The 980,561-nt window shown below is 44.6% G+C and overlaps 1 protein-coding gene across 1 annotated transcript; it reads right to left on the bottom strand.

Moving 5' to 3' along the window:
• Positions 1-425,995: 425,995 nt before the first annotated feature.
• GPAT3 (glycerol-3-phosphate acyltransferase 3) lies at positions 425,996-954,597 on the bottom strand. The gene is made up of 12 exons (XM_069236318.1): positions 954,296-954,597; positions 913,478-913,535; positions 716,802-717,099; positions 690,460-690,534; positions 687,487-687,576; positions 627,204-627,297; positions 622,233-622,348; positions 570,009-570,064; positions 568,719-568,804; positions 561,659-561,787; positions 519,991-520,070; positions 425,996-427,793 (listed from the first exon to the last, which is right to left on the bottom strand). Exons 1-12 carry the CDS (start codon positions 954,437-954,439, stop codon positions 427,664-427,666), a joined length of 1,356 nt encoding a protein of 451 aa, XP_069092419.1. The 5' UTR covers positions 954,440-954,597; the 3' UTR covers positions 425,996-427,663.
• Between the last annotated feature and the right edge of the window lie 25,964 nt (positions 954,598-980,561).

A 980,561-nucleotide genomic window follows, 5' to 3' on the forward strand; every position in this document is an offset into this window, starting at 1 on the left:
TGTGAGGTGTTGTGGCAACTCCCTTATTGATGATTTCCTTTACACTTTGTTGAAGTTCTTGCATGATAGATGTGCACACATGCATGGCTGCTGGCTGTTCTGCAGATGACATCATGCATGAACGCACCCCCTCAAGGCTGGCTGCCATATTTTTCATCCCCACCCTCACCTCCTTGGTCAGCTCCCGCTGTACTACAACTACAGTCCTCTCAAAGCTGGTGCCAGTGTCGTCAGAGTCGTCAGCTGGGTTGGAGCTGGCAGGTTGTACAATTGTGGTGGTGGGTGGGTCCTCTGTGATGGCTGCTACTTCTGCGCTCCTCCTTGTGACTAAAGGTGGGGTCTGGAGGGTTCCAAGGACATCTTGGAGGTCTGCTGGCTGAGGTTTGTCAGCTCTTCATCCATGTCATCAGGGAATTCCAGGACAGGCATATCCCCAGGAGAGCCTTCGTCCTCTGCAATGAGATATTGTACAATTATTGTGTCTGTGTTGTGGCATCTGTAATGTGACGTGCCTGACTTCCTATTATGTGCACATTGTATTCTTGGTTCATGTTCATTGTTCCTATCATTAATATTAGCATTCTCCCAGGCCTATGGCCCACCTGCATGTCACATGTAGTGTGGGGAGTTTGGGGGCTTGTCTGCGTCACATCCTCTAGGTGTAGGTTCTGGCCAAATTGTATGTTGCCACCTTCTTGTCCTACTCAACCCTCCATCTACTTCCATTATCATGGTGTGGCCTTGCACTGACCGTGGGTGTTCTGATGACACTTGCACATTACTTAAAATTCAGGAACTGACCCAGTCTCAGATATTTCATATCCACCTATATGTTGCTGAGACCTAGCATATACTATGTATAGCATTGGCATGGCACGATACGGGTGTCAGCATTGGTACTCTGTGCTGATGCTGGGGAATGTGTGCTATATTGGATTGCAGTGATGGTCCTGGCAGTGTTCCATTTCCTCTTATGACTGTGCGGGTGTGTTTCACTAGCTAGACACATACGTCCTCCCCCTCAATGCTGTTGTCTTAGCACTATGATACTTGAGATGTTGCATGGTGGCATTGCAGCTATTGTGACCCAGGCACAGGGTAGACCCTGACATGTGCAGCAGGGGTATGACATTACTGCTGTGTACCTCATAATGTTTATGACAATGCCTGATGTTCGTACTGACTATGGACATTAGCATTTGACAGGATTAGCACAGTTTTATTATTTACAGGGGATTGATAACATTGTCATCCTGAACCCTCTAATTTGGGTGTGTTTGATCCATGGGCACGTAACTGCCATCAGCTACTTGACCTGCACACACAGCAGAGGTGGTAGTGGCAACTGTTGTCAATGTTAAATTCCACTTGCGGATATGGCCTGAGGCTGTTAATTGAGCCCTAGTTTATGTAGCGACAATACCAGATGTTGTGTGACAGCAGGCCTGTTTTACGTTGTACCCTACCCTCCTGAACTGGCTTTGCTTTTCCAACATCCTTGGCATGGCAGCATACCTCAATGCAAAGGTTGTTGGTGTGGTGTTGTGCTGTGCCCCAGGTTTGCCCTGCACAGCCCATGCCCCCAGGACGTGCTCCTTTGCCCTTTCCACTACCTGATTATCATGGCTGACATGCATTGTGTAGTAGGTAGGTCCTCCCCCTGCATGCAGTTAACAATTCAGCATTTTAGTTCCCCATGCCACATCTGTGTTGTCTCCTGGTAGTCTGAGCTGTCCTGTCCTTGAATCCCTGTGACGATCTCCTCAGGGATGACGGCTGCCACCATCTCCTCCATGTGGTCCAGGGCCTCCTGCAGTGCTGGACTCCCACCTCCAGTCAGCAGTGCTGCCTTCCTGTTCCTTGCCATAGTTTTGTTGGTCCTGCACTTGCAGTCATGCCAGCGCTTCTTGCAATCAGTGATTGTTCTCCGTACTTCTGCCACACTGTTGATCTTATCGAAAATTTGTTACCAAATTGCCTCTCTCCTCCCAATTGGCAATTTAGAGGTGACAAAAAGTTGGTGCTGGTGTTTTGTCACCTCTTTCACCAGTATTTAATGCTCCTCTGCACTGAACCGACACTTCATTTTCTTCTTCTCCCTCTCCTGGGTCTTGTGTGGGTCCTCCTGGCTGGTTCCTGGTCGGTTGTCATCTTCCTGGGGTCTCTCATAGCTTCTGGGATCCATTTTGGCTCTCCTTTGCACATTTTGCTGTGTTTATGCCATTTCTTGACGCTATTGCTGCAAAAAATGGCACGTATCTGGTTTGCGATGTCATAAACCAGATTAAAGTCATTTTTGCCGCGTTAACGTCGTTTTTCTTTACAACGTGGTGCATTGGTTGGAGTAAAAAAAATTACTCTAACCAGTGGTTTGAGCCGCCAAGCGTCAAAGTATAAATTTGATGCCCGAGCTGCGCTAAGAAATGGTGTTAGCTGGCATTAAACTTTTTGACGCAAAACTGCGTTGGCGCAGTTTTGCATCAAAAAGTATAAATATGGCCCCAAATTTATGCTTGTATTGTGGCATGGCCAGGAACTGCACCTGCAATTGTGCTGCCAAACAAAAAGAGGCACAAAAAAGATAGCTGTTGTCACAGAAAATAATCAGGAAAAACTAACACGCTCGATCGGCACTGAGGTCAACTGGTCGAGTAAGTCGAATACTCTGTCTTCATAATACATGGCTCATACCATAAGTAAAATTCCACATCACCTAATTATTTCAGTCACCATGATGTTTCCCCCACAACAACGTAAGTTTTAGACTATACTCCTGGATTCTGGGGCTACCGAGAATTTCTTGAATTTAACCTTGGCCAGTTCTTTAAATATTCATCAAGTTAAAAAACGAGAACCAGAGGTAATAAGGACAGCTGATGGCACTGAATTGTCATCAGGGTTGATTATCTATCAAACCCTTAATATAAACCTGGTTTGTCAAAATGGGCACACTGAAAGTTTGTCTTTCGATCTGATAGATACACCGACATTTGGAGCCATTTTGGGGGTACCCTGGCTACATCTCCATAATCCTCTCATCGACTGGGCATTATGCTGGGTGGCCCTGGGGTCATCATACCGTTGTTTCTTTTGTTTGTTTTATTTTTTTTTAAAGTAAATCAGCTTTATTTAAAATCAAAATTCATATGGTTCTCATAATAATAATAGAAGACATCTGCCACAATAATAATGATATAAGTTTGAAAGGAAATGTAAAAGCTGTTTAACGTTTTAAAGTATAAAATGGGGGAAAAACAATAGAAACGGAACAAGACCAATTAAAATAAGAAAGATACAGTGGGTATTAAAAAACTAAAAATAGTGATATTCAATAAAGCATAGAGTTGAGCTCAATTTTAATTCAATCAAGAACAGAGAAAATAAACAATTCATGGTCGCTTAAAATTCTCAGATAATGTACAATTAGTAGAATTGCAAGCAACAGCATTAAGATAATCAGTCAAAGGTAAGCAATACAGATCTCTATTTATGGAGGGGCAACATAAAGAGGTAAAAGCAATATCTAGTCTACGGTAAGGGCAAATATTATACCACCAAGCCTTATAGGAAATGCTGGATGATTTTTCCAAGTAAGAGTAATTTTCTGAAAGGCTAAAGCTAACATGAGATCCAACAGCATTAAATTATCATCATCTGAAACAATGTCAGCAGAGAGGCTACCTAGAAAAAGCACTGAGGGAGATAATTGGGATCACAAATGAAAAATGGAGGTAAGCTGACGGCAAACTTTTCTCCAAAAAGAGACAGTGGGAGGACATTCAAAATGGATATGCATAAGGTCTCCCTTTGGGCTATTGCAGGACCAACAGTTTGAAGTTGAGGATACAGAAAATGTTACTATAGTAGAAGGGGTAAAATAAAGTCTGTGGTAAAGAAAGAAAAGTTACTGTGCGGTAGAAGCTGATCTAGATATTTTATAAGATCTATGCCATATCTCATTCCAGAAGGAAACAGTCCAGGTGCATCCCAAATCCAATTCCCATTGAGATTCAATTTCAAATTTAGGTTGTGTCAAAACAGGAGAATGAAAAAGTTTATAAATATTTGATGCCTCAGGAAATGATGTAAGGAAGGAAGACAATGAAAAGGGCAATTCCGAAGCAGAAGGAGGGGAAGGCAAGGAAAAAAGTACATCAATAATAATATTAATAATAATGAGATATTTAGGCATAAATGAATTAGGACAATGAAACAGAAGTTGGAATTGTGAAAAAGAAAGTGGAGTATCATTGGAAAATAAATCTTTGATCCACGCTATATTTCTCTGTCTCCAGGATTTGCAAAATAAAGTTTTTTTTATTGATAGTGATGAGACGAGTATGCCAAATAGGGGAATCCAGAAAGGAGGAATAAGTGACAGTTGGAGGTAAATAGTGAGAACGCAGAAGAGCACAAGTATGTTTAAGAAGTGGGGAGGAGATAAGCCAAATATTATAAGAAAAGGATACCACCTCACGAGGAGAAAACGGTAGAAGAAAAGAACATTCAATATCCAACCATAAGGGAGTAAACACAGAGCTTGACAAGGAGATCCATCAAGAAGCTTGACGCAAACGCAAGGATTTGTGATATAGTCTGAAATCCAGAAAATTGGCTCCATCCTCCTGTTTAGAATGACGAAGGTGACTAAGGGAAATTCTAGATTTCTTAATTGTTCCTGAGGAATTTAGGCAATCTGGAGTCCAGTTGTTTAAAAATAATAATAGGTAGAGGAATCGGAATCATGGATAGTATATATAAAATGTTAGGAGAAATCATCATTTTGATAGAGTCAAGGCAACCCCACCAAGATAAAAATAAGGGATTTCCATGACAAAAGGAATCTATCAACCTTCTCGAAAGCATCCAAGATATTTACTTCAATGGACTTTTTAATGGATGAGGTGAACCAGATACCTAAATATTTAATCTTGGAGGAATTCCAGTGAAAGCCAGTAATATCGAACAATGGTCTAAAACAAAGTTTTGTTAGAGGAAGGATTTCAGTTTTATCCAAATTTATCTTATAACCTGAAATCAAAGAAAAGTCTTCAATCTCCCGAATTAAAGATGGAATCGAGAGTTCAGGGTTTGAGATATATAAAAGTATATCATCTGCATATGCCGTTAATTTTAAGTGTTTCTCACCATATTGGAAACCCTCAATTTTAATGGTATTTCTAATACAGAATAGAAAGGGCTCTAGAGCTAGAATAAATAGGAATGGAGAGAGCGGACACCCTTCACGTACACCTCAACGTAATACAAAGTATCTGGGCAATCTCCCATTCACCAATATCGATGCCATTGGGGATTGATACAGCAAAGAGATAAAATGAAATGAAATGAGACCCTAAACCATGCCAGGCTGACGTTTTTAATAGAAAAGATGGGTCTAACCGATCAAATGCTTTCTCAGCATCTATGGAAATTGCTGCTAAGGAGTACGAAATTGCAATTTTGCTTGAATCAGTTCTTGTAGATTAAAATTAGAAAAGGAAGAATAATATTGCTATTTAATTTTGAGAAGCAGAGATTGATGATGTGCATTAAAAGTTTTCTTTTTATTAGCGACAACATTTATTATATGACGACGAGCCGCAGCCTTAAATTAATCCCATAACAATTGTGGGTAAACATGAGAGTCATCATTAAATCAGAAAAATTCCTCCGCAAAGGCAATAAAGGAAGTGGAAAATTTAGAATCAAGCAACAAAGAATTATTAAATCACCACCTATTGGATTTGGGATGCACCGGGGGCAAATCAAAATCTGTGATGACTGGAACATGATCAGATATTACCGTAGGTTCAATGGAGGAATTAATAAGATTTTGGGATAGTGATTTTGAAACAAAAATATGGTCAAGTCATGTGGTGGAGAATAAAACTAAAATTCCCTACTATCAGGATTACAGGTTCTCCATGAATCAATTAAATTACATTGTGAGATAAATGCCTTAAATTGTTTATGCATTTTATGAGGAGAAAGTTTTATTACAGATTGCCTATCTATAAAAGGATCAATAATTTGATTGCAATCCCCTCCAAAAGAAAGAATTCATCATTATAATTCAAACATTGTTTAGTAACATTAGAACAGAAAAGATAATCTGAGTGATTAGGACCATAAATATTACCAATAGTCATTATAATCACATTAATACTTAGCTTCACAAAGAGCCATCTACCATCGGAATCCTAGTCTTGCGAAATAACATTAACTGATAACTGATTATGGCAGAGCACAATGACACCATTTTTCTTTGTAGATGAGGGAGAAGTAAAAACATTGCCTACCCAACCTCTTTTAAGATTCAGAGCATCAGAATCCGCCAAATGGGTCTCTGGTAAAAGAACCAAGTCTGGATTATATTTAGCTAAATGGGATAAAATTCTCTGCCTTTTTATTGGGTTAATAAATCCTTTGACATTCCAAGAAATAACTGAATTTTTACGTCAGATAACCATATATATATATATATATACACAAAAGGTCTTGTTCCATAAATAACTGAAAATACATATAGGTGAAAGGAAAACAAGAAAAACAAAGAGAGAGAAGAGTAAAGGGGAATCAGCAAGAAAAAAGATTGAAAATATTAAAGAAAAAAAGAAGAGACAGTACATGTCAAATAAAGACGACTGCAAAAACATACCTGAGATGAATGAACAATAGGAGAGGGGTGGTGACAGCACAGACTGAAGACGGCACAGCAAGGAAATGGAACGCATCAACAGACAAATGTTACGAGCAAAAATAATGATTATAGAACACCAGGAACCTGTGGAAAGAAAACAATACATTAACAAAGAGGACCTGTAGTCACATCAATATAATATAATAATGTATAGACTGCATATGAAGGAGCATCAACTGTATCGTAACAGTAATGAATAAGGGCATAATAAATTAAGAAACGTATATAGTCAACGTGTAAAAGGACCAGCTTTTTCCATAGGGTTTGTAGAGTGTAGTCTTAGAAAATCGCAAAGAGCTGCAGGTGAGGTATATGAAGTCGTCTTCTTTTGATATGTCACGTTGAACAAACACGGACGGAATAATCCAAAACGAACTCCCAAGTCACGAAGCTGTGGATGTAGATCCAAAAATTCTGTAGCTTTGGACACATCCTGTGAGATGAAGATTTTACTTCTCTGCCAAGAGATTTGTTTTTTGGCTTTCGCAGCATTAAGAGCTCTCAATAGATCAGTAAATTCAAGAAAGAAAATAATCAATCCTCTTGCTTTAGATGTGGAGGAACGCTGAGGACGATGACCAATGCGGTGTGACCTTTGGATGTTCAATACTGTAGAAGATGGTAGGCCCACTAACTGTGGAAAGAATGAAGCAAAAAGGGTCACTCCTTTCAAGACCCTCTGGTAATCCATGAAGGGGAAGATTATTGCATCTGTTTCTGTTTTCCAAATCCTCTGCAAGTGTCTTCAAAGTTGCCACTTCCTTCTCCAAACTAGTAATTTTATATGTTTCATCCTGCACGTCACTGACTCGTTGCTCAAAAACAGAAACTCCCACTTCCATTTGAGACTACTTAGTATCAAGATTTTGTATCCGAGAATTAGTAGAAATGCGCATATTTCATCAAGCACAAGTTCAAGAGAGATCGGTGAGGGAGATTTTACTGGGGAATGTGGGTCCTGTTGGACCCTCCTATCGAGTAGTTGTAGAAATATTCTGAGAAACTTTAGGCGAAGAAGAAGATGAGGAGACATCTTTGGCGTGGAAGAAGAAGATGCTGCTGCAGAAGTATCCAATTGTAAAAACTGCTAAAGTTTGTCAGTTGAGGAGAACTGATGCAACAGAGATTTTATTTTCTTTAGTTTGCCCATATAAAAATAAAAGCCTTCAATAAGGAAACGAGTGACACAGGAACTCCAAATACATGTTTATGAAACAGCAAAAATAAATTACATGGTTTGCTCAAAAACTGCATGCAAAGCCATCAAAGATTCAAAGAAAAAACAAATAAGTACCTTGTATTGGTGAGCAAAAATTATTCAAAATGGCCGCTATCATGAGGAGAAATGTAAAAATATAATTTAAAAGTCAGGAAAAGAAGCTAGGTGACATTTAAAACATTAAAAATACTCACCAAAACATCCAACAGCTATTGTGAGCAAAGCACCAGTAGAATTAGGGCAAAAAATGGCTCCGGTGGTTAAAATGTGTCCTACGATACGCAGAGCTCCGAGATCAGGCGGCTATCTTGGCTGGCGGCTCACGCGCGCTCCCATCATACCGTTGTTCGTTCTAATTGTTATAACATGCACAAGTTCTAACCTCATCTCAAACATGCACAGTAGTATCTGCGGATCCCCAAATTTTCTTCTCTGATTTTCAGGATGTGTTTGATGAAAAGAAGGCCATGTAACTTCCCCCTCATAGGAAGTTTGACTGTCGAATTGATCTAATCCCAGGGGTCAATTTACCATGTAGTCACATCTAAGCCCTATCAGAAAATGAGACTAAGGGCCTGATGATGACCTTGGCGGATAGAATACTCTGCCACAAACGTGACGGATATCCCATCCGCCATATTACAAGTTCCATTATATCCTATAAAACTTATAAAACAGCGGGTGGGATATCCGTCACATTTGTGACAGAGTACCCCATCCGCCAAGGTCGTAATCAGGCCCTAGGAATTTAAACAATATGTGGACGAATTATTAGTCTTAGGCTTCACCTCTGCTGTTTCCTCTCCCCTCTTCCTTGTCTCAAAGAAAAATGGTGATCGATGTGCCTGCAGTGACTATAGGGCGCTCAATAAGGTAATACTGAAGAACACATGTCCCTTGCCGTTGATCCGTGTTCTCTTGGAATAGGTGCAAAAGTCCACTGTATATACAAAACTAGATCTGCGTCGGGCCTATCACCTTATTAGAGTAAAAGAAGGCGACAAGTGGAAGACGGCTTTCTAAACTAAGTTTGGACCCTTCAAATATACTGGCATGCCCTTCAGCTTTTGTAAAGCCCTTGTAGCATTCCAGTTTTTTATAAACAAAGTTTTTCATGACTTTCTTGATGTCTTTGTAATAGTATGTATAAATTACATCCTGATTTACTCTCAAAACATGACAGAACATGTTACCTATGTGCGATTAGTGTTACAATAATTAAGAGGCTATAATGTATTTTCAAAATTAGAAAAATGCACATTTCACACTCAGACAGTGGAATTCCTGGGATATATGTTATCCCAAGATGAAATCACTATGGACCAAAGGAAAGTTCAGGTGATTTTAGAAAGGCCAGAACCCACCTCAATTAAAGAAGTACTAAGCTTCTTTTGGTTTGCTAACTTTTATAGGAGATTTATCACACATTTTTCAGACATTTTTAGTCCCATCACGAACTGCTAAGAAAAAAGGTGCTTTTTGTGTGGTCTAAAGAAGCCAGTGATGCATTTTGTTTTGTTAAAGGACAGGTTCACCTCTGCCACAGTTCTATGACACCTGGACCCAACACAACCGTACTTTGTAGAGGCCAATGCCTCGCAGTTGGCAGTGGGAGGCATTCTCTCCCAGCGAATTACATTGGCAGTTACGTAAAGATCAGCATCATAATCCATATTTAATAAACAATCAACTGCATCACTTATATAGCTTAATTAATGGACCATCACAAGTCATAAAGAGTCTCAAATTCTGGCTGAGGGACAACACCTAAATTACAAACAGCTAATTGCGCACCAGATCCAGCCATTAAACAAAAATTAATATTGATGTTGAAGTGCAAGCAGTATCAATGTTAAAGTGCAAACAGTACCCAAAGAAACAAAAAAAGATCTGCCCGATCAGCTGTAACTCCAACCGAAAAGGCTCTATCAGTAGCTATTAAAGTGCAACCAGTGCCCATGATAGAAACAATCACTAACAACAGCCTAGCCTATATGGCCTTCCCTAGGCTGCATGAACTAAAATGTGAAAAAAACCACCCAGATTGCCTCATATTTTCTTACAGCCCCTACCCTTTGGCAAAGGCCCCTTCAAAAGCTTGGGTCCTTTTCATTTTGGTGAACCATTGCTGAACTGATGGGGCTGCTAATGTTTTCCAGCCTTGCAAAATCAGAGAGTGGGCTACTACAATGGCAATTGATATAAAATACAGTTGGTATTTTTGCAAACTACTCAGCTCATTCGAAAACCCATAAAGCACCATTCCCCGGGGTCAGAAAAATCTCAATCTGGGTACTGTACCTAATTGCATTAAAGACTTCACACCAGAAATGCTGAAGGCTAGGGCAAATAAAGAAAACATGGGTTCATCCACCACACCCAATAGCAGAGCACTTAAAGCACTGATTTGGCATTGAAGAATACATCTTATGAAGCCTATGGGGAGTATAGTATGCCAACCATCTTAATAGAAAATCCATACGCTTGAAATTGTCTGCTCCTAATGATCTGTACCTGACCTCGCTGAGAAACTCCCATTCCTGATGGTTAAATTTACAATTTGTTTCCTGTGAGATTTTCTGCAGTAGTTCAGGAAGTAATTTCTGATTCGCATGGTGATGTAACAAATAGTACCAATTCACCACGCACGTCAATTTGGTTATATTCATACAATATGCTATCAGTCTTGCAGCTTCGTTCATTACTATCTAATTTTTCTTTACCATGCTGCTAATCTGATTGAAACAAAAACAAACTAAAAAGCCTAAATTGCCAAATTGTTGTGCCACACTATCCCATGTTATCAAATTTTCCCCGTTACAGAAGTCAGGGAGTGTCCTAAATCCAAGTGCCTTCCAAACTTACAAGACATGCTTAGATAGTGGCAGGCCCCAAACCCTTGAGCTCTTGTAATGGAATACAAGCATGACAGAACGGGATACACAATGATCTAAAAAAGGTTGCTAAACGGCACAACAGTACTGATACTGTCTTATATCGGGTCTTCTTTGGGAGTTTGTCAGTACGTATATTGACTGGTAACCTAATTTGGTTTTCCTTGATCATTAAATTCAGCAGAAAGTTGTCATAAACTAGGGATTCTGATGCCAATTGAACCATGTAATCAACTAATGTCGCCTGATAATATGTTTGAAGGTGCGGTAAGGCTAGGCCTCCCTGGGCTACATCTAATTGCAGTACGGGGAGTGTAACTCGAGGCTGCTTGCTTGCCCATCTAAAAGTTCTAAAAACACTTTCCACGTTTTTAAAATATGCACTAAAAATTGTAAGGGGGACATTGGAGAATAAAAATAAATAAAGGGAGGATAGACACCTTAATTAATACAACCCTGCCAATCAATGACAGAGGTATAAGAGTCCATCTCTGCAACACATTTTTGACTTTCAACAGCATAGCCCCATAATTTAGCTGAAATAATTGAGAATAGTTAAACAACACATATATTCCTACGTACCAAATTGGACAATTCCGAATAGACTGCAGGCTGGCGGGAAGTATGGAACCGGTGCATAAAATAGAAAGAGTTCTGTTTTTGCTTAGTTAACTTTATACTTGCCTATCTGCGTAGAGCATAACATTTCATTGGTGGCATTCTGAACATTTTGCAGCTCAGTCTTTAAATATTGAATTGCATCATCAGCAAACAGCTTAATCTTTGCCACCCCAGCCTTAGGAGGCATAAACAGGGGATTGGCACAAATCCTAGCTGCTAGGGGTTCAATAAAAAGAACGAAAACCAGCAGAGACAAGGGACACCCCTGGTGCGTGCAACGTTTAATCCTTACAATCCCCGCATTTTTGGCATTAATAATAATCTTGGCCACTAGGCCATTATAAAGTTCTTCAAGCATAGTGATCAATGAGGGCAGGAACCGAAACTTTCCTAAAATGAAAAAGAGTGCCTGCCAATTTACGAGATCAAACGCTTTTTCAGCATCCATCATTAGGATTGCTGCCTTTTCCTTATTAACTGTAAAATAATCGATTACTTGAATCAGAAAATTGGTATTGGAGCCATCACCCTGTTGGGCAGAAAACCATTTTGGTCCTCATGGGTTAATCTCTGAGCACAAGGTGCAAGACTCTCAGCCCATATTTACATAAATAAATTATAGTTGAAGTTCAGCAGGCTTAGGGAATTTTTCCTCTTTCTGGAAGCTTACTACGACAGACTCTTTGAAAGTCTTTAGAATAGATTCAGACTTCTTTATATCATTAAGAAGTGTTGTTAGAAATGTAAGAAGTTCTGTCAAAAAGGCCTTATATATTTTGGTGGGTATACCATCATTTCCACTGGCTTTAGCGTTTGCCATACCTTTCAGAGCAAAAGTTACCTCCTCAGCCACTATTTGCTTTGACAGAGCATCCTTTTGATTACTAGAGACTTGAGGTAAGCATACTGAGGAAATATAGTCAGACAATATTTCTTGCGATATTGCCTGATCTTCTTTATAAATGGGCCTATAATGATTGAGGAATATCTCTGTTATTCCTACGGCACTGTCTACAATCACCCCTGTAGCTGGATCCTCTATTTTATTATTTAACTGCCTACTTTGTTGAATTTTTGTTGACCATGCCAAACACTTTCCAACATGCTGTCTCTCTCCATAGCGCTTCTGTTGAAAAGCACTGCTTCTGGCAATTACCTCCAAAATAAAAAAATCCCTGAGCTCTTGCTTTGCTCTAATGAGTTGATCTTGCACTGCCTGCCTGAACGATGCACCCATTGACTTTGAAGCTTTTCTCATTGCTTTCTCTATAGCTGCCCGAAGATTCTGGATCTTCTGCATCCAGGCCCTAGCTGAATTTGCTTTAGAAGATATTACCTGTCTTCTAAATGCTGCCTTAAGTGCCTCCCAGACCATGAAGATGGGGCAGTGTCATGATTTAGCTAAAAAAAAGTGACTTATCAAATTGCCATCACGGCCACTTCACCTCCTCCCGCATTTCAAAAATACCTCAGCTGCTTCATTAGGTAGTCTGAGAAGAATTTTGCATAAGTCTCTACCTTCCCACTTTTCATCCATCTTGATAGTAAGAAAAAGTCTGTATGCGAAGCACATTGAACCCTGACAGAGGAACATGTATATTGGGTGAATTCTGGATGTTTAAGGTGCCACAGATCGGACAATGCCATATCCTGCTTGATTATATTCAGAATTCTAGCAGTCTTTGGCTTAAGCTGTCTCTTATCTATATTGGAGGTGTCTCAGGACAGGTCTTGTATAAAGTTAAAGTTGCCACCATAAACTTATAATTACTCTGCTACTCCATGGCTTCAGTCTTACTTATAATTGGACCATAATAATTGCAAAAATTCAGAACCCTTCCAGATAATCTGCCCTCTATCCATATCCACCTCCCTTTATTGTCCCTATGGACCTCTTTTATCTCCTTCACCCCTACGTATCTTTGTAAATCCTCCTTGGGCCAGCTAAAATCCCCCTCGATTGTCACCCAACATACAAAATGACTTGCTGTATTTGTCCAAGTCTGCAGAACTTTACACAACGCCTTCCTTGCGCCATATTTGCCATTCTGCCCTTGCTCATTTTTAATTAACAAACTAATTTCAAAAGCGACCTTGCACAAATGCATTCTCAGAAGCACAAATTTATACCCAATTCTGCTCTCAAATCTGCTCTTTTTATATTGCATGAGCTCCCCTTCTCAGAATTCCACAAATCCTCCAAAAAAGGGAGGCCAACCCCTAAACGTGAAGCACCAACAACAAAAAATTGAAAAAAACAAAACCCCTTCGCAGGTGAGGATTTGCCTGCATTACCCCTCGTGCCATATTGCACTTTAGATTGGGTGCCATAAATTGCACCCTGTGGCGGGTCCAATCCCTCCTCCCCCACCAACCACATCAACACTAGAAAATCGTCATTTTTTAGCATTTTCAAGCAATCGAATCAGGAAAATAGAGGGATGGAAACCCAGTTAAATGAGCAGGCAAATCTAGACTTTTGCCTTATTAGAGATTTTGGGAGAAACTGCTGAGCCTGTGCCACATTAGTGAACAAATGGAACTGTCCCTTGGCCAACACTTTAAATTTTATTTGCTGCACAATTGACGCTTGCAAACCTTGGGCTTTAAACAGATGCATCAATTTGACAGTCTTTCCTCCTACGAGAAGCTGAAGCAGTCATAACAGACAAAATGCAACATTGGGGGATCTCAGGTGTACAAAATTGTTTGCACTTGATAGCCTCCTCCAGTACCTTTTTTCTAATCCGATCTGAGATGGAGATGTCCCAGAGGTCGAGAAAGAGGAATGTGCAGCAGTGTCCTTGACAGGAATAGAAGGATCAATTGATTCAAGCACTGTCTCAGCAGTGATGGAGACCTGGAGAGGACCCACCGAGGAGCTCAGCCCCTGCAGCGCAGCTTCAACTCCTGCCTCAGCACATTGACGCTGTAGGGTATCCTCCGGAGCTGAAGAATTAGAGGACATCCCAGTCTCCTTACGTGAGTGTGGGCTACAACTTTCCCTAGTGACATGCTGCCCTGCTCTTTGCTTGGCCCTTTTTGTCAATGCAGAGAAGTGTGAGTTTCCCGCAGTGCCAGCCTTAAAGTGTTTCTTCATTTATTTTCTCTTCTCTTCCCCCCTTCTTTCCTTGTTTTACTTTCTTTTTTCTTTTTCCCTTCAGCCCCTTGCCTTACTCCTCTCCTCTTTGTTGTGCTGCAGAATTGCTACCTGGTATCTCATGTTGCTGGCCATAATAAGCAATAGTGAATAAGTTGCCCACTAGCCTCTCCTGGAGACAAGGCCAGACTAAATCAATTCCTGTAATGACAGAGGAAAGAAACAAACTCAATGTTCCAAATATTTTTGGACCACATAGAGCAACGGCCAGACAAAGCAAAAACAGGAGCAAAGTCCAGAACAACTTTAAATTTTCTCCTGGGGACAGCCAGTTTGTGCACAGGTTAAGTCCATATTTGCTGTCACAGTAAAGAATTAGAGGCAGGACACCTTGCAAAGTCACTTACTTCGCCCAGCTGCTCAGTAAGATGGTGCATTCAGTGCAATAACAGACCTTCACCCAACACGCCAAGTAGTGCACCACCGGCAGTTCCATGAACAATTAGAAAACAGTTTATAGAAAAAGGCGGTTTAACTGGCATTGACCTCGCAGCTCCTTTCAGGCTTCACACGGCTTCTCTTTTTCTTTCTGTGGTAGAAGAGGGAGCCTTATCTGCCATGCCACCTGCTATCAGCCTTGCAGCTCCTCTCAGTTCCATTTGGTTCTCAGCTCAGACATTGGAGAAAGATAGGCTAGGCTGCGCAGCCTGCCATCGACCTCGCAGCTCCTTTTGATTGACCTCAAAATGCTCATTCCGCTCATTCTGCTTATTCCTCTCATGCCACATTCCAGACACGATTTCTCCATGTCATGCTTAGCCTCGCACCGTGTATCAGGAGTGGATCCAGCATAACTGGAGGAGGGTCTGTCAATCACCTCAGCAGCAGAGCATGCAAGATCCACCTGCTACTTCCAGCTCTTCCTCCTTATCCTCTTTTCGAATGTATCTCAAATTCCCATCAACAAAAACTAAGGTGATGAAATAAACTTTATTTTCAATTATCTTTAACCCCTTAACTGGTGGGACTTCCTCCCCACTCCTCCAGTGCTGAGCCCTTTTTTGGGGGTAGTTCACGCTTAGGCCCTCATAACTTTTTATCAACATAAGCTATCCAAATTTGCTGCCAAATTTGCGTCTTTTTTTCCCAACATCCTGAGGATTCTAAAGGTACCCAGAGTTTGTGGGTTCCCCTTGAGGAGACTGAGAAAGTATCCAAAATACAACTAAAATTTGGGAAAAATGGGAAAACATGCTGCAGAAGAAAGCATCTGAGTTTTTCCCTGCAAATGGGATCAATAAAGAGTTTGTGGTGCTAAAATCATCATCTTCCCAGCTTTCAGAAACAGGCAGACTTGAATCAGAAAACCACATTTTTCAACACAGTTTTGACATTTTACTGGGACATACCCCATTTTTTACAATTGTTTGTGTTTTTAGCATACTTCCAGTTAGTGACAGAAATGATGGTGAAACCAGTGGTGGAACCCGGACAGCTAAACATTTCTGAAAGGTAGACACAATTCTGAATTTGAATGACACCAAGGGGTCATTTGTGTAGATCATTCAAGGTCTTAGACAAAGTATTTGTTGAAATAAAAAAATATTGTGTTTTAAAAAAGTAATTTCTGTCTATGTTTTCTTCTGTAACGTTTCCCAGCTATGGCAGATATTTGAAAGCAATATACTGTTATGTCTGCTGGACCCTTCTGGTTGCAGGGATATATAAGGCCTGTAGGTTCATCAAGAACCCAGGGTACCCAGATTGTGTACCAGGATGCAGCAATTCATTTGGTAAAATAGAAAGAGTGAAAAATAGATATCAAGGAAACCTAGGTATTTCCAAAATTTGCACAAGATATGGAGCTTAGAAGCAGTGGTTATTTTCACATCTCTGAATTCGGGGTACCCATACTAGCATGTGAACTACAGGATATTTATCAAAATGACTTCTTTCTTACACACTGTCTTACATTTGGAAGGCACAAATGTAGAGAAAGGCAATTGGCAATAACACTTGTTCATTTATTCTATGTTCCTCCAAGTCTCCCAATAAAAATGGTACCTCACTTTTGGGGGTAGGCCAAGTGCCCACAACAGGCAACGCCCCAAAATACTATGTGGACACCTCACATGTTTCCAATGAAAACGCACATGTTTTTTGCAAAGTGCCTCGCTGTGGATTTTAAGATCTAGCTCAACCAGCACAAAGGGAAACCTACCAAACCTATTCATGTTTTGAGACTAGATACCTTGGGGAATCCAGAATGGGGTGACTTGGGGGGCTCTCACCAGGGTCTGTTACCCAGAATCCTTTGCAAACCTCACAATTTGTCTAAAAAACACATTTTCCTCAAATTTCAGTGATGCAAGTTCTGGAATCTGAAGGGAGTCACAAAATTCCTTCTACCCTGCATTCCCCCAAGTCTCCCGAAAAAAAAGTTACCTCACTTGTGTGAGTAAGCCAAGTGCCCACGACAGGGAAGGTCCCAAAACGTATTGTGGCGATAATGATAACTGAGGTGAGTGTACTAATTAGTCCTGGGATAGGGAGCCATTTAGGGAAACCTATCAAACCCAGACATTTCTGAAAAGTAGACATCAAGGGACTTCAAGGGAGGTATCGCTTGTGAGGATTCTCTAAAGTTTTTTTTCCCCAGAATGCCCTGCAAATGTGATACATTGAATAAAAGCACTATTTTTTCTTGCATTTCTGTGACATAAACTACAGGAATATGCAGAGATCCACCAGCGTATTACTATCCAGCGTTCCCCAACTTGTCCCGATAAAAATGCTACCCTACTTGTGTGCTTCGGCTTAGTGCCCATGACAGGAATGGATTACACAACAGTCAATGGTAGTCCTTACATGAGGGCTACTGTTGACCCTGGGGTGATCCAGTTCTGGCACAGGCACTAGGCACAGGCACACAAGTGGGGTAGCGTTTTTATAAGGACAGGTGGAGAAATGTTAGTTGGTAGAAACTGCCACTAGACAAAAATCTTATCTCTTTCTCTAGGGGGAACATAATCACAAGAGTTATTTTGACATCTTTATTGCTACCTAAAAGCTGCATATAAATATATATATACCGATATATATATATATATATCCACTGAAAAAAACAACGGTTACAAGGACGTTATAGTTAGGGAATATAATAAGAAAAAACCTTAGAAATTCACTTAAAAAAACAAAGGTTACAGGGACGTTATAGTTAGGAAATAGAATTAAAAAACCTTAGAAATTCACTGAAAATGAACAAAGGTTACATGGACGTTATAGTTAGGTTCTAAATTTACTCGTACAAAACCGTAGAAATTCAGCAGTTATAGTTACTGAGCTATTATTAATTGCGCTCCCGTAATGCACTGCTTATGACCTCACATATTACATCACTCCTGACATGGTCAGTGACATCATTGATGACATGACATATATATCTATATATATAACCTACACATATAGGGGCATATTTATACTTTTTGGTGCAAAACTGCACTAACGCAGTTTTGCATCAAAATGTTTTGCACTGGCTTGCACCATTTTTGAGCGCCAGCCGGGCACCATATTTATAGAATGGTGCAAGCCGGTGTAAAGGGTAGGCTAGCGTAAAAAAAATGACGTTAGCCGGGTGGGGGTGGTGTTATGGGAGAAGGGGGTTTTTGCACTAAAAAGTGATGTTAGGCAGGTTAGAGTAAAATAAAATGGCTCTAACCAGCTTGCCGTCATTTTCTGACACAAAACCATCCATACAACATGACTCCTGTCTTAGAAAATGCAGGAGTCATGCCTACAACTTCAATGGCCAGCACAGGGGACCACAGCATGGCCATTTTACCCAGTGCCACATAGGGGGGCCCATTGCAGGGCCACCAATGGCACTTTAAAAAAAGAAATTAAATACTTACCTGTATTTACCTACACTTACCTGGGATGGGGTCCCCCATCCTCTGCTGTCCCTCTAGTGTGGGTGGGGGTGTCCCTGGGGCCTGAGGAGGGGGCCTGTGGGCTTATTCCATAGTGTTCCACCATGAAAATAGGCCCACAGGTCCCCTAATCCCTGCCCTGACCCAGGCGTTAAATAATCATGCAAAGCAAGCTTAGCACCATTATTTGACCCGTCCTCCCCCATGCATGATTTTACATGGGGGGATAAATATGGCGCTAAGGCCATAGAGTTATTTTCTGCACTGGAATGCCTACCTTGCATCTCATTGACGCAAGATAGGTTTCAATGTCCAAAAAATGACGTTAACTCCATAACTCTGGCACTAGACGGGTCTAGCGGCAAAGTATGACTGTGAAGTTCATTTTGCACTGAATTTACATAAAAAAAATTACGTGAATTCAGCACAAAACAAGTACAAATATGCCCCATAGCGTCTCTCTCTCCATATATATATGTAAAGAGATCACTTTTGTATGTGTGTGATTTCCTTTGGGACCGAACGCAGCCCTCAGGGAAACCATACATGCAATGACAAACGTTATCTCTCTCTCTCTCTCTCTATATATATATAGTCTCAGATGGGTGGGTAGAGGTAGAAAGTGAAGCTCATCCGTGTCTCCCGAGTGTTTTTTAATTACAATAAAATCTTCCTTGGTGTTGGCCAATGGTCGTGGCCCGCACTAGAGAGGGTGTGCATGTGTCTGCCGCTGGCCGACACACGCACCGATGGGGTTAAAACATGTTTGTTTTCATGGACCACTGCCTCCTCTTATACAAACTTTTTTTACATTCACAAAGTTGAAGGGGTCCCCAGTGCCACCCCTTCCCATTTGCAAATGCATTACCACTACACTTCTGTAGCTAGTAAATTACTAATGTTTTGCAGCAGGATTTTGGTCACAAAACATTAACACACTGCATTTAAAATTGGTTTTTGGGAGGGACACCCCTTCCAAATACTAAATCAGTATTTGACCACAAACCAAATTGTGATTCACAACATTCAACCAAATCGCAAGTTGGGTTTGATACATAAGATTCTGAAAACTGGCTCATTTGCAACCGCAAAAAAACTTGATACCTTTGGTCCAGTGTGTGTCAATCCCACAGGGCTACATCATGTGTTTCCAAGTTATCTTCAATCATAATCTTTGCACAGGAAATGAAGATGAAAAGTTGGCAGAACTGTGGCATGCATGCTCTCTAGACACAAATTCCATCAAAGATTCCTGCAGGAGTCATTACCGTGTTAAGCCAGTGTCATATCTGTAATAAACAGAGGCCTAGCCCCATTTGTATGCGGCAAGACCAATACCTACAATGATTTAAAGAGAAAGCAACGATTCCCTGAAAGGTTCTAGTGTGGCAGGCGCATTGCAGACATGGCAGCAACCATTGTAAATAACTTAGACATTGCTGGACACGTTCTGTATGATCCATACATGCTAACATTTTCAAAGTGGGAGATTTTGAAAACAAAATCAGGGAAATTTATTTTCTCCTTAAGCTTATATTGAAACAAAGGCAATTTTAGGCCTGAGCCAACTGAAATAATGCAATTTTTACTTAAAAAATTGGGAGTCTCCTGTCTGAATCGGGTCTATTGGCATGTATGATGATCCACTGTGTGAATCCACAAAGGTTTTTCTGAAACAAATGCAGTTTGACACAGTTTTACCCTAAATGTAAATTTTGTTTGTTTTGGCCTTCACAAAGTGTCATATGTAAGGGAGGAAGCAACAGCATTACCACGCCCTGATGTTTTAGGGTTCTCCTCAGAAACCTACAGAGATTGGGTGATTGTATTGATAGCAGAACCTTTAGTGCTGTCCCTCATGTCACACAGATCATCTATATGTGACAATCTATGCATTATGTTAATCAAAGTACTAATAGTTTGTAGAGTGATGAATGGAGAAGCCATTTTTTGTGTGCATAAGTTTGGCCTAGAGACTTCGACATAGGTTTTATTGAAGTTTAACTACATGTTTCAAGGATTAAACTGACATATTGTAGTTTAGGCTCTAAACTAGTAGTATGTATTGAAACAATATTGAATTTCTAATGAATAATGCTTTAAATGTGTGTGCAAAAATAAAGAAATGAAGTTCTACGTTATATTGACTGAAATACATTGTCATTTTTTTTAATGTTACTGTAACATGAAAGCCAATGGAGATTTATTAATGCAGACTTTGTAGTTTGCGTATTAAATTATGTTTATTAGAATGTATTAATGTGCTGTTTAACTCACTTGCATCAGCGTTAGTGAGGCCTTCTAGGCCCTGTATTTTGTGGCTGTGCATAAAATGTCAAGTCATCTTGTTAACATGAACTTACCTTTCAGACTTCGTTCCCATGAGAAGACTAGTTTGGTGATTGATATCTAATGTTTTACAGAGAGTGAGATGTAAGAATTTGACCTTGGATGTGGAACATCCTGGACTGTGCACTAGCAATTTAAAGTTTTGTTTCAATCTTGCATGGAGCTACATGGATGGACGCTGTTCTCATGACAGACTTGGGGAAACCTGAATATGCTATAAGTTGGAGTCGTATTATCGATTTCTATTGGATGATGCCCCTTCAACATCAAATGAACTGTTGCAGTGATTAATCAGATTGCTGTATAAACTTTAATGTCAATACCCAACAGTACTTTGAACAGATTACCTTCAGAGAGATCCCCATCAGAATCCAGGCAGATGCTTTGCTGAACCCTTCCAGATGAAGAACCCTGCATGTTGAGTCTCTTGGAGAGGTATCTTTCTCTCTGCCTTTGCCCCTTTGAAATACCTTGCTGATACTTAGAGGCTTTCTCCTAACCCTTGCAGAAGACGACCGAGCTTCTGACATGCTAACGCTTTACCTTTTTACTTACTTTTTGCCCACCTTAGTTAGTAACTTGTTTCCTGAGATTGCCTTTTTCCAAATTCTTTTTTTACTTTTTGTTCTTTTTGCCTTTGCCCACATGTGCTCCGCCCACACATGTTATCCCCCGATTGGCTAAACTGTAATGTGTCCCTGTGCCCAGCAAAATTGAAAGTTGATGATTTGAACTGGCTTAATGTTTATTAAACCTGAGCAACATTTGTTTTCTATCCACAAAGTAATCTTACTTATGTTTTGTGTTGTTATTGTTGAGTGTCTGGTTCTCTTAATGTTAGTTTGCCTGAAGTTATTTTGTCGCCTGGGGCAACCCTTGGTGATTCTGTATCTTTACAACTTTGTCTTGCAAATTGTGTACAAGACTTTGAGCTTACGTTTGTCATAAACCATTTAACTTTATTCCTGACTGGAGTTTTCCTTGTTTGACCACACTGGTCATTCTGTGTAATTTAATTGGTTTAGATTGAAATTTTGCTGTATGGTTCTACCACATCCTATGCAGGGGCCTAAGATCAGTTGACTCTAATGAGCTTGGATTCCTGCAAAGGATGGAAATGCTCCGTCAGCATCACAGTTCAGTCTTAAGCACCCTCTAGGGGCAAAAATAATGAACTACCTCAACATAACTGCTAAAAGCACTCATGTCACACAATCAATCCTAGCTTTCAACACTCCACCCACCTGGTTGTAACTTTTCTTGTGCCAAGTCGTGGACCTGGAGCTCTGAAAAATTGGAAATGATACCATCTTGCTGAAAAATACTATCAGAATCCCATTAACAGTTTTTGGAGTAATTTCTGTATCAAGGGGGATAGGAATGCATACATAAACAGTGATCGGTCTCCATAATTTGAAGATTTATACATCAAGGCTGGGATTGCATGGTCTGCAGTCTGCACATTCAAACCTTGCTCCACCTAACCCCCAACATACAGTCCAATAGAAACACAATAACACAGTTTCTGTTTTGAAGTTTGGAACAGACCACAACAGCTGGTGATAAACTGCACCAACAGCAATAATTTAAATTTGGGAGGGATGCAGGTAACACGTATTACTCTCCCCACAATGTCCTGCAACTGCTGCCTTGACATTGATAAGTGCTTGAGAATGGAAGGCTAGCAATGGAAGAGAGAATAGGAATAGAGGTGGAGCAAGAGAGAGGCAATGTGTATGTCTATATGATTTTGTGCGTCTTCAAAAGTGCAAGCTTCTGTGTGTGTGTGTGTGTGTGTGTGTGTGTGGGTGTGTGTGTGTGGGCGTGTGTGGGCAAGTGTGTATGTTTGTAACTTTGGTATGTATTTGCAACCTCATCTCTTTTAGTTTGATACTAGGGGTCAAATGTATGAGCCTCTTTATGGCACTCTTGTGTCATGCAATGCAATATTGTGTGGTACAAGACTGAAGCAAGCCCAAAGTCAGATTTATGAAGCCACACAAGTCCACTTTGCATGGCCCTGCGTGGCTTCATAAATATGGAGTAGTGCAACAAAGTGTGAACTGCTGCGTGGTGTCACTCTGTCCTGGTAAAGTGTTCCATGGGCGCAGCTTGAGTGTTCCTGTGTAAGTCCATGTTTTTGACGCATATCCAGAATTACCACAACTGGTAAACCTGGGACTGCACCAAAATGCTATGCCTTCACAGGGGATGGGTAACAAGAAAAAATATCCTTATTTCTCCTCGTTACTTCCTCTTTGTTTCTCATCGTTAATTCCTCTTTCTATGTGTGTTTCATTCTGCAGTGCACATAAAAAGAGGCAGATACCTCCCAGGATTAGTTTTGTGCTGGAAAGTGCCCCATCCTGCACAAAAACATTCCTGCATACAATGCAGGCACTCTTGCACCATGGTGTGAGGGTGCCTGCATTGGCGCTACGCAGCCCATTGTGTGCCAGTGCATGGGGAAAGGACAGCAATGCACTGTATTCCACCCACAGATAAGGTGCATTCCTTCCCTTTCCTAGTGATACAGTGCAGTAAGGTGACTTGCTGAGCTGCACTGGGTCACCTTTCCCATAAATTTGGCCCTTGTTATTCAATATATTGACAATGTAATTGAAAGAAGCAGTACAGTCCTTTAGAAACAGAACTTATGTATCAGACCGTTGAGAGGTGCTATATACAGAGCAATGTTGTCTGTGCTTTTGTGTGTGTGTGTGTGTGTGTGTGTGTGTGTGTACGAGTGAGCACACATTAGTGGATTTTGACTGTGGCCATATCTTTGGTGAACCATTTAGATGCTTTCATGATCTTCTACAGATGCACCTTTCTCTGAGCAGTGTAAGTGAACTGAAGTCTAGCAGTCATTCCAAGAAAGTCAGTATTGGGCTGAGATAAATAGAGAGTCAGGCACCATAAAGAAGGATCTAATGTATGTCCAGAAGTATATTTGAGTTTGAAGATACACTGGTGTAAATTGAGGGACTTGAGGTTTGAGATAAGGTATTTAGCTGTAACTAAGTCAAACCTTTTAAAAAGGATGCGGAAATCTCCAAAAATGCACAGATGGGGGTTCTCTGTGATGATCAAGCTGAAGGAACCTAAAAAAGGTAAGTGTTCGGTTCAGTGTGGTGAAAGCTTGCAGATGGCGAGGTGGGCATAAAGTATTACTGAAGGATAGTGGGTTTCATGCACCGAAGGATTCACATTCACCTGCCCAAAATGTTCTGAATTGAGCTGACAAGACTGAGGGCCTGATTTTGAGTTTACCGGATGGGATACACTGTCACAAACGTGACTGATATTCTGTCCACAATATTACAAGTGCCATAACATATTTTGCATTTGTAACCCAGCAGATGGGATATTCGTCAAGTTTGTGATGGAGCATACCGTCCACTAAACTTTAAAAAACGTTCATAAGCCCTGAATCTTTTTGTGCATTTGCAACCCCTCCCGCTTTTCCTTGCGTGTGGTACCTCAGTATAATTCAATAACCCAGGGGATTAGCTTCATGAAATATCTGTGCAGCCCTCTCAGCGAGTCTGGTCTCATTTATAAATAGTAGATTCTGACCATTGTTACATCCAGATTACTTGAAAAATCCCCATATTTTCTAATGCTTCCGGTCAAAAGTTTTCTTACCATCTAGCGTAGAAGAACTTTAGTCTTCTACACATCTAAAACATGTAATAAAGACATGAACCATTCACATGCATCTTTTACCTCTGGTGTCCATATGCCACCTTCCTAAATGGACCCAAACTGAGTGTCAAATACATCTCCTTAGCACATAGCTTTCAAGGCAGCGAGGCAAAAAATTCAAGTTCCTCAGGGTGGTCGTGTGGTGTAGAATCTCAGAACTCTGCAAAGCACATAACAGCACTTAATGAATTAATGCCATGTAAGACCTCTCTAGCTCATCCTGAACTAGAGATCTTTCTAAGAAGGTTTCTCTTTGTTAAATAATGAAAAGCCATAGCATAATAACTTTGTCATGAAGTTCACACTGTAAAACCCCTTCCTATTGTATTATGGCCAAGATTGATTTCGCAATGTAAAATTGCCTCTAATTGCATTTGTTGAGTTGACAAGGGAACTCCCTCATTGCTTTTGTCAGAGACATCACAATATAAAACCCCTTCCCTCTGTCTCTATCACATATGAGCAAAGGAACTAGTTTGTGGATGTGACAGTACAGCTGCTGCCCAATCAAAGAAAAGAAGATCAAAAAGGATCAGAGTCAAATCCTCTCTCCAGAAACTGCTTTTTACATTTTTTTAGGATTGCATGAGCTTAGGCAGATAGCTACAGCTCTCTCTAGCCAGTCCTCCCTGAAAAAAACTACTCATAAATACAGGTATTAATTAACTTGAAGTTGCAGATACTTCCATGATTGACTAACTGGGAGAAGGGGATCCTTTAAGTATCCTTGTTATGGGGGTAACTCCAAGGAGAAGGCCGAGTAGTGATTTTGTCCTTGTGACAATAATTGGCAATTAACTTTCTATTACCTGCCTCCCTAATGTTAACATCTTGTCTCAGAATGTAGCAAGTTTAAAATCCAAGCTTAGTGTTCCGGGGGCCTTCATCAATCAATTTGATATATGCCTTCTGCAGGAAACTTGGGGCCAGATTTAATTGAAAATGACAGTGGACATTGCTTAGCCGAATTTGGCAGCGTCGTGCACCGTCATTTTAAAAACTCAGGGATGTGCTGTATTTACTAGAATATGGCGCAGCCTTGTGTTTCCCCCTGCGCCAGTGCTAAATCTGCTGCCATGCACCAACGCAGCCACCCTTGCACCATAGTGCAAGGATGGTTGCGTTAAGGGGGAGATTGTTTTTGTGCAGGAAGGAACACCTTCCTGCACAAAAACAATCTTAAATGGTGATTTGCTCATTCTATGTGTGCTGCATAAAGAGCAAAAAACGAGGAGAAATGAGAGCATTTCTCCTTGTTTTGCCACTCTAACTGCACCTCTGGGGTGGTGTTAGATTTTGGCGCTGCCTCAGGTTTACGCAAACACGTAAATCTGGGGCAGCATCAAAATGCAATGGGTGTTGTGTGGCATGCCCACAGGAACACCTATTGCACGCCTCTTCCATGCAAAGTGCTGGGTGTGAAGAGCCATATTTACAATGTGGCATTTAGACACAAAAAGTGGCTTAATGCCACCTTGTAAATGAGGCATAGGGCAAGGTACCACCGGAGCATCACATAAAATGTGACCCTTGGAGTCTTGAACCTGCCCTCAAGTCAGGCTATGTCTCATTACATTCTGACCCATTGCTCTAGTGGTCTCCGTACCTGGGTAAGAGTGGCCCTAGATGCTAAAATATGTTTACTCCCAAATGTTTCACAAGGCATCCTGGGTTTATCCCTTACCAGAAAAGAGTATGGTGCATATTACTTGTATAATGTCTATAATAGGGTTCAAAAAGGAAGGGGGGGGGAGACCCAGGCGATTCATGACCTCTCTAGACACAGGGATCTCTATGACATGCATGATTCTGTAATCATAGCTGGAGTCTTTAACACCACATTTGAGCCCTTTGAGAATGATACAACTTGTCCCGTTGGGGATAAAAATTAGGCATGGGGTATACTCACATTAAATTTAGTTCCTGTGACATGATAGGCAGAAGCAGCATTTCAATTCCTTTTCTTCTCACTAAATTATGGTCTGAGAGCGTGTAATGGTCGGACTCCTTCTGACCCTCAAGCTACCCACAATTTTAGCTAGCCTGGTCACACGAGTAGAATAGACTATAATTTAATTAGCCTTTCTCTCTGGGATAGCCTGAATGATATGAGTGTTCTCCCCAGAAAAGATAGTGACCACAATGTCCTGTACTGCACACTAAGGGGTCTATTCAGCCAATTAGACAATGTCCAGTGGGGTAGTGTGGCTGGTCGCCAGACCCTCATGGACAAAATTAATAAAGCCATTAACAGTGCACTGCATGCACTAGACAATCTCCCCTCTGTCGATAGTAGCATTATCATTGGCCAAATAAAAAACACTTTGTTTAAGACCCTAGGGAAATGTGTCACCCTACATCCCAAGCTTACTTGTACATCTAGCAAGCCCTACCATACTTGGTTCAACAAAGAATGCACTCGCAGGAAGAATGAGCTCTGCCAAGCACTTGGGAGCAGTGACATTAGTCTTATTAAAGCTAGGAGGAGATAGTGTAAACTTGCCCAAACCAAAGCTCAACAAGAGCGGAATACTCACATTTGGGAAGACAGCTATGAGGCCTCTGTCCATAAAGACACAAGGACATTTTGGAGGTTGGCTGCTAATGGAGGCCATTATGTCCCCAAACTGTTAGCTGACTGTATTCCTCCTGAAATATGGATCAACCATATTCTGAACTTTATGGTCACCCTCTAGCGCATGAGTCATGCGAAGGGGCCCCCCCGGTTGTATTTCTTGAGAACCATTGTCCCCCTCCTTCTCTTAGGATAGAATTGAGGGAAGCAGTTTGTGAAATCCAGGCCACTGCAGCTGACAAAGTTGCAGAGCCCGATGGAGTACCGGGTCACATTTTTCTTGCAGATATTGATGGACGGGCCCCGTATTTGAACAAACTGACACACTACATCTTGGCAGGGGCAAGTATCCCAGATAGCTGGAAGGAAGCTGAAATAGTCCACATGTAATAAAATGGGTGCTTGTGATACGTCTCTTAACTACAGGATGATAAGCCTTCTTAATGTAGTACAAAAGATTTTTTCCAGGCAGATACTGGAAACATTGGAGACCTAGCTTGAGGACCATCAGGCCCTCTCCAATCTCCAAGCAGGGTTTAGGAGACATATTAGCACCGTAGATCAGATCTGTAGGTTTCAAAATATCTACCGCAAAACTGTAGTACACCAGAAGGCCCTCTTGTACTTAAGTCTTCGTGGACCTAAAATATGCATTTTACCTAGTCCATTGAAGCAAATTGTGGGTAGTACCAGGGGATATGGGTTTCCCTTATGACCTTTTTAACATCCTGATTCATCTACATCACTATACATTTGCCCAAGTCCGCTGGAGCCGGGTGGCAAATTGACAGAATGGAGGGGAGCTGACACTTAAGAGTTAAATAGGGAAGTGCCTGTTCCTACACAAAGTGCTGATGACCTCCCCTGCTAAAAATCTGGAGCCAGGGCTGGGATGTAAGAGGACCTGTGCACTTCAAGGACCTGACTTGAAGTCACCCCACTTCAAAGTTCAAATGCACTTTTTGGTATAAGTATTGAGGCTCTGGCACAGTGAAATGAAATCACTCCTGTACCTGGGAAGAACTCTGCTGGAGTAAAGACTGCTGTTTTGTAAGGACTCCCACTCTGCCTGGACTGAATGCTCCAAGGAACTGCTTCTCTGCATTGCTGAGCTGCTTTGCTGCCTGCTGATCTCTGCTCTGCTTAGGGCAAGGACTGGACCCATCTTGCTGACCCAGAGTGTCTCCAAGGGCTTGCTGGCTTCCCCCTGTCCTTCTGCAGTCTCAAGGACATCAAATACTGGTTGCAACTCTCCTGGTGCTGATGTGTTCCTCAGTCTGTGAGTCCTACCCTTGCCTGAGATGACTCTCTCCAGTCCGGGGCCTCAGAAGTGGGTCCTGCAGTTGAATCCTGCAAAAACCGATGCTTTGCCTCAAGTGTGGGAGAAATTATGATGCATCGTTTCCTTGACGCTCATGCAGAGGCTGTCTTCAGTGCATTCGCAGCATGCACAACTCAATGATGGCACTCTGTGTGGCTTGACGACGATGCATCCCATTCACTTTCACAGAGCTATACGTGGGACTGAACTGCGAAGAACGGAATTGACGCATCATGTCCTCAATGCCAGCACTTTAGTCCATGATGGGTACTGTTTCAGCGGACCCTGTATGGATTCTGTAGCCGTCCTACCCTCAATCACGGTCAGCCTGAACATTGCACCAGTCCCTTGTGACCACAAGTAACCTTTGGAATGTGAGTGACTTCTAAGCACTATTTCACATTTAATCTTTAAAAATGATCTCAATTTCTATGATTGGATTTTTGTTGTTTTGGTTTTGTTTTACTCAGATAAGTATTCTCCTTTTTTCTAAACTGGTGTGGAGTCATTTTGTGGTGTTTTCATTGTGTTGATGTGTGTGTGTGTGTGTGTGTATTGCACAAATGCTTTACACTTTGCCTCTTAAGTTAAAACTGAGTCCTCTGTGCCAAGCTACCAGAGGGTGAACACAGGTTAATTCAGGGTGTGCATCTTACTTACCCTGACTAGGACTGTGGTCCCTACTTGGACAGGGTGCATACCTCTGCCAACTTTTCAGTACTTCTTGCACTTTTTAATAGTTGCCTGTGCCCATTCATTTGGTTACCTTTCCTGAAAAATATATGTGTTGTATTTATATAGATGCCTTCAGTTCTGCTCTTTCTATATCAATAGGGATATTCATTTGTATACAATTACGCAAAGCATGTGAACCGCTTCTGTTAGAGTTAGAACATGACCGTCTGTTTTTGATTTGCTGCTCTTTCAATATTTGTGAAAATAAAAATGTTCAGGGGTTAAAGTTTTCATAGAAGCCCACTACCAGCTCTGCCAAATTCTAGGATTGCCTAGGAATACCTTAGTTTCGAAGTTTCAAATCAGCCTCAAGCTTTTTTCTTGCATCACCCCACACCTCCTGTGCCCTTGTCCAACTTTTGCAGGTTCTTTTTTACCTGGGCTTTCTTCTTGCTTCATTGGTTTCCTGTCTTTTTTTCTCTCCTTTTGCTCTCTTTCCCCCCTTTTTCCAAGTACTCTGATAACCGGAAAAAGCACTAGTCCCTAAAAATAAGTGTAGATGTTCACCACCTGCAATCATCGGCGCAAGTTAATCACTGATCCAGGCCTAGTAGACAACATTAGCTATCTCCCACATCTTCTGAAAACAACACATACTAATGCACAGAAAGAAGGTCAAGGGGTCAGCCCCTCCCCCAGCCACCGCCTATTGCATGTGCCATTCAGTTTGTGATTCACCCTGTTTAAAGTCAGTTGGCTTTTTAACAGTCAGTCATGATGCATTGATTTTATCCTGTTTATTGTTGGAGTCCACAAGACATCTCCAGATCGCAGTGAAAGGGATGCATGGCCCAAACCAGACTATGTTGCTCGGTGCTTAATCTGTAAAAGAAGAACAGCTAGGGCCCAACTTTGTGCTCGGTACTGTTGAATGTAGGCGTGCCAAATACCAAGGCCGTGTAGTCTTGATTACCTCATACCGCTTTAATCCACTCCCTGTTCCTTCTTCTCTCTTCGTTGCAGTTTCGTTTTCAACCCTGCTTTCTCCCTTTCTCCTCCTCCTTTTAACTATTTGGAGTTTTTCTGTCTTGCTGTGGGTCAAAGTGTGAAGAGGAAAAATATGTGCAAGTCTCCGGAAATGCGTGCCGGTGAGCTCCTCTTGCCAGCACCATCTCAGTAAATGCACTGGTGATGTTACCTCTTCCGAGGTCTCAAGTATGCTTCCTTATTTTGTCACCATCAGAAATGGAGCACCTCACATTGAACCACAGTATTCTGTGGTGTAGCACTTGCTGAGACATTTGTGGGTGTCACAGCAAATGCCAAAGATTAACATGGCGACTGGTCCTAAATGTGTCGGCACAAGTGTACCTTATCAACTTTTCTGTAATGCATTAAAGTGCCATTAAATACTATAGTTAGTAGAAGATATTTCACGATTATTATATCAATAGTAATGGCATGTGCTGGGGACATTACCATTCCACTATGCCCACCACATTCAGAATCTGCTCCTGTGTTAGATTTTTAGCGGTTGCCATGACAACCACTTACATCTCGGTTAGTACAGGACCTCAGATCTCTGTGCCTAGATGCCATGTCCTCTCTATTGCTGTGAAGAGACAGCTTCTCCGAAGCAACTGAAGTGCTGCAGACAGGTGGTGAGCCTGTCCAAGGTACCAGCTTTTGCAGTGTTTTGCCATGCAGAGCTTACTGGTATCTGAAGCGGCAGACATTAGGAAGCTTGGAGAAAATGTCTTGGCCCATGTTATCCATCTCCTAAAACTAAGCATGCACTAATAATTAATGTCTGATGATAAACTGGAGTTCTGGACCAGATTTCTGAGTAATTTTGTAAATTTGGATTAGTCAACCGGTCAGGAACCATAAGATTGTAAAACGTGAGAAAGTGTAACATGGTATGTGGTCATACTACCTGCATCATTGTGGGGCTCGATAATTTTCCCCAAATTCAAAAGTGGTGATAAAGCTTTACCAACAAATTACCGTTTAGTAGTGCTGATTGATAATGAAGCAAGGTACTTCACCTGGACCTTGCTCAAAGAGCTAACTCTGTGGTCTTCCATCAATTTTATCATCCCACTGAATCAGACTGACTTTTCGAAAAGACAGACACAGCATCACACATCTTGCCAATCTCTCTTGTAATGGATGCTTCAAAAAGTTGAAATGCCTTACTCCACAAGGAATATTGGGTGCAGGTCAAGCTGGGCGCTGGATCTCACCTCTCCAGGAAAATTCCAACAACTCAAGGCTTGAAGCAGGGGTGCGTACTGGAGCCAACCCTTTTCAATCTTCTGTTGGTTGACCTATTACAACAGCTGCAATCCTGCAATGCCCATGCTCCAAAAATAGGGGGTAGCACAATTTCCAGCTTTCTCCATGCTGACGACATGGTCTTAGTCAGCCATACCCAGGTGGGGCTGCAGCTGCATCTCAATGCCACTAGGTCTTATTCTATGACCAATGGCCTGACTATCACCCTCGGGAAAACCAAGACCATGACATATAACAACAACAAGGAACAAGCTCGGACACCGTTCTGGGGAGCAATCCGGATTCAAAATACAGAAGAATCATTATTGATACAAATGGCTCCTTCACTGCCCAGAAAGTAGCTATTAAAAGAAAAGGCTTGGCCCTGACTGTCACATTAAAAATCCTCAAAAAGAAAATGGCAGGACCTTCTCTGGCACCCTTTCTTCGCATAGAGCAAGAAAAACTCACACCCATGATTACAAAGGGGAGTGAGCTATTTAAGGGCAGTGATGCTAGTCTTGGACAACATAAAGGTGCGCTCAAACAGACTGATTCTGTCCCTCCCGCACTTCACCTCTCAAGCACAGATTCGGCTGGAGTTTGGCTTGCTAAAACAGACTCTGGCCAGTCATGGAACCTACCTAATATGCTGGAACAAAATTAGGGAAGCAGAGCCCAGCACACTGAACTACCTCTTATGGAAGGAGCTGCAGGATAGGGACTTGTTGCCAGCAAGGGCGTATCTTTAGCAACTACTGAGCTCACACAGCTTTGGGATGTCCCTTCCAGCCATCAGGTCTTCAAGAAGCTAGTCTGGAAATTAATACAAATCTGCTTGCTTGCCGATGACAAGTCCTTATTGTCACGCAGAGCCCACAGATGGATGACACTAAATAACTACAAGGAACTTGTGCACTAAAATATTTCAATCGGGGGTACTGAGCCTTTGTTAAGGAGCAGTTACTACAGTACCGGCTGGGATTGCTTCCCTTAAAATCTCTCTATCTCCCACCCTTTGGGTATGGGAGGGTCTACTTGACACGTGCCAATTATGTGGCTTTGGGGAAGGTGATTTGTTCTATTTGGTCTGCTCTTGCAAAGCGTTGCAGATTGAAAGGAGGCAGATGTTAAAACCCACGTTCAATCAAATGGGCATACACACGCGAAGGCAGGCGGTGCTGGCCTGCTTTGTCCCAGGAGACCCCCAGCTGAACTGCCGATTTGTTACATTTATGCTGAAGGTGGGCAAAAAGCTACCTCATTACATAGTGAATTGCCCGCTATGCAAGTACCGGCTAAAATTCAAGCAAGAGGGGAATTACATCTCCCATGGCGACAGCCTTTCTGAGGTTAGAGGCAATCTACCCATCTGTACAGTTTTGCTGTGACTGAAATGAGGGTTGCTTGGCATTGGTCACCATAGGAGGGTGATCTCTATAGGGCTGCCTCTCCTTTATGCCCTGTTGGGCCATGGGAAATTCGCCCCTACCTTGTAATTTACCTTAGGAGTTGGTTGGGTCCTCATTTTGTTTCTTAACATTTAAAACAGACTCTTCCACGATGAGGATGCTCAGTGTTGGTTTGCCCATTCTTAATTAGTTGTTGTGTAACATGCGTGTACAGCTGAGGCTTGTTAAGGTCTTTTTATCTGTGATATTTTCTTCTTTGATTATAATTGTCTTGGGGCTCGTTTGTTTATGCATGGGTTTTAACCAGTCCAATTAATTTGAGGGTGTTAACTGAACCCTTCACATAATTGGTATCTTGTGTTTTAAGTTGTTTTTTTTTTATTGCAAAGGTTTTAAGTAACAATGCAATTATTAAAATAATAAAGCAATCGACATGCACTCAATATTTCTGAATATGAACACAAATTGCAGAATTCCTGTATATGCAGTCAAGACCTCTCAGTGATTCTGCACATGTGGGTTTGCACCAATGATTCCTGAGTACAAATCTGAATATGCTTTTAAGCGTAACGACTGAATCTGAATAAGCATTAACGCCAACTAAGCCGTAGGGGAAATCTAAACATTCATTTAGGATTACTGAGTAATGGGGCATATATATTAATGCAGTTAGACACCATGAGTAATGGTAAGAATCTGAACATGCACTAGGGATTTATGAGTGACACAGCAATGGTCAACATCCATACCACTAGTACTGTTTGACAAATTGCAGCCATTCCTGGCACAATACTGGTCCCCTGTATGCTTGCACTGGCATAATGGTGATTCTTTGCATTTTGTAGGTCCACATGGCACAATGGTGCCAATCCCTAGTGAAATGCTTGCACTGGGTGAATGGTGGCAATTCTTAATTTATTGTTGCATTTTTATCACAAGGGTGCCCATCCATAATGTAATGCTTGCATAAGCAAACTGTTGGAATTTTGTTAACATTATCGCTCCTACAGTCTTAAACCTCAGTTTATTTACTTGGTGTAACCTGTCTGTTTCAAACACGCACTCAAGCACCTGTTAATCCATTAATCCAGGCATCTATTAACAAACTCACATATTCAACCAGTCATCAATGTATTTAACCTATCATCCTTCAACACATTTATCGAATGAATAACCATGCTCTCATTCACTCACCAATTCATTCATTCATGAACTCACTAATCCATTTGACTGTTGACTCATCTCCAAAAGCTGCTGGTATCTAAAACAAGCATTTGCAATGCAACGGGTCTCGCGTTTGCTCGTGTTAGAGCTGGTAGCGTTTTAAACTCCTAACCAGACTTTTCACTCGTCATGAAACCTATCGGCAAAAGTGTAATAACCGGAAAAAGTGCAATTAAGTGTTTTACAGGGTCGATATTATGTAAAGCGTTCGACTTCTGCCGAGCGAGATCGCTCTGGGAAAATAGAGAAAAAGTAGTCCACGAACCTGGCGGAAAACAGCGAGCCTCGTATGTTTTCTGTACTTGGTTGATGCTCTGGAGGAGGGCTATCCACTGGAAAAGGCATGACGTATGCGTGCCTTCCACTAGAGAAATCAAGCAGATTCTAACAGGCAAGCCCACGAGCCAATGAAAGACACTGACGTGACGTGGACGGGGCTCTGAGCCCTTTTTAATTCCTAAAGCGTCCACTCAGCGAAACGCATGCGCAAGCGCATGCGTCGCAGGCTCTACTCTAAAAAGAGGGGCAGGGCAGGGCAGCGCAGGAGCTAAAACAATAAAAAAATAAAAGCATTCACCTGCCGCTCGCCTCCTCGCTGCTCCTCTGCTGCCTGTGTACAGGCACCCAGACTGTCCTATGCCAATCTACACGTTTCTCTCATACAGGTAATATTATTTCCCAACATGAGAGAAGCGCAGTGATTGGTGTGAGCGGGGTGGTTTTGCACCTCCCAGGAGAATGGGAGCCTGTGTCTGCTGTTCTCTACCTGGCAACACAGCTCGGGTTGGAGAGAACTGAGGCCCTGATTTATACTTTTTTTGCGTCACATTAGCGTCATTTTCTGACGCAAAAGTGGCACAAACTTACAAAATACAGTATATTTTGTAAGTTTGCGCTGCTTTTGTGTCTAAAAATGACGCTAATTTGGCACAAACAAGCATAAATCAGGGCCTGAGTGCCCATGTTGGTTTGGCCATTATGAGACGGCCAGCCAAACCGACATGAGCACTGACAACAGTTGCCACTACTGCTCCTTCAGTGCTGTTTTCGTCGAGGCTCCGCCCCTAACACTTGACTCGTGAAGGAAAATAAAATGATAATAAAATGTTATTTTTCATGTTTGCATGCTGTCTGCACATTTCACATTCAACAACCTGCTCATCCACACAACCACAAACTGGCTAATCAGTGAAGAAGCACGCTCCCTTTCTTAAAATATCCAACGTACTGCTTTTGTCAGTGCGTGATTTAAAAGTATACTCATAGCGTACTACACGACTAGATCAAAAGTACATGTTCTGCATTACACCTATCTAGTGTTGGAAGATTATTTATTTATATGACGTTAAGACACCCTTTCTAAAACCACCTTATTCCATGAACCCCCTAACGTTAAGTGATATTGCACTTGGAGTTTTGCAGCAGCCTCTGACATTTAACTCTCATGGCCATATTTAGTTGTTCAATATTAGGTTTCTGCTGAGACAAAAATGTAATTGACTGACAAAATGAAGCACCATTTGCAGACAATAGACTATTTTAGAAAATAGGCTGATTTACTGTAACGTGAATGTGTAATCATTTATGAAACAGTCTTGTCTCGTTTGTTTACAATTGATTGCTCCGTGCCCTTCGATCACAATCCTACAGAAAATGGTTCAGAATTCATCCTCTAAATTGTTTATTGATCTCCGATTAAAATATAGAGAGAGATATACAGGTTTATCATCCCATAGTGTGTCTGTCTGGCTCAGCAGTGGTCCTTATTCGACAGAGTGCGTGAAAGAGAGAGACGGAGAGAATGAGAAAGTATGAGAACACAACATCATAATACCAGGGCTTTATAATACTCATTATTCCTGAAAGCTCCTGCTCCCCAGGGTCACGAGCCTGTGCTCTTTAATGATTACACACAGAATTTAGTTCAGTTCACATATAGATTTCTGGATCCTATCATGTACAATAAAATTGAAAACTACTTTATTTTCCCGTAAGCCAGGTTTCATGCACTACATAACCTTAGCTACCAAATCACTCAGCTATTTCAGAGTCCTTAACATCGAGCACTCTATGGCGATTATGAAAGATAATTTAAATGTTTCTTGCAACACTTATCTCAATGAGCCTCATTTATAAGTGGATGGTGACGGGACAATTATGATATACCGGCTGATGGTCTTTCCACCCACCCCCACATTCTCTCGCTTCATGTAAACTGTGGACAACACCTCTGGGCACTTTTCGCCCCGGTTGAATTGAGTCAAATGGGCCTCTCAAATAATAGCGTTTCCTCTGGTGTCATGTCCACCGTCCACGCTGTCTGGGCACACCATAGAAACTACGGTGGCCCCAGAGACAAAAAAATTGAATTCTCCTATGTACAAAGAGAACGTGCACTGCATGTGGGGGGCAATGGTTAGGCTATTTCTGGAACTACGACTATCCCTCTACTTTGGGAGTCTATCACCAGAAATAATCATACACATAAGTTCCCCTCTCCAATATTGATTCCCACTTTGTACATAATAGTCTTGTTTTTCTTTTGCAGTTTTATGTAGCTCGAGCAAGGACCAGGGGTGTAAGAGCACTATACAAAGGGACCATATTACAGTACACAAGGTTAAGTAGTGCCTTTTTTCTTTTATGCACGGGGAGATTACACAAGGTCAAGTTCTGGGTTTCTTTTGCCGTTATGCCCTGGGAGAGTAAGTGATTTGACCAGCATCCCAGAATGTTGAGCATACGCAAGGATTCAAAGCTGGTTCCTCAGTTCCAAAATCAGTATTTCTGGCCATCTCTCCTCTCCAACTCAAATGTGGGAGAGTGACTGACCTCACTGTAACCAAATCAGATGTGCAAATCAAGCTATGCCTAATGTCAGAAATGAGATAAGGGAGTTAGTGCCAAGAAACCCATAATAGGACAGCCCACCCAATTTAGAGTTCCCCCAGCCCCCAGCCAAGCAGGGGTCCTTCAGTGACTATGCAGATACAGCAGTTCCACTGAAGGCAATGAGCTTTGCTAACGGGGGTGGGGTGCTCTGTTGCACACGCTTTGGCAAAGGGTTCTTTTGTCAACAAATGAATTCCAAAAGCAGGAGTTTGTTTCAGATAAACAAAAGAACAATGGCCATAACATGCTTTCTTTTCTGCATGCCAGGATCTTTATTAGATTTCTTCCTCAGAGCCTTGCCGTCCTGGACAGGGAAACTAGTGATGATTCTCTTGACCTAAATAGGCCTGTGGGGGACAGATACCCATGTCAGAGTTTTAGGCAAGTGGAGCTAGCTGAGGCTTCGCTTGTGTAGCCTAGATCTTCTTTTCGCCTAAATGAGGCTGGGGAAATGTACGTTTTCTGGAGTACAACTGCATCGGTTTGCAGTGGACTCCTTCTCCACCAAACTCCAGATGATCCTCCCAGTGTGGTAGTGTGGTTTACAAATACTGTCATTCACTCAGTTATTAGCTCTGTCTGACATACTACTTCCCCACTCTTATCCAATAAAAACACACATACAATTAAACTTGCACGTAATGGTGCAAGAATGCTGAGAGGAATTATAGAGATTTGTCCGCAGTATGTGGGTAACAGCTTCAAGCATCAACATGATCAACTTAGTGGTTTATTCTTCCAAAGTCCAAAATAGCTAATATTGAATGGGCCAACAGGATCATTAGTAACACTTTGAGACTTCAGAGGATTAGTGGTATTAAAATGATCAGATGTATAAAAACGGACTTACTGACTTAGTGGCACTTTGTATTAAGAAATTATGTCAGTGGGAACATATTTGTACTGCCTATATTGGCAAAAATAAACCAATGTTTGCATAACGTGATAGAATACATATTCTGTGCAAAGAGGTTAAAAATCTTAAATTAGTGGGGATCGCCTGGATACACCAAGAGAAGGCTCAAAATTGTTGACTTGACCTTGTGCAGGACACTAGATGGCCTATTTACAAGAATATCACGCAGTGCACCACAGCAAGTCACCTTGCTGTGCTGCACTGCATGACAGGGAAAGGGCAGGAATGGGCCGAATTTAAGACAGTACAGTGTATTCTTGCCTTTTCCCCTGTGCTGGCCCCCTTTTGGCATCCCAGTGCCAACGCAGGCACCTTTGCACCACGGTGCAATGGTGCTTGTGTGGCAAGCAGGATTGTTTTTGAGAAGGAAGGGACACCTTCCTGCACAAAAACAATCCTGAGAGGCATATTCCTATTTCTATGTGTGCTGTGGAAATAAAGCTATTTCTTCTTGTTACGTCTCACCTGAGAAGCCTTTCCAGGGCAGATTAAGGCAACGTAGAGTCTTGTGCTGCGTTGCCTTAGCACAGATATATGGAACCTCTCAGGGCCACGCAAAGTGACCTTGAGTGTCTTCATAAATCACGTGTAAGGTTTGTGTCACTCTTTCACCACCTTGCATGGTGCAAGAGCTATATAATATGGTTCATAAATAGGCCTTTCGGTTTACTCAACATCCTGATACCACTCTCAGTTTATTTTTAAAGTATGCATTGTCATGAAAGAGTAGAAAATAGTTCTGTGGCATTCCAAAATGTTTGGAAAAGAGAAAGGTGCCGTGTACCTTCATTTGCCATAAGGACTTGGGGTGCAAAATATGTTTGTAAGTATTAATAGTAGTGAATAAGTATGAGGCAGAATTTGCCAAGGACATTCATGGCTTCTTCTTGCACAGTGCAAGCAGGATACATTAGCATCAGTAGATATGACTCTCAAAAAGTATTCAGGTACTACCAGGACTGGGGTGTCAGAAAGTAGCTGCAAACAAGTGATAGGCACAGATGGTCTAGCTCTTTAGTTTAGTTCCCTGGGAACAGAAGCTGCATGGATGGAGAGACGGTTCCACCTTTTCTGAAGTTTTATGTTCAAAACTATGGTAGTCATCCTCCTCCATTTAAGAAAAATGACAGCATGAACCATTGCTTCACTGCAGGTGAACAAAATACTTTTCTTGAAGCTTCATTTCTCCCTTGGCCGGAGAAACGTTTGGTCACTAGAGACATGTGAAGCATTCTGTCCTTCACCAGTAAGAGAGGTCATTCAGGAATCCTTTGTGTCAATACAGGGTATCAAGGAGAAATAAGGTGGTTGCTTGGGCTACAGTAGGCCAGAGACTGGCCCAAGTCTATCCACCACTACTCTGGCATCTGCCAGAGCAGAGGAAAGCAGAGCAAGTCTCTGCTTCCTGTTAGCAAAAGTATTGCCCAAATTGCAATTCGAGCAGCAAATTCAAAACTGCTTTTGTGTCACCGATAAATCTCCCTGTTTCACCATATCCAAAGTGGCATATTAGGCAACCTAGTAAAAAAGGGAGTTCTAAGTCCTCAATTTCAAGCACCTCTTAATTGGAATGCTCTTTATTTCGCCTGATAAATAAAAATACTCAGAGAGCAATATTTAGCAGATGCTATAAATAACATCAGTTATGACTTTTGCCCTGAAAATGGGGCATAGCCTAACAGGTTGTTGAGCTGGGGGTAAGGTGCTCTTTTAAGGCTACTAGACCCTAAATATAGTATGGCGCCTACACCCTGGCACTATTATAATACAATTTGTTTGACTTTTCATACATGGCGTGGTCTCCCTTAACTTTTTGCCTCTGTTCCCCATGTTGTTGATGTGTGCTGGACTCTGATCTTTCTGTTTTTGTTACTCTGGGCACTTTACCACTGCTAACCAGTGCTAAAGTGCAAGTGCTCCTTTACAAAATGTGGATGTAATTGGCTTATCCATGATTGGCATATTTGATTTATTATTAAGTCCCTAGTACAGTGCACTAGAGGTGCCCAGGGCCTGTAAATCAAATGCTACTAGTGGGCCTGCAGCACTGGTTGTGCCATCCACATAAGTAGCTCTGTAATCATGTCTCAGACCTGCCATTGCAGTGTCTGTGTGTGCAGTTTTAACTGTAAATTCGACTTGGCAAATGTACCCACTTGCCAGTCCTAAACCTTCCCTTTTCTTACATGTCAGATCGGTGTGTAAAAACAACGCAAGGCCTGCCCAGACCCGAAAGTGCTGACTGGATTGACGCATCGCTCTCCTGCGGAGAGAAAAAACGACGCATGGTCTCGCTTGTGAGTGAAATCGACGCATCGCAAGCCCTTTTTTACGCACACTCACCCGTGCGGGTTATTTTTGACGCACCCAAGGTACATTTTCACGCTAACATTGTTAGTGTGTGTTTTAAACTACATAAAGACTCCTTTTGCTTTTTAATTGATAACTTGACTTGTGTATTGTGGATTTTTGTCATTTCGGTCTTGCTTTGTTTAGATAAATATTTTCTACATTTCTAAACCTGTGTTGTGTCATTTTGTAGTGTTTTCATTAAGTTACTGTGTGTGTTGGTACAAATGCTTTACACCTAGCACTCTGAAGATAAGCCTAATACTCTACCAAACTACCAAGGGGGTAAACAGGGATTAGCTGAGGGTGATTCTCTTTTACCCTGACTAGACTGAGGGTCCTTGCTTGAACAGGGGATAACCTGACTGTCAACCAAAGACCTAATTTCTAACACAATTCAAAAGAGACAATTTGTTTAGGTGTATAGGTTGCTTAATGCTTGCATGTTTTTAAAATTAATTGCATTTTATTCAGTGGTAGTCCAGGAGAAAATGATTTCATTACTTTGCTAGTAGTTTGAGCATCAAGTATATTTAATAATTATTATTTAAGTCATTCCTTTGGTTAATTGGCTGGGAAGAGCCGGGCGGTGGACAAGGCCCAAGATGGAGGACCTGGCCTGCGGCTTGCCTCAACACCGCAGCCAGTCGGCAGACCACGAGGAGGTGGGGGTCAAGAGGAGAGGAGCCCGGCGAGTGAGAACAGGCAGTATTGCACCCCCAGCCGCCTGCTCCAAATAGTGGCTGCTGGCCTGGACTCCAGTCAACTGGAGCAGTGGGGTGGTGCCATGAGTGGTGAGCAGATACTGGGCAGGTGGGGACCTGCTGTGGAGTTCCAATGTCCCCTTTCCTCCCCCCCTTGCTTGTGGGGCCACCCTGAAGACATTGTGGGCCGGCGACTGTGATCCTGCACCAGGCTTCTTGGTGCTGTAGGCGTGGCCTGCACGCCCTGGAGCTTGACCCCTGTGGACTGGAGCGGGTCGCAAACCGGGTGAATGTCAATACCTGGCTGTGGGCTTGGGCCGCGTGGTTGGGGCGGGGGCCTCGGCCTATCGTCTGCTAGGGGTGGAGTGCCCTTCGTTGTTATGCTGGGATTGACTGGTGCTGATTGAAGGAGCACTGTGCTCTGGTGCTGAGTGCGCCCCATGGCCCAGGGCTTCCTGCCCAGTTGGCTCATTGCTGGAGGATTGGGGTACTGGAGGCCCCTGAAGAGGGCCTGTTACTTCTCACACAGGGGTCTTGAGGTGCCCGTGTGGAAGTGGAGTGCCCTTAGCCTCCTGGCAGGTATCTGTGGCAATACCTGGATGACAGTCCCCTCATCTGGTTTACCACTTACGTCGTAGGTGCTTGGCTGACCTCGTGTGGCCCCCTTGCTCACCCTCAGCCACAACTGAGACATTTTCTTGGTCCTAGACACCCTGCCACTAACTCCTCGGATTGACATTCATTCCATGCAAACCATAAGAGACAGTGAGTTCCCTAAACGTGTAACTGCTGCTCCACCAAGGATTTGAGCCTTCCGTTGTCTCCCAATTGCTCCTGTCTATCCCTGGAGCCGGTCTTAAGCATGGTTGCTCATGCTACTGGCAGAAGTGGTAAGCTGGCTGAGCTTTTGGGGGAAAAGGCCACATCAGAATCTACCAGATGGGTAAACTTAGAACTGCAAACCACCCTCATCCCAGACCTGCATAGATTATTTTACCTCCCTTGCGGATCCGATGGAAGGAAAGTCTCTTGACAAAAGCCTTGCACTTGAGAGGGATCTTGACACAATCTTACAGGCAATACAATCCTCCCAAGCCGTGGTGGAGACAAAAATACAGGAGGTATGTGAGGATGTGGCGTTCCTCCGCCAAGACTTGCAGAACGCTTTTGGTTGTATCACAGAGGCTAGGGGTCACCTCCCTACCTTTGAAAAATGAGGTTACTGAACTGAAAGCCAAGGTGGTGTGACTCCTAACTCACACAAATGAACTTCACCCTCAGGCAGAGGATGCAGAAAATTGCTTCCGACTTAATAATTTGCACTTTGTCAGCTTCCCTGAAGATGTTGAGTGATCCTACTCCTCAGAATTCCTTAAGGAGTGGTTTAAATCCTGAGTGCCAAAAGACAAGCTCTCACCTTGGTTTGGAGTGCAGCAGGCTGATTCAGCACTTACCCCCAACCCTCCACCCAGTGCCCAAAGAAGCCTCATGATTGCTAGATTTTTTAACTTTAAAATCAGAGACTGTATCTTGAGAGAAGCCAGATCACAGTTGAATCTCCGATATGAGAACTCTAAAATACTAATATTCCCGGACTACACCCATGAGGTCCAAGCTCAGTGTAGATCCTATGAGGCGGTCAAGCAGAAACGTAGGGCACTGAAACTCTCCTACATACTCCTGTTTCCAGCAAGACTTAAAGTGATCTTCCAAGAAAAGACTTACGTTTTCAACTCCCAGGAATGGGCCTAGGAGGTGCAGCTGAACTCTCCATCTTGCTGCGCTCTGCCACCGGCACAGACTGTCCCATCCCAGGGACTACAATCCACTAAACGCAAGAAGAGGACGCGTACTCACTCCATGCATTGGAAGCGTACTACTGAGGCCGTGTCCCCATTTCCCAGCTTGAGACCATCTGTGATGTCAGCACCCCATGGGCTGGTGTCTCCCCTGACTGAAGGGGGGGACGCTCCAATGATGAGTCTGATTGTTGATCAGTAGAGTAGGACTTCCTTGCCTCTTTGATTGAGATCCAAATGGACAGAGTGTGGGCCTAAATGGGTTGTCAAACTTTTGGACAGCATTTCCAATATGTTCATAAGGCAGCCGCACTACATTGCCTTCGTCCTAATTACTGGAGGGGTTCGCCACATCCCACTATTACAAGCTATGTTGGTTTTGAGTTGGGGTTCTCGTTTAAGGGTGACAGATGCTTCTTGGGGTGAAGTATGGGGTAGGGGGAGTTGAGAGCAAATGGATTGCATTCCAACTGTTTTTGTTGTATTGGTGTGCTATCTGTCTATGTTTTTTCCTTTATTTAGGTTTAAACATTGCTCTAACTCCATTCTACCAGCTTGGGGTTATGCATTTTCATTGGCCTCCACGAGGGGCCTGTATGAGAGAATGCACACTGGCCTCTGCGCCACATTGCTCTCACCTGTTTGGATTCTCCATACCCACAGTGACGCCCTGTAGTGTACTATCATAGAAAGTTAATGGTCTTCTAGACAAGATCAAACATTCTGCAGTAATGCGACACACTTACCGTTTTCTGCCCTCTGTTTTGTCCATTTCTACATCAGCATTGATATGATAGAGTACACAATGCAGGGTTCAACCAGGGGTCTCGGGGGTGGGGTGGCGACTCTTCTACGTGGTACTGATTCCCAGGGTTGACATATCACCTTAGCGGGTATGGTGGAGGGTCGTCTGCTTAACCTCCTGTGCATCTACGCCCCTCCTGCAGCAAAGGACTCCTTCCTAACAGCTCTCCTGGAAGTGGTAACACAACTACCGCCTGGCCCTACCCTTAAAGGGGTTGACTTTAAAGCAGTTAAGGAACCTGCTTTAGACTCCAGTGAGCCCCTGTCCACTACCTGTTGTCGCAGGGCTTTATCCCTTCTCAAGTGGGCAGAGACTCTGGGCCTGTATGATATATGGAGGATTTGGGACCCTCAACAGCTACAATACACCCCCACCCCCACAGCGCATCACACCTATGGACTCATTGGCATGTTTTTTATTCCGACTCCTGATGTCCCTTATGTATCGGAAGTGCAGATTCTCTCTTGAGGAATTTCAGATCATGCCCGCTATTACTCTGCTTGGGAGATTCCGGTGCAGTACACCACCCAAGGTGGCGGCTTAATGACTGGCACCTTCAAGATAAGCATTAGGTCCGTAGCCTAAAGAAAGAAATTATGCACTATTTTGAGCTCAATGTGGGATCAGTGCAATCAGCTGGCATTCTTTGGGTGGCTTGCAAAGCCACAATCAGAGGGTATGCCAAGTCACTCATTAGGCGCAAAGAGAGCGTAAGAAGCCAACGCATTGCTCAGCTTGAGGTTAGAGCGCTAAAACTTGAGCCACAACCTCCCACCACCGCACAGGCAACTTACACCAGACACTTGGCACTGGTCCAAGAGGAACTTGAGGCAGTGAAACAGATATGGCACCTGTCAACTGTATGGGTTTATGAATGGAGGGTCAAGAAAGGAAAGCTGCTGCATTGGTTAGCGACCCGCCCCTTTGTCAGTAGGGTTATCCCTGAAATAGTTCATGGGGGTGGTCGGGTTCACCCGACTTCCTCGGCCATTGCCCAGACTTTTGTCGACTACTACTACCTTTATCGACTGGCATGAAGGGCAGGGGTTTAAATACTGACACCTCTTCTCTATGAGGTGTCACTTGCTCGCCTATCTGACTCAGACTGCAGGGACTTGGGGATCTCCATCACTGTGGAGGAGTTTGATGATACTACTGCAGCATTGGTGTCTGTTAAAACGCCAGATCCTGATGGTTACCCCATGGAATTTTACACCACTTATAGCAATATTCTTGTTCCTCATTTACTGAATCTCGATAGAGAAGTGGTGATCACTGGTTCATTCACCAGTGACCTTTACCAAGCCATGATTATAGTAATACCGTAATCTTCACCCCTGTTGACATTGTGTTCGGACTATCGTCCGATTTCTCTCATCAGTGGGGAGGTCAAAATATTTGCAACCATTATTGCCAAACATCTGAAGCGAGCTCTTCGGTCCCTCATTCATCCAGATCAGTGTGGCTTTATGCAAACCAGGAGCACACTACACTGCCTGAGATGCCTTCACATAGCACTAGCACAATGCCATATTTTATCTCCCCCACTAGCACTTTTGCTAGTAGATTTTGAGAAAGCATTTGACACTGTATATTGGGGGTATCTGATAAAGGTGCTTCAGTGGGTGGGTTTCGGGCCACGCTTACGGGGCCTGATCTGAACTCTCTAGGCCACCCCAACAGCTAGAGTCCTAATTAACAAAATGGTCACAGACAAATTCCAGATCCAGCGGGGAACCCACCAGAACTGACCCCTCTCTCCCCTCCTATTTGCTCTTGTTATTGAGCCCATGGCAAGACTTATACGGGGTGACGCCCAGATACAGGGATGGGAATTGGATGTGGGCCATGAGGATCGCATCGCATTATATGTGGATGATGTCCTCCTCTATTTAGAAAATCCAGCTGCTACTGGTCCCCACTGCATGCAGATACTACAGCTCTTTGTTGAGGCTTCTGTCCGAACTGTCAATCCAGCCAAGTCAGTGCTGGTCCCACTGTACTCTTCCTGTGAATGTGTGGACTGGCAGACAAATATACCTATCTGCCGCCTCAGCTTTTGATATCTGGGTATTAGGGTGGCATTGATCCCAGAGCTGTCATGGTCCCTCAACATCACCCCTGTAGCTGGCAAAATTAAAGATGACGTGAGTACATGCCAAAAGCTGCTGCTGAATGTTATGGGGAGAATAGCAAAGTATAAAATGATAATCTTGCAGAGGCTCCTTTATATACTGCAAAGCTTCCCTCACCCATTCTCTAACCAATGGTTTCGAGACATGGGCCCGATGGCAACGGCTTTCCTATAACATAACTCTAGACCTCGGCTGGTGTTTTGCACCTGCCAGAGTACCCCATGCAATTGTGGACTTCGCATGTCCAACTTATTTCTGTACTATCTAATGGTCAAAATGCTAGTCATTTAAAACTGGTTTAATGGTGGGTGGTCGGCTTATAAGTTGGAGCTCCTTACCTTTGGCTGTTTTTGGGTCCTGACAGTGCTTTACGGTGGTACAGTCTCCAACCTGATTCCAGGCATGACCTGCATGGTGTTTCAAGGATGGAGGATGGCCCACAGACACACAGGGTGGTGAGCTAGACTTAAGCAACAAGTGTCCTTGTGGCATGGCGCTTGGTTGGGCAAGGTGGCCTCCCTGGAGGAGTTTGGTCACTGGGATCCATTGGTATCATGCTTTTGGGAGATGTATGGAGGGACACACACATGACTTCTTTTCAAAACTTACAACAGACTTACTCCTTTTCCAAGATGCAGTTCCATAAATATTTGCAACTGAGTCATGCACTGCCATTGCATGTCCCTCCTGCAACCTTGATCCCAGAGTTTAGCCCGATAGAAGCGAAGGTTATGATGGGGACACTGGGTAAGCGAGAGGTGTCACAAACGTACCACACGCTGGTTAGTAATGCCCCAGACACATTGGCAACCCTCAGAGAGCGCTGGGAGAGTTGGCTTGGGCCTCTTGATGACTAGACTGGAGGATGCCCTAATGGACCTCAGAATGATTAGATATCATCCAAACTCCATTTGATAAAACTTCTTACCTACATACTGCATATCTTTTACCTGATCGACTCCATAGAGCAGGTCTCTTGACTAGTCCAACCTGCTTTCGTTGTTCATATTGCCCCACTGATTTCTTTCACATGACACGGACCTGTCATGTCGAGGCTGGGAATCAGTACTAGCAGAGCTCCCACTGATGTACTAAATCTCAAGACTGAACCCTCCCAGTTATTAATCCTGTTCGGAGTAATGGAAGGTGTTGGGTGGTCTCGCACTGATTGGCCGTTTTTGGGGACAGCGCTGATTGTGGTAAAATGTGACATTGCGGCCCATTGGAAGGACTCCCAGCCACTGATGAAATCGCAATGGAGATGTGGGTTGGACTGGTGTGCACAGCAAGGGAAATCAGTGCACGAAGCTAGGGGGTCTTCAGAATAAACACAAAAAATATGAAGCAAGTGGTATGGAGTTGGGGGTCTGGATTGAATACGGTGAGGTTTCATAGATCATGTTGTCGCTGTGCTGATCTGTAAGGTTCCCAATTGCTACTCCTTTAGTAAGTTGTACTCAGAGCCTGTCAAGGCTTATTGATCAGTGTGTATTGTTGTTATAAACCAATGAAAATGATAAAATGTGTTTATAAAAATAAATAAAATATGTTTTCTTTCAGACATTTTTCCCAGCAAACACAGCAGACATGGCCTACCAAAGTTTACCGGGCAAAATGTACACAAGTACAGTGTTTGCCAAGGGACTCGAAATTCCAATATGTGGTGTACTGAAGTGCACATATTAGAATTTACCAGAGCACCCACAATCGAGGCCTTGGTGAGGCTACTCTAATTCAAAAATGTTGTTCTTTCCAATGCTTTTTTCATGAAAAAGTAGAGAAACAGGGTCACAAAAGTGTGGCTTTTTCCTGAAAAGTCAGAGAAGAAGAAAATATACGGGCATTTCTGAAATATTCTTACAGAGCTGTCCTTTTTAAATTAGCTTAGGCTATAGAAAAGTTGAAAATAAGTGAATTCATAACCATCACTATTTTGTATTGTGAAAGAGAACAGTTAGTGGATGGCCTGATCACCAAAGCCATTTTTCGTTGACGGGCAAAAAAAATACTTTAATGCCTGTCAGGTTTCCAAAAAATGATACCTAGGAGGTGTGACTGCAGCTACTCTTGAGCAATTGAATGTCACAGCTGTGGCCAATAATACTATTTTAAACCATATAAAGGTGGTTGGGGATGACAGATCAAAGTGCGGTTTGGCAGGACAGTTTGCACCAAACTTGTGAGTATGGGGCTGTTCACATTTATTTCCTAGGGTGGGGAGGGAGACCCTCAAATTTCATCGGAGTGTAGTGGAAGGTATGTGGCTGGCCATGTCTCACACAGGTCAGGCGCATTTCCATGCCAAAAAAACACGCCTAACATGCTTCCAGGGTGGCTGTATCAATGTTGCAGTTGCACCCGTTGGCCCCCCTTCACCACTCTAATCCATCACCCGACCTTCAGTGGGAGCTACGGTCTCCTGCACTATGATCTCCAGAAGTGTGGTAAACCCGTTTGAAACTTTATGAAGTACTGCATCAGTTTTATGTAGCTCTGATGCTTGTAGGTTGCTCAGGCTGGCAGTTACTTTGGGTAGTATCATCATTGGCTGCTTTTTATCAACTGTAAACTAACCAATTACCGTATTTAGTAAAATTGCAGCACATGTTCCCTCCAACAGAAAAGTGTACTGCATCCCATTTTATTTTGTCTGCTTATTATATATGCATTTATACACTTGTAGTAATGAGTTGGTGGAGTTCACCGATGTGCTTGACAGGGACTACATGTCCCAGGATTTTTCTGGCCACAAGGACGGAACACGAGGAGCAAGTGGGCCCCAGTGATAGCCTTGCTACTCTTTAGCGCGGTCAACTCAGCGCTTCATGGGGCACGTGTGACAGGGGTTCCATCATCTTAGATCATTTTTCGGCTACACAGCCATAAGGCACATAAAATATCACATTATTCACATACTTAAGAACAATAAAATACTATGCAAAAATAAAATCATGAAAAATTAATTAAATTATTAAACGATTAACAAATAATTTGAAAAATAAAATTAATTCGATGACAAAACAATAGACAAACTCCAGGCAAAGGTCTAAAAGTTGTATATTGCCCATCTACAACAGGGTCTTCCCACATATAAGACCTGGTATGAAACAACTATAACCTGCTATGGTAACACGTTTAAAAAAAAATAAGAGAGGGCAGCAGACACAAACGCATACCCATGAACATGCCATCCTTTTCTGCCTGAGTCTCCACATAAACATCCAGAGGCATGAAACATTGAATACACTGAATTTTCTGAGATCGCTTCTCAGAGTTCTATTTGCTGCTCTGAAATCCCTATTTCCCAGGTTACGGCATACCCGGAGGATCCACTTCCTTCTAAATCCATACTAAGCAAGACATAAAATTACACCGTGTTTCAAGGTTTCAACTACCAGGTGGCAAAAGGGGCAGAACTCATCTCCTTAAGAACACGCCATCATTTTACTGTAACAGAGTTTCCATTCTGAAATTTATATAAAATGCCTTGGCTAGAGGGGGCTCTATCTCATCCAAGAAGCCTTCTAGGCTATTTTCATTTTTGTACTCCAGGAAGTAAGCTGTAAGGATGCCAACCCGGCTTGAAGTCAACCCATCAATACAGGGCCAGCAAAGACCCTTTATCATTGTTTTCAGAACCCCAGTAGCTTCCCTGGGGGTGGATCATAAGTTCCTGAGCCCAATCTGGAACAGACATTGCTTGCCAGACCTGAGACAGAAGATCTTAGCGGCCCCAGACTGCCCCAATACATCCTCCAAACCCCATCAGTGCGTTTAAGGTTCAGGAGTCACCCGAAGTCTCAGCCAATAACAGGGATTGTACCTTGTTTTTAAATTGTTTACATTGTTACATTAAGAGTATTTCTTGCACACTCCATAGCGTTACTCTTCCAGGAGATAGTAGCTTTTCTATCTCAATCATATGAGGAAGAGAATGGCAGAAGAGGTCCTGCACAGGCTCCATGGGGGCAACAAACCTCTGAGACATGCCTGCAGACCCACTGAAGGGAAATGACTACCTTATTGAAGAGGTTGAATCTTTTATTAATAATGAATAAAAACGGAATGGTCCACCTGCTGCATCCAAGATTACCCACTTCTTTAGTAAGACAGATGAAAAGATCTCACCTGCTATTAGTATTCATTCTATTCCGGCTCCCATTTACAATCTATCTATTGATAATAAACCTGCCGTGCTCGCTACAGAAAATAAGGTAGTTGAAACTTCACTACCTTGTAGCAATATTGGCGAACTTCAAAGACACCCAGATTGATAATGCTAAAGGTCCCCGGCCTCCCCTTCTTAACCATGACCCCGTGAGCAAAGATCTGTCCCCAAAAAATAGTGATTTCTCTACCCCTGAGCAGCTCAAAGATGAGAGTGGGCATTTGAATTCTATGGTCTGCAAGTTGACTTAGATGGTCGAAGAATTGCTAGCTTTGGGTATTTCCTATAGGGGGTGCAATTGTGGCCCAGAACCCAAGTCGAAAATCATTCTATAATTGACACCTCATATCCACCAGCATCTGACAAATCTGGCCTGCCGAATGGTACAATATCTGAGAGTGTGTGCCCCATAAATACATCTGCTTTCAGACCAGTCGGACACACCCCAGTCAACACATGACCAGTACAGCTAATGGTGGTGGTGATGAGTTTGGAGGAACCTCCGTTGTAAAGCCTGCTGCCACCTGTAAGGCCCTCCCAGAACATGGGATGCTCACCCCATATAGGAAATCTTTCGGTATGGACAATCTTTCTAATACCAAGAAAGTGTACCATAGAGATTTTCCTTCCACCTATTTCATTTTGCACCATAGCAAGCTTTGTACAATGTTTCTGGTTAATGTTCCAAAATATAGGGGTAAGGGTTGGTAGGATTCTGAATCTTTGACTAACAAGGTACTCCATTGGATTCAGCACTAGATGTGCTGTCTCCCTCTTCTGTGTTCCAATATTCTATTGGCCCAGTATGTCTCCAGAATTTCCAGCTCTTCAGATTACATCAAACTAGTATTTCTATATCAGAAACTAGCTGAGGGATTGGTGAGTATGGATATAAGATCTTTCCCTACTAATGGTTCCATCATCAAGTTTAAATACCTTGTTACCCAGCCTGTTATCTCAGATTTATAAAAAAAAGGCCTTGCCCTCTCAAGCTCAATCTGGTAGTTCACTGAGTGAAGTAGACTGACTACATTCAACTGGACACTCATTTGGTATACTTATAGAACTAGTAGAAAAGGTGCAATTTCCTATTCACATGAATTGATTAGAGACTGGGATATGGACCCCCTAAAAAATGTGAATAAATCTATTACTTCCCATCCATCTGATTTCATTTCTCCTATTGAGTCTCTCAATGATAATGAACTTGCCTGCCATTCTAGATTTGCATCATCTTTTGGAATGTTGCTGGATTATACCATAAACCATCTGATTCCTCCTGGAATAATTGTATGACTCTCATCACATCTGCTTAAAACCGGAATCCTGGGCCACTAGTCAGTTGCACAGACCTAGTTAAGCTTCAAGAGGGCTGATCATTTGTTTAAAAATCTCATTAAATTGCACTGTTAAAAAATTAAATATTCTGTCTCCTGACAGCCTAGGTCTCACCTGACACCAATGGGTGCTGTGTCAACATTTGAAATGTGTATAATTGCACAGTCCTCAAAAGTAGTCTCCAGCTTCTAACATTCTTGATGATTACCTGTTTGTTAAAAAAAGCATCCCCTAATCGTTCGTGGTAGTGACTTTAGCATAACTTATCCAGCATCTCCAGCCCCTGCACTGCCACCCCCAAGTTGGCCAGCACACCCCACCGCAGCTGGAGCAAAATCTCAGAGATACCCTGAGCACCTCCATCCCAGCTACCGCTCCAGCCTGGAACAGGGAATCTATAAATTCCTTACCTGGATCCCAACTGTGCCAACAGCATCGCCCCTATCAAGAGCAACAAGCAGAGTAGATCACCCAAAAGGGCTGACTGGTGCACCCAAGAACTCAGATCAGCAAAGTGTGACAGCAAGCAGCTGGAGAGTAGATGGTGCACCAGAAAAGACATCTCTGAAAGAGCAGACTTCCAGACCTCCTTCAACCTCTACCACTACCTGCAGAGGGCAACAAAGAAGATAGTCCTAGCCGCATGCATTGAAACCAGCGCCAACAACATCCAAGAACTTTTCAGCATCATTAAGGAACCCTGCAACCTGGCTGTCCACAAAAACAACATCATACCCTCATAAGAGCTGTGCAACAACCTTACCGACGTCTTCCATGACAAGATCGCAACCATATACGGAAACTTCAAACCCCAACCTATACCTACAAACTTTCTCAACAAATCTGCCTTCAACACACCTGACATGAAACACAGACTGACCATATGGAACCACCTCTCCTCCCAGGGGTGGAGTGCCCGTCGTTGTTATGCTGGGATTGACTGGTGCTGATTGAAGGAGCACTGTGCTCTTGTGCTGAGTGCGCCCCATGGCCCAGGGCTTCCTGCCCAGTTGGCTCATTGCTGGAGGATTGGGGTACTGGAGGCCCCTGAAGAGGGCCTGTTACTTCTCACACAGGGGTCTTGAGGTGCCCGTGTGGAAGTGGAGTGCCCTTAGCCTCCTGGCAGGTATCTGTGGCAATACCTGGATGACTGTCCCCTCATCTGGTTTACCACTTACGTCGTAGGTGCTTGGCTGACCTCGTGTGGCCCCCTTGCTCACCCTCAGCCACAACTGAGACATTTTCTTGGTCCTAGACACCCTGCCACTAACTCCTCGGATTGACATTCATTCCATGCAAACCATAAGAGACAGTGAGTTCCCTAAACGTGTAACTGCTGCTCCACCAAGGATTTGAGCCTTCCGTTGTCTCCCAATTGCTCCTGTCTATCCCTGGAGCCGGTCTTAAGCATGGTTGCTCATGCTACTGGCAGAAGTGGTAAGCTGGCTGAGCTTTTGGGGGAAAAGGCCACATCAGAATCTACCAGATGGGTAAACTTAGAACTGCAAACCACCCTCATCCCAGACCTGCATAGATTATTTTACCTCCCTTGCGGATCCGATGGAAGGAAAGTCTCTTGACAAAAGCCTTGCACTTGAGAGGGATCTTGACACAATCTTACAGGCAATACAATCCTCCCAAGCCGTGGTGGAGACAAAAATACAGGAGGTATGTGAGGATGTGGCGTTCCTCCGCCAAGACTTGCAGAACGCTTTTGGTTGTATCACAGAGGCTAGGGGTCACCTCCCTACCTTTGAAAAATGAGGTTACTGAACTGAAAGCCAAGGTGGTGTGACTCCTAACTCACACAAATGAACTTCACCCTCAGGCAGAGGATGCAGAAAATTGCTTCCGACTTAATAATTTGCACTTTGTCAGCTTCCCTGAAGATGTTGAGTGATCCTACTCCTCAGAATTCCTTAAGGAGTGGTTTAAATCCTGAGTGCCAAAAGACAAGCTCTCACCTTGGTTTGGAGTGCAGCAGGCTGATTCAGCACTTACCCCCAACCCTCCACCCAGTGCCCAAAGAAGCCTCATGATTGCTAGATTTTTTAACTTTAAAATCAGAGACTGTATCTTGAGAGAAGCCAGATCACAGTTGAATCTCCGATATGAGAACTCTAAAATACTAATATTCCCGGACTACACCCATGAGGTCCAAGCTCAGTGTAGATCCTATGAGGCGGTCAAGCAGAAACGTAGGGCACTGAAACTCTCCTACATACTCCTGTTTCCAGCAAGACTTAAAGTGATCTTCCAAGAAAAGACTTACGTTTTCAACTCCCAGGAATGGGCCTAGGAGGTGCAGCTGAACTCTCCATCTTGCTGCGCTCTGCCACCGGCACAGACTGTCCCATCCCAGGGACTACAATCCACTAAACGCAAGAAGAGGACGCGTACTCACTCCATGCATTGGAAGCGTACTACTGAGGCCGTGTCCCCATCTCCCAGCTGGAGACCATCTGTGATGTCAGCACCCCATGGGCTTGTGTCTCCCCTGACTGAAGGGGGGGACGCTCCAATGATGAGTCTGATTGTTGATCAGTAGAGTAGGACTTCCTTGCCTCTTTGATTGAGATCCAAATGGACAGAGTGTGGGCCTAAATGGGTTGTCAAACTTTTGGACAGCATTTCCAATATGTTCATAAGGCAGCCGCACTACATTGCCTTCGTCCTAATTACTGGAGGGGTTCGCCACATCCCACTATTACAAGCTATGTTGGTTTTGAGTTGGGGTTCTCGTTTAAGGGTGACAGATGCTTCTTGGGGTGAAGTATGGGGTAGGGGGAGTTGAGAGCAAATGGATTGCATTCCAACTGTTTTTGTTGTATTGGTGTGCTATCTGTCTATGTTTTTTCCTTTATTTAGGTTTAAACATTGCTCTAACTCCATTCTACCAGCTTGGGGTTATGCATTTTCATTGGCCTCCACGAGGGGCCTGTATGAGAGAATGCACACTGGCCTCTGCGCCACATTGCTCTCACCTGTTTGGATTCTCCATACCCACAGTGACGCCCTGTAGTGTACTATCATAGAAAGTTAATGGTCTTCTAGACAAGATCAAACATTCTGCAGTAATGCAACACACTTACCGTTTTCTGCCCTCTGTTTTGTCCATTTCTACATCAGCATTGATATGATAGAGTACACAATGCAGGGTTCAACCAGGGGTCTCGGGGGTGGGGTGGCGACTCTTCTACGTGGTACTGATTCCCAGGGTTGACATATCACCTTAGCGGGTATGGTGGAGGGTCGTCTGCTTAACCTCCTGTGCATCTACGCCCCTCCTGCAGCAAAGGACTCCTTCCTAACAGCTCTCCTGGAAGTGGTAACACAACTACCGCCTGGCCCTACCCTTAAAGGGGTTGACTTTAAAGCAGTTAAGGAACCTGCTTTAGACTCCAGTGAGCCCCTGTCCACTACCTGTTGTCGCAGGGCTTTATCCCTTCTCAAGTGGGCAGAGACTCTGGGCCTGTATGATATATGGAGGATTTGGGACCCTCAACAGCTACAATACACCCCCACCCCCACAGCGCATCACACCTATGGACTCATTGGCATGTTTTTTATTCCGACTCCTGATGTCCCTTATGTATCGGAAGTGCAGATTCTCTCTTGAGGAATTTCAGATCATGCCCGCTATTACTCTGCTTGGGAGATTCCGGTGCAGTACACCACCCAAGGTGGCGGCTTAATGACTGGCACCTTCAAGATAAGCATTAGGTCCGTAGCCTAAAGAAAGAAATTATGCACTATTTTGAGCTCAATGTGGGATCAGTGCAATCAGCTGGCATTCTTTGGGTGGCTTGCAAAGCCACAATCAGAGGGTATGCCAAGTCACTCATTAGGCGCAAAGAGAGCGTAAGAAGCCAACGCATTGCTCAGCTTGAGGTTAGAGCGCTAAAACTTGAGCCACAACCTCCCACCACCGCACAGGCAACTTACACCAGACACTTGGCACTGGTCCAAGAGGAACTTGAGGCAGTGAAACAGATATGGCACCTGTCAACTGTATGGGTTTATGAATGGAGGGTCAAGAAAGGAAAGCTGCTGCATTGGTTAGCGACCCGCCCCTTTGTCAGTAGGGTTATCCCTGAAATAGTTCATGGGGGTGGTCGGGTTCACCCGACTTCCTCGGCCATTGCCCAGACTATTGTCGACTACTACTACCTTTATCGACTGGCATGAAGGGCAGGGGTTTAAATACTGACAACTCTTCTCTATGAGGTGTCACTTGCTCACCTATCTGACTCAGACTGCAGGGACTTGGGGATCTCCATCACTGTGGAGGAGTTTGATGATACTACTGCAGCATTGGTGTCTGTTAAAACGCCAGATCCTGATGGTTACCCCATGGAATTTTACACCACTTATAGCAATATTCTTGTTCCTCATTTACTGAATCTCGATAGAGAAGTGGTGATCACTGGTTCATTCACCAGTGACCTTTACCAAGCCATGATTATAGTAATACCGTAATCTTCACCCCTGTTGACATTGTGTTCGGACTATCGTCCGATTTCTCTCATCAGTGGGGAGGTCAAAATATTTGCAACCATTATTGCCAAACATCTGAAGCGAGCTCTTTGGTCCCTCATTCATCCAGATCAGTGTGGCATTATGCAAACCAGGAGCACACTACACTGCCTGAGATGCCTTCACATAGCACTAGCACAATGCCATATTTTATCTCCCCCACTAGCACTTTTGCTAGTAGATTTTGAGAAAGCATTTGACACTGTATATTGGGGGTATCTGATAAAGGTGCTTCAGTGGGTGGGTTTCGGGCCACGCTTACGGGGCCTGATCTGAACTCTCTAGGCCACCCCAACAGCTAGAGTCCTAATTAACAAAATGGTCACAGACAAATTCCAGATCCAGCGGGGAACCCACCAGAACTGACCCCTCTCTCCCCTCCTATTTGCTCTTGTTATTGAGCCCATGGCAAGACTTATACGGGGTGACGCCCAGATACAGGGATGGGAATTGGATGTGGGCCATGAGGATCGCATCGCATTATATGTGGATGATGTCCTCCTCTATTTAGAAAATCCAGCTGCTACTGGTCCCCACTGCATGCAGATACTACAGCTCTTTGTTAAGGCTTCTGTCCGAACTGTCAATCCAGCCAAGTCAGTGCTGGTCCCACTGTACTCTTCCTGTGAATGTGTGGACTGGCAGACAAATATACCTATCTGCCGCCTCAGCTTTTGATATCTGGGTATTAGGGTGGCATTGATCCCAGAGCTGTCATGGTCCCTCAACATCACCCCTGTAGCTGGCAAAATTAAAGATGACGTGAGTACATGCCAAAAGCTGCTGCTGAATGTTATGGGGAGAATAGCAAAGTATAAAATGATAATCTTGCAGAGGCTCCTTTATATACTGCAAAGCTTCCCTCACCCATTCTCTAACCAATGGTTTCGAGACATGGGCCCGATGGCGACGGCTTTCCTATAACATAACTCTAGACCTCGGCTGGTGTTTTGCACCTGCCAGAGTACCCCATGCAATTGTGGACTTCGCATGTCCAACTTATTTCTGTACTATCTAATGGTCAAAATGCTAGTCATTTAAAACTGGTTTAATGGTGGGTGGTCGGCTTATAAGTTGGAGCTCCTTACCTTTGGCTGTTTTTGGGTCCTGACAGTGCTTTACGGTGGTACAGTCTCCAACCTGATTCCAGGCATGACCTGCATGGTGTTTCAAGGATGGAGGATGGCCCACAGACACACAGGGTGGTGAGCTAGATTTAAGCAAGAAGTGTCCTTGTGGCATGGCGCTTGGTTGGGCAAGGTGGCCTCCCTGGAGGAGTTTGGTCACTGGGATCCATTGGTATCATGCTTTTGGGAGATGTATGGAGGGACACACACATGACTTCTTTTCAAAACTTACAACAGACTTACTCCTTTTCCAAGATGCAGTTCCATAAATATTTGCAACTGAGTCATGCACTGCCATTGCATGTCCCTCCTGCCACCTTGATCCCAGAGTTTAGCCCGATAGAAGCGAAGGTTATGATGGGGACACTGGGTAAGCGAGAGGTGTCACAAACGTACCACACGCTGGTTAGTAATGCCCCAGACACATTGGCAACCCTCAGAGAGCGCTGGGAGAGTTGGCTTGGGCCTCTTGATGACTAGACTGGAGGATGCCCTAATGGACCTCAGAATGATTAGATATCATCCAAACTCCATTTGATAAAACTTCTTACCTACATACTGCATATCTTTTACCTGATCGACTCCATAGAGCAGGTCTCTTGACTAGTCCAACCTGCTTTCGTTGTTCATATTGCCCCACTGATTTCTTTCACATGACACGGACCTGTCATGTCGAGGCTGGGAATCAGTACTAGCAGAGCTCCCACTGATGTACTAAATCTCAAGACTGAACCCTCCCAGTTATTAATCCTGTTCGGAGTAATGGAAGGTGTTGGGTGGTCTCGCACTGATTGGCCGTTTTTGGGGACAGCGCTGATTGTGGTAAAATGTGACATTGCGGCCCATTGGAAGGACTCCCAGCCACTGATGAAATCGCAATGGAGATGTGGGTTGGACTGGTGTGCACAGCAAGGGAAATCAGTGCACGAAGCTAGGGGGTCTTCAGAATAAACACAAAAAATATGAAGCAAGTGGTATGGAGTTGGGGGTCTGGATTGAATACGGTGAGGTTTCATAGATCATGTTGTCGCTGTGCTGATCTGTAAGGTTCCCAATTGCTACTCCTTTAGTAAGTTGTACTCAGAGCCTGTCAAGGCTTATTGATCAGTGTGTATTGTTGTTATAAACCAATGAAAATGATAAAATGTGTTTATAAAAATAAATAAAATATGTTTTCTTTCAGACATTTTTCCCAGCAAACACAGCAGACATGGCCTACCAAAGTTTACCGGGCAAAATGTACACAAGTACAGTGTTTGCCAAGGGACTCGAAATTCCAATATGTGGTGTACTGAAGTGCACATATTAGAATTTACCAGAGCCCCCACAATCGAGGCCTTGGTGAGGCTACTCTAATTCAAAAATGTTGTTCTTTCCAATGCTTTTTTCATGAAAAAGTAGAGAAACAGGGTCACAAAAGTGTGGCTTTTTCCTGAAAAGTCAGAGAAGAAGAAAATATACGGGCATTTCTGAAATATTCTTACAGAGCTGTCCTTTTTAAATTAGCTTAGGCTATAGAAAAGTTGAAAATAAGTGAATTCATAACCATCACTATTTTGTATTGTGAAAGAGAACAGTTAGTGGATGGCCTGATCACCAAAGCCATTTTTCGTTGACGGGCAAAAAAAATACTTTAATGCCTGTCAGGTTTCCAAAAAATGATACCTAGGAGGTGTGACTGCAGCTACTCTTGAGCAATTGAATGTCACAGCTGTGGCCAATAATACTATTTTAAACCATATAAAGGTGGTTGGGGATGACAGATCAAAGTGCGGTTTGGCAGGACAGTTTGCACCAAACTTGTGAGTATGGGGCTGTTCACATTTATTTCCTAGGGTGGGGAGGGAGACCCTCAAATTTCATCGGAGTGTAGTGGAAGGTATGTGGCTGGCCATGTCTCACACAGGTCAGGCGCATTTCCATGCCAAAAAAACACGCCTAACATGCTTCCAGGGTGGCTGTATCAATGTTGCAGTTGCACCCGTTGGCCCCCCTTCACCACTCTAATCCATCACCCGACCTTCAGTGGGAGCTACGGTCTCCTGCACTATGATCTCCAGAAGTGTGGTAAACCCGTTTGAAACTTTATGAAGTACTGCATCAGTTTTATGTAGCTCTGATGCTTGTAGGTTGCTCAGGCTCGCAGTTACTTTGGGTAGTATCATCATTGGCTGCTTTTTATCAACTGTAAACTAACCAATTACCGTATTTAGTAAAATTGCAGCACATGTTCCCTCCAACAGAAAAGTGTACTGCATCCCATTTTATTTTGTCTGCTTATTATATATGCATTTATACGCTTGTAGTAATGAGTTGGTGGAGTTCACCGATGTGCTTAACAGGGACTACATGTCCCAGGATTTTTCTGGCCACAAGGACGGAACACGAGGAGCAAGTGGGCCCCAGTGATAGCCTTGCTACTCTTTAGCGCGGTCAACTCAGCGCTTCATGGGGCACGTGTGACAGGGGTTCCATCATCTTAGATCATTTTTCGGCTACACAGCCATAAGGCACATAAAATATCACATTATTCACATACTTAAGAACAATAAAATACTATGCAAAAATAAAATCATGAAAAATTAATTAAATTATTAAACGATTAACAAATAATTTGAAAAATAAAATTAATTCGATGACAAAACAATAGACAAACTCCAGGCAAAGGTCTAAAAGTTGTATATTGCCCATCTACAACAGGGTCTTCCCACATATAAGACCTGGTATGAAACAACTATAACCTGCTATGGTAACACGTTTAAAAAAAAATAAGAGAGGGCAGCAGACACAAACGCATACCCATGAACATGCCATCCTTTTCTGCCTGAGTCTCCACATAAACATCCAGAGGCATGAAACATTGAATACACTGAATTTTCTGAGATCGCTTCTCAGAGTTCTATTTGCTGCTCTGAAATCCCTATTTCCCAGGTTACGGCATACCCGGAGGATCCACTTCCTTCTAAATCCATACTAAGCAAGACATAAAATTACACCGTGTTTCAAGGTTTCAACTACCAGGTGGCAAAAGGGGCAGAACTCATCTCCTTAAGAACACGCCATCATTTTACTGTAACAGAGTTTCCATTCTGAAATTTATATAAAATGCCTTGGCTAGAGGGGGCTCTATCTCATCCAAGAAGCCTTCTAGGCTATTTTCATTTTTGTACTCCAGGAAGTAAGCTGTAAGGATGCCAACCCGGCTTGAAGTCAACCCATCAATACAGGGCCAGCAAAGACCCTTTATCATTGTTTTCAGAACTCCAGTAGCTTCCCTGGGGGTGGATCATAAGTTCCTGAGCCCAATCTGGAACAGACATTGCTTGCCAGACCTGAGACAGGAGATCTTAGCGGCCCCAGACTGCCCCAATACATCCTCCAAACCCCATCAGTGCGTTTAAGGTTCAGGAGTCACCCGAAGTCTCAGCCAATAACAGGGATTGTACCTTGTTTTTAAATTGTTTACATTGTTACATTAAGAGTATTTCTTGCACACTCCATAGCGTTACTCTTCCAGGAGATAGTAGCTTTTCTATCTCAATCATATGAGGAAGAGAATGGCAGAAGAGGTCCTGCACAGGCTCCATGGGGGCAACAAACCTCTGAGACATGCCTGCAGACCCACTGAAGGGAAATGACTACCTTATTGAAGAGGTTGAATCTTTTATTAATAATGAATAAAAACGGAATGGTCCACCTGCTGCATCCAAGATTACCCACTTCTTTAGTAAGACAGATGAAAAGATCTCACCTGCTATTAGTATTCATTCTATTCCGGCTCCCATTTACAATCTATCTATTGATAATAAACCTGCCGTGCTCGCTACAGAAAATAAGGTAGTTGAAACTTCACTACCTTGTAGCAATATTGGCGAACTTCAAAGACACCCAGATTGATAATGCTAAAGGTCCCCGGCCTCCCCTTCTTAACCATGACCCCGTGAGCAAAGATCTGTCCCCAAAAAATAGTGATTTCTCTACCCCTGAGCAGCTCAAAGAGGAGAGTGGGCATTTGAATTCTATGGTCTGCAAGTTGACTTAGATGGTCGAAGAATTGCTAGCTTTGGGTATTTCCTATAGGGGGTGCAATTGTGGCCCAGAACCCAAGTCGAAAATCATTCTATAATTGACACCTCATATCCACCAGCATCTGACAAATCTGGCCTGCCGAATGGTACAATATCTGAGAGTGTGTGCCCCATAAATACATCTGCTTTCAGACCAGTCGGACACACCCCAGTCAACACATGACCAGTACAGCTAATGGTGGTGGTGATGAGTTTGGAGGAACCTCCGTTGTAAAGCCTGCTGCCACCTGTAAGGCCCTCCCAGAACATGGGATGCTCACCCCATATAGGAAATCTTTCGGTATGGACAATCTTTCTAATACCAAGAAAGTGTACCATAGAGATTTTCCTTCCACCTATTTCATTTTGCACCATAGCAAGCTTTGTACAATGTTTCTGGTTAATGTTCCAAAATATAGGGGTAAGGGTTGGTAGGATTCTGAATCTTTGACTAACAAGGTACTCCATTGGATTCAGCACTAGATGGGCTGTCTCCCTCTTCTGTGTTCCAATATTCTATTGGCCCAGTATGTCTCCAGAATTTCCAGCTCTTCAGATTACATCAAACTAGTATTTCTATATCAGAAACTAGCTGAGGGATTGGTGAGTATGGATATAAGATCTTTCCCTACTAATGGTTCCATCATCAAGTTTAAATACCTTGTTAGCCAGCCTGTTATCTCAGATTTATAAAAAAAAGGCCTTGCCCTCTCAAGCTCAATCTGGTAGTTCACTGAGTGAAGTAGACTGACTACATTCAACTGGACACTCATTTGGTATACTTATAGAACTAGTAGAAAAGGTGCAATTTCCTATCCACTTGAATTGATTAGAGACTGGGATATGGACCCCCTAAAAAATGTGAATAAATCTATTACTTCCCATCCATCTGATTTCATTTCTCCTATTGAGTCTCTCAATGATAATGAACTTGCCTGCCATTCTAGATTTACATCATCTTTTGGAATGTTGCTGGATTATACCATAAACCATCTGATTCCTCCTGGAATAATTGTATGACTCTTATCACATCTGCTTAAAACCGTAATCCTGGGCCACTAGTCAGTTGCACAGACCTAGTTAAGCTTCAAGAGGGCTGATCATTTGTTTAAAAATCTCATTAAATTGCACTGTTAAAAAATTAAATATTCTGTCTCCTGACAGCCTAGGTCTCACCTGACACCAATGGGTGCTGTGTCAACATTTGAAATGTGTATAATTGCACAGTCCTCAAAAGTAGTCTCCAGCTTCTAACATTCTTGATGATTACCTGTTTGTTAAAAAAAGCATCCCCTAATCGTTCGTGGTAGTGACTTTAGCATAACTTATCCAGCATCTCCAGCCCCTGCACTGCCACCCCCAAGTTGGCCAGCACACCCCACCGCAGCTGAAGCAAAATCTCAGAGATACCCTGAGCACCTCCATCCCAGCTACCGCTCCAGCCTGGAACAGGGAATCTATAAATTCCTTACCTGGATCCCAACTGTGCCAACAGCATCGCCCCTATCAAGAGCAACAAGCAGAGTAGATCACCCAAAAGGGCTGACTGGTGCACCCAAGAACTCAGATCAGCAAAGTGTGACAGCAAGCAGCTGGAGAGTAGATGGTGCACCAGAAAAGACATCTCTGAAAGAGCAGACTTCCAGACCTCCTTCAACCTCTACCACTACCTGCAGAGGGCAACAAAGAAGATAGTCCTAGCCGCATGCATTGAAACCAGCGCCAACAACATCCAAGAACTTTTCAGCATCATTAAGGAACCCTGCAACCTGGCTGTCCACAAAAACAACATCATACCCTCATAAGAGCTGTGCAACAACCTTACCGACGTCTTCCATGACAAGAATGCAACCATATACGGAAACTTCAAACCCCAACCTATACCTACAAACTTTCTCAACAAATCTGCCTTCAACACACCTGACACGAAACACAGACTGACCATATGGAACCACCTCTCCTCCCAGGAACCAACTCCATCATGAAAACCATGCAATCGAGAGCTCCTAAAGACCCATGCCCATACTACATCTTAAACCTTGGAACCCAAAGGATCGGCGAGGAACTCACTGCCCTGCTCAACACCTCAATCACCACCATACCATTTACTGATGCCTGGACATGTGTCAAAGTCAGACCACTACTGAAAAAACCCTTACTGACCCCAGCAAACTCAAAAACCACCTCCCAGTCTCTGTGTTCCCATTCCCAGCCAAGGTACTGGAAAAGATTATCAACAAGCAACTCACAACAAACCTGGATCAGTACCAGTTGCTCAACACCTCCCAATCAGGCTTCTGCAGCAATTGCAGCGACCGATTACATAAGAATCGTCCCAGACCGATCAGAAACAGCAGCTCTGCTCCTCCTGGGCCTCTCGGCAGTCTTCTTCACAGCATCCCACCACATGCTGATCAAAAGACTCTACCACATCGGCATCGAAGAGGTTGCACTTCCTTCCTCACCGGTAGAACACAGAGGGTTCGCCTATTACCTTTCACCTCCGAACCCAAGTATATGATACATAGTGTACCCAGAGCTCACCTCTCAGCCCTACTCTCTTCAACACATACATGACCCTGTTGGCCAACACATCAAAGCCCACAGTCTCAACATAATATCCTACACAGACAATATCCAACTCATCCTATCACTCACTGATGACCCCATTACCAATAGGACCAACTTCCACAAATGTGTGACAAGCATCACCGAATAAAGAACAACTGCCTGAAGCTGAACACTGAGTCGTTGATGTTCAATGAACTGTATTTTACATGTTTTTTATGGGGATTTTCTCCCCGAAATAAACAAATGTGAATTTGACTTAGTGGAGGTATAGATCATCAAGTCAGGAGTATGGAGTTCCAAGAATGTCATAGCCAAAATATCAAGGACCAAAATATCAACTAGGAAGTATATATAGCTAGCTCAACTCTACACATATGTGCCTTCACAATACATATCTTCAAGATACACAGATACGGACATAAGAATAGAAAAGTTGTACTTACCTATATATATAGTTGCCCCCTCTACATTTTCGTCCTCAGTACTTTTGCTAACTCAATATTCCAGAGCACAAACAATGAGTTTGAGTTAGTTGCTTGACTATGGGATATCAGTGCTGTATTTTTCCAAGGAGAAAAACAGAAAAAAGTGCTTTTCCCCAGTTTGTAATTGGCCCCGTGTACATTAATGTGATGGGGAAATAGCAACTCCAACGAATATCACATGGCATTGCCAGCAGCATGTCTAAAAAAGTTGGGACCGTACAAGTAGAACACTAGAAGAAGGATCTGGAGTCACAGTAACTAGATATGACAGGGCAGGAATGGAAGTTGTGGAAGACGAGTCACTGGATATTTGGAAAGTAGACTGCTAACTACCCAGGAGGTGGAACCACCAAGTTGCTTTTCACTTCCTGGTCAATAGAGCTAGAAGGGTGATTAACAGCTTCACTCTGGAGCCTATTCACTTAGCAATGGCTTGTAGCTCCATTGGTTCTCTGCTGCATTACTTTGTTTTTCTGATTTGGCATCCTGCACTCATGTTGTCTGTGTCATTAACTGGATCCCTCAAGTGAAAAGATCCTTTTTTTGTGTATTGAGCCCTATTTTCTGTTGACTGGTATTGTGGACTTTTAAACACTGTACACTAAGCCACTTCTGCCCAGGCTCCATGGCACGTATTACCCTAAAACATGGTAAAATTGGCTAATCCCAAATTGGAATATTTAACTTTATAGTAAGCCACACTATATAGTGCAGGAAAAGATGCCAATGACATGGAACGTTAAATGCCACATGTGCATTGCAGCACAAAGTACCATCCATGAGCATGACAAAGAAAACATGGCTTTAGACATACTTGTGTCACCTGACTGCTGCAACTTTTAAATCTACTAATGAACCTGCCAAATAACCCTTTTTGACAGGAAAGAACTCTACTTTTAAATATTAAATAAGTCACCCTAGGACACATTTAGATAGCGTGGCATCAGTGGGAGGTGGAGCTGGTCCCAGAACTAATATTGTGGGGTTCAGAGAGAAGGAGAGTGCTTATTTCCTAAACACTCCTCGGACAGGGGCGGAAGGGTGCTGTCATATTAGGTTTTACTGCTGTAGTCAGTCCTGGCTCCTGAGCTTTGTCTGTGGGAACCTGAGAGTGATAGAAGTGACCAAGTCCAGCTGCTACAGAAAGTATGAACAGTTGGAACTTTGAGAATGTTTGTGCCTAAAGGCCTCCAGCCCATCACCCGGACCTCACAGAAAGGGTCGGATGTCAAGAAAACTTTGCCATATACAGCTTTCATGCTTGCCTGCTGGAGGATTTTGAAATCCAAAAAAAGACTAAGGGCCTGGTTTATAGGTTAGTGATAATGATACTCTGTGCCAACTGTAATGAAGTGTCTTTACCACCAATATAATAGTCCGCCTGCCTGATTTAATTGCGGACAGATTAGTGGTGTAACAACAGCAGGGACTACTTCGTCTCTGCCCTGGTAAGACTCCTCTGACAACCCAATGGAATAAGGGCTGTCGAGGTTGACCTCTATGTCTGGTCACCTAATTTAAATAGGGGGGCATGCAGGTCAGTTTTCAAAGCCTGTCACTGAAAGGAAAACCCTGGCAGTAAGGGACATTATAAACTAACTAGTGCCCATGGTGAGGGAGGGGGGATTTTTTTTTATTTTCGAAAACAAAATCCGGCTTCGGAATATTCTTTATGAAGATAAAAAAAACTAAGGGCCTGATTTAGATCTTTGAGGAAGAAATACTCCATCACAAAGGTGATGGATATCCCGTCTTCCTATTACTATCCCCATAGGATATAATGGGATCATAATACAGAGGGCGGGATATCCGACATGTTTGTGACAGGGTAACGCCCTCCGCCAAGATCTAAATCAGACCCTAAGTTTGACAGACGGCTCTGTCATGTTGGCAGCGCTGCGTGTCAAACTTAAAATACCATTGACAGGATCCTTCATGACTGCGGTTCCTGGTAATGCTTCAGAAATGCCCACTGGCTTGTCAGTCATTTCTAAATTTGGCAGGTGAATATTCTGTTATGGCAAGGGAGTAATTTTCACCATAGTGCAGGTGGAGAAAATTCTGTCCGTGATATATTAAATTTGCCCTAAGTCTGAAGGTAGATATCTTGATCAGGAAAGGTCGTGAAAAGTATCCATTAAACAAAAACACTCAGGCAGCAGCAGAATTTTAATTTTTCCATCTGAGCAGAAAATCATCCAACTGCTATCTTGCTTTGAGAGGACTTAGTTGACAACCTTGCTCTGCTGAAGGATTTCAACTTCCATTTCAGAGCCTAACTGTCTGATTTAAAGATTGGCAGACTGGGTACTCCATTGCAAAAACAACAGTTTACCATGTATACCAAACCTTCTTTGCACCCACCTCATTTAGAGAAGGATGGAACTAACTTTTACAGCAATGGATCCCTCAATGTAACTGTTGATGGAAAATGTCTGCCGTTGGTGTGGGTTTTTTAGTTTTTTTTAAACTAACTCCCAATTTAGGAGCCTGTTCCAGCAAAATGAAAACTTTTGGAAAGTTGGGGAATGGTCATCAAAACCAGTGCCGGCCATCCACCACAAATTTTCTACATTGAAAGGAAACATCATGACAACAGTTCACTTCAATGCACAGAGATGACCAATCAGCTGGCATTCGTCTCTAAATTTGACAGACAGTTGTCCATCTGGATGGCGAAAGTAATAATGCTCCCCACCAAACTAAAGCAGGCTATAAGTCAGAAGGAAAAATCCTTGACCTGGACGATGCACCTCACCTCTGCTCTATAGCAATCAGCCTGAAATCACACCTAGGTCTTGGTCAACCACAAACAGTGAGTTCTGATTGGCACATTATTTTTTTTCTTGATGCTTTTTGTCCAAAATCTTTTTTTTAATAAGGACTTTATTAGGTTTTAAATTGTGTACACAAGAAATAACAAAATGGCAATGAACATGCCACTGTATCAACCTAACACCGAGGGGACAGCCTCATGTTCAGGCATACATGGATCCGGCGGGCCTTTAAAAGTCAAAGGTGCATTAAAGCTCTTCATCTTATTTGTGGGCTCCATGATAGAACAAAAGTACATAAACTGCGTTTTGGCGCTGTAACAATGATGGAGAAACAAAGGGCTGGGTGGGAGGTAAGTGGGGGGAGGGTGTGACAAAGTGAGGAAGAGAGTGGGGGTGCAGGAACAGGAAGGCAGGAGGAGGGGATTGGGGAGGAGAGATGGGTGATATGCAAGATTAGGTCCCTGTATGGCAGGCCACCCACTATGTGTCCATATATGTAAGATCGAAAAAGTCTTAATGGAACTGGTGTCTCTAATTGAATTTTAGTCATTTTGGTGTCATTTTTCTTTGTAACATTTTCGCTATTTTTGAAAATTGGTTGAGGGATTTTTATTGTGTTATGTTTTGATCTTTTAATTGTTTTGGGACTACCAAATATTCAACACATTTTCCTTCAGTTAAACCTGTCTGTTCTGTGCCATAGCTAACATGGATTGAGATCAGGTCTATTTATTGAACTTGTGTCTTGGACCTAACAGGATTTTGAACATGTTACTTGGAAAGGACACATATCCTCCTCAACTAATAACCCATTTTCCTACACCTCACATATACTTCCTTGCAACTGGTGTGACTGTGTTGTGTTGTACAATGTGTCAGGAGTTTGACTGTCTCCTCTTACACTGTGATATCCAAAGCCTGGGCACCCTGGGGAGCGTTGGTGATATTCAGGTCATCATCTGCTATCAAAGCTTCTCCACCCACCAAGCATTCAGCTCATTTCCTCTCACATCCAAGCGTGTGAGTTATGTCCCTCTGCCACACTTTGTCATTTCAATCCAGGCTTTACCATCACCAACCTGCACCTGCAAGTGCTCTTGTGTTCTCTCCTCTCTCTTCCTCATTTCCCTTCTTTCTCTTTTAAGGTATTACATTATAGATACACACAGAGAGAGTCAGGGACGGGGGGAATGTCCACGGATTCTCGTCTTTGACCGAAGCTTGACAACAACCTGATAGTGTAGCTTTCCACTGCCAATCTTTGTGAATTTCAAAAGTAATAAGTCTGTAGCCATTCAGTTGCACATTTTTGGGTGCAGATGTTCTGCTATATTACTATATTGATAAATGTCTGTAAGTGATGCAACACAGTGCAGGAAGTCAACTTGGTGCGCTGTGCCGCATCACAGGGAAAGGGTAGCAATGTGCCTTATTTAACAGAATACAATGCAAGTCTACCTTTGTCCTTGCGCTGGCGCCGTTTTGGCATCCTAGCCCCAACGCAGGCACCCTTGCACCACAGTCTCAAGGATTATTATTATTATTTTTTGCAGGAAGGAGTCCCTTTCTGCACAGAAATAGCCCCTGAGACATATTCCTCTTTCTATGTGTGCTGCCGAATGCAGCACACTGAGAAAGAGGAAGTAGCATGGAGAAATAAAGATATTTCTCCTCATTACTCCTCACCTTGGGAGGTATAGGTTTTTGGTGCACTCCCAGGTCTACCACTTCTGGTAAATCTGTGAATGTGACAAAATCCATGGATGTTGCTTGGGAACATGCGTGCAACACCCATGGAATGCCTCCCTGGGGCAGAGTAAATCAACACAGCAATTTACGCTACCCTGCTTCACTCCAGATTTATGAAGCCACTCAGCCATGTAACGTGGGATTGCGCGGTTCATAAATCTCATTTTTGGCTTGCATCGCTCTTGGACCATATTGCGACGTGCAAGAGCGACCCAAAGGGCCTCATAAATGTACCCCTAGGTCCTTTGTTTTCATAGGGGCATTGCCATTTTCAAAATTCATGAAGTCATCAAATTTCAAGAAATGATCTTGCTGGCAGAATGTGGGTGCAATGATAGGAGAGGGCAGGAATCCGATTGAAAATTTTCGATGCCTCAGAAATGTCTGAGAGTCTTTGATAATGAGATGTTTTAAGAAACAGGAGTTTTTGGGTAAGGTACTGAACTGTTGACACCAAGGATGTCACAGAAAGCCACACATTGTGAGAAGCACATCTACATAGGTTTCTCTCCTGCCCCCAAGACTCTTTGCGCTTGATCGCAAACCCATCCATATTCCCTTCCTGCTTCATATTTAAACTTTGACATTCATGGGTTTCCTGTCTCTCGTCATACTCACCCCTAAATCAGCATCAGAGACATGCAAATAATTCTTCTCTCCGCTCCTGGTTAGAATTAATTTAAATCAGATTCGCACCCCTCCTAGAGGCAGAACAAGACAGCGGCACCCTTGTCCAGGTGTATGGTGCCAATGACAAGCTGTACGATTATAGGTTTAACAGATGTTGACTTGCACCTACTAAATACTCCCAAGAGCAGGTGGAATACGTGGACGTAAACAGCCCAGCGTTTGAGAAAAACGTGCGTAAATGGGCTGGATGTTATTCCACAGCTCCGAAAGCAAACCTTAAACGTCCTTTCTGTGACAAACTGAAACTATGTATATGTAAATGTATTTGTTGATACTATCACTCCTCTACACCACAGCAAAATACTACTAAAATGATTATATATATATATATATATATATATATATGGCTACAAAAAATACTCGAAATATGATCTCAATCAGCCCAAAGGGGTGGTGCGAGAACCGGCACGAGCAAGCCGGTAATTAATTAAAACAAAAGGAAAAAGAATATAATACTCGCACACTCGGATTTCAGGAACAAAAAAGATCAGTTTAATCTACACACAACGCGTTTCGACTGACACAGCAGCCTTGGTCACGTGATAAACATCACCACTAAAATACCATTTAAATACCCTGTTAACATAGACATAGAAATAGGACATTTAAAATGTGCAACCAATAAAACCACACACTACTTAGCAGATGTTATCATAATAATACTCTTAGTACTTAGATCAGTTCATGCCCCTATATAATACCAAATATAATTCAGATATAATTATTAAATTACAAATCATTTCCCCCAATATTATTAATAAAATTAATAAATTAATATTATCAGTTTTTTTTTAAAATTCATTGTTGAATTTAAAAGGGAAAATAACCAAATTAAATAGCAGTGTTCTATCTATTAAAATTCATATTTCTTTGTTCTAAATCATAATGACTGTAAAATTACTTATCATTTAAAAAAAATTTTTTTTTAGAGAGATGGTAAAATATGTACACTGCAAATATATCATCATAAACTTATTAAAGGCTAAAAGTCATCACCAGTACTAATTTTAACCATCAAATCAGAAAATCTGCAAAGTTAACCACCCATTAATAACGTGAAAAACACTGGAGAATGAATATAAGCAAGCGGATAAAGTTTGATACTCCTTCGTCCGACCATATTATCTAAAAGAGATATCCAAAAATTAGAAATTAGAGTCAAAATTGGAGCAATAACTGAAAATTTAAACATCAAATTAATATTCAAATGTAAACTTGACACTCATACTCCATATCACATCATTGACCAAGGTACTTGATCTAGATCCTATAAATTAATTCTATGCATAATAACATTTCTGTACAATCACCTCATTATATATATTGGTAAAAAGAATTTTCTTAGTCAGTAAAAAAAGTCTCATCAAGATAAATTAATAGTTATCATATAGGTGAGTATTTAATTCCTCCCCCATATTCAAACCAATCGGAGTCTTAGTCTCTAATTCTAAGATATATACTGACTCTTTTTTCCTCAGCACTAGTTCTCTGTTCCCTCCCCTATGATGTGCAGGAAAATCCGTTTCTTAACACCATGTTTGGTGCTGCCAATATACCATTGTAAGCAAGGTCCTTGCTTACAATGGTATATTGGCAGCACCAAACATGGTGTTAAGAAACGGATTTTAGAACACATGCGTGCAATTACATCTAATGACGAACATTATCCGGTAGCAAGACATTTCAAAGAGAAACACAACTCTGACTGTACCAAATTATCCTATTTTGGTATTGAACATGTTCCTGCACATCATAGGGGAGGGAACAGAGAACTAGTGCTGAGAAAAAAAGAGTCAGTATATATCTTAGAATTAGAGACTAAGACTCCGATTGGTTTGAATATGGGGGAGGAATTAAATACTCACCTATATGATAACTATTAATTTATCTTGATGAGACTTTTTTTACTGACTAAGAAAATTATTTTTACCAATATATATAATGAGGTGATTGTACAGAAATGTTATTATGCATAGAATTAATTTATAGGATCTAGATCAAGTATCTTGGTCAATCATGTGATATGGAGTATGAGTGTCAAGTTTACATTTGAATATTAATTTGATGTTTACATTTTCAGTTATTGCTCCAATTTTGACTCTAATTTCTAATTTTTGGATATCTCTTTTAGATAATATGGTCGGACGAAGGAGTATCAAACTTTATCCGCTTGCTTATATTCATTCTCCAGTGTTTTTCACGTTATTAATGGGTGGTTAACTTTGCAGATTTTCTGATTTGATGGTTAAAATTAGTACTGGTGATGATTTTTAGCCTTTAATAAGTTTATGAGGATATATTTGCAGTGTACATATTTTACCATCTCTCTAAAAAAAAAAAATTCTTTTAAATGATAAGTAATTTTACAGTCATTATGATTTAGAACAAAGAAATATGAATTTTAATAGATAGAACACTGCTATTTAATTTGGTTATTTTCCCTTTTAAATTCAACAATGAATTTTTTAAAAAAAATTATAATATTAATTTATTAATTTTATTAATAATATTGGGGGAAATGATTTGTAATTTAATAATTATATCTGAATTATATTTGGTATTATATAGGGGCATGAACTGATCTAAGTACTAAGAGTATTATTATGATAACATCTGCTAAGTAGTGTGTGGTTTTATTGGTTGCACATTTTAAATGTCCTATTTCTATGTCTATGTTAACAGGGTATTTAAATGGTATTTTAGTGGTGATGTTTATCACGTGACCAAGGCTGCTGTCAGTCGAAACGCGTTGTGTGTAGATTAAACTGATCTTTTTTGTTCCTGAAATCCGAGTGTGCAAGTATTATATTCTTTTTCCTTTTATATATATATATATATATATATATATATATATATATATATATATATATATTATTTCTTATTTCGACATTCGTTACATGTGGTGTACAGGAGTGTATTATTGTGGATTGGATTTACAGGTATATGTTGCCAATTTATCACAGAGGGGAAACTTCACGTTTTGAGTTTAAGAAAACCATGTCCCATTTGGTAGTAAGGGGTTGCTCCCTGTGTTTTATCGTGATTCTCCAGTCCTGGCTTGTAAAGTCATAAGTAGCCAGTACAGATTTGGGAATTCCGCTCAAAAACAGTAATTTGGACCCATTATTCCTATTGCCCTGGACTAAGCACCTTCGAATCGAGTCGTTTGCACTGCTGAAAGAGAGCTTTTGAATTAAAGCAGTAGCACTGCTAGCAAAGACATGACCTTGTGTTAATCTGTAATATTTTTTTGTGAGTGGCTTTTATATAAAGAGCGGGAGGGAGGAGGGAGAAACAATAGAGGGTGAGAGAGGGGGCCCGTACTTCAAATGTATTGCATTAACCAGGCAGTCATATTATATTTGGAGCTAAAAGGTTGTTTGAAAAAAACATTTTAGTTAAAAGGTTGTAAATTAACTTAAAATGATTGTACGATTCATATGGCTGATTTTATTACCGGAAGCTCTGATCATTACACAAAAACCACTATCAAACCTTTAGCTATCTGCCTTTAATGAACATGACTCACTTAGAGTTCACTTTAAAGAATCCAAGCGATGCTCCTTTTCTTTTCTTGTCAGCTCTGGACTCATAACAACGGACATATTTTTTGCATTGACATTGTACTCTCTGGCATGTAGTGGTGGTCACCATATATTTGACCATGCAGCAATTACTTTTTTGTGTATGTATTTTCGTGCTTTAAAGGGTCATAGTTAGGCAAAGTTACCCTCCTGAAAGCTAAAATGCAGTAGGTGGCTATCCATCACAAAAGTATATTAATATTTAGCAACCGTGTCCTGCTACCGACCCCATGGACGTTTATAAGAATCTCCAGCAATGAATTATACAGTATTTGTTTTTGACATAAATATACACATATAGATATATACATACATATATATATATATATATATATATATATATATATATATATTTATAAAACCAAAGGTTACAAGGACATTATAGTTAGCATCTAAATTTACTCGCACAAAACCATCGACATTCAGCATTTATAGTTATGGTTAGCTCAAGTACCTATAACTTGTGCCCTAAGGTAACTATAATTAGCGCCTCCACCATGCACAGTTTTCTGCTAAATAATTTTACTGCAAATGTTACATTGATATTATCAATGATGGTATCAAAGATGTCATGAGTGCTGTAATATGTGGGGTAATTAGCAGTGCATGGCGAGGGTGCGAGTTATAGTTACCTTAAGGCATGAGACCAACTCAGACCCTCACTCATCCACTCAAAGACCTACTTAAACACTCAGACCCTCACTCACCCACTCATAGACCCACTGAGACACTCACACACACACTCACAGACCTCAGACCCTCACGCACTGACTCACAGACCCAGTCAGACATCCATGCCCCCACTCACAGACCCACTCAGACACTCACGCACCACCACTGAAGGACCCACTGAGATACTCACACATACACTCATAGACCCATTGAGACACTTATGCATGCGGGGTTGGGTGGTTACAGGTTACAGGGGGTAGGTTTCAGCCAAAGTCCATGCGCAGCAGGGTTCGGCCGCATGGCCTGGCCTGTGGACAGGCCTTGGGGCCAACCCGCTATAACTACCCATCCTCGAGCCACGTATGGCCTTTGGCTGTGCACAGCAGGAGTTGGCTGCAGGGCCTGTGGCCCAACCCCCTATAACCACCCAACCCCACAGGTATAAGTCCCTGAGTGGGTCTGTGAGTGTGTGCATGAGTACCTCATTTTTGTGTGTGTGTGTATATATGTGTGTGTATGTATATATATATATATATATATATATATATATATATATGTGTGTGTGTGTGTGTGTGTATATATATATATGTGTGTGTATATATAAATATATATATATATATATATATATATATATATAAATATATATATATATAGTTCATTTTGATTTTGCTCAACCACTGCCTTCTCTTATCCAACATTTCACTGATCGACCTGAGTCCATCATGAGTGCTTTCTTTTGGAAACATAACTCTTAGGATCAGCAAAGAACAGATTAATTTTAATTGGAATTGCATTTATATATTGCTTACTACCCCTGGTCAGGCTTCAAAGCGCTTTTCGGCAATATTCTCACTGCACCTCAAAAGACAACCACTTAAAAATATGCCAGTGAGATAGCAAACTCCAGTAAACGTCATTGTAACAAGTGAAATGCATGCAATGATGTACTGAAATATACAATGTCAATTAATGATATAGCAATAAACTCGTAACAGGCACCCTTCCACTCATGTTTTCTACTAAGGGTTTATGGAAACATTTCAGAGGTACAGAAATAATTTTATGCACCATATTTTTAAATTAAGAGAAAATCACAGACATAAAATGTAATATTTTGTAAATATACAGGTCTAAATTTGGGAACTGCTGCCAAATTTAGTAGTTTACTAATCGGAAAAGCACAAAATAAGCTAGAATGAAGCAGTCAGCCTTAAGTCAGTCAGTCAGCAAGCACATACGTCAGAGGGTTAATATGGGTTTTTGATAGTGATTGTCAGGAAAGTACTGATTCTACTAAAGACACAGAGGCATGTGTTGTTATTTGCTATGGTGATATGGATCTCATTGAGACGCTTAACATAAACACAGATTTCATCTGTTATTCACTGCGCATGGGTCTGTCAGCACAGCACCAACTCTTCACTCTCAATGTAAGAACAGAGAATGCGATTTTGGGTTTGGGAGTGAAAAGATGGCAGGATGCAGATAATAATGTTCTTCAAGGGGAAAGGCAGGACATTACCAATGGAGGAGGGTACTAGGTGGGTAGATGCTAGGGAGTGTTTTTCATATTTTATTGGTCATGTACTGTCTAGGGTGGTTGATGGCCATGACTTCTCTCCCCACTGTGTTGCATACCTGAGTATGAAAAGAATGTTGGTGACATACTTAACATAAGATTTTACGTGGGTAACTGTGAATGCCGTGGGGGCGGAGGATGTTGGCGAGAGGTGCCATTTAGATATTTAAGAGGGTGGGGCTGAGGAAGGATCCTTGGGGGACCCCACAGATGATCTTGGTGGCTGTAGACTGGAAAGGAGGGAGGTGAACTCTATGGGTTCTTTCGTAGAGGAAGGAGGTGAGCCAGTCCAGGGCTTTGTGGCAAATTCCGGCGTCGAAAAGGCGTGCACGGAGGGTTTGGTGGCATACAGTGTCAAAAGCTGCAGAGAGGTCTAGGAGGATGAGGGCGATGGTCTCGCCCTTGTCCAATCTGGTCCTGGTGTTGTCTGTGCAGGCGATGAGGGCGGTTTCGGTGCTGTGGTTTTTGCGGAATCCAGACTGGGAGATATCGAGTATGTTGTTGTCTTCTAGGAAGCGAGACAGTTGAACGTTTACTATCTACTCCATGACCTTTGCGGGGAGGGGGAGAAGAGAAATGGGTCGGTAGTTTGTGAGGTCTCCAGTGTGTGCTTTGGGTTTTTTCAGAAGAGGGTTGACTTTGGCGTGTTTCCAAATATCTGGGAAGGTTGTGGTGTCGAAGGAACTGTTGATAACGGCTCGGAGCTTGGGAGCGATGATTTGGCTGGCCTTGTTGAAGATGCGGTGGGGACAATGGTCTGTTGGGGAGCCTGGGTGGATGGAGCTCATGGTTTTGCCGATTTATTCGTCGTTGGTGGGGGTCCAGGTGTTCAGTAGGTTGGTGCGGCAGGGTGTTGTGGTGTTGGTTGTATCGGTGGTGGTGATGGTCGGTGCTGACGATGTGAAGCTGTTGTGAATGTCTGCGATTTTGCGGTGGAAGTAGCTGGAGAGGGAGTTGCAGAGATCTGGGGAATGTGGAGGGTCGATGATGCAGAATTTGGGGTTGGTGAGTTCTTTGATGATGGCAAAAAGTTCCTTGCAGTTGTGTGTGTTGTTGTCTATGCATTCTTTGTAGAAGGACCGTTTGGTGGTCCAGATGAGATGGTGGTGTTTGCGCATGGCTGTTTTGAGGGCAGAGAAGTTGCTCATTGAGGGTTCTTGGTGCCAGGCTTTCTAAATTTTTTGGCATTCTCGTTTGGAAGACTGAAGTTCTGTGGTGAAACAGGGGGCGGTCTTGTTGGTGCGGGTGTTGTTGTTTGTTTTCAAAGGGGCGAGGGAGTCTGCGCAAGTTTCTAGCCATTGTGTGAGGTTGAGGGCGGCGGTGTTGGGGTCGTTGGTGTTGGGAGGTGGAGCCTGTGCGAGGTTGGAGATCAGGAGTTCTTTGGAGATCTTGTTCCTCTTGCGGTAGGGTGTAGGGTGCTGTTGGTGGTGGGTTTCAGGAAGGAGAAGTGGACGCAGTGGTGGTCAGTCCAGTGGAGTTTGGTGGTGTGAGTTATGTTATGTTATAACAGCTTATATAGCGCCTAAATACTGCCCGAGGGCCTCGTAGCGCTTTACATACATAGCGGCACGGTGTCATCATCTTACAATCCGAAGGAGATTAGACTCTAAATAGCCACGTTTTTAAGGCCTTCCTAAACAAGATCTCTTGGGGTGTCGATCTAATACTAAATGGAAGGCTATTCCAGAGAGTGGCACCTTGATAGGCTAAGGATCGTCCTCCCCATCTTACTTTCTTTATTTTAGGTACTGTGGCCAGCATCGCTGAAGAAGATCTAAGTGGTCTGGTCGGAATATATATCGATGCCAGGGTTTTGAGCATTTCAGGGCCATGATTAAATATAGATCTATGAAAATGGCATAGCGTCTTAAACTGAATTCTTTTATCCACTGGCAGTCAATGTAGGGATGAAATTGCAGCCCGAATAGAGTGATGTTTGGGGGTATTCAAAAGTAAACGTACAGCTGCATTCTGCACCCTCTGCAGTCTCTGGATGACATATTTTGGTGCTCCTACAAACAGAGCATTCCCGTAATCTAGACGAGAGCCTATCAGTGCCTGGATCACCAGTGTCCTAGCAAGAGGGGGAAGTATTGTTATAATCTTCCTCAGGGTTCTGAGCAGAGCAAAGGAAGTTCCGGCTATTCTATTGACATGTTGTGACATAGAGAGTTGAGGATCTTGCCATACTCCAAGACTCTTAATCATAGATTTAGGGGGAGGAAGATTAAGATCTCCACTCAATGATCTTGGATTGATGGAGGAAGCTTTTTGTGATCCAAAGAACATGACTTCTGTCTTGTCATCATTAAGCTTTAATTGAGTTAATTTAATTGAGTGAAGGTGATGTGACTGCTGGAGGTGAAAATGGCATCTAGCGTGTGTCCCGCTGAGTGGGTGGGTGAGGTGACCAGTTGCTTGAGGCCGAGGTTCACAAGGTTGTCTATCAGGGCTGTGGAGTTGCAGTCGTGGGTGCTTTTTAGGTGAAAGTTAAGGTCACCAAGGAGTATGTAGTCTGTGGAGGTGAGGGCGTGGGAGCTGATAGTGTCAGCGATGGTGTCACAGAATGGGGGGCGAGGTCCTGGTGGTCTGTAGATGAGGGTTCCTCTTAGGGTGGTGTTGGTGTTGATGTGTACTTGAAAGTGTAGGTGTTCTGCATTGTCTATGGTGTCGTTGGTGTTGGTGGAAATTTTGATGGAGTTTTTGTGTATTATGGCGATTCCTCCTCCTAGTTTGTTGGTGCGGTCTCTACGGGTGATTTTGTAACCTTCTAGGATGGCTATAGCGATGTCGGCTTCTGATGAGGAGTTCATCCGTGTTTCAGTGAGGAAGGCGATGTCAGGAGAGTTTGTGGTGAGCATGTCCCAAAGCTCGATGGCGTGCTTGTGGATGGAGGGGGTTTTGAGGAGGATGCAGTTGAGGTGATGGGGGGTTTGGTGTTGTTGTGGTGCTTGTTGGTGTTGCTGGTGTTTGTGTGAGTGCAGGAGAAATGGCATGAGTGGCATGTGAAAGGTCCGTGTGTGTGTTTGGGGTTGGCATGGGCGCAGGCGGGGTGCTGGCCTGGGTTGAGAGCAAGGAGCTCTGTGGAGGAGTAGTGGCACTTGGGGGGCTCGGAGGAGCGTGGACCAGGGGAACGGGTGCTGGGAGTCGTCCAGGTGCGGACGGGCGCAGACAGGCATGCCTCTGGCGCGCCTCCGGCACAGCCATGCAGCAGCCGCCATTAAGAAGGGGAGGTGGGAGGCAGGAGGGAGTGTACAATGGGGGCGCGAGGGGGACGCAGCGGCTGGGTCAGAGCAACCAGCAAGAGCCGGAAAAGATAACTGGCACAATTTTAGAGCGCAAATACAAAGCGGAGCAGAAAATGGGCACAGTTTCAGGTAAAAACAGTGTGTAAAACAAAAAACCAAAGACAAGAAACGAAATACGAGATATGGAAACGAAATACACGGTGTACTAGACATGCCTACCACTAGGCACCAGGGATGAGGCGCAGGCGGGTGCCTGCGGGTGGTGGAGGACCTCAAACTTCTTTTGCAGCAACGGCGGGGTCAGGCGCATGGAGGTAGGCTGGTGGAGCCGAGTGTACTCCTGGCCCAAAGCAGATCAGGGGGTCACCAACTTCTATCCCGTCAACACTTGATCATCAGCCTGTGGGAAGATAGGTATGCCAGCTGGTACGCTATTAAATATTGACAACATGGACATTTTTCTCCTTCAGTACACAAGGATCTCCCACTTTCACATTACTGCCTCTCTTTGTGTACGTTTCCAAGTTTAATGTGAGGTGGTGATGTTGCCTATTACAATTACATCAAAGTCAGGTGGTAAATCCCAAAAGGAATATTCACTGCACCAATGGCTCCCACCCAGGATGGTGTTGCTGAGGCACGACGCTTTCAAAGAAGGCCAGGCCACCTGTGCTGTATTGTAATCTTGACTTCTGCTTCTTCATCTCAGTCTGCATCTATTCGAACTCCTAAAAACTCACTGGCGGAGCAATATTGCATGCACACATTTAGGCCCATATTTATACTTTTTGACGCAAAACTGGCCCAACGCAGTTTTGCGTCAAAAAAACTAGCGCCGGCTAACGCCATTCTGAAGCGCCATGCGGGCGCCGTATTTATTCAATGACGTTAGCCGGCGTTAGCCGCAGGCGCTGTATGGTGTGCGTTAAAAAAAACGACGTACACCAGGCAGCGCCGGCGTAGGGGGAAAATAGCGTATGGGCGTCCACAAATGGTGCAAGTCAGGCTGAGGCAAAAAAATCGCCACAACCCGATTTGCGCCATTTTTTTACGACGCCCATCCCCCATTGAAATGACTCCTGTCTTACCAAAGACAGGAGTCATGCCCCCTTGCCCAATGGCCATGCCCAGGGGACTTCTGTCCCCTGGGCATGGTCATTGGGCATAGTGGCATGTAGGGGGGCACAAATCAGGCCCCCCTATGCCACACAAAAAAATTAAAAAAAATACTTACCTGGACTTACCTTAATGTCCCTGGGGTGGGTCCCTCCATCCTTGGGTGTCCTCCTGGGGTGGGCAAGGGTGGCAGGGGGTGTCCCTGGGGGCAGGGGAGGGCACCTCTGGGCTCATTCTGAGCCCACAGGTCCCTTAACGCCTGCCCTGACCCAGGCGCTAAAATCCGGGAGTATAAATACGACGCATATGCATCGCAGTCATTTTTTAAGACGGGAACGCCTACCTTGCATATCATTAACGCAAGGAAGGTGTTCACGCAAAACAATTACGCTAACTCCATGAACTTTGGCGCTAGACGCGTCTAACGCCAAAGTATAAATATGGAGTTAGTTTTGCGTCAAATTTGCGTCGAAAAAAACGACACAAATTCGGCGCAAACGGAGTATAAATATGCCCCTGAATATGCTTTTTTGCAACCCGTGTCTTGTGATGTATGTGTTATTTATAGAAACATATGCAATTTTTAAACACAGGGATCCTCTCTGAATAAGATATTATTAGATCATTCCTCTATTCTAGAATGGTTATAATGTTAGAAATATTTAGCATGTTAGTCTGTGTCATATTTTCACTTTTCATGGGACTGCAAAAACCTATACAACTACTGAGGAAAGTGACGAACAATTAGCTTCGCTTTGGTACATCATGAAAGGCTCTTAGCAGAGAATTGCATTGGGGAACATATCTTATGAACAATGGGGAGGGGAGGTCTTGTATGTATCACAGGTGTGGTTCACACACCGAACATGATGCACCAATACTCCCAAGGTATTATGGTAGAAAGGAGCATATGTACTTTAGGTACAGTAGGTGCCGTGGCGCTGAGCACTGGCACGTTTCAGTCTAGCCACTCATTAGAGAACAGTTTCACTGTCAATTATTGTACTTACTTGCTGCTTAAATTAGCTGTGTGAAATACTAAACAACAAAGCATATGTGTGTCCCACTGGCTGGACAACCAACTGAACACTTTTGCTCAGATGAAACACTTTAAACACTTGACTACCTACCATAATGCCTTGGGAAGACTGGTATAACTTGCGCTAGTGTGTGAATCACTCCTGAGAAATATCTTGTATCTCTTCCGAAAGCAAGAAGTAAAGATCTATTTTTTTTGTAAGTTACCTTACATAACTACAACGGTCACTTTAACCCTTGGACTTTTTTTTAACGTAAAGTAAGATCTTATTACCATACCTAGCTATTGCCGTTGTATGTATATATATATATATATATATATATATATATATATATATGTATGTATATATATATTAGACTGCCGGACTTTACAACATGCAGGCTACAGCAAGACCCCTGTTGTAAAGTCTGATATTCAACAAGCATGAACAAATTAAAACAGAAGAAATCATGAATAGCTATTTACAAATGCTAAAAATATTCATGGATGAAATCAAAACCTAACACTACTGTGCAGAAGCAAATAATGTCAGCAAATTCCATCATTAGCATTACTGATTAGTTCTAGAGACCAGGCCAATATTTGTCCTTCAGAGATTTAGGTCCTGATTAAGAGTCGCTCCACCACACTACGGGTTTCCCACGGTTTCCACACCTGAGTTAGCATATGTAGGAATACTAAACCCAATTTGACCTGGTGCAGATCCCACCATGTAAAACTGAAGGGCATTTTTATGACAAAGTGGCAGAGTGCAGCAAGTCACTTTGCTGTGCTGCACTGCCTCATTGGTAAAGGACAGGAATGCACCATATTTAAGGCAATAGAGCACATTCCTGTTCTTTCCCTTGCCCTGGCGCAACATGGCCTGCCTAGTGCCAATGAAGTCACCCTTGAACCACAGTGCAAGGGTGCCTGCATTGCATGCAGGATCATTTTTGTGCAGGAAGGGCCATGTTCCTGTACAAACAAAATCCTGAGAGGTTTTTTCCTCTTTCTGATTCCATGCAACACCCATGGAAATGCCTTTCTGGTGCAGAGTAATGCAACGCAGGGATTTGTGCTGCATGACATTACTTGAGATTTATGAAGCCACGCAGAGCGATGCAAGGCGGCCTTACATGGTTTCATAAATTTCACTTTTCATTTGCATCACTCTTGCACCAAGTTGCCTGGTGCAAGAGCAATGTAAAGGGGCTCATAAATATACCCCAGAGTGACAACCCAGTCCTCACCTAATGCTCTGCAAGTCTACAGCAGAAGCGTAATATATCACCCCTAAAGGACATGCCCAGCACCTTGGACACCCCTCTAAACCTTACACTTGCCTTCCACCCCAGACCTTTCCACTCAGATTTACCAGTTTAGAAACTGGGTAACTGGTTCACTGGAGTGTGAGCCCTGGTTAAGCAGCAACCACAATCCTTGTCAGGGTAAGGCACAACCAAATCCCAAATTAACCTGTGCTCACCCCCCTGGTAGCTTGGCACAGAGAAGTCAGGCTTAACTTAGAGGCAATGTGTAAAGTGTTTGAGCAACACTTCAAACAGTAACACAGTGAAAACATCACACAAAAAGATCCCACACCAGGTAACAAAAATAGAGCTGAATTTAATGAATAAAACAAGAACAAAAAATAAAAAATCCAATCAGTAGAACCGTACTTATGATGTTAAAACAAAATAAAGTGAAAGATAGCATCTAAAAGTGGAAAACATCAACCATGGCTGTCTGGTTGCATTGGACTAGGCCAAAGTCAAAAGATCAGGCCAACTGCAATGGAGCTCAGGTCAGATAAAGTCACAGTTTAGTCCTGTTTAAGGTTTACCTTCTCAAGTTTTGTGCCAAAACTCCCATTCTCTTTGCAGAAGGTCATGACAGGAAGCAAAGAGAGGGTCACGGGTGGTGCTGGTGTGGTGCAAACAGCAGGCTGGGCATCATGAAAGGACAGGTTGGAGCTTCACGTTGGCAGTCCTCAGCAGGTGATAGATGCTTGCTGTGTGAAGAGGCAGCCTGGCTGCAGCTCATGCTGCATTTCTGTGTAAGCGGCACAGTCTTGGTGGGAACTGGGACATATGCAGTCACAAAGAGCTTAAAAGCTTGATTTTAAGAGCCCATGACCTGAAAGGCATCACTTGGGGATCAGAAACTTGCTGCAGATGGGTCCAGGAGCTGTTGGGGAGCCTTTTATGTCATCGAGGCTCAGATCAGGAGGACTGCAGACTAGCCCTTTGAGTCACTCTGGGTTCAAGGCAGCAGGGCAACTGTTCTTTCAGAGCAGCAGTTTAACACAGTTACAGTTCTTGTAGCAGCGCAGCACTCCTTATTCCTGGCAGATTATCCACAGGTCCCAAAGTATACTGAATAGGTGCTGTCTGCAGTTCAGTATGTATTCCTAGTTGTGCCTTTGAAATGAGGGAGAAGCTTCCTAGAGGTTTCCCTTTGAAGTCCCCAGGATCCCTGCCTTCCCTGCCCTGGCGCCAAACTAACTACAGGGGGTATGCATTCCTTTGTGCGGAGGCAGGACCCGGCCTATTGAGGTGTAAGTGGGGCTGTGCCCTGCTTCTCCCTCCCATCCTACCAGTGATGGCTCATCCAGGCACACGTAAGCACCCTATTGTGTGTAGCTGTCTCGTAGGAATATACAAAGCTCAACTGTCGGCCACACCCAATCATGTGACCAGAGACAGGCTACAGCACCTAAATGGCTAAGGCAAGAAAATACCAACCTTCTCAAAGGGCATTTTTAGAATTTCAATTGAAAATCGAACTTCACCATCAGTTAGGTTTTCAAATTGTGATTTCAGAGACACCAAGCATGAACTGGGCATAACTTCCCATTTGAAAAGTACACTTATAGAATGTAATAAGGCAACTCCAATGTTATCCTATCAAAGAGATAGGCCATGCAGTAGTGAAAAACAAATTTAAGAGTTTTCACTACTATGCCGTGCAAAACTTAAAAGTACATGTCCTAAGTTTTAAATACAGTACACCTTGCCCTCCAGGCAGTCTGGGGCCTACCCCAGGAGTGATTTATGTGTATTAAAAAGGAAGGTTTGGACCTTGCAAAAGGTTTATTTCGCCAGGTCAAAATGGAAGTTTATAGCCCCTCACATAGGCTCTGCAATGGCAGGCCTGAGACATGTTTAAAGGGCTACTTAAGTTGGTGGCACAGTCAGTGCTGCAGGCCCACTAGTAGCATTCATTTTACAGGACTCAGGCATATGTAGTGCCACTTTACTAGGGATGTACAAGTAAATTAAATATGACAACTGGGATTGTGTCAATGTTGCCATGCTTTAAGAAGAGAGCACAAGCACTTTGGCTCTAGTTAGCAGTGGTAGAGTGCACAGAGTCATAAGGCCAACAAAAACAAGATCAGTACAAAAATGGGGGAGTAGAGGCAAAATGTCTGGGGATGACCCTGCAGAAAGGGCCAAGTCCAACAATCACCTTTTCAGAATAGCGAATAGTCATGCAGAGGATTAGGCATTCACAGGACTGCATGATTATTCCCCATTCTGGATAAAAAGTCATTCGTGCATTAATGCAATCACATTATGTATATATACATGAAAATGCCCTTTCACGAATAATCTCCACACTTTGGAAATCATACTACCTATGCAAACACTAATGTCCCATTATGAGTGGTGAGAATTCTCAGGAAAACCTGAGTGAGGAATTAATCACTAAATATCAAATCCACGCTACCAAAAAAACTAGGACATGCAAGCATGCTCAATAGTCAGCTAAGAGTGAACCATGTCTGAATTGGACTACCACTTCCATTTTGCTCTCACGTGATGAGTATGCACCCCATGACTAAATGTAAAGCACACACACATCACATGACATGTGCAAAGAAACTGAAGAACGTGTAAATAAAGGAGTCATCCCCAGATTGGTGTCCAACGCGGAGAAAACTGTAGGTACAGGAATGGAGGTGCTTCATGGAGTGAGTACAAGATGGATGAGCGATTTCCCCACTGTCAATACCTAAGAACTACAAATTGATTATTTGTTATCATGTTATAGCAAATTAAATTCTCTCTGGGGACATATATGCAGTAGTAGTCTCTTTCTCAGTCTAAATAAGCATGACCCACAAATGTGACTTAAAAAGTCTCTGAGGACATAGCAAGATGCTTTTTATGTTGTTTGTTTGTGTCTGCCCTGTATGAAGTAATATATCAGTCCACTCAAATTAAGAACCGGCTAATATTAACTCTCATTGAACTATGAATAGAGTTTCTCCTTCAAAGACCTAGGGTCTTATGTAGATCTTGGCAGAGGGAATACTCCGCCAGAAACGTGACGGATAACCTGCCTGCCAAGGCCTAAATCAGGCCCCTAATTCCTAAAATCTTCTAAAAGCAGTTGAAGCAACTAAGGATACAACAATAAAGGAATGGCTTATGATAGGAACTGATATTTCTTTCACTCTACAGGTTTTTTGCTAAAACAGCGAGGCCAGGTAGGAAAGCCTTATAAATCCTTCTGTCATACACTCCTCTATTAAAAGGAAGGAGTAGGCAGGGAAATCTAAGAGCCCTGATGAAAGCCGACTGGCCCATTCAGGAAATACCTTATTAGGCTGAAACACGTTGCCAATACAAGATGTCAAAAACATTGGGGCAGATTTACGAAAAGTGCCGCTGGACCTAGTGCAGCGCCACTTTTCTTGCACCCCTTAACACCCCCCCCAGCACCACCATAGTAGCATCGGAAATTTAAAGTACGGTGCACCATGGCAGTAGTTATGGTGACTAGTGTAATAATTTTTTACGTTAGTCTGGCGCTTTGCAGGATTAGCATAAAAAATGATTACGCTAATCCTGCACACAGAGGCCCATTGTAATCAACGGGAGCCTCTGTTTAACGCCCGCACTTAGCAGACGTTAAAAAATGCTGATACAAATGGTGCAAAGGAATCTCATAGATTCCGTTGCACCATTTCTACAGCCCCCCCTAGCGCCTGAACGCCCCTCTTGCATACAGTATGCCTGGCACAGGCATAATGTGGTGCAAAGGGTTACAAAGTGATGCAACGCAATCCTTGCACAACTTTGTAAATATGGCACAGAGTTTTTCCCCTTCCAATGCCACATTAGCATAACAAAATGACCATAATGTGGCTTTGGAACGGTGCAATGCCAGCATAAATCTGGCCCATTGTCTTTTCATGGGACATCCTGTTTTTGAATTTCAACCATGATATGGGTAACCATTGAATAAAAACATTTCCAGGGTATATCCATAATCATATTTACCTAAGCTGGACCCTGCATTTGTCCAAAATATTATTATACAAGAGCTCCAATGTCTGATTGAGCCAAGTGGCATTGACCTACTTGGGCGAGGGGATACACAAATGATTAAGCATGTAACTATTTAGTGGGTGAGGTGTTGTCTCCTAGTATTTCATTAACACTGTAGGATACATGAAACTTGGAAATGCCAAGATGGGTCTTGACAGCACTGTGCCTCTCCCATTAAAAACAAGCCAAAGACAATAATGGGAATATCCAGCAATGAGGGACTCTACACGTACATTGTGGCACCCATGGTTAGGGGTTCGGCTGCTGGAAACCACAAAACAAGTGCTGCCAATGGGTTACTGTGCAGCTCTGGAACTGTGGCCACATTCCCTCTGCTCTGGGACACCCACATTGGAGACTGATGACTGCATTGCTGGGGCAGTGGCTTTGGCTATACTCAGGAAGATGTCCAAGGCCCCTTGAAATTACTGGGGGTTCTAGGCACAACACTTGGGTGTGCTTTTGGTGTGTTGAACGTAGCCACTCACCAGTTCATCTGTGGCCAATGTGATCTAACAACGTCATAAAATAAAATGATGGATGGAATGTTGAAACTTTTCAAACACCACCCCCAGTCACAGATTTGGGTTTAATCCATTGTTATCTTGCTTGCTACATCACCCCAGTTTGGACCTGGCCATATGCAAATCACTCTTGACCCTGCTCCCCAAGGGAACAATTCAGTCAGAACTGCCAAGCCAGGTCATCCCTAGACTGGAAACAAGCCTCCTGGACCGGTTTCAGGGTATCCCCCTCATCAGCCAGGTTAGCTTGAAACCAGTGGCACAGCGAGCAAGGGACCCACATCTGGGCATACCCTAGCCACTTAGGACACACATAGAAACATCACAAAAGTAATGATGGATGACGTGTTGAAACTTTTCAAACAATCACCCCCAGGCATGGATCTGGGTTTAATCCATTGTTAATGTGCTTGCTACTGTTAGCATGTCAGACATTAAGTACACTTACAAGGAGATGCGTATAGGCCGATGGATTATTTTAACTGTGCTTCGAGTAGTTCCCACTGTGTAACCCAGTACCAATACAAATCAATAGCAATAAGAATCAATGACATCAATAATCAATATGAGTCAGTAATTTCCACACACCATGACATTACCGGCCCATGAATAACCATACCTTTATGTAAAAGTTATAATATTTATTTCCCTATATTAACAATGCTAATGTCATGTAACTTAGTCTCAAAATCAAATGATAAGGATACAGAAACACCGGCTGACCAAAGCGCTGAAAGAATCACAATCTAATCAAAGCTTGAGCCACTACACATTCTAAGGTTACAGTACAAATTAATAGCACGAATAACTGAGCAAATGAAATAATATACATTTAGAATCAGCAAAGATAAGACATCAACTGTTATTACATAGAGCGAACATCATCAATGAATACCCTAACTAACATCAGTTTAGAATAGCATGTTTAGACTTCATGCAAAATGATTTAGTCAACACAAATTTGGAAAAGCATCCATCTATGGCTCTATCAAAAGTGGTGGTTGGTACCTAGAAACAAAAGCAAACAGACATAACAATCAGTAACATTGTCTTTATACCTGTCCTCAATATGGTTCAGCAAGCTGTTACAGTCTTTGTCAATAGGACATTTGTTGGGTCAGCAAGACATCAGGATTCAGCATTAAAGTTCAGAAAAAGCAAAGTCTCTTTAAGCAATAGCGTTGAGCACGTCTCTTCTCGAGACGATCAAGAAAATAATGACGAAGTGGAAAACAGAAAAATGGTCTATACTCTCAAGAAGAATAGGAAGAATGGCCCATCTCCCCTCGGTGCAGTTTGGCTAAGTTAGATTTCCTAAAACTACTATCCACATCCTTATTGGTTAAAGAATCGCATGTTTGCATTTAGTCCAATGAAAATAAAACTCCAAATCTACAAGTTTCACTAATACTTGGTTGACATGTCGATGATTGGCTCCTCTTCTCCTGTGCCCATCGTTTGGCTTATCAGGTATCAATATTGTTGCAGTTTATACTCCAGTCAGTGCATCCATTGTCTTCTCCTGGGAAGGTCACTCTTACACACACTACATCAAACATTGTATCCTAGCTAGTACCCCATCTTCTAGCAAGCAGTTCTCATGAGAAAGGCTTTCAGCCAGGAGCACTTGGTCAGCACAGTGGAAAATCACAATGTAATTCTTCTAGGCAGCCATTTTATACATTGTTTAAGAAATGCAGCTTGAAATGAGGCTGTGCAACTAGGCCCAAGACCACACTAACTGAAGACCTACGATTAATAAAGCTAATACATAATACATAACCTTTAATATGACATATTACTACATTAATCAAACATAAGCTCAACATTTCATGTTAATAAGCTATGGATAAGTACTCTTCGAGAACGCTGAGGGCCACTCAGGTGGGCACAATTTCAAATGCGTGCATTATTTTTCTCTAAGTTAATTCATTTTCTATGCAAATTCAACACTCAGGATACAAGAATATTCAGTAGTAAAATTCAGCATTAACACTATATCACCCCAGTTTGGACCCAGCTATTTGTAAATCAATCTTGACCCTGCTCCCCATTGGAACAGTCCAGCCTGAACTGCCAAGCCAGGTCCAAGTTGAAAACAAGCATCTTGGGACCAGTTTCAGGGTATTACCCCTCAACAGCCGGGCTAGCTTAAATTTAGTGGCACAGCGAGCAAGTGGCCCATGCCTGGGCATATGGGCATGCCCTATCCACCTAGGGCACACATATCAACATCCCAAAATAAAATGATAGATGACGTTTTGAAATGTTTCAAACACTCTCCCCTCCCCCGTCACAGATCTTGGTTTATTCCATTGTTATTTTGCTGTCTACGTCCCCCCAGTGTGGACCCAACCATATGCAAATCAGTCTTGACCCTGCTCCCCATGGGAACAGTCCAGCCCTAACTGCCAAGCCAGGTCCTCACTGCACTGGAAACAGGCATCCTGGGACCGGTTTCAGGGTATCACCCATCATCAGCCAGACTATCTTGAAATCAGTTGCACAGCTCTCAAGGGACCCACATCTGGGTATACCCTAGCCACTTAGGGCGCAGATGGCAACATCACAAAATAAAATGATGGATGGAGTGTTGAAACCTTTCAAACACTCACCCCCAGTCACAGATCTGGGTTTAATCCATTGTTACTTTGCTCGCTAAGTCATCCCAGTTTGGACCCAGCCATATGGAAACCACTTGTGACCCTACTCCCATGTGAACAGTCCAGCCCGAACTGCCAAGCCAGGTCCATCCTGGACCAAAAAACAAGCATTCTGGAATCCTGGAACACAGATCTGTTAATGGGGGTGAGTGTTTGAAAAGTTTCAGCACTCCGTCCATTACCCTTTTGTGTAGGCAGAGTGATCTAACACCTGAGATCATGGCCTTTTATACATCACCTGGAGTAAATCCGGTCTTGACTCCCCACAATACGACCTAGTTGATGTATCCAAAAGGACCAACACCTATACACTCAGTAGAGGGCAGTTCTACCAGATTTGGGGGTCAGAAGATTGCAGTTCACCATGTGATTCCAGTGCACTAGGCAGCCCATCAGCAGAACTCTCCTTCAACTGCTGTACACTAGAATGCACCACCAGATTTAAGTCACATGCAAACAAACTGTTGTATGACCAGGAAGACTCCTTGAATTATAATCTTCAGACTCCAAGATGGTGGATAAACCAGTGCCACTGCCAGAGAGAAAGCTGATGAGTATCCAGTTGGGCAATTGCCTTCCTGGCTGGCAACTCGGGATTTTAAACCAAATTATGGGAGGGCTCCGAAGAGGTTAGGTTAGGTCAGTTACTTCAGTGGGTAAATCAATGTAAAGAAAGAGGGATTTGAAGTTATGTCGCTTTCTAGTTACTTTGTTATAAGCTATGTACCGAAATATGACCTTACTAAGCACGATCGTTGGAAAAAGTACAAGTGCTGTACTTTGGTGCTGAAATATGACTCAATGGACTATGCATATTTAACTGGAGTCCTTTATCTCCATTCTTGACTGTCTTACTATGAGAGAACTTGTGACCGAAAAATACACGTCAGTACACCAAAAGAGAAAATCCAGCAGGAAGAGATATTGCTAGGAACAAACGCGTATTTCCAATATTGTCACGGGTGTGATTTACTTTTTTGTTACAGGAAAGAAAAGTAAATTACCCCTGCTCAATGCACTGTGTTGCTGCATGCAACAATAAGAGAGTATCGTGGCTACATTTTTGTGAAATAAATCCAAAGTAGTCTTCTACATATCCAGTTTACATTAGGATGATGTATACCAATACAAGTCCCACACTGCAGAAAGTCACAACTAGACTAGGTCACTGCGTTATGATAGGATTCCAGCAGACCAAACTGTTCTGAAAGCAGCTCCCTTGCCTGCAACCTGCTGAGGACATTTAGGCCCATATTTATACTTTTTGCTGCAAATCAGCACTAGCGCTGATTTGCCTCAAAAAGTTTAATACTGGCTAACGCCATTCCAACGAGCCAGCCAGGCGCCTTATTTATGGAATGACGGTAGCCGGTGCTGCGGCCTGGTTAGCGTCAAAATAAATTAAAGTAACCGGGCAGTGGAGGTGAAGGGTAGACTGGGGGTTGTGTGCCAAAGAATGGTGCAAGTCAGGATAGAGTCAAAAATATTGGCTCTAACCTGACTAGCACCATTTTTTGATGCACTACCCCCATGGAAATGACTCCTGTCTTAGCAAAGACAGGAGTCATGCCCCCCTGCCCAATGGCCATGCCCTGGGGACTTCTGTCCCCTGGGCATGGTCAATGGGCACAGTGGCATGTAGGGGGGCCCAAGTTCGGCCCCCCTATGCCACTTAAAAAATCAAAATAAATACTTACCTGCACTTACCTGCATTCACCATAGATGGGTCCCCCCATCCATGGGTGTCCTCCACGGGTGGGTGAGAGTGGCAGGGGGTGTCCTTGGGTGCAGGGAAGGGCACCCTTGGACTGCTTCCATGGTCTCCCACCATGGAAATGAGCCCACAGGTCCCCTAACAGGTTTTAAGGTCCACCTACTCCTGTGCGCAATTTTGACGCCGAAGGATAGATAAGGCGCACATGCCTTAGAGTCATTTTTACACGGGAACGCCTACTTTGCATGTCATTTGCGCAAGGTAGGTTTTCCACGTACAAAAAATGGTGCACACTCCATAACTTTGGTGCTAGACGGGTCAAACTATGAATATGGAGTTTATGCCAAATTTGCGCCACAATAAATGACACAAATCTGGTGCAAACAGTGTATAAATATGGGCCTTAAAGTGGTAGAATGGTTAGTCCCACCCTGATCAGCGTAATTGGTTATTACTTATTTTCTAGATTTGGTGCATTTGTTCTTGCAGAGGGGCAGGGGTTCTTTTATTACCTATGGCAAGAGCATGTTTTACTACGTTTTTTGGGGCCAGATGTATCAAGCGTTTTTGCATTCGCAAACGGTGCGAATGGCCGTTTGCAAATGCAAAAATGCCTTTCATTATGTATGAAAGGCATTCGCTATGCAATGTTAAGGAATCGCTAAAATAGCGATTCCTTAAAATTGCAACCCCGTTTAGAGAATCGCAAATTGCAATTCTCTACATAGGAAATCGCAAATAAAGAATCCTTATTTGCGATTTCTTAAGCACATGTATCAAGCTTTTTGTTAATGGGAATTGGGCATTATGGAATTGCAATTACCACCAAATAAAACTTGGTGGTAACCATGTGCAAATTTAAAATGCATTTTTAAAATTGACATGTAACGCACACATGCCCTTTTGGCATGTGTGCGCCATACATGTCCGTAAGTAATTTTTTGGGGTTCAGCAGAGGGGGCCTTAGGCCTCCAGCACCCTGGGGTTTTGCATTTCCCAAGTTGCGAATTCCAGTTAGGAATTCGCAATTTGGGAAATGCAAAAATTCGCAAATATGGGCCTACAGGCCCAAAGGTGCAAATGGGCTCAGAATCGCTATTTGCGATTTGGTAATTACATTTGAGATTTTTAAGAAATCACTATTACCGAATCGCAAATAAGATACATACCATTTTGAGACTCTGAAATAGCGATTTCTTAAAAATTGCTATTAGAGAATCGCAAAGTGGATTCTTGATACATCTGGCCCATAGATCGCACACCTCATGGAATGGATCACCTAAATTTTGTTTGTACTTCATTTTTAAATTATTTAAGTGTTTACATTGGTTTATAAATTAAATGCGGGTTTTGTAATAATAAGCTAATGTATCTATGATGGTATTATGAATTGTGTTTGGTGTGAGACCCTTTCGATGCAGTTTCTGTTGAAATAAAAGAAATACCACCTAGCTGCACAGAATAAAGCTACAACCAAACAAACGATTGTCGGGTATGGCAGACATTTTTAAATGGCGCAAAATTGCAGCTGAAACTGAATTACATGCACTGCAAAGTTGCCAGTGTAATTTTTCACTGTCACTGGACTGACCGACTAATGCATAATGTTAGTTTTGAACTTTTAGGTAGTGTGAACATTGACGCAAAAGTTCACGGGCAATCTATGTAATTTGGAAATTTTAATGGACAATTGCACCAGTGTAATCTATGTCATGTAGAAATATAGTACAAATGTGCACAGGCACCTACGCAATCTACATAAAATGGAAACTATCCTGCAAAACTACATCAGCACCTGTGCAGTCTATGCAATCTGATAATCAGGGTGCAATACTGTCTCAGCACCCCTGAACTTTACTTAATCCAGAAATAATGATGTCTAATTCCTTCCACCCTGATCTGACAAGACACATGATCATTTCCAACATTATCATATACTTAAAGCTCTACTTCATAAGTCATATTCAGGCTTTAAAAACATGCTAAGAAGAAAAGTGAGTTTACCGGTTACTTATCTACACATATAAATTGATATAATGTAAATGTTTAAAAATGAAAATGAATACAAATTAAAAGTGTTCACAGTATGCCCTATTCACAAAGTTCATGGGGAAGAAGCTGGAACTGCCCTCCCATAAGATTGCACCTACGTTAGAAGCAGCTTTTCAGCTATTTATGAACTATAGAAGCCAGTAGTATCCCGGGAAATTTCCAACATGTGTGAATTTTGTGATGCAGTTCAATGCATAGCATTTACGCATGAGAAATCCCCTTTCAGGTGGAAAATTGTGGATGCATAATTGTGACACAAATTAGCTTTTGTGCACCTATGTTTTTTTTCTTCACAGGGGATACATTTTCACTGTGGAGAAAGCCCTCTACATTCATGGTAATACAGGTCTGATCCTTGCCCATTCACTCTCTGGAAACATATTGCACCCTACCTTTGACAGAAGGAAACCTGGGTGGCTTTCCAGAACAGAAAACGACCTACAAATGGTTTGATAATATCTCCCAGATTGGGATTTTTACCTTTGATTTCCAAATAACACACTTAAAGGCAGATTTATGGAAAGTGGTGCTGCACCGAGTGCAGCACCACTTTCCCTGTGCCCCTTAGCAACCCCTTACGTCACCATGTGTGCGCCATGGCGCAGTGTAGGGGGCTATAGCAGCATTTTTCATGACGCTATTGATGTACTCTGCAGCCAAAATATTGGCACTATTTCTGCAGGGTAAATATGGGCCCATTATAAATAATGGAAACACCCCCTTAACGCCTGCTCTGAGCAGGCATTAAAAGTGCCGTACAAAATGACACAAGGAAATCTCTTAGATTTTCTCGCGACATTTGTTCGGAAACCCTAACAGGGGAACGCCCCCTTTGCATACATTATGACTGGCGAAGGCATAATGTAGCACAAAGGGTTACAAAGTGGCGCAATGCATGCATTGTACTACTTTGTAAATATGGCGCTAGGCTTTTGGTCTCATTGGGCCACATTAACCCCTTGGATGCGGGCGTCGGCCAAAGGCTGACGCCCGCACTACCTCCCTGGTGCGGGTCACGACCAGTGGCCGACACCAGGGAGGGGGTTAATAAATCCTCGGGTGCGTCGCACCCGAGGATTTTTTATTTATTTGTATTCCCCGGGAGACACGGCTGCGATCGGGGCCACGAAACACCAATAGACACCAGGGATTTCATTAGGGGGAATCGGCCCCCTCGGAAAACGGGTCGCCCCCGCCCCCGGGGGCACATTTAAAAAAAAAAAAAAGGTAGGTGCCCCCTGGGGGGGGCGTGATCGCGAGCGATCGGGCACCCCCAGGGGCTAAATTTTATTTTAAAAAAAAAATCTAAAGAAATGAAAAGAAATGCCCGTGGGCAGGGCGACCCCCTGTGGGGGCAATACTTTTTTTAATGGTTGTTGTAGGGTTTCCCTGGGGGCCATTTTTCGATAGATATAGATCTATATATAAATATATATATATATATAGATATAGATATAGATATATCTATGTAGATATATCTATCTACATGGATATATCTATAGATATATATAGATATATGTATATATATATAGATCTATCTATAGATATATCTATGTAGATAGATATATATATATAGAGATAGATCTAATTATATATATAAATCACTTTTGTCAATACGTGTGTGGTTTCCCTGGGGGCTGCGATCGGCCCCCAGGAAAACCAGACCCACATATAAAAGTGATATATATATATATATATATATATATATATATATATATATATTTGCCACCAGTTGTCTTGCAGTTGCAGCTTGCGTCTTCAAAGCAATGCACATACTTCAACTGACGCTTTTCAACTGTAGCTTTTAGGCAGCAATAAAAAAGTCAAGTAAGTATTGTGATTATGTTTCTGCTACAAAAGGGTCAGACTTGTCTAGTGGCAGTTTTAGTGCCATAAAGAAGCGCAGAAGGTTTATATGCCTACTGCAAAGAGCAAATCTGTATTTTATGTAAATAGCTGAGTACATTAGTAAAGTCAGCCATTACCTGCGCTATAATACAAATGAAATGTACGTGCGGGTGGAGGGCGGCTATGGAGAGATGAAGGGCACTTTTGCTGGGTGGTAATGAGGGAATCCGAGGAGGAGGGAGTGGGAGCACCAATAATGATTGTTGGACTGGGCGCAGGAGGTGCTAAAGACTGTTGCTGGTTGAGGAAAGAAGCGCAGGTAAAGTGGCCTTCACTGTTGCACGTATCTCACACACACCATCGATTTTGTGTCTGTCTACGTAGGCTAGTGTTTTAGAGCAACAGTTTAGCCAATAGCAGAGATGGCATCTTGATGGATGACTACTGCCGTCACTCGGGTTATAGAGGACAACTCTGACATAGGATCAGAGACTGAGACATCAGATACCTAGACCGCATCTGAGGGATAGGACAATGGCGCAGACTCTGGGAGTGATTTTTCAGTCGCAGGAGTCCCATTCGATAACTCCTCTTCCAGTAAATTATGAGGGAGGTGATGAGGACAGTCCTGCTGTCCCTTTGCAAGCACAATCTGTGCAACGGGGTAATAGTGGTTTAGCCCAACCCAGAGAGCAGGTGAATGTGGCGGCAAGCAGAGAGAGAGAGTGCTCTCTTGGGAGCTCCCCAATTTAGTTCAGCCCCAAATTCCACCGCCCAAATCGTATTGTGGAGACATCAAAATTATCGATCGCAAAACAAACTGGTTTTGTAAGGCAGTGTCAAAGCCCAGCTCACCTGAGTTCTTGTTCAGTTCTGATGGAGGTTGAAGACAATCCGACCCCACCCTGAAACTGCTTGTTCCAGCACACTAGTTTTTTAAAACAGTGCACTAAGAACAGAAGCTCAAGGGAAGGGGGGAAGTGGATAAAATAAAAAAAAGAGAGACAACACCGTTCTTGCGTTTCCACTGTTGTAGTGCTGCACAAATCTGCGGCCCTTTCTGACTTCTGTAGAAACTGGTGCCTAATGAAACATAAACAAAGAACAGATAAGTGCAACCTATTCCTAAATGGGTTCCTGACTATCCCTTTATTTATTGGAAATTCTCTTCTAAAAGTACCTCTTGGATCCTGGTCTCTAGTTTCCAGGTTTGGAATGTGTTACTGCTCTGGGATGTGTTTTCTATTACTGTTAAGCTTCTAAAAAATTAAACAAATACCGTTATCAGAATTACCAATATCAAACATTCATCATAATATAACTAAAGCCTAAATTCCCAATAGCAGACTCACTTTTCGCATATTTCCAGAATCTTTTATAAAACAAATACTGTACTTTTACATCAAAATACAGCATGTAATTTGTGCAAGTCCTTGATTTACTGTTTTCCTTGCTGTCAATGGTTTCCACTGTTCGATTCCCAAAAGTTCCATGAAAAAAAACAATGTCCGCTTCACAAAGTCCTGCAAAATAATCCTGCAACAAAGAGCCTTAATCACAATGCTCGTGGAAGGCACTTCGCCTCAAACTGTCTATACACGAATCCAGAAATTGCCGTCAAAGCTCCCTCAGGTAATAAAAAGTTTTGCACTTACTTGTTGCTGGCAAGAGATACTGATCAGTCTAACCTTGTCTTCTTTCTCTTTTGCAGGTTACTCGTAGGAGAGAGGCTGAGGCAAGGAGGAACCGGAAACCGGAAGAAGGAAGAGCCAGCAGCTGCGCCAATTGAAGTCAAAGAAAGTCTGTAAAGAGCAGGAGTGCCAGCGCCGAGGGATCTGTTCTCAGGTAAGCGGGAGGTAGACGAGCACAAGCACTGGGTGAGGCTCGGGGGATGCCTTTTATAGACAGGGCTGGGTGTGGTTAGAAGAGCTGGGTGTGGTTTGAAGGGCTGGGTGTGGTCCTCACATGCTGCACATGTTCTTGGAAGGTGTGCAGAGCTGGGTGTGGTTTGAAGAGCTGGGTGTGGTCCTCACATGCTGCACATGTTCTTGAAAGGTGTGCAGAGTTTCAGTTATTATGCAAATGAGTTGGATTAACACATGGCCTAGGGAGGAGTGTTTTAAAGAAGCCTTGGTAAAAGCAAGGCCCAATGTGTAAACAAAAGAGCACATTAAACAACATACACAGAAGCCTAGGGGGGGGGGAAGGTGAGATAACAAGAAAGGCTTTGAATAGTAAGTTTAAAAGGGAGCTATTACAGAACCCACTAGTGCAGTGAGAGGGGACATGCTCTTTGCTGTGTACAAACCCTAACAGTTGCCCCCCTCAAAGGCCCTCCTACAGGACGGGGTTTTCCTGGATTTTTTAAATAAAACCGTCTAATCAGCTGTGGGGCATGTACAGATGATGCTGGTTCCCATGAATTCTCAGATTCATCATATCCTTTCCATTCTACTAAATAAAACAAACGTCCACTAATTCTTTTTGAGTCTTTTATGCTTTTCACTTCATATTCCAGATTTCCTTTAATTGGTATGGGTGGAGGTGGTGGTTCAGGTCGGGTTTTTGAGTTGTACGGCTTAAGCAAGGACACATGGAATGTAGTATGTACTGGATATTCTTTTGGTAAATCTAATTTTACTGTTACCGGGTTTACTATGGCCGTTATACTAAAGGGTCCAATGAAACGTGGTTGCAGCTTTCGGGATCCCTCTATGTTTAGGTTTTTTGTGGAGAGCCATACCTTGTCACCAATTTTAAACATTGGGGCCTCAGACCTGTGTTTGTCTGCTTGTCTTTTCATGCTTTCCTTGTACTTTAATAAATGTTTCCTGGCTTTGTCTTGTATGTCACCTAACCTCGTTAGTCTATCCGTTACTGTAGGCAACAGGGAATCTTCTAACAAAATGGGTATAGCTCTTGGATGATACCCCTGCAAGAAATAGAATGGTGAGCAAAGTAGAGCTGAATGCTCAGTATTATTATAAACAAACTCTGCTACAGGAAGAGCTTCCAACCATTCACTAGAATAATCAGCCAATAAACAACGTAGCGTTTGAAGTAAGGTTTGGTTCAGTCGTTCAGTCTGTCCATCTGTCTCTGGGTGGAAAGCAGTGGATAAGGCCACATCTATTTTCAGTTTTTCACATAATTTTTTCCAAAATCTGGAGTTGAACTGGCTCCTTCGGTCTGACACCACTTTGCTTGGCAAACCATGTAAACGCACAATTTCCCTTATAAAAATATCGGCAAATTCTGCCGCCGTGGGTAATTTCCGTAATGGTACAAAATGTGCCATTTTAGATAAAAAATCCACTATAACCAACACTGTTGTGAAGGATTTTACAGGTGGTAAACCTACAATAAAGTCTACGCTCACAGTGTGCCAAGGTTGTTTGGGTGTTGGCATTGGTATTAACAAGCCGTCAGGAGCCTTATGAGAAGATTTATGTCTTGCACAAATTGGACAGGTAGTGACAAATTGCTTAATGTCCTTTCTTATAGTGTCCCACCAAAAGTGTTTTTGCACATTTTCCAGGGTTTTTACCCAACCAGGATGACCTGCCAACGGTGAGGCGTGATGCCAAATTATCACCTGTGTTTGTAATTCAGAGGTGGGCACTAACAGCATGTTGTCGTGATACAATAAACCTCGTTGTATTGTGTTATGGGAATCCTTTAACCAATCCTGAGGTGCTATTTGCTTGTGTGCATTATATAGATCTGTGATGAAATCCTTCTGTTGTACTGGTGCCAACAACTTTTGGGGAGGAATAATGGGTTCTCCTATTTTATCTTGTTTCATGTCTGTGGTATGTCCGTATCTAGATAACACATCAGATTGAATTTGTTGTGCACCTGGTCTATAGGTTATAACAAAGTCAAATGTGCTAAAAAAAATTAACCAGCGCATCTGACGTGGTGTTAGTGCTTTAAGTGATCCAAAAAACTGTAGGTTCTTATGGTCAGAAAAGATTGTAACTGGGTACTTGGCTCCCATTAAATGGTGCCTCCATTCTGAAAAGGCTACTTTGATAGCTAGTAGTTACCTTTCAGCCACAGTGTAATTTTGTTCAGCTGGTAATAACTTTTTGGAATAGAAGGCTATAGGATGTAACTGGCCATCTACTGCATCTCGTTGAGAGAGAACTCCTCCTAAAGCTACTTGTGGAGCATCCGCTTCAACAAAAAAGGGCAAGTCAGGATCAGGATGTTTCAGAATTGGGGCTGAAGTGAACTTTTGTTTTAGGAGTTGAAAGGCGTGTGCCGCCTCATCAGTCCAAAGAAATCGTTGCCCTTTCCGCAACAAGGTAGTTATTGGGGCTGCAATGTCTGCAAAATGTGCAATAAACCTCCTATAAAAATTGGCGAAACCCAGAAATTTCTGAATATCTTTTACAGAGGATGGTTCTGGCCAATCAGCAATAGCACTGATTTTCTTTACATCCATAGTTATTCCTTGAGGTGACAGGCAGTATCCTAAAAAGTCCACCTTGTTGACATTAAAAGTACACTTTTCTAACTTAGCAAAAAGATGATTTTCTTTTAACTTTGATAATACTGCACGAACATGTTGGGTATGTTCTTCTGAGTTCTTAGAGTAAATGAGGATGTCGTCTATGTATACTATGACACAAACGTCCAGGAATTCGTGTAGGACCTCATTTATAAAGAACTGAAAGGCCGCAGGGGCATTACATAACCCAAAGGGCATTACTGTGTACTCAAATAAACCAAACTTTGTCTTGAAAGCTGTCTTCCACTCATCCCCCTCTTTTACTCGGACCAGGTGGTAAGCTCCCCGCAGATCTAGTTTAGTGTATACAGTAGAATGTCTTAATTGATCCAACAACACAGGTATTAGAGGAAGAGGATATTTATTCTTTATTGTAGCCTTATTTAGTCCTCTATAACCGATACACGCGCGCAGGGATTTATCCGGCTTCGGGATAAAAAAGAGTGGAGATGACACTGGAGATGTGGAATGACGGATGAACCCAGACTGTAGTAGGTCATCTAGGTAGGTTCTTAAGTATTTGGTTTCTTCGTCAGTCAAAGCATATACTCTGTTATTAGGTAAAGGGGCCCCTGGGATAAGATCTATACGGCAGTCATAAGACCGATGTGGGGGCAGCACACTAGCCTTTACTGGATCAAAGACGTCTTTAAAGTCAGAATATTCAGGAGGGAGACTTGGTTCATCTTGTGTAACACTAGCACAGTGTAATACTGTGCTCTGTTCTGTACCTGCTTCTTGATAGCAATTGGTTCTACAGAAAGAGGAATCCAAAGTAACAGTTCTATTCACCCAATCAATTTTTGGGTTATGAGTTGTTAACCAGGGTACCCCGAGAATCAAACCAAAATTAGGAGTATCTATCAGATCAAAGCTAATCACCTCTGTGTGCCCGTTCTGACAGACCATAACAAGTGGACTTGTTTGTTTTGTGATTAATCCAGAGGTCAATTCTGACCCATCCACTGCACATACTGCTTCTGGACAAGGCCTTAGGCACATAGGAAGTCCTAAGATTTCAGCTAACTTATTATCCACAAAATATCCCGTTGCGCCTGAGTCCAGTAGGACAGGGAGAGAATGCCTCACTTGGGTAGTAACAATTAAAACGACCTGAATTATGAAATGTCTAGGTATGTGCGGTACCCTGAAGGCTGCAGCATTAGAGGTTTGATTAAGATGTTTTCTCGAACAAGTAACCTCTCCCCTTGTCGAGCTTAATCGTTTCCTGATTCAGTTGAGGAGGTGGAGGAAACAGCACCCTTTCGTGGAGTTTTAGGCTTTACTGGACATTCTCTGGCAAAGTGACCTGCCCTGCCACAATATAAACATAAATGAAATGTTCTCCTTCTTTCTTTTTCCTCTGATGTGAGTGGACCTCTGAGTGTCCCTATTTGCATAGGCTCTGGTTCAGGGAGTTTATTATCTGTGTCTTTCTTCTCATGTCTAATAAAAGTTAACCGTGATTCCAGTTTGTATTTATCTCTCTTTCTTTCTCCTAGTCTATGTTCTAATTTCACAACTAAATCTACAAAGTCTGAATAGTCTTTTGGCAAATCAACGATATGAGCCAGCGCGTCTTTTAACTCGTCTCTCAAACCTTTAAAAAAGGGAGACACGCTTTTCTTCTGGCCACTGTGTCTCGGTGAGTAAACGATTAAAACTAGTGAGATAGGTCAATAAATCCTTGTTACCTTGTTTAAGATTTAAAAGCTCATTATCACTTGCCTGCATGAAAGTGTGTTTTGCAAAAAGGCTGGTCATGGTACGTTTAAATTGATTCCAATTATGGAGGATGGGATCATCTCTATCCACGAAAGGAATTGACCAATTGGCTGCTGTGCCACCCAAATAAGACAAGACGAATGCCACTTTCGTATCATCAGTAGGGAACTGTTGTGGCTTACAAATGAAGTGTAATTGACATTGATTGATAAAAACATGGAATTTGTTACTATCTCCATGAAAACGTTCAGGTGCTGCTAAGGGCACAACATTAGGAACATTAACAGTAACCTCAACTGGGGAAGGCAAAGTTGTATGTTTTGATGGCGCCCCTGTCTATGAGGAGGTTTTAAACAAAGGCGTAGAAGCTGTGTTCCACTGAGATCCCCTAAATTTATACCTGCTTAAATCCTGTTTTAAAGAGGTATTCTCCATCTTTAATCTCTCTATTTCCTCTTGCATATGTTGCAAGATGCCAGACACTGATTCATTATGAGCCAAGTCCTCATTTAGGGCCTGCGCCATATCCGTGACGTCAATGCCCTCTATTTCTTCCCCGGTATTCATCGTCCACCAGAACTGAAATTATTTTTTAAGGCTTGTGCTTCTGTCAAAGCCCAGCTCACCTGAGTTCTTGTTCAGTTCTGATGGAGGTTGAAGACAATCCGACCCCACCCTGAAACTGCTTGTTCCAGCACACTAGTTTTTTAAAACAGTGCACTAAGAACAGAAGCTCAAGGGAAGGGGGGAAGTGGATAAAATAAAAAAAAGAGAGACAACACCGTTCTTGCGTTTCCACTGTTGTAGTGCTGCACAAATCTGCGGCCCTTTCTGACTTCTGTAGAAACTGGTGCCTAATGAAACATAAACAAAGAACAGATAAGTGCAACCTATTCCTAAATGGGTTCCTGACTATCCCTTTATTTATTGGAAATTCTCTTCTAAAAGTACCTCTTGGATCCTGGTCTCTAGTTTCCAGGTTTGGAATGTGTTACTGCTCTGGGATGTGTTTTCTATTACTGTTAAGCTTCAAAAAAATTAAACAAATACCGTTATCAGAATTACCAATATCAAACATTCATCATAATATAACTAAAGCCTAAATTCCCAATAGCAGACTCACTTTTCGCATATTTCCAGAATCTTTTATAAAACAAATACTGTACTTTTACATCAAAATACAGCATGTAATTTGTGCAAGTCCTTGATTTACTGTTTTCCTTGCTGTCAATGGTTTCCACTGTTCGATTCCCAAAAGTTCCATGAAAAAAAACAATGTCCGCTTCACAAAGTCCTGCAAAATAATCCTGCAACAAAGAGCCTTAATCACAATGCTCGTGGAAGGCACTTCGCCTCAAACTGTCTATACACGAATCCAGAAATTGCCGTCAAAGCTCCCTCAGGTAATAAAAAGTTTTGCACTTACTTGTTGCTGGCAAGAGATACTGATCAGTCTAACCTTGTCTTCTTTCTCTTTTGCAGGTTACTCGTAGGAGAGAGGCTGAGGCAAGGAGGAACCGGAAACCGGAAGAAGGAAGAGCCAGCAGCTGCGCCAATTGAAGTCAAAGAAAGTCTGTAAAGAGCAGGAGTGCCAGCGCCGAGGGATCTGTTCTCAGGTAAGCGGGAGGTAGACGAGCACAAGCACTGGGTGAGGCTCGGGGGATGCCTTTTATAGACAGGGCTGGGTGTGGTTCGAAGAGGTGGGTGTGGTTTGAAGGGCTGGGTGTGGTCCTCACATGCTGCACATGTTCTTGGAAGGTGTGCAGAGCTGGGTGTGGTTTGAAGAGCTGGGTGTGGTCCTCACATGCTGCACATGTTCTTGAAAGGTGTGCAGAGTTTCAGTTATTATGCAAATGAGTTGGATTAACACATGGCCTAGGGAGGAGTGCTTTAAAGAAGCCTTGGTAAAAGCAAGGCCCAATGTGAAAACAAAACAGCACATTAAACAACATACACAGAAGCCTGGGGGGGGGAAGGTGAGATAACAAGAAAGGCTTTGAATAGTAAGTTTAAAAGGGAGCTATTACAGAACCCACTAGTGCAGTGAGAGGGGACATGCTCTTTGCTGTGTACAAACCCTAACAGGCAGGCACCTGTGTTTTTGGTCCTGGGTTCGGCAGCCATATAGAGAAACACACTAAACCCAAACATTTCTGGAAACTAGACATTTGGAGGAGTCCACAGAGGTGTGACTTGTGTGGATTCCCCAAAGTTTTCTTACCCAGAATACCCTGCAAAGCTGAAATGTTGAATAAAAACTCTATTTTTCTCGCATTTCTGTCACACAAACTACAGGAATATGCTGGGATCCACAAAATTCCTACCACCCAGTGATTCCTCACCTGTCCTGATAAAAACACTACCCCACTTGAGTGCCTACACCTAGTGCCTGCGTCAGGAATGGAGCACCCCAGGGTCAACAGCTGCCTCATGTAAGTACCAACATTGACCGTTGTGTGATCTATTCCTGTCGCAGGTCACCAGGCCTACCCGCACAAGTGAGGTACCATTTGTATCGGGAGACTTGGGGGAAAGCTGGGTGGAAGGAAATTTGTGGCTCCTCTCAGATTCCAGAACTTTCTGTCACTGAAATGTGAGGAAAATTTGTTTTTTTAGCCACATTTGGAGGTTTGCAAAGGATTCTGGGTAACAGAACCTGGTCAGAGCCCCACAAGTCACCCCATCTTGGATTCCCCTAGGTCTCTAGTTTTCAAAAATGCGCCGGTTTGCTAGGTTTCCCCAGGTGCCGGCTGAGCTAGAGGCCAAAATCCACAGGTAGGCACTTTGTAAAAAACACCTCTGTTTTCTGTGAAAAAATGTGATGTGTCCACGTTGTGTTTTTGGCCATTTCCATTTGTGGGCGCTAGGCCTACCCACGCAAGTGAGGTACCATTTTTATCGGGAGACTTGGGGGAACGCTGGGTGGAAGGAAATTTGTGGCTCCTCTCAGATTCCAGAACTTTTTGTCACCAAAAGATGAGGAAAATGTGTTTTTTTAGCCAAATTTTGAGGTTTGCAAAGGATTCTGGGTAACAGAACCTGGTCAGAGCCACACAAGTTACCCCATCTTGGATTCCCCTAGGTCTCTAGTTTTCAAAAATGCGCTGGTTTGCTAGGTTTCCCTAGGTGCCGGCTGAGCTAGAGGTCAAAATCCACAGGTAGGCACTTAGTAAAAAACACCTCTGTTTTCTGTGAAAAAATTTGATGTGTCCACGTTGTGTTTTTGGCCATTTCCATTCGTGAGCGCTAGGCCTACCCACGCATGTGAGGTACCATTTTTATCGGGAGACTTGGGGGAACGCTGGGTGGAAGGAAATTTGTGACTCCTGTCAGATTCCAGAACTTTCTGTCACCGAAATGTGAGGAAAAGTGTTTTTTTGGCCAAATTTTGAGGTTTGCAAAGGATTCTGGGTAACAGAACCTGGTCACAGCCCCACAAGTCACCCCATCTTGGATTCCCCTAGGTCTCTAGTTTTCAAAAATACACAGGTTTGGTAGGTTTCCCTAGGTGCCGGCTGAGCTAGAGGCCAAAATCTACTGGTAGGCACTCTGCAAAAAACACCCCTGTTTTCTGTCAAAAAATGTGATGTGTCCACGTTGTGTTTTGGGGCATTTCCTGTCGCGGGCGCTAGGCCTACCCACACAAGTGAGGTATCAATTGTATCGGGAGACTTGGGGGAACGCTGGGTGGAAGGAAATTTGTGGCTCCTCTCAGATTCCAGAACTTTCTGTCACCGAAATGTGAGGAAAATGTGTTTTTTTTGCCAAATATTTAGGTTTGCAAATGATTCTGGGTAACAGAACCTGGTCAGAGCACCACAAGTCACCTCATCTTGGATTCCCCTAGGTGTCTAGTTTTTAAAAATGCCAAGGTTTGCTAGGTTTCCCTAGGTGCCGGCTGAGCTAGAGGCCAAAATCCCCCAGCTAGGCACTTTGCAAAAAACACGTCAGATTTCAATGTAAAAATGTGATGTGTCCATGTTGCGTTTCCTGTCACGAGCATTAGGCCTACCCATGCAAGTGAGGTACCATTTGTATCGGGAGACTTGGAGGAACACAGAATAGCAAAACAAGTGTTTTTGCCCCTTGTCTTTCTCTACATTTTTTCCTTCCAAATGTAAGACAGTGTGTAAAAAATGGCCTGTAATTCACATGCTAGTATGGGCACCCCGGAATTCAGAGATGTGCAAATAACCACTGCTTCTCAACACCTTATCTTATGCCCATTTTGGAAATACAAAGGTTTGCTTGATACCTGTGAGAAATTGGGTTTTTGGTTGGCAGTCAGGTTGCCCTCTGTCCAAGCAAGAACCCTCACTCTAGTCAGGGTAAGTCACACACAATCCAAAATCAGCCTGTGCCCACCCTCCGGTAGCTTGCCACGAGCAGTCAGGCTTAACTTAGAAGGCAATGTGTAAAGCATTTGTGCAATAAATCATACAATACCATAATATAACACCACAAAAATACATCACACAGTGTTTAGAAAAATATATAATATTTATCTGGGTATTTGCAGGTCAAAACAATTAAAGATGCAATATGAATTTGTAAAGATATCACTGAAAAGTGATATAAAGTGTCTTAAGTCTTTAAAAAGCAAACAAAGTCTCTTTCAAGCACAAAGTACCTGGTTTCTGGTGGGAAATCTCCGCAGAGGGCCGCAGAAGAGGAGATGCGTGGAAAAATGGTGTGTGCGTCGGTTACGCCCCTTCACACACGGACTTGCGTCGTTATTTTTCACACGGGGAGACGTGCGTCGTTCTACATGAGGAAAAATGGTGTGTGCGTCGGTTGCGCCCCTTCACACACGGACTTGCGTCGTTATTTTTCACTCGGGGGAAGACATGCGTCGTTTTCCGGCACGCGGACCATCTCCTTCTATGGATCGCGGGGATTACCAGATGTCCCGGGTCTGCGCGGGGATTCTCCTGCTTGTTTTCCCGCTGCGCGTCGTTCCGCGGGGCTGTGCGTCGAAATTTCACTCTCACGGCAGGCGTCGCGTCGATTTCTCCTTGGAAGTCGGGCGGCGTTGTCCTTGCGAGGCCGTGCGTCAAAGTTTCGGTCGTACCAAAGGCGTTGCGTCGATCAGCGTCGGTGTGCGGTGTTTTTCCGCCGCGGAACAAGCTGTGCGTCGAACATTTCGGCGCACGAAGCGTCCAAGTGAAAGAGAGAAGTCTTTTTCGTCCTGAGACTTCAGGGAACAGGAGGCAAGCTCTATCCAAGCCCTTGGAGAGAACTCTTGCAGCCAGACAAGAGTTCAGCAAGGCAGCAGGCCAACAGCAAGGCAGCAGTCCTTTGTAGAAAAGCAGACAGGTGAGTCCTTTGAGCACCCAGGCAGTTCTTCTTGGCAGGATGTAGTTTCTGGTTCAGGTTTCTTCTCTAGCAAGTGTCTGATGAGGTAGGGCGAGAGGCCCTGTTTTATACTAAGTTGTGCCTTTGAAGTGGGGGTGACTTCAAAGAGTGTCTAAGAAATGCACCAAGCCCCCTTTCAGTTCAATCCTGTCTGCGAGAGTCCCAGTAGGGGGTGGGGCAGTCCTTTGTGTGAGGGCAGGCCCTCCACCCTCCCAGCCCAGGAAGACCCATTCAAAATGCAGATGTATGCAAGTGAGGCTGAGTACCCTGTGTTTGGGGTGTGTCTGAGTGAATGCACAAGGAGCTGTCAACTAAACCTAGCCAGACGTGGATTGAAGGGCACAACAAGATTTAAGTGCAAAGAAATGCTCGCTTTCTAAAAGTGGCATTTCTAGAATAGTAAAATTAAATCCGACTTCACCAGTCAGCAGGACTTTATATTACCATTCTGGCCATACTAAATATGACCTTCCTGCTCCTTTCAGATCAGCAGCTGCCACTTCACCAGTGTATGAGGGCAGCCCCAATGTTCGCCTATGAAGGGAGCAGGCCTCACAGTAGTGTAAAAACGAATTTAGGAGTTTTACACTACCAGGACATATAACTACACAGGTACATGTCCTGCCTTTTACCCACACAGCACCCTGCTCTAGGGGTTACCTAGGGCACACATTAGGGGTGACTTATATGTAGAAAAAGGGGAGTTCTAGGCTTGGCAAGTATTTTTAAATGCCAAGTCGAAGTGGCAGTGAAACTGCACACACAGGCCTTGCAATGGAAGGCCTGAGACAAGGTTAAGGGGCTACTGAAGTGGGTGGCACAACCAGTGCTGCAGGCCCACTAGGAGCATTTAATCTACATGCCCTAGGCACATGTAGTGCACTCTACTAGGGACTTACAAGTAAATTAAATAGCCAATCATGGATAAACCAATCAATAGTACAATTTACACAGAGAGCATATGCACTTTAGCACTGGTTATCAGTGGTAAAGTGCCCAGAGGTCAAAAGCCAACAACAACAGGTCAGAAAAAATAGGAGGAAGGAGGCAAAAAGTTTGGGGATGACCCTGTCAAAAAGCCAGGTACAATAATACCTATTTTTCACTCTTTATATTTCAGCAAATGAATTGCTGTATACCCGGTATAGAATGAAAACCCATTGCAAGGTGCAGCTCATTTATTGGCTCTGGGTACCTAGGGATCTTGATGAACCTACAAGCCCTATATATCCTCGCAACCGGAAGAGTCCAGCACACGTAACAGTATATTGCTTTAAAAAATCTGACATTGCAGGAAAAAGTTAGAGTAAAAGGTGGAGAAAAATTGCTGTTTTTTTCAGCTCACTTTCAATATTTTTTTATTTCAGCTGTTATTTTCTGTAGGAAAACCTTGTAGGATCTACACAAATGGCCCCTTGCTGAATTCAGAATTGTGTCTACTTTTCAGAAATGTTTAGCTTTCCGTGATCCAGCATTGGTCTCACACCAATTCCTGTCACTAACTGGAAGGAGGCTGAAAGCACCAAAAATAGTAAAAATGGGGTATGTCCCAGTAAAATGCCAAAATTGTGTTGAAAAATGTGGTTTTCTGATTCAAGTCTGCCTGTTCCTGGAAGGTGGGAAGATGGTGATTTTAGCACCAGAAACCCTTTGTTGATGCCATTTTCAGGGAAAAAACCACATGCCTTCTTCGGCAGCCCTTTTTCCCATTTTTTAAAAAAAAATGAAATGTTCACTGTATTTTGGCTAATTTCTTGGTCTCCTCCAGGGGAAACCACGAACTCTGGGTACCATTAGAATCCCTAGGATGTTGGAAAAAAAGGATGCAAATTTGGCGTGGATAGCTTATGTGGACAAAAAGTTATGAAGGCTTCAGCGTGATAGAGCGTTCCGTCCTAATAAATTACCTGTATTTGGACGCTCTTGAGTCGATGAATCTTTTGACCAAGTGGGGCTCTCTTCACCCGAGATTAGTCAATTTAATCAAATCAATAATCAATAACGAACATAAGCAATGCCCTGATCAACATAACACTTCACAATTAATCCAGAAAACATTTCGGCGAACCATGACCTTCCGGCCATGAATAACCACACCAGTTTATTCAAAGTTAATGAATTTATTTAACTATATTAACAAAGCTAGCACGATATAAATGTGTCTCAACACCAAATGATATATGTAAATGAACATTAATAGCTGTCCATAACGGCGAAAAAGATGCAATCTATGCAGCATTTGAATAACAATGCATTCGATGATAGCAACGCAAACCACTAAAACTATAATCTGTAATGGGCTAATTGCATACATTAGTCAGCATAACAAGGTCTCAAATTGCATCGTGCGACAAATGAATCCTCATCTAACCTCAAATTAGCATCTGCATGTGGGATTTCATGCAAAAACAATTTAGCAACATTGATTTGGAAAACTCCTAACTAGGGCTCTTATCAAAAATCAGCAGTTGGTTACCTAAAAAGAAACACAATGCAATTGTACATTTTCCTTTCATATTTACCAAATTCAATCAGCATTCAAGGAAGTCTTCGTCTCACAGGTACCGGTTTCGATCAGCATGGGACGGGGGCAAAGGGGGCAGGGTGGACGGGGCAATTGCCTCACAGCGGCAAGATAAAAGGTCAAAACTACTACTTTATGCAAAGGGGCAAATCGAAGTTAAAGTCTCTAGGGCGAGAATTACTTAAAGTCTCTTTCTCTCGATTAGAGAAAGCATCAAAGTCTCATTCAAAATGGCGTCGAACATCAATTGGCATCGTAGAGGATGGCAAAATGACGAGGTCGGCAAGATGGGCCATAATGGCTGCAATGGGCAATAATGTCCTCAATGGGTGCAATGGGTAATGGCTGCTTTCTTCTTGTGCACCAGGTTTAAATAAACAACAGTTCAAATCCAGTAGGGTCTTCCATTGGAGGGTTCATAGGTTGGCTTCAAATTGTCCAATCAAAAACAACAATTCACAAGCTTCTACCTAGGCATACATTAGCCTTGGAGTCGGGAACGTAAGTTGCAACATATTTTACCAATTAACTCACTTTCAGAGCTTCCATTGTCTGCACCTGCAGATTGACCTTGGAGCAAAGAAGAAGATGCCAAGCTGGCACGAAACCTTAAAGATAAGCATGTGAACCGATCTCACTGGAAAAGTACAGCTTCAAGCAAGAATACACGTTTTATTAGCACATTAGAAAAACACGAGCATCTAAACCGTGAGACAAGGCAACTAGGCCGAAGCCTCCACTAAAGTTATGCTAAGTTAAAACATTTCAAACAAGCAAATCATGGCACACGTTTACGGTTATGTCAGATTAGTACAATTCTAATACATCACGTTATATAAAGCACGCTTATAAATGTTGGCGAACTACTCTGAGGGCACATTTGTCCCCGTACAATCTTTATTAGTTCGGTTAAAGTCACACTTGATTATTGCGGCACTACGTTTATGCGCTAATAAATGTAAAACCTTCGTTTCTGCGTCATCAATCGCGAACTGCCCCAAATAGCCAAAAAAGGGCTCAGCACTGGGGTGGGGGGAAAGGCCCAGCAGCTAAGAGGTTAATGTTAAAAAATGACGATAATGTGGCACAAGGTGGCACTAGGGGCTTATAAATATGCCCCTTAATACCATCCACAACCTGCCCTAACCTTCAAATACAGTAATTTCTTGATACAGGTTAAGCTTTTACATTCGGAAGTGAACCTCGCTGATATCAAGTTCCGTACATCCAGTCTGGGTATTTACATTAGCAAATGCATTTTTGTGCACCTAAGTCCATCTTTGTGCAGGATCTATTGGATTTTTTTCAAAGGGATATATTTTACAAATTAAAAAATATTTTTAAAAAGCTAAGGAGAACTTAAAGGGCTTCTCCTAAATACACAGTGCTTGTAAATGTTGATACAGCATCTGTTTTTAATGTCTAGTTATTCATCTAGTACCTCTTAGGAAATAATGTTATCCTTCTGAGACGCAGAATTTGAGATTCCAAACATCTAAATATTTGAAGATCACCAAGTTGGTTGAAATACAAAACTGCATGTTTTGCTCCATAGCAAAGCAGGGCATGTTTTTCAACCCAGCTACCTGACACAAAGCGTTAGACTAAAGAAGCTGAGACAGTGCCTCAGCCAGGACATGTATTGTTGAATGTGACGTGTACAATTTATCGTTAGTTATGAAGTGAAAACGGATGAATACACATTCAATTTAGTTCGGCTGCTTTCTTCATTTATCACCGCCTTGCATCATCCATCATCTCCCACTCCCCGCCGTTTGTTTCTCTTTTGAACAAATAACACACTTTCATAAATTTAATCTAATTATTCATAATTGTAAGGTAATGTATCCTTAATGGAGTGAACATCAGGTTTCATAAACTTTTCTTGCAATTTTAATAAAATCTGCGCCAGATAGGATCTGCGAATGTTCTGTGATGAGTTGAATCTCCTGTCTGTTGTTCCCGCCCGTCGGTACTCTTGATGCGCCAATACTCGAAATTGCTCAACCATTTTGTGCATCTTTATCTAACAACTGCTCCCATTAATTGGAAAGTGTTCATCACTCCTGGAGACAAGATACCATCTGTAGACTAAAGAAAAAGTAATTTGAAGAGGAGGGGTGCTCGAATTCTACTAAAGGTGTTACGGTAGTTTACCGTGTGAAGCTTTGAACAAAGAAAAGTTACGTAGGTACTAGAATCTCACGCTAAATCGTTCAAGTCACTGTTTAAGATTGCTTCGAGGCGGAAAATAAGTAGGTTTTGCGATTAGGGGTGTTAGACTGATTTTCCAAAAATGAGAAATGCCAGAAAATGGAAGGCTTACTTCTATGATTACTGTTATTACTCACTTTACTGAACTCTGATGCTCCTGTCAGCCCTAAATCTATGAATGTGGATTGTCCACAAACTAGAAAGTCAACAGTCAGTTATTAGCCAGGACCTTTTGATTTTACATATTGTACACACATATAAAAAAAAATATATATATATATATATATATATATATATATAACATGGGGCATATTTATGAAAAGTGGCGCTGCACCTAATGTAGCACCACTTTTCTTGCCCCCTAACACACCATGTATGCGCCGTATTTAATATATGGTGCACCATGGCAGTAGTTATGGAACTAGAGTCAGAAGTTTTTACGCTAGTTCGGCGTTTTGCAGGATGAGCATAAAAAATGTTGACGCTAATCCTGCAAAGCACCCAGAGGCCCATTGTACCCAATGGGAGCCTCCTTTTAATGACTGGTCAAAGCCGGCGTTAAAAGTGCCAAAAACAATTACACAAAGAAATTAGATTTCTTTGTGCCATTTTGTTCAGTCCACCCCTAACGGGGGAAAGCCCCCTTTGCATACATTATGCCTGGTGCAGGCCATAATGTAGCGCAAAGGGTTACAAAGTGGCGTAATGCCTGCATTGCGCCACTTTGGAAATATGGTGCAACGTTTTTGGCCATCAAACCCCACATTAGTGTAAAATAAATTATGCTGTGTCATTAGAATGATGCCAGGCCCTCTTAAATCTGGGCCATAATATTTTGTACTGATCGTTTTCAGCCAGGCCTCTTCATCCATTCGCCAGTTGTTCTGTCATTCACATTTTTCTCTTGCCCTCTACTGAAGGGAATGTTGGACCTGGCCCATTTTGCAGTCATCCCCAAACGTTTGCCTCCTTCCTCATACTTTTTTCTGACCAATTTCTGTTGGCCTTCGGACTCTGGGCACTTTACCAGTGCTAACCAGTGCTAAAGTGCATATGATCTCTGTTGGACCTGGCCCTTTCTACAGGGTCATTCCCCAAACCTTTTGCTCTCCTCCTCCTAATTTGTCTGACCCTTTTTGGCTGACGTTATGACTCTGATCACTTTGTCACTCCTAATCAGTGCTAAGGTGCATGTGCTCTCCCTTGTAAACTTGGTATGATTGGCTCATAACTGATTGGCACATTTAATTTACCTGTAAGTCCCTTGTACAGTGGTATCCTTATAATCAGGGCCTGTAAATTAAATGCTAATAGTAGGCCTGCAGCACTGCTTGCGTAACCCACAGAAGTAACCTTTCAAACCTGACTCAGGTCTGCTAGCGCAGGGCTTGCATGCGCAGTTTACTGCCACAGGGACCTGGCATCTAAATTCACTCACTAGGCCCGAAATTCCCCTTTTACTACATGTAAGTCACCCCTAAGGTAGGCCCTAGCTAGCCCTATGGGCAGGGTGTTATGTATGTAGAAGGCAGGACATGTGTTTGGTTGTGTGGCCTGTCCTGGTAGTGACAAACAGCCTATTTGGTTTCTCCCAGCTGTGAGTGCTGCCTTCTCATACAATTGCATTGAAAATGCCCTGCCTTATATCTAGCGGGTATTGTTTGATTTATGAGGGGTAGTGTAGGCATGTATGGTAAGGTTGTAATGGAAGTGAGAAATGCTGCTTACTGGTATAGGTGAATTTGTTATTACCATTGTAGAAATGCCACTTCTAGAAAGTGAGCATTTCTCTGTGCTTATGATTCTGGTGTTTTGCAGCTTGACTCCAATCCACGTCTGGGCAAAGGGACAGTTGGGCTTTGTGCATACTTTTCAAACATCCTGTACACAGGGAGGGTGAGGTGTAACAGAGGTGCATCTACATGTTGAATGGTCTTCCTGGGCTAAGAAAAGGGGAGATGGGCACACCTGCATTTGTAAAAGCTGTGCCCTGGCCTCACACAATCAGCTCGTTTACTCCAAACTGATGTCTGGAGCCGTGCTGTAGGAGTGAGGGGGCACTCCTGGAACCAGTTGCAACTAGTTGGAACCTCTTCTCTCCCTCTTTGAAAATGCTTTCCAAAACTGAGTATAAGTACAGGGGATTTCCCCCATGTAGGAGAACCACCGGCACACAAGAAACATACTTGGAACTGGACACAGAATGCTGCTGAAGGAACTCACCGGGAACCCCCTTGGACTGCTGCTGCTGTGCTGACCTGTGACCTGCTGGGTTACTAGAACTGCCACTGACTGTATCACTCTTGTGCTGGCCTGTTGGTGGGCCCTACTGCCTTGTGCCCCCCCTTGTGTCTCCAGGGGCTGGGTGCTGTGGCCCCTGCCAAACAATAGTCTCTCAGCGCCATGATAGGGCTGCTCCTAAAGGCTCCCGTAGTGGAGCAGAGTGCCCCCAGGTCACAGGAAAATGAAACCCGGAGTGATTGCACTCTGCTGAGTCCAGAGCACTGTGGAGCATGCCACCGGGGCACAAGCAGGCCTCTATTTTTGGCACCTGGGGCAGCCGTGACGCGACGAGGGAGAAAGCCGGCTGCCAGCGGTGGGAAAGAAGGAGGATCTCCCTTCCAGAGTCCTCCACCCCCAGGAACCGGCGGATTGAATTCTGGACTGGGTGGGGTCCTGAGCTAGGAGGCTCACCCCCTACCAGTGTGTTGAGACCCAGGACGTGCAGTCTCCGGCCACAATAAAAAGACGGGGCTGGCTGGACTCACCCTTCTCACCCCTCACTGCATTCCCTGGCTGACAAGCCGTGGGTGGAGGAGATCCGGCCCGAGGTAAGGGTCACGGTGTAGGTTGGCTTTCTTTTGTTTACCCCCCCGGCACATTTTGGGGATCGCGGGGGCCTTCATTATTGGGAGCCTCATATTGCGGGGAGGGCGGAGGCCTCAATGGAGGCTCCATCCTCCAAGGGCCAACCAGTACCTTCCCACTCTAGGAGCGTAGGAGCTCCTGTGAGCCACACGTGACCCTTGATGACCCATACCTTTATGACTAACTATATGTTTTGGGTATGGCTTGCAATGCGTTCTCTGATGCCCTGATGTTCCTGTTACGGGACATTATGATGGTATGATTATGTTGATGTGTTTTCCATGACTTGCCCTACATCTCCCAATGTTCCTTGTATTGGCATTTGTGATGATTTTATGATAAGTGCATTCCCTTAGTAATGTTCTCCTGACAACTACGTATCTTGCAGAATAATCAGTAACCTATGTATTTTGTGTGACCACTGCTGGTTTTTGTAGGGTACTAATGCTGTGTAATGTTCTGACAACTGCTTGGGTAGCAGGGTATTAATGACATGCTGTGTTTGGTCTAATGATGTGTACAATACAGTTTATTTTTATATAACTTGGTATTGTGTTTTCTTTGTGGTGGGGATAGTGTATCACGTGTTGTGTGCATTGTGCAAACGCTTTACACTCTGTCTCTGGGGTAGGCCTGACTGCTCTTGCCAAGCTACCAAGGGGGTGAGCATGGGTTATCTTGGGTGTGTAACTCCCTTGCCCCGACTAGAGTGGGTTCTGACAGTCTTTGGTGCATTTCCTAGCCAATCAGAAACCCCATTTTAGCATTCTTTGTGTAAAATGTATGTGTGATTGCTTTTCCATGATTGACACATTTGATTTATTAGTAAGTCCCTAGTAAAGTGCACTAGAGTTGCTCTGGCCTGTAAATAAAATGCTTCTAGTGGGCCTGCAGCACTGATTGTTCCTCTCACATGAGCAGCCCTGTAAAGATGGCTCAGATCTGCCACTCCAGTTTAGTCTGGCAAGTGTACCCACTTGCCTGGCCCAAACCTTCCCTTTTTGTACATGTAAGGCACCCCAAGGTAGGTCCTAGGTAGCCCCATGGGCAGGGTGCGGTGTATGTTAAAGGTGGGACAAGTACTGGTGTGTTTTACATGGCCTAACAGTAAAAACACTGCCAAATTCGTATTTTACTGCTGCAAGGCCTATCACTCTCGTAGGTTAACATGGGGACTGCCTTTACATAACTTTTAAGTGCAGTTTCCCTTTGGGAGCAGATAGAGATTTGGAGTTTGGGGTCTCTGAACTCACAATTTGAAAATACATCTTTTGGTAAAGTTGGTTTTTAAATTGTCAGTTTTAGAAAGTGGGCATTTTGTTGCTTAATTCTGTGACTCTGCCTGTTTGTGTATTCCCTGTCTGGGTCAGACCCACAGTTGGGCTGTTTGTGAATCTCCACTTGACAGTGACATAAAGGGAGCTGGATATCCTGATGAGCCATCTGGGCTAGAGTTGAATGAGGAGTGGTCACTTACACCTGAAAATGCTGTGCCTACCCTCGTACAATGCAGTCTCCAACCCCCTGGTGTGAGTCTGGAGCCAGGCCTGTGCAAATCTCATGAACAACAGAGACTTTCCTTTGTAGTTTGGCAACTTTAAAGGCAGAAAGGGGTATAAGTAGTGGACCAAAAACACCAGATTTTTTTAGGTTTAAAGGTGAAGCTGGTAGAACAAGGACTGAAATCCATGCACAGGAAGCTGTGCGGGGAAACTTTTGATGCATCACCTGCATCGCGCCTGGAGAAACAACGCAACACCCACTTGTGGCTGCTGAAAATGACGCAAACCACACACAGCACGGTTTTCCAACACCATGCAGCCGGATTTCACACACATCATCTCTGGGCATCAAAATCAACGTGAACCTGCGGGGACCTGAGGTGCCCCGTCTGGAAAATGACACACGGCCTCACTTGCGAGTGAGAAAACAACGCATCGCTGACTTTTTCAATGTACACTTGCCTGTTTTCATTTTTTTCTATGGAGTAAGATATATTTTTTTAAATTCATAACTATCCTTGGGTATGTTGGATTTTTGTCGTTTTGGTCTTATTTGATTTAGATAAATATTGCCTATTTTTCTAAACTGGTGTGAGGTCCATTGTGTACTGTTTTCACTGTATTACTGTGTGTGTTGGTACAAATACTTTACACATTGCCTTTGACATAAGCCTGACTGCTTGTGCCAAGCAACCAAGGGGGTGTGCAGGGTCTAGATAAGTGTGTATCTCCATTGCCCTGACTAGAGTGAGGGTCCCTGCTTGGACAGAGTGCAAACTGACTGCCAACCAGAGACTCCATTTCTAACATGGGGCAATAGGTCCGTCCACCTTAGCCTTTAGTAAATTCACTACAACAACACGCTTTTCTTTTACAATGTGTTCCCTTCAGTGCCAGGGACCACTATGCAATGTGTGCTTTTGGAGATCAAACTTTTGATTTTACTCAATGTTTTTTTATATTGGTAAAGGCCCAGCAGCCCCTCAACAATAACGTTTTCAAAAAAAGATGATAAAACAAAATATGCATTGACAAAATCTACATCAGGCATCAATATCAGACCTGGATTGATGGCATTATGACACACCAGGGGCAAGACAATTGCACTGAACTTAGAAGATCATTCATCATGCTCCTAAAGCAGCATCCTTTCATGTTTAATTTAAGCAATACTGCAGAGCTGCAGCTGTCTCCAGCTCTCTAGTCCTTTGGTCAAAACACTTAGACGGTCATTGCAACATTGGCGGTAAAAGCCGCTTACTGCCGTGCAGAAGACCGCCAACACACCGCCGTGGAAAACCGCCTCAGCAATTATAACCCACAGCACGGAATCCACCAAAATTCAGACACCCACACAAGTCTGCCACACCAAAGGTCAGTGATAAACTGGCGAAAACAAAACCTCCACCGTCACGCCAACAGAAATACGCCCACACTTTCACGACACACTAATCCACGCAGCGGTCTTTCAACCGTGGTTTTCCATTGGCGGTACACACCGCCGCGCTCAAAATACACACACACATACAAAACACAGCCACATTGGCCAAATCGAAATACACACACCTGATACACATACACACACCACTCCCACACACCCAATACAATATAAAACACACACCCACATCACCCACAAACCCCTACGACCAGAATTGCAACAGAAGCACACAGAGAGACACCACCATCAACAATAGTAGCATCCACAGGCACACAACACCATCACCGACATAACTTCCACGCACCTCACACAACACCTCACTACATATCATCACACACACCACCCCACACATCACCCACACCACCCCATGGCACGGCAAAGACACCCCAGGTTCTCGGAGGAGGAGCTCAGGGTCATGGTGGAGGAAATCGTCCGGGTAGAGCCACAGCTATTCGGATCACAGGTGCTGGAGGACATCAGGAAGAGGTGGAACGACCTACGGGGGAAGGTGCGTTCCGTAGTCTCGAGACACCACCTTGCGGTTCAGCGGACTGGCGGCAGACCCCCACCTCCTCCCCAACAACTAACAACATGGAAGGAGCAGGTCTTGGCGATTCTGCATCCTGAGGGCCTCACAGGAGTAGGTGGAGGAATGGACTATGGTAAGTCAAATCTTAACTATTACATCCCCCACCCTACCTGCATGCCAGCACATACACCCACCCTCACCCTCACCCCCATCACTCTAATTCCTCACAAATGTCCCAACATCACAAACCACACATCCTAACACCAAGCCCTGCATGCAACAACAAAGCATGGACACCCATCACTAAAGCATGCCCACTGCACATACCCATACAACCCCCTAAACCATCATCACACAAGGTCCCACACAGGAATGCAAGCACTGGGGTACACGGTCACCCACCCATTGCACATCATGGCAAACACATATGTAATAAACATCCTTTTATACCCCTGCAAGACCCCTACCCAACGTCACCGGACAGGAGGGTCCACACATGTCCACACCACCAACAGAAGAGGCCCACAGTGATGACAGCAGCTCTGTCCAACTGGATCTAGATGCCCAGCCCGGCCCATCGGGACCTCAGGACAGTCGGTTCCCCTCACCCAGTCACAGGCCACCACAGAGCTTCCCCCCTCTGGAAACACCAGCACAGCACCCACCCAGCGGGCCCATACCTCTGTCCCCAGGACATGTCAATCAGCAGTGTGTCCACCACTTCAGGGAACCCAGGCTAACCCACCACCCCAACAACAACAGGGACCTGGGGGCAGTGGTAGTGGGCACACGGTCCAGGGGACGGAGGCCCAGGAACACAGTGGAACTGGGAGGGCTGCTGTGCGACAGGGGGCGGACAGGCCCAGGGAACCCACTCTCCACGAGGCCCTCTCCAACATCATGGGAGCCTACCACCACTCCCAGGAGACGATGGCAACGGTACTGGCCAAGTTTCAGGAGACCCAGCGCCTGCAGGAGAAACAGTATTTGGGCTTCAGGGAGGAACTCAGAACCATCAATTCCACCCTGGGCACCATCGTAGGGGTGCTGAAGGAAGTACTCAGCACCAGGAGGGACACTGTGGCACTACAAGGGGCCCCTGACACTAGCCTGGACGATGAACTGCCCACCACCTCCGCCGGCGCTAGTGGACAGGAGGCACAGCCACAGGACCACCACACCAGCACCCCACCCCCTGCAGAGGGAGAACCACCTCGCAAACGGTCCTAGAGATCTAGGACAAAGACAGAGAACGATGCCAAGAACCCCGCCAAGAAATGAGACCACCCTGAATGTCATCCTACTGTCCCACTTTTTCACCCTGTCCATCCTTAAACTGCCCCAGCTCCACTTCCTATGCCCATTTGGGCAATGCACCTGTGAGACTAATAGACTAGACTCTGCCATGGACATTCCTCCGCCATCACCCCTCACCATTTTCTACCCCCTCACATATTGAGCACTAAAATAAACACCTTTAAAGCACAAAACAATCTGGAGTCAGTCTTTGATTTCGGAATACTGTATTAGCAATTACTGTGGCTAAAAGCTTTTTCATTTGTAATGTCAACATACCTATGTCACACAGCACTAGTCCATGAGGAATCAAAGCAGATGTCACACATTGGAACCCACATCCGTGAAATCATAAGGGAAAGTGACAACTCAGTGACCATACACTGGGTGAAAATGACAGACAGTAGAGAGGTAGTAGTGTTTAAGTCATGTAGTAGGCAGGTTTGTATTCTTACCTGTGTTTCACTGGAAATATTGCTGGATCACTGAGTCCATGTTGTCCATGTCTTCTTCTTCTGCTACCTCATCTTCACTGTCCACAGCTGCAACAACACCGCATCTGGACCATCCTCCTGCAGAAAAGGCACCTGTTGTCGTAAAGCCAAGTTGTGAAGCATACAGCAGGCCACGATGATCTGGCACACCTTCTTTGGTGAGTAGAATAGGGACCCACCTGTCATATGGAGGCACCGGAACCTGGCCTTCAGGAGGCCGAAGGTCTGTTCGATCATCCTCCTAGTTCACCCATGTGCCTCATTGTAGCGTTCCTCTGCCCTTGTCCTGGGATTCCTCACTGGGGTCAGTAGCCATGACAGGTTGGGGTAACCAGAGTCACCTGCAAATGGCGAGGGACAACTGTTAGACACACACTAACCTGTAGGGATATCCCCACCCAGACAACCATTCCCACTGTCTTGCTCCCAGGTGCTCACCTAATAGCCACACACAGTGCCTCTAGAGTTGACCCATCACATAAGGGATGCTGCTATTCCACAGGATGTAGGCGTCATGCACTGAGCCAGGGAACTTGGCATTCACATGGGTGATGTACTGGTCTACCAAACATACCATCTGTACATTCATGGAATGATAACTCTTCCGGTTTATGTACACCTCTTCACTCCTGTAAGGGGGGGGGGACCAAAGCCACATGTGTCCCATCAATGGCATCTATGATGTTGGGGATATGTCCCAAGGCATAGAAATCACATTTCACTGTAGGCAAATCCTCCACCTGAGGGAAAACGATGTAGCTCTGCATGTGTTTCAGCAGGGCAGATAACACTCTGGACAACACGTTGGAAAACACAGGCTGGGACAGCCCTGATGCTATGGTCACTGTTGTTTGAAATGACCCACTTACAAAGAAATGGAGCACTGACAGCACCTGCACTTGAGGGGGGATTCCTGTGGGATGGCGGATAACTGACATCAGGTCTGGCTCCAGCTGGGTACACAGTTCCTGGATTGTGGCACGGTCAAGCCTGTAGGTGATGATCACATGTCTTTCCTCGATTGTCGACAGGTCCACCTACAGTCGGTACACCGGAGGATGCCGCCATCTCCTCACATGTCCCAGCAGACGGTGCCCATGAAGGACAACAGCGAGCACAGAGTCAAACAACTCAGAGGTACGTACCCACAGCTTACACAGAATACCAATCATAATCCAAAAAGTTGCCTGTATGTGTGTGGAGTCTATGCCTAGGTATGTGTGACGCAGTTAAAAATGAAGCCATGTGGGCCCCTGAAATGGCGGCTGCCTGACCTCTAAAGTGGGACAATTGGATGTGAGGTAACTGCTTTGGCGTTGTACACCATCGCGGTAGGCGGTCAAGACCACGGCGCAATTCTGCATTGGTTAACATTGGACCCTATGGGTCCCAGGAGCCAATGACGATGTACGCCTCTGGAGTTGACCCATCACATAAGGGATGCTGCTATTCCGCAGGATGTAGGCGTCATGCACTGAGCCACGGAACTTGGCATTCACATGGGAGATGTACTGGTCTGCCAAACATACCATCTGTACATTCATGGAATGATAACTCTTCCGGTTTCTGTACACCTCTTCACTCCTGTAAGGGGAGGGGGACCAAAGCCACATGTGTCCCATCAATGGCATCTATGATGTTGGGGATATGTCCCAAGGCATAGAAATCACATTTCACTGTAGGCAAATCCTCCACCTGAGGGAAAACGATGTAGCTCTGCATGTGTTTCAGCAGGGCAGACAACACTCTGGACAACACGTTGGAAAACATAGGCTGGGACAGCCCTGATGCTATGGTCACTGTTGTTTGAAATGACCCACTTACAAGGAAATGGAGCACTGACAACACCTGCACTTGAGGGGGGATTCCTGTGGGATGGCGGATAGCTGACATCAGGTCTGGCTCCAGCTGGGTACACAGTTCCTGGATTGTGGCACGGTCAAGCCTGTAGGTGATGATCACATGTCTTTCCTCCATTGTCGACAGGTCCACCTACAGTCGGTACACCGAAGGATGCCGCCATCTCCTCACATGTCCCAGCGGACGGTGCCCATGAAGGACAACAGCGAGCACAGAGTCAAACAACTCAGAGGTACTTACCCACAGCTTACACAGAACACCAATCATAATCCAAAAAGTGACAATTCTGCATTGGTTAACATTGGACCCTATGGGTCCCAGGAGGCAATGACGATGTACGCCGGTGGTGACGGTACGCACCGCCGCGGACGTGACCGCCATTTTCTATCTGTTGAATCACTCGATACCTGATCTTTGACAGGAGAGGACCTACACTGCAAGTGCTGCTGTGACCTCGGTCTGGAAGAGACAATGGTTTAAGTGTCTGGGGAAAGGGCCCCTGCCTTCACATCGGAGGAGTTGAAGAAACTCGTGGATGGGGTCCTCCCCCAGTACACGCTACTCTACGGTCCTCCAGACAAACAGGTAAGTACACTGGGAGCATGCTGTATGGGCTATGCCTGTGTGGAGAGGGGTGGATGTAAGAAGGAAGGGGGGAGAGTGCGGCGTGCATGAAACGACGGTGAGTGCATGTGCCACATGGCAAGGGTAAGGATGGTGGCCAATGACGTCCGGACCCTAGGGGTCTACCACAGACGGAGAACCCACTGCCGGAAAAGATGGGAGGACATTTGCCGCTGGAGCAAGAAGAGGGCGGAGGGTCAGCTGGGGATGGCCTCCCAACGTGGGAGGAGTGGCCATCACACCATGACCCCCCTGATGTTCAGGATCCTGGCGGTGGCGTACCCGGAGTTGGATGGGCACTTGAGGGCATCACAGCAGCCACAAGGGGGTGAGTACACTCTCATCCTGCTGATTTTGTGCACAGTGGAGGGGTCTGGGTGGGGGAGGTGGGCTGTGGGTTTCCCTAGGCCAGGGCGATTTTAGTAGGCAAGGTCCCTCCGTAAGGCAGGCCATGTGGCACCCCACCCCACCTCTGTAGAATGCCAAGTACACTTCGTCATCCCCCTGTGTCCTCCATGTGTGCAGACATCGTCCATAGCCTAGTAGGCCATTTCCCAGGAATTGAACAGTGGAGCCCAAGAGCGCGGCGTAGTGCAGGGGGCTTCTGTGTCTGTCGTGTCCGCCAACAGTAACGGTACTGCATGCACTCAACATGTCTTTCTTCTGTTGCCGTCCCCCTTTTTGTGGTCTCCCTGTTCTTGTGTGCATTAGCATCATCAGGCAGAGGAGCAGAGGCACCGGAGCAGGAGGGAGCTGCATCCCACATGGCCCTGGAGGGCGAAACTACGGACTCGGAGTTCACCACTGGGACAGAGGGTGAGGGGAGCTCCAAGGCGGGGACAGGAGCTGACACCAGCGACACGGACTCATCCTCTGATGGGAGCTCCCTTGTGGTGGCGGCAACATCTGTGCCCCCGCATCTACAGGTACAGCCACCCCCCCCTCTACCAGCACCGCCCTCCCAGCAGCCCCTCAGCCTTTGACCCGTGCCCGCTCACGCAGGAGGGTGGGCATCACCTTTGCCCCAGGCACCTCAGGCCCTGCCCCAGTCACCCCTGCTGCCCTCAGTGAGGAGGCCATTGACCTCCTCAGGTCCCTCACTGTTGGGCAGTCTACCATTTTTAATGCCATCTAGGGTGTAGAAAGGCAGTTGCAACAAACTAATGCATTCATGGAGGGCATTCATTCTGGTCAGGCGGCCCTTCAGCGAGCTTTTCAGACTCTGGCCTCAGCACTGATGGCAGCCATTGTCTCCGTCTCTAGCCTCCCCCCTCCAACTTCCTCCACCCAGACCCAATCCCCTGTACCCCAGCCTATCCCAAGCACACCTTCAGACCAGCATGCACACACGTCAAAACACAAGGGAAGCTCTGGCAAACATAAGCACCACACACCCCACAGGCACTCACGCAAGCATCAGACACATGCAGACACACCAACATCCACTGCCTCCACTGTGTCCCCCTCCTCCTCGTCTCCCTCCTCCCTCCCAGTCTTGTCTACACTCACACCTGCATGCACTACATTTACAGCCACTACTGCTATCACCAGCACACCCACCACCACACCACGCTCACGTGCAGTCACCACCCCCACTACCATTCACATGTCCCCTGTGTCATCTCCCAGTGTGTCTGTGATGCCATCTCCCAAGATACACAAACGCAGGCACACACCCACCCAACAGCCATCCACCTCACGACAGCCTCCAGCGCATGCACCTTCACCCAAAGTCAGCAAATGAACACCTCCTACAACCACAACCTCTTCCTCCACTCCCAACCCCCCCCCAGCTACCCGTCCCAGTGTCTCCCAAAAACTTTTCCTGTCCAAACTTGACCTCTTTCCCACACCTCCCCCACCCCGTCCATCTCCTAGGTCCCGAACTAGCACCTCAGCCACAACATCTCCGGGACTAGTGGTGCCTGTAGTCACCGGAATCTGGGGTGCACCGGCCACCAGGGCAGCCAGTGTGGCACGGAGCCATAGCACAGACAGTTCCCCACCTGTGAAGCATCAGAAGTTGGCCAGTGCCCGGCAGGAGAGGGGGAATACTTCAGCCACCAAAGCCGCTCCCAGGGGTCCCAGTGGGAGTGTGGAGTCAGCTGTGACACCTTCCAAGGTGGGAAAGGGCCACAAGAAAGCAGGAAAGTTTGGGAAGAGCAGCACGGTGGAGGAGACCGCCATCATCCAGACTGCCCAGGAGGCCACAGCCATCATCCCCGCTGGGCTAGAGAGGACCGCCAGCACAAGCCCCCCTGGGCTAGAGAGGACCGCCAGCACAAGCCCCGCTGGGACAGAGGACCGGCAGCAGCTGAGTCACTGCAAAGGAGCCTGCCACCTCAAGCACCGCTGAACAGGGCATCGCCGCTCCAGGCACCGCTGAACAGGGCACCGGCGTCTCAAGCACCGCTGAACAGGGCACCGCCGTCTCAAGCACTGCTGAACAGAGCACCGCCCCTCCAAGCACCGCTGAACAGGGCACCGCCGTCTCAAGCACGCTGGCCCATGAGCGCCAAGGGCACTGAAGCTACTGAGTCCGTCACATGCAGAATGAAGCACTCTGGGCACAAAGCCCCCTCCAGAACCAGTGGAGGGATACATCCACTACCTCTGTCCTTAGCAGGATGAAGCATTCTGGGCACAAAACCCCCTCCAGAACCAGTGGAGAGATACATCCACTACCTCTGTCCTTAGCAGGATGAAGCACTCTGGGCACAAAGCTCCCTCCAGAACCAGTGGAGAGATACATCCACTACCTCTGTCCTTAGCAGGATGAAGCACTCTGGGCACAAAGCCCCCTCCAGAACCAGTAAAGAGATACATCCACTACCTCTGTCCTTAGCAGGATGAAGCACTCTGGGCACAAAGCCCCCTCCAGAACCAGTGGAGAGATACATCCACTACCTCTGTCCTTAGCAGGATGAAGCACTCTGGACACAAAGCCCCCTCCAGAACCAGTGGAGAGATACATCCACTACCTCTGTCCTTAGCAGGATGAAGCACGCTGGGCACGAAGCCCCCTCCAGAACCAGTAAAGAGATACATCCACTACCTCTGTCCTTAGCAGGATGAAGCACTCTGGGCACAAAGCCCCCTCCAGAACCAGTGGAGAGATACATCCACTACCTCTGTCCTTAGCAGGATGAAGCACTCTGAGCACCAAGCCCCCTCCAGAACCAGTGGAGAGATACATCCACTACCTCTGTCCTTAGCAGGATAAAGCACTCTGGGCACAAAGCCCCCTCCAGAACCAGTGGAGACTGTTATCCACTTGAGAGACTGTGGCTTTGCACTCCCCAGGATTGAACAGTGGGCAACCCACCCACTGTAGAGACTTGAGAGACTGTGGCTTTGCACTCCCCAGGATTGAACAGTGGGCATGTGGCCCTCTCGTGGATTTGGCGTCCTGCACTCAACCGGCTGAGATGCCCCCCCTTTCCCTCCCCCTGAGGTGCCCGTTTTCTTGCTTTCTGATGCCCCTGCAGTGTTCTCTCCATCATGGTCGGGGATCTTGTGTGGGCCTCGCCCATACCGTGTGTGTATATTTTGTTAATGGTGTATATATTTTTTTTTGCATACTTGCTTTTAATATATTTCTATGGTTACACTAATTTCCTTTTGTCTTTGCATTCTTCCGGGGGAGTTAGGGGGTGTAACTATCATGTATAAATATGTATTAATGTGTGTGTTGTAGTGGGTGATGGTGGGGGTATTGCGTGTGTGTGTCCCTGTTTTTTCCCTCCCCCTCCCCTGTGTCGTAGGTGCAGTACTCACCGTGGTCTTCGCCGCCGGCGTTCGTGCTCCTGGTAGAGGAGCAGGAAGACTATCGCAGGGAGAATTTGGAGTTCCGGCTCCATGGTGTCCTAGTTCCTCGTGGGTTGTGTAGAGGTGAGCGTTTTCCCTTCGGAATCCCGTTTCCACCGTGTTTTTATCCACGGTGAATCCACTTCGGAAAAGGTGGTGGATTGGCCTGTTGTGATACTGTGGGCGGTACGTTGTTCTCCGCCTGTCTGTTGGCGGTGAAAGCCACGCTGTTTGTTTGTACCGCCGTAGCGATCGGAGTGTTAAAGTGGCTGTCTTTGTTGGCGGTTTTCGCCACGGTCGTAATTGCAAATCTGTTAGCGCCGGCCTGTGGGCGGTCTTACCGCCGCTTTAACACCGACCGCCAGGGTTGTGATGATCACCTTAATGTATTTTAGTTCACAGTAGGTTTTGCATACATATCTTATTGAATATGTATAGTAGGTGGCATATGTGGCATCTCTGGCCTTTCCATCCATGCTTCTGTTGTGATAGGACAGCCATTGAAAGGATGGGTCAGATCAGCTGCAAATACAAAGTGACTTGGTCTAAGGGACGTTTGAGAAAGGTTTTTGTCTTCTTGATCTGAAGTTAGTGTGATAAGGGATGGTGTTCAAAGGGAGAGTAAGGTACTATGCCTAACTCATCAGATGAACATTAGACTAACAGGCAAGGGTGGACATAAATCCACCAATCTAACTATTGCTTCAGGTTAAATGCCTTGACAGAAGACCAGGGTCCTTTGGATTTCTAGCAGGTGCTTCTATTGTGGTCACATTTAGATAGTTCAACACTTCTTTATTCTCTGCACGCTTTCTCTTTCATCTCACTTTCATGTAAAACACTCCACTGTTTCATGGATCAAGGCACATGGAATGTAAATACTTCTAAATTAAATAAAAAATATTAATGAAAAACATTTACTTACGTTCTGTAACATTGTTTCTAGTGGAGAAATAATCTTCCTGCAGATTTCTCAGCTTAAGACATAGGCTCTCATTATGACCCTGGCGGTGAGTGATAAATTGGCGGTAATACCTCCAACAGGCTGGCGGTAATTACCACCCATTTATGACCGTGGCGGTGATAACTCCCATAGACAGCCAACGTACCACTCCAACCACCAGGGTGGAAACAACACTCACCACTGTGGTAGCCAACAACAGCCAGACGGAAGACAAAGTACTGCCCACCATATTTTGACACATCAAACTGCAACGTTTTCCGGGGCATTACCAATGCCATGAAAAGCCTGGCAGAAACATCACAGAAGAGAAAGTACTCACCATCGGAGACACAGGGAAGAACGCCGCCGCCATGGAATTCGAATTGCAAGTCTTTCCACTGTTCATCTACGTCATGCTCCACCTGGAACAACAATGCCAACGAAGATGATGACGGTGAGTACGGCCGCCTAGTACACAAGGGAGGGACGGAGGAAAATGAGAGTGACACACACAGACACGACACACACCCGACACACACACACCATACACACGAACATCTGCACACGGAAAACAATGGCACACGATACACAGAAGAATAATTCAAGGACAACAAGAATGCACTAAGGAGAATGTATTGCTATCAACAGCTAATAAATAATCAAATTGTATGTGAAACGGGTATGTACAAATGTGCACAAAGGGCCACTGCCCAGTCCAATGTACTAAGGGCCCACATGGCCACAGGGCACAGTCCAAGGCCCAACTCGAATCCTGACTTCATCTGGATAGAACTCTGCAGGGGCATCAGTTTGCAAGTGGGCACGTACCTCGGGGATGGAGTGGGGGGCACCTCAGCCGAATACGTGAAAAGGTCCACTGGTTCTGGAGGGGGCTCCATGCCCATTTCTCTCTGCTGTGGAGTGCAAGGCCACAGTCTCTTGAGTGGGTAACTTTTCCCACTGGTTCTGGAGGGGGCTCCATGCCCATTACTCTGTCCTGGGGAGTGCAATGCCATTCTCTGGAGTGGGTGTCTTTCCCACTGGTTCTGGAGGGGGCTCCATGCCCATTACTCTGTCCTGGGGAGTGCAAGGCCACAGTCTCTCAGGTGGGTGACTTTCTCACTGGTTCTAGAGGGGGCTCCATGCCCATTTCTCTGTCCTGGGGAGTGCAGGGCCTTAGTCTCTCAGGTGGGTGGCTTTCCCACTGGTTCTAGAGGGGGCCCCTCATTCAGCAGCCCCTGGAGGGTGGCCTACATGGCTTCGGCTGGTGGTGAGGGCTGCACTGTGGTGGCGGATGGAGGTGCCTCTTGGGCAGCCTCTGCTGGTGGTGAGGGCTGCACTTTGGTGGCAGATGGAGGTACCTCCTGGGACGCCTCTGCTGGTGGTGATGGCTGCACTGTGGTGGCAGATGGAGGTGCCGCCTGGGTAGCCTTTGCTGGTGGTGAGGGATACACTTCCTCATCTGACGGTGGGGGCCCCGTGACCACTGGGGATGGTGGAGGTATCACCCTGACAGCCTCCACTGAGGTCGAGGGCTTCTTCCCCTTCATGGCATGAGGCGTGGAATCCTTACCCTTCCAGGCAGGAGTCGAGGGCTTCTTCCCCTTCAAAGCAGAAGGTGCAGGCCCCTTCCCCTTCATGGCAGGAGGTGTTGGATCCTTTGCCTTCTTGGCTGGTGGAGTGGGATCCTTCCCTGACTTGCCACCACGTCTAGGTGGTGCCAGCACTGTCCGAGTGGACTGTTTGGCTGAGGTGCTGAGCTGGGTCATTAGGACCCTGCTCTTATTGGCAGGACTGGGGGGAAGGAAGAGGTCAAGTTGGGCAATGACAAGCTTCTTAGGGACAGTGGGGCGGGAGGAGGGATGGGAGAGGAGGTTGAATGAGTGGTTTTAGGAGGTGTATGTCTGCTGGTTTTGGGTGTGGGTACATGGGCAGTATGCTAATGTGAGGTGGATGGCTGTTGGGTGTGCGAGTGCTTGCGTTTGTGTCCTTTAGGAGGAGGGACAGACAGGGTGGGAGAGGACACAGGGAAAGCGTGCATGGATGTTGCAGAGGTGTCTGCTAGTGAGGTGTGTGTGCTGCTTGGTGTGGTGATGCTGTTGGTGGATGTTGATGCAGGGCATGCAGGTGTTAGTGTGGACATGACTGTAAGCGAGGTGGAAGAGGAGGAGGGAAGACAGTGGAGGCAGTAGATGTGGTTGTGTCTGCAAATGTCTGGTGTTTGTATGAGTGCTTGTGGGATGAAGTGCAGTGCCTGTGTTTGACTGTAACACTCTTGGGTGTTGTCTTGTGTGCATGTTCATCTGTATATGTGCATGGGATGAGTTGGGGTTGAGGAGACGTGGACTGGGAAGTGGTAGTTGGTGGAGGTACTGTAGAAACTAGGACAACAGCTGCCACCAGAGATGAGGCCAGAGCCTGTATCGATCTCTGTTGTGCCACCAATCCACCATGGATGCCCTCCAGGAATGCACTGCATTGCTGCATCTGGGATGCCAGCCCCTGGATGGCATTCACAATGGTTGACTGCCCTACAGAAATGGATGTCAGGAGGTCAATAGCCTCCTCACTCAGGGCAGCAGGGCTCACTGGGGCAGGGGCTGAGGTGCTTGCGGCGAAGGAGATGCCCACCCTCCTGGGTGAGCGGGCACAGGCAACTCGCTGAGAGCTACTGGGAGGGCAGTGCTGGTACAGGGGTGGTGGCTGTACCTTCAGCTTGGGTGGTCACAGAGGTGTCCGCCACCACCAGGGAGCTTCCATCGGAGGAGGTATCTGAGTCTGTGTTGTCACCTCCTGTCTCGGCCACAGTGCTCCCCTCGCCCTCCATCCCACTGGTTCCCTCGGCGCTGGTGCCCCTGCTCCTCTGCCAGATGATGCCAATAAACACATGGACAGGATGACAGAAGAAAAAAGGGGGGAAGAGAGAAAAAAGAAACACTGGGTCAATTACTGCACCAACACCACATTTGGCATACACAGCACCGTCACATACAGGGATCAGGCTTGAGCACTATGCATTGCACTGCCAGTGATTTGGCTAGATGCCACGGCAAGATGAGGGCCTCACACCACCAACTGCACCCCTCCTGGGACCCACAAAGCCCTGACTGAAATGGAATGTTAACAAGCTAGGTTACCTGCATTTTCCATACAATGATTACCCTAGAGTTCACTCACGCTGCAATGTATGGCCTGGCCTTAGGGGCACCCACTAACTCACATCCACCACCTGGATCTGACCCCACCTGCCAAATTATTTATGAATGCCCACTGTACTCACTCCCCTGTGGCTGCTGTGATTCCCTCAAGTGCCCATCCAGCTCTGGGTATGCCACCGCCAGTATGCTGGCCATCAGGGTGGTCAGTTTCCGACAGGCACCCCTTTCTCATGGGGAGGCCATCCCCAGCTGGGACTCTGCGGTCTTCCATGTCTTCCATGCCCAGTGTGTCAGGTCCTCCCACTGTTTCCAACAGTGGGTGCTCTGCCTGCCATAGACCCCCCAGGGTTCGCACGTCCTGGTGGATGGCACACCAGAACCCTTTCTTTTGATGGGCGCTGACCTGCAGAGGTAATGCAGACAGGAGAACACCATTAACCATACAATCCAGCCTGTCACACATATGGCCCACCAATCCCGCTTATATCACCATTAGCACACACATCATCCGGTGCACACCATGTACAGCACCACAAGACATTCCCTCCGATGACATGATGCTTGCACACATATCTCCATGCATCCTTCCCACATTCATCGTGCCCAAAGTGTACTCACCTGTTGGTCTGGAGGTCCATACAGCATTCCATACTGGGGTAGGACCCTATCCACCAGTCGCTTCAACTCCTCCGCAGTGAAGGCAGGGGCCCTTTCCCTGGTCACATGGGCCATGGTAGGTTCCAGACACCTGTCACAGCAGCAGACGCTTTGCAGGTGTTCTCCTTTTGAAGGTGAGGAAACAAGTGAGGAATCATAAATAAAATGGCGGTCACGTCCACAGCAGTGTACAACGTCACCGCCGACGCAGATCCCCATTGGCCACTGTACTCCATTGAGCCCCATATTATCCAATGAGGAATTGCACGGCAGTGCAAGACCCCCTTCCGCCACAATGCCCAACGTTGGCAGAATTACCTCTCTTCCACCTGTCCCTACATACAGGGCAGGCCATTTCATGGGACAGGGCAATGGTCATATCGACATTAACTGCGTCTCAGCCTAGATTAGCGCATACCTCACCATTTCCACTGTCCTATAATATAAATGCACTATGTACACTGAAGTTGTGGTTCCACTGTTCAAAATGTGAAAGCCTACTCACACTTGTGTCCCTTAGATACCTACCACTGCAGATGAATAGGAGGTGGAGACATACCCCTGTGTACAGACACCCTATGGACTTGGCTACACTGGAGGACAGGCACATTATCCTCACCTATAGACTGGACAGGGCCACAATACCTGAGCAGTGTGCCCAATTGGAGCCTGACCTGGTATCTGCTATCCATCATCCGACTGGATCCCCCATCTTGTGCAATTGCTATCAGTGCTCCATTTCCTGGCAACTGGTTCTTTCCAAGTGACAGTGGGCTTGGCAGCAGGAATGTCACAGCCAATGTTCTCAATCGTTCTGGCAAGAGTCTTGTCTGCCCTGGTAAAACACATTCGCAGCTACATTTCTTTCCCCCAGGTGGAAGATTTGGCCACTGTGAAGGCTGGATTCTGTGCAATGGGACATATCCCCAATATCATTGGTGCAATTGACGGGACACATATTACGTTTGTCCCATTCCCCCCCCCCCCCCCCACCAGAATGAACAAGTGTTCAGGAATCGTAAGAGTTTCCACTCACTGAATGTGCAAATGGTTTGCCTGGCAGACCAGTACAACTCCCACATCAATGGTGGGTCATAATGTGGTAGGCATTGTTTTTCATATTGGCCAATGTAGTGTTGTTTTGTATGTGGGTGTCCGCCGTGGTGATTCCTGGGTCATAATGTGGTGGGCATTGTTTTTCGTATTGGCCAATGTAGTGTTCTTTTGTATGTGGGTGTCCATTCTGAGCGCAGCGGTATGTACTGCCAATGGTTTACTGCCTTTGAATGTCCGCCGTGGTGATTCGTGGGTCATAATGTGGTGGGCATTGTTTTGATGGCGTAACGGTATGGGTGTTGGGACCGCCACTTTATCCCTGACCTTTGTGCTGGCGGATTTTTGTATATGGCTATATTCTGTCAGAGTGGTGTGTGTGTGTCATAATATGGCAAAAAGGATATTTGCCACTGCAGCGGTATGTTGGTGGCCATCATCGCAGCTGTAAGCAGGGTTTACCGCCAATGTAATGAGGGCCATATTCATCCTGCAGATTTCTCAGCTTAAGAATATCTATTCCAGGCTTCAGCAAAAATGTTCCCCAGCAAAGGTTCTTCAGCACCACCAGGTGGCATCATGCAGTCTCTACCATGTCTCGCCCACTGACCATTGCAACAACTGAGATGTGCAGCGAAGAACTGAGGGAGCATCAATAATAGTGCATAGCATGTTTGCATATCTTAAAATCTTATTATTCATGGTACTAACTTATTAAGGGAGGAGTGAAGGTGATAAAGAATATGCAGGGAGATTATGCACCCTCCAGAAATACCATTACCAAAGGTAAATATTATTTCTTCTGCTGGATATATCTTCTTGCAGAGTTTAAGAATGAATCCCAAAGCAACATCTCCCTTGGAGCTGGGATTGCGGAGTGCCAATTGTGAGGAAGCAATATTTGGTCACAGTGGGAATGAACAGTTGCAGGTAATCCCGGCAGATATCAGCCACCAGATCATCACTAGAGACAGACATTGGAAGGAGCAATGGCCCCAGCTAGATGGGTACAAATTCTCTCTAGAAGGTGTTCCTTAGCCTAGATGTAACAGATCTTGATACAGAAGATGATCCAATGACAAATAGTGCTCTTGGTAACTACCTTGCCTTTTTTGCTCAGAAAACCCAAAATGAGATGATAATTCACTCTGTTCTTCCAAATACGATCAATTTAATATGACATGTATATCTGGGATTCAATCTATGTAGAACCTCCTCCTCTTTGATGAGATGAATAGAAGGGAAAAAGGATGGAGGGATTTTGTTGTGACTAGGTGAAGTGAGAGGACCTGGCATTTTCTGACCCCATGGGCTGAAGTTTTTGCCTCCAGCAATATTGTCTTCTAAGTGAGAAGTCGAACCAGGCAATTGTGTCTTGGCTTGAATGGAGATGCCATTAAGAAAGTCTACACATGATTCAAACCCACAAGAAGCAATAAATAAAATGATAGGGAAGAGTAAAGTAACTCTATATATAATGTGCTACTTGTAGAATTCTAAAGTAGGATACTGAATCAGAAAGACATCCAAAGGCAGACATTTAGAAGGCATGATTTTATGGAATGTAAGTCTATCAACTCACACCATTGAACACATTTGCTAAAGTGACCTACATAAGTGGATTTTATTGCAGGTTTCTTGGCTGCCACAGAGACATATGCAACCTCATCAGGAAGGTGAAAGGACTCTGCCTGCCACTGCTTAATATCTATGTGTACAGCTATAGTGTTAGAAATTGGGTATTTGGTTGGCAGTCACGTTGCCCTCTGTCCAAGCAAGAACCCTCACTCTAGTTGGGGTAAGTCACACACAATCCAAATTATCCTGTGCCCACCTCTGGTAGCTTGGCACTAGCAGTCAGGCTTAACTTAGAAGGCAATGTGTAAAGTATTTGTGCAATAAATCATACAACAACACCATATAGCACCACAAAAATACACCACGCAGTGTTTAGAAAAATATAGAATATTTATCTGGATATTTGTATATCAACACAATAAAAGATGCAATAGGAATTTGTAAGGAAATGCCTCCTTGGCATGGTTGCCCCCTGACTTTTTGCCTTTGCTGATGCTATGTTTACAATTGAAAGTGTGCTGAGGCCTGCTAACCAGGCCCCAGCACCAGTGTTCTTTCCCTAACCTGTACTTTTGTATCCACAATTGGCAGACCCTGGCATCCAGATAAGTCCCTTGTAACTGGTACTTCTAGTACCAAGGGCCCTGATGCCAAGGAAGGTCTCTAAGGGTTGCAGCATGTCTTATGCCACCCTGGAGACCTCTCACTCAGCACAGACACACTGCTTGCCAGCTTGTGTGTGCTAGTGAGGACAAAACGAGTAAGTCGACATGGCACTCCCCTCAGGGTGCCATGCCAGCCTCTCACTGCCTATGCAGTATAGGTAAGACACCCCTCTAGCAGGCCTTACAGCCCTAAGGCAGGGTGCACTATACCATAGGTGAGGGTACCAGTGCATGAGCATGGTACCCCTACAGTGTCTAAACAAAACCTTAGACATCGTAAGTGCAGGGTAGCCCTAAGAGTATATGGTCTGGGAGTCTGTCAAACACGAACTCCACAGCACCATAATGGCTACACTGAAAACTGGGAAGTTTGGTATCAAACTTCTCAGCACAATAAATGCACACTGATGCCAGTGTACATTTTATTGTAAAATACACCACAGAGGGCACCTTAGAGGTGCCCCCTGAAACTTAACCGACTGTCTGTGTAGGCTGACTAGTTCCAGCAGCCTGCCACACCAGAGACATGTTGCTGGCCCCATGGGGAGAGTGCCTTTGTCACTCTGAGGCCAGTAACAAAGCCTGCACTGGGTGGAGATGCTAACACCTCCCCCAGGCAGGAGCTGTGACACCTGGCGGTGAGCCTCAAAGGCTCACCCCTTTGTCACAGCCCAGCAGGGCACTCCAGCTTAGTGGAGTTGCCCGCCCCCTCCGGCCACGGCCCCCACTTTTGGCGGCAAGGCTGGAGGGAACAAAGAAAGCAACAAGGAGGAGTCACTGGCCAGTCAGGACAGCCCCTAAGGTGTCCTGAGCTGAAGTGACTCTAACTTTTAGAAATCCTCCATCTTGCAGATGGAGGATTCCCCCAATAGGGTTAGGATTGTGACCCCCTCCCCTTGGGAGGAGGCACAAAGAGGGTGTACCCACCCTCAGGGCTAGTAGCCATTGGCTACTAACCCCCCAGACCTAAACACGCCCTTAAATTTAGTATTTAAGGGCTACCCTGAACCCTAGAAAATTAGATTCCTGCAACTACAAGAAGAAGGACTGCCTAGCTGAAAACCCCTGCAGAGGAAGACCAGAAGACGACAACTGCCTTGGCTCCAGAAACTCACCGGCCTGTCTCCTGCCTTCCAAAGATCCTGCTCCAGCGACGCCTTCCAAAGGGACCAGCGACCTCGACATCCTCTGAGGACTGCCCCTGCTTCGAAAAGACAAGAAACTCCCGAGGACAGCGGACCTGCTCCAAGAAAGGCTGCAACTTTGTTTCCAGCAGCCTGGAAAGAACCCTGCAAGCTCCCCGCAAGAAGCGTGAGACTTGCAACACTGCACCCGGCGACCCCGACTCGGCTGGTGGAGATCCAACACCTCAGGAGGGACCCCAGGACTACTCTGATACTGTGAGTACCAAAACCTGTCCCCCCTGAGCCCCCACAGCGCCGCCTGCAGAGGGAATCCCGAGGCTTCCCCTGACCGCGACTCTTTGAATCCTAAGTCCCGACGCCTGGGAGAGACCCTGCACCCGCAGCCCCCAGGACCTGAAGGACCGGACTTTCACTGGAGAAGTGACCCCCAGGAGTCCCTCTCCCTTGCCCAAGTGGAGGTTTTCCCGAGGAACCCCCCCCTTGCCTGCCTGCAGCGCTGAAGAGATCCCGAGATCTCTCATAGACTAACATTGCGAACCCGACGCCTGTTCCTACACTGCACCCGGCCGCCCCCGCGCTGCTGAGGGTGAAATTTCTGTGTGGACTTGTGTCCCCCCCGGTGCCCTACAAAACCCCCCTGGTCTGCCCTCCGAAGACGCGGGTACTTACCTGCAAGCAGACCGGAACCGGGGCACCCCCTTCTCTCCATTCTAGCCTATGTGTTTTGGGCACCACTTTGAACTCTGCACCTGACCGGCCCTGAGCTGCTGGTGTGGTGACTTTGGGGTTGCTCTGAACCCCCAACGGTGGGCTACCTTGGACCAAGAACTGAACCCTGTAAGTGTCTTACTTACCTGGTAAAACTAACAAAAACTTACCTCCCCTAGGAACTGTGAAAATTGCACTGTGTCCACTTTTAAAACAGCTATTTGTCAATAACTTGAAAAGTATACATGCAATTTTTATGATTTAAAGTTCCTAAAGTACTTACCTGCAATACCTTTCGAATGAGATATTACATGTAGAATTTCAACCTGTGGTTCTTAAAATAAACTAAGAAAAGATATTTTTCTATACAAAAACCTATTGGCTGGATTTGTCTCTGAGTGTGTGTACCTCATTTATTGTCTATGTGTATGTACAACAAATGCTTAACACTACTCCTTGGATAAGCCTACTGCTCGACCACACTACCACAAAATAGAGCATTAGTATTATCTATTTTTACCACTATTTTACCTCTAAGGGGAACCCTTGGACTCTGTGCATGCTATTCCTTACTTTGAAATAGCACATACAGAGCCAACTTCCTACATTGGTGGATCAGCGGTGGGGTACAAGACTTTGCATTTGCTGGACTACTCAGCCAATACCTGATCACACGACAAATTCCAAAATTGTCATTAGAAATAGATTTTTGCAATTTGAAAAGTTTTCTAAATTCTTAAAAGACCTGCTAGGGCCTTGTGTTAGATCCTGTTTAGCATTTCTTTTAGAGTTTAAAAGTTTGTAAAAGTTTGAATTAGATTCTAGAACCAGTTGTAGATTCTTAAAAAGTATTCCAACTTTTAGAAGCAAAATGTCTAGCACAGATGTGACTGTGGTGGAACTCGACACCACACCTTACCTCCATCTTAAGATGAGGGAGCTAAGGTCACTCTGTAAAATAAAGAAAATAACAATGGGCCCCAAACCTACCAAAATACAGCTCCAGGAGCTTTTGGCAGAGTTTGAAAAGGCCAACCCCTCTGAGGGTGGCAACTCAGAGGAAGAGGATAGTGACTTGGAGGACAATTCCCCCCTACCAATCCTATCTAGGGAGAACAGGGTCCCTCAAACCCTGACTCCAAAAATAATAGTCAGAGATGCTGGTTCCCTCACAGGAGAGACCAACACCTCTGAAATCACTGAGGATAGCCCCAGTGAAGAGGACATCCAGTTAGCCAGGATGGCCAAAAGATTGGCTTTGGAAAGACAGATCCTAGCCATAGAGAGGGAAAGACAAGAGATGGGCCTAGGACCCATCAATGGTGGCAGCAACATAAATAGGGTCAGAGATTCTCCTGACATGTTGAAAATCCCTAAAGGGATTGTAACTAAATATGAAGATGGTGATGACATCACCAAATGGTTCACAGCTTTTGAGAGGGCTTGTGTAACCAGAAAAGTGAACAGATCTCACTGGGGTGCTCTCCTTTGGGAAATGTTCACAGGAAAGTGTAGGGATAGACTCCTCACACTCTCTGGACAAGATGCAGAATCTTATGACCTCATGAAGGGTACCCTGATTGAGGGCTTTGGATTCTCCACTGAGGAGTATAGGATTAGATTCAGGGGGGCTCAAAAATCCTCGAGCCAGACCTGGGTTGACTTTGTAGACTACTCAGTGAAAACACTAGATGGTTGGATTCAAGGCAGTGGTGTAAGTAATTATGATGGGCTGTACAATTTATTTGTGAAAGAACACCTGTTAAGTAATTGTTTCAATGATGAACTGCATCAGCATCTGGTAGACCTAGGACCAATTTCTCCCCAAGAATTGGGAAAGAAGGCGGACCATTGGGTCAAGACAAGGGTGTCCAAGACTTCAACAGGGGGTGACCAAAAGAAAGGGGTCACAAAGACTCCCCAGGGGAAGGGTGATGAGACAACCAAAACTAAAAATAGTAAAGAGTCTTCTACAGGCCCCCAAAAACCTGCACAGGAGGGTGGGCCCAGAGCCTCTTCACAAAACAATGGGTACAAGGGTAAAAACTTTGATCCCAAAAAGGCCTGGTGTCATAGCTGTAAACAGCATGGACACCAAACTGGAGACAAGGCCTGTCCCAAGAAAGGTTCCACTCCAAACTCCCATCCAGGTAACACTGGTATGGCTAGTCTCCAAGTGGGATCAACAGTGTGCCCAGAGCAAATCAGGGTCCACACTGAAGCTACTCTAGTTTCTGAGGGTGGGGTGGATTTAGCCACACTAGCTGTCTGGCCGCCTAACATGCAAAAATACAGACAGCAACTCTTAATTAATGGGACTAGAATAGAGGGCCTGAGGGATACAGGTGCCAGTGTCACCATGGTGACAGAGAAACTGGTTTCCCCTGGCCAATACCTGACTGGAAAAACTTACACAGTCACCAACGCTGACAATCAGAGAAAAGTACATCCCATGGCAATGGTTACTTTAGAATGGGGAGGGGTCAATGGCCTGAAACAGGTGGTGGTCTCCTCAAATATCCCAGTGGACTGTCTGCTTGGAAATGACCTGGAGTCCTCAGCATGGGCTGAGGTAGAACTAAAAACCCATGCAGCAATGCTGGGTATCCCTGAACTGGTGTGTGTGAAAACAAGAGCACAATGCAAGGCACAGGGTGAACAAGTAGAGCTGGAGTCTGGAAGAATGGCCCAGCCTACCAAGAGAACAGGAAAGTCAGTTGGGAAACCAACTGCAACACAGCAAAAGAAAGGGAACCTCTCTTCTCAGGAAGAAGTTCTGCCCTCTGAGGGAACTGAGCCTTTGGAGCTTGAACCTTATCAGGTTGAGCTCTTAGGCCCAGGGGGACCCTCAAGGGAGGAGCTGTGTAAGGGACAAGAAACCTGTCCCTCTCTTGAAGGCCTTAGGCAGCAAGCTGCTGAAGAGTCCAAGGGCAAGAAAAATGGAACACATAGGGTCTATTGGGAAGATGGACTCCTGTACACTGAGGCCAGAGACCCCAAACCTGGTGCCACTAGGAGAGTGGTAGTGCCTCAGCTGTTCAGAGAGTTCATCCTAACATTGGCCCATGACATTCCCCTTGCTGGACATTTGGGACAAACCAAGACGTGGGAGAGGCTAGTCAACCACTTCTACTGGCCCAATATGTCCAACATGGTTAAGGAGTTTTGCCTCTCCTGCCCCACCTGTCAAGCCAGTGGTAAGACAGGTGGGCACCCAAAGGCCCCCCTCATTCCACTTCCAGTGGTGGGGGTCCCCTTTGAAAGAGTGGGTGTGGACATAGTTGGTCCACTGGAACCTCCCACAGCCTCAGGGAATATGTATATCCTGGTAGTAGTGGATCATGCTACCAGGTATCCTGAAGCTATTCCCCTTAGGTCGACTACTGCCCCTGCAGTAGCCAAGGCCCTCATTGGTATCTTTACCAGAGTGGGTTTCCCTAAGGAGGTGGTGTCTGACAGAGGTACCAACTTCATGTCAGCATACCTAAAACACATGTGGAATGAGTGTGGAGTGACTTACAAATTCACTACACCATACCATCCACAAACTAATGGCTTGGTTGAGAGATTCAACAAGACATTAAAAGGCATGATCATGGGGCTCCCAGAAAAACTCAAAAGGAGATGGGATGTCCTCTTGCCATGTCTGCTTTTCGCTTACAGAGAGGTGCCACAGAAGGGAGTAGGATTCTCACCCTTTGAACTTCTGTTTGGTCATCCTGTAAGGGGACCACTTGCTCTTGTTAAAGAAGGCTGGGAGAGACCTCTCCATGAGCCTAAACAAGACATAGTGGACTATGTACTTGGCCTTCGCTCTAGAATGGCAGAGTACATGGAAAAGGCAACCAAAAACCTTGAGGCCAGCCAACAGCTCCAGAAGTTTTGGTATGACCAAAAGGCTGCACTGGTTGAGTTCCAACCAGGGCAGAAAGTCTGGGTTCTGGAGCCTGTGGCTCCCAGGGCACTCCAGGACAAATGGAGTGGCCCTTACCCAGTGCTAGAAAGGAAGAGTCAGGTCACCTACTTGGTGGACCTGGGCACAAGCAGGAGCCCCATGAGGGTGATCCATGTGAACCGCCTTAAACTCTTCCATGACAGGGCTGATGTGAATCTGTTGATGGTAACAGATGAGGATCAGGAGGCAGAGAGTGAACCTCTCCCTGATCTTCTGTCATCAGACCCAAAAGATGGCACAGTAGATGGAGTGATCTACTCAGACACCCTCTCTGGCCACCAGCAAGCTGATTGTAGGAGAGTCCTACAACAGTTTCCTGAACTCTTCTCCTTAACCCCTGGTCAGACACACCTGTGTACCCATGATGTGGACACAGGAGACAGCATGCCTGTCAAAAACAAAATCTTTAGACAGTCTGACCATGTTAAGGAAAGCATCAAGGTGGAAGTCCACAAGATGCTGGAATTGGGAGTAATTGAGCGCTCTGACAGCCCCTGGGCTAGCCCAGTGGTCTTAGTCCCCAAACCTCACACCAAAGATGGAAAGAAAGAGATGAGGTTTTGTGTGGACTACAGAGGGCTCAATTCTGTCACCAAGACAGATGCTCATCCAATTCCAAGAGCTGATGAGCTCATAGATAAATTAGGTGCTGCCAAATTCTTAAGTACCTTTGACTTGACAGCAGGGTACTGGCAAATAAAAATGGCACCTGGAGCAAAAGAGAAAACAGCATTCTCCACACCTGATGGGCATTATCAGTTTACTGTTATGCCCTTTGGTTTAAAGAATGCCCCTGCCACCTTCCAAAGGTTGGTGAATCAAGTCCTTGCTGGCTTGGAGTCCTTTAGCACAGCTTATCTTGATGATATTGCTGTCTTTAGCTCCACCTGGCAGGATCACCTGGTCCACCTGAAGAAGGTTTTGAAGGCTCTGCAATCTGCAGGCCTCTCTATCAAGGCATCCAAATGCCAGATAGGGCAGGGAACTGTGGTTTACTTGGGCCACCTTGTAGGTGGAGGCCAAGTTCAGCCACTCCAACCCAAGATCCAGACTATTCTGGACTGGGTAGCTCCAAAAACCCAGACTCAAGTCAGGGCATTCCTTGGCTTGACTGGGTATTACAGGAGGTTTGTGAAGGGATATGGATCCATTGTGACAGCCCTCACTGAACTCACCTCCAAGAAAATGCCCAAGAAAGTGAACTGGACTGTGGAATGCCAACAGGCCTTTGACACCCTGAAACAAGCAATGTGCTCAGCACCAGTTCTAAAAGCTCCAGATTATTCTAAGCAGTTCATTGTGCAGACTGATGCCTCTGAACATGGGATAGGGGCAGTTTTGTCCCAAACAAATGATGATGGCCTTGACCAGCCTGTTGCTTTCATTAGCAGGAGGTTACTCCCCAGGGAGCAGCGTTGGAGTGCCATTGAGAGGGAGGCCTTTGCTGTGGTTTGGTCCCTGAAGAAGCTGAGACCATACCTCTTTGGGACTCACTTCCTAGTTCACACTGACCACAGACCTCTCAAATGGCTGATGCAAATGAAAGGTGAAAATCCTAAACTGTTGAGGTGGTCCATCTCCCTACAGGGAATGGACTTTATAGTGGAACACAGACCTGGGACTGCCCAGGCCAATGCAGATGGCCTTTCCAGGTTCTTCCACTTAGAAAATGAAGACTCTCTTGGGAAAGGTTAGTCTCATCCTCTTTCGTTTGGGGGGGGGTTGTGTAAGGAAATGCCTCCTTGGCATGGTTGCCCCCTGACTTTTTGCCTTTGCTGATGCTATGTTTACAATTGAAAGTGTGCTGAGGCCTGCTAACCAGGCCCCAGCACCAGTGTTCTTTCCCTAACCTGTACTTTTGTATCCACAATTGGCAGACCCTGGCATCCAGATAAGTCCCTTGTAACTGGTACTTCTAGTACCAAGGGCCCTGATGCCAAGGAAGGTCTCTAAGGGTTGCAGCATGTCTTATGCCACCCTGGAGACCTCTCACTCAGCACAGACACACTGCTTGCCAGCTTGTGTGTGCTAGTGAGGACAAAACGAGTAAGTCGACATGGCACTCCCCTCAGGGTGCCATGCCAGCCTCTCACTGCCTATGCAGTATAGGTAAGACACCCCTCTAGCAGGCCTTACAGCCCTAAGGCAGGGTGCACTATACCATAGGTGAGGGTACCAGTGCATGAGCATGGTACCCCTACAGTGTCTAAACAAAACCTTAGACATTGTAAGTGCAGGGTAGCCATAAGAGTATATGGTCTGGGAGTCTGTCAAACACGAACTCCACAGCACCATAATGGCTACACTGAAAACTGGGAAGTTTGGTATCAAACTTCTCAGCACAATAAATGCACACTGATGCCAGTGTACATTTTATTGTAAAATACACCACAGAGGGCACCTTAGAGGTGCCCCCTGAAACTTAACCGACTGTCTGTGTAGGCTGACTAGTTCCAGCAGCCTGCCACACCAGAGACATGTTGCTGGCCCCATGGGGAGAGTGCCTTTGTCACTCTGAGGCCAGTAACAAAGCCTGCACTGGGTGGAGATGCTAACACCTCCCCCAGGCAGGAGCTGTGACACCTGGCGGTGAGCCTCAAAGGCTCACCCCTTTGTCACAGCCCAGCAGGGCACTCCAGCTTAGTGGAGTTGCCCGCCCCCTCCGGCCACGGCCCCCACTTTTGGCGGCAAGGCTGGAGGGAACAAAGAAAGCAACAAGGAGGAGTCACTGGCCAGTCAGGACAGCCCCTAAGGTGTCCTGAGCTGAAGTGACTCTAACTTTTAGAAATCCTCCATCTTGCAGATGGAGGATTCCCCCAATAGGGTTAGGATTGTGACCCCCTCCCCTTGGGAGGAGGCACAAAGAGGGTGTACCCACCCTCAGGGCTAGTAGCCATTGGCTACTAACCCCCCAGACCTAAACACGCCCTTAAATTTAGTATTTAAGGGCTACCCTGAACCCTAGAAAATTAGATTCCTGCAACTACAAGAAGAAGGACTGCCTAGCTGAAAACCCCTGCAGAGGAAGACCAGAAGACGACAACTGCCTTGGCTCCAGAAACTCACCGGCCTGTCTCCTGCCTTCCAAAGATCCTGCTCCAGCGACGCCTTCCAAAGGGACCAGCGACCTCGACATCCTCTGAGGACTGCCCCTGCTTCGAAAAGACAAGAAACTCCCGAGGACAGCGGACCTGCTCCAAGAAAGGCTGCAACTTTGTTTCCAGCAGCCTGGAAAGAACCCTGCAAGCTCCCCGCAAGAAGCGTGAGACTTGCAACACTGCACCCGGCGACCCCGACTCGGCTGGTGGAGATCCAACACCTCAGGAGGGACCCCAGGACTACTCTGATACTGTGAGTACCAAAACCTGTCCCCCCTGAGCCCCCACAGCGCCGCCTGCAGAGGGAATCCCGAGGCTTCCCCTGACCGCGACTCTTTGAATCCTAAGTCCCGACGCCTGGGAGAGACCCTGCACCCGCAGCCCCCAGGACCTGAAGGACCGGACTTTCACTGGAGAAGTGACCCCCAGGAGTCCCTCTCCCTTGCCCAAGTGGAGGTTTTCCCGAGGAACCCCCCCCCTTGCCTGCCTGCAGCGCTGAAGAGATCCCGAGATCTCTCATAGACTAACATTGCGAACCCGACGCCTGTTCCTACACTGCACCCGGCCGCCCCCGCGCTGCTGAGGGTGAAATTTCTGTGTGGACTTGTGTCCCCCCCGGTGCCCTACAAAACCCCCCTGGTCTGCCCTCCGAAGACGCGGGTACTTACCTGCAAGCAGACCGGAACCGGGGCACCCCCTTCTCTCCATTCTAGCCTATGTGTTTTGGGCACCACTTTGAACTCTGCACCTGACCGGCCCTGAGCTGCTGGTGTGGTGACTTTGGGGTTGCTCTGAACCCCCAACGGTGGGCTACCTTGGACCAAGAACTGAACCCTGTAAGTGTCTTACTTACCTGGTAAAACTAACAAAAACTTACCTCCCCTAGGAACTGTGAAAATTGCACTGTGTCTACTTTTAAAACAGCTATTTGTCAATAACTTGAAAAGTATACATGCAATTTTTATGATTTAAAGTTCCTAAAGTACTTACCTGCAATACCTTTCGAATGAGATATTACATGTAGAATTTGAACCTGTGGTTCTTAAAATAAACTAAGAAAAGATATTTTTCTATACAAAAACCTATTGGCTGGATTTGTCTCTGAGTGTGTGTACCTCATTTATTGTCTATGTGTATGTACAACAAATGCTTAACACTACTCCTTGGATAAGCCTACTGCTCGACCACACTACCACAAAATAGAGCATTAGTATTATCTATTTTTACCACTATTTTACCTCTAAGGGGAACCCTTGGACTCTGTGCATGCTATTCCTTACTTTGAAATAGCACATACAGAGCCAACTTCCTACAGAATTTGCAGAGATATCACTGAAAAGTGATATATAGGGGGTCATTACAACCCTGGCGGAAGGCGGAGAACCGGCGGTAAGACCGCCAACAGGCTGGCGGTCTTACTTTGTGGAATTATGACCATGGCGGTTACCGCCATGGTCATCCGCCGGTTCTCCGTTCCGCTTGCCAGGGCGGAGATGACCGCCGGGCTGGAGACCTGGGTCTCCAGCCCGGCGGCCGTCACTATACCACCGTCAGTATTTGGACCCGGCTTACCGCCGTGGAATCCATGGCGGTAAGCAGTATCAGTGCCAGGGAATTCCTTCCCAGGCACTGATAGGGGTCTCCCCCATCCCCCACCCCGACTCCATCCCCTACCCCCCACCCCCCCTGCCACCCCCCAAAGGTGGCAGGGCCCCCCTGACCCCCAACATCACTTCACCCATACCCGTACAACCTACATACTTACACGCACACACGCCGACATACATGCCTCCATCCACACACACAGCCATACACGCACACCCACATTCAAACATACACGCACACATCCATACAGACATGCCCACAGACATACACGCACTCATGCCCATACACACAACACCCCCGCAGGCATACACGCACTCACACCCCCTTCTACATACACACACGCACACCCCCATGTACCCACACAACACCCCCCACCCCCCTCCCCTCACAGATGATCGACTTACCTGGTCCGACAATCCTCCGGGAGGGGACAGGAGCCATGTGGCCAGCTCCGCGGACACCACACCGCCAACAGAACACCGCCATGGCGAATCATAGGATGTGATTCGCTGGGCGGTGTTCTGTTGGCGTGGCAGTGGAGGTGGAGCAACCTCCACTTCCCCGCCTCCCGCCAGTATGGCTGTTGGCGGTTCTCCGTCTGTAAAAGGACGGAGAGCTGCCAACGGTCATAATAGGCCGAGCGCCAAACCGCCACCAATGGCGGTCTTTAAAAAAGACCGCTGAGGTCAAATTGACCCCCAAAGTGTCTTAAGTCTTTAAAAAGCAAACAAAGTCTCTTTCAAGCACAGAGTACCTAGTTTGGAGTGGAAAATCTCCGCAGAGGGCCGCAGAGGAGGAGATGCGTGAAGAAATGGTGCGTGCGTCAGTTTCGCCCCTTCACACACGGACTTGCGTCGTTATTTTTCACGCGGGGAGACGTGCGTCGTTCTGTGGGAAGAGAAATGGTGTGTGCGTCGGTTTCACTCCTTCACACACGGACTTGCGTCGTTATTTTTCACTCGGGGAAGATGTGCGTCGTTTTCCGGCACGCAGGCCGACTCCTTCTGTGGTTTGCGGGATTACCACATGTCCCAGGGTCTGTGCGTGGATTCCTCGGCTTGTTATCCGGCTGCGCGTCGTTCCGGGAGGCTGTGTGTGGAATTTTCTTTCTCACAGCAGGCGTTGCGTCGATTTCCTCTCTGGAAGTCAGGCGGCGTTGTCCATGCGAGGCTGTGCGTCGAAGTTCCGGTCGCCCCGTAGGCGTTGCGTCGAGCAGCATCGACGTGTGGCGATTTTCTCACCACAGAGCAAGCTATGCATCAAATTTTTCGGCGCACGAGGAGTCCAAATGAAAAAGATAAGTCTTTTTGGTCCTGAGACTTCAGGGAACAGGAGGCAAGCTCTATCCAAGCCCTTGGAGAGCACTTCAGCAGCAGGACAAGAGTTCAGCAAGGTAGCAGGGCAACAGCAAGGCAGAAGTCCTTTGTAGAAAGCAGACAGGTGAGTCCTTTAGGCAGCCAGGCAGTTCATCTTGGCCGGATGCAGGTTCTGGTTCAGGTTTCTTCTCTAGCAAGTGTCTGATGAGGTAGGGCAGAGGCCCAGTTTTATACTAAATTGTGCCTTTGAAGTGGGGGTGAAATGCACCAGGTCCCCTTTCAGTTCAATCCTGTCTGCCAGGGTCCCAGTAGGGGGTGTGGCAGTCCATTGTGTGAGGGCAGGCCTTCCACCCTCCCAGCCCAGGAAGACCCATTCAAAATGCAGATGTATGCAAGTGAGGCTGAGTACCCTGTGTTTGGGGGGTGTCTGAGTGAATGCACAAGGAACTGTCAACTAAACCTAGCCAGACGTGGATTGAAAGGCACAGAAAGATTTAAGTGCAGAGAAATGCTCACTTTCTAAAAGTGGCATTTCTGGAAGAGTAATATTAAATCTGGCTTCACCAGTCAGCGGGATTTTGTATTACTATTCTGGCCATACTAAATATGACCTTCCTGCTCCTTTCAGATCAGCAGCTGCCACTTCAACAATGTATGAGGGCAGCCCCAACGTTAGCCTATGAAGGGAGCAGGCCTCACAGTAGTGTAAAAACGAATTTAGGAGTTTTACACCACCAGGACATATAAACTACACGGGTACATGTCCTGCCTTTTACCCACACAGCACCCTGCTCTAGGGGTTACCTAGGGCACACATTAGAGGTGACTTATATGTAGAAAAAGGGGAGTTTTAGGCTTGGCAAGTACTTTTAAATGCCAAGTCGAACTGGCAGTGAAACTGCACACACAGGCCTTGCAATGGCAGGCCTGAGACAAGGTTAAGGGGCTACTGAAGTAGATGGCACAACCAGTGCTGCAGGCCCACTAGTAGCATTTAATCTACAGGCCCTAGGCACATATAGTGCGCTCTACTATGGTCTTACAAGTAAATTAAATAGCCAATCATGGACAAACCAATCAACAGTACAATTTACACAGAGAGCATATGCACTTTAGCACTGGTTAGCAGTGGTAAAGTGCCCAGAGTTCAAAGGCCAACAAGAACAGGTCAGAAAAAATAGGAGGAAGGAGGCAAAAAGTTTGGGGATGACCCTGTCAAAAAGCTAGGTCCAACACTGCTTATGGAACTTTTAACATGAGAATTTTAGAGATTTTGAGGAGAGTGTTGCATGAGTTAAAACCTCCTCCAAGACCAGCACAATTTGAAGCTGCAGCCATTTGGGAGTTAGTGGCCAGACAACAAGAAAACTTAAAATTTGGAAGGAGAATGCATTATTAGAGAAAAGATGGGACAATGAGCAGACATTTTGGAGAACGGAAACTTTACAGGGAATTGGGATGTTTCCAGCAATTACACGAGAGAAGGAGAGCAGTGTCAGACAAAAGTCCAAGAAGAAGAATAAGGACTGTTCTGAAGAAGACGAGTCAAAGTCAGACGAGGCTATGAAATCGTTGACTTATGATGATGACTTAGATGATGATGAATTTACAAAGCAGTTACTTAGAAGTCGACGTCCACCATATGCAGCACAAGAGACAAGTCAGGGTACTAGTACTAGTCCAAGTGCTCCAGTAACAGTTGTAGTAACACAGAGTCAAGTGCAGGTTGCAACTAGTGTTCTTCCTATACAGTTACTAAGGCACCTATGATTCAGGTTGAGCTGCCTGTAGTCTATCCTAAAATTCCTGTTGTAAGTTCTGTACCGAGTATGACAGTACCAGTGGTGCAATCATCACAGATAATGCAGATTTATCAGAAACCAATGATGGTTCAGGTGGTGTCCATACCTAATTCAATGGCTTCAGTGCAGGTTCAGACTATGCAGAGGTGTACACCTGTGACAATATCACAGTCACATTTTTCAATGTTGTCAGGTCAGAATTCAGGAGTATTATACTCAAGAAATCAGAATGCTCAATGAAGTCCAGAAGCATTGACAGTACCTGTTACTATTGGTCCTGTTGTGCCATTGTTTGTTCAGGGAAATAATGAGAGTAGTGTACAGAATACTTTTAATTCCAATGCAGAGATGGATAGACTCAGTGTTAATGCAGGAATTATGTCTCCAATGAATCAGACTTTTGACAAAAGGTCCACTGATAGATTTAAGTTATTCCAGAACTTCACAGAATTGGGAAAGTCTGATATGAAGTCAAATTTGTTTCTGATGACCCCTGTGACTCCATGTATTACTCCGCAGGGTGTGCTCAATGTAAATAATAATGTTTCATTATAAGGTTTGACAGATCAGCAGTTAACAGACTGGTTAGAAAAAATAAGTGGAGCAAAAACAAATGTTGTAGAGGGAAATTCATTGAATCTGGCAAGACTTAAATTAGAATTAAATTAAATGATTGAAGGAACATAAATAGGATTGATTCATATAATGAAGACGAGTTACACTTCATATGTTTGAATGTTATGAACAGAGCAGGATTAGTACACCTGAAATTAGCCGAACGTGCAGAGAAATATGAAATAGAAATTTAGTAATCAAAGCCACTGAAAAGAAATTACAGGTTAGGATTTGATTCAAAAGATATTGGAAACATGAGAATAACGAGAATGGAAATTCATATTAAAGGATTACTTCAGAATATTCAAACATGGGGAGCATTAGATAAATGGAAAGGCAGATAGGTAAAGAAAAGAGATCAGAAGAAATAGGAGTCTATGAATTCAAATGCGAATGTGCAGCAGACTGATAATCCTACAAATATATTACGAATGAGAGAAATTCCTGGAGGGAATTATGTACATGTCCCTTGGAGCAGGAGTGATATTTTGTAATTTATAAATGGCTACCCAAGATTGAGAGAGAAACCAGTGGAATGGTACCAGCAGACAGAAAGGTTTGTGAAGCTTGCAAAATGCCTGTGGGAGGATTTGAATACCCTCTTAGGAATAGTGGTTCCAGCTGACTTATGGGTTGAATGCAAAAGGAGTGATGACTGACCAACAAGAGAGACTCCACGAAGGGTGTTGTGTGTGTGGGGTGTATGCATGAATGTGTAAGTGTGTGCGTGCATACGCACGAGTGTGTAGTGTTGATTGCGTGTGTGTGTGTGTGCATGTGTGAGACTGCGTGTGTGAATGCAAATGTGAATGAGTGTCTGCGTGTAAGTTTGGATGTGTGTTCGGATGTGTGTGTGTGAATGAATGAATGCATGGGTGTTTGAATGCGTGTATGCCTGTGTGAGTGAGTGTGTGAGTGCGTGGTGTGTGCCTGCGAGTGTGCGTGTATAGGGTTGATTGGAAGGGGGGAGAGTGGATGGAGGAGGGTGGGTGGGGTAGTATGGGGAGTGTTGGGTGGTGGACATCCTACCAGTGACAGGGAAGGAATTTCCTGTCACTGGTAGGGCCTACCGCCATGGTTTTCGCAGTGTTATGAATGCCACGAAAATCATGGCGGTAGGCAGGGTCATAATGCCGTCCGCGGGACAGTAGCAGCCGCTGGGTTGGAGATTGTTATCTTCAGCCCGGTGATTGCTACCGCCATGGCGGTCGGTGTGGTATATTGGTGGGTTGGCTTCAGCCAACCCGCCAATGTCATAATGTGGTGGTATGTACCGCCAACCTGTTAGCAGTATTACGCCCACATTGACACCGATCGCCAGGGTCATAATGACCCCCAAAATGTCCCCAGCAAAATTACACTACGGTCAAAAAGAAGTGAAATATTTGGGACACCAAAAAGAGAAGGGTGCAAGGAAAGTTTCCAGAGAGAGAGTTACAGCTATTTTGCAAATGAATCCTCTACTTACACAAAGAGATGTCAGGATGTTTCTGGGAATGGTGAGCTACTGTGGCCAATGGATTCCCAAAGTTTTTGTTATTTCAAAGCCATTGCAGAGACTGACCCACAAAGATATTTCTGATCCTGTGACTTTTGATGCAGCTTGAATGAAAGCTTTTACTGAGCTGAGGAGAGTTTGTGCAGAGCACCAGCTTTGGGAATGCGTGACTACACGAAACCATTTATGTTGTTTTGTCATGAACGTGAATTTTTGTGCTCTCTCTGTCATGACCCAGGACATGGAGGTGTAAGTCGCCCAGTAGCATATTTTTCTGCTATTTTGGATCCAGTTGCAGCAGCTTTACCTGGTTGTTTGCGAGCTGTAGTAAGGGTTGGTTTGTCACTAGCTCATTGTGAGAGTATTGTGATGAGACATTCTTTAATTGTCTTGGTCCCTCACTCTGTAGAGGTTTTTGCTTAGCAGAACAAAGACCCAGTCCTTAAGAAATTCAAGGCTCACCCGCTACAAGCTTCTAATTTTAGGCTCTTCAAATGTTACCTAGAAAAGGTGTACATAGCTTAACCCAGCAACCTTGCTCCCAGAAGAAAACGTTGAAATTGAGAAATTGAAAGAAGTAGAACATGATTGTCTGGAGATTACTGAATTGTGCACGAAATCCAGACTTGACATTCAAGATACTCCGTTGGAAGAAAATGATCAAATTGTTTTTGTCGATGGTTTCTGTCTAAGAGATTATGGGGGAACATTGAAATCTGGATATGCTGTGTGCACAAAGCTTCATGGCCTCAAAGAGTATTTTCTGCACAAGTGGCTGAATTGGTGGCTCTTACTAGAGCATGCTGTATTTTTGCACAGCTTAAAGTTACAGTTTTTACAGATAGCCAATACGGATTTGGAGTGGTCCATGATTTTGGTCAGTTGCGGTCATTACCTCTTCTGGATCACCAATTAGAACTGGTGATATAATTCATGATTTGTTACAAGCCCTACAATTAACTGAGAGGATTGCTGTGATGAAATGCAGTGCACACCAGAAATCAAATTATTTTGTTTCAACAGGAAATGCTTCTGCCGATCAAGTCACAAGGTTTTGCCCATTGAGCTGCATTTCTATTGATAAGGAATGGAAAAAATTAAAAGATGATGAAGTAAATGCAAATGACATGTTAACAGTGGTTGATACATGGGAGGAAATCAAAAGTTTGAAAGAAAAAGTTTCTGAAAATGAAAAGAAAGGCTGGATAAAATTTGAAATGTTTTCAAAGGGATGCTAATGACCTATTGATTTCAAATGAAGGGCAGGTGATGTTGCCAAACTGTCTACTGACGCAAATGGCAAGATACTATCATGGTCGAACAGATATTGGGAGAGATGCAATGATTTGTACATTTAAGCAAAGTTTAGACAAGTTGCTGAAGCAATTTGTTACAGATGTGTTACAGATTGAAGCTTACCCCACACGTAGAAATGATAGTCTCACAGTAGCAAAGCTTTTACTTAGGGAGTTAATACCTCATTGTGGGTTTCCAGCTTCTTTAGAATCAGACAGAGGAAGTCCCTTCAATTACGAGGTGATAAAATTACCATGTTCAGCCTTAAACATTGAGCAGACGTTGCACTGTTGCTATCGCTCTGAAGCATCTGGACAAGTAGAGCAAGTGAATTGTACTCTGAAGGCATGACTTGCAAAAATGTGTGCATCTAAAAACCTAAAATGGCCAGATGCATTGCCTTTGGTTTTGATGAGCATGAGAAACACACCTGACAGAAAGACTAGACTTTCTCCCCCTGAAATCCTAATGGGAAGAGCAAAGAAGTTGCCAGAATGCTCTTGTGAATATAACAGATGATCTGGTGCTGGTTTATTGCAAGAGTCTAGCTGATGTGGTTCACTCTTTCTCTCCCGACGTGGAAGCTACGATCATGCAGCCATCCCAAGACCAGTGTCATAGTGTGCGCGCTGGTGATTAGGTGGTCGTCAAGAAGCATGTGAGGAAACCTTGTTTGGAACCTAGGTGGAAAGGACCAGATCAAGTAGTACTGGTTACAACAGCTGTGAAGTGTGCTGGGATTTAGAACTGGATTCATGCCAGCCATACTCAAAAAGTGCACTATCCTCTGGAAGATGAAGTATAGTTGTAGAGAGTACCAACAACTATTGTACAGTCTCAAGGAGCAAGAAAAGATACAGTGGAGACAGAAACAGAGATAGTGCATACTGGTGAAGATCCAGCTACTCCTCTAAAAGACGAAGCAAACACACCTCTAAGAGATGAAATAGAGGTACCCGAAGTTGCTCAAGCATCAGTAAATATAGCAGGAGAGTCAAGTCAGAGGAGAACTCTCCCAGAAGCAGACGATTGGGAAGATCAGTTTAAACAAATCACTTTTCCTGAAGCAACTGAGGATGGAGATGAGTTGAATCAAAGTCATGAAGACTTAACTCCTCCTGAATTAGCTAATGGTGCAGGTACATCAAGTCAAAGTCACAATCCTGCCGAATCAGGAAGAGTTGTAAGTCCAGTTTTACAAACGACACTGTCAAAGAAATATGTGAAAGAAGACAAGTGGCCTAAACTGCAGACATGTGAAAAGATGCCAGATATACTGTCAATCATAAATTAGAAGCCACAGATGAAGATCCGAGTAAAGGAAAAATAAGAATAAATCAGAGATCAAAAAGAAAAAGTGTTTTAAGTCAAAGATACTCACGTCCTGAATGGGCGTATCTTACAACAGATGAGCACCAATGTGAATTTGTGTGTTTTTGTTTTGATTGTGAATTTCCAGATCAATATTTGGGAACTTGAGATTGCTTTTGAACTGAAATTTAAAACTACATTGCAAGCTGAACAACAGAGAAATTACATGCTACAAGTGATAATCACTGTCCAATAGACTATGACGTACTGAAATAGAGTTTGAGAACTGATGTTTTACAAGCTGATAAACTGATTTTTTACAAAGTTCTGGAGAAAAGTCTGAAATCTATTGTAAAAAAACCACAAAGAAGACTGAAGATATTTTGTTTGTTTTTGATCTTTGGCTGCAAGATTAAATAATTTTTATTTATTTTTTCTACTTTCTGGTTCTTTATACGTCATGGATAACAATCACAGTCATGTTGAAAACATAAGGTGTGGCAAATGTATGTGTATGTGTATTGGCTTGGCAATTGTATGTGTGCTTGTATGTTTGTTGTTGAATGTGAGTATGCATATTCATCATATACCTGAAAATATTTACATTAGTTCTTTAGAGACTACTGCACTTTTGAAGTTAGAAAAGTTTCATAGGGATGAGAAATATTTACACTTAGACAACTCACAAGAAGGTCTTTCTTCTAATTTTTTCTATCCCTTGTTGTATGAATATGTTGAGACGATGAATGTGAGAGAATGTTATGCTTAGACGCAGATTCCTTCATCAGTGCAGGAAGAATTTACTTACCATAGCTTGCCATTAACATATTGAATTAGTTGTAGTCTTTTACTAACAAAGCTTTATTATCAGAGTACATACAGTATTTCAATTCTAATTTAGATGTAGTGTTATCTTTGGTTCTGATTAATAACATTTGAGTAACATAGCTAAAGAGAGAAATATTGATATTCTAGGAGGTTTCTTTGAGCCTACACTAACGTTTGGCACAGCTTTTGCTCACTGTTACAATTTGACATGCTTGCTTTCACCAATATAAAATTATTTTCTAGTTCAAACTGATGACAGGAGAAAAGCATTGAAGGAGAAAATAAAGAAATGGTTAGTGAAGAGGACATTTAGAAATGACTTTCCATTTAGTGAAACTTAAACACAAGAGAAGCTTGCTTTAGATTTTCAACATGTAGGAAAGCTTTGCATTTACAGACCCCAATTCAGAACTGGTGCTAATTTTGTGGGAACGAGTGAGCGCAGACATGTATTTCTTTTTAAGAATACATGGGACTTTATGTTAACCCCTTCGCTGCCAGGCCTTCTTTTTAAGAATACATGCGACTTTATGTTAACCCCTTCTCTGCCAGGCCTTTCCCCCCCTCCTGTGCCAGGCCTTTTTTTGCCTATTTGGAATAGTTCTCGCTTAGGCCCTCTTTACTTTTTGTCCACATAAGCTACCCACGCCAAATTTGTGTCCATTTTTTTCAACATCCTAGGGATTCTAGAGGTACCCGGACTTTGTGGGTTCCCCTGAAGGAGGCCAAGAAATTAGCCAAAATACAGTGACAATTTTGTTTTTAAAAAAAAAATGGGAAAAAGGGCTGCAGAAGAAGGCTGGTGTTTTTTTCCCTGAAAATGGCATCAACAAAGCCTTTGCAGTGCTTAAATCACCAGCTTCCCAGCTTTCAGGAACAGGCAGACTTGAATCAGAAAACCCAATTTTTCAACACAATTTCGGCATTTTACTGGGACATACCCCATTTTTATGATTTTTTGTGCTTTCAGCCTCCTTCCAGTCAGTGACAGAAATGGGTGTGAAACCAATGCTGGATCCCAGAAACCTAAACATTTCTGAAAAGTAGACAAAATTCTGAATTCAGCAATGGGTAATTTGTGTAGATCCTATAAGGGTTTCCTGCAGAAAATAACAACTGAAATAAAAAAATATTGAAATTGAGGTGAAAACAAACCACAAATAAAACACACAGAAACAAAAAAATCCCTGGTGTCTAGGGGGGTTCCTGCCCCCTCCGGGTCAGATCGGCCTAATTGTATTAGGCCGATCTGCCCCCGGGGGGGGGGCAGAAACAGTGAAAAAACTAATTGCTCCCTGTAGAGCACCCCTTGCCCAAGGGGCCACTCTCCTTGTCAAGTAAATTTAAAAATAAATCCCTGGTGTCTAGTGGCATTTCTGCTGCCTGATCACATCGCAATCTGAGCTTCCAGCACTGAGAGGAAGGCCTCTGATGAGGTCAGCGCGCGAAAGCGGCCTGACGTCATCAGACGCCTTGAGGGGGGTCACGGGTGGGCGGGGTGGAAGGGGAAGCGATTTCCCTTCCATCCTTGCCCGGGGAGAGGAGTGCCTGGCCATCGGGGGGAGTGCTAGCGCTTCCCCCGGGGACCCATTGCAGGACGAGGTGGTCTCGTCCTCGGCCCCGATGAACCAGCGCCGAGGACAAGATCACCTCTTCCTGGGCACCCAAGCGGTTAAATGGACAAGATCCTGTGATCCTGGGGTATATTACATCTGTGGAAGAAATGCTTATTATTGTCTCCCAAGGGGATGGTATGGGACTTGATGTTTAGGGGTTGTGTTCCCAAAGAGTTATCAATTTGATAGTATAGATGACACACATAACTCGAATGAATTGCAGAGACCAAGATCAAAAAGAGAAACTTATTCTGAAATAATTGGGGATATATGTGGAGCAATTATTCCTTCTGTATGAGTTGTTCTGAATGCTTTGAAAATTAAAAAGTTGTCTACTATTGTAGATAACATGTAAACTGATTTTTCTGGAGCCGTAATTTTAATGGATACTGAAATGGCTGCAGTCAGATCAATGGTTCTTCAGAACGACAGAAATCCTTTTAGGATGCTGAAAACGAAACATTGTTTTACATTTATACTGGATAATAGTAGAGAAATTCGAAATTTCATTAAGAACCTGACAGATTCAAATTCAGATTTAAAAGAACTGAAAGAGCTAGTATGGAAAAATGTTCACAGAGGTGTTACAAAAGTGAAAAATTGTCTGGGTAATCTTGGTAAGGGAATTGTGGTAAAAATATTGAAACCATTATTAATTGTAGTTGTATGTGTCATCTGTATAATCAGACTTTTCAAATTGTAAATACTGATTCAAAGACAAAGGATGAAAAATGATCAGAGGAGGGAAGAAATTAAACTGGTGAAAATGTGAAGCAGATACTTTATTGATTTGAGAAAAACTGAAAACTGGAGAAAAACAAGAAATAATAGATATTGTAGACAAACTAAACTTTGAAATGACTTTAAAGTATTAATGCAAGTATTGATAAGTATATTTTGTGATGACACATGTAGTCGTCAGAGAAGGGATTGTTAGAGTGCAAACATCATTAATAAAAATTGTGACACTAAAACAAAATGAAATAACGTGTATGAATGTTATACTGAAAACGTGTGTTTTGGAAAACATGACCACTTTGGTGGCATCCATGATCTAGTTTGACAATAATAATGAAATAACTGTCTAATTCAATTTATTTTGTTTGTTTATGATTAAATGTACTGAGAAATGAATATTAATATGTACTAAAAGGAATAATAGTTTAAATATTGCTAATGCTGTGAAAAAAGAATTCTAAGCATACTGTGTAACTTGCTCATGGTGGAAAAGTTATGTTCTTATCTTAACATTTGTTTGTCTTCCTGTGAGATAGTGTATACCCAAGAACAATAGTGTAATAGTTTTCATGTACAGTCTGCAACAATTGTATTCTACTGCGGAAATTGGTGACTGCAGTGGGAGAAGATGAGTAAATCATGAATGCAGAAAATGAATAAGGGATAGTTTTGAGAATGTGGAGAAAATTAAATTGGCTCTGACCTAAACTATCCCATAGACTGACCAATAGAAGCTTTGCTAGTGGCTTTCTAGGACTTTAATATAACAAAATGAGGTGATGCTAGTTCAGTTCTTGGCAGCTCCTCTCTGTTCCTGGCTGATCAAAGTTCTTCTCTGATTCTGTTAGTGTAATGATGTGCTGTGTCTTTGGCTTTCTGCCACTGACACTTCAGGTGCATTAAGGCCAACCATTACTGAATGGTTCCCTATACTGTCAGTGCCCAGTGAAGAAGACCAGAAGATGCTCCACTGATGAAGACATCGTTGTTTGCTAATCCATTTAGGGTAGGTATAACCAAAATGTGTATTTGTCTTTCTTGCAGATTTTTTATGTTTCCTTTCTTTTAGAAACACAACTGCTGTTTTTAGTTAGCGCCGTCAGATGTTTTCCAATTAAATTTTGCCTTCCTTTCTTTTTGCATGAAGCCCAAACATGCTTATTCGAATTAGAGTAACAGTTAAGGATGTCACAATCTAAATTTGACTGTTTCATATAAATTGATTGTAAACAATTTCATCTGTGATAACTAAATGTATTCTCTGTCTATCACTCATCTGTTATTGTTGTTATTTTGCATGGTGGTTCTTGAATGCTTAATGATAAATATTCTTATTAGACTAAGATTCTTTCGAGATTTGGTCAGCCTGTGTTATTGATAACCTTTTATCATTTGGTCATGCATTTGGTGTACGTGATCTTAACATTGCTAATCTAAAGGGCAATAAATGTTTGAACTTTACTAAACTGGTGTGATGATTAATGACCACATAGGTCATGGTGGGTATAAATTACTGACTCTAATATTGGAAGTGATGTTCATTGAATTGATCTCATTGTTGTTGACCATCTCACTCCTATCTGAGTCCAAAGACTTGTGTCGACCTCTAAGGGTAATTGAAGGTTACCCTATATGTGTCATCTTATAAATAAATTATCAAAAGAAACATAAGGCTGTGCACGCCCACACTAAATTACACTGCTTCACAACTCTAGAATGTTAGCTCAGTTGACCAAACATATTTGAGATTACTACCTCAAGTAAAATATTCTGATTGTAGTGGAATTAATTCCAGAGAAGGCAAATGCAGTGACTGATTGAAGTTGGAAGTAAGACCCTATGATTTCTGAAGTCACATGACTCTTCAGGGTCCTTGTGAAATAAATCTATCTGCATTGATTTTGAACACTCTATTCTTAGAGTTTTTCAGTTGGTGTCCATAATCGGAAGCCTTGGGCAAAAGATAAACTTCTTCAATACTGGTCTCATCATCTACAGTATGCATTTCCACTTTTTATGATGATTTTCTTTTCAACTGAAGCATCAACAAGCAGACTTTGGGCCCGATTTAGAATATGTCAGTCTTACTTCTGCTCATCAAAGTGCTGAAGGATATTATATTGACCACCCAGATGAACAGAGGACCACCACATTTAGAGATCACCACTTGCTCAACTGTGAAGGTACTTGATGTTCATTTAGTTGTATCTGAGTTTTGAGAACATAGCATAATGAAAGTATTATGACTGTTTTATGATGTGATATATTTCTTTTAGGAAATCGTGAAAAGCTAGGTGAACTCTTGGTCATGATTGCATCATCTTAGCTCATCACATCAAGGAAAGAGGACTAGATAGTGTTGGAAGATGATATTATGGAATGTGATGTATTTGATTGGTCATCATACACCACATGACATAATTCTTTCCAAAAGATTCATGGATATGGTAGTTTTTGTAACTTTCTTTTGGAGCTGCTGATTAAAACAATGGAAAGAGAAAAACATAACCCTCACCTTCAATTCTGCCATAGAATGAAGTGACAGGTTGCTGCTGACATGGGAAGTACGTGTTTTACTTTTTATGCCAGACTTTTTCTTCACACTGATGCAAAAGATATTTGTGACTTTATAGAAAATGTGTCCTCATTTGAGCATCTGGATCACTAACCATAATTTCTATGTAAAAATGATGAGAGAAAATTGTTTCTATCAAAGATGGTTTATAAAATCCTACAGAGGATCAGCATATTAATACTGCTTCTATGTTCAAAATAGCATTAAAACTTTCAAATGCGAAAGCAAGGAACATTTACATTGCTTTTATTGACAGCTGCCACATTTAAAACAAAGTACTACAATAAATATGACAACTCCAAGTGTAACTAGAACACTAATAAAAACATGATCAACATCCATCATCCCTCATATAACATGGTGCATACCATCTGCAGGTTCTACCATTTCCACCTCTTTCTCCTCTTTTCTGTGCTGCTCACATATAGATTCCTGCAACGTTTTTTAGATTTCTTGCTTTGCAATGCTATGCTTGTTTGTCTTGCTTAGTTACTTGCAACTATGATGGTCAGCGTAAACCAGAGACGCTGGTGGCTATGATTTTTGGTGCTCTTGGTGATGCGCATCACAGTCATTCTTTCTCTAGTCAAATGGTGGCAGCCACTTTATTATTCGGCCACTGCACACACACACAGGATTCAAAAGAAAATGTGGACCTGCTTTGAGTTCTCGGTGTGGGAGTGCCTTAATCTTGATCCTAAACCCGCACTGGTGCCAAAGATGACAAGTTGTAAAATCAGGCAGCTACTCAGCCACAAGGAAGTGCAGCCACCATCCTCTGTGACATGTCCAGGGGGGTTTCCCCTCTGAGGTATCCTGGTGAGAAGGCATATTAAAGTGCACACTGGGCTACCCCAAACACACTATTGGAGTGTATTCATTATTATGTCTGGCAACAGGGATGAGATTTGGAGGAGCCTGAGGCTACCTTCATCTGTGGGCAAACTTTGTCTCAAATGATGAAGGCCAACATCCAGCACCCAACACAACAAGCCTTAGAAGTTTTGCTTAAATTCCTTAATCACCTCATGGGGAATATACTGGACTCAAATGGTGCTTATGAGGATCCTAGCTATGCCCCTGTACAGTGGCTGGTCCCTGAAGGAAGCCCCCCCCTTACTAAGACCTGGGGAAGGTTGTAGACCTGCTAACCCTCTGGAAGATTTAAAGGTAGCCTTTCTTGCTAATCTATAGGAGATTTTTATCTCAACCGGAAAACCCTCTGAGACCTTGCTACCCAACAACTAAGGGTCAGAATATGGGATTGGGATTAGATTACTCCCAGGAGAGGATTTCGGGTATGGTGGCTCTGAGGAGGAGAATCAGAAATCATGGCTCCCCACTTCCAGGAAAAGAAAAAAACACTTCATACTGGTGATACTGCTGGCCTTCTTGCAGATCATTTATAGCTCAGAAAGAAGGCTCTGGAAGGTATGTTTGTTCAGTTGATATGGTCAATCTAAGGTTGTTGGCATCAACCACCTCACTCATGGCAGCAGCTTATTTGTAAACCATGCAAAGACAACCTATAGAGAGAGATGTGAGAAATAGACTTAAGACTGGATGTCCATATCCTTCACTTGTGGTAACCTAGCTTGTTCTCCTGAAATTAATGCCAATATGGCCACTTTTCTAAGTATGTTTGCTAAGGACCCCTGGAGGGTCTTAGACAGTAATGCCACTGCCTGCAGGACACATTACTTGATATCACAGGCCTTTAACAAAGTGTTTGGTCTTAGTCTTAGCTGCTAAAGAGAATACGTCCACATTTGATCATAATATCTTGTCGGGATGGGCCCAACGTGCAGACTGTCTGCTGAGTCTTGCTTCGCATCCTTCGTCCAGACTCTAGCACAGGGAGGTAGAGGAAGGGCCAGAGGTAAACTCAAAGACACAGGATCATATCAGCCCAGAGTTTCAGAGAAAAATGACTTTCCAGGTTATTCTATGGGACAGAATGCACACCTTTCTCTCAATATGGCACCCACTTACCTTGGACCAATGGGTTCAACAACCAGAGGGCTTCACTTAGAATTCTATGCTACCCCAATGCAGATGACTCCTCTCCGACCTACAAATTTCTCAGCTTCAGAGAAAAATCATATAATCTATGAGCTTGGAGAATTAATAAGAATAAAAGAAGCAATTGTTTCCTTTTCATTCCAGCACAGTGGGTTTATCAGCAATATATTTCTTGTGAGGAAAAACATTCAGGGCTTCCACTTAGAGATCGATCTGAGATAGCAAAATGTCTTTACTGTACAGACATTTCAAGATGGGTGGATTCTGCACCTCGTGGATATTCTCAGACAGAATGACTGGATAGTTAAATGAGATTTGAAAATTGCCTACCTAACACTGCAGTTTTGATGGATCGACCAAGATTTTGAGTTTACACCCCTTCAGGCTAATGTTGGCTCCTCTGTGTTTCCCCATGGTAATGAGAGCTGTGGCAGAGTACCTCAGAGCTCATGGAGTTTAAATGATTAGTTACCTGGTAGACATGATTCTTATGCTACAGTCCAGATAGACTCCTCTTCAACACCTGAACATGACTGCAGATTTATTGCAATGTTTGGGGTTTATCATCAACCGCAAATCAGCACTCAAACCTTCTCAGAACCTGGAATTTCTAGGATTCAAGACAGACTCAATCACAGTCATGTTGAATGCGCTGACAATAAAAGTTAAATACATAAAAAAAGGAACTACACAGAGCTTTAGCCCTGCACGGCGATTCTCCCAGGAGTCTGTCCGCCTCCGTGCAGACCACTTTCCTAGCCCTTTGCCCTGTAAAGCCTTACAAAGTTGGAGTAGATGCTTCTAAGAAGAGGATTGTCTTCTGAAGATATCTCACTCACCCCACCAGCAAGTCTGGAGGAGATGCCTGGTGTGGTGATGTGCTAGAGAAAGAAAGAGAAGACTCTTTACATCAACTGCCTTGAACTGATGGTGGCTCAGTTGTGCTGAAATGAACGACCAAGGGTAAGTCAAATTGTTGAATTCTTTTAAAAACAGACAACATTTCAACCCTCTATTATATAATAAATAAATATGGGTGAGGAGTTCCAAGATATTTTCCCCAACATGGCCAAGGTGTTTTGGGACTACTGCCTTGATCATCAAATTTCAACTTTAGCAGGGGTCTTGGATTTGGGCAGAGAGGGACACTGTGGGATTGTTTGCAGTAGGGCTCACATGAAATGCAGCAATATTGGGTAGGGCAACCCTGGGGTACTTTTACCCCATTCATTATGGAGGTTCCAGAAGTCACCCCCACCCCCAAGCTGGTGCCAGGCATAAATGTGGCATCCCCAATACCCTGCTCAAACCCATGCTGGACTTGAGGAATTTAAACATTTTAACAATCGCATTTCTGTTCCCCTAATTGGATATTTGTCATTTTTGGTGTAATTTAATATTTATTATTTTCTCTACTTTTCAAAATTTGTTTGGGACTGTTGTGTTTTGCTTCTACTTTATTACTGTTTTGGTATAAATAAATACACATTGCCTCTAAGTTAAGCCTGTCTGCTCTGTGCCATATCCACCCGGGGGTTAAGTTCAGGTTTCTTTAGTAACTTTAGTTCACCCTGATCTACCACAAACACCCCAACCCCACACTCATTCACCCAGCCTCAAAACATGACCCACATGCTCCACCAACTCCTCTCAGCCACTGTCTCCACCACCTACCCACACACACCCAACAAAATGCCTTCTAAGCCTGCTGGACGAGGATTACGACATAAACAAACAACACTATTGCTATCTTGATACATTTAGTACCAATACTAATAATACACCTGCTGCAAGTTCAAGGAATACTATTCACTATTCTAGAAAAGAAAGTCACACCACCACCAACACACAATCTCTAGACTGCCCACTAATAAGTAGTCAATCACTCTCTGAAAACAAAAACCACATCTATGACCTTACCTCTGACACACAACTTGACTTACACTTCATAAATGATTCACGGTTGGGAGATGACATTGCTCTAGTGTTGCATGAAGCCGTTCCTTCAGGCTAGCACACTGTTTCACAAGATTGTACAGGAAAAAGAGGAGATGGACTAGCTGGTATATTGAAGGAAACATTGAATCTCATTAAAACTGACACCATTTCCATACAATGTTGAAAAGCCCTCATATCCAGATGCAACCCTACACCAGTTTCCACCGTCTTTACAGACCATCACCCAGCAATGCAACATTCCTAGACATGTTTCTAGACACAGTTTTAAACCTTATGAAACTAAACACCGGCCTATGCATCCTTGGTGACCTAAATATATGGTGTGACAAACTTAATATACCTCATCCAATATCTATCACCAATGGCCTAAACACACTGAACCTACATCAGATCATCCTCAAACCAGCACCCCTTTCTGGATACACCCAAGATATGATTTTTTCCAATCCTGAACTAGTTACTTTCAAAGGATTACTTCAGTCACATGGTCAGACTACCATCTGGCAGCTTTCTAACACAAAATACCACAAATCACCACATCTAAGGCCACCTTACGTGCAAACACATATGGATAGAGGAACAAACCCAGGCCCATATTTATGGGAAAATGACGGAACATGATGCAGCGCTAAAATTGGCAGCGCCGTGCTCCGTCATTTTCACAACGCAGGGATGTGCCGTATTTAATTGAATACGACTCACCCCTGTCTTGTACCCTGTGCTGGTGCTAAATTTAGCTGCCAACGCAGGCATCGTGAGTGAAGGTGTCCCTTCCTGCACATAAACAATCACTAATGGTGGTTTGTCACAAAAGTGCCAATGGGTCATGTGAAATGATTGTTTATGTGCAGGAAGGGACATCTTCCTGCACATAAACAATCATTTCTGGCATTTTGCTCTATCTATGTGTGCTGCAGAATGCAGCACACATTTAAAAAGCAAAAAAAAAGGAGGAATAAGAATTCCTCCTCATTGCGTCTTGCTAAAGCCACCCCTTGGGTGGCGTTACATTTTGGCACTGCCTCAGGTTTACGAAATGTCAAAAATCTGAGGCAGCGTCAAAATGGCAAGGGTTTTGCTGTGGCATGCCCACAGCAACACCCATTGCATGCCCCTCTGACGCAGAAAACTGCAATCCGAGGGTCCCATATTTACAAGGATGTGTAACACCACAAAAAGTGGCATTACACCTCCTTGTAAATATGGTGCAGAGGTAAGCGCCACTGGAGCGTCACGGAAAGTGACACTCCAGTGGCACTAGGGACTCTTAAATATGCCCCCCAGTATTTAATGCTTACAGACACAACTAACATCCAACACATATCTTGACACAATAAATTCAGTTAAAAAATCTAAGTAGTGGCTTCATGAAGCTTTTGCTATCCTAATGCCACTAAGAACAACAAAACAGGACAAAATGAAACAAGCACCTTGGATGAATGCAGAGCAAAAACAAAATCAACAAATTGCAAAGATGCAATGCACCTGGCTCAAAACAAATAACAATCAAGATAAACTCCACCTACATGAATTTAACATGCACCTGGCTCAAAACAAATAACAATCAAGATAAACTCCACCTACACGAATTTAACAGAATGGACAAGTCAACTATCAAAAAAGCAAAAAAGGGCACAGTTCAAACATAATTCAAGATGCTAAATGTGCAAATGAAGAATTTTACAAAATTCTCACTGAATTTCATAAACTTAAATGCACAGAAGGAACTCATTCCATTTACTGACAAACTGGAAAATCATTACACAACCAAAGTAAACATGTGGGCTCCTAATTTTAAAAAAGGAAAATCAAAAGCACCAACCTATTTCCCACAATCCCCTCCATGGGTAGGCTAACACAGCCTCTACATTCCTACAAACAACTACCAGAAACTGAATTTATGGATCTTGTCAAAGTAAGCAGGCCAGCCACCACCTTTCCAACCCTTGTCCACCACAAATCTTCAAGAACATTATTTTAGTTACTTCTGATTCCACACCAATCAGAACAATCATCAATCATTCTTCAAGTAAATTAATCTTTCCAAATGACTTAAAAAAAGGCATACATATGCCCATTATGAAAGAAAACAAACCTGGACCCACGTGACCCAAATAACTACAGACTGATTACGAATGGACCTTTCATGGGCAAACTGGTAGAAAGAAAGAGTAGCATTCACCCAGATGTCACGGTTCATTGGAGATAACTTTATACTTTCCAAATTGCAAACAGAATTCATGGAGGAAGAGACAGAGAATATGCCTCATTACCATCTGGGATGACCTTGAAAACACAGTAGACCAGAACAGCATTGCTCCACTAATTCTCTTGGACCTTTCAGCTGCCTTTGACACAGTTTATCCTGACACTTTAAACCAATGACTCTACAAAGCTGGCATAGAGGGGAATGTTCTTGACTGGATGACATCCTAACTTCTAAACAGAACAAATGTCATCAATATGCCCCCTTTCTCATCCAAACTATGCTGCACAACAGCAAGGGCCCTTCAAGCCTCTATGCTTTTGAAAATCTACATCTATCCCACAACACCCAACTCCAATCTACCCCACTCCACTCTACAACAATAATCAACTCACTGAGTGGGGGTGTACGACAATCCACCCCCACTCAACTCCAGCCTAATCCATCCCAATCTACCCCACGGTACCCTACCACACTGTACCCCACTCTACCCCAGTCTACACCACACCACTCCAATCTACCCCACTCTAATCTACCACACCCCAATAGAATCCACTCCACTCGACTCCAAATACCCTACTTTACTCTAATCTACCCTTCTCCAATCTACCAACCTAAATCAATCTACCTCAATCTAACCCAATCCAATCCATCCTACTTGACTCCAATCTACCCATATTTACCCCACTCTACCCCCGCTCCACTATACTCCAATCTACCCCACCCCAAACTATCTCAATCTACCATAGTCTACCCCACTATACCTCACTCCACTCTATCCTACTCCACTTTACCCCACTCTACCCAAATCCACTCTATCCCAGTCTATTCCACTCTACCCTAATATACCCCACTCCAATCTACCCTGCTCTACCCCAGTCTACTACACCCTACCCCACTCAAATCTACCCCAATCTACTCCACTCTACCCCACTCCAATCTACCTCAATCTATCCCTTTCCTTTCTACCCCACTATAGTGTACCACAATATATACCTAACCTCACACTACCCCTCTCCACTCTACCTCAATCTATCCCACTCCACTCCACTGCAATGTACCGCAGTCCAATCTACCCCAGTCTACCCACTCCAGTCTACACCACTGAACTCAATTACAATCTACCCCTCTCTACACAAATCTACCCCAATTTAGCCCACTCTATTCTACCTCAGTCTACCTCACTCCACTCCAGGCCAGTCTACTCCACCCCACTCTACCCCAATCTAACCCACCCTAATCTCCTACTCTCTCCCCTCTCCTCTCTACCCAACTCAACTCTACCCCATTCTACCCTACATCACTCTACCGCAATCTATCCCACTACACTCTACCTCACTGTAGCCGAATCTACACCACTTCCCTCTACCCCACTCAACTCCATTCTACCCCAATTTACCAGACTCCACTTCTCCCCACTCCATTCTAGCCCACTCCATCCAACTCCAATCTACCCATATTTACCCCACTCCAATCTTCAACAATCTACCCCACTCTAATCTACCCAAATTTACCCCACTCCACCCCTACACTCAAACCCACTCCAACCCACTCCACTCTACCCAATCTACTCCACTCCACTCTACCCAAATCTACCCTCCACTCACTCCAGTCCAGTCTAGCCCAAATTATCCTACTCTTCCCTACTCCACTCCACCCTAAACTTCTCCACTCCAATCTACACCAATCTACGCCACCCTACCCTACTCCATTCTACCCAAATCTACCTGATTCCACTCTATCCTTTTCTGTCCCACTCTGATCTACCCCACTCCACTCTGATATATACCACTCTACCTCACTCTAATTTACTGCATTCTACCACACTCCACTCTACCCCAATCTACTCCACTACAATCTCCTGAGTCTACCACACTCCAATCTATCACACTCCACTCTACTTCACTGAACTACAATCTATCCCAATCTACCCCATTCCAATCTACCCTAACCTACCCCAATCTACCCCGCTTCACTCCACCCAGATCCACTCTATCCCAATCTACCTCACTCCGCTCTACCCCACTCCACTCCAATTAAATCTATCCCAATTTCTCCTACTCCAATCTACCCCAGCTCACCCAACTCCACTTTATTCTACTCCTCGCTGCCCCAATCTATCCATCCAACTCCCTCAATCTACCCCACTCCACTCTACACCAATCTATCCACTCCACTCCACCCCAAGCTACCCCACGCCAGTCTATCCAAAATTACCCAACTCCAACCCACCCCACTCCACAACAACCTACCCCAATTTACCCCACTCTAGTCTACTGCACTCTACCCTAATCTACCCCACTCCAACCTACCCCAATTTACTCCACACCGCTCTATGCCACTAGCATTTAGCCATGCTGAACAGTAGGTACACTGGTGTACAACATGGCTAAAAACATTGTCAAAGCTAATAGCTTTTACATAGGCTATACATATTGGCTTTGATAATGCATGCTGGCTTTGCTAGGAAGTAAGGGGTATGCGTGTGTCTGCCTTGACGTATGATAGTGCTATTCAGGGATATAAGGGCCTCCATTCTCTCCAAGTTGTGGAAAATCTTTTTACATGATGTTTGCTGTGCTTGCCAAACACTATCTCTGCTTATATCACATGCAAGGAGGTTTGACTAATATATTTAAGATTAATAGATTGCCTTTAAACGACATGTCATCTTAACTGGATGTAGCAGGCAGGTTAGATGTTGCATGATGCGAATGAAGTCTTACTGGTCCTCCTCATTATATTTAGTTGAACCTTTGCTTTACTGAATTTTAACTGCTATAATATTGCTTTTATGGATTTTTTTGAATCTGCAATAAAGACTATGGAAATGATGATGATAAACAAATAGGGGGTCATTCCGACCCCGCCTGGCGGGAACCGCCATATGGCCGTTTCGCGGTCGAAAGACCGCTTGGGCCATTCTGACTTTCCCGCTGGGCCGGCGGGCGCTAGCCAATATAGCGCCAGCCGGCCCAGCGGGAAAGAGGCCTGCAACACTGAAGCCGGCTTCAATGGAGCCGGCGGTGTTGCAGGTGTGCGACGGGTGCAGTTGCACCCGTCGCGTTTTTCACTGTCTGCTAGGCAGACAGTGAAAAGCATACTGGGGCCCTGTTAGGGGGCCCCTGCACTGCCCATGCCAGTGGCATGGGCAGTGCAGGGGCCCCCAGGGGCCCCAGGACACCCGTTCCCCCCAGCCTGTTCCTGGCGGTGAAGACCGCCAGAAACAGGCTGGCAGGAAGGGGGTCAGAATCCCCATGGCGGCGCTGCTTGCAGCGCCGCCATGGCGGATTTGGGCAACCGGGCGAAATCCGGCGGGAAACCGCCGGACCCGGTTTTCTGACTGCGGCTTTACCGCCGCGGTCAGAATGGCCCAGGAAGCACCGCCAGCCTGTTGGCGGTGCTTCCGTCATTTTAGCCCTGGCGGTCTCGGACCGCCAGGGTTAGAATGACCCCCATAATGTTTAGTCTTCCATATTAATAAACAGGAGTGGATATTTGTGAACAACAGAAAGCTATGTGAAAGTGCACTGGCTTGAAAACCTTTTTTATTATTAGTAAAATGTAACAAAATGTAACGCTTTATAAATTATTTCAATCAAAGTTTTTTTATTATAGCATATTTTAAAATCAGTAATAAAATGGTTATTAGTTAAAACCTAGCACATTCCCCAAAATGTAGCATGCTTAGACTAATAAACGGACAGACTTTTAATGCAATAAACGATTCATTTCTTAAAGCTACAACCTCTTGACATACGTGATTATCCCATTAATGACACAACTGGTTGACAACAAAGAGAATACTCACTATAGTTACTATTACACCTAGCATCCTTGGCGTGGTCTCCCCTAACTTTTTGCCTCTGTTTCCCAGGTTGTTGATGTTTGCTGGACTCTGTTTTCACTGTTTTTGATACTCTGGGCACTTTACCACTGCTGACCAGTGCTAAGGTGCAGGTGCTCCTGTGTAAAATGTATGTATAATTGGCTATCCATGATTGACATATTTGATTTACTAGTAAGTCCTGAGTAAAGTGCACCAGAGGTGCCCAGGGCTGGTAAATCAAATGCTACTAGTGGGCCTGCAGCACTGGTTGTGCCACCCACATTTGTAGCCCTGTAAACATGGTTCAGACCTGCCACTGCAGTGTCTTTGTGTGCAGTTTTAAACTGCCATTTCGACTTGGCAAGTGCACTCTCTTGTCGGGCCTAAACCTTCCATTTTTATACATGTAAGGCACCCCTAAGGTAGGCCCTGGTTTGCCCCATGGGCAGGATGCGGTGTATGTTAAAGGTGGGATGTGAACTGATGTGTCTTACATGTCCTGACAGTGAAATGCTGCCAAATTCGGTTTTCACTGTTGCAAGGCCTAACTCTCTCATAGGGTAACATGGGGCTGCCTTTAAATAATATTAAAGTGCAGGTTCCCTTCAAGAGCTGATAGAAATAAGAGTTCGGGTCTCTGAACTCACAAATGAAAAATACATCTTTTAGTGAAGTTGGTTTTTGGACTGTGAGTTTGAAAATGCCACTTTTAGAAAATAGGCATTTTCTTGCTTAAACCATTCTGTGACTCTGTCTGTTTCTGGATTCCCTGTCTGGGTCAGTTTGACAGTTGGACTGTTTGCACCTCTCCTATAGACAGTGACACAAAGGGAGCTGGGGTGTAACCGGCACATCCTAATGAGCCATCTGGGCTAGGAAGGGAGGGAGGGAGGGAGGAGTGTTCATACACACCTGAAAGGGCTGTGCCTGCCCTCACACAATGCAGTCTTCAACCCCCTGGTGTGTGTCTGCGGCCTGGTCTGGGCAAGGCAGGATCTTGCAAACAAGAAAGACTTTACTTTGAAGCTTGCCAACTTCAAATGCAGAAAGGGGTATAAGTATGGACCCAAAACCCCTGCAAATCAAGTCATCTTAACTGGATGTAGCAGGCAGGTTAGATGTTGCATGATGCGAATAAAGTCTTACTGGTCCTCCTCATTATATTTAGTTGAACCTTTGCTTTTACTGAATTTTAACTGCTATAATGTTGCTTTTATGGATTTTTTTGAATCCGCAACAAAGACTATGAAAGTGATGATGATGATGATAAAGAATGTTGGTTAGTCTTCCATTTTAATAAACATAAGTGGATATTTTGGAGCCACAGGAGGCAATGTGAAAGTTCACTCGCTTGAAAACCTTTTGTATTTTGAGTAAAATGTGAGAAACTGTAACACTTTAGAAATTATTTCAATCAAAGTTATTTAATTATAGTGTATTTTAAAATCAGTAATAAAATGGTTATCAGTTAAAAACTAGCACATTCCTCAAAATGTAGCATGCTTAGACTACTAAACGGACAGACCTTTTAATGCAACAAATGATTAATTTCTTGAAGATACAACCTCTTGACATACGTGCTTATCCCATGAATGACAAAACTGGTCGACAACAAAGAGAATACTTACTATAGTTACTGTTAGAGTTGGCATCTTTGGCGTGGTCTCCCCTAACTTTTTGCCTCTGTTTACCAGGTTGTTGATGTGTGCTGGACTCTGTTTTTATCGTTTTGATACTCTGGGCACTTTACCATTGATAACCAGTGCTAAAGTGCAGGTGCTTCTTTGTAAAATGTTTGTATAATTGGCTATCCATGATTGACATATTTGATTTACTAGTAAGTCCCTAGAAGAGTGCACTAGAGGTGCCTAGGGCCTAAAGGATTGGACCCAAAACCCCTGCAGGTCAAATTACTTCAAGGATTCAAGTGGGGACCTCTGCCTGGAGAAGAGCTGAAGAGCTAAGGAGACATGTTACCCTGGCCTGTGACTGTGGTGTGTTTGGCTATCCTGCAGTTGCTGCTTCTGCTGGGCAAGGGGACAGAGCCTGGACTTTGTTTTGCATTCCTGCTTGAGAGGTATCACCAAGGGCTTGGAGTAGAGCTTTGCTTCTGTTTTGAAGCCTCAGGGACAGCATAGGCTTCACCACCCAGTTCTGAATCTACCTACTGTGGACTCTAGCTTGCCAGAGGGGCCATTCCAGTTCCTTGGCCCATGGAAGTGAATTTGTGGAGAAAAACCTGTCTAATGATCCCGGACGAGACTGAGCGACTTCATAAAGGACGCCACTGTCCGGGACAGTGACGCCGCGTGCCCCGAGGCCGTGGACCTTGCAGAAGTGCGAAGACCCCAACAACCCTGTAGACTTTGCTGCAGCCACTGATCCCGCCCAACTTCGCTGACTTTGGGGTGTCGTAAATCCGACGTCCGTGACATCTGAGAACATTGCGGTGCCTGCGACCCTATGACCATCTGAGGTTGCCCCACAGCATTGTGACTTTGTCCGACTTTGAACCTGCCGGAACCTAGGGGCCGACTTCACAACTGACGGAGTGTCACCTCCACCGCTCTGCAGTAAGGACTCGATGCCGTTGCACGACGCCTCTGCCCTTCTGCCCCGCAGCACCGGAACCAACCCTGCATCGATCCAGTGTTGCCTCGCTCCCCGACTCCGTGGACCGGCCTGTTTTCTATTTGTTTGCTAAGGTACTGTACCTTAGGGTCGAACGACTCTGTAAACGCCGCCATTGACATCGCATTGTAGGAAACTCCGAACAAGTAGAGAGTGAGAACCCACTTGTAGTTCAGTTCAATGGTATCCAATTTTCATGAAATAAACTTGCAGACTGTGCTTAATATTCAATCATTTATTTAAATGTTCCATATCAGACATAGCCGACACATGTTTCGCCCTCTATGGTGAGTCCACCTAGGGCTTTCCCAAGGCTGTAAGTTATCAAACATAAGGCAATCAATTATGAATGACTTGTGTTAAAAAGGAAAACACCACCGGTAAGTGAAGGGCAAGTATTGGGGCATGCAGTGTAAAAAATCCATAATACTATGTGAAAAAAGTGCAAGCAGAAAATACCACCATAGAAAACTGATTTGGGGTAGTTAAATTCAGTGGAGCGAAAAACAAAAGAAACACCAAAGGGATCGGAAGATTCCCGTCATACAAATCTCGTTGGTAAATTAAAAAACTTGACAGCATAATACTGGAGAGGAGAATTCTTTTTAATTAAAGGCGTTTAGAAAATACATAAAGAGGTGCTGGCCCATCCACCAAAAATTGAGAGGGAAAATAACTGGTGATAAGTGGAAGATCCTCATGATATTTAATGCATTTCGTGATCCAAAAGAAGTCGTTAACAAAAAGTACAGCAAAACTAACATACCATTTCAATAATCATGTATAACAAATTATCTGATGAAGTCTAGTCGTTACAGGAATTTATATAGGGAAATGCATCATGTAGTATGTGGTCTAGAAAAAAGAAGAAGAAACAAGAAGAAAGAAAATAATCAATCATCTAAGAACACGGCGTTTGTAATGTGCATGGAAGTGATAAAGGTAAAATGAATATCCATATACAGAAGGTTAAAGAAAATTTAAATAGGTGTAAAACACTTTCAATGTCGTAATTCATCTAAACTCAAATAGCAACAAATAGTGCACAGAAGATATTGTTTAAAAGCATACGTGTAGTCAAATTATGTTAGTTCCCGTCCTGCGTAAATTTTTTTTACTTTTTTTTATTTATGAAATCGGGTATCGTATTTTGCTGAAAATAGGAGTTTTCAATCTAGATTTTACTTCAAAAAGCAATCCGGGGCCACAAATTCAGGTTTATGGACACTTACATTAAAACCATGAGTTGTGTCAGAAATTCAGATTTTCCTAGCTTTTGTGAAGGAAAGTCTAGATTTAATTAAAGACACAGAGGCGAGTATTATGATTCCTTTTCTTGCTTTATTTGAATAGCAGCCAAGATAACATAAATAACGAGAACTACATATCCCATGAAACATGGAGAAGAGATATCATTGATGAAGTCACAAACAATAACCAATAGAAAATGCTCAATCTCAATAATTATCTCAACTACGAACAACAAGCCCTCTTTTCTTGCAGGAGCAGATCAAAGCAGACGGAACAAAGGAATAATAACCAAAATAATGGAAAAGGCCATTAATAACGTGAAAAAGTATTTTGCAAAGTCCAGGGAAGACGGAGGAAACGGCTTCAGGTGGTCATCACAACATCCAGAAAGCGTTATCCTATGATCGTGGGAAATGCCAGAAGAAAGAACTTCCTGAGGAAGGGTCTTAGACACAGAACCAGCATCTTCAAGATGAAGTGAGTGGTGCAGGGGGAGCCGGCACTGAAAAACAAATGGGTGGGTTAATAAAAGCGGTGGGATAATACTCGCCTCCGTGTCTTTAATAAAATCTAGACTTTCCTTCACAAAAGCTAGGAAAATCTGAATTTTATTACAAGAACGAAGGCTCCTATTATGCTTGTTTAAAGCATATTAACAACAGAATCAGCCACAGAAGAAATAGGTTTGCAATAAAAAGTCCTAAAAGTGGTAACATTAGACCAATCTGCTGATCTAAGAATGTCCTCCAAGCGAGCTCCAGCCCAAAGAGCCTTAGAAGCCATAGCACCTCTGGTAGAATGTGCTCCAAAAGAAGTAGTGTCGATACCCGCAAGGGTCATAACCCATTTAATCCATCGAGCAAGGGTAGGGGAGGAGACGGGTTTATGAGGTTTAGAAAAATAAATCAACAACTGGGGAGAGGAGGACGTTCTTAAATCTGCAGTTCTAGCAATGTAAACTTTTAAACATTTACCAACACAGAGTTTAGGATGCAAAGGAAAGTACGGGTAATGAATCACAGAAATGTTAGTCTTAGTTCTTCTATGAACCCTAAAAGACACATTAGAAGGAGAAAACTGGACGGAGGATACATCCAAAGCTCTAACATCGGAAACACGTTTCAAGAAACTAAGCATAACAACATAGTTAACTTTGCAGAAAGACACTTCAAAGAGAGCAATTCATTATCGAGCCAAGAGTTGAATAAATCCAAAACCAAATTCACATCCCATAAATGCGTATATCTAGAAGCAGGGGGATTGGAAAATCTTACTCCCTTCAAAAGACGGCACACCAAAGGATGTTCCCCAACAGGTTTTCCATCAATTCGAACATGTTCAACAGAAATGGCAGATCTATAAGTATTCACTGTTCTGTATGCCTTCCCCTGGGAGACTAGAGACGCTAAAAAATTAACGAGTAAAGTCACATCGGCTTAAAAGGGATCTGAATTCCTGTCCAAACACCAGCCACACCAGACCAGCCAGGCAGACTTGTAAACTTTAGTCGTTCCTGGGGCCCAAGAGTGGCGGATATACTGGGCAGCTTCCTCCGAAATTCCGGGGGTTCTCCAGGCTGACCCGAAATCTTCCATGCTACCAGAGTTAAAGTGTGGTCGAGAACCTTATCATGAGGACGACACTCTGGATCGAGAAGGAGTTCTGGAAAAGAAGGAATCAGGACCGGAAAATCTATTGACAATTCCAGAACCAAAGGGAACCAAGGCTGGGTTTGCCAAAAGGGGGTCACTAATAATAGGGAGGCTCGTTGACGACGAACCTGGGCCAGGACTCTGGCTATCATCATAAAAGGAGGAAGGGCATAATTGAGATGGGGAGACCAGTCCTGGAGAAAAGCGTCCGTAGCTAGAGCTTGAGGATCCGGTCTCCAGCTGTAAAACTTTGGGAGGTGAGAATTTAAACGTGAAGCGAACAGATCTATCGACATTACACCGAATTTTGAAGAAAGTTGAACACTAAAGGGTGAAGCCGCCAATCGCTGGAATCTTTTAGGTAGCGTGAGCACCAATCTGCTATTGTATTCATTTTCCCTGGTAGATATTGTGCCGTGACCGACAATTTTCGAAGAAGGCAAAATTCCAAAAGCTTTTGGCTAGATCCGCAAGGGGCTTGGATCTCGTTCCTCCCAGATGATTGATATACTTTACTGCGGAAATGTTGTCCATCTTTAAAAGAATGGAACAACTTACCTTGTCCTTTGCGAAGGTCTTTAGTGCAAAGGAGCCTGCAAGCATCTCTAAACAATTGATGTGCAAGCTAGACTCCCTCTCTGACCATACGCCCCCAGTCGAGATGTTGCCACACCTTGCGCCCCAACCTGTCCGACTTGCATCGGATTCTAATACTAGATCTGGGGCCGAAGAGAAAATAGCTCTTCCGTTCCAGGCTTCCAAATGATCGACCCACCATTGTATCTCTGCACGAGAGTCCTGATCCAACTGAACTACATCCGAGTAATGAAGACCCCTGCGGATATGGTGAATCTTTAGCCTTTGAAGAGCCCTGTAATGTAACGGACCTGGAAATATGGCCTGAATGGATGAGGCCAAGAGGCCTACAATTCTTGCTGGAGATCGAAGAGAAAGATGGGTGAGACTGGGGATCTGCCGTAGCTCGTGTTTTATTCGACTTACCTTCCGATGGGGTAGAGACAGAGATGTAGTTTTGGAATCTATGAGGAACCCCAGAAATTCCACTTGAGTCGAGGGAACCAGAGAAGATTTTTCCATGTTTACCAGAAAACCAAGAGACTGCAACAGATGAAGGGAAATATGCAAATGCTGCAACAGGGTGTCCTTGTTCTGAGCCATTATGAGAAAATCGTCTAGATAGATGATCAATCTTATTCCCTGAGCTCTTAAAAAAGCTACCACTGGCTTCTTCACCTTTGTGAAGCACCAAGGAGCCGAAGCGAGTCTGAAAGGAAGAGCTTTGAACTGGAAAATCGAACCTTCCCATTGAAACTGTAGGAATTTTCTGTAAAAGGGATGGATAGGAATCGCAAAATAAGCGTCCTGGAGATCCAGCCGAACAAACCAATCGCCCTCCAACAAAATGTCTCTGAGATGGAGAATCGTTTCCATTTTGAAATGGTTGTAAACAACATAGTTGTTGAACAATTTTAGGTTTATCACTGGCCGAAATTTTTTGTTCTTCTTTTGGACCAGAAATATGGTACTGAGAAAACCCGAGGGATGAAAGCATGTTTCTTCTATCAAATTTTTTGAAATCAAAGATAAAATCTCAAATTTTATCAAACGAGATTGTTCCTGAGAAAACTTTAGAGGGGGAGGCGGGGAAGTTTGACTGGGAACCTGATAAAGATCTATGCAATACCCCTGAACGGTTTGAAGAACCCAAGGGTCCGCGGCAATTCGATACCAATTTGAAAGAAAATGGGCTAATCGACCTCCCACAGGAAGAGGGCCAAAATTTAAATCTCTTACCTGAGACTTGTCCTCTCTGATGGTAACCTCTGTTCCTGAAACCTCTCCCTCTTTGAGGATAAAACTGAGGTCTGAATTCAGGGGAGTAGAAGGAAGAGCCTCGGAAACTGCAACCACAGGAGGCGAAGCGGGCGGTAAAGAATCTCCTTCCTTTACCGGCCCTGCCAAAAACCCTGGAGTTGAGGATCTTCTTCATCGAGACCTGAGCCTTATCCAGTGTTGCAAAGGTAGAAACGTATCTACTGAGTTCTTTAATAAACGAGTCCCCAAAAAGAAGACCGTTATCCTGCTGTCCTTCTTCTCTGGCCGCCAAGCTGCCCAATTTAGGTTTTATTTTGAGCAAAAGACTCTTTTGTCTCTCCTGGGAAATAGCTGTGTTTGCATTTCCTAATATACAAATTGCCCGCTGGGCCCAGTTGGACAGGGAATCAGGATCAATCTGTGAGTCTTCCAACCTGGCATCCTCAGCTAAATCAAGAATCATGGTTAGGGGACCAACCAAATCTAATAGTGTGTCCTGGCAAACAGACCATGCACGGTTGACCCCTTTCTTCGGATCCTTACCAAACTTAGAGAAAAATAAAACCATATTAGGATCTATAACAGGCGTGGAAGTGATGCTGTGCGGAAGGGAGGGACGGGGACATTCAGAGCGCAATTGATTTCTCGTGGCTTTGTCCAAGGAGTCTCTTAAATGACACGAAACATATTCCACCACGTGATCAGACGGGAACCATTCCGTGGAGTTTGGATGGTGTATCAAAGTGGGATCAAACATTGGTTCCCCCAAAGCATCAAGAACAGTAAAATCATAAATATATGAAGATTGACTTGAATCAGAAAGAGAAATTGTCTGCCTTTTCTCCAAAGGCCCTTGCCAGAGATTGTCAGAACCCTCTATATCAACATCCTCCCCATCATCATATTCCATGTCATCATCAGTATCCCTCAACTGAGTTATATTAAGAGGAGAGGGACCCTTTTCCACCGTATTAAACTCCTTACGAGGGGAAGGACAAGCAATCTGGGGAGACTCATCAGCGCTCGACTTTGCTTGTACTTTAGAAAAAGTGCGCTTTTTATCTTTGACTGTCTCAGAAACATTGGTATTCTGAGAGGACAATTTTTTAAAATATAATTCAATTTTTTTTTACATTTGTAACATAGAGGATGATACAGCCTGCTGCACAGTATTTTGAATAAAAGAATTTAAATCAGCACAAAAATTGTCCATATCAACCTCACTGGAATGATCATCCACTTTTTTAGACATTATCAGATAAGAAATAAATTAGGAAAGCCAGGCAGAAAGTTCACAAATTGAAAAAAAGAAGGAAAATGTATACTTAAAAATAAATCAGTGAATAAAGGGTTAAAATATTATGTGGGCTTGTGGAAAAAAGGAGGTGTGAAGAGGAAGACACTCCCCAACCACCAGAAAAGGTCATAAAAAGGCGTGGCACGCCCCTCAATTTCCTAAAGCCGGAACAGATGTCCTCACACCGTCGCAGACGCGCTCAGCGATCAGCTGAGAAGCCACGGACTCTCCGATTGAAAAGGAGAAGTTTCCGTGGAGACGCGTCCCAGCAGGAAACCGAGCTCTTCTGAGGTAAGCGCTGAAATGAAACGCGTACCTCAGGAGAGCGAGGCGGGAGAGCCGAACGTTCTGAAGAACGTTCGGCTCAGCCTGCGAAGCGCGACGCAAGCGCTCGTTTAGAAAAGCCGGCAAAATTTGAAACGCAATATGGATCAAGATCAAGAAAACAATTTAAACAATAGAAATAAGTATAACATTAATAATGATATAATAAATACTAAAATACTAATATTATAACGACAGAAAAATATGATATTAGGTAATAGAACTTATCTTGACTGGGAGCAGCAAGAAAAGAGGGCTTGTTGTTCGCAGTTAAGATAATTATTGAGATTGAGCGTTTTCTATTGGTTATTGTTTGTGACTTCATCAATGACATCTCTTCTCCATCTTTTATGGGATATGTAGTTCTCGTTATTTATGTTATCTTGGCTGCTATTCAAATAAAGCAAGAAAAGGAAGCATAATAGGAGCCTCCGTTCTTGTAATAAAATTCGAAGCCGGCGGCGGCTGTACGCCGATATCGCGTCTTAGATTGACGCCATCTTGGAAAGGTGAAATTAAGTGTGCCCACGCTTTTATTCATAGTTTGACACTTAGTCCTCCTTTAGTTTTTTTGGCGAAGGGAAACCGAAGTAAATGGTTTTCGGGTGTGCCATATTAGATCGAAAGGAGACATCGATATGTTTGAAAGTGAGAATATGAATGAGGCAAATTTTGCCTAGATACAATAAACTATAAATACGGTATTAACTATATAGTTATGGAACATAAAATAGTTTGCTTAATCCTGCTACTATATTAAGTGTCTTAAGGAAACGAAGTAGCTAAATTTTGGGGCACCATTATAGATCGGAAAGAAAAGTAAATACTTCCAAATATCTCAAAAAGAATATGAATAGGCAAATATTTGCCTATGTAAAGTAAACCTATATAAACGATATTAACTAAATATCTGAATAGAAAAAGAAAAATCAAAGTAAAAATAATAAAATTAAGATGAGCGGCGCTCTTATGCTGTGGCCGCGTCCAATGAAAGAGTCTCTCCTAGAGAGATTTCCTAACATGTGCACATGCTATTCCCCCGCAGGACGTTCGTTTTTGTTCCTACTACTATTTTGAGTTCTTTAATATATTATAGCAGTTGCAAAAGCAGATGTTCTTGATGTTTAAATAATTAGAATATAACTATACATACTCTCCCTAATTACATCGAAAGGAAAGGAAAAATGGGACAATAAAACAGTGAGATTAATACTGACTGCCCTGGGTCTACTTACGTTGGATGAGAATGTCATGTATAACAGAATCACGTGTACTAGAAATGTAAAAAAGGGTACATTGATAATATAAGGTGTTAGATCCGAAATATGTCATTAAAGAATTATAGAGAAACGGAATTGGGTGAATCCAGAGAAGAGGGAATTAAGCAGGGCAAATTTGAAGACCACAGTGCATGCTCAGAAGTACATGGGCTTTGTAGCAACCCCTCTTATAGACTCCCAAGGACTGAAGTAGAATTAACCTGATCTTGAAAAGAGGTTAGAACCCCTAATCCCATAAATTGTAGAGCAGGAAAGGCTCATAGTTCAATCAAGGACAACAAAACACACAACTCTGAGAACTGACTGCCATACACCGTAATCAGTAAGGCTAAGGTTATTTAGGGCAAGAGAAGGTTCTCCCATCCTACAGTATGCTATTTTTTATTTACTTAATATGCCTCATCAATGGTTCTTGGCACTGTGAAGAAGTCAGGGGTAGAACAAGCGTACAGCTCATCTGGTACAAACCCTAAGAAGAAAACTGCCTCGCTTCTTGAGATGAATTTTAAATGTCACATGGAAAAATAAAATAATATGGAGAGCACAACACCTAAAGTAACACAGAAAATTCTGAAGCCAGGTAAAGCCAGATAAGGGGTCCCAATGTACCCTAATATACTGAGGTACTGTCATGCTAAGAATTCTGTGGAGTAGGTTCAGCAGTCATAAGAGAAGTAATGGGTCAACAAAGGCCCCCTATTGACCAACCAGCTGACAAAAATAATGTAAGGGTCCACTTAGTGGCCACACAGCAGGCTACAACTCATCCCCCTGCTCAGCAGTCTACCACTCATCATCCTGCCTAAATTGCACTATATTCCAAGCTTCACAATTGGAATGCGGAATAAGGTAATTCATGGATGGAGGGAAGGGTGAGGAGGGATACTATTGAATCTGTTTGGGTAAAGTACCATTAAATCATTTATACAACTTAAGAAAGAATACCATTAGGAGGAGAGTGGCAGGTTTGGATATTTGCAACTATGCCAATTGGCAGTATGGGTGTTATTACAACTTTGGAGGAGGTGTTAATCCGTCCCAAAAGTGACGGTAAAGTGACGGATATAACACCAGCCGTATTACGAGTTCCATAGGATATAATGGACTCGTAATACAGCTGGTGGTATATCCGTCACTTTACCGTCACTTTTGGGACGGATTAACACCTCCTCCAAAGTTGTAATAACCCCCTATATCCTTACAATGAAGAATAAGTGATGCAAATATTAACACAAATTGAAGACGTTTAGTAAGTCATGCACTGGCCCTAGGCATGTAATCTCAGTCATTTACAGGGTCATCTGTAATAAATCTGGGGGAAGCGTAGCTTTACCAAAGGCATTCAGAAAAGGGTGTGGGGAGACACATTGCACATGGGAAGTGGTGTGGACCTTAAGAGCTACAAGTGCTAACAAAATAGGGAAAGCCATTACAAAGATCTGATGCAATGGATTCTCAATCAAAGGGTTCAGAAAATGGCTACAAATTTTTCAGAGAAGTGTTGGCATTGTATGGATGCAAATAACTTGTTTATGCATATATGGTGTATATGTGCCATGAACAAAACATTTTGGAAACCGATATTCAGTGCAAGAATAGGGTTTTGCTATAAAGTTAGACACTGAGGTAAGTCTTCTGGGTCTCAGCAACGTGACAAACTCAGGTACAGTGAATATTCATAAGCGATTACTAGACACCTGTTTGATGTCTCTAAAACTCCGATTGGGAGGAACAAGAAAAAATCCAAAGAATCCCAATGCTCTACTTTGGTTTCATTAGATCTTGAATATCCCCCCCCCCCTAGAGTTGCTTATGTAAATTATCAATATGAAAAGACAGAACTGTATGCCATCTTGGGCTCATGTACTACCTTACTTTTAGAGAATAGATGAAGACCTGACGTGCCCAGGAAGGCTAAATGCCCTGAATCTACAATAGATAAAAGCAGACTTGGTATGCCTAAAGCAAAGAGGTTAGAGCCTAGTTTTATTAGGGAGATGCATTGTCCTTGAGTCGCAAGGCAGCGCAATTCATTAATTTAGATTTACAAAACCATGCAAAGGGCGATTTGCTCTGCCTTGGGTGGCTTTGTAAAGAACGGTGACATGATGCAATTGCTCGCACTATGTTATATTTCATTTTGAACTCATATTCATTGCATGGGTGGAATATGAACATTACTATGCATCCACCCAGGGATCTGACGCAATTCCAGGTTTACAAAAGCTTGTAAATCCGGGGTAGCGTTCAATTGGTACGCCTTCCGCAGGATGGTGCAACAAGGAGAAAAATATTTCTCCTCCTCCATGTTTCCTTGTTGGATTGTTTTTTGTGCAGGAAGGTATATCTCCCTGCACATAACCAATATTGCCCGTAATTAGGGCATCCTTACAGGATGGTGCAAGAGTGCCTGCATTGGCATTAGGCAGAACACCATGTACCAGCACAAGGACAGATCAGAAATGATCTATATCTTTGTTATTAAGGAGCATTTTCTACCCTTTCATGTAATGCAATGCATGAAGTTCCCTTTCTGCGCTGTGTTGTGTGAAATAATGTAAATGTGCCCTTTTGGATCTGAGCTACTTGTTTCCTGTGAAGGACTGATCCAGAAGTAGAGGAATGGAGGAGCAAAGGGAAGTGGTGAGGTGTTTGGAAGATAGATAATTTTCTTCTTGCAAATGTTAACATAACAGTTGATCCATTGAAAAGTCATGACTTATTTTATTTGTTAAATATATGTAAATATATGTCTACAGCCCACTAAATCACAAGGGCCAGAGCATTTACACTTATCCAGATAAACAGTAAAAATAAAAGAGATTCATATTATCAATACCGAAACATTGCAGAGTGAGAATTAGCTGTCACTTGTGAAATGGGATTTAAGTATATGGTGAAGATGAAGCAGTGGGAGTTATTTGAGCGGACCATGTAGTATTAGAAAAAAGATTTGAACATGAAAGCCTTCCGGCTTTCTCTGAGAGAAAGTAGGGAATCAATGGCTCGGATATCTTCTGGGAGAGTGATGTATAATATAGGACAGCAGTTCTTAACCTTTTGGCTTATATGAACCCCACTGAATCACTAGTGAAAGCAAGAGACCCGGCCAAAGCAATTTTTACAATTTGAACTAATATACCAAAATGTAGAAACAGGTGTACATCAACACACATACAACAAATTCTAAAATATATTTATTAAACAAACATAAATATACACAAATCGAAATTGCAATGGGGAGGTTGCAGCTTCTCTAAATGTATTTCTATTTCTAAAACACAAAGCAATATGCCAACATATGACTTTGTCTTTTTTCTACTTATGCGTGCTTCTTGTTGGCACATATCAGTGCAACAGTTGAGGACACCATCCTCCATAGTAGATGCTGTGTGCTGCTCTCACGAATTAAGCTAAGGGACCCAGCTTAAAATGTTAACCTCCGGTTTCAACTCCTTCACATTTTGAGAACGTTTTGAAATTTTCAATTATACTATTATTTTGATTTTTGATGTCTGCATACTCGATTGAATTTCTAATATAATTCAAGTTTCTTGACAGTTGAAGACCCCCAGGGGTAAGTGGACCCCAAGTTAAGAAACCCTGGTCTAAGTAAAACAAAAGAAGGCATGGTTTAAAATGTTAATATTGCTTACTTTTGGGATCTCCACAGCCAGGTGCTATTTGTTCCGGGTGTTTCTTTCTCCTCTAGGAGTGAGCAATAGTTTGTCTTTTAAGTAGGTGGGACTGCCTATCTGAAATTATAGTCTCATCCATTCTGGATGGGGCCAGTGGAGATTCAACAGGATAAGGCTGTTGTAGTCATCGCTGCCCTTCTGACAAGTAATGTGGGTGCGTTGAGCATTTCGGGGTAGACCTGTGAGTAACACAAATGCATTTAAAGCCAAAAAATACCCGTGAATCAAGCTAATTTGTGTTTAAAATATGGTTTCCACCTTTGTAGCCTGAAAGGCATTCTCCATCAGTCAAAGTCCATCTTATAGCTTAAGTGACTTCATAAATTGAGCCACCGAATCATCTGTTCTTAGTTTTGGACTCTAACATCTCCAATTTCCTGATCTGCCTTACCATCTTACTTTCAGAATTCAAAAACAGAAGGTAAGAAGAACGTGTCTGGCACGTCACCAAACTACTGACTCTAGGTTTTCAAGGCGAAAAAACAATTTATCTTCCAAAAAAAAGTTAAACGATTTCCAAAACTCTGCAATTCCGCTCCCAAAAAAATGAAAGGAAGATATGTCTGTGGTAGTTTTGTAAACCAGCACTCCATCAAATAACGATTTATTCATCGCTACAGCGTGTTTTTATCCCCTTCAAGAGTTGATAGCATTAACTTTGACTTTCTGGAAACGCCTCTGGCAACGCACTGGTAATTATTACCCAGGACCACTAATTGTAATTGTAATTGTATAACGCTTACTACCTCTGCTCGTCTCCTTTGGGTGTCCCGTGTTTTCTTGTTGTACCTCTGTATTCTGTTACTTTTTCTGAAGGAAAATTGCGGTTTATTGTTCAGTTAATTTAATTTAAAGTACAACTCAGTCATGCATACCAATGAAATAAAATCTGCTTGGATCCTGGTGATTGCTAAATAAGAACATAATTAATTATTTCTTCAACGAAATACTCTCGAATCCCACCACAGATCAATCTGCTCTTAGCCTAAGACGTTCCGACTCCATTTGGGCTCAATGAAAACAAAATCAATGAAGGCCAATTAAATCTCATCTCATTAGAGTATGCAAATATCCGACTGCTCCGTGAACACTAAGAGCCATTGCCTGCAGGATCTGGTGACACAAGGCAGAACTGTTCAGATGTTTAAGAGTGGGGCTGTGCTGCCCTCTAGCAGTGGGTTGTCAAAGACGGCCTCGAAGAGGAATGCATCATATTTTAACCAGTGAGTCAAGTTATATTAAATTTGAAATTTTAGCTCTGCATGTATGGGAGGCTTTACTAAGTAGTTCACTCTGATGGCTGTGTACTCACCTAGGCCATCATCACAAGAAAAATAATATCGCGTCCATGTTTTGCGTTAGAACATGTTGATTATTTTATAGAAATTTCATAACCTGGTGTATGTTTTGCGCTGCCCGTGCTATGCTCGATTTTCCCATCTTTAAACCACCATCGCTGCTTATGTTGAAATAAAGAAGTCGAGGGACCTTATAAATAGTGGGGGAAAACGACTAAAATGTGAGCCCAATAATTATCCGTGGCTGTTATTAATTTAATCATTCCATTCATTCGTTTTTTTGTTTTTCCAAAAACATAGTTGGCTGTTCTATACTGGATCACGTCGATTATTAAATGATTTGAAGAGGTTGATTTCCTCTGACGATTTACAATGAAAAATATAGGAAGAAATATGTGCTTTTTGAAAATATAAATGGACCAAAATGGATTTGGAAATTGTCACAATAGTACACGTTTGAGTGCTCTCCAAATTATTTAATGTGTTAATTTACTATTCTGTTTTAGTTTTTTAGCAAATTTGACAGCAGGTGCTTGATAAGCTGCCTAAAATGTTTGTGGGGGAGTAATTTTAATGGGTTGATATGTTGGTAGCCTATATTGTCTCTTTCGCTATTTTCTATTGCTACCATTTGCATATCTTGGCCCATATTTATACTTTTTGACGCTAAACTGCGCTAACGCAGTTTAGCGTCAAAAATTTTTGCGCCGTCTAACGCCATTCTGAAGCGCCATGCGGGCGCCGTATTTATGGAATGGCGTTAGCCGGCTCAAGCAGACCGGCGCTGCCTGGTTTGCGTGGAAAAAAACCACGTACACCAGACAGCGCCGGCGTAGGGGGAAAATGGCGTATGGGCGTCTTAAAATGGGGCAAGTCAGGTTACGTCGAAAAAATCGTCGTAACTCGACTTGCGCCATTTTTTTTCGACGCCCATCCCCCATCAACATGACTCCTATCATTGTAAAGATAGGAGTCATGCCCCCTTGCCCAATGGCCATGCCCAGGGGACTTATGTCCCCTGGGCATGGTCATTGGGCATAGTGGCATGTAGGGGGGCACAAATAAGGCCCCCCTATGCCACAAAAAAAAATTGAAAAATAACAAAAATTATACTTACCTGAACTTACCTGTACTTCACTGGGATGGGTCCCTCCATCCTTGGGTGTCCTCCTGGGGTGGGCAGGGGTGGCAGGGGGGGTCCCTGGGGGCAGGGGAGGGCACTGTGGGCTCATTTTGAGCCCACTTGTCCCTTAACGCCATCCCTGACCCAGGCGTTAAAAAGCGGCGCAAATGCGCCGTTTTTGGCCACGCCCACTCCCGGGCGTCATTTTTGCCCGGGAGTATAAATACCACGTAAAGGCCTGGGAGTCATTTTTTTAGACGGGAACGCCTCCCTTGCATCTCATTAACGCAAGGAAGGGGTTCACGCTAAAAAATGACGCTCACTCCGGGCACTTTGGCGCCCGAAGCGTCTAACGCCATAGTATAAATATGGCGTTAGTTGGCGTTAGTTTAGCGTCGAATTTGCGTCGAAAAAAACGACGCAAATTCGGCGCAACCAGAGTATAAATACGGCCCCTTGTGTTTAAGGGGGTCGATGATGATTTGTAGTGTAATATGTTAGGCCCACACCCTGTTGAGCACAATGACGGAGACCACACAGTTCAAGTTTCCAGTCGGAACTGCATCAGCGCAGCTCCGTCTTTATTTAACACCTCTGTTCTGCGCTCCGCCCGGACGCGCAGAACAGGATACATTGTTGGGGAGAGCCCAGATGGCTCTCTACATTCCTCCCATGTTTTACTTCACACAGAAGAGGAAATGAGTACACTTAAGCCATAACCAACAGCAAAGTCATACCGAAATAGGGAAACGAGAACACGCAAATAAAAGAGAAATAGAAACACAAGAATATGAAAAGAACAAAAAAAAGAAAAACAAACAGAAAAATGTCAATGGACCAAGAGGATACTCCAGCTGGCGATCCGACCTCAAACGTGGGTTCCCCTCAGCCAAAGGGTACAGACAAAGTCTCTGAGTTGGCTGCTGGGCACAGGGTTAGGGCGCAGGTGGTACCGTCCACCCCTAACACGTGATTCCTCCTGATCTGCGCTCTCTCCTAGTGGGTACCTTATGCTGGGCATGGCTACCGGAGTCTGCTCTGTTCCGACTTCCTCATCCGGTGATTCGTCTATCGATTCGTCAACCTCTCCTTCCTCTACAGGCGTGCGTGACACTCCTGCTTTCCTGAAATGTGATATGTTTCTGGTGATTCTCCGTCTACCTCTAGCGGCTGTTATCATGAGCCTCTTACACTGATGACCTGCCAGGGTTCAGGCTCAAACGGAGTTTGGAATTTCCCCCCGACCGGTGACTCTTCACTACCACTCGGTCCCCTTCCTGCAAGTCTCTGAACTGACCTCGCCTTCTTTCAGTGGCCTTCCAGTTCGTGCGCTCTCGGCGCTTCTGGGTGGCTTCGACATCTAGTTCTGGTGATACCCAACGAGGGCCGGATGGGATGCAGTCCCGAGGCAGGACTTTGAACATCAGTGCAGCAGGCGCACACCCTGTAGTGCTGTGAGGTGTTTGACGATAAGCACTCAAAAACTGTTGCAGACATTGCTCACTGTCTTCTCTTTGCTCAACACCTATTCTGAGCGCTCGGTTTAGAGTCCGCATAAACCTCTGAACGTCTCTGTTAGCCTGTGGCCAATAGGGCATGACCCTACGATGATGTATGGCGAGCTCCTCCAGGTAAGACTGAAATTCCTGCCCATGGAATGGTGGCCCATTGTCTGTCCTGATCTCATCGGGGAGCCCAAACATAGCAAATGCCTTCTGGAGCACTGGCCGAACAGTCTCAAATGCCGTTGACGACACTACATCAACAACAGGGAATTTTGTGCATGAATCAATGAGGACGGCTGTCAACCGCCCATCTGGGAAACTCCCAAAGTCCATGCTCAGCTTCGCCCACGGCTTCTGGCTTGCTGGTTCAGTGATGACTGGGCAACTAGGTGGGTCCCCTGATGTGATGACGCATGAGTGACATCTCCCCACCAAGTCATCTACCTGGCTGTCCATACCGGGGAACCACACCTTTGCTCGTAACTTTGCCTTGGTCTTCGCAGCGCCTTGATGACCCTGATGCGCTAACTCCACCACTCGGGCCCATAAACTTTGCGGCAGCACAATTCTCCTTCCTCGAAGAACCAGCCCTTGACCATCTGTCGATAGCTCATCTCGCACCCTCCACATCCCCTGCATGGCGACCTTGCACTCATGATTGGCCACTTGTGTCTTCTCCAGGAAGAGCTTCCATTTTCTGTGGTCCAATGCTTCCTTGACCTGGTTTAATACCATATCTTCCTTAGTAGCGTCCACAATATCTACTATACTAAGGGCCTTGGGACAGGCTGATTGCACGATCATGTTTACGAACACTTCGGTGCTCTCCTCATCGCTCTCTTGAGAGTAATCTGCCGTCATTGGAGAGGGGTTACGAGACAAAGAGTCCGCAGGGTTATTCACTCCCGGTCGATAGGTAACGGTAAACCGGTAGAGTTGCAGGAGAACGGTCCACCGCTCTATCCGTGGTGGTGCCAGACGAGGGCATCCTGCAAAGAGTGCGACTAAAGGCTTGTGGTCTGTTACCACCTGAAACTCTTGCCCATACAGATATAGGGGGAAATGCTTGCATGCCCAACGAATAGCCAATGCTTTGCGCTCTATCTGTGCATATCGTGTTTCAACGGACGACAATGCCCTACTGGCATACGCAACTGGAACCCACTCTTGAGGGTTTTGTTCCTGAAGGACGACGGCGCCCAGACCTACCGGACTGGCATCTACTACCACCTCTGTGTGTCTGTGGGGGTTAAAGTAAGCCATTGTTGCCTTGTCTAGAAATGCTGTTTTGATGTTCATGAACGCCTTGTCAGCCGCTGGGCTCCATTCCCACCGGTGCCCTCCTTTTATGAGCTGCCTGAGAGGCTCTGCCATTGTCGCAAGTTGTGGAATGAACCTCCCACAGTATGTCGCCATACCCAAGAAACTTCTTACTTCAGTGGGGTTCTTGGGAACCGGCGCTTGGCGAATGGCATCCGCTTTCCGCGGATCCACCTGTAGCCCCTCTTTTGAGAAGACATATCCAAAGAACTCCGCCGATGTTTGGTAGAACTCGCATTTCTTTTTGTGGAGTGTTAGTCCCGCCTCCAATAGCCTCTGCAGTGTGGCCCTGAGATGTCGATGATGTTCCTCTCTAGTCTTGGAGTATATGAGGATGTCATCACTCAAATTGATCACTCCCGGCAACCCTGACAGTGTCTCTCTTATCACGTTTTGGAAGACTTCGGCTGCCGAGGATACCCCAAAGCTTAGTCTTTTGTACCGCCGGAGTCCAAAGTGAGTGGAGAACGTTGTAATGTTCCTACTATCCGGATCCAGCTCCAGCTGGTGGTACCCGGCATTGAGGTCCAATTTCGAGAACCACTGTGCCCCATTCAGATCAGCTATGATGTCATCCATCGTAGGTGTTATGTGTCTCTCCCTCTTGATGGCCTTATTGGGAATGCGCATATCAACACACAGACGGATGGCCCCAGGTTGCTTGGGCTTCGGCGCTATCACCAACGGTGAGACCCATGGTGTTGGACCCTCCACCTTCTCTATCACTCCTTGGTCTTCGAGCAGTTGTAACTCTTTTTCCACTGCAGGCAGCAAGTGGAACGGTACACGTCGGTGTCTTAGGACGACGGGCATGATTCTCGGATCTATGTGGAGTTTGATCTTTTTATCTTTGAGCCGGCCCAACCCTTCAAAGAGCTGCGGAAATTCATTGATCAGGCGCTCAGCATGGGAGTCATATACCTGTTGCGTGAAGAATACCAACTCCAGCTCTTCCGCGGTGTGACATCCCAGCAAGGTACCTCGGTCTCCGGTCACCACATAAAATTTTGCCTGTGTTGCTATTTGCCCACTGGATACTGCCACTTCCACAGTGCCTTTTAGAGGAAGGGCTTCTCTGCCCCCGTAGTTATATATTTTGGTGGTGGTTGGGGTCAGCGATGGCGTTGGAGTCAATTGCTTGAACAGGGTGTCATCCATTACGTTTACAGATGCTCCTGTGTCTATGAGGACGGTCGCCGATTTGCCGTTAATCTGAATGTTGCTCATGGGTGGTGGTCGCTTTTTCTGCTTCCCCTCGCCAGTGAATGAGATCATGAAGATGTCCTCGTCCTCGTCTTCTTCAAAGACTGGGTCTCTTTGGTCTGTGGTTGTTCTGGACTCGTCGACGTCTTTGGTTATACTCCTAACTTTGACGTCTTTTCCTTTCTGGTTTCCTTGCCAGCCTCTCCCTGACCTGCACACCCTCGCAAAGTGGTTGTCTTTGCCACATTTGTTGCATGTTTTACCTTTCACCGGGCATCCCATTGTCGTTTTGTGTTCGTACCCGCAGCTTCCGCAGACATGTGTTCCTTGTCTAACGGAGTTCGGTCTGCGCCCTAGCGGTTGACGAGTTTGTATGGCCTCTACTTGCTCTTCTTTCACCTGAACTGGGCGTGTGTTAGAGGCAGCGGCCAGCGACTGTCCTCTCACCGCCGCCATGGCATCTGCCCGGCTCATCGATAGTTCATGGGAACCTGCCAGAACCAAGATGTCGTCGACGGACATGCCTTGCTGGCGTAGGATTAGCTTCCGTAGTGCGTTTGACCGGCATCCCTGAATGATCTGTGCCCTAATCTCTTCTTGTTGATTAAGGTCAACACACGAACTTGCCAATTTCCTTAAGCGTGCATAGAACATATCCATGGACTCAACGTCCATTTGTTGCGCCTGCCGGAGTTTGAAGCGTTCAAAGTCTGAGTTTAACTGTGGGTCAAAGTGTTTATTTAGGGCTTCCACTGCCGCGTTAAAGTCTGATTTGTCACCAGTACCTTGGAGTGAATCAAATAGTTCTTGCAGCTCGTCTCCTCCCATCAGCAGCATGAGCGATCTGCGCACCGCCACATCTGTCTCTCTTGTTGCGCAGAAGTAGTTCTCTAGACGATTTAACCACAGGCGCCATCTTGGCGCTGCTGTGGCCGGGTCAATCATTTGGCTGAACGGGGGCAACGCAGTGACTGAAGAGTGAGTACTGGTGCCCGCCTGCACGGGCACTTGGGTGTTTTCTTGTTGTGGGGCGCTCATTATGCTTTTGGTTGTGCAGGCACTTTGCTGCTCTTGCAGAATTCTTTCTTTAGAATGTCATTTATTGTTGAAAACTTTTTTTTTTGTTTGCACTTCTGTGTGTCTCTACTTATTTTTCTTGAGAGCCCTTTCTTTCTCTTTTTTTTTTTTCTCTCTCTCTCTCTCTCTCTCTCTCTCTCTGGGAGGGGGGGGGCGCTCCACCCACGTGCCCTTGTGCTTGGCTTCTGTATTGCTGTTTTTTTTTTTTCTCCTTATTTTTTTTTTTTGTTAGGGGTTTCTCTACCCCTTTCTTTCCTTATTTCTTTATTATTAATTCATTTCTTTATTTTTTTATTTAATTTTTATTTTTTTTGTTTGTTTCGTTTTGGGGCTCCTGCCCCTCCGGCTCTTTACGCTGTGTTCCCCTCTCCTGGGGAGCACAGCACGAGCGCACCCAGCTAATTCCTTTCAGAGGGGTGTGCGCAGGCGCTGCATGCCGCATGCCGCTCCCTCACGTGGCGTTTTCGGCCCCAGAGACGCGCGCGCTAGAGAGCGCTGGCCGCGCCTCTCCCTTTTCCTGGGCCGCCTCAGGGAATCACCCGAGGCCGGGTGCAGGGCGTCTTTGGGCAAGCGGCAACGCAGATCACCGCAGGCCACTCACTGCAGTGGACGCGGGGCTCACCTTTTCTTTTTTTTTTTTTTTTTTTTCTTCTTCTGCGCGCCGCCCGGTTCCTCGCGTCTGTGGCTGCCGACACGTCGCGGGCACAGTGCTGGTCGCTACCTCCGTTGACGTTTACTTTGTGTTGTCTTCTTGCCCCGAGGGTGTGTGCGACGCAGGATTGCTGAATACCTGCCTCGTCGCCAAGGTAATATGTTAGGTCCACACCCTGTTGAGCACAATGACGGAGACCACACAGTTCAAGTCTCCAGTCGGAACTGCGTCAGCGCAGCTCCGTCTTTATTTAACACCTCTGTTCTGCGCTCCGCCCGGACGCGCAGAACAGGATACATTGTTGGGGAGAGCCCGGATGGCTCTCTACATGTAGTGCATCATGAGAGCAAGACTCCTCGTGTCAACTGGTACTGGAACGCACGTTTCTAAAATGTTAGCGCTTCCATCTGCATTTTGTACAATCCAGGAACTGTATCTTCCCCACCCAAATAAGGACCGACTCCAGTTCACTGAGTGCGAAGCTTAGATTTGGGCACAGATTGCACCTCCTTTGGGAGAATATGATCACACATATTTAGGGGGATGAAGCAGTGCTTAATTTGTGCTCATCACTGGCACGTATTTCTTAACATTGATACTTATTTATGACAGTCTGTTTAATGTTTGCAATATCTATCTCCTTTTAAAAGTGCCCGGGAGAACAGTGTTTAGTAAGCCAATACTGTATACCATTAAAATAACATTACTAACACCAGCTTGACTGGGCTTTTCGCATACCTCTCACCTGGTATAGTAAAAATTGACAAATATGTAGGTGTGTGACGGTTAGCAGGTGACGTTAATGCTGGTATTTGGCAGCTTTCACATAGTATTTAGGACGTGAAAGTTGGAGTGGACTCCTATGCAGTATCTTGGGCCCTGTCACGTTTTTTTCAAATTACGCAAAACCGTGAAACCCACTTAGGTCATCTGTAACAAACTTGAGTAGCCTACATATGATCATTTGGATGGGGAGCAGTCACTTCAGACCCTAAGGGACTGTCACGAGGAAAACAATTCTCATGAGTAGGACCAAGGACTAGCCTGTCTAGCCCTTTTTAGTAGGACACTAGACCTTTTAGCTTACCCAGAACACAGTGTAAGCAACCTTCAAAGCGGGGGGTCTCTCCCGACCGCATGGTACAACAATCAGTGTAGTGGGGACTATTGCAGGAGCCTGTTGGCGGATCCTGAGGGTTATTCCACCTCTTACTAGGATGGCTGCCTAAGAAAGTGGGATGCCAGAATATAAAGGCTGAGACCTACTGAAACCCTCCTGGAGACTGCTACAGGAACCTAGTGGGAAAGTGTTCACCTTAGAAAACGCTGTAGGACGGCCCAGGTTCTTTGACCCCTTCACAAGATTAGCAGGCATGTGGCATGACCAATATATGTTGCCAACTTACAGCTTCCTTCTGGTCTCTGCCCCTGTCAGTCAGTCTGGATCTAGCAGACTCCTGTCCATCACCACAGTGAGAGACTAGGGGGCATATTTATACTTGTTTTGCGCCAAATTTGCGTCATTTTTTTATACACAAATTCGGTGCAAAACAAACTCCATATTTATACTTTGGCGCTAGACCCGCCTAGCGCCAAATTTATGGAGTTAATGTCATTTTTTGGTCGTTGACACCTACTTTCCGTCAATGAGGTGCAAAGTAGGCATTCCTGTGCAAAAAATGACTCTATGGCCTTAGAGCCATATCTATCCACCATGCTAAAATCGGGCATGGGAGGAAGGAGGGGTCAAAAAATGGTGCAAAGCTTGCTTAGCACTTTTTTTTAATAACTGGGTAAGGGCAGGCGTTAGGAGACCTGTGGGCCTGTTTCCATGGTGGAAATAAGCCCACAGGTGCCCTCCTCAGGCCCCAGAGACATCCCTCCCACACCAGAGGGACAGTGGAGGATGGGGGACCCCATCCCAGGTAAGTATAGGTAAGTAGAGGTAAGTATTTTTTTTAAAGTGCCGTTGGGGGCCCTGAAATTGCCCCCCCCCCCCTACATGGCTCTGGGTGCAATGGCCATGCCCAGGGGGCCCTGGTCCTCTGTGCTGGCCATTGGGGTGGTAGGCATGACTCCTGCCTTTCCTAAGACATGAGTCACATGGTATGGATGGGTTTGCGTCAGAAAATGACTGTAGGCAGGTTAGTGTAATTGTTTTTCACTCTAACCTGCTAACGTCATTTTTTCGTGCAAAACCCCCTTCTTCCATACCGCCAGCCCCACCCGACTAACGTCATTTGTTTTGACGTTAGCCTACCCTTTGCACCGGCTTGCACCATTCCATAAATATGGTGCCCGGCTGGTGCACAGAAATGGTGCAAGCCTGTGCTAAACATTTTGGTGCAAAACTGCATTAGTGCAGTTTTTCACCAAAAAGTATAAATCAGGGCCTAGATGAACATGGACATTCAATGGCGGTAAACCATTGGCGGTACATACCGCCACACTCAAAATATACACACTCAAACAAAACAACACCATATTGGACAATTCAAAGTACACACACCTGACACCCATACACACACCTTACCCACACACCCACACCACTATAAAACACACACCCACATTACCCACAACCCTTTTCGAATACCAATAATTGCGAGCAGAGAGAGAGAGCAAGAGCACTCACACAACCAGAGCCACATACCACCATCACCTGTACACCACCCATGCACCTTACATCACACACCCCAACACATCACCCTACACACCCTCACCCACACCACTCACACTACACTCATGGCACCACAATGACACCCCAGATTCTCTAAAGAGGAGCTCAGGGTCATGGTGGAGGAAATCATCCGAGTAGAGCCACAGATATTTGGATGACAAGTGCAGCAGATATCCATTGCTAGGAAGATCGATCTATGGCGGAGGATCGTGGGCAGGGTCAACGCCATGGGACAGCACCCCAGAACAAGGGATGACTTCAAGAAGAGGTGGAACGACCTATGGGGGAAGGGACATTCATTGCAGCAACACAGCAGTTCGCAGTACAGAGGACTGGAAGTGGAACCCCACCTCTTCCTCCACAACTGACAACATGGGAGGAGCAAGTCTTGGCAATCATGCATCATGAGGGCCTGGCAGGAGTAGCAGGAGGACTGGACTCTGGTAAGTCAACTCTCTATTAGTAACACCCCCTACCTGCATTCCATCACATACCCCCACCCTTACCCTCACTCCCATCACTCCTCCACCGCCCACACACCCCACCATCACAACCCACTCATCCCAATGCCAAGCCCTGCATGCCATACCAATGCATGGACACCACTCACAGACCTGCATGGACACCCATCACTAAAGCATGTACACTAGAGACAATCAGCTAGCCCACCAAATAACAACTCATACAAGTGAAAGCTGCCAGGGAAATAACAACCATAGAGGGCAACCCACCAATGCACAATATGTCAGACACAGAAACAAAAACACTGCATTTACATCCCCACAGGTACCCCAGCCAATGTCATCGGAGAAGAGGTGCCAGCAACTTCCAGTCCCCCCACAGAAGAGGCCCACAGTGATGACAGCAGTCGCCTGGATCTGGATGACCAACCTGGCCCATCAGGGACCTCCAGACAATTGATTACCTAGGCACAGTCTCACACCACCACAGAGCCTCCCCCCTCAGGAAACACCACCACAGCACCCACCCAGCGGGCCATACTTCTGTCCCCAGGACACGTCAATCAGCAGTGTGTCCACCACCACAGGGACCCCAGTGCACCCCACAAACCCAGGACATTGAGGGTCCTGGGGTCAGTGGCAGTGGGCACACGGTTCAGGGGAAAGAGGCACAGGACATTAGGGACGCTGGGAGGACTGCTGTGCCCCAGGAGGAGGACAGGCCCAGGGAACCGACTCTCCAGGAGGCACTCACTACGATCTTGGGAGCATACCAACATTCCCAGGATACTCTGGGCCACATCCTGGACAAGAAGCAGGAGAACATGCAGCTGTAGAAGGGACATTACCTGGGAATCAGGGAGGACTTGAAGAGCATTAACACCACCCTGGTCTCCATTGCAGGGGTGCTGGCAGACATGGCCAACAGTATGAGGGAGGCAGTGGCACACCAGCGGGCCCCTGACACTAGCCAGACTACTGAACAGCCCTCCACCTCCGCTGCCGCTAGTGGACCGGAGGCCCCGCCACAGGACCAACAGGCCACCAGCACCCCCGCAGAAGGAGAACCACCTGCAAATGTCCCCTGCGATCCGGGCAGAAACCAGAGACTATTGCCAAGACCCCCACCAGGAAATAAGACTCTCCTGATTGTCACCCTTGTGTCCCACTCTGTCACCCTTTCCACCTTGCTGTTGCTCCCCTACCTATACACACTTGGACAATGCACCTGTGCTACAAATAGACTGGAACCTAACCTAGACTTTCCTCCATCATCACCCCAGCCCATTGCACTTCCCCCTTTTCATCAGAGCACCACAATAAACACACTTAGAAAAAATACAAGTATGGAGTATGTCAAATGATTTCAAAATGTATTTGTTTAACAAGGTCCATAAATTGCAATTCTACTGTACAGTAATGTTTACATAGGAAGGTCCTGTAGTTGCCTGCAGTGAACACACCAGGAGCAATAGTGGGGCACCAACATCTGCAAAAAGAGATGCCAGTAGGTACAGTGAGTTGCCATAGAAGTAGGAATTCACAGCCTGCCATTGACAATGTTTCACATCAAACTGTCAATGAAATGTGAAATAACACTGTCTTACCTGTGTGCCATTGGAAGTATTGACAAATGACTGAACTTCTGTTGTCCTCATCCTCATCCTCTGACTCCTCACCTTCCTTCACATTCCACAGGGTCCACCGCTGCCACACGGCCATCTCCAGCCTCCTCCTCCTGCAGAAAAGGTACATGGCGTCGCAAGGTAAGGTTGTACAACATACAGCATGCCACAATGATCTGGCAGACCTTCTTGGGTGTGTAGCACAGGGATCCACCTGTTAGGTGGAGGCACCGAAACCTGGCCTTCAGGAGGCTGAATGTACGTTCAATAAACCTTCTTGTTCGCCCATTTGCCTCATTGTAACGTTCCTTCTGCCCTTGTCCTGGGATTCCTCATAGGGATCAGTAGCCACAAGAGGTTGGGGTAACCAGAGTCACCTGCAAATATCGAGGGACAACTGTTAGTCACACACTATGCCATATGGCCCACACCATACCCATACACCAACATCCACTGGGTGGGAACCAGGGCTCACCTAGTAGCCACACACAGTGCCTCTGGAGTTGGGCCATCACCTTTGGGATGCTGCTATTCCTCAGGATAAAAGCACCATTCACAGAGCCTGGATACTTTGCATTGACATGGGAGATGTACTTGTCCGCCAAACACACCATCGAGTGGTAACTTTTACGATTTCTGAAGACCTGTTCATTTTGCAGGGGGGGCAACAAATGCAATATGTGTCCCATCAATCGCACCAATAAAGTTGGGGATATGTCCCATTGCATAAACGTCAGCCTTCACTGTGGCCAAATCCTCCACTTGGGGGAAAACAATGTAGCTTCACATGTGTTTAATCAGGGCAGACAACACTCTGGTCAGCACTTTTGAGAACATTGGTTGTGACATTCCTGCTGCCAAGCCCGCTGTCACTTGGAAAGAACCTGTTGCCAGAAAATAGAGCACTGATAGAACTTGCACATGAGGGGGAATCCCAGTGGGGTGACGGATAGTAGATATCAGGTCAGGCTCCAATTGGGCACACAGCTCTGTGATTGTGGCCCTGTCAACTCTATAGGTGAGGATAATGTGCCTGTCCTCCATTGTTGTCAAGTCCACCAGGGATCTGTACATGGGGGGTGTCTCCATCTCCTATTCAACTATAGCGGTTGTAATCTATGGGGTAAAATAGTGAGCAGCTGGTCATTATCTGTACATTGTAAACACTTCAGTTCAATGCATATTGTGATTGGTACAGTATTTTGGTGACACATGTCCAGAATGTGAAATTGTGAACTCTGACGCAGTTAGGATCCATGCTCCCCCCCCCCCCCGAAATGGCGTCCGTCTGTCCAGTATGGAGGGACAGGTCGAAATGAGGTAATTCTGCTGACATTGTGCGCCTTTGCGGGAGGCGGTCGGGAACCGCAGTGCAAAACCTCATTGGTTATCATTGGGCTCTATGGGATACAATGGCCAATGGTGATCTACGCCAGTGGTGACGGTACGCACCGCCGTGGACGTGACCACCATTTTCTATCTGTTCACTCACTTGCTACCTGACCTTCAACAGGAGAGGACCTACACTGCATGTGCTGCTGTGACCTTTGTCTGGAACCTACCATGGCGTGTGTGACTGGGGAAAGAGCACCTGCCTTCACCTCAGCGGAGTTGGAGCAATTAGTGGATGGGGTCCTACCCCAGTACTGACTGCTGTATGGGCCTTCAGACCAACAGGTGAGTACACTGTGAGTACGATTCATGGGGCATGAAAGCATGGAGTGCTGTATGTGAAGGCCTCGTGTAGGGGAAGCATTGGTGGATGGGCTCTGGGCAGCGTGCGTTATGAATGCAGGGCCTTGTCTGTGCTAATGGGGATGGGAAGGGGCATGGTGGGCCATGAGTGTAACAGGCAGGACTGTCTGACTTATACCTTTCCCTGTGTGTATTATCTCTGCAGGTCAGCGCCCATCAAAAGAAGGGTATGTGGCGTGCCATCACCAAGGACGTGCGGACCCTGGGGGTCTACAGCAGGTGGAGCATCCACTGTCGGAAACGGTGGGAGGACCTGAGACGCTGGGCATGGAAGACCACAGAGGCCCAGCTGGGGATGGCCTCCCAACGAGGAAGGGGTGCCCGTCGAACCCTTACCCCCCTGATGGTCCGCATACTGGCGGTGGCCTATCCGCAGCTGGATGGGAGCTTGGGGGCATCACAGCAGCAACAAGGGGGTGAGTGTCGTGCCCTTCATTTCCTGCTTACACCTGGTGGGGTGGTATCCGGGTGGGGGATGTGGGCCTGTGGGTGTCCCTAGGCCAGGCCTGACATTGCAGAGTAGGTCCCATGTTGGCCAGGGTTCTGATGTGAAATTCCTCCAACCTAGCTAGTAGGCATCCACTACTGGCCAGGGGTGTGTGGGTCTCAGGTATGCTGCAGTTGGCGGTATGTGTCCCTACCCATGGCCTGGTGACTTGCATTGTAACTGGTAGTGCATTGCCTTGTTCGTGGGGCTGTTCCCTGTGTGTTAGTGTGTTGTGTACTCCAACAGTGGTGTTGGTGCCGCCATTGACCAAGTGTATCCTTTGTCTCTTCCCCCCCATTTTGTTTTGTCGCCCTCTCCTTATGTGCATTAGCATCATCTGTCGGAGGAGCAGAGGCACCGGTGACGGAGGGAGCTGCATCCCACAGGAGCCAGGACGCAGAGTCCACCGACGGTGAGGGCACCAGTGGGACGGAGAGTGAGGGAAGCACCACAGCGGAGACTGGAGGGGACATTTCGGACACAGATACTACCTCTGATGGAAGCTCACTGGTGGTGACGGACACCTCTGTGCCCACCCCAGCTACAGGTACAGCCACCACCCCCGTACTAGCACAGCCCTCCCAGCAGCCCCTCAGTGAGTTGCCCGTGCCCGCTCACCCAGGAGGATGGGCATCTCCTTCACCCCAGGCACCTCAGGCCCTGCCCCAGTTAGCCCTGCTGCCCTGAATGAGTAGGATATTGACCTCCTGCGATCCATCTCTGTTGGGCAGTCAACCATTGTGAATGCCATCCAGGGGCTGGCAGCCCAAACGCAACAGTCCAATGCATTTCAGGAGGGCATTCACACTGGCTTGGTAGCCCAACAAAGATCAATCCAGGCTCTGGCGTCCTCTCTGATGGCAGCCATTGTCCCTGTTTCTACCCTCCTCCTTCCTCTACCCAATCCCATTCCCCTCAACCACAACCTATCCCAAGCACACAGGCAGACGAGCATGCACACAGGACAACACACAAGAGTGGCACAGGCAAACACAAGCACCACACTTCATCCCACAGGTACTCGCACAAACACGATCCAGATGCAGACATATCAACATCCACTGCCTCCACTGTGGCCCCCTCCTCCTCGTTCTCCACCTCCCTTCCAGTTGCGTCTCCACTCACACCTGCATGCACTACATCCTCATACACTACCCCATCACCATCACACATATCAGAACACACACTTCACTGGCAGGCACCACCCCCACATCCATGAACATGTCCCCTGTGTCCTCTTCCACTGTGTCTGTGCCCCCTCCTCCCAAAGTACACATTCAAGCACTCAGACACCCAACAGCCATCCACCTCACAACAGCATCCAGCCCATGCACCTGCACCCAAACACAGCAGACAGACACCGCCTACACCCACTCCCTCTTCCTTCACTCCAAAACCTTCTCCCTCTTCCCGCCCCAATGTCCCTAAGAAGCTTTTTCTCTCCACCATTGACCTCTTCCCTTCCCCTCCCCCCCATCCTATACATCAGGCCAGGGTGGTCAAAACCCAGGCAAGCACCTCAGCCACCCAATCCACGGGCACAGTAGTGTCCCCAGCAACTCCAGGTGGGAAAGGATTCCGGCCACCAGCCAGACGGAAAGGGTGCCTGCCCTAAGTGCTGCAGGAAGGAAGGACAAGGAACCAGCCCCAGTTGCTGCAGGAATGAAGGGCAAGGAGCCAGCCCCAAGTGCTGCAGGAAGGAAGGACAAGGAGCCAGCCCCAAGTGCTGCAGGAAGGAAGTGCAAGGAGCCATCCCCAGGTGCTGCAGGAAGGAAGGGCAAGGAGCCAGCCGCAGCTGCAGGAAGGAAGGGCAAGGGGCCTGCACCAGCAGGCAGTAAGGACAAGAGGCCTGGTGCTGGGACTCAGTCGGAGACCCCACCACTAACCATGGTAATGCATCCATCCGAGGCTGCAGGGGATGGGCTGGAGCCTCCCCCCACCCACCAACAGCTCCGCCAGCAGCACCACCACCAGCACCAACACCAGAAGCACTAGTGGGAAGCCATCCAAGGCTGCAGGGGATGGGCTGGAGCCTCCCCCTACCACCACAACCAGCTCCGCCACCAGCACCGCCACCAGCACCGCCACCAGCACCACCACCAGCAGCACCAGTGGGCAGCTGTCCGAGGCTGCAGGGGATGGGCTGGAGCTTTCCCCCACCACCACCAGCAGCAGCAGCACCACCATCAGCACTGCCATCAGCACCACCACTAGCATCAGCAGCACAGTGGGCATCCGTCCGAGGCTGCAGGGGAATGGGCTGGAGCCTCCCAACACCACCACTAGCAGCACTGCCACCAGCACCACCACCAGCAGCAGCAGCACAAGTAGGCAGCCGTCCAAGGCTGTAGGGGATGGGCTGGAGCCTCCCCCCACCACCACCAGCAGCAGCAGCACCCCTGCCACCACTGAACAGCCGTCACCACCAGCGGACATTCTGTAGACCTGCGTCCATGGGCTGTAAAGCGGCCTGCCCCCTGCAAATCCAGGGGTATGATACCCACCTGAGAGACTGTGACCTTGCACTCCCCAAGATCTGCATCACAGGGCACAATGCTCTCTCCAGAACCAGTGGAGATGCCATGCACTCACCCCATTCTCCCCATGATGAAGATCACAGGGCACGATGCCCCCTCCTAACCAGTGGAGATGCCATCCACTCACCCCATCCTTCCCAGGATGAAGATCACAGGGCACAATGCCTCCTCCAGAAACAGTGGACAGGTCACCCACTTGAGAGACTGTGGCCTTGCACTCCCCACAACAGAGTAATGGGCATGTTGCCCCCTCCAGAGCATGTGGGCAAGTCACCCACTTGTGAGACTATGGCCTTGCACTCCCCAGGACCAAGCACAGGGCATGTTGCCCCCTCCAGGACCAGTGTCATTGTACCATCTTCCGGCTGAGGCTATTTGCAAACTGATGCCCCTGCAGTGTTCTCTCCCTGTTGCTGCAGGAGTGAAGTGGGGCCTTGGACTTTGTACTGTGGCCCTGTGGCCCACGAACATTGAGAACTGGGCAGTGTCCCTACATTTGTAAATATGTATATACTTTTTGATTTGGATGCACGCATTGCTACTATTTTATCTTATTATACTCTTTTTAATCTATTGTAGTTGTCCTTGCATTATTCCTGAGGGGTACGGGGTGTATATGTTATGTTACTGCATTTGCTTCTGTGTATGGGGTTGGGGGAGGGGGTGCTGCGTGCTGCATGTGTGTCACTCTCTTTTTCCTCCCCCCCATGTGTGCTAGGCAGCTGTACTCACAGTGGTTGTCTTCACCATCGTTGGTGTTTGTAGTGGAGCAGCACGTCGAAGAACATGGGGAAGACATGCTGCTCAGGCTCCATGGCGGCGTGGTTCTTCACTGAGTGAGTCGTTTTCCTTCTGTGCAGTGTTTCTGCCAGACTTTTGATGTCATTGGTACTGCCCCGGAAAAGGTGGCCGATTCGACTGTCTTAATACAGTGGGCGGAACATTGTCTTCCACCTGGCTGTAGGCGGTTACTGCCGTGGTGCCTGTTGATTCCGCCCTGGCGGTCGGTGTGTTAAAGTGGCTGTCTGCCTGAGCTGTTTCCGCCCTGGTCATAATTTGGCGGCATTTACCGCCAGCCTGTTGGCGGTATTACCGCCTCTTTATCACCAACCGCCAAGGTTGTAATGACCTCCTTATTGTCACCAGTGTGCTCCTAGCAAGAGAAGCCTAAATAAAATGTATGGGCCCGATTACGACCTTGGTGGATGGGGTACTCCGTCCCAAACATGACGGATATCCTGCCAGCCATATTATAAGTTCCATTATAGCCTATGGAACTTGTTAAGCGGCGGGCGGGATGTCCGTCACATTTGTGACAGAGTATCCCATCCGCCAAGGTCGTAATTAGGCTCTATGGGGGTTATTCCAACTTTAGAGGAAGTGGTAATCCGTCCCAAAAGTGACGGTAAAGTGACGGATATACCACCAGCCGTATTACGAGTCCATTATATCCTATGGAACTCGTAATACGGCTGGTGTTAAATCCGTCACATTTGGGACGGATTACCACCTCCTCCAAAGTTGGAATAACCCCCTATATCTCCATGTGATGTGGTGTATGGTTAGATAACTACCACAGACTGTCAATGATCTGGAAGTAACTGAAAGTACTGTTACCCTAGTTCTATATCCTTGCTGAATGTTGAGACAAAAATCCTGGCTAAGGCCCTGGCTAACAGAATATGCTCCATGACTACCCTCTGCATATAAATAGATCGATCCGGCTTTATACCCGACAAATCTACAAGACTAAGGCCCAGAATCATACTTGCTTTGCGCTGAATTAGCGTCAGTTCTTCTTACGCTAATTCAGTGCAAAATTAACTCCAAATTTATACTATGGCGCTAGACCTGTCTAGCGCCAAAGTTTTGGAGTTAAAGTAATTTTTTGCTAGCATGAACCTACCGTGCATCAATGAGATGCAAGGTAGGCGTTTCTGGGCAAAAAATGACTCTAAGGCAATCCTCGCATGCAAAAATGGTGCACAGGAGGGAGATGGGCCTAAATAATGGCGCGAAGCTTGCTTAGCGCCATTAGTTAAAGCCTGGTTCAGGGCAGGCGTTAGGGGACCTGTGGGACTATTTCTATGGGGGAAGACTAAGGTATAAGTCCAGAGGTGCCCTCCCCAGGCCCCAGGGACACCCCCAACCATGCCAGAGGGATACCAGGGGATGGGGGACCCCATCCCAGGCAAGTATTAATAAGTAGAGGTAAGTATTACTTTTTTTATAAAGTGCCATTGGGGGCCCCTAAACGGGCCCCCATTACATGGCACTGGGTGCAATGCCCATGCCCAGGGGACCCTTGTCCCCTGTGCTGGCCATTGGGGTGGTAGGCATGCCCCCTGTCTTTTATAAGACCCGAGTCATGTGGTACAGTAGGTTTAGCATCAAGAAATTACGCTAGGCTGGTTAGAGTAATCTTTTTTTTACTCTAACTAGCCTAGCGTCATTTTTTGGTGCAAAACCCCCTTCTCCCATACCACCATCCCCACCCGGCTAAAGTCATTTTCCATGACGTTAGACCAGCCTTTGCGCCAGATTGCCCCATTCCATAAATAAGATGCCCAGCCGGCATCTTGGAATGGTGCTAGCCAGCGGTAAACTTTTTCACGCAAAACTGCATTAGCGCAGCTTTGAGTGAAAAAGTATAAATATGGGCCTCAATGTACGCAGACTATAATTCCCTGGATTGTGCTTTCAACATCTGTGCACCATAGACTATTTTGTCACTAGAAACAAAAAATGTTTAGACTTCACAGAGAGGTTATTTATCGTCATCATCATTGAAAAGATGGGCTTTGAAATCTAATACAGAGCCTTAGTATTCTTATTTAACAGGGACTCTTTGGCTGCAATGAGGGTGTATGTGCTACTTTCCACAGAATTCAGGCTGAAGAGGGGCTTCGAAAAATGGCTGCCTTCTCTCTCCAATGCTATTCAAATTTTATTGCAAGCCTTTGGCATGTTGCATGAGAGGAACCCCACTCATTGGGGGTTTTAAGTGGGTTGAGAGGGGCAACCAAATTTCCTTATGCTCCAACATTGTGTTGTTGTACATGGCTGACACCAGGAATTGAATTACATATATGGCTCACTGTGCCTTTTAGCGCTACGGTACTCATTTAATGGCTCAACAACCCTGTTTTTGAAGGGACCAGTGAGTGGCAGCACATGCTTGCAAGTTAATATCTGGTGGTCCATGGGACCCACTGTCCCCTTTCAAGGGTTGAGTTCAGGGGTGCACTGAGTCTGCGCAACCTCTTTGTGGCACACAGTGGGCCCTTTCAGCACTGCACCTGGCCTGAGGGAGTCCAGAGGGGGGGTCCCCTCCATGTTCTTTCGGGGGGGGGGGGTCCAGTTTTGTTATGCCACTGGCAGGAGCACATGCATCCCAGGTTCAATCTGTATTACAGCAAGCATCTGCTGTCCTATGTATAATATCAAACTGCTCCATAGTAATAGAAAGCAGGAGCAAAGACCATTATACCTGCGCCAGATAAAATGCATGCAGCATAGGCATTCCCATGGAAAAAGCCAGGTAGAACTGACGCAGTGAAATTTACAATCTTTTACAGTGTCAATCTTTGACTTCACTGAGTCAAAATTTTACTGCCTGCTCAGACAAGGTGTAAAATTGACGCAGGGCTCTTTCTAACGGACTCTCATCGCATTGCTGGAGTTGCATCAGCTTAATGATTCAGCTCCAGCAATACATCACTTTAGTGCCAACAGATACATCAGAATTTCGGCCACGTCTGTGAAAACATGCTCCATGGAGCTCTGTGTTGTAAATACAGTGCATCCATGGCGTCGTTGTGGTGATGTGTGGCATGTGAAAGAAATCTGACGCGTCTATGACAATGCATCAGTTTCTTGTGAATGAGGCCCTTAGTGTATTCTGGTCTTTGGTACTCTAACTCTAGTCAACGTATTAATTTTAGGACTGCTGGCTGATTTTAGAGTCACAGATAAACTGGACAAAGCTTATCTTGTTTTGGGTAGATGACTTTGGGTCTCAGCCTCCTCCATAGATAACCTGTAGCATGGGGAGTTAACCTGTTTGGGGTGGAGGTCACTGAGTTCAAAGCACAGTGTTAGAGCATAACTTATATTCCTTACTTGACAACTTATCCTCGCATGCTAGCACTGGAAGAAGATTCCCCTCTCATTTGAAAGGGACCTTCCTGTGAAGGATTTCACTGTATGTCTCAAAACCCAAGCAGACATCATCAAACTAAGCAACAATGAAAATGCTTATTGGTGGAGAGTGTTAGTGTTGCGAGACTGGATAAAGAGAACTGTTTTCTTCTTATGTACAATATATGGCACCTTTAAAATGGGAGCCTTTGTTCATGATATCTTTCCCCAGTTTACATGTATCAGAATACCCCACCTAGCAGCCATTGTTTTTTCGTTGAAACGCTTGAGAGTACATGGAGGATGGAATTATAGGACAGATAATTATCATTCATTTTTTTAGCAGTCACTCTCTGGAGGGCAGTATACAATGGAGTATCTTTCTTAAGTGTGTTGTAAATGATAGTTTGTGACTGTTAGAAATGGGGTCTTTGGTTGGCAGTCAGATTACCCCCTGTCCAAGTAAGGGCTAGTCAGGGTAAAGGAGAATCATCCTCAGTTAAACCCCACTCACCCCCTTGATAGCTTGGCACGAGCAGGCAGGCTTAACTTCAGAAGCAAGGTGTAAAGTAATTGTACCAACACACACAGTAACTCAGTGAAAACACTTCAAAATGACACAACACAGGTTTAGAAAAATAAATAATATTTATCGAACCAAAACAATACCAAAATGAAAAAAATCCAACATACACAAGCCAATTTATGAATTTAAAAAGCAAAATTGTCTTAAATCCTTTAGAAAACAGTGATAAAGTTGTTAGTGTACAAAAGTACCCAGGTAGCATCAAAATAAAGCCATACGGGAGAGTGTGCATCAGAAATGGCAAGTGATGTGTCGATTTCTCACTTGCAAGCAAGAGTGTGCATCTTTCTTTGGATTGGCACCTCGGGTCCGGGCAGGCTTTGCGTTGATTTTCTGCGCCCAGCAATGTTGTGTCAAAATCCGAGTGCACGATGTCAAGAAACCACACTGCATGGGGGCTTGCGTCATTAGCAGCTGCTGCGGATGTTGTGAGTCATTTCTCCAGCCACGTTGTGTCGCTCTCACAGCCGCGATGCAGGTGGAGCATCAATTTTAGCCAATGGACAGGAGACGTGTAGTTTTTCAGCTGCGAAGTGGGTGGTGCGTCAAAAGTTTCCCCGCCCTGCAGGTTTTACATGGATTTCTGTCCTTTTCCACCAGCTGCACCTTTCAAGGGCCCAGAGACAGGTTAGGGTACCACTTGGCAGGCAGGACTCTCAGCAGAAAGCCCACATCTTTATTGTCCCTGAGACTTCAACAACAGGAGGCAAGCTCAGCTCAAGCCCTTGGAAATTCTTCACCAGTGGGAAGTCACACAAAAGTCAGTCTTTGTCCTCTCTCAGGCAGAGGCAGCTTCTGAAGGCCAAGCCAGCAAAGCACAGTCACAGGCCAAGGGGCAGTACTCCACCTCCAGCTTCTCCACCTCTTCTCCTTGGCAGAAATTCCTCTTGGTTCCAGAAGTAATCTTATTTTATGGGGTTTTGGGTGCTCTTCTTATACCCCTTTCTGCCTTTGAAGTAGGCCTACTTCAAAGAGAAGGCTCTGTTGCGTTCAAGATCCTGCCTTGCCCAGGCCAGGCCCCAGACACACACCAGGGGGTTGGAGACTGCATTGTGTGACGGCAGGCACAGCCCTTTCAGGTGTGAGTGACCACACCTCCCCTCAGCCCACATGGCCCATCAAGATGTGCAGGCTACACCCCAGCTCCCTTTGTGTCACTGCCTAGAGGAGAGGTGCAAACAGCGCAACTGTGCAAACAGCCAAGCTGCCCCAGACAGGGAATCCACAAACAAGCAGAGTCACAGAATGGTTTAAGCAAGAAAATGCCTACTTTCTAAAAGTGGCACTTTCAAACAGACAATCTAAAAACCAACTTCACTAAAATATGTATTTTTAAATTGTGAGTTCAGAGATCCCAAACTCCACATGTCTATCTGCTCTCAAAGGGGAATCTGTGCTTTAATAATATATAAAGGCAACCCCCATGTTAACTTATGAGAGAGATAGGCCTTGCAACAGATGTAAAACATGTAACTACATTTAACATACACTGCACCCTGCCCACGGGGCTACCTCAGGCCTACCTTCTGGATGCCTTACGTGTATAAAAAGGGAATCTTTAGGCCTGGCAAGTGGGTACACTTGCCAAGTCGAATTGGCAGTTTAAAACTGCACTCACAGACATTGCAGAGGCAGGTCTGAGCCATGTTTAAGGGGCTACTAAGGTGGGTGGCACAACCAGTGCTGCAGGCCCACTAGTAGAATTTGATTTACAGGCCCTGGGCACCTCTAGTGCACTTTACTAGGGGCTTACTAGTAAATCAAATATGCAAATCATGGATAAGCCAATCAACAATACAATTTATCCAGAGAGCATATGCACTTTAGAACTGTTCAGCCGTGGTAAAGTTTCCAGAGTCCTGAAGCCAGCAAAAACAGGTCAGAAAAAATAGGAGAAAGGAGGCAGAAAGATTGGAGATGACCCTGCAAAAGGAAAAAAGTCCAACATGGACGGTCAATGGTTGAGTTTATACTTTCCCAATAAAATAGGGTAGATATGGGCAAGAAGGAAAAAATGGCTGCAAGCATTTCAAAGCTACTCAAGACAACCCAAATCATACTAAAAGAGGCCAAAGTTATTAAGGAGCCACAAATGTGATTTCCAATGGAGTAAGGTGTCAATCATTATTAAAAAAGGTGCAACTCTACCATGTATATTAAAAACAGGTACTTAAGAAAATATTTTACAAGTAATGTGCTGTAAAATTGCCAGAAAATGGAAGGTTGACTGGGACTATGGCAGAGATTTTGATTCTATTAGACATATCTTATATCCATCCATCATAAAATATCCATCATTCGTTTTCTGTTTGTTTTCTTCCTTCTTTTGTACCTTTACATTTACCTGGTCTGCACCTGATTTGCTGTAAACAGAAATGACCTAACAGTAGGGGTACTATAAATTGCATATACTCACACTGAGTATTTTCAGGATTAGAAGATGGTATTAGGCTAAATGAGGGGACAAAAAGATTAATAAATATAGAGCAGTGCACAAAAAATTAGAAAAATATGAAGGAACTAGAATACTTGAAGGTCGGGAGTCAGGTACAAGCTGAGAAGGAACACATAAAATGTATCAATCAGTTACAACTGAACAGTGTAGAGTTATGGATCTTCTCTGTAACAAAATGGGTTCTGCCGATTTAGTCCACCAGGATTTTCTGCTCTTGATCACCCCGTTTTTGAACATTTAGGGGCATATTTATAATCCCCTAGTGCCACCTTACGCCACATTAGTATCATTACTTTTGACGTTAATGTGGCCCAACAAGACCGAAATGTGTTCACGTAACCCTTTGAGCTACATTATGCCTGCGCCAGGCATAATGTATGCAAAGGGGGTGTTTCCTTTAGAGGGGTCGAAAAAATGGCGCAAGAAAATCTACAAGATTTCCTTGCGCCATTTTTTACGGCTCTTTTAATGCCTGCTCAGAGCAGCCATTAAAAAGGGGCTTCTATTATTTACAATGGGCCCCTATGTACTCTGCAGGAGTAGCACAATATTTTGGCGCTACTCCTGCAGAGTACTTCAGTAGTGTCATGTAAAATTATGCTATTGCCCCCTACCCTGCACCATGGTGCACCGTATTTTTAAAAGGCGCACCATGGCGCAGGGTAGGGGACGCTAAGGGGCACAGGGGAAAGTGGCGCTGCACTTGGTGCAGCACCACTTTCCATAAATCTGCCCCTTACTATGGGTGAGTCTCACTACTTGACTCTCAACATGGATATTTCATGGTAATTAGACTGAGTGTGTTTACTACATGTGTCTGCCTTTTAAGAGAAGGCCAATACTGCACAGCTAAGGTAAGGGGCAATTGGCTGGTTACACATGGACAAGTGTACACAGGCTGCATCTCTGAGACTACCATCGTGCACAGCTCGGTAGTTTTGTACAGGTGCAAAAGGGACTCTGCAATTAAAAGTGCTGACCTCAGGAAGATATTATAATATTACTGGGCATGCCTAGATACGTACTTAGGGTTTGCCAGACAATTTGTAGTACCTCACTGTAATATACACATAAGTGATATCTCCCTTAAAGTGTAGTTTCAATTCACTTAGGTCTACACAGACCAGTGAGGTGTCAAAATAGTGGAAAACATGCATGCCACTGTCTAGCAAGGTGTCAAACTGAGGTAAAACACACACAACACATCTGAATGTCATGTGCCAATAACATACGTGTATATGTAATGATTTGTCAAGAATTATCATATTTCTCTGGTTCAGCTAATAATCAGATTGCAGGCCTTTTTTCCCTCTGCTGGGCCAAATAAATTACTCTGTTACCAATCAGAGGAAACAAAAGTGTCCCAATACAGAGGGAGAAATTATCAGTGATTAATTTATTTCCTGAAAAGAAAGGGATGGGAGGCAAATCAGCATCCAACAATTAGTTATTACACCACACCTGCATTGGGTCATTTCACACTCAGTAAAAAAAAGAGGTAGCCAATATATGAGGGGCTGCCCTTTGAAGTTTGGGTGGAAAGGTATCTGGCAGTGATGTCAGCTAGGGGTGCTGCAGAGGCCCTCAGAAGAGATCGCAGATAAAACTTGACAGCGTCATTTCCGATTGTCTAAGAATACTCTGCAGGAGGGTTGGGAGAAGGATGTAAGGATGATGTGGCATCATAAAATTGACCAGGGGTGTCTGGCATCTAGAACTTGTCACCTAACTTATAAATCCCTGCACCAGGGATAGACAGTGAACAAGGCCCCGGATGGCGACGTCAGCAGAATCTTGGACAACAGGAAGGAAAAGTCACCTGGTGCCCTGCTAAGTACTGTGTCTGGAGTTGACCTCCAGGACTAGATGGGTCTTTCCTGGGCTAAGGGTGCTGGTCCGCTAATACCCCATGAGGACCAGCTGGGTGAAAATCTGGACTCTACTCCCAGCCCAGTGTCCTGCAAAACAGCAGAAGGCTCTGATACTTTGGAGTGCAGGCAGGAGTGTGTTCTTCTGGCTGCTAGCGAAAGAGCCGCACAAGATCCCTCTAAGAGGAGAGGAGCACCAGGTGCCAGGATAGAAGCAGGCTGGTGCAGGAGTGAGTAAAACTAGCTCCTGGCAAAATGCTCCCTAACCACCCAGAGCAAAATGAGCAATGGATCATCAAAAGTGGTCTAGTGGGTGAGAGTTATGCTCTGTTAAACATTTGAACTTTGACCACTGCACAGGAGAATTTGAGCATGTAGCGCTGTGCTGTAATTTCGTATAAATACCATTGGTTTGGGCTAGCACCAGGGGATCAGTGCTAGAAGTACCTGATTAATCATCAGGGAGAGGGCGTGCATGCCACCCCCACTGAGGCTCATTTGACCCCAGGGAATCCATCCCTGAGGCATGGCACACTATGGATTGGGACCCAGGACCTCATCCATGGGCTCCAAAGTGAGGAGCAGGGGGAGAGTACCATAGCACACACACCTTACCAACCTGGAGTGGGCAGGGAGAATAGAGATGCCAGGTCCTGTGCCCCCAAATGACCCTGCAAGTCATGATTGTCCCGGGTGGGACTGGGCACCCCACAAATGAAGAATAGTGCAGTGCAAGGCCGGCAGGCAGCAAACTAAACAAAGTGACAGGAGCCACTAATAACATATTCACTATGCAGGCAGGCCTGGCATGCCCCATAATGCCCTGCAATTGAATATTTTCATACGTTATCTTCTTTGTGGTGTCTCAAGGAGGGGCAGGTGCACCACCAACGCATTTTTCAAGTACTATGGGGAGCTACACAGAATGCCACAGTTCCCCCAAAGTCTTTAACCACAATTGCCATGAGCCTCAGGGTACATTGATTTCAAGGCCTTTGGAAAGGTTTATGCTGTTTCAAAACCACTTCTGGAGTGGAAGCTTTGCTTGTTGGCTTAGAAGTGTAGCGCAGACCCCCTTGTGGTTGGTACTATGGTTTTGTTTTATGTGACCATAACAATGTAAAGCAACATGTTAATGATTGTTTTTCAAATGCTTTACTTAATATACTTTATTGACAATCACTATTAGTAAACTTTCACGGTTTATATTAATAGTGGAGACATGTTTAATGTGCTGCTTATTCCTTAATAAAGGCAGTTTTACATATTAATGTGGTGACCCCTTTGACAAAGGCAGTAGGTCTGGCTCATAAATTATGATACCACTATACATTGTGATATTGCATCTGGTATAGGTGGGGGTATTGTGATTATGGGGTTCATGACGAACAAGTGATCAAATGTAATACAAGGATATCAACAGAAGTATTTTCATTTATCTGAATACATATGTGTAATCTAATGCAAAGTATTCAGTAGCGGATGTATGATAAATGTGCTTTTCCTTTTTCAAAGAAAAAGCACTGACTGAACAATAAATTATTGAGGGTTTTTATTGTTTGCCAGCGAAAGGAGATTTTGACCCCAAACCACCTTCCTGAAAAGGGCTTTGACTGTTCTGCTTGACTACCGTAAGAGAGTCTAGTGCTACAATGGGGTACTTGGTTCCCAGTAGGAAGACAATTTTGGCTCTATTATTTGTGCAGGACTCACATCCTGCACAACTAACAACCCAGTTTCTTACATTAGTGTTTAGCGATGGGATCAATATTATTTAGTTCCATACACATTGATAACTTCAGTTTTGCTGCACATTACATGTGCATTAATATACAAATAACAGTGTGCAAGGCTTTGAGAGGTATTCATAAGTTTGGTTGTGGGAAGGCAAAATGTGAGAATGGAAAGCCCCAGCATATATATGCTATGTGAAGACATTTATGGCTATTGTATTAACTCTATGTAGGAAGCTGGCTCTGTACATACTGTTTCAAAGTAGGAAATAGTCTGCACAGAGTCCAAGGGTTCCCCTTAGAGGTAAGATAGTGGCAAAATTAGATAATTTGAATCCTCTCTTTTGTGGTAGTGTGGTCGAGCAGTAGGCTTATCAGAGGGTAGTGTTAAGCATTTGTTGTACACACACAGGCAATAAATGAGGGACACACACTCAAATAACTTACTCCAGGCCAATTGGTTTTTATAGAGAAAAATATATTTTCTTAGTTTATTTTAAGAACCACAGGTTCAAGATTTGCAGTAAACACTTAAAATGCAAGGTACTTCACTTAGGTAACTTAAGAACTTTGAATAAAAGCAATATTATATACAGTCTTTGTAAAAATGGCAATAAGCTATTTTCAAAGTGAACACAGTGCAAAAATCAACAGTTCCTGGGGGAGGTAAGTAAAGGTTAGTTTGTGAGGTAAGTAAAACACTTACAAGTCTCAGTTCTGGGGCATACGCAGCCCACCATTGGGGGTTCAAGGCAACCCCAAAGTTACCACATCAGCAGCTCAGGGCCGGTCAGGTGCAGAGGTTAAAGAGGTGCCCAAAACACATAGGCACCTACGGAGAACAGGGGTGCTCCGGTTCCAGTCTGCCAGCAGGTAAGTACCTGCGTCCTCGGGGGGCACACATGAGGTGTTTTGTAGAGCACTGGGGGGGACACAAGTAGGCACACAAAACACACCCTCAGTGGCACATGGGCGGCCGGGTGCAGTGTGCAAGCAGGCATCGGGTTTCAGATAGGAATCAATGGAGGGATCCGGGGGCCACTCTGGCGGTGCAGGCAGGCACAGGGGGAGCTTCTCTGGACAGCTATCACCTGGGCTAGGCAGATGGTCGCCTGGGGGTCACTCCTGCACCGTGGTTCGGTTCCTTCAGGTCCTGGGGGCTGCAGGTGCAGTGCTGGTTCCAGGCGTCGGGTCCCTTGTTACAGGCAGTCGTGGTCTGGGGAGCCTCTGGATCTCTCAGCAGGCTTCGCTGTAGGGATTCAGGGGGGTCATCTCTGGCTACTCACGGGCTCGCAGTCGCTGGGGAGTCCTCCGTGTGGTGTTTCTTCTCTGGATCTCGAGCCAGGGGCGTAGGGTGCAGAGTCTGAAGTCTCACGCTTCCGGCGGGAAACGTGCAGTCTTTGAAAGTTGCTTCTTTGTTGCAAAGAAGTAGCTGGTTTTGAGCAGAGCCGCTGCTCACAGGAGTTTCCTGGTCCTTTAGTCCAGGGCAGTCCTCTGAGGCTTCAGTGGTCACTGGTCCCTGTCGGATGCGTTGCTGGTTGCAGGTTTTCGAATCAGGAGACAGGCCAGTAGGGCTAGGGCCAAAGCACTTGTTGTCTTCCGTCTTCTCTGCAGGCTTGTAGGTCAGCAGTCCTTCTTGTTTCTTCAGGTTGCAGGAATCTGATTTCCTGGGATCTGGGGTGCCCCTAAATACTAAATTTAGGGGGGTGTTTAGGTCTGGGGGGGCAGTAGCCGATGGCTACTGTCCTGGAGGGTGGCTACACCCTCTTTGTGCCTCCTCCCTGTGGGAAAGGGGGCACATCCCTAATCCTATTGGGGGAATCCTCCAAAACTAAGATGGAGGATTTCTAAAGGCAGGGGTCATCTCAGCTCAGGACACTTTAGGGGCTGTCCTGACTGGTGGGTGACTCCTCCTTGTTTTACTCATTATCTCCTCCAGCCTTGCTGCCAAAAGTGGGGACAGTGGCCGGAGGGGCGGGCATCTCCACTACCTGGGATGCCCTGGGGCGCTGTGACAAAAGGGGTGAGCCTTTGAGGCTCACCGCCAGGTGTTACAGTTCCTGCAGGGGGAGGTGTGAATCACCTCCAGCCAGTACAGGCCTTGTTCATGGCCACAGAGTGACAAAGGCACTCTACCCATGTGGCCAGAAACATGTCTGATGTGTGGCAGGCTGGCAGAAACTGGTCAGCCTACACTAGAAGTCGGATTGGTATTCAGGGGCATCTCTAAGATGCCCTCTCGGTATATGTTACAATAAATTGCACACTGGCATCAGTGTGCATTTATTGTGCTGAGAAGTTTGATACCAAACTTCCCAGTTTTCAGTGTAGCCATTATGGAACTGTGGAGTTCGTGTTTGACAAACTCCCAGACCATATACTCTTATGGCTACCCTGCACTTACAATGTCTAAGGTTTTGCTTAGGCACTGTAAGGGGATAGTGCTCGTGCACATATGCCCTCACCTGTGGTACAGTGCACCCTGCCTTAGGGCTGTAAGGCCTGCTAGAGGGGTGACTTACCTATGCCACAGGCAGTGTGAGGTTGGCATGGCACTCTGAGGGGAGTGCCATGTCGACTTAGTCTTTTTCTCCCCACCAGCACACACAAGCTGTGAGGCATTGTGGATGTGCTGAGTGAGGGGTCCCCAGGGTGGCATAAGACATGCTACAGCCCTTAGAGACCTTCCCTGGCATCAGGGCCCTTGGTACCAGGGGTACCAGTTACAAGGGACTTATCTGAGTGCCAGGGCTGTGCCAATTGTGGAAGCAAAGGTACAGTTTAGGGAAAGAACACTGGTGCTGGGGACTGGTTAGCAGGGTCCCAGCACACTTTCAAATCATAACTTAGCATCAGCAAAGGCAAAAAAGTTAGGGGGTAACCATGCCAAGGAGGCATGTCCTTACACTGTAGTATGACCAGTTTGCATTTTTGAAATATTATGATGGCGACTTTCACACAGTCTTTCCATTAGAGTGTTCCCAGCCCATAGTGTCCTTTCAACTCCAGTACTACACACACAAGGCCTATATGAGGAGGGTGCTTCTCTATAGGACTGTAACAGGTACCCACAACCTAGATTGTGGTGAAGGGGTCGGTCCTGTTTCTTGGGTTGTAGGAGGTGTTTGAGGCTCACAGATTGTTTTGCACTTGTGATGGGCAAGGCAGATTTCCCACGAGTGAGCCCACTGTGACTCCTTTTTTCTGCCATTTATACAGGTCAAAATTAATTGAAGGGTTGGATTCAAGAGTTCCCAGACATTAGTGGCAACCGTTTGGTTCCTGCCATGAGGGTGGGGTGGTCCCTGACAAATTTTCCAAGGTGGTGGGGGTGTGAGAAAAAGTTGTGGCTTCCATGGTCCCCATAGGTTACCTGTTCAGAAAGGGGGAGCTTATACAAGACAGTCCTAAGAGGTAGGTGGCTAAGTAAGGGGATAGTTCCCAAGTTAGGAGGTGTAGCATTGGCCCCTGTGGAGACATAGAATGCCCAGGTGAGCAACTGGCTGACCCTACTGTGCTACCAAGGAGAATGAACAAAGACTTCCCCAAATAATGGAATCAATTATAAATGATTGATTCAGCTCCTGAGAGTGAAATGATAGAGAGGAAAATTTGAAACTGATAATTAGTTGTCACACTGCACCTCAGTTGGGTTAGCCCAGGACCAGTTAGGAAAGGAGGAAGTCCAAACATCTGGAGCCAACACAGGAGTGGCTCCCTTATGAAGGTTTGGTGGAAAGGGTTTCTGGTGTTAATGTTAATTAGGGATTGAGCAGAGGCCCTTAGAGGGGTATTTCACAGAGAAAAATTAACAGGGCCATTTTGAACTGTACTAGAATACTGTGCAGGATAGGATTGGCATCATAGGATTGGCGAGTGCTTGGCATTTTAAACTTTCCACCTCCACTTGTAAACCCCTGCACAAGGGAAATAAAGTGAACAAGACCCTGTGTGGTGACAACAGCAGAATCATAGACAACTGGAAGGGAAAGCCACCTGATTCCCTTCTATTGGCTTTGTCTTTAGCTGACCCTGGACTATATGGGTCATCCCAGGGGCAGTAGTGGTGGTCCCCTTACACCTCCTTAGCTCCAGATGATAGCAAATCCAGATTATGCTGCCACCCCAAGTGCCCTGGAAGACAGGCAGAATGCTTTGGGGCTTGAGAGTATGGGCAGGAGGGTGTTCTGCTGGCGGTAGAGGGGCTGGACAAGATGCCTCCACTGCAGGAGAGAAGCATCAACAGCCAGGAAAGGAGAAGGCTGTCAACTGGGGCCAGTGAAACCAGCTTCCCAAAAAAGAGATCCTGCTAAAGGCCAGTGGAAAATGCTCCTTGGGGCTACTGCTTGCTACCAATAGCAAAATTAGGCAAATCATCATAATTGCCCCAATGGGCCTTAGTTATGCTTCATTAAAGATCTGCCAATGTCTGGGTGGAGTGGGGTGCACCCTGCAGCACACACCCTGCCTTCATTGAGTGAGCAGGGAGCATGGAGGTGTCAGCACCCGTGTCGACATCTAGGAATGTCAGCTTGGCAGGGTGCAAGCCAGGATTGGCCTCTCTGTGCTGTCCAGACCCCCAAACAACCCTGATAGTCATGGTTGTCCCAGGTGGGACCCAGGCACCCCTCAAATGAAGAATGGTGCGGCAGCAATCTAAACGAAGCAGCAGAAGCCTCTGATAAAATATTAACCGCTTGTGGGCCTAGCATGCCCCATAATGGTCTACTGGGGCATAATTGCATATGTTATCCTCCTTGTGGTGCCCCAAGTAGGGGCAGAGGCACCGTATCACTTTGTTAAATTATTGTGGGGCACTGCAAAGAGTGCAGCAGCACCCACAATTTGAGCTAAACTCACCCTGAGTCTGGGGCACATTGATTTTAAGGCCTCTGGAGAGGTGTTTATTTTGCTGTTTCAAGGTGCAAACTGGAGGTTTTGTGTTTTTTGATTCTGGAGTGTAGGGATTTCTTGTGGTTGGTCCTATGGCTGCAGTATGTGGTCTCAACAATGTAAAATAGTTGCTAGCTGTTTTTCAAATGCTTTGCTTCACATACTTTATTGACCATCGTTATTGGAGAATGTTGGAGGGTTTATATTAACAATTAATTATTTTAAAGATGATGTTTGATTCTATTGGGGTAAACTGTGATTCTGAACATATTATTGATGTGTGACCCCTTGACAATGCCACTTTGCTGTCTTATTTATTAATGTGGTGGCCCCTTCGACAAAGCTAGTAGGCCTGACATACACATTATGACACCCTTATATTGTGATGTTACATGTGATAGAAGAGTTTCATCAAACGTATTTCCATCTGTTTGATGTAAGTATTTGAAATGTAGTGCATATTATTTAGTAGTGGTTGTGTAATAAATGTACCTTTCCTATTTCAAAGAAAAATCACTGACTGGACCATAATTTATAGAGTGTTGTTGCATTCCAGTGAATGGAAATTGCTAGCCCACAGCACCTCCCCTGAGTAGGCCTTGCATTGTTCTGCTTCACAACCCGGAGAAGGTCAACTGCTACAATGGGATACTTGGTTCCCAGTAAGTAGACAATTTTTAACCTTTCAATTGTGCAGGACTCATATCCCACACAACGAATAGCCATTTTTTTTACAACCCTCCCACAATGGCATGGGTTCAGAAAAGTAAAGGTCCTGGAATGTGGGGAGTGAATATGAAGACGAAATGAAATGTTGCAACATGCCAGTCTGTCAAAACAGGTGGATGTTGTGTAAAGTTCCAGCCAGAGGGTCTACTAGTTATGAGCCTTCTAAACATCAGTGCTTTGCATGCTGGGACTTTTGAGCTCCTCTTAACAATATTAAAAAGGTTTTCACACTCTACAATGTACAGAGCAGTTTGATAAAAAATCAGCATTGGATGAAAGTGTGACACAGGACACTGTCCCACTTGCCCACCATTCCTGGTGGAGAAAGAGACAATTCTAACACTGATGCATTTAGAAAGGAAAGAAGCCGGTCTGAATTATGATGTCCACACAGTACTAGAATATGTGCATAATGTAATCTCCTCTTCCCTTCAAAAATATATTCTTATGCTGCTTTTATTATTTTCTTAATATCAGGCAGAGGTGAAAATCCAAAGAGACCTTATGAAGGAAATGCCAGATTACTCTACATTGCTGCCACCTGATCCCATCTCATGTAACTGACTTTCAAAAAGACTCGGGCCCATGTTTATGTTAAAGTGGCACAGCGCAGTGTTGCACCAAAAATAGCAGCGCTGCACTGCACCACTTTAGAAACGACCAGGTGAGCCGTATTTAGAAGAATACGGTGCACACTTGTGTTTCCCCCTGCGCTGGTACTGAATTAAGCTGCCTAGCACCAATGCAGGCATACTTGCACCATAGTGCATGACTGTCTGCATTGAAGCGATCGATTGTTGATGTGCAGGATCGTGTCCCTTCCTTTTTGTGGTGTTATGCCTCCTAGTAAATATGGGTTTTCTGCGTCAGAGGGGCATGCAATTGGTGTTGCTGTGGACATTCCACAGCAATATCCATTGCATTTTCCAGCAACATCCATTGCATTTTGATGCTGTCCCAGATTTACGAGCTTTCATAAACCTGAAACAGTGCAAAAATCTAATTCCACCCGGGGCGGCGTTAGCATGGTGCAACAAGGAGAAATACTTTCATTTCTCCTCGATTTTTTGCATTCTGCAGCACAGAAAGAAAGAGCAAATCACCATTCAAGATTGTTTTTGTGCAGGAAAGGTGTTCCTTCCTGCACAAAAACAACCTTCCCTCAACGCAGCCATCTGTGCACTATGGTGCAAGGGTTGATGCATTGGCACACTGCAGCATATTTAGCAGTGGGGGAAACACAGGGGTGTGCCATATTCTAGTAAATATGTTGCATCCCTGCGTTTTGAAAATGCCGCTGCCAAATTTGGCGCAGCGACAGGCACTGTCATTTTCTCTTACATCTAGCCCAGAGTGCCATGTTTATGACCCCGTTTGAGTAGCGTTTGAACCTTGCAATGTGGTACATGTGCAACACATATCTTAAATGAGATTTATGAAACCACACAAGGCCACCTGCGTGGCCCAGAATAGCATCATAAATCTCAAGTAATGCAAGGCAACACAAATCACTACGTTGCATTACTCTGCTCCAGGAAGGTGTTTCCATAGATGTTGCACGCGTGTTCGGGGAATGCACCAAAAAGAGATGCCTCCTCTAGTGAGGCGTCAGACAATGGTGCAAGGGTGTCTGCATTGGCACTAGGCTGCTCATTGTGCACCAGCCCAGGGAAAAGCAAAGGAATGTGCTGTATTGCCTTAAATACGGCACATTCCTGCTCTTTCCCTGTGACGCAGCGCAGCAAGGTGACTTGCTGTACTACGCTGCACCACAATTTTATAAATATGCCCCAGAGCATTACACTGTCAATACACACCACACAAGTTCTGTGAGTCTGCCCAGATCTGCCACAGCCCTTAACCTAGAGCAGATCCATGATTCACAGATGTCAATACGCAACAGGTCAAGAGGATTATTTATTTCGTTCTATGTCGGTCTCTATACCAACAGCACTAAGCTTGAAATGAATTGTAAACCTTTACTTATATAAAGATTGCAAATACAGTTTTCATCACCACGACTGGAAAATCAGAACTACCTGAAGGTCATCCCAATACCATGGGCCAAGCAGCAGCTATATGGCACTTTGGAACTTATCAAGGATAGTGCACTAGATTACAGTATTTGCAAACACATAATATTCTCTCTTATTTATAGAGTGTTGTTTTCCATTCCGTGTCCTCTGTTCGCCCGGCTTCAGTCTGTCCTTGTTTCTGCTTGCTTTCCTTTGTTTCTACCTCACTCTGGTTTCCTGATCTCAGTGTTTACTTTGAAGTTGTACAGTGCTCGTGCCCTCCATGAACGTTGTGTACATTCCATGCTGTATAGGTTTACCATGGTTTTCTAGGATTCAGTGAGTTGCTGGATCCAAGCGGGGTCTTTGAGTGAATGGAGCATATTTTCTTGCCAACTCCGAATCTATTTCACTTCACATACGTGCTTATATTTTCAATGCATTTAGTGGGGCACTTACTTTTTAATCAACTAGACTATCATTGAGCCTAGAAATATGAAACAAAAAAACAAGGGAGCATATTTAAAATAATTTGGTGCAGAGCAGCGCAGCAAGGCTTCTTACTGTGCTGCACTCCTCAAGAAAAAGGGCAGGAATGTGCCATATATATAACATATGGTGCGTTTCTGTCCTCTTCCACTGCACTGGCACACAATTGGCTGCCATATGCCAACACAGGCACCCTTACACCACGGTGCAAGGGTGTCTACGTGTTAGGGAATGATTATTTTTGTGCAGGAATGAACACCTTCCTGCACAAAAACAATCAATGGAGGCATTTTCCTCCTCTGTGTGCTGCAGAATGCAACACACATAGAAAGGGGAAATAATAAGAAGAAATAAAAGTTATTTTTCCTGTGTCAATATCCATGGGTTTTGCATGGGATAGACCACTGAAACACCCATGGAATGCATCTTTTATGCAGAGTAAGGCAACGCAGTGACTTGCGTTGCGTTGACTTACTCCATATCTATAAGGCCATGAAAAGCCACGCAAAGTGGCTTTGCGTGACCTTGTAGATCTGGGCCTGCAGCCTGCCCCGCCAGTGCATCAAAAAAAGTGATGCACCATTGGTGCAAGCCACTTGTATATATGCCCCTACATGTTATAAATGAAAAAATGTACTAACTTTAACAGAAAACGCAGATTCACATACAAATAATAAAAGAATAAATAGCTGCTTTTTTAGGTTGAGCCTAGACAGCGCGCATTCGCTGTCTGCAAGACCTGTTGGATGGAGTATCGGACTTTGCTCCCACCTGCCGCTGCCTGCCATAGATTGAAGGGAGTGTTGCTCTTGTTTTGCTGCCTCCTAACTTCTTGGCTGAGGAACACCAGCCAAGTAGACTTTAATTACGCCTGGAATGCTTTGTTGTTGTCTGAGCGGACAATTTTTGCCTCTCGTGTTTGTCAGTAAGCACTCGTGTTCATGAGCGCGGTAGGTTTTCCGCGTTTGCCCTTGACTTGGTCCTTACTTTGCATAATCAGTAATTACAAGTAGTTGTGTCGCGCATGTGTTTTATACATTTCTTGTGGCTTTAAATAGCAGGAAATTGACCCAGGAATTAATCCTCAGCAGCGCCTCTCCCTGCACAGAGGGAGGGCCGATACTAAAATATTCACTGCACTCGGGGAAACTCACCCCATAATGCTTTGCAGGCATTCCTTTTCCAAATAAATTATTTTCGCCCATAACTCAGCCTGTGGTGGTCCTAGGGCAAGGGCTGAAGAATGATAATTGGCCCAAAGCACTAATAACTCAGTAGGTTCCACAGGAATGTCTGGTTGTGACCAGTGGTATAGCAGCTTCTACTAATGCACAAACACAGTTTATTTCTGATAAAGATTTAGGCCCGTATTTATACTTTTTGACGCTAAACTGCGCTAACGCAGTTTAGCGTCAAAAAATTTTGCGCCGGCTAACGCCATTCTGAAGGGCCATGCGGGCGCCGTATTTATTGAATGGCGTTAGCCGGCGCAAGCAGACCGGCGCTGCCTGGTGTGCGTGGAAAAAAAACACGTACACCAGGCAGCGCCGGCGTTGGGAAAAGTGGCGCTAGGGCGTCTTAAAAATGGTGCAAGTCAGGTTGACGCAAAAAATCGCCTCCACCCGATTTGCGCCATTTTTAACGACGCCCAGACGCCATTTACATGACTCCTGTCTTAGTAAAGACAGGAGTCATGCCCCCTTGCCCAATGGCCATGCCCAGGGGACTTATGTCCCCTGGGCATGGTCATTGGGCATAGTGGCATGTAGGGGGGCACAAATAAGGCCCCCCTATGCCACCCAAAAAAAAAAAAATAATAATTTATACTTACCTGAACTTACCTGAATGTCCCTGGGATGGGTCCCTCCATCCTTGGGTGTCCTCCTGGGGTGGGCAAGGGTGGCAGGGGGGGTCCCTGGGGGCAGGGGAGGGCACCTGTGGGCTCATTTTGAGCCCACAGGCCCCTTAACGCCTACCCTGACCCAGGCGTTAAAAAGTGGCGCAAATGCGGGGTTTTTTGACCCGACCACTCCCGGGCGTGATTTTTGCCCGGGAGTATAAATACGACGCATTTGCGTCGCCGTCATTTTTTTAGACGGGAACGCCTTTCTTGCATCTCATTAACGCAAGGAAGGCGTTCACGCAAAAAAATGACACTATTTGCCCATACTTTGGCGCTAGACGCGTCTAACGCCAAAGTATAAATATGGCGTTAGTTTTGCGCCGAATTTGCGTCGAAAAAAACTACGCTAATTCGGCGCAAACGGAGTATAAATATGCCCCTTAATGTATGCACAGAAGCTCACCCCATAATGCTTTGCACCCATACCTTTTACATCACATTTTTGGCCATAACTTAGCCTGAGGTGGTCCTAGGGCAATGTGAACACCACCAAAACATTCAGAACAATGTGCTTGTTCTGTCTAGACCATCTTGTGAGTCACACTAGGTTAAAGGGGGCCAAAAACCATAACCTCTTCCACCATTCAATGCATGTTTATAACTTTATTATAACTGGAACATTTGTTATTATAGCTGAGAGAAGTTTGTAATAATATTCTGTCAGCTGTGCTTAGCCTGCAAATGTGTAATGCACTATGTTCTCCAAGGGCTGAAGGATGATACTAACTCAGTAGGTTCCACAGGGAAATCTAGTTGCAAAGTGGTGCAGCGCAGTGCTACTTTTGAAACACAGGGATGTGTCATATTTACAGGAATGCAGCACACCCCTGCGTTTCCCCCATTGCTGAATTAAGCTGCCTGCACCAACTCAGGCATCCTTGCACTATAGTGCAAGTTTATCTGCGTTGAGGAGATAGATTGTCCCTTCCTGCATATAAACAATCTATGATGGCGATTTGGCACTTCTAGGTGTGCTGCAAAATGTAGCACACATAGAAGTACCAAAGCATCATTTTGGAGTGATTGTTTATGTGCAGGAAGGGACACCTTCCTGCACATAAGCAATTATCCATGGCATTTTGCTTCTTCTATGTGTGCTGTAGAATGCAGCACACATAGAAAGAGCAAAAAGCAAGGAGGAATAAAAGCATTCCCCCTCGTATTGCCATGCTAACGCCACCCCTTGGGGTTTTAGACGCTGCCACAGATTTACGATTTCTCATAAATCTGGAGCAGCATCAAAAGCAATGGATGTTGCGGTAGAACACCCACTGCAACACCCATTGCATGCCCCTCTGACACAGAAAACTGCCTTTGAGGGACCCATATTTACAAGACGTAATGCCACATAATGTTGTGCTACACCTCCTTGTAAATATGGAGCGTCATGAAAAGTGACACTCCGGTGGCGCCAGGGGCTCTTAAATCTGCCCCTTAATTTCTGATAGAGGTTTAGGGGCATATTTTTGTTTTTTGAAATCTGCGCAAATGCAGTTTTGCGTCAAACTCCTTAGTGCCTGCAAGAGCCATTTTGCAGCACACACAGAAGTGCCAAATCACCATTAGTGATTGTTTATGTGTAGGAAGGAATACACATAAACAATCAAACCCCTCAACACAGACATCGTTGCACGATGGTGCAAGGATGCCTGCGTTGGCGCCAGGCAGCTAAATTAGTGCCAGTGCAGGGGCCAACATAGGGGTGTGCCATATTCAATTAAATACAGTGCATCCCTGCATTGTGAAAATGAAGGAGCGTGGCACTGCCAATTTTGACGCAGCGTCGTTGGCCGTCATTTTCAGATAAATATGGGCCCAAATGCAAGGTTGTCATTATCATCTACAACACCAACAACTCTAATCCTTGCTAATGCAAGACCTATTGCATTGCAAATGCTTGTCTTTTATTGCAAGCTGAAGCAGACAGAAGACAATCAGGCAGTGCCAGAAGCAAGGGCACAGGAGACACTGTGAGACATATTTATGGTGTGGTTTGGGTCACTCTTGCACAATGCAGTGTTATGGGACAGCGACGCAAACCTTAAGTGAGATTTATGAAGCCAAGCAAGGCCACCTTGGGTGGCTTCATAAATCTCAAGTAATGTACAGCAGCACAAATCACTGCGTTACATTACTCTGCGCCAGGGAGGTGTTTCCAAGGGTGTTGAATGAGTGTTCCCATGCAACATCCATGGATTTTGATGCCTTCCCAGATTTACAAGAACATGTAAACCTGGGAATGCCCCAAAAAGATACACCTCCCCAGTACAGGCGTAACAAAGAGAAATATGTTTATTTCTCCTCGTTTTTTCCACTGCAGCACACATAGAAAGAATAAAAGCCTCTCAGGATTGTTTTTGTGCAGGAAGGTGTCCCTTCCTGCATGAAACCAATCCTTCATGCAACATAGGCACCCTTGCGCCATGGTACAAAGGTGCCTGCTTTAGCACTAGGCTGCCAAAAGGGCACCAGCGCAAGGAAAAAGGACATAAATGTGGCATATTGCATAAATACAGTGCATTCCTGTCTTTCCCTGTGATGCAGGGTGGCAAAGGAAGGTGTCTTGCTGTGCTGCCCCGTGCCACAGAGCCCATAGATATGGCCCTTCATTTCAGAGGGGGACACGCACAAACTAGGAAGAGATGAGTCAACAGTCTGGTGTGGCTCCAAGAGCTAAAGCACAAGCAGAACCATCAAAATATGTAAATTAGCCAATAAATGTAATGAACAAATATCATAAAGACTTTAAAACGAAGAAAATATTTTTCTACATTTCTCAGTGACACAATTAACTACACACAATTGCATCACAGACCTGAGTGACATTTATGAGTAATATTTTTTTAAACAACAAAACATTCAATGATACCCCATTCCCTGATCACACTACCACAAGTTACCTAAAATGTTGTCATGTTCTCTATTTATATAGCATATATTTTTATCAAATGTCGAGCAAGATTAAATTTAACACCCATCATACAAAGAGAGGTTTATGTAGAGCGCAGATCCTGTACTGAAAAACTTCAATGTGTTCTCAAACTGTAAGGTTAAGAAAAATGATACATGGCTAAGTAAAGAGATGCATTTTAGACCACACCGTTTGGTCAAGTAGAGGAGCCGGTAATTGGGTCCAGGTCTGCACATTGTACAGTTCAGAAACTGTAGTGTTCCATCCTTCTCTCCTCCCTTTAACAAAGGTCAGTGCTTTATGTTCATACATTCTGCATTCAATTAATGTTATTCTATTAGTGTCAACATTCGGAGTTCAATGAAAATATGTATCACACTTTAAATAAAACTATGCAGACATAAATACAAGTGAATAGTCAAAAGATTTAAAGGTGTGATTCACTGGTTTCAAGGTGTCTACAGACACTGAAGACCCAACAGAGTGACACAAGAAGCCAGTCTGAAATCGTGCTGCAGAAGCAAACTCTGAGGGGGTCCAAAATGTCTTGTTATTTTGTGTTTTGTTTATATCGAGCCTAGGCAGTGACTATGCAGTGTCTCTTGACATGCTGTACCTGCTTCTGTGGGTTTTCACCATGCCCATTACACACCCATTATTTTCATTTGTTCCTTGGTCTACATTTCAAACTTTCTTTGGTTTGTTGGGTAAATGCTTGCAAATGCTTTACATTTCTCCCACCTTTGTTCCAGTTCTGGAGCCTGCCCTACATGGATCCTTTCACTATCGACCATATGTTTCGTTTCAGGCCACTTCCTTTTTAGCACTCTGTCCCTGTTGTAATCTCTCTGTGGGCTTTTAACCAGGCCCATGCTACGCCCGTCACTTTCATTGGTTCGTTGGCTTGCCTTTTAAAATTCGCTTGATTTCGTTAGTGAAAGGCATGCACATGTCATGCCTTTTTTTGGTGTTTGGCCCTACTCGAGCACAGCGGTAAACTACTGAAAACATACGAGGCTCTATGTTTTCAGCATGGTTTCTGGATGAATTTCTCTTTTTTATTTCCTACAGAGCGCGACCAGGCTGCGTTTTACACAGCGAAATCGTGCTCGGGTTTTTTTTTTCAGGTTTGAAGCCCGCCAGCTAGTTGTCTGTATGTAAGAAGAGTTTGTATGATTTACCCTTACCCCTCACCCCCCCAAATAAAAAATAAACTACCCATTACCCGCCTTTACTGAAATAAAGTGCCATACTCTTTCCGAATGGTCTCGGTTAGTAAAATTAGTGGTGGAGTTACAGAAAAGCCCTGTGTATGAATGATTCCCACTTTGTGCAGAATAAGGGCGTGTGAACCCTCCAGAGCTCCGTCCCTTGCCCTGCTTGCACAGTGCAGCGTGTCTGCAGCACACAGAGGGTGGTGCAGGGTGTAGTAGTGACGAGGAACTGTAGTCCACATGGGCATCTGATCGAGCTAGTCTGCCAGGGGTGCCAGTGTGTGAGCACTGAGACACTGCTTTCTGTAGCCAGGCAGAAGAGACTGCTCAGTAGGGGGAAGTTTATAGACGGTCCGTGCTATAAACCTAGAGGATTCTCTGCTCTAGCCAGTGTTACATTGGATAAAGAGTAACAAATGTTTAGCAGACAGGACTGCAAGAGAAATGTGTATATTTTCAAAGCACGCCGTTCCTGGTTGGGGATGGACACCAGCTAGACTTGAACGTTTCCTCCTTGTGTTACTCAGCGCTGTAAGGGAAGGGATTTGTGTATGTTTCTTTGCACTGGGACATGTCTGCTCCCTGTGAAAGCAGCCTTCTGAGGTTGTCTAGGAAAATAATGTAGCTTCTGCAATTGAAGTCTCGCATGGTTTCACTTTCTATCTATTTGTAGATCTTAAAATGTTCTTCTCTTCCTAGTTAAATGGAGATTATTGGTCCAGTTGCTGTATTAATCAATGTCATATATTGAAACTTGCTATTGGATACGTCTGTGTACACACATTTACTCATCACAAGCGTAGAGCCTCTATTCTAAAGAGAAGTAAGCATCATTTATGAAGGCGTGCGATGAGGTTGAATAGCTAACAGTGACTGAACGTGACTTCTGGTGCAATAATTGTCTCGAAAGGTTGCTACGAGCTATTTAAACAAACCACACATGAATGAAGGCTTGTATTTTTAAAACGGCCCTTAAGTTTACACTTAACACTGAGGTTTTATTTCATCTCGTGGACAAACTTTCATGCCTCTAGATTTCATTTAAGGCTTAATTTAAGACCAGCCTTGAAGTAGATGGTGCACGTCAATAACCAGTCTTTAATGAAGTTGTTAAATCATGCTCTTGCCACAGGGCACACTGTATCAAAAAAAAAAAAGTCTGGAAAAATTCTTCTCAGACTATGCTTGCATCAAATCATGTTTTATGATTCTGGAAACTTAACCCTGAATATAGGATGTCCCACTTCAGAAGCTTCTCAGCCTCAGGCAGTACTACTTAAAAAAAGAGGTGTCCTCATTATCTGCTCTGTGTGAGACGGGAAATGTTCACCAACCGGCCGGAGTCTATTATCCTCTCTTTATGAAACAGGCCAACAACAAGAAAAGTGCTAGGCCCTGCCTATTGGAAGTCCACAAACCTATGATGCGTGGTCTTTCTTTTTGAAGATGTGCTCCATTCAGCAAGTGAAATACTTCAGTAACCCTTCTCCTTCAGAGTGGAAAGTTAACACACAGGTTTAAAGTAAGATTTATTATTTTTCGCAGTGCTTCCTAGCTGAGATTTTTTTTTTTTAAACGGGCCTTTTTAGTCACTGTTTAAGAACCACTAGGTATGTTACAAACTGCTTATAAAATCACTTTTTTCCAAGGCCTCCTTGACTGCGTTCGGAATTTCCATTACAAAAACTCAAAATATAGCGTGTGTTGGAAAATGGGTTATTGGTAAGGGCAGGTAGGTACCTACACTTAGCAATAGGCCACTAACCTCCACTAAGGTCCAGTTAGGTCTCAGTAAATTAAACCCAGCTTAACCCTTGGTAGCTTGGCAACAAGCGTCAAGGCTTAATTTAGGAGACAGAGTGTAAAGCATTCAAATATCACCAAACAGTAATTAAATAAAACACAGGAAACAGTTTAAAAATCCAAAACCAATTTATAAAAATAGATTATATTTTTATCTTTAAAATGACACCAAAACGAATAAAATCAGATAAGGGGAACCGGAGATATGAATTTTTAAAGAATTATTATTTTTTTAGCGCCTAGAAACAAAAAGCGCCAATCGGGTCATCTGGTTGCACCTCGACCGGGGCAAAGTCAAAGTTTCAGGCCGACCGCGATGGAGCCCTGCTCGGCTACAGGCCACGTGAGGCCTAGTTAAAAGTTTACCTTCACACTTAGGGGGTCATTCCGACCCTGGCGGTCCATGACCGCCAGGGCCGGGGACCGCGAAAGCACCGCCAACAGGCTGGCGGTGCTTCCTGGGCCATTCTGACCGCGGCTTTAGGGCAACCGGCGGTTTCCCGCCGGTTTACCCCTGGCCCAAGGAATCCGCCATGGCGGCGCTCCTTGCAGCACCGCCATGGGGATTCCGACCCCCTTCCCGCCATCCTGGTCCTGGCGGTAAATACCGCCAGGAACAGGATGGCGGGAACAGGTGTCGTGGGGCCCCTGGGGGCCCCTGCACTGCCCATGCCACTGGCATGGGCAGTGCAGGGGCCCCCTCACAGGGCCACATAATGATTTTCAGAGTCTGCAAAGCAGACACTGAAAATCGCGACGGGTGCCACTGCACCCGTCACACACCAGCAACTCCGCCGGCTCCATTCGGAGACGGCTTCATCGTTGCTGGGCCTTTCCCGCTGGGCCGTGGTCCGTGGTCCGCGGGAGCACCGCCAACAGGCTGGCGGTGCTCCTTTGGGCATTCTGACCGCGGCGGTACAGCCGCGGCCAGAAACGGAAAGTCGGCGGTGTACCGCCGGCTTTCCGCTGCCCAGGGGAATCCTCCATGGCGGCGCAGCTTGCTGCGCCGCCATGGGGATTCCGACCCCCATACCGCCATCCTGTTCCTGGCGGTTTCGGCCGCCAGGAACAGGATGGCGGTACGGGGTGTCGTGGGGCCCCTGGGGGCCCCTGCAGTGCCCATGCCAATGGCATGGGCACTGCAGGGGCCCCCGTAAGAGGGCCCCACTTAGAATTTCAGTGTCTGCTTAGCAGACACTGAAATTCGCGACGGGTGCTACTGCACCCGTCGCACCCCTTCCACTCCGCCGGCTCCATTCGGAGCCGGCTTCCTCGTGGAAGGGTGTTTCCTGCTGGGCTGGCGGGCGGCCTTTTGGCAGTCGCCCGCCAGCCCAGTGGGAAACCCAGAATGACCGCCGCAGTCTTTTGACCGCGGTACGGTCTTCTGGCGGTTACCGCTTGGCGGGCGGCTCCCGCCGCCCGCCAAGCTTGGAATCACCCCCTTAGTCTCTTTTTCGGAGATTTTCTTTACCAGGCCGAACCAGCAAATCAGGCCGGGTCGCGGTTGAGGCAAGCCGGCTTGAGTTGCCGCGGCGGGTCGGTCCCTCTATGGAGCTTTTTTACAAAAGTTGTCCAAACTTCTCCAAACTTCTGGGGCTTCTCCCAGATCTCCTTTTAAGGTTATTTTGGGGTCCACAGCTCACCCCAAGGGTCCAGAAGTTCTGAGATGGTCCTTGGGGGGTGCGGACTACAACTCCCAGAATGCACCTGGCGCAAACTCCTTTTTGGCCACTGGACAGTGGTCAGCTGGTCGCTTTCTTCAGGAGTTGGTGCAGGGGACTCTGGATAGCAATTTTTCACCTGTAGCAAACAGGGAGTCCCTCCTTGAACCAGTTGAAGCCAGGCAAAGTCCTTCTTGTGGTGAAGCCCAAGTGTGCAGCTGGTGCAGTCCTTCTGAGTGCAGGTTCCAGGTGCAGGCCAGGGGTCCAGCAGGGCAGTCCTTCTTCTTCTGTTGTTCTTCCTTGTTGGGTGTGGTAGGGAACTGAGGTGTGGGTGCAGGTCTGCCAGTTTTATCCTTGCTCCTGGGTGAAAAGCAGGGGGGTCCTGGTTCTCCAATCAGGGGCAGGGTCCTTCCTCCTGTGATGACCACTTCCTGGGAAGTGTGGCAAAAATCAATCCCAGGAGGCAACATTCTCTAAAAATCCATCATGGCTGAATCTGATTTTTGGAGGTTACATCTGGCTGAGCCCCCCCACTGGTGTGGCTAAAAATCATAAACATACCCCTCTCCTGCCCTCTCCTAATCTAATCAAGGGGGCACCTAGTTGTCTGGGGTTGCAGGATGTGGGGGTGTTGCTGGTTGCTCCAAATGTCCTTCTCTGCCTTTGAAGACCAGTTTGGCAACCCTCCCCCTTCCTGCCTCACCATCTGCTGAGGGGAGATTCCTTCCCACAGGCACATTCCTTTGTGTGAAGCCAGGCCACTTCACACCTCATCAAGGCAGCTTGGCCAAGCTGCTAGAGGCTGGCCAATCAGAGCACAGCAGCAAAAACAATTCAGGGCTGAAATTGGCAACTTTTCAGGTAAAGTTGAACACTCTTTACCTGAACAAGTTATATTAAATCCAACAACTGGAAGTTGTGGGATTTATTACAACAATTAATTTGATACCAAATTCTTGGTATGCATCATTTAAGGAGACTTTAAAAATTAAAATAAAGTCTTCCCATTGTAGCCTATGAAGGCCATTTACTACAATGAGGGAAAAACTAATTTGGCTGTTTTTACCTCACCAGGGCTTATAAAACTATTTTTATAAAGTCCCTGCTTATAGTTACATGGCACCCAGCCCTAGGGGCACATAGGGCACACCTTAGGGGTGACTTATATGTAAAAATAAGGTAGTTTAAGACTTTGGAACTACTTTTAATTCCAAAGTCGAATTTGCATATAACTTTAATTTAAAAGTGGCCAGCAAGGCAGGCCTGCCTTTAAAATGAAACTGGGCACCTCAGCAGTGCACCTCTGGGTGCACCACCTATGCTGTGGTCCCTAAACCTACATGCCCTACCATATACTAGGGACTTATAGGTAGGTTAACTTAGCCAATTATAATTAGCCTAATTTGCATATCCATTTTACACAGAGCACAGGCCCTGGGACTGGTTAGCGGTACCCAGGGCACCATCAGAGTCAGGAAAACACCACCAAAAAGTGGAAAATGGGGGCAAAAAGTTAGGGGGCCTCTGCAATCAGCCCTGTTTTCCCACACAAGCCCCCCCCAGCCCATACGCCCAGGAGACTCAGCCCATCCCTGGGAGAGTCGTCCTGGCTTGTTAGGCGAGGAAGACAGTGAAGAAAACTGGCTGTCCCTTTGCAGGGCCTACTCTGCCTTACATCCTCCTGTCATGGTCACTCCCTCTGGGTAGTGAACCCACCCCAACAGTGAAAGGACCCATCTCAAACTGAAACTTCCCTCTAGGGGGGTCTTCCTCCTCTCTCTCTGCCAACTTGGGTAGTGAGGTGCCCACCTCCCCTACTCCTAACTTTGCTAGGGCAACACCTAGCTTACCCAAAGAGGTCACCCAACACTTGAGCAACCCCACCATGACCAACAGGGTCAGGGGGCCTACTTTGCTATTGGCCCTGGGGTCTGCCTCCCAGGCCAAGGACAGTGCTGCCAGGAAGGCTAGCACCCAGCAGAGGCTACTGACAGCTGTCAGTACCCAGAACCACACCCTAAGCTCTCCACTGACAGGTGGCTGAGCTGCTTTAGGGGCAACTGAGGGGTCCTGGCACCCCTCTTGCTGTCTAGAGTGGGGGGCTACCACCTCCTGTGGCAGACACCCTCCTTCCACTCTCCCTTCTGTCAGTGCAGGGGCAACACCTTGCATCTGGACAGCTGCCTGACTACTCAGAACTTCCTTGGGGTCAGGTGAGGCCTCACCAGTGCCAACTCTGGGCTCCCCCCCTACTGGGGCAGAAGGCCTTTGGCTCCCTGGAACTCTCATTAAGAGTGGCCTACCCTTCCTTTTCTTCTTTCCTTTTCTTGGGGACCCCTGTCTCCTAACTGTAGGGACTGACTCCCCAGGACTTTGGGTTGGGGGGCGCCCTGGGGGACTGCCCCATCTGGGACCAGAGTCACATCTGGGAGGTCATTGCCCAGGATACAATCTAGGGGGAGGTCAGCACTGACTACCACCCTAAACCAGTCAAGGATACCCTCCCTCTCTAGGGGCACTATTGCTACAGGTTTGGAGGTGACCTCCCCTGTGGCTATCCTGACTTTCCTGGTCTCTCCTGGGACATACATGTCTGGGGTCACTAACCGGTCACTCACTAGAGTGTGACTGGCACAGGTGTCTCTCAGGCCAGTGGTAGGGATCCGATTCACCTAAATGGGGTGAAAGTGCCTACTCCCACCCTCATGGATCACCAGCTTACCATCTGGTCCTGTCTCCCAGCTCAATGCTAGGAGGACTTCATCATCTGAGGAGTCGTCCTCCATGGCTACACTGGACAGCCCAGTGCTAACCACCTTCTTTGGACAGGCTGCATCTCCTCTGAAATTACCTGTCTGCTGACAGTCAAAGCAAGCCTTACTGTCCAAGAGCTTTTTTAACCCTGGGTCTCCCTGTCTCTGCTTGTCAGAGTGGGAGTGGGATTTACTCTCCTCCTTCTTAGGGTTCTGGGGTACAGAGGGAGTCTCTGTGGTGGGCTTACCACCTCCCTCCTTAGGTTTTTGGGTACCTGACCCTCCCTTCTTGGAGTCTCCCCCCTGGGACTTGACAACCACCCTGGTTCTCAGCCACTCATCAGCTGCCTCCCCTAGCTCTCTAGGGTTGGCCAGCTTAGAGTCCACTAGATGCTGGCGTAACCTTTCTTGGGAACAATTGGTCAAGATGTGCTCTCTCATGATCAGATTGTATAACCCCTCATAAGTATTTACTTTGTTACCAATAATCCAGCCATCTAGTGCCTTAAGTGAGGTGTCTACAAAGTCAACCCAAGACTGGGTACTGACCTTCTGAGTGTCCCTGAACTTCATTCTATACTGCTCTGGGGTCAGACCAAACTTCTTGGTTAAGCACCTCTTCATACTAGGGTACGAATCTGCCTCCTCCCCCCTTAAGGTCAGAAGCCTATCCCTCCCTGAGTTGGGGACCAACACCCACAAAAGGGAACCCCAGTATTGAGGCCTAACCCTTCTCATTTGGAGTGCCCTCTCAAAGGCCTCCAACCACTTGTCTATATCATCCCCCTCTACATAAGCAGGAACCACCCCCTTGGGTAATCTGGGGCAAACCCCCCCACCCATGGACACCTCAACTTCTCTGTCGCTGCCACCATCTCTTTTCTCTCTCTTTGCCCACTTTTTCTTTTCTAGGTCCAGCTTCTCTGCCTCCAAAGCTATGAATGCTAGCTGGGCCTCCAGCTCTCTTTCTCTGAGGGACAGGTTCTCTCCTCCTGAAGGGTCCCCCTTCCCCCAACTAGCTTTGGGTCTCCCCCTAGTGACTGTATGTAATGAGGACCGGTCTTCCTCATCCTCACTTAGGCTCAGATGCCCTCCCTCCCCTGAGTGGTTAGAGCTAGCATCCTCCCCTACTTCTCCCTCCTCTGGAGCTTCTTCTGAGTCTACCTCTTGGGCCTCAGCCCATGCTGTCAGCGATTTGATCAGGACATGCTTCCTGAGGTCAGTGGTTGCAGGCAACCCTCTTTCAGTACACAACCCCCTAAGCTGGACTACTGTCAGTGTGGGTAGGCTAGCCAGATCAAGCTCCATGGTTCCCTCGTTTTGTGTCAACAAAAACTTTTTGCAAAAATTGGAAACAAGAATTTAGAGAAATCACAAAAATTCAATAATTGAAATTAATCCAAATTAAAAATTAAAAACAATTTTTGCACTAGGACAATTAAAGGATTTTTAATTTGTTTTACTTAAAACTGTAATGTGGTATTGAACACAAGTACAGGATCCCACCACTGCTCACCAAAAATGTTGGAAAATGGGTTATTGGTAAGGGCAGGTAGGTACCTACACTTAGCAAAAGGCCACTAACCTCCACTAAGGTCCAGTTAGGTCTCAGTAAATTAAACCCAGCTTAACCCTTGGTACTTGGCAACAAGCGTCAAGGCTTAACTTAGGAGACAGAGGGGGTCATTCTGACCCCGGCGGTCTTAGACCGCCGGGGCCAGGGTCGGCGGGAGCACCGCCGACAGGCAGGCGGTGCCCCGCAGGGCATTCTGACCGCGGCGGTAAAGCCGCGGTCAGACCGGCAACACTGGCGGTCTCCCGCCAGTGTACCACCGCCCTTTTGAATCCTCCAAGGCGGCGCAGCTAGCTGCCCCGCCGAGGGGATTCCGACCCCCCCTACCGCCATCCAGTTCCCGGCGGTCCGCCCGCCGGGAACCGGATGGCGGTAGGGGGAGTCGCAGGGCCCCTGGGGGCCCCTGCAGTGCCCATGCCACTGGCATGGGCACTGCAGGGGCCCCCGTAAGAGGGCCCCTACGAGTATTTCACTGTCTGCTTGGCAGACAGTGAAATACGCGACGGGTGCAACAGCACCCGTCGCACCTTCCCACTCCGCCGGCTCGATTACGAGCCGGCATCCTCGTGGGAAGGGAGTTTTTCCCTGGGCTGGCGGGCGGTCTTTTGGCGACCGCCCGCCAGCCCAGGGAAAAACTTAGAATACCCTCCGCGGTCTTTCGACCGCGGAGCGGTATTTCGGAGGGGGGAACTCTGGCGGGCGGCCTCCGCCGCCCGTCAGGGTCAGAATGACCCCCAGAGTGTAAAGCATTCAAATATCACCAAACAGTAATTAAATAAAACACAGGAAACAGTTTAAAAATCCAAAACCAATTTATAAAAATAGATTATATTGTTATCTTTAAAATGACACCAAGATGAATAAAATCAGATAAGGGGAACCGGAGATATTAATTTTTAAATAATTATTATTTTTTTAGCGCCTAGAAACAAAAAGCGCCAATCGGGTCATCTGGTTGCACCTCGACCGGGGCAAAGTCAAAGTTTCAGGCCAACCGCGATGGAGCCCTGCTCGGCTACAGGCCGCGGGAGGCCTCGGTTAAAAGTTTACCATCACACTTAGGGGGTCATTCCGACCCTGGCGGTCGGTGATAAAGCGGCGGCCATAAAGCAGGTGGTCAAAAAAAAGGTATTCTGACCCTGGCGGGAACCGCCAACACAGGGCGCCACTTTAACACTCCGACCGCCACGGCGGGACAGACAAACAGCGCGGCGGCAGACAATGTACCGCCCACCCTATCACAACTCACCAATCCGCCACCTTTTCCGGGGCGGGAGCCCCGCCGATAAAAACACGGCGGAAACAGACTACAAACGGGAAAACGCTCACCTCTACACACTCCATGAGGAAGGAGGACAGCATGGAACCCGAATTAAACATCCTACCAGCTATTGTCTACCTGCTCATCTACCAGGAGTACGAACGCCGGCGCAGACAACAACGGTGAGTACTGCACCTACGACACAGGGGAGGGGGGAGGAGGAAAGCTTACGGGCACACACATGCGCCATACACCCACCCCCCCAACCCAAATACCTACACCCCAATGCAGAGCAACAAGTCTGAGTGACACCCCCCAAACCCACCGGAATAATGCAAAGACACAATTAAAATGATCTATAAAATATATGTATAAATAGCTCCACTGAAGGTATGGGAAATATGCTATATGAATGATACAAAATAAGGAATGAACATAGTCAAAAATATATACATAGGCAATAAGTCCTGCACATTCTGTCAAAGTTCCATAGTCCGTGGGCCAATGTGCACTAACACATGGGCAAAGCCCACACAGGAGACCAGATACCATTGGAGAGAACACTGCAGAGGCATCAGATGATAAAACTACAGGCACCTCAGGGGGAAGGGAAGGGGGGGCACCTCAGCCACATGAGTCCACGACGCCAGATCCACGAGGGGCCTCCATGCCCACTGTACCATCCTGGGGAGTGCAAAGCCACAGTCTCACAAGTCTCTACAGTGGGTGGCTTGCCCACTGTGCCATCCTGGGGAGTGCAAAGCCACAGTCTCACAAGTCTCTACAGTGGGTGGCTTGCCCACTGTGCCATCCTGGGGAGTGCAAAGCCACAGTCTCTCAAGTCTCTACAGTGGGTGGCTTGCCCACTGTTCCATCCTGGGAAGTGCCAAGCCACAGTCCATCAGATGGATTACCGACTCCACTGTTAATGGAGGAGGCATGGTGCCCAGAGTGCTTCGTGAAGCCCTGCTCGACACAGAACCGGCACTGTCAATGGGCCAGCGGTGCTTGAGACGGCGTTGCCCAGCGGAGCGCTGCTTGAAAGGAAGGGCCCAGCGGAGCGGTGCTTGAGATGAAGGGCCCAGCGGAGCGGGGCAGAGACGGCGGGGCCCAGCGGAGCGGTGCATGAGATGAAGGGCCCAGTGGAGCGGTGCTTGAGATGAAGGGCCCAGCGGAGCGGTGCTTGAGATGAAGGGCCCAGCGGAGCGGTGCTTGAGATGAAGGGCCCAGCAGAGCGGTGCTTGAGATGAAGGGCCCAGCGGAGCGGGCCTTGAGATGAATGGCCCAGCGGAGCGGTGCAGAGACTGCGGGGCCCAGCGGAGCGGTGCTTGAGATGAATGGCCCAGCGGAGCGGTGCTTGAGATGAAGGGCCCAGCGGAGCGGTGCTTGAGATGAAGGGCCCAGCGGAGCGGTGCTTGAGATGAATGGCCCAGTGGAGCGGTGCAGAGACGGCGGGGCCCAGCGGAGCGGTGCTTGAGATGAATGGCCCAGCGAAGCGGTGCTTGAGATGAAGGGCCCAGCGGAGCGGTGCAGAGACGGCGGGGCCCAGCGGAGCGGTGCTTGAGATGAATGGCCCAGCGGAGCGGTGCTTGAGATGAGGGGCCCAGCAGAGCGGTGCTTGAGATGAAGGGCCCAGCAGAGCGGTCCTTGAGATGAATGGCCCAGCGGAGCGGTGCAGAGATGGCGGGGCCCAGCGGAGCGGTGCTTGAGATGAAGGGCCCAGCGGAGCGGTGCTTGAGATGAATGGCCTTGCGGAGCGGTGCTTGAGATGAAGGGCCCAGCGGAGCAGTGCTTGAGATGAAGGGCCCAGCGGAGTGGTGCAGAGACGGTGGGGCCCAGCGGAGCGGTGCTTGAGATGAATGGCCCAGCGGAGCGGTGCTTGAGATGAAGGGCCCAGCGGAGCGGTGCTTGAGATGAAGGGCCCAGCGGAGCGGTGCAGAGACGGCGGGGCCCAGCGGAGCGGTGCTTGAGATGAATGGCCCAGCGGAGCGGTGCTTGAGATGAAGGGCCCAGCGGAGCTGTGCTTGACAGGAAGGGCCCAGCGGAGCGGTGCTTGAGAGGAAGGGCCCAGCGGAGCGGTTCTTGTCACGGCGGGCCCCTGTTCAGCGGTTCTTGTCACGGCGGGGCCCTGTTCAGCGGTGCTTCTCCCGGCGGGGCCCTGTTCAGCGGTTCTTGTCACGGCGGGCCAATGTTCAGCGGTGCTTCTCCCGGCGGGGCCCTGTTCAGCGGTGCTTCTCCCGGCGGGGCCCTGTTCAGCGGTGCTTCTCCCGGCGGGGCCCTGTTCAGCAGTGCTTCTCCCGCCGGGGCCCTGTTCAGTGGTGCTTATCCTGTGTTTCTAGGGAGCCAGACCTGGCCAAGACTTCCCGCTCAGTCGCCATCCGACCTTGGTTCGCGGGGCCCTCCTGTGATGGAGTCCTGGGCCCGTGGGTGTCGTCCGTCACAACCGGAATGGGGCTGGTGGGGCCCTCCTGGGCAGCTCGCCTGCTGCCTGACTTCTCCGCCCTACTGCCCTTGCCCTCCTTCGCTGAAGCTCTGTGGCCCTTGCCTCCCTTTGATGATGTGGCAGGTGACGGGGCAAGGCTACTGTCCTTGGTGGCAGCCGTCTCAGGCTTGTCGCGCCGGCCCTTCTTTTTTTTTGTCCTCTTCCCAGGGGGTGGGCTGGCTGTCCCCTTGCTCCTGGCCGATGTTCCTGCCCTAGGAGCTGGTGGACTCCAATAGCCCTGCACTATGGTCACAGTAGATGCAGGGCTGGTGGTGGCTGAGGTGCTTTTTTTACTCTTACCAGATGGAGGGGGGGGGGTCAGTGATTGGAACGAGCTCAAGGTTGGAAAGGAAAAGGACTTGGGAAGGACAGGGACGGGTAGGTGGAGTGGGTATGGGAGTGGAGGAAGAGGATGTGTTTGTAGGAGAGTCAAGTGTGCTGTCTTTGGGTGCAGGTGCTTGTGACGGAGGCTGTCGTGAGGTGGATGGCTGTTGGGTGGGTGGCTGCCTGCGTTTGTGTGCTTTGGAAGAGGGGGTGACAGACACACTGGGAGAGGACACAGGGGACGTGTAAATGGCAGTGGGGGTGGTAACTGCACGTGTGCAGACTGTAATGGAGGGTGTGCTGGTGATGGAAGTACTGGCTGATGGTGGTGTGCATGCAGGTGTGAGTGGAGACGTCACAGGGAGGGAGGAGGGAGATGAGGAGGTGGGGGACACAGATGTGGTAGTGACTGTTGGCATGTCTGCATCTGGATGTTGATTGGGTGAATGCTTGTGGGATCTGTGGTGCTTATGTCTGGATGAGCTGCCCTTGGGTGTAGAGGTGTGTGCAGGCTGGTCTGATGGTGTGGATGGGATAGGCAGAGGAACAGGAGACTGTGACTGGGTGGAGGGAGTCAGAAGAGGGAGGCTGGAGACAGGGACAATGGCTGCTGTCAGTGCTGAGGCCAGAGCGTTGAACGATCGCTGATGGGCAGCATGACCCGAATGAATGCCCTCCAGGTATGCATTGCTCCGATGCACCTCCCTTTCCACACCCTGGATGGCATTCAAAAGGGTAGACTGCCCAACAATGAGTGTCCTGATACTCACCCCCTTGTGTCTGCTGTGATGTCCTCACGCGCCCATCCAAATCGGGGTAGGCCACCGCCAGGATCCGGGACATCAGGGGGGTCAATTGGCGGCTGGCACCCCTCCTACGTTGGGAGGCCATCCCCAGCAGAGACTCGGCGGTCTTTCTGGTCCCGCAGCGGATGTCCTCCCACCTCTTTCGGCAGTGGGTGCCCCGTCTGTTGTGGACCCCCATCATCCCTGGGGGTTGTGGACCCCCAGGGCCCGGACGTCCTTGGCGATGGCACGCCAAATGTCGATCTTCTGATGGGCGCTGACCTATATGACATGTACAGGGTGGTAAAGGAAATCGCATCAGTTTTCTACCTGGTCAATGTGAGTGGCCCCCCCTCCCCAACCTTGCCATGTGGCACATGCTCTCATCTTTCGTGCGTTGCACTCCTCATTCGCTCCCCTCCCCACCATCTTACATACACCCCACTCAACACAGGCATAGCCCATTCAACGTGCACCCTGTGTACTAACCTGTTGGTCTGGAGGACCGTAGAGTAGCGCATACTGGGGGAGGACCCCATCAACAAGTTTCTCCAATTCTTCGGCAGTGAAGGCAGGGGCCCTTTCCCCAGTCGCAGCAGCCATTGTATCTCCCAGACCGAGGTCACAGCAGCGCTTGCAGTATAGGTCCTCTCCTGTGGATGATCAGGTCTCGAGTGATTAAGCAGTTAGAAAATGGCGGTCACGCCCGCGGCGGTGCGTACCGCGGCGGTGCGTACCGCGACCGCCGGCGCACATCGTCATTGGCTCCTGAGACCCATAGGGTTCAATGTTAACCAATGCTGCTTTGCGCCGCGGTCTTCGACCACCTACCGCCACGGTGTGCCACGCCAGCGCAGTGACCTCACATCCCACTGTCACACTTCACAGGTCAGGCAGCCGCCATTTCAAGGGCCTACATGGCATAATTTCTATTGCGTCACACAGGCCTAGGCCTTGCATTGCCACTCATACAAGCCTTTCAATGCATAGCGATTCGTGTACTGTGCAAGCTGTGTGAACGAACCTGTGGGTTGCTTGACTCTGTGCTCCATGTTGTCCTTCCTAGGCACTGTCCGCTGGGACTTGCGAGGAGAAGGATGAATCCTCCCGTGTACCGACCGCTGGTGGACCTGTCGACAATGGAAGAACGACATATCATACTTACATACAGGCTTGACAGAGCAACTATACATGAACTATGTGCCCAGCTGGAGCCAGACCTGATGTCCCCCATCCGCCAACCCACAGGGATTCCCCCTCTGGTGCAGGTTCTGTCAGTACTGCATTTTTTGGCAAGTGGGTCTTTTCAGACAACAGTGGCCATATCATCTGGGATGTCTCAGACTATGTTTTCTAAGGTTTTGTCCAGAGTGTTTTCTGCCCTGATGAAATACATGCAGAGCTACATTATTTTCCCTGAGGTGGGCGAATTGGCTACAGTGAAGGGTGATTTCTATACCCTTGGACATATCCCCAACATCATTGGTGCCATTGATGGGACCCATGTGGCTTTGGTTCCCCCCAAAGAAAGTGAGCAGGTGTACAGAAACAGAAAAAGTTATCATTCGATGAATGTCCAGGTGGTCTGTTTGGCTGACCAGTACATCTCCCATGTAAATGCCAAGTTCCCTGGGTCAGTGCATGACGCGTAAGTCATGCGAAATAGCAGCATCCCTTATGTGATGGAACAGCTACAGAGACACCGTGTGTGGCTAATTGGTGACTCTGGTTACCCCAACCTGTCGTGGCTACTGACCCCAGTGAGGAATCCCCGGACCAGGGCAGAGGAACGGTACAATGAGGCCCATGGGCGAACTAGGAGGATCATAGAAAGGACCTTCAGGGTCCTGAAGGCCAGGTTCAGGTGCCTCCATATGACAGGTGGATCCCTAATGTACTCACCAAAGAAGGTGTGCCATATCATCGTGGCCTGCTGTATGCTTCACAATCTTGCTTTGCGAAGCCAGGTGCCTTTTCTGCAGGAGGATGGTCCAGATGGTGGTGTTGTAGCAGCTGTGGAGCCTGTGGAGAGTGAAGAGGAGGAAGACAACGGGGACGACACGGACAACAGGGATACAGTCATACAACAATATTTTCAGTAGCACACAGGTAAGAATGACCCACACCATTTTACATTTACTTAAGGCCTCATGCGTCTCCACTGTCTGTGTTTCCCCCCAGTTCCTGTTAACTGATTTGTGACTTTCCCTTCCCTTTTCAGAGCTGTATGACCCACTGCCTGACTTCAGCTTTGTTTGCCCATGGATTAAAGCTTATTGAAATTGGTATGTTGTCATCACAAAGTAACTGGACATTATTGCACCGTTATGTGTAATACATTTGTTAAGAATACAAGCAGACTCCTGTTATTTTAAGTGCAATGAGTGATTTATTTTAAGTGCTACATATAGGTACATGATTGTAAAAGGGTGATGGGTGGGGGTGGAGTAATGTCCATGGCAGAGTCCAGTTCTCAGTCGCACAGGTGCATTGTCCATATGCCTGTGGAAGGATGGAGCAGGGGCAGTTAAAGGTTGGACAGGGTGACAATGTGGGACAGTGGGATGACATCAGGGGGTATCTTAGGCTGGCGGGGGTCTTGCAATCCTACTCTGTCTTCTTGTGAGATCTCAGGTTCCGCTTGCGGGGTGGTTCTTCTTCTGCAGGAGGTGGGGTTCTGGTGGCCTGTTGTTGTGTGGGGGCCTCCTGTCCACTAGCGCCGGCGGAGGTGGTAGGCTGTTCCTGGCCTGGGCTAGTGACAGGGGCCCTTTGGGGTGCCACATGGTCCCGCAATGTGGTGACTATCTGGGTAAGTGCCACGACGATGGTCCCCATTGCGGAACCGATGCTCCGCAGTTCCTCTCGGAACCCCATGTACCGTTCCACCTGCAGTGCCTTGATCTCCTGGAACCGGGCCAGTACCGTCTCCATCGTCTCCTGGGAGTGGTGGTAAGCTCCCATGATGGAGGAGAGGGCCTCTTGGAGAGTCGGTTCCCTGGGCCTGTCCCCCCCCCTGTCGCACAGCAGCCCTCCCAGTTCCCCTGTGTTCCTGGGCCTCTGTCCCCTGGACGGTGTGCCCACTACCACTGCCCCCAGGTCCCTGTTGTTGTTGGGGTGGTGGGTCAACCTGGGTGCCCTGTAGTGGTGGACACACCGCTGATTTACGTGTCCTGGAGACAGAGGCATGGGCCCGCTGGGTGGGAGCTGTGCTGGTGTTCCCAGAGGGGGTTGGGTCTGGTGTAGCCTGTGGCTGTCTGTGGGGAACCGACTGTCCAGAGGTCCCCGATGGGCCGGGCTGGTCATCTGGGTCCAGGGAGACAGAGCTGCTGTCATTGCTGGGGGCCTCTTCTGGGGGTGGGATGGACATCTCTGGACCTTCCGTGGCGGTGTGGTGGGGTTCGGGTCCTGCAGGGGTATAAAGGTATGGTTATTGCTTCTGTGTGTGGCATTTCGTGTGATGGGTGGGTGTCCGTGTACCCAAGTGCAGGCATTCCCTTGTGGGGGCTTTTGTGAGGGTGGCTTGTGGGGGTGATGTGTGTGTGCACTGGGCATGCTTTGGTGATGGGTGTCCATGCTTTGTGGTCGCATGCAGGGCTTGGTGTTGGGATGGGTGGGTTGTGATGGTGAGCCTTTTGCTAGGAGTTGGTGTGATGGGGTGGGGGTGAGGGTGGGGGTATGATTTGGCATGCAGGTGGGGTGGGGGTGGGAAGCAGTAGTGAAGTTTTGACTTACCAGAGTCCATTCCTCCGCCTACTACTGCGAGGCCCTCAGGATGCAGGATGTGCAAAACTTCCTCCTCCCATGCTGTAAATTCGGGGGGAGTAAGTGGGGGTCCGCCGCCAGTCTTCTGCACCGCAATGTTGTGCCTTGATACCATGGAATGCACCTTCCCCCGTAGGTCGTTCCAGCGCTTCCTGATGTCCTCCCGATTGCGTGGATGCTGTCCCACCGCGTTGACCCTGTCCACTATCCTTTGCCATAGCTCCATCTTCCTGGCAATTGTGGTGTGCTGCACCTGTGCCCCGAAAAGCTGGGGCTCTACACGGACTATTTCCTCCACCATGACCCTCAGTTCGGCGTCAGTGAACCTGGGGTGTCTTTGGGGTGCCATGGGGTGGTGTGGATGAGGTGTGGGGTGGCGTTTGTTGTGATGAGTGTGGTGCGTGTGGTGGTGTGTGGTGTTTGGTGCGTGGAATCTGTGTGGGTGATGGTGTTGTGTGCCTCTGTGTCGTGGGATTGTGTATTCTGTGCTCTCTCTCTAGCCTTCGTCAATAATTTCGGGTCGTAGGGGTTTGTGGGTGATGTGGGTGTGTGTTTTATATTGTGTTGTGTGTGTGGGAGTGGTGTTAGTATGTGTATCAGGTGTGTGTGTTTCAAACTGACCAATGTGGCTGAGTTTTCTATGTGTGTGTGTATTTTGACCGCGGCGGTGTGTACCGCCAATGGAATACCGCGTTTGAAAGACCGCCGCGTGGATTTGTGGGTCGGAATGGTATGGGCGTTTTTCTGTTGCCGTGACGGTGGAGGTTTGGTCATCGCCATTTTTTCGCTGACCTTTGGTGTGGCGGACTTTTGTGGTTGTCGGGATTTTGGCGGTTTGCAGGTTGCGGGTCAGAATGACTGTGGCGGTTTACCGCGGCCGCGGCGGTGTTATGGCGGCCTTCTGACCGGCGGTAAGCGCCTTTTACCGCCGAGGTCAGAATGACCACCTTAGTCTCTTTTTCGAAGATTTTCTTCAGCGGGACGAACCTGCCAGTCCAATCGGACCTCCTGGAGCCCTTCTCCGGATACGCAATGCTGGAATCCTCGGTGGAGATTTTTACCTTCGGACTTAGTCGTTTTTTCGAGGTGAAAATCCTTCGACCGGGGTAAACCTGGATCTTGATCCGACGTCCATGGAGCCCTCCTCGGATACGCTGGCTGGGAGGTCCCGGTCAACTTTTTACCTTCGGACTTAGGGCCTGATTACGACCCTGGCGGTAAAAACCGCCAGGGCCGTGGTCCGCGGGAGCACCGCCAACAGGCTGGCGGTGCTCCTTTGGGCATTCTGACCGCAGCGGTACAGCCGCGGCCAGAAACGGAAAGTCGGCGGTGTACCGCCGGCTTTCCGCTGCCCAGGGGAATCCTCCATGGCGGCGCAGCTTGCTGCGCCGCCATGGGGATTCCGACCCCCATACCGCCATCCTGTTCCTGGCGGTTTCGGCCGCCAGGAACAGGATGGCGGTATGGGGTGTCGTGGGGCCCCTGGGGGCCCCTGCACTGCCCATGCCAATGGCATGGGCACTGCAGGGGCCCCCGTAAAAGGGCCCCACTTAGAATTTCAGTGTCTGCTTAGCAGACACTGAAATTCGCGACGGGTGCTACTGCACCCGTCGCACCCCTTCCACTCCGCCGGCTCCATTCGGAGCCGGCTTCCTCGTGGAAGGCTGTTTCCCGCTGGGCTGGCGGGCGGCCTTTTGGCGGTCGCCCGCCAGCCCAGTGAGAAACCCAGAATGACCGCGGTACGGTCTTCTGGCGGTTCCCGCCGCCCGCCAAGCTTGGAATCACCCCCTAAGTCTCTTTTTCGGAGATTTTCTTTACCGGGACGAACCAGCAAATCAGGCCGAGTCGCGGTTGAGGCAAGCCGGCTAGAGTTGCCGCGGCGGGTCGGTCCCTCTATGGAGCTTTTTTACAAAAGTTGTCCAAACTTCTCCAAACTTCTGGGGCTTCTCCCAGATGTCCGTTGAAGGTTCTTTTGGGGTCCACAGCTCACCCCAAGGGTCCCTTTTTGGCCACTGGACAGTGGTCAGCTGGTCGCTTTCTTCAGGAGTTGGTGCAGGGGACTCTGGATAGCAATTTTTCACCTGTAGCAAACAGGGAGTCCCTCCTTGAACCAGTTGAAGCCAGGAAAGTCCTTCTTGTGGTGAAGCCCAAGTGTGCAGCTGGTGCAGTCCTTCTGAGTGCAGGTTCCAGGTGCAGGCCAGGGGTCCAGCAGGGCAGTCCTTCTTCTTCTGTTGTTCTTCCTTGTTGGATGTGGTAGGGAACTGAGGTGTGGGTGCAGGTCTGTCAGTTTTATCCTTGCTCCTGGGTGAAAAGCAAGGGGGTCCTGGTTCTCCAATCAAGGGCAAGGTCCTTCCTCCTGTGATGACCACTTCCTGGGAAGTGTGGCAAAAATCAATCCCAGGAGGCAACATTCTCTAAAAATCCATCATGGCTGAATCTGATTTTTGGAGGTTACATCTGGCTGAGCCCACCCACTGGTGTGGCTAAAAATCATAAACACACCCTTCTCCTGCCCTCTCCTAATCTAATCAAGGGGGCACCTAGTTGTCTGGGGTTGCAGGATGTGGGGGTGTTGCTGGTTGCTCCAAATGTCCTTCTCTGCCTTTGAAGACCAGTTTGGCAGCCCTCCCCCTTCCTGCCTCACCATCTGCTGAGGGGAGATTCCTTCCCACAGGCACATTCCTTTGTGTGAAGCCAGGCCACTTCACACCTCATCAAGGCAGCTTGGCCAAGCTGCTAGAGGCTGGCCAATCAGAGCACAGCAGCAAAAACAATGCCGGGCTGAAATTGGCAACTTTTCAGGTAAAGTCCAAAACTCTTTACCTGAACAAGTTATATTAAATCCAACAACTGGAAGTTGTGGGATTTATTACAACAATTAATTTGATACCAAATTCTTGGTATGCATCATTTAAGGAGACTTTAAAAATTAAAATAAAGTCTACCCATTCTAGCCTATGAAGGCCATTTACTACAATGAGGGAAAAACGAATTTGGCTGTTTTTACCTCACCAGGGCTTATAAAACTATTTTTATAAAGTCCCTGCTTATAGTTACATGGCACCCAGCCCTAGGGGTACATAGGGCACACCTTAGGGTGACTTATATGTAAAAATAAGGTAGTTTAAGACTTTGGAACTACTTTTAATTCCAAAGTCGAATTTGCATATAACTTTAATATAAAAGTGGCCAGCAAGGCAGGCCTGCCTTTAAAATGAAACTGGGCACCTCAGCAGTGCACCTATGGGTGCACCACCTATGCTGTGGTCTCTAAACCTACATGCCCTACCATATACTAGGGACTTATAGGTAGGTTAACTTAGCCAATTATAATTAGCCTAATTTGCATATCCATTTTACACAGAGCACAGGCCCTGGGACTGGCTAGCAGTACCCAGGGCATCATCAGAGTCTGGAAAACACCACTAAAAAGTGGAAAATGGGGCCAAAAAGTTAGGGGGCCTTTGCAATCAGCCCTGTTTTCCCACAACGTGCCTTAAGTTTTTCGTCTGTGCCTTTATACCCTTCCCTTTCTGTTCCAGATCCCTTGTCCTACTGTATATTCTGTTAAGATGGCAGCCTTGTTGATGGCAGGAAAGGGTGCATTCTACAAACAAATTAAAGCCCTTAGTTGTTACTGGTACGGATTACTGGGGCCTGTTGTACACCATCAGTAAAGCTGCATGTGATGCAGGGACATATTGGAGAAGATTTAGCACAAGAACAAGTCCCTTGGGGGCATATTTATACTCCGTTTGCGCCGAATTTGCGTCGTTTTTTTCGACGCAAATTCGACGCAAAACTAACTCCATATTTATACTTTGGCGTTAGACGCGTCTAGCGCCAAAGTTCATGGAGTTAGCGTCATTTTTTTGCGTGAACACCTTCCTTGCGTTAATGATATGCAAGGTAGGCGTTCCCGTCTTAAAAAATGACTGCGATGCATATGCGTCGTATTTATACTCCCGGGCAAAAATGACGCCCGGGAGTGGGCGGGACTAAAAAACCTGCATTTGCGCCGGATTTTAGCGCCTGGGTCAGGGCAGGCGTTAAGGGACCTGTGGGCTCAGAATGAGCCCAGAGGTGCCCTCCCCTGCCCCCAGGGACACCCCCTGCCACCCTTGCCCACCCCAGGAGGACACCCAAGGATGGAGGGACCCATCCCAGGGAAGAAAAGGTAAGTTGTGGTAAGTATTTTTTTTAATTTTTTTTTGTGGCATAGGGGGGCCTGATTTGTGCCCCCCTACATGCCACTATGCCCAATGACCATGCCCAGGGGACAGAAGTCCCCTGGGCATGGCCATTGGGCAAGGGGGCATGACTCCTGTCTTTGCTAAGACAGGAGTCATGTTAATGGCGTCTGGGCGCCAAAAAAAAATGGCGCAAATCGGGTTAAGACGATTTTTTTGCCTCAGCCTGACTTGCCCCATTTTTGGACGCCCAAACGCCATTTTTCCCTACGCCGGCGCTGCCTGGTGTACGTGTTTTTTTTTCACGCACACCAGGCAGCACCGGTCGGCTAACGCCGGCTACCGCCATTCAATAAATACGGCGCCCGCATGGCGCTTCAGAATGGCGTTAGCCGGCGCTAATTTTTTTGGCGCAAAACTGCGTTAGCGCAGTTTTGCGTCAAAAAGTATAAATATGGCCCTTGGTCTTTTTAAAACATTTGGTCATTTACAACGACAGGAATGGTATGATGCTAATTTGTGACTACCATATAATTCTCTTGCAACCTAAGCTGTATGCAAGATTATTTAGGACCTCTATGAGTGGCTTCATATTACATCATAGGTGCAACACCTGAAGTGGCAGCAGACGTGCCCACCTTTACTAGCACTGCTCGTGGACCAGACTGCAATGGTTTGCGATAGGTAGACACAACCACATTTTACTGCCAGAGTTCGGACATGACCCTTATTAAGATGGGCTCATCAGAGCTCCACATTTTCCAGCCATGTGTATTGCTGAGGTGCATCGTAAAGTTTTTTCTCCTGTTTATGGACTTACTCATGACAAATCTGGCTATTCATGGCAATTATTCCAACTCTTTCGTTGGAGTGTTATAAATTTAAATTTACAAAAAATCTTTTTTTAAATTCTAAAATTAGACAGAAAGATGTTCAAAATGTATCTTCTGAGAAATCAGCTTTTGCATTTCTGAAATCTGGGAAATGATTTTGCTGGGAGAAAAGGTGCGATTGGAACAAAAAAGCGACTGGGTGACTCTTGGAGTCTGAGTCTCCAAGCCAAAACATGTATTGTGTGTAGCTCTCTGTTTAAGTCCATGGACTTTTTTGTTACTTCTCGCCTGGGCTTCAGAGCTGGTGGGAGAATGAGGAGTGCAGATATGAATAAGTATTGTTCTTTCCTCATCCAAGGAGGGGAGATGTGTCTGTCCTAGTCCTGAAGATCATCTCAATACCCTTTGACAAATGTAAATTGGCTTTTGTTTTGACATCTACCCTTGCTGAAGATTCAAAGCCGATATTTTGGTACAAACATAGTGGTTTGCTTCTAAAGATTACCACTTTTTGTACTGGAGAATTGAGCGAGTTTATCCAAAATGAAACCTCTGTACCTCATGACGAAATGTGTGCCTTTTCAGAAACTGTCAAGCTATTGTTTGAGAACAGTAGTTTTGCATTTCTGAACCACAGCTGATATTTAGATTTATATAGTAATTTGTGCTAAGCTTAGGATAGATTTTGCTGATCTTGGTTCCTTGATACTAGAGTGCAGTTTTTGATCTGTATTGTGCATAGAGTTTTCAGCTTTTAAGTTGAGAAAGCTTTTTACAATATTATCACTACTGCTGGTGTTAACGCTGAATTTTTACTAATGAATATTCAGGTATTCAGAGTGTTGAATTTGCATAGAAAATGCATTAACGTAGAAAAATAATACATGCATTTGAAATTGCACCTACATGAGTGGCTACCAATGCTCACAAAGTGTATTTATTAACAGCTTATTAATGTAAAATGTTGAGCTCATGTTGGATTAATGTAGTAGTATGTCATATTAAAGGTCATGTATTATGTATTTGCTTTACTACTCATAGGCCTTACTTTAGCGAGATCTTGGGCTTAGTTCCACAGCCTCATGTCAAGTTCCATTGCTTAGGCAATTTATAAAATGGCTGCTTAGAGAATTAAATTGTGATTTTCCACTGCATTAACCAAGTGCTAGTAGCTGAAATTCTTTCCCATGAGAACTGCTTGCTAGAATATGCTCTACTAGCTAGGGATACACTGTATAACTTAGTGTGTGTAAGGGCGACCTTCCCAGGAGCAGACAATGGATGCACTGACTGGAGTATAAGCTGATACAAATTTGTTACCTGACAAGCCCAACGACGGGAACAGGAGAAGAGGTGTCAATCATCGACATGTGAACCGTGGACCAGTAAAATCTTAGATTTGGGGTTCTACTTTCATTGGACTAAACGCAAACGTATGATGCTTTGACCAGTAGCAACGTGGAAAGTAGTTTTAGGAAATCTGACTTAGCCAAACTGCACCGAGAGGAGAGAGGCCATTCTCCCCATTCCTTTGAGTGTTTAATTATCTTTTCGAACTGAATGAAGAGACTTTGCTTTCCTGACCTTTAATGACTGTTACAGCTTGCTGAACCATACTGAGGCAAGGTATAAGACGATGTTACTGCATGTTATGTCTATTTGCTTTTGTCCCTTGGTACCAATAGCTAATTTTGATAGAGCCATAGTAGGATGTTTTTCTAAATTTGTGTTGACTAATATTGTTTTGCATGAAGCCCATACATGCTATTCAAATTTGAAGGTTAGTTGGGATACTCCCTGATGATGCTTGCTACATGTAATAACAGATGATGTCTTTTCTTTGCTGAATCTAAATGTATGCCATTTCTTGTGCGCAGTTATTCTTGCTATTGATTTGTACTGTGACCTTAGAATGTGTAGTGGTCCAAGCCTTGTTTAAATTGCGATTCTTTAGGAGATTTGGGCAGCCAGTATTGGTTCTGTACACTTATCATTTGATTTTGAGACTAAGTTAAACGACATTAGCATTGTTAATATAGGGAAATAAACATTCTAACTTTTACATAAAGGTGTGATTATTCATGACTGATAGGTCATGATGTGTGGAAATTAATGACTCTTACGATTTTTCATGCTATTGATTATTATTGCTATTAATTTGTATTGATACAGAGTCTCAGGGTGAGAACTAGTCTGAGCACAGTCAAAAGGTCCATCGACCTACAAGCACATCCCCTTATAAATTAATACCAATTAACCAAATAAGGTCTACTGCGCTAACACCGGCTAGGACCTCAGTATATATTAGTAGTCTACCAAGATTCCTTTCTGATCCTAAAAGGTCTCTGTAAACTTAGCAGTAGCACTGTTGTATGAGCCTCTAAGGTTTGTCTAGCTCTCATTTTTAGGGTCGATCGCGCAAGCGGTCTAGTCTGTTGTAATTTCTCATGCTAGTCATTTGTTGTTGTGCTCGTCTCAAATGCTTCATTTTTATTGGTGCATTTTGTGAACTGTCCCTCATTTGTGTGCTGAGTTCCCTCCCCAGGCGTTTTAACTAAGTGAACATTTTAATTTTGGCCATCATACTACCTCACGCTTCCTCCGGTTACAGCCGTGATGGCCCCTCCTCCGGTTTCTGTTTGTCTTTCATCCCAGCCAGGATCCTTTGTAAACGTTCACGCGGGAGCCAATAACACTCACGGCGGCAGCGGCGCTTTGAATATGCTTGCTTCTGTCAACTGTTTTACTTTTAATTTTCAGTTTTACTTTTAATTTTCAGTTTCTGTGACAAGAGAAGTCCAGTTATGAACTTACAACGCTAATAGCTCTAAGTCGCGCAAACGCAAGACCCATTGCCTTGCAAATGCTTGTTCTTTCCCCTCTCGCCTCGCTTACTGGCACTTGTCATCTTCTGCGCCGTTGCTGCTCCCAGCTGCTGGTTTCTGCCGTCGCATTCACCCGATCCTGTAGGCATTCACTCGAAGGGAGTTTCTCCTTCTCATAACAGCCTTGATTTTAAGGGCACTGGAAAAAAGGTAAAACGTAGATGAAAAGATCAGGAACAATGCCGACACTGTCCCAGGATCGCAGCCCGTGTTTGCTGTCGCCTCTAAATCTTGTTCTGCGCACATTCGACGCCCCGAGGTGGCAGCAGCAAGAGGAGGAGGCAGCAGTTTCAGCCATCTGTCTAACCTCTCCCTGATTTGCATAACTGCAAATGTGCATACTACTGTAAATCCGCACTCGAACATGTTTCTGTGTTTGATTTTTTGTAAATAACATATGTTCAGAATAGTACACACAGCTGCAGACGTATATACATATAAATGCATGCATAATATTTCAAACATACTGTTCCATTTGTTAATTGGATCCACCGGTTTTCACCAGTCAATCCCCCCTACAGTGTACTGTGATCATGTGTAAAACGTTTAGAGGCATCAATATAGCTACAGGGCTGTGTCAAAGACCAGGAATTTGCAGAAGAAATATGCTATCCCATGGAACAAAAGTTTATTTAGATTTCTCTTTTCAGACGTGCTCTTTATTGGGCAGATATTAACAGCGTCTAAAACACATCATTGCCCAAAACACAAGCGGATTTTTGTTGAGCTCCGCCACGCTTCCTAATTGCCCACACAAATCCAGAATCCTGGAACAAGGCCTATTTGTGACTTTTCCGCACTCGGAGATTTGTCAGCAAGTCAGTCATGCCATCAAAAGAAGTATTTTCTGAGGTAACCAAAGTTGGGAGCTACATCGCCCTACAGAATACAACAGAAATATGCAGTGCTTGTGTCATACTCCTCTGGCTAGAAACCTAAAACATTCCCCATCAGATCTGTAACTGCGCAACGGAGTCTGGGATACAGAACCTGTACTTGTCATGACTACATGGGAGAAATGTGTGTGTCTGATCTTTCAAACGCATTTTTATCATCACTTTGTAATTATTTTTTGCAGTTTCATGTACCGCAAACTCGTTCCATGGTCATCGGAGTGCTTTACAAGAGCACCAGACTACATCACAAAAGGTCAAATTAATTTGTAGGCATTGGCAGATTAGGAGGCCTTGAACCTGGTACCTAATTACAAGGTCAGCATTTCTGGCCTTTACAGCACATCTTCAACTGCATGTTCTTTTGCACGCAAATACAAAACTTAGGGGCATATTAATGAACCCTTTGTGCCACTGGAGCGTCACTTTTTGTTACGCTCTAGTGGCGTTATGTACTGCACCGTATTTACAAGGTGGCGTTAAGTCACTTTTTGTGGCTTAATGCCACCTTGTAAATACACCCCGTTCACATGCAGCCCTTTGCGTGGAAGAAACGTGCAATGGGGGTTGCTGTGGGCGTGACCCACCAACAACCATTACAGTTTGACGATGCCTCAGATTTACAAGTTTTCATAAAGCTGAGGCAACGTCAAAATCTAACGCCACCCCAGCAGTAGCGTTAGCAAGACGCAACGAAGAGGGATACTTTTACTCCTCCTTGTTTTTTGCGTTTTCTATGTGTGCTGCATTCTGCAGCATACATAGAAAGAGCAAAAGGCCAGACATAATTGTTTATTTGCTGGAAGGTGTCCCTTCCTGCACATAAGCAATCATTTCAAAATGACACTTTGGCACTTCTGTGTGTGCTGCATTCTCCAGCACACACAGAAGTGCCAAATCGCCATTAGTAATTGTTTATGTGCAGGAAGGAACACCTTCCTAAACATAAACAATCAAACCCCTCAATGCAGACATCCTTGCACAATGGTACAAGGATGCCTGAGTTGGAGCTAGGCAGCTAAATTTAGCACCAGCGCAGGGGTCAATACAGGAGTGCGCCGAATTCAATTAAATACGGCACATCCCTGTGTTGTGAAAATGACAGAGCAGAACGCTGGTAATTTTGGTGCAGCATTGCGTTCTGTCATTTTCATTTATGTATTGGCCTTACTGGTTGTTTAGCAAAGTTTTTGAGAAAGGGTTGCAAGTGTTAGGTATGCAAGGTTTGAGGAAGTGAAGGCTCTAAAAATGGGCCTCTGAGACTGTAATGTGATCCTTCCTGCCACTTCCAACCCTACCTCTGAAAGATCAGTACATTATTTGCAGAGGTTACCAAGCCGTTTACCAGACAAAAATAAGGGGCATATTTATACTCTGTTTGCGCCGAATGTGCGTCAAAAATTTTGACCCACAATCGGCGCAAACCCTGCCCGCTATTTATACTTTGACGCCCGACCCCGCGGGCGTCAAAATTCCACCATGTGCGTCATTTTTTGGAAGGGGGAACCAGCCTTGCGTTAATTATATGCAAGGTAGGCGTTCCCTTCCAAAAAATGACTTTAAGGCCTGTGCCCCTTATTTATACTCTGGCGTCATTTTGACGCACAGGAGGGGGTGGGCCTTAAAAAACGGCACACAGCCTGATGTGCGCCGTTTTGTAACGCCTGGGTCAGGGCAGGCGTTAAGGGACCTGTGAGCTCGGAAGGAGCCCAGAGGTCCCCTCCCCTGCCCCCAGGGACACCCCCTGCCACCTTTGCCCACCCCAGGAGGACACCCAAGGATGGAGGGACCCATCCCAGGGAAGTAAAGGTAAGTTCGAGTAAGTATTTCTTTCCGATTTTGTTTGTGGCATAGGGGGGCCTGATTTGGGCCCCCCTACATGCCACTATGCCCAATGACCATGCCCAGGGGACATAAGTCCCCTGGGCATGGCCATTGGGCAAGGGGGCATGACTCCTGTCTTTGCTAAGACAGGAGTCATGTCAATGGAGGTTGGGCGTAAAACAAAATGGCGCAAATCCGGTTTGAGGCCTGAATTTTGCCTCAGACCTGACTTGCACCATTTTTTGACGCACAACCCCCATTTTCCCATACGCCGGCGCTGCCTGGTGTGAGTCATTTATTTTGACGCACAGCAGTCCGCAGCGCCGGCTAACGTCATTCCATTAATAAGGCGCCCGCATGGCACGTTGGAATGGCGTTTGCCGGCGGTAAAATTTTTGACGCACAACTGCGGTGGCGCAGTTGTGCGTCAAAAAGTATAAATATGGGCCTAAATGTTTCAACAAGTGCAGATTTCAAACCCTAGCGTGATAATATTTGCCAGCATAAACAAAGGCTGTGCATTTAAAAAAACACACAAACAGAAGTATATACTTTCAGAGGTCCTTGAACCTGCTTCACACAGCAAGACTCGGACTTGTCAAGGATTACACTCCAGCTGCCTTTTGTCTTCGGCCAGCATGTGTGTCCCTCAGGGCAGGACTAGGACTCGTGTTATCTAACTGGCGTGGGCACATATTTATAGGAAAATGACAGAGCGCGACGCTGTGCCAAAATTGGCAGCGCCGTGCTCCGTCATTTTTGCAGGAATGCGCCGTATTTAATTGAATACGGTGCATCTCTGTGTTGTCCCCTGCGAAGGCACTACATTTAGCTGCCAGTGCTTACGTAGGCATCCTTGCACCATTGTGCAAGGATGTCTACATTGAGGGGTGTGATTGTTTATGTGTGGGAAGGTGGAATGCAGCACACACAGAAGTGCCAAAGCATCCTTTTCAAATGATTGTTTATGTGCAGGAAGGGACACCTTCCAGCACATAACCAAGAATTTATGGTATTTTGCTCTTTCTATGTGTGCTGCATTATGCAGCACACATAGAAAAAGTAAAAAACAAGGAGAAATAAAAGTATTCCTCCTTGTTGCACTTGCTAAACCCACCCTAGAGGTGGTGCTAGATTTTGGCGCTGCCCCAGGTTTACGAAAACTCTTAAATCTGAGGCAGCGTCGAAATGCAATGGGTGTTGCTGTGACACACCCACAGCAACACCCATTGCACGCCCCTTCTACGCAAAGGCCTGCATGTGAAGGGGTTGTATATCAAGGTGGCTTTAAGCCACAAAAAGTGGCTTAACACCACCTTGTAAATACAGCACAGAGCATAGAGCCACTAGAGAGTCGCGAAAAGTGACGCTATAGTGGCTCTATGGCCTCATAAATACGCCCCTTGGTCTTATAGAACATACACACACATCACCATGTAGAAACACAAAATGGGGGAGTAAAACAAGGGTTTTTTGCTTTTCTATGGATTGGCACTGGAGCCGAGTCGGGGGTAGTTCAGAAGGGGACGAATCAATACAGAGAAATATACATCATTTTTTTGACTAAAAGGAATGTCTCTCTCACAGATAGGGAGCCTCCCCAAGCCTGTTCACAAAACCGCTGCCAAGCAGTTTTGCTTCACCTTGCTTGTGTTTTGAGCAAATCAAATAGTTTCACCTCCACGCTGCGGCTTTTGTAGTGCCCTATATATGAGACCTATAACCCTCTGCGTGTAACTCTATTGTATTAATTAGCCCCACCAAAAACATCTGAGAATAATTGTGATTTGTTTGTTTTGACTCTTCTCCCAGACCCCATCTCTCTCTTTCAGAAGCTTTTTTACACCTTATTTGTTAAGTTTGCAAAGTATCCTTTCTTCATATTATTTGTTCCAAGCAGCATTCAGCAGCCACAAAGAAGGGTCACTCTTTGGTGTGTTTTTCACTAGGGTTGAGATGAACGTTGCATTGTCTACAGGGTATCTCTGCATTTCCACAACCTTGCTGCTGTTCACAAGTTCCTGGCATGTGAAGCATGCACAGGATTGGGCAAAGTAAGGGACATATATATAAGCCCCTAGTGCCACCTTGCGTCACATTACCGTCATTTTTTTTACGCTAATGTGACCCAACGAGGCCAAAATCCTTCGCCACATTTACAAAGTTGGGCAACTCTGTAACCCTTTGTGCTACATTATGCCTGCGCCAGGCATAATGTATGCAAAGGGGGCGTTCCCCCAGTAAGCGGGCCGAACAAATGGTCCAAGGAAATCTAACAGATTTTCTTCCGTCATTTTATATGGCACTTTTAACGCCTGCTCAGTTCAGGTGCTAAAAGGGGGCTTCCATTATTTCTAATGGGCCCCTATGTACTCTGCAGGAGTAGCACCAATATTTTGGCGCTACTCCTGCAGAGTACATCAATAGCGTCATGAAAAATGATGCTATTTTCCCCTTACCTGCGCCAGGGTGCGCCATATTTTAAATACAGCCCACATATGGTGGCAGTTGGGGGGCGGTAACATGCCCCTCTCCGTTTTTTCCACACACAGGATGGACCCGTTACAAGTGCTATTCACCTGCAGAGAGTGGACGTGTCTCAGGCAAACACAGCATCATATATAAATATGTATATATATATTTATATATATATAGTCACTAAAAAACAGGTTACACGGATGTTATAGTTAGGTTCTGAATTTACTTGTACAAAACCATAGAAATTCAGCAACAGTTATTTCAAGCAACTATAACTGGCGCCATAAAGTAACTATAACTCACGCCCTTTGCCATGCACAGTTTTCTTATCAATAATGTTATTCTAAACGTTGCAGTGATATCAAAGATGTCATACAAGATATCAGCAATGACATAATATGTGGAGTAATTAGCTGTGCATGTTGAAGGCACAAGTTATAGTTACCTTACGGAGTGTTTTCTTCAGTGAATTTCTATGGGTTTTTTTAACATCCGTGCACAGCGGGGGTTGGTTGCAAGGCCTGGCAAATGCCTTGCAGCCAAGCCCTTATAACCACCTAACCGCATGCCATGCATGGCCTTTGGCTGTGCGCAGCACAGGTTGGCCACTGGGCCTGTCTAGGCAGTGGATGTGTGAGTGGGTGCATGAGTGTCTGAGTGGGTCTGTAAGTGGGTGTGTGAGTCAATGAGTGGGTCTGAGTGGGTGCATGAGTTTTCTGAATGGCTGTGTGAATGGGCGCATGAGCCTCTGAGTACATGTATGAGTGAAGGAATTAGTGTATGAATGGGTCTATGGTTTTTCTTTAAAAAAATTCCATAATTGCAAATATTTTGCACATAATTGTAAAAATCGTGAAAATTCATGAATTTACGCAAATATCACACAGTGATGCAAAATTATGTTAAACTTATAATTTGCACCTAAACCACACTTATATTACACCCGTCAGGATACCTTCACACTGACCCCCTATGTCACTTTCAATTTTCACCCCAGGGGACCGTCACCAGTGAAATAAAATGGCATTCACAACTTTCAAGTCAGGTTGCGGTCAGCCAATTGCAATGCTTCTTTTCACACGTGTATTTGCAAACATTTGTGAATTTCATGATTAATTGCGGCCAGAGATATACAAATTTATTTTCCCTTGAATATTTCTAAAACTACTGAACGGATTTACACCAAAGTACAAAAAGCACAGTCTGAGTACCGGCAGCTAGCTTTCTGCCAAATTTGGTGTAATTCGATTCAGTGGTTCGGACTGTAGACATGTTGAAAGGTCCTATGAGAATTAACATGCGAAACACAAAGTTTTTCGAGCCCCTTTTTTCTCTGCCCCCCATTTGACAGATCACCCCAAAACTTATTTTATGCAACATGAATCACCGGGCACTTTTTTTGGAAACGTTTTTGAAGATTCGTCAAACGGTGCTTAAGGTATAGGCACATCACAAATGCTTTTTCTATGGAAACATGGTCCTAACTATGACCACCTATTGGTGACTGCCAGTAGTATATATGTATATACATAAATGTATATAAATATATACATATATATAGCTTTGCCATATCACTGGATATCTGTCTGCTAAACAATAATACAAAACACAATAATACAAAACAAGCATTTGTAATGCAATAGGTCTTGCATTTGCTTGAGTAAGAGCTATTGGCATTGTATATTCATAACTGGACTTTTCTTGCAACATAAATTGGTCAACCCTGCCTCATAATTTCATCTTTTCCTGCCATATAATTCCAGTGGCCCTGCACATAACTAAAGCACTTCCATTTACCGTCTTCCTCTATCTAAAAATTAAAATGTTGCCATTTAGCATCCTAATTTAAATCTACATTCTAATTTCAATATATTACCACTTTTACCACCCCACCATTAGAGTTGCTGGCTGGATAACACAATTCCCCAAAAAAAGACAGAAGACAGCTACAGAGGAGAAATAGACTAGAGGTGTCACCCAAACATATCAAGAGTGTTCAAACAGTCATAGTGTACTAAGGATGTTAAGGTGGTCTAAATTATGGTCATAATCGTAATAAGAAGAGATTATTAAAAAATACATGGTTATCATTTAAACCTTTATCACAAATAAACGTGGGCATTAAACTGTAATGCTCAAAGCAGCCCCTTAGGAACACCATAACAAAAATCATGCGTAAGAAACATGATCTTGTAACCACATAGCTAGCACACCCCATTAAAAAAACAGTAGAAAGTAATGTAGTGTATTCGTGTACTTAGCTCCTGTAGAGCTTTTTTATAGCTAGCAGATGTACTGCAAGGATATTACAAGCAAACCCTTTGAAACAAAACCACCCCTTAGTAAAAAAAAATAATATATAAAACAAAAACAAAATTCTATCCATAAAAAATTTAAAAAGACATTGAATGGTGGGTAGTGTTATTATTTTGGGGTCCCAACTAACTTAGTGTGGGGACCCAGAGCTAATGTAAACAGAAAGAGCACATTGAGGTCAGTGTTTCAAAGGTGGTCCTATTGTCCTAGGACCACCACAGGCTGAGTTATGAGCAAAAACGTTTTGTAAAAGTAATGCCCTGCAAAGCATTATGGGGCAGGTTTCTGTGCCAAGAATATTTTAATATGTTGATATGACTGTAATGCTTAGAACAGCCCGTAGAGGACATCACAATGAAAATAGCATTTGTAAGAAACATGTTCATGTAACTGTATAGTTAGCCCCCAGAGGGCATAACCACAAAAAAACAAAATATCAACAAAAAATACAGAGTAGCCATATACGTAGCCCCTAGAGAACATAGCATATTACATATTTTCAAGGACAGCAGAGCTATAGCAATAACATTATAAATAAAACCCTTAAAACAAAAATGATTTTCAAGTAGAAAAACAAAAGCTCCAACCATAAAAACAACAAAGAAAGCCACTGAATGGTGGTAGGGGTTATTATTTTGGGGTCCTAACTAACCTAGTGTGGGGACCCAGCAATGATCTAGATATAAAGAACACCGTGCTTAACATTTTAGTGGTGGTCCCATTGTCTTAGGAGCACCACAGGCTGAGTTACAAGCAAAAATGTTGTGAAAAAGTATGCTTTTCCCAAGTGCAAAGAATATTGTAGATTCTGCTCTTCTGCTGTTTCGGGGCATTTGCTATCGCTTTTGGGATTTCTGTTTTAGTGGAAGCATTTACCAATTTGAAGTGTTTTAAGGAGACAGCCACAAGAGATAACTCTGGTTAGGTAACTGTGAACAATGTGAACAATGTGACTAGCGTTTCATTACAGCCAATCTAGTTTACGCTGTTGTGCCTGTTCGCGCTGTGAGTGCCATGGCTCCCATGCAGCAGGAAGGGAGAGATCAAAAAAATGGTTCACCCATGCTGAAGTATATCGGCAATCATGCAACAATCCATGTAATGGGGCAGTCTGCAGGCATGACAAAAACAGCCTCAAGGCGGAGCACATGTAAAGCAATTACCAATGACATCAAGTGATATTTGAAAGGCAACCCCACAAACAAGTGAAATTGATGGGCATGGCATGGGCGTGGTTAAAAGGCCAAAATACTTACAACAGGTCAAATCACTTGCTCACTCAACCTGAAAAGGCAAAATAGTAAACCTGCATTCACATCCAAAAGGTGCGACCTCTTGGCTATGCCAATGCTTTTTTTTTTTGCTAATTATTTAATTGTGGCTATAGCTGTATTGAGCCTCCCCTAACTTTTTTTTTCCAAGTCAGTCAAGCCAGAAGTAACATTACAAGAAAACAGTCTCACCTGCTTGACCGCAATTAAATAATTAACTAAACAAAGAGGTCATACAGAACTCACAGATTTTGCTCCTCAGGTCACAGCACTAAAAGGAGACTTACGTGATGTGCAGCGTGGTTTCAATTAGACTGCCTGCCATTGTTTAACTTTGGTCGTCATTTAAAAATCTGGTGGGATATTGTCTTCGGTGTCCTCTCCCTCTAAAATCTGGATGGGAACTATCCCTCCTCTCCCCATCTCTCCTACATCATGGCCAGAAGGGCTAGTCTGACAGGTTCGTGTGTGGGCCATTTTTTGGGCTGTTTGTTGGCCTGTTTTGTGTCTGGAGGCCCGTTTTCTAGGTCGAGCACGCAAGCGCTCTGACATGTTGTAATATAGCTGTGGGCTTTTAACCAAGTGCACTGCACTTTCATCACTATCACTGATCCATGGGAATCCTTTGTTATCATTGGTACATGCTTTACTTTAGTCCTTTCTAGGGGCAGCTTTGTTACCGCCTTGGCCATCGACCCTGTTACATGGATAATTGCAAGGTTGCCAACACATTTGACTGCGAGCAAACTTATTTTTCCTTTTGTGTCTCTCCTTCACACTCATGTTCACGGCAGCCGTGGCGCTTGGAATTGGCTTGCTTATGTCAACTTGCTTTTTTTCATTTTCAATTTATGTGGCAAGAAAAGTCCAGTTAGGAATTTACAACGTTAATAGCTCTAACTCGAGCAAACGCGAGACTCATTGCATTGTAACGCTTGTTACTGCTTATTTCCCTGATTTTACCACCAACATTACCTGCAGCAAGCATAAATCCATGCGTTTCCCATACTTTGCAAGGCACCTATACAGTTTTTTTTCAGTTCAAAACTGCGCCAGTTTTCAACTGTGGAGCTCTGTTTTAACTATCTGATTTGATAACGAGTTCCACATTTATTTTGGTGCCCGGGTCAATCTTCGGTCCCAGTCCGGTCTTGACTGCAAGGGTCGTTAGGTATGATGTAGTGACAATTCATCTGACTATTACGCAGCTCGACTCAAGCTGGGCCGCTCTATTGATACCGGTGAAAGTGCCGTTTGCTTTATTTTAGTCTCATGAGGATGATTTGCTCTGCTCACGCACTCCGCTAGCTACGGATGTCATGTTTCCCACGCACGGATTCTGCATTAAGTGGATTGGCTCAAGTGGGGAACCATTCATTTCAAACAAAATAAGAACGCAAGACTTCCTTTCTACAAAAATTAAGCGGAACCGGTGAACGAGGTGGATTAGACGAAAATAAATTGCGTTTTATATATATTTTTTCTATTTCGCGCGCCCTGTTTTTTTAATTTTACGGACCTGATGTGATAGTGAGTTTTCGTGTCCGCCCAAGCCTGAGCGACATTTTTTAAGGATGCTAACATTACATATAATAAGGCACACACTTCATTGAGCTTTAGCCATGATGCATCATGGTTTTTACAATGATTGTCTCTTACTTACCACATGGACGAACTTGTTACGCGTAATACTCATTGTTTGGTCACAAAACCTCCTGTTCAAACATGGTAAAACAATAATAATCATGTACATGCCTCTCCCAAAGCCGGGCTCACGTTCACAAATGCCAGAGGTCCGGCATCATTCTATTCTCATTTAATTTTCGTGTGCCTTAGTGGTTCACTTGCACTAATTGGTGAAGCTATTACTCTCTTCACCTCACTCCTCCCTGTGGGGCTTCGATTCTTCTAGTACTCCCTCTGCTCTGATTAGTAAACTGCAAATAGTAAAAACATATGTCCTACAAGAAGGTTAGGAAATAAATTCCCCTTACATGAGTATTGGGTCCTCAATTATTGGAATGACTACACTTGTGATCTCTATGTGAGAACGAAAAGGTGTGAGCCATCCTCAGTAGGAGATGGAACCTCCCATCGGGAGGTAAGTGGCGCCCCCAAATGTCCAGTAACTTGAGTTAGTAGCGGTTAGTGGAGACTCGATGTGCTTTCTGCTAACCAAGGATCTGCAGGCATTGGTCCACAAATCCTCTCCTATTCCTGTGCCTCCATGCCTGATGAAGAAGGGATCCATGGCACAGAGAGCCTCAGGGGATCTTCCCACCAGTGGATCCACTAGTCCTAGTGCCTGGCCTACAGCTCCTGCGTCCCAAACTGACCAGTCCTTATGGTCAGCTGGGGACCATTCAATGAAAAGGCTGCTCCATTTTTCTGAAGAGATGCTAGGTCCCTGCCGCCATGTCAACTATGGAGGTCATGTAAGTGTTGGGTGTCTGGTTTGTAATGCACTTTATACTTGGGGCCTAATTCAGACTTAAAAGAGTGTGTGTTAATTGTGTTGTGGGCCACGTATTTAAATTACATATTTTAATTATATCAAGTAGAAGGCATTTTCTGTTCGATTCGGATCTATAAAGCACATGGATACCCACTACATGGTTTCCCTGCACTAGTGGAAAAGAAAACAGAGCAAAACCGAAAGCTAGACGAGGCAGGTCTTAAGCATCTCCTGAACATTCCATAAGAGTTGCATAGGTGATGCTTTAGAGGCAAGGAATTCCATAACTCCGGACCCGGAAAGGCAAAAGACCGCCCTCCCTGTCTTGCCAAATTTACTTTTGGAATAATGGCCAGAATGTAACTTCTAGGCCAGAGCTCTCCATTAGGGAAGTAGGGGTGGACCAGAGATTGTAAGTATGATGGAGAGACCAGATTCATGGCTTTATGCTTGTAGTGTAACACCTAATACTTAATGTGTTTTGCAATCAGAAGCTAGTGCAGTAAACAGACATAGTAGGTAACTGAAGCAGTGCAAGGAATATGACATAAAAGACGAACAACTGTATTCTGAACAGTCTGCCGCAGCCTTATCCGGAAATTAGTTGATCCCAGATAAAGAGCATTGCCATAATCCAGTCTGAATGTATTTCGAGTTTGTACGACAATCGTTTGAGTAGCAGGAGGTAGGAGCCACGCTATTTTCTTTGACAGCTGGCTAGCCAAAACAGTATGCCGTTACCTTGCTGATTTGCTGATCCATAGTCAGTCTGTCATCCAACCAAAGACCCAGATTCCTAATCACCTACCTAGAAGTAGGTCAATAACCTAATTTATCCAGTCATCAGTGGGTACACCAAAACTGGGGATGATTACCCTGTAGTCGCACTTATGTCATGCTTCCATGCAGTTTCAGGCAATTATACATACCAAAATGTGCATATCGTCCACATAACAGTAAAGCGACAAACCATGCTTTTCCACTATACCCACCAAAGGGAGGACATATATGTTAAAATATTGGGCTCAAAGAAAAAAGGCCTGTGGAACCCAATGATGTAACCTGTAAACAGAAGATCCATAATGTTCTCCAATGATTTGAAAAGATCTATCTTCCTGAAATGACTGAAACCAAGAGAGAGCAAGCCCTTGGATACCAGTCTGCTAGTCCTTTGAGCATTGCGGTTTCAATGTCGCGTTCCAGTCAAAATCCAAATTGAGAGGAGTGCAGCATTTTATGAATCTTCAGAAATGCAAGAAACGGATGTTGATGTGCTTCTCAAGGATCTTAGCCTAGAGAGAAAGCAATGAAAAACTGTCCAAATCCGATACCTCCAAGATTAGGTTGTTACTAAACAAAAGTAGTACAGTTGCATGTTTCCATGCCCTTGGGACTGAGCCACAAGATAGAGTGGTGTTCAGCAGGTAGAGCAAGACATGGGCAAGTGTGACACTCACCATACCTAGCTTATCCAGTGGTAGAAGACCTGAAGTGGGACCCATCTTAATGACACCTAAAAGAGGCAAAAAAGATGGTGGTCTGCAAAGGCTGAAAGAATATTAATCTTGCTTTCTGTGAGGAGAAGTTCATTTAAGCATTTCTGAATGACCAACTCTTCAATTGGGTAAAAATAAAAACAATTCATGCTCAACTGCTTTTGAAATTCTACAGCCCAGGCATGAACAGCATATGTTTATGAGTTCTCAACCTCTGGCTTCCAGTAGTCACAACATACGGTTCTGGTTGGAGTAATGAAGAAGCACATCTGTAACTGTCACGTTCATAAGTAAGCTTTCACTGAGTTAAATAACTCCTTTTTCACCCTAGTGCTCTACTAGAACTATACGAGGAAGGGGATAGTGCAAAGACAAATGAATAACAATCCTGTATACATTAAACTAAGAGATTCCTGCCAATCCTGACAGGAGAACCCTCCCACCATGCTGCACCAAAGGTTGGATCATCAACTCCTCCCCCAAACACACACCACCACCTTCCCCTACCCCACCCCTCACATAGTAATCAGAAAGAATTCAAGCCGGATGTGCCGAGGAATGACCTTGCAGAGTCCACTTGTGAGAATATAAACCATATCCCTTTGCTTAACTGTAGCTGTACCAGATTCCCCATCAATTCATTGACTTCGCGGTCAGTTGTTGTCTAATATTCATGAACTTCTTTTTTCTGGCCAGTGATTGTGGACTCAGATCAGGAAACAGCAACACTCTCTTTTTGTCCCATTTCTTTATCCACACAACTGCTCTCAGAATTTGATATCTTGACTCAGATGATTTAAAGTACCATCACCATAACGGGATACTATTATTTTCTCTGGTTGGGTCAACTTTGAAGAGAGCCTGAAAGCATTTACTACAATGTCTCATCATTGATTCTCTTCAGCATACCCAATAGGTCAGTAAAAATCTCATCAGTTCCACTCTAATGATCCCCTGCATCAACTTCCACTAAAATCACCAGCATTATGAAATGGGTACTTTAGAGGTTGTCCAGCACTTACATTTTTCCAATGAGCGTCATCATGGACTCAGTGATGCATAAGTCACATTATTTCGTCTCCTGAAGCTTTATGGTCATCTCTGGTGCCTGTTGGCCAAAACTTGTATACTTTTTTCAGAGCCATTCTACTGTTTGCTCCACTATTAGCATCCCTTCAGACAGTTCTTCAAGTTGCTTCTCCATATCTTTCACAATGTGGTTAATATTGCCCATTATTTCTCTCTGTTCTCTAAGCAAGGCATAAATGGTCTGCAATAGGGTTTCTCATCCTGCATCATGGTCATGTTCCCTAATGAATGCGATGATGAAACCTCTTTACTGCTTTTTGATACAGCTCCTCAAAGGGTAAATTAATCTTCCCTGATCTTTCTTCTCCTGTACATGGTCACCTTCACTCATCACCTCTCACTTATCTGGGTCAAAGAACAATAAAACTTGATTCTATCCTTTTCCAACAAGATCTTCCTCATGTCAGTCTAGTGGCCAGTGTAGATTGTGAAGGCCTCAGTTGTGTGTCTCACCAAAGGGCCGTTCATAGGGCAAAGCCTTCATCACAGCTGGAGGCTCAAATCCATGGCCCTGATTTTGCTTGGTCACCAACCTCCAGCAGGGAGATCACGTTCAGGTTGTGAGTCTTTTTCCCAGTGCCACCGCCCTTGCCATGGACCTGGTTATGTAGCGGTTTCTCTGTTTTAAGTGCTGTACCATGTTGTCCTCCAGTCACAGATCTACTTGTGCCCTTAGAGACAATCCCCACATCTCAATGAGAACTGAGTGTCACCACATATTCTTAAAGTCCATGCTCGGATGTATATTAGCAGGTCTCTAGGGGTGGAGCAAAGCATGGCCCAGGCTGGCCCAGTACGGCTGAATTTCACTTTTGAGCTCATTTGAAGTGCTCCACCAGGCCTCAGTTTTACCTAGGATGCAGCTGTTTCAGAGGGTCCACATAGTGGGTTTTGCAGGTCAGAAAAGCGAGGCTCAGGCAAATGTTAATTGTAATTAAAGATGGATCCTTTGTAAGTTGTAAGATGTAGATGTATTTAGCTTTGTTAGAGGTTACAGGTAACGTCACACCAGGAGCAGCATCTTGATGCTTACCCACTCCTATCAACTGACCATTCTCACCAACCAGGCACTCAACAACATTCTGTGACCTCACACACACTGGCTGAGTAGCAGGGAACTGGTAGCTAAGGCAAAGAATGCATAGCAACAATTCAAGTCACAACACATCCCCTCTCCGTAGAGAAAACAAATGATGAAAATAGCATAATCCTTTAACATAAGACCCAATAGATGCTAGTACAAATTCAAACTGAACACATCAGTAAATCAAAAGGACTAAATATGGAAATAAATGATAAACAGTTCTAAAATATCAGATACAGTAACAATCGCATAATGCAATTCAAGTACACCAACCTCCTTCTGCACACACTATAACAAGAAGGTGCAACATACTCATGACCACAACACCACACACACACCCTTCTGCAACACACTATAACAAGGGGTGCAACTACTCATTAACACAACACCAGACATCAATGTAACACTAGGGCACACAACTCTGCAACCCAACACTAGGATACTCAACCCTGCAATGCAACATTTGGGTACTCAACTCTGCAACACAACCCTAGGGTGCACAACCCTGGAACACAACATTAAGGGTACTCTATGCTGCAATGCAGCAGTAGGGTACACAACCCTGCAACACAACACTAGGGTTCACAGTCCTGCAACACTAGGGTACACAGCCCTCCAATGCAACATTAGAGTACTCAGCCCTGCAATGCAACATTAGGGTACATGGCCCTGCAATGCACCACTAGGGTACTCTATTCTGCAACTCAAAGTTAGCTCAAATTAAAGCATTCAGACACATATTGTGTATTCTAACAATTTACACATGCATCAAATCGACTTAGGCAGCAAATTCAGCATGACATATATGGCCATACTCTCAAACAGTAAAACCATCATGGCCACACTTACACTAACCTACTGAGGATTCTAAAAATATACACATGCAGCTGATCCAGACCTGCATTAAACAAAATGCACTTAGGGAGAAAATTAAAACACTTCAGCAAATTAAGAACAGCACACACAGATAAACTGGCTTGACATAGAACACATTATAGATGGCACTGAATTATTTCCTGCAGTAACACTTAGGGGCATATTTATAATCCGTTTGCGCCGATTGTGCGTCAAAATATTTGACGCACAATCAGCGCAAACGTTGCCCCATATTTAAACCCTGACGCCCGAGCCCGCGGATGACAAAACTCCGCCGTGTGCGCCATTTTCTGGATGCGGCAACCCGCCCTGCGTTAATGATATGCAGGGTAGGCGTTCCCGTCCAAAAAACGACGCGCAAGGCCGTGCGTCGTATTTATGCTTCCGGGCAAAAATGACTCTCGTCCGGGAGGCGGAGCAAAAAAATGACGCAAAGCCCGATGTGCGTCAAAATTTAACGCCTGGGTCAGGGCAGGTGTTAAAATGGGGCAAACACACCTGTATTGAATCAGAACACACAGAACAAACAACAGAGCAGCAGAGCAGCAGAGCAGCAACAGGGAGACATGGAGGTGATTTTTATCCAGCGTGCACGTAGACGCAGAGCCCTGCAGCAACAACAGCAGCTACAACAACAACAGCAGGGACCCCAAAGGCAGCGCAGAAGGCAGGAGAGGATATTCCGCCCAAGAACAACCCTGCATGGCCTCAGGGAACACAGCATCATACAGAGGTATCGGTTGAACTGGCAGGCCATTCAGCAGCTGCTGCGAAACATTGAATAGCAGTTGGCCCCCACTTTGGTGACACCCCGCACTATCCCAACAGAAACAAAGCTGCTTGCCGTACTACACCTGCTGGCAAGTGGCTCCTTTCAAACAACTGGTGCCCTGGTTGGCGGAATATCACAACCATCATTCTCCGCATTTCTGCCAAAAGTACTGGATGCCATCATTCGCCTGACACCCCTCCACATCTGCTTCCCTAACACACTGCAGAAGCAGCAGGAAACTAAACAGGGGTTCTACGCCATCAGTGGCTTCCCACACGTCCTTGGTGCAATCAAGTACGCCTTGTGCCACCTGCTGCAACAGAACACCTCTACCGCAACAGGAAGCACACACATTCAATCAACGTGCAGGCCATAGTCGATCATCAGGGATTGATCAGCAACATCGTGGCTAAATATCCTGGTAGTGTACATGACTCATTCATCTTCCGTCACAGCACCATCAACCAACACTTCCAGGATGGACGGTATGGCAATGGAATACTTGTTGGTAAGTACAGAAACCTACATATATACGCACTGCACAGCAACCCTCTAGGACACACAACACATACACCACAACAGCAACACCTAGACAGGAACACACTGAGGTCCTCACATCACTAGCCATGTTTCTTAACTCACCATTGAAACTGTCACACATTGGAATTTACTCTACAGCTTAATGTGAAGACATCAATGAGTGTGGTTGCCTAAATGTCACCTTGCAAATTGTAAGTGTCACAATAACCTTTACATTAATACATTGCATAAGTTTCAAAGGGATGGGATGTCCAGGGTACTTTGATATGAACGTGTTAACAACACTTTCAATTTTAACTCTGCATGGAACAATCATCTCACCCCCAGTGAAGACACACGGACACCTGTATCACAAGTCACAATGCTAGGGAGGACACACTCTATTGCAATTTCCAAAACATACTGCTGACAAACGGTTAGCAGACAAACACTTGCTCAGCCAAGGAAAAAACACAATGCAGAAGGTTTAGCCTACACGTATAGGATGTCACATTAGTACACAAAAGAGTCACAGACAACACAAGACAACTACTGCCATTAAAGGTCTTTTCAATAGTGCCAGCTACATCTACATGATCCCATTCTGTGTTTTTCTTTCAGCTAATCAGGGATATGGCATCCAGCCGTGGCTAATGACACCATTTGGGAACCCGACTACTGCTGCAGAGCGGGCATACAATGACGCTTATAAGAGGACACGCAGCATTGTCGAGCGGACCTTTGGGATCCTAAAGTCAAGGTTCCGCTGCCTTGACAACACTGGCGGTAGCCTACTATATTCCCCAGAGATGGTCTGTAGGATCATACTCACTTGTGCCATATTGCACAACATTTGTGTAAAAAGGAACATTCCCCTCCTCGAACCAGACCCATACATGCCTGAAGACGACGAAGAGGAGGATGCTGGCCTGCAACAGGAGGGGGAACAACCAAACACGGCTGATGGAGTGCGTAGGCGCCAACCGATTGTAAATAATTTATTTTCTTAATTTTCACTATCACCACTTAATGCACAATTGTAAATAAACACAGATAACAAACACCACATCATGGTTTGGCCTATTCATTTCTGCCCACCTTTAGTTTGAAACAGCTGAAGAAGAATGTCGTCTCATTGAGCAATAATGACATAACAATCATCACACAAAAAATATACACCACAAATGTAATGGCCACCATACAATGGTCACATACACACACCATGTAAATGACAGACATCCTGTACAGTTCACCTTTGAAGGGCAATACCTGAGGACCACACATATGACTCACATACATGTAGGAAACATGGATCATCGCAGCAGATGGCACACAACTAAAACACCATCACTCAACTAGGGGAAAACAGGCCTCATACATCAGCCAGTTCACATGCTAATGCTTCAGGAACAGGAATGTAGTACTAGACTCTTGCCAACAGTAATTCCAACTACTTACTATCATTGCAATGACTATCTGTCACTAGAGTTACACATAAGCAGAACATACACAGCACAAGTGCTACACCTATGACAAGCATCCAGCACATCACATCACATCTACATGTCAGGCCTTTTCTAAAAACAATACACACACTTGCAGCTGCTCACACCCCACCTGTCTGAAGAGGTCCCTGGAAGTCCGATTTGTGTACACTCAGATTCCCTCATCTACACACACACACTCACAAGAGTCATCCAGTGTGCCACACCCTTTACTATGCCGACCATTGTCATACTACCATCTCACTGCATGGAACACAGCTCATATAATACACTGCCTTGGAGCTCATAAGGCCTGGTATCACCTGTAGATTGATTCTTCTGTGAAAGGTACTGTAGGCTATTTATCAGCTAATCCCATCTGACAGGACTAGTGAGACACAGATGGAGGCCACACCTGTGATCCCCTCCATGCACACCACCCAAATGTACATGCCCTGTCCCTGCAGATGCCTCCTACTGCATACATGTTTGAATGTGAGCCATTATATCATTAAGCTTTGACACTAATGTTGCCGTGTAACACTTTATCAGGGTTCATGTGTCACCTTCAAAGCAACACAGGACATACACAGTGTGACATCTCAACTGTCTAATGCTCCCTCTGACCAGTCCTAGTCAGAACACGTGATCCTGTGATTGCTGAAAGAGCTTGCACCTGATTGACCCAGCATCCTGTCAGCCTGACTGGCACCTGTCCGTGGGTCACTCTACAGATACCTGGGGTCCACCTGTGGACCACACATGCTGTCCAATACCTTTTGTACCTCAGACAACAATTTGTCATTAGCCTCATCAATGTATACTCAAATACATAGTAGTGCATCATCTGACTGTCATTTGCATCAGATTTGTGACAGTGCCCATGAATAGGCAAATCTTGGCCCTTCTGTTGTCTGACCTTCATTAATGCCTAAACTTAAAAGTGTGACAGTGGACCAGGACCATAGTGTATCATGGTGTAAATGGCCTCCATCAAAACCAGCAACCTCAGATAATGTCCATGAAAAGTCAACACATATGAGGACCCTGACTGTTCAAAACTCTGAGTAACACTTTTTCAAATGATAAAGATGAGTCGTGTGTTGAATACCACCCATTTATGTCTGCACAGAGGCTATGATGTTTCATGATACATTACCATCCACAGAGGCCAACTGGAGTACAAATGTGGCAATGACACATGCCAGATCCAGACACCTGAGACATTCTCTCACTCAGCACAAAAAGGTTGCCCATTTGAAAGTCTCATTACACGTGTTCAGTGACAGGGTGGGACCATCCATGTGTAGGTGACCATGTCCTCAATGGCTTCTCTCCATTTTTTCTACAAACAATGCCAAATTGGAACAAGATTAGCTGCCACTAACTCATGAGGAGACCTGGAAGTTACAGTGACAACATACACCCTGACAGTTGATAGTAGATCTACATTGGACCACACATATAAACATGTGCCATCCAATCAACAACATATTTGCAAGCAGCCGATCACAGTAGTGTCCCAGTTGGAACCTAGCAGGAATAATGAAACATGCCACCAAACCAGGTAATGCATAAAGGGCCACATACATCAACAACCTATTTGTCATCAGCACATGAGGAACGTTGAGATTTAGCAAAAAATATGAATGCAAAATGGTATGTCAGATTGCTCCAAAGAATCAAGAGGGCAAACGTCAAATGGGCAAATGGGATTATTGAATGGCAAACAGTGAATCATACCCTATGGGCTTCCATGAGCCTGCTGCTGCAGGTTTAGCATTACTGAATAAATGAAATCCTTGGATAAATGTGCAAATCTGGAAGGGCAAACCCTAGGGTGCTGGGGGCCTAAGTCCACCTCTACCGCCCCCCAAATATACATGAAATATGCACATGTGAAGTACACACATGCATAAGGGGCATGTGTGGCCTACATGTCAAAAGTAAAACACATATAAGATACACAAATTCATAATTAGGATATGGTTACCCCCATAAAAAATGTAGGTGACAATTGCACTACCTATTTGGCCCATAGATAATTTGGATTACCGTGATAAATGTGGACACATTTTTGCTAAGGAATACATCCTGGTATCCCATTCATCATTTCAAATTAGCCATCAGCAATTACCCAAAATATGTGTACAATTATGGGTAATAACCATTTGGAGCAATCATTACTATTACACTGTTAATGCCTTCTATACATCCTGTAAGGGACATGTGCCATAGCTAACCCCAAATGTGTATCACTTAGCACCGTTTGGTCATGACTAAATTCTTTTTGCAATTTGACAAAATAAAGACATATTTGTCAAAATGCGTCATATTTCCACGCATACAGCTTGTGCGTCATAATTTTTGACGCATAGGAGTGCACATAATGCTGAATCAAAAAATCTCATTTTAAAATAAATATATTAATAACCAGCATTACATGGCCACCATATTTTATATAATGCTTCATATTTCCACGCATACAGCTTGGGCGTCATAAATATTTGACGTACAGGAGTGCACATAATGCTGAGTCAAAAAATCTAATTTTATAATAAATATATTAATAACCAGCATTACATGGCCACCATATTTTATATAATGCATCATATTTCCACACATACAGCTTGAGCGTCATACATTTTTGATGCACAGGAGTGCATATAATGCAGAGTCAAAATTATATTTCATAACCAGTAACATAACATTAACCAGTGTATTCCACATGACTCATCCCATTCCCCATAGCGGGCCCGACTGGAATGTCCTACAGACCCTAAATCTGTGAGATGGATAAGCATAGGTCTACTGAAACTGAGGTGATATTTGAAATCCCACTAATGGAACAATACTAATGAATGGGCAGCGCATCAAACCTTGAATTCTGTTGAACACACAGTAGTCCATCATGCATCACTAGCAAACAATAAAAATAGCACACATGCAACACTCACTGTAGGTGTCGGGGTCCTCAAAATGAGCCACCTCTTCCACGGTGTACGGTGCAGGTCCACCTGTAAAGCATGGAAGGAAGAATATACTCAGACTCCGTGCACTGACAAACAATTGCAATTACAAAGACAATGTGAGAATATGACATGCGTAATTAAACACTTTGACACATGCTCATACTGCATGGAATAATTCTTAATCAACATTTACATTGGATGAGTCTCCTGCTACAGTGACAGACCCTACTACACACATGCAGTGGCCAGGACAGTCATGTGGTGTCAAAGATGCACCTCCATTAGTATGCCCCAACAATATCGGGGTGCATTCATCTCATCATTTGCATCCCAGAGAGACATCCAAAAGCTGGTTACTTGAGGACTGCATGACCCCTCAAACTCAAACAGCCTATGTGGTCATTTTCAACACACACCAACCAGACACACATGTGACATATGTGTGGACAACATAGCTAACTTCAATTGACGTGAAGGCAGCACTCATTTATAGCATCATTTTGGTTTTACAAATTTCAGTCTAGCTATGGAGTCTACATATGTAGGTATGATGTTTCAATATCCATTTTTCACTGGCTATTGTGACCTGTAGACTTCAAATAGAGGCATTAACGTGTTGCTTGTCTGACACAAAGGCAACACTACATTACATACAGCTACAGGCAACCGGTATGTGTAGAAAACATGAGCTACCTGACTGCTAGCATTTGTCTTCCTACACATTGTGCAACAATTACCCAGTAGGTTTCCCTAGCATTACACACAGTCAGCTATTTATCTAGCAGATTGGGTAACATTCATCACATGTCCCCACACAGCTTTCAATTGTTCACATGTAATTGATTTGTACTCACCAACATGGCCACCAATCCTGATTCCCAGGTGGTCCAGCAGATCCTGCTCCCTGGATATCAGATCAGCCCAGCGGTGCTTGAGTTGATGGTCATTCCTCAGGCTCCCATAGACACGGAACAAGTGATGGCGCACCTTCCCCCACCGGACTTTACGTGCCTCCGTGTGATACCCCTGTATCACACGACCCCCAGCCTCCAGCATGAGTGGGAGGAAATGGCAAACAAGCCATATAAATCCCCCCAATTCCTCCTCACCCATCCTGGCAAGCCGTGGCCTACCTGACATCTCTGCACTAACAAAGTGGAAAAAGTAGGAAAAAAAGAAAAAGGGGGAAATGGGGAAAGGTAGAGTAGTGAAAAACAAAGAAAACTTTAGAATAAGAGCCCAACTAACCCCAAAAGTACACTACCCAGAACAGACTCCCACAGACAATAAAAGAAACACTGGACTTGACAAAAGTATACATTACAGACTCAGACAGTATTCAACAACAAGACAATGATGACAAAAGCACAATAGAGAAGGACACTGGACACAACCCGCTATGGGGAATGGGATGAGTCATGTGGAATACACTGGTTAATGTAAGAGTTGCTCTGGGACTTGCCTTGGACTGAGTCTGCATTTCAGACTGACATTCTCCCAGATAGCTTCTGCAAAAGGCTTGTCTTAAATATGCAGCTTCCCTAGTTGAGGATGGACTGAGTACACAGTGGGTTTGATCTTCCGGGGGCATGTACTACCACAAGTTGAACTAGAAGTGTGTGGGACTAGAGTGCAATGGCCTAGGTGTTAATTCTACTCATGATCATGGGTGTTCTTGCTCCTCTGTGTGTTTGGTAAAATATGCCTCACTGGTAGTATTTGATGTTGGCCTAAGTCAGTACATTTTGACATGTGTGGACCTTGGATAGGACAAGGTTTGGCTGACTCCAATTTGTTGCTAGCCCTTCATTGGTGTTGTGTGTGGAGGCAAATACTTGTTGAGCTTTCTATACACTCCTGGGTGTGCATTGAATATGGGACTGTTGGTTGTTCTTCCCACCCCACCCTCAAAGACTGCCATGTGTTTGGGAATAGGGTACCTAGGACTGTAGCAACCAGTATGTTACACATACTTGTGACCTTTTGCAACTTTGTTTTGAACCTAGTGTACACATTCGGTTATGGCACATGAGTTCTATATTAGCAAAAAACATTTACAAATGGCAGATATTGAGGGTTGTGATTGTTATCACATAGAGTGACATATGTAGTGAAGTCAGTAGGCGGAAGAGGTTCAGCCATAATGTCAGCTGCATTACCCATTATTTGGATGAGAAGTTTAGGCTGATATCACCCATCATGTAGAGACATGGATATGCTAGGTGTGAGATGCCCTTTGTATGCAGGCTTCCCATGTACTTCCTCTGAGACTTTCAATGATCAATGTTGTGAAAATCGCTGTTACAAATACAGTACAAGTAATGTGCAATTGACCCATTGTGCTATTCCACCCAATGCATTTCCTATGGTAAATAGTTGCCCTTTCTCTTCACAGCTGCAAACATGAGTGCCGCACAGAGACATCAGTTCGAAAGGCGTGCAATGAGATACCGGCACATCCTGCAGGTGCAGTCGGGGTTCAGAAGGATGGCCCGAAAATACCAATTTGGGGCCACCGATTGGGCCTCCGAAGCATGGTGGGCCTCACCACAGGGTGGCCCAACATTGCCCACAACAGCCACCACCACCACATCCACCAGTTATACCCGAGTGGCCCCAGCAACGGCGGGGACAGTTGACCCTGCCTCTGCAGCGCGGCCTGGACCCAGCAATTTCCGAGCTGCAGGACAGTCCAGTGGGCAAACAACAACTCCCACACCGTGCACCTCTGCCAGCACACAGACTGCAGCAGCCCCTCCTATTGACCCTGCGGCATTCCTGGCATTAAACAAGAAAATGGACAGGTTTATTACCAAGGTGGACAAGCTAAGCCAGGATGTGGCCTACATTAAGAAAAGGGTTCGGTCCATCAGGCGGACCCTACGGAGGGCCAACCTCTAGGACTTTATTGCTTGTTTTATTTATCCCTCCCCTCTCTCCTCTTTCCTTTTTGTACTGATAGTTGGGTTTTGGGGATTAGTGTTAGGTTAGTGTAGGTTGTTAGCTTAGTTAGTGTTAGGGAGGAGGGTGGGGGGTCCTTATTCTTTCTATTTTTCATTTTTGTGTGGGTGGCTGGGGGTCAATGTTGGGATTCCTGTCTGGTTGTAAAAAAAAACAAAATATATATAATTTAAAAAAAAAAAAACATTACAAAAAAATATATGTTTGTTTAGGATAGTATAGTATGTGTGTAGGTTACTATGTGTTGTCCTGCATGTGTCCTGTCTCATAATGGTGGGTGGGGGGTTGATGTTTAGATCGATTCGTTATATGTGTAGAGTAAGTTTAGCTTAGGTTAGTTAGGGACAGTTGTGGGTTAGGAGTAGTCAGGTTAGATTAGTGTAGGTATGACTTTTCCCTTAGTTGCCTCTGGTGTGAATACATATGAATAAACATATAGTTAACCCTTAGCTTTATGCGTTAACTGCTACTTGATCATGGGCTTGACATCAGTGTAGGTGAATGTTTTTCTATGACATGTGTGTCCTATGCTACACACCACAGAAAATGGAGGTTTAACATGGCAGCTAACCCTGTGCTAACTTGGTAAGTATCCACCATTTGGTAGACCCACCATTAGTAGTTTACATAGATCATCAAGGATTTGTGTTGATGAGTAGGTATTCTACATCACAAAGTGTGCTTCCAGACTTGGTATTGTGGTAAATTTATTAGGTCGGACTGCAGTGTGATGTTCAGGGACATCTTTGTAGATGAGGTGTTGTTAACACTCTTGTCTTGTTGTCTTCATTGCTGACATAGATCATGTGTGTATAAATTCAGCATGACTTCCCTTCATGGAAGTATACTCAGAAAGGGTGATTGATGCAGTGTTTAGTTGTGTTTGCTTAGATTATGCTGCATAAATTCATTTTTTACTATTGCATGGTGCCTACATTTCTCAGCCACCATTAGTTGACTTGGAGCATTATTCTGTCCAACACAGCATAATTGTGTGTGGTTTGTCCCTTCATCAGTTATTCTCCTCAGGATGGTCAGGCTATGATGCAATCCTGGCCACTGCACAGATGTATCAGACTACATGATGTCAGGACAGTTGTATTGACAAGCTACATGGTTGTCACACAGGCACTTTAGAGTTACCTACTGCACAGTTGATGTGTCAAATTACACAGAGACATATTAGGTGTGCAAGTGCTATTTATTGATAGGTGCTGTAGTGCCAAATGTACATTGTCCATGTTTGCTGAGTCCGTTCTGGTGCATTCTTACATGGTGATCCTACAGTAGGGGTGTGGATGATGCTCCTGACATGCTGGGGTGATGTAACAGACAGTGCAGAGGGACAGGATTTGCCGAATAGTAGGAGAGAGACATTCACTGGCAATGCTGACAAGTCATACAGTGGTTAGCAGAACAGTCATTGAGCATAGTTGTAGTGAGACTGGCATTTGACAAAACGTAGGACCTTGGTCAAAGTAGGCCATGGTGCAGGGACTAGTGCTTCCGGGTACTCTTCCGTGAGAATGTGATCTGTTCCATGTCTTCTTCTTCTGATGTGTGTGTTGCCTGCTTTGTCCTTGTTGTTGTTGGTTGTGAAGGGGCAACACACACCTCAGTGTTAGAAGACGTGGAGTCAGACATCCCGGGGGCTGCTCCCTGTGAAGTTCTTAAGGGCAGTACTGCTGCAAGGAGGGCCTGCTGGTTTTTGAGAATAGCAGCCACATCACGATGGTAGGCAGCCAGGTCAGCCCTGAGGGAGTCATGATTGCATTTGTGCATGCAGTGGAAAGTTTGGTGTGCGAGGTGTTGTGGCAACTCCCTTACTGCAGTGGTGAATTCCTTTATGGTTTCTTGTAGTCCTTGCAGTATGGATGTTAGGGCTTGCATAGCTGCTGCCTGATCTGCAGATGACAACATGCACGAGCGCACCCCCTCAAGGCTGGCTGCCATATTTTGCATCCCCACCCGCACCTCCTTGGCCAGCTCCCGCTGTACACCAACTACAGTTCTTTCAAAGCTGGTGCCAGTGTCGTCAGAGTCCTCAGCTGTATTGGAGCTGGCAGGTCTTAGAATTGGGGTGGTGGGTGGTTCTTCTGTGATGGCTGCTTGTTCTGTGCTCCTCCTGGTGACTGAAGGTGGGGTCTGGAGGGTTTCAAGGACCTTTTGGATGGTCTCCTGGGAAATGTTTATGGGCTCGTCATCCATGTCATCAGGGAAATCAGGGACAGGTATTTCGGCAGGAGATCCATGTTCCTCTGCAATGAAACAGGGTACAATTAGTGTGTCTGTGTTGTGACAGTTTTGACATAACATGCAAGCCTTTTGATGACTTTACTTTGTGATCTTGTTTGGTATTGGTATCTGCTGTCCTTCATATGGGCATTGTTATAGGCCTATGGCCCACCTGTGTGTCACATGTATGATATAGAGTTATCAGACTTGTCTGCCTAATCGCCTCTAGGTGTTGCTTTGTACCAATTAGGGAATAGCCATCTTTTTGTCCTACTCGACCCTCCGTGTATATCTATTCTTATGGTGAGACCTTTCACTGGCTGTGGGTGTTGTGATTGCCCTGGCAGCACACTTGCCTCTCAGGACCTGCCCCAAAATCTGTTTGTTCACATTGACCTAATTGTAATTGTTATGTGGCATATCCTATGCATGGCAATGTTACGATGTGATATGGATGTAGACATTGTTGATGTTTCCAGCTGATGTTGGGTAATGTGTGTTTAATTGGATTGCCCTGTTTATCGTATCAATGTCCTATTTGGTCCTCTGACTGTGCTGGTGTGTTTCAGTGACCAGTTGCATGTGTCCCCTCCTCAATGTTGTTGTCTGAGCAGTATGACATTAGTGATGTTGCCTTGTTAGCCAGGCACGTGAGGGACCCTGACGTATGCAGCATGTGTGTGTCCTTAGTGCTGTGTGGCTCCTAATGCTATTTCCTTTGGCTGATGTATGTGTCAACTATGGGCATTGACATTTGAGTGTACTGATGCCTTTGTCTTATTTCTGGAGATTGTTGCAGATGTCATCCTCACCCCCTAATTTAGGTATGCATGTTCCATGGGGAGGTTACTGCCATTGGCTACTATAGCTGCACAGAGATCAGAGGTGTTAGTGTCAACTGTTGTTGCAGTTACATTGCAGTTGTTGTTTTGGCTACTGGATTACTGATAGGGACCTAGTTGATGTAGGATCTATTTTGACTGACGAGTGCCAGGATGTAAGTTTGACGTAGTGGCCTTCCCACCTGTCGCAGCTTTCCCTTAGCTCCATTGTTGTCATGACAGGATGCCTCCATGGGACAGTTGTTGGTGCTGTGTTATGTCGTGCCCCAGCTTCTGTCTGTGCTGGCCATGCCCCCCTGCCGTGCCCCTTTACCCATGCCACTCCATATATATGCTGACTTACATGCATTGTGTAGTAGGTATTCCCCCCCCGGTTGCTGTTAACATTATTGCATTTTAATTCCCCATGCGACTTACCCTGCATGTGCGTTGTCTCGTGGTAGTCTGCGCTGTCCTGTCCTTGAATCCCTGTGACGATCTCCTCAGGGATGACGGCTGCGACCATCTCCTCCATGTGGTCCAGGGCCTCCTGGTGTGCTGGACTCCCACCTCCAGTCTGCAGTGCTGCCTTCCTGTTCCTGGCTATTTTTTCCTTTGTCCTACGTTTGCAGTCATGCCAGCGTTTCTTACACTCGGTGACTGTCCTGCGTACTTCAGCCACACTGTTGATCTTGTCAACAATTTGTTGCCATATGGCCTCTCTCCTGCTGATTGGCAACTTAGAGGTGATGAACAGTTGGTGCTGGTGTTCCGTCACCTCTTTAACCAGGATTTCCTGCTCCTCTGCACTGAAGCGACACTTTCTTTTTTTTCTATATATGTCTTGGTTCCTGTATGGATCATCCTGGCTGGTTCCTGATCTGCTGTCATCTTCCTGGGGTCTGTTGTGGCATCACGGATCCATTTTGGCTCTCCTCTGCTGAAAGGGCAGTGTTCGCGGGTAAATTTTACGCTATTGCGTAAAAAAAACGGCGCTTTCCGGGTTGTGCTGTCGTAAATTGCCCCACAGTGATTTACGTTGCGTTAACGTTGTTTTCCTTTACGACTTGACGCCGCTGTGTGCGTAAAAAAAAAATGACTCCCACCTGTTGGTTGCGCCGCCGTGTGTCAAAGTATAAATTTGACGCCCGCACGGCGCATCGAAATGGCGTTAGCCGGCGGTAATATTTTTGACGCAAAACTGCGCCGGCGCAGCTTTGCGTCAAAAAGTATAAATATGGCCCCCTTAATGTTCCCAGTGAGCGACCTCTCACCCGAAACCTCTCTCCACTCTTTAACACTTGGACGCTGTAGGAAGTTGGCTCTGTATGCACTATTTCAAAGTAAGGAATAGTATGCACAGAGTCCAAGGGTTCCCCTTAGAGGTAAGATAGTGGCAAAAAGAGATAATACTAATGCTCTATTTTGTGGTAGTGTGGTCGAGCAGTAGGCTTATCAAAGGAGCAGTGTTAAGCATTTGTTGTACACACACAGGCAATAAATGAGGAACACACACTCAGAGACAATTCCAGGCCAATAGGTTTTTGTACAGAAAAATATATTTTCTTAGTTTATTTTAAGAACCACAGGTTCAAGATTTACATGTAATACTTCAAATGAAAGGTATTGCAGGTAGGTACTTTAGGAACTTTGAATTAGCAAAATAGCATATACAGTTTTCACATAAATCACATAAAGCTATTTTAAAACTAGACAGTGCAATTTTCAACAGTTCCTGGGGGGAGTAAGAGTTTGTTAGTTTTTGCAGGTAAGTAAACCACATACGGGGTTCAAGTTTGGGTCCAAGGTAGCCCACCGTTGGGGGTTCAGAGCAACCCCAAAGTTACCACACCAGCAGGTCAGGGCCGGTCAGGTGCAAAGGTCAAAGTGGTGCCCAAAACGCATAGGCTTTAATGGAGAAGGGGGTGCCCCGGTTCCAGTCTGCCAGCAGGTAAGTACCCGCGTCTTCGGAGGGCAGACCAGGGGTTTTTTGTAGGGCACCGGGGGGGGGACACAAGTCCACACAGAAAGTACACCCTCAGCAGCACGGGGGCGGCCGGGTGCAGTGTGCAAACAGGCGTCGGGTTCGCAATAGGTTTCAATGGGAGACCAAGGGGTCTCTTCAGCGATGCAGGCAGGCAAGGGGGGGCTCCTCGGGGTAGCCACCACCTAGGCAAGGGAGAGGGCCACCTGGGGGTCGCTCCTGCACTGGAGGTCGGATCCTTCATGCCCTGGGGGCTGCGGGTGCAGAGTCCTTACCAGGCGTCGGATCTTAGAAGCAGGCAGTCGCGGTCAGGGGGAGCCTCGGGATTCCCTCTGCAGGCGTCGCTGTGTGGGCTCAGGGGGGACAACTCTGGCTACTCACGGTCTCGCAGTCGCCGGGATGTCCTCCCTGAAGTGATTGTTATCCACAAGTTGAGCCGGGGGCGTCAGGTGCAGAGTGTCAAGTCTCACGCTTCCGGCGGGAAACGCAAGTTGTTTCAAAGTTGCTTCTTTGTAGCAAAGTCGCAGTCTTGGGTGAACAGAGCCGCTGTCCTCGGGAGTTCTTGGTCCTTCTAGATGCAGGGCAGTCCTCTGAGGCTTCAGAAGTCGCTGGTCCCTGGGGAGAGCGTCGCTGCAGCAGTGTCTTTGGAAGTGGGGAGACAGGCCGGTAGGCCTAGGGCCAAAGCAGTTGGTGTCTCCGTCTTCTCTGCAGGGTTTTTCAGCTTAGCAGTCCTCTTCTTCTGAATTCCTAGGTTCTGGGGAGCCCCTAAACACTGAATTTACGGGTGTGTTTAGGTCTAGGGGGTTAGTAGCCAATGGCTACTAGCCCTGAGGGTGGCTACACCCTCGTTGTGCCTCCTCCCTGAGGGGAGGGGGGCATATCCCTAATCCTATTGGGGGAATCCTCCATCTGCAAGATGGAGGATTTCTAAAAGTTAGAGTCACCTCAGCTCAGGACACCTTAGGGGCTGCCCTGACTGGCCAGTGACTCCTCCTTGTTTTTCTTATTATCTCCTCCGGCCTTGCCACCAAAAGTGGGGCTGTGCCGGAGGGGGTGGGCAACTCCACTAGCTGGAGTGCCCTGTGGTGCTGTAACAAAGGGGGTGAGCCTTTGAGGTTCACCGCCAGGTGTTACAGTTCCTGCAGGGGGAGGTGTGAAGCACCTCCACCCAGTACAGGCTTTGTTACTAGCCACAGAGTGACAAAGGCACTCTCCCCTTGTGGCCAGCAACATGTCTGGTGTGTGGCAGGCTGCTAGAACTAGTCAGCCTACACGGATAGTCGGTTAAGGTTTCAGGGGGCACCTCTAAGGTGCCCTCTGGGGTGTATGTTACAATAAAATGTACACTGGCATCAGTGTGCATTTATTGTGCTGAGAAGTTTGATACCAAACTTCACAGTTTTCAGTGTAGCCATTATGGTGCTGTGGAGTTCGTGCATGACAGACTCCCAGACCATATACTCTTATGGCTACCCTGCACTTACAATGTCTAAGGTTTTTCTTAGACACTGTAGGGGCACAGTGCTCATGCACTTGTGTCCTCACCTATGGTATAGTGCACCCTGCCTTAGGGCTGTAAGGCCTGCTAGAGGGGTGACTTATCTATACTTCATAGGCAGTGTGAGGTTGGCATGGCACCCTGAGGGGAGTGCCATGTCGACTTAGTTGTTTTGTCCTCACTAGCACACACAAGCTGGCAAGCAGTGTGTCTGTGCTGAGTGAGGGGTCCCCAGGGTGGCATAAGACATGCTGCAGCCCTTAGAGACCTTCCCTGGCATCAGGGCCCTTGGTACCAGGGGTACCAGTTACAAGGGACTTACCTGGATGCCAGGGTGTGCCAATTGTGGAAACAAAAGTACAGGTTAGGGAAAGAACACCTGTGCTGGGGCCTGGTTAGCAGGCCTCAGCACACTTTCAAATCAAAACTTAGCATCAGCAAAGGCAAAAAGTCAGGGGGTAACCATGCCAAGGAGGCATTTCCTTACACAACCCCCCCCCCCCAAACGAAAGAGGATGAGACTAACCTTTCCCAAGAGAGTCTTCATTTTCTAAGTGGAAGAACCTGGAAAGGCCATCTGCATTGGCATGGGCAGTCCCAGGTCTGTGTTCCACTATAAAGTCCATTCCCTGTAGGGAGATGGACCACCTCAACAGTTTTGGATTTTCACCTTTCATTTGCATCAGCCATCTGAGAGGTCTGTGGTCAGTTTGAACTACAAAGTGAGTACCAAAGAGGTATGGTCTCAGCTTCTTCAGGGACCAAACCACAGCAAAGGCCTCCCTCTCAATGGCACTCCAACGCTGCTCCCTGGGGAGTAACCTCCTGCTAATGAAAGCAACAGGTTGGTCAAGGCCATCATCATTTGTTTGGGACAAAACTGCCCCTATCCCATGTTCAGAGGCATCTGTCTACACAATGAACTGCTTGGAGGAATCTGGAGCTTTTAGAACTGGTGCTGTGCACATTGCTTGTTTCAGGGTGTCAAAGGCCTGTTGGCATTCTACAGTCCAGTTTACTTTCTTGGGCATTTTCTTGGAGGTAAGTTCTGTGAGGGCTGTTACTATGGATCCATATCCCTTCACAAGCCTCCTGTAGTACCCAGTCAAGCCAAGGAATGCCCTGACTTGAGTTTGGGTTTTTGGAGCTGCCCAGTCCAGAATAGTCTGGATCTTAGGCTGGAGTGGCTGAACTTGGCCTCCACCTACAATGTGACCCAAGTAAACCACAGTTCCCTGCCCTATCTGGCATTTGGATGCCTTGATAGAGAGGCCTGCTGATTGCAGAGCCTTCAAAACCTTCTTCAGGTGGACCAGGTGATCCTGCCAGCTGGAGCTAAAGACAGCAATATCGTCAAGATAAGCTGCACTAAAGGACTCCAAGCCTGCAAGGACTTGATTCACCACACTTTGGAAGGTGGCAGGGGCATTCTTTAAACCAAAGGGCATAACATTAAACTGATAATGCCCATCAGGTGTGGAGAATGCTGTATTTTCTTTTGCTCCTGGTGCCATTTTGATTTGCCAGTACCCTGCTGTCAAGTCAAAGGTACTTAAGTATTTGGCAGCACCTAATTTGCCAATCAGTTCATCTGCCCTTGGAATGGGATGGGCATCTGTCTTGGTGACAGAATTAAGTCCTCTGTAGTCCACACAAAACCTCATCTCTCTCTTTCCATCTTTGGTGTGAGGTTTGGGGACTAGAACCACTGGGCTAGCCCAGGGGCTGTCAGAGTGCTCAATGACTCCCAATTCCAGCATCTTGTGGACTTCCACCTTGATGCTTTCCTTAACTTGGTCAGACTGTTTGAATATTTTGTTTTTGACAGGCATGCTGTCTCCTGTGTCCACATCATGGGTACACAGGTGTGTCTGACCAGGGGTTAGGGAAAAGAGCTCAGCAAACTGTTGCAGGACCTTTCTACAGTCAGATTGCTGTTGGCCAGAGAGGGTGTCTGAATAGATCACTCCATCAACTGAGCCATCTTTAGGGTCTGTGGAAAGGAGATCAGGGAGAGGTTCACTCTCAGCTTCCTGGTCCTCATCTGTTACCATTAACAGATTCACATCAGCCCTGTCATGGAAGAGCTTGAGGCGGTTCACATGGATCATCCTCTTGGGGGTCCTGCTAGTGCCTAGGTCCACCAGGTAGGTGACCTGACTCTTCTTTTCTAGCACTGGGTAAGGGCCACTCCATCTGTCCTGAAGTGCCCTGGGAGCCACAGGCTCCAAAATCCAGACTTTCTGCCCTGGCTGAAATTCAATCATTGCAGCCTTTTGGTCATACCAAAACTTCTGGAGCTGTTGGCTGGCCTCAAGGTTTTTACTTGCCTTTTCCATGTACTCTGCCATCCTTGAACGTAGGCCTAGTACATAGTCCACTATATCTTGCTTAGGCTCATGAAGAGGTCTCTCCCAGCCTTCCTTCACAAGAGCTAGTGGTCCCCTTACAGGGTGGCCAAACAGAAGTTCAAAGGGGGAAAACCCTACTCCCTTCTGAGGCACCTCTCTGTAAGCGAAAATCAGACATGGCAAGAGGACATCCCATCTCCTTTTGAGTTTTTCAGGGAGCCCCATGATCATGCCTTTCAATGTCTTGTTAAATCTTTCAACAAGACCATTGGTTTGTGGATGGTATGGTGTGGTGAATTTGAAAGTCACCCCACACTCATTCCACATGTGTTTCAGGTATGCTAACATAAAGTTGGTACCTCTGTCAGATACCACCTCCTTAGGAAAACCCACTCTGGTAAAAATACCAATGAGTGCTTTGGCTACTGCAGGGGCAGTAGTCGACCTAAGGGGAATTGCCTCAGGGTATCTAGTAGCATGATCCACTACTACTAGTATGTATAGGTTCCCTGAGGCTGTGGGAGGTTCAAGTGGACCCACTATGTCCACACCCACTCTTTCAAAGGGGACCCCCACCACTGGAAGTGGAATGAGGGGGGCCTTTGGGTGTCCACCTGTCTTACCACTGGCTTGACAGGTGGTACAGGAGACACAAAACTCCTTGACTTTCTGGGACATATTGGGCCAATAGAAGTGGTTGACTAGTCTCTCCCACGTCTTGGTCTCTCCCAAATGCCCACAAGAGGAATATCATGGGCTAAGGTCAGAATGAACTCCCTAAACTCCTGAGGCACTACCACTCTCCTAGTGGCACCAGGTTTGGGATCTCTTGCCTCAGTGTAAAGGAGTCCATCTTCCCAATAGACCCTATGTGTTCCTGTTTTCTTTCCATTGGACTCTTCAGCAGCTTGCAACCTAAGGCCTTCAAGAGAGGGACAGGTTTCTTGCCCCTTACACAACTGCTCCCTTGAGGGTCCCCCTGGGCCTAGGAGCTTAACCTGATAAGGTCCTAACTCCAGAGGCTCAGTTCCCTCAGAGGGCAGAAGTTCTTCCTGAGAAGAGAGGTTCTCTTTTTCTTGTTGTGTTGCAACTGGTTCCCCAGTTGTCTTTCCTTTCCTCTTGGAGGGTTGGGCCCTTTTTCCAGGCTCCAACGCCACTTTTTCACCCTGAGCCTTGCACTGTGCCCTTGTCTTGACACACACCAGTTCAGGGATACCCAGCATGGCTGCATGGGTTTTCAGTTCTACCTCAGCCCATGCTGAGGACTCCAGGTCATTTCCAAGCAAACAGTCTACAGGGATATTTGAGGAGACCACCACCTGTTTCAGGCCATTGACCCCTCCCCACTCTAAAGTTACCATAGCCCTGGGATGTACTTTAGTCTGATTGTCAGCGTTGGTGACTGGATAAGTTTGTCCAGCCAGGTATTGACCAGGGGAAACCAGTTTCTCTGTCACCATGGTGACACTGGCACCTGTATCCCTCAGGCCTTCTACACTTGTCCCATTAATTAAGAGCTGCTGCCTGTGTTTTTGCATGTTAGGGGGCCAGGCAGCCAGTGTGGCTAAATCCACCCCACCCTCAGAGACTAATGTAGCTTCAGTGTGACACCTGATTTGCTCTGGGCACACTGTTGATCCCACTTGGAGACTAGCCATTCCAGTGTTAGCTGGAGTGGAGTTAGAAGTGGAACTTTTCTTGGGACAGGCCTTGTCTCCAGTTTGGTGTCCAGGCTGATTACAGCTACGGCACCAGGCCTTTTTGGGATCAAAGTGTTTACCCTTGTACCCAAAATTGGATTGTGAAGAGGCTCTGGGCCCATCCTCCTGAGCAGGTTTGTGGGGGCCTGTAGAAGACTCTTTACTATTTTTCCCTTTGGATGTCTCAACACTTCCCCTGGGGAGGATTTGTGACCCCTTTCTTTTGGTCACCCCCTGTGGAAGTGTTGCTCACCCTAGTCTTGACCCAATGGTCCGCCTTCTTTCCCAATTCTTGGGGAGAAATTGGTCCTAGGTCTACCAGATGCTGATGCAGTTTATCATTTGAACAATTACTTAATAGGTGTTCTTTCATAAATAAATTGTACAGCCCATCATAATCATTTACACCACTGCCTTGAATCCAACCATCCAGTGTTTTCACTGAGTAGTCAACAAAATCAACCCAGGTCTGGCTCGAGGATTTTTTAGACCCCCTGAACCTAATTCTATACTCCTCAGTGGAGAATCCAAAGCCCTCAATCAGGGTAGCCTTCATGAGGTCATAGGATTCTGCATCTTTTCCAGAGAGTGTGAGGAGTCTATCCCTACACTTTCCAGTGAACATTTCCCAAAGGAGAGCACCCCAGTGAGATCTGTTTACTTTTCTGGTTGCACAAGCCCTCTCAAAAGCTGTGAACCATTTGGTGATGTCATCACCATCTTCATATTTAGTTACAATCCCTTTTGGGATTTTCAACATGTCAGGAGAATCTCTGACCCTATTTATGTTGCTGCCACCATGGATGGGACCAAAACCCATCTCTTGTCTTTCCCTTTCTATGGCTAGGAGCTGTCTCTCTAAAGCCAATCTTTTGGCCATCCTGGCTAGCAGGAGGTCATCTTCACTGAGGCTATCCTCAGTGACTCCAGAGGTGCTGGACCCTCCTGTGAGGGAAGCAGCATCTCTGACTATCACAGTTGGAGTCAGGGTTTGAGGAGCCCTGACTTCCCTAACTAGGAGTGGAGGGGGGAATTCTCTTCCACATCACTAGCTTCCTCCTCTGGGAGGTCATCCTCAGAGGGGTTGGCTTTGGCAAACTCTGCCAACAGCTCCTGGAGCTGTAGTTTGGTAGGGTTTAAACCAGCTTTAATATTTTTTAGTTTGCAGAGAGACCTTAACTCTCTCATCCTAAGATGGAGGTAAGGGGTGATGTCGAATTCCATCACTGTCTCTTCTGCAGTAGACATTATGTTTCTAAAAGTTGGAATACTTTTTAAGAATCTAAAACTATCTCTAGAACTTAATTCAAACTTTCACAAAACTTTTAAACTCTAAAAGAAATGCTAACAGGGACTAACACAAGGCCCTAGCAGGACTTTTAAAAATTTGGAAAAATAGCTCAAATTACAAAAATCAGTTTCTAATGACAATTTTTGGAATTTAGTCGTGTGATCAGGTATTGGCTGAGTAGTCCAGCAAATGGAAAGTCTTGTACCCCACCGCTGATCCACCAATGTAGGAAGTTGGCTCTGTATGCACTATTTCAAAGTAAGGAATAGTATGCACAGAGTCCAAGGGTTCCCCTTAGTGGTAAGATAGTGGCAAAAAGAGATAATACTAATGCTCTATTTTGTGGTAGTGTGGTCGAGCACTAGGCTTATCAAAGGAGTAATGTTAAGCATTTGTTGTACACACACAGGCAATAAATGAGGAACACACACTCAGAGACAATTCCAGGCCAATAGGTTTTTGTATAGAAAAATATCTTTTCTTAGTTTATTTTAAGAACCACAGGTTCAAGATTTACATGTAATACTTCAAATGAAAGTTATTGCAGGTAGGTACTTTAGTAACTTTGAATTAGCAAAATAGCATATACAGTTTTCACATAAATCACATATAGCTTTTTAAAAACTAGACAGTGCAATTTTAAACAGTTCCTGGGGGAGTAAGAGTTTGTTAGTTTTTGCAGGTAAGTAAACCACCTACGAGGTTCAAGTGTGGGTCCAAGGTAGCCCACCGTTGGGGGTTCAGAGCAACCCCAAAGTTACCACACCAGCAGCTCAGGGCAGGTCAGGTGCAGAGGTCAAAGTGGTGCCCAAAACGCATAGGCTTCAATGGAGAATGGGGTGCCCCGGTTCCAGTCTGTCAGCAGGTAAGTACCCGCGTCTTCGGAGGGCAGACCAGGGGTTTTTTGTAGGGAACCGGGGGGGACACAAGTCCACACAGAAAGTACACCCTCAGCAGCACGGGGGCGGCCGGGTGCAGTGTGCAAACAGGCGTCGGGTTCGCAATAGGTTTCAATGGGAGACCAAGGGGTCTCTTCAGCGATGCAGGCAGGCAAGGGGGGGGGGGCTCCTCGGGGTAGCCACCACCTAGGCAAGGGAGAGGGCCACCTGGGGGTCGCTCCTGCACTGGAGGTAGGATCCTTCAGGCCCTGGGGGCTGCGGGTGCAGAGTCCTTACCAGGCGTCGGATCTTAGAAGCAGGCAGTCGCGGTCAGGGGGAGCCTCGGGATTCCCTCTGCAGGCGTCGCTGTAGGGGCCCAGGGGGGGCAACTCTGGCTACTCACGGTCTCGCAGTCGCCGAGGAGTCCTCCCTGAAGTGATTTTTCTCCACAAGTCGAGCCGGGGGCATTGGGTGCAGAGTGTCAAGTCTCACGCTTCTGGCGGGAAACTCAAGTTGTTTCAAAGTTGCTTCTTTGTAGCAAAGTCGCAGTCTTGGGTGAACAGAGCCGCTGTCCTCGGGAGTTCTTGGTCCTTCTAGATGCAGGGCAGTCCTCTGAGGCTTCAGAGGTCGCTGGTCCCTGGAGAGAGCATAGCTGGAGCAGTGTCTTTAGAAGTGGGGAGACTGGCCGGTAGAGCTGGTGCCAAAGCAGTTGGTGTCTCTGTCTTCTCTGCAGGGTTTTTCAGCTTAGCAGTCCTCTTCTTCTTAGGTTGCAGGAATCTGAGTTCCCAGGTTCTGGGGAGCCCCTAAATACTGAATTTAGGGGTGTGTTTAGGTCTGGGGGGTTAGTAGCCAATGGCTACTAGCCCTGAGGGTGGCTACACCCTCTTTGTGCCTCCTCCCTGAGGGGAGGGGGGGCACATCCCTAATCCTATTGGGGGAATCCTCCATCTGCAAGATGGAGGATTTCTAAAAGTTAGAGTCACCTCAGCTCAGGACACCTTAGGGGCTGTCCTGACTGGCCAGTGACTCCTCCTTGTTTTTCTCATTTTCTCCTCTGGCCTTGCCGCCAAAAGTGGGGCCGTGGCCGGAGGGGGCGGGCAACTCCACTAGCTGGAGTGCCCTGTGGTGCTGTAACAAAGGGGGTGAGCCTTTGAGGCTCACCGCCAGGTGTTACAGTTCCTGCAGGGGGAGGTGTGAAGCACCTCCACCCAGTACAGGCTTTGTTACTAGCCACAGAGTGACAAAGGCACTCTCCCCATGTGGCCAGCAACATGTCTGGTGTGTGGCAGGCTGCTAGAACTAGTCAGCCTACACGGATAGTCGGTTAAGGTTTCAGGGGGCACCTCTAAGGTGCCCTCTGGGGTGTATGTTACAATAAAATGTACACTGGCATCAGTGTGCATTTATTGTGCTGAGAAGTTTGATACCAAACTTCACAGTTTTCAGTGTAGTCTTTATGGTGCTGTGGAGTTCGTGCATGACAGACTCCCAGACCATATACTCTTATGGCTACCCTGCACTTACAATGTCTAAGGTTTTGCTTAGACACTGTAGAGGCACAGTGCTCATGCACTTGTGCCCTCACCTATGGTATAGTGCACCCTGCCTTAGGGCTGTAAGGCCTGCTAGAGGGGTGACTTATCTATACTTCATAGGCAGTGTGAGGTTGGCATGGCACCCTGAGGGGAGTGCTATGTCGACTTAGTCGTTTTGTCCTCACTAGCACACACAAGCTGGCAAGCAGTGTGTCTGTGCTGAGTGAGGGGTCCCCAGGGTGGCATAAGACATGCTGCAGCCCTTAGAGACCTTCCCTGGCATCAGGGCCCTTGGTACCAGGGGTATCAGTTACAAGGGACTTACCTGGATGCCAGGGTGTGCCAATTGTGGAAACAAAAGTACAGGTTAGGGAAAGAACACCTGTGCTGGGGCCTGGTTAGCAGGCCTCAGCACACTTTCAAATCAAAACTTAGCATCAGCAAAGGCAAAAAGTCAGGGGGTAACCATGCCAAGGAGGCATTTCCTTACACAACCCCCCCCCCAAACGAAAGAGGATGAGACTAACCTTTCCCAAGAGAGTCTTCATTTTCTAAGTGGAAGAACCTGGAAAGGCCATCTGCATTGGCATGGGCAGTCCCAGGTCTGTGTTCCACTATAAAGTCCATTCCCTGTAGGGAGATGGACCACCTCAACAGTTTTGGATTTTCACCTTTCATTTGCATCAGCCATCTGAGAGGTCTGTGGTCAGTTTGAACTACAAAGTGAGTACCAAAGAGGTATGGTCTCAACTTCTTCAGGGACCAAACCACAGCAAAGGCCTCCCTCTCAATGGCACTCCAACGCTGCTCCCTGGGGAGTAACCTCCTGCTAATGAAAGCAACAGGTTGGTCAAGGCCATCATAATTTGTTTGGGACAAAACTGCCCCTATCCCATGTTCAGAGGCATCTGTCTACACAATGAACTGCTTGGAGTAATCTGGAGCTTTTAGAACTGGTGTTGTGCACATTGCTTGTTTCAGGGTGTCAAAGGCCTGTTGGCATTCTACAGTCCAGTTTACTTTCTTGGGCATTTTCTTGGAGGTAAGTTCTGTGAGGGCTGTTACTATGGATCCATATCCCTTCACAAACCTCCTGTAGTACCCAGTCAAGCCAAGGAATGCCCTGACTTGAGTCTGGGTTTTTGGAGCTGCCCAGTCCAGAATAGTTTGGATCTTAGGCTGGAGTGGCTGAACTTGGCCTCCACCTACAATGTGACCCAAGTAAACCACAGTTCCCTGCCCTATCTGGCATTTGGATGCCTTGATAGAGAGGCCTGCTGATTGCAGAGCCTTCAAAACCTTCTTCAGGTGGACCAGGTGATCCTGCCAGCTGGAGCTAAAGACAGCAATATCGTCAAGATAAGCTGCACTAAAGGACTCCAAGCCAGCAAGGACTTAATTCACCAAACTTTGGAAGGTGGCAGGGGCATTCTTTAAACCAAAGGGCATAACATTAAACTGATAATGCCCATCAGGTGTGGAGAATGCTGTCTTTTCTTTTGCTCCTGGTGCCATTTTGATTTGCCAGTACCCTGCTGTCAAGTCAAAGGTACTTAAGTATTTGGCAGCACCTAATTTGTCAATCAGTTCATCTGCCCTTGGAATGGGATGACATCTGTCTTGGTGACAGAATTAAGTCCTCTGTAGTCCACACAAAACCTCATCTCTCTCTTTCCATCTTTGGTGTGAGGTTTGGGGACTAGAACCACTGGGCTAGCCAAGGGGCTGTCAGAGTGCTCAATGACTCCCAATTCCAGCATCTTGTGGACTTCCACCTTGATGCTTTCCTTAACTTGGTCAGACTGTCTGAATATTTTGTTTTTGACAGGCATGCTGTCTCCTGTGTCCACATCATGGGTACACAGGTGTGTCTGACCAGGGGTTAGGGAAAAGAGCTCAGCAAACTGTTGCAGGACCTTCCTACAGTCAGATTGCTGTTGGCCAGAGAGGGTGTCTGAATAGATCACTCCATCAACTGAGCCATCTTTAGGGTCTGTGGAAAGGAGATCAGGGAGAGGTTCACTCTCAGCTTCCTGGTCCTCATCTGTTACCATTAACAGATTCACATCAGCCCTGTCATGGAAGAGCTTGAGGCGGTTCACATGGATCACCCTCTTGGGGGTCCTGCTAGTGCCTAGGTCCACCAGGTAGGTGACCTGACTCTTCTTTTCTAGCACTGGGTAAGGGCCACTCCATCTGTCCTGAAGTGCCCTGGGAGCCACAGGCTCCAAAATCCAGACTTTCTGCCCTGGCTGAAATTCAATCATTGCAGCCTTTTGGTCATACCAAAACTTCTGGAGCTGTTGGCTGGCCTCAAGGTTTTTACTTGCCTTTTCCATGTACTCTGCCATCCTTGAACGTAGGCCTAGTACATAGTCCACTATATCTTGCTTAGGCTCATGAAGAGGTCTCTCCCAGCCTTCCTTCACAAGAGCTAGTGGTCCCCTTACAGGGTGGCCAAACAGAAGTTCAAAGGGGGAAAACCCTACTCCCTTCTGAGGCACCTCTCTGTAAGCGAAAATCAGACATGGCAAGAGGACATCCCATCTCCTTTTGAGTTTTTCAGGGAGCCCCATGATCATGCCTTTCAATGTCTTGTTAAATCTTTCAACAAGACCATTGGTTTGTGGATGGTATGGTGTGGTGAATTTGAAAGTCACCCCACACTCATTCCACATGTGTTTCAGGTATGCTAACATAAAGTTGGTACCTCTGTCAGATACCACCTCTTTAGGAAAACCCACTCTGGTAAAAATACCAATGAGTGCTTTGGCTACTGCAGGGGCAGTAGTCGACCTAAGGGGAATTGCCTCAGGGTATCTAGTAGCATGATCCACTACTACTAGTATGTATAGGTTCCCTGAGGCTGTGGGAGGTTCAAGTGGACCCACTATGTCCACACCCAATCTTTCAAAGGGGACCCCCACCACTGGAAGTGGAATGAGGGGGGCCTTTGGGTGTCCACCTGTCTTACCACTGGCTTGACAGGTGGTACAGGAGACACAAAACTCCTTGACTTTCTGGGACATATTGGGCCAATAGAAGTGGTTGACTAGTCTCTCCCACGTCTTGGTCTGTCCCAAATGCCCAGCAAGAGGAATATCATGGGCTAAGGTCAGAATGAACTCCCTAAACTCCTGAGGCACTACCACTCTCCTAGTGGCACCAGGTTTGGGATCTCTTGCCTCAGTGTAAAGGAGTCCATCTTCCCAATAGACCCTATGTGTTCCTGTTTTCTTTCCATTGGACTCTTCAGCAGCTTGCAGCCTAAGGCCTTCAAGAGAGGGACAGGTTTCTTGCCCCTTACACAACTGCTCCCTTGAGGGTCCCCCTGGGCCTAGGAGCTTAACCTGATAAGGTCCTAACTCCAGAGGCTCAGTTCCCTCAGAGGGCAGAAGTTCTTCCTGAGAAGAGAGGTTCTCTTTTTCTTGTTGTGTTGCAACTGGTTCCCCAGTTGTCTTTCCTTTCCTCTTGGAGGGTTGGGACCTTTTTCCAGGCTCCAACGCCACTTTTTCACCCTGAGCCTTGCACTGTGCCCTTGTCTTGACACACACCAGTTCAGGGATACCCAGCATGGCTGCATGGGTTTTCAGTTCTACCTCAGCCCATGCTGAGGACTCCAGGTCATTTCCAAGCAAACAGTCTACATGGATATTTGAGGAGACCACCTCCTGTTTCAGGCCATTGACCCCTCCCCACTCTAAAGTTACCATAGCCCTGGGATGTACTTTAGTCTGATTGTCAGCGTTGGTGACTGGATAAGTTTGTCCAGCCAGGTATTGACCAGGGGAAACCAGTTTCTCTGTCACCATGGTGACACTGGCACCTGTATCCCTCAGGCCTTCTACACTTGTCCCATTAATTAAGAGCTGCTGCCTGTATTTTTGCATGTTAGGGGGCCAGGCAGCCAGTGTGGCTAAATCCACCCCACCCTCAGAGACTAATGTAGCTTCAGTGTGACACCTGATTTGCTCTGGGCACACTGTTGATCCCACTTGGAGACTAGCCATTCCAGTGTTAGCTGAAGTGGAGTTAGAAGTGGAACTTTTCTTGGGACAGGCCTTGTCTCCAGTTTGGTGTCCAGGCTGATTACAGCTACGGCACCAGGCCTTTTTGGGATCAAAGTGTTTACCCTTGTACCCAAAATTGGATTGTGAAGAGGCTCTGGGCCCACCCTCCTGAGCAGGTTTGTGGGGGCCTGTAGAAGACTCTTTACTATTTTTCCCTTTGGATGTCTCAACACTTCCCCTGGGGAGGATTTGTGACCCCTTTCTTTTGGTCACCCCCTGTGGAAGTGTTGCTCACCCTAGTCTTGACCCAATAGTCCGCCTTCTTTCCCAATTCTTGGGGAGAAATTGGTCCTAGGTCTCCCAGATGCTGATGCAGTTTATCATTTGAACAATTACTTAATAGGTGTTCTTTCATAAATAAATTGTACAGCCCATCATAATCATTTACACCACTGCCTTGAATCCAACCATCCAGTGTTTTCACTGAGTAGTCAACAAAATCAACCCAGGTCTGGCTCGAGGATTTTTGAGCCCCCCTGAACCTAATTCTATACTCCTCAGTGGAGAATCCAAAGCCCTCAATCAGGGTAGCCTTCATGAGGTCATAGGATTCTGCATCTTTTCCAGAGAGTGTGAGGAGTCTATCCCTACACTTTCCAGTGAACATTTCCCAAAGGAGAGCACCCCAGTGAGATCTGTTTGCTTTTCTGGTTGCACAAGCCCTCTCAAAAGCTGTGAACCATTTGGTGATGTCATCACCATCTTCATATTTAGTTACAATCCCTTTTGGGATTTTCAACATGTCAGGAGAATCTCTGACCCTATTTATGTTGCTGCCACCATGGATGGAACCAAAACCCATCTCTTGTCTTTCCCTTTCTATGGCTAGGAGCTGTCTCTCTAAAGCCAATCTTTTGGCCATCCTGGCTAGCAGGAGGTCATCTTCACTGAGGCTATCCTCAGTGACTCCAGAGGTGCTGGACCCTCCTGTGAGGGAAGCAGCATCTCTGACTATCACAGTTGGAGTCAGGGTTTGAGGAGCCCTGACTTCCCTAACTAGGAGTGGAGGGGGGGAATTCTCTTCCACATCACTAGCTTCCTCCTCTGGGAGGTCATCCACAGAGGGGTTGGCTTTGGCAAACTCTGCCAACAGCTCCTGGAGCTGTAGTTTGGTAGGTGTTGGACTTTTGGCCATACGCATGGTCATCCCTAGTCTTTTTGCCTCCTTCCTCCTGGTTTTTCTGACCTTTCGCTGTTGGCTCTAGGACTCTGAGCACTTTATCACTGCTGACCAGTGTTAAAGTGCAGGTGCTCTCCCATCTAAAGTTGGTATGATTGGCTTATACCTGATTGGCATATTTAATTTACCTATAAGTCCCTTGTACAGTGGTATCTCTATACCCAGGGCCTGTAAATTAAATACTACTAGTGGGCCTGCAGCGCTGCTTGCGCCACCCACTGAAGTAGACTTTCAAACCTGTCTCAGGCCTGCTAGCGCAGGGCCTGTGTGCGCAGTTTTTCTGCCACAGGGACCTGGCATCTAAATTTACTTGCCAGGCCCAGGACTCCCCTTTTACTACATGTAAGTCACCCCTAAAGTACGCCCTGTGGGCAGGGTGCCATGTATGTAGAAAGGCAGGACATGTGCCATATTGCATGGCCTGTCCTGGTAGTGACAAACAGCCTAACTTGGTGTCTCACTGCTGTGAGTGCTGCCTTCTCATAGGATTGCATTAGAAATGCCCTGCCTTATGTGTAGGGGTATTGTCTGATTTATGAGGGCTAGCGTAGGCGTGTTTGGTATGGTTGTGATGGTGATAATAAATACTGCTTACTGGTGTGGGTGTATTTTTTATTACTATCACAGAAATGCCACTTCTAGAAAGTGCGCATTTATCTGTGCTTATGATTCTGGTGTTTTGCAGCTTGACTCCAATCCACGTCTGGGCAGAGTGACAGTTGGGGCTTTGTGCATACTTTTCAGACAGCCTGTACACAGGGAGGGTGGAGGTGTCACTGAGGTGCATCTACATACTGAATAGTCTTCCTGGGCTGAGAGAAGGGAGAGGCGGGGCACACCTACATTTGTAAAGGCTGTGCCCTGGCCTCACACAATAGGGTCGTTAACCCCCCACTGATGTTTGGAGCCTGTGCTGAAAGGAGAGAGGGGGCACTCCCAGAACCAGTTGTAACTGGCTGGAACCTCCTCTCCCTACCACTGTAAAACACTGTAAGAACTGACTATAAGTACAGGGGAATTTTCCCCACAATTTGAACATTCTTGGAACTTGAAACTGGACACAGGACGCTGATGACTGGACTCACCAGGAAACCGCCTTGGACTGCTGCTGCTGTGCTGACCTGTGACCTGCCTGGTCACTAGGAGGAACTGCCATCATCTGCACCCCTTGTGCTGGTCTGTAGCTGGATCCACCAGCCCTGTACCTTCTCCTTGATTATTTGTTCCCAGGGGCAGGGTGCTGTGGCCCCTGACCCCTGAAACGATCTTTTACATCTTTGTCCAGGATGCTTTAAGAGAAGAAAGGCATCCTTTCAATTGCTGGGCTTTGGAGGGGTCCTAGCGCTTTGAAAGCGCTTTTCGTCTGCCCAAGGAAATCACCGCCGCAACCCGGGCATGAAGGAAGACCGTCGCGCCTTCCTAGAGCGCTTTATTTTGAGCCCTGAAATCACCGCCGCAGCCCGGGCTTTTAAATGAGCCCTCGCGCTTTCCTGAGCGCGCTGCCGTCAAGGTGCCCAAAAGAATCACCGCCGCAGCCCGGGGAACTTAATTTGGTGGAGCGCGAGGATCGCGCTCAGCTCCGTGTCCCTGGGGCACGAGAAATCCATTCCGAAATCATCAGGAGCAAGCCTGCTCCTAGCGGTGCCCCCGGGGTTGGGATCGCTCCGAGGAGCGCCCCCGGGGCACCGGCCGGCCCGACCTGGTGCCGGCGTTGTTTTCAAGCAGGAGGGAGAGGAGGACGCCTCTCCCTCACCTGCTCCAGCCCCGGAGGGCTCTCCCGGTGCGCGCGGGCGGGGCAGCAGCCTCATCGGAGGCTCGCCCGTGCCGCAGGCACTCTGGTGGGCCCCCTCGTGGGCCCGAAGCAATTGGGAAGGGGTCTCCCTTCAAGGACGGGCCACGGAGGCCCAGGGAGACCCCAGGAATTGGCGGGCCCCCAGAGGGGCCCATTTTGCAACCCGGAGGGGGTGCGTGGCGCCCCCCTCCCCCACAAGAGATTTCTCTGGCCTGGGCCCCCCTCGAGAGGGCCGGTGGAGCCCTAGGGGCGCCCCCAATAGTTACGGTCCCCGGAGGGGCCCATTTTGGGTATCAAGGAGGTGCGTGCCGCCCTCCCCTGACCACAAGGAATCAAGGAGGCCCCCGTTTTGCGCAGAGGAGCGCCGGGGGCCCCATTTATTCGTTTTAGGCACTGGAAGTGCCTCTGCATCAGAACAGGTACTTTCTAAAGGGACCAATATACCGGTAATTTAAAGTTCTTTCTACAGACTTTATTGATTGTGTTATATTGCCTACCTGTTCTATGATGCTTTTACATATGTGTGCACATGTTCCTTTTATGGGCATGACTTGCTAATATGTTTCCCTAACTTGCCATAGGTTTTCTAATGTTCCTACTATGGGCGTTTTATGATATTCTTATGACAAGTGTTCTAATGTGATAACGTGTTTCCTGACTACTGCTTATGTTGCAGAATACTGAGTAACCTGTGTGTTATGTGTGACTACTGCTAGTTTGCAGAGTAATTAATGTGTAACGTGTTCTGACAACTGCTAAGGTAGCAGGATAGTACTGTTATGTGATGTTGGTCTAATAATTACGTTGTGTACAATACAGTGTATTTTTATATAATCTGGTGTTGTGTTTCCTTTGTGGTGGGGATATTGCGTCACATATATGTGTGTGTTGTGCAAACGCTTTACGCATTGCCTCCGGGTTAAGCCTGACTGCTCGTGCCAAGCTACCAAGGGGGTGAGCAGGGGTTATCTTGGACGTGTAACTCCCTTGCCCTGACTAGAGTGGGTAAGTTCTGCCTGGCTGAGGTGCATACCCTAGCCAACCAGAAACCCCATTTCTAACATTGGAAGTCAGCGGTGAGGATAGGACTTGCGCTTGCACAATACCATTGTGACTCATTATTTCACTACAAGGATTGCGTTTAGACCATCACATGTTTGGCTTCTCTTAACTTTCTCTCTTTGGTCATTTTTCCTGTTTTCAGTTCTCACGCTTGGGTATTGTGGTTGTCACAGTTGAGTTATTTGTACCTTTTCAAGATGGGGCTTACCTTTGATTTAGAGGACCTGCCGTTTTACACGCAGGGGGAATTAGAGGGGTTCTGTAGAGAGAGAGGGCTGCCTGTAGAAGGGGACCTCAGGAGATCTCTGAATTTCTTTGAAAGGTTTGTGACATTTACCCAGGGAGGGAGTGTGCTTAGGGGGTACCCAGAGGATCCTGAGTGTAGCGAGGGTTCCCAATGGGAGGGCTCCCAGACCTCATCCCTAGAGAGTGGTAGAGAGACTGATCAGGAGGGTGAGAATGACCGGGTGGGGACGCCAGTTGACAGGGAAGGCCCCAGTGATAGGGAGTCCCTTGCTGGGTCCAGTGTAAGAAGCAGGGCTACCTCTCATTCCATGACGCCTGATGAGCTAAGAGATAGGCGGGAAGAGAGGGACCTGAAGTTGCAGTTAGCGCGCCTAGCTGTTGAGGAGAGAAGGGCTGAGGTAGAGAAGGCCTTAGTACAGGAGAGAATGGCAGAGGCAGAGAGGGCCTTTGCCAGAGAAAGACTCGCTCTAGAGCGCAGTCTGAAGGTTCTGGACTCACCAGCGTTGCAGGTGGAGTCCAGTGGTGGCAGCAATGTACAGTGCTGTAGCAAAGAGGTTCCTCACATACCCATAGATCTGGTACCTAGGTTCCAAGAGGGGGGTGACATACGTCAGTGGTTAAAGGAATATGAGAAGGCTCTGGTAGAGCGCAGGATCCCTGAGAAGGATTGGGGAACTGGCCTAGGGAGTTTTATTCCTGAGGAGGGGAGGGATGCCCTACTGACTCTAGAAGAGAGTGACAGGGAGGGGTACTCCGCTGTGAAGAACGCACTGATTGTGAAGTATGGTTTTTCCCCTGAGGAATACAGAAAAAGGTTTAGGGGTGGTAAGAAACTGTCCCACCAGTCTTGGGAGGAGTTTGTGGAGGCTTGCTGCATTGCACTAGATGGATGGGTGAAGGGTAGCACAGTAAACAATTTTGAAGGGCTGTTTAATCTGATTCTCAGAGAGCACCTGTTTCGTTGTTGTTTTTCAGAGTTACGCCAACACTTGTCAGTGTGTGAGCTCTCTGACCCCAGGGAGCTTGCAAAGGAGGCAGACTTCTGGTTGCGTACCAGAGGGTCTGGTGTGACATTAGGGGGTGTTCCTAATGAGAGTGGTCTAGGTGTTTCCCAACAAGGTGTGGTGGGAAAGGAATGGAGTGTCCCAGGTAGGTCCCAGTGGACTGGGATGGGTGAGGGACCCCATGTCCCGTCTCTGAGGAGAGGGAATGGGGCTGGGCTGAGGCCCAAGGTGCCCAAGATACCGTCCCAGGCCCCTGAAGGTTCCATGAGTGAACGCCAGGAGGTGAGCCTAACCTGTGCCGTAGGGCCAGCTGTTCAGAAGGATCCCATTTTGTCATTAGGACTTAGGCGGGTGGCTGGTGATAGCGTTCCGCCGGTCCTGGTGTCTGGTAGTCTCGCTCTACAGCGGAGGAGGCGGAAATCCAGACATAGGGTTGAGAGGGGGCTGCGGGCCCCAGTGGAGAACCTGGAGGGTCAGGGGTCAGCTCTGAGTGCAGAGCCCCCCAGGAATGACCTTGGTGAGACCATTTCTGGGCTGGGGGGAATCCAGACTCTGTCAGATGGGCAGAGGTCAGGAGACCTGCGCCAGCCAGACTCTTGTATGGCCCTTGGGGAAAGTGTTTCCCTTGTGGGGGGTAGGTGTGCCCCCCAGGAAGTCCTGGTGCGCCAGGCAAGGATTCAACCGCAGGGTGGTGACTCTGGGTTGGATGATCAGGTTCAGGGGGTAAACTCTGACCTGATGGGGAGTACGTGTGCTCCCAAGGAAGTCCTGGTGCGCCAGGCAGTGGTTCAACCGCAGGGTAGTGACTCTGGGTTGGATTGCCAGATTCAGGGGGTAAGCTCTGATCTGGTAGGGGGTAGGTGTGCTCCCAAGGAAGTCCTGGTTCGCTGGGCAATGGTCCAGTCTAAGGGTGTCGTCCCTGGACTAGATAGACAGGTTCAGGGGGTAAACTCTGACCTGGTTGGGGGGGCGGTTAGTGCGCTCACCTCCCTGTGTGAAACTTCTGGTGGCTTCTCCCGAGGTGGGGAGACGCAGGACTCTGGAAGTGGGGTTCAGGGAGGGGGAAGCCCGCCCCGGACCCCGGTGCAACCCAAGGGTGTCGTCCCTAGGTTGGGTGGTCAGTCGCCAGGTAGTGATCCTGGGCTGGCGAGAAAGTTGTGCAGGGCTGCTGTACCCAGCACCCTGGCAAGTGTGGATTCTGATGATACCCCTCCTAGGAGAGGAGGGCGGGATCCTAGAAGGAGGGGTAGAGGGAGGAGAGCCTCGCCTCTAGCCCCTGTAGAACCTATGGGTGCGGACCCTAGGTTGGTGGATCAGTGGCAGGGTAGAGCCCCTGAACTGATCGGAAAGGGAGTGGAGACAGGTTGCTTTGCACCTGGGGCTACCGCCCCCCACTCATTATGGTTTCAGAGACCAGAGGCTCCTAGATGGCCTGGGGCCTGGTTCTGGCCATTGGCAGCTAGAGAATCCCCGTGGGTTGGTCTAGGCTGCCTGGGACGCATTGACAGAGAGATCCCAGTGGAGTCAGGAAGGCGTAGAACTGGAACATGCCCCTGCTGTTGTGGGCCTGGGTCCTTGTTCTATCGCCCCAATCAGGAAAGTACATCAAGGTATTGATTGTTCTCCCCTGGATTTTGGCTGGTAGGGGGTTGTGTTGGACTTTTGGCCATACGCATGGTCATCCCTAGTCTTTTTGCCTCCTTCCTCCTGGTTTTTCTGACCTTTCGCTGTTGGCTCTAGGACTCTGAGCACTTTATCACTGCTGACCAGTGTTAAAGTGCAGGTGCTCTCCCATCTAAAGTTGGTATGATTGGCTTATACCTGATTGGCATATTTAATTTACCTATAAGTCCCTTGTACAGTGGTATCTCTATACCCAGGGCCTGTAAATTAAATACTACTAGTGGGCCTGCAGCGCTGCTTGCGCCACCCACTGAAGTAGACTTTCAAACCTGTCTCAGGCCTGCTAGCGCAGGGCCTGTGTGCGCAGTTTTTCTGCCACAGGGACCTGGCATCTAAATTTACTTGCCAGGCCCAGGACTCCCCTTTTACTACATGTAAGTCACCCCTAAAGTACGCCCTGTGGGCAGGGTGCCATGTATGTAGAAAGGCAGGACATGTGCCATATTGCATGGCCTGTCCTGGTAGTGACAAACAGCCTAACTTGGTGTCTCACTGCTGTGAGTGCTGCCTTCTCATAGGATTGCATTAGAAATGCCCTGCCTTATGTGTAGGGGTATTGTCTGATTTATGAGGGTTAGCGTAGGCGTGTTTGGTATGGTTGTGATGGTGATAATAAATACTGCTTACTGGTGTGGGTGTATTTTTTATTACTATCACAGAAATGCCACTTCTAGAAAGTGCGCATTTATCTGTGCTTATGATTCTGGTGTTTTGCAGCTTGACTCCAATCCACGTCTGGGCAGAGTGACAGTTGGGGCTTTGTGCATACTTTTCAGACAGCCTGTACACAGGGAGGGTGGAGGTGTCACTGAGGTGCATCTACATACTGAATAGTCTTCCTGGGCTGAGAGAAGGGAGAGGCGGGGCACACCTACATTTGTAAAGGCTGTGCCCTGGCCTCACACAATAGGGTCGTTAACCCCCCACTGATGTTTGGAGCCTGTGCTGAAAGGAGAGAGGGGGCACTCCCAGAACCAGTTGTAACTGGCTGGAACCTCCTCTCCCTACCACTGTAAAACACTGTAAGAACTGACTATAAGTACAGGGGAATTTTCCCCACAATTTGAACATTCTTGGAACTTGAAACTGGACACAGGACGCTGATGACTGGACTCACCAGGAAACCGCCTTGGACTGCTGCTGCTGTGCTGACCTGTGACCTGCCTGGTCACTAGGAGGAACTGCCATCATCTGCACCCCTTGTGCTGGTCTGTAGCTGGATCCACCAGCCCTGTACCTTCTCCTTGATTATTTGTTCCCAGGGGCAGGGTGCTGTGGCCCCTGACCCCTGAAACGATCTTTTACATCTTTGTCCAGGATGCTTTAAGAGAAGAAAGGCATCCTTTCAATTGCTGGGCTTTGGAGGGGTCCTAGCGCTTTGAAAGCGCTTTTCGTCTGCCCAAGGAAATCACCGCCGCAACCCGGGCATGAAGGAAGACCGTCGCGCCTTCCTAGAGCGCTTTATTTTGAGCCCTGAAATCACCGCCGCAGCCCGGGCTTTTAAATGAGCCCTCGCGCTTTCCTGAGCGCGCTGCCGTCAAGGTGCCCAAAAGAATCACCGCCGCAGCCCGGGGAAGTTAATTTGGTGGAGCGCGAGGATCGCGCTCAGCTCCGTGTCCCTGGGGCACGAGAAATCCATTCCGAAATCATCAGGAGCAAGCCTGCTCCTAGCGGTGCCCCCGGGGTTGGGATCGCTCCGAGGAGCGCCCCCGGGGCACCGGCCGGCCCGACCTGGTGCCGGCGTTGTTTTCAAGCAGGAGGGAGAGGAGGACGCCTCTCCCTCACCTGCTCCAGCCCCGGAGGGCTCTCCCGGTGCGCGCGGGCGGGGCAGCAGCCTCATCGGAGGCTCGCCCGTGCCGCAGGCACTCTGGTGGGCCCCCTCGTGGGCCCGAAGCAATTGGGAAGGGGTCTCCCTTCAAGGACGGGCCACGGAGGCCCAGGGAGACCCCAGGAATTGGCGGGCCCCCAGAGGGGCCCATTTTGCAACCCGGAGGGGGTGCGTGGCGCCCCCCTCCCCCACAAGAGATTTCTCTGGCCTGGGCCCCCCTCGAGAGGGCCGGTGGAGCCCTAGGGGCGCCCCCAATAGTTACGGTCCCCGGAGGGGCCCATTTTGGGTATCAAGGAGGTGCGTGCCGCCCTCCCCTGACCACAAGGAATCAAGGAGGCCCCCGTTTTGCGCAGAGGAGCGCCGGGGGCCCCATTTATTCGTTTTAGGCACTGGAAGTGCCTCTGCATCAGAACAGGTACTTTCTAAAGGGACCAATATACCGGTAATTTAAAGTTCTTTCTACAGACTTTATTGATTGTGTTATATTGCCTACCTGTTCTATGATGCTTTTACATATGTGTGCACATGTTCCTTTTATGGGCATGACTTGCTAATATGTTTCCCTAACTTGCCATAGGTTTTCTAATGTTCCTACTATGGGCGTTTTATGATATTCTTATGACAAGTGTTCTAATGTGATAACGTGTTTCCTGACTACTGCTTATGTTGCAGAATACTGAGTAACCTGTGTGTTATGTGTGACTACTGCTAGTTTGCAGAGTAATTAATGTGTAACGTGTTCTGACAACTGCTAAGGTAGCAGGATAGTACTGTTATGTGATGTTGGTCTAATAATTACGTTGTGTACAATACAGTGTATTTTTATATAATCTGGTGTTGTGTTTCCTTTGTGGTGGGGATATTGCGTCACATATATGTGTGTGTTGTGCAAACGCTTTACGCATTGCCTCCGGGTTAAGCCTGACTGCTCGTGCCAAGCTACCAAGGGGGTGAGCAGGGGTTATCTTGGACGTGTAACTCCCTTGCCCTGACTAGAGTGGGTAAGTTCTGCCTGGCTGAGGTGCATACCCTAGCCAACCAGAAACCCCATTTCTAACAGTAGGGTTTAAACCAGCTTTAATATTTTTTAGTTTGCAGAGAGACCTTAACTCTCTCATCCTAAGATGGAGGTAAGGGGTGATGTCGAATTCCATCACTGTCTCTTCTGCAGTAGACATTATGGGCCTGATTCTAACTTTGGAGGACGGTGTTAAACCGTCCCAAAAGTGGCGGATATACCACCTACCGTATTACGAGTCCATTATATCCTATGGAACTCGTAATACAGTAGGTGGTATATCGCCACTTTTGGGACGGTTTAACACCGTCCTCCAAAGTTAGAATCAGGCCCTATGTTTCTAAAAGTTGGAATACTTTTTAAGAATCTAAAACTATCTCTAGAACTTAATTCAAACTTTCACAAAACTTTTAAACTCTAAAAGAAATGCTAACAGGGACTAACACAAGGCCCTAGCAGGACTTTTAAAAATTTGGAAAAATAGCTCAAATTACAAAAATCAGTTTCTAATGACAATTTTTGGAATTTAGTCGTGTGATCAGGTATTGGCTGAGTAGTCCAGCAAATGGAAAGTCTTGTACCCCACCGCTGATCCACCAATGTAGGAAGTTGGCTCTGTATGCACTATTTCAAAGTAAGGAATAGTATGCACAGAGTCCAAGGGTTCCCCTTAGTGGTAAGATAGTGGCAAAAAGAGATAATACTAATGCTCTATTTTGTGGTAGTGTGGTCGAGCACTAGGCTTATCAAAGGAGTAATGTTAAGCATTTGTTGTACACACACAGGCAATAAATGAGGAACACACACTCAGAGACAATTCCAGGCCAATAGGTTTTTGTATAGAAAAATATCTTTTCTTAGTTTATTTTAAGAACCACAGGTTCAAGATTTACATGTAATACTTCAAATGAAAGTTATTGCAGGTAGGTACTTTAGTAACTTTGAATTAGCAAAATAGCATATACAGTTTTCACATAAATCACATATAGCTTTTTAAAAACTAGACAGTGCAATTTTAAACAGTTCCTGGGGGAGTAAGAGTTTGTTAGTTTTTGCAGGTAAGTAAACCACCTACGAGGTTCAAGTGTGGGTCCAAGGTAGCCCACCGTTGGGGGTTCAGAGCAACCCCAAAGTTACCACACCAGCAGCTCAGGGCAGGTCAGGTGCAGAGGTCAAAGTGGTGCCCAAAACGCATAGGCTTCAAGGGAGAATGGGGTGCCCCGGTTCCAGTCTGCCAGCAGGTAAGTACCCGCGTCTTCGGAGGGCAGACCAGGGGGGTTTTGTAGGGAACCGGGGGGGACACAAGTCCACACAGAAAGTACACCCTCAGCAGCACGGGGCGGCCGGGTGGAGTGTGCAAACAGGCGTCGGGTTCGCAATAGGTTTCAATGGGAGACCAAGTGGTCTCTTCAGTGATGCAGGCAGGCAAGGGGGGGGGGCTCCTCGGGGTAGCCACCACCTAGGCAAGGGAGATGGCCACCTGGGGGTCGCTCCTGCACTGGAGGTAGGATCCTTCAGGCCCTGGGGGCTGCAGGTGCAGAGTCCTTACCAGGCGTCAGATCTTAGAAGCAGGCAGTCGCGGTCAGGGGGAGCCTCGGGATTCCCTCTGCAGGCGTCGCTGTGGGGGCTCAGGGGGGGCAACTCTGGCTACTCACGGTCTCGCAGTCGCCGGGGAGTCCTCCCTGAAGTGATTTTTCTCCACAAGTCGAGCCGGGGACATCGGGTGCAGAGTGTCAAGTCTCACGCTTCTGGCGGGAAACGCAAGTTGTTTCAAAGTTGCTTCTTTGAAGCAAAGTCGCAGTCTTGGGTGAACAGAGCCGCTGTCCTCTGGAGTTCTTGGTCCTTCTAGATGCAGGGCAGTCCTCTGAGGCTTCAGAGGTCGCTGGTCCCTGGGGAGAGCGTCGCTGGAGCAGTGTCTTTAGAAGTGGGGAGACTGGCCGGTAGAGCTGGGGCCAAAGCAGTTGGTGTCTCTGTCTTCTCTGCAGGGTTTTTCAGCTTAGCAGTCCTCTTCTTCTTAGGTTGCAGGTTCCTAGGTTCTGGGGAGCCCCTAAATACTGAATTTAGGGGTGTGTTTAGGTCTGGGGGGTTAGTAGCCAATGGCTACTAGCCCTGAGGGTGGCTACGCCCTCTTTGTGCCTCCTCCCTGAGGGGAGGGGGGCACATCCCTAATCCTATTGGGGGAATCCTCCATCTGCAAGATGCAAGGATTTCTAAAAGTTAGAGTCACCTCAGCTCAGGACACCTTAGGGGCTGTCCTGACTGGCCAGTGACTCCTCCTTGTTTTTCTCATTATCTCCTCTGGCCTTGCCGCCAAAAGTGGGGCCGTGGCCGGAGGGGGCGGGCAACTCCACTAGCTGGAGTGCCCTGTGGTGCTGTAACAAAGGGGGTGAGCCTTTGAGGCTCACCGCCAGGTGTTACAGTTCCTGCAGGGGGAGGTGTGAAGCACCTCCACCCAGTACAGGCTTTGTTACTAGCCACAGAGTGACAAAGGCACTCTCCCCATGTGGCCAGCAACATGTCTGGTGTGTGTCAGGCTGCTAGAACTAGTCAGCCTACACGGATAGTCAGTTAAGGTTTCAGGGGGCACCTCTAAGGTGCCCTCTGGGGTGTATGTTACAATAAAATGTACACTGGCATCAGTGTGCATTTATTGTGCTGAGAAGTTTGATACCAAACTTCACAGTTTTCAGTGTAGTCTTTATGGTGCTGTGGAGTTCGTGCATGACAGACTCCCAGACCATATACTCTTATGGCTACCCTGCACTTACAATGTCTAAGGTTTTGCTTAGACACTGTAGGGGCACAGTGCTCATGCACTTGTGCCCTCACCTATGGCATAGTGCACCCTGCCTTAGGGCTGTAAGGCCTGCAAGAGGGGTGACTTATCTATACTTCATAGGCAGTGTGAGGTTGGCTTGCCACCCTGAGGGGAGTGCCTTGTCGACTTAGTCGTTTTGTCCTCACTAACACACACAAGCTGGCAAGCAGTGTGTCTGTGCTGAGTGAGGGGTCCCCAGGGTGGCATAAGACATGCTGCAGCCCTTAGAGACCTTCCCTGGCATCAGGGCCCTTGGTACCAGGGGTACCAGTTACAAGGGACTTACCTGGATGCCAGGGTGTGCCAATTGTGGAAACAAAAGTACAGGTTAGGGAAAGAACACTGGTGCTGGGGCCTGGTTAGCAGGCCTCAGCACACTTTCAAATCAAAACTTAGCATCAGCAAAGGCAAAAAGTCAGGGGGTAACCATGCCAAGGAGGCATTTCCTTACAGACGCTTATAGTTTCTCAGGAATACTTAGAACATTTCCAGGGTATGCATCACCTTTCCTCTGGAAAATTTGCATACAAGTTTGTACTCTACGATCGGGTAGCTTACACTGTACAGTCAGCTGTATACTTGTGAGTACGTTGAAAACAAACGTCAATTGTTTAAGTAATAAATTCCTCATTGTTAAGTTTGCTGCTAGCCGAGGATAATAGACACAAGGTTCCCAGGTGTGTCCATCACTGCGTACTCCTTCCTCATGGATAAGTGACTAGACAGTAGCTGCTGCCACAAACCTTGATGAACTGATGACATTTGCTTCGCTATAGTATCAAAAGTACACCTTATAGGCCATAGAAGCATATTGAAAACATCCCAATTGAGGAAGATGGCCGCAGATGTGTTGCATCGTTTTCCAAGGTAAATTGAGCTTGTCTTGCCAGAGCGGGTGTGCGTCGCTTAATGCCGCTTTCAATAGGCGATTGCTTCCAGATGCTGCATGTCCTCTACTGCATGGTCTGCACTGCGAGTATGTCTCAAGGAGAAGCTGGCCCTCACGTGCAGAGGTCATTACATGCAGTTCGAGCCTCAATGACTGTTATACAAGTACTCCTTAATTGCGCTGTCAGCTCACACCCCACCGCCATGTCTTGCCAACACGATAAAATGCGGTATATGCCAACTCCAACCACGTTGACACCAAAGTCACAATAGACTTTTAAAATTAGGCCAGTCAGATATCCAAGACTTCTTTTAACTGCAGGCTGTCTGATGGTACCTCCCACTCATAGATTACTTTTCTAATTGTCGCCAGTGTTGTAATTAAGGATGGACACATCCACTCGCGCTTGGAATGCCTGGGACAGCACACTTAAGCCACACAGGTCTTTTTAAAAACCAACCCTTGCACTCCTAACGGCATATCCAAAAAGGGGTAAGGCGAGAAAAACTATTAACTCATCTCCTGTCTAACTGAAGTGAGGTTAGAATTCACCAATATAACAGTTATTCCTCACAGCAGACTTCAAGAGTATTATGGCAGTTCATTCAGCACCGAATGTTTCCACTAGTTGCCATCCAATGTTATAAGTAGCTCCCAACAAACACTATAAAACTGCTTTTAAGACCTCAAGCAGCTGATTGCAGTCAAAGCCAGCTTGCCTACTTAGCTTGCTGTGTTTCCAGCACTCCTCTAATTGTGTGAAAGATTACCCAGGTGTACTAAATTACATGACTGGATTAGGGATTTGAACAAGGGCAGATTTGAGGATTTATCCAATGTTAAATCAACAGTATTGATAATCAAAGTCAATCAAAAGAACCTTTTGACAAGAAACACAAAGGTAACTTGGTTGATGTCGAGATTGGAGGTTGGGTCTTGGTTAAAGTGCCTACAACAGTGAAGAAAGGAAACTCTAAGGGACAGATTTAATAGAAAATTAAGGTGCGCGGCATTGCACCAAATTTGGCAGCGTCACGCACCGTCATTTTAAAAATGCAGGGATGCGCTGTATTTACTAGAATTTGCTGCCGTCCGCCAATGCAGCAACCCTTCACCATAGTGTAAGGATGGCTGTGTTTTAGGGGGGAGATTATTTTTGTGCAGGAAGGAACACCTTCCTGCACAAAAACAATCTTAAATGGCGATTTCCCATTTCCATATGTGCTGCAGAATGCAATAAAAGCATTTCTCCTCGTTGTGCCATGCTAACGCCACCCCTGGAGTGGTATTAGATTTTGGCGCTGCCTCAGGTTTACGAAAACCCATAAATCAGAGACAGCATCAAAATGCAATTGGTATTGCTGTGGCACACCCACAGCAACACCCTTTGCATGCCCCTTCCACACAAGGTGCTGTGTGTGAAGGGGACATATTTACAATGTGGCATTAGACCACAAAAAGTGGCTTATCGCCACCTTGTAAATACGGCACAGGGCATTGCGTCACTGAAGCGTCATGAAAAGTGGCACTCCGGTGGCGCTAGAGGTTCTTAAATATGCCCCTAAATTTTCATTGCCTGATCAGGTGGAAGACATTTCTAAGGGTTCAGTGATATTACAGTACAAAGGTTGGTGGAGCAAAAGAGATATAGTTAAATTTACTAAAAAGGAAGCAAAGAACATTTTGTTTGTAAAAACAAATCTAGTCAGGATTTGGTGGATCAGCAACTCATGACATCAACTCAAGCTGATTCCAGTATTCCAAGGCCTGAATCAGAGGTAGTAGAAATACTCGTAATGTGGGAATGCCCACCATATTTCAGGACTATTATGTTACATAGCTTATATTCATTATGAACCCTTGTAATTAGTTTTGTGAAAATTTATTGTTAAATAAGTTATTTTTGTTTCTTTTATTGAAAGGGTGAGGGTTGTTGTATGTGCTTTGTATGTCAATTGTGCACGCCTTAAAGTCTTCCTTCGGTAAGTATTTAGCGTGTGCCATCTCTTATTCTTCATGCTTGTTAAACATTCACATTTAGAACATGTTGCTTTTTAAAGTGTGGTCAAGTGTCATGCAAAATGTGTGTTTACGTTTGAATAAGCACAACTTACCTGTAATGATGTGTAGCATCAGTTGAGGCAGTTTCCTCTGACTCTCCGATGCTCAGGTCATGCTGGTTGTGGGCTCTGTATCTTACTGACTAAAATAAAAATCTACGCCTCTTTTCTGTGACCTTGGAGTGTCAATTATTTGTAAGCAATATACTTGCAACATCAGCCCAACCCACCTACTAATCCTCAAAATACAATTTAAAGGGCTGTGTGACTGGAAGAATGATTCCTTTAACCCCTTCGCTGCCAGGCCTTTTCCCCCTCAGGTGGCAGGCCTTTTTTTTGCTATTTGGAGCAGTTCGTGCTTAGGCCCTCATAACTTTTTGCACACATAAGCTACCCATGACAAATTTCCAGCCTTTTTTCCAACATCCTAGGGATTCTAGAGGTACCCAGACTTTGTGGGTTCCCCTGAAGGAGACCAAGAAAGTAGGCAAAATACAGCGAAAAATTCGTTTTTTTCAAACAAATGGGAAAAAGAGCTGCTGAAGAAGGCTTGTGTTTTTTTCCCTGAAAATGGCATCAACAAAGGGTTTGTGGTGATAAAATCACCAGCTTCCCAGCTTTCAGTAACAGGCAGACTTGAATCAGATAACCCAATTTTTCAACACAATTTTGGCATTTTACATGGACATACCACATTTTTACTATTTTTTGTGCTTTCAGTCTTCTTCCAGTTGGTGACAGAAATAGGTTTGAAACCAATGCTGGATCCCAGAAAGCTAAACATTTCTGAAAAGTAGACAAAATTCTGAATTCGGCAAGGGGAAATCTGTGTAGATCCTACAAGGTTTTCCTTCAGAAAATAACAGCTAAAATAAAAAAATATTGAAATTGCGGTGAAAGAAACAGCCATTTTTCTCAACGTTTTACTCTGTAACTTTTTCCGTCAATGTCAGATTTTTGAAAGCAATATACTGTTACATTTGCTGGACTCTTCTGGTTGTGGGGATATATTGAGCTTGTAGGTTAATCAAGAACCCTCTATACCCAGAGCCAATAAATGAGCTGCACCTTGAAATGGATATTAATTCTACACCGGGTATACAGCAATTCATTTGCTGAAATATAAAGAGTGAAAAATAGGTATCAAGAAAACCTTTGTATTTCCAAAATGGGCACAAGATAAGGTGTTGAGAAGCAGTGGTTATTTGCACATCTCTGAATTACGAGGTGCCCATACAAGCATGTGAATTATAGGGCATTTCTCAAAAGACGTCTTTTTTACACACTGTCCTACATTTGGAAGGAAAAAATATAGAGAAAGACAAGGGTCAATAACACTTGTTTTGCTACTGTTTGTTCCCCCAAGTCTCCCGATAACAATGGTACCTCACTTGCATGTGTAGACCTAATGCTCGCAACAGGAAATGCAACATGGACATATCACATTTTTACATTGAAATCTGACGTGCCTAGCTGTAGATTTTGGCCTCTAGCTCAGCCGGCACCTAGGGAAACCTACCAAACCTGCGCATTTTGTGAAAACTAGACACTTAGGGGAATCCAAGATGGGGTGACTTGTGGGGCTCTCACCAGGTTCCTTTACCCAGAATCCTTCGCAAACCTCAACATTTTGCCCCAAAATACTTTTTCCTCACATTTCGGTGACAGAAAGTTCTGGAATGTGAAAGGAGCCACAATTTTCCTTCCACCTAGCGTTCCCCCAAGTCTCCCGATAAAAATGGTACCTCTCTTGTGTGGGTAGGCCTAGTGCCCGCGAAAGGAAATGCCCCAAAACACTAGGTGGACACATCAAAATGATCAAATACTAAACTACCTGTTTTGGCGGGGGAGGGGACCTGCATTTTTTGTCCTGGGCTCAGCAGCCATATAGGGAAACCTACCAAACCCAAACATTTCTGAAAACTATACATCCGAGGGAATCTAGGGAGGTGTGACTTACGTGGATCCCACAATGTTTTCATACCCAGAATCCTCAGCAAACCTCAAATAGCTATACAAAATCAAACTTTTCCCACATTTCTGTGTGGGATCACTGCACCGGGACAAATTTCCTACCACCCAAAATTCCACTCGGTCTCCCGGTAAAAATGATACTTCACTTGTGTGGTATGGCCAAGTGTCTGTAACAGGGAAGAGCCAAAAACATGTTGAAACTGAGGGGGAACCAAAGCGGGTCCAAAGGGCAGTTTGAAAAAAAAAACATTTTTAGGCTGACAAGTGGGGCAGAATTTTTATCGATATAGATGAGACAATGCTGGGTGGTAGGAATTTTGTGGATTCCTGCAGATCCTGGAAGGTTCCATCACACAAATGTGGAACAAAATGTGTGATTTCCAGTAAAGTTGGAGGTTTGCAAGGCATTGTGGGTAAGAAAATGGTGGCGGGTGCATGTGAATCACACCACCCTGGACTCACCCAGATGTTTAGTTTTTAGATGTGTCTAAGTCTTGTGGATTTTTCTACATGGCAGCATCCCAAAGTCCAAAAAGTGCAGCCCTCACCATTCCAAGTGGGATGATTTTGAGAGTTAGCCAAGCTCTCATGGCCCAAATGTACAACCAAAACCCAAAATAATCAAATGTCCTCTTGCTTGCCATGGGATAAGATGTTTTAGTGTGAGGGGGAGAGCTGAAAGACTGTTACCCCCTTCAGTTGGGATGAGGGCATAACCATGCCTATTCTTGTTGGTAGCCACCACCACACTATTTTTTTTTATTTTTTTTAATTCCCCGACATCTAGTAGACTTACTGCCCCCCCTCCGGGGTGTAGATTGGGAGTAATTGCCCCATCTGATGGGCAGAGCAACTTTGGCCCCATTTATTTGGGGTGGGGGTATGGCCATACCACCACCCTCTTATATTGAAATAAAAACTTCCCTGGTCTCTAGTGGGCTTTCTGCCCCGCTTGGGGGCAGATGGGCCTTCCAAAAATAGGCCGATCTGCCCCCAAGGGGGGCAGATATGGCCATCAGTAATGTGCCCCCATGGGGAGCGACCCTTGCCCAAGGGGCTGCTCCCCCAAACAAAACACACACACACACACCAATCCCTAGGGGGGCAGAAAAGGCCTTGAAAATATTTGCCCCCCTGGAGAGCGACCTGTGCCCAAGGGGCTACTCTCCTTATGCCAATTTCTTTACACTAAAATTATCCATGGTATCTAGTGGGCATTTCAGCAGCCGGATCGCTTTGCGAACCGGCTGTTGAAATGCTTTGAGAGACTTCAAAGGGAAGGAAATTTATTTCCTTCCCTTTGAAGCCTCCCAGGCCCCCACCACATTATCGGAAGGGAAATGCTTTGGCATTTCTCTTCCGATCGCTGTGGGGCGGCCTCTGATGAGGTCAGCGCGCGATTGCGTGCTGTCATCATCAGACGTCACTGGGGGTGTCGGGGTGGAAGAGTAAGCAATTCTCCTTCCAGCCCTGCCATGGGAGGGTGGGGGCACGGCCCTGGGGGGCGCAAGCGGTTCCCCGAGGGCCAGTAGTAGGACGTAATGGTTATGTCCATGACGCCTCAGCGCCGCAGCCACAGACGTAACCACTATGTCCTTGGCACCCAAGGGGTTAAAGCCCACCCTGACAAATGTGGCTTTCATTCCCCAGAAAAAGGGACCTTTAGCCTCCCACATGTCAGCAGTCCTCCTTTCCATGATCTTTGAAAACATAATGAGCTTAGGGCCGGATTTACAAGAAACTGGCACATCAGTACTGATTCGCCAGTTTGCCTGCATTGCCCCCCTAACGACACCATGTGTGTGCTGTATTTATAATATGGTGCACCATGGCAGACGTTAGGACAATAGCATCAACATTTTGAAGCTATTGTGGAGCTAAACATTTGATGCTGGTGCAGCAAAGTGCAAGGAGGCTCATATGTTAATATGGGTGTGTCATTTTAACATTTGCTCTGAGCAGGCATTAAAAAAGACACCACAAATGGCACAGTGATATCTTGTAGATTTCACTGCACCATTTTTGCAGGCCTCCTAACACTGGAACAACCCCCTTTGCATACATTATGCCTGATGCAGGCATAATGTGGGGCAAGGGGTCGCAAAGTGGGGCAATGCATGCATTGCCCCACTTTGTAAATATGGCACAGGGGAAATTGCACGCTTGAGCCACATTAGCGTAAAAAAAGACGCTAGTGTGGCACAAGGAGGCGCTAGGGCCTTGAAAATCTGGCTCTTAGGGTTTAGAGGCCAAATATTGTGGAAAACAATTTGCATTTTCCTTATCTGCTAAGGTGAACATTATTGGGATGTGGAAGACCACTAAGCTAAGTTGCTGTTTTTTTTCTTCATTTTTGCTTTTACCAGAGGTAGCTTAATGCTACTCTATACAAAATGTAGAAACTGGCAGCCAGCCCAAAATGTCATATCCTTGCCTGGATAATGCGAATTGTCCTTACTTAGAAGCACCAAAAAGTCTCCTCATCAAATCATAACAGGGCCAAAATTCAGTGGTGTAGAATTATCCTACACCTCAAATTAGGGGTTTGCTTTATTTAGCCATTTGGACTGTACTGGCTTCCTGTTTCAGGTCGGACTACTTTTAAGGATCAAATATTGTGAAAACCAATTTTCATATCAGGAGGCTTGGTGTCTGCAGTTGCATTCTCCTTGTCTGCTAAGGTGAACATTATTGGGATGTGGAAGACCACTAAGCTAAGTTGCTGGTTTGCTTTTACCAGAGGTATCTTAATGCTACTCTGTACAAAATGTAGGAACAGGTAGCCAGCCCAAAATGTTCTAACCTTGCCTAGATGATGCGAATTGGCCTTACTTAGGAGCACCAAAAAGTCTCCTCAACAAATTATAGCAGGACCAAAGTTCAGAGGGGTAGAATTATCCTACACCTCCAATTAGGAGTTCACTTTATTTAGCTAATTGGACTGTTCTGGCTTCCTGTTTCAGGTCAGACTACTTTTAAGGTACTTTGTTTAAACCACTGAGGACTCCAAGGAATCCTACCAAGATTATTACAGCAAACATTTCGTATTAACACTCAAACTTCACTCCAGTGCTCTATTACAAGCTAAAGTGTCACTTTTCCAAGAGTCCCAACTGGCATTCCTTCTTAATCCAAAAACAGCAACTATTGGGTTTCCTCCCAATTCTAATTAGAAAGTTCAGAAGAAGGTGGCTGTTCAGGCCCCAGACCCCTGTGTAATACTTAATAGCTCTGTTACAACACCAATGATTTCTCAAACACAGAAACTTTCTCCACAAAAAGTCACTCCAGAACAACCAAAAAGCCTATGCAAACCCACATACTCTCCAAAGGCAACCAAGGTAACCCTGTGCTCCTTAGCAAGGCCTCTGCTCAAAATGAATTGGGTAGCACACCTACAATAATGTTCTGGTGATTTTTTGTGCAGAATGCTAAAGAGAAATCACACGTGATCTGCATGTTTTTTATTTTCTCATCCGCGAACCATGCATCAAAGTTCCTCACTGCGATGCAGGGTTATTTTGACACCCAGGGACGATGCATTGAAAATCCTTGATGTGCTGGTTGAAGGAGCAGGCGCTGCATCAAGCTGGTAGGCGATGCAGCAAAATTTCAGCCACGAGGCAGGCACTGCTCGATTTCTGCAAGCGTTGCATCGATTTCCAACGCACAGGGATTTTCTTCTTTCTGGTGAAGTCTTTGTGGCCCTGACACTTCAGAACAGAAGGCAAGCTCAATCCAAGCCCTTTGAGAGCACTTGTGAGGAAGGCAGAGTCCTTCCAACAGAGTCAGAGTCCACAGGCAGCAGGGCATCAAGCAGAGCAGCAGTCCTTCTCAGCAAAGCAGTCCAGAAGGGTCTTTTGGGCAGCCATGCAGTCTCTCTGACAGAGTCCAGCTGTAGATCCTGAAGTGTCTGATTTGGTGGGATCAGAGACCAGAGACCCAGTGCCTGATTTGTCTGATCCCTGTGGGGGGTTATCAGCCCTTTGTGTGAGGGAAGGCCACTGGCCTTTGAAGTGTAAGAGAGAGGCCCTCCACCCTTCCTGCCCATGGAGACCCATTCAGTATGCAGAAGAATGCAGATGTGACTGAGTGTTGTGTGTTTATGGTTGTCTGGGTGGAATGCACAAGGGGTGCTGTCAACCAGCACAGACCAGATGTGGATTGGAGACAGGGCTGTAAGGCACAGATGGCAGTAATTGCAGAGAAATGCCCGCTTTCTAAAAGTGGAATTACTAAAATAGTAATATTAAATCGAGCTTCCCCAGTAAGCCGGATTTTCTATTACCATTCTGGCCATACTAAACATGGCAGAGGTACTCTTTCTAGATCAGAATCTACCACTTAAAAGTATATAAGGGCAGTTCTAATGCTAGTCTATGAGAGGAGCAGGCCTCACAGTAGTGGTAAATGAATTTGTGACTTTTTCGCTATCAGGACACGTAAAACACATAAGTACATGTCCTGCCTTTTACTTACATAGCAGGAGTATACTTTAACTGAACCCAGAGTTCCACGACCTCAGGAATAACACTTGGGTGTCACTCTATCATAAGCCAACAGCACAGTCTAGGACAGGTCTAGTTGGAACTGGTCTTCTGGGCAGTAGCCAGAATGCCTCTTGTAGCTTGTTGTGTCCCTGCAGCTTGAATCGGAGGTCAGCCTTATGAGACATGGAGTTCACGTCTTTGTCCTGGGTAAAAGAGGGAAAGCAGGTCTAGTCTTTGAGGGCTCTTCTCAGGTCTCAGACAGCAGGTTCAATATTCTTCTCTTCTTTCACCACAATCCCAGTAGTGTTCTAACGACTGTACTGGGGATGTTACATTAATGCCTGGTAGTAGCCTGTGGGTGGGAGTGGCTCCTAGTTTCTCCCTAACCAATCGAGCAAACGTTCCCTGGACTAACCCTACCCACTTTCCTGTCTGCCATATTTAAAGCAATCCTACTTTATGCTTCAATCCAAACTAGTGAAACCCTTCTCTCCTTGTGCAAAGCCTCTGTGACCACCCCAGAGCTGTGGCCTGAGAAATGAGCACTCTGTCATCTGTGGTCACTTTAAAACCAATTCTGGTGCTAGCTCCCTCCCCATTGTGATTGGAGCCTGGCTAACAGGAGTAACAAAGGAGGTGATCTTTTTCACCTATCATCTGTCTATGACAAGGAAGGACCCTTCGATGGAAATTAATTTCATAGGTACTGCCCCAGTAGACACCCAGCCAGAGTAACATAAACACCTCCCTACAACCAAGCCCTTGTCTTCTGCTCTGGGACCTGTTTTCATACTTCATCCAGGGTTAAGCACTTAGAGGGCTGCAGCTAAAGGCTAATGCAAAATAGCCAATGGAGTCTTTTGGCAGGGAAAACTTTCTGAAAGTATATTTTTCTTAATATTTGCTAAAAATCCCACTTTACAAGTGGATTGTGATTTTAATAGATGTTACAAACAGTCCATGAATTAAATGTCTAGCTGGTTCCTAGCCAGAGATAGAATTATTAAATTTATTCTTGCATCCCGTGTTTTCTTATAGAACAGCCAGTCTTGCTACAGTGAAAATAGCTCTTGGTGCCTGGGCACCGTAAAAGCGTGTGTAGCATTTAAATTCTACATGTCCTACTTCTAAATACCATGCACCCTGCCTTATGGGCAGTTAGGTCTAATGAGGGATGATCTATTATTATTATTTCTAAACTGTTTATATCTGTCAAAAGTGGTTATTTTTACAGGCCAAATTAAAATGTAAAAGCTGCTTTAGTAAGGCTAGGTAGGCTAGGTAGGCATAAAGTCGTGTTTTACCCTGTCACTATAGTGGATGGCATAATAGGTGCTGCAGTCCACAAGTAACATTTAAATTACAGGCCTTGCGTACATTTGGTACCATATACTAGGCACTTCTAAGAAGGCTAAAGATGACAGTAATGGGTATACCAATTTCATCATGTTGAAAGGTGGAGCACAGGCACATTACTGCTGAGTATAGTTCTAAAGCCAACATAAAAACAATTAAGGCAAAAATCTAGGGGTACACCACTCAAAAGAAGATCATTTCCTACACCGGGTTTTCCCTTTCTCTTCAGAAAATTAGACCAGGTAATCTTAGTACCCTTACATCAGGAAATTTCTTAACATATTCCTCAGAAATTCTACTGATTATTCTCTAAGGTTTTTTGTTAAGGCAAGTAAGTGTCATACTTAGAGCTTTCCTGAAATATATAAAGGATCTCAGTCTTAAATGTAGACTTGTCATCCTTTCTGGTCAAAATTAATTAAGATGGTTTTGGAGACCAAGATTAATCAGTTAACAGATCGGGTTGGTAAGGTGGAGGAGGCCATCGAACAGCAAAAAGGCCAGGTGTTGGTTAACTCTCAAGATATCTTGTAACTTAAACGCGGGGAGAGGAACCTACAGGATAAATTAGAATTTTTGGAGAACAATATGAGAAGAAACAATATTAGGGTTCTAGGAGTCCCGGAGGGGACGGAAGGGGCGGATCTTAAGGGATATATGGTCTCACTGATAAAAGACACAATGCCAGGTGTAGCACATTTGAAGTTGGAGGACGATATTCAAAGAATACATCGAGATCCGTTCAATAAGAACTCGGGTAGGAAATCCTCCAGAAGAATCCTAGTGAATTTTGCTACTTATTCAATAAAAGAGAAGATCCTGTCCGAGGCTTTGAAGGTGGGAAATTTTGGCTAACTCCCCTAGAAGTAGGTCAATGGTTAAACAGGCGATGATTGATTTGGGGCTTGCGGATGTGTGGCAGGTTAAGGGGGGAGTAGGGCCCAGATTCACCTTTTATAATAAGAAATAAGGGCATAAGTCCAGAATAGATTTTTTTTTATTGCAAAATAGCCTGCTAGGGAATGTTTCTTATATAGCTCATGCCCCGGCACATCTTTCAGATCATGCTGCTGTTAAGTTGTATCTTTCCTTCACGATGCAAGTTCTTAGGGTTTTGTGTACAATAAGTCGTTCATTATTATTGGATGACTTGATAATTGAGATATTAAGAAAAGATACAAGAGTATTTTTTGAGTTGAATCAGGGTTCAGCTAACTTGCAAATAATATGGGATGCATACAAAGCCTATATAAGGGGGAGATTGATTAGTTTGGCCACATATAGGCGTAGTGAGGAAAGAGGGAAGTTACGTAATATTGAGACCAGAATGGCAACTTTGCAGGAGTCCATACAGGCTGCACAGAAAACAGAGAACAAGGTTCAATTAAGGATACTTGAGCAGCAATATGAAAAAGCACATTTGAACTTAGAGTGTTTTTTATAAAGCCAAGAAAGGAAGAAATGGGAAGCTAGTCTGTATGCGCATTATGAATACGGGGAAGGATGCAGTAAATTATTAGCTTGGAAAACAAAGTCAGATTGTTCAAAGAAATATATTTCTTCAATAAGGTCTGAGGTCACCAGGCAGATCTGTGTAGAAAGAACAAAAATAGAAGCTGCTTTTGTTTCCTTTTTTCAAACCTTGTACTCAGATGAGTCGCGGAACTCTGAGGAGCAGATTAGGGACTTCTTGACTAAGGTTAGATTGCCTTGCCTGGAGAACTCAGCACAACATTTATTAGAAGGAGAGTTAACTGAGATGGAACTAAATGAAGTTCTTAAGGGTTTGAAGAGAGGGAAGGCATCTGGCCCAGATAACCTCCCGAATGAGTTGTATTTGGTACTGAGGGAAGAACTAATCCCGGTTTTATTGAAATTGTTCAACTATATGCTTCTGGAAGGGGCGCATGCACCGAGTTCTTGGGCTGAGGCTGTAAATTGTTTGATTTTGAAACCCTGTAAAGATCCAACACAATGTTCTTCTTATTGGCCTATTTCATTACTTAATTCAGATTATAAAATGTATACAAGCTTGCTATCTAAAAGGCTGGGGAAAGTCATTTCTGGACTAGTCCATCCAGATCAGAAGGGGTTTATTAAAGGCAGACAGCTGCAGGAATTAGTGCATGACTTGCTGACGGCAATGGACTTGGCCTTAGCAGAGAGGCTCCTTCTGGCAATAATAACTTTTGACGCGGCTAAGGCATTTGATCAGGTAAATTGGCTATTTTTGCAGGTTGTAATGGAGATGTTTGGATTAGGGACCACTTTCATTAGAGCAGTCAAAGAGCTATATAGGTCACCAACAGCGAGAATTTTGATAAACAAAGTGCTATCACAGGAAGTAGGCATTTTTAGAGGGACACGTCAGGGTTGTCACTTATCCCCTCTATTATTTGATTTATATATTGAGCCTCTTTCAATATCACTTAGAAATAACGGGGAAATTCTTTCCTTTCAGAGTAAGGGTTGGGAGAAGAAAGTTGCATTGTATGCAGATGATCTGATGATTTATACTAGGGATCTTTCTTTTTCACTTCCCTCTATAAATTCGGTGATAGAAGGTTTTGGTAGAATGTCGGGCTACAATGTTAATGTTCAGAAGACAGAGATTATGTGCTGGAATATGTTATATGAATCCCCTTTAGTTAAACAAGAGATTAGATATTTAGGAGTTCAGATTATAAAAGATCTGGGGGACCTAGCAAGGATAAATTTTGAGAAAGTCCATTTTGAGACTAAGAAACTCCTTAGAGCATGGGCAGCTCTCCCTCTCTCTTTAATAGGTAGATCCAACATATTGAAAATGATAATTTTGCCAAAATCTACTTTCTTATTTAACGCTATCCCCTTGGAATTCAAGGGTAAGTGGTTTACAAAACTGCAAGGAGATTTGTGTTCGTTTGTCTGGGCACATAAAGGAATAAGGATATCTTGGAAGAAGCTGTGTAAGTAGAAGGAATGGGGGGGGGTAGCAACACCTGATTTCTATAAGTATTATTTGGCTTTTCAATTTAAGAATAGCAGAATTCTTTTAAGTAAAAAGTCCGAGTATACCCCAATGTGGGAAGCTTTGACAGCACACGCGGAGGAAGGGGCGAGTTTTTTTTTGTATAAATTTGGTCATCCAAGGTTTTTAAAAAAAGTCAGACTTAAGATTCCACGGCAGGCCTGTAAAGTCTGGCTACAGATTCGTAATCTACTAGGGATATCTTATTATTCTGGATAAGCCCCAATTTGGGATTCACCAGGTACCCCGGTATGTCTCCTTGATAAGCTATCAATCCCGCTGAAAGTGAGTGGGGTACTACGGTGGGGACAGATTATAGAGGATGTGAAGTTGATTCCATGGGCTACATTTTTGGAGAGAGCGGGGGTCCATTTCTAAATTTAAATGTTATCAGTTGGCTAGTTGGATTAAATCGTTACAAGAAGGAGAAATTGGTTGATCTAGTTGGGAGGAGAAATTAACTCAGAGACCTTTACTTAAAGAAATCGCATTTTGGTATCAAGCCTTGTTGGAGGCAACTGAGGAGGACCCCCCTCTCCCGCTCCAGAAGTGGGGAGAGGTTTTTGGTCCGCTGTTAAATCAGCGGCAATAAGGAGGAACCATTTGTTTACTTTGCATAGAGTGTACTGGACTCCAGCAAGGCTATCTCGCATTGGTAAAATTCAGAAAAATTTTCGACGATGTGATGACCCAAATGCGGATGATATTCATATGTTTTGGAATTGTCCCAGCCTAGCTAATTTTTGGGAAGCCGTGCAGAAAGTCCTAAACAAGATATTTGGTGAAGGAATAACATTGAATCCTGTTTTAGTTTTATTTGGGGTTTGTGACTTGAAAGCCGAAACACAGCAATGTCTTTTGTTTGTTTTGATGCTTATTGCCCGGTGGCAAATCTGTTATAAATGGGTATGCTCACTACCTCCCACAGTGCAGGAGTGGCAGAACTCGGTAGATCGACTATATAAGCTGGACAGAGCCGGGCCTATTAGCAAAAGAGATAATTTTTGGCTGGGATGGGAAAATGTTTGTCAAATCCTTACTTGATTGGAGGTGCTCAGTTTGGTTATGAAGTCCGATGATTATACCTGACCCCCCTTCCGCGTGTCTAGGCCTATTGTCCATTTATGGTACTAGGCGGATAATTGGGAAGGATTTGCCAAGGTTATAGGGGGATCCATGGAAGAGAGTGGCAGGTGGAGTGGCCCGTTGATATTGTGGGGCTATACACTTGGGGGTCAATGAGTAGTGGATCCTTCCTTTATTGGCACGGATTAGTGAGATGAGGACAAAAAAAAAAATTAATTAAGATCCTAAGAAATATCAGCCATGTAAATGATAAAGATTGAGAACAATGTTTAGACTTGATGGTCCCTGATACAGAGATTCAGTCTGGAAGCAGGAGCTGGGCATCTACTTAAAGGACTTTTCCTCCCAGCAAGTATGTGGGTGCCTTTTTAATGACACCTAACTCTGGCCCAAATCTGCAGATCTAGTACTACTACTAGGTCTTAGGCATACCAAGCTAAGAAAGATTAGAAAGGGGAAAGTCAGAAAATAAACTGCTGAGTTGGAAAGTGAGGAACTAGCCAAGCCTCAGTGAACATAAAGCTAACACTACAAAATATTTGCCCCCCAAAAATAGAAATCCTGGCCCACCAATAACTTGTTATTAAAAACGTATTTACATTAAGTAAATAGTTTGTTCAGGACACCATTGGCATTCAGACACCTTAAATGTAAAAAAAACACAATGGAGCCTAACTACCCAAAGGCCCACAAGAACTGCAGAAGGCTTCTCTAGTTTTTTATGTACACACACACACAGACATACACACAACACCCCCCACTACCTATAATTCTGAGGACTGGCCATTGACCATAATTAAGTGTGTATTTACTATTCTAACTCCACATGTGCCTTGAAAGTAGGGAAGGTTCTAAAGTTGACTGATGCAAATATAACTGCACTTTTAGTTTTTTGATGCACTCGCTCAAAACTACCTTAACACACTAGGAGGACCGTTCCTCCTAACGCACCAGTCCTCACAAGGATAGTGCTTGGTCCTCACAATGTGGGCTATACATGCCAAGACACACACACACCGTATTAATTGTTCTGAGTGCATATTATCACTGTTGGAAATGTGCCCTTTTCAGGGTCACCATAAATATTTTGGCTTTTGCTGAACCCTATTTTTAGTTTTAGAACTCTGTGTACTTTGTCTCCGCTAACTGTAGTGAAGTGCTTGTGTTCTTCCTTTTAACATGGTAAATTTGGTAACTTCTGATTGGCGTTTTTAACTTTCCTATAAGACCATAGTATATAGTTCCCAAAGTGTACCTAGTGTCGATAAGTTAAACATCTCCAGTGTGTTGCAGCACTCATTGTGCCACCAAGTGCAGTGACAATGCAAACATGACTTCAGTCCTGCCATCAGTGGCCTGGCTGTGCAGGTTTACACTGTCAATTCAACCTGTCAAAATAACCCTTTTGAAAGGGCTAAATACCACCTTTTAAATATTTATAAGTCCTTCCTAAGTAGGCCTTATTGCTCATTAAGGCAGGCAGCATGATATTTTAAAGTAGGACATGTAAGGTTTAATGTTAAACATGTCCTTGTAGAAAATAGGCCCTAACAGACTTTTTCAATGTAGAAGGGTTAATTATTCCATAGCAAAGCATTGGGATACACCAATAAATGTTATATTATTATTTGTGTTATTTATTACAAACACTATTTTTGTAGCCATTGTTGTTTGTTCATTCCTGACAATAGTAAAGAAATTAGGAGCTTAGGGCCAGATGTAGGTAGCTAAAAAATAGCGAGTCGGAAATTGCGAGTCGTTGCGACTCACAATTTCCGACTCGCAAACTGGTATCCAACAAGAAAAAGCGACTTCATTTTGCGACTCGCAAATGAAGTCACACCGCAGATTGCAAGTCCGCTGTTTGCGAGGTCGCTTTTTGCGACCTCATTAAAAACGGACACGCAAATTGCGAGTGGGTGTCGCAAATTGCGACTGTGCCGCAAATTGCATGCAGGTGCAGCAGAACAGTCTGGAAAACACTTCCTGGCTCTTGCTGATGACATCACAGCCAGGAAGTTAACAAATACACCTGGGAGGAGGGAGGACCACACCCTTTTCTAACTGCTGAGCAACCACCTGGAGGAACAGCAGCAAGAATGGAGGACTCTGGCAGGAAGAGAAAACTGAAGTTTTCAGAAAAGGAACTTGAGGTGCTGACAGACGAATGCTGCCAGCACCATGACCAGCTATTCGGAAGGGCTGCCCTGAGTGTGCCAGAGCCGGAAAAAAGGAGGATCTGGAATGACATCCAGGAGAAGGTCAACGCCATAGAGGTGAGCCACAGGAGTATAGAGGAGTTAAAAAAGAGATGGTATGACCTGCGCTCCAGGACCAAGGAGAGGGTGGCAGAGCGCCTCCGGGAGATGAGGGGCACAGGAGGAGGTCCATCCACTGTCCCACCACCCACACCCATGGAGGAACTTGTGGAACAGACCCTTGAGCCTGAGGCAGTGGCTGGAATGGGAGTGCTGGACACGTCAGCGCCAGGGACATCAAGAAGTGAGTACCATGAAACATGCATGTACACCCATGTCTGCCATAGCCCACCCACCCAGTACACAGCAGCATGCACAACCAAATTAGCTCCATTCCACACTTGCAACCACCAGAATGGTGCATTATGGGCAATGTAGTTCAGGAGTCAGCTGATAGGCAACAGTTTATTAGGAGGCATACAACAGATGTTAGATACTGACAGTGTGTTCCCTACGTCCCACAGGTCTCCCACAAGACACCCACACCAGCCAGTCCGTCCAGGGTGCAGAGAGCAGCCCACAGGCAGCACAGGAGTCAGAAGCAGCCACTACAGGGCCCAGCACCACCCAACCACAGTCCCCTCCAGCTGCACCAATGGACATTGTGGATATCGACACAGCACCCGGTCCCAGCCACAGTGTCATCCAGCAGGACCCTGAAGCTCCACCGCGTTGCAGACGCAGAGTCCATGTCCCTGCAGTGTCCCAGGAGGATGTAGGTGACTCTTCTATGTCCGCCGCAGAGGCAGCCCTCATAAGTGGTCAGCGCCTGCAAACAAGGCAGAGGAGAGTAATATCAGGGGCAATGCAGCGCATGGAGCGTAATTTCACCACAGGGCTGGCACAGGTGAACACACAGTTCCAACGCCTGAACGATAATGTTGGTGACCTTGCACTCTCCATCCGTCAACTCGTAACTGAACTAGTGTCAGAGAGAGAGAGTGCAAGGCGCCGTGAGTGGCAACTTGTTCACCGGTTGGACCGCATGGCTGCATCAATCATCCGCCTGGCAGTCAACACCATAGGGCTGTCACACCGTACAGTTAGTTTGCAGGTGGACTTGGGCCACTTTGCAGGGGATGTGGCTCGGGTCGCATCAGCCACGCTGTGGACATGCTGGAGGCAAGACAGGTGGCTAGGGGCACGGCAGAGACACCTCAGGATAGTGAGGAGGGGTCCACCGTCAGCAGTGCATCTGCTACGGACACAAGAGTCTTGAGGAGTGGCAGTGCACGTCAGGGGTCTGCTGACACACCGAGCACTAGCCATGCTGGGCGTCCCAGGCGGAGGAGTTGAGCCTATGCACTGCAGGACACTTGAGGCACATGAGGTGAATGTGTCCTCATTGCAGGTGGACATTTACAGCCCCTTCACAAAAGTTCAGTTCATCATTACTTAGGTTCACTTAATAAAAGTTCTTGTTTGTTCCACTTCACAACTGGGCTCTTTGTGTGTGACATTAGTGTGTGTGGTGACAGTTAGCACATACCTTCCAAAGTATTGGTTTGCAATGTGGTCCCGTCTCTGTCTGCCTTGATTTGCAATGCTTCTATACCCATGATGGCGATGTGGTAGCTCTTGCTCGTCATCCTCCGAATCTGAGTCTTCAGGGGTGAGATGTAGCCCACGTCTGGTGGCAATGTTGTGCAGTATAGCGCATGCGCCAACTATCTTGAATGCTGTTATTGGGGCATACTGGAGCGCACCTCCACTTCTCTGGAGGCATCGGAATCTTGCCTTTAACAGTCCAAAGGTCCTCTCTATGACATTTCGGGTCCTCCTATGTGCACTGTTATATCGCCTCTCATTCTCATTGCTGGGTGTTAAGTACGGGGTAAGTATCCATGGTCGTAGCGCATATGCACTGTCACCTGTTTGGCATAAAGGCGTTGGTGTATTCCACTGTGCCTGAAAATGTAAGAGTCATGTGTACTCCCTGGAAATTTGGCTACCACGTCAGTGATAACATAATGGGCGTCACATACCACCTGGATGTTCAGTGAGTGGGTACACTTCCAGTTGCGGAACAGATATTCCAGATTTGCAGGAGGGCATATTTGTATATGTGTCCCGTCTACACACCCTATTACATGAGGGAAGTTGGCAATCCTGTAGAATTCCAACTTGGTGCTGTTGATTTCTGCCTCATTCCTGGGTAGGTATATGTATCTGGACATGTGTGTGAGTATGGCATCTAAGAAACATCTGAAGAACCGTGAGAGTGCACTTTGGGATACCCCACCTGCCACAGCAATGACCCCCTGATAGCTACCCGAGGCCAAGAGGTGCAGTGAGCATAGCACTTGCACATGTGTGGGGATGGCGCTGCTGCGCACAGTCTGGCATTGCAGCTGCGTATTGAGTAGATCTATTAATTCTAATATTTCTGCACTGCTGAGTCTGTATTTATCATATATCTCCTCCTCTGTTTGTTGGAATAGTGTCTGCCTGGTTCTGTATATCCTCTCCTGTCTCTGGCTCCTCCTCCTCCTCTGCTGTGCGGCGTGGACTCTCCTCCTCCTTGCTATCACATATATCTCCGCCATCTTGAGTAACCCAGATGCCTTCTGGGTCTCCTTTTATACTTTGGTTCTTGTTACCACCTGCTCTGACTTAGTTGTAAATTGGGTGTGCAAAATGGGCTTTTTGCGACTTGTCGCAATTTGCGAGTGGCTTTTTCATATGGTTTACGACTCGCAAATTGCGACTTCCTATTTGCGGGTCGCACAATGGGGTTGCAAATTTTGCGAGTCGTAATGGCTTGCGTCGCAATTTGCGATTCGGAAATGGGGTTTTTGCATCCCATTTCTGATTTTGCAGGGTCGCAAATTGCGGTCCGGGCCATTTGCGACTCACAAAATGTTGCTACATCTGGCCCTTATTTACTAATCTGACTAATGAAAGTGCTGATTTGAAAGAATTGAAAGAACCAGGTGTTTGGGAAAAAGTTGGTAAAGGTTTTGCTTCAGTGGGAAATTGGCTCCGCAACATTGGGAAAGGGATCTTACTTAACATTATACAGGGGACATTAATTATCATGGTTTGCCTAGTAGGAATATGGGGAATATGTAAATTGTGTAAAAGAATACAATTGAAAAAGTCAAAGAATAATCAGAGGAGGAAAGAAAAGAAAAGGGAATAATTGTTTCGGGAAAATTCGAAAAGGGAACAAATATTTGAAGGGATTGAAATGACAGAATTTTAGCTGATGCAAACAATTTGTGAATGATAGTTTAGTGTGATGCGATCCCTTGACCAATAGGGACTTTGGAAGTAATTTTAGGAAATCTAACTTAGCCAGACTGCACTGATGGAAGACAGCGCACTTGCCCATTTTTCTTCTTGCCGAAAGGCCACTGCTTTACTAAGCATCTTGACAAGAGTGTGCTTTACTTTAATGCTTAATGGCTTTGCGTTTTCCTGAACTCTGATGCTGAATCCCGATGCCTTTCTGACCAAACTGATGTCCTGATGACGATGACTATCTTAGCTTGCCAATCCAATTGAGGAGAGGTATGCTGTTACACATGTGTTTTGTTATGCCTTTTTGCTTTCTCTTTCTAGGTACCAACCGCACTATTTTGATAGAGCCATAGTTAGATGTTTTCTAAATTTGTGTTGACTAAAATGTATGGCATGAAGCTATTTGCGTCCCCTTGTAAGTTTACTTATTAAGGTCTGACACGCTAGCAGGTTCAATGGTTAGGCAAGAGAATTTGGGCCTATATTTATACTTTTTTAGCGCCGCATTTGCGTCATTTTTTGACGCACAATCGGCACAAACTTACAAAATACAATTGTATTTTGTAAGTTTGCGCCGTTTTCGCGTCAAAAAGCAGCATAAATGCGGTGCTAAAAAAGTATTAATACAGGCCTTAATTTTAGAATTCAGACACCACATACTTTTCCTGATTTTCTGCATTGTTGCATTGAATCTTTGTCTTTTATATGTTGCTTCAATTTAAAATTGTGTGACGCCTTAATTCTCCATTGGTAATTTTATACTATGAATTTGAGACTCACTTATGTAACTTTGGCTTCAAGTATGTAATAAAGCCCTTCAAAACTTTAATTTAGACTCAGGGGGTCATTCTGACCCTGGCGGCCGGTGACCGCCAGGGTCATCGACCACGGGAGCACCGCCAACAGGCTGGCGGTGCTCCCGAGGGCATTCTGACCGCGCCGGTTCAGCCGCGGTCAGAAAGGGTAAACCGGCGGTCTCCCGCCGGTTTACCACTGCCCTACAGAATCCTCCATGGCTGCGGAGCGCGCTCCGCAGCCATGGGGATTCTGACACCCCCTACCGCCATCCTGTTCCTGGCGGGTCTCCCGCCAGGAACAGGATGGCGGTAGGGGGTGCCGCAGGGGCCCCCGTAAGAGGGCCCGCAAAGTATTTCAGTGTCTGCAAAGCAGACACTGAAATACGCGACGGGTGCAACTGCACCCGTCGCACCCCTGCAACTACGCCGGCTCAATTCTGAGCCGGCGTCCTCGTTGCAGGGGCATTTCCTCTGGGCCGGCGGGCGCTCTTTTGGAGAGCGCCCGCCGGCCCAGAGGAAATGTCTGAATGGCCGCCGCGGTCTTCTGACCGCGGTGCGGTCATTTGGCGGCGGTACCTTGGCGGACGGCCTCCGCCGTCCGCCAAGGTCATAATCAGGGCCTCAGTGGTTTAATGTGTGACTACTGAGTTGCACTGTAATTGATTTGAATAATCTGGTAAAATTATTTCTCCACCCCCCAGAACAGGGAAGAAAGATTCATCGGACCCCAGACAGAGAGATAGGGCCCACTGCTGGATCACACTCCCGCCTCACCAGAGGCACAGAGCATGCTGGCATAGGATCCATGACCACACACTGCCCTGTTTGTAGCAATACCACATGGGGTTGCTGTTGTCTGTTGTCCATAAATACTTAAACTAGTCTTCCCTTGATGGATGGGGAGACAACTGTGATATCTGTCATGTTATAGTCTTGAAGATGTTTATGTGCTATCTCTTTAGCTCTGTGAGCAGGCTACATTCTCCTGAGAATGCGGAATATTATGACTTGGATTGCAGAGTTAGACTCTGGGCAGAGCTGAGCTTGGTGGATGGAGTTTCTCTTGCTCTACATTAAAGTAACTTGTTCCTACTCCTCCTGGATTTCATTGGTAATCCCCTTCATCACACTGGTGATGAGGATGGAATGTCCAGTGTGTGTCTACTACTTGTGAGAGACAGGAGAAAAGCTTCTTCACAAGAACCAGTCTTCATTGAATACCTGAACTTCATGGAGTTATCTATTTTTTACTTCAAGTTCCACTTACTGTTAACCCCATGTCGGTGCTGGATCCCTGTGCTTGACCTTTGCTGGTTTAATGATTATTTGGCCAAGTTTGTCTTAATTGATTGTCCCGCGGAGGTCCCCTCAAACCTATCATTAATCCTGCAGTTTACTGAGTGCCCCAAACCGGCTCCTTATTTATGTGCTTGTGACACCCGCCATCACTTGCAGCATGCTTGCCTTCTGCTCTGTGCTCGTAGCTCCTGGAGCGTGTCGCTTTATCCCCGTGAACGTGGACTGTGCTCAATGGTCAGTCATCACCTGGAGACTGCCTGTGCCCTCATCTTGAGCATCTACATGCATGTCTGCACACCTGCAGCGCTTGTGTTTCCTTTGTTCTCTGGAGCGTGCTTGAGGACTGTCATCATATGGAGACGACCAGTTCACATGGTTTGAGCTATGCTTCCTGGGAACGCTTGCTACAGCTGATCTTGTTGACCTCACTGACAGTATGGGGATCAGTGCTATGCTCTGCTGCACTGTCTCGCTGAGCACAGAGCCCTGGGGAACCGATCTTGCGCACAGGCATGTTTTGAAAGATTTCTCCAGAAGTACTTCTGATTTGGGGGATTGGACTCATTGCTAACTCCCGCACTTGTCTCACTCCAGTCCTTTTACATAGACCATGTTTACCCCGCAAGACGAAGTTCAAACCAACCCAAAGACAATGGACAACCATCTCTCTGTGGATATAACTTAGCCGCTTTTATTAACATAGAAACATATACGATTACCCATTAGTATCAAAATCATTGTTCTGGCGAGGCATTCATTTCTAACACACAGCCCTCATAATCACTGCTAACATAATCACATTTATGTTATTACATCATCACCAGTTGTTGGTGGTCTCATAAATCAAACCAATCAAATTCAAAATAAACTGTTCGGTTCTTATATCCAGAACTATCAGTGACTGATAGGCCTTTGAGTCCAGGCCTCTGCTTGTCATATCTCTTTGACACTTTTCTCTGTGGGCCATCCCACATTTCATCTTGGAGGGGGCTCACTCCATAGTGTTCGTTTTACCATGTTTCTCTGTGGGGGTAGCCTCTAGTTTTTTGGATTAGGCCCAACTCGCTACCTTGCGTGTGTCTGTGTCCTGCCGTACGTTCTGGTGGGTCTGGGTTGCGAGTGCCATGTTCCGCTTACTCCCCTTTGCTGTCCCCTTTCAACCTGCCGTAAGGCATCCCCAGGTGAGTCGCCTTCCATTAGTGCACCACCTTACTAGGTGTGCTTACCGTCAACTTTGGTAAAACCTCCTTTATTATCCGCTTGCCCCTTATGTCTGTCTGACATTGTGACTTGATGCCGTATTGTAAGGGTGTGAGGGTGGATTTTCTTTCCTCCTTCTTGCGCGCTGTCCTGGGTCATCTGTCTGCCCCTCAAAAGGACAGCGCGCCCTAAATGGTGCCTCCCTGGCCCCCTGCAGGTATCCCCCTATCTCCTCATTGGGGGGTTTGAATGACTCAAACCCCACCATTGGCTTCTTTGGTGTCAGTCGCCCCTACCCCCCAGCTTGTTGCCTTGGGGGGTGGCGTCCCAGGTGAAAGCGCAAAATTCTCCCAAAAAACGGTTTGACTGGTCCCCTCCAGGTCCAAGGCGGCCGTTACAGAGGCGGCCTTCATGCCCCCTTCGGGGGCAACCTTTGCTCTAACTCCCGCACTTGTCTCACTCCAGTCCTTTTACATAGACCATGTTTACCCTGCAAGACGGAGTTCAAAGCAACCCAAAGACAATGCACAACCATCTCTCTGTGGATATAACGTGGCCACTTTTATTAATATAGAAACATATACGATTGCCCATTAGTATCAAAATCATTGTTCTGGCGAGGCATTCATTTCTAACACACAGCCCTCATAATCACTGCTAACATAATCACATTTATGTTGTTACATTATCACCAGTTGTTGGTGGTCTCATAAATCAAACCAATCAAATTCAAAATAAACCGTTTGGTTCATACATCCTGAAATAGCTGTGACTGATTGGCCTATGAGTCCTGGACTCTGCTTGTCATGTCTCTTTGACACTTTTCTCTGTGGGCAACCCCACAGATCGTCTTGGAGGGGGTTCACTCATAGTGTTTGTTTTACCATGTTTCTCTGAGGGGGTAGCCTCTAGATTTTTAGATTAGGCCCAACTCGCTTCCTTGCGTGTGTCTGTGCCCTGCCATACATCCTGTCAGTCTGAGCTGGTAGTGCCGTGTTCCGCTTACTCCCCTTTGCTGGCCCCTTTTACCCTTCCATAAGGCATCCCCAGGTGAGTGGCCTTCCATTAGTGCACCGCCTTACTAGGTGTGCTTACGGTCAACTTTGGTAAAACCTCCTTTATTATCCACCACGCTGCCTGAGATGCTCACGTCTCCGGACAGCTCCCCCCTTTCTTTTTTTTTATTTTTTTATTTTTATGAGCAGCCTAACTGTGCCAATCCTGCAGCTAGGTTTGCCAAGAAGATTTTCATTCCTTCTGATGATAGGTACACATTGTCCAGCACATACAACTTCGGGCGTCTGGGGTGGATCAAGCCGTGGCGTATGCTCTCCAGCCCATTCGCTTTGCAGTACTTGCATACTGAAATGTTCAACTTTCTCCTAGAGTTGTCTACCACCCTGCTCGATATGGCCCGTTGCCATTTGATCCTGGGGATTATTTCTGACCACATGATGGTGGTGTTGCCAAAAAGCCTTGTTATTTCCATCAAGCTGTGCCTGATCTCTTTCAGGAGAACTTTTCTCCCCACTGGCGCCAAGTCCTTACCCCGAAGGTGAATGATTATTATGTCTGGCTGTCTCTGCACTGTCTCTAGTAACCCTCGTACAGTCTCTGAGAGCTGGGCCCACCTCATCCCAGGGTAACCCCACCAACTGATGTGCGTCGCCGTTAGGTCTCTTCTCACCTTCTTGATGTTGTGATTCCACCATGGCTGCATCTTATGAATAAAGGAGTGCCCAACCACCCACACTGTCCTGGGTGACGCACCTGTCAATATAATCAGAGACAACTTCTGTCAAGAGAAACCGGGGGTGGGGGGCTGTGGTCCATTTATATTAAATGTTGGCATACATAACTTTTGTATGCCTTTGAGTGCCATCTTCCCACTGCTTTGATGGCACTCTCTTCCAACCCAAAATCTGCTGCCTTTGTTGCCGCACCTATGCGAAAAGAATGTGACCCAAACACTGCTGGTTCCATGCCTCCCTGCATTAATGCTTTGCGCATGACCGCCGAGACCTGGTATTTGCTCAACCAGTCCCCATTGCTGTGCATAAGTAAGGGGCCCGACGAGGCAGGGTGAGTCGCCAGGTAGTCTTTTAGGCTGCAGACTGGACAGTACTTTGCCTGCTTTATGCAGCTGAGCTGAATCCAAACGCCCCTGCCTTGCTGATCTGTTTTTGATCTCCTTAGTAGTAGCCGTACCCTGTCTGTTTCCAGTCTGCAATCTTCAGCCTGAAGGCAACTGTCCCCACCCATTCTCTTTGCTGCTGCTACTATCTCGCATACGCGAAAAGCCCCAAAGAAAGCTGTAGTGAAAGCCGCTCTGAATAGCCCTAACTCGTACGGGTTTCTGCCACTGTTTCCAAAGCATCTAACAGCAATGTCAGCTTTGTGAAATCTATGGTGTGCCTGTTGTCTTGTCTTGGCCCCTCAAGGCGCTTCCACCCCCTCATGGCTGTTCTAATGTAGTGTGAGGCTGTGGGGTCTATGCCCGTCTGTATTTTGAAAAATGGGCCACCGTTGCCAGGTGGGCCTGCACCCCGGACTTCGTCTTCCCCTGCTGGTTCCACTGCAGGTCTAGTGGCCACCGGATCCCTAAGTGACGCTACCCCCCTATTTTCATCAGTGAGCTGCCGTATTTGGAGTACCTCTTATACGTCTCTGTGTAGAGCGCATTGTGAACTAATATTGACAAGTCCGCTCCGCCAGCTCCCACAGATCTGTCAGAAAAGGGGTCATTGCTCTTCTCGCTTGCGGTGCTAGCTTCCTGAATCTGTCCATCTGCGAACGAGAGAGAGCATCTGCCCATTAATTTTGTATGCCCTGGACATGTCTTGCCCTGACGTCCAGGTTCCCCTCAAGTTGAAGGCTAACCAACCGCCTCGGAAGCCTCAGTGTATTCGGGCATGATGCTGATCCTTTGTTTATGGCTAAGACCACTCCCATGTTGTCTGACCACATTGTCAGTTTCATGTTCTGTAGCTTCTCTCTCCAGACTGTCAGAGCTATCACTATGGGAAACAACTCCAAAAATGTAATGTTCCTAGTGATTCCCAGTTTGTGCCACCTGTCTGGCCATCTGCCTGCGCACCACTCTCTGCCCAACAACGCCCGAACCCACAGCCGCCTGCGGAGTCAGTGAACAGAGCTATCTCATTGGCTGATACCCAGCCCTCTTTTCAAATAAGTAGGCCGTTTAAATTTGCCAGAAAGGAGTCCCACATGGCCATGTCACTCTTTACCTCGGCTCCTAGCCTGAAGTGGTGATGTTTTTCGCACAAAATCAGATGTCACTCTGCTCAGACGCCTTGCAAAAACTCTTCCCACTGGGATAACCCTGTTTGCAAAATGTTGTTTGCCCACCATTCGTTGTATTTCCCCAAGGGTTGCTTGCTTTCTGCTTCCCCTGCAAGGCCCTGATTTACTCCCTTAGTTCTGACACCTTGTCCCCTGGAATTCTGGAAGTTCCCACAATTGAATCAAGCTCAATGCCCAGAAAAACCAGTGCTGTCACTGGACAGACTGTCTTTTCTTCTGCCAGTGGGACACCTAGCTCTTTTGCCAGGTTTCGGAAAGACCTCAGTAGGCTAGCGCATTCGCCTGTGCCTGCTTTACCCACAAATAAGAAATCATCCAGGTAGTGCATCTTTCCCACGGACGTATGTGTCTTATGTAGAGCCCCTTCCAAAAATGTACTGAATTGTTCGAAATATGCGCACAAGATGGAACAGCCCATTGGCATGGCTTTGTCCACATACACCTTCCCATTGTGCTGAAAACCTAATAGGTGAAAACTATCTGGATGTACTGGTAATAAATGGAAAGCTGACTCAATATTTGCCTTTGCCCTAACGCCCCTCTGCCAGCTGACTTCAGCATATCAATGGCGTTGTCTACGGTGGCGTACCCCACAGAACATGATTAAGGGGGGATACCATAATTTACAGACGCACCATCATCGGAATGATAATCAATCAATCAATCAAAAAATTTCTTAAGCGCACTACTCACCTGTTAGGATCTCAAGGCGCTGTGGGGGGGGGGGAGTTGCCGGTTACTGCTCAAAAAGCCATGTCTTGAGGTGCTTTCTGAAGGTTAGGAGGTCCTGGGTCTTGCGTAGGTTGGTGGGGAGGGAATTCTAGATCTTGGCAGCGAGGTGGGAGAAGGATCTGCCGCCGGAGGTGGTGCGTTGGATGCGGGGGACTGTAGCGAGGGCGAGGTCAGCAGAGCGGAGCTGTCGCGTTGGTATGTGGAAGTTTACTCGTTCGTTGGGGTAGGCCGGTCCAGTGTCGTAGAGGGCTTTGTGAGTGTGGATGAGGACTTTGAAGATGATCATTTGCTGATGGGCAGCCAGTGTAGGGATCTGAGGTGGGTGGATATGTGTTTGTGGCGAGGGAGGTTGAGGATGAGACGTGCGGCTGCGTTTTGAATTCGCTGGAGTTTTCTTTGAAGCTTGGCTGTGGTCCCTGCGTAGAGGGCATTGCCATAGTCTTGTCTGCTGCTGATGAGGGCGTGGGTGACCGTTCTTCTTGTTTCTAAATGAATCTATTTGAAAGTCTTGCGTAGCATGCAAAGAGTGTTGAAGCAGGGGGACGATATGGTGTTGATTTGCTGGGCCATCGAGAGAGATGAGTCTAGAACGATGCCAAGGTTGTGTGCGTGGGTGTTGGGGGTGGTCCGAGGTTGGTGGGCCATCAGGAGTCGTTCTATGCTGTCTTGTTGGGGCCGAAGATGATGATTTCTTTTTTGTTTGAGTTAAGTTGGAGGTGGCTCGCTGTCATCCATTTGGCGATGTCGAGGAGTCTGGCATGCAGGTTTATCTTGGCGGTGGCTGAGTTCTTGGTGAGGGAGATGATGAGCTGGGTGTCGTCTGCGTAAGAGATGATGGTGATTCCGTGGGGGTGGAGGATGTTGGCGAGAGGGGCCATGTAGATGTTGAAGAGGGTGGGGCTGAGGGAGGATCCATGGGGAACCCCGCAGATGATCTTGGTGGCTGGAGACCAGAAGGGAGGGAGGTGAACTCTTTGTGTCCTTTCGGCGAGGAAGGAGGTGAGCCAGTCCAGGGCCTTGTGTCGAATTCCGGTGTCAAAAATGATAAGTGGTGTATGAGTCTATATTGTCCTGCTTCCTTCTTTGGCACCACGCCTAGCAGGGAAATGATTAGGTCTTTGGGCGGGGAAGAGGCAGAGGGCCTTCAATGCGTCCTAGCCTCAACTCCTTTTCTATTTTCTGCTGAACCACCTCTGGGTGCTCCAGCGCCGACTTTAAATTTCTGCTGATATTCCCCGCTACCTGGCCTCTAAATGGAATCTTGAAACCTTCTTCAAAACCTTTTACTATATTTAATAGTTGAGCATCTATTTTGTTATAATAATCATTTGCTAACTTTCTCAGCATGTGTGTATTGATTGGGGATTTTGCCAGCTGGAAAGTCCCCCAACCTCCGGCTGCCCGCCTCAGTGACAAACTTCTGTTAAAGTTTTTTCTTCCTTTCTTTTTTTGGCTGCTCGGTGTTTGCTCTTTCTGCATGCTGCTGCCGGGTGGTCTCCACCACATGACGAACAACTGTGCCTGAACGTACAACTCTGTCCACATGTGCACTCATCTGTCTCATATTTCCATAGATTGCCTGTGCCCCCTGTCACCCTGACCTTTCCCACTCTGCCAGGGTTTGAATCTGTGGAATGTCTTGAGTTTCTCATGTTTCCCTATGTAGTACGTGCTCCGAAAAGGCCGCTCTCCCCTCCCAGACCAAGATATGACTTCTTTGGCTACCAGCATCACCAGCATCCTATGTATGTACCTCAACACGTGCTCCTCATTCCACTCCATCTCTGGATGGGCCTGCATTTTTAACCTAAAACGCTTATCGTATTCTAACCATGCGTCGCCAGGGAATTGCCGGTGTGCCTCATGGATTTTGGACTCATATAACCATAGGTCTGCTGTGCAGTGCGGGAACTTTTCTACTATTACACAAGCCATAATCCTGAAAGCATCCAACCAGCTTTAAAAATGTCTTTCCTTTCTGACTCTCTTTCTCTCCCGCCTGTCTTCGTCTTTCTTATCGCATACGGTGCGGTCTAAACCTTCTGAATATCGAGGAGGGAGAATATATCAATGAACTCCTTTCTCCATATTCTTTCTTTCAGTGCTAGCGGGATAGCGTTTGTCAAACCTGTTGATTTTGTGGTCATTGTGGGGGGCCCTAAAGAGAGTCTTGTATAGGCCTCAGGTGCCTGCCCTGCTGTTGTAGGTGGATCCTTTTCTCTGCCTCCTTGCCCCTAGGCTGGCGTTGGGTCCCTTGCGGATGCCTGCTCGCTCCTAACTTTCTCTGCTTCCTGGCCTTCCCCCCTGTGAAGACTCATCTGTTTTCCCCCCTCCTCCTGTCTATTCTTGAATCTGCCCTGCAAGGCTGCCCTGAAATAGCAATGGTGCAACAGACATAAAGCACTCTTTGATTACTGTTCTTATATGCTCACCATTGGCAGGCTTCACCATGCTGCTGCTCTCAGGTGCTTCCGCCGTCACTGGTGTAGTGGGTGGCCGTTGGGAGCCCCTTGCCTTCTTTGTAGCTTTCCTTGTTGGCTTGCCCTCTATTTTCTGTTGCTTTCTTGGTTTTTTCATAAGTTCAATCCCGTCGCTTGGGCCCCCTGCTGCATCCAATAATGAACTCTGTCCAGCTGTTGGAGCAACTTTCCCTGCTGAGACGTTATCCTACATTTTTGTGTGCAGCCAGTCCTTGCCACGCTTCAGAGCCTCTGCCCTCATGTGTGCCAAGATCCTTTCCAGCTCGTCATGTTGCTCTCCACTCTCATTTACTTCCATGTTGTGCTTTGTAATCATCTCCTTTCAGTAATATGGAATCAAGGTGATTGTTCTATGTGTCGGTATTAGTACAATGTGTACTTCTTCTTTTTTTTTTGAATGGTCCTCAAATATCCATGCTTCACAAACGTGCTGAAAAAGGAGTACGATAGAGAAATGTGCTTGTCCTCTTATGAGGACCAAAAAGCGGGACTGCCCCACTAAGTTCGTGCTGCACACCAACGATTCCTCCCCTCAAACGTGTGCCAGTTTAATGTAATCAGAAACTCTGTTCCCGCCCCCAAATACCTCTGTGCTGGCAACTGTTGCCCGAGCCAGGTGGTCATCCACGTGGGGGCTGAATGATCTGCATCTCCGGTGGAGTCGCGTTACCACTCAGGCTGTCCTCCACGTGGCTCTCTTGACAACGAGCATCACCTACGGTTGCTGCGCATCTATGACGGATCCCCAGCAAGGTAGGTGATCCATGGAGTAGCGTCGATGCTCGGGCGGTCCTCCACGTGGCTATCTTTTCGTGCAAGCTATGCGAGCCCCAGTGGGATCCACGGGCTGCAAGAAATTCGGTAGCTTGTTGCTCCAACGTCTTCCCGCAAGTTGGGGAGGGGTGGCGGTGATCAGGGGTCCTCCACACAGCGCCTTGCAATTTTAGTAAGCCAAGAGAAGGGAGGGACCACGACAGGAATCAACCACCAAGGATTGTGGGGACAAAGTTCTGCTGCAGAATTTGGACAAAGGGCAGGCAATAAAACGACCCAAAAATGGCGTTCGTCACCCGTTGGGGCAGTCCACCACGCCAACAAAAATGATGCAGAACAGAAAAAAGGGTCTCCTGACAGATTTTCTTTCCTCCTTCTTGCGCGCTGTCTGTATGTTTGTCTCTTGTGCACGTGTATGTTGAGAGATTTCCACTGATTTACTTTTAGCTTGAAAGCAGAGGAGTCAGAGAAGAATATCTGCTCATCCCGACTATGCTGCGAGGAGGTTAAAGAACACCGAAGACTGGATTATACTGGTTTAACCCTTTGAATGAATGTTTTGGGGTTTTTAAGTTTCTATTTTATTGGATTACTTTTCATATTTGCAGTACAATGCTAATGCTTTCATTTATTAGGAAGGCTTGTTAGTACTTCTGGTGAGTGTGTTTGAATTTGTACATTACACCAAAAATACAAAATGACTCACCTCTTACGTTTTCCATTCCCTCGCCTGGAAACCCACTTCTTCACTCATTATTTAAAGGTTTGTGGCCCAACCATGTCACCTAAAAAAAGAAATTAATGTTACTTCACTGTTTGGGGGCAGAGGGACAAGGAGTGTTCAAAGATCTCCCTGATACAGAAGTTCACGATGACGGTAATGACTCTCCCTCTGTCACTGAGTTTGAAAAAGCAATCTATCATTTAGATGATCATTATCTGCCCAAACTTTCAGTCATTCTACGGAGATAATATTTTGGGAAAAGGAAACAGGGTCAGTGGAATATTTCGTCACTGCCTTGTGTAATTTGGCTTCTTCTTGCAATTTTGGTATTAACATAGAAGAAAGAAGTAGAGACCAATTTATGTTAGAGTGCAACTGTGACAAAATCATGTTCTAAAATGACCCTTCTTTGTGTTAAGTACTCATAGTGGCCAAGAGAGTTGAATATTTGATGTAGCTGGTAGCCAGTCTCCCACATAGCAGAAATGACCAACTCTAGAGGGGATAAAATGCAAACTGGTGTGGAGATAGCAGAGAATCTGGTAGGATACCTGCAGGAATTCTATTGGGGAACACATTGATACACAAAGGAGGAGCTCCAGGCATTTGTGCATGATTGCCCTTGTAGAACACTGAACACATCAGTGGCTGTGGGACTGGAGGCAACACTAGAAGTGTAAGAAATAGGTACAGAAAAGGCACAACTACAGACAGGGAAGGTGCCAGGACTGAACAGACGTCCAGTGGAGGCCTTTCATCATATGACCAGACTGGTGGTGCCATGCCTATACAAGATGTATAAAAAAGGCTTATGAACAAGGGACACTGCCTGAGGACCTTAGAATAGCCACAGTGACCCCTATATTGAAGCCTGGGAAACCAGTGGACAAATGGGACTCATATAGACCCTTGTCCATGCTGAATGTGAGGCCAAAATACTGGCCAAGGTCTCACAAACCAACTACGAGAAGTGATACTAGAGTTGGTACACCCGGAACAAAATGGGTTCATGTCACATCGCTCTACCCGTTTCAATCTTAGAAGACTATATAGTAATCTGCCTTAGATGTTTGTCATGCTAAAGAAGATGGGATTTTGTTCGAAGATACTGCAATGGCTAAAATTACTTTACACCAAGCCACAAACGAAGGTAAAGGTGAACGGAGTGCTCTCACAGACGTTCTCAATAGGGAGAGGAATATGCCAGGGACGCCCCCTATCATTGCTGTTGTTCGCACTTGTCATAGAGCCACTATCGGAATGGGTGCGATGAAATGCACAGATAGAGGGGTGTAAATGGAGCTCATCATGGGAAGAACCTATATCATTACATGCTGATAATGTCCTACTCTGTCTGGCAGACACTGATAAATATCTAGCCTGCATCAGGAAATTGTTTGAGATTTTTTAGGTAGTATACTGACCTACACATTAACTGGGATAAGTCACTGATATTCCCAGTAGGCACGTGGAAGGCAGAGTAACTACTCCCTTTGCCAGTTAAATTGAAAAAACACACTTTAAATATCTGGGTCTTTGGATCTCTACAACCCCTACTATGTATCATTAGGACAACATAGCCCCACTGTTAAAGGGACTAGAAAGGGACATCAAACAATGGGAAGGGCTGCCACTCTCACTACTGGGTAAAGCTGCACTATTTAAAATTGTGACACTTCATAAGTTTCTCTATGTCCTGCAAAATTACCAAGGCGCTTCTTCATGGAGGTAGACACATTGCTGCAGGCTCTCCTCTAATAGGGTGAGCGCCACAAATAGCACTTGCTCACCTTTAGCGATCCATATATGACAGGGGGATCACACTCCTTTGTTTGCAGAAATATTACGAGGAAGCACACCTGTCTATAATCAACCACTGGATGTTTGCCCCCCAGTCTCACCCGGTGTTCTGGATGGACAAAGAGGTGATTGGAAGTAAGGGATGCCTTCATGCACTCTATTGGGGAAAATTGGCCACAAGACTGACAGTAGACCTGTGGCATCAGATACACAAAGAAATGGGCTGGGGGGCAGATTGACCCTAAGGACACTACTGTGGGTGGGCACCAGACTGCCAGATGTAGCAGCACTGGAAGGTTTTAGACGATGGGATATAATAGGAATAAGTACTAGCAAATGTATGGGATGCTAATGGAATGGTACAATTCTCATATCTTCAAGCCAAGTAGGACATGCATGCCTCACGCAGTTCGGACATCTCTAAGTGAGTTTTGCTTTGATATCACGGATATTAGCAGAGGAGGAGACCACGGAACCTTCTCCATTGGAGTGCAGGCTGCTGGACTGCCCCTTGGTGACAAAAAATATATCATGTACGTACCAAACCCTCATGAGAAAGACACAGAATGATTTAGACACACTGCAACACAAATGGCAAATGGATGTTGGAGTGCTGGAAGAGGAGGATTGGACAGAAGGGCTGTAATTCCCTAATCCGGTAGCCATTAAAGCTTTTTATATGGTAATACAATACAAAATCATTTATAGTCTCTATTACACTAAAATACATCTACACAAGATTGGAAAATGTTTAGACTCCTCTTGTCTCCGCCAATGTGGGCAAATATGGACCCTCTATCATACACTCTGGGAAAGCCCAGCATTGACAGACTTCTAGGAAAGGATACACCAAAGGTTGAAGGAAACTAATGAAGGTAAGCTAGAGAAATTGGCCCAACGGGCACTACTTGGAAGAAGGATGGAAGCGAATGCCACTACAGATCAAAGAAAATGTATTAACCTAGGTTTCCTCTTGGCAAAGAAGGAAATAGCATGAAAATGGGGTGCGGCTGAGCCACCCAAAATCTTAGACTGGGAACGGGAAATGGACATATGCTGTATACAGGAAAAGACCATAAATAAAGGTAGAGGATGCCCCAAAAAGTTTGCTAAAGTATGGAAAGGATGGACAAGAAACCTATGATTATTGACAACCTGGCAACAAGGGGGGCAGTGAAGGATGTAGGGGGAAGTAAGTTTAGTATTGTACACTTGATTCATGATGAAAAACAATAAAGTGCTATTAAAAAAAAAAGAGTTGAAGATTCCTTGTTGTGCATCCAAGACACAAGGACACTTCTTCAGCAATACACATTGTAAACTCTGTATCAGACAAAAAAACTTTACCACCAGAACCAAGCCTAAAAATGTATGCTTCAGATGTGGCAATCCAAATCATTTTGCAAATTCAAAGGATTGTATAGCTGTTAAAGCAATTTGCAAATATTGTGCAAAAAGAGGGCATTTTGTCAAATGCTGTAGGTCTGTTGTACTCAAGGGCAAGGTTTGTGACACAGACTTTGATTCCACTCAGGTAGTCCTGCAGGTAGGGAATGATGATAGCTGTGTGACAAGTGCAATATGTAAATATCCTCAGTGAAGTGTCCCTTAACAATAACCATGTCACCATGATGATCGACCCTGGGAGAAAGCTTTCACTTCTCTCTGATTCTTATTTTGCTAATAGCACCCAGGGGAAAGTTGACTTAAACATCCGGATGTCACTCCTCATAGGTATGGGGGAAGACCTATTAAACTTATTGGGTTCTTTTTTGCTAAAATTCAATTTCATGGAAATGATACTGAAGGAAAGACATGTGTCCTGGTCAAGGGAGACATCATTTTAAGCTAGCCACACTGAAGCATTTGGCAATTTATTTAGACCCCAATGCCTCATCTCAAATTTAAGTAAGAAAAATCAACACATGGGCTGTAAACTCCACCAATCCCAAAGTTGATTTTCCTATTGCATTTCCTGAAGTCTTTTCTAATAAGGAGGAATGTGTGAAGGAATATGTACACCCGATTCAACTAAAAACAAATGCTGTTCCGATATCATGCAAAGTAAGGAATGTTCAAATTCAGGAAGCAGTCAAGCAGGAATTAGTACATCTGTGCACTGAAGGGCTAATTGAAACGTTTGAAGCTTCGGAGTGGCTCTTTCCTGTTGTCACAGCTACCAATAGCTCAGTAGGGATGAGATTATGGATTGACCTAAGGCAACTCAATCAGGAAGTGGTAGAGGTTATATTTTCTCTCCTTAACATCATGGAGATAGTGGGAATTCTATGAGGAGGCAGATTATTCACCACTCTAGATCTCACCTCTACGTACCCCAGGTGTGTTTGAGTAGAGGTTTGAAGAATTGCACTGCATTTGTAACTCTGTTTGTGTATTTAGTTTTAATAGGATGCCATTTGGATTATGCCCTGTGGAATCAGTTTTTCAAAGGCTAATGAGCGTCCCAGGGGTTAGATTCTTCCAAGAAGATGTCTTAATATTTAGTGAAACATTATCATCTCACATGGACAAAATCAGAGCGGTACTACAGATTTTCAGTGCAAAAGGCATTACCCTCAAGATAGACAAATGCAAATTTTGTCTGCCTGAGATAACTTGTCTTAGTCGCATAATTTCAGCCAGTGGTGTCGGGCCAAAAGATGACTTGGATAAAAGTATTGTTGATCTGCCCCACCTCCTGAAAAGAAAGAAGATGTACAGGCATTTCTAAGGATGGCAGAATTGTATAGTTTATTTATTCACGATTTTGCCAGCCGTACCAGTGCTATTTGGGAGCTGTTGAGGAACGGAGTCGAAATTTAATTGGAGTGATGGTTGTCAAAAGAAATTTGTGGATGTGAAGGACGGTTTAAGAAAAGTGCATAATTTGAAGAGCTATGTACCAGGTATGCCCTGTTATGTTGTCACAGATGTGAGTGGGAAAGGCCTAGAATCTGTGCTCAAATAGAAACAAGAGGAAGACATGATCACCATTGCATTTAGCTGCCAGTCTGTGAAGGGAGCCGAATTTAACTATTCCACAATTTACTGTATTCTGATGAGTGAAAAAATTCAAACAATTTCTGTGGGCATCTAAATTTGTGTTAAGGACCTATCAAAAGCCCTTAAAGCATTGTTTAAGAAAAAAGGTTTAAATTGTGTTTCACCTTGTACTACGAAATATCCTGTACCTTTGCAAGACTTTGACTTAGGTGTAGAATACATTTCTGGAGAACAAGACTGCTGATTGTCAGTCTCGATTGGTTAGGAATATCCAAGACATGGACCAGAAGAATTATAGTTTGTGGAGGGATAGTGACTGTAAAGTGTGCGGTATTGCCAATGGTTGCATTTCTGAGAGTGAGTGGTTGATGGAAATTTAGACAGATGAAATGTTGAAAGAAGTGATGAAGATCATAAAGGAAAAGACAAGTTGGTCAAAAAGGGATTTAGGTGGGTTTGAGAAAGTTAGAGATGAACTTTCAGTATGCAATGATCTATTGTTGCAAGGTGGCAGATTTGTGGTCTCAGTAGAGATAAGGACACATTTGTTGAACTTGGCTCATGAGGGCCACTAAGGCACTTGTAAAACCAAGGAACTTTTGAGCAGTAAATATTGGTGGCACAGAATGGACCTACAAATTAAAAAGTTAATTAGGGATTGTGATGAATGTAGACTGAGTGATGTGAGCCAGAAGGTAAGGATGGCTCTCATGGGGGCATATTTATACTCTGTTTGCGCCGGATTTGCGTCGTTTTTTTTTCGCAAATCCGACGCAAAACGAACTCCATATTTATACTTTGGGGTTAGACCCGTCTAGCGCCAAATATCTTGGAGTTTGCATCATTTTTTAGCGTGGACACCTTCCTTGCGTTAATGATATGCAAGGTAGGCGTTCCCTTCTAAAAAATGACTCTGAGGCATGTGCGCCGTATTTACACTCCCGGGCAAAAATGACGCCCTGGTGTGGGCGGGTCAAAAAAAATGACGTCCAGCCGCTTTAGTGTAATTTTTTAACGCCTGGTCAGGGCAGGCGTTAAGGGACCTGTGGGCTCGTAAGGAGCCCAGAGGTGCCCTACCATGCCCCCAGGGACACCCCCTGCCACCCTTGCCCACCCCAGGAGGACGCCCAAGGATGGAGGGACCCATCCCAGGGAACTTAAGGTAAGTTCAGGTAAGTATATATATTTTTTTTTGGGTGGAATGGGGCGGCCTGATTTGTGCCCCCCTACATGCCACTATGCCCAATGACCATGCCCAGGGGCCATAAGTCCCCTGGGCATGGCCATTGGGCAAGGGGGCATGACTCCTGTCTTTGCTAAGACAGGAGTCATTTAAATGGGGGTTGGGAGTCAAAAAAAATGGCGCTAATCGGGTTGAGGCGAACATTTTGCCTCAGCCTGACTTGCCCCATTTTTTGACGCCCAAGCTCCATTTTCCCCTACACCGGCGCTGCCTGGTGTAAGTCATTTTTTTTTACGCACACCAGGCAGCTCCGCCGGCTAACGTCATTCCATAAATAAGGCGCCAGCATGGCGCTTTGGAATGGCGTTAGCCGGCGTTAAATTTTTTGACGCACAACTGCGTTGGCGCAGTTGTGCGCCAAAAAGTATAAATACGGCCCATGGTTTGCTGAAAGATCCCGAGTGAGGTATAGGAAGAAATTTATTTGGATACAATGGACCTAGTAGACAACAAGGGCAGTGGGAGCAGGTATGTGTTAGTTTTGATGGACATGCGGTCGAGATTACCTGTGGTGAAAATTGTTCATCTCTTATCCACTCGCTCTGTTTATGGGATACAGGCTGAGGTGTTTGCTGAGGAAGGCTATTAATGTTGCATACTCACCGACAACGGTGTTCAATTTACTTCAGCAGAATTTAAAAACTTCCTATCTGAGAGGGGCATAACACACAAGAATGTGTCTTGTAACACCCCAAAACAAATGGCATGAATGAGAGATTCAACTGCTCGCTGAAACAGTCCATTCGGACTTCAAGACTTCAAGATCAAGACTGGGTCATGGAGTTGGAAGAGAGAGTGGAAGAGTGTTGTTTTACACCTCATTCAACCACAGGCCTTTGTCACTTTGAAGTCTTCCACATGTGCAAACCTATCACCAGGATGTTTTCCCTGTGGATCAGGCCACATGGTAGTGTGTTTTCCACAGATGAGGAGAGGGTGGCAGAGAGCAGGTCAAAGGACGTGCGCATGTGTGAGAGTACTAAATGGCTATTGACACCCGCAAAGCGGTCAAAAATGTGAGACTGGAAGTTGGTGGTGTCGTAAGAATTAAATTACCAAGGAAAATACAGGGTGGTGCTCATTTTGGAATCCCTCAACATGTGGGCAAAGTGTTTAAATCAGCAGCTAAACTGAAGGGTAGGTGAATTTGGGATTTCAGTAGGTTATCTGTAAATAAGCAATTTTTGGATTGGGTTCATTTTTGTTCCAGATTGGGAGGGTTTGTGTTTTGTTTTTAGGGAGGTGGGGTGGTGGTGATATCTTTCATGTTATAATTGTAAAGATGTTTATGTGTTATCTCATGAGTTCTGTGAGCAGACTGAATTCTCCTGATAATGTAGAATGTTATGACTTTAATTGTACAGTTAGAATCTGGCCAGAGGCTGAGCTTGGTGGATGGAGTTTTCTCTTGCTCTACATTAAAATAACCTGATTCTACTCTAGTCCGCTTTGATTTCATTGGTAATCCACTTCATCTCAAAAACCTTCAGTACAAATCAGATAGCCCTCAGATCCAGAAGGTTGATATGGAGCTGAAATTTAGCCACAGACCGGAGTTCTTGGCGCTCCCCCTCTCCCAAGTGGCCATCCCAACCCAAACATGATGCATCAGTCACTACTGTCAGCTCTAGGTAGGGAAGGGAGAGGTGTCTGCTGCTGGTCCCATTGCGGTTCATCAACCACCACTGTAGATTTTTTGCTATCTACCCTGAAATGTGAGACTAGTTAGAAAGATTCCCCTGGTATTTTGCCCCCTGGGACTTCAGATGTCACTGGGGAGCCTGCATGTGCCATCAATCGTGCTTCACCAGCAGGATGCTGGAGGCCATCAGACCCAACAGACTCAAAGTTAGTCCCAGCAAAATCTAGGACTGAGGCTGAAACATTGGGATCATGGCCCACATGCTCTGGAGACTCCACTCTGCAGGGAAGGTGTTTAACTGTGCTGTCTCTGGGATGGCTCCAATGAAGGTGAGCTTCTGAGAGGCAGTCAGGTGTGACTTTGGCATGCAACAGTGAAACCTATTGAGTGTAAAAGGTGTACTTTAATCTGGAGGTGGTGCATGGCTGGCTGGGGTGAGCCCACCTCCAACATCCAGTCATCAAGGTAGGGGAAGAACAGGACACGTGATCTCTGCAAATGTTCTGCAACCACCACCATCACCTTTGTGAACACCCAAGGGGCACTGGTGAAGCCAAAGTGGAGCACAGCAAACTAGAAATGCTTGTGGTCTACTGTGAACCCCAGGTAATGCCTGGGGGCCTGCAGGACAGTAATGTGGAGGTACTCTAACTCTACCATCCACTCTCTGGGATCCAGGATAGCCAAAATCTGAGCATCTGGAATTTATCTTTCTGTAGAAAGGCTTTAAGAGGATGAAGATCCTGTATAGGATGGAGTCTCTGTTCTTTGTGGCACCAGATAGTAGCAGGAAGAGCAACCACAAACTACTTCTGATGCCGGCACTCTCTTGATGACTTCTTTGGTCAACAGAACCTGCGCTTCCTCAAGGAGAGATGGTCCTCTATCAACCATTCTAGGGATGGTGGCAAAAGTGGTGGGGTTTCAAGGAAGAGCAGGGCATTAGCCTTCTGCACAATTTGGAGCACTCACATGTAGGAAGGTATTGCCTGCCATTGAGACAGGTGGTGCTTGACCCTGCCGCCAAAGGGATGGCTGTGCTGTATCAAGATCCCATTAAAACGGTCTGAGGCTGTAGCAACTGAGGGACCGGAGAGTGACAGTACGCTGGGTGTGGGTCCCACATCCTGCAATGGGATGTGTGTCCCCAGCCACAAAAGGACTGTCAGGCTTTTTGTCCTGGGGGTAAAGATGGTATGGTGGATGCCCATGGGAGCCTCGACCATTGCCAGAAAGGGGTGAAAGGACTGTTGCTATTGGCAGTAACCCTCTCAGTTTTCCTCTTGCTAGGAGTTGCTCTCCTGGAGGCCATAACATTCCCGCCTTCAGGAAAAGACTCTCTTTGGGATGGCAAATCTAGTGTGGGTTGACGTGATCCAAGTGGTGGCAGCGTCATTGCTGTGTGGGTGCTGTCTTCGAGTTGGAGATGAGAAGAGATTCCTCTTTGATCAGGGCCAGAGATGGTGTTGGGTGTACTGGAACCGAGGCAGGTGTAGGCACCATTGTTGATGTCAGTCCAGATCCAGGGGTGGATCCAGAGGGCCCAGTTGACATTCAGGGTGAACCTGCCGATGGCAATCCAGCAGGGACACCTGTTGGCTCTGTGAGGCCCAAAGGCATGGCAGAAGGAGCCATGGGCTCAAATATGGACTGCATGGCATTGTAAAATTCCTTATGTTGGGAAGGGGTCGCTCTGGCAAACTTGGGGAAGTATGGAGGGGACCCTGCAGCTGGCTCTTCAGGGGGAGTACGGGAGCGGGGCCTAGAAGTACAGTGCTTGCTAGGGGAAGTCAAAGAATGCTTTGATTTCTTCTTGTGCTTCTTGGACTTACCCACCTTTGATGAACGATGACTTGGAGTGGGATGATGATTCTCAGCTGGATTGCCTCCGAGAACAGGCCCGAGATCTCTCTCAGGGTTAGGCCTGGGATTGGTACAGAACCTTCTTCTGCCAACCACTAGGAGCTTCATTGGCTGCTTCCGAATTGCATTTTGATGCATGGACTTGCAGTTGGTGCAGACCTTGTGGTTGTGGCCCGACTCCATGCACTGGAGGCAAACCAAGTGAGGGTCTGAAACAGACATCTATTTGTGACATTAGTCACATGTGTTTTTTGGGAGACACGGTCCTAGCACACCTGGAGCAAAGCTCAAAAACAAAGTCAACAAAAAGTCCAAAAAAAGTGGTAAAAAATGATCAAGATAGCGCTCTGGATACACAATGTTGGCACAGAAAGAAAGGAACTGATGTCAGCACGCTGGGGTGGCAGCAATATAGGCATAGCACCCATCACTTCCAAGGCAGATGATGCGGAGCCACTTAACGCGACCTACTGGCGCGCAGAGGTATTGTTCAAAATTTAGGGACTCCTGGGGAACATTCAAAGGTGAGGGATTTGGGGTTAGAAGTAGATCTCTACTGTATATATATATATATATATATATATATATATATATAAATTTTACATATTATACACTGGTGGTCACCACTGGGTAGTTATACATAGAACAAAGTTTTATTAGCACTTTTTTTGGTTTGCTTATCATTTTAATCATTTTAGTGCCATTTGACGAATCTTCACATAAATTTTTAACAAAAAAGTCTCATTCATCTTGGCCTGAAAATAGAGTAAAAAACATATAGGGGGCAGGAATACCATATCCCCCTAGGCTTGGTAAGGCGGTGCCCTGGGGCCAAAAGCTTATTATTTATTTTTTTAATAGGACCACAGATCCAGGGAGGATCCATTGTCCTGTCAATAAAAGCAGGCTCCCACCCTTTTCATATATAGGCCCCCCTGGGTGGGCCAGAGCCTTGGGGTCAGCATAAAGATATTTATTGGTGAGGGGACTTGCGACATCCCTCTCTGATCCCTCTAGAGCTCCCAGGGGCTCCAGCAATAGGGCTGATCTGTTAATTAATGGGTAGGGGTTGTTTGGCTCTCTCCCATAGCCTTTTAAAATGTAAAGGCCCTGGCAACACCATCTCCTCGGGGTTGAAATGTTAATTAATAGGGAGGGGCATGCAGGCCCCGCCTCTCATCATTTTGTGGACCCATGGATTCCCCCTCTCCTGAGACCAAAGCAATTTAAGTTGCTGTGCGTGCCCCACTGCCGACCCAGGACACCTACAGTAATGGTGTCTCTCAGGGCAGTGAGAAAAGCCTTAGGGCCCCTCCTGGCTCCCCTGCCTGTGGCCATCATCGCAGGGCAGCAGAAGCCAGCTACATCTGTTTGCTCCCACCCAGGGGGTGCATCTTTTCTTTGCTCCTGTCAGATGGGAGAAAACCTATGTTCCCTGCCTGCAGCTGCAACGGCAGGAAGATGACGTACTCCCTCCTAGTGCTCTTGCAGGCAGAGAACACAGTGTCCCAGCGGATGAAGTCCCTGCAACACTGCTGCCATTACACCCTGGGGAAATTGGGTCCTTGGGGCTACTGGATGGCTGGGAAAGGAGTCCACTCCCCACAAAACCTAAATTGGCCAAGGGGATTGGGCCCGGGCCCCTTTCAAGGCTCAAGAAGGGGGACCACCTCACAAATAAAGAACACCAGCCCCAGGGTCACTCAGAAGTTAGGGGAGGGGGCTGCATGACCCCCACCCCAAAAAATAGATGTCAGCTCCAGGGATGGGTCCCTTGGGCCTTTAGAAGGCTTGGGAAGGGGGGCTGCAAGCCCTAATCTCTGCTAGTCTATCTATCTCACAAACTATTTACCTGAAATCACATAGGTCCCATTAAGGTAGCTCCAGAATAATTTTGCAATCATGCAGACTCACAAGCCATGTTCCGTCCATACATACCGATGGCACATTGAGATGGCAATCCTTACAAATAAATATTTTGTTTTCAGATTTATTGTCACTGGAAGAGCTGGGGGGAAATTATACTGAAATAAAAATAACAAAGACATTAAAAGATCAAAAAACAAGTCCCTTATACAGCAGAGGCATCACTGTGTGAGGAGCCCATTTGCCTATCGTAATCCCTACAGGGATGCCTTACGGCATGGACAAATGGATCTTTGACACAGGGTCTCAGCCCATAAAGGCCCACCACTAAATAAAGTAGTCATAGACTGCAGCTACCTGCAGTCCTGTGTTGTTCAGAATGTGAATTTAAACTATGGAGTTGCTCAGCTGTGGGGGGAGTGGGTAAAACATGCTTTTAATGCTGAGGTGTCTCAATGTCAGATGTTTGCACCCGGAAAGTTTACCAGTGTGACATTTTGGGCAAGGCTACATTTCCCACCTACTGTTATTTCTTGGTGAATTTTGGGAGTAATCAGCCCCATCATATAGAGTCTTTAAAACTCCCTATCATGAATGATGACTCAGAGCACACTACTGAGACAGTCACGTAGAAGATGTTTCTTTCATGTGGCTAGGTATTTTCAGAGATCAGTAACCTAAATTATAGCGTACATAATCTGTGTAATCTGAGGGGTAGCAAAGAGGTTGGAACCAAAGTTAATATGATCTCTGCAACCTCAAAGATAGTTCTCCTATCAGATGCCTAGGATTGTAGCATATATGTAACATGGGGTAACTTTAGCTGGCAGATGCCTAAACCTGTACCTGTACCGTATGTGTACCTATGAGATAGCTTTGCTGTCCAATCTAATAGATAGTTTTAAAGTTTGATACCACAGCCTGTAAGGACTCTGCACCAGTAAGGTGTGTAAACTAAGGAATGGCCTTGTGGCTGTAGGCCTGCACAAGGAAGATCACAGTAACTCCATTCCAGGGGTAAGGCTGCAATCATGCTTGTGTTGTGAGACACTCCAGTTAAATATTAATAAGGGTTCTGTCAGAAAAGGAGGGATGCCAGCCTGTAATCTAAACTGGTGCTAAGCATCACTCATTATAGCTTTTCATCCCACTGCCGAGACCTTTACCAGCTGTTTAAGGCCCTGAACTCGAGTGATAGGCCCAAGCCATAGGGGAGGGCATATTACAAGGAAGAGGATCTTTAACAACCAGGTTAGTCCGAGACAGAAGGGCTATAAAGCTATTAGAACATTCCCCATCAACTCCAAGAATTCCTGGACCATTAAGTGAACATTATGGTTGATAGAACCACGAAACGCATGAAAACACGCCATCGAGCTCTGGGATTTGCTCGACACCACTGCTCCTGACGTGGCTTTCCTGACCGAAACCTGGTGGAACGACTCCTCGTCTCCGGACATCGCCATCGCCATACCGGACGGCTACAAAATCACCAGAAGAGATCGAACCAACGGAATCGGCGGCGGAATAGCCATCGCTCACATAGCTACCCTCAAAATCCACACCCACTCGGACGACACCCTCAGGACAGCCGAACACCTCCACTTCCAGATCCACACGGACCCCAACACGACCCTCAGAGGAACCCTCATATACCGCCCTCCAGGACCAAGAGCCCCCTTCAGCGACACCATCGCCAACCTTGCAAGCACCCACGCCCTCGCTTCCCCGGATTACATCCTCCTGGGAGATCTGAACTACCATCTGGAAAATGCCAACGACGTCAACACCGCATCACTGACCTCCAACCTCCTCAACCTCGGACTCCGCCAGCTAGTCAACACGCCCACCCACATCGCCGGACACACCCTTGACCCCCTCTTCACCTCAAGCAACCACGTTTCCTTCAGCCACACCTCCGAACTCCACTGGACCGACCATCACTGCGTCAATTTCACCTATAAGAAAACCACAGAGCAACACCGCATCCAGCTACCTCCCCACCGCCGCTGGGGCAAAGTCACCCAAGACCAACTGACCAGCACCCTCATCAACAACCTTCCACCCGACGCAACCGACCCGAGCACAGCCGCCATCAACCTCCATCAATGGATCCTCGACTGCGCCAACACCCCTGCCCCTCTCAAGAAACCCACCACCATCCAAGGAAAGAAAAAAACAGCCTGGTTCACAGACGATCTAACCACCTCCAAAAGCATCTGCCAGAAGCTCAAAAAGAAATGGATCCAAGAACGCACACCCGACAACCTCGTCGCCCTCAAAAACGCCAACCGCGAACACCACCAACGGATCCGCATCGCCAAGCGCGCCCACTTCACCGAACGCATCAACAACAACGCCCACGACTGCAAAGAACTCTTCGGCATCGTGAAGGAACTCTCCAATCCAAAAGCCAACTCCAACGACATCCCGCCCTCCCAGAAACTCTGCGACGACCTCTCCACCTTCTTCCACCAGAAAATCGCTACCATCCACGACAGCTTCAACACCGGTCCACCGCCAGACCCCACCCCGACGTCTCCTCCCGCGACTGCCGCCTCACCGCCTGGACCCACGTGGACGAGGCAGAAACCATATCAACCATGAACACCATCCACTCAGGCTCCCCCACGGACCCCTGCCCCCATCATGTTTTCAACTCAGCCAACGCCACCATCGCCCCCGAACTCCGCAAGATCATCAACCTCTCCTTCACTTCTGCCACCTTCCCGGACAGCTGGAAACACGCAAAAATCCAACCCCTCCTCAAAAAACCCAAGGCCGACCCCAACGATCTCAAAAACTTCCGTCCGATCTCTCTCCTCCCTTTTCCAGCGAAAGTCATCGAGAAGATCGTCAACACTCAGCTCACCCACTTCCTCTAAGACAATTCCATCCTGGACCCCTCACAATCCGGATTCAGACGAAACCACAGCACTGAGACTGCTCTCCTCGCCGCCACAGATGACATCAGACATCAAATGGACAACGGCGAAACCTCAGCCCTCATCCTCCTCGACCTATCAGCCGCCTTTGACACCGTCTGCCACCGCACCCTACTGACCCGCCTCCAGGAAGCCGGCATCCAAGACAAAGCCCTCCACTGGATCTCATCCTTCCTCTCCGACAGAACGCAGAGAGTCCGTCTCTCCCCTTTCCGCTCCAAAGCCACCAACCTCATCTGCGGCGCCCCCCAAGGATCCTCCCTCAGCCCTACGTTGTTCAACGTCTACATGGCCCCCCTCGCTCAACTGGCCCGCCAACATCATCTCAGCATCATCTCCTACGCCGACGACGCCCAGCTCGTCCTCTCCCTGACCAAAGACCCGCTCACCGCCAAAACAAACCTCCACGAGGGACTAAAATCCATTGCCGATTGGATGAACATCAGTCGCCTGAAACTCAACTCCGACAAGACGGAAGTCCTCATCCTCGGGCGCACTCCCTCGGCCTGGAACGACTCATGGTGGCCCTCCGTCCTCGGACCCCCGCCCACCCCTGCCAGCCACGCAAGAAACCTCGGCTTCATCCTGGACTCCGCCCTCACCATGTCCAAACAGGTCAGCGCCGTCTCCTCCTCCTGTTTCAACACCCTTCGAATGCTCCGCAGAATCTTCAAGTGGATCCCAACAGAAACCAGAAAGACGGTGACCCAGGCCCTCGTCAGCAGCAGACTTGACTACGGCAACGCACTCTACACAGGCATCCCAACCAAAGACATCAAACGACTCCAACGTATCCAAAATGCCTCCGCCCGACTGATCCTCGACATACCCCGCCGAAGTCACATCTCCCCTCACCTAAAGGAACTCCACTGGCTCCCGGTAGACAAGAGGATCACCTTTAAACTCCTGACCCACGCTCACAAGGCACTTCACAACACCGGACCCTCCTACCTCAACACCAGACTTAACTTCTACACTCCAACACGTCAACTCCGATCCGCCAACCTCGCCCTCGCCATCGTACCCCGAATCCAGCGCAAGACATCCGGCGGCAGATCCTTCTCCTTCCTCTCCGCCAAGACCTGGAACTCTCTCCCCACATCTCTTCGCCAGACCCAGGACCTCCTCGCATTCAGAAGGCTCCTCAAGACCTGGCTCTTCGACCGCTAAATCAGCAGCGCTCCCCCCCCCCCCCCCCTCAGCACCTCGAAACCCTGACAGGTACATAGCGCGCTTTATAAATACTATGATTGATTGATTGATTGATTGATAGTGTCAGAGGCCTAATCTCAATTGCTCCTTTACAGAAAAAAAATATTTTCTTTTTAGTGACCTCAACCACTCTAGTAGTGGTATGCTTCATCATCAGGTCCACCCCAGTCCCTAAAAGCCAGGGTGGGCTCTACTGACAATGCAGGAGCTCTTAAAAAGATCCTACCAGGGGCTAAAGATTAAAAATACCTTACAATTCACTAAGGTTTCCCTTTATTATTGGTGAGAGTAGGTATAGTGAAAACAAAATGTAATGGGGGGTATTGTAAGATATTAATGTGCTATAACCCTCACTTCCATTTGTTGACGTGTTTCAGCCTCTATGAAGGCCTATATGGCCCCGGACTTTCATCAGGACGTATGTTTAGATATTGACCCTGGTCTGTATTATATTGCGCCTTGGGTGAATATTTTATCATGCACAATTTGCAGTGACCAAATTCTTTACTCTCCTGGAAATGAAGTAGAGCACAAGAGTGGTCCCTGACACTAAAAGACAAGAAGGAACAACATGTATTCACTATGCCATGTATTTTGCCCCTTTTAAAACAGTTAGGGGAAGACATTTGCATCATGCTTCTATGAATCTGGAAAGGATAAAGGGGGTCATTACAAGCTTGGCGGGCGGCGGTAGCTGTAACCGCCGTGCGGCCGCCAATGTGGCCTCATTCCTGCGGTCCCCATTACAACATTCCCGCTGGGCCGGCGGGCGCAAACCTAGTTTAGTTCCTAATGGAGCCGGCGGTGTTGCGGCTGTGCGACGGGTGCAGTAGCACCCGATGCGCTTTTCACTGTCTGCTATGCAGACAGTGAAAAGCTGCATGGGGCCCTGTTAGGGGGCCCCTGCACTGCCCATGCCAGTGACATGGGCAGTGCAGGGCCCCCAGGGGCCCCAGGACTCCCCTTACCGCCAGCCTCTTCCTGGCAGTGCAAACCGCCAGAAACAGGCTGACGGTAGGGGAGTCATAATCCCCAGGGCAGCGCTGCTTGCAGCGCTGCCCTGGCGGATTATCACCGCCGGGGCTAAAACGGCGGGAAACCGCCGCCCCCGGCGGTGCGACCGCGGCGCTACCGCCGCGGTCATAATATGGGTCTCCGTACCGCCAGCCTGTTGGCGGTACGGACGCCACTTTAGCCCTGGCGGTCGTAATGACCCCCAAAGTCATGTTTGTTGAAAACAAACGTGGAAATATGTGGCATGCACCACACGTATGAAAACATGGCTGCATTCATAGAATGGTCCGGCCTTGTGACAAGAGTGCACATGATGGCACACTCCACCTAGGCGACTCAAACGAAAAACACATATTAGTGATAAACCACACATATAAATATACATACTGGCTAGTATATAGTAACACAATCCTGTGTATGCACTTACACTTCTTGAGTAACCACTGGGTTTCTCTGGAGGAGCCGGGGGCATGCCCCTTTAGTCAAACACTAAGAACATAAGAGTTTTATCAGTGTTTTTAAGGGTGCTGTTACAGAATTACGATTGGTGTAACAAAGATGGTTTAATACAAAGTGCCTTAATTTACAAGACCCCTACTCCCCATATCGGCAGCGAGTCACCAGCCTCTCTACTTATGTTGTCAAGGGAAAGCGTGGCTCTTTGCACCTATTATCGATCTCTTGCCCCAGGCTTGTGCTGACATATGTGGTAACCAGCACCTACTGGGGTGCCATTTTGAGAAGCGTTGGTGGGGGCGTGTCTCAACGCAGAACGCACACTGCTGAGTATCATTTCATGACGCCAAGTGTCTAGGCCAATGGAACAGAAAGTATAACAATTCCAATATGTCTGAATCGAGAAGACTAGGCGGTGACAGTCCATCCGGCCGCTATGTCACGATTGTTAAATCAATGTTCGTGGTCAATAAGGATGAATCTATTTGCCAGGAGAAAAATACCTAAATACAGAAATACCTGTTCAGCGAGAATTTCAGTAAAATATGCGATGCTATAATTTAGTCCTATATAGCTATCAAAAAGAGAATATTTCTATACATTAGAGGGTAGGAAGAGGACGTATCCATTATGAGGAATTATGCAGCTACGCATACTCTGAGGGGTGGAGCTCAGTGAAAGGCAGCGGAGAAGAGAGGGGGACGCCACTGTGATCGGTGAAGCTGTGGTTACTGATGACAGGCTTGTCATTTCACACTGTACCCGCCACACCCAGAGTTTTCTTCTGCAGGTACCAGGTAGCAGTGTGCAAGTGCAACCGTGGAGGGAAGAGCAGGAGGTCCTTTGGCCGTGGACCGCAACATAAGGTGGTGAGATGGCAAGAAGGTGGGAAAAGCCTGAGGTGGTGAATGAGGCCAGAGGCGGGAGGAGGCAGCAGGCTTACAGCTGCAGATCCTGTTGCACGGGCAGACTGGCTCCCATGGTTGGTCTGCTCCATCCCCCTCTGTTCTCTAAAATTTGCCAGCACTTTGTTCTCCCGTATTCAACACCCACTCCACCTATTCCATTCGCCTCAAAGGATCCCTGCCAGGACTGTAAGGTAGAGCTTGCTTGTGCCCCCCTGAAAAAGCATGAGGAGTGAGGGGGCACTCTACAGACACTCTAGAGACCTGGTCTCTTTAAGTTTACTACATCCTGCAGCAAGCAACAGCTGCAGCCAGCAAGTGCGGTGTCCCAACTGGCCTGCAAGTAACAGGCAGCCAACATAGGTCAAAGTAGTTTAAGGCATATTAAGGCACATCCACTTATCTATCAACCCTTTCTTGACTCCCTGGATTCTCTGGATCCCACTTCGCTTCACTCAGTTGAGCAAGAAGATCTTAAAGACTATCCAAGACTTAAAGACTTAAAGGACTTGGATGAATTACAAGCGTAAGACTGCCAAAAGTTGTCAAATGCACCTGTTTGCTAGCTAACCAGCTGGCCTGAGGGTGCAGAGTCCTAGAAGTTCAGTAACAAGGGAACAAGGGAAGCAGCCTGCGGCTGGGTGGGCTTCCCCAACCACCTGCATTTGACACAACAGGAGCATACATAAGTAGCAAGCCAGCGTTCCAGCAACCCTGACATCTAGTAATTCACTGATCCACATATACTTACCTAGATCTAAGTTTGCAGAACCCGAGGCTGTTCACAAGGAGTTCTAAAGTATGGAAGCTTGAGAGAGGCCCAATTAGTCAGAATGCACCAATATGAGATCAGTGAGAGAGAGTCAAACTGGATTAATGACAACTAATAAAAGGAAAAGGATTTGCAAAGACACAGATTAAGCAACTAAAAAAAGAACATTAGGCGTGGGTGATGGCTCACCCCTTCATCTGATTCTGGTAGCTGTAGAGCCGGCCACAGCCATCATAATGAAGGAGCACCAGCCAAATATTTGCACAAAATTCTCCTTCATGAAGGATGCAGGGGCTGTGCTATGTTCAAGCAACAAGGGCCTCAATGGTCTTCAATCCACTTTGCACCCAGTGGTTATAAAACAGTCCAACATCTTAGATTCCAACACAGTAATGATGATTGAAGGAAGTGTAAGTGATGTAAAAATCTCCGGGTACCAGAGGCTACCAAGGAGTAGTGGCGTCTAAAGGATTACGAATAAACATGGCCCTTGAAGACACAAGCACACTCTCTCCTGATCACTCTACAGCTGGGGTCACCACAGAAATATCAACTATACAGAGAAATGATTGCAATGATGCAATACTCCCAGAGATGGCAGTGGCTAAAAAGGCTCCACTTGATCCAACAATTAACTTAACAAACTTAAATACTACTGGGCAATTACTAAAAAACCTCTGTGCACCTTTAATATTTCTTGTGGAAACAGAGAGACCTACACACAATAACAAATCAACTTCTGTAGAGACCTGTGGAGGCCTGTTTTAAGAAACGTTTGGCAATATGCCCTGATCTAAACTTCCTAGAAGTCAATTAATTCCCAGGTGGTTGTAAATCAGATGACATGGTTACTACAACTTATTTAAATCCAAGTGAACCTCCCCCGAGTACCACCAATGTTGAATCACTGCAGGTCAAGTCATACTATGGAGGTAAACTTAGTGAATTTTTTCGTGGCTACGCTCTAATGCACAAAAAAGCCCTCCAATAGTGCCCTTGACAAAGACTCCTCCTCTGGGAGGCCCAACAGGTCAGATATTGAGACTGCAATTGGTCCAACCCCAACCATAAAATGTTGAAATGTCATTCTTGACTTTTCTCGCCATCCAGCCATCACTTGTGTCCTTGACTGCTGGAGATGTACTGCTAGCCCCCTCTGAGTACAGATTGTGTCCTTGTCAAAATTAACCTGGGGTGGGGGACTAGCTGTTCTTTGTGTTTTGGAAGCAGGGGAGCTGGATAGGCTGTTTCTTGGCATCACTTTGATCCCCCAGGCATTTAAATGTGCTTGCTCTTCCATAATCCTCTGCTATTTCAAGCGATGCCCAGGTTGCTTTTGTTACCTCATTCTCTGAGAGGTGTTTGTACTCTTTAAATTCAATAGCTTCCAGATCTTGGTATTTTAAATCTGTGAGTCTGCTAATTGAGGATGGCCCCCCGGCCTCTGTATTTATTCTATGGGATAAACAAAGTAATTCTAGTTTCTGGCTTGTAAATCATTAAAGCAGTTAGCTTGATGTACCTGTTCTTCGGCTTTCAGTGGACTTGGTACCCCTGTGTGTATGGATTCCAAGGTACTTTCAGTAGCTAAGATTGTCACTGAGGGTTCCTTCTGTGCAGCTACTGTCCCCTCCTCTGTTTTACTTGATGTTTGGTCATCCTGACTGTTGCCTCCCCCACTCCCTCAGGCCTCCTCTATTGTTTCGAAGTTCGTACCAAAGTGGTTAAAGGTATTCCATGTGTTAACTGCTTTTATTTCGCTGGTTCCACCATGACTTGGCTTAATGCCCCTGGTATTACTGGGCCAGTATGGAAGATTGCTGTTACAGCAATCAATTTTTTCCTACCCTTTCTCTTCTATTCCCGGCATTGCTTTGAAAGCATGTTGCTGTTAACCCTGCTTCATCCTTCTCTAAAGGCTCTAGCAGAGGGGTATCCTTTCTGAAAGCTAGTTACTCCATAGAACTAGATGAAAGCCATCAGTCTCTTGGTCTTCATATCTATATGCTTCTGTAAGAGCTCTTTCTGTTTTTGGACATTTTCCTTGCTGATTCTTTCCTTCTCAACTTCCTCAGCCTTCTCAGCTGTTTGGTCAGTTGTTGCATTATCCTGCATGGGACTTGCCTCAGTGGTTGCACTTTTGGAAATGGTAACCTCTTTTATATCAAACAGGAGATCACCAATCACGGCTGATAGTGTTGAGAGTTTATCAACTATTGTGACACAGTTGCAACATGATTGGGTTAGTTGTGTTTCGGCCTGGGCCATGTCAGACAGTTTGGTATCGCTGTTTGATGCAAGTATATCCAGAAAATGAAGGAGTGGTAATTGCATGTCCATTTTGTTGGATTGATATTGCATTAATTGACAGTTGGATAGTGTTTAATAGGGAAGACCATATGTTGTCCGTCCCTTCCTGTTTCTCCTTGGTATTCTTTGTTTCTGGCAGTTTGCTGTCATTCTCCTGGGATAGTTCCAGAGTATATGAAGCTACCAGTTCATCCTACTCCTGCATTGTCAAGTAGAGTAACCAACAGCATTGAACTGCATACTAACTGTGAGGGCCTTCCTTGAGACAAAAGCCAGCAGAGGGTTCACCCAGCTGACTTTCTTGGATGGGGGTGTAACAGATGTGGAGGCAAACCCTTACTTGTCTCTAAACTGAGAAGTGTGCTGCCCTTGAGGCATTCTGTGGGGCTATGTTGCAAACAGGTTGAGCAACCGCACCAAGACCTGGGCTTGAGGAGCAGCAGGACCCCAAGATCAGCACCAAGCGGTCCAGGGTGCAGCACAACTAACACCACTGGGGGAGGAGGCTACTCCCAGTGTGACTAGAGTGAGCCCTGTGAGGAATATAGAGAGGGACTGTTCCTGACCACTAACTGTTTGCGTGGAGAGCGCCTGTGGCAGACTCAGGGCTCAGTGTTTTGGGGGACCCCTCCTACAGCCACAAAGCCACCACTGCAGTGGGAGATACCTCAAGAGGGCCTCACCCAGGCTTGTCCCCTATAACTGTTCCCCACTGCTATGTGGACCCCTGCAGCAACCACTGCCTGAAACCTGCAGCATCTTCCTGGAGGGATCGTGCCACTTCTCCTGGAGATCATGGGGAACACTTTAAGAGAAAAGACCAGGGGCAAAGGGAGAACAGTTGGGGGAAGCCGTTGAACTTTCCCAAGATGCAGAGACCCAGGTCACTGGCCCCGAGACCCCTGGAAATCCCACTCTCCAAAATGTATTGCAGTCTATCACTACCTCACAGGAAGTCTTGAAGGCAAAAATTGATTCACTGGCAACAGATATGGGAATACTGTGTGACAATCATCGCCTCCTAGCGGAACAAGTCATCATGACTAAGAAAAATTTGAAAGACATATCTCCTGCCTTGGCCAATGTCACTGATAGGTTAACTGCTATGGAAACAAATGTCCGAACCTTGGAAAGAAGAGCTGAGTACACAGAAAACAGGTTGAGGCACAACAAAATAGGGGTGATCAGGCTGGCGGATCAAGTGGAGGGGAGGGACATGGTGAATTATTGGGAATGATGGCTCCGTGAGGAGGTTGCAGGGGGAAGCTTTCTCTGTTTTTCATGCTAGAAAGAGTGCAGAGGGTTCCGGCACGGTCTCCATCCCCAAAAGCTCCCCCGTGCCCTGTGGTGGTGAGATTGCTCCACTATAAAGATGCAACTACATCCTGCACCAGGCAACAAAGAAAGGGGAGCTCACCGTCGAGAACAGCATGATTAGATTCTTCCCAGACTTCTCCAGGGAAGTTCATAGACAGCGCTCCACATTCCAGGAGGTCAAGAAAAAACATAGGCAGCTGGGTATCCCCTATGCAGTGCTGCTTCTGGTCTGCCTTTGAGTAGTAATGGTGGAGGTGACCCAGTTCTTCCAGAACGTGGATGAGGTATGGAGTTAGATAGACCACAACCAGCCAACTGGTCCAAGTCAGGGATCCTGCATGGTCAGACAACACAGGACCAGATCAAGACGACGGTCCTCTGCTACCTCCACCGCTGCCCAATCTAGGGAAGAGGCACAACAGGAATGCCAAAAAGTGATAGAGGTGGTGGAGTAGCAATGGCACACGCCCCTTATCCCTGCTGGCGGAGGGTGATACACAGAACTCTGACTCTGACCAAGGATCTAGCACCTCTGGGGAATCGGACATTGCCTTGCAAGTGTTGACCCTGGGGACCTCTGATGACATCATCTGACCACACTGCCTAGTTGGTATGGTTTGGCTCCTAGGAACAAATATATAAGGGAGAGCATATCAAGGACCACATGCTACACAGAGCTTACCGAATGCCACATATGTAAGGCTGATTACAGCAGCTGGGTGGGGATGGCAGGGTGGGAGCGGTGAAGTCTCTATGAACACTACTTATATGTTGCAAACAGGTACTCCTGCAAGAGTTAAGAATTGTTTGACTGTTTGGATGGGGGTACTTGCCAACAAGTCCTGGGGAGTGGGAGTTGGGATGAAAGTTATTGGCTGTTTATAGGGGTTTCTATGAGTTGCATACCAACTGGGTTTGTACAACTGCTAGACACTGAGTTACTGTTGTTGGAGATGAAGGGGCTGGACTACGGGGAGGGTGGGAGAATTGCACACCACCATGATGGTTACTAACAGGTTCCTATCATGGAACATAAGGGGGATGCACGCCATGACAAAGTGCTATAAGGTGTTTTCCTATCTGAACAGGAGGGGGACACATGTGGCGCTACTGCAAGAAATGCATTTCATGGCCAAGGAAAGGACTGCGCTGCATAGACACTGGAGGGGTTAGGTCTATTACACCACCAACTCTGCCTACACAAGAGGCGCAGGGGTACCCTTCCAGCATACGGGAGAACTCGTTGACCCGGAGGATAGATATATAGTACCAACAGGCCACCTAGAGGGTTGGGATATAGCACTGATCAACATATATGCACCAAATGTGGACCAAAGCCCCTTCCTGGCATGCCTCTTGGGCCCCCTGGCTCCCTACCTGGTTCAACCCTCTGTCATAATGGGGACTTCAACTGTATGGCAACCCCCTGCTTGATGCGTCACAACCCCCACTACAAGACTCACCGATTCTCAGGACAGCACAACACTTTGAGGACTGGCAGGAACAATGGGGCCTCAGACTTGCGACACACCATGCACCCACAGTTGCAAGATTACTCTTCTTTTTGAATTTGCATGACTTTCATACACAACTAGACATGTTTTATTGTACACTCGATGCCCACAGCTTGGTGCACGAGGTGGAATATTTGACCCATACCATATCAGATCACAACCTGGTAATCCCCCACCTGAGCTAGGATACCCATGTGGTGACTGAAACCTGAATCCCTCGATGACCTGACCTACCAAGAAGCGATCGGGGAACACATTAGGCATTATTTTGCAGAGAATGATGGCACAGCTTCTACCCATTGGAGTGAGATGCCTTCAAGGCGGTAATCAGAGGAAATGCATAGCTGAATCAGTGGGGCTCAGGCATACTTTACTGGAAGAAGTCAAGAGGGAAGAGGAGAAATGTAGACCGAGTGACCAGATCTTTAGCAAACACTACGAGAAGCTAAGGAAACCATTGTGAGCCAGGTAGAGCGGCTCCGCTGAACAGGATAAAATAGGCTCCTTGCTGGCTTGGTTGGCTAATCTCAGTGATAGCAGAAGTACATATAGAGGAGGGCTTCAACTGTATAGGCATGAAGAAATAAATAGTCATTTCATGTTCTACTATACTGGGCTTTGACAAAGCTTTACAAAAGCATTACTAGGCTTGACAAAGGGACACCGCATGCTTTCTTGCACTGCTCACTCTCACGACCCTCACATGGGAGGAGGCAGTGGGACTACAAGGAGAAATAACTATTTAGGAAATAAGGACACCAATCAGAGGGGTGGTGTGTGGCAAGATACCAGAGACAGATGGGCTCCCAGCTGAATTTTATGTGACACTTGCTGCTGAGCTGGCCCCCAAATTAGTAGACCAATACAACATGGCAAAAGCCATGGGCACTTTACTGACCACTACTGGAGAGGCGTTAGCAGTACCTTTGTTGAAGCCAGGCAATCCAGCACATGACTGTACAGTCTATAGACCCTTATTGATGCCTAAACTAGACTACAAGATCCTCAGTAGGATCTTGGCCAGAAGGCTCTTCCTCTGTGCCCAAACTGGTACACCCTGACCAATCAGGCTTCATCCCTGGACAAAACACAGCGGTTAATGTCCACCAGCTACTAGCAGTAATGGAGGACACTACCCATGACAGAGATGAGGCAGCGGCATTCGTTGTTGACATTTAAAAGGCTTTCAATAGCCTAGAGTGGGCATTCCTGTATGAGGTCATGACCAAGATGGGACTGGGGGGAGGTTTCCTAGCATGGGTACAACTGTTATAACCAAGCCATCTCGGGAGTAACAATAGACCCCAACAGCCCCCGCGGTACAGAGGGGCCCTCAGCACAGTACACTGTGCACTGGTGGCAGGCTGCTACAGCAGAGAAGCCCAATTTTGGTTCTCTTTCCAAAGAGCCTCCTCTTGAGGTCTAGATACCAGGTATTAAGCCACAGGGGGGGGCATTCCTTTTATGGAAGTGGAAGCCTCACACACCTATAGTGTCATGCTTCATCATAGGCTTCCTCTCCCCACCCTTGTAGAACAATGCCACCAGGGCGGACTCAACCACCTGATAGATTCAGTGCAGGAGGGAGTTCTTGATAAGTAAACTACTGGGTAAAAACGGGGATCCAAATTACTAAAAATACCTTGCATTACCCGTAGCTTTTCACCTTTATTAATGGGGAACACAGGTATTATTTAAAAAAGTGAAAGTTGATACCTCGAAAATTATGGTTCGACTCACTTAATGTACGGCCAACATGTTTCTGCCCATTTTTATAAGTGCTAAAGGGTCTCGGGCAGTCATCAGGGCCATGGATCCCTACTAAATCTTGCTCACTAATCTGCTTTATTCTCTTTTATATTTAGTGTAAGAAAACTACATGCAGTTCGGCAACAAGAGGGAGTGGAGTAGGTTGAAAGGCACTACGCACCTTTTGGCGTAAGCGTGACTACAAAGGGCGTTGTCCCTCTCCTTGACCAGAAGAATGCAAAATTGTAATTCTCTTCAGCACACCATCCCTATGGCGGATTAAATTCTACCTATGGATTTACTTTTCCTTAAGATATCTGAAAATCTTCTGTTGCAACCCAACTATACATAATGGCTATTGAGGACTATCTGCATGTGTCACTGAAAGTAATGTTAAAATGCATTGTTGGATGATCATGTCTGCTCTCACACATTTTCTAAAATAGTTGCATGTGCTGTTAACGCTTGAGGCACCATGACTGTTATACATACGCAACATAAACCACTTCCTGCATAGGCCAGAGAGCAGTCACCTGCTATGTATTCACCCTCTCCCTCTCTGCATATTGCCTCTGCCTCACTTGAGAGTAGCAAATAAACACATTAACAGCACGACTCTGGTACTCATGCATGACACCAAAACACTTCTCTTAAAAGCCACATGATAGGCACACACTGTTCCAAACAAACCACTCCAGGATAGTGCTACTTTTTCATAAATGTGCTTTGGCACCTCGTGAACTAACTTATACATTGGCCATTTGTATAGGCTTGGAATACAAATAGCCGATTTATAAGCAGGGCCACTGGAATTATGTGATTTTGAGACTACTGCATTTTGCGCAGGTATGGATTCCCCACATTAGCCATCATCGACAGATTTTATTTTAAAAAAATAGTTTCAAGCTCAAACAGATCAAAAGTTACTAAAAAATGCTGTGATGTCCGTTGCACAGTGTGGCGCCTTTCACAAAGGGTGACTAGTCACCTTTCTATTGCTTAATGCTATATTCAGAAATCAAACTAGTACAAATGAAGCCTATGTCCAGACAGCGTTAACAAGTGAAAAAAATCCCCAAATAATGAAATATTACTATCACAAAATGTGCCGCATTACGCTGCATAATTAGCCTTTTTTGATGCATAATTTAGTTAACCCTGCCACATTATTCAAGCCTCTCCACCGCACAATTTCGAAACCATATATACTAGTTTGTCAAAGGAATCCTCCATCAATATTTGAGCCGCATAACGATGTTGAGAACAGAGATTTTTTTCAGTATCAGGCTTTTCGAGACTTAGTAAAAGAAATGTGAAGCACATTGGTAGAAATTACATTTCGCTGTCTATTTAAGAGATAAAGGGTTAAGTAGAGGCAGCGTGCATACCGTAGTACTTTCTAGAATCAAAGTAAAAGTCGCTTCATGCCATTTCTGAGAGACCAGAATCGGCTGTTGCGTGGTTCAGGCGAATCACAGTCATTTAAGATGATGCCGGAGATGCGCAGGCAGCTCCGTAAAAATGAATTTACCTTTGCATTATTATTTACTGAGTGTGCCTGGATTTCATTTGTATGGATTTTATCCGGCAAACAAGCAGGGAAAAAGGCAGAAAATCTAATAAAAAGATGGAGACAGCGAACAATTATTGGAGTCTGTATTCTGCCGTTTGAGGTCAACTTCTGTCTTTTTTATGATGTTCTTTTTGAAAACAAAAAAATCTAGATGCCATCAAATCTAATCTAACCATGTACAGACACATTTATCACAGAAGACAGCCTGGCCAGTGAAAAGGAATTCCAGTCCAACAATCGGGTTATCAAAACCAGTTTACCATGCGATTAATAATTTATAATCCCATTAGGCCGGTACAAACATTTTATTCAAACAATTTAAGATTCTCTGCAGACGTGTCATCGAGGCTGCTTGGGCGCTGTTTAGATGACTTCTTCGCTAACACGAGTTAAGAGGTTAACTCTTTTCAACCAAAGTAAATGCACTCTGAAGGCAGGAATACCAAACACTGCAGGTGGCAAACATAGGCTATGCTTCAAAATGATTTATTACAACTATTTTTATTCCAATGCCGGAAAAGGGTATATGTTGGGTAAACTGAAGCTTCGATTGTTATTTGTGTAGTGCAGGCCTAGCCACAGTGGCAGACAATACTTCACATAAACTGTTAAGTACAACGTGAAAATGCGAAATGGAGGGAGGGCAAGAAAAACATAATACATTCTCAACAGGTGTGACAGAAGTGTTTTTAAAAGGGAGCAAGGTGGTGGTGAGTCAGTCAGTCAAATTGCATTTATTCCGCAAAAGCCATAAAAAGGAAAAACAGGACTATGAAAATACATTCATACTGCTAAAAGAAAAACATGATTCACATACAATTTGTAGTCAAAACGTAAAAGGCTTACGACATCGGTTACACTTTCTATATGGAGCGGCTAGCGCAGGTGTTTTAATAAAAATTAACAAGAGTTCATGTATTATGAGTAATGGATTTGTGTAGAAAATATAATAACGTAAAAAAATAAATCACGCATTTGAAAATGTGATCACGATGAGTGGCCACCAATGTTCACGAAGTGTGTTTTCTAATAATTATTAATATGAAATGTTGAATATATGTTTGATTAATGTAGTAACATGTCATATTAAGGGTTAGGCATTATGTATTAGCTTTATTAATTGTAGCCCTTAACTTAGCAAAGGTATTGGCCTAGTTGCCAGGCCTCATGTCAAGCTGTATTTCTTTAATAAATGGCTATACTAGAGAGTTAAACTGTGAAATTTCCATTGTATTGTGAAATGTGCTCATTGCAGGATGTTTGTTCATGAGAACCGATTGCTAATGTAACATTTTGTGTGTAATGTGTGTGAGACTGACTTTCTCAGGGGGAGAACAATGAAGACACTGACTGGAGTAGAAGCTGCAACAATATTGTTACCTGAAGAGACGGATAATAAGGACATTGCAAGAGAGACCAATTAGCGACATGTGAACGGAGTAATGTTAGAATTCATAGATTTGAAGTTTTAATATTATTGGACAAAGTGTGAACATGCAATCCCTTGACCAATAGGGATTTGGGAAGTAGTTTTAGTGATTTGAACTTAACGAGACTGCACCGAGAGAAGACAGGTCGTTGCCCATATTCTTGCTGACTGAAAGGTCGTTATTTTCTTATGTGTCTTGACAAGAGACCCATTTAACTTTGCGTTTTCCGAACTTTGATGCTGAATCCTGATGCCTTGCGAATCGACTGATGTCTTGAGGATGAAGACTGACTCTGCTTGCTGTTCCATACTGGGGATAGGTATTATGAATTAGAATGTTGATTATTGTGTCTGTTTGTTTTTCTTGCTCAGTACCAACCGCATTGCTTTGATAGAGCCATAGTTAGATGATTTCCAAATTTGTGTTTACTAAATTGGTTTGCATGAAGCCCAACATGCTGATGCTAATCTGATGTTAGGTGAGGTTTCTCACTAATGAAATGTTTGCCAATAGAGAATAATGCTTGATAAATTTCTTTGCTGAAACCAAATGTATGTGATCACATTGACGCATTTCACCTTATTATTAATTTACGCTGTAACCAAAGAATGTGTCATAGTGTAAGCCTTGATTAGATTACGTTTCTTCCGCCGCTTTGGACAGCCAGTGTTGTTTCTGTATGCATTTCATTTGATTTTGAGATTAATTTACATGACATTACCATTGTAAATATAGGGAAATAAATATTCTAACTTTTACTAAATGTGTGGTTATTCATGACTGAAAGGTCATGGTATGTTATAATTACTGACTCCATTGATTATTAATGTCATTGATTATTATTAGTTATTGATTGATTATGGATTATTGATCTGCCTGTACTGGATCTATGGTGGGAACATCTTAATTGCAAGTCAAATGGTTCATCGGCCTAATCGCGTTTCCTTGTAAGTTTATTTATTTAAGTCAGAGGCGCTAACAGAGATGGTAGCAGAGGATGGTTAGTCTCCTTAAGAGCTCCTCATAGGTGTCCGGTACAGAGTAACAGGTGTTACCAGAGATAGTAACAGAGGTAATGGTTTGTCTCCTTAAGAGCGTACAATAGACGTTCAATATAGAGTAACGGGTACCGACAGAGACAATAGCAGAGATATTATTGAGATTTGGATTTTATTTTTCAATGATGTTAATTGGAGAGAAAATGTTTCCCTAAATCTAGAAATGACTCTCCCAGAATCCCGGATCTTGCTAATGGTTGGTTAAGGATGTTCTCAGCGTTCTAGTGACAGTGTGAATGAAGTAGGTTGCGCTTGCACAGCTTATGCAAATCACAGGTGAATTGTGAGGTTTAGGGAGTTTGCATACTCCAAATGAGGTTGTAGAAGGAGTGGGCGTACTCCGCAGTGTGAGAATAGGGAAGTCTTCGAAATTCACATGTGTGTGGAAATTTGTGCTAAAAAATTGTTCAAGTGGGTGTTGATGTACGGACCCTGCATGGTCTAAGACTCCGGAGTATATTGAAAAGTCTATGAGAAACTTGGTTTTATGTTGTAATCTGTCTGGTTTAGTGGGTCGATTGGGCATGGTCGACAAGTCAGAGTGTGAGTCAAAGTGGGTGAAAGAAACTTTCGACTGAGATCTGGCAAGTCCTATGTGCACCAGGACAGACCCACTGATTAGTTGAGAGTAAAAGTTGCAGGTCGAATTTTGCTTGCGAATCAGGGAGACTGAGAAAGAAGGAGTAGCTGTAAGTGCGGGAAGAGCCGTCAGTGAAAAATCCGTAAAGTTTCTGAAGCGATGGGGTTACCTTTCCTGTAGTAAACCAGCAGATTTGGTTTTTGTTTTTTGGTATTTGATTAGTGCTCGCAATTTGTGCATTAGTTTTGAGTGAATCGAAGTTTGGGAGGACAAGCCGCAAGACTTTGTCAGCCGCAGTACGTGTGGGGGTGACGTCATTTGAGCCGCGCTGGGATAGGTCGGTTAGTGTGAAGGGTCGCATATGGATTGGCAGCCGTCCGTGAGAGGCAATTGGTTGAGAAAGTAGGTGAAGGGAAATCTGGGATTAAAAGTCACTTCCTGATTTGATTTTGAATAACAAAAAAAGGTGAAAAAAAATGACATTTAATTTTTTTTTAAAGAGTGCTTTAAGGGGAGATATGTATATTACAATGAGTATAGGCAAGGCCACACCGTCAGAAGGTACACCAGATTTCATTGTAATGGAAGAGAGGGGCGTCGCGCCATGTCTTTAGCTAAAACAATGGTGCAAAGTGACAGAGAAAGATGGGAACTTAGCGTTTCCTACAAATAGGACGTTCAATGTGCGGGTTTTGGAGCATTTAAGGATAGTGCTATATGAATCGAACCCCTTCCGAGACCAGCACAGTTTGAGGCATTAGCGATTTGGGAGCTAGTAGCCAGACAGCAAAAGCAACCGAAATTTGAGAGGAGGATCAGAAAGGCAGAAAAGACTTTAACAGAGGCTTGGTGGGACAGTGATCAGAGAGTTTGGAGAACGGTGACTTTGCACGGCATTAAGTTGTTTCCGGCAATCACGCAGAACAATGAGGAGGAAGGAAGGAAAGCTACGAGAAAGACTGACAGAAGTCCACCTGAAAGTAGGAAGGCGAGAAAGTCTTTGACAATGGAGGAAGAATCAGATGATGATGAGTTTCTTATACAGTTATTGAGAATTCACCCACCACTATAAACAGCACATGCAAGTGGTCCAAGTACCAGTGCTGATCCTACACCCCCGACACAGGGTAATGGGATGGTGAGTCCGTTGCAGGTTAATGCTAGTCAGACACAGAATACAATGCAGAGTGGTTTTAATGTGCCTACTACTCCTGTAGTGCAGAGTCAGGTGCAACCACCACAGGTTCAGAGAATCTACCCTGATGTGCCGTTATGGAAACAACTTCGAACTTAATGGTGCCTATGGAACAGGTTTACCGAAGACCACTTTTACTGCCCCAAGTACAGCCACAAGTCATGGTGAGATTCACTCCATTAACAGGGACACAGTCAGATGTGTCTTCTTTGATGAATCAGAACATGGGAGTTACTCTCCCGCAGAGTGTAAGTGCCAGACCAACCCCAGATACTATATTGTTACCTATTACTGTTGGTCCGGCTGTATCCCTATTTGCACAGAAGAAGCCCACTGTAGGTGATCAGGGTGCCATGTCCCAGAATATAATGAAGGGAGGACATAATGAAAATGCTCAAGTAGTCTCTCCTGTGGGACAGACTTTTGACTGATCAAGCTCACTGTTGGACCTCAGTCCATTCAGAGTGCTTCCAGATACTATGGTAGGTTCAAGCTTTAGCCAGAGTTTGAAATTGTTGACACCGCAGACCCCAAATGCAGTCGCACAGCAGGTGCTACCAGTCCAGGCCAGTAACATTTTCTTGCAAGGTTTGACAGCTCAACAGTTGACTGAATGGTCAGACAAGCTGAATACTCCAAAGAATGCTCTCAAGGGAGAGGAGTGTTTGAATTATGCTGGCTGAAGCAGGTGAGCTCATTGAGGGAATTATAGGCGTGAACAGGTTAAAATCCTACAAAGAAGAAGAATGGAGATATTTGTGCCCGAAGATTACAAGGGAAGTGAGCAATGTGCATCAGAAACTAGCAGACCTGGCAGAAAAGTACGGCATAGAAATAGATAAAACAAAGCATTGAAAAGGAGTTACAGATTATATTTTGAGACCAAAGATTTTGAACACGTCAGGAAAACGTGTGAGCAAACTCATTCTACTAAGAAAGTAACCCTGGTTGACTCACAACACCAACCAGCCCCTGAATCCTAATTAGTGGCAAACACCTTACAATCTGCTTCCCCTCATCTAACCATCTCCTTTGACCTCATCTTCAGAGAAAAGAAGCTGCAGGAGGTTTCAGTGATGATTGACTCAGGAGCTATGGGAAATTTCTGTGACATCCAGCTTGCCACAAAAACGGGAATACATTTTGTCAAAAAAAGAATCGCAGAGCCTGTGTGTGCAGTTGATGGAACAAACCTGTCTTCAGGCCCTACCACAGATGAAACTGAACCTATAGTTCTGAAAGATCATGTAGGACACCAAGAAAAGATCTCTTTCAATCTCATAGATGCTCCTCAATTTCAGCTGATCTTGGCCTTACTGTGGCTTACGGAGCACAGCCCTGATATTAAGTGGGAAAAGAGGACTGTCCAATTAAATTCAAGCTACTGTCAGAAACATTGTTGTGGTCCTCAAAAGATAAGTAGTGCACCATCTCCCACTCAAGTTTTAGCTACTAAATCCAATAAGGTTTGAGCTCTGGAAAAGGTTGTCATTCCCCAGAACATAAAGAATTGTCTGCAGTGTTTGACCAAGCAGAGGCAGAGAAGCTACCTCCCCACAGATCTTATGATTGCAGAATCGAACTTGAGCCAGGTGCGAATCTACCTTGCAGTAGAATCTATGCCCTTACTGAAAAGGAGAACAAGTTCCTAAAAGAATATTTGGAAAAATATTTGGCAAAAGGTTTTATTCGTCCCTTGCAATCCCCAGTCTCTTCCCCACTTTTTTTGTCGCAAAGAAGAACAATGATGAGTTAAGAACTTGTATCGATTATTGAGCGTTAAATCAAGTTACGGTGAAGAGTCAATATCCCTTGTCCTTCATTTCAGTACTTCTAGATCAGGTAAAAGACACAAAAATCTACACCAAACTAGATCTTCGCGGAGCGTAACATTTAATTTGAGTTGCTAAGGAAGACGAATGGAAAATGGTCTTCCGCACCCGATTTGGTCTATACGAGTACCAAGTGATGCCTTATGGGCTATGTAACGCACCAGCCACTTTCCAGCACTTTGTGAACGATGTTCTGAGAGAGTTTTTAGATCAATTTGTAATAGTCTAAATTGATGATATTTTAATCTTCTCCCAGAATTTGCAAGCGCATGTAGATCACGTGAGAGCAGTTCTAAAGAAATTGTTGGAAAATAACCTATATGTGAAGTTGGAAAACTGTGCCTTTCATGCGAAGGAAGAAGAATTCTTGGGATTTGGGAGTTTCTATGGATCCCGCTAAAATTCAAACAATCCTGGATTGGCCTTCTCCTAAACGGTGAAAGAGGTGCAAAGTTGTATTGGCTTTGCCAATTTTTACCAACAGTTTATAAAAGAGTTTTCTAAAAAGGTGGTCCCCGTTACAAAACTTTTGAGAAGAGGAGTACCCTTTCATTGGTCAACTGTTGCTGAAGAATCTTTTGAGTTCCTCAAAAGAGCCTTTACGACTGCCCGATCCTTCTCCATCCTAACCCTGAGGAGCCATTTTTTGTGGAAGCTGACGCCTCTGACCAAGCAATTGGTGGTGTATTGTCTCAGAGGCACAAAGAAACTGGTCAACTTCACCCAGTGGCATTTCGATCCAGAAAATTAACTCCTCCTGAAAGAAATTATCCAATTGCTGACAAAGAGCTATTGGCAGTGAAGGATGCCTTTCTGGAACGGCGGCATTATTTATTAGGGGTTCATCATGTAGTCACTGTGTTCACCGATCATAAAAATCTTCAGTTTTTAAAGGTTGCTAAGACATTAACTCCAAGGCAATTGAGATGGTCCTTGTACTTTGCAGATTTTAATTTTACCATTACCTATCGACTTGGTTCTGACAATGGCAAGGCAGATGCGTTATTGAGAATAAATAATATACCTTTAGCTTGAGAAGCTGAAAACATTCCAATTATTCCAGCAGGCAAGTTTGTTTGTACCTTAAAATTGTCTGAAATAAAAAGGAAGGATTGAGAATCCATATCTGACCAAGAAATTTCAGATTGGGCCAAAGAAATGGAAGAAAGAAAGGTTCTAGAAAATCTCCCTTTTGTTGAAAATGCTTTATATTTGCCAACTCTTGAGTTTCAAGAACTAGCACCACAAGCATGTCATGATGATCCTTTAGCTGGCCATAAAGGAATTTTGAAGATTACCAAATTAATTAAGAGGTATTTCTGGTGGCCTGCCATGATCCCCCAAATAAGACAATACGTTCAAACCTGTGATAAATGCATTCGAGGAAAGACAACACGATTAGCTCCTGAAGGTGAGCGTCAGCCTCTTCCCACTGCACCATATCCCTGGCACACCATTACTATGGATTTGATTGTAGATTTACCTTCAAGTCAACGTTTTGACACAATCCTAGTTTTTGTGGACACCTTTTCTAAAACGAGTCATTTCAGCCCTCTGAAGAAGGTTCCTAGAGCCTCTCAGATAGCACAGTTATTTCCACAGCACATAGTAAGAGCTCATGGCGTTCTGGTGGTTGTAATCTCAGATCGAGGTCCCCATTTTGTTTCCCAATTCTGGAGGGCCTTAATGAAACAACTTGGAATTGACTCACATTATTCTACTAGTTGTCATCCGGAAATGGATGGACAGACAGAAAGAGTTAACCTGGAGATGGAGCAGTACCTACGCTTATATCTTCTGGACCAAGATAATGACTGGCCAGATTTCATTTGGGCAGCAGAATTTGCGTACAACAATGCTATTCATGCCTCCACGGGTTATTCTCCTTTCTATTTGAACTCTAGTAGGCACCCACACATTATCTTAGAAAGGTCGGGAGGGTCGGTCTCAGTTGCGAATGAGTGCACTAAGAAAATTCAAAAGACCTACCAATCCGCTAGAGAACATTTGACCAAGGCCTCTTACAAGAAGCATGCTGACAAAAAGAGGAGAGGCAATCCTGGTTATTGCGAGGGTGAGAAGGTCTGGCTATCCACTCGACATTTACATTTAAGAGGGAACAAAAAATTCCAGCCTAGATATGTAGGACCTTTAAAATAAAGAAAATTGTGAACCCAGTAACAGTCAAACTCGCCTTGCCTCCTAAGATTAAGGTTCATCCAGTATTCCATGTTCTGCTACTTAAAAGAAGCCCTCCCAATGTTAGAAAAAACACTCGCCCAGATCCTATCCAAGTAGATTCACATTGAGAATATGAAGTGAATAGAATTTTAGACTCCAAATAAAAAAAAAGAACATTATATTGCCTCATTGATTGGAAATGTTTTGACCCAGAAGAAAGGTCCTGGGAAGGCTTCCAAAATGAGCATGCTCAAAGGTTGATAAAGCTATTTCACATCACTTTCCCCAACAAACCTTCTGTGGGAGGGAGTTCTTTGGAGGGGGGTCCCTCAGCAAAAATGATTCCCCTTTTCCTTGTACTTACGTTGGTTGCAGCGGCGTCCTCACTCCCGGTGGCTCTTGCGGAGACTGTTCTTAGAACTAGCTTCTTCAGGTTTAACTGCCACTCAAGATGGTGGCCGCAAATCTTTGTGAGGTCAGCGCGATGGTGTGTCTACCTTAGTCTCGTGCTGAAGCTTCTCTCCAGTTGTTTCTCTCTGGGAGCTGTGCACTTCAACTCCATCCTGAGGAGAATGAGCAGTGTTCCTGAGGCGCATTGTTTCATAGAGAATACTTCCAGTTTTGAGTAATTAATCATTTTTCTTGTTACGGTGTGCACACCAGCTACTTTTTCCCTTCTGGAGAAGCTGAATTTCTTCCTTCTTCCAACAACTGGCTATCGGCTCTCTGAGGAGAATTCGTCTTGGCTTAACAGAACTTCAAGCAACTGCAGTAAGGAATCCTTTTGTATGATTTCCAGACTTGCCAATATATATCTATATATATATATATATATATATTCAAAAACTCTTCACCTTGCAGACTTGCCAGTCTTAGAGGCAAACCTCAGTGTGCTTGTGTGCTCAGACTAATTTCTAGAGACTGTGATTGAGAAAACTGAACCTTGAGAAGGAGTTTTTGTTTCCTGTAAAAGACCTTAGTAGACTGTATAATTGTGAACCTTTGAACTGTTCTCCAGAGAACCTTGGATACCTCTGACTCCTGGAGAAAAGAAGATAATAAGTTAACACTGTTCTCTTAGAGAGGCTAGTCTCTCAAAAGATCCAGGTTAGGTGAACAATAGAATTGGCTTAATGTAAATGGTTGAACAGTTGAATGCACAGTAGGAATGTACTGTTCTATGCTCTTATCACCCGACTGCAGGTCTTTCCTTTAAAGAAATCCCAATAAGAAGAAAGGTGCAGGTTGAATATCCTTTCTTGTGGTGGGAAACACAGGCTGGAACTGGATCTGGAGGCCTTCTCTCTTTTTCTATTCGCATTCCCCTTTCCCCATAGCGGATGCAGGGTTCAGATAATCAGTAAAGTCTGAGCATGCATCTGTTGGAGGGAGTTGGGTAAAAGGCATCTGCTCCTGTGGAAGCTTGATTTAATGGGTAATCTCCTAACAACACATGAGATCTGCCAGAATGAAGGCACACCTTAGGGAATTGCTCCAAAGTGCCCAGACTTGGGGAGCATTAGACAAATGGGAAGGCAGATGGGTAAAGAAAAGAGACAAAAGGAAAATGAATTCTGGGGAGCTGACTGCAAACGTGCAGCAAAGCCAAGATCCGGTGAAGATTTTTCCAATGAGAGAGATTCCAGGAGGGAATTTTGTTTATGTTCCCTGGAGCAGAAGTGATATTTTGTCATTTACGAATGATAATCCAAAATTGAGAGAGAGGCCAGTAGAGTGGTGAGCAGACAGACAAGTTTGTGAAACTTGCAAAGTGCCTGTGGGAGGACTTGAACACATTACTAGAGATAGTGGTTCCAGCTGATCTGTGGATCGAGTGTAGATGGCCAACAAGCGAACCAGAAAGAGACAAAAATATAGGTGCACCATCTCCTGAGGTGATGAACTATTACTATAAGGCGATTGAATTTTTGAAAATGAGAATTTCTCCCAAGGATAGTGATTGGCGGAGGATTGACAGGACAGCTCAGGAAGCAAAGGAGTCGATACATGTGTATTATGAGAGATTGTTGCAAGCGTTCAAGCATTACAGTGGTACAAAGACAATTGAGGCAAAAAACATGATTTATTTTGTGTTCAGATTTGTGGAAGGGATGAGTCTTGAAATTAGCCAGATGATTGAGATTCATTTGATTTGCTGGCAAGCAAAGCCAATTGTTGAGGTGTTGCAGTATGCAAAGTACTGCAGTGATTAGATTGAATTGAAGCAGAGAAAGCTGAAAGAGAAGGTGATGGTGATGCAGATTAAAGCTGCTCAAACGGGAATGCAAGGGAATTTTCCACAACAGTTACCGCAGCAGGAAAACATGATCTTTTAGCCCCAGATGGGAGGTAGAGGCCGCAGAGGTAATGTGAATCGTGGTCCAGACTTGAGTACTGTAGGGGTTCAGAATGAAGTGCAGGGAATGAAGAAATTATTGCCATGTCACGTTTGTGGAGCCCTTGGACATGGGAAACGGGAGTGTCTGATGATGGTGCAGGAAGGTGTTTTTCAGCAAAGTAATGACATCAATTCATTCCAGAACATGAGAGGGCCAAGAGTGATAGGTCCTAATCCAAAATTTTCAAAATAATGTGAATCAAGTACAGAATTTTCAACCCATGCAGCAGGTGCAAATGCCACGTGTACAAATGACACAGTTGCAGCCAATGCAAAAGCAGGTTCCCATGGTACCTAGACAGCAAATTCAAATACCTCAAGCCTCAATGGAACAGCAACAGATGATGCTTTCTCAACAGGTCACAGGTCAGAGGCTTAACCAAAGTAATAACACAGTGCAACAATTTCCGTTACACAGTGAGACTGGAATAAATGATGATAGGATGAGTAACAGTGCAGATGAGGAGCCATGTGTGCTTCCAGTTTCCTTAGAAGTAGATCAGAGCGGTCCCTACGTGAAGCAAAAGGTTATGGGTCACAGAGTTTCATTCTTGGTTGACCCGGGAGCTACACGCTCTACAGTGAGAAGTGCAGAAGTTCCAAACCTGACCCTTTCAGGTAGAACAGTTCAAATTGTAGGAGAAGCGAATCAGTATTTGACCAATCCGATTACAGAACCAGTTCAGGTTAAAATTGGCAACTTTCAGGGATTGAACAAATTTGTAGTCTGTGATTCAAGTCCGGTATCCCTACTAGGAAGAGACTTGCTGTGTAAAACGAAATGTTCAATTACTTGTTTAAATGATGGAATTGAGATGATGAAGATGACCAAGCCCCAGAGATAAAAGGTGAAACTACAAATGAGCAGTACTCTCTGATTTAAATTTTCCCAATGTTCACAGTAAAGGAGCAGGGAACGGTTAAGGAAAAAGTGTGGGATTTGAGATTAAAAGAAGTAGGTCTGATAAAGGGAGTTGAGCCAGTTAAGGTTACTGTAAAGCCGAATGCAGTTTTTCCTCAACTTCCTCAGTACCACATGCCGCAAGATGACCTTATGAAGGTTGCCCAGATAAGTGCATACTTTGTATTTCAAGGGGTTTTAAAGGAAGTATTGAGCAGCCTATGTAATTCACTGATAATGGGTTTGCAAAAGCTCTGTGGGAAAGTTCGAATTCTCCAGAACTGAGAAAAATAAATGAGACTGTGGTAAAACGTTGTCCCGTGGTGCCAAATCAAGATGTGATAATGTTTCAGATTCCATGTGATCCTAAGTGGTTCACTGTCATTGATTTGTCGCAAGCCTTCTTTTCTGTGCCTCTTCATGAGGACAGCCAATTTCTCTTTTGTTTCAAATTTCTGCATCAAGTTTATTGTTGGTGCAGAATTCCTCAAGGGTTTTCAGAGTCACCTTCCATTTTCAATCAGATCTTGAAAAATAATTTGGAGTCGCTAGAATTGCCTTTCCAATCGATTTTGGTACAGTACATTGATGACTTGCTGATCGCGTCCAAAACAAGGGACAAGTGCAAATATGATATGATTGCCTTGCTGAACCATTTGGGAAAGAATGGTCATAAAGTGTCTCTGCTTAAATTGAAATACTGTCAAGAAAGTAGTGAAATACTTGGGTCACCAGATTGAGAAAGGATAAAGAAAGATATCCAGAGAAAGGATTACAATCATATTGCAGATCAATTCCCCGACCACACAGAGAAATGTCAGAATGTTTCTTGGGATGGTAGGCTACTGTTGCCAATAGATTCCAAATTTTTCAGTCATTTCGAGACCATTACAGAAGCTGACTCATAAGTAAGTCACTGATCCCATAGTGTTACAGCAGGCTGGAATGAAAGCATTCACTGAATTGAGAGAGAATCTGTGCAAGGCTCCAGCTTTGGGTATGCCTGACCACACGAAACCTTTCACATTGTTTTGTCATGATCGTGATGCATGTTCTTTGTCTGTCTTGACACAGGTCCATGGAGGTGTAAACTGATCAGTAGCATATTTTTCAGCTACTTTGGACCCAGTTGCAGCAGCTTTACCGGGTTGTTTGCGCTCAGTTGCAGCGGTTGGTCAAAGCCTTTATACAGTGTGAAGGCATTGTGATGGGACATCCCCTGACTATAATGGTCCCTCACTCTATTAAGATTCTACTTACAAGGACGAAAACCCAATATTTGACTGGTGCGAGGGTGATCAGATATGAAACGGGTATGCTAGGGTCACCAAATGTGTCATTGAAAAGGTATACATTGCTGAACCCGGCAACCTTACTCCCAAATGAAAATGTAGAAATTGAAAAAATTGAAGACATTGAGCATGATTGTTTTGAAGTAACTAACTTGTGCACAAAACCAAAACCTGACATTAGAGATACCAGATTGGAAGAAAATGACTAAATTATCTTTGTTGATGGTTCTTGTCTGAGAGACAACACAAGGACACTGAGAGCAGGATATGCTGTGTGCATAATTGCTAGTATTTTGGAAGCTTCTTGGCTTCGAGGAGTGTATTCTGCCCAAGTAACTGAACTGGTAGCCCTTACTCGAGAGTGCCATGTTTCTGCTCAGCTGAAAGTTACGATCTGTACGGATAGCAAGTGCCAGTATGGATGTGGAATAGTCCATGATTGTGGCCAGTTGTGGTCACAGAGAGGTTTCATGACCTCTTCTGGTTCACCAGTTAGAAATGATGAAAGGATTAAAGAACTGTTACATGCAGGGAAAGGGTCATTGGTTAATTTGAGCCACATTTGAAGAGCAGGAGGTCCATTCAGCAGAATGCAGATGGATTTTATTGAGATGCCTGTGTGTGGAGGTTTGAGATATGTGTTGGTGATTGTTTGCATTTTTAGTCACTGGATTGAAGCTTACCTTACACGAAGAAATGACAGTCTCACATTAGCAAAACTACTGCTTAGGGAACTGATACCTCGTTCCGGGTTTCCGCTCTCTTCAGAATCAGATAGGGGAAGTCACTTCAACAATGAGGTGATTAAATTACTGTGTGTAGCATTGAACATTGAGCAGAAGCTGCATTGTAGTTACCACCCTTAAGCATCAGGACTAGTGGAACAGATGAATGGTACCTTGAAGTCAAGAGTTGCAAAGATGTGGGCAACCACGAATTTGAAATGGTCTGACGCATTGTCTTTACTTTTGATGTCAATGAGAAACACACCCGACAGGAAGAGAGGATTGTCGTCGCATGAGATCCTTATGGGCCGAGCCATGAGGTTGCCAGCGCCCCCTGCAAATGCAGTGGTCAACATTACAGATGATATGGTGTTGGACTACTGCAAAGGTCTGGCTGATGTGGTTTGCTCTTTCTCTCAGCAGGTGAAGGCTACCAAGCTGCCACCGATCCATGGCACAACCTGAGAGCTGGAGACTGGGTTGCGGTTCGGAAACACTCAAGGAAAACATATTTGGAACCTCGTTGGAAAGGTTCTGACAACTACCACAGCTGTGAAGTGCGCTGAAATTCTGAATTGGATCCATGCCAGTCATGCGAAGAAAGTGGCATGTCCACTGGATCATGAACAAGGGTTGTTGAGAGTACCAACAACAGCAGAACAAGTCTCAGGGCTGGAAAAAGAACAAAGAGGAACTGAGACCAGATTTGAGCCCGTTAAGCACGGTTCAGTCACTCCTGTGAGAGACGGAGGTGAAGACCTACAGGAGGGTGACGGAGAGCCTATCTCAATTTAGTCAGCAGGAGAGCCTAAGCAGAGGTGGGTTTTCCCAGAAGCAGACGATCTTGAGAGACAAACAGAGCAATTGCCAGACCCCGAGGGGGAAGGAGTTGAGGTGGATCAAAGTCACTGTGAGCTGACTCCTCCTGAACCAGCTGCAGGTCCCTCAAGCGAAAACACCGTAGAGCAAGGAGAAGCCTCAAGTTTGACTCTGAAAAGAACATTGACAAAAGGTCCACTGAAATGAGATAAGTGGCCGAAAGGGGAAAGAAGTGGTTGTTGGATGAACAATCGAGGAGGAAGTAGACACAACAAGGAGAGAAGATCTAAGTGAAGGAGAACTGAATGGTGATCAAAAGTTGAAAAGAAAGAGAATAACAAGTCGAACATATGCAGGTCCTGAATGGTCATATGCAACTACAAATGAATGGTAGCAAGAATATTTTTCTTTTTGTTTTGATAGAGACTTTCTGGATGAGTATTTTGGCACTTGAAGGAAGCTGATGAACAGAACTGTTGAAACAATTTGAGAGAATATTTTTGAGGAAGAGATTGCTGAAAGTAACCGGAAAAGACTTTGATAATCTGATTTAACCTTTGAAACCTGATTTTGACAAGCTGCTTACCGATTTTGACAAAGGGTCCTGGAAGTGAAACTGAGAGCTGTAAATAACTGCTGAAAGAAGAGTTGTTTGTTTTTGATTTTTGCTGCAGTTTTCTAAATGTTTCTTCTGCTTTCTGATTCTTTACAGATCATGAATAACAATAACCAGCAGGGTATAAATACTAGCTGCTGTAAATATATGAGTATTGGTTTGGCGATTATGTGTGGGATATTGTATGTGGTATTGATTGAGGCTATGTCTGTTCTTGATAAAAGTGAAGCCAACCATACTTCTGCTTTTGAGACAACTACTGCACTAACAGCAATAGAGAGATTCAGGTTAGTTGAGAAATATTTGCATGAGGGTACTAATGCGCAAGGAGAACTTTCTTCTAATGTCTTCTATCTCTTGTTGAGTATGTTGAGACCATCAATGCAAGGAGTTGTTATGTGTGTACGCAGATTCCTTCTTCAGTGGAAGAAGGAGTTACATATCATTGTTGGCCTTTCACATATGGAATAAGTTGTGGTCTGCTGCTAACAGGATTCTATAACCAGGAGTACATCCAGTACTTTTATTTGAATCATGATGTTGTGCTTTTATTTGTCCCTATAATTAGATATTTGAGTAGAATAGCTAAGGATAATGACATAGTAATAGTTAGAGGTTTCTTTGAACCTACGTTGACGTTTGGCACAGCTTATGCTCACAGGAATAATCTGACGTGCTTGCTTGCACCTTTAGCGAAAAGCTTCTTAGATCACACAGATGACAGGAGCAAGGCGCTGAAGGAGAAGTTAGAAAAAGGTTTAGAAAAAAGGACTAACAGGAATGATTATGCTTATAGTACAATTAAAACGCATGGGAAATTAACAACACGTAGGGAAACGTTCTAAATATAGGCCTAGATCACACACTGACATTTAATTTGTGGGAACGAGTGAATGTAAGCATATGTTTTTGTTTCAGAGTAAATGGACATTTATGCTGAATGGACAGGACCCGGCAATGCCTGGGATTTATTATATCTGTGGTCCTAATGCTTATTACCGTCTTCCAAGAGGATGGTATAGGACAAGTTATTTAGAGATAGTTTTCCCAAAGACTTATCAATTGAATGACTCAAAGAAATTTCCAAAACTGACTGAATTACATCACATGAGACAGAGGAGGGAGTCCTCTTCTGGTATAGTGGGAGATATATTTGGAGCAATAATTCCTTCAGTGAGAATTGTTCTTAACTCAATTAAGATTTGAAAGTTGTCTACTATTGTGGATAAAATGCTGACAAATTTTTCAGTGGCCATACTACTGTTAGATACTGAATTAGCTGTTGATAGAGCTATGACTCTTCAAAATCACCTTGCTTTAGACATTCTTTTAGCGAAGGATGGTGGAGTTTCTAGAATAATTAATTCTGGGCATTGTTGTTCCTATATTCCTGATAATAGTAAAGAAATTAGAGGATTACTTACTAATCTGATTAATGAAAGTGCTGATCTAAAATAATTGAAGGAATCAAGTGTTTGGGAAAAGGTTGGCAAAGGTTTTGTTTCAGTGGGATATTGGCTCAGCAACATTTGGAATGGGATCTATTGAAAATCTTACATGGGATATTAATTATTGTGGTTTGACTAATTGGAAGATGGGGATTGTGTAAATTGTGCAAAAGGATTAAATTGAAAAGGTCAAAGAACGATCAGAGGAGGGTAGAACAGAAAAGGTAAAAATTGTTCAGGGAAAATTTATAAAGGGAACAAAAGTAGGAAGGGATTGAATTGACAGAATTTTAGCTGATGCAAAAATGTGTGTGTGTAGTTAGTGTAATGACACATTTAGTCATCAGATGAGGGATTGCTAGCGCAGGTGTTTTCATAAAAAATTATTAACGAGAGTTCATGTATTATGAGTAATGGATTTGTGTAGAAAATATAATAACATAGACAAATAATACACGCATTTGAAAATGTGATCATGATGAATGGCCACCAATGTTCACAAAGTGTTTTTGTCTAATAATTATTAATATGAAATGTTGAATATATGTTTGATTAATGTAGTATTATGCCATATTAAGGGTTATGCATTATGTATTAGCTTTATTAATTGCCAGGCCTCATGTCAAGTTGTATTTCTTAACGTTTAATAAATGGCTGTCCTAGAGGGTTAAACTGTGAACTTTCCATTATATTGTTAAATGGGCTCATCGCAGGGTGTTTTCTCATGAGAACCGATTGCTAGAAGATGCTGTTCTTGCTAATGTAACATTTTGTGTGTAATGTGTGTGAGACTGACTTTCTCGGGAGGAGAACAATGAAGACACTTACTGCAGTAGAAGCTGCAACAATTTTGTTACCTGACGAGTCAGATGATGAGGACATTGTAAGAGAAACCAATCAGCAACATGTGAGTAGTGTTAGAGTTCATAGATTTGAAGTCTTAATATTATTGGACAAAGTGTGAACATGCGATACCTTGACCAATAGGGATTTGGGAAGTAGTTTTAGTGATTTGAACTTAACGAGACTGCACCGAGAGAAGATAGGCCATTGCCCATATTCTTGCTGATGAAAAGGTCGTAATTTTCTTATGCGTCTTGACAAGAGACGTGCTTAACTTTAATGCTTAAAGACTTTGCATTTTCTGAACTTTGAAGCTGAATCCAGATGCCTTGCTGAGCGACTGATGTCCTAAGGATGAAGATTGACTCTGCTTGCTGATCCATACTGAGGATAGGTATTATGAATTAGAATGTTGATTATTATGTCCATTTGTTTTTCTTTCTAGGTACCAACCTCATTGGTTTGATAGAGCCATAGTTAGATGTTTTCCAAATTTGTGTTTATTAAATTGTTTTTCATGAAGCCCAACTTGCTGATGCTAATCTGATGTTAGTTGAGGATTCTCACTAATGAAAAGTCTGCTAATAGGGAATAATGCTTGATGACTTTTGTTGCTGAAACTAAATGTATGTGATCATGTTGACGCAATTTACCTTTTTATTAATTTGCACTGTAACCTCAGAATGTGTTGTAGTCCAAGCCTTGATTAGATTATGTTTCTTCCACAGCTTTGGACAGCCAGTGTTGTTTCTGTATGTGTTTCATTTGATTTTTAGATTAATTTACATGACATTAGCATTGTTAATATAGGGAAATAAATATTCTAACTTTTACTAAAGGTGTGGTTATTTATGACTGAAAGGTCATGGTGTGTGATAATTTCTGACTCCATTGATTATTAATGTCATTGATTATTATTAGTTATTGATGTTATTGATTGATTATGGATCTGCCTGTACTGGATCTACGGTAGGAACATCTTAATTGCGAGTCAAAAGGTTCATCGTCCTAATCGCATCCCCTTGTAAGTTTACTTATTAAGTTCAGATGCGCTAACACGAGCCACAGGGAAGAACTGTATATAAAACAAATACTCACAAGATAAAAGTTAAGTATCAAACACGGATATAATTCAGAGATTTTCTGATATTAAGAGCTTGACAGAAAAAACCTAACACAGAAAAGCAAGAGTTCGTACTCTAGTAATTGAAGATGTGGCAAATAGTAAAAGAACTTGATCCAAAGGTGTGCAAAAGTAAACGTAAAAAATGCGCCTTCGGTTTTGAGTTAAAAAACACAAAAGAACATGATGTGGACCAGTGATTGTGTGGAAATTACGGGGACAAGGTGGTAGAGTGGAAAACCAGGTACCCTGATGGAGATGGGCTACTAGAAAGTGCAGGGTGCCTAATCCAAAACGTGTCAAAAGAATCTGCGTTGAGGATATGTGTCCATAATAGGGAGAGTTCCACACCCTCCATCTGTTTTCAAGACAAACAGCAGGAGACTGTACTGCTAGCATGGCATTTAGCAAGTCTAACTTGGTTTCTGTGAGATGTATAAATGGAATTCACCATTTTTTTCATACTGCAGCAATATGGTTTCGTGAAAAGTAAACGTTTGACACTCCTAATTCCTCAAGAAACGTACTGACATAAGTTAACCAAGGGATAGGGACCATGTGGTCTTGCCTTAAACAGACTTTAATGACCATTTGTGTGAAGGATGTATAAAGTGAAAGCCAGATCTTAAGCCACAGTAGTAGTGGGGTGACTTGAAATATATCCTCCAAAAAGGGGAGACCAACTTCCAAGTGAGTAATGAGGCTAGCCATGCTTCTATATATTGTTAATAACCTGGAAACATTTTTTTCAATCCTTCAGAAATTACCAGGGGTAATGTGACCCCAAACACTAGCTCTGTATATGTCTTGGGGCACACACTTGCTCTTATATATGGTAATGAGTTCTTTAAGGGGCTTATGTCCGAGTCTCTTCAAAAACCTAAAAATAGCATCTATTGCACCTTCGAATTTACAAGCTCTGTCTCAAACGTTTGTCCCAACTCAGGTCACTAGACAAGAGGGCCCCCAAATAATTAAAATTATTCACATTTGAGATGTAAATCCCTACTGTATTATGAGTGGGAGAGCAGGTATTTCTTGGGCCACAGATCATTATGTTGGACTTCTGATGAATGATTTTCAAGCTCAGCTCCCCCATAAAATCGTTAAAAATATCAAGTGGTAACTGGAGACAATTTGCAATACGGGCACTTAGGACCGAGTCGCCTGCGTGAAGCAATACGGGGACAGCATGGTTCCCAAATATAGGCAGATCTTTTCCTCTTATCACCGGCTCATTCTCTAGGGCATTAATATAAAAAAAGAAATAAAAGGGAAGCTAGAAGACAGCCTTTTCTTATGCCCTTACTAGAATAAAAGTAGGTGGTACATTCATCATTTGTGCCATAGGGAACCTGGGATTTAGTTACCAAACACAGACGTTTTAACAAGTCTATTAAAGCAAGGTCGATCCCCATCCCTGCTTTCCCCATCCTTAGCCATAGCTTACGCCTATCCACCAGATCAAAAGCACTCAAAAGATCTGTGAAGGCCTTATGAAATGCTCCGCCTCTAGTCTGAACATATTTCCCTGCGATCAGAAGGAGGTTCAGAGTTCGCTCTACTCTACCGATTCCCGGACAGAAACAATATTGGGCCTCCGAAATAAACATATTTTCTGCGGCCCAATACTTCAAAAATTGGAGGATAACCCACCCAGGATCCTAACAGAAGAATCAAAGAGGGTAATCAGTCTATAACAAGAGGGCTGGTTTCTATTGCCTTTTTTTAAAATGGGAAGCAGGATCGAATTATTCCAGGAGTTGGGAAAAGTGATCAACCCCATCATCTGCAGGGATTTGACATTTTAGTTTAGGCTGATTATTTTCAGACAAGTGAGACCTGTTAAAAACCTCCCAGAGCCCTAGTATCACTCAAGGAAGAGGCTGCTTGTAGGCCATACCAGGCCTGTTTCCAAATCTCCTGTTTTCTAGCCTCTACCGTGACTTTGCATGATGCCCTAAGTAATCTGACTTGTGCCATATAATGAGGGGGCGTTTTTAGGGCCTCTTTTAGCTGTTTTAAAGCAACTACAATTGAACCATTTAAAAGGACGTAGATCCGTAGAATTCTGTTGGAAGACTAACTGGCTTAGAAGGATTTTGCATATACTCTGAAAGCTCTCAGCAACCTCTACATTGCTGGCCTCGTTGGATAGACAAATCAAAATATCCTAATATTTCGACTTGGTTGACTTTGTCCCATCTAAGACAGATACCCTTATTCTTAGAAAACTGAAGACCAATGCTTTTGCGCCTTAAGAGAGGAGCATGATAAAACCTGGACATTGAGATTGTGATCACTGAAAGTGTAGGTTGTAATAAAGGAGTCCTGAATAAATGTGACAATATGGGGTGAAAACAAAATGAAATCAATTGTTGAGCCTTTTCCTTTGCCAGTAAAAGTTGGCAAGATAGAGTCACTGTCCTTAAAGAATTCAGAATAAAAAAATAGATTGAACTTTATTACACTCTGGTTCAGGACATCCCCATACGGTGTGTGTAAAAAAATGCATCCAATTTTCCTCTAGTGGATCAGAGACCCCAAATACCCGGGCACCTGCAAGGGGACAGTTAACAAAGTTATCATCCCTCCAAAGGATGGGCCCCTGGTCGGGTGCCTCAAAACCAGCCACATACAGATTGTTCCAACTCCTTTATCAATTCGATAGGGTGGTTAACAAAATAATTCAAATAAAAGTTAATAAGTAAAACATCCAAAATCCCTGGAACTACCAAACACAAAATTTGAGAACATGAACTACTTGTCATCATTTCAGCTTTTAAAAGACCATTCCCTAAGGAGACCAGAACCCCAAGACCCCTCTTAGGTCTACCCACAGAGGATGGCAAAGCTGGTGAACAAAAGGAATAAAACCTATCAATATAAAAGTCCTCCAGGGCCCAAGTTTCCTGGAAACAAACAATATCATGGCCCTTAATCAATTAATCAATTAATATTATCTAATGTATTCCTTAGATCAGCAATATTCCAAGCTAAAAAGCAAAGACTGTCTATAGCAGTTAAACCTTCAGAAGTGGTGGTGTGCCAGGGACTTCTTCCTCCAGGTGGTCAGGGTTAGTGATCAGAGACGAAAATAATGGAGCCCTAGGCTCTCCCAGTCAATCCGCGTCTGACAGTCCCTCAAGGGCTGCAAAACGGTTCACTTGGGGAAAAAGAGGGAACAGAGGCCCTCAACCTGATGGACTCCAGGCCACAAATTCAGACAAGGTTGGTTGGCAGAAAAAGCTCATTGGCAGTGCGTGGATCAAACCTGGGCCTTTCACATGATGATCAAGTCTGTGCAACAATAGGCTGACCAGGTACACATTTTGAAAGATTATCGCCAAACAGTCCATACAGGAGGTCTTCATAGAATTCCCCACCCGACCTACCCTCCTGACCAATATAATTTCAACTGCCAAGTTTGTTGGCCAACCTGAGTTTGAATGGCGCTAATGAACAGCTTTGTTTTCTGAACCTTGCCAATCCTCTTGCCCTGTCACAGGCACAGGGGCATGCCGTCGAGTATGATTTATGGTGTGGAATCCAGAGGGAGTTGCAGGCGATCCTCACACTCTTTATTTTGGGCTGAGCTACCCCTAGAATTTACTTTCACCCGAATGGTCCTCTTTAGCAGAATCGGTGGGCCTGTAAGTGTGTATTCAAAGCAGAGGAGGACTGACGACTTAGGTGGGCCAACTTTCGTGGCTACAGGCTGGCGGGCCTGGGTAGAGGCAGATCGCTTGGATGTAGGGGAGGTGGCATGTTAAAAGGCAATGAGGCTGGATTATAGTGTGGGAGGATTTTTGGAGAGACTGTCATTGGGTCAAAAGAGATTGCGTTTTATCGGACAACAATTTAATATGGCAAAGAACATTTTGCTGAAAGTCCATCATGCAGGTCTCCAGGTTGGTAAAAAAATGGTTTACAGACCTCCAGTAATGCCGTCTTAATATCAATGCTAGTGATGGGAATATTATTAGAGGGCTGAACTGCTGGCTTTATACGTGGCTTTTTTTATAGCGTGGTTCTAACTGGGATGCATCATTATCTCTTTCCCTCGTTGCTGGTGCAGGCTTTAAAGCCTGTAAGGGAGTGCTATTGAGGCGAATAATGGATATATTTGTGGCAGATTCATTTACGGCACTAGAATCATGGACAACCACAACAGGATCTAGTGGAATGATAGAGCAAGATAGAAAGGCAGCCTCTGAATTGCAGCCAAAATGTTGAGAGGGAATATCCCACCACTACTGTGTCAGGAGAAGGCTCTGAATTGTCGTTGGTCCCCATTAACTTTTGAACTGGGTCTATGCAGCTTTCTACCATTTCCAGTTCCCCAATTGCTGATGAAAGATATGTAATAATGGGGGCAGTATGACTGAGCTCCTTGTCTCCAGTGAACTGGAAAAGGCTTTTTCACTTTAATGAGATGTTTGGATAAAGCAAATAGATGAACAAAATCACATAAAACAAAGGAAAAAGGTCAACCTTAACCTGGCATGTACCGGGACAGATAACATCAAGTCACAAGAGCCAGGGGCACAGAGAGTGGGGCCCAGCCTCGTCCAGCCATGGCCTACCACTTACCGCAAGTAACATCTGTGGGCAGGCAAAATGGGAATATGAAGTAAGCATCCTGCAAGTCCAACGCTACCATCCAATCTCCAAGGTCCAGGCCAGAGCGACCAGTTTGAACTTCTCATTCCTGAGGAAGAGATTGAGGGACCAGAGGTTGAGGATAAGGTGAAGGCCCTTGTCCTTTTTGGGCACCAGAGTGTAGCAGCAATAACAACCATGACTTACTTCTGGCACAGGGACCCTCTCTATGGCTCCCTTGGCCAAGAAAGCCATAACCTTCTCATGGACAACTGCCATGTGATTGTAGGATGGTGGCATTGTAGGAGGGGCAATCTCAAAGGGAAGTGAGTAGCTCCTTTGGACTATTTGCAAAACCCACTTGTCTGACGTGATGGTTGTCCAGTGGGGCAGGGAATGGCGACCAATTGGTCCCCGGTGGGGAAGCGCCAGATCAGGAAGGCTTGGAGGTTGCAGCAGATGGGGGGCAGTGGACTGGCTAGACCACTGCATCCCAGATCCATGCGAACCCTGGATCCCACGTCCGAAGCCATGCAGAGGCTGTGCAGCATGTGCTGCACAGTGCCTGGAAGGGAACAGTCGTGGCTGGGTGCCCCTTTCATAGCCACAAAAGGGGCAAAAACAGACTGAAGGGGGAGAGGGGCAGCCACGAGGCCAAGGGACTTAGCCGTAGCCCAAGACTCCTTAAAGTACTCGAGCGCTGAGTCTGCTTTTTCCCCAAAGAGATGTGTGCCATCAAAGGGCATGTCCATCAGAGTAGAGTAAACATCTCCTGAAAAGCCAGATGTACGTAACCAGGCGTGACATCTCAAACCTACCGTCGCCAAAACCGATTTGTCCTGAGAGTCGGTCGTATCCAGATCACATCTAATAGTAAACTTCACCACATCCCTCCCATCAGCAACAGCTTGGGAGAGAATGACCCAAGCCTCCTCTGGGACCTGTGGCAGCAGTTTGAGACAGTGTCCCATATAGTATGAGTGTAACAGCCTATGGCGGCAAGCAATTGTCCTGTTAATAGAGGCCTCTGTGCTGGACTTGGACCATGTTTCCAGCAGGACATCAGTGAGAGCTTCATTAAAGGACAAAAGAGGTTCTGATGTGGAAGCCCCAGGTTGAAGCACCTCAAGAGGAGGTTAATTCTGAGAGCCACCGAAGGCAGCTTGAGGCCCAAGATCTCATCTGCTCTTCTCACCACCATGGAGTAAGAAACTCCCTCCTCCGTAGCCACGGTAGGGGAGAAAGTGTACCAGTGTCCGGTGAAGTATCCAACCCACTGGCTGCGCCCAGTTCCTGAGCCCAGTCCATAGGATCTTCCAGCTGGTATTCTAAAGTGTCCAGCAACCCTCCACACCCTCGCCAAATTCAGACCCATAAGAATAAGAGTCTTAATCCAATTTAGGGACCAAAGGCCCTGCCGTAGATGGAATCGGTGTTGAGTGATGCCGTTTTAGCTCCGTGTCAGAGTCAGCCGTGAGTATAGGGTCGACACCGCCCGTGGGCCCCGATGGCATTAAAAGCATCGATGCCTGAACCGCCATTGGGGAAGGTCGAGGTACGATCAATGCCAGTTCAAATCCAAAAGCAGATCCTTGTGTGCCCCTCAGAGCAGAGGCCGAAGCCTATGGCATGGAACCCGAAGGGGCCCCTGCCAACTTAATGGGGCTGGAGGGATCTCCAACAGGGTTGGCCTGCCCAAAAATAAAGCGTATGGACTCCTAAAACTCTGAGGTGGGCAGGGATGGCTCTGGCTCCTGGAAAGTAGGGGAGGCACAAAGCCGACCAAGAAGTAGGCTTGGAAAACGAAGGCCTGGAGCGAGGGCACTTGTGCTTCGTCAACTTCTTCTTACCCAAATAACCCAAAGTTTTAAAATGGGATGAAGAGGAGGGGTGGCTCTGCAAGCGGTCTCTGGACCTTCCTCTCGACGGAGACCAGAAGCGAGGCAGAGCCAGGCGCTGGGCCGCGAGCAGCTTCTTCAAAGCCTTTGGGTTCATGGCCCGGCAGTCGGAGCACTACTTCGGGTCGTGGTCGTACTCAAAGCATCACAAACACACCAGGGGCTGCGGCAGGAGTTCCAGGGCTGGAAAAGTAAAGAAATTTGATAAAAAGTTAAAAAAATAAAAAAAGCGTCTGAGGGTATCTCTTCTCCAGATATGCGCATAGACTGCCGTGAAAAGAAAAGAACTGACGTCAGCGCACAGAGGTGGTGCTTATGTACAACCCGCGATATCATATCCAGTGATCACGACACCAACAATGGACGCAGAGTCGACAGACGCCACCTGATGGCCCGCAAGTGTACTGCTTGAAGAAAAATCTCTGGATTCAGACTGACGTCTGGGGAAATTCTAAGGTACAGAATCTGCAACTAGAAGTCTCTATCAAATAAGGTTATTTACATTACCTTTTATTTAAAAAACTGCATTTTGATTGTTTTTTTTTTTTTTGACAGCCAACATTTCTGCTGTATTATTGTTTCTTTTTCTAATCTCTCCACATTTTGACGAGAGAGACTGGTCTTTCTGACCATGACAACTGCCTCAGCTGCACTGAAGACACACTCCGAAGATACACTGACTAAAGGACATGCTAGAAACCTTACAGCAAGCCTGTTCCTTCTTCCCTTATCAGTAGGTCAATAGCGCTTGATTCACTTACATTTCTATTTGGTGAGCCAAGTAGTCTTGTACCATCTTCTGTACTCTACTTGTTTTTTGCAGTGTCTGAGTTTTCCGTGCACTTTGGACTTAATTTAAGTCCTGGAATATTCTAGCTAAACCAGCCACTGCGGAGGTTGGAAGTGAAATTGGTGCTGTTAATGCTGATGTTGATTTAGTGAGTCAGCAGATGAGTCTTCTTGGAACGACGATTTATATGTTACCACTGGTGGGTGCTGCTACAGCAGCTGTTTCTTCTGGACTCAGAAACACCACAGTGCTCCCCAGAGTATGAAGACAGTACTTCAGTACTTCTATGACCTCAAACTTGCAATCTTTCATCTTCCAGGTGTGACGCCATGTGGATTTAACCATCGACTCCATCTTGACCATCAGTTCCATTTTGTTCAAGTAACTCTGTTCTGTGCCCTGCTGCAGTTGCAGGGCAGAGCAGGTATTTTTTCCTCTGAGAAGCTGTTTTTCTCTCCACAAGAACAGGGTCGGACAGTGCTGGAACGTATTATGTGGGATAAAGAATTGATAAGAGTTCACAAGGCTGAGACTGTTTTTATAACAGGAATGTACGATCTGTCTCAGAACAAACATTGTGAGCCTGGCCAGCTCCTATGGGGTTTTCGGCACAAATTAAGTACAGCCAGTGTTTAGTTTCATAACAGAGGGGGGGAGTTTCTGGAACCTTCTGCTTGAGGTTTTTTAAGATATAAAAGACAGGGAGATTTGGCACTCAGACAGGAGCTCGTCTGTGGAGTGGATACACTGCCCAGGATTTGATTTGTGATCCCGATCGGGCCTCCTGTCTGACTGAGCTGAGGGCTCCCTCAGTCTCGCTGGCGAGGACGATGATTTCAACTCAATTGGTTAAGTATTTTAAAACTTGATTATTTAGCTCATGTATACATGTTCTTTTGATGTGTTACACATTCTTTTTTAAGTATTGACTAACTGATATATGAATTTATCTTTGTATATACAAATGCTCTTCTTGACTTGTATTGTATGCTTTTTCTGTTATATTTTTAGGACCTTTATTTGATATTTGGGAAGTGCCTTAATAAAGTCATTATTCAGTGTAAGAGTACTGCATTCTTTTGGCATAGTGTCCTGTTAGTTTAAGTGAAAGCAATACATTTTGGCGTAACTTGCAGGATACAAAGTAAAACATTAAAGTGTAAAAAAAAATGTTTGGCAAAAAGACAAAGGCAGTTTCCCAGATACCAAATAAAATACCAGGGTGGGAAACAGCCCCTTAAGGTATGCTTGAGCATGAGTGGTCTCGCTGTGCTGGCTTGAGTGAAAGCTGGAATGCATGTATGGCAGATGCAGAGCTAGCAGATGTAATAACTTGTTTACAGAAAGTGCCAATTGAAAAAGGAAAACAACTTACCACGTTAGGACAGAGAGGTTGGATCCTCATGTGCTTATCGTAAAATGCATGCAAAATGTGCTCAGTTGGATCAGGAACATGAGCAGATGGAAAAGCAATTAGTGGAAGCCAAAAATGCTTCCACAATGTTATCATGTCAGAATAAACTGTTATAAGATAAACTCAACACTTACCAGACTAAGGCTGGGAGAGCCACAGTGTGGGTGGTGCAGTACAAATAAAGAAGAGACGGGGAAGGTTCATTTAGCTATTGCTAAGGCAGGGATAGATTGGAATCCTGAGGAGTGGGATGGAAATATCTGTGATTCTTCATAGTTTTCAGACTCTGGGGAAAAGTGTTGCCAAAATAGTGGGCAGGGTGAATTAGAGGATCAGAAGGTCGTCCATGCACAGCCCATACATAGATGGAAGATAGAGACTGGCCCACATTATCCTCCTCGGGGGCCGTGATGAACTCTCTGGAGGATTACACTCAGCAAGAGAGTAATTATATTAAAGACAGATTTCACTGAAACATGGGGAATTGTTGCTCACATGTTGGGTGTGATTATTTGATACAAGAGCCTTGGGAATTATGCTAGATTAACAAGACAGCAAAAGTCTGTATACTCAGTACAGATTCCACTGTAGAGAAGCATTTTATGGGTTATCAGGGCAACAAACAAATCATTTTATTACCGTTAGTGGTTACAGGGTGCAATCATAAGTAGTCTACCAAGTCAGACTGGACACAAAATTATAAGCCCTGGTTCACGTTGAGAGATGCGAAGCAGAGAATCAAGGAAGAGGGTATGAAAACCGCAATTTTTCTGGGTGATGCTCATTGTTTGTTGGACGAACCGCTGACAGTATCAGTGTGAAATAAAATAATTTGTTTAGCCCCCCCAGCCTACAAACATGTGGTAATGACCTTATTAATCAATTAGGCAGGTAATCCTTTAAAAGATGAACTGGAAGCAGTCTATGAGTTTGAGAGTTGGGTGAGTGGATAAAACTTGAAAAGCCTCCCAGTCTGAGGGCCGCACAGACAACAATAGGGTATCCCGGAAAGATATGTTTATGGCATTGCTGATGGATGGTGTAAAGAAGGAACAGGTAGATGGACTAGATACCAAAAGTATGTGGGGAATGTATTGAAAGTGGGGGCTGGACAGGAAAAGGGGAGCAGGAAAATGAATAATCGGGTGAGTGAGGGCAAGTCAGAAACGCAGGAGGAAGCGAGAGAGAGTGAGAAAAATGTTTCTCCAAAGGTGAAAAAACAGGAAGGTTTAGACACTGATTGGTTGATTGAAGAGAATGAGGGGGGGTGGGGAGTCGTCTCCTCGCAGGTATGAAAGCATATACACAGATTTGACCTAGGCGAAAGTCAACAGGTTAAAATCAGATTAGTAAATAGGCCAAGCTCTGGTACAGGGATAGGCTCACAAAGATAATAGACCCCATGTGACTTAGAAAATTATTGGTAAAACAGGAATGTCCAGAAGGTCTGGGCCCTGATGGATACCGGAGCAAAGGCCTCTTTGTTATATGGAATCTGAAAAAGGTCAAAGGACAGCATTACACCATCACAGGGTTCGGAGGAAAACAAACCCCTGCCGTGCAACCAAGGTCCAAATGAAAATAGGGAGAATGCCAGAACAAGAATACGCTGTCTTGCTATTGCCCCTCTTTGAATATATTCTTGAATTGATATTCTGAGGAGGATGACTATATCTGGAAGATGGGTGCTATCAATTCGGATTGAAGAGATACATTTGAGCGCAGAAGTGAGGGTGAGTCATTTGAAAATACCTCCGGTAAAGGTTCCCTAGCTACCAAATGGTTCATTTGAAGCAATATCGGATCCTGGAAGGGCATGAGGAGATAAGTAAGGCCATATGGGATTTAGTGAATCAGGGGTGGTGGCCCTGGTGATCACTGCAGAGAAACATCCTGTGTGGCCTGTGCGCAAACTGGATGGTAACTGGAGAATGACAGTTGATTACCGCAAATTGAATAAGCATACACACCCGTGTGACTGCTGTCACCCCAGACACCATTAATTTGATGGAAAAGTTATAGAAACATAAAGGGGCCTGGTACGCAACGATTGATATTGCCAATGCCTTGCTTACCATACCATTAGCCCCTGAAAATCAAGAGCAATTCTCTTTTTCGTGGTCAGGAAGATAATTTAAATTTTGTAAACTTGTACATAGCCCCACTATCTGTCACCGGCTGGTGGCAGAACACCTGGGTGAAGAACCTTTCATTCCAGGGGCGCAGCATTCTCATTACATTGATAACGTGATAGTGCAGGCAGAAACAAGGGAACAGGGGAAGACTCCGTTGGACAGAATTGTGGAACATTTGCAAAGTAAAGGAGTGGGAGCCAAATCCCAAAATGCTACAAGGACCCTCCGAAAGTGTGAAATTTCTAGGAATTCAATGGAATCAGGGTTATAGGGAGGTGTTGCTGCAGGTGAGACAAAAGATACTGAAATTTTCTACACCCTGTAGTAAGCAGGAAACCCAGCGGTTCATTGGATTGTTTGGCTTTTAGAGGCAGCATATCCCTCACTTGAGTCAGATTTCGGCCCCTTTGTACAAAGTGCCTGGGAAGAAAGATACGTTTGAAAGGGGAGAGCAGCAGCAGTGTGCATTTGAACTGGCAAAGGAGGCCATACAACTTGCTTTAGATTTTTTGATTCTCTTGACTCTCTCCACCTGGGGCCGAGCACCGGAGACAAAGGGCAGGAGCCCTTTAAATTCCTTCACTGCGCTCCCGCTCGCGGGGAGGCGGGACGCGCTGCTTGATTCTCTTGACTCTCTCCACCTGGGCCCGAGCACCGGAGACAAAGGGCAGGAGCCCTTTAAATTCATTCACTGCGCTCCCGCTCGCGGGGACGCGGGACGCGCTGCTTGATTCTCTTGACTCTCTCCACCTGGGGCCAAGCACCGGAGACAAAGGGCAGGAGCCCTTTAAATTCCTTCACTGCGCTCCCGCTCGCGGGGACGCGCTGCTTGATTCTCTTGACTCTCTCCACCTGGGGCCGAGCACCGGAGACAAAGGGTAGGAGCCCTTTAAATTCCTTCACTGCGCTCCCGCTCGCGGGACGCACGCGGGCGCGCCCGGGCAAAAGCCCGGGCCAAGGGCGGGCCCGTCCGTGCCCGTCAGAGGCCGAAGGAGGCCGGGCTGGGCCATCCCTCTGGGCCCTAAGGCACGGCAACTGCCCCCTTCGTATAGGGAAGTACCCTAAACTCTCCTTTATATTGTGTTATAGTATCATTCTCTAATGGGGAAGCGCAAGGCAAAAGACAGCCCGGCTTCAGGCTCTGGCAAATCCAAAATACCCAAATCCAACAAGGCTACGTTACCCCACACTAACTGCGTTGCCAAGGAAATAGACGATCTAATAGAAGAGGTAGAACAGATCTTAAACAACAAGGAGAGGTCTAAACGAAAGGGGCTAAAATCTGGCACTCTCATTCCATTTTTAACATCCAGCTCACATATTGTCGCCAATTCACAATCTGTTGCCTTATCTCATCAGCCACCTCACCAGTCGTTGGCTTGCCAAGACCCCACTGCCCTTCCTACACCCTACTCTGATTTGGAAGCACCCAGAGCCTACACAACACACCCTACAATTCCATGCTCCAACCGTTTTTCTCCTCTGGCACCCATTGATCTGGTCAATCAGCAATCATTCTCCCCAACTTCGCCACGCACAGAGAGTGCTCCTCCACAAAATGATCTGTTTGCACTGGTGTGTAGCCTTAAGACTGAAGTTGGTGAGCTGAGATCATTATTGCTTGAAATCCCCACCCTTCTCAAAAATAAACATCCTTTCCCTATTAGCAAGCGTAAGTCAAATCTTTTGCCAACCAAGCATCCACCTGTAAAAGGCGTCCTATTAAATGGGCCCCTCCCGCTGCTAGCTTGCGCAGCAGGTCCTATAGAAGATCAGTGTCCCGAAAAACAGCTCATGCCCTCTCTCGGAAGAACTACTCCCCTTCTTTCCAATGTTACCTTTAAATGGGACATCACCAAAGCTTCCCACCACAATCACAAACCAACTAATAATAACTAAATATATATGTGCAACGTTCCACCCTTGCCTCCAAATGTGAGAGAAGATAAAGCTTCATTAGCAAACAAGGTCTCGCACTGGGTGAGACATGTCAGGGGCTGTGGTTCAATCATCCATGATGACATCTTATCTGTCGAACGATCTAATGGTTCCCCTGGTCACCCTGGCCCCAGTGACTCCATAATACTTAATCTCAAAAATCCCCATTTGGTAGCAGGCCTTTTGGAAATGGAAGCACGGACCACAAGTAGGAAGCCTTCAGCAATTTTTCTTTCAGCTAGCTGTCCCACTGCCAGGCACATGTGTCCGAATTCTTCCATTAGAACAACCAATCTGGTCCCGAACCACTCTATAAATATTCAAGATTTAAGACCAATAGGCCACCAGGCTCAGAGAGATCCACTACCTGATCTAGCCTCTATGACCAGCTCCGGTCCTGTCTCAAGGGCCCAAATAGTACACGATCCCGGGGCTACTTCGGACATTGACTGACTATGTCTTACCAACTCTTGCTCTCCCACTTCCAGTCCAGTCTCAGCGGCTATGAACTTTCCATCCAATCCACCTAGCCCGGGCGTTTTTCTTCCACTGGATCTACAACTTGGAACTACTAATAAAGCCACAAATTCATCTGAGGCGAATCCTGTGGCCAGCTATGTTCAAGCTGATACTATTACGAACTCAAACATCTCTATCGCCCAGGACACAGCAAAACTCTTGTCCTGGAATGTGGCTGGTATTAACAGCAAACTCGTTGACATTGAGTGGGGGGCATTTGTCGAAAATTTTAATGTCTGCATGTTCCAGGAAACATGGGCAACACATTGCACGTACAAACAAGGGTATAGCTCTTTTTTTAAACCTGCTAAGCCATCTTCAGCCGGTAGGGCGGCAGGGGGTCTAACCACATGGGTAAAAACTACAGAGGTGAGAGGTATAAAGGAGATATATGTGGATTCTTATGACATTCTGGCTGTTGCCATCCACCCAGTCTCAGGCTCTCCTGTCCTTTGTGTAAACATCTACAGTAGGTCGGGACCCTCCAATCACCGCTCTCCCACTATTGAGCTACTGAATACCTTAATCCCAGATCTCCGTCTTAAATATCATATTATAATAGCTGGTGACTTTAACGTTCTACTTGAACTTAATGCAGACCACATAGAGGTCATGCAGCTTGAAGATAGTGTATGGAATATCCCTTCTCCCTTGATTTCTCACTCCATCCAGCAAAATTCATATAAACCATGTGTCAGGGCCACACAGATAGTGGATCTTATGATATCCCACGGCCTCCGTTTTGGCAATGGCCGCTTCCCAGCGGATACTCCTGCCAGACCAACCTTTTTTAGGGGCTCATACAGCAACAAACTGGATTATATTTTTTTCGACTTAAGAGTTTGGCACCATATTCTAGATGTGGAGGTGGGCAACCCACATACTAGCGATCATGCTCCCCTCCAGATCACGTATAAGAGACCTCTCCTAGCAGGGGTCGTGCTTCCCCCTGTCTCCTCTACTGCTATGGAGTTGTCTAGTAATAGGTGTACAGTCAGATGGGACTCCTTTGTGCAATCAAACAAGCTTCAAGGAAATTTGTGTGCCTTAACCTCTTCCCATCAGTTATTTGACGTCAATCTTATTCTGGCTCCAACAGAAGTACTGCCTCTCCACCTGGACCTTTTTGCAACCTTGAAAGAGCTGTTTACTAAATGCCCTAGGCCATTGACTATCTCTTGCATCCAACCTCACACTAAATGGTTCAACAAGAGGTGTAGGGAGGCTAAAAATACTTTGGCCAACGCGTTAAGGACTAAGGATAGATCAGGTATTATCAATGCTAGACGCCATTATGCCTCTACTTGTAATAAAAGCAAACGGGTACGAAGAGGGGCTATGGAGCAATCTACTTGAGGCAGCTACTGTCCACGACTCCAAACGGTTCTGGCTTCTAGTCTCCTGCGGCGATCAGAACCAAGCACCTTACCTGGAGTCCTATATCCCTCCTGACATTTGGCTCTCCTATTTTAAGGAACTGTATGGCCCTCCTCTGGCCAGTCACATCCCTGACATAACCTTGGGGGAGCTAACAACTCTCGATGAGCCCACGTTCTTCTTGCCTCCCTTCTCATTGAACGAAACTGTGCTGGCCATCGCTGCTCAGAAAGCAGCGAAAGCCCCTGGGTCGGATGGGATCCCCTCCGACATGTTTAAAGTGGACCAGAGCACCTGTGGCCCTTATATCAATAGGCTTTCTAATGCCATCTTGACTACCAGAATCTATCCTGACTCATGGAAAGAGGCAATCATTGTGCCCATACACAAGAAAGGAGAGAGGAACATCCCGGGTAATTATAGACCTATCAGCCTCCTCGACAACCTCCCAAAATTTTTTTGCCACCAGTTGTTGAGCAGGCTGAATAAGTGGTCAGTTGAAAACCAAATCTTAAATCACCTTCAAGCGGGCTTCAGAGAAAAAATCAGCACAATAGATCAGATATTTCGTTTTATTTCTATCAAATGGAAAGTCGTCGATGTTGACTTAGGCCATCTATATGTAGCATTTGTTGACCTAAAATCGGCATTTGATCTAGTACCCCGCCACAAACTGTGGGAAGTCTTGTCTAAAACAGGAGTCCCGCGCCCTATCTTAAACATTATTAGAGATCTCTATACTGGCAATTATGGAAGAATTAGATGGGGCCCTCAAGGTGAATTAACTGAAAAATTTATTACTGCTCGAGGTATAAGACAAGGCTGCGTGCTTGCCCCTACCTTATTCCTCCTTTTCATAAACGCATGCATCCCTTATCTCATGGAGTGTTCCAACGACTCCCCCAAACTAGGAGGGCAGAAGATTCCCTGCCTTCTATTTGCTGATGACACCCTGCTGATATCTCAAACAGCCACAGGCCTCTCAACCTTGCTTTCAAGATTCATGGATTTTTGTAATGATCATGGCCTCGAAATTAATCGATCAAAAACTAAGTGCATGGTGTTTGGAGATAGAAAAGGCAGAATGCGACGACCTATTTATTTAGAGGGCGCTGCGTTGGAAAGAGTCAGCGACTTTGATTATCTAGGCCTGAAATTCGAAGACTCGCATAAGTGGCAGTGCCATATTCAGAAGGCCACCCTACGATTGAAACAGCGAGCGAGTGGCATTGTAAGATTCGCAGCTAGATCCCCTAGCTTTGCCATGACGCCCGCTGTGGAAATCTACAAATTACAAGCAAGAGGGGGGAGCAATTTATGGAGCCGAATTGTGGGGCCATTGTTGCTTAGATGATTTGACAAAAGTGGAAAACTCTTTCTTAAGGTCACTGCTAAGAGTTCCTTCCAGCACCCCATTGCTCCCAATACGAATGGACCTAAATCTGCCCTCCATCAGCCAGATCGTCGCACTTAGGCCCCTGTTGTACTGGATTCGCTTATGGTCATTAGATTCTCTCGCCCACTATAGATGTGGGCTAGCTAACTTGATGGCCAATAACACCAGCTCAAAAATCAAGTGGTGTGTATACGTAGAACGGACCTTCTCACTACTTGGCTTGGGGTCTTATTGGAAGGACCCATCATCTATCCCAAAAAATGCAACACAGACATTAAAGGATACATTTTGGCTCCATGTCCAACTTTCACAACTGTCTACTGTTTCGCCATCATCCATGACGGGAAATTTTCTACATTTTAAATGCCATTATGAATTTGCACAATATATGGATATAGTTTCTTCTCCGTTCGCTCGTGCATTATATATTAGATTTAGGGTGGGCTCTCTTCCTTTGCGCACCCTCACATATAAATGGTCTAATTTTAGTTGCTCTTCTAAGACGTGTCCGATGGGCTGTGCCAGAGAAGAATCAGTAACCCACATCCTCTTCCAATGCCCCGCATACCGCAAACAAAGAGTCCGCTGGATCATTCCTTTATGCAGGATAATGGGTTTTAAAAATTGCTTGCTAGCTCTGAGAATTTTTAAATCTGACTTATCTGTTTTAGTGGTTTGTTGTCTGGCAAAATACTTAGATTCAATCTGGCGTAACAGACTGAACACGCTCAAAAAGCAGAGAGAAAACAATAATGAATGTGGGGAGCAGTCATTGATGAATCTATTTGTGTATGCACCTACTACTTCAATTGGTCTAGACGTATCTCCCCTCTGCTGTTTTTATTTTGTTCTGTCTTAAATACTTTTATACTTTTAAGTAGAAATGCCTTTTTTTTATCTGATATGTTTTGCCAGGTCTGTATGTGATTGTACAGTAGGGAAATGCTTATGTCCAAACACCTTTTCTTTCTCTCCTTTTCTTTTTTAACCTTTTATGACTAAAACTGTCTATGTAGCTTGTTGCTCTTTTTTAAATGTGATGTGCTTTTATGGTATTTATATTTACCGAAATAAAGCTAATAATGATGATGAACTTGCTTTAGACTTTTCGCCAGTACAGGAGGGAGACATTGAGTTAAATGTGACAGTTCAGGGGCAATACGCAAACTGGAGTATGTGGCAAAAACAGGGAAGGGAGAGGGTGCCCCTAGGTTTGTGGTTTAATTCTCTTGCAGATGAAAAGGCCAAAACCTCAGAAGTAGCGACACAGGATTCCGACTTGGTGGAGATGACTTAGTAGGCTCACCAAAAATTTGGACACCTGGAAGAGGGATGCACATTACCCTAGACTTGATAAAAACTGTAATAATCCAATGTCCTATCTGTCAGCACACAGAACAGAGATCTGTTCCAGACAGTCAGGGTCAACTAAGGAGAAGAAAGTTGCCGGGACAGATGTGGCAGATTGATTACGTCAGACCGATGCCAATTAGTTGAGGGTGTCAGTATGCATGCACAGTGGTAGATACTTATTCTGGCTATTTAATAGCATATCCATGCAAGGGTGCTACCCAGTCCAATACCATTAAGACACTAGATTTGTTGATGTTTTATTATGTAAATCCACTCTAGATCCAAAGTGATAACAGATCCCATTTTAAAGGTAGGTTGGTACAAGGTTGTTGTTCACAGCACAATATAGAGTGGATTTATTGTGTTCCATATTACCCACAAGCTGCAGAATTGATTAAGAGAATGGATGGATTTTTGAAGTCTCAGGTGAGGAAATTGTCAGATGGATCATTGAAAAATTGGAGAGAGCACTTGAAAGAAGCACCACAAATACTGAACGATAGACCTTTGACAAATTCAGGGACCCCTTTGAAGTGAATGTTAACCCCAGTGTTGCAAATACAACCCCATGTGGCAACCAATATTATTAAGCATTGGGAGACAAAGACAGAAGCTTTAGCTCCGAACTGAGCAACACCAGAGGCTGCAGGTCTTGATTTGCATGCTTTGAACATATACAGACTGAAACAAAGAGATATATTACTCATTGAAACAGAACTCGGGAAACAAATTCCCCCAGAACATTTCAGATTGATTTTTCCTCTGTCTGGGCTAGCATTCAAGAGTATTCAGGTCTTGGGGGTAGTGATCAATGAGAAATCAAAGTAATATCATTGAACAGTGGAGACACTGATTTGATAATGCAGGCCTGAGACAGAATTGCTCAGATTGTGCTTATTCCAATGTATGGATGAATAGTCAAAAAAGGGACTATCCCAGCCCTGCTTACAGTGTGAGGGGAGGAAGGTTTTGGCTCCACTGACAAGAACCCTGGTGTCACGGTGTGGGTGCATTGTCCCCCTGAACTAACAGAAATCATAGCGAAAGGAAAAGACAATATTCTGTTAGTCATGAAACCAGGATAAAAAAAAGTGGGAACATGTACCAGCTGATAAATGTTACTTGTGTGAATAATCATACTTGTCTCTTTTACAGATCATTCTACAAGGTGTCTGTGTCCTGAGTGTGCTATGTGGAATGTGTTTGGTTAGGTCCGAGTGGGGTGGGGAGTGACCAAGGACCCACAACCCTGAAGTGATTGACCAACCACGCTGATCGACACCTGTGCTACATCAGTCCGAAAATGTGTTGATACACCTGGAACAAACTATTCTTAAGAAGTTGGACTTTTGCATGACGAATATGAAAAGCACAACCAATGTCATTTCCACCTTCCTAGTTGGCATTCCAACTCCTGCTAGTGTTTTGCTCCAAGTATTTAATTCTACCAATGCATATGGGGCGGTGGAGAAAAGTGACATACAAACTCATCTATCTTTATATAAATATTGCCAGTTTTGCTAAAAAAACAACCCATAAGTGGAAAAATCTAACTTGTGTGATAACTTACTATGTCACTGCAGGTGACGTTTGTTGTAATTTAAATTGTGATGCCAAAAACATCGGAAAATGCGCTCAAATGCGCTTTGGAGCAACAACAGTTTCCTCTCAAGAGATCACATGGGAACAACAAGTACTGTCAGAGAAGAATTGACAAAATATGTAAAAATGTAAATAATAGTATGTTCTGCAAGAATGTAGTGTCTGCTACTAGTCACATAAAGCACATTAGATTACCTGTTAGATGGTTATTTTCTTGTGGTAATGTCCCTTACACCTAAATCCCAGCAAATATAACAGGAGGACCGTGTGCTTTCACACAGCTAGGGATTATGATGTTTCCATTGCATTCCACATTACATGCTCGAAACACAAGGGGAACTGGTCAACTAAGTGAAGACTTTGACTCTGGAGTTCAGTTATTATCTAGAACAGAATATGTAAGCTAGTTCTTTCTATGGGAGGGGTCCCAGGATTAACTGTCTATAACACTTGAGTTATGAATGAACTAGCACGTTTAATGGTCAAAAATATTAATTACACATCTGATGCTTTGGCAGAACTATTACTAGATATGTGGGGAACCAGAAAAGCTGCCTTACAAAATAGAACTGCATTTGATTATTTGCTTTTAAAACACAATCATGGATGTTCAGAATTTGAAGCAATGTGTTGTTTTAACCTGTCGGACCATTCTAAATCCATCCAGCCTCACACTGGAATGTTGCATGATCTGGTAAAGGGACTGAAACAAGATGTAAAACAAGGGTGGTGGGACTGGATTGTTGGATGGTTGACTTTGATCAACTTCATTCTATTGCAGGTGGGATAATTATGGTGATCTGTGTCATAATAATGCTAGGTGGCTGTGTACAATGAGTGCCCAATGTAATATTCATGTTTCGACCTGGGAGTCAATGGTCAAAGGGTGGAGTGTGATGCTATGTGGATTTAACCATCGACTCCATCTTGACCATCAACTCCATTTTGTGCGAGTGACTCCATTTTGTGCCCTGCGCTGCAGTTGCAGAGCAGCGCAGGTGTTTTTACTCACAGAAGTTATTTTTCTCTCCACAAAAACAGAGTCGGACCGTGCTGGAACATATTATGTGGGATGCAGACTTGATAGAAGTTCACAAGGCTGAGATTGTTTTTATCAGAGAAATGTACGAATCTGTCTCAGAACAAACATTGGGAACCTGTCCAGCTCCTATGGGTGTTTTTGATGCAGCTGAAGTACAGCCAGGGTTTAGTTTCATAACAGAGGCAAGGGGGGTTCTAGAGACTTCTTCTTGAGTTGTTTTAAGGTATAAAAGACGGGGAGAATTGGCGCTCAGACAAGAGCGTGCCTGTGGAGCGGACATCCTGCCCAGGATCTGATTTGTGATCCTGATTGGGTCTCCTGCCAGACTGATCTGAGGACTCCCACAATCACTCTGGTGAGGATGATGATGATTTCACTCAATCGCCGCAGCATTTTGAATCTTGATTATTTAGCTCATGTATACATGCTCTGTTGATGCATTGCACATTTCTCTTCAAGTCTTGCCCGCCTGATATATGCATTTATCTTTGCACATCTACATGTTCTGCCGCACATGAGTTATATGCTTATTCTCATATATTTGTATAACCTTTATTTGATATTTGGGAAGTGCCTTAAAAATTCATTATTCGGACTAAGAGTACTGCATTCTTTGGGCATTGTATCCTTTTAGTTTAAGTGAAAGCAATATACTAGTTCAGCCAACTTCCCGATCATTGTTAATGGAGACATTCACTGATGAAAAGGGAATGAAAAGTGGGTAGCTCTTTTTTGTACTGTGTATCCAGTATTGTGGCACAGAAGTATTCTGTGGAGGATGCAATCTCTATTTGCAGCTTTTGATTTATATTCACATGAATTGTTGACCTAAACAGTGGTATCTTCATTGACGTTTGAGTATACTTGTTCCATCATCTGTACCGCGGCATGTGTATCAATGGAATGGCTTGGCTCATGGTACAATCCTTCTTGCTGATTTCCCTATCAAAAGCTCAAAAGGCACAACAATTTGGATTAAGCACTCTACTAGCCCTCCATTGTCAACTTCTATGGCCATGGCTTGGTCAGTGGCATTTCCCATCCTTTCTAAAACACAATCTTTGATAAACCTGCACTGCTCAAACAGGTGTTGCAGCATGTAGAAGCTGAAATTCCAATGGTTTGGGATCTATTGTAAGAGGGCCTTTACAAGGACTTTATTAGTCGGCAGAATGATCCTCAATGCTTTCAGGTTCGAAGAATGGCTTGGTAAGTGCACATTCTGTGGCCAGTAGATCACTGACTACTACTACTTTTTGAGGAAGACCTGAACTATTAAGTTGATGCAATGAGCTAAATATAGGACCCTTAAGTATCTTCCATTAGCCAGGTTTGTGACACAATTACTGCCATTGTCAGTAGCAATACAGGGGTGAAGAGCCCTAATTAGGGCCAAACAGTACTAGGTTGCTTGTGTTCTGGTTCAGGGAAGACCTGGATTGGCAGTTTGGGCTGGACTGTCCCTATGAGGAGCAGGGTCCTGAATGATTTGCATACGGCTGTGTCTAAACTGAACTGGCATGGTGGGCATAAAACGATGGACTGGGATGCAGCCCTGGGCAATTGCCAGCGGCTGCAATTAATTGAAGCATTCCATCTATCACCTTGTTGTTTTTGCATTTGGTGGAGCTTGGCAGTTTTGTTAGCTTTTTTCCAAAGGAGACCTGAGGCTGCAGTAGGGATGGGGATTATTGCAGGTTTGGGCACGCTTTTAGGCTAGTCCCTCTGTGTGCTTCTCACCTGCAACAATGACAAAACCAATCGGCCTGTCTTCTAACTGAGAAAGGAAGCCAAGCTTTTTGGCTTTGTTAATGCTTAATTTTTTTCTATTTTAAATTGTTTACATTTCTCACAATTTTCGCTAGCAGGAATATTTGTTTAAACAGGGAGTGTGTGTTTTTATTTGTTTACACCTCCCAATGGCAAGGCTTAATTTTTTTAAAGAATTTCTCCTGAACATAGTGAGCATTGGGTGAGATTTAAAGAAATGTGGGCATAGTTTTTTTTACCCAGTATCATACCCGTTTATTAAATTGCCTTTTTACAACAGCTGATAACTAGCCCAGTTTTGGAACACAAAAAATGCGACTCCCATTTTTTTCAGTCTACCCGCTCTAAAACTGGGACATGAGCCAAATTCACTGAAATCTGCCAGCACAGCTGGTGGAAATCCAGGACACCTAGTCAACATATCCCTTTCTCTTGCTGAACATCCCCATCGATTTATGTACCCACCTGTCCCACACTGTCCGTCTCAAATATTTACCACCTGTGCAGAACAAGTGGTAAATGGCCTGGGCTAAAACTCATGGTATTGGGAATTCTATTCAGAATTCTGCCTGGCAAATCAGGGTTCACACAATTGTTTCCAATTCAATAGGGCTTAGCATGTAATAGGCAAATACATGTGTTGAAACAACAGGTGGTAATGGACGTTCTGGCTACTGGGATTTTCCACATGTATACAAGCCTCAATTGTAATAGGTACCAAAATGTGTTTTATTTTTCTCAGAATTCGCTAGTCCGTTAAACAATATGCTACATGCACTCCTCATCCTAGCGATATAGTGAATTTTTCTAGAAATAATTAAGGAAAAGCTGGAAAAAATTAAAGACTGCTGTGTTTCCTGCAAAACATAAAAATCTCTAGTTTCGATACATAGTGCATCATAACTGTGCGCTTCTAGCAAGACTTCATATAAGCCGCTGTGATGAAGTGTCATTCTTTGTCAAGCAGACATAGGCGGATTCCTCAACAATGGGGGTTTCCCGGTGATTACTTTGCCATAGTCTATTTGCAGCTTTTTTTAAAAATTATTTTTATTTTACAGCAAGGCAGCCATACATCTAAGTACAATTAATCATTATTTTCAGCAAAAAACATAAAAAAGAAACAAAAGACAAGAACCAAAAGAAGAAGAAAAGAAACACCCTCCTGGGACTCCTACAACTTTCCATAATATACAGAACTTCCCACATCCTTTCGCCTACCAGTACCAATCTTGAGTGAGGCATAACACCTAAGACAGAGAGATCAAAACTGAAAAACGTGCAAACAATATCATCATAAATTCCAGAGACCCAGAAGAGGAGTTGCAGAGCTACACCACTCCTCCTCCAATCCCCGGATACAAAAAAATGGCCAGGAGGCAAAGACCGCACTGGGGGCCAGCAGACAAATTCAGCGTAGGCAAATGGTGGTACGATCTAATGCCCCTGGATCAGACAGTAATATTCTCCGAACACTTAGTCAATGCTGATCAAATTTGCTTCCACTAATGTCGCTTCCTATAGCCTCTAAGCCTATATACACTCAGTTCCATATTATAGATGGCCAACAATCTCGCTCTCCAATTTTAATGTCGGGGGCTCAATTTTTAACCAGTCCAAAGCAATACAGAGACGAACTGTTGCCATGGCAATTAATAGAAAATACCTTTCCTTTTTTATGCGTCTATTTTCTTCAGCAGAATCCAACACCCCCAGTAACACTAGTGCGTGTGTAAGACAAACCCGTCCCTTGATAATATCACTGAGAAACTGCTCCAATGCCTGAAATAGAGGCTTCAACTTGGGGCAGGCGAAAAACATGTGTGTAATATCAGCCTCCGCCTCCCATAGCAATTACATTTCCCATCAGAGTCACCCCAAATCCAATAACATCTTATAATGCTGGGTTTTTAAACTAGCTGTCAGGAAAGTCTTTTCTGCCATCTCAAGTGACCTCTTTTTCTTTTTCTTTTTTTTACAAATTTACCCAATTTTTCATTCTGGTGAGCGAGATCACTATTCTGAATATCTGATAATAAGTTGTAGAGTGCCCGATCCTAGACCTACACCTGACTGCTTCTATTGTAGGTATCTTACCCATAGGGGGCAATTCCTTTTTGCGAAGATAGAGAAAATCCCAGACTTGCAAAAACTTAAAGAAATTATTACAAAGCACATCATTACTGAGCCTGTAATTCCATAAAAGATTTAATTAGAGTGTGGGCATATAAATCGCCAATCATGGTTATCCCTCGCTGTCTCCAGTTATCCAAGACGGGGTCTTTAAAAACGAAAGGGAGGAGTGGCGAGGCAGACAAAGGAGTGTAAAGGTTAATCGTCCCGATGGACAACTGTCGTTTTAGCTGCACCCATATCACATATGCAGCCCGTAAAAATCTTTTTTTTTTTTTTTAAGTAGCTAGGTACTACATGTTTCAAAAAACAACCTTTAACCTCAGAACCTAGCATCATTTCACAGATAGAGGGAGACTCTGCATAATGACTCGCCTCCGTCTCTCCAGTAATTAATAAACTCATGTGTTGAAGAAAGCACGCATAATAGTAAAGCATAAAATCAGGCGAAAAGGGGGAACAAACCACAGACGCTCGTTGTAAGGGATAAAAGGCCGCTTTAATAGAACAGGTCTGGTATAAAACAATAACCTTGGCTTTTTGCCTCACAAAACTACAAACCTCACTATACAATATTTCTCACCTAACCCCTCCCCCACCCTCTAAACTTTCCACTCCCCAAATCGCCCCCTTGAACAATCCCTTCCCCATCTGTCCAGTTGCCCACCTTCTGCAGTTACCCCTGCCTTTCCTCCCTCGTGCCCCTTGCTAAAACCTCCCTGCCCTCAAATCTTTGTGATCATCCCCTTCCCCCCCAAAGCCTTTCCGTGTAAATCCCCCGCCACCCAGGAAAACCCACCTGGGGTTTTCCTGCCCCCCCCCCTCTAAGTTAACGATCCCAGAGCTTCTCCCCCAACAAATCCTCGATCATAATCCTAAGATCCAATAGATACAGCTCATTGCCCATGAAGGTTAAGTGAACCCCATCCTGTCGAAACAACTCACCCGACGATGTAACCAAATTTTCATGAAACAAAAAGGAAAACCCCTTTTCTTGACAGAATGTCCTCATCTCTCTATTCACTTTTCTCCTCTGTTTTTCAATGCCTGTAAAGGAATATGCTCCTCTCCACACCTGTCTACGAACCATAGAAGTCCAAACTATGTGCGTACCTGCCCAACGTTCTTTGATCCTGACCAAATCCATCTTCATAGTTTTCAACAAACCAATACCTGACAAAGAAACTAAATCATTTCTCCCAAGATGAATAACTAACAGGTCTGGGCAAATCCCTCTCTCAATCCTCCTAGAAAGAACTGACAATAGCTCACCCCATCTCATGCCGCTCTTTCCCACCCATATGACCCTAATTCTTGCACCATCTAAACCCAGTTGCGTTCCAAAATGCCTGGAAGCAGCTTGTTTCTCTGCCCACCGTACGAAAGAGTGCCCAACTATCCAGACGGAACGGCTCCCATCAGGACCCCTGACACAACTTATAAGAAAAAACAGCGAAAAAACATACGTAAAAATTCTTTACAATACCAGATTATTTATAAAGAGAAGAGAAAGAAAGAAAGGAGAATACAGACATAAAGAGAAAGGAAATTAAAAATTACCCAAACATAACTGTACATCATGATAAAAAATCCTAACACCAACAACCTACCTGCAGTCTATTAACGGACGTAACGCTTAAAACATTGTGATTTCCATTTCCCCAAACCCATAATAAAACCATCCGATTTTCCCAAAGCCCTAGCTTCCGTAGCTGCTCCGATCCGAAATGAATGTGTACCATAACAACGCGGATCCAGACCCAACAAAACCAAACACCTTCTCAAAATAACCATAAGTTGATTAGCCTTTAAACTTGAACCATCCTCATGAATGAACACCAACCTTGATGACAACAGCAAGAACCTTACAAACAACTTCCACCAACTGGCGGGACAAATGGGAGATCCATCACCACCTAAAAACACCTCCTGTTCCCTCCCCAACTGATCAGTCTTAGATGTCCGTAACCAAACAATGCCAGCCCCTTTTCTTACCTGTACATCAGACTGTAGAATACCCTCCTGTCCCTTCAAACCCAAAAGCTCTGAAACCCGCAACGCTCCATGAAAAAGCCAAGACATACATAACGAAAACAATCTAACCTCCCAATGGGAAAAACAAACCACTCCTAAAACCCCCAACAAACCTTGCAAAATTTGTGAAGTTATGGGCCTCCTGCGATCCTTCCTCGCCCCTCCCTCCCTTGCCCAGCCTGAAATCAGTCATCTACACAGCTCTCCCTCAACCGGATCATAACCCCAAAAATACTTCCCATAAAAGGAAATACCAGCCAACTTACCTGAAATAGTAACTGCCGCCAAACCTAACTCAATTTGCTGCATTATAAAATGGATCGCATCCTCTTTCCGCATCTCACAAACCTCAAAAGCCCCCTCCCGTTTTACTGCACCTGAGTGTAAAAACTCCAACCAGGCCTGTTCATAACTCCTCCGAGTGGACGGAGCTATGGACTGCTGAACCAGCTCCAACATTCTCAATCTCCTAATTCCCATAACTCCCTGGGAACCGCCGTCTTCCGCGCATCTGCTCCCGGTGCCGGCCCACGGAATCTCTGCCACTGGAAACGAGATAACGCATCAGCCAAATCATTATTAACACCTGGAACATATCTTGCCTTGAACAAAACATTAAACTGCAAACATTTTAGCAGAAAAACTCGCAGAAGCTTCAGAACCTTCTCATCTTTCGCCCTCTGTGAATTGACAAGATTAACAACTGACTGATTATCTACATTGAACAACACGTTTCTATTTGCAAAAGTGGAACCCCACACAAACAGCGCCGCCACTAAAGGAAAAAATTCCAAAAAGGCAATGCTATGTTTAGCCTTCTTCCAGCTTACAGGCCAACTCTCCGCCGCACAATGACCGTCCCAAAATAGCCCAAAACCATGGGCTCCAGATGCATCCGAAAATACCTGAATCTGCCAAAGCCAATCAATATCATCAACCAACATGGTAACACCATTGAATTTCTGTAGAAATCCTATCCACATCCTCAAATCCTCTCTCACACTTTCCCGAAGCCGAATGTGATGATGGGGCAACACAGCTCCCTTCATTGCAAAACCCAAACGCCTACAAAATGCCCTGCCAACCCGAATAACTCTACATGCAAAATTCAAATGACCCAATATACTCTGAGCCTGCAGTAACTCCAATTTTGGCTTCTTAACGCTTCCTCCAACAATGAAATCAACAACTGAACCTTCTCTCGTGGCAACCTCACTTCCATCTGCACTAAGTCCAACTCGATTCCCAAAAAACTCAAACAAGTGGAAGGCCCTTCTGTCTTCTCTTTAGCCAAAGGAACACCGAACTGGGCCATAGCTTTCTGAAATAGCGGCAGTGCCTCACCACATTCACCAGACCGAGGTCTGCCCACAATTAAAAAATCATCTAAATAGTGGGTAACAAACTTGACCCCACACTGAGCTTGTACAAACCATTGTAGAAAAGTGCTAAACATTTCAAAAAGAGAACAAGACACAGAACAACCCATTGGCAACATCCTATCAACGTAAACAGCATCTTCAAACTGTATACCCAACAATGAAAAATCCTCCGGATGCACCAGCAACAGACGAAAGGCCGACTGAATATCTGACTTTGCCATTTCCGCCCCTTGTCCACATCTTTTTACCAATGCGATTGCATAATCCAGTGATGCGTAGTGAACGACTGCATCTTCCGGAGCTATAAAATCGTTAACTGATGCCCCTGCAGGCCAAGACAGATGATGAATGAGGCGAAATTCCCCTTCCTGCTTCTTAGGTACAACTCCCAGAGGAGAAATAGTCAAATTAGGTAAAGGCCAGCTATGGAAAGGACAAACAATCCTGCCCAAACCCACTTCCTTCTGGAGTTTTTCCCTTACCACCTCCGGAAACTGCTTTGCTGACTTCAGATTATTAGCCCATCTCCTCACTCTCGGGCCCTGATAACAAAGCTTGAAACCTTCCTGAAAGCCTCTTAACAAAGTCTTCGCCTCTTCTTCATGTGGGTAAAATTGCAACCAATAACCAACAACCTCCAAATTAATAGGAGTAATGGCCTTTACCTGCCAGTTGCTGTCCGTGAGCCCTACCTCTCTCCGCTCCTCTACCTTGCACCCCTTGTCCTGACCAATTAAATCCCCCAAAACATTGATAGGCCGGGTGCCTGCCTCCACAATTGGCACAATCATGTCTAAATTTGCACTGTTGCCTGGTGCACAATGCACTATTAAATGCCCAACATGTCCCATTATGGGGGAACTGACCCCTGTGGCTGAAACCCACCCCAAATTGGGTGGGGCGAGCCTGAAAGGGCTTATATTGAACAGGTAATCCACTAGCCGTATGTGTAGTAGGCACATTCCTTGCAGTTCTTAACCACTGCATCCACAATTCATTGTCAATCTCCCCCCAGACTTTCTCCGGGTAAATAGCCTTACGTGCCCGAAACTCCTCATCGTAACGGAACCAACCAAATCCCCCATAATCCATCTGAGCCCTTCTCACAACATCCATATATTTGAACAATGCCACACATAGGTCTGGAAAACGTTCACATAATACACTTGCATAGATTAAAAAGGCAGACGTCCAATTCTCAATATTCGTTGACACTTTCGGTCTCCTCGCCAACTCCCATTCCTCCTCTTTTGATCCTTCTTTTGCCTGCACTTCCCTATGCAATAGTTTAAAAACATCAATAAATTCACCTTTCCAAATTTTTTCCCTTAAATTCTGAGTGAGATGCGCCCCAAAGGCATCGACACTCCCATATACGGCAATTTCTTACCTTTAGAACCCGCTTGTCCCACTGTAACCGAGTCCCCTGTACTCACCTGACCCTCCGCTGACTTACCTGTAACCACTTGAGTAGCATTAAGCGAACCTTCCGGTTTACTCTCATTTAAACCTACCCTTGTTTCCACCTGAATCGCCACATCCACATTATTGGCATTACGCTCTAAATTTGATTCCCCACTGACCAATAAACCAGTCTGCCCAGACACCTCACCTCTGCGCAAACCGCCAACCACTTCACGCCGTGATGACAGACGATCGCCCTGGACCGCCTGTCCCCTCGTCTTCGGAGCCGATACAGCCCGCACCGTAGTTTCGTCTTCATAATCCAGCTCCTCTTCATTGTGAACTAATCCTGTACTAGCGCTGCAGCTAGCAGGAATCACCCGAGTGTCTTGCAAAACATGGTCAGAAGACTCCAATTCATGAACTAATGTCTCCCTCGCAGTCGGGCGAACCACTCCGGATTGCACCCTCTCTTCAAACTGATGTGCCGGAGGTGCCCTGACCCCCACCGGTACCGAAAAATCAGCTGGTCGCCCCAACCACTGACCTTCTAAGGCCAACCCATGCTGCTCAGGAACACGGGCCTGCTTATACCCAGAAAGGTACGCCCTCGCACCCTGTTGCCACAAATCTAATCTCACCTGCGCAGAACCTAACCTTCCACCATCTGAGCTCACCCCTGAAATGGTACCCCTAATCACCGTACCCTGCTCGTCCACAAACTCCACTTGCTCCCCTGCCCTGAACCCTGACTTATTGTCCCTCTCCCATTCCTGCACTCTCCGCACCACAGGACTAACTACCCTTGGCACCCATTGCAAATCCTGCTCCTACAAGCTCTCTCCACTACCACAGACTGCTCAAAATTACCTTTCCCAGTCCATCCCTCAACCTCCTCAATCTCACCTTCCTCTTCTGAATCTATAATAATAATATTGTCTCCCAAAATTTCTGCCCCCCCCCCCTTCTGCCCGATGCTTAAATTCGGATTAATGGACTCGAAAGAGCCGAAATATGCTTCTCCCGAGGGCGCGGCCATCTTGGCCGTCCCTCCCAATGGCCTTTCCTCGAATTCATCCTCTCCGTGTTCCCCACCACTCTCTACAGCAAGTGGGGCTTGTTTCTTCGCTTTTTGGACCGTGCGCGCGCGTTTAAACGCGTGCGCCGACTCCCCACACGCCACCATCCGGCCCCTTGACAGCACCACACTCCTCACGCTCGGTGAGCGCGCATTCCCCACACTCGGCGACTTGTCCCGACCAGCACCCGGCACCATTTTAACAGAGGAGCCTCGCCCCATAGCCGCTACGCGCTGCCTCAAAAATAAACCAGACCTCCTGGTTAAACATGCGCCGCCTCGGATATCAGGTAATTTTAATAATAAACCTTCCTCACTACTTTCGGACCGCTCCGGTGACAACACGGAAACTTTTCTGCCTGCTACACTTTTTTCCCTAAATTTTTTAAATTTTTGGGGGCTCTTAGGTGACTTACATGCTAACACAGCAGCAGTAACACGCTCTGCATAACCTCTTTGGTCGTTTTAGCCCAACCCACGCCTGCTCTAAAACCCCTTCCTTTATTAAATCCTCCCTACCTGCGTCCTGCAATACCTTGAGAGCCTGAACTACGCTATTCGCTGCCATGACAACCCCTTAATCCAAGTCAACACCTCTACAATTACACACTCTCGGCCTAAAAAACGCCCCCCTAAAAAACAGTACCGCCTCCTGGGTGTGTGTAATGGCTGAAGAGGCCGCCTACTTCCAGCCCACTCTATATATACCCACCCAAAAACCTGCCCCATCCTGTCTAACTGCCCAATTATTAACCCCGATCCCCCTGCGGCTCGTTCCACCCGCCCGATAAGCCCGGGGGGAGACCGGGTTAAACCTCGGCTCCCCCCAAGCCCCCATTGGGGACTGACCATCCACCCCGGGTTCTTGGGAGGGTCATGTATCTCAAGACCTTTCTGGGTTTGGTGTAAACCCACAAGAAGTTGCTACCGATTGCCTCCAACTTGGTCAACCAACCTCTAGTAAGCTCTAAAGTAATGGATCAGAAAAGAAGCTAAACTTTAGGCAAAATATTCATTTTTAATACATTGCAACGACTTAGAAGGGAAAGATTAAAGCGATTAATTCTATCTAAGTCTCTTTTCATTAACCAACAACAGGGCCATGTTTTGCTCCACTTGTTGATATAATGCAGTAGTGACTCTGATCCCCAAATATACAGCATCAGATATGGCCAGCCTGTCCCTGAATGTAGTCTGGCCCGAACAAATAACCTGAGCCTTATCCTTGTTTAATTTGTAGACAGAATATCCCAAACAGCTTGGCCAGCCTTTCAATTTAATAAACAGCTCCTCCTGGGTCAGCTGCGGTCACCGCCATGTCATTGGCGTAAGTACCTGACTGCTCTCCCCAAAATGAAAAATTGGCTTAATATCTGCGCACTCCTCCAGTTTGCATATGAAGGGGGCGATATACAGTGCAAACAATAATGGTAAGCAGGGGCAAACATGCCTAGTTCCTCTAGAGATAGATATTACATCAGATTCTAAGCCTGCTAAACGTACCTAGGCAGTAGGGACCTTGTACATAGCTCTGATGGCTGTTACAAATCCTTCCCCGATTCCCTTCCATTTCAAAACATCCTATAGAAAAACCCCAGAAACATGATCAGCATCTAGTAGAATCAAGCCAAGTGATATTTGGTATGCTTCCGCAAGTTCAAACAGAGAAATATCTCTTCTAACATGGTCAATTGTCCCTTGGCCTGGAATAAACCCATGCTGCCTTTTGAATACTAAGGGAGAAATAACCCTTGCCAACCTGTTTGCTAGAACCTTGGCATATATTTTCCCGACATGGTTCAGCAATGATATTGGTCTGTATGACCAAGGAGAAAGTGGAGGACTATCCTTTTTCTTAAAAACTACTATACTGGCTGCTTCCAAGGATGGTGGGATCTGACCTTGTTTGCTGCTAAGAAGGTTAATAACATGTTGTTTCACAATTCTTTTAAGAATGCTTTAAGAAACTCCAGTGGAAGGGCATCCAGACCAGACGCCTTTCCTGAAGCCAAGGAGACCATGGCTTCATATATTTCTTACAATGATATTGGGGCTTCCAATAGATCTCGCTCCTCCCGGTTAGGACTACGTGATCTTAGCCCTTCTAAAAAAAACTCCACAGCTTCTCTGTGAACATCAGCTGCTTGTTCTAGGTCATCGGAGAATAGCTCCTCATAGAAATCTCTGAAGACTTTCAAGATCTCCTTTGGATTTTCCACCCTACAACTATGATAATCCTTAATGGCTTTTATGTCCCTGTCAAGCACTCTTTGCCTTATTCGCCTTGATAAAAGTATACCAGTAGTCTCCCCATATTTGTAACATTTATCCCTAAACATCTGATATTTAACTGCTGCTGCCTTGCTAAACTGTTGATTGGCCTTAGCTTTCAATACAGATAACTCAGCTTGAATTGTACTGGCCTCTTCCCTCTTCATTATATTTTGCATCAGTTTCCCCTCAGACTGCATAAGATCTTGATATAGACTCCTGACCTTTGCCTCCCTCAACCTCTGCAGATGTAAACTAAAGCTCGGAGTCTCCCCTCTAAACCAAGCGTTTAGTGCATCCCATACCATCCCCCGGAGCATCTGTGTCTGTTATCATCTAAAAGTTGTTTTAACCAAACACCCATGTGGTCTAGATAACCCGGCTCTGTTAATAACTTTTTTTCAAATGTCCAGGCTCTACGGGACCTGAAACAGCCGGCTATCGGTATGACTAAAGATAATGGATTATGGTCAGATCAGATTCTGGGGGAGAGTTCTATCTCCACTTCAGAGGTTAGAACGGCTGAGGTAAAAAAAATAGTCTAGGCGTAGCAGTTTATTATGCGGGGAGGAATAATACATATAGCCAGGGTCCGGGGCTTTGAGTGTTTCCCAGACATCAATAGGAGCATGGTCCTTTATCAACATTCTTAAAGCCCTGAATACCTTGGGGTTACGTCCCTGATAGCTGTCAGCCTCTTTTAAGCCCTTGTTTACTTCAAGGTGGATGTTAAGATCCCCACAGACTGCTAAACAAAAATGCCATGAGGCTAATTCCATATTTAGAGCATCGTCGAAATTTCATCCATATATAGTGCAAAGAATGAACTGGCCACACTCACATGGCATTCTAGGATAACCCAACAACCACCTTTATCCACCAAGGAACGGCCTGGCCTACAAATAGAACTCTTAGGTAGAACTGCTACACCCTGGGTTGTCACGGTCTGCTGTGTACAGGCTAAAGGTGTTAGCCCTAGATCCATCAGCACTTCCCGCCTTCCCCAAGGGATATAAGTCTCTTGTATACAGACAAAATCAATTTGCATTTATTTTAAATCAACTGCCACCTTCCTTCTCTTTTGGGAATTATTCAGAGCACAGACGTTAAGGGAACATATTCGTACCTTATGCCTCTTACGTTTGCTTCTGAATATCCATTGATCCCCCTTCCTTATCCGTGATTGAATGTGCAATAGGTTTTATAGTCAAATGCCTTTTCCGAAATACTTTACCTAAGTTCACAATTAAACTAACTTGCCTGTGCTAAAAAATGTGACTGTCATCCTTGCTCTGCCTTAACCAATACCTCCCGCCATACCCCCAGTCACCCCTTTCACACCCCTGCTCCCCCCTGCCCCACACCATCTCCCTACCACAACCCCCCCTCCACCCCAGCTCCAACCCACACCACCCCATAGAGGACACAAGATCCATCAGATCCCTTTCACATTGGATTCATGCTCCCTCCTTCCCCAGTCCCAATGCCCCATGCCTCTTATTCTAAACACCAAACAATACCCTCAAAGTGCCATGTACTAACAAAATAGGTCAACGTAGACAGATAAAGAAGTTTACATGTCCCAGAGATTCAGTGAGTATATGTAGTATCAGAGTGAATCCTGAAACTCCTTAGCCTTTACTTCAGAAACAAAAATGCATCCTGCCATTAAAAACCACTTTCAGCTTAACTGGGTTCATCAAAGAGACCTGAGCCCCCTTATTCTGTAGTGGTGAAATTAATTGACAAAGTCTCTATCTTTTTTCCACAGTGGCGTGAAAAAATCAGGTCTAACAAAAAAAATCAAACCCCTTGGCAATACATTTACGGTCAGGGTGAGCAAGGATATACAGGGGCTATCTTAACAGAAGTTGTGCAAGCAAATAAACATTGCCCTGGGCTTTGCTTCCTTCGCCTCCAGTTTGTTATTTGTGTTAAAGGGAAATCTATGGGCCCTCTGAATTTATCTTTTCCAGTCACATTGAACAAGGTCTGGAGAGGCTTCCCTAAAATGTTTTCCATTAAATCTACGAGGGTCTGCACCTTCCTCCTCCTCTGGAACACCTAGCGCTCCAAGATTGCTTCGCCTGAGTCTGTCCTCAAGATCAGCCAGCTTCCTGTGAGTATCGTCCACCTGGACTTTCAGTAAATCACCAGTCTCCCTTTGTGCGGCAGCATCATCCTCCAGTATTGAGATCCAGGTCTCAACTTCCCCCCCAAATGAACAGCAAATTCAGAGCACGCTTTTGCCACCCAGTGAATAGCTCCCTGCATTTTGCCGCAGGCTATCTGCGTTCTACAGTTTTCTGCCTTAGTCTCCTACCGATGCTCCATAATACTCTGGTGTATTGTTTCCAAAGATATTGTACCCGTAGGTGCCATGAAATAAACAGAGGCTTTAGAGTCCCCTAGGCTAGGGGTGGAGGAGTAGTCCAGTGCAAAACTTTAGGTGCCATAGATGTTTGTTGAGTGCTGGGTGAACACGAATGCAGGTTTCTCTTTTTTTTCCATCTTCTTGACACTGGTAGCTTTAGCACATTCTGGTTTGTCTGACCCTCTCCCCAAATCAGAACATTCCCCTTCCCCAGCGGTAGATATTTCAGAGCCAGCCTCCAACCTTGAAGTTTTCCAAGCCCGGCTCTTTCCCTCATCAGGATCAGGGTCTTCGTCACTAGTCCAGCTGGACTGGTCCGACAGAGAGAAAAACGTATCCCCTAAATCTTTGTCTGGTACTATCTTGGGAATCAGCTTCCCCTTAGCCATAACTTGTTCGCCTCTTTGGGCTTTTCTGCGTGCACTCACGTGCGCCATGTTTTTGGCCGATCTGGCCCCCGGGGGGGGGGGGGGGGTTCGAAACCCATTAGGTGCCAGGGATTGTGTGGTGTGGGTGTTTTCTGTGTTTGGGGGCATCCCTTGGGCAAGGGTCGCCCCCCCCCAAAGGGGGGAAATTTTGTATTGCCCATCTAAGGCCTATTTTTGTAGGCCCATCTGCCCTCAAGGAGGGCAGAAACCACCAATACGGCAGGGATTTTTTTTTTGTTCCCCTTTTTTTGTTTAGTGCTGGGGGTGCCCCCTTTTGCCCCCTTTGGCAAGGGTCGCCCCCTAAAGGGGGCACAGAGCTGTTGGCCATTTCTGCCCCCCTTGGGGGCAGATCGTCCAATTTGTTTTATGCCCATCTGCCCCCATGGGGGGCAGAATCCACTTAGGCACCAGGGATCATATGTGTGTGTGTTTTGTGTGGGGGGGGTGGCACCTTTGCCAAAGGTCGCCCCCCCAAAGGGGGCACGTTAGTGATGGCCATTTCTGCCCACCTTGGAGGCAGATCAGCCTATTTTTTTTTAGTCCAATCTGCCCCCAAGGGGGGCAGAAGGCACCAAGATGTCAGAGATTTTTTTTTTGGCTCCCTTTGTTTTTTTTGTGCTGGGGCACCCTCATTCGCCCCCTTTGGCAAGGGCCGCCCCTCCCCCCCCCCCCCCACCCAAACAGGGTACAGAGCGGTTGGCCATTTCTGCCCCACTTGGGGGCAGATCAGCCTATTTGGTTTACGCCCGTCTGCCTCCTAGTGGGGCAGAAGCCACTTAGGCACCAGGGACAATTACTAAGTTCTTGGTGGCGGGGTGTTTGTCAACTGGCAAAGTATTTGTATTTGTGATTATAACAGTTTATTTCTTCTTTTTGTTCTAGTTCAAATCTTTTACTTCCTTTGCTGTGGATCCTTGCAGTTTTGGCAGTAGTTGTCCTGCGGTTTGCATAGTTGCATGTTTTAGGTAAGTGAAAGCAATTTACTCCAAAGGAGTATTGGTGACATGCATGAATGACATGTTTGTAGGTGGTGTACTAAATGCAGTAATGTGTGTGAAATTGTCCTTAGATTTGAGCACAATGATATTTGTGTTGTCATATGTCTAATTTTCTTTTTTCTTTTTAGTGGGATATCATTGTTGATTGCTGTGTCTGTGCAGAGTAGTTGCTGGTGAGTAGCTTTTTCAGGCAAGTGAGTGGTATAGTTTTTTAGTACATAACTCTTTGTGATAAAGCTACACTTTGTTTATTACTTATTTTAGTGCTAGTTGTTGTTGGCAATCCATTTGTTGTTAGTGAGGATCATGGCTAGTTGCAGAGTGACTGCTCAGCAGGTTGTTGGTATGCTCTTTGAGTCGTCTTCAGACCATGATTACGAGACTGACTCTGCATCTGAGGCAGAGGAGGAAGTGAGAGATTCTGGCAGTGAGTTTTCTGTGCGAGAGTATTCTTCTGATGAGGAAGCTACTCTCAGTGCAGATGAAGGGCCTGTTTTAGAGGACATTGATGTGCCAAGAGTGCAGCAGCCTGGGGCTGAAGGGTTTCCCATTAGAAGACCTGACACCTGGATTGCCCCAAACATGGAGCAGCCACAGTTACCTGCATTTACTGGTCTCCCAGGGTGTAGAGTCAATACGGAAAACTTTTTGCCTGTCCATTTCTTTCACTTGTTTATGGATGATGTATTTTTGGAAGAGATTGTGGAGCAGACTAATTTGTATGCAGAGCAATATTTGAGGGACAATGCTGCCAGACTTAGGCCTCAGTCTAGAGCTACTCAGTGGGTTCCCATATATCTGGAAGAGATGAAAAAGTTTTTAGGTTTGACTTTTTTGAGGGGGTTGATCAGGAAGCCGTCACTGGCTTCTTATTGGTCTACTACTCCCTTGACGGCAATGGCTATATTTCCTGCAACTATGACACGTAATCGCTATTTGCTTCATCTTCGTATGCTGCATTTTGTAGACAATGCTTTAGCCTTGCCACGAGATCACCCTGATTGTGACCGTCTTTTTAAGATTAGGCCTGTCCTTGATCATTTTGTAGATCAGTTTTCAGAGGTCTATGTTCCACGCAAAGAGATAAGTGTGGACGAGTCTTTGGTCCTTTTCAAGGGGCGTTTAGTTTTTAAGCAGTACATTCCTAGTAAGAGGGCACGGTATGGGATTAAATTGTATATGCTGTCAGAAAGCAGTACAGGATATGTGTATAATTTCCGGGTCTACACTGGTAGGGATTCCAGGATTGACCCTCCTGGTTGTCCGGCCACTTTTGGAGTTAGCAAAAAAATTGTGTGGGAACTTGGTAGACGACTGTTTAACAAAGGTCACCATTTGTACATAGATAATTTCTACACTGGATTGCAGTTGTTCAAGGAGTTGTTTAGAGTGGACACTGTTGCGTGTGGCACAATCCATTCTAACCGGAAAGGCTATCCAAGGGAGCTTGTCTGTAAAAAACTTGAGAGGGGACAGTGCAGCGCCTTGCGGAATAATGAGCTGCTAGCTCTGAAATTTTCAGAAAGGAGGGATGTGTACATGCTATCTACCATTCATGACGAGAGTACTTCCCCTGTGACTGTTTGGGGTCAGGTTACGGAAGTGCGCAAACCTGCGTGCATTTTAGACTGCAATAGGCACATGGGTGGTGTTAATAGAGTAGATCAGAGGTTGGAACCTTACACTGCTCTTCGTAAGTCTTACGTGTGGTATAAAAAGTTGGCCCTACATTTATTTCATTAGGCAACTTTTAATGCTTTTATTGTGTTCAAGGATTGTTCACCTGAGTAAAGGATGACATTTGTTAAATTTCAAGAGTCAGTGATAGAGAGCCTTATTGTGGTGGAACGGGCAAGAGATCCTAGAGTAAAAGTGGTGGAGGAAGTGGCTAGATTGAAAGATCGCCACTTTCCAGATCACATTCTTCCCACTCTCAAAAAAGACTTGCCCACAAAGTAATGTAGAGTATGTGCCCGGAGAACAATCCGGAGGGAGAGCCGGATGTACTGCCCCGATTGCCCTTCAAAGCCTGGGCTGTGTGTGCCCGGCTGTTTTAGAAGTTACCACCCCAGGAAAATGTTTTGGGAAATACCGTGAGCGTAAACTGCCTATTTTATATTTTAATATGTTCAGTTTCACGGTTGGCATTACTGTCATGTATTTAGTTAGAGCTTTTGTGTTTGTCGTTTTGTACTTATTTTATAATTAGTTAGTGGTTTCTTTGTTGTTTATAAACAACAAAAAAAGTGATGGCGGTGTGCGTGGGGTGGCGCTTGGCTGGCGGTGTGCGTCAGGTGGCGGTATGGGTGGTGTGGCGCTTGGCTGGAGGTGTGCTTGGGGTGGCGTTTGGCTGGCGGTTTGTGTGGGGTGGCACTTGGCTGGCGGTATGGGTGGGTGGCGCTTGGCTAGCGGTGCCAGACAAACGCAAGTCCACACACTCATCAGCTGGTGTGATTGCTGTATCAGGCATGTGGGCGTATGAAAGTGATGGGCCCTTGACTGGCGCTGTCTGTCGATGCGAGTGTTGTAATGTGCTGGGCCCGTGGCTGGCAGCGTGAATGGTCTTGTGCATGTCATGTATGAAAGGTGTGTGAATGGACTGTAAAGCGGTTGGTGCCTTGCCGTGGCTTTACATCTCACGAGCTGTGAGTCATTGGTTCCGTTTTTTGGCCTTTCAGTTATTACCAGTGCATTTCACTTTTGTGAAATCTCTTGTTAATAAAATTTGATCTACTGAACCATTACTCACCCTCGTGCCAAATCCAACCAGTATGTATGGTAAAAATTAAAAAACCTGCTCCGCTGTAATCAGGCGTCGCAGCACACTTGTGACACGCTAGGTGTCTCAGGTGGGACCCCAACGATGAAGCATGCCACCAACTTGGTTGGTGGGTGAGGGGTCTTTTTCACATAACCTAAGTGCGTTTCTTTTCACAATTTTAGTGTTTGGCACATCACAGACGTATGTGGACACATCAAAATGATATATTACAAAACTACCTGTGTTTGGGGGGAGGGGGCACCTATGTTTTTGGTCCTGGGTGCGACCTTCATCTAGGGAAACCTACCAAACCCAGACATTTTTTAAACTAGACACCCCAAGGAGTCCAGGGAGGTGTGGCTTGCGTTGATCACCCAACATTTTCTTACCCAGACTCCTCTGCAAACCTCAAAATTTGCTTAAAAAAGCATATTTTCCTGACTTTCGTTTGTATGATCACCGCTCCAGCACAAAATTCCTACTCCCCAGCGTTCCCCTCAGTCTCCCAAGTAAAATGACACCTCACTTGTGTGGGTCCCCAAAGCAGAGTCAGCCTAAAGATGTATAAAAGAAGAATATGTGCTTATCAACTCGCTGTGCTATCACCATAATCTCTACAGGTTTGTGGCCTTTTTCTGTTGCAGGCACCTGGCCCACCCAAACAAGTGAGGTATCATTTTTATCGGGAGACTTGGGGGAACGCTGGGTGGAAGGAAATGTGTGGCCCCTCTAAGATTCCAGAACTTTCTGTCACCGAAATGTGAGTAAAACTTGTTTTTTTAGCCAAATTTTGAGGTTTGCAAAGGATTCTGGGTAACAAAACCTGGTCAGAGCCCCACAAATCACCCCATCTTGGATTCCCCTAGGTCTCTAGTTTTAAAAAATGCACAGGTTTGGTAGGTTTCCCTAGGTGCCGGCTGAGTTAGAGGCCAAAATCTACAGGTAGGCACTGTGCAAAAAACACCTCTGTTTTCTGTAGAAAAATGGGATGTGTCCACGTTGTGTTTTGGGGCATTTCTTGTTGCGGGCGCTAGGCCTACCCACACAAATGAGGTACCATTTTTATCAGGAGACTTGGGGGGGAACGCTGGGTGGAAGGAAATTTGTGGTTCCTCTCAGATTCCAGAATTTCTGTCACCGAAGTGTGAGGAAAATGTGTTCTTTTAGCCAAATTTTGAGGTTTGCAAAGGATTCTGGGTAACAGAACCTGGTCAGAGCCCCACAAGTCACCCCATCTTGGATTCCCCCAGGTCTCTAGTTTTAAAAAATGCACAGGTTTGGTAGGTTTCCCTAGGTGCCGGCTGAGCTAGAGGACAAAATCTACAGGTAGGCACGTTTGCAAAAAACACCTCTGTTTTCTGTAGAAAAATGGGATGTGTCCACGTTGTGCTTTGGGGCATTTCCTGTCGCGGGCGCTAGGCCTACCCACACAAGTGAGGTACCATTTTTATCGGGAGACTTGGGGGAACATAGAATAGCAAAACAAGTGTTATTGCCCCTTGTCTTTCTCTACATTTTTTCCTTCCAAGTATAAGAGAGTGTGTAAAAAAGACGTCTATTTGAGAAATGCCCTGTAATTCACATGCTAGTATGGGCACCCCGGAATTCAGAGATGTGCAAATAACCACTGCTCCTCAACACCTTATCTTGTGCCCATTTTGGAAATACAAAGGTTTTCTTGATAGCCAGTTTTCACTCTTTATATTTCAGCAAATGAATTGCTGTATACCCGGTACAGAATGAAAATCCACTGCATGGTGCAGCTCATTTATTGGCTCTGGGTACCTAGGGTTCTTGATGAACCTACAAGCCCTATATATCCCTGCAAACAGAAGAGTCCAGCAGACGGTATATTGCTTTAAAAAATCTGACATTGCAGGAAAAAGTTACAGAGTAAAACGTAGAGAAAAATTGCTGTTTTATTACCTCAATTTCAATATTTATTTTTTTCAGTTCTTATTTTCCGTAGGAAACCCTTGTAGGATCTACACAAGTTACCCCTTGCTGAATTCAGAATTCTGTCTACTTTCCAGAAATGTTTAGGTTTCTGGGATCCAGCACTGGTTTCATGCCCATTTCGGTCACTGACTGGAAGGAGGCTGAAAGCACAAAAAAATCATAAAAATGGGGTATCTCCCAGTAAAATGCCAAAATTGTGTTGAAAAATTGGGTTTTCGGATTCAAGTCTGCCTGTTCCTGAAAGCTGAGAAGCTGGTGATTTTAGCACTGCAAACCCTTTGTTGATGCCATTTTCAGGGGAAAAAACACAAGCCTTCTTCTGCAGCCCCTTTTTCCAATTTTTCTGAAAAAAAACTAAAGTTTCACTGTATTTTGGCTAATTTGTTGGCCTCCTTCAGGGGAACCCACAAAGTATAGGTACCTCTAGAATCCCTAGGATGTTGGAAAAAAGGACGCAAATTTGGAGTGGGTAGCTTATGTGGACAAAAAGTTATGAGGGCCTAAGCGAGAACTATTCCAAAAAGGCAAAAAAAGGCCTGGCACAGGAGGGGGGAAAGGCCTGGCAGCGAAGGGGTTAAAATGACGACACCCATCCATCTGTGGTGATGTTCTCCCTTCTTGGTTATAGTCCACAATTCTTAATAGCTAATAAGTAGTCAGAGGTAGGAGTGACAATCACCAGTGTGGACCTACTGGCAGGCATGTGTATAAAACCACCTTGCTGGGGCCTCTGAACCAATAAGCCATGGCCCAAAAAGTCAGCAGTAGGCATAGGGTTTTGTGGCTGTGCGTGGATATTATGCCTGCTGCCCCTAAACAATTGTTCACTTGTTCACCTCACTCCACAAAAACTCAAAGGGCAGAAAGTCTTTAGCACTCCCAAACAGCAGCCATTGTAGGGTTTCTTTTTGATACCCTGGAGCTAAATTTAATGTTTCCAAAACAAAAGGCTTGTCATCTTCTTTGTGTTAGTGTCCCCTGCTACTTCTGCATGGCTATATACTTCCTTAGACACCTAGGAGATCCAGCAGAATATGGAGATGGTGGTGGAGGTGGCTGTAGAGTCACTGGTTACTGTGGGGTAGGAAACCTACCCTAACAGTGGGCCCCAAAGTTATATGACGAAGTCTACAGGAACTTGTGAAATTGCACGCTTCCGGAATTGCCATCCATGCTCATAGTACTGGTAGTAGTCACCATGGTAGTAACCTCAACAGCATGCCAAGCTCCACTGCAGGTAATTTGGTAATTTTCCCTCTTTGTTCACTTTGATCGTAAACATCCATTAGATGCACCCACAGCTATCGTGGGTCCAAGGCACTACACTAGGCAACAGAGTCATTGTCCACTGACTTATGACTATCAATATCTTCCCCTTCTTTCTCTATCTCTAGGACAGCAATTTCAGTTTGATCAGGTAAGAGCTCAATGTTACTATAGACATCCTCAAATCAACTGATAATGTTTGGGTCATGACCGCTTGAACATCAAAATACTATGCCTTTCATCTCCGATCTGCACCATTATTGCACTCTGTCTGGGTTATCATTCTGAGTATCATTGAGGAACAAGCTATTGATGAAATCGACAGGTGACTAGATGATGGCAGCAGTTATCAATAAGGGGTGGGTGAACACTTTCTCACTGAAAACCTAGTATCAGTGAATCTGACAGGGGGCGAGACGGAGGAACATTCCGTCCCCTCTGCCAAGGTTGACCAGGGCCAGGGGAGGGGGTGATGTAAATAAACAGTAAGGCATAGACTAATAAAGGGCCCTCTTATTTTTCGTAGTTGATAAGTGTGTTGTCGCATTGGTTTAAGTGGGACCTTCTGGGTGAGCCAAGTGGATTTAGACAGATATTACTGAATTTTGTGTGTTGCAGGCTGGTTTTGGTAAAATACGTTAATTCATCTGTGTTTTGAGCTCTTTCATATTTAAAATGTCCAATTGTGGAAAATAGACAATTTCATTTATTAGCCTTTTAGAAGGGTGTAGAGCCCTCAATAAATCATTCCCATGAAGAAGGGAGGGGGGGGCTCACCCCTTACATCTTTAGAGGAGAAGATTTGGTAGACTGTGCAGTCGTTGGGGACATGGTTATTGTGCCGGCAGTGCTGACATAGTCTGCTTGGTCGAGTTGGGGTTGGAATGAAGGAGTAGGAGTCAAGTACATATATTTTCTTTCACATACAAGTTGAACAAGGACTGAAAATAGATTTCTTGTCTTTGACAGTTGGTTCAGCCATGAGGAAAGTTCAATGTATCCGAACCCAAAAGCAACCACCCAAAGGAGTGCATGCTGTAACTGGGCTGGGTGTGACTTTTCTGGAAAACACAATGGCAAAGAGCAAGATTATCTTAACTAAATTGATGAAGCGTGAGCAGCTTCTAGGGAGAACCGCGTTCAGAGCACATGTACATAATTAGCTGAAGTTTATACAGTTTACAATGAGTGAGTGTGTGTTTTTGAGTGTTTCAGTTAGGTGGCTTTGAACTTTAAGGAAAATCAAACAGTTACAAAGACAATTCATTCTATGGGAAAGATTCTACAAATGCCCCTTTTATTTTTCAAAACTATGGCGCACTTGGTTCAATCATTATTAGCTGTAAAAGTGAACAGCTAACTTGACCAAGAGACAGGGAGAAGGGTCGGATATTTGTTTTTGTCTTCACCCTGATATCAATAAGCCATGTTTAAGCTGAAATTGAACTGGATGTATTTATGCGCACAAAGGTTGTGCTAAAAACTATTATTTATGACCCACTGAAAATTGTGTTTAATTAGACCGCCTATGTCTGGATTGAAGGTGACTACTAGGACGTATTTTTAAACTGAACATTTCGTATAACATTTTGTATTTCATGGAAAATAAACAGTTACAATTTAAACAGTGAAAAATGCAGTCTTAGCTTTAGATAAAAGTGCATAATGACAGGAGCTTTATATCGTGCTTAAAGGAACAATAGTTTAACTTTTTGTTGTTATTGGCATTTAAGTTGGATAGCAGAGAGCATTTTGAGAAACTCATTATTTTAGCAATGTTAATGAACCTGAAAATGCATATGTATGTTTATTAAATGAATTGTTTTATGTTCAACTACCGATGTTTGCTTCTGCATACATTCCTTTTTTGGTGTTCGCTCTATATATAGAAAAGCTTTGTAGATGTTTGCAGATTATTGCATATGCCAGTAATTCCACCCCAGTAGGATGACTGCTTCCAGTATGTGCTTATAGTATAGGAGTTTTGGACTAAGTAAAGAAGTACAACATAATTCTCACTGGGCTGCTGTTTTACAGGCACTCATTTTATGCATAGGTACTAATCTCATTATAGTTTTTCCTGTGTGGCTCAAGTCATTGTGTCTTTCGATTTACTGTCAAAGCGAGACCCCTGTCCCTCATTTTACCCTAATCACCAAAACATGTTCGAAGGATAGGCCATAGCTGGAATGTGAAGTGGGATGGTGCAGAAAACAGATACCTGCAGAGACCTAACAGCTCAAATTCTACGCTAGGCTGCCACTTCTAATCTATTTTTGTCCCTGCCTTTAGTTTATGTTGCTCCTCTCTACCTATACGCCCTAATACCTCCGTTTTCTATGTTCTGAATCAATGCCATTATTTTAATTAATCTGACGCTACATACAAATTATTTGTTCAAATCTTACTGATTGTAATAGCAGTGTTCCATGTTACCATTTCAACACATGCTTGGAGCTCTTAGCCACTGAGGCTCATTTATCATTCTTTTTTTGCACACTAGCTGGTTTGCTAAGTATAACATGTAAGCACATTTGAATGTAAAAAAAATTCTTCATATGGGCGCGCTTTTCTTTATCTTAAGAAAATGTCCCTGAATCCCGTGTTTGTTCCACTATGGACTGTGATTTGCTTTACCGTCACGATCATGGCCTTCAAGATTTTCTTTTTGCGAAAGGTGCCTCCATGTGGTATGCTTGCATCAACCAGCTGCTGTGATAGCTCAACAATATATTATGGCTGTGCTGGAAGACAATGGACCTTCAAAAGCATATACAAATTTCACATTCACAACTTTCATAGTGGCGACTGAAGGAACTGGTGGTTATTCTGCAAACAGAAAGTTTCATACATTCCCTCTTTATTTTCTACATGCGTTACTTGAGAAAAAACAAAAACTTTGAATACCAATAGCTCACACGTCTGTGTGTATGTGTTACTTTAAAGTGCATTTTTATTATTTTCTTCATTTGGTACATCCACTCTAATGCACAGCCCAAACAGTATACATAGATGTGAGTATGGTCCACACAAACGAACCTCCTGTGTAAAGATGGTGATGCAAAAAAGGTGCAGGGCGACACCAAACGAGGATTGTGACACAAGGCATCCTCACAGCTAACTATGAAAAGGGTATTCTGCAGCAGTGCATTAGGTAAGTCAAACAGCTCCCTGAAAATAAGTTGGTATTAGAAGGCAGAGGCAAACAAAAGGGTATTCCAGTACACCGAATCTAGAACAGTACAATCACATGGCAAAGCTGCCTTTGAAGTACCTCTTGCAAAGAAATGTCCCAAGTTCTCGATAACACACCATGAATACTAGGTTGGCAGTACCTGGACCACTGCTTCAACATACACGCAATATCAAAACCTTTTCAAAAAAAATATTATCATTTGTGAATGCAATCAAACTTTGTTCACATAAGAATGGGAGGAAGTGAAGCAGTGAACAGCTATACCATAACCGAAAAAGCGCCAAACAAATTTAATGTACATTAAAAAAAATTGTTTTAATGCTCAATTTCCGAAATTTACATAAACGTGCATGAATTAATTACACAGTTATACATCTCATATGGGCAAAATATGCTCATCACGTACTTTGAGATAGGTGCCACAAAACAGTGTTGCAATTAGAATCAGAGGTAGTCTTACAACAGAGAACCTTTAACGTGCACATTTAGCTAAAAAGATCGGTTGTGGCTTCAGCCTTCTGAGAAACCAGTTTACTGATGTGTGAGATTAATTATTCAACAGGATGTAGGTTAAAACAGATATATGTCACTAATGGTACACAGGGTGTATATTGGGTGGACACCTTAGTATGCAACAATACTGCCCTTTTGGCAACATTGTTTCCCAGTCGGCCAATCTTGGAATCGTGAACTTTGTCTTAGGTTCTTAGCAGACACAAAACCCTTGTTTACCACTACAATTTCTAAAACCAAGATTTCACTAAACCGCATCTTGAAGGTACTGTATTCAATGTTTAACAAATGCTTTCAAATATTAAGGTTTCCATACTATTTTTAAAATATGGAGTAGATTCCAGAAGGTTTCCTGCACCACATATGTCTGGCGCAGAAGATGTTCAAAAATTGTGTCAAGGGTAAAAAGCCAAGCAGCAGAAGACGGTGGACACACGCAGCGGTCACCTGAGTTAGAACACTTTGCTAGGTTTTTGCACAGGCTATCTTCTTTTACTCATGCTCTTGAACCAGTACTGCTCTGCAGTCAGGTCCCAGGGACATACGTTCTGTATTTTTGGAGACGTAAGCAATAATATCAATCATATAGTATCCAAACAGTTGCATCAACAATTTATAGGGCCAACAGTAATGAATCAGAACTGAAAGGAAAAGCCTGAAAAAGACAGAAGGGGAATGCAGGAAGATGATGAGGAAACATGGAGGGTTGAAAATATTTTAGAATGACTGGAAGCATGCAGGCAGCATTGACCACTAAACCAATCAACAGAAAAGTAGGTTTTGCCAAGTCAATAACTCGTTGGTATCATAACCATGCTCTAGCAAATTGAACAAATTGAAAAAACACAGCAGATAGAACTTGTTGCCAAAGAGATCATGCTTCTTCCTTTACAATGGTGATTCTGACTCGTCGGCCATTTTATCCGTTGATTCATTCCCTCCAATCATCCTACTGTAGTTCTTTTGCTGTTCCTCCCTGAAGGAATCCTTCACCTTGTCTCTTTTTAAACCTCCATCCCTGTAAAAAAAAAAAGAAAAAAAAAAAGTCAAAGCTAGTCCCCACGCTTAGGACCAGCACAGTCACTTTTGGAGTACATTACATGGGAGTTTCACATTTTATCACTGATTCACATGACACTAAGACAAATCTGTTTGAAAATAAACTTCAGATTATTTTTAGGGAATTTAACACAGTTTATTTTTACATTGAAAACTATTTGTTCGCAGCTCTGCAAAAAACGTCTGGCTAACTAAATGCACGAAATGCAACTTAATCGTGTGTTGCAATGGTATTTAAATTCATTTTATAGCGTGAAAATGCACCACATTCTTTTCAAAAATATCTTCACATTTATGAGTAACGCCAATTAAACAGCCATGACACTTTTAGAATTGTAAAAGAAAACTGCGCTCTATGTGGATATATAACTAATAGCAAAAGCAGAGTGTCCCCCACAATCGCTGAACATGAGTAGCTCACTGGTAAACGCAGGTTCCAGCAGTATTTAGATGCTGGCGTACAATACAAACAACATTTTTGAAAATAGCACCTTGTACATTTGCCAAAAGGGTTCCTCTGAGGAGAAAGCATTTTCATTATTTATTGTTCTACCTGTTCCAGTACCCCTCAAACAGTATCTTCCTCGAGAGCTGGCACTGTTATTGGAGAATTAGGGTTTCGTGAAGATTGGACAGCAAAATCCTTTCATGGAAGGAAATTATTTAATACCAGCTTGACTGCTTCATTGCCAGAGTGTCCGTTTCCCAAATAGCTCGTAGAAAGGCTGCTACAGAGACACGTGTATGCATCTTCATAGCAGCATACAGCATGCTGGCGCCAAATATGTAAAACCTCTACTTGCATTTGATAAAACACAAAACTAGAGTGCCTTCTGTGAAAGAATAAAAAAGCTTAAAACACCTAATTTGAGCTACTGTGTGAGAGTGGAGAGTAGCCGTTTTAAATGAATCGTTTTAAAATGTTTAGCATTTTCGTTCTAAGCTCCAACATTACTTCAAGTATGAAAGAGTTTCATGAGATTTACACTAGTGAAAACCGCATTAGACCTGCTCGAGTGTGTTCTGTGTGTACGCATAAATTTGCGCATATGTTGTGGATGGGTGATGAGGCAGTCTTAGCATTAACGCGCAGCCTTTACTGTTAGGATGCATGCCCTAAGGAAATAGAGTGCTGTAAGCTCAGCCTGGATTTATAAAATTGGTTCCCATATAATTACGTTTATAGCAGTTTGCCCACTATAATAATGTGTGGCTTTTTATAATACTCCCCAATGCTCCTTCATTCTAAGTAAATACCTGCAGAAGAATCGAATCAAGACGGAATACTTAATTTTAAAACAAAGAAAGTAAACAAAAAATATGTGCACCTTGAAAAAAATAGATGATATTTGCAGACAGTTTTGCTAAACTCTGCTGCAATGTATTTGCTTTCAAAATGAAATGCACCCCAAAAATATTTGCAGCTTGTAAAAAACGGAGCAACTAGTGGCAGTTATATTTAAGCATAGTGCACAGTAAAAGACAACTTTAAATCCCATTTTCTAAAGTATCATTTAATTAAACATATTTGATGCATGCCAATATGTAAAAAAAAAAAAATGGAGAATGAGTGTAAAATCAATATGGACCTCATTCTTTAAGAAAGTCAAGAAAGTAACACCACAGGTCTACGACCTTGCACTGGTGGAGGTTTACGACTTTCACGTTTACGGAAGCAAGTTTCTAGGGTTACACCTATTACACTTCTGTGAATTCATCTTAGCATCAGCAAATATATGTGTATGTCTGTTCATGCAAAAATCTACAGAGCAAGTGCAAATAACTTGCTAAACAGGGGGGCGTGGCCTGCGAAGATGGCAGACTGTTAGCATTTCCCTGGAGCGCCTCTCAAACCTCATCTTAATCGGCCTCTAATCCTTGCCTCATCCCCCTCAATAGCAGCCATCCTGCAGATTCCATCCAATGCCTCCTTCCCCCCTATGTTCTGGAGGGAAAAGCTGCTGGCCGTGGAGTTTGCTGGTCGGTGGGCGGCAACTGGAACCACGCCCGAAGCGACTGCGGTGGGCCTTGGAGGCCAGAGGCAAGCTCTGTCTGGGCTGCAGAAGTGGAGGATTGAGGCCTCTGGAGGCTGAGGAGGGCAGCCACAGCTGAGGGTCTGGGCTGCAGCTGCGCCTGTTGCCAGATGAAGAGCACACCAACATTGGCAGCTCTCACCAAGGGTCTCGCAGGGGCGTGACAGCAGCCATGTGATCTGCAGGGGCCTGGTCCGACCAGTGAGCCTGCTAGCTGGAGGTGGTACCTTGGGGCCCTACTGTGGTTTACCCGGACTGTGTAAGCGGGGCCCCATGCCGCCACACGATATTGTCCGGCCTTATAAAGTCAGGAGCAACGGCAAGCCCAGCAGCAGGAACACACATTGAGTGCTCACGCTGAGGGTTGCTTGGGGGCCACTTTCACTTCTGAACTTTGGAGCCCACGTGTGTGCTTGGGTCACCCTCAGCTGCACATCTCCATGAACAGACTGTTTGCTGATGGGCCTGTATGTGAAGGTGCTGAATTTTGGACCCAAATCTCACTGGAAATGGACTTGCGCCCTCGGTTACGCATCCTTTGTGGCTCATTTATTAAAATATTTTCTATTGAGGAGGTACCCGAGCCAATTTTAACTGTTATTTTTCATCGCTCCAGATGTCTCTTGGTAACCTAAGACTTTCTGGTACTAAGATACAATCTTGACGCAGGATCCCATCAGACATTGCAGTACCAGTCGGACGTGGAGCATGGCCCGATGATGATGCATGAGGGCTTTTGCTTCTGTAAGAGTGTATGCCGGTGTTGAGAGGTTATAATACCCTCCACCTTTTTGGAACTGTGCACTCATTATCTTTTTATGACTTCTATGCTAACCATGACCCATGGTCTCCAAATGGAAGCTTGTGACCTGGAACGTGTGAGTCTGGGTAGGCCAGACAAAAGATGATGAGAGTACTCCTACTTACGGCACTGTGGGGTGTCAGTCGCATTCCACAGGAGACCGATACTTGTGGGGACTGCATTTCGAGCCTGCGGCGCAAATGGATTTAAATTTTGCTGACCTCTTATTCTACTTACACAAGGGGTGTGCATATCTGGGTGGCCCCAGGGTGACCTTTGTGGCTAAGGGAGTCACCTTACATCCTCATGGGAGGTATGCGATTATTTCAGGTGCATTGGAGGACAGTAATATCCGCTTGATTAATGTCTAAAAGCCGAAACCCGATGAGGGGGCCTTTTTCGGGGCAGTAACGGATGCAGCTACAGAGTGCCTGGGCACTGAAGTTCTTATCGCTGGAGATTTTAACTATATATTACATGACGAAATGGATCTTCTTCACTTTTAAAGCAGACACCAAACAAGCAATGTTAAGTTCCCTACGGGAGGCTATTGTAGCTTTGGGGTTACTGGCTGTCTGAAGAGTGAGAAACCCTAACATTAAGACATACTCCTGCTTTGTGCCTGCCACAGGTACTTAGTCGCTTAGATTATTGTTTGTTCTCCGGGGCATTGCTATATTGTGTGGAGTCTGCTTCTTACCTATTACTTTACATGTCTGATCACTTACCCTTATTAGAATGTCTAGGGAGCCCACGACGATACCCTTTATGGAGGATGCGGGCGGAGGCCTATCTGACCCAGTCTTTAATGAGATGGTGGAGAAGATATTCCGCCACTACTTTGCAGACAACTGGGGTAGTGCGTCGATGAGAGCAAATCAATGGGATGCCATGAAGATGGTTCGATGTAGAGAATGTCTGAAAACAATGTTCGAAGTGAGACAGCAACTTTCCAGGTCGTTAGATATCCTGGAACTGAGATTAGGTAACCTTGAGGCCAAGCTGGTATAGCGGCCCCAGAGGCCTAAAGAGTGGAGAGAGTGTAAGCATGAGCTGCTGGTAACATGGGTTTGTCTGGATAAATTTGCACATACTAGCTGTCGGCAACATCTTCATATGGAAGGGGACAAGGCGAGCAGATTACTTGCCACTCTTCTTCGTAACGACGGGCGCATCCTGCTCTTAGCAAAGGACCGCGATAAAAGGGAGAAGATGGTGTGTACGTAGGGCAGTCACACTATCCGAGAAACTCTTTGAAGTTTATACTGAAGCCTATGTGAAGGGGATATTCCCAGCCTCCATGACGGAAGCCCTCATAGTCCTGTTACCTAAGCCAGACAAAGGTGTTGAAGAAGTTGCTTCCTATCGTCCACTTTCCATGATAAACGTGGATGCAAAGATCCTGAGCAAGGTTCTTGTGACATGGCTTTTGTTATATATGTCGCACCTAATCCATGAAGACCAATGTGTTTTTTTTCAAAGGAGAAATACCCTCTGCAATTTACAGCGACTCTCGCTTGTCTGGCATGCTTTGGCTTCCGAAAAGGGTCCGTATGCGCCGGCCCTCCATGACATTGAGCAAGCATTTGATTCCTTCCTTATGGATTATTTATGGGAGAAACTGTGCAAGATGGGCTTTGAGGGTACCTTCCTGAAATGGGTCATGATGTTGTATGTGAAATCTGTGGCAAGAGTGAGGGTTGGAGGAATGTTGTCTCATCAGTTCTCTTTACATCGCGGGACCAGACAGGGCTATCCCCTCTATAGTTTGTAACTGTAATGGAGCCAGCAGCATGGAGGCTGAGGGACGCCATGCAGGGCTGGGATGTGCAGATAGAGGGAACCATGTATGTGATCTTGTATGCTGATGATGCCCTGCTTTACTTACGTCAGCCTGAATACTCAGGCCCTATATTGTAGGCACTCCTTGCTGAGTTTGGAGAGAGATCTGGTTTTCAGTTAACCATATTAAATCTAAAGTGTTCCCAGTGGGAGAACTGGCTGGTATAACTGCGGGGGCCCTTCCTCAGACTGCCCTGACACGGGAGACGAAGAACGTCAGATACCTTAATAACTTGTGAGTGTCTTGAACTGCCATTATTTTAAAACCAATGTACTTACTATTTACTTTTATTGCATTGAAAGTTTAACTTTTTATTGTGAGCCCTTTTTACCTGTTTTTATCTTTGGCTCCACATTAGCCTCCCACTTTCCTCATTGGCTATTCTGTGAGATCTTTGCTCGCTTACTTTTTTGGGACAAGACTTGCTATTTGTATCGGGCGCCCCTCATGCGCCGATCTCTACTGCCGCTCAGTTTATTTTCGATAGGGTGATTGGGCCTGTCAGAGCTCTCCCCTCTCGTTTTTGGGCAGCGGCCATCTTGGGGGGAATACAGATCAGCAGGTTAGCTGCTGACCCACGTGATGAGTGAGCCCACACCATTAATTCCGGGTGCGACGCCGCCGCACAGAGGACGCATGCAGCGGGTGCGCCTAAGGCAAGCCTGTATGTGTCCGTCCGCACCCGACAGGGACCGGAGGTCAGAGGCTCTGCCCCTTTTCAGCTATTGTTAGCCTGTCTTTCTTACTCTTCTCATACCCTTCACACTTTAGCAGGAGGACAAGGGTGCAAGCATGGGACTCAGGCTGCCCCAGGTAATTTAGATAGGTGGAGTTGCGATCACTACAAATGGACACCTGAGACGCTGTCTTGCACCGCTCTCCCTCACACTACTTTACAGGATGTGCTCAAAAGCTGCAATAAGGGAGAGGTTGTCAGTACTAACTTCATGACCTGTGCCCTGATTTGCACTCCGTGGTCAAACATAAGACTGAAATAGAAGATGTGATTGTCTATTAAAATTTAGACTGCCTCTTCATCACCGAAACCTGGGCCAAAGAAGACTCGGGCCCCGATTTTATAGCAGCCTCACCACCTTGCTATTCATTCCTCAGACTTGATAGAGTTACGGGTAGAGGTGGTGGTTTGACCATCATTTTTAAGTCCATTTACTGATGCCATTTGGAAGCCATTAATGCCACATCTGAGATCTGTAAGGTTGTCTTTTTTAAGATTAATCAGAAAAACAATGTGGTTTTCGAGGGTCTGTTGGTCTACCGGCCTTCTGGCCCTAACTCCGCCTTCCTACACCATTGGTCAGCTATAATTGAGCATATAACTATGACTTCTAAGTGTATCATTCTGGAGGACTTCACCATTCACTTTGATGATACCCAGGACTCTCACATTAATGAGTTCCTGCACTTCATGACGAGTTTTGACTGGAAGTTAAAAGTCACAACAGCCACTCACCGGGCGGGCCATTTGCTGGACGGGATATTTGCCCGTCATGATAATTGCGTCCTTTTGGAGACTAGGGTCCTTGACTGGAGAGACCACCATATCTCATCACTTTTAGGTTGACAAACTTTCTGTCCTCTCTGTATCCTGCCCCCCCAAAGCCTATTAGACTTTGGAACAGCAATTAAGACTGGCACCGGCTCTAGGCTGGGAAGCCCCAAAGAAACTCCCTCTGTTGGCTTCCGATAGGTTTAATCTTGGGGCAAAAATAGCGATTGACCAGCTGGCACCTCTTAGGACCCCTCGCTTTCTGGCCAAAAGAAAGCTAGCTGCCCCTGGTTCACAAATCAATAGCCTGTAGAGAAAATACCGCCAAGAAGAACGGAGGTGGAAGTTAGACCCTAATCAAAAAGGGAAAAGGAAAGCTCAGAGCAGTGCTTAGTGCCTATAAAGATGTGATAAAAAAAGCTAAAACCGAGTTCTACTCACGTAAAATTAAGGAAGCAAAAAATGTCCCTAGAGAACTTTTTAGAGTGGTACACTCCCTCAAGTCTCCCTCTATACCCCCAGAACTGGAGAATTCTCAAGAATTCTGCAACAAGTTCACCAACTTTTTTAAAAATAAAGTTATGCAAATTCAAGCCTGCTTTGCTCGGCCACAGGGGTACGAGACCCCTATGAGCACTTAAATAGTGCAATAAGATCTGATTTTCCTTTGCTGACTAATTTCCAGCCTCTGCAGCTGGAGAAAATTAAAGAGCTCATGATGGGTATTAAGTCAGGCTCCCCAGGGGATCCCTGCTCACACCACATATTGCAGCTTGCCCCTGAACTCGTATCCTCGGCCCTTGGTTCCTGTATTCCAGGAGATTCTGAACACTCCAGCTTTTCCTCCCTCATGGAAGGAAGCAATAGTGGTTCCTCTAAAAAAGAAACCAGATGGAGCAGAGAATGATCTAAAATAATCTTTGGCCCATTGCCCAGCTGCCTTTTCAGACAAAAATCTTTGAAAAACATATTAATGCAGAATTAGGCAAATTTCTCCAAGACTCCCGGATCCCTCTCAGCACGGCTTCAGGAAAGCCCATAGCACTGAAACTAGTTGATGAGGGGCAGGGAGCCATCTTAGTGCTACTGAACCTATCTGCCACTTTTGATACCATCTCGCCACGCAACATGGCATAGTGTCTCCATCAAGCGGGTTTCATAGGGACACCTCTAAATATTCTGAATTCCTTCCTAGGGGAAAAATCGACCGCGGTAAGCTGTAGTGATTTCAGAGCTCCCTCATTAATTACCATGTGGGGTCCCTCAGGGCTCCTCTCTTAGCCCCACATTGTTTAATCTGTACATAGCCCATTGGCCAGACTCATCCGGTCATTTGGCTTTTGGCCACCTCTTATACGGACAACACTCAACTAGTGATTCCCGTTCACAAAAACTGGAAGGAAGATGCGGATCGCTTCCATTGCTGCATGAGTGAGATTAACAGATGGATGGGTCTCAATTGGCTCAAAATGAACGGCGACAAGACAGAGATCTTGCTCCTGTAGGGATTTGTGGAGCTCACATTGGTGGCCTCCATCATGCGGCAACCAGCCTGCCCCCATAACCTACACCAGAAATCTGGGGGTCATGTTTGACAACTGTCTGTCTTTTAAGTCTCAAGCTAACTCGACCACAAAAAGCTGTTTTTTGGACTCTCAAAATGTTGAAAAAAATCTTTCCAAATTTACAAAAGGAGCTTAGAATCACGATGTCCGTTGCTCTGGTGATCTCCACATTGGACTACTACAATGCCTTGATGCTAAAAATTGATAAAAACTCGATTCGTAAGCTTCAATTAATCCAGAACATGGCTGCTCGTCTTATATTAGATCTTCCCCGCTCAGCCTCTGCTAGCGGCAGCCTTCAACAGCTACACTGGTCATCTGTCTGCTGTCTGCAAGCGTATCATTTTCAAGACTCTAGGTTTGGCTCATTAGTCTCTTCATTCGTTAGGATCTGAATACCTTTCCTCTACGTTTCACTGGTACAAGCCTGGTCATCAGCTCAGATCAGCAGGATCTCACCTGATCCATGTCCCTCGCACTCGCAAGGTCAGATGGGGCAACAAAGCACTTGTAGTGGCCGCCACCAAACATTGGAACAGGCTCCCTCTGACAATTAGGAAAGAACATAACTTTTTGGCCTTCAGGAAGCAGTTGAAAACCTGGTTCTTTCCTCAGTAGCTCTTCTTTTTCTTCCCCTTGTTATGTTCTCTGTCACTCTACATACTGTTGCTAAGTGCGTCGATGCTAAGGCCGGATTTTGCTTTACAAATACACATACATACATACAGATACCTGGGAATTAGACTGGCTCATGGTGTGACAGAATTTGGGGCTGCCAACATGGGGAGAGTGTTGGAGAGATTGAACCCATCCATAAAGTTTTGAAGCAGACTACGTCTGTCCTTGATGGGAAACTTGGCAACACCTCAAATGATTATACTACCCCGCTGCCTTTATGTTTTTCAGGGTATCTGATATGAGATCCTTAAGCTAGTATTTCAGGAACCTGACAAACTAATCACTGAATTATTATGGGCCTCGGGGAGGGAACGCGTGAGCTTGTCCACACATAGGCGTACCTGGGGCAGGGGAGGACTTGAACTGGCTCACATGGAACTATATTATCGTGCGACCCAGCTGCAATATGCAGTGCACTGGATGGCCGATGGCGAGAACTGGGAAACCACACTGTTGCGTAACACCTATGGAGCTAATTCCCATCCAGAGTTATTGATGATGGGTGCTAGGGTCTCGCTCACAGTCCCATTTATAGTGAAGCAGGTATGCATGTCCTGGGATCGTGCGATAAAAATGGTTTTACGGAGGGCCCCTTTTGCCTTTGACACTCCAGTGTGGGCTCTTCGTCCCTTTTCGATGATTGCTAGGTCAATATCTTTAAGCAAATGGTGCAAAGGGGAGGTGTGAAACCCTGAGGGATCTGTATCCATATCACCGCTTCATTACACTTGCCGACTCCATGTCTGCCTTTGGCATGGGTGCAGGGCAGTTCCTTCAATACTCCAAAATATTGGAGACAGCCCGCAGCATTTGGTCATCTCTCCCTGAGGCTCCACTGGAGTTTTGTACTCAGGTAGCCTTACTAACTTTAGGGGGTGGCTGTTGATTGATTTCACACCTATATAGGGCCCTATTGAAGGGCCTGCCTAACACCAATCTCCCAGTGCACCCCAGATGAATTGACATATTGGGAACACCCCTACAAGCTATGGACTGGGTGGTCATTCATGAGGGGTTTTGGACAGCGTTCTCTTGACTCAAGTTGACACAATTTAATGTTATTCACCAAGTGTACCTGACCAGGCTAAACACTGTTTATCCAGATAGATCCGCTGTATGATCCAAATGCAACCATGCCAATGTGGATTTCATTCACATGATTTGGAAAGGAAAATGTCACTTACCCAGTGTACATCTGTTCGTGGCATTAGTCGCTGCAGATTCACATGCTGTGCATAGTCCGCCGTCTGGTGTTGGGCTCGGAGTGTTACAAGTTGTTTTTCTTCGAAGAAGTCTTTTCGAGTCACAAGACCGAGGGACTCCTCCCACTTCGGTTCCATTGCGCATGGGCGTCGACTCCATCTTAGATTGTTTTCCCCGCAGAGGGTGAGGTAGGAGTTGTGTATGCTAGTAATAGTGCCCATGCAATGGAATGAATACGTATGTACCAAATGAAGGTTAAAGTAATATATTTACAAATGTACAAATGTTGAAGATAAACTTCCAAACGGCTACCGGCTCCCGGGGAGGCGGGTGGGCGCATGTGAATCTGCAGCGACTAATGCCACGAACAGATGTACACTGGGTAAGTGACAATTTCCGTTCGGTGGCATGTGTAGCTGCAGATACACATGCTGTGCATAGACTAGTAAGCAGTTATCTCCCCAAAAGCGGTGGTTCAGCCTGTAGGAGTGGAAGTAGTTTGAAATAAAGTTCTTAGTACGGCTTGCCCTACTGTGGCTTGTTGTGCAGATAACACATCTACACAGTAGTGTTTAGTAAATGTATGAGGCGTAGACCATGTTGCTGCCTTACATATTTCGTTCATTGGAATATTTCCTAGAAAGGCCATAGTAGCACCTTTCTTTCTGGTTGAGTGTGCCTTTGGTGTAATAGGCAGCTCTCTCTTTGCTTTAAGATAGCAGGTTTGGATGCACCTAACTACCCATCTGGCAATACCTTGTTTTGAAATTGGATTTCCTGTATGAGGTTTATGAAAGGCAATAAATAGTTGTTTTGTCTTTCTAATTACTTTTGTTCTGTCAATGTAGTACATTAGTGCTCTTTTGATGTCTAATGTATGTAGTGCTCTTTCAGCTATTGAATCTGGCTGTGGGAAGAACACTGGTAATTCTACTGTTTGATTTAAGTGGAACGGTGAGATAACCTTTGGTAAGAATTTTGGATTTGTTCTTAGAACTACTTTATTCTTGTGTATTTGAATAAATGGTTCTTGTATGGTAAACGCCTGTATTTCACTTACTCTTCTTAGAGATGTGATGGCAATGAGAAATGCAACTTTCCACGTTAAGTATTGCATTTCACAAGAATGCATGGGTTCGAAAGGTGGACCCATGAGCCTTGTTAAGACAATGTTAAGGTTCCATGAAGGAACAGGTGGTGTCCTTGGTGGTATAATTCTCTTTAGGCCTTCCATAAACGCTTTAATTACAGGTATTCTAAACAGGGAAGTTGAATGAGTAATCTGCAGGTAAGCAGATATTGCGGCGAGATGTATCTTTATGGAAGAGAAAGCTAGATTGGATTTTTGCAAATGTAGTAAATATCCTACTACATCTTTTGGAGACGCATGCAATGGATGAATTTGATCATTATGGCAGTAATAAACAAATCTTTTCCATTTACTTGCATAGCAGTGTCTAGTGGAAGGTTTTCTAGCTTGTTTTATGACCTCCATACATTCTTGTGTGAGGTCTAAGTGTCCAAATTCTAGGATTTCAGGAGCCAAATTGCTAGATTCAGCGATGCTGGGTTTGGATGCCTGATCTGTTGTTTGTGTTGTGTTAACAGATCTGGTCTGTTGGGTAGTTTGACATGAGGTACTACTGACAGGTCTAGTAGTGTCGTATACCAAGGTTGTCTTGCCCATGTTGGTGCTATTAGTATGAGTTTGAGTTTGTTTTGACTCAATCTGTTTACTAGATATGGAAGGAGAGGGAGAGGGGGAAAAGCGTACGCAAATATCCCTGACCAATTCATCCATAGAGCATTGCCTTGGGAGTACCTGTGTGGGTACCTGGATGCGAAGTTTTGGCATTTTGCGTTTACTTTTGTTGCAAATAGATCTATTTGAGGTGTTCCCCAAATTTGAAAGTAAGTGTTCAGTATTTGGGGGTGAATTTCCCATTCGTGGACTTGTTGGTGATCCCGAGAGAGATTGTCTGCTAGTTGGTTCTGGATCCCTGGAATAAATTGTGATATTAGGCGAATATGGTTGTGAATTGCCCAATGCCATATTTATTGTGTTAGGAGACACAACTGTGTCGAGTGTGTCCCCCCCTGTTTGTTTAAATAATACATTGTCGTCATGTTGTCTGTTTTGACAAGAATGTATTTGTGGGTTATCATGGGTTGGAATGCTTTCAACGCTAGAAATACTGCTAACAGTTCTAAGTGATTTATGTGAAACTTTATTTGATGTATGTCCCATTGTCCTTGGATGCTGTGTTGATTGAGGTGTGCTCCCCACCCTGTCATGGAAGCATCCGTTGTTATAACGTATGTTGGCACTGGGTCTTGGAAAGGCCGCCCTTTGTTTAAATTTGTACTGTTCCACCATAGAAGCGAGATGTATGTTTGGCGGTCTATCAACACCAGATCTAGAAGTTGACCCTGTGCCTGTGACCATTGTGATGCTAGGCACTGTTGTAAGGGCCGCATGTGCAACTTTGCGTATGGGACAATGGCTATGCATGAAGACATTATGCCTAGGAGTTTTAATACTATTTTTGCTTGTATCTTTTGTGTTGGATACATGGCCTGTATTAACTTGTGAAATGTTTGAACCCTTTGTGGACTTGGAGTGGCTATCCCTTTTGTTGTGTTGATTGTCGCTCCTAAGTATTGCTGTGTTTGACACGGCAAAAGGTGCGACTTTGCATATTTGATGGAGAAACCCAGCTTGTGAAGGATTTGTATAACATAATTTGTGTGATGTGAACACTTTGTTACCGTGTTGGTCTTGATTAACCAATCGTCTAAGTAAGGGAACACGTGTATTTGCTGCCTTCTGATATGTGCAGCTACTACTGCTAGGCATTTTGTAAAGACTCTTGGCGCAGTTGTTATTCCGAATGGCAACACTTTGAATTGGTAATGTATTCCCTTGAATACGAACCATAGGTATTTCCTGTGCGAAGGATGTATCGGTATATGGAAATACGCGTCTTTTAGATCTAATGTTGTCATGTAGTCTTGCTGTTTGAGCAGTGGGATTACGTCTTGTAATGTGACCATGTGAAAGTGGTCTGATTTGATGTAGGTGTTTAGTGTTCTGAGATCTAGTATTGGTCTTAGAGTTTTGTCTTTTTTTGGTATTAGAAAGTACAGTGAGTAAACTCCTGTGTTCTTTTGTCGACGTGGTACTAGTTCTATTGCGTCCTTTTGCAGTAATGCTTGAACTTCTAGTCCTAGAAGGTCTATATGCTGTTTTGACATATTGTGTGTTTTCGGTGGGACGTTTGGAGGGAGTTGGAGAAATTCTATGCAATAACCATGTTGGATAATTGCTAAGACCCAAGTGTCTGTTGTTATTTCCTCCCAAGATTTGTAGAACTGGCTTAGTCTTCCCCCCACTGGTGTTGTGTGAAGGGGTTGTGTGACTTGTGAGTCACTGTTTATTTTGAGGGGTTTTGGGACCTTGAAATTTTCCCCGGTTTCTTGGGAATTGGCCCCCTCTGTATTGTCCCCGAAAACCTCCCCTTTGATATTGTCCCTGGTAGGTAGGTGGTCTTGTTTGTGAGGTGCTGGTTTCTGTGGGTTGACCTCGAAACCCTCCCCTAAAAGTTGTTTTACGAAATGTGCCAAATGTGCCTCTGCCCTGCGGGGAGTAGAGTGCGCCCATGGCTTTGGCTGTATCGGTGTCCTTTTTTAATTTTTCAATTGCAGTGTCCACCTCCGGCCCAAACAATTGCTGTTCATTAAACGGCATATTGAGCACAGCCTGTTGTATTTCGGGTTTGAACCCAGATGTGCGCAGCCATGCGTGCCTCCTTATCGTGACTGCAGTATTTATTGTCCTTGCAGCTGTATCCGCTGCATCCATGGAAGACCGTATCTGATTGTTCGAGATACTTTGTCCCTCTTCCACCACCTGCTGCGCTCGTTTTTGGAACTCTTTGAGGAGGTGTTCGATGAGATGTTGCATCTCATCCCAATGAGCCCTGTCGTATCTCGCCAGGAGTGCTTGCGAGTTGGCGATGCGCCACTGATTTGCCGCTTGTGCTGCAACTCTTTTTCCCGCTGCATCAAATTTGCGGCTCTCCTTGTCCGGAGGTGGTGCGTCGCCTGATGTATGCGAGTTGGCTCTCTTACGAGCTGCCCCCACAACTACTGAGTCTGGTGTCAGTTGTGATGTAATAAAAACAGGGTCTGTGGGAGGAGCCTTGTATTTTTTCTCCACCCTTGGAGTTATGGCTCTGCTTTTAACTGGCTCCTGAAATATCTGTTTCGAGTGCCTTAGCATTCCTGGAAGCATGGGAAGGCTTTGATAATGGCTATGGGTGGAGGACAGGGTGTTAAAGAGGAAGTCATCCTCAATAGGCTCCGAATGTAGCGAGACATTATGGAATTCGGCTGCCCTAGCTACCACCTGTGCATATGATGTACTGTCCTCAGGTGGTGACGGTTTAGTTGGGTACGACTCCGGGCTATTGTCCGATACTGGAGCGTCGTAGAGGTCCCATGCATCCGGATCATCCTGGCTCATTGTGGTATGAGCTGGTGAGTGTGTTAATGGTGGAGTTTGTGCCGGTGATGCATGAGTTGATGGTGGTGGAGAGGTTGGTGGAGTTACCTTCTTTACCATCTTTGCTTGTGGTTGCTTGTCTCCTTGCTGGAAGTCAAGTTTCCTTTTCCTTTTGATTGGGGGAAGAGTGCTAATCTTCCCTGTATCCTTTTGAATAAAGATCCGCTTTTGCGTGTGATCTGGCTCTATTGTTTGTAATTCCTCCTCAAATCTGTGTTTTTTTAGCTGAGAGGACAGTCCCTGTTCCTCTGAGTAGGAACCAGTTTTCGGTTCGGTTGCCGGGTGTTTCGGCACCGAAACCGTGTCTCTGGATTTTTTCGGCTCCGACAAGATCTTTTTTCTTTTCAGCGTCGTGCCCTCTCGGTGCCGACCAACTTCGGTGCCGACCAACTTCGGTGCTGCTGTGTCGGTGCCAAATTTTTTCTGCGTCACTCTCTCGGTCCCGAGATTGCTGCGTGCCTGTATCTCGACCGGAGTCGGATGACTTCGACAGCAGCTCGCCCTTTTTCGGTGCCGATGGACGGTCACCTACTTTCCGGGTTAAGCCATGGCCTGTTGGCGGTGGCGTCCCCTGGGCTTTGTCAGTCTTTTCGTGTGATTTTTGTTTCGACGTCTTACTCACGGTTGGTTGTTCTTCGACGTCGAATTCTTCGGAATCCGACTCGTGGATGGAGAAAGTTTCTTCTTCCTCCTCCTCTAACCGTTGTTGTCCTGTCGGCGTGGACGCCATCTGCAACCTCCTGGCTCTTCGGTCTCTGAGCATTTTTCTCGACCGAAACGTGCGACAGGCTTCACACGTATCCTCCTTGTGCTCGGGGGACAGGCACAAGTTACAGACCAAATGTTGATCCGTATAAGGATAATTATTATGGCATTTAGGACAGAATCGGAACGGGGTCCGTTCCATCAGTCTCCATGTTGCACGCGGTCGGGCCGACCAGGCCCCGACGGATGATCGAAATTACCCCGAAGGGCTACCGGAGCTCTTCAAGATTCGGTGTCGATTTGTTCTAACTAACCCGATACCGAACGAAACAATACCGACAAATTTTTCCGAGATTCTGACTAACTTTCTGACCCGAAACACGGAGCGAAAAGGAACACGTCCGAACCCGACGGCGGAAAGAAAACAATCTAAGATGGAGTCGACGCCCATGCGCAATGGAACCGAAGTGGGAGGAGTCCCTCGGTCTCGTGACTCGAAAAGACTTCTTCGAAGAAAAACAACTTGTAACACTCCGAGCCCAACACCAGACGGCGGACTATGCACAGCATGTGTATCTGCAGCTACACATGCCACCGAACATGTCCTTATTTAAGCGGATACTGGGACGGGGTGCTTGTTCCTTGATAGTGCCACAGGGTGGGATACTCCCTGGGACGTAGGGCAGTGCCTGTTGGGACGGGTCTCTTTCAAAAAGAAAAAGAAGTTAAGCAGGTGGTTCCTATCTTCAGGGGCTCACGCTGTCTAAACATAGAATAGCCATTCACTGGCTGTCCCCAACCGCCCCCAAACATACTGACTGGAGAAAAGATGTGGATCAATGGGCAGCAGAGGAAGAATGCCAAATGTGTAAATCCCACAGAGACAATAAACTGTTGGATGATTTGCAGGGCTGTGATGTTTTCAGACTTATTGACCATCTTGATGCCCTTCCACCATGATCTGGTTAGTGCAGTGGGGTTGGACCCAACTAGGGTGGGGAGAGGCTAAGGTGGGATTTCATCTCACATAAACTGAGATTGGGGGGTGCTGGGGGGGGGGGGGTATGGAGTGCACTGTTATCACATGTTAATATAAGTAATGATATCCGGTTCTATCTATGTGAGGGGATGGAACTTACAGCGGGGATTAAGGGACTTAAGAACAGTTATCAATTTTGATTGCAATACCACATGATATATTTACTATTTTATCATATCGATTTGCCATTATTGCATCTTGTTGTTGTTTAAAGGCAAATAAAAACATATACATTAAAAACAAGTGCAAAAAATTGTATTTATTTATTTTCCTTCAGGACGTACTACCTTTCCACCATGGAAAGATTTTACTCCTGCCTTTGACAAGGAGTATATTTCCAACCTGTTCCAGGGTGGGAAAGGGTCAGAGAGGAGTTAATGAGAACCCCATAACAGTAATGTGTGTGGTGTATACAAACATATAGGGCATTCCGGCCATGGAACTCCCACATCTCTCCTACGTCCAGTACTCACTTCTCCCAATACAAGAAAGAGGTGTGTGGAACAGACCGTGCTTGTTTTCAGATACGGCGAGTATTGGTTATTTCGGTTTTGGTTCGAATAGATTTATTCCTTGGGCAGACTCGGCGCTGGTTCCGTAATATAATTGATAGGGATCTCCATGACAACGGGAAACGGGAAGGTTGTCCTAATGCTTTTGATATTTCAGTTTTACATGCGTTTAAACTAGATAATGATTCTAAGAGATATTTGGAGGTCTCTTATTTATTAATTATTAATGGTCTACGAGGTGTGTAGACCACTATAAGGAGAATATTTTGGACTTATATTTATGCTGTTTGTTTTCTTACTAGATCTGAGGCCAAAAATTGGTTATTGCACTAGACTAATATTGCTACCAATACCGAGAAGTGAAACTGTTCACTGGAGCATACAAACCATGTGACAATAGGTAATTTTATATATAGAGTCTCATAAACTTACTGACATTTTGAACATTTCCTGAACAAGGAGATATAAATGAAATTATCTTCTATATTTTTTATTTATTTTTTGTTTTCCAAAGTTCACTATTTACTTACCGATTGACATCGATTGGACATTGATTATTGACGGTTGGAATTGGTTAAATTAGGAGGTATGACTTCTACATTTTTTTGTTGCATGTCAATGAACACTGTGGTGTTTTTACAGTTGAATATTGGAGCTTTCGGCTAGTGCATGTTTGGGCATGTAGTCTGTTCTTGAGCTTTATATTCTCACTTAATGTACTTAATGGTAGTCTTTAATTATTCGCGTTTCTTTGGTTCTCATTCCACCCTTCGTTATTTGGGACATTTGTGCAAGTTATGAGACACTATTGGGGTTATTACTTTAGCTATTTGTTTAAACCACAATTTGAATTTCTACCCTTACCTTGTCCTTTTGTAGGCAAATTTGAAGACTTAGTTGTGGTATTTTGGTTATTAACTCAATAATTTATTTACAATTTTAGCCCTGAAGAAGTCATTTGGGATTGGATTGAAGTTTTTCCCAAGACGAAACACGTGTTGGCTTGAATTGTAGTACTATGGATGTGTCATTAATCACAGCTTGATTTGCATCGCTACTGAGAAATGCATATACCTATGAGAATAAGTATTCAAATTGCTGAATAAGAATGGACTCTTCCAAATAGAATGGACTCTTTCAAATATGTATTAAACATTGATGTTGAACTTTGCTCTTTGTTGATGATTTGCATATAAGCTCATAATAAGTTTCTGTTGGGTGTGCCGCACCTTGTATCATTACGTCCAGTATATGGGAATGGAGTTGGTCACAGGAAAATCGTCATATAATGAAATACACTTATGAGTGAAAAAACTGTTTAGGCATGTATAGGCCAAACTTAAATGTACAAGTAGCCCATAACATTTTGACTCTCACAAAAATCTGCAGAGTTTATCTAGTAACAACATAACAAACCATGGACTGCACAAAGACCATATAGACTTCAAAAGGTCTTTGCTTTGATTTGTTCTTGTCACAAGCGCTAGGCCCAGTAAAAAAAACAGGATACCTTTTTCGTCAGGAGATGTGGAGGAAACACTGAGAGGTTGGAATTCTGTGGATCCCTGCAGTTTCAGGAATATTCTACCCAGAAATGCGAGGAGAATGTGTGGTTTTATCCTAAATATTAAGATTTGCAGGGCAATAATAGCAAAGGAATGTAGTGGGATCTACATGAGTCAAACAGCCCTGAACTCCTGTGAAAGTCTGTCTTTTAGAAATGTCTAGGTTTATAAGGTTTTCCTTGTTGTGGGCTTACCATGAGCCCAAATAGTGCAACCTTTCAGCAAAGCAAGTGAGACTAAAGACCACGTTACTTATCTTCAGTAACACATTATCTGTTAGAGACATATTCTAGTTGCAGATTCCTTACCTTAGAATTTCCTCCAGGTGTCAGTCTGGACCCAGAGATCTTTCTCGAGCAGTACCCCTGTGCGCTGTTAGGTGTCGTCCGTCGGCTCCACGTCCGTCGGTGTGCACACCAGATATGACACTGCTGGACCTATATAGGCGCCACTCCAGCAAGCTGATGTCATTTTCTTTTCGCAACTTTCCAAGCCAGAATCGCCGAGCCATGAAGACCACTGACCACTTGTGTGTCAGAACTAGGGCCCTGTCCCTAGAAATCAGTTTGCAGAACGTGGAGGATGGGTGGGTCAGTAAAGAATCTGTGTTAGAAATGGGGTCTTTGGTTGGCAGTCAGGTTACCCCCTGTCTAAGCAAGGACCCTCACTCTAGTCAGGGTAAAAAAGAATCACCCTCAGCTAACCCCTGCTCACCCTCTTGGTAGCTTGGCACGAGAAGTAGGCTTAAATTCAGAGTGCTAGGTGTAAAGTATTTGTATCAATACACACAGTAACTTAATGAGAACACTACAAAATGACAACACAGGTTTAGAAGAATAGAGAATATTTATCTAAACAAAACAAGACCAAAACGACAAAAATCACAATACACAAGTCAAGTTATCAATTTAAAAAACAAAGAGTCTTCATGCAATTTTAAACACAACACTAACGCTGTTAGCGTGGAAATGCACCTGGACGCGTCAAAAATAACCCTGCAAGGGCGAGTGAGCATCAAAAGGGGTTTGCGATGCGTCGATATCACTCACGAGCGAGACTGTGCATCATTTCTCCTTTGGTTGGGTCAGCGTGCATCGATCCGAACAGTACTCTCATGTCCAGGGAGGCCTTGCGTCGTTTTTACACACCCAGTAATGTTTGCATTGGAAATCCTGCTGCACTATGATTAAAAAATCACGCAGCATGGGTTGCGATCTCACCAGCCCCCGTGAGCGATGCTGTGCATCGTTTCTCCAGCTGCGTGCATCTGTCTTCCAGCCGTGCTGCAGGTGAGCGTCTATTTCAGCCGCGAAGCCAGTGGCGCGTCAATTTTTCAGCCGCATCTCGGAGTTGCATCGATCTTTTTACTGCACGGTGGTCTGTGGGTGGATTTCTTACTCATTCTGCCAGCTTCTCCTTTCAGGGTCCCAGGAATCGGATGGGCATCACTTGGCAGGGTAGGAGTCTCAGCAGAGGCTCCAGGTGCTGGCAGAGAGACGTCTTTGCTCTCCCTGAGACTTCAACAACAGGAGGCAAGCTCTATTTCAAGCCCTTGGAGAGTTATTCACAAGCAGGAAGGCACACAAAGTCCAGTCTTTGTCCTCTTGCACAGGCAGAAGCAGCAAATGCAGGTTAGCTCCACAAAGCACAGTCACAGGCAGGGCAGCTCTTCTCCTTGCAGAGGTTCCTCTTGGTTTCCAGAAGTGATCTGAAGTCTGTGGTTTTGGGTGCCCTTCTTATACCCATTTTGCCCTTTGAAGTAGGCTTACTTCAAAGAAAAGTCGTTCTTGTTTGTGAAATCCCACCTTGCCCAGACCAGGCCCCAGACACACACCAGGGGGTTGGAGATTGCATTGTGTGAGGGCAGGCACAGCCCTTTCAGGTGTGAGTGACCCCTCTTCCCCTCCCTCCTAGCACAGATGGCTCATTAGGATATGCCTTCTACATCCCAGCTCCCTTTGTGCCACTGTCTAGAGAGAGGTGCAAACAGCCCAATTGTCAAACTGACCCAGACAGGGAATCCACAAACAGGCAGAGTCACAGAATGGTTTAAGCAAGAAAATGCTCACTTCCTAAAAGTGCCATTTTCAAACACACAATCTTAAAATCAACTTTACTAAAAGATGTATTTTTAAATTGTGAGCTCAGAGACCCCAAACTCCCTATGTCTATCCGCTCCCAAAGGTAATCTACACTTTGATCATATTTAAAGGCAGCCCCCATGTTAACCTATGAGGGGATAGGCCTTGCAACAGTGAAAACCGAATTTAGCAGTATTTCACTGTTAGGACATATAAAACACATTAGTATATGTACTACCTTAAACATACACTGCACCCTGCCTATGGGGCTACCTAGGGCCTACATTAGAGGTGTCTTACATGTAAGAAAAGGGAAGGTTTAGGTCTGGCAAGTGGGTACCCTTGCCAAGTCGAATTGGCAGTTTCAAACTACACACACACAGACACTGCAGTGGCAGGTCTGAGACATGATTACAGGTCTACTAATGTGGGTGGCACAACCAGTGCTTCAGGCCCACTAGTAGCATTTGATTTACAGGCCCTGTGCACCTCTAGTGCACTGTATAGGGACTTACGAGTAAACCAAATATGCCAATCATGGATGAACCAATTACATACACATTTTGTATAGGAGCACTTGCACTTTAGCACTGGATAGCAGTGGTAAAGTGCCCAGAGTAACAAAAACAGCAAAAACAGAGTCCAGCACACGTCAACAACCTGGGAAACAGAAGCAAAAAGTTAAGAGAGACCACGCCAAGGATGAAAAGGCTAACAAACTGCAAGTAGAATAAGTCTCTACAAGATAATGCATTACGGAAGGTAAGTAACTTGTTCATTCTGATAGAGACTTCTAGTTGCAGATTCCTTAACTTAGAATAGATAACCACGCTATACCATCCCCGGAGGTGGGTCTGCGAATCAAGATCAAACTAGGAAGTTCTGTAGGACCATACAGGCAAAATATCCATCTCTTCAGACCTGTCTGTCCAGGCAGTAGTGTTTGGTGAATGTGTACAGTGATGCCCATATTGCTGCCTGACAGATGTTCAGGACTGGAACGCCGCGTGCTAACGCAGTGGTTGCAGCCGTTGCTCTGGCAGAGTGAGCACGCAAACCCTCCAGGGAATGCTTCTTAGCCAAAGTGTAGCACATTTTATTGCAAAGAACAACCCATCTGGAGATGGTTCTCTTCTGCACTGCCCGACCTTTCTTCGCACCCCCAGACCCAACAAAGACTTGATTGTTCACCGGGAACTGGACATTGGCGCTGGTCTATGGAGGCAGGCAACTGTCATAGTAACAGGAGCCCCTGTGCTGTGTTTGGACCAAGTCCCCAGCAGGACATCAGTAAAGGCTTCAAAGAGAAAAAGGGGTTCAGAAGAGGAAGCCTCAGACTGAACCACCTCAGTCAGGAGGCCCAGGACCTCGGCTGCTCTCCTCACCACCATGGAATAGGACACTCCCTCCTCCGTAGCCATGGAAGGGGGAGAAAGCATGCCAGTGTCAGGGAAAGTGTCCTGAACAGTGGCTTCACCCAGGTCAACAGCCCAGTCCAAAGGCTTATCAAGCTGGTACTCTAAAGGGTCTAGCGACCCCACCAAACTCTCGCCATACCCCAACCCATAAGATTAAGGATCATGACCGACCTAGGAAGCAAGGTCCCCATCGAAGTCAGAATCAAAGTTGCACGACGCCAGTCTGGCTTCGTGTCGGAGTCGGCAATGAGAATGGGATCAAGGCCGACCATGGGCACAGGCGCTGTCAGGATCGTCGACATTGGAACAGTCATCGGGGAAGGTTGAGATGGCACAACCGATGCCAGTTCTGATCCAGGAAGGGATCTCTGGGTGCCCTCTGGAGCTGAGACTGAAGCCACATGAGTGGCATACGAGGGGGCCTCTGCCGAACCCGCAGAGGCACTCCAGAGGGGCCAGACTGCCCAAAGATGAGGTGCATGAGCTTGTAGAACTCTTGTAGTTGGGCGGGGGAGGCTCCGGCTCCTGAAAACTCGGGACGACAAGCACCGACCCAGAAGCAGGCTCTGACAACAGAGGCCTGGAGGTATGACGCTCCTTTTCCTGCATCACATCAGCCGACCGACAGGGCAAAGATGAAGAGCACTTACTCTTCCTTGACTTCTTCTTATGCTTTACCGAACATCCTGAGGACTTGGAGTGAGACGATGAAGAGTGGGGGCTCTGCGACCAATCTTGGGACCTTCCTCTTGACCGAGGCCATGAGAGAGACAGAGCTGAGCAGCAGACCGCAAGTAGCTTTAGGGACTGCTCTCTCAAAGCTTTCAGATTCATATCCCAGCACAATTTTGGGACATGATTAAGCTCCAGAAACCAAAGACTCATTCGTTGCGGATCCATCACGAACATCATCCAATGACAGGAGTCACAAGGCTTGAATCTGGTCTTCCGTGATGTCATCTGACGCACCAGAGTGTCAAAAAAGGTTATCAACAAAACTCGAAAAGTCCAGTCAAAAAATTAGTGTTGAAGTAGCTCTTTTTCAGGTCTGCGTGAAGGCTGGTGTGAAAAGAAAAGAAATGACCGGAGCCAGGGTGGCGCCGATATAGGTCCTGCACCGTCATATCCGGGGAGCACGATGCTGACGACGGACGTGGAGCCGACTGGTGCCACCTAACAGCAGGCAGGAGTACTGCTCAAGAAAAATCTTCGGCTTAAGACTGATGCCTGGAGGACATCCTGAAGTAAGGAATCTGGAACTAGAACTCTCTATCAGATATGGGAATTAGGCACACTCTCCTGGATACCATGTAAAAACTACACCCAGAATAATCAAAATGTAATTATGCTTGCCATGGGAATGCATTAGTCCCTAGGGGAACCAAAAGACTGTAGGGCCTTTAACGGTGGACCCTAATGTCAGGATGGGCAAACCCCCTATCTGCCTTCCAGGGGAGCACAAATACTAATTGATCAGTGGTTGCAGTCATCCCAATACTGTTGTCAGCATATGGTGATCACAGTTCAAGGGATTGTGGGTCAAATTTTCAATAGGCAGAAATGTAGTAAAACTAAATTGAAGACAACCTTAAAAGATGGATTAGCCAGTGGACAACGACAGTCATAGTTGACAAATGATCTGAATCCAGTTTGGAATTAGAAGGTCAGTGAAAAAGCCAACCCAAGGTAAGAGAAAAAGCAAATCCAGCTACACGCACAAGAGGTTTGATTAATGACAACAAAGGAGAATAAAATCCTGTAGTCCATGGTACAAACTCTACTGCTTAGCCCACTTTATTATGAAAGCAGTACACATCAGGCTTTGGCAGGTTTAACTACCTCACTGCAAGAAATGCCGCTGGACTATTGTGGCTTCTACAGCAGAGACCTAGACTGTATAACAAAAAATAAGCAGGATCCCGAATCACAATTTCTGCGTGCTCTGCTACAGTTGACCACATAAAATCATGCAAGACCCCATTACCCAAGGGTTCTACAACACCATCTACCCATACCGCCACAATCCCAACTGCACATTACAACTAGAGTTGTGTATGTTGCAAACTTAGTGCCTGTTCCATCGGTTAGCCCAGAGAGATTCAGTGGTGACTATAAGAAGCAACCTATTTTTCTCACCCCATCAAAATTACATTTTATGTAGATCAAACAGTTTCTGGTGATCAATTCTGTGATGCCTTTTTGGTGCCCTATCTAAGTAGGAATGCTGTGTCATGGGCCACACTATAGGTAAACAATACAAATCCATTACTATACAATTGGGTGCAATTCAATTCAAATCATCAATTTTGTAAAGTGCATAGCTACCCAAATTCAGGTTTGCCAGCACTATCAGAGAAGATGAGTGAGTGAATAACAGAACCTTACTCTAAAGGTACGGAAAGGAGAAATGTCTTTAATTGTTTTCTAAAACTCATAAAATTGGCCTCCCTTTGGAGTCTTAATGGCAGCGAGTTCCAGAGTTTAGGGGCAAGAATGGTAAACGGCTGACCTCCACACCTGGCTCTTTTGATTCTGGGCACAACAAGCAGTTCAAGATCGTTTGATATAAGGTCTCTACTGGCATAATAGGGAATTGCCAAATACTGTAGAATAGATGGACCAGCGTTGTGGTTTGCCTTATGTACAATGGATAATGCTTTGGAATTGACCCCTCCACTTATGGGAAGCCAGTGGAGCATTTTGAGAGCTGCCCCCACTGACTGTTCTCGGGCCAAAGCATTCTGGATGATTTGAAGCTTTTATATCACAGCCTTTGGACGTCATAGATAAAGGGCATTGCAGTAATCCAGACAGGAAAGAATCAAGACTTGAACCACCATCTCCTGTGATTTAATCGAAAGCCACTTTAATACCTTTCCTACGGCTCTCAAAAGGCCAAAATTTAGGCCAAAACTGCTCCCGCCACCCTTTTCACTTGTGAGGCCATGGTCAGCTGTTTATCTAAGACCGTCCCTAGACTTTTTACTTCTGCTTTAGGGGATGGCCTTTCTCCTACAGACGGTGGCCAAGTAATCTGTTCCCAGAGTACTGAATTCTGCCCCAGTACCAGGACCTCAGTTTTCTCACCATTCAACTTTAGACAGCTATCTTTCATCCACTCTGATACCTTCTCTAGGCACTTATTTAGACTTAATGATGTGGAAACTACATCTGGTGACAGTGTGATGACCAGCTGTGTCATTCGCATAGGATGCCACCTTGAAGCCAAAAGAGCAGATTATGGTGGTCATTATGATCCTGGCGGTGAGTGGTAATGTGGTGGCAATAACACCAACAGGCTGGCGGTACATACCGCCAACAGGCTGGCGGTACATACCGCCACATTATGAGAATGGCGGGTTGGGTGCAGCCACTTCTCCACTCATACCGCCATGGCGGTACCAGCCGCCGGGCCGGAGATGTCAATTTCCAGCCAGGCGGCCGGCATAGTAACCCTGGCGGCTTTATGAGCCTGCCTACTACCATGGTTTTCGTGGCGTTGCTGATGACGGGGAATTCCTTCCCTGTCACCGGTAGGCGGCTCACCCACCCTCCCCCCAACACACCTCTGACGGCCCCCCTCCATCCAAACTCACCCCTAATATGCGCACTAACCCCCTCCCGAAATGCAAATACAACACCCCACCCACCCCTGATCCAAACACGCACACCCTTCAACCCCTCCAATTCACAAACACACCCCGACCCCCCCATACACGCACAGACACCTACATGCACCACGCATACACCCATTCACTATCACTGGCATACACGCATTCATACAAACTGGCATACACGCATTCATACACACATACTTCCAGACATACTCACACACATTCTTTCACAAATTCACACTGACATGCAGACGTGCACTCACTTCACCATTCATACACCCATTCACACACACGCATACAACCACGCAAACACAACACACAGACGCATTCACACATGCACTCACACACTCAGACACACACACAACACCACCTACCCTCCCACTCCCCTCCCCTGTCGGAAACCCGACTTACCTTGTCCGGCAAAGAGGTCGTCCGGCAGGGAAGGGGAAGGGGTGCTGCTACCATCAGCAGCGCCCCACCAGCGGAACACCGCCAGGCCGTATTTCTGGTCAAAATATGTCTGGCGGCGTTCTACTGGCGTGGCGGTGCAGGTGGTAGCAGCGCCAGCTTACCACTGTCCGCCAGCATGAACACTGCTGGATTTCCATCCTTTTTGTGGCGGAAGTCAGGCAGTACTCATAATATGGGGGACGGATGATAGCCACTGTGACGGTAAGCTGGCACCCATCACAGCGGTGGTAGGCGGTTTTTACCGCCAATGATATAATGAGGGCCTATCATATCTGCTTAAGGGTGGACATAAATGTTAAACAGCATGGGGCTCAGGAACGAGCCCTGTGGGACTCCACACATCAGCTGACAGCTGGACGAGAGGAAAGATCCTTCATTGACCTGAAAACTGCGGTTTTCCAGGAATGAGACTATCCATCTACGCACCTTTCCTGCAATGTAAAATTCAGAATAAAATGAACTACTCAATTTAATGCTACACAGCGGAGACTTAACCTATTTAGGTCCTCTCAATTGACTTGTCAAAAATTTACATAGAACGAATAGTTTTATTTCTACAACTGGACCTTCAAATATCAGAGAGAATATGTTGGGTGTTTAGACTGTATTTGCATTGGTGGTAACCGTATTAGGCACATACTCGCCGTGTATCATGATTTAAGCACCCCCCAGATTACTTATTGCTAACACAGTTTGCTTTTCTTGTGTTTATGTTGATTTTCTAATACAAATATGTAATGCATGATTTATATATTTTTGATGTTGTGCTTTAAGTTCATATATCCACATGATGTGTAATGTCTTAGCTTATACCTAGTGGTTTCAGATTTCAATAATTATAGGCAAAAACAGTAAAAATATAGTCTGTAGCTCTCTCCAGCAGCATGATGGATTCTAGGAAGCTCCTTACTCCACTGCTAAGGTCACTGGCTGATAAAAAGCCTTGTTCTCACAGCCAGAGTGTGGCCTTGCAGGCACAAATTTTCTTCTTGTGCCAAAGAATGTATTGCACCCATCTCAATGACATCTTTTTTAGTTCTAACTACATCAAAAAATATCTAACAGGAAGGGTAGTTATACAGAAAAAAACTATTACCTATTTTTATGTTACTTACTTTCTGTTCATTTTCGCTTGCCACAATTCTTTCTACCATATTATTGCATATATTCTGCATTATTTTAGCTTGTAATACAGTCTTATAAAACACTATGTAATATTTCTGACGTGTTTGTTTTAGGTAAAGGGTGAGGCGTGCATAACAGATTTCCTATGTCTGTTGCTGGTGATGTCTGTTCCTTACAGGGATTCCTTCAGGTAAGTTTGTGAGATATTCATCAAACATCATCAGTCTGTTTTCCCATTCTGGATGGTAAGTTGGTATAAGGTTCCTGCCTGGGACCAAGCGAAATCTATTAGGATAGGCCTGTACTAGTCTGGCATATAGTAGACAGGAGAATGTTTAAAAAATTGAGAAAAACTGGCATGTGTCCGACTGGACAGTAGTTTAGAAACAGCGACCCGAAACATACAAGAGCTTCAATCTGAAACTTCACAAATAGGTGTAATACAAAGTACTTTAGGTGGATAAAAGAAGAAAGAAAGAATTAGGTTTCCATAAGGGGAAGGGTATTTCCTTTTACACAACTGGAGATCCAAACCCAGTGTGCCAAAATGAGGATAAACATTTAACAAGGAGGGAAATTAGACAGCTCAGCAATAAAAAGGGTCACTATGTCAAAAACAATAACCATCAAGACTACACACGTAACAGCTAATGCCATAAAGACATATTTGTCAAATGGCTAAAACTGTAACTTTGGCTACACATCAAAATATACATACAGGAAACTGCTAGCCTATTTCTTTGTGAAGAATCAATCTGCAATCTTTGCTAACCCACTGTTATTTCAAAATATATTTTTATTTCATTTCAGTAACTTGAATTATTCATGCTAAATTCGTAACAATAACATATTTGTTTGTTTGCAATATTTGTATAGCACAAACACTGATTCCTAGGAGATATCACAGCGCTGAGATGCCTCATGTCCTGTCAACTGAAACATCAGGAGGGCATGGGGAATGTTCTGTTGGTACATAGGAATTACTCTGGAAAAAGCCATATTTTTCTAAGCATTACATGACTGGTGGTAAGGCGGAGGTCCAGGGGTAGTAGGTTCCAATGGGCCATTGCCAGATGAGTAAAGGAGCAGCCCCAGCTCACGCTATTTTTATGTGCTTAGTTTGGTAAGGCTAGGTTTAGTGATCTCCCGTTTCTGGCTAGTTTGTAAAATTCCACCCTTGATCAGAGGATCACAGGGCCAGAATCTTAAGAGTGTGGCATAGGCGCTTTATTTTGGCTCTCATGGGTAGGCAGCAAGTGGGGGGCTTTTAGGCATGCCAACACAGAGCTGTATCTATCTTTAATCCAGATGAGTTTAGCGGACGCATTTTGTATCATCTGCAATTGTCTAAAAGACAGTCCGCCATTCCCACATATAGGGCATTTCCTTAGTCCAGTCTACTAGTAATTACAGCTTGGACTACAGTCTTGCGACAATTGACTGGGATCCAGCAAAAAAGTTTCCTTGGGAGCTTGAGTAGGCCAAAGCATTTGCCATGAGTGGCATTGACTTGTTCCTGCATAGATAGTGACTCGTCAATGAGAATTCCTAGATTTGTTGCCACTTTCTTTGGCTCTGGTGCAGGGACCAGAGAAGCTGACCACCAGGATGAATCCCAGATCTGATCGGCACAGCTGAATAGCAAAATCTCCACTTTATCGATATTTTGTTTTAGCAGTGATCCACCATCCAACTAGGTACCTCAGAGAGACAGCTGGAGGGGTTTTTCCTGGTCTCTTCATGTTTCTCCCCAATTGAAGTGACCAATTGGGTGTTGTCTGCATATGAGCAAATCTCTAATCCACACATTTCTGACCATTTTAGTGAGTGATGAGATGTACACATTAAAAAGCATCTGGCTCTGGGACAAGTCCTAAGGGACCCCACATTTACAACTGTGAGGGAAAGATCTAAAAGTGTTCAGCTGAATGGACTGAGTTCCTTTGCTTAGAAAAGATCCAAACCATTGCAGGGCAGTGGAGTGGAGCCTGATCTCATGAAGTTTGTTTTATCATTAGCCTATGAAAGACAGTATAGAATGCGGCGGAGAGATAAAAAAAGAATCAGGGCAACAGCCCTGCCCTGATCTTATTGTAATCTAATATTGTCCACAACAGAAGGAAGGATAGATTATGTACTGCTCTTGGCTCTAAATCCAGTTTGGGATGGATCTAGTAGGTTGCTGCCTTCCAGAAAGGGTGTCAGCCATGTGTTGACCAGTCTTTCCAAGTCTTTGGAGATTAATGGGAGCAGAGCTATGTGGCGGTAGTTAGATAAAGCGGAGACATCTAGTCTTGCGTTTTTGACCAGAGAAAGTATCAGTGCTTGCTTCCAGGTGTTTAGGTACTCCACATTTGTCAAGGGAAATCTAAAAATTAGCATCAAATAGTGACTGAGAATGGGTGCTAAGCAGGATAATATGAAGTGGAGACGGGGTCAAGTGAAGAGCCTGATCTGACCTCTAACAACATCTTCTCAACCTGTCCCACTGACACATTAGCAAGGCTCCCCAAGTGGGCGCTTGCCTCTGGGCTTAGCTATTCCCAGGGAGCGGCCCTAGCTGTTCCCAGGTAAGCTCCTCTAGAACAGGTGGTGTTGTGATGTTGTGATGTAGTCGGCTGTTTCAGGGCATGGCCAACACGAGTGAGTCTCAGAACTCTGAGCTCCATGGCCCTCTGCCACTTAACAAAGATACTATACCCCTTCCCCCCCGCCCCGGGCTCTTCAGACACAGTAACTGTCAACACCAGCATGTCGGAAATGGGTGAAAAAGAGAAGCCCCAACCTGTGCCTGACCAGCTGTTGCAATTGCCAGGTGAGCATGCTCGTGGGACGACCTACACTCCCCCAGCAGTCCGCTTCGCTTGGGTGGCGCACGCAGCTTCCCCTGTGAGCCGGGGGAGGACCATGAAGGATGACTGCACCTCGTGACTGGTGCCCCCTCCCCAGCGGGCCTTGGAGATGGAAAATCAACTCACAGATTGCAGCGTTTCCAAACCTAACCCAGACAAGGATTCCTGTGGCGGACCGAGCCATTCGCACTCTGGGGACGCCGCATAGGCTTCCCAGCTTTGGGGCCCCGTTTAGCTGTCAGCAACATCGGTTGGTTGGGTGCTGCCCAGGTAAGGCTGGAGAGGTGGTGAGTGGGGCCCCGGTCCGACACTAGTACTGCAGCAGAAGACTCTGATAGGAACTGACAAACAGCAATAATTTAGCCCAGCACTATCTTAAGTGATCCCTCGCCTGGCCCACAAAGTGACCCCTACTAACAAGTGACGTCCCATGTCTGCCTAGCCATCTGCTGCTTAACTGACTCTGGGCAATGTGATACAGGCACCATATGCACCACAAAGACTGAGCCAGTGCGACTTGGACCCCCTAACGCTATTTAAGGGCCTGAGATCAGGGGACTGCAGAGTTGCCAGAGGTGTTGGCCTGCAGCGACACCCACCCATGCTTGTCACCACAAGTCTGTTTCTATTTGCGCAGGGGGCCGTGGGGAATGCACACAAAATCCAAACTACAAACTATCCTCTATGCCTGGAATGGTATCCCCCACACATATCCCTCTCCGAAACATATGGACTTAGAGTAGCAATACATAGCAGAGACTGGACAGAAAAAATCTCGCTCACAAGTAAACCCAGGGATGGAGGGCCCCTGAAGGATCATCACCCATTCCCCGACATCAAACTCCATAAATCCAGATACGGGGGACCTTCCATACTATCCTGGCCTGATCCCACTGTAGTCCACTCCCTGCATATCAGCTGTACCAGATAATGCATCAACCAAGGTGCACACAAAAACTGATATGGTCCCTGTGTCATCCACAGGTGCGTGGGGACCCCAGTGTGGAGAGAATGAGGCAAACAACTTAAACAGCTCCCTGGCACCCATGTTGTCAGAACATACACACAAGTTTGAGGAACTTGAAGCCGCAAAATTGGACATCAAGTCCACATTGGAACCAAAAAATGATGTGCTGCAAATAGACATAGGGGCATATGTGAGAGGATCACAAGAAATTGACAACACAGAATCGACATTGGCCACCATCCACCCCACGGTTACAGATAATGGAAAACACCTAAGGGCACTGCAAGACAAAGTCAACTACCTCCAAAGACAAGGGAACGACCAGGAGAGGAGATCAAGATGCAATAATGTAAGGATTGTAGGTCTACCGGAGAAAGTGGAACCCCAAGCATGAATACTGGTTCAGCAATATGATCTCACAAGGTAGACATTCACCCCTTTTTAAGTGGAGTGCACCCTCAGGGTCCCGACCATTATGTTGGTGTGGTGGGCCGGGAGGCGATCATGTTGGGGTGATGAGAGTCATGTCAATAGCACACTGCAGAATCAATAAGCACTAACAGCGGAGAGCTAGGAGCACACCTCCTCATTATGACCTGGAATGTACATGGTCCGACTAGCTATAGGAAGCGTTACTGAGTTCATCAATATTTAAGCAGGCGCAGGATCCAGATAGCATTACTCCAGGAAACACACCTAACTGCCCCCACTTGAAAGGCTACAGGCAAGCGTTGGAGGGGCACAATGGTTGAGACCACTTCCTCAAACTATGCTAGGGGAGTCATCATATGGATTTCCCCAGGGGTACCCATGGCAGTACTACATACTAGAACAGGCACAGAAGGAAGATATGCGATACTAGAGGGGCTTTTGGATGGCCATCCTCTATTGTTAATCTCTACATACACTCACAACAGCTATCAAGCTCCTTTCCTACACTCCTTGACTCCTGCATAATGCCCTGGCCCCCTGCTACTGTGGAGGTGACAGCCCACCAATCCCAGGAGCACAATCCATTGCCCTTACGCAACATCTACAGTGCTGGGTAAATAATAACCAAGTCAAAGACGTTTGGCAAAACCAGGGAATATTCCTACTACTCAGGCCTGCATGACCTACACACCAGAATAGACCTATTCTACTGCAAACCTGAAGCACTCACCAGGGTCACATGGGCGGAATACCTGGGGCGTACTGTGTCAGATCATTGTCCTCTTCAAAAACAATTGTTTTTGGGGATGAGCCCGCCTTCTGACTTGGAACCTTCCTATGAAGCCCCTTCAGGATTCAGCATTCCACATCCATATTGTCAACCTCATTACCAAGTATTTTAAAGATAACACTGAAACAGCCTCCAACACTTCGTCTGGAACGACAAACACTCGAAGCGGATGTTCGGAGATAGGAACAACTAGTACCCACCGACCAAATAATAACTGCCTCACTGGCACAGATACAACTCACACAGAGTGACACTGGAAAAGCTATGCTCACTAGACTATAAGGAATATTTAGCCAGAAAACATAAGGAGGGAGATAAGGCAGGCAGACTCAGAGTGGCTCCTCCGATCTAATTCACCCAGATCTCCAATCACAGCATTAGAGATGTAAGAGGCTTTTTACTAAACACCCAAGAGAATATAAATAATGCTTTCTGATATAATTATACAAATCACCATGCATCCACACCACTGGCAGACCCCACAGTGATAATTTTCTTCCTGGAAGAGTTGAATCTTTCGCAATTGCAAATGGCCCAGCGTGCAGACCTGGAGGCCTCTCTAATAGAAACTGAAATATTCAATGTGATAACGCAGTTGTCACCTGGCAAGACACCAGGGTCTGATGGCTGGCCTTTGAATTCTGCTCCACTTTTCAAACTCAGTTATTGCAGCGCTTACTTAAGCTCTACAAAGGGGGACAAAATGAAGGTACACTACCCCCCCCCCCACCATAAGAGAAGTGGTGCTGGTGGCTCTGCCTAAACTGGACAATGATCATACCATATGCTGTCACTATTAAACACGGATTATAAAATCCTTGGAAAAGTATTAGCAAACCACCTCATCCCTGTAGTACAGCATGTGATACAAACCATCCAAAATGAATTTATACCTGTTAGGATCACATTCTTGAACCTCTGCCACCTAATTTCACTGATGGACCGGTCACAAACAATGGGCATCCACCCCTGGGAGGCGTCCATTGACATAGAATAAGTGTTTGATACTTTGAGGTGGCCATACCTTATGGAAGCCCTCCGTTGCTTCTGGATCAGTCCCAAATTTATGAAATGGATACAATTGATATATACCTCACCTCTGGCCTGAGTTGAAACTGGTGTGACTATATCAGACCCGTTTCCTATCGAACGTGGTTCTTCTCAGGGCCACCAGCTGTCACCAATTATTTTTGCGCTGGCTATGGAGCCCCTAGCCTGTGCTCTCTGAGCCCAGGCGTCAAACTGGAGATTGTATTCTGAAAACAGTTGGCATATAATCCATGTATGAGGATGGCACACTAGTATACCTTCAGAATGATGGCACAGTGATCCCGAGCCTTATGGCACTGCTAAAGTGATTTGGGGAAGCCTCACGCCTGCGAGTAAATTGGGATAGATCCCAATTACACCCACTGACAACCCTGTCGACAGAGAAGCATCAAGCACTCCCACAAACGTTGCTTAATTGGTCCTATGATACGACGAAATACTTAGGGGTCCATGTCTAACACACAAACAGGGATCTGCTAGAAGGTAACTTGGGTAGGGTACTATCAGGAGCTCATGCCTCTCTACCGTTCTGGATATCCTTGTTACTCCCCCTTATGGAATGGGTCGCTATTGTCATAATGCTGCTTCTTGCCAGACCTCTCTATTTATTTTCTGCTCTTCCTTTTGAAGTACCCCAAAAGCTATTTAAGAACTACGCTCACTCCTTACAGCCTTGATATGGAGTAAAGGAAAAAAGCTAAATTATATGCACCAATGGAAGAGGGCAGTTTGGGTGCACCTGACTATGAACTCTACTATGCAGCTGCATAACTCCAGAGGCCCACTGGCTGGCTAGCGGACCACAATGTTATTGAACTAAGGTTGTGGTTCAGAGAACCAAAGGTATAGGAGTGGCTACTGGATCTGACACAGTGATCCCGAAGGGTGAAGGAAATATTCAAATGCAAATGGCGAGTGTATGCTGGACCACTTAACTGGTTAAGAAACGCCTACACTCCCTTACTTTCTGGAGCTGCCCATCTGGGCCATGCCGGGATGTGTCGAGTTTGGCTCTTGACCAAATGCACTCAGATGGACAGAAACCAGTCTTACAACATGGAGCAATCTATTTAATGATAACATTCTCTGCATGTTTGACAGTCTGGAAGCGGACTATGATATATCTCCAGGTTCGATCTTGCTCTACCTTTCAGTATCAAGGCACCTCCATAAGAGCCACACAAACCCCATATTTTCATAGGAAAAGATATATTGAAGAAGGGGTCAAGAAGAAGGAAGTTTTGAGTTATCAAGGACACCAAAACATGAGTTGAGCTTGTGTTGGACCCTGTGGCCAAGGGTCAAGGCATATTGGTGGAATACCAGTGTAGAGTCTCTTCTCTGTGCTACTACAAGGACATCCAGCAAATAAGTGGGGGGAATGAGGGGGGCAAAGAGGGCAGTTACCACCGTGTACACCAACCAACAAAGGAGCCTTCTATTGTCAGCATGACGATTAAGGTGGTCCTTGTTCTTTTCTGATTTTAATTTTCTTATAACTTACCTGGAAAAAGAATGGTGAATAAGTTACTTACCATCTGTAATATCATATCTGGTACAGACATATTCTAGTTGCAGATTCCTTACCTTTGAATTTTACTGAGATGTCAGACAGGATCAGGAGATGTTTTTTAGCAGTACCCCTGCACGCCGTTATGTGGCGTTGATCGGCTCCATGTTCGTCATCGGCATCGCCTGCAATGGATATGACATTGCGGGTCTTATATAGGTGCCACCCCGGCACGCAGCCATCAGTTTCTTTTCACAACTTTCCATGACAGAAGCCCAGAGCCATGAAGACCACGGACTACTGGTCCGTCAAAACTAAGGCCCTTAAAGTGGAGCGTCTACCCCTAGAAATCAGTTCACAGAGCGCGGAACATGGGTAGGTCAAAAGGGAATCTGCAACTTGAATATGTCTCTACCAGACAAGACGTTACGGAAGGTAAGTAACCTGTTCATCTGACAGAGACTTCCAGTTGCATATTCCTTAACTGTGAATAGGTACCCAAGCAATACCATCTCCGAAGGTGTGTCTGCGAACAAAGATTATACAAGAAAGTCCTGCAGTACCGAACAGGCAAAGTAGCCGCTCCTACAGACTTGACTGTCCAGGCAGTAGTGTTTGGTAAACATGATCAGAGATGACCACGTTGCCGACTGACAAATATCAAGGACTGGAACTTTGCATGCTAACCCAGTGGTCGAAGCTGTAGCTTGAGTGGAATGAGCATGCAAGCCCTCAGGGTGTTGCTTTTTGGCTAGTGTGTAGCACCTCTTAATGCAGAGTAGGACCCATCTGGAGATGGTCTGCTTCTGCAGTGCCCGACCTTTCTTCATAACCACATAACCAACAAAGAGTTGATCATCCACCAGGAACTCTTTTGTAAAAATCGAGGTTGAATGATAATGCTCTTTTTGGGTCCAGGGGTGGAGTCTCTCCTCTTCCTTAGAGGGATGTGGGGACGCATAAAAGGCAGGTAAGATGATGGATTGGCCTACATGAAAGAGTGTAACCACTTTTGTTAGAAAAGTAGCCCTAGTGCAAAGCACCACTTTGTCAGGATAGATGGAAAGGGAGAGCGGCTTAGATGACAATGCCTGTAGCACACTCACCTTGCGGGCAGGCAGATGTAATTGCCACAAGGAAGGCAGTTTTCAAAGTGCAAAGCCTGAAAGCAGAATTGTAGAGAGGATCAAAAGGAGCGCACATCAGAAATGTCAAAAACAAATTCAGATCCCACTGGGGCATAATGAAAGGACATGGAGGAAATGTATGGGTAAGACCTTTAATGAAGGTTGACCAAGCAACCTCAAAAAAGCAGAAACAGCAGACAAATAACCTTTAAGAGTGCCATGGCAGAGCCTTGTTGGACCTCAGGAAGGATAAACAATAGGACCTCAGAGAGAGGGACAGAAAGGGAGGTCAACCGACTTGTCTGTGCACCACGCCACACATTTCTTCCAATGACAGGAGTATACCATTTTGGTGGAGGGATGCCTGGCTGCCAAGATTACGTTACAGACTTCAGGCAGAAGGTCAAAAGCTGTCAACTGTTGCTGCTCAATCTCCATGCATGAAGGCTGAGAGTGGACAGGTTCAGGTGCAGAACGCTCTCCTCCAGCTGTGACAGAAGGTCCTTCCGAAGGGGCAGTCTAATCGGAGGATCGATTGTCATGTTCAACAGCTCGGGATACCAGTCCGGAGCCACAAGGATAACTTGGACACAGATGTTTTTTTACTTCTTGAAAACTCTGGGAAGAAGGGGTATGGGCAGAAAGGCATACAGGAGGCTTGAACTCTGGTCAAGACAAAAAGCATCTCTGAGCAATTGTTCCCTTGGAAACTCCAATGCATAAAACTGCTGACAATGCGCGTTCTCTGCGGAGGCAACAGATCTAACCAAGACTGTTCCCACTGCTGAAAGAGACCTTGCACCACCTCTTTATGAAGACAACAATCGTGATCTGGTTGCCATTTTTGGCTGAATTAACTTGCTCTGGCATTCAGAGAGCCCGCCAGTTGCTGCACCACCAGGGATATGCCCTGTTGTTCCAGCCAAGTCCAGAGGTGCAGAGCCTCCTGACAAAGGGTCCACAACCCAACCCTGCCCTGCCAGTTGCAGTACCACATGGTGGTGTTGTTTTCTGTGAACACCTGCACCATCTTCCCCTTCATAGAGGGATGAAATGGCTTCAATGCTAGCTGGATCGCAGAGAGCTCCGACAGATTGATGTGGAGACAGTACTCCACCATAGAGCAGATTCCTCTGGTCTTCCACCTCTCCTAGATGATCATCTCATTGCAGGAATGATGCATCTGTCACTACTTTCAAACCTTGTTAAGGAAGGGAGAGGGATCTGTCTCTGACCCAGTTGCGGTTCATTAACTACCACTGGAGATCTTGCGCAGTTTCCTCTGAGATCTGGACCTTGCCAGAAAGATTCCCCTGATGCTGTGTCCACTGGAACTTCAGGTCCCATTGCAGAGCCTGCATATGCCATCTGGCATGTGTCACCATCAGGATGCAGGAAGCCATGAGACCCATCAGCCTCAGAGTCCTTCTCACCGAAATCCAGAATAGATGCTGAAACATCTGTCGCGTGGGCTCTCATTATCCTAAATGAGACTACTGGATTTCTAGGCAGCAGGATCGTTCACGGTGTGGGGGACTGAGTCGGACCCACTTGGAAGGACGTCTGTCACCCTAAACCCGGTTTTGCTCCAGCTAACTAACAGTGCTTCATTTCTCCAAAAGAGAAGAGATGGTTGGGCAGCCGAGCGCATGACATCTTTGGAACTTCTCAGGGAAGTCGTGGTCACTCAGATCCAAACCAACTCTCTCATTTACAGTATGATCTCATATACAAATGACAAAGGCAGTGTAAGTTTTATATAATGTTTTAATAAAACAACTGCATTTTAAATATTAAGGCGTGAGCCGCAATAACCAGAACCATACAACACAGTAGGATTGAAATAGTCACGAGGAGAGTGAAACATAAGAACAACGCTATCATGGTGTTTAACAATTTCTACTCTCCCTCAGCAAGTTCTATTTGGAGCACAGCATGTTAAGCTTCTAACTTGCCTTTCTGAATCCCCTGGGAGACATCAGCCCTCCTACCTGAGCAAAGGCCTGTGATCTGGTTCAGCATCTGCAACAAGGCAGTAAGCATCTAGTTGTGGTTCCCTGGTCGGAATCTCCCTCTTGCGTGTATTGGGACAAGGAAGTGTTTTTATAACTAACATGTCAGCGTGATCACAAAATGTCCCTACGCAGGAATGCCAAAGACTAAACTCCTACCACGTCTATCGGCAACGTACCATACTGTATCCTTGACTGAAGCACAGAGTGAACAGGAACGTGTTATGGAGAACTCCAGTGCTGAAGTAGGCTAAACAGTGTGATATAAAAAATAAAACAAGACCGTAGAACTGGCTATTTGAAAAATAACAGTACGAAGCCGAATAAAAGCATTTAGAGCAAAGTGCACAGAGGCTCTGAGCTGCGAGCAAAGGAATAAAATACATCCAGGGCAAAATGCACAAAGGTCTAGAGCCTGAAGCTAATGCGCAAAGGATACGTAAAACTAACCACACTACACATCTGTATCTTAGTCAAAATATCCTGGACTCACCGCTCGGGAGAAGAAGCCCAAAACTGCACTATGCCCAAAACAGTTCCAATGAAAGGGAGCATCTGAGAGGGAGTCAGGTGTGACTTCAACACATTTACAGTGAACCTCAATAAATGCAGGAGGTCTGCCATAATCTGGAGGTGAAAGATGACAGCCTGCGATTACCCCACCTTCAACAGCCAGTCGTCAAGCTAGGGGAATATTGAAACCCATGATCTGCACAGATGAGCTGTGACCACCACCATCTCCTTGGTTAACACCCAAGAGGCACCGGTAAGGCCAAAGGGGAGCACAGTGAACTGAAAGTGCTCGTGGCCTACCGGGAACCACAAGTAAAGTGTGGGCAGGTAGGACAGGAATATGAAAATATGCGACCTGCAGATCTAACGCTACCATCCAGCGTAATGAGTCCAGGGCAGATAAAACCTGAAGCAGAGTGAGCATACTGAACTTCTCCTTCTTGAGGAACAGATTGAGGGATCGAAGGTATAGGATAGGGCAGGGGCTCTTGTCCTTTTTGGGGATCAGAAAGTAGCGCAAATAGCAAACAGGGCCTACATCTGGCACGGGAACCTTTGTATGGCTCCCTTGAAGAGAGCTGGAACTTCCTCATAGAGAAGGGACATGTATGGAGGGTAGTCTCAAAGGGGAAGGAGTAGCCCAGACTATCTGCAAAACCCACCTGTCTGACTTGATGAATTAATTACGGAGAAGGTAACGGCAAATCCTGCCTCCGACTGGCTCTTGATGGGGAGTCAGACTAGGAAGGCTTAGAGGCTGCCACGGGGGTGGACTTTCCAGAATGCTGGCTCCCTGATCCATGAGGTCAGTGGATCCCACGCCCTTCACCACGCAGAGGCTGGGCAGCATGTGCGGCATGGTGGCTGGCTGGGAATGGATGCAGAAAGAAAACAATTGACATCAGTGCACTGGATGGCACCGATATGGGACCCGTGATGTCATATGTTGCGCGGACGACACCAATGATGGGCACAGAGTCAATCAACGGCACCTAACAGCACACAGGGGTACGCAGAAATTCTCCAGATCCAGTCTCACACCTAGGGGAAATTCAAAGGTAAGGAAACTGCAACTAGAAGCCTCTATGAGATAAAGCGGATACTCTTTCCTTGTTTATGTGGAAAACCTCAGGCTGAGAATAAGTTACCTTCCCCAAACACATGGCCAAAACGAATGCTTTATTCAAATTCTTGAACAATTTCAGCATTGTTTTGTCACCTGATCACACATTTGTTGCGTGTTTCTATTATGGGCAACTAAATTTTCACACACCAGTTCAGTATATTTCTCACTTTTTTTGCCCCCTTAACTTTGACCCTTGAATGCATGTCACTGGTCGCCAACCTCATCCGATCACAAGACACCACTGTCATATCCTCACACTATGACACCCAACTCATCCTCTCCCTGATGGATGAAACAACAACCTCCAGAACCAAGATATTCAACTCCATGACCATTGTAGCAGACTGGATGCAAACTAACTGCCGGTGTGGAGTGGTCCATTGACTATACTCCCCAAATGAGAGGCTTCCACCTTCAGATATCTGGGAATACAGCTCTATCACAAGATGGCAAATGTTGCTGGGGGCAATACTAGAAGTACTGAAGGCCCGCTACTCCAAGGTGACCTTTTGGCTGTCTCTTCCCCTCACAATGGTTGGGTGGATAATCTGCTCAAATGATTATGGTGCCATGCCCCCTTATTATTATGCTAATTTACAAGCATTCTCCCAAGGAAACATTTCAAAGTGGACAGTATGTTATTAGACCTGTTTTTGAATGGAAGCCACCCCAGAGTGGGCCTGGACACCTTCAAGCAGCAGGTAGTGCCAGAGGGCCCAGACTGCGAGCTGCATTCTTTAGCAGCTCAGACACAATGGCTTTCACACTGGTTGGCTCAGTGAAACCTAGATGAGCTTGGGACTGCAGAGGAACAGTTCAAGGTCATACACATGGCTGGTTGGGTCTTGCAAGCAAAGCAATCAGGGATCACCATTACCTGCCTCCTGCAGGTAGTACAATGTTGTCATTGTAGGGTATTGCTGAGGGTAAAAGACACACACTCATACTCCAAATCTACCCCCTACATCGTTGTTTGCACTTGCACTGGATAGCAATAAGGGAGCAACGGCCCATTTGGAACATGGAGGTCTTGTCACATTGAGAGATCTTTTTTTTAAAATAGGGTTTTAATCCTTTAAGTCTCTTTGCTGATTAATACAGACCTTCCTCAGAGTTCTATTCTGGCTCATAGAACTCTCCTGGTGCAGATGTCTACACTCTCTTTAGCATCACTAGTTAGCCTTAACCCCACAGTTACATGCAATCCCATTTCAGTATGGGTATAAGGCGATGGCTCACTGCATCACTGTACATGGCCTTGCAGACATTATTCACTACCCCCCTGACTAGTCTTCAAACTAGCTGTGAGGCAGATCTGGATGCTATCTTAGTGACAAGGATTGTGATAGAGTGAGTATCGAAGGAAAGTTTCTCAAAATGCAATGGGCACTCTTGACTACTTATGCATCTCTGCTTAGGGGATGCTACCTCTATACTGTTTGAACCTCGGGAAAAGGTAATTTGGCACATACCTCATTGGTCTATATGTAACGTTTTGAATAGACATAATATGAACTCACATTTCACGAAAGGATAATAGAAACTTCTAAAAGTCTTTACTTAAGGTAGAAACTTGAAAAACTCAGATACCTGCAATCATATATGTACATGTTGTAATTTAAAGCCGATGGCTGAATGCAAATTCTAACATCTGTATGTACATCGTTATGAAATGGAAATAAAACAACCTCCAACAATTCATATAATATGACTGAACGCTTGTGCAATCTTACCCAGGGACCTTTAAATCAAGCGACCCTCGTAATTTCTGAAAATGAAGCTATGAATCATGTTGTGTAAAGTTGCACTTTTTTCCTTTTACTGGTCTGAACGTCAACTCATATTTATTGGTAGCAAAGGCATCATGTCTTTCTGTGTGACTATATGCAAAGGATTACTAACATGTTTGATTGCAACAAAAGGAAAATGTTACCCAGTAGACATCTGTGGCATGAGGTGCAGTAGATTCACATGCTTTGCATTAGTCGGCCAACTAGTGTTGGGTCCGGAGTGTTTCAAATGCTTTTTGTTCTAAGAACATTTTCGAGTCTCGGGATCGAGTGACTCCACCTCTCAGTGATACTGTGCATGGGATTGTTTTCCTGCAGGCAGGTGACAAAGGAGTGTATAGAGAGTAAAGAGAAATATGTCAATGCAATATATTTACACATGTACAGTAGTTTATATTAACGTAACTAGAACAGCTACAGGTGTCCGGAGAGGAGGGAGGGTGCATGTAAATCTACAGCACTACATGGCATGAATAGATGTCTACTGGGTAAGTAACATTTTCCGTTCGATTACATGTATGGCTGTAGATATACTTGCTTTGCACAAACTGTAAAGCAGCCCCTCTATGTGAGCGGTGGCTAGCCTGTAGGAGGTGCAGTTGACTGAAAAAGTGTTCTGAGAACTGCCTGACCAACTTTGGCTTGTTGGTGTGCTACTACATCTACACAATAGTGCTAAGTAAATGTATGTGATGTAAATCATGTAGCAGCTTTACGTATGTCCGCCATGGGGATATTACCTAGAAAAGCCATAAAAGCACCTTTCTTCATAGTGGAGTGTGCCTTGGTGGTAATAGGTAACTGTTTTTTGTCTTTATCACAGCAAGTTTGAATACATTTGATTATCCATCTGGAGATACCATTTTTTGATACTGGGTTAGCCTTATGAGGTAATGCAAATGCTACAAAAAGTTGATTTGATGTCCTAAAGTGTTTTGTTCTGTTAATATAATACATGAGAGCCCTTTTAACATCTAATGTGTGAAGAGCTCTTTCTGCCTCAGTCTGGTTGCGGAAAAAAGGCTGGTAATTCAATAGACTGGTTGATATGGAATTATGAGACACCTTTTGGAAGAAATTTAGGATTTGTTCGAAGAACTACTCTATCCCTATGCATCAGGAAGAATGGTTCTGCTAAAGGAAAAGTGCGAAGCTCACTTACATGTCTTAGGGAAGTATTAACCACTAGGAAAGCCACTTTCCATGAAAGCAACTGTAATTGACATGAATGCATTGACTCGAAAGGTGGACCTATGAACCTAGTAAGAACAACATTAAGATTCCAGGATGGTACTGGAGATACCCTGAGTGGAATGACTCTTTTAAGCCCTTCCATGATAGTCTTAATAACTGCTACTTTGAATAGAGAGGTGTGTTGTCTGTTTTGGAGATATGTAGCTACAGTCGTTAAATGAAGACAAATAGATTAATATGCTAATTTTGCTTTTTGTAAATGTAGCAAATAACAAACAATGTCTTAAACCAAAGCTTTGAGTGGGTCAATGTAGTTAAGTTCACAGCAGCATAACAAATGCTTCCTTTTTGCAGCATAACACTGTCTAGTTGTAGGTTTACGTGCTTCTCTCAGAATATCCATACATTCTGGTGGTAGTTTTAAGTAACCAAGCTCTATTACTTCAGGAGCCATGTCGCAAGATTGAGAGATTTAAGGTCTGGATGCCATATCGGTCTTGAATTCTGAGTAAGAAGGTCCCGCCTGTTGAGGAGATTCTCATGTGGAACTAGTGATAAATACAGAAGTGTTGTGAACCAAAGCTGGCATGCCCATGTGGGAGTGTCAAGTATCATACTGAGAGAGTTTGCCTCAATTTGCAAACTAGAGATGGGAGGAGTGGGAGAGGCATAAAAGCGTAAGCAAATATCCCTGACCTATTCATTCATAGAGCGTTGCCTTGGACTGAGGGTGTGGATATCTGGACGTAAAGTTTTGGCAATTTTGTATTTTCTGCGGTGGCAAAGAGATCTATTTGGGGTGTTCCCCACTTTAGGAAGTACTTCCAAAGGACTTGTGGGTGGAGTTCCCATTCGTGGACTTGTTGTGGCATCCTGCTGAGCAGGTCTGCAAATTGGTTGTTTGTGCCTGGGAGATACTCTGTCACTAAGTGAATGCGGTGATGAATTGCCCATTTCCATATTGTTTGAGCAAGATCTGACAGCTCAAATGAACGTGTCCCCCTTTGTTTTGCAGATAATACATGGCTGTCATGTTGTCTGTACGAACTAGAACCACTTTGTGCAAGAAGTGTAGAAGAAAATCCTTCAGTGCTCGGAAGACTGCTTTAAGTTATGGGTAATTAATATGTAAAGACTGGTGACTAGGATCCTATAGACCTTATATTGTGAGGTTGTTGATGTGAGCTCCCCAAACTGTCTGTGATGCGTCTTTAATAAGAATGACTTGCGGCACAGGGTCTAAAAAGGGCCACCCCTTAGAGAAAGAGAGGTGAGTCTGGTGGTCCAACAACACTAGATCTTCCAGATGACCCTGCGACTGAGACCACTGACGAGACAGACACTGCTGTACGGGACACATGTGCAGTCTGGCATGAGGTACGATGGCAATGCAAGAAACCATCAATTCTAATAGTCGCATCATAGTTTTCACTGTGTACATGTGGTCTTCCTGTAACTGGAAAATCAAGGCTTGAAAAGTATGAATCCAAGCTGGACTTGGATATGCTTACCCTAACTGCACACAGGGCATTGCTCCCAGATAAGGCTATATCTGGAAAGGCTGGAGATGGGATTTTTTAAAGTTGATTGTGAAACCCAGAGTGTGAAGAAGATCCACTGTTAGCTGAGAATGTAGCTGACTTTCTTGTAAGGTACTGGCTTTGATGAGCCAATCGTCCAAGTGAGGGATGACGTGAATGTGTTGACATCTGAGACATGCAGCAACTGCTGCTAAGCACTTTGTGAAGACCCTGGGAGCAGTTGTGACCCCAAACGGTAAAACCTTGAACTGGTAATGCTTTTCACACAATTACAAATATGAGATATTTGCCCTGTGCTGCCTGACATGAGATACAATGGCAATACAAGACACCATCATTCCTAATAGTTGCATCATAGTTTTCAGTGTGTAAGTGTGGTCTTCCTGTAACTGGGAAATCAAGGCTTGAAAAGTTTGAATCCAAGCTGGACTTGGATATGCTTACCCTAACTGCGCATTTAGCACTGCTCCCAGATAAGGTTGTATCTGCAAAGGTTGGAGATGGGATTTTTTAAAGTTGATTGTGAAACCCAGAGTGTGAAGAAGATCCGCTGCTAGCTGAGACTGTAGCTGACATTCTTGTAAGGTACTGACTTTGATGAGCTAATCATCCAAGTAAGGGATGACATGAATGTGTTGACGTCTGAGACATTCAACAACTGATGCTAAGCACATTGTGAAGACACTGGGAGCGGTTGTGCCCCGAAAGGTAAAACCTTGAACTGGTAATGCTTTACCACAATTACGAATATGTAATATTTGTGGCATGCTGGGTGAATGGGAATATGAAAGTAAGCATCCTTTAGATCTAACGCTGTCACACAGTCACCTCGCTGTAACAGTGAAACAGCATCTTGGAGGATGACCATATGGAAATGCTCTGAAAGATTGTAGAGATTTAATAGTATGAGTTCTAGAATTGGCCTAAGTGATCCGTCCTTCTTTGGTATAAGGAAATAGACCTTTGATGTGACAAGGGGACTGGTTCTATGGACCCCTTGAGAAGGAGGGATTGAGCCTCTTCTTTGAGAATTGTAAGGTGTTCTTGTGAGAATTTGTGAGGCGAGGGGGAATGTTTGGTAGATGGGAAGTGAACTTCAGACAATAACCATGTTGGACAATTGAAAGGACCCACCGGTCTGTGGTGATCTCGGACTACTGTGGGTAAAAGTCTTTTAGTCTTCCCCCTTCTGGAGAGGTGTGAGGTGGTGGAAGGGGTAGATAGACACTGACGAGTATTAGAGACAGATCCTCAGGAGGTGGATGTCTTAACCCTACCTTTGTTATTTGTGCCTCTGTATGATCCCCTAAAGGAACCTCTGTTATAAAAGTGTGAGGCTTGTTTGGTTTGGGAGGTGGCAGACTCTGTAGACAAGGGTGTGAAGCCTCCCCTGAATGGTGGACGATGAAAATTACCACGTTGTGTAGTGTTTAATAGTGACCCTATTGCTTTAGCTGTCTCAGAGTCTTTTATAAGCTTTTCAAGTGTGGTATCCACTTGTTGTCCAAATAAGTGTTCCCTACCAAATGGCATGTTGAGTACTGCCTGATGTACTTCCGGTTTGAATCCTGAACACATAAGCCAAGCATGCCTGCATATGATGATGCTTGTGTTAATACCACGTGCTGCTGTATCTGCAGCACCTATTGCACAACAAATGGGATTGTTGGTGATAGCCTCACCTTCTAATACTATTTCCTGTGCCCTTTTGCGATGTTCCTCTGGGAGGTACTGAAGAAGATCCTCCATTTCGTTCCAGTGGGCCCTATCGTACTGTGCTAACAGTGCTTGCGAATTGGCGATACGCCAATGATTGGCAGCTTGTGCTGCTACTCTTTTTCTCGCTGCATCTATTTTCTTACTTTCTTTGTCAGGAGGGGTGAATCTCCTGTAGACTGGCTATTAGCTCGTTTTCGTGCAGTACTGACCACAAAGGAGTCAGGAGGGATTTGAGCACGTATAAACAGAGGATTAAGTAGGTGCTAATTTGTATTTCTTATCAACCCTGTGGGTGATAACTCTGGACCTTACAGGTTCTTTATAAAATGTCATCAGCATGACAAAGAATGTCAGGAAGTATGGGGAGGAAGTGACTTTATTTGTGTGAAGCGGTAAGCGTGTCAAAGAGAAAATCCTCTTCGAAAGGGCCAGTGTGTAACTGATTTTGTGGATTGCTGCTGCCCTGGTTATTACCTGCTGAAATGATGTAGAATCTTCAGGTGCTGATGGACGTGCAGGGTATTGTAGGAGGCTGGACTGGCTTGTAGTGAGTACCTAGGGGTACTTACACCTTGTACCAGGCCCAGTTATCCCTTATTAGTGTATAGGGTGTCTAGCAGCATAGGCTGATAGATAATGGTAGCTTAGCAGAGCAGCTTAGGCTGAACTAGGAGACGAGTGAAGCTCCTACAGTACCACTAGTGTCATATGCACAATATCATAAGAAAACACAATACACAGATATACTAAAAATAAAGGTACTTTATTTTTATGACAATATGCCAAAATTATCTCAGTGAGTACCCTCAGTATGAGGATAGCAAATATACACAAGATATATGTACACAATACCAAAATATGCAGTACTAGTATTAGAAAACAGTGCAAACAATGTATAGTTACAATAGGATGCAATGGAGACACATAGGGATAGGGGCAACACAAACCATATACTCCAAAAGTGGAATGCGAACCACGAATGGACCCCAAACCTATGTGACCTTGTAGAGGGTCGCTGGGACTATTAGAAAATAGTAAGGGTTAGAAAAATAGCCCACCCCAAGACCCTGAAAAGTGAGTGCAAAGTGCACTAAAGTTCCCCAAAGGACATAGAAGTCGTGATAGGGGAATTCTGCAGGAAAGACACAAACCAACAATGCAACAACGATGGATTTCCAGTCGTGGGTACCTGTGGAACAAGGGGACCAAGTCCAAAAGTCACAAGCAAGTCGGAGATGGGCAGATGCCCAGGAAATGCCAGCTGTGGGTGCAAAGAAGCTGCTACTGGGCAGTAGAAGCTTAGGTTTCTGCAGGAACGACAAGGGCTAGAGACTTCCCCTTTGGAGGACGGATCCCTCACGCCGTGGAGAGTCGTGCAGAAGTGTTTTCCCACCGAAAGACCACCAAGAAGCCTTGCTAGCTGCAAATCGTGCGGTTAGTGTTTTTGGATGCTACTGTGGCCCAGGAGGGACCACGATGTCGCCAATTGCGTCAGGGGACAGAGGGGGCATCGAGCAAGACAAGGAGTCCTCTCAGCAGCAGGCAGCACCCGCAGAAGTGCCAGAAACAGGCACTACGAGGATGCGTGAAACGGTGCTCACCCGAAGTCGCACAAAGGAGTCCCACGTCGCCGGAGAAAAACTTAGGAGGTCGTGCAATGCAGGTTAAAGTGCCGTGGACCCAGGCTGGACTGTGCACAAAGGATTTCTGCCGGAAGTGCACGGAGGCCGGAGTAGCTGCAAAAGTCGCAGTTCCCAGCAATGCAGTCTGGCGTGGGGAGGCAAGGACTTACCTCCACCAAACTTGGACTGAAGAGTCACTGGACTGTGGGAGTCACTTGGACAGAGTTGCTGGATTCAAGGGACCTCGCTTGTCGTGCTGAGAGGAGACCCAGGGTACCGGTGATGCAGTTCTTTGGTGCCTGCGGTTGCAGGGGGACGATTCCGTCAACCCACGGGAGATTTCTTCGGAGCTTCTAGTGCAGAGAGGAGGCAGACTACCCCCACAGCATGTACCACCAGGAAAACAGTCGAGAAGGCGGCAGGATCAGCGTTACAGAGTTGCAGTAGTCGTCTTCGCTACTTTGTTGCAGATTTGCAGGCTTCCAGCGCGGTCAGCAGTCGATTCCTTGGCAGAAGGTGAAGAGAGAGATGCAGAGGAACTCGGATGAGCTCTTGCATTCGTTATCTAAGGAATCCCAAGAGACAGAGACCCTAAATAGCCAGAAAAGAGGGTTTGGCTACCTAGGAGAGAGGATAGGCTAGCAACACCTGAAGCAGCCTATCAGAAGGAGTCTCTGACGTCACCTGATGGCACTGGCCACTCAGAGCAGTCCAGTGTGCCAGCAGCACCTCTGTTTCCAAGATGGCAGAGGTCTGGAGCACACTGGAGGAGCTCTGGGCACCTCCCAGGGGAGGTACAGGTCAGGGGAGTGGTCACTCCCCTTTCCTTTGTCCAGTTTCGCGCCAGAGCAGGGCTAAGGGGTCCCTGAACCGGTGTAGACTGGCTTATGCAGAAATGGGCACCATGTGTACCCATGAAAGCATTTCCAGAGGCTGGGGGAGGCTACTCCTCCCCTGCCTTCACACCATTTTCCAAAGGGAGAGGGTGTAACACCCTCTCTCAGAGGAAGTCCTTTGTTCTGCCATCCTGGGCCAGGCCTGGCTGGACCCCAGGAGGGCAGAAACCTGTCTGAGGGGCTGGCAGCAGCAGCTGCAGTGAAACCCCAGGAAAGGCAGTTTGGCAGTACCAGGGTCTGTGCTACAGACCACTGGGATCATGGGATTGTGCCAATTATGCCAGGATGGCATAGAGGGGGCAATTCAATGATCATAGACATGTTACATGGCCATATTCGGAGTTACCATGGGGAAGCTACATATAGGTAGTGACCTATATGTAGTGCACGCGTGTAATGGTGTCCCCGCACTCACAAAGTCATGGGAATTGGCCCTGAAGTGCCAGGGTGCCCACACACTAAGTAACTTAGCACCCAACCTTTACCAGGTAAAGGTTAGACATATAGGTGACTTATAAGTTACTTAAGTGCAGTGTAAAATGGCTGTGAAATAACGTGGACGTTATTTCACTCAGGCTGCAGTGGCAGGCCCGTGTAAGAATTGTCAGAGCTCCCTATGGGTGGCAAAAGAAATGCTGCAGCCCATAGGGATCTCCTGGAACCCCAATACCCTGGGTACCTCAGTACCATATACTAGGGAATTATAAGGGTGTTCCAGTAAGCCAATATAAATTGGTAAAATTGGTCACTAGCCTGTGAGTGACAATTTGAAAGAAATGAGAGCATAACCACTGAGGTTCCGATTAGCAGAGCCTCAGTGAGACAGTTAGTCACTACACAGGTAACACATTCAGGCACACTTATGAGCACTGGGGCCCTGGCTGGCATGGTCCCAGTGACACATACAACTAAAACAACATATATAAGGTGAAAAATGGGGGTAACATGCCAGGCAAGATGGTACTTTCCTACAGGTATAGATCTGGATCATTTAGTAATATGGAATCTGGATCAAATGAATCCCATAGATCTAAATCATGAGGTGCATCAACCAAGTCGCTATCTTGAGGTGAGGGTGAACTTTGTGGTGAAAACTGTGTCATTTTTTAGGGGTGAAGTGCCCAAAGCTATTCAAAGATTAACTTCCTCTTTAATGGAACGGGGGAAAGCAATAATCTTTCCTGTTCAATTTTGAACGTGGAGCTGGTGCTGACAAGCATCCATGACCTCTAAAATTGGTTCCACTGGTGAAGTAGTGTCAGAAGTTTGACTGGAGTCCTTATGGCACAGTCTTGTGTTCTGACATTTTCTGCACCAAATATTTCTGTTGATGTGAAGGATTCGTCTCTGAAGCTGATTTTGAGGCTTTTTTGGTCATTGCCAAAGTGCTCAGTTTGATAGTTTGGCTCGATCCCAAAGCTATATGTGAACCAGTTGAGCCAGAGGACAATGTCAAAGACGTTTTGGTCTTGGCTATCTTAGGTGCTGGACCAGTAGGTGGGGCATCCAAAGGAGATTTTCGGATCTGACCATGGCCCGAAGGCAGTGGTGGTTGGGCGACCTCTTTGTGGGGCTTTTTCAAAGTCTTTGCTTGGGGAGTAGGGATTTTGACTATTGATGTCAGATTGTACATCTGACTCAGAGTCCTCGATGGAGAAGGCCTCCTCATGATTTGGCTCCTCCTGCGCATGTTCTTCCTTGAAGATATCTGGTATGTCCTCTGGAGTCTTGACCACTATTTCCAGCCGACGAGCTCTTCTGTCCCAGAGAGTCTTTTTCAATCGAAAGGAAGGGCAGGTGTAGCAATTCTGTCCGTTGTGGTCAGGGGACAAGCAAAGATTACACACCAGATGTTAGTCAGTGTGGGGAAATTTAGAGTGGCATTGAGGGCAAAACCGAAATAAGTACGTTCCATTAGGTCTGCATAATCCGACACCATGTGGAGGAGTAGGCCTGAGCAGGTCGAGTATGCCCCGAAGGGTGGTGAGTCGGTTCCTCGAGCTGCAATTCGGACTGACCACGGAATATACTGAAAACGCAATCGAAATACAATACCGTCACTGACAGAAAGATGGAAGAGAACGGTTCTGAATGTACTGAGTCGAGAGAAACCGGAGCGAGAGGAACACACGTCGGAACCCGATGGCAGAGAGAAAAAAATCTAACAGAGGACTTGATGCCCATGCACAGAATTACAGAGAGGAGGAGTCACTTGATCCCATGACTTTGAATAAAAACAAAATGTAATACTCCAGACCCAACAATGGATGGTGGACTTATGCAAAGCATGTGTATCTACAGCCACATATGCCATTGAACATATAATTATAAACCTCAATTGTGTGAAAAGGTGACAACACCCTTTGCAAAATAATTCGTCATAAATTGGAGCTACCTCTGGTTCCCAACTCTATAGGACCGTGAAAAAGCAGGGGCACCTGGAGATTGGTAGTACAACTATATGTAGGAAAGTACCCTCTTTTTTGGCATGGTTACCCCCACTTTTTGCCTGCTGTCAGTGTGTTTTGACTATTTTCATTGGGATCCTGCTAACCAGGACCTCAGTGACTGTTCTCTCTCCCTCTGCAATTGGTTGCTTAGGACTTAGTACACCCCACAATTGGCATACTGCTGCCCCCATATATGTACCTAGTATATGGTATTTAGGTACCCAGGGCATTGGGGCACCAGGGGTTCCCCAGGGGCTGCAGCATGTACTGTGCCACCCATGCAAATTGTGTCTGCAGGCTGCCATTGCAGCCTGTGTGAGAAGGTGCATGCACTGTTTCACTACAGGTCACTGCACCAGGTCACTGTAACTCACCCCTATGGTATGCCCTCCTAGCCCAGAGGGCAAGGTGCAGGCGCCTGTATGTGAGGGCACCCCTGCATGAGCACTACACTGGACTTCGTAAGTGCGGGTTTGCCATTTTACCCGTTTACTGGACACACTACCTGTGTCCAGCTACATAATGGTAACCCCGAACCTGGGCATGTTTGGTATCAAACATGTCGGAATCATACACCAATACTGTTGCCAGTATTGGTTATATTACTCGATGCACACTAGTGGCTCCTTAGAGGACCCCCATCATTGCTCCTACTAGTCTTCTGAGGTTTTCCGGGCACCCCTCAGACAGGTTCCTGCCCTCCTGCTGCTTGAACAACTCAGGCAGAGGAACGCAGAACAGAGGATTTCCTAAGGGAGAGGGAGGTAACACCCTCTCTCTTGGAAGTAGGTGGTACATGGCTTCGGAGGGGTAGCCTACCCAAGCCACCAGTACTCTTTGAAGGGCACATTTGGTGCCCTCCATGCATAAACCAGTTTGAACCCCCGGTTCCTGTCCTGGTGCGAAACTGGACAATGGAAAGGGTAGTGATCACTCCTCTATCCATCACCACCCCAGGGGTGGTGCCCAGAGCTCCTCCAGGTGGCCACTTGATTCTGCCATCTTGCATACAAAGTGGGCAGAAACCCCTGGGAGCATCTGAGCGGCCAGGTCAGGTAGGTGATGTCACAGCCCCCTCCTGATAGTTGGTCACCCTGCTAGGTGGCCAATCCTCCTTCCTGGGCTATTTAGGGTCTCCGTCTTGAGTGGGTCCTCAGAATCGATGTGCAAGATTCCAAAAGAACTCCCCTGCATCATTTACTTCATCTTCTGGCCACTAGGACTGCAACTGGACCCTCCAGGAACCAACAATCTGCAACTTCAGCGACGACTCCGCTCTACAACATTGTTTTTCCGGCTCATTCCAGCAACTGCAACATTTCACCAGCTGTGCATCCTCTGAGGGTGACGAGTCTTCAGCCTGCACAAGAGGTAAGAAGGAATCTTCCTTGGAGTGAAGGAGTCACTCTCCTGCTACTGCAAGCACGAACTGCAACGAGGACCGGCTGCGTGGATCTTCTCTCCTGCATCACAGGTGGTGGTCTGGAGTGGTGATCTTGGTCTTCTCTACCAGCTGTCCACCTTGGGAGATGGTAAGCCCTTGTGTCCCCTTGCAAGACACTACCCCTGTGTACCGTGATTCTTGCAGATACCAAGGCTTGTTTGTTCCTTCGCCAAGGAATCTTCAGGCTGTGTGTAGCCCTGGCCCCCAGCACTCCTCTTACAAAGCACAGTCTCCTGCCTGCTGTTCCAGCAGCGTGTGACTCCTCTTCAGGTGTGCTCAGTGGGTCTCACTCAACTCCTGTGCCTGCTGCCCATGGGTCGCCTGCGGGGACTGCCTCCTCTTCTTGTGACTCTCCCAGCTGCTGAGGGTCAACTTGGACTCCCAGCCTTGGGTCAAGTCCCCTGGGCCTTGCTGGTCCTCTTCAGCCTTGCAAAACCGTCTCCTCCGACTCTTGCATTTGCCAAGGCTTGTTGGTGATTTTTTTCAGTACCATTGACCAACTGCATCACGACTGCCGACGTGGGACATCACTTGCATCACTTCTGGAACTCTCCTTCTGCTCCTGTGCTGCACGTCAACCTGGTCCTGCATCCACAGAAGGTTTGGTAGAGGATCCTGCCAAATCCGGACACTCCAACTCGAACTGGACTTGGTTCCCTTGCTCTGCAGGTCTTCTTCTGTCAGGATCCACCGTTGGTTTCTTCCAGTCTTGTCTGGGTCTTGCACAGTCCTTTTCCAAAGTCCTCCTGTTGGGTTTGGGAAAAACCAGGTACTTAACTCTTCTCTCCTGGTCACTAGGGAGGCAACCTGGTACTTACCTTTTGGGGTTCCTAGTTTCCTAAGATCCCCTTTACTGACACCACTTCCTTGGGTGGGGGACTGCCGTACACATTCAAATTTTTTAGTATATGGGTTGACCCTCCCCTAGGGCCCTCACTATTTGTTATTGCGTTCTATGCTAATGTATATATAATAGTGTGTTTACTTACCTCCAGTTGGGGTACTGTCTATACAGTATTTTAGTATTTGTATTACTATAATAAAGTACCTTTATTTTTGTAACACTCTGTCGTTCTTTCATGTGTGTAAGTGCTGTGTGACTGTAGTGGTAGTGCATAAGCTTTGCATGGCTCCTAGATAAGTCTTGGCTGCTCATCCACAGCTACCTCTAGAGAGCCTGGCTTCCTAGACACTGACTACACTTTACTAATAGGGGGTACCTGGACCTGGTATAGGGTGATAACAGTGCTCACCACACAACAGGCCAGGTTCCTACAGTATACATGGTGATGTCCAGTACATTCTGATCTCCACATTACCATACTGTAAGCTGTAACACCAGATAAGCCCTCCAACAAAGAATGGCATCTACAGCAGAAGCCCAGACCCATAATTAGTACAGAGAGGAATGTCTTCTCTGCGGTAAGTGTCAAGCAAAAGTAATGCCTTCTGGACCATGGCATGGAGTCGGTCTCATTCGGTACAGCAGGGACGCTCTCTCCCTGTTCTGGTGAAGAGGAGGAGCAGCAGTAGCAGGTGTGGGTTATTCTGGAATTAATCGGCAATTTTCCAATCAGGGTTCAATTTTGGTCTCTGTCTTAGTATGCCCTTTGTACCAGGGAGTAATGGCTCCCAGTGGTCCTGCCCTATTGCTCTGTATAATAAATAGATGGGAAGGGGTGGTTTCTTCAGCGATTAAAGTAAAGCTCGAGAGGTGCCTGGCACTAAATAACACCTCAGATGCTATTCCGAGCCAGGCATCTTACTTTTCACAGTCACGCCCCGTGATGCTGTGTTACTGCTTCCATCCTCAAGCTTGCCCTACACACATTAACTTTCACTTCCCTGGAGGAATGCTAGTGTGCAGTGCACAGGGGGGAATCCCAATCTTAGCTCACCCCTCCCTATGTAAATATAAGCAGAACAAATGGTGTAACTCACAATGCCCAGCACCCAAAAGAGCAAATGCCAGGTGAGCTCATTCAAAATGTAACCAACACAGACACAGGCTGGAGGGGGCTGCCACTTTTCCATGTATGCTGTGGGATGAGCTGATAGAACACCTGAATGACAGGCCAGCTGTGCAATCACTACATTTGGCTGACGTAAAGTATATGTATTGTAATTTGTGTGTTATTATTTTAGTACTTATAAGTAGCTGGCACGCAGCTAAAGCAGCCTCTAAGGCAGTCCTAAAAATGAGTTAATACTTGTCTGGACATTCTACATGAGGAAAGAGAAGATGAAGTAAGGCAGACAAATGATATTAGTCAGCACTAACTGTACCTGATCTCTGGAGTGTGCCAGTTGACAAGTTCACGCAAAGGATGTGAAGCTCCTTTTGTTGTTTCCTATACGGCAGAGGGAAGGCTACGGAGGGACATCCGGGGAAGGGGGCAGAAGAAGTGTGTTTAGAAATGGGCAGAAACGGAATTTTTATGGAACACAGCCTTCATGTATTTCAGGCCCCTTTTTTGTTTGGAGAAACTTCATCCAAACATTTTAGAGACATAAGGAAAACGTGACTCTCTAATGTGCATGCAACATTTATGTAAATATTGCAGAAAAATTCACCCTCTCTGGCAAAATACGGACATTTAGTAAAGAACAATGGAGCACACAAAACTATTTGAATATTCAGATTCAGTTCAAATCAAATGGATGGACATTCACTGTGTACAATTCTCCTAATGTTCATGAACACCAGAAAGAAACCAAAACAACAAAGTTGCACATCAAGACAGCAAATGAAGCATGATGTTTAGGTTGGCAGGCACTAGGTCCACCGTCTTATGCAGGTCTCTTTTCAGACTGGAAGAACACAAAAAACAAGCCTTCTCCTTTACACCCCTGGGCAAGAACAGGTTGGGGGGTTGATGTTAAGAAACAGATTCTGGCCAGACCGGGCTGTACAAAAAAGTCTCATCTCTGGTATCCCAAGTGGAAGATAAAAATAAGGTGCGATAAAAGATTAAATAATTATTTTGATGAGTACTCTTTTAATTTAAGGGTATTTGTTAGACACACATACTCACTCCATGCAAGGTTTCATATGCACTACTGCTTTGATACTGTTCATTTTAGATTAACTACAATGAGACTGTAAGGTCTTACAATGTATTGAGCCTGATCTTTAGACAGAATTCATAGAGAGGTGATTTAGTGTCCTGTATAGATGTAAAGTGTGATATTATACATTATTTATTAAAGTGTGTGTGTGTGCGCGCACATCTGAGGACTTCTTTTATGTTGGTGAATGTATGTGGTGGGGCAGGAGTTAAGGTTGACTAAGGATGGCATGGGTGGGAGCCAAGGATAAGGTCTTACCACAGCTTCTCAATTTCAGGCCTTTCTGTGCTTTTCCCACTATTAAACACCATCAACCCTAACTTCCCCTTACATTCAATTTGTTTTCACAAATACATCATATGCATTAATTAAAAGGGTAAGAGACCAGTGCAGAGAGCCTTGTATTGACTGGTTCAACGTGGATGCTGAACACGTAATTATAAAACATAACAAGCAGAACTAGCCCTGTGGATGAGCACAAGCAGAAGGGCTGTGCGCTTTTGTGACTAATTCGCTACTGGGAGGATTTTATATATTCATGCCACTGCAGTGCAACTAATGTGGTCCAAAAACTTGTTAGATCAACTGTACTAGTAAACACACATGCACATGTTTATTACTACAGCATAAACATCAAAATTGAGTTTATTACCAAAGTACAGCAAATGTGTCATGATAAAAACACAGTTTACTGCCTCCCAAATCTCATGTAAGAATATCTTTACACAAGGAAGCATCTCTGATATATCATATGAAAGTACACATTCTGTATATGTACACTCCAATCACCCTCTTTGTTTAGAGGGTTCAGAGCAAAAAGGTGGCTGCAAGCTGTTTTCTGGTGCAGTTTTTCTTTGATAAAGTAGACTGCAAACAGGGAATGTGATGGCAACTGCTGCAGTCTCTTCTGTGGGACAAATTCAGGAGGCACGACGATCAACCTTGACAAATACAGATGCGTTACGCTGGAGCAAATGTCCTCATTTTGTAAACAACGCATTTAACTGAAACGTGTAAAAGCCTATGCAAAATAATACATGTTCAATAAATGTTAATTCTGTAGTGGGTAGTGATACTTAGTTGTTGCAAGCATACAAATGAAATGAAGTACTGATTCAAGTTAGCCTAACTACTGATGCCTTTTTAACAGTGATTTATACATTAGCATTGAAAGGCCTGTTTTTCACATTGATTTGTTGTTTTGAAGAGATGTTTACTCTCCAACTGCAGGTGCTGTAACTTTCCAGAAGCCTTCTGTTAGTGAATAGGCATTTGTTATGTATTAGACAACTGGTAGTGAAGTTCTGACCGGGAGGGGAGGAGATGGCAGGAAATGTGACTCATGGGAAGAACTGTCTTAACTGCATGTTGTGGATTAATGATCTTTTCAAGGACTTGTTTCTGTGGCCTATTATGACGACCTGAGAAACTTTAGAGTTTACCTGCTCCCAGGGGTTTATTGAAATCCTATTGGATGTTGAGAATGGGGAATGTGTCAATTGTCTCAATTTGAGATTTAGTATATTTTTATTAGTGTGTGTTCCTAGGGTAGGCTTTGAAACACCCAGACTCTCTGTACTCTGGCTTCTCACACTCAAGGGCACTCTGGAGTATTTTACTGCGTTCCATAGGGTTACCGCTCTTCAGGAGAGGTTTCACTTACAGCTCTTTTACTTTCTAAATATGTCTGCTGATTTATAGCTGAGAATATTTTTCACCTTGAAATTCATTTTACTTGAGTGCAAAAGCTTTATACTTACGCATTTTATTCTCTCATCAGAGCTCTTTGTTGGCTTTCTGAAGTTGCATCTTATCTTAATTTAACAAGAAAATTGCCATTCTAATCCTTATTTTAGATTAGTGAAATTCCACTATAGTACATGTTTGCTGTATCATCTCTGTTTTACTTGTCATCCTCACTAATTTGGTATTTTATCTTGTGGTGATATATTGACTAATGGATTGTGTGAATTTATGATAATAATGACTAAAGACTAATACTTACTGAACAAAATAATTTGAATTGTATTAGAATTGTTAATAAAAATCTTAAGTCACACCAACTCTCTTATTTGATTAGTGTGCAGCCGCAAATGGACTTCACTGTCCATGGTGCTTAAGACTGCTCCTTTTAACATCTCTTTGTTGGTGGACAAAGGTCCACAGGACCAGTGGCGAGGGTTATTTAATGATTAAGCATAAAGCTTCAGATACAAAGATCCCTGCATCGTCAAGTGGTAGCAGGAGGGCAGTTTATATCACAGGAGATAAAGGAGGTGAAATAAATTGCCCAAGTCCCTAAAGTCCAAAGCCCCAACTTGAAGACTAAAGTAGTTTACAGTTCCAAAGGTAGTTGCAATAGTGGAGGTGCGAGTATCCATAGGGTTGTGCATCGCAATTGTCTTTGTTGAGCTCATGCTATTGTATGGAAGCTATGTGTCTTGTATCTTGCCAAACTTTATGGGTTATTTGTGCTTATGTGTTTGATGTTGAGCAGTTGAAGCTGTCATCGGACATGGAGCAGTCCAAGATCCTGGGATAAGAAAAGATAAAATAGTTAAATAAGAAATATTGTGATATTTCTTGTCTACTGAGGTTTTGTGGTGTCAGTTTGTGAGATACCATCAACTGCACAACTGAGACAGGGATCAGGGATTATTATGGTCGTACTCATAATGATTGGTGTTAGTGGAACCTATTGCGCAAAGGGGAAAATATCAGTCAGGGTAATTTCCTGCTGGCCGAGAATTCATCTGTGGGTGTTTGTAAGGAAGTCAGGAGATTCCATTCCCAATTTTGTTGTGTGAAAGAACAATTTTGAATTCTTTAGTGGAGCAGACAAGAGTTGTTTGTTTACTGTGCTTGCTTAAAGCTGTAGAATTTGTGTACGAGAAAATTGTAAAGGAGGGTGAACCGCTGAGAAAAGTGAGAATTATGTCGGAGTATGCTGCGCTGTGATAGGTCAGGTGCAAAGTGCTGTGCTGGGATCGGGTGGTGAATCAAGTGCTTTATTGTGATGGTCTCAAGAAAAAAAAGATTGTCATGGAATTGGAAGTGAATATTGATTCTTATGGAACTGTAAATTGAACAAAAACATTAAAATTAACTGAACTGAAATGTGCTCAATTATTTTTCAATCGTTGCAATCATGAAATGCTTTAAATCACTAGGAGCTTTAAAGAGAGGTAATTTGTGAGTCTGTTCAGGAGGGTGAAGAGGCTCCACCAGAAGGTACGCCAGGTCATTACATGATGACAAATGTAGGACTTGTTTGTGGCTTCAGCAATGGAACAAGATCACTAAAAAAGGAGCATTAGGATTTTCACAATATGGTACTTTCAATTTAAAGATTATTGAAAATTTTAAGGAAAAACTATATGAAATGAAGCTGCCTCCTAGACCTATACAGTATGAAGCATTAAATGCTTGGGAGCCAGCAACTCATACCAAAGAGAAAGAAAGGTACCAGAATAGAGCAAAGAGAACTGTGTAATTATGCTGATGCTAAATTGGATGAAGAACAACAAACATGGAGGAAATGTGTAGTTGAGGGAGCAAGAGTGTACCAAGCAATAACAACATAAAAGTCTAAAATTACTCAAAAACAGCAAACTGAAAATGAGAAGACTGCTAGGAAAACTGATACTGATAGCAATTTGGGGGTGATATATGTTTTGCTGTCCTCATATCCACCACCATATTCGGCTACAACATCAGATTCAGAAAGTGCTACAACCGCTAGTGACTCAGTGGCTACAGCCCCTGTTGACCTAAATGCAATTCAGATTGGGGGACCACCTCCAACACTCTTGATTACAGCTACACCTGCTGAAGCAGCCACTGCTGAAACTGCTCAAGGTGTTACAGCTTCTACTGAGATTGTTCCAGCACCAGTGTCACAAGTTGTATCAGCTCAGACATTAGCAAATCATGTTGTGACGGCACCAATCGATACTGCTCTGAATCACGTCTCTTCAAAAGCTGCAGGGGAATAGCCATCATAGGATTTAATCCCGATGTCACAAAACTCACAGATTGTTGCCTCAACCCTACCCCAGAATGTTCAAACATTAAGAGAAGGGAGAAGGATTGCTTTTAGAACCTCAATTGCAGAGGGAGAACCGAGACTATTTGGTGATGGAATTTTTCCTCCATGGTTTGAGAAAATTCCTAATAATAAAGGAATAGAAGATACTGAGCGGTCATCTACTATTCAAGAAAGGGAGATATCTTTAGATAACCAACACTGAAGGCGGAGGTGAAAGAGATTATCAGGGGATGTTTAGAGATTTCACAATTGAAACAATATCAAGAGAATGACCTGATATACCCGAGTAAGGAAATCACAAGACATAACACATGACAATTTCCCGGAATTGGCACGTGAATACAAGGTTGATCTCTCCAAGAGCATACCTTTACAGAAATATTTTAGACCACAGTTAGTTGATAAAACAATGGTGACCATACAGTCCTCGGGAATGAGACTGCACATTGCTGAACTGGTGAAATACATCCAAAAATGGAGAGCAAGTGGGCAAAGAAACGAAAAGAATCAGATACTAGAGAGGTTAATGGTAAGCCACCAGTAGTGAAGATGAGGCTCCAACTTTCCCTATGAGACCGATACCAGTTGGAGGGTATTTTCATGCACCATGGGGCAGAGGTGATCTTGCGACATTCATGAACAACTGCCCAAAATTGAGAGAGAATCCTGCCTACTGGTATAAAGTTGACAGATTTGTGAAAACTTTAAAGTTTTTGTGGACAGATTTGAACACTTTCCTTGACATTGTGGTACAGAGTTATTTATGGGCTGAATGTAAGAAAGATGTGTTATGGCCACGTACAGAGCTCACAGGAGAGTACAATGAGGTGATTACCTTTTTGAAGGGAAAAGTTCCTGCGATGGACACTGATTGATGAATGATCAATAGAACTACTTAAGAAGCTAAAGAGTCAGTGCATGCTTATCATGAACAACTGTTACAGGTGTCACAATTCGTTCTTGGGTTACAACCAGAAGTCAGTATTTACATAGAACAGAATGTGCTTTGTTGGCAGATAAAACCCTTAGATGAAATCCTGAGGTATACAAAATACAGTAGTGATGAATAAGAGATGAAGCAAAAGAGGCTTAAAGAGAAAGTTATGCTGGATCAAACAAAGCTTGCTGAGAAAGGATGTCAAAATTGGCCATATGTAGGGAATGTTGGCGGAGTGCAAGACGTTGGTTTCCAGAGGGGTGGACAGATGATACAAGGCAGAGTTGGTGATTTACAAGGAAAAAGATGAGGTGCTCAGACTGAACCAAATTCAGGGATAGATGTTGAGCACTGAAAAAGCAAACTCCTTGTCATGTAACAAACCCAGGCACTGGAAGAGGGAGTGTAGACAAAATCCTAATCGAATAAGTGGCAATGGGTAAATGCAAAGTGTGATTTAAATGCAGATTCAAAATGTTCCAGTTCAAGTCCCAGTTCAGCAAATGCAGACTCCAGATCAGTCACAAGTTCCTATGATGCAGGTCCCACGAGCTCCAATGGCTCCACAGAACATGGGTAATCCCAGATTCAATATGAATCAAACATCAAGAAATACTCATCCATTTGAAAATCAGAATCCATTTCAACAGTTCCCCATATTTAAGAATGAGAGCTTTGGCCAAAGGAATGCACAATGGTGGTGTTTGAGGGGGGAGGAATAATGCGTACTTCGCATAGTCTTGGAGGTAGACCAGGGCGGACTTTTTTTTATAAGGAAAGATAAATGGCCAGCAACTGTATTTTCTCATTGACAAAGGGGCTACCTGTTCAACTTTTAGAACAATGGCAGGCCCAGACCTACCCCGCTAGAGAGAGAGAAGATCCCATGTGTGGATGTTATAAATAAACAAATAACTAATGCTGTTCAAAGCAAATTCCTGCAAAAACAGGCTCACTTGAGAAGATCATCAATTTGTTGTTTTGTTAAGTCCTGTAAATCTGTTAGGAAAGACCCTTTGTGCAGGTTATACTGCACAATTTATTGCACACCAGATGGCTTTGAATTTCAAACACATGATGAAGATGTTCAATTCAAAATGGAAAAACAGTAACCAGCTGCTGGCTTGTACCATGTAAGAACAGTAGAGGATTTACCTCCCAATTTAAGCAAAATTAGAAGCACAGGATTTTTCAGGAAAGGACATCGGACTAATTAAAGGTGTACAATCAGTCTGAATAACAATAAAACAAAATGCAGGGTTTATGAGAACACCTCCATATAATCTCATGCCAGAAACTGTAGCTGGAATCACTCCAGTGATTGAGACAATGGTAAAACACGGAATTTTGAGAGATATTATTGAAAGACCTTGCAATTAGCTGTTAATGGCTTTACAGAATCCCAGCAGCAAGTTTAGAATTTAACAGGATCTTTGGAAAATTAACAGTACAGTTGCTCTGTGTTGTCCTGTCGTGCTAATTCCAGCTACACTATTATTACAAATTCCCTGAGACGCAGATTGGTTTACTCTTTTCTTTCTCTGCCAGGACTTTTTTCTCTATTACATTGCATGAGGACAGTCAAGTGAAGATGAGGCTCCAACTTTCCCTATGAGACAGATACCAGTTGGAGGGTATTTTCATGCACCATGGGGCAGAGGTGATCTTGCGACATTCATGAACAACTTCCCAAAATTGAGAGAGAATCCTGCCTACTGGTATAAAGTTGACAGGTTTGTGAAAACTTTAAAGTTTGTGTGGACAGATTTGAACACTTTCCTTGACATTGTGGTACAGAGTTATTTATGGGCTGAATGTAAGAAAGATGTGTTATGGCCACGTACAGAGCTCACAGGAGAGTACAATGAGGTGATTACCTTTTTGAAGGGAAAAGTTCCTGCGATGGACACTGATTGATGAATGATCAATAGAACTACTTAAGAAGCTAAAGAGTCAGTGCATGCTTATCATGAACAACTGTTACAGGTGTCACAATTCGTTCTTGGGTTACAACCAGAAGTCAGTATTTACATAGAACAGAATGTGCTTTGTTGGCAGATAAAACCCTTAGATGAAATCCTGAGGTATACAAAATACAGTAGTGATGAATAAGAGATGAAGCAAAAGAGGCTTAAAGAGAAAGTTATGCTGGATCAAACAAAGCTTGCTGAGAAAGGATGTCAAAATTGGCCATATGTAGGGAATGTTGGTGGAGTGCAAGACGTTGGTTTCCAGAAGGGTGGACAGATGATACAAGGCAGAGTTGGTGATTTACAAGGAAAAAGATGAGGTGCTCAGACTGAACCAAATTCAGGGATAGATGTTGAGCACTGAAAAAGCAAACTCCTTGTCATGTAACAAACCCAGGCACTGGAAGAGGGAGTGTAGACAAAATCCTAATCGAATAAGTGGCAATGGGTAAATGCAAAGTGTGATTTAAATGCAGATTCAAAATGTTCCAGTTCAAGTCCCAGTTCAGCAAATGCAGACTCCAGATCAGTCACAAGTTCCTATGATGCAGGTCCCACGAGCTCCAATGGCTCCACAGAACATGGGTAATCCCAGATTCAATATGAATCAAACATCAAGAAATACTCATCCATTTGAAAATCAGAATCCATTTCAACAGTTCCCCATATTTAAGAATGAGAGCTTTGGCCAAAGGAATGCACAATGGTGGTGTTTGAGGGGGGAGGAATAATGCGTACTTCGCATAGTCTTGGAGGTAGACCAGGGCGGACTTTTTTTTATAAGGAAAGATAAATGGCCAGCAACTGTATTTTCTCATTGACAAAGGGGCTACCTGTTCAACTTTTAGAACAATGGCAGGCCCAGACCTACCCCTCTAGAGAGAGAAGATCCCATGTGTGGATGTTATAAATAAACAAATAACTAATGCTGTTCAAAGCAAATTCCTGCAAAAACAGGCTCACTTGAGAAGATCATCAATTTGTTGTTTTGTTAAGTCCTGTAAATCTGTTAGGAAAGACCCTTTGTGCAGGTTATACTGCACAATTTATTGCACACCAGATGGCTTTGAATTTCAAACACATGATGAAGATGTTCAATTCAAAATGGAAAAACAGTAACCAGCTGCTGGCTTGTACCATGTAAGAACAGTAGAGGATTTACCTCCCAATTTAAGCAAAATTAGAAGCACAGGATTTTTCAGGAAAGGACATCGGACTAATTAAAGGTGTACAATCAGTCTGAATAACAATAAAACAAAATGCAGGGTTTATGAGAACACCTCCATATAATCTCATGCCAGAAACTGTAGCTGGAATCACTCCAGTGATTGAGACAATGGTAAAACACGAAATTTTGAGAGATATTATTGAAAGACCTTGCAATTAGCTGTTAATGGCTTTACAGAATCCCAGCAGCAAGTTTAGAATTTAACAGGATCTTTGGAAAATTAACAGTACAGTTGCTCTGTGTTGTCCTGTCGTGCTAATTCCAGCTACACTATTATTTCAAATTCCCTGAGACGCAGATTGGTTTACTCTTTTCTTTCTCTGCCAGGACTTTTTTCTCTATTACATTGCATGAGGACAGTCAATTCTTGTTCTCTTTTGTATTCAGAAACCAAGTTTTTGCATTGTGTCCGGTTCCAAAAGGATATACAGAAGTTCTTTGATTTCTAATCAGATACTGAAAAAGAATCTTGAGACTTTGCAAATGCCTTGCAATTTGGTTCTTGTGCAGTACATTTATGACCTACATGGGGGGGGTCAAGTATACAAGAAGCCTGTAAACAATACACAATTGCTTTACTAATTCATGCAGCTGAGAACAGACAAAAAGGGTCCCCAAATAAGTTGCAATACTGTCAAAAAGAGGTCCTGAATTTAGGACATCTTATTCCAAAGGGAATGAGAAAGGTGTCACAAGAGGAAATCACAGCAATTCTGAAAACAAATCCACCCAAATCACAGAGAGAAATCAGAATGTTCCTGGGAATGGTGGGTTACTGTTGACAGTGAATGCACAACTTTACTGAGACATGCTTGATTCACTTCCATGGGGCAGTGACTACTTAAAAGCATACCAAGAGCCAAGAGAAAGTCTCTGTCCCACCCTGGCAAAGGGAATACCTAATTACAGTAAAATGTTCACATTGCTTTGCAGTGAGAGGGAGGGTTGTACTCTCTCAGAGTTTACATATTCCATAGAGACTCGCAATGGCCTGTGGCATATTTTTCAACTACTCTTGGCCCTGTTGCTGCAGGACAGCCCGGCTGCCTTACAGCGGTTTTGGCAATTGGTGTCAGCAATGAGTGAAGCAAGAGTATATTTATGGGATCTCTTCTTACAGTGATGGTACCTCATTCTGCAAATTTTCGTTCTCTCGTACTTAAAACTAATACATGACAAACAGCAGACTTATAGAATATGAGCAACTGTTTCTTGCTGCTGAGGAATATTGTGTTAAAATGATGTCAAACTCTCAATCCAGCTACATTGCTACCATTTGCTGAAAATTAAATAGATGGAAAAGAGGATGCGCATTACTTTCTCGCTGTTACTGATCTACGCGCCAAGCCAAGACCTGACATTAAGGATGCACCGCTTGATGAGCCCAATTATCTAATCTTTGTAACCACTCATGTCAGAGACAATGAGGGGACTTTCAGAGCTGCGTATGCTGTTTGTACAGTCCAGGAAGCTGTGGAAGCCTCCTATCTTTTAGGTGTTTCCTCTGCAAAAATGGCAGAACTGATTGCCCTAACATAAGCAGGGGTGTGGAATTTATTAAAATATCTACTTGTCCAGGGGACAGGTTGCTTCTCAAATCTACTTGTCCTGTAAAAAGATCTACTTGTCCCTTTGATGCCATGTAGTGTGGCGACAAATTATGGCAGCAATTAATAGCCTCTCTGATTATGCCAGGGCTACTACCATAGTAGGGCTTGAATACTTGGAGTTTCAATCCCTACTGTAGCAATTTCCTTATTTTGCCACCTTTCTGCAGATCTGCATACTGGGGCTGGAGAAAGCAGTAAGCAATAGTTCCAGGGCTGGAATGCCTTTGAGTCTGCAAACCTACTAACCTGCATGTTTTAAAGATTTTTACCAGCTTCTCTCTAATATTTTCCCATAATAAGAAAGGTTGGACATTTACTCCTGACAATGGCAGAATTAGAACTTCTTCCAGGGTTGGGAAGAAAGTGGCTGGAGGGAAAATGAACTTGCAAATGCTCAATAGATTTTCACATGAGCAAATCTACACATCGTATTTACCCACGCTAAAATACAGTTCACAAATATTTTATAGGGGTACGACATATACCATGGGTGCACTTTTGTGACTTTCTTTAAGAATTTGGGGCCACAAGTAGGTAGGTTCAGATTTGTGACCTGCAAATTGAGAGTCGCAAATCCGAATGTAGGATGGTGTCCTTGACACCATCTGTGATTCGCAAGGGCTTCACAAATGCCCACATCATGAATAATCATGAGGTGAGTCGCAATTTGCGACCCCCTCACGAATGGTGGCCTGCTGGAGACAGCAGACCACCATGTCTGTGACTGCTTTTCAATAAAGCAGTTTTTTGTAGTTTTTTTTGTAATGCAGCCCGTTTTCCTTAAAGGAAAACGAGATGCATAACAAAAACGAAAAATGAAACGTTTTCGTTTCATTTTTTCAGAGCAGGCAGTGGTCCGCAGGACCACTGCTTGCTCTGAAAAAATGATTACAGTGACATTCACAATGGGAAAGGGGTCCCATGGGGATCTCTTCCCTTTTGCGAAAGTGTTAGCACCCATTTGAAATGGGTGCAAACTGCGATTGGTTTGCGCCCGCGTTCTCGGTCACAAAACAATCCTACATTGCACTGCGAGTTGCAATTAGGAAGGGAACACCCCTTACTAATTGCGAGTCGCAAACCCGTTTTGTGATTCGGTAACCAGGTTACTGAATCGCAAAACTGGGTTTGTGCATCGCAATGTGCTTTTTGCACGTCGCAAACAGCGAAAGTCGCTGTTTGCGACATGCAAAAAGCTACCTACATGTGGGTCTTGGTCCCTAATTAGGTCTGGTGTTAACAAAGACATTTTGTTTTTATTAAACTTCTATTTCTCTCTCTTTCGGCTGGCTTTACTGTGAGTGATCGCATTCTGCTCTTCCACAAGGAGCATATTGCCACACAAAGTAGTTTTGTTCAGTGTCAGGAACTACAGTGGCAATCAGTGACGTAACGAAACTGGAGGGTGCCCCTTTGCAAAGAACATGGAGGAGCCCTCTCTCCAGACTCACTCAGGGCAGGTGCTGTGCTGACAGGGCCCCCTGGAGGGCGGCTGCGGGGCCTTTGTTATGCCGCTGGTGGCAACGTGTGCTTTAAGAGTTCAAAAATTTTTTGGGGGGGTTTTGCCAATGTTTGTTACAATGTTGAGGGCCTGGTAGCTCCCACAACAATAAAGTGTTACAAAAGCCATGTCAAAACAAGACACGCATTGATGAAACTAAAAGACTTATAAAAATATGTCAGATCAGTTGGCTTTGTCAGTGTTTGTTTATTTTCATGCTTCCCATAATCGTGTTGAAAATGGTTACACTGATTTTCCATTAGAAATATTTTTGGGAAATACTAGCATGCATCAACACATTTTACTAAATGACACTTCATTTGCATATAATCAGAGAGCATTCTGGGAGCATTATACTTAGCCTCTTAGCCTAAACTTTTCAAACATGTGTGTACACGTTTTTTTTTTTTTTGTACTGGAACCAACGTCAGTAGTGAAGTGTGACCTTAAAACATTTATTTACAGCACGCACCCTAATAATGAAGGCTTTCAAATAATGAACCATAAATATAAGTTCGAACAGCATTATCTTTTGGAAACATTACCTCAACTGCAGAGAGTTCAACTCTCTGTAAACAAGCAGCCAAAGGGTTTGTGCTGCAGGGGGTTAGGCCTACTTGTCCCAAGGACAAAGTAAACATAAAAACTTGTTGCCCTTGACCCCAAACAAGATGTCCCGGGCGTCAGGCAATAGGAATTCCACATCCCTGATAAGCATGCTATATTTCAGCTCAATTGTGAGTGCCTACATTTATAGATAGCCAGTATGGCTTTGGTGTGGTCTATCATTCTGGCAGCTGTGGTCAGGAAGGGGATTCATGACGTCATCTGGATCTTCAATCAGGAATGTGTATGTGATCACTGTAGTAGTTAAATGTGCAGCTCTTTGAAGTGGAAATGGTATTGTCACCAATGAAGTTAATCGATATTGTGCAATTGTGGCATGTGCGATTAATGGAGAATATACAAATGAATCTGATAAGGACTCCACCTTTGCAATCCTGTTGTCAGTAGCTGATACATGGGAAGAAATCAAGAGATTGCAGGAAGAAGTTTCAAGGTAGATCAGCAAGAATGGATCAGAGCAGAATGTGTTAAAAATACCAATGATATTTAGGTTTCAGCTGATGGAAGGCAAGGCCCATGTTGCCAGATAGCTTGTTATTTCCCATGACACAACATTTTCATGGCCCTGCACACATCGAAAGTGATGCAATGTTGAGAATGTTCAAGAAGAACTGGTTTAATCCCTGTTTCAGCTTTTTAGCTAAGGAATGATGCCACAGGTGTGTGGCATGTGACCAGATTAATGTAGGGCGAAGAATCCTTGAAACACTGAGCCAAATAGGAAGATCAGGATGACAATTTATTAGGATGCCGTTGGAATTTATTGCAATGCCTGTTTGTAAAGGGCTGAGATATACCCTGGTTATTGTGTGCATTTTCTCCCGATGGGTGGAAGTCTACCCTACATGGAAAAACAACAGTCTCACTGTAGCCAAACTGCTGTTATGTGAACTCATGCTGAGGTTCGGATATCTTGTTTCTCTAGAGTCAGACCGAGGGATCCAATTTGACAGTAAGAAGCTTAGAATGTTGTGTGTGGCACTTCAAGTGGAACAGAGGTTGCATTGGAGCTATCATTTACAAGCTTTGGGTAAAGCTGAGCAGCTAAATGGGATGCTGGAATCGCGTTTGGCCAAAGTCTGTGCATCTGCTGTTTTGAGATAGCCAGATGCTTTGCCATTGGCACTGATGAGTTTCTGAAACTCTCCCGAAAGAAGGACAGGATTATCACCACAGGCAATATTTATGGGATGTGCTATGCAACTGCCTGCTGTGCCTGCAAGCAAGCTTGTAAATATCACAGATGACATGATTTTCAACTACTGCAAGGGGTTAGGGAAGGGGTTAGCTGATGTGGTGTGTTCTGTTTCTCACCATGTTGGGGGGTGGGGGGGGTCACTGCCACTCCAAGCAGCAGCAGTGTCATGACCTTAACACTGGAGACTGGGTCCTTGCCAAAAAGCACATACAAATACCTTGCCTGGAGCAAAGGTGGAAGGAACTCTACCAGGTTATTCTAACTGCTGTCAAGTGCACTGGAATACCTAACTGGGAGCATGCCTGAGAGTGAAGTGTCCACTTGATGAAATGATGACATACGAGCCAAGTGGGAGACCTTCTTTATCCATATGTCCTGAAGGACTACGGGGGGGTGATGTTCATCAGAATTCCTCATCTGTTCACGTTCCTGAAATCTCACAAAGTGGTAAGGAATTATCCCCTGAAGGAAAATACCTGAGAACTAAAAGTATAGGAGATGCTGAGTTGCCAACAGAACAAATAAATGATCCTGGTGAGAGAATAAGTGTGAGGAAAGGAGCACTACAATTGTGATTGATATGGCCAAGTAGTAGGAAACAATTGAGACCTAGTGTGTTATTTGAACATATACCACAAACCATCACAGAAGAAGCAGAATCCAGTAGTATAAATAACACAGAGGAAGATAAACAGACACCAGGGAGATCCTGGCCATAGGTATTCAGTACCCTAGTGGACCTACTACACACAGACCGTACCTAATGCAACACATCAATATCCCAAAGAATTGAGATTAGAATCACTTGACCCTCTGTAATGTGCTACACTAAGACATCATTTGATTCGAACTATGAGACAATTCAAAAACTAGATTTGCCTAGTGACATCTAGCTGATTCAAGTTAACAAAATCTGATTCTACAAACACTAAACTGTGTCTAAATCTAACTGTAAAAGACTGTGATAAATGATCATGACAACTGTTCTCCAACAAAGACAAATAAAAAGAATTAGGAAGAATACCCTAGGGCCATGGTTGCAGTAGAATAGTATGGTTAATACATTTGGAAGAGATGGAGTAGGGTTAGGGATGTCTCAAATAGATTACCGTATATAAGCTGAATTAACTAATTACAAGTTAACCATCAAGAGTTTTGCTCAGTTTGCACAAGTAGAAAGTAACACAGGATATTAATATTGTTCCCTAAAAAGTATCATGTAAATAGTACAGATGCTCTAAAAATGAGGCCATCTCCTAGCCATACGCACAGTACCATGAATGGGACACAAATAGTGAGAGATATTTTTGGGACAATTATACACCAAGTTCGAAATTATAAGAAAATCAGAAAACTCTCTGTAGTTGTAGATAAGCTAGCTACTAGTACATCTGGTGCTTTGTTAGCAGGTAACACACAGTTAGAAGCTATTAGATCAATGGTTTTGCAAGATTGATTAGCTTTAGATATATTACTGGCAGAGAATGAAGGAGTCTGTAAGATGTTGAAGGCTGAACACTGTTGTTCATACATACCTGACGACAATAAGATGATGGACGAATTTGCAAAGAACATTCTAACCTTGAACCTGAATTAGAATTGTTAGGGTCAACTAGTGTGCTAGGAACCTTAGGCAAAGGGGTGTCTGCTATAAGTAATTGGCTTGAAACCATTGGGAACAGATTCGTAAGGGGTCATTTTAAAACCTGCATTTACTTTATGCATTATGAACACTGCAAATGTAGCGGAGGAAACAAATGAACATTAGGGTGTATGAGTTATGCAGAACTATAACAGGCAAAACCAACATGTTCTGCCTATGCAAAATGTATTTGCTTTGTCAGTGTGTTTTTACATGTTGCACAGAAATTGAACATCTGTGCTACATGGCTTAAATTAGAAGGAAAAAAACGCGCTATGGCGCAGTCAATGCTGGCCGCGTCAGAGCGCTTTCTCTTTTTACTTTACAGCATGTTGCATAGAAACTGCTGTGCAACATGTAAAAAAAACATTGACAAAGCTAATAGTTTTTGTTACGCTTTAAAACCGTTTCTGTTGTGCTCACTTGGCCAACCTCTCCCGTGATTCACGCAGAGCAGTGATGTGTTCTTTACAGCAGGGGGAGCAATTGATCTAGATCTGAGTAAAGGTTGAACAAGTTTACTGTTCTTTCCGGATGAAACGACGTATCCACTATCCTAAAATCGTGGAGTTTTTTTAATTATTATAAGATATTTGAACTCGTAAACAGGACAAAGAGAAATCTAAAATTCACTGCAAGTTTCTCATACTAAGCATCAAGGATTTTAAACAGAGCTCTATGAGGCCTGTTAGCTATTACTAATGGCAGTGATGCACGGGAAGGAAGGACCTAGACATGACCCCTTAGTCATATTGCTTAAGCAACAGTTTGATAAGAGAATGCAGACACGTCCACTTTCAGTGCAATGCAAAAGCAAATTAACCAACACTGGCAAAGCCAGTAGGTCTCGTCTATGTAGAAGCTATTGGCAACGTGTTTTTGCCATGCTGTATACTAGTGTGGTTGCTGTTCAACATGAAAAAAAATTAGTGCCGTGGCGTGTCAGAGTGAAGGAGTAGAGTGTTGTAGACTGGATTTCTTGAAATAGAGTGCTGTGGACTGAAGTGGGGAAGTAAAGTGTTGTAGAGTTGAGGAGAGCAGAGTTCAGTGGTAGAGAGTGTTGTAGAGTGCAGTGTCGCAGAGCGGAGTGACGTGGGGCAAAATAGGGTGGAGTGGGTTGAAGAGGATTGAGGTAGTGGGGTGGATTGTATCGAAGTAGATTGGGGTAGACTGAATTGGGGTACAGTGGGTAGACTGGATAGGATGGATTGGAGTGGTTTTGATTGAGGTGAACTGGAGTGGAGCTTCTGGACTGGAATGAAGTGGACAGGACTGGAGGGGGTGAATTGGAGTGGGGTAGGTGGACTGAATTGGACTTGGGTGAACTGGATTGGACTGGACTGGAGTATGATGGACTGGAGTGGGATGGATGAAATTAGAGTGGATTGGAGTGGAGTGGGTTGGATTGGACTGGAATAGAATGAAATGGGTTGAATTGGATTGGATTAGCATGGGGTGGATTGGAATGAGTGGGATGGATTGGATTGAGTGGGGTGTACTGGAAGGGGTGGACTGGAGTGGAGTGGATTGAAATGGGGTGGGGTGGAGTGCATTGGGATGGAGTCGACTGGAGTGGGGTGGACTGGAGAGGGTTGGTTTGAACAGGGGTAAGTGGGTTGGATGGGGTGGACTGGGTTGGAGTGGAATGAAATGGATTAAGTGGGGTGGACTGGATTATAGTGGGGTGAAGTGGACCAATGTGGGGTAGAATGGAGTGGGGTGGATTGCAGAGGGGTGGATTGGAGTGAAGTAAAATGGATTACAGTGGGTGGTCTGGATTGGAGTGGAGTGTATTGAATGGGTTGGATTGGATAGGGGTGGGTGGCTTGGACTGGGAGGGTGTACAGGATTGGGGTGAGGTTGGCTGCACTGGGGTGGACTGGACTGAGATGGATTGGGGTAGGTGGCCTAGATTGGGGTGGATTGGATTGCAGTGGATTGAATTGGGGTGGGTGGACTGGAGTTGGGTGGGGTGGAGTAGAGTGTGTTTGACTGCATTTGGCTGGTTTGGGGTGGATTGGATCAATGTGGGATGGACTGGAGTGGGGTGGATTGGAGGTGGGTGGGGCAGATTATTCTGAATTGGAGTAGGGCAGACTAGAGTGGGGCAGACTGCTTTGGATTTGGGTGGGGCAGATTCTCTTTGTCACTGATCAGTGCTGATTGGAGTGGCACAGATTGAAGTGGGGAAGCCTGTTTTGGATTGGAGTGAAGCAGACTGTAGTGGGGATGATTGTTTAGGATGGGAATGGGACAGATTGGAATGGGGCGAATTGTATTGGAGGGGAGTGGACCAGATTGCTTTGGATTGCAGTAGGATGGACTGTTTTGGATTGGAGTGAGGCAGATTGTTTTGGATTGGGGTGGGGCAGATTGCGTGGGGCAGCCTGAGTGGGGCAGATTGAGGTGGGGCAGTTGGAGTGGATTGAAGTGGGATGATTGTGGTGTACTGGATTGGAGTGGGGTTGACTGGGGTGGATTGGGTGAGGGGGACTGGGGTCAGACAGACTGCGTTGGAGTGGGGTAGAATGTATTGGGCTGTAGTGGATTGGTGTGGGGAGGATTGGGGTGAGGTGAATTGGGATAGAGTGAGTGGATTGGTGTGAGGTGGATTAGATTGGATCAAGGCGGATTGGTGTGGGGCAGACTTGGGTGGGGCAGACTGTGGTGGGGCAGATTAGAGTGGGGCAGATTAGAGTGGGACGGATTTAAGTGTGGCAGATTTTTTTTTTTTTTACATTGGAGTGGGGCAGATTGAAGTGGGCAGATTGGTGTGGTTTGGGGCGGGGCAGATTGGAGTGGGGGGATTAGATTGGGAAAGATTGGAGTGCATCAGAGTGGGGCGGATTGGAGTGGGAAAGATTTTAGAGGGGCAGATTGGAGTAGGGCAGACTGGAGTAAGGTATATTCTTTTGGATTGGAGTGGAGCAGACTGGAGTGGGGCTGAATGTTTAGGATTAGAGTAGAGGAGATTGTTTTGGATTGGACTGGGGCAGATTGTTTTGGATTGGAATAGGCAGATTGTTTTGGATGGGAATGGGGTAGATTGGAGTGGGGCACACTGGAGTGGGGTAGACTGGAGTGAGGTGGAATGGATAGGGGTCAGATGGATTGGTTCAGAGTAGGGTAGATTCGAGTGGGCTTGATTATGGTGGATTCGATTGGCGTTCAGGGGACTGGATTGACATGGGGTGCATTGTGGTGAGCTGGATGGGGTGGATTGGGGAGAGATGTACTGGATTGGATGGAATGGAGTGGGGCAGACTGTTGTGGATTGGAGTGGGGCAGATTGAAGTGGGGTGACCTGGAGCAGATTGTTTTGGATTGGAGTGAAGTAGATTTTCGTGGGGCAGATTGTTCTGGACTGGGTGCGGCAGAATGGACTGGGGCTAATTGATTTGGATTAGAGTGGGAAAATAGTTTTGGATTGGAGTGGGATTTACTGTTTTGGATTGGAGTGAGGCAGATTGTTTTGGACTTGTGTGGGGCAGACTGGAGTCAAGCGGATTGGAGTGGCGTTGATCATGGTGGATTAGAGTGGGCGGATTGGAATGGGGTGAGGTGGATTGGAGAGGGGTAGATTGGACTGGGCTGGATTGGTGTTGATTGGATTGAAAAGGGATGGGTTGGACTTGGGTAAATTGAGATGGAGTAGGTGGACTGGTGTGAGGTGGACTGGATTTGATCGGGTGGATTAGACTAGAGGGGAGTGAAATAAGGTGGATTGGAGTGGGGCAGATTGGAGTGGGGTAGATTTTTCAGATAGGAATGGGGCGCATTGGAGTGGGGCACATTGGTGTGGAGCAGAAAGGAGTGGGATAGATTGAAGTGGGGCTGATTGTTTTGGATTGGAGTGGGAAGCCTGTTGTTGATTGGAGTGAGGCAGATAGAAGTGGAGCGGATTAGAGTTGGGGGAAACTGGAGTGGTGCAGATAGTTTTGGAAAAGAGTTGGGTGGATAGGTGTGGGGCAAATTAGGGTAGGCAGACTGGAGGGTGGCAGATTTTTTGGGACTGCAGAGGGGCAGTTTGGGGTGGGGTAAACTGTTTTGGATTGGAGTAGGGCAGATTGTATGGATTCAAGTAGGGCAGGTTGGAGGGGCACAGACTGTTTTGGACTGGAGTGGGGCAGACTGGAGTGGGCAGATTGTTTTGGACTGGAGTGGGGCAAATTGTAGTGGGGCAGACTGTTTTGGATTTAAGTGGAGTAGACTGGATTGGGATAGATTGGAGTGAGAAAGATTGCTTTGGATGGAATGGGGCAGATTGCTTTGGACTAGATTGGGGTAGATTGTTTTGGATTAGATGGAGGGCAGATTGCTTTGGACTTGAGTGGGGAAGACTGGAGTGGGGCAGATTGGAATGTGGTAGATTGTTTTGAATTGGAATCAGGCAGATCGGAGTGGGGCAGATTGTTTTGGATTGGAGTGGGTCAGATTGTTTTGAAATGGAGTTGGGTCAATTGGATTGGGACAGACTGGAGTGAGGCAGGTTGTTCTGGATTGAAGTGGTGCAGATTGTATTGGATTGGAATGGGGAAAATTTGATTGGGGCAGTTTTTCTGGACTGGTGTGAGGCAGGTTGTTTTGAAGTGGGGCAGATTGTTTTGGATTGCAATGGGGCAGATTTGATTGGGGCAATTTTTCTGGACTGGAGTGGGGCAGATTGTTTTGGATTGGAATGGGGAAGATTGGAGTTGGGCTGATTGTTTTGAAATGGAGTGGGCAGATTGTGTTGGATTGGAGTGGGAGAGGTTGTTTTGGATTGGAGCAGGGTGGATTGGAGGCGGTTAGGTTGGAAGGACTGGAGTGTAGTGGATTGGAGAGGGTTGGATTGAGGTGAATGGTTTGGACAAGGGTGGGGTGGATTGGATTGGTGTGGACTGGATTGAGTGGGGTAGATTGGTTTGGGGTGAGGTGAGTGGAGTGGGGTGGGCTGGAGTGGGGTGGATTGGGGTGTACTCCACGACTATGTGTTAAAGCATCATTTCAGAAATTAGACATAAGAAAGAAAAACTGTTGTTTTGCAATATTGAGAACAAGATAATCTGCATCATTTGAGAACACCGCCCATAAAAAAAGAAAACATGAGTGCAAAGTGAGAAAAGAATAGTCCACAAAATAAAATAAAGTTAAATATAGAAAATAAATCTTTGTAATTCTGTTTGATCTGCTTGGCACGTTTTTGCCAGTCAGACGACTTCTGTTTGCATGGCACTAAAAGTTAATATAAAGAACAAAATAGTACCTCAATCACGTAGGGAGCAGCAGACAGGCACAGAGAAAGTTCCATCAATCTGTGCTTGGTCCCTGCTCCACTGTAAGAAACAGCTGTGATGTTTGCAGGGCACTAGTCAATTATAAGGCTGTAAGGATGAAGGGCACTGTTGCCAACAAATGGTAAGCAATGGGTGGACTCCAAGCCCTTTTTTGTAAACATAACATTCTTGCAAACAAGACATATGAGCTATGCATGCACACTCAGGCTCGACCCTAAAAACAGTAGTACCTACTGACCTGTAAAAGTACACTGGCATCAATATTTAAGCCAAGCTCCACAGCATGGACAAAGAACTGAAACATTTGAAGGGTAGGATGAAGCCAGAGGGCAGGAGGGGCTCCTGGCCAACAGGAAGCATGGAACAAAGAATCATGAGGGAGGCAGCCAATAATAAGTAAAGTGATGTGGAAGTCATGTGGGAGCCAGACAATTGTAGACAGAGGTAAGTAATGGATAGGCTCCAAGCCCCTTCCCAAGACTTTCTTTTATGAATACAATACATTTTACAAGCACAGCAATGCAGGCGAAACCTAAAAAAGGAGAAGGTAGCCTGAATATGAGGAGTGGAAGGATACAAGACATTCAATCAAACAGATGGTAAATAAGATATTTTCCCAAGGAGGGACACCCACAAAAAGAGAAGGAAAAGCCATTGAATAAGCAAACAAGCCAACAATAGTGACTAGAAAGCCAATTAATGGTAGGCAATGACCTAACTCCAAAATCCAGTCAGTTTCTGCTATGGTCCACAAACCCTTTTGCCAACAAACTAATAGGAAGATCTAAAAAGCACCACGAAGCCACAAAGGCTGTGCAGAAAAAACATTTTTTGTGTATGAGGCAGAGGAAGTGAGATCAGAGATGGAGGGGGAGATCCCCAGCATGCAGACTGAGTGACAGATGTAAATGAGCACACAGCACAGTAGACCAGGTCGGTCATTTAATGCTTGTCTGTATGTTAACAGACCTGGCTGTGGGAGTGCAGTGTCTCAATGGCACAGGTCGGGAGAGGAGTGTGTGTGGCAGCACTGCCAAGCTCATGCCAGGGCACACAGAACAAAATGTGCACCTACACAGATCTATACCACAATAACTTGTTTTCACAATGCTTATTCTTTCGGCTGAGTCGGTGGTACAAGTATGCTTGCGTTCAAGGAACAAGCATGGCAGTAATATGTGAAGGTAACCCAAACAGAATCCTTGCTAATTTGGTGTTTTATCTTGTGTTGAAATATCAACTAATGGATTATCTGAACTTAAAATAACAATGACTAAAGACTACTGTTTACTAAACAAAACAATTTGAATTTTATTAAATTGTTGATGAAACTCTAACTCACACCAACTATCTTATTTGATTAATGTGTGGACTTCACTGTTCGTAGTTTTTGATATTTAAGATTGCTTCTTCTAATTTCTCTGTCAACGAACAAAGGTCCATGTGATGAGTTGCGGGGGTTACTTAATTTTATATCAAGAATGGAGGCTCGTATTATGCTTCTCTAACTTGCTTTATTTTTAATAGCAGCAGTCAAGAAACTACAACTCCCACGGGGCTTGGAAACAGGAAAGCCAATGGGAGAACAACAATTAAAACTAATGCACCAATCACAATGTCCGGGCATACGTTACCACTAAGCTTGACTGCGACCAGTACTCTTTCTTGCTGCTTGCAGTCAAGATAAGTGGCGTTATTTACTTCTCTTGTGTTTGTATAATATTTCAATAGTGTTTTGTGTAATTACTATAACCTAGCGATGCCGCTTGTTTAGTATTTGTTTTCGCGACTTGTTTATGCTCATTGTTTTGTTGTTAAACACTCCGTAGCGTTGCTTCCACCCCTCGGGGTTCGGAAGCCCCGCTTGCGCGCGTGCCACCTGAGGCAACTTCTGCCTCCTTTCTCAACATTCCAAAGGCAACGCTTCTTACCGTTGCTCTTCTTTCCGTGAACTTGTGCATCGATAATACTTGTGTGGCCTCGGCTGCTTGTTCCAAGCCGTGCAGCTCCTTTGCCTCGCTCTCCTGCTCATTGAAAAATTATTTTCCTCGGTTGGACACACCCTGGGGGCGTGTACTTTTATTTCCTCACAGCATTCCCTGGTTTGATTAACCCCTTCAGTAAGGGGCTTTGGTTGTCACAGTTTACAGTGTTTTTTCCTCCTTTTTGCCTCAGAGTTATGGATCGTCAGGATTCTTCTTCTTTACCTGATACTAATGAATTTGGAGCCCTCATTAATGAGGCTGTGGCCAAGGCTGTTTCAGCTTCTATGTACAAGATGTCAAAGAATTTTGAGACCACTGACCAGAACATGGTCTGCAAATCCTTCCTGGCCCATTCTGCGGGGGATAGCAGAAAAAGAAAATTAAAGGATTTGTATATACAAAAACCATCCAATGGCGCTTTTCTGACTGGTGAAGTTTCTTCACCCATGGCTGAGGACGAGTTTCCTCCCAGGCCTCCTTCTCAGGAGGGGAATTCTAAAGTTGTTGGTAAATGTAAATCCAAGACAAAGCATTCTGTCTCGGAGCCAAAACAAATTGTGATTTCTCACATATCGGATACCGATGAGGATATCGGTGATGCGGATGACGTCTCGGATATATGGGGTTCGCAATCTCAGGCTTCCCCTGCTAAAAAGCCTAAACTAGATGTTTCGGACCCGTTTTTTGCCCAAACTGTTCTCGATGCTGATGGTAACCCCATGTTCGACTCTTCACTCCTTCATCACCCTTATTCCACAGAGTGGTCCCGTCATCCCACGTGGGCAAATACATTGCTTCCAGATTAAGGGTTCTTCTGGATAAGCAGACAAGGGCCAAATTGAGGTCGAAGTGCCCCAGACCGTCCCTTTTTTCTCATACTACAGCGACTCCATCCATTGACTAATCACTTCTGACTTTTTTCTCCAAATTTGGTAAGGACCCTCGTAAAGGGGTAGACAAGGCCTGGTCAAATTGCCAGGATAAACTCCTGGATTTGGTGGGGCCCTTGGCCCGTATTTTAGATCTGGCAGAATCTGCGAAAATGGATGAGGCAGAAATTGATCCTGCAGAACTTTCCTTATGGACTCAGAGAGCCTTTTGTCTTCTAGGCAATGCAAATGCCTCCATGATTCATGAAAGAAGAAAAGGATTGCTCTTAAAGCTGGACCCCAAATTGTCAAATCTGGCAACCATGGACCCCGGTATCAAAGCCGATGGTCGTCTTTTCGGCAATTCTTTCATTAAAGACTTGGGAAAATTTGTTTCCACATTTGCCTCTATTGACAAGGCGCAACAGAACATTAAAAAGGTCTTCAACCAGCGTGTTTTTGCTAGGGCCGGTACAGGCAGGAGCCGCTCTACCGGCCGGTCCTTCCAGGGAAACAGAGGCTCCTCTTATTCCGCACATTCCACCTATGGATCTCAATCCTACATGCCCCAATTCTATCCACAACGCAGCAGAGGCTACAGGGGTCGTGATCAACGTGGATTCCGGTCCAACAACCACCAAGGTAAGCCCTGTTTCTGGCCTTCCTCCAATCGGGGGCTGACTTCGTTTTTTCACCCAAAAATGGCACACCCTAACTTCAGATCCTTGGGTTCTCGACACAATTCTCGGTTATCAAATAGAGTTCTATTCCACTCCCTTACCAAAGGTTACCTTCCCCCTCCTCCACGTTTCTCCACGGAGATGTCCAGCCTCATTTCGGAGGAAGTAGCATCTCTTCTTATAAAACGAGCCATTCAAAAAACTCCCCTAGATCCCTCAGGTTTTCTCAGTTCTCTCTTTCTGGTTCAGAATAAGAATAAGAATAAGAAGTTCAGACCCGTGATAAATCTCAGAGATTTCAACCAGTTTGTTGTTTATCGAGATTTCAAAATGGAGACCATTATACATCTCAGAGACATTCTTCTTCCCTTCGATTTCATGGTTCGTCTGGACCTTCTGGATGCTTATCTTTCAGTCCCCATTCATCCGAATCACAGAAAGTATCTTCAGTTCCAATGGCTAGGTCAGACGTATCAGTTCTCTTCCCTTCCATTCGGCCTGTCTTCAGCACCTTGGTGTTTCACCAAGTTAATGAAACCGGTCACGGTTCATCTCAGATCTTTGGGCATCAGACTCTTAATTTATCTCGATGACATTCTCATCTTACATCAAGATCGTTCTACTCTCCTATCGCAGTTACAAATAACTTGTTCCCTTCTTTCCCAACTCGGTTTTCTTCTCAACGAAGAAAAGTCAAATACTCTCCCATCTCAAAGGATAGACTTCTTAGGGTTCGAGCTAGATTCCTCTTCCTCTACTCTCCATCTCCCTTCACAAAAAGTACATGTCATAAAGACATAAATTAAAAAAACACTCAGCAGATCTCAGGTTTCTCTCAGAGCTCTGGCCAGGATTATGGGTCTTCTGTCTGCTTCAATCCAGGGCATATTTCCTGGCCCGCTGCATTATCGAGCTCTTCAGCGGCTCAAAATCCGTCATATCAGAAGAGGTCTTGCCTATTCAGAAATGGTTGCTCTCAATCACGAGTCTCGTCTAGAACTTCAATGGTGGATAGACCATTTAGACGCCTGGAACGGCAGGGCTATTTTTCCATCAGCCCCCGATCTTGTTTTAGAGTCCGATGCAAGCCTGACGGGTTGGGGCGCCCGCTGTGGTACAATCTCGACTGGAGGTACATGGTCACTCGAGGAGTCCAAATTGCACATCAATTATTTAGAGATGCTTGCGGGGTCCTTTGCAATCAAAAGTCTGGCAAAGGACAGAGTGCAGTGTACCATCCTCCTCCGCATGGACAATGTTTCGGCTGTCCGTTACATAAACCATCTTGGAGGAACCAGATCGAAACCATTAGCAGACCTGGCAAAAAGTCTATGGGAATATTTCCTTCTCAACAAGATATCCCTTTCAACAGAATATCTTCCAGGCTCCCTCAACCAAACGGCGGACTGGCACTCGCGCTTCCTCAAAGACTACAGCGATTGGAAGCTTCATCCCTCAGTTTTCCGTTCTATCCTTCACAAATGGGGTCCTCTTGTTATAGACCTTTTCGCTTCCCATCTCAATTCTCAGTTACCCCTCTTTTTCAGTTGGCGTCCAGACCCCTCCGCATTGGCCTTGAACGCTTTTCTTCAGGACTGGTCCAAAACAATCAATTATGCATTTCCTCCTTTCATAATGATCACCAGGGTCTTGGCCCAGATCAGGCGCCAGAAGGCAACATCAGTGCTGGTGGTCCCTTTCTGACAATCGCAAATGTGGTTCCCCCCTCTCTTAGAACTGGCAATCGACTCCCCCCTTCTTCTCCCCTTGTTCCCTTCTCTTCTTCTAGACCCGCTAGGGAACCCTCATCCCCTTGTCATCAACAACTCTCTCCAGCTTTCTGCGTGGAAGGTGTCAGGACTTCCCGGCCTCCCATCCCAATTTCGGAAGAAGCTGCGGACCTCATCAGCAAGGCCTGGGCCCCAGGTACCAGGAAGGCATATAGTTCCACGTGGTCTCTTTGGTCTAGCTGGTGTGTGGGAAGGGACCTCGATCCAGTTTCAACAGATATAAACTATGTAATTAATTTCCTGGCCGTACAGGCTGGTACAGGTAAATCATACAGGACGATCAACATATATTGGTTAGCAATTTCCATGCGCCGTGCTTACATCAATGGGAAACCCGTGGGGGAACACCCCCTTCTTTGCCGCTTGTTAAATGGAGTAAAATGTTCTTGTCCTCCTTTACCTAAATACTCAAAGTTATGGGATGTGAATGTAGTATTAAATTTGTTTTTATCTTGGCAAGATAATTATGAGTTGTCTTTGAAAATGCTTTCTGCCAAACTCACTATGTTGCTTTGTTTATTTTCCATCAAACGGTTATCTGATGTTAGAGCTCTGGATCTTTCCTCTCGACAGTTCGCCCCTAAGGGGGTATTATTTTCTATTCACAAACGCACCAAAACTAATTTGCATACAGTTTTTAACCCATATTTTCCCAATCAACCTAAGTTATGCGTTGGACAATGTCTTAAATGTTACAAAGAACGCGCGGCCAATCTCAGAACGTCTTCCTTTTCCCAGTTACTTATTTCTTTTCGCAAACCCCATAAGCCTGTTTCTTCGGCAACTCTTGCCAGATGGGTTCGCTGGGTAATGTCTTTGGCGGGTATAGATACCTCTGTTTTTGGGGCTCATTCCACTAGAGGTGCTATGGCCTTTAAGGCCTTCTGGGTTGGTTCCAATTTGGAAGACATTCTGAGATCAGCCAATTGGTCTAATGATAATGTTTTCAGAACATTCTATTGTAAACCTGTACATACTGCAACTTCTGTGGTGATTAATATGCTTTAAAAAAGCATAATACGAGCTTCCGTTCTTGACATAAAATGTAGATTTTCCTAGTAGATTATGACGGAAAGTCTTAATTTTATTAAAGACACGGAGGCGAGTATTATCCCACCTCAAGTAGGACAATTTCCTGATTTTGTCTTCTTTTCCCTCCCTCACAGCAACATCCACGACATCTCAACCATCTACCTGATCGGACCCTGGTTCTGCCGATCCCAGGGGCTCCTTCTGGATATCCAGCTTCGTTCCAGCGGAGTCTCCCGACCATTCCCCGACTTTCTCCTCGTCTCTTCTTTTGCCTGAACTTTATCCAGGAACTTTGTTCTTTAGTTTTGGCAGTTGTAATTGTTCTCACTATTTTTCTGTTGTTTTCACACATGGATTAACTTCTTGCATCAAGAAAGAGGGCTGGTCGCAGTCAAGCTTAGTGGTCACATATGCCCGGACATTGTGATTGGTGCATTAGTTTTAACTGTTGTTCTCCCATTGGCTTTCCTGTTTCCAAGCCCCATGGGAGTTGTAGTTTCTTGACTGCTGCTATTACAAATAAAGCAAGTTAGAGAAGCATAATACTCGCCTCCGTGTCTTTAATAAAATTAAGACTTTCCGTCATAATCTACTGGGAAAATCTACATTATTACATTCAAAGACTGAGATACAAAGATCCCCACACCATCAGTTATAATGCACTATCTTATTATATGATGTCAACACCCAATTAAATTACTTGACAATTATTTACTGACAGAACGGCCAATATAATTGCTTAGCAGATGCGTTCAAATAAATCCGCATAAACTCAGATTCTGAGGAAAAAGATCAAAAAGTGGAGTCTCAAAGATCTCAAATACCTCATAATTACTAGATGCCCTCATGAATGCTTTAATATCTATGTTTAATAGTGAGAGGCTTGCACCATGTCACATCTCAGCGTACAATCTAGCGATTCCACATTGCCCGTGTTGCATGAGCTCAGGGACTCATTTGCATAATTTTCCATCACTGATTTTATAATCACATTCCTCTTATTTGCGGGATGGCCTATTAAGGTGGTTTAATAGAAAATGACTATTTTTTACATCTGCTTTAGCCTCTTCTTAACAAAACAAAAGTGCAGTTAAATTCATGAGTCGGAGCAAAATTTAGACTGTGTTCATCTGCAGCTCTCAGACCGCACTGGGGCCTCAGATTAGGACTGACACCCTTCCCAGAGAAAAATACTAGTCATCTGTTCACATTTTAAGATTCAGCAAGAGAGCCGGCCGGACATGATTCTTAATTATAACTTTATATAAATCCGTCTGTATTTATGTTTGACATGGCCTTCCTTTCTTTTTTAATAATTATTAGTCAAAGGTCAATATGACAGCTGTAGAAACCCATTTTACAGTGTTTTCTTCTTACACTTACTGATCTAAGCATGTACTGGTACAAGGGAAAAAATGCAGGCTTTAGATGATTGTTCTAACTTTTGTACCAGCCAAGACATTAAAATACTTTTCAAGCCATACAAAACTGCCCAGGTGGCAACCCTACCTCAGATGAAAGAAGAAAGCGGCAGCCTGGCTCGCAACATAATCCATAAAAAGAACCGTTGGGTGAGTCAGCTGAGGATTTAGTTGATTAAATAGGAGACCACCCTTGGTACTCGGGTTAAGTAAAGGTTGTAAACATCCACATGCCATGGTGGGAAACTGCCTCTGCTTCAATAGAAGTCAATGGGAAAAAAACATTCTCCCGATTTTTTTATGGGCGAGCGCAAAGTGCTCTGTCCATAAAGTAATCTCTCTTTGGGCTTCAAACCATGCCCAGGTCATGTCAGTCTCTCGCATTGGTTCCTGGGCTTGCTCTTTAAAATCTGCTTGCTTTCATTTGTGAAAGGCATGCATACGTCATGCCTTTTCCGGAGTTTAGCCCGCCTACACAGCACCGGTAAACTACTAGAAACATACGAGGCTCGATGTTTTGAGCCTGGTTTCTGGGCTACTTTATCTGTCCCGCAGCGCGATCGCGCTGGGGTTTACATAGCGCGATCACGCTGTGTTTTATTTTTTTTAACTTGTGTGGCAAGAAAAGTTAGGTTAGGAGTTTACAACGCAAATAGCTCCAACTCGAGAAAATACGAGGCCCGTTGCATTGAAAATGCTTATTTTTTAAAATTCTCACTTTCCTCTTTCAAAATGTTGGCATGTACGTAAACCGAGACAACCTCCTGAAACCGTGTGAAAATGAAAGGCATGATCCATACGTGCTAACATTTTACAATAAGGAAGTGGGTGATTCGAAAACAAGTCGGAAGAATGCATTTTTCCCCCCTTGATTTATATTGTACCAAAGGCGGTTTTTGGTGGGACAGCTAAAATAAAGCCATTTTTCCTTATTAAATTTGGAGTCTCCTGCCTGAATCTGGTATGGTGGCATGGAGCATCTGTGCACGCCAAAAAGCAGGTGCTATTAGTTACCTGTTAAAAAGCTTTTGGCGCTTTTAAGGTTATATGACTAATTGGTCATGCGGTGTTCGTGTTGCCTGGATACATTTTACGCTTGAAATCATCTGGTAAGCATCTTATATAAACACAAGAATAGCAGACGTCAACAAATGATGATTGCTCAATTTGGCGGGAATAATCCTTCAGTGTGTCTGAACATTTACTTAATGCATTATGAACACTGGAAATCACGCCTTGCGTTGGCCCGGAATTAATATTAGGGTGTATGGGTTATGCAGAACTATAACAGGCAAAACCAACATGTTCTGCCTATGCAAAATCTATTGCCTTTGTCAGTGTGTTTTTACATGCTGCACAGAAATTGAACATCTGTGCTACATGGCTTAAATTAGATGGAAAAACGCGCTATGGCGCAGTCAATGCTGGCCGCGTCAGAGCGCTTTCTCTTTTTACTTTACGTCATGTTGCACAGAAACGCAACTGCTGTGCAACATGTAAAAAAAACCATTGACAAAGCTAATAGTTTTTGTTACGCTTTGCAAACGTGTCTGTTGTGCTTCACTTGGCCAATCTCTCCCGTGATTCACGCAGAGCAGTGATGTGTTCTTTACAGCAGGGGGGGCAATTGATCTACATTTGAGTATACGTTTAACAAGTTTACTGTTCTTTCTAGATGAAACGACGTATCCACTATCCTAAAATCGTGGAGTTTTTTATTTATTATTATAAGATATTTGAACTCGTAAACAGGACAAAAAGTAATCTAAAATTCACTAGAAGTTTCTCTCACTAAGCATCAAGGATTTTAAACAGAGCTCTAGGAGGCCTATTAGCTATTAATAATGGCAGTGATGCACGGGAAGGAAGGAACTAGACATGGCCCCTTAGTCATATTGCTTAAGCAACAGTTTGATAAGATAATGCAGACACGTCCACTTTCAGTGCAATGCAAAAGCAAATTAACCAACACTGGCAAAGCCAGTAGGTCTCGTCTATATAGGAGCTTTGGGCAATGTGTTTTTGCCATGCTGTATACTAGTGTGGTTGCTGTTCAACATGACTAAAAATTAGTGGCGTGAAGTGTCTTAGAGTGAAGGAGTAGAGTGTTGTAGACTGGATTTCTTGAAATAGAGTGCTGTGGACTGAAGTGGGGAAGTAAAGTGTCGTAGAGTTGAGGAGAGTAGAGTTCAGTGGTAGGGAGTGTTGTAGAGTGCAGTGTTGAGGAGCGGAGTGGCGTGGGGTGGGGCGAAATAGGGTGGAGTGGGTTGAAGAGGATTGAGGTAGTGGGGTGGATTGTATTGGAGTAGATAGGGGTAGACTGAATTGGGGTACAGTGGGTTGTGCTGAGTGGGGTGGGGTGCAGTGGGTAGACTGGATGGGATGGATTGGAGTGGTTTTGATTGAGGTGAACTGGAGTGGAGCTTCTTGACTGGAATGGAGTGGACTGGAGGGGGGTGGATTGGAGTGGGGTACGTGGATTGAATTGGACTTGGGTGAACTGGATTGGACTGGACTATGATGGACTGAAGTGGGATGGATGGAATTAGAGTGGACCGGATTGGAGTGGAGTGGGTTGGATTGGACTGGAATGGAATGAAATGGGATAGATTGGATTGGATTGGATTAGTGTGGGGTGGATTGGAATGAGTGGGATGGATTGGATTGAGTGGGGTGGACTGGAGTGGGGTAAGTGGGTTGGATGGGGTGTCCTGGTTTGGATGGGGTGGACTGGATTGGAGAGGGGTGAAATGGATTAAGTGGGGTGGACTGGATTATATTGGGGTGAAGTGGACCGATGTGGGGTAGAATGGAGTGGGGTGGACTGCAGAGGGGTGGATTGGAGTGAAGTAAAATGGATTACAGTAGGTGGCCTGGACTGGAGTGGAGTGTATTGAATGGGTTGGATTGGATAGGGGTGAGTGGCTTGGACTGGGAGGGTGGACATGGTTGGGGTGAGGTTGGCTGCATTGGGGTGGACTGGACTGAGGTGGATTGGGGTGAGTGGGACTGGATTGGGGTAGGTGGCCTAGATTGGGGTGGGGTGGGTTGGACTGCAGTGGATTGAATTGGGTGGGTGGACTGGAGTTGGGTGGGGTGGAGTAGAGTGTGTTTGATTGCATTTGGCTGGTTTGGGTGGACTGGAACTGTGCAGGATGGACTGGAGTGGGGTGGATTGGAGGTGGGTGGATTGGAGTGGGGCAGATTATTTTGAATTGGAGTAGGGCAGACTAGAGTGGGGCAGACTGCTTTGGATTTGGGTGGGGTAGATTGTCTTGCATTGGATCAGTGCTGATTGGAGTGGCACAGACTGGAGTGGGGAAGACTGTTTTGGATTGGTATGAAGCAGACTGTAGAAGGCAGGATTGTTTTGGATGGAAATGGGGCAGATTGGAATGGGGTGAATTGTTTTGGAGTGGAGTGGTCCAGATTGTTTTGGTTTGCAGTGGGATGGACTGTTTTGGATTGGAGTGAGGCCGATTGTTTTGGATTGAGGTGAGGCAGATTGCGTGGGGCAGCCTAAGCGGGGCAGACTGAGGTGGGGCAGTGGACTGAAGTGGTATGATTGTGGTGTACTGGATTGGAGTGGGGTCGACTGGGGTGGATTGGATTGGGTGAGGGGGACTGGGGTCAGACAGACTGCATTGGAGTGGGGTAGATTGGATTGGGCTGTACTGGATTGGTGTGGGGAGGATTGGGGTGAGGTGAATTGGGATAGAGTGAGTGGATTGGTGTGAGGTGGATTAGAATGGGCCAGATTAGAGTGGGGCAGAATAGAGTGGGATAGATTTAAGTGTGGCTGATTGCTTTACATTGGAGTGGGGCAGATTGGAGTAGGCAGATTGGTTTGGTTTGGGGTGGGGCAGATTGGAGTTGGTGGATTGGACTAGGAAAGATTGGAATGCACCGGAGTGGGGCGAATTGGAGTGGGAAAGACTGGAGAGGGGCATATTGGAGTAGGGCAGACTGGAGTAAGGCAGATTCTTTTGGATTAGAGTGGAGCAGACTGGAGTGGGGCTGAATGTTTAGGATTGGAGTAGAGGAGATTCTTTTGGATTGGACTGGAGCAGATTGTTTTGGATGGCGGTGGGGCAGGCTGGAGTGGGGCACACTGGAGTGGGGTAGACTGGAGTGAGGTGGAATGGATAGGGGTGAGATGGATTGGTTCAGAGTAGGGTAGATTCGAGTGGGCTTGATTATGGTGGATTCAATTGGCGTTCAAGGGACTGGATTGACGTGGGGTGCATTGTGGTGAGTTGGAGTGGGGTGGATTGGGGAGAGATGTACTGGATTGGATTGGGCGGAATGGAATGGGGCAGCCTGTTGTGGATTGGAGTAGGGAAGATTGAAGAGGGGTGACCTGGAGCTGATTGTTTTGGATTGGAGTGAAGCAGATTTTAGTGGGGTAGATTGTTCTGGACTGGAGTGAGGCAGATTGGACTGGGGCTGATTGTTTTGGATTAGAGTGGGAAGATAGTTTTGGATTGGAGTGGAATTTACTGTTTTGGATTGGAGTGAGGCAGATTGTTTTGGACTGGTGTGGGGCAGACTGGAGTCAAGTGGATTGGAGTGGGGTTGATCATGGTGGATTTGAGGGGGCGGATTGGACTGGGGTGAGGTGGATTGGACTGGGGTAGATTGGACTGGGCTGGATTGGTGTTGATTGGATTGGAAAGGGATGGGTTGGACTGGGGTAAATTGAGATGGAGTAGGTGGATTGGTGTGAGGTAGACTGGATTGGATCAGGTGGATTAGACTAGAGGGGAGTGAAATAGGGTGGATTGGAGTGGGGTAGATTGTTTAGATAGGAATGGGGCGCACTGGAGTGGGGCACATTGGTGTGGAGCAAAATGGAGTGGGATGGATTGAAGTGGGGCTGATTGTTTTGGATTGGAGTAGGGCAGATTGTTATGGAATGAAGTGGGGCAGGTTGGAGGGGCACAGACTGTTTTGGACTGGAGTGGGGCAGACTGGAGTGGGCAGATTGTTTTGGATTGGAGTGGAGTAGACCGGGTTGGGACAGATTGGAGTGAGAAAGATTGCTTTGGACTGGAGTGGGGCACGTTGCTTTGGATTGGATTGGGGCAGATTATTTTGGATTAGATGGAGGGCAGATTGCTTTGGACTTGAGTGGGGAAGATTGGAGTGGGGCAGATTGTTTTGGATTGGAGTGGTACAGATTGTTTTGGATTGGATTAGGGCACATTGTTATGGACTGGAGTGGGGCAGGTTGGAGTGGAGCAGACTGTTTTGAATTGGAATTAGGCAGATCGGAGTGGGGCAGATTGTTTTGGATTGGAGTGGGTCAGATTGTTATTACATGGAGTGGGGTAGATTGGATTGGGACAGACTGGAGTGAGGCAGGTTGTTTTGGATTGAAGTGGAGCAGATTGTTTTGGATTGGAATGGGGAAGATTTGATTGGGGCAATTTTTCTGAACTGGAGTGAGGCAGGTTGTTTTGGATTGAAGTGGGGCAGATTGTTTTGGATTGGAATGGGGCAGATTTGATTGGGACAATTTTTCTGGACTGGAATGGGGCAGATTGTTTTGGATTGGAGTGGGGAAGATTGGAGTTGGGCTGATTGTTTTGAAATGGAGTGGGCAGATTGTGTTGGATTGGAGTGGGAGAGGTTGTTTTGGATTGGAGCAAGGTGTATTGGAGACAGGTTGGGAGGACTGGAGTGTAGTGGATTGGAGAGGGTTGGAGTGAGGTGAATGGTTTGGACTGGGGTGGGGTGGATTGGATTGGTGTGGACTGGATTGAGTGGGGTAGATTGGTTTGGGGTGAGGTGGTCGGAGTGGGGTGGTCTGGAGTGGGGTGGATTGGGGTGTACTCCACGATTATGTGTTAAAGCATCATTTCAGAAATTACACATAAGAAAGAAACAATGTTGCTTTGCAGTATTGAGAACAAGATAATCTGCATCGTTTGAGAACAGTGCCCATAAAAAAAAAAGAAAACATGAGTGCAAAGTGAGAAAAGAATATTCCGCAAATTAAAATAAAGTTAACTATAGAAAATAAATCTTCGTAATTCTGTTTGATCTGCTTGGCATGTTTTTGCCAGTCACACGACTTCTGTTTGCATAGCACTAAAAGTTCATATAAAGAACAAAATAGTACCTCAATCACGTAGGGAGCGGCAGACAGGCACAGAGAAAGTTCAATCAATCTGTGCTTGGTCCCTGCTCCACTGTAAGAAACAGCTGTGATGTTTGCAGTGCACTAGTCAATTAGAAGGCTGCAAGGATGAAGGGCACTGATGCCAACAAATGGTAAGCAATGGGTGGACTCCAAGCCCTTTTTTGTAAACATAACATTCTCGCAAGCAAGACACATGAGCTATGCATGCATTCTCAGGCTCGATACTAAAAACAGTAGTACCTGCTGGCCTGTGAAAGTACACTGGCAGCAATATTTAGGCCAAGCTCCACAGCATGGACAAAGAACTGAAGAATTCGAAGTGTAGGAGGAAGCCAGAGGGCAGGAGGGGCTACTGTCCAACAGGAAGCATGGAAAAGAGAATCATGAGGGAGGCAGCCAATAATAAGTAATGTGATGTGGAAGTCATGTGGGAGCCAGACAATTGTAGACAGAGGTAAGTAATGGATAGGCTCCAAGCCCTTCCCAGTATTTTATTATATAAATACAATACATTTTACAAGCACAGCAATGCAGGCGAAACCTAAAAAGGAGAAGGTAGCCCGAATATGAGGAGTGCAAGGATACAAGACATTCGATCAAACAGATGGTAAATAAGATATTTTCCCAAGGAGGGACACACACAAAAAGAGAAGGGAAAGCCATTGAATAAGCAAACAAGCCAACAATAGTGACTAGAAAGCCAATTAATGGTAAGCAATGACCAAAACCCACTGTCAGTTTCTGCTATGGTCCACAAACCCTTTCGCCAACAAACTAATAGGAAGATCTAAACAGCACCACGAAGCCACAAAGGCTGAGCAGAAAAAACATTTTTTGTGTATGAGGCGCAGGAAGTGAGATCAGAGGTGGAGGGGGACATCCCCAGGATGCAGACTGAGTGGTAGATGTAAATGAGCACACAGCACAGTAGACCAGGTCGGTCATTTAATGCTTGTCTGTATGTTAACAGGCCTGGCTGTGGGAGTGCAGTGTCTCAATGGCACAGGTCTGGAGAGGAGTGTGTGTGGCAGCACTGCCAAGCTCATGCCAGGGCACACAGAACAAAATGTGCACCTACACAGATCTATACCACAATAACTTGTTTTCACAATGCTTATTCTTTCGGCTGAGTCGGTGGTACCAGTATACTTGCGTTCAAGAAAACAAGCATGGCAGTAATATGTGAAGGTAACCCAAACAGAATCATACTGGCTTATATATATATATGTAAATCTACAGATATGTAGGGTACTAGTGGGACAAATTAGAAGAACCAAAATTAATAGGGGAAATAATTTAGTAAAAAACTATTTCATGTGCTATAATTGCATCAGAAAATGCTCTTCATATACATAGGCAGACTTAATTTGTTACATTGTCTACTGAAGGTGGTATTGCTTTTCAAAAATATACAAGAGCAGTGGGGAAAATGTTAAATTCGAATATGTGGAATTGTTTTTCTCTTTATTTAAACTGATATATGTTTGTGATGCCAACACAAGAAGTACAGAAACACATATATTTACATACAAATAGATATTTTTCCTGTAAGTAGTGTTGTAGCTGTGATTACACAAGCATGAGCAAAGCCAATAGGTCGCACCTTTGGGACCTTTTGTCTTGCCAATTGTTTTAGCCATACTGCATAACATCCATGATGCCGTGCAGTTTGACTAATAAACAGGAAAAACGCCTCCATGGCAAGTTGTATCATTTTTTTTTTTTAGGTGTGCGACCCAAGTACACATGGATCTGCAAAATGATGCAAGCACTTCATTTATCAACATGACTTGGATTGGTAAAAAAACTAATTATGGCGACTGGGGATTGGGAAAGAACACAGATGGGAATTAGATGCGGAATCAAAGAGGGCAGTGAATTAACAGGAAGGCATGGTGAAGCAAAAGGGTGGGTGTGAGGAAGAAACACGGAAAAGCACTAGGGGAAACAACAATGGGGTGCGCTGGGAGAAGAAACACGGAAGGTGGATGTAAGCAACATGGAGGGACATGGAAGCGAACGAACAAAAGAGCGCAATATGAAGTAAAATTGACAGAAAGGCATCTCAAAGGACAACGTTGTTGGAAATGAAATTTTTATAATGTTTTACAAAAGAAATGTACTTGTAAAGGTACAAAATTTAGGTAAAGAGAAAAACACATGCACTCTTAAAATTCCCAAAAAGCAGAAACATGTGGAAGGATAAAATAAGCAAATCACAAAGATGTTAAACCGGCTATACGCCACAGGAAGGATAAAGACTGAATTAACAGGCAACAACAAACGAATCCATTGAACAGAAAGCAAGAACATAACAGAGAATAAACAAAAAACCAATATAAGACAATGGACGGAGTTGCTTTCCAGGTCAGCTGTCAACATGGCCCCAACAAGTCTTTTACAACCAGACAGCTGTACGGTCTTGCGTGGTTTTGACCTAAAAACTTGTCTGCTCAAGTCCTGCTATCTATGCATGTACTCAAGGTTTTACTAGACACCTATAACCATTGAATGACTGATGAGAAAGAGCCAGGATATAGCTTGCTTTATTTTTTGTAGGTTTTTGGAGAGAAGGTGGCGCAGTACACAGATAAGCACCTCATGCCTCATTCTTCAGTAGCGCTTCAACTTTCTGTGGTATATTACCACGACATAACTAAAGTACTTAACATAGCACTATCTCACATGCAAATAAAGTTCCTTCATACAGTTTTCACATCCTCAACTTACATCCTCCTCCCACTATTTCTCTAAAACCCTTCACGAAACACTGACCTTAATCTAAAACTATTGACTGTTCCCTCTCCTTTCAAAAGGACCTTCTCTGTACCTTCCATCCTATGCATGCCTTACGCTGTCTGAGTATGGACTACTCTACGTTGCAGGCCTGTCTGCTAAACTCTATATTATTGTATGTCTGCAAATTCCCCACACCTCATTTCATAGGTCACAACCTCTCCTGCTTCACAACTTTATCTTCGAAACCTAACAATGCAGTACTTAATCTCCTCGGCCTATCTCTCCATCCCTGCAGCCGTTTGAATGAACTCGCACAGCCCCACTAAAGATCATGTCTGACTCATACGAACGTAACCTACCACATCGAAACCCGGAGTAAATGCTTGGAAAGTTTTCCTTGACACCACTGGACTAATCACAATAACCAACAGATTAATTACTAACCTTCCGTTGCGCAGTACCGTGCTACTTGCTGCTAAGTGCTTTAACGGCTTGTCAGAGTTAGAAAGCACTACATAAATTCAATCACGGTGCAATGTTTTTGCCATTGAGCATTGTATGACTTTCCGGGCCATAACTATGTGACATGGACACTCGGTGATGTTGAATTAATTTCATAAAGCACTTACCAGGAAAGCTCAATCAGTCCTCCTCGTTTAGCAATAGCAGATTTCACTCTGTTGGCAAAGTGAACGGCATTTTCCCCCTCCTGTGTGGAGAAAAACACATGTATGCCTGTGAGACTTGAATTATCAAATTAAATCACACTCTGCGCAGCTGCCATCTTTAAATGGAGAATAGCGGGGAGAGGCACACAATCTACTCACTTTTTAAATAACGTTTACTGCCAGATTCCTGAAGCTTTGTTTAATTGACAGATGATAAGTGCTAATGTTATCCGAGAGTTTTCGTTTTATAAACCCCACAAGGTTAAAAGGGTGACAACTAGATTTAAATATGCGACATTGGTAAGGACAGAGATTCAAGTCAATATCCTACTTGCTACACAAGGGGGCGAGAGAGAGAGAGAGAAAAAAAAACACCACTTGGAAAAACCAGTAGATGAAACAGAGAGGGAAACAACAACAGAGGGAGTTTCAGACAAAAAGATAGGAGTAGAAGTAGTTGAAAGATACATAGAAATAATGACAGCAAGGTCAACCAAAGGTCTGCAAAACAGTGCAGTAAGTATCCAGGTTAAAAGGAAAGAATGAGCACCATTATGTGAGTGACAGACAAGAAATACACGAGACACAGAGGAGGTGAGGTAAAACAACAACTGCCCTTAAACCAGACATGGAGCATCACAAAGAAGGGTGTTTATCTCCGATATCCTCAATGTCATGATGCTCTGCAGCTAAGATTTCTCTGTGACTGAGTGGGAGGATAACACAAAACACTGGTATTTCGTCAATTACACTCTATCAAGGAGGCCTCTCTGGACAGACCCAATGGAGTCAGGGGATTCAACATGCAGGGACCTTTTATACTGCTTCAACAACTAGATCCTAGTTCTAAACTTGCACAGGGGGACTGGTCAGTTTCCTCTTCCTTTGCTCCTCTATTTGGAAAAGCGGGCTTCTCACAGCTGTAAAAGCGGCTGAATTTATGTCACAAGAAAGAAGGCAGCTAATAAAACCTGGGATATGTTTTAAGGCAACGGCAAGTAATTTCAGTAGTCCAAAGCACACCACGGCATGTATAAAAAAAAACTTGCATTGGCAAAGCCAATATGTAAGCTCTTGCAAGCTGGGGGACACCTATTTTTTAAATGTTATTATTGCAAGCACATCTTCCAATAATAATACAAAAAATGTAAAAACCTAAACGCTGTTGCATTACACTTCCATAAGAAACAGAATTATTGATTGGGGGGTGGGTGAATACCCTACTGAAGCAACAACCACAATTCTTGTGAGGGTGAACCAGAAAAGTCACTAAATTAACCCGTGAGTCACCCTCTGGTAGCTATGCACAAAGGACAGGCAGGCTAAACAAAGAGGCAATGTGTAAAGTGTTTATGAAGCACACAAAAAGTAATAATGAAACCACAACACAAGAAAAAACCCAGACCAATTAAGGGAAACAGAGTATATTTTAATCAATAACATGAGACCAAAACGACAAACATCCAATCAATAGACCAGGAGATATGCAATTTTAGAATTTCAGGTAGGTATAGCGCCTAAAAGCACAAAGTGCCACTCACAGTCCTCTGGTTGTGGTAGCCCAGATGAAAGTCCAGGCCGACTGTGATGCATGGGCCAGATAATAGGACCAGGTTAGTTGCGCTGCAAAAGTTACCTTATCAAAGTCCGGTATGAAAAGTCTGGAACTTCAACATTTTTCCTTTTCTTTTACAAGAGTGCACTGTGATGCCAGCCAAGGGTCCAGTACCTGGGGCAGCACCTCTTGGGGATCATGGGGCTCAATTTAGCAAAGACCATCGGGGCTCAGGCAGGTCCAGTTGCAGGTACACGCTGGTCCTGATGTAGCAAGTCAGCGGGGAAGTTGCAGAGAGGCCTCTGGAGCATGCTGTGTCCCTGTAACTTAGAACAGAAGGTCATCCAGCTGACCTTTGGAGTTAATTTTGTGTCTTGGGATTAAGGGAGCAGGTCCAGTCTTCCTTCATAGAGAGCAGGGCAGGCCTCAAGCAGCAGGCAGTCCTCCAGTGAACAAGGCAAGCTTCCAGCAGCAGGGAAGTCCTCCAGGGAACAAGGAAAGCTTCCAGCAGCAGGGAAGTCCTCTGGTAGCAGCAGAGCAGTCCTCTGAGGAACAAGCCAGGCCTCAAGCAGCAGGGCAATCCTCTGGGTAACAAGGCAGTTCTTCTTCTGTAATGTATGCTGGTCCAGGAGTGTACAGAAGAGTGGCTCAGGAGGTCTAAATGTTTATGCCTGGTTCCATCGAAAGTGTGAGATTTTTCTAGACTACCAAAACATCTGGAACTTGAAAGTGTTTCCCTTCCTGTGCCAAGGCTCCAAGAAGTCTAGGCTGACAAAAAACTAGTGTTAGGTTCCTTTGTGTGTGCTGGAAATTCCTGGAAGGTCTTAGAATCTTTTGGGCAGGAAAATGCCTACTGTCTAAAAGTGTCATTTTCAAAATTGTAATCTAATATTTTACTACACCATTAAAAATGTTTTTAAATTACAATTGATTTGAGTCTAAACATATTTCTACCTGATCCCAATCAAAAGTCAGCACTTATTAAATGTAATAATGTAACTTAACGTTACCTTATGGGAGAGGTAGGCCTTACAGAAGTGAAAAATGAATTATGGAATTTTTCCCTAGCATGACATGTAAAACAAAAACACTTCCTATTTTTTAAATACAATGCACCCTATGCTAAAGTCTGTTTAGGGACTACCTTACGGGTAACCAGTATGTAATAAAATGGAAGATTTAGACCTGGCAAAAAGTTTATTTTACCCGGTCAAAATGGCAGGCCTGAGACATCTTTTAAAGGGCTACTTTAGTGGATGGCACAATGAGTACTGCAGCCCCACTAACAGCCCCACTAACAGCATCTAATATACAGGCCCTCTGTGCATGAAGTGCCATAAACTAGGGACTTATAAGTAAGTTAAATGTGCCAATCAGGTCTAAGCCAATTTTAGAATTGGTTAGCAATGGTAAAATGGACAGAGTCCTAATGCCAACAAAACTGATTGCACAAAACAGCAAGGGTGAAGGCAAAATGTTTGGAGGCGACCCTGCAAAGAGGGCCAAGTACCATAACCTTTGTTCAAATGTAAAATAAATAAAAAACATTCATTCATGTGGTCTATCTACTAGTGATGAGTTTTAAATAAAATGCTTTTCAGCCGCTGCAAGCATTTTATTTTATTATTATTATTGCAGTTGTTGTTCATAGAGGGCACAAGAAAAAAACATTACACATAAGCAAGCACTCAAATCATAGGCAGCTACAATGTTATAACTTCAAAAAATTCGATACGGACTAAATCACCATCTAACTGGACACCCAAAAGGCAGACAAAATAAATAACTTGTACTTAAAGTTAATGTAAATAAAAGTAATAGAACGTATAGTTTACTTCAGCTTTGTCACTGAAAAGAAAGGAGCTATTTTTAGGAGGATTTTAACAACGTGTAAAGAGTTAATGGTTAAGGTAGAGTAGGCAGATGCACTGCCCCATGCTGTGGTCGGCACAAGCAAAATATGAATAATAAATTGACAGATCAATGCATGGGTCCTTCTGATCAAAAGCACAATAGTCCAGTGAGACAGCTGAAGAAGTCTCAAAGAGCAGGCCTTAAAATTAGATTACCCATGAAGTTAATATTGAAGCAACCACTAGATGGCTTACTTCATTTGAAAAGTTTCTAGAAAGCGAAGCCAGATCCAAAAGCACAGTTGCTGTTCTAGACGAGATATTATCCCCGCTAAGTCTTGTGAAATATAAATCCCAGAAATCCTGTGAAGAGAAACTAGTGGTGGTGTTCGAGACAGATTAAAAGATTGACATCCTGGTGAGAATAAATATTTTACAAAGCACGCTCAGAATAAAAAATAACTCTATACAAGATTATGTACAGACGGCGACTCTCGCCACACAGGTTACCAACTATCAATAACGGACCCAACACAATTGTGGCATTACTGTGATGTCATCGTAACAATATTATATCCACTGGAACTGTTTAATGCTACTTAATTAATTTTAAAAAATGCTACTTAATTTCTAGGAGAATACAGAGGTCAAGTAAAAAAGATGCAACTACTTTGTCAAAAACTAACTGAAGCAGATCATGTCTCACATGCTTTAAGTGATGAAATAGATGATCCTTGGGCTATCACGGAAGTGACAAAGGCTTTGGTGCAGATTAAGCATGGAAGAGGTAGTTCAGAATTTAAAGATAACCATAAAAGATCAACAGAACTGTGAGGCCTATTGTCCAATATTTAACTTGACATCCTTAAATGGACACATGCCCAAACATGGGTGTGTTGAACGTTTTCGACAAATCCCAGACAACAGACACTGTGCAAATGGATAAATATACTCACAATATAAAAAAGTGAGAAAAATTCACAAAAACTAAATGGTAACTTACAGAGAAGATATACAGGGGTCTCATCACCCCTCTAAATGCTATAATTTGTGTTAGATGGGAAGGATATTCTAGACTGGTTTAATATTATTTTATACATAGTTAAAATGTTTAAATAAGAATATACTGAAACTTAAAAATGGGACCAGGAAATCCTTCAGTTACATTATAGGAGATCAGTCAGAAAAATATTAATGGGTACACTTTTGTATGCCACATACGCTTTCATTTATGCCCCTCGATGTACAGATTCACTATATAGAAGCTGCGAGACCTTGTGCTCACTCAGCACTTGTATATGCCAAATTTCTGAATGACATGGCATCGCATGCCAGATAGGGAGAGAATACGACAATGATTAAGGGGGACCTTTGACCTGAAAGGACCAGATTACAGTACCCAGCCAGCTATGTGAGTATTTATTGGTAATTGGTGTACATAACATGGGTTACTGCACCACGATAACAAGGTAAAGTCACAAGTATATAATGAATCATGATTTATGTTGAGAGATTTAGGCTTGCACACTTACACAATTGTGATGTGGTACCACTTGTTTAGATACATTGCAGATTAGGATGCGTGTCCTCTGCTGTACAAGTTAGCACCACAAACTGACATACCTATGCAGTTGGTTGCTATCCAGGAAACTCTTAGTTTCATTCAACTGAGTACATGGGACAAGGAGGTAATTTTGGTAGTGTTATTTATAATGCTGTCAAGCAGGAAATGGACCTGGGTGTCATCCTTATAAAATTGGAAGCTTATATTGTACTACTACCTGAGGAGCTGTAGAGATGCACTTGATTGCTTTTTAGAGCATAATATTTGGCCACCAAATGATATAAGCTGAAGACTGTTTTGCTGGATGTTTCAGTTACATTTTGCAAGGTAGGCCTCCAGTATCTCTGTGAATGCCCATACCAAGGCATGTATGAGGTCAGACAGGCTGTGCTACCACCGCATGGTTTTACTGCAACAACTGGCCAAGCAATACCTCTCACTAAAAGTGTACAGAGCTTGGTGTTGCTTGGCCAATACGCCACATATTATTACATAGGTGGAAAGAGCACTCGTGCAGTTATGGTTAAGTTAGACTTCCCTTAGAACATTCTTTTTTAATTCTGTTAATAATTGTGTTGCTGTACAATGAATCAGCAAGAAACGTTCCAAAAACGTTTACCCACTTCAAGTTCTTCATGGCAAGTTTTGTGCAGATCAGATAAGTCAAGCGAGGTCCAAAAAAGGGCAGCAACACCCGCAGCCCAAAAATAAAGACAACGAACAATGGTGTTTGGCTGCCTGCACAGGATAGGGTACAGAGCTAAGCCAAAGACCAGGTTCTGCAGCTAACCCCTTTGGCCAGGGGCTGGGACAACTCCCACTGTTCATGGTTTTAGCAGCATGCTGTTATAATTGGCAGCCAGTACTGGTTGTTGATAGCCTATATCAGGTAAGCTTTGGGTCTGGGCATACAGTGCACTGGGTTGACTGTCTGCAATGGGTTGGGAATAGGCAGAAAATCCAGCTGAACGTTGTTGAAGGCCATGCCGTGGTTGTCAGCCTTCAGCAAGATGGTCTAAGGTCTGCAATTGCGGCTTGCGACAATCAGCAGCGTGCGCGGGGGAGGATAAATAATAATTAAATTAAAAACATATATAAAAAACACACTTACCTCCTCTGCCGCGTTCCGTTCCTCCGTCTCCTCACTGCAGCCAATCCTTGGCTAGGCTCGGCTTGCTCGGCTGGGGCACCCAGCCAGGGTGCTCCCAGGCAGACTGGAAGCCTGTGCAGGTTACTGAGCATGTGTGTAGCCGGCAGAAGACAGCTGGCCAAACCCACATGCACTCTGAGGGGAGTGCTCTTTGCATTCCCCACAAGTACTCGTCACCCCCAATGCCCTGCCCCTTTTCAAGAAAACAATAATAAACACGGTTTATTATCATTTTCTTGAAAAGGTTTTGCAGCTGTGGCTGCTGGTGAGGGGGCGACGGTCCTCCAACATAATGGAGGAGCCGCCCCTAAAGGTCTGGCCATGCACAGAATGGGATAGATGCCTGCAGCTGGTTGGGCGTAAAAGCCTACTTTAAGGTCATGCAGAGCTGAGTTTGGCCACCTGTGCAGGTTTGGGTGCAGCCCCTGCACAGTATGGTCGGCCAGCAGTAGCAGTTGGATGGAGGACCAGGCTATATTCTGCATCGAACCACTGCTGTCCCTGGACTTCAGCTGTGCACCACGTGGTTGGTCATCCACTACGGCTTGAGTACAGGTCCTACGGCCAAATCCAGCAATGCATGACCAAAGATCGTGTGCAGGGAAAGCCTAGCAGTCATTGTCAGAACATGGCTGGTTAGGCCATTGATCAGGCTCTGTGGTCAAACACTGCTACACAAGGCCAAAGTTCCTATGTAGTGTAGTTGGCTGACTGCAGCAGAATGGGCGTAAAGCTTGTCCGAAGCATAGCAGGGTTTGGTCGCTTGTGGCAGGCTAGGTGGAACAAAATAACGGTACTGTCTCCTTTGCTACCAGAAAAGGCAATGCCAAAGCATCCTAATGATTGGTTCAGATACCAAAGAATTGCTTGCATGGATGCTCAGTAACCAAGAACATCTCTGCACTTGTCCAAAAGATTTCGTGGATCCTCAGAAAACCCAGGAAGACAGAAATGGTTGGGACTGGCACCACCTAGTTTTGCAGTACCTGGTACATCAAAACTTGAAAGCATACAGTTTAACCGTACTTTTGCAATTTTTCTCGTATCTACTTGGAAACTACTTATAATAATTGATCTTCCTATCAACCTCAATTTTTACACTATGTATGGGGTTCACTATAATTCTTTCTAGTATTGGAGTACTTGGAAGTCCTGCCTCTGCATTCCCAACACAGATACAAGTCCAAAGCCAGTTCTGCAAAACTCTTTCTTCCCTAAAAGGGACGAAATTTAAATAAAACTGCACATCTGTGGCTCCTTTAATTTTCTTACTTTAGCCCTATTTTCAAATACCAATACAGATTATGTTTTCGTAACAAACTCAAAGTACTTGCTTCTGCTACCATGACACTCGGAACAAAAGTTCTGCATTCTGACAACAACAGGGAACGCAAATCTCGAAAGGCAAAAAAGGGAGAAGTATGATTGGCTAGAAATGGAAAAATGTCCAGAAGCTGAATAAACTAAGATCTCAACTTTTTGAAAACACTATTTTGAGTTCCACTCTGTGCAGAGCATAACATTTTCAGCACAGCCACCCTATTTCACAAATAAAGAGATGGAAAAAGAAGTTAGCTCGCAGTCTAACGTATCGGCAAATGTGCAATTATCCATGAAACAGGGTCGCTGGCCAAGGTGGTAACAAAATCGCCCCAATGAGGGAGAAACGTAAAGCATTTACCAAGGATGATAAAGGATTTTTGAAAGGCAAGCCCAGGAACGAGTGATAGTGATGGGCGTGCAGTTGGCGTGGTTAAGGTAGATTACAACATGTAAGAGCTCGTGAGCACTCAACCTAAAAAGAAGCAAGCTGAAGCATGCAACATTCATGAGCTGGACAAAAGACGTTAGTCAAATGTATTCAGCTTTTAAAGCTTATAAAAATCCAGCCACAAGGTGATTTCCTTAGAATACCTTAGTCCATCAACAGATGGAAAGAAGGGTCATGTTCATACCGTTCAATAAATTGGTGCAGAGGGCACTCTAGACTATACACTCACTCAGGACAACACCCACGATAAAACAAATATGTGCCCTTCATCCCAATGAATATTCTCACACAGAGATGGAGCTCGGAGAAGGAAGAAGAACGTGGTACTAGCTTTGGTTAGAATATCTTAAGGTAGACTTAAAAACACTGTTAAAGTCAAGTTATGGTTACAAAACAAAATCTAAAAATCACAAAAATGTGACTGTTATGGTTAGTTTAAATAACCATAACTCACATCCCTGTCATGCACTGCTTTTGACCTTAAATATGACATCACTCATAAGATGTTAAATGACATAACAGGACATCAATGATATCATCTCAAATGATGTAATGGAGGTCATGTTGGGGGTAATTTGTATAGCACTCATACACATAGGACTCTTGAAGCTGTATGTTTTGTTTTGTAAATACAACTTCAATTTAACACGTTCCTTCGGGTGACTATGCATATGCACATATTTTCACTGAAAAAGGTTTGAGTGATGTTATTGTTCCCTTTCGTTATAACCACATAATGCAAGTTTAGAAGAAAAAAAACACAAATTCACTTAAAAATACAGTGAAAATGCAATTATGGTTGTGAATTAAATCCGTGAATTAAATCCAAAAATACGCTAAAAGGCGCAAGTTATGGTTAGAACCATGATCCATAACTTGCACAACAGTCACACAACCATAAGCTTCACATCAAATGTAAAGTGCATGACCCCCCTCTCTTAATGGGGCCATTCACTGCAGAGGAAAAAGCTGTTGTCTCTGCCCAGTTCTGCAGCCCTAAAGCCACTAAAAATAAGTATTTAAGGATTCCTGCTCGGATATTTGGATTTCTTTTTACCACATTCACTGGCTGCCCCTTTCACGCGACAGGTGCAATTACAAATGTTGTAACTAATCTTACAAGTAACACTGCATATTACATTACCTTACCTCTATGAAAAAGTCTATAAAAGTAGATGTATTGTGGTTTCCTCAAGTGCTTTAAATGGAAAAATAGAAGTGCAGGTACTCTATACCTGAGTACCTGCTTGTTTCTGAGAAGTGCCGGTACTCTCCAATTAAAAGTATTGCGTTTTTTCTTGAGAAGTGCCGGTACTGTCCCTCTCAAAATAAAAAAGTGCCGGTACTCTGTACCGGAGAGTACCGGCCCATTTAGATTTTGGACACCGGAGAAACCCACAATAGGATTAACAAAAATCTTTGTTCAGTACCTCTACAAAATAGTCACGAGATGGCAGCATTGTCCAAAAATTTGACTTGCACATTTTTTTATTTTATTTTTGGCTCAAAAGCGTTAGTTTAAATGACCAACGTTGTTTTCAAATATTCTTAATTTTTTTTATAAAGTGGCGATGGCTTTTCAAAAACAAATTGTTATACTAAAGTAATAGGTTATGCTTAAAATGTCATTATTAAAATTCCGTTAACATTCTAACATCCAAAAATCAACAACTGAGCGCACTAATAACCCAGCATGTTAGCTCACTTTCAGTGCTTGGGACAGCTGCTGCAATGTTTTTCTAATGTGAGTGACTTATCTATATATCGGAAAATAAAAGCAGGATTAATACAACCCGTTATCAGTCTGATAAAAAAAAGATGAAAGTACAGCTGTAACAACGATTGCGCTTGTATCATAATTGTGCAACACTGACAGCAGTCCAACAGAGCTGACATCGCAATTAAGGACCGGGCACCTTCGTATACAACACTGCTCAGTCATTAGAGTCCAAGTTCATTTCAAATGAAAATATTTTACATTTTGTGATTACCAAGTATGGAGTTAAAAGGGAAAGATTTGACTTTTATATTTTTAAAACGTAGAGAAGAAAAAACGTATGTTTTATGCATCGCTAGAGGCAGCTTTAGCTGTAAGTCAGAGCTCGTGTCAACTGACACGAATGCACCGCGATGAGTTTTGGGTAATCTCCCTTTAGCCATTGTCCTGTTTTGACCATTGCGTGTTTGAATCATTCACAATTTAAATCAAGCCAGAGAAGTAATGAGCAGTTTTATTTACATTTTACTGTCGCGACTGGAAAATAAACCATTCTTAAGCTCCTGTTATCCCATCTAAATATTAACATTTTATCTCTGCACTGAGTGATTTTGCAGGCACGCACAATACCGCATTTCCATTAGCTTTGCACTTAGGGGGGCTTCAGCATCTAACTGAGTTAGGAGGCCGAAACCGTAATTTCAATTATTGACCACTTTCCACATTCATGCTAATGTTGCACCCAGGGTGATTTTGCAAGTAAATGCAACGTGTTTCCGAACAAATGCAGGGATAAACAGTTGATTACATCTTAAGCACTGCATCTTGATACAGCACCTAAAAGCAATGGCAAATACTTGCTGACGATGAACGGAGAGCAGTAAAAAAATGTCTAGCATTCGCGCTAAGAATTTTTCAATTCTATTAAGGACACGGAGGCGAGGATTATGCTTCTCTTTCCATGCTTTATTTTTAACAGCAGCCAATGAACATCATGGAAAGTAAAAAACTACATCACCCAATATTAGTCATAACACGTGATCAACCATAGAGGAGGAAGCCTATAAAGTGTTGAATCACACCAAGCCACTCCTCTTTCTTTGTCCAAAATTCAAAATTCAAAATCAAAATCAAAATCCAAAATTCGCAACAGAAAAAAAAACCAAAGTCTTAATCAAAACTTGTAAACGAAATCTCGAAAGCAGACGAACCGGCATCCCACTTGACTGGAAGAAGAACGAAATCGCGCCAGATCGCATTACTTCTCATCATTTCCTAGAAAAATGAAAAAATCCAGGCCATAATAACTGAATAGCATAAGAAATACTTATATTATTAAACAATAGGGTGGGATAGCACTGACGTACAGTAATTTGCACATAATATCAACAAAATACCATGACATTCCGACATCATATATATACAGTGCGGTGGGATAATCCTCGCCTCCGTGTCCTTAATAGAATTGAAAAATTCTTAGCGCGAATGCTAGAATTTTTTTTATTCTATGTCAGGACCGGAGGCTCAGATTATGCTTGTTCAAAGCTGATTCACAACTACAGATGCTATATCAACAATAGGTTTATAATAAAAAGTTTTAAACGTAGAAGGCGAAGACCAATCTGCTGCCTTTAAAATGTCCTCTAAACGAGAACCTAAAACCAAAGACTTCGATGCCATAGCTCCTCTGGCAGAATGCGCTCCAAACTAAGAAACATCAACACCTGCTTCACTCAGCAACCAACGCATCCACCTAGCGAGAGTGGCTGAGGAAACAGGGTGATATGGTTTAACTAATGAAATGAGTAATTGACCCCCCATATCAGAACGAAATTCTTCTGTACTTACCTCGTAAGCTTTAAGACATTGTACCACACAAAGCTTGGGGTTGTCCACAAAACAAGGGTAAGTCACTGACTTCAAATTGCATTTAGTCCTACGCGAAATGGCGAAAGAGACTCCTTCAGGAGAAAAAACTCTCCCCGCTAAATCTAGAGCTCTAACATCTGACACCCTCTTACATGATATCAAACACAATAACATGGTGAGTTTAGCTGATAACTGTTTCCTAGACAAAAATCTACTAGCAGGCCAGGATTCTAAAAATCTAAGAACAACATTAACATCCCAAAGGGACGAATAACGGGGGCGAGGAGGATTAGCTAACCTGATACCTCTCATTAATTTACACACAATAGGAGACTCACCGATGGGTTTACCCTCTACTGGTAAATGCCCTGCTGAAATAGCGGACCTGTAATTATTGATAGAACGGTAAGCCAAACCGGACGCTGCTAAGGAGGAAAGGAAATTCAGGACCAGACAGCTACCTGCTGAAGAAGGAGCTGCACTCCTAGAACTACACCAAGCACTCCATCGCTTCCATGCCGAAGCGTATCTCTTGTGAGTACTGGAGGACCAGGAACCTGTAATGAAGTCGGAAGACTCCTGCGAAAGTCCTGGGATGACCCATCTTTGCCTGAAAGACGCCATGCCATCAGGGATAGCTTGCCTGCCAGGATCAATGGATGTAACAAGCCCTGAGGGTCCTGGAGGAGATTCTTCCGGAAGGGAGGAAGGATCGGATGGTCGCAACACAGTTCCATTGCTCTTGGAAATCAAGCTTGCGATCTCCAAAGGGGCGTTACTAGAACTAACTCCGCTTGCTGATGCCTGATCTGGGCCAAAACCCTGGGAATCATCAAGAAGCGAGGAAATGCATAACTCAGCTCCTGGGACCAGTCCTAAAGGAACGCATCCGTCTTTGATGCCTCTGGATCTGGCCTCCAACTGCCGATTGAGGTGAGATGCAAACAGATCTATCGAAAAAGGACCCCACTTCGCAGACAGAGTTCGGAAAACTCTGGGATGTAACCTCCAATCGCTGAAGTCTCTCAGATGACGAGAGTTCCAATCGGCCACTAAGTTGCTGGCCCCAGGGAGGTACTCCGCCACCACAGAAATCCTGTGCTGAAGACAAAAGTGCCAGAATTGCTTGGCTATTTCCGCCAGAATGCGGGAACGAGTTCCCCCCAACTTGTTGACATATTTCACTGCCGAGATATTGTCCATGCGAAGAAGAATGCAACAATTCGCTCTGATGGGGGAAAGACTCTTGATTGCAAAAGAGACTGCTAGGAGTTCCAAGCAATTTATGTGGAGACTCAACTCCAAGCTGGACCATCTGCCTCCCGTGGACACTGAGCCGCACCGGGCTCTCCAGACCCAACGACTGGCATCGGACTCTATCACTACATCCGGGAGAGAGTTGAATATGGCTCTGCCGTTCCAGGCTTCCATATGATCGAGCCACCAATGCATCTCCGCACGGGACTCCTCCGACAAGGGAACTTGGTCTGCATAACTGAGGCCCTTCTGAAGATGAGAAATCTTCAAACGTTGAAGGGCTCGGTAATGCAAAGGACCCGGGAAAATCGCCTGAATCGAAGAAGATAGCAGGCCCACCATGCGAGCAATCGCTCTCAAGGAAACAGTCTGTTTGGATAATAGAGACTTCAATTCTCTCTTGATCGACCGGATCTTCCCAGAAGGAAGAATCAGAAGAGACCGCAATGAGTCTATCTGGAACCCCAGAAAGTCTATCTGATGGGAGGGGACCAGAACGGATTTTTGGGCATTGATTATGAAACCCAGACTCTGAAGAAGAGACACCGACCAATTGAGGTGGTCTAACAGAAGGTCTCGATCTTGAGCCATGATCAAGATGTCGTCTAGGTATACAATCAGCCTGACCCCTTGGGAGCAAAGGAATTCTACTACTGGACGCATAACTTTCGTGAAACACCAAGGGACGGAGGACAGGCCAAAGGGGAGGACCTTGTACTCGTAATATTCGTTCTCCCAACAGAACAGAAGGAACCTCAGATGTGGAGGAAAAATAGGGATGGTCAAGTAAGCATCCTTTAGATCTAAGCAAACTAACCAGTCTCCCTCTTGGAGAACATCTCTTAGTAAATGGATACCTTCCATTTTGAAATGACGATATAGCAAAAAACCGTTGAAGTCTTTTAAATTTAGAACTAGTCGCGAGCCGCCCCTTTTCTTGTCTACTAGAAATACTGGACTGACAAACCCTGAAGGGTGAAGGGGAACTCTGATAACGGCACCCTTCTTGAGCAGAGCTGCAACTTCTGCGGAAATAAGACTGTGTTCTTGATGGGAAAAATATCCCTGCCTGGGAAGGCATGTTTGATAAGGGGTCTCGTAAAATTCTAGTTTGAACCCCTGTACGGTCTCCAAGACCCAAGCATCCGATGAAATTAGATGCCAATTCTCCAAAAACTTCTGAGTTCTGCCCCCCAAAATAACTTCTGAATTCAAGACCAATCTCACCTGTGGCTCCCGACTCCTGGGAGAAAGATTGTTGTCCTTTGGCTCTTCCTCTGCGGAATCTGCCTCGACCATACCTAGGTCTTGACGGGTAGAAGGTAGCTGAGGAGGAGTCGTAACCTTGATAACCCCCTCTTCCTTGTTGGAAGGATCCACGATGGGGGCCTTGCTAATTGAAACGGCCAAAGGCACGCCCTCTGTAGCGTCTGGCCCCTCGAAAAAGTGGACGCTGCACTCTCCGGATGGATCCTTGTGCCTTGTCCAGACTGGCGTAGGTGGATACGAACTTAGCAAGTTCTTTCATGAAGGGCGAACCAAATAGTAAACCCTGGGCCACGGGGCCCGATTCCGATGCAGCGAGGTCCTCCAGTTTGGTATCCAGTTTCATCAAAACTGATCTGCGTCATTCATATGAGATAGTGCAATTAGCATTACCCAAGAAACATAGAGCTCTCTGAGCCCAGCCTACCAGAATATCCGGGTTAATGGGGTCACCCGATTCTTTGGCTTGAAAGGCCAATTCCAGAATCTTAGTCAGAGGTCCGGAAATGTCTAAAAGTTTATCTTGACATCCACGCCAGGCGCGATCGATACCCTTCTTAGGATCCTTAGCCGATTTTTTGAGGAACGTAACAAGGGTAGGATCTAACTCTGGGGTCTCTGTAACCTTGGAGGGAAAATCAGGTCTGGGACACTCAGACCTTAATCTAGATCGGATATCCTGATCAAATCCGTGTCTGATATGTGCTTCTACATAATCTGCCACCTCAGGAGGTGGTAACCACAGAGAGGATCTGGGGTGCACGATGTCCTCTGGCTCGAAAGTCAACACCTTAGGGGTAGAGACCTCCTGGTGGTGGGCTTTCTTCTTGCGTTTACAAGGAGGCGCGTCCTCCTGCTCGGAAGAGTGGTCAGAAGAAGCAGCTGGATCATCCACAGCTTTCTTTTGCGATCCCGCATTGTAATCATGCTCTCTAGCCATATTCCTTAAAAGGGATTGGAAATCCGCAGCATGCGGATTAGAAGGCTGTTTTGCAGATTGCGGGCCTGCCGCAAAGGGAGGATCTTCCAAGGAAGGGGCGCCCACGGGCGCTGTCCAAGCTTGTTGATCAACCAAGCCAAAGAGGTGATGCTTGATGGGCTGAATGGCCTGAACCAAGGCCTGATTAACTGAATGACGCATGCCTGTGTCTAGAGCATACACTAAATCCTGGTCAAAAGAGCCAGCAGTATCCTCAATATAGTACAAGTCCTCAGCTTGTTCATCGTAGCCAGCCATACTGATGGAGAAACAGTATAATCAGTATATAATAAATCAGGGCAGTAACCAATTATCAGAATTTTAAGATGTGGAGGGAGCAGCCCTGAAGGGGTTAAAGACCCTTAAGCCAGGCACAGCCTGAATTGGAATTATTTCAACCCCAGTGTCCCAGCACTGGGGCAGAGCCTCTAGAAATTGCCCTCGAGTGAAAAAAGGAAGGAAATCATTAAAGAATTAGGCCCCAGCCGCGCTCCGGGACGAGCGCTGTAACCGGGCCCCCTGGGGAAAAAATACAAAAGAAACAGGCAGCGCTCCGATCGAGCGTGCGGAGAGGGGAGGATAAACGCTCCGAAAAGAGCGTTGAATACCAGGCGTCCCGGGGAAGGCGGAATGCAAAGGCCGGTCTTGAAGGATCGGAAGAGGATTGCTCGAAAGGCTTACTCGCGCGTATGGCCACGCGAAGAAGAGGGGAAAACAAAGATAACGTAGACCCATAAAACGCACTCACGTTGAGCGCGGGTCATAAAATTAACTCGAAAGAAGTGAAGAAAGAAAGGAAATGAAGAAAAGAACCTCACTGGCATAAAAAGGGCTGCGCAGGAAGCGCGAGCCCTCGCTCCCTTGCTCCCACTCCACTGCTGAAAAAGCGTTCCAAAGGACACTTGTACGGAGGGGAACAGCTCGCTCTAATACCTTAAAAAGTAACAGTAAGAAAAACGAAAATCACACTTATCTGGCTGTGAAGCAGCAAAGAAAGAGGAGTGGCTTGGTGTGATTCAACACTTTATAGGCTTCCTCCTCTATGGTTGATCACGTGTTATGACTAATATTGGGTGATGTCGTTTTTTACTTTCAATGATGTTCATTGGCTGCTGTTAAAAATAAAGCATGGAAAGAGAAGCATAATCTGAGCCTCCGGTCCTGACATAGAATTGTGCACCCTTGTGTCTTTATGTCACTAAGTGTGGTTTTTGCACCTAAAAGTGTTTCCAAACTCCTTTTACAGTTGTATCAAGCGTGAATTTGCACCTAAATGTGTGCAGCACATAAATGTGTTTTCACCCTTCTGCCGATCAACAGTGACTTGTTTTCCTAAAAATGTTTCCATTTTATTTTATTTACCGTTTTTTAAGTGCTACTTACCACTTCATTTAGTGGTCTCAGAGCACTAAAAAGGGTACATGTGGGTTGTAGTTTGAAAGATAATCTCTTGTCTAATGGCCGCACAATGCAATGCGAAACAAAATTCTGTTTGATTCACTGGGAAGTCAGTAGGCCTAGATTTTCCGACTTGCTCCTGATGTGATTTCGATTTTATGTGAATTCTGCTCCTAAACCATTTCCATAGCCCTGTTGAAGTTGCAAAAGGGGTCATTGTGTTCCTAAATGTGATTTTGCTCCTGCACCCAGGGTGATTTTGTAAGCGAGTATGATTTTGCACAAGACTTGTATTCCGCAATGTTTTCTACATTAACGCTGATGTTGCCACAAGAGTGATTTTGTATCTTAATATGCTGTCTACCTAAGTGATGTCCCAGTGATGTATATCTTTCACTATTAATGTTGCATCTTATCATCCCATTTTGTGTTGAGTCATGTCCTAAGGCTGCATATTGTGGCTGTTTCACACTGAATTTTCTTCAAGGGCAATAGCCTACAGGTTTTTTTCATGGGATTTTTTCATGGTCACCATAAAGTGAAGAGAACTTTATATATAAACAGACTCCCAGATGAAGGTAACACTTCATATGTCACATTCAGTCCTGGCCTATCTAAAACTGCCCTAAAAACACAAATACTGAGCCCTGACGTGATGTAAAAGCCTTTAACAGTGACAAATTCTATTGGTTTAGACTGGACTCCAATGAGAATGACCAACTGAGTTTTTACGAATGGCGTACACTCCTTGACCAAATTCACTATGCTTTGTCTAAGATTCCAAGAATCCCAAACATTCCTTATGGGAAATAATTTGCTATCGCAGACTGCCATAACCAGAAATGTGAGCCAACTACATCAGCCTACATGAAAATGGCAAGGCCAAGATCAGTCCTTAAATATCAAACTCCACAGCTAAACAACGTTGCTTGATATCCTAAAGGCTCTAAACACCTGTACAATGTCTAGGTTCGTTAAGACTGGTACTGGGTCTACCATCTATACTGATTACAAGATCTCTAGCTAACCCTCCTCCACTTCCTCCAACTTTCCATCCATCTCCTAATTATCAGCCATATGCACCCTTTTGGAATGATACCAGGCAGCGTAACACCACTATAAATCAAGGTGGTAGGGCCATAACCTGGAACACACCTACTCCAGCATGGACACAGATCGAGTCACTGTAAAGGAAAACACTCAAAGACCTATTTGGTAGCAACCATCACTCCACAATACAGTATAACTCTGCCAACAAACATCCCAGCCAAGTCCAGCAACACTATTGCAGCATACAAACAGACTCTCCACAGAAGAACAAAACCACAGAACCACAGCTAGACGTGAGTCACTTGAAAGGCTTGAATACTAGCCTTGTACATCATTACAGTCACTCACTACTGAGCAGTTCACAGATCGTGTATCCACTCCACAAAAAGGTACTGCTGGATTTCAAAGGAAAGCAGCATCACCTGTATGAGATGATATTAAGTCTGCAAAGCATTCCATTTCTTTCTTTCAGTCTCTCTCATACACAAGCACTCTCCTGCTCTCTTACTTATTCTCTGAGGCCCATCCTTCAAACTATAGAGGTTACAAATCAATCATCACACCTGTTCTTGAAGACCGCAACACAGGCCCCAACGCAGCACAGCATTCCACAACACAGATTGAATGTACCATGCCCCACAAACCTAAATAGTCCCTGGCATCTGAAGCCACAACACACCCTAGTCCTGCTATCTCCAGACCCAGACATATAAAACGCTATCAAAGATTAAACTGTCCAAGCAAGCTCAAAAGAATAACCAATCAACCAGAGATCCATCTCCAACAAATCATATCAAACTCCAGATCTGTGGTCTCTAATGTAACTTTCTTATCTATTCTCATCCAAGACATTGACCCTGATACTACTGCAGTAAAAAATCCAGGTTCTTCTCATGCTCCATACAACTCTTTGATTGTATTCTAACAGAAGTGTTTGACCTGACAGCCTAGGATGGTCATCCCCCTACTTTTTGCCTGCCTCCCTCCACTTTTCTGACACTGTTTTTGCTGATGTTAGGACTCTGCACACTTTACCACTACTAACCAGTGCTAAAGTCTATATGCTCTATTCCTTAAACATTGTAATATTGGTTCATACCCAATTGGCATGTCTGATTTATTTATAAGTCCCTAGTAAAGTGTGCTAATATGTGCCCAGGGCCTGTAAATTAAATGCTACTAGTGGGCCTGCAGCACTAATTGTGTCACCCACATACGTAACCCCTTAACCTTGTCTCAGGTCTGCCATTGCAAGACCTATGTGTGCAGTTTCACTGCCACTTCAACTTGGCATTTAAACATACTTGCCAAGCCATATAAGTCACCCCTAAGGTAGGCTCTAGGTAACCCATAGAGCAGGGTGCCATGTGCTAAAAAAGCAGGACATGTAAACATATGTTTTATATGTCCTGGTAGTGGAAAAACTCCTAATCTCGTTTCCACTACTGTGAGGCCTGCTCCCTTCACAGACTAGCATTAGGTCTGCCCTCACATACTTTTTGAGTGGTAGATTCTGATCTGAAAGGAGTAACCAGGCAATATTAGTATAGCCAGGATGGTAATAGAAACTCCTGCTTATTGGTGAGGTTTGATTTTATATTCATATTTTAGAAAGGCCACTTTTAGAAAGTGAGCATTTCTCTGCACTTAAAAAACAACTGTGCCTTACAGCCTGTCTCCAATCAAAGTCTGGGCTGGGCTGGTTGACAGCTACCTAGTGCATTTCACCCAGACAGCCGCAAACACAGGACACTCAGTCACACCTGCACTCATCTGCAAATTGAATGGGTCTTTCTGGAGGGCCTGGCACTTACATTTCAAAGGCTAATGTCCTGACCTCACACAATGGACTGCCAACCCCTCTACTGGGACCCTCGCAGACAGGACTGCACTGAAAGGGGAACTTGTCACTTCCAAACCACTTTCTGAAGTCTTCCCCACTTCAAAGGCATTTTTGGGTATATAAACCCACCAACTCAGACACTTTTGGATCTACACCTGCACCCTGTCATGAGGAACTGCTGGGTGACCAAAAGACTCATCTGGACTGCTTTGCTGTGACGGACTGCTGCCCTGCTGGCCTCTGACTTTGCTGAGAAGGACTACGCCTTCGCCCAAAATGCTCTCCGATGGCTTGGATTGAGCTTGCCTCCTGTTTTCTGAAGTCTCCGGGCAAAAAATACTTAATCTCTTCAGGAAACTCCTTGTGCGTCGAAAATCAACACACCGCCTGCCGGAATCGACACAAAGTCTGAATTACGACTGAGAAATCACCGCACAGCCGATCAGAACCACACAGCCCAACTTCCCAAGTGGAAATTCGATGCAGCGCCTGCGTTGCGGCAGAAAATTTGGCACATCGCATACCGGATCGATGCAGCACCCGTGTCTACTTCCCGCACGTCAAGGATTTTTCCCTGCATCATCCCTGGGAGTCAAAATACCCCGCATCGCAGTGAGGAACCAAGACTGCATGCAGAAAAATTACGCAAACCCCTTCCAGCATGGAAAGAAACAACGCATCGTCTGTGCCGCGCTGGAAAGTCCGACGCACACCTTATTTTCCATGCATCTCCTCCCCTGCGATCTCTGTGCGTCGTTATTTTTTACGCAAACCAGGTACTGTGTGTAACAAAGAGACAACTGTTTATTTTTAAGGATTAAGACTCTTTAAACATTTCAAAAGTGATATTTGAACTTGTGTTTATTGAATCTTTGTTGTTTTGACCTTATTTTATTCAGATAAATATTATCTATTTTTCTAATCCTCTGTGGTGTATTTTTGTGGTGTTTTCACTGTGTTACTGCATGATTTATTGCACAAATACTTTGCATATTGCATTCTAAATTAAGCCTGACTGCTCAGTACCAACCTACCAGAGGGTGGGCACAGGATAATTTGGATTGTGTGTGACTTACTCTGACTAGGATGGTGGTCACTACTTGGACAAAGACCTCTGCTAACTAGAGACCCCATTTCTAACAGCAAGGACATATCCTTCACCTCACCAAAGCAGAACAGCTTGTGTGCGCGTGTTGTGCTCTTTTCAACAAATGGTAAGCCATCACCTCAAACACAAATTCCTTGCAAAGCTTTAATGTGGAGATTACAGACGCAACTAAATGAAAGGGGATGAACTTTCCACACCAGCCACCTACTGCCAAAAAGATTTTCCTGGGACATTATAACTTCCACTAAGAAACAAACAAATACACCCAGACATCCATCTTCAGTTAAAAACCTAGTTCACACATTGAACTTTAACCACCAACAGTAAGGGCTATACACAGGACCTGATTTTCGTAAAAAACCATAAGATATGACTCTCTGTCTCAAATTGGATGGGGAAGACTAGTTCTTCATTCCTTAAACATTTTTTTTTTTTTAAATGAAGACTAAAATGGTAAAATCTAAGGCCCTCATTACAACCCTGACGGTCAGTGATAAAGTGGCGGTAATACCACCAACAGGCTGGCGGTAACTACTGCCAAATTATGACCATGGCGGTGAGAACTCAGACAGACAGCCACTTTACCACACCGACCGCCAGGGTGGAAACAACAGCCACCACGGCCGGCGGTAGCTGGCAACAGACAGGCGGAAGTCAATGTTCCGCCCACCGTATAATGAGAGAAGAAACCGCCACCTTTTCTGGGGCGGTTCCAATGACATCAAAAGATTGGCGGAAACACTGCACAGATGGAAGGGTGGTGGAGGTGCTGCTGGTGGGGGGGGGGAAGCTCCAGCCCATCCCCTGCAGCCTTGGACGGCTGCCCACTGGTGGTGGTGGAGGTGGTGGTGCTGCTGCTGGTGATGGGGGGGGAGCTCCTGCCCATCCCCTGCAGCCTCGGACGGCTGCCCACTGGGGGTGGTGCTGCTGCTGGTGGTGGGCGGAAGATCCTGTCCATCCCCTGCAGCCTCAGACGGCTGCCCACTGGTGGTGGTGGTGCTGCTGCTGCTGGCGGGGCGAAGCTCCAGTCCATCCCCTGCAGCCTCGGACGGCTGCACAACCATGGTTGGTGGTGGGGGCTCCGTATGAGTCCCTGCACCAGGCCCCTTGTCCTTCCTGCCGGCTGGTGCTGGCTCCTTGCCCTTCCTGGCAGCAGCTGGGGCTGGTTCCTTGCCCTTCCAGGCAGCAGAAAGGGCAGGCACCCTTTCCTTGAGGCTGCCTGGTGCTGTGGATCCTTTCCCACCACAAGTGAGTGTGGAGACTACTGGGCCCGTGGACTGGGTGGCTGAGGTGCGTGCCTGGCTTTTTGCCACCCTGGCCAGACGTGAAGGACGGGGAGAGGGGTAGGGAAAAGGTCAATGGTGGAGAGGAATAACTTCTTAGGGACATTCGGGCGAGAAGAGGGAGAAGGCTTGGGAGTGGACGAAGAGGGAGTGGTTGTAGGAGGTGTCTGCTGTGTTTGGGTGCAGGTGCATGGGCTGGATGCTGTTGTGAGGTGGATGGCTGTTGGGTGTCTGAGTGCTTGCGTTTGTGTACCTTGGAGGGGCAGACACAGTGTGAGAGGACACAGGGGATGTGTGCATGGCTGTTGTGGAGGTGTCTGCCAGTGAGGTGTGTGTTCTGCTAGGTGTTGTGGTGATGCTGGTAGTGGTGAGGATGTAGTGCATGCAGGTCTAAGTCTAGAAACAACTGGGAGGGAGGTGGAGGGGGAGACAATGGAAATTGTGCATGTTGGTAAGTCTGCATCCAGATGGTGTTTCTGTGAGTGCCTGTGGGATGATGTGTGGTGCTTGTGTTTGCATGTGCCACTCTCGTGTGTTGTCTTGTGTGCATGCTCATCTGCCTATGTGCTTGGGATAGGTTGGGGTTCAGGGGAATGGGCCGTGGAAGTGGAAGTTGGAGGGTAGAAACAGGGAAAATGGCTGCCATCAGAGAGGAGGCCAGATCCTGGATTGATATCTGTTGGGCCGCCAATCCAGTGTGAATGCCCTCCAGGAATGCATTAGTCTGTTGCATCACGGCTGCCAGCCCCTGGATGGCATTCACAATGGTTGACTGCCCTACAGAGAAGGATCTCAGGAGGTCAATAGCCTCCTCACTCAGGGCAGCAGGGCTAACTGGGGCAGGGCCTGAGGTCCCTGGGGCGAAGGAGATGCCCCCCCTCCTGGGTGAGTGGGCACGGGCAACTTGCTGAGGGGCTGCTGGGAGGGCTGTGCTGGTACAGGGGGTGGTGGCTGTACCTGTAGCTGGGGAGGTCAAAGAGGTGTCTGCCACCCCCAGGGAGCTTCTATCGGAGGAGGAATCTGTATCCGGACTGCCCCCTCCTGTCTCTGCCGTGGTGCTCCCCTCGCCCTCCGTCCCACTGGTGCCCTCAGCGTCAGTGGACTCTGCCTCTTGGGTCCTGTGGGATGCAGCTCCCTCCGTCACTGGTGCCTCTGCTACTCCGCCAGATGATGCTAATGCACATAAGGACAGGGTGGCAAAACAAAAAGGGGGGGAAGAGACTAAGGATATACTGGGTCAATGGCTGCACCAACACCACTTTGGCGTACACACCATACAAACATCCCTACACACTATGCATTGCACTACCAGTTATAATGATAGCCACCAAGGCAAGGGGAGGGGAACATACCACCAAATGCAGCACACCTGGGACCCACACAGCCCTGACGAGATGTGGATGCCTACGAGCTAGGTAGCATGAATATCACTTCAGAACCCTGGCCAACAAGGGACCTACTCTGCAATGTCAGGCCTGGCCTAGGGGCACCCACTGACACACATCCCCCACCCGGGTACCCCCTACCATGTGTAAGTTGTAATGATCGGCAATGTACTCACCCCCCTTGTGACTGCTGTGATACCCTCAAGCGCCCATCCAGCTCCGAATAGGCCACCGCCAGTATGCAGGTCATCAGGGGGGTCAGGGTTCGGCAGGCACCCCTTCCTCGTTGGGAGGCCATCCCCAGCTGGACCTCCGCTGTCTTGCGCACCCAGCGTCTCAGGTCCTCCCACCGTTTCCGACAGTGGGTGCTCTGCCTGCCGTAGACCCCCAGGGTCCGCACGTCCTTGACGATGGCACGCCATATACCCTTCTGATGGGCGCTGACCTGCAGAGAAATGCACACAGGAAATGGTATCAGTCAGACCGTCCTACTTGTTACACCTATGGCCCCCCATACTCCTTCACATCACCATTTGCACACACATGGTCCAGCACACATTCTGCATGCCGCCCAGGGGACATACACCCACCCCCCCTACACTAGGCCTTCACACACACCACTCCATGCATTCACGCCACATGCATCGTGCTCACAGTGTACTCACCTGTTGGTCTGGAGGCCCATGCATCAGTCTGTACTGGGGTAGGACCCCATCCACCAGTCGCTCCAACTCCACTGAGGTGAAGGCAGGGGCCCTTTCCTCAGTCACACGAGCCATAGTAGGTTCCAGACACAGGTCACAGCAGCACATGCAGTGTAGGTCCTCTCCTGCTGAAGGTTAGGTAGTAAGTGAGTGATCAGATAGAAAATGGCCGTCACGTCCACAGCGGTGCATGCCGTCGTTGCCGGCGTACATCACGATTGGCCACTGGACCCCATAGGGCCCAATGTTAACCAATGAGGAGTTTCACAGCGGTTCCAGACTGCCTACCGCAACGGCGCACGTCGTCAGCGGAATTACCTCACTTCCACCTGTCCCTCCACACAAAACAGGCAGACACCATTTCGAGGGGGGGGGGGGGCAGGCCCTGGATAATAACTGCATCACAGTTAAAAATAGGACATACAGGACAAATACCACTTAACCATTACAAATTAACATCATGCATTGTACTGTTGTGGCTCTGATGTTCAGTTTGTGACCAGCTCCTCACTCTTTTCTCCCTTAGACTGCAACCGCTGCAGATGAATAGGAGATGGAGACATACCCCCGTGTACAGACCCCTGGTGGACTTGGCAACACTGGAGGACGAGTACATTATCCTCATCTATAGACTTGACAGGGCCACAATCACAGAGCTGTGTGCCCAACTGGAACCTGATCTGATATCTGCTATCCGTCACCCCACGGTGATCCCCCCTTTTGTGCAAGTCCTATCTGTGCTCCATTTCTTGGCAGGTGGTTAATTCCAAGTGACAGTGGGCTTGGCAGCAGGGGTGTCACAGCCAATGTTCTCAATAGTGCTGACCAGAGTGTTGTCTGCCCTGATTAAACACATGTGTAGCTACATTGTTTTCCCCCAGGTGGAGGATTTGGCTACAGTGAAGGCTGACTTCTATGCAATGGGACATATCCCCAACATAATTGGGGCAATTGATGGAACTCATTTTGCATTTGTCACCCCCCCCCAGGCAAAATGAACAGGTGTTCAGAAATCAAAAGAATTTCCACTCCATGAATGTACAGATGGTGTGTTTGGTGGACCAGTACATCTCCCATGTCAATGCTAACTATCCTGGTTCGGTGCATGATGCCTTTATCCTGAGGAATAGCAGCATTCCACGTGTGATGGGCCAACTACAGAGGCACAGGGTGAGGCTAATAGGTGAGCCCTGGTTCCCACCCAGTAGATGTTGGTGTATGGGTATGGTGTGGGCCGTATAGGATAGTGTGTGCCTAAATGTTGTCCCTCAATATTTGCAGGTGACTCAGGTTACCCCAACCTATCATGGCTACCGACCCGTGTGAGGAATGTCAGGACAAAGGCAGAACGTTACAATGAGGGACATGGGCGAACAAGAAGGACAATCAAAGGGACCTTTGGCCTCCTGAAGGCCAGGTTCAGGTGCCTCCATCTAACTGGGGAATCCATGTGCTACTCACCCAGGAAGGTCTGCCAGATAATAGTGGCATGCTGCATGTTGCATGTTGCATGTTGCTCAACATTGCCTTGAGATGCCATGTGCCTTTTCTGCAGGGGAAGGAGGCTGGAGATGGCTGTGTGGCAGTAGTGGACCCTGTGGACAGTGAGGATGAGGAGGCAGAGGATGAGGACAACAGAACTGCAGTGATTCAACAATACTTCCAATGACACACAGGTAAGACAGTGTTACTTCACATTTCATTGTAATTATTTAGATTATCTTTGGCACTGGCATGCTGTTATTTCCCACTGCTATGCCCACTCGCTGTACCCTTTGGCAACTCATTTTGCAGATGTTGGGGCCTATCACTCCTGATGTGATCACTGCAGCCAACTACGGGTCTTTCCTATGTGTACATTACTGTACAGTTGAATTGCAATGCTTGAACCTGGTTAAACTAATACATACTTAAATAAGTTTGTCATACTCCATAATTGTATTTTTCAAAGGGTGTTTATTAAAGTGCTAAGAGGAAGAGGGGAAAGTGCATTGGAATGGGGTGATGATGGAGGAAAGTCCACGGTATTGTTACAGTCTATTTGGTGCACAGGTGCATTGTCCAAGGGGACATAGGAAGGGGAGCAATGGCAGTTCAAGGTGGACAGGGTGACAGAGTGGGACACAAGGGTGACAATCAGGAGAGTCTCATTTCCTGGCGGGGGTCTTGGCTATAGTCTCTGGCTTCTGCCTGGATCCCAGGGAATGTTTGCTGGGTGGTTCACCTTCTGCAGGGGGAGGGGTGCTGGTGGCCTGTAGGTCCTGTGGCAGGGCCTCCTGTCCACTAGCGGCAGCAGAGGTGGAAGGCAGTTCAGATGTCTGGCAAGTGGCAGGGGCCCGCTTTTGTGAGACTGCCTCCCTCATAATGTTGGCCATGTCTGCCAGCATCCCTGCTATGGAGACCAGCGTGGTGTTGATGGCCTGCAAGTCCTCCCTGATCCCCTGGTACTGTCCCTCCTGCAGCCACCTGTTCTCCTGCACGTTGTCCAGGATCTGGCCTAGTGTATCCTGGGAATTTTGGTAGGCTCCCAGGATCTCAGCAAGTGGCTCCTGGAGAGTCGGTTCTCTGGGACTGTCCTGCCCCTGGCGCACAGCAGTCCTCCCAGTTTACCTGTTGTCCTGGGCCTCTGAACCCCGAACCGTGTGCCCACTGCCACTGACCCCAGGTCCCCGATTGTCTTGGGTATGAGGTGTGCCCTGGGGTCCCTGTAGTGGTGGATACACTGCTGATTGACGTGTCCTGGGGACAGAGGTATGGGTACACTGGGTGGGTGCTGTGGTGGTGTTTCCAGATGGGGAGGATCTGTGGTGGTGTGTGACTGTGCCTAGGTAACTGACTGTCCAGAGGTCCCTGATGGGCCAGGTTGGACATCCAGAAAAAGGCGACCAAAGTTGCTGTCATCACTGTGAGCCTCTTCAGTTGGGGGACTGGATAGTGCTGGCATCTCTTCGCCACTGGCATTGGCTTGGATGCCTGTGGGGATGTAAATGCAGTGTCACTGTTTCTGTGTGTGACATATTGTCCTCTGTGGTTTGCCCCCTTTGTTTGTATTTGCCCTGGCAGCTTTCACTTGTGTACGTTGGTGTATGGTGGGATGATTAGTTCTCTCTAGTGTGCATGCTTTAGTGATAGGTGTCCATGCAGGTCTGTGAGTGGTGTCCATGCATTGGTATGACATGCAAGGCTTGGCATTGGGATGAGTGAGATGTGATGGTGTGGGAGGTGGTGGAGTGATGGGAGTGAGGGTGGGGGTATGTGATGGCATGCAGGTAGGGGGGTGATAGTAGTATAAAGTTGACTTACCAGAGTCCAGTCCTCCTGCTACTCCGGCCAGGCCCTCAGGATGCATGATTGCTAAGACTTGCTCCTCCCATGTTGTTAGTTGAGGGTGTCCACCGCCAGTCCTCTGTAGAGTGAGTTGGTGTCTTGCTGCAATGGAACGCACCTTCCTTCGTAGGTCATTCCACCTCTTTCTGATGTTGTCCCTTGTTATGGGGTGCTGTCCCACAGCGTTGACCCTGTCCACGATCCTCCACCATAGCTTCATCTTCCTAGCAATGGATATCAGCTGCATCTGTGCTCCAAATAGCTGAGGCTCTACATGGATGATTCCCTCCACCATGACCCTTAGCTCCTCCTCTGAGAATCTGGGGTGTCTCTCTGGTGCCATGGGTGTTGTGTGAGTTGTGTAGGTGAGGGTGTGTAGGGTGATGTGTTGGGGTGTGTGATGTGGGGTGCGTGGGTGGTGTATAGGTGTAGGTGGTGGGTGGCTCTGCTTTTGTCCATAGTTGTGGTGTCTGTCTGTCTTGTGCCAATAGTTTGTATTCGTAAGGGGTTCTGGGTAACGTGTGTGTGTTTTATAGTGGTGTGGGTGAGGTGTGTGTATGGGTGTCAGGAGTATGTTATTTAAATTGACCAATGTAGTGTTGTTTTGTATGTGTGTGTGTATTTTGAGCGCTGCGGTATGTACCGCCAATGGTTTACCGCCACTGAATGTCCGCCGTGGTGATTCGTGGGTCATAATGTGGTAGGTACTGTTCTGCTGGTGTAATGGTGTGGGTTTGGATACCGCCACTTTATCACTGACCTTTGGTGTGGCGGACGTGTGTGTGTGTGGCTGAATAGTGACAGATTGGTGTGTGTGTGTGTGAGTCATAATATGGTGAACAGATATCCGCCGTGGCGGAGGTATGTTGGCGCCAGTCAGCACGGCAGTAAGAGGGATTTACCGCAAATGTCATAATGAGGGCCTTAATACCTTAAGCACATAGACAAAAGACCCAAGGGCCCATGATAGTTTAGAAATAGAGCTAAGTGGTGAACCCTGAAAGCCATTACGACCTTATAGTGATGAGTTCCCTAACATTATAGACAAACTAGTCAAATGAAAAGGTACAAGAAACCTCACAGTGGTACAATGGTAATGTAAACACAATATGAAAAAAAAACCTGAACATCTGAAAGGAGTTAGAGGAAACATCTATATCCATGGGAAACAGCCTTTACAATGCAGACTTTACCACATAGTGCCTGTACCATGTATTTGTTACCAAACATATTTTTACCACACATGCCTTTACCATGCATTTAAGGTAAATATAAATGTTGTGTGTGTGTGTGTGTGTGTGTGTGTATATAAATATATATTATACATATATTTATTTTACCTACTGGAGGTCACCAGTAGGTAATAATAGTTAGGACATACTTTCCATAGATTTTTTTTTTTTTTTACTTGCGTATATCTTTGGAGTCATTTGATAGATCCCCCAAAAAGTGTCAAGTTGGGTCTTTCTGTGCTTGGAAAGTTTTGGGACAATTCCTCAACCGGGGGCCAAGAAGAAAGGGGTGGGGGTCAAAAAAAGTGTTTTTCCCATGTTAATTCGCCTAGACATTTTAGACACCCCTGCAGCCCGAATCCCTGGATGGAATTATACCACATTTACCACAAAGGTAGCTTTTGGTCCAGAGATCACCCTTTTTTAATTTAGTGTAAACGTTGACTAGTTTTTGAGATATTAATGGGAAAAGAAATGTGTATGTCTAGGGCCGCAGATCTAGGGACATCTCCTGCTGAGATCTAATTGGCTGCCAACACTTCAAACATGGAGTGTTGGCAGCCATTTTGGACTCAGTTTCAGCAGAGTCCCAGAAAAAAAAGGTAATAAAAATGAAAAGGGGGCAGGGTATATATACCCTAACCCCCTAACCTAGGTCCATGGCCCCTCCGAGCGGAAACGTTTTTTTTTATTTCACAGAGAAATCCACGCCTGGATCTGCGGATTTCTCTGAGAATTAAAAAAAAATAAAAGCAGTCTCTTGCGTTTCTAAGATATTTAACCCCCTGGTGGGCCAGGTACCAGAGGCATTGCCACTGTATTAAGGAGAAAGGCACACAGTCCCCCCTTCAGGGCTTGTTAAAGCCCCTGAGACCACCAACTCCTCAAGGCGTAAAGAACAAAATATGGGGGGGGGCCGCATAGACACCCACCACCGCCTCTGGGCTTTAATAATGAATTAATGCAGGGGGCCACTCAGACCAGTCCAGGCCCAAGGGACCACGAACTCCCCGGTGCTACATTTAAAAAATAAGCAGGGACCGTGCTCATCCCCCTCCCACGTGACCACCACCTCCTCGGGGCTTCAATAATTTAATGCGTGGCGGCTGATCAGACCCCCCAGGCCCCAGGGACCACCACCTACCCAGAACTATATTTAAAAAATAAGTGGGGGGTGCGGACCCCTTCCTACGGCCCCGGGGGCCACCCCCCTCTTGGGCCTATATATTTTAAAAATAAGCAGGGGCCATGTGGACCGAATCCACCCCCCCCCCCCAGGTACGGGTATTGGGTTGTAAGGGTGTTTTAGGGATGGGAAGGGGTATTGGGTTGTAAGGATATTTAAATAAGGGAGGTTTGGGGAGTCTCCCACCAATAGCATGTATGTATAAATAAAATCACTTTACCTTATATATAATAAAATATATGTAAAACCTTGCCTTAAATAGACTTTCAATGCATGGTAAAGGCATATACATGGTAAAGTATTGTTTGGTAAAAAATGATTTTTTTTGCACTTTGTAATATTATACAACCATGTCCACACCCCTCCTTAAAATATATGTTGTCAAAAATGCATATAAGCAAACCATATTTCATGAAAGATTTTCCTTCCAGAAGCTGTCATTTCAGACAACAAAACTGACGAAGAGGGAGCTTTCATAACATTTGATACCAATCCACAGAGTCTGTCTCACCTCAACTTATTGCATCTAAATTTAACAACTTAACTCCCCACTTCAACAATATCTTGGCAAACAAGGAGGATATAATCAAACTTACACACCCCGCTGGAAACAAGTTGCAGTAACCTGGAGTGCTTTCACCTCTATTACTTGAAATACATTAAAGAAAGCCATTGTTAAGAATAAACCTTCAAATTTCTCATCAGACCCATCCATCCATCCACCCATCTATAAGCAAGAAACACTTCCTGCCGTGGTTACAAATCTAACTCCTGCCTTTGACACTGTTGTCTCCCAAAGCCCCCCTACAAAGAACCATATTCATTCCTGTCTAAAGAAACCTAATAATGAATGGTGGGAAGACGTGAAATTGTGAATTGCCAAAAAATCCAGAAGAGTACACTAGTACAATCATGTCCTAGAAGACTTTCAATCTGGTTTCCATACTGGGAAGAGCCTATTCTTTAGACTTGAAATGTGGCTGACACACTTTGTCTTTGCAACAAAGGAAACTATTTTCCAGCAGTCTTTGACAGAGATGACATCAAAAAACGCCTAAAAAGACAGAACAGGTACTAAAGGAACTGTGATAAATTAGTTCAGATCCTGTCAGACACTTAAGGCTCCATCCTTGCCCCTTTTCTTTTTAAATTTGATGAGGAGCTGCTAAGGGTTTAACAAAGCAGGTAATATCCTTTCTCCAACATGCCAAAGATATCAAGCTTTATATATTAAGTCTGAATCCTCAAAAAGCCTCAAAGCCGTAACCTCCTCCCTTAACGAAATAAAACACTGGATGACAAATTATAATATTTAAGCTGAGGCCACTCAAGAAGAATTTCTCATGTTCTTCTCCAAACAAATACCAGGAATGTTCCGCAGAGTTGCCAACCAAACTTAATACCAGGCTGGTCCTCCTACTAATTACTATACCTTCAGCTAAAAACCTTTGACGTCAAACTTGCCGAATAACTCAACCTTGATCACCAAGTCGTAGAAATCTCCATAAAATCAAGATTCCAGGTAAAACATTTTCATAGTCTCAAATCCCTTTTTCATTTATATTTGCCTACCGTAAAGAAGAGGCAGCTGCTGAACGTGGTGGACACCAGAGAAGCCAAATTCTTGGGTACCATTGATCCCTATCGGAGAACATAACACCACTGGAGCCGAGAAGTACTAGAAATATGGTGTCCTCTGAACTCCCAAAATTCAGAAAACTTTGCATGCTGTACACCTCCATGTGTACTACGGCAGCCCTACATATTTGATTGAGGATCACACACTGGTTAGGACAACATAGACAGCGACTTTCTGTAGGTGACTGGACCCATTTCTCTTAGTAGGTCTTACGCAGCCAGATGTTATTTCACAATGTGTCTCTAGATATCTGAAGACAACAAATTCACAGAGATCATAATTTGTAAACCTATTACATGGAGTATTGTTATCCGTGTGTATTTTTCAACACTGTGTTATATGCCATTACAATACGCTGACTGTTGAAGCAGTTACAGAGCACAAAGCTTGGCTGTTCTTAGACAAGAAGGCTTGGAATGTTGTCCAGATAGAGCTCACGGAGATATATGGTAAGCTTGCATTTGTAAACCATGTGTTAAAGCACATTTGGATTTTTATTCAGAAATGATGTATTATTTATTAGCAGCTCATTATAATCAGAAATTATTTATTCTGTACAAAAACGTCCATGCAACCTTCTACCCCCACCCTTACACCCATGAATCCACCAAGTCATCAGTCCATCTACTCTTCTACTCACATTTATTGAGTCATGTTCCTGTCTGTTTATCCTTCCATCCACACACACACAAACCAACCCACACCCCTGGATCAGCTGACCTATGCCTATGGATCTATCATCCACGCTCAGCCAGGCACATATCCAATAACCCATAATTAAGCATCCATCCATACTTGCATCCATCCCTCTACCAACCCACCATTGTACCACATCCATAAATAATCTAATCATCCTTGCATACAACAACACAGTTATCAATCCATGAATCTAACTAACATTTATGTTTGCATGTGCCCATGTTTGTCTGACAGCATGGGAGCCCTTATATGTTGTGTCTGTGTATATATTTGTATCTGGATGTTGTCTGTGTGCATAGGATTTGACATGTGTTTTCTGCTTATCCACCTGAAAATATCACAAATCATTATGGGCTTGTTACAACAAACAACACGTACACCTGAAATATATTATAACTTAAGTGAACTCTTAGTTAAATAAATATGCTTTTTTTAGGGAAACAAGAAAGGCTTTCCTAGAACAACAATTGATTTCACCCCTTCTAAACGACTCTTAGGTGGTGGAGTGCTTAAAAAGTGATACTAGTTCTTTTTTTGAATTTAATAACACTGCGGCTCCCCATGTGGTTTGGGACTCTTATAAGGCTTATATCAGGGGGATTTTGATTAGTATTTCCGCTCACAAAAATAGAGATTATAGTAAGGAAATACGGATTTTTGAAAATGATATAGCTTGCTTAGAACAAAAGTTAGGGAAAGTATAGACGGACGGGAGAAACGATGATTCAATATTACTCGAATTGTTATCTAAACGTGCCTCGTTGCTATCTGTAATAGAGGCAAGAGTAAGAAAAGGTGGGAGGCAAGTAAACTCGTGCACTTTGAGTACGGTACGAGTGCTGGAAAGTTACTGGCATGGAAAGTTAAATCAGATTTTGCAAGAAACGAGGTGACAGAGATAAGGGATTCCACTACGGAGGAGATTCTAAGAGAGGCCTCAGAGGTGCAGAAAGCATTTCTGAACTTTTTTGAGGCCCTGTACACAGAAGACTTATTAAATACATCTGGGGGCACGCTGCTAGGAGTGGAAGACATAAAGATGCGAAAACTTAATGATGAAGGAAAGGCATTACTGGAGGAGGAGTTTTTAGAGGGGGAGTTAGCCCAGGTTATTTCTAAAGGTAACAGGGGGAAGGCAGCAGGACCTGGTTTGCCGATTGAATTCTATGTAAAAACACAAGGAGTGGTAATTCCAGTTTTGAAAAATCTTTTTGACCTTATTCTTAAGGGAGAGTCCCCTCTCCAAAAAACGAAGCAGTGATTACCCTTATTTTGAAACCTGGGAAGGACCCCTTATTTTGTGAATCATATAGACTAATCTCCTTGTTAAACAATGATTATAAAATATTTACTAGTATTTTGGCTAATAGGCTGGGTAAGGTTATGGGGGGGACTGATTCAGGGGAACCAAAAGGGTTTCTTAAAGGGTAGTCATATGCATGAACTGTCTCATGAATTGATTGGGGCAACTGATTTGTCAAAAGCATGTGAACTACCATTGGCAGTTATAACATTGGATGCTACTAAAGTGTTTGATCGAGTAAACTGGAAATACTTACATTTAATTTTAACACACCTTAATTTTGGGGCGAACTTCTGTGGGATTTTGGACAACATCTATAACACTCCATCAGCCAGATTATTGTTAAATGGGAACTTAACTAAGCCCTTTCCTATCACAAGGGGAACCAGGCAGGGCTGTCCTCTCTCACCTTTATTGTTTGATTTGTATATAGAACCATTGGCCCTTATGATCAAAAAGGATTGTCTGTTTAAGCCATTTGCCTACATGGGCTGGGAGAAAAAAAAATCCCTATATGCAGATGATGATATGAATTTTACGGAAAATCTGCCCTCTGCGTTAGGGAGACTGGAGGCTTTAACGAGGGACTTTGGTCAGGTGTCCGGGTATGCAGTCAATATGGCAAAAACAGAAATAAAGACATGGAATATGAATGGGAAACATTGATTAATAAAAGAGGAGATAAAATACTTAGGTGTTAAGATCTGTAATGCACTGGAGGATATTTCTCTACAAAATCTAAAATGTGTGGCGCGAGAAATAGATAAACTTCTGTTAAGTTGGTCACATTTACCTCTGACTTTATATGGGATGGTGAACCTAGTAAAATGTTCATTATTCCCAAGCTCACTTTCCTTTTTAACATGATCCTGTTACACTTTAAGAAAAATGGGATACAAAAACTTCAGGAAAGAGTTGATAGTTTTATTTGGTCCTCTAAGGGGGTTAGGATTGCAAGAAAGAAACTTAGAAGGAAATATGATAAAGGAGGGATTGCCCTCCCCGATATCCAATTATATGTTTGGGCCTTTCAGCGAAAAAATGCAAAAGATTTATTATCAGGGAAGGAGGGTACCCACCAGAGGAAGGTCATGCTAAAATGGGAGGGGAAGGACGAACAAAAATTCATGTATAAATTTGGTCATCCTAAATTCTAAAAAAAGAGTAAGATTGAAGACGTTACAAGCAGCTGCTTTATTGTGGGCACAGATAAGGAATATCACTAATCTATCCTACTATAGTGTTTATGCTACTATTTGGGGTTCCCCAGGAACTCCAGAATGCCTTAAGGACGTCTTATCTCGACCTTTGAAGGAAGCTGGCATTGTAGAGTGGGGGCAGGTATTTCAAGAAGGGATTTTAAAATCTTGGGATGCATTTGTGATAGCGACACAGGGCTTACTAACTAGGTTCAAGTATTACCAATTACCAAGTTGGGCTCCCTCATTACAAGAAAGAGCTGATACAAATGAGTTGGAGGAGCTACTGATTAAGGGTCCACTTGGTAGGAAGGAAGTAGCAACTTATTATAGATTATTTTTAGACAGTTTGGACCACGATCAGAACTTTCCCGGTTCTTTATGGGATGACGTGGCTCGGTGCAAAGAGATCAGTAAATTATGGTCAAGCTCTTGGCAGCTCCTTTATCGGGTGGTAAAACCGGCGTTTCTGAGGAAAAATCACCTTTTTGTGCTACACAGAGTATATTACACACCAAAGAAAATAGCAAAATTCAGTTTAAAAGAAGAGGCGGCTTGTAGGAAATGTGGCCTAGTCGGAGCAGATGATATCCACATGTCTGTGTCTTGCCCTCAGATTTTGGGTTTCTGGTCTGAGGTTTTTGAAATTAGGGGTAAAGTGTTACAAATACAGCTAAGGAGTACCCCTGTATTGGTTTTGTTTGGTTGCTCCCCCGAAGTACAAAACTTGTCCAGGTCCAATAGAAATCTATTGTTTTACTTGATATTGTTGGGTAGGCGGGAGATCTGCAGATACTGGATATCCTCTACCTCACCCACTCGATTAGAATGGTTTTATGCGGTAACAAAAATATGCAAGTTAGATCTTAGTCGGTCGGGCAAAAAACACACTAAAATTATGGCAACCTTGGGTTAACTGGGTGGACCAGGGCGCTTTTCCCTTTGTTTGATATCCAATGGTTATCTTCACAGGGGAAGAAGATATTTTGGGGCTTTCTCCTCCCCAGACTTCCTATAATGATTGCTTGGACTTCTCCAGGAAATACTGGCTTAAATCATAATGGAAGTATATAAAGTAAATGAGGACACAAAAAAAAAAACAATTGATTTCAGGTATTGCAAATGACAATCAACTATTATCATTTTATAAGAAGACATTAAGAGTTCAGTGACAGCACAGAAGGCTTAGGCTGAAGGCTCGCTCTTTTGATGTTACAAAACTCCTCAAATGTACATGATAAAAATATGAAGTCACTAAGGAACTGTGTAACAATATTTGGGCACAATGCCACATGCCAAATGCTTTTGTAATGTCCCAGAACTCTAAAGCAACTTGCAATATCCCTTACATGTTGGGTTAGTAGTATTTTGCTCCATACATGGTCCAGATGCTTTACCTGCTTTCCTGAAAGTGCAATAGTCCCTTACCCCCTATCTTAGCTGCCAACTGGCCCATGTGTGTTACCTTTAGACCAACCTTCCTTTGAAGCTAAAGGCACTTTGCATAGTCAGTGCTTTGAGTTTTGAAAGCCACTTCAGGGGTGAACATCTTTTTTTCTTAAGTTCTGTTTTCAACAGGAATGTTAGTGAGCTTCTTAGCTTCTCTGGTATTTTCTTCTCACCCATGAAATAACTACATTGGCTTCACCTAAAGCATTCTGTGCATACTCTTGAGTAAGGCCAAACAGCTCATTTTTAATATCAGAATCAGTGTCAGCAAGTGTGTATTCATTGTGCTGTGTGTGTATAAGCAGGAAGTGGTAATCCTGCAGACAGCTGGCAAAACCATCCATATGTCTGAACTTGATTAGACCTTGTATGAATAAGTAGCTTACCTTCGGTAATGCCTTTCAGGTAGAGACAATGTCTAGTTAATGATTCCTTACCTTTGAAAACTCTCCAGGAGTCAAACTGGATCAGGATGATTTTCACAAGCAGTACCCATGCGCGCCATTAGGTGGTGTCTATCAGCTCCACGTCCATCCTTGGTGTCATCCACACTGGATATGACATTGTGGTTCCTATATAGGTGCCATACCAATGCAGTGACGTCAGTTTCATTTCAAAACTTTCCATGCCATAAGTGCAGAGCCATAAAGAAACGGACTAGTGGTGCATCAAAACGAAGGCCCTGAAAAGGGAGTCCCTGTCCATAGAAATCAGTTCACAACTCAAGGAGGATGTGTGGGCTGGTAAGGAATCTGTAACTAGATACTGTCTCTACCAGCTAAGACGTTACCAATGGTAACTAACTAGTTCACCTGATGGAGACTTCTGGTTGCAAATTTCTTACCTTTTGAAAGATACTCAAGCAATACCATCCCGGAGGTGGGTCTGTGAACCAAGTTCATACTGGAAAGTACTGCAGGAGTGCCCGTCCCTACAGACCTGACTGACAAGGCAAGACTGTTTGGTAAACGGGTGAAGAGAGGCCCATGTTGCTGCCTGACAGATGTCAAGGACTGGGACTCCGCATGCCAACACACTGGTAGCAGCTTTAGCTCTGGTAGAAAGAGCATGCAAACCCTCAGGGGGTTGCTTTTTGTCCAGTGCATAGCAGATCCTAATGCGCAGTATGACCCTTCTGGAGATGGTCTGCCTCTGCACTGCCCGACCCTTCTTCGCACCCACATAAGCTACAAAGAGTTGGTCATCCACCCTGAACTCTTTTGCACGATTAATGTAGAACGCTAAAGCTCTTTTTGGGTCCAGGTGGTGGAGTCTCTCCTCTTCCTGAGAAGTACATGGGGGTGCATAAATAGTGGGCAAGATGATGGATTGTCCTACATAAAAGGGTATAACCACTTTGGTCAGAAAGGAGGCCCAAGTCAAAGCACCACTTTGTCAGGACAGATGGAAAGGTAGGGTGGCTTAGATGACAAAACCTGCAGCTCACTCACCCTGTGGGCAGATGTAATGGCCACAAGGAAAGCTGTTTTCAAAGTGAGAAGCCTGGGAGGACGGACGGTTGGGCAGAGGCTTGAAAGCAGCACACATCAGAAATGTCAAAACAAATTCAGATCCCATTGAGGCATGATGAATAGGGATGGAGGAAAGAGATGTGCAAGAAATGAGATATCTAGTTGCAATAGGGGACTTAAATACAGAAGGCTGACCATGCAACATCAAAAAAACTGAAATAGCATACAAATAACCTTTAAGAGTGCTCACAGCACATCCCTGCTGGGCCAGGGAAAGGATAAGCAGAACCTCAGAGAGAGAGGGGAAGAAAAGAGGTCAACAGACTTGTCTGTGTACCTTGCTACAAAATTCCTCCAACAACCGGTATATATGGTTTTGGGATGCCTGCTGCGAAGATTACGTTTCAGACATCAGGAGAAAAGTCAAACCTGTCAACTGTTGCTGCTCAATCTCTATGCACTAAGGTGGAGAGTGGACAGGTTTGGGTGCAGAACCCTCCCACGCTGCTGCGACAGAAGATCCTCCAGAAGGGGCAACCTGATCCGAGGATCGATTGGCATGCTCAGCAGCTCGGGATACCAGACTCTTCATGCCCAGTCTGGAGCCACAAGGATTACTTGGGCCCGGTCATTCTTGATCTTCTAGAGAACTATGGGCAGACGTGGAAAGGGTGGAAACATGTACACTCAAGGTGAAAAGCTTTCCCAGAGCGATCCCCTCTTTGAAAACTCCAACACGCAAAACTGCTGACATTGCACAGTCTCTGCAGAGGCGAACAGATTTAACCATTGCTCTCCCCACTGCTGAAAGAGACCTTGCACCACCTCCAGATGGAGATGCCATTCGTGATCCACTAGGCATTTTCTGCTGAGTTTGTCCGCTCTGGCGTTCAGAGATCCTGCCAGATGTTGAACCACCGAGGATATGGCATGCTGTTCCAGTCACGTACAGAGGCACGGAGTCTCTTGACAAAGAGTCCATAACTACAACTGCCCTGCTTGTTGCAGTACCACATAGCGGTGGTGTCGTCCATGAAAACCTGCCCCATCTTTCCATTGATAGAGCGAAGAAATGCTTTTAATGCTAGCTGGATCACTCAGAGCTCCAGCAAGTTGATGTGGAGTCCAGCTTTGACTGGAGATCAGGTACCTCTGATCTTCACCTCTTCCAGATGGCTGCCCTATTTCAGGAGTGACATATCTGTCACTACTGTCAGATCTGGTTGGGGAAGGGAGAGGGATCTGTCTCTCAGCCAACCGCGGTTCATTAACCACTACTGCAGATCTTTCATAGCTCCCTCAGAGACCTGGAACTTGTCAGAGAGAATCCCCTGATGCTGCGTGTACTGGAACTTCAGGTCCCATGGCAGAGCCTGCATATGCCATGTGGCATGTGTCACCATCAGGATGCAGGAGACTATGAGGCCCAGCAGCCTCAGAGTCATTCTTACTGAAATCCACGTTAGAGGCTAAAACATCGGTATCATAGCATGAATATCCTTGAGTCACCGTTTGGGAGGATAAGCCAGAAACTAGACTGTGTCCGGAACAGCTCAGATGAAAGGGGGCTTCTGAGAGGGAGTCAGATGTGATTTTGTTACATTTATAGTGAACCCCAGCGAATACAGGAGGTCTGCCATAGTTTAAAGGTATGAGACGACAGCCTGAGGTAAGCCCAGTTTCAACAGTCAGGAAGACTGAAACCCCTGATCTCTGCAGATGAGCTGCAACCACTGCCACCATTTTTGTGAACACCTGAGGGGGGCTGGTAAGACCGAAGGGGAGCATGGTGAACTGTACATGCTTGTGGCCAACCGTGTACTGCAAGTAACGTGTGCAGGCAGGAAGGGTATATGAAAATAAGTGTCCTGCAAGTCCAACGCTACAATCCAGTCTCGGGGGTCCAGGGCAGATAGGATCTAAGCCAAAGTAAGCATCCTGAACTTCTCCTTCTTGAGGAAGACATTGAGGGACCAAAGGGCTAGGATAGGGCAGAGGCCCTTGTCCTTTTTGGGGACCAGAAAGTAGCAGGTATAGCAACCACAACCTATTTCTGGCACGGAAACCTTCTTCATGGCTCCCCTGACAAAGAGAGCATTAATTTTCTTGCGTAGAAAGGACAAGTAATCCTCAGTCGTCCGATCATACGATGTGGCATGGATGGAGGGACAATCTTGAAGGGGAGGGAATAGCTCCTGAAGGCTATCTGCAAAACCCACCTGTCTAACTTGATGGATTGCCAGCGGAGCACGTGATGGTGATTCCTGCCCCTGGTGGGGGAGAGTCAGACTAGGAAGGTTTACAGGCTGCTGCACAGGGGGTGGTGGCAGACTGTCCAGACCGCTGGCTACCTGATCCACAAGGTTGGTGGATCCCATGCCCTCAGCCATGAAGATTCTGGGAAGCATGTGCGGCACGGTGGGTGGCCATGAATGGACGCAGTTGGAGGCCCCTTCCATAGCCACATATGGGGCGAAAGGCAGACTAGGGGAACAAGAGGCCGCCACAAGGCCCAAGGACCTGGCAGTATCCTGAGATTCCTTGAAGCATTCGAGCACAGAGTCTGCTTTTTCTACGAAGAGACGAGTGCCATCAAAGGCCATGTCCACTGAGGAAGCTAGGACACCCCCTTAAAAGCCAGACATCCTCAGCCAGGTGTGGCATCTCAGGACCACTGTCGATGATACCATTCTGCCCAGTGAGTTAGTCGTGTCTAGTCCGTAACGGATTGTGAACTTTTCTGCATCCCTACCATCTGCCACAGCCTGAGATAGTACAGCCTGGGCCTCCTTCGGGACCCTTGGCAGCACTTGTTCAAATGTGTCCCACGGCTTGTGGGAATAATGGCCTAAAAGGAATGCGATGTTCATGGACGGCAAAGTAAGGCTGGTCAAAGAATACATCATCATCCCAAGTAAGTCTAATCTTTTAGATTCTCTATCTGGGGGAGTGGAAGGGACCAGGGGGTGGAGGGGTGGGGGCAGTATTCCAGTATATGGAGAATTATCCAGCACACTGGCCTCACCCTAGTCTTCACACCAGTCCCTATCTTCATGAGCCTGGTATTTTAAAGGGTCCCCTCTAGTTCTTCAGTGAGGCCTAACTCATAGTAAAAGGGCTCAGGATCCAATCTAAGAGGCAAGGCTCCTGCCGTTGTCAGAATCAACATCACAGGATGGGCATCTTGCTCTGTGTCGGAGTCCGAGATCACAATGGGGATGGCGCCAACGGCGCTGGGAACATTGACATTGAGACTGGAGTCTAGGAAGGTTGGAGTGGTACGAACAACGGCGGTCCAGATCCAGGACTGAATCCCTTGGTGCCCCTCGGCACGAGAACGATTGTGTTGGTGCAGAACCCAAAAGGGCCCATTCTAACTCCATGGGCCCGAAGGTGCTCCAGCTGTATCAAGCTGCCCAAAAATGATGGGCATGGCCTCGTAATACTCTCTGAGTTGGGCAGGTGTCATTCCAGCTCCTTGAAATTAGAGGAGACCCGTTTCACAGAACGAGACTTTGAACATCGATGCTCCCTTGTCAGACGATAGACGAGAAGAAGTCAAAGAATGCTTCAACTTCTTGGAGTTCTTATGCCTCGACTTTCCCAATCACCTTGAGGGCTTGGAATGGGACAACAATGATGGAGAACTCCGTGACCAATCCTGGTACCTTCCTCCAGACCAAAATCTTCACTTGCACGGAGTCAATTGTCATGCTGCCATCAGCTTCAGGGACTGCTCCCTCAAAGCCTTCGGATGCACGGCCCGACACTCAGAGCACGACTTCAGGTCATGGTCGCACTCTGAGCACCAAAGACACACAAGGTGCAGATCTGTTACGGACATCACCCGATGACAGGATCCACAGTGCTTGAAGACAGTCTTTTTGGAGGACATCCTCAAGGAACCAGGAGTTGAATACTCAAAAAATCCTCAACAAAAAGTTGAAAAAAGGCCAGTCAAAAAGTGACTGGGGGGTACCTCTCTGTGGATCAGCGCTTGCTGGCGCAGAAAGAAAAGAACTGACGTCAGCGCACTGGGGTGGAACTTATTTAGGAACCACGCCGTCATCTCCAGCATGGACGACAGATGCAGAGCTGATTGACGCTGCTTAATGGTGCGCAGAGGTACTGATCATGAAAATCTTCCAGAGTCTGTCGGACGCCTGCAGAGAATTCAAAGGTAAGGAATCTGCAACTAGAAGTATCTATCAGATATATGACTAACCGGCCAATGTTCTGTGCAGCCTGATCTTATACACAATGAGCAATCTTATCTTTTTTATCTCTGAGCTTTAAACAAATACAAAGTACTTGGAAAGATATCTACTGACAAACCTACATAAATATCACACAAAAAGGAAAAGGAAATACCTCTCTGACCATCGGTGGCATGTACCACACATTACACACGATGGCCCAGCTGGTCATCATACGCAACAGGTATTTAGCCATGCTAAATTTACTGCTGTTCCAGAAGGCGTCCCCAAACTGCGGGTCATACTGCAAACAAGGACAGTAGAGAAGAAACCTGAGTTTCATGTTGGAAAAGAGCATCGCATTTGACAAACAAATACTACTACTAATTGCTACTATGCATTATTTCAATGATTTAAAAATGATCCATGGCAGAATTATGAAATTGTTGCAGACACAATTGGAAAATGAATTCTTTCACTGAGTGAATAAAATCTTTTATTGTGTGATTAAAAATCATACAATACACAGATTTAAGAGTAATCTCCCATTACAAAGTTTTAGGAAATAAATAGTTGACAATTACATACATATTTCTAAAAATTGCAATATCGATCCACTTCAGAAACATATTTCTAAAAATAAAGACTTCAAAGTTACATTATCCCATCTTAAAAATACAAATTTGATATCTAATGATGAATCATTCTACTACAGTGCAGGCTTTCCATGAAAAATGTTCTTCACCTTCCAACTAGCTGCAGATCATCGCCCAGATATCATGAATCACCAGCAGCATTAGCAGTCCAAACTCCCAATTTTAAAAACATCGATTTGAGCCACTTTTTCTGGCATCAAACAATTTAGGGCATCAACATGTCAGATGTCTTCCTGTTTTTTTAGCTATGTACTCTACAACAAAGACAATATGTGTATGCCCAAAGAATTAAATGGGTCTCCACGGTTACAAATAAAAAAACTTAAACTAAACATATCTGGTTTTCCAATTAAGAGAGTGGTTAAGATACATTTGGGGAGCAGGAGCAAGAAAAAGGTTTAATATGTATTTACTTCTTTAAATATATATATTTAAAAGGATTTAAGCAATTACTTTCTCCTTCTTCTTATGAATATATTAAAAAAATCTGAATTATGTCTAGGCAGTCTCGCAACAGACTGAAACATATACTATTTGTTTAAAAATATGATGTTTAAGGGTGTGACTAAGCCCTTTGTAGTCTGGTGAAGGGCACAGCTGAAATGCATAATGAGTAAGTCTGACCAAGTCTCACTTGGTCTGTGGGCACAAGTATGGTAAAGAACGACAGAACATCAGCCAGGCTCCAATCCATATACCTATCCAACTTTCTCCCCAAACACTATTGGCACATATATTAATACTGGGCCAAATGTTGCATTCAAAGCTTGCTAAAACTGAAGAACTGTGGGACTAAACAATTTTTGTCACAATTTGTTATGAGCAAAGGCTAACCCAGATGACTTGGAATCAAGGGCAATTAGAGGTGTTTTATGACCTTCAGTTGACTCTAATCACAACTGAAAATGTTTAGAAGAAACTTTGGGCATCATTAGAAGTGTGGCGGTCCTGAGACCACAAAAACCACAGTGGCAGTCTGACTGCCAGATTACGATTCTGGTGGTCTGGCCGCTGCCTTTGCTGGGATCAGGGATCCCGACGGGTGGCTGCGGTGAAAATCGTGGTCAACCACAGTGGTGCAGAGTCAGAAATTAACTCTCTAGTAATTTTCATAACTGTATTTTTCCAAAATGACAGGAAATAACTGAAAGCCAACTAATTTCTGATCAATAATACCTGTATATTACCTGTATAATTAGCATACTACAGGGACTTCAATACAAGTGTTTCAAAAACAGAGGTAAATGTGCAAGTCTGCTTAAACCTTGCCCCATTGACAGCTGTATGTAAGAGAAAAGGATAGGGGGTAGGACAAAGTCTAGCTTTAAACTTATATTGTTTCATATTTTTCTGGTCTCCCATGACCCATCAACTACGCTGACCCTTAAACAGGTTTTGTATACAAAGCTTGAACAGCATTTGAAAGTTCTGAGTTTCACTCACAGTTAATCCCTGCAAACCATGTCCAATGCTGCAGAAAGCGGTAAACAACCAAAATCCTGCCTAAAGTAACATTAGTAGATTGCATATTGATGGCAGGAAATCCTATCCAACATTTCATACACTTTCCACAACCTATTTATGTCAATGAGAGTAGTATGGCATCACTGCCTAACAATTCAATTAACCTTTATTATTCACTGTCTGAAAGTTACCCTTTTTTATTTAAGAGGTAGAGAACTGATCCTCACCAGCAATCAGTTTGCATGTTTATGCCAAAACGGGTATTAAAAAGGAGCACGAGCTGAGCAGCCCAAACAAAATACACTATTTTATATTTACATACATTCTTACAGGCACATCATTTGGTTCCACAACACTGGCGACTCTGAACTCTCATCAATATTTCCAATCCATTACCAGTACTGCACTCATTGTCACTGCCTTCCTTTGTAAGTTTGATTACGATTTGACCCAACTGAGTCTGTCTGACAAAGTTGATTTACTAAGTCTACCTAATCAGTGCCCATGACCTTATTTGTATTGTTATTGGAATCTTTTCATTCTAAATGATTGACAGTGTCCCAAAGATTCGTCAAATCTTTTCCCTTCTTGATCATTCAATTTCTACCCACTTCTTCTCACATAACTCTTTTTTTAGCTGACAATCTCTTACCTCTATTCTTGTATGAATGCCCCGATCAAGCACAGATTGAGAAATGACTCACTTTTAATTCCGAGTGTTCACAGTTTTTCTGGAACTCTTTTTCAGAACATAATTTATGTTTAAACTTGTCATTGTTATATTTTTGTATTGGCTCTACTGGGAGACTGAGTTTTAAGCCCGCCTGGTGTCAATATTAAACAGATAAGGAATTGATTCAAAGTATGAACAAATACATCAGTCTTGGGTAGATTATTCTTCAAGAAAATTCTGCCTTTCCCTTCAAAGAATCGTGGGCTTGAGCTATGGTACCACTAATTTTGACACGCCTCACATACAGAAATTTGATATCCCATGACCTGCCTGCAAAACAATTAAGAAAGCATTTTAATAAGTTTAGAAGGTGGTGATCCATTGAGCTGTTGGTCTGTAGAAGTTTGACCATGCCTCAGTGACTGGCAGATAACAGCTTTATTTGCCGACTAAGCAAAGGATCCATCACAAAGTACGAAGGGGTTATAATCGTTTTGTTACATTTATCATTTAGCAACCAAAATCTGCCTCTACAAGTTGAAGAATTTTGACTTAGGTTTGCTTTTACATGTGTTTCGTATTTAAAATTAATGCAAATTGGCAGACCATCGGCAGGCCTACCTATCTTACACAATCTCATCAGTTAATGCTTTTCAGGTAAAAAAAAATGTATCGCCCAAATTTCCTAACAAGAAATTGTTTCATGTGAATGAAGCAAATCAATTATATCAGACATCTGTAAAATATATTTCAGGCAAGGATCAGTTCATGACAGTAGTATTGTTGTTTTAGTACTCAGGCCCCAATTACAGTTGGCCTGACCAATTACAATATAAATGCTGTACCATACATATCACATGGACTGTGTGAGAAGATATGCACCTTCCACCCTAGGTAAATGTCAGCAGGTAATGCCTGCCAAATTTACTGTGGTACAAATTCACTGGGAATAACAGGACACACATATTTGCATTGTATATCATATTGTTTCTAGCTAATAATGTAATTTGTGGCTATTCAACATGTTAAAAACTGATCGTAAGATTAGCAGAATGTATGGGGTACGATAAATACTAACTCCTTTCAGGGTCAAGTGTAATTCACACCTAATTCTGTCAGACTGGACATAAGTATGATGAGTCACATCTGGCTAGATGCTCTCCAGACTTAGCGAAACCAACAGAGTTGCAAAATAGCACCAATAGGTCTGCTTACAATGTTACTGTAACTTTGAACTTTCACCACATACATAACATCATGACTCAACTGGGCTACAATAGATAGTGAGATTACTTTTGTCATCTAGCAAGCATTCTGTGCCACTGGTATTTCCTAAAACTTGTATGCAAAACTCATTATTTGAGGTAGGTGAAAGCCTCCCTTAGGAATAATACAAATTCAGGGTAAGGTTGTTTCTTGTTACCTTAATACCTCAGTCAAGAAACTTGGCATTTGAATCAATTAACTGCTGTATCATAATACTCGAAGACCACAGGACTTTGGTTGGTTCTCTTTGGCTAAGATTATAACTACGGCCCTCAATGTGCGTATCCAAAAGGCTACAAGGACAGTGTCTTTACATTTTATATGGCTTAGTAAAGAAATTGTATGCATTATTCTAAAAGTACACTTTTGGTTCAGCTAGCCACGTTTACCCCTTAATTTAAAGCGAGGAAAAAAAGATTAGAAAGGAGCCATCATTCTCCTACTGACAGAGTAATTTATGCAAATTTGATCTTTGCTACTTCTCAAGTATGTTTTGACCTTATTAAACTATTCTATCCAGGCCTGAGCCAAACTTTCTTAATATTAAAGATAAAGGATTTATAAGTCAGTATGTGCGTTTGATCTAAATGTATGTACTAATCAATTCAGTTCTGCCAGGCCCTGGTTAATAGTCTCAATTGCTTTGTGTATATCCTTAACAAGGTTAGAGAGGGTGTTTAGCCACAGAATCAGTGCCAATGACTTTTTCAGAGTTCTGAAGTAAGCCCAACTGGTGTCCGTTTAGGCTGCTGTCCATTTTTAGGGGAATTGCAGCAAAATTGGATGGTGAATGGTTCATGTTAGTAGTCCTCAGAAGGGATTCACACTTACTAATCGAATAGTGAATTTACAAATAAAAACATACTAATCTCACCATTTTCTATGTTATCCTCAACAAGCAGTTTTGCAATTAGCAAGCAAACCACAAAGATATTGATTGGGGTTGTCCCAATGCACATTAACTAAGGCTGTCTGCTGATGTAAAAGGATGTTTAAGTTGGAACAGACTATTCTCATGCTAATGGCCATGAGATGAATTGTTCCATTTGGGTTGCTACCTTTTTCAAATGCCAAGGCAACAGCCCTGAAGTGCTACAAATGAGGGAATAATTACCCTCATTTAAGTCATTGATCGACTTCCTTCCATCCATTTTGACATGGAGCTTTGAACCCTAATGTATTTTTGTATTTTCAAAATCATCTTTTTCAATTTCAAAAACCAAGCTATCAAGAAGACTTACAAGAATAGTTTTACAAACCACTGAAACTTCACTTCACCATTTGTTTTTTCAGTGACTAGCTAGCATGAGTAGCCAGGTGTTGCAGTACATAGCTTTCGGCTGTGCACAATAGTGGGTTGGCCACAGGTACTGGCCTGCAATCATGCACTGTGTGCAATCCCCCGAGGCTGGTCAACCCCCCGAGACACATGGCCTTAGGCTAGACCCAAAGACCACAATACTTGTTCTTAGGTTAGACCCAGTGCATAGCCCTCCGTAGGAGACAAATCCTTTTGGCACATGGACGGTAACAATGTGCAGCGGGAGTTCGCCAGTCAGCCAAGCCCTCTGTCTAACTTGCAGCATGTGGCCAACCCTTGCTGTGCATGGCCTTCTGCAATACACAGCAGTAACTGGACGCAGGGTCCAATCGTGTCATGGGAGGCCAACCCTGCTGCCCATGGCCAACTGCAGTCAAGTCTTGCACCAAATGCATCGGGAATGGCCACTGTCCAAGTGCAACAGTAATGTACTGAATACTTAATTCGTCATTCCTAGCAGGCTTCAGATAACCTCTGGGAGGGTCTAGGATTTGTGAATCCTGCATAGGATTTGTGAATCAGACAAATAAAAAATCAATTTTCTTAAGGTTTATTTTATGGCCAGTAGATAGGAGGTTCCTTTGGTCCCCACATCTACATTGGCCTGAGGTTAGCTGAGATTCACTCTGCCTTCCTATGCCATTGTATAATACATAATGGGGGCTGCAACTGAATTTTATACGTGATAGACAGCCAATCACAGAGCAGTGGTTTTAATAATTCCTATCCAAATTCACAAATCCGCAATGCACAACAGGAGAAAAAGTTCCTTCATCCAATTGTATACATTCAATTTTTTTAGTGGGTTTCCAAACTCTGGTATTTTCGCATATGAAGAGGATGAGTATGTTAAAGGTCCTGATAGCTTTAAAATGTAACTTCTTCCTGCCCAGACCAAAACAGGTTTAAAACTCGAATTTCTAGAAAACTACTGAATTGATGTACATCTTACCCAACCAAAGTCACTTCCTTGCATAAAGTTATTTTTATATGCAAAGCTGTGTGTGATTGCATAACGTCCTTTTTCTGTATCAAGCATCAACGAATTCTAACAGTTGGCCGAACACCTATTTCTGAAAAGTGAAAGGTTTAAGTTGATTTAAATATATTTTTGCATTGCACCTGAATTTCAGCAGTTCTTCACTGCGTCTTAACACTTTTGCACTGCGTCGTTGTAATTCTTTGTGATTTACAAATCTAAACGTATTTATTAAACCTTTTGTTCTGCACATCTATTCATTTAAATATTTGTATTTGGTACACCTGAGCTTACCTGATTTTCTGCATTTTTATTCTCCCTCGTTAACCTAGTTTTCGATGTTTATACTACTCAGGTTATTAGGGATATAGGATCGACCCCGGTTATTGCTACAGAGTAATGGTTTAAGAGCAGCATGGTCATTGTGTAACCGTTATTTTAACCAGGATTGGAAATAAAATTTGAAATGCGGTGTTCACGTTTTTTTGTTGTTTGTTTTAAAGTTGTTTGGAGAAGCTAAATACCCTGCAAATGAATTCAGCACTGTGAATTACTCAAATGAGTGACAGGTGGACCTGCTTTCTGTCAAAGACAGGCATCCAATAGGAAGGATTACCTATGCTTTTGGGGGGATGGGAAGAGGGAGAGAGAAGGAGAGAGAGAGTGTGTGTGTGTCTGGGTACACACACACACACATATATATATACATATATTTACAAGAATGTTCCCAATGTCAGTACTCTTATAAACAGAATACAGTAAATAAACAAATTGTGTAGTAAATGTGCGCCGGCATTGCAATTAAAATCTGTTCGTAACCGAATAACGTATGGAAAACAAACTCTCTGAAACGTCTTGATTGATTAAGCATATTACCTTGATTGCCACTGGATATATGGTGCCTCCAATTTCAAAGCTCCCCTTCTTGAACATCATCACAGATGTGTTGTTAATGCAGGTTCCTGTCCAAACAAATCAAAGTGTAACTTGTTTAAATTGATTTACGACAATGCACTGTTTTGAAATAAGTCACGCTTCCATCCCTCAGACTTCAAAACACTAAGGCATGCCAGTTGTTAGAAGGTGCAGAGGTGGTTGTTTTCAACTTGAAATGCTCCTCTGTGCCCTCCTACAGGCCCACTTCCCTACTTTTCCTCTCTCTACTATAGATCCTACCGACCCACGGCACTCATTGTTCCACACAATCACTAACATGCTCAATATTTAAAAAGATGTTGTATGTATTCCGCCATAAGGGACGCTTTGCTGTACTTTTCTGCACAGGGCCACTGCACTCATTAACTCACTCACCATCCGAAAGTAGTACAAGACCCTGAAATCCTAAAACGTAATGGGCACAGGTGAGCATCTTTCTCTATTGAATTTTATTGTTTCCAAACACAAGCCTGTGCCCTCATCCAGAAAAGAGCACAGAGGATCAGTTAGAGCAGCCATCTAGACAAGCTAGACTGACGTCCTACACTCAGTCTATTCCAGACTACTTAAGTACCAAGCATGACCTTCAGCGTCCGCTGCGCTCACACAAAAAAAATAAAGAGTATCAATGTAATGTGCCTATCAAAAAAAGATCTAACTTCTGCCAATACAATCCTCATCCTGTGGACCACAGAGATAAATGTATTGATAAAGGAGATACAGCTATCTGTAATCTTGAGTGAAAACACCTCTAGAGTGAGAGAACACATTTGTCACCTGCTCGCTGGGATTCCCATAGGCCTACTACACACTCCCTATAGCCAACTACCTTTAATTTTTAATCTCCTGACAGGCCCATATTTTTGCAAACAGACAGACACAACCTGATTCCATGTTCCCTCTGTCAGTCGTCCTTTCTACTTCTCCCACCACCAACTAGCACGACATCTGTCAATCCTGCCTTTCCATCCAGCCAACAAGCTGGAGATTTGACTATAAACTCAGAATTCACTGTGGTGCCACATACAATCAGCACGTAATAGAAAGACCTCACCACATATACCTAACCCCTGCAAGCAATAAGTAACTTCACATTACGAACATTCATATTATGCATTCTTAGCAGGATATTAGTATATGTAGCAAATAAAAAGCAAAGCTAATAGAACCACTCTGAGAGCAACCACAGAATGCTCATAACTTGCGACAATAAAAAAATATATTCCTTACCCTCTGGGAAAATTAAAATTGGCAGTTTGTCCTTATCTGCAACATGTTCTTGGAGCCTATTTGAAGAAAGATGCATGATTACAATGATGATGTTCCAAAGTCCTGTAGTAATGCCTGCATTCTTCTTAATCAGGACAATAAATTATATGTTGTCGCTTATCAAAAATACAAAATTCAGGCACCATTAAGACTTTTTAGGTGTAGAATAATGCACATAGGGTATGCTTCAGCTGCAAGGTTATACCATTGGTACAACTGTAGAAACGGAGGACAGAGCAAAACTCAGAAAGTCAATTCAATATGGAAGCTACAGGTTATAACTGGTTAGTGAAAAACATCTAACTTTCATCACAATTACATCTAAAAAAAGAACAGACATATATTACATCCATGCCAACATACGATTTAATGTTTCTCAAAATGTTCTCGAAATCTACCAGAAATTGGCACAGACTGTAAAACATCTTGTTATCAGTCATCGTTAACACTTGAAAACCGCTTCCTCAATAGAGCAACTCCTTTCTAACCATTTTCTCCATGTTGGGCAATGTGCCACTGTATGTTCTTTTGGGGATTAAAAAAAAATGCATACATGCCAAAAAGCAGACAGTTTGGGTTTCAGCTTCTGTCAAATAACACATATGCAGCACGCTGGTTGGATTCGGGCGACAGGGTACATAAAGTAATTGGAACACTTTTGCACAATGTGATAATTGGTCAATGAGATCATACAAAATCACGGCCCACAATTGTGTGGCCGCACTAATTTAGATAGTAATATTATAATAGACCGGTATGTTTTTCCAGCCTTCAAGGGGGTCTTTTGTAAGGAAGTGGAGATCAATGCATGTGCCAGCGCTTTCCACAAGGCCAAGGTCTTCTTTGTTAGTTTTCGATAGATTCATTTTTATTTCCTCTGCTGTCGTCCACGCTGCTACATCCTGGATCCATTGTTGTGTCTCTGGAGTTCTTGTGCTCAGCCAGCATATTAGCTACATGTCTTTTTCTAGACAGAGTGTAAACTGTACAATCTTTCACTTCATTTTATAGTCTGTTTTTATAACACCAATGCCCAGTACACATGACGGTGGCACAAACTGCACCATCAGCAACATGTGTTGAGTAGCGATCCACCACCTCCCTCCAGTACGTTGCTACTCTAGGGGAATATAACACCAGGTGGTTTGTGGCCTCCAGATCCCTGCAATTTTCCAGACTCCTGATGCAACCTATTATATTTGTTTATTCAGAAATGTAATTGCTTCAAGAATACGGTTTGGAACTTCATTTGTTGTCCATGTGCTTTTTCTTCCTCCCATATGCTTTATTTTATTGCTTTCTATTTATAACATTAAAAAAATACTTTGAATAAAAAAAGAATACACAAAAAATGCTTGACCACAGATATATATATATATATATATATAGCCCCTCAATTTACTCCCCCACCATGCACTGCTTATGACCTCACAGATAACATCACTCATGACATGTTCTATTCCATAATTTATGACATCACTCATGAGATCTCAAATGACATCATTCATGACATCACAGATTACATCATCCAATGAGTGTGCAAGTTTGTTTTACAATTTATGTGGTGGTGGGTAACTACCATATTTTTCTACGTACAGCTTGGGTCCAGCTAATGGGTGTGAGTGTTTACAAAATGCATGTGCTACTAATGCACCATAGTTGTGTAGAGGTATTGAACACACTACAAATTCAACAGCTGATATATTCATTATGCTTCACAAAACGTTTTGGTTCTGCAGAACACTTTTTGAACAGGAGAAAGATTCTACATAGTAGATACTAACTTTTGTAAGCAGCCCTGAGTATTTGACAAAACTGTGTCAGCATGACAACTTCAACATTACATAAAAGAGTGTGTGCACCAGGTACCAACCTAGGTACGCATGCTTGTTTTGCTTCAGAAGATGGGCTACTTGTAAGGTTTCCACCACGATACGAAGGGTGCAGGTAGTATGATCTTTAACACCTTCAGATCTTGGCTATTTTTAGCACAGTGTTTTTTTTAACACTGCTGCCTAGAATGTAAACCATTCTTACTAGATTCTTTTGAATACTCTGTGGTTTATTTCTCATGAGAGTTTCACTATCTGCAAGCAGTGTGGTATAGAATGAACTCTCTCCACAGAGTAAAAACTGTTTACAGTACTCATTTTTCTACTAATATCAACTTCATTTTTAATGTAGGTTTGGAGTGTGTCAGGGGTTTGGTACAAAGAAAAGCTGTCCATAGTAAGACATTTGTTTTTGAATTGTCATTTCCTATTTTAGCTTTCTCTGAGCAGCTGTATATAGATGGAACATCGTACTGAATGAGGGTTTCCCATATATTTTTGGTTGACTGTTACTGTGAACTATGCTATGTGTAATGCCAAAGTAATTTATACAGCACCATGTGGGAAAATGAAGCATGGATGACGCCATCAGTCATGTCATCTATTATGTCATTTGAGATGTCATCAGTGATGTCATAAATGATGTCCTAGACAATGGCATGAGTGATGCCACACGTGAGGTCATACGCAGTGCATGGTGGGAGAGTATGTTATAGTAAGAATTGCTAACAATAAAAGGTGATTTTCTGTTTTTTTTTTAAAAGTACAAAATGTTTATATTGTCATTGACAAATTTACTGAACTATAAAATTACTTTAACCTTTGTTTTCCCAGTGTATTTGTAAGTTTTTTTTATATTAAACAAATATATTTTTATCACACCTAACTATAACGTTATTGCAGGTTTGGCCATATGGCCTGATCTCGGGGACCCCGTCCTTCCGGGACTATTTTTTAAAATTTGTTTTATTAAAGTCATTAGTGGCCCGAGGACCCTATCCCCCAGGGACACTTATTCAAGTAAAAGGGAGGTGGCCATGTGGGCCCTCCGTACCCACAAGCCTTGTTAGGCCCTGTGGACCCCATCCCTCAGGAACACTTTTACATCCATATCCCCAGTGACCCGGTGTGCTTGTTTGGGGACAGGGGCACATTTTGATCCTGAGGACCACATCCACCAAGGCCCAGTGCAATTTTGAAGGGAGAGAGGGGCAAGTGACCCCTCTCCCCAGGCAGATTTCACCCCAAGACCCCACCCCCTGGGGTCTAGCCGACGTTTTATGGGGAAAAGGGCACATAACAAACCCCCCAACCCCTGCAGGCAAATTAGAATTCTGGGAATCCCAGGGTCCAGTGCAATTTCGAAGATGGCATCTGGCCCCCTCTTGGAGCTGATTTCGGCCCCAGGGACCGCATCTCCCAGCACCCAGCAGTATATTCAAGGGAGGGGGTCATGCGGCCCCATCTCTGGCCAATTTCAGCCCCGGGGTCCCAATCACTCGATGCCCAGCTCAACAAAAGAAGGATGCCTTGCCCAACCAGGGGCCTCACCACACTGTCAGTGGGGGCCAAGGGGTAGCCTCAAACTAATAATGACGCTCCATACAGGCAGGAGCATTATTTAGAAATGTTTACCTGCTTGCATCACTGCAAGCAAGGAAACAGATCTAATGTCTGCACCCAGTGAGCAGGAGCATTTTTGAAGCTCCCGCCAGCTGGAAGCAGACTTGGTGTTTGCTCCCACTTGGCAGGAGGTTTAAAAATGTTCCCACTAAGCAAGAGCAAAACAGGTTTGGAAACTGCTATGTCTCAGGGGTGGGCAGAAGGAAGAAAAGGAAGAAGTCCCGGGGGTAGGCTCCCTAGGTCCTTTTCAGGCTTGGGGAGGGGGGGCTGTTGCCATTTGTACAGCAAACTAAACGAAGGTTACAGGGACATTATAGTTAGGCTCACATTTCAAATGTCACCTGCTATAGTTAGAGTTATTTCTCGCACCCTGCCATGTACATATTTTTATGAATCATTTTACTACAAAAGTTAGTGATATCATCTATGATGTTATAGAAGATGTCATGAGTGCTGTAATATCTGGGGTAATTAGCAGTGCATGGCCAGGGCGCAAATTATAGTTACCTTAGAGAACGCTGTAGGAAAGTACCATCTTGCCTGGAATGTTACCCCCATATTTCACTGTATATATGTTGTTTTAGTCTATGTGTCACTGGGACCCTGCCAGGCAGGGCCCCAGTGCTAATAAGTATGTGCCCTGTATGTGTTCCCTGTGTGATGCCTAACTGTCTCACTGAGGCTCTGCTAACCAGAACCTCAGTGGTTATGCTCTCTCTGCTTTCCAAATTTGTCACTAACAGGCTAGTGACTAAATTTACCAATTCACATTGGCATACTGGTACACCCATATAGTTCCCTAGTATATGGTACTGAGGTACCCAGGGTATTGGGGTTCCAGGAGATCCCTATGGGCTGCAGCATTTCTTTTGCCACCCATAGGGAGCTCTGACAATTCTTACACGGGCCTGCCACTGCAGCCTGCGTGAAATAACGTCCACGTTATTTCACAGCCATTTACCACTGCACTTAAGTAACTTATAAGTCACCTATATGTCTAACCTTCACCTGGTGAAGGTTGGGTGCAAAGTTACTTAGTGTGTGGGCACCCTGGCACTAGCCAAGGTGCCCCCACATCGTTCAGGGCAAATTCCCCGGACTTTGTGAGTGTGGGGACACCATTACACACGTGCACTGCACATAGGTCACTACCTATGTACAGCATCACAATGGTAACTCCGAACATGGCCATGTAACATGTCTAAGATCATGGAATTGTCACCCCAATGCCATTCTGGCATTGGGGGGACAATTCCATGATCCCCTGGGTCTCTAGCATAGTACCCGGGTACTGCCAAACTGCCTTTCCGGGGTCTCCACTGCAGCTGCTGCCAACCCCTCAGACAGGTTTCTGCCCTCCTGGGGTGCAGGCAGCCCTGGCCCAGGAAAGCAGAACAAAGGACTTCCTCTGAGAGAGGGTGTAACACCCTCTCCCTTTGGAAATAGGTGTGAGGGCTGGGGAGGAGTAGCCTCCCCAACCTCTGGAAATGCTTTGATAAGCCAGTCTACACCAGTCCAGGGATCCCCCAGCCCTGCTCTGGCGCGAAACTGGACAAAGGAAAGGGGAGTGACCACTCCCCTGACCTGCACCTCCCAGGGGAGGTACCCAGAGCTCCTCCAGTGTGTCCCAGACCTCTGCCATCTTGGAAACAGAGGTGTTTGTGGCACACTTGACTGCTCTGACTGGCCAGTGCCAACAGGTGACGTCAGAGGCTCCTTCTGATAGGCTCTTACCTCTCTTGGTAGCCAATCCTCTTTCCTAGGTAGCCAAACCTCCTTTTCTGGCTATTTAGGGTCTCTGCTTTGGGGATCTCACCAGATAACGAATGCAAGAGCTCATCAGAGTTCCTCTGCATCTCCCTCTTCACCTTCTGCCAAAGGATCGACCGCTGACTGCTCAGGAAGCCTGCAAAACTGCAACAAAGTAGCAAGACGACTACTAACAACCTTGTATCGCTTCATCCTGCAGGCTTTCTCGACTGTTTCCAGGTGGTGCATGCTCTGGGGGTAGCCTGCCTCCTCTCTGCACCAGGAGCTCTGAAGAAATCTCCTGTGGGTCGACGGAATCTTCCCCCTGCAACCGCAGGCACCAAAAAGACTGCATCACTGGTCCTCCGTGTCCCCTCTCAGCCCAACAAGCGTGGTCCCTGGAACTCAGCAACTCTGTCCAAGTGACTCCCACAGTCCAGTGACTCTTCAGTCCAAGTTTGGTGGAGGTAAGTCCTTGCCTCCCCACGCTAGACTGCATTGCTGGGTACCGCATGATTTGCAGCTGCTCCGGCTCCTGTGCACTCTTCCAGGATTTCCTTCGTGCACAGTCAAGCCTGGGTCCCCGACACTCTAACCTGCAGTGCACAACTGTCTGAGTTGTCCTCCGGCGTCGTGGGACTCCCTTTTGTGACTTCGGGTGGACTCCGGTTCACTCCTCTTCTAAGTGCCTGTTCCGGTACTTCTGAGGGTGCTGCCTGCTTCTGTGAGGGCTCTCTGACTTGCTGGGCGCCCCCCTGTCTTCTCATCCAAGTGGCGACATCCTGGTCCCTCCTGGGCCACAGCAGCACCCAAAAACCTCTACCGCGACCCTTGCAGCTAGCAATGCTTGTTTGCGGTCTTTCTGCGTGGGAACACCTCTGCAAGCTTCATCTCGACGTGGGACATCCGTCTTCCAAAGGAGAAGTCCCTAGCTCTCTTCTTTCTTGCAGAACTCCAAGCTTCTTCCATCCAGTGGCAGCTTCCTTGCCCCCTCAGCTGGCATTTCCTGGGCTCCTGCCCACTCTCGACACCGTCGCGACTATTGGACTTGGTCCCCTTGTCTTACAGGTACTCAGGTTCGGAAATCCACTGTTGCATTGCTGGTGTTTGTTCTTCCTGCAGAAACCCCCTATCACGACTTCTGTGCTCTCTGGAGGTAGTAGGTGCACTTTACACCTACCTTTCAGGGTCTTGGGGTGGGCTATTTTTCTAACCCTCACTGTTTTCTTACAGTCCCAGCAACCCTCTACAAGCTCACATAGGTTTGGGGTCCATTCGCGAGGGTACTCACTGAGATACTTTTGGCATATTGTCATAAAAATAAAGTACCTTTATTTTTAGTACTTCTGTGTATTGTGTTTTCTTATGATATTGTGCATATGACACCAGTGGTATAGTAGGAGCTTTACATGTCTCCTAGTTCAGCCTAAGCTGCTTTGCCATAGCTACCATCTATCAGCCTAAGCTGCTAGAAACACCTCTTCTACACTAATAAGGGATAACTGGACCTGGCACAAGGTGTAAGTACCTCTGGTACCCACTACAAGCCAGGCCAGCCTCCTACAAACGCGTTATAGTTATTCTAAATATCTATAAGAATGACAGGCGACTTTCTATGGTTTTGTGCGTTTAAAATGTGAGCTTAACTATAACAACCCTGTAACCTTTGTTTTTTTAAGTGACTCTCTATGCTTTTTTAATGTAAAGCAATTATAATTATTATATGTTAATCCAACCACCACAGGGCACGTGGCTGCAGGGCTTGGCATGTTTGCAGGACCTGCGACCAACTCCCTTATAACCACCCAACTCTGGGTTGGGCTGAAGAGGGTTGGTTACAGGGCCTGCAGCCAAATCCCCTATAACCACCCTACCCTGTGCCACACAAGGCTTTCGTCCGTGCACAACGGGGCTAGGCTGCAGGGCCTGTATCTCTGGCTGGGTTGTGAAACTAGATGTGAGAGGGTTTGTTTGGTGTGAAAACCTCTATGAGAGAGTGTCTATGCGGGTGTGAAAGTGTTTGTCTGGGTGTGAGAGTGAGTGTGATGGTGTTTGTCAGGGTCTTTGTGTGGGTGTATGAATATATATTTTTTTTATATTTCTCAAAATCCACAGATCCACCTGCAGATTTACACTGGGGGGGCCATGCTGAGCCTTGCGGGTGGATCCGTGGATCTCGAAAAACATCCCAAAAAGTATTTATACACATTTTAACATCGCAAATTATGCTTTCACCCCACTTTTATCCCCACCATGGGATGAGGGAGTCTCTACCCCGCCCCTTTCATGAACATTACAACCCAAATAGGAGCCCCGGGGACTGTTCCCGATATAAGAAAATGGTGGCTGCAACTTCTCTGTTGCAGCCAGCCAATGAGATTCTTACTTTGGCGCGTGGATCCCCGGATCGACCCGCGGTGGATCCGCGTCCCTAGATATCCATATTTTTTGCCCTTTAATATCTCTAAAACTACGGAATAGATTTACACCAAATCACAAAAAGCACACTTTGTGAACCAAGAGCTAACTTTCTGCTACATTTGGTGTAATTCCGTCCAACGGTTCTGGCTGTAGTCATGTTCAAAATCTCTAAGGGAAAATGCATGTGGAAAAAACGTTTGCCCCCCCCCCCACTTCTCAGCCCCAACTTGATGGATCACCTCGAAACTTTCAACAAAGCAGCTGAACTGACTGAAGTATAAGTTTTGAAAATTTCATGAAGATTCAGCAAGCAAGGCCAAAGTAATTGGCAAAACAAAACATGCTCTTCCTCTGGAAACTAGGTCCTAACTATAACTACCTACTGGCACCTTCCAGCTCCACACTGAAGCAGTATCGCTTCAGAAATGATTCGCAAGGCCTATATACCCACCACCACATGCTAACATCAGGTGCATTCAAAACTGTCTGCACCCCCCCAGACACAGAGTCTCAAAAGCAAATCAATAGAGAGTGTGCGGATTCCTAGACCTTGTATCTTATTAAACACTAGAGTGTCCAACCACAGAACAGGAGGATGGAAGGGTCAGTGAGGATTCTACAGCTAGGTAGTCTCTCTTTCAGAAAGAGTGTTACTGAAGGAATGTCATTTGTTCTTCTGACAGAGACTTTTAGCCACTGATTCCTCACCTTTTGAATACATACCAAAGCAATACCTATTTTGAGGTTCATCTGTGGTTGGTCTCAGACCAGAAATTCCTGCATGACCGAGGGGCAAAATGCCCATTACATTGCTATCAGCGCTGTAAATCCCTAACTAGACTTTTCTTGCCACATAAATTGAAAATGAAAAGTATAACAGTTGTCATAAGCAGGTCAATTCAAAACGCTACGGCTGCCATGAGCGTGAGCACAAGAAAGGATTGCAGCTGGGATGAAAGGCAAACCGAAACCGGAGGAGGGGCGATCATACGCTGTGAAAGGGGGAAGCATGACAAAGTGTGATGGCCAACAAAAATGTTCCCTAGTGAAATTGCCTGGGAGGTAACATAGCACACAAAGGAGGGACATTTCACAAAATGCAACAATAAAAATCAAGTATTTAAAACAAGCACACAAAAGAATGAATAGCAAGAGTGGGTGTGGTTAAAAGCCCAGAGAGAGATACACCAGAGCACTTGCAAGCTCAACACTAAAAATAATTGCATTCAGCTTACTCACACTGTGAATGAAAAGACCATATACAAAAAGGGTGGGCTTCGCTGGGTTTTGGGAGCAGGGATTGCAACCCTGTATATAAAGAGCAGGCTACACAGTGGAGTTGGCAAAGTGGTAAGGGGTGTTTAGGGTGGGTATGGGTTTTAGGGTGGTAAGGGGATTTTTAGGGTTTATGGTGGGTATGGAATTTGGGGTGGTAATGGGTGGTTAGGGTTTAGGGTTGGTATGGGTTTTAGGGTGATAAGGGCATTTTTAGGTTTTAGAGTGGGCATGGGGTGGTAAGGGCATTTTAGGGTTTAGGGTGGGTATGGGATTTGGGGTGGTAAGGGCATTTTTAGGGTTTAGGATGGGTATGAGTTTTGGGGTGGTAAGGGCATTTTTAGGTTTTCGGGTGAGTATGGATTTTGGGGAGGTTAGGGCGGTTTTAGGGTGCGTTTGGGTTTCGAGGTGTCAAGGTCATATTTAGGTTTTAGGGTGGGCATGGGTTTGTGGGTGGTAAGGGTGTTTAGGGTGTGTATGGGATTTTGGATGGTAAGGATATTTTTAGGTTTTAGGGTGGGTGTGGCTTTTGAGGTGGTAAGGACATTTTTAGGTTTTACGGTGGGCATGAGATTTGGGGTGATAAGGGCAGTTTTAGGGTGGGTATGGGTTGGTAAGGGGTGTTTAGAGTGGGTATGAGTTCTTCGGTGGTAAGGGAGTTTTTAAGGTGGACATATGCCTTTACCCACTGTGCCTTTACAATTACATTTTTGCCGTAAAGGCATATGTGTGGTTAAATTTTTTTTAAATTTAAGTGCAGGCATGGTAATGATGCATGCGTGTACTTGCCACGTTGTAAAGGTATGCGTGGTAAGTGCATGCGTTGTTCCTTCATAAAACTGCAAGAGAGAGAGAAACATCATACCCATTCCCGACTGAAGGTTTATGAGAGTGAATGATGATGCCTAAAGCTAACTGGTTTGTAAATGTCACTCAAACCCTGACATAGCAATATAGGACCATACGGCATGTTTACAGTTATGCATTTCCAGATATGTTTATTTTGTGATACTTCGCTTGAAAAGGATGTTTTTGAAACTGGGAAAAATGTATTGAAAATAGTAAGATAAATATTATACTATATTGTTTGGTTGTATGCAGTAAAAATAAGTATGATAATTATGTTATTAAGAATTTAGACTTTTAGAGAAAAATACCCTTAGAGCTGTTAAAAACACGTTCTATCTGTAGAAGGGAGACATTGTTGAAACTGTTCTCTTTAAGACTCTGATAACAATGGCACTGATTGGCAATTAGAATGTTTACATTAGGTTTAATTTTCATTAATAGTGTGTTGATAAAACAACAGGCAATGATATGGCTACTTGAATTATGAAGGGCTCTGCCTGCGACTTCTACTGCATAATTATCAATGACCTGCACTTGTACTATAATATGCTGCATAATTTGTAGATTTGGTGTTTCTAGTTCAAATGGATTAAAATAGTATTGCTAGAAAATGAGCCTCATAATCTTGCATACATTATACATCCTTGCCAAATACTTTAGTCCTCCATTACTGCATAACCAAGTGGGCCTAACAATGGCAAAGCTCTGCAGAATCGCTTGCAGCTGTAATGATAATGATGAACGCGACTTTCACCATGACCCGTGAAATATTTTTTACGTCACAGGTTCCTATTAAATACTGTTTTTTTTTTTTTTTTATGTAAACGCACCCAAAAACGTAATACATATTTAAAAAGAAAGAACGTGTGTATGCTCTGCTGTGTCCTAACAAGGGTTTGGGGGCAGGGAGGGGGGGAAGTGAAGCCAAGCCAAATATTAAACATTTTTTTATTGGGTTATTTGCTGCTTCCTATTCCTCATCATAAAAGAGGTCAAACCCAAAAGAGGTGGGACACAAACTGCCTCTTCAAAGTGATTTATATAGTAATAATATAATAACAGACACTAAAGTCCCCAATTCAGTATCCATGCTAAGCCTACCCATAACATTTTAGTTATTCAGATATCTCAAAATCTACTGAACGGGTACACGACAAACCACTTAAGGCCACTTCTGATTAAAGTTCTAGTTTTATGCCAAATTTAGTGTAAATACATTCTGCATTTCTTTTACAGGCAAAGGCAAATGTTCCTGTGGGAGTTAAAATGAAAAATGCAAGTTTTGTTCTTCCGCTAGTAGTCCACCCATCTCCAGTTGGACATGCACAAATTTTGACACACCAAAACGAGCTAGATGGGCCAAACCACTGTGAAATTAAATACACACTCCTCCGATCGCACCACACCTAAAGGAAACTGATGTTTAAACAGGATTATAAACTATTTTCAACTGTCTTACATACATTCAGTGGGCGCTACAGAACCCAGTGGACGATCCTTGTTCTTTTCTAATTGCTATAAAATGTGATACAATGTATTCATGTATTGTCACCAAGCTTTAACAATACCCAGTTGTTAATCCAACTCAAGAAGCTATATAGGAGCTCCATGAACTATCAACACCCAGTTGTTCATCCAACTTAAGAAGCTATGTAGGAGCTCCATGAACTAACACTGGATCAACTGTAGGAAAGTATACCAAGCAAAGAAAGTGGCGGGGGTGGGGAGTCTTGGGGAGGGGTAAATTACCTATTCCCCAATTAGAGTTAAGGAGCCATGTGGATTGTTATATACTGCAAGCACAAGACCCCTAACAAGTATCATCTTATGGAAGCCCACAGAGGTTTAAGACTATAGAGTGTGTGCTCTAAAATGTCAATCAATATTACATTTCAAATTAATATTTCTACTTAAAAATAGCATAATTCTTCTTGCCTACTGTTCAGCATCTCTTGGGACGTGCAATTTTTAACAACAGCTTTTAGATATCTCTAGAGACCGACCCTACCACGGTCTGGAAGAACTGCTTAGCAGACCTGGCAGAGAAGTACAGCATAGAAATAGATAAAACAAAGCATTTAAAAAGGAGTTACACATTAGATTTTGAGACTAAAGATTTTGAACACTTGAGATCTGCCGGAACGAAGGCACACCTTAGGGAGTTACTTCAAAGTGCTCAGACTTGGGGAGTACTAGACAAGTGGGAAGGCAGATGGGTAAAGAAAAGAGATAAGAGAACAGGGGATTCTGTGGAGCTGACTGCAAATGTGCAGCAAGACCAAGATCCAGTGAAAATTTTACCAATAAGAGAGATTCCAGGAGGGAATTTTGTTCATGTCCATTGGCAGAGAAGTGACATTCTATTGTTCAAAAACGATTATCCAAAATTGAGACAGAAGCCAGTAGAGTGGTACCAGCTGACAGACCGGTTCATAAAACTTGCCAAGTGCCTGTGGGAGCACTGGAACACGTTATTAGAGATTGTGGTCCCAGCTGACCTGTGGATACAATGTAAGAGGAGTATAGATTGGCCGACAAGAGAACCAGAAAGAGATAAAATCACAGGTGCACCACATCCCAAGGTAATGAAATCTTACTATAAGGTGACTGAATTTTTGAAAGTGATAATTTCGCCCAAGAATTTTGATTGGCAAAGAACTGACAGGACAGCTCAGGAAGCAAAGGAGTCAATACATGCTTATTATGAGAGATTGTTACAGGCGTTCAGGCATTACAGTGGTACAGAGACAATTGAGGCGAAGCACATTATCTATTTTGTATTCAGATTTGTGGAAGGATTGAAACCTGAAATTAGCCAGATGATTAAGAGTCATTTGATTTGTTGGCAAGCAATGCCGATTGATGAGGTGTTGCAGAGAAGGCAATGGTGGTGCAGATTAAAGCTGCTCAGACAGGCATACAAGGAAAGTTTCCACAGCAGCTGCCGAGAAACATGGTATTTCAGCCCCAGATGAGAGGTAGAGGTCACGGAGGTAATATGAATTGCGGATGAGACTTGGGTACTGTAGTAGTTCAGACTGATGTGCAGGGAATGAAGAAATTATTACCTTGTCACACTTGTGGAGCCGTAGGACATTGGAAACGGGAGTGTCCGATGTTGGTGCAGGAAGGTGTTGTTCAGCCAACTATTAATGTCATTTCATTCCAGAACATGAGAGGACCGAGAATGAGAGGTCCTAATCTAAATTGTCAAAATAATATGAATCAAATGCAGAATTTTCAACCCATGCAGCAGGTGCAAATGCCACATGTGCAAATCACACGGTTGCACCTAATGCAAAAGCAGGTTCCCATGGTACGTAGACAGCAAATCCAAATACCTCAAGCCCCAATGGAACAGCAGCACATTATGCTTTCTCAACAGGTCACAGGTCAGAAGCTTAACCAAAGTAATAACACAGTACACCAATTCCCGTTACACAGTGAGAATGGAATAAACTATGATTGGGTGAGCGAGAGTTCAGATGAGGAACCTTGTGTGCTTGCAACCTCCTTAGAAGTAGATCAGAGAGGTCTCTATGTGAGGGGAAAAGTCATGGGTGACAGAGTTTCATTCTTGGTTGACACGGGAGCTACACGCTCTACAGTAAGATCAGGTGAAGTTCCAAATTTGCCCCTTTAAGGTAAAACAGTTCAGACTGTAGGGGTAGCGAATCAGTATTTGACCAACCCGATTACAGAACCAGTTCCGGTTAAAACTGGCAACTTCTAAGGATTGCACAAATTCGTAGGCTGTGATTCAAGTCCAGTATTCCTACTGGGAAGAGACTTGCTGTGTAAAACAAGATGCTTGATTACTTGTTCAAATGATGGAATTGAGATTCAAATGTACAGCGATGATGAAGATGACCAAGTCCTAGAGACAGAATGTGAGACAATAAATGAGGAATACTCTCTGATTGAATTTTTTCTGGTATTCACAGTAAAGGAGCTTCATCCTGATTTGCAAAGAATGGTTACAGAGTAAGTGTGGGATCTGACAGGAAAACAGACAGGCCTGATAAAGGGAGTTGAGCCAGTTAAAGTTACTGTAAAGCTGAATGTTATTTTCCTCAAATTCTCCAGTACCACACGCCACAAAATGTCCTTTTGAAGGTCGCCCAAATAATTGCAGACTTTGTGAAACAAGGGGTTCTGAAGGAAGTATTGAACAGCCCATGTAATTCACCGTTAATGGGTTTGAAAAAGCCCTCTGGGAAAGTTCGAATTGTCCAGGATTTGAGAAAAGTAAATGACATTGTGGTCAAATGTTGTCCTGTGGTGCAAAATCCAGCTGCAATAATGTTTCAGATTCCATGCGATACTGAGTAGTTCACTGTCATTGATTTGTCGCAAGCCTTCTTTTCTGTGCCTCTTTATGAGGACAGCCAATTTCTCTTTTGTTGCAAATTTTTGGACCGAGTTTACTGTTGGTGTTGAATTGCTGGAGTATTTTCAGAGTCACCTTCCATATTCAATCAGATCATGAAAAATAATTCGGAGTCGTTGGAATTACCTTTCCAATCAACCTTGGTACAGTACATTGATGACTTGCTGACTGCGTCCAAAACAAGGGACGAGTGCAAGTATGACACGATTGCCTTGCTGAACTATGTGGGAAAGAATGGTCATAAAGTGGCCCCACTTAAATTGCAATACTGTCAGAAAGAAGTGAAATACTTAGGTCACCAGATTGAGAAAGGGTCAAGAAAGATATCCAGAGAAAGGGTTACAACCATATTGCAAATGAATCCCCCGACCACACAGGATATTTCTAGGGATGGTAGGCTACTGCCACCAATGGATTCAAAAAATTTCAGTCATTTCAAGACCATTGCAGAAGCTGACTCACAAAGAAGTCACTGATCCCATAGTGTTAGACCAGGCTCGAATGAAAGCGTTCACTGAATTGAGAGAGAGAGTCTGTGCAGAGCTCCAGCTTTAGGTATGCCTGACTAGACAAAACCTTTCCCATTGTTTTGTCATGAGTGTGATGCATGTTCTTTGTCTGTCTTGACGTAGGTCCATGGAGGTGTAAACCACCCAGTAGCATATTTTTCAGGTACTTTGGACCCACACCCAGCAGCCTTACCAGGTTGTTTGTGTGCAGTTGCAGCAGTTAGACAGAGCCTTACACAGTGTGAGGTCATTGTGATGGGATATCCCTTGACTATTATGGTCCCTCACTCTATTGAGAACCTACTTACAAAGACGAAAACCCAATATTTAACAGGTGCAAGGTTGAACAGATACAAAACAAGTTTTCTAGGGTCACCAAATATGTCACTGAAAAGACGTACAGTGCTAAACCTGGCAACCTTACTTCCGAATGTAAACGTTGAAATTGAAAAAATAGAAGACATTGAGCAGGATTGTCTTGAAGTAACTGACATGTGCACAAAACCAAGACCTGACATTAGAGACACTCGAATGGAAGAGAGTGACCAAATTATCTTTGTTGATGGTTTTTGTCTAAGAGGCAATACAGGGACACTGAGAGCAGGATATGCCGTCTGCACAATTACTGGTATCCTGGAAGCTTCTTGGCTTCGAGCAGTGTATTCTGCCCAAGTAGCAGAACTGGTAGCCCTTACTAGAGCGTGCCATGTTTCTGCTCAGCTGAAAGTTAACATCTATACGAATAGCCAGTATGGATTTGGAATAGTCCATGATTTTGGCCAGTTGTGGTCATAGAGAGATTTCATGACCTCTTCTAGTTCACCAGTGAGAAATGGTGAGAGAATTAAAGAACTGTTGCATGCTATTTAAATGCCTGAAAAGATTGCCGTGGTGAAATGCAGTGCACATCTGAAGTCTCAGGACTTTGCGTCAATGGGAAATGGATATGCAGATCAAGTCGCAAGGTTTTGGCATTGAACTGTATATCGTTCAAAGATAAGTGGGAACTGTTACCTGAAGAAGATGAAACATGTTCAAGGTTTGCACCAAAAGTAATTGACACATTGGAGGAATTGAAAATGTTGCAGAATAATGTTGAAAGGGAGAAAAAATGTTCATGGAGCAAAATGAAATGTGTACAGCGACAAGATGAATTGTGGATTTCAGAAGAGGGTCATTTAGTTTTGCCTAATAGTCTGTTGTCTCAAATGGCTAGGTATTATCATGGTCAAGCACATGTTGGGAGGGACGCCATGATTTCTTTGTTCAAGTATGATTGGTTCAACCCAAGGTTTAGACACGTTGCTGAAGCAGTTTGCCATTGTTGCGTCATTTGCTAACAAATGAACGCGGGGAACGGGGCAGTGGTTAATTTGAGCCACACTGGAAGAGCAGGAGGTCCATTCAACCAAATGCGGATGGATTTTATTGAGATGCCTGAGTGTGGAGGTTTGAAATATGTGTTGGTGATTGTGTGCATCTTTAGTCACTGGGTTGAGGCTTACCCTAAACGAAGTAATGACAGTCTCACAGTAGCACAACTACTGATTAGGGAACTGATACCACATTTCGGGTTTCCGATCTCTTTAGAATCAGTTAGAGGAAGTCACTTCAACAATGAAGTCATAAAATTACTGTGTGCAGCATTGAACATTGAGCAGAAGTTGCATTGTAGTTACCGCCCTGAAGCATCAGGACTAGTGGAACAAATCAATGGTACCTTGAAGTCAAGAGTTGCAAAGATGTGTGCATCCACAAATCTGAAATGGCCCAATGCACTGCCTTTAGTTCTGATGACAATGAGAAACACACCCGACAGGAAGACAGGATTTTCGCTGCATGGGATCCTTATGGGCAGAGCCATGAGGTTGCCAGCGGTGCCTGCAAATGTACTTGTTAACATTACAGATGATATTGTGTTGGACTAACGGTCTAAAGGTATGGCTGATGTGGTTTGCTCTTTCTCTCAGCAGGTGGAAGCCACCACACTGTCACCGATCCATGGCCCAGGGCGCAATCTGAGGGCCGGTGACTGGGCTGTGGTCCGGAAACACATGAGGAAAACGTGTTTGGAGCCTCGTTGGTAGGGTCCTTTCCAGGTAGTTCTGACAACTACCACAGCTGTGAAGTGCGCTGGAGTTCCAAACTGTGGCCATACCAGTCACACGAAGAAAATGATATGCCCGACTGATGAAGAAGCAGAATTGTTGAAAGTACCAAAAACAGCATAACAAGTCTCAGGGCCAGAAAGAGAACAAAGGGGAACTGAGACCCGATCTGAGCCCGTTGAGGACGGTTCAGTCACTACTGCGAGAGACGAAGGAGAAGACTCCAGCAGGGTGACGGTGAGCCTATCTCAATTGAGGCAGCAAAATAGCCTAGTCAAAGGAGGCCTTTCCCAGAAGCAGACAATTTTGAGAGACAAACAGAGCATTGCCAGACCCCGAGGGGAAAGTAGTTGAGGCGAAACACAGTCACTGTGATCTGACTCCCGCTGAACCAGGTGCGGGTCCGTCAAGAGAAAACACCACTGAGCAAGGAGAAGTTTCAAGTTCAACACTGAAAAGTTGATTGACTAAGGGTCCACTGAAAGGAGATAAGTGGCCAGAGTCACAAGCAAAGAGAAAAGAAGTAGTTGTTGACACAACAATTGAAGAAGAAGTAGATACAACAAGGAGAGAAGATCTAAGTGAAGGAGAATTGAATGGTGATTGAAACTTGAAAAGAAAGAGAATAGCAAGTCGAAGATACACAGGTCCTGAATGGGTGTATGCAACTACAAGGGAATGACAGAAATAGTTTTTGCCTTTTGTTTTGATCGAGACATTCCAGGTCAATATTTTTGTACTTGAAAGAAACTGATGAACTCAACAGTTGAAACAATCTGCGAAAATGTTTGAGAAAAAGACTGTTGAAAGTGACCAGAAAAGACTTTGATAACCTGATTTGACTTTTTGAAACCTGATTTTGACAAGCTGCTTACAAATTTTGACAAGAGATCCTGGAAGAAAGACTAAGAGCTGTAAATAACTGCTGAAAGAAGATTTTTTTTTTTACTTTTGCTGCCCTTAATTCTAATTTATCTTCTGTTTTCTGATTCTTTACAGATCATGAATAACATTAGCCAGCAGGGTAGGAAAAATAGGTGCTGTAAATATATGAGTAGTGGTTTGGCGATTGTATGTGGGATACCGTTTATGACATTGATTGTGGGAATGACTGTTCTTGACAAGAGCAAAGCCAAACATACTTCTGCTTTTGAAATAACTACTGCACTAACAGCAATAGAGAAGTTTATGTTAGATGAGAAGTATTTGCAGGAAGGTATTAATGCCCAAGCTGAACTTTCTTCTAATGTCTTCTATAGCTTGCTGAGTGAGTATGTTGAGACAACGGATGCAAAGAATTGTTATGTGTGTACGCAGATTCCTTCATCAGTCGAAGAGGGAGTTACTTATCACAGTTTGCCTCTCACTTATGGGTTAAGTTGTAGTCTTTTACTAAGAAGATTCTATAACCAAGAGTACATCCAGTACTTCTACTCCAACCGTGATGTGGTGGTTTCGTTTGTCCATATAATTAGGTATTTGAGTAGAGTAGCTAAGGATAATGACATAGTATTAGTTAGAGGTTTCTTTGAACTTTTAATACAGCTTATGCTCACAGGAACAATCTAACACGCTTGCCTACACCTTTAGAAAATAATTTCTTAGACCACACAGATGACAGGAGAAAGGCATTGAAGGAGAAGTTAGAAAAAGGCTTAGAGAAAAGGACTTACAAAAATGATTATGCTCAAGGGAACACGAGGGAAATTAGCTCTAGATGAGCAACACGTAGGGAAACTTTGTATATATAGGTCTAAATCACACACTGACACTATATGTGGGAACGAGTGAACATAGACGTGTTTTTGTTTCTGAGTAAATGGACATTTCTACTGAATGGACAGGATCCAGTGATTCCTCGGATATATTACATCTGTGGTCCTAATGCTTATTACCGTCTTCCAAGTGGATGGTATGGGACATGTTATTTAGGAATAGTTTTCTCAAAGATTTTTCAAATGGATAACTTGAAGTTTCCAAAAGTGACTGAATTACATCATATGAGACAGTGCAGAGAGTCTCCTTCTGGTACAGTGGGAGATATATTTGGAGCAATAATTCCTTAAGTGGGAGTTGTTCTGAATTCGATAAAGATTCAAAAGTTGTCTACTATTGTGAATAACATGCTGACAAATTTTTCAGGAGCCATACTCCTGATAGATAACTATATTAGCTGCTGGAAGAATTATGACTCTTCAAAATCTCCTTGCTTTAGACATCCTTTTAGCAAAGGATGGCAGAGTTTGTAGAATGCTTAATTCTAGACATTGTTGTTCATTCATTCCTGATAATAGTAAAGAAATTAGAAGCCTACTTACTAATCTGACGAATGAAAGCGCTGATTTGAAAGAACTGAAAGAACCAGGTGTTTGAGAGAAAGTTGCTAAAGGTTTTGCTTCAGTGGGAAATTGGATCAGCAACATTGGGAAAGGGATCTTATTGAAAATATTACGGGGAATAATTATTATTATGGTTTGCCTAATTGGAATATGGGGAATATGTAAATTGTGTAAAAGAATACAATTGAAATGGTCAAAGAATAATCAAAGGAGCGAAGAAAAAGGAAAAATTGTTCAAGGAAAATTGGAAAAGGGAACAAAGATTGGAAGGGATTGAAATGACAGAATTTTAGCTGATACAAACATTTGTGAATGATAGTTTAGTGTGATGACACATTTAGTTATCAGAAGAGGGATTTCTAGAGCAGGTGGTATAATAAAAATATTAATGAGTATTCTTGTATTCTCAGTAATAGATTTGCGTAGAAAATGTAATAACAGAGAAACAAATGCATCCATTTTATAATGTGTACCGTGAGTGGCCGCCAATGTTCACAAAGTATACTTATTAATGTCTTATTAATATGAAATATGGAGTTTACGTTTGATTAATGTAGTAGTACATCATATTAAGGGTTCTGCATTATGTCTTAGCTTTATTAATTGTAGGCCTTAACTTGGCGGAGGTCTTGACCTAGTTGCCTGGCCTCATGTCAAGCTGTATTTCTAAACCGATTAATAAAATGTCTACTCTGAGAATTTTAATTTGTCATTTTCCACTGTGCTGACTAAATAGGGCCGTAGCTAAAAGTCTTTCTCATGAGAACCGCTTACTAGAAGACGCTGTTCTTGCTAAAGGTAACAAAACAGATGTAATGAGTGTAAGACTGACTTTCTCAGGAGGTTGAACAATGGGAACACTGACTGGACTATAAGCTGCAACAATAGTGTTACCTGAAGAGCCGGACGATGAAGCCAATCAGCCACATGTGAACTGTGTACTAGTAGAAATTATAGATTTGATTTTTTTGTTTTATTGGACAAAGTGGGAACATGCGATCCATTGACCAATAGGGACTTGGGAAGTAGTTTTAGGAAATCTAACTTAGCAGGACTGCCCAAAGGCCATTACTTTACTGGTTGCCTGGAGACGTGCTTATCTTCAATTTTCAAAGACTTTGCATTTTCTGAACTGTGATGCTGAGTCCTGATGCCTTGCTGACTGAACTGATGTCCTGATAACGAAGATTGTCTTAGCTTACCGGTCGTTTGAGGAGAAGTATATTATTACTGATGTGTTTCTTAAGTCTATTTGCTTTTTTCTTTCTAGGTACCAACCACACTATTTTGATAGAGCCTTAGTTAGATGTTTTCTATATTTGTGTTGGCTAAAATGTTTTGCATAAAGCCCAACATGCTAATGCTAATCTGGTGTTAGATAAGAATCCTCACCAATGAGAATCTGGTATAGGGAGTAACAGTCAATGTCCTTCCTTTGCTGAATATAAATATATGTAATATAGTTTGCACAATTGTTCTTGTTATTAATCTGCACTGTAACCTTAGGATATGTAATCGTTCAAGCTTTGATTAGATTACGTGTATTTCGCTGCTTTGGGCAGCCAGCGATGTTTCTGTATGTTTATCATTTGATTTTGAGATTATTTTATGTGACATTAGCATTGTTAATATAGGGAAATAAATATTCAAACTTTTACTTAAAGGTGTGGTTATTCATGACTGAAGGGTCATGGTGTGTGATAATTACTGACTCCAATTGATTACTAATGCTACTGATTATCATTGATAACTGATATTATTATGATTATTGAGCTCCATGTACTGAATCTATGGTGGGAAAATCTTAAATGTGACTCGAAAGGTCTGTTGACCTATTCTTGTCCCCTGGTAAGTTTACTTATTAAGGTCCGACGAGCTAACACAATATATGCTTTCTCCTCATCTCTGATGGGACAATGTCTGACATGAATGGCAGAAGGCAAATCTTCAATAAAAAGAAGGCTTTGATAACACATCCCTGTTTGACAACTTTAGAAAAGAATGCTTAGTCGGAATCCAATGAAGCTTTAAATTAATGCTGAATGTGACCAGTGATGTGATGTGGATAGCATGAGTCACGGTAAAACAGGAAGACATTCGGAGCCTCGCGAGCATGCAAAACAAGATAGCCACCTCCCAATAATCCCCTGTGATGCCCGCATAAATCAAGCAGTTCCTGGGGTGGCCAATTTGGAGGCTCTGCGTGCAGTTTTTAAGGTGTTTCTCTCCCTGAGCCTTCCACCGAACTTTCTTGTGAAGTACTGTTGAAATCTCCTGTCAGGAGGGCGTAGTCATATTCGGGAAAGGGCTCGGCTGAGGCCTAAAACACTCTCACAGAAGGTTTTAGCTGCTGCACAGTCTACTATTGCGGTGATTTTCTTGTGTAACTTTTTATTTCCTTCATTTAAAGTACATTTGACATCATTTTAGGATAAATACAGAATATATTAATATGGTAGGAAAGAATGTGCATGTTATAAATAACAAACAAACAAACATTCTCCTCCGTCAGTCAAGTCACAAATTGTGGATTCTAATGATCCCTTTTCATCCACTTTATTGGAAGAATTACAAGGAGTACGCTCTAATACAGAAAAAATTGTCTCAGAAATCCAAAATATTCGCAAAGACATGGCTAGTCTGTCAATGAAAGTCTCTGACAATACAATAACAATTCAAGATGAGAGAGCAACAATTGATAGTATAATGCCTATTACTGCAAAAATGAAAGCAATGAATACTCTATTACCTGACTTAGAAAATCGTAATAGACAGTATAACTTGTGCATCTTTCATTTACCAGAAGATGTTGAATGCAAAGACTCTGCAGGCAATATTTGGAAACTTTGTTGACTGAACTTTTACATTTAAAATTCCTTCTAATCGTAAACCAGGGACTGTTAAACCACATCAAGTGATCTTTAAAGTTCTGTGTCATCATCATTTAGTGTTGATCTCAAAGCGTCAAGAGAGATTCCAACTATACTGGTCAATTGTAATAAAATATTTATACATCAGGGATTTCCAAGGAAACTGCTAGAATTCACTGAACTTCGACCTAGACTAAGAAGTTGTGGCTTTAAATATGCCAATTTTTAATCAGTCTCTTATGGGAATCTGGAAAGATAGATTCTCTAAATCTTTTCAGCGCCCTCATGATCTTCTTGCCTTTTTAAGTCAACACTGTCTGCTCTCCAGGGAGACGAATGACACTACTACTTAAGTCCTATGCATTAATTTTCTTATATTTAGCCAATTTTTCAGATTTTCTCTATAAGGGCATTGTCTAGGCTGGTCAATCTTGCGCATGCGTTTGTGTGATTCTAGAGTACTATTCATGTTTCTATTCTTTTTTATGTTTGTCTTTGTCATACCTTTTTTCTTCTTCCGTCTAACTTCAGAGCTATGTCTCAGTCATATAAACTATTTTATCCTGTCTTTTCTCTTTTATAAACACAGATAACTTTGATCAAATTAAAAGTGCTTTTTTTAATGTTAAAGATGTACGACACCCTGTTAAAAGTTCAAAAATGTTAGATTATTTAGCATGACAAAGTAGATATTTGCTTACTTCAGGAGACTCATACAAATGATACAGTTTTATTATATAAGAACAAAAAATGGGCTGGTAATATTTTTCTCCTGCAGCTAACAAAAAGAGTAGTGTTGCTATTCTTTTTGCAAAAAAATCGACATCTTCAAATACTAAGCAAATGTTCTATACAGGCGGTCGTTAAATTATACCGATAATTAAAATTGATACTACCAGTTTTCACCTAATTAATGTTATGGTCCAACAAATGATGATCCTAATTTTCAGTCTCTCGTTATCTCTGAAGTGCTCAAACTAGGAAATGTCCTACTTATTACTGGAGGTGACTTTAACTTAATATGAAAACCCTTATTGGATACAACTTCTCTAGCCAAATATCTTCTTCCCAAAGCTTTTTTCACTTTTACATCTTTTTTTAGATCCACCTAATTGGTAGATATTTGGTGTTTATATCACCCTGATGAGGAATATTTTACATTTTTCTCTACTCCCCATAATTCTTATTCACAAATAGATTATTTATTAATATCTTGTCAATTATTCTAGTCATTTTCTGATCCTATCATTCGCAATATCGATATTTGTGATCATGTACTTATCTCAGGTGTTTTACAACTTAACTCCACGCAACAATCCCACTCTTAATGGCGCATGAATACGAAAATTGCCCTTAATGACAAAAATAAATCAAAACTTTTGTCAGCAATACATGATTATTTTTCTTTTACTCCAGAAGGATCAATTTCACTTGTAAATCGATGGGATGCATTTAAGGGTTATGTCAGAGGGGTAACCATATCAATTATGGCACATGATAACAAAATACCTAACTCTAAACTTAAAAAACAAATAGCAAAACATGAATGTCTCTTTATTACATCTAATGATAATGAATACAAAATGCAATTACAAAAACTTAATTATGAATTGAACTCCCTGTTAAGCAAAAGAGACGGCTTACAAATTTCAAATAATAAGGCTACATTTTGTTTCAATGCTAATAGATCAGGAATACTCTTGACAAAATATCTCTGTATTAAAAAGGACAAAATACAGATTACTGCAAATCATGGTTCAAATGGTAAAATTACATTATCTCACAAAGAAATAGTCAATTAATTTTTGAATTACTATTCAAATGTATGCAATAATTCTCCATCTTCTGATATGCTTACTATTGAGAATATTTTGCATTTTTGTGGATTATCTAAAATTTCCAAATTAGAGATAAATTGGATATACCAATTTCTTTGGAAGAAATTAAATTGGCTATTAAATCCCATATGTTGCCTGGTCCAGATGGTATACCTGCTGAATTTTTTAAATAATGTTCTCCTTACCTTCATTCTCAAGTTCCTAAACTCTTAATCCGCTTTAGTATTTTAGGATCAACTTCGGGACCCTTCACTAAAGCTTTGATTATAGTTATCCTGAAACCTAACAAAGATCCCACTACTGTTTTGAAATACTACCCTATATCTTTAAGTAATCCAGATCGTAAACTATATGACAAAAGTATTGTAACCAGGTTGGCTTCTGTGCTAGATACTATTGTTCACAAACTGATCATCTGGTTCATGAAACACAGACATTCTGTGAATAACACTAGATTATTATTCCATGTAATTGAAGTTGAACCATCCTTGTCTCTACCCTCTGGTGTCCTAGCATTTGATGCTGAAAAAACTTTTGACAAAGTACACTGGCAGTATCTATTTCATACCTTATCTGCATTTAATTTTGGCTATTCCTTTATTCGCACGATTTCCGAATGTTACTCTGGTCAATCCGCCAGACTTTTTTCTCTAGTAATATTTTTCCTTTTTAGAGGCACCTGTCAAAGCTGTCCCTTAACACCTTTACGTTTTTTCCTTGCTATTAAACCTTTACTCATTGCTATCAGAAACGTATGGGAATTTAAGTTATTATAATTAATGATGTTGCTATAAAAACCTCAGCATATGCTGATGATGGATTAATGTATATTAGTAATCCTGCTTCTTCTATTCCTCCTCTATTAAATCTAAGTCAAATATGCCATCAGATTTCAGGTTATACTTTAAACACTAGTACGACAGAATTGTATCCATTGAATGTTCATTGTACCACTAATATGCTCCCCAACAATGAGATAATATGGCAAAAGGAAAAACTTAAATATCTTGGAATCCTATTTTCTCATACCATTAAACAATTGGTTACATTCAATTGTGAATACATTCTTAGTCATATCAAAGACAAATTTCATAAATGATCTGCTTTACACTTATCCTGGTGGGGAAAAGTTAATTCGATTGAAATGGATATTGCTCCAAAATATTTTATCTCCTTTCTATGTCTTCTTAAGTTTTATAACAAATGAGATAAATGTTTATCTAAATGTACGTGGAATAACAAAACATCTCATATAAGCTATAAATAATTAAAAATTGAAATGTGTCATGGTGGTTTTGGTTACCAGACTTTTTCAATTATAGTAAGACATTTATTTTAAAGCAAAGCTCCTTTTGGTGTAAAGTACAGACTTTAAATATGCACCTTCATGGGTTCTAATTGAACAAAGTTTGATATCACTATTTTATTTGTCTGCATTACCGACCATGTCTACTTCTACCACTTTTATATGAAGATCCATAATATTAAAATCTACAAAATCAATATTACAGTATCTAGACTCTATTTTTCAATCATCTATACCTCAAATATGTCCTTATGTTATAATCCCTCGTTAAAACTTGCTTGAAATATAACATTTTTCGAAATCTTGGATACATGATGGTATTTTTTAATTAAAATATATACACCACAATAACACTGTTTAACTTTTGAAGAATAACAACAAAAACGTGCTTGCCTCCTTCAAATATTTTTAAATATGAACTTTTATGTAATCCCATCCTTGATTAATTTCCCAACAGTTTCCCCATAAAGAGCATACCTGATTTAGACATTTACATTCAAACAATAGCTACTTCATCACACGCTGTATCAATGTATTATCAATCAATTTTGAAAGGAATAATATCAATCTCCTCTATATTTTTTGGAATAAAGAACTGGATATATCTATTTCTCAAAACTTATGGAAAAATATGGTTGAATAATGTATCAGGATGATTACCTGTTTCTGTATACAAAACAAGTTCTTTCATGTCATTTATTTGTTTATGGACTCCATTAAAACTATTTATTGCAAAACTTCTAAATTATTTTAACCGTTGGCACTGTAATTTGAATTCAGGCTGATTAAAACATATGCTTTATGAATTTAATATTGTTTCTGGAAAGAGGTTTGGGATGGTATCACAAAAATATTTAACTTCTCAGAAAAGCTTTCACATAATATGTTGACTTGTACATCTATTATCCATTGCACAAAACAGTCTGATTGAAATAACTAACTCCTTGATTTCTTAGTCTCTGCTGCCTTAAAATAAATGACTGCAATTGTAAAATGCTTTATTATTATCAATACATGCATGATGGTCATGGATAATTTTAACTAGAAAATGAGCCAATCTGACTACAATGAGTGTTGTTCACAACACCTCTACTTATCACTCCTGTTAGAAACCGACTGATAATTATACAGCATTATAGTTAGAAATAGGCATTATCTCTACTATGTAAGAACTTTACATACTCTAATATGTACGGACTTTACGGTTATAGTGGGAAGCTCTAGTAAGATATACTTGTAAAAATAGTCTTTATTGTCCTCCTTTTTTATTTTCAGTTATAGTTAATATTATATTACAACTTGTCATTGTAGTTGTACAATTGTTATATTTCTTTATCATAAAATTCAATAAAATATTTCAAACTTAAAAGAGGGAGAGATTCTAATATTGTTAGTTTTTGATACAGCACAGCTCTGTTCACAGTCAAACGACCTCAAGAAGTGAAAATGAGCACACTCAATTAGAGATTATAGCTTCTGGAATCAGGGCTGGACAGGAAACCCAAAGCAGCCCTGGCAATTTTGTAAGTCCATCCCTGTGTCGGGCGGAGGAGAGTTTTGAGGGACGTAGCACTGCTGCTTCTGTTCTTTTTTTACTGTGTGACAATATTGCAGCACTGCTGCAAAACCGGCTCGCAGTAACAAAACCGTCCCCCACCGCTGAAAACCAAACACACCCTTCCAGGCCCCCCAGGAAAATGCCCGATGCCTGCTACATGCCCCTTCAGGAATGCACTAGAGGCCAATAGAAAAATGGACAAGAGCATTGTGAACCTTCAAGGATTTTTAGCTAAAAACAGTTTGACAAATCAGTATAAGGCAGATCAATTCTGCTGCTGCCAACAGAAAAGAGGTTTACCAGCTGGACCTAACACAATCAGTAAGTAATATTTCAGAGACTACCTTCCTTGCAGAGCACTGACTTATAGGACTTTGGAAAGTGAGCATTTGTCCAATAGCATTACAAGTAGAAGGTCCGCCAGCCTGCACAGCTCTAGAAATATGGAGCAAAGACCAGATGGATTAAGATCACTGATCACCCAACACAGCAAGATTCAGGACTGCTCTGCAGTTTGGTTACTTTGAATACAAAGAGGATCCCAAATGACATCACCTATAATTGTCAACATGTATAATTTTCATGTTTTGGTAGAAAGAGTAATTTTGAAATAGACATTACAGCTGTGAGAGATCCCTTTGCAACTAGTTTTCAGTTGAGAAGTTGGTCACTTTTGTGCCTTTTCTTAATATACGATTCCTTTGCTGATCGCTGGAAAGCCACTCCAAAGAAGGTGAGTTAAATTGCCTTTAATGTTAGAAAAATGCTTCCTGAAATTTTGTGTTTCAGCTTGTGTTTCTTGCTATTCTCTGTGATCATCTCCAAGAAGACATGTTACAATAGATTCTACCAAAATAGGGAAATGAGTGGAGGCATCGTAACCTAAAACACATTTTTCTTGCTAGTAATAACTAGTTGAGCCATTAAAGTCAGGTTATATTTGCGTCGTCAGTTACCCAGACTTTATTTTTGTGGTCTAAGTTTTCTTAATCATCCTGTGTTTTTTAGCAGACCGGTGGATACAGGGAGAAAAAAAGAAGAAAAAAAAAAAAAAATCACACTTCAAGACACTAATGGCCTGGTTTAGATATTGAACTGTGACGGGTATCCCGTCCACCGAAATCTAAATCCCATAGGATATAATGGGGTTTAGATTTCTGCAGACAGGATACCCATCACAGTTGTGACAGAGTAACTCATCTGCCAACATATAAATCAGGCCCATAGTCTCACAAGATGATAAACCATCAAACCTTAAGTGTAAGCTGAACTCATAGTTTACTTCTCATGAACGGACATTAAAAGACAGCATAACTGGAGAGCAAATTCAGACTAATGCATCTTGTTACATATGTCTGAAGAGTAAAGGTTTCCTTTTTGGCTGTCTGTTAGTCTTGAGGCACTTTTTTCTTTAAGATTGAAGTAACAGGGGCAGGATAGGTGGCTCTGCAGGACTTGCCTGTGATTCCTACACCTATAAAATGTAGAGGTGGGCGAGTCACTGAAGGATTTAACTAGTTGCCTGCCTCTGACCCAGCTCGATGTTCTCTAGGACACTCAAGCCCAAGACTAGGTAAACTTTCATATGGATCCGTTTGCAAGCTACGCTCCCATGTCATGTACTAAGAATGAAAGACAAAGCATTAATCTTTGATGTAAAACAGGAGAGACAACGTGTTCCTCATTTATTATTCCGGCAATCTTGTATTTTTGACAAGTGAGAAGCAGAAGGCATCAAGCATTTGCTCTATTAACAAGAACAACAGTTTGTATTGTAAAATTACCATAACGGCTACTTTGGGAAATCATGCATGAAAGATTTTTGTGTAATTGCATCAGGTGTATACATCAGGTGTTGGAGTGAAATAAACTCCTACTAATTGGCAACCAAAATATAACACATACTTTTAAAGGTGCATTTCTATTTGAACAAAGATTTGAAAATGTAAAATATGAATTAAAGCTGTTATTCAGTAAAGGAAAATACAAAAGTTCGATAAAAATTAAAAATTGAGGGTGTACATGTAACCCTGCATTAAAGAAACACTGGACTTGTCAGATGTATATTAGCTATAGCTCTCTATACACTTTGGAAATATTGAAAATGCATTGCCCAAGATGCGCTGGACTGCCTAACAAAATGGTACTCACATTCCTCACTGGCTACCTGTCATTCAAACCATGTTAAATCCTGGGAGAGCCAACATTTGCTTACACGGTTTTTAAACAAAAGATGCAGGAAGTGCGATAAGAGATTTGCTTGTGGCCATCCAGCTCCAATCTGCTTGCGAACACCACATGTAAAACTATTCTCCTTCGAGTAGGTGAACCACCACACGACCTCTGAAGCCAAAACCCAATCATGGGCTGGAGCTGAAGAGGGCTTGGTGGGGAGATTTCCTTTGATGCATCTTAAGTGACAAAGTTCTTAGGCCCCTGTCACATGGGGCATAAGTAAAGATGAGTGGAATGAGCATAAGGAGGACAGGGGTCAGTGGTTGCAGGGCAGTGAATGAGCAACATGCCAAAAGATTAGTTTTGGAAAGTTTATGCCTATGCATGAAGGCGGAAATAAAGATGACAAATAGCCCCACTACTATGCCTGCTTCTTATTTGGGACTTGAAGTGACAGCAATAGGCATGACTGTGCTGGCATAGGTTTAAAGGTGCAAAAAGGAACAGGAAATCCAGCATTTTTGGTTTCTGCTGTGAAAGTGCTTATGGGATGGATTTTACCTGAAACCGTCTCCCTAGATAATAAACAGTGCAACACTGCTGCAAAACAAGATAGTAGAGAGCCTTGGGATTTTAGCTCTACTTGCTTAGACATCATTACCAAGTGCAGACTAGTTGTACCCTTTAAAAGTTCTTGCTTCACACACTCAAGTTTTATCAACATGGTCTAGAATTTCACTTTATTCAGTACCCTTTCTTCAAACAAACAGTTTAGAAACTCTGTACAGACTACAAAACATCCTTTGTTTTGTGGTTCAGGGGTGATTATATCTGCGAACAATCAATGCACAAGGCACATCAGTGAAAGTATCCTGGATACGGCTGAACCACATTTCAGTGTTGTAGGGGAGAAATGGAAAGTAGGAGTAAAATCTCAAAGTGCGGCCAAACTTGAAAATTATAGGGACAAAGTCCTCTCATCTCTGGGGTAACTGTGCAGCCTTCACCCACTCACGCTCTCCTCACTATGACTTTGTTACTTATTCAAAGCTTGTAATCCTCCAGTGAGACAAGACCAAACGTCATAGCTAGCCAGGTTTTCACAAGGTTAGATATATGGATGCCACAATCTAGAATCTGAACTTAATTGTAGAAATCTCTAGGTCACTCCTCAAGTTCCCAAAGTGCCAGGGACAGTGTCTAGGATACCAGAATACCATAACAGTAGGAGGAAGCTCAACAACTCTTCAGTGGACTGAACTTTGGCTGCACTCTAGATGGTCAGATGGACTTCCACCAAGATACCTTCATGCCCTATATGTCCCTGAGACACAGCACAATAGCCAGTATGGCCTTAACGAAGTAGGTTTAAAGCTTGGGTACGGGATAAAGCAGGTTACAAATCCTCAGTCCTTTCCACAGGCAGACACATACATCAAGTGGTTTGTCTTCTGTTCTACTCTTAGTCCAACTGTGTTCTGAAATTTCTGGAGAGGTCTAGTGAAAGTTGTCACTGGTAAGTGACTGCTGGTGCCTTAACTTGCCCTAACATAGTTTCCACACTTCAGTGTATCTTTTTCTTCAGTTTGCTCTCTGGTTTACTTCCTTGCAATCCCCCAAAAACACTATTCTAGGGATTTTACAGCTTGCAGGACGCCAGTGTCACTGTGGGTGCTCTGTTAGCCCTCTGTGGTGCTGAACTGTTAAATGAGTACCTCCTTTCACCACAACCAAGAATGATGTTCAGACTTGTCCTGGGGTAATGTAAGCCAGCCTGGATTTGAGGAAGGCTATCTTCAAAGGCAAGCTCACAATACAGACCCATTTAATATAAACATGTAAATTATCAGGATTCCTCTCCATCATTTGCAAGTCATCTGTGCTTTCCCCTTCCTTCATATTAATAGAAAACTAGGGGTGATTTCCTGTGCTGAACTTTCCCATGCCTTCACACCAGAGATCTGAAAGCAGGCGAACTGCTCTCCATGGTCCTTTGTTGTTTAACATGAACCACTTTATCCCTTTCAGCAGATCTGAGTAAATCTACATACAGTCAGTAAAGAGGATGTGCGTGCAGAGAGAGTGTGAGTGCAAGCTCAAACCGCAAGAAAGAGGCAGTGAAGATACAGAATGGTGCGACAGAATAAGCTGCGATGGCTGCACAAGGGATTTTAGTGTCACCCAGACAGCATCTACACCACTTTCAGCCCTCGCAGCCAGTTTCCGCCATTGTGAAGCAAGCTCAGGCATGCGCGTTAAGGGTCGTGTGCTGGGCGGCCAAACTGGCTGGGTTGTAAGCCTGCCGTGGAGCGGAGTAGCAGTCAAATAATCAAACAATCAAATAGTCAAGTAGTTCAGCGCCCCAGCCACCCGTGTGCTTGTGCCCCCCCCCTTTTCTGTCTCTAAATTAGCAATCACCCCATTGTGGGTGGGGGAGGGGTTTGGTACTTTGCTCTGGCTCTATAGCTGTAAATCATAACGTCATAACGTATTTAGCAACATAGGCCAGTGCAGTGTGGTGGCGTGCCTATTTCCCTGTGGGGGAAAAAAGTTTGAAAATGCCTGAAAACATGCCCAAATAGCAGCTTCTCAGTGCCTTTTTTTTCTGTTTTCTGGCGTGCTTGTGCCCTCCTCCTGGCATGTACACATCAACTACTCCAAGGGGTGGGGGTGGGGGTGGGGCGTTAAGACACCTGGACCCACAGCCATAGGCTACAGGATAAGATAGGCCCAAGATAAGCACCAAAAAATCATCAAGGAGTGGCCTACTCTTTAACAAACACCAGTTATAAGTGAGAATCATCTTTGCAGATTCTTTCTAATAGGTAATTTCACCAAGTCTTTGAGCATATTTTTCCCCAGAGAAAACTCTCCTTGAGTCAATTGCTTGAACTTTGTGATTGTAACTTGCATTTGTTCTTTAGAAATGGGTACGTGGATCTAGTTAATATTAAAGTCCTGTGTAACTCTAACATCAAGACCATCAAGTGCTAGGACCAATCTTGACAAAAGAAAACTGTGTGAACTGGCCACCGTAAGCATAGTGTGGGACATCATATCAAATAAATCAAACGATGGAGACTCTGCCTTTTTTGTGATGGGAATTAGGAAATATTATAAAGCAAAGTCGCCTTCATTATTAGACCCTGACACTGCCTCCACACTTCCAGCACTTTTTAATGTAGACTACAATTGCCAGCCCTGCCAAGCTGGACTCAATCTAGCAACTAACTAGGGATCCTCTACGGGGGAGGAGTATTTCCATTCAGCATCTGGCAAGATTCTTAGGGTTTATCTGGAAGGAGAAAAGGGCCATCTACTCACTCCCCTGGAAGGAAATAAAATTCTACTCCAAGCAAAGGATGAGTTAATCGCATCCAGAAGGAAAACTCTCCAAAGCCCAGACTGGCCTGGCACGGATCTAAGGTACACCTCTCAGACAATTGGACAGGTGACTGAGGCCCTGCCACCAAATTGGCTTTTTCCCCTATCCCCCTGAGGGAGCGTAGCACTTATACTCAGAATTAACATGAAATGTTTATGAACTAATGCATAATAATGCCGCATAGAAAATGTATTAATGTGCTTTTGCTAAACGTGTGCTTGAAATGTGCCCACGGAGAGTGGCCATCAATGTATGCAATGATTAATGAAGCTGACTAATAAATAATAATACGTTTAATGTATGGTTTTACATTAATATTAAGAGTATATGTTAAAGTTCTGCTAATAAATCATTAGGCCTTAGTTAGCATGAGCCGAGGCCTAGCTGCCCGGTTTCATATTAAATGTGTTTTTTCTAACGTGCAGTGTGCTGACTTGCTGAAGGACATGTACCCGTATTTTTCCAAAGCTAAAGGATGAGTGTAACCGTAGTAGATCCGCTCTCATGAAATTCGACTTTCTAGAAGAAACATTTTTGCTGAATGCAACACTGTAGACTAGTAACAGGTACAAGGTCACCTGAACCGGTACAGACAATGGACCTACTGACTGAAGATGCGAGAGGACCACGAGAGTATGAAATCATACCGGACATTCTGCTCGCTGGAGACGTCAATCATAAGAACCAATTAACTACGTGGGAACTGTTAAGGGGTGACAAAATTTGATACTAACACTGTAAACCCACTGGATGAAGATAGAGGGGTGCCAACCCTATCCAATCAGAGATTAGGAGACTGTACAACGGAAAAGGGATAAAAACCTTTGACATGAGGAGCCATTAGGAGATGCCATTGCGAACTTTTGTTATGACCCAGACACTTTGTCACTCTGCATAGAGACTTTGCTGTTTGGTTCTTCAAACCATCCTTGCCTTACCTTGCCCGTTATATACCTTTCCTCCTTATGAGGGAAGTGTCCCTTCTTACCCATTTTGCCGAATTCCCTTACTGATGGCGAATCAACTGATGTCCTGAGGATGAAGATTGAATCTGTATGCTGACCCATTACGGAGGGTAACTATCTGATGATGAAATTGGAATTGTATGTTTGCCTTTCCTTTCTAGGTACCAACTGCTTCTTTTGGCAGAGACCATAGTTAGATGTTTTCCAAATTAGTGTTACCAAATTGTTTTGCATGAAGCCCAACATGTCAATGCTAATTCGAGGTTAGTTAAGGGGTTCACTAAACGGACGCAAATAGACAAATGACTGGATCAATGCTTTGTTGAATGATGCACTAATGATACTCTGCTAAGGTTAACTCATGCTGACGTCGTGCTATGTCCTAATGTTTGTGATCTTTGCTTTAATGAAATCTTATTCAAGTTGCCAAATTATGACAATGCTGATGTGTTTCATGGTTTTGAGACTAATAAACATGATAGTAGAATTGTAATCAATAGGGAATAAACATCACAAAATCATACTAAACTGGTGTGGTTATTCATGAGTGAAAGGTCATGGTGGTTTCTGAGTCTAATTTATGACGTTATTGACTTGTTGATTGACATGTTGATCAGTTATCTCGTCCTAAGGTGTCTTCAATCAGGGTCAAAAGATTCATTGGCCTAAAACGAGTCCCAGACTGAGAAAAATTAATTTGATTGGGACGCGTTAACACCCTGATGTTTTAATAATCTTGGCACTTTTAGGCTGCCCGTTTCAAGGGTGTGAACCAACAGGGGGGTGAAGGGATCATGAAACCTACTGAAAGCAAGACAGAACCAAATGCCTCTAATAATTCTAGTCAAGATCAGGCGCAAAAGTACAACCAATTGGAGTTCGGAGACTTCTCAACTGGAAGGTACCATAGACAGATCAATAGAGCCAGCCTTAGGCTTACCTCTGTCCATCTTTAACCCAGACAAGGCTGATTCGAGGAAGCTGGAGGGACTTTATATAAGGGATGAGAAGCTCCTTAAGGCAACAGATTGATTTCTTTTTTATTCTTCCATTAATGAAACCACACTGACTGCCATAGATAGTCCACAGCATCCTGGGGTCAGGCGGCCTCTCTGTCTTTCAGTCTTGAGTCTTGGTACTGGATAAGGGACAACAGACCCAGAAACCTAATTTAGAAAAGCAGCGTCAGGCTGTGAACACAATGCCAAACAATGACGAGAATACTGCAGATGTCCACGCACGGAATTGGTGGTCAGTTATAGATAGCACATTGACAACTATGAGCCAAGAGGCTTTGATGCTTGCCAATAAATTGGACACACAGACATCAATCTTAAAATCTCTGGCAAATAATGTAAAAAAATCGAATTTCGACTGGATAATTTAAATTCTCTTATAACGAAAATTCAACAGGCAGTGGACAAGCCTCCTGACCTTTGCTACTGCTCTTTACTTCGTGAAAAAAGGTCATCCCTCCCGGGAGTCTTGTCTGACTTATTGACAGAGTATAAAGCAAGTAATAAGAACAGTACATCAAGACCTATGCCAGAAACACATTGTAATAATGAGATGGCACAGTCTACCAAATCCTGCGTTTTTGTATTAGATTTGGCTCCCAAGGTTGAGGCAGCAAATTTGGCTATAGATAAAACTGCCTGTACTAGTCAACTGAGTAAGAGTGCAGTAATAATTTCCAGTATAAAATCTTCTAACCCTGTAGGAGTGGATTCTCCAGCAAATAAACTCTCAAAGAAGAACAAGAAGCGGTTGAAAAAACGAAATAAGAAACAAAAATATAAAGTAAATGTAGAGCTCTATCTATATTTAGGAAGTCTCTACAGGCCTCCAAGGGCAACACTGCAATTGCGCTGAAGAGCTCCCCTGGCTCAAATTAGCAGTCATCCAAGGAATCTACCATCGTCCAAAGAGACATCTCAAATTTCCCTGTGTTTGAGCCCTGCTAGTACACCTAGCGCAACACAAACCACTGGCAAGATCATTAAAGAAACCATGACCACAGGGGCCCAAACGGAGATTATTCTAACTCAGCCAACTGAACTAGTCGCACAAACAAAACATAATATCAAGATTATACCCTCAGCTCTTTGTTTACAAGATACGGGCCCTAGTCAGGTCAGTACTTGTTATGTACAACTGACTGTGGAAGTTTCTCAAACTCCTGATTGTATTCCTTCTTCTAGTTTGATAGAAATCACTCGTTGGACCTTTTGCGTAGGTTCTCATTGGCCTAATGAGGCTATTAGATTTGGACGGCAAAATCGCATAGATTGTGGGGAACTAAGTACAGTTCCACACCATGTGATGCCTGTCGGCATAATCTGGGTTTCCTGGCTCACTAGCAGCACCCCATCTCCACCCAAGAGCAGGAATGATTGTGGCAACCCAGCGCATGAAAAGAAAGACTCCTTAGGGGAATCGTGGTAGATCGGATCTCATCCTTTTCTCTCAGTCACATTAGTTTCAAACAGTCAAAGATGAGCAGAGGCAGAATAGGGTTCAATAAGGGTTTATTGAAGTAACTACATCTTGGATCAAAATGGCTTGTGTTGCAATAACTAGGATGATAAAACACAAAAGCAAGATTGTGACAAGGAAAGTGAAACACAAAAACAGTCCCCCATACTGTCACTAGGAGTAGTATATGTTTCTCCTACCTAAACTATGTTAGAGCACAGCATAATAAGCCTTATCCACCCTTCAGGTTTCCCCCTCATACCTCAGTAAGGAAGCCTGTAGTCTAGAGAGACACCATCCCCATGTAGGCCAGGGGTTTGGCAGCCTAAGCAAGCAGCTGTAGTGAGGTAACCAGCAATCAGCATGCAGTTGTGGTCATCTGGCTGGAATCTCCCTCTATCTAACATGTATGGGACAAAGGCGTATTTTTATAGTAACATAGTTGACATTCTAAGAAATGGTCCCCAAGTATGAGTGCGTTGGTTTCTGTGAATGTTAGAGACACAGCCTACCACTTTTGCCGGCAACCCTATCTGACTGCAGCCCCGAGGAAAGTACAAAGTGAAATAAATGTCCTACTAAGAACGTAATGTTTCTCTAGGCAAAAGAACAATTAGATAAAGAAAAGAAAACACCACCACAAATGTGGCTAATGCTAGAAAAATAAAGCAATAGTGAATAAAATGTATCTGGGCTAAAGTACACAACGGCAGGCCTAGTTCGCCAAAATAATGTGTCTAAAATATAGCTATAATAACAATACAACACAATGACCATTTCGGCCTAAACTGAGGTTATTCTAACTCTCCTATGTGTACTGGTTGCAAAAAAGGAACCTAACATTAAGAACATTTTACAATATGAGGGAATTTCTATTCGACAAACTAATCAGGGATGCGTCAATATGCTCCTGATGGGTCCATCATAAGTACATGTCCCATCTGGCTGGTGGGGAGCAAAATCCACATCAGGGTGCTGTGTCAGACTCCTATCCGGCAGTGGGTATTCAGTCTTGTCCAATGAATACAAACTCCCTCAATCCTCTCAATGGGACGGAACACTGTCCGGCCCTGGGGTCGCTGAACAGGCTTGACATAGTCCCCTGGAATTCCATTTCAGGCATGCAGATTCCTTCGCATACAACAACTGCTGTGCTGCCTGCAAAACCCCTGCGATTGATGCCCAGGCTTGGAAACCCTCTTAAGACCATGCAACAGTCTTATTTGCAACAGTCCTCTATCAGCAGGAAGCAGTGCTTGAAATGGAAAACTTAAAGTGCAGGTACTCTGTGCCAGAGTACCTGCCTGTTTCCGAGAAGTGCCGGTACTGTCCAATTAAAAAATATTACGTTTTTCTTGAGATGTGCCGGTACTCTCCGTCTCAAAATAAAAAAGTGCCGGTACTCAGTACCGGACAGTACCGGCCCATTTAAAGCACTGGCAGGAAGTCAAGAATCGGGAGGAAATTCTCATATTTCACCCTGAATATATCTCACGTGGGCAGGAAGACATTTTAAACAGGAGTAACTTAGTTAATTTACTGTCATTGTTGCCTGAGCTCGGGTCCTTAGAATCTAACAACCTGATTTATATTATGTTCATTCCGAAAAACAAGGATAACCCTAATGAAGCTACAAAAGTCAGATTTTGAGATAAGGAGATAACCAGGCGGGTAGATTTGCATTATAAGATTTTGGCTAAACCAAAATACCCTGGGCTGCTGGCAAAAAACTTTCAGTCCCAGCACCAGCGTGATTCTGTACTTTGAAGCTCTGTGGGACCATAAAAACCCTCTACTTTCAGAAAAGCCAATCAGAATTTTAATGGAACAAGTAGATAATAAAAGACTGTGTCGGCTGGCTGGGAGCTCTTGTCGAATGCAAAGAGTGATGCCACGGAAGATACATTTTAATTATACAAATACACAAAAATTGAGCAGTGATTTCCAAATGTGTTCGTGGAACATTTGTGGTTTATATTCTCTCCTGAACGATATTGATGTGATCGAAGAAATCTGTAAAAAGGGTATAATCTTGGCAGTTGTCTTCCATGACATGGCAGAACCATAAAGAATTTTTATCTGCTGAACTATTGAACAAAGAGGGACATCCATTGGGAGGAGTCTCTATCTTAGTCCATAAAGCCATGGAGCCCGAAATCAGTGTTCTCACAAGTGGTATGGGGGCTTTTATTTTGGTTATGATACATGCAACATCCTCAGATAACAGAAAAGAGATCCCGTCTTTTATTATTGAAAATATCTTTATAAATCTAAAAAAAAATTGTTTCTGGAGAAATTGTAATTAATTAAAGAGTTAAAACAACAGTATCTCGCAGAAATGTGGATTTTGGCTGGTCATTTTAATATGTTCCAGCTGGAAACATTAGAACCTCCCCCTTGTCAACAAGAGGAGGACATGTGTGGGGTATCCCAGAGATTGTTCAGGGACCCTCAAGGAAGGATAAGACTGGCCCGAAATTTGCCTTTACTCTAAATGCCTTGGACCTTAGAACCTTAAATGGTAGAGGGGTCTTGGGCCAACCAGTCGCCTGCTCTTATATCATCATCCTGTGCTTCTTTAATAGATTACATTTGGATTTCGACTCAGCACTTTGCATGGGTTAGCAGTTTTCAAGTTCTACATACACTAACAAGTGATCATGCAATGCTAATCTGCACCCTTCACAGAGATATCCCATGACTCCCACAACTTCTAACAATTGGCATGGAAGAGGGTCCCGGAGGACTGCTAGGAATAAAATGGATAACAAACCCCTTGCCTTCTACTGTGGAGGGGTTGAGAGAACTCCTACAGTATGAGGCTAGGAAATTTCTTCCTTCACCTATGAAATGGTCAGATGTTCTTAAACACTTTATTGACAGAGTCTGAATTATTAGTAATCTCAAAAACCTAGGAAGACCACAGATACATGTGGAATCTTGTAACCTGGAGCTGAGATTAGCGCAAAAAAAGTAGAAGGACCCCCCTCCCACTACAAATTCAGAAGGCAAGAAAGGCATGGAGATTGCTCGGTGTAACAAAGAAGTAGCATGAACTGAACTATATGAGGCCTTGAAAACAAATAATCCTGAAAAAGTTTGGAATCTTGTTAACAAAATATTGAATGAAAACACCTGGATTGCGCGGCCAGCTGTTTCTACCGCTAAGTGGATGGTCTTAATTTCTAAGCTTTATAACAGCATGGAGAAAGGCAAAGACTTGGAAGTGCCAGTGGAAGATTCTGTGGATCATCATAATGAAGATCTGCTATGTTAGGATGAATTAGTTTTGTGTCACGACACAATTAGACGTGCACTGGCCTCATTTTGAAAGACTGGAGCCCCGGGCCCAAATGGGTTGAAACAAGAATATTCAAATCTGACCTGGATGACTGAGCGGCTTTTCTTAATCCACTGAACAAAAACTGCATATGTGGGAATGCAGTGCTGGATAGTCGGAGAGGTGCCAAACTCCCACCAATTCACAAAAAGGGGCATCTGACGAAGCAGCTAACTTCAGATTCATTGCCCTCCTTGATGTGGAAGGCAAATGTTTTGCAAAAATTTGAATTAATGAATCAGAAGAATTGTCTAATTCTAAGGCTCAATTACACATTACACAATTGAGCTTCAGGTGTAGGCATGGTACAGAAGATAACTTGATCATCTTGTCTTCCTTGATTAAAGCCGCTAACATCAAAAAGGTCCCTCCGCTGTTTGTTGTATCTAACAATTTTAAAACTGCCTTTGACAATGTCGACAGAGGGAGACTTTGGCAGAAGCTTTGTAATTGGGGCAATTTGGCAAATCTATTAAGAGTCTTTAGAAGCCTATATACTAGAACCTGGGTAAAGGTAAAAATTACTTCCAAAAGAGTCACAACCCAAAAAATTTGGATCACGATGGGAGTAAAGCAAGAATGCATTCTTGCGCCACTGTAGTTTAACCTTTATCTGGCGACCATAAATACAGCTTTGATGTCTGTGCATGCTTTTCCCCCTAAATTAGCGGGTACCTGTGTTCACTGTCTCCAGTATGCCAATGAAACTCTATTATTTGACCATATAGTGGTTGGCCTGCAGCGATCATTGGCGGCCCTCGCTCTGTATTGTGCAGAAAACAAATTAGAAGTAAATTATGCCAAAACCAAAATCACGGCATGTGGAGTGAAAACCAGACGTACCGCCGAATTCAACTTCACAATGAATAATGTAGTTTTAAAACAAGTGGACAGTCTTAAATATCTGGGCATTTATTTTAATCAACGTGGCTCCCACGTCACACACTTGTTCAGCGTAAAACAGTCTGCCCTGGCAATGATAATAAACTTTAAAAAACTGGTTTCCAACATAAGTGGTCCTGACCTTACTGGGATCTGTAAAGTAATGTCACTACATTTATGCCAATGCTTACATATGGTTCCTTGATTTTTAAAGACCATATCTCAGCCAAGCTGGATAAGATCCAGATTAGATGTTATAGACGCCTATTTAATCTCTCGGATTCTGCACCATCTTCTCAGATACGACTGGAATTTGGTCATCTAAGCAAACTAATTTGTTAAATGCCTGGTTCTTGTGATACTATGCAAAGCTGATGGCCGCCCCCTCGGGGTCTCTTAAAGAACTGATAGGTCAAAGTGTTCAAGACTAAAAACTTATGTGGGAGCCCTATTTGAAGGGAGCCATTGAAATACTGGATGCTCAGAACATCTCTAAATAAAATCTATACCCAAAGCTCAATACAAAATTGTTGGTGAAGACTTAATCTAGAAATGAGGACCAACAAGATATTTTGCATAAAGCCCATGTCCATTTATGTGAGTCCTTGTACCAAGCATGGGGGAAAGCAGTGTATCTAGCTAGCCCCATGAAACTGGCATTTACAAAAGAGCTTTTAAGACTGAGATGTGGCTTAATCTGACTAAAAGTCTACAAGTTTGGTTGTTTAATTGGGTCAGTGGAACAGAGCTGCTGTTTATGTAATTACAAGAAGGAAAGTCTGCCACATGTGATATGCGTGTGCCCAGCCTTAAAGAGTTTGCAAGGTTATTGGTTGAAGCCATTATTTCACAAACTCGGCATAACACACTGTAAGATGACCATCGCTGCATCTTTGAGTGGTGTCCATGTGCAGTAACAGTCAGATGTGTGAAATTTCTCAGAGAGGCATTGAGGTTAGCTGTTGAAATGGGGAACTCTGGGACTCCTTTCTTCTTTTGAAGTCACCCCATGGCAAACAGATGTGGATGTGGAAGGCCTGCATGTGGTGGTAATTTAATGCTGAACCACTCCGGCTGGTCCTCCCCTCTCTCTCGGGCGCATCATTTTAAACATTTTACAGTAGAGCCAACTTACACTGGTCTTCCTGCACAACACTGTATTAGAATGCTTTGTGTCCTAAATTGCTATTACAGTAATGTGTTTGAAATGTTTGGTGGGTGCCACTTGCCCCTTTCTAATTTTAAGCGGCTTGGGTTTGTTTTAGATTATTTGATCGCTTTCAAAAAGGTTCTGGTCTATTGGAATGCAGCTAAAATGTTCCCCCCCCCTCCGTCCCGTTGCATTTGCACTTTATACAATGTGAATTTTAAGGTGATTAGAGGTCTTCGTAGGGACGTCCTTTTATATTGACTGCGCTGGCCATTTCTTCCATTCCATATGGCACGGGTCTGCTTTAGTACGCTTACTTGTTATCAGTAAAAGGTTTAGAAGGCCTAATTAGAAGAGTTGCCTGTTATTTGACTGTGATTTAATTTTACATTTTAAATCTGAATCCTTGTCATTAGGTTGTGTTACAAAGTTTTTGTTAATATATATTGCATTTCCCTCTTTTTAATTTTATTATGGTCAGGTTTGTTTTAGTTTGTTGCCACTTTATTGTAAATAATAGAACATTACATCATATATAAAAGGAGTTACTTAGAAGCATTTACATTTTATTTCAATTGATACTCAATATTTGTATTTTGGTCTCCAGCTCTGTGGTAAGTATCGATTTTCTTATGGTATGTGAGAATGTATTAAATAATTGTGTGTATCTGAGAGGTCTGTTGTAAGCAGTTTTAGCTCCATTTTGATAGATTTCTGATTTTATCTTGGGTACTTAGTGGTCGCGGGTAGGAAGGGTGTTTGACTTATTCAATTGTATTACATTGCCTTTTGTACTCCATGGGACAATGGTTTTAACTAGGTGCATTGACTTATTATGATCGACCACTTTTCCGTGGCGTTTAGAGGATAGATGTTTGGATGAAGTGTACAGGTGGTATTATGTCGGTGTTGTCGTATATTGTGATTGTTTTAAATAACCATAAACAATAAAGAATTATCTGTCAGAAAGAGATGAATAGCTTTTATGTAATTCCCAGGGCAATGTTTGATAAACATCACAAAAGCTGTGACGAGGACTGTTCTAGCCCTTCTAACTTATGAAATTATGACTAAGTTCCACCACAGTCCTTTCTCACAGGGAACCCCTGCTCGAGCCTGTACAATTAAAATGGTACTTCTATCATGGGCATCAGTCACCCACCATTTTATGAATGCAGCCATCAGAAGTCATCAGCAAATGTTTCTGCCTTCTTTCACCTTTGGACAGACTACCAGGAACATGTCCTGAACAGTCTTCTGCCTGTTTCCGTGGCTTCTGTGTTGACATTCCTTTGAGGGAACTACATTTGCCTGCAGCATTTGGGCGGCTGTCACCTCGGAAGACCCTGCATAAAACAGAGCAGTGCCCATCGCTTCCTATTCAGTTTTCAGAGCAATACGGAGTGGTCCAGTGAATTTCCACCGCAGAGGTCAGAGAGGTTTCTCAGGTCGAAATCCGGTATAGGACAGAGATGAGTGTTGGCAAGGAGAACGATTGAACGAGGTCCCCAGTGGTATCGACAAGCGTGGGCTTGTCTCATAGGCCAGCTCCCAGTCATCCCTACCAACAGCACCTGAAGGCGTAGGCCCAGACAGAAGCGAGGATGTGCCCTAAGTATTCTGTAAAGAGTAGCCTCAGCAAGGAGAATTCTGTTTGCCATTTGCTATGAAACTACTTGAGAATGTTAGTTTGTGACATTTGCAGAGCAGGAATATCTTTATAAAAACTAGTGACACTTCCATAGCTTGTGTCGTGTAAACAAGCAGGGGTATTTTTATGTTGTGCGATATACACTGCACAGTCATTAATGACTAGTTGACCTGAGGCATCTTCACTAGGGAAGGTCAAGTCTCTTGGCTCATTAAAGAGCCATATCGAGGGGAACTCAATCCCTACACCACAAATATAGTGATTTAGAACCGGGGACATCTTCAGGATTTGAAGGGGGGGGTGATTTGTGCCAAACATATTTTGTGGGGCCTGTTCAGAGGAGCTTTGCATTTATGATCTAGTTACAGCTCTTTTATGCCCTTTTTGTCCAGGTCACTGACAGTGCACAGGCAGACTGGTTCAAATTCTAAATGTGTTTCCATCTAATATGAAGGGACTTTAATGTACGTTTTCACTAGTGCAATATAGCAGCAACTCAATCATATTGCAAATAATCTCTGTGACCAATCCCATTTCGCAAATGCAAGGTCCTGTTTCTAAAATACTTTTATATGATGCTGCATGGTGATCAAAAACAAACACAACATTTCTCTGCATAATGTCTGCAGTAAAGCTCGCACACATTACCTGTATTTAAAATACATTAACCGAAAGGGGTATTTAAAAAATAATCTATCTTTAAGAAACATTCAAGGTCATCAGGACAGGACTGTCTGTAGAACAGAGCCTATCAGGTGGTGCCCTGAAAGGCTGGACCATGGAGTCAGTGCACACACTGTACATGCCTTAAAACGCCTCTGTTCAGAACTATGTGACATGTGATAACGCGTCCCGACCTAGGCACTTTACTTGCACGGGGACTCGTTTTAGGCCAAAGAAGATTTTGACCCTGATTGGAGACACCTCAAGACGAGATATCTATTCCGCATTGCAATCACTAGGTCAATAACCTCATCAATATTCACAATAACTAATCAATCAAATTAGTTAATTGCATTAATAAGAATTAGACACAACATGACCTTCCAGCCATGAATAATCACACTCGATTTTAGTAAGATTTATGAGATTTATTCCCTATTCGTTACACTCTACTAGCAAGTTTATTAGTCTCAATACCAGAAAACACATTAACAATTTCACAATGTGGCAGCTTGAGTATGACTTAAGCAGAGCAAAGATCATGAACATTAGAACAAAGCACGACGTCAACATGAATTAACTTTAGCGAGTAGCATTAATTTGTTATTTCAACAAAGCAAAGATCCAGTCATTTGTCTATTTGCACCCAATGTCGGTGAACCCCTTAACTAAATTAGCCAAATTAGCATCAGCATGTTGGACTTCATGCAAAACAATTTGGTAACACAAATTTGGAAAACATCTAACTATGGCCTCTATCAAAGAGCAGTTGGTACGTAGAAAGAAACGGCAAACAGACAATTACAATTTCATTTTCATATAGTTACCCTCCGTAATGGGTCAGCATACAGAATCAGTCTTCGTCCTCAGGACAGCAGTCGATTCACCATCAGCCCGGACAGGTCAGCAAAGTCTCAGCAAAATAGAGTAAGTAGGAATACTTCCCTCATAAGAGAAGCAAATATTGGGTAAGGCAAAAAGGGTGAGGATGGTTTAAAGTATCAGTAGCAAGGACTAAATCAGAATATCAGAGCAACACTAAGAGTGTCCCTCTAACGTCTCAGTAAGAGACACGGAAATGGCTGAGTAAGAGTGGCAGGCTAATGGCACGCAAATGGCTCGCAGAAAATTGGCTGATTTCTCCTTGTGATACGTCGTTAAATTGAATTCACCAGACAAGTCTTTAAGTTTCAACTGGTCCGCATTCGGTGCACCATTAACTCTATCCAATAGTCTGCTGATCACCTTACTAGAATTTTGATTTAAAACAGTTCTCATGCAATTCATTGGCTCCTGTGATTTACGTCTTCAACGGGTAGAATGTCAGGTAGAAAGAGTAACACTCCTTGCTTTTTAAGTCAGTAGCTCCATTGTCTTTACCAGTTTGTGCGACTTTGTACCTTTTGCGAATTACACTGTTGCATTCAGCAAGAATGGCTCCTTGAGCAAGTCGAGTCTCATGAGAAAGAATTTACTATGGTTACACACATCTCTAGCTTCTGGAAAAGTACAGCTTTAGGTCCTTCAGCAAGACAGTACATCGCACGTTTGAGAAACACATTTAATATGAGACCAGGCAGCTAGGCCCAGACCCTTGCTAACTAAGGCCTAATGATTAATTCAACAAAACCTTAACATATAATTCTTAATGCTAAAACAGAATCATACATTAGTACATTAATAATCCATTATTAATCAATTCCATTTATCATTGTATATATTGGTGGCCACTCCCCGTGGGCACATTTCAAACGCATATGTTAATATTAGTCTGTCACGTTTTCTATGCAGCTTCATTAGACATTATTTTGCAAACAGTTCATGTAAATTTTTTATTATAAAAGCTACACTCCAACACATGCCAGCTGTAATATTTAACCAGAGGTTAATGCAAAAGAGATAATGGTGTGATCCTAAACTTAGTATTAAGACTGTTGCTCAAACAAAAGCTTGAATTGCCACGGTGTTTCATTTATTTTGTAGGTTTGTTCCAGTCATGTTCATTTTTACTACAGCTTTCACAACAGGAGGTTGAATTTTTAAACAAGTGCTAGGCAAACACCATCCCTAAAGCGTTTTGCAGGTAATAAGATTTGTGATCCTAGCGTTGATGACTGGAAGCTGGTGTCAACATTATTTAATCCTTGTTTTAGTTCTCTTGTCTTTTTAAAACTCCCTCGCTGCTGTTACATTCCCCAACACCCTACCCCTCACTTGGCCATTCCTAAGCCCTGTTTACAATGCAGAGAACATCAGAGAATTGGTCTTGCCTGGCGGTGGATCCCTTTGAGCATCGCAAAATTGCTGAGGATAGCCACATCTTTTGAATGATGTTACTAAAGGGTAACTCCATAATTAGCATGCCTCACTTTATCCATTATGCACATAGGCCTGCAATACTTATTGATGACTCAGCTAATGTAAGAAGTAGTCTTTGCAATGTGCCAAAACAGATCACTTTGCCATGTGCTGGCTGTAGCACTTGGCTGCAACTTGGTGATGAGACAATGTTTTTTTAAGTCATCTTTGTGGGTGGTGTAAATGAGTGCTGCCATCCACAAGACATCTGACTTTTGCTCCACTTGTGCAATTTCCGCATTACTATACCTATGGCCTTTCCAAAATGTCAGATATGCTAACACAGCAGGAGAGGCAACACTACAATATTAACTACGCTTGGGAAACTTGTCCCATATTGCTTTGCAGGCCATTACTTTTAGAAAACATTTTTGCTCATAACTCAGCCTATGGAGGTCCTAGGACAGTGGGACCACCACCAAACAATTCACTGCAACATGCTCTTTCCGTCTACACCATCTCTGGGTCCCTACACTAGGTTACTGGGAACCTCAAGATAATAACCCCTCCCACCATTCAGTGTCTGTTTAAGCTCTCACATGGCTGGAACTTTTGTCTTTCAGCTATGAGTAGTTTGTGTTCTATGGGCCTTGTTTGTAATATTATTGCAATAAGCCTGTTAGCTCAGAAAATGCGTAAGGTACTATGACCTATAGGGGATGAGAGATATATATATATATATATATATATATATATACACACACACACACACACACACACACACACACACACTGCATTACTTTCCACCATTTCCTTTTCATGTGGTTATGCCCTCTAAAGGGCTAACAATATGGTTACATGACAATGTTTCATACAAATGCTATTTTTATTGTGGTGACCTATAGGGGCTGTTCTAAGCATTACAATCAACATGGTACAATATTTCAGGCATGGAAACTGACCCCATAATGCTTTGCAGGGCATTACTTTTACAAAACATTTGTGCTCACAACTAAACCTGTGGTGGTCCTGGGACAAAGGGAGCACCTTCAAAACATTCACCACATCATGTTTTTTCTGTCTACATCATCTCTGGGTCCCCACGCTAGGTTAGTGGGGGGCTCCAAAATAATAACCCCTCCCACCATTATGTGTTTTAAGTTCTTTCACGGCTGGAACTTAGGTTTTGCAGCTGGCAGTAATTTTGTTTTAAGGGACTTGTTTGTTATATCATTGCAGCAGGCCTGCTTGCCTTCAATATGTGTAATGCACTACACCCTCTAGGGGCTAAATGTATGGTTACACTGCATTACTTTCTGCAATTCTCTTTTCATGTAGTTGTGCTAATTATATGGTTACATTACCATGTTTCTTACAAGTGCTATTTTTATTGTGGTGTCCTCTGGGGGTTGTTCTGAGAATTACTATAATGCCAAAAGTTTATTTCTGACAGATTTTAATTGGGTTTACATGATAATTGTATATGTTTTATTAACCTCTCTTTATTGCAATTATGACCATGGTTCAGGAAAACTTAACATCCTTATTTCACTAGAACTTTTTCAACATTCTTGATATGTTTGGGTGATCCTTCTAGTTTATTTCTCTCTTTACTCCTTCGTGGCTGTCTTGTGTCTTTTTTGGGGAATTGTGTTAGCCAGCCAACAACTCTGATGGTGGGGTGGTGAAAGTGGTATTCTATTGGAATTAGCTTGGCAGATTTAAATCAGGATGCTAAATGGCAACATTTTCATTTTTGGCTTCAGATAGAGGAAAAGGTAAATGGAAGTGCTTTAGTTATATGCAGGGACACTGGAATTATGTGGCGCGAAAACACAATTATGAGGAAGGGCAGATCAATTTATGTGGCAAGAAAAGCCCAGTTATTAATTTACAATGACAATAGCTCTAACTAAAACAAACGCATGACCTATTGCATTGCAAATGCTTGTTTTTAGACAGGTACCACCTCAGCACCCTTCTGGGATTTAGGGATACTCAATAATAGAATGTACTCAGCTCACCTTGTTTTATCATGGAGACAGATATCACCAGGGATGCCATCAGGACCAGGGGCTTTCCCCTGCACAATTGCCTCTATAGCACTTTATGCATCTTGCATGTCAAATGTCATCACAAGGTCTGTCTGGGCTACATTAGTGAAAACCAGGCCCTCACCGGTATTGCCTGACGAGCTGTCATCATACAAACCTTGCAAGTACTCAGCCCAGGCTTGGGGTGGGATGTGATTTACTGGTTGGGCCATTGCAGTGTCTCTTCCCCAAGTCACCAGTGACCAGAATTTGGTCATGTCTCTCTCATGGCAGACATTTAAAAGATCACATCACCTTTGCTCTTCCCCATCCTGCTTGGCTTTTAGTGGGGCATATTTGTAGGCTTTACGCTGAGTGCCAATTTGACTTATATTTTTGCTCTTAATAGCTAATGTGAGCTTGGATTTTAATTTCCTACATTCTACATTATACCACGTTGTAGCCTTGTGCCTATTCCTTGTATTAGTATTGGGCACAAGGAAGTGCATTAACTCGAGTACTGGAGAAGCATGTTAACATGCAGCTCTCCCAGTACTTAAGAAGTGATAATTTGCTACAGCCGAGTCAGTCTGGTTTTTAACCCGATTACATCAGGAGCACGCTAGATGTTGGGGGAAAGGCAGTGCTGATTACGTAAGATCTTTCAGCAGCCCTCCACATGGTGCCCTATTCTAAACTCCTAGCTTGTCTCTAATCTACTGGAATTGTGGAAAAGCTCGGGATTGGCTAGCCTCTTTTCTGGAGGGATGAGATCAAAAGGTCTGGACCCCTGCTTTTTTTTCAGGGTCTCGTGAAATGGGAGTGCCACAAGGTTCAGCTCTGAGCCCTAACGTTTTTGATATCCATCTTATGCCACTTGCCAAAGCTTGGGGAGCAAACACAATTTCCTATGCTGATGATACCCAGCTGCTGTTCTCCTGGGGCAGGGATGCAGCGTTCCTTGGTGAAAATATCAGATCCTGTCTAACAGCTGTCTTCCAATGGCTAACATACCATCAGCTTAAATGCAATGCAGTAAAGACTGAACTGCTTTTCATTGGTTTGAAGGCCCCTGAGGCATGGAAGTCCTTTTGGCCTGCTGATGCAGTCCCTCCTCTAGTGCACCAGTAAAGAATTTGGGCGTCAAATTCGATGACTGTCTTACAATCTGAGGTTAAAATTATGGTGGGGACCTGTTTTAGAATGCTGTATATTTTAAGAAAGTTCTTACATATCCTCTCATTTGCAATCAGGAAACACATCAAACAGTCTTTGATAACATTGAGGCTTGATTACAATAATTCCCTCTAATTGGATCCCCCAGATTATCTCATTAATAGATTGCAGGTGGTTCAAACAGCTGTGGCTCGTGCTCTTCTGGGCTTGTCTCTGAAATCACGTGTCCCCACATTTGCGGGTCCTTCACTGGCTCCCAAAAAAGAAGAGGATTTTTATTAAAACTCTTGTGTTGGCACTTAGGGCTCTACATCAGACTGCTGCAGCCTGTCTCATGGCAAGAATTAGCTTCTACAGCCCTTCAATGTACCTTTGGCCAGACAGTGCTTTCCTGGCCAGAATCCCTAGGATTTGGCTTTCTAGGGCTGGAAGTAGTTCCTTCTGCTCCTTAGCATTGAACAAGCTTCCACTTGAGTTACGGCTTACTGCAGCTATCACTCTGTTCAGAAAGAAACTGAAAATGTGGCTCTTTAATCAGAATTGACTGTACTGAACTGTACTGGATAGTGATGGTAGTTGTGCAGAGTGCCAGGACACTCCTTGGGGTAACAGCGTGCTATGCAAGTGACCATTCATTCATTAAAATTTAAGATGCAGATCGTACAATTAGGGTTCCTTTCTAGTAGCTGGATGGTGGAGAAGATCCTCTTTAGAAGTAGGAAGAGGGTGCATGGGAATGTTGGTAACTAATATTTTGACACTTGATTTGATCATTCAGGGAATACATATAGGCACTAACAGCATTATTAATTGGGAGTAAAAAAAAAAAATACAAAGAGTCCTATCAATTTCTAATTTCTGATTATCACAATAGGGAAGGGAAGCAATAAACATTATCAAAAGGAAAGTAGTAAGGGAGTGTATAAGAGTATTGATATTTGCTTTGGCAAAGGACCAGTGTTTTCAGGATCTGTATAAAATATTTGTACTGAGACAGAAATTACATTTGCTTCCTAAAATGTAAACGGTTTTAGTTTTAGGAGGAATGATAAGCAAATACTGATATTTGAAGGGATAAGGCAACAAAATAAGTGTATTTTTACCCAGGATACTCATCTGCCACACTTTCAACCAGAAGAACATTTTCGTATCCCTTTGAAAAAGGAGATACTTCAATATTCACAAACGGGCTGCCCTACAAATGTCCCTTTCAGGTCTTTGCAACTGTGTCCATTTTCATTGAGGACTCATCAATTTTCCCTTCTGCACTTGTTTATTCTATAATTAGGGGAAGCAGAAGATGACTAAAGTATGCCAGTTTTTGGAGTCCCCTCCCTCCTGCCAAGTGTAGCAAACATAAAGATGGTGCTGGTAGACTATCAGCTGGAACTGTTCTCATTTTGTTGCTCCTGGCTGGTCATCTTTTCCCCATGGCTTGAGGGCGAGGCAGTTTGGTCAGCAGTCGATTGATTAGATTTGGTGGAGGAGGCAGAGTATTCGTGGTGTGGAGAGCGGGAGCTGGGAACAACTTTGCTGACTCATTTGAGAGATGACTGGTCCCTCACCCTTTTTCAAAAAGTCTCATGTTGTAATGTTTTGGCCAGTGATATTTGGCGTAGCAGGTGTACCGATAGAACAAAAAACTCCCAGCACAACTGTAAGGTGACCAGCATCATACAATATCCACAAAGGCACTTGACAAAAATCAATAGTTACAAAGAAACTCCAAATATTCTACATTTGAGATTTGTTCCTAAATGCATCTCGCATATTATAAGAGCAAATTCCTTGTTTTACTTGATGCAATACAAACCAAAGAGAGGGGTTTTATATTTTGCAATGACTACTTTCATTTATTTGTTTTTACTGATGAGGGTGCAAGTTCGAAACATAATGCAAATGAACCACATAAGGAACACTGGCTAAGTCATTGAAATTCAGTGGAAATCTGGAGTAGAAACAGCGCTCCACCAAAAGGTGCAGTCATGACTCTCGTAGCACTGTATTACTCGAAGTCTAATATGAGTATCCATATTTCAGTATTTGACATCTGAGCTTACCGCATGTCAATACCAGTTGGAAGTTCAGCATTTCTTTAAACAAGCACTGAGCCCAGAACGCAACATTAAGCAATTATATAATCACAGTATTAGCTAGGTTTAAGTTGTACATTTTTAAAACAAATAAATAGGCCTATACAACTGTGACTTCTGTATTTTCTGTCATCATAGCTTAGGATCTAAAATATCCCAATACTGACCCCTCATGAATTTCAAGTGCTCTTGAATAAGTGGGACATTCATAACATAGATACATGTTCAAATAAAAAACTATTAAAGCAAATTCACACCACATAACTGGCATAAACGGAGACTAGCGTTTGACAGACTGAACCGTTATTTTGCACATTCTACAGAGACAAAGAAACATACTGGGAATAGACTTCAAATATATTGAGGACGACTTCTCAGTCATTCATCTAAGCAATTCTGTAAACAGCGGTCTACCAGCCCCTGCAGTATTTGTTTCCCTTTTGATTTGATGAGTGCTTTTTGACGTCGCTCACTGGAACTATAGCAAGTTCTTAAGGCGGTGCTTAAATACATGTACAAACCAACAATTGCACATATAATGTGGCTCACACAGTGATCCCCAAAGTTTTCAGTTACCAATGGTGGTCTACCATTCATGGACGTCAATTCACCGAAATGCCAAGTATAGCCGTAGTAACATCTCCCACCTTTAACCTCCACTTTCACTTATACTCACACATACAAATAGATTTACGCTTACATCTCCTCTCACATAAACACACTCATCCGCAAGCATGCACTTAAAAGCATTTTTTACTTACCTCAGCTGCCACTGAAGGGAATATTCCACATAACTGAAGTCCATTTTCATTACTAATAGTAAATAATATGTTATTATTCACTGTTAGTGCAGTAAAAGTGGAAAGAAAGCAAAGCAAGTGAAGCCCCAACCGACGTCCATAAGGACGATCAGCCCCTGTTTTCTAGGCACTTAATTTTGTAACTTTTGACAGCTGCGAACCCTAAATGACGTCCATGCTACTATTCCTCTCCAAGGGACCGTGTTTTATTATTGAAAAATACGTGGGGGATCGAACTTGTTGTTTTCCTCTAGTTAATACTTGCCCGTAGAAGAAAGCGAAGATGCTCCAAGGTGTGCAAATGCATATTTATGCTATGTCACTTAAATACTGTTGTGAAAATAATTGACAGAATAGCAATAAAATGCGTTCTTTTGGGAATCTTAACTCTACATATATAGCATGGTGACAAGCACAGTATGCTCTCCTTACCTTTTCGTCACGAGGTGTCTGTCTTTCATTTCTGAGCGTTCAAACCACACATGAGGGCACGCTCTCACCATTGCTCTCTGGATGACTCCCATCAATCCGCCGTGCGCCTGGCCAACCTTCACAACACAAGGAACATTTTACTGTACAGAGCAACGCCCCTCCAATGGATTTTTTTTTAATTAAAGTCTTCTGCCAACCCCCAAACATGCACAGTCACATTCCATAACCTATATTAAAAAGCTGTGAAATATTTATGCAAAAAAAGAGTTTTGGCAGTTCCTTTCACAAGCAGAAAAGGACTAAACTTGCAATTCTGGCTTCTTCAAGTCCAGTATGACATGCCCACTCACAGAAAGCTGATCTTTATTAGGAGACTAGTTGGAGATTAGGATGGTAGGTCTTTTGTTATTCAATGCCAATTCTAGTCTTTTGTGCACACAAGCAAATTGTGGCATATAAGCCAAATTTTTAAGGAACTTGTTGGACCTAATTTTTCTGACTTTTTGCTGTTGGCTCTGGGACTCTGAGCACTTCATCAGTGCTGATAAATGTGAATGTGCAGGTGCTCTCCCTTCAAAAGTTGGCATGATTGGCTTATACCTAATTGGCACATTTATTTTACTTGCAAGTCCCTTGTACAGTTGTATCTCTATACCCAGGGTCTGTAAATGAAATGCTAGCAGTTGGCCTGCAGTGCTGCTTGCGCCACCCATTGAAGTAGCCTTTCAAACCTGTCTCAGGCCTGCTAGCTTACTGCCACAGGGACCTGGCATCTAAATTTACTTGCCAGGCCCAGAACTCCCCTTTTTCTACATGTAAGTCACCATAAGGTAGGCTCTAGCTAGCCATAGGGGCAGGGTGCTATCTATGTAGAAGGCAGGACATGTGCCTAGTAGCGTGGTCTGTCCTGGAAGTGACCAACAGCTTATTTGGTTTCTCACTGCTGTGAATGCTGCCTTCTCATAGGAATGCATTGGAAATACCCTGCCTTATTTCTAGGGGGTATTGTCTGATTTATGAGGAGTAGCATAGGCATGTTTGGTATGATTGTAATGGTGGTGAGAAATGCTGCTTACTGGTGTAGGTGGATTTTTTATTACCATTACAGAAATGCCACTTCTAAACAAGTGAGCATTTCTCTGTGCGTATGACTCTGGTCTTTTGCAGCTTGACTCCAACCCACGTCTGGGCAGAGTGACAGCTGGGCTTTGTGCATATTTTTCAGACGGCCTGTAGACAGGAAGGGTGGAGGTGTCAAAGAGGTGCATCTACATTTTGAATAGTCTTCCTGGGCTGAGAAAAGGGGAGGTGGGGCACACTAGCATTTGTAAAGGCTATGCCCTGGCCTCACACAAAGGCCACATTTACACCCAGCTGATGTCTGGAGCCTGTGCTGGAGGGGAGAGGGGACACTCCTGGAACCAGTTGTAACTGGTTGGAACCTCCTCTCCCTCTCTTTTTTAAACCTTTGCAAAACTGAGTGTATGTACAGGGGGTTTAGCCCATGAAAAGGAGACACAGAAACTTTTTTAACATGCTTGTAACTGGACACAGAATGCTGGAGGAGAGACTCACCAGCAACCTCCTTGGACTGCTGCTGCTGTGCTGACCTGTGACCTGCTGGGTCAGTCGGGGGAACTGCCACTGTCTGCATCCCCTTTGTGCTGGCCTGCTGTTGGGCCTGCTACCCTGTGCTCCACCTTTGTGTCCCCAGAGGCTGGGTCCTGTGACCCCTGACCTCTGCAACTGCCTGTATAGCGCCTGGAGAAGTGCTTTCTTTTTGTGAATATAGCACCTGGAGAACTGCTCTGCTTGCTGCCTTGAGAGTGCTGTGCTTGGAATTGCCCCAGTGCTTGGAGAGTGCTTGCCGTGGTTTGAGGGAAGGAAATCACCGCCACAACCCGAGCTGGCTGTAAAATCGGAGCACGTCTGAAACGCACTCCTCCAGATGCCACCAGGGCACGAGAAAACAAAGAACAGAACGAGCACGCTCCTTGCGGTGCCCCCGGTGCGACAGGCACTGAGGAGAGTCCCCCCAGGCACCCACTGACTGCAACTTATGTTAGGTCTTTCCCGCACTGGCTGGGCCACCTTCTGAGCGTATTGCAGGAGGTGAGGGAACTGCCGGGTGCTTGCCAGTCAAGGGCCTAGGAGGATCGTAGCCCTCTGACTCTCAGCCAACGGATCTTTGTGCACTTGGAGCCGCTGCGCTGATGCTGGGAAGGCGGCGGCCCCAGGAGAGTGCTACGCACCAGGTACGGCTTGAGGACTAGGGAGGGAAGCGTAATCTGAGGTTTCCCAGCCCTGCAGACCTTCTCTCCATTTTCCTCTCCCTTGCTTGACAGATCAGGGGAGGGAAACCTCATCGGAGGTCCTCCCTTTCACCCGTTAGATCCCTGGTTGGTGCACGCTGCAGGCTGAGGAATGAATACTCATCAGAGGTCTCCCAGCCACCCCAAGCCACTTACAAGGTTATTGCGCCCTTGGAGTAGGCATGTGGTGGCCCTGTAAGGGTCCTGACTTTGTGGTGTGGTGTAGCGCACACACCATCTGGGGAACGGGTCATTCTTTTTGTGCATTCATGATTATGTCATGGCCCTCATGACAACATGTTTTCGACCTGAGGGGAGTGTCCCACTTTTTGCGTATTGGTGATGATATACTAGTAGCTCTGATAATATATATGTTCCCTGCTCTTGGCTTGCCATATATTTTTCTGATGTTCCTTTTATGGGCATTCTGAGAATCTTATGCTAACCTGTTTTGTGACTTGCCATGTATTTTCCTAATGTTCCTGTTAAGGGTATTTATCAGGATCTTGTGACATGTGCATTATTGTAATAATGTTTTTTCCTGACTACTGCTTATGTTGCAGAATAATGAGCAACCTGTGTGTTATATGTGACTACTGCTGGTTTTTGCAGAGTAACCGGACCGTGTAATGTTCTGACAACTGCTTGGGTAGCAGGGTATTACTGACATGTTATGTTTGGTCTAATAATGTTGTGTACAATACAATTTATTTTTATATAAGTTGGCGCTGTGTTTCCTTTGTGGTGGGGATAGTGTGTCACATGTGTTGTGTGTGTTGTTCAAACGCGTTACACATTGCCTCTGGGAAAGGCCTGACTGCTCGTTCCAAGCTACCAAGGGAGTGAGCAGGGGTTATCTTGGGTGTGTAACTCCCTCGCCCTGACTAGAGCGGATGGGTTCTGCCTGGCTTAGGTGCATGCCCTAGCCAACCAGAAATGCCATTTCTAACAGAACTCTTGAGTATGAAAACCTGGTGGGAGCCATACATGCTACACCTTTCCTTGACGCTCCCTACCCTCTGCCCACCCCCAGGTCTTGAGTTTTCAAGAATGTATTTGTTTCGTAAGTGTTCTGCGGTTGCATACGATCATCCTCACCACGCATGAGGGGCACTACTTTTCTCAGAAGTGAGGGAATGGTGAATTTGCTGTTATCATTTGATTTTCACATAATATGTGACTTCTGTAGTGACTATCCCCCGAAAAAAAAATTCTATAAAATCCTTCAGTGTCACTTTATGTTATAGGTATTCAAAATGTTGAATGGTACGAATGGCATTTGTCCTGAAATACAGACTGTTGGAAACATTTCAAAAATAACTTTTGATGATACTCAATTATGAGTAATTGCATTCTTAACACATTATGACCTGTATAAAATGAAAAATCGTTTTAACCCACTGCTTAGATGTTGCCTTTGGATACCATATCTTTTTGGATTGACTAGGAAAGCTATATATCTCTGCACTGAGAAGAGGCTTGGGAATGAAACAGCAAATTATTTTGGGTAGTTTGTCCTACTGGCAATATCTAGTTTTCCATATTTGCATGTCACTATTTTGTGAAATAAATAATTAATCTTAGTTTGAGGAACTCTTGCACAAACCATTTAAATGACCCGTTGCTGAAATCAGAATTGGGTTTCGTTCTAAGAATTGCATAGATTCCTAGGCTCACCCATCTGTGCACACCTGTTCGCCACAAAAATTGCAAACGAGTAAAACACACTCTTCCTTCCGCAGGTTTTATTCCCCCATTATTGAGAAAGGAACCCTTTTTCCATATTTCGAGGCCAGTTTCGGGTTAGGGAAAAAGATTAAGACTAAATCTTAAATTATCCCAAATGTCACAAAATACTATGCACCATGGGAGAAAACCTTGGTTGTTTTAAATAAAGAGGTTTGTCTAACCATGCACAATCCTTGGAAGGGCCAGAGGACTCGCTATGGTGGAGCTGACCTAGCATAACTAACTGTTGCCAGTCGGTATAACTTCCAATGCCAAACGGTGCATTCTGCCAGTACTCAATGCACACTGTCCTAAAGCTCCACTTGCTCATTTGTGTGTCAGCTTTGTAAAGCACCTACATGCCACTTCTAAACACTCTACAGCTTAAGACCTAGAGATAATAGCTAAACAGTTTCAATTCAAACCTTTGACTGTCCTACATATTTAGTCTCAAAAAGTTGCTCCTAAGCATATCATACCTATCGCCTTCAAACTGGGCTTCACAGATCTAATTATACAGCCATGGAGAAGACTCTATCTTACAAAAACTCAACTACTAATCTATCTGCAAGTGTACTACGTTGGTTTCATTTGATTTAGAAAGCACTTTATTACTAACAAAGAGGTCATGTGGCAAAGATCTCCGATTTTGTTTAGGTTATGGAACTCACTCATAAAAGATATGGTTAACAGCCAGGTTTTGAGAAGCCTGCAGAAGGCTTTCAAATTCAACATGCCCTTCGTTTTGTCTCTCCTAGTACCCCTCATGATGTTACCTTGCCTACATTTTTACGGTTATCATTAGATCGTCCAGCCCTGTCCTAGACAGCATTTGTTTTTGCATTTTGCACTGATCTCTGCCCATTTAAACTGTTTAATGAGAGGGCACAGGATAGAAATGTACACACTTTCTTCAGAACTCTTGCCTTACCATTGCATAACATCCGTCATTGGCCAAGATGATGATGTCTATGGGTGAGGTGTGGTTGGCAACGCAAATGCCTCCTTTCTTTGGCTTGTTTTCTCTGCAAATACACAACATACAACGTAAGCACGCTTAATATGTTTCACAAATTACGCAGGAAACACTGAAAGCAACAGACGCTCAAAGCAGACAGAAATAATATTAACATTTCTCACAGGAGTTGGAAATAACCCTAAACAATCAAATGATCTGTGTGTGTAGCATTTACATTACTCCTACTTCGAATAGAAACTCTTTCTCCTTGTGATTGGCAGGCTGGTGGACAATCTTATAAGAAAAAAGGCAAAAAGTAACATAAGTACAACTTATTGTTTGGTTCATGTAAACTCATCTGTCCTAACATAAGATATAACTGCAGATCTAGTGCAATAACTCATTATTACTTTACCTGTTTAAAACAGAGTGCATGTGACATGTTGATGTCTTGTGGCACTGCTGGTTGTCTCACAAGGAAGCAGTTGCTGTTTAATCGGAGAGTATGTTCAGAAGGTGTGGAATATAAGGGAAAGTACATGTGGGGAATCTAGTTGAGCATGTCTGGTGTGTATTTTGTGGTGTTAGATGTGAGGTGTTGGTGTAATTCCGTGGTAGGAGTTCATGAAATGCTAAATTGTGCTGCGTTTGAGATTTACTTATTGTCATATGCCTGAGAGTGATTTTGTGAGAGAACAGATTGCTATTGTGGTTTAGAATAATTTGCCAATTCCAACCAATGAGTACTTGTCACCCTCCAATAAAACTGACAACTAAATTTGACTGCATGAAGAATTACCTGTCGGGGCCATTCATTACCCTCAACGCTCCCTACCGTTCCAACTCAAACCAGAAATAACTATCTGATCCCAACTCGTAAGTCAACCAACCAGCTGAAACTTGAGCAATACAGTGAACACCTGGAGTTTTTCTGATGTGCCAGTAGACAATGCTTCAAGACATGTTGTATATACTTTGTGGGCTTCAGCCCACCCATAGGCTTCCCATTTGCTGGCTCCACTGTCGCTCTCCCATTCTTTCCCCCACTTGTCCATGACATGCATGTGTCATGCCTTTTGCTGTGTTTAACCCTCCCCCAGAGCAGGGGCCAAGTACCAGATCAATACGCTGGTCACCATTTTAGTATGTGTTTCTCGAACTACTTTCATTTTCTTGAAAAGCAATTGATATGATAGGTCGTGTTTTCAGGCCCTTTGAGCTCTTCTGTAAGCAGGCCAGTAAATCCCGTTCTTATCTCTTCACATTTGCTGTGCATTCCAAGACTACGATCAAATGTCAGACACTGTTTGCCTGACTTCCCCTTTGCTGCTATTCCGTAACACCCCCACTCCCCAAAAGCTGCTTACTTTTCTTATTGCAGCACACACATAGCTTACTCAAATTCAAAGCAAAAAAAAATCTGCCTTGACTATTTGGACAAAATGTCAAAGAACTTGAACCTTTGTAGATTGTAAACCACAAGTAGTTAAGCTACATTGTTTGGAGATCCATTGTATTTACTTTTGAGCTTCACCTCCCTCACAGAGAAAGTTTGATTACATTTAGCACATAGCTCTTGTGTGCCTGCCTGAGGGCATTAATCATGGTCAGACCTGAACAGATTTAGTTTATTGCATGCAAGATCGTAGGGCTCGATTAAATACTCGGCCACTGTTGTGTTACTAATTCTGGAAAACTAAATCACAAGGAGAGAGAGGCCCCACAACAACTGATAAATGAAGACGCTATGATTTCGTATTCGACTCTGAAAAAATGAGGACATTTCAAAACAGAATGATATCCTAATCTAAGATGGGGCAACAATGTATTCTCTGTTAAGCGTCTTTAAATGTTTTGAGCCACCTATTGTTTTTCTGCACTGCCGGATTGTACGGCGGGTGCGGCTAACATGTGAACAAAGGCTCATCTTTCACATGCAGTAATGAAGAGGCGGAAACGCAGTGAAAATGCTTCAGTGCGCCCCCCACAGCCCTTAAAATATTATTTATGATAGAATTAGGCTTCCAGCCCTTTAACTAAATCTGGTCTGCTAGTTATCTCCGTTAACCCTTTCTGCCAGGCTTCGTCCAGTAAATCAAATGCCCGGTAAAAAAGCCTCACTATTGCTTGTCTGATTTAATATTTTTCGGCTCACTCAAAATTTTATTTTCTGTTTTTATCTCTTTGGCAAAACTCTTTAGCAAACTGGGACCATGTTTATCAAGTAACAGATTGACCTAGAGTAAGTTGCCCGTGCCATCAATGTAGGCTCCAGGGAACAGTTATATAACTGTTTGGGTTTTTCTGGGGGGGTGGGATGCAAGTTGGACCACTTTATTAGGTAACCACTGACCAGGACATTCTGAGATTGGGAGAAAGAGCATCCCGTGCACTGGTCGCCTGGCGAGCAGCCAACTGTTATAGAGCTGGCCTATGTAGAGGAGGGCAGGGGGGGGTTTCCTACCCTGGAGCAGGGCAGGGGTTGCCATGGTGGATATTCTCACTTTCTTTATAAACCACTACCAGTTTCTCTCTGTAGGCTACATAAAGGTGGCTGCGTCCTCTAGCTGTGAAACAAAGGGGATCAAAGAGCTTATTATTCCAAGGGTTCTTCTTCATTATCAGCAGGCCTAAACATTCAATAATGCAGCTGAAACTGAATATGTTTTATTTATGGTGTATATTTGAGTCTTATCTTCTTCCTAAAATAGGGTGCACCATTTGATTTTGTAGCTTTGCTATTCATTTTTCCCCAAAACGACAACTCTAATCTAAAAGTGCATTAAAGGTAGGGTCATTGGTTACTGCAAAGATTGATCAGATGGACCAAAATGGTATCAGTAAGACACCATATTTTGTTTTGTTGGTCTGCATCTGTATTCAGTTTTTTTCAGTTTTTTAAAGAGACATTTGTTCTGCTAACTTCCACTGGTACTCTGCGTACACTCATAAGCAGCATTATATTTTTGTTAATCTATATCTAACAAAGACTCCAGCACTTGTATGCATTCTTTGAAATCTGTAATGTAAATGAATCGGTTTTCCAAACTAGCTTGGAGTATTTGTATGCAGGGCAAATTGGTACCTTCTAATAACTTGCTTTTGTATAGCGCTTCATTCTTTAATTCAGCCACTTCCAGGTACAGGTAAGGGTTTTTTCTCCCAAATTGATTGCATTTAATTTGCAGCTACATGAAAGCTAGGCATTCTGGTATCTAGAGCTCAGGCATTAAAAGGACTGACAAAGGCTGGAAGCACAAGACAAAATCAACAGGACAGTATGAACTACTCACACATGGCATAGGGGTTTTGCCTATGTCGCATGAAGTATTGCTTCCAACAATAAGGTACATGTCCTGTGTGGCAAATCCAGGGCCTTGTGTCGATTTCCGGCGTCAAAAAGGCGTGCGCGAAGGGTTTGGTGGCATACAGTGTTGAATAAAACACTTCAAGTAGAAAATGTTATTTCAATATAAACTTGGCTTTGAAAGCTGCTCTCCGACATTTTGGGAACCCCACACGTCCAGCTGTGGCATTGTGTCAGTTACTAGCCTCAGAATACCAACTCTTAAACAGTGGTCGAAGTGCATTACAAAAAGTATGGGAACTGTGATGCTGCGTGCAATGGGGCGGGTTAGTGAGTGTGAGGTTCAAGGTGTGGCTAAAAAAACAAAATATCCTGTAAGTTTTTTTGGGTGTTTCACCATCAGGTAGCTACATATAAAATAATGTGCAGCTAAAATAGAAAATACTTTTGAAAAAGTTGTTAAGGTGGGAAATGTGCTGTAGCGCCTTATACAATCTCTTTTAGTTAATGCTCCGTAGACATCTGTGTGCAACCAGAGAGCCGCAGAAATAAATCTTGGTTGGCGAAGTGTAGAATAGTGGCTTATGTGTGTTTAGTGTTACGAGGTCACTGTCTGTGACAGAAAGCACAGTGAACATGTAAGTTAATATTTTAAACTTGCATTAAACACAGAATAGGATAGACTGCTACAACATGCGCATAAAGGTTTAATGTAAAATTATGCTTCCAAAATATAGATTTTAGTAATACACAGACTGTACATAATGCAGTTTTTTACATAACTGTTCCCTCAACCCCTCAGGGATAGTAAGCACTATATAACTACAATTATTAACAGCACACTTCACAGTTCAGTTGTTAACTCTTTGGACTCCCACTAAAAAAGAATGAGTCTTTGTCATCAAAAACCTTCAAGTGATTCCATCAACTAAAGCCAGTGAGTACCCTTTACATTTGCAGATTAACTTGTTGCACACATTTGCATTTCTTTGAAGCAAGCAGGCACCCTGATAGAAAAGCTTGCTTAACTAAATGCCCGGCTGAAGTTTCATGGCACAAGAGACTCACCGAATTGAGCTGAAACATTGAAACAATAGGAATGAACTGTCGTTTTTTAAAATATAATGAAAAGCAGGGGGATGGTTGCTCATAAATCCAAAAAGTCCCAGTGAATAAACAAATATTAGGAAGTATCATCTCACATAAGTCACAGATTATTTGACAAAGATAATAGAGGTTAACTTGTTTCTTATTCTGGGTCATAAATATTTCAGCATTATACATCATGGCCTCGGTTCATGGGCAAACAGCCTGCCTCTCCCCATCCTCCAGCAGAGATAGCTTGTCTGCAACATCTCATCAACACAGCTGCCCTCGGCTCTGCTTTGCAGCAAGATGGTACCTCATAAACCCATCATTCAGTGTACACAAAATAGTTCTGAAAAAGAGTGCCACCTTTTCTTATTCACAGAACAGTTGCTGTACTGGCCACAACAGTGCAAGCTTTGTTTGCAAGCACAGAACAGGTATAAGACGGACAGCTATGGAACCTTCCTCGCCAAAAGAACCCAAAGAGTTTGCCTCCCTCCTTTCCGGTCTCCAGCCACCAAGATCATCCGCGGGGTCCCCCAAGGATCCTCCCTCAGCCCCACCCTTTTCAACATCTACATGGCCCCTCTCGCCAACATCCTCCACCCCCACGGAATCACCATCATCTCATACGCAGACGACACCCAGCTCATCATCTCCCTCAACAGGAACCCAGCCACCGCCAAGATGAACCTGCACGCCGGACTCCTCGACATCACCAAATGGATGACAGCAAGCCACCTCAAACAAAACAGAAATTATCATCTTCGGCCCCAACAAGATGGCATGGAACGACTCCTGGTGGCACACCACCTTCGGACCACCCCCAACACCCACCACCCACGCACGCAACCTTGGCATCGTTCTAGACTCATCTCTCTCCATGACCCAGCAAACCAACGCCATATCATCCTCCTGTTTCAACACCCTTCGCATGCTACGCAAGACTTTCAAATGGATTGCTTTAGAAACAAGAAGAACAGTCACCCACACCCTCATCAGCAGCAGACTGGACTACGGCAATGCTCTCTACGCAGGGACTACAGCCAAGCTTCAAAGAAAACTCTAGCGAATTCAGAACGCAGCCGCACCCTCAACCTCCCTCGCCACAAACACATATCCACCCACCTCAGGTCCCTACACTGGCTGCCCCATCAACAAAAGGATCATTTTCAAAGTCCTCGTCCACGCTCACAAAGCCCTCCATGGTACTGGACCGGCCTACCTCAACAAGCTAGTAAACTTCCACATACCAAATCGACAGCTCCGCTCCGCCGACCTCGCCCTCGCTACAGTCCCCCACATCTAACGCACCACCTCCGGCGGCAGATCCTTCTCCCACCTCGCCGCCAAGACCTGGAACTCCCTCCCCACCAACCTATGCAAGACCCAGGACCTCCTAACCTTCAGAAAGTACCTTAAAACATGGCTTTTTGAGCAGTAACCGGCAACCTACCCTTTGCCCCCCCACAGCGCCTTGAGACCCTAACGGGTGAGTAGTGTGCTTAAGAAATTATTTGATTGATTGATTGATTTTCTATGTAGTTTATTTTCCCCTCAATAGTTCATTATTCATTTCGTAACCATGTTTCTCTCTAGTGTCACAAAAAAGTTATATATGTCCAGTACTTCACTATAGCATCATATCATTTTCCAAGGACTGCTTTTCATCTCAGCAGTTCATGTGTGTACTGTACCCCTTTAATCTTGTTTTGGCTTAAAATGTGAATTTCTATCTAGAATTAACTACAACACTGAACAGGGATCATTATTTTATACTTAAATACAGTTTCATTATCCTACTGTTTGTGAAGAGCGCTCTAATGGTTATTAACAAACCTGGGAGCAGGTTTAGTAAAACCCATACTATCTTGAGCGTGCTCAAAATAGTATAAACATGCTCTACAGTGCTAAAGCAAAAAAACATATAAAACACAATTTAGCGCAATGCAAATACATTATTGACTCTGGACCTTATTCCTACCCAGAATTGGGGTGAAACAGAAAAAGTGTGCCTCTGATATTTGTGTGACTTGACTGTGTTATTTTGTGGACCGCCCCTAATTATAAGCACCGTACACAAATGCATTAACATTGACAATGCCTATAGCTCTCTGATTGCCAAGACCTATTGGCTTTGCCACATAATTCCACTCTACGTAATGCCACTCCACACCAAGCCACATAATTCCAGACAATGCCACACAATTCTGCAGCACATAATTACATACCTCGCAACATTTACACTGTACATAATCCCACTCAACACCACATAATTCATCTCCACATTACACTACTCAATGCCACATAAATACACCCTACATAAATCAATTAAATGTCACACAACAAACCACATATACATTCAACACCATGCCACATGATTGCACTCAACATAATTCCAGTCACACCACATAATTCCACAAACATAATTCCGCTCCACAACACAATTCCACTTCACACCACATATATCCAATCCACAACACAGAATTCCACATCATGCCATAAAATGCAATACTACACCACACTCTGATACAAGCCACTCTACCACACAAAATACTACTACTCATAACTGCACTCCATGTCACAGTCTCACACCTCATAATTCCAGAATGCTCAATACCACATAACTACTATCCACATAATTCCACTGTACACCATGTCACATACTTCCACTACACAACTCCACACAATTCCACAACAAACAATTCTAATCCAACCCACTTAATTCCACACCACATACATTTACTCTACACCATAACACATGGCTAGAAGACACTGACAATGTCAATAGCTTGCAGACTGCTGCGTAGGCGAGCCCTCGTGGCTTTGCCAATGCTTGTTATTACATTAGGTTGGCAAAACAAATAACAGTGTTTCTACACCAGGCCTAAAAAACAAGCAAGTGGGACGCACAGTTTGGAAAGCAATTGTTACTTAACCAGTAAATTCAGTACAAAGATAGTGGCAAGAGAGGAACTGGGCCAATTACGGACTGTGAACACTATGTCAGACTCTAGCAACAGCAGTGCCTTCTGCTTAGAGTCTGTTCACTGTAAGGAGGCACTAAAGAAAGGTTCCCTCGGATTTACTTTAAAATAAATCTCTTAAGGGGAGGGCCAAAACGTGCTAACCTCTAAGAAATATGTACAAAAGAAAAACTTAGAAGAACCTATATTAATTGCAGTTAAATTGAATAGATCATACTTCATATTATTAAATGTTCATAATTTGATTCAGTTTTAGTTTAATAACATACAATAAATGTGCTAAGATGCCTGACAAGAACATTCACAATGATAATGTATGCTTCTAATGTGCAATTTGCCTGGTCTCAAAGGATGTGGATTGAAGACTTGGGCTGCTACAGGGATAAAAACATTATGTGACTTTCAAAGTATAGGACTACGTATGACATTACAGGAAGAGGCACAGGGCTACAAAACTCCCAAGGACAATTCCTGACATATGGAAATGTAGCAGGCACACTTCGTTCGATTTGGGGGCAAGGTAATTGTCCTGGCTAGGCAACAGAAAAAAACACTGACTGTGTAGAATTGTGTCCCCTTTCCCTGTATGTCTGAGCTGGAGTTCGGAATGCTGAAAATGAATGATGTAATAAAACGCTGGTGCCTGGTGTGGTGCAGAAGCTAGTGCATAGTGCCAGCTGGAGGGAGGATTGGGCCCTGAATACCTAAATGACCTTTCTGTAACCTAACGCCCCAATATGAAATAAAGAACTTACCTCCTATCTAGATTGTTCCAGACTCTTGTATGAAGACACTTCTCTCCAACTTCAACCCAATGCCATATAACGATCCAAAAATGTGGGTTTAAAATTCCTAAAATTTAAATTTCTTAACACAGCATACCTTCTTCTTAGAAGGCTGAGTAAAATATGTCCAGAATCTGACATTTCTGAGTTCTAGATGTGGAGGTCTAGAAACGGGTTTTTATATGGAATATGAATATACCATAAAAATATGGTATGAACCTACTGTTGCATTAGCTACTGAGGAAGGGGTTGGGAAACCTCGTCTCGGGAAACCTAAAATATGCCTACTGGGTTTAATGCTGCAGCCCCAAAAGAACACAATCAATTACAGAGTATTAGGTTTAGCATTTGTGTGCAGTAAACACGGCATACCTATGGCCTGGAAGTCAACAAGGACTACAGCGATCAAACAATGGGAAAAAAGAAGAGGGATATTGGGCTAAGATCGAAAGCCTGGTAATCCGTTTTTACCAAAACAATTGGAGAGAGAAGGAAGTCGGGAATTACCCAAGCTAGGGACAAATTGGTGCAGTCAGTTGTAGGTGCTGCTAAAGACGATAGGCCACCCAGAACTAAATAAGGTTCACACGGATATCAGGATCATCAAAAACATGGTACAATATTATGATATTGTGCCATGTTCATACACAGAGTAGGCAGGCACCCAAACCTTCCTGTGCCTGAAAAGACATGCAGTCCCACTCAAAATTTATCGAACTTCTTGCCCAGTAGCACACCCTTTCTACCCCTACTCCTGAATTATTTACTGATGTATGGTCACGAGCGCTGGAACTCTGAAATGACCTTTAGTTGAGTCACTCCACACAATCACCTCAGTTAAACAGTTCTATGGTAACCCTTTACATTTCGAAGGGAGGTAAGGCGTGCAACATGGAGGGTGTACATGCCTTCCGCTCCATCATACCGCCATCAATAAAAAATGTTCCATGATGCAGCCAGCGCAAGTAGCGTTATAGTGCTTTTTAAAAAAAAAACTTTCCTCCATGCTGCACAGCAGCTATGGGGGGCAGGAGGAGTCAAGCAATGGGACTGCGCAGGGTGGAAGCATGCAAGCAATAAGAGAGGGCAGAAGGGGCAAGGAAAATCACATAGGGCACAAGCAATATCCGAGGGGGCAAGCAATATCAGAGGGTGGGAGGGAGAAAGCAACGGGAGGAGAGGGACAGGAGGGTAAGAGGGGCAAACAAAAACACAGAGAGTAGAAGTGGGAAGCAACAACAGAGGGACAGGAGAGTGGGAGGTGGTAAGCAACAACATAGAGAGTGAAAGCACCCCGTAGCGTAAAAGAGGTCATACAACTATATATTGGGGTGGGAGGGGCAAGCAACAACCTACAGATAGGGAGCAAACAACGACCCGGGGTGGCACAGGTGAGAAGCACTTGCAAGAGACAGCCTGCAAAAACATGCGCACAAGGAGTGTTCAACTAAAAACAAATAGAAGTACCTCTTACAGCAGGAGCGGTGGAAGCACCCAAGTATTTGGGCCATGCTCCTGGGGAGGGTCAAACATGAAAAGGATTCTTGAATTAAGAGCACGCAGACAAAAGAGAAGCAAGGAACCAAGAGTGAAGATAAAGCCAACCAATGGTAAGCAATGGGAGGGCTATAATCCTACTGTAAACTGACAATGTCACGCAAGAAACAGAGCATGCACCATCTCGGGAGACATCTAAGAAGCAAGATAGACAAAACAATAAACCTTCACCCAAAGTCAATGTAAATATGAAGAATTCACTTCAGACGCATTATGTTGTTACCAATTACGCATATTGTCACGACATACACTGGAAAACGAACAAGGTCACTGCAAGTCGTGAGTTTGTTCTATGAGATTAGGGTGAGCATGCGTCCCGTATTTGTCGGGACAGTCCCGATTTTTCATCTGCTGCCCTGGAAGATTTCAGTAAATTTAGTGAGTGCCCCGGTTTTCACAGAGGGCCATCTTTCATGTGTTCCAACGCAACACTCGTTAACATCTGCTATCACAGATAATGAGCAGATGAGATGCTGGGTTTAAAAAATGCATTTTAATCTCTTAATACCTCGTTGTCTATGTTATTATGTGAATGAGCTCTGTCATTGTGTGCCCTAGAATGAAGCAAAATTGTGGTCTTTCTTCTATTTTTGTAAAATGTCCCTTTTTTGTTTTAAAAATCTAGTTAACTTGTATGAGCTCATTGTTACAACTGCCTACATGGATCAGGGAACGTATTATTCCCCTCTCACTATCAAAAACCAGTTCGTGAAGCTGTGGCAACAATTCATCCACATTTTCATTTTTCTGTACATTTATTAACAATTTCGTTTTTCTCACAGCTCTTAACACATATCAATCAACTTCGGCAAAGGAAAATTCAAATATTTCCAAAGGATCAGACACTGGTTGAGGGAGGGAACTGGGAATAAACACGGATCTATTTTCAAATACACTAAGCTTGCCACGAGTTCAGATTCAAAATTTTGAGGTAGCATAAATTTCCTGCACTCTGGGTACAAAATTGCGAATAAACAGAATCAGTACGGCTATAACATTACAGGTTGAAAATAAGGTCTTTTTTAAAACATTAGCCACACAAATCAAAATAACATTTAGAATTCCAATATAACTTGCACAAGTGCAACTTCCATATTTCTTACAAACCTTCTTGTTTATATTTAGATTTTTTTCAATCGTAACTCTTTTTCGAAGCTCTTTCCACATGTTCTTTGTAATTATTAAATGCTGCCAAAGCCGCTCGCCACAGAAAGGCTAAGAACGCTGGAGACGGGCGCTCAATCTATTCTTGCAGCCTCATCATCACAAGGCCCTCTTGTTACAATACAATAAATACATTTGAAGCACGTGCTGACTAGGCCAGATGACGTAGGTGGAAGCTGCTTAACAGTGCTGCATTCTTTGCAAATGTGTCTACGAGAGCCTTTGTTATTCATTGCTGCAGATGGAATCATTTGCCAAGGCTTCAGACTTGTGTTTCATTACTCTTGTGCTACATGGGTAACACCTCAAAAAGCGAAAACAAAAGAAGCCCTGTATTGTCAATGGATGTCTGGTTATCCCAAAGGGGGCATGTAGGCCAGGCACTTATTCTGTGGGCACGGCAGGGAAGAAGGAAACGGAGAGGCACGTTCATTGCCACCACTTCACTATTCTATTCAAGATGCAGAAGGATGGTGCACAACTGTCTGGCTGTGGTGCGCTGACGTCAGAGATACATTAAAACACACACCTTAAAGCAGTTGGTGGGACCCCCAGCTAAAGAAGAATAAACAAACACCAAAAAGATAGAAGGCCAAAAGAGAGGCCACGGTGCAAACGAGGAGCAGAGCAAGAGGGGGTTGAAAGACCGAAAACAAAAGCCATGGAATGAATCACGTTTTTTCGAGTTAAAAGCATGCTCTTCTCATTCAGATTTTTAAATCGAAAAACTAGGGAACAAACACAACAAAATGTATTTTCTTATAGGTTGTCAGTGGAAGGTCTAAGCTAATATGCTATCTATAATAATCATTACTCTTTTGGTTCAATGAAGTGAAAATACCCAGGGTGTTTACTGGCACAGCAAAGAAGCACAATGGACACAGGAAAACAGCACACTAGATACAACAATAAAGAAAACAACAAAAACAGGGAAGGCACGTTGTTTGGGGTTAGTGACACTGACAGCCTTACTGAATTCAATTATCACAGCTACCACAGAACAAGTAAAGTACACAACCAAGTTGAAAAACGGAATAGTTAAGCTTTCCAAATGGCAAGCTAGATGTCAATGACATTAGTTGGTTGCATAACTACCATCTGCTCCAGCAACCTCAATATTTATTTCCCTGCAGCAGTCGGCCTCTGGCCACATAGATACAACCCAATTTCTCTAAATTACACGACTACGCCAAAGTACAGCAAAAATAATTTTGATAATGGTAAAGTTGAGTGTATGGGCTGATGAGCTAAACTCAACACCTATGATGGACCTCCTCAAGAACCCTCGACTTTCAACAGGCGGTGAGAGGCCTAAGACGTACAGCAGGATACCCACGCAATCTCTGGTTCACATACAACCTTTAAACCTGTAATTTAACTGTGCATCCGTTAACATGGTCTGAAAGCTCCTTTGTGTGTATCAACCTGTGCAACCTACCTATAAACACGGAACAATAATGACATAGCGCGCTCCCCTCCCCCCCGCGCACACACACACACACTCCTCACAAGCTCTCCAAAACCATCATGGAAGACTCTGCATCTGCAGACAGTGCTATCTAAAAAGTTATGATTACCTGCTGGATAAATGTTACCAAAACGTATTATCTGCCCTTCCTATCTTAGTTCAGGCCTAATCATGCAAAACAAAGCAAGATATCGAAGTAATCAATAAGTACTTCTGCACTGAACTAGCTGAAATGGAACACACAAAGTACAACCTGGAATTGCAGAGGCACAAGTTAAAAAACAAAACTCGGCGAATTAGTACATGATTTTCAGAAAGTGCAGCTTCGAAAAGAAAAGGCACAAAACCTTGATTGTTTCAAAACTGAGCAGTCTGAAAATCAAGCTTTAACTCAAACAAATCCTCGATCAAAAGAATGCATAGTGCAAGGGCACAAAACAGGCACTAGGCTCTGAGCCAGCTTAGGTGATCATGGTAAGGCCCCAGATTGCAGGTGCGTTGTCTCCTTTCACATAAACATCCTAGAAGCTGGCCCTGGAAACATAAAATAAACTCCCCCGTTCCTTCAAGACATTTGGAGTTTTTGGTAGAGGGATTGAATGACATGGAGCTGAAGCCTCTCAAGAGGCAGACATTCAATAAGGGTGATTCGAGTGTTGAGAAAGGGTTGAAGGGATATGCAAATGAGGATTGGATGTTGAAAATCACCACAACTCCGTTCATTCAAGGGGCAGGCAAGGAAGGCAAAATTGGGTTGTCAGCTCTATATTTTCTTGGCAATCCCACCATCAAAGGAGAAACGCCAGTCAGTTTCTTAGTATCCTTATATTATTAAATGCAATCAGTGCTTTGGGAGTGAGACAACTGGCAACCACTAGGAACAATTGAGAGCACAACAGAGTGACGACATGAGGGTTGCTAGGTGACAGGAGGTCACGCAGGTTTGAAAGACACAGGATTATGCAGTTGTAGGTATAAGTAAATTGCAACCAGAGAATAAGATGGCTGAACTAATACTTGAGCACTAGTGGGCCAAACAGGTGTAGACACCACAGGGAATTCCAGAAACTATAACCATACAAGGCGATGGTAGCTCATGCCCATCAATGTGTCAAAAAGGGGACACAGTGGAATTTCCCCTATTCTCTTTTGCCAAAAATTACCCCTAGCAAAATATTGTAACAATTATGAGCAAGGGTAGATTGTGCAAGCCCGCATGCAAGCCAAAATGGCATAAGAAAGCCAATAAGCAGGACATGCCAGATCCTTCTGCCTAAAGAAGATTTGCTGACTTGTTGAAGGATTTGGTTGTATATAGGTAGGCACATTAGGGGCAGTGCTTTGTTAACATTTAAGATGGGCTGGGTAACTAGGCAGCAGTCAGAGATAAAATAGGTATTTTAGGTTACAGAGCTGTTCGTTGATTGTGGTGTTGCCCAGTCAGATAAAGCCCCTATTAAAACTGATAAGCTATATCAGCAGAGTAAGTTAGCAGCACCAACATTATCTGGTAGAACTGCACTGTATCAGTCTTAATTAAAATTTAAGTCCAAGGATTTCAGAAACCCATGGATAAGAGTGGCCTATGGTCAGGGCAGGCATAAATAAGGGCAACACCTAGTAAGGTGACAAGCATGGATAATACCTTTAGCAAAAAAAAGTGACAACTAATCAATAATTATTTATCAAAGACAGAGACCTCAGAAAACATAAGCAGAGTGGTATACCTGGCCAAAAAAGTTACAAAAAAAACTATACCTGTAATACTTATGTCTCAATGCGGAGAAGGCTTTCGGCCGGGTAGACCAGCTGTTACTTGCTAAAGTCTGAGATTGGCCTTAGGCCAAGTGTAAGATGTAGACTATGAGATCTCAAACTATCACTGATCTGTCTCTAGGAAACATTTCAAGTATGGCATGCATTTCTCTTACAGAAGAGGTGCAAGCCAGGGCTATCCACTTTCTCTTCTCATCAGTTACCTTACCAGTGTCTCATGTGCTACCTGCATTACAGCTGAGAAGGGGGATGCAGTTTAATTCAGAAGCTCACAAAATAATGTTCTTCATGGACACCTTGTAGTACTTACGAGCCCTGATGTTTAAATCATTTACAAATGTTTTGAATAAATATCATGACTTTAAAGCTAAACTTTCCAAAGTCCAAAATCATTACTCTATCTTTACATGGGGCTGTAGTTCATGAAATAAGGCACGGGACCACATTTTCATGGGCAGAACACTCAATAAAATGTTTAGGGATTACAGCTACTTCCTTGACCCTTGACCTCTGTAAGGCAAACTATTCAAAACTCTTGTCATTGACTTAAGAAGATTTGCGTAGATGAACTCCTCTTTACCTCTATTGATGAGGAGAACTAAAGCCATAAAATGAATATTCTCCCCAGTGTTCTCTGCCTCTTGCAGGCCCCTCCTTTCTTATTTGACCACCACTTCCTTGACAATTTACAACACGATTATTCACTTTATGTGGAGAGGCTGGAGTATAAGGGTTGCATATTAAATTCTCTGATACCTGTGATCCAGGAGGAGGGGGGAGGGGGGTCTAGATTATACTTTTGATCTAATTATAAAGCAGACAAACTGAGGGTGCTGAGGGTGTGGTCTCATAGATATGCAGATAATACAGACACACCTGGATTAGGCAATGCTAGGTGGACCACCGTGTGACCTTGTTTGGAGACCCAGTATGGATTTGGAGAGCCCCTATTGAGATACTAGCACACCAGTCAACTATGTATTGCGGGTTTGAGATGTGGTGTGGAAGATTGAGAGATTGACATCTGTTCCTCCATGGCACACTTTGATTCACATTAGCCTCTTGTAGGAAGTTGGCTCTGTATGTGCTATTTCAAAGTAAGGAATAGCATGCACAGAGTCCAAGGGTTCCCCTTAGAGGTAAAATAGTGGTAAAAATAGATAATACTAATGCTCTATTTTGTGGTAGTGTGGTCGAGCAGTAGGCTTATCCAAGGAGTAGTGTTAAGCATTTGTTGTACATACACATAGACAATAAATGAGGTACACACACTCAGAGACAAATCCAGCCAATAGGTTTTTGTATAGAAAAATATCTTTTCTTAGTTTATTTTAAGAACCACAGGTTCAAATTCTACCTGTAATATCTCATTCGAAAGGTATTGCAGGTAAGTACTTTAGGAACTTCAAATCATAAAAATTGCATGTATACTTTACAAGTTATTGACAAATAGCTGTTTTAAAAGTGGACACTTAGTGCAATTTTCACAGTTCCTGGGGGAGGTAAGTTTTTGTTAGTTTTACCAGGTAAGTACGACACTTACAGGGTTCAGTTCTTGGTCCAAGGTAGCCCACCGTTGGGGGTTCAGAGCAACCCCAAAGTCACCACACCAGCAGCTCAGGGCTGGTCAGGTGCAGAGTTCAAAGTGGTGCCCAAAACACATAGGCTAGAATGGAGAGAAGGGGGTGCCCCGGTTCCGGTCTGCTTGCAGGTAAGTACCCGCGTCTTCGGAGGGCAGACCAGGGGGGTTTTGTAGGGCACCGGGGGGGACACAAGCCCACACAGAAATTTCACCCTCAGCAGCGCGGGGGCGGCCGGGTGCAGTGTAGAAACAGGCGTCGGGTTTTCAATGTTAGTCTATGAGAGATCTCGGGATCTCTTCAGCGCTGCAGGCAGGCAAGGGGGGGATTCCTCGGGGAAACCTCCACTTGGGCAAGGGAGAGGGACTCCTGGGGGTCACTTCTCCAGTGAAAGTCCGGTCCTTCAGGTCCTGGGGGCTGCGGGTGCAGGGTCTCTCCCAGGCGTCGGGACTTTAGGTTCAAAGAGTCGCGGTCAGGGGAAGCCTCGGGATTCCCTCTGCAGGCGGCGCTGTGGGGGCTCAGGGGGGACAGGTTTTGGTACTCACAGTATCAGAGTAGTCCTGGGGTCCCTCCTGAGGTGTTGGATCTCCACCAGCCGAGTCGGGGTCGCCGGGTGCAGTGTTGCAAGTCTCACGCTTCTTGCGGGGAGCTTGCAGAGTTCTTTCAAAGCTGCTGGAAACAAAGTTGCAGCCTTTCTTGGAGCAGGTCCGCTGTCCTCGGGAGTTTCTTGTCTTTTCGAAGCAGGGGCAGTCCTCAGAGGATGTCGAGGTCGCTGGTCCCTTTGGAAGGCGTCGCTGGAGCAGGATCTTTGGAAGGCAGGAGACAGGCCGGTGAGTTTCTGGAGCCAAGGCAGTTGTCGTCTTCTGGTCTTCCTCTGCAGGGGTTTTCAGCTAGGCAGTCCTTCTTCTTGTAGTTGCAGGAATCTAATTTTCTAGGGTTCAGGGTAGCCCTTAAATACTAAATTTAAGGGCGTGTTTAGGTCTGGGGGGTTAGTAGCCAATGGCTACTAGCCCTGAGGGTGGGTACACCCTCTTTGTGCCTCCTCCCAAGGGGAGGGGGTCACAATCCTAACCCTATTGGGGGAATCCTCCATCTGCAAGATGGAGGATTTCTAAAAGTTAGAGTCACTTCAGCTCAGGACACCTTAGGGGCTGTCCTGACTGGCCAGTGACTCCTCCTTGTTTTTCTCATTATTTTCTCCGGCCTTGCCGCCAAAAGTGGGGCCTGGCCGGAGGGGGCGGGCAACTCCACTAGCTGGAGTGTCCTGCTGGGTTGGCACAAAGGAGGTGAGCCTTTGAGGCTCACCGCCAGGTGTGACAATTCCTGCCTGGGAGAGGTGTTAGCATCTCCACCCAGTGCAGGCTTTGTTACTGGCCTCAGAGTGACAAAGGCACTCTCCCCATGGGGCCAGCAACATGTCTCGGTTTGTGGCAGGCTGCTAAAACTAGTCAGCCTACACAGATAGTCGGTTTAAGTTTCAGGGGGCACCTCTAAGGTGCCCTCTGTGGTGTATTTTACAATAAAATGCACACTGGCATCAGTGTGCATTTATTGTGCTGAGAAGTTTGATACCAAACTTCCCAGTTTTCAGTGTAGCCATTATGGTGCTGTGGAGTTCGTGTTTGACAAACTCCCAGACCATATACTCTTATGGCTACCCTGCACTTACAATGTCTAAGGTTTTGTTTAGACACTGTAGGGGTACCATGCTCATGCACTGGTACCCTCACCTATGGTATAGTGCACCCTGCCTTAGGGCTGTAAGGCCTGCTAGAGGGGTGTCTTACCTATACTGCATAGGCAGTGAGAGGCTGGCATGGCACCCTGAGGGGAGTGCCATGTCGACTTACTCGTTTTGTTCTCACTAGCACACACAAGCTGGCAAGCAGTGTGTCTGTGCTGAGTGAGAGGTCTCCAGGGTGGCATAAGACATGCTGCAGCCCTTAGAGACCTTCCTTGGCATCAGGGCCCTTGGTACTAGAAGTACCAGTTACAAGGGACTTATCTGGATGCCAGGGTCTGCCAATTGTGGATACAAAAGTACAGGTTAGGGAAAGAACACTGGTGCTGGGGCCTGGTTAGCAGGCCTCAGCACACTTTCAATTGTAAACATAGCATCAGCAAAGGCAAAAAGTCAGGGGGCAACCATGCCAAGGAGGCATTTCCTTACACCTCTCCTTCTCATATGCGCAGATGAGATGCATATTTGATAAGAGGAGGGAAGGGAACTGCATGTGATTTCTGACATGTCTGAGAAGGGTGACGTCAAGTCCTTTGATTCATGTAAGAATTACTTCAAACTATACAAAACTGAAAGAATCCACTACGTTTAGTTGATGCACAAAAGTATGCATATAGCAACAAAATAAACAGCTATATCTAGTAAAAACTCACTTGAGAAAAGCATTGCCACATTCTCTGATACCAGAAGAATAATTTCTAATAAACATACTGCACCACTGGAGGCATTACCTACTCCTTGTAGAGTGTATATGAATAAATGGGACCAGGTTGTTGGAACAGATATGGACAATACTACTTGGGAAAGCCTACTGGTATCTTTATCCTGCCCAGCACCACCACTTCCATAGGAAAACTATGCCTCCTTGTTGGAGGAGGTTTTCGTTTATTAGGAGACGTTAGTTAAATATAGTGGGACTGTTCCCATATTAAGCACTACTGGAAGGAAATATTGGCAGAAGAGAGATCTGGGATGTACCAGGATGGCAAGATGTTCAAGTTTGCAGTTACGGTCTCAGTTTTGGTGCAATGGAAAACTTAAGAGTTGCTGCAAATGCTCCTGGTGGTGTGAATAGAGATAAGAACATTTCTGGATCTCCTGTTACTTTTAAATTGGTGTTCCCATAGTTGGGAAACACAAGATTAGATTCCTTTTAGACAGACAGGAAGTCTGATTAGATGATCTTATAATCACCCTATGTTTAGGAGAGAGAGGGGAAAGTTACTTTATGGAATACCTGTTCACCACACTTTGTTTCTCTATTGCTGTGACTTTTCTGTATCTCATCTTGCTATAGCTAAATCTACTGAGATATTTCAACTTGACAGAGGTATTGCTGTATCTTTTGAACTTATTTCTGATATGCCTGTATACTGGATTGAATAATAATCTGAAATAAATCCCTGATAACTACATTTGGTGACTTCTGGTCCTCACAGAGGAGTCACTTTGGCTTCACAAATCTGACATGTATTGTTGATGCCTACTCTCTTACAGTGCTTCATGTCTACCAACTAAGGTCCATACAACCAAAGGGGAGATGATTTCACTAAGAGTTCGATGTAAGTCCTTGCGTGCTCTCAGATTTCACTTAGAAGCTTCTCTTCCCTGCCTCTAGTGGAAATGATAAACATTTGATTTTCAAGCATTAAGGAATGGCCAAGAATCAAATATAAAAACGAATGCAGCATGCCCAAGATACTGCAATAGAAATCATGCCTGAACACAGAAAATTGTATCCAGTTTCTAATGTCTGCCATAATCTTCAATGCTTGCCACACAGCAAATGGTTTATTTCAAAACTGCAAATAAATGATAAAGCTCTCTATCCGCATGACCATTTTTGGCAGATCTCATGCTTTTAAAGCAAATCCCCAACACAGATCGGAAAACCTCCAGAAAGTTGTTTGCTATAAGAGAGACAGGGAGTGAGGCCCATTTCAGTGCTAGTCTCATCTCTGTGGAATGCACTAGCTATTTCCTTACGATCCGATGTGTGCCAGTTCGCCTTTAGGAAAGGTTTCAAAGCCTCTCTCTTAAATAAATAGTAAAGATACAGAAGTCTTGACTCTGCATCTATAACAGCATGCTGCCCCCCGATGTTGTGTGTTTTACATCTAGAATTACTGAATTATTAATGGGTATCTGTGAATAACAAGAATATTTTTCACCAAGCGGTTCTGAGTGACATGAGGTGGACAACAAGAGAAAATCTTGAGTTGTCTATGATGTCACTGAGAACCCAGAGTTGAAAAACATTCCTGTTATTGGCATTTTGCCTGCAGAACCGTTTTCATGTCAAGAAAATGAATGCAATAAACTGCAGAGTTAAAATGTAGGCCTTAAAAGAAAATAAGTGCTCCTAAAGGTAAAGAGATGTACTAGGGAGTCATATTTACAGGTACTAGGCTTGAATAGCTGAAGGAGCATTTTCTGACAAGCTGACCTGGTTAAAGAATGTGAAACATTAAGTTTCAGACCTTCCCACAGGCATATTTTTCATAATGTATAACAGCTGCTTAAAATGTTTTCGTTTATATTTGCAATTGTTTCTACTTGCACAAATAATACTGTAGAATAATGAATAACCAACTTGTTTGTTAGTATGGTAATGTAGAAGCATATACTTTAAGATGCAGTTTTCTAAGGCAAATGAATGGTCTAAGTAGACAGTATAGTAAGTTTTGTGTTTGATAAAATGGTTCATTCAACATTGCTGTCTGTAGACCATTCTATTACTGGTTAGAAGACAAAGGAGTGATCCTGTTCCCATGAAGATATAGAAAGCTGATTGGCTGACTGAAGAAATAAGAAGAAACATGTTGCAAAAGCTTAGATCGTACCTTCTATAATATTGTGTGTTCCTAGAGTAGGTTATCTCATTCCTTTCTTTTTTCTTGCTAAAACTCTACTGAGTTTCTTGAACCTCTCTTTATGGAAAGTTCTTCTTTGATTACTTGCTGATATCTGAGGCCAAAGCACTATGCTTATTGATCTCTCTAACTGGAACTTTTTATGGGTTCTGACTGACAAGTTTTTCAAACCATCCTCATTCTTAGATATTCTTTCCTTTATGGACCACACTTTATGCATTGGTTATAAATTATTGATTACTTATTTAAATGCTGATTCAATAAAGATGAGCTACTAAAAGATTTGATTAATAAAGCTTTTAAAACACACACCAACTGTCATTATGATTGAAAAGATAATTAAAATTGTGATGATAAATTAATTGATGTATAGCTCCTGGTTAATCTCATCTAATGACAAAGGCAGGCCAGAAGTAATACAGTGGGAATTTCTCCCTGATTAATTGATAAACCTCACCTCGTAACCCTATATTTGAATTGAGATCCCCACTCAAGCATACCCATCTATAATTTTATATGCAATTCTCCCACCTTTAAATCACCCGCCCTTGCTTCCAGGGGAAACATAGGTGAAGAAGAGTATTTGGAGGGAACGGATATATATATATATATATATATATATATATATATATATATATATATAAATATGAGAAAGAAAGAAAGAGAGAGAGTGAGAGTGTGTGTGTGTGTGTGTGTGTGTGTATGTGTGTGTGTAGGTATAGATAGGTCCTAGTTTCCATAGAAAAAGCATTTTTTGACTTTTGACTTGCCTATATGTTTGGTACCGTTTGACAAATCTTCACAAACCTTTCCAAAAAAAAAGTGTGCCCATGGATCTTGTTGTGCATGGAAAGTTGAAGGATCATCTGTAAAGCAGGGGTCAAGAGAAAGGAGGGGGGTTAAAAAAAAAAAGTGCATTTCGCATGATAATTCCTATAGGAGTTTTAAACACGGCTACAGCCTGAACCGCTGGACAAATTATACCAAATTTGGCAGTAGCTTTTGGCCCGCAGATTATGCTTTGTTTCATTAGGTGTAAATCCGTTCAGTGGTTTAAGAGAATTTAAAGAAAAATCAATTTTGTATATCTAGAGGCACACAGGCTTTGCATACTCTCCCGATCTCCTGCAGGGATCTGACTGGCTATCAACACTTCAATCAGGAAATGTTGGCAGCCATTTTAGACTCAGCTTCAGCTGAGTCTCAAAAACAATCTTAAAAACAAAAGGAAATGGGGAGGGTAAGTTTACCCTAAGCCTTGGTCCAGGGGTCCCCGTGGGATGACCCCCCCTCCGCACAGCTTAAAAGCATTTTTTTTCCACGTTTGCAGCAAAATTCACAAATTTCACTGTGGTTTAAAAAAAAGAAGAAAAGAAGAAGAAGCCAGTCTCCTGTGCTTGCTTTTAGTATTGTCCCCCGGGTTGGCCCGTTCGGGGTAATTGCAGAAATATGAAGGAGGGGTAGGCATGAGCCTCCCCTCAAAGGACTTTGCAAAGCCCCAGGCACTACCATCTCCCCAGGCCTAAATGTAAATAGAAGTTGGGGGGGAGAGCACACGGACCCCAGAGGCCCCAGGGGCCACCAGCTCCCCAGGGCAAAAAGCAAGCTTGGATGGGAGGGGCGCGTGGACCCCCGCACCCTGGGGCTGCCACCTCTCCGGGCAAATAGCTAGTAGAAAGTATTCCAGCTGGGTAGACCTTTTGCTCAAAGCTGTGGCCTCTTCTTGGATAAATACACATGACAGGATTCATTATGGTACAATGCTCATTTCACAGTAATTAAACCTCTACGGGAACTCACAGATGTAACCAAAGCAGGTGCTTAAGTTGAAGTTCCACTTGTGTAAACTACTAGTCCTCCAAATTTCTAGCGCATGGTCAAGACGAATAAGTGCTTTTACTCTGCATAGTCACCTTGAAACATTATCTGTTAACCTTGAGAGAAGTGTTTGCATCCTTGATTTTTTGACCGCAATATTTCATATAGTGACTGTGACAAGTGGATTCTTTCTTGTAAACTGATGCTGTGGCTAACCCCGACCACAGTTTCGAAGGCCGTGCTTGGGGTGGGGTTGGGTAGTTATAGGGGGTTGACCGCAAGGACTGGGTACAGACCAGGTCCTGCGTCCAACCCCCGTTGAGCACAGCCAAAGGTTGTGCATGGCGCGGGGTTGAGTGGTTATAGGGAGATGGCTGTAGGGCCTGGCTACAGGCCAGGCACTGTGGCTAACCTCCACTGTGCACCGCCGAAGGCCATGCATGGCAGTGCTTGAATTAAAGTAAAGCAATTAAAAATGACTTTACGTTAAAAAAACATAGAAATTTGCTGGAAAAAAACAAAGGTTACAGGTACATTATCGTTACCGAATAGAATTGAAAAAACATAGAAATTCACTTAAAAAACAAAGGTTACAGGGATATTACAGTTAGGCTCACATTTTAAATGTACAAAACTACAGAAATTCACCTTTTATAGATAGAGTAAATTCAAATGACAATAACTCGTGCCCTAAGGTAACTATAACTTGCACCATTCCCAGGCACAGCTAATTACCCAAGATAGTACAGCACTCATGACATTTTATAACATCATTGATAATATCTCTAACATTTGTTGTAAAACTAATCATTAAAGAAATGTGCATGGCAGAGGCGTGCATTACAGTTACCATAGGGCACGAGTTATAGTTACTTAAAATCACTAACTAGAAAAGGTGAATTTCTATGGTTTTGTACATTCAGAACGTGAGCTTAACAATACCGTACCTTTTTTAAAGTGAATATATATGTATATATATATATATATATATATATATATATATATATATATATATATATACACATACACACACACACATACATATATATATGAACAACTGGCCTTCTGCCACCCACCCCAACCACCCCTGCGGTACCCTCCCCTAAATCCCCAAATTAAAACAAATACCTGGCATCCTGCAACCCAGCTCAAACTCCTTTTGCTAAACGCTCCACCGCTCAAACTGAAAAATAATTTCGGGCATTCGAGCATGCACCACCCTCTGCGCCATCCTTCCCCTCCCAATGTAAAGCCATCCTCCCACATTGAGATCCTGAACCACACAGTAGCTCTATGAGAGCAGCTTCAGTTCGCCTCCCAGCGAAGGTCTAAAGAGATCCTTGCTAATAGGGGAGAGGGCAGTCGGTCCAGACACAGTGTAGTTCTCCCATCTCTCTCAGGTCTGTGGAGACCGAGGAGGGGAGGGAGAAGAGGGATGACACTGCCAACTGTAATTGCACTACCGCATTCGGATTTCTGGAGACTCAGGTGAGGCAGCAGAATAAGAGGGAAGCAAGTTCTTCCCCTTGAGAGGTCACAACAGTAGTTATCCACTTTAGTTAACCACTGCTATGATGCCACTGCACTGGATATCCAGATTTTAATCTGGTTTTCCATAATACGGCTTCCCATCTAAGCCATATACAAGAAATAAAACATAGCCATACATTTAAATGGGTTCTCTAGACCATTCTGGCTTTCACTCTTAATCCCATTCCTGTGTGGGTGCATCCAGAGGCTACCTTGAGCTCCCAGCGTCCACCATCACTGCTGATTCAGCATCCTTCTGGCAATATTTCTAGCATAATAAAACAAAAGCTTAGTTATGTATTTTTATGTTGTCATTCTTGATTAATCGATTTAGTGGTCAGAAAGAACATGTCTTGATCATCTGGAAGAATTACAAATTTAACAAAGAATTGTGCCAAGTATTTTTTGATTTATCAATTTAGTATCATACAGTGTGACTGGAAATAAGATTCAATAAATCCAAGTTCACTTTAGTTCATTTAATAAACTACTCCTTTGGCAAGGTCAATATTCATTTACAAGATAGTGAGCAAAGGTCATGAAAGCCATGAACGCCTTATCGTTTTGTGTGATTGCCTAAGTGGTTCAAGTATGAGTAATGGAGTTCTTGCTTAACTCTCAATACAAATCACACCTGGCCAGGATATATTAAAGATTTTGATAACCGAAACAGTAATTTCTAATTTACCTATGCTGCTTATGGTACACCAAATATAAGGGGATTGGGAACTGGGATTTTCTTTTCCAAATGGTACTGTTAGCAGCCTGCCAGTTTTGGCTCTATGTTACCTACTGGGGTTTATTAGCTCCCAAAACTATTCAATAGAAGGACTTTCAACAGTCTTCCAGTGTGGATATTAAGATTTAACGTACTAAACAAAATGTACCCTTTCCACTTCGATTTTGCACTTCTAATTTTTGCTTGGGTGAACAAAGAGTAATTTGCGGGCAGAAATGACATTTGAGAGTTATGTGCCAGGACTTGTGGACATTTATGTTCACAGACGGAAATTAATGAATGTTGAAAAACAATTGTTACAGTGGATTTTTTCCCTGCGAGTGGTGGGGGCTACTGGGGATGCAGAGAACACCCACATAATTTCAAGTTTGTGTGTTTACAAAGATGCCAGTTGCTTTTTCCCATTCAATTCTCTGCCCATAAAATTAATACTAAAAATTCTGGCTGCTGTGCCCGATGCACAAAAGGTTTTTGCTGTCACAAACCCTCTGTTTCTTTAAAATACAGGGTAGGAATGTAACAGAAAGGCCGTAGAGAAGCTACACACACTCACGGGGTCCTTTGCGACACACAAGCGTGCAAACAACGCAAGGCCCTGCATATTTACAGGGCTCCGTACCAAGTAGAAATATTATGTGGGTGAGAACAAGAGGATCATTTGTTATCCCACCAACTACGCACCCAAGTTGTCCAAAACAGAGTAGAAAAGGGTATGGGCTCTGACCATTCCCCAAAACCATGACGAACAAATTGTTCAGGAATTCGAACAGTTTTATGCCAAGCTTTACTCAGCAGAGGAAGTGGACAATGAGGATGCCACTTCTTACTTAACCCAAGTCCCTTTGTCGTCTATCCCCCGGGAGGATACCTCCATTTTAGACCGGGATATCATAAACAATGAAGTATTAATGGCCACCCAACGCCTAAAGTCTGACAAAGCCCCTGGGCTCAATGGCTATAGTTCTGACTGCTATAAAATATTCGAGTCATTGGTCGCCTCTCTTCCCACACAAATCTATAACTCCTTCAGTGCAACTCGCACCCTGACTTATACAATGCAGCTGGCGTCGATCACAGTGCTTTCCAAGCAGGGCAAAGATCCTATGCGATGTTCCTTTTACCGCCCTATCTCGCTGCTTAACGTGGATGCATAGCTTTTTACCAGGATCTTAATGCACTGTCTTGCCACATGTATGCAGGAATTGGTGGACTCTGACCAAACTGGGTTTATACCAGATAGGAGTTGCAGCGATAATACTAAGCGTATATGTCACCTATTGGATAAAACGCAGCATGCTTGCATCCTGGCTATTCTTCTATCCACAGACGCGGAGAAGGCGTTGGACCAGGTGCACTGGCCGTACCTGCGATTGGTGCTGTAGCACTCTGGTCTCAGAGGCCGGTTCCACCAGTGGGTCCAGTGCAGCTATTCGTCCCCTAAGGCGGTGGTGAGGGTCAATGGACTCATGTCACAACTTTTTAATACCTGCTGGGGAACCAGGCAGGGTTGCCCTTTATCTTCCCTGCTCTTTGCTGTCTTTATGAAGCCTTTTGCTGAACAGATCCGTAGCAATCTGCACATCTCTGGGATTCCGATGGATGGCAGGGAACCTGAGGCAGCACTATGTGCGGACAATCTTCTGCTGAATCTGTCCAACCACCAAGGATCTCTGCCAGCGGTGATAGAAAAACTCACCAGGGCTGTACTTGCATCAGGGTCGTGCTGTTGAACACTATTATGTGGCTATCGTGTCAACTGCCCAGTCCTATCTGTCACAATGGCGGCAGTATGGTCTTTCATGGTTGGGACACCTGACATCTGTCAAAATGACACTATTGCGGAAAATTTTATACATTATGCAAACGCTGCCGCTTCAACCTACCCAACACAACCAAGCCCCCCCCCCCACCCACCCACCCAGGTAGTTGACAAACTGCAAAGCCTCATTGCAGACTTCATCTGGGATGAGAAAAAAGGCATGGGTGGCGAGGAGGCAGACCTACTTACCTCAGTCAGAAGGAGGGCTGGGTATCCATCACCTTACATGTTACTACCAAGCAGCACAGTTGCGTTATATAGTTGAGTGGTCCTGGCCCAGCACTGAAAAGCATTGGTGCTTTATAGACCAGGCTGTGGCAGGCATTCATGTTTGGAAGGTACCGTGGTTGCTAAAGAACCACTAGCCAGTCAGGGTATATGTGTCGCCGGTACTCCGAGCTACCCTGGGAGTCTGGCATAAAGTACAAATTTGCTGGAAAATGTCCACTCCCATTTCCACACAAACTCCGATTATAGGCAACCCAGACTTCCTTCCAGTGCTCCATAGCTCTGCCTTCACGCAGTGATAAGACACCAACTGCATGAGGATAGGGGATTTCTTTGACTAAGATGGCCTTATGGACTTCCCTCAAATATAGGATGCTTAAGGTCTCCCACCCTCTGCTCTTTGGCAATACATCGCCATCCGCTATTGGGTCTCCCGCCCCAGATCCACGCCCATGCTGGACATACACTTACACCGTTTGAGAAGTGCTGCTCACTCACTGTTCCGAAAAACATCTCTTTTCAGGCATATATACATTCCTTAAAACGTCAATACCGCACCCCAAATCTGCCACCCAATGCCATTGGGAAAGAGAGTGCAAGTGTGCATTCACCACTAAAGAATAGCGTGACATCCTCTACCAAGCCTGGGTCTCTGCCCTTAGCACTTCTAGTAAAGAGATGTTCCACAAGATCACTCATTACTGTTGCTACACACGGCAAGGGTTGCCAAATGGAAGGTGGGTGGTGACGATGCCTGTTGGAGGCATTGTGGCCAGCCCGGCATACCAACTTATCTTCGCTGGCAATGCCCCACGATAAGCCACTTCTGGACAGAGGTGCTGTTGGCAGTGGACAACATGTGTGACACTACCCTTCTCAGATTTCCTAGTTACATCCTACTAGGCCTTTCAAAGCCTTTAATGTATCCCCTCAAATTTGCTTACAGTCATGCCATTACTTTGGTGCTGGGTGCTGCTAAGCAAGCCTTATTGGCCCAATGGGACTCTGACGTGGTTCCACTGATGCTAGACTGGCTGAATAAGTTATGGTAGATTTTGGAGAGGGACGGCAGAAATGGCCAACACTTTATCGTGATTCGACAAGATGTGGGGGCCATGCATACATTATCTTTCTGACTGGTTCCAAGAAATTGCATGTCTGACATATTTGCGTGTCTTATGTCTCACACACCATGACCACACACGCACTTGGCTTGCCTTATGATGGGTATCCGTCAATACCCCTCACACAAACCCCTGTGTTCTTTTGTTCTCATTCCTAGCCCGCTGTCTCAGATCTTGCTTTTCTGCACTCCTGGTCAACATTCCCTTTCTTCCATTTGGCTTCCCACACTCTCTGGGTTTCCTTTCCACCCTTTTCTGGTTTGTTGACCCCACCAGCCAGTGGGTGTAGGTGGTATGATGTTTGTATGCTGCTATTTAAAATCAATAAACGATTTCAACCATTAAACACATGTTAGATGGCAAAAAACCAACTACATATGCACTAGCCCTATTTTGTGATTGCAAAAAGTTTTTCTGAATTGCAAAACGGGGTTAGAAATTATTATCTAACTGCAATTTGAAAGGGGCATTTAGGGGAATCCTTTTAAAATTACAATTAGTGAAACTATGTATCAATGGGCTGCGACCATGTTTCTGATTGCAAACCACTGATCACCTACCAACTCCGAATTTGGAGTGATAATTAATTAGCAAAGGGGCTGGTATTCCAGTAGACCCGAAATTTCCTCTTTGAGATTGGAGATGGAGGCTTCAAAGGCAGTGGGTAGTGGTCCAGAGGATCACTGCTGCTTGCTCCCACCGAAGTTTACTGAACTGAAAAAAACATTTTTAATTATTAAAAACAGGCTTGGTTATTTTAAGGTCCTTAGGCAGTTTGTACAGGAAAAAAAACTTTGACGGTTAGGAATAAAATCACAGGGATGGTAGTTTACTGTCCCTTGCGGGCCACCATCCCGGGGGTTGTAAACAATCACACAGGGTCTCAAATTGAGACCTGACTAATAAATAATAATAAAGATAATTCTGTGGCCCACTGCAAATCATTATTTTGTGAGCCTACCTAGTAGGACATAGGTTGGGTTGCAAAATAAAATAGTGGTTGCAAAAGAGGACTGCAAATAGTTATGGTGAACACTATTGGAACATTTCACTCTTACGGAGGATTCAAGCTCTGAACGGAGCACTGAAGATGATTGAATAATGAGTTGGATATGTTGGATATACTGGTGACAACCAACTGTGGCTATGTTGCACTTCTGGTACTTATAGTGTACATAAGGATTGGTTCCATGAGGATGTTAACTAGCAGGGGAAGCTGAGGGGCAATTTTACTTCATTGGTCGCTGTTAAAGCATATTCCTGACTGTGTCTGCACTGTGTGCTCAAAGAAGATATTTGTGATGACTCGCACTGATATGCACTGTGTTGTTTTTGTTGGTTCTGTATTATAAATTCAATAAAAACAGAGTTATACACAAAAAAGTTTAATATTAACCAATGGTTAAGGCTCTGTTTATTATCTGGCTTTGGAATAGAGGCATGGTTGTTGTCAAAGGTTATTTTCATTCTGGTATTTTTTTTGTTTATAATAAATACATTACTACTTCCACCAATGTGTGCTGTATATGGAGATTTACTGACAACTCCCAGAAGAGGCTAATTAACACTGTACAGCTGATAACATCGGTTTGTCTGCTGCATATATCAGTTCTTGGTTAAGAAACTGCTTACATCCAGCATAAGTATTTTTCTGACAAACACATAAGAAAGAAGAACCAATAAATTACTTTTCTAACATGTTTTTACAAATCAGTAAATGCCAATTTTCCCAATACACCTGCTCCTATCGTCAAATGGCCTATGTTGTATGATAATTTACTGCTGAACAGTATTAGTAAAAAAAAGAAATGTTTAAGTCTAGCCGCGCTGTCTGTTGTGAGAAATTGTGGGTTGACCAAGAACAAATAGGAGCTTGGACCACGTCCTGCCCACTAGTTGTCAGTCAGTAAAGACTTTATTCAATTTTTCTCATAAAAATCATAAACATACACACACACAGATGAACATACCATAAAACAAAATCTAAAAACATATGATAAAAATGAAACCGCAAAAAAGAAGAGCAGTATATAAGACAAATCTGCCTATTCTTTTCAGCCTCAAAACACCTGATGATAACGTTTTAGGTGTTGGTAAAAGTTGTAAAAACAGTAATGCAGGTCTCACCTGCTTAACATTAATGGTTAACAGGCGATGCTGTATATATTTGTAGTGTAAATTGATAAACCTAGGACAAATCATAAGAATGTGCAAAGTGTCAGGGACTAAAATATTGTCAAGCACATACCAGCAGATCATATTCTTTTATCCACTCACGATTTGAGAACATCAAGTGATGAATCAAACTACAATGGTTACTAGACATATTCAGACTAAAGTATGGTGCCATCTCGCTTACTGTTCTCACCAGAATAACCTGACGTATTGAACGTTTAGTCAAAGCAAAAGCCTCTTGCTCTGCTGCCACCGTGGAGGTAAAGGCTTGCTTTATCCAAGCAATATCACCTTTGACAATGCGACCAGGATCATAAAAAAGGTCCTGGTCTCTCTAGTTCTTTCAAATTATGCAGGATGTACCAAAGCCATGGAATATGTAGCATGTTATCCAGACCCATACAATCACACACATTCAATTTGTTAAGCTTCAGCTCATCCTTTAGCCAAACAGAGCCAAGACAAAAGGGGAAAAAGATGTATAAGATCAGATATGTATCCCACACTGAGTCCTTCATGTGCAATCTCAGTGAGTATGTATTGTGGGATATTTAAGAGGCCTCTCATGGGTGTGGTGGTCACGTAGCCCCAGATTTCACAACTAAAACTGGCTAGGCGAATAAATTTAGCTTTAAAAATATCTGACATCACATTAACTGCTTGATGCCCCAACAGTCATGAAAAATTAGTGATACTATGCATGGCCCTTTTAAAAGTTATCATATTAATATTTAACAAAGGTTGCCAGTTGAGGTGGGAAGGCCCCTTCCACAGATTTTTGGGTTAGAGTGTTTTTGAGGCCCACCACTATAACATGGGATATTTTTATATTTAGTTGTGAGATCAAGACTATCCATAAACTATTTAAAACGTAGAAAAGTTGCTGCAAGCCTCTGGGTGCATGTGCATCTAAAACTGCATCAGCTGCATATGATTTTAACCTCTTAATCCACCAGTGAGATGGGTCAGTAACAGGATGGATCCGCTCTGCTTCCACTTCTGAATATAGATACAATCACAGAGTGGCGCCAAACAGGTAGTAAAGGAACCTTAATGGCATCATTTAAGTGCTGAGTCAACAGGGGAGCCCACAAGTCTACTAGAGAGTTGTACAGATCTCCGGGGGCCTCATCAGGACCAGGAGCCTTTCCTGAAGGTAGAGACAAAATGGCTTTTCTTACTTACTCACCCACTGGAAAACAATTTGTGACTTCTGAGCACAAGTTGTGATTTTTTTCTGTGTCCTCATTATCATATATAACCACTAAGTAATTAGTCCATGCCTGGGCCGAGATGGTTAAAGCCTGATCTGACAACAGCTCAGAGCTAAACAGTTCAGAAGGCCGCACAGTCCCAGGATACACTTGCCACTAATAGGTTTTTCCAAAGCTCTTTTTAAGTTACTCTCTTTCTTTCATACCAAGCTATATGTTGCCCTAGCCTTCTTCACCTCTTCCTGATTATGACACTTCTCTTGAAAGATCTCCAGTAGCTCTTTGTGTTATCAAACCATTTACAGTGGGTTGGAGAAGGCACCACCCTGTCCTGGCAAGGGCAAACTCAATTAAACCACAGGAGCAGGTGAAGGATGCCAAAATACTGGCATCAGTGGCTTCCTCATTTAAACAGGCTAGAAATTCATATTGATAAGTAAAAAGCAAATTAGAAATGAAATCAGTAGGAATGATCTTAGCCCATTTTATCCTTCGACCCTCGTCTTTTGAGTTGACTGATTTCTTAAATAAACACCCAGCATCCACAGGCGTCTCAGCCCACAAAGAAGTGGCCAAGGCAGGATTATGGTTACTGGGTGTGCCCTATTCTGCTTTTAAATTTACAAGAGAAAAAAATAAACATGCTGAAACTAAAATATAATCAATTGTAGACCTGCAGACCTACAGCTCCCCTTAAATGTGGGTGCCCTCTCTTCGAAACTAGATTCCGCCTTAAATTATAATCTGAAATCAAATTATTTAACACATCTCCCTTTTCTGTATGTCTGAGGTGCACCTGATTAGTATTTGACGATAAATTGCCGGTGTCCCCATATATATATATATATATATGACAGTCCATGCAATGGTGCAAATTAAATTCACCCATCAACATAATAACCACATATTCGCATGTAAAATGAGTTAAATCGTCTGAAAACATTCTGACATTCCTAACAACACCATGCTCACTCCTAACTGTGATTGAATTATAAACGATCACAGTCAAAACCCTGTACGTGTTTGGAAAAGTCAAAAAAATACCAAGGATATTAGGCGAGTGAGATACATCACTATCCCCCCTCTGGCTCTAACATGAGTGAAAGGAGTGGCTGTGGAGGGAATCGTAACATATTAGTCTAAGATCATAGCCCCTCTTTGTATCATAGGTCTCCTGAAGGCTAATGGTGTCATAAGTGCAAAGCATCTTAATCCACTATTTATCAGATATTTTACCACGGACCCCAGCAGTATTCCAGCTTTACACTAAGTTCTCTGAGGGAGCTCAATCAATCAAAGAGACTTATAGAGCGTGCTACTCACCCGTGAGGGTCTCAAGGCGCTGCAAGGGGGGGGGGGGGAGATCACTGTTCAAAAAGCCAGGTTTTAAGGTTTTTCCTGAAGAGTAGGAGGGACTGGGTCTTGTGGAGGTGGGTGGGGAGGGAGTTCCAGGCTTTGGGGGCCAGATAGGAGAAGGATCTGCCTTCAGTGGTGGTATGTTTGATGCGAGGGACTGTAGCGAGGGAGAGGTCGGCGGAGTGGAGGTGGCGTGTGGACGGTCACTCTTTCGTTGAGGTAGGTTGGGCCGGTGTTGTGGAGGGATTTGTGTGCGTGGATGAGGATCTTAAAGGTGATCCTTTTGTCTATGGGGAGCCAGTGGAGGGATTTGAGGTGTGGTGAGATGTGTTCATGGCGGGGCAGGTCGAGGATGGGTCGTGCTACTGAGTTCTGGATTCGTTGTAGTTTGTGTTTGAGTTTTAGTGTGGTGCCGGCGCAGAGGGCGTTGCCGTAGTCAAGCCTGCTGCTGATGAGTGCGTGGGTGACTGTCTTTCTGGTCTCTGTGGGGATCCATTTGAATGTCTTCTTCAGTGTGCGGAGTGTGTTAAAACATGAGGAGGTGAGGGCGTTGATTTGTTGGGTCATAGAGAGGGAGGGGTCCAGGATGACGCCGAGGTTGCGTGCGTGGTTTGCGGGGGTGGGTGCGGGCCTAACGTGGTGGGCCACCAAGAGGGGTCCAAAGTGTTTTTGTGTGGACCAAAAATGATAAAAATGATTATTTCGGTTTTGTTGGAGTTGCGTTTAAGGTGGTTGGCTGTCATCCAGGCAGCGGTGTCAAGGAGTGCAGCGTGTAGGTTGGTTTTGGCGGTGGTGGGGTTGCGGGTGAGGTAAAAAATGAGTTGTGTGTCATCGGCGTATGAGAGGATGGTGATGCCGTAGGGTTTGCGGATGTTGGCTAGTGGGGCCATGTAGATGTTAAAGAGTGTGGGGCTGAGGGAGGAGCCTTGTGGGACTCCGCAGGTGATTTTGGTGGCGGAGGATTGGAAGTGTGGGAGACTGACTTTTTGGGTTCTGTCGGTAAGGAAGGAGGTGAGCCAGTCCAGGGCTAAGTGGCGGATCCCGGCGTCGTGGAGTCGTGTACGGAGTGTGTGGTGGCAGACAGTGTCAAAGGCTGCAGAGAGGTCCAGGAGTATGAGTCCTACGGTCTCGCCCATGTCGACTCTGGATCTGATTTCGTCGGTGCATGTGATGAGATTGGTTTCCGTGCTGTGATTCTTGCGGAACCCAGATTGGGAGGGGTCAAGTGTGTGGTTTGCCTCGAGGAAGTGGGATAGGCGGGAGTTGACTAGTTTTTCCGTGACCTTGGCTGGGAAAGAGAGGAGGGAGATGGGAGCGGTAGTTGGAGAGGTCGTCTGGGTCGGCTTTGGTTTTTTTTTTAGGAGCGCAGTGACTTCCGTATGTTTCCAGAGGTCAGGGAAGGTGGCGGTTGCGAATGAGCTGTTGAATATGTTTTGGGGCGATGGTGGGTCTGGCATTGTTGTATATTCGGTGGGGGCATGGGTCGGAGGGGGAGCCAGAGTGAATGGAGTTCATTGTCTTTTCAGTTTCTTCGTCGGTGGTGGGGGCCCAGGTGGTGAGTAGGTTGGGGGGGTGCGTGTGGTGGGTTTGTGTTGGGTGGGTGGGGGTTGTGTGTGGAGGGTGTGTGTGGTATGAAGCTATTGTGTATGTCCTGGATTTTGCGGTGGAAATGATTTGAGAGGGAGTGGCAGAGGGTTTGTGTGTGGGTGGGGTCTCGGTTGCTGGCATTAGGTTTGGAGAGCTCTTTGATGATGGTAAAGAGTTCTTTGCTGATTTGGGAGTTGTTGTCAATACGTTCCTTGTAGTGTGCTCTTTTGGTGGTGCGTATGAGTTGGTGGTGAATGTGTGTGGTGGTTTTGAGGGCGGAGAAGTTTGTGGCGGAGGGTACTTGTCTCCAAGTTTTCTCTGCTTTGCGGCATTTGCTTTTGGACTTGTGGAGTCCAGTGGTGAACCATGGGGCGTTCTTGATATTGCGGGTGGTGATGTTTTTTTTGAGGGGCACAAGAGCGTCGGCACAGGTGGTGATCCATTTGTTGAGGTTGTGTGTGGCGGTTTTGGGGTCGGTGGTGTTGGGGGGGGGGGGGGGGTTGTGTCAGTTGGGAGTTCAGGCGCTCCGTGGGGATCTTGTCCCACATGCGGTAGGGGGTGGTGTGTTGTAGGAGAAGTGGACGCAATGGTGGTCCGTCCATTGGAGTTTGGTGGTGTGGGTGTAGGTGACGTGTTGGCTTGAGGTGAAAATTGCGTAGAGTGTGTGTACAGCCGAGTGGGTGGGGGCTGTAACCAGTTGTTTGAGTCCCAGGTTGGTGAGGTTGTCCAGGAGGGAGGAGGAGTTGTGGTTGTGAGGGTTTTCCAGGTGGAAGTTGAAGTCGCCGAGGAGTATGTAGTCTGTGGAGGTGAGAGCGTGCGTGCTGATGGTGTCAGCGATGGTGTCACAGAAGGGGGGGGCGTGGTCCAGGGGGTCTGTATATGAGTGTGCCTCTGACGGTGGTGGTGTTGTTGATGTGGATGAGGAAGTGCATGTGTTCTGCGTTCTTGAGGGTGTTGGTGGTGACCTTGATGGTGTCTCTGTGAAGGATGACGATGCCGCCTCCAGGTTTGTTAAGGCGGTCTTTGCGTTGGAGTTTGTAGCCCTCCGGGGTGGCTGTGGCTATATCTGGCTCGGATTGTCCATGTTCCTGTGAGGAAGACGATGTCGGGTGAGTGTGATGTGATGAGGTCCCAGAGTGCTATGGCATGTTTGTGTAGGGACCGGGTGTTTAGTAGCAGACAGGTGAGATGGTTGCGGGTGGTGTGGTTGTTGTGATGTGAGATAGCGTTTGCGGGGGTGCTTGTGGTGTTGCTGTGGGTAGAGGTGGCATTGGCGTGGTGCTTGTGCGGGTTGTGTGGCTTGCTGGTGGGCGCGGATGTTGTTGTGTGGGGGCTGTTGTGTTTGGTGTTGGTGTGGGGTGCATGGGAGGTGGAGCAGGAGAATAGGCAGGTGAGGCAGGAGAAACTGCCTTGTGTGTGTGTGGGGCTGGTTAGTATGCAGTTGGGTCGAGCTCCGGGGTTGAGGGAGAGGAGGGAGTGGGGGTGGTAGTGTAGTCTGGGGATGTTTTGGCTGGTTGGCCAGGGGGACTGGCACTGGGCGCGGTCCTGGCGCGGACGGGCGCAGACGGGCTTGCCTCTGGCGCGCCTCCGGTGGTGAAGGAAAAACAGTGAAAAAGCAGTGAAAAAGGCACAAAAAACCAAACACAATGCACAGGCTAGTAAAGAGAAGCAGAAAACAGAGGGAAAGTAGATGAGGTCAGAAACTGTGGAAACAGTGGAAAAGAGGAAACACAATGCACAGACTAACAGCGGTGGACAGAAGGAAGGGAGATGGGGTCAGAAACGGTGGAAACAGGAAATACAATGCACAGACTAACAGCGGAGGACAGAAGGAAAGGAGAAGAGGTCAGAAACAGAGGAAACAGTGGAAAACAGGAGACACAGTGCAGAGACTATTAAAACTTACCAGCGTACACTGGACGCCAGGGATGCGGAGGAGGGCCTCGAAAACACGATCGGTCGCGTGGGCAGGGGTCGGGGAGGAACAGCACAGCAAGGTGGTGCTGTCGGCGCAGGGGAGCGAGCTCTGGCCAAAAAAGGTCAGGGGTCTCAGGGAGCTCAGTTAATTAGAAATAACAAAGTTTCCTACCCCAGGAATAGGGGGCCAGACAGTTTGGGTCATTTAACCCATTCAATGGTGCAAAGCATCTGCTACGGTGCAAGCTAGAACCCTGTGCCTCATGGCACATTTGGCATGGGCCACCACACTGGCTGGGATTCACCTGCAATCCCCTCAACATCTCAGCCTCTTATTTGTGGGTTTATTTAAAAAAAAAAAAAAGGTCTAGGGCCATCGGTAATTGGAGTTCTCAGAACAGTACAGGAAATAAGAGTGTGAGGGATATAACCCACCCTTACAGCATTACAAAGGTATATGATTATATCTGTGCTTCTTTGGTAGGAGTTCCCTAACCAGCTCACTTGCCAGACCATGATAATCTCTTCAAATAAAAACTGATCGTCGTTTACTCTATCAGTCAACCAGTGTGTGACTTCCTTTTTGAGCTGCTGATAACTTTTAGTTTCCTTGCCCTTAAAGGGAGGAACGTTGGTCATCACTAATACATATGGAGTGGATGAGGGTGGCAATCGAATGAACACATTGCAGAACTTATCTCAAGAGAAAACCCTAACTAGATTATAAGGTTCCTTACGTGGTCGCCCAAGGTATACACTCCAAGTATTATTGTGGAGAAAATTCCTACCAACAGAATAACTGGGCTGAGCCACCTGGGTCACTGGCTGAACATTAAAAGGTGATAGAGTAACACTAGCTGTGTTGTGAGCCATACTGCTAGTAATCATCGACCCATGTTGGCCTCTAATGATTAGGATGGGGAATGTCTGCTAAGGTGGTTATGTAGGGGCACATCAGGAACGTTATGAGAGGATATGGTCAAGGGTACTGTTTTGCTCAAAATATTTACCATCTGTGTACAAATAAGCCCCACAGTTTCTCCCAATTTCCCTACCACCTCCTCCATTTTAGCAATTTATATAGTTAACTCTTCAAAAACATTTGATATCTGCATTTCTCTTTTTTTTTTAAATGGTCATGCTGACTGCAAGGCACCATAGATAGCACATGATCTTGGAGAGGGTTCCATTCCCATCCACCCCACTTCACGATGTGGTTCCGGACTGGGGCTTGCTTGGTATCACAGTGGTTTTGCTTCTCCTTCTGGCGCCTACCCTATGGGCTGTAAACTTTTTAGACGTTGTTGCTCATTCGGGGCCCAGGGTATGTTTACGAGCACTGCCTCACTATTAGGACTGTGCAGTGAAGAACATAAATTGGGAGCAACCGTAATTAATACTTTAATGGGCAAGGCCTTACCTTGGCCCCAGAGGGTCGCCTCACAGCAGTTTAAGAGCCAGCTGGTCTTCCCCACTTGAAATTTCCTTTGTGAGGGCCCCCACTGCATTGTTAAGAAAAGATAAAATGGTCTTATTTGTCCTTGGTCATTTGCCTACCACATTTATTAAATCAACTTGCCTCTTCCCCGTGGCTATGTTAGCTACAATGATAGTGAGGTACAGGTCTAGAGCCAGAACAGATAGGAATACCTCAAAAACAGTTAGAACCTTTAACTCTACTTCTGTGACTCCCGAATAAAATCCTGCAGTGCGACAGCAGATGTTAGTGGGGTGGCCCAGCCCAGCCTCTTCCAGAACATGATGGATGCGGACGGGACCATCCATGGTACGGGCTTTGCTCGGGCCCAGCCTGCATGTCCTGTGCAGCGGATTTGATGATGGCATTTTACACTGCTATGTGAGGTGGGCGCTCCTCCTCTTGGCCCCTCCGCATGCCCAACAAGGTCAGCCAGGTCTCCTGGGACACTAAGTTATGAAGTTTAGGCGTTCCATGTAGCAGGTTTGATGACTGTTCTATATAGCGATTTGCGGCATGGGCTCTCCCCTTCCTTGGTCCCTCCTCACACCCAGCAATGTCAGCCAGGTCTCTTAGGACACCGAGTCCTGACGTTTAGGAGGAAATTTAATTTAACCTGGTTGGTTTTCCTGTCACTCTCAGTTCCCTGCTTCTTATTCGTGTCCCAGTTTGTCAATCTTGACTTTTTGACCCACTCCGGGAGAACTGTCACTTTAGCATCATTTTGAGGGGTTGACTTCTATGATTCCACTGTTTGCTTTTCAAGCACTACTGTTTTCTTTATGGGTAAGCACTCCGGTAGAGTGCATGTTTTTTCCAGCTGTCTACCTCATGTACTTCTCTCTCCCCGCACTGTGTTGTTTTGTCATCTGTGTGCTTCTCTCCACCCCACCTCCATGTTGTGCTCACCCTTAACTCCCTTTTTTGCTGTCTTGCCCATGCGTTTCTCCCCAACTCCCTTCATGCTGCTCTCTTCTATTGCTTCTACTTTCTCACCACTGCCACCTGTATCGCTTCCTCCAACCGTGCACTCCTCTTTCACTTGGTACTTCTTCTCCCCACCACATACTTTCCTGTTGCCTGCTCATTCATGTTCTTCTAGCCCACCTACTTCAGCTCTCTCACCAGTTGCTTCCCCTCCCTCCTACCTTCCTCCTCTGTGTTGCTTCTGCCACCTGCTGCTTCCCTCCATCCGCTTTTTTTGGGATCAGTTACATGCGTGTGGTGTGCGCTGACAAAGTGACACGGGTGGTCGGGCCAAAATCATTTTTTTTCTTTAGCCACTCTGCACCGCATTTGAGGTGCAGTGTATGGCTAAAAACCATTGGTAAAACCAGTAGGTCCCAAAGGTGACACTTATTGGCATTGCCAGTGTTTACTTTGGTTTGTGGCACTGCAGAACATACAATGTCCAGAGAAAATGTTTCTCTAAAAGGATGTATATAATTACAATATTTTATTAGTTTTGACAGAGGTCTCCAAAGACGATCCACAAAACAATTACAATCAATCAATTACAAACTAGAAAATTACTATACTAAACAAGCTCTTTGAAAAAATAAAAGTAAATTGATACACCTAAAATAAAAACAGTAACAACCAGTTACTGTCTATATAGTTCAGAGCCTATGTTGGTCTGTATACCATTGTTAATGAACATTCATTGCAAGAAACCTTTTTACTGTTGTAGTAGGCTTGTACAGATGAACACTACTTGGTCTAAACCCCACGTACAAATTTTAAACAGTAAAAATGTAAGCCTTCCATGCCATCCCTGACCAGTTACCGATGTGTATTTCTAGTGGAACTCGCACAGTTTTTATATTTAAAGGGAATCCATGTCATCTAAGTTCATTCAAAAAGATCAAATAACTTTGGATTTGATTTGGGATAGAAAAATCAGATATCAATTTCTATCTGTCCTGTAAGAGTGACTGAAATCGGCAACAAGGCTATATTAATTTGCATCACTCTTTAAACTCCCTTCTTCGCATTTATACGGGGCCAAAATTGTACATCAGCCCAGGTGAACCTTTATGTCAATCAGTCAATCAATGAATGACAAAAAACGTGTTTATTTTGTGTAAATTACTCATACTAAATAATACATACAATAAAAAGCTTCGCTTATGTACAAGCAGTGCTTAATTTGTGAATAAAAACGTGCCAGTGCCCAAAGCCCTCCTCTTAAACAAGCAGCTGCTGCAATTAAATGTGAGACCCCGGAATACTGAGGCGGCGTAATCCTGAAACAATCTTGGGCCTCTTCAATCCATATAAAGCCACTCCCTGCTCGTTCAACTAACTCTAGCAGCTTTCTACTTTCTCCCTTTGTGACACTTTTTCGTTATTCCCTTCGTACGTATTTCCCATATGTCTTTTGCTCGCAGCAAATGTTTGAGGCAGACGAATAAGCCCCGGCCCTCAAAAATAAGTGCCGGTGCTCAGCACCGGAAACAACAAGCACAAATTAAGCACTGTGCACAAGGTATGTTAATGTCATTAACAATCATAAATTACTAATGTTCATTGCGTTACCTGTTAAATCATAACATGTATTTAAATGTTACACAACAGCTGAAACCATATATACATGTTCTTTAACGAGAACAATGTCTCAAGGTGCAGAGGACAGACACTTGGCTCTGGTCCCCCAGGAAGAACATATACAACAGGGCAGACCAAAACACTTAACGAGCAGATGTACCTGATTTGGTTATAGGATAATCAACCATTTGGCTCTCTGGTGTTCAGAAACACTGCGATGATCCAGTTCATCCTGAGCGTATAGTAAAGTGGGCAGAGTAACAAGAAATGCACTGTTTCATGAGTTTCGCTGACAATTAAATCAATGGTTTGAAAGCAACAGATGACATCAATGCTTCTGATCCCCACGTCAACAGCCAATGGAACTGATGGAGAATTCACTAGTAATCTTAATGGATATTTCATGGAAAAATATCTCCAAACACTTTGTTTTGCTAGAGGTGCAATGCCCTAGAGCTCAAAAGATCAACAAAGCAATGATTTATGCCTTCACTTTCTAAACTTCTATTGATGGTCAGGTGACATGTGAACCTAGCCTTCTGGCAAATCGCAGAGTGGCTTTAGCTTTATGATTCAGTGAATTGATGCTCTTTAAGAGCGGTTTTGTTCAAAACCCATTTTTAATCAAACATACCCAAGCAGTAAAATCAGTATACATGTTCTAAGCTAGTATCATCTAAATGGCCGCTGTGCTTGAAACATTTGGGGGAATTAAAGATCATAACCATAGTTGCACATTTCAAACAGACAAATGCCATATACAGGGGCAAATTGTTTTTAGAAGTGCATTTGTCTATGCGAGCAATAAAAACTGAAAAGATCTGGGTCCTGATTTAGAGTTTGGTGGACAGGTCACTCTGTCCCAAATGTGACCGATATCCCATCCACCATATTACATGAGCATTATATCCATTGGTACATGTATACAGCGTATTGGATAACTGTCATGTTTGTGCCGGAGTAACCAGTTCGTCGATCTCTAAATCAGGCTCTTGGTCATTTGTGCTCATTTTGACTTTGATACCTTCTTGGAAATGTAGAATCACATTTCCATCATTAATCCAATACTTTAACTTAACCAGCATTATTTCTGAAAATATTTGCCGCATATTATCAACCAAATATATGGGTCGACAGCTCCTAGGATCAATATCTGTCCTAAGTGCAAAGGTGTAATTTTTATTTAAAGTATGAAGCACATCTTTATGATTAACTAACCTTCTAATGAGAACACCTCTCAAAGACCAAAAAGTGGCCTACAAGATTCGCAAAAGTTATCTGATAAAGAAGCTAAATTCTTAGCATTGAACTCATACAATTTCAACTCAAGCTGAGCTGCCTGGACCAAGAGGCTCTATTCGCTTCTGTCTTCAGTGAAAACCAAACTAACACACTGTAAACATTCTGTTCTGTAAAGTGCTGTTGCGGGAACCTTAACTTCATACACCTCAATAAGATGTCATAGATGGTTCTCACTCATTGTCTTATAAAAGCAAACTAACTCTCAACAGACCCCATATGCTTTTGCACAAGCAACTTGTGGATTATATTTTACATTCTTAGAGATCACCTTACCCAAGTATAAATAACTTTGTACTCTCTCGAGACACACACTTTTCATACACAATTCCTAAAAATAAATTTTGCTTTTACAGACATTATTATTGATGACATCTTCCTGGAAGTATTGTTAAAGCATGACTTGACCTCTTTGTAGGCCTGCGTCTGTCAAGTCCAAAATGATAGTTTTATCTACATATAATAAGACTTGAACATCCACCTTGCCCAAACGTTTAAGAATGTCAGCAAACTGGAGAAATTATTCACTAAAAATGTTCGAAGCAAATTTTCTATGTGAGTACTCTGTTACCCTTATAATAATCCAGGTCTATGTGCAAGTAAGAAAGGTCACCAATAGTTTAAATATTTTAAATAAACCCGCGAGGACACCAAGGAGAGATTGTTTATAGCACAGTGTTGCCATATCAACTCTGTCAAAATCCACATAATAATCTATAGAACAATACAAATCAGTTGCTCAAATTTGTTATCTTACCCTGAATAAGGTAGATACACATAGGAAAAAGTACACACTGCAAAAGTGTTTTTGAGCAAAATACAAACACTTGAAACCATTTAATTATATTTGTGTTGATTCTATCAATACTTCCTCATGAGTTACGTTTCATGCAGATGTAGTTCTACAATGTAGTATGAGATGACATAATCCATTGCATATTCTCTCAGTTTCAAGAAAGCTTGTTGTATTTTTCTTGCAAAGAGCTCTATGCAAACAGCTATATAGACTAGTTTTGAGCTCAAAAAAGCAACCGCCCTTGATGAATGTCTAAACTATATCTCAATGTACTCTCCTATTTATCATAGCATGTTAATACAACAAGTCACATTTCTTACAAGGATTTTCTCCTTTTTAATGGTTTGTTGGACAACTGATTTGCAGGGACAGTCCAGGCTATTGCTAACTCACTAGCTATAAAGCAAGTAGCAGAGGATTCCCTTATCACTGAATAGAAGTCTCCAGCAATGATTACATCTGATGAACGTTCCATTAACTTAATATTTTCCATATGGGGATATAGTTCAGCTGTTTATCAAAGGAGTGCTTGTGGAATATAAACATTAAAAAACAACACTGTTTTACTTGCCTTCCAACTCACACCAATGTAATTTCAGCCCTATCTATAATGCATTTCGTAGATTCAATACATTAAACCACAAGCCTAAAACTGTCCTCAGTAAAATCACATTCCCCTTTTGTGTGGCCATGTGTCAGCTTTTTTTTTTAACAGAAGAATTATTCATGGAGTAATCAAACTATCTGTATATCCTGCAAACGAATTATATTTAAATCCCTGAACTAAAAATAATATTTTTTTTCCTATTGATTGGCTAAGTCTGATAAATTTCTGTATATGTCTGGTAGCAATGTACTGTCGTAACCTGCCTAACTGATGTATGGCTATAAAGGTACTCCTTGATGCTGTGTGTTACAAACGATGCCAGCACATTCCTGTTTAATTTTTGTATTCTTATGCAAAGAAAAACAATAAATGATGTTTAAAAAAACTGCATTGGTTATTGCCAACTTGCAGGCATTACTTGCTGCTTACTTAATGCAGAATATGTTACCCCAAATCTGTATTCCACCTTCTTTTGCAGCTTTATATTTACCAAATAACTAGTGCTTAATAAGTGTAGACTTGATCGAGATTAAAAAATATTGAATATTCAAGTCCATATATAAAATATGCAGCGTCTGACCATCGAGGAATACATTTACCAGGCCGGGTTAATCAACATCATTTGAGTACTGAGTCTGGAGGTCTCATGATATAAAATGCACACAGCACAGTGACTAGTGTCAGATGACTCAGAGTCTCCTCCCAAACAAAATCTTTTGCAAGGCTATCTAAAGGCATGACACCTAACTCTGATGACGCAGAAAAAGAAGGACCAACATATATTCATATATCATGTAATCAAAATCGTATAATGTAGTGTGATTTTAGTGAAGAAAAATAATGTACATGGGAAATTGTGCCCTCGGGGTAGTTCGCCATTATTATAAACGAGCTTAATTAATCATGAAGAATTGAAGATTGTAGTAATCCATCATAATTGCAAATGTGTTATATGATTTTCTTGCTGAAACTGTTTTATGCTTAGCTTAACTTTAGTAGAGGCTTTGGCCTAGTCGCCTGGTCTCAAATTAAACTGCGTGGTTTTCACTTTGAGTAACAAAAAGACATTATTCTGTATTTTTCCAGTAGAGATGACTAATACACTTATCTCCAAGGTTTCGTGCTAGGCCAGTTTCATCCCCTTTGATACAAGGTCAGTTCCTGCAGGTGCGGACAATAAAAGCACTGATACTGAATTAATTGGCAAACTTTGTTGCAACTTGTGTTCCAAGGCTCCAAGGACAATGTATACATAAATGAGTACTAGGAGAAAGACACTATTCATTGGTCAAATTGAAGCCACCCTATGAACCCTCCAATGGAAGACCCTGCTGAATTTGGAATGTTTCTTACTTAAACCCACCGGACAAAGAGAAGTCAGCCATTTTCCCTGATGCCATTTTTGAAGCCAAATGCCAGATGTCATTTTGGATGACATCTTGATGCCCCTTTTCTCTATTCCAGAGAAAGAGACTTTAAGAATTCCCACCCTAGAGACTTTAACTTTAATTTGCCCCGTCTTGTCCATGCAGTAACTTTGCCCCATTCTCCTTGTTGTCACAAGGAAACTTGCCCTTAACTCTGCCCCTTTGAAATCTGCCCCAGGCTGATCGAACCGGTACCTGAAGGACGAAGACTTTCTTGAACGCTGATTGTATTTGGTAATTATGAAAGGATAATTGTATTATGCATTGTGTTTTTCCTTTTAGGTACCAACTGCTATTTTGATAGGGTTCAAGCTAGAAGTTTTCCAAATTTGTGTTGACTAAATTCGTTTTGCATGAAGCCCCACATGCCAATGCTAATTAGAGTTTAGTCGAGGTATTCACTTGACACACCATGTTGAATTGAAATCTTGTTATGCTGACCGATGTGTGCAATTAGTCAAATTCAATTACTCATATTAGTGATTTGCATTGCCGTAACCGAGTGTATTATAATTCAGATTTTGCGGAGATTGCATTTCTTCCGCCGTTATGGACAGCTAGTAATGTTCGTATACATATATCATTTGATTTTGAGACTCATATATATTGTTTTAGCATTGTTAATATAGGGAAATAAACTACTTAGCTTTTAATAAACCGGTGTGGTTATTCATGACTGAAAGGTCATGTTGCGTCAAATTACCGACTGTTATTGATTCCTAATGTGTTATTTTGATCTAGTAATAGAGTATAGGGTATTGATTACAATAGTTATTGATTATTGGTTTAAGCAATCCGACTATTCTAGGATGAGGAGAGCCCAACTCGGCTAAAAGGTTCACCGACCTCCAACGTGTCAAGGTACAGGTAATTTATAAGAGCTGGACGCGTTATCAACTCAATCTGGGCAACAACAGTAATATTTACATTTAACAACAACAGTAACAGTTAATATTTTATATGGTACATCAGAATTTACCTTTGCCCCAAGCTGAACTTTTGAAGCTTGCTTTGTATTTATGCTCTCTCAATTCCCCTTTTTTGATAGAGAATGACTTTTTAATTTCCTTAGATCTGGCCTTAACCGAAGCAAATAAGGGAAATAGAGTGCTACAGAGTTCCATGTCTGACTCAGCTTGTGGTGCTCTATTTCTTTAATAGATAGTGAATTGGTGGGTCCAACAACAACTTGGAAATTGAGTACTTGTGTGCTGTGTTGTTGCTGCTTCAGGGACTCACAGTTCGAGTCCGCCCCAGAAGAGGAGAAGAGGGGCTCTTTCAGTTCCCCGCATCATGCGCTATTAAACAGCCTACCACCTCCCACGATGCGGGTGATTGTGTGTCGTGTTACTGCTGCTTCACGGACTCTCGGTCCCAGTGTACCCAGGAGAAAAGAAGGAGGGGCTCTTTCAGCTCCATGTGCCATTAAAGCGCAAACCACCTCACGCAGCGTGTGTGCTGTGTTGCTGTTGCTTTAGAGACTCGCGGTCCCAGTGTGCCCCAGGAGAGGAAAAGGAGGGGCTCTTTCAGTTCCCCGCTCTGCACGCTATTAAAGTGCCTACCACCTCCTGCAGAGTGGGAAGTGCCGGGGGTAAAGCCCAGGCCACGGGCAGGACCATCTTGCACGCGTTGTCAGGAAAAGCCAAGGCAGGGCCAACCCCCTTGACTTTTGCTTTTAACCACTTAATACATTGTTTGTATTATACCCCTGGAATTCTTCAAGTACGTCTCTGGCTCTCCTCTTTACACAATATATAGGCCGAGTTTAAGGCCAGTGGGGCATAGGGAAATACTGACTTTTCACAGACCGAACTACACCTTTCTCATGTCCCTTTCTGAAACAGGACCCTGCTTGTCCTCAATACTGCCCAGCTCGCCCGCAATTCAAGCAAACCTTTGGTGAGCACTTGGAGATACTGCTCTGTGGTTATTTTCTAATCTTTCATCAATAACACATTAGTCTTTGTTGGCAGCCACCTTATCCTCGCTCTTGCACCCTATGCTGGGGTGGGACAATGTCCCCTAGCTTGCCCTGTAAACATCAGAACTGTCGGAAACATCTGTAACCCCCAGGGAATGAGAGTGGTACACAACTTCCCTTTCCACTCTGAAGCTGCACTGAGCACTTTATTTCTGGCCGCCGGCTGTGGCAGGATTGCGTCTCCCAACATCCCTTGGGCCAGAGGAGGCCCCTAACAGCACTCATAAGCACAGGGTCACTCCTGCAGTGTGGTACACCAATGCTACACAACTGTTTTTAACTGTTCCTAAGTTACTTTTATTTTTCCCAATTTTACGATGGTGAAGAGCAAAGCCCCTTTTGCAGCAAAGCTTGGATCAAATTCAACAACCCTGGATGGTTATATTAGAAAGGAGATCGAACACGCTGAATGACACCTATCTGCCACCTTTGCAATTGCCCCTGGGTTAACAGCAAGCACAGACAGTGCCCCAGACCAAAACTGACTGTATCTACAACTACCCTGGACTTATTGTCAGGGTCAGCCCCACCATCCTAGCAAACAGGCACTCCTTTTTCCATCAACCATGGCTAGGATAATAGCTTTCGCCCATCTTCGCCCCATAATAGCGCACTACTGGGTAAACGCAAAAGACATCAGGGGGCAAAAATAAATAATTAAACCATAGCTCAGATTATCAAGTTAGCACCAATATTGCCTCAGGTTTATTGCTTCCTACTACACCTTCTGCTGGGTGGCCTGGTCTTATTTGAGCCAAGACTCTTGAAAAGTGTAAAGGGAATGATGGAAAGTTTACTTTTACCTATTACTAAACAGCTGGGGAGATCAGAGATCTCTTGCGTCATTTTAAGACCATGTACACTGCTAGTTCAGGAAGGGATGGTGTTCAACTCATTCAGACAATGGCTTTACAATTGGTTCCTGAATTGCCTGTAACTAATCAAACCCTTCCATTAGCTGTGCCAAAGACAACTATTTAAAAATAAAAAGGAGATAGATTGAATGCTTGAAATAATCTCAGCACATAGCAAGCACTCTGGGCGCATACCAATCCATCATTTTTTGGGCCACCATGCCACCCAGTTTGGACCCAGCCATATGCAAATCATTCCTGACCCTACTCTGCAGGGGAACAGTCCAGTCCGAACTGCCAGGCCAAGTACTCCCTGAGCTGGAAATAAAGATCCCGGGACCAGTTTCGGGGTATCACCCCTCATCAGCCAGGCTAGCTTGTATCCAGTGACACAGTGAGTCCGGGACCCACATAAGAGCATACCTGTCACACTTAGAGTAGCAAATGCAAAAACAACAAGGTAATGGATGGAATGCTTGAATTAATCTCAGCCACTGGCAATGGCAATAGATTGGGATCGGACGGGCCACATCCCAATCCATTGTTTTTTTGCCCACCATGCTATCTCAGTTTGGACCCAGACACATGCAAATCAGTCTTGATCCTGCTCCCAATGGGAACAGTACAGTCTGAACTGCCAGGCCAGGTCCTCCCTGGACCAGAAACATACATCCTGGGACCGGTGTTGGGGAATCATCCCTCACCAGTCAGGGTAGCTCGAATCCAGTGGCACAGTGAGCCTAGGAACCACATCTGAGCATACCCAGTGCACTCAGGGTGGCAAATGCAAAAACAACAAGGTGATGGATAGAATGCTTTATTTAATGTCAGCCACTCAGACAACTATTAAGGTAGCCTCAACTTTGTAGAACATCAATATTGTCAAAATCAAATTGCTTATAGGCCATGTGGTGGGAGGGTCTTCTACTCCAGCTGGGGAGTTGACCCAGACTAATCAGTCCCAACCCAATGATTCTAATAGGATCGTGAGGAACCCTGGTGTTTTATGATTAACTGAAACATCTATTAGTGGTCCTTCCCAAGCCCTAGGAAACAGGAGTAGACAAAGTAATGAGGAGGACACCTCTAACCCAGTGACCATTAATTTACTCCGTGCTTGCTGTCCCTTTGTGGAAGTAATGATCAACGTTCCTCCTCTGCCTCCTGGTACAACTGAAACACCTATCCAGTTAAGGAACAAAGTTGTTCATTGGCTTAAGTCTAAGTGTGTTTTTCCAATTGCCAAAGCCAACCAAACCTTGTTGACTAGAAAGGTTCGGTGGGTTAGCCAGCTAAAAATCTTTGAAAGGGGACTATGTCATTATTAATTTTAAGCAACCTAGGTTTGCTAGAAAGTATTTGTCGAGGTCTGGGTCTTTTATACCAACCTGCTGGGAACATTGCATTTCTTCCCTTGGGCTACTTTTATTGTCATCTGTATCGAACCCCAAAGGTGCCCAATGATCCACAATTTAGCCAGTCACTTCTCATTTACTGTCCATTCCATATCTCCTTGTCCAATAGGTTTCATGCCTTGAACACTTTGAAGGAGATTGATTGACTTTATGCTCCCAAGGAATCCTCCTCCTCAAATACTATGGACGATTTGTGTGACAAGGCTATGCAGCCCTTGTGTTCTGACCCATTGTCTATAGCTACATCTTCGGCTCTACCCTCAACCAAACCCTATCTGTCATCTAAGCCAATTCAACTTTACTTAACCGTCATGTTTTATCTTGTAAATTAAGTTATCATGGCTATGAAGGGATCTGCTCTCTAACTACTTGGAACGTGTGTGGACTGCAACGTAAAATAAGTTCCCCGGATTCGCTCCACATTACTTCTGTCTCGGATGTGTTTTGCATACAGGAAACCAGGTGTGTGGATTCAATTCATGTAAAAGGGTTTTCTTACCATTTTACAGCAGCTACACCATCTCCAGCAGGATGGCCCAAAAGTAGTCTACAGATCCCAATTTCGAATATATTACCTGTCACTATTAGCTCTGTTGCGATTTCACCTAATTTTCAATTTTAAGTTTGTTGGACTTTTTTGCTTATGAAGGGTCATCCTCAATCTTTTTGCCTCCTGCCTCCTATTTTTTTTTTTTTTTTACCTGTTGCTGTTGGTTTTTGAACTCTGAGCACTTTACTACTGCTAACCAGTGCTAAAGTGCATATGCTCTATGTGTAAATTGGATTGTTGATAGGTTTATCCATGATTGGCATATTTGATTTACTAGTAAGTCCCTAGTAAAGTGCACTGAAGGTGCCAGGGCCTCTAAATCAAATGCTACCAGTGGACCTGCAGCACTGGCTGTGCCACCCACATAAGTAGCTCTGTAATCATGTCTCAGACCTGCCTTTGCAGTGTTTGTGTGTGCAGTTTTAACTGTAAATTCGACTTGGCAAGTGTACCCACTTGCCAGGCCTAAACCTTCCCTTTTCTTACATGTAAGGCACCCCTAAGGCAGGCCCTAGGTAGCCCCAAGGGCAGGGTGCAGTGTATGGTTAAGGTAGGACATATAGTAATGTGTTTTATATGTCCTGACAGTGAAATATTGTTAAATTTGTTTTTCACTGTTGCAAGGCCTGTCCCTCTCATAGGTTAACATGGGGGCTACCTTTAAATATGATTAAAGTGTAGATTCCCTTTGGGAGTGGATGGACATGCGGGGTTTGGGGTCTCTGAGCTCACAATTTAAAAATACATATTTTAGTAAAGTTGATTTTAAGAGTGTGCGTTTGAAAATGCCACTTTTAGAAAGTGAGCATTTTCTTGCTTATACCATTTCTGTGGCTTTGCCTGTTTGTGGATTCCCTGTCTGGGTCAGTTTGACAGTTGGGCTGGTTGCACCTCACACTAGACAGTGACACAAAAGGAGATGGGGTGGAGTCTACATTTCCTGATGAGCCATCTGTGCTAGGAGGGAGGGGAGGAGTGGTCACTTACACCTGAAAGGGCTGTGCCTGTCCTCACACAATGCCATCTCCGACCCCCTGGTGAGTGTCTGGGGCCTGGCCTGGGAAAGGCAGGATTTAAGAGACTTTACTTTGAAGTAGGCCTACTTCAAAGGAGAAATTGGGTATAAGAAGAGCACCCCAAAACCACAGACTTTAGAACACTTCTGGAAACAAGAGGAACCTCTGCCTGGAGAAGAGCTGAAGAGAAGTGCTGCCCTGCCTGTGACTGTGCTTTGTGGAGCTATCCTGCAGTTGCTGCTTCTGCCAGAGTAAGAGGGCAAAGACTGGACTTTGTGTTCCTTCCATCTTGTGAAGATCTCCAAGGGCTTGATTTAGAGCTTGCCTCCTGTTGTTTGAAGTCTCAGGGACAGCAAAGACTTCTCTCTGCCAGCACCTGGAGTCTCTGGAAAGAATCCTGCTCTGACAAGTGATGCCCTATCTAGTCCCTGGGCCCTTGAAAGGAAAGCTGGTGCAAATCCAAGGAAATCGACTTCCGACCGACGCCGCTGCTGAATCCGGTGACGCCGCCTGCACCCGACTCCGTGATCTTCGCTGGAACGCGACAACCTTCGCAGGCCCGAAGCCGCTGCAGCCCCGCTGAAGTCTGCAACTCCGTGGAACTCTCCGCACCACGTCGTGACCAACGCCGCTCGAAGTGCGCAGATTCAACGTTTCGCACAGACGCCGCGATCCACGACTTCGCGCATCACTCTTCACCAAAGGTACTGTACTTGGGGGTCTACGCGACTCCGTGTCCGGTGCCGCTAGTGTCGGCTTGTTGGGAACGACTCCGTCACGACGCCGTGTTATAACCTCATCAAAGCATTTTGTGTTTCTAAGCGCTATTTTTGAGTTTAATCTTTAAAAATTCATAACTTGACTTGTGTATGTCGGATTTTTGTCGATTTGGTCTTGATTTGTTTAGATAAATATTTCCTATTTTTCTAAACTGGTGTTGTGTCATTTTGTAGTGTTTTCATTAAGTTACTGTGTGTATTGGTACAAATACTTTACACCTAGCACTCTGAAGTTAAGCCTACTGCTCTGCCAAGCTACCAAGGGGGTAAACAGGGGTTAGCTGAGGGTGATTCTCTTTTACCCTGACTAGAGTGAGGGTCCTTGCTTGAACAGGGGGTAACCTGACTGTCAACCAAAGACCCCATTTCTAACAAGGTTCAAACAAAAAAGGACTGCAGGACCAAATGGGCAAAGTGCCCATCCCTATGGATCAGACCATACAGGAGGCCTGAATCCACTCGAGCCGAAAAGCAACTCCGAGTGACTGCCGCCTTGGAAACTCCAACAAGCTAAATTGCCAACATTGCACGTTCTCAGCTGAGGCAAACAGATTTAAACAAGACTCTCCCCACTGCTGAAAGAAACCTTGCACCACATCTGGATGGAGATGTCATTTGTGATCAGCTAAGCATTTAGGCGGAGTTTGTCTGCTCTAGCGTTCAGAGAGCCCACCAGATTTTGAGCCATCAGGGATATGCCCTGCTCCTCCATCCACATCCAGAGGCGCTTTTTGCCCTGCTTGTTGCAGTACCACATGGTGGTGGTGTTGTCTATGAACAGCTGCAACAGATTTCCTTTGCTATAGGGAAGAAAGGCTTTCAAGGCCAGCCGGAACACACAGAGCTCCAAAATGACCCTGATCTCCACATCTACCATCCCAATCCCAGGAGTGAACATATGTCACTACTGTTAGATCTGGTTGGGGAAGGTAGAGGGATCTACCTCTGACTCATTCACATTTTATTAACCACCACTGCAGGTATTCCGTTGTTCTCTCCAAGATCTGCACCTTGTCCGAGAGATTCCGTGATGCTGTGCCCACTGGAACTTCAGGTCCCACTGCAGAGAATGAACATGCCATTTGACATGTCACCAGCAGCACGCAGGCCATGAGGCCCTGAAGCCTCAGAATCATTTTCGCCGAAATTCAGGGCAGAGGCTGAAACATCAGTATCATAGCACTTGCGCTAGGCCAGAAACTGCACTATGTCCATCAATCAATCAATCAATCACAGACATTTATAGAGTGCGCTACTTACCCGTTAGGGTTCCAAGGTGCTGAGGGGGAGGTGTGTGGGGGGGGAGAATGCTACTGCTCGAAGAGCCAGGTCTTGAGGAGTCTTCTGAAGGCGAGTAGGTCTTGAGTCAGTCGGAGGTAGGTAGGGAGCGCATTCCAGGTCTTGGCGGCGAGGTAGGAGAAGGATCTGCCGCCGGAGGTGGTTCGTTGGATGCGGGGGGACGGTGGTGAGGGCGAGGCTCGCGGATCGCAGTTGGCGGGTCGGTGTGTAGAAATTGAGTCTGTCGTTGAGGTAGGTGGGGCCGGCGTTGTGGAGTGCTTTGTGTGCGTGGGTGAGGAGCTTGAAGGTGACCCTTTTGTCGACGGGAAGCCAGTGGAGCTCTTTGAGGTGAGGGGTGATGTGGCTGTGGCGGGGTGCGTTGGTGATGAGTCGGGCTGAGGTGTTTTGGATGCATTGGAGTCGTTGGAGGTGTTTTGCTGGGATTCCTGCATAGAGTGCGTTGTCGTAGTCCAATCTGCTGCTGACAAGGGTCACTGTCTTCCTGGTGTCGGTCTGGATCCACTTGTAGATCCTGCGGAGGGTGTTGTAGCAGGAGGAGGTGACGGCGCTGACTTGTCTGTCCATGGAGAGTGCGGAGTCGAGGATGAATCCCAAGTTGCGGGCGTGGTCGGTGGGCGTCGGAGCCGTTCCAAGGGTGGTGGGCCACCACGAGTCCTCCCAGGCGGAGGGGGATGTCCCTAGGATGAGGATTTCTGTCTTGTCGGTGTTGAGTTTCAGGCGGCTATTTCTCATCCAGTCGGCGACTGCTTTCATTCCTTCGTGGAGGTTGGCTTTGGCGGTGGCGGGGTCGTTGGTGAGGGAGAGGATGAGCTGGGTGTCATCGGCGTAGGTGATGATGTTGAGGTCGTGACGGCGGACCACTTGTGCGAGGGGAGCCATGTAAATGTTGAACAGCGTTGGGCTTAGGGAGGAGCCCTGGGGGACGCCGCAGATGATGTTGGCTTCTGAGCGGAAGGGTGGGAGGCGGACGGTCTGTGTTCTGCCGGAGAGGAAGGATGAGGTCCAGGCTAGGGCTTTTTCCTGGATGCCGGCTTCTTGGAGGCGTGATAGTAGGGTGTGGTGGCAGACCGTGTCGAAGGCCGCTGAGAGGTCTAGGAGGATGAGGGCAGAGGTCTCGCCGTGGTCGAGTTGGCGTCTGATATCATCTGTGGCGGCGATGAGGGCGGTCTTGGTGCTGTGGTTGCGTCTAAATCTGGTTTGTGAGGGGTCGATGACGTTGTTGTCTTCGATGTGGCGTGTCAGTTGAAGGTTGACGATCTTTTCTGCGACTTTTGCGGGGTATGGGACGAGGGAGATGGGGCGGAAGTTCTTGAGGTCCTTGGGATCGGCTTTGGGTTTCTTGAGGAGGGCGTTGATGTCTGCGTGCTTCCAGCTTTCCGGGAAGGTGCCTGTTTCGAAGGAGGCGTTGATGATCTTGCGGAGTTCGGGCACGATGATAGAGTCGGCTTTGTTGAAGATGTGGTGGGGGCAGGGGTCATTCGGTGATCCAGAGTGGATGGTGTTCATGATTTTGCGTGTTGCGTCGTCGTCGACGTTGGACCAGGCGGTGATGGGGCTGGCGATGCTTGGGTTCGAGGTGGTGACGGTGGTGGGCGTGGTGGGGGTGTTGAAACTGCTGTGGATGTCGGCGATCTTGCTGTGGAAAAAAACGGCGAGGGAGTCGCAAAGTTCCTGAGAGGGCGGGATGTCGTTGACGTTGGCGCTGGGGGCGGACAGTTCCTTTATGATGCGGAAGAGCTCTTTGCTGTTGTGTGCGTTGTTGTCTAGGCGGTCTTTGAAGGAGGACCTCTTGGTGGTCCTGATGAGGTGGTGGTGTCGGTGGGTGGCGTCTTTGAGGGTTACGTTGTTGTCCGGTGTGCGATCTTGGAGCCATTTCTTTTCAAGTTTCCTGCAGGTGCGTTTGGAGGCCAGGAGTTCGTCGGTGAACCAGGAGGCTTTCTTGCTGGCGAGGTTGCTGGGGGGTTTCTTCAGTGGGGCGAGGATGTTGGCCCATCGATGATCCATTGTCTGAAGTTGCAGGTCGCGGTGTCTGGGTCAGTGGGCTCGTTCGGTGGGTTCTGGGAGAGGGTGCTGAGAAGTTGTTCTTCGGTGACTTTGCCCCAGTTGCGGCGGGGGAATTGGCGGCTGTGGTGGTGTGCAGTGTTTTTGTTGTAGGTGAAGTGGATGCAGTGATGGTCGGTCCAGTAGGGTTCGGTGGTGTCTTTGAAGGTAACGTGGTTGCTGGTGGAGAAGATGGCGTCCAGTGTGTGTCCGGCGGTGTGGGTTGGTGACGTGACGAGTTGTCTGAGTCCGAGGTTCGTGAGGTTGCTGATCAGCGTGGTGGAGTTGTGGTCGTTGTTGTTCTCGAGGTGAAAGTTGAGGTCCCCGAGGAGGATGTAGTCCATGGAGGCGAGTGCATGGGTGCTTGCGAGGTCGGCGATGGCGTCGCAGAACTGGGCCCGTGGTTCGGGGGGTCTGTAGACGAGCATTCCTCTGAGGGTGGTGTTGGGGTCGGTGTGGATCCGGAAGTGTAGAAGCTCTGCGGTGTTGAAGTGGTCGTCGGTGTGGGTGGTGATCTTGAGGGAGGATTTGTGGACGATGGCGAATCCTCCTCTGTAGCCGTTGATGCGGTCCCTGCGGGAGATCTTGTATCCGTCTGGGATGGCGATGTCTGGCGCGGATGAGTCGTTCCACCATGTCTCGGTCAGGAAGGCTACATCCGGGGCGGTGCTGTCGAGCAGGTCCCAGAGTTCTACGGCGTGTTTGCGTGCGGAGCGGGTGTTGAGGAGTATGCAGCGGAGGAGGATCGGTCTGGTGGTCGTTGGCTTGGAGGTTCGGTCGCAGGAGAAGTGGCAGTTGCAGCAGGCGAAAGGTCCGTGGGTGTGCTTCGGGCGGCTTGGTAGCAGTGTTGGTTTTGGTTTCGGGCGTTGTTGAGTGCGTGGAGGGAGGCGGCGTCGTAGCTGAGCCTGGGTGGAGTGTAGAGCGGAGGGCGAGGTCCAGGCGCTGGGCACGGTCCGGGCGCGGACGGACACAGAAGGGCTTGCATCTGGCGCGCCTCTGGCGCGCCATTGGCGCGGTTGCGCAGCGACCAGCAATAAGAGGGGGTGGAGGGAGGGAGGAGGAGCTGGGGGCGGGAGGGGGGCAGGGCCGAAGCGGCTGGAAAACGGGCAAGGGAGCGGCGAGTGGGGAGGGGGGGTGGGAAATAACGCTAGGTAGCTAGAGGGGAGGGGGAGGTGGGAGGGCAGGGGGTGTAGAGTAGGGGAAAAAAGTCAGGGAAGCGGGCGGATGGCGCTGGATTGGGGGTGGGGGGTCAGAGGAGGAGGGAGACACGCAAGGGGAGAGAGCGAGATCAAGCGCACAGAGAGGACAAAAACAATAAAGTGACTACTAGGCAATACAGATACAGATACAGAATACAGATACTAGTGAATACAGTGGGCACAACAGAGACAACAACACAACAGAGACAAAACGAAGAGACAAACGAAGTGAATACAAACACGACAGAAGCAAACCTTACTGCCCACCACTGGGCCACCTGGGATGAGGCACAGGAGGGGGCCTGCGGGTGGAGGAGGGCCTCGAACACGGGCAGCAGCGGCAGTCAGGGACAGAGCACCTGCAGGGTGGGCTGCGCGGCGGGGGGAGCGTCCTGTCCTGACAACAAGGTCAGAGAACGCCGGAACAGCTCTGATGAAAGGGGGCATCTGAGAGGGAGTCAGGAATGACTTTGGAATGTTTATAGTGAACTGCAGTGATTGCAGCAGCTCTGCCATAGTCTGCAGGTGGGAGATAACAGCCTGGGGTGAGCCCGCCTTCAAAAGTCAGTCATCGAGATAGGGTAAGACTGAAACCCCTGATCTCTGCAGATGAGCAGCAACCACGACCATTACCTTGGTGAACATCCAAGGGGCACTGTTAAGGCCAAAGGAAAGCACAGTGACCTGAAAGTGCTTGTGGCTAACCAGGAACCGCAGGTAACGTTTATGGCAGTGGTTCCCAAACTTTTTCGACCAGTGGCTCCCTTCACCTATATTGGCCATTGCCCACGGCTCCCCATTATGTTAATTTTTTTTTTTTGGGTGGGCGATGTAAGCCTCGGGAGTACTTCAATTATATTAACGAGCATAACATGGATGTTTTGTATGTTTCCTCCTCCCTGCTAGACCACATCACCTCCAATTCAACCTCTTAAACATCTAAAAAATGTAGCCACATCTCCCCTGTGTCACACTTGCTGTCCTCCATGCACATATTTTCTTCTCTGTTTACGTCATTACTTTGCCTTCACCACACACACACCTCACCTTTAGAGCACACATTCTGCCTTCAATCTGGACACTTTCTCCTCTAACACTACTTAACAGTACTTGATCATTCACCAGTGCTTAATTTGTGCTGGTTTCCGGTGCAGAGCACCAGCACTTGTTTTTGAAGGCCGGCACTTATTTTTCTGCCATAAGCATTTACTGTGAGCAAAAGACACATATGGGAAAGACTGAGGAAGAGAAAAATGAAATAGTGTCACAATGGGAGAAAACAGAAAGCTGCAAGAGTGAGCTGAAGGGGCAGGGAGTGGCTTTGAAATCATTAAAGAGGCCTGAGATGGCTTCAGTATTACACTGCCTCAGTATTCAGTTTTCCCACAGTTAATTGCAGCAGCCACATATTTAAGAGGAGGGCTTTGGGCACCGGCATGTTTTTATTTACAAATTAAGCACTGTCGTTCACACTCCCACTCTGCAGTTTCTTGAGAATTTAGGAGGCACTGCTGCCTTAAATTATTTCAAAAGCTTAAGCTTTTGATAACTGTGCTTTCCAAGTTCCACTTGGTCTGTACCTCCCATAGCCGTTTTTCTGGCCTCCCAACGAAAATTGCCTTCCCCTGGCAGTAAGACTCAGTAAGTAATCTGATTTGGGCATGCAAGTGAGGGAGGACTGTGGGCCTATAATTTATTTTGGACAATTTACTAGCATTTTTAAACACAAATTGGGAACAAAAGAAAAAGTGTGCTTTATAATGAGAAAAGGGTGGAAGGCTAATCTTTCACAAACAGAAACGCTCCAATTTTCCCTGGACTTGTCATCAGCAAGGAACTAATAATTCTAATCATGTCTTCTAATCTAAATAAACAAACTCAACTTGTGCATGTGTGCTGAATCAAGCTGTTAGCAGTTTTCTCCTGTCCAGCAACTACACAGAGGCCTCGTTTGGAGTGCTCGCCCGGGGGAATATCCTTCTGTTTTAAAAACAGAACATTAGTTATTAATAGTACTATAATTACTATATCGGCGCTGGTTAGGAGAATTTCCTGCGCATTCCTGTGATCTCCGGTCCTGCCGTACCCTGTCTCTCACCCTAGATTAGAAATCCTAATAATAATAATTACCTGATTACCGTAAATGCGACAAGGAACACGTCCGATGTGCGCACTTCAATGAGGATCCAATGGGAGCAATAACATTCCAGTGCTCTCTTCTGAGTTGCGAGCGATGGCAATGACGAAGGCTTTTATTTAAGAACGTAATCACGCTTGGTGAAACCATGCTGCAGACGGCAAGACGATGACAGGTGGGGCTTATGTAACTCCCCCACATGAAATGCTAATGAGTTACTTGGCCGCAAAATACTTTTAAATCGTCATAAGCAGGTAATTTATAAACTGCACGCATAAATCTTTTGCAAAAAACGTGCGGTACCCCTGCAACTTCTGACGGCACACCAGGTTGCCACGGCACAGAGTTTGGGAACCACTGGTCTATGGGCAGGCAGGACGGGGATATGAAAGTAAAAGTCCTGCAACTCCAATGTTACTGTCCAGTGTCATAGGTACAGGGCAGATAGAACCCTAGCCAATGTGAGCACCTTGAACTTCTCCTTCTAGAAGAAGAGACTGAGGGACTGAAGGTCTAGGATAGGGCGATGACCCTTGTCCTTTTTGGGAACCACAAAGTAGAGGGGAATAGCAACCACAGCCTACTTCTGGCACAGGAACCCTCTCTTTGGCTCTCTTGTCCAAGAGAGCTGTAACTTCCTTGCAGAGAAGGGACAAATGATCCTCCGTCAACTGATCATAGGATGGTGGCATGGATGGAGGGGTAATCTTGAAGGGAATAAAGCAGCCCCTTTGGACTATCTGCAAAACCCAACTGCCTGATGTAATGGATTGCCTGTGGAGCAGATGATGGCAGATCCTGACACAAACTGGCCCATGGTGAGGTTTAGTGAGACTAGGAAGGTTTAGAACCTGCTGCAGGTGGGGCGCGCCAGACTGACCAGACCTCTGGACACCTGACCCATTAGGTTGGGGGGTCCCACGCCCTCGGCCACACAAAGGCTGGGCAGCATGCCTGGCATGGTAGCGGATCACGAATGGGCGTGGCTGGAAACCCCTTCCGTAACCACGAAAGGGGCAAAAGACAGAGGTTGGGTGAGGGGCTGCCGAGAGGTCCAAGAACCTGGCTGTAGCCTGATAATCCTTGAAGCGCTCTAGCGCAGAGTGTGCCTTGTCTCTAAAGAAATAGGTGCCATCAAAGGGCATGTCCATCAAAGAAACTTGGACATTCCCCAAAAAGCCAGACATCCTCAGGCATGGCGCCTCAGGGCCACTGTCGAAGAAACTGCCCTGCCTAGCCAGTCGGTCGTGTCTAGTCTGCAACGAATTGTGAATTAGCTGAGTCTCTACCATCGCAGCAGCCTAAAAGAGTACAGCCTGGGCCTCCTCCTGAACCTGTGGCAGCACTTGCGCAACCGTATACCACAGAGTGGGGCAATAAAGGCCCAAAAGGCATGCGGTGTTCATGGACCATAATGCCAGGTTGGAAGAAGAAAATATATTCTTCCCAACTGAGTCCAACCTTTTGGATTCCCTTTCTGGGGGAGTAGAAGGGAACGCACCATGGGAGGCAGAGGCTTGGACCACCAAGCTTTCAGGGGTGGGGTGTTGCGTTAAGTAACTTGGGTCCCTAGGTGTGGGGCGATGGCGGCGGGCCAATTGTCCTGTTCAAGGGAGCCCCTGTGCTGGGTCTGGATGAGGTACCCAATAGGATGTCAGTGAGGGCATCACTGAAGAGGAGCAGGGGTTCTGAGGAGCAAGCTCCTGGGTGCAGCACCCTTGTCAAGAGGTTAGTCTTAAGGGCCACTGAGGGCAGCAGAAGTTCCAGGACCTCCTCACCAACATGTATAAGAAGCTCCCTCCTCTGTAGCCACGGTAGAGGGAGAAAGCATGCAGTATCTGGAGAAGTATCCAGTACGCTGGCCTCACTCACGTCTTCATGCCAGTCCACTTGGTGGGACTGGTATTCTAAAGGGTCCAGCGACCCCTCCCATTCATCCTCGAAGTCTAGCCCATAGGAATAGGGGCTCAGGATCCAAAAGAGGAGACAAAGCTTCTGCTGGTACTGAAGTTGACGTCATGCGTTGCCCATTTGACTGTGTCGCAGTCGGCGATGACAATAGGGATGGCACAACCTATGGCTGCAGATGGAGGCAGAAGTGTTGGCACCGGTGTCGGGAAAGGTCAAGGTGGTATGAGCGGTGTCAGTCCAGATCCAGTACTGGATATCTGATCTCTGGGCAAAAAATGCAAAAGTGAAGGACCTTTTATATTGGGGCCTCCTCAATTGAGAGGGTGAGCTCATTCTGTATTTGAGAATCATATCCTCCAATAATGGAACATGGTCAGATTCAAAATACCAGTTTTGAAAATGAGCAGAGTCTGAGAAGCAGTCTTTAGGTTTTCCCCCAAACTTGGCAGCAGTCCAGTCAAGGAAATAACTACCATATATAAGGCGAGAGGGCTGTTGACTGCCATGTTTGGTGGTGGCCTGTGGGGCTCTACACCCAGTAGGCCCCTCATGGTGAGGAGACTGCTTTTCTTAGCCATTTGCTGTGTACCCCAACCTCCTCTGTACCATCTTTTATTGTTCATAAGGAGACCCGGCTAAGCTACCTGGAAGACTCACTCCTGCCGAAGCCTTTATTACTTTGGTATTACTATAAAAACAAATCCAGCAGTAAACCTGACCCATGTCCCAGGCATCTAGTCTGGGCAGTGGGCTGGTAGTATTAACTTGACAATAAGTGCTGAATACGTATTCTTCATTGATTATTTTTTCATATAGTCCTTCTTTGTCACGAACCACTACAAAAATGATTCACAACAGATATTACACATTCGGCTTTGAATATTCTTTAAAAAAAGAGAAAATGGATTTCGTTTTAAACAGATACTACAACATACAAACTGGTGAATACATGTGCTGTTAAATATTAGTTGATGACAGGTAAGTGTGACTGGCCTGCATGGCAACCCTCAATAGCGAGCATAATCTTGGGAAGAGGGCTGATATCATCTTATTTAGTATAACTGAAGTGAGACCCCAGTTCCACTCACCTGTTATGATACTGGATGGCACTAGAAAGGGCTCTGGCACATATCCGACAACAAATCAGGTGGACCTTTTCGCTCAGCCAGCTCTTGAAACTGCAAAAAGTAAACACATTTTACAATATGAAAGTCACTTTTGCAGTCTGCACTTAGAACATCTGGTATGGTCCATGCGAAGTCCATTTAATCATTATTTCCCTATTTTACCCACAGACGAAACCAGGTTGGTGGAAAAAACAGATGCATTAAAATGATAAGTTTGCCAGCAAAATGGCAACTTTTCACCAAAAAGCTTTTTGCTTTAGATTTCCCCAGCTTCACGGTACATTAGAGGGGTGGGAGCACACTGCCTCCGTGTGCTCCCACTTCCCTTCTGTTCAAAAAGGCTCCATTGAGCCAACACGCTGACGAGCTCTTGGAGAAGCACCTGTGCGCCAGGGAGAGGTGATGAGACCGGAGAGGACTACTTTTCTGACCTTTCTCACCTGCTATTTTATTTTAAAACTTTGAAAACTTGTCGAAATTGGTAATTAAAAAAAAATAGTCTTTGAATGCCAAAATTCGCAAATTGTATACATCCGTAGGAAAAAAAAACGTTTCTATACTGCATCTTACAATGGAGTCAAGATGAACAAAGCGATGAAAACCAGCTTTTCTTCTTTCATCGCCCTGAAGTGCACTTTGGATAACTCCCTACCTCTGAAATGTTGGTCCAACATGAACTTTCCCTTAAAATGCTTTCGGCTACGTATATATTTTGCAGTGTCACAAGTAAAGTCAGGTAAAATGGTTGTCAGGTCTTGGTACTAAGTTTCCGACCAAGATAATCCCTTCACTTGATAAGCAGAGCAGAAGCCAAAACCAGTGGAGATTTTCAAGCTGGCCAGCGACCACATCAACAATTTCGATTTATGTTCCTTATATGTACATTTATCTTACATGAATATCCTGAAAATCTGGCACGGATACTGCCGACTTGGACACACACTGGACACGGACACACTAAAGCATTTAGCCACGGTGTTTTTATTCCATCAGAAGTGGCTTGTGATACAGAAAGATGGGCCATCCAAGACGAGCCGCTCGCTGCCTGTTTCGGAAACCAGTAGAGTCAGCGTCTAAATTCTCCCTGCATTAAGATGTGTGTACAGGGCCGAGTCTGGGGCACGTGACCTGCCAACAAGGTTCCCAGAGACAGGAACAGCAAGTTCAGCAGGTATAACAAGCCACGCGTTCAACAAACTTCAAATGAATAATTTGGACAATTATTCAACTTAAAGTGCAGTGGATCACACTATTTCAATCACCCGCCCACATAAATATTTAAATCTTAGTCAAAACCATGCAGTGCTTCACAAGGGGAGCACTCATCTGGTGAACCCTATAGCATTAAATGCCAGGCAGCAAACATGTTGTGAACACATGACAGTATTAAGAAAGCAGCAGTACAGAAATTAAGAAAAAAACTAAACTGTATGAAACAAAGTTCATTCTCGAAATGTGACACTGTTTTATTCCGTTCCAAATATGGGCATTTAACTGCTCACAATTGGACCTGTTGTTCTTGTGTGATGAGCTCCAAACTGATCAATATACGCATTAAGTGCTGCACTGAGGCAAACAGGGATAATATATTTACTACTTAAAAATCTGCGGTGCAATAGGACGTGGAATTTGGCTCACTGAAACCTGCCACTGGGATATTAATGATTAACTTTCAAACGTACAGCTACAAGGTTGAAAATACAGTAGAAGAGAACATTAATGGCCACCAAAACCAAGATGCACACCTGATTGATACTGATGTAATGTAACATGTAACAATGATTACAGAGCACAAGTAATCCAAGAAAATGGGCTTACAGGCGCAATGAGGCCTATTTCATTGGGTATTAGTAGAGTTCTATAAATTGTTATGTTGGTTTGTTGAGGTATGATCACACCACACGCCTTTGGATCCTTACTCAAAGAAATGTAAATTTGCACTTTCCGAAAATGTTTGCGCTTTCCGAAAATGTGTGCAAAATTGAGATTCTTTAGAACTAGTTTAAACAACATTTTTGTATAAAAATTATGTTCAAAATAGGTTAAAGAAAGAGGCCAAGAAGGAACTTGGGACTGAAGCCCAGGCACACCAGAGATGCAATAACACGTCAATCATAACCCCAAAACCTTAACTTAGACTTACCCTAGTCAGAACGTGGAGTCTGATATAGAATTTGGTGGAAGGGATACTACATCACAAACGTGGCACTTATCCAGTGTGCTGTATTATAAATTCAAAATATTCAATGATTCATCTAATGCGGCAGACGGGATATATGTCATGTTTATGACGGAGTAACCCTTCTGCAGGATTCTAAAGCAGGCCCTTAGTTTAAAACCCCACCTCGTTTTATTAAGTATAACCAGCACTGCTCCCCATCACATTCCTGGCCTTTTCCTTTTTTTGTCACCTTGGTTTACTCCAAATGGCTGTCTCTACTGTTCCCTCTTCACTATTCCACCTTCTTTAGTTTTTAGAGTTCCTTTTTTATTGGTTTATTTTTTTAACTCCCATTTTCGTTACTTGCGAAGATGAACACATTTTCATTCATTTTTTGTTTGTTTTCATTGGGTTTTTATCTACACATGACTGTGTGCATTAATATTATAACTTTATTGTAGTTAATATTTGAAGACAACGGTACTAACAACAATAATAACACAAATAATAATAATAAATGTTGCAAGTAATGCGGAGGGTATTAATAATAAACCCCCAAAAAACTGAAAACTGTGTGTTGCCCCGGGGACAAAGAGCTGAAACAAAAACAGAGGTTCATGCCGACAAGATAATTGAATAACTTTACTCTTCTTGTAATTTTCGGAGGCAAAACTCTTTTCGAATATCCAGCTCTGGTCATGAAAGAGAAGGGACTAAAATCCCAAATTCACCCTTGGAAGTCACTCATGCTAGGATTTATGAGGAAAGTTTACCTGCTGTTTGGCAGCTGCCCAACCAGTGTGGCTCCTATAATCAGGAAGTTGATCCCGATGGTCGCCAGGCTAACGCTGCAAAACATAATAATAGCTGTTGGCACCAAAAAGAAACGTGAACATTTATATACACACTTCTTTCACTACAATTTACGTTCCTTTCCTTTCCGTCGCTGGCTAGATTCCAGCATTTAACAATGGCAGCTTTTCATAGAGCCTGCACTGATGTGAGGCAGGGCCGAGGCAGTAGCAAGAAACCCTTGCGCAAAACGAAATTAGAAGCCGACACTTATTTCATCTAAATAAACACAAACACCCGCTTTCTACAGCGTTCTAACATTGTACCATACATCCTTAAACAGACCTTAAAATGATGCATGCAATGATTTGCTCATTCTTCCATAAGCAGCCCCCAATACCCCGTAGCCTCAGTCTCACCTTGAAGTTCACAAAAGTTATTAGTAGAAATTTTGAAACATTTGGTTCATGCAGCTCGGTCTTTTACCTGCCCAGCTGACAGAATCTTAACTAATTTTACCTATTTTCCACCCCCAAATAAAATCTTTCAGATTAAATTGAAAATGGTAGTAAGGGATACTTATAAGCGTGTTTGATGCTGCTCTATAAAGAAAAGGACAGCAGTACAGGGACATTAAGGGTAAACATGGCTTACATTCATAGCTATTGTTCTATTCGTGGCAGAATTGCTACAGTGATGGGGCTAGAAGGCTTATCTCTGGATTGCGATTGGTAGTTCTTGAGAAGGTTGCTCAGCTATAATCTGGAGACTTCCCTTTCTGACCTCTCCACATCAGATTGTGGGGTCCTGCAATGATCCATATCCCTCTTTCAACATCCCTAGCATTTCTCTATCATTCATCACTAGGAGGTGGAGACTATGCTTCTGTCCTGTGCTGACAGCACATGGATCGTCCTAGGGGTGCACCAGTCACCCAATCAGTATGAATATTTGCAGGCCTCCCTACGTGGAAGGTATGAATTGGCTGCAACTAAATGGGGGCCCAGGGTTGATGATGCTTAGAAGACACGGGTCAGTTATTTAGCAGAAACAGATAGGACCAACAACACCCTTCTTTGGAAAGGCTTTATTATAATAATTAAGACCTTTACTACATCACTTTCTCAACAAGAGGCTTATAACTGATAATGTTACTTGACATTTCTTCAGCTATGATTATATTCTGAGTAAAGTTTCTTATTGATTTACAGCAACCGGCGTTACTAGTGGCTGGAGATCCAGTAAGTTCCAAATTTGAATTCACTGGCTCCCCAAATTAGGGAGGCATCAAAAAGCTAATCCATAGACTCCAGGCAGCCGAGAATTCAGAGGTCAGATTTATCAACAGCTTCTGAAAACAAAGTAATGTGTCTGAGGCTAGACGAAATTTTCATTGACAAAGCGACACACGTATTAAATTGAAAGGTGTGGGTTGTAAAGGTGAATTTTGAATCTACCACACCTTATGTGACGACTTCCTCTATTATTCCAAAACGGGATCATCCAACTGTTACTTTCTATGGCCTTACCCTTATAGCCTATTCAGTGCTGGTGGCATGAGCTGGTTCACTAAGAGGGTTCACCCCCTAAATTAACTGGAGACTTCCGTTTTTGCTTTTTGCTTCCCAAGTGTAAATCTTTAATAAAAGCCCACCAATTTTCTTAATATTTCTCTATTTTGGCATAGTCCCAGGCAACTGGAAACAAAAGCCGCAGAGGCTAATTGTGAAGTATGCTGGATAAACATTAGATGCAGTTAAAAAGGGTTCTCAATGGATCATGAGGGTGACCGGTATTTTTGACCTATTTCTCTTTGTACAGGCAACACTCTTTTTGCCTTTGATGGTCTCATTTGTGAGGTATAGTTTCATGCTTGGTCAAGTGAGCTGCTAGTTACCATGCATTATTGAGAAATATTTTCCTGAGTCATATTCTCCTTAATCTTGACAATTCCCATCTCTTTTCCGGTTGCCGCATCTATCTAGCACAAATTCAGTGAAATTCTGTTTGTGATCCAAATCAGATCAGTGGAAGACAAGTCACAAGAGTCAATAGGGCCAGTGTACTGGAAACAGAACAGTTAAAAGAAACTGCTCTGTCACCTACAACACAGAAAAAATCTCCTGCCGGCCAGACTTAGAAAGAAGACCCATTCCTATCACTGCATGTAAACATTTGCCTAATGTGCTTAGAGACACTAAGCCACTGTCCTACCCTACAGATAAGAAGTGAACAGTGGTACAAATAAGGTTTATCGATGGAGATGCGTTCTCTCACCCAAATGATTGAATATACACTTGACATTTTTTTCAATTAATAGGGGACTAGAGTTCAAGGTACTTGATATAGGTGGCGATGAAGGAGCGTCAGGCTAATAGATCTTAAGGCTACTAGAGTAGATACTACTACGTTAGTAAAAATTATAACCTTGCAGAAGTTGCGGACCTGTTGGTACCAGGAACAATATTTTCTATATGCTGTAGTAGACAAAGAATAAGCGTTTGACAATCTCACTGGAGTGCGCGGGGAAACAGAGGTGCAACTTTCTAAATGAATATTCTTTTCAGTTTTATCAGAACATATCCTTTGAAACTGCTAAAAGGAAGAGAGGAGGAGGACATTTAGACAGACAATACCCATTTTCAAAGTAGCTTGAGCACAGGCTATGCTACTACAACTGGTAAGGTTGAAAGTTCTGTTAAAGGGAACAGTCAAAACTTTTACAGACCTAGACGCAGCACAAGCTCTCTTGACCCAGTAGCAGTCAAGAGAATAAGAAGCCTAGCACAGGGAAGAGGGGACGAGAGCTACTTGCTGGGTCACCATCAAAGAAGGTGGCTATTGGTTTAGATCCAATCTAAGTGCTGCTATAATTCACCTAGTGGATCATGTTGGATAGCCTGATCTATTGTGTTTGAAGCTTTAAAGGCTTATTCACCAGAACCGATATCAGGAGCTACTGGGAGAAAGCTTAGTATTGACTGCAAAACACAATCAATTTGCCAGAAACAGTACAGAGTAATCTACTGGTGAACTCTGGAGAAACAGGAAGAGGCAGAGATGTACAATGACGTAGGTAAAGAAAAGAGTTAAACAACGATGTGGAAAGAAAATAAGTATAAACAAGCTATGCCAATAGGTCTCGCATTTACAAGAGCAATTGGCTTTGTCAATGTGTTTTAGCTAGGTTGTACACCAGCGTGGCTACTTTTCAGCAAGGCTAAAAGTTAGTGGTGCAGAGGAGAGTCATTTGGAGTGTCGTACAGTGGACTGGCAAAGAGTGGAGTACAGTGTTGTAAAGTGGAGTGGCAAAGTGTCGTGTACTGGAGTGGAATAGTGTGGAGTTACGTGGAGTGGCATACAATGGATTGGCATTGAGTAGAGCTGCCTGGTGTAAAGTGCACTGTCAGTGTTTTGCAGAGTAAGGTGATGTAGAGTGCAGTGGCATTGAATTCACCAGCATACAATGCAGCATCATAGAATGCAGTGGCAAAGATTACAGAGGTGCATAGTACAGTGCAGTGGTGAAGAGTGGAAAGATGCAGAGTGGAGTGGTGTAGAGTGCAGTGGCATACAGTAGAGTGGCGTAGAGTGATGTGGAGTGACAGAGTTGAGTGATGCAGAGGGCAGTGGTGCAGAGTAGAGTCGAGTGGCATAGAGAGCAGTGCCGTTGAGTGCAGAGTGGAGTTGAGTGGCACAGAGTGCAGTGGCGTACACTGGTGCAGAGAAGAGTGGCATAGAATGGTGCAGAGTAGACTATAGTGCCGTAGAATGCAGTGGCGTGGAGTAGGATAGAGTAGTGAAGAGTAGAGTGGCTTACAGTTCAGTGGTGGAGAGTGAAGTACTGCAGAGTAAAGTGTCAGAGTGCAGTGATGTGGAGTGAAGTAGAATGGTGTAGTGAGCAGTGGTGTAGAGTACAGTGACAGAACACAGTGGTTAAGAGTGCAGTGGCGTAGAATTCAGTGGCATACAGTGGAGAGGTGTAGAATGGCGAAGAGTGGATTGTTTCAGAGTAGAGTGAAGTGGCATAGAGTAGAGTGGTGCAGGGTAGAGTGCAGTTGCGTAGAAAAGCACAGCGTGTAATGGCATAGTGTAAAGAGGTGTAGAGTGCAGTGTGCAGAATAGGTTACAATTGCATACAGTGGGTTGGTGTAGAGTGCAGGTGCATAAAGTTGAGTGTTACAGAGCAAAGTGCATTGGCATAGAGTGTACTGGCATAGAGTGCAGTGGCAAAGAGTGCTGTGTTGCAGAGTACCACATACTACAGTGGCATACAGTTGATTGATGCAGAGGGCAGTGTAAAGTCAAGTGGCATGGAGACCAGTGGTGTAGAGTATACAGTAGATTTAAGTGGCACAAGATGCAGTAGTGTGGTGTGGTGCACAGTAGAGTGGAGTGGCCCAGAATATTCATGTTGTGGTAGCACACTGCCATTACAGACAACATATTTTCAATTGAAACGACCATTACATTTGCACAGACGCACAGTTTTACTAATAAAACTATACAATGCACAGACGAAATTTGTGGAAATTGCATCACCTAGAGTAATTATTTTTTTTGATCATATTAAAGTAGTTGTTTCGAACACACTTCAAAAATAAAAAAAATGTGTTTCATTTGTGTTCCTAATTCTGGTATATTCTGAAATAATTACACAGTTCATTTAAATGTTGACGTGTGCTAGAAAATAACTTGTTCCTAACCCTAGTATCCAACAAGGTTGCCACATAAATCCTCTCACTTTAATGTCAGAGAAAGAAAAGTAAACAAGCTCAGAAAAGTAAACAAGCTCCCTTGGAAGTCAGCGTCTGATACTTGACCTCGGTCTTTGAATGCACAGCAAATGTGATAAGAACAAGATTTACAGGTCTGTTTACAGAAAGGGAACACTTAGAAGAGTACTGTAAATAAGGTTTTGGCAAGGGAGGGTACAAACCCAGGCTAGACAGCCTATAGCAAATAAAACCAGCAAATATAAAGAAAGAAAATGTGTGTTACAAACCACAAAGCCAATGGCAAGCAATGGGCAGAATGCATTGCTAGGTCAGCTCTCTGAATGTTCAAACATGTATTTAGTAAACCAGATGGCTGTGACCTAAAAGTTGTAAAACAGTTCATTTGAAGGCTTAAGTTTCCCATAAATTTGATGTCATCGTCTGAGACAGGGCATCTGTGATTTTTTCCAGTTCTTTTATGGTGAGTTAACCAAGCTTGACAATCTCCTGCCTGTAATAGTTGCAGGTTCATTATCCCAAGAATATTTTGTGAAGATGGTGGTAAAATGGTACAAGTAGAAACTGGATGATAGGTTGTGACTGAGATCATTTGAGGTCAATTATACTGTGACTCACTGGAAGCATCTAATGAGCAACACTTCTCAAAAGTGTAGGACTCAGCAAATGAGTGAATCGGTTCATTAGTTCTTGTAACTTACATCAAGTGAGTGAAGTGGTGTTCCAGAAAGTGTGACTTTGAAACAATCAGTCACACTCTACCTCTAAAATTGAAACACACCCAGTGAATGAAACTCTTCTCTACGCTATGAGACACAAAGCAAGAGACAGTGTAGCAATGTCTGCAATTCACACCCAATGTGAAATATTGTGCAGCAAGTTATGGGACTTAATGTATGACTTTGCTCTAACATGACTGTAGGAAGTTGGCCCTGTACATACTATCTCAAAGTGAGAGATAGTGTACACAGAGTTCAAGGGGTCCCCTTAGAAGTTGATAGTGGCAAAATTAGATAATAGTAATGCTCTATTTTGTGGTAGTGTGGTCGAGCAGTAGGCTTATCAGAGGGTAGTGTTAAGCACTTGATGTACACACACAGGCAAAAAATGAGAACACACACTCAAAGGCCAATAGGTTTTTAAGTAGAAAAATATTCTTTTTCTTCATTTATTTTAGAACCACAAGATTCAGAATTCAGGTAAGTACATAAATTGTAAGGTACTTCACACAAATAAGTATGGAACTTTGAATTAAAACAATAATGTACACAGTTTTGGCAAAAATGGCAATAAGCTATTTTAAAAGTGGACAGTGAAAAAAATCAATACTTCCTGGGGGCGGTAAGTATTGGTTAGTTTCTCAGGTAAGTAAAGCACTTACAAGTTCAGTCTCCTGGGCATAGTCAGCCCACCGTTAGGGGTTCAAGTCAAACCTAAACACCCAGCATCAGCAACACAGGGCCAGTCAGGTGCAGAGGTCAAAGTAGAGGTCACATAGAATAGGCGCTATGGAGAACAGGGGTGCTCCGGTCCCAGTCTGCTAGCAGGTAAGTACCTGTGTCCTCGGGGAGCAGACCAGGGGGGGTTTGTAGAGCACTGGGGGTGGGTCACAAACAGGCACACAAAATACACCCTCAGCGGCACAGGGGCGGCCGGGTGCAGTGTGCAAAGTAGGTGTTGGGTTTTGTGTTGAAACCAAAGGAGGGGCATGAGGTCAGTCTGGTGATGCAGGCAGGGCACAGGGGGGCTTATTGGGCCAGCCACCGACTGGGCTAGGATGAGGGCCGCCTGCACCGGTGGTTGATTCCTCTCGGTCCTGGGGGCTGCGAGTGCAGTGCTCTGTCCAGGCATCGGGTTCCTTTGTTACTAGGCAATTGCGGTCAGGGGGAACCTCTGGATCCTCTCTGCAGGCGTCGCTGTGGGGGTGCAGGTAGGTCGACTCAGGGTGTCCACGTCGTTGGAGTCGCCTGGGGGTCCTCTCTGCGCTGTTGGTTCCTCTGAACACGAGCCAGGGGCGTTGGGTGCAGTGTGAAGACTCACGCTTTCGGAGTGAGGCTGGAGTCTTTTTAAAGTTGGTTTCCTTGTTGCAGTTTTTAGACAGAGCCGCTGTCCTCAGGAGGTTCTTGGTCCTTTAGGGCCAGGTCAGTCCTCTGAGTCCTCAGAGGTCACTGGTCCCGCTGGATGCGTCGCTGTGAGTCGTGAGACAGGCCAGTAGGGCTAGAGCCAAGTCAGTTGTCTGTCGTCTCTGCGGGGCTTTCAGGTCAGCAGTCCTTCTTCTTTCTTCAGGTTGCAGGAATCTGATTTTCTGGGTTCAGGGTCGCCCCTAAATACTCGATTTAGGGGTTAACAAAGCCGACGACATCATCGCCCCGCACCTCCAGACCGTCATCAACTCTTCTTTTTCTTCTGCTACCTTCCCCGAATGCTGGAAACACGCCGAAGTCAACGCCCTACTAAAGAAACCTACGGCTGACCCGAGCGACCTGAAAAACTTCCGCCCCATCTCTCTTCTGCCTTTCCCAGCCAAAGTAATAGAGAAGACCGTCAACAAACAGCTGACCACCTTCCTGGAAGACAACAACCTGCTCGACCCTTCACAAACCGGATTCCGAACCAACCACAGCACTGAAACCGCCCTCATCTCAGTCACAGACGACATCAGAACCCTGATGGACAACGGTGAAACAGTCGCCCTCATTCTCCTCGACCTCTCGGCTGCCTTTGACACCGTCTGTCACCGCACCCTAATCACCCGCCTTCACTCCACCGGGATCCAAGGCCAGGCCCTGGACTGGATCGCCTCCTTCCTTGCAAACCGTTCACAAAGAGTTTACCTCCCTCCGTTTCGCTCAGAAACCACAGAGATCATCTGCTGCGTACCTCAAGGCTCATCACTCAGCCCGAAACTCTTCAATGTCTACATGAGCCCCCTCGCCAACATCGTACGCAAGCACGACATCATCATCACCTCCTACGCCGACGACACCCAACTTATACTCTCCCTCACCAAGGACCCCGCCAGCGCCAAGACCAACCTACAAGAGGGTATGAAGGACGTCGCAGATTGGATGAGGCTCAGCCGCCTAAAGCTGAACTCTGAAAAAACGGAAGTCCTCATCCTCGGCAACACCCCGTCCGCCTGGGACGACTCCAGGTGGCCCATGGCCCTCGGCACCGCACCGACCCCCACAGACCACACCCGCAACCTCGGCTTCATCTTGGACCCTCTTCTCACCATGACTAAGCAAGTCAACGCCGTGTCCTCCGCCTGCTTCCTCACCCTCCGCATGCTCCGTAAGATCTTCCGCTGGATCCCCGCCGACACCAGAAAAACCGTGACCCACGCCCTCGTCACGAGCCGCCTGGACTACGGCAACACCCTCTACGCCGGGACCACAGCCAAACTCCAAAATCGCCTGCAACGCATTCAAAACGCCTCAGCCCGCCTCATCCTAGGCGTACCCCGCAGCAGCCACATCTCCGCACACCTGAGACACCTGCATTGGCTCCCAGTCAGCAAAAGGATCACCTTCCGACTTCTCACCCACGCACACAAAGCCCTCCACGACAAGGGACCGTAATACCTCAACAGACGCCTCAGCTTCTACGTCCCCACCCGCCACCTGCGCTCCTCTGGCCTCGCACTTGCTGCTGTCCCTCGCATCCGCCGCTCCACGGCGGGTGGTAGATCTTTCTCCTTCCTGGCGGCCAAGACCTGGAACTCCCTCCCCACCAGCCTCAGGACCACCCAAGACCACTCCGCTTTCCGGAGACTCCTAAAGACCTGGCTGTTCGAGCAGCTTTAACCCCCCCTTTTTTCCCCTAGCGCCTTGAGACCCGCACGGGTGAGTAGCGCGCTTTATAAATGTTAATGATTTGATTTGATTTGATTTGGTTTAAGTCTGGGGGGCAGTAGCCAATGGCTACTGCCCTGGAGGGTGGCTGCACCCTCTTTGTGCCTCCTCCCTGTGGAGAGGGGGGCACATCCCTAATCCTATTGGGGAAATCCTCCAAAACAAGATGGAGGATTTCTTAAGGCAGGGGTCACCTCAGCTCAGGACACCTTAGGGGCTGTCCTGACTGGTGGGTGACGCCTCCTTGTTTTTCTCATTATCTCCTCTTGACTTGCCGCCAAAGGTGGGGGCTTTGTCCAGAGGGGCGGTCATCTCCACTTGCTGGAGTGCCCTGGGGGGCTGTAACACCAGGCTTGAGCCTTTGAGGCTCACCGCCAGGTGTTTCAGTTCCTGCAGGGGGAGGTGAGAAGCACCTCCACCCAGTAAAGGCTTTGTTCCTGGCCACAGAGTGACAAAGGCACTCACCCCATGTGGCCAGAAAACCATCTGGATGTGGCAGACTGGCAGGAACTGGTCAGCCTAACACTGGGAATTGGACTGGTATACAGGGGGCATCTCTAAGATGCCCTTTGTGTGCCTTTTTCCAATAAATCCCACACTGCATCAGTGTGGATTTATTGTGCTGAGAAGTTTGATATCAAACTTCCCCGAATTCAGTGTAGCCATTATGGAACTGTGGAGTTCGTGTTTGACAGACTCCCAGACCATATACTCTTCATGGCTACCCTGCACTAGCAATGTCTAAGATTTGGCTTAGACACTGTAGGGGCATAGTGCTCATGCAAGGCAGTGGGTTGTGGGCATGGCACTCTGAGGGGAGTGCCATGTTGACTAGTGCCATGTTGACTTAGTCATTTTCTCCCCACCAGCACACACAAGCTGTGAGGCAGTGTGCATGTGCTGAGTGAGTGGCCCCCACAGTGGCATAATACATGCTGCAGCCCTTAGAGACCTTCCCTGCCCACAGGGCCCTGGGGACTTATCTGTGTGCCATGGCTGTGCCAATTGTGGAGACAAAGGGACAGTTTAGGGAAATAACACTGGTGCTGGGGCCTGGTTAGCAGGGTCCCAGCACACTTTCAATCATAACTAGCATCAACAAAAGGCAAAACATTAGGGGGTAACCATGTAATGAGAGGCATTTTCCTACAATGACTCTTCATATGCACCACATTCCTGACATCACAAACCCCAAAGGTGCCAGTGATGTGACACTTCCCCAGGTATACAGGAAGCAACACTCCTGACTTTCGGCACCCCATAGTATCCAGTTTGGATTTATACAGCTTTGCCAATAACTACCATTCTGACTGTCAGGGCTCCATATTATTCCATTCCAGAACCATAAGCAAAGGCTTCTGCCAATGTATCTAACTTGCGGGCCCACCTGCTTTAGTCAGACATAACTCTGCCACTACACCATAGTCCTGGCCTGTATTAGCCTCCGGTGTCTCTCACCGACACACTTATTTTCCAACTCCATCCCTTAGACACTCTCCCTTTCCAGACTGAGACACACAGCTCCATAGACACACTCTGACATGCAGCACCCCCGCTTTTCACTGAAGTAACACACTTCTCCACCACAGCAACTGAGTCCTGAACTATGGCTCATTACCTACTGGTGATTGCAAAAAATAAAAAAGTGTGTTTCCAATTTTAATTCCCAAAGGGCTTTTGACCACAACTAAAGCCCGAACCGCTTGACAGAATTACACCAAGTTTGGCAGAAAGCTAGCTTTTGGTCCGCAGATCAAACTTTTCCTTATTTAGTGTAAATCCATTCAGAAGTTTTGGACATATTAAAAAGAAAATAAATTTGTATATCTAGAGCAGCGGAACACCTGCTGAGATCTGATTGGCTACCACCACTTCAACCAAGGAGTGCTAGTAGCCATTTTGGGACTCAGCTTCAGCATAAAAAAAAAAAAGAAAAGAAAAGAGGGGTGGTAGGAGTGCCTTGAGCCCCTAGCCTTGGTCCAGGGGTCCCCCTGGTACCCTATTAGGGCTAGAAAGTACTTTAAAAAAAATATTCTCGGCTAAATGCACGGCTGGAGCTGCGGATTCTCCCAAGTTTTTTTTAATTTTTTTAAGTGCAGTCTTTTGAGCTTGTAAGTCATAGAGGGTGTGTGCAAACACATCCAGCGTTGACCACTACCCCCCAGGATAACACCCGGGCCCTGAGGACCACCACCTTCCCGGGGCTACAATATTAAAATTAAGTGGGGTGACCACGCAGAAACCCCCGTGACCCTGGGAATACCACCTCACCGGGGAAATAGTTGGATAAAGATGAAGGGGAACATGCAGACCCAAACCTCCCTCCCTCCCCCCCCGGGGGACTACCACTTCCCAGGACCCAATGGACCTTTAAAAAAGGAGGGGAAAACACAAGCTCCCCCCCCCTCCCTCGGGCCATATATTGCCCAGGCACAACCACCTCCCCAGGTGGCCAGTCCTGTGGTGAAAAATGAAGGGGGCAACACAGCCCGCCTCCTGGAGCCATATATGGCCCTGGGGACTGCCACCCCCACCCCAGGGCCGCACTCTACCACCTCCTGAGGTGCCCACTCTTGGGAGGTGGCTGTTTGCTTTTGCTTGGCAGGAGCTGACAGCTCCGCCAAGCAAAAGCAAACATAACTCTGTTCCCAGCAAGCACGAGTATGAAAACTGCCTCTGCTTACTGGGACTGGAGTTTTCATCTCTTTACCTGCCCACTATCATGCGGGCAAGGAAAGAGATGAAAAGATAGCTCCCACATGCAGGGAGCTGCATTTTGAGCAGCACCCTGTGTGCGGTGCAGGAGCAAAGTGAGTTGGGACCGCTGGGCCCTGAGGCTCCCCCAAGGTACCCATCAAGAAAAAGTGTATACCCTGGGTTTACTTCAGATAACTATAACTAAAACTGCTGAATTTCTATGGTTTGTGCAAGGAAAATGTGAACCTAATTATAACGTCCCTGTAACTTTTGGCTTTTTAAGTGAATTTCTATGTTTTTTTTACTCCTATTTCCTAACTGGAACGTTCTTTTAGTGAATTTCTATTTTATGTAATTTTATATTCTTTATGTTAACCCTGCGGCCTACCCCCCATATGCACCCAACCCCACGCAATGCACAGTCTTTAACCGTGCACAGTGGGGGTTGGCTGCAGGGCCTGCGGCCAACCCCTTTATAAGCACCCAACCCCATGCCAAGCACGGCCTCCGACCGAAAACAGTGGGGTTTTAGCCAAAGGGCCTACCCCTTATAAGCATCCAGCCCCTCGCCATGCACAGCCTTCAGCTGTGAGGAACGGGGTTAGCCGCAGGGCCTGGCCTAGCACCCTTTGCCTGTGCACGGTTGTGGTTGGCCGCAGGGCCTGACCTGTGGCCAAAACCCCATTAAGCAGCCAACCCCACACCACACACACTTTGGGGAAAAAAAACAAGAAAAAAAAGGGATCAGGGTAGGGATACCCTGACCCACAGCCCAAGTGTTGGGTTCCCCAAGGGGCCCACCAGGGGGGAAAAGCATTTTTTTATTTATTTATTTATTATTATTTTTTTTTTCACCAAAATTCGTGGAGGATCAGCGAATCCGGCGAAAATTTACAAAAAAGAAAAAAATCACCGCCACCCGCACTTGTTCAGTATAGTGCACGGGTGGGCCAGGTCCCGGGGGCATTCGCCCTTACGAAACACAAAAAAAAAGGGAGGGACCGCACAGTCTCTCTCTCCTGATGCTCTATTGAGCCCCAGGGACCACCACCTCCCCGGGGCTTTAATAGTATATAGTAGAGGGGGGGTGGCACAGAGACCCCACTCCATGGGCTCAAGGGATCACCACCTACCTGGGACTTAATTTTTTTTAAAAGGTGGAGGTCTCATGGACCCCCTCCTGGCGCTGTTTGAAGCCCTCGGGACCGCCACCTCCATGGGGATAAATTAAAGACATTAAAGGGGGCCACGCGGACCCATTGGGCCCCAGGAAACCACCACCTCCCCCAGGCCTATAAAAATAATAAAACTATTTTTGAAAATATATATATATATATATAGTAATTATAATAGTACTTATAAAACACTTACTACCCCTGACGAGGCATCAAAGCGCTTTTTGGCGAGTAACACACTACTCCGGAACCCAAGAGGAATTAGTGGTGGATTAGTATAGGGAAATATGAGTGCAGTTTTAGTATTATTTTGAGTTAATTTGAGCAGAGGATATGTGAGTTTGTTAGTTAGATTGAGTAGAGTAATGGAGGGATAGAGGAGGGAAGAATACAGGAGTGTTAATTGGGAGTTTATAGTAATAGGATGAGGCTTGGGATGAGTAAAGGAGAGATGGAGGAGGGAAAGGTTTGTGGAAAGGGTTAGGGAGATCACAGTAGCGGGAGAGGTTTTGGATGAGTCAAAGGTGAGATAAATGAGGGAGAGCTTAGTAGGGCTGAGCTCAATGTGGAAGAGGAGGGAAGAGCTTAGGCAGGGTTATTTTGGAGATGAAAGTAATAGAATGAGTTTGGGATGAGTCAGAGTGGGGATGGAGCATGGATTGACAGAGACATGACATAGGGTGATGGGTAGGTTACAAGAGAGTACATTCATAATATTTTTACTTATTTATAATTGTACATATATACATATATAGATACATTTATCATTTTTATTTCATTTATTTATTCATTATTATTTTTTACTTTAATTTACTTATTTATAATTTGAATTTTATTTATAGATTTTATTTTATTTATTTTTATTTAAATTTTCTTTAGTACGGTAGGACTAGAGTAATAAATAGATATGTAAATACATAGTAAAGGAATATATGTTCAAGGAATATAATAATGGGTATAATCTGAGAAGAAAAGTAGTATTGTATAATCACAGACTTTCAAGGTTTGAAATATTTGAAGTTAATTAACAAGTGTACTTTACTAACATTTATTTATCTATCCTCAATTTTTGAATAGCGAAATGCTTATGATAATAAAACATTTGATCAGTGTGATATAAAAGGAGAGCAGGGACTCATAAGTATGTAATAGAACACCTTATCTAGGAGCTATGCAATGATCTATGAACATGTTAAGAATAGAATAGCATACACATATATATATATATACGCACACATATATACATACACACATGCACACACACACACACACATATATATATATATATATATATATATATATATATATATATATACACACACACACACACACATATATTTAGCCGTGAGTAAATATACATTTGTTAAACAGGTTTTAAGAGTATGTGTATAATTTATTGTTATGAAATAGTAGCGGTACATATTTCCTGAAGAACTATACATATCTAGAATATACACATAATCAGATTAAAAAAATGTCAACACAGCCATATGCACTCAATTGCTGTTTGAATATGGTGGCTATGAAAGAAAGAGGCAGCTCTTGAGTAGTCTTCTGAAGACAAGATAGTTATCTGTGGATCTTATATTTGGGGGTAATGAATTCCATAGTTTGTCTGCTTGAACAGAGAAGGATGTACCACCTACAAACTTTTTCCTGTATGGTGGTGTTCTAAGGTGGGGTGCCAATCTTGAGCTGAGGTTTCTTTGTTGAATGTATTTGGTTATTTTGCTTCTGATAAAATGCAGTCCTGTTCCATGTATTGCTTTGTGAGTGATACAAAGCAGCTTGAAGGTGGATCTTCTGGCAACGGGTAACCAGTGTAGTGCTCTCAAGGCTGTGGGCTTGTGGCTTTACATGTAGCCTGGCAGCGGAGTTCTGAATACATTGTAGTTTTTTCATAAAAGATAGAGATGATCCATGGTAGAGGCCATTGGCATAATCCAGTTTGGATAGTACAAGAGAGATAGTAGTCTGCACCTTGTGTGGAAATCCGAGGTGGGGGAAGATGCGTTGCAGAGTCTTCAAGGTAATGAAGCTTGTTTGTGTTAATTTGTCCACTTGGGCATTCATTGTTAACTTGGAGTCCATGGTAATTCCAAGGTTTTTAACTTCCTTCGATAATTGTGGAGGTGGTCCGAGATCGTCAGGCCAGGCGCACAGTGGGTCATAATTTTTCCAATCACCACATGTGAGTATGTCCGTTTTGGAAGCATTTAGTCTGAGGTGGTTGCAAGTCATCCACTGATCAACGGCTATGAGGCAACTGAAGATTTGTGATCTTTCAATGTCTTTGGGTCATATGCATGGTTGTAGCATGCGAGTTGGAAATCATTGATCAGTTCTGGTAATGATATCATGTAGATTTTTAAAAGCAAAGGTGAGATGATTGATACTTGGGGGACCCCTGCTTTTGTGAGGTAGGGTTTGGACAAGAAGCGGGGAGAATAGATAATATTAGTTCTGTTTTGAAAGTTGGATGTAATCCAGTTGAGAGCAGTCCCTTCTATGCCAGCTTCATGGAGTCTTTGAATAAGGGTGTCATGGTCAACCATATCAAAGGCAGCCGAGAGGTCCAAGAGAAGTATTGCAGCAACTCCATTGCAGTCGACTGTGTTTTTAAGATCATCCTAGATAGCTATGAGTGCCGGCTTAGTGCCTCTTCCTGGGCGGAATCCAGTTTGGTAGTCTGAAAGTATGGCATTGTCTTCAATGAACTGACACATCTGGGCGAATGCTGCTCTTTCTATCAGTTTGTCCAGGAAAGGTCAATTTGTGATTGGTCTGTAGTTGTTGGGGTCCTGTGGGTCTAGGTTTGTTTTCTTTAATAACGGCCGTATGTATGCCTTTTCAGGTCTTCAGGAAATGTTCCTATAGTTAAAGAGTTATTGATGATTCTTCTTACAGGTGTGGCAACAGAAGTAGATAAAAGAATGTTCTTGAAGATGCGTAGTGGACAAGGTTCGGAAGGGCAACCAGAAGGATTGCTTGCTTTAACCAAATCCATAAATTCACCTTGTGATATTTGTTTGAAGGACTGAAGAGGTTGCGTTGGTTTATTCTTAGAGGGGATTTTAAGAAAGGGGTTGGTGTTGATGGTTTTCTTTTGTTTTAAATAGGAGTCCAGTGTGTCTGCCCTGGTTGTGTTATCAGTTGCCAGTTTGTTTGTGAAATCTTGAGTAGTGGGATGACTTCCTTCCATGCATTAAGGTTTTCGAAATTCATTGAGAATTTTTTTTAATTCTTTGGTTGCAGATTTAGCGTTTATAATTCTGTCTGAGTAGTACCTTTATTTAGCTTTTTTGATTGATTGTGTGTATATTCTGTTAAGTTTGTGTAGATGCAGTTTGTCTTGAATGTTGTTTGTTCTGAGCCACATCCGCTGCAACCTTCTGATTTGTTGCTTTATCTGTTTAGGTTCTGTGTTTCTTCAAGGTTTTTTTTTTTTTTGCCCTGTTTAGTTTTTCTGAGTGGTATAAGGATATCAAAAGCTTCCTGTAGCCACTCAAAGTTATGGAACAGAATTCATTGTATCTAGATCTGTTTTGGCTGTTAGTTGTGTTTCTAAGTCTTCAAAACTGAGTTTGCTCCATGGTTGATAGGTGCATGTATGTAAGTTGCTGTGGAGTGTGTTGATTTGTGGTTTGTTTTTAATGTCAGAAAGTTATCAAATGGTAGTCTGACCGTGTGATTGGTATGATGCTATGAATGGTAACTAGTTTAGGTTTCTCAAAAATTACATCTACGATGTGTCCAGCAATGTGTGTGGGATTGTGTACAATCTGATGTAGGTTCAATGTGACTAGGCCAGTGGTGATAGCTTTTGGAGGGGGCATATTGGGTTTGTCAAACCAAATATTTAGGTCCCCAAGAATGCATAGATTTGAGTATAATGCAATAAGGTTTGAGACTGTGTCTAGAAAAGCACCTGGGAAAGTTGAGTTGTTAGGTGGAGGTCTTTAAAGGAGGAAAAAGTTACAGGAGGAAGTTGGAGTAGGGTTTACTGAGATTTATTGCTTGTTTGAATATAATAGCTAGTCCACCTCCTCTCTTGCCTATATGGTTTTGTGTGATGTTTGATGGCCCAGAGGAACGGCTTCATGCAACACTGGGGCCATGTCATCTCCCAACCATGATTCTGTTATGAATAGTAAGTCAGGTTGTGTGTCCGTGAGCAGGTCGTAGATGTGGTGCTTGTTTTTTTTAGAGTGATCGAGCATTTATGAGCAGGCAGTTTAGAAAAAGTGTGTTAGTGGCGGTGTTGTTTTGTTTAGGAGAAGGGTGAGCAGTATCTTTTCAGCTTGTATCAGGTTAGTTGCTAGTTGTGATAACTGTGTGAGGGTCACAATACTTCTGTTTTTCAATATAGTGTTCCTCTTACAGCAGGCTTAGGAGGCATTTTGTTGGATCTGTGTGTGTTGGTGATGGACTTGGAGCTGAAAGAGACATGAAGAGTGTACTTTTTTATGCATTAGACAAGGGGATGCAAAGTTCTTAAGAGTGGCATGTTGTTTATTTTGTTTGCGTCTGTTTAGTGTGGAAGGAGTATGGGTTAGGGGGGGTGGAGGAGCATGTGGATCATAAAGTAAGGCTCTAAACTGCAATGGATGCAAGGCGGGTGAATGAATGTTGCAATGTTGGGCTGCTTGTGGTAGATGATGGTGAAGTGAGAATGTAGGGGTAAATATTGGTCAGGATTTGTATTCTTTGTGTAGTTATGATGGTGGGAGCGGGTGTGACGGAAAGTATAATTAAAGTTTGTGTTATTTTGATGTGCTGATGTGTGTGGAGTGCTTTCTTTTTGTGGAATAGTGAGAGGGGATATTGATGTAGTAGTTTTCAGTGAAGGATTTGTCTGTGAGTTAGTGCTGGTGAGTGGTATTAGAGGATTACAGGGGGTGTTGATGTGTATTGGAGATGAGTGTTTGAGGTGTGTAAGAGGGGATGGGTGTGTGTCAGGGGTGTTTGTGTTAGTTGCGATGACTGAGAGGTAATATGTGTGGTGGAGTGGAGTGTGAGGATTGTATGGTTGTGTGTAATTGGTGAAGAGAGAGGAAGGGTGTTAGTAGATGGTGTGTTGGAAGGCTGGGTTTAGGCATTGTCATGATAAAAGGGGGTCTGACAGGAGCAAATAAAGGATAGTGTTGCTGGTTTGTATGAACGGTGCGTGTGTATCTGGATAGCTGAAAGTAATGTATAATATGGTTTTGAGTTGTGTGGGCAATGGCAGGTTGTGTTAGTGAAAATGGACAGAGTAGTATTTGCTGCAAGAATTAAGGTGTTTTACTGTTATAGTTGTGGTGGATGTGTGTATAGGTGTGGTATATGGGGTTTTGTGTTGGATGATGAGACATTGCAATCTGTATGAGGTCAGTTTGTGATGCAAGATTTGGATGTCTTTGCTGATAATGTGTTTACATGTTGATGGATGTGTAGGGAGTAAGGTCCTTTCTGGTAAATGGAAAATTGGGCATCATTTCTGGCCCTAGGCCTGAACAAGCCCAAACAAGCCACTCCCTTGCTCTCTCTGCCCTTAGCTGAGGCACCCTGAACCCTAGGCTTAAGTAACCCTCCTGTCCAATAGAAACCTAGTCCTAACCCTAACCAATCAGATTTGTAACCATAAATCCCACAACCAATGGGAGACCCAGCCCTATTCACCAATCATACCGCTAGTCCTGACAACCAATCACGGCCCCAACCCTAAAACCAGAGACCAATGATAGTTTCAACTCTAGTACCAATCAATCACAACCCCAACCCTAAAAAAAAAGGAACCAATACGAATCTCAACCCTAGTAACAATCACAACCCCAACCCTAAAAACAAGAACCAATAGGAATCTCAACCCTAGTACCAATCACAACCCCAACCCAAATCCTTAAGCCAATAGAAAGACTAGCTTCAACAACCTACCACAACACCATATGCAACAACCAATAGAAACGCACATACGGGCCAAGTTAACTGACTGAAGCCCTAGCCCCTGGGGGAAGGGAGGAGGGAGCTGCTGCTCTATTCATAATCTCATTGAATACAGACAGGCTGAATCCACACTTCCAAGCTAGCAGAGTCTACTTTTCAGGTAAGGGAGAGATTGTAAAAAACACTGAAATACTACTTGTCGCACACTCAGAAATTTGGCTTTTTCAAGGCCAAAACAGGTGATGCAGACAGTAACATATTAAGCAGTCTCCTAAACACACTCTGGTTAGCCACTGAGGTGTATGTAGCCTTTATACTTACAAAAGAAGGGGGCGGTGGGCTTTATGCAGTCTTTTGTCACAAACTAGGAGGGAAATTTCAAACAGTCACAGCTAAAAAACAGCACTTTATAAAGGTCAAGCTGCCTGAAACACAGACAGTCTACAGTAAACAGGCACGGGTAAACACTTTAACAAATGATAGATTTTCCCAGAAAAAAAGTCTGGGACTCCTTACCTAGGTCTCCTAGGAATCCTTGGTCACTGGGCTGTATTAGGGCGCAGGAAAGGGTTGGGGTCACAAAATATATAATATATATTACCTACTGGCGGTCACCAGTAGGTGGTTATAGTTAGGACCTAGCTTCCATAGGAAAAACATTGTTTGTTTTGCCAATAACTTTGTCTCCATTTGAGGAATCTTCTCAAAATTATTCAAAAATAGTTTGCCAATCACTTCAGCTAGTGTGTTGAAAGCTTTGGGGTGATTGGTGAAGTGGGGGCCGAGAAAAAAAGGGGTGGGTCGCTTTTTGTATTGTGGTTTTGAAAGGAACAGCCTTTTCTAGAATCTACACACAGCCGCTTGCCTCCATTTCTATGCAAGGATGGGATTGCTTTTTCCCTATGCAATTTCCATAGGGATTTTTAGACACAACTACAGTCGGAACTGCTGGATGGAATTACACCAAATTTGGCAGAAGGGTAGCTCTTGGCCCAGAAAGCGTCCTTTTTGTTATTTGGTGCAAATCCATTAAGTAGTTTTTGAATAATTAAAGAAAAAAGAAATCTAGATATCCCGGATGAGCCTAAACACAGATCTCATGGTGCGATCTCATTGGCTGCCAGCACTTCAACCATGAAGCCATTTTGGGACCAATATAGCTTATAGCGCAAATTTAGGGTAAAAATAAACTTTAAGGAATATATATATATAAATATATATATATATATTAACTAGTGGCTGTTGCAACTGGGTAGTTACAGTTAGAACCTACTTTCTACAGAAAAATAAGTTTTTTGCTTGCCTATACCTTTGGCGCTGCTTGACGAATATTCACGACAATTTCCCAAAACATTCAACAGTCATGAGAGCTGCTGTCTGGAAAATTTCGGGGTGATCCGTCAGGCTAGGGCAGAGATAAAGGCGGTGAAAGTTAGAGCTTATCCAATGTTAATTCCCATAGGAAAAATTGAACAGCGATAGCGCAAAAACCACTGGACGGAATTACACCAAAGTTGGCAGAAAGATAGGTTTTGGTCCAAAAAGAGCCTTTTTTGTTATTTGGTGTAAATCCGTTCAGTAGTTTTTGAGAAATTTAAAGAAATCCTAATTTTTATATATAGGGATGTGAAGGATTCGTGACTCCTAACGATCTCGTGCAGAGATCTGATTGGCTGATAGCACTTCAACAATAGAAGTGTTGACAGCCATCTGGGACTCGGCTGACACTGAGTCCCCCCCAAAAATATATAAAAGGGGCCAGTGTACAAACACCATGACCCCTTAGCTCTGGTGGTGAGGTCCCAAAGGGACCCCCCCAGGGCTAAACAACATTTTTTTTTTATTGTACGAACAAATCTGCGGCATCTGCCGTAATCTTTTTTAAAAAGAACGAAGCGTGGGGTCCTGCGCTTCATTATCATTAAGCCTCCAGGAGGGCCAAGTCCCGGGGGCATTTCATTAGAACTGCGGGGGGGCCTATGGTCCCCTGCCACGCAGGGACCACCAGCACCCAGGGGATTTTTTTTTTTTTTTTTTAAAGAAAAGGGGGGCCCTTTGTGACCCCCATTAGCCATGCGGACCAGCACCCCAGGCTACACTGAATTTTGAGCGGGGGCGCGCAGGCCCCCGTGCCCAGGAACCACCACCCCACCAAGGCAAATCTTTAAAAAAAAAAAAGCAAAGGGGGGACCCCCAAGCCCTGGGGACCACTACCCCCTGGGGAACTATATCCATATGTGCGGGGTGCCCCCGCGCCCCAGGGATCACCACACCCTGGGGAAAACAATACAATATTGAAAGGGGGTCCATTTCGGACCCCACACCCCAGGGACCACCAACCCGCGGCTATCTTCACGTTGGAGGGGGGCCACGTTGCCCCCCTCGTGGAACCACTGATGGCCCTGGGGACCGTCACCCCACAGGGCCGGGTCCTGCTATGTCCCAGGGGTGCCCACCCCTGGGACATAGCTGTTTGCTGTGGATTGGCTGCAGCCAAGCCACAGCAAACACTCTGCTGTTTGACAGTGGGACCTTTTAAGTAGGTCCCGCTGTCAAACAGCAGAGCTTTCATCTCTGTCCCTTGCACGTGTGCCAGAGGTAGAGATGAAATTCTTCAGAAAGCACAAAGCTGCTGTCAGAAATCAGAGGGGAAGGGGCAAGGACAGCAAGCTGACCATATCGGACAGATGCAACATAACGGACCATGAAGGGCAGTAGGGAGGGGCAAGGGGCACGACAGTGGACCAGGCAAGGCAGTAGGGAGGAAATATGGGCCTGCACATAAAAAACACAGGACAGGGGGCAGCAGCAGCAAGCTGACCATGGAGGGCAGGCGGGATGGGCACGGGAAGCCCAACACACCTAGGAGGGCAGCAGTGAGACTATAGTACCATGCACAGACAATGGAGGGAAGGTGGGAGGGGGTCAGGGGCAGCAAGCTGACCACACAGGGTAGGTGGGAGAGGCTGCTGCTGCACAAAAGACCACACATAGCAAGTGGGAGGGTTAGTGACAGCACAACAGCCATGATGGGCAAGAGGGAGAGGGGCAGGGGCTTGCACCAATGACCATGGAGGACAGAAGAGAGGGGTAGCGACTGGACACAGACAAAAGAGTACAGGGGAAGGGGCTTCATAATAGACCACGCAGGGCAGGCAAGAGGAGCAGCTGCAGCACAATAGAGCACGGAGGGCAGAAGGGAGTTGAAGCAAAATGGAACAAGAAGGACAGGAGGGAGGGGGCAGGGAACTCTGACAGGCAGGGTGGAGGGGGCCTGGACAGATGGAAGCCATCTGACCATGCTGGGCAGGTGGGAGGGACAGTGGCAGCTCAACAGAACAGTCCGAGTAGATAGAAGGGGCAGTGGAAGGTCCATATAATATGGTGGGCAAAAAGAAGCGGGGGCAGGAGCAGCAAGCTTGGGTGGGGGCAGCACTATGCCAGGCCAGGCCCTGCGTCCAAGACCGCCACCCTCAACCATGCTTTGCAATGGGCATCTTATTTAACATAAAAACCCTAAAAATTCACTGAAAACCCAAAGGTTAAAGGGATGTTACTGTTAGGTTCATATTTTACATGCACAAACCCATAGAAATTCAGTTGCTATAGTTAGTGTTATTTCAAGCAACTATAACTCATGCCCTAAGGTAACTGTAATAGGCGCCCTTGCCATACACTGCTAATTACCCCAGATATTACATCACTCATGATTTCTTACATAACATCATTGATAATATCAATAACATTTGCAGTAAAATGATTAATAAGAAAACGGTGCATGGTGAGGGCGCAAGTTATGGTTACTTAGGGCACGGGAGGTTTCTTGAAATAAATCTAAAGTTTAACTGCTGAAGTTCTGTGGTTTTTGCTTGTAAAATCTGAACCTAACTATAACATCCCTGTAACCTTTGTGTTTTTAGTGGATAGACACACACACACACTCACTATTCTGCTGATGTACTCACATCTGAACATTTGACGGAAAGAGAGTCTTTACCAATACCTAGGGTTCCAGTGTTGCGCGTCACACAGAGCTTTTATAATGCAATCAATCCTGATTACCAGCAAGTGCTATTCCAGTGCAGAGTACACATATGTGCTCTTGTCCCCATTCACACAGGCTTGATTGTTAGTCTGTGCTACTCATGCCTGAGTGACTACCTGAGAGATTAGCTAACAGGCTCTCCTAACACACAAATACTGAATTAACTCTGACCAGGAGAAGCCATTACTCTCCTCTTTTTAATGACAAACGATTAGCTTTGCCAACGTATTTAATCCTGAAGACCAGTTAGCAGACTGCCAACTCTTGCGGTTATGACATATCTTTCTCTCTTACCCAGTCTTCTTCACACACGTCTCCTCCACCCCATGCAAACTATTTTATGAGGTTTCAAAATAGTGATCAAAGATCACGCAAAGAACCTTCCAGCAAGTGCATTAACCACTTCAGACTACCAAGTACCAATGGACAATGAAACACCAATTTTTGAAGTGCTGTTGCAGCATGCTGTGAGGCAAATCTATAATACAAAAACAACTAATTAATATCATACGCCTTCAACTCCTGTTTAAAAAAATACACCGTTCTCTAAGCACCAGGCATGAATGCTACGCCAAAATGCTTAGCCCTTGAGGAATCCTAAGCCCTTGCATTTTGCTGTAAGTGGCGGTATTGGGGGCTACAGAGACCAGAGTACAAAATGCTTAGCCCTTGAGGAATCATAAGCCCTTGCATTCTGCTGTAAGTGGCGGTATTGGGGGCTACAGAGACCAGAGTACTGCTTAGAGGAAGACTCACTGAGTACTCGAGCTGCACACACAACCAGAAATTAGATACGTCACACTGCCGTGCAGCTCCCATGTCCATTGCATGAGGTCACAGGGGTTTGAGGGATAGTGGTAAATAAAGGGCAAGCCAGCACACAGTTCTAAACTGGACCACACCCGATTCAGTTGGCCCGCCTTTCACATTACTGGCCAAGGGCCCGTGACAGCAGTGGAAGGGTGACAACACCTTTGACTAGCAAGCAGTATCCACAAACAAGCATTTGCAAGAGTTAGAGCTGCTGGCCTTGTAAATGATAATGACAACCTCGCATTTGGACAATATAAATATTTTTCCATGCAGCACATTAAACCTTTATTAGAAATAAATTGTGTTTGTGCATTCCTACAAACACTTGGCATTAGACTGCAATGGTCTGAACAGCCCCTACAGAGCACCACAGTAAAAATAGCATTTGGAAGAAACATGGTCATGTAACCATATATTCAGCCCCAGAGGGCATAATCACATAAAAAGAATGATAAAGAACATTGCAGTGTACACATATAATCAGACCCTAAAGTCATAGTGAATTGCACATTTTCAGGCCTAGCATGCCTTTTAAATATCATTTAACTTTGGAGTCAGTGGCAAAAGTATGCAGTGCCACAAGTTGTTACTAGATGTCCATGTAGAGTCAACAGCAGAAGGCGCCGTACCACTGATCGTGTCTAGATGTCCCTGTAGAGTCAACAGCAGAAGGTGCAGTACCACTGGTGGAGGCTAGATGTCCCTGAGTAGCCAAAAGATCTCACAGTGCAGTGTCACAGAAAACTGCCAGAACTTCTTCTGACATCAAAAGCTCAGAATGTCCCCCAAGCCAAGAAAAGCCTGGAAAAGTACCAGGTCCTCAGTGAAATGGCTGAAATATTTAGCCATGCAGAACATTAAACCTTTTTCAGAAATAAACTGTGTTTGTGCATTAGCAGAAGGTAAATTAGCACTGGTCGCGGGTAGATGTCCCTGGAGGGAAGATGGGTGGATGTACGGTGTGAAAGGATGGGTGGATGAGGCAAAGGGTGGATGGAAGAACGAACAGATGGATGGATGGATGGCTAAATGGGTGGATGAAAGAGGGATGGATAAGTGAAAGGATGGATGACTGAATAAAAGGATGAATATGTTTGATGGATAGGTTTGAAGATAGATGGATAGGTTTGGATATGGATGGGTGGGGGGACAGATGGAATATTGAGTTTCTAGGCGAACCATCCCACCTTGAGACACAGACTTAATACTATCAGTCAACTAAGACAGTGAAATTGTATAAAATCAAAAATGATACAGCACAGCATGAAGAAATCCTAATCATAGCTTTTAAACTGTTAAACCATTACAAGCAGAAAAAATACAGAAGATTTGAACTTAAAAACAGCATACCTTATGAGAACAATGTTTGGAAGGTAGCCTGAGCAACCTCTACACCTGAGTTATTTGCAGGCATCCAGGCAATAATGCTATGTGATTGTATGGGCGTTCGCGCATGCCGCTTCCCTGCAGATGTTGGGTAGAGACACTCCTGCTAATGACACTGCAGCTTTTTCGAGATGAGTGAGACGTCACCTTTGTGGCCAACAGACGTCCAAGCCTTCTCATGATAGTATACTATAGTTGAGGATACCCATCGAGCAATGCTAGACTGCATGAAGGTTTGTCCCTTCCTTGGAGCAGAGAAAGAAATGAGCAATTGATTTGATTTTCGGAAAGTTCTTTTTCTTTGCAAGTAGAACTTCAAGCAACACTTTATGTCCAGCAAATGCAAGGCTCTCTCTACTGACTGAGATGGATTAGAGAAAAATTATTTCTTCATTCCATTCCATCTCTTGCTATGTTTGCACTTATCTTAAAACTGATGTCTTTATTTCCTAACGCTATTGTTCCATTTCCCTCTGAATGGGTAACCAGTGCTAAGAAACCTATTTGGGCAACTTTGGTGCTTTAGAAATTGCAAGTCAATGAAGAAGGAGGAAACATAATTAGCCATTAACATCAACTGTGACAGGTAACCAATTCTCATTGTGGGCTAAGCACCACCCTTACAGTTATTGACTTGTAATGAACCATAGACGAAGCTCCTTCTCCATGCCATGCCTATACAACTTGGGGTATTTCTTGCTTCCTTAGTGCCACCACTTTGGAGCGTCTTCTCCCACAAAAAAGCCACTGTTTGAGAGGAGATACACTACTCTCCAAGTCCACTGTACTGATGGGAGTCCAGCTTTCAAAATGTCTGGAAGCCCACATGAAAGTGCAGAAAAGTACTGGAGGAGTGATTAATAATGGGTAAAGTTGAGCTTACTTCAATGTTGACCATGCATTATCCCAGGGTCATGGAAGCCTTTGTAGAGCACAGTGATGTTATTCAAATAGTAAAAATATTGGGGTTTATTGCATAATGTCTTAGTCTACATTAAAGAACCACCTAGAGGGCATTCTGGCAGTAAGGATCTAACTCCCCAGATAAATGCTAGTTGAGATGGGTATTGACTTCACTTAAAACTATTGTTATCAAGGTGTAGACCGATCAGAATATTTAGGTGTCAAAAAAAGTGCACACAACAAAAATGTTGGCGTCAGGGAGGATACCGAAAAATTGTGGCATTAAGTGTAAGTATTTTCTAGAAGTGGACAGAGGGCAGGTGTAGTTCAAAAGGCGAAGGATCAGCAGGCAATGTTTGGAGGGATTTGTCTGGTGGAAGGAGGACACATCAGAGGTGAGGGTTTTGACCAGAAATAGACGAGGATACTGGTCACACCTCACTTTTATGAATAATACATTTGCCCCTTACTGTTAAACCAACACTTTTTCCTGTTCTTTCAAAACATTACATTTCAGTCCAAATGGATGCTGCCTGGCATTCCACTTTTCAGAAACCTATTTATTATCAATTGCGCACAGGAGCAGCAAAGTGTATGAAATGCAGTTAGACTACTACATCACTTTGTGAATTTTCAACATTAGTTTGTCAGGTCATATTTTGATACAAAACTATGTGTAATTAAGTGGGGAAACTGAAGACCTACTTAGACGTTTCATTTTACAAAATAACAAAAAAATGTAACTACAATCAATTTTTTTTAGCAGCAACATTCCTAATTTCAGCTTACCGCAAAGGGAGAAGAATGCCATAACGTATAATAACACCCAGCACCCAAATCATGGTAACACGGAGGCTTATGAACTGGAAGTTGTTGTTGTTGGTCCTGGTGAGAAGATTCCAGGAGACTAGCTCCTCTGAGGAGAACCTCTGGGTGACCTCATCTTCAACAATGGCTTCAAATCCCTTCTTTGAGAAATAGAAAACATCTGACAGCTCAAAATCTCCTTTCCGCAGGCGATCACTTCTGCTTTTTCTTAGACCTACAATCTCAGTTTCCATCGGGGACAAATCTCGCTGGATAATACCTTCAAAGAAAACGAGAAATACTGCAATTACTTTTCAGAGATAAACAATCACAGTCAATAAGAAAATATGCTGAGCAAAAATGCCAAAAAGTTGAAATTGAAAACATCAAGTGGCCAAAAAATTTGTTTTTCAAACAAAACAGGCAGAACAAAGTTACCATTTCCACTACAAGTAAAAATAAAATCTTAGAGAGGAGATAGTTTACTGTAATTGGAGGAGCACGGAAGAATACCCTATCACTCCACCTCAAAATAAAATAACATTTACAGAAAGTGATCTAGAGGTAGGCCGTCTCAGATTAAAACAAGAAATAATTGGTACAAAGCACTTGGATGATTCATAGATCAGAAAAAAGTAAAACAGTAAGCTCTCTAAACAGGACGTGCAACGGGGTGGCTGTCTGGATCCTACAATGAAAGGCTTTTTCACATCACAAAGTAACAGAGCCCACCACTCTGAAAGATTTTGTAAATTTTCCTTAAAATGTTACGTAAGTTGCCGGACTGATACACCTGAAGCTGAGATGGGGTATATTCTCTGCCTAAGCCAAACTTGATCTTAACTCTCTGTGGAGCCAAGACCAAAGAAACCTTAAGTAACAAATTCCATATTTTACAAAATTAGAAATCTCGAAAATAGCCTACCGCACCCACGGCTAGTAGTGAGTCAGAGGATGTGAGTGCAGCAATACTGTAAATCTCAATAAAATTCTTCAACAAAATGAAGCACTCTGAGACCAGTAAGCTATTCTGTTAAACCAATCTCAAACCCTGTGTGCAAACAGGGCACTAACTTACCCAGAACGACAACCTGTGACAAAGAATGATAAAGGATTAACAATACAACTGTCACCAAGTACAGGAGCAAGATTTATATACTTATAATGCAAGCACAGAAAATGGGCAGTCCTCTGCGACGCTCCACCCAGGTTGCCATCTAATTTTTTAATAAACTGGTTGAAAGTCAGACTTTACAAACGGTTTTTAAAAGGACACTCATTACATATTCCAATACTTTCATGGTAACCCGGACAAGCCTGCTCCTCCCTATGAGCGTGTTAGGGAGTTCACTCCCAAGAAATTGTGACTAACAGTTCTTTTTAATGCAATTTCTAAAAGCAAATCAGCTAAAAGTCAAAGGCCTTATAGGAAGTTCAAACAGTATATTTATATGCTTTTTAACATGACCACCTACTACTTCTCAAAATGTAGATTCTAGTACAGCACCATTGTACCACTAGTCTCTTCTTGAAGCAATAGTACATGCTGAACAGTTGCAGGACGGAGTGTGCCCATGCAGCTGGAAGACAGTATGATGGTGGGTGGCCTATGTTGATACCCAGCTCATCCCTGAGCTATGGACACAAATAATTTTCATAAGTGTGCCTGTATCTAGAAATACGTAAAGGCATGGAACAATAACATACATAGATGTCTTATTGCAGCAACTAATTGTTTCGGGCCCCATGTGTATATTGGCCATGTACAGAAATCAGGAGAGTAGTTTCTCCTATTTCAACTTTCGGACACCTTTTACTTTCCATCTTATTTTAAGCTGTCATTGTACAGGACTGAGAGTCTATGCTGTCATTGTACAGGACTGAGAGTCTATGCGGATGTTACAGGATGAACAATGAAACCGTATACAAATTTCAAAGTCAAGTCCTGCTTTTATTACAGACTTAGACACTAGAACTACTAACTCGAGTTCAAGAGATATTACTGGTTCAGAGAGCAGACATATACTTAAGGTTCCAACACTTTTACAGTCTTAGGCCTCAGTCAATAGTGGTAATGATGCTGTCATATTACTACCAGAAATAGTTAGTGTGGATGAAATCAAAGCCACCCAGCGTATGCGTTCAGATACAAAAACAGAATGAGATTTAGCTGTTCCCAATCCAGCATGGAATATCACTAAAATACCAGCTTTAAATACTTTTGGAAATGCATTCCGTTTCTCCCCAAACATCAGCTTGCCTTTTCTAAATATATACTAAATCGTTCAAAAACATTTTTTCTTTTTTTGGCACATAAACTCATGTTTTCCTCAACTTTCAACTTCCCATTTTCAAAACAAATGCGTGTCTGCATAAATTTTGGCACCACAATGTTTTACATGCCTAAAAATTTCAAGAGAAATATCTCCACATATGTAGCCTAAACCATTCCATAAACCGCAACCTCAGACAACTCATCCTCTAAGTTGCTTTTTAGTCAGTATCACCTCACTCACTCCGATTAAACAATAGGAATATCTGTAGAGATCTTGTTTGCCAACAAGATCTCTTGATGCTTTTAACAGAAAATGTATTAGTTCACCATCCACTCAACTGCTCAATTTCTTTTCTTTCTTATTTCCCCATACCCTCTATGTCTATAGACATGTCTTTTCTTAATCCTCTGTTTCTCCATGCCTTCGTCTGGCACAAGCTCAGTGACAGTTTGAGTAAGCATCTCCTACCTAGCAAGGCTCACTTGGACAGCAAAAAAATGGATAGAAATGATTGAAGTAATCTTAACCTCTGATAACTACTCTCCGTGCGCTGCTTGTCATTAATTTTTATCTTGATTCTCTAATTCCACAGAAGATCTAACTACATGGCAATGAATGCAAGTGTCACCCTAAGGTTCAGACCAGTCCACATTGCTAGGTCATTTCCCCTTTGAAAACGAATACCTGAAGCCTTAGGTGATAAAGTGCCAGACTGATATGTAAGCCTCATTGAGGTACACTAAGCAAAAATATGGACTGGAATGAGTTCTAGGGTAACTGCTAGTACCCAATATAATACATTCAAGCATCAATAGCTTTGATCAATCAATATTTGCTTCTTTCAGCTGGTCGTACAATGAGTGATGGGTGTGCTACGGTATGAGTCATGTACCTCATTGTGCTAATGAACTCAAGCTGCACTTCAGACAGAAATGTCCTTTTTACTGAGGTGTCAAATCTGATGGCCAAGTGATCACTCCTTATCTGTAGTGGCACAATGAGGAAAAACAATGGACTGAAATGCGTTCCAGAATAATTAACAGTACCTGAGATTAATCAAGCATTACATTTTCTCTCACTTTTCTTATTGTGTCCTTTCAAAACTGCTCAAGGACCAATAAAATGCTGATTGAGTGATGCTGTCGAAAAGACCCAGTTAGCTTATGCAGAAAAATCTAAGCCATAACAGCATGGAAGAACTGATTACTGTTATCAAGGATACCACGTCAGTGCAAGCTCCGAAGGCATGTATGATTAATGGTCCCAGGTTTCATTTTTACCGATTTTTAAAGATAAATACATACAGAAAACAATGATTTTCCTGTATGTACTAAATAAAAACAGAAAAATTGTCATATGTTTGGTTACTTGCCATGCTTTAATGCAAGACTTTCAGGGTAATACCTATGTAGATTGACAGGAGAGAGAGTTAAAACATTTGCATTTATTGTTTAAAAAAGTGTGGATCTATACAAGGCACAGCTTCATTTGCTAGTGAAACACAAAATAAATAAATACATGCTAACAATATAGGCAAAAAATAAATATGAATAAATAAAACCTAAAAGCTCAAAAATGTCAATAATAAAACCGGGAGCCATACTTATGATCTACAATTAAGTAAAAGTTCACTCATTGTGAGACGTGGGATGTGCACTGAACTCATAACACTTCACCTTTTCCAAGAAAAATCAGTCATTGAAAGGTTAGGGCCTGAGTAAGAGCTTCAAACACTGCTTGGTGCAAACTTCGGGACAGAAGAAAAAGCTGCAAATTAACCAAGCAGAATCTAAAAACATATGGCATCCAAGGATGGAAAGTGAAATATAAGGCGGCCTGACATTTTGTGAACGACTGCAACTCTTTGCACAGGGTAGGAACCCTTCCGGATAAGACCTAGTGCTTTCATTCATAATGTAATGTGCAAATATGATATTTCCAAAATACGAAGAAGTAATACTGCACCAGTTCCTCCTTTATTAATAACTGTATGATCAGTCAGGAAAACGCAGCTTTATTGTATCGTACATCGTATATCGTGAATTCCCTTGCTAGTTTGTGGCTCCACCACCCCCTTTTTTCCCCCCCTCTGCCCCCCTTTTTTCACCCCTATTCTTAGTAAAAAGACTACATAGATCTTTCAGAGTGTGGTTTTAGGAGACTGTTTTTAATCTGTTTGTGTGATTTAAATTGTGCTTAAAAGCTGTCTGCCCCCCTGTATTTTTTGCCTTAAAAAAGCCCGATTTTAGAGTGTGCGCCCAGAACTATTGCAGTGTTTGTCTCTTAAACAATCTCCCCCTTACCTGAAAAGTAGACTCTGCTAGCTTGGAAGTGTGGATTCAGCCTGTCTGTATCCAAGGAGATACTGAATAGAGCAGCAGTAGCCTCCCCCCAGGCCCCAGGGACTGGACGTAGCTGATTGGCTCCCTGAGTCTCTGCTGCACCTGAGACCCGCCCCCCCACCTGCTCTGGCTCCTTAAGTTTGTGGAGGGAAGGCCAAAGACAGGCACCTCCATTTTGTGTTCCTCTGTGCATCTCTCCTGTGTCCTGATACAGCCCAGTGTTCAAGGATTGCAAAGAGACCTAGGTAAGGAGCCCAAAGATATTTTCTAGTCAAATAGTATTAATTGTTCAAAAAGTGTTTGTTTTACTGTGGACTCTCTGTGTTTTCAGGCAGCCTAGCCTCTTTTAAAGTGGTGTTTGTTTCAAAATCGTTTTTGCTGTGACTGTGTGAATTCCCTTGCTAGTTTGTGGCTCCCCCCCCCCCCTTTTCCCCCCCCCTCTGCCCCCCTTTTTTCACCCCTATTCTTAGTAAAAAGACTACATAGATCTTTCAGAGTGTGGTTTTAGGAGACTGTTTTTAATCTGTTTGTGTGATTTAAATTGTGCTTAAAAGCTGTCTGCCCCCCTGTATTTTTTGCCTTAAAAAAGCCCGATTTTAGAGTGTGCGCCCAGAACTATTGCAGTGTTTGTCTCTTAAACAATCTCCCCCTTACCTGAAAAGTAGACTCTGCTAGCTTGGAAGTGTGGATTCAGCCTGTCTGTATCCAAGGAGATACTGAATAGAGCAGCAGTAGCCTCCCCCCAGGCCCCAGGGACTGGACTTTTAGTTAACTTGCTCCTTATATAGGTTCCTCGTGGTTGTTGCATATACTGTTGTGATTGGTTTTTGGAAGATGGTGTTTCATTGGTTGCTAGCTCCAGGGATGCATTTATGATTGGTGGATAGGGCTAGGATTCTGATTGGCTGTTGGTTCTAGGGCTATGATTGGTGGATAGGGCTGGGATTCTGATTGGCTGTTGGTTCTAGGGCTGGGGCTGTGATTGGGGGTCAGGAAATAGGGCTGTGACTGGTGATTAGGGCTGGGTCTCCCATTAGTTGGCTAATCCACTCACCCCCCTTCTCATCCGAACCCTACCTCACAAAAACAGGGGTCCCCCAAGGGTCAATCATCTCACCTTTGCTTTTTAACATCTACATGATATCTTTACCAGAACTGATCAATGATTTCCATCTCACATGCTACAACTATGCAGATGACACACAATTACTACTTCAATTAGAAGACCCCAAAAACATTGAAAACTCTCAAATCTTCAGTTGCCTCAGAGCCGTTGATCAGTGGATGACCTGGAGCCATCTCAAAACTAAATACCTCCAAAACTGAAATACTCATATGTGGAGACTGGAAACATTATGACCCTCTGTGCGTCTGGCCTGACGATCTCGGACCACCTCCTCAATTATCCAAGGAAGTGAAAAACCTAGGAATCACCATGGATTCCAAACTAACTATGAATGCCCAAGTAGACAAATTAGCACGCACAAGCTTCATCACCTTAAAGACTTTACGACGCATTTTCCCTCACCTCGGATTTCCACACAAGGTGCAAGCTACTATCTCACTTGTATTATCCAAACTGGATTATGCCAATAGCCTCTACCATGGATCATCTCTATCTGTTATGAAAAAACTACAACATATCCAGAATTCCGCAGCCAGGCTACTATTACATATAAAGCCGCAAGCCCACATCTCCCCTGCCTTAAGAGCACTACACTGGTTACCCTTTGCCAGAAGATGCACTTTCAAGCTGCTTTGTATCACCCACAAAGCTATACATGGAACAGGGCCGCTTTTCATCAGAAAGAAAATTGCCAAATACATCCAACAAAGAACCCTCCGCTCAAGACTGGCACCCCGCCTTAGAACACCACCATACAAGAAAAAGACTGTAGGTGGTACATCCTTCTCCGTCCAAGCAGCCAAACTATGGAATTCATGACCCCCAACTATAAGAGCCACAGATAACTTTCTTGTTTTCAGGAAACTACTCAAGAGTTGGCTCTTTCCTTCATAACCACCTTTTTCAAACAACTATGAACTGCATATGCCTATGTGGATAATTATTTTTTTCAGATTACATGTATATTTCTATTTATTTATAGTTTCTTTGGAAACTAAAGCAAGGCTGTGCGCTCAGAGATCCCATAGCAGAAAAAGATCTAGAATCCATCCTGGAGGTGAACTGATGATGTACTGGAGCGTAATCTGTATCTGACTGTGACGCGCGGGTTCTATCTTCCTCTGCTGGAGACACAGAGTAGAAGGTTCTCCCTTTATAAAGCACCTGTAAGCTCCGCCCGCTGAGCCACGCCCCGTCCACCCTCGAAGCAGGTAAAGGAATTCCCGCCTTTTACCACGATGATGGACAGCTTTCCAAAACGACCCCACTGCGTTTACCGCCGATTCAGGTGGTGCGTTGTTGATGCGCAGAAGCACAAGGACATCTCCACAAAGACGCACTAGTAACAATCACATTGCCAAAGGCACACAAGGTTGCTGGAGACGTTTTACCCCGTGGCCCATCACGTACCCTTAGTGTACAATATAAACGGGCGTATAAAACATGCTAGGTTACGCTTACTGACATACTCGTAGAAAATACTCCGGTTGGGTAGACCACGATGCTCATTTTACAGAAACTAAACCTCAAAGGAAGCACTTACAAATATAATCGTAGCAGGTGCCGCAGTTGAAGCTCAGCTTCTGGAAAGGGCGCCAGACTCTGGTCAAAAGCCACATTATACAGATCACAGGCCTTTGCTTTAAGCAGAAGCATGTTATTGCATTTTTAAAAAGGTAACAGTACTTGACTGAAATGTTTAAATAGGTCTAGACTTATTTAAACATTGCCATCTTTATAAAATAATGGGGGCAATGATTTTTATTTTACATCTGGGGGTGGGGCATTAAAACGTTTGGAGACCACTGCTCTACACACTCCGCTCTTAATGTGTGGCTGTGCGCTCAGAGATCCCATAGCAGAAAAAGATCTAGAATCCATCCTGGAGGTGAACTGATGATGTACTGGAGCGTAATCTGTATCTGACTGAGACGCGCGGGTTCTATCTACCTCTGCTGGAGACACAGAGTAGAAGGTTCTCCCTTTATAAAGCACCTGTAAGCTCCGCCCGCTGAGCCACGCCCCGTCCACCCTCGAAGTAGGTAAAGGAATTCCCAAATTTACCAGAATGATGGACAGCTTTCCAAAACGACCCCAATGCGTTTACCGCCGATTCCGGTGGTGCGTTGTTGATGCTCAGAAGCACAAGGACATCTCCACAAAGACGCACTAGTAACAATCACATTGCCAAAGGCACAGAAGGTTGCTGGAGACATTTACCCCGTGGCACATCACGTACCCTTAGTGTACAAATTAAACGAGGCGTATAAAACATGCTAGGTAACGCTTACTGACATACTCGTAGAAAATACTCTGGTTGGGTAGGCCACGATGCTCATTTTACAGAAACTAAACCAATAACAATAAAATACACACACACTCTTTTAAACCTGTCTGACTAAGTATTTTTACCCATGATTCTAATTATGTATTGTATGTGCATATGTGTGTGTATTCATGTGTGTGTGTGTATAAATATATATATATATATATGTGTATGTATGTGTATATGTTGTTTCTGTGCCTGGCATGTTTGTGGATCATTGCATGGCTCCTGGTTTTTTTGGGTTGTTATACTAGATATCTATGAATTTCTGCTTTCTTTTTATCACACTTATCTACTCATCACTCTTATGTCATGTCTCTATCAAACTATCTTCCATTCTCACTCGGACTCATCCCAAATCCCTTCGACCACTTTCATCTCCTAAATATCTCTGCCTAAGCTCTTCCCTCCACCTCCACATCTAACTCACCAAACCTCACTCTACCTCTGTGACCTCCCACACAACCCTACTAAATTTCCCTGCATTCATCTCACCCTGCTACTATGCTCTCCCTAACCCTTCCACATCCTCTTTCCCCTCCGCTCCCCTTTCATTCATCTCAAGCCTTTGGATTGAGTAAATGAAGGATAAACTCCCAATTAACACTTCTGGATTTCTTTCCTCCTCCACCACTCCATTACTCCAGTCAATCTAACTAACAAACTCTCATATCCGCAACTCAAATTAACTCATAATAATACTAAAACTGTACTCCTTATTAAATTATACTAATCCATCACTAATTCTTGTTGGGTACCGGAGTAGCGTGCTACTCATCGAAAAGCGCTTCGACGCCTCGTCAGGGGTAGTAAGCGATATATAAATACGATTACAATTACAATTACATGGCGCACATAAGACAAGGCGCAAGGTACCCCAAAATATCAACGCACTGCTGCAGTCCTAGGGTGAAGCAGCGCAATACCATGGGGATGTTGTGCTGTCAACCAAGGTACTAGTGACTACTGAAATAGCTCGAACTGAAATCAATTTGTCAGGAGTTGCCTAATTGGCTGGCATGCAATCTGCCAATTACTAGACATCTTGTTTTGGTGTTGAGCGAGCAGCCATGCACTAAACTCCATAGGTTCTCCTGTTTCTCAGGTTGACATGCGAGTAGCTTTTCTAGTCACAGCTTTTGATTTGTATTCTTAAAGTCTCTATTTTATAATGGGAACAAATAGACCACAAATCTCATAACGAAAGAAAGAAATATGGACTGGCTGAGTTATCAGGCCCTAAACAAGGAAATTTGAGCGCTGTGAGGTAGGGCAGCCTCACATTGGTGAAAGGAGGAACTGAGGAAAATTTTAAGGGCACCAGTGCATACTGCCGAGACTGACATAGGAAAACTGCACTTTGGAATCAAAGCGTAGGAAACAGCCAGTACAGTCACAGTGAAAACAAACCCTTACCAAATATGGAACCTAAAGCCCTTTTCCAGCTGTACCGATAATATCTGTTGCAGTTTCACTCTGCAAATTCTACTTGAAAGGGAAGAGCGAAAATTAAGGTAGAAAATGTCAATATGTCCATCTGCGAGGAAGCAAAAAGCAGCTGCCAACGACAGCCAGACTTGAAACCAAAATCAATCTTGGCAAAAATGCTGGAGGAGCCTTCAATTAGAATGGGGCATAGCCTAAACCCTACAAGAAAAGTACCAGAGCAACCGAAAGGTCAGTCCATCCCGCCCTGCTACCAACCCAAAGCACGGAATGAGCTAGGATTTCATAGCCTGTACCCGTGATTAGAGAGGTGAGGGCCTTAGCCGCACCGGGGGTTTGAACACACTGGCCCATATTGGTTGGTGCATCCAGAAGACAGGTTGAGAAGTTTCCCCTGCAGGGTTCCTGGCCCCTCCCTTGCGGTGATTTGCCGTATCAGATCAACTGCTGATAGTCAGTGGTAAGGAGACTTCAAACGGATGGAGGAGTGTTCTGGACCTCCTGGGCACACCCAGGGGTGAGGGCCTTTTGCAGGGCGGGACTGATTTATAAGCACAGATGACCCCCATTGAGCACTCTTGTCTGCGCCTATACGAAGCGGCAATTTCCCATCTACCCATCTCCCAGATTCCTCATAGCAGATGATTTTTAGTTTTCCCAAAATGTGGTAAAACCAAAGATTATGGATGAGTTTATGGCACCTGTTGCAGAATTAAAATTGGTATAAACTAACTATGATGTGGGTAACCAGCAGGCTTGAGGTGAAGGGGCTCGGCTGGTAGCCTTTGTTATGAACTCAACCCGGGGTTGCACACATCATGGTGTCTTCATTTGCTGGGAGGCCTGTGAAATGTATTTATCATGGGTGGCTCTCACAGGTTACTTGGCATCAGTCTGGTGAGTTTCTGATATGATACATTGTAAAGAAATAAAATAATGTGCATGATTATATATTTTGACAGCAATGTTGGAAAAGGAGTCAAAGTCTGCAAGATTTGTTATCACTTTCAAATGGTTCTAATGCCTACCATGTCTTACGCCTCACAATGCAAAGTGTGTACCAAAGGTATTGGGAGCAAGTTAAAATTGTCAATTGTTTCACCTGTTACTACAGAGGCTTAAGGGTGATGTAATAAAAAAGCTATGGCTGTGTATCACCAAACGGTGGTCATGTCTTCTTATATGAATTAAAAATAATGCCTTGTTAACAAATGTGGTAATGTCTCCAGGGTTGGTCATCTTCTGATTTAGAGTGTGTTTAATGACATGTTATATACAATCAGGCAACATCTTCACCAAGGCATGGGCTTCCTCAACAGAGAAAAAAAAACACTACTATTTTAGAAGTCTGACTTAAGACAAAGTTATTGCTAAATCCAAGTTAAGCATGGCATCAAGCGCGCTACATCGCTTCTCTCACAGTCATCCACACGGACAATGAATATACAATAGTTTTTTTTTATTGGGTGGGTGGAAGAACATATGAGTTTAGGCATGGAACCCACTGCTGCTGTCATTCCAGTAAGTCCTGCACTGCAGCTAGTTCATTAGTGCAAACCACGATAGTGTCCAACTTGGATAACATAAAAGTGTGGAGGCCGAGGTACACAAGTGCTGGCTTTCCCAAATCAATCAGAGATTATAGAATAAGGTGGCCAAATAACTCAAGCACTATCAACTACCTACTCGAACCAAACTCTCACATAAAAAGAAAGATGTTTAGACAAGCTCAGAGCACCATGTTAAGCGGAACTCAAAGTGCAAATTAGGATAGCAGGGCCACACTAAGGCTATGCCATAGTACTGTCGATCTAAAGCACTATCCAAGACACACCTACGTGCACTGATAAATTAGATCAATACTTCAAAAGCTTAGAAGACCTGGGACATTAGTACAAAGCAGAAAGCCATGATGGAAAAGTATATAAAGAAAAGCTGCAAGACAGTAACTAAAGGAACTAACCACTGGACCAAGGAATCTGCTTCTGTAGCTCCTTCAGCACAGGCAAAATTCCCTGCTGATGTGCAGTTGTGATTCTAGTAGAGAATGTACCTACACAGCTTCCCCATGATAACACGGACAAACCAAGATCTAGGTATGGTTCTGTGGAGAGAAGAAACCTGCATGTACCAAAGGGATGTCCCTGCAGAGGGAAACCCACAAAGCACTGTGCTGTTACTTTAGAGAGACTGACAATAAATTTTAAGTCTTAGACCCTGCCGCTTCCAAGTATCACAAAGCTATTGCCTCGTATACGTCCTGATACTTCTAAGCTGCATATCTTAGCAAGTGTCAACTTTAATTTGAGAGAAGTCTTATATCAGAGACCTATCCTAAAAAGATGCAGGACAGTTTTGCCAAATTGATTCCAGTGAGCAATACGGAGGGAAAACAACAAACTGGATCCATTATGAGGTGTCCTGGTTCCAGTTTTAATTAGAATTCTATGTTGGAAGATCTTTAATGCCATGTTCGTAGTTGTTGTAGAGTTGTAGAACTTAACAAATGTATCTGACGCCTCGGATAATTGTAGATACTTACCTGGCAAGGATAACATGGGCCGGGCAAAAAAATTAGTGTCCACAAGTCAAGTCAAAGATCGTATTATCAGGGAAAACCTTGAATTATGGAAGCAGCAACCCTTTGTTTATGATTAATCTGTCAGTCCTTACAATGCATTACATAATAAAGACTTTGAAGTCTCACACACACGTTATCTAAAATCAGCCTTGAAGCAACTTGTGAACTTTGGACTGGTTCCTGCAATGATTGCAGCAGCGACAGCTCTGAGTACAATAGGAGATCAAGCTTCCTTCCAAGTATTAGCAAAGACAAACGTTTATTTCCACTAGATGATTGCAGTAAAGCACAAATTTCAAAACTTTCCCACCCCGTCTTTCTTCCTCCACAAGAAAAACGCTTAGCAAATTATTCACAATTATAGCATTCTATTCTATGCAGTGTGATGAGGATTGAACCAAAGAGGTTAGCTTAAGGAGACAACATGGAAACCAAAAGTCAACTTCAGGGAACTAAAATTACTACTGCTTTTAAATATTTGCTTTATAAGCATTAATTATGCTAGAATGTGTTGAATGGATTTTCAACACAAACAATAAACTGCCATAGTCATTACATGAGGCAGTTTCGTGTCCTAAATGTACCGGTCTTTTAGTTTATGGTTAAAGCTTACTGTTTTCAGAGCTTAACTGTAAAGTCTGCATGGTCCCTATTCAAGTACACTTCATCTCCAAACGCATGGCTTTAAAACGTGGTCGACAGGACATGAGCTCCCGGCCAGCCTAGCAGCAAAATCCTCTCTAATCCTATATATTCCTGCACTTCGCACTGACTGAGACACACAGCTGAGGTGCTGGCTCCCAGATCATTTGAGTCCGGGGAGCTGGGGAGCTGGGGAGCTGAAGCGCGCACAGAGAGTAGCCTGACGGCAGAGACCCTATGAGTGGCGAGCGGGGCGAGGTCAGATTTCCTGGCAGACTCCGTCGGAGGCTTGGGGGGCTGACAGCGACAAAGTGCTCCTAACTGCAGTGTTCCTGTAGAGGGTGAGTGACGACTCTGGTGGGGAAAGGCCCCCTCGGGCATACAATGTAGCTTTCATCATATTACATTGAGACTGCCACTGCTATTTCCCTTCACTTAACCACATGAGACCTGGCACAAGGGACACGCTTACTGGTTCTCTCCAGACTCCAGTGGCTGCGGCGCTTCACCCAACCAGTGACTTTAGTTTCCTGAGGTGCTGCTGAACGTACAAAATGCCGTGCAGGGACACTAATGCAGGGGCTAAGTGCAGCTTGAATATATAGCACCCAGATTCTTCATTGTACTGGGGGAGTAAAACAGGATGTTGGAACTACTGTGTCTTGAGCCTACACTGCTAGACCCCCTGTACTCACTGTTGCATCAAAGGTGCCCAGCATACCAACAACACATATAGCCTGGGCACTCTACTCCTTGAGTCTTTGGCACCCACCCATAATTGGAGACTTTCTGCCCCGGGGGCCCCCTGCTGCCAAACAGGCGGTGGTGCTTGATGGGGAGAGGCCAGTGCCAGTTCTCTAGGGAGGCTGCTGGGAGTTTTACTGACAGATAGATGGGCCTCTCCACAGCAACACATTACGGGCCCCCCAGTGGAAGCGTCCAGAGCTCTTGCAGCATTGTACTTTACCACAGTCCTCAACATAGGTCTGAGGCAAGCCCCCGAGGAAGTGGCCTGGACATGCTGGCGCTTGGAGGGGCGCAACTTTAGAAACTCGGGCCACTGTGACTACCACCAAGGGTACGGGACTATCCTGACATACTGAGAGCAGGGTCTGCTCCTCCTAGCATCCACAGCAACATGGGCAAAAATAGACTGATCTGACGCCTCTAACACAATCACACAGTAACATACGGCGCAACAACCTACTCAACGGTTAACCCGACAGACGAGTGTGTCAGAAACCGGGAATACCCTGGCAGCAGAATCTCAACGGAGTAAGGCAGAGCTGTTGGCAGCCATACAAGGGTCCCATACCGCTCACGAATGCCAGATTAAAACTGTCTCAAATTACGGTAATCTTTTTCATGCAGATCTGCAGAAGGTAGCAGATAAAGTCATTAACACTGAAACAAATATTGAGGTTTTGCAGGGTGAAGTAACGGTTCTAAAATGCCAAATGGCTCAAATGATGGCAACCGCCATGTAGAAAATGCGGAGGGCCGCACCCATCGCAGTAATATACAGGCCTTGGGTTTCCCCAAGACAGCATACAGTCCTGGCCCCAAGAACAGAGGTTGCCCCAGGGCCATCATCACTAAAATACTCTGAAAAGCGGCACAGAGGCAAGAAATTCCCCACTTTGACACAAGCAAACTTGCCATTTACTCAGACTACATGAAGCAGCACAAATCCTCCCTCGCCGTTAAGCAAAAGTTGAGGATTTTCCAGCTGCGGCACATGCTCCTGTATCCAGCACGGCTGAAAGTCATCTTTCAAGATAAAGCATACTGCTTTGACAGGCCGGAGAGGTATGGGAATGGCTGGAAATCAGGGACGGTGCTGTGGCACCCCAGTCTGCTAGTAGTGCCCAAATATCCTGGGGAACGCGTCCCCACTCAGGCCACCCCCGCTCCAAGCAGCTTGATATGCAAATCCAAATGTAATTTCCCTGGGGGACACAGAGAGTGATGATTGGGGAAGATCTCATTATGCACCTGAATTCCATGGACCTGCCAGGGGAGAGAAATGGTTCTGACACACGGATGTCTTCAGATGGTGAAGGCTCTTGGACTCCGAGCTCCACAGTGAGCATGTTACCTGACACTATTGCCACTCCAGGGGTGGGTGGCGGCAAGCGTTAAACATTAGTGCTAATGATGAATCTCTATGGGGGTGACTGACTGCATGCCGAATGTTCATGGTTTGCCTGGTATGAGAATGGGGGTATACAAATGAGCTTAGACTGCCAGACTGAGCTTCTGTTTGATGAGTGGGGGGGGGGGGGGGGAGTTGAATGGTGGTTTGAGTGATACTCATTTTTTTATGTGAGGAGTTTATCCTTAGGGACCATGATGGAGCAAGAGAGACAGGATTCTTGAAATCCATGCATTCATAGCTGGCCAGCTGGGTAGCTTCTTAGTTGAGTTTGTATATTGGTCCCTGACTGTCTAGGAGATGTGCTCTTCCTGACACATGCATCAGATGGGCATTCATGGTCGTATGGGTAAGCCATATTTGGCTGAGGGTGGGTGAGGGGTGTTTCTGGTTTGTTCACATTGTTCAGCCACATAGTTTTTCAGGTTCAACAGCAGGTGGGACAAGCACGGGCAACGCAGAGATAGGGGAGTGATGAAGCAGAAAATGAAGGTTTTGATTTATTAACGCTTAAACGTAGTGCTGAAATAATCATGTGTGACTTTAACCGAACAAATAAAGATTGTACGGGGACAAAATGTGCCCTCAGAGTAGTTTGCCATCATTTATACGCGTGCTTTATATAACGTGGTGTATTAGAATTGCACTAATCCGACATAATCATAAACGTGTGCTATGATTTGCTTGTTTGAAATGCCTTAGCTTAGCATTACTTTAGCGGAGGCTTTGGCCTAGTGGCCTGGTCTCACGGTTTAGATGTTCGTATTTTTCCACTGTGCTATTAAACGTGTATTTCTGCTTGAAGCTGTACTTTTCCACAGAAACTGTTCACATGCTTATCTTAAAGTTTCGTGCCAGCCTGGCATATTTTCTCTTTAGTTCAAGGTCGACTTGCAGGTGCGGACAATGGAGGCTCTGAAAGTGAGCTAATTGGGAGACAATGTTGCGATTTGCGTACCCATCTCCAAGGATAATGTATGCTTAAGTAAAAGCTTGAGAACTGTCGTTTTTGATTGGTCAATTTGAAGCTAACCTATGAACCCTCCAATGGAGACCCTACTGGATTCGAACTGTTGTCTATAAAAACCAGGTGCACGAGAAGAAAGGGGCCATTACGAGCTCTCTATCATCGGACATCCCGCCATTTTGACTTCGTAGCTATTATGGCCCACTTTGCTGCGACGCCATTTTGAGAGACTTTGATGCTTTCTCTAGTCGAGAGAAAGAGACTTTAATGATTCTTGCCCTAGAGACTTTAACTTTGATTTGTCCCTTTGCATGAAGTAGTAGTTTTACCTTGCCGCTGTGAGGCAATCATCCCGTTCACCCCTGCCCCTTTGCCCAGTCCCGTGCCGATCGAAACGGTACCCATGATGACCGAAGAACGGTACCTGTGAGACGAAGACTTCCTTGTATGCTGATCGTAATTGGTAAATATGAAAGGAAAATTGTAAAATTGCATTGTGTTTCTTTTAGGTAACCAACTGCTGATTTTGATAAGGGCCCTAGCTAGGAGTTTTCTAAATTAATGTTGCTAAATTGTTTTTGCATGAAGTCCCACATGCTGATGCTAATTTGAGGTTAGATGAGGATTCCATATGTCGCACGATGCAATTTGAGATCTTGTTATGCTGACTAAATGTATGCAATTAGTTCATTACAGATTATCGTATTAGTGATTTGCATTGCTATTATCGAATGCCTTGTGATTCAAATGCTTCATAGATTGCACCTGTTTCGACGCTATGGACAGCTATTAATGTTCATTTACGTTTATCATTTGGTGTTGAGACACATTTATATTGTGCTAGCTTTGTTAATATAGGGAAATAAAATTCACTAACTTTGCAAATAAACTGGTGTGGTTATTCCTGGCTGAAAGGTCAGGGTTCGCCGAAATGTATTCTGGATTAATTGTTAAGTGTTATGTCGATCAAGGTATTGCTTATGTTCGTTATTGATTATTGATTTAATGAAATTGATTGATTAAGAGTACAGAGAGTTCCCACTTAGTCAAAAGATTCATCGGCCTAAAGAGCGTCCGAATACAGGTAAATTATTAGTACGGACCGCTCTATCAGTAGATGGTAGCAGAGGACGGTTTCGTCTTTTGGGACCCTGTACTCTTAAAGTACATGGTGTTGAATTAACGGTTACGCATTTTGAGACCCCACTCGAGAAGTTGGATTAGATTTTTCTTGGATAAAACTGATTGACAGAATGATGATGGGCTAGGTCCACCGCGACTTTCCCGGGATCTCGGAGCTTGCGAATGGAGAGAATGGAGGTGTGGATTCGGCGTTGGCGGTACTAGTGATGGTATGAGTGAAGTTAGGGTTTTGCGCTTGCACAGCTTATTGCCGCAGGGTGTGTGAAAAGGTTGCGAGGATTTTTTTCTTTTTGAGGATAGCGGAGGTGCGACTCCGAGTGTAGAAGTAGAGAAGTCGTCGAACTTCATAGAGATATCGGAGGTGCGGCTCCGAGTGTGAGAGTAGGGAAGTCGTCGAACTTCATGTGTGTGTGGCGCTTTGTGCATAAAAAGGCCCACGTGGTTGTTGTAGTTGAGACGGGCCCTGCGAGGTCAAGAGACTCCGGAGTATGTTGATCCATGTTGTGGTCTGGGCGGTTTAGTAGATTGATCGGGCGTGGTCAACAAGTCGGTACGTGTGTTAAGGAGTGAAAGAAACTTCGACTTCGGGCTTTGACAAGATTCTAAGTGCACTAGAACAGATCATTGACAAGTTGAGAGTAGGTCTGCGGGTCAGATTTGCTTGCGAATGTGGGGACTGAGAAAGACGGAATAGCGGCCAGAGGCTAGTGAAAAGTCCCGAGGCTAGTGAAAGGTCCCTAAGGTCCTGAAGCGATTGTGTTACCCTTCCTGTAGTAAACCGACAGATCTGTTTTATTTTTTGGTAGCTCGCAATATATGCAAGAAGTTGTTACGAGAGGAGGTGAGTGAAGGAAGACTAGCCGCGAGGCTTTGTCAGCCGCAGTGTGTGTGAGTGTGACGTCACTAAGAGCCGCGCTGGGATAGGTTGGTTGCAGAGAAGGGTCGCGCACGGATTGGACGCAGTCCGTGGGGCTCGTTTGGAAGGGGAAAGGCAAGCGAAGAGTATTCCGGGAATTAAAGTCACCTATTGATTACAAACTTTGTGGAATTAAAGTGACCTATTGATTATAAACTTGGTGAAATAAAAGACGAGAAAATGAAATTCTTTAAAGCATTCAGGAGCGCGATGAAGGGGGAGTCTTACATTAAAGCGAGCGTAGGAGAGGAGACGCCGCCCGAGGGCACACCAGCTTATATTGTAATGGAGGAAAAGGGGGTAGCTCCGTGCCTTTGGCTAAAGCAATGGCACAAACTGACAGAGAAACATGGGAGCGTAGCATTCCCGATACATGGGACATTCAATATAAGGATCCTAGAGAATTTGAGATTCACGATGTACGACATGAAGGTGCCTCCAAGGCCGGCACAGTTTGAGGCTCTAGCAATCTGGGAATTAATGGCCAGACAGCAACAGCAGAAGAAGTTTGAGACCAGAATGAGGAAGGTAGAAAAGACACTAGCGGATGCTAGGTGGGATAATGCGCAGAAGGTGTGGAGGTCAGATGTATTGCAGGGAATAAAATTGTTTCCCGCAATTACTAAGGAAGAAGAAGAGACAGGTAAGAAAGCTACCTGTAAGACAGACAGGAAGTGTCCCAAGGATAGAGAGGACGAGGAAAAGTTGAGAAGAGAAGAGGAGTTAGAAGATGAGGAGTTAATAATGCAATTGCTGAACGACCGTCCACCACCTTATGCGGAAAATGGACAAGGTCCAAGTACCAGTTCTGCCCCTCCGGCACTGGTACAGAACAGTGAAACCCAGAGTTCAGGAGCGCCATCGGGATCTAAGGACCCGAGTTTACTGTTCACCCCGCAGATACCGCAGGTTAGGAGAATATATCCAGATGTGCCCATAATGAAACCAGCAGAAAATTATCAACCGCAGATGCCAGGGTACTACAGCAGTGACAATAGTGGAGGAATGGTTCTAGAACAAACAGTAAGGGGAGTACAGAATGGTCACAACCCAATAATGACACAAGCTGAATCAACTCAGTTTTTGATGCCTCAAAAGCAGATGCAGGGAGGAAACGCACATGCTCAGATGACGGGGAGTCAGATGGGCATGCCGGCAATGATGACCCATAATATGGGGATGAACATGCCTCAGAATATGGGAAATGGACAGAATCCAGATGCGATATCACTACCCATTACTGTAGGTCCACCGGTACCTCTGTATAGCCAGCCTAACTTAGGTACGAGCAGACAGGGACCAATGCTGCAGAATGGGACAGAGAGTAGGTGCATAGAGAACACTCCAGGGATAACTCCGATAGCGGCTCAGCCAAGTGGATCTGGATCCTTGATGGAGTTTAGTCCCATATGTGCTCAGTCTACACTGGTGAGGTCGAGTCCCCCACTGATAATACCTTTAACATCGAATACTGAAAAGTTGCCACAACCATCAATGGCAGTCGATGTGAATGCTACACTGATGGGGGTAAATGCGCAACAGCTGACCCAGTGGTTCAACAGTCTAAATTCCACACAAAGTTCAGACAGTGGGAAAGGAGAAGATTACTTGAATAGGATGAGGCTGAACATGGAAGCACAAGAATTGGTGGAAGGGAATATGGGTGTGAATAGGTTAGAGTCCTACACGGAAGAAGAGCTGAGGTATCTATGTCCAAAGATCACGAAAGAAGTGAACAAGGTACATAAAAGTTTGCAGGAAGTAGCGGACAGAAATGGGATTGACATAGGCAAGACGAAACACTTGGGCAGGAGCTATAGGCTGGATTTTGGGACCACAGATTTTGAACACATGAGGTCAGCAGGCATGAAGGCACACCTTAGAGAATTGTTGCAGAGTGCACAAGTGTGGAGGTGCTTAGACAAATGGGAAAGCAGGTGGGTAAAGAGGAAGGAAAAGAGGAGGGACAGTGCTACAGAGCACAATGAGAAAAGACCGCAGAGTAGTGATACGGTAACAATGTTACCAATGAGGGAGACAGCAGGGGGAAAATTAGTACATGTACCATGGCACAGAAGCGACATTCAGTCTTTTACGGATGATTTTCCCAAACTGAGAGAGAAGCCGATTGAATGGTATCAACAGACTGATAGGTTTGTGAAGCTTGCAAAATGTCTCTGGGAAGACCTGAACACTCTCTTTGAGATCGTGGTTCCGGCAGATTTGTGGGAGGATTGCAAAAGAGCTGTAGGTTGGCCGACAAGTGAACCAGAGAGAGACAGAGAGACGGGTGCACCATCACCTATGGTGATGAGCTTGTACTATAAGGTGATTGAGCATTTGAAGACGAAGGTTGCCGCGAAAAATGTGGATTGGCAGAAGATTGATCGAACTGCCCAAGAGGCTAAAGAATCGATTCATAGTTACTATGAGAGGTTGTTGAAGGCGTTCAAGAATTACAGTGGCACGGAAACGATCGAGGCGAAAGATATGCTTCATTTTGTGTTCAGATTTGTGGAAGGGCTGAGACCAGAGATAAGTCAGATGATAAAGTCGCATTTGATTTGCTGGCAGTCGAAACCGATTGATGAGGTCTTGACTTATGCGAAATACTGTAGCGACGAAATTGAAGTGAAACAGAAAAGGCTGAAAGAGAAGGTGATGATGATGCAGCTTAAGGCAGCTCAGAGAGGTTTGCAAGGTCTGCAAGGTTTGCAAGGGATGCAAGGGTTCCAACAGCAGGTACCGCAACAGCAGTCGCAGTTACAGGGAAACATGGCGTTTCAGCCACAGGCCAGAGGCAGAGGCAGAGGAGGTTTTGTGAATAATGGTCCGGATTTAAACACTGTTGTGACGGGTGTGCAGGCAATGAAGAAGGTGATGCCGTGTCACGTGTGCGGAATCGTAGGTCATTGGAAACGCGAGTGCCCGATGGTGGTGCAGGAAGGTGCAGGTGCAGGTGTAGGTGTTGGTCAGCAAAACAATGATGTCAATGCATTTCAGACAATGAGGGGACCGAAAATGAGAAGTCCAAACCCAAATTTTCAGACCATAAATCAATTGCAGGGATTACAACCTATGCAGCCGCAGCAGATGCAGATGCCTCGTATGCAGATGACGCAAATGCAGCCGATGCAGCAGCAGTTACCTATGGTACCTAATCAGCAAATGCAAATACCTTTGGCACCAATGAGTCAGCAGCAAGTGGTGGTTCCTCCACAGGTAACGGGTCAGGTAATGAGTACAAACGGCACAGTACAACAGTTCCCATTACACAGTGAGAGTGGAATAAACAACGTATGGGAGAGTGAAAGCTCAGAAGAGGAAGGAGATTGTGTGCTTGCGGCATCCTTAGAAGTTGATCAAAGGGGTCCGTACGTAGAGGGAAGAGTAATGGGTCATCGTGTCTCATTCTTGGTGGACACGGGAGCCACGCGTTCAACAGTTAAGAGCAGTGAAGTACCAAATTTACCACTCTCAGGGAGGACAGTTCACGTGGTGGGAGTAGCAAACAGACATCTGACGAACCCAATTACAGATCCGGTACCAGTCAGCATCGGTAACTATCAAGGGGTACATCAGTTTGTGGTATGTGACTCAAGCCCGATAGCACTGTTAGGGAGAGACCTATTGTGTAAATTGGGTTGCTCGATAATGTGTTTGAACGAAGGAATAACAATTCAGACGAGCAGTGATGGAGAAGAAGAGGACAGTGTAGAGGGGGATGAAATGGAGACAGTCGATGAAGAGTATCCTCTGATTTGTCTTTTCCCGATGATAACTGAAGAGGACATCCCAGCTGAATTACGGGAAACAGTCGGAAAGGAAGTGTGGGACATGACAGGGAAAGAGGTGGGATTGATGAAAGGAGTGGAACCAGTGAAAGTAGCTGTAAAGCCCAATGCAATCTTTCCCCAGACCCCACAATACCACATGCCACAAGATACCCTCATGAAAGTTGCTCAACTCATTGACGAATTTGTAAAGCAGGGGGTACTGAAAGAAGTGCTAAGCAGTCCATGTAATTCACCAATAATGGGACTAATAAAGCCAAGTGGAAAAGTCCGACTTGTGCAGGACTTGAGGAAAATAAATGACATCATAGTCAAATGCTGCCCTGTTGTACCGAATCCAGCTGTGATAATGTTTCAAATTCCTTGCGATGCTGAATGGTTCTCAGTCATCGATTTGTCACAAGCATTCTTTTCTGTGCCTCTTCATGAGGACAGCCAATTCCTTTTTTGTTTCAAATTCCTAGACAGAGTGTACAGTTGGTGTCGAATTCCTCAAGGGTTTTCTGAGTCACCGTCAATATTCAATCAGATTCTAAAGAAAGATTTGGAGGAATTAGAATTGCCATTCGAGTCAACTCTAGTACAGTACATTGATGACTTACTGGTCGCATCAAAGACAGAAAGTGGCTGCACAGCCGATACCATTGCTCTGTTGAATCATTTGGGAAGGAATGGACATAAGGTGTCTCCTTCCAAGTTGCAGTTCTGTCAGAAGAAAGTGAAATATTTGGGTCACCAGATAGAGAAAGGATCACGGAGAATAATGAAGGAAAGAATTACAAGCGTACTTCAAATGAGTCCGCCTAAGACGAGAAAGGAGGTGAGGAAGTTTTTGGGAATGGTGGGTTATTGTCGCCAGTGGATCCCCAACTTCTCGACTCTAGCGAAGCCTTTACTGAAACTGACCCAGAAGGATGCTTTGGATCAAATTGAGCTGAAAGGAGATGAGATGGATGCTTTTGTTGAACTGAAGGAATGCATGTGCAGGGCTCCAGCTTTAGGTATGCCTGATTACACAAAGCCTTTCACATTGTTTTGCCATGAACGTGATGCATGTTCTTTGTCTGTCTTGACTCAAGCCCATGGTGGCGTAAACAGACCAGTAGCGTATTTTTCAGCTACTTTGGATCCGGTCGCAGCAGCACTCCCAGAGTGTTTGCGCGCCGTAGCAGCAGTTGGTATCAGCCTCACTCAGAGTGAAGGAATAGTGATGGGACACCCAGTAACAGTCATGGTCCCTCACTCAGTTGAGATACTTTTGACCCGCTCCCGAACGCAACACATGACTGGAGCAAGACTCACAAGGTATGAAACGATAATTCTGGGCTCACCGAATGTGCAGCTGAAAAGGTGCACTACGTTGAATCCAGCAACCTTGCTTCCTGGAGAAAATGCCGAAATTGAGAACGCTGAAGACGTCGAGCATGACTGCCTTCAGGTGACTGAATTTTGCACAAAACCTCGACCGGACATCAAGGATACCAAGCTTGATGAAAATGACCAAATTCTTTTTGTTGATGGTTCATGTCTAAGAGATGGGATGGGGATTTTGAAAGCAGGATATGCTGTATGTACTGTAACAGGTGTCTTGGAAGCGGGATGGCTTCAAGGAGTCTATTCTGCACAAGTAGCAGAACTTGTAGCCCTTACTAGAGCATGTCAATTGTCTGCATTGATGAAAGTCACCATTTACACTGATAGCCAATACGGGTTTGGGATTGTGCATGACTTTGGACAACTATGGTCACAGAGAGGTTTCCTGACTTCTTCAGGATCCCCAGTGAAGAACGGGGAAAGGATAAGGGAATTGTTACATGCCATTCAAGTGCCAGCTGAAGTTGCAGTGGTAAAGTGCAGTGCTCACACGAAAGGTCAGGACTATGTCTCTCTGGGAAATGCATATGCAGATCAAGTCGCAAGATTTTGTGCCTTGAACTGTATATTACTGAGAGATGAATGGAACTCAATAAGTGAGCCAGAACTCGAACCGGCTGAAGCATTTGCCTTGAAGGTCGTAGATACAATAGAGGAACTAAAAGCATTACAGAATAATGTCAGGGAGGATGAAAGAGATTCCTGGATCAAATCACAATGTATAAAGAGACAAGACGAGTTATGGGTTTCACATGAAGGAAAATATGTTTTACCAAATAGTCTCTTATCACAGCTTGCGCGGTTCTATCATGGGCAAGCTCACCTAGGGAGAGATGCCATGATAAGATTGTTCAAAACTGATTGGTTTAACCCCAGATTTCGTCAAGCTGCAGAAGCAGTCTGCCATCGATGTGTCACTTGCCAGCAGATGAACCCAGGAAAGGGAAAGGTCGTGAACGCGAGTCACATTGGTAGGGCAAGCGGTCCTTTTAGTCGAATGCAGACGGACTTCATTGAGATGCCTGTGCATGGGGGTCTGAAATATGTGTTGGTGATTGTGTGCATTTTTAGTCACTGGATTGAGGGATACCCCACACGTAGAAATGACAGCCTTACAGTTGCCAAGCTATTGTTGAGGGAGTTGATACCACGTTTCGGATTCCCGATCTCTTTAGAATCAGATAGGGGAAGTCACTTCAACAACGAGGTGATAAAGTTACTCTGCGAAGCACTGAACATTGAGCAAAAGCTGCATTGTAGCTATCGCCCTGAAGCATCAGGACTGGTGGAGCAGATGAATGGTACGCTGAAATCGAGAATGGCGAAAATATGTGCATCGACAAATTTGAAATGGCCTGACGCATTGCCCTTAGTGCTAATGTCAATGAGAAACACTCCTGATAGAAAAACTGGATTGTCTCCGCACGAAATTCTCATGGGCAGGGCTATGAGACTTCCTGCAGTTCCCGCAAACATGTTCTTGAATATTACAGATGATATGGTGTTAGACTACTGCAAAGGTCTGGCTGACGTGGTTCGCTCTTTCTCTCACCAGGTGGAAGCAACCACCTTGCCACCGATCCAAGGTCCAGGACACGCACTGAAAGCAGGTGACTGGGTCGTGGTAAAGAAGCACGTGAGAAAATCGTGTCTGGAACCCCGTTGGAAAGGCCCTTTCCAAGTGATCCTGACGACAACTACCGCTGTGAAGTGTGCGGGAGTTCCCAACTGGATTCACGCCAGTCACACAAAGAAGGTGCTGTGTCCCACCGATGAGGAAGTTGAAGCGCTGAAATTGCCAGTGCCTGATAAAACAGTGCCGAGTGCTGAGATAGAACAGAAGCGAACTGAAAGCGATCAAGCAGAAGCAGGAGAGAAAGAGATATTATTGGAGGGCGAAGAGTCTGACTCACTTGGGGAAGACCAAGGAGAAAGTTCAGACAGCGACGAAGAAGCTGCAGGTGACAAAGAGCCTGAAGCAGCTGAGGGTAGCAAAAAGCCTGAAGCAGCTGAAGGTGACAAGGAGCCTGAAGCAGCTGAAAGTGATAAAGAGCCTGACGAAAGTAACGGTGACGAAGGGCTCGAAAAAGGTGAAAAAGCAGGAGAGCCTGATCAGAGGAGGGCTTTCCCAGAAGCAGACGATACAGAAAAAGAAAAAGAGAACGTGACTGATTCCCCAGAAGGAGGGAACGAGGCAGAACAGAACGAAAAAGTCCAAGCTTCCACAGAAAAGACAGCAGGTCGATCAAACGGACACGGTGCAAAAAGGAGATTAAGTATCTCACCAGTAAAAGAAAAGGGTAAAGAAAGTTTGAACGATGGAGGAAGGCCAAAAGTGAAAGAGAAGAGAAAGGAAGTGACTGTCGTGGAACAATCGTCAAGTGAAGAAAAAGACTTGGCAAAGGAGGAAAGTGCCAGCGAAGCAGAGTCGAAAAGAGAAGCAAAATTGAAAAGGAAAAGGATACCAAACAGGAGGTATTCTGGTCCTGAATGGGCATATGCAGTCAATGACGATTGGACTGACGAGTTTGTATCTCTAAGCATCGAGAACGAAGAAGAAGAAGAGATACCAATAGAAAAGAAAAGTTTCATAGACTCTGTTGATTGAAAGAATAGTAAATGATATTGCTTGCTACAATATAACGTAAAATAAACAACCAGCTGAGACATTGCTAAACCGGATGAGACATTTGCTAAACTGATAAAGACTGAGTTATTGCTGAATTGAGACAAATGCTGCTAACCGATAAGTGACTGGCCTTTTGAAAAAGACGGTGTGAACATTGTGCTCGTTCAGCTTTGTAACTGAATTGCTAAGTAGTTTCATTTATAGGTGCTTCTAGCTCTCTGATTCTATACAGATCATGACTAGGTACGCTACGCAAAATAATAGAAAGAAATATTGTAAATATGTGTGTATAGGCTTGGTAGTTACATGTGTAATAATAATAATGGCAATAGTGCTTGGAATGCATGGAAAGGGTGAGAATGAGACTATTGAGGCTTCTACTTTTGTTCCTGTTACTGTCACTGAACTAACACCATTGAAAAGACTAGCATTGGATGAGAGGCTCTTGCACGATAAGAAAGAGCTTTCGTATAACGTTTTCTATCGCTTACTAACAGAGTATGTTGAGACTATGGATGCGAAAGATTGTTATGTGTGTACCCAGATACCGACATCAGTAAAGGAAGGGGTGACTTATCACCACATGCCTCTTACATACGGGATTACATGTAGTATAGTGATGTCTAGGTTTTATGGTCAAACTAACATACAGTATTTTTACTCGAATTATGATGTTACCTTTGCTTATGTTCCTATAATAGCACAGCTAAGCCAGATTGCTAAAGATTGGGATGCTAAAATAATGAGGGAATTTTTCGAGCCAATGCAACCTTTTGAAACGGCTCATGCTCATAGGGAGAACCTTACTTGCTCAGTCTCTGCTGTAGAGATAAGCTTTTTAGATCGCACAGATGATAGAAGGGCACAAATGAAGGCGAAATTAGAAAAAGAGCTACATAAGAGGACTTCAGTAGATAATTATGATTTTGCTGCTATAAAGACACAAGGGAAAATAGCTTTAGATGCTTGGCATGTAGGGAAATTTTGTATATACCGAGGAGAATCTTATTATGACAACATTTTTGTAGGAGCGAGTGAATGCAAACATACGTTTATTTTTAAGGCCAAATGGACATTCATGATGAACGGACTTGACCCTGTCATTCCAGGGGTATATTACATTTGTGGGCATAATGCCTATTATCGTCTTCCAAAGGGATGGTGGGGGAGATGTTATTTGGGTATAGTGTTCCCAAAGGTTTATCAACTGGATGACGTATCGATGATTCAAAAGACATCTGGATCCCATCGTATCCAGAAGAGAGAAACCGCGCTGCTGTGGTAGGTGATATATTTGGAGCCATGATTCCTTCATTGGGAGTTGTGCTGAATTCCATCAAAATAAGAAAGTTGTCTACTATAGTGGATAACATGCTGACAAAGTTTTCAGGTGCTATAATCCTGATAGATGCTGAACTTGCAGCGGAAAGAGCCATGACTCTTCAAAATAGGCTTGCTTTAGACATTCTTTTAGCAAAAGATGGAGGCGTTTGCAAAATGATTGGTGCGCGCCACTGTTGTACCTATATACCCGATAATAGTGTGAAAATTAAAACTATGCTTGCTAATCTAACAAAAGAAAGTGCAGATTTGAAGGAACTGAAAGAACCAGGAGTGTGGGAGAAGGTTGGAAAGGGACTTGCTTCAGTGGGACATTGGATTGGGGGAATTTGGAATGGAATATTATTGAAAATAATAGAAGGAATATTAATAGTAATAATTTGTGTATTTGGAATTTGGGGAATAAAAAGGGGAATAATAATGATTATGGAAAGAATTAAAAGAAGAAAAGAAGAGAAAATTATGAAAAGAATGGCAGAAGAATACAAAGCACAAACTAGGGGAACTAAAAGGAAAAGGGAACTGACAGAATTTTAATGGAATAAAATTTGTGGGCTAAATTTGTGTGATGACAAGTAGTCATCAGAGGAGGGATTGATGAAGCAGAAAATGAAGGTTTTGATTTATTAACGCTTAAACGTAGTGCTGAAATAATCATGTGTGACTTTAACCGAACTAATAAAGATTGTACGGGGACAAAATGTGCCCTCAGAGTAGTTTGCCATCATTTATACGCGTGCTTTATATAACGTGGTGTATTAGAATTGCAGTAATCCGACATAATCATAAACGTGTGCTATGATTTGCTTGTTTGAAATGCCTTAGCTTAGCATTACTTTAGCGGAGGCTTTGGCCTAGTGGCCTGGTCTCACGGTTTAGATGTTCGTATTTTTCCAATGTGCTATTAAACGTGTATTTCTGCTTGAAGCTGTACTTTTCCACAGAAACTGTTCACATGCTTATCTTAAAGTTTCGTGCCAGCCTGGCATATTTTCTCTTTAATTCAAGGTCGACTTGCAGGTGCGGACAATGGAGGCTCTGAAAGTGAGCTAATTGGGAGACAATGTTGCGATTTGCGTACCCATCTCCAAGGATAATGTATGCTTAAGTAAAAGCTTGAGAACTGTCGTTTTTGATTGGTCAATTTGAAGCTAACCTATGAACCCTCCAATGGAGACCCTACTGGATTCGAACTGTTGTCTATAAAAACCAGGTGCACGAGAAGAAAGGGGCCATTACGAGCTCTCTATCATCGGACATCCCGCCATTTTGACTTCGTAGCTATTATGGCCCACTTTGCTGCGACACCATTTTGAGAGACTTTGATGCTTTCTCTAGTCGAGAGAAAGAGACTTTAATGATTCTTGCCCTAGAGACTTTAACTTTGATTTGTCCCTTTGCATGAAGTAGTAGTTTTACCTTGCCGCCGTGAGGCAATCATCCCGTTCACCCCTGCCCCTTTGCCCAGTCCCGTGCCGATTGAAACGGTACCCATGATGACCGAAGAACGGTACCTGTGAGACGAAGACTTCCTTGTATGCTGATCGTAATTGGTAAATATGAAAGGAAAATTGTAAAATTGCATTGTGTTTCTTTTAGGTAACCAACTGCTGATTTTGATAAGGGCCCTAGCTAGGAGTTTTCTAAATTAATGTTGCTAAATTGTTTTTGCATGAAGTCCCACATGCTGATGCTAATTTGAGGTTAGATGAGGATTCCATATGTCACACGATGCAATTTGAGATCTTGTTATGCTGACTAAATGTATGCAATTAGTTCATTACAGATTATCGTATTAGTGATTTGCATTGCTATTATCGAATGCCTTGTGATTCAAATGCTTCATAGATTGCACCTGTTTCGACGCTATGGACAGCTATTAATGTTCATTTACGTTTATCATTTGGTGTTGAGACACATTTATATTGTGCTAGCTTTGTTAATATAGGGAAATAAAATTCACTAACTTTGCAAATAAACTGGTGTGGTTATTCCTGGCTGAAAGGTCAGGGTTCGCCGAAATGTATTCTGGATTAATTGTTAAGTGTTATGTCGATCAAGGTATTGCTTATGTTCGTTATTGATTATTGATTTAATGAAATTGATTGATTAAGAGTACAGAGAGTTCCCACTTAGTCAAAAGATTCATCGGCCTAAAGAGCGTCCGAATACAGGTAAATTATTAGTACGGACCGCTCTATCAGGAGCAGTGAGTCCACTTTCACAAAACATGATGCAGGGTGACTACAAGGTTCTCTCCTGGAACATACGGGACCTGGGCACATATGTCAAGAGATATCAGATCCTCTCCTTCTTAAAGCAGCATGAAATTGACATTGCATGCCTGCAAGAAAAGCATTTGTATGACACGGGCTACACAACTAGCTAAAAAAAGGAGAGGGAAAGTGTTGCACTTCTTTTTCTCAACCTACACCAGGGGCACACTAAAATAGGTGGCCCTGGTGGTCCCGTTCTCCCACACATGCTCAGAGGCTGCCGTGGGGAGTGGTATGTCCTGTTGCAGGGTACTCTAGATATTCGGGACATGACCATATTACATACATATGCTCCTATCAATGACAACCTGGGATTCTTTTATACCATGTAAGACCTCCTGACACACACACACACACAATTGACTCACCCGTGTTCTGGTTGGGGGACTTCAATTGTGTGTGGACCCCAATTTGGAAAGGGACCCCACCCTCGCCTGAGGGCGGGAACGAAACAGCCCATGACAGAGGCCTTGAAAGATGTAATGCAGAATTTGAAACTCAACGGACCTTCACTTGTCACTCCTTAAAACATAACCCCTGTAGTAGGCTGGATGAATTGTTGGTTGGGGAGCTCTCGAGAATAGAATATGTTAAAGCCACACATGTAGAATGTTTTTTGTTGGATCATTCGCTTGTCTGCTGCCGGGTGATTTGGGGGCTAACACTGAGTGTGGCAGTATGTGGAGAATGCCAGGAGAAATACTCGATGACTAGCTGGGACACGAAGCGTTGTATCGTATGCTTACTGGTTATGTGGACATAAACTGGGGCTCCATGACTCAGATCCACGAAATGGGAGGCCCTTAAAACAGTGATGAGGGGTGCATGTCTGGAACTTACTTGTGGGGTGCGCTGCCACTTTAGGGAGGAACAGAAGGAGCCTGAGCAGCCAGGACTACAGTCGGTGGCTTTGATATGTACTGACTTGCCTATTCGGAAACTTGCGCTAGCAGAAATCTGAGACCGCATGGGCGAAGACACACTACAAAAATGTAGGTAGAGATTACACGGGGAGAGCAACAAATCCGCTAGGCTATTAGCATTGATAATACACAGGGAACGAGCCCCACCACTAGCGACACTGGGGCCATAGAGTAACTCTAGAGCGGATACAGTACAGACCTTTCATGAGCACCTGCACTCAGTATATAAATTTGACCCTGGAATAGACACACAGTGTTACTCTCCCTTCTCGGGTGGGTTGCGACTCTCCCAACTGGGGCAGGGGTAGTGAAGGCCCTCAATGTACCTTAGAACCAGAGGAGCTTAGGATGCTCTTACGGGCTCTCCCATGCCTGATGGCTCCTGGGAGTGATGGCTTCTCACCAGAACTCTTTCAGACTTTCCCAGAGACGCTAACTCAAGTACTTTTGGAGGTCTACCTAGAAGGTAGGGATGCAGGCATCTTGCCCCCGACAATGAGAAATGGGTAGGTATGCATGGTGCTTAAACCAGGTGTGGAGAAGCCTCACCCATCGACTTATAGGACCCTCACAATGATCAACACAGACATGAAGATCCTCTGCACGGTGCTCGCCACACAGCTGGCTGTCCATATGCCTCGCCTGGTCCATGAAGACCAGTGTGGCTTCATATCAGGCCGCAGTACCGGAGTAAACTTGCAGCGACTGTCTCATGTTTTCTTCCAAGCTCATCACCAGGAGGAGGAAAGAACGCTTATGGCCAACGACTTAAAGAAGGCCTCTGACACAGCAGACTGGGGATATCTTCTGGAAGTATTACATGTCATGGGCTTTGGGCCACACTATCACAGGTGAGTGTGTTTGCTATATACTGAACCTCAAGCCAGGAGACAGGTGGGTTGTTACCATTCGGAATCATTGACAGTAGGATGGGGGCGCGCCAGGGGTTGTCGGCTCTCACCGTTCCTATTTGCACTTGTGATGGAACCATTGGCAATTCATTTGCATCGAAAGATGCAGGAGTGGGGTATTCAATCTGGAGATGTGCGTCATATCATCTTGCTATATTTGCACGAAGCGTTGTTCTGTCTTCACCCTGAACTGCAGTACTAGTGTTGCTGGGATTGTTGAAGGAATTTGGGACATATTCTGGGCTTTGGCTCAACTGCGCCAAGCCGACCCCCGGCTGAAACAACTACCTAGTCCAGGCTTCCTTTGGGAGACATCCCAATTTCGATACCTGGGGATTTAAGTCGCTCAGATGAAGATGCTCCAGCCTCACATCGACAGGGTAGTGGAAGCATTTCAGTCCTCAGTTTTATTTTGGATTTTGTTGCCCCTTTCGCTGGTGGGCAGACTGGCCATTACTAAGATGGTTCTACCCCCTAGATGCTTGTATGTACTGCAGAATTCACTATGTCTGCTCCCGGCACGTCTATTTAGACACAATCCTAATCTCCCTCCTGTGGGGGGCAAGCGCAGTAGAGTGCCATTACCGACTTTAATGACTCAATATGCAGACGGAGGCCTTGAGGTACCGCACCTTGACCTATATTTCTTAGCGGCTCAATTGCCGCAAGCAGCTTGTTGGCTGGGCACAGTCAACAACTAGGAAAAATGGTTACAGGCCGTCAGAATGCTGACCTGAACTCCTGATGGAGGGTGCAGCCTCCACCTGGATGTCCCTCATATAGTTCGGTACACACCCACACTATGGCATCAGTTTGTACGGACAGTGTTGAAACAGGGCCCATTCCACCAAGAACGTCAGATTTGGATACTGAAGCCTGTCAGGCAAATAATGGATCATGTGCTTCTAGTCCTGGTGAGAGGGTGGCCGTGAACTTCTCGAGGACTTGTACCCAGATGAGCACTTAATTTCCTTTGAAGAGGCTCGCAATACATATATACTCCGATCTGGTCATTCCTTGCATTACTCTGGCCTCGTGGATATAGCTAGAGCAACTTGGCCCTCCTATCCCGCTGCCCCTAAGCCCAACACACTCTTGTAGTCCTTTTGACATGTGGTGCAGGTCATCATTTAATCAGTCAGTCAGTCGGTACAACTTTTTTTCGGCAACATGCCGTAAAAAGCATATAGCACATAACAAAACATAAAATTCCATATAAATTTTACACAAGTAATCAATAAAATGCATAGAAATCACATTCAATAAAGTTCCTAAGATTAATGAAGAAAAGTAATGCTCTTTTATGACAAAACCTCAGTTTAAATTAATGAACTCATAATGATTTCTAACGTGGATTGGACACTTCATGGCAAAAATCTATTGTGATTATGTTTTGTAAAAATTCCATTGCAGGCCAATGTTGCCTAAACTCCCCCTGTCGCAACAATGGAATCAGAAAGGTAGTTCTTGGGCCTGAGTAAAGTGGACAAAACAAAGTAAAGTGACAAGTGCTTTGTTTGGTGGCATTATCACATTGACATGGGGATAATTCCCCATGTCATTGTGATAATGCCACACGCACTGTAACGGGAAAGCCACTTTAAAATGATTTAATCACACTCTTATACAAAGCTATCCATATGGATGCAGTAAGAAGAGTAAAACACACAACACTCTCACATCCGAATATCACATATGAATTAATCCAATATCAATACATATTCTAAACAGAAAAATAATTTTATTAATATACACTAAGCAATCTAGAAAAAATAACTACACATATATAAAGAAACAATTACCCCCACGTACCAAAACCTGAACGTTTAAATGACCTCACACAGTGTCCTGTAATGCACACTTCAAGTTAATACACTATATATATATATATATATATATATATATATATATATATATATATATATATTTATTTATTTTAAACACAGGACTTACCTCACTCCCATGGGCCTTCATCATTTAAATCCCACTTGCACAGCCGCAGGCTCTATGTGGGGAACTAACGGGGCGGATTTTTTACACTTAGCTTGGCAGTGCAAGGAGGTTCAAGTTACTGGGTCAGGTGGTACCAGAGATTCAGAGGACGGTACACTTACTCCTTCGACCTTACGCCACTGTACTGTCTACTGTGTAATGTTCAGAGGCCTAAGGGCAAGGAGATGGCATATAAATTCCTGCAACTGGTGCTAATCTTGGCTAGGCATAGAGTTGCCACTACTTGGATGGGACAGAGGCACCCGACTTTGATTTCTGGCGTAGGGACGTGTTAACGCTGAAATTTTACTAATGAATATTTATGTATTCTGAATGTTAAATCTGCATAGAAAATGAGTTAATATAGAAAATAAAAACACAACTTTGAAAATGTGCCTACTTGAGTGACCATCAATAATCACGAAGTGTACTTATTAATGTAAAATGTCAAGCTTATATTTGGATTAATGTAGTAGTATGTCATATCAGTGGGTATGTATTATGTATTTGCCTTATTAATCATAGGACTTAATGTAGCAAGGTCTTGGGCCTAACTGCATTACTTAAGGCAAATCATAAAGTGGGTGCTTAGAGAATTAAATTGTAATTTTCCATTGCACTGATCGAATGTTAGTAGCTAGAATTCTTTCCCCTGAGAACTGCTTGCTAGAATATGTTGCACTAGCTAAGAATACCTTGTATAACTTAATGTGTGGAAAGGCGATGTTCCCAGGAGCTATGAATGAATGCCCTGACTGGAGTATAAGCTGATAAAAATGTGTTACCCGACGAGCACAACGACAGGAGCAGGAGAAGAGAAGCCAATCATCGAAATGTGAACAACAGTTTCGTAAATTCTTAGATTTGAGGTTCTACTTCATTGGACAAAACGTACGATTCTTTGCTCAATAGTAATGTGGGAAGCAACTTTGGAGAATCTAACTTAGCCAGATTGCACAGAGAGGGGAGAGACCCATTTGTTCCTAACCGTTCATTATTCTTTCCGAACTGCGAGAAAAGACATTCTTATCTTGAACTTTAATGCTGAACTCTAATGCTTTGCTGACCGAACAGATGTCCAATAGACGAAGACAGGTACAGCTTGCGGAATCAAGGTATAAGATGATGTTACTGGTTGCTATGTCTATTTGCTTTTGTTTTTAGGTACCAACTGCTAATTTTGATAGACCCGTAGTAAGATGTTTTCCAAATCTGTGTTGACTAAATTGTTTTGCATGAAGCCCAAACATGCCATTCTAATCAGAAGGTTAGTTAGACTACTCACTAATTGATGCCTGCTAAATATTAATAACAGTTGATGCGTTTTATTTGCTGAATTCTAAAAGTATGCAATTTCTATTGCACAGCTATTCTTGCTATTAGTTTGTGCCATAACAACAGAATGTGTACACATCCAAGCTTTGATTAAGTTTAGATTTTTTATAAGATTTGTTCAACCAGTATTGTTTCTGTATGCTTACCATTTGATTTTGAGACTGTTACGTTACGTGATACTAGCATTGTTAATATAAGGAAATGAACATTCTAATTTTTACATAAAGGTGTGGTTATTCATGGCTAAGGCATGGTGTGTGGAAATTACTGACTACCAAGATTATGGATGTTGTTGATTGATATTGCTATTGATTTGTACTGGATCTGAGTCTTACGGTGGGAACTACCCTAAGCGCAGTCAAAAGGTCCACCGAACCTCTAACGTGTCGTCTTGTAAACTAAGAATAAATAACTAAATAAGGTCAGACGCGCTAACCGATGTTATGGAATAGGCCGTGGCTGAGGAATCCCACATGAGACTCCTTAGACAGGATGATAAAGCACAGAGAGACCTTGCAGTGTGGGGGGACCTGCATTCTGTGTTTCACTGACTCAGACAATGAAAGATCGAATGGCTCAGAGAGTGAGTGAACAGCGCCAGGTAGGAGTGAAGCCTATTCCTGGAGAGACCGTTGCCTATAATGAGTATCTCTGAGTGGGCAAGGAGTGCCCAGCGATGGAATCCAGGGGAGTTGTGTGGAATGTGTGTTCTTGTTTTTTTTATGCTTTATTGGACCACCTCTGCTGAGATGTAAGGCCCTCCTTCGCCCAAACTCCCAAACTGCTAACATGCTGTACTGTTGTAGCTGATAAAAAATTAAAATAACAGCTTTTAAAAAAATAAAACTTTATCTGCAACGCTACTAAGCAAAACAAGACTGTGTTGGACAATGGGGAAGCAGTATTTTGTAAATATGATGCCATCAAAAAATGCAATCACAACCTGGCGTGTTTATGTGGTGACAACAAAAATACGCATCTTACCTTTACAACAAACACAGTCAAGAGACTATCTGAAAACATAAAAGAAACTGTACTTCATTTCTGTACCAGTCACTTTAAAACTAATTGTTGCACAGGGAAGTTCCATTTCTGTAAAGTCACACATACTTTATAGATGGAACTCGCACACAAAGGGGTATGATTGGAAACGTATCCTTAAACTGTTACAAACTCTACCAGCAATAAACACACAGATGCTTCAATAAGTCAAATATGGCACAAGACAACGACCACCCTACCCTACAACCTCTAAGCTGCAAGTCAAGCAAAGCCACAGACAATTAAAAAACAAACAACATTGTCGTAAACTGCGTTTCTGCAGAGCCACTCTAGTTAGTTGAAGACCCCAGACTAATCTGTCAGAAAATATCAGCAAATCAATGCATATGATATGTTTGGCTCACTCAGACACTTTGCTGCAGAACCGTAGCACGTGCATTGGCACCTTGGCTTTGAAGTTTGAGGGACCCAACTCATCCCATTTACGGTTATTTTCTACTCAACCAGGCGGCCATTTGTTTGCTTACATTAGGGTTATGATACCCTTACTACACAACTATCTCATTGTCTAAGGTGGCAGACGTTATATCTAGCATCTAGTGACTGACATTTTTTTTCAGTCTGTACTAAGAATGCTATACTCTCTCCATACCAACAAACAAGCAACACCCAAGTCCCACATGAAAATATAATAAATGCAGTTGCTCGCCTATCAATGCAATAGACGTAGAAAGGGTGGAGACATGGGGGATTTATCCCCTCCAGTATTTGGAGTGGAGGGGACACCACAGGGGACAAGGATGGGGGAAGCATGTGTGACAACAAAATCTCCTGCACACTTCCACTGTTAGCAGGGCCATTAGCGTGTGAAAGCTCTACCTATGATGGCTCTGCTTTGACCTGCTGACCTCCTTTCAGTCATGGTCGGTTTTAGATGAAGCCCAAGGACCCATGTCTGAGGTCAGATGTGGCACGTTCTGTATCCCCTGTACCTTTGTTGCGGTTGGGGCATGCTCCTTCTTGAATCTTTTTGCCATTGCTCATCTCCTTTGACTTTTCTCACTCTGTGCCACTTATCTCGCCCTTTTTGTGTCTCTCTCACTCACTCCTTTTATGACCTCTTTGTCATCTCTCTTTCTAACGCCTTTGTGCCGTGTTTCTCTATCTTATATTTCTGCCTCTCCTAGCCTCCTTCTCATGCCCCTTTACTGCCCTCTCTGCACCACCTCCTCTGCTTTTTACCTGTTCCTCTAGTCTCTCTCCTTCCCTACTACCCCCGGATCTACTTAGCCCCACTCATTGCCCCCTGCACTACTCCCCCAGGGCCTACTTAATGGCAGCTGTAGTGCTGACATGCAGCACACATGAGAAGTAGGAGTGCGACTGGCACATCAAAGACCAACCCATCTCCACCCATTTATACATGGACCTCCGCCAGCACCAGAAACCCTCTCCCTCCTGCGACCCACAACCCCACAACTACCCGGCCCCTCTCCTTCATGCCCTGAACCCCAGGCATAGCACCACCCTCTGCTGGTGCGCCACACCACACAATATCAAATCAAATCAATTCACTGTTTATAAAGCACAGCTATTCACCTGGAAGGGTCTCGAGGCGCTGAAGGTTTTTTTCCTCTGAGCTTCAGCTAAAGAGCCAGGTTTTAAGGTCCTTCCTGAACTGATGCAGCGATGGTGACTGCCTGAGATTCAGGGGCAGGCTGTTCTAGCTCTTTGCAGTGACGAAGGTGAAGGATCTTCCACCAGCCGAGGTCTTCCATATGCTAGTGCTGGTGGCTAGTGCTTGTTGAGCGGAGCAGAGAGGTCTGGTGGGGGAGTAGAAGGTGATGGGGTGGTTGAGGTAGGCGGGTCCTAGGTAATGGAGGGCCTTGAATCCATGTATGAGGAGTCTTAAATTAATCCTTTTCTCGATGGGAAGCCAGTGGAGGTCTCGTAGGCAATTGGAGATGTGTTTGCGACAGGGAAAGTCCAAGATGAGCCTGGTGGCTGTGTGTTGGATGTGGTGTCGTTTCTTCAGGTTCTTCTTGGTGGTGCCGGCATAAAAGGCATTGCCACAGTTGAGTCTGCTGGTAACCAGGGCATGGGTCACGGTTCTGCTGCAATCCTTTGGGATCCATTTGAGGATCTTCCAGAGCAGTCGAAGAGTGTGAAAACAGGAGGATGCGACTGAGTTGACATGGCGGGTCATGGTGAGCAATGGGTCCAGGATGAAGACTATGTTGCAGGTGTGGTCTGTAGGGGGGGTGCTGAGGGTGGATGGACACCAGAAGTCATTCCAGGCTGATGTGGAGAGTCCCAGGATGAGGATCTCGGTCTTGTCAGAGTTTAGCTTGAGGCAGCTATCCTTCATCCAGGCAGCGACAGCCTCCATCCCGTTGTGGGAATTCTTCTTGCCAGTTGTGGGGTTTTCGGTCAGAGAGATGATCAGCTGAGTGTCGTCAGCATAGGAGATGATGTTCATCCTGCGGTTCCTGATGATGGATGCGAGCGGGCCATGTAGATGTTGAAGAGGCAGGAGTCTGACTCGCTGGGTTCTGCCAGACTGGAAGGAACAAGAGGAGTAGTGTCCGTGCTGTGGTTGCTCCTGAAACCTGATTGGGAGATGTCCAGGATGTTGTTGTCCTCGATGTGCTTGCGGAGCAGAGTGCTGATGGCCTTTTCGATGAGCTTGGCTGGGAAAGGGCATGGAGTTTGTGGACGTGGATGATCAGTGAGATGATGGTGAAATGGATGAAGGGGTTGTCAGTCCAGTGAAGCATGGAGGGGTTGTCGATGGTGATGCTGTTGCTAGTGGAAAAGATGGTGTTGAGTGTGTCTCCAGTGACGTGTGTTGGCGAGGCAACAACTTGCTTTATTCCTATTGTGACAAGGTTATTGAGCAGGGAAGTGGTGTTGGTGCCGTTGTCAATGTGGTAGTTAAGGTCGCCGAGGAGAAAGTAGCTCAAGGAGGCGAGAGCGTGAGGAGAGATGATGTCAACAATGGAGTGGCTTAAGGCTGAAGGGGAGCTGGGTGGCCTGTAGATGAGGGTGCCACTGAAGGTAGATTCAGGGATGGTGTGAATTTGGAAATGGAGGTGCTCTGTGAGTGGGGAGTGTTCTTCTGCATTGGTTGTCAAGCAGAGGCTGAATTTGTGTATGATGGCCAGGCCGTCGCTTTGGTGAGACTGCCGGTCGTTGCGGATCAATTTGTAGTCACTGGCGATGGCGATTGACGGTGCAGATGCTGGGTTTCTCCATGTCTCTGCGAGAAAGGCGATGTCCAGGGGAGTGGAGTCTAGTAGGTCCCAGAGATCTACGGCGTGTTTGTAGAGGGATCGAACGTTGAGCAGGATGCAGCTAAGGTGCTCCGGGCTGATGTTCAGTGGCTCCAGAGCTTGTTATAGGGTGAGGATGCAGTGGCAGTAGAGGCAGGAGAATGATCCATGGATGTTCCTAGGTGATGCAAAATGGCAGGCAGTGAGGCGTACTGTGTTCAGCGCGTGGAGGGTCTCCGGGCTGTAGTGATAGAAGGTCAGAGGACCAGGGTTCGTGGTGCTGGACGCAGTCTGGGCACGGTCCAGGCACGGAAGGGCGCAGACTGGTTTACCTTTGGTACAGTTGCACAGCGGCTGGTATTAAGAAGGGGAGGGAGGCGGGGTCCGGTGAGCTGGGAGGCAACAGGGCGGGAAAGTACTTCACATGGGCAGCAGTGGCAGGGAATGGAGCACGGGGAGAGTGAAAGGCTGAAAGGAGAGAGAAAGTGACTAGAATGAAAAGAAATGAAAATATAAATAAAGATGACAGAAAAAATAGCAAAAAGAAAAGAGATAGCAGATACTTACACTCAGATGACCACTAGGCCACCAGGGATGAGGGGTATGAGGCAGCCTGTGGGTGGAGGTGGGCCTTGAACTGACAGTCAGGCAGGCTCTTAATTCGCTCGAAGCAGAGGCAGCAGCAACCAACAAATGGAGCTGCACAGATGAGAGCGAACAGACGCTGATATGGAAGGAGCTTTCACCAGCCCTCTTTGCCACTCCACCCGCACCACCGCTCCGGCAACTCCAACATCCAAAAATACACCCACACACATTCAGACACCTACCAACAATTAAACTTGCACCTTTATTATACCAATAGTATGCATGCTCCTTAACACTGCTCGCTCAGCGAGTACACCACAGAGATCTGGAACCAGCTGAATTACCCCACACCGGACCTCCTCTTCCTCATGGAAAAATGGTTGACCACAGCTTCAGTGCTGAATATTGTTGGTGCCAGCCTCGCTGAATATAAGATGACTAAGTAAAACTGCACAAACAGGATAAAAAAAGGATGAATCAACACCTTCAACTGTATCATCCTTTCAGAAGCAATACAATTCACAGCAAACTTCACCCTGGATGAAACCCTGGCCTATTGCACCCCCAGGTCCCTAAGCCAACTTCTCTTGCAACTTTACAAACTTTTTTCCCTGACATACATCCTCCTATGAGGCCTCAATTTTCATCTAGAAGACTGGACTGGCTCCAAATCAGCCACCCTTCTTGAGAGCTCTGGAAAACTGGGACTAACCCAATGCGTCATGGAGACCACTCATGCTGCCAGACACATCCTAGACACCATCTTCACACCCATTAACATCACGATCAACACACCAACACCCATTACCAGAACCAGCTACGCCATAGTCAGTTTCACCATCAACATCCATCAACGCGGAAGAACCCCCACAGCAGGCCTGGCACACCATCACTGGAACAATCTAACAGAAGTAGATTGGACATCCATTGCCCAAAAAAATATCTGACATTCACAGTCCTCCCACAACATTGAAAACTTCAACAAGTGGATCACCATATGTGCAGACACTCTATTTCCTAAGAAACAAAGCTGCATAGCATAAACTAGAACACTTTGGGACTAGTGGACATCTGGTGCTATAGGCACCCGGGAGTGCGCGACTATTCATTTTACTCCCATGTTCATACCTCATTCTCATGCAGTGACTACGTCTTCCTTACTCACTCTCTACTCAGTTACCTAGACACCACAACCATTTTGGACATCTCCATCTACAACCATTCCCAAGCGCAACAGGTATGGTCCAGTAACACACAAAACCGAAGAGGTCTGCTGCTGGTGTCTCCCTCCACAGCTCCTTAGAGACCCAGTGGACATAACGGAGAAACCCTAGGGGATTGTAGATTGCTTTGATCGCAATGCTCTCCCGGGCACAACGCCACAAGCTCTGGAACAGGTTCAAGGCTACAATTCAGGGGTGATATCAACCGTTGCCATTGCAATGGTGAAAGAGGCCAGACTGGTGGATACATGCTTGGCGGCTGAGATTAAAGTTATAGAGAGGCTTGACCACAAGACCCTCACTAGGTGCAACAAATGACAACTAGCAATTCTGCAAGGTCAGCTGAGAGAGCATAGGACTAATAAGGACAAGCACTCTCTCTTAGCCTTAAAGGAGAAGTATTACGAAGGGGGAACAAAGTAGGCTCGTTGTTATCCCGTAAACTCTGCCAAATCCAAGCAAGGTCGCACACTGCTAAAATCCGGTCCGGGCCACGAACTGGGTGGCTACTGAATGGGACAAACAGGCATTCTACGATTACTAACAAATTCTCTACATGTGAGACGACACCTCTCCAAACCTGATCGATGCTTAATTACAACCTGTGACTGAGACCCTACGGACCCTTAAACAAGCCAAAATCCTCAACACCCCAATCAGGAAGGCGCTGGGCCTCAAAGGGCTCCCAGTCACCTTTTACAGATTGTTTCTTCCTAGTTTACAGGAGTGACTGTCCTTTACCCACAACACGGGCCTCACACCCACCATGGCGGCAGCCAAAATGGCCTTCATACCTTAGCCGGGGAAGGAACCTATGCAGTGCTCCCCCTATTGCACCATAGCCTTCCTGAAAATGGCTACAATGATTTTCACAATTATCCTATCTACCACAAGACTGGGTCACTTTCTCCAGGTCTTCCTGATCCTGACCAGGTGGGGTTCAAGCAACAGGCCCGGTGCAGACATCATTGGTCGGGTAGCATATCAGGTCGAAATATCCCACTGTCACAAGATCGCAGCCTGCCTTCTCTCACTTGATGCAGAGAAGGCATTTGACAGAGTGAGCTGGGCCTTCCTCTGAACAGTTCTGGGCAAGACTAGATTAGGGACAGACATGATTGCCAAGATCATGGCCTCCTATGTCGTCCTGATGGCCTCCATCTGCATTACAGGACACAATACTACCCCCATCCGCTTCTCCAGGGGCACTCATCAGGGGTGTCCTTTATCGGCCCTTCTCTACGCACTGGTGGTCTAGCCTTTAGCCATCATAATCCAGCATATTGCTGTGGTTCTATACACCCCTTTTGGAAGCCAAGACCATAAGATTGGACTCTTTGCGGATGATCTCTTGCTTATCATTACCCAGCCAGCTACCTCCCTACCAACTGTCACTAGCTGGCACACTGCCTTCAAAGCAGTGTCAGGTTTTAATGTTAACATGACCAAGTTCTCTGGACTAACCCTCACCATACCCTGGCAGGCACTTCCCGCTCTACAGAAACTAGTGCTGTTTCAATGCACCTCCTGCGCGATTAAATACTTGTGTCTCAACCTTCACAGTGACCTTTTGGACACAGGGTAATTGGCCAATTCTTTGATGACATCTGATGCTAGAAACCCCTATACAGATCTTGGCTGGGCCATATTAACATCGTAAAAATGAATGCTCTCCTTCAGGTTCCTTATCTTTTTAAATCCCTGCCTGCTCCTATCCCGAAGGATGACATCCTGCGATTATTACAGCAGGACATATGCTCCTTGATCTGGGGTGGTGATGTTCCACTTCAGAGTGAGAGGGAACGCAGTGAAAGGAATGCAAAGAATGCAACACTCTTAATCTGAGTAATAAACTTATTAAGGCACTTCCCAAGTTTCATACATGGAAAGAATAACATGAGCTTTTATTTCAAATGCCGAAACACAAGTGGATTCCAAAAAATAATCACAGCAGTAGAATAATAATGATCACAGACTTCAACAATGGATCTTATATATGGAGAATGTCACTTACCCAGTGTACATCTGTTTGTGGCATTAGTCGCTGCAGATTCACATGCTGTGCACATCCCGCCATCTGGTGTTGGGCTCGGAGTGTTACAAGTTGTTTTTCTTCGAAGAAGTCTTTTCGAGTCACGAGACCGAGGGACTCCTCCCATTTCGAATCCATTGCGCATGGGCGTCGACTCCATCTTAGATTGTTTTACCCGCAGAGGGTGAGGTAGGAGTTGTGTATGCTAGTAATAGTGCCCATGCAATGGAGTGAATGCGTATGTACATAATGAAGTTTCAAGTAATATATTTACAAATGTACAAATGTTTAAGATCTACTTCTAAACGGCTACAGGCTCCCGGGGAGGCGGGTGGGCGCATGTGAATCTGCAGCAACTAATGCCACGAACAGATGTACACTGGGTGACATTCTCCGTTCGATGGCATGTGTAGCTGCAGATACACATGCTGTGCATAGACTAGTAAGCAGTTATCTCCCCAAAAGCGGTGGTTCAGCCTGTAGGAGTTGAAGTAGTTTGAAATAATGTTCTTAGTACAGCTTGACCTTCTGTTGCTTGTTGTGCAGTTAACACATCTACACAGTAGTGCTTGGTAAATGTATGAGGCGTAGACCATGTTGCTGCCTTACATATTTAGTTCATTGGAATATTTCCTAGAAAGGCCATTGTAGCACCTTTCTTTCTGGTTGAGTGTGCCTTTGGTGTAATAGGCAGTTCTCTTTTAGCTTTAAGATAGCAGGTTTGAATGCACTTAACTATCCATCTAGCAATGCCTTGTTTTGAAATTGGATTTCCTGTATGAGGTTTTTGAAAGGCGATAAATAGTTGTTTTGTCTTTTGAATTAGTTTTGTTCTGTCAATGTAGTACATTAGTGCTCTTTTGATGTCTAATGTATGTAGTGCTCTTTCAGCTACAGAATCTGGCTGTGGGAAAAACACTGGTAATTCTACCGTTTGATTCAAGTGGAACGGTGAGATTACTTTTGGTAAAAATTTAGGATTGGTCCGTAGAACAACTTTATTTTTGTGTATTTGAATAAATGGTTCTTGAATGGTAAATGCTTGAATTTCACTCACTCTTCTTAGAGATGTGATGGCAATTAAAAATGCAACTTTCCACGTTAAGTATTGCATTTCACAAGAGTGCATGGGCTCAAAAGGTGGACCCATGAGTCGTGTTAGGACAATGTTGAGGTTCCATGAAGGAACTGGTGGTGTTCTTGGTGGTATAATTATCTTTAGGCCTTCCATAAACGCTTTTATGACTGGTATCCTAAACAATTAAATTGAGTGCGTAATTTGTAGGTAAGCTGAAATTGCCGTAAGATGTATTTTAATGGAAGAGAAAGCTAGTTTAGATTTTTGCAAATGTAGTAAGTATCCTACTATCTCTTTTGCAGATGCGTGTAAAGGTTGAATTTGATTATTATGGCAGTAATAAACAAATCTTTTCCACTTATTTGCATAGCAGTGTCTAGTGGTAGGTTTTCTAGCTTGTTTTATGACCTCCATACATTCCTGTGTGAGGTCTAAGTGCCCGAATTCTAGGATTTCAGGAGCCAAATTGCTAGATTCAACGATGCTGGATTTGGATGTCTGATCTGTTGTTTGTGTTGTGTTAACAGATCTGGTCTGTTTGGCAATTTGACATGAGGTACTACTGAAAGGTCTAGTAGTGTTGTGTACCAAGGTTGCCTTGCCCATGTTGGTGCTATTAGTATAAGTTTGAGTTTGTTTTGACTCAACTTGTTTACTAGATATGGAAGAAGTGGGAGAGGGGGAAAAGCGTACGCAAATATCCCTGACCAGTTCATCCATAGTGCATTGCCCTGAGACTGATGTTGTGGGTACCTGGATGCGAAGTTTTGGCATTTCGAGTTTTCTTTTGTTGCAAATAGATCTATTTGTGCCGTTCCCCACATTCTGAAGTAAGTGTTCAGTATTTGGGGGTTAATTTCCCATTCGTGGATCTGTTGGTGATCCCGAGAGAGATTGTCTGCTAACTGATTCTGAAACCCTGGAATAAATTGTGCTATTATGCGAATGTGGTTGTGAATCGCCCAATGCCATATTGTGTTAGGAGACACAACTGTGTCGAGTGTGTTCCTCCCTGTTTGTTTAGGTAATACATTGTTGTCATGTTGTCTGTTTTGACAAGAGTGTATTTGTGGGTTATTATGGGTTGAAATGCTTTCAGCGCTAGAAACACAGCTAACAGTTCTAAGTGGTTTATATGAAACTGTCTTTGCTGAATGCCCCATTGTCCTTGGATGCTGTGCTGATTGAGGTGTGCTCCCCACCCTGTCATGGATGCATCTGTCGTTATTACGTATTGTGGCACTGGGTCTTGAAAAGGCCGCCCTTGGTTTAAATTTATACTGTTCCACCATTGAAGCGAGATGTATGTTTGGCGGTCTATCAACACCAGATCTAGAAGTTGACCCTGTGCCTGAGACCACTGTGATGCTAGGCACTGTTGTAAGGGCTGCATGTGCAACCTTGCGTTTGGGACAATGGCTATGCATGAGGACATCATGCCTAGGAGTTTCATTACTAATTTGACCTGTATCTTTTGGTTTGGATACATGGCTTGTATTACATTGTGGAATGTTTGGACTCTTTGTGGACTTGGAGTGGCAATTCCTTTTACTGTGTTGATTGTTGCTCCTAGGTATTGCTGTGTTTGACACGGCAGAAGGCGTGACTTTGAGTAATTGATTGAGAAACCTAGTTTGTGTAGGGTTTCTATGACATAATTTGTGTGTTGTGAACACTGTATTTGCGTGTTGGTTTTGATTAACCAATCGTCTAGGTACGGGAACACATGTATTTGCTGCCTTCTGATATGTGCAGCTACTACTGCTAGACATTTTGTAAAAACTCTTGGCGCAGTCGTTATTCCGAATGGCAACACTTTGAATTGGTAATGTATCCCTTGGAATACAAACCTTAGATACTTTCTGTGTGAAGGATGTATTGGTATATGGAAATATGCATCCTTTAGATCTAGTGTTGTCATGTAGTCTTGTTGTTTGAGCAGTGGGATTACTTCTTGTAATGTAACCATGTGAAAGTGGTCTGATTTGATGTATGTATTTAATATTCTGAGATCTAGTATAGGTCTTAGAGTTTTGTCCTTTTTGGGTATCAGAAAGTACAGTGAGTAAACTCCTGTGTTTAGTTCTTGTTTTGGTACTAATTCTATTGCCTCTTTTTGGAGCAATGCTTGAACTTCTAATCCTAGAAGATTTATATGTTGTTTTGACATACTGTGTGTTTTCGGTGGGACTGTTGGAGGGAATTCGAGAAATTCTATGCAATAACCATGCTGGATAATTGCTAGTACCCAAGTATCTGTTGTTATCTCCTCCCAATGTTTGTAAAATTGGCTTAGTCTTCCCCGCACAGGTGTTATGTGATGGGGATGTGTGACTTGTAAGTCACTGCTTATTTTGAGGACTTTTGGGGCTTTGGAATTTTCCTCTATTTTTTTTTAATTGTCCCCCTCTATATTGCCCCCGAAAACTTCCCTGCTGATATTGGCTTTGGTAAGTGGGCCTTGTTTGAGATGTTGTGGTTTCTGTAGGTTGTCCTCGAAACCCTCCCCTAAAAGGTGTTTTGCGAAATGTGCCTCTCCTCTGCTGGGAGTAGAGTGCACCCATGGCTTTTGCTGTATCAGTGTCTTTCTTGAGTTTATCAATAGCAGTGTCGACTTCCGGCCCAAACAACTGCTGTTCATTAAATGGCATATTTAGCACGGCTTGTTGAATTTCCGGCTTGAAACCTGACGTGCGCAGCCATGCGTGCCTTCTTATTGTTATTGCAGTATTTACTGTCCTTGCAGCCGTATCTGCTGCATCCATTGAAGACCGTATCTGATTATTAGAGATACTTTGTCCTTCTTCCACCACTTGTTGTGCTCTTTTTTGGAACTCCTTGGGTAAGTGTTCTATCAAATGTTGCATCTCATCCCAGTGAGCTCTATCATATCTTGCCAAAAGTGCTTGTGAATTGGCAATGCGCCATTGGTTTGCTGCTTGTGCTGCAACCCTTTTGCCCGCAGCATCAAATTTGCGACTCTCTTTGTCTGGAGGTGGTGCGTCCCCCGAGGTATGAGAGTTTGCTCTCTTACGAGCTGCCCCGACAACTACTGAGTCCGGTGTTAACTGGGTTGTAATATAAACAGGATCTGTTGGCGGTGGCTTGTACTTTTTCTCCACCCTTGGAGTTATGGCTCGGCCTTTAACAGGATCCTGAAAGATTTGTTTTGAATGTTTTAGCATTCCTGGGAGCATAGGTAGTCTTTGGTATTGGCTATGAGTGGAGGATAGCGTGTTAAACAAAAGGTCATCCTCAATTGGTTCGGAATGCAAGGTGACGTTATGGAAAGCAGCTGCCCTTGCGATCACCTGTGTGTAAGATGTACTGTCCTCAGGAGGGGACGGCCTGGCAGGGTACGAGTCTGGGCTGTTGTCCGATACTGGAGCATCGTAAAGGTCCCATGCATCGGGATCATCTTGACTCATGGCAGTATGAGTCGGGGAGTGCATCAGTGGTGGAGTTGCTACTGGTGATGTGTGCACTGATGGTGGTGGAGTTGTTTTCTTTGCCACCTTTGCCTGTGGCTCCTTGTCCTTTTTTTGAAAGGCAAGTTTTCTTTTTATTTTAATTGGGGGAAGAGTGGTTATGTTCCCTGTGTCTTGATGAATGTGGAGCCTCCTTTGAGAATAGTCTGGCTCTACAGCTTGAAGTTCCTCTCCAAATCTATGTTTTTGCATTTGGGAGGACAATCCTTGTTCCTCTGTATAGGAACCTGTTTTCGGCTCCGAGGTTGGATGTTTCGGAACTGAAACTTTTTCGGATGTCTTTTTAGGCTCCGAAGAAACCTTTGTAATTTTCGGAGTGGTGGTTTCTCGGTGCCGAATTTGTTCGGTGCCGCTGTCACGGTGCCGAGATTTCTCTGAGCCGATGTCTCGGGCCCAAGATTGCTGTGTGGCGGTATCTCGACCGGAGTCGGATGACTTCGACACCAGCGTGCCCTTTTTCGGTGCCTTGGATCGGTCACCTATTTTTTGGGTTAAGCCATGGCCTGTTGGCGGTGGCGTCCCCTGGGCTTTTGTTGACTTCTCGTGAGTCTTATGTTTCGACGTCTTACTCACGGTTTTCGGCATTTCTTCGGCCTCGAGCTCTTCCGAGTCCTACTCGTGGATAGAGAAAGCTTCCTCTTCCTCCTCGAAAACCTCTTGTCCTGTCGGCGTCGACGCCATCTGCAGGCTTCTGGCTCTTCGGTCTCTTAACGTCTTTCAGGACCGAAACGCTCGACAGGCCTCACAAGTATCTTCCTTGTGCTCTGGGGACAAGCACAAGTTACAGACCAGATGCTGATCCGTATACGGATACTTGTTATGGCATTTTGGACAGAAGCGGAATGGGGTCCGTTCCATCAGCCTTGAAGTCGCACGTGGCCGGGCCGACCAGGCCCCGACGGGGGAATCGAAAAAACCCCGAAGGGCCACCGGAGCTCTTCAAAATTCGGTGTCGATCTGTTATAGCTAACCCGATACCGAACGCAAACAATACCGACGTTTTTTCCGAGATTCTAACTAACTTTCCGACCCGAAACACAGAGCGAAAAGGAACACGTCCGAACCCGATGGCGGAAAAAAAACAATCTAAGATGGAGTCGACGCCCATGCGCAATGGAGTCGAAATGGGAGGAGTCCCTCGGTCTCGTGACTCAAAAAGACTTCTTCGAAGAAAAACAACTTGTAACACTCCGAGCCCAACACCAGATGGCGGGATGTGCACAGCATGTGTATCTGCAGCTACACATGCCATCGAACATATATATATATATATATATATATATATATATATATATATACACACATATACATACACAACACACACACACAGAGAGAGAGAGAGAGAGAGAGAGAGAGAGAGAGAGAGAGAGAGAGAGAGAGAGAGAGAGAGAGAGAGAGAGAGAGAGACTAGGTATTCATGCATGTACAACACAAAGCTAAAAATAAGAATTAAAAATGCATCAACATGGGGCTTGACACCGACATCATCCCGTTGTCTGCCAACCTTAGGTTGTGGAACCCTGGACAACCAAACAGAGAGAGAATGCCTGCAAAGGGATTATTTTCTGAGCAAGGCGTCCTTTCTCAGATGAATTCCGTCTTCCCAGCCATCAAGCTTCCCCACCTTAGATACTTTAAACAAACTTAAGAGGAAGGTTCTAGAAACCACCTTCCCATCGAGTAAGTTGTTCTGCAAATACTGGCTGTACCAGGTCAGTGTTGGGAGAACATGCTAGAGACTGGCCAGATCCCAAGTTGTACTTCCAAGACGGAGTTGTATCCTGCTTAACCATAAACATTCTCAGCCATGTTATGTTGCTGTCCATGGTGAGAACGTGCAAAAAACACGTTCACAAGCTGTACGTGAAAAAATACCTTTGCCACTAATGAGACAGCATTTGAAACTAAGCTAAGAACAAAATTAAGTCAGTGGTCAAGATGGAGCTGGTAGTTAAATACAGATAGCATTACAGGTGGTAAACAGCCTAGGATACCTAACTACTTGCTAATACTGCCAAGAGACAAAATTGGTTTAGCCTGCCCAAAGTCCTGGAATATTATGCTACATTTCTGAATGGATGGTCCGCGAGACAGACAAGCATTGGTTCCGTATGGATCAAGCGGTGGCCTGTCATCCCCTTTGGGGCTTGACCTGGGTCCCCAGACATGCCAGGCCAAGAAGTGCTTCTATAGCCACCCCCCACTAGGACAGTTCTTGAGATATGGGACAAAACAGCGCTTAAGAGCGGTCTCACAAGCACCCCCCTTCAACATACCAATTGCTCGCAACCCAGACTTCACCCTCACAATTGATCCCCACACATTTCCTAGGTGGGGGAATGTAGGACACTGAGGGACCTCTTTGTGGGACACAGTATTAAGCCCTTTGAACAATGCAAAACAGACTTCAACCTCTCTGAATCGCCACAACTACAGTACTACCAGTTGCGTCACTGGGCACTACACTCTCCCAATACTCAGGAGACCAATTGAGCCTACACCCCCCTTCAAAAATGTAATCAGGGCATATAACGGTTCTAGGTGACTGATCTCTAATACCTACCAGATGCTCCAGCAATCTACACCTCACTGCACTAAATCATACCAAACCCACTGGCAGACTAGGACTACGGAGGGCATATCATTAAAACAGTGGGAGACTTTCTGGAACGACATCCCCAAGACATACAGAAGCCTTTCCCAACAGTAGACAGCCTATACACTTATGGTCCAGTGGTACTACAAGTTTACTCGCCTTTACACCATCTAACCTGCTACATCTCCCCTCTGCTGGTGCAGTGGAACAGAGCTGGGGGACATCTGCCACTATTGGTGGCACTGCTCACTCATAACCATGTTTTGGAAAGAGATTTTGGGACACATCAAGGACACGCCTCATTCATCACTGTTATATTAGTCATACAGTTCCTCACTTTAGACAGGATGAACCAACCCATGGGAGACTCTTCAGCCATATGCTGGGAGCTGCATGGCAGCTTATAGCGCTGTTCTAGAAAAAGGTGGTAATACCCTACCACCCCCCCTTCATTGCCCTCATTGCCCTATGGTTTACATGTCTTTGGCATGTGATGGCGATGGAGCAGCTATCCACAAATTAGCCCAGACTAACACCAAATTTCTGCAGGTTTAGCAACCACTACTTGACTACCTAACCCACCTTAAGGTCACCTGCTTTACCCTGCAAAACTTAAAGCACTACAGCTCTTTGACTGAACAGACTATTAACATCCGAGACTGGAGCAGCACTGCCTGGCACACACTGGGGCACTTTCCACAATGAAACCCCCATCGTCAGTGGGGATTCCTCACACACTACAGGGTTCCCTGTAGCGTATAATGACCTGAAATTGATTAACCTCATCTTTTCCCCATTTCATTGGTATGTGACATGCTTTATTGCTGGGGACACCCCTGCGTGGAGTGCTCTGCACCTCTTGACTATTACTGTGAAGCGGCATCTGGGCCTCGTTACATGCAACTGTTTGAACACCATGCTTAGTGTACAACCAAGGTATTTCTTTCAGGACATATCATGTAAGGTTTTGTTATAATCTTTCAACAAAAAGATTTCAAACAAAAATAAAACGAACACAAGCCAGCTGGTACACAGCAGACCTCCAAATGACGAAGCAATACTGCAAAAAAACTGGAACTGAAATAGAGAACCAGCAGAGTACCACTGTTGTGTTACCAGAGCAACGCAACACTGGTACTCTGCACAGTGAGCTTTATGCTGCCACCTTAACCTGATTGAAAGAATTGGTTATGAGTCATTAGAGAGTGAGTCTCCAGTGAGACACATTGTTGAAAAGCTTTTTGAACCGTTTCAAGTGGTTCTCAGGATATGGCAGATTACCACACCAGCCCTTGTCCTGATGAGCCCTCGAAAGTTCAGAGGTCAAAATGCATTGATAGTCTTTTGGGCTAAGAAACTCTGATTTTTCTAAATGATTTCATAATATGATGAAAGGGTAAGAGAACTTAACAATTGTTCCCTTCTTGCTGTTTTACTCTATATTGGTCTATACACATTTATAAGTGATTCAAGAACTCCCTGTAAAAAGGTGATAACCGCCTAGATACAGAATTCTTTCACCTTGGGTCCTTCATGTTTTTGTCATTGTTGAGTAATCAAATGTAGACATTTTTGGCTTGCAACCTTGGCACTTTCACAAAGATTCACTTGGGTGTATGTACATTTATTTGAAGTGTATGGAGGGGGATATGAAAAAATATATGTTCTGACATTTAACATTTTTGTCTTGAGCTATGATTTATCTGTTTCTAATTGAAAATATAAAGGTACATCGCCACAATATAATGTATTAAGTTCTGGAGAGTGGCGAGACTTGGTTTTGATGTCTATGTTTAGGCAGCCCAGCCTTTCCCCATTTCACAAGGAGACAACCCTATTCTTTGATTGAACCCCTACTCCTCCAAAGCTCGAGAACTCATTGTGGAGTTCCGCAGGGCTCCTCACTCAGCCCAACACTCTTAAACATCTACATAACTGCACAGGCAGACGTCATATGGACTCACAACATAAATACCCTCACCTATGCTGATCACACACAACTGACATTGTCCCTCTCAGATAAAACTTTTAACACCTGGAACAAGTTCACTACATGCCAAAGCAGCCATAAGGATGAAATCTAACTGCCTCAAACTGAACTTGGACAAGTGGTGGTCCTCAGGATAGATGCCTTACCAGGGGACTCTACCTAGTGGACCACAGACCTCAGAACCACCGAGCCTTGTTCACAAGCAAGAAACCTCTGAATCATCTCAAACAACAAACTGGACATGGTCACCCAAGTCAATGTAGATGCCTGTTCACCCTAAGGATGCTGAAGAAAGCCTGCCTAGCAGACAACACCAGGAAAACGATCATCTAAGCCCTCATCATCAGCAGTCAGACTGTGCAAAAACACTCTGCAGCGATAACCAACCATCTCACACGAAGAACGCAGACTGCTCAAAACACAGCAGCCAGACTAGTCCTCAACCTCCCATGCGAGCCCAGAGCAAAACATACCTTAGGGAAACCCACTGGCTCTCGATACACAATCGCTCACACTTTAAACTCCTCACCCACACCTACAAAGCACTCCACAACACAGGCCATGCATACCTGAATAGATGCATTCATTTGCACCAACCTTGCAGACAACTCCGCTCGACCGTCTCTCAGTAGCCACACTCCACGCATACACAAAATATCTTATGTTAATATCACTATCTCACTTCAAAACTCTGGTTGTACAGGTTTATCGGACGCTGCAGCGTGAAAACCATGGTCAATTTGAATTACGTCATTACGTCAATGAAAAGTCACCCAAATTTTAGTGTCTCCTAAGCTCCTGATCAATGGCTTTTAGTTTTGTTCACGTTCTCAAAAATAAATATGGAGTTACAATTGTGTTTGAACATCAGCTGGAAATTCTGTGTGCGGGAAGAATACAATTAGTGCTGCAAACGCTAGTACTTCAGGCAGAAGGACGCCCTGATATGGATGCCACCAGCTACTGTTGCCAGGGAAGTTCAACAGATGTAGCTCGGTCCAGGAGTTCAAAATACAAATCCGTTGCACCCACGCCATGTTAAAAGCTATGGGGTATGTATCTGTGCTAAAGTCAAAGGAACTTAAAATAGACGGTATTGGTGTAATGCGCAGAACCTCGCTGCGTTTGGTTTGATCCATTTCAAGGAAGGCATGTACATATACCGCGAACATGCATCTATGGCAGAAGTGGGACAAGCACGAGCATTGATGAGGCTGAGCCCCGGCAGAGAACGAAAAAACAAGCACATTTATACATGCTTTGAACGGGCGCGCTATTTCTGTCACAGTCCATTCACACCTCCTGCAGCCCCTGTTGCCACTGTTCAAGGGAGGGTGTAAGCCAGAGCGGTGCTGCAGGCGATGTACGTGAAAGCTCGACAGTCAATTGGGGAACAAGGTGGCAAAGTAGTTTTCTATTAATTTCGGTTTTTACAGAGAGCTTCTGCAGCAGCTATATTATCCTGTATGAGTCGAGTTTGCATAGCTGTGGTGCTGGGACATTTTTTGAAGCAGGGTGCTGGGCAATTAAATCAATTTATACAGGGGGTGACAACTTACAATACTACAATGGAGTATAAAACGAGTATTTTTGCCTTGTGCGCTACTAAGTAAAGGCAATTTGGGATCATTTCGTTTGCCACTACTAGAAATCGTTTGTTAAGAGAGCAAATGTTCCTTCCAGTCAGTGTACTTCCAATAGCGGTCAAATCGTTTCAAATATTTGTATGCTGTAGAAAGTAAAAAGACATGTATTTTTTATGTCTGAAAGGATACCTCTTAAACACATAATATTAGCCTCCTCCTTGCGCCCCCCTCCCCTTCTAAACTAACGCGCACGCATCAGTAAGGTCACCAAATAAATATAAATCCCATACTTTATGGAAAGATGATTGTAAATACACATCTGCATGATGACAAAATTAGCATATGTCTGTAGGATTCATAACTTTACTCTTTTGATACGTGTGCCACTTGCACTAAAGATACATTTTAAATGGCTTTTTTGTTTATCTGCTTTCAGGTCGTCTCGGGGTACTACAGCACCTACGCATTCCTAGCTCACACGCCACTGATGCATATTGGTCATGTCGTTGATGCGCCACAGGACACAGACAGCCCACCTCGTCAGTGAGCTATTGGTTAAGAATGCAAAAAACAGTCTGGGGTTGCTTGTGTTCCTGTTTATACCTTTGTCTTTCACCTGTGCTATGCCCTAAGGGTGGTAGGTATCCTCAGGTGTGGCCCCTGTGCTAACTGTGCCACAGGGCTCAAGCTATACTCTACTGAAGAGGCCTAACAAGGATGTAACTAGCCTGGGTTGTTTATGTTCCTTTTCAGAGGTGATCGGCCTTGCAGTTCTGGCTGTATTGCTCACATTATAACCTAACCAAGGTTAATTTGCTTATGGTTAGTCTCTGTCTAAAGAGGCACAGTGGGTGAAAAATGATGAACTAGAATGTGGCCCAAGGTAATGCCAGAAACAGGGACATCTGGAAGCATTCCATCTATCACCTTTGTGCTTTCTTCTGTGTCTTGAAATAGTTTAATCACAGGAAGTGTGGCAATATCAGGCGGTGCCATATGAGAAATCTCAAACAATGAGCAAGCTCTTGCTGTACTGGTCAATAAGGTTTTTGGCATACCTTCTCTGTGTTTTTTATATACAATGACACAGACATTCACTATGGACTGGATACCCACAGTTTGAACTGCCTGTGTCAGTCAGAATGTCTTAAGAAATACACGGCTTCAATTTGATTGTGAAAGATTAGGAGTCACAATTAGCAATAATTTGTGATTTCAAGGCCTCTTTAGAATTGTACTTGCCAAATGTAAGTCTGTATATGCTTTCAAACAAATCGGTGGGCTTGCCAGGATCATTGACCTTTCAAACAGCTTAGGTTTTGCGGCCTAAGTCAGTCAACTTTCACCGTATGAGGTTGAGCAGCTCCAGAGACCTCTTAAACAATCGAGGATGGCTTAGAAGAGATAGCTCCAGGGGAATATGGAGACATTGTTTGACTGACATTTATAAACCATGGTCTTCTGTTGCCCCCTGGGGAGATGGAAAATTGGAAGAAATGCAGATGTAAGGCCTGTTGGCCACAGAATTTACAGTGCATCTATCCCCATGATTTCTTACACCATGTTTCAGTGCGCAAATGAGGAAGGAGAGCTCTGGATGGAGTCTCAAATGGATCTAGCTATTGTTGGCCGAAGTAAGCTAAGAGCTGCTCACATGTTTCCATCATCAGTAGAAAATGAACTGAGGAAGGGATATTCCTGTCTAGGCTGCCTGTCTTGAAGTTATCCCTCCCCGGGATGTAGACTGTTTTTAGAGAATTCAAGTTGGTTTCTACCAAGAAGCAAATTGTGCTTGCTACTCTTGCTAGTGCCAATTGATGAAGCTTCAGGCTACTTGGTTGTCTGTGCTTTTGCTTCTATATGGGGAACATGTCATAAGCCCTCCTAGGATTGTGGAAAACACCCTCCAGTAAGAAGTCTAAAGACATCCTGATTGAGACCAATTTCTCTGTTTTTTCAATCATCCCTTCCAAAACTCAAGTCTCCTGTCAAGGTTAGGGGAACAAGGGAAACCAATCACACTCCCTTGTGCATTTTCTGCGACTATCCACTACCGGAGATTCTTAGCAACTGACTTTGGTTTCATAGTTTTACAATCATCAAAGTCTGGAAAGAAATGGCTCAACAAACCGCGAATAAGAGACTTCAGCTGAAGTCATGCACATGGAACAACTGCCATCACTGCCACCAGACCTTGAACCCTCAACCAGAATCTAGTGCGAAGTTGTGAAAAAAATGATTTGTTGTAAATTACCCTGCCGCAGGACTCTCCTGTATTCTGGAATATGCTTGATCGCTGTACTGAACAGGGAACAGATTTACAGTCTTTAGACAATCACAACTCGTCTCACATACTTCTCTGCCTTGGAGAAGATGAGGCAAACTGGAAGAAGAACAGGCTCTTCTAGGGGATCGGATTACTGACTAAATTGTGATCATTTTAAAAAGAAATGTTCCAGACAGACTGATTCACAGACATCTAATCCAACACTTGCCAAAATCTTCAGTCTGTCTTGCTGTACAAAAACAAGATGAAGGAAATTGCTTGGTGCCTCTGCCAATAAGGAACTTCCATTACTGCACCTGGCTTGCAGACATTTCAGTTGGGCTTTACGAGATTAAGTTTAGCAGAGAAATCCCTAGTTCCTGCCTTTAATTTTCCTCATGTGCGACGTCAAGCGCAGAGAGAAATTATAACCAATTACAAGTGCACATCAGTGGCATGATACAGCCACTCCAGGTCTCCCCATCCCACCCCGGCACACGGACAATGGGCCACTAAAGTGTATGTTTACACCTTAATCAGCATTCACTATAGCAAAGCGCTGGAATCAAAACTGAACAAAAGGGTTCCTTCACTCTCAGAACATATTTAAACCATGTTTTACCTCATATGGTTGAGACCCCCAGATAACCTTCCATTAATCCATCTGAGCTACAGTGAGATGGAGGCCTTCTTGGGAACTTTGAATCTAGAGACACGGACACTACACTCTGAGTAATTGACAAGTATTATTATTCTGCCATGGTAACACCCCTGCTCCTAAACATTCTAACCCTTTCCCTAATACCTTTGAATAATGGCCTGCCAGAGTGTTTTATTAAATTGAAAATAATGTTTATTTACACGGGTTAAGGTTAATATAACTAGGGCACAAAACTAATGTAATCAGACTCCTGTCTGCACTGACATTCACTTTAAAAACACTGAAGAAACATGGCTGTTTTTCCTTTTCATAAAATAGTTGAAAAGGGATTCATTTTATGGATGGTGATATTTATTCTGTACTGTATATATCTGTGTGCCTCAGCAGAAAATGTTCTCAAAATGTAGCAATGATCATGGCTGATACTGCATGGGTCGTGACGGTTTCTTTTCTTTACTGAAAATGGTTTATTGTTTAGCTTGCTTCAAGAGTGCAATGTAATTTCTCTTGCATGCAGTTTAAAGCGAATGATTAACTATTTATTACCTAGACAGTCTCTAGAGTAGCCTATCTTATGTTACGCAATTTCTCTGATGTTGATTGGTTTACGCCATGTATGTTAGTTAATACAGCCCATGGTACCACCTCACGCAGTGCTGAGAGCGTTCTTTCTCACTACACTGAAACAATAATATTTGACTTTTCTGGTATGTTTACTAGACTTTTCTGCAACTTTTACTGAGTATGGCCTCAAGTCGGAATGGTACTTACCTTATACTTAGAGCATGTTGTAAGACCTTCCCTCGCTTTTATAGTGTTCATGTACCTTTGTTGAACTGTTCTCTGATTTATTGATCTCTTCCAATTGGCTTTTTTTTTGCATTGTTGGTGCTGATTTGAATGTGGCAAACTAACAACTTTTTGCCTTCTGTAATGATTTTTAATTTTGAAAAAATCTTTATGGTTTTGACTTTGAATTTCGTCTTGCAAAGGTTTTCCTTACTTGTATTAGGGTTCTGTCCTTTGTGACTCATGCAGCTTCAATCTTGCAAATCTGCTCCTTTACCTTGTTGGTGCAATGGGCTGACATGGTTTAGGGCCCAATGAATGCAAAAAGAAATCATCACTGAAAATCCAATTCATGGGAACTCTGACCTCTATAAAAATGATTAAATCCCTTGATTAAATATTTTCATTTGATTTCCTTTTGTCCGTAGTGAGAAAGAGGACAGTATAAATGAAATGCTGTTTGACTGAAGAGTCCTACAAGATGCCACCTTTCAGATGCTTACAAAGGATGCACGTTTATGAATGAGATTTTGTACGTTATTTGCACTAAACACAGTTACGCAGGTTATTTTAGTTTAAGGTCAAAGGTGGGCCCTATGTATAATCTTCTTTAAAGTTGTTTCATTGCCATTTAACATAGACAGCAGAGGAGTCAGAAAAGAAAAAAAAACATACTCTTGAGCTTCTTCTGTGTGCATGAACAAACATAACAGGTTGAAGTAGGTTTAAAAACATATTTCAAATCAACCCTTCAGGAAAGCAAGGCCCAAATTATGCTTAAAATAGGCTTCCCTCTTTACTATGCAAGATTTCTGTTATCTGGTTCAAATGCACTATGGAGCTTTGTAAAGATTTAGGATACCATGTAAAACTGACCAGTACTAGTACCATGAAAAATGACCACTACAACAGACCCAGGGGACAAACTCTGTTTGATGGGGGTGGTCATAATACTTCTTTCCCTACATTATGGCAAAATATACCTAGTGTGTTTGCAGGAGCTTGCAGCATACTTGCAAGAATCTCAGGACTACTCATTATACTGCGTCAAAATGGAACCATGATGTTACTTGGCTGGTACCTGATTAAAGAACAAGCATTCAGTGGCGTGATCAGATGGCAATCAGTAGGAGAGTGCCTAGCAGAAAATAAGATACAAGTACTCAGCAAGGTTTGACTCAATCATCTCTGTGTCTGATATGAAGAGGCTGCAGATAAGCTGCAAGCAGGGACATCCAGCAGCATCCCTGCATAGTCGTAAGGGGGACGGAAGCTGAGACATACATAGTGGCGGCTATTGTGGAGAAATAAGTTGGCCCTCAAGATCCTAATGAATGGACAGCCTAATGCAAAGCTTGTGTTGAATACCCACTGGGCAAATTTCTGGCTCCTAGAGCTGGCCTTAAGAGAAACCACAGCCCAGAGGATGAAGAGTTATCAGAGCGATCCCAGACCAGACATCTAGCGACAGTAAGTAGGTAAACATCCTCCAGATAAACATTTGATAATGTACCATTAGTGGCAGCACTGGGTAGGGCGTACGGAATTACTGTGTGAACCACCATCTGTTCAGGTTAATGCCGCAAATCAACATGCGGACAGAGGGGGTGGGTGTCAGGAACAGGTAAACTGGGACTACAAATAGCGTTTATCTTTACCGTTCAATTTCCCTGTTTGAAAATTTGATAATTCATGGTTTGTGGGATTCCAAGGTGTGCCCATCTAAGTTAGTGGGTACTCACCAACAATTTGAAGGAAGTTTGTCAACTTGGAAAAGTTAGTAAATGTACTCAGTGAATGACAGGAATAATCATTCTAATTTCCATTGTGGGGATGGGAAGGAAAAAACCCCAAAGTAACGAGTCTATAAAAAGGGGTTTTTCTACAGCTCCATGTTGCCCACAGAAAAACAAAAAAAATGTCACAAGTACAAATTAACATTTAATGTTCCATGTACAAACTTTTCACCTAGAAGAAATTAATTCACTAGGGACAAATGATATTTAGAATAACTGCTTAATACCACACTGCTGCTGCATCTAAGAGCTGCATCTAACCTCTGGCATCATTACCCAATTTGTGGTACTCAATTTACCAACCGGTGAAAGGATAGAAAGATGAGTCTGCCTGACTGGAATGCAAACTCCTGACCTCTGGCACACTGCACTTAGTCACCAGCAAGTGTTGAGTTCACCAAGTCACCCAGCTGGCTTTCAGCTAATATGATTTGCATGTGAAAATTGTTCGAAAATTACAACAGTGTTAGCTTTTCAAGAGTAGTCCTAGAATCCTTTGAGGAGTGAAATAAAGCTGGGAAATAAAGTCTTTTACAGTCCTGTCTGAATCGCAAATAGGAGAGAGGGAAAGCGACAGCTCTCTCCTATCTGCGACTTGGAAAGGACGTAATCAGTAGTTTGTGAAAGCAACTGCGGTTGCAACCCCTGTGCAGTCAGCAACACTTCTGAGGGGGTGAAACCTGAATCGTAAAGGGAAGCTGTCCTCAAGAGGCACATTCCCCAAGTACCATGTTAGCAGCCCACCAGGGAGCTCATCAGATGTTATCACAAAAGAGAAGCTTAAAAAAAATTAAGCCCACACTTGTAAACTTTAATGAGCACATACAGCATTTGTTTTTAAATAATCCAGATTTGTAAAGCAAATGCAGGGGCAGAGATGTGCAGTACCTGCAGGTTTGCAACCCTGCATTAGCAGCCAAGCACAAGGGGTCACAAACTGTGACTTGGTTGATTAATATTTATTAGGCAGGCCGTTTTTATGACGCCAGTGGAATGTACAGCGTAGGTTTTGAACTACTGGTACACAGGTCTAATACAAACTGCATTCCAACGTGCAAATCAGGAGTGTACAAACTGCACATCCCTGGTTTGCAAATCAATAAAGTACATGAGCCTCTAAGTGAAGTATATTCTAGGATAAAGAGGAAAGGAGAGCACAGGGACAAATATCCAAACTAGGGGTAGAGAGCAAAGACAGAAAGCAGGCGAGAGATTGAGGGAAAGATATTTTGAATTTTATTAGAAGATTTAAACCTGACCCATGTTGGATGCCAGTACCATACCAGGTTCTGGTTTTCATTTGCATTCTCACATGTGTAGTTTTGCAGGTTTTGTTACAAATCTAAATGTACAAGTATGAATGACTGAACTATGTACAAATTACCAGAGCATGCTAATCTGAGAGCAAGCTTGGTCTGTTCTACAGGGCACTCTGTCTACATTCATGTTGTATTCAATCAATGGGCTTTTATCCACCCCAAATCTTGCCATTCTTCTTTTTTGTGCTTGGCCTAAATGCTTCCTTTTTATTTGTGCATTTTTCTAAATGTAACCTCTCTTTTGAGCATGGTTCCCTCACAGGCGATTTCACTAAAGAAACATTTTTGTTGGCCATTACACTACGTTCACGCTTTCTCTTGTTGCAGCATGTGATGACCTCTTCTCCCAGTGGACTTCACTGATTGATCCTTTTTGCTGGCCATCTCTGGCCATCTATTGTCTCCCTGCTCTGATTTCATGAAAAAACAATTCTAACACAGTATGCACCTTTCCATCTAGTTGTCAATTCTTAATGTGGGAAGCCAGTTTACTGTCAGGATAAACCCGGATGTAATCAGCAATAACTGTCAGTTATTTGTCCTGACATTGTTTGCTGTCAAGAAAACATTTGCATTTTTTGTATACCTTAGTTTCCACTTGAAATTGTAAGTGCCAGACAGACGTTGTGGTTTTTGGATCCGTCAAGCCACCTGAAGCACCGCCACGTAATACGAATGGCAATATAGCACTATGCAAATATCACACCACTAAATACCAAAAAAATAAAAGTAAAAACAATGTCATTTGTTTGCTCCAAGAGCGCCAATTTTCACAAATGCGAGACAGATTGCATTGCAAATACTTGTTTTTGGGCTGTTTTCAAGCCCGTTTTATGATCTGGTTGGACTGTTTTTACTGTTGATTTCCCTGAATTTACCACAAATATTGCGTGCAGCACACACAAACATTATGTAGTCTATCCTACCTTGCCAAACACTATCACCATTTGCCCTAGACCCAGGGTGGCGGTTAGTCCAGGGCATTCAAAATAACATAATAACACAACTACAGTTGATGCGACAATTCAGGGAATATTTGAGACAGCAGAGCGCACCATGTAGAGTAGGTGCGTCAGCACAGGCCTATAAGCGTGTTGTTTAAATAACATAGCTTATGGCTAGAGTTCTGGTGCCACAGCAAGGGTGGTGGATAGTGACCTTTGACCGTCAACAGTATGGGCACCACGGCATTGAGGTCCACATTAACTTAGAAATTCTTGCAACGGTTAGTCTAGTGACATGCAAGTTGCCTTCACCCACAAAAAAAGGTACTGCAGAAACCCTTAGGTCACCTTGGCATGAACAACTACATAAGAGGTCGCCTCTGCAACTCTTACTTCCCCCTTGACTCTAACACACATTCTTTCAGCTTGGGAAGTTTGACAATGCAGCACATGTTGCACCAGTGTGTCAATACTGAGGTACCACCTGGTCCAGAATCTGTAGAAAGAGCCAGGGAAACCAGTGAACACAATTTAATGTCTACATCAAATGCATAGCCACAACAACCTTCATACTACCCTATAACAATTAATCAAACAAAATGAAAAAAAAAAAATAACGCACGGGTGATACCTAACCGTACAAACCATACTCTTGCACCAGCCCCTCCACCTGCTGGAAAACAAAGGCAACATTTCTGACTAAAAAAGTGCACGTGTGGCTTTGTTCTAAAATGCAACAAAACATTGCTATTAAACTACTAATAATCAGTGGCGGCTCCTCCTCTTAGGCGGAGGAGCATTGCCCCACTGCTTTATGCAGTGGATGAAAGGGAAAAAAATTATAATAATGGTAACGTTATTATAATTTAATTTTTCCTCGGGGAGCCAGATTATGGCAGGGTGGGGCTGGAGGTAGAGTGGTGAGTGCACATAAGTGCCCATGATGCTTTGGCCGGCTGTGTTCGTCCGGCCAAACAGTCATGCGCACTTTGCATTTCTTCACCCGGCTGTATTGAAAAGCTGGAAAGAGAGAGTGCACAGGGCCCTATTCCCTGTCTGAGCGCCGAAGCAGGGCGCTCTGACCAATCACAATGCTGCTGTCATTCTGTTGACAGCAGCGTCGTGATTGGAGGAGAGTCTGGAAGCCTTGTGCTTCCAGGGGTCAGAGGAGATACGTTTTTTAAAATACATTTCGTTTTTAAAAAAAATATCCCCCACCCTGCCGCCCCTGTTGACAAGTGGCCGCCACTGCTAATAATTTAGCACGCGCTACTAACTGCCACGTAGTGTGGCCTCTTATTTCCGTTCAGTGGCAGGCACTACTTTCAACTACATACTGCAGTGCGTTTGGAAAAATCTGGATCGCTGTCTTTTAAAACAGAAATGGTGTAGGCTCAACTAACAATTAAATTAGCAGGAAAAGGGGGGGCATGAGGGCTAATACCTCAGACGCCTTCATCTATACTCTTTAAAGGACTATAAAACTATGGGCATACAAAGCAGTTTAAGTTCTGTTTAGGGAATGCCTTTTAACTATTCTCTGTCCTACTACTGAATGCTTATGACTTACGGCCAATCTGATGCTCCTTTTGGGATGTGCAATCAAGCATTTTGCTTGTGAAAGAAGACACCTCACAGATGCCCAGGGAAGGCGGCAGGTTCACCCATCTTCCCATCACTTTGTGCGGCAGTGTAAGGTGGAGGATACCATCAAGTTAGTTGGTGTTCCTGATCAGATCTTAACCTGCTATCTAACATACGGTAAATCTTATAACTGATTAACCAGAGCAGCAAATGTACTTTACTGAACACATTACAAATAAATCCCTTCAGAGGACTTCCATGTGTTTCTAGTAAACATCACAGTATCCAATGGCCCTGCTCGGCCTGTAGATCCTTTTGCCTCAACTCATAGGCCCAAAGGGCACTGTTCACAACTTGCAAGTTGAACTTTCTACTGCTAAATTAGAAAGAAACCTTTGTGCACTTGCTTGTTGAACCTGTTCAGGCCAAACCCAGAAGTACAACTTTGTGCGATTGAATCTTGTTTTTCTTCAGCTTACATCTCACTGCGTGGAGTCAAATAAGAATAAACATTTACTACTGCGAAATATTATACTTAATATACAATGAAGGATTCGGAGGACTACCAGTCTTGAATATTAATCTCTTGAAATGCAACTTAAACGTTTCTTGAATGCTATTATTGCTTTATCTGAACAACATAATGTGGAGCTACTTTGGGAGTACTTCTTGGTCTGCTTGAAGGCCACCCGTGTTACTACCTGTTCATTTTGGGCTTAACAGCGGGTTTCATAATCTAACAAAGCTAACTCACTCGCCTGCATCAGGACATACCACTCCCTCAGCCAGGTGCGTATACCATCTAAAGTGGCAGCCAAAGCTCTTGGGGTCTCCGCAAAGTATTAGAAAAGGGGAGACACGGGGCGGGGATTATGCAGCAGCGGCAGAATGATAAAGATCTTTGCTGCACAGTCCACAGTCCAGTTTTCCTAATTTCGTTTCTCTGTTTTGTTCTGAACGCAGGAATGAAGAGATGACACAGATGCATGTATAAGACTTGACCATTATTTATTTTTGCTGGAGTCATTTGTACATCTCTTCTAGTTCTGTGGAGCTTGCCTGCATGGTGTTCCTGCCTGCTCTACTTGCACTGTCTTGTACCTCTCCACACTTCCTGTCCAGACTTTTTGGCAGGAGGTGTTGTTAAGTGTCCAGGCTGTAGACTTGGGAACTTTCGTACAACATAGTACTAGTGCCATCCTCATAACGTGGCATCATACCCTTTCAGAAACACACAAAAAAGCAATTTGTTTCCACAATATTTGCTGCTCTAAGTGTGTGCTAGACCACACACGTACAAAGCACCACAGTTGGAGTTATTAAAAAAAACATACAAAATAATAAAGCGTGAAGCTTTGTATGCACACTTCATAGTGGTTACCCTCCTTCACCCCAATTCAAATGCAAGTGCAGTCCACGAGCAGCATTCCTACAGCTGTATCTTGTTTTTTTTGCTGACTGTATGAAACATCTTATCAAACTATACAACTACAGGACTGTATCTAGTAATTGCATCAATTCCCAGTTTTGATTACGCACTTCATGCAATATCAGCATATGATATTACTGTTTGGTACAAGGTGCAGAAACATTTTACAATACTTCATTAAATAAAATTTGGCAACAAAATCTATATATATATATATATTCACTTAAAAAAAGGTTACAGGGACGTTATAGTTAGGCTTATATTTTGAACGTACAAAACCATATAGAAACTGACCAGTTAGAGTTATCTCAAGTAACTATAACTCGTGCCCTAAGGTAACTATAACTCGCTCCCCCATTTAAAGAATGCCCCTGGGACTTGGCCAACCCAGGGGCTTAAAAAAGACAAAGTATGGGAGCCGGCACTGTGTATTTTTTAGTTTTTTTACTCGATCTGCTGATCCACTGCGAATCGCAGCAAATATTTAAAAAAATGCTTTTTTTTGCCCAGGTCGGGGAGATGGGGGGGCACCAGAGGTCAGGATGTCTGTACCCTGGACCCTTTTTTATTTATTTACGGCTGCAGACAGCTAATCAGATCTCAGCACGAGATCCGGAGGGGTCGCAAATCCTTCACATCACTATATATACAAATTTGTTTTCCCCTTCATTTCTCAAAAACTATAGTTACACCAAAACAAAAAAAGGTCTATTTGTGGACCAGAAACTAACTTTCTGCTAAATTTGGTGTAAATTCATCCAGTAGTTTCAATGCTATCACTGTTCAATTTTTTCTATGGAAAAAATTAATGGGGAAAAAAGAGTTTTGGGACCCCTCCTGCCTTCCTTTTTCCAGGTCTCTATTTTGGCCACTCCCCCGGACCAGCTACATGGCGGCACAAGAGCAGATGACTCACAGTCCAATTCCAGATATTTATTTGATTGTTATCATTATTTTCTCCTATGGCATCATAATGTCAAATGAAATAAAGCGCAAAGTGCATTAACCCCTTCTGTGCCGCAGACGTAGTGGTTACGTCCTGCGGCACAGTGCTGCTGTGCCGAGGACGTAACCACTACGTCCTCGGCACACAGCCCAGAGGGAGCGCTCTCGCTCCCTCTGTGTGCTTCCCCCCACCCCCCAAAGTCAGGGATGGAAGGGGAAGCCCTTCCCCTTCCACCCCGACCCCCCCCACCCCCCCATAATGACGTCAGCGCGCGATCGCGCGCTGACTTCATTATGGGGATTTCGCCGCACAGGAAGCCATTTGCTTCCTGTGCGGCGAACGGAGAAGAGGTGAGTTCCTCTTCCCGGTGGGTGGGGGGTTTGGGCTAAAGAGGCACTGGGGGAAAGGAAAGGCTTTTCCTTTCCCCCGGTGTCTCTTTGAGCATTCCTGCTGCCCGATCGCATTGCGATCGGGCAGCAGGAATGCCCACTAGACGCCAGGGATTTTCTTTTTTTTGTTTCACTTTCTTGTTTCTGTGTCGGGGAGCGGCCCCTTGAGCAAGGGTCGCTCACCTTTGGGGGGCATGTGTGTTATGGCCATTTCTGCCCCCCTTGGGGGCAGATTGGCCTACTTTTTAGGTGGATCTGCCCCCAAGGGGGGCAGAAACCACTGGATCACCAGGGATTTTTATTTTCTGTGCATTTATGTTGGGGGGGGGGTGCCCCCTTGGGCAAGGGGCGCCCCCCCCAAGGGGGCAGAGAACTGTTGGCCTTTTCTGCCCCCCTTGGGGGCAGATCGGCCTATTTTTTTTAGGTCCATCTGCCCCCAAGGGGGGCAGAAGCAATTTAGGCACCAGGGATTGTGTGTGTAGTGAATGGGGGGGCGCCCCCTTGGGCAAGGGTCGCTCCCCTGTGGGGGGCATGTCCTTTAGGGCCATTTCTGCCCCCCTTGAGGGCAGATTGGCTACTTTTTAGCCAGATCTGCCCCCAAGGGGGGCAGAAAACACTAGATCACCAGGGTTTTTTATTTTTATGTGTATTTATGTGGGGGGGGTGCCCCCTTGGGCAAGGGGCGCCCCCCCCCAAGGGGGCAGAGAACTGTTGGCCTTTTCTACCCCCCTTGGGGGCAAATCGGCCTATTTTTTTTAGGTCCATCTGCCCCCAAGGGGGGCAGAAGCCACGTAGGCACCAGGGATTGTGTGTGTAGTGGATGGGGGGGCGCCCCCTTGGGCAAGGGTCGCTCCCCTTTGGGGGGCATGTCTTTTAGGGCCATTTCTGCCCCCCTTGAGGGCAGATCAGCCTATTATTTTTAGGCTGATCTGCCCCCAAGGGGGGCAGAAACCACTAGAACGCCAGGGATGTTTTTTTATGTGTTTATTTTTGTGGGGGGGCGTCCCCTTGGGCACGGGGCGCCCCCCCCAAGGGGGGCATTGACCTGTTGGCCATTTCTGCCCCCCCTGGGGGCAGATGGGCCTATTTTTCTAGACCCACCTGCCCCCAAGGGGGGCAGAAGCCACGTAGACACCAGGGATAGTGTGTGTGTGTGTGTGTGTGTGTTAGTGGATGGGGGGGGGCTTGGGCAAGGGTCGCCCCCCACTTTGGGGGCACATGTACCCAGGCCATTTCTGCACCCCTTGGAGACAGATCAGCCTATTATTTTTAGGCTGATCTGCCCCCAAGGGGGGCAGAAACCACTAGAACGCCAGGGATTTTTTTTTATGTGTTTATTTTTGTGTGGGGGCGTCCCCTTGGGCACGGGCACCCCCCCAAGGGGGGCATTGACCTGTTGGCCATTTCTGCCCCCCCTGGGGGCAGATGGGCCTATTTTTCTAGACCCACCTGCCCCCAAGGGGGGCAGAAGCCACGTAGACACCAGGGATAGTGTGTGTGTGTGTGTGTGTTAGCGGATGGGGGGGGGGGCTTGGGCAAGGGTCGCCCCCCACTTTGGGGGCACATGTACCCAGGCCATTTCTGCACCCCTTGGAGACAGATCAGCCTATTATTTTTAGGCTGATCTGCCCCCAAGGGGGGCAGAAACCACTAGAACGCCAGGGATTTTTTTTTATTTGTTTATTTTTGTGGGGGGGCGTCCCCTTGGTCACGGGGCGCCCCCCCAAGGGGGGCATTGACCTGTTGGCCATTTCTACACCCCCTGGGGGCAGATGGGCCTATTTTCTTAGGCCCACCTGCCCCCAAGGGGGCAGAAGCCACTTAGGCACCAGGGATAGTGTTGTGTGTGTTTTTTTTGTTTTTTTTTGTTTGAGGGCTGTCCCCTTTGGCAAGGGTCGCTCTCCATGGGGACACAGTACTAAAGGTATTTTTTGGCTTCCTTGGGGCAGACAGGCCTATTTTTTTAGTAGGCCCATCTGCCCCTATGGCAGAATCCACTTAGGCACCAATTTCTAAAATGTTTGATGGTGGGGTGTTTGTCAACTGAAGAAGTCTTTGCATTTGTGATAAAAAATGTTTTCCTCCTTTTTGTTCTAGTTCAAAGCTTTTGCTTTATTTGCTGTGGCTCCTTGCGGTTTTGGCGGTGGTTGACCTGCAGTTTCCACAGTTGCATGTTTTAGGTAAGTAAAAACAATTTACTCCAAAGGAGTATTGTTGCCATGCATGAATGACATGTTTGTAGGGGGTGTACTAAATGCAGGATTGTGTGTGAAATTGTCCTTAGGTTTGTGCACAATGATATTTGTTTTGTCTTATTTCTAATTTGCCTTTCTTTCTTTCTTTTTAGTGGGATATCATTGGTGATTGCTGTGTAGTTGCTGGTGAATCAAGCTTTTTCAGGCAAGTGAGCGGTATAGTTTTTGAGTTTGTAACTCTTACTAACAAAGCTACACTTTGTTACTTGTCTTACACAGTGCTGGTTGTTGGTGGTGAATTTGTCCAGTTAATTTTAGCAGGAGAGATCATGGCTAGCCGCAGGATGACCGCTCAGCAGGTGGTTGGTATGCTTTTTGAGTCACAGTCTGATCATGACTATGAGACGGACTCTGCATCTGAGGCAGAGGAGGAAGTCAGAGATTCTGGCAGTGATGTTTCTGTTGGAGGGGAATCTTCTGATGATGAAGCCACACTCAGTGCAGATGAAGGTTCTGTTTTAGAGGAGGACATTGATGTGCCAATAGTGCAGCAACCTGGGGCTGAAAGGTTTCCCGTTAGAAGACCTGATGTCTGGGTTGCCCCAAACACGGAGCAGCCAGAGTTGCCTGCCTTTACTGGTCTCCCGGGGTGTAACGCCAATACAGAGAACTTTATGCCTATCAATTTCTTTGAGTTATTCATGGATGATGTGTTTTTGGAAGAGATTGTTGAGCAGACTAATTTGTATGCGGAGCAGCATTTGAGGGACAACGCTGCTAGACTTAGGCCACACTCTAGAGCTGCCCAGTGGATTCCCACAAATTTGGAGGAGATAAAAAAGTTTTTGGGTTTGACTTTTTTGATGGGGTTGATAAGGAAGCCGTCACTGGCTTCTTATTGGTCTACTAGTCCCTTGATGGCAACAGCTATATTTCCAGCTACCATGAGTCGTAATCGGTATTTGCTTCTTCTTAGGATGCTGCATTTTGTTGACAATGCATTAGCCTTGCCACGAGATCACCCAGATTCTGACCGTCTTTTTAAGATTAGGCCTGTCCTTGATCATTTTGTAGATCGGTTTTCGGAGGTCTATGTTCCAGGCAAAGAGATAAGTGTGGACGAGTCTTTGGTCCTCTTCAAGGGTCGTTTGGTTTTTAGGCAGTACATTCCTAGCAAAAGGGCACGATATGGAATTAAATTGTATATGCTGTCTGAAAGTAGGACAGGATATGTGTATAGTTTCCGTGTGTACACTGGTAGGGATTCCAATATTGACCCCCCTGGTTGTCCTCCCACTTTTGAAGTTACTGAGAAAATAGTGTGGGATCTTGGTAGACGACTGTTCAACAAAGGTCACCATTTGTATGTAGATAACTTCTACACTGGTGTGCAGTTGTTCAAGGAATTGTTTAGAGTGGACACAGTTGCTTGTGGCACAATCCGTTCTAACCGGAAAGGCTATCCAAGGGAGCTTGTCTGTAAAAAACTTGAGAGGGGACAGTGCTGTGCCTTGCGGAACGAGGAGCTGCTAGCTTTGAAATTTTCAGACAAGAGGGATGTCTACATGCTAAGTACCATCCATGATGAGAGTACTTCCCCTGTGACTGTTTGGGGCCAGGTTGCTGAAGTGCGCAAACCTGTGTGCATTTTAGATTATAATAAGCACATGGGAGGTGTAGATAGAGTTGACCAGAGGTTGGAACCTTATACTGCTATTCGTAAGTCTTATGTTTGGTATAAGAAGTTAGCACTTCACCTCTTCCACTTAGCAACCTTCAATGCTTTTATTGTGTTTAGGGATAGGTCTCCAGACTCAAAGATGACATTTGGGAAATTTCAGGAGTCAGTGATAGAGAGCCTTATTGTGGTGGAACAGGCCAGAGTTCCTAGAGAAGCAGTGGTGGAGGATGTGGCTAGATTGAAAGATCGCCACTTTGCTGAGCACATTCCTCCCACACCCAAAAAAGACTTTCCAGCTAAGAAATGTAGAGTGTGTTTTCGAAGAGGTATCCGGAGGGAGTCTCGAATGTACTGCCCAGATTGTCCTTCAAAGCCTGGGCTGTGTGTCGGTGCTTGTTTTAAGAATTATCACACCCAGAAGAATTTCTGGGAACAACCATGAGTGTAAACTCATGTCTGTTTTGTATTTTCATGTGTTTAGTTTCATGGTTAGCATTTCTGTCATGTTCTTAGTTAGAGCTTTTGTGTTTGTTGTTTTGTAATTCTTTCTACTTAGTTAGGGGTTCCTCTGTTTAAAAAAAAATATATATATATGATGCCATTGTGTGTGGAGTGGGGCTTGGCTGAGACTGTACATATTGACTTGATGTTGGCTACTGCAACACACTGCCAGCCAAACACCAGTCCACACACTCCCATCAGCTGGTGTGATTGTTGTATCAGGCATGTGGGCGTATGTAAGTGATGGGCCCTTGAGTGGCGCTGTCTGTCGATGTGAGTGTTGTAATGTGCTGGGCCCGTGGCTGGCGGTGTGAATGGCCTTGTGTGTGTCATGTATGAAAGTTGTGTGAATGGACTGTAAAGCGGTTGGTGCCTTGTCGCGGCTTTACAGCTCACGAGCTGTGAGTCATTGGTTCAGTTTTTTGCCTTTCAGTTACTAACAGTGCTTTTCATTTTTGTGAAAGCTCTTGTTAGTAAAATTTGATCCACTGAACCATCACTCACCCTCGTGCCAAATCCAACCAGTATGTGTGGTAAAAATGACCAAACCTGCTCCGCTGTAATCAGGCGTCGCAGCACACCTATGACACGCTAGGTGCCTCAGGTGGGACCCCGATGATGAAGCATGCCACCAACTTGGTTGGTGGGTGAGGGGTCTTTTTCACATAACCTAAGTGTGTTTCTTTTCAAAATTTTAGTGTTTGGCACATCACGGACGTATGTGGGCACATCAAAACAATATATTACAAAACTACCTGTGTTTGGGGGGGGAGAGGGCACCTATGTTTTTGGTCCTGTGTGCGGACTTCATCTAGGGAAACCTACCAAACCCAGACATTTTTTAAAACTAGACACCCCAAGGAGTCCAGGGAGGAGTGGCTTGCGTGGATCCCCCAACATTTTCTTACCCAGACTCCTCTGTAAACCTCAAAATGTGCTTAAAAAAAGCATATTTTCCTGACTTTTCTTCGTACGATCACCACTCCAGCACAAAATTCCTACTCCCCAGTGTTCCCCTCAGTCTCCCAAATAAAATGACACCTCACGTATGTGGGTCCCCAAAGCAGAGTCAGTCTAAAGATGTATAAAAGAATATGTCCTTATAAACTCGCAGTACTATCCCCTGTATCTCTACAAGTTTTGGGCCTTATTCTGTTGGAGGCACCTGGCCCACCCACACAACTGAGGTATCATTTTTATCGGGAGACTTGGGGGAACGCTGGGTGGAAGGAAATTTGTGGCTCCACTCAGATTCCAGAACTTTCTGTCACCGAAATGTGTGAAAAATCGTTTTTTTAGCCAAAATTTGAGGTTTGGAAAGGATTCTGGGTAACAGAACCTGGTCAGAGCCCCTCAAGTCACCCCATCTTGGATTCCCCTAGGTCTCTAGTTTTCAGAAATGCACAGGTTTGGTAGGTTTCCCTAGGTGCTGGCTGAGCTACAGGCCAAAAACTACAGGTAGGCACTGTTTTCAATGAAAAAATGTGATGTGTCCACGCTGCGCTTTGGGGCGTTTCCTGTCGCGGGCGCTAGGCCTACCCACACAAGTGAGGTATCATTTTTATCGGGAGACGTGGGGGAACGCTGGGTGGAAGGAAATTTGTGGCCCCTCTCAGATTCCAGAACTTTCTGCCACAGAAATGTGAGGAACATGTGTTTTTTTAGCCAAATTTTGAGGTTTGCAAAGGATTCTGGGTAACAGAACCTGGTCCGAGCCCCGCCAGTCACCCCTCCTTGGATTCCCCTAGGTCTCTAGTTTTCAGAAATGCACAGGTTTGGTAGGTTTCCCTAGGTGGCGGCTGAGCTAGAGGCCAAAATCTACAGGTAGGCACTTTGCTAAAAACAGGTCTGTTTTCTGTGATGTGTCCACGTTGCGCTTTGGGGCGTTTCCTGTGGCGGGCGCTAGGCCTACCCACACAAGTGAGGTATCATTTTTATCGGGAGACGTGGGGGAACGCTGGGTGGAAGGAAATTTGTGGCTCCTCTCAGATTCCAGAACTTTCTGCCACAGAAATGTGAGGAACATGTGTTTTTTTAGCCAAATTTTGAGCTTTGCAAAGGATTCTGGGTAACAGAACCTGGTCCGAGCCCCGCCAGTCACCCCTCCTTGGATTCCCCTAGGTCTCTAGTTTTCAGAAATGTACAGGTTTGGTAGGTTTCCCTAGGTGCCGGCTGAGCTAGAGGCCAAAATCTACAGGTAGTCACTTCGCAAAAAACACCTCTGTTTTCTTCCAAAATTTTGGTGGTGTCCACGTTGCGCTTTGGGGCGTTTCCTGTCGCGGGCGCTAGGCCTACCCACGCAAGTGAGGTATCATTTTTATCGGGAGACTTGGGGAAACGCTGGGTGCAAGGAAATTTGTGGCTCCTCCCAGATTCCAGCACTTTCTGCCACAGAAATGTGAGGAACATGTGTTTTTTTTAGCCAATTTTTGAGCTTTGCAAAGGATTCTGGGTAACAGAACCTGGTCCGAGCCCCGCCAGTCACCCCTCCTTGGATTCCCCTTGGTCTCTAGTTTTCAGAAATGCACAGGTTTGGTAGGTTTCCCTAGGTGGCGGCTGAGCTAGAGGCCAAAATCTACAGGTAGGCACTTTGCTAAAAACAGGTCTGTTTTCTGTGATGTGTCCACGTTGCGCTTTGGGGCGTTTCCTGTCGCGGGCGCTAGGCCTACCCACACAAGTGAGGTATCATTTTTATCGGGAGACTTGGGGGAACATAGAATAGCAAAACAAGTGTTATTGCCCCTTGTCTTTCTCTACATTTTTCCCTTCCAAATGTAAGACAGTGAGTAAAAAAGACGTCTATTTGAGAAATGCCCTGTAATTCACATGCTAGTATGGGCACCCCGGAATTCAGAGATGTGCAAATAACCACTGCTTCTCAACACCTTATCTTGTGCCCATTTTGGAAATACAAAGGTTTTCTTGATAGCTATTTTTTACTCTTTATATTTCAGCAAATGAATTGCTGTATACCCGGCATAGAATGAAAACCCACTGCAGGGTGCAGGTCATTTATTGGCTCTGGGTACCTAGAGTTCTTGATGAACCTACAAGCCCTATATATCCCCGCAACCAGAAGAGTCCAGCAGACGGAACGGTATATTGCTTTCGAAAATCTGACATTGCAGGAAAAAGTTACAGAGTAAAACTTAGAGAAAAATTGATGTTTTTTTCACCTCAATTTCAATATTTTTCTTTTTCAGTTGTTATTTTCTGTAGGAAACCCTTGTAGGATCTACACAAATTACCCCTTGCTGAATTCAGAATTTTGTCTACTTTTCAGAAATGTTGCGGTTTATGGGATCCAGCGTTGGTTTCATGCCCATTTCTGTCACTGACTGAAAGGAGGCTGAAAGCACAAAAAATCGTAAAAATGGGGTATGTCCCAGTAAAATGCCAAAATTGGGTTGAAAAATTGGGTTTTCTGATTCAAGTCTGCCTGTTCCTGAAAGCTGGGAAGCTGGTGATTTTATCACCGCAAACCCTTTGTTGAAGCCCTTTTCAGGGAAAAAACCACAAGCCTTCTTCTGCAGCCCATTTTTCCAATTTCTTTTAAAAAAATGAAATTTTCACTGTTTTTTGGCTAATTTCTTGGCCTCCTTCTGGGGAACCCACAAAGTCTGGGTACCTCTAGAATCCCTAGGATGTTGGAAAAAAAGGACGCAAATTTGGCGTGGGTAGCTTACGTGAACAAAAAGTTATGAGGGCCTAAGCGTGAACTGCTCCAAATAGCCAAAAAAAGGCTCGGCACAGGAGGGGGAAAAGGCCTGGCAGCGAAGGGGTTAAATAAAAATAACCAGCCTACGCATTTCAGCTACGCCTTCAACTGGGCCTTACAAGAACTTACAATAGCGTTATTTATACAGTCCTTCTTCCATTTCCCTAGCCACAAACACTATAGCTGTAACCATCCACTAAAATTCTATACCCATACATCCGCCATTTCTACTCCTGTTTATAACACATAGCAGAAAGCATTTTTCAGCATTTCATTTGCATTTATATCATTGTTATTTTTGTATTCTAATCTTCCTTATGCTTTTTTTAATTAATTGTGTGGATAGATATATTCATCTCCATTATTGTTCATAGTGCCCCTTTTATGAAAGCGAACATCTCCTAAGGTTACACATTGCTAATTACAAAATCAATTACGATTGTCATTTTTACTATGATAACAGAATATCTAGGATAGATATGTTTATGGCATTACTGAAGGATGGTGTCAACAAAGAACAGATAGACGGGATAGATACCAAGAGTCTGTGGGAGATGTATAGCAAGCAAGGGCTTGACAGAAAGAAGGGGAGCAGAAAGGTGAATAAGCAGGATAACAAACGTGTGAATCAGGGCAAGTCACAGATGCAGGAGGAAGGTAAAGAGAGGGAGAAAAATGTTTCTCCAAGGGGGACGGAGGAGGAAGATTTGAATACTGAATGGTTGGCAGAGGGAAACAGGGAAGGAGAGGAATCTCCTTGCAGATATGAGAGCATATATCCAGACTTTACTTGGACAAAAGTCAACAGGTTTAAATCAGATTAGGAAATAGGTCAAATTCTGGTACAGGGATGGGCTATCATAGATAACAGACCTTATGTTGATTTGGAAATTCCCTGTAAAAATGAAAATGTTCAAAAGGTTCGGGCATTGGTGGACACCAGAGCGGAGGCCTCTTTAATTTATGGAAATCCAAAAAAGTTCACAGGTTAGCACTACACCATCACAGGTTTGGCTGGAAAGTAAACCCCTTCTGTGCAAACTAATGTTCAAATGAAAAATAGGGAGAACGCCAAAAAGAGAATACACTGTTTTGATTGTGCCCCTCTTAGAGTATATTCTTGGAATTGACATTCTGAAGGGAATGAATTTATATTTGGAGGATGGGTATTATCAATAAGGATTAAAGAGATACATTTCATCGGCAGATGTGAGGTTGAGTTTTCGGAAGATAACCCCAGTGAAGGTGCCCCCAGCCACCAAGGTGGTTCATTTGAAACAGTACAGAAACCCGGGAGGCCATGAGGAGATAAGTAAGACTATACAGGATTTGACAGAGGCAGATGTGGTGGCTCCGGTCAACACTCTGTGGAACAGTCGTCTTTGGCCCATGCGCAAACCGGATGAGAGCTATAGAATGACAGTTGATTACAGAGAATTGAACAAATACCCCATTTGACTGCTGCAGTCCCCAACACCATCACTCTGATTGAAACATTACAAAAACATAAGGGGATCTGGTGTGTAACTATTGATATTGCCAAGCTTTCTTTTCCATGCTATTGGCCCCAAGAGCCAGGAGCTCCTTTTTCACACCTTTGGGGTATGTACAAAGCCCCACCATCTGTCGCTGGCTGGTGGCAGAACACCTGGATGAAATACCTGTCAATCCAGGGGTGTAGTTTTCTCATTACATTGATGATATGATGATTCAGTGAGAAACACAAGAACTGTTGTGGACTCGTGAACAGGGTTGTAAAACCTTTGCAAAGCAAAGGGTGGATGATCAATCCAGATAAGACGTGAGGATGCTCTCGAAAATGTGAAGTTTCTAGGAATTCAGTGGAATTAGGGACATAGGGAGGTGTTGCCGCAGGTAAGACAAAAGATGCTAGAATTTTGTAATAAGCGGAAACGCATGATTCATTGGATTCTTTGGCTTTTGGAGACCGCATATCCCTCACGTGAGTCAGATTTTGTCCCCTTTGTACAAGGTGACTCAAAAGAAACACAAGTTTGAATGGGGAGAGCAGCAGCAGTGTGCATTTGAATTGGCAAAGGAGATGATTCATCAGGCTTTAGACTTATGTCCAGAACAGGAAGGAGACATTGAGTTACATGTAACCGTTCAGAGGCAATATGCAAATTGGAGTATGTGGCAAAAACAGGGAAGAAAGAGGGTGCCCCTGGGTTTCTGGACCAAAAGGTTAACAGATTTTGGCAAGTGATACTCTCCCTTTGAGAAGCAGTTACTGGCGTATTACTAGGCTCTAATGGATACTGGGGAAATGACAATGGGGCATAAAGGGATACCGAGACCCAAGATCCCGATAATGCAGTGGGTGATGAGCTCACCAAAAAGTCACCGAATAGGACATGCACAGGAAGTGCCATTAAGTGGAAATGGTACATACGGGACAGGGCCCGAGTGGGACCAGCAGGAACTGCGGCCATACATGAACAGGTGGCACAGGCCCTCGTGCAGGATAAAGAGATGCTGCAGGAGGTGCCAGAGGTAAAAGAGTCACTTTTGAGGTGGGGTAGGCCATTTGAGTCCTTGTCCCCTGAGGATAGGAAGCACGGGTGGTTCACTGATGGTTCAGACAAGTATGTGGGGTCCAAGAGACATTGGAAGGCAGTGTTATATAATCCTGTAACTAAGAAGCTGCTTTCCACTACAGGAGAAGGGAATAGTAGTGAATACGCAGAATTGTATGCTGTATATCAATCCCTGAAGCAAGAATTACCTGGGAAATGTCATATTTTTACTGATTCCAGGTCTACTGCCAATGGGTTGGCCACCTGGCTCCCCATGTGGCTTGCACACAACTGGCAAATACATTCCAAGGATGTCTGGGGCAAGGAGTTGTGGCAGGACATTTGGGAAATGCTAGAGCAAAGTACTGTTACTGTATATCATGTTGATGCCCACTGTCCCACTGACTCACTAGAACAATGGTTTAATTCCCTTGCAGATGGCAAAGCCAAAATCTCAGAGGCAGAAGTGGCAACGCAGGATTCTGACTCAGTGGGGATGAATAAATGAGCGCACAAAGAATGAGGACACCTGGGAGAGAAGGCCACTAACAGGTGGGCAGAGATTAGAGGGAGGCACTTTCTATTAGATCTAATTAAGACTGTCATAATGCAATGCCCTATTTGTCAACACAAGCAACAGAGATCTGTTCTGCAGACTTTTAGAGATCAGCTAAGGAGAGGAAAGTTGCAGATATAAAAGACTGATAGCATCGGGCTGCTACCTAATAGTCGTTGGTGTCAATATGCCTGCACGGTGGTGGATACTTATTCTGGATATCAGATTACGTTTCCATGCAAACGTGCTACTCAGTTCAACACTCTAAAAACCCTGGACTTGTTAATGTTGTAGTATGGAGTCCCACCGCCGGTCAAGAGTGACAATGGGTCACATTTTAAAGGTATATTGGTGCAAGACTATTGTTCACAACACAATGTAGAATGGATTTATCACATTCCATATTACCCACAAGCTGCAGGATTGATTGAGAAAATGAACAGCTTGCTAAAAGCCCAGTTATGAAAGTTGGACAATGCAACTTTGAGAAGCTGGAGAGATCATTTAAATGAGGTACTCCAAATTTTAAATAATAGACCTTTGACAAATGCACAGACTCATATAATGCAAATGTTGACCTCAGCTTTACAGACACAACCTCATACAGCAACCACACCATTATGTACTGCGAAACAAAAACAGGAGCTTTAGCTCCGTACCAAGTAACACCAGAATCTGCAGATCTTGATTTGCATGCTTTGAACCTGTACAGACTAAAACCAAAAGACATAGCTTTGATTGAAGCAGGTTTTGGGATACAAATTCCCCCGGAGCATTTTGGATTGATTGCTCCTCCATTTGAGCTGGCACTCAATGGTATTCAGGTTTTGGGGGAGTGATCGATGCAGACTACCAAGGAGAAATTAAAATAATCTTACTGAACAGTGGAGATGCTGATTTAAAAATACAACCTCTAGACAGAATTGCTCAGATTAACATCATTCCAGTGTATGGAGGAATAGTTCAATAGGGCACTGCTCCAGCCCTTCTTACAGTGTGTGGGGAGGAAGGTTTTGGCTCAATGATAAAAATCCCAGTGCTAAGGTGTGTGTAGAATTCCCAAATCGTCTTCCTGAACCAGCAGAAACCACAGCAAAGGGCAAAGACAATGTGCTGTTAGTCATGAAACCAGGACATAGGAAGTGGGACTACGTACCAGCGGATAAATGTTATTTGCGAGTATGATCACACTTGTCCCTTTTACAGATCATAATATGAGGTGTCTTTGTGATGACTGCACTGAGTGGTCAGTATTTGGACGTGTCCGAGTGCGGTCAGGAGGGACCGAAAGCCCACAGCTCTGAAGTGACTGACTGACATCCCCGATCGACACCCCTGCTGCACCAACCCTATAACATCTGGACCTACCTAGCACAAACTGTGCTCAATCGATCGGATCTTGGCATGATGAATATGAAAAGCACAGTTGATGTCATCTCCACTTGCCTGGTGGCGATCCCAACTGCCACCAGTGTTTTACTGCAAATTTTTAATGACACCAATGCTGATGGGAGTGGTAGAAGAAAGTGATGTGCTAACTCATTTTACACCGTATGAGTACTGCCTGTTTTGCCAAGAAACGACAGAAGAAAAATGGGACAACCTGACACAAGTGATCACTTATAATATTACCGCTGGTAATGTCTGCTACAACTTAACATGTGATACTTACAAAATCGGAAAGTGTGCTTCAAATACGCCTTGAAGTAACAACGGGATTTCCCATAGAGATCCCGTGGGAACAACGAGTACTATGTCAACAAAGAAGCGATAAAATGTACATAATAGCATGACTTGCAAAAACATAGTATCTGCTGCGAGTCACATCAAGCATGTCAAAATACCTGTTGGCTGGGTATTTTCTTGTGGAAATATCACATATACTTACATTCCTGCAAATATAACTGGATGAAGATGTGCGTTGATGTGGCTAGGACTCATGATGTTTCCATTACACTCCGTATTACATACTCAAAACACAAGGGAACCAGTTCAATTAAACTAAGATTGTGACTCTGAAGTTCAACTATTATCTAAATCAGAATATGTAAGCCCAGGTCTTTTCATAGTAGGAGTTCAGGGATTTTCTGTCTATAATACTTGAGTTATTAACAAACTAGCATGTTTGATGGTTTAAAACATTAACCACACATCTATTGCTTTAGCAGAGCAATTACTAGATGTAAGAAGCACTAGAAAAACTGCTTTGCAAAGCAGGGGAACTATTGACTACTTACTGTTGAAGCATGACCATGGTTGCTCAGAATTTGAAGGAATGTGTTGTTTTAACCTGTCAGATCATTCTAAATCTATCCATTCTCACATTGAAGCCTTGCACAAATGTGTGACAAGTGAAGCAAGATGTAGACAAAGGGAGGTGGGACTTGTTATTTAGCTGGCTGCCTGATTTTGGTCAACTTCGTTCTATTTTAGGTGGAATACTTGTAGTAATTTGTATTTGTATGATAGGAAACGCCTGTCTTGAGATAACCTGCTGATTTTCCAGGTGTTGATGATGGGAAGTCCTCAGTACTATTCCACTGCAACGTTTATGTAGTTATAGTTTTTTATTATCAAATGATGCTGTAATACGTTATCAGTTTACCTTGTATTTTTTCTTGTTGTCCTATTTTCTCTTTTTACTTTACAAGACTAATTAATCTTTCTTTTTCTCCTAATCGTTCAGCCTACAGTTCCTAAAAGTTCACTGTAATTTTTCAGATAAAAAAAGACTGGACTGTTGTTTCCTGTTATTTGCCTTCCTCTTTTACTACACAATCTTTCCTTTTTAGACAAAATTAAATGACTAACGCATCAAGAAAGTCACCAAATTAATAAAGAGGCATCATTACATCACTACAGATAAGAACTCTTATACCTCATTCTGGAGTTTTGACCCAGAGCTTACTGGGAGCTGGAGAGTTTTCTGGTATTTTTTGTTTTCTTACCATATTGTGACAGCAAAATCTGGCGCCATGCGATTAAAGCAAGAGAGTAATACTTAACACTCGCCGCTGTCTGTGTTTTTAATACAATTACGACTTTACATTATTAACAATCTAAATATCTGCATTCCACAAAATGTTCTAGCTCTAACTGTAGGCAGTACTGCTTTTGTCAGAGTGTATGTAGCCACTCATCTCACTGCGTGTAGCACAGCTGGTATCTTGCTGCCTGTGTTCCTGGTGCAGATACTGATATCACTCAGTATCCATAGAACAGCTGCTGAGAGTAATCATGCTGTCAAAGTATATGCACAGTTGAGGTAGAACTACTGATGCCAAAATATCTGTACTCTTTTCACACTGATTCACTAAAAGGACATATGTGTTTAGAGAAAGAACTGGGATAGCAAAGATACAAAATGTCTTATTAGGAGTCTTACCACCTGTTCTGCAGTAGAAAGGATAAGACTGGTTCCTGTTCGTCGTCTTAAAGTGGAACTGCAGACAGAATCCATGTCCATATCATGTCCATTTTACATGCTTCTGAAACTTTCCATCCTCAACTCGTCATTAATATATTAAAAAGACATTTTGGCACTAGAAAATGCTATTAGTTAAAAAAGCACTAGAAAATTAAAATTACAGGTGCTGCCTCCAATATTTTAAGTCTAGCTAGCATGCCACTCAACATAACAAATGATAAAACAATTACCTTGTCGGGCTCTTTTCTTTTTGCATAGTTAAGCTTGTTATTGCCATGTTCAAGTTCAAAGACGATTTGGGGTGCACAAGGTGTGCACAGCTCGTCATTTTTTGTCACAATTCCACAAACCTATTTGAAAAGAAAAGATCTACCTACAAAGACAAGGTAGAGCCTATTCAAAATAAATATACTTGTTTATATTTACTCATGCTTATGTACTAGCACAACTAGGTGTAACTCTGTGACTGTTTATACTAGCCACCACTTCTGCGTGTAGATTGAACAATCCTCCCAGAGTCCCCCACGGATGCGACTGTCAGTACCAGCTCTTGTAAGCCATCATTCAAGAAAGAAGAAAACGAAGCTAAGGCCTGTTGTAGGCCCTACCAAGAAGCAGTGGTCTTTCACCCATTCCCCCAACATCCCATGTAATAGAACAGGCCCAAGTCGTCTGCAAGCTGAGTTGTCACCAACTTCCAATCGCGGTGGAAGAGGTGGGGTGCAAAAACTGGACTGGGAAAGCACTATAGATCAAGTCAAAGGGATTGTGACAGTTTCAATCACTCCCTTAGTGCATAGAATGTGTGCTTTGGAAGGGGTAATTCGGGAACTATCTTCTAAGCAAAATTCATTGGCTTCTTTAGCATCTGCGCACCCCCATTGCTGAGCTTCCTTGAACAATGGCGCCAGGCACAAAACATTAATAGTAGTGCTGAGAATGGGGCATTGTGGCCCACTGGAAAATCAGGTCTTATCACTTCACTGCCCACTATAGCTCCAGGAGAGGGCCTCCATCTTCAACAAGTGGTGACCAAAGCCAACCTGTGGGCAGAAAAGGCACAATGTGGTAAACTCTGCAAACTAACTCCCATCCCAGGAATCAAAGTCCCAGTACTGTACTACACACACTCAGCTGTGCTTGAACCTGCCACCAGACTGCTACTTGCACATGGCACTCTTGATTGGAGAGTACTACCACTCCCCTCCAATAAGGAATAATCACACCAGGACCTAAAAAAAGAAAAGGTTACCACAAGCTCACACAGAATACTGATTTCTCAATCCCACAGTATGATGACATATTATTGGTGAGGAGTATTGGTCAGTCAGTAAAATCGATAGAAGGGGATTGCATGTACCTACCTGGGCATGGCCCTATTTTTGATTACATCCCATCATATGCCTGGTGATCAAAGAGCATCTGTAAGTGTTGTTCCTTTAGGAAATTTTTATAGTCCTAACCCTTTTAGCAAGCTGATAGGGAGAGGGATTCCAGGCTACCGAGCAGAAGCTTCAGGAGTCCCTCCCATTCCTACCGATAACAGGTATTTACCATTGTTAGATTTGGATGCAAATAATTGACTCCCTCCTGCTTTGGATCCACACAGGACGATTGGCTTGGTTGGGACATTGGAAGTAGGAACCAGCCCCTCTGTGCAATCCCTGATGTCCATAGTTTTTCCGATATTGGCAATATGTTGCAGCCCCTTACAGCCGATGGCCTCCATCTTCCGACGAACAATGTTCCAAGCCTGTCTGACAATAGTAACCATTTGTCCAATGCCATAATTCACACTACGTTTGTTTCATGGAAGCTCTCTGGCATTTCGAACAAACTTGGTTGCCCGGAGTGGGGTAACTTTGTGGATCAATTTGAAATATGTATGCTACAGGAGACCTGGGCTATTGTGCCACAATTTCAATCTGGGTTTGCTAGCTTTAACCGTCCAGCATTTTCATCTGGGAAGGGTCAGCCAATGGAGGCCTTGCCACTTGGATTAAAACAACCCTGGCTTGTAGTTCTAAAGCAGTTGCTCTCAACTCTCCTGATGTACTGTGCATCACTGTGGAATATCCCCCTGATGCTTCATTATGTCTGTCTATTGTGTACTGTAGGCATGAAGGTAGCCAGGCCAACTTAGCCGTCATTTATCTAATTAATGCCCATCTACTATCTCTTCCTGCTGGTTCTTTTGGAATTGTGGCAGACAACTTTAACTGTAATTTTGAACCTCTTGGCAGAGCCGTTTGCATACCTAATGGAGAAGAGGACGAGGTGTGGGCAGTTCCTGGGCTCTCTCCGACCCATCAGAAAGTGGTCTGCTGCTGCCCTGCATTTAAATGTCTTTGCCCTCAGCAATGGCTTGAGGGCCTGTAATGGGAGAACTTCATTAGATAGGGAGGGGAGGGACACCTTCAACCGGCAGGAAGGTAGTAGTCGTATTGATAATATATATTGATGGATATCAGGTTGTGGCCGCAAGTAGTAGATATGGAGGTGATTTTGTGGGAGGGTAGCAAACACAGGCCATCATTATGATGACTGTGGGATACCCCGCCGTCAACTGCGCTGATGGTCCATGGAAGGCCCTAATAATGTCCCCGCTGGGCCGGCCGGCAGAAACAGTGTTTCCGCCGGACTGCCCTGCGGGAAACGGGGCTTTTACATTGATACCGGCTCCAAATGGAGCCGGCGCAAAAATGGCAGTGCGGTGGGTGCAGCAGCACCCGTCACGCATTTACCTTCCCGTAATTCGGGCAGTGAAATGCACAACGGGGCTGTGCATAGGGGCCCCTGCACTGCCCATGCCAAATGCATGGGCAGTGCAGGGGCCCCAGGGCGGCCCAAGTCACCCATTATGCCAGCCTTTCACTAGGAATCATTATCCGCAGGGCAGCGCTGCCCTGTCGGATCTGAGCCGCTGCCACGGCCAGGCTGCATAGTGGTTGTTCCACTGTGGTGTTTTCACCACGGTCATAATAGGGGTGGCGGACCACCACTACTGTGGCCGTCCACCCGCCACCGTTAGTCTGGCAGTCCATGGACCGCCAGATTCATAATGAGGGCCTTAGTGCTTTGGACCTCACTTTGAGTTAAATGGGTCCTAATCATTCACATGATGCCAATAAACCATTTGAAAGGTGTATACCCACTAGTAACTGTTGCAGGTTGAAGGGGTAATTTGGGAACTATCTTCTAAGCAAAATTCATTGACTTCTTTAGCATCTGCGCACCCCCATTGCTGAGCTTCCTCGAACGATGGCACAGAACCTGTTCCTACTTTATATCAATGATTTATTGGCCCATCTTGAGCTGTGCAAGCACGATGCCCTGTGTTTGGCCAATAGGAAGGTTCTTGCACTCTTGTCTGCTATGACACCATACTGGTCTCCAAATCCCCCATGGGTATTCAAAATGTGTTAGCTCAGTTTGGTGCCTTCTGCAGGCAGAGAGAGCTGGAGATCAACCTGGTTGAAACTAAGTACATGGTCTTGAATCCCTACCATGTGACCAGCCCACATCTGGCTCTCAAAGGTGTCCCTCTGGAGAGAGTTTGAACATTTGAATATCTATAGTACACTCTCACAGATCGATTTGGTGGCTTCTGCAGATTTAGTATCCTATAGGATGGAACTTGAGGAAATTTTAAAGCTTCCTGAGGCTGCTAAGATTCCATGGTTTGGGTACATTAAAGGCCGCCTGATTGAGCTCGGGTGCGAGAACATCTGGACAAACCAGGAAACTGAATGCAGAGTCTCAAAGTCTCTTCTTAAAGCCATCTATTGGAGGCATGTGGATGGCGAGTTACACAGGACTGGGAGGATGGGCCCTCTGACTTGTGATTTTGTAGAGTTTAAAAAGGTTTACTCTTTAGAAGAGTATATGGGTGCGAATTACCTCCCGCCTTACCACTTCGTACAGTTACTGCCAAATGGTAATGTCCTCCTTCAGATCAAGGCATGTTCTTCCCCTTTTGTCCTGAAGTAAAAGAATGCATTGATTATATCCTCTTTTTTGCCATCTCTATCACGTCCACGGGAATAAGTGGATTTTGCCATTGTGCCACAATATGGGGACTAGGGATTTCAGGTCAGCCTCCAGGATATTAAGATCCAACACAGCACAGCCAATTGTTTTTGCTGTTTCTCAATTCCTCTTATGTATGTGGAGATGTAGGCAAGAGGGAATTTCTCTGATGCTGTGATGGCTGAGCACTGACATTGCACTTTATTTCCATTTTTACACTGTGATGATTGGCTGTTGAGAATACATTTGATGTTTATTGTTCAATCTGCCATTAGGATCCTTATTCAAGGGTATGTTTTTTATTGTGCCTAAAGTACTTGGCTTGTTTCAAGGACTATGCATGCACTTTGCCATCTATGCTACTAGAACTCGATCCTTTTTAATCTTATTGCAACGGTTTTAAATGATTTTACTTTATTGATGTATTGTATCCTCTTTCATGTGCTTTTATGGCAAACAGCCGAATAAAGAATTACTGTAAATTTGATTAACACAAGGGTGTAGAATTACAAGACTCTACCCCTGCAATCTGGGGTAAGGCCTTCTACAATAAGATTTGCAGGGCAAAACATACTACAAGCAACTCTGAACATGCAGGTCGAGATCTCTGTCACTGTGGCAAACATCTGTGATCTCTCTCACACAAAACAAATTTCAAATAAGAGGCACAACACAGGCAACAGTCGTGCAGGCTTTCAGTGCACACAAAGGAGGTACAACGCAGGCATCAGTGGTTTAAGCCTACCTCACACACAGAACAGGTGCAGCAGAGTAAGCTTCTCAATTGATACAGCATTTTCATCCTCTGCAGGAATCATTGCTCTTCGAGGTGGATGAATCTTTGGACCCAGTAAGTGGTGTGGTAGAACCATCAACAGAATACCATCCCAAAGAATTCAAACACCATGACCAATGTGGCCACGGAAGGAAAAAATCCAATCAAGAAATAAAGTAAAAAATGTATTACAAGCACACACTCAAAGTCATGTAGACAATGTGCAAAACAAAATAGTAAAAGTACATAATCACTAAGGGTTGCCCAAGGCGTCGAAACTGATTTAGGCAAACTAACATTAATAAAACTAAGCATTCAAGAAGAACAATGCCTATTATCAATAATAATATGAGTTACAGAGATAATACGCTGCTCAGAATTAGCGAACATCAGTCAATTCAAATTAGCAGAGTCAAAATCTTTGGCTGGGCACAGGTCCCTACAATTAACCAAATCAGATAAATACATGTGTGGGGAGAAACACATGCTGGCAAAATACAAAAAGCATAAAAAGGGCAAAAATAATTTGGAAAAAGATAATCTCAGACTGCAGATTACTAAATTAGGCAAAAGATAAGGAAAAAGGGAAAGTGTCTGCATATCAGAAGCTCGTTCAAGAGTCTTCTGGTTGGGAAAAAAAATGATTTTTAAGTCTAAAAAGGGCATTTTAAGGGGCAATGACAGAGAGAGTGATACCTCTCCAAGGGATACAGTATTCAGGGATTCTTCATCAGCAAAGCATCAGGATCAGCAACCATCAGGACAGCATCAGGGGACTGTCAGGGACTGCTCGGGACGGCCCAAAGTCTAAATATTCATCAGTATTTTAGAATTCACAAGCATTCTGAATCCCCAAACATATCAGTTCATGTCACCTTGAATGGGCATCATCCAATAGTAATTGATCACCAGGCTCCAAGTTATAACAGTTCAATTCTTTCTCAGGTCTGTTATGGGAACATCTTTCATTTGTGTGACTCCATGCACGTTCAAAACAATTGTATACAATATCAGTCCATGTTACACAATGTTGTTCTGTTAAGGATACTACGATACATTCTCTCTATACTTAAACAATAGAGCCTATTACCAACTAGCTAAGCTTCTCATGAGAACATAACCTAGAAGGAAGTTCATGTTATTAAATGAATCAGCATTTCTAGCACAGTCACAGATTACAAGCTTCAACAGGCCTAACTCATGCTAACACAAAATAATTATAATAATGCATTTAATTAGTATGTTTTAGTAAAAGACATGTAATGTGCAAACTTATACATTCAGCATTAATATTATTTCATTAATATGAGTTTTATCTTTCATTTCAAACAGGAAATCTTTGCTACAGCGTTTCATTAAGTACAACAGATAAATGCATTTCTCTCACTTTAGCACATATTTTTTAAAACAATAGTCATTAGAACGTTTATATTGTTCCTATATGCACTGTTAGTCTATAGCCTAAATTACACTTTGACATAAATTTTATCCCTTTAATGTGATTAAATTCAAACGTCAGAACTCTGAAATACCAGCAAGTGCGCATTTAAATGGCGGGTCAGTGCATCTTTCCTGATTCTTAGTGACACGAGGAGTTCTACTAAAGGTTAGGCTACTACGAAGGACAACTGGCGGGACATTTACAAACTTCCCTCACATGTAGAAAAAGTATAAAACACACAGTAGAAGTTCATATTGTTTTCTGTTAGGGAACAGGTACATCATTTGCACACAGAGTTGGGACAGCACTGGCGGCAGCAGTGCAAGCTTCACTCCCAAAGAAAAGGCTCAGCAAATGCAGTGCAAGCGACCCTCACAAACACATGAGTAAACATGACAACCAACAATCCAAGATTCCTTCGTGCACAAATAACAGGTAGAGCACAGTCGAAAATATGATGACAGGAGCAGTGGAAATCTTAATTAACATTTACGTAACAGACAGATCATGGTCAACAACAGCACAAGCTTCACAAGTACACACAGAACAGAGCCAGGTCGCCAATAGTGTAAGATTCAAAGTACACCAGCAACCATGCACTCTCTCTTCTCTCACACACAGAACAGACGAAAGCATGTGAAGTTGAAGTACAAGCTTTCTAAATGTGCAGGAAGTTGAGCATAATTAACAGTGCACTCTTCCATCAGAGACCAAACAGGGAGGCGGCAGTGGTGCAACTGGCTTTCACACACACACACACACACACACACACAAACATTCCACAGGTGCAGCGTGGGAGCAGCAATGGAAGCCAATAGGAGGAGCAGGAATGGAAACGTAATTCACTTGTACGTAAGGATCTATACAGGAAGGGGCATTTATTAATCATGAAAGGGTGATTTGGAGTCTTGGACTTGGAAATTAACGCCTCAAACACATTAATAATAATACAAGTACAAAACAAAACAAATAGTGTAAACACCGTTAAGGCCAGCATTAGAGTAAACAGACAGGGTAAAGGGAGGGAAAGGGTTGGTAATGGGTTGGAATGTGATTTTTCAAAAACATTACTGCATAAAATCATATATAAATCACAATATAAGAAAACACGTGACTAGGATTTTTAGCTCTGATAACTACTCAATTTGTGATCTCAATTGTGGGTGCTTGACATGCCTACGAAGATATGAGTGAACTGCCCAAATAAAAAAAGCAAGACACTCAACAAGTTTGAGCAGAGGTGATAAGAAAGGAGAACGTAGTTCATAGGCTGCCTAAGCCTATCTCGAGGCACTGAGTATATATGGTTTCACCAACCCATCAGGCAGTGGGAGGAAATTCAGTTTAATAATACAGATTACTTTACCTTGTATGCACCTTCCTCGGGACAAGGAGCAACATCCTTACCTGTCAGACTTGTTACTCGTGCAACAGAGGGAAGGGCAGCATATATAATGAAACTGATTTATTGTGCTACAGGAACACCCATATTCATGTCACTGTAAGGCGCACTCAAGATACCAAAGTCTCACCATAACACAGTGGTGATTTATTCTCCTAAAAGTTACATGTGTAGGCACGCAAGTTAGGGGCTTGGATGGGTGGTAAAGCCCGGGGAGGCTGTCAATGCTTTACAGTCTCATTGTAGAACTTGTGACCCTTGCAGTGAGCAGATTAGATGGCACTACTATATTGTAGCTACAAATAGTTAAGGAGCAGCATAATCACTTGCTGATAGCAAACCGGAGTGCTTTAAACATGTGGAATGAACTGAAAATAATAACACTATTTCTGGGAGGCTGCAATCTGTATACAAGGGATTGGCAGGAACCTGGGCCAAGGGCAGGAAGCAGCAATGGCTGTACAGGTAGAATGTATCCTTCAAATGCACAAAAATCTCAGCACAGTTCAGGAGATCGATAGTTTGTTACCTGGGCTCAGCCCTCAGAGTCGATCGGTGCAGATGAAGAGCAAATAAATGTACTGAAGCTTAAGGATCAGCAGCAGGATTTGAACTGTAACTTCCGAGTAGACTATACAAGTAGCACCCTCTGATGCAGTGGCATGGGAGTCTCTGTTTCCAGTGCTGAAGGGAGTGCTGTCCGAGAGACTGAGACAGTCTGATGGAGATCCTGTTCTTTCGATGTATCTGCAGTGGCCATAACCTTATGAGCTCAGGTCTCTACCTAACCTGATGCCCCCAGTGTGACTAGCAGATGGTTCAATCAACTCCCAAATCTTCTTAGACCCAGGCACACTAAATTCAGCTGGGTGAGCGCATGCCCATCCCCGAGTGATGTGTCCTCATTGTGATGGAGAAGTCCCCTTTCAATTAGAACAAATCAAAGCCTGATTCCTTGTACCACGTCCTAATTTAGGCTCTGATCCCATTAAGATAATTTTAATTTAGGAAGAACATCAGCCCAGGAAATAGACCTCGTTTGTCACGGTCCTTTCATCTGAAATAGCCAGCTGAGTATCCACTGGATCTCACATAAGGCCCCTCAGTAATATTAGGCAATAGACAGGTGCATCACAAATGCCTGAAAGGATGCAATAGTCCCTCATCCAGCCAAGAGCTGAATGAGAGATTGAGGCCTGGCCTTCAGGTGAGCCCTCTCGCTGGTGAGGATATGGATTATTTCTGGTGTGGCCAGCAGAGCACTTGTGTTTCAATGTATCTAGGATGCTCCTGCTAACTTCCTGCTTGGCCATGGTCCCACCTGCTCTGGGTGTTTACCTGGGTGCATGACTGGTTAAAATAGGTACAACTGAAAGTGCTTGTAGTGGTGGATGGCACTGTGGATGGCACCAGCCACAGTTCCTTAGGCCTCATCTGTGTATTATGCTGTGACAGAGAAACCAGGCCCCTTGCCTCCAGCTCCCAAAAAGGTGGAAACAGGCACGGTCATAGAAGAACTTCCCCAGCCCTTCTCATCCTCCTTTGATCATATGGATGGAACAGGATGTGCAAAAAGACAAATCACTGTACTATCGTGATGTCCTCAGTAGAGAGAACTCATGGACTGTAAAAATGTTGGAAAGGTACAGGAGCAGATGGTACTGGAAGGGGCAGACAAGCATTCAACCGTGTGAGATAAATTACACCTTTAAGGATTTCTACATACATCTCGCAAGAAACACACTCTTACATGTTAAAGGTGTACTGCCCTGTGGGGTGTCCCTCCCCTGCAGGACTGACAAGGGAGAACAAATCACATTGTCCCCAAAGGTCAATATAAATTACAAAATGCTTAATTGCCCTATAGGGGCATGCCTGTTCTTGTGCGGATCCAACAAATATACAGATGGTCATAACTGCTTCTAATGTAACCCAAACACAAACTTTATAAAAGTTCAGGAACTATCATATGAAAATGCATGTACATTAGACTTCGAGTGAACTAAATTGCCCAGGCCTACCTTCAACCTTGAGGTTTGTGGATGGATTCATGTTGACGGTAGATGTTGCTTTTTGAGTGAGAAATGGCACTAAAATAACGGCGAACACTTCATTGACCAAAATAAAGTACAATAAAAGGCACCGATAAGTAATGTCCCAGTAACCAGGCTCAAGTTAGAAAGGATATTAGACTAACTCTTTTGGCAGTAGTCTCTTACAAGCATTGTTCCGGTTAGAATGATCAATAACAATACTTTCCAATAAGGTAAAAAGAGGTATTGGTCACGTTCGGGATTTTAGGTTTCTATCACGATATATGAAATGACGAGGTCCAACTAAGTCACAGTCACTGTAACAACCTTAAAACAGGGGATAGTCAAGACAAATCTATTCTAAAGCAACACATTCAAATCAAACCATATGTACAGCAAAAGGTTGTACTGATGTATATATACATTTCAGTAATTAAACAAGATAGAGGCTGTAATCACGAAATTAGTGCTAAAATATTAAGGTGATCACATTTAGTGATAACGTAAAAACAATTGTCTGAAAAATGTAATCCACGTAATTAAGCAGCGACAGTCCAAATATACAAAGAAGGAGAAGAGATTATTCAAGTTTGAGGTAAAATTGAGTGCAGGCTATGATTTGTAAACTCTTGATAAAGTAAATTAATTTGAGGGGTCTTGTAGCCGGCTTTTCAATCCCTAAGTAAACTGCTGGGTAATCATCAGAACGAAAGCAGTGGTAGTATACTGAACTGGTCCCATGTCACTAAAAATAAATAGAGGAGGATTGTTGGTGTTATCATTGTAACTTACAGCATATGGGGCCATATGTACTAAAGCATTTTCCCATAGACACAGAATGGGTAAAATCCTTGGGTACATCTGGCCCATGGTCTCATTAAACCAAGGTATAATGGTGCGGTGTGTAGATTGCCTGAAAGCAAGTATGTGGAGAAATGCGACCAAAAGGGGCAAGTAGGGGACAGTAGAGTGGAAAACTGTGCCCGATTGCACGCACATGTAAGAAAACCACACTTGTAATTCGTGACTCAAAAGTGTTGACTTGCAGACCTTAACTGGAATGGGGGGACAGGAGGCCACATAAACACTTATATGTTTTAAGGTGCACCAAAAGGAGATCCAGGCACGCCAACAGAGGAAGACAGGCGAGAAGTAAGTGACTGTGCAGATACAAGACCTAGTCTCGGCAGCAATGCTTGGCAGCAGTGAAAATTAACCTGCTATAAGAAGGCCAGGAACAGTGAAAAGTGTATTCAGAGTGGCCAAAGTAGATCCATCTACCAATGTATGAGTCACAGCAACCATGCCCAGGTGTGTAGCGTCTAAGGGGGGTGTTTAGGCGTGACACCCCCCTAATAAATGAATTTTCTAATAAATAGTTATATACAGGTGACTTCAATCGGGTATGGTGAGATGTCTGTTGAATTTCACAGAGAATATTTACATTGTCAGCCAAAAACGCACACATGCTCTCTCCCGCTCTGTTTTGAAAGCCCACAAAAATATTATTTTACAAAATATTGTGTTTTCTTTCTTAGTACTCCTACCAATCCGCATTCTTCCTCCACCATTCGACTGCCCCTTAGGCCACTCTTATGCACCCTGCTTGTCGTATAATGAATTTAAACATCATATGTCAGCCTGGTTGTCAATAAATCTGAAGCTCAACCCCATGCCATTCTTACTGATCAAGTTAAGCCCCTGACAATGCCTAGCACCAGTGGCAATGTCGTAGTGTGTGTAGACAGCTGTGAGGAGTAAAAAGTATTTGAGAGGTTAAGGCAGACATGTCTGAAAGAAAGCACATATTCAGTGCCCAGTGCCAGAGTGAAGCGGGCAGGAAGCGGAAAACTGGAGTAAGCAAGAAAAACAAAGAGTTTGGGTAAGTCGCTCTGTTTGCACTAATTTTTAGTGCAGGAGTTTCTCCCGTGCTGTAAAATCAGCGTGAACAGCATCACGTAGAGTTCCAGAGGGCACTAACTTCTTTCTGCTGCTCAAGTAGATTTTCTACTCGAATGGCAGCTTCCTCAACGTGAGCAGGAGCTTTCTCATCATGAGCAATTGCAGACTACCACTCACATTCAGAAATCCCACTTGCGCTCACCAACGTAGCGATTTCTCGTGCTCACCAACATAATGTTGGCGAGCGAGAGAAAAAAACACTCTACTCCGCGTCACTTTGCTGAGTTTTTCGGAACTCTGCACTCCACGCGGAGTACAGAGTGCGGAAAACTCCAGGAACTATGCCGGCAGAGCAAATTCTTTGCCCACCCTTACTCTGGGTACTGCGTTTTGAAAAAAAGGGGGTAAATTAAATGAGTAACGACCTCTCCTCCCAAGTCACCCAAAAAAATACTGAATAGCTGGTTTGACAAGGGTACACAATATCCAGTGAAAAAATATAAAAATATGTATGTAATTAAATCATCATGTTCCAAACTTCAACATAGTTGAGGCCTGCTGTAAAATAAAGGAATTTCGTTATCCACGTGATTCCCATCTGTTGAGGGGAGACTTTATATTTCCACCCCTAGTTGGTAATCAAATTTGTTTTATTGCTTGCCATATCATCTCTTACTCAGAGTGATTCAAACAGATACAGTGAGACACCAAAGCATCAACTAATCCTACTTTTGTGTTCGATAATGCATCCCTTATATAAACCAAGTCACAGGGAGAACAAATGGTGTAGATGACATTGGAAGAGTTAATAGTAGGAGATTTGTGTTAAACGTATATGTTACGTGATTATGTTTAAATGTTTTAGTGTGAAATGTCTGGCAACACAGAGAAATTATGGCACCTGTGGTGTTCTAGAATAGCTGGTGTGCTCAACATTGAGGCAGTGGTATTGGCCTTTGGCGTTGAATTCATAGATTTAACCAAATGGCCCTACAGGTAATTGAAAGCAATGTTGACTCATTTACATGACCGCTGGTCATCAATTTTCGCCAATATTTTTTGGTGCGTTTAGACATTTTATTTTTCTTTTCATATGGTGTGAGGAATGTTTCACGTAAACAGTACCATGCTCATTTAAACACCTCGGAGAACAGGCATTTGGGCTATATGCATTCCAGCAAGTTAGAGGAGTGTGTGATAGCACCTCTGAATTAGCCGGATTTCCATTTTTCAGTTCCTGAAAATCTTCAGCAACTCATGGTACAGAAAGGAATCCTTAAAACCACAAGGGTGATGACTTTTACAGAGATAAGTGTTGCATTCTCTGAGTTTCCTATTGAGGCCTGTACCCAATTTATCATCGGAGAATGTGATAGTAAGGTCTATGAAAGGAAGAGAGGTGTTACAGCACTCAAAACTAAATGTGATGTGTTAATGGCTTGTATGAAGCCAATGTTATACAGATTTGCCAAGTACAATATCACCAGGGAGGGTAACCTGGCACTGAGCAGATGTGCCTCTAACCAAATATATGGCCTAGTGGGACTACTCAACAAGCCAACTCTTCAGCTTCTTGTGGAATTCAAGAAGTGAGGAGGAGGCTCTTATGTGTAGCAGCAGGTTGTTCCACACTTTAGGAGCGAAGAAGGAGAAGGCCAAAGCTGTTTTTCGATATGGTGGGATGTGTGAAAGTAGGAGTCTGGATGAGCAGATGTGTGTGGAACGTTTGTGAAAGCAGATTAGATTGTTGAGGCATACTAGACAAGTGTTATGTAGTGCCTTGAAAGTGTGGTGGGGAGTTTGAATTGAGGCTCTGACAATGTTGAATTGTGAGATCATGCTGAGCTTGCTTTCAATGAAGATCCAGAGGTTCTTGGCATGACTGATGGGTGTTGGCCCTAGATCTGTTGACCAACAGTTGGAGTCCGACAAAATGCTCTTCCAAGATCACAATTTCGGTTTTGTCAGGGTTCAGCTTCAGACAGTTAGTCTTCATCCAGTAGGAGACTTCAGTCACACAGGTACTGAACTTGAGCCAAGTACTGAGTGTCTTGTCCGTGAGAGAGAGAATGAGCTGCGTGTGGTTGGCGTTGGAAAGAAAGTTGATGATGTGAGAACGGATGATGATAGCTAGACGGATCATGTACGTGTTAAAGAGGGTTGGGCTCAGGGAGGATCCCCGTGGACATGCACAGATGAGGTCACAGGTGTCTGAGGTGTATAATGGCAGGCTAACTGAATGGGTCCTTCCAGTCACAAAGGAGCAGATCCATTGTCATGTATATTCTTGGATTCTAGTGTTGTGTATGTGCTAGAGGAGGATGGGCTGGGAGACTGTGTCAAACAATGCGGAGAGATCAAGGAGAATGAGGGCTTAACTCATCTCTCCGGAGTCAGGCAAATATAATCTGTGGTGGCAGTGAGGGCAGTTTCCATGCTGTGGTTGGGCCTGAAACTAGGGAGTGGTGTTGAGGAGTTGGTGGTGGCTGAGGTATTCAATGAAACATCTGTTGATCATTTTCTCTACGACCTTGGCTGGGAATGGTAGCCCTGAGATTGGTCTGTATTAGGTGAGCGTTAAAGGGTCCGCTGAGGGTTACTTCAGCAATTGGAGGACAGCTGTATGTTTCAATGCAACTGGGAATGTCACGGAAAAGGAGGTGGCATTCAGAATGGGTGTGAGCATTGTTCTGCTGGGTTGCAGTCCACTGGAGTAGGCGACGTGATTCTAGGGATCAGATGGGGCTCCTAAGTGGATAGATTTCATGGAGATGGCGTTTTTTTCTGGGGTGATGACAGGCCATACGATTAGCATTGGCTCTTTGAATAAGATCAGGAGGAATTTGGCAAGGTCTGTCAGGACTGGTTGAAGTTGCTGTGAATGGCAGTTGTTTTGTTGCTGAAGAATTTAGAAGGATTTTTGCAGAGGTCCTACAAGGGGTGCTCAAGGTGGAAGTAGCCACTGGTGAAATGAAACCATTCAGAATGGTGAAGAATTCTTTGCTTCTGTTGGCGTTAGCATCTGTGCATCTGCCTCAGCAGTGCTTTTCGTGGTCTGAGTCATTTGGTAGAAGCGTCTCAAAGCAGATTTGAAAGTGCTCCTGTCTGCATTGTCCTGTCTCTTTTGCATTCCCGTTTTTTGCAGTGGTTTCTCATCAATCTGAGTTTCTACATGTACAAACTGGCTGTGAAGAGAGAGTAGAAACGCCCATGACTGGCACCCGTTATATAGGGAGAGATGCAGTCAAAAGGTTCTCTACAATCTCAAAAGAACCATTCTCATCTCCGGAGTCAGGAACTGGAGAATGAGGAGACAGTTGCCTGAAGTGCAAAGAATATTGCATAATATACTTTACAGGATGGGGAGCAGTCACAATGCATCCTTTGCTAGTCACAACTTTGTAAGGTTCAGGATCAAAGGGAGCATCAGATTTCCATTATCTCTGTTGCTGCACTAATACTCGATCTCCTTTATTGAACACAATGTCTTACAGGCATACACTCATTATTTTTTTTTTTTTTTTTACAGCACACGTCTGTTTGACTAAGTTCAACATCTGTTGTAGATCTTTTGTTGGTCTAGTATGGTAACTTGGTTGTCATGGTTCTCCTAAACATCAGGGTGGCAGGACTATCACCTGTTGTCGAATGAGAGGGTCGACCTGTACACTCGCAAAGTAGTTTGGAGAGCTGACTTCAGATTAAGCTTCTCCAATTTAACACGCTGGACAGTCTTTTTGAGGGTGCTCAAAGTGTTCAACTACACCCTTTGCTTGTGGCCAAAGAGGTGTACGTTTCTGATGCATCACCTTGAGAAGGACTCAACAGCAACTCTCTCCAGTACATATTTTGGTAAATCTGACATGTTCAAAGTCTGGTGAGTGATTTCGGGAGATGAGCATGTGAACAAATGACAGGCCCTCTGCTCTCTTTCAACTCTCTCGTCAAGATGAGGAAACCAAACTCGAACTCATAGTACTCGTTTAGTGGCAACAAATCCACAATGTCGTTCAAGGGCCACTTCAATTACTTGTTATTGCATACCCTCTGGTATGACATTTCTTGAAACAGGTAAAACAATACCTACTTGAGTGATGGACAGTTTGTCTGTTAAATTTTTGACCTTCTGATATTCGCTGACACATGTGAGAGGTTGCGTGTTATGTTTCCAGGATTGATGTGTAATATCATTCAGTATCAGTATGTTACTTTCCTTATTTATTACAGTAATAATTTGTTCCAAAGAAATAGAAGTAGGGATGCTGGACTTTATATTAAAGGTAATGGAGGTTTCAGCCGCTCTGAAAGAAATACCATGACACTGTACTAGCACAATAGTGTAGTCATATTGTTTTTGTTGCAAACCCCAACATTCAATACTAAGAGGCATCTTAGCTTTTGATTTGCCAAAGATGGTAAGCAATGCTTGATGATCGGTTACAAGAGTGAAAGGTTTTCCATATGAGAAATATATGGAAATATTCACAAGCCCACACCATTTCTAAACTTTCCTTCTCAGGTTGTTAATAGGCACGTTCAGTTTGTGACAAACATCTGCCGGCATATGCAAAAATGCCTTTGAGCATTTGTGTCCACCGTGTTGGGCAAGGATCATACCCGGCCTGACTGGGCTTGCATCAATTACAACCTCTGTATGAAGCTTTGGTTCAAAGTAGGCCATGTTAGTGCCATTCCCAATTGCATACCTGATTTTCTTAAAACTTTGTTCAGGTTCATGTGGCCAGCATTTCTCTATGTTAAGTCTCTCAAGGGAACACGGACTGTGACAAAGTAACATATGTATCTGGAACAGAAACTGCCCATGCCAAGGAATGAACGTAACATGCTAATATCCTTTAGGGGGTTAGTGACTGACAAAGGTTTTATTTTAGATGGATCTGGCTTCATACTCCTATCAGAAAGGATACAGCCAAAGAATTTGAGTTGCGTTAAACTCACATTTCTCAGCATTCAAATTTAAACCTGCATCAGCAAGTAAATGACACAGTTGTGTAAGAGCTTTATCATGTTCATTTTGAGTAGCTCCGAAAACCAAAACGTCATCACTGTAATTGAAAGCATTCATGACAGGTTGTATGATCCAGCAAATGACATCTTGAAACAGTTCTGCAGCTAACACACTGAAACTTAAGCATTAACATCTGAGCAAACCAATGCGTGTAGAAAAGGTAGTAATGTACCTACAATTTTCTTTGAGTTTCAATTGATGATATCCTTTCTTGAGATCAAGGAGAGAGAATGCTTTGGCACCATTTACGTGTGCGATCATATCAGCAATGTGCTGTCCAGGACGTCGTTCTCTTTCAATTGCCCTGTTGGCTTGATGCATTTCAACATAGAAGCCTACAGCTCCTTCACTATCCGTTTTGTAGTACCTCTACTAAAGGCAAAACCCAGGGAGATGGACCAGTAGATCACTCCATGATATCATGCTTTAGCAAGGTCTCAAGTTCTTTCTCAAAAGCTTCTTGTAGATGAAATGCAATTCGTCTCTGTCTTTGAGCAACAGGATGAATGTCCTCATTGATATTTAGTTTCACTTTCATGGTCTTAAGTTTTCTAAATTCATGAAACAAAGACAAGAACTGACCTACTATTTGATGGTGATCATTCATGTAGTTCACAGATATTAGTCCCATATCAGCAGCAGCATTGAAACTGAGCAAAAAGGCACTTGATGCATTACCCTGAAGTAGTGAATGGGTGCTTATACTTTTGTCTTTTGGCATCTCATAGTTGCTACAAATGAACATTGACTTTTATGGCGTTGATGCAACCCATAAGTACACTTTAGTTTTCGATAGTGTAAGGCGACGCAATGAAGACAGATGATTATATTTCTCTTCAGGCATAATGTTTACTAATTCACCACTGTCAATAATAACAATTATGGAGCAAACATTTACTTTTAGTGTGATCCTCGGACAATTTTTGACAGACTTTGTATTTTTATTAGTCAATTTTTCTTTGACTCTAGTTCTCCTTTGCATGAGGCCAATCCAACACGCACACCTTTTTCTGAGGTAAATATCAACATGACACATCCCCCTTCCTCACTGTCGGTTGGCAATAAAGACAAAGAATTCTTGGACGAAGATCTGGATGAATATTGACTTTGTTTGGTGTCAATTTGCCTCAGCTGATGTTACCGCTTGTCCTGGTCGGCGTCCCTAGAAAGTCACTTCTGAAACCTTGTGGCGTCCATTTTGTTTTTTTCGTCATGACATACTTAGTTTTTCCTTCGTTTTGCAAACCAATACAAAATGGTTCTTCTTCCCACAACCTTTGCATACTTGTCCAATGGCAGGACATTTACCTACGTGTGGAAATGAAAATCCACATCTAAAGCACAGTGTTATTTCTTTGGAGACATCACTTTGTGTCCTTCAGTTTTGTGCTTCTGCTTACTTTTCATGTTCATGACTGACCCACTGTCAGCTCCTCTGGCCTCCATGTCAGCAACCTGTTGATCAGAAAGTTCCTCAGCTCCGGCAGCCATGAGAACTCCCCCCAGAAAAAAGGGTTTCTCTCAGCATTCTTCATCTGAATGATTGTGACACAAATCCATCAATAATTTGAAGACGTATAGCTTCTTCATCATTGAATTAAATTAACTCACTGTGTATGACAAGCATATCAAGTCTTTCCAAAAATATGTTGATTGTTTCACCAACTTTCTATTGTTCCTGACTGAAAATATATTGTTCATAATCAGCATTTGGCATTGGATTGAACTTGAAATTTAATGTTTGGACGGTACGTAATTTCTTCAGTTTGCTGCAGTTTCTTCATTAAGTAATTCAATGCTTCACCAGCAATATTTTTGAGGTATTTGACAATCTTTCTGTTGTCGATTTCTTTCAGTGCAGCAATGAAATCATCAAATGTTTCTACCCAGATAGTCCGTCACTTACCAATATTTTGCTTTTTGGCAGTATCGAAGGTAGGCTATTCCAACCGCCACTCCCTATATACCTGGTTACCACCACCTCTAATGCTTCTCTGCATTTATCGGTTTCTCATTACAGTGTTTTCTTGCTTCTGGCTAGCGCTTTCCGTTGTATTCTCCATACATGGTTGTTACTGCCTTTTGCGTTTGTCTGTACCTGGTTATCACTGCCTTTAGTGTTGATGTACTGTATAATTTTGTAGCTCAGAGTCACTTAGTGGTGCAGTACCTCTTTCAAATCCTTATTAGCAAGTTTCTGGGCAACGATGCATAAACTTCCCAATGAGGCTTTCATTATTTTCAACAGCTTCACACTGGTTGGAGTGGCGCTGTGACTCCACATATGCCTAACATCGATCTTCACTTCAACTGAAGCAAGTTTGGCACGCATAAGCAGTTTGCTGGACCACAGCAAACTTTCTGGGAGAGCACTGTCGATCTCTGGGTCATATGTGCCCTATCTTGTCACTAGTTGTAGCGTCTTACTCACCCTGGGTATTCGTAAATGACTTTGTCACACTCAGAGCTTGGTCTTACACGTCTTTATTGCTCTGCATGTAACTGCAAACTCAACATTCTAACCGGAAATCTATTTCCCACCCCAAACACTTATGTCACATTTAAACAGAGTCCATCAGGAACCAAAAGAGTCCCATCATTGCTAAGACACAAGATCCTACAGTATATGGTTAGTTCTTGGATTAAAAAAAGATAGAAAAGTGCATGACACTCATAAAGGCTGACAACAGTGCTGTGGCCTAATGCACAGGGGTGTTGGGATTTCCTGTTTCATATCTTGTACTTGTAGCTCTGTGGCAAACTTTATAAAGAAGCAAACACCAACTCAAATTTCCCTATTAAGCCAGAGATGAAATGGCATCAGCAGAAACAAATTTGGATCAATCTCTAAAAGTCAACAAGGTATGGAGCTAAGGCCGAAACACATCTACTGCCTTTAATAACATATTTAGATCTACCAGCAACTAGCTGGAGTCATAACATGTTAGGGTTGGCCACAGAGTAGTAACCTATCTTTTCATGGATGAATACTACAAATATCAGGGTCATGCATTTAAAGAGCAAGGCTGACCTGTAAATCTTCAACAATGCAATGGAAGGTGGTGCAGGCGTTGTGGAAAGTAAAACAAATAAATAAATAAACCACAAACAGGTTGCTGCTACATTAATAAAATAATCATGTGGTCAGGAACATTTTGCACCTTTCTTAACCTCTTAAACTGGTAGTGGGCAGTCCTGAACTGAGGGCACTTTAATAGACTAAGAGAACATTGATCACATCCCCCTACAACTACAACATGACTCTGGCTGGCAGCGGGCGCCATGGTTTGCTTAAGGAATTTAAGCTGGAAAAAAAACCTTCCTGGCAGCATCCACACAGGAGTTTGAACGGACATCAGCATCCCCGAACATGCTAATATGTTTTGCCTTTCTAGCAGACACAAGATATAGAACATCTATTTTTACAAAAAGAATACATTTTGGTATCAAAAACTAAATTTCCGTTTCCTATCATTTAATTTAATGGTGTTCTGGATGTTTTAGGTTTCCACTGCTGCCATAGCTTTTCGCTAGAAAGCACTGTTTTACTTTATTGGTCAAAATGCAAGATAAAAAATATTGGGATTTATGCCATGGTAGTGACATTAAATGCAAGACAATAAGTTATTTAGAGCAACTGTTCTAAAAAATGTGCATTCACACAATTATTACTACAGTGCAAAGGTCAAATTCCATATTATTACCATAGTACAGTGAAAATTATGTGAGAAACGCAGTGTTTACTGCCAAATAGGTTATTTGTTACAATGACTTCACAAAGGGGAACGACTCTGCTAAGTCACAAGGCCACTTTAATGCCATGGCCAAAGGTAGCAAACACAACTGATTAATCTATCAGCATGCTCTGAGCCACAGGCAGCTGAAAGATGTAGAAGCATCAAGTAGGCCATCAGTTGGAATCTGCTATTAATAATAGATTAATAAATCATCCCAAATGAGATTAGGGCTAACCCAGTGCCTTACCATCAGTGTTAGATAAATATTCAAAGACTATGCTCATCAGGTATTGTGTGTCAAAACCCTGAGGTAACAATCTCCTGATGCATACAAAACAAATTACATCACTGTAGATGCCCTGCTTCCTGGTGAGTTTAGGATGAACGGACCACAGCAAATCCAATCACTTTTCCCAAAATGGTTTCTGGAAAAGAACAAGCTCTGCTGGTCAGCGATCAAATGCATATGATCTAGCTAAGTCAGCCTCATAAAAAAGAGCTTTGACACAAACTGACACACTTTGCGTAGCATGAGACAAAATGCAAAGATGCAACTCTGTTCTGTACTGTAGTGATGCGCATCCCTCTTTCCCCAGCGTAGTTCTTGATATGCATGATTTTCTCCCCATTTATCCTGGCATGCTGGATAAAGTATGACACCTGCCTGATCCCAAAAATAGGTAATGGTCTTGAACAATGGTTCCTAGAGATTCTTGAATCCACATATGTCTTCTTCATAGCTGACACGTAATAGGGAACACCTGTTCCCAAAGGTAACAAGGTGGCTTGATATGGAGGGGAAAGGACTGTTACCTCTCCTCTTTCATGCTCATGGCCAAGGGGTCCTGGGCTCACCTTCAGGGAAGGGAGTGGTCGGGGACATTTTGGGTGGGGCTCAGGTCCACATGTAGCAAGCTTTGTTCTAGTCGCAAATGGGTCAATTGGCAGAATCAGCCCATTTGCAAAGCATGAAGCATTTTGGTATTATAAAACCTAAACTACAATTTGGTAGCATGTTACCAAATCGCAATTTTGGTCTGTGACCAAATACCAATTCGGTATTTGAAAGGGGCGTCCCTTCACAAGTACTGAATCAGAATGGTATGTATTAATGTTTTGCTAACCAAATTCCAGTTGCAAAACATTAAAAATTTACCGACTACCGAAGTGTAGGGGTAATGCATTCGCAAATGGGAAGGCATACCTTCAAGACCCTTTTCTATTGTGAATGTAAATAAAAGTTTGTTTAAGAAAAGGCAATGGTCCATGGACCCACTCACTTTTTTTAAAGTAACAAAAGAAGATCAAATAAACTTTTCATTTTAAGTGCATCTTGTTTTCCTTTAAAGAAAATGGGATGCATATAAAAAAAAGACTGCTTTATTTAAAAGCAATCACAGACATGGTGGTCTAATGACCTCAGCAGGTCACTATCCCTGTAATGACAGTGATTCCCAATGGGTTGCAAATCACGGCTTGCGTCATTAACATTCATGAGTTGGGTCGATCTGTGATCCACTAGGAATCACTAAATGAAACTCTATGAGTTTAATACATTAGGAATAGTGATTTCCTAATTACTTTTTGCAGACAATCACAATTAGGTCATTGCTATTCCGAATATTGATACTACTGGCCCTACATCAAGAAATGAGGGACACGTCTCACCAATGCTGGGCAATAGCAGGCACGGTACCAATAGGTGCAGAACCTCAGTACTTTTTGTCCAGTTCCATTACAGCCAATAAGTAAACACATCAGGGAGAATGGAACATAACTAGAAGAGGAGCAGTGGGATGTCTGGGGATATGCCTTATTGCTGCATTATATTAAGATGTTAGTAGAAATAGATTAGGGAGCACACCATAAGTCCATAAGGACATCCTGACGGATGCCTTCTCTCTCTCTCCTAGGCCTGCAATGTTGTGGGACGTTCTGAAAGCACTACAGGAGACTAACAGGCCACTTTGAAATGTGAGTTGGGACAAACCAGAAGCTTAAAAGTTTTCCTGACTGATGTCTTTCGACTTCTCAAAGGAGACCAACTTCAAGACCCCGAATAACAGACTGCACACTGTAGCCTGGATTCAATATCAAGGACCCCAGGTTCTTTGACATTCTTATATGGTGGATCCTACATATGCAAAGACCAAAAATAAACAAAGAATATACTGCATGGATATGTGGAGTAGCACATCACAGCCATATAGATGCTTTAGAAATGTTACAAATGAGCCTTCAGGCCCTGAAGGCTTCACTTCTCGTACACATTTCCTGGTAAGCGTACCTGAACCTAGACATATCTTTTAAATCATGTCCCTCCATATTTCAGATCTCACTAAGGAAACACTATTCATGCTATTTCAATGGATAGCCTGGGCACAAATTATATATAAACTGGAAAGAAAGTATTTCTAGGCAGCATTACCTATTACAAAAACCCACATACATACACTGTGCAAATGAGTCCCATGATCCTCTCCACCCAAACAGCCGAATAGTCACATGTACCATCTTCTCTGGTCAAGTTTTAGTTTTGTGCCAGTTTGCTGTCATAATTGCATTTTATCTCTTGTGTCAGTATTCTCTTTCCCACCACCATTTAAGAAGGATATTTCAGTTTCTGCATTCCAGTAACATCTAGGTGTCTTCTTTGATGAAGAACATTCCTTTAACGTCCAAGTACAAAACGTCTGACTGACACATTTTCTACAGCTGAGAATGCTGGGAAAGGTGTTTCCCTTTACTGTTTTATCCCAACATACCTGGATGCTGGGAGTGGGTGTGCTCCAACACTTCTATTATTGCAATTTTAATTACCTCTGGCTTCCTGAACTGTTGATCAATACTTTGAAAAAGTTTCAAAGTACTGCCAAAAGATGTGTCTGCGGCCTTGCAAATCTGATCACATCACTTGAGCTCATTACTTATTGCACTAGCCCGTGTATGGAAACATTCAATTTACAGCCTTCTGTCTGATACATTTCTCTTCAATTTGAGGGACTAGTGTTTTGTCACATGTCATAACTTTTTTCCATTCTCTGTGATCTGGTACAACAATAGGAATAACTGATCAGCTGGGCAATAATATATTATTGCAACACGCTATTAACATAGGTTTGCTTCCTTAGATTTGCACGGTAGGCTTCAGGATTCTCATTTGCATAGGAACACGTTTTTTCTTTATTAAGTATTTAAAAAAGAGAAAAGAAGATATCCACATATTTGGGTACAGCTGTCATGAGCAGTTCACAGAAAATGTGACAGTGTTATTTATGTGTAATAAGTCTAAGGCGTATGCTCGTTTATCAGGAAACTCACTAAAATCCAAATCCAAGTGTGGTCCCAAAGCAGTAACAGAGTATTTGGTGTGTTATCACTGTTATGCAAAGTACACAAGAAAGTACGGGGTTCTCTAAAGAGGGCGTCGCGGGTACCAGCGTAGCCCTAGGTTGTACGTGTTCCTATTTGGAAGGGTAATGTCAGTGAAATGTCAGTAAGTAACTGCAGAGTGCATGCGCAGGGAGAGACACCGGGGGGAGTTCCTTTTACGGACTAGGTGGTCTCACACACTATATAGTGTCATGCTTCATCATTTGACCACCTAGACCCACCCAGGTAGGACAGTGCCACCTGGGCGGACTCAACCTCACTGTTAGAGGAACAGGAGGGAGTGCGTAAATAAACTTGTTTCTGGAAAGATCAGGATCCAGCTAATCTAGTGAAAAAATTAAAAACACCTAAGCAGACACCTGTGAGGAGTGACAAATGTAATGGTGGTGTCTGATTGGTGTAGTTAAAACAGGGGTTGGGACACCTCTGTGAGGATAAGGACTCACAGGGTCACCTAACTAATAGCCAACATGTTTCTGCCCTCAGAAGTGAGCCAATAGAGGTCTCGGGGCATTCGTCAGGGCCTAGGATCCCTACGTCTCACCGCCCAAGCCCCAAGCGGTCCAAGGAGAGGACGGTATAGGCGCACGGCGAGCGCCCCCTTTGATGTATGTTTGACTATAAGGGGACACTCCCCCTCCTGGATACCAGAGGCTAGTAGCCTCTATGAAAGGGCCACCTCAAGGTAATTCCTTGGGTAAGGTAGACCTTTTACTTCACACTCTTTGACCTTCACATAGAGTAAATTTCCTCCAACGTGAGACGTAGGGATCCTAGGCCCTGACGAATGCCCCGAGACCTCTATTGGCTCACTTCTGAGTGCAGAAACATGTTGGCTATTAGTTAGGTGACCCTGTGAGTCCTTATCCTCACAGAGGTGTCCCAACCCCTGTTTTAACTACACCAATCAGACACCACCATTAAATTTGTCACTCCTCACAGGTGTCTGCTTAGGTGTTTTTAATTTTTTCACTAGATTAGCTGGATCCCGATCTTTCCAGAAACAAGTTTATTTACGCACTCCCTCCTGTTCCTTTAACAGTGAGGTTGAGTCCGTCCAGGTGGCACTGTCCTACCTGGGTGGGTCTAGGTGGTCAAATGATGAAGCATGACACTATATAGTGTGTGAGACCACTTAGTCCGTAAAAGGAACTCCCCCCGGTGTCTCTCCCCGCGCATGCACTCTGCAGTTACTTACTGACATTTCACTGACATTACCCTTCCAAATAGGAACACGTACAACCTAGGGCTACGCTGGTACCTGCGACGCCCTCTTTAGAGAACCCCGTACTTTCTTGTGTACTTTGAGTTATAGAAATAGGGAGCTAAGTACGGTGGGTTCCTCCATATTTGTCCCTCCTTCTCCCTCATCCTCTCTCCATGTGTATTGATCACTGTTATGCAGACATCCAGGCGTTATTCATGTGATAAAAGAATAGATGTACATAGGACAAGTTACTTAATAGAAGACAAACTATATGTAGCGAAAACTTGCTGGTAAAGCCAGGTTTGCATTTGATTACATTTCCGTTTGATAAACCTTTGCTAGATGTTAGAACAATTCAATTCCATTTCTGCAGTTACATTCACTGTACATGGTTACCAGCACAGGATAACTTCTGAGGTAAAAATTGTCATTTTAGAATTTGGCTGTTCCTTCTGATCAGCAACTGGTAATAACTGAAACGCAAGAATCATGTGACCTCTCAAGTACAGTCAAGCCTTGTATGCCCATGAGGGTAGCACTGCCCGATGATCAGTGGCGTAGCTTATTCACTGAGATTTTGGGAGGGCGGGGCAGGGGGATGTTCATGAAAAATAATGATTTGGAATGCTACACAGAGTGATTGCCACTGGTTTGACTATTTGCAAGCATTCACCCCATCATCTTTTATGTGTTTGATTGCGAGTACTCTGTCTGGAAACCTGAGGCTGGCACAGATTTCCAAGTCTACTATTGTAATATTTGTGAATTTTAAAAAGTAGTAAATTTACACCCATTCGAAGAGCACTTCTATGAGTGCAGCTTTACTTCTTTTTTGGTAAACAAGTCACTTTGTATGTTTAAGTTTCTACTCCGTAATATTAATAAGTTAAAAGCTCTTAGGGTAATGATGAGTACAAGAAAAACTGATACACACATTGCAGGCCTCACACACTGCCCCCAAACTCTACTACCAAACCAAGAATGCATTTGCAGAGGGTCACACCCCAAACACAGCCCCCAGAAGCTGATCCCACCTGTGCCTTGTAATTATCCCTGGGAACTCATGAATGCTCTTATGTGCCACACAATAGCCTGGAGTCTCTGCCTTCGGATCACTTATTCTAAATGTATTTTAACTACATGCACTCTTCTTCATCTCTGCTATGAGAAGCATTGATAGTACAGATGTCAAATTGGTTCATGTAGGCAGGGCTTTGTGTTTCCAGTCTTCACCTTTTACGAATCATTATACCAAGCGACTGACAACATTATGTACTAAGCCAGAGACACAATCAGAGGTAGGTGCCCTAGCACAAATAAGGCAAGCCGAGCCAGAGCTAAGCCAAACCTCTAAGAGACCGCACGTAAGCCAAGCCACAAACTATTTGGCATGTATTTTGTGCAGCAAACATAATTCTATGTTATGGTGCTGCCTCTTCAAAATTCGAACAAGCATTGGCAAAACCAGTAGGACTCACCTATGCAAGCTATTGGCTTTGCCAATGTGTTTTAGCCCTGCTGTTAAGCAATGTGGCTGCTGTTCAGAATGGCTATAGGTTAGTGATATGGAGGAGAGTGGTATGGAGTGTTGTAGAGCTGAATGGCAAAGAGTGAGGTAGAGCGTTGTATAGTGGAGTGGCAGAGTGTGTAGTGTACTGGAGTGGCATAGTGTGGGGTCATATAGAGTGGCATACACTGGAGTGGCATAGCGTAGAGTAGACTGGTGTACAGTGCAATGGCGTAGAAGGGTTGCTGTAGAGTGAAGGGGCATAGAATTGAGTGTTACAGAGTAAATTGCATTGGTCTACAGTGCAGTGTTGCAAAGTGGCATAGAGTGGAGTATTGGCAATGCATGGAGTGCAATGCTGTAGAGTGGAGTTGTGGAGAGTAGACTGGTGTGGCCTAGACTGGACTGGTGTAGAGCGCAGTGGCGAAGAGTGCAGTAGTGTAAAGTAGAGTAGCAAAGAGTGCACTTGCATAGAGTAGAGTGGTACAGGGTAGAGTAGAGATGCGTAGTGTGAAGTTTAATTACTAATTTTGATCATATTAAAGTATTTGCTTCCAACACACTTCAGAAATAACAAAAATCTGCTTAATTTGTGCATTCATAATTCGAATCTATTTGGAAATACTTACCCAGTTCATTTAAACATTGTTGTGTGATAGAAAAAAACTCTTTCCTACCCCCAGTATCCAGCAAGATTGCCAGCTAAATCCTCTAACTTTTAAGTCACAGAAAGAGAAGTAAACAAGCACCCTTGGAAGACAGCACCTGACACTTGACCTCGGTCTTTCAATGCAGAGCACTTCTGATGAGATACAACAACATTTAACCACTTCGCTGCCAGGCCTTTTCCCCCTCCTGTGCCAGGCCTTTTTTTGCCTATTTGGGGCAGTTCGCGCTTAGGCCCGCATAACTTTTTGTCCACATAAGCTAACCAAGCCAAATTTGCGTCCTTTTTTTCCAACATCCTAGAGGTACCCAGACTTTGTGGGTTCCCCTGAAAGAGGCCAAGAAATTGGCCAAAATACAGGGAAATTTTTGTTTTTTTCAAAAAAATTGGAAAAAGTGGCTGCAGAAGAAGGCTTGTGGTTTTTCCCCTGAAAATGGCATCAACAAAGGGTTTGCGGTGCTAAACTCAGCAGCTTCCCAGCTTTCAGGAACAGGCAGACTTGAATCAGAAAACCCAATTTTTCAACACAATTTTGGCATTTTTCTGGGACATACCCCATTTTTGCAATTTTTTGTGCTTTCAGCCTCCTTCCAGTCAGTGACAGAAATGGGCATGAAACCAATGCTGGATCCCAGAAACCTAAACATTTCTGAAACCTAGACAAAATTCTGAATTCAGCAAGGGGTCATTTGTGTAGATCCTACAAGGGTTTCCTACAGAAAATAACAACTGAAAAAGAAAAATATTGAAATTTAGGTGAAAAAAACATAAATGTTTCTCTACGTTTTACTCTGTAACTTTTCCCTGCAATGTCAGATTATCGAAAGCAATATACTGTTACGTCTGCTGGACTCCTCTGGTTGCGGGGATATATAGGGCTTGTAGGTTCATCAAGAACCCGAGGAACCCAGAGCCAATAAATGAGCTGCACCCTGACATGCGTTTTCATTCTATAACGGGTATACAGCCATTCATTTGCTGAAATATAAAGAGTAAAAAATTGCTATCAAGAAAACCTTTGTATTTCCAAAAAGGGCACAAGATAAGGTGTTGAGGAGCAGTGGTTATTTGCACATCTCTGAATTCCGGGGTGACCATACTAGCATGTGAATTACAGGGCTTTTCTCAAATAGATGTCTTTTTTACACACTCTCCTATATTTGGAAGGAAAAAATGTAGAGAAAGACAAGGGGCAATAACAATTGTTTTGCTAATCTATGTTCCCCCAAGTCTCCCGATAAAAATGATACCTCACTTGTGTGGGTAGGCCTAGCGCCCGCGACAGGAAACGCCCCAAAGCGCAACGTGGACACATCCAAATTTTTGGAAGACAACAGAGGTGTTTTTTGCGAAGTGCCTACCTGTAGATTTTGGCCTCTAGCTCAGCCGGCACCTAGGGAAACCTACCAAACCTGTGCATTTCTGAAAACTAGAGACCTAGGGGAATCCAAGGAGGGGTGACTTGCGGGGCTCGGACCAGGTTCTGTTACCCAGAATCCTTTGCAAACCTCAAAATTTGGCTAAAAAAAACACATGTTCCTCACATTTCTGTGGCAGAAAGATCTGGAATCTGAGAGGAGCCACAAATTTCCTTTCACCCAGCGTTCCCCCAAGTCTCCCGATAAAAATGATACCTCACTTGTGTGGGTAGGCCTAGCGCCCGCAACAGGAAACGCCCCAAAGCGCAACGTGGACACATCCAAATTTTTGGAAGACAACAGAGGTGATTTTTGCGAAGTGCCTACCTGTAGATTTTGGCCTCTAGCTCAGCCGGCACCTAGGGAAACCTACCAAACCTGTGCATTTCTGAAAACTAGAGACCTAGGGGAATCCAAGGAGGGGTGACTTGCGGGGCTCGGACCAGGTTCTGTTACCCAGAATCCTTTGCAAACCTCAAAATTTGGCTAAAAAAACACATGTTCCTCACATTTCTGTGGCAGAAAGTTCTGGAATCTGAGAGGAGCTACAAATTTCCTTCCACCCAGCGTTCCCCCAAGTCTCCCGATAAAAATGATACCTCACTTGCGTGGGTAGGCCTAGCGCCGGCGACAGGAAACACCCCAAAGCGCAACGTGGACACATCCTAAATTTTGGAAAAAAACAGAGGTGTTTTTTGCGAAGTGCCTACCTGTAGATTTTGGCCTCTAGCTCAGCCGCCACCTAGGGAATCCTACCAAACCTGTGCATTTCTGAAAACTAGAGACCTAGGGGAATCCAAGGAGGGGTGACTTGCGGGGCTCGGACCAGGTTCTGTTACCCAGAATCCTTTGCAAACCTCAAAATTTGGCTAAAAAAACACATGTTCCTCACATTTCTGTGGCAGAAAGTTCTGGAATCTGAGAGGAGCTACAAATTTCCTTCCACCCAGCGTTCCCCCAAGTCTCCCGATAAAAATGATACCTCACTTGCGTGGGTAGGCCTAGCGCCGGCGACAGGAAACACCCCAAAGCGCAACGTGGACACATCCTAAATTTTGGAAAAAAACAGAGGTGTTTTTTGCGAAGTGCCTACCTGTAGATTTTGGCCTCTAGCTCAGCCGGCACCTAGGGAAACCTACCAAACCTGTGCATTTCTGAAAACTAGAGACCTAGGGGAATCCAAGGAGGGGTGACTTGCGGGGCTCGGACCAGGTTCTGTTACCCAGAATCCTTTGCAAACCTCAAAATTTGGCTAAAAAAACACGTTCCTCACATTTCTGTGGCAGAAAGATCTGGAATCTGAGAGGAGCCACAAATTTCCTTTCACCCAGCGTTCCCCCAAGTCTCCCGATAAAAATGATACCTCACTTGTGTGGGTAGGCCTAGCGCCCGCAACAGGAAACGCCCCAAAGCGCAACGTGGACACATCCAAATTTTTGGAAGACAACAGAGGTGATTTTTGCGAAGTGCCTACCTGTAGATTTTGGCCTCTAGCTCAGCCGGCACCTAGGGAAACCTACCAAACCTGTGCATTTCTGAAAACTAGAGACCTAGGGGAATCCAAGGAGGGGTGACTTGCGGGGCTCGGACCAGGTTCTGTTACCCAGAATCCTTTGCAAACCTCAAAATTTGGCTAAAAAAACACATGTTCCTCACATTTCTGTGGCAGAAAGTTCTGGAATCTGAGAGGAGCTACAAATTTCCTTCCACCCAGCGTTCCCCCAAGTCTCCCGATAAAAATGATACCTCACTTGCGTGGGTAGGCCTAGCGCCGGCGACAGGAAACACCCCAAAGCGCAACGTGGACACATCCTAAATTTTGGAAAAAAACAGAGGTGTTTTTTGCGAAGTGCCTACCTGTAGATTTTGGCCTCTAGCTCAGCCGCCACCTAGGGAATCCTACCAAACCTGTGCATTTCTGAAAACTAGAGACCTAGGGGAATCCAAGGAGGGGTGACTTGCGGGGCTCGGACCAGGTTCTGTTACCCAGAATCCTTTGCAAACCTCAAAATTTGGCTAAAAAAACACATGTTCCTCACATTTCTGTGGCAGAAAGTTCTGGAATCTGAGAGGAGCTACAAATTTCCTTCCACCCAGCGTTCCCCCAAGTCTCCCGATAAAAATGATACCTCACTTGCGTGGGTAGGCCTAGCGCCGGCGACAGGAAACACCCCAAAGCGCAACGTGGACACATCCTAAATTTTGGAAAAAAACAGAGGTGTTTTTTGCGAAGTGCCTACCTGTAGATTTTGGCCTCTAGCTCAGCCGGCACCTAGGGAAACCTACCAAACCTGTGCATTTCTGAAAACTAGAGACCTAGGGGAATCCAAGGAGGGGTGACTTGCGGGGCTCGGACCAGGTTCTGTTACCCAGAATCCTTTGCAAACCTCAAAATTTGGCTAAAAAAACACGTTCCTCACATTTCTGTGGCAGAAAGTTCTGGAATCTGAGAGGAGCTACAAATTTCCTTCCACCCAGCGTTCCCCCAAGTCTCCCGATAAAAATGATACCTCACTTGCGTGGGTAGGCCTAGCGCTGGCGACAGGAAACACCCCAAAGCGCAACGTGGACACATCCTAAATTTTGGAAAAAAACAGAGGTGTTTTTTGCGAAGTGCCTACCTGTAGATTTTGGCCTCTAGCTCAGCCGGCACCTAGGGAAACCTACCAAACCTGTGCATTTCTGAAAACTAGAGACCTAGGGGAATCCAAGGAGGGGTGACTTGCGGGGCTCGGACCAGGTTCTGTTACCCAGAATCCTTTGCAAACCTCAAAATTTGGCTAAAAAAACACATGTTCCTCACATTTCTGTGGCAGAAAGTTCTGGAATCTGAGAGGAGCTACAAATTTCCTTCCACCCAGCGTTCCCCCAAGTCTCCCGATAAAAATGATACCTCACTTGCGTGGGTAGGCCTAGCGCCGGCGACAGGAAACACCACAAAGCGCAACGTGGACACATCCTAAATTTTGGAAAAAAACAGAGGTGTTTTTTGCAAAGTGCCTACCTGTAGATTTTGGCCTCTAGCTCAGCCGGCACCTAGGGAAACCTACCAAACCTGTGCATTTCTGAAAACTAGAGACCTAGGGGAATCCAAGGAGGGGTGACTTGCGGGGCTCGGACCAGGTTCTGTTACCCAGAATCCTTTGCAAACCTCAAAATTTGGCTAAAAAAACACATGTTCCTCACATTTCTGTGGCAGAAAGTTCTGGAATCTGAGAGGAGCTACAAATTTCCTTCCACCCAGCGTTCCCCCAAGTCTCCCGATAAAAATGATACCTCACTTGCGTGGGTAGGTCTAGCGCCCGCGACAGGAAATGGCCCAAAACACAACCTGGACACATCACATTTTTTCATAGAAAACAGGGCCTACCTGTGGATTTTGGCCTCTAGCTCAGCCGGCACCTGGGGAAACCTAGCAAACCAGCGCATTTTTGAAAACTAGAAACCCAGGGGAATCCAAGATGGGGTGAATTGTGGGGCTCTGACCAGGTTCTGTTACCCAGAATCCTTTGCAAACCTCAAATTTTGGCTAAAAAAACATGTTTTCCTCACATTTCAGTGACAGAAAGTTCTGGAATCTGAGAGGAGCCACAAATTTCCTTCCACCTAGCGTTCCCCCAAGTCTCCCGATAAAAATGATACCTCACTGGTGTGGGTAGGCCTAGCGCCCGCGACAGGAAATGGCCCAAAACACAACGTGGACACATCACATTTTTTCATAGAAAACAGTGCCTACCTGTGGATTTTGGCCTCTAGCTCAGCCGGGCCCAGGGGGGGCAGAAATGGCCTAAAATAAATTTGTCCCCCACCCCACAACCCCCCTGCCCCCCCGGGAGCGACCCTTGCCTATGGGGTCGCCCCCCCCTTGCGTGACATTGGTGCCAAAAAAAAAATCCCCGGTGCCTAGTGGTTTCTGCCCCCCTTGGGGGCAGATTGACCTACAATCGGCCAATCTGCCCCCAAGGGGGGCAGAAATGGTCTAAATACAATTTGCCCCCCAGGGGAGCGACCTTTGCCTAATGGGTCGCTCCCCATCTCTACAAAAACAAACAAACAAACAAAAAAAAAACACAAAAAAAACAATTTGCCCTGGCGCCTAGAGGTTTCTGCCCCCCCCGGGGGCAGATCGGCCTAATACCAATAGGCCGATCTGCCCCAAGGGGGGCAGAAATGGCCTAAAATAAATTTGCCCCTCCACCCCCCCCGGGGAGCGACCCTTGCCTGCAAGGTCGCTCCCCTTGCGTGACGGCGCAAAAAAAAGATCCCTGGTGCCTAGTGGTTTCTGCCCCCATTGGGGGCAGAATGACCTACAATCGGCCAATCTGCCCCCAAAGGGGGCAGAAATGGTCTAAATACAATTTGCCCCCCAGGGGAGCGACCCTTGCCTAATGCGTCGCTCCCCATCTCTAAAAAAAAAAAAAAAAAACCCACACAAAAAAAAATTTGCCCTGGCGCCTAAAGGTTTCTGCCCCCCCCGGGGGCAGATCGGCCTAATACCAATAGGCCGATCTGCCCCCAGGGGGCCCAGGGGGGCAGAAATGGCCTAAAATAAATTTGCCCCACTCACCCCCCCCGGGGAGCGACCCTTGCCTACAAGGTCGCTCCCCTTGCGTGACGGCGCAAAAAAAAGATCCCTGGTGCCTAGTGGTTTCTGCCCCCCTTGGGGGCAGATTGACCTAAAATCGGCCGATCTGCCCCCAAAGCGGGCAGAAATGGCCTAAATACAATTTGCCCCTCCAGGGGAGCGACCCTTGCCTAAGGGGACGCTCCCCATCTGTAAAACACAACAACAACAAAAATCCCTGGTGCCTAGTGGTTTCTGCCCCCCGTGGGGGCAGATCGGCCTAATAAAAATAGGCTGATCTGCCCCCATGGGGGGCAGAAATGGCCTAAAATAAATTTGCCCCCCATGGGAACGACCCTTGCCTAAGGGGTCGCTCCCCTTACGTGAAAAACAAACAAACAAAAAAAACTCCCTGGTGTCTAGTGGTTTCTGCCCCCCTTGGGGGCAGATTGGCCTCATAAAAATAAGCCAATCTGCCCCCAAAGGGGGCAGAAATGGCCTAAATATAATTTCCCCCCTATGGGAGCGACCCTTGCCTAAGGGGTCGCATCCCACACCTAAAACACAAAAGAAAACAAATCACACAAAAAAACAAAAAAAAAGTATCCCTGGTGTCTAGAGGTTTCTGCCCCCCCTGGGGGCAGAAAAGGCCTTAAAAATAAATGACCCCCTGGGAGCGACCCTTGCCCAAGGGGTCGCTCCCTTCTGTCAATTACATCTAAAAAAAAAAAAATCCCTGGTGTCTAGTGGGGTTTCAAAAGCCGGATTGCAAGCAATCCGGCTTTTGAAACCCTCGGAGAGACTTCAAAGGGAAGGAAATACATTTCCTTCCCTTTGAAGCCCCTCCGGGCCTCCCCCACGTGATCGAAAGAGAAATGCTGAGCATTTCTCTTTCGATCGCGCTGGAAGCTCTGCTTCCAGCGCGATGGGGGAGGTTGTGTGATTGTCAGCGCGCGCTGACGTCACAGGGGGGGTGGGGGGGGGGTCGGGGGTTGAAGGGGAAGGGATTCCCCTGTCAGCCCTGACCTAGGGGGGTGGGGGGGCGGCCCTCGGGAGGAGCGCTAGCGCTTCTCCCGAGGGCAGCATTCAGGACGTAATGGTTACGTCCATGGCGCCACATGGGCGCTGCCATGGACGTAACCATTACGTCCGTGGCGGGGAAGGGGTTAAAGGTTTGTTAACAGAAGCCGAGTTAATGGAACAGGAAACGCAGTTTAGGCAACGTGATGGATGAACCGAACCTGGAGAGTCTAAAGCAAATAAAGCCAGCACATGGAAACCCAGAAAGTGTGAGTTACAAAGCACAAAGCCAATGGTAAGCAATGGGCAGAATGCATTCCTAACTTTCTGAAAGTCCACAAGCTGTCTTTAGCAAACCAGACAGCTTTGATGTTTGGTAGGCTGCAACCTAAAAAGTGTTTTTCTTTAACATGAAATAGCATTACACCTTAGTACATCAGAGTAAATCACTGCATAGACCGACATTTATTAAAAGTGATCAAACATGAACTTCAAACATTAATGGCTCGCCCTCCAACAAGAATGCCATTAGTGAACTAAGAGACAAGTCAATAGTCATGATAAAACAAAATGCGGACAGGATTCTTATCATAGATGGAGCAACATTATAGACTAATAAATCAAACATAAGAGTTTCTTGTACAGCTGGCACACATCCTTAACTCAAGCACTTAAAAATGCTCGTGATAATAACAAAAAAGGAGGCTCTGTGTGTAAAATGTTTACCTACGATCACACCATTTGAAAAAGTATGGAACCCATATTGACTCCAGAATAACTGATTTTACATTTGAAATTAACTTAAAACGTGGGGGAGAGAGAGAGTGATAGAGATTATCATCACGGGCACTGTTTTGGCTTTTATATTTGGACCATGGCAGGATAAAAAACACATACATACCTGACTCAACTGAAGCCCCCCAGACACAATTACTAAGCCAGAGCCCCAATACCTACACAGCTGACTTGCTGACCCTTCAAAGAGGTTACACATCACAAAAAATAGATACTGTGAATTCTAGGCGATGTTAGGGTGCACAATTTTCAACAAGAGGATATCTAGGAACAGTAGATTAGGTAACATGGGCATTTGAACTATACTAATGGCGGGTATATGCAAAAAGGTATGAAAACAAAACCGGAAAGCTTGTAAAACTGTACAATGTAAACTACAAATATGGTGGCTTAACGTACCTGTACTGGTCATAACATTATCTCCAGACCCCTCTCCCCAGTGCCTCGAATGCAAAAGCAACACGTGTGTTTTTCCTTTAGATTGACTAAATGACTTGTAGCATGCAAATCCAGGATTAAATCATTTTCGACTTGGAATCACCGCACCCTTTTACCTTGCCTTGCCTCGCCTGTTTAATGCCCCCCTGGTGGCCAACTCTTCATCACGGATTTGAACATTCCCGTGGTGCTGCATTTGAATGCTTAATTATTGCTGCCTTCGAACGCCAGGCAAAACCTAACCCAGGTCGGCTGACCCCAGTTGTTGTCCTGGACTGTTAATCAGGAACAATGAAAGGTATTTATATTTCCCGAGTTCCACGTTACTGAAATTTTCATTTAACAGGATTTTCCTCCTTCAATTAAAGATAAACTGAATTCTGCAACTTGAGTGTTTCTTAAACGATACAGTTTTGTGAGGCATGCAAATATGGGCTCGCACATGTTTGCGTCACTAATACTAACAGACTTAACCAATAAACCCCTTATGGCCTATAAAACTGCACAATTGAAGATATTATTGAGTATTCATTAATTAGTTACTGTAATATGACGAGCACTACTATTTTTTTTTTTGTAAACAGTTTTTATTGAAATTTGAGTTCCGCATTTACAAGTATATAAAGACGAATATAGAAACGCCAATAGTCCCATGCCACATGAGGTGAGGATCAACATTGCTATAAATCACATAGTATTACATTCTTTGCTATCCTACAGGCCTGACAATGTTGAAAACCTACCTAGAGTTACATGCTTTAGAACTGTCCCTCCTCTCTCTATGGTAATAGCACTTCATATGTATGCGAGAGGGAGGGAGGAGATAGGCATGGTGATTCTCTAGCTAAGATGTTATAGAAAAATGAAGGACTACCTAGCTCAACTTATAACTATCTCTAACTCCCCACCCCCACCCAAACTTGCGCTATGTAGGAATATAATATAGTGTCCATGATCGTGTGTTTCTTGGAGTCTTGCTTGGTGTCCGAGTATTGTTCTTCGGGTCTCTACTCTGTCGGTCACATCAGCCACTCTGTAAGTATATGGGTGTATTATTCCACAAGTTAATGGGTGCTGTGGTTGGCACAGGCCCGTCTGTGCGAGGAGCCAAGTGCTCTTCATGTAACGTTATGGTGATCTGCTCCTAGGCCGCCTCCATCTCGGGAGAGCCTCTACCCTGCTCAGACTCCGTGTGCAGTACTAATCTTTCTCTTTCTGCCCATTTCTTGAGCTCCCTCTTCCAATTTTGAGGGCTGGGGCCGCTCAGGCTTTCACAGTTTTTCGTCAGCTCTCTTTTAGCTAAGATATATGCAAGGTCTTGAAACCTACTAGTTGCCCTATTCTTGGGGGTCTGTGGGAACCAATGCAGCAGGCATCAATAGCTGGTGTACGTACAATATCGATCGCTATAATGTTCACCACGTCCGACACCACTGTGTCCCAGTAAGGCCCCAGCAGGGTGCAGGACCACAGCATGTGGAGGAAATCCGCTGCCTCTGCTCTACACCGGGGCCACTTCGTGTCCAACACGCGAAAGTGGTCTCGCAGTCTCTGCGGAGTGAGATCGGCCCTATGCAGCACAACTAATTGAATAAGCTGAAATCTAGCATTTCTGGATATTTTCGGCGTCCTCTCCAGTATCCGATCCCATTCCCCTTCCGTTATCTGGGTCCCCAGGTCCATCTCCCACCTCAGGTCGTCTAGAGGGTTCAGTGCCCCCGTTCGAAGTGCCTTATATAGCCCAGTAATCACTTTATAGGTACCCTCTGAAGTCAGTAGGTAGGTACCGAAACAATGAGAAGAGGGTTCGGCAGTGCCCGCCTTCCAGAGCACCCCAAAGGTGTGTGTGAGCGCACAGTGTAACAAGAAGTGTCCCTGCAAGAGGTCATTTTCCTGCCGGTTAGTCCTCCAAGGGCAACAGGCTGCCCTCCTTGTATAGGTCTCCCATCTGTGTAGCTCCCGCATTCACCCAGGACATCAGCCTTCTCCAATCTCCTGCCTAGGGTAGCCAACAAAGTCAGGCCATTGGTATTTCAGGGGTATAAGTCGTGGACAGCCCTGCCTTCTGGAGACAGCGCTTCCAACACCGACGGAGAACGGCAACCTCAGGAGCCAGGGCAGGACCCGCGCCTGTAAGGTTAAAAAAAGATTCCCCTGAGTACCGATGCAGGTAGAACATCTGGGTCCTCAGGGGCCTCCCCATATCCGCGATCCGCCACCCCCCGGACCAGCCATTGCAGCTGGGTGGCAAGGTATTAAGCCTCGAAGTCAAGAACCGGCAGTCCCCCGTCTGCCCGAGGTCGCTTCAAAGTAGTCAGCACCACTCTGCGTCTGCCCCCTCCCCATATGAACGCCGTGATCACCGTATCCAGTTCCCTGATCACCGCGAGCGGCACCCACAGCGGCAAAACCACAAAGTAGTAAAATAGCCGGGGCAGCGCCACCATCTTAATAAGCGCAATCCTCCCAGCCACCGAAAGCGGACGCGAGCCCCAGAATCCATTGCTCAATCTCAGAGCCCTAACGACTCCTCCGATATTGCCCTCTAATATGTCTGATTGAGAGTGATACACGCGAACGCCCAAATATGGAATACATTGAGGATCCCACTTCACACCACCCAGTTCTATCGGCAGGTCGCAGCCCGCCGCCAGTGGGAACAAGAATGACTTCTGCCAGTTGACCTTCAAGCCTGTCAGCCGACCAAACAGCCCCAGCAGAGCCTGGGCAACCAAAGGCTCCATTTCCAAGGCAAATAGCAACGGTGAAAGGGGGCAGCCCTGCCTAGTGCCTCTTCCGACCGAGTACTGTTCCAATATGATTGTCCCCGTCCTAACCCTCGCCTTGGGAGCTGTGTACAGCAACTCTGTCCACCCGATGAAGCCCTCTCCGAAGCCCATGTGGGCGAGGATTGCATATAGGTAATCCCATTTCAAACTGTCAAATGCCTTCTCTATGTCTATTGCCAGGACGGCCGACTCAGGCAAGAGTGGGGCGATGGTATCTTTAATGTGAATCACCCGCCTTATTTTCTGGGCAGTGTTACTAGTGGGAATGAAACCCGCCTGATCAGGGTGAACTAATTTTGTCATATGGGGCAGTAATCTCGCTGTCAATATTCGGCTCAGTATTTTATAATCCAAATTTAGCATAGATAGGGGTGCGTAAGCCCAGCTATCATAAGGCGGCTTGCCCGGTTTAAGCAGCGGAACTATCAGAGCTTCTTTTGTAGAGTTTAGGAGATATCCTGTTGCACGCACTTCATTATACAGTTGCATTAACTTAGGGGTAAGTTCCTGTACGTATGTGGCGTAAACCTCAATGGGCAAACCATCTGTACCTGGGGTTTTTCCCCCGAGCCAACCCTGTGATGGCCGCTCTAATTTCAGGCCTCCCAATATCACCTCACAGGGCGCCTCGCTCCTCATCATTAAGAGTATAGTGTGGCAGCACTGATAGGATGTCCTTTATCTCAGCCCCTGCCCCACATGATGCGCTGGCGTATAGGGTAGTGTAATATTCAAGAAAGTGAGAATTGATGTCAGCTTGTTGGTAGAGCTTAGTTCCCAAGGAGGTAGTGATCTCTATGTCTATGATGGGGGAACCACGTTTAGCAGGGTTGTCCAACCAACCATGGCAGCAATGCTCCGGTCTTATCCTTTTCCGTATGCGCCCTTACCATAAACTGTTTATAATTGAAGCATCAGAGCGTCTCTGTGTAGCCTGCAACTCTGCCCCTGGCCTCCTGCTCCTCCCCCTGCAATTCCAGGTGGTCCAGGGTCAGTTTCTCTAATGATCGTAGCTCTCTCTCAGCTATGTCTACTTCTCGCAGTAAGGCTTTCCTAACCCCCATAGATATCGCTATACAGCAGCCTCGCACCACCACCTTGAATGCCTCCCACAATGTCTGGGGGCAAGGGGCCGTGGGTTTGTTATCCTCAAAGTAATGAATATTGTGCCCTCTTCTCTGATCACGGAATGTGGGGTCCTCTACCGAGTCTGGTTTGAGTCGCCAGGTGGGTATGGGTGAGATGGCCTTTGTCCATGATAAATGCAATAGAACGGGGTTATGATTAAATATAGTTTTCCCCATGTATTCTGATACTCATGCCTGTATGTGCACCTCTGGGGTGGCCAAGAAAGTATTGAGCCGCACATGTAGGTCATGCACTACAGAGTAGTAAGAGTAGTCCCTGGCAAGTGGATTAAGAGTTATCCAGGAGTATTTACTGAGGAGTCCCTCAGTGGTGGGTGGGATCTATCAAGTCCAGGGTTGGCCACACAATTAAAATCCCCCCCCCCCCCAATTAATGCCACGTGTAACATATGGGATGCTTATGTGTTCGATAATTGATTAAGAAACGTGCTTTGCTCTATGTTAGGTGCATATACATTTATCAGCGCTATGTCCCGCCCTCCCAGGTAGCCGGTGACCACAACAAAGCACCCAGTGGGATCCGTCAGCGTGTCAGTTACCTGTAACGGTACCCCCACCCTTATCCAGATTAAAGTGCCCCTTGCGTATGATGAGTAGGTTGTGTAGTATGATTGGCCCCTTCATCGCCTTTGCAGCGCACCACCCTCCGCTGCCGTTGGGTGGGTCTCCTGCAGCATCGCTATGTGAACCTCCCCTTCTACATAAATAGGAGACTACCTTGTAACGTTTGGTCATGTTGTGCATGCCCCTTATATTCCAAGAAATCACTTTATATTCTTGCGGATCACCCATTAGAGATTATGAACAACTGAGCGACCCCGCCCTTCAGGTTGATGACTCACATCGCCACTAATAAGGGTCACTGTTCTCCTACAGGTGTGGCATTTGGCAGTTCCCTTACTAAGAAACAAAAACTCCCCTAAATCCCCTTCCCCAGGACAGAAGACAGAACAATTCCCCATCCAAACTGTTACAAACCAAAGTCAAGTCTCTATAGGTGGGAGAAAAAGGTGCTCCAGCCGCGCAGAGCTCACGGCCCCCGTGAACTTCGATATCATGCTGCAAGCCTCTAAAACTTTGTATCTTCAGTGCTCCGAGTCTCCATTGTGGTTGCCGGTTTCAGGCCGTCCTATCATATAATGTTCTCCGATGTTCCTGGCGTCACTATCAGTAGTTCTAGACTCGTAGTCGCCGAGCTCTCAGATTCTCCATCTGAGTCCGATCCCTCCACCCCCCTCAGCATTCCCGTGGAGCATGGACTGTTAATCCCCTGGCTGAAGGAGGCCACCGCCGCCGTGGCTCGATGTCTCTCTTTGTGGGCCTCTTCCAAGGTGGGTGCTGTTCCCCCCCCCGTTTGGGTCCTTCTGACCTGCGTCATCTGCTCTGGGATCTGGGTCCAGGGGCGCCCCCACACCTGCAGGGCCCACCTGCTCTTACAGCCAGGCCCTTGCCTCCTGGGGTGTGCGAAACAATCATGTTCCTCGACCGTCCACCACTCTCAGCGTGGAGGGAAACAGCATAGCGTATTGGATATTTAGCCGTCGTAGTTGTTTATTAACCTTCAAGTAAGTTGCTCTCTGCCTATGTACTTTGCAAGAAATGTCGGGGAAGATATAGACCAAGTTATTCTCTACTTGTATTTCCCCAGTCTGTCTAGCCTGTGCCAGAATGTGGTCACGATCTTTGTAAAGCAATAGGTGGGCCACCATCAGTCGCGGCGTGGCCCCTGGGGGTGGCGGGAGCCCGCATGGGCACCCTGTGCACCCTCTCAAAGGCGAGAGTCCATCCGGTGCCACAGACTCAGAGATCCAGCGCTCCAGGTACTCAGGTAGGTTTTGCTGCTCGATTCTTTCAGGAAAGCCCACTACTTGGATATTATTTTTCCTAGACCGGTTTTCTGCGTCCTCAACTCCTGCAACTAATGTCACTATTTGTTTCTCCAGGTTAGTGATCCGATCCTCGGCTGCCTCCATCTCAGGTCTAAGTTCCTTCTGTAGTCCCAGGTCCACTGCTAACAGGTCAATTTTAGATTCAAAGCTTTCCCTGGAGAACGTAATTGCTTGCATTATGTCTCCCAACGAGGGGCCTCCAGCCAGGTCCTCAGCCACCATGGATTGCGCTGGAATGGCAGGAGGGGATATGAGGCAGGCCCGTTGCGTGCTAGAATCACCTGCCATGTCTTTTTTCTTTCCTGTTTTGCCCATCATGTGGCAGTGTATAGGTGCGTGGCTCTGGGCCCACTGTCGGTGTCCTCCTCCACTTATATCCGCCATGCAGAGCGGCCCACGTCCGCCAGGCACAGCCGTTTCACTCCCGCAGCCCAGAGCTCCTCAGCCCAGTCAGGGGCTCTTTTATTGCTGTCTCCTTCCTCTCCTCGCAGCCCCCAAAACCGGGAAGAGGAGCCCAGGAGCAGTCCGGCACTCCCGCTCTCCGCTCCCCTCACCCAAAAAGCAAATTCTTCTCGTCCACCACTCAATGAGGGGAGAAGGAGGGTCTCTTAGGCCGGGCGTCTCCCCCCACGATCCAGGGTGATGGGCCCACAACAGTCCAGGCAGCGCTATTCGCGCATTGGTGCTCTGCTCACCTTCAGCGTCTGGCCCCAACGTTTCCGGCCCTAGGGCTGCCCAATCGGCAGCAGGGGCATCGCCGTCCGGTGGGGGCCGGTCCCAAATGAGCCCGTCCCTGCTAGGTCGAACTCTTACCAGGGCTTGTCGCTGCTGCCATTATGAGGTCAGGCAGCGCCTGGTACTCCACTCCCCTCCCATGCTTGGCCCCAACGTTTCTGGCCCTAGGGCTGCCCGATCGGCAGCAGGGGCCACGCCGTCCAGCGGGGGCCGCTCCTCGGCGAGCCCGTCTTCATTAGGCCAGTCTTGGATCAGGTCTCATCGGCTTCAGTGGGCCCGCCATCTTGGGGTCGTTTTTCCTTCTGCGAGCCGGTAGCTGGTCCCAAAACAAGCGATTTGACCTACGCTTCATAGCCCCATCCCCCCGGGGACTTGGGGCTCAGGGAGAATGTGCATTGCACAGGCATTGCAGTCAGGATGGTCGGTAAACGGAGAGGCCGGGCCGGAGCTCTTCCTCGAGGCTGCTCACTCCATGAGCACCAAGCCACGCCCCCATGACGAGCACTACTAACACTGTCTAACACAATTTGCCACATCCAGTCAGTGACATTACTTTGTTCTAGAATTTCATGTATTTGAATTTAGAGGCCATGTGTTTTTTACAGAGGGCCTCAGTGTCGTCAATACATGTCAGTGATGCCCTACGCAGTGTAATGCTAAAAGTGGTCATTAGTTTGACTACTCAACAGGAGACACATCTTGGATCCAAATTACATCACTGGATAACTCAAACACCAGCTCATGCTGCTTACATCTTTGGGGAAATGCTTATGTCAACCCCAAACTAAAAAGCTGCAATGATGGTTCAACATATGCCAAGACAAAGCATGCAAGATAAATGCCTTCCTAATCGCATGATCTGAGTCAATCAATGTCCCCCAGTAGGACAGATCTCTGTACAGTGCTTGTACTTAGATGAACAAATGTATCCATGTGAAATGGAAATACTTCCTTTAGTGAACATTCATGAACCATAGCTTCATTACTGTGCCAATATTTACCTAACTAATATGGATGCAATCAGACTGAAGCATCTCACACATTATGGACTCTTGGAAGCTCCAGTGAGTAACAGAATGGTGGAAGAATCAGTTACTTTAATTGTTTAACATATCATCTTAACTAAATTGTAGCAACAAAAAAATATCTAACCCTTCTGCCTTTGACTCAACATTTCATTCCGTGGAGACTTGTGATGTGAAGGAGTCTTTTTCTACACCACTTACTGAATTCAGTACTAAATGATATTTGAATCTCCAAGCAAAGCCATACACCCATTTGTGACAGTATGCCTTATTAGTAATCTCTTCTCAAGTGGGCAGCAATGCAAGCATTTTCAGCACTACTTGCGAATTAGAATTTTGCTCGATAGAAGGACCACAGCCCCCACTCTGAATATTCTGTGGAGTTCAGAGGATTCATCTCTGCCTGTCCAGGGCAGCCTATTGCTTATTTCTGGGAGACATTTGCCAACTCATTCATACCTATTTGAGGTGTGACCAAAGACTGAAGCTTATGCTAGTGAGGCCTCTGACAGTTCAGCTAGGTAAATGGTAACTTTCTAAAAAAATAAGTTTCCCTAGTGTTTATAAACATCGTACTTCATCATTAAATTTGATTTTAATAACTATTAAAAATAGTGGTTTAATTATTTTTCACTTGGGTTTTGTGATTATCTAAACAAATGAAAATTTGTGAAGTTACTCAAATGTGTAAAAATAAATTGTGTAAATTACTCAAAAGTGAAAGTTACCTTTGTTTAACAGATCCATAATGTCTGGGGAACATATGTTACTTTAGCTCTTGACTGACACATTATCTGGAGGCCTTAATATGCTAAAGATATAGCAGACTTAGAACACAACCAAGAGAAAAATCTCTAAACTAGGAACCTTTCCTCGTCCCCTCAGCAAGCTTCTCTATTAAATAGTAATCGCAAAAACTCAAATGCATCCCATTCATCGGAAGAGGTATATAGATATTCAATTTAGTTATCATCATGCACATGGTGTGAATCACACATTAAGTACAGGTACACCCTACCCCACCAATAGCATGTGTGTTATGGCCTATCTTCTGTATAGTTGTGGTGGAATGGTGTTATTTCATTTGGAGTACTGCCTGTACAGATATTCTGGACAAGTCAGTAATTACTGGCCTCAGTCCTGCCTGCATGTTGGTGGTGGTACTCCTAATCTACATTAAATACATTTATGTTCCTATCTGGAAGACTGCGATTGATTTTGTTGAGGAGCCTTGGCTGGGGAAAATATCACAGGTGACAAGTAGCCAGTGTGGGGAACAGGCTTTTTATTGAGGAGCCTCCAGATCCCAAAGGCTGCCTCATAAATTGTTCCAAGACTACCTACACTTGCAAGAGAGTTACAAAACTACCAAGATTATCCTACAGGACACTGTTGTTACAAGTCCAGGTAGGAGAGAGGACCATCAACAAAATAAGAGAAATCACTGGACTCGCTATGTGTGGTTGCACCACACAGTAGAATTTTCCAGTGCACGCTAGTGGTCAGGTGAAGTACAGACCATTCCAGTTCTTCTGTGCAGCAAGAGTGTGTCATCTAGATTGTGAAACAGGGTTCAGTTCACACACAGTTTGCAGGGTGGCATCTCAAAACTACATAGCTGCCATTTTAAATTGTCTGAATGCTACCAAAGAGAAAGATAGCAAGTAACTTTGTCACGTGAAGAATCGGCGATCAGCAGAGCTGAGAAACAGCAATTGGATTGATGGGACCAATCGAATCAGGGGTCAACTAATTGTGACAACAGCATCGCAAGTGCTGTATCCTGCACTCCTCTAAGAAATTAAGGCACTTTGTTGGAACGTATTTCCTCACTTGAGATTTGAACACTTAAGGTATCTTACTTATCTCACTGCCCAGTATCAACTGCTACACATTTCAATGACTACTGCATCAAATGCACTTGTGATGAACATGTATTTTGTGAACCAATTAAGGCAGTACTTTGACTAAGGTGCAAATCAACTGGACTAGTTTGGCTAAATTCATGTGTTGAACCAACGATCCTGGCAGCTGCAAGCACATCTTATCTCTCATTGTTAGTATCAGAAGCGGGGTAGCCTCTTCTTTGGAAGTGGTGCAGTGGGGGTGGGCTGGGTGTTAGGGGTGTTCCCTCCCACTAAGAAACAGAGTTCTTCTGCGCAATGTGTCGATTGAGGGAAAGGGCATCTATAAAGGTAGCAATGAGCTGGCAGTTGGTAATGAGGGCAATGAGCGGGCAAATATACAAGAAGTCAGTGAGGACGGTGGAAGTGCATTTCGGTCCTCAAATCAATGTGGTGTTTGAGAACCACAAATTCTTTGCAAGAGTGCAAGAGGGGACAAAAAGAGTGGGGATTTGTTTGGTGTGTCTTAGGAACACAGCACACACTAGCGAGTTTGTGATCGCACAGACTCATTGATGAGGGACCAAATGGTGAGATGAACCAATAATCCAAAGTCGCGAGATAACGTCTTGACAAAGAACCCTGGACTTAAGGCTGTGGTGGAAGCAATTGAAGAATGATACATACAGCAGGTTGAGCGAGGGAGATGCATGGTTGTAGTAATAAAAGCGTATAGTGCATAAATTATCTGATACAAAAGAAGCATATGAGGATGAAACCAACAGAATGCAACGACGTGCTACTGAAGAGAGGAAGGTGTAAATAAGCAAGGATTGTAAAGGAAGATGTCTGAGGTGCAGCAATGATGGACATTTGTCTAACAGCATAAACTCTTTTGGCATGAGGGTCTTATGCAGAAAATGAAGCAAAAAGGGCCATTTAGCACATGCTGGTAATAATGAGAAAGTAAAGTGTGTGAAAGAATAAGCAGAAGCTACAACGAAAGTTCTAGCAGACTCAGGTTGGATGGTTCGTTTAAACACTTGATTTCAGTGGAAAAGTGATCATGTTGTCACCCAGATATCAAGAGTCAGAAAAAAACACCACCCCTATGTCATACACCCTAAAAGAAAATTCAAATGAATGTCAAAAGGCTCCTGTGGCACAGACGACTCTAGGAACCTAGAGTGCTCTGGTAAAACTCAGTTAGGCAACAACAGGGGTTTATATAAAAAGCACATGCTGTCAAGGGACAACCCACCCCAGTTATCAACCCTGTTGGTTACAGTGGTGTTTAGATTGCTCTGTTGGGTTTGTGGTCATTAGGATAAAGTTCCATGGGAGTAAAACAGTAGGCAAAGTCCCCGAGTCAAAGTACTGTGATAATTTTTGGGGTAGGAACAACAAAGAGATATGGAGAGAACGCTTGACTGCAACACCTCCGAGTAGGTAATGTTAGAGGTCAATATGGGCGACAGTGAAGATGTGTTTGCATGGTTCCAGGCGTGATCACCAGTAAGCTTGGTTTGATGAAAGATTTTGAATACAGAGTTGTATTAAAGAATAATGACAAGCAAATGTCCATAAGAATCTGATGTTGGAACTATTAAAAGAATAATTCCAGGGCATAACTGAAAAAAAAAGAGGACACTGAGCAGCAGGTACTCATGGTCTGGACAGCAAAGGATGAAGTAAATGTATTAGAATCTGTGTCTGCCTTTGCAACTTCGACAGGTGCATTAGGCTTGACCACCAACCATTGCCAAATATTGCAGAAACTTTGACTATGTTGGATGAGACCAAATTGTTTAGTGTTAAAGATTTGTCTTCTGTTTATCAGCAAATCTTACTGCATGAATATTCAAGCAATTTAATATGTTTTTTGTGCCACATGGGGTGTACAGGATGCCATTTGTACTGATGAAAGTAAACACATGCTTCCAGAGAGTGCTGAAGGTGTATTGGAAAGGGTGGCTCAGGTATTTTTATTTTCATGACAACATCCTTGTGCTTGAGAAAGACAGAGAGGACAGTAGTGATAAGGTTTTGAAAGGCGTTTTGAAATGGAGGAATAATACCAATCTCACCTTGAAGAAAGAAGTTCTAGTTCAGTATAGTAACCTATTTGAGACATACCTTCAATGGAGAGGGTATCTGCCCCAAGTGACAGCTTTTAGACAGCATACTCAAGGACCCTGCACATTGTGATAAAAATAGGTAAGGCCATGTAATTTTTGCTGTTAGTAAAATACTACTCTGTAGCGGTTAACTACTTTTCAGGTGTGGGTCAAACATTCAGAGTACTACCTAAGAAGATACCAGTTTGACTGGTCTGAGATTGTGATGCAGTTATCAAGATGAAGAAAGAAATACGTAGAATGCCCACCTCAGGACATTTTGACATGAGCACAAGAAAGATTTGGACCACAGATGCCATCCTGAAGGGGTCAAGGGCAGTTTTTGTCTGAACTGTAGATGGTATATAAAAGTTAGTGGTGTTTGTGCCACAAGCTCCAAAAGGTGCAGAGGAACACTTCTCTGTTACAGAAAGAGAGGGACTGAACTGAGCCTGGGTAATCTGGGACTTCATGTTCTTCTTGGTGGGTTTCTCATTTACGATGAGAACTGACCACCCACGACTAATCCAGATTTTTAAGGAAGGGGAGAATGTTAACCCTACATTAAAAAGGTGGATCAAGTGCAGTTTGATTTCAAATTTCAAGTGGAATATCCTCTGAGAATCAAGAATCGAGTAGCATACTGTCTTTCATGGTTGCCTCGGGAAGGGGAGGAGATTGAGCAAGCTGTAACAAATGTAAAGTGGGTGAGGATTATGGCAGGTGAAAGAAGAAGTGATGGTTAGCTACAGAACACGATGAGGTGGCTGAATGATCACTGAACTGCTTGTTAAAAGGTGGTCATGTTCCAGTGAGGTATTGGCACAGGTTAAACGTTCTGAGATGTAAGGGATCAGCTGAGCCCTTCATAAAGGGGAGCTGATGAAGGAAGACAGGTGGGTCACCCCAAAGAGTTCAGAGGTAAGATAATTAACTATGCACCTGAGGGTCTTTTAGGAAGGAAACCCAACAAGTCTACGGTGAGGGTGCAATGTAGATAGCCTAGTTTGACTGGAACAGTTAAAATGGTGTGAACAAACGCATCCTTTATGCTTATAATGACAAGATAGAAGTAACCAACTCTGCCCCCTACTGATGTGGAAATTCTGAATAAGCCATGATTTAAGATAGGGGTGGATCCATTCAAGATATTAGCCTCAGTGGAGAGCCATGTCTTAGTGTCAGTGAACAACACACATTAATGCGTATCCTCTAGGTTGAAAGCTTGGCCAATACCAGAGTATTGGAAGCTTGAAGAGATGACTTTCAATGTTAAACAATGACATTTATTTTGACTGCTAACACTGTTCAGATTGTGCTGCAAGACACGCAAGAATTATGAGGATGTGGTCTGGAGAGCCAAGATGGTGGACAGAGCTATGCTATGAAGCCCCGATTATCCTGAAGATATTTGATGTCAGGTATTTCAGTGGGCATGGCCGCACAGCGGATTGTGATGGCAGTGCCCGGCAGCATCAATAGGTGCCCGTAGCGTGGGCAGAAGAGCAGGTGCCGCGAAAGAAGAGGCGCCTGCACTGCCAGCATGTATGCGACATGGGGCAGCCAGTGGCTCAGGGAGACGGAGGCAGCTGCACTGAGATGCGAGCCCAGGAGGCCAGAGCAGGAAGTGTTCCTACCCAGTACAGGAGGAGGTGAGAGTAAAGCCCCCCGGGTGCGGCGGTAAGTGGGCCCGAGACGGGCGGAGGCAGCACTGGAGGCAGGAGTGAAAGAGGTGGGCGCACCATGGCCTGCCCGGCACCAGTGGAGGTGATCCCGGGCCCTGGACTGGAAGGGGCCTTGCGCTCCCCCCAGACTCTGTTAGAGGGAGGGAGCATGTTAATCACTGAGCTCACCACCATCCTTGCAGATGGGTCGGGGGAATAGTGCCGACAGATGGCCTGCTCTGCCCCCAGGCGATGAAGGAGAACATCTCAGAAGCGGCGGGTTGCTTGGTGGCCTGCCTTGGGGGGAAGAGGAGGCGGTGAGATGCCACACGATTTGCGGCCTGTGATGGGCCAGCAGGGGTGATCCTGGGCCTCCGCTCCTCCCGGACTCTGCTGGCAGGGGGAAGCCCAGTCCCTGTGGCATACTTGTCACCCTCTGGAGGCGGAGGGCCCTAATCTACCTTGCTGGAGCTGTGTGTGTGAGAGATTAGGGCTTGTGGTGGTCGGGCCCGGCTGTGCTGCTGTCTCCCCCACCCGGCCATTGAGAGACGATTTGTCCTCCTGGAAGGAGGAACTATGACAGTGTGCGTGCGGGGCACACTGAGCACTGCGATCCAGGCCTGAAGTTGATATAGCGCCAAAATGGTAGGCGTAGCCCTACGGGTAAAGTGGGTTAGCGGAGTACCTGCAGCTGCTGCCTGGGACTGCTCGTGCTGCTGCGCTCTGTTGGCTGATACTCGCGCATGCAAGCAGGTCCTCGCCTTTTGGATCATCACCATACCGGCTTCCCTGCAGTGCTGGCACATACAAAAACACTTGAATTGTTGCGATACCGGTCTGTTCTGAGACGCGAACTGTGGCTGACTGGTGTGCTGGGAATTGGCTGTTGCTGCCCTGCGGCCCGTGATACCCAGTTTCATCGACTGGGGCCACAAGGCCTTGGAATCTGCAGTCATGGGCTGTCTGCCGTCTGGAACTAGTGACAACCCCCCACCCCCCAGTATTGGGGTCTTGTGCATCAGCGTCCAATGGTCAAAAGCTGGATGCTGTATTGACAGAGAGGGGAACATCTGGGGGCAACCTCAGATCAAACAAGAGCATCACTAAAGAACAAGATTGACAAAGTGGCCACTTACCTCACCTTGTTTCATGCTGACAACCGCAAGCTAGCAGACAGGACTCGCTTGCTTGAATACAATCTGAATGACCTTACACATAAAACTCAGCAAATGGAAGCCTCAGTTCAGTCACTGGTTGGGCGAACAGCACTGGAACGCAGAGCGGAAGATGCAGAGGGGCGCACGAGGAGACATGACATCCGCGTGGTCGACTTCCCGGAGGGGGCGTAGGGCACTGATGCCGTCTCCTAAATAGAGAAGTGGATACATGAGTTGGTCCTGGCTGAGCCGCTAACACAGTTTTTCTCCGTTGAACTGGTGCACCGCATCCTGACAGGCCTCCACCCTGGATCCAGTCTGCAACCCCTTCGGATCCGGCTGCTTCATTATGCAGACATTATACTGTGAGAGGTGAGGTTGCTCCCCTCCCTTCAGTTGGGCAACGTCAAGGTAATGATGTTCCCGGGTTACACCATGGCGGTACAGTGACAGAGGTGCTCCTTTAATCAGAGAAGCATAGGCTGGGAACCCTCAACTTGAAATACTCTCTCCTTTTCCCTTCCCCGCTGTGTGTGGTGGCACAAAGAAAAACAAGTTTTTTTATACTGCTGAAGCTGCCTTGGAATGGCTGGAATCGACAGACTTGATGCAACAGCCGGCCTCACCTGTGGGTCAGGGCGAGCAGACGGAGATAAGGCCTAACCGCCAGAGGGGTCGTCGGCACGGGAAGACTCCCCTTCCCCTCATTGTCGAGCAGTGCTCCTGACTTAGAACGGATCATACAAGACCGTTGCTGCTCTCTAAAATCTGAGGCAGTCATAAATGAAACTGCATCTGACTTGGAAAATGAGGGGGGCCCCAGTGGCTCTGGGAGTGGTGAAGATAAACTCAGTGAAGAACTCTCGGAAGCCGACTCCCAGGCTCCCCCCAAAGTTATGCCGCAAACAGAAGACAACATAGTTTTAACTAACAATTGTTTTGGATTCTCGGTACTACCGTTGTGTAAACTGTCTGAGGCTATTTATGCCCCTGGAAGGGGGTTTACATTTGGTTGTCCCTTCCATCTCTTATCTCTTCCTTATCTCCCATGACCAACCCTCACCGCCCCCGCCTTTTGATTCCCTACAGTACACCTCTTTTCATCTGGGTACTTGCTAGAACTCTACATGCATTATACTGTATTGTTATGAACACGTTACACTAAGTATCTGACCTTTGCCTACAAACATTCTCCATTTGGGGCTTCCACTACTGGGCACATTAGAAAGCCTCCCCCTTAGGTACTTCTTCCTATACTTTAGTCGTGCTGGATTGACATGTTCGGTATTTTGGGCAGAAACCAGTTGTCCCTCTGCTCCAATGGTATTTTTCTGTTTTGGTCTTGCAGGCTATATGTTTGTTTCTGGCTGCAATAGTTTGCGGGTAATGGAGCCCAATCCTCCCCCCCCCACCAAATCTGTTTGCTGACTGTGGGACACTACTGTGACGGCGAGGCAGTAATACACACTCTTACACAGCCAATACCTACTAATGACCCACAATAACATTCTCACATGGAACGTGAGAGGAATACACACCCACGCACGGTTACTCCATTTACTATTACCTTAAAAGGCACTTGGTGCATATTGCACTACTGCAGGAAACGCACCTTGCGCACCCGGAGACCACTAGGCTGCAGCGATGCTGGTGAGGGCAACTGTTCACAACTCACTTCTTCTCCTATCGTAGGGGTCCCCTTATAGGAATCCAACAGGGGACCCCTTTCGTGGCTGAGGAACATTCCACTGACGCTAGTGGTTGGTGTGTGTTTGTACGTGGATGCTTAGATGGCTGTACATTATTATTAGGATCCACTTAAAAAACAAACATAGACCAAACTTCCTTCTTCCAACAGCTGTCTGGCGTACTTTCCCGCTAGAGTGGCCTTCCATGGCGTATCAGGGGAGGCTTCAACGGTGTTCTTGATCGGAGGCTCGATCGCTCCTTCCCTCCATTACCTACCGCACCGGCAATGGCCGCTGTGCGAACATTGCGGGATTGGATCCAGAAGTGGCAATCAATAGATATCTGGTGCCACCGAAATACAGTGATAAGGGTTTATAAATTTTTCTCTCCCCCACACCAACTGCACATGCTTGACAGAATCCTATGCATAGTTAGCCTGATGCAAGTAGTGATGCAAACTGACTATCTAGGTCGCACCCACTCTGATCACAATCCAAAATACTCGCATCTAACGTGGGATAACTCGACCCCTGTTATGCCCACTTGGCGGCGACAGCCTGAGATGCTGGAGTCGCCCTCTTCCAGACGGTTCTGGGCACACCCATACCTGAATACTTTGATTGTAATGATGGCACTGCAACTCTGAGGATCCTTGAGTGGGATGCCTTCAAGGTCACCATGCAAGGAAGCTTGAGCCAACAGTCAAACATGCACAAATCTATTGAACGCGATCTAACCCGAGTGGAGGTTACATTCTTGCAATGTGAAAATAGTGCGATTCGTGACCCTGTGGAGAAGCGTAGACAATGAATGGGTAGCAGTTGTAGAGAGCCCTACTAAGATACTGTGCAACGCGAAGTTCCATTTGATTCAGTTCTACATATTACACAGGGCCTATCTCAGCCCTGACAAAATTAACCAGTATTCCCATTGCACTGACACAGTCTATCTTCGATGTGCGTTGGTGACAGCGGACCTGCTCCGGTGGGGTGTCCAGCGAGGCGTGCCAGCTACTGTATACATGGGAGGTGTGTATATTGGGAATGTTTCCTAGCGCTAAAAAAAAAACAAAAGCCAATCCTTGAGATTCCTAAACCTAGGCCTACTGACGGCCAAACGCCTTATCACCAGAAAATGGAAGTCCCCGAAGACCCCCCCTCACTCGAGGCGTGGTTGCGGTCTCTCATGGTGTGGCCGGAGGCAGAGGGGGTGGCCTTGTGAAGGGAGGATGGTCTAGAACTGAGAAAATACCCGCTGGCTTTGGGTTGGGACGCAATACAATCTAATCTCAACGCGCTGGCACATCGATCTGACGGAGATATTCTAGAACTGTGATTCGCACTGGGATGCTGGGGCTGTCTGGATGTGTACCTTATGCTCCACTGGTGGCACTACCCCCTGGCCTCCTACTTTAATATGGGCCGGACAAGCCTTGTCAGATCTAGGGCCTGCGACTGTGCAGAAGAGAGTCCGATGGGATGGGGTTAGGAGGGGTACGGAGGAGGGAGATAGCTTGGGAGATGTAAAGTGGGCTCCAGTTACAGTTGTTTCTGTTGTTAATGAGGTTTTATGCACAATGACTATGATGAATCTTTTCTCCTTTGCCGTAATGAGAAGAGTACACTTATATTGAGGGACCAATTTGTCTTGACTAAAACTTGGCATCACTGTACATCTTGTGGGTTGGTGATGTATAACAGTCTTGGGAATCAGCACGATGCTCTGTTTGAATTGTAACCTAATCCAGTAACTAGCTGAGATACAAAGCTCTGAAGTAACACATGTTTGGACTGCATTGAATGTATTCAAGGCTGCGCCCTTATCTTTTTCCATCTTTGTAAGATCTGGATACTGATTGTAAACATCTTAACTTTTTTGAAAAAGTTGAAATAAAAAGATTCAAGCGACCCAAGAATTATTTATATTCACCAGGGAACCACCATTTAGCAACCCACAGATTAGCAAAGGGGAAGAGTAGGCTAGATAAATACTGTGTCAATTGTGCACCAAATGTTTGTGAATTTAAAGGGATTTTGTGAAACAACCTATTTATTAATTGGAGGGTTCATAAAATTCTGAATCATACTGTGTTTCAATTTCACCTGCTTCATCAATATTCATGATGTACATCATAAATTGTGACTCACTGTGTTTGGATGTCAACATGGGAACGGTGGCCTGGTGGTGACCACTACACTTATTTTAAATAAAGTCAACTCTGTTTAATGGAGCTTGTTTTCCTTAAATAAAATGGAGCTTAAGAAAAAGATGTATTGCTTGCTTGAGCCTGGTCAGTGGGCCTACAAAAAACCTTTTGTTAACATTCACAAAGGGGAAGAGTTCACATTTGCGAAAGGGCTAGAACCTCATCTGTAAAATGTTAATGTTTTGCAACCTAATTTCAGTTGCAAAACACTGATGCATACCTTTAAGAATCACTATTTGGAAGGGACCCCATAAACACCCCCCTCTCAAATAGCGATTCCCAATGGGTTTCTAAACCCGTTCTACTATCTGGTAACATGTTAACGAATCAATTCGGTAACATGTTACAGAATCAGAAATGGATTTCATACACAACAAAAAGTCATTTTGCAGTCGCAAACCTGTGATTTTGCAAATCATAGACTTTGCTTCAACAAAATGGCTTTGTACAATAAGCACATAGGGGGTCATTATGACCCCAGCGGTCGGAGATAATGTGGCGGTAGTATCGCCAACAGGCTGGCGGTACTTACTGCCACATTATGACATTGGCTGGTTGCCTGCAGCCAACCCGCCAATGTACCACTCCAACAGCCATGGCGGTAGCAGCCACCCAGCTGGAGATAAGACTCTCCAGGCTGGCGGCTACTATTGTACCACCGGCGGTATCATGACCCTGCCTACCGCCATGGTTTCCGTTGCATTCGTAACGCCACGAAAACCATGGCGGTAGGCCCTATCTGTGACAGGGCAATCCTTCCCTGTCACTGATAGGAGACCTCCTCCCCCCTAACATTCCCCAGATGCCCCCCCACACCCCTTTTCATCCACACTCCACCTCCCTTCCAAACTCCCCCATACACAGACACATACATGAAGAAACACTCATTCACACAGACATACAAACACACAAGCATTCATTCATGCACACATCCGTACACACATTCACACTGACATGCAAACACGCACTCACATCTCCATTCATACACGCACTCACACAAACAACACTACACACACTTGCATTCACACACACACACACACACATACATGCACACATCCACACACAACACCCCCAACCCTGTCGGAAGCATGGGACGAGGCGCTGCTACCGCCGGCAGCAGCCGCCAGCAGAACACCAGGCCGTATTATTTTTCATAATACGGCTGGCGGCGGTCTACTGACGTTGCGCTGCTGGTGGTAGCCTCGCCACCTTACCACCATCCGCCAGTATGGCCACAGCCAGATTTCCACCCTTCTTGTGGTGGAAATCCGTCTGTGGTCATAATTTGGCGAACGGGTGGAAGCCGCGGCAAAGGTCTTTCGGCGGCCGTGGCGATAGGTGGTTTTTACCACCAAAAACATAATGAGGGCCATATTTATTTTCCGACCAGCCATGGTCTTTGTTGTTCCATTATGCAAAGCAGGGGGTGCTATCTTCCCACCAGTGTTTTTGGCACAGAATGGTATTATGTCACCTGCAGTATTGCCTCTACAGGTATTCTTGAGAAGTCAGTTACTTGCTTGCCTCCATCCTGCCAGTCCCTGGGTGAAGCTTCCTTGAATCTGTATACTGCTACCCTAGAGACTACATTTCCCCGTTTGAAGGGTCCTGTTGCTTATATGAGGAGCCCTGACAGAGGAACGAATGAAAACATTACCATCACACAACACAGGCTCTTCACAGATCATGTTATAGCAATTTGCTTAGTACATCAATGCCACATATAGCGTTTGACAATAGGTAAGTTCACTGACACCTGTGCGCATGGCTTATAACAGTTCTCTGGGTTGTCACAATGTGGACTCTTACAAGCTATTGGTGGCCCACAGACCATGTCCTATGACAGAGGATCCCTAAGCCCAATACAATGAGTATGTTTTTTTCAGGGAAGGAGGCAGGATCAGGGTGGAGATATTTCTGGTGTGTGCCACAGCGTATTCAGGGCTATGGTGCTGTGGTAATGGGTAACAAGACTTTGGTGAGGCAAATGGGGATCTGTTAGGGGAGTGATATTGAGATAGGGCATAGAGCGTGCATGACTGAGTAGAGAGTGGATGACAGTGACAGGGTGCAGTGCTGTTATCCATTGGTGGAGTGAGAATTCAAAAGAAAATTCAGCATTTAGGAGAGATGTGGCATACAAAAGGTGTGTGACACATGCTTGGATTGACTAAGGGGTGGGCCTTCTAATGCAGCTAGGATAGCTGTCCAGGATTTTCTTTACACTGCGATGCCCAGCTGTCCTCCAGTTGTGCTGGCTCACTATTGGGTAGGAGAGAGAGGGAGAACAGTGGCTTGGGCGAGAGTGTAGGATGTACAGAAGTTAGTTGTAGACCAGTGTGGCCATTACAGGACCGCTGTGACATAGATCACCAAATTCTATTAGAAAGTATTTTTTTCTTATTTGTGATATGGAAGTTTAAGTACTAACATGCCAGAAGAGTTACTGGGTGTTTATATAATGCTGTATTTATGCAAGGAAAATGTTTAATATCTGTTCCCAGTGAGTGTGTGGGAACAAAGCCTGGGGGAACTTTGTTGGCTACGGACGTTCCTGCACAGGTGGTTAGGGTTCTAGTTTGAGCTTGTCTTAGGGTGGATATGTGCCATGGATAGAAGCCAAAGTTTTTAATTGCCAAAAGGTGGACTAGTTTGCTATTGAAGCTTCCAGTGGTGGCATGTTGCTTCTAAGGTCTTGGCGCTGCAGAGACTGAAGTGGCAGTGAAGCAGGAAATTTTAAGAGGGTGCTGAAAAATGAGTCTGGTCTACAGAGACTTATGGGATACCAAGAGTACATGTACAACGCCTACTCACGTAAAGGATGTCTTGGAGGTTTGCATTGGAAATGAGGAACCACCTATTTAAGTTTTCTAATAGTAGGGAAAGTGAGGTGCGTGCAGGTCTCTGCTTAGCAAGGTTGGGTAACACACTAGGGTGACCTGCTGAAACACTGGGCCAGTGCTGTGCATAGTTCTGTCAGTAACCTACTACATTTTCTTTTACAATAATACCAACGTTTTTGTCACAGGTGGTCTATTTCTTATTTTTAAGCTTTTTTCAAGCATGCTCTTAGTCACGATACAATCTATTAAAATGCAGGGAATACTTAGAAATCTTTATATTTCTAGTACCTGGAAAAATATAAATTCTTCTTGTGGGCATTAGCACTGATAAGGACATATTCTCCAGAAGTCTAAAAGTTTAAGAGAAACAAATAAAGTGTGAAATGTCTGCACTTGTAACATCCCATTTACATGTGTGTGAAAGCTAAATGTTGCTCCAGTCGTTGCATTACTGTTGACAAAGACGCAGTTTTCATAGTTTCTCAGAGAATGCGCTATATGCAGACGTAATGACAGAGTCAGAGATTGCCTTCTTTCATGTAAGCCACTATTCTTAATTTGACCAGGGGGATTTCAAAACAGAAAGTTGACCCACAAAGGAAGGTTCATATTTTGAAAATTTGGCAAGTTGTTATGTACTAACGTTGCCTTGGATCTACAGAGGCGCCAGTGTGAACTTTAGCTGCCTTTCATAATGCACAGTGACAGTTTCGTCATCACGATTTACAACTGTCAAAGCAAACCCTAGACAGAACTGGGGTGGCAAAGAGGTGTTCTGAACTTCCTTGCAACTCACAAAAAAGCTAGCAATGAAGTAACTGCGACTACTTCGGAGTTCACGAAGCACTGAACGGACCGTTGTCACTATTTGCCCATGATGGACCGCTTCCAATGTGTAAATAGGTTTAGTTGTCCCTTGCAGGCCTCTATCTCTCGTTTGGAAAGGTGGTGCAGAGCAAATCCTGCCTCATGAATAGTCCTAAGGCAGGAGTTTTACAATTCCTTTAAGCTGAGCAGGATCAGTATAGTTAGTGCAAGTATAGAGCCCGGGTTACTTAGTATATCTGGCCCAAGAATTCAAGTTCTGTGAAAAGACTCTAGTCTACCATCCAAAAGAAAAAGTTACTTAACCGCAGCAACAGTTTTAGCATCATCACATGAAATGTAAACATCCATCCATGTCTGGGTCACAATAAAAGTTATCTCCTTTCAAAATCCTCACTCGTTTAGGCGTCGAGCAGAAAGCTCGACTGGACCAATCTGAAAAATATAAACTTCAGCAAAGAACCGGTTGGCCAGTTCAGGTACCAAAGACACATATTGCTCTATAACAAACAAAGAGCAGAATGCATTAAAGTTAAAGTTCTATAATTTTAAAATCAGCAAGAAATAAAACTAAAGATCTACAACTATCAACGACCTAATGGAGCAGAACCACAATATGCTTCTCCTTCTTTATTTGCCGAGCTTGTATGTGTGATTTGTATAAAAACAGACGTTTCACCAAGAATAGAGGTGCACTTTAAAGAGCTGCTTACAGTGCTTGACTGAAGAATCAGGGCAGTGAATGCTGGATTGTCACCAGCTGCTGTATGACTTTTTTCAAGCAAAACCAAGTGTTTACTATGTGTCGGCAATGAGGTGTATTTTTAAGAGGATGGTAACAGGTACTTCTTGGCTTAATAGAGAGATGTACCTGTGTTTCAGTGACTTATCACCCACTTATGAACCTGTTCCTTATTAGAACTTATGAGGGGGCATTCATCATCTTGCTCCTTGGTTACTCGTAAATCCCTGAAATCTGTACCAGCTGCATACCACAGAGTGAATACAGCAATACATGTATGTCTAGGTGAATGAGGCAAGCTGTTCATTGGGCCTATATGTATCACAAACATTCAGTCTGGGAATGAAGAAGTGCTTAACCCACAGGACTACTCCCACTTCAGCTGTCAACATTATCTCAAATGAAATGAATAGGCTCTGATCCCACTACCTCAAACTTGATACATGAGCCAACAAGGCATATGGCCACAGTCCATGTATTGATGACTTTAGCACACACAAAAAATGTATTTGGAAATCATGATTTTCCTTCTTTTGCATCTGCAATTTGTGACTGACATTTTAATTTAACATGTGACAAACCTTTAGACATGGCGTCATATCTGTAACATCTCTATGCATCCACCTAATCACCAATTGTTTTGCATTCCATAGGTTAATGAGAAATTTTAGCCACTGACGTCATGGAATCCATCACACATTAGATCAGGCATAGCTTGTTTTGACTGAATGGCTGAGTGTTGAACTTTGGAATAATTCTTGGGTTCCTCAGTACATTCAAACACAAATAAGCAAGACCAACAGCAAAGCTGTGATCACACGGAAGAACAGCAGAACAGGCATTTTACGAAAAATAAGGTTGAAGACTACCAGCCACAAACCCATGCATACCTTTTACAGCCCAAAATTCTCATGGATCTCCTTAATTCCATTTGTTTACAGGAGTTCTGAACGAGTAACCATGCAAGACGCTAGCGTCACCATACGCAGGGCATTATTTTATTTGGTTTCAGGCAAAGTTACCTCGAACACTAGGCAACCAATTAGAAGAGTCTTTCCTTTGCAGTGATACCCCTTATATTCAGACTCCTTGCAGTCATTCACAAAAGTCTTTTGACTGCCTGCAAGAAGCTCCACACACCATGAATTTTTATGAAAATTCCTCTTAAGGAATGGTTCGCTGCCATGTTTTTCTGTGGGATCAAAAAGACCACAAGCAATGGCAAGGAGCAGAGCCAGCCCTAAAACTGACAAACGGAGGCATTTGCCTCGGGCCCGGAGGAGATCAAGGGCTGCAAAATTCCTGCCAAGGAATCCAGCTTGATAGTTTCAGCGCCAGGGGGTCAGTTTCTAAATGAACATATAAGAGTGAAATGCTGCTATTTTTGTATGTACTCAGTGACATAAAAAAACATGCGCTTACGTCTTAAAAGGAAACTTGTGTGGGAAGCGACGAGTGTTTAGAAACAACAAATGTCTCAAACTGAGGTAGGTTTTCTGATCAGTTTATTTTTCCAAGAAGCGGACCCACGACGGCAACAGCAAACACGCATCCAAGACGAGAGTCAAAAGGCAACTGCCAACAGTACTGGCTTCTCGAATGTGGAATGCTTGCAGACACTATCAGGGCACGAGAGCAAAAATTAAAGTGACACAATACAGTAAACAAAGAACACAATACAGCAAGGTGGCATAACACAGAATTAACAAAATAGCATGTTACATCACCTTCTCTCCTAACAATATATAAGAAAGGTCAATTCATCAAGTAATCATCAAACCTAGAAGGTAACTTGAAGATACGATCAAACTTTGTTCGTACCTCCTTGCACCCTTCCCCCGACAGAATTAGCATCCTGATCGGCACATCAATTGAGATTCCTCCGGGAGACTCTGGAGTGGTCAACGAAACAACTTGCTTAACAGAAGTGTTACTAGAGCCAATAGAAAAATCAGTAGAAATCAAATTGTCTGGAGAGGATGGATTACCTCGGTCAGAATATACTCTTTCAAAAATCCCAGCTTGTTCAGTAGATATCGGAACCACGCTATTACTATTCCACCATCCCCTTCCCTCTAACAAAAGAGAATTCTTATTCACCTTAAATTACTTTAACAAGCAAAGAAATCTTGGATTCTCCTTTCATAACCCTGTGGTTTTTTTATTAAAACATAGTCCTGAACATCTACTTTACACTCTTTAACTCTATTCCTGATGTCATAATTTTCCTTTGATTGTTTGAAGCCGTGCATTTTAATTTCTTAAAGTCAACAAAATCTTTTTCTTCCTTCTTAAACTTCCTGTTCTGCAGAAGCCAAGAGGGAGTCAAATTAGTAACTGCTTCCCTTCCTCTAAGTAACATGAAAGGGGTTAATTCAGTAGTCGAATGGGGTGTGGTATGATCAGCCCAAATCTTTTCCTGAATAAACTGATCAACATCTACATTCATAGCAACAGCAGTCTGTATCGCCTCCTTTATAATGTGGTTAGCCCTTTCCACCAAGGCATTGGATGCAGGACTGTACAATGCCATCTGTGAATGTTTATTGCCATATTTTTCCATAAAAACTGCCATTTTATGTGACGTAAAATGTACACCATTATCAGTTACAATCGAAGTTGGTGAACCTTCTAAATGGAACAGTCTTTCCAAAAATACAATAACAGACTCTGAATCAGCAGATTTGACAAATGAATAATAAATCCATTTAGAAAAATAATCTACTAGTACAATTAGGAACCTCATTTCTTTTGGTAAAATGTAGAATGGACCTGAAAAATCAATAGCTATGCTGTCCCAGGCTTTACTAGGAAAAGGAACAGGACATAAAGGTTTAATACTATTCTTCCAGTGTTTATCAGAGACCACACAATGATTGCAATTTTCCACAAAGTGAGTAACCTTTTTGTTTAAGCTAGGCCACCAATATGATTCTTTCTACTTTTTCACAGTAGCTGAAATTCCTAAATGCCCTTGATGAGCAATTCTTACGATTTTATTTCGTAGTCCGTTAGGAGGAATGAACAGATCACCTCATGCAAATATTGTTTTCAGATGATAATTCACAGGCTACCTGCCTGTAGGTTCTAATCACACCACATAAAGTCTTCTCTGAAGGCCAACCACTGTTGATAAAATGGGAAACCTGAGAAAGCACTTGATCTTCAGTCATAGCTGTCTTCCATTCATCAATCGTAATTTTGCCATCACAAGCTGAGACGGCGTCAACCAATCCAACCACACACTCATTCTCTTGTTTCTCTGTCTCTCCCCTGGAACACTGTAGTGGCATGTGGGACAAACAATCGGCGTGAATGTTTTTCTCTCCCTGAATGTACTTGACTCGCAAATTATATTCCTGTACTTTAGACAAGAGCCGCACCAAACGAGCAGAAGCCTTTCCTAAACCATTACCACTGAGAATGTACACGTAAGGCTTGTGGTCGCTAAACACATCACATCTTTTACCCCATATGTAGGTTTTGAATTTGTCCACAGCCCACACACAAGCTAAAGCCCTCCTCTCAATAGGACTGTAGCTGCTCTCTGCTTCCGAAAGCAACCTAGAAGCAAATGCTAACGTGTTTTCTTTGCCATTGACCAATCGTCCAAAGACGACCCCTGAACCTTTTAAGCTGGCATCCACGGCTATGAAAGATTCTCCAGAAGGAACAAAAGCTTTCAGTGAAGGTGCAGATAAAACCAAATCCTTCGCTTTCTGAAAGATTACATTAATTTGGTCATCCCAAAGAAACCTTTGGCCTTTCCTAAGCAAGGACCTTAAAGGTTGGACTATTAATGCATACCCCGGCACAAAACAAGCATAGTACTCGCACAGTCCCAAAAATGAACGTAGCGCATCTTTATCCGTAGGGGAAGGAGCATTTTTGATAGCTTCCAAATTGCAAAGCTTTGGGTTTATCCCATCACCAGAAATTGTGTGACCTAGATACTCCACTTGTTCAACCATAATCTTGCTTTTCTCAGATTTTACTGTCATGCCACATGCCTTCAGTATACTAAAAACGTTTTTTGAAAAGTACAACATGCTCCTCAAATGTGTCAGTATGAAAGAGAATGTTGTCTTGGAAAGCCACAACATTTTCCAAATCACTGAACAATGTGTCCATCATCTTTTGGACGACACTGGCAGCAGAAGCCAACCCGAATGGGAGTCTGCGATACTTAAATGCACCAAAAGGAGTAACAAAAGTGGTAAGCAACTGGGATTCTTCACTCAAAGGAATCTGATGATACGCAGAGTGAAGGTCAATGGTTGAGAAGAACTTTGAGTTGCCAACACTAGTGTCCAACTCCTGTACGTGAGGAAGGAGATCACAATCAACTAATATGTTCTTATTAAGTGATCTCAAGTCCTTACACAGTCTCAGATCCCCAGATATCTTCCTAGTAAGAACAATCGGAGAAACCCACTCAGAAGAGTCTGTAGGGGAGATTATCCCCTCAGAAACTAATTTGTCCAGTAATTCCTTCAAATTATATCTGATACTCAAAGGAACTGGTCTAACTTTGTGAACAATGGGTATGGTTCCTTTCTTGAGCTTAATACAATGTTCAAAGCCTTGAACATTACCTACCTTATCAAAAAAATACTTTAGAAAATTGGGTTTTCAACTCATCTAAAACTGACTCAGAAGACAGCACAGACAAAACAGAGCTGGAATCACTACGCACATCCGCCAGTGCAATAGGTATGTCATGACCAGGCAGTAAAATAATTCCCAGTTTGGCTAAATTTTCCAGACCACGATGTCCCTCCCTTTTACTGCTACATACATTTTAGTGTGTACATGTCTACCTAAAATACCTAAATATGACCAGAAAAATCCCAACAAATCTACATCTGATCTCCAAACTCTTTGGGATTAATATCAGGACATTCCAAAACGATAGTTTCGGACCACAAGGAAGAGAAGGTTCTATCTGTTATTATGGTTACAGGAGCTCTAGAATCAGCCATAACAATTAGTTGTTTCCCATTATCACGGCCTAACATATAGGTCCCTTGACACAACCCATTTTGGTTTCTACAGTAGAGTGATTAGGTATATCCACAGTCAAAACCACATTAGCCAGTCTTACTGCACACTCTGAAACATCCTCTTCTGGGTCCTTCGTATATACATTGCTAACTCGTACCTTAGACAAATTATTGCCCGAACAAGAATTGAACCTACTGGCTCTACACACTTTTTGAAAATGTCCTACTTTACGACACTTCAAGCATTTTTTGCCCAAAAGCTGGGCGCGACAAACTATTCCCGATGTGATTATACAAACCACATCTGTAACAAATAGAGGTAACCCACCCTGCCCCAGATTTTTTTTTTTTTTTTTTTTTTAGACTTGTCACTACCTACACAAACTGCACCTTCTTCTGATACACAGCTGACTGCCAGATGGAAGCTATGATAGCTATGATTGGATAAAATCTTAGAAGAGACTATGGACCTTTCAATGCTTTTTGCGATATCGATAGTCTCAGCTAATGTCGGGTTGCGACAAGCTAGTAGCCGCTCTTGAATTTTCTTCGAGAAGCAATAAAAAACAAACTGATCCCTTATATACACATCCACATTGGCACCAAAATCACATTTAGCTGCCAGTACAGGCAACATAGCAACATATTCCTCCACTGATTCGTCTGCAGACTGCTTACACATAGCAAAATTGAATCTCTCCAATTACACACTGGACTCATTTGTATATTGCATCATCATTCTCGCTTTGCCCTCCTCAAACGCATTCCAAACAGAACCTTCAAAGGACGGTGCAGGAACAGGCGGTAAATTATCAAAAACTCGTTGACCTGCTACACCTAAGTGGTTAAACAACAGGGCAATTTTCCTGACTGGCGAGAAATTGATAGCATTGATAGCTGTAAGAAAATTCTCGAAGATTCTCAGCCACTCAGACCATTTCAAATCAGGCTTCCCACCTTTCTATGAAAAGGGTGGAGGCTGAACAACTCCTTGAGATGACGCCATGAATGCAAAGAAATTAAAACAAAATATGGCAAACGTTATGGAGTATAGTGCATAAAGATCACACCTAACATTGTGGAGTATAATGCATTAAGATCACACACAAAATGCACATAAAGCCTAAAGCGCTTTTATAACTATAACATTTTGAACCAAGTTTTTGCAAAAATAATTTGTAGTTAAGAGTCAGGAAAGTTGCATTACTGCATGAAGGTCACAATATCAGTAAGTTCACTGTGTGCATCTCTACAAGTGCTAGTAGCAAAAGGATTCCTAGTGTCAGCGCGTCAACACTCATCGAGGTATTCAGGCAACAAGTAATGCCACTCGCGCGACATTCCCTTTTTTTATTTTTTTCACCAATACCCTCACCTCGGCATGAAGAAGAAATGTCTGGAAGCTTTAACAACTGACACAAAAGTCGAGGTCGTGGGTCCTCTCATGAAATCGTTCTCCGTGAGAATCTAATCAAAGAACGTAGTCGGCTGTACCCCACTCCGGGTACCATTAAATGTGGGAGGCGACGAGTGTTTAGAATCAACAAATGTCTCAAACTGAGGTAGGTTTTCCGATCAGTTTATTTCTCCAAGAAGAGGACCCACGACGGCATCAGCAAACACACATCCAAGACGAGAGTCTGAAGGCAACTGCCAACAGTACAGGCTTCTCGAACTTGGAATGCTTGCAGGCGCTATCAGGGCACGAGAGCAAAAATTAAAGTGACACAATAGAGTAAACAAAAAACACAATACAGCAAGGTGTCATAACACAGAATAAACAAAACAGCATGTTACAACTAGCCATTTGTTTTTAAATATTTTTTACTCGGATTCAGTTCTGAGTGAAATTGTTCATTCAAGTGTGAGATACATTTGACTTAACAATAGGTAGAAATGACATCTAAAAGTTGATGGAACCATTCAGAGCGCTAACATACGTAACAGGGTCAGAAATATCACAGCCTTTGTCACATGTTTCTTTAGTGTCCCCGATATCAGGTTAGTGAGTATAATTTATAAAATACAACGTAAAAAGTATAGAGCTACTCAAAGCAATATCTTCATTAACCCTTGGTTTCATTATTGCTAAACAGGTACACCCACAGCCGGAGGTGGCTGCAAAGGTGTGTTTACTTGTAAAGAGAGTTGAAGTTTAGACATACATTGCAAAATGTAGTATTGGCCATGGTCATGCTGTAATGTAAGGTTTATGTTAAATAATTAACTTTCTGCTTTGCTCGTTTGTGTGAAGGCTTGTATGCACATTCAAGCCTTTTCAACAAAGACAGCAAAAACCTTTGGCCCAAACCTGGCAAGGAGAGTCTGGATTTTGCAAGTTCCCCATTAGGAAGTGTCTTCTGTGTTCTGTCGAATACGACAGATGGCACAATGCACTTGTGGTTTTGAAAAAATAGTGACATTTCTATTTTAAAAACATCCTCAGTACTACACTATCAAGACGCCAGTGGGACCCACTTCCTTACATGTTCCAAGACTCAGAATGGGAGGGTAACACTGTGATCTTCCACAGCACTGCAAGCGCAACCCTCCACCCTTCTGGTATCCCAAGACATTTAATTTTGGATTTGCAGTTGCCCAATGCTTGCTTTAGATGGGTGTCTTATCTCACCTTGTGAGCAACCAAGTTCTCCATCCAAAACCTGTTGCCTTTCCAACTATTACTCCTGCTCCCTCTCTCCACATCTATTGCTAACTCTTGACTCACAAGCTCCCGATCCTCCTCAGTCTCTGCCTCTCGTGCTCCCTCTCCGAGGGATCTTGCTCCTCCCAGTCTCCTGGGTACCCACTCCTTTCTTTCCCAAGAAACCTCCAACCGTAGCTGTATTTTGTGTTTTCCCTTTTCCAGTCCTCTCTACTGCCGTAACTTCTTATCCCGAGTTATTTTAGTACTTTCTTCCTAGTGTAGCACCTACAACGCAAAAGCTCTAGGTTGAGAGTGCTGGAGATATATTTGGCAGAAGGGACATGAATAAAGCCTGGATCTATGTCATTCTTTTTGCTGCTTTTGTGTGAACATTTTGCTGGGTTATCAGTGTGATTTTAGAGTGTCTGCTCAGCAGAAGAATGATCCAGGAACAACCCTAGCTGAGCCATTGATAACAGCATAATGGAATCTTGGACCAAAGTTATGCCTGACTAAAAGCAGTTGGTGAAGAGTTTAGAGGAACAAAGCTGAGAGCGAGAGGCAGCAAACAATGACTGATCATAAAAGTGAAAGAGAGGTGAGCTGTTTCTCCCAAAAAGAACCTTCAGGAAGTAGTGTGGATGTAGAAAGTTATTTAAGTAATTCTACCTGTAGTCTTCCTTCTGCTGGTCCTATGGAAGATCCCATGTGTCTAGTTCCCTGGCTTGAATTTAGATTACCAACCTTTACAACTATGTGGTGCTGTAAGGTGAGAGGAGGAACTTTTATTATTATAAGATAAGAGTAGACAATCAGAAAACGTCTTTTAACTTTACATCATAGGCATCAGCCATCAAGACCACAAGTAGGCTAGAATGAATGACGGAAAAAGTGCTGTTAGGAGGTTATGAAGCTTAGTCAACTGGGTCACTGAGTTTCCTCTGCGGAGAGCAGACCATACCAAAAAAAAGCCCTTAACAGTCTTTGGTTTGGTAAAGAAACCAGTGCCCAACTCACTAAAATAGGGCAGGTATGTAACTGGTTACCTCAAGGCAGTATATGCCCCCAGATCAAACATGTTACCAGAATCAAATACTCAGAATCAGTAAGATCAAGGTTAGAAAGCCATCAAGAAAAAAAGCCTAAATAATGGAACGAAAAAAAAAGAAGTTGTTCTTGAAGTTACTTAAAATTTCACATTACCTGATTTTACATGAATGGACACTTTATTATAAATCATATGGTACTGTATTTCCAGAGCGCTATATAGCAGCGTGTTGACAGGTAGCTGCCGAAGAGGGTAACCAATGGTGTTTTCAAAGGTCGTAAGAGATGGAGTAGAAATCAACACCTATGAGTATGAAGCTCAAAGAATAAAAATGTACCAAGACATTTTTTTTACATTGTTTAAGTTATACCAGTTCAGCTTTACCATAAAATAAACAATATATGTTAGTCTCAAACTATGCTGATGTGGACATCAGATTAGTGGAGTTGAAAGGGACATGAAAAGCTTCTGGACATAAGGGTCCACAACTCCAGTATTAAATGTACATGTGTCAAGGGCTCCAGTCAACAAATCGCCAGGAAGCTGAAGGCGTGTCCACATCTTGTATTACTTTAGTTAGATGACTGCGTCATGCGACTGAATAAAGGGGAAAAGCACAGCACTACCCCTATGCGGTCACAGACAGCAACTACGGAACCAAAGTGATATGGGACGGTATGACTGGGCACTGCACCAGGAATCGTTACAACTGCTATTTGACTCCAGTCTGCAGTGGCTCACAAATCCAGATTGATTTCAGCTCACAATGCACAGAGTTAGTTAGCCAGTGTTAGAAATGGGGTCTCTGGTTGACAGTCAGGTTACCCCCTGTTCAAGCAAGGACCCTCACTCTAGTTAGGATAAAAGAGAATCACCCTCAGCTAACCCCTGCTTACCCCCTTGGTAGCTTGGCAGAGCAGTAGGCTTAACCTCAGAGTGCTGGGCGTAAAGTATTTGTACCAACACACACAGTAACTTAATGAAAACACTACAAAATGACACAACACCAGTTTAGAAAAATAGGAAATATTTATCTAGACAAAACAAGACCAAAACGACAAAAATCCAACATACACAAGTCAAGTTATGATTTTCTTAAAGGTTTAAAATAAAAAGAGTCTTTAGGTAGTTGTAACAACACTCTAGCGCTGCTAGCGTGTAAATGTACCTGGTTTGCGTCAAAAATAACCCCGCACGGGCGGTGTGCGTCGAAAATAACCCTGCACGGTTATATGCGTCGAAAACAACTCGGCACGGCGATGCGCGTCGAAAAAGCCAGCCACGCGACGGTCCGAAAGTCCCGCGGCGCAGGTTGCGATCTCTCAGCCTTCGTCAGCGATGCTGCGCGTCGTTTCTCCTGCTCCGGGCGTCGATTCTCCGGTCGCGTTTCCTGCGGCGTCGTTTCTCAGCTGCGGAGCCGGCGTCGCGTCGTTTTCTCAGCCGCGATCGGATTCGCGTCGATCTTTTCTCCGCACGGCGCTCGGTGCGTGTATTTTTGTCCTTAGGCTGCCAGCCTCTCCTTTCAGGGTCCCAGGAACTGGAAGGGCACCACAGAGCAGAGTAGGGGTCTCTCCAGAGACTCCAGGTGCTGGCAGGAAGAAGTCTTTGCTATCCCTGAGACTTCAACAACAGGAGGCAAGCTCTACATCAAGCCCTTGGAGATTTCTTCTTCAAGATGGAAGGCACACAAAGTCCAGTCTTTGCCCTCTTACTCTGGCAGAAGCAGCACTGCAGGAAAGCTCCACAAAGCACAGTCACAGGCAGGGCAGCACTTGTTCCTCAGCGATCAGCTCTTCTCCAGGCAGAGGTTCCTCTTGATTCCAGAAGTGTTTCTAAAGTTTGTAAGTTTGGGGTGCCCTTCTTATACCCATTTTAGTCTTTGAAGTCACCTTCCTTCAAAGGGGACTCACACCTTCTTGTGAAATCCTGCCTTGCCCAGGCAAGGCCTCAGACACACACCAGGGGGCTGGAGACAGCATTGTCAGAGGCAGGCACAGTCCTTTCAGATGAGAGTGACCACTCCACCCCTCCCTCCTAGCAGAGATGGCTAATCAGGAAATGCAGATCACACCCCAGCTCCCTTTGTGTCACTGTCTGGTGTGAGGTGAAAAACAACCCAACTGTCAAACTGACCCAGACAGGGAATCCACAAACAAGGCAGAGTCACAGAATGGTTTAAGCAAGAAAATGCTCACTTTCTAAAAGTGGCATTTCCAAACTCACAATCTCAAAATCAACTTTACTAAAAGATGCATTTTTAAATTGTGAGTTCAGGGATCCCAAACTCCACCTGTCCATCTCTTCTCTAGGGGAATCTACACTTTAATCATATTTAAAGGTAGCCCCCATATTATCCTATGAGAGAGACAGACCTTGCAACAGTGAAAACGAAATTGGCAGTATTTCACTGTCAGGACATATAAACCACATTACTATATGTCCTACCTTATCCATACACTGCACCCTGCCCTTGGGGCTACCTAGGGCATACCTTAGGGGTGCCTTACATGTAAGGAAAGGGAAGGTTTAGGCCTGGCAAGTGGGTACACTTGCCAAGTCGAATTTACAGTGTAAGAATACACACACAGACACTGCAGTGGCAGGTCTGAGACATGATTACAGAGCTACTTATGTGGGTGGCACAACCAGTGCTGCAGGCCCACTAGTAGCATTTGATTTACAGGCCCTGGCACCTCTAGTGCACATTACTAGGGACTTACTAGTAATTCAAATATGCCAATCATGGATGAACCACTTACATATAATTTAAACAGGAGCACTTGCACTTTAGCACTGGTTAGCAGTGGTAAAGTGCCCAGAGTAACAAAAACAGCAAAATCAGAGTCCAGCACACATCAACAACCTGGGGAACAGAGGCAAAAAGTTAAGGGAGACCACGCCAAGGATGAAAAGTCTAACACGTGTCCCCCCCAGCTAAAAGTGGGGAGCAACTACCCAACCTCATGGGAGTTCTCATCACTAAGGCGGAAGAACCTGGACAGACCATCAGCATTGGCGTGTTCTGTACCGGGTCGATGTTCCACCGTAAAGTCCATCCCCTGTAGGGAAATGGACCACCTCAACAGTTTTGGGTTCTCACCCCTCATCTGCATTAACCATCTGAGGGGTCTGTGGTCGGTCTGAACTCGGAAGTGAGTCCCAAACAAGTAGGGTCTTAGCTTCTTCAGTGCCCAGACCACAGCAAACGCTTCACGTTCTATGGCACTCCACCTACGTTCCCTGGGTAGTAACCTCCTGCTAATGAAGGCTACGGGTTGATCTAGGCCCTCTTCATTTAGCTGTGAGAGTACTGCTCCAATACCATGCTCTGAGGCGTCTGTCTGTACAACAAACTCCGTGGAGTAGTCAGGTGCCTTCAGCACCGGTGCTGTGCACATGGCAGCCTTCAGGGCATCAAAAGCGTTCTGGCAAGCCTCTGTCCAGATCACTTTCTTGGGTTGCTTCTTAGAAGTCAACTCAGTTAAGGGGGTAACAATGGTACCATATCCCTTAACGAACCTCCGATAGTATCCTGTGAGACCTAAAAAGGCTCTCACTTCAGTCTGGGTCTTGGGAGGCTCCCAAGCCAGAATCGTGTCAATCTTAGGCTGTAGGGGTGCCACCTGGCCACTCCCCACCTGGTGTCCTAAGTACACAACAGAACCCTGCCCTATTTGGCACTTGCTCGCCTTAATAGTGAGGCCTGCCTTCTGCAGGGCCTCTAACACTCTCCAGAGGTGTTGCAGGTGTTCCTCCCATGTGGAACTAAACACAGCAATGTCATCCAGGTAGGCGGCACTGAACTCATCCAGTCCTGCCAACACCTGGTTGACCAACCTCTGAAAGGTGGCAGGGGCATTCTTCATCCCAAAGGGCATCACATTGAAGTGGAAGTGCCCATCGGGGGTAGAGAATGCTGACCTCTCCTTTGCCCCTTCAGTTAAGGCAATCTGCCAGTACCCAGATGTTAAATCAAACGTACTGAGGTACTTGGCAGCTCCTAACCGATCAATGAGCTCATCAGCTCGGGGGATGGGGTGTGCGTCAGTCTTGCTGACCGCATTGAGACTCCGGTAGTCCACACAGAACCTAAGTTCTGGAGTGGCACCAGGAGCAGTAGCCTTTGGGACCAAGACCACTGGGCTGGCCCAAGGACTGCTGGAGTGCTCAATAACCCTTAGGGCTAACATTTTGGAGACTTCCTCCTTAATGCAAGCCCTCACCCTGTCAGTCACCCTGTAAACCTTGTGTTTAACAGGTGTACTGTCCCCAGTGTCCACATCATGTGTGCACAGGTGTGTGACTCCTGGGATCAGGGAAAACAGTGAGGCGAACTGTCCCAGCACGTGGCGACAGTCCCTCTGCTGTTCCTCAGTCAGGGAGGGGGAGAGGATCACTCCCTCCACAGACCCATCTTTCTCTCCTGCAGACAGGAGGTCAGGAAGAGGCTCACTCTCTTCCTCCACCCCGTCATCTGTCGCTAGGAGCATGGATAGCTCAGTTCGCTCAAAGTGGGGTTTGAGGCGGTTGACATGTAGGACCCTCAAGGGGTTCCTGGGGGATTGCAAGTCTACCAGATAGGTGACCTCGCTCTTTCTTTCCACCACCTCAAAAGGCCCAGTCCACTTATCTTGGAGAGCCCTAGGCTCTACTGGTGCCATGACCCACACTTTTTGTCCAGGCTGAAACTCAACCAGAGTGGCATTCTGGTCGTACCACCGTTTCATGTCCTCCTGGCTTGCTTCCAGGTTCTCCTGAGCGAGACGCCTGAAGCGGGCAGTCTGGTTTCTTAGTGCCAGCATGTAGCTAAATACATCCTGGGGTGGTTTACTAGGAGCTTTCTCCAAAGCCTCCTTCACCAGACTGAGCGGTCCCCTCACAGGGTGGCCATAGATGAGCTCAAAGGGGCTAAAGCCAAGTCCCTTTTGAGGCACCTCCCTGTAAGCGAACAGAAGGCATGGCAAGAGGACGTCCCACTTACGCCTCAAGGGCTCTGACAGGCCCTGAATCATGCCTTTCAAGGTGCGGTTGAATCTCTCAACCAGACCATTACTTTGGGGGTGGTAAGGGGTGGTGAACTTGTAGGTTACCCCACACACCTTCCACAGAGACTTCATATAAGTGGATATGAAGTTTGTACCCCTATCAGATACTACCTCCTTGGGGAACCCCATGCGGGTAAAAACCCCCATCAAGGCACGTCCCACCACGGGGGCGGTGACCGTCCTTAGAGGAATAGCCTCTGGGTACCGTGTGGCATGGTCCACCAAGACCAGGATGAACCTGTTGCCCAGGGCTGTCTTGGGATCCAGAGGCCCCACAATGTCAATTCCTACCCTTTCAAAGGGAGTACTGACTACCGGTAAAGGTTGGAGGGGAGCTTTGCATTTCCCCCCACTCTTGCCACTTGCCTGACAAGTCTGACAAGATCTACAATAAGCAGCTGACTGCTTGTTCATCAAGGGCCAGTAAAAGTGGGAGACAAGCCTCTTATAGGTCTTGTCCTGCCCTAGATGTCCTGCCAAAGGCACATCATGAGCCAACCCCAGTAGGAAGGTCCTGAAGCCCTGGGGTACCACCAGCATACGAGCTGACCCCGGCTCAGGAACCTTAGGCTCACTATACAGGAGGCCATCCTCCCAATAAATCAGGTGAGTACCTGGCGCCCCGCCAGCCGCCTGGGCTGCAGCCTGCTGCCGCAGTCCCTCAAGAGTAGGGCATTCCTTCTGCGCTGTGCAGAATACTTCCCTGGTGGGTCCCCCTTCCTGCTGCCACTGCGACAGCTCAGGGACCTCCCCCAGTTCAGCCACCTGTTCCCCTGTAGGTTCCGGGGCATCACCCTCAGGCTCTGCCTCCTCCCGGACCGTGGGAACTTCTGGGGCGGGTTTCCCGCGCCTCCTGCCTTTCCTCTTCTTGGCAGTCCCCTGGGCCACTGTTTCAGGCTCCAGGGGCTCTTGACTACCCTGATTGGCTGCCATAGACCGGGTGGATACGCATACCCACCCAGGCAGACCCAACATCTCCAAGTAAGACCTGTGTTCCACCTCCTTCCAAGGGGAATCCTCCAGGTCGTTGCCTAGCAAACAATCAACAGGCATGGTTGGACTCACAGCTACTTTCCAGGAACCTGAGACCCCCCCCCATTCAAAGGGAACCTGCGCCACTCTGCAGAGGCGCTCAGAGTTGTCTACTGCAACTACTTGGTGAAGTACCCGGGGATCAATCTGCTCTTCAGACACCAGGTGACTCCTCACTGTAGTCACACTGGCTCCTGTGTCTCTCAGAGCCTCCACCCTCTGTCCATTGATGGTCACCCATTGCCTGTACTTCTTAGTGTTATCAGGCACTAGGTTTCTCTGGACCATCTCACTGTCCCCTAGTGAGACAAGGGTCATTTCTGCTGGTTCCCACCCACCTGAAACCAACTCCTCCCCAAGCGCTACACTGGCCAAACCCTGGGACGGTGCACCAGTGGGTGCCGGTGTACTTTTGGGGCATTTGGGGTCCCCCCTCACATGACCCACCTGGTCACATGAATAGCACTTACGTAGGGGACCACCTGCAGTCCCCGTGCAGTCACTGGAACTGCTGCAGCTCCCAACTTCTCAAGGATTCTACCATAGCGCTTCTTTCGCAGGCGAATCCTGCGGGAGTTGGAAGGGCACAAGGGTAGGTCGCTCCCCCTGCCGCTGCAGCTCCTCCAAGTTCCCGAGTTCCTGTGTTCCTGAGACCCACCTAACTGTAAGTACCCCCCTCCTCCCAGCCCCTCGCCCTGCCCCGCGCCACTCACCTTCTCTCCTGCTCCTGCTTCTTTTCCTCCTCTCTGTCTCTTCCTCCTCGCTCCCCCTCTGCAATCTTCTTCTGTGTTCTTCTGTTCTTCTCTTCTGTTCTTCTGTTCTTCTCTTCTGTGTTCTTCCGGTCTTCTGTGTTCTTCTTCTCTGTTCTTCTCGGTGCTTCTGTGTTGTTCTTCTCTGTTCTTCTCTGTTCTTCTCTGTTCTTCTCTGTTCTTCTCTGTTCTTCTCTGTTCTTCTGCTCTTCCGATCTTCTGTGCTTCTGTCTTCTGTTCTTCTGTTCTTCTGTCTTCTGCTCTTCCGGTCTTCTGTTCTTCTGTCTTCTGTCTTCTGTTCTTCTGTCTTCTGTTCTCCTGTCTTCTGTTCTCCTGTCTTCTGTTCTCCTGTCTTCGGCTCTTCTACCTCCTCCGTCTTCTTCCCCCGAGCCTGCCCTCCTGCTCCTTCCTCATCCCCCTCCCTCACTCGCCTCCCCCTCTCTCACCCCTAGCTAACCCGTTCGCTATCTACCTCCCTCACTCCTCCTATCTTCCTATCTCTCTAGCTCCCTATCTCACTATCTAACTCCCCCACTCTCCACCTCCTCCTACCTACCTATCTGTCTATCTATCTATTTCCCTATCTATCGACTTCTCTATCTATTTTCTCTATCTATTTCTCTATCTCTCCCCCCCTCCCGCCACCCCCTCTACTACCTATCTCCCTATCCTCTCACTCTACCTCTCTCCCTCACCCACCTCTACAACCCCCCCTCCCCTATCTTCACAACCCTACTCCTATCTCTCTCCCTAATCTCCAAACCTCCTAACACTCACCCTCCTCCACCCTAAACCCCCTCCCCCAGCTCCTCTCACTCTACCTGTCCCCCCCCCTCCCTCGCGCTTTCCCGCCGCGACCTCCTGCACGCCCCCGCCCCCCAGCTCCCATTCGCCCCCAGCTGACCCCTCCCCCCCCTCCTACCTCTTATGGCGGCCGCTGCACGACTGCGCAGCGGGCGCGCGCAGCGGGCACGCCGCTGGCGCGCCGGAGGCGCGCCAGAGGCAAGCCCGTCTGCGCCCGTCCGCGCCTGGCCCGCGCCCAGCGCCACGACCCCTGGTCCCCAGCTCCCCCAAGCCCCGCTGATCCGCTACGACCCCACCACCCTCCACGCCCTCAACCCAGGGCGCTCCAAAGCCTGCTTCCTAGCTCACCCCAAACGCACCCATGGACCCTTCGCCTGCAACTCCTGCAAACGCATCTTCCACCACGCAACTACCACGACCACAAGCCCACGCGCCATCAACCACCTCAAGTGCATCCTGGTCAACGCTCGTTCCGTCCACAAGCACGCCGTTGAACTTTGGGACCTCCTGGACTCCACAGCCCCGGACGTCGCCTTCATCACGGAGACATGGATGAACGCCTCCTCTGCTCCAGACATCGCTACCCGCCATCCCCGAAGGCTACAAGATCTCCAGAAAAGACCGCACCAACCAAGTAGGAGGAGGTGTCGCCATCATCTTCAAAGACTCCATCAGCGTCACCACCTCCACCGAAGACCCCCCCTCGCCGCTGAACACCTGCATTTTCAGATTCGCACCGACCCAAGGACCACCCTCAGAGGATCCCTCGTCTACCGTCCTCCCGGACCTCGCGCCTCTTTCAGCGACGCCATCGCCGACTTCATCTCCCCGCACGCCCTCGCCTCACCGGACTACATCCTCCTAGGCGACCTCAACTTCCATCTGGAACAAAACAACGACCCCAACACCACCACCCTGCTCGCCAACCTCGCCAACCTCGGCCTCAAACAACTGGTGAACACCGCCACCCACATCGCCGGACACACGCTCGACCCTATCTTCTCCGCCAGCAAACACGTCTTCTTCAGCCACACCTCTGCCCTACACTGGACCGACCACAGCTGCGTCCACTTCACATTCCGACGCGAGACCTCCCACCTCCGCACTCAACCCATCCCTCGTCGACAGTGGAACAAGATCCCTGAAGAGCAACTCTTCTCCGCTCTCGCCGCCAACCAACCCACCCTCACCACCGACCCCAACGACGCAGCTCTCAACCTCACAAACTGGATCTCCAACTGCGCTGACAACCTTGCTCCCCTCAAACGCACGCATCGACAGACCAACACCAAAAAACCTCTCTGGTTCTCTGACACCCTCAAAGAATCAAAGAAAACTTGTCGTGCCCTTGAGAAGGCCTGGCGCAAGGACCACACCGCTGACAACATGACCGCCCTCAAGAACGCTACACGCGAACACCACCACCTGATCCGCACTGCCAAAAGGAACTTTTTCACCGTCAGACTAGACAAAAACAGCCACAACAGCAGAGAACTCTTCAGCATCGTCAAAGAGTTCTCCAACCCCAGCGCCAGCGCCAACGCCGTCACGCCCTCACAGGATTTGTGCGAATCCCTCGCCACTTTCTTCCATCGCAAGATCAGCGACCTCCACGACAGCTTCGGACACCAGACCCAACCATACACCACTGAACCCGCTTCCCCGGACATCACCCTCAACAACTGGACCCACATCAACACGGAAGAAACCAAATCCATCATGAACTCTATCCACTCCGGCGCCCCTTCGGACCCCTGCCCGCACTTCATCTTTAACAAAGCCGACGACATCATCGCCCCGCACCTCCAGACCGTCATCAACTCTTCTTTTTCTTCTGCTACCTTCCCCGAATGCTGGAAGCACGCTGAAGTCAACGCCCTACTAAAGAAACCTACGGCTGACCCAAGCGACCTGAAAAACTTCCGCCCCATCTCTCTTCTACCTTTCCCAGCCAAGGTAATAGAAAAGACCGTCAACAAACAGCTGACCACCTTCCTGGAAGACAACAACCTGCTCGACCCTTCACAAACCGGATTCCGAACCAACCACAGCACGGAAACCGCCCTCATCTCAGTCACAGACGACATCAGAACCCTGATGGACAACGGTGAAACAGTCGCCCTCATTCTCCTTGACCTCTCGGCTGCCTTTGACACCGTCTGTCACCGCACCCTAATCACCCGCCTACGCTCCACCGGGATCCAAGGCCAGGCCCTGGACTGGATCGCCTCCTTCCTCGCTAACCGCTCCCAAAGAGTTTACCTCCCTCCGTTTCGCTCAGAACCCACCAAGATCATCTGCGGCGTACCTCAAGGCTCATCGCTCAGCCCGACACTCTTCAATGTCTACATGAGCCCCCTCGCCGACATCGTACGCAAGCACGACATCATCATCACCTCCTACGCCGACGACACCCAACTTGTACTCTCCCTCACCAAGGACCCCGCCAGCGCCAAGACCAACCTACAAGAGGGTATGAAGGACGTCGCAGATTGGATGAGGCTCAGCCGCCTAAAGCTGAACTCTGAAAAAACGGAAGTCCTCATCCTCGGCAACACCCCGTCTGCCTGGGACGACTCCTGGTGGCCCACGGCCCTCGGCACCGCACCGACCCCCGCAGACCACGCCCGCAACCTCGGCTTCATCTTGGACCCTCTTCTCACCATGACCAAGCAAGTCAACGCCGTGTCCTCCGCCTCCTTCCTCACTCTCCGCATGCTCCGCAAGATCTTCCGCTGGATCCCCGCCGACACCAGAAAAACCGTGACCCACGCCCTTGTCACGAGTCGCCTGGACTACGGCAACACCCTCTACGCCGGGACCACCGCCAAACTCCAAAACCGCCTGCAACGCATCCAAAACGCCTCGGCCCGCCTCATCCTCGACGTACCCCGCAACAGCCACATCTCCGCACACCTGAGACACCTGCATTGGCTCCCAGTCAGCAAAAGGATCACCTTCCGTCTTCTCACCCACGCACACAAAGCCCTCCACAACAAGGGACCGGAATACCTCAACAGACGCCTCAGCTTCTACGTCCCCACCCGCCCCCTCCGCTCCGCTGGCCTCGCACTTGCTGCCGTCCCTCGCACCCGCCGCTCCACGGCGGGTGGGAGATCTTTCTCCTTCCTGGCGGCCAAGACCTGGAACTCCCTCCCCACCAGCCTCAGGACCACCCAGGACCACTCCGCTTTCCGGAGACTCCTAAAGACTTGGCTGTTCGAGCAGCGATAACCCCCCCTTTCCCCCCTAGCGCCTTGAGACCCGCACGGGTGAGTAGCGCGCTTTATAAATGTTAATGATTTTGATTTTTTGATTTTTTTTTGCCATTGGCTTCCCTTTGGAGAACCATGGCCTCTTTTCACTGGGGGGTTGGGAATCCTTACCCTGGGAATCAGTTTGGGGCCCTTTAGAGAACTCATCCTGTTTGCCCTTACCCCCCCCTTTCTTCTGAGAGGGACCCTGCCCACCCTTGGCGTGGTCTCCCCCATACCTCTTTTGGACCCTGGTGCTCTCCCAGCGGTCCGCTTCCTGTGCAAGCTTCCTGGGGTCAGTCAGCTTGCTGTCAATGAGGTGCTGGCGCAGCTCTGGAAAACATAAACTGTACAAGTGCTCCCAAGCAATTAAATTGTAAAGCCCCTCATACGTGTTTACCTTACTGCCCTTCACCCAACCATCCAGTGACCTGCAACAAGAATCAACACATTCCAACCATGTTTGGGATTCCTTTCTCTTGTAGGATCTAAACTTCTCTTTGTACTGCTCAGGGGTGAGACCATACCTGGTAAGTAAGGCCTCCTTCATGGCAGGGTAGGTGAGACTCTGAGCATCCCCTAAGGCCGTCAGTGTGTCCCTCCCCTCTGCCTCAAAATGCTTCCACAGGGCTGCCCCCCAATGAGCTTCAGGGACCAGGTTCATGTGGAGAGCTGACTCATAACCCTTGAACCACAAGTAGATATCATCCTCCCTCTTATAATCCCTCACAAGGTCTTTTGGGATGTGTACCCTTCTCTCAGGCTGCACTGTAGAATTGCTGCCACCATCCCTACTGGACTGGTTTCTATGATCTATCTCTTTCAAGCTAAGCTCATGAGCCATTGTTATCTTCTTCTCCTCAAGGGCTAGCCTTCTCTGCTCCAATTGGTACTCCCTTTCTGCCTGTCTGTCCTGCAACTCTTCAGGTGTCAGACCCTTGGAGGATACACTGCTACTTGCCCTAGAGATTCTCCCCTGAGACATAGCAGGCCCACCCACTACATCAGTGTGAGTGACTTGCAACTCCTCTTCCCCCTCTGGCTCCTCATCTGTGTGCCCCTCAGCTGCTTTGGCTGCCACCCAGGCCCTCAGCGCCTTTTGCAGCTCAACCTTCTTGGATGAGCTCTCAATGGGACAGCCAACATTCCTACAAAACTGCTTCAACTGAGCCACCTTGTAGCTCTCCAATTTCTCCAAATCAAAAGCAGTTTCAGCTAGGGCATCTCCAGACTGAGACATGATGAGAGGTTAAAAAAATATGCACAGTTCCAAAAACAGAAAAGCAAGTTCTCAAATGAAGTTTCAGCAAAGTCAATCCCGGGATCAGTGAAAAAAAAGAAACTGAATGCAGAGAAAAACAGTCCAAGTAAAAAACAAAAATCACAAGACTAGTAGTATGTGGTCACGTAGTGGTCTGAGATCAAAACAGTAGTGTACACTTAATTACTGTATGTCAAGTACAAATACAAGTCCAAATCCCGACCGCTGGTCACCAATGTTAGAAATGGGGTCTCTGGTTGACAGTCAGGTTACCCCCTGTTCAAGCAAGGACCCTCACTCTAGTTAGGATAAAAGAGAATCACCCTCAGCTAACCCCTGCTTACCCCCTTGGTAGCTTGGCAGAGCAGTAGGCTTAACCTCAGAGTGCTGGGCGTAAAGTATTTGTACCAACACACACAGTAACTTAATGAAAACACTACAAAATGACACAACACCAGTTTAGAAAAATAGGAAATATTTATCTAGACAAAACAAGACCAAAACGACAAAAATCCAACATACACAAGTCAAGTTATGATTTTTTTAAAGGTTTAAAATAAAAAGAGTCTTTAGGTAGTTGTAACAACACTCTAGCGCTGCTAGCGTGTAAATGTACCTGGTTTGCGTCAAAAATAACCCCGCACGGGCGGTGTGCGTCGAAAATAACCCTGCACGGTTATATGCGTCGAAAACAACTCGGCACGGCGATGCGCGTCGAAAAAGCCAGCCACGCGACGGTCCGAAAGTCCCGCGGCGCAGGTTGCGATCTCTCAGCCTTCGTCAGCGATGCTGCGCGTCGTTTCTCCTGCTCCGGGCGTCGATTCTCCGGTCGCGTTTCCTGCGGCGTCGTTTCTCAGCTGCGGAGCCGGCGTCGCGTCGTTTTCTCAGCCGCGATCGGATTCGCGTCGATCTTTTCTCCGCACGGCGCTCGGTGCGTGTATTTTTGTCCTTAGGCTGCCAGCCTCTCCTTTCAGGGTCCCAGGAACTGGAAGGGCACCACAGAGCAGAGTAGGGGTCTCTCCAGAGACTCCAGGTGCTGGCAGGAAGAAGTCTTTGCTATCCCTGAGACTTCAACAACAGGAGGCAAGCTCTACATCAAGCCCTTGGAGATTTCTTCTTCAAGATGGAAGGCACACAAAGTCCAGTCTTTGCCCTCTTACTCTGGCAGAAGCAGCACTGCAGGAAAGCTCCACAAAGCACAGTCACAGGCAGGGCAGCACTTGTTCCTCAGCGATCAGCTCTTCTCCAGGCAGAGGTTCCTCTTGATTCCAGAAGTGTTTCTAAAGTTTGTAAGTTTGGGGTGCCCTTCTTATACCCATTTTAGTCTTTGAAGTCACCTTCCTTCAAAGGGGACTCACACCTTCTTGTGAAATCCTGCCTTGCCCAGGCAAGGCCTCAGACACACACCAGGGGGCTGGAGACAGCATTGTCAGAGGCAGGCACAGTCCTTTCAGATGAGAGTGACCACTCCACCCCTCCCTCCTAGCAGAGATGGCTAATCAGGAAATGCAGATCACACCCCAGCTCCCTTTGTGTCACTGTCTGGTGTGAGGTGAAAAACAACCCAACTGTCAAACTGACCCAGACAGGGAATCCACAAACAAGGCAGAGTCACAGAATGGTTTAAGCAAGAAAATGCTCACTTTCTAAAAGTGGCATTTCCAAACTCACAATCTCAAAATCAACTTTACTAAAAGATGCATTTTTAAATTGTGAGTTCAGGGATCCCAAACTCCACCTGTCCATCTCTTCTCTAGGGGAATCTACACTTTAATCATATTTAAAGGTAGCCCCCATATTATCCTATGAGAGAGACAGACCTTGCAACAGTGAAAACGAAATTGGCAGTATTTCACTGTCAGGACATATAAACCACATTACTATATGTCCTACCTTATCCATACACTGCACCCTGCCCTTGGGGCTACCTAGGGCATACCTTAGGGGTGCCTTACATGTAAGGAAAGGGAAGGTTTAGGCCTGGCAAGTGGGTACACTTGCCAAGTCGAATTTACAGTGTAAGAATACACACACAGACACTGCAGTGGCAGGTCTGAGACATGATTACAGAGCTACTTATGTGGGTGGCACAACCAGTGCTGCAGGCCCACTAGTAGCATTTGATTTACAGGCCCTGGCACCTCTAGTGCACATTACTAGGGACTTACTAGTAATTCAAATATGCCAATCATGGATGAACCACTTACATATAATTTAAACAGGAGCACTTGCACTTTAGCACTGGTTAGCAGTGGTAAAGTGCCCAGAGTAACAAAAACAGCAAAATCAGAGTCCAGCACACATCAACAACCTGGGGAACAGAGGCAAAAAGTTAAGGGAGACCACGCCAAGGATGAAAAGTCTAACAGCCAGCTTGCAGTGTTTTAGTCTCCTATTCGTCTACCTTCATTCCTAGATCTTTTTTCCCAGTGAATTATATTCCTACCATATTCATCAGTTAATTCACTTTTATTCAGATCCAGTAGTTGCAGCAACGTTTTCCGTTTATTCTCAAAATGTCCTATGTAGGTTTCTGTTCAATCGTATTCTCATTTGTGCAATGCACAAGTCTTTTTTCAGCATATGGGCCCGTGACTTTCCACAAACTTTCACTGCCATTTCAGCTTTTGTTGCCTCAGTGTTAACTTCTTTTTGTCCAGGATAAAGTCACTGACATTCTCTTGAGAGGCCCTTATGGGTTGTTATTGTAAATATTATTTTCTCGCTTGTGCAAACTTACGCACAGAAAATATTAAACCGCTGTAGCTTTATTTGCAGGTCTTGTTTCGTGCTGTCCTGCCCTATGCCATTTCGTTTTATATAGGACTCCTGATGCCGGTCTTTCTGCTGTTATATCAGGGTTTCTCCGTGTGGAATGTGGTGAAAAGAGTTTTGGTGATGACAACTAAAGCAGTCACTGGAAGATGGCCGCTATGACCTCAGCTCCACGAGCATTTTCTGTGATGCTGAAAAAAATTATAATTGTAATATACAGGTCATTACACACTGATGGAAGCCCGGAAAGTGCCCGATGGACTGGCACAGGAGCATCTGTGTGCGAAAGAGAAGAATGGAGCTCCTTGGGACAGGAGGTGCCAGCCACTGCTGTTCGCTAGCCTCCCCTGGTAACAGTCGCCATGAATGTGATGCGGTGGAGGGTATTCTACCAAGGACGTCTCTGCATAGAAGAAGCAACACGTCAGGAGAAAAGGGCCTTTTGTCTACCAGTTGCGTCCCTTATGCCATTCTCTTTCCGGGTCATTGGGTGTGTGAGAGGTCGTATGTCACCTTGCTATTGTGCCTAAGATATTTTTCCTTATTACAAAAGACTACATTTGAGCGTGGAATAATGGATTAAATCGCATTAGAAACTCAATCACAACTAATTTTTCTTTTTAATTTTCGATGTGTATAAAAATACAAAAAGATGATAAACTTCCTAATAACTAATAAAACAGCAATTCTATGTTATGTGTACAATTGTACTGAAAACGGTTCTAATTAATCCTTAATTGATCTTGAAATTATACTTAATGTGCTACAGGTATTAAAATTGCAAAACTATATATATATATATATATATATATATATATATATATATCCATCCAAGTGATGTATCCTGCCTTACAGGTTTTTTTCAGCCAGAGATTACGAATATGACAGCAATGCCCTAGCCTCCGTGTTCTATTAAGTTTATTCTGCCAGTCTTGGAAATGGGGAGGGAATGAGCTCGACCTCCAATTGCCAGTTATTAGAGATCATGCCATGGTCACTGATAAATACAAACTCAGAAACACCTTCAGACTTTTTTTATTATGCAAGATTCGTTTTCCATCAACCCTGCACAACTATCTCCTAAAGATATAGGATACACCGAGAATATAAATTAATAAAGATATGTAAAAATAGCCTCCCAGCAATTCGTTAGTTCACTGCTGGAACAAAGCATGTGGGTCCAATATGTAATCTGTGACCCTTCATGCCTGGGGCAGGGCATAAGGATTAACTTTGTTTAAACCAACCACATCCTCATGATACCTGGAACACAGGTACTGTGCTGCAATGTTCTCACTGATGTTACTAATGCTCTGTTGTGGTTCCTTTGCTGTTCGCGAAGAGTCCCATTTGGATTCTGTTCAAGTGGTTCAGTGGCATGTACACTGTTCACAGCTTTGAGCTACTTTTGGATATTTATCAGGTAGCAGTGAAAAAGAACTGATGGGGAGAGAGAGAGCGGGAGAAAGTAAGAGGAGTGTGTGTGTGTACATGTGCGCAGGGAAGGGGTTGGGGAGGATCGAAAGAGCTACAGCAGGCATCGAACCTCGCGTTTCTCATGTACTAGTTTACGCAGTTATTTGTGTTCAACGTGTTTAATCGGTCATCTGTCATGTTTCATTATATTCAATAACACACATGGGATCATCTACTGTGCGGTTTTGCTCGTGTCCATTTGATTGAGTTCATAATAGGGATCTGAGCAAATCACCACGGACATAAGACCAGTAACAGTATTGTGCATTATGGAGTGCGCACAGAGTAAGATGGCATGATTAATGTAGTGTTTAGGGTCCAAAGTTCTACAAAGTGTATCTGCTTCCATTTGAATAATAATAAACTGCGGTGTTACCGGTTGTTGGAATATGGGTTATTGGTAAGGGCAGGTAGGTACCTACACTTAGCAATAGGCCACTAACCTCCACTTAGGTCCAGTTAGGTCTCAGTAAATTAAACCCAGCTCAACCCTTGGTAGCTTGGCGACAAGGCTTAACGTAGGAGACAGTGTAAAGCATTAAAATATCACAAAACAGTAATTAAATAAAACACAGGAAACAGTTTAAAAATCCGAAACCAATTGATAAAAATAGATTATATTTTTATATTTAAACTGACACAAAAACAAATAAATTCGGATAAGGGGAACCCGAGATATGAATTTTTAAAGAATTATTGTTTTCTAGCGCCTAGAAACAAAAAGCGCCGATCTGGTCATCTGGTCACACCTCGACTGGGGCAAAGTCAAATTTTAAGGCTGACCGCGATGGAGCCCGGCTCAGCTACAGCCCGTGGGAGGCCTCGGTTAAAAGTTTACCTTCGCACTTAGTCGTTTTTCTGAAGATTTTCTTCAGCGGGACGAACCTGCCAGTCCAATCCGACCTCCTGGAACTCTTCTCTGGATACGCGTCGCGGGAACCCTCGGTGGAGATTTTTACCTTCGGACTTAGTCGTAAACACACCTCTCTCCTGCCCTCTCCTAATCTAATCAAGGGGGCACCTTGTTGTCTGGGGTTGCTGGATGTGGGGGTGTTGCTGAGTTGCTATAAATGTCCTTCTCTGTCTTTGAAGACCAGTTTGGCAGCCCTCCCCCTTCCTGCCTCACCATCTGTTGAGGGGGGATCCCATCCTACAGGCACATCTCGGTGTGTGAAGCCAGGCCACTTCACACCTCATCAAGGCAGCCTGGCCAGGCTGCCAGAGACTGGCCAATTAGAGAACAGCAGCAAAAACAATGCAGGGCTGAAGTTGGCAACTTTTCAGGTAAAGTTTAAAACTCTTTACCTAAACAAGTTATATTAAATCCAACAACTGGAAGTTGTGGGATTTATTATAACAACTAATTTGATACCAAACTCGTTGTATCTGTCACTTAAGAGGACTTTTAAAATTAAAATAAACTCTCCCCATTCTAGCCTATGAAGGCCATTCACTACAATGAGGGAAAAACGAATTTGGCTGTTTTTACCTCACCAGGGCTTATAAAACTATCTTTATAAGATCCCTGGTTGTAGTTACATGGCGCCCAGCTCTAGGGGCACATAGGGCACACCTTAGGGGTGACTTATATGTAAAAATAAGGTAGTTTAAGAGTTTGGAACTACTTTTAATTCCAAAGTCGAATTTGCATATAACTTTAATTTAAAAGCAGCCAGCAAGGCATGCCTGCCTTTAAAATGACACTGGGCACCACAGCAGTGCACTACCTATGCTGGGGTCTCTAAACCTACATGCCCTAACATATACTAGGGACTTATAGGTAGGTTGACTTAGCCAATTATAATTAGCCTAATTTGCATATCCACTTTACACAGAGCACTGGCCCTGGGACTGGTAAGCAGTACCCTGGGCACAGCCAAGAGTCAGTAACCACCAGTACCTGTCCAAAATGTGTGGGGGTCACCAGGGCAAAAAGGAGGACTTTCCTACACCGGTACTGATAAATCTTTAGCTCTTGGAATCCATGATATATTAGATCAATCAGATCTTGAAATTGATTGAGGGCAATTCGAACGGGCGTTCCAACATAGCAACACTGTTTGGCGACTTGAAGAGCCATTTTCTATGTCATGAGGTTAAGATCTGCTCTTCATTCGCGCTAAACATTTAGGGGGGTCATTTAGTTTTTGGCAGAGTAGGAAGACCAACATGAATTCGCAGCGCCACACTTGCGGTTCACTTGTTCTACTAATTAAAATCTGTGACTTGATGGCCAATTTATCACAGGGCCATATTGACAGCTGTCCAATCCTTTACAGCATTTACAGCAGAGCTACCATTACTGGATTTCCCTGTCTAGGGCTGACAAGCTGTGCCGGGAGGGAAGACACTTAATGGCCCCCACGCCAAGGCAGAGAACGACATTCAGGTTGGTGTTTGTGTGGGGGGGGGGGGGGGGGGTGGACTTCCCCCAAAAAACTCCCACTTTGGGAGTTTATTCCAGAAGAAAACATATCTGGCGGAGCAGATGTACCAAACATGGCAACCCCACATTCAAGTTTCATTGTCTTCAATGGAGTTTGAGCGTGGCACATGGTTTTTCGCTGGGAAGGCAGAGGGCATGGACAACTGCCCAGCATACTTAAAATGACAACCATTGTCCGCTTTTAACTGTTACATTACGCAAAGAGAAGAAATTTGCCTTATTTGTGACTGTAATCAGTGAGCTGATTTCAGATGGAGCCCGACAAATGGTCTTCATGGACAACCACATGCCTACATGGGAACAGATTCACCATAATGCTAGGGCTAGCATAAATGACATCATAATAGAGTGTGTTTGTTGCCTGTTGTATTTTGGTTAGATGCTAAGAGTCAGTCCAACTGGGTACGCTGTAAACATTTCTACCTGGGCTGATTTTGGTTTCCAGTCTTTTGAGGAACGTCTGATGTAACGAGACGTGATGCTATGCTGCGCACAGAGACCGTGGAGCGAGGAGTGAGGCGGCAGGGTAGCAAGGCTTCTGGGCCACCTGACTGCTGAGAGGCCGCTAGGAGGCCAGGAGTAGCAGTGGCCCGAAGTGTGGTGCTGGGTCGCGGCAGAGGAGTCACTGGGGAGCTGAGAGTAGCAGCGTCTGGGCTCACGGAGGAGGAGAATGGGAGAGAGAGAGGTGAGCAGCTTCGGCCAGCTGTTTCATCCCGGCTGAGTGCCAGTCAGGCCTCGATTGCGGTGCTTTGCCCTGGCTGGACTTCGCGAATCTCATTCTACTCTCCCTCCCTCACTCACTGCTGTTTACCTACACGCCGGCCAGCCCGCCCATCTGCCTGCCTGACTGTCCGCCTGCCTGGCTATCTGGCTATCTACTTATCTGCCTTCCGGCCGTTCTCCTGCCTGCCCGCCTGATATCCCACCTGCCCGGTCTGTTTTTTTTTTTCACTCTTCACTCTGCTCTGCTCTGCCCTGCCCTGCCTCTGGAACCAGCCGTTCTATCCAGCACAAGGCGTAACAGCCTCGATGTAAGGCAAGTGAGTGGCAGAGCGCTTTGCGCCCCTGGAGCTTAGATCCTGGATTCAGGAGCTTGGTGTTTGGCGTGCATGTAGCGAACGGTACACACTAGGCATTGGGCAGCTTGTTAGGAGCAGAAGTGGCTGGCATTAGGCCAGTGTGGCCTGCCACGCATTGCTGTCCTGCTCTGCTGCGCTCAACCTGGGGCTTCGACGATTATGTCTGCTGGACGCAAACTGAGGGGAGCGCTTTGGAAATTGCCCCAGGAGTGCACTGTCTGCGGTTTACCCTGTTTAGCTTGCTTTTTGAGATCAGCGATTTAGGTCATCTCAGAGAGGGGAAGAGCTTGGGCGGTTGGGCCCCTAAGCCCATATTGGAATTACTACCCTTTAATAAAGGGTAAGTCAATGACTTCTCCCCTCCACTTTTTTTTGTTGGTCCTAGTGGCTCATAGTGGAGGCAAAATTATGACCTTAAAGAAGTTACATTCAGGGCATTTGCTCCCAGAAAGATCATGTGTAAAAGTAAATCTAATCCTCTACGGAATAAGGTCAATCCGGCCTTTCAGTTGAAGGGCCAGAAGCAAATATTCACTCTATGGGAAAAAGAAAAAACCTCCCATGAGGAGTCAAAGCGAGACCCATCCCCACCCCTCTGGTACGACAAATGGAATGGAACTAAGTGGTACCCTGTCCAAGGGGGTCTCAAAGGAGGCCTACTCCGTCGATAAAAGTCAGGGAAGGGGAGTAGAGGAATTGGCACTCCTGGAGTCCCCCTTAGAGAACAGTCCGAGCACTCAGAGTTTGTCCAGGACACAGCTTCGTCCTTCTTTTCCCTCTTCACCCTTTCGGCCAGTTAGCCCGCCTCCACCAGTTGTGTCCATCGGAAGACTCTTTATGTCAGCCGAAGTCCCCCAAGAAGCCTGTGTCCACCTTAAGGCTACAGAGACCCCGGTGGCCGGTCCCCAAGACTATCTTGTCTGATTTGGATTTAGATCTCTGCCGAAGATATGGGTATCAGGCTAAAGATTACTCTCCACCTCTTGGGGATTCCATGCCCATGCTTCCATCCACTGTTCTACATCTGTTTAATAGTACTCCCTCCTTACAAGACTCTGTGCACTCTCACCTCGAGAAGTAAGCAGTATCCTCCCCAGTCAACCTCCCGACCAGGAGGACAGGCTTTCTGCCTCTTTGAACAGCTTGGAAAATCTACTTTCATCAATTTTAAAACTTCTGGAGAAATTCATAGGAGGGTCGGACTGTATTCTCGACTCAGTGACAGCCATTTTAAAGGAATTGACTAAAGATAGCAAAAAGGGGAGTCTGATCCTAGGCCCATCGGAGACACGGGCTGCCCCCTCGCAGTTATTAAATGATCAGGTGACCCCCATGGTATGTTCGAGAGTGGAGGTGAGCACACAAGCTGACAAATCCCAGGGTAATAGGATCTGCCTGCACCTGGGTTAATTGGAGCATTCTCCAGGGAGCTTGGAAGGGAGCACAAGAATGAACTTCCCCCTACTCTCCTCCCCTGGATTGCCTTCAGCTTTGAACCCAACAGCCCGATATTTTTGCCTCCCATGCCAATGGGAGACTTTAATGACTTCTTATTTTGGGAGGGCGCTTCAGCAATAGGCCATAATGCGGACACTCATATAGTAGACCTTACTCCAATCTTTGATGCAGAGTTAATTCTGGACAGATCTTCTTTGCTAAACTGTTTCTCAGAGTCCAGTTTATTGAAGTTAATCCAAAGCCATGATATTGCTCTTGTTTCTCTATTGGACTCTAATGGTGGCCTTAAGTCTAGGACCACATTTCGATTTAAGATCTTGGCGAACTTGGTCCTTCAAAATGCTGATTTTTTTGCAATGTTGTGGGACTGATGTGGTTCCTTCCTAGGTCAAGTTGGTGCTGCTGGGGAGAGGGTAGTAGAACAGTCCATTGATTGTTACTCATATTCTGCATCTTCCAATTATACCAGTACGTGTTTAGACCCAGAGTAGATTTTCAGGCCCTCAAAATTTCCCTAGTAGGGAATGGTATGCAGGTGCTACTGCGGTAAACACAATCCGCACCGGAGTAAAAAAATATTAATGATCTGGATGGGTGGGGTTGGCTCCTGAGTGCCCTAAATCAGGCGGGGGGGTCTAGGCTCCTGTCTCAACCCTCTAAGTAGCGTAGGCCTAAACATTATTTCCTGGAATGTAGCAGGGGTAAAACATAGTAGGGAAAAATTATCCTGTCTTAGTCCTTTAATCCCAATTTGATCTGCCTTCAGGAGACTTGGTCCGATTTATTGTGGGATGACTATTTTGTTATTGACTGTAAGGCCACCCCCTCTATAAGGGGGCATGGTAAAGGGGGAGTTGCTTGTTTGTTGTCAACTAAACATAAGTGGAATTTTGATTGCTATAAAGACCCCAGTAACCTCTTTATGGCCTTAACCCTTCAGATGCATAATACTCTTCAGGATTCTACCACTCTGTTACTGGTTAATGCTTATATTCCTCCCGAAGCTGCTTATGATGCCTTATTACAGAAGGTTTTTGCCTATATAGAGAGCGCATTAGATAATGAGTTCCCTCCCCTTATAGAATTAGTAGGAGATCTAAATTGTAAGATATCCAACCATGCCCTGTGCCAAGTTCGCGAAGCTGAGAGAGAGGAAGCCCTGTGAATTCCAGCCTGCGTCACCCCCCACCCTCGATAAGAACAATTAAAAGAGGGAAACTCCTGCTTAACCTTCTTAGGAAAAATGATTGTATTATTGCCAACGGAGGTTCCCCCTTTGATTCTCCTGCCTACTTTATGCATACTTCCTCAGGGTGGGCAGCAATATTAGACTATTTGGTGTTAGGTTACTCTGCTTATTTTTTGCTGGATGATTTAAAGATTATAAATACTTCTGTCAGTGACCAAAACCCGCTTCTTTTTACATTAGAAATGAACTTGCCATTGAGGGGTTCTTGGGAGTTGGGTGGGTCAATCCTGATCTTTGATAAAAAGACAGGGAGGTCCTAGTGGAATCTCAGAAGGATTTCAGGTGGATTGGAGACTTCGGAGATTGCATTCGCAGACCTGGATAATTGGGAGGGGAATGAATTGCAAAACTATTCGAAATTCATGAAGCCGTTGTTAATCAACTCTTCTTCCAGAGCTCCAAAAAATTGCCTGAGGGTGATCCCTTGGCCATTCCTTGCCCTGAATAAGGAAATAAATAGTTTGGTCAGGACCCAGTATTTAGACTATTCAATTGAAGGCAACTCCAGGATGGCTTTGTTAAAAAGCAGAAGGAGGCGCCTGAAGGCCCACCTCGCAAGAGACTCTTGGTATAGGCTATGGAAGCAGCGGTAAAGGGTCAGGTCAGGCGTTTATGGACATTAGTGGGTGAAGGCTGCGGGTCTAGAGTTCGATCATCCCCCACTGCCACAGCTGAAGCCCATTAGTCTGAATTCATCGCCTCCCTGTATGCTTGAAATGGGGTAGAATTGTTTCGCCCTCCTTAAAGTAATGGGATACATCCCTTCACCTCCCCCTCAGTAAAGGAGATAGAACTGGCCATCCGCTCTATGTGCCTTTCTGCCGCTATGGGCCCTGATGAACTCCTCATTTCTGTAATAAAACAATATATTTGATCCTGGAGTAAAATCTTATTTGTGGTCAATAGAAGGTGCTCCCTCTCTAGAAGCATTCCCCCCTCCTGGGTTGGTACTATTATCGTGCCTTTATATAAGTAGTGCAATCGTAATTGTCCTGCCAATTATCAGCAGATAGCCCTTCTGGACGTAGTTGGGAAAATCTTTACTAAATGTCTGCTTTCCAGACTTACAGCTTGGGCAGAGGAGAACAATATTATTCCCTGGAGCAAACAGGGTTTAGGCGCAATCATAGTACTCTGGATAATATTGCAGGGCTACAAGTTATTACTGAAAAGTATGTGAAATTAAGAGATGGAGTGGTCTACGCCGCATTCATCGACTTTTCAACTGGGTTTGACAAAGTGGGTAGAGATCTGTTATGGGGAAAGCTGGCCAGTTTGGGTATGCCTAATATTCTCCTTGAGTTAGTGATAGCACTTCAGGGGGTGACAAAGGCTTATCCTAAGAGATATCCACTCCGAATGGATTAAAGCAAGGATGTCTCCTCCTTTGCCCTTCTCCCTATGCATCTCAGATTTTCTCTCTTTCCTTTCTCAGAGCAAGGGCTTTCCCCGGCAAATAGGCAGGCACTCTGTTGGTTGTTTACTATATGCCGACGACATTATAATCTTCGACTTAACTCCTAAAGGCCTACAGAACCATCTCCAATCTTTGTCAAAGTACTCTGAGTCCTACTTTTTAAAGGATAACACCTCGAAAAGCAAGGTTCTATACTTGTATGGAAATAAAAGGATGAAGTTTCCTAATTTCCATTGGTCATTAGGAAATAAAAAGTTGGAAATCGTAAACTCATATACCTTCTTAGGGAAAATAGTATGCGGGAATCTTAGTGACACAGCTCACATATCTTCCAAAAAATCGAAAGCCAGTTTTCAAGCAAAAGGCTTAGGGGCCCTGTATATGGCCACGGAAAGAAGGCATTTTTAACACCTCTTAGATGTCTATTGAGCTAAAATTCCTGCATCCCTTCTTTATGTTTTGGAATTCATTGATGCCTCTAGAAGTGTTTTTTTTTTTTTTATTAGTTGGAAGGTAAATTCCTTAGAAACCTTTTGTCTGTTAATACAGCTGTCTCTGTGGCTGCCTTAAGGTTAGAAATGGGTCTAATAAGTGTATTTGACCAGGGATTAGCTGGGGTTTTACATTGGGCCGCTTCCTTCACAAGGAGCGAGGATAATACTCTAAGGGCTGTGTTAAGAAAATACATTTTTGCAGATAATAATAACGTCAGGTACTCCTTTTGCAAGAACTTTTCCTATGCTCTAGAAAGGTTGGAATTAGCCTGCAATCAGGTGTTGGCAATATCCCCCTCGCAATTAAAAACTGGCCTGAAACAGGCAACGTGGTCCTTAATTAAGCTTTAGACTGGACTTAGAGAGTTGTGTAAAAAAAAGGAGTTCCTTCTCGAATTTAGCAAATTCTTGAATAGTAAAAAGAAGCACAATCTTACATTACATGGAATATCCCACATAGGGGTTTTTGTATGCTGCTTCGCCAGGGATTGCTACCCTTGAATGTGCTTCTGGTGAAATAGCATGGCTTAGCTAAAGAGTGTAACTTTTGACTTGCCGAAACCCAAGATTTAAACCATGTTTTATTTGTTTGTCTATCCCTTGCTCCACTTTGGCGTAAATGGCTAAAGCCTATTTATCTTCAGCTCTCTTTGCTGTCTGCACCTGAGTTTCTTCGAGCCTTGTATGACCCTCCCAATAAATTATTTTAGAACTTTTAATTTTTAAGTTTATTTATTCTAAGTATAAGCATTGTAAAGTTTGTGCATTGGTTTCTAAGTAAGCTAGGTAAGGGGCGTTGTACGAACTCTTTTATTCTCCTATTATGATGCACTTTATTGAAATTGCACTTTATAGGCAGACGGGCAAAGTATATGTGTTCTATAGATTTAATTCTATGTTTTTATGGGTGGATGGGTAAGGTGTTTGACGGGTTTTGCATATATTTAATCTTTTTTCTTTTATATGTGGATCTCGTTTTGATGCACTTTATTATAATGCACTTTATGGGCAAGGTATGGGAGTACTTTTTTAATGCATATTTAATTCTATGTGTTTATGGGTGGCGTGTAAAGTACTTGATTGTTAATGTACATAGTTTATCCTTTTTGTTTTACATGTGGACCTCGTTTTGAGTTCCTAATCATAAATAAAACTTGGCATCATAATCCTTTGACCTAAATGAGGTCACAGAACATGTCACATGACCTTCACCTTTATGACATCACAATACGTGCTCACTCATTTGCACTCTCTTGTTCACTCACCTATATTTTCTCACTCACTTTCACACATATGCACTATCCCACATACTCACACGTACTCTTTATCACCCAAATTCTCTCTCACACATATGCACTCATATAATATATATTAAAAAGTATTTTAATTTACTTACATAAGATGCCAGTGAAGGTTCTGTTCCAGATCCTGCTGCTCCACTATTTGTATTACATAAATGGCGAATGATGGATTATTAACCACTATTATTGTAATACAAAATGAGCAGAAAAGGAGTCTGGAGCTCGGCGCTGGCAATGCGAGCAATCACTGTGTTTTTTGCACTAACTGTTCCACAACGACGGCATGTGTCGCAAAGGCAGTGCCAGGGGTCGCAATGCCAAGCCAGGGGTCACAGCTACGAACCCTGGCGACCCCTAATTGACATCCATGCATGCCTGTTAGAGGAAACACTTGTGGGTAACAGTGCACTGTGTCTAATACTTACCTGATAGGCCAAGTACTATTAGCATTTGTGATCCGATACAGAAAATCAATAATATTTTTGCAGTATGTGCAACATCAGCGGCAACACAGAGTAGAAGGATTACAATGGTAAAACAATGTCGCAAACCGACCTTTATTTTAATGTAGTAACGTAAACAGAAAGCCTCAAACAAAAATAGTCTTTGTTCCAAAAGCGTTCAAGAAGAGACGAGTGAAAGTTTTGTGACCTTGTTGCCACATTACAAATGCTGATTTGACTAATATGCTGTATCTAGTTGAGAAACTTTCACTACAGCTAAAAGATGCAAGTCATCACCGCAGCAACTTGTTGCTCAAGTATTGGGCAACCCAGCAATATTGTGAGAGTTAATTTGAAAACAAAGGTGGGAAAATGGGGAGCTCAAGAAACAACTAAAATCACCTTTCACTATCGAAAGAAATCACATTATTTTTAGGTGCCAAAGTACTAAAAATACACAAGGGATTGTAATGGAGTATTGAGTGAGTGAATGCATGTGGAAAGTGAAGATCTGCGCAATTAAGATTCCCTATGCGCTAATATGCATCACTGGGCAATGCCTGATCTGCTAAGAGGTGAGCCGGTTAGTAGATGCTGTGGTAAATTACTATTATAGGGGACAAGTGAGGAAGGGGATGTTTTTGGCACTGCACTCCTATGTACCACAACTAGGGAAATACATTAACCATAGGAAACGTGGTAATTCCTTTTCCAGAAAAGAGGAAAACAATCTTAGTCAGTATGTGGAAGAATCCCTGAGAATTTGATCCGGGGAATTGTTACAGTCCACAAAGTGAAAAGCAGCAATGAGGTCCAATAACACCAGAAGGATATTTTCACCTTGACCTGTCACTCCGAACAGAAGACTTTTTAATGGTCTCTGGCACTGACTGCAACAAAACGGAAATCTCCATAGATCAAATCACCTTCATTTATTTATTTTTGTGTTTTCTCTAGTCTAGACATAACCTGGCCAACTTCAGAAACCTTATGGTAAAATGATGGCAAAGATCTAGATTTGAAAATCAGTGTTTTATGATGCACTCAAATTAATGTTTAACAAACGAGTCCAAGTAACTCAGTCTTAACAAATGGTGGGTGCAGTTATTGAACGTGCTCTGCCAGTGCTCTTGAAATAAAATTGCAATAGATTAGTTCACATCAGGGGAACTACAACCAAACAGCACAACAGTCTGCCCGTAGGCTATAACAGTACTCAGTCTTTTTAGAGATGCTCAGGAATCAAACAAAATGGTGATAATTTGTGTTCAAATGTAGGCAATTTATTCAAAGCAGGTTTATAAATTGAACAAGAATTACTATCATTTTGTTTAAAAATCCAGAGCATTGCTAAAAGACTGTTTACTCTTACAGCCTGCGGCAAACTGTTGTACGTTCTGGTTATTGTTCATCTGATGTGAACTAATCTATTGCAAAGATCTAAATGTACCAGGGCTTAAAAACAATTTATTTCCAGGATGCTGGCTTTGATAGGCAGTCTTTTAATTTGTCTGTTTCTTAGCCAATGTTAGATTGAATTTTGGGTTTTTTATAACCACATTTTACTGTTTTTAATATAACATTACACAACAAACCATTCTGATAACCTCACATCAGTTTCCTCCCAACCTTGCCATGTATCCCTTCAAGGGTCTCCATCATATCAAAGTGGTGCACCACTCACATTTATTAGTCCATAGTATGCTTCTTGGGACAGCCACTTGCTGTGTATGTGGGCTCTTCCTGACTCAAACACCAGTCTATCACTGAGCTCCTCTCCGAGTGCGTGGGGGGGGTGGTTTGGGAATTTCCATTAGTTTGCAATGTCTCTCTTGGCCAGTACTGTTGCCAATCCCACTAGTATGCGATCCCCTCTTGCTCCACCTAATTTGTTCGATAGTCCCAATAATGCACCCTTGGGGACAGTGAAACTGGCTTCTGCAACACACTAGTGAGTGTTTTATGAATCATTCTCCAGTACTTTGCAACACTAGGACATTGACATTGTCATGTCATATGAAAAAAAACACATCCTGGGACGATGCACAGGATACATTGGGGTTCAGGGAGTCTACCTGCATGCCAGAGGTGGCTTTGTGAAAGGTGGGTCATATGCAGATAGAGAAGATGAATCAGCCAAAGACAGGAGAATATGACAATTTTTGTCGGCAGCTATGCATTCAACATTAAGGGGTCTGACCCATACCTCCCATTTGTGTTTTAGGTTCCCAAATCTGTCTAAGTCATTTTTATTTAGCAAGCAGTACATCTTGGATATTCCACTGCAGTCCAAGCTACCCATCATTAGTTGAGCCCCTAGAAGGTTATATCCATAAGGCTCAAAGAGCCCAGAGTGGTGTCTGGTTAGCTGATGTCAGATCTGTAAGTATTTATGAGACTGGGTGTGTGATAGGTTGAAATGGATTTGCAACTCAATAAAGGATTCCATATGGGATAAATACCATATATCCCCTAGAGTCCAAATCCCATTTTTGTCCCATTGGGTGAATTCCCCAACTTGGCTATGGCTGGACCAGCAGCCGTGCACAGTGACATTTGTTGAGTCAGTCTTTTGTCTCATCTTGTGAATCTAGGTTTGGCATGCCAACTTACAAACACCATCTTTGTGATTTTAGGTGTTTGGGTGAGAATGGGTCTACCATATAGGACGCTCATCACATTGTCCAGTCCCAGCAGGACCAGTTCCCCTCATTAGTCTGGGTCACTGCAACTCCCAATCAACCAGTCATTGAAAACCTGGAGCTGTGAGGCCCAGTAATAGAGCTGGATATCTGCCATTCCAATTACCCTCTTATAAACGGTCTGTCGGCATTCATCCAGCGCAATGTGCAGAGGTCGGCCTCCCCAACATAGACCGGCAAATTAAGGCCATTTCACAGATTAAACAGGTATTGAGGATTATGAGTGGGAAATTCTGTAGCACATATAGATATCGCAGAAATATCATAATTTTAACAAGCATTGCAAGACCAATAGGTTTCACCTTTGTTTTTTCTTTTGCATTCCATCTTAGTAACTGGATTATAAATATTAGAAAAAGGTTATTACTAGAAATTAGGTTTCTGGTTCGCTAGGCTATGCACCTAAGCCAGGAAGAACCCATCCACTCTAGTCAGGGCAAGTGAGTTACACACCCAAGATAACCCCTGCTTACCCCCTTGGTAGCTTGGCACGAGCAGTGAGGCCTATCCTAGAGGCAATGTGTAAAGCGTTTGCACAACACACACGACAAACTATCCCCCCCAACAAAGGAAACACAACACCAAGTTAAATAAAAATAAACTGTATTATACACATCATTATTAGACCAAACACAACATGTCAGTAATACCCTGCTACCCAAGCAGTTGTCAGAACATTACACAGTACTGTTACTCTGGAAAAAAACAGCAGTAGTCACATATAACACACAGGTTACTCATTATCCAGGAACATTAGGAAACACATGGCAAGTCATAAAAACATACTAGCATAAATGCCCATAACAGGAACATTAGCAAGCATATTGCACATCATAAAAAAATAGGTTAGCATTACATTTCCAACATGCCCATAAAAGGAACATTAGAAATATATATGGCAAGTAGGAAACATATCTGCCTAAACGGCCCAAGGGAATATAATGCCACCCACAGTACCTGTCTTTATGATAAAGGCACCTCGAGTGCCATGAGGACAACTGGGGGTGGGAGGCTGCGCTCCTCTGCGCCAAAACGTGGGCAATTTTAGGGTTGGGGGAGGTGGGGCGGCATGCACCCCCTCCGAGTTTGTATCAGGGCCCCTCCTCGGGCCTGCACCCAAACCGGGTGCTCCCTGACTTTGTGGGCCCCCCCCCGGGCCGCAACAGACCCATCTGGGGGGACCTGAGGACAGGTCCAAAAGTACAGTGGTGGCATATACGCCCCCGGGGCAGTGGCTGTGGGAGAGTGTCTCACCCCCACCCCTGTGTACTGCTGTATTGGTCGCAGCCGCTAGCATACTGGGTGCGGATGCACTCAAGGACGGCCTCCAGGCATGCTGTGGTCCTTCCTGAGGAGCACGTCTGGGGCCGCTCCCTCTGTCACTTCAGGGCGGCCGAGCACAGGGAGCCTCCCCAGTGCTATCAGGGCAAGCCGGCTCCGCTCTCTCTGCGGCCCGGTCGCGGGAGCAAAAGACACCAAAAGTGGATGCCTGCTTGTGCCTCAGGGGCACCTCTAGACAGCATCCCGTGCCCCGAGGGCACCACCGGGAGGGCTCCCTCCTTCGACTCACTCGTGCCCCGGGGGCACTTCAAGGAGCAAGCTTTGATGCGCTCAGGTTTCCAAAATTGCTTGGGTCACATCGGTGATTCCGGCACTTCGACAAGCGCTTCTTCAGACCCTAAGCAATTTAGATAAAACAAAAGCGCTCTAAAGGCCCCTGAAGACAATTAAAGAGTGCTCTCCAGGCGCTATGCAGGCAGTTGCAGGGGTTAGGGGCCATGGTACCCAGCCTCTGGGGACACAAGGGTGGAGCACAGGGTGGCAGGGCCCAGCAGCAGGCCAGCACAAAGGGGATGCAGACAGTGGCAGTTCCTCCAAGTGACCAAGCAGGTCACATGTCAGCACAGCAGCAGCAGTCCAAGGCGGTTTGTGGTGACTCCCTCCAGCAGCATTCTGTTTCTAGTTAAAAGCATGTTCAAGTGTTCAGAGTGTCTCCAAATTGTGGGGAAAAATGCCCTGTACTTATACTCAATTTTGCAAAGAGGGAGAGAGGAGGTTCCAACCAGTTAAATCTGGTTCTGGGAGTGTCCCCTCTCCCCTCCAGCACAGGCTCCAGACATCAGTTAGAAGTAAACTAGCCCTTTATGTGAGGCCAGGGCACAACCCTTACAGATACAAGTGTGCCCCGCCTCCCCTTCTCTCAGCCCAGGAAGACCATTCAAACTGTAGATGCAGCTCTGTGACTCCTCCACCCTCCCTGTGTACAAGCTGTCTGACAAGTATGCACAAAACCCAACTGTCACTATACCCAGACTTGGATTGGAGTCAAGCTGCAAAACACCAGAGTCATAAGCACAGAGAAATGCTCAGTTTCTAGAAGTGGCATTGCTGTAATGATAATAAAAAAATATCCAGCTACACCAGTAAGCAGTATTTCTCACTGCCATTACAAATATCAAACATGCCTACGCTACTCCTCATAAATTAGACAATACCCCTTAGACATAAGGCAGGGCATTTCCAATGCAATCTTATGAGAAGACAACACTCACAGCAGTGAGAAATCAAATAGGCTGCCTGTCACTACAACCACATGTCCTGCCTTCTACATAGATAGCACCATGCCCATAGGGCTAGCTAGGGCCTATCTTAGGGGTGACGTACATGTATTAACAGGGGAAGTCTGGGCCTGGCAAGTAAATTTAGATGCAAGGTCCCTGTGGCAGAAAACTGTACATGCAGGCCCTGCGCTAGCAGGCCTGAGACAGGTTTGAAAGGCTACTTCAGTGGGTGTCGCAAGCAGTGCTGCAGGCCGACTATTAGCATTAAATTTACAGGCCCTGGGTATAGGGATACACTGTACAAGGGAATTATAGGTAAATTAAATGTGCCAGTGAGGTATAAGCCAATCATACCAACTTTTAGAAGGGAAAGCACCTGCACTTTAGCACTGGTCAGCAGTGATAAAGTACTCAGAGTGCTAGAGCCAACAACAAGAGCTCAGAAAAAATAGGAGGAAGGAGGCAAAAAGTCTGGGGATGAACATGCAAAAAGGGCCAGGTCCAACAGTTCTAATAATGTTTATTTTAAATTAGATAAACCATTAATAGTTTGGTTTGATATATGATGAATCAATATCCCAGGATTCCTAACTTGTAATTTGTACCTTATTTAATATGGCACTGTGTTAGTGTAAAGTAACATGTAATTAGTAAAATACCACTGCACCTGCTGCACCATTTAAATCATGCCTCTTAACTGCAAGTTAACCGCAATTATGACTGCCTGTTTAGTAGTAAAATATAGCAATACTTGGTGTTTAGAGGGGATATGACAACATTTGGCCCCTGTGCCACTTCACCAATCAAATCATGACCTTAATAACTCCAAGATTACAGCACTTGTGGCTGCCTGTTTAGAAGTAAAATGTTAATTTGTGTTTAGTGGGGTTCCTAGAGCATCTGGGCACGGTGCCTCTGCACCTGCTGCACCATTGAAATCATGACCCTAATGCCTGAAAGGTAACTGCACTTGTGAATGTCTATTTAGTAGTAACGTTTAGCAATCATCTGTGTTTAGAAGGGTCCGGACACCTTGTGCCGTCAGTGCCCCAGGACCTGCTGCACCATTCAAATCATGGCCCTATTGCCTTCAAGGTAACTGCACCTGTGACTGCCTGTTTAGTAGTAAAATATAACAATATTTGGTGTTTAGAGGGGTTCCTAGAGCTTTTGGCCAGGGTGTCACTGCACCTGCTGCACCACTAAAATCATGATCATAGTGCCTGCAAGGAAACTGCACTTGTGACTGCCTGTTTAGTAGTAAAATATTGCAATATTTGGTGCTTAAGGAGTTATGACAACTTTGGCTCCAGTGCCACCGCAACTGCTGCACCATTCAAAGCATTACCCTAGTGCCTGCAAGATATCTGCTCTTGTGACTGACTGTTAATAAGTCAGCAAGAGAATAACAATTCGAAATAAAACGTCGCCCAATTATACAACTGACTTTTCTTTAAAAATGAGTGACTGGTAATTTAAGAAACAAACACAGAAATAATTTTAATATTGCAACAGTTATTCATCAGAAATGTAATTATTAAGTAATAAAAAACAAAACATAATCAGCCCATTCGCTGCTTGCTTGACATCTGCATTCGATACTCCACTGCAAGATGGCCGACATGTTTACATACATTTAAACGCGAACTGACTTGCATTCAGTTCATCTTTTCGCGTACAAACACTAACAGGTCACCAGTCACCAAAAACTGGAAGGTGTATTCCAGGCATGCTCCACGCAACGGCAGAAGCAGAACAGAAGAGCAGGAAGTGACCTGCTAGCCAATAAACAGCAACTAAATTCAAGTGACGCGGAGCAACGTTTGAATTAACAAACGGGATGTTCAGGTAAGTAAGGGGCAAAGTACGGGCAGGTTCTAAGTCCCTTTAAAGATTTTTTTTTTTTTAGTAACATAAGACTTCACAAGCATAGCACAAGCCTAAAAAGGGTCATTCTTCACAGTACAGACGTTTATCACAATTGTGTAGGTCTGTTTTCATTTTATTGAGGAGGCAAGCTAGGTTAAGGCTCTGTGTGAGATCCAACACACCTGATATATGAACCCCCAGGTATTTGAAACTTAGGTGCCTAATCAGGATGTCTGTCTGCCGGTTCACTGTGTCATTGTCACCCTTTAGTGGGAACGAGAGGAATTGTGCCAGTTCGCGTGACAGCCAAAGGCCTATTCAGAGACATTCAGCATGTGCAGAATGTTGGGGCCTTATGACTGGGGGTTAGTAAGGAAAAGGAGCACACAGTCCACGTAACAGGCTATTTCTTCCGTCACTCTCTCCCACCTTCTAACCTGCACCAGAGCATCACACCGAATTAATCTGACAAGAGGTTCAACAGCTAAGGTGAAAAGGAGGCGGGCGGGGCAACAGGAACCCCCGTCTGGTTCTATGTCGGATCAGAAATGTATTGGAGAGTGCACAATTTATTAGGACCTGACCTTAAAACTCCAGTGTGACCTGACATCCTTGGCGTGCTTTTCCCCCCCCAACCTTTTGCCTTCCATCCTATGGTTTTGGTGACTTAATCTTTGCTACCTTTAGGACTCTCTGCATGTTACCAGTGCTAACGTGCTTGTGCTCTCTCCTTTGAGCGTGGTGACATTTGCTTACACTCAATTGGCACATCTAATTTACTTGTAAGTACCTAGTAAAGTGGTACTATTTGTGCCCAGGGCCTGTAAATGAAATGCTATTAGTGGACCTGCAGCACTTTTTGTGCCACCAACTTAAGTAGCCCTGTATACGTTGCTGGCCTGCCATTGCAGCCTTTGTGTGCAGTTTTAGACTGCCATTTCAAGCTGGGAAAATAAAATGTGTGTCAGGCCTAAACCTTCCTTTTTAATGCATAAAGATCACCCCTAGACTCGGCCCTAAATAGCCCATAGGGCAGGGTGCAGTGCATTTAAAAGGTTGGACATGTACTTTTAACTTGTACATGTCCTGGTAGTGAAAAACGTTTTTTTCCACTGCTGCTTGGCCTACCGCCCCCATAGGATAACATTGTGCCACCCTGCAAAGTACTTTGAGGGGGGCCCCCTGCACACAGTCAGGGGACTGCCACTTGTACACAGTGTACTGTGCTGAGGGAGTCCCCCGCACCACACGGGTGCGGGGGGCTTTGCTACGCCACTGTAGCTGGCAAATGGTCTTTGTGTATTGCTCACAGACAGTGAGACAGGTTTGGCTGGATGGGCCACCTCTGACTTGATAGGGGTGCAGCCACACTTGCAAATCACAAAGGTTCTGCCTGAGCACACTCACAAAAGATCTGACACTAGCTTTTCGTGTCCCCAGACAAGCCGTACCAAAGCAGGAATTCCAGACACCTCAGTGTTGCAAACATCCAGAACATGCTCCTACTTAAAAGTGGGCACCAGGTATAAAGAGTGGACCCTAAGACCCAACTCTTCAGTACACCTCAGACCTGTGGAAGACTCAGGAGGACTGCTACCCTGTGCCCTGCTGACTGAGTGGGAAGGACTGGACCTGTAGCTTGAACCGAGGACCACTACAGTGATTCCAAAGGCTTGTTTGGCAGGCCTTCTAATCAGATCCTCACGGGCAGAAAAGGCTCCAACCACCTCGAATCCAGCACCTGGACTCTACCTGCTGTGGGTTTTGCCCCTCCAAGTGGTGACACCCAAGTCCTGGACCCTTGGAAGTGGCCCTGAAGGTATTCTGCCAGCAGAGCTATGGTCTCTTGGGCAGAACCGATGCAGAACCAATGCAGCACGATGCACCTCAGGTACATTTACATTGTGGCCCACTGCCACTCAGAACTCCTGTTGCACAATGCTTCCCTGATGCATGGCATCACATCACAAGCCCTATCCACAAACTCTTCTGAACTGCTGCTGTGTGATGCAACTCCAATGCAGGACTTCACATCGCAATCTACTGCGCTAAGCAGCCTCAATGCGGGACCTCGAAACACTCCACAATCAGGATTTAAAGTACTATGATCAGCAGGCCTAACCTGTTCCCTGTATCCGGCCTGTGCTCTGTTGCGGTCAGCCTGACCTTGTGACTTTGTACTGGTCCGGTATGACCCTATAATCACAGATGGCCCATTGTGCTTCTAAGCACTGGTTTGAGAAAAATCTTTAAAATTGCATGTCTTGGGTTCTATTAATTGGATTATTGTTGTTTTGGTCTCAAACAGTTTGTTAAATTTGACTACTTTTTAAATTGGGGTGGGATTTTTCTTGTGTTCTGTTTTCACTTTATTATTGTTTGTGTGCTACATAAATACTTTACACATTGCCTGTAAATTAAGCCTGACTGCTTTCGTGCAAGGCTACCGGAGGGTTAAGCAACGGTTAATTTAGGAGTGTGCTTATGTTTCAAGACTTGTGGTTGCTGCTTGAGTAGGATTTCACCCACTCAGCCAGTAAACCAATTTCCAAAAACCCCCAAAAGAGGAGTTTGACATATTTGCAGTATTTGTGGAGCTATCCCGTACTTCGAAGGATCTGATCCAGATGGAACCAATCCACCATGTCAAATGGCTATTCCAAATCTACAAGTAGAAGCACACAGGGGTCCAGTACATACTGAAGGTGGGACAGAACCATGTCAACTAGTCAGATACAGTGTGGGTGCTACAGCTGGATAATAAGCTGCATTGGTCAGGGTAAATGAGGGAGACTAGGAGTCAGAGTCTGTTCACCAGGCCTTTGACAAATATTGTAATCTCTGCATTAATCAATTAAATGTAATAATAGGAAGCACAGTTGTTTGGAGGTTGGCCTGTCTTAAGGAGGACTATTATGGTGGCAGTGTTGAGTTTTAGGGGGGGGAAGAAGCCGTTCCGCTCCACTTCCAGTTAGAAGTTTAGCAGATGTAGGACAGGAATCGCTTTGAATATAATATTCTAAGGGAAGCCATCAGGCCCAGGACTCTTTCCTAGGTTTCTATCTCATATGGTTTTCCCTATTTCTTCCAATGTAAGGAGAACTTCCAGTTCTGCCTTTTTGGTTCCCGTAAGATTTGAGAGAGACATTTCCTTGAGGAGAAGGTTGGTCAGTTCCCTATCTGACCGAGGCAAATGTTTCAGCTGTCTTGTTGGTAGTATTGATGTGATGCCCAGGCTTGATTGTAAAGCTAGGAATTATTCTTGATTCTATAGTTCCAGTGGCCAACAACTAGAAAAGCTTCCCAGTCTTATCCCTGTGTTCATACATTCATCTAGTCAACACCCTCCAGCACTGGGAGGCCTCTTCTAGCACAAACTGCCACAACAAGGCTATGCCCACCTCAAGCTGCTAGTAAAAGTGTTTCTATATCTGCTATTCCTCACTTTTCTAGCTTTAGAATAGGAGTTTGATGATCTGACTGTATTTGGCATTTGCAGCCTGCCGGAGGTATGTTTTGTCTGTCCCCCTAACTGGAGTCTTATTCACTTGCCCACAGTGTGTCAGCTAAGGCGACCAAGCTGCAGTTCATCTCAAAACAGAAATTACGTTCTGTGTGTCTATAGTCTATGAACTTCTCGTTCATAAGGCATCATGGATTTAGACACCAAATCGGTCTCTTGTGTTGAATAAGTGTCCAGATATGAAGGACAACGGGGGAGAGGTCTGAAATCCATCTAGGAAGTATATCTGCTGCCGTTGTGCAGCTCATGTCAGTTGCTGGTAGGAGTAAGAGGTCTATGCGCAAGTGAGTTTTTGTGGATGCTGACTTGTGCCCAACTATCAAATCCTCCATGTATCACAAAGGCCCATGGCGTTCATCCAAGACCCAACTGGCCTTGATCTCCGTTTTGATGATTTGTTGGAGGCCCGAGTACTCCACCTCAGGGTTTAGAGTCACACTGAAGTTGCCCCTTATAATTGGGAACCCTTGAGGGAGATCTGTGACCATGAGCTTGTTAAGGTTTTGGAAGTGTATTTGGGCAGGTATACACAGTCACAATATTAAACTGTTTCTCTTCCAACAGGCCCGCAATTCTTAGATAGCGGCCCTAGGAGTCGAGGAGGTTTTTATTTTTTTTAACCACCAGTGGGAATATTTTGTGTAGGAGTATAGCTACCTCCGCTATGTCCCCTGCTTAAACCCACATGCAAAAGCCAGTTCTTCCTAAAAAGAGGTATATACTACCTAGTAGGTGTGTTTCCTATATTAATAATACACCTGGTCTGAGCTCTTAGCAAAGAGAAGAACTGCCACTCATTTAATACGTTCTGGAAGGATGTTGAAATTTCAGGATAAGACTTGAAAGTCAACCATTGGGAGTGCATCAAAATGTACGTTGTGGGGCTCTATGAGTGCCGGCAGTCAGGCTGATGAGTGACAAAGATGTGTGTAGCCTGTATCTGTGGATGAGTATGGGATCAGGCATGTGTGGAAAACGTGACCAAACAAGAAGAAAAACTTTAATCTCTCCCCCGGCTTCCCCAACCCACACTTCCACCCAAGAAGCATCTGTTATCCCTACTCCACACATTAACATAACCATTTCATACCATGTTACGGAATTAGAGGTGGACCTCTTCCAATAGGATAGTCTGCTAAAGCCATAGGCTGTCAATTTATTATTCACATAGGCACGACTGTCAGCTGAAACCCTTTTACAAGAGAATTGGCCTTCGATCTGTATCTTGGGCATCCCTACCATTTGCTTAGGGGGATCCTTCTCCCTTCAAGGTGACTACGCTGGAGCCCCTCTGACCTTTAGACCTTTATCAATCTCTGGGAGACTCATGCTCCATGTTGGCGACTTCTCTCCATTCCAGATAAATCAAATTAACCTTTGTGGAGTCCTCAACCCAGCGAGGATTTCAGACTTTTATGTGCTGTAGTCACTGGGGGTCTGAGAGGCACAGGGGTGGGGGGGGGTGCCGGTCATGAATGTAGAGCTCCTTTCTTTCTGTGGTCCACTTGCATGCTTCCTCTGTGGTCTCAATTAACAGCAGGAATTGTGTACAACCTTCAGTATTGCTGGATGAATCATCATATATTGTAGGGACACTTCCCTCAGTTTCAGCATAACTGTCAAAGAATTTCTATTGTTTCTGAATCAACTTAGTTTAGTTGGAGAAAATCATGATGCAGGTCAACTGAAAGTGTAAGTCTCCCATTTTTCATGCTTCCCACAGCATATTGTCTCAATCCTGATAATATAATATTCGGGCAATCGTGGGGCATGGAGGTGTTCCCAGTGGGGGTCACTGGATTAGAGCCCTGTGAGCACGCTCCTACAACTACTGTGATAAGGCACCTTATTGTCTCAAAGGAAGTCCCTGGGGCTGATTTTCAGCCCCCTCTCGAAATCTCAGCAAACGCATATTATTGCGAGGTATCATATCGCATGAAAACAGTTCTGTCAAATTCTGTTTATATGTATGAAAAGAAGACATTACAAAACATACAGCAGAAACACACACAAGTTAAAAATATAGATGTTGATTTATGAAAACATTTCACCAATCAAGTATACCACGGTTTCTGCTGAGGTGCACGTTCCGTGATAGGTGCTGAAAGTGCACGTGCAGTGTAAAAATGGGTGTATAAAATTTAACCAAGAAAACATAAAGCAACATTTACCTTCATTCAATATGAGAGCCTGGTCAACAACACATAGTTCAGAAAGTCTCTACAGTTGGGACATTATGATTAATTTCCAAGTACTGTTTTGGCCCAACTTGAGTCCTATAGATACAGGTAGAGTATAGCCATATCGATGTTTCGACGGGTTTAAGAAGCGTGTGTCTTGTACATCAACAGAGGGTGGTCTTCTTCAGGACAGTAAAAAAGATTACCCAAATAGTCTTACAATATGGCTTATTCAAAGTTCTTATTGAGTCAGAAAAAATCCAAGTCCTTGTTATAGGATGCTTAGGAATGCCTACTGTCTGCACATCCGGGCAAGTCCAAATAGGTGTGCAGAGAAATTCCAAATACTTATTAAATGTTGCATCCATCCACAAAGTTTATCTCAGTGGTTTCCTTGCGCCAGGAGTGGTTTTGGCATTCTCAGCCCTGGTCCTGGGCTTTGGGTAGTCAAAACCAGCTTCGATATTGTTGCTTTATGGTCTGTCATCTTTTCTTCTAGAATGGAGATTCTTTCTTCTGCTTCAGTCATCCTACCAGCGACATTCTCGAGGTCATGCAAAAGAGTGTTGACATCAGCACCTACCTTCCATATCATTATCTCCACTGCTTCTCTTGACGTTTTTATTGCCTGTAGGATGGTTGTTATCTCTGCGGATTCCAGCTGTCTAAGAGTGCAGGTCTCAGTGGGTGGTTTTGGTAGGGCCCAAAAGGGAGTGGTGTATTTGTCTATCCATGGTTGGGCATGCACTTGGGAACCTTTATTCTTTCCCATCATTGACAGCTGGTATGAGCAAAATTGATTGACCAAGGAGCCAAGTATCTATACTGGCTCCCACATAATGCAACCAGCAGTGTGACCCTTCAGGCCAGTCTGGCTCGGATTCCCACTGCAGATTTCTCCAGTGGCCATCAGGGTCAGCCTATTGCACCAATGGCGAGCCAATATTGGGTGTATCAAGCAAAGTTCCCCGCATTGACAGTAGTCAAATGCTCCTCCGATCGAAGCAAGCCGGCAACCCAAATAGCAAGGGAGAGGGTCATTCATCTGCCTGCTTATCTCGCCAGCGCAAGATGAGGCAGCACAAGCAGCCAGAACCCTCCACTCTCAGGCCCATCAACTGACCTATTCTCCCAGAAGTGCTACGTGGCGGTGTGGTGATAGTCGTACTTCCAGGCTCACTGGGTCATCGTCAGGTTAGTGTGATCCTTGGGCTGCATTTCATCAGTCTCTGCATTGGGGCGGGGAGAGGGAGGTCAGGGCCCATGCTGCTCCTGCGAGTTGCCCCAATGCGGTGGTTCTGTTGCAGTGCCTCTCAAACTAGAGCAGCACAGGCAGATTCTCACATGGAGCCTCTTCCATGCCCTAGGCATATAGGTGTCAGTGCCATCAATTGGAGCCGATTTCCTTTATCCCTTCTGGTTCAGCCAAGCAGTGACTCTAGGTCTGTGTGTACAAGGCCCAGGCCATCTCAGCAAACAGTTGCCACCATGGAAGTGATCCCGGCAGCGGCACAACCCTTCTCCCAAACCAAGCGAGCATTCACAACGCTTATGTCATCCTGACGCCCGTTTGTTCCAAGAGTCCCTAGGGAGTTCAGCAAGGTTGTTTCAGCTAGGGGTAGTGTATTTGGGTGGATGAATGATGGTGCAGGAGGTCCAGGGTTTTTTTTTTTAAATGCTTCCTTCATCTTGGACACCTTGGCAAGGCCACCTGAATTTGTTTTTTTTTTTAAAGGTAGAGCCATTACAGCTTTTTGGAAAGTATGCATAACCGTTCTTTCAAGGAAATGTACTCAGTTTTTCCAGAAAATGCATTATTAAAAATAAGCTGAGACAATGACTATTATTCACCATTGTATTGTGTGTATTTATGAAATACACATTATAGTTATTGGTGACGTTTTGACTAAGCTGATGGGTCTGCTTTATATATGTTGATGTGCTGGTTTCCTTGATCATGCCAATAGCCCCAGGAACTATTATTTGGTATGTTGAGTCTTTGACAAAGCCAGTAGGTCTGCCTTACTTAAAATTACAACTTTTAAATTATTATATGAAATAGCCAGCCGTGCATGACGACAGGGGTTGGAAGCAGGGCCTGTAGGCCCCTCTTGACGATGAACATCTCATTTTATGTTAAAAAAATAGAAATTCACTGAAAAAAGCTAAGGTTAGAGGGACCTTGCAGTTTAGTGAAACTATCAGTTAAAACATACTATTTTAAATGAACAAAACCACTGAAATTCACCAGTTATAGGTATCTCAAGTACTATAAATTGTTTCCTAAAGTCACTGTAATGAGGGCCCTTGTTACTCCTAAATACCTCAGATATTACTTATGACATGTTTTATGGCATCATTGATAACATCACTTCAACATCTGAAATGGTATAATTGGTAACACTGTGCAGGGCAGGGGGGTGAGTTATAGTTACTTTAGCACAGTAGCCTTATCAGAAGTGCTGGGTAGAAAGCACCAACTGGCACCGCGCTGTCGCGGTGACCCTGTATGCCGGAGGGGGTCAGCAGTGAACTGAGTTTGGGCCAGGTAAGCAGGACTTGTGACTGCCAAAATCGGCGACCCCGTATGCCAGGAAGGGCCGCCATAGTGTGGGCAACTGCATAAAGAGAGTCAGTGCCTGGATTGTGATTACTGTGGCACACTGTGTGTCAGGAGGGGATGCTGTGACCACTTTGGCCTATGGTTCAGGACATCTCTAAGACAGAAGGAGAACTTATGTGATTAGGTGGTTGAGCCTGCACACTGATCTGCACCTGACGAAGTCCCTGAAGTTTAACTAGGACAGTGGTTCCCAACCTGTGGTCCGGAGACCCCTGGTGGTCCACAAAGCCTCCTCAGGGGGTCCGCGACTACTTAGAAAATTAAATTATATTACCAGATTACGTCCCCAGCTTTCAGTAATGTTTCAGTGAGGGGTCCCCAGATTCCAATAATGATTCAGTGGGGGTCCCTGGGATCCAGTAATGATAAAGTGGGGGTCCACAGAAGTCAAAAGGTTGGGAACCACTGAACTAGGAAATCACACCCTCGTATGAGCTCCGGTTGGGAGCTAGGAAATCACACCAGCACGCCACTGACCACCTGCTAAGGGCAAGAAAAACTTACCTCCTGTGTCCGCCAAGCGGGAGCAGCTCCAACAAGTGGAAATTGACTAGTAGAGCTGCTCGACTGGAAAAGCCTGCGCCGTCAGGTACTGCTGCAGGATCCAGACTTGAAAGCGCCTGAGGAAAGGGCACTCGCTGCACTGCTATGTGCCACAGCGCCAGAGTGGTTAAGACTGAAACTTGGCCTTTGTGGCCCCAGGGGACTTACTGTAGCATTATATAGACTTTTGACTAATTCCTACAGAATGCAAAGGGAGAACTCATGAGGACGGCCTAATATTCTGTAGCCATGAGTAAATGTGGTATAACCCAAAACAAGTTACACGAAGGAGGTTGGGACAAGGAGTTGCCTGATAATTACCAGTACCCCAAACTCAAGGGGGGATTATGTTATTACTTCTGAATGTTGTATATCTTTGCACAAGTCAGAAATAAAATACTTCTTTTCATAGAAAAGCAAGTACTGGACATTGATTTATTGTGCACATTGATTTCATTTTAATTTATAAACCATGTTCAGCGACCTGCAACTACATTCCTCTGAGGAAGCCCTAACTGCTCAAACACAAATGCCACTGAGAGTCAAGAGCAGAAGATGTACTTGACCCATTGCAGATCGGGCATTGGGACATCAGGGGTAAAACGCCTAGGCAACCACGGTTGGGCCCAGTAGCTCCTGCGTGCCCCGTGGCCCTCTGAAAGGGATTCCAACAATCCCCAAAAATATATATATCTTTTTGGTTGAGAGGTTTATGTAGTATTAATATTCCATTAATTGATATCATTTTCTTCACGTAACTTTTAAAGTAGTTTCTGGACCTTGCCATATGCAAAGAAGATCGTCAATAGATCTCAACCGAAAATTATATATTGTGCACATTGGTCTTCCTCAAACCAGAGTCTCTCCACTTCTCCGACAAAATACAGACAGAGTGGTGCAAATTAGGCTCCCAACAGTGTACCCTAGTGTATGTAGTATTCTCCATCGAAGCTGAAAATGTTGTTGGACAGACAGGCAGATAACATTTCTATAATCTTGTTATTTGATTCCATGTAGTGTTCTGGTTTTCTTAAAAGGGCCTTTTGAACTGCATTTATCCTAATGGTGTGTCTTATGGAAGAATAAAGGCTGAACACATGACCAGTTGCCAATATGTAGTCTTTATCCCATGCGATGTTATTCATCTTCTCCAGGATGTCCTTGGGATCTCAAATGTAACATGGGAGGTCCTTCATAATGGGTTGTAGGTGATGCTCAATTAATTTGCCTAAGCAAGAACAGATGGAATTAATATTCACAACGATAAGGCGCCATGGTGGTGGAAATCTTTTTCTCATAGGGTGTTCAATAAAGAGGGCAGTGTTTCTCTGAATAATATTATTCATAGTGAGACTAGTATCAATCCTAATCTCCTGTGCTATATTGGCAGGTGAGCTGGTTGTTTCTTCAATTTGGTCAGAAAGGCCTGTAATAAGATAGGTCTTCCAAGCCTTGTGCTGTAAATGGGCAATTGCCAATGTGTTGTTCCAGTATTGATTGCTGAGGTTTGTCACTAACAAAATATCAGTTTAAGTTTACAAGTGAATTTAAAGAGATCAATTTTAGTTTTGATCGGATCCCAAAAGGCTGTTAGGCAAAAGGATAGTCCACAGTTTAGTACTTTGATCTGATGTACAGTGAGTGTAGTATTAGAAAGGTGATTGGTTAATTGTTGATTATTTTTTCTAGTTCCCTCCTCCTATCTTGTTTTGTGGCCCCTGACGTGGTTGGTTGGTTTACTTTGTGTTGGGATGTTTCTTTTCAGTTTTTTGTATCTTAGGTAATGGTGTCCCTTCTAGTTAGTGATGTTTTACTTTCTCAAAAAGATTCACACTTACTTTTGAGATTGTTCCTTTGATGTCGCTGCCTACCTGAGGAGTCAGGATCAGAACTAGGTTTCTGATCTGCTGAGCAGCTAGTTGTTCCCTCTTGGTCTATAGTTTTAGTTGTGGCATTATTGTTTCATTTTACAAATGTGTACACTCTTCCCAGCTGATAATCTGATATCTACATAACTTTCTGTTTTGTCGTTTGATCAAATCCTCTTCATAACTATTACTTGATTCAAGATTTCACAATTAAATGACAAAGGACAGAGCAGTCATGAGTCTTTGCAGCCCTAAAATGTGATCCTGATACAGCTCATAGTTTTCTTTTTACTACTGTGAACATGGCGCACAGGCCAAATGAACATGCAGTAGAGATAATGGAGCAAAGTAAGCCAGGGGTTGGGCATGGATAATTAAGTTTAATGACACATTGTCCAGTCAGAGTACATGCTGTTGTGATATTCTAAGATGAGCCTGCCCATGTATGTAGCATCCTCCACTGCCTGGTACTTTCTTAATGATTAGGCCACACACAGAGCAGTAAATCACATGTCTTTATTCCTAGACATGTACCTGTGAACTCCAACATTCTAAACCAAGCTTTCATTACATTCTATTCTAGTGATTACATCATACGGATACAAAGTCTTCAAGGAGTCAGAAAGGTTCTTTTCTAAATCATGCAAGACACTACAATGTACATTTTATTACTACTTTTACAACCAATTTGAATCAGCAATTATGTTTTTTAAAAGAAAAATCATTCAGAAAATACTAACTGTTGCAGCTAAAGAGAGCTGGAGGGTTAACACTCCATATTATCGCTCGGCAACGCATGCTACAAAGTTGGCTGCTTTCAAATGAGCCTCTAGATCAAGGACACAAACTGCTCACACAATATCACATTTCAAAAGCCTTTCCAACCAAACTAGGTCACTGGGCACGCTTTACTTTCCACAGAGAGCTATAGTGTCTCCTGCACAAATTAAATAGTAGGTTAACCATCTGCTTGTAAGAAAGATACCATGAAACATTCATGGCCGAAGAGTCCCAAAGAATAATCGAATAGGTCATGCAAGAAGCACGATTCTTGCTACCTGCCTTAACTGTTCCACCCAAGAGCTATTTCAGAGCACATTCAGAAGACCTAGCACACTGAGCTGGCAGCACAGTGTCTGGTGAAACTAATATCTGTTAAGTACCACTGGCAGGAAATCTTGTAACCTGCCTTCTATTCCTGCCCGCTTCTGCAGGATGTTGCTGCTCTTTTTCAGATTAGCTACCAAAATGCTTTATCAAATTAGTTGTCTGTATGCCTGGACCATCTTTTTAGGCACACTCATGTATGATCTCGGGCAATTTACTCCTAAGACTTTTTAGGTATGGCTTGACAGTACTGCTTTCTCCAAGATAGATTTTTACCAATTATCTAAAATACACAGAGTGGGCCTCTCTCAACCCAGTCTCTCAGAAGTGCACTCTGACAACCTGATCTCCTATCGAAAACACAACAGTCACCTGAATGTCTTACTGAAATGATAAAAATATCTGCTAACCTCTCTGAGACAGCAGACCATTACCCACACACACAAGCCTCTACACGATTTGTAATAAGGTTCCTCGCCAAAGAAACTAAGCCATGGCCACCTTTTCCCCACTTTTGATATCCTAAAAGTTAATAAGGCTCAAGTTTGCAGTTTTAATAAATATTTGCACCCCAGAAATTCCTCCAATGCCCGTCTTCTGTCCTAGCTTGTTGTTGGATGTTGTGTGCCATGTGAAATGTATGATGTCATTAGTGGGAGTGTTCTACCCACGTCAGCTGAAGTTTCAGTGTACAGCTGGGGTCGAAGCTGGTTACATTATAGCGCCTGGTGGGGTTCCCATGCCTGTAAACTGTTCCTTAAATAAGTACCTGTTCTTGTACCTGCCTGCCTCCCGGGTCTCCTTACCAGTGTTCAACTTCAAAGTGTAACAGATTTCATCATTAAGTTGCTGTGTCGAGCAACACAGAATTGTGGTGTTTATAGTCCTCCAAATAGGTAAATAAGCAGTCCATCTCAGCATTTAAGGAAAATTTGGATTCGATTTTGAGATTAAAACAATGCAACACTACATTTGGGCATCTGGCATTGGAATACTTCCTTCTACCTCAATCTAGGTAAGGAATCTCTTTGGCTCTGAGCTTCTGCTAGCTCGCCGAGTCCATATAATAATAAAAGTTGTAAACATGCCGTCCTCCGTCATCTGGAAAAAACTCCCACTTTTCCAAACTGACCACTGGGTGTACTTTACTTTAGCCTTGGTCATGGTACACTTTGACTACTGCAAGATTACCTGCAGTAGTCTTTCAAAAAAACTCACAGATAAAGTAAACCCAGAAGGCCAGATTGTGCTCAAATCCATTCAAGTGAGACCACAACACACCAGCCCCAAAAATCCCGTCATATTGGCTCATATGGGAAGCACGGTTTGTGGTGTCTTCTGGGACATAAATTGTCTCTATTATACCACAAGCAGTTGGACTTTCAATCAAATAAAAAAAAAGATTCAGATGGCAGAAACAGAGAGGCAGATTCCTGAAACTTCAGGGCCACTGACAGTGGAACACCATGAACCCAACCCTTAGTGCACATTAAATTACATGCTACTGTGGAAACAACTGAAAACCAAAGAATTCAAACTAACTTTAAGCCAAAACTATGCTGAATAGAGGTAGCAACTAAAAACACTGGAACAAACTACTGTTTTATTTGACTGTACTCTCACCTTCCACAATTTTGTCGGAGATCAGTTGCTTTAGTCCAATAAATATTTAGGACAGATATTCGAAACGCAATGCACAACTTTTTATAAAACCTAAACATAAATAAATTGTGTTTTTTAATTGCAATCTACTCAGGATCTTCGATTGAGGGTTTAACTTGTACTTTGATGAAGTGAATTTGTCACTAAGGATGAGGCCAATCACAAGTCTGAGCTTCTTTACCGGACATATTACAGAGTCCTTGAGACATGGAGATACTCCTATGCAACAAGTTAATCTGGCACGTTTCTTGGATTCAAAATCCAGAGAAAAAAAAAACAGAAACCAATGTGGTAAAGAGGAATAGGGTCCTAAAATTATTCTCTGACACGTGGCTACAAACCTCAGAAAATCAATCCGGAAACACCAGCCGTTGTTCCTCCAGTCACTCACCAGAAATATCGAAGTTCCAAGTCAACGTGAAGTGCAGACAGAGATGGCACTGTCTGCTGGACTCAACATTGTGTTTAAGGGGCAATGTAGTGGAGTCTCAAAGTTCTTGTGAGGAGGAGTAAACTCAAGACAACATTTCATATTTTTCAATATTTCTTGCGCTCAGAAAGGGAAGCAAGCTCAAGGCGTTCCCCTGAATCTTGTTAAAATTTGTGAATTCCAGCTAATATGGAGGTCATTTATGTTTTAAGGGATTTGGCAAACACCTGAATGACCATGCTGGCACACACCTCTACAAGAGTAAGTACCAGATTCTGAAGGAGGAAAATACTGGTCTGGAGCGACATTAACCCGATCCACAAAAATGAATCTTGAAACCTTGCTACTCTACAAATGTAATCTCCGAGCCACATGCGAGGAGGCAGGGCGCCTACTAATGTACTGGATCACTGTATTGCTCTGTACCAATCAACAATTACGAAAGCGCACATACAATGGTCTCAGAAAGGATAGGAGGCAGCCAGTGAAGGAGGTTCTTAGTAGCAGGTGCAGGCCTTTAAGGATGACCAGCAAAAACGTATTCCAAGAGAGTACAGGAATCATAAACCATACAATTTCTTTACAGATTATGTTTCTTCTTCTACACTGTAATTATTATTCTCCCAACTTTTTTTGCTAGAAATGTATGCTACAATTCAGGTTGGGAGAAAGAAATCAAACAAAAAGATGGTATTGATAGATTTTCTGCAAACCCTTTTCTTAACTTAATTTTTCAAGAATTAAGGTCAGCGTGCTTAATTTAGAAAAACATTTACAAAGTTTACAGGAGGAATACGTTTGCAGCAAAGCACATGCCAAACCATAAATGCACAGTGGTATGTCATTCAGAAACCTATAACCGATTCTTCTTTAAAAAAAAATAAAAAATAGGTACAGCTATCGTGACAGAACATTCCTCTGCATGAACAAAGACCAGGCAGTAGTCAAAGACGACCTCAAAGCACTTGGATTCCTCGGTGCAGAAATATTATTGTAGGTATGAAATATAGAGCAAGGGTGAAAGATTAAACACTTGTGTTGCAACTCGTGTTTGTAACTAATATGGACGTGGTCATCGCTTTGTGGTAGGATTTTAACTTTCACCTACTATCCCCGAGTGATATGCTCCATTCATGTGTTGGGTTGCTCCTAATCTAACCTAACCAAAACCTTCGTTGCTGCAGCATATACAATTAGCAGAGAGAAGATTGAAAATGTAGAAAAAAAGAAAAAAAGCACTGCCAATAGAAGTCCTTTGTATTAAATAAAGTCGAGTCTCGAAAAATACTTCTAAAAAATTTACCTCAGAGCAAACAAAGGCATTTATATAACCCACAACCTCACAATGCTTCAAAAAGCACTTCGCCGAACTTGCATGCACTTTCTCTCCCTGCAACTCCTGGCACGGATGGTCAAACCTTATTCGCATCCAAATGAATTAAGGGGCCCGTTTTAGCGAAACTCAACCTTAAAACCACCTACAAGGTACACAACCACAGCATCACCCTAAACCCCACACTCTCTGCGCAGGAAAGTCGCTTTGCTGTTATGCAACGATGCAAGCCAGCAAATACGACGGGAACTTTGCATTGCAATGAAGCGAAAAAAGGTTTGTTCGCTTTCCTCCTACCGATAGGTGTGTATATGTGTGTGACAAATTTAACAATCATTCAAAATATCGAGCACGTATGCTGCTTGATGATATGTAACAGCTGGATAGTCTCCCTTACACCTGGCACAAACCACGATGAAATAGACAGCAATGTGTTTTTGCAATATCTTGCTCCACAATAAAACAGCAAACACGAAAAGCCAAAGGCAAGTGTTGACTTAGATTCTGGTGGGGGCACTGGCTCCTTAGAAACCATATTTTTGCGACGAAGAACATATTCAGCTCACAAAAATTGCGGAGTGCCTTTGGTCTGAAGTAAATGTGTGTGAAAGCTCCGATGAATTAGCTCTGACGCAACGTGCAAACCTTTTGTGGTAGTTGAGAGGAAGAAAATTCAACAGGCCTGCACCCCAGCTTACCCCCTTCTGTGTGAGTGAGACTGTGTGGGAGTGCGAGTACCTACCATCCATAGTGTCTGCATGGACGATTATATGCATGAGTGTGTAAGACAGACCACTGTTTAGTTGTTAAATTCAGGATACCTGAAACTGTGCAAAAGTGTTTAAATACCCCTTTATCTAGCAAATGGCATGAGCACGTTATCTACGTCATTAAACTAGCGAGGGAGGATCATGCAAGATACTTGAGGGAACATAGGCGGGTATAGCGGAAGCAAGGTTTCTGCGGTGGTAAATATAATTGTGCGGATGGAGGGGATGCAAGCTGCCATACCCTTTAACCTGTCAAAATCACAATATTCACGGGTCAAAATTCAGTAATATGTTTTTACACTCTCATCAGTTTTAAATATGTTAATTCTATTTTTCACCAGCACAGCCAAAAACACCTTATTTTGAAAGAGGACTTGCCAATTCTTACCGTTAGCTTGAAGGTTTTGCTTATCTTTCACCCCTCTCTGAATCCGCAAAGTGGCCCACTGCACAAAATAAAAGAAAAAAGCTTGGTTTAATTTAATAGAGCGATGCTTAATTCCACGTTCATAAAGAAAACATAGAAACACAATTCCTGCAAATGTATATGTAGAGTTTTCAAACTTATTAATGTCATCATGTACACCTTCAGTTGATTAAGATGATAGTGCAATATCTTACAGGGTACAAAATAATTAATCACTACTCCCTCTTCAAAGGCCACTTTTTAAAGTTTGGTGGACTGTGAGAACATTTGAGGTCATTTTAAATAACTACTCAAAAGTATTGAGAACTCTGGACGAGCATAGTTTTGGTTCCACCCTCATACGTTTAAGAAATCACATAAACATGAAACCAATATCAAAGATCGTGTGCCTTGACATTATTAATGTAAAGTGATGCATCAAAACGTATTGTTAATAGTGCATTCACTGTAGATGGATAAAGATGCTTCTATGCGTGTGTTTGAACTTTAACATGAAAGTTTGTTGTACTTATTCACATTTGTGATTTTAGAGTTATATTTCTTATTGAAGTTACTTTATATATTCATGTTTTCATTTATAATTGCCTACATCTATTCTGTATTCGTGAAGGTGCACTTCTAACCATGTATTCTCGATGTGCATTGACTGTTTTACTACAAGTGACCAAAGGCCTTAAGCATTTGGTTTCTTGTGTTTAACCTTCAAGGCACAGTTTTGCTTGTGCTGCAATATTCTTTTTCTTGCAGGGGGTCTTGTGATTCTACAGTTAAAGAAAGGCATATTGTCCATTAGAGACAGTGAGGTCTGGGAGGATACTTTGGCAAGGAAGAACTAAGACAAAAGTACTATCTGTTATGTATCAGGAGGAGGGAGACACTCAAGGACATTCTGGAGAACCTAGTGGAGTTGCCAATTTCAACTGTGAGAAAACTACTGGTGTTGATGACGTGGGTTTCTCAAAAGGTTCTGTGGGCTTATTTGGTATTCATACTGTTAGTCGAGAGAGTAGATTTTCCTTAGACTTTAAGAAGTACAGACCTCTCTACCCTTATTCTTTGTGTGGCTTCATGCTGTGCAACACCATGATTGGAAACTTCTACTGAGGTCTTCACTATGCTGACACCTTCCTATTTTCCCCAGAATTAACTAGGGTTTCCTGACTCTAACTTAGTTTACGAATAGTTTAGACTGCCTAGATTTATTTATGTATAGACAAGAGGATCAAGATTTGTACACTGATCATCAGATTCTATTTCTTATCTTGTGTACTGCTTCAACTGAAATCCTTGTATGCCCTATGCTATTGCGATTTAGCCTCATCTGACGTTTTAGTTCACCTTTGGTGATTCTGTACTAATATAGCATGTTTTTGAGATTCATTTAAATTAGATTGGCCCATAATTTGTAATAAAATTAATTTAACTTTATTTATGGTTCTTGGTGCTTAATGTTTGACTTGATGGGTTACACTGTTAATTGATTTGTGTATTGACTAACTCTCCTTTACCACTCAGGCATCCTAAAAAGATCTATCACAAGAGAAATGTAAGAACAAGGGCCTAGTGCTCCATCAGATGGTAGCAGAATTAGGATGGCTAGGTCTTGAAGTAAGGGGAGTTAGAACCTTTCATTCTAGCTTGGTTAGTCCCTAGAGTACAGTCCCTAGTGTCCATGTCGCGGCTTAGTGTATAGGAGGTGTTCCAGAGATTCAAGAGAGAGTCACAACAGTGAAGGAGTGACTATTAATAGGGTCATGCCTTGCAGTGGCCTAAACTAAGCTTGCAGTGTTTTGTGGAGACTGTATTGTGTTTTGCAGAGATGTTTTGAATCTCATAAGAGTGTGGTGCTTAGTACGAAGAAGTTGAAGTTGTTATCAGGTCTGACGTGACCTAAGATCTCGGGATTGTATTAAAACATGTAGAAGACACTACATTGTAATTGTCTGCTATGTCTGGCAATGCTTGTTGTGAGACATCATCAACGGCACATTTGAGATACAGGCACTTTTCTTTGTGCGAGTGTGAGGTGTGGTTGATATGGTGAATCTTAGTGCAGAGAGAGAAACTGTACTGATCCGAGTGATACCGCACAGGTCGAGGTTTCACTTGAGTGATAGGTTGTATTGATTCCTGTGTGACTGAATACTGTTGATTCTTTAGTTAAGCAGACAAAAGTTATTTGTATTGTATTTTGTTATGTATGTTTGGTGCTGAGAACAGTGAGTGCATGAAAATTGTAAAGGAGGGTGAGCTGCTGCAAGGAGTGAGGTTGACGTCACAGTGTGCTGCGCTGGTATGGGATGGAAGATTGGTGTTGTGCAGCGCTGGTATTGGTTATCTACGTCACAATGTGTTGTGCTGTAACTGGCTATTGATATTGAACGAGACCTCTGGGTAAAAAAGAGTTACTTCCTGGTTCAGAACAAAATTCTATCTATGATTAATGAGATATGATTGAAAAAATTAAGGTTTTCAGGCTATATGAGATCTAATTTGAGGGGGATGTGATTTTATCTGTTAGAGAGGGAGAAGAGGCACCGAAAATACCCCAGGTTACTTTAGAATGATAAATGTAGGGCTTCATACATGTATTTGGCTTGGCCAGTGCCACAAGATCACAGAAAAGGAAGGCTCAATGAGGTTGCCATGCAAAGTCCCATTTTATCTGAGAACTATTTAAAATTTGAAGATAAATATTATACGAGATGAAACTGCCCCCTAGACCTACACAGTTTAAAGCGCTTAATACTTGGAAGAGTGTGGCTCACGCCAGAGAAAAGAGAAAATATCAGGGAAGAGCCCAAAAGGCAGTGCGTATTTGTGCTGATGGTAGCTGGGATGATGAAGTAATGGAGACCTGAGATGGTAGAGGAAGTTAGCCTGTATCCGGCCTTGACAAGTGAGGCATTTACAAGAAAGAGAAAAAAACTAAAGGGAAAGAAGGAAGGCCCAAAAGAACCAGACAATATGAGTGAAAACAGGGATAGTGATTTTAGCAATAGCTTCTTGGATGCATTGCTGTCAGAACGCCCACCGTCGTATAATGAGACCTGAGTGGAGGGAGAAAATGGTGTTAGTGGGAACTTTAGAGTTCCTACTGCAGTAAACGTAAATTCTGATATTGAGAGAGTTACCCCAATCAGTGTGAATCCTAACTCAATGGGAGACGGTTCAGAGATCTGTGCCTCTGTTATGTTAGCTCCACAGCCCTTAATGCCCCAGAGGCTCTTACTCTCCCGGTCACCATTGGCACTGTGGTTCCTATATACAAGCCTGAAGCTCCAGGAAAAACAAGTTGTGATCTGGCTGTCCCTAGTGCGGTAAGTGCCTAATGAAATGCTACTTTGAGTCCAGATGCAAGAGGATTTGTTCCTCTGATGCAGGATGTGGTCCTACAGGAACGTCCCAGAGGATGCCAAATTCTGGTACGCCTGTCTGGGTACCGCCTTTAAATGCTAACAGTAGCAGTCCCAGATAAGGTTTGTGCCTAATGCTCCTACAATGCAACGTAGTGTCACTGCTAAGGAAATAGACAAGTGGGTGAAGGCTTTTAATACTCCTTCAAATTACAGCAAAACATTTGAGTTGAATCAAGGAGAGCTTCACTCACCAGAGGGAACAAACTTGATGGATGTGGCCAAATTAAAACTGGAGCTGGAAGAAATGATTAGTGTGAATCTTGAATGGACTCTTTTAGATTCCTATCCGGAAAATAACCTTGTATTCATGTGTAAGGATGTTACCAGACGTGCATGACAAGTTTATGACACACTATCTGAATTAGCCCAGAAACAAGGGGTATATTTAAATAAGACCAAAGCTTTGCAAATGACCAACTGCATATGTTTCAACGAGGAACATATAGCTTGTATAAAAACTTCAGGAATGAAAATACAGATGAAAGAATGGATTCAAAATACTCACAAATGGAATGAGCTAGATAAGTGGGAAAGTAAATGGGCGAGAAAGAAAGAACCGAAGAGACATATGAGAGAACCACCCCCTCCTTGTGATGGAAAAGTGGGTGCTTCAAATTTCCTGTTGAGAGAAGTGCCTAGTGGATGTTACGTCCATGTGCCAAGGAGTAGGAGTGATCATGCATCATTCAGCAATGATTTTCCAAAATTGAGAGAGAAGTCAGTGGGGTGGTATAAGCTGGTTGAACTATTTGTGACGATTTCACAGGTTTTGTGGGTCAATATGAATACTCTTCTTGACAATGTGGTTCCCAAAGACCTTTGGGCAGAGTGTAAAATAGCCACAGAATGGCCTGTGAATGAGCCAATGAGGAACCCATAGACGAAAGGTCTGTTGCCTTTCGTGATTAAAAAAGTATCAGCAGGTGATGACATTTCTGAAAAGAAAGGTGTTGCACAAAGATATTGATTGGGTCAAAACTCAATAACTCAAAAAGTTGATTCATGCTTATTTTGAGAGATTGTTGCAGGCGTTCAAAACGTATAGTGGAATGGAGAAGTTTGAGCCCAAAAATATGGGGCATTTCGTTTCAAGGTTTGTGACAAGGATAGACCTTTGAATTAGCATGATGATTCAGCAGCATCTGATTTGTTGGTAAACTTAATCAGTTGATGAGATCTTGAGATACACAAAGTATTGCAGTGATAAAACTGAAATGAAGCAGAAGAAACTAAATGAGAGGTTGATGGTTGCACGGATGAAAGGTGCTCAGAGAAGCAGTCAGACTCAGCATTTTGTAGGGAATGTTAGTCCCATGCAAGAAGTTTATCAGCAGGGAGCCCCTGTGATGCAAGGAATGGGTCGAGGTGTCCCAATTGATCCTAGTACTGAAATGGATGTAGCCAATTTGAAGAAGACTAACCCTAGTCATTATTGCAATAAGTTGGGGCATTTTAAGTGGGAATGTCATCTTAATCCAGCTAATCAGGTCCAAAATTCAGGGTTTGCACAGCCCCAGGATAATAATACCATGCATTTACAAAATGTGCAGATACAGAAAGGGCATAATTTAATTGTGGTACAAACTCCAGTGATGCAGGTACCACAACCCCTGATGCTACAGCGAAATGTGAACGGCCCCACACTGAACTCTAACCAAGTTTCAAACATGAATCAGAATGCTTTCCAGGACAATAATCCATTCCAACTGTTTTCTGTGTTTGAGACAACTGAGAATTATGTCTCCTATCAGTCAGTCTGACGGTGTCTGAGAGGGGAGGAAGATTGTGTACTTGGCGAAATCTTGGAGGTAGACCAGAGTGGTCCATTGGTGGAAGGTGATGTGAATGGCCACCCGATGTAATTTTTGGTTGACACTGGTGCTACAGCTCTACTGTGAAAACAGTGGATGTTCGAAACCTACCCCTCTCAGGAAAAATGATCCAAGTCACAGGAGTTACGAATAAGCAAATGAGAACCCCAATAACAGCAGAAGTACTTTAAAAAATACGCCTTTTGAAGACAGTCATCAATTTTCGGTGTGTGATTCTAGTCCAGTGAGTCTTTTAGGAAGAGACCATCTTTGCAAGCTTGAGTCATCTACTGCATGCCAAAAGGTGTGGAAATGCAAACTCATGATGCAGATGTTGCCTTCAAGCATATAAATGATGGCCTTTATGCTGCACTGTTTACTATGATGAGCACTGATGACCTGCAAACCTATCTTAGAGAAGCAGTCCAGGTTTGTATTTTTCAGGAAAGGACATAAAAGTTTGATAAAGGGTGTTGAACCTGTCCGTATTATGGTGAAACCAAATGTTGAGTATCCAAGAACACCACAATATAACTTTACTCCGTAAAATGACTGCTGGGATTACTCCAGTAATCTAACCCAGGACACAGAAAGGCACTTGAAGGAGATAAGTCCGTAATTCACCCATTAGGAGTTTGCAGAATCCTAGAGGTAAGTACCACATTGTTCAGGATTTGAGAAAAGTGAACAATGTTGTTGTTCCTTGTTGTTCCGTGGTACCAAATCTACCTGTATTTTTATTGCAGATTCCGTGTGAGGCTGAGTGGTTTACTGTCATTAACCTGTGCAAGGCATTCTTTTCCATACCACTGCATGGGGATAGTCATTTCTTCTTCACATTTCAGTTCACCAATTGTGTTTTGCAGAGTCCCACAAAGGTAAACCAAGAGTCCTTCAATTTTTAACCAGATCTTCAAAAAGAACCTAGACTCTCTGGTTATGCCCTGTCATTAAGTCTTGGTACAGCACATGGACAACCTGCTGGTGGCGTTAAATACACAAGAAGCTTGCAAGCAAGACATCATTGCATTGTTGAACCACTTGGCTGAGAATGGACATAAAGTGTCTCCAAGCAAGTTGCAATATTGTCAGAAAGAGGGGCAATACATTGGCCATCACATTGAGAAAGGAGTGAGGAAGGTGTCACAAGAGAATCTCAGCAGTTAAAAAAATGAATCCACCAGCCACTCAGAGAGAACTCAGAATATTCTTGAGAATGGTGGGCTACTGTTGCCAGTGGACACCCAACCTTTCCCTAGTGGCCAAGCCTTTACAGAGGTTGACACACAAAGATATGTCTGATTCAGAACCCTGGGATAATGACTGCTTAATTGCCTTCCAGTGGCCAAAACCCAGTGGCCTACTTCTCTGCTGCCAGGCTGCCTTAAAGTAGTGGCTGTTATTAGTGTCAGCATAGAGAGGTGTGAAAATAGTGTTATGGGTCACCCACTGTCTGTTTTTGTTCTGTTTTGTTGTTGACAAGGAACTAGAACACAGCATCTTACTAACAGCCGCCTTACCAAGTATGAACAACTTATCCTTGTGACTGAGAACATTACTCTCAAGCACTATACTGTTCTGAATTCTACCACTTTGCTACTCTTACTAGACAATGATAATGACTGTGAAGTGGAGCATGACAGTCTCAATGTCAATGGACTATGCACCATGCCAAGACCAGATATACAAATAAGCCACTATCTGAATCTGATTATGTGTTGTTTGTGAATGGCTTGTGTTTACAAGATAACGAAAGACGTTTGAGAGCTGTCTCCGCAGTTTCTACATTTTCAGGAGTCGTTGAAGCTTCCAGGAATATTTTCAGCAAAATGGCTGAATTGATCGCTCTGCTGTGTTTGACTCCAACTGAAGGTGATGATTTTCAATGATAGTCAGCATGTCTTTGGTGCTGTGCATGACTTTAGTTATGGTCCCTGAGGGGATTTATGACCTTTTGAGGATCACCTATCCATACTTGTGAGCAAGCGATAAAGCTCCTTGAGGCGTTACAGATGTCTGCTCAAGTTGTGGTGGTAAAGAGTACTACTGTGGAGATGACTATGTAACATTAGGCAATTAGTACGCTGATGAAGTTACGAAGTATTGTGCTCACAATGTCTGTATCTTTAATGAAGAATATATGAATGAGGGAATGGATGAGGCCAATTACAACCTTACTGCAGATACATGGGAGGACGTGAAGAGGCTTCTGGAAAATGTGTCAGAGGAAGAACAGAAAATTTGGATCAGAGCAGGTTGTGTTAAGAGAGATGATGGCATTTGCGTTTCAGTGGATGGAAGACCTGTGTTGCCAAATAGTCTGTTCCCCCTAAAGGCAACACATTTCCACGCTCCTGCTCATATAGAGAGTGACTCCATGGTTTGTCTGTTCAAGCACACATGGTTGAATCCTAGTTTAAGATTGATTGCTGAAGCATTGTGTCATCAATGTGCTGTGTGTCTGCGAGCAATGTAGGAAAGAGAACCACAGTAACATTGAGTCAAATAGGGAAAGGAGGAGATCCCTGCAACAGGATGCAGCTGGACTTTAGCGAGATGCCTATGTGTAACGGTCCGAGATATGTCCTGGTGGTTGTATGTATCTTCTCATGTTGGGTCAAAGCAAACCCAACCAGAAGAAATGACAGGCTCACAGTAGCCAAACGGTTGCTGAGGGAACTCATCCTCAACTGGATACACACTTCCCATACTTGCAGAGTTGAGTGTCTCCTTGATGCGACAGCATCTCTCCAAGAAGTGCTGGCTGTGACAGAAAGACCACAGGAGCAGGTTAGTCAAGCTGTTGGGGACCAAGGTAACCCTGAACCAGCACATGCTCAGTAGGAGGGGGGGGTCCAGAGAGATCAACAGTCAAAGCTGAGATGGAAGAGTCTCACCCTGTGGTGGTGAATAAGTAAGATTCAGATCCCGACAAAGGACCTAGAGATGTAAGAGAGCTAGTGGGAGTTGGAGGAGACCGATGGCCCAGGATACAAGAGAGCACACCGAGAATTCTGGTCTGAGTGAAAGTGAGGACAAAGGCCCTACACCAATGAGATCAAAGAAAACTACAGTGCTCTGTCAGAGGTACTCTTACCTTGAACGGACATACTTTGCTGCCAATGACAGAGAGAGCGTTTTGGAAATTTTGGGATAAAAGTGCAGATTCATCAGAACCTCCTTGAATTGAGCATTTCACTTGAGTTTCACTTTGAATTTCCTTTGCTGTTGGATAGACTGAGACATTTCATTTTGGGTGTGATTATTTATTGGAGACATCTGCATTGACTCTGCTAGAGAAATAAAGGAGAGTATTGAGGCCCAAGTCTTCTAAAAGAGCTTAAGGGTGTCCCTTAGAAGAACATGGAGTAGGGCTAAGGAAGATTCACAAAGATCTTGTAAATAAGATTGTTGCATTTCATAGCGTGGACTTCATTTTGTAGTTTGCACAAGTGAAAACTGACAGAGAAGACTCTGCTGCTGCTATATTCCATTTAAAGGTCTGGCTTTAGTGAAGTGATGGAAACTAGTTCTAATCATAGTGCAAATCATGGTAGACGTAGGTATATTTTAGAAGGCATACTTGTTGTAGTTACAGCACTAATTGTTCTCCATATAGGATTATCCTCACCTACATTCTCCACAGTAGTTAAGCCATTACCCAGTGATACCCCTATAGCCGTGAGTGCTGTAGTTAATAGATTATACACACTAGATGAGAGTTCATCTTGAGGAGATTCTTTTCCAATGCTTATTTTACCTTGCTTTATGCATTTACTGACACAATTGAAGCTTGTATTGTTTTGCTGAGATTGTTTTATGAACCATCACAACATTAGAAATGTTTGAATGTAGTCGCATATACAAGGAGAGATTCGGAGGCTAAACCAAATGCAAATAAAGATATTAAGGCTCTGCCTAAATGGACCAAGGAAGAAATTGAGCACCAAGTAGCAGGGAATCTTCCAGCCCTAATTGTAGATAGAAGCATAGGGAAGGTTATGCCTACTTACAGATAAATCTACAGTAGATATTATATTTGTGGGAAGGAGTGAATGTGATTTGTAGTTTGAGGGAACTGAAGGTTGTTTTTAGATGGAGACAACCTCGTTATTCTGGGGAGTTTATTTCATTTGTGGAGTGCATATGTACTTAAAGTTGCCCAGGGGATGGTATGGCATATGTTATCTAGGAATAGTTTTCCCAGAAAAATATCAGGCAGAGTATTTTAACAATCCTGTTTGGAAAACACATTCTAGACATAGACAAGGTGTTAGTGCTGCAAACATACTAGAATATATTTTTAGTGCAATGATTCCATCTGCAGGAGTGATTTTAAATGATTTAAGGATTAGAAAGTTGTTTACCATAGTAGATAAACTGTCTACTAACACAGCAGGAGCCTTATTGGTTGTAGATGCTGAGTCAGATGTCGAAGGTTCAGCAGTGTTGTATCTATATACCTGATAAGAGTAAGGATCTGAAGGCACATATTAAGAACATTTCTGGGTTGAAAGAAGATTTGAAGTAGTTGGAAGCAATAGTTGCTTAGGAAGCAACTGAAAATGGGTTGCTGCGATTGGCAGATGGTTTGGAAACCTAGGAAGTGGAATAGTGGATTCTGTCTTGAGACTATTGTTGATAATTGCCCTTTGTGCAATCTCTTTCATTGTGGCCCTTAAGCTATACAAGAGATTGAAAGCCAGACAGGGAATGAAAAGGAGGGGGGCGGATGTGAAGTTAGAGGGAAATCAGTATACATAGTATGATAATATTAAACATCTGAAGGAATCTACACGAAAAATTATGAAGACTACAAGATTTTAACTGGTAAGATCTTATCTTGATTGTGAGGGCTTGATTCATCATCAGCGGGGAGATTGGAAAAGCATAGTTTTGGTTCCACCCTTGTACATTACTGAAATCATATAAACATGTTGTCAAGAACCCCCAAATTAGCAATGCTTTGACTCCTGTGAAGAGGGGTTGAAGAGCAAAATATTAGCAATTCAGAAGATATCCACAATGGCAGAGACAGCGCCCTTATTGGAGAATATTGTGTCAAGTGATATTACAAGTATTGCAGCAAGAGAGGCATCCAAGATGGCTGTCAGATTGTGCCATCATAAGTTACGGTTCTAGTGTTGCTTTGCCACAATCAAGTTGTGAAAAGGGCGCGCGCTGCTCGAGCGCCACGCACTTCAACTGAGCTCTGACTGGAGTCTGGAGGCAAAATATTGGAGAGCATACCTTGAGGTAAAAGTTCGGCGAAGGCCCTAAAGTACTTCAGAATCCTGAGGTGAACATCACCGATGAAGGCACCTGAGTTCACAGGAATCCAGAGGTAAAATGTATTGACGAAGGCATCATTGTTTATAGAATAAACAAACAATTCAAGTGAGTCTCAGACAAATTTGACAATGTAAAGTCAGCGAAGGCTTTTAAGGCGACTTGCAGCATTCTAAGAGTTTTGATTGGAATTTATGTAACTACTTGATGTGAGCAATTCTAAAGATACGTTAGAGAGCCAATGCAAAATAGTATAGTATTTTGACGTTTCAGACTGCAAAGTGGTTGGTAGGATTTTAGTGAGAGAGTTGTTGGCTAGATTCACAGAGCAACATTAAAGAAAATACATAGCAGAAGATGTTGTCAACTGTTTAATGTCGATATGGACCAGAGACATTTATAGGTTTTGGTGATACCGTAATGAAAGAGAAATTTTAAACAAAAGCATTGTACCTACAAAGATTGTAAAAAGACAGCCAATAAGTTTCACAAGTTATATGACATTAATTTTATATATATGCAACACAATTTACAAAAGGAAATAAGGCAATAACAAACTATAAATATTTGCCTACACACACATTGATTTTCAATAAGAAAACATCAAATTGACTATATCTCAAAAGAATATCAGATAATTCTTCATGCAATCTATTTATAATAAATAAAGTGCAGGTAAAGAGTGTGAACATTTATGGAAGAAAAAGCTTAATTAACTTTTGGAATGTTTATAGGTGTTAAAGAAAAAACAATGTGTTCCTAGTAATTGTGATTGTAATTTTTGATGTGTCGCTTCAAGATAAATATAGAAGAGTCTAGCAGACTGACAAAAGAAGAAGCGGACCTCTGAGGCAGCCTCTCTTATCCCATTTCCCTTTCCCCTTCCAAGGTGCTCAAAATGAGAAATCTATTTGTTGTGAGTAGCTTGGGTTGGGAATTGAGGATTAGTCTTCTGCTCCTGAAGAAATCGAATCAAGGTACTCCGACACATGTAACCAACATCATATATATTGTGCCTTAAAATTACTAATGTAAGGTGAAGAATCAAAACATATTATTAATAGTGCATTCACGGTAGAGGGGTAGAGATTCATATATGCATATGTTCTAATGTTTAAACTTTAACATGAAAAGCCATCATGGCTGTGTGGACATGATCCTGTAGGGCTCGGTACATTCTTGTTACAAATCAAAGTAGCGGACACCCAAGTCTCACGACCGAACCATCAATGACCTGCCTTTTAGCCAGACATGCTAAGGACACCAGGAGAGGTGCACCCATTCTACACTGTCGAGCGGCAACACCAACTTGGGCCTGTGGCGAGTGATGGGCAAGTCGCAGCCTAACGTGCACCAGTGGGGGAACGGACAACCCGCACTGCGCCCGGCGTGCTCAGGATACGAAAGTGCTGCAGACCCTCGATTTGATGAGAGACAGGAAGAGGGATCGGCCAGACGGTTGAAATCATGGTTTTACCGGTCCCTGAATGATATGGAAAGAAAATGCTGACAGTCTTACTGACAAGATGGGACGGTATCCTGAGAAAGGAGCTTATGGACAAAGAATGGAGCAGGATAGGGTTGTATCTTAGGAAAGTGTCCTGCAATATGAGACTCAAACATATACAATTTAACTTCATACATATGATGTACCTCACAGATTGCAAGTTATATATGGTGGGGACCTGGTGAGATACCCTTGATGTGGACACTCATGAGCCGACTTCGGTCATATGACTTGGAGTTGCCTTACACTTCAGATATACTGGCAGGCAATTCTTCAGCGTCTGCACCTCACGCTCGGACATACTGCCCCATGCTCAATAGAGGCCTGTATATTGGGGAATTTTCCTAGACTTCAGAAGCGAAAGTCAGTTCTAGATTCCTAGACCTGGCCATAGTACTAGCCAAACATAGGATAACAATAACCTGGAAACCTGAGAAGGGTCCCGTGATAGACTTATGGGTACAGGTTGTTTCTTTATAGGCGATGGCCGAAGAGGGGCCCTTTGGAGGGAAGACAGTCGCGGCATAAAATGCCACCCATTGGCTAGACTCTGGACAGCTAATTGGAAACCTCAGGGGAGCGATACAGACTCAGGGAGACCAGGTGGCTTCGGAGGACAGCTCCTGAGATACTAGACTGGACGGAGACAATGAGGGAAGACGGGTTGTAGACGAAAATGGCTGGCAGCTCTCACTAGGACGTACCAGAAAACACAGACGATTCTACCTCTTCCCCAATGCCCTGAGCATATGGCACTTACTCCCAATACTCTGGAACACGTGTGCCACAGTTTGATTTTCACTAATGAAAGGGTTCTCCGCCCTCTCACCTGGCCCCAGACCTAGCCTCTGTTACCCAAGACACATTGGTAAGATATGCATTCTTTTTATATTACCTGTCTCTGTTGGATGGGTTGACAAAACAGTGCTATAGTTCTCCTGTCGACAAGAGATGTCTCTTCCCTGGGAATCAGCCCGAGTTATTCCCCCAACACCCTGCACTGCCTCTATTAGATAACCACCCATACTAGACACATACACATTACTCCGGGACCCCACCTGAATATTGGTAACGGTATGAAAGACCAATAAGAGCAGAGTTCTTACACACAAGTTAATACAAAGAGACTAGCAGATATATCAATCATATGTATGACTACCCAACATGTTCTGTAGGATGCCTTGGCTCAATGTAGATATAATTTCTGCCATGGTGTTTCCGTTTGCGATGCAAGAACATATACTGTTAGTTAAAAGGTGGTGATGTACTGAAATGTATAACTGAATTTAACAAGTATTTCTAAATGCCAATAAAAGTACTTGAAAAGTACACAAGCACTGGCAATGTCAACAGGTCTGGCGTATAAAGGAAAATGCCTCTTTAGTTATTGATAAATTTAGACATTCAATAAGCCATCACACATGTACTCTGTCACTCATGCATCCACTTATCTACCCACTGACTCCATCAAGTGTTCACCCCCATACACAATAAAACACAGACTCAATGTATGCAGGACAAATTAAAAGACTAAAATAAAACAAAAAAATATGCTGCTGACTAAACATGGGGCATATGTCTTCAATAAAAGATAAAATTAGACATTCTTGCAATGCTACTTTATATTCTGTATCACTGTTTTAAAGTTTCTGCATGGCTGCCACGATAAATACCAAAGCTAAATCATTGATATACTATGGACAATATTGTTCCTTGATGATCATCTGGTTTAGAGGCAGTGGCTGTGCAGCATATGTAGATGAAGTGAATGGCATGCAAGTGGCCTGCCAATGCCATATGATGATCTATAGTACACTCTAATAAAGGACAATGAAAACATTAGATGGAATTAAATGAAAGGTAACAATAAAGAGAGAAAATGGAAAACTAAGTGATCTGCTCATCAACCCTGGCAATGGAAATGCACTTATTTTAGGCACACGTGCACCTGTGATCTGCAAAATGTAGTCACTCAAGGAGCAGTAGAGGTAATGGATGAAATGGGCTGACCCATTACTACATGCGGTATGGCGTTTTCAAGAGGAAACGGAATGGGAACAAACCAGTGGCGTAAAAGGGCTTACCCAAAGCCTCTCAGTGTACATGTATATACTTTTAGTGAATGTTTTCCATTACAAGACCCTGGCAGAAAACTAAGCATGTGAGGACTTGTGAAGGGATTTCAGCAAGAACTTTTATAGTACAAATCCTCCAACCTTAAAGTATATCAAAGGATTAATCAAACCAACATCATTGCCTACAAGTGTGTAGTATGTGAGATTTCTTTAACAAAACACATATCTGCAGGCTTTAACACAGTGCAGTAAAAATAGCTTTCACTGCTGGTTTGCCATTATAACCAACACATAATGAAGTGTGCATACATTGACAAACATCATGCATAAAAATATAAAATTATAAAGATGTACAAGCTTGCAAAACAATATACAATGCCTCTCAAAAAGGCACAACAAGGATTATTACAGTGCAAATGTTCTTACCCCCATGGTTTGCTTATGCAGGGGGATTAGAGTGGCAGGGTGGTAGAGGAGGAAAGGTGGAAGAGGGAAACCAATACAAAAATCATTGTCTACTGCAGTGATCTGTGAGATTTTATGTAGCAAAACACCTGGCTACAACCATTAACATAGTATATCAACAATCCACCTCTAAAGGCCTGATGGCTTCAAGTAATATTTTTCACCATAAGTATGCCATGCCTACTGTCTTTGTCATAACTTTTCAGAACAAACAGATCAGGCCTATAACATTAGATTTACCCTTTCCAAGTGAACCAATTAGGCCTATAGCCTTTTTTATTGACTACACACCATTATAAAGGGATACTGCACTGTGAGTAAGCTTTCCGACAAGGCAACCATCAGACATACAGTCATAAAATAAGAAATGTATACAAATTTACATTTGGCAAAGCAAAACACCATCTCTCCTTAGAGGACCTAACAAGAATGATCATAGTGCAAATAGTTTCCTACGGTTTGTAAGACGGTGTAACCAACACTAAAACCCTTGCATAACACAGTAATCTGTAAAATGCCATATAACAAAACCTCAGCAGATTTTAATAAAGATAACAATAATCCTCCGTAAAGTGATTACATGTACTGTTCACAATAAATATATCAGGAATACTGTTTTCATCAGAACTTGAAAATGACCTGGCTTACAGCCTTCAACATGGACTTGCCACCATAACCAACACAGTGATGCTTTATTGAACGTAAGCTTTTCCTCACGTCAAAAGCAGTATATCCGAAGGCTCTTTAAATGTTTGTCACTTAAGGTCTCAATGTAATTGGGCTTGGCTGTAAACTGAAAGTGCCTCTTCTGTCACTGACGAATGTAGGCACACTATAAGTCATCATACGTAGATTCTGTCACTCATCCTTGCACTCATACATCCATTCATCCACCCACTGCCTAAATGAAGCCTACTGTCTTGTCGATACTTTTCATATTAAAAATATCAAGTCCATAGCCTTCATGAATTGTTTGTCATCATAACCAACTCATTCCTGCAGTATTGAGCATAATCTTTCCCACAAGGCAAAAGGTGCCATATAGGTACTGTTTTTCAGTGAAAGCATGAAATCAAGAGAATTAACATTTGGGTGTAGCTAAAGGCATGATCTCAGTAGTCACAATGTTACAAATATGTACAAAATTAAAGTTGGCAAAATAATGTGTAACCTTCCCTAAAATGTCAGAACTATAACTCCCAACATATCTTCTATCCCAGGGGTTTTTCCACAGGTGGCAACCAACAGCTAAACCCTTTCCTATTATAGTAATCTGTAGATTCTCTGTAACAAAATACCTGTCATCAAGCACTGACATAGTGTAATGACAATCCACCCTGTCTTATCCAGGTGACTGATTGACACCTGTTCGGTATAAGTCAATAAGGACGCTCAATGAAGAACCACACACCAATTATGAATACAATTTAGCTTTACTAGAATTTCAGGTAAATGCAGGCATTTAGCACATCAACAATAGTGGAATAAGAATAGCAATGAAAAGCATCTATTCATATATAAGTACACTACAAAGAGCATATAAGTACACTACAAAGAGCATCTATGTATACGTATGAGCAAAGAGTTCATTGACAAAATAAGAATAGCAATGAAAAAGCATCTATTTATTTATATATAAGTACACTACAAAGAGCATCTATGTATTCATCTGAGCAAAGAGTTAATTGACAGATATAAACTTGGAATAACTGTATACCAAAATGTAATACACTACGATGTTCAGGAAGCAGAATATAAACAAGCTGAATACTTCAGATAAGCTTTGATTTACTGCACACTAAAATGCATTTTTCAATTACTGCAACAGGCTCACACTACGATGTTCAGTAAGAAAAAAACTATAAACAAGCTGAATTCTTCAGATTATAAACACAGTGCAAGCATAATAATCAATCATAATAATAGAGCAGAGAAACTAAAGCCTTTCATCCCTGGGTGGAACTTAACTTAGTCCACGAAATGCTGGGAAGCCCTCTACCGCCCGCTTGGACCTCTCTCCCCCTCAAGCGTCATGGTCTTGGAACAGCACAACAGGGAGGCAGCTCTGGGTCTGAAGATGACAGTTTCACAACTCCATCTGCGAGCTTCATTTCCCTCACCCACCTTTCAGTGTTTAAGTAACCTGAAGCTTGGATTCTATCCCCTTCCAGTATTTTCTAGCTATGTTATCAGTACATGTCTCTTGGCTGCCTTGCCATTCCCTGGCCATTGTTTTCATTCCATCTTTTACTGTGGTCTCGTTCTCAAGGTTGAGACTGAATCTCCTTCACAGCCTGTTTCTCACACATGCAGCTGCGAATAAGTTTATCTACTGAATGTCAAAAGAAAACAAGCTTGAAAGCGAACATCGTGAATTTCTTCCACGTTGCTCTGGCTTCGGCAGGCATCACGCTCATCTACACTGTTCAAGCTAATTAACCCTTCACGTCACAATGTCTTCCGCACCTTTCCCTATACTGATCACACCCTTAAAGGCTTACTGGCTTTAACACTTCATTTTCACAATACATATGCCTCCCGGCTATAGACTTAGTCATAACTTCTTTTTTTTTTTTTTTTTTTAAATAAAAAGCCATATTATGCATTTTGGCCCTCATTACAACCCTTGCGGTCAGTGCTAAAGAGGCCGTAATACCGGCAACAGGCCGGCGGAAAAAAAAAAAATGGGAGTTTGAGCATGCCGGTTACCGCCATGCAAAACCGCCACTTTCACACACCGACCACCAGGGTGGTAACATCACTGGACCGCCAGCGGTATCAGGACCCCACATACCGCCATGGATTTTGTGGGGTTTTGTACCACCACAAAATCCAATGGCGGTAGGCACTATCAGTGCCAGGGAATTCGTTCCCTGGCACCGATTGGGTGTCTCCCACTCCCTCCTCCCCTGAGTCCTCCCCAACACTCACGACTGCCCTACCACCGCCAAAGGTGGTAGGATCCCCTACCCACCCCTGCCACCCCACACCCACAGAAACCCCCACAGACACCCCCCACATCCCGCTACACGCACGCTCACACCACTCACAAACATACACGCAGACATATATGCATGCACACATGCACACATACATACACGTCACATTTCCCATACACACATTACACCCCCTGCATGCATACACGCACTCACACACACACCCCCATGCACGCACACACCACACAACACCCTCCCACCTCCCTCCCCTAACAGACAATCACCTTACCTGTTCCGGTGGTCCTCTGGGAGGGAATGGGATCCATGGGGGCTGCTCCGCCGCCAGCACCCCGCCACCAGAACACCACCATGCCGAATACTGGGACGTTATTCAGTGGGCAGTGTTCTGATGACGTGGTGGTGACGGAGGAGCAGCCTCCACTTCACTGCCGACCGTCAGTATGGCTGCTGGCGGCTCTCCGTCCAAAAAAGGGCAGAGGGCTGCCAGCAGTCATGATATGGTTGGCGGAAGAACGCCACCACTTGCGGTCTTCAGCCCGGAGGAACCTCGACGGTCTTGAAAAAAGACCGCTGAGGTTAAAATGAGGTCCATAACCTTGATCAGTGGCTTGCCAGCATAAGCAACTCAGTCCTGTTAGTTTGAACATAAAGTTTCCTGCACGGGAAAATGTAAAATACAAGAACTATTTTACAGCAGAGGCATATATCTTCTGCCTACTCAAAATCTGTACTCAAGGTGATCAACACTTGGGCAGAGCCAAAACACTCTAGTGCTCCTCAATGGGTTACTTCTGTTGATCACATAAGGTATACTGAGAAGTACGCTAGCAAGTCAGACCTAAAAAGCTCAAAGTGTTTTTTATGGAAGCTATCTTCATTAAAGGCAACATACATCTAGAAGTGGAGGTATAGTGTCTCATAAGGTGCAATTGGATTATAAATAAAATGTACATATGGATTTTAAGGTTGGAATTTGAAATGAAAATGGAATACTTTCCAAATAATTAACAGGCAGATCGTGAAGGGAGAACCATCATAACATGACATTGAAATTCTTTATGGCAAAACAATGATCAGAAAAACTAGGTCTTACTGGGGAGATATCAGACAATCAGATAAAATATTTTCCTATGGGAACTGGGTCATGCAATGGGTTCTTAAGATAAACATGACTAATGCTAAAGAAGCTCAGTGGATTAATAAGACTACTGCAGAAATTGGTCTATAACTCACAGTTCACACTTTGATGTTACCAAACTTTACCTTTTATCATTCAAATATCAACAAAAAAATTATGCTGGTTGAATAATCACACTGAATTGTACTCTAATTTCAACATTAGTGTTGGAGCTATCTACAGAGCTCTAGAGGGGGTGGATCAAAATATTTTGGGATCCGGTTCCCTATTCTGGCACAGTTTAGGATTTCAGATATCTGCATTTTGGTCAATTGTGAAACAAATAAAAAAACATGGCATGTAACAATGGCTTTAACATAATAGAACCTAACTTGGAAAGGCAGCATTTGCATTCCCACTAGGCATGGTAATGTGTGGAAAAGGGGGCTTTATAGTTTAATATTCAAAAGCACACTAGACCAGTTACAATGGTATCAAATTTCTAGGATTTAAAACAAACTTTTAGAGGAACTTTGGAAATTACCCAAACACCTCTCAGCGCATAGTAATACTAGCATAAATGTGTGGCAAATGATATATAACATACTGGATTAAGGTTATAAAAGGGATTTCAAAACTTACTACACATTTTAATACAACAGGTTTGAAAAATCAACCTGAGATCATTGAGGAGCAGCTTGAACTGATTGCAAAATAAGAATGTTAGCAACACTCTTAAGAATCTATTTAAAGGAGACAGCCTTTTTGATAATTCTTGAAAGATACATTTAAAAGGACAACAATGAGACATTTACAACTGAATATTTCTATTCAGTATAGAACACAGGTAACTTTTTGAGATACAAGGACAACTAGTGCACTTTTCTAGAGAAGGTGCTATAACTGATAGGCAAATATATGCAGCAAGCACTACATGTTTAAACAGGCTGTGGCCGGAGCATAAACTATAGTTTCACACATATTATTTGGTTGCAGTTCTTCAGTGGGCACCTTAAGCCATGTCATGGCATCCCTCCCTTTAAAAGACTCGTTGGCAAACCTTTAAGGGCACACTGTGCACTGTATAAATGCTGTTAATGCCTTGGTTTAATCTTTCTAAAAGATTATTCAATTAATTATCCACAAAGTGTAGAAATATTAAAAGTGTAGTCGGGTAAACTATGACATAGGAGTTTTATTGTCATAGTTTGTATTTTCTTGAATTTTTCACTACAAACACTTATTCAAACTCTTCTCTCCCTGACCATGTTTCATTTTTTCAGTGTTCTATTCTACAACATGTGTTTGTTAGGAATTTGAAGGCCAGCTGACGCAGGTAGGAATATGGAGGTGAACAGTGATAAACAGTTTAGCTTTGGTGGAGGGACTCTGAATTTCCTAGTCTGAGATCTTGGATGGTGCTCCAGTAATAGCCAGAGTAACAGTAATGCAGCAAACCACTGACACTTCTTTCAACATACAGTTTCACATAGACATAATGATTTCTTCTGTCGGGCACTGCAATACATTTCTTCTCAGAACCGTCATCCACTTCGCAGAGTAGAACACAAAATTAGATACTTCTTTAGGTGTTGAAGGAAAATTAGGTATGCAGTTCACTGTGTTTCCACAATATATGTAAAATGTCTTTTGAGAACTGTGCCAGTAAACTTTTCCAATTTTCTTCATAGATGCACAATCACTGCATACATGCCAAACGCATATCAGAAACATAAAAGTCCCAAATATCCTTTTGTTAAGCACTGGAATATAATGAACATATAATGTAAAGAACACTTCTTCTGACTTTATGTGCACAGCACACACCCTGCACACCTCATCTTCAATATAAGCACTGCAGGCCATGACTGAGCCCACTCATATTGGAAGGAACACGTTCCTTGTTGAACGACAGGAAGCCTGTAGGACTCTCCTAATGCCATGAACGCTGGTAGGGTACGTCACTGGATACTGAAGAGGAACCTTTGCAGTCCCCTGTGATACCAATGTACTGTTCTCTATTGTGGGTCAATAACAGAAATGCATACTTGGCTCGTGCACGGTTATCCGGTTTTAGTACTGGTCCTATTAAAGTATTAACTTATTCAAATAACAATGAATCTTTACTTGGTGTTAAGACAGAACGAAGACAGCAGAATTTTTGACCTGCAATAGAATCAGACTGCAGGATGGTGTGGGCAAAAGACCACTAAAAAGGTTTTCCCAGTCATGTGTTCACATAAAACAGACCGGCTTTTGAGAACATGTGTGTGATGAACAACAAACTATTAAAAATGAAAACAACAGAAGACCACTATCTAAAAAAAGAGTAGGAAAACTTGGCAAAATCTAACTGCACTTTTCTGAACTTAGTTGAAAAATAAGGTATTGCAAATAAAAGTACACAAAAAATGGCTTGCCTTGCCAATTATAAATGAAATACATGGGCAAAGGAGGACGGGCAGTAGATATAAGGAGTGTGCGGGGGCAGGTACCAGTGAAAATGCTTTCTAAACATGGCTCCTATGTTGAAAAGAATAGAAAAATGATTCTCTGATCGCTGCCTACAGCTGCACATTTTATGAAATTTAGTTTAATCATGGGAGGCGTTTTTAACTCCATACTGCATTTCACTGATGACAGATCTACAGCTCTTCCAAACAGACACAACGTTCCCCCAATACCGATACAGGAAATACCAGAAATCATCTTTTTGGACACAGGACCACATAGTTGACAAAGACTATGCACTGCTTTCAAAGCTATACTAGACACATACAAGAACACAATATTTTCTGGCCCATGGAGCCCATAATTTTAGATAGGATATGGATCCATATGGACCTACAGATCATGCACCAGATTTGGCTGAAGCTGACCATGATGAAGACTGTTGGATCTGCCCCAAAACCCTGGGTCATCTGTAAGAAAACATTTAGAGACATCACCCCAAAGGCAACAATTAGCTAAACATTTACTTTATTTTGAAGAAAATAACAATGAAGATGTTAGTTAGAACACAAACAGGGATACAGCAAAAGCTGCCCTTACGGTAGAACTGATAGTGTATTTCACAACCTACATAAGGACAATCTATGCAGAAAAAGATGGACTTTGAAACTCAACGAAAACAGTTTCAAGCAACATAAACTAAACTACTCCTAGAGGATCTATAGAAAACCAAGCAAAGTTAGAGGCAAACTTGAGCAATCATTATTGCAGGAGACAGCCAGGAATTTGTTGTACATCAAACAATGGGATACACATCACTGACACCACAGGCATCAAACATGTTTTCCACCTCTACTACATGTCACTAGATCACGCCCAGGACCTAAACCCTGTTCTGCTTTCCTTCAGACTAAGAGGGAACGGAGCTCAAGAATTCAAGGAATGCAGCACTCTTAGTCTGAGTAATGAATTTATGAAGGCAATTCCCAGGTTCATATAAATGAAGAGAATAATATGAGCACTTCATGTGAATGCTGCAACACATGTGCAACTCTTAAAGTAATCACAGCAGTGGAATAATAATAATCAAAAAATGCAATACATCAACCACGAATATATGTGCCGTGACTACATATATTTATGCATGCCCACAATAAACCTAGATATTAAGAATTAAAAATGCATCACCATGGGGCTCGAAATCAACATCATCTTTTTTTGCCAACGTCAAGCTGTGGAACGTATGACAACTGAGACATAAGAGTCCACTCCAATAGGATTACTCTGATTGATGCGTCCACTCTAAGAGATGAGTTCCTTCTCTCCCAATGTCAAGCTTCCCCACCTTATATACATTAAACAAATTTTAAGGAAGGTTTTAGAAGCCCCACTCCTGCTGAGTTGTGAAATTCAAGCACTGGCCGTACCAGGTCAGTGTTGAAAAAACACACTAGAGACTGGCCAGATCCCAAGGTGTATTTCCAAGTCTGAGCTGTACCCTTCCCTACCATAAACCTTGTACAGTCTTAACAAGGTTTCGTCCCCCATTTTATGTTCTCTTCCTCTGTGAGAAAAGCGAAAACATGTTAACAAGCTGTGCGCGGAAAAGTACCCGCACCACCAATGTACGGCATTTGAAGCTAAGCTAAGCGCAAAATGGAGTCAGTGGTCAAGATGGAGTCGGTGGTTAAATACAGATCGCATTACAAACCCTGACTATCAAGACTGCTATTTGGAGGACTTCGCCATTCCATTAGGAGACATAACTGACTTTACTTAACTCAAGATTCAAATCAAGACCAAGGAGGTGAGAGCAGAAATATAGGGTTTGTCAAACCATAAGGCTGCGGACTTGTTTTGGCACCTGTGGACTTTTTGGTTGACAAAGGTATAGAATTATTTCCTAGTCTCGGGTTCACATTACCCATATACAAACCCATGGGTATTGCTAGATTAGGATTCTACTGCCCTCAACCCACTACATCTTACATGGCTTCTACTCCCCTCCAGACAACATCAATCTGCAGGGCAATACCTTATATCAACATCCAAATTACTAGTACACTGGAATTGTGTTTCCAGGAAGATTAGCATGACCACATTTCCCTCTTCTCTGACACCAATGAGGTGCAACTCTAATTCATATCACAATGGGGCTAGTCATCAATTTCTGCAACCGGCGAAAATACTCTGCTATACGAGGTATGCTCAACCTAGTAATCAGTACAATCCAAAAACACAAATGAAAATTCAAGAGACGAAGTTCAACTCTGAAGTAATTAATTCCCTTTATTCAAGTTATTTTTATGACATAAAAGGCCAACAATGGTTAAACCTGACTTCATTCCTGGGATCACTAATGCAGGGTTCAAAAGATAAGAACTCATATATCCCACCTTTCCTGAGAGATTTATTTTCTGATTGTGAGCTGCTTATGAGAAAAGACTACATAGAACTGCTTGACTTCATACAAGATTGTGACTTTCACCTAATCCAGTTGTTACATTGGGCAGGCACAAAGCAGATGAAGGAATCATGGAGAGGTAAAGAAGTAAAAGAATCTAAAGTCTCTACTGCTACATTAATAGTAAATTGTTCCATAAACATAATATTGTTATCAACAGCAAAAGAGCTCTCAATACTGAGATTTCTTACAATACATGGACTGAGATTTGGGTTCAAGCTGATAAACCATCCATATGTGTACAACACAAGGAAAACAACTACAAAATAATGACGAAGTGGTATATAGGTCCTGCCCAAATGAAAGGGATGTTTAAAGGTCCAGGAACTTGTTGGAAGGGTTGTGTGGAAATAGTCACCCTAGTTCCCATGTGGTGGTCAAGTACATGTATACAGTCTAGCTGTGAAGAGATCCTTCCCACATGAAAGCTATCACAGGGATAGCTCTACCACTGCATCACACAGTTGTGCAATTTGGGGGGCCCAGGAGATGACTGGGTCTATCCACTCTCAATCCTGTTGGGGAAACCAATCAGATGTACCTTTGGCAACTGCACACATTTGGAAGCTCCAAACCACAACATTGGTGGGCAGAAGATTTTAAACACACATGTAATGGAAAATTATCATTACTGAGAGTATAGAGTTTCACAATGGCTAGGCTACAGTTCGGTATCCTTATGAAGAAAAATCATGTGATTGGGATTAACCCTTCTACTACGTCTGGCATATTACATCGACCAGCCTTGTGTCTTGTCCTAATCTTCTGAGTACTCGACAAACTGTTAATGTCCACGCACTGCCTAAGGAAATATTTCAGATATTTCCTGTAATCTTTCCATATCCACAATACCACTAATGTTTACCTGTTTATAACTGTAATGATGATTTCTTTATTGATATTCTTCATGACGAAATGTTACATTATAAACGTGACAGGTGCTATGATCTTGAGAAGGAGAAACAAAAAAGTAAATAAAACTGCAAAAAAAAAAAAAAAAAAAAACTGACAACATACTGTCCAAATGTACTGAAATCCAAATCCATTAAATAACAAAGGGATGGTAACTCATCTCCATGACAACCCCAACTCCAGCTCCTTACAAATATTCTTCATTGTTAACGCACAATCACTTTCATTAACCGAAAATCTACTTTTTTTTAAATATGAAAAACTCCTAAGTAAAGGAAATCTGGGATTACCTATAGGAAGCAGGAACTAGAAAAGACTGCCATTGCTTCTGGGCCATAGTAAACAAGTACTTAACTGGCAATGATGCAATGCCCAATGTAATAATTTGAGAAAAATCAGGGACACTCTGTATTCCAACTGAACTATAGTTATGAAGGCCATAATTACAACAATGTTCCAAAGGCAATCACTCAGAAAATGTTGAATACATTAGAAGAAGTTATCCTATTTAAAGACCATATTAACACACCAAATGATTTTGAAACTCTTCAGTTTAATCATTCCACACGTTGTGTAAGTAAAGTGACAATTACAATCTGTGGAAAGGTGCTACATGTGACAGCACAGTGAGTGAAAAAAAAAATGAAAAATGTTTGGAAAATATACAGTGTGCATAATCAAAAAAGTCTTAACCAACAGAACATAAATTTGTAGATAAAACCCTAAAGAAATTAATATTGAATGGGTTTCTTAAAGGCCAGTCATCTAGAAAAAAAGTGGTTAATACAGAATAGTAGACGTTTCAACCCCTAAACATTATTTGACAGGGTCTTCTCTTCCTCAGGACGGAATTGTAGCAACCTGAAAAGAGAGAAATTTTCAAAATATAGTAAAGAAAGGGAAGGAATCCAGGTGCTGAATATCATCAAACTGCTCAACTGACCTAAAATGAACATGAGACAATGAAATGCCTCAAATGAACGAGATGATTGATGTCCTACGTGAACGACCTATTAAAACAAAAAAAGACTAAAATTACAATCATTGAAATCACTAAAGCACAAACCGCATTGGAGTTGGTGGACCTAGGAAAGTGGGGATCCCAACCCTACTTTATAGTGGTGAATCCATGGTATAACGTCATGTCAAAGACGAAAAAAAATGGAAAATGACCCAGTCATTATGGATCAATTATACGAAAATTATAGATTCCCATGATGGAAAAACAAAGCCCATTTCCGAGGATGCGTAGTCTGATCCATACCACTTGAGGCCTCATTTTGAGTTTGGTGGGTGGCAGAGGCCGCCCACCAAACTCTTTCAGATGGAAAACCGCCACTCTGTTTTCCGCCTACCAGCGATATTATGAGTATTCCACTGGGCAAGGGGGTGTAAACTGTGTTTCTGCCGACTGGACAAGCGGAGTAATCACCACAACATTGATGCCGGCTTGTAATCGAGCCAGCGGCAATGTTGAGGTGGCACCCGGCGTGCTTTTCACTGCCCATAATTTGGGCATGTCCATGGGGGCCCCTACACTGCCCATGCCAACTGCATGGGCAGAGCAGGGGCCCTCATGGGGCCTCCTTGACACCCCGTTTCTGCTAGCCTTTGTATGGCAGTTGGACCGCTGGTAGCAACCTGGCGGTGCCAGCAGTTGGACCGTGACGGTTCCACCATGGTCATAATGTGGCGGTCGGACCGCCGCTGTCTGCGGCAGTCCCATCGCAAGTCTGGCGGTCCATGGACCGCCAGACTTGTAACGAGGCCCTAAGTGTCAAAATGGCTATGTTGATAGTAGAGAATGTATATCACTATTTTTTATATTCATCACACTGAGCCTGTGGACAAACATGAATAGTCTAATAGCTAAAAGCCCAGCGCCATATAGATAAAACAGCTTTGTCTTTGTTAGACAAAGAAAACCTATCACTAATGTCTTATTTACCACAAGCATAGAAAGATAAAATCCTCCACAAGTATCATCAAAAGCATAATAATGGTAAATTTAGCTCACTATTTGCTTTGCTATTTGCTTATTGTTCGTGTTACTTTGTCATTACTGGAGCACTTACAGCTCTCCGTTCAACCGCAGTTCCATTCCATTTGCTGCAGAGAGAGTTGGTCCTCTCCATTTCCTACTTCCTATGGGCCACTAGACCGCCACCATTTTAGGCAGGACAGCAGTCTAGATGCTGGGCCTCTTACAGGCAGCTACACATTATTTAAGTAGCTGCAGGGTGTGGATGCACCGCAGGCATGCCAGAGGCAATTCATTCTGCGCCCATCCACACCGGGTCAACACCAGATGCCAGGATCTCTGCAAGTTTCTCTCCAGATCCTTGCAGATCTCTGGCAATATGGCCAGTACAATGGTTCTGGAGTACTCTTTTTCAGAAGTAAAGCAATTACATGCAACTCTTATTGGAGTGAACAGTCCCACCTTATGCTTTAATCCACAGTTTTCATCAATAAAAGGGCTAGTTAGTTGTGAAACATGCTCAGCATTTTTGACTACGTCATGTGCTGTGTTCCCGATGGCCCCTTCACAGGCCCTGGCAAAGCTCCTCCCATAAAGACTCTCACACAGAACGCCAACACTACTACTTTTGTACATAAGAGCAGTATGGGAAAAAATAGATGGCCTTTATTGTAATGTTAGATCCTTGGCAAAGCACTCAATTGAAATATGGGATTTTATCTTCACCCATCGACAAAAGTTATGTTAAATAGGGAAAAGCATCCGGGAGAGGGCGTTGCCATTGCTTTTCATGACTCCGCAAAATTCACATTAGTTACTTTTTACTTTCAGAATGGAGCGAGATGTGTAGTTTTAAAATCTCAATATCCGCGACTGAAGGCTGGAGGGGGGCACTGATCTATTGCCCACCTTGCTGTATGAAAGATTTTAGCCAGTCATTAATTTATTATATTGCATGCCACATTTTAGCATGTGATAAGTTGCTCCTGCTGGGAGGTTTCAAATACCATGGAGAAGACCTTTGACCAAGGAGTGTCTCAACTCTTAACTAACATGGAGACCTTAAAACTCAAAGAAATAGTCACTGGTCCAACACATAAGGCGGGTACCACTCGATCTTATTTTCACAAATGTGGCAGAAGTAACCAACAAATCTTCTATTCCCATTACATGGTCAAGCCATTACTTGATCAAGTTTTCTATCCCACGTAAGAACATTCCAGTAACACACAAGCAATAGGCTGGAAGACCACAACGTTCAAGGAAGGCAGTCGCTCCGAGGCCTTTTTGGAGGCTTTTAATGGCTGCCACTCCGACATCCCATAGGGACATCAATGCCACTTTTGGCTGCCTTTTATTACCGGCTTACCAATAGCCCATGCAGTACGGGGTGGCCCCAAAGGTTCTGGGGACCCCCCCTTTTCTACACAGCCAGCACTGCACATGAGCCCCTGGCCTGACAGCTCCTGCCTGGCCCCGGGGGGGAGGAAGCCTCCTCCATGTACTTTGCAGCGGGTTCCCTCAAGTTTCATTGCGCCGTTACCTATCATGACTCCCTAACAGCTACTTTCAATCAAATACCACCCCTTAAGAAACCTTCCTACTTCTCTCCTCTGTTAAAAAATCAGACACTCTGGTATACTAACAATCTGTGGGAGGATAAAACGAAATTTAAACACCAAGAATGGCAATGGCGTTCCACTAAATCCCCTGCAGATAAAGCAGATTATGGTGTCATGTTCTGTGACTATCATAATAAGATCAGAACAGCACGGACAACAAAGGGGTCCCTCAGGGTTTGTGCCCGAGCCCAACACTATTTAACATCTACATAGCACCCCTAGCACAAACTGTAAGATCCTGTGGCGTGGAGATCGTGTCATACGCAGGCAACACTCAGCTTCTCATCTCTTTTGTTCCTGATCCAGATATGGTGAAACACCCGCTCATTGGTGGCCCTCAGACTTTGGCCAAGCCTCTTCTCCCAAGCAAGTGGTGAGAAATTTGGGAGTTAAAATATATCAGACACTATCTATGCGAGATCAAGTTAATGCTACATATGGGACCTGTTTTGCTACAATGGGACTGCTGAAAAAATGTTTTTCCCAGGCTCCCTTCCACCTCCAGGAAAACCCTGGTCCAGGCTCTCATAACTAGCTGCCTGGATTACAAGAATGCATTGTTGGTAGCAAGCAATAATACCCAGCTGGCGAAACGTCATGTTGTACAGAATATTGATGCTCAGCTCATTTGTAAAATTCCAGCTCGGTCGCCCACTGCATTTTTTTAAAAATTCATTGGTTGCGGGCAATTCTCAAGCTCTGCAGCCTGAAGTACAAGGTCCTCTATCAGTCCCAACCTGCCTCTTTGCGCTCAAAACCTAGCTACTATATACCTCCAGGCAGTTAAGGTTTTCTAATAAAGTTTTGCAGACTCCACACATTCGCACTGCCAGATTTGGTGGCAGATACTTTTCATATTTGGCCCCGCATCACTGGAACAGTCTCCCTCTTCATATTCGCACCTGTCCCAATTTCCAGAAGATGTTAAAACCATGGTTTTTCTAAGCAGTGCCTCCCCTATGCCTCAACAGCATAGTGCTGAGATACTCCTTCAGGAGTGAGTTGTGCACTATATTAAGTACCCATAACATAGATGGGCTTGACAAGCTTTATAGGAAAAATTCAGAAGCTACGTTTCAGGCGTGTATGCTAATAATACAATAATTGTTTGTCATGCTAGGTTTCAAACTTTAATCAATACAGTGGAGCAGGAGATTCAGGTTATGTTACATTATTATGAAATCTGTCAACCCTGGAAAAAAAGGTAGGAGCTTCAGACCGTTCTTATTACGGTGTTTTTTGATACTTGAGTCAGCTGCCTGCTTATAAGGCAATTAATTATAATCAGATACCTCCAGCCTCAATGACACAATCTTCCTTATTTACAATGATAATCAAACTTCTGTCTGCTCTGATGAGCGAGGTGATTAAAGAGAACATTTAATAGTAAATAGGGAGGTAAGACAGGGGTGCCTTTTGCCATATTATTATTTAATATCTTTAAAGATGACCCCTCCACCCAGAGCATTCAAGTGTGTATGCTGTGGACTATCCAATGGGTATCGGGGTTCCCATTGCCTGTTTGTTATATGGAGGTTACAGATCATCATGCACCAGAATTTAGCATCTTTGGAGGCCTATGAGAATAAGAAGAGTCCATATTGCTAAAGTGGACAAATTCAAAGCTATGACTGCAGACTCAAAATATGTACCAAAGAAAATATGTTTGTATTAACAATGTGGTATTTGAGAAAGCTGCTAAATGTGATTATCTCAGCTTGTGGTGACTTATAAGTTACTTAAGTGCAGTGAAAATGGCTGTGAAATAACGTGTGCATTATTTCACGCAGGCTGCAGTGGCAGTCCTGTAAAAGGGTTTGTCTGAGCTCCTTATGGGTGGCAAAAGAAATGCTACAGCCCATAAGGATCTCTTGGAACCCCAATGCCCCGGGTACCTAGGTACCATATTTTAGGGACTTATAAGGGGAGTCCAGTGTGCCAATTGAAATTGGTAAATGAAGTCACTAGCCTAGAGTGACAAATTTAAAAGCAGAGAGAGCATAAGCACTGAGGTTCTGATTAGGAGAGCCTCAGTGACACAGTCAAGCACTATACAGACACACACATTAGGCCATACATTATGAGCACTTGGGTCCTGACCAGCAGGATCCCAGTGAGACACGAAAAAACATACTGACATACAGGTAAACATAGGGGTAACATGACAAGAAAGATGGTACTTTCCTACAGTTATGTATTTTAGTCTGTGGATGATGTGCACAGTAATATACTGTAGGATGTGGCATGAATTATACTAATCATATAGATAAGCAGCCATAAATGAATTATAAATATCTGCTTTGTTTTTCCCTGTGAACCTTCCCCTTATTCAGCAGTCACCTGCATGTGGAACTGCAGTTCTATTCAGACGAAGGTCTGCTAGCTGCTCAGGAGCCCAGCTGTTCCTACACTCCTGATACTTTGGTTTCCTGGGGAAAGAATACAACATTTCCCTTCACCCAGGCTGGGTACTCTGTGAAGGAGGTTGTTTAACTGAGAAGATCCCATTCACGCATAATCTGCTGCTACAGTGTAAAAATGAAATGTATACGTGCGCCAAAGAATATTTCCTTCTTTTTCCACCTGTACCTTCATATCTGCTCCTCTCCTTTGCTGGACTGAGGTGCCTCAAATAGACATCTTTGCCTGGCATTAGTACACTTACACTGATTACATTTTTTTCTTCTTGTCCCCTTCGAAAATATAATTGAGGGTCAGAAAATGTATTCTGTCCAGTCAAATGCATTTTGCATTTAGCATGGCACGCAGAGGAGGTTTATTTGTGCCTAGAGGGAAGGGCGTAGCCAGGCAATTAAGATACCCTTCACTTTTATTTATACTTCAAATACCATCAGGTGAAGCAAAGCGTGTACGCTCTGTCCACTCCACCCCAGATGAGGTCCCTTCATTCCACCTTCCATCCATCTCTCCATCCTTTAAGCCTTTCGTGCATCTATCCATCATGCATCTTTTCATACTTCCACCCATCCTTCCTTTCCCATTGTGTATTCACCCTTTCATAATTACACTATTCCACACATCCTTCCACTTATACTTTTAGCCATTCATCTATGCTCTTCCCATTCACACATCCAATCATTTTCAACTATCCATCAATTCACCCTCCATTTATCATAACCACCCATCCAGACTTCCATTCATCCATCCACACACACATTCATCGTTTCATCATTCCAGCCATTCTTTCTTTCACCGCCCCCCACACAAATGTTGTTTTACACTTCGTCCATCAGTCATTTCACCCTTGCATTCATCTATTAATGCTGTTGGCCATTAGATCTTTCAAAATGTACTTCTTTTCATATGTCCTTCATTTTACTCTTCTTTCCATCCCGCTTGCTCTCTCTCACACGTGAGTAGCATAGCCAGTGTATCGTGGGCCTTTGAGCAGGAAGGAAATGAGCCCCGACTACTACTTGAATTATAAATTACAGCAATAAACATGGTTCAGCGAGGCCCTCAGGCCTCTGGGCTCTCCTGCCACTATACCTGCTGCACCAATGGAAGCTAAGCCCCTGCACTCTCTCACGTCACCTTTTGGTTCTCATTTACTGTGATTTACTTTGTTTCCCTGTTACGGTTTTCCCTCACTTGGTGTTTTAAAGAACTTTTGCCTGCAGATAGAACGTGCTCCTAATTATGTCATCCTCACCCCCACTTAAGCTCTGAAAGCAGGAAATGCAAGACGCTACTGCCTAGGGGTATTGTACTGTCGAATGACCTTGTGCTTTGCACCAATGCCTTAAATTTACAACGGCAACATGTATCTGTGCATGCATTAAACCACCCCTCTGTCTCTTTTGGGTAAGAGCATAGTGCATATATGATGGCTGCATATAACTCTGTGAATCCTCTCGTGCACTGGCAAGCTCCCCCGTTGCTGCTAGCTGGACCATCTATCTACCTACCTATATGCCCATGTTCATGCTATACTTCAGTTATGCTCTTGGATGGAGCCTAGGCAGGTTTGCGCTGGTTGCCTGTAACTGGTGCACCCTGGATCACTCATCACTGCTGGTTGCACTCTTGCAAATGACTGGCTGTGTACAGTTCATGCCTGTTGGGGGCTCACCTATCTAGCTTAGGGATTGTACGGACCTAAACCATGATTATTGATATGGAGCATGTGGTGGAGGACTCCTCTATTCTGGCTAGGTGAATCCTAATGGGTCCTGCTCAGTCATTCACAATATTCAATAAATGTTAATTTGTCTGCACGTATTCCATCTCCCACTCCTCTTCCTGGTATTAAACATATACTTGCAGCAATCAAATAAAAAAGATTAATTTTAGAAACCACATGCACACAGGATATTGTACTGTGACGGGAAAAGACACCAGACAAATTGATTATTTGTTAGGAAACAAATCCAGCAGAGATGATATTGAACAAACGTACCTCAGACATTTTCAGTCCTGATGAATCAGGCACAGGCACATGCAGTTCAATAAGCCAACAGACTGCTAAATCAGATGCCTTGGATTGAGGGAGAGAGTTGAAATGGGTCTGAAGTACCGCACATTCAGTTTAATGCCTAAGCAGAATTGCATCTTTATTGGGGATGCATAATTCAAAGAACTTATGTTAAAAGCAATGTGCGATTCATAGAAGGTTTGCCTCACCAGAAAGTGCTCTGTGTATCCAGATAATTTAATGATAACAAAGCTTTTCATGGCGGCAGTTTTATACTGCTTTTGAGAAATGTTCTAGTGTTTAATACCAATCACATACTTCATTTTCTTTAATCATTGTACGAGCACTATTATGATTTTTCAGTAACCGTTTTTTAAGGTGTTTGACTGGTGGTATTTTGACCTGATTATTTAAGGAACATTTTTAACTAATGATTTTTTTTTTCCATTTGCTTCTAAACTTGTCATGGACAGATTTGTCATTCAAAGAGGTATGTTAGATGCCACCTACAATCCCTTGTGTAATAATACAAGAGCCATACCAGCATCCCCCACGCCAAGAGAAAAAAAGAAAAATGTCTGCTCATGTAAATCATGGTACTGCTGTGATTAAAGACCTTGTTGACAAAGAAAAACGTAAAAGGTGAACTCAGCAACAATGCTAATGATCTAAATAGAGATACACCATTCCAGCCACTATTTACATCTTATCCACACACTAGGTTTGATGACTTTGAGAGGCCATTCAGGACAGACTGGTGCAAAACCAGACCATGGCAGCAGTACTCTGTTATTCTGGATGCTGACTTTTGTTTCTCATGTTCTGTGATTACTAGTAGGAAAAATGTTAAGTGTTAGAAATTGGGTTACAGGTCGATTGGTGTGTGAGTCCTGGTCAAGCAACAAGCACAATCCTAGTCTGGGTAAAGCACCAGCAATTCCCAGATTAACCTGTGCTCACCCTCTGATAGCTTGGCACAGAGTAGTCAGGCTTAACTTGCTGGCACTGTAAAGTATTTGTGCAACATTTCAAACCGTAAAACAGTGAGCACACCACACAAAAAGTACCCTACACCAAGTTAGAAAAATAGAACTTAATGTAATAAAACAAGACCAAAACAACAAAAATCCAATAAGTAGAACTTGAGATCTTAATTTTCAAAGAATAAACTGTAAAGTAGTGCTTAAAAGCCAAAAGTGCCAACTAGGGATATCTGGTGGTGCAGAACCAAGTCAAAGTCAAAGGTTCAGGCTGACTGCGATGGATCACAGGCTGGCTAAAGGGACCAAGTTAGGCCCGCTGAACCAAAGTACCTTGAAACCTGGTTGCGGAGTCTTTCGTGAATTGCAGCAGAGGATGTGCCGGTTCTGATTCAGCCAACAGCGCAATGCGTTGGTTCTGCCCCCGCAGTAGATGTGTCGGTTCAGCTGGAACAAATATCTCAGATCTGCGTCTAGGGGTCCAGGACTGGAGTGCACCACTTGGCAGTACAGACTAACAGATGGCAGAGTCCAAGTGAGGAAGCAGGGTGGTTGAAGTATTTTATGTCCTTGAGACTTCAGATCAGGAGGTCAGCCAACTAGCCCTTGGGGTCACTTTGGGTTCTGGGGTGGAGAGATGCAGGTCCTCTCCTTCTCACTCCCAGTCTAGAGGGCAGCAGGCACTGGTCAGAAAACCAAAGTAGGAGTCCAGCAAAACAGCAGTTCAGCAGAGTGGCTGGCCTTCAGCAGCACAGCAGTCCTTCTTCTTGAGAGAGTATCCACAAGTCCAGAAGTGTACTAAAGTGGTGGTGTCTGAGGTCCAGTGTTTATACTTTGGTGCCCTGGTTCTGGGAGGTAGGAGAAGCACCCAGTCATGTGACCCGAGACAGGCTACAGGCACCAAATGGCTAAGGCAATAAAATTCCACCTTTCTAAAAGTGGCATTTTCAGAATTGCAATTTAAAATCTGACTTCATCTTAAGTTAGAAATTTAATTCCAGAGACACAAAACATAAAAGTGTCATCTCTTTTCATTTCAATGCTACACTTCTAAGATGTAATAAGGCAACTCCAACTGCATCCTATGGGAATTTATGAGTTTTTCACTACCAGGACATGTAAAACCTAATAGCACGAACTACCTTTTAGATACAATGCACCTTGTCCTTTGGGCAGTCCATGGGCTACCCTAGGGGTGGTGTATGTGTATAAAAAGGGAGGTTTGGATCTGGCAACATGTTTATTTTGCCAGGTTGAAATGGCAGTATAAACTGCACACACAGACTCTGCAATGGCAGGCCTGGGACATGTTTAAAGGGCTACTTCAGTGGCTGGCACAATCGGTGCTACAGACCCACTAGGAGCATTTAATTTACAGGCCCCAGACACATGTAGTGCACTTTATTGGGGACTTCTAAGTAAATTAAATATGTCAATTGAGGATAAGCCAATAATACCATGTTTTATGACGTGAGCACATGCACTTTAGCAGTGGTAAAGTGCACAGAGTCCTAAGGCCAACAAAAACACATTCAGCAAAAATAGGAGAAGGAAGGCAAAAAGGGCCAGGTCCAACAATAAGGAGACAGTTTTGTACTGTAACTGGTTTCCATAACTGGAAAAGTGCCTTGGCATCTTGTACACATTTTGCTAAAAATGTGGTGAGTCAAACACACAAATATGCTAGCCAAGCTGTAGCAAAGGCATCTAAGAGAATGGAAAAACGAGATACTGTTGCTTTTTCATTAAATACAAAAGTAATAGAAAATAATTTACATTACGTAAAAGCATTGGAGAGGTAATCCATTTCTTGTTGTGAATGAACTCCCCCATGCAAGGGGGGCACTGAAGATATTTTTCATTCAACAATGTTTTAAGCTTTTCCAATACAATGAAAAAAGATAAAAAGCTAGCCACAATTATACACTCAATTCCCCTTGATGCAAAATACACATCTACGGGCTAGATGTATCAAACTATTTTGCATTTGCAAACGGTGTGAATCGCAAAATTCGACCGTTTGCGAATGCAAAAATGCCTTTCAGGATTTATGAAAGGCACTCGAAATGCAATTTCAAGGAATCGCTAAAATAGCGATTCCCTGAAATTGCGACACCATTTAGAGAATCACAAATTGCGATTCTCTAAATCGCAAATAGGGAATTCCCATTTGCGATTTCCAAAGCACATGTATCCAGCATTTCCTAAATCCAATTTGGTGGTAAGCATGTGCAGTTTTTAAAAATACATTATAAAGCGCACACATGCCCTAGTCCGCAAATATTTTTTGGGGATGCATCAAAGGGGGCCTTAGGCCCCCAGCATCCTGGGGTTTGCATTACCTAATCTGGGAATTCCTAACTGGAATTCGCAAATTAGATAATGCAAAACCATTTGCACCTATCCTACAGGGATAAATGGAGTCCCGTTCCCTAATTGTGATTCGGTAATAGCAATTACAAATTTTAAGAAATCGATATTACCGACTCGCAATTTTCATACATCCCATTTTGCATTTCTTAAATAGCAATTTCTTAAAATTCGCTATTTAAGAAATGCAAACCAGGAGCTTGATACATCTGGCCCTAAATGCATCCAAAACCAAGTATTATATTCTTTAACTGGTTTGCTTCTCTCACAAATCAAAAAAAGTATAACAGTTGTGATTCAAAGAGTTTCTTATTAAAACTGATGGGGTTTGTGATAAATGCAAAAAAATAATCTGTCCCTCGTGTGTTTTGTGAGCAAAGCCACACCTGCGGAGCATTTAATTGGTCTTTAACAAATGGAACAATTAGATGCAGGATACAGAGCTTATTGGATTTTAAGCCTCTTGGGTGCCTGTCATTTTAAACCAGATGACATTTTCAGTCAGTGCTTTGAGGGATCATCAATGTGGAATGGATGCAATGGAGGTGTTCAGGCTGTTATACAGAGAAGAACAAATAAATATATTCCTTACATACACTGTTACAATCATCGTCATCTTGTTGTCATACATGCCATCCTGAGTGAACCAGAGGCAAAGCAATTCTTTGATCTTTTTAAAATGATATACAATTTCTATCATCGTCATTATGTGAGTCAATGATACAATAGACCAACTCGCTAACGTCTTCTTAAAATTCAATGGACTAGCCATTATGAGGTGATAAATGTGTGGTTGAAAACTTTGACAACTTCTGATCTTATATCAGCCATATAGCATGGTGATAACATTGCATCTGAGTTGAAGGTAGAAGCTTCTGGAATAATCTCATATTCAAAAAGAAAATGTAATTGGGAAATTAACAAGCTTTACTTATAGCTTTAAACCCTGCAAATGGTGTGTTTCAGACTGATAGACCTGTCAGCTTTTGCCGTGGTTTTCTCTGTCTTTTTGGATTCTGACCTCCTGTTTCGATCCTGTGCTGAATTTCGGTTTTGTTGGCATTAGGACTCTGGCCACCTTACCACTGCTGACCAGTGCTAAAGTGCAAGTGCTTTCTGTCTAAATGGTATTGGTGATTCATTTATCCATGATAGACATATCTGATTTACTAATAAGTCCCTAGTAAGGTGCATTTTGTGTGCCCATGGCCTGTAATCAAATGCTACTAGTTGGCCTGCAGTACTGATTGTGCCACCCACATGAGTAGTCCTGTAAACATGTATCAAACCTGCCACTGCAGTGTCTGTGTGAGCAGTTGTACCTGCCCAGTACGACCTGGCAAGGGCACCCACTTGCCAGGCCCAAACCTTCCCTTTTACTACATGTAAGTCACCCCGTAAGGTAGGCCCAAGGCAGCCTCGTGGGCAGGGTATTTAAAAGGTAGGACATGTACTGATGTGTTTTACATATCTTGATGGTGAAATACTGCTAAACTCGTTTTTCACTATTGCTAGGCCTATCTCTCCCATAGGGTAACATTTGGATTGCCTTGAAATATATTTTAAGTGTAAATTCCCCTTGGGAGCAAATAGAGATATAGGTTTGGGGTTTCTGAACACACAATTTAAAAGTGCATCTCCTGGTGAAGTTAGTTTTTAAATTGTAAGTTTGAAATGCCACTTTTAGAAAGTGGGCATTTTCTTGCTTAACCATTCTGTGGCTCCACCTGGCTGTGGAATATGCATCTGGGTCAGGATGACAGTTGAGCTGTTTGTGAATTCACTCTAGACAGTCACACAAAGGGAGCTGAGGTGTGCCCTGCATATCCTGATGGTCTTCCTGGGCTAGAGTGGTGGGAGGAGCACCTGAATAGGGCTGTGCCTCTCCTCACACAAAGCAACCCCCTGGAGTGTGTCTGGGGCCAAAGCAGGAAAAACAGGGTCTTGTGCAATACAGACTTTCCTTTGACGTGTGCCTACTTCAAAGGCAGAAATAAGCATAGGTATTGGACCTCTGAGACCAGAACTTTAGAATTCTTCTGGACCGAGGACATTCTGCCAAGAAGAAGCGCTATATGCTGTAGGAGGGACTGCTGCTCTGCCTGTTGCTTTTCTGTGCTGAACTGCGGCTTGCTGCTTCTGTCCTGCGAGTAAAAAGACTGGGCTTTGCTTTAGACATCCTGCTTCCAAAAGGTTCACCAAGGGCTTGGGCTGAGTTTGTCTCTTGTTAGAGGTCGCAGGGACATCAAAGACGTCATTTGCCAGCACCTGGGCTTTCTTGATGAGAGTCCTGACTCACCAAGTGGTGACTAATCCAGTTCCTGGGGCCTTGGGAGTGAGTTCTTGTGTAATCAAGAAGAAACCAAGTGCAACAGCTCCAGAGTGACTTCGGAACCGGCGCTGCTCCCTTCACCGGAGCTGTGGTCCCCGCTGAGTGCAACGACTGATGCCGCAGGTCTGACACTGCTGCAGCGCCTCCCAAGTCCTGCCACAGCATGAGTCCTGAGTGCCGTGTCTCCGATGTCCATGACACCTGACTCTCCTGCAGCACCTGTGGCCCCATGTTGTGATCGCGACACCGGAAAGTTGTTGCCTCGCGTCTCAACCTGCTGGATTCATTGACCCCACGGGGTCGAAAGGAACCGATGCCTCGCCACTGACACCGCATCACCTCCCCTGCAACCATTAGGAACCGACACCTCACCTCCCCTGCTGTGCAGTAAGGAACGACACCTCACTTCTCTGATAACAGTAAGGAACCAACTCCACAGCGGCTCCAGCGATGCCTCACCTATATGACTCCATGCAACATCTTTGTTACCTTACCGCTTTCAAAGGTTCGTGTAACTCTGTGACCAGCCAGCACTCCCTCGTGAGTGGCATTAGACTGTTGGGAACAACTCTGTCAAGGCGTTGCGATAGCCCCAGTCGGACCTATTGTGTTTCTAAGCGTTTTACTAAGATTTAATCTTTGAAAATTTGTATCTTTACTTGTGTGCCAACACATTGTGGTCTAGTTTTACTCTGATAAATATTAGCTATTTTTCTAAACTGGTGAGGAATATTTTTGTGGTGTTTTCACTGTTACTGTGTGTGTGCACAAGTACTTTAGACATTGCCTCTGAGATAAGTCTGACTGCTCGTTCCAAGCTACCAAGAGGGTGAACAGGGGCTATCCTAGCTGTGTGGCTCGCTTATTCAGACCAGAGTGAGGGTCCCTACTTTGACAGGGTACAGACCACTGCCAACTAGAGACTCAATTTCTAACACACACACAGCAAACAAATTTGTCATTTATGGGTGGAAGTTGTGCAGTCCACTCTAAGTGGTCTGAAAGCAATGTGTGCAGATGCAATATTTTCTAAGTACTGGTCTTTTGCAGATGTGTCAGAGGAAGCCACGCATGTTAACTACAGACCAAAAAGGAGAACAACTCAACTGCTGATTTGCAGGCTCAGTGTTACTTTTTTACCATTGTTTTTATAAAAAAAAAAAGTTACACATGATGCAGATATTACTACCCTTTGTGGACTGGTGCATGATTATGCTGAAGCTTTACAGGCACTTCCTGAAATTACGTATCTAGTGGACTGGTTATAGGAATTTCAAATACTGCCTATAAGAGCTCCTTTTTAATCCTATCCTGTATCCTCACACCTCACCGCTGCACAATGCTTCATGAGCAGAAACAGAATTTGACTATTTTAGCACATCAGGAGCTCACGGCAAATTTATGTATGAATTATTTTATAAGGGAGTTTTCCAAGAACGAACAAGTTACTTCTTTGACTGCAATTTCTAGTTTTGCAATTGTCAGTCATGAAAACTGTAAGTTTTCAAAAATACTGTTTTTTATTCCAAAAGTGTTACTGTTTTTTAAAACATTCTATGAAAGTGCGTTGCAAAAGAATGACAAGAAAATTAAAAAAAAAAAAACAGAAAGCTCATATTGTGCAGAGAAGTAAGTGTTGGACAAATTGCAGTGAGTAAATAGCCAGCCATCCTAGTGCAATGATGTTAAGGCATGCATGTGGTAATGCAGCTCTCCTCGAGCTTGAACTACTATAACAGGAAGCTTGGTATCCAAGCGCTTGTGTTGAAGACTGGTATGCTGGAATTTGAAGACTGGCAGTTAAGTACAGCCATTGGTTTTTACTTTCAGGCAACTCTGCATGGAATGTATACACAAGGAATGTACCCTTTGTATACTGGTGCAAACATGTTTTGAAGTAGATATGATGCAATCCAGGGCTTGTAGGCTACGTTCAGAAGTGACAAATGGGGACTGCAGTCACTCACTCAAATGCACCCTTGGCCCACCTAAATAAAAATTCCTTGAGCAGGGCTGGATAGAATGATCTGAAATGTACTAACCATAAACTCAACTTAATCATTCTAAAATAAATCTATATTAGTAAAACAACGGTTTGTGTTGTCACACGTAGTAAAGAGCCAACATGGCATCTCGTGGCAACTACATTGTGCTGGGAGTTCCTGTTTTCTTAAAATTATTGTATTTGATCATAACCTGGTTTTCGAATCTGTATGAAAAGAGACTAGCATATTTTAAATTATATTTCAAAGGCACTGGCTTCAAAATATAGTTGAGTATTTTGAATCGACCTCCGTTATTAAAGCATTTCACAAGTGTAGTATGTGTCTTCCACGAGTGACAGAAGTTTGAATTGTCGTACGTCGCCCAATTTACCCTTTCATTCCTGATATAATATTCCAAGACTCGTGCAGGTTCTAAGTCTACAGACCATGCTTCTGGGCAGAACGGAAACCCGCAGACTCAGCTTGCAACTGTAAACAAACATACACGCGGAAAGCAAGCGGGTACACTGGGTTGTGTTTTCACAGCAGCTGTGCTCCAGTTTGGCAATGAACACTTCCGCCTTCAACGAAAAACGAACTCACTCACCTCCAAGGTTTTCACTAAAATCTTCATGTACAGTTCAGAGATCCCCAGCGAGAAGCCAAACATGGAGGGCACCATTATAAGAACTAACATTGCTGCCACCCACACCGACAGCGCGTGCAGGATCACAGCCACGAAGGTCTCCATGGCTCGCGCTCACAGCACCACCCTGCACCACGAGAACCTGTCGACTCTGCCGCCTCGCATTCAACACGCAGCGAGTGTTCCTTGATCTTTGACTCCAAGGGAGAAAACAAAGTCGCAGAAGGAGAGCCGAATTCCGAGTTCCCTGACACACCCCCATTACTCCTCCCAGATAATGGCTCGTGGCTGGCAACTTCAATAAGTGGGTGGGGAGAAATCCTGCAACTCTTTCAAGCACAGAGTAATGCTTTAAAAATCACGGTTTGTAAATGTTGGAAGGAACTTTTAGGCAAGGGCAAAACTAGGACTTTTAATCTGCGCGGGTCACACGTAAGTGGTGTATCGGACCATTTTGTTATTGCATTCAGGCGCGTGCATGTTTGGATTCTATTTATAACTGCAAGTGACAGACTTAAAATAAACAAACAACTTATCTGCCAAGAGGACCCACTTAATGTCACATGTGGCACCTTTAGCCAGTCCTCGCTTTTCATGCTGATTTTTTGATGAACTAATTGCAGTTTTAAAATGAAACTACAAGTCCCAGAACGCAATATAAGAATGGCTTAAAAAAGCTAGGACTTACTGCCTAGGTGCCACTAGTGTTTCGGCAAATGCACAATTACCACGTTTTAACCTTTTCTTTAAAAAATGTGGGCTAGTCTTAGCTTCCGCCACAATATTCCAGGTTTGGGACTGGAGTTATAACAGTAAATACGCTGTCTGGACTATTTGGTGGAAATTGTACATTCGAGTTAGACTAGTAAATTGAAATTCCCAGTGCCCAGTGACAGGCTCGCCTATAGGGCAATCAGGGAGTGCTGGTATGACAAATCAGTGAGTGAGACGGTGTTTTAGCAGTTGGTGGTCCTGTTTTATGGTCAGGTGGGCCGTTTATTTCCCAGATATTACCATGAGCACTGTCCTGCAGCAAATACAAATGCATGCAATCTCTCATGCCTTGAAAAAAACCCGTAGAGCGGGTGTCTTTACAAGTTCTGAACTTGCCTGATTTGCAAAGGTATGCCCCTTTTTTGTTAGCTCTCTGATTCGCTAATGGAGGTCGTTTTTATTTGGTGCACGGGCCTATTTTCTGTCCCAGTACGATCTTGCCAGTGCCCCCCAGCCCACTGGCACAACGCAAGGCAAGAAACACACTTGGCATGTATGAAGCATATTGGTAAGGCATTTATGTGAACTTGTAAAGGAGGCATTTTGTTGTGATTTTTTTTTACGTACAAGGTACTATATATTTGAAGTACGTATACAAAAGTAATAATAGCTCAAGAGTAGCTGCCAAGTGATGATGTATCACATGTAACACGTTCAACCACCCTTTTCTTGCAAATAATATTTAGTGTTCGAAGACTTTATTTTTGCCCCTTAATATTAGCTGCAGTGACCTGAAAGAAAAGTGTAGGTATTCATCAAACATTTTGAGGGGGTAGGGTTAAGGCCTGGACTAAGGGTAAAGGGCATGGTTAGTGCCTGTTTCATGGATAGGGCTCAGGGGTGGGACATTTAATAAAATTGACCAGATGTTCTAAGCTGCGCTGTGTAATGTAACTTGAGCTGGCCTCCAAATTGGGGACGTCTTAACGATTTTGGGGGCCCTGGGCCAAACATAATTTGGAGTCCCCTGCTCAGAACAACCTCTGAATTTATTATCCACTTTCATCTAATTTATGCACTCAACTACTTTGGTTGTATCATTGATAGTTCTCTTCTTTGGTAAGCCTACATCTAGGCACAACTTTAGAGCAAACCGTTTCTCTTTGGCTAGCCATCACCGGAGAGGCGGAAAGATTATCAGTCTGAATTAGCCAGTTGCATGTTGTGCTGTGGGCTATTGCCTCACCTTTTGGTTTGCACATATGAAGGGTGTTTTAAGGTCGCAGCTTACCAGACAACACAGCTGTCTGGTTTACTAAAGACATTTTGGAGACTTTCAGAAAGTTGACTTAGGAATGCATTTCACTCGTTGATTACCATTGCCTTTATGGTTTGTAAGTCACACTTTCTGGCTTTCCATTTGCTGGCTTCATTTGCTTTAGGCTCTCCGGGTTCAGTTTGTCCCTCCCGTTGTGCAAACAGTGTTTTCAGTATTTTTCCAGTAACTTGCTTTCTGTTAATAGGCCTTTAAATCTTCTTCTTATCTCGTCACATTTGCTGTGCATTCAAAGACCAAAGTCAAATGCCAGGCACTATCTTCCAAGTGCGCTTGTTAACTTTTCTTTCTCTGATTTCAAAGTGAGTGGATTTATGTGTCAATCTTGCTGGATACTGGGGGTAGGAAACAGTTCTTTCTAGCACACAACAACATTTAAATGAACTGTGTAAGTATTTCAGACTATATCAGAATTATGAACGCACAAATGAAGCACATTTTTTGTTATTTCTGGAGTGTGTTGGAAACAAGTACTTTAATATGATCAAAACAAATCATTAAACTAGGTGATGCAATTTCCACACATTTTTGTCTGTGCACTGTATAGTTTTATCAGTGAAACTCAATGTCTGTGCCAAAGTAATGGTCATTTCAATTGAAAATGTGTTGTCTGTAATGGCAGTGGGCTACCACACCATGTGTAGTCCACTCTACGGCACTCTACTCTGTAGCACTCCACTCCATGCCTCTGCACTCTGCACCGCTCCACTCTACGCCTTTGCACTCTACACCACTTCATGCTACGAGTCTCTACTCTAATCTGTACCACCCTACTCTATGGCAATGCACTCTTCGTCACTGCACTTTACACAACTGCACTCTTTGCTGCAGCACTCTACACCACTCCTGACTATGCCACACCAATCTACTGTACACAACTCCACTCTACACCATGTACTCTACACCACTCTGCAACACTGCAATCTACGCAACTGTACTCTGTGCCAATACACTGCACCAAAACACTTGACACCAATGCACTTTACTCTGTAACACTCAACTCTATGCCCCTGCACTCTACATCAATCCACTGTACGCCACTCTAATCCCACTCAGCACCATTGGATTCTACCCCACTTTATTCTATGCCACTTTACTCTATGCCATCACAATCTGTGCTCCTCTATGCAACTACACTCTACCCTGCATCATTCCACTCTAGGCCACTTCACTCTACTTTGAAACAATCCCCTCTACACTACTCTACTCCACTCAGCACCACTCCACTCTATCCCACTGCACTCCACGCCACACCACTCTACTCTTAACCAGTACACTCTATGCCAATGCACTCTACGCACCTGCACTCTATGCCACTGCACTCTACCCTGAATCACTGTACTCTACGCCCCTCTACCCCATCTACACCACTGTACTCTGACACTTTACACTGCAATCCCTACTCTATGCCACTACACTCTATGGCACTATACTGTACTCTGCACCACTCTATACTACTCTAATCTGCACCACTCTGTGCCACTGTACTCTATGCCACTCGATTCTACTCTGCACTCTATGCCACTACACTGTATGCCACTCTACTCTGCGCTATTGCCCTCTGCACCACTCAACTCCATGCCATGCCGCTATGCTGTTCTGCTCTAGGCCACTGCACTCTATGCCACTGCACTCTATGCCACTGCACTCTATGCAACTGCACTCTGCTCTGCGCCACACTGCTCTGCGCCACTCTGCTCTGCGGCACTCTACTCTGTGCCACTCTACTCGGTGCCACTCGACGCTGCACCACTCCCCTCTGTACCACTCCACTGTGCACCACTGCACTCTACTATGCACCACTCTTATCTACACCACTGCATTCTATGATGCTGCATTGTACACCACTGAATTCAGTCTGACTGCAGTCAATGCCACTGCATCCTACGCCTCTATACTCTGCAACGCTCTACGCCAATGCACTCTACACCAGTCCACTCTATGCCACAGCAGTGTATGCCACTCCACTAGGCTCCACACTATGCCACTCCAGTATATAACACTCTCTGCCACTCCACAACACTCTACTCCACTCTTCGCCATTCCATTCCATGCCACTCTCCTCTATGCAACTAACTTTTAGCCATGCTAAACAACAGCCACGCTAGTGAACAAAATGGCTAAAATGTGTAAGCAAAGCCAATAGCTCTTGTATAGGTGAGAGCTATTGGATTTGCCAATGCTTGTTTTGTTTACTACACTCCAGTTCCTAGCAGGTGAGGAACAGGGACTCTGTCAAGTGGCACTAGGGTGTGATCACCCTGGCCCAGCAGCTGCTCAAAAAGGGATGGTGCAATCATGGAGAGAGCGTATAATGCTGCACATTACATTGACACATGCCTATCTGCCACATAAGTAGAAAAACAAGTGGATGACCAAGCCTTCTACCTACATTCTATGTTATTAAACTGTAGTTATTCTGTCAGAGCCATTTAGGTACACGGTGCTGATGGGTGTTTTTGTTTACTGCACTGCGTGTGGGGTGATCAACAGGTATTCAGAGTCAGGAAGCAGCAAGCTCTGATCGCACCACCTTGCCGCAACCCCAAAGGGACAATCCAGTCACAGAAGAACTCCACCATGCTAATCTTTACTGCATAGTAAAGGCCAGATTTATTAGGTTTTTCGTTGCGTCACACAAGGTGACTCAAGGCAACGCAAGGGCTTAATGCAAAGCCACTGCACATGGTCTTGACATGGCTTGGAAAATCCAGAGTAACGGAAGACAGTGCAAGTCTATTCCTTTTGTTGCTCCGCACCGGGAAGGCGCTACATGGGTGGAGAGTGGGTGTTCCCAAATATCCACCCATGCTTTTTGGAGTATTCCCAGATGTAGTAAACCTGGGAATGGATCTATTATGGCTTCCAAACAGAGGTGCAACAAGGAGAAATATCTTTGTTTCTCCACGTTTTTTCATTTTTCTAAGTGTGCTGCAGAATGCCTCTAAGGAATGATTTGTGCAGGAAGGACCTTCCTGCACAAAAACAATCCTGCCTGTAGCACAGGCACCCCTGCACCCATGGCACAAGGGTGCCTGCATTGGTGCTAGACCGCAGTCAGTGCACCAGCGCAGAGAGAGAGAGAGAGCAGGAATATGCCATATATTCACAAATATTGCGCATTCATACCCTCTCCTTTTCACACAGTGCAGCAAGTTGTCTTGCTGCACTGAATTGCAGAAAGGTTTGTAAATCTGCCCCTAAGTGTCCACATGCTTAATATAGACAAATTCCAGTGCAGCAAGGCTATACCTATGAACTTTGTAAGGTTACCATGCTTACTGAATCAAATCATGATAAAGCAAGTATCTATTTCTCTCAGGCACGGGCCAAACTGGCCAGTCAGCCTGGGCTGGCTAAAAAAAAGAAAGTAAACTGGTTATTTTTGTAACTCTAGACAGAGTTGAATCTGCCGTGAAAGATTGATGAAGAAGGACTCTTTGAAAGTGGGGACAGTGCTCAAGAGCCCACTTTGCTCATCCCTTAAAATGTCTCTACTCGAGAGCTGTCTGCATAAGAGAGCCTAAGCTATTTGGTTGGGCTACAATTCATGCCACCATTTGCACACGTGCAGCCTGTTCAATTACATAAGGGCGCATGTCACGAGGACGAGACCGCTACCCACAGGATAGGAATATGCCCTCAGCCATGAAAAATGCACTTTTTGTAACACACCACTGATCGTGTGGATACAAAACTACTCCCAAAATATCTAAGGAAAACAACAATAAAGACTAAACGTAAAACAGACCAATTGTTCAAAAAAACTGCCCCATTATTCAAAAGCTCAAAATAAGGCCACACTGTCCAAGGTCTTCTGAGATAGTGCTGGGTTCATCTGGAACTCATATCTGTGTAGCCTGTTTATCAAACTTAATTTATAATTTTTCAGGTATAACACAAAAATGAACAGCTAAAGCATCAGTTGACACCATTGATATGCTAATGAGAAGATATAGCAACAGTACAGATTGGACAGTAGAAGGGTGCCATGGTATACAAGCTTATCTGAACACAGTGCTTGTCTGTCGACCAGAAAACAAGTACTGAACATGGAAACCCCATTACCCTCACCCTGGCGTAGATAATAAAACCAAGTAAGGTAGACCTTCGAAGATGAGGGAGGGGAGTACCGTGTCACAGAGGAGGTGGGAATGGAGAATAGAGGGGAGGTATTCACCAATGTTTTCAACTGAAAAAGGTGGAGTGCTCGTGTATGTGTGGGGTATGCAAGTAAGGGGAGCCCCTTCGATAAGTATTCCACTAACGGGCCCCAAGTGTATTCAGATTTTTTATATTTATCTAACCTAATATCTGCCAATCTCTCCATGGTGATGTCTTGCCACAGTCAAGAGCGCCACTGAGTTATTGATGGGTCTTCTTTTTTCTTCCATTAAGATGCTATGGCAAGTTTAGCTTCACCCAGGCACAGTCATGGTACCGCTCTTTATCCAGACATTTGATGCTTGCGCCAGGCATCTTGCAGGCCCAGTAACATCGAGTCTGGGTTTTCGGGATCCAGTAACCCAAAATGTCTTTCATTTGAACAAGTATTTCTGTCCAGAAAGGGGCGAATAGTCAGGCAGTCCCACCAGATGTGTCTGAAATCTCCTAAAAGGCCACATCCTATCTAACGCAGGTTGAAGGTATCTGGGAAGATTTTTTTCAGTTTAGTTGGGTAGAGGTAACAGTCAAATAACAGTTTATAATATGCCTCTCTCGTGGAGAAAATGATTAAAACCTGAAGATGTTTCTTCATAGAATGCACCATTTTTCTATTGAAATTGAGCTATCTAGAGTTTTTACCACAAAGCCATGTGATGAGGTTGTAGGGTAGGAGCTGTAGACAGAAGGAGAGAGCGTAGAGAAAGGAGATACATCCCTTGGAACCCCTAGATTGTCTAACAAACTTATTGATCGGGGTGAGAACTCTTATAGCAACAGTCCTGACCTCTGGGTGAGGTGCCCAGTGTTTCAACTGGGTGTAGTGGAAGCGTTCAGAGTCTGGGAGGTTAAAATCTCGTTGGCAATTTTCAAAGGTGAGGATGTCCCAATCACGAAACAGACCAGAGGTAGTGAGGCAACCTCCAACCGGCCAGCAATCAAAAGACCTTGGGTGCATAGCAGGAGGGAATGATGGGTTATAATGGATTAGGGTGAAAGGCGAGGTAAAATTCATCAGGCCGCCTGTTTGTACTACTTCATCCCAGACGAAGGGTCGTTCTAAGTGAGGTACTCATATAAGTGTTGGGCGGGCACTGCGCCTTTGGTTTCCAGAGAAGATCCCAAATATATCTGCTCACTAGGGTTCCGTCAATAATGGAGCCAGTGCTTGTCAGATGCATGAAGGGACCTCTCTGAAATCACTTGCAGATGTGCTGCCTTATAATAAAAATAAAGGTCCAGCATTACTAATCTTTGGGTAATCTCAATAATCTGTAGGGCAGGCGTGCCCTGCGATCTTGCCATATGAATCTTATAAAGAGGGAGCAGGGAGTAGGTAAGAAAGTGTGGTCTAGTTCAATGGGAAGACCTTGAAACAGGTATAACATTTTAGGTAAGACAGTCATTTTCATGGCCTGGATACAGCCAAGACAAGAAATCTCCAAGAGGGCCCAGTGTTTGAGGTCCATTTTCAACTGTTGCAATAGAGGGGGATAATTAGCTCAGTATAGGTCCGCTATTCGAGGAGTGATGCTAATACCTAGGCAGATGATATATTTTTCAGCCCAAATAAATGGGGTAGTATCTACCAGTGCCTCCATATCCCATGTAGGTAATGTCAGACTAAGTAGAAAGGATTTATGAAGATTGATACGCAGGGCTGCCACCTTTTAATAATTGTGGGTCTTGATTTGGAGGGGTGCCATTGAAGTGTGGAAAGAGGTAAGAGACAGTAGAACGTAATCTGCAAAGAGGGAGAGTTTGTGCTCTAACTTAAGGGAATACCCTGGATAGTGGGTGTTGGGCGTGGATTTTATTGCCAACCTAATGGGGAAAAAATACACTCTACAACCAGGACAGCTTGTTGCACACCGGTATCTCAATAAAGTCCAGTTGGATTCTGTCGAAGGTCCTCCTGACCTTCCTATGTGATTCATGGTTATTGAGGTCCTTCACCCTATGTTCAATTAGTGGCTCACAATGCAACAATGACAAAGGTTCTCGGACATTACTCTGAAACTGGGGTTAAAACAATACTGCCTGAACAACCTCAGCATGGTATTCCCGGCTTTGTGTGCAGGACCATGGAAATGTGTAGCCATCAGATACAACAAATAGTCTGGTAACACAGGTCTTCCATCTGCTGAAACCCAAATATCATCCTTATTCTTCACACAACCTCCTCTGAGCCACCACTGCTGCTCAATCTTGGGCGCTTCCCCCCTGCAGTCTCTTAACTTACTCCCATGTATCTGCAACAGTCAACACAGGTTAATTTGAATATTCCCTGTTAAATATACAGGACCCATGAGCACAATATTGGAAAACTTCTCTGGCATGCCGATTGCCAGCTGTAACATAGTCATGCCACTCCTGTGTGCTGAACACTTAACCACTGCAATTTCTCGAAGCATCTGTAATGCCTCCAATAGTCTCATTCCATAATTCCTTTCCTTATAGGAGACCAAGAAGATGTCATTACACTACCACAACTGTCCAAAATCATTTACACTAAAACCATACTGACTGTGAAAACGGTAACTTCCAATTGGTCTGAATCACAGCAGGCTCTATTAGGAGAGACCAATTCGGCCACTTGGACAGAAGTTACACCACAGAGCTGGGAGGCGTCCACTACACCTTCTACAGTGCAGGCAGTGTATGCAGCTCTCATCTTTCCCCCATCATCTCTCAAGCATGAGCCATCCACAAATGTTACACAATCGGGTGCTGCAAGAGGTTCGTCTTGGATATCAGGTCTTGGCTTGGTGCACAATTCAGCAACATTAAGACAGTCATGTTATTAATTTATCTAGGGCCCTGCACTATATGGTACTTGTTACTAGGTTTCAGCAGACCCATAATAGAGGAATTGCATGGGGTTCCCCCAAATTCTCCCTCAAGATCCCTTGCTGTATCATGGATTTAAGCATTTGGGCAATTCTATCCATCGTCTCAGGCGAGAGATTTATTATATTGTGGCTATGTGGATATTCAGCAGTAGGTTTGACAGTGATCTAGACAGGCTGTACACATTTAATGAGTCTAAAATCTTTGCCTGAAAAATCCCAGACTTTGGACTTGAAAGTGTTCTTCAAATCAGTAGGCACACTTTCCACATTTTCAGGGTAAATAGCTGTTTCTTGCTTAACTATTTTGAATAATTGAAATAAATCTTTAGCCTGCGTTTGGAACACAACACCTCTGTTGTACAGTAAATTGTGCATTGGAGAGGATGTGGCATAAGGGCCAGATTAGCTGGCAGTGAAAGTGGGAACAATGTTTGAGTTTCAGAGTCAGCTCACCATGATTCAGGGCAAATCAATTATTCTCTCCTTGCCTAAAAAACAAAAATGAATGTGTTCTTGTGTAATGTAACTGGTGCTCATGTAAAGCTCTCCATTACCTGTGGGTCTAGTTTGCACTATATAAAACTGCAACAAAAAAAATAACTTGCACAGTGTCATAGGGTTTTTCCCCAGGGAGGTCACCGGGCTTTTACTTATCCTTAAGAAATTGGTCAAACCAGGGATGACTATTCAAACTGTATTTATTTGTATTCCCGAGCAGAATCCTATTCAGTGCATATAGTTGTGTGTATAACTCTGTAAGTCTAGTCCTTCTGTTCTTCTCCTCCTTCCTTTCCGGGTTACAGTTTCTTTTGTTCTTTTATCCTCTTAGGTCATCAGGATTTCACTTGTATCCGGCCCTCAGGTAGCCAGCGAGAGAAAGGGAAAAACAACAACAAGCCGTAGTTAGGGAAGTGTTTTTATTTTGTTGGTTTTTATTCACTTGCATGCAATAGGGGAGGGGGTGTGAGGGAGTCCCTCTGTGTAGCACAACTGTTTATACTTGCTAAGTGCTGCCCATGTGCCCAAGGAGGGGGAGGTAGAAATCGTGGGTACTCGTTGGTTTGGTTGTATTTTCCTTGTATTTTCCTTTCTTGTTGTTATTATTATTTTCTTTGCTTTCTTATTGTGGGTTTCACCATGCATAAATGTGAAAAAATGTAAGTGCCCATAGCTCCCCGTTTCTTTGCTCAATCAATTCCCCAGAGCGGAAGGAAGAGCCGTCGAAGAACACTGGAAATGAGGAAGACGGCCGACCGAAGTAGGAGTAGGCGAGTGAAGTAACAGCAGAGACGGAGACATGGAGAAACAGCCCCAGAACAGAGAACGCAAACCGTGATCATGCTAAAGTTAAAGAAAATATGTGCCCGAGCTTCCTGTTACTTTCTGCCCGCCCTCTTGCTCCCTGGTCCCTCCCGACGGCCCCACCCATTTTAGTAGCAGAGTTAGCTGACTGTACAAGCAGCCATGTACCTGATGTAGCCATTTCCCTCCAGGGATGTGGCTGGCTTCTACGTGTCTCCCGATCCTATCTGCTGCTCCTCGGGTCTCGTACAATCTCTTTGCAACACCTATACCTTGGATCTGTTTTCCCGAGAGTGGCAGGTCTCGGACGTCCGCTGTTCTAACAGTATAATGAGCAGCACCAGTGTTGATCTAAAAGGACACTTCTTAGGCATCCACTTCACCTTCCATGAATGGACCATTTTCATCTACTTCCAAGACTGCGCCAAGTTTGCAATATTACTCACTCCTCGGGCACAGTTGTTGTGATTGATCAAACCCTTAGTCTCTAGACATTTCAAAGATGGAGAACTGCTGGAAACTGGCTTGCTAGACCTGGCAACCTTGCCTGGTTTTCCCCCTGCATTTTTGCCTTCAAACCTCCTCTTTTGCTGACCTCGTTTCAGCTGGCCTTAGAACTTTGCACACTTTACCACTGCTGACTAGTGCTAAAGCGCTTATGATCTCTCTCCTTAAACTATGATATTATTAGCTTATACCAATTGGCATATTTAATTTATTTGTGATACCCTAGTAAAGTGGCACTACCTTTACCCATGGCCTGTAAATTAAATGCCATTAATGGGCCTGCAGCACTGATTGTACCACCCATGTAAGTAGCACTTTAAACATGTCTATTGACTGCCTTTCCAATGGACTGCTGCCCTGCAGGACCACTACCTTGCTGGATTTCTGCCCTGCTTCCTTCCTACCTCAGTCAAATTGATTTTACTGGGCGTGGGCGGAACTCAAGGAGTTTGGCTATGTAGAGTTCCGCAGAATTCCCCAAAAACTCTGCGAGATTCCACCTAACTCTGTGAACAGGTATATTTTTGCTTGCCCCTCCATTCAGGCTGCCTAGTGTCAGTAGCGTGTTCCATGCTGCAAAATGAGCAAGAATGGCACCACGCTCCTACATGGATGCAGCCATTTTATTTTACCTGCTTTTCTCTGTTGTGTGCATGATGCTGGACCTGTTTTCAATCCACCCTAAATGTTTTCAATCCTCCTCCTATCCCACTCATCCACACCTTCTTACCTTTATTTTATTAGTGTGTGTCTTTTTGTTTGTGTATTTTACATCTTTGTCTTTTTTTTTGTTTCTGTGACTTTATTGAATTTATTTTGAGTTTTCTCTTCCTTATTTCTTTAGTTCTTCTAATAATTCCTTCCTTTTATCTATTTCTCCCCCCCTCTCAGCACTATGGCAGAGCAGGGTGAGACTAGGTGAGGTACCACCAGTGCGGCTTGTAACCACAAATGGGTGCAGCCCTTTTCCATTTTTTCAGAGGCAGAGGTGGCTGCACTAATGTTTTATGTGCAGCGCATCCTCCCCTCCATGCTAGCAGCAGGCGGCAGGTTCCGGAGTGGGTATGGCCTGCGGGAGCATCGGCTGCGGTGGGAGAGAGTGTGGCGGTACGTGTGGAGGAAGACTGGAGGAAGACTGGAGTGAAGGGTACCCAGCTACAGTTGACGTACCACTGGGCCGACATCCTTGACGGGAAGCAGGACTTGCTCAACCTCCTGTTCTTCCAGGTTGTGAGGCTTTGTAAATCATTATTTATTTGTTGTGCTCCACTGTGCTAATGTTTTTTTTCAAGTAGCATGCTGCTCACACTCGGAGGTAAGTTAAGTTTATGTAACGTTACAAATATTATGCGATCCAATTTGAGGGAGCCAGGTGCTCGGCGCTACTTAATTGTACTTGTCGGCCCTAGCTTGGACTGAATATTGAAGAAATTATGCAGATTCCTCTGTCCTGTCACTAAAATAGTGGCAGTAGTCATATCAGTGAGTTAGCATTCTCTGTGTCTCTTAATGTAGCTCATATAGTCCCAAGCAATCTCCCAGTGATATATAGTATGTACCTGTGCTTTAAAAAGGGAACTGAATTGGCCCATCAAAGTGGATTGAGCAGCAAAGATCATTCATTGCAATGCATTAGTAGTTCCAAATGTAGATTAGGAAATTTGGAATAGGGCTTAGGTTTAGTAAGTTAGGAATAGGTCAACTCAGTACTATTAATATAGGCGATCTGATTTAGAAAAGTACAATATGTTACTGCATTTGCCTTTGTCTTTCAACATATTTTCTGGGGGATTAACTGTACCACTGATCTATTTTTGGTATCATCTTTAATTTATACATCAGCACCCAAGGTATAAAGAGGGCATCGAAGGAGGGTCAGGCTGAAGCCGGGGCTGCCACCACCAGTGCCACGGCTGACGGCTCTGCTGGCCCCAGTAAGTCCTCCTGTTAATATTATTTCCCTAACTTTTGCTTCTCCCCGTTTCTAATATTTTGTCCTTGTTTTCTTATACTTTGACTGTTTTCTTCAACTCTTCATTGTTCTATCTAATGTTTCTTAAATCAGATTATACCTGCATTATCCTATTTTCTGAATTTAATGTTTCTGTGGCTCACTTCCTCATGTCTGTACTAGTCTGTAGCTTTCTTCTGCTTTGTTATTAGGCTTTCCTTCACCCCTGAGATTTCTTGTGCGCTGGTACGGTAAGACTAAGAGAACAGATTTTTAGGTACTCTACTGTGAAGACTGCAGGCCCAAGTAAGCTACTCTATGCTTGTATGTTGAGAAGACTTCCCTTGTCTTGCTCATGCTCCAATAGTAAAAGAAGAGAGTGGCCATGGTCATGGTCATGGTGGATGGATCCCCCCGAATGCTCTGTTGTGTGTATTACCATTCAGTATACCAGCAGTTTTGATTACATTGTAGTATTGCAGGAAAGTGGTCTGAGGATGGTTCCACTGTACTTGCCAACCAAAACCATATGTCCTTCATTGACCAATTTATTCCACCCCTTCATTGTGCTTAAAATGTCTCACAATTATCATAGCTCTGTCCTTCTGTTAGGAAAAGTTTTCGGTTGGCTTGATTACCTGGCTTTTCTAACGCCGTCAACCAACAAAATGCCCAAAGTGATATTTTTGATAGAAGATAAGATACTGCTAACTGAACTGTAATGACATATTACGGTTATGTTTTGTTAAAATAATAAGGGAAGGCATATCTGGCATCTAAAATGTGTGATATCTTTTCTAGTTGCACAGACCACCAGTGCTGGGGCATGCACCAGACGCGGAGGCGGTTGGTGGAGGAGTTCCAGCGGTGGCAGGGATGGGCTGTGGTATGTTCCATCCCAGCCTACAAATATCCATTCTTGGCATGTGCCACATTTGTCTGGCCAAGTGGTTCATATATTTAAGGGCTTCCATAATAGATTTACGCCTGTTCAAATTTTTCTCTTTTGATAATCGTTAACTACATTGACTGAATAAGCTAAAGCTTAGGCACATGATGATGATCAGTCACACCCCATGTTCTATAGCAGAAGCTCTACCTACCCGGCCCAATTCCTCTCACTTACCCTGCAGTAGAATAAGTTAAGTTTCCTTTCCATACTGCCAAGTGAATGCATTTGTTGAAAATAATTTGTGTTGGAGGGTGAGGCCAAGGACTTAAGTGGGATAAAGTGCCTGATTGCGTGTTTTGAGGATGGGATACTCCATAACGAATGTGTCCAATAAAATTTATATATCCTGTTCCTTTCCTTGTACTGCAGTGCATCGTTTTTCCCACCATATACTTACAGCAGGCAGGATATTTGCATTTTATACGTGACATATGTGACATAGCATTATTATTTATCTCCCTCTTTGGAGTCAGGGTATATTTGAAAGACATTTGTAGAAGAGCAGGGCATTGGAATTAAAGTAAGATAATTGTCTTATGCAGCTGCCACTGCTGCAGACTGCAGAGAGTAGCAAAGTAGTATCCGACACACTAGCTAGCATACCTCCATTAATTTAGCACAAGAATACTTGTACTCCACAGTGGACGATGCCTCACTCATTAGTAAGAGTTCATTTATTTCTATTTTTCGACACAAATTGTCTGTTTGTTTTTTTAGGAAATCCTTAACAAGAAAAAAATCACTCTGTTTTTTAAATATTTTTTTGTTCTGGCTGAATTTCTTTCAGCCAGTTAGTGCTTTTAAGTGAGGCACGTGTGGGTAACATGTCTCCATGACTCCCCTAATCACATCAAGTTCCAGTGGCCCTAGGGAACCAGCAATGTACTGGTACTGTACCACTATGTCATTTTAAACAAGTGTTTGTACAGAGCATTGTTTACAATCAATCTTTTGCTTTTTTATTTTTTATTTCTTGATATGGCTACTCATGCTGGTCCACCACTACCACTGACACATCAGGAGACAGCAACCCAGCTGTGGCGACAGAGGTTGGAAGCCACCCGGGCAGAGTACCAACGGCTGGAGGAGGAGGAGGCTGAGGCACATGCCCCTGCCCTGGGCCTCAGTTCCTCCAGCCAGCTCCCTGTGCCTTCATCCTCTGGGCAACATCAATGCCAGCACTGCTGGCAGCCGCCTGCACCACCATTGCTGCTCCCCCACAGACTGCCTGTTTCAGCGCTGCATGCTCCATTAGCTGGCACATTTGTGCCATTGGATGGCACCCTTGGAGGCCAAGCAGCAAGAACTGTGGACCCTCATCAAAAACACCCTCTTCTGAGCCCTTTTACTATTTTTTTGTTTTGAAGGGAGGGAATTTAGTTGCGTGTAGAGAGGATGGGAAGAGGGAATGGAATGGGACTTTGGTAGTTTTGTTGGACTCTTTGGACTATTTTTGGACATTGGGTGGGGACATGGTGACTTGTTTGAGGAGAAGGGTGGGGTGGGCCTGTTGTGGGTAGAGATGGTAGCTTTTCTTATTTATTTATATATATTGTTGAAACGGAAAGTTGAAACTAAAAAGTGAAGGGAATAATATTCTTATACTTTATGCCGGGAATATTTTTTTGTGTTTTACTTTTATGTTTTCCTACTGCCTTTTCGCACAGCTTTTTTTAAACTTGGTTATCAAAGTGTATACCAGTTAGTTATATTTAGTTATACCCTTGTTGTAGGAGGCTGGACTGGCTTGTAGTGAGTACCAAGGGGTACTTGCACCTTGCACCAGGCCCAGTTATCCCTTATTAGTGTATAGGGTGTCTAGCAGCTTAGGCTGATAGATAATGGTAGCTTAGCAGAGCAGCTTAGGCTGAACTAGGAGACGGGTGAAGCTACTACAGTACCACTTAGTGTCATATGCACAATATCATAAGAAAACACAATACACAGTTATACTAAAAATAAAGGTACTTTATTTTTATGACAATATGCCAAAGTATCTTAGAGTGTACCCTCAGTGAGAGGATAGGAAATATACACAAGATATATATACACAATAGCAAAAATATGCAGTATAGTCTTAGAAAACAGTGCAAACAATGTATAGTTACAATAGGATGCAATGGGGAAACATAGGGATAGGGGCAACACAAACCATATACTCCAAAAGTGGAATGCGAACCACAAATGGACCCCAAACCTATGTGACCTTGTAGAGGGTCGCTGGGACTATTAGAAAATAGTGAGAGTTAGAAAAATAACCCTCCCCAAGACCCTGAAAAGTGAGTGCAAAGTGCACTAAAGTTCCCCTAAGGATAAAGAAGTCGTGTTAGAGGAATAATGCAGGAAAGACACAAACCAACAATGCAACAACGATGGATTTCCAATCTAGGGTACCTGTGGAACAAGGGGACCAAGTCCAAAAGTCACAAGCAAGTCGGAGATGGGCATATGCCCAGGAAATGCCAGCTGTGGGTGCAAAGAAGCTTCTACTGGACAGAAGAAGCTGAGGTTTCTGCAGGAATGAAAAGGGCTAGAGACTTCCCCTTTGGTGGACGGATCCCTCTCGCCGTGGAGAGTCGTGTAGAAGTGTTTTCCCGCCGAAAGAACGCCAACAAGCCTTGCTAGCTGCAAATCGTGCGGTTAGCGTTTTTGGATGCTGCTGTGGCCCTGGAGGGACCAGGAGGTCGCAAATTGGACCAGGAGGTAGAGGGGACGTCGAGCAAGACAAGGAGCCCTCTTAGCAGCAGGTAGCACCCGGAGAAGTGCCAGAAACAGGCACTACGAGGATGCGTGAAACGGTGCTCACCCGAAGTTACACAAAGGAGTCCCACGTCGCCGGAGACCAACTTAGAAAGTCGTGCAATGCAGGTTAGAGTGCCGTGGACCCAGGCTTGGCTGTGCACAAAGGATTTCCGCCTGAAGTGCACAGGGGCCGGAGTAGCTGCAAAAGTCGCGGTTCCCAGCAATGCAGTCTAGCGAGGTGAGGCAAGGACTTACCTCCACCAAACTTGGACTGAAGAGTCACTGGACTGTGGGGGTCACTTGGACAGAGTTGCTGGATTCGAGGGACCTCGCTCGTCGTGCTGAGAGGAGACCCAAGGGACCGGTAATGCAGCTTTTTGGTGCCTGCGGTTGCAGGGGAAAGATTCCGTCGACCCACGGGAGATTTCTTCGGAGCTTCTAGTGCAGAGAGGAGGCAGACTACCCCCACAGCATGCACCACCAGGAAAACAGTCGAGAAGGCGGCAGGATCAGCGTTACAGAGTTGCAGTAGTCGTCTTTGCTACTTTGTTGCAGTGTTGCAGGCTTCCAGCGCGGTCAGCAGTCGATTCCTTGGCAGAAGGTGAAGAGAGAGATGCAGAGGAACTCGGATGAGCTCTTGCATTCGTTATCTAAAGTTTCCCCAGAGACAGAGACCCTAAATAGCCAGAAAAGAGGGTTTGGCTACCTAGGAGAGAGGATAGGCTACTAACACCTGAAGGAGCCTATCAGAAGGAGTCTCTGACGTCACCTGGTGGCACTGGCCACTCAGAGCAGTCCAGTGTGCCAGCAGCACCTCTGTTTCCAAGATGGCAGAGGTCTGGAGCACACTGGAGGAGCTCTGGACACCTCCCAGGGGAGGTGCAGGTCAGGGGAGTGGTCACTCCCCTTTCCTTTGTCCAGTTTCGTGCCAGAGCAGGGCTAAGGGGTCCCCTTAACCGGTGTAGACTGGCTTATGCAGAATTGGGCACATCTGTGCCCAAGAAAGCATTTCCAGAGGCTGGGGGAGGCTACTCCTCCCCTGCCTTCACACCATTTTCCAAAGGGAGAGGGTGTCACACCCTCTCTCAGAGGAAGTTCTTTGTTCTGCCATCCTGGGCCAGGCCTGGCTGGACCCCAGGAGGGCAGATGCCTGTCTGAGGGGTTGGCAGCAGCAGCAGCTGCAGTGAAACCCCAGGAAGGGCAGTTTGGCAGTACCAGGGTCTGTGCTACAGACCACTGGGATCATGGGATTGTGCCAACTATGCCAGGATGGCATAGAGGGGGAAATTCCATGATCATAGACATGTTACATGGCCATATTCGGAGTTACCATTGTGAAGCTACATATAGGTAGTGACCTATATGTAGTGCACGCGTGTAATGGTGTCCCCGCACTCACAAAGTCAGGGAAATTGGCCCTGAACAATGTGGGGGCACCTTGGCTAGTGCCAGGGTGCCCTCACACTAAGTAACTTTGCACCTAACCTTTACCAGGTAAAGGTTAGACATAGAGGTGACTTATAAGTTACTTAAGTGCAGTGTAAAATGGCTGTGAAATAACGTGGACGTTATTTCACTCAGGCTGCAGTGGCAGGCCTGTGTAAGAATTGTCAGAGCTCCCTATGGGTGGCAAAAGAAATGCTGCAGCCCATAGGGATCTCCTGGAACCCCAATACCCTGGGTACCTCAGTACCATATACTAGGGAATTATAAGGGTGTTCCAGTAAGCCAATGTAAATTGGTAAAAATGGTCACTAGCCTGTTAGTGACAATTTGGAAAGAAATGAGAGAGCATAACCACTGAGGTTCTGATTAGCAGAGCCTCAGTGAGACAGTTAGTCACTACACAGGTAACACATTCAGGCACACTTATGAGCACTGGGGCCCTGGTGAACAGGGTCCCAGTGACACATACAACTAAAACAACATATATACAGTGAAAAATGGGGGTAACATGCCAGGCAAGATGGTACTTTCCTACTCTTGTCCTACTACCTTCTGTAACTATATTGACAATTAGGCTGGTATGCTGCCATTGCCTACAACAACCTAGATAAACAGGAATTTACTTATCTGCAGTAGAAGTTAGTTACTTACTAAGCAAATTCACTTCACTCCATAGTTCTCTTACACAAATAGATGAAGGGATGGTTAAAATCTCTCTCAATCTTCCAAAACCTCACTGCAGGGTTTCAAAAGGTGCGTCTTAATGGTGGTGGCAGAGCTCTAACAAGGAAGACATCACAAGTGAGGTCCCACTCCCACCAAGGTGAGCTCTAACTGTAGCATAAATCAAACGGTTTAGCCATCATAGGCAATTAAAATGAAATAAAAACACAGTTAGTGGCTTTATGTATTTATATCATAGCTTTAGAAAACTGAGACCAGACTACTACCACCGTGGCACAACAAAGTATACCAGATATTATAACAAAAACTAGCAGTAGTAACTCTTTCTGAGCAATGGAGAACATGGAATTTGATTAAAACTAAGGCAATCCTCGACTCGGAAAAGTGTACTCAAAGTCTGGAGTGGACAAGGTTAAGCGTATTCGCAATACAAGGTCTGATTGATGATGTTGACAAATTATGTTCTTCTGCATCTAAAATATGGATTCCTTTTATGCATGGATAGGTCAATGAGGCTGGTTTGGGCTATTGCTCAGGTAATAGAAGATCCCGCAGTGAGTTGGTGTCGCATTTAATCACATCTGCCCCATCAAGTGTGTGCATTTATGGTATAAATTAAGTCACACCTCAATAAATCACATAGTCCGGGGGAAGAGGTTAGGAGTTTGATGAGTGGATGGGAAAGGGAATTTAGGGAAACTTATGACAAAGACAACCACTACATACAAAACAACAATATTTATCAGGGCAATGAGCAGCACATCATCATCATCAATCTGTTGTGGAAGGAAATAAAGGAATGAGTATGACACAGTTCTGTTAAATGCATTGTAAATAGTCCTTCAGCCCCAAAGACCCACGTTATTATTAGATATCTACATGTTTTGTCATCTATGTTTGAAAAATACAAATTATGGAGGAGTGAAGTGAACCCACCCAGTTCTGAATATTATAATTTTTACAAAATGATACTGTTGCCAAATTGGGAGGTGCTTCTGTGTTCTTCTTGGAATGTCCGTCACTCTTGGGTGCCTGGCTGAACTGGTCCAGTATGGTTAGCAGGATTGTTGAGCTTTCGCCTTTCGTGCAGAAGAGAAGAAGGCCTTTGGATTTTAAAACAGAAACAATATTGTAGAGTCAAGGAGAAGGACAGAAGATAAGCTTCATGAGGAGTGTACCAAGAAGACTCAAAGGCAGAACAAGAACATAATAGGAGTTTCATGTTTGAGGCAGAAGCGCAGCACACCCTCAGCAGAATTTCTCAAATCAACTAACCTCTCTCCAGTCCACAGACCTGAGGAGGCCTCAGAGTCCTCATCCTCATCATCATGGTTTCCCTTTGAAGATGAAAATGTCCTTTTTCTGGCTGTTGAGGTATTCTCCTCCTGACTCCAAGTAACGATTAATAAACGGTCCTGATCTGAGCGAGATAGACCTGTAGTGCACTGCAGTTGAAGAACAAGTGGAGAAACAGAATTGGAACATTTGTGTTTGTTAACTAAATTGACTGGTTGGGTCTCTGAAAAAAACAGAAAAAAGGGTGGACCCTACAGGTAAATTTCACTAAGTATGAAAGGGCCAATCACCCTCAGGAAAATGATCACACATCAGGCCCCAAACATTGCAAATCATCAAAATCAAGTTTACAAATTTGTTGAACACCCTCCCTCACTGACTCCCACCACATAAATCATCAATCATCACTCACAATCACTCAATAATATATTATCACTCATTGATGCAATAGTTACCTCTTTCAATCCAGGTGCAGTAGTAGGTACACATTTGCATCTCCTCTTTGATGCAAGCAACCCATTAGGATTTGGCAATCTTGTAAATCAAATGACCTTCTCGGGCAGCTCTGCTAAGTAACAAATTAAAGAAGGATAGGCATAGTGAGCAGGCAGGCATTGTCTCCAATGGCCTGAAGGGAATGGTGAGGCTTCTTCACTGCGCACTGGTCCAACTCTAATCCTTGCCTAAAAAATGGTGGGGCTGCTAAGTCAGACACAAACATAATGTTCCACTAGCTATATACATTTTTTTGGCACAGAAGTTTGACAATAAATAATTAAAAAGTTTTGTGGTAGCCTACTCAGTCAGGAAAGTAGAGTTTGTCCTCAAATTGAGGTGGTTGACCCAGAAACAAAACTTGGTCAGCTAACACACTTGAGCCTGAACAATCGCTCTTATTTCAGGAAGAGTGTAATTGTGTGGTATGAAGTGTTGGTTCATTTTGATCATAGTCAGCCTCTCCACATTTTGAGGTGAGAGACTGGTCCTTCTCACTGTGACAACTGCACCTACTGGACTGAACACACACTCAGCAGACACTTTGACTACCAGATAAGCCAGATATTTAATTGCCAGCCTGCTGAGCTCTGGCCATTGGCACATCTTCCCATACCAATGCGCCAAAGAGTTTTTGATCCACATAGACCTCTTTTGAGCTATTCAGATACTCCTGTAACATCCCCTGAATTGTCATTGGTGCTGCCGCTTGCTCATCCTCTTTTGTCTTTGCCTCTGCATTGGACTTAAGACCTGTCACTTGAAACCAAGCCAATGCAGAGGTTGGGGCCAATTCTTCTGTTCCTGTTTTTGTGGTTGTTGCCTGTGTTCTTGGTGCTGGTATTGGCTTCTGTGAGACAAAACTGCTCTCTCTGGGAGTTGAAGATGGTATCCCAGACTTCTGCCCTGGAGTGGAATTAATTTCCAGTTATTCTTCTTCCAAGTCTCTGGCTTGCTCAACAATCCATGTCTTGTATTTTGAAATATCCCTTTTGGAAAAAGGAATGAAAGTGGCCAGAATATTTGTACAGTGGATCGAGCAGTGTGGCACACGTTCTCTTTGGACAACATGATGTCTCTTTGCAGCCTTGTATTAACAGCCAAGCAAAGAATTGATCTCTCAACCAAGGCATGCGCGTCTGTATTTTTGTTCACACCTGCAAACCTTTCAGACACCTTTTTTAACTGGTCTTGTAGCAGATGCAACAATGGGATAGCTTGGCCCATCGTACCGTCCTCCTTGATGACTTCCCATGTGAAAACCTCAAAAGAAATTAGCATATTTGTCAGGCATTTGACTAGGCCCCATTTGTATGCATCCTTGGTCATGCTTTTCTCAACTGCATCCATTCCTCTTTGAATGACATACTTAATGACCTGTCTCTACTGCTCAAACATTCATTGCAACATGTAATAAGCCACGTTTCATAGTGTTGGCACCTCCTGTATGAATGCTTTAATTAAGTACTTTATTAGTACACTGAATGATCCTCAGTTGCTTTCGGGCTTTAAAAGAATAGCTGAAATGACTGCATATTCTTCTGCAGATGGTCAGTATGTTCCTGACGATGTCTTCTTTTCTGAAAAAAACCTGTACATACAGGTTGATGCAATGCACCAAACATAGGACCCTGAAATATATTACTGCCATTGTCTGTGGCAACAAATCTAATTCTGAGACCTCTGGGCCGCAGTCATTAAAACCTTGATGTTAAAGTCTTCCAAGATGTTTGCAGCTCTATGGAATTTGTCCATTGCGGACATGGCTACTGTTGATTGCAGACCGAATGCCCTTAAAATTTTCTTCAGCGCTAAGACCTTTCAATAGCTTTTGCCTAACCCCACAAAAGAAGACCCGATGTGCAGTGATGTACATGAATCAGTTGCTTGACAACTAGTCCACATGTCTGTCGTCAGGTGGATAGTGTGAACAGCCCTATGCTGCAAACCTTGCCTAACCAATTGCAGTACATCAAGAAATGCTGGAACAGCAACTCTGGCAAAATAGGTCCGACTGGGCACCTTTCATTTCGGGCAGATGGCTGCTGCAAATTCTAAAAGTCCCACTCCCTCCACAAAAATATTGTAGCCAGCTTCCCATTGTACAAACATGTTGTTGGGTGGTTGCAGTTGTAGGGCCCCTCCTGCCTAAACACGCCCATTGTAGTAGCCTGGATTTTTTCTTTTCTGGGCCACTGATAAAGGCGACTTCTGAGAAGCAGGAAATGGTAGGCTCAATATGCATCATGGGGCAGTCACTGTACGCTGTGGTAGCTCCATCTGACTCTTGAGCCATTTTGAGGTTGCTGAGGCTGGTGATACTGGTCCTCTGCTGGGTACAGGGCTGCTTTGTATTAGGACTTCACCCTCTTCTTACTCATCACCTTCACCTTCCACCGTGATCGGAGCTGATTCTCTGTTATCCTCACCTTCACCATCTGCAGCAATTGTTTTAAGGAGCTCTTCCCACCAGATTGCCTGATGTTTTTCCATATGGGTTGTTTGGCCTCCAGTACCATAGTGTGAACCAGGCTTACTTTGAGGAACACTCGCATAGCAAGTGGAGCATATTGCAGTGTTATCCTCCTGCTTGATAATCGTAAAAAAGTCCTAAAGTGGGGAGGAGAACTTTCTTAATGTGCCAGTGTCCATGCCTGAGGAAGGACTGGAGGTAGGTGGGTGTGTCGTTGATTGCTTTTCTGCAGGGCATACTTCTACTGAGGTGGGGGTTTGTGTATGTCTCAGTGGGAGCCTTTCAAATATGTGAGCTAGCACTAGGGGTGGTACCTGTGCCATATCCCTCAGAGCAGGTTGAATAGGAGGGGTAATGTCTGTCTCCTGGAGGCCAGCTTTCAAGGCAATGATTGTCATCCGCCTCATCCCCTTCCATAATTCTAAGGCTTTCAGAATATTTTCTTTTCCCTTGCCTCTCCTGGCATGTCTCGGGCTCTGCTAAGGTCCAATCCAGATGATCAGAAGGGGGGCTTGGAGAAGATGGTGGAGTACCCTTCCTTTTTCTTGATAGAGATCTGCAGGCTAATGATTCCAAAAGAGGAGGCTCTTGCTCAGTAGGAAGCTCAACCTCCTGTTCTGCTCCTACTTCAGGAAAATCTAGTATTGCTGGTTGTGGCTGTTGTCCAGATTGTTCAGTTTCCTGCAACATTTGGGTACTACTTGGAGAAAGAGACAAATCCAAATCAACGTCACTGCTTGTCAGCATCACCATGATTTCACTGGCTGCCTCACTGGCAGACATGGGCTTGGACTTAGGTTGGGGTGGTGCTGTTAGCGCGTCTGGGCTTATTTGGTTAATTTATAAGGGAACGCATTGTAGTTCGATGGACCTTTTGACTGTGCTTTGAGTAGTTCCCACCATGGAACCCCGTACCAACACAAATCAAAAGCAGTAACAATGAATGACATCAATAATCAGTAGACGTCAGTAATTTTCACACACCATGACCTCTCAGCCATGAATAATCACACCTTTATGTAAAAGTTAGAATGTTTATTTCCCTATATTAACAATGCTAATGTCACGTAACTTAGTCTCAAAATCAAATGGTGAGCATACAGAAACAATACTGGCTGACCAAATCTCCTAAAGAATAGCAGTTTAATCAAAGCTTGGACCACTACACATTCTTAGGTTACAGTACAAATCAATAGCAAGAATAACTGCGCAAACGAAATGGCATACATTTAGATTCAACTAAGAAGAGACATCAACTGTTATTATATGTAGCAAGCATCATCAGTGAGTACCCTAACTAAACTTCTGATTCTGTACGTACTTTGCTGTAGCGAGCACGATCGAGGCTGAGGATAATGTGGCGGCGGTGTTTTTAGACACCACAAAGGCTTTTGATTCCTTAGCGTGGCCGTATATGTTTGGCCTGCTTACTCGGGTGGGAATGAGTGCACGGTTTATTCAGCTGATCCGTTTGCTGTATTCGGAACCTTTAGCTCGGCTGCATATAAACAAAACCATCTCTGACCCCTTTCGGATAGCTCAGGGCACTCGGCAGGGTTGCCCACTTTCTCCGTTGCTCTTTGCAATAGCGATGGAACCGTTGGCGGTGCGCCTGAGACAGAATCACAATCATAGGGGACTGGTGTTCCGACAGAGGCCAATATTAATTTCCATGTATGCAGATGACATTGCTTTGTATGTCCGCGAACCGCGGCGCCATCTGGATGCTCTGCTGGATGAAATAGTGAGGTTTGGTGGGATCTCCGGGATCACTATCAACTGGTCCAAATCGGGGGTGTTTGCTCTCTCTGAGAAAGTGGCGCATTTTTCCTCCAAGTATCCTATTGATTGGACGGATGGCCTGGTGCGCTATCTGGGCGTCTGCTTAAGCAGAGATGTGGGGATGCTTTGGTCTGCTAATTACCGTAAAGCCATGACATGGCTGGAAGAAAAGGTGGAGATATGGCGCTCGCTGCTGTTTTCGCTCACGGGTCGAATTGCGATAGCTAAAATGGTTGTCTTGCCCAGGTTTTTATATTTGTTTGTTAACTTATCTCTTGTCCTAACGGTGAGTTTCTTTCAGCGACTTCGATCTGCGCTGATCAAGCTAACTTGGGCTGGGAGGCAACCTTGAATATCATGGGGGAAGCTGACATTACCGTTTGAGCTGGGCGGTCTGGCTGTGCCGGACTTAGAGTTGTACTATCATTGTGCGCAGGCACACTTTGCGCAGATCTGGCTCCGTCCCACCAGATATTCCCCACATCTTGCGCCTGAAAGTGACGTGGTGTGACCGGACAGGTTATTGCGAGTGCTGGGCTGCCCGTCTAGACCCAGGCCGCGTGGGGTGGACAAGGTGTCTTGGACGGTGTGAGTCTGGACTCCACTGTTGCGCCGGGCCAAGGTGCAGATACCTTTCGTTCATGCGATGCCGTTACTGGATGCAGCGGATATCCAGATGTCTGGGGATGCCCGCCTGCGTGAATTTCTTCATGAGTCGAGTCTAAGTACCTTGGGTGAGTGGGTTGCTGATGGGCGGTTTCTTACCTTGGGGGCGGCGATTGGGGATGGGCACGATACAGCGCTAAATCAGCTACAAGTACTTCGTATTGGTGCGATGCTTCGCGCGCGCTTCCCCTGCTTCCCTGAGGCGCCACTGGTGTGTCGCGCGCTGGAGCTGGTGTACCTGGCGCAATCCCCACGTAGGCTTATTACCAAGTTGTACATGCAAAATGAGTTGGCCGAGACAGAGAGTGCATCTAAGAAGCGGTGGGAGGTGGACATTGGCGAGACTATACCTGCTGAGGTGTGGCGCAATTGCTGTGCTCACATGAAGGTGCTGTCTCCTAATTATAGGCTACGCCTGATTCATTTTACATTTCTACATTGCTTGTACTATACACCCAGTGGCTTGCGTGGTATGGGTCTGCATGAAGATGCGTGCTGTGCTGGATGTGGGGCCACGGATGCGGACTTCATGCATCTTGCGTGGAAATGTGGGGCCTTACATGCCTATTGGATGGAGGTATTTAGTGTGATTGAAGAGATGACTGGCCTTGATCTGCCCTATACCCCTAAGCTGGCTCTATTGGGATATGTAGAGGAGATCCCCTCTGCTTATAGGAGGCAAGTGGGCTTGCTGTTGATATTGGCTAAGCGCAGAATTGCGGTGTGCTGGGGCCGTAGTCAGACTACTAAATGTTCTGAGTGGTTGCAAGATGCCTCGTTTTGTCAAGAACAGCTGATGATATATTGGGAATTGATGCCTGAGGGGTCTTGTCCTAGAGATATATGGGCCCCTCTCCGCTCCTTC

This window comes from Pleurodeles waltl, chromosome 1_2, assembly GCF_031143425.1.
Source record: "Pleurodeles waltl isolate 20211129_DDA chromosome 1_2, aPleWal1.hap1.20221129, whole genome shotgun sequence".
Taxonomy (NCBI): domain Eukaryota; kingdom Metazoa; phylum Chordata; class Amphibia; order Caudata; family Salamandridae; genus Pleurodeles; species Pleurodeles waltl.

What these genes read in the sequence shown, in the direction of transcription:
- GPAT3 (XM_069236318.1), bottom strand. Translation starts at nt 954,439, where the DNA reads ATGGAGACCTTCGTGGCTGTGATCCTGCACGCGCTGTCGGTGTGGGTG. An exon ending in AATTTTAATTTTCCCAGAGG is followed by an intron (nt 568,805 to 570,008) that starts GTAAGGAATATA and finishes TTGTTTGGACAG; the next exon opens with GAACCTGCATTAACAACACA. An exon ending in TATATCCAGTGGCAATCAAG is followed by an intron (nt 561,788 to 568,718) that starts GTAATATGCTTA and finishes CCTTGTTTGCAG; the next exon opens with TATGACCCGCAGTTTGGGGA.